This window comes from Rana temporaria, chromosome 5 (genome assembly GCF_905171775.1).
Source record: "Rana temporaria chromosome 5, aRanTem1.1, whole genome shotgun sequence".
NCBI classification, from domain to species: Eukaryota; Metazoa; Chordata; class Amphibia; order Anura; family Ranidae; genus Rana; species Rana temporaria.
The window spans coordinates 114,429,120-115,582,552 of NC_053493.1; the positions used below are offsets into that span (position 1 = coordinate 114,429,120).

Below are 1,153,433 nucleotides of genomic sequence, written 5' to 3' on the forward strand. Positions count from 1 at the left end.
AAACTTTAAACACCCGTGCAGAAATGGTTTCTAATCTGTTTCTCCATATACCAAAGTTATTTTCATAGTAGAGGCAGTTTAGTGAGGTCCACCACCAGTGTAATAAAATTGCCTGCTTACCAGATCTCAATGACCCCCCATTACAGAGGATGAAAAGGAAACCTTGAATTAGACAGCCTAGTCTACTCCAGCCAGATCCAAAACAGGGTAATTCACGTCAGCACACTTCAAACTCAATAGATCCAAAAAGAAGATGGCATGCCAAAAGAAACATATAGAGCTCCCATAGTGTAAAACAGTATTACATTTATTAAGGAAAAAAGAATAAAACACACTTATATCAAAGCAATAAAAGGACAGCCTTAAGCCTGCAGTGCCAGCCAGACACACGCAGGAAAACCCGTTCCTGTCGGTAGGTGAGTAAAAAAGGGGAGTGACGTCACAGCGCCGTTCCGTGCATGCTTAGAATCAAATATGAGACGGGAGCGCTCGTTCTGGTAAAACTAGCATTCGTATTATTAATATGTCTGTAATCCTTTATCTTTATGCTCAATAAACGTCGTTTTTGATTTAAAAACTAGCATTCGTAATGGAGATAGCACATTCATCACGTTGTAACAGACTGAAAAGCATGAAGACTGAAAAGCGCAAATCGTCTCTCACCAAACTTTTACTAACACGAGGATCAGCAAAACCAGCCCAAAGGGTGGCGCCGTTTGAATGGAACTTCCCCTTTATAGTCCCGTTGTATGTGGTGTACGTCACCTCGCTTTGGACGGGCGGTATTTGGGCTGAACGTGTGTATGCAAGGCAGGCTTGAGAGGAATCCCATCGGGAAAAACTTTGTTTTTTTTTCCTGCCGAGAAAAACGGTCGTGTGTACAGGGCACATGAGTGACTGATAGGCTGTCAGGCTTTGACATAAAGACAGTGAAAATTCAAACTTTGATAATGACAGAAGGAGAGCTGAAATGTGATTGTTCGCAGCTGTGGCTGGAATTTAGCCCTGCTCATCAGTCCAGGTAGCAGAAGTATGTGGAGAATGGACAGAGATTCTGCAGGGGGGAGAGATTTCTGGAGCAACAAAAGTGAACTGGTCGGAGCCTGCATGTACAGTGTAGCTACAAGGGGATAGGGGCAGCCAAGAGGGAGAGAGGGCAGTCTGTGACTGTAAGTTGGGAAGAGAAAGCTGCAATGACCTGCATGGCCACCAGGGAGACACCAAATCACAAGAGGAAATATTCTGTCTATTAAAAGATCACTAAAGTTATTTATTTATTTATTTTTTAAATCAAGAGCAAGTTTATTGAAAGAAAAAGGAAAACACAGTCTCATATACAGACAGTCCAATGGCATATGCAGCAAAAGGAAAAATAGAAAAGCAAAAAATACAAATACAGTATGCATGACATTCTGACAGGATGTACATTAACAGGAATAGAACGAGGATGCTACAAGCAAGAGAAAGTAAAATAAGAAAATACTTTGTAATACTCTGCTGCCTAATGACATACGAATAATGTAAGCATTAAACTAGACTGTATTCCTTGATAAAATTAGGTGTCGAATAGTCAGCATAAATGTTAATAAACCTAAAACAGAAAACAAAACAAGAACAAAGAATGGAACAGCGTACCTCTAAAGGGTATAAGAGTATCCTAACCATTAAACATAGTAGTAGGAGAAGACCGTCCACCACGACACTTCCCACTCTCCACCTCCAGCACCAACCATAATACATCGCCCATCCTGCCCACACTCTTACATATAACATATCACATTTGTAGAAGTCTATCTTTTACTAACTGAAGGAGGCCCAGTCCCGGAGTATCTATCCATGGTTGCCACATTGAGTAAAATTTCTTCAGAACATTACGGTGTTGGTATGTAAGCTTCTCACGTATTAGCAAACTATTAACCTGATTCACCCATTGTCTGCCCGTCTGTACCCTCGGAGTTATCCAGAGCCTCGCAATTGCTTTGCAGGCAACATATAATATACGTAAGTACAGCAGTATGACCATTCGGTGATAGTGAGGGTAACTCCAAGGCACCAAGTAAGCACACAACCGGATCCTGCAGAATTGGAAACTGGAAAACTTGTGAGATAGTATGAAGAACATATTGCCAGTATCTGAAGAGTTTTGGGCACTTCCACATCATATGTAATAGATCCCCAGTGTGACTTTTGCATTTTGGGCATAGCTGTGTTTCTCTAAGTCCCCATTTATGTAGACGAGCTGGGGTCCTATATACCCTATGTAGAAGATAGAGATGAGACAATCTCTGTGATGCAGACACTGACACTAAAGGAGCGGATGACAGACATAACTCCCAAGTGTCACCGTCTATGGGCCCCAAGTCTCGTTCCCACCCCCTTCTGCAGGGAAGTGTACTCGCGTCATGTGTGGCTCACTCCTTAAGATCATGCCCTTCCTCTCATCTGTCAACAGTACATAATTCATTAGAGGGTGCGCTATTGGCGCAAGCGAAGATACTCTGCCCTCACAATGTATTGCATGTCTCAGTTGGAGGTATTTATAAAATTGGTTAATGTGAAGGGAGAATTCCTCTCTAATATCTGCATATGATTTAAACACGCTGCCAGTATACAACTGTGCAATATAATAAATGCCTGCTTCCTCCCAGGAGCCAAAGTCCTTAAGTTTGAGAAGCTCCTTAAAGTATTTATTTCTCCATATTGGAGTAAATGGACATACCCCCTTTATTTTAAGGAGGGACTGGATATATTTCCATAGGGTGTTCAATTGGGCAGTAGTAGGGAGAGTATTCGGCAAATGAATAAAGCCTGCTTCTAAGTGGGTTAAGGCTGGAAGATCAGAGTGCCCGGGGACCAGCAGGGACCTAATTGGGTCAGATGCATCCACCACCCCCAGTTACCTAAATGTTGCAGCTGCAAATTGGGGTGTTGTGAAAAATATAAAGATGTTGAGGGGCCCAGACCATCTTAATTAAATTTACTCTCCCGGTAACTGAAAGTGGCAGTTTTCTCCAGACGGAGCACTTCAACCTAAATTTACGAAGCAGCGGAGTCATGTTCCGATCAAGGTATTGAGTATGGTCACCTGTATGCCTAAATAACGAAATTCCTCATCCACAGCGATATCTTTCGCGCAATTAGGTAAGGGCCTTGGCAAAGGGTCCAGGGGCATAAGTACCGACTTATTCCAATTAATACTAAAACCCGACAGCCGTCTGAAGTCGGGTATCAGGCCCATCACATTCTGCAGAGATCTGTCTGTGTCTCCCAGGTAGATCAACGTGTCATCTGCGTATAGGGAAACAACATCCTTCCTCGATCCCCGTTGAAATCATGTAATGTCTTGCGACTCTCTGATATGTATTTTACCCAGGGCTTTTTTTCAGGGGGAACTTGGGGGAACTCAGTTCCACCACCTTTGGCTCAGACCCTTTGGTGCCTGCTCACCACAATCACTTGTAAACACAGAAGTCTGGATTCTGTGTTTACAAGTGATAGCTCTGCACTCTGTGTGTAACCCCCCTGAACTCTGCACTCTGTATGTAATGCAATCCTGGTATTTAATGCCCCTTTAATACCCTTCTACTGTTTGTGAAATCTGAACGGGGTCGTGGTTGAGTTCCTGCACCTATTTTCTGAGAAAAAAAAGCTCTGATTTTACCTTTACAACCCCTTTAAAGAGGAGTGCCAGGGCATGGAGGGCTACCATCTTATGATCCAGAGATGTGCCATCAGCACAGAGACCAGACAGACAGTGTGGCCTATACCTCTCATTCAGCCAGAGGCATTGCAGCCTAATCCTCATCCATCCCCCTGGCCAGTCACTAAACTGTCCATGTACTACATCCCTGGGCCAAATTGCCACATAATGTGCCCAAATGTATGCATGGCTATAACATTGCATATTGGGATTTCGATTGTAATATATGCACAAGCAAATCATCGGGCATGGACATTCACTTGATCTTCCTGGCAGGGCCTGTATACACGAATTAGGCTGCACAATTAATAGAACTGTTATTGGCACTATTATTGGCACTGATCACTATGGGCAGAACAACCCAACATTCCAGAAGCTAGGGAATCAGTGCTACATTTATATTTTGAACACAGGCATGAACCACAAATCAGAAATTGTGGTGGTCTCAGGTAGATTTTGTTTAATTGTTCATTAGTCTGTAGTCTATTGCCTGTTGTGTTATACAAGGGTTTGCAAGGAAATACGGTTTTCAGTCTTGACAAAGTAGCAGTAGGCAAGAAACATGCTTCAGCCAGGATGGTGAGACCTTTGGTATAGAATTTAGATATGTTATAAACAGGTAGATAAGACTCAGAGGCACTGGATCCAAAATAATTAAAAGCTCACAAGATGGGGTGTAGTCTATATTATGGAGTGTAATTTCCTAGGCTAGACAGCTCTCAAACACAAGGATGACTTTGGGGGGCACTTTGGGTAAATAAATGTGAGTGTCAAGTCAACGGTTATGAGTTCAACTGTGTATACATTCTGTCATAAAATTCCAAGGAGACAAGCCAATGCGTTTCAGGGGCACCAAGGGACCCCTTCAACTGTGCTTAAACATGTTGGTTGATTAACCACTTGCCGACCTGCTCACACAGATATAAGGCACGGCTGGGTAGTATAATTACGTTGCCCTTTAAGACGCGGCATTGTGGGGGCACGCCGTCGCGAGTTGCGAGTGTGACCGTAGGTTCCTGTAATCGGAAGCGGTGATCAGTGTCTTGTCACACATAGCCCATCCCCCCTACAGTTAAAATCACTCCCTAGGACACACTTAACCCCTTTAGCGCCCCCTACTGGTTAACCCCTTCACTGCCAGTGTAATTTTTACAGTAATCAGTGCATTTTTATAGCACTGATAGCTGTATCAATGACAATGGTCCCAAAATTGTGCCAAGTGTCCGATGTGTCTGCCATAATGTCGCAGTGATGATAAAAATCGCTGATCGCTGCCATTACTAGTAAAAAGAAATATTAATACAAAAGCCATAAAACTATCCCCTATTTTGTAGACGCTATAACTTTTGCACAAACAAATCAATAAAGCTTATTGCGATTTTTTTTACCAAAAATATGTAGAAGAATACGTATCGGCCTAAGCTGAGGAAAAAAAAACGTTTTTTTATATATTTTTTGGGGATATTTATTATAGCAAAAAGTAATAAATATTGCTTTTTTTTTTTAATTGACTCTCTATTTTTTGTTTATAGCGCAAAAAATAAAAACCGCAGAGGTGATCAAATACCACTAAAAGAAAGCTCTATTTATTGGGAAAAAAGGACATCAATTTTGTTTGGGAGCCACGTCGCACAAACGCGCAATTGCCAGTTAAAGCGACTCAGTGCCGAATCGCAAAAGGTGCTCTGGTCTTTGGCCATCCAAATGGTCCGGGGCTTAAGTGGTTAAAAGTCACTTCTGTACTCAACAGATCAACAATTCTAGTTATTTTTATCTGCCAATATAGCAGTGCGCGACAGCTGAAGTTAATCAAAGTAAAATAAAAATGTAGAGATTTTAAAATCATGTATCTGGATACTTCTATAAGAAATGCTAATTTGCTGGAGTTGTTCTGAAAAATTGAGCATCTCCACTAACAAATGGTCCAAGATTGTGCACTGTTCTTTCCTCAATCAGTTGGAGTTGCATTCTATTTACCTACGTAAATCAAACCTCTGCTAAGGCATTTCTGTGCTTGCTTTAAGAGCCTTTGCTGCATTAAAATTTTCCTGGCATATTTTTGCATGAAAATTGACTTTCCTGGATATAACCTTGTGAAGAAGAAAGTGCAATTTGCATCAGATCCTCAGAATTCTCTGCTGAAAACTTTTTATATAGCCTTGATCTTTATGAATGGTAATGATCTGTCATTTTAGACTTTTCCTGTCATTTAGAAACTACCGTAATTCTGATTACTTTTAACAACAAGAAAGGAATGCGCAATACATTTTGCAAGAACTCCATTGCAAGTAAGCAACAGTTCAGAGTTATAGGACTCACTTTTTTTCCCCAAAGATTTGTTTGTATGACGAATTCTTTGTATGTAAGTAAGATAAGTAGAGGTGCATTGATCACTAGGTCAATAATGTATAGGGATAAATAGATTGGTGGTTTACCCAAACTAGCATTGATATCAGCTTGAGGCGATATCTGATTTCTTGCATGTTTTTTTTGTTCACCTGCATACCACAATTTGCTGGATCTTGGCAGAATCCTTCTTGTACAGCTGCAATAAAACATTTGTGAAACCTTGGAGATTATGTAAATTTCACCTATGATTTTACAACATTTCTGATTGATATATACAGCAGTGCATAAATATGTAATTTTATCTGTATGCACCTCGCATTTTCACTGTGTTCTATGTCTTAGTAAAAAAATATTTATTTGTAACATTTTCCCTGACATTGATTTTAGTTGCAACAGATTACTTACTTATCTTGAGCTTCATCTTACTCATGCAAAAAAAAAAAAACAATAACATGAGATATGTTGCTCTTATTTGGTTAAAACAGGCAAAGAAAAGCTCAAACAGTGGTTAAAAGTGAATGGAATTACAGTGTAACTTACACAAAACTTTTTTTGGAAAGAGTAGTTAAGTGATATCTTGATATAGCGCGGTCTTATCCCGACACGCTTGGGCCAATTTAGTCAGGATCCGATTAACTGGGCCAGCATGTCTTTAGAGTGTGGAAGCAAAACAGAGTAGCTGGAGGAAATCCACGCAGGCACAGGGAGAACATGCATCATGCAGCATTTTTCAGACGGAATTCCGTTCAAGCTGTCTTGCATACACACTGTCGCACCAAATTCCGACCATCAAGACTTTTGGAAATGTCCTTGCAGTATTAAACCCTACCTTGGACTTACTAGCCCCACCTGCTGCCAGCTGTGGACAATTTTCAATCAATGCAGCCCATAAATAGGAAGTGATGCTATCCCTCAGCGCCCGTTTGTGTGGATTAGCTCCCTGGGTGTTCTGTCTGCTTGTGATCTTGATTATCGTGTTGAACTTCTGCCTGAATCCCTGACTGCTCTCTAGCCTGCTGAATTTGTACTTCACCGCCAGCTCATGTATGACCTTTGCCTGCCTGACCACTCTCTGGATTTCGATCGTGTACCATTTTGCCTGACCTGTTGCCAACCTAATCTGCCTGACTACGTTTTCACCTGAATCCTGAGCACACAAGTTCCACTCCGGACAGTAGCCATCACAGGTACCTTACACGACCGTCTTCCGGTGCTCCTGCAAGAAAGAAAACACACAAACACAACAACAACATATAGGGAAGGCGGGTGGGAAAAACTGCATCCTCCAATTTCTTCCCCAGCTTACTGTTCCTTTCCTGATCCCGCCTCTCTTAAATAATGCCACTCCCCCTCTGTCTTTTCTCTCAGGTCACCTCTCCACTCAGCTTACATGTTAACCCTTGCTTGCATACCCTAAACACACTGTCATGCCCGACCCTGCACTACTTTCTTTTGTCTTTTCCATTCCGGGCCTCACTTACTGTTTAGGTTCTGTCCCCCATTCATTGCAGTTGCTTTTTTAGCTTATGTTTATCCATATTTTTATTTTATTTCTAGCTTAATAAAAAAATGTTGGCATTTGTCTATTTTTTTTTTAGGGCTGTGGGGGTGCACTTGTTGCTGACGAAGGCAAAGCTACCCTTCGTAGCCTGCCACTCCATATCTGTGCAGTAAAGTACTATGCACTAAAGCACCACATTATTTGTCCCTCCTATTGTCATAGCAATTTTGGTAATCAGATTAAAAAAAATCACATAGGCCTAAAGTGAGAGGCAGAGGTTCTGCATTCAGAGGTAGTAGGGGGCAAGCCGGTTATGCAGGACAAACAGTAATTGGTGTGCACCATTAAGAGACAAGGCACTTCTCCATTTTTGTCTTAGAGTGCATGTGCTATGCAGCCATAGCACATGCAGCAGGTAGTTGATTGGCAGACAAAGCCCTCCTCTTCTTTTTTTCCCCAGACGCAGAGCAGCCAGTTGTCTGCTGACCTGCTGCACGAGAATGATCTTGGCCATGCACAAGCATTAATCCAAACAGACCACCCAACACCCCCACAGTGGGTGGTACTCATGCGGTCGGGCTCTTGGTGGCGATAAGCACTCAGATGCTCTGATGATAGTGGCCATCTCCCAGATCTCCCCGTACATCCTCCCTGGCACCAGCCTATACGATTGCTTCTCCTTTTGGCCAATTGGGTTTTAGAACCCACTATCTGATTGGCTGGGAGGAGAAGCAGGAAGACCATAACGAATATTAATTCACTATTGTCACACAACTGGCTGGACTCAGGGCACAGTTCTCTGTGCCCCTGAGCCCACCCTTTTTTGAAGCCAATTAGAGACTCAGGCTCTAAACACGTGCTTAAAAAAACAGCCCATTAGAATCCATGCGTCTGTTGCCCTGCATGTAGATTAGGGGCTGGGCGCATGGATTAAGGGAGCGGCGCCCCTGCGCCCCATATTGAGCAGCTGCCACTGGTCCTTTCAGATATTGTTGATGGGGAAGATTCATGACCATAGAGGGATGGAACATCAGGCAGGAAGCAGCAAAATGCACTGATGTTTCAGCAGCTGGACCTTACAGTGAAGTGAGATTCAGCTATGAGGAGAGGGTGGATGATGAGCTGGCAGACTGTCTGTGAAGGCCAACCAATTTGTGAGTAGGAAAGAACAGTAGTGAAAAAGGGATCAACTTGCAGAGGACTCGATGGAGCAGCCATCCTAAACCATCTAGCAGCACTGCCTCACAGGCTGTGCTGTGCTGGGACAAGGAACACCACCAGCTGTACCTGTGTCCATCAGATACCAGCACTCCAAAATTCCTGCTCACAGTGTTTTCACCTTGGCACTTGCCTTTTCTTCACCTATGCAGTCAATGTCTCAACATCCACTGATGCTTTTATGGAATCTGTGCAAGAGGCCACCCTCATCATCTCAATCTCTGCATACAGGTATGTCACACTTGTCTTTCCCTCTTATATTTTGGCTTTACCAAGCCGCTTACATATTGTCATAATTTTGTCAGAGGCCTGTTTTCACTGACAATAACTAGATGAAAATCAATTCTAATTCTCGTCAATTGACAAAAAGTATGATGAAAATCAATGCAGGTTTTTGTCAACGAACAAAAAAGGAACTAAAATGTGAGGGAGGGACATAAGGGGAGTAAGGGGTGCCAGGCCACCAATGGAGCAGCAGGATTTTATTGATAGTGTATAAAATTTACAAAAACAATCGTAATGCACTCACAAGCTTCAGTGTGAAGGGGCATAGAATTAGCTTAATGTGAAGCTGTAGGTAGTGGTAATAGTCCCGACTGGAGCCACTGGGATCATGGAGAGGCAGTAGATGCCAGTGATAAGATCCAGAGATGTCAGTGAGCCTCCCTGGAAACCTTTAGAAGAGCTGTCAGATGGAGCTGTCAAAAGGCTGAGTGTTAGTAGCCAATCAGGAACTGTTTCAGAGGCAAAACCATACCTCCTTCATCAGCTTGATAATGAAATGTTTCCTGATTGGCTGCTAGCACCTAGGTTTTTGACAGCTCCATCTGACAGTTCTTCCAATGATCCCACGGTGGACTGCCTCTCCATGATCATAGCGGCTCCAGTCAGGACTATTAATTTGGTTTGTAATCAGACTTCCTGTTAGAGGGTGGCTGCGTTCATTCTCCATGCTCCCACTGTATGTAGTAATGTACCCACCCTCTCCTGCTTGCTTCAGAGATTGGCTTGCGATTATGGACTGTGGACTATTGGAAGTGTGCATAGTTTGCATAGAGCAGTTAATTAAATGCAAATAATGTGCACTGCTCTTTCCAAACAAAGAGAAATTAAGTGAAAAAAATCGAGGTTTGGGAGCTTATGGAGGCAGAAAAACATAGTAAGGACTTTTTCACATGTGCCTTCTGAAGAACAACCAGCATTGGATCACTCTTCCAAGGGCAATTGACAGGCAACGGGGAGACATTATGTTGTCTCCTGATTTAACCCTGTAAGTGCCAGACTACTGCGCTTCAGTCGCATGCATTGTGGTTGTGGGACAATTGCAGTGCATCACCAAAGAATTAAACTAGTCACATTCAGTGGCAGTAATGCCCATTAAATGGGAGATGCAGTCTAATTTTTTCCCTGGCCGTGAACAACAGAATTGCAGCTGTGGCATGTGTACAGCCCTGAGTGTCTGCATGCCCAGGTTCAGGTGGATGGTTGGTGGGTGGTAAAACTATGGCTTAGCTGCCTGGTTTTAACATCCTCTAGCTGAAAATGTAAACAAAGCCTAAAACTATTTAATGAAAAATAGATTACGGAGCCATTAAGTAGTGAATGCGTATGGATTATTTTTGGTAGAATAAAGATATTGTTTAGTTTCACTTTAAATGTTAACAAAATGTTATTATAAAATCACTATATATTCCCTTTATGTTTCTCAATTAAAACAGATGATATCCTCTATATAAAAAATGATGTTGTTCATGAAGTTTGAAACAGTGATGCCGCGTACATACGATAATTTTTTGGCATGAAAAAAAATAAAGTTTTTCGGCATGTAGAAAAAACAAAGTTTTTCCAACTTCATCATTAAAACGACGTTGCCCACACACCATCGTTTTTTAAAAATGCTCTAGCAAAGCGCGGTGACGTACAACACGTACAACGGCACTATAAAGGGGAAGTTCCATGCGGATGACGCCACCCTTGGGGCTGCTTTAGCTGATTCCGTGTTAGTAAAAAACTATTTGCGCTTTTCTGTCTGTTGCAGCGTGATAAATGTGCTTACTCCATTACGAACGGTAGTTTTACCAGAACGAGCGCTCCCGTCTCATAACTTGCTTCTGAGCATGTGTGGGTTTTTAACGTCATTTTAGCCCACACACGATCATTTTTTACAACCCGAAAAATTACATTGTTTAAAACGTTGTTAAAAAATGCAGCATGTTCGGAAAAAAAATTGGTTGTTTTTCAGAAGCCGAAAAATTATGTGAAGCCCACACACGATCATTTTTAATGACATTTTTTTAAAAAAATGTTTTTTTCATGCTGAAAAATGATCGTGTGTACGCGGCATGACTCTACTCTTTTTACTGTATATACTAATAGAAATATTCTATGCATCCAAGACTGCAGTACGCATGGACGAGTTTGTTTTAAGCTGAGCTATTAGGACCTGCAGCACAATAGTAATTGCCGTAAAATGGAAATGAATCCTTCGCAATTATTTACTTCGTAGGCCACCGTTGGCATACTATTTTCTAAGCATTTTGCAATTATTTTGTTTTTCAGCAACTTTCTTGTATTTTGCTTTCCCTGACTACTTAGAATAACTTAAAAACGGTTACTGTTTATTGATAGCGTTACATCAAATATACTGTGCCGTGGTGTGCAGCGATTATGTTAATGCATTATGTGTATTACTAGCAATTTCACGTTTGGGCACCATAATGAAATATAGGCTGTAATGTAAGCAGTCAGCAGTAATCACTAAAGAAAACAAAACACAATGATTAGTTGAAAGTATTAAATTTATTTCTGAGAATTTCTCACCTGGCAGGTTCACGCTGTCGGTGGCGAGAGAAATAAAACATATTCTGGCAGGTAATATTAGAACAAGGTGGAACGATCCCACGCTAAATGTTCTTACCCACAGAGATTCTTGTATTAAGTTTTCATTATTGAAAGACATGTACTTTATAAAGTAAACCACTGTTAGAAAAAGATTTGTTATCCAGCTTACCCATACGCTGCAGTCACCGCTTAAAGCGGCCCCAGGGCCAGTTCGGCCCTGCTCCTGGCTCTCACTGGCGATTCCAGGGGGGGCAAATGACCCCCCTTGCCCTATGGAGCGGACGCCCATGAAAGTGCCAGTATGTATATAGCCTCAGTTTTTTTATTCCACACCTAGGACCCCTCACTTTCAGTATGCAAAAAGAGGCATGGTTCCTTTCCGTTGTAAAACGAGTGCCTCATAGCACCAGGACTGGATGTAGCGTAACTTATCTGGGGGTGCAGTATAAAGTCAGGGGACACTGTGTGTGAGTCACTGACAGTCTGTCATGCCATGTTATGACCTGGGAAACACTAGTATGTGTTAGACTGTTATTGGATTAGGGTGATTAAACAGAACATGTCCCTTATTATATCTAGCGTTCCTATCAGAGTCTCCCTTTATGTTGGGAGTCCTCATCAGAGTCCCTCTTTACATCATGAATCCTCATCAGTGTTCTTACTATATGGTCACCACCAGAGTTCCCCCTGGCATCAAGGTCCCCACCAGAGTGCCCCCTTACATAAGGGTCCCCACCAGAGTGCCATTTTACATCAGGGTCCCCACCAGAGTGCTCCCTTACATCAGGGGTCCTCACAGGAGTGCCCCCTAACATCAGGGTTCCCACTGGAGTACCCCCAACATCAGGGTTCCCATCAGCATGCCCCCTTGCATTAGGGTCCCCACCAGAGTGCCATTTTACATCAGGGTTCCCACCAGAAAGCCCCCTTACATCAAGGGTCTGAATCAGAATGCCCCCTTATACCAGTTGTCCCATTTAGAGTGCCCCTTTACATCAGATATTTCCTACATGGATTGTCCTAATCAGAGTAACTCCTTACATCAAGGTTTCCAACGGAGCACTCCCTTACATCAGGGTCCCCATCATAGTGCCCCCTTACATCAGGGTCCCCATCAGAGTGTCCCCTTACATTAGGGTCACCACAAGAGTTCCCCCTTGCATCAAGGTCCCTACCAGAGTGCCCCCTTACATCAGGGTACCCATCAGAGTTCTTCCCTTACATCTAGGTCCCTACCAGAGGGCCCCATTACATCAGGTGTCTAAATCAGAATGCCCCCTTTTTTTCAGGTGTACCAATAAGAGTGCCCCTTTACATCAGGTATTCCCTTACATAGATTGTCCTTATCAGAGTGCCTCCTTACATCAACTGTCTGCATCAGAGTGCTGCCCTTATGTCAGTTGCCCCCATTGGACTGGTTTATGGATCAGTGAATGCACGCTCAGAGATCTGGGGAGCACACCTAAAATCTGTGTGTGTGTGTGTGTGGGGGGGGGGGGGGGCACTCCTCTATTTCTGGACCTGTATTGCACTACAAACAGTGGGGGAGGCTTCTAAGTGGATTATTTTAATATGGTGCACACATATCTTCAAAATGCTGTTGTTTTGTAAATAGGCCCTAAAGCATTTATCATTTAAAATTTGTAATGTGATAGTATTTCCTCCACTTGGATTATCATGATAGTATTTATAACTTGATAGCATACATTTTTTTTTACACTGATTGCTAAAATAACATCAACATGTTATGGTTAATGCTAGAGATTAGTTTAGGCTCAGATTAAGGATTAAAACTAGGAGTTGGGTTTAGATTATATGGGTTAGGTAAATAATACTTTAAGGGTTTAATATGATAAAAATAATTTGTGCTAATATACAATCAAGACTCTTTTCAGAAATTGAAAATCAAAGTATATCTGAAGCCAAATTTTATTTACAGTATTTTTTTTTTTTTACAGATTTTTTTTATTCACAGTGGCCCGGATTCAAGTAGATTTGTGCATTTTTTACGGAGGCGCAGGGCAACGTTTTTGCCCTGCGCCCCCGCAAATTTACTGCGCTGCCCTTGATTCACGGAGCAGTAGCTCCGTAAATTGCGGGGGCGCGCCGGCAAAATGCCCGGCGTAAGTGCGCGCAATTTAAATGATCCCGTAGGGGACGGGAATCATTTAAATTAGGCGCGTTCCCGCGCCGAGCGTAGAGCGCAGGCTCCGTCGGGAAACTTTCCCGACGTGCATTGCGGCAAATGACGTCGCAAGGACGTCATTTGCTTCAAAGTGAACGTGAATGGCATCCAGCGCCATTCACGATTCACTTACGCAAACTACGTAACTTTCAAATTTCGCGACGCGGGAACGACGGATATACGTAACATTGACTGCCCCTGCTAATAGCAGGGGCAGCCTTACGCGAAAACCGCCGTACGGAAACAACGTAAATTGCGTACGCAGGGCTCGCGCAACGTTGTGAATCGGCGTTAGTATGCAATTTGCATACTATACACTGAGCACAACGGGAACGCCACCTAGCGGCCATCGCAAGAATGCAGCCTAAGATATGCGGGCATAAGAGCCTTATGCCGCGCATATCTTAGGCTGCAGTCGGCGTAACGAGGTTCCTGAATCAGGAGCATTCATAACGCCGGGGCAAGTAAGCAATTGCGCTGTGTAACTTATGGTTAGACAGGCGCAATTGCTTCTTGAATCCAGGCCAGTATTTTTATCTACGGTATTTATTTATTTGTGCTGTCTCTGTCCCATTGGGGAGGTATCAGTGAGATCTGGTGAAGAAGTGCTGTTGCAGCTATTTAAATTAAAAACGTAACTGTATGTTATAAAATATCACAGCTTGTGATTATCAAAGACCCAGGTTTGTAAAACTTGTATTTGCATTACTGATCAGTGCAGCTGTTATTTGGTGCAATGCCAGGGTTTGAAGTTCTCCTGACCCTGCTGCCTGAACTGCATGGGATCATATGCATGTTCGCTGATAACAGTATACAGTGTTCTTCAAAAAAACAGGAGTATATCTGGGATGATTTCTATAATTGTAATGCAGTCTTCCTTTGTTCATATCTACAGATTTTAAAAATACTCCCAGAATGCATCTTTGAGGAGCTGTTCCACCATTTGCATACTGTAATGAATACATAAATTCCTTCCTATACTTTGAAGTTGATCTGCCCCACAATCAGCGGGGCCTTTCCAGTATACTATAAACTGTATATCTATCTCTTCAATGTGACATATTTTTAATAACCAATCAGACTGAGTAAGTGAATGGGCTTTTCCACTATGGACAGTTATGTGATATCTTTTGAATGAATTCTGCCGGGTACACACGACCGTTTTACATGACGAGAAAAATTGAATTTTTTAAATTGGTCATTAAAAACAATCGTTTGTAGGCTCCAGAGCATTTTTCTCGACGTGAAAAATGGGCATTAAAAATTTAGAACATGCTCTAATTATTCTCGTCATTTTTCTTGTCTTAAAAAACGGTCGTGTGTAGGCTTTAACGCGGGGAAAAACATGTGCATGCTCAGAAGCAAGTTATGAGACGTGAGCACTCGTTCTGGTAAAACTAGCGCTTGTAATGGAGATAGCACAACAGACTGAAAAGCACGAAGACTGAAAAGTGCGAATAGTCTCTCACCAAACTTTTACTAACACGAAATGAGCAAAAGCAGCCCAAAGGGTGGCGCCATCCGAATGGAACTTCCCCTTTATAGTGCCGTCGTACGTGTTGTACGTCACCGCGCTTTGCTCAAGCATTTTTTTCACGATCGTGTGTATTTAAGGCAGGCTTGACAAAAATCACGGCTAGAAAAACTTAGTTTTTTTTCATGACATTAAAAACGGTCGTGTGTACGCATCATTAGGATTGGAGTGAAAAAGTTGTTCAAAATGATTGCCTGCACATGGCCAGCAAATAATATTTTTTTTTCTTTAAAACATCTCCCTTCTAAATCTGCAAAAGTTAAATTTGCCATTAAATGAGAGTCCAGGGTCATGTGGTGCTCGAAGAATTTACATAAAAAAATAATTAAGGCCAAAGGACACTTTGAGCAATAGTTTGGTGTTAGTCACAGGTTTGTATCTCAGCCTATTACAGATGTGGACTTAGCATGTTAGAATGGTGATAAGTTCATTACTGTGGTAGGTTAGAAAATGTGTTGGTAGTTGCTCCTAGACATGTGCACACTAAAATATTTTGTTTCGGAATTTTTGTTTTCGTCCGAAAAATGTATTTATTTAGTTACTCCCGAAATTAGTTTTTATTTATTTGTTTCGTTAAAAAAATGCATTCGTGGGAGCTGTGGTGGCACGACGCGATTGGCACTGCACTGACAAGCCATTCACCTCTGCAGCTAGAGGTTCGGATCCCGGTCTCATCTACATGTGAATTGAGTTTGGTGGTCTCAGCCCGGCTCCCGGTGGGTGTGCTATGCGAGGTAAACTTGCGCTTAGTACGCCCACCCCCCCTCCCACAAAAACCACCACACTTACACGCACTCAAAATTGGGTTAACATGCACGCACTTTGACCACGCGGTCTCTAAAAAGAGAGGCGAAGGACTAACGGGGCTTGTTGAGCGGGCTAGATCCTCTCACTCCCTTATAGGGAGTCCCTCTGCCCCGTTGGGCTTCAAAGCGGAGCAGGTAGGGCGGGCTGTGTGGGAGGACCCCCTCACACACCCACCATTGCCACCCGGGGCATGGAGAAAGGTGGCAAATTGCCTCTGGGGGAGGCCTGCCTACTCCCAACTCCTGCAGTCCGGCTCCTCTCTCGAGTACACGCACAAAATACACTTTCAAAAAAAAAAATGCATTCGTTCGAAAATCCGAATTAATTAAAGTCGAATCTGTCATTGAAGGCTTATGGTGTCTGTCGAATGTTCTAAGAAGATTCAACTGAGCAGCTAAACTGTACGACGCCGCAATCGTATATTTCCGGTATAATGTTCCGAATACAATCTATAGAAGAATTATAATGTTGTATGACACTAGTAATAAATATATTTATAAATTATTATTACTAGTCAACCAACATTAGAATTCTTCTATAGCCTATGGGCGGAGCATTTGACCGGAAATGTATGATTGCGGCATCGTACAGTTTAGCTGCTTGTCGAATCTTCTTAGACTTTTCGACAGACACCATAAGCCTTCAATGACAGATTCGACGTTTGTATGTTTTTCACTGCTTTGTCGAATCTTCGTCGTTCATGTCGAATGGTCTACCCCAACACTATAATGTCAAATCTTTGTCTCTCTATGTCGAATCTTTCCTCTTTATGTAGAATAATCTTGGACTAATAGAGTTAGGTTAGGCACATTCGATAGACACAGATTGCTATTGTCATGTCGAATCTCCTGTCTATATCGAACTGTTGTAGCAACGAAAACGAAAATAAAGCATTTTTTTATTTGGATCTTTCAGATTTTGCACGTTCATTTTCATTTGTTAAAATAACGATATCATAGAGTGGAGATTATGCCCAAGATAGCATGCCTAGAGAGATGTCTCTTCACCGGAAAAGAAGAATTGGGTACAGTGAAAGGTGAAACTCAAAAATCCTAAAGCAAAGTGAAGTATGGGGAAAACCTAATCCAGTGTTGGTAGCACTTAGCAGAAGTATACAGGTGACTGCCCATTAGGTATATTTTCCAGTGTGTCACAGGGGGGCAAAATGTTAAAGGGGTTGTAAAGGAATTTTTTTTTTCATAATAAGCATCCTTTACCTGCAGACATTCCTCTTTTCACTTCCTCATTGTTCGTTTTTGCTCAGAAGTTGCTCTATTTCTTCTCTGTTCTGTTCACTTCCTGCTTGTCTGATTGTTACTCACCACCGTGACAGGAGGGTTTACTGCGGTGGTCAGTAACGCGCTCGCCCCCTCCTGGGAACTACATCTGTGCGGCAGGACGCTCTCTACATGTTAGAGACTTCAAGGAGGTGTGAATTACTGGGCGTGCCACAATGCATACTGGGAAATGTAGTTCTTACATGAACGGGCGCTGCAAACCAGGAAGTGAATGAGAGAACAGAAACTAGAACGCCGGAGGTGATATAGATGAAGGAATTTAATGGGTATTTACTCGTTTTTTAACAGAATCATTACACTTTTCTGTCTGTCTACCTTGCAGACATTAATTTTAGGCAAAATGTTTTTTTCCTTTACAACTCCTTTAAGGGGCCAAATTCTGGGTGATATTAGCACATGAAGGCACCCCGATGGGGGCATTAAGCTAGCTGCCTTGTGTTGCTAATATTTCATTTAATGATTTACCCATTTTGGTTTCACTTTAAAGCAAACATGGGAATGTTAAAGTGGTTGTAAATCCTTTACAACCACTTTTACCTACAGGTAAACCTAGATTAAGGCTTACCTGTAGGTACTCGAAATATCTCCTAAACCTTCTCGATATTTACAGATATTTACAGAAATGATGGGCGCTGTCTACGACACATGCACATGCATCAACCAAATGTGCATGCACCTATTGTTGTACAGGGCACCTGGAAACTAGTCTCAATGTGCTGCAGCAAAAGACCAACTTCAGTAGTACCTGGCACAAGCACCTCATACTATATTTACTCTTGACCCATCACAGCAATGGTTAACCTCTCTAGTCAATGCAATTCAGGTGAGTCTGGAAAAAAATTAACCAACACCAGGGAAGATAACAGCTGGTCACTGGTTAGTTTTTGGAGTAATACCTTTTTTTGTATAAGAATAGTCTATATTAAAATGAGTCAGTCAGCGCAAACAGTGAAAATTGGCTAAAATTGCAAGCTGAACACTTCAGGTTAATCACATCACATCGAATACATGTTAAAATAAAAAATAAGTACAGCGCTATGTCATTAATGTCCATCAATTCAAAGAAACAAATCCACTAAGGAACTACAAGTCCCAGAAAAAGTAATGGGAAAATAATGTCTATGTATACTGACTTATATTCCCTTGAGGTATTAGAGCAATCTGGCAAGGACCTCAGGAACAGACTCTAGACCACTTATTAGGATACAGACTAAAACCACATGCACTTGAATCTAGCACTTGACAAATATTTTTTTTTTATTGTTTTGTAGCCTATGTATAAAATGTATAGCTTATTATTTTTTTGCTTTACCTTATATTCCAAAATCAAAGAAGAAATAAAATAGCCTTCGTGATACTTTGTATTAGGAATTCAGAATTCAATATTTGTTTTTTAGAGTGCATGTGCCTTGTAAATGAATTGGTGAGTAGCCAAGGAGAACTGACATTCATTTCTTTTCAGTGGTGAATTTCATTGTATTCAATGTAGGGAAAGGTTTTCATAATATTTTAACCACCAGCTGTTAAGTACCTTTTCTTAAACAAAACCCCGGCATGATTCCCAGCTTCGATTAACATCTAAGAACAAAATATATGTGATCTATAAATAGGGCCATGCGTCCCAGTGAAAACATTTGGAAAACAATGTCTAAAACAGAGAATAAAAAATGCCAGGCCATATTAAAAGTGGATGAGGCATTAACTATTTATGGATGACATTTGTGGTCTGTTAATGAAGTGAATGTTTGGCTTAACAGTATCAGTGCCACCACACCACAGTAAAGGCCTTAACAGAACTCCTACAGAAAACAATTGTTTTCTAGGTTGCTAAAGCTATTTTAATCAATACAGCTCTTATACCTGTATATCCATATAAACTAGAGCATTTTTTACATTTCCACTATAAGCCTGGCGATTTACCTTGTCTTAAGATGGATTTGACATTGCAAAGTAATATATATATATATTGTTTTATTTTGGGGAACAAACTAGACTTTCTTTTGGCAATACTGTATTGGAAAAATGATTTTCTATGTAATCCTATATACAAAGGACTTACAACGACGTATTTCCACGTACACCGTCGTAAGTCCGAATGTGCGCCATCATATCTATGCAACTGATTCATAGAATCAGATACGCCTCACTGTTGCCAAGATACGACCGACATAAGTCTCCTACGCCGTCGTATCTTGGGTGCATATTTACGCTGGGCGCTAGGGGCGCTTCCGTAGATTTACGCGTTGAATATGCAAATGACCTAGATACGCCGATTCTCGAACGTACTTGCGCCCGATACGCAGTTTACGTAAGTCGTACGTTTGACGTAACTTTACCCCTCATAAAGCTGGGGTAAGTCATGTTAAGGTATGGGCGTGGGAACAGCGTCGTATTTTACGTCGTTTGCATAAGTCGTACGTGAATGGGGATGGGCGTAGGTTACGTTCACGTCGTATGAATGGACCCGGTGTATCTTAGGGAGTAAATTTCACGTGAATCTGAGCATGCACGCGCACGCGCCGTTCATTCAGCCATGCATTTACACGGGGTCACGCTTCATTAGAATACAACACGCCCACTGCCTTGACAATTTGAATTAGGCGGGCTTACGCCGGCCCATTCATGCTACGCCGCCTTAGGGCGCAACTTAGGGCGCAAGTTCTTTCTGAATACGGTACTCGCCTCTCTAAGTTACGGCGGTGTAGCGTATATGAGATGTGCTACGCCTGCCTAAACTTAAGCCATTCTTTCTGAATCTGGCCCAAAATGTTTTTTTTTTCTATATTGACCATTGTTAGGTTTAAAAAAGTGGTTTTACTGTAAATAAAAACTATACATTTTATAACTCGTTTTCGTTTTCTTCTTGAAGTCACAGGTAGGATCCAACAGCGTAAGCAGACAAGTTCATTCTCCAAATGAGCAGAATACGTTTTGTGATAGGTCTGATGAAAGTCTTCACAGTCCCTTGTCTTGAAACCTTCACCTCTACCTTACCGTCATTACTAGGAACGCTCTTTACAATAAGTCCCATGGGTTATTCAATTCTTTCAGCTTGCTGGTCCTTAAGCAGAACAAGATCTCCAATTTGTATGTTAGGGTTCAGGCGTTGCCATTTCCTGCGTCCTTGCAGAGTAGAAAGATACTCCATCTTCCAACGATTCCAGAAGAAGTTGGCGAGGTGTTGTACTTGCTTCCACTGGTCATAGCACAGGTTTCCTTTAAAGTTTCCAGGTGGAACAGGAACAGACCTAAGCTTCTGGGTAAGAAGAGTAGCTGGGGTAAGAATAGCTGGGGTCTCTAGATCTTTGTCAGGTTCTAGAAGACTGAAGACATCAGCTGTGGTTTCTTTTGGATGATCCAGCAAGAATTCAGGACCTGTCAACCAAGAAGAATTTGCAAAGACACTTGCAGACACTGGCCTGGTGGCATGATCTGCAGGGTTATTTTGCAATTGAACATAATGCCATTGTTCAGGTTTAGATGATTTAATGATTCTCTCTAAACGGTTGCAGACATAAGCATAGAAATATTTAGTTTGGTTGTATATGTAGCCCAGAACAACTTTGCTGTCTGTGTAGAATTCAATGTCATCTATCTGAATGTCTAGCTCATGCAGTATGAAATCTGCTATTTCTACAGCTAGCACAATCCCACAAAGTTCAAGCCTGGGAATCATGTGTTCAGTCTTAGGAGTTAACTTAACTTTCCCAAACAGAAACCCTATGTGGTCTTGATTATAAGAGTCTCTTACCCAGGGGCGGACTGACCATTCTGTCAGTCGGGCACGGACCGAGGGCCCCATGGCCACTAGGGGGCCCCATCAGGGTTGCCAGCCTTGGTAAAAGCAGGGACAGTTTGTTGGAATCAGTGTTTTTTGACATCTATCACTGAAATGGCCACTACCGACATAATTTTGATGTACAAATCTCAAGATTGTAGCTGCCCCACCTCTCCACTGCCTTCTCAGCCAATGGGAGCACAGTGTACACGCCCCCTTCTCCAGTGCGGCTTTTTTGACATACGAGCAGGAGATGCCGACTACTGGAGAGATGAGAGGGAGGAGGGGACATCCTGCAGTGTGGGGTGGATTGCTGCCTCATAAAAGGTAAGCTGGCTGAGCTGGAAGAATTGTATTATCAGTGCTTACCTATCCTGGTGAGGAGGGGGAGGGGGAGGGGAGAGGCTGTGTAGCAGCAGGGCTCCTCTTGCTGTTAGATCGTTTTTCTGTGTGTGAGAAGTGCCATGCTTCTGGGAGAAGGATGTGCTGAACTTCTCCAATCTCTGCTACATCTCCCTACTCATCAACTGCCCACCAGTACACAGGCACAGCCTCCTCTCCTGTATTACCACATGCTATGTCTGTGAGCACTACAAGTACCAGCATGGCAGAAGGGGCAGCAGCAGTGTGTTCAGGCAATGTGCCCTCAACATGGGGGGGGGGGGGGTCCTTTGGGGCATGGGGCTCTGCTGCATGCTCGGATAAGGGTCTGGTATGGATTTTAGGTCGGACCCTACTCCTTTTTTTTTCAATTATGGCATTTTATTTTTATTGTCCTTAAAGTGATACAATAAAATACAATAAAAATGAAATATTCCTTTAAATATAGTGCCTGGGAGGTCCCCTTAGTTTGGTCTGTAAAGTGGTACACATGTAGCATGCATAGAACATGCTGCAGCAAAAGTAACATTTCTAAAGTAAAAAATAACAAACAAGTGAAATCACATTTAAATTGACTCCTGGTTGTAATTGCAGACACCCGACTATTTAAAAAATAAATAAAAGAAAAAACTGGGGTCACCCAAAAATGACATGGGGCCCCCAAAAACCCTTACTAGACCTTTTTCTGGGCATGCAGCCTGGCAGGCCAGGAAAGGGGGGAGTGAGTACACCCCCCTACCTGAACCATAACAGGCCACATGCCCTCAACATGGGAGGGGGGTGGGGCAAGGGCATCTCTGCCGACTTGTTATCCTGTGTTTGACCCGGCTTGCCTCCTGACTCTGCTTTATCCTGATCTCCTGTTGCTGACCTTTGCTTTTGTCCTGACTTTGTACTCTGCCTGCTGTTTCGTACTTCCACTGCTAATCTGTTAAAAGCAGAGTCTGGTTTCTGACCCTGCTCCTGCCTTGTGAACTGGTACCTCTGCTGCACAGTTGTTGCTGACTCTGGCTTGACTTGACTATGGCTTTGATTCCTGCATTTGTGAGTTCCTGTGTTCCATCTGAGTGTCAGCATTCTGAACATGTTCCAGTCTGAGCATCCACAGCATTCCAACAGTATCCAGGCTGTAATCTCATCTATGCCACTCCTCGTCTTGCTACACCCTGTCATCAACCGTGGGGGGTATTGGACAGGAGGTGTAAGGGAAGACCTCTCGTCAACTTGACCTCTACCAGATATCTGAACCTTTTAAGGGTTAAAGGGCAACTGTATGTTTATTAAAAACTACTTTAGCCCAACCTACCTAGCCCTTGTACATTTAATTAAAGGGTCACTAAAGGAAACATTTTTTTTTGCTGAAAGGACTGTTTACAGGGTATAGAGACATAAAAGTTAACTGATTCCTTTTAAAAATGATTAAAAATAGATTCAATTCAATCATATAATGTGCCTACAGTTTCACTTTTGTTTTTAAACTGGTTTCATGTTTATGTGAAGTAAAGAGACCCACAGAACAAAAACAAACAAATCCAGGGCAAGATCTATCTTAAATAAAACTACTAACATAGCAATTGTTGCAAGCTAAATACTATAAAATATAAAGCACAATTGCTGTGACAATCTATTAAAAGTTCATGATGTCTGTAATTTCTCGGCCTGGTGTCCATAAGTAAAACTTAGTCTGGCAACCCAGAAGCCAGATTGTATATTAATCACTAGTAGTAGTGTGCAGTGTGGAGGTAAAAAAAAAAGCATGGACAAGCTACTAGGTCCACCTTGCTGCTGAGGACAAATTTTAGTTAAACATTTTTAAGGTATTTTAAAAGTTATATTTAAGATGAAGTTAACAACTTCTGGGTTTATTCAAAAAGTAACCCAGTCAAGAAGTAGCCCATTGCAATCAGAATCCACTGTATAAGAACTTTATATTGTAGATATTTACTATATGTGAAATAAATGTATTGACAACTTCTAACAGGATTGGCAGTGGTTGTAGCTGACCCCCACATGTTTTACAGTTACTCCGGTCAACCCACAGATATAATGTGAGCAATTACGCCATTTGGGTATACAGTAAATAATGACATCAAGTTGCTTCCTGTGCTGTCGAATGTTTCAGGAACCACCTGAAAATGTGTTTACTCCTTTGTGTATTGACAGCTAAAAAAGGAAGATCCTATAAACACACTATAATCTGTGAGGACAATTAATTTATGGCCAAGGTCGCTGCTTCTCTGCTAGCATTATGGTAAGTGTCAATTAAAAATGTACTAAATTATTTAGAATAGCTTCTGCTAGGAAGGAATTTGAGGTCAACCTTGATTTGCATGTATAAGATGACTAATGTGTTTAGTTTTCCCTAGGTGGTATCCTATAAATATTTCAGCTTCTGTGAGGATTCCCTGTTTTCCAGAAGCATGGGAAATACTTAGATCAAAGGGTCATAAGGTGAAAGTAATACAATATATGACGTTTTCTATTCACCAATTAATCAGCATTTTCCGATAGTCCGCAAAATTACATAAAAAATACATTCATCAATGAGAAAAAAGATTCATACTACATTGCAAATTATAGCACCAATACTGCTAAGAGAATTGAGGAGTTTGAATTATCTTTATAATATTATGGTACTAATAAACCTTTTCATAGAAACAAATGATAAAATAGATAACCCCATACCATGCACAGAGCTGCTGATTTGTCAACCCATTTTAAATGAGGATGCATGTGGATTTATGGTAATACGATTCATTCCAATGCCTTAAAGGATATCTAAATCCAAGAACATGTATACCAACTGATGACGGTACCTTATTATTATTATACAGGATGATAAAGGAATGGACATGGTGTAACACATCCTCAAGATAAAAATATGGTAAATATGTCAAAATATGATTTTCTCGGTACCCCAAAGACAAGAATAGAACAGCTATAAAATATAAAAAAAATTGTATTACATCAATGTTAAAAATGACGTCACATATGGACTACAAGGGATAAAATAGACATTAATGGACATTGCTCCTTTGCATCCTTTACATTCACAAAGATACCCATAGTTGATAACATGCATTCCACAAAATAAACAGACTTCGTTATGAAGTTTCTAGGGGACATATGTGCAGCTTGCTCTTAACATGTTTTGCGGTACTGCCTACTTCCTAAGGAGAAATAGGAGCATTAAATGTCTAGAAGGAAACAGAACATTTTTTACGAAAAATATAAGGAAAGGATCACAAATACATACAATCACAATTAAAACATCTGCAATAGGAACCTGTGAAGGCTTACCCAAGAGCCAGAGGGGGACTACCCAAGTAGGAGGCCCAAGCCCAGGAACCGGGATTCTCCCCTGGGGTGGATGTGGGAGACACTGGCAATTGGAGGTCACTATAAAGTGGACACCGTAATCACGGATATATCCATAAGTCAATGGTATATATAAAAAGCTAGTAATGGCCAATCCATACTAACAATATACAGAAGATAATATGGCCAGCAATACTCCCATGATGCTGTCTCCAACCCAGCACGCCAAACAACCTGCCGGATTGGCATGTGACATGGCCAGGCCTGCTCTTCTGATCACTCATGCATGTTTTCTCCTAGACATTTAATGCTCCCATTTCTCCTCAGGAAGCCTTCCAATGCTGCAAAACATGTTGAGAGCAAGCTGCACATATGTCCTCTAGAAACTTCAAAGTGAAGTTCATTTTTTGGAACACATGTCATTACCTATGGGTATCATATTGTGGTTGTAAAGGATCTATGTCCATTATTTTGTTATTTTATCCTTTGTAGTCCATATGTGATGTCTTTTTAACATTGATGTAATGCATTTTTAATATATTTTATAACTGTCTCATTCTTGTCTTTGGGGTACCGAGAAAATCCATATTTTGACACACTTAACATATTCTAAACCCAAGAACAAAAAAATACCATATTGCAGCTTACCAGCCTAAAGATGTGATGACTGAATTTGTTTTTATTTTTGTGGCTAACAACATTTTCAACAAGTACAGAAAATACCTTTACATAAGCTATTTTATGTAAACGAATTTTCCCAAACGTATTGTAAAATCCAACAATTGCAAACTTTAATGTGAGCACAAGGAGCTGGGCACTGACAGGGGAGACACGTTCGAATGAAAATAAATAAATAAAAATGAATACAATGTAAATACCATTCTGCAGGGAGAGGGCGCTCCGTTTTATAGAGTTCAAGGTAAAAAAAAAAAAAACACCTATTCTTCAAATGACATGCTTTGAAAACACCTTTAAGATATATCTAGAACATTATCAATGACACTGTATTCTGGCATCACAGAATTTGTATGTGTAATAAATTGTTTTAATTGTACATTATTCCTTGTCTTACATATAGCAGCAGACAGGGCCATCTTTTCCATTGGGCACGCTGGGAAGTTGCCTGGGGGCCCCGCTTGCCTGGGGGGCCCCACCGGCTGCCCAGCAACTCCAGTAAAAAATTGTGGAGAGTGACGGGTTAGAACTGCCCATGCCCAGTTTGCGGCAATCACAGAGAAGATCCGATCCTCCACGAGTGTGGGGGGTTGCTGATGTAAGGGGGGAGTTAATGCAAAAATGTAAGGGGGCACTGATATTAAGGTTCCCCCTCCTATATTAGTGACCCCCCTTACCTTAGTGTATTTACTCTAAGGAGTGCCCCCCACATCAGAATTCCCCTTTACATCAGAGTCTGCAGGATTCCCCCTTACAATGCAAGGGGGAACTCAGTCTGCGGACCCTGATGTAAGTGGGAAAGAGAAAGCAGTGGACTCTGATATAAGGTGGTCTCTGGTCACCAGAGCCCCCCTCCACATCAGAGTTCCCTCCTTAGATCATGATCTGCAGCGTTCCCCTTTACACAAGGAGGATTTACAGTTCCCTTTCACTGTAAGGGGGAATCCTGCAGACTCTGATGTAAGAGGAAACTCTGTGCTGGCTGGGTTATAGTAACCTGACCTTCATGTCAATGAGGACATTTTTTTTTTTTTAACTTTTGTTTAACTTAAACACATTGCTAATAGCACTAACTACTGTATATGTTTGAAGTTTAAATACTGACATTTGCATTGTTCGGCACTGAAAACTGTAATTTTAGGTACCTTTTGTTGCACTGGCAGTAAAAGATGTGGTTCTGCCAGTAAATGTTATGATTTGTGTCAGTAAATTCTTGTGCGTGATTGTGTAGACAGGGCCCCAGTGCACTGTATTGCCTGGGGGCCTATAATGCTCTTAAGATGACACTGGCAGCAGATCCTCTATTTGACTAATTGCAACTTGATAAAACAATCTCTTTTTAGATGGTTTTTGCTGTGAAACATTTTTTTATTTCTTTTTTTTAAATCTAACGGGAATTGGCCAGAATTAAGTGGCTAATGTAATAGATGGAAAATATCAAAAATATACCAATTCTAGTTCATTGTATTGCATTATCTGTATAGATACTCTTCCTGAAAAAGCGGTCTCCCCACGAAACCGGTTGAGGTTTTCGGCCCTCCGCTACAGCAGACCTTTGACGGGGCTCCATCATTTACAACCATTGCTCTGATTGTGGGGTTTGGCTCAAATGATTTTAGTTTGTATATTTTGATGTATAATAAATATTTTTTTTTATATTATTTCCGTGTTATCAGTACCTTGAAAGTCCAATCAACCTGTTTTTTTCTGAGTGACCATTTAAGGGTATAGGTGGCACTAGCAACTACCACCCTATGCTCACTTAGTGTAATTTTTCATAATCTCTTATGGATGATGGTACTTTGATACTTTAATAATGAGATCTAACTGAGGCTATACTCATATTTCGATAAAATATACCAGAAGATGTATATTTAAAAAGAAAGTTAATCCAAATCCCTTAACTGAACAATTGCCAAACAGTGGCAAAAATTGTTTCATGACATAGCATGTGATATACTTTTAGTGTAGTACTATACTGTATTGTCAATGATGTTTTATAAAATGTTAAATCAGAATGCACAAAAACACCTAAAAAAAAACATAAACCCACATTAAATAGGCAAGGCAATTGTTATATAGAAATACAAATTGTAATATTTCGGAAACAATAGTCAGACTTATAGCACAGTGGCTAAGGAGTAAAAAAGCAGCTTGTTTGGGCAGCAATATAAGATGAAATTTTAACAAAAAAATAAAATAAAATGACAGTAGATTTTGTCAGTGGCAAAAATATTACAGAAACACGCTTGACCTAAAGTAAACAGTTTTATGAGGCTGTATTTAAAGAGGGAGATTCAGTTTTTGATTGTGAAAGAGGGAGATACAATGCTTTTTTTTATTACAGAAATAAAAATTACATCAAATTAGGTCAGATGCAAGGCAGTAATACTACACAGATTTGTATGCCATATTTTAAGAGTGAGAGATAAGCAATGGTTTATCCATAAATAAAAAAATATAAAAAGTATATTATGTCAGGTATATGGGGCAGAAATATTACAGAGGCACAGTGCACATCATGTAAGCCTTTTTTCAATACACAGTTGAAGAGGGTGAGAGGAAGCATTTTTTTGTATCCAGAAATAAAAAAATTGCAATGTATTATGTCCGAGACACAAATCAGAATAATTACACGCTGCACATCATGTCATTCTTTTAAAGATAGGCCACATTTGAAGCATTAGAGACGATGCAAATACACACGTGAGAAAAATTACATAATTACATTTAAGCCTTTATAGGTTGCAATTGAAAAGTGAATAACAAGGCACTTTTTGTCCATAAAAAAACAATTATAGTGGATTATGTCCAAGACACAAAGCAGACATATTGTACTGAAGCATTGAATCATTTGGAGTAGGACATATTTTTGAGAAGAACACACATCATGCAGCTTTTCATCCTACAAATCCACATATAACTGTATATATGACAGAGAAAAAGGGAAAAAGTATTGTCCACACTACAGCATTTCATCTTTTGCAGTAGGCCACATTTAAGCTTGACACAAAATATGCAGCTGTTTATATACAATAAAGAGTAACATGCTACATACAGCATATGTGATATTTTTACCATTAGGGAAGCAGTGGGGGGTACAAAGTTTTGGCTGGCTGGCTGGACTTGTATTCCTCTTTTCTTTGTGTAAAGTTCAGAGTGAAGTTCCAAACAACATTTTAAGGTTGGTGTGCATTTCTTACCTTGCAATTGGATCCAATGCCACGGGAGGTGTTTTAACTGTCCCTTTGGGGTATTGGATGAGGCTGTATTTAAAAACTTAAGCCTCCTATCCTCTCAGTCTTGCATTTTAGGTTGGAGCTAGCTTGGGCACTTATTTTGTTCCTGAGGCTGTATTTCTTGTAAGGCCCCGTACACATGGTCGGACAAAACCGATGAGAATGGACCGAGCTTCAGTTTCATTGGTTCAAACCGACCGTGTGTATAGCTCATCGGTCTGTTTTCCTTTGGTCCAAAATTTTAAAACATGCTTCAAAACCGAACCGATGGACCGCTGCCCGATCGGTCCAAACCGATGGTTAGTACAGAAAACCATTGGTTCAAAACCTGCGCATGCGCAGAATCAAGTCGACGCATGCTTGGAAGCTTTGAACTTCGTTTTTTTCAGCACGTCGTTGTGTTTTACGTCACCGCGTTCTGACCCGATCGGATTTTGAACTGATGGTGTGTACACACATCAGACCATCAGGCCACTTCAGCGGTGAACCGATGAAAACGGTCCGTCGGACCATTCTTATCGGTTTTGTCCGACCGTGTGTACAAGGCCTAAGGTGTTTATGGTTTCTTCCACAGTGTCTGAAGGGGTCTCTTCTTTGGGTACTGTGCTTGAAAGTGTCCAGCTTCTCCAAAACCATATTATTTTTGCTGGAAAATTGCTTGATGCACTCGGATTTATCTTCTCCAGATGGATGCCTTTCTGAGGTCAGGGCAATTAATTACAGCCTTCTGAACATCAGCCCTTGTCTGTTGCATATCTAGCTGTTCCTGCACTGCTTGGCCTAGTAAGTTTTGTGTCTCACTCTGACTTTCCCTTGGCTTCCCTCAGAATTATCAGCTCCAAACACACAGAAACACCCTCCCGGATTTGTCCAGAATCTTTGCAAGTAGCTCTTTAAGTCTTGTCAGCTAACGGGGCCTCTTAGTTTTGAACCATCTTGATCATCTTGGAGAAAGTCAATGAATTAAAGTGCCTCTAAAACATTCTGTGGCTGTGTAATTCAGGCTGTCCCTTTTCAAATTCTTGATGATGTCTAAAGCTGCCTCTTGCAGGCTCTCTGCTATTATTTGTCTCTTATGGTATAAGTATCTAAGGCAGGGGTCTCCATACTATGGCCCTTCACTTGTTCAGGAACTACAATTCCCATTATGCCTAGTCATGTCTGTGAATGTCAGAGTTTTACAATGCCTCATGGTATGTGTAGTTCCGCAAGAGCTGAAGGGCCATAATTTGGAGATCACTTGTTTAAGCTCTATTCAGCTTCATCTATAAAGGTCTTACAGAACATAAATGCTTCAAATCATCTGTATGCAAACACACTGAAAAATATATTTCCATGGACACCAAGTTTAAAAGGCTAAAAATATAATCTATGTGTGTAGGCAGGTAGTCTACTGTGTGTTTAGCTAGCACCCGGCTGCCCAGGTCAATGGGAAAGGGTTATTATTTTGCCACCTTTCCCTGGTGTGTTTGTGGCTTTTGCTTGGGTCCAGCCTCCCTCCTGTGTCCTATAAAAGGGTAGAGTTCCAGATCCTAAGAGGGGGCTCCAGGGAACACTCAGAGAAATGCACAGGGAACTTTTGCTAAAGACTTGCTGGGATCTGTGGTCTGCCATGGAATAGAGAATAGGGAATGCACACACGCTCACGCTAACACATGTGTGCAGATACACACGAGTTAGGATATGCCTAGTTGTTATGCACATGCGCGTGAGTTAGGGAACATCTAGATGTCACTTGAGAATTATTATGAGCATGTGCATATTTTCGCGCACATCTTCATGCTCCACCCTACATGTTTCATCACAATCTGACATCCTCAGGAGCAACTATGAATTGTCAAAATAGGTTTAATCCAGGCACCAAACAGTAGCTATAGTGTGTGCTCATGAAATACAACTACTACCTTCATGTAGTGCACCAATGGCTGCATGGTGCATCTCAGAGTAAGTTTCCTTATGGTGACTGTTCAAGAAATATACGGTTAGAATGTAATTACTTTAAAGCATTGTGATTACTGACAAATTTATTCACATGCAATGTATTTACATGCATTGTACTTTGATTGCTTACTGTTGTTCTTGTTAAATTTTAGATAACAATATATTCCACCACTAGCCCCTGAAGAAGAGGTTTCATCATTTTCTTTTTTTTTCTTATTTATTTAATTTATTATATACACATACAAAAGATAAACTTCCATATATATATATCATCATTTTCAACCTTGAAACGCGTCAGCCTTTTTCTGTCCCAGTCCAATTGTCAGGACAGAGCCAAGTGGTTCTACTGTATCGTTGTAACTATTTTTTTATCACTTTCACCTACTGTTTTGTGTATATGCATCCGATCATTTACTTAATTCATTATATATTTTAACTTATTCTAATAAAATTGTATACAATTTAACTGTTTTCAAGACTCTCTGCCTCTCAAAGTCCCACAGAGGAAACATTTCCAATTTTATGGTGACAACATTGAACCATGCTTGCGTAACGTGTGTTAAATCTTGTAACAAGAGACAGGGTGCCTAGGACAGGGACAGAGCATTGTCATCTTATAACGGCAAGTGCCTTAAAGCGTTCGTAACCCCTAAAAAATAATAATTGGATCCTGTTACTATAAAGCATGTTAAACAGCACAGTGCTTGTGCTGTGTAATTTGCCCCCTTGTATCACCTGAAATACCTTGCTGATCCTGCCTGATTCTGCCCTCCCCCCTATAAACTGAGCATAGTTTATCATGGCTGCTGAGCCCTAAAACCGTGGTCAGTTTATGTGCCTCCTTCATCTGCTGCTGTCCTCTCTCCCCCCTCCCTGCTGTCACCTCTGTGTCAGGGTCTGCCCCTCTCCTGCTGCTGAAATAACAGTGTAAAGTACATGCAATACCCTCTGTTAGAAAATGTTCTATGCCCCAGTGTCTGTGCTTTGCAAAAAAAAAATGCCCATTACTACCTTATTTCACAGTGTTGCTCGGCGCTCACATGACACCTCGCTGCTCTCTTGAGCCAAGATGTCAGCTGGGAGAAGGGGAGGAGAGGAGAAGAGCAGCGAGGAGTCACATGAGCGCAGAGCGGCGCTATGAAATAAGGTTGTAATGGGCATATTTTTTACAAAGCACAGACACTGGGGCATAGAACTTGTTCTAACAGAAGGGGCTGTATTTACTTAACACAGTGGCCTAACAACCACTTAAAGGGTTACTAAAGGAAAAAAAAAATTCTTTAGAATAACAAACATCTTATACTTACCTCCACTGTGCATTTCGTTTTGCACAGAGTGGCCTCGATCCACGTCTTCTGGGGCCCCTCGGCGGCTGTCTCTGGTCCTCCCCGCAAGAACTCACCACATTCATGCGAGAGAGCTCGCATGGTGATGAGTCCTTGCGGGCGCTCTCCCGTGATACAGCGAGAGGCCATAGCCGCTCACTATATCACTTGGCCCCGCCCCTCGGCGTGCCGCGTCACTGGATGTGATTGACAGCAGCGCCAGCCAATGACTGCACTGCTCTCAATCCATCCGCTCTAGCCAATCAGCGGCCAGGCTGAGCGGCGAAGAGGATCTCAGGACCGAGCACGGGTCAGGTAAGTAAAACGCGGGCTCGGGGGGCGGGGGGCGGCATCATCAGATGTTTTTTCACCTTAATGCATAGATTGCATTAAGGTGAAAACATGTTTTCCTTTACAACTCCTTTAAGCAACAAAAGCTGCAAACAATATTGAATATTACTTTTGAAATGACATTAACGTGTTAAAAACTATATGAGATTATATTAAGTTTGCATATTTTTAGCAAATGGATTCCAGACCTCACACAAGTATTATTTTACAATTCCTATGCTGAAAACATTCAGGGAAACTTCCCATGTTACAATGATGTCTGATACAGCAGCTTGCTTCACACACCTAGAAAGCAACAGTCATAGTTCACAAGCTATACATACGTTATCTAATCCTCCAGGGATATGGAAAGCGATAGTTGCAATTTTTAGCTAATAAAAAAGTGAGGATTTCACAATAAAAGAGAATCCAGGTACTGACACAGAGGTAATATCTTAAATGTCACACGTGCCCACAGGCTCGCTGGCATTCATTCCCTGAAGCAGAGCTTTGATGAGCCTAATTTCTTCTAAAGGCTTCATAGCAACAGAAGCAACACTTTTAGCACAAACCAAGTGACATACATAGAGGGTCTGTAGTATAGTCAAGATTTCTAGCTAAACTATGGGGCAGATCCACAAAGAAGTTACGACGGCGTATCTATTGATACGCCGCGTAACTTCTATTTTGCTCCGGCGTATCTTTGTTTTGTATTCACAAAACAAGATACGCCTGAAGTTTGGCTAGATCCGACTGGCGTACGTCTTAGTACGCCGTCAGATCTAAGGTGCATATTTACGCTGGCCGCTAGGTGGCGCTTCCGTCGAATTCCGCGTCGAGTATGCAAATTAGCTAGATACGCGAATCCACAAATGTACGTCCGGCCGGCGAATTTTTTTACGTCGTTTCCGTAAGGCTTTTTTCGGCGTAAAGTTACCCTTGCTATATGAGGCGTACTCAATGTTAAGTCTGGACGTCGTTCCCGCGTCGAATTTTGAAAATTTTACGTAGTTTGCGTAAGTCGTTCGCGAATAGGGCTTTGCGTAGAATGACGTTCACGTCTTAAGCATTGGCTTCTTGCGGGTTAATTTCGAACATGCGCACTGGGATGCCCCCACGGACGGCGCATGCGCCGTTCAGAAAAAACGTCATTTAAGTCGGGTCAAGTAAAATTAACATAAAACACGCCCACATCTTTAACATTTGAATTCCGCGCCCATACGCTGGCAGATTTACGCAACGCCGCCGTAACTTTAGAGGCAAGTGCTTTGTGAATACAGCACTTGCTTCTCAAAGTTGCGGCGGCAAAGCGTTAATACGATACGCTACGCCTGCCGAAAATTACGATCCGCTACGTGGATCTGGCCCTATGTCTCTAGATGGACTTAGTTTAAGCATTTACGTCACTAGAAGTTTTCATTATATGCCAGGCATTTGCCCTGCAGGTGGTAAATAAACAATGCTCTGTAATCTAACTAGCTGTAAATGTTAGCAGGCATTGTCCTTTTCCAGGTTTTAGCTGCTTCTCAGGAAGGTCTGGTTTGTTCTAGTTACTAAATAAACTGCATGGAGAGATGTAAACCCGAATTTTTTTTTTTTTTTATGTCACAATGTACAGTATAAGATTTCCTATCATCCGTGCCCAGTCTTGCCACACAGAGTTAAGCAGGCCATACACGGTCGAATTTCGAACAAATTTTATTTTCAAAATCAGAAAGTTCGTTTTTTGGTGATCCGATGATCCCACCATTGATTTTCGAAATTCCGCCGACCAAACCTTCATGTTGCCGGAAACTAACGGTGCGAAATTTGTACGAAAATTCTTTGATACGATTTTCAAAAGAAAATTCTTTCGAAATTCGAACCGTGTATGGCTGCCTTTAATCCAGCTCTGAGCAATCCTCTTTTATTGTTCAGTGAAATAAAACGGACTTACAGAGAAAAACCTTAGTCCGTTCCGCCCCCTTGCCGTGAGTGACAGGTTATTTACATATCTCATGCACTAGCCTAGAGACAGGCATTTTTTCTGGATTTTGACTGGATGTTAGTGATCATAGCAGAATTTAGTGTAAGTAATACACAGGAAAAAATGCATGTTGACAAGCGGAGTGTAGAGGAGGGCGGGGAGTCTACTGACATCACGACTCCACCCACAGAGCTCCAGACAACAGATCCACCCACAGAATCTGCAGTTTTTCAGTTCTTATAACAGACAGAGGGGAAACATTTCACAGGTAAGGATACATGCAGGAGGCATGTATATCCTTATAGATCAGCACTATGGCAGTAGTTTAGAAAGGATGAGAGTGGGTTTACATCCACTTTAATGGTCTTCAGCTAGTTTCTGTTAACCACTTAACATCACTGAAGCCTCCCTTCATGGTGGTGAGTAACAATCATACAAGCAGGAAGTAAACAGAACAGAGAAGAAATAGAGCAACTTCTGAGCAAAAACGAACAATGAGGAAGTGAAAAGAGGAATGTCTGCAGGTAAAGGATGCTTATTATGAAAACATTTTTTTTCCTTTACAACCCCTTTAACCCCTGCAGCGCCACCTAGTGGTTAACCCCTTCTCTGCCAGTGTCATTTTACAGTAGTAGTAGTAGTAGTAGCACTGATCGCTGTAAAAATGACAATGGTCCCAAAAATGTGTCAAAAGTGTCCAATGTGTTTGCCATAAAGTCGCAGTCACAATAAAAATCGCTGATCACCGCCATTACTAGTAAAAAAAAAAATTATTAATAAAAATGCCATAAAACTATCCCCTATTTTGTAGATGCTATAACTTTTGCACAAACCAATCAATAAACGCTTATTGCATTTTTTTTTTAACCAAAAATATGTAGAAGAATACTTATCAGCCTAAACTGAGGAAAAAAATATTTTTATATGTTTTTTGGGGATATTTATTATAGCAAAAAAAAAATTTGCATTTATTTTTGTTTATTGCGCAAAATATAAAAACCGCAGAGGTGATCAAATACCACCAAAAGAAAGCTCTCTTTGAGGGAAAAAAGGAAGTCAATTTTGTTTGGGAGCCATGTCGCACGACTGCGCAATTGTCAGTTAAAGCGACGCAGTGCCGAATCGCAAATAGTGGCCTGGTCTCTGATTGCAATGTTTGTTTGAATTTTTTCTCTCTACAGTTCCCCACCACGCCACAGGAATGGCAGACTGTGGCATCGGACTTCGCGCAGCGTTGGAACTTTCCAAACTGTGGAGGAGCCATTGATGGCAAGCACGTCCGCATCATGCCACCACCCCGTTCGGCATCCTATTACTTCAATTATAAAGGGTTCCACAGTGTAGTGCTGATGGCGGTGGTGTCGGCCACTTATGAATTTTTATTTGTCGACGTTGGGAAAAATGGGCGGATGTCGGATGACGGGGTGTTTGCCCAGACCGAGTTCACCCAACGGCTTCATTTGGATGACCTTGGATTGCCACCTGCAGAGGACAATGAAGATGGGCTGCCGTTTGTCTTTGTTGCTGATGAGGCATTTGCCTTGGGTCCCCACCTCATGAGGCCTTTTCCCCAATGTACCCTCACCCCAGAGAGGAGGGTTTTTAATTATCGGCTGGCCAGAGCCAGAAGGGTGGTTGAGAACGCCTTTGGCATCATGGCCAACCCATTCCGTTTATTTCAAACTGGTTTCAACCTGGCAGAATATAAATGAAATCATGTCATAGTTTGCTGCTGCATATTGCATAACTTCCTGAAGAGACATTCATGAAACTACCTCACACTTGTGCCTGATGAGGCCATTGATACTGTTCCAGTGGCGGCCCGTGAGGCTGGCCATACAGGCTTGGCCCCCCAAAGCCCCCGTGCTGTGCCGCAACATTATGTTGACTATTTTATTGGTAGGGGGGCCATTCCAATGCCAGATCTTGGCTGAAATAAATATGTGTTTTTGAAATATTTTTCTACATATATATATATATATATTTTTTTTTTAAAATAATTAATTTATTTATTTGTAATTTTTCTAGATATATTTTTTTACATTTGTTTTCCAAAAATATAATTTTTTTTAAATGTTTTTGTTTTTTCTTTTTTTAGAGAATCTCCAAAAAACATTTTTCTGGTTAAAACGCATGAACAATGACCAACTTTTTAGCATTTGTCATTGTTCATGCGTTTTAGCCAGGAAACATGAGATTCCACTTTAAAAAAAAAAACATGCACATAAAAACACATCAAACATTTCCAACAGCATTAAAGTATCATTTTTTTTAAACCCTCCCCAGAACATCCATCACAATTTTCTAGTTGTTGCTCCACCTTTGTTTTTTCCCTCATCTGCCCCAAACATGTATTGATGTCCTCTATGTCAGCCCAGCAGGCCATCACCTCTCCAAATAACAGCTGGGCGCTGTATGTGTCCAAGCCGTTAGATCTTACACAGGCAAGCTGGGCAACAGGTCAGGTCACAAGTAAAAGTGATTGTAAACAACAACCTTGCAAAACAACCCATTCAGTTTAAAACAGAAATGAAAGGCAAAACATTTGTGTATAAATATAAAAAGCCATTATAAAAATACCTTTTTTTTCCCTTTTACATAAGTAATCACATTCCCTCTGTTCTCAGTTGCATTAGAGCTGGGGTAAGTGAAGCAACAGTACACTGATCTTCCCAGTGAAAGGCTGTGTGTGTGTGTGTGTGGGGGGGGGGGGGGGGGGGGGTCAGGACAAGTCTGATCATTTGAGAATAGCACGCTGAGTTCCCAGCATAGCTAGAGAACTGACCATGGTGTGTTTTCCTGCTTAATGTGGTTAGTTTTTAATATGAAAGCAGAGGGACTGGCAGGAGCACCAGAGATTTCACACAAAGGAAGCAATACAAAGAGAACAGGAAACTTTTTCATACAAGTACATGGTACAGCAGGCACATATCAGGAATATGAAATGTTGGAGTAACAAACACTTGTCAGATTAGCCAAAAACATTCTTGCCAAAAACAACAGGATATCATTAATTTGAGGGAGTATTTTAAGAGCCACAAAAAATAATGTATCACTAATCAGATTCATCACCACCTCTGTTGGCCCAAAAAATGAATGCTTATGGGGAGGGGGGGTCAAGATGAGTTGGGGACCTTAAAAAAAAATAGCACTCTATCTGAATTCAACAACAATTTGAAAATGCACACATTGGGGGGGGGGGGGGGGGGGTTGGGCAAGGACTACAATGGAGCCGTCAAAATACTTGGGGATATAGGGAGACACCAAAGGGAGCACTACAATGGAGCCCAAAAAAAAGTTGGGGAAGTGACTAGGCTAGGTGTGTTTGGGCCCAGGATAGAATGTTGGAGAGGTTGGCAATTAGAAATATGCATGTAGGGCAAAAAAGAAGCATACAAAGCTTACAGCATGCATGGGGGCATAGGGAACATTCACAGCATGTTACAAACATGTTAATTACGGACTGATAGAAAAAAAAAACATTATCAAGCTTTAAATACATATATTGTGAGGTTAAGGCCCCATTCACACAAGGCGGACTCCGTCGATACGGAGTCCGCCTGCTCCCACCAGCTTAGCGGGTGATTTGTCCGCAGATCTCCGCTGAGCCGACGGATGACAAGCTCCTCTCTGCTTACTGAGCGGGGAGGGGCTTGTCGGGCACCGCTGTCTCCTATGGAGCGATCTGATGAAAACGGACAGCATGTCCGTTTTCATCAGATCTTACCCGATCCGATCCACCATGGACGGATGAGGACGTGTCCCCATACGTCTGTTTTTTGCGGATCGGATTGGATCGGACATGTCTCCGCTGACATCCGACGCTCCATAGGGATGCATGGAGCGGCCGTTCAGGTCCGCCATCAAAACTGACAGGCGGACCTGAACGGTCCGTCCGTGTGAATGAGGCCCTAAAGGTCAAAACTTACCTTAATATAGTCCTCCTGCAAAACCTGTATAATAGCAGAACAGGTGTCCGGGATTTTGACGCCCAGAGCCTGGGGGGAGATGCCTGTCGAGAACTTCAAGTCCTGCAAACTTCTCCCTGTTGCCAGGTATAGCAACGTAGCAACTAGCCGCTGCTCAGCAGTGATGGCTTCTCGCATAACGGTGTCCTGCCTGGTGATATACGGAGACACCGAAGCCAAAAGCTGATGGAATCCGGGGTCAGACATCCTCAGAAAATTCCTGAAATCATCAGGGTTATTTTCCCGGATCTCCTGCAGCAGAGGCATATGAGAGAACTGGTTCCTGGGGAGAAACCAATTCTTGGCCCACAAACTCCTCCTCACCCTGTTCATGGACCGGAGCTGGGATAAAGCAGAAATCCCTGCATCAAGCACAGCGCGATCTCGGCGACGAGAACGTACCTGTAACATGGCTAGATAACGGTCGTCTAATCAGATCGGACTAAAAGAACGCACTGAAGAACAGCAAGGCCTCTGAAGAACGACCTGAAGAACAGTAACGAGCGGACAAGAACGCACTGCAAAAACAGATAGGAACTGACTACAAGCACTGAAAGACAGATACGAACCCAAAAGCACCAACTGAACGACAGAAAACGATCTTTAAAGCACGAAGACTGAAAAGCGCGAAACGTCTCTCACCAAACTTTCACTAACACGCGGTAATGCAAAATCAGCAAAAGCAGCCCAAAGGGTGGCATCATCCGCATGGAACTGCCCCTTTATAGTGCCGTTGTACGTGCTGTACGTCACCGCTCTTTGCTAGAGCATTTTTTAAAAACAATGGTGTGTGGGCAACGTTGTTTTAATGATGAAGTTGGAAAAACGTTGTTTTATCTACATGCCGTCGTTTTTTTTTTCATGACGAAAAACGATCGCGTGTACGCGGCATAAGAGTTATCATGGGAAGAAGCTGTCTCCACAGAAGCTTTATCAATGCTTGTTCCCACGACAACCCAAACTTTTCAAAATGTAATTTTTATGGGGACCGAAAGTGAGGTGAAATCTTCTGAACATGGGCACAGATAGTAAAACAAATGTTACAGATGTGTTAACCCGTCCCTACATTATCCAAAAAACGTAAAAAATATATGTTTCACTGGAATTGCACTTAAAAAATTTACCTGTTTTAACTTACACACAAACTCAACTTAAGAACAATCCTACAGAACCTCATTTGTAACCCGGGGACTGCCTGTATTTGTCTTTCTTTTCCTGGAGCGGTTTGTTCCATAAGGGACACAGGGTGCTGCCCCCTAGTTTGCATGCAGGGCACTGGACTCAAAGGTATCTTTGAGTGTTTTTTTTTCAAGCACATGATTAGACCCTGAAGCTCTAATTGGCTTAAAAAAAAGTTGAACTCTGGGCGCAGAGCACTGCGCACCAAACCCACCCACTTGTGACACTAGCGAATCAATATTCGCTATCAGTTTCCGGCTTCTCCTCCCGGCCAATCAGGACAGGAGGCGGATCCAAAAAAAATCAGGTTGGCCGGGAGGGGAAACCAGGAAAGCCATGGCGCCGCGACCCTGGAGGTGTGAGTGCGGACCTGGGGAGGATTTGTTTTCCGCCGCCCCCCCCCCCCAAAAACGTTAGGCACCAGCCGCCACTGTTCTTTTCTCTAACTGAAGATTATAGTGCACTGAGTTTGACAATAAATAACTAGTTACTGGGTCTTCATTAGGAGCTTATTTTGGCTAAACATACCTTTGTTCAGCCAAATATAATACAACTTTAACCACTTAATGACCAGACTTTTTTCTGCCATTTGTTGTCTACAAGTAAAAATCAAAATTTTTTGCTAGAAAATTACTTGGAACCCCCAACCATTATTTACTGTATATATTTTTTTTAGCAGAGACCCTAGAGAAGAAAATGTCAGTCATTGCAATATTTGATGTCATGCTGTATTTGCATAGCAGTCTTTCAAGGCCAATTTTTTTGAAAAAATACACTTTAATTAATTAAAGAAAGAAAAAAAACACAATAGTTACCCCAATTTTATATAATACGAAATATGATGTTACGCTAAGTAAATAGATACATAACACGTCATGCTTTAAAATTGCGCATGCTCGTGGAATGGCGACAAACGACGGTACTTAAAAATCTCCATACGCAACGCTTACATTTTTTTTACACGTTACCTGTTTAGAGTTGCAGCGGAGGATCTGCTCTAGAATTATTGCACTTACTCTAATGATCACGGTGATACCAAAATTATAAAAGATATAAAATAAAGTCTAATCAAATAAAAATCCTGCTCTTTTCCATACTTACAATGTTGACTATATAATTGCCATTTGAACTGAAAGTGTGGCACTGTAGATCGGGGACCCCCAAAGGGGGCATCTCCAACAGGACTTGAGGTGGTGTGAATGGCCTGCTGTCCTGCAAGAGAACCATCCAGGGGAGACAGATTGCAAGAAATTGAAGTACTCAGAGTGACCATAGGTATCTGGGAAACACATAAATGTGTAATAAGAGGTCTGCTCATATCCATGGGTTCCCATAGGAAGCGGAGACTAAATGAACAAGTAGACACAATGCCTAAACGGATTGGGGAACTAGAAACAATTTATAAAAAATTGCAGACAGAAGTTACAGGAAAAAAACTAGAGAGATTATGGGAAAAAACGTAATCTCTTGCTTATTGACAAAGCAAAAGCCAAAAAAAAAGAGGGAGACGGATGTTTTATGAATTTGGGAACAAGCCAGGGAGAATGTTAGCAAACGCTCTTAAAGTGGAGTTCCACCCATAAATATAACATTACATCAGTAGTTTTAAAAAAATGTCATTAGTCCTTTAAGATTTTTTTTTTTTTTTTAGATGCCTTCAAAGTGTTGTTGCTAGGCAGAATAGTTAATCTTCCCACTCCCTGCACCTAGGTGCTTAAGCTTCCTAACCTACACCGCACAAACTCCTGGGAATGTAGTGGGTGTAACTTTCCAGGAGTCTGTGCACTCCCCAGTCTCGAAGAATCATGTGACTTGGACAGTACAGGTGCTGAAACCTGATCTGAAACCTATTACACTGCTTGTGCAGCACTGAGCATGTGCGAGATCTGCAAGGCTGAAATCCAGGAAGTCATACAGTCTGGCTTCATGATGCCCACACTTAAGATGGCCCCAGTCAATTTCTATTTTATAAAGTGTCTAAATGCTGTAACAACCTAACAAAACGGACCTTAGTTTACGGACTAACTTTACTAGAATACATTAAGCTTGTGTATTACAGGGGTATTTATATATAAAAAGTGAAATTGTGGCCGGAACTCTGCTTTAAGGAAAAAAAGACACAAAGTCAGATTACAAACACAAAAAGATGGAATGGTTAATACTCCTCAGAAAATAGCACAGGCCTTTAACCACTTAAGCCCCGGACCAATATGCAGCCTAAAGACCCAAGGTGTTTTTACAGTTCGGGACTGCGTCGCTTTAACAGACAATTGCGCGGTCGTGCGACGTGGCTCCCAAACAAAATTGGCGTCCTTTTTTCCCCACAAATAGAGCTTTCTTTTGGTGGTATTTGATCACATCTGCGGTTTTTAGTTTTTTGCGCTATAAACAAAAATAGAGCGACAATTTTGAAAAAAAAGCAATATTTTTTACTTTTTGCTGTAATAAATATCCCCCAAAAACATATATAAAAACATTTTTTTTCCTCAGTTTAGGCCGATACGTATTCTTCTACCTATTTTTAGTAAAAAAAATCGCAATAAGCGTTTATCGATTGGTTTGCGCAAAATTTATAGTGTTTACAAAATAGGGGATAGTTTTATTGCATTTTTATTTTTTATTTTTTTTTTACTACTAATGGCGGCGATCAGCAATTTTTTTCGTGACTGCGACATTATGGCGGACACTTCGGACAATTTTGACACATTTTTGGGACCATTGTCATTTTCACAGCAAAAAATGCATTTAAATTGCATTCTTTATTGTGAAAATGACAGTTGCAGTTTGGGAGTTAACCACAGGTGGCGCTGTAGGAGTTAGGGTGCACCTAGTATGTGTTTACAACTGTTTGGGGGTGTGGCTGTAGGAATGACGTCATCGATCGTGTCTTCCCTATAAAGGGAATGACGCGATCGATGCGCCGCCATAGTGAAGGACGGGGAAGCCGTGTTTACACACGGCTCTCCTCGTTCTTCAGCTCCGGGGAGCGATCGCGACGGAGCGGCTATAAACAAATAGCCGCGCCGTGGTCCCGGATCGCTCCCCGAGCGGACCCGACCTCCGCATATAGCTGGGGGGGTCCCGATCGGACCCCCCACCCGCTAATAGGCGAGGACGTACGTGTACGCCCATGTGCCTGTACGTGCCATATTGTGGACGTATATGTACATGCGGGGGTCGGGAAGTGGTTAAAGAATATTATGAGAATTTATATTCAATTTGAAGGGAAACCTATCCTAGAAAAAGCTCAAAAGAAACTGGAGGAGTCAAGGAGGTATATTGGAGAATCAGAAATGCCAAAGATATCGGAAGAAGCTATAAGAGAACTGGACACCCTAATTAGTATAGATGAGTTTAGGAGGGCAATAAAAGTTTTGAAATTGGGGAAGGCACCAGGTCCTGATGGGTATACTCTATCATATTACAGACTACAGTATTTGCTGAGAGACTGGCCCCAAGATTTATAGCGGCTTACAATTCACTACGCAAAGGGAAAAATATGCCGACAGAGACTCTTTTAGCACATATAATGGTGATCCCTAAAGAAGGAAAAGACCCCTCCCAGTGTTCTAGTTACTGCCCGATCTCCCTGCTTAATGTAGATCTTAAAATATTTACAAAGATTCTTGCTATGAGACTAATAGATCATATCTTAGAATTGATACATCCAGATCAAGTAGGATTTACACAGGGAAGAGAGAACACACAGCGGGTAGTAAATGCGATCTATTTAGCTCAAACACAACACAGACCAATGGTACTAGTTTCCGCGGACACGGAAAAAGCATTCAACAGAGTAGATTGGATGTTTTTGAAAGCAACTCTACAACATATAGACCTGGGAGAGGGGATGATGAGGTGGATTACAGAAATATACTTGAATCCTAAGGCTAGAGTAAAGGTAGGGGAGAGGGTCTCGGAACCATTTTCTATCTATAATGGCACACGTCAAGGATGCCCACTTTCGCCTATTATTTTTATTCTGATAATCAAGCCTTTTTTGAGGAAAATACGTGCTAATTCAAACATTAAGGGCTTACCCATTAAGGGAAAATAACAGAAAATTGCTGCTTACGCAGATGATTTTTTTTTTTCATAACTTCTCCTATTATTTCTTTACCGTCATTATTAGCGGAGTTGCGTGAGTATGCAGGGATCTCCAATTTCAAAGTGAATTACAGGAAATCAGAGGCAATGGGGGTTGAAATTAATAGGCGATTATTACAGATGATTACTACACAATTTGACTTTAGATGGACTGATTCCCATATAAATTACTTGGGGATAAAAGTATCTAAGAATCTGAATAAATTAAATGAGCTTAACTATATAGCAATAACGAGATTAACGAGATGGGACAGGGACATTTTTACCTGGTTTGGAAGGACAAACATCGTAAAGATGAATGTGATGCCAAGGCTCTTATATCTCATACAAACATTACGAATTAAGATTCCCCCCAATTTTCTGAAGGATTTGAGATCGAGGTTTATCTTGGCAGGAAAACCGGTAAGAGTGCGTAGAACTATTTTAATACTTCCAAAAGAAAAAGGAGGGATTGGGGTCCCGGATACAGTGAGATACCAGGAATCCTCTAATTTAGGTAGAGTAGTAGAGTGGTGTGGGACAGGCGAGAAGAAACTGTGGGTTCAAACAGAACAGGCAGCAATAGACATAGCCTTAGAGGGATTGGTATGGATACCAGAAGCAGAGATATCAAAGGAATTGAGGAAACATCCGACAATAGGTGCCACTCTAATGCCATGTACACACGATCGGATTTTTTCATCAGATATCCGATGAAGCTGACTTTCATCAGTCGTGCCTACACACCATCGGTTAAAAAAAACCGATCGTCTCAGAACACAGTGACGTAAAACACAACGACGAGAAAAATGAAGTTCAATGCTTCCGAGCATGCGTCGACTTGATTCTGAGCATGCGTTGATTTTTCTAGCAGACCGTTTTCATCAGACAAACCGATCGTGTGTATGCGGCATTATAGCAATCAAAAAGATATTTTAAAAAACAGATATTTCAAGGTACCCTAGTCCGATGGCCCCAATTTTGGGTACACCAGCTTTTCAGCCAGGCCTTATAGATTCTAGATTTAGAGTAATACGTCAGAGAGGCATCAGGATTGTTAAGTTTTCTAGGAATAATCAGTTAATGTCAAACAATGAGATAGAACATAAAATAGCATCAAAATTAGATTTCTTAAGGAAGATAAAAATATTGGCCCAGATTCACTAAAGAGATACGACGGCATATCTCCTGATACGCCGTCGTATCTCTGTTTTAGGGTCTTCCTAACAATGCGACTGATTCATAGAATCAGTTAATTGTTAGCCCTAAGATCCGACAGGTGTAATTATTTTACACTGTCGGATCTTAGGATGCAATACCGCGGCCGCCGCTGGGGGGAGTTCGCGTCGTAAACCAGCGTCGGGTATGCAAATTAGGAGTTACGGCGATCCACGACGGTTTTTCGCGTTCGCTACGTCGCTGCTAGTTCTAGTTTCCCGTCGCAAAGTTAGTTGTTGTTTTAGGTGCCCTAACTTTACACAGCACACGTATGTGCTGTATAAAGTATGGCCGTCGTTCCCGCATCGAAATGTAAACATTTTTGCTTCTTGCGTAAGACGTCCGGGAATACGGAAGTACGCTACGCACGTCGCCGTTCTAAAAAATGCTGTCACTTCACGCAAAGCACGGCGGGAAATTCAAAAGGGAGCATGCGCAGTAGGTCCGGCGCGGGAGCGCGCCTAATTTAAATGGCACACGCCCCTTTGAATTACGCGGGCTTACGCCGGAGGCCGCCGGCGGAAGTTTTCACGCAAGTGCTTGGTGAATCAGGCACTTGCGCTGAAAACTTGCGGCGGTGTAACGTATCTATGATCTACGATACGTTACGCCGCCGTGATTCTACGTGAATCTGGCCCTTAATGCTTATATCAGAACTCAATCTAACACGTATACTGAAGTTAGATTACTGACAAGTTTTGAAGAGACATGTCTGAAAGGAGAATCAATAAAACACTCTCTGTCATATTTTTACACTAAATTAACTGAATTTGAAGCCCCACAGGAACTCACCTTTCTTAGAGACTGGGAGAGGGATCTGGGCGTAGTATTTTCTCAGGAGCAGATAGATAGGATTCTGAGGTATAATCATAAAGCATCAGTGGCAAGCAGATACCAGGAGGGGGGGATATAAAATCCTTACCAGTTGGTACAGAACACCAAAAGTCCTACATTGGATATATCCCCAAATAACAGAAAAGTGCTGGAGATGCAAGGAAGCAGAAGGAACTATACTACATTAATTCTGGGAATGTGTGAAAATCCAAGAATTTTGGAAAATGGTAGGCGAAACTATAGAAATAATAACAAGAATAAGGCTAGGAGAGAACCCGGCCAAATATTTATTGTTTGATATCCCAATTTCAGTTGAAAAATCTAAAAACTCTTTATTGAGACATTTGCTGGTGGCAGCAAGGACGTGTGTCCCAGTCCTGTGGAAATGTGAAAATCCTCAATCTAGAACACAATGGCTTGCAAGAAATGCAGAAAATCAACCGCCGGCGTGCACCCACCGTGTTACTAGGAACCCGATGCGCGTGCCCGGCAGCCACGATGTCCGCCGGGCACCCGCGATTGCCCAGTAACTGAGCAGGACCTTGGATCTCTGTGTGTACATAGGGACACAGATCGGTCACCTCCCCCAGTCAGTCCCCTCCTCCTACAGTTAGAATCACTCACTAGGGTACACATTTAACTCCTTAATCACCCCCTAGTGGTTAACCCCTTCCCTGCCAGTCACATTTACACAGTAATCAATGCATATTTATAGCACTGTTCGCTGTATAAATGTGAATGGTCCCAAAATAGTGTCAAAAGTGTCCGATATGTCAGCCGCAATATCGCAGTCACAATAAAAATCACTGATCGCCGCCATTACTAGTAAAAAAAAATAAAAAATTAAAATGCTATAAATGTATCCCTTATTTTGTAGCCGCTATAACTTTTGCGCAAACCGATCAATATACGCTTATTGCGTTTTTTTTACCAAAAATATATGTAGAAGAATATGTATCGGCCAAAACTAAGGAAAAAATTAGTTTTTTTATATATTTTTGGGGATATTTATTATAGCAAAAATTTATATATATATATATATATATATATTTTCAAAATTGTCGCTCTTCTTTTGTTTATAGCAAAAATAAATAAATGCAGAGGTGATCAAATACCACCAATAAAAAGCTCTATTTGTGGGAAAAAAAAAATTATTTGAGTAAAGTGTTGCATGACCGCACAATTGTCATTTAAATTGTGACAGCGCTGAAAGCTGAAAAATGGCTTGGGCAGGAAGGGGGTGAAAGTGCCCAGTATTGAGGTGGTTAAACCCAAGAACCAAAAGTGAAGTCGGAGGTAGCTCCAGGCCTCCAAGGGCATAGAGCATAGAGCTACCTTGCCCTCACTCAACTTCCTGCCTAGCCATGGACCTCATCAGATGGCTCGGGTAAGCTTGAAACGACCAGGAAGCAGCGGGAAGGGGGGTGTCCTGACTGTCCACCAAAATATCGCAGTCCTACTTTACGTCGCTGATCGCCGCCATTACTAGTAAATTTCAAAAAAATATTTTTTAGGCACTATAACTTTTGCACAAACCAATCAATATACGCTTATTGGGATTCATTTTTACAAAAAATATGTAGCAGAATACTTATTGGCCTAAATTGATGAAAACATATTTTTTTTTTTATTGGATAAGTAAAATATATATATATATATATATATATATATATATATATATACACACAATTTTGTATATCTTTTTTTGTTTAGAGCGCCAAAAAAATAAAAACCGCCAAGATTATCAAACCAAAAATCAGCTCTATATTTCATGTAAATAAAGAACATACATTTTATTTGGGTACAGTGTCATATGACCGCATAATTGTCAGTTAAAATAACGCAGTGCAAAAATGGCCTAGTCACGAAGGGGGGGGGGTAAATCTTCCAGAGCTGATGTGATTAACCATAGGATTAGGCTTTTGTAGCATCGCTCGTGGAAGTCTGCAAATTTGTCCACCGCAATATCGCAGTCCTGTTATAAGTCGCTGATGGCTGCCATTACTAGTAAAAAATAAAAATAAACAAAAAAATTCATATATATAAATATATATATCCCATAGTTTGTAGACTCTATAAATTTTGCGCAAACCAATTATACGCTTATTGAGATTTTTTTTACCAAAAATATGTAGCAGAATACATATAGATAAAATTGATGAAGAAATTATGTTTTGTGGCAGAAAGTAAAAAAAACATTTTTTTTTTATTGTCTGTAATTTTTAGTTTATAGAGCACAATATAAAAAAAAAAAAAAAAAAACGCAGAGGTGATCAAATACCACCAAAAGAAAGCTCTATGTGTGAGAAATAAAGGACAACATTTTATTTGAGTACAGTGTTGCACGACCGCATAATTGTCTATTAAAATAACGCAGTGCCGTATAGAAAAAAATGGCCTGGTCAGGAAGAGGGGTAAATCTTCCGAAGCTGAAGTGGTTAATATAGCTTTAAGCAATGCACAATGATGATGTCATTGCTACTTTTATTTTTAACTGCTGGGTTTGAAAAGGTGCTTTAGCGGATTTATATACTTTGTGGTTTACTGGGTGCCTACTTTTTCCCTCCCCAAACAACACATGAAAAGACAATGCTGGGTTTTAAAGGGGTTGTAAAGGAAAACATTTTTTTCATAATAAGCATCCTTTACCTGCAGACATTTCTCTTTTCACTTCCTCATTGTTCGTTTTTGCTCAGAAGTTGCTCTATTTCTTCTCTGTTCTGTTCACTTCCTGCTTGTCTGATTTTACTCACCACCATGAAGGGAGGCTTTACTGCAGTGGTCAGTGACCTGCTCGCCCCCTCCTGGGAACTACATCTGTGTGGCAGGACGCTCTCTACATGTTAGAGACTTCAAGAAGGTGTGAATTACTGAGCGTGCCGCAATTCATACTGGGAAATGTAGTTCTTACATGAACGAGCGCTGCAAACCAGGATGTGAATGAGAGAACAGAAACTAGAACGCCGGAGATTATATAGATGAAGGAATTTAATAGGTATTGACCGCATTTATCGGCGTATAACATGCACAGGCGTATAACATGCACTCTAACTTTAAGGCCCCGTACACACGAGAGGATCGATCCGCTGAAATTGATCCGCGGACCGGTTTCAGCGGATAGATCCGCTGGTGTGTACGATCCGCGGATATATTTCGGGCCGACCGATTTCCAGCGGATAAAAATTTCTTAGCATGCTAAGAAATCTATCCGCTGGAATCGGCTCCAGCGGATCGATCCGGTGGTCTGTACAGACTCACCGGATCGATCCGTCCAAACCCATCCCTCACACCGCGGTGACGTGTCGCACCGTCGCCGCGATGATGACGCGGCGACGTGCGCGCCGCTGTCATATAAGGATATCCACGCATGCGTCGAATCATTACGACGCATGCGTGGATATCCTTATATGACAGCGTCGTGCACGTCGCCGCGTCATCATCGCGGCGACGGTGCGACACGTCACCGCGGTGTGAATTTGGCGCGGATTTCGATCCGATGGTATGTACACTCCATCGGATCAAAATCCTCAGAGGATTTATCGTATCCGCGGATAAATCCTCTCGTGTGTACCCGGCATAAGAGGGAAGTTTCAGGGGAAAAAAACGTTCCACCGCCCCCCTGCGTATAATACGCAGGCACAGTTTACCCTTTATTTTCAGGGTAAAAAAGTGAGTGTTATACGCCAAAAAATACAGTACTCGTTTTTTAACAAAATCATTACACTATTCTGTCTGTCTACCTTGCAGACATTAATTTTAGGCAAAAATTTGTTTTCCTTTACAACTCCTTTAAGGGAGGTGCCTGCTGAATTGCTGCTGCTCCTGAAGCAGGAAAGCTGTTTCTTAAAGAGGAACTGCCGTTTGCTCACATAATTTGTAATAAAAACATCTTTGCCTTTCTGAATCTTCCCTCCAACCACTTTGCATATTGTTTTATGTATATTGCGATTCTGTACTTGCCAAATATTCTGCAGAAATCTCCCTCCACTGAGTCTGGCTGCATCCATTTTAACTGTGGGCAGCTGGAGCTGCTGCCTGTTCACTTCCTGGATTTACACAGACACACACCTCCAGCACTGCAGCTCTCATTGGCCCTCTTATGACTCCCCCTCCCTTCCTTGCAAACTCTCACCAGAGTTAGAGAGGGAGCTGTGCATGATGTTATAAGCCTAGGCTTTTTACCAGACAAGAAACAGGAAGTGGGCTGTATAAAGTATTTACTGGCAGAAAAATAATGTTTTATGATCAAAGTTAAAACAACAAGGGCTGAAGATTTAACCACTTCCCGACCGCCGCAGGTAAATGTACGTCTACAGTATGGCACGTACAGGCACATGGGCGTGCAGTCGGGTTCCCTCGGGGAGCGATCCGGGACAACGGCGCGGCTATTCGTTTATAGCCGCTCCGTCGCGATCGCTCCCCGAGGCTGAAGCACGGGGAGAGCCGTATGTAAACACGGCTTCCCCGTGCTTCACTGTGGCGGCGTATCGATCGAGTGATCCTTTTTATAAAGGAGACTCGATCGATGACGTCAGTCCTACAGCCACACCCCCCTACAGTTGTAAACACACACTAGGTGCACCCTAACTCCTACAGGGCCCCCTGTGGTTAACTCCAAAACTGCAACTGTCATTTTCACAATAAAGAATGCAATTTAAATGCATTTTTTGCTGTGAAAATGACAATGGTCCCAAAAATGTGTCAAAATTGTCCGAAGTGTCCGCCATAATGTCGCAGTCACGAAAAAAAAACGCTGATCGCCGCCATTAGTAGTAAAAAAAATAAAAAAAATAAAAATGCAATAAAACTATCCCCTATTTTGTAAACGCTATAAATTTTGCGCAAACCAACGGATAAATGATTATTGCGATTTTTTTTACCAAAAATAGGTAGAAGAATACGTATCGGCCTAAACTGAGGAAAAAAAAAATTGTTATACATGTTTTGGGGGGATATTTATTATAGCAAAAAGTAAAAAATATTGAATTTTTTTCAAAATTGTCGCTCTATTTTTGTTTATAGCGCAAAAAATAAAAACCGCAGAGGTGATCAAATACCACCAAAAGAAAGCTATATTTGTGGGGGAAAAAGGACGCTAATTTTGTTTGGGAGCCACGTCGCACGACCGCGCAATTGTCTGTTAAAGCGACGCAGTCCCGAACTGTAAAAACCCCTTGGGTCTTTAGGCAGCATTTTGGTCCGGGGCTTAAGTGGTTAATAAATGGAAAGATGAAAACATTTCTGAAGGTCCTAAGGGTGGGATTTTTATGAAGCACATTACTGACATACGAACCAAAAATATATGGTAAAAATATTTATTAATACAAACAAAGGAGGTATAACATATACAAATTAAGATGGTATAATGGTAGAAATAGTAACCATCTAGAAATGACATAATAGTACAAAATTAGTCCAACAGAACATACATGGGCATGCATAATAGTAATGGGTCTAAGTACATAATTCCAGAGGAAACAAGGTAGTACATAATAGTCTAAGGTAAGTGACCATAATGAAGCATCTAGTATATTTTGTACTATTATGTAATTTCTATATGGTTACTATTTCTACCATTATACCATCCTAATTTGTATATGTTATACCTCCTTTGTTTGTATTAATAAACATTTTTACCATATATGTTTGGTTCGTGTGCTTCATAAAAATCCCACCCTTCGTTTTTTCATTCAATCTCTCGGGGATGGAGGCATGCTAGCTATTGCCTCAATCAAAAGTCCCAACCTTAGCTTTAGGCCCCGTTTTTCAATTTCTGAAGGTCCGCTTTAGGTCAGAAGGAATTCTGGGGATTATATGGTGTCCTGTCATTATGACAATAAAAGCACAAGTGCTGGAAAAATTATTCAAGTCATGGAACCTTGGATAAATTATCATCTACAAACATGATGTGGTGGTCGTGGCCAGATTCACCGTGAGTTCTGACTCGTGAGTTGGTACGCACACCCATATCTGATAATATCATTTAGTCAAATTACTAATAAAAACAGAATACAGCTGGAGGGCAATTAATATTCTATGGATCTTCAGTGTAATAATTTATCTTTCAAATAGGAACGACAGTTGTAAATATAGTTACATCTAAACATCTAGTAATGAGTTTCTGCATATTTAATGTACAGGTGCATATTGTATGCAGATTGCAGTAGGTAAAAATAGCTTTCTCAAACTTCGGGTCATATTTAAAGTTGTAGGAAACTTCTGTTTAAAGGGAAAGTCCAATTTCTGGGGGCAGAGTGGAGAAGGACACTCTGCTGGGTTTTCATTGATTTCTGGGTCTTTCTTTCTACTGCTTTCACCTGAAACTAAGGCCCCGTACACACGAGAGGATATCCGCTGGAAACGGTCCTCCCGACCGTTTCCAGCGGATAAATCCTCTGGCGGATTTGGATTTGATGGCTGTACACACCATCAGATCGAAATCCGCGTGGAATACATCCGCGGTGACGTGTCGCGCCGTCGCCGCGACGATAACGCAGCGACGTGCGCGACGCTGGAAGGTAAATACTTCCACGCATGCGTCGAATCATTACGACGCATGCGAGGGAGGGGAGCGGACGGACTGATCCGGTGAGTCTGTACAGACGACCGGATCAGTCTGCTGAACTGGATTCCAGCGGATAGATTTTGTAGCATGCTAAGAAATTTTTATCCGCTGGGAATCCGTCGGCTGGATTTTTATCCGCCGGGAAATGTCCGCTCGGACGTACAGACGACCAGATCTATCTGCTGGAACTGATCCGCGGATCAATCCCAGCGGATAGATCCGGTCGTCTGTACGAGGCCTTAACCACTTGCCTACTGTGCACATACACCCCCTTCCTGCCCAGACAAAATTTTAGCTTCCGGCACTGCGTCACTTTAACTAACAATTGCGCGGTCATGCGACGTGGCTTCCAAACAAAATTGACGTCCTTTTTTTCCCACAAATAGAGCTTTCTTTTGGTGGTATTTGATCGCCTGTGCGGTTTTTAGTTTTTGCGCTATAAACAAAAAAAGAGCGACAATTTTGAAAAAAAATACAATATTTTTTACTTTTTGCTATAATAAATATCCCATTTAAAAAAAAAAAATTTTTTTTATCTCCGTTTAGGCCAATACGTATTCTTCTACATATTTTTGTAAAAAAAAAAAAAAAAATCGCATTAACCGTATAATGACTGGTTTGTTATATTGCCTACAAAATAGGGGGACATAATTATGATTTTTTTTTTATTTATTTTGCACTAGGAATGGCGGCGATCTGCGATTTTTTTTCGGGATTGCGACATTATAGCGGACACATCGGACATTTTTTGACACATTTTTGGGACCATTCACATTTATACAATGAACAGTGCTATAAATATGCATTGATTACTGTATAAATGTGACTGGCAGGGAAGGGGTTAACCACTAGGGGGCGGGGAAGGTGTTAAATGTGTAGCCTGATCAGTGTTCTAACTGTGTGTGGAGGGGGGTGACTGGGGGAGGTGACCGATCTGTGTCCCTATGTACAAGAGACACAGATCGGTCTCCTCTCTCCCTGACAGGACGTGGAGCTCTGTGTTTACACACAGTGCTTCACGTCCCCGCTCAGTTACCAGGCAATCGCGGGTGCCCGGTGGCCATCGCGGCCGCCGGGCACGCGCACAGTGTTCCCAGTAACGCGAAGGCGGCGCGCGCGCGCCCCCTAGCAGCTTCTAAGGACAGGACGTCATATGACGGCGTGCGGTACTAAGGAGGTTAAAGGGGTTGGAAAAAAAAAATCCCTAAATGGCTTCCTTTTAAATGTCCTTATTTCTTCTGAGAAATCCTCACTTCCTGTTCTGCTGTCTGTAACTCCAGATAGTAATACGAGGCTTTCTCCCTGGTGTGGAGTGTCGTGGAGGGTCAGGACGCCTGCTAAGACACAGCTCCTTTCTCTATCTGCAACGTAGAGAGTGTCCTGACTCTCCTGCTCGCCCCTTCCCCCTCAAGAGGCTTTCTCCACACCAGGGAGAAAGCCTTGCATTACTGTGTGTAGTTACAGACAGAAGAACAGGAAGTGAGGATTTCTCAGAAGAAATAAGGACATTTAAAAGCATAATCGAAGGATGAGGTAAGTGAAGGAGGACTGTACTAAGGTAAAGGAAGCTATTTAGGATTGTTTTTTTCACCTTTACAACCCCTTTAAGGAAAGTGAAAACATCCTGAGTTTGGCGGCAAAATATAAGCCCCTGAGACCTAATTGGCAAATATAGAAATATATATTTTTTTCAATTCAATAATTTCTCTCCTAACAGTGTAGCTTTTAGTACATTTAGCTTGGAAATGTCAATTCATGAAACTTAAAGCTGAACTCCACTCTCTATAGAATGGGGGGGGGGGTGTCAGGATCTGAATTTGTATGTATCTGTGGCCCTTCTTGCTGAGTTGCTAGACAGCTCTGTGCCCGATCCTTTGGACAACCCTATATGATATTTTGCTTCCAGTGAACCTTGAACTGCTTGCTCCACCCATGAACTTCCTATTTAAGCCATGTCTCTGCTCTTCTTTTTTGCCAGATTATTGTGCTCTTGCTCAGCCAATATCTTGCTTTTTTCGCTCCTGCTGCCATCTGTAGATTAACTACCACTTGTTACTGACCTTTGTCTTGTTCTTTGATTCTGGTTCCACTTGATTTCAACTTGCAGCCATTTGTTACCAACCTTTGGCTTCTTTATTGACTACACTTCTGTTTGATCCCTACCTGCTACATTTTCTACTGGACCCTGGCTTGTTCACCTCTTAGTGTGGTGATCCTAAGGACAGCAGCCTAGCAGTAGCAAGCAGCAAAACCCATGAGCTCTGGTGAGGACCGGTTAGTATTTAGATCCCGTGCCTCTTATGAGCCCACATGATCTGCCAGAGGGACCTGCTTGTTCATTTATCCTGCAGGTCCCCCTGTGTAAACTTAAAATGATAACTTAGCACCACAGAAAAAAAGAATAATAGTAAATAAATATGCAAACAGTAATCCATTAGCTGCAGTGATAACGTAAGCTCAATGGCGATACTGCAAGAACATATGTAAAAAAATACGCCATGCTAAATGCTTGAACATCTTATAATATATTGCCAACACCAGTCCTTGTAACAGCTGAACATGAATCCATGAAAGTACCATAGTGCTGTATTTCATAAAGTGCTCATGCTCATATAATTCAGAAAAAATGGTGCTCTACTTGACTTGTGCTCAGACCAATCCCCTTACATAGATATACACTCCCCCTGGACATTGACCACCTATCTCTAGTGTGGTCACTTGCGCTTGTTGTGGAAATATCCCCTAGGCAGTGTCTCTGCTAACAGGCCTCACGGTGGATTACTCCTCAGATGTGAATGGGGGAAGATAAATGACAGAAGGAAACCTCATGGCATAAAGCTGTATGATTTATTATACAGTACACTCAATATTGCAAAGTGCCTAGGTCCTACACTCGGTGTAAACAGCATGTGCAAATAGGGGTATCCTGGCTGGCGTATAGTAGATGCCACAAATCCTGGCTCGGCATGGTCCCCGAAAGTGATGCAGGTGGAAGTATTGTCACGATGACGTGATCAAGTACCAAACGCGTTTCAGCCAATCAAAAGGGCCATCTTAAGGCGACTCTAGTTCCGCCATCTTAGGTGTACGATTTTCTTCCTCTTGCAGGCATCTCGTCCAATTCAATTAATAATGCTTCTTATCTTAATAATAACCAATGCTGTATACTTAGGATGCTTTCAATATACTTTTTAACAATTATAATATAAACAACTAATTACAACTTTATGTGAGATAACAATTTAGGTAAGTATGCATTATTCCCTTTGGGCAAGCACATTTTGTGTTAGCCACCTAGTGGTTACTTTTTTGGTCATTAGAGCTTCCTGATGACGGCCCTTTCGAGTGGCTGAAACACATCGAGGCTTGATCGCATCATTGTGACAAGCCGCGATTTGTGGCATCTACTACATTCTGGCCGGGATACCCCTATTTGCACATGCACATACCTGATCCCCCATTGCTCCTCACTGCTAGACTGGTCCCAGTAGTCTGCACCCCTGCTCTCCACCGATCTAGGATCTAGACATCATCAAGACCAGAGCAGGGTCCATAGCCCTGCACAGGACATGGGGATGTCAAGGGGCAGTCAACCATTGGATTGTGGGGGAGCACCACCTGTCAAGGAAGTGAACTGTTTATCCTCTACCCTAGACAAAATAAGCAATTAACCAATAAAACTTTGAAAATTTTCCCAGAGTTGGGCTTTAAGGACATTCCTTTTCCTTTGCTCCATGTTATTGATGCTACCTGGAGCAGGAAATCAGGTAACATTTCCCCACTATCCAAAACGCAATCACAAAACCCAAAAAAGCAGCCCTCAAGATAAAATAAAACAACTTTGCATAAATATTTACATTTCTAATTCTTGTGTTTAGTCCGTAAGCAGGCAACACTTGTACCAGTCTTGTTTTAGACCTCATTTACATGGATGTACCCATCCATACACCCATGTAAAGTGCTGTCAAAAAGGGAGCAGCAGCTGTGTCCATGCAGCTGCTGCTTCCCAAAAGACATCCATGGATGCATAGAACACCTAAGAATCTCTTGTAAGCAAAGATCTTTGCATGGGTGTGTGAATAAGTATGCTAGTGTGAATGAGGCCTTAGGCAGTAAACAGTCAGGAAAATGGATTTCCTTTGGTTAAGACAGAGTTCAAATCTAGTACAACTGATGGGATATTTGCCTCCAGATATTCTTATGTAGCACTACGCCCATAGGGTCGCTGATGTTTGGGTTCCCCACTGCTGCACAGCCATTTCCTTCTTTCACCTGGACACAGAAATCAGTCTTTGGCTTTTTTTTGTAGTAGTAGTTTTATTAGGGGATGACAACTTGGATGGGGTAAGGGATTATGGGATGCCCAGTGTGACGACAACAACAACAATTCAGAGACATTTCCTCCCTATTTACAGACTCCTTATCTTACTTCTAACTTCCACCTGCACAAACTCGATTCCTCTTTGTAGAGCTTTTGCTGGTTCACTTCCAAGGAACTAAGGCCGTGTACACACGATCAGTCCATCCGATGACAACGGTCCTTCGGACCGTTGTCATCGTTTAACCGATGAAGCTGACTGATGGTCTGATGTGCCATAGGTTAAATAACCGATCGTGTCAGAACGTGGTGACGTAAAACACAACGACGTGCTGAAAAAAACGAAGTTCAATGCTTCCAAGCATGCGTCGACTTCTGAGCATGCACAGGTTTTTTGACCTATCGGTTAGGCATCCATCGATTAAATTTTAAGGTTCTAATTTTTTTGACCAAAGGATAACTGACCGATGGGGCCCCCACACGATCGGTTTGGACCGATGAAAACGGACCTTCAGTCCGTTTTCATCGGTTTTGACCGATCGTGTGTACGCGGCCTTACAGTCTATCGTCAGTTCAGCAACAGCCAATTACAGGCAGGAACTGTCAGTCCCTTGGCAAAGTAACACATAAGGTTTGAGCAGCATTCAACATCACCTTCTTCTTCCCTGTGGCCACTGATCCCAGTTCCACTGCTTTCAGAAATTGCTAGCCCACCTGGCTGCCACCAGCCATACCTGGCTGCTTTTCTCTTCCCAGTCTTACTGACTGACACACAAATGGAGATTCCTCAGGGCAAGTTCAGATGAAAACTTGGTACACCACTGGCTTCAAAAGAGCACTGCTACAGCTGGCAATCTCTCCCCTTGTCTGTCCCTGCTGTCCACCGTACTGCTCTACTCACTGTCTCTCTTTTCTCTCTCCGCTGCTTCTCCAGCTTGATTCTCTTCAACTGCCTCCTGCTGTGGGTGATCCTTCCAGGCCAGCCTCCCGAGCTCCAGCCTGACGTAATCCCCTGGTAAGGGGTCCCTCAAGCGCCACCGACAGCCTCTCTCAGCACTGCCTCTCCATCTTCCACCAGACTCCACTGCTGACATGGCTCACGTCTATATAAGGGCTCTTTAGCTCCCCTGCCAGGCCCACTCCTGGAGATTGTCTAAGGCCTATAAATATTCAAGGCAACCCCTCCAAGCTCACGCCCACTATTTTCTAGAATGTTCTCCAACATTCTAGAAACAGGGGAAGGCACCAGAGAGCTGCCAAGATGAGTCAATCAGCCCCGGCCTCTAATAACCCTGACAAAGATTCAAGGTTTATTCCTGGGCCAGAATAATTTACCTACTCTTACTTCTAGTAGCACACATTAGAGGGTGCTACAGTTATTTATGGTAATCACAGCCCCCAGTCCGACAGAACAAAGCAAATTGGGTAGAATATTTATTTGCTGAAAGTTCTAAAAAAGAACATCTATTAAGGTAAGCTGCAATTTTTTTTAAGTTTTGTTAAGTTTTGCTATGTAAATAGCGGCATGTAACAAATATAAAGTAGATGTTATCCCAGTTTGGCTGCATAAATGGAAATACATTTTATGGAGGGCTACTCCTGCTTCTACATGCAGAACAGGGACGTGTAGTCAGGGGACATTCAAAATTAATAATACAAAAAAAATTCCTACCCCACCACTGATAAAAATTTGGGGGGCTACTACCACCTATGGTTCCAGAGATATGGGGCTCCTTGCACAACCTGTCTGAAGCTAAATACAGAATGGTCTTTTTAAATACAAGCTGGCACACTCTGCAGCAGATTGAGAGGATGAGCTCATAGTGCCTCTCACTTCTTGTCAGAGGCACTGAGCTCAATAACCAGCTTGGAGTCTTGGACCAATAGTAAAGTACCATTGGTCCCAGCTGTCCAATAAAAATGCTGCAGTGGAGGCATGCTTCTTACTGCAGTGTCATAGAAGGGGCATGTGTCTAAAAGACAAACGCTCCCTTCCAACCCAGCCCTCTTAACTACAAGGAAAAAAATGTTTTTGTGTATAAGATTTCCCCACAATCCCATGTTTTTCTCACACAGTTAAGAGGGAGAATGGGAATCTGCTGCCAGCTGGTACTGTTACATTCAAGCTAAATCATATATTATTATGCTATATGTTATAACATAATACATTTTTTATCTCTTTACTGTGAAATTACTGGTTGGAAGTTATAACTTCAAACTTCAGTAATTTGTCTGTTAAGCCACTTGCTGATAATATAGTAAATTACCTTAACCACTTAAGGACCCCTTCACGCCGATATACGTCGGCAGAAGGGCACGGCTGGGTACAGGCACATACCTGTACGTTGCCTTTAAGAGCCCAGCCGCAGGGTCGCAAATGCGCACCCAGTCCGAAGCTCCGTGACCGCGCCCGCAGGACCCATGGACCCAATAGCCGCCGGTGTCCCGCGATAGGTCACAGGAGCTGTAGAACGGGGAGAGGTGTGGCAGTGACACTGATTGTCTGTTCCCTAATATTGGGAACAACGATCAGTGACATCACGGCTACTGCCACGCCCCCCCTACAGTAAGAATCACTTCCTTAGGGCACACTTAACCCCTTAACGCCCCCTAGTGGTTAACCCCTTCCCTGCCATTGCATTTTCACAGTAATCAGTGTATTTTTAGAGCACTTTTCGCTGTGAAAATGACAATGGTCCCAAAAATGTGTCAAAAGTGTCCGAAGTGTCCGCCATAATGTCGCAGTCACGAAAAAAATCGCTGATCGCTATTCCCTATTTCGTAAACGCTATAAAGTTTGCGCAAACCAATCGATAAACGCTTGTTGCGATTTTTGTTTACCAAAAATAGGTAGAAGAATACGTATCAGCCTAAACTGAGGAATTTTTTTTTTCAATATATCTTTTTTGGGGATATTTATAACAGCAAAAAGGAAAAAAATATTGCTGTTTTTTTTCAAAATTGTCGCTCTATTTTTGTTTATAAAGGCAAAAAATAAAAACCACAGAGGTGATCAAATACCACTAAAAGAAAGCTCTATTTATGGGAAAAAAAGGACGCCAATTTTGTTTGGGAGCCACGTTGCAATTGTCAGTTAAATCGACGCAGTGCCGAATGGCAAAAAGGGACAAGGTCCTTAACCTGCATATTGGTCCGGGTCTTAAGTGGTTAAAAAAATATATAATAATTATTTGTATATTACTTATGGTAGTTAACCCCTTGCCACCCAGGCCAATTCTGACACTTCTCTCCTACATGTAAAAATCATAATTGTTATGCTAAAAAATTACTCAGAACCCCCAAGATTATATATATTGTTTTAGCAGACACTCTAGGGAATAAAATGGTGGTCGTCGCAACTTTTTATGTCACGCAGCAATTTTTTTAAATGTGTATTTTTGGGGGGAAAAAAATGTTTCATCAATAAAAAAAAAACACTGATGCCTAGTACACATGATCGTTTTTCCCGTCTGGAAAACTGCCGTGTTTTCCTTTGGCCGGGAAAACCGGCCGTGTGTATGCTCCTTAGCAGTTTCCCTGACAGGAAAACTACGTTTTTTTCTCGCCGCAAATCGCTGCGTTTTTTCCCCCCACAGTTTTCCTATGGGGAACACTGCAAGGGATCATACACATGGCCGGTTTTCCCGACCAAAGCTCTCCTGGCAGTTTTCCTGTCGGGAAAACCGGCTGCGTGTACAGGGGAAAAGGGACCGAGCCGGTTCTCGGTTTTCCTTGAGGTCTTTTGACCGATGGGAAAACCAATCGTGTGTACTAGGCATAACTTTAGCCCAATTAAAGTAAAGTAAATAGATACCTAACACGTCACACTAAAATTGCACACACTAGGAGACGCTTTAAATTTTTTTTTACAGGCTACATGTTTAGAGTTACAGAGGAGGTCTAGTGCTAGAATTATTGCTCTTGCTCTAACTTTTGCGGTATATGTAACCTGTGTGTATCTGGCTCTGATACTAGTCAGTGCCTCACCAGCCACTTTCCTCACCGCACGTCCCTGATGCTGAATAGCATTGATGTTGTGGGGCAGGGTCTAGGAAGAGGAAGAACAGCTCCACAGAGACACTGTGCAGTAAATGCCAATATGATCCTGGGCAAAACAGCAGCTGAAGAATCCTAGAAGCTGCAAACAAACACAATTAATATGTCCCAAAGGGACGTAGCAAGTGTGAAATTGGTTTAGTATGCAAGTATGACAAAGCAATGAAAGCATGCATATTGATCTATCCTGGGCGAAAAATTCACACTGCTACTTCTCAAGCTTAACAAGATATTAGGTGACCTCTGTAAGTTCAATATAGGTAAGTCACACCTACAGCCACACCCCCCTACAGTTGTAAACACACATGAGGTCACGCATAACTCCTTCAGCGCCCCCTTGTGGTTAACTCCCAAACTGCAACTGTCATTTTCACAGTAAACAATGCATTTTAAATGCATTTTTTGCTGTGAAAATTACAATGGTCCCAAAAATGTGTCAAAATTGTCCGAAGTGTCCGCCATAATGTCGCAGTCATGAAAAAAATCGCTGATCGCCGCCATTAGTAGTAAAACAAAAAAAAATGCAATAAAACTACCCCCTATTTTGTAAACGCTATAAATTTTGCGCAAACCAACCGATAAATGCTTATTGCGATTTTTTTTACCAAAAATAGGTAGAAGAATACGTATTGTCCTAAACTGAGGAAAAAAATTGTTTTTTTATATATTTTTTGGGGATATTTATTATAGCAAAAAGTAAAAAATATTGAATTTTTTTCAAAATTGTCGCTCTATTTTTGTTTATAGCGCAAAAAATAAAAACCGCATAGGTGATCAAATACCACCAAAAGAAAGCTCTATTTGTGGTAAAAAAAGGACGCCAATTTTGTTTGGGAGCCACGTCGCACGACCGCGCAATTGTCTGTTAAAGCGAAGCAGTGCCAAATCGCAAAACCTGGCCGGGTCCTTTAGCTGCATTTTGGTCCGGGTCTTAAGTGGTTAAACAGTCATAGTGTGACAAGAGCATATGTGGTTCAGTCGATCATACTGTATGATTGGTTCTGAAAAATAGTGTAATTCAATATATTTAAGTTTCTTTCAGAAATAAAATATTTAGGAAAGCCCAATATAAATTAATGTTCTTTTGCAAAATTAAAATGGTTATGATTGAAAGTATAGTAAGAAGAAAAATACAGTAACCTGGTAAGATTGTTGCTTTTACACAATTTTATTTAGTAATGGGATAAAGAGGGTTCAAATAAGAATGTAGATTGGATTAATTATATTTACTATAATCAACAGAGGTTCGTTAACTAAACAGGGATGCACTCCAAGGTTTAGCTGAACAACTAAAGGCCACTTCACAAATGACTTTGTAAAATCGTATGGCCCTAGACATGATTTTAGCTAACAAGGGGGTGTATTTAGAATGTTACCTGGGGACAGTATTTTGGGTAATAACACATTTGTACTCAGGTATAGCAATTTTGTTTTTGCTTATATTGGTTACGATAAAGTTTTGTTGTATTGACTGTATCCTCTATTACCGTCCTTACCTGTTAAGAAAAACACATACCACATTCTCAAGTGAGGGAAAGAATAGCGTTTGACTGCTTCCTGAAGTTTTGTTGAAGAAGGACTACGGATAAGCCCTGTCTGGACGCTATGCGAAACATAAAAGAGTTGACAGTAGGGAGGCCAAACCAGGGACAAAGTGAGCATCCCTATGTACTGATAAAATAGTCACTTTAAGGGGGGACTGTGGTGGAGGTAAATAAAATGAATATTTTTGTGTTTTGTTACTTTCCTCCTAAACCATTCAAATGTTGCTTTTCTTTCCTTATATTTGTTTTATTTGTTCTATTTCCTTTTATTTCTTGATCTATATATATATATATATATATATATATATATATATATATATATATATATATACACATATATATGTGAATGGGTATATACAATGCTGTTACTTTCCTTAAAAGACATTATAGAGTTACAGGTACGTACACGTACGTGCTGTGCTATTGTCCGAAGCTCCGTGACCGGGACCATGGGTCGCTGGAGTCCCGTGATCGGTCCCCGTAGCTGAAGAATGGGGAGAGCTGTGTGTAAACACAGCTTCCCCGTTCTTCACTGTGGCGGCGTCATCGATCGTGTGATCCCTTTTATAGGGATACACAATCGATGACGTCACACCTACAGCCACACCCCCCTACAGTTGTAAACACACATGAGGTCACACATAACCCCATCAGCGCCCCCTGTGGTTAACTCCCAAACTGCAACTGTCATTTTCACAGTAAACAATGCATTTTAAATGCATTTTTTGCTGTGAAAATGACAATGGTCCCAAAAATGTGTCAAAATTGTTCGAAGTATCCGCCATAATGTCGCAGTCACAAAAAAATCGCTGATCGCCGCCATAAGTAGTAAAACATTTTTTTTTAAATAAAAATGCAATAAAACTATCCCCTATTTTGTAAACGCTATAAATTTTGCGCAAACCAACCGATAAACGCTTATTGCGATGTTTTTTACCAAAAATAGGTAGAACAATACGTATCCGCCTAATCTGAGGAAAAACATTTTTTTTATATATTTTTGGGGGATATTTATTATAGCAAAAAGTAAAAAATATTGCATTTTTTTCAAAATTGTCGCTCTATTTTTGTTTATAGCGCAAAAAATAAAAACCGCAGAGGTGATCAAATACCACCAAAAGAAAGCTCTATTTGTGGTAAAAAAAGGACGCCAATTTTGTTTGGGAGCCACGTCGTACGACCGCGCAATTGTCTGTTAAAGCGACACAGTGCCGAATCGCAAAACCTGTCCGGGTCCTTTAGCTGCATTTTGGTCCGGGTCTTAAGTGGTTAAGAGAGACATTTCTGGCCACAGGTGATCTCAGATTGCACAACCCAGTGTCATCGATATGGTCCTTGATATGCATTCTTAATTGTCATTTGGTTGTGAGACAAATAGAGACATAACTCGACTGTCGTGACCAACGATGAGATCCAGCGTGCTCGCATAGTACACGTGCAGAGCCCGCCAGGAAGTCTGCACCGCGCTGCGCTAATCACAGCTAGGGAGATATTGTCCCAATGCTCGGCTGCCGAGATCGGGAAATGTCTCCGTGGCAGTGATTAGCGCAGCGCCGTGCAGACTTCCTGGCGGGCTCTGCACATGTACGATGCGAACACGCTGGAGCTCATCTCTACCCATGCACGACGCTGCGCTTCAACACTAGCCTGCTAGCCTGGATCAAGCCTCGTTCCCAGCACCCTGGCCATCCGGATTTTCTGTCAAACGTGAGGACCGTTCTCACCAACACAGACAGTTTCAGGAGAGCTGAACAGCTTCACAGCCACAGACGGACGCCATTGAAGGGCCTGATAAAGGACATGTGGCAGATTTACACCTACTATAGATGTAAGTGTATAAAGACACCTGTTGTTGATTAAAAAAGTACTGTTCCTAACCTGGAGGCACCTTTTTCTGTTTTCTCTGTAACCCGATTAATATTGCACTACATCCATAAACATTCGAACAAAAAAATAAAAAGGATTTTATCGATTGCCATAAATAATCCCAAGGGAAGGGACGAGTACTCAGGATTTATAAAAAAAAATGTTATTAAACATAATTTTAAAACCATAAAAACATATCTACAAATATAGTTATAATCATATATATATTTGGACACATTTTAGGAACTGCAACCATTTTTTTTACACAGTTCCCCCATTTTCAGGGGCTCAAATGTAATTGGACAAATTAATATAATCATAAATAAAAAATTTAATTTGTAATATTTTGTTGAGAATCCTTTACTGACAATGATTGCCTGAAGTCTGGAACCCATGGACATTACCAAAGACTGTGTTTCCTTCTTTCTTATGCTTTGTCAGGCCCTAACTGCAGCTGTCTTCAGTTGTGCTTTGTTTGTAGGTCTTTCTGCCTTTAGTTTTGCCTTCAGCAAGTGAAATGCATGCTCAATACGGTTGAGATCAGGTTATTGACTTGGCCATTGCAGAATATTCCACTTCTTTTCCTTCAAAAGCTCCTGGGTAGCTTCTGCAGTGTGTTTTGGATCATTGTCCATCTGTACTGTGAAGTGCCGCTCAATCAACTTTGCTGCATTTGGCTGAACCTGGACTGACCGTATATCTCTAAACACTGCAGAATTCACCCGGCTGCTTCTGTCTTCTGTAATATCATCAATAAACACCAATGACCCAGTGCCACTGGAAGCCATGCATGCCTATGCCATCACACTGCCTCTACCATGTTTTACTGATGAAGTTGTGTGCTTTGGATCATGAGCTGTTCCAAGCCTTCTTCACATATTTTTCTTCCCATCATTCCGGTACAGATTAATCTAAGTTTAATTTGTCCAAAGAATGCTTTTCTAGAACTGGTCTGGCTTTTTTAAATGTTTTTTGGCTTTTCTATTCTTCATGCTTTTGAATGGTTAGCACCTTGTGGTGAACCCTCTGTATTTGCTCTTGTGAAGTCTTCTCTTGATTGTAGAGTTTGACAATGATACACCCACCTCCTGGAGAGTGTCCTTTACTTGTCTGGATGTTGTGAATGGGTTTTTATTTAACATAGAGAGGATCCTGCGATCATTCACCACTGTTGTCTTCATTGACATCCAGGCCTTTTTATGTTGCCAAACTGTTGATTTGACTACTCCTAATGTTACTGCTATCTCTCTGATGGATTTGTTTCATTTTTGAAGCCTTACAATGGCCTGCTTCACTTGCATGGACAGCTCCTTTGAAATGATGTAGGTTCACAGCAATAGATTCCAAATGCAAATACCACATTTACTGTAGAAGCAACTCCAGACCTTTTACCTGCTTAATTGATGAAATCAAGGAGGAGTAGTCCACACCTGGCCATGAAACAGCTTTTGATTCAATTGTCCAATTACTTTTGGTGCCTTGAAAAAGGATAATGGCTATTCTTAAGAGCTGTAATTCCTAAACCCTTCCTCCGATTTGGATGTCTCAAATTAAACCTGAGAGTGTGCACTTTCAGCTCTAGCTTACTTGAAGGATTTTCCTATGCAGTGACAGATATCCACAGGTTGTCCTTAGCAATGGATTTATTTATACTATTATATGTCTCGTTACCATTTAGGAAGTAGCAGTGTGAATTTGTCTCTCAGGATATGATCAACATGAATGCTTTGTTATACTTGTATACTCAATCATGTTCACACTTGCCATAATCTTCTCCTTTGAGGCACAATAACTGTGTTTGTTTGCAAGTTCGAGAGCAGTGCTTTGGTTTGCAGTGACTCATGTTTATATCTACTATTAAGTCTCCATTTAATCAACTCAGTACCGTGCTCACACAATATCATAGAGGTATTATGTACTTATTGTCCTAAAGATATTTGTGTACTATTTTTACACATTAGTGGTGCCTATAAATTAGTCTTTGGAGAAATCTGAACATTGCCAGGCTGAGTATTTGGGCGGATGTATTCATAACCTAATTTGAGTAATTTTTATTTACATTCTTATTATATAACCAGTAACTTATTTATTTATTTTTTGTACAATGGAAATGCTTTTAAATTACTTAATGAACGACTATATACAAGATTAACTTTTATTCCATTGATAGTTATGCTTTTGTGTTTTTTCGGATTATACCATCCACTATCCTTTTAATGAGTGGTGTGCAATTCTATACTTACCTGCTCTGTGAACCTCCTCTTTTCAGGTTCCCCTGCTGGCACTCCTGGCTCCTCCTCTCTGTCCAGTACCTTCATTGGAAGCTACTTTCCATGGGGTACTCCTGCGTGCTTACTTCTGCACCCCACTGCTGCATCCGATGACACAGACAGAGGGACTCAGCCCTGCCTCTTACTGCCTCATCACTGGCTTTGATTGACAGCACTGGGAGCCATGAAAGTGAGGGGAGAGAAAAGCTGCAGACAAGCACAGTGCTGGATCAAATGGGTGCTCAGGTAAGTATAATTGGGGGGGTTAAACTTTGATGCCCAAACATGTTTTACCTTAAAAGGTAAAAAACTTTTAGGCTTTAGAACGTGTTTGGATGTTTATAGGGTTTGACAGTCAGCATATTATACTGTACCGTATTTCATCATGCTTACTATTTCCTATACAGCTTACTATACTCAGTTGCAGTCTACTTGTAATAGTATATTACTTTACATGCTGCTATCTTATTATCGCTTTCGTTCTGGAGTGTTGAAGAAATAACTTCAAAAAGATCACAAGGTTAAGGGTAAAGGCACTAAAGCTGCCTAGCAATAATTTGATTAACAAACCATAGGTCATGTCTATCAGGGCAGCAGAATTAATTTTTAATTATATAGGCAAAATCTATTAGTTTATTGCACATACGAAGCAATCAGTGAAGAAACAGTATTGACTCTTCACCCCAATTAATAATAATTGTTTTCATAAAAAATGCCATTAATGTTGGTTTTGTTTATATAACTGTCTGTAAAACATAAAGAGGCGCTAGCTATTACATCTAGAGGCAGGGCCTGAGTTTGGAAGTTGAAGGGTGAAAGACATTAAACAATCTGCTTATTTAAAATGTCCTTTTTTTTTCAGTTTTTTGGTTGAACTGGATGGACTTGTGTCTTTTTTCAACCTGACTAACTATGTAACTTTACGTATAGAGTTAAGCCCTGTACACGCGATCGGTTTGTCTGATGAAAACAGACCAATGAACCGTTTTCTTCGGTCAAACCGATCGTGTGTGGGCCCCATCGGTTTGTTTTCCATTGGTGAAAAAAATAGAACATGTTTTAAAATTTTCCTATGGATAAAGACCGATAGAAAAAAAACGATAGCCTGTGTGGAAGTCCATCGGTCAAAAATCCACGCATGCTCAGGATCAAGTCGACGCATGCTCGGAAGCATTGAACTTAATTTTTCTCAGCATGTTGTAGTGTTTTACGTCACCGCGTTTGGACACGGTCAGATTTTTGACCGATGGTGTGTAGGCAAGACTGATGAAAGTCAGTTTCATCGGATATGTGACAAAAAAATCCATCGGATTAGATTCCATCAGATATCCGATCGTGTGTACAAGGCTTAAGAGGCTGTTTACATTGTAAGTTGACACTTCTGTGTAGCACAAATTAAACAAGATTTTTAAGTTTTAGGGCCCTTTCACACATGCGGACCCTATGGGCCAGATTCACAGAAGAAGTACGCCGGAGTATCTGCTGATACTCCGGCGTACTTTCAAATTTGCCGCGTCGTATCTTTAGTTTGAATCCTCAAACCAAGATACAGCGGCTTCTGGCTTCGATCCGACAGGCGTACGGCTTCGTACGCCTTTGGATCGTAGGTGTAATACTTCGGTGCCCGCTGGGTGGAGTTCGGGTCGTTTTCCGCGTTGGGTATGCTAATTAGCTGTTTACGGCGATCCACGAAGGTACGCGCGGTCGTCGCATTCTCTTACGTTGTCGCTAGTCGGCTTTTCCCGGCGTATAGTTACGGCTGCTATTTCATGGCTTATATTTAGACTTGCCATGTTAAAGTATGGCCGTCGTTCCCGCGTCGAATTAAAACATTTTTTTTTGCGTAAGTCGTCCGGGAATAGGAAAGGACGTAACGCACGTCGCCGTTCAAAAAATTACGTTGGTGCGACGTCATTTCGCACAAAGCATGGTGGGAAATTACAAAACGGAGCATGCGCAGTACGTTCGGCGCGGGAACGCGCCTAATTTAAATGATACATGCCCCATTAGAATTAGGCGGGCTTGCACCGGATGGATTTACGCTATGCCGCCGCAAGTTTACAGACAAGTGCTTTGTGAATCAAGCACTTGCTCGTAAAACTCGCGGTGGTGTAACGTAAATGCAACACGTTACGCTGCCGGAATTCTACGTGAATCTGGCCCTATGTCTGTATTTCATCCATCCGTTTTTGGAAGAAATACGGACATACATGTATCCCTATGGGATAGTGGGTGTCAGCGGATGAACATCCGCTGACACCCGATCTCATCGGTCCCCGCTATGGTCCGATTTTGCAGACGGAGGAAAATCCTATTTTTCCATCCATCTGCGGATCAGATCGGATGAACACGGACAGACAGTCCATGTTCATCCGATCCCCCCATAGGGGAGGGGAAATCTGACAGGGTGGTCCCTGCACAGTGTGCAGGGACCGCCCTGTCATCTGCCGGCTCAGCGGGGATCAATGGAGCGATCCCCGCTGAGCAAGCGGATAAGACATGTACAGAACCTCACGGGATCCGTACATGTGAAAAGGGGTCTTAGGAAACCTTTACTGAAAAAATATGGAGGATGACATCTTCTGAAAATGGTAGTTGCCATGGTCTGACTTTGATCCAATATGGCTATAGCACATTCTAAGGCATTGACCTACAATAAGTACAAAGAAAACTGGCTTGAAGACCATACTGAAAAAGTTGTGGTAAACAATTCATAAGTTGAATGGTATAAATGTTAAGCTTGTAAGTGGCTTACCCCAAGGTTCAGTTTTTGAATCATTATTATTTATTATATTTTGAGATTAAAAGTATAATTTTGTGTTTACAGATTACAGTAGATTGTGTGTAGAATACAAACTATGAAATTCATGCAATCGTTGACTGGACATCTACATGGCAAAAAAGCATTAATTTTATTGTAAAGTCTTGTTTTTTTTTCTATTAAAATAAAAAACATGTTACACTTACCTGACCTTTGTAGTGGTTTTAGACAGAGCAGCCCATATCCTCCTCTTCTCAGGTCCCTGGCTGGAGCTTCTGGCACCTCCCTCCTGTTGAGTACCCCCCACAGCAAGCAGCTTGCTATGGCGGCACCGGAGCTGAGCTGCAGCTCCGTGTATCCATTCAGACATGGAGCCATTGCCTGGCTCAACCCCCTCTCTCCCCTGATTGGCTAACTGGGTTTGAGTGACAGCAGTGGGAGCCAATGGCACCACTGCTGTATCTCAGCCAATCAGGAGGGAGAGTTTCGGACTGGCGAGGCAGTCGTGGACATCGCTGGATAGAGATGGAGCTCAGGTAAGGATTAGGAGGGCTGATTGGGGCTGCTGCACACAGAAGGGTCCGGATTCAGATAGATTTGCGTAATATTGTGTGGGCATAACGTTTCTCCGATACGTTACGCCGCCGTAAATTAGGGCGCAAGTTCCGTATTCAGAAAGAACTTGCACCCTAAGTTACGGCGGCGTAACGTATGTGCTCCGGCGTAAGCCCGCCTAATTAAAATTTGGATGATGTGGGCGTGTTTTACCTAAATTTAGTGTGACCCCACGTATTTGACGTTTTTTACGAACGGCGCATGCGCCGTTCGTAAAAGAATCCCAGTGCGCATGCTCGAAATTCCGCCAAAAATAGCCAATGCTTTAGACGTGAACATAACTTACGTACAGTCCTATTCGCGAACGACTTGCGCAAACAACGTAAAAGGTTCAAAATTTGACGCGGGAACGACGTCCATATTTAACATTGCGTACGCCTCATTAGAGCAGAAAAAGCCTAACGTAAACGACATAACAAAATAGCGCCGGGCGTAGGTACGTTTGTGAATCGGCGTATCTACCTTATTAGCATATTCCTTGCGTAAATCGACGGAAGCGCCACCTAGCGGCCAGCGTAAATATGCAGCCTAAGATACGACGGTGTAAGACACTTACGCCAGTCGGATCTTAGGGAAATCTATTTGTAACTGATTCTATGAATCAGGCGCATAGATACCATGCCGCAACTCAGAGATACGACGGCGTATCTGGAGATACGCCGTCGTATCTCCTATCTGAATCCGGCCCAAGGTTTTTTATCTTAATGCATAGAATGTATTAAGATAAAAAAAACATTCTGCCTTTACAACCACTTTAATGTTAATGAATGTAAAGATATGCATTTGGGGGCCTCCAAGTTTGCATGCATCATTCAATCAAGAGGGGATAAAACTGGGTAAGTCAATGATGGAAAAGCATTTGGGTGCCCTGGTAAATCATACATTTAATTACAGCATGCAATGTAAATCTTCTAGAGCTAGCAAAATACTTTGGCCCAGATTCTCAAAAGAGATACGACGGCGCACCTCCAGATACGCCGTCGTATCTCTGCCTAGCGCCGTCGTATCTATGCGACTGATTCTTAGAATCAGTTACGCATAGATATCCCTTAGATCCGGCAGGCGTAAGTCTCTTACGCCGTCGGATCTTAACTGCAAATTTTTTTTTGCCCGCTAGGTGGCGCTTCCGTCGATTTCCCCGTCGAGTATGCAAATTAGCTAGATACGCGAATTCCCAAACGTACGCGCGGACGACGCAGTAAAGTTACGACGCTTACGTTAGGCTTTTCCCGACGTAAACTTGCCCCTGGGTCTATGAGGCGCAGCCAATGTTAAGTATGGCCGCGTCGAAAATGTAAAAATTTACGTTGTTTGCATAAGTCGTCCGTGAATGGGGCTGGACGTCATTTATGTTCACGACGAAACCAATGACGTCCTTGCGACGTCATTTGGAGCAATGCACACTGGGATATTTTAGGGACGGCGCATACCCATCCAATTTGAATTCCGCCGGGTGAATTACGCTATGCCGCCGCAACTTTACAGGCAAGTGCTTTGTGAATAAATGAGATACGTTACGCCCGCACATTTTTGCGCCCATCTACGTGAATCTGGGCCTTTCTTTCCTTAAAGCGGGGGTTCACCCTTAGAGGGCACTTTTTCCCCTTAGATTCCTGCTCGTTTTCTCTAGGGGAATCGGCTATTTGTTTTAAAATATGTGTAGTACTTACCCGTTTACGAGATGCATCCTCTCCGTCGCTTCCGGGTATGGGCGTTCCTTCTTGATTGACAGTCTTCCGAGAGGCTTCCGACGGTCGCATCCATCGCGTCACGATTTTCCGAAAGAAGCCGAACGTCGGTGCGCAGGCGCAGTATAGAGCCGCACCGACGTTCGGCTTCTTTCGGCTACGAGTGACGCGATGGATGCGACCGTCGGAAGCCTCTCGGAAGACTGTCAATCAAGAAGGAACGCCCGCACCCGAAGACCCATACCCGGAAGCGACGGAGAAGATGCAGCTCGAAAACGGGTAAGTACTGCTCATATTTTAATACAAATAGCCGATTCCCCTAGACCGAACGAGCAGGAATCTAAGGGGAGAAAAAAAAAAATTTAATACATGGGTGAACTCCCGCTTTAAGGACTCGAGAGAGAGACTGAAGCTTCCCCCAATACAAAGCAATAGTAAGACTTCAGTTCAGTTTTGGGAACCAGTTCATAATAGGAAGTTTTATAACTAGCAGCACCTTTAAGGGTACTTTCACACTGGGGCACTTTTCTAAAAAATAGCGCCTGTAAAGTGCCTGAAAAGCGCCTCTCATGCTTCCCCAGTGTGAAAACACGAATGCTTCAACACTGGGGCAGTGCGCTTGCAGGACAGTAAAAAGAAAGTCCTGCAAGCAGCATCTTTGGGGAGGTTTAGGAGTGGTGGGTGCTTTTAACCCTTTATTCTGCTGCTAGCGGGGGTTCAAAGTGCCCCACTATCAGCCGAAATGCCCCTCTATTACAGCGGTAAAGAGCCTCTAAAACTAGCGGCGCTTTACCGCTAATGCCAGCACCACCCCAGTGTGAAAGTACCCTGAGAGTTACTTCACTTTTGGTGGGTGATTAATGTATATTGCAAGGATTTTTACAAACTTTGTTGCAGATTCCTACCCTTTGTTATTCTGAAGAAATCCATGTGTGTTGTCTGTGTCCATGTTGGAAAATAAATCTAATGGGAGTGAATTCATAATTATCAATCAGCTGCAGCACTAATGATGACAGCTGCTGAGCCTGCATTCCTTCAGGCCACTTTCACACTGTCGATTTTGCTGCAATTTCAGGGAATGCCTGTATAAACTTGAGGTCTATGACTTCAACTTGCATCAAAGTCGGACCAAAGTAGTACAGGGCCTACTTTGAAGTCGATGCGACTTGAAGTCGCACAGATATGTATGGTAATCATTGGAAATCATGGGGTACGACTTGTCGTGCGACTTTGCAGTCCCAAGTTGCAGGACAAGTTGCACAAGTGTGAAAGGGACCTCGGATGTGATTTCCCATTGAGAGTATCTCACAAAAAATGACATTTTTGTTGCAGGGGATGCGTGAAATCTGACTTGTATCTTAGTGCAGCTTCTGAGAAAATCAGACACAAGCAGGAAATTATGTTTCTAGGGGGTGTTCGGTATACATTCTTTGTACATAACACCTCCAGGTAGCCATATTGCATTGCCAGTGGCTGTGCATGGGCACCACACCCTCTCTCCTGGCACTGCTCTATCACCATAGATGCATTGCATGAATCTACCTATGGTCGTTGCTGACACCCCCTATTCAGATGTCCGGCCCCTTTTCGGGCGACGGCACCTCAATTACAGCGGCGGGGGTGTTTTTTTTTGGAAGCACCTAATTAGAGACGTAGGCTCTAATAGGTGTCCAAAAAGGTGAACAGTGGGTGCCATGCTGGGCGCTCGCTGTTCACTCAGCGTTGTGTTAGGGAAGCAAAGGAATTCACTTTGCTAACACTGAACCGCCTCTCAGCCAATCAGGTGCTCGAGTCTGTTACCTGTCATCTGATTGGCTGATACGACAGGCGCTGTTATTATACGCATGATAGGGAGGATGGGAAAAGACATCGAGGAGTGTGGAGGACATCACGGTGACCCGGTGCGAGACATGTAAGTGGCATGGCAGAATTTGATGGGGCACAGTAGCGGCAATTGATGGGCACACTGGCAGCAATGTATGGGTACAGTAGCGGCAATTGATGGGTACAGTAGCGGCAAATGATGGGCACACTGGCAGCAATTGATGGGCACACTGGCAGCAATTGATGGGCACATTAGCGGCAATTGATGGGTACAGTAGCTGCGTTTGGCACAGTGGTGGCCATTTATGGGTATAGTGGCTGCATTTGATGGCACAGTGGCTAAATTTGATGGCACAGTGGCTGCGTTTGATGGGCACAGTGGCTGCCTTTGATGGCACAGTGACTGCTTTTGATAGGTACAGTGGCTGCACTTGATGGGCACCGTGGTGGCAATTGATGGGCACAGTAGCTGCATTTGATGGGCACAGTGGCTGCGTTTGATGGGCACAGTGGCTGCGTTTGATGGCACAGTGGCGGCAATTGATGGGCACAGTAACTGAAATTTATGGGGGTTTTTTTTCAGTTGGTTTGCCCCCCCAAAAAATGTTGAGCACCAGCCGCCATTGTGCATTGCCTTTTTAGAAAATTACAGAGCTGCAGACTGAAAAGGAAAGGTAATTTTTAATAACATTTAATTACAATATGACTTGTGTCACAATTGCATATGCTATATTTTTCCCCATGAGTTATCCTATAAAGCAATAAAGGGCGTGTAGCACTACCCCCGAAGGAGCTGCTGGTTTGTTTTGGGTGGCACGTTACCTCATGACTCCTCCTCCATCCTTTCAGTATTCGGTTCCCTTGATCCCCGGTGGATTGTTGAGACCCTATTGGATTGCCAGCCTCTCTTGGCTCTCCTCAGATGGACTCCCCACCGAACAGCTATCTCGCTTGGGATCTTCTCAGGATTGGGGACCCAGTCGATTACTGGGGCCCCGCCACAGCTTTAAATGTTCCGGACCAACATGGTCCCGGAACCAGGAACACCGCGTTGCACGTGCACCCCAGCCTGGTAGGCCATTTCACCGGGGGGGCCGTGATGCAGTCACCCTAAAGGTGGGTGCCGCACTCGAAGAAGAACCCAGACCAATGGCGTCTGTCTCATAAATACCCTCCCGCAGCATGCACAGCGAGGAGAATCCCTCCTGATAGGCTGCTGGGAAAAAGCACCCAAACCTCGACTCCACTGCTGCCACCTATCGTCCTGGGGTGGGAATAGCACCCCAGGAGCAACAGAATAAGCCCACAGCACAGCCAAGCTGAGAATGAGACCCATTTTGAATAGATTAACTGGATCAGAGCTAACTAACTCTCTGATCCCCCTCTAAATTTAACAAAGCACCAGTACTTGGAAGTAACCAGGCGCTACAGGCATAAAAAAGATTTATTTTGTTTTATTAATGAATAAAGACATTTTGTACAAAACCACTATATAGTACATTCTCTTTAAATTTCCCTCATCTGCTTTGTTACCAAGACACACCATTTACAGCTCCCTGGGTTTACTAGTGAAAGGAGTTGTGGTTTTAGATTTCAGCCACATAATAACTGGTAGTGCTGTGGGATACATTCAGGTATAGGCCATAAAATTGAAGTCCTGTGGAAAAGACATTCAAACAGTGGGGTAGATTCAGGTACAGCTGCGCGCTCCTTACGGAGGCGCAGTGTACCCTTTTTACCCTGCGCCTACGCAAATTATTTGCGCTACGCTTCATTCATGAAGCAGTAGCCACGTAATTTGCGTGGGCGCTCCTCAAAAATGCCCTGCGTAAGGGCGCCTAATGTAAATGATCCCGTAGGGGGCGGGAATCATTTAAATTAGGCGCGTTCCCGCGCCGAGCGTAGAGCGCATGCTCCGTCGGGAAACTTTCCCGACGTGCATTGCGGTAAATGACGTCGCAAAGACGTCATTTGCTTCAAAGTGAACGTGAATGGCGTAAAATTTAAACCTCAAGACGCGGGAACGACGGGTATCCTTAGCATTGGCTGCCCCTGCTTTTAGCATGTGCAGCCTTACTCGAAACCCGACATACGCAAATGAAGTAAACTGCGTACGCAGGGCTTGCGTAACGTTGTGAATCGGCGTTAGTATGCAATTTGCATACTATACGCTGACCACAACGGGAACGCCACCTAGCGGCCGGCTTAAGAATGCAGCCTAAGATATGAGGGCATAAGAGCCTTATGCCACGCATATCTTAGGCTGCAGTCGGCGTAACAAGCTCTCTGAATCAGGCGAAGTCGTTACGCCGGCGCAAGTAAGCAATTGCGCTGCGTAACTATGGTTACGCAGACGCAATTGCTTCTTGAATCTGGGCCAGTATATCTTACTTTGCCCTGTTAGCTTTGTAAAATAAGCCAACTGTGTAATAGCTCTACATGTGTTATGTTATGATTTGAAGAGCATGACCTTACTCATTCCATGATGTTCATTTCAGCTTGACACTGTCTCAGTGCCAAACTTATATTAACATCCAGACATCCTAGTCTGCGTGTCCTGAGATGAGTGCTGTCAGCAGTTTGGTTTCTGCCAGCTGTGGCTGCACAGATCTTTGCTGTGTTAACTTTTACAAGACTATGGATGTATGAGGGAAAAATAAAATCCAAAATAAAGTTCTATACTGTACATGCAGTCCAAGTAGGGTGACCAGATTTCCAAACTGTCATTCAGGGACACACCCCCTCTCTCACCTTCCCCAAAAAATAGATGAGGGGGAAATGTAGTCTTGGGGTTGATGGGGAATTTGGTGGAGGGTTATTTGTCAGGTAAATGTGCCACTTGCCACCAGATGTAGTGCCGCTTACCAACCATAGCCTGCCACCAGATGCAGCGACGCTTGCCACCCATAGCCTGCCACCAGATGCAGTGCTGCTGTCACTCCCTCTGCATGAGATACGTGCGTAGAAGGAAAGGGGTGGCATCACTATCTGGAGAGTGAACATCACACCAGTCCCTGATGCTTGCCGTTGAGTGCCAGAGAAGGAGGAGGCGCCGAGGTGGGAGGGGACAGCAGTGCTGCACTAGGCGCAGGCCTCGATCCCAGTCTCACTGTCCTAGAGTAAATTGTCACTAGTTGCAAGATGCCAGACAGCGCTGGTCCTAGCAACCAGTTCCGGGAATGTAGTTATTAGTTAGTGGGGGGTGGCTGTGTCCTCTATTTCATTTCAAGACATTGTATTGTCCCGAAATAAAGGTGCTTGGGACCCAGGACAGACATGTCAATTGTGGGACAGTCCCAGGCAATCCGGGACACGTGGACACCCTGGGGCAGATCCACATAGATCTGCACCTGCGCAGCGTATCAGAGATACGCTACGGCGCCGTATCTTACCTGGCTTTAAGTCAAATCCAGGAAGATTTCGCGCCGTAAGTTACGGCGGCGTAGTGTATTTCTGGTGGCGGAATTCAAATCGGCAGGTAGGGGGCGTGATTCATTTAAATGAAGCGTGTCCCTGCGCCGATTGAACTGCGCATGCTCCGTTTCGAAATTTCCTGCCGTGCTTTGCGCGAAATGACGTCGCAACAACGTAATTTTTTGAACTTAGACGTGACTTACGTCCATCCCTATTCACAGACGACTTACGCAAGGAAAAAAAAAATTAAATTTCGACGCGGGAACGACGGCCATACTTTAACATTGCAAGTCTATCTATACGCCGCAAAATAGCAGCTTTAACTATACGCCGGAAAAAGCCGACTAGAGATGACGTAAGAGAATGCGACGGCCGTGCGTACGTTCTTGGATCGTCGGAAAAAGCTAATTTGCATACCCGACGCGGAAAACGACGCAAACTCCACCCAGCGGGCGCCGAAGCATTGCACCTACGATCCGAAGGCGTACAAAGCCGTACGCCTGTCGGATCGAACCCAGAAGCCGTCGTATCTTGGTTTGAGGATTCAAACTAAAGATACGACGCGGGTAATTTGAATGTAAGCCGGCGTATCAGTAGATACGCCGGCGTACTCGCTATGTGAATCTGGCCCCCTAAGTTCAAGGCCTGATTATAGTAATTTTTACTAATTATAATTGGGAATGCAGACCACCTTAGGAACCCTAGCAAAGTGGATTTGTGGTTTCATTAGCTTGAAATGTGATAATATTATCAGAATCCTTTTACCTAGATTGTATTTCATGGTATTCAGTTTTACCATGGTACCTTTACCTTTAAAAAGTAGCTATAACAGTTTTTGGTCTGTTTTATTTCTTGTCAGGCTTATATATTTTTCTTTAAGTGTTACTAAACTCACAACAGTAAAATCAGTCTGTCTATGGAGTAAAGCATGCTTGTTATACTCACGGTGGAACCGAAGGGGTTAATCCTTTGCATTGTGTAAAAAAGGGTGTTTGATCCTCCCCTTCTTCCACTGTCCCCAATCCATCTCCTGATAGAACAGAACTTTTGGAGTCACACTGCACATGCTCAGTTTGGTATGTATTGCTAGAGTTTTTTTTTTGGGGGGGGGGTGCATGTGATCAACACAGGGCTAATCAGCACTGTCCAGATAGAGGACCAGGTGTCCTCCAGCCTCATAGGACAGTCAGAGGAGAATGAAAGTCACAAGACTACTATACTGTACTATATACTGCTGATGAAAAAAGGTACTTTTATATTTTTATATGTTTTTTTATGTTTATATTTACTAAAAGACCTGCATTTCCATGTTCTGTGGGAGACCAGATATAGTAAATGCAGGGTCCTGGATCTAGTAACACATTAATAAATTATTATTATTATGATAAATTAATTAAAAAAGAAAACAGTAGGAATTACATGCAATTAATAGTCATACAGGTATGAGAATAGTAGTGCATACACAATGTCTACCGATTGACAAGGTGGTATGTTGAACATACAACAGCTCATTGGGTATTATTAGAATAAACTTGTATAGATATTTGGTATAGCCATGTATTGGCAACCAAATGGGTTATAGAGTCTGTAATATCTATCTATATATATATATATATATATATATATATATATATATATATATATATATATATATATATATATCCACACTGTATATGTGTGTGTGTGCTTACCCTAATGATGAATTACACGTTGTCTTTGATATAAACAGTAACATCAATAATATCAATAAAAAATATTGTGCTGCTCTTTGTTTCACTTTTCTTTTGTTTGGGGTACAGGCAGGGCAGCCATCACAAATCAAATTTTGAGGCCCCTTACACAGCTTAAGGCAGGGCCCCCCTGGAACAGAGAACCGGGGGAGCCCTCCTCTCTCCTGCCACGAGATGATAAGCGGGAGGGGGTTGGGGGTTGTGGTAACGAAAGTGTCATCTCTTTTATCTCCTGCAGCAAGATGATAAGCGGGAAGGGGGGGGCGTTGGTGCTGACCAACAACAAAACAAAGTCAAGTCTTCTTTTCTCTCTCCTGCCGCGAGTCAGACAAAAAAATAAATACAAAAAAAAAAGAAGGGGGGTGGGCCCTGCCGCGAGTTGCCAAAGGTGGGGGGGGTCAGACGAAAAAAAAAAAAAAACGGGGAGGGGCAGGCCCCTGCCGCAAGTTGATAAAGGTGAGGGGTCAGACGAATGCCCCTTACAGGTGTAATGCCTGTACCCCCCTGATGGCGGCCCTGGGTACAGGGATGATTATACATTGACAGAGGTGAGGAAGGGAAGTGCTAGTGCAATAAAAACTTGTGGATCAGATTTGTTGGGGAGAGTGGTGAGGGAAAGAAGTGGTATGGTAGAGAAGGAAAAGTGGAAGCAGGAAAATAAATTAGAAAAGCAGGAGAGGCTGGGATTAAGATCTAAGAACATACAAATACTTCCAGACTGTCAATTTTTAGTTGAAAGTATACACGGAACCATATAAAGCAAAAAAGCTTGAGTGACTCCTCTGGCTCATCCATCTTTGTGTGTACATCTTTAGCTAGTGAACTCTGTAAACAGGCTTTTTTCCCCCCAAAACAGTTAAGATTGGCCTGGTAAACATTTAAAAATGAGCCAGAGCTCCAACAGGAAATGCTGCATATGAGATATTAATTTGCAGCATTTCATATTAGCCAACCTAAATAGCTTCTTTTTTTTAGCCCTGAACATAATAAATGATAACATTTTATATATATATATATATATATATATATATATATATATATATATATATATATATACCTGTATATATATATATATATATATATATATATATATATATATATATATATATATATATATATATATATACCTGTGTATATATATGAAATCTGTGGTAATGCAGTTCATTCTCATTTTCTGGAATCTCTCAAAGGAGAAGATGCTGACATCTTTAATTAGATTTCAGATGACGATAAGGTCAGCTTAGTTATTTAATATTATGGGCACATAAATATGTCTATTCATGTGGAAGTGATAGAATGTTCAAGCACTTTAGATAATGGGGTGCATAAGGAGCAATAACTAATTACAAATAATGGCCATTCTCTGTTTTAAAAGAAATAAACTAAATTTATAATAATAATAATAATAATGATAATGATGATTATTTAAAGTGAGGTACAGTAGAATGATTCCTATTTAACTTCATTCTGTGCCAATGATACTTTATTTAGCTCAGTATAATCTTCTACAGAAAACATGACACCCTATAAAATTTCCCCTCTCACTTTGCCATTGTTCCTGAGCTACAGATTACAGTACTTATGGCCACCTAATTGCCGTACACACAGGTAGAATATCGGGCGTCATTGGCTGGTTCAATAGAAACAGTCCAACATTTGACCCATGTGCACAGCAGCTGGTCCAACAGAAGTTCGACGACATTCTTCTGGCTTCTGTCGAAGGAAAATGCCCGGAAAAGGTCTGCGGATTAGCACCCCATCAAAGCTCTCAGCCAATGGCTGAGAGAGCTGACTGGTGTGTTGGGTGGGAGGTTCCCCCTGTCAAAGAAAACACAATAGCTCAGCAGGGGAGATCCATATACTAAAATTAGATTGTTAGTACAGCGACTCCTCCAAAACCCTCCATTTATTTTTTTCAGCAAATATGTACTTTAATGGTCTACTGCCCTCAGCAGGCACACATTTTATGTTAAATGAGTTTTATTTTTAAATTTGCAGTAGGAATGTCAGAGTTAATATTTGAAATAAATGTGATTGTTAGTTATTGGGAAATTCCCTAATTGCTTGGGTGCCAATTGTTACCAATCACAGGGGTCACCACCTCCTACAGCATAGTGGTAAACAAAAGTGGTGCATTTGCTGAACAAAGTTTACTCATTCAAATTCAACCATTATTTTTTGTATGGGTCCAATGCAATATCATATTTCACCAGCAGGTACATTTTGGAATTACCGTATTTGCTGGTGTAAATGTCGACCCCTAATTTTACATTTTTTTTAAAGACTTTTTTTTTGCCTCTACTCACCGTATTAAGACGAACCCCCTTCCGAGGCTTCTGACGCTTCATATTTCTTCCTTCTGGAGCCATATTCTTCTTCATTCTTTCTGGAGCCATATTCTTCTTCATTCTTCCTGGAGCCATATTCTTCTTCATTCTTTCTGGAGCCATATTCTTCTTCATTCTTTCTGGAGCCATATTCTTCTTCATTCCTTCTGGAGCCATATTCTTCTTCATTCTTTCTGGGGCCATATTCTTCTTCATTCTTTCTGGAGCCATATTCTTCTTCATTCCTTCTGGAGCCATATTCTTCTTCATTCTTTCTGGAGCCATGTTCTTCTTCATTCTTTCTGGAGCCATATTATTCTTCATTCTTTCTGGAGCCATATTCTTCTTCATTCTTTCTGGAGCCATATTCTTCTTCATTCTTTCTGGAGCCATATTCTTATTCATTCCTTCTGGAACCATATTCTTCTTCATTCTTTCTGGAGCCATATTATTCTTCATTATTTCTGGAGCCATATTCTTCTTCATTCTTTCTGGAGCCATATTCTTCTTCATTCTTTCTGGAGCCATATTCTTCTTCATTCCTTCTGGAGCCATATTCTTCTTCATTCTTTCTGGAGCCATGTTCTTCTTCATTCTTTCTGGAGCCATATTATTCTTCATTCTTTCTGGAGCCATATTATTCTTCATTCTTTCTGGAGCCATATTCTTCTTCATTTTTTCTGGAGCCATATTCTTCTTCATTCTTTCTGGAGCCATATTCTTCTTCCTTCTTGCTTGCGCTGGATTCAATTACTGCGAGCGATGTATTCTATTAATGAATTCAAAGCCTGCTTGGATTGGCAGAGGCTGTAACATCATCAGCCCACGCCTCTCCGACTCTCAAAGCCAATGTATGTAGCCTGCTCAGATTGTCAGAGGTTGTTACTCCAATCCGAGCAGGCTCTGTATTCATTTGAATACAACGCTCACCGGGATTGGCTAAGTGGTATATACTGTTTGTAGCCAAAGCTACTGTAACGGACCTATGAACTATTCTGCCTACAGAGGACTGCATGACTTGTTACTGAGCTCAAAGGGTTAATTGTAGAGTGACTTTTCACTGCTAAATGCTAATTGACTCTCTGTTGTGTATTACCAGTTAACAGCCCCCTGCCAGGTGTATGCTAACGTGATGATCTGTGAGGGTGTATTGTTCTAAAGGTTAATTGAATTCTATTGAGAAAGGAATGTGCCCGGCCAGGTCATGTTAAGTGGATCTCGGTGCCGGAACGTCTAGAGACTGATTGATTCAAGGAGATGTCATTATTTCAAAGTATCTGTGTGAAGGGGGGGGGCGGAGATTGTCATTGTTCCTGTCACAGTTGTAAGCACATATAAGCTAAGGGAAATGTCCCATTAAATCAGTCTTGGTTGACCCTTCAACACGCAGCCTCGTCTCGTTCTTGATGGGGGACCCTCTCTCTCTCTGGATCTTGGGGATGGAATGATACCGGTTTTACTTGCATATCGCACTTTGCCAGGGAAAAGGACGTCTCCAATGGCTGATACCCTCTCGCTAGCCCGGGTAGCCGTTACAGCTACATACAGTATTACCGCACATCTAGCAGGCATCCGTGCAGCTGACCTGGCGTATAAGACGACCCCTGCTTTTTGGCCAGTTTTTTTAAGTGTAAAAGGTAGTCTTATACAGCAGCAAATACAGTAAAGATCACATTCTCAGATGTGTATGCAGTTACAGTTGTACTAAGGCCGCGTACACACGACCGGTCAAAACCGATGAGAATGGACCGAGGTTCAGTTTCATCGGTCCAAACCGACCGTGTGTACGGCCCATCTGTCTTTTGTCCTTCGGACCAAAATTTTAAAACTTGATTTAAAACCAAACCGATGGTTAGTACAAAAAAGCATCGGTTCAAAACCCGCGCATGCTCAGAATCAAGTCGACGCATGCTTGGAAGCATTGAACTTAATTTTTTTCAGCACGTCGTCTGTTTTACGTCACCGCGTTTTGACCCGATCGGATTTTGAACTGATGGTATGTACACACATCAGACCATCAGGCCACTTCAGTGGTGGACCGATGAAAACGATCCATCGGACCATTCTCATCGGATGAACCGGTTGTGTGTACAGGGCCTAGGAGCCCTTTTCATTAACCTCCCTGGCGGTATGATTCTGTCTGGAATTACGTACCAAAAGCGGTACAATTATTTTGCAAGGAAATTGTCGTTTTATACTGTAGGCCTGTAATTTTTAGAAATAACTCACTTAAATCTGACCAAGCAAGAGTCTTGTAGGCATCCCGGGTATGATTTTTTTTTTAAAACAAAATTATACATTTTAATATAATAAATAATTATAAATAATTATAACAAATAATAATATAATTATAATAAAAATTATTCAATAATGTAATCAACTCAAAATCACTGAAATTTGCAGTTGCAGAATTGTCGCTGTCATTATTTTATTTTTTTTATGACGAATTTCCCCGCAAATCGTTATCGCACATTTCTGCAAGTGATTATAATTTATTATCGCTGTTTTCTAGCTGATCTAAAACCATTTTTGACATAAAGGGACACTTTTGGACAATCTACAGTTTTTAGGCAGAAATGACATTTTTTATTATATAAAAGTACATGCAGGGCACTGGGCAGACCACTAGGGACAAGGGGGGTGTGTATTTTTTACATACAGTACTGTAATCTATAAGATTACAGTATACTGTATGTAAAGTGTTTGTTTACTTTTTTGAATTTGGCGCCGTTCTCCGTCCCCGTGCGTCGTAACGTCGCAGGGAACGGAGATCGGCGTCACACGGGGACTGTGAATCGAGCGAGGAGGACCCGCTCGCTCACACAGCGTGTGGCATCGCTGGATCCAGGGACAAGGTAAGTAAACCAAGCCTGTGGATCCAGCGAAAGGTAAGCCCGTCCAGCCCGAGCGTGACTCTGGTTTACCGATCCTAACATGAAAAACCAACCCCGAGTCACGCTCGGGTTTACCGACAGGGGGGTTAAAACTGTGATGCCAGAGTTTTTTGTTTTTGAATAATTTTTTAAGTTAAGAGGGCTTATTTCTCAAACTGGTTATACAAAATGTGTTTATAATTTGCTGGTAATAATAAATATAAAGTAAGGTAGGCGCTGCTTGGTAGGCATCATAGAGTGTCTCAGAAAATCTTTCATTTGTCATTTGGTGCCCTGCAAAGCACTGATGAAGGCACCCAAAGAATCAAACTTTCTGGTATGGAGAGAATGAGCATGCCTCCTCTCCCCTCTGACACGTCGTTTGCTCAGTGCCTGAAAAATGAATCACCAGGTAGAGTTACGCCTAAGCCTACGCCAATATGGTCCTTTAATATTTTCATAGAATTTTCAGAAGTTGCTGTAATGCTCTGGAGTTGGGCTTCAAATTAATAATTGAATGAATTAAAATTATGCCCTGTACACACGATCTGTTCGTCTGATGAACGAACCGATCGTTCGAACCGATAGTGTGTGGGCCCCATAGTTTTTTTTCCCCCCATCGGTAAAAAAAAATAGAACCTGTATTAAAATTTTCTGATGGTTAAAAAAATGATAGAAAAAAAAAGATCGTCTGTGGGGAAATCCATCGGTCAAAAATCCACGCATGCTCAGAATCTAGTCGACGCATGCTCGGAAGCATTGAACTTCATTTTTTTCAGCACGTCGTAGTGTTTTACGTCAACGCGTTGGACACGATCAGATTTTTAACTGATGGTGTGTAGACACGACTGATGAAAGTTAGCTTCATCGGATATCTGATGGAAAAATCCATGGGTCCGATCGTGTGTACGTGGCATAAGTGTATCATCTCAGTTCCTCTCCATTGTATAAAGCATATTTATATCTCTGGTTCTCCTCTGTTGTATAAAGTATACTTTTTTTTTTATGAAACCAATGGAAAGTCATTGAAATAAACAATAACCATATACTGACAAATCTTCTCCCACTATTATACTGAGTCATACTTTTGTTATTTTTCAATGATATTTTCAGTCAGATGAGCAGAAAAATATGATTGATCCCTTTTACGTAATGTCTTTTATGCTTGCATGAAACAGTTATGTGAAAAGGTTATATTGCTTTTATGTGCTTACGTGCATTTGTCTCAGAATACACAGTGAATGCATTATATGATAAAGAAGTATCACTTTTGATGATTTTCTATGTTATGGTTTTATTATTTTTGGAAATCATTGTAATTTATGAATTATTTGAATCCTTTGTTCAGAATGACATTAAGTTCTTTAAAAAAAAAAAAAAAAACAGCTTCCATGCAGTACTCTTGTACAGTTCTCCAATGACCATTTACAGTAAAAAAGAATCTGATCTTTTCCAAAAAATCATAAAGCCAGGAAGTATACTATTAAATCATATACAGTAAATGGAACACTAAACAACAGATTTTTGGGGCATTAGGCAATAGACACCCCACATCCAATATCTGGCAGGATAGAAACAAAAGATACAATTTTAACTAGCACAATACAATTTTAACTAGCAATGATACACAAGAATGAGACAATTAGGAGTAAATAAATGCAAAAATTCCTCAGCACTTTAGTTAGAACAAAGATCCTTACTACAGGTAGTTGCTCACTTTGCACTACCACCATTCAGAGAAAACCTTGTATTTTCTCAATGAATACAAGGCATTCTCTGATTGGATGAGAAGGAGAATGTGCCCTCCCTACTTTATCCAGATAATGCCTTGTATTCGCTGACAAAATGCAAGACTTTCTCTAAATTGTGACACATGATAAATGCTTGAGGGTCCCTGCTCAGTCTGTCAAGGTCCAGCGAGTTGGATGTTGCTGACCAGTAAGAGTGCAGGCTAAGGAAAGGTCCTCCCAGGCCCAAAGCATACTGCAGAAATAGAAATAGGTAACCCGGCCACCCAGAGGCGTATCTAGTGAAAATGGCGCCTATGGCAAGCAGTGAAACTGCGCCCCTGTCAAAACATTTGAAACCCATCTTTCAGATAACCTTAACAAAAACAGCTACCAAAACTACAAGTCAAGCGCTTTAATTACCCCTTACACCAGGGTCAATAGCGTTACATCTTATATCACAGTTCCCCCCTTAGAGTTCCCAGAGAGCCCTCCTTACATCGGAATCCACAGAGTTTCCCTCCACACTGGGAAATCTGATCTAAAGAATGCTGTGGACTCTGGCATCATCTTTATATACACTGTAAGGAGGGGACTCTAACACAAAGGGGATCTCTGCGGACTGGGATGTAGGGGGGCCTCTGATGTGAGGGGGTATCTGGTTATCACATAGTCCAGAGATCCCACTTACATCGGTGTCCCCCTTTACCCCAGAGTCTGCAGAGTTCCCCCTTAAAGCAGTGTGCCAGAGAACAAGTATTTTTAGACAGGGGTCAGGTCAGCCATGGCATCCCTGTAACAGCATAGAGCCTTTTACTTTATATGACCAGCCCTCTCTCCACAGTATGCGTGAGCATTTCCCCACCTCCATGGGACTACAAATTCCAGCATAGTAGGCTGTGCTCTTATTTCTCTTCTGCTCACCAGTTTGACTGAGAATGATGACTGCACTGATATACAAGAGGACACCCTCTCTCCCTGCCTGCTGCAGTGCTGCACAAACCCAGCCACTGCCAGAGTCTGTGCCCCCACTACCCCCTTACCAGAGACCAGAGCCACTGTTAGATATCGTGGGGCCCCCTACAGCCTACCTGATGGGGCCCATGACCTCACCCCTGGGTCCATCCCTGGCCCTGCCCTAACCTCAAAAAATAATTCAGCTGTCTTCAAGTGATATTTGTCATCCCTTGGGTAGTGACATATCTTCTTTATGGAGACATCTGGGGTTTATTAGGCCCATTGACCCCTCCTCTGCCCTCCAAGGCTTATTGGCTGCTTTCTTAGCTGGTACCAGCCAGGTAAATGCAGAACCAATACTGGAAGTGATGAAATCTTCATAACTTATGGCCTCAGTTGTCAGAGGAGAGGAAGAAACTGATGTTCCTCCTCCTTCTTTGTGCGCTGCCAATCCGACCAGATGGAATGGGAGAGCCTTTATTGCCATTAACTACATACAAGCAGGGAGGAGTTGATATTTCAGCAAGCCGAATTAGAAAAAATAATCCCTCCATACCTCCTGGTCCCCTGTGTTTGATCTCATGGGGCCCAAAAAAATATGATTTAGACTACAAAGGAGCCATGGCCTGCAGGGAGAGGGTAACGCATGAAAAATGTGGCTGCATCTTAATCAAGAGGATCAGTCTCAGCATAAGGCACTGGCAGTACAGCCATCCCTCCTGCTGGGCAGGTGGCTGGGCTCTGCTTTTGCACTGATAGGACCTTGAGTCAGAAGGCCTGTGAGGAGACACCTCCTGACTGAGTCCACAGTCCAGGTGTCCTGTCAAGAAATACACCGGCCCGATGCCACCGCTATAGTCCTGGCTATAGCATCCTGACAGCAGGCGGAGGAGTGATATTCAGCTGTCAGGGCTGCTGTAGTCGGGACTATAGAGGTAGCATCGGGAAATGCAGATTCCTGCTTACTCCGCGACCCGACCAGTGACTGCACTTACAGGAGTAAGAAATTAGAAATAGTCCCACTTGCAGCGCTGCCGGCATTGTCCATTAGCAAAGGTGCTGAAAAGGAGATCCAGCATATGTTCGGGAGCCTGGAGGGAAGAAGAGACCATCAGACCCTGGTAAGTGCATTGCTGCCCAGCCACTCACCAGTGCCCCCTTCATATGGTGCCCATGGCACTTGCCATGGCTGCCATACCCTAGATACGCCCCTGCGGCCACCACACAACTCACTCAGCCTGATTGATAAGCAAGTAAAAGCAGCCTCAGCTCAATTCATCCAGACCATGTCTTTAACATGTTTCACCCCACCCTCCTGGGCTTAATCATGGAAATGAGGGTCGCTTCTCGGCAGAGCCCCACCTGGGAGGGTTCTGTTTTCGGCAGACCCTCCAAGGAAGTTGGGTCCGTGTCGGCATCGGCTACACGGAACACAGATTACCTCAGTCCCTGCCAGGAGCCTAACGCCCCAGGGGATCAGGGTTGGGTCCTTTTCGGAGGACCATTTGACGTTTGCACCCGTCTGCACGTTTTTGTGAACACTCTTTGTGTGTGCACATTTTTTCTGCACCGGGTGGAGTTTTTGAGGTTGTGTTTTGCACGCCACAGGCTTTTCAATAGAAAAAAAATGAGGGTCTGCTGGTGTATAATAATAAGTTGGCAGGCTGAACGCAGGGAAGCCTGTATTTGTAGGAGGAGTCGGGAGGTATTTAAACCCATCCTCCTTCCTCCTTCTGGGCGTCGGTTTCTGGTGTAGGAGGGGGCGTGTCATGTCAGCGTCAGCAGATGTCGGCTTTGGAGGGGGGAGGGGTCGCCCGCCTGCCCGCTCGCTCGCTCATGGCGGCTCCACGTGTTGTGCTGACCCACCTGCTTCTCCCTGGGCGAGTACCAGGCGGGTATGGGGGGAGCGGGAGCCGCCTTCCACTCTGGGCTGTATGCGGGCTCACACTGCAGTTCTCCGGGCACACAAGGGGGGGGTCATCCAACCTCCCTCCCACTCCTCCGGGTTGCAGGGGGACCGCGTCATTTCAGGTGTCCATGTGGAGCTACAGGTCGGCAGCGGGGGGCTCACGGAGGTTCCCCTCACACCGGCAGCATGGAGACCTGACTGCCCGCCGCTATCCCGTCCGTACATGGTGTTTCAGGGGGAGGAGGGAGCCGCTCGCAGTCTGGTCCCCACACCGGGTCTATAGGAGGGGAGGCCCGCCTCCTCGATTCCCGCATGTCTCGTGGTCCCTTGCAGGTGCCCCCCTTCCAACCCCCACTCACTTATCTCCTCCAGGTTCACGCCGGCAGCAGCGGCACGGCCGCTCATTTGTCCTCTCCTCCTCCCGGGGTTCACGAGGGGGGGCGCAGCATCCATCCATCCATCCACTTCTCCCAGCGGCTTAGTCATGTTTCCAAGTGTTCCCAATGTGTCTCTAGGCTACGATAGAGGTAATACAAACTATCTGTTTTTTTGGAATTGGAATTTGCTGCATCAATTTGAATAGGATGAGACAAACTCAAATTATAGTAAATGGCAGAGAATGTAATCATGCCCGAACCAGGGTATATGTGAGAAAGTTTCAATGGCAGATTATAGGAAACTTGTAGAAATCTCCAGTAATAATTACCTGTCTTGTCAGAAGTGCAGGGCATTGAGTATATGGAATGTATTCTACATTGCATCACCATTAGCAACCATTAGGACGTTCGCTTTCATTACCTAACTTGTACTGGAAATTACAACAGCAATGTGAATGGTTGCTTGGTAACACCTCATTTATTACTTTCTTAAGGTTATATAATGGACTCTTGGCTAGTCATGTTCTCCATGTATACATTTTCAATGCCATTCTTTTTTTTTTTCATGCGTCTACGTTTTTCATGCGACTACGTTTTTCATGCAACTACGTGTCTCATGCGACTACGTTTCTCAGGCTAGTCATGTTCTCAATGTTTACTTTTTCAATGCCATTCAGTTTCTCTTGCGACTACGTTTCTCTTGCGACTACGTTTCTCTTGCGACTACGTTTCTCATGCGACTACGTTTCTCATGCGACTATTTTTCTCAGGCTAGTCATGTTCTCAATGTTTACTTTTTCAATGCCATTCAGTTTCTCATGCGACTATGTGTCTCATGCGACTACGTTTCTCATGCGACTACGTTTCTCATGCGACTACTTTTCTCAGGCTAGTCATGTTCTCAATGTTTACTTTTTCAATGCCATTCAGTGTCTCATGCGACTACGTTTCTCATGCGACTACGTTTCTCATGCGACTACGTTTCTCATGCGACTACTTTTCTCAGGCTAGTCATGTTCTCAATGTTTACTTTTTCAATGCCATTCAGTGTCTCATGCGACTACGTTTCTCATGCGACTACGTTTCTCATGCGACTACGTTTCTCATGCGACTATTTTTCTCAGGCTAGTCATGTTCTCAATGTTTACTTTTTCAATGCCATTCAGTGTCTCATGCGACTACGTTTCTCATGCGACTACGTTTCTCATGCAACTACGTTTCTCATGCGACTACGTTTCTCATGCGACTACTTTTCTCAGGCTAGTCATGTTCTCAATGTTTACTTTTTCAATGCCATTCAGTGTCTCATGCGACTACGTTTCTCATGCGACTACGTTTCTCATGCGACTATTTTTCTCAGGCTAGTCATGTTCTCAATGTTACATTTTCAGTGTCATGCAGTTTCTCATGCGACTACGTTTCTCATGCGACTACGTTTCTCATGCGACTATGTTTCTCAGGCTAGTCATGTTTTCGATGTTCACATTTTCAATGTTATTCAGTTTCTCATGCGACTATGTTTCTCATGCGACTATGTTTCTCATGCGACTATGTTTCTCATGCGACTATGTTTCTCATGCGACTACGTTTCTCAGGCTAGTCATGTTCTCGATGTTCACATTTTCAATGTCATTTAGTTTCTCAGGCGACTGTTTCTCAGGCGACTAGGTTTCTCAGGCTAGGCATGTTTTCAATGTTTACATTTTCAATGCCATTCAGTTTCTCATGCGACTACGTTTATCATGAGTCATGTCCTCATGTGTTTACGTTTCTCATGCGATTACATTCTCATGCGGTTACGTTTCACATGGTAGTTCTCTTGCAATTACGTTCACATGCGATCACGTTTCTTATGCGATCTTGGTTTTTTTTTTCACGAGTCTTGTCCTTGTGTTTACGTTTCTCATGCGATTACGGTTCGCATGGTAGTTCTAATGCGACTACGTTTTGCATGGTAGTTATTATGCAATCACGTTTCTCATGAGGCATATCCTCATGTGTTTACGTTTCTCATGCGTTTACATTTCTCATGTGATTACGTTTCACATGGTAGTTCTCATCCGATCACGTTTTTTATGCAATCACGTTTCTCTTACGAGTCATGTCCTTGTGTGTTTACGTTTCTCATGCGTTGCGGTTTGCATGGTAGTTCTCATGCGATCACGTTTCTCATGAGTCATGTCCTCATGTGTTTACGTTTCTCAGGTGATTACGTTTCACATGGTAGTTCTCACGCGATTACGTTCGCATGCGATTATGTTTCCCAGGGTAGTTTCTCATGCGATTACGTTTCTCTTGTGTTTTTACGTTCTCATGCGACCACGTTTCTCATGCATTATGTTGTCTTCGTGCGATTACGTGTCCTCGTACGGTTACGTGTCCTCGTGCGGTTACGTGTCCTCGTGCGGTTACGTGTCCTCGTGCGGTTACGTGTCCTCGTGCGATGACGTTTCTCATGAGAGTTAGGTCTTCATGGGTTACGTTTCTCGTGTGAGTCATGTTCTCATGCAATTTTTACATTTCCATGTTTCGTTTTACGTTACGTTTCTCATGCTATTCGTGTTCTCTAACATTTACGTTTCTCTGGCAGGTTTCAGTTGTGATACAATTACATTGGTCATGTTTTCATACGTTACGCTGTTCTTACGTCATGCTTTTCACGCAAGTTACGCTTTTTCATACGAGTTACGCTTCTCACACAATTACGATTTTCATGGTATTTTTATGTTCTCATGTATATTTTGTTTCTCATGCAATCATGTTCTCGGGTGTTCACGTTTCCCATGCAATTTATGTTCTCATACAATTTATTTTGTCATGTTTTCGTATCTCTGTTTCTCATGTTTTTCATGCTGTTCATGTTCTCGAATGTGTTTGGTTCTCGTGCAACCTTATGTTTCTATTGCAGGTTCCAGTTGTGTTAGTTTCAGTTGGTAGTCTTAGCATGTTCTTTTTAGATTCATGGTGTTCCACCGCTGGGGGGGGGGGGTCACCCATCACGTCTATGGGTGCTTACGGATTGAGATGATCGTTTTTAATTTTCTTGTACGCTAGCAAGTCTCCTCATCCGTTTCATGCATCTTAACTTTTATTTTCTCACACAACGACCTGACACGTCTTCAGGTTCATCAGGCCTGAGTCTACGTTTTTAATTTGCCTGCTACGCCTCAGGTTGCTCGGCCTTCGCATTTCGTGGGATTGTCACATTGTCAGTCCAGCTGCATCAGTCCTACACTTACCTACATTTTATTGTCTTAGTCTGGGCATACATGTCACGTTCATAGCCTCACATTAGTTCATGGCCACTCTCCACTGCTGGGTACCGTCACGTTAAGGGTACTGGCGGATTGAGATGTTTTCGTTCTAATTGGCTTGTGCAGTGGCAAGTCCCCTCATCCGCTTCTCACGGCTATCATTACGTTTTCCTACGTCATGTTATCTTTCTATTTACATCACTTGCCTGACACGCCTTCAGGTTCATAGGCTTGAGTGTTACGTTTTCAATTGGCCTGGTTTGCCTCTGGTTGCTCAGCCTCGCTAGGTTCTTGAGACTGACACGTTTTCAGTCTTGTGCTACGTAGTCGTTCCTGCTCTACGTCACTGAGTGTGTCAATCACGGACACCCGCGTAGGCAGGGGTTAGGGAAGGTAGGGTTTTCCTTTTCCTAAGGTAAGTTGGGGCTCGTTGGTCATGTTTTGTTTTTAACAATGTTGTTCTTGTTTGCAGAATTCATGCCACGGGCAGGGAAGTCGAAGATTTTGCTGCCATCCGTCCTGCTCCGGTCACGGGGTTCCATACATGGTGGCAAGCCCTCTTGAACCTCCCGATACTGCCTTCTCTTTTGGTACAGACGAAGCTTGATCTTAAGTCCTTTTCGATTCAGCCTGGTAGCTCTTGACTCGGCCTGGGATATCCTCCAGGCGTTTCTATCTCAGTTTCCTGGGTTCTTTTCTCACAAACATTCTGTACCTATTTGCGGTTGGTTCTTTTGCCACTTTTCAACTCAACAGGTTTTTCAAGTTGGTGCCCAGCACAGTCTGGGTGCCGGACTTTCGCGGATGTACTCAGAGATAGGCCACCCTCCTTTCCCTGGCACTCTCTTCCCTGCTAGCACAGGGCATGACACGTAGCTATGCCTTGCTGCCTAGCTAGGGTAGCACTTCAATATTCACTCCGGGCCGTGCTTTAGTACAGGTGCAGTTCTGCTGCTTTTCATCAAGGGGTCGGTGTTTTCGTTGTTGAGAAGTTAGATTGGCGGTAGTCAGCTTTCTTTTCCAAACATATCCCAGTTCCACATGTCTGTCACAGGCAGTCTTGCTTTGGGGGCTTGGGGTTACATACTGTTACTTTCATTTCAATCTCTTTGCGAGCTCATCCTACTGTTTATTTTTGGCCCCTTTTAGGCATACCGACCACGTGACCCCGGCACACCTCAGGTCAATTTCCCTGTTTCCCCTCAGACCTTTCTCTAGCACGATTACCTGAGACTCCGAGTACAAGTTGGCAGGCTGAACGCAGGGAAGCCTGTATTTGTAGGAGGAGTCGGGAGGTATTTAAACCCGTCCTCCTTCCTCCTTCTGGGCGTCGGTTTCTGGTGTCCCACCCACCCATCCCCTTTTTTCTTGCTATTTCTTCTTTTACTTCTACTTGGGTATGCCCCCTTTTAGGCATACCGACCACGTGACCCCGGCACACCTCAGGTCAATTTCCCTGTTTCCCCTCAGACCTTTCTCTAGCACGATTACCTGAGACTCCGAGTACAAATACTATCATCAGCGACATAAATATTGATGTAGTTAAACCACTCAAAAATTTAAGGGGAGAAGTAAGAGAAAAAATTCACTGGGTAGCATAAATCCAAGCCCCTGAATAGCAACCACAGACAAGAACTTCACGTGTGGTATAGAAATAATGAGAACTGATAGACAATTTGTAGGTATGCATACACTTGTGCAAAAAGTAAATAGAAACAAAAAAACAATGAAAATAAAAAATAACTCCAAAATGTACAATTGTGCTTTGATTTCTTGTTCATATCTTTAAAATGATCTTCTCTTCTTATTTTTTGATCATCATAATTTATGTAATCAACCCATTTTGAAGCCCCCAAATCCTCATCTACTATGAATATCATATTGTCAATCAAACAGTAAAACAAATGAATGGGCAATCTAAATGGCTTACTGTGGAGAGGAACGGATCCCAGGAGGCATGCACCCAGCGAGTGATGGACGACCACTTGGAGGATTACTATCATGATGTCGTTTTATTTCACAGAAACAGTGGGCCAGATCCACAGACGCCGGCATATCTACTGATACGCTGGCGTACTTTCAAATTTCCCGCGTTGTATCGTTGTTTTGAATCCTCAAAACAAGATACGACGGCTTCCGCCCATTTGAAATCCGCTGCCAGAAATACACTACGCCACCGTAACTTACGGCGCAAACTCGCTGAGGATTCGAAAATGCGCCAGGTAAGGTACGGCGGCGTAGTGTATCTCTGATACGCTGTGCCAGTGTATTTCTTTCTGGATCTGCCCTAGTATGTTTGCTAAAATTTGTTGAGGTTATGTTTTGTTGTGTGATTATATTGCATGTAAATACTGCAATCCAGAATCCTTCTTTAATATTTTTATTTCTGAAAAGTTTTATCCACTGTAGATCGAACACAGTTTTATACTTCAAAACTGCATCTGTTTGACTTGTAACACTATGAAGATTTACTTTGGCTTGTGGTCGTAAGTAACAGTTCAAACCAACAGGTTGGTCACATTTTTGTATGAGAATCTTGTCTTTGTTTTGGTATCCCTTTGTTGTGCCTCTTAGATCCTAGTTTTATGTGTTGGTATAATTGTGATGATCATGGTTGCAGATGGCATCCTGGGATAGATTGTGACAGAGCAGATGCTCTTCTTACACCGGTTCTTTCATCAGGATAATATTTTCAATCTATATGGGTAAGAGATCAAAAGTGTATTTCTCCAGTGCAGACAAGCTGTGTATTCTATGTTGAAATTTTGAATTATCTGTGGCTAAACATAGAAGACTAGACCCCATAGCAATATACTTACAGGCATCTTTAATGCTACAGGCTTAACATTAAAAGTGGATGTCAATCCAAAGAAAAATTTAATGCCGCATACACACAATCATTTTTCAGCATAAAAGAAAACATAGTTTTTCAGCATGTCTAAAAAACGAAGTTTTCCCAACTTCATCAATAAAACGATGTTGCCTACACACCATCGTTTAAAAAAATTATCTATCAAAGCGCGGTGACGTACAACACGTACGACGGCACTATAAAGGGGAAGTTCCATTCGCCTTTGGGCTGCTTTAACTAATTCCGTGTTAGTAAGGCCTCGTACACACGATAGGATAGCCAGAGGACAGCGGTCTGAAGGACTTTTTTCATTGGTCAAAACCGACCGTGTGTGGGCCCCATAGGTTATTTAACCTTTGGTTCAAAAAATAGGAACTTGCTTTAAAATTTAACCGATGGACGCCTAACCGATAGGTCAAAACCGATCGTTAGTATGCAAAAGCATCGGTTAAAAACCCGCGCATGCTCTGAATCAAGTCGACGCATGCTTGGAAGCATTGAACCTCGTTTTTTTCAACACGTCGTTGTGACACGATCGGTTATTTAACCAATGGTGTGTAGGCGCGACGGACCATCAGTCAGCTCCATCGGTTAACCGATGACAACGGTCCTTTCGGACCATTCTCATCGGATGGACTGATCATGTGTATGAGGCTTTAAAGACGATTTGTGCTTTTCTGTCTGTTACAGCGTGATGAATGTGCTTACTCCATTCAGAACGGTAGTTTTACTAGAACGAGCGCTCCCATCTCATAACTTGCTTCTGAGCATGCGCAGGTTTTTTACATAATTTTAGCCCACACACGATCATTTTTTACAATCCGAAAAACGACATAGTTTAAAACTACGTTAAAAAATGCAGCATGTTCGAAAAAAATTTTTGTTGTTTTTCAGATCATTTTAAATGACGTTTTTTAAAAACAACGTTTCATGCTGAAAAATGATTGTGTGTACACGGCATTAGTTTTGAAAAGAGTGGAGAAGAATTTGAACCGTGTCAGTTTTTACTCCAAAAAAGTGAGATGAACTCTCAAAGAATCCAAAAACATCAATAAAAAAACATTTTTTGGTAGAGTAAAGGAAGACAAGAATGCTTATAAAAAAAAAATTCTGTCCATGTCCCTGTTTGCAAAATAGAAATGGATGGAAAAGCTCTCTAAAAGAGCCCTGAAGAGCAGTAAAACAAAAGAAACATTTATTTTTGCTTGACATTGACTTTTAAACATGAATCATTTACTTCTAGTAAAACAAATTCAAGCTAAGAGCAAGATATCGTTTTAAAACAAGGAGGTGTTTCAATTTGTGTATGCAAACATTCAGCATGTTTACCTGCTTTCCATGGAGTGCAGGGCCTTGCAGGACAATCAGACTACAAAATTGCAGAAGTGCCAGTTCAGGTAGCAGTGTGTAGCCAGCATGCAAACTACCGCAGGGGTAGGCAACCTTTCAGAGGTTGAGATCTACCTGGACAACATGGAGGATATCAAAGGTCCCCAAGCTCCCAATAAAAAGACGGCATGAAGAACACACTGTATCCTCTGCTCCCATTCACTTTACATCACCCCCACCACAGTAGTGTCCTGTCTTCCCCCCACCCCCTCCCCACCACCACAGTAGTGTCCTCTCCCCCCCTTCACATCATCCTCCCCACAGTAATGTACTCTGTCCCATCCACAGTAGGGTCCTCTGCCCCTATGCTCCACTCCCACACACACAGTAGTCTCCTTTGCCACCCCTCACAGTAGAGTCCTCTGCCCATCTCCCCCCCTATACAGCAGTGTCTTCTTCCCCCCATTGCAGTGTCCTCTGCCCCTCTTCACATTACCCCACAATGTAGTGTCCTTGATCCCCCAAGCAGTGTCTTCTGCCCCCCTTCACATCTACCCCTCACTGTAGTGTCCTCTGCCTCTATAGCAGTGTCCTCCCCCCATAGTAGTATTTTGTGCCACCTGTCTATCCCCCTTCACATCACCCCCCCACCCACAGTAGTGCCCCATGCCCCCCAAAGCAGTGTCCTTTGCCCCCTTAAAGCGGGGGTTCACCCAAAAATAATTTTTTAACATTACATTCAGCCGAGTACTCCTAATGACAATCGAGTTGCCGAAAGAAGCCGTACGTCGGTGCGGCTCTATACGGCGCCTGCGCAGCGACGTTCGGCTTCTTTCGGCAACTCATGACGCGCTGTATGCGACGGTCGGAAGCCTGTCAATCAGATAGGAACGCCCAGTGCCGCAGAAGACATACCCGGAAGCGGCGGTGAAAATACGGTATGTACGGGGAAAAAAACAGTCGATTGTCATTAGGACAACTCGGCTGAATGTAATGTTAAAAATTTATTTTTTGGGTGAACCTCCACTTTAATATCACCACCTCCACACACGCAAAAACACACACCAGTGTCTTAGCAGCCAATAAACTGCTGGATAACTTGAAAGGTTATCTGAGGCAGCTCCCGCTCCTGCCCTCGATCCAGTACTCTGCTCCCCTCCGCTGACCACTCCGAAGTGAAGATGAGAGTGGTGGAAGCCTGGGGAGACTGGCAAAGCATGGTCATATTCACAATCTACCCATCAGCTGCTTACAGTGCACGGGCAGCTTGCAATTGGCGGCTCAGATGCTCATAGGGCATTCCACTCAAAAATGTGTCAAATACAGTATGCTTTTAGGAGCTTCTGAGTTTCTTTGATTTGCTTCTGAGTTGCTCACTGAGTTGCTTTAAGATGTTCCTCAGTTGCTTTGAGATTCATTTGAGTTGCTTTTGCATTTTGATTTACTTGTATAGGGAACAAAACAACTCTGACATGACATCTGACTTGGAGTAAGGTTGAGAATGAGGAGTTTTGACTTTATTGTCAATTTCCCTTGCTACATGCATGTTGTTATGTTTTTTTTTCATTTTGGATAGAGTAGCGAAGGTTACACCCTCTGTTTACCTATTGGTCGGACTCATCCCTCAAATTTTCTTGTAGACCTTTGTCACAAAAGATAGAAAATTAGGGAAACGATACATTTTTAGGATTGTCACCATCAGTGGCGGCCCGTCCATAGGGGGCGCCCGGGTTATCAGTAACCTGATTGGCTGAAGCGTCATCGAGGGCGGCAGAAGACATTGAGGGACCGTGGAAGGAGGATGGCGAACCCCAGAAAGGAAAGTGCCGGGGGGGGGGGGGGGGGGCAATCGGCGACAATTTATGTGGGAACAGTGGCTACAATTGACGTGGGGACAATTGATGTGAGCACAGTGGGGACAATTGATGTCGGCACAGTGGCTACAATTGATGTGGGCACAGTGGGGACAATTGATGTGGGCACAGTGGCTACAATTGATGTGGGCACAGTGGGGACAATTGATGTGGGCACAGTGGCTACAATTGATGTGGGCACAGTGGGGACAATTGATGGCACAGTGGCGACAATTGATGGCACAGTGGCAACATTTGATGGCACAGTGGCAACATTTGATGGGCACAGTGGCTGTATTTGATGGGCACAGTGGCTGCATTTGATGGGCACAGTGGCTGCATTTGATGGGCACAGTGGCTGCCTTTGATGGGCACAGTGAGGCTGCAATTTTCCTTTTTTTTTTTGTTTGCGCCCCCCAAAAAATGTTGAGCACCAGCCGCCACTGGTCACCATAGTAAGAGGCATCCAATGGGCACAACAGTCCTGGTTACAATTGCTTAAGAGGGGAACTCCTCTCACTTTGGTGACTTTTCCTCCCATTTCCTATTACGTTTCCAGGACAGGGTGGGAAAGAATATCCCCTTAAGTGCGACATGTACAGCAATAAAATAAACTTTACAAATGTTTTAATCCTTACCTATTCTATCCAGAACTAAAACATTTGGGCTGTAATTACACTTTAACTCTTTCCCTGTCATCAGTGTATATGATACATTGGCAGCAGCAGGTGGTTTTATACACACTCTGCTGTATTGGCCGGGAATGGATATGAACATCACAAGCCAACTGTACAGCCACCAGATCGGCTTGCTTTACCCTACAGTTTGGTTCGCACCAGAACTTGCGAACAGGCAAAAAATGTGTTCGAACACGCAAACACCGTTAAAGCCTGTGGGACACGAACATGAAAATTCAAAAGTGCTAATTTTAAAGGCTTATATGCATGGTATTGTCATAAAAAGTGTTTGGGGACCTGGGTAATGCCCCAGGGGACATGTATCAATGCAAAAAAAAGTTTTAAAAACTAACGTTTTTTCGGGAGCAGTGATTTTAATAATGCTTAAAGTGAAACAATAAAAGTGAAATATTTCTATAAATTTCATGCCTGGGGGATGTCTATAGTATGCCTGTAAAATGGCGCATGGCAAATGTTCAAGGCTAGAGGGTAGACAGACCAGTGAACATCTAATCACTGATCCCCTGTCGCTTCCAGTAAGAACCTGGAAGCGACATGTATTACTTCTCGCTTGTCACTTCTGGTTTCAATTGTCACTTTCCCTGGCTGTTGTATACTGACAGCCTCTCTTTACTGAGCTTCTATGAATAGACTTGGCGAGTGGAAAGGGCGGGCATAGCCAGCACTTTTGACAAGTGCCTGTGACAGGTGGAGCCACTTGTATTAACCCCCACAGCACAGGAAGGTCACATCTGTGGGGACAGAGGAATGAAGAATTCAATGAATGTCAATCACCAAGTCTCAACTTTAAGAAGGCGATAGATAAGTCTGCCTTCCTTTTCGTCCAAGGTTTAACCCTTTCTGTGACACATTTTTTTATAAAAAAAAAAATTTGCACACTTTAAAATGTACATTTTAGACCTGAAGATTGCTTTAAACCTTGAAAACTTATATTTTCTAATAGCAGACTCTGAATAATAAAATGGTGGCAGTTGCAATTTTTTGCCATACGATAGTTTATGTAATTTTAGTGCACACTAACACAATAAAATATCAATATTGAATTCCCGGCTCTGGTCTACTCATTTTCTATTTTTTATACCATGACAATGAATGAGTCTGTTATTTAGGGCTGTGCTCAGAGATGGAGTGCTGAGGAGGCTATTGGAGGCCCTGGAGGGTAGCCCCCTAGTCTGGGGGAGGGGTGAGCTCAAGCCTGGGAGCTCAGGTGCAGGAGGGAATCCTCTACAACACACAAGGAGTCCTGTCCAGTGGCACAGGAGCAGGTGTGAGAAAAGCAGGAGCCTGCAAGCAGGACGGCCATCACAAATTTCAGGGCCCCTTACACAGCTTTAGGCAGGGCCCCCCTGGAGCAGAGAACGGGGGGGGGGGGGGTAATCTCTTCTCTCCGGATGCGGGGGGGTCCTGTGGACCATCGGGCCCCTTACAGGTGTAGTGCAAAAAAAATATGTAAACAAAACAAAAAAAAAACGCGAGGGCCCTGAGGACCATTGGGCCCCTTACAGGTGTAATGCAATAAATATATAAATAAATAAAATGGGAGGGGGCAGCCAGGCCCCTGGGGACCATCGGGCCCCTTACCGGTGTAATGCCTGTACCGCCCTGATGGCGGCCCTGCCTGCAAGCACTTCCAGGAGATCTCCAGGGAGGAGACAGCCAGGTGGCTTGTGAGTGAGACAGCCGGAGAGGACTGAGAGGCAGCCTAAGAGGACTGAGGAGTGGCAGTCTAAGATAGTTGTAGTGTCAGTCTGGAAGGACTGTGGAAGATTAGCCAGGAAGACTAGTGAAAGGGGCAGCTGCAGCCAGGTGGGCTGGCAGTGCCTGAAGAGGTGGTGCTGGGATCAGTAGACACAGGAGGACAGCTGGACACTGGGACTTTTCTACACAACCAAGGGCCCACGGTCCCTGCCTGTAATAGGCCTTTGCTTTATCTGACTGAGCCCTTTTTGTCAGATCATATAACAGTATGCCAGCTGAGTCTGTAATTTTGTGCTGCAAGCAGCATGTGCTGGAGGAAGCTGAGGAGTGTGTAAATACATATACATAGGAGTGTGTATACAGAATTTTTTTTCCCTGTGAAGTTTTGCTGAATCAAGTGGGCATCCCATAATACCCCTAACCCCATCCAAGCTTATTAACCCCCCCCAAAAAAAACAAAAAAAAACAAAAACAAAGCTGCAAGGACTGTTTCGTGACTCAAGAGTGCTTTTGAAATTCTGTGTGCCTGGCTGTGCAGGGCGGGGGGGTTCTCCCTTTTCACCGGTGTCTCCTATGGGGGTAGCGCTACAATTTTATTCAATAAAACATTTGAACAAGATAAATATCAAAACTGTAATAAAATTTAAAAGACATGTCAAAAGATGTGTAAAATGATATAAGCTATGTCAAGAACAAAAATTGCAAGCACTTTTAAAGTAGCAACAAATAAAAATAAACAAAACTGTTCATAGGTGATACTTTAAAAACACAGGCCATTAAGACCCCATTCACACCTAAGCATAGCGTTTTTAGGCAGAAAGTCGCGCAAATTTACAGCGATTTTGCTGTGTTTTTTGTAGCGTTTTTTACAGTGTTTTTGCCACGATTTTGTACAGGTCAAAAGGTCACCAATGTAAAAAGCAGAAAAACGCCCAAATCTGCCTAAAAATAAGCCCCAGAACTTGTTTGTGCTTCAGGTGTTTTGGAACTTCTGGTTTCAGGCGTTTTTGGAGTGGAGATGTGAACCATCTCCATAGAGAATAATAGATTTTTCCCCTCCAGCATTTTGTAGCTTCAGGCTTCAAGCTACAAAACACTCAGGTGTGAATGGGGTCTTAGGCCTCGTACACACGACCGGATCTGTCCGCTGAAACTGGTCCGACGGACCAGTTTCAGCAGACATGTTCGGTCGTGTGTAGGCCCGACCGGACAATTGTCCGGCGGATTGGACAGTTTCCAGCGGACAAAAATTTCTTAGCATGCTAAGAAATCTGTCCGCTGGAAACCTGTCCATCGGACGTGTTCGGTCGTCTGTACAGACTCAGCGGACACGTCCGATCGGCCGCCATCCCTCGCATGTGTCGTACTGATTTGACGCATGCGTGGAAGCTTTGAACTTCCAGGGCCGCCCACGTCGCCGCGTCATCGTTGTGGCGACGGCGCGGCCACGTCCCCGCGTATTGTTTACGCGCGGATTTCTGTCTGATGGTGTGTACAACCCTCAGACAGAAATCTCCGGGCGGGCATGTCCGCTGAAAACGGTCCGGCGGACCGTTTTCAGCGGACTGTCTGTCCGTGTGTACGAGGCCTTAGAGAAGAGTTCTTCTATAACAGGTACATGCAGATCAAGAAGTCCTCTGACCTCCCTAGTCACCAGAGCACCAGGAACCTTTGACACATTAGTCATTGCATGTTCCCTAATTGCTAAGCAAGTTTAAATGTTGCCAGTCCCCTGCCTTTACTACTGCTGCACATTGATTGTAATAATAAATATAGTAATTCAATTTTTAAATCTGTTCCTAGTGGTCAAATGACACCAGCATGGTAGTTAGTGTCAGTGGCAGTAAAAGGATTGAAGAGTATGCAATATCCATACTTCAACAGAGTTTTGCAAAAGTCAAGTGGGCATCCCATGATGCGCCTAACCCCATCCAAGTTTATTAACCCCAAAATAAAACAAAAAAACCCAAAGCTGTCTGTTGTCAGGAAACTGGGACATCTATTGCTCTAAGAATCTTGTGAATGCCCTTCAAGAGCCCAAAAGAGCAGCTGTGTGGATAAGCAAACCAGGAGGGGTATGAATACAAGTAAAAACATTCAGGAGCAACCACAATTGAAAGCGCTGTTCAGGACAGTCTTGAAAGGACAAACAGTCAAGTAATTAAAATGTTCAATGAGATAAAAGCATGAACCAATTTGTTAATAACATATGATTGGATGAAACATGATCTAGACATCTTCTTGCATAGATGGAACAACTGCGAAATGTGCTCCTCACTGTGACAGTACCTTAAGCAACAGTGGGTGGTGGACGGGCTTGGTGGGGATAGTGCTGCGATGGCAAAACCTTCATGTGTTCCTGGATGTCACTAGGAAGAGGGAAGCCAGCGTGTACAGAGCCGGATGGACCGTGTGGAGCCTCGATTGGATCCCCAATGATGTGTGGCGTAATGATGCAGCAGCCAGGAAGCAAAGGGGGGACCGAGAGGCAGCCAGAGCAGCCACCGACCGGAGCTAGTGGACGGGAACACCTGAACATGACGTCATACGATTGGGGAATGCAGGTCTAAAATGGAGCTTGGAGCACAACAGGTGGAGAGCATGCTTAGGAGAATAGAGTGGGAAGATAGCTGTTGGTGGCTGCCTCTCGTTCCCCCTTTGCTTCCTGGCTGCCGCGTCATTTCGCCACACATCATTGGGGATTGGATCGAGGCTCCACACTAGAGTATGAGATGAACGAGGGATGGAGGGAGAAAGAGAGAAAGAAAGAGATAGGGAGGGAAGGAGAGAGAAGGAAGGTAAGGCCCCGTACACACGACCGGATCTGTCCGCTGATATTTGTCCGACGGACAGTTTCAGCGGACAGATCCGGTCGTGTGTACAGCCGACCGGACCGGATTCCAGGCCGAGCGGACTTTTTCCAGCGGACTAAAATTTCCTAGCCTGCTAAGAAATCTGTCTGCTGGAAACCTGTCGTCTGTACAGACTCACCGGACATGTCCGACCGACTGCCATCCCTCGCATGCGTCGTACTGATTCGACGCATGCGTGGAAGCTTTGAACTTCAAGCCACGTCCCCGCGTATTGTTTACGCGCGGATTTCTGTCTGATGATGTGTACAACCATCAGACAGAAATCTCCGGGCGGACATGTCCGCTGAAAACGGTCCGGCGGACCCGTGTGTACGGGGCCTAAGAGGGATGGAGGGACAGCAGGCCCAGATCCTACACCACAATAGAAATATGTGTATCCAAAGTTCAACAATCAGCAGATAAAGATACTCCAAACATCTGGTGTTAGCGCTTCAATCATCATGGCACCATGGTTGATATGGTGTCAGAATGGAAGCGCATTATTTCTGCTATTACATTGTAATATAGAATTAAATGATTCAACTCGCCATAATGCAGAATCAGTGGGACCCCTGAGCGTATACCTCACTATGTCGCTCTCCATCAGATGTCATCAGTTGTCCTTACATCAGGTACCCCCAGCAGAGTCCGTCCTTAAATCAAGTGCTCCCAGCGGTGTCCCTCCTTCCATTAGGTGCCCCCAGCAGAGTCTGTCATTTCATCAGGTGCACCCAGGGGAGTCCTTCCTTACATCAGGTCCCCCTCAGCCGGAGTCCCTCTTTTCTCAGGTGCCCCCAGTGGAGTCCCTCCTTACATCAGGTGCCCCAGCAGAGTCCCTGCTTACATCAGGTGCCCCCAGCGGAGTCCCTACTTGCATAAGGTGCCCCCAGCGGCCAGCAGAGCCCCTCTTTACATTAGTGTCCCCAGAAGCCAGTGGAGCCCTCCATACACCAGTGTCCCCATCAGTGGAGCCCCTCCTTACATCAGTGTCCCCATCAGCAGAGTGCCTCCATACATCAGTGTCCCCAGCAGCCAGTGGAGCCCCTCCTTACATCAGGGTCCCAATCAGAGGAGCCCCTCCTTACATCAGTGCCCCCGGCAGCAGAGCCCTTCTCCTTCATGCACCTATCCCCTGAGTTCCTGACTTTCTCAGGTGTTCAGTTGAGATGGTAGGTGCCTATGGGTTGTGCATCCAATCGGGTTCAGCGTACAAGAGAATTGTCTACTTATACACTGAAGAGAGAAGCCGACTGGCTGCCCCTCCCCTCTCCGCTAAACACAAGGGGACGTCTTTTTGTAGCCCGCCAGCCATTTTTGCCTAAAACATTTCCAGATTTTTTTAGGACAAAGGCAAAATTCCTGGGAATTTATTCGTGACGAGCTCCGATCTGGAAGAGGGCCCCAAAATTGGGACAGTTGGCAAGTATGGTAAAGTGAAGGGGAAAACACACACATTCTTACACTTTCTGGGAGCCACGCCTTTTAGCACTCAAACTCTTTCTGAGAAGGGAGCTTTGAGACTGAGAACTCTGAAGGCTGGCAATCTGTCCAATGAGGAGAGAGAGAGAGAGTGTTTGGAGCCGCTGGGCTTGTGCACATTGCTGGATCGGATCGGGCTCAGGTGAGAAAAAGTGGGGGGGGGGGGCTGCAGCCAAGAAGGTTTTTCGCCTTAATGCATAAAATCTATTAAAGTGAACAATTTTAAAACTTTACAACCACTGTAATGCACTTTACTGTGTTTCTTATGAGATGTATTCATTTGTATGAAGCTCATTTTGGAATATTTTTTTATTGTAGAATGGACCCTGATAGCACCCTTATCCAGCACCAGTTAATATCCAGGGGACATTTCCAGATTAGAAAAAAGAGCTCACAAAATTACAGCCGTTTAATGGTCTACTAAAATGCAATTAATTATATATTTACATCTTTAAAGTCATCCTTATATAGCCATGTGCTTGGTTGAGAATAGAGAGCGAGTAAAACACTGTCTGCATCTGCTGTCTATAGATACTGCCCTGCAGAACTGGTTAATGGCTGTTTCCAGTGCAAGGAGAGAGCTGTTGAGCAGGAAGAGTTCAAAAGATTGAGTCAGGCAGCATTGCACTGTGGGGACTGTAGTCCTGAGGACAGGTTATACTGTGGTAATTTAGAGCTTTTGAACTTCATTTACTAGAGAGAGAGATTGCCAGTTGGAGGGGAAAGAGCTGCAATTTCCCAGGCTGTACAGGACACACTTTCCTCTTGCTGTGCTGGATAGGAGAGTGCACAGGATCCCGATTAAGTCTAGGCATGCTGACAGACAGAGTTACCTGGGTGCAGAGCAGAGGGTGGACTAATCACTGTGCATGTGACCAGAGTCTGGGTTGCAATATCACTGGGATTTGTGAGCTGCTGCCGCAGTGATTTGCCATCTGGTACTAGAGAGACTGAGCCCATTATAACTGACTATACAGCTATCTAGTAGCCTTACTCACTACCTGTATGTTTGACTGGGAATGTATTCATATGCACTACTGGGAGATCTGGGCCCCAATGCTAGCTGGCTGAAGAGTTAGGACTAAGGACTGCCCCCTTCATAGCTCCTTCGCAGAGACCTTTGCCTATTGTTATACCAGGTACCTCTCAGGGGACATTACACCATATACTAGCCATCCTCCTATAGTACCATCTAAACCAGTTATATTATTCTTATCCAAATTGCAGTTAATGCTTATATATGCACAGTTCATTGCTGACTTATGAATTGATTACAGTCTAGCCATTCAGAACTGTATTCTAAGTTACTTTGGCATAGTGATTATACTGTCTAGCAGACTTTGTCTGAACCTACCCTCTGTATGCCCAGTTATACTCATATCACCATTTATTCTATCCCGTACTAATACATTGAGTCAATTTACCACTAAACGGTCCTGTGGTACTAATTCACAGCCGAGTTAAAGATATCTATACTTGTGCTCTTTTAAATGTCTGCAGCAGTTTTCATTCAACCATTAAACCAAGCAGCTCCTGTGAGGGTAGCATTACACTTATAGAAAAAGGCACATTCCTCAAGTTGCAAACATATAGCCCGTACATGAGAAAAGAAAAGCTTCCTATGATTACCAACAACCCAGGCTAACTCCCACCAGACTGCATATCATGACTACTGTTTTCCAAGATGCCCCACACTGGTAAGGGAACAGCCCACTAATTTCTCTGAGGGCCTCTAGCAGCTATCTAATGCATTACACTGCCTCCTCTCACTATAAGGGTTCCTGACCCTAACTATGTTAAACCCTAGTGCCCAATTTTGGGGACTACACCAGGCACCTCTGTGCCCCTACCTTACAGTTTCACAGATGAAGAAGAAGAAGCAAGCATGGGACCCAGGCCCGAAACAGCAGACTGATCCTGTAGAGCAGGGGTGTCCAAACTTTTTTCAAAGAGGGCCAGATTTAATGAAGTGAACATGCGTGAGGGCCGACTATTTAGCTTGACATTCTTTGAACCATTAAAATTCGGTCTAAGTGTGTTCGTCTGAGCACCAATACACTGCCCAACAAGAATTCTCTTTCCTTTGTGGCTGTGTGTGTTGAAGAGATGAGCGTGGGCATGTTATTTGGATATACTGTATATATTTCTTTTGTGACCCCAACGAATCCCAGAGCGCTGTTCCTGACTAAGGATGAGCTTGGGCGTGTTATTTGGATATATCGTATTTATTGGCGTATAACACGCACAGGCTTACCATTGCCATGAATGCAGCCTCACCATTGCCATGAATGCAGCCTCACCATTGCCATGAATGTAGCCTCACCATTGCCATGAATGTAGCCTTACCAATGCAGCCTTACCATTGCATCAAATGCAGCCTCACATGTGCCTGAATGCAGCCTCACATGTGCCATGAATGCAGCCTTACCATTGCCATCAGTGCATCCTGATCGATGCCCGTCTGCAGCCTCGAAGGGCAGAGGGAGGGGGGCGGGACGAGTGCCGACAGAGTACAAACAGGAGAATCTCTTGTTTACTCTGTGGCCTCTTTAATACAAATAACTGCCTCCTATGATAGACAGAACAGTCATCCAATGGCATCCCAGGAGACTGGACTTCCAATACAGACACTGCTGAGTAAACAGGAGATTCTCTTCATGTAATCTGATGGCGCTCGTCCTGCCCCCTCCCTGTCCCCTCCAAGGCAGCACCAATGAATACGGTATATATCTTTTGTGGCCCTGGGGGCCACAAACAATATATATATATCCAAATCCCCAGGGGGGCCGTATTAAATCAACAGGGGGGCCGCATTTGGCCCGCGGGCCGGACTTTGGACATGCCTGCTGTAGAGACTCAATGCAACATGAACAGCTGTGGACAGTGACAGGTTGGTTTTAGAGACAGCGAACTGAAATACTCATGTACAGGAAAGGCTAACGTTAAAAAAAGCCATCATTTTCTCATAATCTCCAATAAGATATAACATCTGTCTTGAAATGTGATTGGGGATGCAGCAAGCAGAGATATTGGAAGTTACACAGCAAACACTTCAGGAAGTACTATAATGTTCTCTTATTGATCCTCTCCAGAGGTGTGAGTGCTTATTTTGCAAGGGATTGCAATGAACTCAGATCAAGGTAAATGCAGAGGACTTTTGGCAGTAGCACAGTTGCTATATTTTCTGGTTAGCATTAGTGACTCTATTGAATGTTTTCAATTGTTTTCTGGAATTGTTCTTTAATGCTGCAACTGAAACAAAAGAAAGGGGATAGAACTAAAGGTTAAAGTGATATTAAACTATATCCTTATTATCTAAAAATAATCCACACACATCCAATACTTTTGTGTTGGTTTGTTACAAAGGATGGGCTGACCGACCTCCTGTTCGGTCCGAACATCGAAAAGTTCAGAACCGAATAACAAACCATATTGAAGTCTATGGGACACAAACTGAAAAGTGCCCATTTTGAAGGCTTATATGCAAGTAATTCGGCATACGATGGTTATGGGGGTCCGGGTACTGCCCTGGGGGACATGTATCAATGAAAAAAGGTTTGTAATAAATTTTAGATTCAAATGAGCAGTGATGTATTGATGCTTAAAGTTAAAGCATACAAATGAACAATTCCTTTCAATATAGTGCCTGGGGGCCCCCTTAGTCTACCTGTAAAGTGGCACATCTGTACTGTGTATATAAGCTGCTACAGCAATAATTGCATTTATAAAGACCAAAAAATTACATTTCCCCTGCAAGCTTTCTTTATTTTGTAAGCAATGGCTTGCAGAGCCAGTCTGTATGATGAGGCCACAATGTAGTGCACTGAGAACACGATTAGATATTTTTTGGATAAAGTCTTGTGTCTCTTACACAGACTTTGGTTGTCGGTTGCACCTTCACACCGTAACCCTATAGAGGTACTCTCGAAAGCAAGAATTGGCCTTGCTGTCAAAAATGTAAATGATATGCACCTATCAAACAGGTGCGGGAAAAAATGGTCTTTGGGTGTCAGTGGTGCCTTCACACTGTAACTGTATTGAGGTACTCTTGATGAAAGTAAGAATTGTCTTTGCTGACAAAAATTTAAATGATATGCACCTGTCAAACAGGTGGCGAAAATTTGGTCTTTGGGCATCGGTGGCACCTTCACACCGTAACCCTATAGAGGTACTCTTGATGAAAGCAAGAATTGGCCTTGATATGCACCTGTCAAACAGGTGTGGAAAAATTGGTCTTTGGGTGTAAAGTGTGCCCATGAAACCTACACCTAAAAAATTATTCCAGATGAAATAAACACCCACAACGCTAGGCAGCCTAGAAGTCCTGTAGAGATTTCACATTCCAAAAACACTTAATCAGCAACATCTGATTCATAGATGCTGGTAATTCAGGTGTGAGGACCTGGGCTCGAACCTGGGACCTCTTCAGTGTCTGGCATTGAGTCTTCTTGTTGAGCTATCTGGGATGCTGGACAGCTCCCTGCCTGATCTATTGGACAATTCTGCCTGATCCATAGGACAAACTTGCCTTGTGTCTTGATTGCTGTTGAACCTTGAACTCCTTGCTCCTCCTGTGAACTTTCTATATAAGCCTTGCCTCTGCACTTCCGGTGACCAGATTATTGTGGTCTGATCCTGCATACTACTTGAAATACCCTCATTGATATGTGGAAATAACTTTGGCTTGTGAACCCAACTACAAAACTCTCCTCCTGCATCAACCTTGGCTTGTGACCCTGACTACGAAAATCTCCTCCTGCATCGACCTTGGCTTGTGACCTCAACTACGAAACTCTCCTACACTGACCTTGGCTTGTGACTCCAACACTGATCATTGGTCTAGCAATTCAGACTTTCCTATCTTTGGCAGACCTCAGAACTGAGCTTGCCTGAAGTTGTCGGCCATTGGTCTCCACTCATTAAAGGTATTTGCCTAACAGAATAATCTGGCCATAACATGGAGACCACTTTACCTCCATGATCCCTGAGTGAACATGTTGTTTTGCTAACTGAGTTTGTTCAAGGCTTACAAACATGAATGCAAGAGTTACAAGGAGAAGTAATTGAATAGCTAACACAACTTGAGCAGCAACACCAACCCAACAAACAACTACTAACAGTGATTCAAACCGCTTCCCTTAGCCAGATAAATTAAATGGGAATCCTAAACTCTATAGAGGCTTCCTGAATCAAATGTTGACTGCACTTTCAGCTGCAACCTTACTGATTTGCAACCCCACGCTCCCAGACAGGCTTTATTATGTCTCTGTTTGTTGAGGAGGACATGGCATGGGTTTCCCCATACTTGCAGCAAGACCATGAGATTCTAGGTGATTTTGAGGGGTTTGTGACAACCATGAATTTCATTTTCGATGATCCGAATCACAGCACAACTGCTGGAACTGTTTTACTGAACTTGCACCCAGGGAGACGTCCTGTTGCTGCCAAATTTCATTGATGGGTAACTGATACCACTTGGATTTTCTGAAAAAATAAAATATAAACTATCCAGAATACATATGCCCAATGGTCTTGATGAGTTTATTAAATTGAGCATTAAGATCGAAAGACAATTTATGGAGAGACGATTTGAGAAACAAAGATCTGTTGATTTTATTCCTCATTCAATCTTCAACCAATGGCAAATCATTTGCCTGCTATGAACCTGAACCCGAACCTATGCAGATTGGAGCTCTCAGCTTTGCTGAAAAGAGATTTGATCTGAATCCTTGCCTCTCTTGCGGTCAATCAGATCACGTCGCCCTCAGGTGTCCAAATAAATCAAGACAATCAAGACAAACCATTGCTGCTGCCGGTCAATGAGAATTGTCTGCATCCAGGGAGCAAGTGGGGTCCATTACACAAACCTTGTATTCCGTAACACCAGGAGAGAAGGGGATTGTTTGTCATAATCCACATTTTATTTTAAGCATCACGCTTAAAAAGAAAGATAAAAGTTACACACCACCTCAGCAATGCTTGATTCTGGGGCTGGTTGTAACTTTATGGATTGGAAGTTTGCGGAATAAAATGGCATTACTCAAATACCCAAACCATCCACAGTACATATGGAGACAGTGGACGGTTCTATATTCGCTTCCAGAGTAATCACTCATGAGACCGTTCCTTTGCAGTTAAATATCAAGGGCCAGATTCACGTAGCTCAGCGGATCTATAGATCCGCTCGATCTACGTGAATTAAGATCCGCTCCCGCAAGTTTAGGAGGCAAGTGGCTAATTCACAAACCACTTACCTCCAAACTTGCGACGGCGGATCCTAAATCCCCCAGCGGAATTCAAATTCCGCGGCTAGGGGAGTGTCATATTTAAATCAGGCTCGTTCCCGCGCCGATTTAAATGCGCATGCGTCGTCCGGGGAATTTCCCGGCGTGCATTGCTCCCACTGACGTCACTAGGACGTCAGTGGTTGCGACATGCGATGCGCGTGTTCGTGAATCGGCGTACTCAAACGACGTAGGAAAATTCAAATTCGACGCGGGAACGCCGGCTATACTTAACATTGGCTGCGCCTGATAAAAGAAAGGGTAAGTATAGGATGGAAAACCGCTACGGAAACGACGTAAAAACAATGCGACGGGTCCGCGTACGTTCGTGAATTTGCGTATCTCGCTGATTTACATATTATTTATCGTAAATCAGCGGGAACGCCCCCGGCGCCATTTTTTTATTTAAAAAAAGATCCGACAGTGTAACACAGTGTAACACTGTCGGATCTAGCCCTATCTATGCGTATCTGATTCTATGAATCAGGCGCATAGATAGGACCAGTTTACGTCAGAGATACGATGGTGTATCTGTAGATACACCGTCGTATCTCTTTGTGAATCTGGCCCCAAGCCTGGACACAGAGTTAAAATCTTTCAATCTGATTTCTTCTCCTCAATGTTATCACAGGAATTCCATGGCTATCAATTCACAACCCCACTAATGACTGGCAGGCCAGAAACCATGCCTTTCCCTCTGAACCTTGTGAGTTACATTGTCAAAAAACAGACATCTCACCTACTGTTATCAGGGTGACATCGACTAACCTGGAAAAATTGCCCCCTTAATACCAAGACTTTAAAGACATTTGTGATAAGAAAAATGACAACCAATTACAACCCCAATAGAGCTTGTACCAGGTGCCCCAATTTCTTTTGGCTGCCTCTACTATCTTTCTGAACCAGAACTAAAGGCGTTCTACAAGAGAATCAGGTGAAGGGATTTATCCATACCTCAACCTCTCTTGCTGGAGCCCCACTCATCTTAGTTGAAAAGAAAGATGGAACCCTGCACCCATGCTTTGATTACAGAGAATTAGGAAAATTTAAAATCAAGAATCGTTACCCACTTCCATTGATACTAGAACTATTCGAGAGACTGAGGCCGTGTACACACGACCGGTACAAACCGATGAAAATGGACTGAAGTTCAGTTTCATCGGTCCAAACCGACCATGTGTATGGCCCATCGGTCTGTTGTCCTACGGACAAAAAAGAGAACTTGCTTTAAAATCGAACCGATGGACGGCTGACCGATAGGTCAAAACCGATGGTTAGTACACAAAAGCATTGTTTCAAAACCCGCACATCCTCAGAATCAAGTCGACGCATGCTTGGAAGCATTGAACTTCGTTTTTTTCAGCACGTCGTGTGTTTTACGTCACCGCGTTTTGACCCGATCGTTTTTTGAACTGATGGTGTGTACGCACATCAAACCATCAGTCTGCTTCAGCGGTGAAACGATGAAAACGGTCCGTCGGACCATTCTCATCGAATGGATCGACCGTGTGTATGCGGCCTAAGAGAAGGCAAAGATTTTCACCAAGCTTGATCTGCGGGGTGCATATAATCTTGTTCGCGTTCGACCTGGAGATGAATGGAAGATGGCCTTTCGGAAAAGATATGGGCATTATGAATCCCTAGTAATGCCTTTTGGACTTTATAATGCACCAGCTACCTTTCAACATTTCATAAATTATGTTTTCAGAGACTTGTTAGATCAATTTGTCGTGGCTTATCTTCATGATATACTTAACTTTTCAACCAATTTACAGGAACACCGGATCATGTCCATACTGTCTTAGAACGACCACGATATAATAAATTATATATTAAATTGGAAAAATTTGATTTCCAACAGACTTGTTTACAGTTCTTGGGCTACATCATCTCTCCCGAAGGGCTGAATATGGATTCGAGCAAGATCCGACCATCCTAGATTGGCCTACCCCCAAGAACATAAAGGATGTGCAACTGTGATTTTTTACCGGAGATTTTTTTTTTTTTTTTATTTAATTGTGGCTCCCATTACTCATGTGACAAGGAAGGAGGCAAGCTTCCAGGAGTCCACAGAGGCAGAAATGTATGGTGTTAAACTTGCAGTTGCGCACTGAAATATAATGTGTTAAAAGTGCACTAACGGACAAAAATATACTGCGTTAAATGCAGGGCTCAAGTCCTGCGGGAACGCGTTGGAACGGAGTTCCTGCACTTTTTTCACAGCAGGAACGCAGTTCCCTTTGCAGGACTAGAGCAGCCGATCCGCCCGAGCCAATCCTCCACTAAGCGGCGATGCCCAGCTCGAGTCACTGTCAGGGGCAGGCGAACCTTAGTAATCCTTTGTTACTGGCCGCTTCCTGTATATGGATTCATCGGGTAGTGTGCGGGTATTCCGTCACTTCCTCGATGCCGCAATGTCTCCTGGGAGCCTTTGTCATTGTTCCCAGGAGACATTGCGGAAGTCTGCCGCGAGTTATCGCGGGATTTAGAAAGAACTTGCTTTAGAAAAAACATGCCGTTTAGTAATTATGCATATGAGCGTATGATTTTTTATTTTTTTTTGGTGGGGGAGTGGATCTTGGGTGGGAGTTCCCACACTTTTTTCCCCAGGACTTGACTCCTGGTTAAATGGCACATAACACACTGAAATATACAGTGTTAAACTTGCAGAACGCACTGAAATATACTGTGTTAATCAGTCACTACACACACATTGACTGAACTATAACTAGATTCACACTAAAGTGACACCAAAATAAAAATGAATGGTCACTCACTACACTCACACTGACTGAACTATCACTAAATTCAGACTAATGTAAAGATGAATGGTGGTCACTACACTCACACTGACTGAACTATCACTAGATTCACACGAATGTAAAGATGAATGGTGGGTCACTGCACACTGACTGAACTGTCACTACAGTGCCTTGAAAAAGTATTAATACCCTTTGAAATTTTTCACATTTTGTTATAGTATGTATGTATTTTATTGGAATTTTATGTGATAGACCAACACAAAATTGCACATAATTGTTAAGTGGAAGGAAAATTATGATAGTTTTCAATTTTTTTTACAAATAAATATGTGAAAAGTGTAGAGTGCATTTGTATTCAGCCCCCCTGAGTCTGTGAACAGCAATTTTCAAGTCTTCCCATAGATTCTCAATTGGATTTAGGTCTGGACTTTGGCTGGGCCATTCTAACACGTGAATATGCTTTGATCTAAACCATTCCATTGTAGCTCTAGCTGTATGTTTAGAGTCATTGTCCAGCTGGAAGGTGAACATCCGCCCCAGTCTCAAGTATTTTGCAGACTCTAACAGGTTTTCTTCTAATGCCGCGTACACACGGTCGTTTTTTGTGATGAAAAAAAACACAAATTTTTTAAAAACGTCATTTAAAATGACCATGTGTGGGGAAAACGTTGTTTTATGTCTTCTGAAAAACGACAAAAAAAAATCGAGCATGCTTCAATTTTTTATGTTGTTTTTCAAAATGTTGTTTTTTGTGTCATAAAAAATTACCGCGTGTAGGCTAAAACGACGTTTAAAACAAAGTTTTTAAACCCGCGCATGCTCAGAAGCAAGTTATGACGCGAGCTTGAATGGAACAGAGTGCCGCCATACGTGCTGAACGTAACCGCGCTTTGCTAGAGCATTTTGAAAAAAAGATGGTGTGTAGGCAACGTCGGTTTTTAAAATGAAGTTTGAAAAAACGTCGTTTTTTTTATGCTAAAAAATAAAAAAAAAATTCATGACAAAAAACGACCGTGTGTACGCGGCATAAGATTGCTCTGTATTTGGCTCAATCTATCTTCCCATCATCTCTGATCAGATTCCCTGTCCCTGCTAAAGGGAAAAACATCCCCACAACATGATGCTGCCACCACCATGTTTCACGGTGAGGATGGTGTGTTCAGGGTGATGTGCAGTGTTAGGTTTCTGCCACACATAGCATATTGCTTTTGGGTCAATAAGTACATTTTGGTCTCATCTAACCAGAGCACCTACTTCCACATGTTTGCTGTGGCTAAGAGAGAGAAACACTATCATAGGGCCTGCTGTGGAATGGAACCATGTGATTCCATGGTCTGGAACCACAGCGTGTGAGACCTCCAAAGGTATGTGCTGTGGCTTTCCTCAGGTGTCACTGGAAAGCATAAAAGGATTTTAACTTTCCATATGTGGGGCCTGGCAAAGTAGTTTCGCCTCTGGCCATGAAGAGGTGCTGAACCCACAAATCATATAGTCATTAGTTCCTAGTCTATCTCAGGAGTATGCAAGGGAGGTTGGCTTCAATCCTACACACAGTGGGACCTTGAAGAATGAATGAAGCCACCCTCTAACAAAAAGTTGGATCACAGCAGATAAAAAAAAAAGAATTTGAAGATTTGCAGGTGGCTGAGCACAACAGAAGATTCTTTTTGAGTTAAGAGCACAAAGTTGAATAGTATATACTGTATTTATCGGGGTATTGCACGCTCCGGCGTATAGCGCGCACCCCTAATGTGGACCCGCAATTCCTGTAAAAATTATTTTTAGTACTTACAGTTTTGGTGTCTTGCGCGGCGTCCATCGGCGGCCTCGTCGGGTCCGGCGTCCATCTGCGGCTTTGGTGGTGTCCTCCCGGCTTCTCCCATGCTGTCTCCCCGTCGAATCGCTGCTTCCCGCGCTCAGTTTGAATGCCTGCGCCTACATATACCGAGTGCAGTACACTCGGCTACATTCGGCCAGGCTCGGCTTCACTCGTGCTCACGCTCTGTGACGTTTATGCGTGAGCACGAGCGAAGCCGAGCCTGGCCGAATGTAGCCGAGTGTACTGCACTCGGTATATGTCGGCGCAGGCATTCAAACTGAGCGCGGGAAGCAGGTATCGGCGTATATCGCGATATCGGAAAAAATGCGCGGTATACGCCGATAAATACGGTATATATATATATATATATATATATATACAGTGTATATATATATATATATATATATATATATATATATATATATATATATATATATGTAGCGCTCACCCCCGAAGGAGCCGCTGGTAATTGATAGGATGGCAGATTTACCTCATGGCTCCCTTTGAATGTCTAGGGAATGATGCATACAGAAGCAACAAAGGAATGTCCACGAAGAAATGTCTTTTTATGTGCTCATTATTACCCAGCCGGGTAAAAACAGTGAACAGGTGATGAAAAGGGATAGAGATGGAAAAGGAGAACAGCAGATTCAGGCGTAATAGTTGGAACAGTCCTGCTCCTATGCGTAACACTTTTCTTACCACTCCTATTTGAGTGGGCTTAGCGTACCCGGATAGGCCTCTCTCACTGACCTAGCAGCCGAAGTATCGCTCGAACCTCTTCAGGACGAAGTCTCTGCCACAGACCCTCCCGGATGAATGTCAGGGAGACGCCTCTGCCACAGGCCCTCTCTGCAGATACAGAGGTAATCCTCCTAAGTAAAGTTACGCCTGGATCTTCTTCTTAACGTCACCCAGGTACTGACTGAAAAAGGAGTCAATCCTTCAGTGTCTGGTCACCTCGATCCCCGGTGGTTCGTCGGAATCCTATTGGACCGCCAGCCTCTCATTGGCGCTCCTCAGATAGACTCCCCACCGAACAGCTACACTCGCTTGGGATCTTCAAAAGTGGTGTAGCGGGGTCATCCTGTCAGAGTCTAATGACAGGCCATCCCCTCCGGAACTTTATTCACGCTTGTAAATATGTAAGATACCTTTAAGAAAGTTATGCATTGTGGGACTTCAAGTAGCAGGAGATATGGACTCCATTGACTCTTAGGAGAAACAGACTACACTTCCCACAATGCCCTGTGTCATTTGAACATGTGACACCTCCACACAGACTTATGGGGGAGGTTACTTAAAGAAAAGGGCGCGGGCTGATCTCTCTCTCTCAAGACCTGCATCTTCTCCTCTGCGGAGCTGCTGACACAGCCCAGCCGTGCGACTAGGCCAGAGGCCTTGGCCTAAATCCACTGAGAGACCAGCCATCCGGAAGGAAGCAAGACTCCAGTATCCAGCCCGTGTTCCCGGTGATGGAAGAGGCTGCCCAGCTGAAACCTGAAACAGTGGAGCACCCTCGTCCGGGATCCTTGCGCTGTGGAGCACCAACTTACCAACGCGCCTTCTGAGAGGAACTTAGGCGGATCGGCCTGTCGGGTGAGAGAGCACATGCTTAACTTCTAACTCTCCCTTTAGACAGACACCTTAGGGCCACCTCACAAATTCTAACGTGCACCGACCGGCCGCAACGTGGACATTAACTGTCTAAAGGATTGCCCGCTAGAGGGCGCTCGCGAGCATAGACTGCCTACCTTAGTTTAAATGAATGGTACCATTCTTTAGTTTAGGTCTTTATCTACTTATACTAATTGCTGATTCCTTCAAGGGCCCTTGCAAAGTCATACAGACAATTTCTTTCACCGCTCCAGGTGAGTCTCGTAGATCATCAAGGGTAGTTTGAACCACCAGGGTGCCGGCAATGCTGATTGTAGCAAAAACGAAAAGAACTCTGGACAGCCGCACTCCAAAATGACTTAAAATAAAGTTGGTCTTTTAATGTAAAAAGTACATACAGGCACTGCAAACAACAGATACAGATTGGCCGACGCGTTTCACGCTGCAATTCAGCGCTTAGCCATGACTAAGCGCTGAATTGCAGCGTGAAACGCGTCGGCCAATCTGTATCTGTTGTTTGCAGTGCCTGTATGTACTTTTTACATTAAAAGACCAACTTTATTTTAAGTCATTTTGGAGTGCGGCTGTCCAGAGTTCTTTTCGTTTTTCCTTGCAAAGTCATAGTGAGTTATTATCTAACAGTTGTTTGTTTGTGATTTAAACCTATGCTTGTTACTTAAGTTCACATACAGTAAACTTATCCTTTCTGATTTAAATATATCAACTGTGTGAAGTGTATTTTCTCATCTGGAGGAACCATCCATAAAAGCAGGTAATACTATTGTTATATTGTCACTGTATATTGTGTGCCTGCCATTGTGACCCCAGCCAAGCAGAGGTCACAATATCTTACCCACCAGACTTCTGATGTGTCAAGGGAGGGTTTGAGCTAGTTGAATAGGGGTGAGCCAGACCAAAAAAGGGTAGATCCCAAAAACAACCAGCGGCTCCTGAGGGGGTAGTGCTACAGTGGGAACCCAGTCAACCACTGGGTCCCCGTCCTGCTTAAATGCTCCGGACCAACTTAGGCCCAAAACCAGGAACACTGCATAGCACGCACACGCCAGGTAAGCCATAATGCCGGAGCACCGCGATGTGGCCACCCTGAAGGTGGGTGCCACACCAGAAGAAGACCCCGCCACAATGGGTCCAAGCCTCCTGATTGGCCGCTGGGAGAGAACACCAAAACCTCAACTCCACTGCTGCCACTGTGCTGGGGTGGGAAAACACCCCATCATGACAGAATGAGCCCACAGCACAGCCAAGCTGAAACAGAGACCCTAATTAAATAATTGCAATTGGAATCAGAGTCACTTACACTCTGATCATACTCTAAATTTCAATAGCACCGGCACTTGGAAGTAACCCGGCGCAATATATATATATATATATATATATATATATATATATAATTTTTTATAACAAGAGTATAGTGTCACTTTAAGCCTCAGTTTTGAAATTCAGACTTCTGAATAATTTTATGTTTGTTTTTTAAACATTTAAATGCCAAAGTTTATTAAAGAATAATCATACAAGCAATGTATAATGCAAAAACATAATACATAATTTATAAAAAGGCAGGAATATTGGTTTGTAAATGCTTTAAAATGCAAATGGTTTTGTGCAGATACTGGTTGGCTGAAAAACTTTAGTCTCTGTAGTTACGGTACTTAAGATGCATGGTGATACAATCAAAATAACACTCAATCATGATAAAAACAATCAGGAAACCTATATGATATAATTGTTTGGTCATGTTACTGTTCTGCTTCTTTTCTAGTAAGCATCAGGAAGTGCAATGAATGGTGCAAACACCTCTATGTTGTGTACACACGATCGTAATTTCCGACAAGAAATGTTCAATGTGAGCTAGTCGGATATTCCGAGCGTGTGTATGCTCCATCGGACATTTGCTGTCCGAATTTCCGACAACAAATGTTTGAGAGCTGGTTCTGAATTTTTCCGACAACAAAAGTTCTTGTTGGAAATTCCGATCGTGTTTATGCAATTCTGACACACAAAAATCCTACGCGTGCTCGAAATCAATTTAATGCATGCTCGGAATCATTGAACTTAACTTTTCTCGGCTCGTCGTAGTGTTGTACGTCACCGCGTTCTTGGCGATCGGAATTTCCGACAACCTTTGTGTGACCGTGTGTATGCAACACAAGTTTTAACCAACATTCCATCGGAAAAAAATCCACGGTTTTGTTGTCGGAAATTCCGATCGTGTGTATGCGGCATAAGAGTAAGTTAGAGCAATTTCCTCTAAGGGAAATGAAGGCAGATATTCGCTGTTAGATGGATCTGCAATATGTTTAATGAATGCTTTGTTGTACAGATCCAACAGAAGAAGAAACTCATCAGAGATTACCTCAATTTCTCTGACAAACAGTGCTCCCCAAAAAACAAAAACAAGAACATAATGAAAGAACAGGTGTTTTTTTTTATGCTCACTTTTGGTCAGTGCTGAAGAGAATTTTTTTAAAAGGCTTTTTAACATCAGAGAAGGCCATTGAGCCAAGGTAAGTGTCCATATTCTAAAAGTAAGCAGATGCAGTTCTTGTAGCTGCTGATATTTAAAACATTTTCTGCAGGCGGAACTCTTTAAAAACTGTCAGACAGCGGAGCGGTCGGAGGGCAGGAGCCTTGACCGGGAGTGGAGCTTTTTTTATTTTTCAGGTAGACGGTGGCCGTGGACATTGTGATTGACATGTCAAAAACTGTCTTCTGCCTTTTTTTAACACTACAGTTTTTTTTTTTTTTACTAAGTACCTCATACTCATTCACATACGGGGAGGCAAGATCTGTGGGCCCCCTTGTTATAGGGAGCTTCAGATTCTGATAAGCCCCCCCACCCACAGATCCCCAAAACCACCATCCAGGATTGTGGGGAAGAGGCCCTTGTCCCTATCAATATGGGGACAAGGTGCTTTGGGGGGGCAGAGCCCCCCTTCCCCCAAAGCACCCCCCCATCTTGAGGGAATGTGGCCTGGTATGATTTGCTCAGGAGGGTGCTCGCTTGCCTCCCCTTTCCCAACCTGCCAGGCTGCATGGTCGGGTAAGAGTTTGGTATGGATTTTGGGGTGTCCCCCCTCAAAAATCCATGCCAGACCCAAAGAGCCTGGTATGGATTGGCGGGGGGCACGCCATTTTTTTCTCTTAATTTTTGCATTGCTGATGCCTCATCTGTTGGTAAGGACATGGTGCCCATCTGCTCCTTACATTATGCATGTTTTCTCTACTAAAATACACCATAACTTAATGAAATAAATTCATCCAGTATTTTAGTAGCGTTTTTCAGTGAATACCATTTTTTTTTTTTTAAACGCTGTGTGATATCTTACCGCATACTCGGATACCGCTTTGTTAATGGAGCCTATTATATTGGATTGTCAAAAATAACTATTGTTTGTTTTGCTATTACAATATAAGTATAAGCTGGAACTATAGAACTCCTTTAATTCTCCTTACATAGTGGTCACTGGTCAGTAAAAGAAAAAAAAAATATTCCTTAAATTGGTGGATAGCGTAAAAACATGTCCTGTTAGGCCCATTCCACACTAGTTGTCCTGTTGCTGGCACAACAGGTTTGCTAGAGAAGAAAAACAGCAAAACAACCCATAGGTTTTTACAGAGTGGTTCCCTGCAGTATCTCTCTTCAGTGTTTCAGCCAGTAGAGCCAGTAGAGAGAGTGAAGTTGAGGAAACCAGAGGACAACGGTCTGATGGACCGTTTTCATCAGTCAAAACCGATCGTGTGTGGGCCCCATAGGTTATTTAACCATTGGTTAAAAAAAAGCCAACTTGCTTTAAATTTAACTGATGGATTCCTAACCGATAGGTCAAAACCGATCGTTAGTAGGCACGACCATCGGTTAAAAATCCACGCATGCTCAGAATTTTTCAGCATGTCGTTGTGTTTTACATCACCGCGTTCTGACACGATCGGTTATTTAACCGATGGTGTGTGGGCGCGACGGACCATCAGTCAGCCTCATCGGTTAACCGATGAGAACGGTCCTTCAGACCGTTCTCATCGGATGGACTGATCGTGTGTACGAGGCTTAAGACATTAACAATAATATACACAGTAATTCAACAAGTTTTTCATGTCTTACAGAGGTGTCTATAAGTATATCAAGACAGGTACAATATTGTCACAATAACAGTATGCCTGGGTAGATGTAGCCCATGAGCTCCAGATTTTCTTATGAACTCAGGAGGAAGCCATCGCTCTTTATAAGTACATTTGTATAGTGATAAAGTATTATTAATCAGTCTTTTCAAGGGTCAGTAGGGGTGGGTGGGAATTCCTTCCATTATTGGAGGATTAGCATCCTAGAATAAATGTCCGACCAAACTCACAGCGGAATTCCGACAGAATTCCATCGGAGAAAAAGAGAACATGTTCTCTATCTAAACTCTGATGAAATTCTTCTGAAAAAAAGTCCGATGGGGCATACACTCTGTTGGAATTTCCGATGGAAAAAGTCCGTCTGACTTTTTCCATCGGAAATTCAGATCGTGTGTACGGGGCTTTACAATTAGTTTAGAATGTTTAGAAATTTGTAGCTCTCCACTTATTCCTTGCAGATAGTTTTTATGGTGAGAGATATTGGGGAGTCCCAGGTCTGAGGATATGATGTCATTGACCCATAACCAGTAGTCTTAGCAACATAGCGACAGGTCCAAAAACAGTTACAGAAATCTCAACATCCCCAAAACAAGCTTGGGAGGAGCGTAGACACCTTTTGTAAAGTTTGGCAGGGGTATAATGGGTATTATGGGATAATTTCAGGTGTATCACTCTAGAGAAAATTACCAAGTCCTTGTATTTGTCTTCAAATCCTGATCAGTCTTGGACTGTAATTTGAAGTAATGGTTTGAACCACTTAGCTTGAGGCCATTAATATTTGGTCTTAGAAATAATGCTGAGGATTTAATGCATGCGTGAAAACTAGTTTATTGGGATCGGGTCCTTTCAGGAGTTGTGGTGGAACTAATTCTTACCTGCAAAAACATACAACTTTAAATTCTGGCCCTCCCATCTAAACTTAAGTGTTACAGCATATATAAGATGGTCTTTTAGCATGCCATTCATATGGACAAAGGGCAAGAATTGCTATTACCAACTCATTTCAGGAGGGACAGCAGCTCCTACATCTGCCCTTTGATGGCAATGCTCCGATGTTGCAGTTAGTCAATATAAAGACCTGTCAGAAATCAAGGTAATATGCTCAGATTTTCATAGTAATGTTCACTGCTCATTCACATCTTAAAGAAACCCAAACAACCAACCAGAAAATAACTAGAGTAAGAGTAGAGTAATGCCTCGTACACACAGACTTTTTTCATCGTAAATTCTAACCGTGTGTATGCCCATCAGAATTTTTCCATCGGATATTCCGAGGAATTCCGTCTGAGTTTTCATTGAGAACATGTTTTCTTTTCCTCCGATGTAATTCCTTAGGAATTCCGATGTGAGTTTGGTCGGGTTAAAGCCTGATCGTGTTCATGGGACATAAGAGGTAAACTGATTGGCTTTTATAGTTTCTATGGATTTTGATACTTGCTTAGTCAAATTTTATAAAGCACTGCACAAACTGTTGGCACTATATAAATCCTGTATAATAATAATAATAATAATAATAATACATATTTGTTTTTACTGCTTTATTGAGTATACCTGTGAATAAAAGGGAAGAGATATGAATCACTTTATGTACTTCATTGATTGTTCCTTTACTGAAGAAATTATGGTGAAGATTATGGCCTAGATTCACGTAGGGCGGCATTACGTTGTGCGGGCGTAGCGTATCTTATTTACACTACGCCGCCGCTACTTAGAGAGGCAAGTGCTGTATTCACAAAGCACTTACGTCCTAAGTTACGGCGGCGTATCGTAAATCAGCCGGCGTAAGCGCGCGTAATTCAAATGTGGAAGAGGTGGGCGTGTTTTAAGTAAATTAAGCATGACCCCACGTAAATGATGCTTCAAACGAACGGCGCATGCGCCGTCCGTGGACGTATCCCAGAGCGCATGCGTCGGATAGAAAGCCTAAGATACGTCGAACACTGCCTACGACTTGAACTTAACTTACGCACAGCCCTATTCGCGTACGACTTACGTAAACAACGTAAAAATATACGTCTGTTCCGACGTCCATACCTTGCATGGGCTGCGCCACCTAGAGACCAGCTTTATCTTTACGCCGGCGTATGTCTTACGTAAACGGCGTAACTAATTGCGACGGGCGTACGTACGTTCATGAATCGGCGTATCTTGCTCATTTACATATTCATTTACATTTACATTGGAAGCGACACCTAGCGGCCAGCGTAAATATGCACCCCACGATGGTGTAGGAGACTTACGCCGCTCGTATCTTGGCCAAATCTATGTGTAACTGATTCTATGAATCAGGCGCATAGGTACGACTGGAGATACGCCGTCGTAAGTCTTTGAGAATCTGGCCCTATGTTTACACCCATGTCCTTATAAAACAATGCTCCAGTTTGCAAAACCATTCCTTTATCTAAAATGTGTTTTCACTCTTTAAAGCCGTTTGTTAAATGAGAAAGAAAGTTGCTTTGCAGCAAACACAAGCTAAACACTACACTGTCAACAGACGTGGTACCATCAACAGTACTTCATCTTCTCAAAGTGCAATGTTGTGATGTTTTGTCCAGAACTCTAATCTTAAATTAGATTTGCAGTAGTGTGCTCCTCTTTTAGTTTATTGATGGTGACAGTCTCCAGTCCAAGGTTCTATAGTACATTAATAAAAAAACATCTGGTTGCAGCTCTTGCATTTTAACCCATTTTTAGGCTGCCAAAAGGGACCTAATTCTTATTCAAACAATGACAACAGGCTTAAAAGAAATGGTGGGGAAGATTTCATTTTTTTTTAAATATTAATCCCAATTTTATTTAAAAAGAAACCCATAGTGAAAACACCATAGAGGCTGGCATTGATGACCTCCTTCAAAAAATTGTCAGCTGTCTGGCTGTCGTTGAATTCCTCACTTTCACAATACAAAACCCATAATGCAAGGTCCATAGTCCTTAGTCCATCTCAGGAGTGAGCAAGAGAGGGTGACTATGTTCCTACATATAGTACATGAAGAATTATTACTATTATTGGAAGTCAGACCACAGCAGCAAGAGTGCATACTTAATTTGTTACCTCCGTGATGTGTCTAGGGGTGATGGCGGTGATGAGCAATGATGGAATGTCCAGACAATTAGTTGATGCTTTCTGTACTTTTATTTTGGGTCAAACATGACCAACAGTCAACTTGAGGTAGATAGGATAGGTTGGTGAAAAGAAGAGAACTTTACAGATTCAGGCTATGGATAAGTGAAGCAGTCCTGCCTCCAATGATTAATTTACTTTGTCGCCACTCCAGCCGGAGTGGGTGTAGTGCCCCTGGACAGGTCCCTCTCACAGGCCTGGCAGCCAGGGTGTTACTCGGAACTGCTGGGAAGGAACAAGTCTCTGCCACCGACTTGGCTCTAGTAGAATTTGAGACTAGTAAAGTGCCTCTGCCACCGGCCCAATACTCAGGAATATAGATAGTAAAGCGAATCCTCCCAGTCAACAAAAGGTGGGTGCCGCACCTGGAACCAGGAACCCGCGAAGAACACCAGAAAATGGCGTCTGCCACAGAAATACCCTCCCCCAGCATGCCCCGTGAGGGAAACACTCCTCTGATTGGCTGCTGGAGAAAACGGGCACCTCCGCCTGGACCCCTCTGGTGCCACCTGCCACCCAGAGATGAAACTGCATCTCTGGAGCACAGATTGACCCACAGGACAGTTCAGGGCCGGCAACAGACAAATTTAGACAAATCAACATGGATTAGAGCAAATAACACTCTCATCCCACTAAATTTGACATAGCACCTGTACTGAAAAGTACACAGGCGCTACAGTTACTTAAAATCCTATTGCAAGCACTATTGTAGATTGCAAATCCCACTTTGGAAGAGAGGTGATCATAAAGGACAAAAATGTTTATTTAGGACACTGCAGACACTATATTTGCTGCATACATGCAGTTTTCCACTATCGTTTTACTACCTCTATACCATTAAAATTGGTTTTAAAACGTATCATACACTGAACTCCAGGCAGATATAAAAGCTTTATACTTACCTCTCCACCTCTGCAGCCTAAAAGGAAAGAAAATTGTTTGATTCCCCCATTCCTCAACAGTCAGTGTTGATTGAGAAATTAATTCTACTGTATTCTATTGGTGAAGGAGGGGGAATCACAGCTGGCAGAATACAATGATCACTGCTAGCGACTATAGCTGCTGACAGTAATTACATGTGGAAAAATCTAACAGGCTGGTTGTACCCAAGTCGATCGATGGATCGACATGGGGTACAATCTGCCTGCCCATACAAGGGTTTAAAAATGTGTCCAGCCCCTGCTGAACCAGCTGAATTTCGATCCGTGTATGCCTGGCTTAAGGCTCTTTGTGTTGTGGAAATTTAAAGATGTATTTAATATGTATTGTCATAGTGTCACCCATTGTTGGTTCTCCCTCAGCCCGCTCTAGAAAGCTGACTGGGGCAGACAGACTGGTTGAGATACACTTCCTGATTATGAGAAGGGTGTTTGTGGAGTGGGGGTTGTCGTCCGGCGAAGGGGCCCCTGTGTGATGCACAGATATTCGCCTTCCGGGTGCGTCTGCTCTGCAAGAGCATTGTCTGTTTAGCTGGTGTGTGTTCCTGTCATCTCTCAGTGCCTGATCAACACTGTTTTGTGATGTGCGCCTACACCTGCAGATAAGATCCTCTCATCAGGAACTGTATCCTATTGTTATTGTTATATTGCTGTATTGTTGTTGTTATATTACTGTATTGTTATTGAATTATTACTGTATTGCATCCCTGTCGGAAGGGTTTATCTTGTGCTGCCAACTACATATATGGGCATTTGCTGTGTTGAGCCCACATGCTGTGACATCACTTCCCATGGAGGAGGTCACATGCTGTGACATCACTTCCTATGGTCACATGCTGTGATCTCCTCCAATCAGATGTGGTCTGTGAAGCCTTTTGTGGTAATAAAAGAACGCCTGGATGGCCGTCGGCGGCAGTCTGGTGAGGATGTCGAGATGAAAACAAGCATGGTCTCTTGACTTAAATGGATGGACAGGGAATGGATGGTGAGTGAACTTATTTAGTTTAAGATGGCTTATTTCACTAAGACGAAACCTGTGCTTTTTAGCACAGGGCAAAATGGCGGTGTGCTCTGCATACAGCCAATTTTGCCATGACATTTGGCATTCAACACTTTCAGAGGTGTCCACCGCCTCACACTGATTCCATACTTCATCCCCTAGGTGACTACTAGTCTCAGTGGTTACTTAGGGCTTGGAGGCTGAAACCTTAAGGCATAGCAGTAAATACAAGCATTTCCCAAAAGCGAAGAAGATAAATGCTCTTCTAAAGCAAAAACCTTTAATTTGGATTTATTAAACCTGAGTGTGTTGCTTTAAAAGGCATTTGGTATAAAATCCTGAATTTGTCCTAAGATCAGTCCTTTTGATTTGATTTTTTGATTTTATTATTTGTAAAGAGCCAAATACAGTTCAAGAACTGCGCCTAAGTCCTTACTTGCACTGACGGTGAATTTGCTTACAAGAGGAAATAGCAGATTGCTCAACGTGCTGCTGATTCTTTATTGTCTGATCAGCATCCTGTTGATGTGTTCTTAACAAGTCTGTGCCACTACAGTGGGGGAGGACTTGGCTAGGTTGTCTGGCAGATGTACCTGCATCACTAAATAGCATAAATTGAAAATACTTTGGTACATAAAATGGTTCATATATAAATTTTTCAACTTTGTACTGCCTTTTCTGTATTTATGGTAATTACTGTCTAAGCCTCACTGCCCATCTGCTAAGGAAGTCTGCAGAGGCTGAACTTACATCATTAAAATGCTTGCTACAGACTTTGGTGTGTAGATATTAGTAAATAAAACTTTACTTAAACAACACCTAGGCTCAAATATTAAAGTGAAATTATTATACACCTTCTAAGGCCCCGTACACTCTCATCGGACCAAACCGACCATGTGTATAGGCTATCGGTCTGGTTTCCTTCGGTCCAAAATTTCTAAACATGCTTCAAAACCGAACCGATGGACAGCTGCCCCATCGGACCAAACCGATGGTTAGTACAGAAAAGCATTGGTTCAAAACCCGCGCATGCTCAGAATCAAGTCGACGCATGCTTGGAAGCATTGAACTTCGTTTTATTCAGCACGTCATGTGTTTGACGTCACCGCGTTCTGACCCGATCAGATTTTGGACTGATGGTGTGTACACATATCAGACTGTACGGCCACTTCAGAGGTGAACCGATGAAAACGGTCCGACGGGCCAGTCACATCGGTTTGGTCCGACCGTGTGTACGGGGCCTCAGTGTATATTCTGCATTGTTAATGTAGCACTTGTGTGAAAATCATTTTTATCTAAATTCATATACCATATTTATCGGCGTATAACACGCGCCGGCGTATAACACGCACCCCAATTGTAAGAGGGAATTTTCTGGAAAAACTAATTTTTTTAATAAACAACTTTGAAGCAATCTAAGCCAGTCTCTGGGGTGTCCCTCAGACTTTCCTGACAGATATAACATTATAGACCTTAGCTGCCCACAGGGGATATTTGTCCTTCGTGCTGTGGAATACCTTGAGATATTTTTCATAGTTATATTCATAGCTCAACTGCAGCCATAATCAGCTTGTGGACATAGCTAACATAAATTCCTTGCTCTGGAACACTTTTCAAGACAGCCAGGTGGGCTGGTATTTTCGGCAAGTTTGGGGAGTTTGTGTGTTTCACAGAGGGGACAGGGAGCTCCTACAAAGAGAAAGGTTGCTGCTGATCCATTCTATATTATTCAGGAGGGAGTACAGTTCAGGATCCATTTTTGTGACCTCTACACTTACCTCTCACACATACCTCGGAGGGGAAGGAGGGGGACGAGCGCCCGCCGGAAATCACCGAGCCATCATCTCCTCTCCACTCGGCACTCACTCGGCTGTCACATCACACATGCACAGTCCCGCCTCCGCCATCGGCATTGGACCATCTCCTGTGATAGACAGAACACTGGTCCAATGCTGGTGGCGGAGGCGGAACTGTGCGTGTGTGACGTGACAGTCGAGTGAGAGCCGAGAGTAGATGACGGCTCAGTGATTTCCAGCAGGCGCTCGTCCCCCTCCTTCCCCTCAGAGGTATGCTATCGGCGTATAACACGCACCCACGATTTCCCCCTGATTTTATGGGGAAAAAGTGCGTGTTATACGCCGATAAATACGGTAGTTCTCTATGCTGGACCTGTTATATTTCTAATTAAAATATCTCATATGCTGGGCTGTAGTGATTACTGCAAATGGCACAACTAATGTATATGTCAGATAGTGGAGACACAGTTCATGATAAATTGCTGCTCTGAAAACAGGTCAATGACTGAACAAAACACATGGCGTTTGTACGTCAGAATGTATGTAGCACTGTTGGGAAAGCTAGAAAGGTTTTAATCTGTTAGACTCTCACAGCTTTCAGAGAATCTATATTATTGAAGTAATTCTTAGATGTTCATTAGGATAAGAATAGTCAGGTTTATCTACTGCACTGTGCTGTCTTACAAGACATACTACACAAGTATGTAATAAACCAGTATGCCAACTCCTAAAGGAGACCCCCAGCTAAAATTAACAAAATAAAAATGAATAGCCCCAGATAAAATAGCAAACCCAACCTTTTCTGTGATTTTTACCTTCAGTCCAGAGATTTCATTCAGTATTTTTGGTGCTAGATGTCCTTAGTCTGCTGGCTAACTTCATTCTCATCACTTCCTTTAAATTCAGGTCATCCTAAACCCCGCCACAGCCAGTGACTGGACAGTGAAAGAAGAAGCAGCACAAAAATGAGCATCTCTCTGTCATTCTATTAGTTGAACTGGAGAGACTTGTGACTTTTTTCAACCAGGCTAAGTACATAACTATGTAACTCTACTTTCTCCTCCTGTCAGCCTATTTCTTGTCATCACATAAATAGATTGGCCCGGATTCACGTAGCACTTACGCCGACGTATCTCGAGATACGCCACGTAAGTGTAAATGTGCGCCGTCGTATCTGTGCGCCATGCCCACAAAACTAGATACGCCTGAAAATAGGCTTCCTACGACCGACGTAAGTTTCCTACGCCGTCATATCTTGGGCGCATATTTACGCTGGCCGCAAGGGGCGCTGCCATTGATTTACGATTCGAATATGCAAAGGAGTGAGATACGCCGATTCACGAACGTACTTGTGCCCAGCGCATTAATATACGCGGTTTACGTAAGGCTTACGTCCGGCGTATAGTTATTCCCCATCTATGAGGCGCAACTCATGCAAAGGTATGGACCAGGGAACAGCCGTCGTATTTTACGTCGTTTGCGTAGTAGTACGTGAATAGGGATGGGCGTAGGTTATGTTCACGTCATAGGCAGTGATTCAAGGTATCTTAAGGAGTATTTTTGACGTGATTCTGAGCATGTGCACTGGGATGCGTCCACGGGATGGCGCATGCGCCGTTCAGCCCATCATTTGCATGGGGTCACGCTTCATTTAAATGGATCACGCCCACTTCCACCTACTTTGAATTAGGCCAACTTACGCCTACGAATTTACGTTACGCCGGCGCAACGTTGGGAGCATTTGCTTTGTGAATACTGTGCTCACCGCTCTGCGCTACGTCGGCATAGCTTATATTCGATATGCTACGCGGGCATAACTATGCGCCGCTCTCTGTGAATCCGGGCCATTGTCTCCTTTTGCTGCTGCTTCCTCTCACACTTCAGGGACTGCAAATGGCTGATACCAGGTCATGTACTTGCATTGCTTGTGAATGGAAGGTGATCTTGTGCAAATTTAAATTATCACAAAAAAAACTAATTGTACCAAATGTCCAAAAAGTTAATAAGTTTAAAATGTGCCAAAAATATATCAATATAGATCATAGAGCACTATAAATTGACAGGTAAATCTCCTTAGTAAAAGTCAGCAGCTACAGCGTTAGTAGCTGCTGACTTTTTTTTTTTCACCAGACCTCCGCTTTAAAGATCTCCACAAAAGTGACTGTGAACAAAACTTTCTTGATATCCAGAGAAAACAGTCTCCCAGAACTCTCACCTCATGCAAAGAAGTAGCTTGCATCAAAGAAACAGAGGATTCATTCGACCTTCGTGTAGATTTGTCCCCAGGCATCCTATTGGCACTTCTCAAGCTCCAGAAAGACTATTATGGTATCCTATATCGATCCCCAAGCCGTTTCTGATTTCCACAAAGTTACCCTAATTTACTCTGGTAGCAGGGGTATAAAGTGGGAGAAGAGGTACAATAAGCCTCCAATGGTGCATTATATTTGAATAATAAAGTACCAATTTATAAAAAAAAAACTAAAAAAGATGGACTCTCACATTTAAAATAGGTAAAAACAAACATAAAGAGTAAATTACTGTGTTTTCAGCGCCTTCTTATGTCACTTCCGGTGTAGATCTGCCTCCGGCCATTCCCTACGCGTTACGTCATGACACGTCTTATCTTGCTGTGCTTGATAAAGGACATTTGTTTTTACAGACTCTCCAACACAACTTGATCCAAATGCTCTGCTAACCTTCCCTCTCCCTGATTACAGTCACCTGGGTCTGATCCAGGATCACCTGACACCTTCCATTCATTTTCTATTGTGTGTATTGTGAACACTATTAGACTTTACTGCAATTTTTTATTGTTGTTATCACTCTCTCTTTCTGTCACTTGAGGACATTTTCAATTAACCGCTTAAGGACCGCTGCACGACTATTTACGTCGGCAGAATGGCACGGCTGGGCACATGGACGTACAGGTAAGTCCCCTTTAAGATGCCCAGTGGTGGGTCGCGAGCGCGCCGCCGGCGGCACGTTCGCGACTCGGTCCTGCCCTCCGTGACCTGCGGGACCCGATCGCCGCCGGTGTCCCAAGATCGGTTCACAGAGAGGAACAGGTGGTTCTTCCTAGTGTGGCTGTCAGTGATCATCGTCTGTTCCCTGTTTTAGGGAACGACGATCAGTGACGTCACACACACAGCCACGCCCCCCACAGTAAGAACACTCCCTTACAACACACTTAACCCCTACAGCGACCCCTCCTGGTTAACCCCTTCACTGCCAGTGTCATTTTCACAGTAATCAGTGCATTTTTATAGCACTTTTCGCTGTGAAAATGACAATGGTCCCAAAAATGTGTCAAAAGTGTCCGATGTGTCGCCGCCATTAGTATTTACATTTTTTTTTTATAACAATTCCATAAAACTATCCCCTATTTTGTAGACGCTATAAATGTTGCGCAAACCAATCAATAAACGCTTATTGTGATTTTTTTTACCAAAAATATGTATAGAATACATATCGGCCTTAACTGAGGAAAAAAAATGTTTTATATATTTTTTGGGGATATTTATTATAGAAGTTATAAATTATATAAAGTAAAAAATATTTTTTGAATGCCCTAAATGGGTGTTTTTTGAATAGCAAAATAGAAGAACAGTAGCTAAAGTGTTTATCTCACATGTACAGATATGGAGGAAACACTGCAAACACTGGAGGAAACACTGCAAACACTGGAGGAAACACTGCAAAATATTGTTTTTGCCCTAAATGGGTGTTTTTTTAATAGAACAATAGAAGAACACTAGCTAAAGTGTTTATCTCACACCTACAGATATGGAGGAAACACTGCAAACACTGGAGGAAACACTGCAAAATATATATTTTTGCCCTAAATGGGTGTTTTTGGAATAGAACAATAGAAGAACACTAGCTAAAGTGTTTTTCTCACACCTACAGATATGGAGGAAACACTGCAAACACTGGATGAAACACTGCAAAATATATATTTTTGCCCTGAATGGGTGTTTTTTGAATAGTACAATAGAAGAACACTAGCTAAAGTGTTTATCTCACATGTACAGATATGGAGGAAACACTGCAAACACTGGAGGAAACACTGCAAACATTTTTTCCCCTAAATGGATGTTTTTTGAATAGCACAATAGAAGAAAAGTATATAAAGGGTGTATCTCACACGTACAGATATGGTTGAAACACTGCAAACACTGGAAAAGAAAAAATGTGAATCTGCGCTACAGAATATTTAAAAATAAGGTATATAATATAATAAGTGTGAGGGGCTGCCCCTGCAGAAAAATCCCCACAGAATGGAGAAAAAAGTGTGAAATATGGGAAGCAGGTGGTGGCGCCAACCTTAAGTGTAGATTAAATATCAAAAATATCAAAAAATAATGAATGTTGTATGGGTGGTATAATAAAACCAAAACAAAAACAAAAACAAAAACAAAAACAATAAAATTGTTGCGTGGTGATCCAAATAACAAACTGTTCAAAAAACTATTCAAGAAACAGAAAACTCAAAAAGTGTTCAAGTGCTGAAAAATCATTCCATCTCTGCTTCATGCAAAATTAAGTGAATCAATAAATATAAATATAAATATAAATATAAAAATAAAAGTAAAAATATGAATATAGTGCAGTGTGCTTTCAACAAACAGTTTCCATACTGTCAGTAAAAGAGTCTTTATGCAAAAATTCATGCAAAAATAAATAAATAAAATAATAAAAGTGCTGTGTGCTTCTTCCACGTGAGAGCAACGTAGGTATAAATCTTCTGTGCAAAAAAACCGTGCTCGCTCCCTATGGTCCCGCACTCACCAGATACTTGAACCCCTACAGGGGTAACAGGCGTTCACAGTATAAATACTGACAGATCCCTGGATCTTCCCAGAATCTAAAAATTCCACCGCTCAGAAGAGGAGGAGACAAATGGATTGCCCAATAGTGTGATATCGTTTTTTAAAAAGGAACAATTTTTATTCACATTATACAGGGTACTCACAATTTGGTAGAAAGGTTAATACACATAACATAAAAACGTGCTGTAGCTTAGAGTAGCGTCTGCTCTACCGGTTTCGTCGATCTGACGTCATCTGGAGCGTCAGATGACTGCAAAATATATTTGTTTGCCCTAAATGGGTGTTTTTTGAATAGAACAATAGAAGAAAAGCATCTAAAGGGTGTATCTCACAGTAACATATGCAGTGCTGGTGTAATATGATTTCCGAAGCAGGACTGACTCCTATATATTTCTCTCCCTATAAGCAAAATCAGGAACCTTTCCCTAAAGTATCTAATGCAGAGTATCTCACAGGAACATATGCAGTGCTGGTGTAATTTGATTTCTGAAGCAGGACAGTCTGACTCCTATCTAATTCTCTCCCTCAGAGCAGCAGCAGCAGCAGCCTTTCCCTACCCTATCTAAAGCAGAGTGACGAGCTGTGCTATGTGCCTCTAGCTTATATAGAGGCTGGGTCACATGCTAGGTCACATGCTGCACTGGCCAATCACAGCCATGCCATTAGTAGCTGTTTTTTGTGTTATTTGTCAGGAAGGGGGAAAAGGTTGGAAACCATACAGAGGTTAAGGCATCAAGATTTGGGCAGTGATTGGGTGTGGGACAAGAAGGAGAGGGTAGGGCCCAGGATTACACATAGTACCCTGACATGAATGGAGGGACTTTCAGTTGTGATATTGATCTTGAAGGAAAAGTCAGAGTAATGCCTCTTTCACAAGGGGCGGATCCGCCCCGTGCACCTCTGCTTGCTCAGCAGGGATCACTCCGTTGATCCCCACCGAGCCGGCGGATGACAGGGCGGTCCCCGCACAGTGTACAGGGACCGCCCTGTCTTTTCTCCACTCCCCCCTATGGGGGGATCGGATGAACATGGACTGTATGTCCGTGTTCACCCGATCCAATCCGCCAGACGGATGTAAAAGTAGGTTTTTCCTCCGTCACACTTTGGCGGATCAGAGCGGGTCGGATGTCAGCGGGCATGTCACCGCTTGCATCCGCGGCTCCATAGAGGAGCACTGAGCGCCCATACAGGTCCGCAAAAAAAACTGACAGGCGAACCTGGAGGTAATATTATCAGCTCAGTTCTGTAAAAACTGAGATTGAGGAAGTGGTGTCCAAACTGCTATGTCAGTTACTAAATTAGTGATGTATAGGGAGATTAAAGACATGAGCTGAGGAGTAGAGGCATAGGTTTAGAAATGTGGAAACACAGACAGAAGAAAATACTGACAGTTTCTGGCCGGTCTATCAAAGTAAAGGTTTAATTTCTGTCTGTGTTTCCACTGATATTTAATCTCACTTTTTTTCTGTTTGACACAAATTATATAAGTAGGATGTGATAGGAAAACTCTTCGATAGGGGCACGAAAAAAAAAAATTGACAGCGTTTCTAACTCTTCCTAGTCTATACAAAACTAAAATATATGTTTTAGATGGAGTTGGGCTTTAAAGTGGAAGTTAAAACAAAATGGAAAGGTCCCCCAGTGGGGTTTTTTAGCGAAATGATGTATTCAATTCAAGAAATATTAAATTAAAATTAAATCTTTACTTTGTTTATACAATGAGTAAAGCTACAACATGGTTGGGTCATTAAAAATAGTACTCTGGTTATACATGATTTCAAAAATGTACCAACAGTAGTAAAATAGTCAACAATACAATACAATACATGATAAGCCATAGTTAAATTAACTTCCATATGAGTACTCCGACGCGTTTCGACCAATAATGTCATGTCTTCTTCAGGGGCAGAAGACTGTGAGATATATCTGGTGAGATATATCAGAAAAAATATTAAGATTCTGACCCTCTAACAAAATACTGACATCTGTTATAAGGATAATAGAAATAGATTTACCGCTCAAAAAAAAAGGAGATGGCATATAACCAAAGATAGTTGCTAAAATGCATATAATGATCCGAAGACCCTCACAAAAAAATCACCCGTTCCTCCGTGCAGGAGCCAGCCAAAGAAAGCTTACAAGGAGTCACATGTGTGGACCCTCGGGGGGAAGAAAGGACTGGACAACACCTGTAATAATTCAATAAGTATTTTAATAAAATTAATGTAAGATACTGTTGTATTTTAGCAACATGGGTAGCATCAATTAGGCTTAACCCCACCCGCATATTAGGGTCTAATATGATCTTAACATGAACATATGTGAAAAATGTAATAGGGTATATTGTATTACTAATACTGTATCTAAGTGTCGTATTAATGTTGATATGGGTATACAAAAACCATAAGGTTGGTATTTATGGATTGGCCTTTATACTGATATCAAAGTGGCAGAAATGTGTGACAAAAGTTGTATGTATTGAGTGAGTGATGGATGAATATCAATGTTAGTGTATTGCGTAGTGTGTATGGAGTGAACTGTGTGTAGGTGAGTGACTGAGGATGTATGTGTGTGTGCCAAGGAGTGCAATGAAAACAACGCAGGGTGGATTGAAGTGAATAAAATGAGTGAAAGTGAGTAGAGGGAAGAGTGAATGTGTATATAGAAGGCGAGTATCCGTATGAGTATGTGCCCCGATATTATTTATAATTAAATTAAATTGTATTATATATGGTGAAACACCAATGCTAGTGGATGTAACAAGATTGTAAAGTATGCCATTAGGTGTCATTAGTAAAAAAATGAAGTATAATATGCTGGGTATAGTACTTACATAGGCTCAAACTCAATTAGCCAGATTCAGTAAGACTGGCATAACTTTGAGGCGGCGTAGCGTATCGCATATACGCTATGCCGCCGTAAGTCAGAGAGACAAGTGCTGTATTCACAAAACACTTGCCTCCTAAGTTACGGCGGCGTAGCGTAAATGGGCCGGCCTAAGCGCGCCTAATTCAAATGTGGAACAGGGGGGCGTGTTTTATGTAAATGATTTGTGACCTGATGTGATTGACGTTTTTTACGAACGGCGCATGCGCCATCCGTGGACATATCCAGTGTGCATTGCTCCAAAGTACGCCGCAAGGACGTATTGGTTTCGACGTGAACGTAAATTACGTCCAGCCCCATTCACGGACGACTTACGCAAACGACATAACATTTTCAAATTTCGACGCAGGAACGACGGCCATACTTAACATTGGCTAGGCCAGATATTTGTTTGACTAACTTCACGCCGGAAAAAGCCTTACGTAAACGACGGAAAAAAATGCGCCGGGCGCACGTACGTTTCTGAATTGGCGTATCTAGTCATTTGCCTATTCTACGCCGAACTCAACGAAAGTGCCACCTAGCGGCCAGCGTAAATATGCACCCTAAGATACGACGGCGTAGGAGACTTACGCTGCTCGTATTTTAGCCTAATTTAAGCGTATCTGGTTTCCAGAATTTGCTTAAATTTACGACGGCGTAGATTCAGAGTTACGACAGCGTATCTACTGATACGCCGGCGTAACTCTTTGTGAATCTAGCTAAATGAGTTTACTTCTGCTTGAAAGTGGAGCTCCAGTCATTTTTTTTGTTTAAAGCACCCCTGTGATAGTCACAACATATACAATGCTAAATTGGCATAAACTGCATATGCTATGGATTGTGTTCCTTGTAAATGCAATGTGACTCACTGTCTCCTCTCAATTCTGTAAGCATCCATCATCCAAAGCTATGGAACGCTCTACCCACGGACATCCGCTCAGAAGAAAACCATCTAGTTTTCAGGAAGAAGCTTAAGACCCATCTCTTCTGAAGACACATGTGGACACTGGCTGCAAAAGTGCCTTGAGGTGATTTAGTTTGAGTTTGTAGCACTATACAAGTTATTCATTCATTCATTCATTCATCAGTGTGGGCATCTGAAGCCTGGTCAGACTTTCTTCTGGGATACGGTGCAGCTGGTTACCCAGCATGCACCTCCTGATCTCACGCCTGCTCAATGTGAAGAAAGCGAGGTGCACTCAGCGTGGCAAGGAGGATGCCTGTTGACTGCTGGGATATAATGTACCTCGCCGCAGCGAGATAATAAGGAAGTGCAGCGCTTCAGGAAGGCTACAGGTTTTCAAACATTGGAAACAAATATCCCAAACATTAACCTACCTGGCGGTATTCCCGAGTCTGACTCGGGGTTAGATTTTTCTGCTGCGAGCGGTAACCCCGAGTCAGACTCGGGCTTGCCTCGCTGGATCCACAGGCACTTTTTACTTACCTTGTCCCTGGATCCAGCGATGCCACCGCGCTGTGCGAGCGAGCGGGACCTCGCTCGATTCACACAGTGCCTCTGTGTGACGCCGATCTCCGTTCCCTGCGACGTTACGACGCACGGGAGCAGAGAACGGCGCCAAATTCAAAAATGTAAACAAACACATTACATACAGTATACTGTAATCTTATAGATTACAGTACTGTATGTAAAAAATACACACCCCCCTTGTCCCTAGTGGTCTGCCCTGTGCCCTACATGTACTTTTATATAATAAAAACTTTTTTTTCTGCCTGTAAACTGTAGATTGTCCATAGCAACCAAAAGTGTCCCTTTATGTCAAAAATAGTTTTAGAGCAGCTAAAAAACAGCGATAATAAATTATAATCACTTGCAGAATTGTGCGATAGCGATTTGTGGGGAAATTCGTCATAAAAAAAAAAAATAATGACAGCGACAATTCTGCAACTGAGCAAATTTCAGTGATTTTGATTTGATTACATTATTGAATCACTTTTATTATAATTATATTATTACTTGTTATAATTATTTATAATAATTTATTATATTATAATTTATAATTTTGTTTTTAAAAAAATGTCATACCCGGGATGCCTATTAGAATCTTGTTTGATCAGATTTAAGTGAGTTATTTCTAAAAATTACAGGCCTACAGTATAAAACGCCAAATTTCCTTGCAAATAATGGTACCGCTTTCAGCACCTTTTTTCTGAAAGAATCATACCGCCAGGGAGGTTAATGGCATAGCGGTAAGCAATGCCCGAGGCCAAAGAGAAAAAATAGGGTGGAACTCTGCTTTAAGTATGGCATGCATAAAGCTTTTGTTTGAGGAATCTTCATGCATTTAGAGATACAGTACAATGCACCTGTTAAACGTTAACAATAGACACACAGACATCCAGATAAAAAATTGTCTAGGCATATGCTATATTCAGCACTCTGGATAATAAATGCTAACTGTTTATTGCTTGTTTTTCTTCTGCCTTTCATCTACTGAATTGGATTTTTAGAACTGATGATCAAGGACAGTTTGCAATGTCTACTGCAGCATTTTCACAGTGCATAATATTAGAAATAATCACTTTTTATGCAGGAAAACTTTCCTTTTTTTTTTTACATATTCTTAAATCTTTGAAACATGCAACTTTGTTGCTTTATAGATATAAAAAAACGAATTTAAAGCCTTTGGAGTTAGTCTTAATGAATAATTTATTAGGCTTTGTACTATTACCCGCTGTCTTTTGTAGCCAATTCATAATTCACAAAGATGGAAAGAATGGCCATACAATCAATTTAATACCTTGTATTTTCGCTTATTAAATACAGACATAATGGAAGATTTTTTAATGTCCGAAACCCAGTGAAAAGTGAATCAGGTACAGACTCCAAACAATTGCTTGTGATTACCGTATGTTAAATTGGTCTTGCATTTGTTTTTAATCACATTAATGATTCGTTTTATTTCTGCTATATTTGTAATAGATAAAAATAAGTTCTATATATAGTTACTAAAACAAAAAAGGTGTCTGTAACTAGAGAAGACTCATAGACAACTGCCGGATTTCTGGAAAGATGAAGATGAGGTTTTAGCACGTTAAGCAATGTAAAGCTATAGAATATCCTGTTACCACCAAGTTATGCTTAAAGCAATATACACTAAATACTGTATATCATGTGTAATACCTAAAATGACCTTGATCTAAAAAATAAAAAAAACACAATTAAATCAATGGTAAGCGTAAAGGAGAGCATTCAGTATTGAATTAAATATAGACTTAAATTAATTTCTAAATTATCTACAAATACCAATGTCCACTTGACAAGTTACAAATGCTAGGCTTACAATAAAAGTATAAACTTACAAATTAAATAAATTATGCATATTGCAAAATTCTCCATCAAATACACAGAACAGAAAATGCTAGCCCACCTGGCTCTCTGTAGCAGTACTTGTGCACTTTATCCTGGTCACCCAGACCAGCGGACTCCTCAAAGTAGACAGCTCCCCTTTAGCGTCTACAGCTCTGCCTCTTGCATTTACCATCGTTCTGGCTGCCTCTTGCAGTCACCAACATTCTGACTGTCTCCTACAGCCTCTCTGACTTCTGGAGACCTCCTGTCCCTTAGTGTGGAGATGTCTCCAAATGGGAGCCATCAGGTCTTCCCACACTCTCATTATAAGGGCTGTGCTCACCTGAGCACACACCCTGCTGGTCATCCACAAAATCTGGATACAGGGTTGGAGATTCCGTCCCACCCCAGACACTGTGGAATCTCCAAACTACAGAGCCCCATGTCAAAATACCAAAACCTGGAGAAAGCTGCAAAAGCAGTCTTGCCCCTCGCAAATCTGCATACCCTGCGTCCAGCAAACTGTCCATTTTACCTTGACAGTAGCTCCTACTGTCACATATCCCCCTCCTTTGTTTCTAACCCGAAGGGGGCAGAACACACCAGCCCGAATCCTTAATTGGGGCACCTCTGCACCAGCTGTTCGCTGCGTAGGCCCAATCTTTTTTCCAGGCACTCCCTACCCTGGATCGCAACGGGGTCCTACCGTTCTGTATCCCCAGCCTACTCCCTCTGTCCTTGGGGTTCCTGAGCTCATGTTTCTTTTCTGGTGGCCCCCTGCTTTTCCTGCTACTTCCTTTAACCATTTAAGCCCCGGACCATATTGCTGGTCAAAGACCTGGCCACTTTTTGCGATTCGGCACTGCGTTGCTTTAACTGACAATAGTGCGACGTGGCTCCCAAACAAAATTGTTATCTTTTTTTTCCCACAAATAGAGCTTTCTTTTGGTGGTATTTGATTACCTCTGCATTTTTTAGTTTTTGCGCTATAAACAAAAATAGAGCGACAATTTTGAAAAAATATATATATTTTACTTTTTGCTATAATAAATATCCCCCAAAAATATATATAAAAAATGTTTTTTCCTCAGTTTAGGCCGATACGTATTCTTCTACATACTTTTCGTAAAAAAAAAAAAAAAAAAATCGCAATAAGCGTTTGATTGGTTTGCACAAAAGTTATAGCGTTTACAAAATAGGGGATAGTTTTATGGCATTTTTATTAATATTTTTTTTTACTAGTAATGGCGGCGATCAGCGATTTTTATCGGTACTGCGACATTATGGCGGACACTTCGGACACTTTTGACACATTTTTGGGACCATTGGCATTTTTATAGCGGCCAGTGCTATAAAAATGCATTGATTACTATAAAAATGACATTGGCAGGCAAGGGGTTAACACTAGGGGGTGAGGAAGGGGTTAAGTATGTTCCCTGGGTGTGTTCTAACTGAAGGGGGGGGGTGGACTGACTTGGGTAAATGACTTCAGCGTCTACAGCTCTGCCTCTTGCAGTCACGAATATTCTGTCTGTCTCCTACAGCCTCTCTGACTTCTGGAGACCTCCTGTCTCTTAGTGTGGAGCTGTCTCCAAATGGGAGCCATGAGGTCTTCCCACACTCTCATTATAAGGGCTGTGCTCACCTGAGCATACACCCTGATGGTCATCCACAAGATCTGGATACAGGGTTGGAGATCCCGTCCCACCCCAGACACTGTGGAATCTCCAAACTACAGAGCCCCATGTCAAAATACCAAAACCTGGAGAAAGCTGCAAAAGCAGTCTTCCCCCGGTCCACATCTACTCTCTGTAGTCTTGCACCTCGCAAATCTGCATACCCTGTGTCCAGCAAACTGTTAATTTTACCGTGACAGTAGCTCCTACTGTCACACTATCTATCAAAAAAAATTTTGTTGCCTAAATTCATGTTAGAGATTTCTCTTCATTTCCTGCCCAAGTGACAATAATGTGGAAAATGTATCAAATGGAGCCTAAGACAGTCCAACATACAATCTAACCTTTCCCACCCTATCAAAACCAAGAAATAACTTTTGGGTTAGCAACTTCGCATATACAAGATGTCAGGTGGATTTGTTTTCTTATAGATTATAGCTACAGAGTTTGAAAAAGCGTTGCAAATCAGAAAAGATAACCAACTCAGCAAATAATTGTTGAGAATAGAATAGTATCATAGAAACAATTCATGTTATTTTTCAGGTTACAGTACCAAGCAAGGAATACGATCATATACATTTTTTTACAAATTCATTGAGGTGCCAGTTTATATTGCACAGATTGTTTATGCAGGTTTGCTGTAGATATGTTTTGACACGGAATATTGAATCATAACAGCAAGTGTAGTAGTATAATGCATTCATAGTATCAAGCTTTTATCTATATGAATTTTCTATGTGACTTAAAATTCTATTAGCATATGACTGCCAGGAATACTATTAAGTTTGAAAATGTTTATGCATTTCATGCTTCTATTGTACATTTTCTTTTTTATTTATTGTATCATGGTTACGATTGGGTCACCTTATAGATGGTGTAAAAAATGCAGAAAAAAAGGTTATTTGTAAAAAAATCTGAATCCAGTAAATGTAATATCAAAAGAATCCATGCTATTACTGATAGTGTATACAATGCAAATAACCATAATGCCGCGTACACGATGAGAACGGTCTGATGGACCGTTTTCATCGGACCAAACCGATCGTGTTTGGGCCCCATCAGTTATTTATCCATAGGTTAAAAAAAAGCAATCTTGTTTTAAATTTAACCGCTGAATACCTAACCAATAGAAAAAAAAACGATCGTTAGCAGGCACAACCATCGGTTAAAAATCCACGCATGCTCAGAATCAAGTCGACGCATGCTTGGAAGTTGTGTTTTACGTCACCACGTTATGACACGATCGTTTTTTTAACCGATGGTGTGTATACCATCAGTCAGCTTCATCGGTTAACTGATGAAAATGGTCCATCAGACCGTTCTCATCGGATGGACCGATCGTGTTTACGTGGCATAAAACTTGCAAGCTTTCACAGAGATCCTTGACTACCATTATAACTCTTTTTTATCTGCATTCATTACAGTCATGTTACAATTGTATCCTGCCTTTTTTTTGTACAATAAACAAGACAGTATAGATAACTGAAATGGTTTTATAATATTCTCATTCTGTGCGGTTTAATTACCAGTCTTCCAAGCTTATTTAGTGAGTCAGTGCAATGTAGAAAGCTATAATAGCCAATTTGATTTCACCTTTCTTCAGTTTCGAGCGATGAGAGATAATTGCTGAGAATGTGTGGGAGGGGGTTGGGGGGTAGCTATAGGTTAAAACACTATACACTATACTCCTTGGCTTAATAAAGAGAATTAGCTTCAGAATTAAAAAGAAAGATTACCAGCTGTAAACTGACATAATGACAAAACTGTGTTTTCTTAATTTTTGCTTAAGAGTTTTTGATTTGGGCTGGGTACTAGTAAATCAAACTATATTAAGTGTAGTGGCTAGTTCTTGGCATGGCCAGGAAGGGAACTGGTCCTTTTGGCACAGGAAGGGCTAACATTCACAGTAGTGGATCCCGGCACAGGGGAAGCGAATATGCAAACAAACCCTTCCAACTTCATCCTCTCAAGCCCATTTATAAAGGTTTTTGTTTGATTCGCCAAAAAAGTCTTGCTTCCCCTCACATTGTGATGTAATGTTGCTGTCTCCTTAAACAAAAGGAACCCACAGGGAGCCTTAAAGATCACTACGATGAACACATAATTTGCATTATGATGAACACATCAGCCAATGGATACCATCGATCTTAAAGAAGTGATGGAGACACTGCTAAAACGACTCTCCTACACTACTGACCAGAGGAATAAATAATTGGGGTTCAGCCTGTCATGTGATCTGAGTTTAAGGTAAGAAAATGGGGCTTTTAGCTTTTTTTAATGGGTTAAAAGAGAAGTATGGACAAGGCCTTTTTTTTGGTCATACTTCTCTTCTGGGTCACTGGAGTACACTTAGAATCACAGCAGAATCATAATTCCCACAAAGATTCCCCCCCCCTACAACAGTTACCTCCTCCATGGCATAAATCACCCCTACCCCATCAAAAAAATGATTCTCTCCACAGGATAATCCCACTGCAAAAACATCCCTCCAGCAAAGATCTCCTTCCCACAAGACCGCCTACCACAGCAGAATCCCCACCCAGAAAATATCTCCTCCCCACTAGGTCCCTCCTTCCAGAGCAGAATCAACCATCACCCCCCACAGCAATTATCTCCTCCCCATAAGAACCCCCACAATATATATAAATTACAAATGCTGCCGATTGCAATACCAGAAGTATATTTTAAAACGTTAAAAAAGTTATTAATTAGATTCATATGGCGGAAAAAGAAAGCGCGCATAGCCATGTCTATACTAACCAGAGACAAGGCGCAGGGTGGTTTGGGGTTACCAGACATTAAGGCATACTATACGGCCATTCACATGACACTGTGGTTGAATGAGTTAGAGAAAATAATGAAAAATGATGGGTTAAATTGGAAAGTAGTTTAAATAAAACTAGGTTAGGAAAGGAGATTTGGATTCCGGCACAATTTAGACAGTCAAAAGAGCACTTGTACACGATTACACGGACATCTATGTTAATATGGGATAGGGTTCACAAAAACGAAAAATGGGGATACAATTCCCTACTAATACCACTATACGACACAAATTATTTTGCACCAGGGAAAGTAAGCTTGTCTGGGAGTTGGATAAAGAAAACTGACGTAAAATTAAGGGATATACTCAAAGATGGCAAAATCTGTAATTATCAGGAACACAAAGAAATGTTTGAGCTGAATTGGCTGAGATACCAACAGTTGAAACATTTTGTGGACTCCCTTCCTCGTCCGATCAGGCTAGAGGGAAATTTGCTCCCACGTGTGCCTGGCCTCGAGCGGACAAGGCGGGATCTCACGGATTTATAAAATACTGTCGGGACTAAAAAATAAGGGGCTACCATCGTATATTAAAAAATGGGATGACGAGTTGGCAACAGGGGATACTGAGAGAGATTTTGGGAAAATATTGAAGATGACGCACATCACTTCAACTAACTGCGGGTTGATAGAAATTAATTCTAAATGTTTATCAAGATGGTATATCACCCCAGATATTGCACATCGATTCCAAGGGGAGACTTCCAGATTCTGTTGGAGGGGTTGTATGGAACCCGGAACCATGTCACACCTTTGGTGGACGTGCCCCAAAATCAACAGATATTGGCATAAAGTGGTATCAGTAATCAAGGAAATGACTGGAATTAAAATAGCAGTCGACCCGTGGGTGTGTTTGTTCCACGGGACAAACATGACTAGTAAACAGTATATGAGAACCTTGCTCCCCCATATCCTGAATGCAGCAAAGAGCCTGATCCCTAAACAGTGGAAAGATCCCGAGAGCCAATGAAGAATTGTCTTGATAAAATAAATGATATTTATTACATTGAACAGCTTAAGTTTATGGGGGAGGAAGGTGAAAGGGGATTCAAACTTAAATGGCAGGACTGGGTCGACTATAAGTCATCACAGAGTTATCTAGTCCGGATGGTATAGGGCAGGAAGTGTAGTGAAGTAAAAGTTGACAAATTAAGAGACTGAGGTTCAGAGAGAAAGGGGTGGGTCTGGGTACGGGGGGGGGGGGGGGGGGGGGGGGGGGTGGGGATGGGCTAGCCGACTTGGGTAGGGGCACTTCGGTTTTATGATGTCATTTTTTGTACTTTGCCATACTGTGACCACGCTGGCTTAATATAAACACATAATGACATAGCAAACAAAGCAAAAAAAAGAAAAAAAAGAAAAAGACATTTCCCACCATGATGCGAACCAGGATGGAGACAGCGTATGAACGCAAAATTGATTAGGTCTCCGGTAAGTGTTCTCTGAGTCGGAAAGAAAAAGAAAGGAAAAAAATAAATAAAATAAAAATAAAGAACCCCCACAACATAAATACCCTCTATCAAAGATGTTATCCTCATAAGCTCCCTTACAGCACAATCACCCCTCCCCTCAAAAAATATCTACTTCCCATGAGACCCATATCCAACTTACAGTAGAATCACACCCCTCTTCCCCAGCAATGATATCTTTCCCACCAGTTTCCCCATCAGAACTCACCCCCTTACCCAGCATAAAGTTTCTCTCTACAAGACAATGCCCCCTCCCCAAACCCCCCCCCCCGCGAAAAATCTTCTACCCAGAATTCCTCTTTCAGCTTACAGACCTCAGGTACAGCTTGGCAAAGAGTTGAGGAAACATGACACATCAAAGCTGAGGAGGAGTATCCTTCAGCTCCGAGCTTCAGCTGTGGTATTTGAGGTCTGTACTGCAAGCTGTAGGGAATTCACAAAGAAATGGCTAGCAGCATCAGAGTTTTGGCACCCAGTGGGAAACGCAAAGAATATGCCCTGGATGCCTCACATCTCCTGGGCAACACTCTTAGCACTGGCAGCTCTGTGAAGCAAAATACCAATGCTAAGCTGTCAACTTTGAAAGCAAATGTATCAGACTTCAAATGCTGACATTTATTTGTTATGGTAGCTTTCTTTAAAGCATAACTATATGCTATATGACCCTGTCGCTGGTTTTCTTTTCTTGGACCACTTTCGTTCTGACCAGTGAAGACCAGAAACATCCCAAAAGAGCTACAGTTTTGGAGTTGCTCTGACCCAGTCTTCTAGCTATTACAAATTGACCCTTGTCAGAGTCGTGCAAATCGTTATGCTTGTCAATTTTTTTCTGTTTTCAACACATCAACAGGAACAACATCTTCCTAAAAAATCCCACTCATTTTCAGATGACATTGTAACAAAATAATCAATGTTATTCACTTTACCTGTCAGTGGTCATAATGTTAGGTCTGAAATGGGTATAATGGTTTTGTGCAAATGTTCGAATACAAAATATGAAGCGCTAATAAAAATAATTGTGCGATGAGTGCTCAGAGTATATTTCACAAAAGTCCAAACAAATTGCGTGCAATCATGACAATGGTTCTGGTCATAGACACAATAGTGAACCAATTCCATCACGTGATCCAGCACCAATACAAGATGGACTCTTACCAGAGTTGGAGGACTCTATTACAGATTCAAAAGCACCTAGTAATCTGTATCCACATATATCAAGCATCTAGGAATATAGAAAAATATAATATATTAAAAACTGTGTGCATTAACCCCCCTGACGGTATTCCCGAGTCTGGCTCGGGGTGAGATTTTCATACCAAAAGCGGTAACCCCGAGTCAGACTCGTGCTTGCCTCGCTGCAGCAGCAGACAAAGTTCACACAGCGTCCTCCTGTGCCGCCGATCTCCGTTCCCTGCGTCATTACGACGCACGGGAGCGGAGAACGGTGCCAAATTCAAAAACTTAAACAAACACATTACATACAGTATACTGTAATCCTATAGATTACAGTAGTGTATGTAAAAAATACACACCCCCCTTGTCCCTAGTGGTCTGCCCAGTGCCCTACATGTACTTTCATATAATAAAAACTGTTCTTTCTGCCTGCAAACTGTAGATTGTCCATAGCAACCAAAAGTGTCCCTTTATGTCAAAAATGGTTTCAGATCAGCTAGAAAACAGCTAGAAAACAGCGATAATAAATTATAATCACTTGCAGAATTGTGCGATAGCGATTTGTGGGGAAATTCGTCAAAAAAAATAAAAATAATGACAGCAACAATTCTGCAACTGAGCAAATTTCAGTGATTTTGAGTTGATTACATTATTGAATATTTTTTATTAGAATTATATTATTATTTGTTATAATTATTTATTATATTATAATTTATAATTTTGTTTTTAAAAAAATGTCATAACCGGGATGCCTACAAGACTCTTGTTTGGTCAGATTTAAGTGAGTTATTCCTAAAAATTACAGACCTACAGTATAAAACGTGCAAATTTCCCTTTGTGCATCAGCAGTTTAACCATGTAAATAAATAGTGACTGTTGCAATAAATATGGCCACAATTTCATACATGTGTTGAACCTGTTTGTCTTTAAAGGCTAGGTTTACCAAAAACTAAAATGTCAATACTGGTGAATGTGGGCATGTTACAGTCCATTCAGTTTATATGTTCCTAAGATTCCAGTGGTAATATATCTGTACTAATGTTCAAGTGTGGTGTGTATAATATTAGTATTGGATGCTAAAAAAAATCAATTGTGTATGCCTATCAGTTAAGCTTGAAAACATTTTTTTTTAATTATGGTCATACATTATGGTGGTTCTTTTATGCTAGAAGAGGGGAGTAAGCAGAATCTTTTAACATCCAGTACTAATATTATTTGCCTGATTTTACAGCTTTAGTTCAGATGCAGGAGTATGTATCTGATGTATTAAAGTTTTAAGTTTGATACCTGGTTCTACAACCCACCAATAACCTTACACTCAGAAAATGTAGAAACAACTAGCTATCCTTAAATCTTAAAAAGGTGCCTTTTACAAATTTACAATCTGTATCATAGTCACTATCTCAAGCTTCCATGCTGGAAAAAATCAAAACTTCCAGGTGGAGACAATCCTCTAGTGAAAATGTCCAGAGCCATAGGCAGAACATGATCAATAGCACTTAATGCTAGAGGCGCCAAAGAGTAATGGAGCCATAAATGCCAACAGTGCCTCATTCCTGTTGTACATTCCAGCATGAGTAAGACTAGGATTTTAAAACTAAACAGCATTGATCCAGACCTAGGATTACCACCATAAGAGGTAAATTATTTGTATAGCGCATAAGTCAAAATGTTTTTTTCCCCTGAAGTTCAGCTTTAAGGTATTTTTTAAACTCCTTTATTTATCAAAAAGGATCATAATACAGAGCAAATGTAACATAATGACAATATGAATATCAACTCAAAAAAATGTATAAAGTGCAAAAACTACAGATGTACATGTAACTAAAATATAAAGTTCACAAATTCATATTATTTTTAATATATAGGATTTATACAGTGCCAACAGTTTGCACAGCGCTTTACAGCATGAGGGTAGACAGTACAGTTACAATACAATTTAATGCAGAAGGAATCAGAGAGCCCTGCTCGTTAGAATTTACAATCTAGAAGGGAGGGTTAATAGAAACTAAAGGTAATAACTGTGGGGGTGGGCTGATGGAGGAAATTAAAATACAGTTGTTAGGTCAGAGGGGGATCCAGGGGGGCGACAGGACAATTGCCCCCCCCCCCCCCCCCCGAAAATATCACACTGACAATCACTTGCAGCCTCTGCCCGAGTCTCTCTCTCTGTCTCACACGATTAGCCGATCAGAGGCGCCGAGAGAGAGACTCATCTAGTGTAATTACGCCGCCTGGACTAGGAGGAGGAGGTGGGTGGAGTCTCGTCCCTGCACTGGTTGCTAGAACTTGGGCCGCCTGCCGTCTAGTAACGAGTGATGTCAGTGAGTCACGTCGGACTCGGAGTCTCAGAGCCGACGTGCCACTGATAGGAGCTGGAGCCATAGGGGAACAGTTGTTGCTGCAAAGTTAGACAGAGTTCCTTTGGCTTTGGGACAGCCTAAGTGCCTAACCTCAGGTTTTAAAGTTGTGTGCCGCTGTTGCTGTTAATCCGTTCCGCTAACTGCACTAAAATGTCCAGCGTTTACAGTCAGTCATGGCAGAACGCCAACATTCTACCTTCTCCGCCCCTGAGTGTGTTGGCTCCACCCACCTCCTCCCTCCATCTTCTCCACCTTGCAGTCTGCAGAGAGGCGTGAATACAGGAAGAAGGCTGGGGACAGTGCAATTACTGGTCCTGGATCCATCTACACTAAATTGCTCCGGTATGGGAGCCCCTCCCCCCACCAGAGCACCAAAATATTTGACTAAAAGTCAGTAAAAGAATGAATGAACGAACGTTGTGTCAAATCACAAAATACATGTGTGCCGATGCCATTATGTATGAAAAAAATGCCTTTTTAGTCTTGACTTCAATTTTAACGCCTTCAGCTCCAGTTTTGCCCCCCCCCCCTTTATGACCAGGCCACTTTTTTGTGATACTGCGCTGTGTTACTTTAAATGACTGACAATTGACTGACAAATGACTGGTAAAAAATTGATGTCCCTTTTTCCCCACAAATAGAGATTTATTTTGGTGGTATTTGATCACCTCTGCGATTTAAATTTTTTGCGATATTAACAGAAAATACCGACAATTTTGAAAAAAAAATTTTGCTTGAAAATTTTATTTTCATCAGTTTAGGTCAATATGTGTTCTGCTACATATTTTTGGTATTTTTTTTTTCCCAATAAGCATATATTGATTGCGCAATTTTTTTTCTGGCAGTGCCCCTCCCGAGACTAGACTCTGAATCCAAAAAAGGGGTAGAGAAAGGAAGCGCCACCTAAGTGCAGTATTAAAGAGGTTCTTTTAATGACACATTGTAAAAAACACACTTACAAGAAGGTAAGGAAAGAAGGCTCATCTGTAACATCCTGTAGTCCTCGTCCCGGATCCATGGGCTGCTTTAGAAGTGAAGAAAGCAGATTGTGTGGAGTCTTCAGACCTGAAGTTTTTTACAATGTGTCATTAAAAGAACCTCTTTAATACTGCACTTAGATGGCGCTTCCTTTCTCTACCCCTTTTTTGTTTACCACAGAGTCAGCTCTCTGAGGACAGCAGCCGCCATTGAACAGCCACATCACCTGCATTTTTAACCATTGAACTGCCTGTTACTACTATTTCCAATGGACTAATCACCATACTCCTACCCATATATGTACTTTGTATCTGCGCAGACAGTTACCTCTCCTATTGTAGACTCTGGATCCGCCTTTGTGTTAGGTATGGGTAGGATAGGCTCTCTGAAAAGGAGGGGTTTCAGGGATTGTCTAAAAGCAACTAGAGTTGCAGCATTCATGATGAAAGGGGGATAGACTATGTAGAGATAAGCTAATGAGAAGGGGGTTGCAGTAGTCAAGGCAAGAGATGACCAGGGAGTGAATTGAGAGCTTTGTTGTGTTGTTGGTTAGAAAAGGGAGATGTTGTGGAGGTTAAGACGGCAAAATTTGGACAGTGATTGGATGTGGAACTTAAAGGAGAGCTCAGAGTCCAGGACTACACCTTGGCATGAGGGGATGGGCTTATAGTTGTGCCATCAAGTTTGACAGAGAGATCAGGGGAAGGGGCATGTGGGGGAGGACAAATTATAAGTTCAGTTTTGAATAGTTTGAGTTTGAGGAAGTGGTGTGACATCCAGACTGCTATATCTGTTAGTAAATTAGTAATACGTGAGGAGACGGAGGGAGTGAGTTGAGGGGTAGAGAAATAGATTGGAAGCCATGGGAGGCTATCAGCTGACCCAGGGAGATGGAAAATAGAAGAGGTCCAAGAACAGAACTTTGAGGGACCCCAACAGAGAAAGGAAGAGGAGAGGAGGAAGTAGAATTGTAAGTAAATTTAAAGGTGCTGTTGAATAAGTAGGAAGAGAACCAGCGAAGAATACAGCCACAGAGACCAAAGGAGTGGAGTTTTTTGAGGAGTAGAGGGTGGTCAACCGTAGCAAAGGCAGCAAAAAGGTCCAGGTGTAGAAGTACAGAATAGTACTTCCTGTGATTCCAGTGGTAATATAACTGTACTAATGTTCAAGCGTGGTGCGTATAATATTAGTTTTGGATGCTAAAAAAATCAATTGTGTATGCCTATTAGTTTAGCTTGAAAAAAATAAAACTTTTATTATGGTCATACATTATGGTGGTTCTTTTATGCTAGAAGAGGGGAGTAAGCTGAATCTTTTAACATTCAGTGCTAATATTATTTGCCTGATTTTAGCTTTAGTTTTGAACTCCAAAAAGTGCAAATAAAGTTGAATGGAGAGATCCACAACCGGACATAAACATTCAGCATACGCCTCTTACCAGAGGTGAGGGACCAAAAATTATAAAAGTTAAAAGCGCGGATCTCAAACCAGCAGCAAATCAAGCAATGGCCATTCGATGATGAATCCAAAAAGTGTGCGTGATGTTGTAACATATTGACAGCACGTACATTATGCAATTGTAAGAAAGAGAGCAATTGAATTAGTAAAGGATCCAAATACATTTTCAATGGGAAAGATAGAGCACCACGTCAGGAATTTGACCAATAGTGATGAGCTCCGGCGTGTTGGCACATTGCACATGCAGAGCCCGCCAGGAAGTCTACACGGCGCTGCGCTAATCACAGGCGGGGAGACATTGTCCCAATGCTCGACTGCAGAGATCGGGAAATGTCTCCCTGCCTGTGGTTAGCACAGCGCCGTGCAGACTTCCTGGTGGGCTCTGCACGTGCACTGTGCGAACACGCCGGAGCTGCATCCCTAGTGACCAATGACAATTAAACCAAAGCTGAGTAGGGCAATTAAAGCAACAGTTAATCAAACAAAACGATGCATGACAAGGAAAATTCCTTTATAGGCCAGTTACCTGGTTGTAAAAGAAACATGTAAAAGAGTAAGGCGTTACATAGTAGATGCACAGTCTCCAGACTGATGATATTTTTGAATATTGTTACAGACATAAATGCTGCTAGAAAAGACATTGTTTTTTTTTTACGAAAGGCAAATCCACTTTGCAGTACAAGTGCAAACTACAAGTGCAAAGTTCACTTGAAATTGCACTGAAAGCGCACTTGGAAGTGCAGTCGCTGTAATGTAGTGCAAAGTGGATTTGTCTTTAGTAAATAACCCCTATTGCTCTAAAATGACAACTGGAAGTAAAGTGGTTGGGGTCTGCAAAAGAGTATGTAATGTGCTTATCACTTACTGCATTAGGCATTAATTCAAGACTCTGGTGAATGTATTACATGTATATTTTATGCACTGTCATTGCCATCACTAGAGTCTATTATGCACAATAACACACTAAAGAAATGCACATAAAACTAAGATCACTTAGTGCTGAAAAGTCCTTAAACTGGAGCAATGCAAGATTCTATTTACACAAGGAAAAAATAAACACATTTTTAGCCAATCAGCTCTCTCCGAGATTCCGCACATTTGCACTCCCTAAAATTAGAACACGAGATGGGACCACGACCCTTAACCCTAAGCGTATTTTACAAGAATTCCAGGCTTTCTATTCTACCCTCTACCAGAAGACTGGTACAGCCAAACAATTAGATATTGAGTCCTTTTTGGATCATCTACCTATTCCGAATTTACATGAGAAGCATGTCGATTTGATGGAGGCCCCAATTTCTGTGGAAGAAACCATGGGGGTGATCAAAAACCTACAGGGTCGATCTGCTCCTGGACCGGATGGCCTCTCGGCCCCATATTATAAAACTTTTGCAGAAACCTTAGTTCCTCATCTCATTCAATTTTTCAATTCAATGCGAAGGGGTGCATTCTCACCTGAATGAGGCGTTTATTTCAGTTATACCCAAACCAGACAAAGATCTCGAACACGTAGAAAACTATAGGCCCATTTCTTTAATCAACAATGATTTGAAAATAATGACCAAAATTCTTGCTAATAGGTTAAATTCTTTTATTCACCTTTATATTCATAAAGATCAGGTCGGCTTCATCCCAGGGAGACAGGGTCCAGACCAGGTGAGGCGAGCAGTGGACATTATATCATTGCTCCAGTCGGGATGGGATGGGGGTCCTCCTCAGGAGGGGCTCCTCCTGTCATTGGACCTTCAGAAGGCCTTCGACTCCTTATCTTGGCAGTATCTATTTGAGGTGCTGCGGAGTTGGGGTTTTGGAGAGAATTTTCGAGGGTTTTTCATTTTGTAAAGTTATTTAGGAGGGATAAACCCTCTCCCCCAGTCTTTACTAGATTTGAGCGTTGGTGCTACCAAATGGAGGAGTGCAAGGGAGGAATTTCCATAATATATGCATCACTATCAGAGGCTTCTTCCAAATTTTCATACATGGAGGCTTGGGAGAGAGATCTGCAGGAGACCTGGAGCCTGGACGAGTGGCATAAGGTAGGAACGAGAGCTTATAAAGGATTACTTAACGTATCTTTGATAGAGTCCAATCTGAAGGTACTGATGAGATGGTATCTAGTTCCTAGTAGGCTGGCGTCTATGTTCCCAACAGCTTCTCCGCTATATTTTCGAGATTGTCAAGCCCAGGGCACCATGCTGCATATTTGGTGGGATTGTCCTAAAATCAGAGGGTTTTGGAATAAGATCTTTAATCTCATCAGAAAAGTTACAGGTGTTCCAGTGGAAAAGAACCCACAAGTAGCACTACTTGGGACAAGGATCCCTCAAGCCTCTAAACAAATGCAAAAATTGATAACCTTTATGCTTTTAGGCGCAAAAACCACCCTGGCAGGGGCTTGGAAACAACCGAGAGTCTCCATTATGGCAGCCAAAAAGAAGATTTCTTGGGTAATGACTCAGGAGAAAATGGTTAGTTCCATTCTAAACACATCTCAGCTATTTGAGGCAATATGGGAGCCTTGGGCCAAATATGTGGGGGTTTCCCTACTTCCGGGTACCACGACGACACCCACAAACTTATGATATTTCAGCTGGCAATCACCTTATCTCTATCCTTCTTCTTTCTTCCTTTTCCTATTCTGCTCTTTTCCTCTGATTCTCTTATCTTCAGTGCTTCTTTTTGTTTCTCGGTTCAACTCTCAGGTATGCTATCAATCAAAATTACTGTGAAGAATCACATAGAATAAAGGGATTCTGCAACGATGTTCATTGTTTTGCTTGAGAATCCGTACTATGTATGCGGTATCAGTAGGGATTTCCCGGGTTTTACTGAGCCTATGGAGTCCACCGCTAATACCTTCACTCATGGACACCTGCACGACTCTGGAACTTTCAGGTTTTTCCAGAGATGCGTGGCCAGTCCTGTTAAGTACGTGGCTCCAATAGCACTTGAGGCTTACGTTTTCCTTTTTTTTTTTTCTTTTTCCGGCACAGTGTGTCCCCATCAGGGGTGTCGGAAATAGACATTTCGGTTGAGTGATTAGCTCAATACTATGATTTTATTTTTCCTACCATTACAGAATGGTTCACTCAGGGTTGGATAGGATAACTTATTTAATGATGGGTGAGAGTCAAGGTATTATTGCTATTTATTTATTTTTTATTTATATTTATTTTTGGTTAATCAATGCCTCTATTTATCCTATGCTATGTTATCTATTTCAAATGAATTGTATGTATTTCTTCTTGCTCCAGATTGTTCCGGAGAAACTAAATTGTACAATGATGATCTTTAATAAACTTCTTTTAAAACCAAAAAAAAAAAAAAACTAAGATCACGTATTTCAACTAGTCCTATTAAAATCAATCGCAAAACTGTGCACATGCGTCGTATTCCTGCGCACACATTAAATCTCAAAGGTCACAACACAGCCTTTTAGACATCAAAGACATTGGCAACAATATATATTAAGATGCCCATTGTTGTTGATAATTCATGTGACATTTATATAACATTACTGTTCATCCTGTTGTTTTAGAAATGGCGCATCACGCTTAGGGAAACTGAGTATACTTTTATGGCATTGCGTGTATATGGAAAATTGGAAAATGCAGCATGCTTTCAGGTGCAATGTATAGATCATTTACAGGTGCTTCTGACCTGCAATTGGCCTCCTGAATTGCAATAAGTTGCATTGTATTCCAGGTTACCAGAATAGGGAGAAAAGCAGTTTGGATTTTAAGGGGTTGTAAAGGTAAAAAAAATGTCCCTAAATAGCTTCCTTTACCTTAGTGCAGTCCTTCTTCACTTACCTCATCCTTGAGTGAGTGAGTGAGTGAGTGAGTGAGTGAGTAACTTGTATAGCGCAGCAAATGCGAACTTACTCGCCTCAAGGCGATCCTTCCATTTTGCTTTTAAATGTCCTAATTTCTTCTGAGAAATCCTCACTTCCTGTTCTTCTGTCTGTAACTACACGCAGTAATGCAAGGCTTTCTCCCTGGAGTGGAGAAAGCCTCCTGAGGGGGTAGGGGGCGAGCAGGAGTGTCAGGACGCCCACTAGCACACAGCTCCTTTCTCTATCTGCAAAGTAGAGAGTGTCCTGACTTGCCTGCTCGCCCCTCCCCCCTCAAGATACTTTTTCCACACCACGAAGAAAGCCTTGCATTACTGTGTGTAGTTACAGACCGAAGAACATAGAAGTGAGGATTTATCAGAAGAAATAAGGCCATTTAAAAGCAAAATCGAAGGATGAGGTAAGTGAAGGAGGACTTTGCTAAGGTAAAGGAAGCTATTTAGGGAAAAATCGTTTACCTTTACAACCCTTTTAAGCAAAAGCCGCTGTAATAAAAATATAAAATCCTTTCTATATTTTTAAATATTCAGCTGTCATTATAATAAAACATGGTGAATCTGTTGGATATATAACTTAGCTTAGAATATATATCCGATGCAGTTTAGATAAAGGACACAAGATGTCGCTAGTGAGCATTGATATGATAGACTGTGTTCTTTATGATATGTTGTGCTTTCTGTATCACAATGATGTACTTGTTGGTTTCTTCTTCCTGCTTGTAATCTGTGTGTGTTCTCACCATGAGGCAGAGAGACATCTTTGTCTGTGTGATGATGTTTCAATAAACAAGCCAGTTCCTGTTACTACAGAATATGTCTGATCTGAATTAGACTCCGCTGCACTTATCCATCATACTCTGCAACAGGTTATGGGCCCAGAGTCCGGATAAAGTCTTATGACCAGGTGCGGCCTAAGCAGAACAAAAGCCTGAACGGAAGACAGCGTGGCTGATGCGGAGATCGACATAAAGAAGCTTTCCAGTGACATCTCCTATAGACAAGTAAGACTGTTTATATATAAAGGAGGGATAAAATGGCCGGAAACTCAGAGCTTAAACTCTCAGTGGCAAAGCTGAATAATGACAATTACCAGCTATGGAAGTTTAAAGTGGAAATGCTGTTATCCAGAGATGACTTGTGGGAGGTTACCACTACAGACAGACAACAGGATAATAATCAGGACTGGGACAAGAAAAACAGACAAGCACGTGCCACAATAAGTTTACTAGTAGAAGATGATCAGCTCATTCATATTCGCAATGAGGACACAGCGAAAGGCATGTGGAATGTACTGAAAAGACTGCATGAAAGACCCAGTTTAAACAACAAGCTGTTTATGCTGCGGAAACTTTACAAAATGAGACTTGGCAAAGAACAGGACATGCAGGAGCATATAAACGCAATGCTGGAAGTGATTGCGCAACTCAGATCAATCGGGGAGAACATGACAGACAGTCACATTGCAGCCATGTTGTTATGCAGTTTACCTGATACATACACTGCATTGATAAATGCACTGGAGACACGAGCCGAAACAGATTTGACGGTAGCATTTGTTAAAACCAGGCTCATAGATGAGTATCAGAGAAGAAAGGAATTAATGCATGACTCCACAGAAACCGACACCAGTACCGCTCTTAAAGCTACAGACGCAAGATTACACAGAAAAGAAACCAGAGTGTGTTTCAGATGCCACAAACAGGGACACATAAAGAAAGACTGTACTATATGGAGAGCAGAGCAAATGAGACAACGTCCCTCTTATGCTAAACAAAAGGTCAAAACCACAATCCATGACCCGAGGGAAGGCAACTGGAATGCCACATTTAAGGCTACAGGCAACAGTAAATGCCAAGACTGGTGCATCGATTCAGGGGCAACCAGTCACATGACGAGTGATAGAAGTTTCTTCACAGAACTTGATCCGAACAACAAAGAAACAATTTACCTTGCAGATGGAAGCAAGATACATGCAGAAGGATGTGGGCACGGAACCCTTGTATGCCCTGATGATACAGGACACAATTTAACCATACCAGTGAAAGATGTACTTTATGTTCCTAATCTAGAAGGAGGACTCTTATCTGTGAAGCGTCTAACAGCCAGAGGACTCACTGTGAAATTCCAAGGTGACAAGTGTTCCATTCTAAACGGCAAACAGACAATAGCAAGTGCCAAGCTGGATGATCATCTATATCATCTCGACACAGTGAAAGAAAAGGTGAGACTATGTACACACAAGCACAATGACTGTATACATAAATGGCACAGACGTCTAGGTCACAGACACCCAGAATGCATACAGGAACTACAGAGGAGGAATCTGACAAGGGATCTGATAATATCCCCTTGTCCAGTCACTGTCAAATGTGAGTGTTGCATCAAATCCAAAGCTACAAGAGCAACACTTCCCAAAGTCAGTCAAAAGAGGGCTTCAAGACCACTTGACTTAGTTCACAGTGACGTGTGTGGTCCCCTAAAACCACCAACATCTGGAGGCAACAGGTACATAGTGACTTTCATAGACGACTATTCAAGATATACAGTCACCTACCTAATGCAACACAAGAGTGAAGTTTTCGACAAATTACAAGACTATGTAACAAAGACAAGTAACAAGTTTCAGAGGAAACCTCTCATACTCCGGAGCGATAATGGAGGTGAATTCACAGGAGGTAAGATACAAGAATACTTAAAAAGGCATGGAATAGAACATCAAAAGACCGTTCCGTATACACCAGAACAAAATGGAGTAGCTGAAAGAAAGAATAGAACTCTGACCGAAATGATCAGATGTATGCTGACAGATTCTGGACTACCACAAAAATACTGGGGTGAGGCAGTAATGACAGCTACATATTTGCAGAACAGACTTCTTTCCAGAACAGTGGAGAAAACCCCATATGAACTATGGCACAATGAGAAACCAAGTGTAAAACATCTAAGAGTTTTTGGATGCAAAGCATTTGTCTACATACCTGAAGAAAAACGCACCAAGCTCCAAAACAGAGCATTTGAAGGTATCTTCGTTGGATACAGTGACAATGTCAAAGGTTACAGAATCCTAGATCCCAAAACAGCCAAGGTTACCATTAGCAACAGCGTAACTTTTGTTGAGGATTTAAGAGACAATGTAATGACAACAGTAGAAGCAAGAATTCAAGAGAAAACTGACATTGACCAGCCCATCTCTGTAACTTCTGAACAAACAGTTGAAGTGAGTGTAGACTCAACCAGTACTGAAGAGCAGACACAAGAAGGCTCAGACACAAAAATGAGACGGTCAACAAGAGAAAACAAAGGTAAACCACCTATACGTCTCTCATACAAAGCAAGTACTACCAGTATCAACGAACCTGTAAAATGGGAAGACATATCTCAACTTTCAGAACAAGAAGCAACTAAATGGATAAAGGCTGCTGAGGAAGAGATAAAATCCATGCATGACACTAAAACATGGACACTTACAGAACTACCACCCGGAAGGAAAGCCATAGGCTGTAAATGGACTTTTAAAGTGAAATACAATGCAGATGGCACAATTGAACGATACAAAGCAAGGCTAGTAGCCAAAGGCTATTCTCAAAAATATGGAGAGGACTACGATGAGACGTTTGCACCAGTAGTCAAGCACACTACAATACGGACTTTACTGACAGTAGCCGTCACAAGGAAAATGCAAGTGAAACATTTTGATGTGAAAACCGCGTTTCTACATGGCGATTTAACAGAAGAAATCTACATGGAACAGCCGCCAGGATTCGAAGATGAACAAAGGTCAGACCTAGTATGCAAACTTCGCAGGAGTATATATGGCCTAAAGCAAGCCGCCAGAGCGTGGAATATAAAAATAAATGAAGTGCTTACAGACCAAAACTTTCAAAGGAGCAAAGCAGACCCCTGCTTATACACAAAGAAATTGGTAAACAGATGGATCTATTTGCTTATTTATGTGGATGATATTCTGATTTGTTTTGAGCAAGAAGGGGATGAAGCAGAAATACTTGAAAAACTAAATCGGCACTTTGACACCAAGGACCTCGGCAATATAAAGAATTACCTCGGCATCCAGATCGAAAGAGAGGAAGATGGCAGCTTTCTTCTGAATCAAAGACACAAAATACAAGAAATAATTGAAACTTTTGGAATGGAAGACGCCAAACCAGTGAAATCTCCCATGGAAACCAACTACCTAAAGGAGATGAAATGTCAAGATAACCCATTACCAACTAATACTCAATACAGGAAAGCAATAGGGAAATTGCTGTACCTTACCACAGCTACAAGGCCTGACATTGCAGCAACAGTTGGAATCCTATGCAGAAAGGTTTCAATACCAAATCAAAAGGACTGGAATGCTGTAAAGCGAATCATTCGCTATCTTAAAGGGACTTTGCACTACAAGCTCAAGTTACCAGCAAGCGATGAAAGCACCTTAACAGGATATGTGGATGCTGACTGGGCAGGAGACACCAATGACAGAAAATCTACCAGTGGTTACTTATTTTTCCTGTCAGGAGGCGCCATCAGTTGGACTAGTAAGAAGCAACTCACTGTTTCACTGTCATCTACTGAAGCAGAATACATTGCTGCAGCGGAAGCAAGCAAAGAAGTTATATGGCTGAGACAGCTATTAACAGATTTAGGTCAACCACAGTTGGGACCAACAGAAATCTATGAGGACAATCAAGGATGCATTGGACTTGCACATACGGAAGGAGTTAATTCAAGAACCAAGCACATTGATGTGAAGTTTCACTTTCTTAGGGATCTTCAAGAGCAAGGTCTTCTTGAGTTACTTTATTGCCCAACAGAGGAAATGACAGCAGACATCCTTACAAAGCCTCTGACCGCCGAAAGACATTCAAAGCTTACGAAGAAGATAGGTTTAATGGACTAAGCCTCAGTTTGTTGAGAAGGGGTGTTGGATATATGCAACAAACTTAGCTTAGAATATATATCCGATGCAGTTTAGATAAAGGACACAAGATGTCGCTAGTGAGCATTGATATGATAGACTGTGTTCTTTATGATATGTTGTGCTTTCTGTATCACAATGATGTACTTGTTGGTTTCTTCTTCCTGCTTGTAATCTGTGTGTGTTCTCACCATGAGGCAGAGAGACATCTTTGTCTGTGTGATGATGTTTCAATAAACAAGCCAGTTCCTGTTACTACAGAATATGTCTGATCTGAATTAGACTCCGCTGCACTTATCCATCATACTCTGCAACAGAATCTTCCTTGAAAGTCCTTTTCAGGCACACCAACTGACTGCACATTATACACCGGCATGATCCACGTTTGTGTCCATCGGGCAGCTAATCCAAAGCAATGATGTAGTAGAAAGGGACTGAAAGAGGCTGGAGAACATCAGCAGTACTGGAATGAAAAAAAAGGATGAAATCAGTTAGCTGGATTCAAATAGGCCGCCGCATCTTTGCGGCGGCGTAGCGTATCGTATTTACACTACGCCGCCGTAAGTTAGCTAGGCAAGTACTGTATTCACAAAGTACTTGCCTACTAAGTTATGGCGGCGTAGCGTAAAACGCGGCCGGCGTAAGCGCGCCTAATTCAAATTAGGCTGAGGGGGCGTGTTTTATGTTAATGGTGGGTGACCTGACGTGATTGACGTTTTTTACGAATGGCGCATGCGCCGTCCATGTACATATCCCAGTGTGCATTGCGGCAAAGTACGCCGCAAGGACGTATTGGTTTCGACGTGGACGTAAATTACGTCCAGCTGTATTCACGGACGACTTACGCAAACAACGTAAAATTGTCAAATTTCGATGCGGGAACGACGGCCATACTTAACATTACTAGTCCAGCTTTTTGATGGAATAACTTTACGCCTGAAAATGCCTTACGTAAACGGCGTATCTTTACTGCGTCGGGCGCGTGTACGTTCGTGAATAGGCGTATCTAGTGATTTACATATTCTACGCCGAGCGCAATGGAAGCGCCACCTAGCGGCCAGCCTAAATATTGCACCCTAAGATACGACGGTGCAAGCCGTCTTATCTTAGATAGGTTTAAGTGTATCTCAGTTTGAGAATACACTTAAACTTAGGTTGGCGCAGATTCCGAGTTAGGTCGGCGTATCTACTGATACGCCGGCCTAACTCTATCTGAATCCACCTAAGTATATTTTCAATAAAAAAGCATGACAAGTGTTATTTTAGGCAGATTATTTAGCACACTAATGTTTATTTTGCATTACCATATGGGCACTACCCTTTATCTTTTAGAAACTGATACCCTATTTCACAATAGATATGGCTGCCCAAGTGATTTGCAAATTATTGGTATTGAGAATTAAAAAAATTGTGATCTACAATCCAAAAGAGGTAAACAGGCATGCAACTCAAAGAGCAAGTGCAGGAAAGTAAATCATTATAAAACATGAAGTGAAAGCACAGCACCAATAAAAATATATTAAATAAGCTACAGAAATCCCATTCAATATATTTTTATTGCTGTTGAGCTTCGTAAACTGTATGTCTCTAGGTATAGTAAAGGGCATTGCTGACTGAAGTGCCTAGGAAGGCAGTATGTTATTTACTGTGAAAACAAGTGTGGTCAGCATAAGCTATATCTGTATGACATCTACTGATTAACATACAGTAGGCTTTATTATCGTCTCCAGCAACTCTGAATATGCAAGTGGTTGCTGTAGTAACTTTTTATTTATTGTGATGCAAAACCAACATCAACATTAAAGTGGAGGTCCGCCTAAAAAAAAAATATTAAAAGCCAGCAGCTACAAATACTGCAGCTGCTGACTTTTAATAAATGGACACTTACCTGTCCAGGGTGCCTGCGATGTCGGCAGCTGAAGCCGATCAATCGCTCGGCTGCCCCGCCACCATCCTCGTGAGATAATCAGGAAGTGAAGTGTCTCCTACGTCACGCGGCAGGCATGCACGTCCCCTATACTGCTTAAAGCACCCAACGTAGAGCTGCGGCAATTTGTGCAGAAGTGCCATTGTACCACCGTCAATCAATGGAGGGCGCTCGGCAAGCGGTTAAAGTGTACAGTTGTGCACTTGGTTTCTCCCTAATCAGTGAGGTTGTGGTTTCTCGCGGTAGTAAGTAGGTGTCACAAGCACCACTGGTATGAGGTTTCCCTGCCAGGCTGAGTTATGAATATTCATACTTCCCCCAACTATCCCAGTAGGAGGTTCAGGCCTCTGGAGCATGATGGGAAATTGTATAAATATTTGGGGAGGTCATATGCTTGCTCTCTTGCCTTAAGCTGAGGCCTGATAACTTGCTGCTAGACTGTCTTTGCTGCTAGAAGTCTGATTGAAGCCTACGATTCAATGGGTATACAGCCCTACACATCTGGCCTAGGAGATTCACCAGCTGGCAAAGTTGCCATCTTTGAAGGCTTTGCTTCGGATCTATCCTGATTGTCATCAGTGGATCCAGGGGGCCCATACCTGCAACTACACAGACACTTCTGAGGCCCCGTACTCACGACCAAACATGTCTGCTGAAACTGGTCCGCAGACCAGTTTCAGCAGACATGTTTGGCCGTGTGTAGGCCCGAGCAGACCATTTTCGGGCGGATCGGACAGGTTTCCAGCGGACAACTGTTTCCTGGACTTGCTATAAAACAGTCCGCTGGAAACCTGTCCCCCCGACATGTACGGTCGTCTGTACAGACCTACCGTACATGTCCGGCCGCCCGCCATCCCTCGCATGCGTCGAATGACTTTGACGCATGCGTGGAAGCATTTTAAAGGCAGGCCATCCACGTCGCCGCGTCATTGTCGCGGCGACACCGCGTCATCGACGCGGCGACACCGCGGACACGCCCCGCGTATTGTTTACGCGCGGACCTCTGTTCGATGGTGTGTACAGCCATCGAACAGAAGTCCCCGGGCAGACATGTCCGATGAAAACAGTCCGCGGACCGGTTTCATCGGACATGTCTGCTCGTGAGTACTCGGCCTGAGGCTTCACCCTTAAGGATCCAGTCTACTAACACTTTACTAAAAGGCAACAGGAAACAAAACCAGGGCAGCTATTCGGTGACCTCTAAAGTAAAATACGTGTTGCTGATCCAAGCGACCTTGATTTTTTAATTATATAAAAGCCAGCATAGCTTTACAGGGTGCAGCCTTTGTAGCAACCCTGATTTGGACATTCCTTCTAGTCTCAGTGTCAAGAAGTGCTATTTACAGAACAATGAAGTTAATGTCCTCCTTGTTGGAACTTGCACTTATCAGAGTATCCCATGCCCTATACCTCACCCCAGTTACAGGTTAAAGTGGTGGTAAACTCTGTACTACCACTTTTACCTACGGGTAAGCCTATAATAAGGCTTACCTGTAGGTATAAAGAATATCTCCTAAACCTGTACGGTTTAGGAGATATTCCCCTCGCAATAAGCCACTGACTGCAGCGGCGCATGCGCAGTGGGGATCCTCGGCTAAAGGGCCGGCAGGCGCCGGACCTTGCTGGAAAGAAGTAGACGACATCGCCGCTCCAGCCACTCACAGCGCTGGAGTGGCGATAACCGGAAGACACGCCGAGGCAAGATGACATCTCCCTCGGCGTGGACCAGGTAAGTTCCCCACACCTCTTTCCAAGGTAAGTATTTCATAATGAGCTAGTAGCTCATTATGGCTTTTGCTTTTCAGGTGTGGAAAAAAAAAACAGCAGCGGGTTTACTACCGCTTTAAATCAGCATTAAAACCTAAAAAACATCCCTTAGACTGGTTACCGGGTCAGTGTTCAAGTCACTATTGTGTGTATTAGGCTTTAGACTGGTTACCGGGTCAGTGTTCAAGTCACTATTGTGTGTATGCTGCCAGCCTCTGCACAATCAGGAAAAGGTCATTATTATCATCCATTTTGTTGTAATCAGAAGATATGCAGTTACTGTGTTTTTATTACATTTAATCATAATTCCATTAGTAGCCCTTTTGGGGGGCCTCTACATACAACAATTATCTTCTTTGCTATAAACAGTAAAGACTGGATATTGCTGCAGGCTGACTCACCATGGGCAGAGGGAAACCACCCTTATATATGTATCCCCAGGATGAGTAGAAAAAACATACTGCACTAAAATGCTACAAACATATTTTTGTATGATCTCATTTCTTGGAAACAATATAAAAAATAAACAGTTCCCCAGAGATTACTGTCATAAATAAAAAGGGAAAAAAAAGTTCAGTATAATAACGCAACAACTTCCTACTGTGTAGTTTTATATGTTCATTAATGTGCCATTAGAACATCATTTATGAGATTAGATGAGCTTCTTCATTTTTTCTATTCAATAAATGATATTACTTGCTGTAAATCAAAAATAATGATTGAAATGGCATAACCGGTGTTTATTTCTTCTTTACCAAAAGCATGTTATGTACCTAATGCCCCGAATATTTTTTTTTTGTCCCAAGTGATTGAATAATGACAACATTTTTTTTTTACAAAAAGTTGTCACTAAATGATATATTGCTTACACATGCCATGGTTATATGTGGAATTGCACCCCAAAATACATTCTGCTGCTTCTTCTGAGTACGGGGATACCACATGTTTGGGACTTTTTGGGAGCCTAGCCACGTACGGGACCCCGAAAACCAAGCACCGCCTTCAGCATTTCTAAGGGGGCAAATTTTTGATTTCACTCCTCACTACCTATCACAGTTTTGAAGGCCATAAAATGCCAAGATGGCACACAACCCCCCCAAATGACCCCATTTTGGAAAGAAGACACCCCAGACTATTTGCTAAGCGGCATGTTGATTCCATGGAATATTAAATTTTTTTGCCCCAAGTGATTGAATAATGACCAAAAAAAATAATTGACAAAACGTTGTCACTAAATGATATATTTCTCACACATGCCATGGTTATATGTGGAATTGCACCCCAAAATACATTCTGCTGCTTCTCCTGAGTACGGGGATACCACATGTGTGAGACTTTTTGGGAGCTTAGCCATGTACGGGACCCCGAAAACCAATCACCACCTTCAAGATTTCTAAGGACATACATTTTTGATTTGACTCACACTAATCTTGAAGGCAGTGATTGTTTTTTGGGGTCCCGTACGCGGCTAGGCTCCCAAAAAGTCCCACACATGTGGTATCCCCGTACTCAGGAGAAGCAGCAGAATGTATTTTGGGGTGCAATTTCACATATAACCATGGCATGTGTAATAAATGTATCATTTAGTGACAACGTTTTGTAATTTTTTGTATTTATTTTTTTGGTCATTATTCAATGACTTGGGGCAAAAAAAAAATATTCCATGGACTCAAAATGCTTCTCAGCAAATAGTTTGGGGCGTCTTCTTTCCAAAATGGGGTCATTTGGGGGGGTTGTGTGCCATCTTGGCATTTTATGGCCTTCAAAACTATGATAGGTAGTGAGGAGTGAAATCAAAAATATATGCCCTTAGAAATCTTGAAGGCGGTGCTTGGTTTTCGGGGCCCCGTACGCGGCTAGGCTCCCAAAAAGTCCCACACATGTGGTATCCCCATACTCAGAAGAAGCAGCAGAATGTATTTTGGGGTGCAATTCTACATATAACCATGGCATGTGTGAGCAATATATCATTTAGAGAAAACTTTGTTAAAAAAAAAAATCAGTTTGTCATTATTATTATTTTATTTCTTATGGCTGAACTTGATGGACTTGTGTCTTTTTTCAACCTGACTAACTATGTAACTATGTAACAAACAAAGATTCACATTCGATTTTCTGGCTGCTTAAACACAACACATTTTAATGTATGACTTATTGTGCATTAACACATATAGAGAAGTGAGGGTGGAGACTGCAGGGGGCCTGCCAACAGGAGGCAGAGAAAGAGCAGTACACTGATCTTCCCAGTGAAGAGCTGTGCAGGGGGCGTGTCAGCACAAGTCTTGGCTATTGGGTTACAGGCAGGCTGCTCTCCCAGCGCAGCCAGAAAACACTGACAATTTTTTAGATGATTGGCCGTCTATGCTTAGTGTGGTCAGTTTGAAATAGGAAAGCTTGCCTGGCAAAGGAAGAAATACAAAGAAGAGCATAATCCTTTTTAACAGGTACATGGTACAACAGACACATATCAAGAATATAAAATGCTGGGTTAACAAACACTTTGCCTTCTAAAGGGTTGGTCCACACAGATCTAATATTTCAGTTTCAGGTAAATGCTGAAGACATAAACTGCCTGACAGCTGGTATTGGGTTGATGACTGTGATAAATGAGTGTACTGTCAGGCCTCGTACACACAACCGAGTACACACGAAACCGGTCGTGTGTACATTTTCGTCGAGGAAACTGTCGAGAAACTCGACGAGCCAAAAAAAGCGCATGTTCTCTATTTCCTTGACGGGAATAGAGAAAATTGGCTTGTCGAGTTTCTCGATGTCTTCACAAGGAACTCGACGAGCAAAACGATGTGTTTCGTCCATCGAGTTCCTCGGTCGTGTGTACGAGGCTTCAGTCATTGCCAGAGGGGGTGGATAAGTGGGTACTTTGCTTCCTAGGGACATCTTCACCAACAATTCTTTGCATATTGATGCCATGCCCCCTTTCACACTTTTCAAAGTTACTCATCAGAGACCAATCTGGGTGTGCTAAAAAAGTCTCCAGGAGAAACAAGACAATGGGATGTGAGCATGCCACATTCGCTAATGAGGGCAGAAATAGTACAGTGATGTCTCAGTCAATATTATGATGCCATAGTACGGGATGTCACAAAAAATATTATGTTATCAGTCATTTTTGTAATGTCACTTTTAATATTTTCACAACACCTAAAATAATACAGTATATTAAAATATGTTTTTTTAAAAAGATGAAATGAGCAGTCATATCTGTGATTTCAATATAAATCTAAATAAATAAATGAAAAAATTATATCTAACTTCAAAAGTATATAAATGTTATGATGTTGTAAAAGTGTTTCCTGGTGCCTCCATGGCAGCATACTTGTGATAGAGCTCCGCCTCGACTCCTCCTTCAGGGCTAGTGAATAGAATAAATTAAAGGCATAGCCCCTCCCCCAACATTCTCCTTTTTTCCCTCATACCTTCTTGTGCTGGTGAAGAGTAGATGTATGTCCATACCTCTGCAATCGGCAGCGTCCGCCGGGTTTAGCCTTTCCCGGGCGCAGTCCCTGTTCTTGGGCCGCTATTAGCGCTAATAAGCTGGGAGACCCCTCTGTGGATCTGTTGGGGTCATTTCGCAGAGTTTCCGTTTAGGAACGAAGTCTGCTATCGCATCCATGATGAATGCAGTGGAGTCGCAAAAGGATCAGCTCACATCTTTCCAGGCTGGTGGTTTCCATTTTATTTTTAGGCATATATTGTTTTTTGTCTCTCCCCTCTCCCATCCCTTCCTTCCTTTAACTTGCCTGTTAGGTCTCCTTTAAAAAAAAAAAAAAAAAGGTGTGCTTGTTGTTTTATTTTTTGTGATGCTCCTTTTAAGTCCGGTCAGTTTGATGGGGCAGGTGCCTTTTATCCTGACAGGCTTGCAGTTGTTGATTGTTTCCCCCGAAATCAGCGGTGGGCTACAGTTTTTGTTTTGTTTTGTATATCACTCGACATCACTGCGGCCATCTTGGATTCTGGAAGAGGGGCCAGATTTGCCCTTTTTCTTCCAGAGTCACTTTGCAATGGTGGTTTATGGGATTATTAGGCCATCCACCTGAGCCTAGTTAAGTTCAGATTCAGGGTTAGCCGTCAGAGTCTCCTCAGCTGTGCCCTGCTAGGTTTCACTGATGCTGCTCTGTGGTAGCTACCTTTTTGTGTTTATTCTCAAAAAAAAAAAAAAAAAAAATTGTGCTAGATAAAATAATTAAAATAAATGTGTGTTATTTAAAAAAAAAAACAACAACTCCATAGTTCCTTCTTTTTTCCCTTTCTTTCTAAATTTCCGCAGCTGATCCTTTTGCTTAACTCCGCAATTAGTCATTTATCTTGCAAACAAAGATCCTCGCACCCCTATTAGGTATGTGACCAACTATATGTGAGTATTGAAAAAAAAAAAAAAGTGCGCTCACTGTCTAATGTGAGTTCCTTACACCGTGGCCCTGCCCACTCCAAGAGGTCCAGAAAATCTTCAAGACACCGTGATGACGACAGATCAGACCGCAGGTCTCATTCTTCACGTCATAGATCAGAGAGATCAAGATCCAGAGGACAAGATCCTTCCCCCTCTCCTAGGACCTATACAAATAAGAAATGCTGGACAGGTGGGGCCACACCACTACCAGACAGAGTGGTCTGTAAGGACTGTTTTATGGACTATGAGTCCGGCTGCGAGCTAGAAAATCGGCACGCTGTAGACCTGCTCAAGTGAACAATGAAGGACTCCTTCTCCAAGCTTGCGACTTGGGTCCCCGCTCAACCACTTCAGCAGTTGTCCCAGGTTCAGGATACAGAACCTAATCTCCCTGGTCCTGCAGCAGTCAGTACACCTCTGCCACTGTCAGGCTGACCAGCTAGAGATTCACCACCTGTAGACTCTTCAGAGGAGTCAACCTTCTGGCTTCAGTCTCTCCTTGGTAAAGCTGTTCTTCCAGGCAGTCAAAACTGCAGTCACCTGAGAAGACGCAGAAGAGCCTCCCCAAGAGTCTTCTTGTTGAGGCGACATTAGCCAGGTCATTCAGAATGAATGGGCAAAGACTGATAGAAAACTTTCATGGGGCTGGTTCAATAAACTATACCCATTAACAGAATCCATGCCAGTGGTAGACGCATCGGTGGTGCGACTCGAAAAAAAAAAAAAAAGGAACGCGCTTTACCAATGGAGGATTCCGCTTCCTTCAAAAGAACCGCTAGGCATGCGAACCAACCTGGACCCGAAGAGGAGCTATTTAGCCGCGGGAGCAGCATGTAAGCCAGCTATCGCCCTCACATCGGTATCAAATGCCATAAGATCTTGGACATATAATATTGAGACGGCTTTGCGTCAGGATGTCCCCAAGGAGGATATAATTAAAGCCTTGGAAGAACTTCGGTTGTCAGCAGACTTTGTCAGGGTGGCGGCCATTGACACGATCAGATGCTCTGCAAGATCCATGTTGCATTCAGTAATGGTGAAGAGGGTCTTCTGGCTGGAAGATTGGCTGGCTGACTTATTCTCCAAACAAAATTGGTGCAAAATCCCATTCAGTGGAAAAGCACTATTCAGAGACAAAACGGTTAAAGCTATCTCCAGGCTGTCAGGAGGGAAGTCCGGTGTGCTTCCCCAGGACAGAAGGATGCGAAGATTCAGAGGCAGGTCCTCTAGATTCCGCCAGACAAATCCAATAGATTTTAGGCAGTCAAGACAGCCCAGAGACAACAAAAGACCTTGGAAAGGTACTCAGACATTCTTTTTGAACAGGAAGATGAATGACCTTTCCGGCTCCACAGGAGCAGAAGCAGTCTTTTTGACGCCAGAGTAGCCCAGGCACTCCCGGTGGGAGCCAGGCTAAAGTTCTTGTCCCAGTCTGGACCACATGCTGTCAGGACACCTGGGTTCTGTCTACAATTCAATTGGGGCACCTTTGGAATTTCTCTCATCCCCCACCTCGGGATTCTTTCAAAGGAACAGAGATTCCATCCTCTCCGCCAAGGGCTCAAGCTCTGTAAAACTTCCTAACGTCACTTCAGCCTCAGGGGGCGGCTGTTTTGGTTCCCTTGGCAGAGCGCTTCGCAGGCGTCTACTCCACCCTATTTCTGATCCCAAGAGGACAGGTGGGTGGAGGCCTGTGACAGGCCTTCAGAGGCTCAGCCGGTATATCTGCCCCAAAAGCTTCAAAATGGAGTCCCTGCAGAGGATTATTCAGGCAGTCCAGCCATAAGATTGGATGATTTCTGCAGGATGCGTACCTACACGTTCTAATTCTGTCTGCATTTCAAAAATGTCTGAGATTTGCAGTGGGATGGACCCACCTACAGTTTCAAGCCCTGCCTTTCGGTCTGTGCACCTCTCCCAGGGTGTCCACCAAGATACTAATATCCGCTTTGGTTCCCCTGCGGGAAAGGGGCTTGAGGATATTCCACTACTTGGATGACATCCTCCTCCTAGCAAGCAATCCGGATCAGTTGGTATGTCACCGGGAAATTCTTCTACAGTCCCTAAAAGAGCTAGGGTGGCTAATAAATTCCGAAAGGAGTCAACTAGCACCCACACAGCAGATAATCTACCTGGGTGCAATGTTCAACACTCAGGAGGGGACAGTGTCATTACCACCGCCAAAGGCAAGGATTGTCACCCAGAGAATGATCAAGGTCATCCGGAGCCCGTATCTGACAGCTTCACAATGTCTGAGCCTCATTTGCACAGTGTCTCCTTGTATACCCATGGTTCCTTGGGCCCATTGGCACTTAAGGTAGTTCCAGACAGGTTTCTTGGCGCAGTGGAAGAAACGACGACTATCCCAGACGATACTGCTGATGGGAGTAATGCACAGGGATCTTCACTGGTGGACAGTTCCAGAAAACCTCTCCAAACCTAGTCACCTGGTCCCCCATCCTTGGATCACAATTATGTCCGATGCAAGCGGACAGGGCTGGGGAGCCCATTCCGGGGAAACCAGAATACAGGGTAGATGGTCATGTTCTACCCAGGGAGTGGTATCCAACATCTTGGAGATGAGGACAGCCTTCTTAGCACTAACTTTGGCGTCCCAAATCAGAGGCCAGAGAATACTTCTACATCTAGACAACATGGCAGCTGTCGCTTATCTGCAGAAGCAAGGAGGCACTCGCAGCAGGTCGTTCCTCAAGGTGGTGATGCTGATCACACTCTGGGCAGAGAAGAACCTCCTGGACCCCAGAGCAATGTATCTGCCGGGCAGGTTGAACACGGAAGCAGACACGTTGCCCAGAAACTTCCTGGACAACAACGAATGGGCTTTCCACCCCCTCGTCTTCCATCAGATTGCCAGCATGTGGGATCCCCCTCAGGTAGACCTGTTCGTCTCCCCAAAGAATACCAAGCTGGACAGATTCTTCTCTCGAATGCAGCATCCACAAGCCGAGGCAGTGGATGCCCTGTCATGCCCCTGAAGGTTCACCACAGCATATGCCTTTCCTCCTGAGGCTCCTCAGGGAGTCAGTCCAGGTGGTGGCAGTACTTCCGTATTGGCTGAAGAGACCCTGGTTCCCTCTAGCCCTGCGCCTCAGTGTGAGCTCTCCAATCAGGATCCCTCCTTTCCCTCAACTTCTGTCACAGGGCAGTCTAGTTCATCCAAACCCTCCAGAAGTTGAATCTTCGAATCTGGAGGTTGAGAGGCGAGGGTTCGAGTCCCTAGGGTGTTCCCCAGGAGTCATAACAACCCTTCTAAAAGCCAGAAAAACCGGCAACTAATGCCATATAATCAAAAATCTGGGACAAGTTCTTGTCATCTGCTACCGGAAATGGATTTGATCCAATCCTTCCCTCCAATATTTTAGGTTTCATTCAGACAGGACTTGATCTGGGGCTTGGTCTGAGCTCCCTCAAAGTGCAGGTAGAAGCAGTCTCTGCCGCAACAAGTAAGAGATGGGTGGAGGATCTCTTGGTAGTCACTTTCCTCAGAGGAGTATTGAAGATTCGGCGACACCTGTCAGATGATCATTTCCTAAGTGGGATTGTCCCTGGTCCTTGAAATTCTATCTGACCATCCCTTTGCTCCAGTGCAACAAGTAGCAAGATGGAACCTGACACTAAAGACGGCTTTCCTGCTAGCCATTACATCTGGCAGAAGGATCTCGGAACTTCACACCTTAGGGATGGGGGACGACCACATCTCCTTCTTCCCGAACAGGGTGGAACTTCGCCCCTTCGAGGGTTCACACCTAAGGTCGCTACTCCAAGCCACCTGTTGGAACCTGGGCACTAGCAGTGTTTACAGACACAGGTTCAGAGTCTTGTCGTGAGCTGGATGTATCCAGAGTGCTCAGGGCCTACCTAGCAGCCACGACCCCTTCAAAAACTCTGAGAGACTTTTTATTGTACTGTTCAGTAAATACAGGGGCAAAGATGCTTCCATCAGAACTCTGGCATCTTGGGTTGTAAAGTTAATCCAGAAGGCCTACAGGGTAAAGAATATTCTTCATCCTGAGTAAATGCTCATTCTACAAGGGCAGTCTCGGCTTCCTGGGCAGCAAGGGCTAATGTTTTGTTGAAGACGGTGTGCAGGGCCGCCACCTGGTCTTCTCACCATACGTTCCTCAGACACTACCATATTGGTCTAGGAGCTCTCACGACTGTTGAGTTTGGAAGAGGGGCAGTTCAGGCTGCTATGTCTTCTTCTAATTTAACGTTTATTGTTAAGCATTATCCCACCCGTGTCAAGCTAGTTATTTATCACAAGTATGCTGCCATGGAGGCACCAGGAAAACTGAAAATTGTATCATACTTACCAGTAATTTTCCTTTCCTGGTGCCTATCCATGGCAGCATACGCTCCCACCTCGGTATTCTATATTACGGAGAATGTTGGGGGAGGGGCTATGCCTTTAATTTATTCTATTCACTAGCCCTGAAGGAGGAGTCGAGGCGGAGCTCTATCACAAGTATGCTGCCATGGATAGGCACCAGGAAAGGAAAATTACTGGTAAGTATGATACAATTTTCCGTTTTTTTTTCCCTAAAATGTACAATTTAAATATTAATCAATGGGCAATAATCTATAAATTGAAAAAATAAACATACATTACTATGAACAGATAAACAGAACCTGCAACCTTGTAATTAAAAATCCTGGACATACAGACATATGAGCAGATATTTGGTAGACATGTGCACACTGAAATATTTTGTTTCGTAATTTCGTTTTCGTCCGAAAAATTAATTAATTTAGACCCGAAATTCGTTTTTATTTATTTTGTTTTTCGTAAAAAAAAATGCATTTGTCCGAAAATCCAAATTAAAGTCGAATCTGTCATTGGAAGCTTATGGTGTCTGTCGAATGTTCTAAGAAGAAAAAAAAAAAAAGAAGAAGATTCGACAGAATCTTTAAAAAAAAAAATTCGACTCTTCATGTCTCTCTTTGTTGAATCTTCATGTCTCTCTATGTCGAATCTTCATGTTTCTCTATGTCAAATCTTCATGTCTCTCTACAGGGAGTGCAGAATTATTAGGCAAGTTGTATTTTTGAGGATTAATTTTATTATTGAACAACAACCATGTTCTCAATGAACCCAAAAAACTCATTAATATCAAAGCTGAATATTTTTGGAAGTAGTTTTTAGTTTGTTTTTAGTTTTAGCTATTTTAGGGGGATATCTGTGTGTGCAGGTGACTATTACTGTGCATAATTATTAGGCAACTTAACAAAAAAAAAATATATACCCATTTCAATTATTTATTTTTACCAGTGAAACCAATATAACATCTCAACATTCACAAATATACATTTATGACATTCAAAAACAAAACAAAAACAAATCAGTGACCAATATAGCCACCTTTCTTTGCAAGGACACTCAAAAGCCTGCCATCCACGGATTCTGTCAGTGTTTTGATCTGTTAACCATCAACTATGCATGCAGCAGCAACCACAGCCTCCCAGACACTGTTCAGCGAGGTGTACTGTTTTCCCTCCTTGTAAATCTCACATTTGATGATGGACCACAGGTTCTCAATGGGGTTCAGATCAGGTGAACAAGGGGGCCATGTCATTACATTAATTTTTCTTCTTTTATACCCTTTCTTGCCAGCCACGCTGTGGAGTACTTGGACGCGTGTGATGGAGCATTGTCCTGCATGAAAATCATGTTTTTCTTGAAGGATGCAGACTTCTTCCTGTACCACTGCTTGAAGAAGGTGTCTTCCAGAAACTGGCAGTAGGACTGGGAGTTGAGCTTGACTCCATCCTCAACCCGAAAAGGCCCCACAAGCTCATCTTTGATGATACCAGCCCAAACCAGTACTCCACCTCCACCTTGCTGGCGTCTGAGTCGGACTGGAGCTCTCTGCCCTTTACCAATCCAGCCACGGGCCCATCCATCTGGCCCATCAAGACTCACTCTCATTTCATCAGTCCATAAAACCTTAGAAAAATCAGTCTTGAGATATTTCTTGGCCCAGTCTTGACGTTTCAGCTTGTGTGTCTTGTTCAGTGGTGGTCGTCTTTCAGCCTTTCTTACCTTGGCCATGTCTCTGAGTATTGCACACCTTGTGCTTTTGGGCACTCCAGTGATGTTGCAGCTCTGAAATATGGCCAAACTTGTGGCAAGTGGCATCTTGGCAGCTGCACGCTTGACTTTTCTCAGTTCATGGGCAGTTATTTTGCGCCTTGGTTTTTCCACACGCTTCTTGCGACCCTGTTGACTATTTTGAATGAAACGCTTGATTGTTCGATGATCACGCTTCAGAAGCTTTGCAATTTTAAGAGTGCTGCATCCCTCTGCAAGATATCTCACTATTTTTGACTTTTCTGAGCCTGTCAAGTCCTTCTTTTGACCCATTTTGCCAAAGGAAAGGAAGTTGACTAATAATTATGCACACCTGATATAGAGTGTTGATGTCATTAGACCACACACCTTCTCATTACAGAGATGCACATCACCTAATATGCTTAATTGGTAGTAGGCTTTCGAGCCTATACAGCTTGGAGTAAGACAACATGCATAAAGAGGATGATGTGGTCAAAATACTAATTTGCCTAATAATTCTGCACTCCCTGTACAGTATGTCGAATCTTCATGTTTCTCTATGTCGAATCTTCATGTCTCTCTATGTCGAATCTTCATGTCTCTGACTATTCTACATGTCTCTATAATGTCGAATCTTTTCTCTTTATGTCAAATCTTTTCTCTTTATGTAGAATAATATTGGACAAATAGGGTTAAGTTTAGGCACATTCGACCGCAACAAAAACGAAAATAAAGCATTTGTTTATGTCGGATCTTTCGGTTTTCGTTTTCTGTGCTTTCGTTATCGTTTGTTAAAACGATAACGAAAATACCTGAAATTCGGACGAAAATGCATTCGGACGAAAACGAATGCACATGTCTAATATTTGGTGGGAGAATGTGCAGGAGCCTGACACAGCACCTGCAACCCACTAATCACAAGTGCAATGCTTTTCAGGCTTCTGTAGGAAAAAATAAATCCATGCACATTTTTTCTATACAAAAATATGTGCATTTATTATTTTTTCCTAAAAGGTAAATTTAGCCTTTAAATGTGCCTAACCAGTACCCTGAAAATGTATCTAGTGTCTTGAAATCCTCCAAGAATAGAAGCAGTGCAATTTCTGTGTTTTTTTGTGTTTTCCTTGCTGGAGAGTAAGGTGTACCTGTGCATAGACTTGCAGTATAAGGATCACCCTGGTTCTGTTTATTTACTGTGTAGATCTGTGGTCCCTCCATCTTTCCTCCTGTTTTTTCTGCATACTGTCACCATTTACCAGATCACCAACTGTCTCAAAACTCTGGCAGCAGTGGAAAGTGAAACATTTAGCAGCAATATTACAACTCAGATTGAATGTTAGAGGGCCAGCAGCCATCAGTGCCCTTATAAATAGTGCTTCATCCCTGCCTGGCCCATTCAGCTGTCAGCTGAGGATTGTGTCACACAACTGAATATACACAGATGTATGGGGGGGGGGGGGTATCTGACACATAATAAAAATACACTTTTTTGTTATCCCATGTACGGCTTCAAGGGATTCCACATGCATGTTATTTAAAAGATTTGTGAATTTTCAATGTTTCCCTTGAAACCACGTGAAAAGACTCTTTCTCCAATAAACTGTATTTTTTTTAAATGGTTCTCTATGGCAGTGCTCAGCTTTCCATGCTTTTTTTTTTACATTTGTTTGCCTATTTGCCCTAAAAATGTCCAGAACCTTATAAAATGATTTCCCCCTATATAATTCAAGAGATTCACTTTTAAGTTTGGTTTCACAAACTTTCCAACTTGGCAAATCAAACCCGGGCAAATTTGGCCATTCTTACTGTTACATTGCTAGTCTATATAACTACCCCTACTATATTGGTTGTCAACTTGTCACAGTGTAAATAATCCATTACATTGGTAGTCAGTGTAAATACAACTGTTACACTCATAGTCTAAATGCATCTGTTACATTGGTAGTCTGTGTACATGCTCCAATTACATTGGTTCTCAGTATAAATCCCCCCTTGAAATGGTGCTCAGTATTTATTCTCCCATTTAATTTGTGGTCAGTGCAAATGCTCATGTTACATTGGTGGTCAATGTAAATTCTACTGTTACATTAGTGGTCTGTGTAATTTCCCTCATTACAAAGGTGTCCAGTGTAAATAAAACTGTTACTGTTAAGTGTAAAAGCCCTATTACATTGGTGGTCAGTGTAAATTCTGCTCTTCACTGGTGATCTTTGTTTATTCTTTGGATTCATTGGTTGCCAGTGTAAATTAAGATTGTTACATCGGCGGTTAATGTTAATTTTTCCTATGGCATTGGCTGTTGGTGTAAATTACCTAGTTGCACTGGTACTAAGTGACAGAAGTTACATGAGCCATCAGTAAAATGTCCTCAGTCATAGGTATTTAGGGCTCAGCTTTCAGTTCGAATTAATAGAGGTGTGTAAGAATATATATATATATACAGTATATATATATATATATATATATATATATATATACAGTATATATATATATATATATATATACAGTATATATATATGTATATATGTATATATATATATATATATATATATATATATATATATATATATATATATATATATATATATATATATATATATATATATATATATATATATATATATATATACATATATATAAAATAGATACAAACAGACATTTCACACCCAAATTTGAGCATAGATTACAGTATGTTTGTTATACTTGGTTTAGCGGCAATGATTACTGCAAATGGAAGACCCAAAGCACTGCCCTGTGTGTCAGGTTCTAGCATCTCCCCTAGTCACAGTTTGCTGGTGCAGATCTAAAGTATACCAGCTCTACCCACAGTAGTTGTATTATGATTTACTAATGTCATCCAAATGGAAAATCATCTGGTTGCAACCTGCTGTTAGAGACAAGTTAGAGTTTTATTATCTCAGGCTTCCACCTGAATTTAAATTATGCAAGTACACCTCTACACCTCACAGTGTCACCGATTGCAGTGTTCAATTTTTTACTGATCACTGCATTTGGTGTCATTTGTGACTGTAAAAAGTGATGGGGAAGTTAGTGGTAGGCCCCTTTAGGGCTTTCACACTGGAGTGGTGCGCTAGCAGGACATTAAAAAAAGTCCTGCTAGCCGCATCTTTGGAGGGGTGAAGGAGCGGTGTGTATACCGCTCCTGCCCATTGAAATCAATGGGACACTGCAGCTATGCCGCCGGCAATGTACCTCTGCAGAGGCTCTTTGCAGTGGTTTTTAACCCTTTCTCGGCCGCTGGAAGGTAGTAAAACCGCCTAGCTAGCGGCCGAATAGTGCTTTAGCAGCGCTTTACCGCCGACGCTGCTCCCGCCCCAGTGTGAAAGGGGCCTATATGTTGACAAATGTAAAGTTATGTACTATATAAATGATTTAACATTTGTTGTTTACTGGAATGTCTCTGCAGTCAGCTAAAAACAAATCAGCTCAAGCACCGGAAGATGATTATTGTGATGCATTTGCCTATATGTCTCAGTTTAAATCTCCCTGCTAGCCATGTGTGTATGTTAGAGGTAGAAAGGGATTTCATGTGTGAGTCATCCCTCTCCTAACAGGTTATTGATATGTTAATATGTAGAAAAATAGTGCAGCGCAAATAATACAATAAATACAATAATAAATCAATAAATACATTTGGTAAAGTCCATAAAGTGCAAAGTGATAAAAGTGCTCCAAAAAATCAATAGTGATCATTTGGTAAAGTCCATAAAGTGCAAAGTGATAAAAGTGCTCCAAAAAATCAATAGTGATCAAAGATCAAAGATCCGTGATCCACAGGAAAGGGTTAACCTCCACCAAGAGAAAAGGGTGGCCTCTCACCTCAATACTTCGACCTGTGGCTAGGTCAAAAGGCAAGAAGCAAAATCTCCAAAGATTGGTAATCAGCTTAACATGGGTTCAATTTCCAAAGAATCCACCAGATGGCACCAGCGGGCAATAAGCAAGGCAACACTCTCCCATACAGCAATAACATGGACCGAAAAGGAGTAAGAAGGACAATTCTAAGTGCTAACTGCTTAAAACGTTTAATGAAATTTAAAAGCATAAGGTAAAACACTCACATAATCCTGCACTCATAGACCGAGTGCAGGTATAACAGCAGTTACCGGAACGACCGGATCAATGTACACAGCTTGTTGGGTCTCTGTGAGGCAAACGCGGATGACGTCGACGTAGCTCCTCCCCCTCGTACGCGTTACGTCCCAAAGTGGGCGGGACTTCATCAGCGTGGGGCGGGGATCTCCGTGAACGTCCCGCAGCGCAATAAATACCATGTGGTTGCCATAGCAACATTTACAGGAACTAGTTAGCCAGCGCCATCTTGTGTCCACACGGCAGAGATTCAATTCTTGGCCCTGCGCTTCCTGAGAGGCCTCAGTTTATCTATAAAAAAGCACCGTCTTTGAGAGATAGATTGGCCCCTGGAGTCACTGACCCTCCTGTTATTCCTCGTCCCAGGCTCTTTAATTTTTTGTCAGGGTTCTATGCCTGTGGCAGATGTGCCACATGCAAACATGCTAAACTGAACATTAAAAAACGTAAAACTTTTACTTCTAATGTAACCCACGTAGAATATCCGATAAAGCAGCTAATCACCTGTGCCACAGAGGGTGTAGTATATATGCTCGAGTGTGACTGTGGGTTACAATATATAGGGCGCACCTCACGTGAGCTGCACGTGAGAGTGGGCGAGCATGTGAGCAACATAAAACGTGGCATCAAGACCCATAGTGTATCTAAACACTTCAGAGACCATCATCAAAGAGACCCCAAATGCCTCAAATTCTGGGGTATAGAGAAGGTCTCTAGACACTGGAGAGGGGGTCACTACATTAGACAATTAAGTCGTCGTGAATCTTATTGGATCTACGAGATGAAGGTTTCAGTGCCGTTGGGATTAAACGTTGAGTTTGATCTCAACTGTTTTATATCTAATCGTTGAGAAATTTATTGGGGATTTTTTATAAATTTTTATATATGATTTTTATATATAAATTTTATTTGTATTTTTATATTTTTAAAATAATATATCTGTTTTTATTGAATTATGTAATTACTGCTTGGTTCTTATGATGATGATCATGTGATAATTGAGGTCTGGAAGAGGTAAAGGCGGCTGACGTCTAATTTATATTACCTATTTGTTTGTTTTTTAATTTTATACTGCCTGGCTGATGTATATTAGGATTTATTATCCTTTGTCTGGTGTTTTTAATTTTTAAACACTAGATGGCGCCAGCCTTAGGCTAATAGTATTATAACTTTTTGGCCCTTAAATAAATATTTTATTTATCTTGTACTCTGCCGTGTGGACACAAGATGGCGCTGGCTAACTAGTTCCTGTAAATGTTGCTATGGCAACCACATGGTATTTATTGCGCTGCGGGACGTTCACGGAGATCCCCGCCCCACGCTGATGAAGTCCCGCCCACTTTGGGACGTAACGCGTACGAGGGGGAGGAGCTACGTCGACGTCATCCGCGTTTGCCTCACAGAGACCCAACAAGCTGTGTACATTGATCCGGTCGTTCCGGTAACTGCTGTTATACCTGCACTCGGTCTATGAGTGCAGGATTATGTGAGTGTTTTACCTTATGCTTTTAAATTTCATTAAACGTTTTAAGCAGTTAGCACTTAGAATTGTCCTTCTTACTCCTTTTCGGTCCATGTTATTGCTGTATGGGAGAGTGTTGCCTTGCTTATTGCCCGCTGGTGCCATCTGGTGGATTCTTTGGAAATTGAACCCATGTTAAGCTGATTACCAATCTTTGGAGATTTTGCTTCTTGCCTTTTGACCTAGCCACAGGTCGAAGTATTGAGGTGAGAGGCCACCCTTTTCTCTTGGTGGAGGTTAACCCTTTCCTGTGGATCACGGATTTGTTGAAGATTTTTTGCACCTTTGATCACTATTGATTTTTTGGAGCACTTTTATCACTTTGCACTTTATGGACTTTACCAAATTTATTTATTGATTTATTATTGTATTTATTGTATTATTTGCGCTGCACTATTTTTCTACATATTCACTTTGAGATATTTTTGAGTTATATCTACAGTGCTGGCTTGCAATTTAGTTTAATTTTTATTGATTTTCCAGCGCTGAATCACTTTATATTTACTTTTGATATGTTAATGACCCTTCCTCAGCCAGCTCCCTATTTCAAAGAGTTAATTGACTCTCTTGTGTGTATTGTTCTAAATGTTAATTGATAAAGGAATGTGTCTGATCAGGTTAAACATAGCGGAGCCGAACCGGCTAGATACTGATTAGTTCAAAGAGATATCCTTATTTCAAAGGATCTGTATTGAAGACCCCCCACTGTGTGAGGGGGGGCGGAGATTTCATTGTTCCTAACAGGTTGTAACCACATATAAGCTGAGTTTTGTGTCATTAAAGTGTCTTGTTCTACCAGTAAGCCTGGACTCACGTGTGGCTTATTGGGGCGATTCCATGGACTCCTACTTGTGGAATATTGGGTGATTTTCGTTATGGGAAGAAGGGACTGTTTGACGGGGATATCATACCAATACCGTCACAAATGGTTGGCAGCAGCGGGATTTTCCCTTCTACTCTCCTTTACACCCGGATTCCAAGCAGACACTGGAAGAACTACTGGAAGTTTGTGGAAGGATTGCTAGCAACAAAACCAAGCGGGTCATCATAGCAGAATTAATGGAGATAGACCAGGAGGACAGGATTGCAGCAACGCCAGCAGTACAAGAGATGGAGACACCAGTGATTCAGGAGGAGGAATCGCCAGCCAACAAAGTAATGAGAGAGAAGCTAGCATGGTTCGGTCCGAACCCAACGGCGGATGTGGTGCTGAAAGTGATGGACCTGTTAGTAAACGCAGAGCTACAGAAGGATAAACAAATAAGAGATGCAGAACTACAGTTAAAACTGGCAGCAGTCCAACAAGCAGCCGCACATTCTTCAAATAGTGAGTACAGCACAGCAGACACAAGGAAGATTCCGTTTAGCGCTTTTAAAGCTTTTGATGAAAAAGACTGTGAAATTGATAACTACCTGGCAGATTTTGAGCGACAATGTAACCTGCACCGAATAGCTAGAGGAGAGTGGGTTGCAATATTGTCAGGCAAACTGTCAGGCAAAGCTTCTGATGCTTTCCGGACCGTACCAGATCAGGATATCCATAGCTACGCCAGGGTTAAAGAAGCGCTCCTAGCTCGTTATGCAGTAACCCCAGAGTCCCACCGACAGAAGTTCAGGGACTCACGCAAAACCACGGAAGACTCTTACGCGGAATGGGCATGCCAGTTATCCCTGTCGGCCTCTAACTGGGTTAACAGCAGCCAGGCCACCACCGCAGAGGACATTTTGCAACTAATGCTCCTGGAGCAATTTTACAATCACATCCAGACGGATGTCAAAGATTGGGTGAGAGATCGCAGGCCCATGACTCTACCAGAGGCCGCAAAGTTGGCGGATGAATATGCGTATACTCGCAAGACAAACCAGGTCACACCACGGGTACAACCTTCACGACCAACGGCGCCCTCACACCCACCAGCCGCTAGATACCAACCTCCTAACAGACCGACGACATCTAGCCCTCACTATCCACGCCAGGAGGACAACGAACAATGCTGCTTCCGGTGCAAACAGCTGGGTCACTTCAAACAGAATTGCCCCATGAAGGACAACACCTGGTCAAATTGGTCTCAACCTGGGTACCGCCCACCAGCAGCAGCCCATTGTGTAGACTCGGCTTGGGATCTCCAGGAGCTGGGTCAGGAAGAACCATTGGACACCCTTTACGAAGTCCTCACAGGACAATCTGTTATTACGGACAACAGGGAACACCATTGTCAGCTGGTCATGGGCGACAGCCATGAGCCGGAGGGGCCCTGGAGGGAGCTGGGCAGAAAGAGGCACCGCCGGCCACCCTCCAAGAAGAAGAGGTCCTGGAAGCCGTATAACAAGCTGACCTGGGAGGAGAAGAAGCGACTGGAGGAGAGGGAGTCGCAGCGGGCGTCCCAGATGCGGGCCGAGATGTTCGCCAGGGGCCCACCGGTGGCCCCTTACACCACCACCCAGTTCCTGATGATGAAGGACCACGTGGAGAGCCTGCAGGACATGAGCAAGCAGGAGCTGATCCATGAGTACATAGAGCTGGAGGAGTGCATAAGCCGCATGGAGGAGGAGAACAACCACCTGAGGTCACAGCAGGCTGACCCCCCCCAGGCTCCATGAACTGGAGATGGAGCTGGAGAAGCTCAAAGAGGAGAACCGGCGGCTGTGGAGGGAACAGAGGGTGGCTGACCCTATGGGGCACTGATCCCCCCCCCCGGACTCTGAGCACCAGAGCTACAGCATTTCAACAAATATAACTTTTTCTTTTTATGAATCTCCTGTGATTGTCACTTCAGAGCCATAACCTGCCCCTCCCATAGCGAGACACCTAGATGGCGGCGCACAGACCCATTCGCCGTCTTCACACTGACTTCTGGTGACTCTGCAGATCGCACAAAGACTTGGGGACTGACCGGCGTGTGATCTGACGACCCGGTGGCATACCTGAGTCGGAAGCAGTTGCCAAGGGAGGTCAGTCACGCCAAACGGAGTTAACCTCGGACTAAAAGCTCTGAACCTGTCAACCCTACTGGACCGGGGAAGGTCCAACCGGGTTTGCCGGAGCAGGGAGAAAAAGGGGGACCATTGTGATGCATTTGCCTATATGTCTCAGTTTAAATCTCCCTGCTAGCCATGTGTGTATGTTAGAGGTAGAAAGGGATTTCATGTGTGAGTCATCCCTCTCCTAACAGGTTATTGATATGTTAATGACCCTTCCTCAGCCAGCTCCCTATTTCAAAGATTTAATTGACTCTCTTGTGTGTATTGTTCTAAATGTTAATTGATAAAGGAATGTGTCTGATCAGGTTAAACATAGCGGAGCCGAACTGGCTAGATACTGATTAGTTCAAAGAGATATCCTTATTTAAAAGGATCTGTATTGAAGACCCCCCACTGTGTGAGGGGGGGAGGCGGAGATTTCATTGTTCCTAACAGGTTGTAACCACATATAAGCTGAGTTTTGTGTCATTAAAGTGTCTTGTTCTACCAGTAAGCCTGGACTCACGTGTGGCTTATTGGGGCGATTCCATGGACTCCTACTTGTGGAATATTGGGTGATTTTCGTTATGGGAAGAAGGGACTGTTTGACGGGGATATCATACCAATACCGTCACAATTATGTTATTTTATATTCTTGCATTAGCTAAAACACAGTGTGCACTACAACAAAGTGATTACATCTTTTTAGATTTTGGTATGGTATTTTTATACCCCTTCTTGTTTAGTTTTAATTCAATTTTTACAGACTTTCCTTAACACCCTAAGGCACTGTGCATTGCCCTTATACTAGTTTAATAAGATATAATGGTAGTCACATCAATGATATATAGACTGTAGCTATCAAGAGAAAAAATATATAATTAACAAAATCCCAATTTACATTTTTAATGTTCTTGCTAATGAGGTAATTATATCAAGTGCCATGAAATCTGAAGGAGTTACTAAAGGGTATTCTAGCCTTGGGGAAAAAAATCAGGTTAATGTTTAAAAGCAAATTAAATAAAGCTTTTATTAGGGGATGGCTAATATATGACCCTGCTACCGGTCAGGAAAAAAATAATAATACATTGTTGTGTGTAATGCCAATAACTACTGCGCACTGTGGACTAATTAGTGCCAGCATTCTGGGTATACCAACAGAGGAAATGTTAAGTGAATATTTACTAATAACGTTTGTGGGTACTTGGTAAGTTACCGTAATTATTATTTACCTGCGCTTAATAGAATATAACTTCAACAGCATTTGTTTCAAATGCCTGTGTCATAAATGTATACTTGTATATACAGCACTCTCTACATAAAAACCTCCCATTTAGTACCGGTGGTACTATTTCGTGTTATTTAATACAAAAAAAATGTATATAAATGACCTATACAATCTGAATCAAATAAGGTGACATTCACATCAAAGATAAAGGGCCAGATGCACAAAAACCTGGCGTAACTTAAAAAATCCCATTTAAGTTACACTGCCTTAAAATTTCTACCTAAGTGCCCGATCCACAAAGCACTTATCTAGAAATTTCAGGCCGTGTAACTAAAATTCCGCCGGCGCAAGGCGTTCCTATTCAAATGGGGCGAGTCCCATTTAAATGAGGCGCGCTCCCGCGCCGGCCGTACTGCGCATGCGCGAAGTTACGTTACGCCGAGTTTTGTGGATCGCGGCGGCTTAAAAAAGTTGCGTCGGGAAAAAAAAAAAAAATGACAGCGTCGCTCGGCATGCATTCCTGAGGGAGAACTCCATGCCAATTTTCAAAGAAAAAAACGGCATGGGTTCACCCCCCAGGAGCATACCAGGCCCTTAGGTCTGGTATGGGTTGTAAGGAGACCCCCCCATGCCGAAAAATCGACGTAGGGGGTCCCCCTACAATCCATACCAGACCCGTATCCAAAGCACGCTACCCGGCCGGTCAGGAAGGGAGTGGGGACGAGCGAGCGCCCCCCCCCTCCTGAGCCGTGCCAGGCCGCATGCCCTCAACATGGGGGGGTTGGGTGCTCTGGGGCAGGGGGGCGCACTGCGGGCCCCCCCACCCCAGAGCACCCTGTCCCCATGTTGATGAGGACAGGACCTCTTCCCGACAACCCTTGCCATTGGTTGTCGGGGTCTGCGGGCAGGGGCTTATCGGAATCTGGGAGTCCCCTCAAATAAGGGGGCCCCCAGATACCGGCCCCCCACCCTAAGTGAATGGATATGGGGTACATCGTACCCCTATCCATTCACCTGTAGGCAAAAAGTAAAAGTTAGTAAACACACAACACAAGGGTTTTTAAAATAATTTATTATTCTGCTCCGGAGGCCCCCCCTGTCTTCTTTATTAGCTCTATTACCAGGGGGGGCTTCTTCTTCCACTCTCCGGGGGTCTTCTTCCACTCTCCGGGGGGGGTTTCTTCTTCCGCTCTCTGGGGGGGGGGCTTCTCCGCTCTCCGGGGGTCTTCTTCTCTCTTCGCCGCTCTCCGCTGTTGACTCGGCGAACCCCGGTTCTTCTGCAGATGTCCGGTGCCTTCTTCTTCAGCGCTGGCTGCCTGCTATCTTTGTGTGTTAGCTCAATTAGTAACAGGCAGCCAGCGCGGTCTTCTGTGACGTCATCTTCTTCTCTTCTGTTCTTCTCCCCTCTTCCGATGTTGCCTCGTCGCCTCTTGTCGCTGTAATGATGGAAGCGCGCCTTGCATCCCATTTATATAGGCATCACCGTCCCATCATGCTCCGGTAGGTACCCACGTGGTGGGTGCACGTGGGTAGGCATGATGGGACGGTGATGCCTATATAAATGGGATGCAAGGCGCGCTTCCATCATTACAGTGACAAGAGGCAACGAGGCAACATCGGAAGAAGGGAGAAGAAGAACCTGACGTCACAGAAGACTGCGCCGGCTGCCTGTTAGAAATTGAGCTAACACACAAAGATAGCAGGCAGCCAGCGCTGAAGGAGAAGGCACCGGACATCTGCAGAAGAACCGGGGTTCGCCGAGTCAACAGCGGAGAGCGGCGAAGAGAGAAGAAGACCCCCGGAGAGCGGAGAAGCCCCCCCCCAGAGAGCGGAAGAAGAAACCCCCCCCGGAGAGTGGAAGAAGACCCCCGGAGAGTGGAAGAAGAAGCCCCCCTGGTAATAGAGCTAATAAAGAAGACAGGGGGGGCCTCCGGAGCAGAATAATAAATTATTTTAAAAACCCTTGTGTTGTGTGTTTACTAACTTTTACTTTTTGCCTACAGGTGAATGGATAGGGGTACGATGTACCCCATATCCATTCACTTAGGGTGGGGGGCCGGTATCTGGGGGCCCCCTTATTTGAGGGGACTCCCAGATTCCGATAAGCCCCTGCCCGCAGACCCCGACAACCAACGGCAAGGGTTGTCGGGAAGAGGTCCTGTCCTCATCAACATGGGGACAGGGTGCTCTGGGGTGGGGGGGCCCGCAGTGCGCCCCCCTGCCCCAGAGCACCCAACCCCCCCATGTTGAGGGCATGCGGCCTGGCACGGCTCAGGAGGGGGGGGGGACGCTCGCTCGTCCCCACTCCCTTCCTGACCGGCCGGGTAGCGTGCTTTGGATACGGGTCTGGTATGGATTGTAGGGGGACCCCCTACGTCGATTTTTCGGCGTGGGGGGTCTCCTTACAACCCATACCAGACCTAAGGGCCTGGTATGCTCCTGGGGGGGAACCCATGCCGGTTTTGTTTTTACAAATTGCCGTGGAGTTCTCCCTCGGGAATGCATACCAAATGCCGTCGCTGGAATGGGCTTTTACATGGTGTGACTAGTTTACACTTTGTAACACCAGCCCTAGTTTTACACTTGCAAACTAAAACTTACGGCGAAAAAACGAAGCTGGAAAGCTTTGTGGATCGCCTTAAGTGCTAATTTGCATACTAGAAACGGCATTTCGACTCGAAATGCCCCCAGCGGCGGATGCGGTACTGCATCCTAAGATTCGGCAGTGTAATTCAATTACACATGCCGGATCTTCTGCCTAACTTTGGAAAACTGCTTCTGTGGATCAGTTCCAAAGTTAGGACAAGGGATACGATGGAGTAACAGCAGTTACTCCGTCGTATCTCTTTTGTGGATCTGGCCCAAAGTGTCTAGTGCCGCATAAAATTTATAAAGTGTACTAAAAATGTTTCACACTGGAATAATACACATCTAAAAAAAAAAAAATGCACATGCCTCTTATATTTGGACAATAACTGCCTATCCGGTGTTCAACTTTAAGATAACATGGAACATGTGTACTACACAGGTCAGCTCTGAATTTCCAACATGATCAACAGTTCTAACCCATCGCTCCCTGAAGACGTCTATCGAAGAAATGCGAGGGGCGGTGCCACAGGAACTGAGATCATCTCATGAGGTACACCCAGGTATTGCGTAGCACACCCTCAAGTGATGTGGGGAACTGGAAACCCCACTTGCACTGTGAGAGTATGGAACCATTGACCAGAGAGGAATTAGCATTTTGTTCGTAGTACAGAATTGATGCATAGCAATATGTGAGTTTGTAATCTTTGGCTTTTATCATTGTTTTAATTAATGTTTTATTTGTCATGGAGGCCTATCTTCTTTCCATGCAATACCTGTGTGGCATAAGATGTAATAAGAGATGTGGTGACAGTTGCATCTGAGATACATCCCATGGATCCATAAATCCATAAATGGATACATCCCTTACATCCATAAATGGCTTCAGTCAAACACTAACCATGAGTGAAAGAAATGTTTTTCTGGTATCATTCATATTCTCTGAAAAATGGCCAAGAAATCATAAATTCTGCCAGGGTATGTAAACTTATGAGCACAACTGTATATGTCAGTTGCCATATTCCTTTTTATTAATAAATAAACTTTTATCCTACACATTTCTTCAGTCTTTATGAGGGTTTGTGCTAAAACAAGCAGGCTTTAACCCTTGGTGTACCAAACAGGACTTTTATAAACTCTTGTGGCGCTGTATCCATATATTCAGGGGCGGACTGACAACTCATGGGGCCCCCGGGCAATAGGAGATTATGGGGCCCCCAGACAATAGGAGATTATAGGGCCCCTGGGCAATAGGAGATTATGGGGCCCATCCGGGCAATAGATGATGGGGCCGCACAGTATACACACACATACAGTATGCATACACAGTACACACACACAGTCACACAATATACACACACAGTATACATACACACAGAATACACACACACACACACACACACACACTAAAAAGGTACTGGAGAGGCAGGGCAGCTATAATCTTAGGATTTAACAAAAAACACAGATTTTTACATACTGCCCCTGGTTTTACTGAGGCAGGCAACCCGGATGGGTCCTCCTAGTGGCATGGGGCCCTCGGGCAGTGCCCGAGTGCCCAAATGGTCAGTCCGCCCCTACATATATTATTTATCTTGTGACACACATACAGTGGGTATAGAAAAGAACCATCCCCTGTCTGTCTGACCTCCCATGTGAAAGTGGGCTGAGAGTAATAAAATGTATTTATGTACTCTAACTCCATGTATATGACCAGCACTCAAATACAATAATATCAGCTATTACAAAGACCCTGTTAGGCCAATAAATATAAAAAATGCCAGCACCCTGCAATAAGGAACATAGTATAGTCCCATCCCAGAGGCCTGTGTTCTCTTTGTTTCAGTGATGCAACCTTTGTCAGTCTCTTCAACTTTTGACACCTGTAATGTTGGGTGCTATCCCTCTCTGCACACAGTGGTTCTAACTTCCACCCATTACGGCACTATAAAGCCATGTACACACGATCGGTTTGTCCGATGAAAATAGACCGATGGACTGTTTTCATCGGACAAACTGAATGTGTGTGAGCCCCATAGGTTTTTTTTCCATCGGTGCAAAAAAATAGAACATATTTTACATTTTTCCTATGGATAAAAAAAAATGATAGAAAAATCTGATCATCTGTGTGGAAAAATCCACGCATGCTCAGAATCAAGTCGACACATGCTCAGAAGCATTGAACTTCATTATTTTAGCTTGTCTTAGTGTTGTACGTCACCGCGTTTTGGCATGGTCAGATTTAAGACTGATGGTGTGTAGGCAAGACTGATGAAAGTCAGCTTCATCGGATATCTGACGAAAAAATACATCGGATTAGATTCCATCAGATATCCGATCGTGTGTACAGGGCTTAAATCTACAGCCATGACATCAGGTTGGAGAAAGGAACCATAGCGTGAGGCAGCGAGCAGGCATCTGACATTCCTAGAAATAGTAGATGATGAACATTGACAGATCTTTGGGTGTTCTGACAGTCTTGGCCCCCAGGCCTAGCTTTGCTGAGGTAACAAGGGATCGATGTGCTCGGTCTCCTGTGCGACTTGTCTTTGCATGCAGAGATTAACTTGCCTTTGATGGACAGGTAGAGATCACCTTGTATTTCCTGCAGGACTTTGGTAGTACCCTAAACCTCGGGAAGTCTGTGTTGACCTCATCCCTGCACTTGGAGTATCAGGAACTGATGCACAGTTGGAGCAGTTCAAGGTGTTCCTCCCATTTGACAGTTTCCAGAAGCTCTGGTTGGTGGGTCGGCAGCTCTTGTCTTGTTAATGGCCTTCCCTGTGTGTTTGCAGTGAGATTTTAGGCCTGATGGTGTCTATATTTTATCTCTTATTGCAGGGTACTGGCCTTTTATAACTTTAGAGACCTGACAGGCTCTTTAAAGTGGAAAAATAATTAATGTTGATTGAGAGAGTCTAGTTCCGCTTTAGGTAATTTACCAGCATACACTTTTATTATTACAGGCATACCCCGCTTCCAGGTTTTATTACCAAAGCTTAATTGAACAAGCTGGGGTTAGAAGCTCATTGGTTTCTATGCAGAAGTGAGCCTGATTTTGCACTTAACAGCTTTAGTAAATAAACCCCATTGTGTACTTAAAACTGGGGTATGCCTGTAAATGTAAGAGTCGGTTCACACTAGGGCGACACGACTTCCAGCGCGACTTTCAGAGGCGACTCCGACACGACTTGAACATGAACCACAGGGCGATCTAGGGCGATTTACAACACAACTTGAAGTCGTCTCCAGGACAGGAGACTTTCCAGTGGCCAATAAAACAACAATCAGCTCTAGGGGAGGGAGGGGGGCAGGAGAGGTTTGCCTGAGAAATGTATGTTATCTTCCTGGAAAGTCGCTTCAGTTAAGACAGTGATCCGACTTCTGAGGCGACTGCCATTGAAATCAATGGGTACAAATCGCCTACAAGTCGGATTGAAGTAGTACAGGAACCTTTTCTGAAGTCGGATCGTCTTGAGTCATGTGTATTAACACCGCTCCCATTCACTTCCATTGTTTTTCTCTATAGCGCGACTTGGGACGACTTGAGGCAACATGAAGTCGGATCGCAAGTCGCCCCAGTGTGAACCGGCTCTTAGTGCATGTGAAGCAATCAGGAAAATACAAGTATCTAAACAAAAATAATGTGGTATATTTATGTTGTAAAAAACAACTTCAGTTAAATAAGCTAGGCTCACATTTTTATAGTTTTTTTTTACTGTAAAGCAAGAGAAAGCAGAAATAAAGTATCTCACCAGATTTCAAAACGTTAATTAAAAAACAAGCAGCGATACGATTTTAATATATAACACAGCATATGTTAATTGGCATTGGACTTATTTTTATCAAGGAGCGCATAAATGTCAAGTAGATTGTTCTACTTCAATGTACCCTCTGGCAACCAATAAAGATCCACTCTGAGTCTAAATATGGTCTGAGTTCACCAAGGTCTTCGTTTTCATTCAGGAGAAAGAAGTCAGGTGATACCTCCATATCTAACAGCAATGGGAAAATATAACCAAAAAATAAGTCTCCCGCTGAACTGCATTATGCAAACCCTCCCCTTGGCAAGGGCAGCACATGCAATAGACACTTAGTGATGCTCAATCTCTCAAGGGACTTTGTACTTTGCCCGATGTATATGCCTTTGGAATAAATTGGGCAACTGTGGGCTTTGCTGTCATAATAAGACAGTAGATATTAGCAGCCAAGGTCGATTTAATTCTCAGGCGAGTGTAATAGATAGCAAAGTGCAGTTCACATTTTCACTTCACAAACAAAAGTGTTCGAACATTAGTTTAAACCTGCTTTGTGCTTGTGTCCTCTTAAGTCATCCCAGGTGTACTATCAATACTGTATCTTGGCTTAGGCCAACAAGTCCCAGGCCTAGGGCAGCACTTTGCAGGGGGGCAGCACGAAAAGAGTCTCCGTGGCTTGCGCTACACTTTTAGTGTAGCTTTTAGTGTAGCGCCACTCTTGGGGCGGACTGGGCCGGCAGGCAAATCAGTCTAGTGCCCCCATAAAGTGGCTGCACTACTGCCGGTATAATAATACTGGCAGGGCCACCAATAGGGGTGAGGGACATCCCATACACATGGGGTAGGCTAGGGCGGCAGACCCCAACCAATGGGTTGTTGTGTGGGGGGGGGCTTTGCGTCGCTTCTAGTTTTGACTGTCCTATCATAACAGTGGACCTCCAATCTGAGTTCTCAGCTAGAGAAAGACAGACGTCCTGTCGGGAGGCTAAAAACTGTCTAAAAGTCAGCTGATGGGCTCCATAGCAAAACAGGAAGTCACAGTAAATCCCTGCAAATTAAGGGACTCTACTGCCCCCCCAAGGCCCTAAGAACTAGTTTCCCCACTGGAAAATGTCAGGGTGGGTCTTAAATGGGGGCGTGGCCTTGACAGGAAAGGATGGTGATATTTAAATTAGGGGGTGCACGAGTTTCGTCAGGCCTAGGGCAGCACACAACCTAAATACACCACTGTGTACTATACAATAAAAATGATTACAGTTATATTCTATTGTTGTACTGATACAGTAAATGCTGCAGATGGCATATCTAATTGGCTTGTGGTCTTACCGATAGGATGTGTGATTTTCAGAGCTGCCATTTCCAAGATGGCTGCTGTGTTAAACACAAAATAATGATTTTATCAGTTTGTTTATTATACAGTATAGCAATAAAATTAAACTACGGGGAAAATTTAAAACTATCTCCACACGGCAAGGGTTAAAGGTTCAATATTGTCTAGAGTAACATTAAAAAGAATACATCGATTTATTTATTTAATATCTATTTATCTAGCTGCTGTGCAAATATCTAATAGATATTCAAACAAACTCGAAACAAAAATAGCAGCACTATCAATAAAATATCTAAATCCCCCACATAAGAATAACCATAATAAATTTTTTTTTGGAATATTATCCCCTATCTGCAAAATTACATAAACAAACACCAAAAATAAGCTGTTTCTGGGCATAGGTTACATGTGGTGGAAGCCTGTGGAAGTGAGGGATTTATTTAAAGCAACTGTAACCCTCAAAGAAAAAAAAATGGATCCTGTTCCTTTAAAGCATGTTATACAGCACAGTACTGGTGCTGTGTCATTGGCCCTTACCATCACCTGAAATACCTAGTTGATCCTGCCAGTTTCTGCAATCCTCTCTTTAAACTGACCATGGTTTATCATTTGTGCTGAGCCCTGACACCGTGGTCAAATTGCCTCTGTCATCACCTGCTCTCCTCTGTCCTCCTCTCTCCCCCCTCCCCCGTCTGTCAGCTCCTATTCGCTCCCTGACCCTTCCTTCTGCTCCCATCATAACTTAGTGTTGGCACTACAATCTCATCTGTTAAAGTCAATGATGTGCCCCAGTGTATGTGTTTTCTAAAAAATACGTAGCTATATACCCTTTTTTATAGCACCGATCGGCACTCGCGTGAATGGCCGCCTCTCTCCCCCTCCTGGCTGACATCAGTGCAGGGTTCTCAGCCCTGCCCCCTTTACTGTCAGAGCGAGAGAGGAGAGAGGCGGCCGGGGTCTTGTGAGTGCCGAGCGGCGCTAAAAAATAAGGTATATAGCTATGTATTTTTTTACAAAACACATACACTGGGGCACATCATTTACTATAACAGAGGAGATTGTAGCACGAACACTCAGTGGCTCTCTTCACTTTAAGTCCTTGTGAGACTTGCAAACAAAATGTGTGGTGTGTTTGTTACTGGGACAGGAAGACAAAGACAGCAATAAAAACATTGTCAGAAAAAGTGTTCCACCATCTACAGAAACAGTTTTTTTGTACCTATTTGAGAGATTTCATTGCTTCCTGTCATGATAGGTAGGGATGAACAGATAGCCCCCTGTTTGATGGAAGCAATCATCTTATATAGAAGTGGTATAACTACCGGGTGGTATTCAGGGGCCACTTTATTATTAAAGGGCAGTTCCAGATTCTGATAACCCACTCTGCCCACAGACTCCAACATCCATTGGGCAAGGTTGAGGGGAAGAGGTCATTGTCCTCATCAACATTGGTGCAAGGTACTCTGCCAATGGCACCCACCCCCCCATGTTGAGGACATGTGGCCTGGTACAGTTCGGGAGGAGGTCACACATGTTTATCTCCCCTTTTCCTGGACAGCCAGGATTACTACCCTGTTTCCTCGAAAGTAAGACATCCCTCGAAAATAAGACCTACTTACAATTTTGCCTCTCGCTGAAATATAAGGCATCCCCCCGAAAATAAGACCTCCCCGATAATAGGGCCTCCCCTGAACATAAGTGTAACGGAATGATCCGTGACACCCAGAGACTTTTGAAGGATGGGGGTACTCCTATGCCAGTGTCACTAATGACTCTTGGGTCTAGGGTCACCCTGTGCCCCTTTTGGGCATAGGGTGACTGATAAATGATGATTCATGTTTTGCAGGATATCTTGGAATATTACAGTTTGATTTCATGCTGACCCCCAACCGGTCGATAAGAGTGTCTACTTCAATGCTTAACCTAGGCTGTTGAGATGCTAACTAAGTACGTCTGCTTTTAAGACCTTTCATTGTGTGAAGATGCTATTGATGATAGATATGTGTTGTGAGTTAGCAGTCTAAAGGTCAGTCGTCTGACTTAAGTAGGTGAGAACAGCTTGGTGGAGCCATGCTGTCTGCATAATGTTTAGTAATTAGCCCATCTGAAGGTGTATTGAAGCCCCATTGTGTGATGCTGGGGGTGAAGAGTTTCATTGTCACTGTAACATGCCTGTAACTGCATAAAAAGCTAAGATACCATTAAAAGTTCATTCATACATTTTTAAACCAGTACCAGAGCTGTGTGAGTCTCGGTTATTCTGGGGAATGGAATGGATCGCGTCTGTTGGATGGTTGGAGTGTCAGATAAGCTGTCGTGGGGCGATGGAATGGGAATATCGTAAACGGTGGTGACTGTTACAATAAGGCATGCCAATAATAAGGCCCCCCGAAGCTACCGTAACTCTGTACCCTAGACCGCAGCGGCGGGCGCCGCCACGCAGCTCACTATTGGCCGCAGCGCAAATGGAGCAGACAGGAAGTGCATGGTCTCTTTTCATCAGAGAGCCTGCGCTGCTGCCAGGACAAGCTGTCGTCTGCTGCTCACTCTGCCCTGACAGAGTTTTGCCGAATCACAATTAGACAGTGAGTAGCGTGGAGCAGGAGTCAGGCACATTGTGTGGACACACAGGAGTGACTGAGGTAGGGGCAAAATGTCTGATAAAAGGGTGGGGGATGTCTGGTGAAGGTGTACACTGGCACAGGGGTGGGGGGATGGGGATCACTTAAAATTACACAGGAGGATCAGAGGGGGGAATCAAAATGACACAGGAGGATCAGAAGGGGGAAACAAAATGACACAGCAGGATCAGAAGGGGTTACTAAAATGGTAATCCCCTCCTCTGATTCTCCTGTGTCATTTTGATCCCCCCCCTTTGTATACAGGTAATACATTTCCTTTTTTTTGTTCAACAATAAATGTGTACCGTATTCTTCTTCATGGAAAAATAAGACATCAACTGAAAATAAGACCTAGCGCATCTTTGGGAGCAAACATGTATATAAGACACTGTCTTATTTTCGGGGAAACAGGGTAGTCAGATTAAAAATCTGGTATGGGTTTTTACTGGAATCTCACACATTTTTTGGCATGGAGATACCACTTAAATAAAATGGACTCTGGTATGTATTTAGGAAGCAATTTTTTCCCCTTCTTGCTGTAGGATATGCTACATTTAGTGACAAGTGACATTTACAGTATGAATAAAAAGGATGATACAATTTATATTGCTGGCAGTTTACATTTCATTGCCAGCTTCTTAAAACCCAGCAATGAAGTGCTACATGCCAGCAATTTTAAACATGTTATGCACTGGTACATGTTCCCCAGGGCAGTGTCTTCTCAGCTGCTATTTTTTTCCACACATCCCCCTTCCTTATTGCTTGTCACCAAAATTTGCATTTTTTTAAAGGATAATGCTTTATTCTTTCCTAAAATAGATAACATGCCCAATACAGTAGACAGAAATAACCAATCCACAGCATATAAATACAAACCAAGAGGTGAAAGAGAGTATCTTGGTATTAGTTGGAAAAACAAACTCCCCATGTATAATAGAACATAGGGTCTTACATATTGCATGTTGGCAAGATCCTCACCTATTGTGTAACGCATTTTCAGTTTTGCAGAAACACACTACAGTCCATTTAACATGGTTTCCTATGGATGTAGTTCACATCTGTGCATTTTATGGAAAGGGCCGGGGACTTTTTTTTGGTTTTTGGTTCCATAGACTTCAATGGATAAAAAGCATGTATTGAAAAACACAAAATGCACATGGAATATGCAAACTGCGACCTGCATCAGGCCTTTTTGAAGCACCAAAAGTAGAAACACAGCCGTGTATTATAATTTTAATTTTATATATTAATGGAAAATCAAGTTGCATATATTGATTGTCACTGTTTTTTGATGCCTGTGAAAGTATTTTGTAAAGCAACTATTACCTTGAGAGCACACAGCTTTTTCTACTTTGAGTTAGGTTTGTTATAATCTCGCATTAAAACACACTCAGTATTACAAAGTCATAAGAGAGAACATCGTAAATTAATGAATGATGTGCATTAGCCTGTGTCTCACCTGGGATCACATTTGGTATTCACAAGGTCTGACTGCTACACTGTTGCCATTTAAAGATACTTCTTGTTTGACTTTCTCAGACTTAGTGGAGGCTCAGCAATTCCATTACCACACAAACAGTCTGTACCTGGGGCGGACTCACACGTTATGGGGTCCCTGGGCAATAGGAAATCATGGGGTCCCCTGTTTTCCTGCCCACACTCAAGCCACACCCACACAAAGGGAAATAATAGGAACCAATCTTTTGTGGCTTTCACTACAGCAGCTAGAGCAGGATATGTTGTCTTTCAGCTGCTGCAGTGAGAGACACAAAAGATCAGTTTCAGTAATCTCCCCCACCTGCTGCAGGTGTGCAAATATGGCCCTGCTCACGGGGCTATGGTTGCCACCTTTTCTTCAAGCCAAACCTGAACAATTTTGTGATACATAGCTATTTTCTTTTTTTAGTATACACTAAAGGATTGTTTAAGACCTGGAGAGTAGTATAGTGGCAAGCAGTGGATGTAGCCAATTTTTGTTAAAAGACAGGAGGGGCTTATTGGGCATAGTTAACCAAAACCCAGGCTTGCCTGTACCTATACAATGTGCTTTGATTGCTGTGCAACAAGCAAGAGTCCCACAGGCACATACAGTATAAACCTCAGGAAAATCAGTAAACGAAAAGAGACTCTTTCATTACATAGTATTTTGTGCACCCTTAACCCCTAACACCTAACCATTAACTCCTAACCATTTACCCCTAAACCTAACCATTAAACTTTAACCCTAACCTTTAACCCTAACCCTTAACCCCAATCCTTAAACCCTAACCCGAACCATTAACCCCTTATCAATGTGCAAAAAAAAAAAAATCCATTAATAAAGTGCTAGTGCTCAATAAAGTTTATGCTTGAAGGCTGGTTCAAATCCACTATACAAGGTTTCCACCTCCACCAAGACGAAAGATCACCCCAAATGTGCTCAAGGATGGCACCTTACCAAATGGTGTCGCCCGGTTTACTTAAAAAGAGGTAAAAAATAGCATGTATCACAAGCCTTGGACTTCATGCGTGGCTCTCAGTCCCTTGGTTCAGCCAGACTCCATTAACATGAAGCAAAACAGAGAAGAGAAAGGACCGCCATAGTATAATAACGTTTTTTATTTTTAAATTATAAAAACACACAATGCCATGTGGCCCCTTACTCTTGTTGGTGCCTTTCCCCGGCACTAAGGCTGTTCGGCGTTGCAAAGAAAGTGGAGAGACGGTTCCATGCTGGGGAAGCTGGCATATAGCGTGCGTTCCACCTCTTGGATCCAAAGAGCCAGCGGGACCGGAACTGCATGATTGTGCGTGACCAGGCGCCTCGACGTACGTTTCGTGTTACCACGTCATCAGGAAGCGTCTCTGGTCACGCACTAGACCTGTATTAAAGGTCCTTCAATCAATTAAGTGGGAGGGATTTAGCATAGCACAGCCTCTGTCCCAGTTCAAGCAACCACACATTACTCCTCCATTAACAATAACAATGACAGATTCCATTAGAAACTGCAAGTATCAACGGATAAGTGTCAATAGTGCAATATTAATAATACATACATAAATGAATATAGAAATCACATAAGTACGTTAAATCATTAACCCCCTATTACACTATAATACTAATTAAGAATTAAAAAGCGTCTTGGCTGACACGTACCTAATATTAGGATATTAAATTGAAATATCATAAAAAATATATAATAAAAGTATTAAAAATTATTAAAATTATATTGAATTTATATTGAAATGTCCAAACTCTCAATTGAATTATTCATTAGTTAAAAAACAATTTAAATCTAATTCAATATTCAATCCCATAGGCTGCATCGTTCTTAAACGATACAACCACTGTTTCATTTTGGGAGACAGCCTTCTTTAAGTCAGTGCCTCTCTGATCAGTGTGTCTGGTGATCCTATCTATACCATAAAAAGTTAACTGGCGTGGATCTTTATTGTGGCATTCCGCAAAATGGCTAGAGACACTATGGTTAGGGAAACCTTTGATGATATTGGCCACGTGTTCGTTAATCCTAACTTTTTTTTTTTTGAATTTTATTGTAATGTTTTTTATTGAAAATTCAAGCAATTACAATATGAACAATACATTCAAAAAGATATAGAATTACGGACACAGCCGTGTGATGGAGTAGAAATTTACAATGTTAGATAGTTATGACAACATTGAAGCGTCTACGCGACTCGCAGGTCGGATAAGGCAAGTATGTTAGATCATTATAAATCAAATATTTACAAATAAACAATAGAGGAGTCAATAAAGAACAAACAGTCCAGAACCCTGATACGTTCATGAATCCAGTCTGTATTATAATCTAGGCTAATGAGATAAAGAAGTAAAAACAACATTTTAAATATAAATGAGGGAAAGTAAATGGGAAAGAAATGAGAAAGTGGGATCTGCCATAGTACAATTGTATCAAGAAAATCAAATAAAGGGGATATTAATTCCCAGAAGTGACATTTTTGTATTCATCAGTCGAAATGAAATTTAGCCAATCAGACCAAGTATCTGTGAACCTTTTTTGATTATCTTTCGCTTCATGAATCAACTTCTCCATTTCCATGTTTCTCATGATGCGGTTAAACCAGTCAATTATTGACGGGGGATGAGTGGATTTCCACTTGGCTGGGATACACATCCTGGCAGCATTGATCAGATGCATTGCCAAGGATCGATAGTAACCTCCAGGTAATGAGGGAGAATAGTGTAGTAAAAATTGAGCATGGGGCGAAGTCCAGATTAAAAGAGGTTATTTGGGATATATATTCATGGACCTTTTTCCAATATGGTTGGATGTCACTGCAGGACCACCAAATGTGAAGAAAGGAACCTGTTTCTTTATTGCATCTCCAACATGTTTTAGATACAGAACTATTAATCCGATGTAATTTAAGGGGGGGTCATATACCATCTGGATAGAATCTTATATGCGTTTTCCTGCGTTTGAACATGAATCGATCCCTTGTGTATAGATTTGTATATAGTCTTCCACTCCGAGTCTGATAAATCAAGCGAAAGGTCTCTTTCCCAGAGTTGAGTAGCCCAATTAAATTTAGGTGTCTGATTTGAGAATAATAGAGAATAAGTAGAAAAGACCAGATGCCTTAAAGGACTATCATTGTCACACCATTTTTCAAAATCGTTTTTTTCTCTTGACCAGTTCGGTTTGGGGATGGGTTTTAAGAAAAAGTTCCTTAGTTGTACGTAGGTCCAAAAAGGAAATGATTCCACGTTCAATTTATCGGCCAAATCAGATTGGGATATCAATTCATGGCCTGAGAAGAACTGACCAGCCTCTTCTTTAGGCCTAATCCTAAATTTTAACTCCCTAGTGGTCCGGATTACATATTGGAATGTGCAAGGGCACTCCAGGACATAGGTGACATATTTAGAGTGGCAAGTGATGAGTGGCTTGATAGTAAACTCCTGTTTAGTCACATTAGACTTGAATCCACTTCTTTTCTTCCCTTGTCTATTAGTATTTTTACACGATCTACAGCGGATCTGGGACATTGGCTGCTATCTTATTTCTTAAACCTGGGGCCCTTCTATATATAAATGTAGGTTTGGGTGGCAAGATTTTGGCCAAATCTGTGGCCCGGATTCAGATACAATAGTGTATCTATCGGCGGGCATAACGTATCTCAGATACGTTACGCCGCCGTAAATTGGGGCGCAAGTTCCGTATTCAGAAAGAACTTGTGCCCTAAGTTACGGCAGCGCAACGTATGTGGTCCGGCGTAAGCCCGCCTAATTCAAATGTGGATGATGTGGGCGTGTTTTATTTAAATTACATGTGACCCCACGTATTTGACGTTTTTTACGAACGGCGCATGCACCATCCGTGAACGTATCCCAGTGCGCATGCTCCAAATTAACCCGCAAAAAGCCAATGCTTTCGACGTGAACGTAAATTACGCCCAGCCATATTCGCGAAACGACTTACGCAAATGACGTAATCAACGGAAAATACGACGCTGGCCCGACGTCCATACTTAACATAGGATACCCCTCATATAGCAGGGGTAACTTTACGCCGGAAAAAGCCTAACGTAAATGACGTAAAAAAATGCACCGGGTGGATGTACGTTTGAATCGGCGTATCTACCTAATTTGCATATTCCTCACGTAAATCTACGGAAGCGCCACCTAGCGCCCAGCGTAAATATGCAGCCTAAGGTACAACGGTGTAAGAGACTTACGCTGGTCGGATCTTAGGGAAATCTATGCGTAACTGATTCTATGAATCAGTAGCCTAGTTACGACCCCGCAACTCAGAGTTACGACGACGTATCCAGAGATACGCCGTCGTAACTCCTATCTGAATCCGGGCCTGTGTCTTTAAGTAGAATAGGCCAGAACTGTTTAAAAATCTTTTCCACACCTTTGTATTGTCTATAGAATCCAGAGAGGAAAGCCACCTCATCCCGACGGGTAGGCCCCCTCCTGGACTCCAATAGGGTTCTATCAGTCAACATATTGGCCTGTTGATCGAAATCAGTTAGTTGGTCACAATTATGCCGGATGCGCATGTATTGTCCCTTAGGTATCGCTCCCAACCACTTAGGGTGATGACAACTGGTTATGGGCACAAAACCATTGCGGTCCGTGGACTTGAAAAAGGTTTTTGTGCCCACCTGATTTCCTTTTTTCATTAGTGTTAGGTCCAAATAGTTGATGGAGGTTAAACTAAACTCGGCGGTAAACCGGAGGCCGTACTGATTGGTGTTCATTTTCATTAGGAGGTCTGCTAATGTTACCTGGGATCCCTCCCATAGCAATATTATATCATCGATATATCGTTTATAATATATCAGAGATTTGTCATTTTCCCTGAATATTGTTTCTCCCTTCCACTTATTTAGGACCAAGTTAGCCGCGCTGGGGGCATAGCGAGCCCCCATAGCGACTCCCTTGACTCGATTGTAAAATTTTCCCTGTGCCCAAAAATAGTTATTGCCCATAGCCTGTCTCAGTCCTTCGACCAAAAACTGGATCTGGGCCAGTGGTAGTGTGAATTTCTTCTTAAGCACTTCAGTGACTGCTAAGATCGCATCATTTTGTTTAATATTGGTTTTATAATTATTCTATATCCACTGTTACTAACCATGTGTCTTCTGTGACTACTATGGAGGATAGGGATTTAATAAGTTCTCTACTATCTTTAAGATAGGATCTTCCCTGTATGACCAAGGGTTGTAAAAATATGTCAAGGTATTCCCCCACTCGAGAGTATAAAGAGCCGATTCCACTAATTATGGGTCAGCCTGGGGGGTTGGTCCTATTTTTGTGAATCTTTGGCAAAATATAAAGAACCGGGGTACGCGGTACCTTTGGTATCAAATATAGTGCCTCCTTTTTATTCAAAATTTATTGTGCCCTAACCCAAAGCGACAGCTCTGCCTTGAGCTTAACTAATGTGTCGCCTGGCAAAGGATGGTAGGTGTCAACATCTCCCAACAAACGCTGGATTTCTCCATATTAGTTTTCTTTGGTGAGTACCACCACTCCTCCACCCTTGTCTGCTGGGCGTACCACTATATTTTTGTTTTCCTCCAATCGTTTAATGCCTTCCCTAATGATTGGAGGAAAACAAAAATATAACTGTGCTTTCTCTGAAAATACTGTTATCCTTTAACCACTTTACGCCCAGGCAATTGACAAAAGACGGCCACAAGGTGGCTCTCAATTACCGGGAGGATGTCTATGGACGTTCTCCGCTCCTCCGGCCACTGGGGGGCACGCGTGCTGATGCGCGTGCCTGGCGGCCGCAATGTCCACCAGGCACCCGCGATCAGCGGATACACAGACAAGGACGTGGATCTGTGTGTGTAAACACACAGATCCACGTCCTGTCAGGGAGAGGAGATCAATGCTGTGTCCCTTGTACATAGGGACACAGCATCGGTCACCTCCCCCAGTCAGTCCCCCCCACACACAGTTAGAAACACTCCCAGTTTACACATTTAACCCCTTCCTCGTCCCCTAGTGTTAACCCCTTAACTGCCAGTCACATTTATACAGTAATCAATGCATTTTTATAGCAGTGTTCGCTGTATAAATGTGAATGGTCCCAAAAATGTGTATTTTGTAGGTGCTATAACATATGCGCAAACCAGTCGCTTATTGCGATTTTTTATTTTTTTTATAAAAATACGTAGAATATGTATCGGCCTAAACTGAGAAAAAAAAATGTTTTTTAAAAAAAATATTGGGATATTAATTATAGCAAAAAGTAAAAAATAGTGTTTTTTTTCAAAATTGACGCTCTTTTTTTGTTTATAGCGCAAAAAATAAAAACCGCAGAGGTGATCAAATACCACCAAAAGAAAGCTCTATATGTGGGAAAAAAAGGATGTCAATTTTGTTTGGGAGCCACGTCGCACGACCGCGCAAATGTCAGTTAAAGCGACGCAGTGCCGGAAGTTGAAATTTCGCCTGGGCACGAAGGGGGTTTATGTGCCCAGTAAGCAAGTGGTTAATTACATGGATGTACAGCAGGGCTCAAGTCCTGCAGGAACGCGTGGGAACGGCGTCCCTGCACTTTTTTCACAGCAGGGACGCCGTTCCCTTTGCATGACTCGAGCAGCGAAGGCGTCCCCCCCTCCGCGGCAAGAGAGAACAACCAAGTGTGAGTTGCACCGTTGCGGGCGGGTGTAAGCCGCTGCACCACGGCGGTGATGGGAAAAACGGAGAGCCTGTAGTGGCTTTGCAAGGAGGGGGAGTGCGAGCCGAAGGACACCCCCCTTTTCCCATGCCCACACCGCAGCTCTGTTTAGTCTCGGCTGTCTTCGCCGAGCAGAGTAAAGCCGCCTCCCCCTCCTACTCCTCCTTTCTATATCGGTGGAGGGGACCGGTCACCTGATCAGTTTTGTGCATGTCCCGACCCGCGCTTATCTGACTAAGGTATTGATTATGGGTTTGTACTGTGCAGGGGGGGGTGTCTGTACTGTAGGGGTGTCTGTACTGTGGGGGGGGGGTCTGTACTATAGGGGTGTCTGTACTGTGGGGGTCTGCACTGTAGGGGTGTCTGTACCGTGGGGGGAGTGGGGGTCTGCACTATAGGGGTGTCTGTACTGTGGGGGTCTGCACTGTAGAGGTGTCTGTACTGTGGGGGGGAGTGGAGGTCTGCACTATAGGGGTGTCTGTACTGTGGGGGTCTGCACTTTAGAGGTGTCGGTACTGTGGGGAGGAGTGGAGGTCTGCACTATAGGGGTGTCTGTACTGTGGGTGTCAGCACTGTAGGGGTGTCTGTACTGTGGGGGGGAGTGGTGGTCTGCACTATAGGGGTGTCTGTACTGTGGGGGTCTGCACTGTAGGGTGTCTGTACTGTGGGGGGATAGGGGTCTGCACTGTAGGGGTGTCTGTACTGTGGGGGGGGTGAGGGACTGCACTGTAGGGGTGTCTGTACTGTGGGGGGGTAGGGGTTTGCACTGTAGGGGTGTCTGTACTGTGTCGGGATGGGGGTCTGCATTCTAAGGGTGTCTGTACCGTGGGGGGGGGGCTGCACTATAGGGGTGTCTGTACTGTGGGGGGTAGGGGTCTGCACTGTAGGGGTGTCTGTACTGTGGGGTGGGGGTCTGAACTGTTGGGGGGTCTGTACTGTGGGGGGGGGGGTGTCTGTGTAATGTAATGTAATGGGGTCCAGAGGTGCATGGTGTTGTATAATGTAAAGGGGTCCAGAGCGCTGTGTAATGTAAAGGGGTCCAGTGGTATAGGGTGCAGTGTAATGTAAAGGGGTCCAGTGGTGTAGGGTGCAGTGTAATGTAAAGGGGTCCAGAGGTGCAGGGTGCTGTGTAATGTAAAGGGGTCCAGAGGTGCAAGGTGCTGTGTAATGTAAAGGGGTCCAGAGGTGCAAGGTGTTGTGTAATGTAAAGGGGTCCAGAGGTGCAGGGTGCTGTTTAATGTAAACGGGTCCAGAGGTGCAAGGTGCTGTGTAATATAAAGGGGTCCAGAGGTGCAAGGTGCTGTGTAATGTAAAGGGGTCCAGAGGTGCAGGGTGCTGTGTAATGTAAAGGGGTCCAGTGGTGTAGGGTGCAGTGTAATGTAAAGGGGAACAGAGGTGCAAGGTGCTGTGTAATGTAAAGGGGTCCAGAGGTGCAAGGTGCTGTGTAATGTAAAGGGGTCCAGTGGTGCAGGGTGCTGTGTAATGTAAAGGGGTCCAGTGGTGCAGGGTGCTGTGTAATGTAAAGGGGTCCAGAGGTGCAGGATGCTGTGTAATGTAAAGAGGTCCAGAGGTGCAAGGTGCTGTGTAATGTAAGGGGTTCCAGAGATGCAGGGTGTTGTGTAATGTAAAGGGGTCCAGAGGTGCAGTTGTGGAGAGGGGGGTACACAGTAGTGACAAAGAGATAATGAAGGATGCAGAGGTATGCATGGGGCACAGTGGGGTGTTTTTACATTTTAAGGTGGGGGGTGCCAGATATAGGATCTGCCTCGGGTTCTAAATGTTGCACTGTATTTTCTGTGAAATATATATGCATATGAGCATATCATTTTTTTTTTTTTTTTGGTGGGGAAGTGGATCTTGGGTGGGAGTTCCCACACTTTTTTCCCCAGGACTTGACCCCTGATGTACAGGTGATGTAGACAAAGTTATTTATTCAAGACATTTAAACATAAAACTTTTAATTTCAGACCTGATTGGTGTTTACATACACATCATTTATGACTTAAAAATGTAATTGACATCTGCTGCCTAGAAGTTTAATCAATCCTCTATTGACCTTCATTTGTATTTGATGGAATTCCAATACCCTTTTGCCTAAGAACAGATGTCCAATGCAAATGTTTAAGAAGTGGTATGATTTATTCACCAATTGATCTTTCTGTCTAGTACACAGAATGCAAGGATTAATGCATTGATTGATAGCCCTTATCTTTGTTATTAAATAGTTTATATGTGCAAACATAAAATCAAAATTCCAATAATCCCCACAAGGGAATATTAAACAGTGTAGCAAATGTCAACTACCATCAAAATATGGATGTCATATATATTTCTTAGAGTCAGTGGTTTATTTATTCAATTTAAATGTATTACCAGTGTGTCTAGCCCTAGCAAATACAGATTTTTCTAAAGGCTTGTTTACGCTTGCATCCGGGTGGAAGTAATAGTTGTTGGCCAAGCCACGGCTTTACCACCCTCCCACCACTCACCTTAACCGCTTAACGACCGCATCACGCCAATATACGTCGGCAGAATGGTACGGCTGGGCAGAATAACATTATTAATTTATGTGTCGCCCTTTAAGACGCGGCATTGTGGGAGCGCGTGTGCCCGCCGCAAGCTCCATGAGTGTGACCGATGTCCGTGGGGATACCTGCAATCGTCTCATGGAGAGGAAGAATGGGGAAATGCTAATGTAAACAAGCATTTCCCCATTCTTCCTAGTGACAGGACACTGATCACCGCTCCCTGTAATCAGGAGCGGTGATCAGTGTCATGTCACACATAGCCCATACCCCCTACAGTTAGAAGCACTCCCTAGGACACACTTAACCCCTTCAGCGCCCCCTTCTGGTTAACCCCTTCACCGCCAGTGTCATTTTTACAAAAATCTGTGCATTTTTATAGCACTGATTGCTGTATCATATGACAATGGTCCCAAAATGGCGTCAAAAGTGTCCGATGTGTTGTCTTGTCTGAGTCACGATAAAAATCACTGATCTCCGCCATTACTAGTAAAAAAAAAATATTAATATAAATGCCATAAACTATCCCCTATTTTGTAGACGCTATAACTTTTGCGCAAACCAATCAATAAATGAAGAAGAATTGACGTAGTTTTTTTCCCACAAATAGAGCTTTATTTTGGTGGTATTTGACCACCTCTGCGGTTTTCATTTTTTTGCGCTAAAAACAAAAGTAGAGCGACAATTTTGAAAAAAAAGCAATTTCTTTACTTTTTGCAATAATAAATATACCCAAAATATATATTTTGGGTATATTTATTATTGCAAAAAGTAAAGAAATTGCTTTCTTTTCAAAATTGTTCACTTTTTAGCGCAAAAAATGAAAACCGCAGAGGTGGTCAAATACCACCAAAATAAAGCTCTATTTGTGGGAAAAAAACTACGTCAATTTTGTTTGAGAGCCACGTCGCACGACTGCGCAATTGTCAGTTTAAGCGAAGCAGTGCCGAATCGCAAAAAGTGCTCTGGTCTTTGGCCAGCCAAATGGTCCGGTGCTGAAGTGGTTAAAATAACTTGGCAGCCAGATAAAATTGTACATATGATGCAGCCAAGAGTCTTTGCCCTATCAAAAACGATACCCCCTTTTCGTAATATTGCGGCTGAACAAGACCCATTCAAGTGAATAGGGCTGAAAATATGAGCCAAATATTATGCCGCATACACACTATCACTTTATGTGATGAAAAAAAATGACATTTTCTGTGAAGTAAAAAATGACCTTTTTGAAACTTAAATTTTCAAAGACGAAGTTGCCTACACACCATCGTTTTTCTCAAAATGTTCTAGCAAAGCGAGGTTACGTTCCACCACGTTTTTCCATTGAAGCTCGCTTCATAACTAGCTTCTGGGCATGCGCGGGTGAAAAACGTCTTTTTAAACAACGTTTTTTGCTACACACGGTGTATTTCTGTGAAGTAAAAAACAACGTTTTGAAAAACGACACATAAAATTGAAGCATGCTTCAATTTTTTTTGGTTGTTTTTTACAAGACATAAACCGACGTTTTCCCCCACACACAGTTAATTAAAGTGACGTTTTTAAAAACGTCGTTTTTTTCCATCACATAAAGTGATGGTGTGTACGGGGCATGAGGCTTGCGGTTGCAGCACAGTATTCCCATTAAAAGACCTTGTTCAACTGTCCAAAAAAAACAGCCATTCAGTTGGTGACAGTATCACCCCCCCCCCCCCCCAGGCTCCTTTCACACTAACACGTTTTTCAGGTGGTTTAGCGCTAAAAATAGCGCTGCTATACCACCTGAAAAAATCGTGCCCTGCAGTCTTCAGTGTAAAAGCCTGAAGGCTTTCACACTGAAGCAGCGTGCTAGCAGACCGCTCGAAAAGTCCTGCTAGCCGCATCTTTGGATCGGTATAGGAGCGGGGTGTTTACCGCTCCTACACCGCTCCTTCCCATTGAAATCAATGGGAAACCGCGGTAATACCACCGGCAATGCGCCTCTGCAAAGGTGCATTGCCGGCGGTATTAACCCTTTTTCGGCCGCTAGCGGGGGTTAAAACCACACCGATAGCGGCCGAATATTGCGGAAAATATGACGGTATAGCGGTGCTAAAAATTGCGCCCGCTATACCGCCACCGCACCCCCCGTGCCCAGTGTGAAAGGGGCCTTAATGTCTGTCAGCTGCTCCTGTACCTCTTATTGAAAAGTGATTCACATGGAGTGTGTCTACAGTAAATTAAACCTCAGATCCACATAGATCTTCCTTGTGCTCCTGTCTGGAGCCATACGGCCTCTATTCACAATCCTTCTAGCTTAATAAAGTTTATACAAGCGCAGCCAAACATCATTCATGGAAGATCGGTCAAATGCTTGATGGTCTACAGACACATTGTAGATAGAAATCCCTTTTGCATCATCATCATTACGCACTGTTAATCCTTCACCTTCCACCTCCTGCTACTCACGGTTAGCCTTTTATTATGATGGGTGACCTCATTGATTCATTGGGGGCAAAAAGTGGAAAGGCTAATTGCCAAAAAGAAAATATTTCCATATTACTTCAGATGCAACCTCTGCTTTTTTTTTTCATCACACAATACCTCCAGTAAACATTGCACAGCCATGTAACAGGTTTACATTTAAGCAGAAGTAATATTAGATATCTCTTTTCTGTTAGGAGCACAAACGTTAAAGGCTTTCTGGCCATATACCTTTGCTCTATAAACAGCACTTACCTGGAATAATCAAGCAGTGTTATATCACATATAAGTGCAGTTATTCATACAGTCATCTAGAGTGAAAAAGTGCAAATAGAAAAAATGAAAAACAATAAAAATATTACAATACAAAAAGAAACAATCCACAAAAAGTGCAAATTAAGCTCCACAGTCCTTCAAACAAAGTGCCGACGTGCTGTACAAATAGAGTGCTATCCAAAACAACACACGGAGGGCCAGATTCAGATACATTTGCACTTGCGCCGCGTATCATTGATACGCTACGCCTCCGTATCTTACCTGGCGGAATTTCGAATCCACAGCAAAATCGCACCGTAAGTTACGGCGGCGCAGTGTTTTTCTGGCGGCATATTTGAAATTGGGCGGGTTGGGGGCGTGCTTCATTTAAATGAAGCGCGTCCCCGCGCCGAATGAACTGCACATGGTCCGTTTTGAAATTTACCGCCTTGCTTTGCGCGAAATGACGTCGCACCGACGTGATTTTTTGAACGTCGACGTGAGTTACGTCCTTTCTTATTCACGGACGACTTACAAAAAAAAAAAATTAATTTGACGCGGGAACGACGGCCATACTTTAACATGGCAAGTCTAAAGATAGGCCAAGAAATAGCAGCTTTAACTATACGCCGGGAAAAGCCGACTAGCGACGACGTAAGAGAATGTGACGGCCGCGCGTACCTTCGTGAATCGCCGTAAAAAGCTAATTAGCATACCCGACGCGGAAAACAACGCAAACTCCACCCAGCGGGTGCCGAAGTATTACACCTACGATTCGAAGGCGTACGAAGCCGTACGCCTGTCGGATCAAAGCCAAAAGCCATCGTATCTTGGTTTGAGGATTCAAACTAAAGATACGACGCACCAAATTTGAAAGTACGCCGGAGTATCAGTAGATACTCCGGCGTACTTCTTCTGTGAATCTGGCCCTGTTCTATCTCTCGTGCCCATGATCGCGCATGGCCAGAGGTCATCGCGACCACCGGCCACGCGCATCGGTTCCCCTGCAGTGCAGCGGGCACATGCGCGCCTGCTATCCCTACTTCAAGGGCCAACATACAGCTACGATGGCTCAGGCCCCGTACACTGCGGATCAGTTCCAGCAGATAGGTCCGGTCGTGTGTACGGCCTAGCGGACATTTTCAGGCGGATAAAAATCCAGCCGACGGATTTTCAGCGGATAAAAATGTCTTAGCATGCTACAAAATCTATCCGCTGGAATCCTGTCCGCCGGACTTATCCGGTCGTCTGTACAGACTCACCGGATAAGTCCGTCCGATCCCATCCCTCGCACGCGTCGTAATGATTCGAGGCATGCGTGGAAGTATTTACCTTCCAGGGTTGCGCACGTCGCCGTGTCATCGTCGCGGCGACGGCGCGGCCACGTCACCGCGGATGTATTCCGCGGGGATTTTGATCTGATGGTGTGTACAGCCATCAGATCAAAATCCGCCAGAGGATTTATCCGCTGGAAACGGTCGGGCGGACTGTTTCCAGCAGAAATCCTCTCGTGTGTACAAGGCCTCACAGTAAGTGCCGACCTGCCGCAGTATAATGACGGTGGCTGGTCGGCAAGCGGTTAAAGTATAACTAAAGGCAATGTTTTTTCTTTTTTCTTGGATAGAGTGGAGATGGATTAAAACACCTGTCAGGTTTTTAATGACGTTTGTGCCTCCCCTTCCCCATTAGGGATATGTACCCTTTCACATTTTAGGTTGTCCCCAGAACTGTAATGCCCTGTACACACGATCAGTTTTTCCGACAGGAAAACCGTTTTTTTTTTTAGCAAAAAAACGACTCAAAAATATCTTGCATACACACGGTCACTCAAATCTTGGCTGAAATTCTGAACGTCAAGAACGCGATGACGTACAACACGTACGACGAGTCGAGATTAATGAAGTTCAATAGGCAGTTCGGCTCTTCTGCCTGATTCTGAGCATGCACGTTTTTTTGCACGTCGTAATTGTATACAGACGAACGCGATTCGCGATAGGAATTTTTCCTGTCACGAAAATTGAGATCCTGCTCTCAATCTTTTCTTGGCAGGAAAACTGACAGAAAATGTGTGATGTAGCATACACATGGTGAGTTTTCCTGACAAAAACTTCAGATTGCACTGTTGTCAGGAAAACCGATCGTGTGTATGAGGCATAACTGATAGGAAATCTTGATTCTGAGCATGCACGTTTTTTTGCGTGTCATAATTTCATACAGACGAACATGATTCGTGATAGGAATTTTTCTTGTCACGAAAATTGAGATCCTGCTCTCAATTATTTCTTGGCAGGAAAACTGACAGAAAATGTGTGATGTAGCACAGCCCTCAAAATTTACACTCGCCTCTCGCATTTTGCGAGTAAATTTTGAGGGCTGGCGAGTGTCTGGCTGGGTGCTTGGGAGCAGGGGGGGGTGAGCGAGGAGAGGAGAGGAGGAGCCGCCGCCGCGGCGGGGAACATTACAGCTTTCAATTCAATAGCTGTGTGTTCCCCGCAGCGCGCGTCTTATACAGCCCCTCCCCCCCGGGAAACTGATAGGCAGATCACCCATCCCAGGATTGGATGGGTGATCTGTCTATCAAAGTTTCCCGGACAAGAGGGGAGGGTCTGTATAAGACGTGCGTTGCGGGGAACACACAGCTATTGAATTGAAAGCTGTAATGTTCCCCGCGGTATGAACCATTCGGTGGCGGCTCCTCCTCTCCTACCCAGCACAGGTAGGATGCGGGGGAAGAACTCTGGCTAATATGTGTGTGGGGGGTGGGGGAAAGAAGAACTCTGGCTAATATGTGTGTGTGTGGGGGGGGGGAAGAAGAACTCTGGCTAATATGTGTGTGGGGGGGGGGGAGAAGAACTCTGGCTAATATGTGTGTGGGGGGGGGGGGGAGAAGAACTCTGGCTAATATGTGTGTGGGGGGAGAAGAACTCTGGCTAATATGTGTGTGGGGGAGGGGAGGAAGAACTCTGGCTAATATTTGTGGGGGGGAGGAAGAACTCTGGCTAATATGTGTGTGTGGGGGGGGGGGGGGACTCTGGCTGCAATGTGGATGAGGGGACTCTGGCTGCAATGTGGGTGAGGGGGCTCTGGCTGTAATGTGGGGGAGGGGACTCTGGCTGCAATGTGGGGGAGGGGACTCTGGCTGCAATGTGGGGGAGGGGACTCTGGCTGCAATGTGGGGGAGGGGACTCTGGCTGCAATGTGGGTGAGGGGACTCTGGCTGCAATGTGGGTGAGGGGACTCTGGCTGCAATGTGGGTGAGGGGACTCTGGCTGCAATGTGGGTGAGGGGACTCTGGCTGCAATGTGGGTGAGGGGACTCTGGCTGCAATGTGGGTGAGGGGACTCTGGCTGCAATGTGGGTGAGGGGACTCTGGCTGGAAAATGGGGACATTTTGCTGCATTGGTAGACATGGGCAGGCTGCATTTCTGGGCACGGATTAAGTTGTTGTTAATATTTATTACTTAATTCTACATAAAACATTTAAGTGTAATTTCATGAGAATTATGAGGGCGTGTCTAGGGGCGGGATTAGGGGCAGGACATGGTAGGGGTTGGGCGGTGCAACTGGTGGTGAGTATGCCTTGAGGCCTGACTAGTAGCTCAGGACTTGAAATTTTGAGCCCTGATGTAGCATACACATGGTTAGTTTTCCTGACAAAAACTTCAGATTGCACTGTTGTCAGGAAAACTGATCGTGTGTATGAGGCATAACTGATAGGAAATCTTACAAATGAGAACACTAGTTCTGGTGGCAACCAGGCACTTCCCTACTTTGAAGGGATTTCCTTTCACTTTCTTTATTGGCTATGGGACAGGAAGTGAAGGAAAATCTCTCTCCAATGGGACACAGATGACAAAGAAAAAGGTGACGGGGTTATCCACTCATTTACTCCTTTACAAAATGAAAAAAATATTTATTTATTTTTGCCAAAAGTTTAGATCTACTTTAAGCATAAAAAAGACATATGATACACACTGGGGGCCCCCGGGGTTATTGAAGAGCCTAGAGTTGATGTAGCATACCATCATGACATGTTTGAGAAACTTTGCGATATTTTTGTTTCTTTAATTTTTAAATAGCCTCCATAATGGGTTCATTGTGTATGTCATACTGTTTTATTATGATTAAACCTATTTATTTATGTTTATTACTAACAGTTGGATAGGCCATGTAAATATCCACAGTTTTAGAAAATGTAATGGATCTTCTTGGAAAAGAAAATGTGATAAATCTTGTTAATGAGAGTGATATGGAGTTGCAGATCATTTTAATCTGAGACAAACAATACAGTATAACAACTGTATATTGCTAGTGTGTCAGTAACAGAATATAGGACATCGTTTTCCTCTGTATTACATATTCAGAACTTTGTCACAAAGGCACATCATTTGCATAGGGCTAAATGTGATAATAGAAAAACATACACCAGTAATCATTAAAGCATAAAAATTGCTCTTGGCATTAATCACTGACAAAACTGGAAGTGCACCGAGAAATCTCACTAAAGCATGCAATGCCGCTTGTCTTTTTATCCCATCTCTTCTCTTCCAAGTGATCATGGAAGTATAAAAATAGCATGGAGAGAAAAAAAAATCTAAATTTTCCAGACCATGGGGACTATAGGACCTGACAGCTATTTCAGCCATGTAGTCCTGTATTTGTGAAAAATTGTTTCACAAAAAATGACAGCAATGTACGATCTATACCATACGCTGTCAGAGATCTGTACATTTCAGAGAAAACTTTTTTAAAACAAATTTTAGATTTAAGAGGATTCAGATTTTCTCAGGATGCTGATTATTATATGTTATCGATTTGGGTTGTTGGTGAAAGGGCAAGCTGCTTGATCTTTTATCTATTCATTGCTACCATTACAGAACACTGTACACACACATCTTTGCCTAAGAACACTTTACTGCATTGCTGGAACACTGTGCTCAGACGCCTTAGGCCTTCACCTCTAGGAACCTATTGTTTCATCTACCACCAAATGCATTACAGTTAACGAGCTCTAACTAGCTAGCGAAGAACAACAGATCTACAAAGTTGAACTCTATTGCCATTACTCATAGGGAAGTCTATATATATGTGTCATCAGGAGAATTGCTCTTTCATTATAATAGCATAGGCTGTCTATAGTACATCTATCTCAGTGTGGCCACGTAAATAGTTAACTGAAACATCCACTAGGAGGTGACTTTGGATCTGAATATAGTGTACACTTATGTATAAAGTATTATTCATTGTTTAACTATTGTTGTGTCTTTGGGAGGAATCTGTTTGCTGAGTTGGCTCTGTTCTCCTGGCTCAGCAGATTTATTCCCTCCCTTTGTGAAATAACTTTTCCCTTTTTGGTTCAATAAAAATATTTCAGAACCTTATATTACTGATGTAGTGCCCTGCTACTGTTCATAGCTGGTGCTGTTGTAAATTTAGAGGGTGGCCAGAGAGTTAGTTTCATCTGACCGTGTTTATTTGGCTAAATTCAGGGCCTCTGTTCCAACTTTGGCTGTACTGTATGTGTCCACTGTCATTGTCTCACACCCCAGACCAACAGGTGGCAGCAGTAGAGTCAGGGTAGAGTGGATATTTGTCCTGGGCAGCCAATCAGGAGGGTTGATCGCCTCGCTGTGCATGCTGGGGAGGGGTATTTAGGGGGCGGACGCCATTAGTTCGGGGTCGTCTTTGCCACCATCTGCCTGGGCAGTCGTCCCACCACCCCCATGTGTGTCCCTCCTGGCTGGGGTGTGTGTTGCAGTGTTCCTGGCTCTGGGACCACGTTGGTCCGGAGCAAATGATCTGCTTTGTGGGCTCAGTGTGTAGACTGAGTCTGCGGTTTCAGAACCGTCCTGTGCTGTCCGTCCCGAGGGAGGAAGCCGACCGATGAAGAACCTCTCTGAGGGAATACCGAGCACGAGGCTGGTATCTCGGGAGAGGCCTACTGTTTCATCGAAGGACGCATCGTTTCTGAGAGGCTGGACGATGGTCGCCTATCTGTCGTAAAATAATTCAAGCTGTTCAAGGGAGATCCGGGGGCTTAATCCAGTGTTGAGAAGGATTTTGGACCGATAAATATCTCCACCTTTGGGAAGGTCTGTGGCAGAGACGTTGCTAAAGTTCCAAGTGAGGCCGCGTACACACGGTCGGACAAAACCGATGAGAATGGACCGAGGTTCAGTTTCATCGATCTAAACCGACCGTGTGTATAGCCCATCGGTCTGTTGTCCTTCGGTCCAAAATTTTAAAACATGCTTCAAAATCGAACCGATGGCCCGCTGCCCGATCGGTCCAAACCGATGGTTAGTACAGAAAGCATCGGTTCAAAACCCGCGCATGCTCATAATCAAGTCAACGCATGCTTGGAAGCATTGAACTTCGTTTTATTCAACACGTCGTGTGTTTGACGTCACCGCGTTCTGACCCGATCGGTTTTTGGAACGATGGTGTGTACGCACATCAGACCATCAGGCCACTTCAGCGGTGAACCGATGGAAATGGCCGTCGGACCATTCTCATCGGTTTGGAACGACCGTGTGTACGCGGCCTGACACTCTGGCTGCTAGGTCGGTGAGAGTGGCCTATACAGATGCACTATACCCACTCTGGCTAAAGTGGCAACGAAAGTTGACGTTGGAGAAGCACTGATTCCGAAACCCATTTGCTCGCCTGAATCCATTACCTACTACTTTTTCTATCTTCTCACCTACTACTACTTTTATCACTTTTACCGCGCTAGGTAATAAAGCACAGAAAAAGATACCTGCAGTGTGGACATTGACTTTATTACAGCTCTCATCCAGTACCCTAGACGGCAGAGAATTAGAGGTAACATGCCACCCAAATCAAACCAGCAGCTCCTTCGGGGGTAGTGCTACACTGAGTTGTTTGATTCTTGCTTCATAGTGATAACAGGATGTCTGTAATTATGCACTTGGGGGCTCATAATATGCTTGCATCTTACATACTACATACAACTGAGCAATCAATGGTGGAGAAGAATCTGGGTGTATTAGTAGATCATAAGCTTAATATTAGCATGCAATGCAAAGCTGCGGTTTCCAAAGTGAGCTAAGTCCTTTCTTGTATTAAGAGAGGTAGAGAGAGAGAGAGAGAGAGAGAGAGAGAGATGTAATTCCCCCCCTGTACAAATAATTATTAGGACCTCATTTGGAATATGCAGTTCAGTTCAGCAAACTGGATAAAGTGTAGAGTGGGGCAACCAAACTAATAAGAGGCATGGAGGAGCTTAGTTATGAGGAAAGATTAGAGGAACTAAATGTATTCTCTCTTGAGAAGAGGAGATTATTGGGGATATGATCAACATGTATAAGCACATAAGTGGTCTTAGTGTTGAGTTATTCACTTTAAGGTAATCACAGAGGACAAGAGGGCACTCTTTACGTCTTGAGCAAAAGAGATTTAGGGGTAGATCCACAAAGAAAGTACGCCGGCGTATCTATTGATACGCCGGCGTAATTTCAAAATTCCCGCGTTGTATCTTTGTTTTGAATCCTCAAAACAAGATACGACGGCATCTGGGTTAGATCCGACAGGCGTACGTCTTCGTACGCCTTCGGATCTTAGATGCAATTTTTCGGCGTCTGCAAGGTGGTGTTCCCGTCGTAATCCGCATTGAGTATGCAAATTAGCTATTTCCGACGATCCACGAACGTACGAGCGGCCGTCGCATTTTTTTACGTCGTTTCCGTTCGGCTTTTTCCGGCGTATAGTTAAAGCTGCTATCTGTTGGCGTACTCAATGTTAAATATGGCCGTCATTTCCGCGTATAATTTTTAAAATTTTACGTTGTTTGCGTAAGTCATCCGTGAATGGGGCTGGACGCCATTTACGTTCACGTCGAAAACAATGACGTCCTTGCGACGTCATTTGGAGCAATGCACCCTGGGAGTTTTGACGGACGGGGCATGCGCAGTTCGTTCGGCGCGGGGACGCGCTTCATTTAAATGAAACACGCCCCCTACCCGCCCAATTTGAATTCCACGCCCTTACGCCGCGAGAGATACACTATGCCGCCGTAACTTACGGCGCAAATTCTTTCAGGATTCAAAGAAAAGAAAAGCAAGTTACAGCGGCGTAGCGTATCTCACATACGCTGCGCCCACGCAGGTGTATGTGGATCTGCCCCTTAATCTCCAGATACGGAAAGGTTTCTTCACAGTAAGAGCTGTGAAAATGTGGAATAGCCACTCCCTCAAGTAGATTGCTTTAAAAAGGCATGGGTTATTTCCTAAATGTACATAAAACTGGATATTAACATTTATAGGTAAAGTTGATCCAGAGAATTGCCTCTAAATGAATGATTGCCTCTTGGGGGATCAGGAAGTAATTTCCCCCCTGCTGGATCAAATTGGATCATGCTTTGCTAGGGTTTTTGCCTTCCTCTTGATCCACTGTGGATATAGGATTGTATATTTTTTCCCCCTTTATTTGGTTGAACTGGAAAAACTTGTGTCTTTTTTTCAACCAGGTTACCTATGTAACTATAACCAAGCTACCTATAGGCTAAATTAGCTTTCCCTATAAGGAAATCTGGCTCTAGATATTGTACAATCACATTATATTATGAGTAGCCAGCTTTAGACCTGCTCTGTCTAGACTACACTGTGGTTGTTTGTTGGAAAATTCTCCTGCCAGCTAGCCTAGGATTAAAGTAATTTTTGTCTCTTGACTCAGGAAACCATTGGCAATTCTCAGAAACCATTGGTGGTTTGAGATTAGCTAACTTTTGTTATTACTTGCATGGACCACAGTGCATAATTTTCTAACCCCCAGGAGTAACACCATATGCAGATAACTGACTGGTTAACCACTTGAAGACCAGGCTTTTTCTGGCACCTATTGTTTACAAGTTTAAATCAGTATTTGTTTATAGAAAATTATTTAGAACCCCCAAACATTATACATTTTTTAGTAGAGACCCAAGGGAATAAAATAGTGATTGTTGCAATTTTGGATGTCACACGATATTTGTACAGCGGTTTTCACACTCTTTTTGGAAAAAAAATATATTTAAATTCATAAAAAAAAAACACAATGTATACCAAATCATTTTTGTAAAATATGAAAGATGATGTTATGCTGAGTAAATAGATACCTAATAGGTCATGTGTTAAAATTGCGCACACTCGTGGATTGGCAACAAACTACGGTACTTAAAAATCTTCATTGATGACGTTTTAAACACCTTTACAGGTCCTTGTTTAGAGTTACAGAGGAGGTCTAACGCTAGAATTATTGCTTTCGTTGTAGCGTTCACGCTGATACCTCACAAGTGTGGTGAGAACACAGTTTACATATGCGTTAGCCACTTGCGTATGCGTTTGTTTCTGCGCGTGCACTTTATTTTTATTTTATTTTTTTATTTAACTTTTTATTTTTTTACTGCCCCTTTAATTTAATTTCTTTTTAATCACTTTTATTTCTATTACAAGAATTGTAAACATCCCTTGTAATAGAAATAAGGATGACAGGTCCTTTTTAATGAGAGATCTGGGATCAAAATCTTCTTTACCTCTACAAGCATAAGATACAAAACAAAACAAAAAAAACACACATTTTCCTTAAAAAAAAATATATATATTATTTACTTCCAGCCTGGACCGAAAGTGATTTCATGACGTCACTCCGGTCCTCCAAGGCCATGGAGTAGATCAAAGAGTATCTACTCATTGATTGCCTATGAAAGCAGCCAGGTGCCCCATCAGATTGTTTCACGAGCGAACCGGCGGGAATGGTAAGCCCGAGAAACACCTGCGGGGGGGGGGGGGGGGGGGGGGAACGAACGCTTCTGAAAGTGTTTCAGAGGCTTATAAAGCCACTCAGACCACTTTCATGAGAAAGCCTGGCGCTGGCTGCAAAAAACAATACTGGGGTAATGGCTGATATCTTCAGCCGCAATCCTAATAAACCACTTGCAAACCACAACAAATATATATAACGTATATACGCATTGCGGTCAGCAAGTGGTTAATATTTATGTCTCCTGAGGACATTTTCCAGGCAGAAGGTTAGGTGTTCAAAACAATATTATTTTAAAAATGGGGTTAACAATTAAAAATGATGTAGCTTAGTGTTTTCCTTCAATTGCCTGTGTTGTCAATTTCAAAGCTTGAAAGACATGCCTGTGCTCATATACTTTATGCGTCTACTAAAAGCATAGACGACATGAGCCCTCTGGAGGAAATTATAATTATTTCTGAAGCAGAAGTCACTCGAGACCAAATAAAGTGTGCACTTGTTTTTACAACCTGTAATAACAGCTTGTTTTCTTTACAGTTGCTGAACTAGATGTTGCTTCGGTGACAGATCAGCTCAGGACAGATCATAACAACACCCTGTAGTGCTGTAATGTTTATGAACTTTACTCAGAAGAAAAGTGGAACTATCAACCTTTGACATAAGTCAAAGCCAAACATTGTACGTTTCTCTGGCACCAATTTGGGGTTTTGCAGATTTCTTTTTTTATACCTGATTCTTTCAGGCTTTGTTGCCAGTGATGCCGGACTTGTTCTAATGTGTAATATTGCATGATGCAGATTTTCAGCACACTGAGGGCCTATTTAGTAAAGTTTCATAAACCTATGGATTTAAAGGAGAGCTCACCTATTGTACCTGGTACACTGAAGACCTTTCTTGCACCCAATGTATAAGCTTTGTAGTAAGCCAGATGGCACAATACACAAAAGTGGTTACTGACTTACTACTGAAACTTTCCCCTTGAAAATGAATGGAGTTACTGCACCTTTGGTGCTGATGCCACAAATCCCATAAACTATTACTACTGTATGCATGTAGTAGTGTTTTCCAGTGGGGTGATGGTCAGAAGTATGCCAGAGCAGCAGGTGTGATGAAAGTGCATCGCATAACATTGAACAACTAATGTGTAACCAGACTTTTTAATACACATTCCCTTCTCATTCTCATGAGTGGCTGTCTTCAGCTGTTTACTGCCCCCCTCTCCCCTCACATGTCTAGCTGTGTCTCTGCAGTGTGCCACTGTCCCTCGCTCCTCTCACATGTCTGGTTGTGTCTATGCAGTGTGCCACTGTCCCCCTCTCCTCTCACATGTCTGGTTGTGTCTATGCAGTGTGCCACAGTCCCCCTCTCCTCTCACTCTGGTTGTGTCTATGCAGTGTGCCACTGTCCCCCTCTCCTCTCACATGTCTGGTTGTGTCTATGCAGTGTGCCACTGTCCCCCTCTCCTCTCACATGTCTAGTTGTGTCTATGCAGTGCACCACTGCCCCCTCTCCCCTCACATGTCTGGTTGTGTCTCTGCAGTGTGCCACTGCCCCCTCTCTCGTCTCATATGTCTGGCTGTGTCTCTGCAGTGTGCCACTGTCCCCATCTCCCCTCACATGTCTGGTTGTGTCTCTGCAGTGTGCCACTGCCCCCTCTCTCGTCTCATATGTCTGGCTGTGTCTCTGCAGTGTGCCACTGTCCCCATCTCCCCTCACATGTCTAGTTGTGTCTATGCAGTGCACCACTGCCCCCTCTCCCCTCACATGTCTGGTTGTGTCTATGCAGTGTGCCACTGTCCCCCTCTCCTCTCACATGTCTGGTTGTGTCTATGAAGTGTGCCACTGTCCCCCTCTCCTCTCACATGTCTGGTTGTGTCTATGCAGTGTGCCACTGTCCCCCTCTCCTCTCACATGTCTAGTTGTGTCTATGCAGTGCACCACTGCCCCCCTCTACCCTCACATGTCTGGTTGTGTCTCTGCAGTGTGCCACTGTCCCCCGCTCCTCTCACATGTCTGGTTGTATCTCTGCAGTGTGCCACTGTCCCCATCTCCCCTCACATGTCTGGCTGTGTCTATGCAGTGTGCCACTGCCCCCCTCTCCCCTCACATGTCTGGTTGTGTCTCTGCAGTGTGCCACTGCCCCCCTCTTGTCTCATATGTCTGGCGGTGTCACTGCAGTGTGCCACTGTCCCCATCTATCCTCACATGTCTGGCTGTGTCTATGCAGTGTGCCACTGTCCCCCTCTCCTCTCACATGTCTGATTGTGTCTATGCAGTGCGCCACTTACACATTGCTGAGTGATCTTTCAGCTCGTTCCTGTTTACCTGATCTGTTTCAGTTTCCTTTGTCTTGGCCCGGCTTCACCTGTACCTTCCCTTGGACCCCCGTTTGCCTACCTGTGACCTCGGTTTGTGTTTGACTTTGCTCTTGTACCTCGCTGTCCGACTGTGTACCGAACCCGGCCTGTATCCTGTCTTAGCCTCTGCCTCATGTCTCGGTACCTGCTCTGCCCGGCTGTTGATGACTCCCTGGCTTACGTTCCGGCTACGCCTCCGCCTGCTGATCCAGCGACACGGAGTTCCAGTTCTCAGTGCCTGTCTGGTGATCTTCAGCCATTAGGTTTCTGCCAAGGCCCAGCCGGTGCTATCTGCTACATTGGCCCTCGTGCCACTGTGTCCCTCACTCCCTGTCATCTCTACCAGGGGCGTTGGACAGGAGGTGCAAGAGAAGCCCTCTCTACAGCTCGATCTCCACCAGGTATGTGAGAGTACCACCAGGTACTTGACAGAACCACTCAGCCAGATGTCGGTGATTGAGAGAGGGGCTTCGCCTCTGGAGTCGCTATGCCTGCAACTTGCCTCTCTTACCCAGGCAGTCAGCACCCTGCAAGAAATCTACCTTCAGCTGGAAGGTCGCATCTAATCCACAGCCTCCACCTCAGCAACTCATGCACTTGCTACAGCACCTGGCTACTCCACGTCCGAACAGACTGTTTCCGCATCCACAGGAGCTATGCCGCCACCAGAACCCTGAGTTCCTGCACCAGAGCGATTTACAGGCAATCGGCACAAGTTCCGTGCATTTAAAAACTCTTGTGAACTTAACTTTGCCCTGCAGCCAAGAACCTTCTCACTTGAAACCACCAAGTTGGGTTTTGCCATATCCCTTATCCCAAACACCCATTACCCATGACTTCTCTTAGAATCACAGTCATGGGTGTTTGGTTAGTGCTGCCTCTTGCTTAGGTGTTGCAGCCTCTGGGGCCTTTCAAAAAGGTGTGTATATGTCATGACAGATCATGTAGAATTATAATTGCACACAAGTGGACATCATTTCAATAATTATGTGACTTCTGAAGGTAATTGGTTGCACCAGAGATTTGTATGGGCTTCATAACAAAGGGGGTGAATACATACGCACATGCCAATTATCATTTTTTTATTTCTGAAAAATAGTTTTATATATCTATTTTTCTAATTTAAGTTCACCAACTAAGACTACTGTATTGTGTTCTGGTCCATCACATATACTGTATTTATTGGCGTATAACACTCACTTTTTTACCCTGAAAATAGAGGGTAAACTGTGCCTGCGTGTTATACGCAGGGGGTTGTGAAATGTTTTTTCCTAAAAACTTCCCTCTTAAAGTTAGGGTGCGTGTTATACGCCAATAAATACGGTAATTCAGATTAAAAAAACATTGAACTAAAGGCTGTAATTTAACAAAATAGAGTTATATCAGAGTTATAAAAAAAACCCTCACAGCTTGACCTGCAAGTGTATATTTTTAAGAGAAGCTGCAGTTAAGCTTAAAAAATATTAAATTGTGTTATTTTAAATTGAGTTTTCAAGTAAGTTTCGTCATGATCTTTGGAAGTAACTTTTTGTATAAAGATAAAAATACTAATTCAATACCACTTGAAACTGTAATATTATTGTCTTTTGCCACAGGATATATCACCAACACTAAATTTAATATGAAACCATTCTCTGATATTGAGACGATAATAATTTATTTTTTCCCTTCATACCCTGCAACCCTTTTTCTATCTTTTCAACTATTTTAAAGAGCTTTGATACCATAAGGAAATGTGAAATTAACCTTGTAATGTAGTCTATTAGCCACTAAGGCTAGGAAGCCAGAAGCATCCCTCATAGCCAAATGTTTAATTTATGCCTTGCTTCAACATATTGTAGGTCATAATTTCATTAGCAGCGTTTTTTTTTTTAGCAATTGTAGTCTGGTCCCAAAGCTTAAATGGCACATGACAGGTGAAGGTTATCTTCAGAATGCTGATGCAGTGTACTCTGTGTTCCTGCAAAAAGCAGACAATAGTGGCACTGTGCAAAGCTTACAAGCAGGTTCTATAGGTAAGGGGAACTCCAAATGCATATATCTAAACACATAGGGCCAGATTCACATATACTTGCGGCGGCGTAACGTATCGTCTATACATTACACCGCCGCAAGTTTTCAGCGCAAGTGCCTGATTCACCAAGCACTTGCGTGTAAACTTACGGCGGTGTAACGTAAAGGCGTCCGACGCAAGCCCGCCTAATTCAAATGGGGCGTGTACCATTTAAATTAGGCGCGTTCCCACGCAGAACGTACTGCGCATGCTCCGTTTTGAAATTCCTGCCGTGCTTTGCGCGAAGTGATGTCATTTTTTTGCACTGCGACGTGCGTAACGTACTTTCGTATTCCCGGACGTCTTACGCAAATAAAAATAAAAATTTGAAATTCGACCCGGGAACGACAGCCAAACTTTAACATGGCTCATCTAAAGTTAAGCCATGTTAAAGCAGGCTTAACTTTGCGACGGGAAAAAATTACTAGCGACGACGTAACGAACGCGAAAACCTTCGTGGATCGCCGTAAAACCTTATTTGCATACCCGACGCTGGAAAACTACGCGAAGTCCACCCAGCGGCGGCCAAAGTATTGCATCCTAAGATCCGACGGTGTAAGTCAATTACACCTGTCGGATCTTAGGGCTATTTATGCGTAACTGATTCTATGAATCAGTCACATAGATACACTCAGAGATACGACGGCGTATCAGGAGATACGCCGTCGTATCTCTTCTGTGAATCTGGCCCATACAGTATGGGTCATCTTAATTCGTTTTTTAAGTGATAATGACCATACATAGACTGAAGGTGAACATGTCAGGTTGACCAAAGTGTTAAAAAATGTATATTACAGAAAAAGTGCAGACACGTGTAGCACTACCCCCGAAGGATCTGCTGGTTTGTTTTGGGTGGCACGTTACCTATGTATCTCTGCCGTCTAGGGTACTTGATGAGAGTTGTAGTAAAGGGAATGTCCACATTTTCTGTGCTTTTATTACCCATCCGGGTAAAAAATGGTTAAACAGTAGCGAGGTGAAGGGATTTAATATAGGAGACAGTAGATCCAGGTATAACTGAACACGGGAAACAGTCCTGCTTCCAACAACACTTTACTTCGCCACTCCAGCCGGAGTGGGTATAGCGCACCTGGACAGGCCTCTCTCACCAGTCTGGCAGCCAGGATGTCACTCGAACTTAGGTTTAAGTCTCTGCCACAGACCCTCCTATAAGATTGGAGACAATTATGGTCCGGAATCCTCTCTAGTAGATTCAGGACCGGATCTCCTTCAGGTAGTTTTGCACAGTCAGTAGCTAAAAGGCGATCAACATCCAGCCTGTCAGAACTCAGGTACTCCCAGATGAATGTACAGGCCCCTCCTGGAACACCAGCCTTCAATAAGGCGGACAACTCGGGACCCCCTCTAGATTGGGAACCAAGTCGATTATTGGGCCCACATAGTGGATCAATCGCTCTGGGCCAACGTTTGTCCCGGAACCAGGAACACTGCTGCCCACGCACACCCCGGCCAGAAGGGCCATATGCGGGGGTGTCGTGGAATGGCTACCCCAATAGTGGGCGCCACACGAGGAAGAACCTTGAGATACCCTTCCTCAGCATGTACCATTGCAGCCAGGCAGCTTTCTTGCTTTGTCGCTCAACTATCAAATGGCAGAGGCTTTGCTAGCCACAAAATCCATAGATTAGGCAGTTGGATGAGGGGGGTGATCTTAGCGGTCAGTTCTGACCAGCTGCTCACAGCACATAATTAGGCACATAATTAGGTGGATTCAGAAAGACTTAGGCAAGCGTATAAGTAGATACGCCGGCCTAAGTCTGAATTTGCGCCGGCGCTAATTTAAGCGTATTCTGGAAACCAGATACGCTTAAATTAGGCTCAGATACAAGCGGCGTAAGTGTCTTACACCGTCGTATCCTAGAGTGTAATTTTTAGGCTGACTGCTAGGTGGAACTTCCATTGCGGTCGGCGTAGAATATGTAAATCACTAGATACGCCTATTCAAGAATGTACGCCCGGCCGACGCAGTACAGATACGCCGTTTACGTAACGCATTATCAGGCCTAAAGTTATTCCATCAAATAGCTGAAATAGTAATGTTAAGTACGACCGTCGTTCCCGCGACGAAATTCGAAAATTTTACGTCGTTTGCGTAAGTCGTCCGTGAATAGGGATTTACGTAATTTACGTCCACGTCAAAACCAATAGGACCGTGCGACGTACTTTGCCGCAATTCACACTGGCATATGTAGGCGGACATGCGCCGTTCGTAAAATACGTCAATCACGTAAGGTCACCCCCCATTACCATAAAACACGCCCCTCAGCTAAATTTGAATTAGGCGCCATTACGCCCGCCCGATTTACGCTACGCTGCCGTAACTTAGCAGGCAAGTACTTTGTGAATCATGTACTTACCTCGCTAACTTACGGCGGCGTAGTGTAAACACGATACACTACGCCGCCGCAACAATACGCCTGCCTACCTGAATCTAGCTAAATGTTTCTTTCTGATTATCAGTCCTTCACTCTGTGACGTATAAACAGAGACTGTGGGCCGGATTCAGAAAAGAGATATGCCGGCGTATCTCCTGATACGCCGTCGTATCTATGCGCCTGATTCATAGAATCAGGTTACGCATAGATATCCTTAAGATCCAACAGGTGTAAGTGACTTACACCGTCGGATCTTAGGCTGCAATTACGTTTGTATACGCAAGGAATATGCAAATGAGGAGTTACGCCGATTCAAAAACGAACGACTCCCCGGCACTTTTTTTTTACGTTGTTTGCGTTCTGCTTTTTCCGGCGTATAGTTACCCCTGCTATATGCGGCATATCCTATGTTAAGTATGGCTGTCGTTCCCGGGTCGAATTTGAATTTTTTACGTCGTTTGCGTAAGTCGTTCGTGAATACGGATGGACGTAATTTACGTTCGCGTCGAAACCAATGACGTCCTAGCGATGTCATTTAGAGCAATGCACGCTGGGAAATTTTACAGACGGCGCATGTGCAGTTCTTTCGGCGCGGGGACGTGCCCGATTTAAATTTTACACGCCCCCTACCCGCGGAATTTGAATTCTGCCGGGGGATTTACGATACGCCACCGCAAATTTACAGGCAAGTGCTTTCTGAATAAAGCACTTGCCTCAAAAACTTGCGGCGGCGTATCGTAAATGAGATCCGCTAACCTATCTGAATCTAGCCCTGTAACTTTTTCTTTTGCTGCTGGAAGGTTTTGCCACCAGGAATAAAGCAAGCAGAATTCTTTGCAGATCTTCCCAACTTCCCAAGGTTTGCCCTGCGATGCTGACAGTTCCCCAAAACACACATTCCAGGAAAGTAACTAAAGCTTCTTGTGCCATTGTAATGGTTTAGGAAACTGTCAGAAGTGGCATGTGCCACACTAACTGAGCACATAGTCCTGTCTCAGGTCTATCTGCACGACCCACTTTAGGGCCAGATCCTCAAAAGGGATACGCCGGCGTATCTACTGATACGCCGTCGTATCCCTGTTTCTATCTATGGAACTGATCCACAGAATCAGTTTCACATAGATAGGGAGAAGATCCGACATGTGTAAGGGACTTACACCGTCGGATCTTAGGATGCAGTACCGCAGCCGCCGCTGGGGGCATTTCTCGTCGAAATGCCGCTTTGGGTATGCAAATTAGCACTTACGGAGATCCACGAAGCTTTTACACTTCGTTTTTTCTCCAGAAGTATTAGTTTGCCGTCGCAATATTAGGGCTGCTTTTACAAGGCCTAAACTGTTTAGGCCTTGTAAAAGTAGACCCTTCTATCCCGCGTCGCCGTCTTTTTTTTTCAAATTTTTTTTTTCCCGCGGCAGCTCGTATTTTTTTTTTTACGCCCGTCGCGATTCTCAAAACCCGGTGCAACGTAAAACCGCGCAAAGCACGTCGAGAAAATGACGTTGTGAGCATGCGCAGTACGGCCGGCGCGGGAGCGCGCCTAATTTAAATGGGACTCGCCCCATTGAATTAGGAACGCCTTGCGCCGGCCGGATTTAAGTTACACAGCCGAAAATTTCTAGGTAAGTGCTTTGTGGATCGGGCACTTAGGTAGAAATTTTCCGGCAGTGTAACTTAAATCCGAATATTTAAGTTACACCGGCTGGCTGTGGATCTGGCCCTTAGTTTCTATTTTAGGGTGACAAAATAAAAAGTAGTTCAGGTCTGTACCTAATTACCATATGAAATTAGACTGTTTCCCAGTACACAATACACAAGCAGTGCATGCATGCTTAACCTGCTCTTCCTCAGGCAAAGAGATCAGAGAATGCAGTGCCAACGTTCCCATTTTCTGTGCTGTGTGCCCTATCTACCAAATCTACAGAACAGAAAACTGATCATTCCTAAATAACAAAGAGGATTGTGAAACGTTGTTGATTAGGAGCAGCATCTGTTGCATTTTTATGTTAAGAAGATCAGTGCGAGCATTGTGCTTGCACCACTGCTTGCTAATTTTACCCATTATTCCTCCAGAAGTGTCCATAGGCATGTGCAATGGGTGTGGCAGTTGTACCTAGGTACACCCTAGTCACCTCATGTGACGCAGATTCGCTCTGTCCTCAGTGCCCTTCTTTGTCTCAAAAACGAGACATCATGCGTCTGTTTAGACCCAACTGGGCTATTAAAAAGATTGGACATTTTTATTTATTTTTAAATTGTAAAAAAATAAAATAGAATTAAAAAACGACTGACACTGTTCACTGCCCTACTAGCACCATCCACTGCTGTGATGACTGACACCATCTACTGTTCAACTGACACCAACTTTTGCCCTACTGACACCTCACACTGCTCTAATGAACATCATCACTGCTCTTTTGGCATTGTCCACTGTCCTATTGATAATGTCCATGTTTTAATACTCTTTAAAATGTTTATTACATTTATTCAGAAGAGTGTGTGTATGTATATACAGTATGGGCCAGATTCACAGTCAGTGGCGTATGTTTGAGCGGGCGTAGCGCATCTCATATGCGCTACGCCGACGTAACATAGAGAGGCAAAAGCAGTATTCACAAAGCACTTGCTCCCTAAGTTACGGCGGCGTAGCGTAAATGGGCCGGCGTAAGCCCGCCTAATTCAAATTTGGAAGGTAGTGGGCGTGTTGTATTATAATTAACCGTGACCCCATGTAAATGAATGGGCGAACGAACGGCGCATGCGCGCGCATGCTCAGAATCACGTCGCATATACTCCCTAAGGAACGACGGCTCAATGTGTACGACGTGAACGTAACCTACGTACGACTTACGTAAACAACGTAAAATACGACGCTGTTCCCGCGCCCATACCTTAACATGACTTACCCCTGCTTTAGGTGGGATAACTTTACGACAAACGTACGCCTTACGTAAACGATGTAGCTTACTGCGACGGGCGCAAGTACGTTCGTGAATCAACGGAAGCGCCCCTAGCGGCCAGCGTAAATATGCATACGAAGATACGAAATTCAGGCGTATCTGGTTTCCTGAATACAGCACATAGATACGACGGCGCATACTACAACTTACGCAGCGTATCAACAGATACGTCGGCGTAAGTTGTCTGTGAATCCGGCCCTATATATATATATATATATATATATATATATATATATATATATATATATATATATTGTAAGGGATTAGCTCGGTAGCGGGGTGTGTGACCCCCTGGATGGGTTCACTACACACCGATTTATACAGAGAAACAGCCGAAGACAGTTGAAAGCAAAGATTTTGGTTTATTCTTCCATCTTGCTGGAAACAAGTGCAAGCACACAAACAGCATAAACAAAATCAAACATAAAATAAACCCTGGCCACTTGGGGCGTCTACCTTCACCACACAGGAACCTCTATAGAGTCTCGCACAGCCTAGTGCTGGGCAGACACTGCTGGTCCTACAGCAGAAAACAATAGTCTCTTTTTGATTTTTATCACACAGAAAAATCAACAGCACCTCACCTCTTCAGAAGTATTTCTGTTCACTGCTCTCCTTCACTCAGAAAGCCTCAGGATGCAGCAATCAGTAGTAATCCTCTGGATTACTTATAGAGGCCTAATTGCCTCATTCTGAACAGCTGAAGTTTTCCAATCCCCTAAATCTTTCTGGCTGTGACAACACCCACAGATTTACCTGACTTCCTGTCACAATTTATATATATATATATATATATATATATATATATATATATATATATATATGCATTAGGCTGCGCACACCTATGGAAGTGCTCACACCATAGTAAATGTAGCATACTTTTATCACTATCATCTACTTTCATTCTATACAATGTTACCTCAGTAGAGGTTTGTAGCGCTGCCTTATCACTGTTTTAGTTTTCTGCAATATTCATTCTCCATAATGCTATCCTTTCTGACTGGCATAGTGGGGACAAACTCATAATCAGATATTAAATGTCTCTTAACATTTCTTTAAGCTGGATTCCTGCATGCACTAAGCCCTACTGCTTTCCACTAAGCAGCATCCCTTTAACAAAAACCTAAAAGGGTTTTCTCTCCCTCTCTCTTTGTTTCATGCTCAGCTGTCATTATTTTCTCCCATTCACCCAGCATGTGGGCTGGTAATATAATAGTGGAGGTTCCAGAATTTGCTATGCATTATGCTGAAACTGTGTTTCACACAATTTCAGAACTATGGACAGCAATTGTCAATTTATCCTGTTTTTTACAGTAACATTATTTTCTTAAAACCCTGGTTCCCAACCTGTGGCCTGGGGGCTGCTTGCAGTCTTTTGGCACTTTCTGTGGGGCCCTGGGGGTCCCTGAAGACGTTAATTTGTGGTTCACTATTGCCTTATTTTGGCAGTGATTTTTAGCAGCCTCATGTCATAAGTCTCCAGTCTATGAGTGTCTACTGGAGTATTTCCCCTGGTCTTTAGCATTTTCACAGTCTCTGACCATCTCCTGCAGCATGTTCCTAGTCCTGACTATCTCTAATACAATGTCTGCAGTCCCTGATTATCTCCTGTGTGATGTCTGTAGTCTCTGACCATGTATTCTATCACATCTGCAGTCCCTAAACATCTCTTGTATCATGTCTGCTGTCTCTGAACATCTTCTGTACTATGCCCAGATTCTCTAACATTCTCTAACATTCTCTAATCATTCCTTATATCAATCATGCAGCCTCTGAATATCTCTTTTAGCATGTCTGCCATCTATGACAATCTCCTAAATAATATCCACAGTCTCTGAACATCTTTTGTATCTCATCTGTAGTCTCTGATCATCTCTTGTTTCATGTTTACAGTCTTTAACCATCTGTTGTAACATGTCCTCAGTCTCTGACCATCTCTTGTTTTAAAGGGGAGGTTCACCCTATAAAAAATTTCTAACACTACATCCAGCCCAGTTCAGCAAATAAAATTACAGTGACCTTTTTTTTTTTTTCGCCGTAGGTAGCGTTTAGCCTTAGAATTCACTGCGGCTTCCGGGTAGGGAATCCTGCGGGAGTGGGCGTTCCTATTGACATGCCAATTGATTGACATGCTAAACGACGGCGCACACAGCCCGTCACGACTTCCCGAAAGAAGCTCGGGTCGGCTTGGCTCTCGGGAAGTCGTGACGCGCTATGTGCGCCGTCGTTTAGCATGTCAATAGGAACGCCCACTCCCGTGGAATTCCCTACCTGGAAGCCGCGGTGAATTCTAAGGCTAAACGCTATCTACGGCAAAAAAAAAAAAAAAGTCAGTGTAATTTTATATGCAGAACTGGGCTGGATGTAGTGTTAGAATTTTTTTATAGGGTGAACCTCCCCTTTAAGTCCACAGTGTCACGAATGTCACGTCTACCCCAACGTAGGTGATCAGACACTATATCTGGCTACTGTGCACTTCACCTATAGCAGCCCCCTTTTCCTTAAGACAAGCAGGCCCACCTGTACTTAGTTGCCCTCAGGATATAAACACAATGCTATAGTGTATGGCCAGCCCAGCTGGGCAGATGCGAACAGAGCAAGCAACATTATGTTCCACCTTCAGCAAGTGGATCCCCCATACACTTTCCTTTGCAGTACATCTGTGACAGCACAGTGATTGGCTCCCCCATGCCCCACTGTTGGCACTTTGGATATCATTGGCTCCTCACTGCCATGGTGACCTGCAGAGGAATCGTAAGCTTTGCATAATTTGTATTCTTTTATTGACATTTTTCCACATATTTCAACAAGCATTGAATAAATACAATTGTTTTCATTATCTTTGAGCCCCTTTTGACAGTAATTTTCTTCATTAACCCATTGAGCCCTGACTTTCTTTAAAGTGGTTTACAAGCTACATTTCCAGATGGCCTTTGCCAGCTGCACTGGGTCTTGTTGTTTATTACTCATCATCTAACTGTTTTTCTTGCTATGATTCATGGTTGAGCTCTTGAGGATTTTTGATTTTGTTTTTACACTGTTGTGGCATTGGTGTTCTGCACTATAGACTCTATTAGTGATTCTGTGGAGATACACTGTTATGATGGAAATGCATTTGGGAAGAGTTGCAGTAAAGTGTTGAAAATTCACTTTAAATGGAGCCTTAAAGGGTCACTAAAGGAATTTTTTTAGCTAAATAGCTTCCTTTACCTTACTGAAGTCCTGGTTTCATGTCCTCATTGTTCGTTTTTGCTTTGAAGTAGCTGTAATCCTTCTCTGATCTCCACACTTCCTGCTTGTCTGGCTCCTTATGAAAAAACTCATGCTAGCTTTTCACTGTGGTCCATGATCAAGGAGGTGTGATTACTGTGTGTCTAAAACTCCTCAGAACCAATCAGATTCATTTTAAAAACAAACACTGCCCTGTGTTTGTTTGTTTGTTTTTGTTCTGTGTGTCTCTGTACTTCACAGAAACATGAAACTGTTTAAAAACGAAACTAAACTGCAGGCACATTATATGATTGATTTTTATCTATTTTTAATCATTTTTAAAAGCAATCAGTTAACTATTATTTCTCTATACCCTGTAAACAGTCATTTCAGCAATTTCCTTTACTGCTCCTTTAAGCCTGAATAATGTGTGTGAGAATAGGATACAATATGGTGGGGCTTCTCATAAACAACCGGTGGCTGAAATTTCTATGAAGTGAGTCCAGGGTCCTTGTGGCGCCAATAGCCAATAAATACAGATTCGCCTTACATACAACTGTACTTTACAATATTTTCCAACAGTTTTTACTCAAATTTTATACATTTTTCACATAGGATTACGGTATGTTAGAAAAATATGTAAAGTTGTGTGAATTTGGGGCAAAACCCTAATATGTGCTGTAGACCCCATAGAGCAAATCTGAATAAAAAATGCTGAGGAAATTTGATTTAAATGTATTTCAACTTTACATTTTATTTTCACTGCAAATTTCTCCAGCCAATCTCTGAGAAATATAGCACAATGACAATACTTGTAGAAATCTGTTGCCCTCTACTGTCTGTAAGTGGCTCTGCTGCTTAATGTTAATTGAGATTATTTATATACATCACTTCCTGTCTCTGTTTCTCTGGGTTAGAAACTCCAGAAGGAGAAAGTAGAGGTAGATCGAGAACTCAGCCACATGGGATTATACATACATAGGCTGCTACTGCTGCTGTAGCAGTAGCACACCAGAAGCAGAGATTGTTAAGCAAGTATTCCTATGTTCCAACAGTTTAATTGCCTCTGTCCATAACTTTTTTGAGTGCATTTCTGAATCCTAATGACCAGAGCTTTTATTCTCAGAAAATAGGTGCAGGAACTCAACCACGACCCGTTCAGACTTCACAAACAGTAGAAGGGTCTTAAAAGAAGCATTAAATACCAGAATTGCATTACATACAGAGTGCAGAGCTGTCACAGAAACCAGACTTCTGTGTTTACAAGTGATTGTGGTGAGCAGGCACCAAAGGGTCTGAGCCAAAGGTGGTGGAACTGAGTTCCCCCAAGTTCCCCCTGAAAAAAAGTCCTGCTAATGACAGATGTGTCTGTTACTAAAGGGTAATTATGCCACATGCACAGTGCCAGATAGCTAGGTCTGTGCTACTCTATGTGTGTAGTGGTCACCTTCCGTTATATTAGTTGGGGAACATGTTTATTGAAATATATTTAATATGCAGCTTCTGTTATTCTAGTTAACCCTGTCTCTTCTGGTTTGAGATTACATAGCTTGTTTTAACTTAGGGCTCTTCCTCTAAGGAAGTCCAATCAGGATGCAGCATGTCATGTGGGAGGAGCTGTGACTTTGCCATGCTATCCGGAGTTCAATTGGAGCATTGTGGCTTTGGATTCCAGGCTATAGGGGGACTCCAGGGACTTATGTTGATTCTAATGTATTTTGGGCTATATTTAAAGTGGAGTTCCACCCTAAAAAAAATAATTACACCAAAAATCTGCAAAAAATTATTTTTTTACTTACCAGAAATGCCGGTTGCTATGCGGATGTTCCTAATCTGCCTACTCCTAGTCTGCGGCAGGTCTTCTTCCTCGTCCTCCTCGTGGTGTCTTCTGGGGAATGGGGCGCGCTGCCTTCTGGGAACTGTGTGTATCCCAGATAGCAGCCACCCATTCACAAAAGCCCCGCAAGACTTGCACTCCACTGCCTGTTTCCCTCAGTAAGTATGGCAGCGCAGGGAGCTGCCAGGATCGTGAGATTGGCCTTGGGGGGCCACCACCGCGGGCGCCTAGGACAGGTATTTGTCCTTAGTAAAAGTCAGCAGCTACAGTATTTGTAGCTGCTGACTTAAAAAAAAATCGCGAGTGGAACCTCCGCTTTAAAAAAAATATTGTAATAGAGGGCACTACTGAGCCTTTTTCTTGTGTTTGAGATCCTATTTGCCTGACAGAGCACTGAATCAGAGAAACCTTGCCAGTGATCAGAGTATGATTGTCAGGGAAGTGTAGGCCATACTAAAAATGAAGTTCTGGGGCTCACACAGGCCTGCAGGTGCTCGTCTTGTTGTGCACAGCACTGATACTGTCAAGCTCTATAACCAGGTACGTGTCAATGGTTTTCATGTGTGTGTGACCTCCTTACTTTTCAGGGTTCCAACTATTGAGGCGAAGGTCCATCCATAAGAGCACTTGTTGGTGGAGGCTATCACAGAATAGAGTGTGCAGCAGTCGACAATTTTGAGTGTTAAAAAGACTCACACTTCATCATTGTGAAGAATCTTTATATTTGGATTTAAATGTTCATACGTGTTCTCCACATTCCATAGAGGCTATCACAGAGGGCAGTCTGTAGTATATTTGGAGATTTAAAGCCTCACTTGTGTGTCACTGTGGGGGTTTTTATATTTTTTCTGATTAAGGCACAGAGAGACGTTTATTGTACAGTTATACTTATCTTTCATTGTACACTATGTTCTAATCTAATTTTGGTTTAAGGTCTGTTGATTTCACAGACAGTCACTGGATGCACATTGTATGTGATGTGTTATACAGCAGGGTATATTTTATTTTTGCGATTTATTAGGTCTCACTTATTTAGATTTTTTTATTTTCACATAATTGCCACATGGTATTTATGGATTTGGGATGCATAGAATACACATGCCTTTTTTTTTCTCACAACAGACCAACATCCAATTAAAACTGCAATATAATTTTAGTGTGGGCTGAGCCTCTCATATAGCCATATCTCTTCAGTTTTATAGACACAAGGGGGGCATTTGTCAATGTTATCAATTCAACGAGCAGGAGCAGCTTGACATATTGTGAGACAGATTTATGATAATTAGGCAGTTTCATTAAATTCACCCCCCATCTTTCCTAAAGTAGCACCATGTTAGAATACAACCTTCCCCTGACCACTTCCTAATTGTATGTCTGTTTTGAGTCCGTCTCATAAACACTGATCATCCCAGACCTGTGTAACTCTCTATGGCCTAGTACACACGATAGGATTTATCCACGGATATGGTCCTCCGGACCGTTTCCACGGATAAATCCTCTGAGGATTTTGATCCGATGGAGTGTACACACCATCGGATCGAAATCTGCGCCGAATTCCCATCGCGATGACGTGTCGCGCCATCGCCGCGATGATGACGCGGGAACGTGCGCGACGCTGTCATATAAGGAATTCCACGCATGCGTCGAATCATTACGACGCATGCGAGGGATGGGTTCGGACGGATCGATCCGGTGAGTCTGTACAGACCACCGGATCGATCCGCTGGAGCCGATTCCAGCGGATAGATTTCTTAGCATGCTAAGAAATTTTTATCCGCTGGAAATCGGTCGGCCCGAAATATATCCCCGGATAAATATCCGCTGGATCGTAAACACCAGCGGATCTATCCACTGAAACCGATCCGCGGATCAATTTCAGCGGATCGATCCTCTCGTGTGTACGGGGCCTAACAGTTTGGTGGCTTGTCTAATTGGCTATATTTCTCATTAATTTACTTGATAGATGTCTGCCAAAGTGTATTTTGTTTTATTTCAGAAAGACTAATGTATATATTTCCTGTACTGTAACTTCAAGTCCAATGGCCTGCAATACATTGTTTTGTTTAGGTCCCAATACCCACATGTAAACTTATTCTGTTAGATTGGTGCTTGTCTTCACATTCTCGTGAGAGATGTCATATAAGTTTTAGGTAATCAAATTTGTAAATCATTATAGGCCTTAGCCAAAAAGCCTTCAGGTGCATTGTAACCTGTAGAAAGGCAAACTGACAAAAACAATTATCCATTTACAAATTGTAAATGATCCATTTACATCTAACACAGTGTAACTGTGTTACTATGTAGGCATTCAAGGTTACTTTAACTGGTTCCGACCGGTGTTCTGTCAAGTTCTCCAACCTGTAAGTGGAGTTGATCCGGGCTATCCCAAAGAAAGTGTGCTACCAGGTGCAAAGAATCTGTCACACAAAACCTCACGTATGACTTGATCAAAGGCAAGGGTTAAAATGAATAAATGGAAGGTATGGGAGAGTGGGTGGGGGGATAGTTGCTGAAGCTAGACCCAATATGACCCACTCAGTGTGTTGGGGGGGACTGTCTTGGTACTGATAAAATGCAATAAACAATAATGGTGTAAGAAGGTTTATTTGATTAAAAATGCAAAACAATTGTACAAATCCAGGATTGGTCGAAGTCTACTAGTTTCGCGGGTTTTCCGCTTCATCAGGCTGTCATATTGGGTCTAGCTTCAGCAACTATCCCCCCACCCACTCTCCCATTTTTTCTATTTGCAACTGGGATGAGGGTACACTTTTAATTTCAGTATTACATTTTAAATGAGGCTATACTCGCCCTTCTTCAAATAAATGGAAGGTGCTGCAATTAAATAATTTAGTTGGAATAGTAAGAATGTGAAAAATTAGTTTTTTATGGACTTTATATGATCTTTTATCACTAGTGTTGAAGGTTTATTGCAATAACATTGCTGTTTGTTCCTTCCAATCACCTTCACCCAATTTCTTGGAATTAATTAATATATTTATTCCTTCATACATCACACCAATATAATTTTGTGTGTCACATTAGTCACCATGATATGCGACTTTCAGGTTGCGCATTAATATATATTCCTTTAAGTTCTCCAACCTATCAGAAACTCTAACTGCGTAATTTCTGGTTTATTTTAAACCAACAGTAATTGGAGTTTTTGACGAATTGGTGGTTGGACACAAAGCTGGCAACCAAATAGAGTCCGGTGCAGGATATTATGAGCAGAGATTCTTACTCCGCTCCAATACTAGCCAACAAAATGGCCGCCTCCGAGGCGGCGACAGCTTTGTCCTCGTTAGCCGCTGTGCTGTCATAACAGCTCAGTCTTCCTGTACCAGACACTATTCGGTTGTCAGTGTTGTGTCTGTTAGGTTCGGTTCTGGTTCTGTTGCCTAGGCTGGACCTTGGACAGGTGAGATTCCCTCGCTAGCGAGACAATGATGACACATACACTTATGTTGTATCGATAATTGCAAATTGCTATATTTTTCGACAGAGCTCTTATACACACATACAGAGAGTTAAAGAAATCTCCTCCCCCTAATGTAGAAAAAGGGGAACAAGTTCACAGTTTCAATCTTACAGATTTCAGAGGATTTTAAGGAACAATTGTTAAACTTTAAAGACAGAATAACACGTTACTTGCATACAGAATGCCTGCTCCGGAACTAGCCATCTATCACATATTCTATTTATGAAAACCGCAAAACTTAAATGTTAGATTAAAAGCAAAAAAACAAAAAGTACATATTGAAATGTCTCCACAGAGAGACCTATATTATATAAAATGGAATCCTAGATCTCAAAATGGAGTAGCTAATGTCAGACATAATATTCCATCATTTCACATTCCTTTCAATTCCCTCCTCTGATCCCAAGGATATTTACTTTCCTGGGATCACTCACTATACCAATTTTGCCTTTTCCCACCTCATGCATTCCATGTATCCCATGGCAACCTGGGGTGAAGTAGCAAACCCCCGTAGCAGTCACCACAAACAATATAAGCAATAGTCCACAGTATTTCCCTCCTCTTATCATTCTATTGTACACCTGATTGGCAGTTAAGTGCTGGTTTTCCCGGACCCTTGCTCTATGGAGGGAGCCATCAGGGTCTCTGGCTTTGCGTCCTCCTTGTTCTTGAGCCCTCGCTCCAAGGGGGGAGCCATCGGGGCTTCTAGCTTTGTGTCCTCCTTGTTCTCGAGCCCTCGCTCCAAGGGGGGAGCCATCGGGGCTTCTGGGGTCTTTATCTTCAAGGGACCCTTTTTCAATCTGCTCGCATGAATCCATGGTCCTAGGCCTTCAACCTTTACGGCTGTCCGGGAGACCTTTTCCACCGTATAGGGGCCTTGGTAAATGGGGCCCGTCTTTCTTCTTACGGCCAACTGCTTAACCAATACCTCATCTCCAGGTATAAAAGGGTGAGTTGGATCTGTGGAAAGAGGAGAAAAGGTGACAGCAACTCCTTCTTGGGTATGTTGAATAGTACTTACCAGATGTTTCATCCAAGTTTCCTGTTGAGAAAACAAATCATTATCCTTTCCTACACTATTCTCAGCTGGAGGGTGTCCCATGAGTACCTCAAAAGGGGAATACCCTCTAGAATTAGGAGTGACCCTTATCTGGTAAAGTACACCTGGGAGATATAAGGACCAATTTTTCATAGTACCTTGAGTAGCTTTATTCAGTTTATCCTTAATATTCCTATTCATCCGTTCGACAATTCCCGCACTCTGAGGGTGATAAGGGATGTGCAATTTCCATTGTATCCCCAAAATCTTAGAGAATTCCTGTGTGAGTCTAGAGGCAAAAGCTGGTCCCTGGTCAGACCAGATATTCACTGGGAGTCCGAATCGACTCACCCAATTATTTATAATAGCTCGTACCGCTATTCCTGCCGTTTCCCCAGTAGTGGGCACTGCTTCTACCCACCCGGAAAATTTATCCACAATTACCAAAAGATATTTTACATTTCCTTTCTGTTTTGGCATATGCGTAAAGTCTATTTGTAAGTCTGTAAGAGGTCCTAATGGAGGGGGCAAATTTCCGTGTCTTCCCATTGCCTTTCCCTGTACATTATTTTGTGCGCATGTAACGCATGAGCTTACAAAGTCTTGTATTATTTTTATGAGTCCTTCTGTTTGAAAATGGTCTCTGTACTGTTTTAAGATGGGCTTACGGCCTATGTGACATGGACCGTGAATGTATGAGATGATCAATGGTGCCACAGACTTAGGAATACCCATGATTCCCTCCTTATTTGTCCAAAGACCCGAGGGATCTTTGGCCAAATTATGCTGCATCCAGTCAGAGATATCAATGGGCAAAGCCATGGACTGTAAAAGCATAACCGTAGTTTTGAAGTCTGGTGCACTAAAATCATTCATGTAAAACATAGAGGTCACAGGGGTGTCTTGTGCAGGGATAGTATCCGCTGCTTGTTTGGCTACTTTATCAGCAAATGCATTGCCAAGTGCTTCCGTGGTCCTACTCGTAGTATGAGCTTTCACTTTAATCACTGCAATCGCTTTAGGCAGGTGTATGGCATCTAGTAATGTTTCAATAAGGGTTTGGTGTGCTATCGGTTTTCCTTCTGCGGTTAGATAGCCGCGTCTCTGCCAAATCTTCCCAAAATCGAATACGATTCCATGAGCGTACCGACTGTCGGTATATATATTTACAATTTGGTTTGTAAACAGCTGACAGGCACGTATTAATGCAGTAAGTTCAGCCTCCTGTGCAGATTTTGCGACTAAGGGTTTTGCTTCATGAATAATGTTAGGAAGCTGGACAACTGCATAACCAGTACGGTAGGTTTTATCATCGGGGCGCGTACAACTCCCGTCCACATATATGTCAATGCCCCCTTCTAGGGGGTTCTCCCTTAAATCAGCTCTTGGGGAGGTTGTTTGGGAAATTAGGTCTTCGCAATTATGCTCTGGCACTGGTTCTGATTCAGGCATTAATTTAAGGAGGGAATGCAGAAACCGTACTATAGGAGTAGTGGATGGACAAGTTTTAATCTCTAAATTTTGTGTGTTTAAGAGAATTATCTCGTACCCACTTAACCTCTGTGCTGTCATATGTTGCGTGTTCATGTTTTGCATCAGTTGTGTGACAGTGTGAGTTGTAAAAAGGGTCATGGGTGATGCTAGAACAAGTTTCTCTGCCGCCTGTACTGCCAAGGCACAGGCGGCCAGTGCCTGAAGACAAGCGGGCATACCCTGAACCTGAACAGGTAGTTTTTTTGAAATATACGTTACAGGTCTTTGCTTACCACCATGCTCCTGAGTCAGAACAGCAGCCATGGTATTCCCCATAACGAGACAATACAGTGAAAAAGGCCTACCATGTTGTATCAGCCCCAAAGCGGGTGCATTACGAAGTGAACGCACCAGCATGTCATAGGCAGTGACCATCTCAGGGGTCCAGGTAATTTGTTTGGGGGCTGTGGCGAGTGTAGCCTTCCTAAGGACTGAGTCATGAAATGAACAGTCTGGAATCCATTGCCTACAGTACACTATTGAGCCTAGGAAAGACAGCAGTGAGCGCTTGTCGCTCGGTCTGCTCAGTGCCGATATGGCCTCTACTCTGGCAGGGGATACCAGCCTGGCACCTTCCGAGATGACCGCTCCCAAGTATTCCACCCGAGACGAGCACCACTGCACCTTCTTGAAAGATGCTAAGTGACCCTTGTCAGCGAGGTGGTCTAACAGATTCACAGAGTCATTACTACAGCCAATTTCTGTCCCATTTCCTATTAGAAGATCGTCCACGTATTGGATCAGAACTGAACCATGTTCAGGTACCCAGTCAGTCAGGGATTGATTTAACACCATGCTGAAGGCGGCTGGACTATCCACAAAGCCTTGCGGTAACCTGGTCCATGTTAGCTGGCCACGTTTCCATGAGAAGCTAAAGAGGGGCTGACTAGCAGCATCAACGGGCACACTAAAAAATGCATTGGCAAGGTCTATCACCGTATACCATTTGTGTTCTGGTGTCAGAGGAGCAAAGATGGTGCTAATATCTGCAACGAGGGGAGGTAGAGGTGTAATGCATTTGTTCAAGGGCCTTAAATCTTGTACCAAGCGCCATGTTCCGTTTGCCTTTCTTACGGGGTTAATGGGTGTGTTCCAAGGACTGATGACTGGAGTCAGTATGCCCTTTTGTAAAAATAATTCTATCTGTGGGTCTATACCATTCAACTTCTCCTCAGACAGGGGATATTGTTTCTGAAAAATGGGGAGACATCCCTGTCTGATTGTCGGCCGGTAGGGTGTGCAATTTAGGAAACCCACAGAATCTTTGGACTCTGCCCATATTTTATGCTGACCTACTGGTGGGGGTAGAGCCACAAAGAAAGATCTGATGTCCACCCGTTTCTGCACTGACACATCACAGTCTGGTGATTTAACCACTTACCCCCCGGACCATATTGCTGCCCAAAGACCAGAGTACTTTTTGCGATTCGGGACTGCGTCGCTTTAACAGACAATTGCGCGGTCGTGCGACGTGGCTCCCAAACAAAATTGGCGTCCTTTTTTTCCCACAAATAGAGCTTTCTTTTGGTGGTATTTGATCACCTCTGCGTTTTTTTTTTTTTGCGCTATAAACAAAAATAGAACGACAATTTTGAAAAAAATGAATATTTTTTACTTTTTGCTGTAATAAATATCCCCCAAAAATATATAAAAAAACATTTTTTTTCCTCAGTTTAGGCCGATACGTATTCTTCTACATATTTTTCGTAAAAAAAATCGCAATAAGCGTTTATTGATTGGTTTGCGCAAAAGTTATAGCGTTTACAAAATAGGGGGTATTTTTATGGCATTTTTATTAATATTTTTTTTACTAGTAATGGCGGCGATCGGCGATTTTTTTTTCGGTATTGCGACATTATGGCAGACACTTCGGACATTTTTGACACATTTTTGGGACCATTGGCATTTTTATAGCGATCAGTGCTATAAAAATGCATTAGATTACTATAAAAATGCCACTGGCAGTGAAGGGGTTAACACTAGGGGGCGGGGAAGGGGTTAAGTATGCCTGGGTGTGTTCTTACTGTGGGGGGGGGGGTGGCCTCACTTGGGGAAACACTGATTTTCTGTTCATACATTGTATGAACAGAAAATCAGCATTTCCCCTGCTGACAGGAACGAGAGCTGTGTGTTTACACACACAGCTCCCGTTCCCCGCTCTGTACCGAGCGATCGCGTGTGCCCGGCGGCGATCGCGCCCGCCGGGCACACGCACGGGAGTCGGGGGCGAGCGGGGGGCGCGCGTGCGCCCCTCCGGCGGCGCGCGTGCGCCCCTAGTGGCGGCTAAAGGGTAGGACGTCCATTTACGTGGTCTCGCCTAGGAGAGCCACCTTGTGGACGTAAAATGACGGTGCGGCGACGGCAAGTAGTTAACTGACACGGTGCCATTGGGCTCAAAAATTATTTTGATTCGTAGTTTGGATAGTAAGTCTCTACCAGCCAAAGAGACTGGGCAAGTAAATAACAGAGCAAAACTACATTTACATAGGAACTTGCCATCTTGGTTACAGATTTCTAAATCTGATGTTATGTCGTGTGATGTTGGTATCCCATTAATTCCCACAGAGCGTCCTTGTGTAATAGCCCTACTGGCAAAAGCCTTGTTGTTCAAGGAGCTGGTCGTAGCCCCCGTGTCTGTCAGGAGTGCGATGTCCACCCCCTCTATAACAAGGTTTATAATAGGTAAAGCCTGCCAAGTGCCAGAATAAGAGCAAAGAACTAAGGACGGGATACGCTCCGGGCCTCCCTATGGGTTTTGTCTGTTTGGCCATTGTACCGGTATTTGGGGAGAGGGAAGAGGCCCGGCACCAGCTTGTAGCTGCTGTGGTTGGTTTTGAGATTGTGCCTGTTGGTTCCACTGTGGGTACTGGGCTATCTGTCTATTGTCATTCCAGTTAGGGTTTTGACCTCTATAAGCTCCCCTGTTTCCCTTTTTACCTCTATAATTTTCTCTCCTTTGTGGGCAGTTAGCCTTCCAGTGGCCAAAGCCACCACAATGGAAACATGCTTGATCATTTTGTGGGCCCTGGCGAGGGTATGGCACAGAGCGCGGAGGATACTGATTGCCAACAGGGTACTGATTCTGTTGTTGGTAAGGCATTTGCGCCGCCAACAGGGGTGTTTCCTCCAGCATGGGCTCTCCCGTTAAAGCTGGGAAAAGTCCTCCTTTCGCTTCAAAGAGACCTGTTTGATGCCTAACCTTTACATGTTCTACAAAGGCCTCCGGAGTCATGTTCATAATTTTAGGGTCTAATATTTTTAACATTTGTGCTATCTTCTGGCTTCCCCCGTTAAGTGTGGTGGTTACAAAAAGGGTATGGTCTGTTAGACCCGCATCCTTCCAAGCTAAATGCATACGTTTAACATATGCAAAATACTCTTCCCCTGTCTTTTGAGAGCTTGTTATGAAGGATGTGAGTGCACTAGTACCCTTGTATATGGTCATCCAATGATGGCCAGTCAGTCTCCAGAACTCCTGGAGGTTTATCGGTCCTTCAGTTGTAAGAGCAGATTTGTAGGTGTTATCAAAAGGAAAATCCTGGCCAGGGTCAGGGTCGATCATCTGTATGATTAACAGTAAGTCTTCCTTTGTCATTCCCGCACCAGCACAGAATCTACCCAAGAAAGTAGCTGCGCCTCTAGGGTCCTTTTTTGGAGTAGGACAGGTATCTCTAAGATCCTTTAACTGACCCATGGTAAAGGGGACATACACTTCCATGGTGCCTATGGTCATCATTGGGAATACCCCCGTCCCTGGAAGTTGTGGAGAAACTTGGGGTTCTGTTTGGACTTTTACTTGTGTAATGGCAATATGTTTCATTTCTCCCTCCAAACTTGGGGCAGTAATCTCTTCCTTATCACCACTCTCTCTGTCAGGTTGCTGTTCTCGTATAGTTTCAGCCTGTTGAGCTGAAGCCTTGGCAGCCTTAGAGGCTTCTAACCTAGTCCGAGGGGCAGTAAGCACCCGCTGCTCTTCTATTAAACGCAACTGCTCCTGTTGTTCCCTAGCAATTTTCTCCAACTCAAGTTTTCTTTGGTCGAGGTCACTTTTTCGTGCTAAAACCTCCTCCTTTTCCCTGTTAAGTTGCTCCCCATAGTCCCTCACCTCTTGGGCCTGTGCATCTAGACTTTGTTTATGTTCATTCATCTGTTCATGTCTTAAGTTTATTTCCCTCTGCTGTTCCCGAAGGCGTCTCGCGTCTTCTTCTATTTCATCTCTCTTATTTCTCATGTCTGCTATTCTCGTTTGAGTATTAACTGAGTCTAAGTCCCTTTGCAACTCCTCAAACTCCCTTTTTATATCCGCTCTTCTCTGAGCTTCTCTTATTCTCCTGCCCTCTTCAGATGCCCTTTTATCTGCCTCCTCCTTGGCTCTATCTTCCCATTGTTGTTTTTGCTGGTCAGTTGCTGAGCCATAAGCCATGATTGCAACTTGAGGATTTGAAAGAACGGGGTATAATTTTCTGCGAGGAGCTTCCTCTTTAACAAAAACATAAGACGGTGGGGTTGGCGCGGTTGGCACTGGGGGTGGGCGCCTGGTATAAGGTGGAGGAACTCCCCTAGTAAGGGCAGTACCTTGGTCCAACTCCGCATATTTCTTTTCATATTTTTCCACTAAAGGCCTCCACTTCTTACAACATTTTTTCATATACTCCGTATCCCAGTCCCCTGGTGGATATATGTTCTTTCCTATTCCACACATTTTCTCTACCTCATACCATTGCTGTCGGTTGGTGGGGCCCACAGGACTATATCCTGACATATGCAACTGGTGGCTTCGTTTCATTATCAAGTCCCAAAAAGGATCACAATATACAATTGGTATTTCACTCTTAACAAACTCTATAGGGGAGGGTTGCTTCAGCTTACCTTCTGAATCTTCCTTCCCAAATTTATTACCCATGTCGGTACTCTGTATTTCAAGTCCTCCTTAAAATATTTGGGACACTGGTAAAGAAAAGGGACAGACAACTAAAGTTTGTCCTGTCCTTTGCACAATCTCCTTCACTTCGTCCGGGGACAGGCCTTCTCTAAGACCTTCCTGTGGGGTGAACGGTATCTGATTGTGAATATTCACTCGATGCACTCTAGTGCAGGGAGACTGTTTTTTTGGATTAAACGGGTAAAATCTCCTGTTGCCTAATTGAGTTGGACTTCTATGTTCTCTTGGCCATACAGAGATTAGGGATAACTTTGACCCGTCTGTCAAGAAAGTTAAACCTGTTTTGCACTCTATACAGGAGGTCTTTGGCACAGAGTATGACATGTAATCACTGTTTTTTTTTTTTTAACAACAACAATCAATCTTATATTATACAATACAGTATGTTCTATATTATTCAAAAGGTTGCAACAGATTAAATCACATCAATTTCAGACAATACAAAACAAGAAATGAGCTCTTTTGTACTTGGGGCTCCACTCTGTCCGTCCTTCTTCAGGGAGCAATCTGCTGCTACCCTGAAATATTCTTAGTTTATAGTCAGACAAACCCGTCGACTCTTAGTTTATAGTCAGACACTCCGCCGGACTCTCCCTATCCTTTATAACCGCAACCTCTGCAATACGCACAACAGAATCTTAAAACTAAAAAACTTAAAATTATCCGAGGTTCTACTGAGCCAGGCAAAGAACACAAAAACACCCAAATGTAAAATTCGAGAATAAGTGTGGCCTTACCTGGTCAATCAGCACCCCACTTCTGGTACCAGTTCTGTTAGGTTCGGTTCTGGTTCTGTTGCCTAGGCTGGACCTTGGACAGGTGAGATTCCCTCGCTAGCGAGACAATGATGACACATACACTTATGTTGTATCGATAATTGCAAATTGCTATATTTTTCGACAGAGCTCTTATACACACATACAGAGAGTTAAAGAAATCTCCTCCCCCTAATGTAGAAAAAGGGGAACAAGTTCACAGTTTCAATCTTACAGATTTCAGAGGATTTTAAGGAACAATTGTTAAACTTTAAAGACAGAATAACACGTTACTTGCATACAGAATGCCTGCTCCGGAACTAGCCATCTATCACATATTCTATTTATGAAAACCGCAAAACTTAAATGTTAGATTAAAAGCAAAAAAACAAAAAGTACATATTGAAATGTCTCCACAGAGAGACCTATATTATATAAAATGGAATCCTAGATCTCAAAATGGAGTAGCTAATGTCAGACATAATATTCCATCATTTCACATTCCTTTCAGTGTCCAACCACCAATTTGTCAAAATCTCTGATTACTAAAGTTTTAAATAAACCAGAACTGAAGTGGTTGGAGTTTCTGATGGGTTGTAGATATTGACAGAACACTGGCTCATGTATATATACTGCAGCAGAATGGCTCCCCTGGGCAAAATCCTGTACAGGTACGTCCTTTTCAGCCACCAGGGGGGCGCTTTCTCTGGCAGAAAACCCGATGCGCGTGGGGGGCAGGCGCGATTGCTGCTGGCTAAGCGTGATCGCGTGCACGAGCCCCAGCACAGGGATTTGTGTGTGTAAACACACAAATCCCTGTTCTGTCAGAGAAGAGGAAACATATTGTTTGTTCCTACTAAGTAGGAAAAATTATGTCTTCTCTCCTAATAACTCCCATCCCCACACAGTTAGAACACACTGAGGGAACACACAGTTAACCCCTTGCTCTCCCCCTAGTGTTAACCTCTTCCCTGCCAGTGACATTTAGACAGTAATCAGTGCATTTTTATAGCACTGATCGCTGTATAATTGCCAATGGTCCAAAAAAAAGTGTCAAAAGTGTCCAATCTGTCCGTCGCAATGCCGCAGTCCCACCATTACTAGTGAAGAAAATAAATGACATAAAAATGCCATAAATCTTTCCCATAGTTTGTAGCTGCTATAACATTTGCCAAACCAATCAATACATGCTTAAAATATGTAGAAGAATATATATTGGTCTAAACTGATGAATATTTTATTTTTTTTAATTGGAGGATATTTATTATATTATAAAAGTAAAAAATATAGTTTTCCTGGTGCCTCCATGGCAGCATACCTGTGATAGAGCTCCGCCTTGACTCCTCTTTCAGGACTAGTGAATAGCATAAATTAAAGGCATAGTCCCTCCCCCAACATTCTCCTTTTTTTCCTCGTACCTTCTTGTGCTGGTGAAGAGTAGAAGTATGTCCATACCTCTGCAGTCGGCAGCGTCCGCCAGGTTTAGCCTTTCCCGTGTGCAGTCCCTGTTCTTGGGCCGCTCAAAGTTCTAATAAGACTGGGAACCCTTCTGTGGATCTGTTGGGGTCTTCTCCCAGAGTTTCCTCACAGGAACGCAAACTGCCAAGAGCATATATCGATGAATGACATGCGAGTCGCAGAAGGATCAGCTACAGCTTCCCCAGGCCAGTAATTTCTTTCTTTTCCTTTTTTTTCCTCATCTTTATTTTGCCACATTTATTAGCTATGTTTGCTCTTTGTTTTCCCTTTCAAAAAAAAAAATTCTTATGGGTGCCTGTGATTCCCAGAAGTTTGTAGCTTCCTGCAGATCTGTCTGTCTGCCAGGATTGTCCCCCCTGTCATGCTGGGCTCCTCTCTTGCAGAACGAGGAGTCTGGTCTGCGGCAGGGGGGGCCGTGGGGGCTCTGTCATGTCCCTTCCCCTGTTCCTTTGTGAATGGCGGGGGGTGTGCGGGCGGATCGGCGTCTCCACCGCCACATTCCACAGGTGCAGTCAGAGATGGGGACTTGGCTCTCTGATGCAGGGCTTCCTGTGTCACGGTGCGCCGGGCTTCCGCGCATGCGCTGAACGAGGATGTGGCAGCCATCTTGGTTGCTGGAAAGAGGGTTAGATTGCCCTTTCTTTCCAGTATGTGTTCAGGGGGGGTTCTTGGATTAACCCTTCCACCTGGTCCATATATAAGGAGCCTGTGAGCAGGGCTATGGCTGTCAGAGCCATTTCAGACTACGCCCTGCTAGGTGCTCCAGCCCCAGCCCTGTGGTAGTTTTTTTTTTTAAAGTGACAGTGTGCTTTGCACCCTGCGTCTCTCTGTAGGTGTACAGACAGGAGTCTTTTTCTTCTTGTTAATCCCACAAGCCTTTTCTATTATTTTTCACAGCTGATCCTCCTGCCCAAGCCCCGCAATGAGTCATTCACCTCGTAACAGAGATCCTCACACTTCCATTTGGTATGTGACCAGCAATGCGTGAGTATATAAAAGTGCGCTCACTGTTTCTAACGTGAGTCCCTTACATCGTAGCCCTGCCCACTCCAAGAGGTCCAGAAAATCATCGAGACACCGTGACAACGACAGCCCAGCCCGCAGGTCTCATTCTTCACGACACCGGTCCCGCTCATCAAGTCGGAGGTCCCAGTCCTCACGTCATAGGTCAGAGAGGTCAAGATCTAGAGGACATGATTGGTCCCCCTCTTCTGGAACCTATAGAAAAAATAAATGCTGGACATGCGGGGCTACGCCACTACCAGATAGAGTAGTATGTAAGGACTGTTTTTCGGACTATGCGCCCAGCCGCAAGCTAGAAAATCAGCGTGCGGTAGATCTGCTGAATAAAACAATGAGGGACTCCTTCTCCAAGCTTTTGGCTTTGGTCCCTGCTCAACCATCCCGGCAGATATCACTGGTTCAGGATGTAGAACCCAATCTCCCTGGTCCTTCTGCTGTCTGTATGCCTCTGCCACCGGCAGACCGACCAGTCAGAGATTCATCACCCGAAGACGACTCAGAGGACTCTTCAGAGGAGTCAGAACCTTCGGGCTTTAGCCTCTCCTTGGTAAGGCCTTTTATCCAGGCAGTCAAATCGGCAATCGCCTGGAAGAAGTTAGAAGATCCTCCCCAAGAGTCTACAAACTACTTCCCTTTTCTCAAAAGGAAGCAGGTTCTCTTCCCGTTGATGGGCGAGATTAGTCAAGTCACTCTGAATGAATAGTCAAAGACTGATAAAAAGCTTCCATTGGGTCGATTCAACAAAGTGTATCCCTTACCAGAGTCTGGACGCAGTCGCTAAACTCCATGCCAGTGGTAGACGCATCGGTGGTGCGACTCGCCAAGAATGTAACATTACCAATGGAGGACTCCGCTTCCTTCAAGGACCCTCTAGACAGGCGAATTGACCTGGAGCTGAAGAGGAGCTACTTAGCCGCAGGTGCAGCATGTAAGCCAGTTATCGCCCTAACGTCCGTCTCAAATGCCATAAGGTTGTGGACAGATAACATTGAAACTGCTTTGCGTCAGGATGTCCCCAAGGAAGATATAATGAAAGACTTTGTTGGGGTAGCAGCCATCGACACGATCAGTTGCTTGGCAAGATCAATGTTGCACTCAGTAATGGCGAAAAGGGCCTTGTGGCTGAAACCCTGAACAACTGACCTTTCCTCCAAATCAAAATTGGTGCAAGATCCCATTCGATGGGAAAGCACTATTCGGAGACAAAATGGATAGGGCGATCTCCAGGCTGTCAGGAGGGAAGTCTGGTATGCTGCCACAGGATAGAAGGATACGAAGATTCAGAGGCGGTTCCTCTAGATTACGCTGTTCGGATCCGAGGGATTTTCAGCAATCGGGGCAATTCAGAGACAACAAAAGACCTTGGAAAGGTACTCAGCAATCCTCCTTGAACAGGAAGATGAAGGCTCTTCCAGGTCCCCAGGAGCAGAAGCAGTCTTTTTGACGCCAAAATACCCCAGGCGCTCCCGGTTGGAGCCAGGCTAAAGTATTTTGCCCCAGTCTAGGCCACCCACTGCCAGGACCCCTGGGTTCTGTCTACAATCCAATGGGGGCACTTTTGGAATTTCTCTCAAACTCCACCTCGGAGCTCTTTCAAGGGGACAGAAATTCCATCCTCTCCACTGAAGGCTCAAGCTCTGGGAAATTTCCTAACGTCACTCCAGCTTCAGGGAGCGGCTATTCCAGTTCCCTCGGCAGAACGGTTCGCAGGTTTCTACTCCATTTCGATTTCAGTCGATCTGCAAGATGCGTACCTGCATGTTCCTGCCTGCATTTCAGAAATACCTAAGATTCGCAGTAGGACACTCACCTACAGTTTCAAGCCCTGCCTTTCGGGTTGTGCACCTCTCCCAGGGTGTTCACCAAGATTCTAATATCTGCTCTGGCCCCCCTGCGGGAGAAGGACTTGAGAATATATCACTATCTGGACGACATCCTACTCCTAGCAAGCAGTCCGGGTCAGTTGGTACGTCATCGGGACATTCTTCTGCAGACACTAAGAGAGCTAGGGTGGTTGATCAATTCAGACAAGAGTCAACTTGCACCAATGCAGCAAATGATCTACCTGGGTGAAGCGTTCGACACTCAGGAGGGGACAGTGTCATTACCACCACCAAAGATAACGATTGTCATCCAGAGAATGATCAAGGTCATCCGGAGCCCGTTTCTGACGGCCTCACAATGCCTGAGCCTCATCGGCACAATGTCTTCCTGCATACTCGTGGGCCCATTGGCACTTGAGGTATTTCCAGACTGGTTTCTTGGCGCAGTGGAAGAAGCAATGACTGTCCCAGACGATCCTGCTGACGGGAGTGATGCGCAGGAGCCTTCACTGGTGCACAATGCCAGAGAACCTCTCCAAACCTCGTCACTTGGGCTCCCTTCATTGGATCACAATTACATCCGATGCAAGCGGACAGGGCTGGGGAGCCCATTGCGGGGAAACCCAAATACAGGGGAGATGGTCATGCTCCACCCAGGGTGTGGTATCCAACATCCTAGAGATGAGGGCAGCCTTTTTGGCACTGACTTACTTGGCATCCCAGACCAGAGGCCAGATGATACTTCTACGCCTAGACAACAGGGCAGCTGTCGCTTATCTACAGAGGCAGGGAGGCACGCACAGCAGGTCACTCCTCAAAGAGGTAGAGACAATCATGCTCTGGGCAGAGGAGAACCTCCTGGACTTCCGAGCGATGTATCTGCCGGGCAGATTGAACACGGAAGCGGACACATTGTCCAGTAACTTCTTGGACAACAACGAGTGGGCTCTCCACCCCCGGGTATTCCATCAGATTGCCAGCATTTGGGATCCCCCACAGGTAGACCTGTTTGCCTTCTCGAAGAACTCCAAACTGGACAGATTCTTCTCTCGGTTTCCGCATCCGCAAGCTGAGGCAGTGGATGCCCTGTCATGCCCTTGGAGATTCACCACGGCATATGCCTTCCCCCCGGTCATTAATATTCAAGTTCCTCCTGAAGCTCCTCAGGGAGTCGGTCCAGGTGGTGGCGGTACTTCCGTATTGGCCGAAGAGACCTTGGTTTCCGCTAGCCATGCGCCTCAGTGTGGGCCCTCCAGTCAAGATCCCTCCTTTCCCTCAACTTCTGCTGCAGGGCAGTCTACTTCATCCAAACCCTCAGAAATAGGACCTTCGAGTCTGGTAGTTGAAAGGCAAAGGTTTGAGTCCTTAGGTGTTCCCTAGGAGTCATCTCAACCCTCCTAAAGGCCAGGAAGCCTACAACGAATGCCATATATTCAAGAATCTGGGACAAGTTCCTGTCATTTGCTTACGATAATGGTTTTGATCCAAACCTTCCCTCTACGAGCCATGTTTTAGGCTTCCTTCAGATGGGACTTGAGCTGGGTCTTAGTCTGAGCTCCCTCAAAGTCCAGGTAGCAGCAATCTCTGCCGCAACGAATAGGATATGGGCAGAGGATCCTTTAGTAATCACTTTCCTCAGAGGCGTATTGAAGATCTGCCCACCTGTTAGACGGTCCTTTCCTAAATGGGATTTGTCCCTGGTCCTCGAAGTTCTGTCGATCCATCCCTTTGCTCCAGTGGAACAAGTAACAATATGAAACCTGACATTAAAGACGGCTTTCCTGCTAGCCATTACATCTGGAAGAAGGATCTCGGAACTCCACTCCTTAGGGATAGGGGACGACCACATCTCCTTCTTCCCTGATAGAGTGGAACTTCGCCGAAGGTCGCTACTCCAAGCCACCTGTCGGAACCCTGGGCTCTACCAATATTCACAGACACAGATTCAGAGTCCTGCCACGAGCTGGATGTATCCAGAGCGCTTAGGGCCTACCTAGAAGCCACCGGTCCCTTCAGGAACTCTTATAGACTTTTCATTATACCTTTTGGTAAATACAGGGGCAAAGAAGCTTTCATCATCAGAACTCTGGCCTCTTGGGTTGTAAAGTTGATTCAGAAGGCCTACAGGGTGAAGAATATGGAGCCTCCATTCCGAGTGAATGCTCACTCTATAAGGGCAGTCTCAGCTTCCTGGGCAGCAAGGGCTAATGTATCACTGGAGACGGTGTGCAGGGCCACCACCTGGTCTTCTCATAACACGTTCCTTAGGCACTACCATATTGACCCAGGAGCTCTTACGACGGTTGAGTTTGGAAGAAGGGCAGTTCAGGCTGCTATGCCCTCTTCTAATTTAACATTTATTATTAAGAATTATCCCACCCGTGTCAGCTAGTTATTTATCACAGGTATGCTGCCATGAAGGCACCAGGAAAACAGAAAATTGTATCATACTTACCAGTAATTTTCCTTTCCTGGTGCCTATCCATGTTGGGGGAGGGACTATGCCTTTAATTTATGCTATTCACTAGTCCTGAAGGGGGAGTCGAGGCGGAGCTCTATCACAGGTATGCTGCCATGGATAGGCACCAGGAAAGGAAAATTACTGGTAAATATTATACAATTTTCATATTTTTTTTCCAAATTTTCACTCTTTTTTTGTTTATAGCGCAAAAAATAAAAAACGCACAAGTGATCCAATGCTACCAAAAGAAAGCACAATTGTCAGTTAAAGCGACATAGTGCCAAATTGTAAAAAATGCACTGGTCACGAAGGCGGTAAAATCTTCCGGGGCTTAAGTGGTAAAAGTGAACCTGTCACTCCAAGCCTGCATGTCTCTTGCACCTAGGTGCATGCTGCCTGCAATTGTCAACATTTCACAAAGTTGCAGTGCAGGTGTACAGCCTGTGATCTTTGACCTATACCCACGTGAGAGCACTGGCATACCATGCTGACTCCCATAATGCTACTTTACTACTACAGTTGCAAGAAAAATGCTGTTCACATAGGTTCACTTCATTTTCTCCAGAGGTCCAGCTAATAAACCCTGACAGATTCACAGCAAACATTACTGAGCTAAAATAAAAAAAAAAACGGAGTAGCAGATTTGTAAAACACCACCTTTATTTGACCATTGCAAGTGAGCTGCAGCTGTAATAAGATAAAGGCTGGACTGGCGAAAGCAAGAACTTTGTTGAGGCTAGTTGCCACTTTATCAGGTGCTCCTGGTATGCCAGGCTGGTTAATTCTTACAAAAAAAAAAAAGGACATTTTCATCATTTAACAAGATTCAATCAAAACATACCCTCAACGGTTCGACCAGAAATAAGAAAAAACCTCTACTGTACTTTAAATGTTCACATGATATTCAATTTGGCAACATTCGAATATGAAAGATTTGCCCATCAATGGCTGCATCATAGAGGGATTGTCAGCAGGGGCTGATGGGTAAAATCTGTTGCATCTTTGGGAAATTTTTGGGAAGAGTTGTTTAGTGAATTTTTGATAAAAATACCCTCATGTGTCACCACAGACCATCTGAAATAATTTAAGCTACAAGAGAAAATTGTTAGATTTTATTTTTTGTGAACTCTTAACAGATTCCTTAAATCTTTCATGCAGCGCCTTCAAGAAAATGAAAAGAGTATCCTTGACTTAACTGGTTTTACAGACTCATACCTGGTATGTAGCCTCATACACATGATCAGACTTCAATCGGACAAATCCGTGGATTTTTTTCCGAAGGGCGTTGTCCGTGAACTTGTTCTGCATACAGACGGCAGAACATTTTCAGCCAACATACACCAAACCACATGGTTTTTCAGTTCTTTAACACCACCCTTTGGGCAACTTCTGCTATTGTTGTCTGATGTTTAGCATTGGTTTCGGAGCATGTGCGTTTGTACTTTGAATTTTAGTCTGACGGATTTGTGTACATACGATCGGATAATCCAACGGAACATTTGTTGTCGGACAATTTGAAAGCATGCACAGCCAACATTTGTTGTCGGAAATTTAGACAACAATTGTCCTATGGAGCATAAGGACGGTCGGATTATCCGACAAAACACATCCGCCAGACAATTGTTGTTGGAATATCCAATTGTGTGTACGGGCATTTAGTGTTATGCTGCGTACACACGGACGTTTTTCATGACAAGATAAATGCAGTTTTTTTAATTGGTCATTAAAAACGATTGTGTGCAGACTCCAGAGCATTTTTCTCGACGTGAAAAAATGGGCATTAAAAATTTAGAACATGCTCTATTTTTTCTTGACATTCTTCACGTCGTGAAAAATGATCGTGTGTAGGCTTTAACGACAGGGAAAAAATGCGCATGCTCAGAAGCAAGTTATGAGAAGGGAAATTTGCATAATCAAGCCCAAAGGGTGGCAACATTCGAATGGAACTTCCCCTTTATAGTGCCGTCGTACGTGTTGTACGTCACCGCGCTTTGCTCGAGCATTTTTTTTTCACGATCGTGTGTATGCAAGGCAGGCTTGACAAGAATCACGTAGTGAAAAACTTTGTTTTTTTTCCATGACACCATGACATTAAAAACGGTCGTGTGTACGCAGCACTACATTTTGAAACTTTTGTGTTATACTTTTTGTTTAGATGTTATTTCAACTTTTTTTTTTTTTTTTAGAAGTTTTAGGGTTGCAGTAAATAGTTTTCTTTTGTGTTATAAACTTACAAACTTCTAATTTGCTGGTTGTGTGCAGAAATTTTCCACCACATTGTAGCTTCTTTTAGCTATGAGAGATGAAGTATTAACTCCACATGCTGCCTAATTGTTGCATTTAATGTTCAAACTGACTTTTTGAAGCTAAAATTTTTTTTTTTTTTTAACTTTTATATGGGGTTATTGTTTGCAAATCCCTAACAAAAAAGCTCACGTGATTTTACACTAAAACAATGAACAGTAAACTACATGGTCCTATCAGGCAGAGAAAAAAAAAAAAAGAACCTAAAAACATAAGTGTTATAGGATTATAAAGTGCCAGCTAACCAGCCTCTATTGAAAACTGACAGTTGTAAAAAATTTTAAACGGAAAATTGATCAAAAAGTCCCAATCATTGATAACACAAAGCTCACAAAGGAAATCTAATAAAGGGGTATATAAAAACTGTCAATGATCATTATGTGACACTTTTTATGTATATGTTATGACTGTAGTTCTTTTCTTTCAACAGGCTGAAAGTAAAATCATAATGGGTTTCTCTGTCAGTGTATAACACAAAAATCTAGTTCCTGCAACCCTAAAATGTCAAAAAAAAAAAAAAAATGTATAACACAAAAGTTTCAAAATGAAACACCAAGAAATAAAACCAATTAAGTCAGAGATGACCTTTTCATGTTCTTGAAGGCTTAAGAAAAGATTTTGGGAATCTGTTAAAAGTTCACAAATAATTAAAATGATAAATGTTCTCTTTTTGTTTTAATTATTTCAGGTGGTCCTTTCCCCACAGAACAATGAACACCCTTTTGCCAAGTTTGTTCTTAATATAAACATTAACCAAGCCAGGGAGAAAAGTCAAAATAGGTTGGGTTGGTATAGTTTGGGTGTAATCAGTGGATATTTTATTACCCTTTATATTTAGAAAGGATCTTCAAATCTATTGGTAATTTTAATGTAAATATTTGGTATTGTGTAATTCTGATTTACATATTTGAAAAGTTGAATAAACATTAAAAATATAAAAACAATTTAATATAAATTTCAGCTTCTCATCTTATCAGTAGAAGAGAAGAAGATGTGCCAACCTAAGTGCAGTATGCAAGGATTTATTAAATAATAAGTCACAAACAGTAAATTGGCTACTCACAAACATGAATGGTAAAGGCATGTTTGAGCAAAGATGGCAGCTATAAACAATCAGCACATATGTTGTGACCATATATACACATTTATAATATTTTCTCTCATTAGTTTGCTATGTTAATTTCTAAGTGAGCATCTTTGTAACACAAACCCTTTGCTTTTTTTAACCCGTTGTATACAAGATTATACAAACAAGATATCGATTTGGTGTGTTTAAAGATATAAAAATAGTATGATACAAATTTATATTTATTAAGATGTTTCACCACATTTACATTTTCATTCACTTGTAGATTGAATTTTTTATATACACACACATGTCCCCGAGGAAGCCCGAATGGGCGAAACATGTCGGACCCTTTGTGTATAACATCCTAGAAATCAACCAATGGTGAAATTCAATCTGTTATAAGATTTTGTCTTTTAAATCTTTTGAATGTATCTAATAATGTGTATAATTAAAATTATATTTTTTTTACATATAAATTGTTATCGGTGTACAGTTTCTGTGGTCTCAGAGCTATCAATGGTATCGCTTATTTTAAATTTAGGATTAATTTTCTAGATATACCCAATTGCATTCGTATAGTCCCATGCCCCATCCCTTAATTGGGAATATATATGTATATTTTTCTCTCAGGGACGGTAATGCTTTTGGCTACTCAATGAGGTTTATCAGTGCACGCTCTATGTTCATTTTTGTTTCTCTAAACAAAAATAATAATAATATTATTTGTCAAAAATTAATAATAAAATTACCAAAAAATGATGATAATGCAAGGATATATCACCTCATATTCATATAGACGTATATGTATAAGGGGAAAAGTGAAATAGTTATAGTAAAAATGATATATAAATTATACATACATACAGTAGTTTTATATATATGTATATGTATATACAGTATATATATATATATATATATATATATATATATATATATATATATATATATATATATATATATATATATATATATATATTCCCATGTTCTTATGCTAGATATGCAGTGATTTGGTCTCCATATCTCCTATAAGATATAGTGCACACCACTCTCTCTTTTTTTCTTTTCCAGCCTAACTATCCCCCCCCCCTTTCTTGTTTTTTCTCCTTTCTTAATTAATACATTTTTTTCCCTTTCTCTACAATGGATATTATAGTGAAAGTAGTGAAATTCAGCGCCAAAAAAAATAAATATATAAAATTCATTAAAATAAAAAAGCTGCTCCTCATATACAATACTGATTGCAATAGTTGAAAAAGATAAGTAGAGGGCGCTAGACCACAAGTGATAAACCAATAAATCTCTTATAATCGTGATCACACATATTAGTAATCAATAAAGTGAAGTAGAAACAACAATTATGTAAAATAAATAATGTCTCTGTGTCATAGATAGCCTCTACGACTTTAAGTCCCAAATAGAAATGTAGATAATAAGTAAGTAATTCAATCTTCTCATTTGCTGTGCTCTTAATTAAGTGAAAGTAAAATGCCACCACCAGACTTGAATCTTCTTTACACCCAAAATGTGCTGAAGAAAATGGATGCGCTTACCAGAACAAGTTGACTACTTTAATTAAAAAGATAGTCAAATGAGCCTGAGCAGGATTGTGCCTGCACACATGTTGACAGGAAAATAGATGTGTAACCTCATCTCCAGGGGTTCCAAATAGGGATATGTGGAAAGACCAGGGAAAAGCCAATAGCGTGATATTGCTTTTATTGAAATACTTTAAAAAACAAAGGAAAAGCCAAATGGCCTCTTACTGTAAAAGTGCCTACCCGGCACTGGGGCTGCAGACACTTCACCGCCAATATGCGGTCGGATTTGGGTCGTCGGGAGTCACCTCCAACTCCCTAGCGCAACACGAGTTCCCGGCTGCTAGCTCCACAGGTCGGAGAGCACGTCACGTGACCAGGTACCGCCTCCGACGTACGTTTCGTTAATTGAACGTCTTCAGGGGGGCGATATTATAGAGCTGATAGAGAAACATAAATTTGACATTTTGAATGAACTCTATACACTATTTCCTAATAACTTTTTCAGCCCCCTCGTACATTTCCCGGACATGGTCTGACACCAAATATAAAGACACATGTACTAGAATGAGACGTATAGAAGATCTTACCATTTCAGCCAATCAACAAAATTGCTTTTTTCTCCAACAATATTTTTCATCTAAAATCTCACCTAGGGGACTTCGGGTCCTCAAGGGATGTACTTTTTTGGAAAGTGTAATGGAGTGATACTGCGCTGGTCTGAAATATGTGGAATTAATTGATCTAAATTATACCACAAATAATATTGAAATAAATAACACGTCATTGCTGCTGCAGCCAAAAAATGTTAGATATACATAACTTCCATTTATATGTACTTTTTTGGACCCAGATGCTTGCATAGAGTGGGAAGGCATAGCTGAGTTCTGTACTCAGAAATGTATTCAAATTCTTATTAAACATAGAAATGAACGTTATCTTTTTTTGCGACAGAAAATTATAGACAACATTTCCAATTTTTATTCTACACATTCTTCCCTACCCACTGAGCGGTTGAGAACCTTTAAAATTAATACTAAAAAAAGTGAAGATTCTCTCATCCAAAATAAATTAGCCAAATTTAGGAGAGATTTGGATGATTATACACACAATAGAGTTTTTAATTGGAAAATGGCTCTGTCCCACTCTACTCCTGTACCACTTATGTCACAAATTTTGGTACCTAAATCTACTTGGCCCATTACCGACACATCTACCATTACATCTAGGACTGTGATGCCTTCTACCAACAGACCTTCTCCTACCATCTGTAACACTGTTGTTACCAGTTCCATTGCTTCTCCCATTAAGAACATCACAGTGGAATCCTCCCATCATACATTGCATCCGGTTACTCCTGTTACGGATGCATTGTCCTGTCATCAGGGCCGGACTTACCATTGGGCTTGACTGGGCTCAAGCCCATGGGCCCCGCCCAATAGGGGGCCCCCTTTAAAAAAAAAAAAAAAAAAAAAACATTTTTTTTTTTTTTTTTTTTTTAGGGGTGCGGAGGTCCGCAGGCGCCCAAAGGCCCCCAGGGCCCCGGACGGCAACCCCCCTTTTTTAATTTTTTTATATATATATATATATATATATATATATATATATATATATATATATATATATATATATATATATATTTTTTATTATTATTATTATTATTATTATTAAAGGGCCCAGGGGTCTCCAGGGCCCCCGGACGGCAACCCCCCTTTTTTAATTTTTTATATATATATATATATATATATATATATATATATATATATATATATATATATATATTTTTTTTTTTTATTATTATTATTATTATTATTATTAAAGGGCCCAGGGGTCTCCAGGGCCCCCGGAAGGCAACCCACCTTTTTTTTTTTATAAAAAAAAATACATTTTTTTTATATATATCTTTTTATTAAAGGGCTCAGAGGTCCCCCCCCTTTTTTTTTTTATACATTTTTTTTATATATATTTTTTATTAAAAGGCCCAGAGGTCCCCAGGGGCCCAGAGGCAACCTCCTTTTTTTATGTATTTTTTATAAATGTTTATTTTTTTTTTTTTATTAAAGGGCCCAGAGGTTTACTTTTTCTTTTTATTAAAGGAAGGGCCCAGAGGTCCCCAGGGCCCCAGATGGCTACCCCCCTTTATATATATATATATATATATATATATATATATATATATATATATATATATATATATATTTTTTTTTTTTTTTTCTTTCTTTATTCCTTCTTTTTTTTGTAAAGGCCCCCCCACTTCTCAATTTGCGGCAGCCCCCCCCCCCCCCCGCTTCTCAATTTCGGGCGGTTCTCTGATCCAGGGGGCCCATGACCCAAGCTGTGTAAGGGGCCCCAAAATTCCTGATGGCGGCCCTGCGCATACCTCCCAACACGCACGGATTCTGCGGGACTTTCCCACACATACAGCTTCTTCCTGCAATCCCGCAAAAGGGTTAATTTTCCTGCATTTCAAGAGGAGGCAGCACGGAAGCAGGAGGAATCAGAGCTGCAAAACCCTTCCCCCCGCTCAACAACTTTAAAACTTTAATGCGCCCCCCGCTCAACAACTTCAATTCTCCTCCCCCGCTCAACAACTTCGACCCCCCCCAATTCTCGGCTCCAGGGGGCCCCTTCAACACTCAAGCCCAGGGGCCCCCACCACCCTAAGTCCTGCCCTGCCTGTCATGATGATGGTTTGTCTAGAGTGGTGCCTACTGACACTACAATAGTCACCTTTGGAGGTCCCTCTGCTACTATTCCTGCTTCTTTTTTATTGCAGGCCCCCCTACCGAAGTCTCTACCCTCCCAAATAAAAAGAAAACACATAGAAGAGGTACGAGAGGAGGAAACATAGATCCTCACTCTCCGTGTCCAGACAAGTTGCTGAAACTGTGAAAATCTATAATTTATCCTCTCTCATCTTAAATATGCAGGAATCCTCATTATTATCTAAAGGCCCGACCACTTATCCCAATTCATTCACCATGTTTAAGGACCTCAACAAATTCATCCGTAATCTTACGTTAAAAAGGCATTTCAACATGAAGACCTCAGCTGCTCCCACAGAGTCTAATTTGTCATGTGAAGTTATGCCCATTTTAGATACTTCTGCGGACCTTCAGGCTATCCAAGATCTTTGTGACCTTTGGAATGTTGATGAGGAAGAGGAAGATCTGATAGTATGGTCCCAATACTCTCAGTCTCCTCTCCCTACAGTCCACACTTCGTTTAGACCCAAGTCTATTTTTTACCCTACCCAGTCCAAAGGCCCTTATCTTTCCACTTTCTATCAGGTAGTTTTCAAGGAGCTCACTGACCTATGCAAGTCGGACTCCTTCAAAGCTACTCGATTTCGTAACAATCTCAACCCCTTGGAACATCAAGCTTTGAAATCCCTTAGTACTAATCCGGACATCATTATTAGATCAGCAGATAAGGGAGGGGGGATAGTGATACAAGGCAAGACAGACTATATGTCAGAGGCCAGATGTCAGGACCCTTAAGGCAAGTACTCACCGAGGCCGAGATGCTGAGGGCGGCTCACCTTTGCGACCCTGTGCAGACCACTCCCTGGAGTTAGAACAGAGGAGGGACGGCAGAAGGAGGCACCGGTGCCGGGAACTGGTAGGCAGACCTGGTGCAGCTGACGAAAGCAGGGCAGGTGCAGAGGACTGGAGACAGTCGTTGATCAGGCAGGAACAGGCAGGTAAGTCCAGAAGGGACCAACAGGAAACAAGGCAAATCCGGGTCACAGGCCGTGGGTCAGGAGTTGGAGAGATCAGAGGAAGTCCGTGAGAGCAAGCCAAGGTCAAGGGGCAGGAGACAACAGCAAATCCGATAAGCAGGCAGGGGTCAAGTGTAGGAGATGGCAGAGAATCGTCAAGGTCCAATCCGGGTCAAGCAGGTCTGGGTATACAGGTTTCCAAGGTTCTCTCACAGGGTAAAGCTGACAACGAACCAGCAACTAGCAGAGGGGAAGGGGCTGGCTTAAATAGGCCGCACTGGCCACTGATTGGTCCACAGAAAGTACCGGTTCAGCACCAGGCTCAAATGGATAGCAAGCAAAGTAATACTTGAGCAGTGGCTCAGAGGCAAAGAGCCGGACTCACAATGGACAGGTCCCAGGTTCAATTCCACCCAGAGCCAACTGGGGAAATGTGACCGCAAAGGGCAGTGCCCTGACAGTGCCCCCCCCCTAGGGGCGGACTCCGGACGCCCAAACTGTCCACTAGTTCCGGATGCTCCTGATGGATCAAACAGGGAGCATGTAGATCTTTACTTTTTCTTTTTTGGCTTTTTTGATCCTGAAGTTCTGGTAGGGGGCGCCCTCCTTGCTTGTAAGGCCTGTTCAAATATAACCAGATCCTGTTTACGGACCATAGTACCATCCGAGGCATACGTGCAGTCTGGAGGGAGAACTTCAACTGGGGACACAGAAACTGAGGACATAAGAACTGGGACTGGGGACACAGGAACTGAAGACACTGGGACTGAAGACACTGGAACTGAAGACACTGGAACTGAAGACACTGGGACTGAAGACACTGGAACTGAAGACACTGGAACTGAAGACACTGGAACTGAAGACACTGGGACTGAAGACACTGGGACTGAAGACACTGGGACTGAAGACACTGGGACTGAAGACACTGGGACTGAAGACACTGGGACTGAAGACACTGGAAAGGTAGGTACAGATTCTGAGGCATAGAAAAAACTTCCAATAGTACCCACTTGAAGAAGTTTTGGCCGAGGTGGGCGAGTAGGGCAAAGCGATATAAGGTGCCCGCTAGCACCACAATAAAAGCAAAGTCCATGGGCTCTTCTCCGCTCTCTTTCTGCCATAGATAGGCTGGGCCGGATGACCCCGATCTGCATAGGTTCTTCCTCCTCCAAGGTAGGCGTGTGAACATCCACAGAGATATCAAGACCTTGTGATGGGGAAACTTCCAGGCTGGGCACATACGGAGTCACATAATTTGGCACACACTGGGCTGGCTGGAGGTCATAACCATACTGGGGCTTCCTATCCTTGGGCACCCGTAGGCCTCGTGAATTAAGAGCAGACCTGGGAGTGCTGGTCCTCTTGGAAGCAGGGATATATGAGTCCAGAGCAGACATGAACGTCTCCCAGCTGTCCAAGACTGGACTCTTTTCCTGCAACAGCAGATGAGCCCACGATTTGATCTGCCCTGTTAGCAAATTGATGGAGGCTCGAACCTTAATATAATCCGTGGCATAGGTCCTAGGTCTGAGGGTGAACAACAGCTCACAATCGGTTCGAAAGCACAGGAAGGATGCACGGTTCCCATCGAATTTTTCTGGCATAAGAACAAATGGCTCATAATATACAGGTTCCGGGGCTGGGCGTGTTGTCTCTTTAAATTTTTGGACCTCCTGTTGTAATTCCTGAATAATATGGTTCAGGCTGGAGACTTGCAGAGCCAGGGAGGAGAGCATCTTGTATAAGTCTGAGGACTCCATAACATTAGTTAGTCCATTATGCAAGGGTTTACCTTCTTGCAAGTTTTGAACGGCAACCGTCAAAACAGACACCTGTTGACACAGGTTTTCAAGGGGTGAGCATGCCCTGTCGGCCTCAGACATAATGGCTGGTTCGTACTGTCAGGACCCTTAAGGCAAGTACTCACCGAGGCCGAGATGCTGAGGGCGGCTCACCTTTGCGACCCTGTGCAGACCACTCCCTGGAGTTAGAACAGAGAAGGGACGGCACAAGGAGGCACCGGTGCCGGGAACTGGTAGGCAGACCTGGTGCAGCTGACGAAAGCAGGGCAGGTGCAGAGGACTGGAGACAGTCGTTGATCAGGCAGGAACAGGCAGGTAAGTCCAGAAGGGACCAACAGGAAACAAGGCAAATCCGGGTCACAGGCCGTGGGTCAGGAGTTGGAGAGATCAGAGGAAGTCCGTGAGAGCAAGCCAAGGTCAAGGGGCAGGAGACAACAGCAAATCCGATAAGCAGGCAGGGGTCAAGTGTAGGAGATGGCAGAGAATCGTCAAGGTCCAATCCGGGTCAAGCAGGTCTGGGTATACAGGTTTCCAAGGTTCTCTCACAGGGTAAAGCTGACAACGAACCAGCAACTAGCAGAGGGGAAGGGGCTGGCTTAAATAGGCCGCACTGGCCACTGATTGGTCCACAGAAAGTACAGGTTCAGCACCAGGCTCAAATGGATAGCAAGCAAAGTAATACTTGAGCAGTGGCTCAGAGGCAAAGAGCCAGACTCACAATGGACAGGTCCCAGGTTCAATTCCACCCAGAGCCAACTGGGGAAATGTGACCGCAAAGGGCAGTGCCCTGACACCAGACGATTGCTTTTTGATAAAGATAATTATGAAAAATTAAAACATGATCCCTTACCAAAATGTATTGAAGATACATCTGACATTATCAAACAAGCTCTTGCTGGTGGCACGTTGAGTAAGGCCGCGTACACACGGTCGGTCCAAACCGATGAAAACGGCCTGAAGTCCAGTTTCACTGGTCCAAACCGACCATGTGTATGGCCCATCGGTCTGTTGTCCTTCGGTCAAAAATGTTAGAACTTGCTTTAAAATCGAACTGATGGACCGCTGCCCGATAGGTCCAAACCAATGGTTAGTACACAAAACCCGCGAATGCTCAGAATCAAGTCGACGCATGCTTTGAAGCATTGAACTTCTTTTTTTTCAGCACGTCGTGTGTTTTACGTCACCGCGTTCTGACCCGATCGGTTTTTGAACTGATGGTGTGTACGCACATCAGACCATCAGGCCACTTCAGCGGTGAACAAATGAAAACGGTCTGTCGGACCATTCTCATCGGTTTGAATGGACCGTGTGTTTTTTTCAAAAACCTTTTTTTCAAGTTCCTTATTTATATAATTTGCCCAAAATTCATAAAGACATCAATAATCCGCCAGGTCGTCCTATTGTTGCTTCCATGGACAGTATCACCACCAGTTTCTCCCTCTATATAGACCATTTCTTACAACCATTAGCTCAAGCCCTTCCATCTTACATTCGTGATGGTACCCATCTAATCGATTTATTGTTACCCTACTCTTGGGAACCCTCTTATCATTGGGTGTCTCTTGATGTTTGCTCCCTCTATACATCGATACCACATTCTGTGGGGCTTGAGGCTGTCTCATATTTTCTTAAAGAAGACCCGAGTCTAAATACACAACAGATAGAATTTATTCTCTTGGCTACCCACTTCTGCCTTGAACATAATAATTTTCAGTTTGATGATGATTTTTATTTACAAAAGCAGGGTACAGCTATGGGCGCCAATTCTGCCCCTAGCTATGCCAACCTTACTATGGGTTTATGGGAGGCTAGTCATATAGACAAAAATAACCCCTTCTCGGCACATGTAGTCTTCTATGGTCGCTATATAGACGACATTATTATGATTTGGGATGGGCCCACTGATTCTATCACTGATTTTGTGGCCTATTGTAATAACAATTCCTTTGGCTTAACCTTCACCTTGGCCAGTGATTCTGAGTCCATATGCTATTTAGATCTTGAATTATTCCATGACAATAACATTATTAGTGCCAAAAATTTCACTTAACCTACAGCCTTGAATTCCTACTTTCACTACTCTAGTTGCCATCACCCTAGATGGATTGACAATGTCCCCAAAAGTCAATTCAATCGACTTAGACGTAATTGCACTAGACTAGAAGACTACAGACTATTAAGTGTCAATCTTAGAGACAAATTTATTGCTAAAGGTTATCCCTCAAATCTTGTCGAAGCTGCTCGTAATATGTACGAACTAGATTCTCTACCTCAATCCCAGAAAGTAAATTCGGCACCCACATTTCCCGTTTTATTACTCAGTACCATGTCAAACACAAAAAAATGGAGAATATCATCAAGAAACTTTGGCCTATTCTGATTCAGGATCCCCATCTTTCCTCATCTATAACTACCCTGCCAAAATTTGCGTATCGTAGGGGTCCAAATATTAAAAGTAAGATTGTCCCTAGCAAAATTAAATCTTTAGGTAACACCAAACTTAAAAGGCTAAAACAACTCTTGTAGGGATGTTTCAGTGCAAAAAGGCTAAATGCCTAACCTGTTCCAATGTTACACATGGAAAAAAGAATTTTGTAGTTAATGATAAGACTTTTAATTTAAGCTCCTTTTATAATTGTTCCACGACATATGTTATTTATTGTATTTCTTGTCCCTGTGGCCTTTTATATGTGGGAAGAATGATTAGAGCCCTTCGCACTAGATTTGGGGAACATCGGCGTGCTGTTCATGCAGGTAACCCCAAATCCAGTGTTGCACGTCACTTTGCTACGCATCATCATAAGGACACCTCTCTCTTGCAGGTGTGGGTTATCGAGGCTATACCTGAAACCCCTACTGCAGTTGAGAGATTTCAACGACTTTGCAGACAAGAAACCTTCTGGATTTATTCTCTAAATACGATGTCGCCCCATGGCCTTAACGAGGAATTAGAGACCAATAATATTATCTAATGTTGTTTAATCTTTTTTATATAATTTCCTGATCACATACATACTTACCTTACGCCTTTAAACTGATAATTTATTCTTGCATATTTATCATGGGGAGTGCGTGCTGACATATACGCGTGATGGTACAGGATTCCTTATGTGTATATGTGTGCATGCACTGTCGATGCATCATTCTGATGCATCTTCTAGAGATATACTATACACTATCTATATCCCTCTCTTTTGTGTATATGTATGTACATATACATGTGTATGTTTATATACTACATATGTATGTATAATTTATATATAATTTTTACTATAACTATTTCACTTTTCCCCTTATACGTATACGTCTATATGAATATGAGGTGATATATGCTCGCATTATCATAATTTTTTGGTAATTTTATTATTAATTTTTGACAAATAATATTATTATTATTTTTGTTTATTTTCCCTATTTTTTCATTATCTATCATTACCACTAATATTAATATTATTATTATTATTTCTACCTTTAGATTGCTATAGATGTGTGGGTATTGTGTTTATTTGCGTGTACATATACATTTATGTGTGTGTGTGTGTGTGTGTATGTATATGCATACTTAAAGTCCATAGTATCCATTCCCTTCTATTTTTATTATGATCATCATCATTTCCTATATTATTATCTATTACTATATCTGATCCTGCTATAAACATATCCGTTCTTATTTCATTATCCCCCCCCTCCCTTTTTTCCTCATCTTCGTTCATTGCTTGTCCATTAGTAATTCTAATTTTTAATTATTATTATTATTGTCAATTCATTGGCTCTGTCCGCATTATTAGTTCTCTGATTTCCTACTGTTTTAGTGTATTTTCTAGTATTTTTTGCATTTTTAGTATTATAATCCATGTGTTTTATTATGTGTGTTTTAAAACTGCTATTTTTCCTATTGGCCCATGTTCATTCAACCATAGAGTCCCCAGCTCATTGATAGTATGCTCCGACTGTGTGCTCTCTGTTTTCATGCGCTGCTGACCAATCACAGCACTTCTCCCCACATATAGTACGTCCGTTCTCAATGGACGCCATGGATCTGATGAAACAGCGGAGGCTGTGAAACACGTCATCCCATTGGCTGGCCCGGCTCCCCACGTCACTTCTGGTGCGACGACGGCACGCTGCACTCCACGCTGGAACGCATGCCGTTCTGAAGCGGCTTTCCCGGCTCCCTGCTCTCCCGTGGCTCCCAGAGACTCCTGAGACCCTGGAGTCTCATTACATCCCGCGCTTGTTGCTGAGAACTGCGGATTGGAACCTAAGGAATCTCTGATGACCGACAGTGACACCGGGCCTGCATCACTATCTATTTTCCTGTTTTACCACTCATGTTTGTGAGTAGCCAATTTACTATTAGTTAATAAATCCTTGCATACTGCACTTAGATTGGCGCATCTTCTTCTCTTCTACAATATTTTCCAGAGCTTGCTTCTGCTTCAGGATTGCTGCCGCTAGTGCTTTTCATATATATAGTATACACCAGGATTCTTCGTTGGACTATTATTGGACATTTGATTTTACTCTCAGTGTCTTTCTTTTGCATGGACCACATGATGATATGATATTTATTTTATTTTATTTTTTGACCATCCCTGTATGCTCTTTTCAATGGTGCGCCATCCACCACTATTCTTTACATTCATCTTATCAGTATGCTGAGCAGTCATGCAAAAGGTTGCACAAAATCATTTATACTGTAGTCTAATATGCTGTGATCTACCTTCAAATATGGGTGTCCTATTAGGGTAACTCCATAATTCGTGAGAAAATTACATGATTACTGATTTCAAGGAACTTTTGTTTAAACCATGTTTTTTTCTATATTTTATATTCTGTACAAGTGCTTATACCATGAATAATTAAATATGCAATAAAATGTTTTAATAATGCCCTCCGGCATGATGTAAATCGCTTTAAAAAATACAAATGTATCCATAGAAATGTGTATCACATATTTCATATTTTTTTATATAAAGGGTGTTGGGTTGCTCCGAAGGGGGTGGGGGCCAAAGGGGAGGGAGACAAAGATCCCAAGCTAGGGTTGCCACTTTTTATTTAACCACTTAAGGACCGAGCCTCTTTCTGAAATTTGGTGTTTACAAGTTAAAAAATGTTTTGTTTTTTTTTGCTTGCTATAAAATTACTTAGAACCTCCAAAAAGTATATATATATATATATATATATATATATATATATATATATATATATATATATATATATATATATATATATATATATATATTTTTTAACACCCTAGAGAATAAAATGGCGGTTGTTGGAATACTTTCTGTCACACCGTATTTGTGCAGCGGTCTTACAAGCGTACTTTTTTAAAAAAAAAATAAACTTTTTTGAATAAAAAAATAAGACAACAGTAAAGTTAGCCTAATTTTTTTTTTTTATTTGCGAAAGATAATGTTACGCTTAGTAAAATTGCGCTCGCTCGTGGAATGGCGACAAAGTTGTACCCTTAAAAACCTCCATAGATGACGTTTAAAAAATTCTACAGGTTGCATGTTTTGAATCACAGAGGAGGTCTAGGGATGGTGGGATGGGGCACATTTAAAAAAAAAAAGATATTTTTTTATTTTTACACTGTTCTTTTAAAAAAAAAAAATGGTGTCACTTTTATTCCTATTACAAGGAATGTAAATATCCCTTGTAATAGAAAAAAAGAATGACAGGTCCTCTTAAATATGAGGTCTGGGGTCAAAAAGACCTCAGATCTCAAATTTACACTAAAATGCAAAAAAAAATAAAAAATGAAATGAAATGAATGAGAAAATAAATGAATAAAAATGTCTCTTTAAGAGCTATGGGCAGAAGTGACGTGTTGACAGAAATATTCTTTTCACAGAAATACTCTCGATCTTTTGTGACATCTGGAGATACTATCAGTAAATTAACAGTATTGTTAGTCTGTTATTTATGTTATGTTTTTTTCTCTTTAAAATTACTGGATGCTTATAACAACTCAAATGAGACAAGGATTGTTACAGACCTGACACCTATCAGGGTTCCCTTGAGATACTAGAGCACTTCCATCCCCTGGCTCTTTATCGGGTGGTACTCAAAGCGCAGACCCCATTTTGGATCGGTATGTTTTTCCAGACTTGACTCCAACGATGCTCCTGTTTTTTCTGTTTTTGTAATTAGATTTTTTATCTGTGTTATGTTTAATTTTAGAATATTGAATAGTATAAATACTCCGTATGGAATGCCCCTGAAGAAAGGACTCCTAATCGATCCTGAAACGCGTTGGTCTCACCACTAAGAAAATTATACTCATATGATTAAACTCTGCCTTTTTTTTATGTACTTAGACATATGGTGATGTATGCACCACATTTTTATATTTCTAATAAAATTTCTATATTTCAAAATCCTGCTGGTTATTAGTTGCCCTTAAAGTCCCTTGAGTACACTTCTTGGGGGGTACTGTCTATATAAAGTATGAGAGAGTGAGAGCGATAACACCAAATGTAACACACCTGCTCCCCATTCACAACTGAGACCTTGTAACACTAACGAGTCATATGACACCGGGGAGGGAAAATGGCTAATTGAGCCCAATTTGGACATTTTCACTTAGGGGTGTACTCACTTTTGTTTCCAGCGGTTTAGACATTAATGGCTGTGTATTGAGTTATTTTGAGGGACGGCAAATTTACACTGTTATACAAGCTGTACACTCACTGCTTTACATTGTAGCAAAGTCTAATTTCTTCAGTGTTGTCACATGAAAAGATAGAATAAAATATTTACAAAAATGTGAGGGGTGTACTCACTTTTGTGAGATACTGTAATATATATATATATATATATATATATATATATATATATATATATATATATATATATATACATGTAAATTAATTGATTTTTGTTTTAATTGTTGCCTGCCTCACTTATAAAAAAATACCAATATACACTACTGTATATTACCAAAAGTATTGGTACGCCTGCCTTTACATGCACATGAACTTTAATTGCATCCCGGTCTTAGTCTGTAGGGTTCAATATTAAATTGGCCCACCCTTTGCACCCTGTTTTTTTTTTTTTCAGTTGTCAATTGGAACTTGCTTCTGCTTCTTCAAGGTGGCTGCCTGTAGTGCATTGACTTTTATTTTTAATCCCATGTTAGTTTTGTTGACTTTTTCATTGGAGGTTCTTTAACCTCCTCACATGAACTTAATTTAGAGGTATACTATTCTAGAAGATTGGTTGTGCTTGTGCTGTGTTTGAATTAGAGCAGACTGCGAGCCAGGCCTTCTCACCCAACATCAGTGTCTTCACCTCACAAATGCGCTTCTGGAAGAATCGTCAAACATTAGCATAGACACACTAAGGAAAACCCTGTGGGCAGCCTTCCCAGAAGAGTTGAAGCTATTATAGCTGCAAAGGGTGGGTCAACTTAATATTAAACACTGCAGACTAAGACTGGGATGCCATTAAAGTTCATGTGCATGTAAAGGTAGGCGATCCAATACTTTTGACAATATTGTGTGTGTATATATGTATATATAATGTAATGTTTTTATATATATAAATAAATATATATATATATATATATATATATATATATATATATATATATATATATATATATATATATATATATATATATATATATGTATATATATACACACACACACACTGTGTAGATGTAGCACCCTTGTGTTAGGCAAGGTTGCTAATATATTTTGTTTTCTTGGTGGTAACAAGCCTGGCTGATTGTTAGGGAGATGCAGTGACCTTTTCCTAAATCTGGGTGTGATGCACCTCTCTCTTCAGTCACTAGGTTACAGTGTTACCTGTGGCATTAGATTGACAAGGGCTTAGTAAATCCAGACTAGGAGTAGATGGGTTGTCTCAGCCACTTGGCAGGGGTTGCTTTGCCCTTGGCCTGCTGGGAGAGCCAATTTATTTGGAAGGGGTCAGGAGATTGGGATTTGGTGCCACCTGGACGGCTGTCTGGGTGGACATGTGTTGAAGGCACCCAGCGGCTAGGCCAGGAGCCTGAGGCCTATCCAGGAGTACCTGGCTGCTGGGAGGTCTGAGGCCCATCCAGGTTAAAAGCAAGCAGCGCAGGGTTGGGGCTTTTGGCTTAGAGCTCAACCAAGTTGCAGGGGGTTCTGCCGGCTGGAGAACCAAGTAGTTGCCACTGGTAAATAGAAGGACGTTTTCCTCAGAGACGACCACTCCTGTCACCAGAGGCAAGCGAGAACCAGAGTCAGATTTAAAGGGGACACAGTCGCCAGCAAGGGACAATCAGAGGCCAGGTTCTGTGGAGACTAAAGAAGTACCAGAGCAGCCTTTTTCACTAGCCGGGGGTTGGCAAATAAGTTGGGAAAGCTTCAGCAGAGTCAAGCTAGGGACCCAGCGGAATAGTGTGGGTGACACTTGCAGAGGATTCAGCAGGTTAGCTAAAGAGCCAAGTCAGTGACAGTGTGGGTGACACTTGGATAGTTGTGAAGGAGATCAAGGGATCCAGTGGCGGCTGTGATCTGAAGAGTCTAGTGAGAGACTGGGAGCTCAGTGAGAGGATCCACAACAGGATACTGTGAGTTGTGATCTGTATTGAAGTTAAAGTTCCCAGATCAGTTGCTATAGGGCTATAGGGGACAGTGGTCTTCAGATTCAGCTTAAAGGCCCTTGTTCTTCTATTCCTATTTTTGTCTCGGAGTCTGCCAAGTATTTTGCATCTGCCTGATGGTGTTCAGGCCCTAACCCTCTCTGCCCAGACAATAAATCTCTTTTTACATTTTCAACGTGTCTGGCCTAGTAACCCACATTGTGAAGATGGATGTCAGCTCTCCCTGACTCTGGAGGTCACTATTATGCCTTTGGAGGTCAGGGATGCCACTACATATATACACAGTATGTATGTATGTATGTGGGATGATGTTATTACCTTTTTCTATTCTAACATAATTTAAGTTTAATATTACTTTAATACATGTTGCCCACACTCTTCAATTAAGTGCCAGCTACACTTTTCATTACAGATCAGTAGTTCGCAAACAGAAGCTCTTGACCAACTCTAAAATCTTCTCTAATAGTCCCAAAGTCTCTCAAGTGCACTTAAAGCTGTGTTCTTAAGCACAGCGCACATCTGATCATTACACACTAAAGGTTTATTAAGCTTCTTAACACCACTTTATAATGCCGTTAATGTGGTTCTCATCATTTTCAAATCAAGTTTCACAGAATAGAGTATATACATTTAAGCTGTTCTGCATAGAAACCTTTACTGTGATTATTCATTTCAATACCAGAATACGTTGTATTTGAATCGAAAAAACAAACCTGTGACACTGTACTGCCAATGCAGAACGTTTATAAAACCATAAAGCACACAGGTAAGAAAGGTAAAAAATTTGTTATTGATATCTATTAGTGGCTAATTAAATGCAAAAAAAAATCTTAAGATTTTGTCATAATACCTGAAAAGGGGGCTTTATAGTCCCAAACCCTTGTGCTTTTAAATATTTTGTTCAGCCACATAGACAGAGTGGGCCAGATTCACAGAAGAAATACGCCGGAGTATCTACTGATACTCTGGCGTATTTTCAAATTTGCCGCGTCGTATCTTAATTTGTGATTCACAAACAAGATACAACGGCATTTGGCTAAGATCCGACAGGCTTACGGCTTCGTACGCCTTCGGATCTTAGGCTGCAATACTTTGGCGGCCGCTGGGTGGAGTTTGTGTCGTTTTCCAGCATCGGGTATGCAAATTAGCTTTTACGGCGATCCACAAAGCTACTCGCGTGCGTTACGTCCTTTTTTCCCGTCGCAAAGTTAAGCCATCTTTTTCATGGCTTTACTTTACACCAGCCATGTTAAAGTATGGCCGTTGTTCCCGCGTCAAATTTAAAAAAAAAATTGGGCGTAAGTATGTTACGCACGTCGCCATTCACAAACACGTCGGGGCGCCGTAATTTCACGCAAAGCACGTCGGGAAATTTACTAACGGAGCATGAACAGAACGTTCGGCGTGGTAGCGCGCCTAATTTAAATGGTACACGCCCCATTTGAATTAGGCGGGCTTCGCTGGACGTCTTTATGTTACTCCGCCACAAGTTTATACTCAAGTGCTTTGTGAATCAAGCACTTACGAGAAAAACTTGCGGCGGTGTAACGTAAAGACAATATGTTACGCCGCCGCATTTGTACCTGAATCTGGCCCAGTGATTTAAATTTTTTTGCTGAAAAGCAAAGAAAACTGCTCAAATTGCCTATCAACACAGGAAGTGTGGACGGAGGAATCCCTATTGTGTTCTCCCAGTAGGCTGGTTGTACTCAAGTCGATCGATCGATCAACTTTGGTACATTCAGCCTTCCCATGCATGGTTCGAATCTTGGCCGGTTCCTGCTAAACTGGCTGCGATTCAAACCGTCTATGGCCAACTTAAAGGGTATCACTTTGAATTTTTTTCTACCTTCTCTTCCTTTGTCTACCTTTGGTATCTATCACAAGCAAAGGATAGAGTGTTCAGTTTGCTCATATCAGGTGGATGCCCTGTGTATGTATATATTAAATATCCTGGCTAGCATGGTACAACATATTTTTTCTTGCCACATATGTAAAACATAAACCCTTTTTTTTTAACGATTTTAAATATTTCTAGCTACTAAACCTAAACAGATTAGGCCAGCGTAAATATATACCTAAAGATATAAACATATCTACTGTAAATCCACCGATGCATGCTGGGTGAGTGATGTCACAAGGGGGTGGTGCCACCAGGTGACATTGCCAGGTGGCCTCGCCCTTACCTGTATAAGAACTGTCAAACATTAAGCCAGGTATTCTGCGGTTTGCCTTAGTTGACAGCAGAGCAATTTTCTTTTCTTTTTTTGGGTTGGCGGTGGTGGTGGCGGGGGACATTGTTTTTTTATTTATTCATTTTTAATAAAATAATTGATTATCCACTTACCGACCACCGCACGACTATATATGTCGGCACTTTGAAGAGGGATATCTCGGTAATGGCAGCAGCTGCTGCCATAACCAAGGTATCCATCTCTTTAGGCAGCGGTCTGGTTAACGATAATGGCGGTCTCTGTGGTGGATTTGCCGCAAGATCACCGTTATCGGCGGTGGGAGAGGGCCCCCCTCACGTAGCTCTCCTGCACCCTCCGCCGCTTACTGGAGCCATCGGTAGCGACGGAGGAGACCGTGTCCTCTTCCTAGCTGGGTATGGATACGAGTGCAAGATGGCCCTCACCCATCTCCATACCAAAGCAGGGCGGAAGCAACGTCAAAACGTCACTTCCGCCCATAGCTCTTAAAGGGCCATTTTATTTTTGTCATTTGAAAAAAAAAATGTTTTAATTGCATTTTAGTCTAAATATGAGATCTGAGATCTTTTTGACCCCAGATCTCATATTCAAGAGGGCCTGTCATGCTTTTTTCTATTACAAGGGCTGTTTACATTCCTTGTAATAGGTATAAAAGTGACCCAATTATTTTTTTAAAAAACAGTGTAAAAATAAATAAAATCAAGTAAAATTAATAAGATTTTTTTTTTTTTTTTTTTTAAAGCTCCCTGTCCCGACGAGCACGCACGCAGAAGCGAACGCATATGTGAGCAGAGCCTGAATATGAAAACGGTGTTCAAACCACCATTTTATTCTCATGGGTGTTAGAAAAAAGATATATATATATAATGTTTGGGGCTTCTAAGTAATTTTCTAGAAAAAAAATAGTATTTACCTTGTAAACAGAGTCTGAAAAACAGTCTCGGGGCTGAAGTGGTTATGTTTAGTACATTTAATGCTGGTTGCAGTGGTGTATTTAGGTTTTGTGCTGCCCTATGCCTGACGAAACTTGTGCACTCCCTATTTTAAATATGACCCACCCCCAGAGCTGTCTTAATGAGAGGGCACACCTGGGCACTGCCCAGGGGCCCCAGCTGTATGTGGGGCCCCTGCACTTTCCCCAAAGCAGCTGGTCCTTGAGCCCATGCTGCCCCGAAAATAGCATACTAGCTCATTATGAATTACTTACCTGAGATCAAAGCCCCGCCGCCATCCTCGCACACCTCTCTGGCGACAGACATCTTTCCTGGGGGTTACTTCCGGGTATCGCGGCTCGACGCTGTGATTGACCGCAGCCGTGATGACGTCACTTCCGCTGGTAGTGGCACACAGACTGAAGCAATGGCACATACATGCCATTGCTTCAGTCTGCCCCAGTGCGCATGTGCTGATTACATCAGCACATGCAGGGGACAAGGGATATCTCCTAAACTGTACAGGTTCAGGAGATATCCTGGGTAGCTACAGGTAGGGCTTACCTGTAGCATAAAGTGGTCTGTAAGGATTTACAACCACTTTAATGCGGAGCTCCACCCAAAAGGGGAAGCTCCGCTTGTCTACCTCCTACCTACTTGATGTCTGTTTACCTGCACTGTCTCCATTGTAGGGGCCCCAGAGCATTACTTTGCCCAGGGGCCCATGATGCTATTAAGATGGCCCTGCCCACCCCTTCCTGTCAAGGCTACGCCCCCATTTAAGACCCACCCTGACATTTTCCAGTGGGGACACTAGTTCTGAGGGCCTTGGGGGGGGGGGGGGGGGGCAGTAGAGTCCCTTAATTTTCAGGGATTTACTCTGATTTCCTGTTTTGCTATGGAGCCTGTCAACTGACTTTTTGACAGTTTTAGCCTCCCGACATGACATCTGTCTTTCTCTAGCTGATAACTCAGATGGGAGGTCCACTGTTATGATAGGACAGTCAAAACTAGAAGCAACGTAAAGCCCCCCCCCCCCACACAACAACCCATTGGTTGGGGTCTGCTGCCCTAGCCTACTCCATGTGTATGGGATGTCCCTCACCCCTGATGGTGGCCCTGCCAGTATTATTATACCGGTAGTAGTGCGGCCACTTTATGGGGGCACTAGACTGATTTGCCTGCTGGCCCAGTCCACCCCAAGAGTGGCGCTACACTAAAAGCTACACTAAAAGTGTAGCGCAAGCCACGGGGACTCTTTTCGTGCTGCCCTCCTGCAAAGTGCTGCCCTGGGCCTTGTTGGCCTAGGCCAAGATACAGCATTGGCTGGTTGCACTATTTGACTGCTAAGAAGCTAAGACTAGATAGTTATATGAGAGAAACAAATTTGGGCAGGCAAATGTTTGATGCGGTATGTACAAATGAATGTTGGAGTTTAAAATGTATGTACACTGGATGTGGTTTTTGTACCAATAAAACATTTTTTTTGATAAAAAAAAGGAAGCAGTTCTGTATACATTAATACATACATTGTTATATGCAGGCAGTGTATGTAACTGAATTTGCTTTGATATTAGCCTCCTGAAGGTCCTGTAAAGCAGAGCTTAGACTGGAAGAAGAAATGGGCATCATAAGGAAGCAATTTGTTTATGTGCTGATAAGAAGAGGAAGCAGACTGGGGCAACGCCATGACAACATAGGCTCTAATGCTGACCTGTCATGATCACTTAGTGCCCCTCTTCCTCATTGCAGCACCCGGGTTTTGGCTGTTGCTTTTCCTCCCTGTCTGTGTTCACCTGTTGACTGATTGATCTGGTCATTCACCTGATATGAGCAAACTGAACACTCTATCCTTTGCTTGTGATAGATACCGACTTACCTGCATTGGTCTAGACTAAGCCTCCTGTTAGTCTGCCTTGCTTGCTGTTGGATCCCCTGTGTATGACCCGGATTGGACTGGATTATCCCCTGAACTCAGCCTGCTTTTTTACATGGAACGAATACTGGATTATGCCCTGAACTCAGCCTGTCTTTACCTGAACTGTCTTTGAACCATGCTATCTGGCAAACTGCAAGTACCCGTTTGCTTTGCTCAGTTCACGTCTTCCCAGGCGTGGTGGCCAGGCAATATAGCATTGTGTATAAAGTCCTGGGGGCAACCAATACCGGTAGGCCTGCTTGTCTTAAGGGAAATGGGCCTGCTATAGGTGAAGCGCACAGTAACCAGCTATAGTGTCTGACCACCTGCGTTGGGGTAGACGTGACATTCGTAACATGACCTCTGTTCGTTCCAGAAGACCTAAATCTCCACTCTGATTTTTAATTTTGTATTAACAAAAAATATTAATTATATTGTTTACATTAGATCTGAGATGTCACTTACAAAAAAAATATGGCTTTTATAAGCTAAGTTCACAGTAGGAAAAAGTAGAGCTAATATGGGCACCTGTTATGAACCAAGACTCTAAAGAGCCATGTCACCCGCCCTTTCCTTCTAGCAACTAAAGAGATGGAAATTACTTATTCCTGTCTATTTTATTATATAGAAAAGCTGTAAAGCAAGTCTTTTGGGTAGCTTGGAGCAGGGAAAGAAGAATATAAGGAAACTATTAAATGTTATACATAATGGGATTTAGTTAAGCAATCCCCAATATTACAAGTGAAATGCTGTCAGGTTACAATATAAAAGCACTCTAGTAATACATTATTACTAAAGCAGCAGATGTATGTGACTATAGGAAGTGACGTTCACATCCTATTATGTGATTGCCTTTTCAGCCAAAAACATGTCGTGCCTTGAGCTCTACATGGTCTCATCCCTATTAAATTGCTGATCAGGCTGGGAAGTTCACTATAATTTCATATAATTTCCACCTCCATATCTACCCTTATACCTTTTTCTGCATAAAAAGAATTTGAAAAATGGTTGTGCATAAATTCCATAGATCTACTCTCATCTACCCAAGGCATTTGCTTCCAGTACAATAATATGTATCTAAAACTGAGGATATTGCCTGGAAATAGGCTTTACCAGAGCAAACAAGAGAAATTCACTGTGGGTTACAAATACTTTAAACTGATCTGATCTGTGTTTGGTTTCCAATTTCAGAGATTGCTTTTAAGATAAATATACTGCTTATCCCCAGATAAGGGTACAAATTGGTAATCCTCATCATAGTGAATACATCTCACATTTTAAAGTGGTCTTATTGATCCCATCCCAATCATATGGGCGCATATCAGCATACCATATTACTTTATTTATTTTATTTTATTTGAGTAATAATGAGCACCTCATGCTTGGATTAATGAAAACATCTGCTGTTTTTAAGTTCCCTCATGTGATTTTTAAAATGTGCAGTATATGAAGCATTTTTTTATGTTTTGGATAAGGGAAGGGTTAGAGTCCCTGTTAGGCCTACTGTCTGTGCCCCCACTGGGGGAGATTCATCCTCTTTAATTGCTCTGTCACTGGACTGAAAGTGTGTAAAAATCCCAAAATGTCAGTTGTTACCAGAACAAGGGAGGTGAAATCTGTGAATTCTGGTGGCAACTGTCTAAGAGGAGATTCGCTTTACTTTGGAAATATTTCCTATCATTTACTGTTGTGTCTACAGGACAGGAAATAACAGAAAATCTCCCCATTGAGAAACAGGTTGCAAAAAATAATAATTATAGGGCCTCTAACCAGTGGTGGCCTGCTCATTAGGAGAGAAAGGGCACCATCCCCTCTAATCCATGCGCACGGCCCCTAATCTCCATTTAGGGCGTCGGACAAATGGATTTCAATGTGGGATTTTTTTTAAGCACATGATTAGAGCCTGAGGCTCTAATTGACTTCAAAAAGAGCACAGAGCACTGCGCCCCGAACCCACCCACTTGTGTGACATTAGCAAATTCATATTCGCTAATATCTTCCTGCTTTTCCTCCCAGCCCATCAGGAAGTGTGTCCTGAGACCCAAATGGCAGGGAGTCCTAAGACGGGTCTTAGAACCCACTTCCTGTTTGGCCAGGAAGAGAATCAACGGCCCCAGCTCTTCCCTCCGCAAGCTGTGGGCCATGTGCAGTGAGGAGCAGCAAGTGGAGGGGAAGCAACAGCCTCTTCCAGGAGCCCTACCTTGGATTCAACAATGCATCAACACCACCACCTTGTCATCGTCCTCCTTCCCGCACCTCTACTGCAGCATAAGGTAAGGCCATGGATCGCCGCCTTCCCAGTTGATTGAGCTCTGGGGGTAGTGTGAGTGAATCGCTGCCTTCCCGATCAAGCACAATGAGGGGTAGGTAGTGTGAGTGGAATCCCTGCATTCCCGATTGATCGAGCGAGCGCCGGGGGGTTGGGGTAGGGTGAGTGAGGGGCCCAGGTTTGTTTGCCGTCCCCCCAAAATATTGAGCACCAGCCGCCACTGCTTTTAACTAGTGCATGCATTCACAGTCTTTGCCTAATCTTCTTGGTCTAAAGCTAACTATACACAGATAAAAATGCAGACAGTTCAGTAAGGACCAGACACATTTTGACCAGTGTGTGGCCCACTTGATAGAAGTGTGTTTGATCGACTTGGAAAATGTTGGAAAACTTTTGTCGATCAGCAGCTGCAGCCACTGATCAGTGTGTCCTGTCAGAATACATACAATATCCCGACAGGGGCGATACATCCATCCACCACAGATGGAGATGGATGGAGAAATCTGCTTGTTTGGGTTTTTTTATGTTCAGCCCGCCGGCTGAACGAAAGAAAAAAAAATTACAACGTATAATCAGCTATGAAATGATGGTGGGGGTCATTCTACCTGTAAGACTGGGGACACCTTATGCCGAATTAGAGGGTCTGAGTTGGACAGTTCCATAATAAAGGTGAATGTTGCAGGCAGAGCTGTTTTTTTAACTACTTTCTTGGGACATTAAAAAAAAATAGGTGAAGTTGGGCTTTAACTCTGCATATACAGTAAATCTTTTTTAGTTTTCTGTTGTATGTATCTAATCCTTTCTTGAACCACTTGGTAATTAAAAGTTGCAAGATCCACGTCCTGTACAATGTAGCTTCATCAATTTTACTGCCTTCATTCCAAGGGCTTATCAACACAAGAACCTTATTGATCATCATGGTCTGGCTCATCCAGCAGCACAAATCAGTGTGATCTACAGAATGACTTTCATTGCTTTCGAAGATCTCATAGTAATGGATGGTGGCTAATAGAAGTGCAGTTTCTAAACCAAGTCAGATAACACACAAAATAATTTCAAGCCTAGTAATTTAGCCTTCTCTATCTGTAGAGTCATGTTTTCATATTGAAGTATTACTGAAGTCGTTAGGGCACCATTAATCAACTTGTCTAGTGGGATGAAGCAAACTAAACCTTTACCTAATTAGGTTTAACGTATTATTAATAAACTGTTGCACTTGTCTTTTGGCCACATGAGTAACATACAAGTTAAGGACAATAGTTGAAAAGCCAAATCTATAAAGTGGGTTATGTACTATGAGCTCCTTGTATTCAGAAAATGTCAAACTACTGCATTATTAAGCAGTCTGCTATAGAAAATGCAGTCATCCAAAGCATATTCTGTATGATTCCTAAGCAAACTAATGTATGGTCAGGGTCTGTTTAAAAGGTTTTGATGTTGTGCACTTTGTATGAAAGCCATACAAAATATTCATGTATGTCTATTATTTACAGTGTATACTATTATTAACAGTCTGCCATTATCAATGTATCTCATTGGGCCATTCAACCGGTGGAAAAGAAGTTGCCACGGCAACCAGCCAGGTACTGTCTCTCATAGCCTAATCTCTGGTGGACAAATGACACTCGAATTCTGATTGCATACATACAGGTGAAACTCTAAAAATTAGAATATCGTGCAAAAGTTAATTTATTTCACTAATGCACCTTAAAAGGTGAAACTAATATATGACATAGACTCATTACATGCAAAGCAAGATTCAAGCCGTGATTTGTCATAATTGTGACGATTATGACTTACAGCTCATGAAAACCCCAAATTCACAATCTCAGAAAATTAGAACATTACATGCAATCAATAAAACAAGGATTGTACATAGAACAAAATCGGACCCCTGAAAAGTATAAGCATGCATATGTACTCAGTACTTGGTTTGGGCCCCTTTTGCTGCCTCAATTCGGCGTGGCATGGAAGATATCAGCCTGCGGCACTGCTGAGGTGTTATGGAAGACCAGGATGCTTCAATAGCGGCCTTCAGCTCTTCTGCATTGTTCGGTCTCATGTCTCTCATCTTTCTCTTGGCAATGCCCCATAGATTCAGGCTAGTTTGCTGGCCAATCAAGCACAGTGATCCCACGGTCACTGAACCAGGTTTTGGTACTTTTGGCAGTGGGGGCAGGTGCCAGTCCTGCTGGAAAATGAAGTCAGCATCCCCATAGAGTTCACCTGCGGAAGGAAGCATGAAGTGCTCCAAAATCTCCTGGTAGATGGCTGCGTTGACCCTGGACTTAATAAAGCACAGTGGACCAACACCAGTTCACATTGGACTTCAAGCATCTTGCAGTGTGTGCCTCTCCATTCTTCCTCTATACTCTGGGTCCTTGGTTTCCAAATGAGATGCAAAATTTGCTCTCATCAGAAAAGAGGACTTTGGACCACTGAGCAACAGACCAGGTCTGTTTTTCTTTAGCCCAGGTAAGACACTTCTGAAGTTGTTTATTGTTCAGGAGTGGCTTGACAAGAGGAATATGACATTTGAAGGCCATGTGTGTGGTGGCTCTTGATGCACTGACTCCAGCCACAGTCCACGCCTTGTGAAAGTCCCTAACACTTTTGAATGGCCTTTTCCTGACAATCTTCTCCAGGCTGCGGTCATCCCTGCTGCTTGTGCACCTTTTTCGCCCACACTTTTCCCTTCCACATACTGTAACTTTCTATTAATGTGTTTTGATACAGCACTTTGGGAACATCCAACTTCTTTTGCAATTACCTTCGGAGGCTTTGCCTCCTTATGGAGGGTGTCAATGATGGTTTTCTGCAGAACTGTCAGGTCAGCAGTCTTTTCATGATTGTGATTCCTACTGAACCAGACTGAGAGACCATTTAAAGGCTCAGGAACCCTTTGCAGGTGTTATGGCTTAATTAGCCAATTAGAGTGGGACAATTTGAGCCTAGAATATTGCACCTTTTCACACTATTCAAATTTTCTGAGATTGTGGATTTGGGGTTTTCATAAGCTGTAAGCCATAATCATCATGACTTGAACTATCTTGCTTTGCAACTAATGAGTCTATCTCATATATTAGTTTCACCTTTTAAGTTGCATTAGTGAAATAAATGAACTTTTGCACAATATTTTAATTATTCGAGTTTCACCTGTATATCCCTGAAGAACCTACTGGAAGTGTTGGGTTCCCCAATGTTTCCAGTGATGACCCACCCTGTAACTAGACCAAAAGTACACAGACACACCAGTAGCAGACACGTGAAGTTTATCTGGGGTTTATTAACACATGATTGACCCTCAATTTTGACTTTCATGGGTGGTTTTTGGTCTGTAATTTAGCATTGCAAAATTAAATAATAGCACAGAAGTGGTATAAATAATAATTGCTAGCAGTACAATGAATTAACTTCTATTTTATTCCTACTTGATAGCCAATATATTTAACAGATTTCGCAGAAAGTCTGTGCTTGAAGTCCTGTATCTTGGCTGGGGCGAGAGAGAGAGAGAGAGAGAGAGAGAGAGATATTGACTACTGGTCTTATAATACACTAGACACCATTCATATTAAGATACATCCGCCACCCCTTTACTTTGGTGCTCTCATAACCCCCTTTTTGTCCATCCACATTTTTCATATGACTCTACTGCACCCACTTATGTCTGAAGCAGATGGCGCAGTCATGCTGCAGGTAGGTTCTTTGACCTAGGTCAGCATTAGGTTACAGCCTATCCATTGATTACTTGGTGATGGTCGACAAGCAGATGTTATCAGAATCATTATTGCAGGACATCTTGAGAGAGCTTTGTTATGAATTATTTTTGTGGGAACTTTAGTGTACATTTAATTCGGGCCAGAGATAACCACCACAAAAATAAAAAGTTTGAAGTCTTTTTGAGGAGATCGAATCTTTCATTTATAACTCCCTGGCATAATTATTTTGCTTGTTCTGCTGTTTTTTAAGGCCAAGTTTAGTCAAAACCCAAAACATAAAAATCAACCTACGTTTAGTATGATGTGTCCCTTGTGCTGGTTCTTCTTTTTCAGGAAAAATTATCAACAGGCATCCACACTGGAAGATTTCCGCTTAATTCCTGTTCAGATGACAAACATAAACATTTGAATTTTCCACCAGTACCCGGCCTAGAGACAATGGTCACCAGGACAAAGAGAGGGGAGAGAATCTCAGACAGCAGAAAGCAATATAAAAACATAATAAAAGTTCTAATCCTTTCACATTGTATCCAAAATGTTAACAATAATAAAAGTGTTTTTTTTTTTTTTTTTACATTTAGATGCACTTTTAGCCTCACCTCCTTCTAATGGATTGACCAGAAGACTACCAATGATGTCTGCATTTCAGCACTAAAGTCCTGTGCACACGACTGGGAATCCCGTTGGGAAAAAAAAACATTGTTTTTCCTGATGGCATTCCTGGCAGGCTTGCCCTGAAAAGCCGTGTAAACACACGGCCACACAAAAACCTGACGTTCTTTTGAATGGCAAGAACGTGGTGACGTCATATGATGAACCGGTGTCTCGTCACATTCAATTCCCTCGCCGCCATCTTGCTACACCCCAGACTAACGTTGTATGCTACCTCGCATGCGTTGAAGTCGAGCATGTGCAGTTTTTATACACTCAGGTAAGCATACAGACAATCGGGTTTTCTCAGGAGGAAACACTCTGCCAGGAATCCCAAAGGGAAAATAGAGAGCATGGATTCGTAATTTTGTACTTTCGTAAATACATAGCAACACGCGGCTAATCCATATTAAGATATACTTTCTCTTAAGCCCCGTACACACGGTCGGACTTTTTGCCAACAAACGTCATAATGAGTGTTTTCCCAAAAATCCGACCGTGTGTAAGCTCCATCGGACAAACTTTTTCGGTTTCAAAAGTCTGGCCAACTCCCTTCAGACAAAAATCCACGGAAAAGTTTATTTGAAGTCCGATCGTGTGTATGAGGCTTTACACTGTACAATGTGACTCAGCACAAAAGTGATAAGCTGATTAGCTAAGATATTAAGTAAGATACATCACTCACTAACTACACTGCCCAGTGCCCATTCGAAAGAACGATACAAGTACACAAATTTACGAACAGACAAAGAAACGGATTTACAAAACACACAAATGAAAATACAAACATACGAATGAAAATATGAACAGACAAAGGATTTAAAATACGGAATGCAAATCGTTCGTTATAGATGTCATTTTCGTTCTTTTGCTTTTTCGGTGTTTCATATTTTAGTAAGATTGTCCAATCATACATTCGTATTTTCGCTTGTTCGTTATTTTGCTTATTCGTAATTCCATAATTTTCGTATTTTGGCTCTTTCAGCTTTTTGGATGTTCGAATTGATCCGAATGTACGAATACTAACAAATTTGTACGAAAATCCGTTCGTTACGAGCGGGAACGCACATGTCTAGTATTATGTCACCGCGCTTTGCTAGAGCATTTTTTTATCACAATCGTGTGTATGTAAGGCAGGCTTGAGAGGAATCACGTCGAGAAAAACTTTTCCATGACATGAAAAACAGTCGTGCGTACGCGGCATGACACTTGTTTGTTTCAAGTTAAAATCATTGGGCCAGATTCAGAAAGGAGTTATCTCCAGATACGCCGTCATAACTCTGAGTGTGAGGCGTCGTATCTTGGCGCCTGATTCAAAGAATCAGATACGCCAGAATTTGTCTAAGATATGACCGGTGTTAGTCTCTTATGCCGTCGTATCTTAGTTGCATATTTACGCTGGCCGCTAGGGGCGCTTCTGTAGATTTATGCATAGAATATGTAAATGAGCTAGATACGCCGATTCAGAAACGTACGTGCGCCCGGCGCATTGATATACGTCGTTTACGTAAGGCTTTTGTCGACGTAAAGTTACCCCTGCTATATGAGGCGTAGCCAGTGTTAAGTATGGACATCGGAACAGCGTCGAATTTTACGTGGTTTACGTTGTTTGCGTAATTTGTATGTGAATAGGGCTGTGCGTAAGTTACGTTCACGTTGAAAGCATTGACTATTTGCGATGTGATTTTGAGCATGCGCACTGGGATTCGTTCACGGACGGCACATGCGCCGTTCGTTAGGAGCGTCAGTTACGTGGGGTCACGAGTCATACAACACGCCCACTATCAGCCTACTTTAAATTACGCGGGCTTACGCCGGTCCATTTACACTACGCCGCCGTAACTTAGGGCGCAAGTTCTTTCTGAATACGGGACCTGCCTCACTAAGTTACGGCGGCGTAGTGTATCTGAGATATGCTACGCCCGCCTAAAGAAGGGCGATTCTATCTGAATCTGGCCCATTATTTTTTGCTATAAAATTACTTAGAACTCCAAACATTATATATATTTTTTAGCAAAGACCCTAGAGAATAAAATGGTGGTTGCAATATTTTATCTCACACTGTATTTGCGCAGTGGTCTTTCAAATGGAAAAAACTAAACAGTAAAGTTAGCCCATTTTTTTCTGTATAATGTGAAAGATGATGTTATGCCACGAGAATCGTGATCCTTATTCTAAGGAAAAAAAATGTGATTCTCACTTTGGCCAGAATTGTGCAGCTCTCCTATATTGGTATACAGGTGAGTTGGAATTTGGAAAAAAAAGTGAACTTTAAATATGGCATGTACACAGGAAACATCTATGACTTTCTTATAATGGTATAGATTTTTGTTTAATGTCAATGTCCCCCTATATGTTTACAATGTACAAATATAAAAAAACCTGTAAAGTATCGTATCCCATGAACTGTTATTGCAGTGGCTGTTTTAGCTGGTTCCTAAGCTGTAACATTTAGGGACCAGCAATAATTGGTTTATGATACCACCTGCATTGACAGCAGTGTTTTTATGGGACAGTATCTCATAAAGGGATGCCACAAAGGTAAGTGTAATAACATATCACATTAACCTCCTGTAGTCCTTTCCAATAAAATGTCCTGGAGTTCTTTAATTCTATGACAGTATTGTAGCTGATATTACTGTTATTTAAGCATAGTCAATTAAGAGATATTACAAATATCTACTAATTGCAGTAGAAAAGTCCGAAGTCCCTTGTCAATATATATCTTCTCTAAAGCCCTGTACACACGATAGGTTAACCAGAGGACAACGGTCTGAAGTACCGTTGTCTTAGGTTAACCAATGAAGCTGACTGATGATCCTTCACGCCTACACACCATAGGTAAAAAAACGATCGTGTCAGAACGCGGTGACATAAAACACAACGACGTGCTGAAAAAAACTAAGTTCAATGCTTCCAAGCATGCGTCGACTTGATTCTGAGCATGCGTGGATTTTTAACCAATGGTCGTGCCTACTAACAATCGGTTTTGACCTATCGGTTAGGAATCCATAGGTTAATTTTAAAGAAGTTGGCTTTTTTTTAACCTATGGTTAAATAACCTATGTGGCCCACACACGATCGGTTTTGACCGATGAAAACGGTCCTTCAGACCGTTGTCCTCTGGTTAACCTATCGTGTGTACGAGGCCTTAGTTTGCTTACTCACCTTAGTAAACATTTATAAACAGTTATGCCCTGTACACACGATCGGTTCGTCTGATGAAAACGTTTTCATCGGACGAACCGTGGGTGTGTGGGCCCCATCGTTTTTTTCCCCATCGGTGAAAAAACTGAGGCCTCGTACACACCACCGGATCTATCCGCTGGAATTGATCCGCGGATCAGTTCCAGCGGATAAATCCGGTCGTCTGTACGGCCTAGCGGACATTTATTTCATTTCTCGGCCCGATCGATTTCAAGCGGATATAAATTTCTTAGCATGCTAAGAAATGTATCCGCTTGAATCGGGTCCAGCGGATTGATCCGGTGGTCTGTACAGACTCACCGGATCAATCCGTCCGCTCCCCTCCCTCGCATGCGTCGTAATGATTCGACGCATGCGTGGAAGTACTTACCTTCCAGCGTCACGCACGTCGCCGCGTCATCATCGCGGCGACGGCGCGACACGTCACCGCGGATGAATTCCGCGCGGATTTTGATCCGATGGTGAGTACAAGCCATCGGATCCAAATCCAGAGGAGGAATCTCCGCTGGAAACGGTCCGGCGGACCGTTTCCAGCGGAGATCCCCTTGTGTGTACGGGGCCTTAGAACCTGTTTTAAATTTATCTGATGGTTAAAAAAAAATGATAGAAAAAAACGATCGTCTGTGGGCAAGTCCATCGGTTAAAAATCCACGCATGCTCAGAATCAAGTCGATGCATCCTCGGAAGCATTGAACTTCATTTTTCTCAGCACGTCGTAGTGTTTTACGTCACCGCGTTCTGACACAAACGGATTTTTAACTGATGGTGTGTAGGCAAGACTGATAAAAGTCAGCTTCATCGGATATCTGATGAAAAGATCCATCGGTCCATTTTCATCGGATGAACCGATCGTGTGTACGTGGCATTACAGTTTTAACCATTTAGTATTTTAAGTTTTTTGTTTTCTTCTCTAAGCTGCAAATTATCAGGATAAAATGATTTACCTCATAGGCCTCGTACACACGATAGGTTAAACAGAGGACAACGGTCTGATGGACCATTTTCATTGGTCAAAACCGATCGTGTGTGGGCCCCATAGGTTAAACAAAAGCCAACTTGCTTTAAATTTAACTGATGGATTCCTAACCGATAGGTCAAAACCGATCGTTAGTAGGCACGACCATCGGTTAAAAATCCATGCATGCTCAGAATCAAGTCGAAGCATGCTTGGAAGCATTGAACTTCATTTTTTTCAGCACGTCGTTGTGTTTTACGTCACCGCGTTCTGACACGATCGGTTATTTAACCGATGGTGTGTGGGCGCGACGGACCATCATTCAGCTTCATCGGTTAACCGATGACAACGGTCCTTCAGACCGTTCTCATCGGATGGACTGATCGTGTGTACGAGGCTTTAGTGAGCTCTTCGTTTTTGACAGTAGAATGCCTAAATATAGTGGATCCGCTTTCTGCTCTCTGTTGGACACCTACATCATAGGAGCCATTCGGTATCACACAGAGTTATCTCTGCTAAATGCTGCAAAGAGAATTCCATGATTGGAGAAGAGTCCATTCAAATGTTGCTGGACCAGTCTCATCCATTTTTTTTTTAATCCTTAGTTAATTTTAACTGCACTCTCCCTTCAGAGACTCTGACCCCCAGTGCACCACTGGGGGGCTTCACACTTTTATATTTGTTATCCTGACCTTTTCTAGATATAGTCAGGCTGGCTACCTTGTACACCTCTTTCTCTTCAGATCTTCTGGTGGTGAGCAGTCCTCATGTTATAGAGCTTTTTTCATGATGTAGAGCCGCGGTGGTCTACTTTCTTGATACTGGGGGCTTCAAGTGCATCCAAGGGCCACACATATAATTGAGTAAATATTTAGTGTCAGAGACAGCAAACACACAACAGGATATATTTAAAGGAGAAGTCCAGCCTGAGCTTTTTAGGCTGGACTTTTCCTCTGGGTCCCAGGAGTGCAATTCGTTTTGCACTCCTGTGACCTGTTTTCAGCGGAGAGCGGTCTGAAGTCCGCCCTCTGCTGATGTCACTGCCAACAGTTGGGGCAGCGAGTCATCACGAATTCCCAAGTTGGGATCTGCCAGCTGCCCTGAATAATGGCAGTCTCAGCTTCTCAGCGAGCCGCTGAGACGGCCTCTCTACGCCTCTCCACTGCTCAGCTCTCCAATGAGTGTGGAGAAGCAGAGAGGAAAGAGGCGGATGGACATCAGCCTCTTTCCTCTCGGGGATCTATGAGAACCGAGCCAGCGGCGATGTTCGGTGGCTCGGTTCTCAGTGCAGAGACGCCGGGGGACAGATGGAGCATCGGTCTGATGCTCCATCCACCGAAGGTAAGTATGAATCCAAAAAAAACACTTTTAAAGCTTGCAGACATGATAAAAAAGATGGTCAGAGACTATGGACATAACACAAGAGATGGTCAGAGACTGCAGACATGATACAGGAGATGGCCAGAGACTGCAGACATGATACAGTAGATGGTCGGAGACTGTGGACATGCTGGAGGAGACTCTTAGGTAGATTCAGAGAGAAGTGCCTAAACTTGCGGCGGCGTAGCTTAGCCTGTTTAGGCTACGCCACCGTAAGTTAGCTAGGCAAGTACATGATTCTTAATGTACTTGCCTGCTAATATACGGTGGCGTAGCCTAAAGCGGGCGGGCGTAAGGGCGCTGAATTCAAATGTCTTGGAGGGGGGCGTGTTTGATGGTAATGAGGCTTGACCTCACGTTTTTTACAGGTTTTTTTAACTGCGCATGCGCTGGGCGCCTACATTTCCCAGTGTGCATTGCGGCTACGTACGCCGCACGGGCTTATTGATTTTGATGTGGACGTAAACAACGTAAATCCCGATTCACGGACGACTTACGCAAACGACGTAAAAAATTTGAATCTCGCGGCGGGAACATCGGCCATACTTTAACATTGTTATTCCACCTAATAGATGGAATAACTTTAGGCCTGCTAATGCCTTACGGAAACAGCGTAAATCGACTGCGGCGGCCGGGCATACGTTTGTGAATCGGCGTATCAACTCATTTACATATTCTACGCCGACCGCAATGGAAGCGCCACCTAGCAGCCAACCAAAATATTGCAATCTAAGATAGGACGGCGCAAGCCATCCTATCTTAGATATGTTTAAGCGTATCTCTGTTTGAGCATACGCTTAAACATAAGTCGGCGTAGATTCTGAGTTAGGTCGACTTATCTACTGATAAGTCGGCCTAACTCTACCTGAATCTACCTATCTGAGATTGTTCTGTTTCAAATGCCGCTTAATGCATTAAAGTGGTAAAGTAGTTCTAAAGCCTTTGTTTTTTTGTTTTTTTTACCTTAATACATTCTGTCATTCTGTGCATTAAGGTAAAAAAAAACTTCTGTGCTGCATGTGTACCCCCAACCCCCCCCCCCCCTAATACTTACTTGAGCCTGATTTTGATCCAGCTATGTACTCCTCACTGGACAAATTTATAGTCAATTTAATTCTGTGACAAGGGAGTGGGCAAAGCTTTACTGTCTGTATCAATGGACATAGATAAGGCAGTTCAGGAGTGAGCCTGCACAAGTGCCCACATGGGCATTCGCCGAGGAGGAGGAGCCAGGAGCGCTGGTTGGGGACCCTAGGAGAAGAGGAAAAAAAGAGAAAAAAAAAAACATTGCACAGAGCAGGTAAGTATAACATGTTAGTTATTTTAAAGAAGAAAAAAAAAACTTTAGGCCCCTGTCATACATACACACACGTCCGCCTGTCAGTTTTTTAGGCGGACCTGAACGTACGTTATATGCAGTTCTATGGAGCGATGGATGTCAGCGGTGACATGTCTGCTGACATCCGATGCGCTCCGATCCACTTAATTCAGAAGCCTGGAATCCCTATTTTTCATCCGTATGGCAGATCAGAGCAGATTAAAACAGACAGGTGGTCCGTTTTCATTTGATCCTCCATAGAAGAGAACGGCTCAGCGGGGATCAATGGAGTGATCCCCGCTTAGCAAACAGAGTCCGTCAAAACGGACAGCCCTGTGTGAAAGGGGCCTTAATGTTTCTCTAACATACCTTCTTAGAACTAGTCTGTCCAGACAGTATGATCCCCTGCTGACTTTGCACCATCCACAGGCAGGTTAACTATTCCATAAGACACATAAGCTGAACACAAATTTTACTTAAACAAATTAAAGTACAGTGGATGTTTTCCAGTATTTTTAAGTGTAAGGCCTCGTACACACGGCCGAGGAACTCGACGTGCCAAACACGTCGAGTACCTCGGCGAGTTCAGCCCTGAAGCCGCCGAGGAGCTCGGCGGGCCGAGAGCTCCCATAGAACAACAAGAAAATAGAGAACATGTTCTCTATTTTCTCGACGAGTTCCTCGGCGGCTCCATCGGGCCGAACGTGTACACACGACAGGGTTTCTTGGCAGAATCCGGCTCTGACCGACTTTCTCGCCGAATTCTGCCGAGAAACTCTGTCGTGTGTACGAGGCCTAAGAAAACAATGACATTCCTGAGCCCTGTCTCTGGGAAAAACTAACTCTGACTAAGGGACCATGGAAGAAGTGTGGAGGGTCTAGCTAGGACTGAACTAACTAGCACTAAACAGAAGGGGAGGACAGAGGAAGATGCCAAAATCATTTATTTTTTAACAAGTTGTAGTAGCAGACTACAGAAAACCGATAACCTCATGTAGTATAATACAGACATAAAAAATACATGAACATGGAGCAGAACTGAGATTGTGAACTTGTTAAAGGAGTTGTTGAAGATTGGGGACATGCTTCAGGATACAGTCATAGACTGAAGACACATTACATGAGACTGCTAGAAATCACGGCTATAACAGGGCAGTGGGGAAACACGTATTAATGTGTGCAGGGGCTCCAAGGGCCAAACAAAAAGTGTCAATAGGCCGTATGCAGCTCCCTGGCCACAGGTTGGGCACCAGCAATGTAGACAATGTTAGTGCCATCCTCTGCTTCATTTCTCTTAGGCCTCGTACACACCAGCGGATCTGTCCTGGATTTCTGTCTGATGGTTGTACACACCATCAGACAGAAATCCGTGCGGACACGATACGCGGTGACGTGGCAGCGCCCTCGCCACGACGATGACGCGGTGGCGTGCGCGGCCCTGGAAGGTCAATGCTTCCACGTATGCGTCGAATCACTTCGACGCATGCGAGGGCTTTCGGCCGATCGGACATGTCCGGTGAGTCTGTACAGACGACCGAACATGTCCGACGGACAGGCTTCCAGCGGACATGTTTCTTAGCCTGCTAAGAAACATTTGTCCGCTGGAAACTGTCCGATCCGCCGGACCAGTTTCAGCGGACATGTTCGGTCGTGTGTACGGGGCCTTAGGGAACAGGTTAATGACATCCTGCACCCACGGTATGTCCTCAGTCTTCCAGATTGAGAAGACTAAAGCCATCTGAGGACATCTAATGGAAGAAGGAAATTTCCAGGGGGAGGGGGCAGTGCTGGATAAGGGGCTGAGTTCTGTAACAAAAGCTGCTTTTTATTTTTAAACTCTTGCTGGGGAACTATGTAAAATATGCTCAGAGGTATGCTTTATGGAAAACCGATGTATCTTCTTCCCACCTGGTAAGGGAGCAGGTCATGAAGTCTATTGGCTTCTCCTATCTACATGTTCCATGTCTGATACTGTATGTGTATGCAGCAGAGGCTGATTGGCTTACAGTGCTGCCTTGCCCTCACCTTATCCGTGGTGGTGTAAATAGCAATATGCATAGCAATAAAAAAAAAATAATAATAATCAAATAAATAATAAAATAAATAAAATACAATAATAAAAAAGGCAATAGCAATAAATAGTATTTTTTAGATGCCTGGAGTTAAAATGTACTGTAAAATTCCTATGGTATTTAATCAATGCTTTGTAAATACAGCAACCTCTGGGGATTTCTCTACAATGGACTGGATACGTTTTAAGCAAATGTTACAGGCTTTAAATATTAAATGACTGTATAAATCCCATAGAAATCATCGCTCATCTGCACGAATTAAAGATTCACATCTGGTGGTGCTGTTATCTGCTTCATAAACATTTGATTGCACATGACATACATATGGCCAGATTGTAGAGATAATAAAATACATCACTGTTGGTTTTATTATGCTGAAATACTCTTATTGTATTTTTATGAACATCTTGTGGATTTCTACAATACACTTTGATGAAAGGAGGTATATATTTTTTCACAGTGAACAATAAAACTAATATTTTCTGGACTTAAATAAGAAAAATATGTGTGATTTAAAATATTCTCTACCAAAAGTTATAAAATGTGCAGTATATGAAAAAGATAAGGGAGATTTGTGTAACATTACTATGCATATTGCTATTCTGAGTTACCTATTGTGTAATAAATGATTTTATAAAAATTATGTCATTAAAGCGGAGTTCCACCTAAAAATGGAACTTCCGCTTAATCCACTCCTTGCCCCCTTACATGCCACATTTGGCATGTAATTTTTTTTTGGGGGGGATTGGGGGCTTCAGGACTTCCTCCTTTCGCCAAGGGGCTGGTAAGGCGAATAGCTTAATCGCCTTATTGCAGCCCCTCCCTGTAGGCGAGCGCCTGTCCAATCGGATGGCGCCGCTCACACGTGCGCAGTTCTGCTCGCGCATGCGCAATGGGTGCCCGGCCGTGAAGCCGAAAGCTGTCACTGCCGGGTGCCCACACTAGGAATGAAGACGCCGGCCGTCGAGGGGGGGCGAGGAGCGGAGCCCCGGCCGGCGCGTCGCTGGAACCGTGGAGCAGGTAAGTGTCTGTTTATTAAAAGCCAGCAGCTACACTTTTTGTAGCTGCCGACTTTTCATAAACTTAAAAAAAGGCTGGAACACCCCTTTAAAGTGATTGTAAAACATCACCTTGTAAAACAACCCATTCACTTTAAAATAAAAATCAAAGGTAAAACATTTATGTATAGATAAAAAAATATATATAAATTCCTTTTTCCTACTTTTATACGGGATAACATTCTCTCTGTTCCCTCTGTTCTCAGCTGCAAAAGAGCTGAGGGAGGAGAAGCAGCAGTACACCGAGCTTCCCAGTAAAAGGCTGTACCTTGGCTTAGTGTGGTCAGTTATTAAATAGCAGGAACACCAGAGATTTCACACAAATTAAGCAATACATATTGAACAGAATACTTTTTCATACAAGTACAGGTACATATCAGGGATATGACATATTGGGTTTATGTATTCTTTTATGTACTTAAAAGCAGAGTTTTTTTTCTCAAAAAATAGGTGCAGGAACTCAACCACGACCCCATTCAAATTTCACAAACAGTAGAAGGGTCTTAAAGGGGCATTAAATACCATGATTGCATTACATACAGAGTGCAGAGTTCAGGGGGTTACACACAGAGTGCAGAGCTGTCACTTGTAAACACAGAAACCAGACTTCTGTGTTTACAAGTGATTGTGGTGAGCAGGCACCAAAGGGTCTGAGCCAAAGGTGGTGGAACTGAGTTCCCCCAAGTTCCCCCTGAAAAAAAGCCCTGCTTAAAAGAGAACTAATGTGAGCACTACTTGGTTTAAGGTCACTGTCCCAGTGAGAATGGTGGCTTTTGATCTCCAATCTCCACATGCAGCATACATGGGGGACACCAGGGATCTGTTTAAACTCCAATGTCCCCTAAAGTGGACATCAAAATGTTATCAACATAAGCATGTGAGCCGAGGAGGAGACTGTGCAACTTACATGAGACCATTCTGTTGAGTAATGGTCACCTCCTAGGAGTAAAAATATGACAACAAAGCTAAATAAAATAAGATCATGCCTAACTTTATAACTATATAGGGCATGACAGTAAAAAAAAAAAAAAAGGTACATAAACATAAATGTAGGATGTTAAAAAAAAGCCTTTTAGGTTCCATTACATTTCCGAATCCATAATCAGGTAATGGTGACTATAAAAGAAGAAGAAGAAAAAAAAAAAAAAGAACCGCATTTTATGGGGTTGTGCCTGCACTGCAAGGGTTAATTGTGCATTTTGGTCTATGGCAGCTCTTCTCAACTTTTTCAACCCTTATGCCCTGTACACACTATCGGACCTTTGTCCGACCATATTCACATCTAAGTTCCGACGGAATTCCACCGGAGTAACATAGAACATGTTCTCTATGTAAACTCAGATGGAATTACTCCGATGGGGCATAAACACGATCGGAATTTCCGATGGAAAAAGTCCATCTGGTATTTTCTATCAATTCTGATTGTGGGTACGGGGCTTAAGGAACCCTAGAACTAACTTTACGGTCTCAGGGAACCCCTGCTAATAATTGCTATAGCTACAACTCATCATTCATTAGCTAGTCAGGTTGAAAAAAAGACACAAGTTCATCTAGTTAAAATTATAAGAAAAAAAGAAATCTTATAATCCCATATACACAATCCTTCACCCACAGTTGATCCAGAGGAAGGCGAAAAAACCCAGCAGAGCACAATCCAATTTGCTCCAGCAGAGGAAAAAATCCCTTTCTGGTCCCCCGAATGGCAATCGGATTTTCCCTGGATCAACTTTACCTATACATTTTAGTACCCAGTTATGTTATGTACATTTAGAAAAGAATTCAGGCCTTTTTTAACCACTTGCTTACTGGGCACTTATACCCCCTTCCTAACCAGACCAATTTTCAGCTTTCAGCACTCTCACACTTTGAATGACAATTGCGCGGTCATACAACACTGTACCCAAATTAAATTGTTATAATTTTTTTCACACAAATAGAGCAGAAGTGGGAGCAGGTACCTATCAAAACTGGGTACCTGCTCCCCCCGCCCCACAAAAATTAAGTGCAATTAGGTAGGGGAGGGGGAGGTGCCACATTAGGTAGAGGCAGGGCCGCTGATAGGGCAGTACAGCCAGCCCTGATGTACCGGGCCCGGCTCAGCTAGGGGGCCCGGGAAGCTTTATAGTTAAATTCTGACAGAATAAATTAAAATGTTTTTCTAAACCACCCATGCTCCTGCTTGCTTTTTAGGGTGTACTTACATAATCCTGGGCCCCATTAGGGCAATAGAGGGGCCCAGGAAGTGAAAAAACTGAAGGGACTTTATTTCCATTTTCGGGGGGCGCAGGTAGATAAAGCCTGGCCGCATAATGCGCTGCACATGTTCTAGTTCCGGCTGCCCTCTGCTTGTACCATCCCTGGCGGAGTGATTTATGTGTACAGGGCTCCCTCAGTAAGTGTTGTCTGTGGGAGTGAGAGAGGCATGTGGCTGTCTGGCTGAGAGGATGCAGGAAACTTAATCCAGCAGCGGTGCATAGCTACAGACAAGGGGCGGCACACAGTCACACCAGCTACCATGAAAAGAAGGTACAGCCCTCTGACTCCTCACTGTGTTCATGATTATCGTCATTAGGATGATCACAGCACTTTAGATCCTCTATTGCTCTTCCACAGTGTCACATGGCTATTGGGTCTGAGTGTGTACAGACTGTCACACAATAGAGCCATAACAAAGTCAGCACTCAATAGCCATGTGGCACTGTGGAAGAGCAATAGAGGATCTAAAGTTCTGTGATCATCATAATGATGATAATCATAAGCATGAGATGCTATTTTACACTTGCTACTTGTTTGGATGGAAGGGGGGGGGGGGGGAGTAAAAACATGTAGCTGAGCTGCATTTTTTTAACCACCCACCAACCACCCCTCCTTAAAGAAGCTTTCATCCAAACCTTACAATTAGATCTGCCTGCCATTTTTTCATGTGGATCTGTATGATCTGTATGAAAGCTCTATATAGGATGGAATCCAGATATACATAGATTTAAAAAAAAAAATGCTGCTATCTCTCTGTATTGTGGGTTTGTGATGCTTTTCTATGTGGATATAAAAGCTAATTTTTTTTTTTTCTGATGCTGGGAGTGTGGTCAATCTTCCTTCCACATTGCCTGTTGTGAGTGGACACAAGTCCAAATTTCCATTTGGCCACCCATAGAGACATCACAAGTCCTCCCCTGTCGGCTGTGCATTGTGTGCAGATGCAAACTGAACAGACCTGGAAATCAGAACACTTCTGTCCCATTTAGCTCCAATTCTGCAGAGAATCCACTCACTGATCCCTTGCTGAGTGGAGCAGCACTGTGTGAAAGGGCCCTCATGCTGGAAAGGTAGTGGTTGGCAAAGTACATATGCAGCTTCCGCAAAGCAACTACTGTAACCACCCACCATGTTTCCTGCTGAGGAGGTGATACAGTGCCTGTTCACCACCAGCCAAATTCTGTCAGAAGAGCAATCCGCATGCAGATCACTCTTCAGAGAGCAATGCTAGTGTGAATTGGGTCATACAGATTTAAATAATTTTTTGGAGTGCATGCCTCAGCTGATTTAAAGGCATAATAGATGTGCTGGCTTAAGGAAAATTGAATCCTTAAAGTCAGCTGCAGCACTCTCATTTGTTAGAAGGAATGTGATTAGCCTGGACAAAGATAAATATCACTTAAAATATCACTTTTTTGAGGCGGTGGTTGGAGGGGGCCCCATCAGGTAGGCTGTACGGGGCCCCATGATTTCTAACAGCGGCCCTTGGTAGAGGAGGGGGAGGTGTCAAATTAGGTAGAGAAGGGGGTGGAGGACTTAAAATGAAACTTCCCCCTTTGGGGGTCTGCTCTGCTTAAAGTTTTGGATAAATTAGGGAAAGATTAGAGCCTCTGTCAGATTTGTATTATTGTCTGTGTTTCTGCTAGGGTGTCACTTTCATTCATAGTATTCATCAGGGCCACCATCATGGGGGTACAGGCATTAGACCTGATGCCCCCCCATTTTTTTTTTCATCTGACCCCCCTCCTTTGGCAACTCGCGGCAGGGGCACGCCCCCGTTTTTTTTCCGTCTGACTTTAGCAACTCGCGGCAGAAGAGAGAAGAGACGACTTGACTTTGTTTTGTTCGTAAGCACCAACCCCCCATCCCGCTTATCATCTCGCAGCAGGAGAGAGAAAAGAAGACTTTCGTTACCACAATCCCCCCCGCTTATCATCTCGTGGCAGGAGAGAGGAGACCCCCACCAGCCCAGTTCTCTGCTCCAGGGGGGCCCTGCCTAAAGCTGTGTAAGGGGCCCCAAAATTTGTGATGGCTGCCCTGGTATCCATGGTTCCTGGTACTTTAAGTTATGGAAAAAATACAAATCTTTGACTTATTACCAGCATACTAGAAGAGGGTACATCTTCTCATGGGCACACTTGTTCTGGTGACAACTAAGGGATTTCCCTTACCCCAAAAGTCAATAACTTGCACAAATCTGACACAAGTAGACAAATTAGATAACAGAGGTGAGCGCAGATTGTAAGTATTAGTAGCAGCGGAATTAGGCTACAAAGAATATTTTTTACTTCTCCCCTGAATGGGTCCTCAATGTACATTAATGATAATAAGATCCTGAATTCCAGGATAGACCTAGGTAATCAGGGCTTTCTGGAGCATGGGCTGCTGAAAGAACTGGGCCAGCACTGGCACAGCAAAACAATCAAGAAAGGGAAAGGCTGGCACCATGAAAATTGGCTAAAACATTATTATTTATTACAACAGTTGAAAAACATCCACAAAAATCCATCATTTCTACCTCGAGGCTTTAATCATAGTTTCACGACTAATGCCCCGTACACACCATCACTTTATGTGATGAAAAAAAAACGACATTTTCTGTGAAGTAAAAAATGACGTTTTTGAAACTTCAATTTTCAAAGACGAAGTTGCCTACACACCATCGTTTTTCTCACAATGTTCTAGCAAAGCGAGGTTACATTCTCACCACTTTTTCCATTGAAACTTGCTTCATAAGTAGCTTCTGGGCATGCGCGGGTGGAAAAACGTTGTTTTAAACGACGTTTTTTGCTACACACGGTCAATTTCTGTGAAGTAAAAGTTGACGTTTTGAAAAACGACACATAAAATTAAAGCATGCTTCAATTTTTTTTGGTCGTTTTTTAGAAGACATAAAACTACGTTTTCCCCCACACACGGTCAATTAAAGTGACGTTTTTAAAAACGTCCTTTTTTTTCATCACATAAAGTGATGGTGTGTACGGGGCATAAGGCCTGACGGCAGAAATGTGTTGGCTGTGTATGGCTGTTTTTCACCTGTATCAGTAAAGAATAAATGTAGCCGATGTTTTAGCCAATTTTCATGGTGCCAACCTTTCCCTTTCCTTATTGACTCAGTATGGAGGTTTACAGAGACTTCCTAGGCTGGGTGCCATGTTCCTGAGGTGGATGAGGAGATACAAAGGATGTAGTAGCTTGGATGCACCGGTTACAGCAGAACAATGGTAAAAGTGAAAAGAAAGCATATGGAAGCCCATGTTTATAATTGACTGTAGATCAGCGTTTCTCAACCTGGGTACTGTTTGGGTTCCCCTGGGGTGCCGTGAGATGCAGTTTGTCTTGGATCAGAGTCATGCAATTGCACTTCCATGGTGCGGACCAGCCACTAGCACCATAACAGCCAATGAACCTCTAGGGCCCACCCATACCATGGCAACGCATTACACTGATCCAGGGTGGGCAGCATACAGGACTGCACCCAACATTCAAGAAAGGACAGCGTACACCTCTGCCCAGACCTGCCCTGCCTCACAAGCTTTACCATGCTGCTGTTTTAATGTAGGGCTCTAATGGGAACAGGGGACTCTGTGATGGGGGAACTCTGATGTTTAGGGGGACTTCTGATGTGATGGGAATATTCTATGGTGGGGGAAACTGCTGCTGTGATGGGGGGGCTCTGACATGATGGAGGGGACTTAGATATGATGGGGGTTTGGGGGGCTCTGATGTGATAGGGGACCTCTGATTTTTTGAAAAGCTTATGGCGTGTGAACACACCCAAAAACTCCACCCGGTGCAGAAAAAATGTGCACACACATAAAGAGTGTTCACAAGGTGCAACATCAAGTGGTCCTCCTGTGAAGAGGGACCCAAACCCTGATCCCCCGGGGCGTTAGGAGGGACTGCCGAAACAGAACCCTCCCAGTACTAGGTGGGGCTCTCCCGAAGGGAGACCCCATGAGAGCAAGTGAACTAAGCCAGAAGGCCATGTCCACCTACTCCCAAGACATTCAGGCCTGGCCCGAGTACCGGCACCCTAATAGTCACACAGTGAACAAAAACGTGCACAAACAAAAATAAGACAAAAACGTGACAAACATAGGCTTAAAATAAAAGAAAGTGGGGGAAAGGGATAGTGAAGAGGAGAGTGAAAGAAGTGATCCTTGTGTTCAACAATGACCAGGTCCTCCGGCCAGGAATAAAAAATTCCTCTGGTCCTAGCCAAAAGGCCCGGCCCAGGAGGCAGGTCTAAAAAAAGCGTGTATCTGGTGCAGTGACCGTGGTATCCAGGGGTCAAGTCCTGGGGAAAAAAGTGTGGGAACTCCCACCCAAGATCCACTCCCCCCACCAAAAAAAAATGATACGCTTATATGCATAATTACTAAACCGCAAGCAAGTTCTTTCTAAATCCCACAATAACTCACGGCAGGCCTCCACAATGTTTCCTGGGAACAATGACAAAAGCTCCCAGGAGACATTGCGGCATCGAGGAAGTGACGGAAAACCCACACACTACCCGATGAATCCATATACAGGAAGCGACCTGTAACATAAAGGATTACTAAGGTTAGCCTGCCCCTGACAGTGACTCGAGCTGGGCATCGCCGCTTAGTGAAGGATCGGCTCGGGTGGCTCGGCTGCTCTAGTCCTGCAAAGGGAACTGCGTTCCTGCTGTGAAAAAAGTGCAGGAACTCCGTTCCCACGCGTTCCAGCAGGACTTGAGCCCTGGTGGTATCTTAAATCAATGTGTCCCTCACACACAGTGATCTTCAGATACCCCTGGACTGCCACTCCAGGGGCACATGCACCATAGGCTTTTCATTCCATATCCGACCCCCCGACCTGCCAGTGCAGCCCTCCACCCCTGCCAGCTAGAGGGCCCTTCAAGGTTTTCTTGGTGAGAACTGCCACGCCAAAGGAGCTGCGGTGGCTCAACGTGATTGGCACTGCGCTGACAAGCCATTCACCTCTACAGCCAGGGGTTCGGATCCCGGTCTAGGCTACATGTGAATTAAGTTTGGTGGTCTCAGCCCGGCTCCCGGTGGGTGTGCTATGCGAGGTAAGCCTGAGCTTAGTACGCCCACCCCCCTCCCACAAAAATCACCACACTTACACGCACTCGAAATTGGGTTAACATGCACACACTTTGACCACGCGGTCTCTAAAAAGAGAGGCGAAGGACTAACAGGGCTGGTTGAGCAGGCTAGATCCTCTCACTCCCTTGTAGGGAGTCCCTCTGCCCTGTTGGGCTTCAAAGCGGAGCAGGTAGGGCGAGCTGTGTGGGAGGACCCCCTCACACACCCGCCATTGCCACCCGGGGCATGGAGAAAGGTGGCAGATTGCCTCTGGGGTAGGCCTGCCTACTCCCAACTCCTGCAGTCCGGCTCCTCTCCCGAGTACACGCAAAATACACTTAAAAAAAAAAAAAAGAACTGCCACGCCAGTTAGCAGCCTCCACCAATACTAGCCCCTCCAGACCCTCCGTCAACCCGGCGGATTTGCATGGTCCTACCCCGTTTCACCCCAGGGCATTACCAGCTCCTCCTACCGGATCGCCGACAGAGATGGCACTTACACCAGCCAGCCAGAAGGCCAGACTAGAACTCGGCAAAAAGACCAAGACCAAGCGCAGCACCCATCCTCACCAGGAGCACCCTTCCAGATGGCTCAGACTCAACCATAGGCCGGCCCCCAGTATCTGTCGGGCAGCACGGTGTAGTCCCTGCTAAAACCATCCTTCCAGTTGCAATGACGTCATTGGATTGCATCCGCCCTCCCCATGTAGGAGGTGCTTCAGCGCTCCGCTGACAACTGATAAGGACAGATACCACACCCAGTCCTAGCCAAAAGGCCGAGAAGCCGAGAAGCCTCGCCCTGGGAGAACCACCTTCATGATCATGGTGTCTCCCCTGCCAGGTAAGTAGGGGACCTCTGATGTGATAGGGGACCTCTGATGTGAAAGGGGATTCTGATGTGAAGAACTTCAACAAGGCAATTGTATCCTCATCCTAGGCTTAGGTTTCCCACTTATGGTGAGTAACATTTACATCAGCAACAGCTTGAGATTTTGCATACTTATAAAGGTTGTCGTGACTGAGAAAAGGTTGAGAAATGCTGATACAAATGATGTGTTCTGAAGAAAAAAGGCCAAAATGAACAGACTGATCTGATCTCAAAGCAGTTCACTGCTGCCTTCTGCCCCACTTATTTGCCTCCCTAGAGGGTAATGTGTTCTGCAGCCGCCCCTTCTCTCCCATGTGCTTTTTACACAATGTATGACAATGTATTGGAAGGCTGGCGGGTTATGAATCCATTGACTGACAGGCTCTGTGAACACTGTAAAAAGAGATATGAATGAGGGACACACATACAGGGTTATAACATTAACCTTTCACAACCTCCTGGGATATTTTTACATCCTACCCATCCTCTGATCTAAACTAAACTGCAATAATAGCATTTTTGTATTTATTATAGACACAAGTAAAGCTTCTTTCAAATGTTAACCACTCAAAGGACCAGATATTTGAAAAAGAACACAGTTTATTTGTGTTTCAGTACAATGCAGCCTACAGTGCTGATGTCTAGAACGTTGGAATGTGATACTGACATAAGTGACTCTTCCACCACTTGTAGTTTCCTCGAAATCCTTCATTAAAGCTTGAGGGCTCCAAGGTTTTAGCAAACTCTACTGTGTAGACTGACAATTCCATGTGGACACTCCAATTCCTCTGTCTGACAGCTCAGATAATTACTATCTATGGGACCAACTAGTGATGCGCAATACAAATAATCCCTGCTAGCTTCTGGGTACCATGCCAAATGGCTGCCCCGCTGCATAGCGAACACAGGAGGTCGCTCACATGTCATATTTGCATATTTTTCCCATTTTCTTTTAGGCTCAGTTCACATTGGTGCGATGCGGTGACCTGACTCACAGGCAGTTCACACTGCCCTATACGAACCGCTGGGGGTGTCAATACAAAGTTAATGACACTGCCAGATCCGTTCGCATATCGCAGTGTGAACTGTAAATTCGGACAGTAATCGGATCAGGAAGCGATCCCATTATTGTGCAGACCATCTGAATGTGTTGCAAATTTAGCCATGCAACCTGTATGGCTGAATTCACATTGCACGTCTGACATCTCAGCAGTTGGAACCGGCCCTGATTGGACGAGATGAAAATTCTGACATCACCTGCCTGCCTCTCCATCTCTTTTTGCGATAAAAAAAAACGACATTTTTAAAAACGTCATTTAAAATGACCGTGTGTGGGGAAAACGTTGTTTTATGTCTTCTGAAAAACGACCAAAAAAATTCGAGCATGCTTCAATTTTTTATGTCGTTTTTCAAAACGTCGTTTTTTGTGTCATAAAAAATGATCGTGTGTGGGCTAAAACGACGTTTAAAACAACGTTTTTAAACCCGCGCATGCTCAGAAGCAAGTTATGACGCGAACTTGAAAGGAACAGAGTGCCGTCATACATGTTGTAAGTAACCGCGTTTTGCTAGAGCATTTTGAAAAAACGATGGTGTGTAGGCAACGTCGTTTTTTAAAATGAAGTTTGAAAAACGTCGTTTTGTATCATGATAAAAAACAACGTTTTTTTTCATCACAAAAAACGACCGTGTGTACGCGGCATTACAATCAGAGAACACTTTGCATTAAGTAAGAAATGCAAAGTGTTCCCTAAATGCTGCCTGAGCAATTAACCTCCACTGTTCATTAACCACTTGCTTACTGGGCACTTAACCTCCCTGGCGGTATCCCCGAGCGTGACTCGGGGTTGGTTTTCAATGCTAAGATCGGTATCCCCGAGTCACGCTCGGGGTGGACGTGCAGCGGCGCAGCTTACCTTTCGCTGGATCCACAGGCAAGTTACTCACCTGGGATGTACCCGGGATGCCTACAAGACTCTTGCTTGGTCAGATTTAAGTCAGTTATTTCTAAAAATTACAGACCTACAGTATAAAACGCCAAATTTCCTTGCAAAATAATTGTACCGCTTTTGGTACGTAATTCCAGACAGAATCATACCGCCAGGGAGGTTAAATCCCCCTCCTGCCCGGATCAATTTTCAGCTTTCAGCGCTGTCACTCTTTGAATGACAATTGCGCGGTCATGTAACACTGTATCCAAATGAAATTTGTATAATTAAATTTGACACAAATAGAGCTTTCTTTTGGTGGTATGTAATCACCTGTGGGGTTTTTGTTTTTTGCTAAACAAAAAAAAGACGGAAAATGTGGGGGAAAAAAATCATGTTTCATAGTTTGTTATAAATTTTTTCAAACAGGTAATTTTTCTCCTTCATTGATATGCGCTGATAAGGCACAGATAAGGTACCTATAGGCACAGGTAAGGCAGCACTTATAGGGATAGATAAGGCGGTACTGATGGGCACAGATAAGGCAGTACTGATGGCCACTGATAAGATGGCACTCATGGGCCCTGATGGGTGGCACTCATAGGTGGCACTAATGGGCACTGATAAGTGTTATTGATAGGTACTACTGATAGATGGCACTGATAGGTGGCACTGGTGGGCACTGGTAGGTGACACTGATGGGCAGTACTGTTGATGAGGCACTGATTGGTGACATTGATTGGTTGCACTGTGGGCACTGATAGGTGGTACTGTTGGCACTGCTAGGTAGCACTGTGGGTACTAATGGGTGGCACTGTGTGCACTGGTAGGTGGTGCTGGTGGGCACTGGTAAGCGGCACTTTTGTGCACTGTTAGGTGGCACTGGCAGGTGGCACAGGTGGGCACAGATGAACTGGCAGCTGCTCTCCACGGTCAGGGCCGATGTCTCTCTGACAGCTGCCGGTGATCGGTCCTGTTTACATCACATGATCAGCTGTCATTGGCTGACAGCTGATCATGTGGTAAGGGACTGGGATCGGGATCGACCCCTTACTCTGATCTGTAACCCAGTGAGTCTCATAGACGTGCAGGGGGAGCGCAGGCCGCTCGAGCACAGGAGGACATCTATTGACGCCCTACCAGCAAAGTAGGTCCGCGCTGTAGCCGTCATTTGGCTATAGCATGGATATGAAGCGGTTAAACAACAGGGCAGCTGCTTGGCACAGAACCCGAAAGCTAGTGGAGACCATTGTTGTAGTGGTGCCTAGGACAGGGATTTCCAGCTTCCAGAGGGAGCTCACAGGTATGGCACATGCAGTATCTCACAAAAGTGAGTACACCCGTCACATTTTTGTAAATATTTTATTATACCTTTTAATGTAACACTGAAGAAATTACACTTTGTACAATGTAAAGTAGGGAGTTTACAGCTTGTATAACAGTGTAAATTTGCTGTCCCCTCTAAATAACTCAACACACAGCCATTAATGTCTAAACCGCTGGCAACAAAAGTGAGTACACCCATAAGTCTTGTCACCTTCATTACCGCTCTGCACTTTCTTTTTACCACCATGGTTGCTCTGCACATTCTTGTCACCTGCATTACCGCTCTGCACATTTATGTCACCTGCATTACCGCTCTGCACATTTATGTCACCTGCATTACCGCTCTGCACATTCTTGTCACCTTCATTACCCCTCTGAACATTCTTGTCACCTTCCTTACCACTCTGCACTTTCTTGTCACCTTCATTACCCCTCTGCACATTCTTGTCACCTTCCTTACCGCTCTGCACTTTCTTGTCACCTTCATCACCGCTCTGCACTTTCTTGTCACCTTCATTATCCTTCTGCACTTTCTTGTCACCTTCATTACTTCCCTGCACTTATTTTTTACCACCGTGATTGCTCTGCACATTCTTGTCACCTGCATTACCGCTCTGCATTTTTTTGTTACCTTCTTTACTGCTCTGCACTTTCTTGTCACCTTCATTATCGCTCTGCACATTTTTGTCACCTGCATTACCGCTCTGCACATTCTTGTCACCTTCATCAGCACTATGCACTTTCTTTTCAACAACATGCTTGCTCTGAAGAGTCTTTTCACCTACATTACTGCTCCGCACTTTCTTCTTACCGCCATACTTGCAAAAAAGCTTTACAGCAAGTGTGCACAGGGATGTAAAGTACAGTACTGTACAGTATGTGCTAAAAAGCACACCAAAAAGCTTCTCAACACTGTAAGTGTCTTCACAGTACACTTTCAGTGTCTTTCTGTGACCACAGTTTCCCCTACAGGAAGTCGCGACCACGTGTCAGTGCAGGGAAGAAGGCCGCAGCTCGCGTTTTTGAGAACCGGTGCAGAGTTTGCGTACCAAAGTAAATTATTAAGTTGTTTTTAAACAGAAGCATTCGTGATCTGAGGTATCGCTGTATATACAACTTTCCATACCTAAATTTCAACTTGAAATATCTCACTATACACTCCCATAGATTGTCATATGAAACTAACAGTGGAAACATGATATAATTTGCCCATGTTGTGCCCTTTGCAAGACTTTGCAAGAATTCCACTGTCTATCTCACTTTTATGAGTAGTGAGGTAAAGCTAAATTTGGTCATATTTATTTATTAATATTAAATGCATAGATTTTAATAAGTAATATTTTTAACTAAGTATATTTTATTGATGTCACTAATCTGTTTGTCTCTCCAGAAGGATGGAGCCATCTTTGTGAAGACATTATCCAAGCCAACATATAATTCCTATATACGTATGGAGTATGTGTGTCCATATGTGTTCATATGTGTGAGGAGTCGTGCGTTTGCATTTGCGTGTACATACATGTTTATATTACAGCATATAGGGCCAGATTCACATAGAATTACGTTACGCTGCGGCGGCGTAACGTATCCCATTTACGTTACACCGCCGCAGGTTTACAGCGTAAATGCCTGATTCACAAAGCACTTACCTGTAAACTTGCGGCAGCGTAGCGTAAATCCGCTTGGCGCAAGCCCGCCTAATTCAAATGGGGCGGGCACCATTTAAATTAGGCGCGTTCCCGCACCGAACGTACTGCGCATGCTCCGTCCCTAAAATTACCCGACGTTTCGTGAATCGGCAGTAACTAGACATTTGCATATTCTACGCCGACCGCAATGGAATCGCCACCTAGCGGCCGGCCTAGAATTGCAGCCTAAGATCCGACGGTGTAACACAGTTACACCTGTCGGATCTTAGGGCTATCTATGCGTAACCTGATTCTATGAATCAGGCGCATAGATACGACAATCGTATCTCAAAGATACGACGGCGTATCAGGAGATACGCCTTCGTATCTCTTTTGTGAATCTGGCCCATAATTCCTGCACTGATATGCTAGCTCAGTGATGACATAAGCATACAAAACCTGGTACCTCTGTCCTGGCTAGAAAAAGGGGAATATGCCCAGGTTCGATTCACCAAGGGTTTGGCAAATGTTGCTCAGATTTTGGAGAACTCCAACCTAGAGATAAATGCCATTGAAGTCTATGGAGGCTGAATCTTGCTATTAAAATCTAGTCATTTTTAGGTGTAATAGACAAAACTAGTGGAAAAAACAAAAAAGGCATGTGAAGCTGTGCAATGTTTCGGGGGACATATAAAAGTGGCAAAAAAACAAACAAAAAAACTGTACAGCATGGAGAGGTGTTTTGATTTGGTTTTGAGGTAACGCTGAAATGCACAAATCCTCTAAATAGCATATCTTAAAACTGTATGTGGTGTTGCAGAACAGTATGATTTTCACAAACACACTCAGTGTCAGCGTACACAGGCTAATTAGACTGTGGCATTGATTTGTTTTCTTCTACAATTAGCTTGGCCTATATACAGCAGCAGCACCACAGTCTGATTCATTTCAGCTTGGAAAAAGTGCATTTTTTCCAGGCAGCTTTAGCAGTGACAATGCTTTTTCATCAAACGCTAATAGACATGCTTTGCCCAGGAGATAGAAATGTGTCAGTAGTTCCTTGTGGCTGTCCCTATTGTCACTGATGGAAAACTGTCCTGTGGCTGGCTAATTTCTATCAAATTCTCTTTAACAATTAAAATGGTTCTAAACATAATTTTTTTTTTTTTACCTTAATGCATTCTCTGCATAAAGGTAAAAATATGCCCCATTACCTGTTCTATTCCCCCGTCTCTAAACATATGTATCCATGGGCGTCCGCTCCATAGGGCAAGGGAGGGCGCTTGCCTCCCCCTAGAAACCAGTGCCATGATCCTCAAGGAGAAAAACAGAAGGCAACAAGCAAGGCGGCGGCACCGCAAATCCAATTAGAGCCGCTCTTAGGGCCGATCCGCCCTATAGGCTCACTATGCAAGCCGCTTAGGGCCCCGCAAAGCTGCGAAAGGGCCCCCCAAATTACTAGAGGCCCCGCCTGGTAAGAAGTAATTTTCGGCCCCTCACCTCGCTTCTCAACTCGCTGGCTGCATGGGGGGAGAGGTAAGAAGTCAGCACCACCCGCTTCTCACTTTAATGTAAGATGTCATTTCCGACAGCAGAACACCCCCTCCCCCGCTTCTCAACTTTAATCTTTAATGTGACATGTCACTGTCGGCAGCGCCCCCTGCAGCCCCCCTGCTTCTCATCTTTAATGTGACATGTCATTTTGCTTAGGGCCCCAGGGAGGTCAGGATCGGCACTGGCCGCTCTCTTTCCCTCTTCTAGCTCCAGCTGACAGAGAGGGGAAGGGGGCGATCGGGGGATATATACAGTACAGCCAGCCCGCGGCTCTCCTCTCCCTGTCACAGCGCCGCTGCTCCATTTACCAGAGAACTCGGCAGCTGCGCTGTTATAGGGAGAGGAGAGCCACGGGCTGGCTGTACTGTATATCTCCCCCGATCGCCCCCCTCCCCCTCTCTGTCAGCTGGAACTAGAAGAGAGAGAGAGCGGCTCTAATTGGATTCGCTGTCCCGCTGCCTTGCTTCCTGCTTTCCTCGCCATGATTGGCCACAGCAGAGGGCCAATCAGAAGATTCTGGGGACTAGGGGGAATATTGGGAAATGTAGTTCCTTTAAGAGTGGTGGCCCCAGCGTGTCCACAGACACCATGCTAAATCCCCCAGCATGCAAGCACTCTGCTGGGGGGGGGTTACAAGAGGAGAAAAGAAAATACTACTGTGCTCATGCTGGGGGAATCAGAGAGAGAGAGCCACGCTGTACCCGCACCAACCAGAGAGCCACGATGTACCTGCTCCAACCAGAGAGCCAAGCTGTACCTGCACCAACCAGAGAGCCACGCTGTACCCGCACCAACCAGAGAGCCACGCTCTACCTGCACCAATGACTAAGCCCCTCCCCTTCATGACATTGTCCAAAAAGGGACAGAGCATGGATGACCTTAAAATGATGCCCCCCCTGAAAAAAGTTCAGCGGACGCCCATGTATGTATCCTCTCACCTAGGGTGACCACATTCCCAAATGGCCATTCAGGGACCCCCTTCCCAAAAATCAGCTTGTGCTTCAAAGAATCACAGCACAGCTGGGGCAGCGGATGCATGCTCTACCCAGAAGAACTGATCACGCCCCCCAAAAAAACAGCCGCATCGCCACTTTACTCACTGACAGCACTTGCCCTGACTGCCCGAGACCCATTTTACCTTCTTCCAACACTGGCTTTACACTGCCCTGCTGTGATTAGACACAAGAGGTGGGATTTATGATTTCTCCAATCACAAGCAGGGGGCGGGGATTGTGCCTCTCCAGACATTCCGGCCAGGACAAGTGCTGTCAGTGAGTAAAGCGTCGATGTGGTTGCCTTTTTTGGGGGCAACAAATAGAGGGATGGGGGTGAGTGGCTGTGTCAGATTCATTCTGGGACACTGTATTGTCCTGGAATGAAGGTGCCCAGGACCTGGGACAGACCTGCAAAATGCGTGACTGTCCCGGGCAATCCGGGAGACACATGGTCACCCTACTCTCAGCGTTCCAGTGGTGTCCCGACTGCAGCACTGCTCCACTCAATTCCTGGTCTAACAGGAGACACTGAGAGCAGTGGGAGCCACTCACTCCTGTGAGGAAGGAGCAGAGGTGTGGCTTGCCAGCGCTGTGCATGTCTATGGATACATACAGCCCAGATTTGGAAAGCATGCTCACAGGTGCCCCCTTAGTTAGCACCTGGCTTGCTAAAGGAGGCACCCAAATCAGGGAGAAAATAACAGCACCGATGGGGAACTGCCAAAGAGAAGATGAAGGTCATATGATAAACTACTTTAAAGAGTTCTGATTTAATTCCCTGCATTAGGTAAAAAAAAACTCCCCACTACCTTTCCTTCTTCCCCTGTCTCTTAACATTTACCTGCGAGATCGCAGTGCATTGACGGCTGCTAATATGCCAAAGCATGCACCTGACCTGCATGTCTTGGCCGATCACAGCCCGCCCTGCTGTACGAGCCATGATTGGCCTAAGGCAGGCTGCTTACATAGCGGCCGCATAATGAATGAATTATATGAATTATGTAAAGGAAAAAATTTAATTTAAAACTGCTTGCGGATGTAATGTATTGTCGGATCCCCGTAATACACATTAAAATTATTGAAAAAAACGTTGTGAGTCCCCCCCCCCAGTCCATTACCAGACCCTTTGGGTTTGGTATGGATATTAAGGGGAACCCTGCTCCAAAATATATAAAATAATGGCGCGTGGGGGTCCCCCCCCAAATCCATACCAGGTCCTTCAGGTCTGGTATGGATTTTAAGGGGAACCACGCAGCAATTTTTTTTTATATTTTGGCGCAGTGTTCCCCTTAATATCCATACCAAACCCCTCCAAAATCCATATCAGGCCCTTATCCTAACATGCAACCTGGCAGGTCGCAGAAAAAGAGGGGACGAGAGAGCACCCCCCTCCTGAACCATACCAGGCCACATGCCCTTAACATGGGGAGGGTGCTTTGGAGTCTCCCCATAGCACCTTGTCCCCATGTTGATGGGCACAAGGGCCTCTTCCCAACAACACTTGCCCAGTGGTTGTGGGGGTCTGTGGGCAGGGAGCTTATCGGAATTTGGAAGCCCCCTTTAACAAGGGGACCCCCAGATCCCGCCCCCCATGTGAAGGTGTATCAGGTACATTGTACCCCTACACATTCACCAAAACAATGTAAAAAAGTAAAAATTACAGGAGACAGTTTGAGACAATTCCTTTATTAAAAAAAAAAATGGCCCGCGATGTCCATTTTCTTCAATCACAGCACCGACGGTCCAGAGGAAAAAAAGGAAAAACTCCACCTCGATTGGAGGCGTCCCGCGACTGCAGCCTTTTTGCGCTGACAGCTCTTATATAGCTGAGGGCGGGGCCACTTTTGACATAAGTGGGTGACCTCAACCCCTTTCGCCACATAACATCAGAGGAGATGGGGTCACCCGCTTACGTCACTGGGCGGCCCCGCCCTCAGCTTAATAGTGTCAGTTCAAAAAGGCTGCATTCATGGGACGCCTCCCATCGAGGCAGAGTTTTCCCCATTTTTATTTCTTGGATTGTCAGCGCTGTTTAATCAAAGATGGATGGACATCGCAGGACATTTTTTTTTTTTTATAAGGGAATTGTCTAAAAATGTCTCCTGTCATTTTTACTTTTTTTTCACTTTTTGGGTGAATGTGTAGAGGTACAATGTACCTGATACCCATTCCCATAGGGGGGCGGAAACTGGGGGTCCCCTTGTTAAAGGGGGCTTCCATATTCTGATAAGCCCCCCCCGTCCCGTCCGCAGACACCCACAACCGGGCAAGGGTTGTGAGAAGAGGCCCTTGACACCATCAACATGGGGACATGGTGTTTTGGGGGGACCCCAAAGCACCCTCCCTATGTTGAGGGCATGTGGCCTAGTACGGTTCAGGAGAGGGGGCGCTCTCTTGTCCCCCTTTCCTGCTGCCTGCCAGGTTGCATGCTCAGATAAGGGTCTAGTATGGATTTCGGGGGGGGGGGACCCACACACCATATTTTTTTAATCTTGGCATGGGGGTTCCCCTTAAAATCCATACCAGACCTGAAGGGGGGACCCCACATAATTTTTATTTTATGTTGGTGTGGAGGAGGAGGGAGGGAACACATGCTGTTTTTTTTTTTAAAGTGTATTTTGTGCGTGTACTCGAGAGAGGAGCCGGACTGCAGGAGTTGGGAGTAGGCAGGCCTCCCCCAGGTGGCAATGGCGGGTGTGTGAGGGGGTCCTCCCACACAGCCCGCCCTACCTGCTCCGCTTTGAAGCCCAACGGGGCAGAGGGACTCCCTATAAGGGAGTGAGAGGATCTAGCCCACTCAACCAGCCCCGTTAGTCCTTCGCCTCTCTTTTTAGAGACCGCGTGGTCAAAGTGCGTGCATGTTAACTCAATTTCGAGTGCGTGTAAGTGTGGTGTTTTTTTTGTGGGAGGGGTGTGGGCGTACTAAGCGCAGGCTTACCTCGCATAGCACACCCACCAGGAGCCGGGCTGAGACCACCAAACTCAATTCACATGTAGCCGAGACCGGGATCCGAACCCCTAGCTGCAGAGGTGAATGGCTTGTCAGCGCAGTGCCAATCGCGTTGAGCCACCGCAGCTCCCTTTTTTTCAATGATTTTTATCTATATTGCCGGATTCGACAATACAATTCCAGCCACAAGCAGTTTTAACTTAAATTTTTTCCTTTAGAAGTTTCATTTTACAGCGGTACTGTTCTAAATATGGGAAAGATGCACTACTTTACATGCAGACTAAGGAGACCCCCCCCCCCCCGGGCACGATATTTAAAGGAATATTTCATTTTTAGTGTTTCACTTTAAAGCCCTGTACACACGATCGGTTTGTCTGATAAAAACGGACCAATGGACCGTTTTTTTATCGGACAAACCGATCGTGTGTGGGCCCCATCAGTTTGTTTTCCATCTGTGAAAAAAAATAGAACGTGTTTTAAAATTTTCCTAAGGATAAAAAAACAAGAAAAAAATGATCGTCTGTGTGGAAGTCCAGCGGACAAAAATCCATGCATGCTCAGAATCAAGTTGACGCATGGTCAGAAGCATTGAACCTCAACTTTCTCAGCACGTCGTAGTGTTTTACGTCACCGCGTTTGGATAAGGTCGGATTTTTGACCGATGGTGTGTAGGCAAGACTAACGAAAGTCAACTTCATCGGATATCCGACGAAAAAATCCATTGGATTAGATTCCATCAGATATCCGATCGTGTGTACAGGGCTTTAGCATTATTAACCACTTAAGCCCCGGACCAATATGCTGGCTAAAGACCCAAGGGGTTTTTACAGTTCGGGACTGCGACGCTTTAACAGACAATTGCGCGGTCGTGCGACGTGGCTCCCAAACAAAATTGGCGTCCTTTTTTCCCCACAAATAGAGCTTTCTTTTGGTGGTATTTGATCACCTCTGCGGTTTTTATTTTTTGCGCTATAAATAAAAATAGAGCGACAATTTTAAAAAAAATACAATATTTTTTACTTTTTGCTGTAATAAATATCCCCCAAAAACATATATATAAAAAAAAATGTTTCCTCAGTTTAGGCCGATACATATTCTTCTACCTATTTTTGGTAAAAAAAAATCGCAATAATAGTTTATCGGTTGGTTTGCGCAAAATTTATAGCGTTTACAAAATAGGGGATAGTTTTTTTGCATTTTTATTTTTTTTATTTTTTTTACTAGTAAAGGCGGCGATCAGCGATTTTTTTCGTGACTGCGACATTATGGCGGACACTTCGGACAATTTTGACACATTTTTGGGACCATTGTCATTTTCACAGCAAAAAATGCATTTAAATTGCATTCTTTATTGTGAAAATGACAGTTGCAGTTTGGGAGTTAAACACAGGGGTCGCTGTAACATTTAGGGATCACCTAGTGTGTGTTTACTAGTGTAGGGGGGTGTGGCTGTAGGACTGACACCATCGATCGAGTCTTCCCTATAAAAGGGATCACTCGATCGATGCGACGCCACAGTGAAGCACGGGGAAGCCGTGTTTACACACGGCTCTCCCCGTTCTTCAGTTTCGGGGAGCGATCGCGACGGAGCGGCTAAAAACAAATAGCCGCGCCGTCGTCCCGGATCGCTCCCCGAGCGGACCCGACCTCCGCATGTACTGGGGGGGTCCCGATCGGACCCCCCACCCACGTCTAGCAGAGGACGTACAGGTACGTGATTGTGCCTGTCCGTGCCATTCTGCCGACGTAAATGTACATGAGGAGGTCGGGAACTGGTTAAAATCACTGCTCCTGAAAAAACAGCTGTTTTTAAAACTTTATTTTTTCATTGATACATTTCCCCTGGGGCAGGACCCGGGTCCCCAAAAAGTGTCAAAAATGTCAGTAAGGTGTCCAATTTGTCCGCAATGTCACAGTCCTGCCAAAAATCACTGATCACCGCCATTACTAGTAAAAAAAATAATAATAAAAATGCCATAAATCTATCCCCTATTTTGAAGATACTATGAGCTAGATTCAGGTAGCTTGGCGCATAGTTTTGGCGGCGTAGCGTATCAAATATACGCTACGCCGACGGCACGCAGAGAGCCCAGAGCAGTATTCACAAAGCATTTGCCCCGTACGTTGCGGCGGCGTAGCGTAATATGGTCGGCGTAAGCCCGCCTAATTCAAAGTAGGCAGGTAGTGGGCGTGCTACATTTAAATTAACTGTTACCCCATGTAAATCATGTCGCATATACTCCCTAAGATACATCGGCTCAATGCTTTCGACGTGAACGTTACCTACGCCCAGCCCCATTCACGTACGACTTATGTAAACGGCGTAAAATTCGACGGCTGTTCCGACATCCATACCTTAGCATGGGTTGCGCCACCTATAGCAGGGATAACTTTCGGACGGACGTACGCCTTACGTAAACGGCGTAGATTACAGCGACGGGCCCAAGTATATTTGTGAATAGGTGTATGTAGGTCATTTACATAGTCGGTGTGTAAAACAACGGAAGCGCCCCTAGCGGCCAGCGTAAATATGCGCCCAAGATCCGACGGCGTAGAAGACTTACGTCGGTCGGATGAGGCCAGAATTCAGGCGTATCTAGTATAGAGAATAGGGCGCATAGATACGACGGCGCATTTGTTCACTTACGCTGCGTATCTGTAGATACTGTTTTGTGAATCTAGCTCTATAACTTTTGAGCAAACCAATCAATATACACTTACTGCAATTTTTTTTACCATAAAAATGTAGAAGAATACATATTGACCTAAACTGATAAAGAAATTAGTTTTTTACATTTTTGGATTGGATATTATATGTATTATATATTTATTTATTTTTCAAAATTGTCGCTCTATTTGTGGGAAAAAAAGGACGTCAATTTTGTTTGGGTACAGTGTCGCACGACCGCGCAGGTGTCAGTTAAAGCATCACAGTCATTAAAGGAAAAGTCCAGCCTGAGCTTTTTAGGCTGGGCTTCTCCTATGGGTCACAGGAGTGCAATTCGTTTTGCACTCCTGTGACCCGTTTTCAACGGAGAGCAGTCTGAAGTCCGCTCTTCGCTGACCTCACTGTCATCAGTCAGGGCAGCACATCATCCCGACTTCCAAGATCCTGCCTTGATTGATGGCAGTCTCAGCGTCTCAGCGAGGAGTGAGAGGAGAAGTGAGAACCGAGCCATTGGTGGTGTTTGGTGGCTCGGTTCTCAGAGCAGAGGCGCCAAGGGACATATGCATCATCGGTCTGATGCTGCATCCACCAAGGTAAGTTTAAATAGCATAAAAAAAAACATACTTCTAGGGCTGAAGTGGTTAAAGCATGACATGTGGGGTATCTATTTACTTTGCCTAACATCCTCTTTCACATTATACAAGAAAATTGGGATAACTTTACTGTTTTTTATTTTTACTTTTTATTTTAATTCATGAAAGTGTATTTCTTACCCAAAAAATTAAATTTAACCCCTTCCATACAGGGCATTTTCACCCCTTTCCTGCCCAGACCAATTTTTAGTTTTCAGTGCTGTTGCACTTTGAATGACAATTGCGCGGCCATGCAACACTGTACCCAAGTTAAATCTTTATGTTTTTGCCCCCCACAAATAGAGCTTTCATTTGGTGGTATTTGACCATCTCTGCGGTTTTTATTTTTTGCGCTATAAACAAAAGAAGAGCGACAATTTTTTCAAAAAACACAATGTGCCAGATTCAAGTAGGGAGCGCGTAACTCTGTGCGGGCGTAGCATATCTTATTTACGCTACGCCTCCGCAACTTTGACAGGCAAGTGCATTATTCACAAAGCACTTGCTCCATAAGTTGCGGCAGCGTAGCGTAAATTGGCCGGCGTAAGCCCGCCTAATTCAAATGTGTAAGATGTGGGCGTGTTTTATGTAAAATCATCGTGACCCCATGTAAATGACGCTTTTTACAAACGGCGCATGTGCCGTCCGTGAAAGTATCCCAGTGCGCATGCTCCAAATTAACCCGCAAAAAGCCAATGCTTTCGATGTGAACGTAAATTACGCACAGAGAATGACTTACGCAAATGACGTAATCGACGAAAAATTCGACACTGGCCCGACGTCCATACTTAACATTGGCTGCGCCTCATATAGCAGGGGTAACTTTACGCCGGAAAAAGCCTTACGTAAACGGCATATCTGTACTGCGACAGCCGGGCGTATGTTCGTGAATAGGCGTATCTAGCTGATTTACATATTCTAGGCGTAAATCAGTGTACACGCTCCTAGCGGCCAGCGTAAATATGCAGTTAAGATACGACGGCGTAGGGACTTACGCCGGTCGTATCTTAGCAACATTTAAGCGTATCTCAGTTTGAGCATACGCTTAAAGTTGCGACGGCGCGGATTCAGACTTACGACGGCGTATCTACTGATACGCCCGTCGTAAGTCTTTCTGAATCCAGGCCATTATTTTTTACTTTTTTATTTAATAAATTTCACAATTTAAAATAAAACAAAACTTTTTTTCCTTAGTTTAGACCGATACATATTCTTCTACATATTTTTGGTAAAAAAATCGCAATAATCGTATATTGATTGGTTTGCGCAAAAGTTATAGCGTGATAGATTTATGGCATTTTTATTTTATTTATTTTTTTACTAGTAATGGTGGCGATCTGCGATTTTTATTGTGACCGTGACATTGTGGCGGACATATCGGACACTTTTGACACGTTTTTTGGGACCATTCACATTTATACAGCGATTAGTGCTATAAAACTGCACTGTTCACTGTGTAAATGTGACTGGCAGGGAAGGGGTTAACGCTAGGGGGCGCTAAAGAGGTTAAAATGTTCCCTAAAGTGTGTTCTAACTTGATAATGATTGAGACCCCTGACACAATTCTCAGGGCGAACCCCATTCTGCCGTTTGACCCAAATCATGAAAGCCTGCAGAAAACAGAGGGAGAACTGCTTCTTTCGGTGTTCCAGTCAGAGAGACCGGGTGGAGCCTGTGCTGCTCCTTTTATTAACAACATGACATCACAAACATAAGCATATTTGATAGGTTAGTTCATATAAGGGTGGTTTCTTATTACACGCCCCTGTGACGTCTGTTCTTGGCATACTGCACACGTTCTTGCCATGTGGCACAAAAGTCCCTCGTGGTACACAGGGTTCCATTCTCAATCTTCCAGGGTTTTCTTTTCAGAGTCATATATGGACATAGGCAGAACAAGGTAGAAGGAGGGGGGTTGGAGACATCTGTTTGCTATTATTTAGTCTTTTGCCTTCCATTTCAAGTTGTAACTTTAAAACATTATATGATCTATCATAACCTCTTTTAAGGAGAATAAACACTTGCAGTATATATTTTCACACATGCATATGTATTATATACCATATAGATAAAGAAATAAAAACAATATAAGAATATTAAAGAAATAGACGAATATAATGAAAGAAAAACAACATTTCAGTGGTTCTAATCATAACACAAAAATATTAATTTTAGTACTTCCATCACAAACTGTAGGGGGGAGGGGACTCACAAGAGGAGGAGACCGATGTGTGTTCCTCTGTACTGGGAACACAGCATCGGTCTCCTCCCCTCTGACAGGAGGTGGATCTGTTTTTTTTTAAACACACAGATCCACACTCCTGCCGTCAGAGCCCTAGATTTCCGGGAAGAAGGGATGTCATATGACGTCCACCCGGATCGAGGGAGGGTTCCTGCCGGCGTCATTTTATAATGGCCCGGTAAGGAAGAGGTTAAAAGACCGCTGTGCAAATACATTGTAACCTTAAATATTGCAATGATCGTCATTTTATTCCCTAGGGTCTCTGCTAAATAAATAGATATACTGTTTGGAGGTTCTCATGCCGCGTACACGCGGCTGTTTTTAATGTCATGGAAGAAAACAAAGTTTTTCTCAAAGTTATTCTTGTCAAGCCTGCCCTGCATACACACGACCGTGAAAAAAAAGCCCTGTGACGTACAACCCTTACAACGGCACTATAAAGGGGAAGTTCCATTCCATTCCATTGTTAGTAAAAGTTTGGTGAGAGACGATTCACGCTTTTCAGTCTTCGTGCTTTTCAGTCTGTTACAGCGTGATGAATGTGCTATCTCTATTACAAATGCTAGTTTTACCAGAACGAGTGCTCCCGTCTCATAACTTGCTTCTGAACATGCACGTTTTTTTCCCGTGGTTAAAGCCTACACACGACCGTTTTTCACAACGTTTTTAAAGCATGTTCTAAATTTTTAATGGACATTTTCAAGAAAAATGCTCTGGAGCCTACACATGATCGTTTTTAATGACCAATTAAAAAAATGGCATTTTTCTCGTCATGAAAAACGGTCGTGTGTACGCGGCCTTGTACATACGTTCGTGTTTCCGGCGGGAAACCCAAGAACCTGTTTGGTAACTTTTCCCCCCTACACACGATCGGGTTTCCAGACAGAAAAACTGCCATGAGAGCTTTGATCGGGAATCCCGGCCGTGTATATGCTCCATCACAGTGTTTCCCATAGGAAAACTGCCGGGTTAAAAACCGCCGGGAATCCCGGCGGGAAAAAAGAAAACGTGTTCTCTTTTTTTTCCCCGCAGTTTCCCCGCAGTTTTCCTGTTAGGGATGCGATGGAGCATACGTCATAAACACCGTCATAATTCGGAGCATGCACACTGGGATGTTTCTAAGGCCAGCGCATGCGCGGTACATTCGGCGCGTGGACGCGCCTAATTTAAATAGGAGACGCCCCCTACCCGCCTATTTTGAATTAGGCCGCCCAATTTACGCTACGCCGCCGCAACTTAACACGCAAGTGCTTTATGAATACAGCACTTGCGTGTTAAGTTGCGGCGGCTTAACGTAAATAAGAAAAGTTACGCTGCCGCAACTTTGCGCGTGGCTTTCTGAATCTGGCCCTTTATTTTTCCCCCCTTTTGTTTAGACAAAATGTAGGCGCTTACAAATGCATATACAAATAAGCGTACAAAGTGCATGTTCTTACACACATCTTTGGGATTCTGTGTTATATATCTGAAAGCAGCTCATAATGGCTCCATTGAAAACAATGTAGCTGTGTTCAGATACGTAATTAAAAATTGCTTGTATATGCGCTCCTTTACGGCTGTGTGAATGAGTAAAGCCTCGTACACACGGCCGAGGAACTCGACGTGCCAAACACATCGAGTTCCTCGGCCAGTTCAGTACTGAAGCCGCCGAGGAGCTCGGCGGGACGAGAGCTCCCATAGAACAACGAGGAAATAGAGAACATGTTCTCTATTTCCTCGTCGAGCTCCTCGTCGGCTTCCTCGGCTGAAAGTGTACACACGACCAGTTTCCTCGGCAGAATTCAGCCAGAAACTCGGTCGGAAGCTGAATTCTGCCGAGGAAACTGGTCGTGTGTACGGGGCCTAAGGCTACTCTGTTAATATTATGCACACTGTGTACAAATCACCACACAAAGTACATGTAGGAGTGTATTTTATAAAGCCTTCCACCTTCCAGGGGCAGATTTGTCAACAGACTGTCTCCTGTCAGGGAATCTTGTCACTCCCTCCCCCGATTGTGCCCTTGTGCCGCTGTGAGAAAATTCAAACTGACTAGCACAAATAGGATTTTGTAAGAGCCAGCTTGAACCCTCTGCTCCCAGCAGGACATCATCAGGGGACATGGTACAAGTGGAGCAGCTGGGAAAAGAGACACATATTTGATACATGGCAAGGAAAAGAGCTTCCCATATGTGCTTCACAATGAGTTTTTATAGAAGTGTAAGTTACATCTCAAAAATAATAGAAAATGACATTTTGATATACACCTAATCCAAGAATATATTGCTTTTTATACACATGTGACAGTATGCTGCATCTTAGAAAGACTATAGATAGCTTCACAATATATACAGCTATGTACATAGAAGTGCATCAATGTTTATATTTTATTACACAATATCTTTCACAAAAAATACATGTAAATTAGCTGATTTTTGTTTTAATTGTTGCCTGCCTCACTTATTTAAAATACCAAAATACGTTATATTACCAAAAGTATTGGGACACCTGCCTTTAAACGCACATGAACTTTAAAGCGGTGGTTCCCCCTAAAACTAATTTCTAACAATAGATTCGTAAGACCCGTTACACTGCGGGTAGGCTGGCTTTTTTTTTTTTTTTTTCGTACATACCGAGATCTCCCCGTCTCGTCCCTAGGCGGTGGGCGGAACTAGTTGATTGACGTTCCTCGGACGGGCGCGTACGTGACGTCACGACTTTCCGAAAGAAGCCGAACGTCGCTGCGCATGCGCCTTATAGAGTCGGCTCTATACGGCGCATGCACAGCGACGTTCGGCTTCTTTCGGAAAGTCGTGACGTCACGTACGCGCCCGTCCGAGGAACGTCAATCAACTAGGAACGCCCACCGACAAGGAACGAGACGGGGAGATATCGGTATGTACTAAAAAAAAAAAAAAAAAAAGCCAGCCTACCCGCAGTGTAACGGGTCTTACGAATCTATTGTTAGCAATGTGTTTTAGGGGGAACCACCCCTTTAATGGCATCCCAGCCTTATGCCACGTACACACGGTCGTTTTTTCGGCATGAAAAAAAACAACGTTTTTAAAAACGTCATTTAAAATGATCGTGTGTGGGCTTCACATCGTTTTTCGGCTTCTGAAAAACGACCAAAAAAAAATTGTGTGTGGGCAAAAACAACGTTTTAAACCTGCGAATGCCCAGAAGCAAGTTATGAGACGGGAGCGCTCGTTCTGGTAAAACTACCATTCATAATGGACATTCATCACGCTGTAACAGACAAAAAAGCGTGAATCGTCTTTTACTAACAAGGAATCAGCTAAAAGCAGCCCAAAGGCGAATAGAACTTCCCCTTCAGAGTGCCGTCGTACGTGTTGTACGTCACCACGCTTTGTTCATAATTTTTCAAAAACGATGGTGTGTGGGCAACATCGTTTTTAATGATGAAGCTGGAAAAACTTTGTTTTTTGGACATGCTGAAAAACAACGTTTTTTTTCATGCCGAAAAATGACTGTGTGTACGAGGCATTAGTCCATAGGGTTCAATATTGTGTTGGCTCACGCTTTGCAGCTATAACAGCTTCAACTCTTCTGGGAAGGCTTTCCACAAGGTTTAAAGCGGAGTTCCACCCAAAAGTGGAACTTCCGCTTAATCCACTCCTTGCCCCCTTACATGCCACATTTGGCATGTAATTTTCTTGGGGGGTGAGTGGGGGCTTCAGGAGGAGTGGGACTTCCTGTCCCACTTCCTCCTTCCGCCCAGGGACCACTAAGGCGATATGTCATATCGCCTTTTAGTGGCCCTCCCTGTAGGGGATCACCTGGGACACGTGACAGGTCCCAGGCGATCGCCTGTCCAATCAGGGAGCGATGCGCCATTCGCGCATGCGCAGTGGGTGCCCGGCTGTGAAGCCGAAAGCTGTCACGGCCGGGTGCCCACAGTTGCAGTGGAAGCGCCGACGGTGAAGGAGGGGACCGGAACAAAGCTCCCAGTGGCACGTCGCTGGACCCGGGAACAGGTAAGTGTATGTTTATTAAAAGCCAGCAGCTACACTTTTTGTAGCTTCTGACTTTTAATAAACATAAAAAAAGCCTGGAACACCCCTTTAAGGAGTGTGTCTATGGCAGAGGTCATCGACCCTGTCCTCAGGGCCCACTAACAAGCCAGGTTTTATGTATTACCTTGGGGAGATGCATAATACTGCAATCACTGAGCAGCAAATGATATCACTTGTGATGTGTTTCAGTTATCTTGCAAACCTGGCCTGTTGGTGGGCCCTGAGGACAGGTTTGAGGACGACTCTATGGGAATGTTTGACCATTCTTCCAGAAGCACATTTGTGAGGTCAGGCACTGATGTTGGACGAGAAGGCCTGGCTCGCAGGCTCCGCTCTAATTCATCCCAAAGGTGTTCTGTAGGGTTGAGGTAAGGACTCTGTGCAGGCCAGTCAAGTTCCTCCCAAACTCACCAAATCATGTTTTTATAGACCTTGCTTTGTGCACTGGTCCAAATCATTTGGTAGAGGGGGGATTATGGTGTGGGGTTGTTTTTCAGGGGTTGAGCTTCACTCATTCACTCTTTCTTACCATGCAACCAGGCACTCAACTCCAGTCCTTAAGGCGCCTCAACAGGTCAAGATTTCCATTATTTTGCACAGCTGATTTGATCAGTTTTACTGCCTTAGTTATTACCACAGCCGTTTTATCTGAGGAAAATCCTGAAAACATGACATGTTGGGGCGCCTTGAGGACTGGAGTTGAGAAACACTGTACCAGGGGTTCGGTCCCTGATTCTTTTGGATGAACCGACTCCTAGGGAAGGAACCAGAGCATCGATCCCCTCACTACCGGAGGACCTGTCACCTACACCAGTTACCATGCTTTATAACTGGCTGCAATGTACTTTGTACAAGCATTGGTTACCCATAGCAACTTCATTCTTTGTCCTACTTGGCCGTTGTAGTAACTTTGCTTTGTACCCCACAAGTGTTTTACTGACCCTAGTTCTGCCAGAAATCATCCTGTATCCCTTTGAATAACTTCAGACCAGGGTTAGAACAGTTCAACAACTTTTACTGTGAAAATACTTCTCATGGCAGAAAGAAAACATTTATGACAAAGTTCAGATACTAAACAAACTACTGAAGGTGGCTGAAATATTTTGTTTCGGAATTTCGTTTTCGGACGAAAAATACATTTATTTAGTTACTCCTGAAATGTGTTTTTATTTATTTAGTTTTTCGTTAGAAATTGCATTAATCCGAAAATCTGAATGAATTAGAGCCCATTCACACCTAGACGTTTTGTCGCCTGTAGCGCGACGCTCACAAACGCCAGAGGGACCAAAATACATGAAAGTCTATGGGGATGGTTCACATCTGAACGCTGATGCGCCTGACGCCCATCGCCTGTAGCCCAAAAAAGTTCCGGACCCTTTTTTGTCGCGCGTATCGGGCGGTTTGGGCATATTTGAGCGTTTCCATCTCCCATAGAAAGTAATGGAAACGCTCGATTCAAGCGACTTGCGCGACAACGGGCGTTTGCTACGGGCGTTTCGTCGCTTTAATCAATAGAACTTGTCGCCCATGCAGAAGATTAAAAAAATCTACCAACATAGCAACAAGTGATGAAAAGATGACAGTTTTTCCTATTGGCTAAAATAAAAAACGTCAAAGTACAAAAACGTCGGACAACGCTGTATGCAAACGCGCAAATAAGCATGAATACGCGCGACAAAACGCCGGAAAAAAACGCAGAAAAAAATGCCGAACGACCGACGCTCAGGTGTGAATGCAGCCTTAAGGTCGAATCTGTCATTGAAGGCTTATTGTGTCTGTCGAATGTTCAAAGAAGATTCGACGGAGCAGCAAAACTGTACAATGCCGCGATCGTACATTTCCGTTTTGAATGTTCCGCCTACAAGCTAGCTATAGTAGAATTTTAATGTTGTATGACTAGTTATAATTATATTTATTAATTATTACTAGTCAACCAATATTAGAATTTTTCTATAGCCTATGGGCCGAGCATTCGACCGGAAATGTATGATTGCAGCGGCGTACAGTTTAGATGCTCCGTCGAATCTTCTTAGAACTATCGACAGACACCATAAGCCTTCAATGACAGATTTGACGTTTGTATGTTTTTCGATGCTTTGACGAATCTTCGTTGTTCATGTTGACTTGTCAAGTTAGTTCTAGCTATTTTACTGCTCCTCCTCTTTGGTTACAATCAGCCAATAACATTCATCATTATTTGTATTTTACTTCCCCCCCCCAATTCCAGCAGCGATCTTTTCTCTCTATAATGTTGAATCTTTTCTCTCTAAAATGTCAAATCTTTTCTCTCTATGTCAAATCTTTCCTCTCTATGTAGTATAATATTGGACTAATAGAGTTAAAGCAGAGGTTCACCCAAAAGTATATAACAGTCAGCTCTACACGGCTCCTAGTCGGTGCGCAGGCGCTGTATAGAGCCGACTCGCGGTTCGGCTACTTTCGGAAAGTCGTGACGCGCCTTATGCGCCGGGGGGAGTTTTTCTCAGGCATGTCAATCATATGGGCGAAGTCCATGACATTGCGGCACTGCACAGGAACGCCCACTCCCGCGGGAGCGAGTACCCGGAAGCCGGGAGGAAAATACAGATACCGGATTGTTATTGTCAGCGCCATGTCGAATATCTTATCTGTATCGAACTGTTGTTGCAACGAAAATAAAGCATTTGTTTATGTCGGATCTTTCGTGTTTATCTATTCTGCGCATTCGTTTTCGTTTGTCAAAACGATAATGAAAAAAATTTGGATAAAAAAATTCATTTGGATGAAAACGAATGCACATGTCTAATAGATAGATAGATAGATAGATATTGTTAGGAGTATCTGGAAGTGTGTCTGAAAGATCTCTAATTTTTCAGTGGTTGCTGTGGGACCAAATGTTTGAGAAAGGCTGGTCTAGAGCCTGACACACCTCTTTGCTTTAAGGCCACAAATAATTTGAATGAACAAGACCTAAGTAGGGTACACACTATAAGAAAATCAGAAGAAAATGCCGTATTAGGAACAATCGTTCAATTTGCATATGGTGTGTACACAAATTTAACATCTAAAATTCAACATTGTCGAAGGGACAATCTCCAAAAAAATTCTTGTACGTAAAGACAACTAACGATTTCTGTTTAATGTGTATTGTTTTCGTACAGGTTTTCATACAAGAAAAATTGAATATGATCAGAAACATAAAAAAATAAATAAAAAAACCCTTTGTTGTAGAAGAGGTTTTGTACAATTAGTACCATCCTCGGGTTTGACTTGCTGTTAAACATCGAGGAAAACCAGATAATCGTTTGCCCAATTTTTTTTACAGTGTGTAGCTTTAGACTGAACAGGATCAATAAATAAATAGGGCACATACATTGGCCTCAGCCATTCCACACTGTGCTATTTTTGTCATTTACAGGAATTTATCAATTTTATACATTTTTTTGCTTTTTCATTTTTGATGTGATTTTACGCATTTTTACTGTGTGTGTTCATGTTGGTTTTCACCTTTTGAACAATAAATTTTGTATCAACATTTTTTACACTATGAGGAGGCGTCCTCTTTTGTTTTTTTCCTTTTTTATGATGAGTCCATCCCAAGCCTTCCAAGGAACCAGTGATTTATCACTTTCGATGTCCAGAGTCAGTTCGGATTACAACTTTGTGGAGAACTACAGTCCAGAGCTACTGAGAGGAGCTGCTCCCCATTCATTGGGTTGACTAAGCGCACTTGACCCACCACCGTACGGTGTTCCCGGGTCCACCACATCCGGTAAGAGTATTCAATCTATTCTTGCCTTGTGAATTGGGAATATTGGTTTCCAGATACGGTGATATTGGGAAGATAACAGTCATCATCTCTCATATATGCTCTGACTGGTTGATTATATATGGATGGACACTTTGGCCCGGATTCACGTAGAAGAGCGCATCTTTGTGCGGGCGTAACGTATCCTATTTACGTTACGCCTCCGCAACTTTGACAGGCAAGTGCATTATTCACAAACCAAAGTTGCGGCGGCGTAGCGTAAATAGGCCGGCGTAAGCCCGCCTAATTCAAATGTGGAAGATGTGGGCGTGTGTTATGTACATTTATTGTGACCCCACGTAAATGACGCATTTTACGAACGGCGCATGCGCCGTCCGTGAAAGTATCCCAGTGCGCATGCTTCAAATTAACCCGCAAGAAGCCAATGCTTTCAACGTGAACGTAAATGACTCCCCCAGCCCTATTCGCGAACGACTTACGCGAACAACGTAAAACGTGAAAAATTTGACGCTGTTCCGACGTCCATACCTAACATTGGTACGCCTCATCTACGCCTCATAGAGCAGGGGTAACTTTACGCCGGAAAAAGCCTTACGTAAACGGCGCATATCTATTGCAACGGCAGGGCGTACGTTCGTGAATAGGCGAATCTAGCTGATTTACATATTTCTAGGCGTAAATCAGCGTACACGCCCCTAGCGGCCAGCGTAAATATGCAGTTAAGATACGACGGCGTAGGAGACTTACGCAGGTCGTATCTTATACAAATTCTGGTGTATCTGATTCTTTGAATCAGGCGCCAAGATACAACGCCTCAGACTCAGAGATACGACGGAGTATCTGGAGATACGCCGTCGTATCTCCTACGTGAATCCGGGCCTATATTTTTATAATTTCAATAAATATACCTACCTTATCTTATGAGGGAACAGTTGCACATCTGGTTGTTCTTTTCTTCAGTTTTCAGATCACAAATAATCTCACTTTTCACATGCATAATGTACATTCAGAAGCAAGTATTATAAAATATTATTTTCTTTATGTAACAAACACCATTTTTTTTTTGCTAAATATCTCTGTTATATCAATCCATAAATATCACTGGATTATTGTGAATGTATTCTGACTCTAGGGATTATGTGATTTAAGATGGTCACATATGTTACTAACCGCCTTTATAATCGTCTTTAGATTTTTCAGAAGTGATGTAGGGTAAGAGCTTCTTGACTGGATAAAAAATAATTGGTTAGTTTAGGTACGTACTACAAGGTTGTTACTATATCTAAAGTAGATAGTATTTTACACAGTGACCTATGGCTTGTCCACACCAGTGACCTGCACTGATCATACAGCCAATGGTGTGCTCTGGAAGACACAGAGCCCATCCTAGTGAATCACTCTGAATGAGCGTTTAGTGGCTAGTACTTCTGTATTGAAGTCCTGGGGTCCCTGGTTTAAACCCCCAATAGGACACTGCCTGCACAGAGTTTACATGTTTTTTTTTTTTTTTTGTGTACATAGCTTCCAACTATATCTCATTTGGAGGGACTGCCCTTCTTTTAAAGGAGTTGTAAAGGAAAAAAATGTTTTGCGTAAAATTAATGTCTGCAAGGTACAGTAGACGGACAGAATAGTGTAATGATTCTGTTAAAAAACGAGTAAATACCTATTAAATTCCTTCATCTATATCACCTCTGGCGTTCTAGTTTCTGTTCTCTCATTCACTTCCTGGTTTGCAGCGCTCGTTTATGTAAGAACTACATTTCTCAGTATGCATTGTGGCACGCCCAGTAATTCAAGTCTCTAACACGTAGAGAGCGTCCTGCCGCACAGATGAAGTTCCCAGGAGGGGGCGAGCACGTCACTGAGCACCGCAGTAAAGCCTCCCTTCACCGTGGTCAGTAACAATCAGACAAGCAGGAAGTGAACAGAACAGAGAAGAAATAGAGCAACTTCTGAGCAAAAACGAACAATGAGGAAGTGAAAAGATGCTTATTATGAAAAAAAAAAAATCATTTACAACCACTTTAAGATCAAATACCTCTGTCCCTCGCATTGCCTCAGTTGTCCCTTTTTAGGTCTGATATATAAAAATGTACATTACTACTAAAAGTGTTATCATGCACAAATTTTGTCCAATCTCTATATTTTCTATTTTGAAAATCCAATATAAAGAAAAAATTAAGGTGTCAAATGCACTTAAAGCATACCTCCCAACTTTCTGACAATAACGAGGGACACCTTTTTAGCAAACTGTATGTAGGCAAAGTACACTTACCTGGCATGGCCCAGTTACACTGACCCAAACGATCGAAGATCTATAAACTGCAAGAGCCACACTGATGATCTGAGGTCTGTTTTTAGTTTATGGATATATACAGAGGATGGGGACACAGTAACCAGGAAGAGGAAGGGAGGGGGCAGGTAACAAGGTATACACCTGACTGGAGGAGTGATAGGAAAGTGGTAAGAAGATATGTGTTGGAGGGATAATATGGAAGGGCAAAGGACCTCGGTTGGGCACAAGTTGTTTCCCCTCCCAAAGCACCCCCCAGCACATATCCTCTTACCCCCCATCCTTCAAATCAAAGAGATGCCACTTGCCCCAAAGGGGGTAGTCATGGCGCCTGGGACCCATGGTCCCTCTGTAATTGGCCGGAAGGAGAAGCTGCTGTCCGGTCTCTTCCAGAATGTTCTCTGCCCTGGTGACTGGTCAGGCTCTGTGTCCCCCCATCACATGACCCGAGCCGGCTTCTTCTATCTGTGCACCGATTCCAGTGTTCTCCTTCGGGGTGGATCCTCCAGAGCTGGGAGCATGGCTGATGCGGGTACTGCAAATGTTTCCCTACCCGTCCCTTCATCTGGGTAACCGAGACCAGCACCGTCCCCATCCCCAAGCATCTGGACCTACTGGACGGACACTGAGCTGAGGCTGCACTGACTGCCCAGGGAGCAGAAAGACAACCCTGCTGTCTACTTCGAGCTACTGGATATAACCAATTGCATGGGGACCTTCCACAACTGGCCTCAGCACACTGGGCTCAGCCTCGAGCAACTGGCTGCTGCTGGATTCTTCTATACCGGTATGTACTGGGGGGACTGGGATCATACCCCACCATGGGCCCTATCGCGGGCAATCGACTGAGCGATGGGGGGAGGTTGTTTGCCTCCCTCCCACAACATAGAGCACCAGCCGCCATAGATTTACCTTTAGGAGCATGTTACATGTATCTCTTCCCATGGCTCCTTTCACCAGAACCACCTCCCTGTGACAGCGGGCGGGAGTTCATCTCTCCTCACTATCCATCACATTTCAAAATCGGTGCAGCTATGTGGGGCTCTGCCCGCACAGCTGAACCATGTATTCACAGCAATCTGTGAATGAGAAAAATACAAGTCCCATCTTTGACCACAGCAGACAGCTTGTTAATTCTTAATGAACAGCGAGGGTGTTGATGAGCGCCCCTGTAGATCATTCACAAGCCCTGCAGCTTTTAAATTGACAGCCCTTACAGAGGAGCAGGCAGAAAGCTGTGGGGTTCCTGTGCAGGAGCCTGACATTGAAACCCTGATCCATTAGGCGCAGGGGCGCCAACCCACTATTCGTGCCTCTGGCCCCCTAATCTACATTCAGGGCACCGGATGCATGGATTCCAATGGGGGGGGAGGGGTTTGAAGCATGTGATTAGAGCCATAGGCTCTAATAGGCTTCAAAAAGCACTGCGCTCCGAGCCCACCCAGTTGTGTGATAATAGCGAATGACACTGATTCTCCTCCCTGCCAATCAGGAAGAAGGTCCCAAATGGCCAAAATGACAAGCGATCCTATTGGACCACGGTGAGGAGAGAGGAGCAGGAAGGAGACGTGGAGGCCGCCGGAGGAGACTCAGGGGACGAACCTGCCACCCAGAGGGATTGTGCTGCTTGTGGGTAAGTGCAGGGATCGACCGATCGATGTTTGTGGCGGTTGTATGTGGACCAGACTGACCCACAGGGGAGGGGGGTGTGGGTAACCCGACTGACCGAGGGGGGGGGGGGGCTGTAGGTGCATTGTTGTATTATACTTTATACTTGCAAACCATAATTTTTGGACAGAGTATCCCCCCCCCCCCCCCCCCCCTGAAATATACCATCAGCCGCCGCTGCATTATCCACTGATTGTGAGTGCAATGCTATGCAGGCTCCTATACAAAACACAATGGGCTAGATTCAGCAACAAGATATTTCAAATCTGTGCCGTCGTATCTTTATGCCGATTCTCAAAGGCAGATACGTGTAAAAAATAGGCTTCCTCCGCCGACGTAACTTGAATACGCCAGCGTATAATTGTGTGAAATTTTACGCTGGCCGCTAGGTGGCGCTTCCGTAGTTTTCGGCGTAGAATATGCAAATGACCTAGATACGCCGACTCACAAATTTACGTACGCCCGGCGCTATTTTTTTACGTCGTTTACGTTAGGCTTTTTCGGCGTAAGGTTACTCCTGCTATTAGGAGGCGCACGCAATGTTAAGTATGGCCGTCCTTCCCGCGTCGAAATTTGAATTTTTTACGTCGTTTGCGTAAGTCGTTCGCGAATAGTGCTGGACGTAATTTACGTTCACGTCGAAACCAATACGTCCTTGCGGCGTACTTTGGAGCAATGCACACTTGGATATGTACACGGACGGCGCATGCGCCGTTCGTAAAAAAACGTCAATCACGTCGGGTCACCAAGAATTTACATAAAACACGCCCCCTCATCCGCATTTGAATTACGCGTGCTTACGCCGGCCAAATTCACGCTACGCCGCTGTAACTTAGAAGGCAAGTGCTTTGTGAATACAGCACTTGCCTCTCTAACTTACAGCGGCGTAGCGTAAATACGATACGCTACGCCGCCGTAACATTGCGCGCCCCTACCTGAATCTAGCCCAAAAAGTGCAAAAAAAATTTACAGCAAAAATATGTGCATTTATTTATTTGTTTTACAAAGGTGAACTTACCCTTTAATTGTCGAATGTCTAAATTGCCCCTAGTATGTGTATGTGAGATAGTGAGCTTGGATTGTAAGCTCTTTGTGGGAATGGACTGATGTAAAAGTCCAATGGGGGTTATTTACGAAAGGCTAATCCACTTTGCACTACAAGTACACTTGGAAATGCAGTGGCTGTCGGTCCGAAGGGGACAAGCAAGGAAAATAAAAAACAGCATTTTAGCTTGCACATGATTGGATAATAAAATCAACAGAGCTTCCCCTCATTTCAGATCTACGCCTCAGATTTATAGCGACTGCACTTCCACGTGCACTTTTGGTGCAATTTCAAGTGCACTTTGCACTTGAAGTTTAGGCAAAGTGTATTTGCCTTTCGTAAATTACCCCCAGTGGGCCAGATCCACGTAGCGGATCGTAATTTTCGGCAGGCGTAGCGTATCGTATTAACGCTGCCGCAACTTTGAGAGGCAAGTGCTGTATTCACAAAGCACTTGTCTCTAAAGTTACGGCGGCGTAGCGTAAATCTGCCGGCGTATGGGCGCGGAATTCAAATGTTAAAGATGTGGGCGTGTTTTATGTTAATTTTACTTGACCCGACGTAAATTATGTTTTTTCTGAACGGCGCATGCGCCGTCCGTGGGGGTATCCCAGTGCGCATGCTCCAAATTAACCCGCAACAAGCCAATGCTTACGACGTGAACGTTATTCAACGCAAAGCCCTATTCGCGAACGACTTACGCAAACAACGTAAAATGTTAAAAATTCGATCCGGGAACGACGTCCATACTTAACATTGAGTACGCCTCATATAGCAGGGGTAACTTTACACCGAAAAAAGCCTTACGGAAACAACGTAAAAAAATGCGCCGGCCAGGCGTACGTTTGTGGATCGCCGTATCTAACTAATTTGCATACTCGACGCGGAATTCGACGGAAGCGCCACCTGTGGGGGTATCCCAGTGCGCATGCTCCAAATTAACCCGCAGCCAAGCCAATGCTTACGACGTGAACGTTATTCAACGCAAAGCCCTATTCGCGAACGACTTATGCAAACAATGTAAAATTTTCAAAATTCGATCCGGGAACGACACCCATACTTAACATTGAGTACGCCTCATATAGCAGGGGTAACTTTACACCGAAAAAAGCCTTACGGAAACAACGTAAAAAAATGCGTCAGACGTACGTTTGTGGATCGCCGTATCTAGCTAATTTGCATACTCAACGCGGAATCCGACGGAAGCGCCACCTATCGGCCAGCATAAATATGCACCTTAGATCCGACAGCGTACTAAGACGTACGCCAGTCGGATCTAGCCCAGCTTCAGGCGTATCTTGTTTTTTGGATACAAAACAAAGATACGCCGGAGCAAAATAGAAGTTACGCGGCGTATCAATAGACTCGCCGTCGTAACTTCTTCGTGGATCTGCCCCAGTGTGTTTATTGTCAGTGCTATATAAATCTCTGTAATACATACATTTTGCTTTATCTTAACGAAAAAGAAAACAGCACTAGATTGGTGAAAAAATAAAAAAGATAGAAAAATACACATTTTTGGTTGCAATATTTACATTTTTTTTTTTTTTTTGCTGCAGCTTTAGAAGCTAAAAGTCAGATTAATGGATGTGAACTTTCACTAAGAACCCTTGGGAACTCCGTGAGTCGTGATGATGAAAAGCAGCCACTAGAGGGCGCCTGGGCTCAGTGAACTAGACAGCAGCTAGATGTAGCATGAGACTGTGATGAGCCAGAGAAGGTGGATTATTCTCATTGTGTGTGCAGTCTCCTACTCACAGACCTCTCACTCCTTCCATCCCACTTTCACCACTCCACATCTCCTCTTTTCCCTCGTCTGACTAGTCCTCCATCCAAGTGATAAGATCTGGGCACAGCATCCTACCCTCCAGGCATCCTTTAACTTCCTTGGGCACTGAGGATGGAGCTGGGATTTTCAGAGGTACCCTCAAACTCATCAGCTTACAAAACCATCTTTCTTATGTAACTACAGCCAAAGGGACTGCAAGAGATCTAAAGGAAAGGAACTTTTTTTTTATAAAGCATCTGGACTAGTCAAACCTACAGTGATCTTCTGCATTAAGGTAGGTGCTTCCAATTATTCAGATACTTTACCTACATGGGGTTTTGTTTTATTATAGTATTTCCTTTGACAGGTAATGGATACAAATGTTGTGATTTCTCTTTAACTTTATGGAAATTGTATGGCCCCACCTGACCCCTGTTCTGTAAGGACATATAGGATAACTGATTGCATCCTAGGCAGTGCTGTGTAATTGGATCGTTAATGTAACCTTTCCAACATCAGCACCAAATCTCACTTTAACTGCACTTTCCAGCTCTGCCTATTGTAACTTTATAGAAATATTTGTCTACATTTATTAGGATGTATATATAAAAAAAATTAAAAAAAATCTTGGTTATATTACACTTTCACAGCCTACAGCCGGTCTAGGCATTCTTTTTATTAATTAAAAGCGGACGCTGAATGACAGCTGACGTTATATATCAGAGATTTACTTGTCACAAAAGATTAACGGCTATGTGTCAGTATTCAAATATTTTCTGAAGCTATTACAAGGTGCAAGATTAGTGGCTACCCATATGGGAAATCTCAATCTACTCTAAAAGTGACCTTTATGGGCGTTCTTTCTAATTTAAATATTCTATATTACAGATTTTAGCATGGGGATCCCTATGCTGTAATATGAATAACATGTACATTATCAGTATAGAAAGCCCAATGCGATCATCCGATTTTATAAAGAGTCAGCTGATTATTTAAAAAAAAAATAAGATTTTACATTTTTTTTTTTTTGCATAGAATAAGAGTTAAAAAAAAAAAAAAATGAAGGCGTATAAACTGGAATTAACCTAATTCACAATAAAGCCACCATCAACAGTAAACAGCTGAAACAGATTAATATATAATGTGCATAGACGCCTTGAGTGCGTCATGTCAGTAGCACATATTACAGGCATGCGACATCTGTGCCAGCAATAAGTTGGAGTTTACTGCCAATCACGATGTTGCTAGAACTAGGGCTTCCCTTTGGAATAGTTGTCACGTTCAAGTGAGTTTCAGGAACTCAAAAAAGTAAAAAAGAATGGTCAAAAAACTTTTGCCTGAGGCCTCGTACACACGACCGAGAAACTCGACGGGCGAAACACATAGTTTTCCTCGTCGAGTTCCTTGTTAGGCTGTCGAGGAAATCGACAAGCCAATTTTCTCCATTCCCGTCAAGGAAATAGAGAACATGCTTTCTTTTTGGCTCGTCGAGTTTCTCGACAGTTTCCTCGACGAAAATGTACACACGACCGGTTTCCTCGGCAAAAAAAATTCTCCCAGCAAGTTTCTTGTTGTTTTTTGCCGAGAAACTCGGTGGTGTGTACGAGGCCTGACAATCCACTTACAGTAAAACCTTGGATTGCGAGCATAATTCGTTCCAAAAACATGCTTGTAATCCAAAGCGCTTGCATATCAAAGCAAAGTTGTACCTTCATTAAATGTAAACATATTGCTCTCTTCTCTTTTATACTCAGTTGTGACATGACACTACTCTTATATCAAGACATTGCTTGTATATCAAGGCAAAAATTATTAAAATAGTTTGCTTGTCTTGAAAAACGCTCTCAAACCAAGTTACTCTCAAACCAAGGTTTTACTGTATTTGATTAATTCCCTTGTAATATGGCTTTGCTGTGTAGATCATTATATTGCAAGTGCACTTCATGTTTTAGGCTAGCCACATCTGCTACGTCTTTTTTTCGTCTCCTATATTGTTATCATGCATAAAATTGATGAAACACTGGTTCTAGCTGTGAAACGCGTTAGTTGGAGACTGTTAGATCAGCACTTGTGCTGTACATGTTTTTATTTTACACAGAATAAAGGAGATTGCATTGGAGACCAATGGTCTTTTAAAGGGGCATTCTTCCCACTGACCATCATGCTAATGTACCGTGAGCTGTAGATTGTATGTAATTAATATAGATGTATACTCTTATATCAAGACATCACTTCTATATTAAGTCAAAAATTATTAAAAATGTTGCTTGTCTTGCAAAGCGCTCTCAAACCAAGTTACTCTCAAACCAAGGTTTTACTGTATTTGATTAATTCCCTTGTAATATGGCTTTGCTGTGCACTTCATGTTTTAGGCTAGCCACATCTGCTATGTCTTTTTTTCGTCTCCTATATTGTTATCATGCATAAAATTGATTAAGCACCGGTTCTAGCTGTGAAACGCGTTAGTTGGGACTTTTAGTTCAGCACTTGTGCTGTACATGTTTTTATTTTACGCAGAATAAAGGAAATGATTGCATTGGAGACCAATGGTCTTTTAAGGGGGTATTCTTCCCACTGACCATCATGCTAATGTACCGTGAGCTATAGATTGTATGTAATTACTATAGATGTATACTCTTATATCAAGACATCACTTCTATATTAAGTCAACATGTATTACAAATGTTTGCTTGTCTTGCAAAACGCTCTCAAACCAAGTTACTCTCAAACCAAGGTTTAACTGTATTTGATTAATCCCCCTGTAATATGGCTTTGCTGTGTAGATCATTCTATTGCAAGTGCACTTCATGTTTTAGGCTAGTCACATCTGCTACATCTTTTTTTTGTCTCCTATATTGTTATCATGCATAAAATTGATTAAGCACCGGTTCTAGCTGTGAAACGCGTTAGCTGGGACCGTTAGTTCAGCACTTGTGCTGTACATGTTTTTATTTTACATGGAATAAAGGAGATTGCATTGGAGACCAATGGTCTTTTAAGGGGGTATTCTTCCCACTGACCATCATGCTAATGTACCATGAGCTGTAGATTGTATGTAATTAATATAGATGTAGTAATTAATGGCTGAGACCTGAAAGTTATTTCAAGGGTTCCTTCTTGAGCAGTTTTCACCTCTCAGATATGTAACCATTGACACCAATGGTCTTTTAAGGAGGCATTCTTCCCACTGACCATCATGCTAATGTACCGTGAGCTATAGATTGTATGTACTGTAATTAATATAGATGTAGTAATTAATAGTGGAGACCTGAAAGTTATTTTAATGGTTCCTTTTTAAAAAAAAATAAAAGTCACTTTTATGACAACCTTTCAATTTTGCTATCTAGCCTTTGTTTTTGTTCCATAAAATTTAAAGGTTGTCATGAAAGTGACTTTTATTCAGCCTTTCTCAATCTTTAAAAAAAAAAAAAAAAGCAACCATTAAAATAACTTTCAGGTCTCCACTATTAATTACTACATCTATATTAATTACAGTACATACAATCTACAGCTCACGGTACATTAGCATGATGGTCAGTGGGAAGAATGCCTCCTTAAAAGACCATTGGTGTCAATGGTTACATATCTGAGAGGTGAAAACGGCTCATTTACCAAAACGATGTAATATGAAGACCTATCTAATCTACAATCAGTTAGTATCCAATTAGAATACTTGTTGGCAGATAAAAACGAGATTGTACAATCAGATTTTTAACATGTGTGGTGAGCTCTAGTCTGTAAGATAATCCCATACACAGAAAGATTATGAATGTATAGTACTAGTATCTGTCACTGAGAAATACTAGAATAATCGTATAGTTATTGAAAAGACTTTGAAGTTGAATTAATAAAAAACTAGACAGTGCAAAAACATGTACAGCTCTGAATGGTAGCCAATCACCTTCCATCTTCAGCTTGTTCAATTAAACTTTGACAAAAAGCTGACAATCTGAAGTCCCTAACTCACATTCATACATACACGCAGTAGGGCCAATTTAGACAGGAGCCACTTAGACTACCAGCTTGTCTTGTGTGGGAGGAAACCGGAGTACCCGGAGGAAACACACAGGCACAGGGAGAATGTTAAGACTTAATCATAAATATTTAATGTATTCCAATGCATTTTCATACACCTTGATTCATTATTTGATCTCTTAATTGATTTATTACAGGCATTTATATTTAGCCCTACAATTTGTACAGCGCTTTACATATATCGTACATTCGCATCAGCCCCTGCCCTCAAGAGCTTACAATCTAAAGTCCCCGTCTCATGTATATACATACAGACAAACTTGCTAGGACCAATTTGGAAAGGAACCAATTAACTTACCAGCACAACTTTTTTCTATCTCGTATGATCCTAGACATAAAGATGTCCATACAGTTCAGTTCTATAATCCTACTTTAGAATAGGTGGTCAGGAATACTACAATACACATTATGACCCAATCTCAGTGCAATCTTTAATAAATCTACTAAAGTAGTAGATGTTCTACATATACATCCAATTCCATTTAGATGTATTCAAGGTTCTCATGCTATATAATTGTTGGTAGCAGGGGCGGACTGACAACTCATGGGGCCCCCGGGCAATAGAAGAATATGGGCCCCCCGGGCTTACAGATGGCCACCACGCCAGGAGGCAGTGCAGAGGCAGGGCAGCTAAAATCTTTTTTTCACATAAAAAAAATGTGGGTTTCGGACATATCAGGGACAGATGTAAAAAAAACACAGATTTTTACATACTGTCCCTGGTTTTATTGAGCCTGGCAACACTGATGGGGCCCCCTAGTGGCATAGGATCCTCGGGCAGTGCCCGAGAGCCCCAATGGTCAGTCTTAAAAAAGTAATTAAAAAGAGATAACAGCAAAATATGTACATACAAAATACATGAAAAAATGTGTGAAACCAGTAAATCTCAAGTGCAGGAAATATGCATAAAGCAGTCGCCAAGTACTCTGAAACGCGTTGGCCACTGCTTTATGCATATTTCCCGCACTTTAGATTTAGTGGTTCCTTTTGCCTTGTGGCTACAGACCACACATTTTTTTTGCATGTACATTTCATACTGTTTTACCCCTTTTAATTACTTTTTGATACTAATAATGCTTGTAATCCAAAGCACTCGCATAGCAAAGCGAATTTCCCCATAGAAATTCGCATGTGGCCAGAGGTGGAGGGGCACCAGAGAGACTCAGAAATACTCGGAGACAACTCGAATACACTGGGAAACCCTTGGGAACGGAGTATTTTGCAGTGTTTACGAGTATTTCTGATTGTTTCAGAGTATTTCCAAAATGGCTCAGAGTGTCAATGGCCAAAAGCGGTGCTACACATTTCAGAGGCTTGTATCCTGCTAGTTTTGCAAGATAACACTCGCAAACCGAGTCAGGATTTGTAAAAAAGAATTTCTCGTATTGCGAAACGCTCGTTAACTCGCAATCCGATGTTCCACTGTATATGTTAGCTGAACCCCCTGCTGATACTATTTTGCAAGAGTATCTACACCAGCAGCGGGCCGGTCCATAAGGGGTGCAGGATCGCCGCCCCCTAATCTGCATGCTACGAAATTTATGCGACTTTAGTTTTTTGAAGCACATGATTATAGCCTGAGGCTCTAATTGGCTTCAAAAAGGTTGGCCTTGGGGTGCAGAGCACTGCGCATTGAGCCCACCCACTTATGACATTAGCCAATCAATATTCGCTATTGTCTTCTGGCTTCTCCTCCCAGCCAATCAGGACTGGAAGTGGGTCTTAAAACTGGATTGAGCAGGAGGGAAAGCATGGAGGAGAAGCCGGGAAAGCCACAACCGAATGGAGGAAGTGGGACAGGAAGTCCCCACTACCCCCCCAAAAAAAAAAATTACATGCCAAATGTGGCATGTAAGGGGGTGAGGAGTGGTTTAAACTGAAGTTCCACTTTAAGGCCCCTTTCACACTGGGGCATTTTCGGGTGTTATTCTACTGCTTTTCAAGTGTTTTTCAGGTGAAGCCTCATCTGCAATCCCAATGTGAAAGCCCGAGTGCTTTCAAAGCCCTTTCACACTGCTAGTGCCCGAAAAACGCTGATAAAGCACCGCTAAGACCCTAACGTTTTAGGGTGTTTTTTCAGTGCCTCAGTGTGAAAGGGCAAGGCATTTTTACAGCGCTCTCAATTCATTTTAATGGAGAGGGGCGTTTTTGGAGCGTTTTTTTTCAGCGCCCAAAAGCTGCTCCAAAGATGCTGCTTGCAGGACTCGGTGTGAAAGGGTCCATTGAGATGCATAGAGAGCGTTTTATGAGCATTTTAATAGCGCTATTTTTAACACTAAAATGCTGTAAAAACGCTTCAGTGTGAAAGGGGTCTAAGACAAAGGGGAAGATTTACTAAAACTGGAGAGTGCAAAATCTGGTGCAGCTGTGCATAGAAACCAATCAGCTTCCAGTTTTTTTTTGTGAAAGCTTAAAGCAGTAATAAACCGCAGTTAAAAAAAAAAAAACTGTAAGTAAATTGCATAATATGCTAGAATGCATCACATACTATCACATTACGAAGGTAAGCATTATTATAGGTCTACCTGTAGGTAAAAAACACAAAGTGGGCTTTACTAACACTTTAATTGAACAAGTTGAAATTAAAAGCTGATTTACTACCTTGCACAGCTGCACCAGATTCTGAATGCTCCAGTTTTAGTAAAGTGGAGATAACACATTTTTCACGCTGTAACAGACTGAAAAGTGCAAATCGTCTCTTACCAAACTTTTACTTAAAGCGGGAGTTCACCCAATTATGTTTTTTTTTATCATTTCCCCTTAGATGGATGCTCGTTTTGTCTAGGGGAATCGGCTAGTTGTTTTAAAATATGATCCGTACTTACCGTTTTCGAGATGCATCTTCTCCGCCGCTTCCGGGTATGGGTCTTCGGGAGCGGGCGTTCCTTCTTGATTGACAGGCTTCCGAGAGGCTTCCGACGGTCGCATCCATCGCGTCACTCGTAGCCGAAAGAAGCGGAACGCCGGTGCGGCTCTATACTGCGCCTGCGCACCGACGTTCGGCTTCTTTCGGAAAAACGTGACGCGATGGATGCGACCGTCGGAAGACTGTCAATCAAAATAGGAACGCCCAGTCCCGCAGCCCATACTCGGAAGCGGCGGAGAAGATGCATCTCGCAAACGGTAAGTACGGATTATATTTTAAAACAACTAGCCGATTCCCCTAGACAAAACGAGCATCCAGCTATGGGGAAAAAGTGTTATGTACGGGTGAACCTCCGCTTTAACACTCAGTGACATGAGATTAGCAAAAGCAGCCCCAAGGGTTGTGCCAGTGCAATCGAACTTCCCCTGCCGTCGTATATGTTGTACGTCACCGCGTTTGAGAACAACGAGATTTTGTCTTGACCGTGTGTACGCAAAGCAAGCTTCCTCGACAAGCCTAACAAGGAACTCGTCGAGGAAAACAATGTGTCTTTTCCGACGAGTTCCTCGGTCGTGTGTACGATAAGGTGACCAGATTTTTAAAATGAATTCCGGGGACATATTTTTTCTTTACTATTATTGGCAACAATCAGCGACTCTCTGCCCGTCGCCGCCCGCCTCTCAAGTCTTACTCTTCGGGCCCCGGCTACTACTGGATGGGGAGCGGAGGAAGATCACTCCGCCAGGGAAGGCAAGGAGATAGGCAGGTGGCTGGCCAGGATTTGAGCCAAGACAGAAGAACATGCAAGCGAAGCTGAATGGGCATGCGCCCAAAACTGAAGAAATATTCCCTCCGCTCCGACCAGCACATGATCATCAGAAAGGGGCACAGATAATGGGAAAAAATACAACCCCCCTATGCTAGTAGGCACGGCGGAGCGGGGGGTGTAATTCTTATTTTTCAATTTTAATTCTGCACTGACTGTCTTTGAAATTGCCCCTGCCCCCTATTAAATCCAATCTGGAGACAAAACCAGGGACAGACTTGGTCCGGGGACAGTGTCCTCAATCAGGGGACTGTCCCCTGAAACTGGGGATGTCTGTTCACCCTAGTGTACGAGGCCTGAGAGTTTGCCAGGAAAGGGGGGGAGTCATAAGAGGGCCAATGAGAGCTGCAGAACTAGAGGTGTGCCTCTGTGTGTCTGTATAAATCCAGGAAGTGAACAGGCAGCAGCTTCAGCTGCCCATAGATAAATTGATTGCAGCCAAAATCAGTGGAGGGAGATTTCTGCAGCATATTTGGCAAGTACAGAATCACAGTATATATAAAATAATGTGCAAAGTGGTTGGAGGGAAGCTTAAGAATGGCAAAGATGTTTTTATTACAAATTATATGAGCTGCAGTTCCTCTTTAAAATGATAGTTGGCATTCTATAGAATATACATTATGTACTGTATCGTAGAAATCCTAGTTGTATATGTTTTCTAAGTCAGATTTGTTCACAGTGTAGTGTCATATCTCACACCACCCACCTCCCTTTTTAAAGTCATGTAAGTGGAGTGCGATCAGAGGCTACAAATAGAACATGCACATGGCTGGAGTGAATCACAGTTTTGGATGTGTGAGATGGAGAACGGAGTGTGATCCAGGTGAATGAGACATTACTGCTTGTCTCAGCTCTCACCGGTATCACACAGTGCTGGGGATGCAAAGCCTTTCTTGCTCTCCCCCCTCTCTCGCTCTCGCTCTCTGTCTGCGCGTTTGTCACTAGCAATTAGTGCTCAGTGACAGGGAATTTACATTGCGCCCTTTGCTGAGACGTAGCTTTGGAAATCTGCTCGTACTCGGTGTGTTTTTTTCAACTTTAGCTCGCAAAGAAAATTGTTAACAGTGCTTAAATGTGGATTATTTCTCCATTTTCAGCAGAGCAGGGGGTGATTTACTGAAGAGCGTAATGTTCATACCAGCTCAGCAAGCCTGGGATATATTTAATGAGACAGGAAAATATCAACACTGACGTGTCCCCTGCCCTGACTGGGTTAGCTAAGCATAAGCTACCCAAACACAGTACATGCTGTATATATTGGGTCTATTTACTAAAGGACAATGAATAGACTATGCAAAGTGCGGTTGCTCCAGGACTTAGTAAATTAAGAAAGCGTCACTTTGAAAAGAATACCCAATCACATGCAAAGAAAAAAAAAAACAGCATTTTTGCTTGCACGTGATTGAATGATGGAAGTCAGCAGAGCTTCTGCTCATGTAACCACTTCCCGGCCCTATCACGTACATATACGTCGGCAGGTTGGCAGCCCTGCGCTCAACGTCGTACAGGTACGTTGGCTCCTTTTAGAGCCTTAGTAGGCGCGCTGCGCGGTGGGAGGACCCAATGCACGTGGCCGGCCAACACGCAGTACTAGGCTTTCTACTTTGTCTTCCACAGTCCAGACCCCTCCAATCTCATTGGCTGGGGAGAAGCTGTGAGGCATTTCCTGAATGGAGAGGAGCACGAGGTGAGAACAGCCCAAAATGGGGAAGTGTCTGTGCTGTGTGCTGGCAACATGGAATGGTACCCGTGCTTAGTGAGTCAAGAAGAGGAGAGTGCCATCCTATAGCCACTATGGGGCCGATGTCACTGGTGAGGTAAGAAACCGCTCTGTGTCTCCTTGTCACCAGCTGGAATTCTCTGTACACCCACCCGGGGATGTCCGCTTACCCCACTTCCCTGACAACTGGGGAAAAGACACACACCTTGGGGAGGTGACCTTCCCCCAACACCTGCCAACACTGACAGAGAAACCTTCAGAAATTGCTAAAACAAATCCCTTAACACCTCCTCAGGGGGCACCTGAAGGGCTGCAGGCTCCAGATTTTCTGTCACATGGCTTTGCCCTCCCAGATCTAAGTTGCAAAGTAGATATGTGCATTCCCGTTCGTACGAATGTTATTTTTGTACAAAAATGTTCATTTTCGTACCCGCAGAATAATGTGTACATACGAAAAAATTAAAGCACCAAAATACGAAAACGAAGGGATTACGAATGAGCCGGAAAACGAACAACCGCAAATACGAACGAACGATCTGACGAAAATACGACAAAACGAAAACGGCAAAAGAACGAAATTGACATCTATAACAAAAGATTTGCATTCTGTATCCTGTTTGAATCCCCTCTCTGCTCGTATGCTCAGCCGCATGTCCACATGACACCTACAACAAAAGATTTGCATTCTGTATTTTGTTTGAATCCCCTCTCTGTCCGTATCCTCAGCCGTATGTTCACACGACATCAACAACAAAAGATTTGCATTCTGTATCCTGTTTGAATCCCCTCTCTGCTCGTATCCTCAGCCGTATGTTCACACGACATCCACAACAAAAGATTTGCATTCTGTATCCTGTTTGAATCCCCTCTCTGCTCGTATCCTCAGCCGTATGTTCACACGACATCCACAACAAAAGATTTGCACTCTGTATCTTGTTTGAATCCCTTCTCTGTTCGCACCCTCAGTCGTATGCTCACACGACATCCACATCAAAAGATCCGCACCCTGTATTTTGAATTCCTTTTTTCTGTTCGTATTTTGGATTCAACAGAATGCAAATCTTTTGCCACAGATGTCACACGAACACACGACCGAAAACACCAAAAGAAAAAGGACCCAAAACACAGAATGCAAGTCCCTTGCCACAGATGTAATTTTCGTTTTTTTGAATGGGCAGTGAATGTAGTTAGTGAAGCAGCTTCTCTTTTGTGCTGAGTAGTACAGTAAAGCCAAATAAACTTTTCTGTGGATTTTCATCTGAAGGGAGATCAGTTGGCCAGACTTTTGAACCCAAAAATGGTTTTCTTATGGAGTTTAAAAACGAACAAATTTTCTGAGAACGAACGGAAAACGATCGTTTTTTTATGTTTGTTGTTAAAAAAGTCTGACCAAGTGTATGGGGCTAAACAATCGTTAATATGGATGAGCCGCGTGTTGAAAGTGCCGCGAATCCCGCGATATATTTACGAAAGTACAAAATGACGAAAATCCTTTTTCTGTTCGTATCTTCAGTCGCATGCCCACATGACATCCACAACAAATTGTCATAGATGTCACACGAACACAAGACCGAAAACACGAACAGAAAAAGGAATCCAAAACACAGAATGCAAATCATTGACGAAAATTCACGAAAATTATTGTCTAACAAGTAACGAACATGAATTAAACAGAATAACGAACCATCCCGCATTTTCGAAAATAAAACGGTAACGAAAATACGAAACAATCGGAATACGAAAAAATCTCGTCGTACGAAAAACGAACGGGAACGAACAAGAAAACGGGCGTCTTACGAAAAACTAACGGAAACGAAACTACCGAACGATACGAAACAGAACAAAAAAAAAACGATTTTTTTTCTGTGCACATGTCTACGCAACCCCCTGACCACCCCCTCTGCCCTGGATATTATGCCCGGCTTCTGAGCTCTTTACCCATTACAGCACTCTATGCTGTTCCTCCTCTGAAGGGCTGAAATCAGATTCCTTTACAACACAGCCAGTTAACCATGATCTGCACAGGGTGTATCTGCCTTCTGCAACTACACTGCCGTTCTCACTGAAGACCGGAGATGGAAAATTAGCTCTGCCAAGTGACCTGCCAGGAGTCCCTGTCCTCTGATTCTCCAGCGGTGCTCCCTGCCCTCTGATTCTCCGGCGGTAATCCCTGTCCTCCGATGTAAAGAGGAACTCTGTGAACTCAAAACTCTTAAGCCACTTTGAGTATCGTGGATGTATCTGCATGGATGGTGGAAGTGGTGGATGGTAATGAGGGGGGGGGGGGGGGCAGGTCAACTTTTGCTTCAAGCTACAACTCTGGGCCCTGTTATATGTATTGGTTTGAGGAAGCACTACTTCATTGTCATGGACTCACTTTCCTTCTTCCAAGATTCTGTTCTGGGATTAGATTTGTTTCTAACCCTCACACTTTGCCCGACTTTCATGTTCATTTTTTCATTGAATGATTATGGACAAGTTGGACTTTTCATTTTGGTGTGTATTCAAATGATTATTTGAATGTTCCCTTTTATTTGTGTGTACTTTTATTTCACATAAAGCTTAGCGCTACATTATATCCACCGGTCCCAAAAGAGTGTCAAAAGTGTCTGATCTGTCCGCCGCAATGTCGCAGTCCCGATAAAAATCACTGATCGCCGCCATTACTAGGAAAAATAATATTAATCATGCCATAAATCTATCCCCTATTTTGTAGATGCTATAACTTTTGCGCAAAGCAATCAATATACGCTTATTTTGATTTTTTTTACCAAAAATATATATAAGAATACATATCGGCCTAAACTGAGGAAAAAATGTGTTAAAAAAAAAATTGAGGATATTTATTATAGCAAAAATTTAAAAATATATTTTTTTTCACAATTGTCGCTCTTTTTTGGTTTATAGCGCAAACAATAAAAAACGCACTTCTCTGCAACTGTGGATCAGTTTGAAAGCAGCCCAGTAACCACTGCAGAACAGATATGCCCACATTGATTTTAGTAGAAAACCTGCCTTTAATAACAGTATTCTATTTTATTTTATTCCATCCCAAAGCAGGAGGTCGCGGGCCACATCAGAGGGCTCCGCAGGCCACTGGTTGGGCACCCCTGGGGTACAGCATTGCATGACCGTGAAATTATCCGTTAAACAGAGCAGTGCCAATTTGTAAAAAGTGCTCTGGTCAGGAAGGGGGTAAAATCTTCCAGGGCTGAAGTGGTTAACAAGCTCTGGCGCAACTGCTCTTGCAGAGTGCAGAGTGCGGAGTCTATTTGCCTAACTAACTGGGCGCTGATTGGACATCACATGGGGTATTGACCTCTCCAGTGACCAATCATCATTCTCTCAGTTATCAAATGGGCAGAAGGAAACATCCTGGGGATGATTTAAAAATTTATTTTCAGCATATTCCTGGCAGTGTGTACATAGTTAAAAGCCTTGGCAGAATTCATGAAAAATGTGCTGCGTTGCTAACATGTGAGACAAATTCAAGCTCTTTTTTTCAAGAATGCAAGGCCTCATTTACACAGGAGGCCAGGGAGCAGTAAAAACAGGCAGTTAAGCTGTGGTTTTACTGCCGCCCCACCCCCACCCCAACAGCCCACTTTAAAGCATAACATGCAGTTGGCGGGGGTTTGCCGTAATGCTTCACTTTGTTTGGCTTGCGGTTGCAGAGCAGTATTCCAATATAATTTCCAGCTTTAAATGGAAAAAATAGGCATTCAGTAAGTGCCTGGGAGCTGCTGATGTACTGCCTGCTGAAAAGCAATCCCCTGAGGATCACTTTTCAGAGGTGGGAAAGCGGTATAGACCGTCACTCGTACTAAATGTGGCTGTATTATATGGCACTATTGTTTCAACAAATTCATCAAGAAATACGCCACCATTTCTGCGATGAGGGAGGTGGAGGTAAATAAGACATATTCCATGACGGAGTAAACGGTTGATTGTGTTGCATCTTCGAGACCGTTCTGTGACAAAATGTACAATATCTTTAAATTCTTTTGGAACTGTTTCCCTTAGGCCTCTTTCACACGGAGCAGACCGTTTTTGTGTCCGCTCCGTGTGTGTCCGTCGGCTCAGCGGGATCATCCATAATCCCTGCTGAGCTGTCGGCGGACAGGGCGGTCCCCGCACACTGTGCAAAGACCGCCCTGTCTTTCCTCCGCTCTCCCCTATGGGGAATCGGATGAAGACGGACCGTCTGTCCGTCTTCATCCGATCCGTTCCGCCGGACGGAAGAAAAATAGGGTTTTCTTCCGTCCGAAAAACCGGATCCCGACGGACGCGGATGGTTGCGGACGTTAGCGGATGCTCCATCCGCTAACATACGCGATCCTATAGGGATGCATTACAAGTCCGTAAACGGACTTGTAATAAACGGACGAACGGTCCGCTAATGTGAAAGGGGCCTTACTCTCCCAACTTCTGGCTTATTTGCCTGTAAACTCCACCACTTTGCAGGAGAGATGCTTACAAAAGTTTTATCAAAGTTGGGAAAGATTCATATCCACCTTACCAACACATACATGAATCTGTCACTAGTTACACCATTTGTTGCACAATTGTGTGGCAGATTTATAAATGGGATCTATGACAATCTTTTCCAGGACTTGTGTTTGTAGCATCAGCACATTTATAGAGTCAACGTGTAACATTTGATTACATGCTATAAAACACATATGTATTGCTTGCTCACCAAACATCCAGAGTTTACAGATACAGTCAGCCATATGTATATACGGTCATGTCAGGTAGTATAACAGAAAACAACTGTCTCTGACCATATGATGTTAGTTGCAGCTCTAAGGCTCCTTTCACACTAGTGGTGGTATCATTTACCACCTCTATGAAAAGCAGTCTGCATGGGATCACTTTCCAGAGGATGGTAAAAGTAAGTTAGAAGGTGTTCAGTAGGAAATACTGCTGCCTTCTGGTGCCTGTTTTATTTTTAACTGAACCCCTGAAGATGTTTGATTGGACGAAACATGTTGGGTAAAGTCTGTTGTGTACATCTATGGCTGCTGTGAGCAGCGGCTTTGTTCCGGCCTATTTTTATACCTGATTTTACACAAATAAAAGTTGGGATTTACTACAGTATGAGTGTTTTGTCTTGGTTTTTATGGCATGTATTATATTGGGGATATCTGATGTGGATAAGAGGATCGAGGGTGTTGTAGCCAAGATCTGCTGGTGCTTGTAAAATCTGCTCATTTGAAGCTATTTCTTTTATCTGTGTCCTGTTTGGTAAAGAGAGAGGAGAAGTACCTTGATGTGGCCCCAGGCTAATACATGCTGAGTGCAGTATTTGGCTCCATGCACACTGTAACCACTTCAATACCAGGCATTTTCACCTCCTTCTTGCCCAGGCCAATTTTCACCTTTCAGCACTGTCCCGCTTTGAATGACAATTGTGCGGTCGTGCGACATGGCTCCCAATCAAAATTGACGTCCGTTTTTTTCCCACAAATATATCTTTCTTTTGGTGGTATTTGATCACCTCTGAAGTTTTTTTTTTTTGCGCTATAAACAAAAAAAACTCAATATTTTTTTACTTTTTGCTATAATAAATATCCAATAAAAATAAAAAATAAATATATTTTTCCTCAGTTTAGGCCGATACGTATTCTTCTACATCTTTTTGGTAAAAAATAAACGTATATTGATTGCTTTGCGCAAAAGTTAGAGCGCCTACAAAATAGGGGATAGATTTATGATTTTTTTTTTTTTTACTAGTAATGGCGGCGATCTGCGACATTTGTCGGACTGTGATATTGCGGCGGACAGTTTGGACACTTTTGACACCATTTTGGGACCATTCACATTTATACAGCGAACAGTGCTATAAATATGCACTGATTACTGTATACAATGTGACTGGCAGGGAAGGGGTTAACACTTGGGGGCAATCAAGGGGTTTAAAGTGTTCCCTAGGGAGTGATTCTTACTGTGGGGGGAGGTTACTGACTGGGGAAGGTGACCGATCGGTGTCCCTATGTACAAGGGACACACCATCGGCCTCCCTCCCCTGACAGGACATGGATCTCTGTGTTTACACATAGAGATCCACGTCCCTGGCTCTGTAACTGTCAATCACGGGTACCTGGCGGCCATCGTGGCCGCCAGCCACGCGCGCACACCCCCCATCGGCCGGGAGGCCCGAGGACGTCATATGATGTCCACCCAGGATGGCAGAGCCACCTTGTGGACGTCATATGAATATACACGGGTATTGAAGTTGTTAAAAAACATTGCTTATACAGGAGTTTTGTGTTCTACCTGTAGAAGCTACTCAGTGTTATCCTATGTGTCCATGCACATTAGGACGATTACAGGCATTTTTTGAGCTCTCAATATTTAGAGGTAGGAAAAAAAACCTTCTGGTTCGCGTTTCAGATTGGAGCTTACTGGCTGAAAAAAATTAAAACTCTTCTAAACTCGTCTAGACTTTGTACAAAAAATGCTCTATTAGCTAGATTCACATAGAGTTACTGTAGGTCGGCGTATCTAACTCGGAATCTGCGCCGACCTAAGTTTAAGTGTATTCTCAAACAGAGATACACTTAAACCTATCTAAGATACGACGGCTTGCGCCGTCCTATCTTAGTGTGCAATATTTAGGCTGGCCGCTAGGTGGCGCTTCCATTGCGGTCGGCATAGAATATGTAAATCACTAGATACGCTTATTCACGAACGTACGCCCAGCCGACGCAGTACAGATACACCGTTTACATAGCGCTTTATCAGGCCTAAAGATATTCCATCAAATAGTTGCAATAGTAATGTTAAAGTATGGCCGCCGTTCCCGCTTCGAAATTCGAAAATTTTACGTTGTTTGCGTAAGTCGTCCGTGAATAGGGATTTACGTCATTTACGTCCACGTCGAAATCAATAGGACCGTACGGCGTACTTAGCCACAATACACACTGGGAAATGTAGGCGGACGGTGCATGCTCTGTTCCAAAAAAACTTCAATAACGTCAGGTCAAAGCAAATTATCATAAAACACGCCCCCCTCAGCCTATTTTGAATTAGGCGCGCTTGCGCCCGCCGCATTTACGCTACGTCGCCGTAAATTAGGAGGCAAGTACTTTGTGAATACAGTACTTGCCTCTCTGACTTAAGGCGGCGTAGCGTAAATACGATACGCTACGCCGCCTTAAAGTTGCGGCAAACTACCTGAATCTAGCTATTAATGAGCGTTTTTTTACTCCCAAGAAAACAGAAGTTTTTTTTTTTTAAAACCCAGTGTGCATGGAGTCTTCCTCTGTAAGCAAGGTTTTTACCATGGTAAGCCTTCTAATTATCAGTGATGGGCTTGACCATGACGATCACTGGTGCTTGGTGTTGAAGCACACAGGTGTTATACTTGGACTTCCCTGGAAAAGTTAGAGTAACTAGGACTTTTATTAGTTTTAAATAATTTGTTTTTATGTAGTTTCTTATTCGTTTCTATGTTAATTTTGTGGAAGAGTCACATGATATTTACTGCTAACACTAGCGGTATCATTTGCCGCCCCTCTTGAAAAGCAGTCCGTAGTGGATCACTTTCCGAAGGATAGTGAAAGGAGGCTAGCAGGTGTTCAGGAGGCAATACTGCCACATTCTAATGCCTACTTCTTAATGTTTTTAAAACAGCAATTTGACATTACGTGACTGCGTCACAAATTCAAGCAAAGTGATTGAGGCAAGGCAACATTAATTTACATGAGAGAGCTTGACAGGTGGTGTTACCTGTCAAACTTTCCAGTGTTAAAATTGCAGAATCATCATGCAAAGCATTGTGGCCATGGCAATATGTATTGCACTGAGGCGGGGTACCACCATTGCTTGAGGGTGGGCAGTTCGGGGAGGTAAAAAGGTACCCCCCTGGCTTCCAGTGTGAATGTACTATAAAGGAGAACTTTTTAGCAGATTGATTGAGTCCATTCAGGTGTATATTTATCATCTGTTAAGCCCTGATGAAGGGGTAGTGTTGTGGCCCCCGGAAATGCATTGGCTGTTTTTTATTGCCGAATTACAAACTATTAAAATCCTCCTTGAAATCTTTCACCCTATGGTTTGGTGTCCATTTGTGTTTGTTTATTTCTGGAACCAAGTCAGCTTAGAAGGATGCAGTCGCATAATATTGCCACCTTAATGCTAAGTTCACACTGGCATTAAAGTGTTACGAAACCCAGTAATATGAAAATAGTTCATCCTCCACAGTGCCCACAGCTTATAAATCTTCTTTTTACATTAAAGTAATGCCACTATATACCTTTTTGGATGATCTGTATACCGGGGTTATATCATAAACTGTACAGTTTCTTCAGTGCTGAGAGTTCAGGAAGGTGGAGATTTTCACTAAAGGCCTATATACATGCCCTTATGTGTGATGTCAATATCATGTGACCTGGCTAACTCTGATCAACAAGTAAATGTTCTCTCCAGCATAAAAGACACAACTGAGCATGTGCAGGTCGGCTACTCTGCCTGTGTTAGCTGACCTTCCCTAGATAGACAGTACAGGGAGGATCTATGCATACAGGGTAAAACATTATTTTTACACAATGCAGAGGATTAACCACTTAAAGTGAAGTTCCGCCGAAAAATAAATAAAATAAAAGTCAGCAACTGTGCCGTGATTCAGCGATGCAGCCGCATGGAGCCCCTCCCCTCTACCCTCCTCTCCACAGCATCGGCATCCTTACTCTGGGCGCCCGGCTGTGATGTGCGAGCTGCGCTCCGCTGCTCTCTGTGACGTGTCCCAGGAGTTTGCAGGGAGGAAGGGGGAAGAGGTGAACTTCCTTCTGGCGTCACGGAGCCCCGGGAGGAAGTGGGAGCTGGATGCATCTAAAAAGATGGTATCAGCCCCCCCCCCCCCCAAAAAAAAAGACATGCCAAATGAGGCATGTCAGGGGGTTACAGCGAAAGTTCAATTTTTAGGTGGAACTCCACTTTAACAAGCATGCTTTGCTGCATATACAGACTGATTTTACTGTTGTGGGTTTAGTAACACTTTAAATGCAGGCGTTTGAGGGGCGTTAAAAATGCCTCTCGAACGCCTATGCAAATAATACAATGGACAGCATATATTGCTGTTTACATTCTAAAAACCAGAAGCATTAGCGTTGCTTCACTTCAAAACTGAAGCCTCGTGTCGAGTCTTGAGTCATTTGAAGCCCTTCAACGCCTCCCATTCAAGTCTATGGTAACGCTCAGCAAACGCTCTGGCAGGCGTCTGCGTTCCGGTTGTGCTGTGTTTAAATTAGTTTATTTCTGACACTTTCGATCGTGGAGCAGTTTTAACGCGCCTTAACACTCATCAATCACTTCAAACCCGTGCATTTAGGGAGCGTTTTAACGCTTGTAAACGCCCCATACTAAAGCTTATTGATACCTGACTGAAGTCCATACTAACGCCATACAAACAGTATAAGAGCATCTGTTAAGCGTTAGAAATGTAGTCAAGTGTGAACAAGCCCTAACACTTGTTTGCTGAATTATTGTAAATATTACATTTGCTATTAAATGTATCCCCCCACTCCCCATCGTACCTTTCTTCTGCTGATGTGTGTGTGTTATGTGTGTGTGTGTGCGCGCGCAACATGTTCAGCATACTATACATGCAATTGGGGTCTTTCACCACTGTGTAGAAAGGGGTTTGCTATGGATATCTATAAACTTTGTTTCTCTTTTTCTTGTTTTAAATTTCCTAATTGAGTCATAGAAGAAATCAGAAGACAATTTACAGTTGCATTGCACATTTATTTTTACTATACGTGCTTAGCATTGCACAGCTTGACTTAATGGAGCTGTGTCTGGTTGAAAACACATTTCTAATGGGCTTATGTGTCATTAAAATACAGTAAGAAAAGTACTCAGGATCTTTATTCAATTTATAAAATAGTTTTGATTTCTTCTGTATAAAGCATTGTACTGATATGTATGGTAGTGAGTGACTCAGTACTTGTTACCCTGCTACTTCACACCATTGGGTAGTCTTTTTATCAAGTATTTGTAGCAACTCCCTAAAATTGCAGGGGATAGAGAGGATAGGTACAGGGGCTTTGCAAACGCAGTTTTAGAAACTCTGCTGAGTAATATAAACATCTGCATTTACAGTATAAATCATGAGCAATCTGTCAGAGGTGAGTTTCTTGATTCGGCTACGTAGGCTTTAGTTATCTTTACCGTATTTATTCGAGTATAACGCGCAAAATTTTATACCAAAAAAAGAAATCAAAGTTTGGGTGAGCGTTATAAACGAGGACTGGGGTGGGGTGGCAGTGGCAGGACTGATACCGAGTATTAGCGGGAGTACTCGTACTCCCGCTAATACCGCTGATACTAGAATAGAATACTTCCCCAAGCCCCCCCCCCGCCGCCGCTGCTACCGCCTCCGCCACCAACGCCGCTACAACGTTAATCACCGCGGCGCGGGGAACATTACAGACAGCTTTCGTTTGAATAGCTGTTTTCCCCGCCGCGCATAGACACGCCCCCTTGGACGGATCTGTCCAATCGCGAGCAAGGGGGAGTGTCTATGCGCGGCAGGGAAAACAGCTGTTCAAACGAACGCTGTCTGTAATGTTCCCGTGCCGCGGTGATTAACAGTAGGTGGCTGCATATACAGGGGACATGGCTGCACATACGGGGGACATGGCTGGACATACAGGGGACATGGCTGGACATACGGGGGACATGGCTGGACATACAGTGGACATGGCTGGACATACGGGGGACATGGCTGGACATACGGGGGACATGGCTGGACATACGGGGGACATGGCTGGAAATACAGGGGATATGGCTGGACATACAGGGGACATGGCTGGATATACAATAAATACAATAAATGATTTTTGGCAATTACAATGATTTTATACCGATTTTTAATCGAAAATTAGGGGTGCGCGTTATACACGTGTGCGCGTTATACTCGAATAAATACGGTACTTCCAATAGTAGCATAATATCATACCTCCCATCTTTTTGAGATGGGAATGAAGGACACCTATCAGCAAAAGTAGGCAGTCATAGGACACACCCCTTGCCACGCCCCCTTAAAGGAGAATTGTAAAAAAAAAACAAGATTGGGTAAACCTACAAGTGCTTTTTTTACCACTACTATTCCTTTATATTGGCTTTTGGAATTTACAAATGCAGCAATTTAAAAATCAAATAAAAAGTTTAGTGCTGGAAAACACTTTTTGATAAATAAAAAGTGCATTTTATATACAACTACTATATTTAGATCAGACCAAAATGAGGGACAAATGAGGAGGAATGAGGGACAGAGGGACATTGCTCCAAATCAGGGACAGTCCCTTGAAATCAGGGACAGTTGGAAGCTATGTAACATGTATACTATTAATATGGCAGACTTACCAGTTTGTTACAGCTAGCCAATCAGTTCATGGTCAAGAATTGCATTCAAAACAAAACACGGTCCAAACTGGATTTTAAGGCTTGGTTGTTTAATAGGTGTTGCTGCAGATAGTGAATTTGCATGTGAATGCACTTCCAGATACGAAGAAACACGGTCTTCTATATACGCGATGATACTTTTTTTTAAACCAACATATTTCATTAAAGCATTAAAAAAGCTTTTAGATTTACCATCCATGCTTTGTATCCTGTGCATTATGTATGAGGAGCTGTTAGTCCATTATATAATATACACCTAATGTCCATCACTGAAGGATAAAAATGATTGCTAGTGCAGTGTTCCTCAAGTAAAGAGAAGGTCTAGGGAAATAATCGCAAACGGAGGATCCCTAATATATATGCCAAGCATATTTCTCTTACCTTACTTTAGTTTCAATAATTTTTATTGAGGTTTACAATAATAAGAACAAACATCTCAACCATACATTGCGTTACAGACAATTTCGACAGGGAGATAGACGGTACGTTAAAGTCCTGCACTGGTAACTGGTGCATCACTGTAACATCTTCTGTCATAGCTCGAATCATATATTTCTTACCTTACTTTGCAAGTTTTTTTTAATGTGCACAATTCACACCCTTTTCTCACTGAATTTATAGTAATACTACTTGAGAAGTACTTTTCATGAGAAGCTGGGGGACAAAGGGACTGCATAGTTGTACTTCAATAGTGACATCCCCTCTCCTCCTAGAATTATGCTTTGAAATTGGTAACACAATATGAACGGCTTATTAATTATGTATTCTAGGATATATATTTTTTGAGATATCCCTTTGAAAGAAATCATATCAATGTAAATATTGTTATTGCTGTATGGTAAGGGTTTGAAAACAATTCTCTAGTTATTGGTTGGAATGTTATATGTTTATGAAGCAGTCATAATTTTGCATTGCCGATCCTCATGCCTCACTGTAGGGTCTGTTTGGAGACAACAGACTCCTTGTAGTCCCTAAGGGCACAAACGGGTTAGGCCCCATGCACACGAGAAGCAATTACAAACACCTCTAAACTCACGTTTTCAAAGGCAGAAACCGGCGTTTTGCCGCGATTAGCGGCGTTTTACCGCGTTTGTCAGCGCTTATCTCAAAGACATTGTAGACCCTCCCAAAGTTTAAAACGCAAAAAGAAAACGCTTCTGAACCCAAAATTTTGCGTCTGAAAAAACGGACATAAACCCAACTGCTTTAAAACGCCAAAAAACTTGATTGTGTCCATGGACACATAGGATAACATTAAATGTGTTCAGGGGCAGTTGAAAAAAATGCCCAAATGCCTCTGAACTCAAGTTTAACAGCGTCTCGTGTGCATGGGGCCTTAGGGTACTAAAACTGGACAGTGCAAAATCTGGTGCAGCTTCCTTGCTAGTACAGAACATGCCAGACACAAGCATAGCTATAGTGTACACTAGTAGCACAGGCTCAATCTTTCTTTTTAGAAGTTATTGCTGAATAACTTAAAACAGAAGAGGGGTTCAGAATACTCCAAATGATCAACCGGAGAACAAACTTCTATACCCAGGAGAACTGGAAGTCAACCAGCACAGGAATAACACTCTTAAAAAGGTCTTCCAAGCAATTTATCACCTCCCCAGACACCTTCTGGATGCCCCTTCTGGGGATTAGCTGAGGCATGATTAATATTCATAACCAGGTATTTGACTCCCCCTGCCCTATATTCTGGAAGCTTCTCCAAGAAGCAAGTAGGCGAAAAGCAATCACCCAGCCTAGTAAACCCTCACTAGACAAAAACAATAGATCACAGCTCCACTTACTATAGTGTGGCCAAAAACTAAATTTAGTGAAGTCCAGAGCCAGTTTTGAAACCATTCTGAGAATAAATATCTGCTAAGGACTTAATGACTTACCATAAAAACTCATCAGTATTTTGGTATCTGTGGCTGTACCCAACACCCAGTCCGTCACAATGTAGCGTATTTCCGATAAAGCCTCATGCCTCACACATCTTAAAGTGTTACTAAACCCTCGACAGTAAAATCTGTCTGTATATGCAGAATAGCATGCTTGTTATATTCACTTTGGAACTTAAGGTGTTGTGTAAAAATGCTCTTTGATCCTGTATGGACAGATCCACTCCCCAGGGTCTCTCTTGGCAAGGCCATATAAGACACAGTCAGAGTAGTAAAGCTGCACATTCTTAATTCGGTCTCTATTGCTGGAGAAAACATTTCCTGTTTGAGCAGAGCTTTTCAGATCACTTGGTATTGACATCACCCATTTGGGTGTGTATACAGATCCTAAATGACAGCCCAGTCCCTCCCTCTTCCTCAATGCCCAGCAACTTAAAAAGAACACAGTGGGTGAAATGTCACATCTTAATTGATGGATGATCAGCCTCCCATAACAGCATGAGCGCACAGGCTGTAGTGGAAATCTCCTCCTACCTGAACACTCAGCACTCGGGCAAACCCTTTCGTTTATCACGTGACCATGGTATATAGATCAGCCAAAAAGGTATATAGTGGCAATATTTTAATGTGAAAAGAAGGTTTGGGAAGCTGTGGGAAGATTTAAAAAGCTGTGGGCACTGTCGGATCAACTATTTTCATATTACTGGGTTTAGTAACACTTTATTGTAAATAATATTATGAATAGCTGCTAATGTTATTAAAAAAATCCTTACTTGTTAATTGGTGACTAACAGTCAAGCAGATTGGTTTTGGTCACCAATCCATAGAAAGGCTGGCACTGAACTAGGAAGAGTTCCATGAAGAGCAAGTGAATTATTAAAGGAGGTTGAAGGACTTCACTTATGAGGAACAACTACAAACATTACATTCATTCATTTTAGAGAAGTGGTTGGATGAAAGGAGGTTTAATCTTTATTGTGTTCTTTACTGTAAGAGCAGTGAAATGTGGAACTCTCTTCCCTAGGAAGGGGTATTAGCTGAGTGTGTTGATAATTTCAAAAATCGTTTAGATGTTTTCTTCAGTCAGCATAATATACAGGGCATGACATTTTTTAAATGTGATAGGAGTTGGATCTAGGGATTTATCATCACCAATATGAGTAAAACACAAATTCACACATACACAAAGATTTTGCTGTGTCTTTTTCAACCATATGTGTATCTATGTAATATTTTTGTGTTAACTTGTAGGGATGAGCCGAACACCCCCCTCTTAAATAGCTGAGGGCGGGGCCACCCGTGACGTGCACAGGTGACCCCGCCCCCTCTGACGCAACAGGAAAAAACGCAGTGGAGTTACCCAGTGACATGTACGGGTGACCCCGCCCCCTCTTACGCAATGCAATGAGTCGTTTTAAATGACCTTTTTTTTTTTAGAAATGTCATTTTGTGCAGGGACTGTTCTAAACACAGGAAAAATGCGCCACATTGCAGTGGGAGCCAATGGTTTCCCCTGCTGTCTCAGCCAATAAGGAGAGGGAGTACTGGGACAGATGATGCTCTCGTGCACATCACTGGATCAAGAGGGAGCTGAGTGGTGTATTAGGGGGAGCAGCACACAGAAGTTTTTTTACCTTCATGTATACAATGCATGAAGGTAAAAAACCTTCAGCCTTTACAACAATTTTAACCAGTTACCAACCGCCCTATAGACGATATACGTCTACAAGGCGGTTGCTTAACTCTGGGAGGACGTCCATGGACGTCCTCCCAGAATCGCGCCCTCTGGGGCGCGCACACGGGAATGTCTGTGACCCGGCGCATCACGGATCACGGTAAATCGCCACTGATACTAAATTTGCTAAATTTTATAATAGAAAAAAAGAAAAAATCATTTTTTTTACTGAATTTTCAGTCTTTTTTCTCTTATAGCGCAAAAAAGAAAAAACCCAAACGGTGATTAAATACCACCAAAAGAAAGCTCTATTTGTGTGAAAAAAAGGACGAAAATTTCATTTGGGTACAGTGTTGTATGACTGAGTAATTGTCATTCAAATTGTGAGAGCACCGAAAGCTGAAAATTGGTCTGGTTATTAAGGGGGTTTACGTGCCCAGTGATCAAGTGGTTAAGTTACGCCCGGTTCCAAATCTGCACCAAGCCAGAGCTGTGATCACCTATAGTTAATAAGTTGGCCATCACAAGGTGTTGTAGTGGGGGAGGCTTGCGCTAACTTCTTCTATTGATACTTATGTGGAAGTCATGTAGTTATCATGCTGTGGCTAGGACAGTTCCATGCAGGTATTCAATTCTGTGGAGGTCAGGATCTCTTGATGGGGGCTTCCCATTGCACATCTTGTTCTACCCTGTCTTAAGAATATCTTTATTTTGCTTTGTTACTTACTAGAATTGTTTTCTTCCTCTCACAAAACTTAATAATATCCAATTCTATGAAGTCATAAAATGTGTAATTTGGAGCCAAAGATAAAAGGTGTTAGGCTCTAGCTAAATTACCAAAGAATTGATGTTGGCACTTATTCCCTTGAAAGCCTCAGCAATTCAGGATTGTTTGCATATTGCTGCTATGAACCTACATCATTTTTGTATCACAGAGAAGATCCATTTGTTCATCAAACTAGCTATTTTCCTATTGTAGAGCATTTTCTCAGCATCTAATGAAGAATATATTTCCTGGCCCAGCAATTAGGCTCTACTCCTGCGTAAAGAAAATGTACTTTTTTTTTTAAAATGCATTAGAGAAAAATGCATGTTTTCATTTACTTCCCGCGGCTGTTTATATACAGTATACAGCTCTGACATGAAATCTGGTATTAAGTAATCCATATCGTTTTTTTCTATGAAGAAAATGAAAGGGTTAGTTTGTGAAGCAGAAATTTGTTAAGCTAAATGAATACGGTATATGCTCGCTATCATGCTCAAGTGCAGTAATCCTAGTACTCCATTGTGGGAGTCTAATTTTTCAGTTTCTGCACTCAGTTGTAGAGCGATCAAGCCATTTGTTTATTGGTTGCTATTTTTATTGGACATTTGCGCAACTTAGATTCTAGAATCTGTAATACTTTTGCCGTCATTGATATCAGCAAGACGTCTAAAGTTTGTTCTGGAGTCAACCAAGTGGAATTTATAGCTGTTTAGTGTTTAGTAGTGCCTGAACAAGAAAAAGGCTGCCCGGGGCACAATTGGAATATAGCGTAGAGAGGGCTGTTTGATAGATCTTTGTTTTTTACAGTAAAACGTTCACACCTTACTTTAGTGAGGTCTATTTTAAACCCCCTGAATGCCACTTTACTAAATGCCTTTATTATTTACCTTTTGCTCTAGGCATTAGTTCTCTCTTCAAGGTGTATAGGAGGTGCAGCAGGAATCATTATAGAATCCCGACTGTGATTGCTAGTACCCGGGAAGCCAAATGGAAATCTAATTTCAAATCATAGTCCATACAATCTTCACAGTTCTAGCAGCACATTAGATGAAAGGCATTCATTTTGGCAGAAGCCAAGCTGCTCTGATTAGTAATTGAGGAACTATTGAAAAAGAGGAGACAGCTAGCTTCCTACTCTATAATAATCAATTGTGAGCCAAGGTAAGAATGCATCCTAGTAGCAATGTTTACTCTGGGTTCCCTAGGGCTATATGTGCTAATGTAGTAGTTGGCCTATGCCTAGGGCAGCAGGATACAGCAACACTAAAATACATCCAACAATTGTCTTTTATTCTATATTTTCCTTGATCAAAACCTCTGGACCATTTTTGATAAGCCCTTATTTTGTAAGGGCTTGCCAAAAAATCGAAAATCTAGAGGGGTAGATTTAGGTACATTTGCCCTTTTTTTACGTAGGCGCAGGGCACCGTTTTTGCCCTGCGCCCCCGCAAATTTTCTGCGCTACCCGCGATTCACGGAGCAGTAGCTCCGTAAATTGCGTGGGCGCTCCGGCAAAATGCCCGGCGTAAGCGCGCGCAATTTAAATGATCCCGTAGGGGGCGGGAATCATTTAAATTAGGCGCGTTCCCGCGCCGAGTGTAGTGCGCATGCTCCATTGGGAAACTTTCCCGACGTGCATTGCGGTAAATGACGTTGCAAGGACGTCATTTGCTTCAAAGTGAACGTGAATGGCGTCCAGCGCCATTCACGATTCACTTACACAAACAACGTAAATTTCAAATTTTGCAACGCGGGAACGACGGGTATACTTTAGCATTGGCTGCCCCTGCTATAGAAGGGGCAGCCTTACGCAAAAAATCTAAGTGCGAAAACGACATAAACTGCGTACGCAGGGCTCGCGTAGGGTAGTGAATCGGCGTTAGTATGCAATTTGCATACTATACGCTGACCACTACCGGAACGCCACCTAGCGGCCTGCGTAAAAATGCAGCCTAAGATATGAGGGCATAAGAGCCTTATGCCACGCATATCTTAGGCTGCAGTCGGCGTAACAAGCTCTCTGAATCAGGAGAAGTCGTTACGCCTGCGCAAGTAAGCAATTGCGCTGCGTAACTATGGTTACGCAGACGCAATTGCTCTCTGAATCTGGGCCAGAGTGTTTAGTAAGCTAAAGAAGTCAATCAGATGTCATTATAGTATAGTTATGTCAAAACAAGGTAAAAGAGAATCATGGTCAAAAGTCTTTTGCCCATACTTCTTTTCTGGCTCACAGGAGTGCACTTAGTTGTGCTCTCCTGCGACCCAGAATCAGATAACAGCAGGCTAAAGTCCGCTGCTGGCTGATGTCACAGAGCAGCTCCAGTCTCTGGATGTATTCCACCAAAAATCCACCCACCTAATTGGCAGCCGGCTCAGCTTCTCAGCATGACACATTCTCAGAGCAGACCGAGAACTGAGCGATCAGCGGTCATGTGATTTCTCAATTCTCTGGCTTAGAGACGGTGGGGGACAGCTGCAGCATTGGACCGATGCTGCAGCGGGGAGGTGAGCATAAATATTTTTTTTTTTAATATGCCCAAGCTTTTCCTTTAGGCTGGGTTCCTTTAGGCTGGGTTCACACTATTGCGAAATTCACATAGCAGGAGATTGTAACCGGTTCTCTATGGAGCCGGTTCACATATCTCTGCAGCATCTCCGGTGCGAATTGCACAGGACCCCTGTGCGTCGTTTGGTCTGTTTCAGGTCTGAATTCAGCCCAAAATCGGGCTGAAATCATACCTGAAACAGTGAATGGGAACGCACCGGACTCTTGCTGTGAGTAGCTGCGTGTTTTAGTGTGAATCGATCCTTAATGCCTGGTGTGTAATTCTTTGTATTCTTCTTTAGAAATGTAATTCAGTTTGTTACTATAAGTTTGCACATCCTCATTAAGATCTAGTTGGAATCACTAACAGGTTATTGTAATTTTTAAAAGTCGTTTTTTAATGTTTGACATCGACAACTTTCAATAAGGAGGAAATTCAGCTTAAACTTAACTAGCCTTAAAAATGTCCCCTCTCCCTTCCTAACACCTGTACTGACAAACCTCTGTAAAATTAGATGAATATACTTACCTATTTTCAGCCCGCTCTTGTCCGGTCACGTGATCCCCTTCGTCAGCCAGGGGAGAAAGCGCTCAACAGCGGCTGGTACAGCCTGGAGCGGTTATGTCAACCATAAATGAATAAAAACTGATGCGCTCGTATTAACTCATGTGCAATGTGAATCGTACATATACAATCAAGCAAAAAAACTGGTGAAGAAACTCTTAATATATGTGAGTAGATCATGCAAAAGTCCTGATGATTGAATCAGTCAGTCTGCAGTGATCCTTCCCTAATTGCCAAGCTCTCACTTCGATGTGATCAGGTTACAACAACCTCCAGCAGCGATCAGATGTTTAAAGTTTCATTCAGTCACATGCAAAAGAGGAGGAAAGGAAACATAGCGCAATATTGTATCATATAGATGTGGATAAAGGCTGCACTTAGTGCACTCACGTATACCTCGCTTATGTTATAGACAGGGTATGTTGCCGCTCAGTTTAAGTGGACTCCCCACTCGGGATAGACATCCGATGGTCCGTCACTGTAGGCTCCTCCCCCACATGTATCGTCACTCATCACGTGACTTAATCATGGATATTCTACGTGACTGACGGCAACTCAGCCTGTTAAATAGCCATCTGCAGGTCCCTAATTGCGGACAGCTGAGCCAAAGTTTTTCACTATATGTCAACCATAGGCTCCCATTTTCACCCATTGTCTGATATCTGCTGATCCTGACATGAAGGTATTTGTTCAGGCATGGTATGATAACTGATTCCAAATTATGCTCCTAAATTCTCACCCTATCACATGAGCACCTAGTTGGGACAAGTGACCGCGCAGACACACATTATATAGGTGTTGTCTATCATTGTTGCAGTCAGGAAGCCAGTCCTGAGCACCGATGTGTAGCAGGCATTGGAGAGATTGCAGGTAGATAGAAAATATCTTCAAAATGGTTGGAGGAGATCAACAGCACTGATATGCGAGACTGAAAACAATATCTGGTGCAGCTCTACATAGACACCAATCAGCTTCCATGTTTTATTGTCAAAGCTTAAAGGGTCACTAAAGGAATTTTTTTTTTTTGCTAAATAGCTTCCTTTACCTTACTGCAGTCCTGGTTTCATGTCCTCATTGTTCGTTTTTGCTTTCATGTTGCTGTAAATCTCTCTCTGTTCTGGACACTTCCTGGTTGCCTTTTTCCTGATAACCACAGTACTGGGAGATTTCTCACGGTGGTCACTAATCAAGGAGCTGTGTGTAAAACGAAACTGGATTGGTGCTGAGGAGTTTTAGACAAAGTATCACTGCTCTCTATTGGCTGACTGCCCTCTAGTGGCTCTCTGTACATCAGAGAACCAGCAAACAACAGCAAAAACGAAACTACACTGCAGGCACATTATATGATTGTTTTTTTATCAATTTTTAATCATTTTTAAAAGGAATCAGTTAACTATTATGTCTCTATGTCCTGTAAACAGTCATTTCAGCTAAAAAAATGTTTTCCTTTAGTGACCCTTTAAGTGCCAGTTCACACTACAGCGACCTGAAAGTCAGCACGACTTTGCCAGGCAACTTCAAGGCAATTTTGAGGCAACTTCGAAGCAACGTCAGGGTATTACTGGGTAATCTTCCTGTAATGTCGGATCCAAATCACATCAATTAAGATAAGGATCCGACTTGGAGGCAACTTCCATTGAAATCTATGGGTACAAGTCAGCTAGAAGTCGCCTTGAATTAGTACAGGAACTTTTTCTGAAGTCGGAGCAACATTAAGACAGCTCTCATTCACTTCAATGGAATTTCTTATGTCCAGTGACTTGAGGTCTGACAAGTCGGATCCCAAGTCGCTGTAGTGTGAACCGGCACTTATTGAACAAGCTCAAGTTAGAAGCTGATTGGCTATCATGCACAGCTGCACCAGATTCAGGGTGCTCCAGTTTCAGTTAATGGCTCTCAGTGCTTAAACAAAGTAAAGGTTATCTGGTTAAGATTTAGAACTGCTTTCATATTTAATCTATACTTCTGTCCTTTAGGTACTAAGGTACTAAAAGAGGGCGAATGCCCACTTTAAGACCTTTAACCTGAGATAAGATGATTTTTCTGCTACGCAGACTTCCTGCTATAATTTAATGGCATCATTTATCAAAATATCTGAGGAATAGGAATGTTTAAGATAGTCAGTGTTGCCTTTAGCAACCGACTAGTTTTTTTTGATCTTCCCATACAACACTAAAAAATGATTGGGAGAACTGATTGGATTGAGCAATATATATTGTCTGGGGCATTTTTTTTTTCACACATTGATATAAGGTGTCAGGAAAATTAATTCCAGTATCAATATATGTCTTGTTACATGCATTTGTCATGATGGAACATTGCAACACTCTCACAATTTACAATAAAAACTAAGGATATACCAAACCCAACATAATTCAGTGCTTGTGTTTTGCCTTCTATTAAAGTTCAGTGACCAGCTACGCACAAGCAATATACACTGCAGAGTTACTCTCTATTAATAAAACAGGGTCACTAAAGCTAAAAAGTATAACTTTTGAGGCTTCCAGTATGACAATAGGACAAAGGAAATCGCTAAATTCAGCCAATAATGCTGTCTTCAGTGTTATTGCGCTGCTGCTAATAAAAAATGTTTTTTTCCTTTTCCTGAGACAATAAAAAAATCCATTTAACTCTTAATTTAGGACACAGTGACCATGGAAACCTTACACGGTCAATAATGAGGAGACTAGCTCCAAAATTAATGATCAGGCTATGAAATGTGCTGAGTCTGGAAAAAGGATCCCTTCCTCCAGCGAAATTTGAATTATTTGTGGCATCTTCCTATTGCATATTTTTTTCTTAGACACTCAGGTCACGTTGATGATCCAGAGGGAATTCCCTGAGCATTCCTGGTTTTTAGGTCACGCAACAGAAATTGGACTTGGTGAGCAGTGATGCATTCGTTGTTGCATGATAAAGTTTTCACTTCAGGTTAGCGGAATTATCCTTCGATTTTATTTTTTAATGTAGAAGCATCTGTACAATTGTGTACAAAGGAACACCATTTTTATGCTGCTACCTTACATAGTTGAAAAAAACACCAATGTGTTGTTTAACATGGCACTGTTTCGTTGTCCCTTATCTATCTCATATGCTTTCTGCATAACTCCCTTAGAGTCACGGCTGGATTCTGCATGGTAAACATAAGTTAGAAAGAGAAGCCGCCGCTCCAGATGAGTGCAATAAGCAATCAATGTCCTCCTCAAAGACCGTGGGTGCTGGCAATGCACAAGGCAGAAATCAATGGAGAAAATTCATGGACAGCCGCACACCGAAATCAACCTTAAAAGGTAGCCTTTATTAGTGCAAAAGGATAAAAGCACTACAAATCACAGCACAGCAAGCAATGGGATAAAAACTGACGCGTTTCGCACAGAGGTTCAGTGCTTAGTCATAGCTAAGCTTCCGTCTCGTACTTGATTCAGAGCATGGGTGGAATTTTGTGCGTCAAAATTGTACACTCACGATCGGAATTTATGAAAACTGATTTTGTTGTCGGAAAATTTGAGAACCACCTCTCAAATACCAATACGGAATTTCCGACCAAAAGCTCACATCGAACGTTTGTTGTCGGAAATTCCGAGCGTGTATATCAAGAATGCTTTACTGCACATACAGATTGATTTGAATGTTGTAGGTTTAGTAACACTTTAACCTCTGTTGTAAAGACTGCTAAATTGTCTGCACAGCTGGGGACTATCTTTATAAATCATAATGTATGTGTGCAAATGTAGAACAGATTGGCATGCCATGCTTTTGCAACAGATTGCATATGGTCAATTCATACATATTATCACATCGTTTCTGGTGGGTCTTGGGGGTGTCTGTTGAGGAAGCAAAAGTCATTAGAGTTGAACATAAAATGTTGCTTTGTGAGATAAAATACCAGTTTATAAGAAACAGACTATCAATAGCTATAGAAACAAATACCAATTTTTACTCATGTCATATTTTTGATCCTGAATTGAACATTGTGAAGGAAAGACTATTACGGATTAAAGTAACAAATGCAATTAAAATAACTAATTTTGCTTAGTAAATATAACCTATATAAAATTATATTTACTATACAGTTTTAGCCATTTTATTTGTCACCTTGCCTCTCTGTGACATACCTAATACAAATATCGGTTTTAGGAGTCAAATGTTTTAAAACTTAATTATGTGGCTGAGCAAGCGCAGATTTGCTCATTACAAAAATATGTTTTCATGGGGTGAGCTAGTTTAGCCAACCATATAAATATAGTACCGTTATTGTAAGACGCAGTTCAGAATAGAGAAGCATGCCTACCGGTACACTGAGATGTTGCCAGTCAACCCACAGTTCTCTGCTTACAATGTGTGCAGATCTCACTAATGGAAGCTGCCAATCTCAGCTGGCTTCACACTGCCCTCTGTGCAATGAACAACTTCTGACCTGTTTAGAAAACAATGGGTTGTCCACAGGGGATACCAACTTATAGCCTTGTCTATACATGCAGTAAATCAAGTTTTCAGTGCTATGTGCTTTCTTTATATTTTTTGCACGCAGCAGAAACATAAAACTCAGGGGCTTCTCTTGGTCTGCGGGCTATTTCATCAAGAGGATTTAAATGTGATGAATCAACTGTGCTATTAGGCCTGCCTCTCACAGTAAGCTCTATTCCTACTTAAAAAAACTTTTACAAGATATACTATATATATATATATATAGTGGAACCTTGGAATACAAGCATAATCTGTTCCAGGAGAATTCTTGTAATCCGAAGCACTCGCATATCAAAGTGAGTTTCCTCATAGAAGTGAATGGAAACGAAGATAATTTGTTCCGCATTGAACCTCTGGCCAAATGCAGTACTGCACACCCCATTAGCTTGAAAAACGAGTCAGGATTTTTTTTTTAAAGTTGCTAAAAATTGTTAACGGCATTACTCATAAACCAGGGTTCCACTGTATATATATATATATATATATATATATATATATATATATATATATATATATATATATAGTATATGCGTATAAAGCAAAGCACTGTAAGAACCACTCCACTGCTCTATCACTTTTAATGTTAACAATTTATTGTATCTGAGTTTGTCTTATGTCTTTTGCAGTAAAGATATGGCTATGTTTGCCTTTGGTGGTTGTGAGAGGAGGATCTAGGTGTGTGGGAGAAGGGTCAGGGGAGGACTTGGGGCAGATACAAGTATGAGGCCCTTTGGGCGAGGAATTTGTCCTTGGCGCCACAGTAGTGGGCATGTGGAAAGGATGGTTTATTGTAACACACTTTTTTTGCATCGTCCAGAGTCAGCTTCCTTTGTGGCTCTTGGCATTACATCTCAGAGCAGTGCTGGAAGACTTCTATTTGGCAGATGCTTGAATAACAGGTCCAAATGAGGACCAGATAGCTATATAATGCCCACCATGGTTCACTACCAGTGAGTACTACCCCATTCAATATCTGTATGGTGAAGTATCACCACTCAGAGCCACCAGCCCAAAATATCCTATTAGGACTGGACCAGGAAAAAATTACCACTTTCCTCCCTCCCTGTCCATTAGTTTAGACCTCCTCTGGCAGGGAAGAAGATATGCTACCTCTGCTAATATAAGTAAACTAACTGCAGTCTGCTTAGCAGAGGTATTTTTTTTTTCTTAAAAAACATTTTTCCTGTGTAGCCCGGAGCTAGCCTTACATTGCCTTGGAATACATCTGGCTTGCTGCACTCAATAAACTGCTATGTTTTTGCTATATTCTCTTCCTTCCAGCAGGGATAGAGCAAGTCACCCTATGCACAAAGATTGGGAGATAAAGAGCCTTGGGTGCTGGGAGATGCAGTCCTAGGGCGCAGCCATATTATGTGACTAGAGCTACTATGGACTATGATAAACCTGGGGCATGTGCAGCAGGAGAAGCCTAGGGGAGCAATTATATTCTTCGCCTGGGAAAAGCCCATTCTCTTGGCATCAAGGTAGTCAAGTGGTTCAGACCTTTTGGAATGAGTATACCTGGATAAAGGCCTAAGCTGTCAGGCCCAGAGCATTCTTGTCCAATCCACTGACAGATGCATTTGCTGTGAGATTGTTGCAGCCTCCATACCTGCTGTTTCCTCTGCCACCTAAAGCCCTGCTGATTCTTCAAACCAGATTAGCTGTCAAACAAGTCACGACTACCATGGACATCATCTCTGAACTTGTTCGCAAGAGGGGCCCCCTTTCATCATGACTATCCACTATCTCTTGATGAGTTGGTGAGCTGGCTGCCGGGCTTCTTGTCTATAACGTCTAATATTGTCCAATCAGTACAATCAGAGCTTTCTGGACACCTGTGCTATATTTGACTTCAGCGTATACAGCACTCTTTCCTAAGGCACAGCCACATCATGGCCCGCGTGGCATCCCTTGGGCTAGAGTGAGTAGGCACTGCTCTGTTTGGAGCCCACAGTTAGGCTTCACTGACTACAGAACTCAACTTACATCCTTGGTGCACCAATTGTTGTCCACAGGGCCCCAACCTTAGTTGGCAAAGATCTACTTTATAGACAGTTCTTAACTTGGATAGAGTTACCGTTACTGGGTTAATGTATGCTGCTCCCTTTGTTTCTCCTAATGCCCTTTCTCCAGTCCAGGTCTAGCATTGTTACCATCTGGGAACACAGACAATATAGTATCTCCTTCTTTTCTCTGTCTCAAAGCCACCTCCTCCCAGTTATACATTTGCTTGCCGGGTACTCAGGCTACTGTTTATGTTTATGCTGATCGGGGCTACAATGTTAGCTATCTTTATACACCAGCTGTGTTTCACTGCACTGTCATAACTATTGCTCACCAGAGTGCTTAATTGGATAATGGTATTTGACATCGACTGCCTTTTGTCGAACAACCACTCTGAGATTTAATAATCAATCAGTGCACCCTTATCCATGCCTCTTGTCCTGTGTGTTCAATCTACTATTCAAAGAAAGAGGAAATGTGTCAGTAGAGTGGAGACCTGTGGATTGGGTGGCAAGGAACAGAGAGGCCATCTTTATCAGTGGCTCCTATAGGGGTAGTAGTAATTTACTCAAAATCAAGAGGGAATTTGAGGAAACACAAACAATATTCTTATGCAGCGTACACACGATCGGGAATTCTGACAAGAATCCGTGAATTATTTTCCCGACAGAATTTTGGCTCAAACTTGTGTTGCATACACACGGTCACACACATGTTGTCAGAAATTCTGACCATCAAGAACGCGGTGACATACAACAGCCGAAAAAAATGAAGTTCAACGATTCCAAGCATGTGTAGGATTAATTTCAAGCATGCATAGGATTTTTGCACATCGGAATTGCATACAGACAATCGGAATTTCTGACAAGAACTTTTCCAGTCTGAAAATTTGAGAACCACCTCTCAAATTTTTTCTATTGGGAATTCCGACAGAAAAAGTTTGATGGGGCCTACAAACGGTCGGAATTTCCAAACAAATGCTCACATCGAACTTTTCTTGTCGGAAATTCTGATCGCGTGTACGCAGCATCAGCCTTCCATCAATTGTTCTTATTTCCTGAATTAGTGCTAAAAAAGTGGAAGTAACTAATATATGAGACTGACACATAGTTGAACAAAAAAACAAACATGTAAACTAGAGCTCTGCTCTTGAGTCTATGGAGAACTGTGGTCTAAAGTTTCTAACTTGATCGGTTTCTACAAAATAAATTGATGTAGCTGAATTACTAAAATAGCCTAAAGTCATCAGAACTTGTCTAAAACAAATGTTTACTTGCACCTTCAGGAATGCCAAGGGAGAGCCTTTCAAGAGCTGTAGAAATAGAACAATGTCATTGCCAAGTTTTAGAAAATTGTTGGTTTATCTACGGTTCTACTAGCTTTAATAATATGCAAATGAGACCGAACGAGGTGATTTATGTCGCTAAAGGATGAATTTCTGTTTAAACACCACTGAAGAATGTTGCTAAATACGTCAAGACAGCAGTGAGTGATTTGGACAATGTATGATACATCAAATTCTGGAAGATGTGATTCATGAGCATAAGGCCCATGATTAGAACTGACAAATATTGCCAATGATTAAGATCGGATGGGTATGGAAACACTAGACATGTGTAGGTTTATTTAAAGTGGAGGTCAAGGCAGTTTCTTTTCATCTACAGTATAGCTATTCTTACCACCAACCAATATGCCTTATGTTTTAATTCTCCACAAGGTAACGAATGGGCTGTAGTGAGGGCAAAAACTAATGAATTTTCAATGACAACAATAATTTAGAAAACAATTGTAAAAAAAAAAAAAAGATAATTTATATAATAGAGCTTCTATTGCATTAACAAGGAGTTTCCCTACTTAATTTCGTTTTGCAAAGTCTTAGGCCTCGTACACACGACCGAGGAACTTGACGGGCAAAACACATAGTTTTGCTCGTCGAGTTCCTTGTCAGGCTGTCGAGGAACTCGACAAGCCAATTTTCTCCATTCCCGTCAAGGAAATAGAGAACATGCTCTCTTTTTGGCTCGACGAGTTCCTCGACAGTTTCCTCGTCGAAAAATGTACACACGACCGGTTTCCTCTGCAAAAAAAAAACAGCAAGTTTCTTACTGGTTTTTGCCGAGAAACTCGGTCATGTGTACAAGGCCTTATCCTGCTCAGTTTGTTAGTGTACCTACTGTAAATCTGCTAGTACATCTAACACTTCCTTTTCCCCAGATTAAAAATCCTGTTGTCTAAAGGTGCCCCTGTTCTCTTTCATCCAGAGTAGCTCAGCATGAAAAGAGCTTTTCTGGAGTATTTAAGTCCCTGGTAGTACAACTGAAGCAAACGATCAACTGTTTGTGGCAAGGCACTGTCAAAAGATCTCCAGGATAAAGTTGTGGACAGGCACAAGTCAGGAGATGGATACAAAAACATTTTAAAGGCTTTATCAATGCCTAGAAGCACAGTGAAGTCTATTATTAAGAAGTGGACGGTATTTGGTACAACATAAACCCTTCCTGAATCAAGATGTTGCTCCAAACTGGGTGAAAGAGCCAGGAGGAAACTGGTCAGAGAGGCTACCAAGAGGCCTACAGCAACTCTGAAGCAGTTTCAGTCATTTATGACAAAGAGTGATCTTTGTGCGCATGTGACACCAATATCACAAATTTTCCAAGTGTGGCTTGTATGGAAGGGTTGCAGGAAAAAAAGACACTCCTCAAGAAAGGCCACATACAGTCACAGCTGAGCTTTGCCAAAACGCACCTTGAAGATTCTGAAGCCACATGGAAAAAAAAGTGTTATGGTCAGATAAGACAAAAATGTACTTATTTGGCCTCAACACGAAATGAAACACTAAATGAAATTCAATACAGCTCACATCCAAATAACACCATTCCTACAGTAAAGCATGGAGGTGGTATTATCCTATTATGTGGGTGTTTCTCTGGAGCAGGGATGAGAGCACTTGTTAGGATAGAAGGAAAATGGATGGTGCAAAATACTGTCAGATTCTTGAGGAAAATCTGATGGGCTCTTCCAGAAAGTTTCAACATGATTGTGACGGAACTGTCCAGCACCCAGCTTGGGTGTCTCTTTTAAGATATAGCTTTCTCCAGTCTGGACCCAGGAATTGGGTATTATAGCTTAGCACCCAAGACTAGATGACACTAGCAAAGATGCAAACCGGAACTCACTTTATTAAAACTAAGACACATACTTTATACCCCCCCCCCCAGGAGGACATCCCCCTCTTAAGGTATATTAGCATGAAAATGCATACTGTAAACAGGGGTATAATTAACGTAGATAAGGAACAGCCAACATTAACATAAACATTAAGCTAGTTAAACAACTAACCACCTAGGTGACTCATCCAGATCATTCGGCACCAAGCCCACACCCTGGATACAAAGTACATTATGCATTATCAGAAGCACAAACCTCCCACATTGGTTTAAGAACAAGGTCAAGTGGTCACAATATTAATCACATCTCAAACTCATTGATTCTATTTTTTTTCCTGACATGTTGGTGTTTTATCTTTTACTTGAATATTATAAGTTGCACTGAGTAAATACAGCTGGATAAAACAAAAACTGTGTCTGTCTTCATTTCAGGCGGCAAAGCAACAAATGTGATTATTTTAAAGGGGTGATTCTTTTCTATACCCTCTGTAGTATATGACTGATACCTAATGAACATATGCGACTATAGGTAGATGTTAAATGTATGTAAGTACAGTGGAACCTTGAATTACTAGCATAATCCGTTCCAGGAGAATGCTTGTAATCCAAAGCACTCACATTTAAAAGCGGGTATCCCAGTAGAAGTCAATGGAAACAATGATAATTTGTTCCGCATTGACTTCTATGGCATGCAATACCACATGTGGCCATAGGTGGGGGGAGGGGCGCCAGAGAGCCTCAAAAATACTTGGGGAAATCTCAGCTGATCTCGGAAACCCCCAGAAATGCTTGGAAATACTTAGCAACAGAGTATTTCCAAGTGATTCCGAGTCCTTCCGAATGGCTCGGAACGGCTCTGAACCATTCCGAGTGTCACCTCATTAGCTTGAATTATGCTCGTTTTGTGAGACAACACTGGCAAGCCGAGTCAGATTTTTTTTTAAAGTTGCTCGTTATTCAAAACTCTCCTTAACTGCGTTACTCGTAAACCAAGGTTCCACTGTACATAAATATGATCATGCTAAAACTCTGGGAAGTTGGATTTCTGATTAAAAAAATATAAATTAATGAGGCATCGGGGTTGATTTACTAAATGCAAATAGACTCTGATGAGCAGTTGCTCCAAAGCTTAGTAAATTAGCAGCAACTATGCTAACCACCATCATCATATGCAAGCATAAATGTTGTTTTTTACTTTCCTTGCATATGATTGGTTATTCTTTTCAAAATTTATCTTTACCTCATTTACTAGACTCTAGAGCAGTGATGGCGAACCTTGGCACCCCAGATGTTTTGGAACTACATTTCCCGTGATGCTCAACTACACGGCAGAGTGCATGAGCATCATGGGAAATGTAGTTCCAAAACATCTGGGGTGCCAAGGTTCACCATCACTGCTCTAGAGCAACTTATTTTGCAGAGTGCACAGTCTATTTGCCTAGACCCCATTGTGAGGAGGAGGAGTGACTTGTTTCACCTTACAGTAAAACCTTGGTTTGAGAGTAACTTGATTTGAGAGCATTTTGCAAGACAAGCAAAATGTTTTAATACATTTTTGCCTTGATATACAAGCGATGTCTTGATATAAGAGTAGTGTCATGTCACAACTGAGTATAAAAAAGGATAGAGGAGCCTCTAAGTGTAGCAATATAGTTACATTTAATGAAGGTACAACATTTAGCAACTTATTGCTACACTTAGGCCTCATACACACGATAGGTTAACCAGAGGACAACGGTCTGATGGACCGTTTTCATCGGTCAAAACCAATCATGTGTGGGCCCCATAGGTTATTTAACCATCGGTTAAAATGTAACCAATGGATTCCTAACCGATGGGAAAAAAACGATCGTTAGTAGGCACAACCATCGGTTAAAAATCCACGCATGCTCAGAATCAAGTCGATGCTTGGAAGCATTGAACTTCGTTTTTTTCAGCACGTCGTTGTGTTTTACGTCACCGCGTTCTGACACAATCGTTTTTTTAACCGATGGTGTGTAGGCGCGACGGACCATCAGTCAGCTTCATCAGTTAACCGACGACAACTGTCCATCAGACCGTTCTCACCGGATGGACTGATCGTGTGTACGAGGCTTTAGAGGTGCCTCTCTTCTCTTTTATACCCTGTAAAAAAAAATACAAGCATGTTTCTGGAACTAATTATGCTCGCAATCCAAGGTCTTAGGCCTAGTACACACGAGAGGATTTATCCGCGGATACGGTCCACCGAGAGGATTTCCACGGATTTTGATCCAATGGAGTGTACTCACCATCGGATCGAAATCCGCGCTGAAATCCCATCGCGATGACGTGTCGCGCCGTCGCCGCAATGATGACGCGGCGACGTGCGCAACGCTGTCATATAAGGATATCCACGCATGCGTCGAATCATTACGACGCATGCGGGGGATCCATTCGGACGGATTGATCCGGTGAGTCTGTACAGACCACCGGATCGATCCGCTGGTTCCGATTCCAGCGGATAGATTTGTAGACATGTCTACAAATTTTTATCTGCTGGAATTCGGAAATATCCGCGGATAAATATCCGCTGGAACGTACACACCAGGGGATCTATCCGCTGAAACTGATCCGCTGAGATTTTTCAGCGGATGGATCCTCTCGTGTGTACGGGGCCTCACTGTATATGAATCTGTTTTAGGTCTCCCCAATTTCTTCAAGAAAGTATATTGTTAAAGAAATAAACCCACCAAATAGTAGACGTATACCTTTACGTTACTTTGAATATAAAACCCCGCACATACACAAAATGTATAACATACTTTATTAGCATTTATTTTTTATTTTTAACAAACCTAAATCAGAAAAAGACATGACATTTTTAGAAAAAGAGAAAACAAACATACAATGGTAAATTAATAAAAAATGGTATCAAACCAATTAGTATTCTTTCTAAATTACTAATCTTTATCCATATCCACAAGCCCACACACAATGTAGGTGTCAAAATGTTGACATAGTCTAAAAATAATTAGATTAAATAAATGTGTTTCCAACTCCTGGCTAGATGACTCAGGCCCCGTACACACGACCAGTTTCCTCGGCAGAATTCAGCTTCCGACCGAGTTTCTGGCTGAATTCTGCCGAGAAACCCGGCCGTGTGTACAATTTCGCCGAGGAAGCCGACGAGGAGCTCGACGAGGAAATAGAGAACATGTTCTCTATTTCCTCGTTGTTCTATGGGAGGAACTCGATGTGTTTGGCACGTCGAGTTCCTCGGCCGTGTGTACGGGGCCTCACACCCACGGGTTCTCAAAGAACTAAGCCATTGTTCCAAACCCTTCTAGTTATAATGGCCTAGTACCAGTGGTTATCAGGTACTAGTATCTGATAGAGTCCCTGCAGCCGATGGAGTGCCATAGAAAAGCAGGCTTGGTTTACTTGTTGCATAGAGAAGTGGAAGACACCTGGGAGACATTAGGCTAAATAAGCTTACTGTCTTCTAATTTGCCCATAGCATTCAACTGCGGCTCCCAGGAGCAGCTTTTTCATCAGCTCAACGGTGTTGAAAAATGCTGACCACAATCATCACTTCAAATAAATTAAATTTCCAATAAGAGTCCAATTTAGTTTATAAAAAGAGAAAAATGTCCTTATATAATGTACATAGCTTTAGGATAGCCTGAAATTATGTTTTCTATGTTCAGTTTTGGGCAATAGTTGCCAGAAAGGATTCCAGGAACTGTAAAGAGTGCCGAGAAAGGGCATTTATTTCATAAGGGTCACGGGGGCTTCACTTGAGAGGACCTACTTGTTTTTCTCTTGAGAAGAAGCAATTAAACCTGTACACATAACAAAATATAAAAAGATAGAGGGGGTAACACAGAGAAATTGGGTGGAATCCTTGAAACCGATGTTCCCCTTCCCTCGGATGTGCTCACTAAACAGGGGACGGTGGCAACTAAGTTCTGCCTGAGCTCAACTTTAATAACACTCACAAATTGGGCTTCTATTAGGGGAGGAACTGAGAAGCTGGAAAGAAAAGTGTATAGAAGTGATCTTCTTCTCATTTCAATACTGCTTCATTGGTGAAGCTAACATAGACATATATGTATGAACCTCTATTTACTTATTAATCTGTATGAGGGTTCCCCTTTAACTTCAGCCTGTACACTATTATAAGGGCTTTGTTATTAAATGTAAAGTTGCCTTTCACAGGCATTGGTTCTAAAGATTCAGTAGATTGTTTAAAGCTTGATAGTTCCCCAAAAGAACATGATGTAAAGGTGTACTTACATTTAAAAAATACATAGCGATGTGTTGATCCGGGGATTTTTCCAATAGACTTTGGATGTCAGAAAGGATTTCCTGTCCCTGTTAAAACAAATTAGACTACACAGCATAAGTCGTTTTTGGATTACTCTGGATCATATAGGGGTTATAGTTTCTGGGGATTCAAGTTTTTTTATTTTAACTTTTTGTGGATTTTTTTTTAACCTCTCTATGTAATGATATAAAAGTTCAGATGATCTGCTGTCGACAATTTTAAAGGAACCTAACACAGGAGTGGTTTGGGTTTTTCCGGGATGGGTATGTAGGAATCTTAACCCCCTCAGCGATATTCCCGAGTCTCGGGAATCCCGAGGCTCGGGGTGGAATTTCAGAACCAAAAGCGGTAACCCCGAGCCAGACTTGGGATCGCATTGCAGTGTCCACAGGCAGAGTTTACTTACCTTGTCCCTGGATCCTGCGATGCCTTCCCAACTGTGTGATCGAGCTGTGTCTCCTCGTTCGATTCACAGTGCTCGGTGTCGCCGAGCTCCGTTTCCCTGCGACGTTACGTGGTTCTGGAATTTAGGTCTTAGCACTCTTGGAAATTATGTCAGACAGGGTTGAAACTGGTTTTCAAAATACTTTGATCAATAGTGATATTTCAGATGTAGTGTAACATACATCAAACAGTATTGGAGCAAATAAATTCATAAGGATGAAGTAGTGCACACTAGAGGGCGCTGTTACATCACCCTTTATTGCAATGCCATATGATTCATATAAAACCTTAAAAAAATGGTTCGAATAGAAGTGATTTACAAGTAAATAGTGCTAAAAATACAGGTAGATATTTCCGGTGCATAAATAGCTTTATAAAGGGAATACGTTGTGATTTGTCTGGTATATTTGATGTTTACCATCCAGTGTCATTGGCAGAACACTATATTCATATTACCACCTCATGTGGTCACATTAAATTTGACATTGATGAACTATGTCATTTACAGTGGGATTAGTTTTAATTATTCTGCTTGTTTTGTTTATCCTGGCAGGTTCTGCAGAGATGAATTGATCTGTATTATATAGAAGTAATGAACGGAGTGAATATAGTAGTATTTGGGGAAGAAAAATAGCTGATTTTAATATGCATAGTGGAAATAATGCAGGCACACATAGCTAGCAGCTTCCTTTGTGCTGTGCCTTATTTACTAAATTTACTAAGCTTTAGGCGTTGTTTGCACCACATTTTTAATCACACTAAACTCCCGTAAGGTGTTTAAGGGCTATCTTAAGTAAACTTATTTAATTCATTTTTATTTGGAAGTTTTGTAAACCCCTATAATATTTTATTGTTGTCTGTGAGAGACTCTTTCACTATTTGCCCTGATATTTTTGATCGCCTATACAAAATTTGTAAATCTTATGCCCTGTACACACGATCGGTCCATCCAATGTAAACGGTCAGATGGACCGTTTTCATCGGTTAACCGATGAAGCTGACTGATGGACCGTCGCGCCTACACACCATCAGTTAAAAAAACGATCGTGTCAGAACGCGGTGACGTAAAACACAACGACGTGCTGAAAAAAATGAAAAAAATGAAGTTCAATGCTTCCAAGCATGCATCGACTTGATTCTGAGCATGCGTGGATTTTTAACCGATGGACGTGTCTACAAACAATCGTTTTTTTTCTATCGGTTAGGTATCCATCGGTTAAATTTAAAACAAGATTGCTTTTTTTTAACCTATGGATAAGTAACCGATGGGGCCCACACACGATTGGTTTGGTCCGATGAAAACGGTCCATCACACCGTTCTCATCGGTTTGACCGATCGTGTGTACGCGGCATTACAGTTGTCAGCTAAACAGGAGGTGAGGGAAAATCTTCCAATGGAGACACCTGTTACAATGATAACTGCCTAAGATTTCTTTTTACATCCTGTTGTGTCTTTTAAACAAGAAAGTGAAGGAAAATCTCCTTAATAGGAATCCTCAAAGAAAAAAAAATCCTTATTCTATCCCCCCCTCCCCGGACACCAAAGTGTAAAAACTGTGGTGAAATCTCCACTTATTGCATGGACACCAGAGTGGAAACTGGGGTAAAATCTACATTTCCTAGCATTGAAATATACAGCTTAATGCAGGCATTGTGATTGAGCTTTGAATGCCAGGATAAAGGATTTGGAGACTTCCAGAAAGGTTTAAATCCACAAACTAGAATCTTCTTTAAAAAAAAAGAAAAAAAAAAAAAAAAAAAGTGTAATCTGCCTAAAACAACCAAACAGGCTATATATTTATTCATGGAAAAAAAACTTGGAAAAAGTTATTGCTGTCATGCAATAGTGTAACCAAATGTATTTTTATAATTCTTTTTAAAAAGTTAGAGCTTTTTTTTGTGGTAACTAATAGCTACTATCGTTGTAAAACAAAGTAAATAATAATGACAGTATAGTACCCAAAACCCCCAAATGACTTGGAAAGTGGACACTCCAAAGTGATCTAATTTTTTTTGCCCGCAATTTGAAACATGTTAGTATTGAGGAGGTTAAAACATGGGGTTTGGTAATGGTGCAGTAGATATGACAAATCATTATAGTGCAGGTCATTAACAGAAAGAGCTGGAGGTGAAGGGTTAATGTACAGGTCACACAGTGGGGGAATGGAGATGAGGAGGTTCATGTGTAAGGTAAGGGAAATTAAGAGTTATAGGTCAAAGAAAGAGGCAGCAGGGAGATCAGATGTACAGGAGAGGGGTTGAAAAAGTTAAAAAAAAAATTCCCACAATAAATTACGACCTTTCACTAGAATTTGCTGCTGCTGATGTTACACTAAGGAATGGCTCAGTCATTAGTTCCGCCTTCTCCCTTTGTTCTATCGTAAGAGAAAGGGGAGGGCTTACAGATGTAAACATGACACTGTTTACATCATGTGATTGCTATGATCACAGCAATCACATGGTACAGTACAACTTTGAAGGAGAATTAGGTTTTATGTGCATCCTCACAGGGTGACACTGTGGATACAGCAGTAACAGTGTGCCAACGTCCCGATAATATATGTGAATAGAACTAAGAACCAAGGAAATTGCACTTTTAGAGGCACACGAGTAAGTATTGTAAAGGTTATTATTGTAGATTTTTTTTTTTTTTAAAGCAATTAAGCACATAAGATTGTCTTTAACGACATTATTAAATGGCCCTTTCAAATGTTATCATAACATTTCCAATGGTATACAATTGTATCAAGATAATTCAAAACATACAATAAAAGAAAAGAAAATTGGAGATACAAATGGAATGGATAACCATGAAGAGGGTCCAAATGTACAAAAGAACTTGCTCTACATGTTACGCGTCTAGAAACACTTCTTCAGGAGCATAAATGTAGAGGTGGCCGTATTAGGTGAACCAACAGTCAGCCTTGACACCGAGATACTGGCATTGTCTTAAAACGTATTACCAGTCAAGGGTTAATAATCATAATAATGCAAACGCAGAAGTTCGGTATGTATATTTTTTGCTGGTAAGCAATGGGAAATCCAGGAGATGCTCAGCTAGCACACCAGAGTATATATACTGGTAGGATAGACCAGTGTATGTTATGGGCAAGGGGGACCTCGGTCCAATATAGTACCTAAAAATAAACTCAGAGCCTCAGCGTTTTGAGTAGCAGGGTACAAGCGCCAAACCTCCTGGATCCCCAATTCTTAGATTACTACTGGGATCCAGGAGGTTTGCCGCTCGCACCCTGCTATTCAAGACGCAGAGGCTCTGAGTTTATTTTTGGGTACTATATTGCCCATAACATACACTGGTCTATCCTACCAGTCTATATACTCTGGTGTAATAGCTGAGCATCTCCCAGATTTCCCTGTTGCTTACCAGCAAAAAATATACATACCGTACTTCTGCATTATTATGATTACTTACCCTTGACTGGTAATACGTTTTAAGACAATGCCAGTATCTCGGTGTCAATGCTGACTGTTGGTTCACCTAATACGACCACCTCTACATTCATGCTTCTGAAGAAGCGTTTCCAGACGCCTAACATGTAGAGCAAGTTCTTTTGTACATTTGGACCCTCTTCATCATCATCCATTCCACATTTGTATCTCCAATTTTTCTTTTTCTTTTATTGTATGTTTTTAATTATCTTGACACAACTGTATACCATTGGAAATGTTATGATAACATTTGAAAGGGCCATTTAATAATGTTTTTACAGACAATCTTATGTGCTTAATTGCTTTTAAAAATATAATTTTTCTACAATAAAAACCTTTAGGGCCAGATCCACAAAGAAGTTACGCTGGCGTATCTATTTATACGCCGCGTAACTTCTAGTTTGCTCCGGTGTATCTTTGTTTTGTAACCACAAAACAAGATACGCCTGAAGCTGTGTTAGATCCGACTGGCGTACGTTTAAGTACGCCGTTGGATCTAAGGTGCATATTTACGCTGGCCGCTAGGTGGCGTTTCCGTCAATTTCCGCGTCGAGTATGCAAATTAGCTAGATACGGCTATCCACGAATGTACGTCCGGCCGGCGCATTTTTTTACGTCGTTTCCGTAAGGCTTTTTTCGGCGTATAGTTACCCCTGCTATATGAGGCGTACTCAATGTTAAGTATGGCCTTCGTTCCCGCATCGAATTTTAAATTTTTCACGTCGTTTGCGTAAGTCGGTCGCGAATAGGGCTTTGCGTAGAATGACGTTCACGTCGTAACGTCACGGCTTGTTGCGGGTTATTTTCGAGCATGTGCACTGGGATACCCCCACAGACGGCGCATGCGCCGTTCAAAAAAAAACGTCATTTACGTCAGGTCAAGACGTATTTACATAAAACACGCCCCCACCACGCTGCCAAAGTTACACTACGCCGCCGTAACTTACGGCACAAATTATTTCAGCATAAGGAAATTGCTCTGTAAGTTACGGCGGCGTAGCGTATCAGAGATACGCTACGCCGGACGCAACAATGCGCGGAGGTACGTGGATCTGGCCCTTAGTGTTTTACAATACTTACCCGTGTGCCTCTAAAAGTCCAATTTCCTTAGTTCTTAGTTCTATTCACAAACTACTTTGAATGGCTCCAAACTCATAGCCATTAACAATCGCACTTGTCTCCCAAAGGTCTTTTCTAGAGTGATATTTACAAGTGTCACTCCAGAAATACATGTCCACTTCTCCACAGTTTTTTTACAATATGACAGTAGGGAGGTGGTTAAGAAGGAATGGCCAACAGAAGCAGTTGTCCTGTTTCTTAGGACAGGTGTATTTTAAAACAGGATAATTTCAGTTAGAGTTTTCCTTAAAGGGGAACCTTAATTATTCTCAAAGATGTCCCTCCCCATTCCTGCCTATTCTGCCTAACTTCTATAAAAAAAAACATTTGTATACTTACCTATTTTTAATCTGCTCTGGTTCTCTCATGTCATCCCACAGCTCTGGCCTCCCTATATCGTTACCAACATATCCCTCATGATTGTGTCACTAAGGGGAACTCCTGAAGTTGAGAAGTCATGAATCTGCTCAATGAAATCCCTAGTGCTGTTCTGGGAGTCACAGGACTCCTCTAGCTCACCTGCATACTTGTGGTCCATCGACTGCTTCTGAGCCGATTTCTGCGGGCTGTTGCTGGGAGAGGGGTTCGGCGTGGATCCTCCGCTGCCTCCGCCGCCTCTATGAGGCTTCGGCCCCCCTGTGAACTGTGCTGGGCTGTTTATGTCCGTTCCGCACTGCAGGCCGCGCCGCGAGCCCGAGGCCTCGGCGCCATCTTGCGGGTCTAGGTGTACTCGTTGGCGGATAAAAATCCGTGAGCTTCTTCGATTTCCTGTCACTTTTTCTTTTCCCCATAGTCTCCGCTGATCCTCCGGAGTATGCTGCAGCACTCTGGGGTGTTTTAAGGCTGGATTCGTCGCTTGATGCCGCTGGTTGCTGGTTCTCTGCACGGAGCTCTCTCCTCACACAGCCATCCACTCCGGCTGCCGGCCACACCCGCTGGCCTCCCTATATCAGTGAGTGGCTGCTGCAGGGGAGAAAATGGAGCACCAACAACTTCTGGGCCATGGGGACCTATGCATGGCATCATGGCTCCCGAAATTTACAGCCGTTGTTGAATGCTGCCTTACACAGAGCTGCAAAATCATGAGACTGGACCAGAGCAGATTACAAATAGTATGCACATCTGTTTTTAAATAGTAAATAAGTCATGTAGTAGAGTATTAAAACAAAAATATAATAAATATATAATAAATGTATTGAAAAAAAACAATAAACAAATATATATACTGTATTTATCGCGGTATAACGCGCTCCCGTGTATACCGCGCACCCCTAAATTTGCCCCTGAAATTCCTGTAAAAATAAATGTTATATGATTTCATTACTTACAGCAAATTTTTAGGAATAGTTATAGTTCTCTTCTACTTTAACATATATATATATATAAAAAATAATAATATACTCCTAGAAAGGTAAGTGATTATTCTATTGTGTTTCTATACACAGAAAGCAGTTGATTGACTGAAAGCTCTATATTTTAGACATTCATGCTGCTGCTTTAACAGAATAATCACACATTCCAGCAGCTGAACCAAACAAAAAGATTTTCCCGCTGACAATTAATTTGTTTCTGTCCAAACATTTTACTGTGATTGAGGGAATCCAGGTTTTCAGAAAGCAACAGAAAAATCCTATGCTTATCGTAACGCAAAACAAAGATAATGGCAGCACAAAACGCGCACAAAGAAATCCTGGTGTGTTTGACACAACTATGGTTTGACTGTGCGCAAATACTGAGAGGCATTTTACAAGCTTGTTAAAGGAGCATCATATGAGCCTAGTTTGGGCTTTCTCACTGTTTAATGTTTATACCGACAGCAGAATGTCTTGCTTGACTTGTACTTCTTTCTAACAAGAGTTACCAGATGGTAACTGTACTTAAAGTGGACCTCTCAGTAACTTTACAAGCTTAAAATGCATTTCAAACATGTCAACATATATAAAACAATATCACTTTTTTTTTTAAACTGTACATTAAAGCTATCATTGAGCTTCAATCCAGTGATTGTGCCTTGGCTGGAATGATGTCATCCGACTCCTGCAGGCAGGAAATTAATGACATCATCTTAACCTAGGCCAGTGGTTCTCAACCTTTCTAATGCCGTGACCCCTTGATAACATTTCCCAAGTTGTGGGGACCCCTAACCGTAAAATGTATTTTCGTAGCGTGGGTTGTCAGCACCTAAGGCAAGACAAGTAGTTTGTGCCCCTAACCCACGGACATTTAGCGCTCCCTGAGTCCCTTCCACTCGTACAGTATTAAATCCCCATATGGTACATTTTAGGATGTACCACTCTTTCTCTTTGTTTTGCGTGGCAGTGCTGGTGGGGAGTTCTGAGATGCAGGGAGTTGGGATGAGTGGCAATGCTGGGGGGAGTTCTGATCAGCCAACTTAGGTGCTCTTGATCAAGGTCAGCTGCCCATCTGAGAACTGTAGTGGGGACTTTTAATGGCAACTCTAATCACAGGTAGTGTTACTCACTGTGTCTCCGACTTTGTGTTGTCTTGTAGCAGTGACACCTATGCCGAAATCAAGAGATAGGGTCTTCTCCAGCCCCTCCCACTTCACAATCCTCACCTGTCCGCTAACCTCTAGTCTCTGCCCCCCAGCCATGCCGTGAACTGAATGGGCAGCTGCGAAGAAGCCGAGTGGGCGGCCACAGGCTCCAGAAACAGCCCAGCTGGGCGGCCGCGAAAAGGCTGTGAGAGCAGTGCCGGATTCAGGAACATCCCAGGATTCAGTGACCGCTGGCAAATCATCATTCAAAACATGAGGGGGTCCCGACCCCCGGGTTGAGAGCCACTAACCTAGGCAGATCAGACTGCAATATTGGAACTTTGTAGCAAGTTTAAGGTGAAAGGTTCCAGCGCTGGCAGTTCTGTGGCAGACATTTCACAGACACAAAGATATAAGGGTCCTTGCTCATGGGCAGAATCTGTTCCGATCAGCAAGGGATGCATGTACATATCTCCAAACAAATCAGAGCAGAACAGAACATATGTCACATTTGTAACACCCATGTCCATTCAGTTTGTTCCTCTATCTTGTGATAGGTAGTGTTGCTCACGAATATTCGCATTGCGAATATTCGACTCGAATATAGCATATTCGAGAAATCGCGCTATATTTCGAAATTCGCGGTGAATATTCGCAATTCCGAATATTCGATTTTTTACAATTTTTTTTTTGAATCAGATCACATCCTAGATATCTCCATCGACGTCTAAAAGCATTGCTGGTATCATTAGAGACCCTGGGCCGAGTAGCTGAAGCGTTCATTGAATTTTCCAGAAAGATCGCAATGCGATTATTCGGCAAACGCAATATCGCGCGATTATTTTCCTCGCCCCGATCTTCCGCATCAGAGCGATTTTTACAGTTTCATTTTTAAAACAGATCACATCCTAGTGATCTCCATAGACGTCTGAAAGCATTGCTGGTATGATTAGAGCCATTGGGCCGAGTAGCTGAAGCGATCATTTTATATTGCCGAATAATCGCAATGCGAATATTCGGCAATAGGAATATTGCGCGATTATTTGCTCCGCCCTTTTGCATCAGAGCCAATCAGAGTTCTCCTTCCACACTCGTCACAGGTTAGCAACCAATAGGAACCTGCCTGCATGGACATTATATAAGCTCACTCCCAGCACCATTTCATTGCAGATTCAGAAGCTTGCTATAGAGTGTGGAGGCTGTTTCTGTGTTCCTGGTTTCCTGGTTTCCTGTGTCTTTGTTCTTGATTGATTTAGATCATCACCAGCATTGCTATTTAGTGATTCCAGTGGATCTTTTCCAGTATATCAACTGCTTTTTTCAAAGCAATAGACCCAAGAGCTTTTTTCAAAGCTACGTTTTGTGCTGTTTTGTGCTGTTTTTTTCATTTGTGTTACTGTTTGATCCTGCAATCCTCCCTGTTCAGTTATATTTGCAAGAGATTTCAGAACACATATTGATCTGAGCTTTATAAAAGAGCTTTTCTAAAAGCTAAGTTTTGTTCATCTTGTGTTACTGTCAGATCTTGCAGGTTCACTGTTCAGTGATATTTGATAGGCATCTCAGTTCAAATTTTGTTTAGTTTTCCCTAAAGAGCTTTTATAAAAGCTAAGTTTTGTGTTCAGTTTAGTTAAATTTTGTGTAGTAAGTGTACACACTGTTAGTGTACATTTATTTCATCTAGCTTAGCTTAGTGTGTGTTTAGTGTCTGTGTTTTGTGTTTAAAAAAAAAAAAAAAAAAAAAAGTTAGTGTTTGTTTAGTGCTTTTTTTTTTTTTCTTTAATTTTGTAGTCCTTGTCTGGTGTACTACTTTTCTTATAGTTTAGTAGCTGTCTGTGTACGTCTTTGTCTGCGTGCCTGTCTTGTAAAAAAAACACAAAAACACATTTTGTTCACATTTTCCCCCCCAATAAAGTTTAACCCCCCCACACACATATCAGCAATTATGAGCGGCATCCGTGGCCGTGGCAGTAGGGGTAGGGGAGTTACTCCCAGTGCTGGATCGCTGCCAGCACGGGGTACCTCTCGTGCCCCTACTAGTGGTAGAGGATCGGGTGCAAGGGGAGTACGCCTGATCCGGGAGTTCTTCCCATCGGGCAGCCGCCCGATATTGCCATCTCAGGCTCAAGTAGTGGTGGACTACATGGGGCACAGCAGTGCCACTGAGTCGTCGGTCCCGACTCACAGTAGTACCACCATTACACCGTTGCCTGTACTACCCCCCCCCAGCCCCCAAGAGTCCAGCATCTTACTGTTCGACAGCGACAGTGATAGGGATCTCTTGGGGGAGGCCATGCATCAGGCAGACCTCCAGCTCTGTCCTGATGGTCAGGACCTTTTTGAAGGGATGGATGAGGAGGATGGGATACCTGCTGGCAGTATCCCAGAGACATCCCTTCAAACTGGTGCTGCTGTTTTGGTGCAGGAAACAGCAGCACCTAGTCAGACCCAGGCGTGGGTGAGGGGACAGCGGAGCCAGGCTAGAGGCTCCATGTCACGTGGTTCCCTCAGACCAACACATCTCAGCCCTTGGTCTGACATCTCTGGGGGCGAAGAGGGTGACCCATCATGGTTGCCATCTGACGCGTCGGCTCACTACGTCAGTGACGACGGGGAAGGTAGGCACCCTGGTGAAACGGTGCGCCAGGTCACCACCAGGGAGACCATCGTCAGGGTCTCCACTGGTGATGGCAGCAGGAGGTGTCAGGAGGAGGAGCAGCAGCAGCAGCAGCAGCAGCAGGCAGCTCCACCTGTGCGCACCGAATCCCAGCAGGTGCAAGTAAGCGTCACCCCATCTGACAGGAGGGCGGTGCTGAAGTCACCTGTCTGGAATTTCTTTACCCTGGTGGCAGACAACCCTACCGTGGCCATCTGCCGGATTTGTAAAGTGAGGGTGAAGAGAGGGAAGTGTTTGGCTCGGGTGGGTACCACAGCCCTGAACCAGCACCTCAGGATAAACCACTGGGCGTTGTATGAGGAGATGAAGCGTGGTGGTGGTAGCAGCGCCACCACCACAAGTGAGCAGGGTACAGCAGCCCCTGCCACATCTTCATCTGTTTCCAGCAGGTCATGCCCCCCCGCTCCCTCTAGTAGAGGTACTGGTACCGGCAGCCAGACCTCTACTTCCACAGCACCCTCCACGTCTGTGTCCCGCACTGCCGTCCGGCGCCAGGCGTCGATTTCAGACGCCTTTGACCGCACCACTCCCTTCCCCCCTGGAGACCGACGTGTGCGTTCCCTCAATGGGCTCCTGGCAAGGGTTATTGCCCAACATCTGCTGCCCTTCAACATAGTTGACAGCAACCCCTTCAGGCAGATGTTGGAGCAGGCCCAACCCCAATGGCGTGTCCCCAGCCGCCATTTCTTTGCCAGGACTGGTGTCCCTGCCCTACACCAGCACATTGTTCAGAATGTAACCCTGTCGCTGGATCACGCTGTCAGCGACAGGGTTCATCTGACAATGGATGGCTGGACCAGCAGGCATGGGCAGGGACGCTACATCAGCTTCACGGCCCATTGGGTTTCCCTCCGAGGCGTCGGTGAGGGATCGTCGGCAACCGATCTTGTGGTGCCGCCCCGGGGTGTCCAGGGGAGAACTGCTGGTCTCCCTCAAGCCACTGTCTCCGCAGCTGCTGAGCCTCCCAGCAAGCGCCCCCGTAGCTACTCAAGTGTGGGGCACGTGCGCTGTCAGGCCGTGCTCCAGCTTGTTAGTTTAGGGGACCGGAGACACACTGCAGAAGAAGTGCTGAAAGCACTTCAAGCTCAGGTCCAGAAGTGGCTGACACCCCGAAGGCTCCAGCCAGGTATGGTTGTCTGCGATAACGGCAGCAACCTACTCGCCGCCCTCCATGCTGGCAGTCTGACGCACGTGCCCTGTCTGGCACATGTCCTCAACCTGGTGGTGCAGAAGTTCCTGCGCACTTATCCAGGGTTGAGTGACATTGTGGCAAAGGCGCGTAGGATTGCCAGCCACTTCAGGCGCTCCCCAACCGCTACCGCGTCCCTGTCCAAATTGCAGCGGAAGTACAATCTGCCCCTTCACAGGCTGATTGTGGACAGTGTGACGCGGTGGAACTCCACCCTCCACATGCTGAAGAGGTTGTGGGAGCAGCAAAGGGCGGTGAGGGAGTACCTGATGGAACTAGGCACTCAGAGGGCTTCACCACAACTCCCTTTCATCGCCTGTGCGCAGTGGGGGCAGATAAACCAGGTCTGCCAAGTGTTGTCCTCCTTCGAGCAGGCGACCAAGATGGTCAGCAGTGAGCAAATTGGCCTCAATAGCGTGCTGCCAATACTGTTCATGCTGGAGAGGACACTAGATCGCCTGCTCGAGGCTGGGGAGAGTGCCTTGGTGGAGCAGGAGGAGTCAGCAATGCTCCACCGAGACCAGGGCCAGGACCAGGAGGAGGAGGAGGAGGAGGAGGAGGATGATGATGAAGAGGAGGAGGAGGTGGTTGCTGGTGTCGTCCCGGAGTCAGGGCCTGGTCAGGAGGGAGAGCCGGTGTTGGGGGCACCGATAGTCCGGGGGTTGGGCATGTCTGAGTTTGACCAGCAGCGCCTCAGGGAAGAAGAGTCGCACCTCATTAACCTGGCCAGCATTGAGGAGTCACAGCGGGCTGTGCTCTTCCCCATGGCTGCCCACATGCTCAGATGCCTCAGGAGGGACCCCCGGGTTAAGACCATCAAGACGAGGGATGATTTCTGGATGGCCACCCTTTTGGATCCCAGGTGCAAGGGGAAACTGGAGCAGTTCATCCCAGCCAGCCGGAGGCAGCACCGGATGGAGGAACTGCAGGCAGCCATTGTCAGACGGTTGGAGCAGGCAACTCCCCGGCCTCCAGTTGTCCCCCCTCATCTCACCCAGCAGGTGGCTGCACCCAGCTGCAGCCGAGCAGGGGACCTAATGGAAGAGATGAGGATGTTCTTCCAAACCGAGCGACCCAGTACCACCACCAGCAGCAGCAGCAGCAGTCACCACCAGCGGCTGGCCCACATGGTGGCAGACTACATGGCGTCCGTCGGTGCTTCTGACAGTATGAGCACCGACGACCCCATGGAGTACTGGGTTGCCAGATTGGACACCTGCCGCGAGCTCGCTCAGTATGCGCTGGAGTTATTGTCTTGCCCCCCCTCCAGCGTACTATCTGAGCGGACATTCAGCGCGGCAGGTGGGGTGGTCACGGACAAGAGGACCCGTCTGTCCACAGAGTCCGTGGACAGACTCACATTCATAAAGATGAATGAGTCCTGGATCGGCGGTGACTTTCTGGCACCCGTCGTCGGTTCAGGGCGCTGAAGGGTCCCTTGCCATGCATTCCCTGATGAAGCCCCGGACCTGATGTATTTACAGTGCTGAATATAACTATTTCAACATCAGAGAAAATCAATGTTAATATTTGGTACAGTAGGCTTTCTTTGCAATTACAGCGGTCAAAAATTTCTTGTAGTTTTACACCAGCTTTGCACACACTGGAGGAGGGATTTTGGCCCACTCCTCCACACAGATCTTCTCTACATCAGTCATGTTTCTGGGCTATCGCTGAGAAACACGGAGTTTGAGCTCCCTCCAAAGATTCTCTATTGGGTTTAGGTCTGGAGACTGGCTAGGCCACGCCAGAACCTTGATATGCTCCTTACAGAGCCAATCCTTGGTTATCCTGGCTGTGTGCTTTGGGTCATTCTCATGTTGGAAGACCCAGCCTCGACCCATCTTCAAAGCTCTAACTCAGGGAAGGAGGTTGTTGCCCAAAATCTTGCAATACATGGCCCCGGTCATCCTCTCCTTAATACAGTGCAGTCACCCTGTCCCATGTGCAGAAAAACACCACCAAAGCATGATGCTACCACCCCCATGCTTCACATTAGGGATGGCGTTCTTGGCATGGTACTCATCATTATTCTTCCTCCGAACACGGTTAGTGAAATTATGATCAAAAAATTATATTATAGTCTCATCTGACCACATGATTTTCTCCCATGACTCCTTTGGATCAGTCAAGACAATTATGTCAGCAGTTATTTCACACCCTATATACTCTTATTAAGACTGCTGTACATCATGGCAACTCCTGCCCATGTGATATGACTCTGTATCAACTACTACTGTTAATACTACTACTGCTGCTTCTGCTGCTGCTGCTGCCCAGTCAAGACACCTATGTCAGCAGTTATTTGACACTCTATATACTCCTATTCCTACTGCTGTTCATCATGGCACCTCCTGCCCATGTGATATGACTCTGTATCAACTACTACTGTTAATACTACTGCTGCTTCTGCTGCTGCTGCCCAGTCAAGACACCTATGTCAGCAGTTATTTGACACTCTATATACTCCTATTCCTACTGCTGTTCATGATGGCACCTCCTGCCCATGTGATATGACTCTGTATCAACTACTACTGTTAATACTACTGCTGCTTCTGCTGCTGCTGCCCAGTCAAGACACCTATGTCAGCAGTTATTTGACACTCTATATACTCCTATTCCTACTGCTGTTCATGATGGCACCTCCTGCCCATGTGATATGACTCTGTATCAACTACTACTGTTAATACTACTGCTGCTGCTTCTGCTGCTGCTGCTGCCCAGTCAAGACACCTATGTCAGCAGTTATTTGACACTCTATATACTCCTATTCCTACTGCTGTTCATGATGGCACCTCCTGCCCATGTGATATGACTCTGTATCAACTACTACTGTTAATACTACTGCTGCTTCTGCTGCTGCTGCCCAGTCAAGACACCTATGTCAGCAGTTATTTGACACTCTATATACTCCTATTCCTACTGCTGTTCATGATGGCACCTCCTGCCCATGTGATATGACTCTGTATCAACTACTACTGTTAATACTACTGCTGCTTCTGCTGCTGCTGCCCAGTCAAGACACCTATGTCAGCAGTTATTTGACACTCTATATACTCCTATTCCTACTGCTGTTCATCATGGCACCTCCTGCCCATGTGATATGACTCTGTATCAACTACTACTGTTAATACTACTGCTGCTGCTTCTGCTGCTGCTGCTGCCCAGTCAAGACACCTATGTCAGCAGTTATTTCACACCCTATATACTCTTATTAAGACTGCTGTTCATCATGGCACCTCTTGCCCGAGTGATTTGACACTGTATTGTCAATGTCTACTACTACTATTACAGCTCAGTCAAGACACCTGTGTCCCAATTTTTTGGTACACTATTGACTACTATGACCACTACTGATGCTGTAAAGTATTCCCCAAGTGTTTTTATGCTATGTATTACTATTACCACTACTGCTTGTAAATCATGCCTGTGTGATACTTAGTGGGAATGCTTTAATAAGCATTCCTAGTATGGATACCCGTAAATGTATTAATCTTAATTAGTGTGAATGCTTTAATAAACATTTCCAGTATTGATATCCGTAAATTTAGTAATCTTATTATTCCTTAAGTTTTTTGGTTCTGCGTAACTTCGGCATACTTTCAACTATTGAGACCATTCAACTGTAAAAATGTTCGTCTCGTTCAGCTAATGATGGGACTTCTTCAAGTTTTTTTCTACTTTTTACACTTTTATAAATTTTAAGCTTTTAGACCCTTTTATTAAACATTGAAGTCAATGAGAACATCCTTTTCCCCTTTGAATTCACATGCCATGCCAAAAGTTTCAGCTACTTCATACTTTCACTTACAGACACTGAAAAAACTTTAAAGCGGTCACAAAATATTTAGCTATCCGGCTATGACTTTTCAAATCGTTATCGTTTACAATTTTTTGGTGAAAACGCAATTTACGTTTTGCGAATTTTTCACAAAAATGCAATAGGTTATAATGTAATCCTATGGAGGGGATTTAGAGTCTGTCAGGTGACCTTAACATTGGAGATCTTTGTAATTAAAAATATCTTTACAAAAAGGGGAAACAAATTGGTCTCACGCCCACAAGATCTACTTTTCATACACAATTTTTAGATCAAAACGTAGCTATGCTTGTCTGGTTTATGGCAATGTGACCAATTCTGCGATACGTATTTTAGTTTTAATTATTGGAGCAACAGCCAGAAATTATGTCTCATAGACTCTCATGTGAAATTATCTAAAAAATGTTGCTGCAGAACTCACAAAGACGCTCTTTTCTAAATCGCAGAAATGGCCACATTTTTAAGTTTATCTACATAAATTTCATATCGATGCGTTTACAAGGGCCGTGTATTTCAAACGGTGTAGTCGTTGTATCAATTGCATGTACGTTTGAGGATTTATTAAGCTTTGTTTGGAGGCTTAAATCATGTATTAGATCTGTGAATTAAAAGCGTTTGTAATGTTATTTCTTTCCATAAATAACTTTCCTGACCTCAGTGCAATATTCCTCCTCACTGACCTGGGGGGGAGGGGAAACCTATTGAGGGGGGAGGGGCGACCAGGAAGTCAGCATACTCTATACTTTGCAGATAGAGAAAGAAGCTGTGTGTCCTAAAGATAGTGTAGTGGTTATGGTGAATGTCTTTGGCAAGGGGCTCACCAATTAAGCATTCCCACTCGCATTTTCCTCAGGAAATGCATTGTCTAGTTATATTATATTTTAATACTCCTGCTGCTGCCTCCATGCTGAGTAAAGCTTCATGACCTTTCTGGCACAGCGGATCCACCAACAGCCTCCGCTACAAGCTACCAGACCGGACTACCAGACCGGATCTAAACAGCAAGTGTAACTATAACAATGAACCTTATGTTAAACCCTGTTTTGCGGCATTTATACTGCAACCATTGGGCTGACTGCAAGAGCTCATCTGCATTCTCTCTCTTTCTTGCTCTCCCTCTCTCTCTCTTTGTATATATATATATATATATTGTTGCTTTTGTTATGTTCATTTTTCAACAGTTTATTTTGTGTTCGTCGTGTCTGTGTCGTGTGCTTTAGTTTGTCCTAGGTTAATGTTAAATAAAATAATAGTATAAAATGTTTTTGCTTATTATGAAGTTAAATGTGTTGATGTTGATTTGTTTGATGTGAAGTTAGATGTGTTGAAAAACCTACAACTCTATCTCAAAAAGAAATGAAACATTTCCAAAAAATAAGTTTTTTTAATACAAAAATAAATTTAAATATAGCTCTCAATCCGTTTTTGAATGCGGTGCATTTCCGCAATCTGACCCGATAGCTGCTGCTCTAGCAGAGCATTTTGTTGGTTGAGGTAGCTCATCTTACGCTGGTTCTGAAGGATCTTCTGGTGCGTCTTTTCAATGAGTATATTTTGCCTCTTCAGATCTCTTGATGCTTTTAGGATATAATAAAAAAACATTTGGATTTCAAATAACGTTACCAAATAAATAAATATTTTTTTTTGCTTATTAATCAATCATTATCATGTGTATACACTTGTTATGTGTCTAACACATCCCGGGAGTGCAGAATTATTAGGCAAATGAGTATTTGGACCACATCATCCTCTTTATGCATGTTGTCTTACTCCAAGCTGTATAGGCTCGAAAGCCTACTACAGATTAGGCATATTAGGTAATGTACATCTCTGTAATGAGAAGGTGTGTGGTCTAATGACATCAACACTCTATATCAGGTGTGCATAATTATTAGTCAATTTCCTTTTCTTTGGCAAAATTGACCAAAAGAAGGATTTGACAGACTCTGAAAAGTCCAAAATAGAGAGATATCTAGCAGAGGGATGCAGCACTCTTAAAGTTGCAAAGCTTCTGAAGCGTGATCATCAAACAAAAGAAGCGTGTGGAAAAACAAAGGTGCAAAATAACTGCCCATGAACTGAGAAAAGTTAAGCGTGCAGCTGCCAAGATGCCACTTGCCACAAGATTGGCCATATTTCAGAGCTGCAACATCACTGGGGTGCCCAAAAGCACAAGGTGTGCAATACCCAGAGACATGGCCAAGGTAAGAAAGGCTGAAAGACGATGACCACTGAACAAGACACACAAGCTGCAACGTCAAGACTGTGCCAATAAATATCTCAAGAAAGATTTTTCTAAGGTTTTATGGACTGCTGAAATGAGAGTGAGTCTTGATGGGCCAGATGGAAGAGCCCGTGGCTGGATTGGTAAAGGGCAGGGAGCTCCAGTCCGACTCAGACGCCAGCAAGGTGGTGGTGGAGTACTGGTTTGGGCTGGTATCATCAAAGATGAGCTTGTGGGGCCTTTTCGGATTGAGGATGGAGTCAAGCTCAACTCCCAGTCCTACTGCCAGATTATGGAAGAGACCTTCTTCAAGCAGTGGTACAGGAAAAAGTCACCATCCTTCAAGAAAAACATGATTTTCATGCAGGACAATGCTCCATCACACGTGTCAAAGTACTCCACAGCGTGGCTGGCAAGAAAGGGTATTAAATAAAAAAAAGTAATGACATGGCCTCCTTGTTCACCTGATCTGAACCCCATTGAGAACCTGTGGTCCATCATCAAATGTGGGATTTACAAGGAGGGAAAACAGTACACCTCTCTGAACAGTGTCTGGCAGGCTGTTGTTGCTGCTGCACGCAATGTTGATGGTGAACAGATCAAAACACTGACAGAATCCATGGATGTCAGGCTTTTGAGTGTCCTTGCAAAGAAAGGTGGCTATATTGGTCACTGATTTGTTTTTGTTTTGTTTTTAAATGTCAGAAATGTGTATTTGTGAATGTTGAGATGTTATATTGGTTTCACTGTTAAAAATAAATCATTGAAATGGCTATCTATTTATTTTTTGGTTAAGTTGCCTAATAATTCTGCACAGTAATAGTAGTCACCTGCACACACAGATATCCCCCGAAAATAACTAACACTAAAAACAAACTAAAAACTACTTCCAAAAAAATTCAGCTTTGATATTAATGAGTTTTTGGGGTTCATTGAGAACATGGTTGTTGTTCAATAATAAAATGAATCCTCAAAAAATACAACTTGCCTAATAATTATGCACTACCTGTATACTTCTAGCATCAATACCATATTATGGTTATACAATCTGACAGGTGCGCTTTATATGTTGTCCATTTTTATATCTACATTTTGTTGTTGAAATGTTATTAATCATTGTGCACATATTTACCTTCCTGAATGAGGCTCACAGGACCGCTCTCTTCCTCCTGCTCTTCTGCTTGAGAAGTTGGGGTGGTGGGGGGGGGAAGCTCCTCAGCTTGCTCCTCAACAGGAGCTGGGGTTGGGGAGTGGGAGGGCCCTGGCTGCTCCTCCTCATCCATGTCCTCCTCTGCCGCATCCTCCTCTGCCGCATCCTCCTCCTCCTCCTCATCGGCCTGGCGCCTTCTGCGCTTGGCGCGGACAACTGGCATTGGAGCTCCTATAATAACACAATGTTCATATATTATAAAAATGTTTTCTAATGACGTATGCAAATTCTGTGTACTGTGCTGTATTGTATATGAATACAAATTGATTTATATAGACAGTTAACCAATGGGACAATGTTATATTAAAGGGTCTTGTGGGCACTACAGGGGACTGAGCGTGAGCTGGGATGCAACCATGTTAAAATGAGCTGTTTTTGTCTCCTTTGTTTTGTTCAGACCATCTCATGTTAAAAAAAGGGCCTGATGGAGCACACGGGATTACTATAACAACCCCACTCCTAACACAGGAATTTAGTGGTAATCTATATATATAAAACTCAACGTGTGTGTGTGCATAAATGTATGTATGTATGTATGTATGTATGTATGTTCCAGCATCACGTACAAACGGCTAAAGATATTTATATGAAACTTGGCACACAGGTTACTTATATGTCAGCCACAAACATAGGATAGGTGGTTTAAACCTTACCCACCCCCACTTGCCATGGTCGGGGTTTTTCTTTAAAGTCCCATGCAAAGCAATGGGAAAATTATGTTCCCACATAACTTCTGTGTTCCTGTCTGCTGCCCCATGTCTTTTTTCAACAGTACTATGAATACCTTGGCCGGTGGTGATATATGTTAGCACAACATGGCATCTTGGTTAACAACATCTGACCTTACATGAATTACATATGACCTTACATAACTGTCACCAAAGGAGCTGCGGTGGCTCCACGCGATTGCCACTGCACTGACAACTGATTCACCTCTGCAGCTAGGGGTTCGGATCCCGCTCTCGGCTACCTGTGAATTGAGTTTGGTGGTCTCAGCCCCGCCACTGGTGGGTGTGCTATGCGAGGTTGGGTTGGGAGGACCCCCTCACACCCGCCATTGCCAACCGGGGCATGGAGAAAGGTGGCAGATTGCCTCTGGGGGAGGCCTCCCAACTCCTGCAGGCCGGCTCCTCTCTCTTTCGAGTTCACGCACAAAATACACTTTTTTAAAAAAAAACATAACTGTCAACAATAACTTACCTGGATGATATTTAGCCCGAAGACGTCTGACATTACCCATTTGGCGCCTCTTGAGGTCAGACCACTTCTTAACAATGGCCTTGTGGTCATGTTGGCCGCCAAAGTCAGCGATTAGGGCGCTGACCACAGCCCTTTTCTGTGGCTGCCGCCGCAGGTCATCATATCCTGTTTCCAGGAACTTCTGCAAGATGAAGAACAAAGTATATTGTAATACTTCTGTTGACAGCCTTATGGATATATGACGTAAATGTATGCTATTCAACAATTGGAAGCATTCTCGCCTTATTAATCAATGACAGGGGTAACATGAAAGATTTTATATCCTGCCATTTCGGTCGCCACCTTTTTTGCATAAATATAGCAGCCATTATCATTTGCATAATTATGAATATATTATTAACAACACAGGATACACGTATAGGGGAGATATGCGTTGCTAACTCTTTTCCCTGTCAGGAGCCTAACGCCGCGGGGGGTCAGAGACGGGACCTTTTTCGGAGGACCACTGACGTATGTACCAGTCGCAGTTTTTTGTGATGTCACTCTTTAGGTGTGTGCACATTTTTCACTGCATCCGGGTGGAGTTTTTGGGTTGTGTTTTGCACGCCACAGGCTTTTCAACAGGAAAAAAACAGCTGGAGGCAGAATGGTTGCAAAACACTACGTGTTTGTTACTTAACTCTGGGTTTCAAGACCAGTCCACCTCCAGCTGTTGCAAAACTACTACTCCCATCAGCCACGGTCTGTCAGTGCATGCTAAGAATTTTACTTTTGCTGCATTTAGGGTGCCACAGTTTAGAGACCCGTGCATAAAGGCCTGAAAAATGGGGGCCTGCAGAACTTACAATACTAGAAGTGCCAGCATTCCCAGGCATGCTGGAAGTTGTAGTTCTGCAACATCTAAAGGGCAATATGTATTCGAACGTCCTTGGGCCTTGAGGACACTGAAGTCAGGACGTTCGCATACGTCCTATGTCCAAAAAAATTTTAAATTCATTATGCTAAATAACAAGGAAAAGTGCCAATATACACATTTGCCAACCAGGGTGTCTGCAGCTGTCCAGGCATGCTGGGACTTGTAGTTTTGTAAAAGCAGGAGACACATTTTTTGTGAAATACTAATATATGATCATATATACTAACTTTTAAACTAGACTTAAATGCTGGGCTGGGCTGGGACTTGTAGTTTTGTAAAAGCAGGAGACACATTTTTGGTTAAATACTAATATCTGATCATATATACTAACTTTTAAACTAGACTTAAATGCAGTTGAAGATGATGAAATAACAGTGGTCAAAATACTTACACAAATCAGCAACTTTTCCTCAGACTTAGTGAAATTGCTTCCAACCATGTTGCTGTGTGATTGCGCTGCGATCATAAGTTGGAAACTGGCAAGGCTCCAGGAAATGGTCGCGTGTTGTTCGCGTGTTGATTGCGCTGCTTGGACCGAGATGGGTCCATATGGCTTCGGCTGTATGGACCACAGTAACTCTTTTCCCTGTCAGGAGCCTAGGAGCCTAACGCCCCGGGGGGTCAGAGACGGGACCTTTTCGGAGGACCACTGACGTATGCAACCGTCGCAGTTTTTTGTGATGTCACTCTTTAGGTGTGTGCAAATTTTTCCTTGCACCGGGTGGAGTTTTTGGGTTGTGTTTTGCACGCCACAGGCTTTTCAACAGAAAATAACCAGCTGGAGGCAGAATGGTTGCAAAACACTACGGGTTTGTTACCTAACTCTGGGTTTCAAGACCAGTCCACCTCCAGCTGTTGCAAAACTACTACTCCCATCAGCCACGGTCTTTCAGTGCATGCTAAGAATTTTACTTTTGCTGCATCTAGGGTGCCACAGTTTAGAGACCCGTGCATAAAGGCCTGAAAAATGTGGGCCTGCAGAACTTACAATACTAGAAGTGCCAGCATTCCCAGGCATGCTGGAAGTTGTAGTTCTGCAACATCTAAAGGGCAATATGTATTCGAACGTCCTTGGGCCTTGAGGACACTGAAGTCAGGACGTTCGCATACGTCCTATGTCCAAAAAAATTTTAAATTCATTATGCTAAATAACAAGGAAAAGTGCCTAAATACACATTTGCCAACCAGGGTGTCTGCAGCTGTCCAGGCATGCTGGGACTTGTAGTTTTGTAAAAGCAGGAGACACATTTTTGGTTAAATACTAATATCTGATCATATATACTAACTTTTAAACTAGACTTAAATGCAGTTGAAGATGATGAAATAACAGTGGTCAAAATACTTACACAAATCAGCAACTTTTCCTCAGACTTTGAGAAATTGCTTCCCACCATGTTGCTGTAATATTGGGAAACTGGCAAGGCTCCAGGAAATGGTCGCGTGTTGTTCGCGCAATTGCGCATGCGCGATCGAAAAATCGCAATCGCAATATGTATTTTGGTTAAAATATCATACATATTCGATTTCAGAGTGCTGCTACAGCAGTTTTCGAAATATCTGCAATAAATTTCGCATTCGCATGTTGCGATATTTCGATAAAATATCAGGAATATTCTGAGCCAATCAGAGCGCTCCTCCAGCATATCTCGAAATTGCGCAATAAATATCGCATTCGCATGTTGCGATATTTCGATAAAATATCACGAATATTCTGAGCCAATCAGAGCGCTCCTCCAGCATATCTCGAAATTGCGCAATAAATATCGCATTCGCATGTTGCGATATTTCGATAAAATATCACGAATATTCTGAGCCAATCAGAGCGCTCCTCCAGCATATCTCGAAATTGCGCAATAAATATCGCATTCGCATGTTGCGATATTTCGATAAAATATCACGAATATTCTAAGCCAATCAGAGCGCTCCTACCGCAGTTATTAAAAAATCGCAATTATTTTCGCATTCGCAATAGCGAAAAATCGCATTCAATTAATTTCGATAAAATATCACGAATATTCGAATTTAGCGAATATATCTCGAATATTCGAATATATATTCGAGATATATCGCGAAATCGAATATGGCATATTCTGCTCAACACTAGTGATAGGCATAAAATGTTAGGTCTTCGGGCAAGTGTATGTAAACTGCAAAGCAACTGTTTACATCCTTTTACCTCAGATCTTGTCATTTAGGTTTGAAAAACCAGAAGAGAACTTTATTGCACTCTGTGTTCCCTTTCAAAAGCTTTCCTATCACTTCCTGTTTCTGAAAGGAAATGAAAGAAATGTCCCCCTTTGTCAAAGCTTGAAACAAAAATGTAGCCTGAAACTGGGCTTTAAAGAGGTGACAGAGTTTCCCTGCAGGGATGTAGTCCCAAGGGAGGGGCGAGCACGCTGACTAACCCCCAGCCAGAAGGGCTCAGATGATGGGGGCAGGCTTACTGAGGAGGAACAGGAAGTGAGAAATTCAGACAAAGAAATAAAAAAATTTTTTAGAAGGGAAATCGAAGGAAAAGGTAGATGAACCAACAATGCCGTAGCTTAAAGGAACCTATTTAGAAAATAAAAAACAAACCTTTACAACCCCTTTAACCACTTAAGGACCGCTTCCTGCACATATACGTCGGCAGAATGGCATGGCTGGGCACAAGCACGTACAGGTATGTCCTCTTTAAGCGCCCAGCCGTGGGTCGAAGCTCCGTGACCGCGGAACCCGCAGACCCGATCGCCGCTGGAGTCCCGCGATCGGTCCCCGGAGCTGAAGAACGGGGAGAGCTGTGTGTAAACACAGCTTCCCCGTTCTTCACTGTGGCGCCGTCATTGATCGTGTGTACCCTTTTATAGGGAAACACAATCAATGACGTCACACCTACAGACACCCCCCCTACAGTTAGAAACACAAATGAGGTCACACTTAACCCCTTCAGCGCCCCCTTGTGGTTAACTCCCAAACTGCAAATGTCATTTTCACAGTAAACAATACATTTTTAATGCATTTTTTGCTGTGAAAATGACAATGGTCCCAAAAATGTGTCAAAATTGTCCGAAGTGTCCGCCATAATGTCGCAGTCAAGAAAAAAATCGCTGATCGCCGCCATTAGTAGTAAAAAAAAAAAATTATAAAAATGCAATAAAACTATCCCCTATTTTGTAAACGCTATAAATTTTGCGCAAACCAATCGATAAACGCTTATTGCATTTTTTTTTTTACCAAAAATAGGTAGAAGAATACGTATCGGCCTAAACTGAGGAAAACAATTTTTTTTTATATATTTTTGGGGGATATTTATTATAGCAAAAAGTAAAAAATATTGAATTTTTTTCAAAATTGTCGCTCTATTTTTGTTTATAGCGCAAAAAATAAAAACCGCAGAGGTGATCAAATACCACCAAAAGAAAGCTCTATTTGTGGGAAAAAAAGGACGCCAATTTTGTTTGGGAGCCACTTTGCACGACCGCGCAATTGTCAGTTAAAGCGACGCAGTGCCGAATCGCAAAAACTGGCCTGGTCCTTTAGCTGCCTAAAGGTCCGGGTTTTAAGTGGTTAAGCAATGCTCTCTGGTCAAGAAGCCAATTCAGCTTGTGGATGGAAACTGGACAACAGGGAGGTGCTATAGGAAAAAAAGGAAACTATAAGTACACAATGGTATCGAATATATGTTATAACAATTTTGTTGATTAATAAGAAAGGGTTTATTCACACCAGTTGCTCTGGATCTACCCATTTAAAGACAAGGCCTTGTTCCCTATGAAAGCAGTTCACACTACAGTGGCGCCCACTGATAAAAGATTGCATTGCAACGTCACTGTGTAAATAGAACATTAAAAAATGGCATTTACTTCAATTGCACACCAGTGTGGGTGTGATCAGTTTGACTTGCTGAGTTTATCATCTCTGATTGGGGTATACAGTAAAGACTGTGAAAAATTTAAATCATCTGATGATTAAAATGGAAATTAAACAAGAAGTAGGACACTGATGAGGTCATTCCAGAACTCTCCTCTCCTGTAAGTGTAATGCTCTCCTAGTGAGTGTGCTATGTAAATTTAGTTTTTGGCTTTACAATAGTGAGTGGAGCAGTGATTGACTGTTTTTGTTTGTTCAAGGTTTCCTAAGCAAGGTGTTTGATTTCTCCCATCTGTCTTTGGAAAAAGTCTCCAGGATATAGGGCAGGGAGATGCAGATGACCAGTATAAATATTTATAATACCCCAGCCAATCCCTAGGAGGAGGTGTCCAGAAGGTGGCTGGGGAGGTGATAAAGGTTTGCCTGTTGTATTTACTGGAGAGCACTGCTGTGAAGTCCTAGATCTGGAGAAGGATCTTTGCATTACCCTCACTGAGGATCTACCTGTGGAGACTGGGTGACAGACAGTTTCAAGGACAAAGACCTAGCTGTGGACTTTGTGCTAGAAGGAATATAAGTGTCAGAGGTTGCTACATGGTATAGGGCTGCTCTGATAGAGTCCTAGATATAATGGCCATTTATTGTTAGCACCAGGCACGGCTGCTGTAAAACGATTAATGAGAAGCTTGTCCTACTGTCATTGCTATTAATCATTATGTAGTAGCCTGTGACCCTAAAGCCCTCTCCTGTTAAAGTTTCTTTAAGCAATAAATACTAAAAAGGCATCCTCTAGACCAGGGGTGTCAAACTCAATTTCATTGTGGGCCGCATCAGCGTTATGATTGTCCTCCAAAGGGCCGGTTGTATCTGTAAGATTAGATATCCGGCGAGGAGGACCAGAGGAGGGCCGGAGCTCTCCTGCAGCTGCAGGAGAGGTGCGAGGGCCACATGAAATGGCCTGGAGGGCTAAATTCGGCCCGCGGGCCTTGTGTTTGACATCTGTGCTCTAGACTGTATTATTAAAGCTGGTGTGAATGGGCTGGTGCTTGCGGTGGTGGGCAGCCTCTGTATTCTTAGGGAACCAGTTATTACCAGTGGCCACTCTGGGGGTAGCACTACGTGTTTAGTGTTCATTGACAGGCCTATGTAATGTAGTAGAGCCATAATTGGCTTTTCCTCTCTCTCTCTCCCAGAGCGGGAGCCATTCTACAAATAATTGCAGGAAGCTATCAGAACCAATTGGGACACTTATGCTAGTTTCATGTAAAGCAATTATTTATTTAATTACTATTTTTTAATTAATATTTACTTAAAGATCAGCTTTAAAGCCCAACTTTGGATTCTTGTTTATTAATTTGTGTTGAACAGTTGGTGTACAAAGAACACGTTTTTAAAATAGGAAACTTCATGACTAGGTTGAGTGATAATAAAATGTACTACTCATCAATGTATTAATCAATTTGTACAGTAGAGATCAGCAATTCTAAGCTCTGAATCCTCAGTTGAGAACAATTAGTCCCAATTGAGCGGGCTATGGGAGAATACCAGACCTCGTGGCTGTTAATGAACTTGGTTAAAATTCCTTAACAGTAGGAGGTGATCCACTTGAGTGTTCTATCAAAGAATCAACATAACCACATAAAACTTTATTATATTGAAATCTAATTAAAGCCATACATGTTTATAGCTAGCTACAATGGCGTTCTATAGAAGTGCACTTCAAAGTGTCCCGACTGTGGAAGAAGAAAACAGATGTTTAAAAGCACACATTCTTGCAAATTTAGGTATTCAAATTAAAGATCCTTCAGAAAACACAGTAGTCATTCCTGCTACAGTGGGGAAGGGTAAGAACCTCAGATGGGTTTTTATTGCTGCCTGTATATCAATTGGCTTGATTTTCCTATACGTTCTGTGTGGGCAACAGAAACATAAGTAGATACCAATCTCTCCTACAAGGACACTCCTTTTAATATCATGAAAAATTATTCTTACCAAATTGTACCACTTGAGAAGATTTTTCATGGACACCAGAGCATAAACCAGGATTACATCTCCATTTTTTGCATGGACACCAGTGTGAACTGGGGTAAAATCTCCACTTCTTGCATGGACTCCAGAATGTAAACTGGGGTAAGCCTTCTTGCAGGAACACCAGCGTGTAAAATCTCCACTTCTTGAATGGATGCCATAGTGTGAACTGGGGTAAAATCTCCACTTTTTTCATGGACCCCAGAGTGTGAACTGGGGTAAAATTTCCATAATGGGAAAACGTGACAAAAGTTTAGGCTGGATTCACACCTATGCATTTTTAGTGCTTTTTGCATTTTGCAGATTTGCACTACAGAACGTCTTCCATAGGAAACCATGTTAAATGGACTGTAGTGCAAATCTGCAAAAAGCACTAAACCTGCATAGGTGTGAATCCAGCCTTAGGCCTCGTACACACGACCAAGTTTCTCAGCAAAAAACAGCAAGAAACTTGGTGGGAGATATTTTTTGCCGAGGAAACCAGTCGTGTGTACATTTTCATCGAGGAAACTGTCGAGAAACTCGACGAGCCAAAAAGAGAGCAAGTTCTCTATTTCCTCGACGGGAATGGAGAAACTTGCCTTTTCGAGTATGCTCATATGAATTTCTGAACGTGGAATGTCAGGCGAACAGCTAAATACTGTACATATTAAAAAGTAAACATATTTAAAAAAATATTTTGTAATTCTGTTCAGACAGTTTTGTGATTTACCCACTTCTGCAGCCTGTTAAACGACTCCATTATTTCCTGGTGTCACCTGCCTTCTCAGGACAATGCATTGGCAGCATGGTGATGCTAATTCATTGCCCAGTGGTCCAGTTGCCGCAATGCTAAAGATAAAGGAAGCTGCAAAGCCAAATGGACGAACAGGGGTTCACATGCCTGCACATGCAGTGTACATGGGTGAGAGAACCAAAAACTAGCTAAACAAATTATTTGGCACATAAAATATTTGTATGTTTCCACTGCACATTTAGTTTGCCTGGAGGTTTGCTGTAATGGATGAAGATAAGGCATCTTTCATATGAATAAAATAAATAAATGAAGGATTTCCCTTTAATGAAAAAATACTGCTCCATTTCATCCCTATGCATGATCTACCTTCCTCTAAGCAGCGACTGGCCATTGATCATGCTGTGTGTTTTAGCTGCACTTGGCTTACCCCCTGCAAGGTAATGGATTTGACAGTTCTATAGTTGAGTGTTGCAATGCAGCTCTTTGCACACTATTCCAGAATACATTCCTAATTTGAGAAAATATCTTTCATTTGCTTCAGATAGTACCGCAAGAAGAATTTTCAGCAATGTATGTTCATCATTTGATGGTACGAGGATTATTTAGGAAAAAAACAAAGCAGAGGGAACGGTATGCCTGTTGCAAACAGAAAGATTTAAGTTGCCATTATGCAATTTTGTTGAATTTTGTGGATGTCTAAAAGTAGATAAGTCTGTACATATCATTTAATACATGCCATGTAAATTACAAACACATTGCTCCTAATGCCTTCCTGCCAATTCTACACCCTAATGCCACGTACACACGATCAGATTTTTCCTTTGGAAAAACCTTGGATGTTTTTTTTCCGAGGGAATTCCGCTTGCATACACACGGTCACACATAAGTTCTTTGAACTTTCAACCGTCAAAAACGCAGTGACGTACAACACATTTTGTGCGTCGGAATTGTTACAGGAAATTCTTTCCGTCTGAAAATTTGAGAACCAGCTCTCAATCTTTTGTTGGCGGAAATTCCGACAGCAAAACTCCGATGGAGCATACACACGGTCGGAATTTCTGTTCAAAAGCTCACATCTGACTTTTGCTGTCGAAATTTACAATCGTGTGTACGGGGCATAATAAGGTGGGACTACCATATTAGGGTGTTGGTCTAAGTTCCTAGTTAAGCTATTGATTTTGCACAAACATTCAGGTATAGGCATACTTATGGGAGAGTCAGGAACTTAGAAGTTGGTATGGTAATGTGTTCATGAATGTCCATAATAGTCATATGTACATGGAATAAAAAATATTGTCCCCCAGTTCATGGCCATAGAGATAGTGACCACCAGAAAGCAGTGTTACTTAAAGTGTATCTAAACCTAAAAACAAACAGTTTGTGTTTCCATATCATTCTCTCTCTTGCCTTATTTAATGTTCTTGTTCCCTCTCCTGTTTTGGTTCTAGTCAGTCAGTCCTGCTACCTGTGGGAGCCATGCTTGTAATTGTCAGCCTTGAAAGCCTCTTGAGACTTGCAGTATTTCTGCAACAGCTGGAGGGCCGCCAGTTTGACACCTTTGCACTAGACCCTTCTTGCCCATCACTATGCTCATTTTCGTTTCACTTTTAAAGCAGAGACAGGGCTTACAAAATAAATTTTCTTACACTTAGGCTCCATGTACACTAGCAGCTCCTATACTTGAGTTTTGTGGCGTTTTTTTTGCCAAAGCACCTAAACTTAACTCTATAAAAGCATATGTACACATAGTTTTTTAGGATAGTTTAGGAGCTGCTGAGGTTAGAGTAGGTTCAACTTCCCCCAACCTCCCTGTCCTGAATGCGGACGAAACACGTTCGGGATAGGAATGTTTTGACCGCGATTTTGCTGCATTTTGCATTTTCCCATGGCCGGCGGTCAAAGCAGCTCAAGTGTACATGAAGCCTCAGACTGGAACCATTCTCTGTTCTGAACGTGTTTGTGGTAAAACTACATCGGAGTTAGGTTGCCTGTGGATTTTTCCAATTCTGCAAGTGATGATACTGTGCACACAGACTGGGTCTATAGAAGAATGTCATTGTATATACTGACATTTAAAAAGGAACCTTTTTAATAGTTTGCCGCTCATCATTTCTAAGATGACATTTTTTTACCTAAAAATCCTGCAAATAATGCAGTTCCTGTCCCTAGGTGGCTACTACTGTATCTTTGCAGGGAGCTGTTGTGGACTTCAAGCATGTCTGCCTGTTGATCTCAAATGCGGAGACTACAGAAGGAAGATAAGATTGTTTTGTGTATCCAGTTTATCTCACAGGAAGCGACAGGGACACGCTTCTTTTCTGGAAATATCAACAGGGATTTTCTGTAACTTCTGAAAATGTTTGGAGCCTGAAGAAAGAAAACAAATGCAACCACTTCATGTAAGGACTTTTAGTCCCTTACAACTGACAGTACCCAGATATGCAGTCTCATGGAAGTGGGACTTTATCTGTGAGGCCACACATCTGCATATTTCACTTTTTGCTTGGAACATGTAAGCAGGTGCTTGTGGGGTGTCATTGAATGTATTTTTGCTGTTGTATTGTGTTGTATGCTGTGTAGTTATATGGATAGTTATAGACTGCATGGGATGGGAAGGGGTTAACTGTGTCTAGACTCTTTCTGGGGCTTTCTGAGTCCTGCCACCTGCTGCAAGCCACATAAAGACCAGGGGAGGACTCAAGCTCCCTCTTCCATATGAGATCTACAGAAAAAAGTCTGCTGCTCCATGTAGTCCTACTGGAGCTTCTGGCCCCCTTCTAGGTCGCCATACTGGGATTCTCACTGGACTAGGAACCTACCATCACTGGTCTCTTGCTGAATGGACTTTGCTTCTCTGGAAGGTATGAACCTGGGAAGCCTACATTAGTTAGTTAGGGATGGACTCTGTTTCACTAACAGTGTGCTATTGAACTGTGTTGCTGAATGCTTCAGCAAAGTTACATTAACTGTTTCATGCCTTGTCTAAAGTCTTTCAGGGGGTGCATGATAAAATATAGCGTATCAGAAGAACAAGCACCCATGGGGTATGAAGCAAGGCCACTACAAAACGTTAACTTAGCAGGATAATTGGAGTTGGAGAGCAGTTGCCACAGGTTACCAAGAACTGGTAGGAAGTGTATAGTGTGAGTCTTGAAGCATGGTACCTGGCAAAGGCGACAGGTCCTCCGATAGCGATGGGGTTGGTGATCAGGCTCCCTCCCTTGCGGTTGGTTCCCGATAGTAACTGGGACCGAATCCACAGTACGGAGTCCCCACATGGTACAGGAGAGTAAAACAGTTAAGTGAGAGCACACATTACACTGCTAGGTACACTGGACTGGTGGAGAGGGCATAAGCTCAACAATGGGTCTCCTAAATGCAACATACAGGAGCGAGGTGTTTAGTAGTGCAGGAGAGCACATTTCACAAAGAAATTTTGTACAGTTTACTCTAAGTCGGGGGAACTACCATAATGTTTGCCTTTCTAATAAACTAAACTCTAATCCTTGATATTGATGATCGCACACACGAGAAAGGTACCCCCACGTGCACAGCGAGTAGGCCCCACCCACTGCACAGACCAGGCACTTACCAACAGCCCTGGGTCTTGTACTAACGATCAGGACTTGGGACTCTCGATTCCCAATCATCTGATCGCTATGATAGCCTCTAAATTGGCTATCACAGTGATCGGTCACTTCTAGCCCATCACTGTGTTTTTTCCCCTTCTAAATGGAGAGAAAGATATATTGTATCTTTCTCTCCTTGCATATGTTTCTCTCCTTTCAGCAGAGAAAGATGCAATGAAACTAAAGCATGAAAAAATAATAATGATATTTATTATAAAATAAAGAAAAAAATAGCTAGTTCAAGGTTTGATTTGGGCCAGTGTCAGGGTTAGGCCCCGTACACACGTCCGAGGAACTCGACGTGCCAAACACAGCGAGTTCCTCGTCGAGTTCAGTGTTGAAGCCGCCGAGGATCTCGGCGGGCCAACTTTCCTCATTGAACAACGAGGAAATAGAGAACATGTTCTCTATTTGGCCCGACGAGTTTCTCGTCGGCTTCCTCGCTGAAAAGTGTACACACGACCGAGTTTCTCGGCAGAATCCAGCTCCGATCGAGTTTCTGGCTGAATTCTGCCGAGAAACTCGTCGTGTGTACGGGGCCTGAGTGATAGGGTCAAGGTAAGGATCAAAGGTCAATGTTAAAGGTCAGGGTCAGTATATGTTAGGTAGAATTTTTTTGAAGTGGTAAAGCGACAAGTGCACGGGGTGTTGGTGAATGAAAAGCTCACGGCGATACTCACAGACCCTCAGGTCAAATTTCTGTGTGGTTGCCAACCCTGGTTAGATCAGTTCCTGTTGATGTCCCATCCTTGCGTTATTTAGATCTATAGAATCTCCATTGTGCTGAACTGCGTTTGCCACAGACTAATGGGGAAGGGGCCCACCCCCTCCCTATGGCTCCCCCGTTTTTTTTCTTTCCTTGTCTTGACTCTATCCTGTCTTTCCTTGTTTTTCTTATAATCTGCTTTGTTAATTACTGTCTCCCGCCCACATGTTGGCCATTTTTTTCACCTCCTGGTTTTTCAGGGGCGTTATATTTTGTTCATAGCCACTATCACAACTCCTGGTCAGGTTTTTTTGCTGTTGAATATAGTATGGCAAGGCTTTCATGATAGCCCCCACTGGCCCACATCATATCTCCACTGGTCGACCTTGGGTGCTGTTTCAATTACTGTATTTGTGTTCTATGAATCTTTTGGAGTTCACATTGCCTGTTCCCTAGGCACCTGATTGCTGGGGGCTTTACCTCCACTAGTCTCCCTAGTTGAATGTACTAGTATATTGATAACCTAGCTTCGTTTGTTTATGGTATATACTGGGCCCACTTAATTGTGGAAAGGACGACCTGACTTTATGATATTTATCACTGCTGGCCCTGATGTCTGTTTACTGTTTTTATGCAAATCATTTCTTAATAAGAATATTATGAAGTAATATTCAGCTAAATTTAAAATATATATATTTTCTTACTATTTTGGGCCAATTTTACTTATTAATTAAAAAAAATCAGTTATCCGTTACCATTTACCACCAAAAGAAAGCCCAATTTGCCCCCGAAAAAAGGTATAATTTACCTAGATGCACAAAGTACAGCACAATCAAAGTACAGTTTTACTAATGCACATACAAATGGCAAAATTGTGTTCAGGCATTAACATTTGTTTTACCCTTCGTCACTAAGGACCTTTTTATTCATGGGTTTAGTTATCCAATAATCATTGTTTTGTCATAAAATATATCTTCCTCTAATCATATTGTCTATGAGGACAGGAAATCAAGCTACATTTGGAATCATTTCTTTAAATCACGCAAACCTGAGTTATCATTGAGTCCTAAATGAACAGGTGTGAGTGAGCATGCTTGCAAACCTCAATTCTTTTCATTTTGGATAGAGTAAGGGAAAGTTATAACCCCTTGCATTTTTTTAATTTATTTTTTTGCCATCTGTGTCCAAATGGGGAGATTTCCCATCACTTCCTGTCACTTAGCCTAAACAGTAAGGAGTGAGGAGTAAGGAGTGAGGGAATCCTGTTTTTTATGACTTTGGTATGCATGCTGGAAAATGCTGGAAGCAAATTGTGTAAAGCCCAGATATTTTTTTATTTTTTTACTATAAAAAGCCAGTGGTTTTAGGGACTTTAGGTCCCTTCCTTTTATGACTTGATCATTTATTTTCTTTCAAAAAAAATATGTGCTGAGCTGGTAGAGTGGTGTGAGTAAATTGATTCTTTCCCTTTTATCACTTGACAGTTTCTTTCTTTCTTTCTTTCTTTCTTTCTTTCTTTCTTTCTTTCTTTCTTTCTTTCTTTCTTTCTTTCTTTCTTTCTTTCTTTCTTTCTTTTTCTCTTTCTTTCTTTTTCTCTTTCTCTTTCTTTCTTTTTCTCTCTCTTTCTATCTTTTTCTCTTTCTTTCTTTCCTTCTTTCTCTTCCTTTCGTTCGTTCTTTCTTCCTTCCTTCTTTCCTTTCTTAAAAAATGTGTGCTGGGCTAGTTGAGTTAGAGTAATCCTGACGATGTTGAAGGCAATAATAATAGTTATTACACGTCTGCTGACACATATTTTCTTTTCTTATTGTACTGATAAAAGTATTATTTACTAAACTAATTTTAAACCATCTACCATCTGTAGTCAGATAAAAACGAAACCAGACAAAATGTTTCTGTCATCCCTAATTAGATTTTCTTATTTTACAGAGTTGCGTGAAACATAAAACTTAAATTAGATTCGCTGATTATGTTAAGAAACTGTAAACTGCGCAGAGCAACGTTGAAATATTACATCCGGCACATTCTTCTCTCCTTTTCTTCCTGAATTATAATGCAATTAACACATTGGGTCACAGGGAGTGGGAAGAGGGATACAGGCATATTATTTCAAACCGTTACTGCTTTTAATAATTCATGCCACTACCTCCAGGTTTATTAATTACATTTATGCTTTCATTTATGTATGCACTGTGGGCATATGCCGCTGCTGCTGAGGGAGAGGGACACTTTTCAGTTTTCAAAGCAGATAAACTGTTGAGCAAAGGCTTTAGAACAACATAAATAGCTGAGACTATTAACCCTTCTAGAGGGAGTAGGAGATGTTCAGTTTATTCTGAGATTTCTGCTTGTGATATGTAAAAATTAACAAAGAATTGTATTTATCTGGATGAACTTGTGCCTTCCGACGTTTCTACTCTAAATTCTAAAGCAATTCTACTGTGTTGCTCTATCCAAGCAACAATGAGAATAATAGAAAACAGTGGGGTTGGGTTGGTCTGGAGATTCGCTTAGTGAATACGGTGAAAATTCACATTATAAAGAGTACCCAATCGTGTGCATCTAAATAAATACATATAAAATAATATAAATAAAAAAAACACAGTACTTTTGCATTTTACATGATTGGATGATCGAAGCAAGCAGTGCTTCACTTAATTTCCTTGGAAAGTAAAAATACACTAGAATGTATACAATGTTTTCTATAACTGTGTTGGTACCAAAAATAAATAACCATGCCTTCAATCTGTCACTCTGCAGTTTATTCATAGAAGCACGGAAGAGTGATGGCAGAAAAAGTCCAAGCGGTCCTTTTTTGTCTGGATATATATATATATATATATATATATATATATATATATATATATATATATATATATATATATAAATAAAATATTATATAATATTATATATATATATATATATTTTTTTTTTCTCCCAAGCATGTTTGAATGCACTTGCTGTTGACTGACTCACTACATCTGCTGAAAGTCTATTCAAAGCAGTTGATTTCGTACATGAAAATTATTTTGTGAAAGGCTTCGTAAGCTCCATGTTTTGAGTGTCAAAAAACTAAACGAAAAAAAAATTCCAAAAAAATCAATTGACGAAAACCATAACAAAGATAATTTCTAATTATCCTCAATGAATGAAAATGGAACGAAAGTGTAAGAAAGGGATGGTGTTCCCACCTGAACTTCCGCTTTTCTGAGGCCCCGTACACACGACCAGTTTCCTCGGCAGAATTCAGCTTCCGAGTTTCTCGCTGAATTCTGCCGAGAAACCCGGCCGTGTGTACACTTTCGGCCGAGGAAGCCGACGAGGAGCTCGGCGAGGAAATAGAGAACATGTTCTCTATTTCCTCGTTGTTCTATGGGAGCTCTCGTCCTGCCGAGCTCCTCGGCGGCTTGAGTGCTGAACTGGCCGAGGAACTCGATGTGTTTGGCACGTCGAGTTCCTCGGCCGTGTGTACGAGGCCTCAGAGCTCCGCCTGCTTGTTAAAGCCCCAACCCCCTGACTTTATTAGCAAGCTTCATTTGGAGGAAGAAATGTGTTGGGACTTTCAAAGGGGCAGTGGCTAAAATTAAACCACCGTCTCCATCCCTAGTAGTTGTATAAAAATAGGAGGGGGAGGGGAAAAAGGAAGGGGGAAGGGACAAAGTGTAAAAATGTATCAGCGTAAAAAACAGCATAACATTGGGTCTGTAGATGAGACCACGGCTAGTAGTATATACCATGGTCTCTATCCCTAATGCTTGTAAAAAAGAGAAGGCATACGTAAGGGGAACGGAAAGAGGGAAAGGGGAGGGTAGACGGGAACTGTGACGCGCACCGGGTTCTCCCCCCTTTTCTCCTTACTTTTTGACATGGGAGTACAGGCGGGTACCCGCTGCGCGTCGACGGCACACCCACATGCCGTACGAATGACGTCATTGTTGACGCCACGTACTGGCGTGATTTGCATTCCAACAGCGTGTATCACGAGGGAGGGGTAGGCGCCTAGTTCAGAGCGTCACTCGCTTGGTTGTGGACGCCTTCCCTCCTGAACACGCAGCGTGACGTTGGTGTGGGTCCGCGGTGCATCTACTGGCCCCCACTACTTCCATGGACTAGTCATTATGCCTAGGATCCTATTTATGCCTAGGATCCGAGCTGCTCTGTGCAAAACCAACTGCACATAGGAGGTATGTATAACAGGTTTGTTATTTTATAAAAAAAAAAAAAAAAAGGCTTTACAATCACTTTAATGTTGGTAATATACTCAGGTAATATGTGCAATGGCATTGCAGCCAACAGAGTTTAAAGATTTTTTTTTGTTAAATATTTTAAAGTTGCACATCTGTTTGTCAAAAAGCAATATTTTTGTTTGCTTATGAAACTTGGTTTTATTTATAAAGACATTATGGTGTTTATTTACTAAAGCTAGAGAGTGCAAAATCAGGCTCACTTCTGCATAGAAAGTCCCAGTAAACTTGTAGCTGTCTTACAAAATAAATAAAAATACCAATATGAAGTAGAGTAGTTCAACTTTTAAATGAACATATTTTATATTTTACTCTTTAAATGTCTAGAAATGATTATTGCACAACAAAAATTATAATTCATTATTTATTAACCACTTACCCCCCGGACCATATTGCTGCCCAAAGACCAGAGACCTTTTTGCGATTCGGGACTGCGTCGCTTTAACAGACAATTGCGCGGTCGTGCGACGTGGCTCCCAAACAAAATTGGCGTCCTTTTTTTTCCCACAAATTGAGCTTTCTTTTGGTGGTATTTGATCACCTCTGCGGTTTTTATTTTTTGCACTATAAACGAAAATATAGCGACAATTTTGAAAAAAATGAATATTTTTTACTTTTTGCCATAATAAATATCCCCCAAAAATATATAAAAAAAAATTTTTTCCTCAGTTTAGGCCGATACGTATTCTTCTATATATTTTTCGTAAAAAAAAAATGCAATAAGCGTTAATTGATTGGTTTGCGCAAAAGTTATAGCGTTTACAAAATAGGGGGTATTTTTATGGCATTTTTATTAATATTTTTTTTTTACTAGTAATGGCGGCGATCAGCGATTTTGTTTTCGGTACTGCAACATTATGGCGGACACTTCAGACACTTTTGACACATTTTTGGGACCATTGGCATTTTTATAGCGATCAGTGCTATAAAAATGCATTGGATTACTATAAAAATGCCACTGGCAGTGAAGGGGTTAACACTAGGGGGCGGGGAAGGGGTTAAGTATGCCAGGGTGTGTTCTTACTGTGGGGGGGGTGTGGCCTCACTAGGAGAAACACTGATCCTCTGTTCATACATTGTATGAACAGAAGATCAGCATTTCTCCCCCTGACAGGACCGGGAGCTGTGTGTTTACACACACAGCTCCCGGTCCCCGCTCTGTACCGAGCGATCGCGTGTGCCCGTCGGCGATCGTGCCCGCCGGACACACGCACGGGAGTCGGGGGCGAGCGGCCCTAGTGGCGGCTCAAAGAGCCGCCGTATAGCTACGGGCTCTCGCCCAGCAGAGCCGACCTGCCGCCGTAGAATGACGGAGGCTGGTCGGCAAGCAGTTAATGTATATGCTAATTGATCTCAATAATACTAAATATATGGGTTAATGTGAACATTCTACTTTCTTCACAGGAAGTGTCAGTTCTTATCCTACAGACAGAGGTCATGCATTAACATGTGCAGTTACATGCCACATGCTGCAGGTTTAAACACAAATTGCTGACAAGGAAATGCAAATGTTTATACTTCTTTAGGCTGTGCGTACAGGCCAACATATGACACCATGAAACATGATCAGTGCACATCTTCTGCATGTGAAAAACACAAGGTGCAGCTAGAAATGTTTACTGTGCTCTTAAAGGAAACCTGTACTGAGAATTTGCACAGAACAGCCAAAAACGCCAGTGTTTCCAGTCCCTCCCCCTTCCGAGTGCCTCCACTGTAGGAAGCTGATTCTTATGGGGACACTCATGTAGGCTTGCACCTGAGCATCTCTCTCTGCATCTATTGACACAGGCAGCGGGGTTCTTCCATGAACTCTGCTTCCTTGTCACTGGCTTTTATTGACAGCAGCAAGAGCCAATGGCACCAGGGTGTGAGGGGAGAGAAGAGGTGCTGATGTGCAAATAAGGGCTCAAGTAAATGTAAGGGGGGAGGAGAGGGGGGTACTATTACCTAAACATTTTTTACTTTAATGGAAGGAATGCATTAAGGTAAAACATGTTTAGGCGTTATAACCACTTTAAGTGTGTCTAGCAACACATTCGTCCTACATAACAGTTGTGTCTGTAGTGGACACATCTTCACACATTGACTAGTCAGTGAAAACTAGAGAAAAGAAAAATGAAGGTGTTGCACAGCTAATTAGAATTCTGGCTTCATTTTCTAATATAGAGAAGAGAATGCAAAGCTGAAAATTATTGAAGCAGTTTTTCCTTTTGTCTGGTTTTATTATTGGTACTTAAATAGCACCATCAATTTACATAGCACTTTACATATGTATCATACTTTCATATCAGCCCCTGCCCTCAAGGAGCTTGTAATCTTTTTTTTTTTTTTCACCATAAAGGTTTATTGTAGAATGTAATACAAACAAAGTACTTGCACTTCCAATCTAATGTCACTAACTCAAATTCATACATACACATACTAGTTGCACGTTAGACAGGAGCCAATTAACCCGTCAGCATGCCTTTGGAGTATGGGATGAAACCCACACAGGCAGAGGGAGAACATGCAAAGTTCAGGCGGGTAGGGCCATTGTTAGAATTCAAAAACCAACCAACGACCTTAGTGCTGCCAGGCAGAAGTGCTTCTCACTTAGCCACTGTGGTATTCAAAAATGATTGTGTCGTGGCGTAGAATGTTATGTTCTGAAATACTGACTCAAGTGTTTGTGTAGAGTCAGATATTTGTATAATAAAGGTGTTGAGGCGCTAACTTAAACCGGAAGTAAAACCCTCGATAAAATGTGCCGGAAATGTAACACTCCCATTGGTTGTACTCTCAACCAAACTGTCAAACCATCCAATGGCTGATGTCATAACTGATCACATGTGAAGAATCATGGCAGGTGTAGATTAAATAGAGGCAAAGATGGTAGCTCGCTTGGCTAAATTGATAGGGGGGTTAACTTACACTTTAATCGCAAAAGTGTCAATATAAATGACCATATATGACAAATGTGAAAGAACATAAACAGATCAGTGCAACCAATAATATTTGATATTTAAAAAAAACAATATGCAATAAGAAGGTCCTTAGAATAGTAAATAGTTATGCAGGTAAAATCGTCTAATCCACTTCCTCCTTTCACCACACGTGTATTAGACTAGACATGTGCACACTGAAATATTTTGTTTCGTAATTTCATTTTCGTCTGAAAAATAAATTTATTTAGTTACTCCCGAAATTCGTTTTTATTTATTTTGTTTTTCGTGAAAAAAATGCATTTGTCCGAAAATCCAAATTAAGGTCGAATCAATTGAGGTCATTGAAGGCTTATGGTGTCTGTCAAATGTTCTAAAAAAAAAAAAAGAAGGTTCGACAGAATCTTAAAAAAAAAAAAATAATAATAATTTGACTCTTCATGTCTCTCTATGTCGAATCTTCATGTCTCTCTAGGGTAAAAAAGTCCTGCTAGCCGCATCTTTGGAGCCGGGAAGGAGCCGTGTGTATACAGGCACAGAATGCTATTGTCACCGTCATGTAGAATCTTCTATCTGTATCGAACTGTTGTTGCAACAAAACGAAAATAAAGCATTTTTTTATTTTGAATCTTTCGGATTCTGCGCATTCATTATCGTTTGTTAGAACGAACACGAAAATCCCAGAAATTCAGACGAAAATGCATTCGGACAAAAATGAATGCACATGTCTAGCCAGCATTGTCCTTTGCAAAGACAGCATTCCAAGCTGTTGCTATTTATTCATTCAACCCACTTCTTGTGAGCCAAGGCCATTGTGGATTCCTGGGCTGTCAGGAGAATGCTGAATAAATTAGCATTACCACAACACAAGCTGAGCGACGTTCTATGCAGCGTTTAGGAAAGTCCCCCCCCCCCACTGGCACCATTGGAGGATCCTGCTGGTCATGTGACCAGATGGACGAAACCTGGATATAAGGTAAGTATGCAGGACATTTTGGATTTTGGGGAAGGAAAGGTAGAGGGGAGCAGCAGAGGAGCAGCAAGATGGAGTTGGGTATTAAAAATGTGTTCTTCTCTTCCAGACATTTTATTGTTAAAGATACATGAGCCATACAATACAAATCACTGTGCATCCTGAATAATTCAAATTAATGAATTAAAGATTGCGTATGGATCTGCTTTCTAAAAATGTCCTGTTTTTTTTTTCTGTTCCAGTAATTGCAGCCTCTATACTTTCCCCAATATAATTATCAGTTTTCTGAGCGAACAATATATAAATAATGCATATGTAAAGCGGAATTCTGGCCAAAAACAATTTTAGGACATTTGCACTGTAAAAATAAATCACCACTAATGAAGTGGTATGGAGTGTGAATGTCAGCTCATACAGTACAGTAAGTGCATAAACTCTGGTGCTGAAATGTACAGATCTGGATTAAGCATGCAGATCATAGCTGGATGCCTCTTCCGTTCAGAAAATGTCTTGTTTGATTAGAATAGGGGGACATGCATCAGTATTTCATCCTTTCGCAGAAAACCTTGCATTCTGAAAAAATACATTTCTGAATGGAACAGGTGTCTGTTTAGCGACCTGCTACATCTTGTGCACTACAGCTGGATCTGTAGGTTTTAGCACCAAAAGTCTGGAACTTACTGTTCTGTACAAGCTGCCTGAGAGTAAAAGTTTTGAGTAATGCAGCAGCAGCCACACTTGTCTCACTCTTTATCAGTATTTATTTATTTCCGCAGTGCACATTCATTCACCTCATTGAAGCTGAATCCAGACAAACTGCCAATTACATTTTTAGTTCATAGAATTGTTTTATCTGTCAAAAAATGTAAATTTTGTGCAGATAGTTTTGTGATCTAGACACTTCTGCCAGACAGCACAGTGAGATCATTAACTTCCCCTACTGCTTTGCCAATACAAAGTGCTGGGCTACTGATGAGGCCATCCTAGTGTTTTGTTTTCCAGACAGTGACTTCTAGAGCTGACTCTTCTTCTCCTAGTGCTGTATAGACAATTGCAGGAAGATGAAATTGTGAAATTGTGTCAAGTATAAATAAATTACACTTGTTGCATTTGGAAATACACCTGATTCATTTTTAATGAAACATAACTGAATTAATTGGTGTACAGTAAAACCTTGGTTTGAGAGTAACGGTTTGCGAGTGTTTTGCAAGACAAGCAATATTTAAAAAAAAAAATTGACTTGATATACAAGCGATGTCTTGATATACAAGTAGTATCATTTCACAACTGAGTGTAAAAGAGAGGAGCCTCTAAGTGTAGCAATATGGTTACATTTAATGAAGGTACATTTAGCAACTAATATGGTTGATGATTAACCGCTTAAGACCCGGACCTTTCGGCAGCTAAAGGACCCGGCCAGGTTTTGCGATTCGGCACTGCGTCGCTTTAACAGACAATTACGCGGTCGTTCGTCGTGGCTCCCAAACAAAATTGGTGTCCTTTTTTTTCCACAAATAGAGCTTTCTTTTGGTGGTATTTGATCACCTCTGCGTTTTTTATTTTTTGCGCTATGAACAAAAATAGAGCGACAATTTTGAAAAAAATGCAATATTTTTTACTTTTTGCTATAATAAATATCCCCCAAAAACATATATATATATAAAAAAAAAATATTTCCTCAGTTTAGGCCGATGTGTATTCTTCTACCTATTTTTGGTAAAAAAAATCGCAATAAGCGTTTATCGGTTGGTTCGCGCAAAATTTATAGCATTTACAAAATAGGGGATAGTTTTGTTGCATTTTTATGATTTTTTTTTTACTACTAATGTTGGCGATCAGCGATTTTTTTCGTGACTAAGCACTGAAATAGTGTGAAACGCGTCGGCTGTCCCTTCCTTTTGCTGTGTTTTGTGATGCATGCCCATTTTTACCAATAAAGACAACTTTTGAAGTTTCTTTGGAGTGCAGCTGTCCATCCCTTTAAAAACTCTACATTTGCGACATTATGGCGGACACTTCGGACAATTTTGACACATTTTTGGGACCATTGTCATTTTCACAGCAAAAAATGCTCTCCCCGTTCTTCAGCTCCGGGGACCGATCACGGGACTCCAGCGGCGATCGGCACCGTGTCCCGCGGTCCCGGTCACAGAGCTTCAGACCGCGCTGCATGCGCGTGCCCGCGACCCACGGCTGGGCACTAGCGGAGGACGTACCTGTACGTGCATGTGCCCAGCCGTGCCATTCTGCCAACGTAAATGTGCAGGAGGCGGTCCTTAAGCGGTTAAAAGAGGCACATCTAAGTATGCAGGCGTCCGGGTTAAAGCTGTCCACATAGACCATCCCCCTGCTGGATTTTGCTTTTAATCCCCTTGTGGAAGCTTCCATTTGTGGATGGACATTTTATGGTTACTCAACCTATCACATTGCTAAAAAAAAATATATGGACTATAAACTAAAGGACTTGAATAAATTGTTGTGGAACTAATCATTTGAGTATCCATTATTTCTTATGGGAAAATTTGCTTTGATATACAAGTGATTCGGAACGAATTATGCTCGCAATCCAAGGTTTTACTGTATTTTAATGTTGGTCTTGAGTCAAACTGGAGTTAAGCTCTGATATTAACATTTTAAATATTTTATGGTTAAACTGCACAGCTTAAAATAATAAGATTAGAACATTTTTGTATTTAATTTAGAATTAATTAATATCAATTAGAACATTAACATTAGTCCATAATCTGAGTGCAGGCAGTAGCAACCCAAAGTTTATGGTGATGGGTAGAATGTCTACCAGTTTCAACCATTGTGTGATTGTGATAACACGATTTCTATTATATACCGGTAATCTTCATCTGGCAGCACCACCAGCTGTAACAACTGTGCAACTGATTTGCCAAAGACCAAGAAATCCTGGCTTTTCAATAGTGCGTATTCCCACATGCAATAAGACTATACTAAGTTTTATGTTGTTTTTTTTTTGTTTTCTTGTTGTTACTAACAGGTCATATTTACTAATTTCCACATAGGGGCCCATTTTTTTTTTATATTAAAATGTTCTATATCGCAGTGGATAAGTAGATGTAGTACTTTTACAAACTTTCTATGTGCAATGGAAGGCAACTTTGTGTTACGACAGGATGCCTCTCCTCCTCCTATGACCACTTGACAATGCAGCTAACAAAGATATGGTTGAGCTCAATTCAGTTTTTTTATTTCATTTTTTTCATATATCTTTTTGCCGAGAGCTCCCGTTCCTATTAGTGTGTCAGTCTTTTTAAAGCAGACATTGTGGGTGTTATGAGAATAACAAAGATATGGCTGCTAGGGGTTCCAAGCACTTTCCCGAAACAAGTGCCAGCAAGAGGAATGTAGAGGGGCCACAGGCTGACATGGCTGACACTTGGACCCAGAGATAAGTTCCAGCTATCAATGCAGCCATCTCTTTTCTAGTTGCATTTTCAGATGGCCAATCATGTACAGTACCTGTCCGCGAGAATGTGTTTCCAGCACGACCGCATTGCACTGGTTCTCGGCGACAGGGTGCCAACATCTCTCACTCGCTGCAATAGGAAAAGCACATTCCAGCGAGTGCGAGATAGAAGCGACGAGGATCCGACTTGGATTCCCGCCAATTCTAGACACTGTGTTTGGTATGAATCATGAGGGGGAACTCCACGCCAAATTTTAAATAAAAAACCCTCCAGGAGCATACAGTAGGTCTGGTATGGATTGTAAGGAGAAGCCCCCTACGCCAAAAAAAAATGGCGTGGGGGTTCCCCCAAAATCCATACCAGACCCGTATCCGAGCACGCCGCCCGGCCAGTCAGGAAAGGAGTGGGGACAAGCGAGCGCCCCCCCCCCCCGAGCTGTACCAGGTCGTATGCCCTCAACATGGGGGGGTGCTTTGGCGCATGTAGCTAGCCTTCCACAGCACCTAGGAAGATGGAACAAAGTACTATATGTACTCAGGTAAATCGTCAGATTAACCAAGGGTCGCCATGCTGAGAAACTGCTGTTCATCAGTTACTCACTATATATTTCCACAAACAGACCTAGGTCTGTAACCAAGGCACCATTGGTCCATTTCTAATTTAGCATGTCTTGATATTTCAGCCAAATAATCTTTTCGGCCTTTGAGTGGCTTGCCCCTGTGTGCGTTATCCAGTGACGGTAATTCTTTCGACTTCACATCGAGTCACAGGCAAAAAGATCTTCATATGGTGTTACATCTAATCGTCTTTAAAACATCCCCTGAGGAAGCCCTGAGCGGCGAAACATGCCAGGACAATCACTCCAATGCTATTGTTGAGTGACTAATCTTTCCATCTGTTTTGAAGTCTAGATGTTTTCATGTATTTGTGCACATAACGCATAGCCAACTTTTCAACCATATAGCTGGCCTTCCACAGCACCTAGGGATATGGGACAAAGTACTACATGTACTCGGATACATCCTTACAGCTAGACATAATCACTAGTATCAAAGAAACAATCTCTTTTCTAGCTGCATTGTTGGACAGCCATGGGGCCAGGAGGGGTGTACTGTCCAATCATGTAGTTTGGACTTCCACAGCACCTAGGAAAATGGGACATAGTAGTATATGTACTTTGTCTTCTGTGGGACAGAGCACTGTAATAAAAAAATAAATGAATCGTTTTCTTTAATGCTAATAAACTGATATGCAGAATAGGCACAGGTTCTTTCATGCATCTCAAATTTTCTTTGGCAGCATCTCAGGACATTTCCCTAACTGGAGCCAATATTTGCATAAATGCACACTTCAGGTGTTGCAGTGTTGCAGCTTTTAGGGAATGCTTAAACGAAGATATGAAATTGCATGCAAACACTTCTAAGTGTCTGCTATAAACTCCAGATGTCAGCTTACGAGAATTAACGTCTCTACAGTTACACTTTTAGGTTTTACTAATTTTCACATTTAGGATTCTAACTGGGACATGATAAATATTACCTGTTACTGGCAACTGAGAATTGCTATTTAAGGGTAATAGGTGAATTGCAGGTTAAGAACTATCTGGGTGTTTAAACATTTTGAGCTTGTTTCCAGCACATTTCTACAGTGAACGGAAAAATATACTGTATGATATAAATTTGTCTTTACATTGTCACAAGCAGATTTATCTATACTGGCTAAAATTTTGATCTGAAGGGGAATTCAAGGCACAATAATTAAGACATGGTTCAGTTAAGAAACCCCTGGCGCATGCACCAAAACTTTCACTTACAAAGTTAAATTATGAAAATGCCATTAAATTGTCTTCTAAATCAGGTTACGTGATCCAGCTGGACTGCGGGCTAGGACGAGGGATTGGGACAGGGGCTCCAATTGGTAACACATTTTGTATTCACATGACACTGGGAGAAGTTTTGCCCACAGAACACTTAGTAGGCATAACACAGAGGGGCACTGTGCCGTCACTCAGCCTTTATGGGTGTAGAGATGGAGAATTACTGAAGTCACTGGAGTATTTGACTTGTGGTACACACCCTGAGCCACCAAGAAGAATGCCCTTAATGTCATGACAGTAGCCCATAGGAACTGCCTTTCAGATTGGGGTGGGATTTAGTGTCTTATGTATTGGGAATGTTGGATGCAGAGCAAATATAATGGAAAGGCATGTTGACTAGGGGTTAAGTTAGCTATCGGTGGGAAAAATGCCTTGAGTTCCACTTATTGCAAATGATGATACCGATGTGCAATACTAAAGAACAACATTTCCGTACCAAACTTCTTCACACAATCTGTCCTGGACAGTAGATCAAGTGAGCAAATGACTTGTGTTTGAGTTATGCTTCTCTTTGGCCTAGATTCTCCATGTGTTTCTTTGTCTTGCATAGGGATCTTGTGATGCTGGCAATTACAGGCAGTTTCCAGCATTGCAGGATCTCAATGTGATGCAAGGGATCTCACCTTCAGTCCTGGAGTTGCTTACGTTCTTACACAGTGAGCGTACCAGAAGAGATTTTATCTGTTTTCCTTTGTTCAACAACACGAGTGGAAATCAAGTATGTGTTAATTGCTACAAGACACTAATCAATGTATTTGAAATGCTTATATCTGTTATTTGTACTAAAACCAGTCATAATGTCTTTTATGCTTTCTGAAGTCAGGTATAGCGCTTTTCAAGAGAAAAATTACTTTCAAGAGAAAAATTCTTCTTATACCCGTTATTTGGGGATCTACATCTTGAGGCTTTTCAAAGAATCCTTAAGCCTCGTACACACGACCGAGTTTCTCGGCAAAAACCAGCAAGAAACTTGCTGTTTTTTTTTTTTTGCCGAGGAAACCGGTCGTGTGTACACTTTTCGACGAGGAAACTGTCGAGGATCTCGTCGAGCCAAAAAGAGAGCATGTCTTCTTTTTCCTCGACAGCAATGGAGAAATTTGGCTCGCCGAGATCCTCGACAGCCTAACAAGGAACTCGACGAGCAAAACGATGTGTTTAGCCCGTTGAGTTTCTCGGTCGTGTGTACGAGGCTTTTAGGGAATTTTAACAGCCGCACACACTAAACAACTAAATACCATGGAGAGCAGAAATTTTTATGCAGCATAAAATAGGGCTGGGGGTTGAGCTGGCTGTAGGTTCGTTAACATTTTTCAAGGGGTCCTTTCATTTATAGTACAGTTCTGTTTGCTTAATTGCTACAAAACATAACTACTGAACAATATGGGGACAGCTTCCTTAATATGTCTAATACATTTTTTTTTAATAACTACTGCTATTTTGTATACAACATTGCATACTGTGCTGAACATTGTCATATATGTATTATGCCTTATTTATTATATGAATGTTATATTTATTGTAAAAGAGAAATACACAAAATAGAGTTTTTGTTTCACCCTTAATTTCAGCCTGATATACAGACTGCATGTTTAAAATAATAATGGACAGGTTGCAAAAGCCCTGCTATGTGGGCATAAATAGTGGCGAAGCACTTACTTGAAAAGTGAACACATGAAAACATGGGTTTTGAGGATAGGAGAAATACTGCAAATATCAGTACTGGAAGCATTGTGTGGTGGGTTTGGGTTTTGTCTGAGCATGTGATCAGGACCAATCTATTGGCGCTGCCTTACAGACAGGGTAGCAATATTAGCGGTACACACGTTCAGGCTTTTGCCCGGCCAAATCACAACGTAATTTCATCGTAAAAAAATATAGAACATGTTCTATATCTAAAGTCCGATGAAATTCATCGGAATTTCCGATGAAAAAAACTCAGATGGGGCTACACACGATCGGAAAATCCTATGGAAAAAGTCCATCGGACTTTTTCCATTGGAAATTCCGATTGTGTGTACGCGGCATTAGTCAGCATTTTTGATGTTCTTATAATGTTCTCATGTTCTTGTAAAAAGAAAGCGCGGAGTGATGCCATCATCAATATGTTGCTTCTCTTTTTTTTTTCAGTAACATCCTGGTGGCAGTTTGGTGACCAAGCTGTATTGCGTAGCCTCCCTGGCGGTATGATTATGTCAGATTTTTGAATCTCAAAGCGGTACATTGTTTTGCATAGTAATTTGGCGTTTTAAATTGTAGGCCTGTAATTCGTAGTAATAACACACCTAAATCTGTCCAAACAAGAGTCTAGTAGACATCCCGGGTATGATAAAGTTTGAAACACAAAATCATAAATTATAATAAAATAAATAACTATAAATAATTTTAAAAATGTATAATATAATAAGAATAAAATGTATTTCCCCACGATTCACTATCGCTCAATTCTGCAAGTGTTCTAATTTACTATCGCTGTTTTCTAGCTGGTCTAAAACCACATTTGACGTATAGGGACACTTTTTGGTTGCCATGGTTTCCAGGTAGAAAGAACAGTATATATAATATAAAAGTGCATGCAGGGCATTGGACAAAGCACTAGAGACAAAAGGGAGGTGAAATGATTTGATACAGTAATGTAATCTGTAAGATTACAGTGTAGTGAAGGTGTTATGTTTTTTTTTACTTTTTGAATTTGCCAACGGGCTCCGCCCCCATGCGTCTCGACACTCGCAGGGAACGGAGCCTGGCACACAGAGCCGGCGTAGGACACAGCAGGGGGACTTCACAGGATCCTGGTGACAAGGTAAGTTGCCTTTACTAGGATTCTGCAATGCAATCCCGAGTGTGGCTTGGGGTTACCGCTAATGGTACTAAAATTTAACCCCAAGCCACACTCAGGAATACCGTCAGGAGGGTTGGTTAACAGCAGTAGAGAAAAGTGAGGTCACCAACCTGGCTGTGGTCTCTGGCAGGGTTTCTGAATCACAAGGATGGTTAAACATAATTGCAAATCCTTTGGCAGAGAAAAAAAAGTTCATGTATATGTATTTTAACAGTGCAATTAGATGTATTCTCAAAGTCAATCTTTCAATAAAAGGCCCAAGACCTTTGGTTATCTGTTACAGATTTTTCTTCATTGATATCATAGTGATTTCTTCAGTATCTAATCCTGCTCTACAACAATGTGATCTTATCTCACATACAACATATTTATTTTAAGCTCTCCATTCTCTGTATGCATTAGAATATGAAATAGTTTGCTGACACAAATAGTTATATACTAGGATGCAGTATAACAACTGACCCTCCCTACCTAATTTACCTTCAGCCTAATATCTTAGTGCTGTCACAATAGCATGCAAAGAGCACATGGCACAGTGAAGTAGAGGAGGTCTTAAACAAAAAATTCACAATTTATGCTAAAAGCTTAACAAGTACAGCATGTTCCTCCCATTCCACCCCCTTTAAAATAAAACTACAATGGTTCAAGTTCTACATCTTAGGTTGAATTTTTTTTAAGTATATAAATGTTATCCGCAAGAGCTGTTTTTTTTAACACTCTCCTTACCTGAATGATATTTAGTGCAGCCTGCCTGGATACAGAACAGGGGAAGGTGTGTTTGTGTGTGTGTGTGGAAGGGTTGGGGGGGGGGGGGGGGTGCACCACACTCATCTGATCATTCAGTTGTATGTATAAATTTGAGCATGAGTTATAGAGTTTTTTGAGAATAGTTTTTTTTAGTGGTGCAGCTAAAAATAGACAGGTAAACACTTAAAAATAAGTGTGGTTCTCTAGTTGCTGTGTGGTAATGAAGGTCCAAATGATTAAAAAAAGAAATATATATATATATATATATATATATATATATATATATATATATTTATATATCATATCTGCCTGCCAAGGTGTAAGTAAAATTATATATTCAATAAAAATAAAATATATTGCAACAACTTATTTTCCCCCGGGGGCTACTCTTTTTCTTGCTTTCACAATAACTCACCAATATGTTTTTTGCAATCATGAATGATAAAGATTTAATTTCTTTAGCCCAGGGTCACACTGGGCTACGGGAATGAAGTAGTGCAAGTTCAGCTGAACTTTCACGATTTCACTCCGGCTTGTTAGTCCTGATTTCGGCTGCGATTTCAGAGACATCTGTGCAGATGTCAATGTAAATCATGGCCTGAAATTTGCAAAAAGTAGTACAAAAACTACTTTTTCAAATCGGTGCAGCACCGCATATGCGTCGTCGCACCGATTAGGGCGATGCCATTTTCGGCACATACCACTGATTTGACATGCCAAATTGCATGTCAAAACGCACCAGTGTGAACCACGGCTTAAACTCAGTTAGAGGATCTCTCATTTTATTGTAAATTGGTTCCCCCTAACTCATGAGCCTTTCCAGTTAGCATTTGCCATTTATGCATCATACCTAACCTTTGGTCTGTCAGAAATAAGATAGCACATCTCCACCAAAGTGGCTGACCCCAGGTCAAAGGAAACTAGTACAGAACTATAATGCTGTCACAGCGCTTATTATTTGTGCGATACAACACTTTAAGTTGAGCACGACTGAAGCAATTACTGTTAGAGTTGGAATAGTGGGTACTTTGTCAAAATAAACGGTGCATTGTACATTACATTACATTGTACATTACCATAGAAAACTATTTTTTATTGATCCCACCACTGGCATCCAAAATTGATTCTATGTCTTAAAATATGCATTCATAACTATACTGAAATGAACCTTAGGTAATCAAGTAACCATTGATACTGTAGAAAACATCATACTGGTAAACCTTTGGTTTACTTTGTTACGGTATGCCAAGGTAAGGCTTGTAAACTGGTTGGTTCACCTACTAGTGTAATGTCCTACTGCTTTCCTAGGCCTTTAGGAAAAGCGCACAAGTAACATTTTAAAAACTAGAAATTATATTAGACTAAACATGCTTTTATTGCTATTCAAAGTAATTAAATTAAAGCACAATTCCGAAGTCCAAAATTGGGCTTTTAAGTTACATTTACACTAGTAATAGACAAGTTCCATTTTTCACAAAACGAAAGAGAACATAAAATGGTAATCAGCCACAAGGAGATGGAAAAGTGAATACCTCGACTAAACGTGGAATAAAAATCAGATCCCTTTTTACTAAATTGCTTTGGGTATTTTTTATTTTGTTTCTATATCCAATTGGTTAATGCAAGACCAGTTTTGGCTTCACAAATAACCAAATGCTGGTGGTCAATCAAATGTATGGGTGGTAGATTGCGTATTTTATGGAAAATATTTTAAATATATTCACTGTGGATAACATGGGGAAAATTTGCCTCACGTATGGCCAGTTTTGCACAAGAGGAGTGATGCACCTTATTTCGGCAGAGATGGTTTGGTACTATCAGTCCTATAACAACAAGACCTCATTTTTTTGCTGTTAACTTTGCTACATTAAAAAAAGGAACCCAAATACATTTTCGAGATTCATAATCTCCAGACTATTAGACCACCTTCACACTAAGGTGCTTTTCAGGCGCTTTCGCGCTAAAAACAGCGCCTAAAAAGCTCACGAAAACCCATTTCCATTAAAATTAATGAATGCTTTCACACTAGGGCAGTGTGCTGGCAGGGCTGTGAAAAACTCTCCTCTCCATTGAAATGAATGGAAAGCTCTTCAAAAGCGCCTGAAAAGCTCTACAAAAGCGCTCAGTGTTTTTACTGGCAGTTTCGAAGCGGCCTTACTGATGCCATATGGATTTCTCACATTTGCAGTACTAGGGACATACAGCCTGATGCATATCCACAACCACCTTCATTTTTAATCCCGAATTTCTTTCCATTCAGATATTGAAGGGAACCTAGACATAATTTATAGCTTGGTCATTTTGATGGGCCTGATTCAAATTATGCCATTGAAACAGATGATACATTTTTAGAAATAATAATAAAAAAAAGATAGAGATAAGGAATTTTATTTTTCTCTTATATTCGCTAAATACTTAGAAAACTTAGCCAAAGCCTTAAAAAAAACAAAAAAACATAAAGCCAGACACAGTAAGGCAATTTACATTTTAAGGAATTGAGCAGAGGCAGCTTCCATGTGTCTGTCAGTGTACACATCTCTTACAGGTGAAATGCTATTAAAAATCAGTCTTGTTTTAAAGCAAGGAGCTTCTGAAATCATTGGATACAACTGATTAATGCTTTAACCTACTTTTTAACCTACTTTAAACCTACACATAGTAAAAAATCTCCAGATGTAGTGTGGGACCTGATTTTTTTTTTCAGAACAGGATGTGTAGCCAAACACCTTAATGATGTCACCTAAAGTAACACATACGGTAAGTGATATAACATAAATGTGAAAAAACAACAATTAATGTGCAAATGAATGTCCATCCCAGCTAAACGGAGAAGATAAAATACTCTTACCTGAATGGAGAGGATCTGCCTGTCAGCGACAACAGATTGTAAACGTATAAATGGTCCCCGATAGCATCCACTCGACTTGTCAAAAGGCTGGACTGGAACCTCTCAGTAGAAGTAATTCAATCTGGATCCAACAGATAAACCCAAAGGGAGAGGCAGGGACCCCTTACTTCGAGCTGGTGGTGCGTAGTAGAAAGAAAAACCCGTTCACGGGATAAAAGGGCACGATGATAAAGCTTAAAAACTTAGTCCGGCAGGTCATGCAAAAAATGCTCCGGATGGAGCAGATAAAAAAGGTAAGGTTTTATTTTAATAAAACCAAATAATGACATAAAAGTGATCACAAAAATAGTAAAATGGAAATCAAAGCAATATGAGTTGTAGGCGTACCAAGCCATACACGTTTCGTCCTACGGGACTTCAGCTGGGGCATCTACCTGCTCCCCCATATTGCCATACTTATATAATAAATACTCCTGATTAAACTAAGGAACAAACCAATCAAACAAGCTCAACAGCATGTGTCTGTGATTGGAGGAGAGTCAGTCTCTACTGAGAGGTTCCATTCCAGGAGTATCGAATCGAATCCAGGTGTTACGTGTGGCTTTTACCATCCGGCCTTTTGACAAGTCGAGTGGATCCTATCGGGGACCATTTATGCGTTTACGATCTGTTGTCGCTGACAGGCAGATCCTCTCCATTCCGGTAAGAGTATTTTATCTACTCCGTTTAGCTGGAGGAATGTCCTGTTCATGATGATCAATGTGGCCACATGTTTTACAGCTTTTCACCTACTTATTGATGGACATTCATTTGCACATTAATTGTTGTTTTTTCACATTTATGTTATATCACTTATTTGTTACTTTAGGTGACATCATTACTATTAGCGCTACATATTTTTTCTATCACTTGTTCAATTTTTGTCACATTGTATAGCCGCTTATTATTACGGATTATTTACGTGTTTAGATTAGCGCAATTTTTCCTTCTTTCCACAGCCAAACACATTGACAAACATCAATTCTTCTTAAAAGTCATTTGGATGATGTTTAAACAAGGATTCCTCAATTCTATCTGAAAAACAGATACAGAGATGTTGTCAGGGGGAATACTGTGATCTCTGTAAGAGGTAATAAATTCCTGTTAAAATACGTCTAATACTCAGCTCACTTTAAAATTTGCTTTAATGATATATATATAATCATTACACATGGTGCATTTCCTTTAAAGTGACACTAAAGGTTCATGTTTTTTTTTTAAATAACAAACATGTCATACTTACCTCCACTGTGCAGTTCGTTTTACACAGAGTGGCCCCTATCCACCTGTTCTGGGGTCCCACGGCAGCTCTCGTGGCTCCTCCCTGCATTAGATAACTCCCTCTGGGAAGCTCTCTCCCGAGGGGGTTACCTTGCGGACGCGCTCCTTAGTCATACACTCGGCGTCCATAGACACAAATGCCGGACTCGACCCCGTCCCCCGGCGCACATGTCATAGGATTTGATTGACAGCAGTGGGAGCCAATAGCTGCACTGCTATCAATCTATCCAATCAAAGCCGGCACTCCGTGGTAAGAAGGACACACCCACGGAAATTTGGGGCTCAAGTAAGTAAAACGAAGAGACGGGGGGCCGGACACTGCAAGGTGTTTTTTCACTGTAATGCATACGATGCATTAACAGCTTAAGGACCGCCTCCTGCACATATACGTCGGCAGAATGACACAGCTGGGCACAAGCACCTACAGGTACGTCCTCTTTAAGTGCCCAGCCGTGGGTCGCGGGGCGCGCGCCCTCGGCACGCGCCCGTGACCTGGTCTGAAGCTCCGTGACCGCAGGACCCACAGACCCGATCGCCACTGGAGTCCCGCAATCGGTCCCCGGAGCTGAAGAACGGGGAGAGCTGTGTGTAAACACAGCTTTCCCTTTCTTCACTGTGGCACCGTCATTGATCGTGTGTTCCCTTTTTTAGGGAAACACAATCAATGACGTCACACCTACAACCACACCCCCCTACAGTTAGAAACACAAATGAGGTCAAACTTAACCCCTTAGCGCCCCCTTGTGGTTAACTCCCAAACTGCAATTGTCATTTTCACAGTAAACAATGCATTTTTAATGCATTTTTTGCTGTGAAAATGACAATGGTCCCAAAAATGTGTCAACATTGTCCGAAGTGTCCGCCATAATGTCGCAGTCACGAAAAAAATCGCTGATTGCCACCATTAGTAGTAAAAAAAAAAAATTATAAAAATGCAATAAAACTACCCCCTATTTTGTAAACGCTATAAATTGTGCACAAACCAATCGATAAACGCTTATTGCGATTTTTTTTTACCAAAAATAGGTAGAAGAATACGTATCGGCCTAAACTTAGGAATTTTTTTATATATATATATATATATTTTTTTTGGGGATATTAATTATAGCAAAAAGTAAAAAATATTGAATTTTTTTTCAAAATTGACGCTCTATTTTTGTTTATAGCGCAAAAAATAAAAACCGCAAAGGTGATCAAATACCACCAAAAGAAAGCTCTATTTGTGGGAAAAAAAGGACGCCAATTTTGTTTGGGAGCCACGTTGCACGACCGCGCAATTGTCAGTTAAAGCGACGCAGTGCCCGAATCGCAAAAACTGGCCAGGTCCTTTAGCTGCCTAAAGGTGCCGGTCTTAAGTGGTTAAGGTGAAAAAACATGTAGATTTACAACCCCTTTAAATCTGAAATCAAATAAATGAAAGCTGAAACAGCAGGTAAGTACTGAAACCTTTTGGTGCACACTTTACTAAAGAGGTTAAGACTCTTAACTTACTAAATTAAATAAAAACTCACATTTTTCAGTTATGTGGAAAGCAAATTCCTGTTCATTTATTTCATCTGCACATGATTTGGTGTTCAAAGTGAACACAGATATAATTTATTAAGGCAAGATTTCGAACTTTAGTAAATCAGCCCCTATGTCTCGTTTAGGTAATTTTTCCACATAGCTGATTTAATGCAACCCTGTTAGTTTAAACAAATATCAAAATAAAGTACCCTGCAAAAGAGGGTGTGCCTATTTCCTTTCCATTCCAGCACAGCAGCATCTGTCATTATCTTCAGCACTCAACACTTCTGTAAGTGCCAGGGGCACCCATTGCACAGTGTAGTTCTATCCCCTATGTAAGTTACTGCTCAGTCCTCTAGTGACCTACAACACTCACCAATGTGTTGAATGATGAAGACATTGAGAAAGCCAGAATGCAGGGTTGGTAGAGAAAATAATGTACTAGATTTTTTCTGGAAGTAAACTCAATCATGAGACTGGAGCTGACAAGAATTATCCAAGATAAAAAGAAAAGTATGGGAATCCATTTTTTTTTGCAGATTCATACTTACCTAGCTGGAGTGGATGCAGCATTGGTCCGATGCTGCATTTGTCCTCTGCCAGCGTTAACACTGAGACTCAATCATTCAAACGCCATTGATCGCTCAGTTCTCAGTGCTTCCTAAGCTGAGAGCTGATGACTGTCAGTCATCAGCTCTCTGCTCTCCCTCACTGGAGCGCTGGGCTGTGGAGGGGGTGGGAGCAGCCAGTTTAGGCTCTCAGTGGCTCACTGAGAGGCTGAGTCAGGTGCTAGTACAGGCATGTGGGTCAATCCCGACCATATGGTCACGATCTTGCCAGAGCCTGGACCAGCTCTGTGACATCAGCAGACAGAGATCTATCTGCTGAAAATGGGTCACAGGAATGCAGAACAAACTGCACTCCTGTGATTTACAGAAGTACAGACAAATGATCTTTGGTGTACTTCTACTTTAAGGTAAGAATTGACAACTTCAATCTTTGTTTGACCTCTTGGATCCACTAACACGTCTTGTATTAACTACTTGCTTACTGGGCACATAAACCCCCTTCGTGCCCAGGCAAAATTTCAGCTTCCGGCACTGCGTCGCTTTAAATGACATTTGCGCGGTCGTGCGACTTGCCTCCCAAACAAAATTGATGTCCTTTTTTCACCACAAATAGAGCTTTATTTTGGTGGTATTTGATCACTCTGCAGTTTTTATTTTTTGCGCTATAAACGAAAAAAGAGCAACAATTTAAAAAATATATATATATTTTTTACTTGTTGCTATAATAAATATCCCAATTTTTTTTTTAAAAAAACTATTTTTTTCTCAGTTAAGGCCGATACGTATTTTTCGACGTATTTTTGTAACAATAAATAAAAAAATCGCAATAAGCGACTGGTTTGCGCAAAAGTTATAGCGCCTACAAAATGGGGAACAGAATTATGATTTTTATTGGGACTGCGATATTGCGGCGGACATATCGGACACTTTTGACACAAATTTGGGACCATTCACATTTATACAGCGATCAGTGCTATAAAAATGCACTAATTACTGTATAAATGTGACTGGCAGGGAAGGGGTTAACACTAGGGGGTGAGGAAGGGGTTAAATGTGTATCCTGGGTGTGTTCTAACTGTGTGGGGGGAAGGGGGTGACTGGAGGAGGTGACCGATGCTGTGTCCCTATGTACAAGGGACACAGATCGGTCTCCTTTCCTCTGACAGCACGTGGAGCTCTGTGTTTACACACAGAGCTCCACGTCCCTGCTGTGTTCCCGCCGATCGCGTGTACCCGGCGGACATCGCGGCCGCCAGGTACACGCATCGGCTCTTCAGCGATGCGCCGGGACAGTGTTTACCCGATGCGCGCCCCCCAGTGGCGCGTGCAGGTGATGCACTTTAAAAGACGTCCAAAGACGTCCACTTGGCACTTGAGAGCCGCACTGTGGACGTCTTTTGTCTATAGCGCAGGTCTCAAGTGGTTAAACCTTCCTAGAGTACTTTATTCATCTAAAAGAATCGCGATTTAGATTTAAAATAATATATAAATGTGGCATTTACTCAATCCACCGGAGCCGCTGCGGAGATGTGTGAACCGGCTCCATAGAGAGACGGTCATAATCTCCTGCTATGCAAATTGGATGCGGTGAAAGCTGCATCCAATTCGCACATAGATGTGAATCCAGCCTTAGACATTCACCTGAGTACTACTAGGTACCTTAAAATAAACCCAGAATTATTTAAAGATTAAAAAAACAGGAACTACTGAAAAAAGTTCTACTCTAAGATTGTAAAACCGGTACGGAAAGATTTACCGTATGTTTTATAAAACAATAAAACTAACCAATGTAGTGTTTTAAAATGTTACCAGCAAAACATTCCTTTTCTATTCTTAAGACTGCTGTTTCTAATATATCTCCTACTATGTTTTCATTTTTATGAAGTTGTACAATTATTTGAAGTCCGTTGGGAGACAAGTAGTTTTATTGCTATAATTATTGCATTAGAAACATATAAAGAAATTCATTGATTTTAGCGAAGTGTGAAGTAGTGGGGGATCGGTAAACAGCAACAATGCTTTGGGGTTGAAACGTACAAATTCTTATTAGTGATTCACAATTAGTTTACTTTGCTCCAGGCACAAGCTTGCTATCCTGTTTGATATTAGTGCATAGCAAGATGAAGTCAGCAAGAAAACTGGTTGCTAAGCAGAGCATAAAGTTTATTGGAAAACAATTGCCTTTTATTAAAAAAGGATATCATAAATCATAAATATCACATACGTGAAAGTAATTACTGCATGTACATTTTTTCACTTGCTGCTTGGCATCTGAGGCAGGCCATACATTATGCCATTTTCTTACCTTCAACCATGCCTCGTACACACGACCGAGAATCTCGTCGTAAAAGAAACGTTGTTTTCTTCAACAAGGTTCTTGTCAAGCTTTCCTTGCATACACACTGTCGAGACCAAATCTCGTCGTTCTCAAACGCGGTGATGTACAACACCTGCGACGGCACTATAAAGGGGAAGTTAGATTCCACTGGCGCCACCCTTGGGGCTGCTTTTGCTAATCTCATGTTACCGCATGTTAAGTAAAAGTTTGGTGAGAGACGATTCGCGCTTTTCAGTCTGTTACAGAGTGACGAATGTGCTATCTCCATTACGAACGCTACTTTAACCAAGGTGCGCTCCTGTCTCATACTGTATTCTAAGCATGCGCGGGTTTCTAAGCATACACAGGAACATGTTTCTCGTCGTAAACCAGCCCGACGGGAACCACAACGAAAAAATTGAGACTCCCTACGAGAAAAAAGAGAGCATGTTCTCTTTTTTTCTCGTCGAGATCCACGACAGTTTTCTCGACGAAAAACATACACTCGACTGTTTTTCTCGGCAAAAAAGCTCTGCCAGCATTTTTCTTGATGTTTTTTGCTGAGGAAAACAGTCATGTGTACGAGGCATCAAGGTAAGAAAATTGCTTGATTCCCCCATCAACACTTTTTTTTTTCTGTCTATTTATTCTCTTTAAAACTAACCAAAAGAAGAAAAAAAAAAAAGATAAAAAAAAAAAAAGGGATAAGCAAGCAAAAATGTTATTAAAAGTAATTATTCTTCCGCATATGATGCTAAACTTTCACGGAGACAATGGGGGTCCATCTTCCATGAGAAAGTCGCCAAAATTGTTAAGTCTGAGCGAAAAAAAAAAAAAGAACACTGACTCAGCACACACACAACTCTATTGTGTTCTGCCAAAGGGGAGTGATTCCCCACCAGCAGAATACAATGATTACTGGCAGTGATACAGTGAAAAAAAAACACAGTCTGGTTACAACCAGCCTGCCCATAGATGGATCGAAGATTGGGCCAGTGTCTACTGAACCTGGCCAAATTTTGATCTGTCTGTGGCCAGCTCTTACAATTACTTTTTAAGACATTTGATATTATAAGGTAAATGGCATTTAGCACCAGTTTAGATTCCTCATGCTTGTACTTATCTATAAAGTGTTGTGCGTGTGTATTCTTATGAAGTTGCACAATAAAGGAAGAATAAACACAGTATACATTTTCTAATAAATATATAGGAAGACATATTTGTATTTTAAAGAGATCTAGCCACAGGTGGTCTTATACAAGAATCAATATATTTACAAGACATTTAAACTGTTACATTTTAATGCATACGTTCCTCAGAATAAAATAGCAGCTCTTCTCTGCACTTTTTTTTGCAAATAAATTTGGACTGTTGTGTCATGTTATCAGCCTGTTTATTGTAAATGTAATGGCAATGCACGAAAAAGGGTAGAACATTGTGGTGCACTGCAATGTGAGTGTATTACCCACTACTGTAATAGTTTGTTGGGGTTCACATTTAAACGTAAAGACACCGCAGCAGAACATGCGAACAGGCAAAAAATGTTTTCGAACATGCGAACATCGTTAAAGTCTATGGGACACAAACGTGAAAAATCAAAAGTGCTAATTTTACGGTTCCCCATTCTTTTCCTGCGGCCAGCCGTTTTGCGTGCTCGTATGAGGGTCTGGTATAGATTTTGAAGGGGGCCCCTACGCCAATTTTTTTTTAAAAAATGGCGTAGGGGCCCCCCTCAAAATTGGCCTGGTATGGAATTTCGGGGGACCCCCATGCATTTTTTTTTTAATTTTGGTTCGGGGTTCCCCTTAAAATTCATACCAGACCCAAATGTCCTGGTAATGGACTGGGGGGGGGGGGGTAACCTATTCCGGTTTAAATTACTTTTTTTCTCTTAGAAATGTCATTTTGTGCAGAGACCGTTCTAAACACAGGGAAAATGTGCTACTTTACAGGCATACTATAGACACCCCCCAGGTACAAAATGTAAAGGAATATTTCACTTTTATTGTTTCACTTTAAGCCTTTTTAAAATCACTGCTCCCGAAAAAACTGTAGTTTTTAAAACTTTTTTTTTTTGCATTGATACATGTCCCCCGGGGCAGGACCCAGGTCTCCAAACACTTTTTAGGAAAATAACATGCATATAAGCCTTACAAAATTAGCACTCTTGATTTATCCCTTAGACTTTTAAAGGGTGTTCTGCGGCTTTTGAATTTGCCGCAAACACCCCACATTACTTACATTCAACTCAAACATCAGGCTTGACTACTCCCTGTATGCACTGTGTGAGAGTGCACAGTGGGCTCCCCTTGCCTAAGGGCCTGTGTACTCTGCACACACTTACAAGATGGATGATACACCCCTGTTGACAATGTTGTTTGTTATTTTGTTTGGTTATTATTCTTGGCAGGTTATAAAGCTCATTGGCTTACAGACCCTTGTCTGATACATCAGGGAAATTATTATTCCTTTATTATTAGGTATTCTACAACACTGTGTGTGTCAATTTTGATTAATTTTATATGCTAGATTTTATATTTTATTAGGTTTACTATTATGTTCATTGAGCAATAAAGTTGTTTGGTACTTTGTGAGGTGTCATTTAACCACTTCGTTACCGGGCCTATTTCGGCACTGTTCTCCTTTATGTAAAAATCACAATTTTTTTGCTAGAAAATTAATCAGAACCCCCAAACATTATATATTTTTTTTTTAGCAGACACCCTAGGGAATAAAATGGCGGTCATTGCAACTTTTTTTCTCGCACGGTATTTGCGCAATAATTTTTCAAACACCTTTTTTTAGGGAAAAAAACAGTTTCATGAATTAAAAAATAACAAAACAGTAAAGTTAGCCCAATTTTTTTGTATAATGTGAAAGACGATGTTACGCCGAGTAAATAGATACCTAACATGTCACGCTTTCAAATTGCGCACACTCATGGAATGGCGCCAAACTTCGGTACTTAAAAATCTCCATAGGCGACAATTTAATTTTTTTTACAGGTTACTATTTTTGAGTTACAGAGTAGCTCTAGTGATAGAATTGTTGCACACGCTCTAACGCACGCGATGATACCTCACATGTGGGGTTTGAACAGTGTTTACATATGTGGGCGGGACTTGCATGCGCGTTCGCTTCTGCACGCGAGCGACCGGGACAGGGGCGTTTTAAATTTTTTTTTTATTATTTTATTTTATTTTTTTACTTCTTTTTTTATTTTTACACTTTTTTTGACATTTTTTTTTTTTTGATCACTTTTATTCCTATTACAAGGAATGTACACATCCCTTGTAATAGGAATCACTGTGACAGGTCCTCTTTATGGAGAGATGTGGGGTCAATAAGACCCCACATCTCTCCTACAGGCTTACAAGCATGAAATCGGTGAAAAACATTTCACCGATTACATGCCGACAGCCGCGATTGCGGCTTTGTTTACTTCCGGGTACCGGGCGTGAGGTCATAACGTCGCGCCCGGCCCTCCGACGGTCATAGAGATGACTGTGACCGTCTGGTCACCAGTCATCTCTATGGTTCAGCAACGCGCGCCGGCCGATTCGCTCTCCGGGCCCCCGATGGCACGGGAGAGCCCGGAGAAGCACCGGATGGCGGCGGGAGGGGGGGGACGTCCCCTCCCGCTGCCTAGAAGAACGATCGAGCGGCGGAACCGCCACTTTGATCATTCTTCTGGTGCACAGAATCGCCGGCTGAAGACAGAGATATCTGAATGATGCCTGCAGCTGCAGGCATCATTCAGATATCACCGCTCAAAGTCCAGGACGTCCCAGGACGTCCTACGGATCTGAAGTGGTTAAAGGAAGATAATTTTTCTTTTTAACCCCTCTGGCGGTATTCCCGAGTCTGGCTCGGGGTGGAATTTCAGAACCAAGAGCGGTAACCCCGAGCCAGACTCGGGATCGCCTCGCAGCATCCACAGGCATGGTTTACTTACCTTGTCCCTGGATTCTGCGATGCCTCTCCGCTGTGTGATCGAGCGGTGTCCTCGCTCGATTCACACAGTGCCTGTGTGCTGCCGAGCTCCGTTCCCTGCTACGTTATGACGTACGGGGCGGAAAACAGTGCCAAATTCAAAAAAGTAAATAAACACAATACATACAGTATACTGTAATTTTACAGATTACAGTACTGTATGTAAAAAATACACACCCCCTTTGTCCCTAGTGGTCTGCCCAGTGTCCTGCATGTACTTTTGTATAATAAAAAAATTTCTTTCTGCCTTCAAACTGTAGATTGTCCATAGCAACCACTTGCAGAATTGAGCGATAGCGATTTGTGGGGAAATTCGTCATAAAAAAATAAAAGTAATGACAGCGACAATTCTGCAACTGAGCAAATTTCAGTGTTTTTGATTTGATTACATTATTGAATAATTGTTATAATAATTATATTATTATTTGTTGTAATTATTTATAGTTATTTATTATATTATAATTTATGATTTTGTTTTTCAAACTTTATCATACCCGGCATGTCTACTAGACTCTTGTTTGGACAGATTTAAGTGAGTTATTCCTAAGGCCCCATAGACACGAGGGGATCTCCGCTGGAAACGGTCCGCCGGACCGTTTCCAGCGGAGATTCCTCCTCCGGATTTGGATCCGATGGCTTGTACTCACCATCGGATCAAAATCCGCGCGGAATTCATCCGCGGTGACATGTCGCACCGTCACCGCGATGATGACGCGGCGACGTGCGCAACGCTGGAAGGTAAGTACTTCCACGCATGCGTCGACTCATTACGACGCATGCGAGGGAGGGGAGCGGATGGATTGATCCGGTGAGTCTGTACAGACCACCGGATCAATCCGCTGGACCCGATTCAAGCGGATAGATTTCTTAGCATGCTAAGAAATTTATATCCGCTTGAAATCGATCGGCCTGAGAAATCTCCGCGGATAAATATCCGCTAGGCCGTACAGACGACCGGATTTGTCCGCTGGAACTGATCCGCGGATCAATCCCAGCGGATAGATCCGGTCGTGTGTATGGGGCCTAAGAGTTACTGTACAGGCCTACAATGTAAAACGCCAAATTTCCTTGCAAAATAATGGTACCGCTTTCAGCACCTAAAATCTGAAATAATCATACCGCCAGGGAGGTTAAAGGGGTTGTAAAGGTTGTTTTTTATTTTCTAAATTGGTTCCTTTAAGCTAGTGCATTGTTGGTTCACTTACCTTATTCTTCAATTTCCCTTCTAAATGTTTTTTTTCTTTGTTTTCTTTGTCTGAATTTCTCACTTCCTGTTCCTCCCCAGTAAGCTGTTCAGTAAGATTTTCTGACTGACTTTCCACAGCTCGGATGATGGTGGAAAGCTTACTAAGGAGAAACAGGAAGTGAGAAATTCAGACAAAGAAAAAAAACATTTAGAAGGGAAATCGAAGGGAAAAGGTAATGCACTACCTTTTAAGGAACCTGTTTATAAAATAAAAAATAACCTTTACAACCCCTTTAAGGATTTCCAACATGATTTTCCTTGCAATTATTTTGTTTTTTGGCCTTCTTGCCTTGTATTTACAAGAGCACTGCAGATAAATTAAATGATTGAGGATTACAAAAAAAACAATAATTGCTAATTGCATAATTAAATTGTGAAGAGGTATATTGCTTTTGCTTCTGTCTAAAAAAAAAATTTGCTGTTCACAATCTTTATGTGCACATAGTATCCAATTACAATAATTCAGCATCCCAAGTAATTTAAACAATATCATCTGAGATAATTAGCTGCTCAGTCAGAACTAAAAGGTATATAGTTTAAGATTTGTGTGTGCTTGTAAAATAATATGTATGAAGATGCATAGTTTCTCATAAAAACAATTGGACTACACAGTGGATTCTTCAAACTTTTATGAATCATGGGTAAATTAAACGTTGGAACCATCAGAACCTCTGTAATCAATAAAAAAAAAATTCCTAGCACATGATTGGCCTTTTAAAGAAAACAAAGCTTCACCTTTTTTACTATTAAGGCCTTATGTAGACTACTGTTGCAAAAAGTGGCCTGGTCTTTGGCCAGCCAAATGGTCCAGGGCTGAAGTGGTTAAAGTGGACAACTATTACATGTTATAAAATCTATGGTCTATGGTCAAAATTTTTAATCGCTATATTAATTTCTATTTTGAATATCAATAAAATTCCAAAGAACTAAAATGTATATTCTTAATAAAGTGAATAAACAAATAAGTGAATATATATATATTTTTTTTGGGGGGGGGGGGCGGGACTGCAGCTGCTACTTAAGATTTTCAAATTCCCTTAATAAACAAACATATACGATCTCACAGGAATGTAAATCCTCAATAATGTCATTCCATTTTATTATTAAAACACACACATTTGTGCTGTATAGGCAAGAGACAGAAGAGAACCTGGAAGCGCCTATGCTGGCATGTGCTCCATGGGCCAGATTTGACGTCAGCGGAACCAGAAACTCTGACCAACGTGTTTCGCCACTCCTATGGGTGAAACACGTCCATGTCCTTCTAACATACTAATATTAATGTAATGATCTTAAAGTTTGTAAACTTAGGGCCAGATCCACGTAGCCTGGCGCATTGTTCCGTCCGGCGTAGCGTATCTCTGATACACTACGCCGCCGTAACTTTCAGCGTATTTTCCTTATCCTCAAAGAATATGCGCCGTAAGTTACGGTGGCGTAGTGTAACTTTGGCGGCGTAAGGGCGCGCAATTCAAATGGATGTGATGGGGGCGTGTTTTATGTAAATACGTCTTGACCCAACATAAATGACGTTTTTTTTAACGGCGCATGCGCCGTCCGTGGAGGTATCCCAGTGCGCATGCTCAAAATTAACCCGCAACAAGCCAATGTTTACGACGTGAGCGTCATCCTACGTAAAGCCCTATTCGCGAAAGACTTACGCAAACGACGTAAAAAATTCAAATTTCGACGCGGGAACGACGGCCATACTTAACATAGGATACGCCTCATATAGCAGGGGTAACTATACGCCAAAAAAAGCCTTATGGAAACAACGTAAAAAAATGCGCCGGCCGGACGTACGTTTGTGGATTCGCGTATCTAGCTAATTTGCATACTCGACGGGGAAATCGACGGAAACGCCACCTAGCGGCCAGCGTAAAAATGCACCTTAGATCCGACGGCGTACTAAGATGTACGCCAGTCGGATCTAGCACAGCTTCAGGCGTATCTTGTTTTGTGGATACAAAACAAAGATAAGCCGGAGCAAAATAGAAGTTACGCGGCGTATCAATAGATACGCCAGCGTAACTTCTTTGAGGATCTGGCCCTTACTTTGTAAAGATCCCCACACATTTACTTTCTTGAATTCTGTGACACATACTCTGCCCTGTGAATAGGCACTGTTGTGTCATACATTTCACATTGCCTTCCTTCTGACCTACATAGTTGCTGAAAAAAAAGGAGTTGCATAAGGCATAGTCACTAAAATAGTCACTTATAATTGGCAGTGTGCAGGTGGCTGTGAAGCCAAAAACAGCAGAACTGGCTGCCCACAGTTAGGTAAAAGTCGGAGATGAGAGTTTACAACTTTAAAGTGATTGTAAAGGTTCTATTTTAATTTTTTTAAAATAACAAACATGTCATATTTACCTTGACTGTGCAGCTCGTTTTGCACAGACTGGCCCCGAACTGCGTTTTCTGGGGTCCGACGACGGCTGTCTCAGCTCCTCCCTGCCTCAGATAACCTCCTCTGGGAAGTGCTCTCCCAAGGGGGTTAGTTTGCAGGCACGCTCCCATGTCCTGCATTTGGCATCCATAGCCGCCGAGTGCAGGACTCGGCCCCAGTCCTGGCGCCCGCATGATTGGATTTGATTGACAACAGCGCAAGCCAATGGCTGCACTGCTTTAAATGTATCCAACGAAGAGCCGAGAGCCCCGGGCAAAGACTTTCAAGGGCTCAGGTAAGTAAAACAGGGGGGCTGGGGGGCGGTAATCATCAGATGTTTTTTCACCTTAATGCATCGGATGCATTAAGGTGAAAAAACAGGAGCCTTTACAACCCCTTTAAGGAAAGGAGCACTGAATCAGATCTCTGATCCCCCTGTAATAGAGTTAACATCACCAAATTCTTAGGTTTTTGGACACATATTTGGCTCCAGATGCCCTTCTTTCTCTGGGAAAGGTAAATATTTCCGTCCCAAATACTCTTTAATTATTTACCCCAGCAAGACTGGTAATATAGCTTTAAATCGCCATTTGAATATACAGAACATCTACTTTATATGAACAGTGTCATTTAACACAATGTAATGTATATTTCTACAATGATAAATTCAACTTTGGAAATGCAAACACACAGTTTGCTTGTTTTCTAAGTATAACATATCTTTAAAATAACAAGTAAATTGTTAGAGGAAAGTGCTTTGAAGCACCTAGCAGGAACCTCCTGCTTACTAAGCAGCCTGGGTTCTCCCCATGTGGCTCTTCCATCCTGTATTACATCAAGCAAAGTGATTAATTATACGGTGCTTTCTAATTAGATAAAATCCTGGGAATTCCTGAAACGGAATTCAAATTAGAAAGTAGAATTATAAATCTTTAACCCCCTTTCTGCATGAGGATCATAATTAACTCTTGCCCTTTTTAATTTATAAATTTGCTGCCCATAATCCATTGATTTAAAACAATGAAAACATGACGTTTTATGTACTAATTCAATATTTTTTTTAAACATTTTGTATTTCAATTAACCAAACTAAATGTGTATGGTCAGTTTCTGATTACAAAGTACATTACTAATAATTTATGAAAGTGCAAATTCCTTAATAAGTAATAAATATTACTTTAAACCAGTAGAACATAATTATTACCGATTACCTTGATAGTGCTAGTAATACCTTTCTTAATTATAACCTCCCTTTAAAAGAATGGGGGGGGGGGGGTAGATAATAGTGTTCCCTTCAACAGAAGGGTATGGATTCGTAATGCATATCACTTCAGCAACAAAGAGCTGATCAACAGTTTGTCTCTATCAGCAACATGATTGTTGCTGGTAGCGCACTATAAGACAAGGGGGCTCTCTTTTAGAAAGTGGGATGTGTGGTTTCATCCTACCAATCCTCTAGAAGGGCCGTCAAAGTAAGGATTTTCTGTTTTTTTTCACGTCGGCTCTCTGCAACAGAAAAGTGATAGATAATCTCCCCCTGTATCTATCATCGAGGAAGGTTATAAGTCTTGAAGTTGCTCCCCTGTACCAATGAATGGAAAATCCATGTTAACCACTTCCGGACCGCTGCATGTACATTTACGTCAGCAGAATGGCACGGACAGGCACATTGGCGTACCTGTACGTCCCTGCCTAGACGTGGGTTGGGGTCCGATCGGGACCCCCCCGTACATGCGGCGGTTCCCGTGGCTTCAGGAGCGATCCGGGACGAGGGCGCGGCTATTCGTTTCTAGCCGCCCCCTCGCGATCGCTCCCCGGAGCTGAAGAACGGAGAGAGCCGTATGTAAACACGGCTTCACTGTGGCGGCTGCATCGATCGAGTGATCCCTTTTATAGGGAGACTCGATCGATGATGTCAGACCTACAGCCACACCCCCCTACAGTTGTAAACACACACTAGGTGAACCCTAACTCCTACAGAGCCCCCTGTGGTTAACTCCCAAACTGCATATATTGGCCTAAACTGAGGGAAAAAAATGTTATATATGTTTTTGGGGGATATTTATCATAGCAAAAAGTAAAAAATATTGCATTTTTTTCAAAATTGTAGCTCTATTTTTGTTTATAGCGCAAAAAATAAAAACCGCAGAGGTGATCAAATACCACCAAAAGAAAGCTCTATTTGTGGGGGGAAAAAAGGACGCCAATTTTGTTTGGGAGCCACGTCGCACGACCGTGCAATTGTCTGTTAAAGCGATGCAGTGCCGAATTGTAAAAACCCCTTGGGTCATTTAGCAGCATATTGGTCCGGTCCTTAAGTGGTTAACAATGCTTCACCAGTGGAGCAAGACTGAAACTTGCCAAAAAAGGAATCTAAAAAGTAATTGTTCCAGTGCACACATATTGAATAAAAGTGGTTCTAAAAGCTCAAGATCTTTTTTCAGGCATTCTGAGCCAATGAGAAGAGAGAGGGGGCGGGGCTGAACCAAGGCTCTGTGTGTGAATAGAGACACAGAGCAGTGGCACGGGAGCGTGCCTGCTTGGGTGCCTCCATTGCAAGCTGCTTGCTCTGGGGGGCACTCGACAGGAGGGACGGACCAGAAAAGAGGACGGTTGGGGCTGCTCTGTGCAAAACCGCTGCACAGAGCAGGTAAGTATAACATGTACAGGCATATCCCACTTTTAAGTACACAATGGCGTTTATTTACTATTGCTGGAGGGTGCAAAATCAGGCTCACTTCTGCATAGAAAACAATGAGCTTCTTACACCAGCTTGTTCAATTAAGCCTGGTAATAAAACTTGGAAGCTCAATGGTTTCTATGCAGAAGTGAGCCTGATTTTGCACTTTCCAGCAATAGTAAATAAACCCCAATGTGTACTTAAAAGTAGGGGAATGCCTGTATGTCATAAATATATATAGATATATATATTGCCTTTGTGACTTATTTAAGTTTCTTTTAAACATATACACCTGTGCCCTTCCTTGGGTTGGCTTCATCAGCCAATCATAAATACTTCCTCACTAAATGAATAAGCATGCACGTGTGGGGTAGAGCAATATTTTTCAGCTTCTTAACTTTACAAAGCATTAGAGTATTCATTGGAACTAAATAGAAGGCTAATAAATTAAAGTAAATTTAATTTCATTGATTGATACTAGACAACACACCCTGCATCAGTCAGTTTGTTAAACTAAGTAAAGCCTGCAACTACACACACCATGAACTTTTGAAAAAAAAATGCTATGCTAGGAACAGATGTGCTTTCAGTAATTTGGCTCACTATTATACTGTATATATTGGAGCCGAGGTAACCTTATGTATCAAGATTTTGTATTAGTAAAAATGATATCTTGCAAATATTAAGCACTAGAAATATTTAATGTCTGTAAAAAACTAAATAAATAAATAAAAACAGATAGATAGATATGTAGATAGATAGGCAGATACATAAAAAGATATGTATGTAAAACGGGACATGCACCTGGTGTTCAGTTTCATAAAGCAAAAGCATTGTACTCACAGAGATGCCTTAACAGTCTTCCTGCAGGCCACCTCGGCTTCAAACATTTAGGCCTCGTACACACGATAGGTTAACCAGAGGATCGTGTGTAGGCCCCATAGGTTATTTAACCATAGGTTAAAAAAAAGCCAACTTGCTTTAAAATTAACCTATGGATTCCTAACCGATGGGAAAAAAACAATCGTTAGTAGGCACCTCCATCGGTTTAAAATCCACGCATGCTCAGAATCAAGTCGACGCATGCTTGGAAGCATTGAACTTTGTTTTTTTCAGCACGTCGTTGTGTTTTACATCACCGCGTTCTGACACGATCGTTTTTTTAACTGATGGTGTGTAGGCACGACGGACCATCAGTCAGCTTCATAGGTTAACCTATATTTTTTTTTTACTACTAATGGCGGCGATCAATGATTTTTTTCGTGACTGCGACATTATGGCGGACTCATAGGACAATTTTGACACATTTCTGGGACCATTGTCATTTTCAAAGCAAAAAATGCTATAAAAATGCATTGTTTACTGTGAAAATGACAATTGCAGTTTGGGAGTTAACCACTAGGGGGCGCTGAAGGGGTTAAGTGTGACCTCATATGTGTTTCTAACTATAGGGGGCGGGGATGGACATGTGACGTCATTGATCGCCTTTCCCTATATCAGGGGAACAGACGATCAATGACAGCGCCACTGTGAAGAACGCGGAAGGTGTGTTTACACACACCTCTCCCTGTTCTTCAGCTCCAGGGACCGATTGCGGGACTCCGGCGGCAATCGGGTCCGCGGGTCCCGCGGCCACAGAGCTTCGGACCGGGTCACGGGCGCGACCCACGGCTGGGCATTTAACAATCACGTACAGGTACATGATTGTGCCCAGCTGTGCCATTCTGCCGACATACAGTACAGACCAAAAGTTTGGACACACCTTCTCAATCAAAGAGTTTTCTTTATTTTCATGACTATGACAATTGTAGATTCACACTGAAGGCATCAAAACTATGAATTAACACATGTGGAATTCTACATAACAAAAAAGTGTGAAACAACTGAAAATATATTTCATATTCTAGGTTCTTCAAAGTAGCCACCTTTTGCAGCAGACACATCTCTAGAACTGGTAAGAGGAGACTGTGTGAATCAGGCCTTCATGGTAGAATATGCTAGGAAACCACTGCTAAAGAAAGGCAACAAGCAGAAGAGACTTGTTTGGGCTAAAGAACACAAGGAATGGACATTAGACCAGTGGAAATCTGTGCTTTGGTCTGATGAGTCCAAACTTGATTCCAACCCCCGTGTCTTTGTGAGACGCAGAAAAGGTGAACGAATGGACTCTACATGCCTGGTTCCCACCGTGAAGCATGGAGGAGGAGGTGTGATGGTGTGGGGGTGCTTTGCCGGTGACACTGTTGGGGATTGAATCAAAATTGAAGACATACTGAACTAGCATGGCTACCACAGCATCTTGCAGTGGCATGCTATTCCATCCGGTTTGCGTTTAGTTGGACCATCGTTTATTTTTCAACAGGACAATGACCCCAAACACACCTCCAGGCTGTGTAAGGGCTATTTACCAAGATGGAGAGTGATGGGGTGCTGTGCCAGGTGACTACCTCTTGAAGCTCATCAAGAGAATGCCAAGAGTGTGCCAAGCAGTAATCAAAGCAAAAGGTGGCTACTTTGAAGAACCTAGAATATTAAATATATTTTATTTATTTTTATATTTAGTTTTGATGCCTTCAGTGTGAATCTACAATTTTCATAGTCATGACAATAAAGAAAACTGTTTGAATGAGAAGGTGTGTCCAAACTTTTGGTCTGTACTGTATATCGGCGTTAGGCGGTCCGTAAGTGGTTAAAGGGAATTTTCCGAAGTGCTTAGTGAATGAGGTGAAGCTCTGATGACTTCCATGAATGAATCATGCAAGCTGTGGGGCAAATTCCCTTGCAAAGTGCAACTTAACTGGCAAAGTGAACAGCCAATTTGCCAATACTAAATTAACTCCCTAACTGTCTTTGGTGTTACACATGAAAAAAAAAAAGAAATGGAACATATATATTGTAATGTTATTACAGTATGTACTGACTGATTTGAAAATTAAAGGTATCTATGATAACTTGTGAACAGAAAGGTAACATTTTTACTTTAGATCGCAATAAGACATATCCTTAAAGTGGTTGTAAAGCTTTGCAGTTAATTTTTTTTTTTTTTTTTTTTTCTTTTCAAATTTTTTATTAAAGAGCAAATGACAGAGTACAGAAACAATTATTTGCATGTTACCACACAAATGAAAACATACTGGTACAATCCACCAGAGGCAAGTATCAGCTTAAAGACGATTACAAAATATATAAGGTGTGGAGGGTCAAAATACAAAATGAGGATTGTCAAGTATATCTCATAAAGATGAAAGGACCAACCAATCCTTAGCAAGAGAAAATTAACAGAAATATCAACATAAGTAGGGGGGGGGGGAAGGACAGGGGAGGTCCTGTATCATCAAAGGTATATATACCAAAAAAAAGGGGGTACTCTGTACATTATACTGGGACATAACGGGATGTAACACTAGGCAATAGCTAGTAGCCTTGCCCAGTAAACACAAACGAGAGCATTTCAATTAAGAACAGAGAAAGAAAAGAAAGAAAAAGATCAGAAAAGAGAAGACAAGGGGAATAGAAGGGGAAGAGAAGGCCGGAGCGGCCTGGAGAAGGTAGGAGGGGTAGGAAGGGTGTCGGCTGAGTCACGCAAACCCCAACGGGTTCGGATGCAGTATGGTCCGAGCACACATCATATCTTAAGATACTAACAGAGTTAAATCAAATCCCGGGGGTAGAAAATGTTCCACCCAGGGGGTCCAGGTTTTGTCGTGTTGAGCCATTCGGTCGAGAATCCTGGCCTCAATCTTACTATGGATCATTGCCTGAGTCACCCTATTCTTAACTTCTGCAATATGTATAGTTGGGGTCTTCCAAGCCCTAGCAATAGTTTGCTTGGCAGCAGTAGTCAGTTGAAGCAAGAGTCTAACCTGAGCTCTGGTAAAATCTGATTGTATATGATTCAAAAGGGCTAGAGATGGGTCAGGCGATATTTTTTCTTGTAATAGGGTGGAGGCTATTTGAAATATTGCTATCCAGAACCGTCTCACTATCGGACAAGACCACCAGATATGCTGATGTGTACCCCTCTCACCACATCCACGAAAACATCCCGCTGGGTAGGAAGGTAGAAATTTAGAAATCCTAGCGGGGACTAGGTACCATCGCATCAGGACCTTATAATTGGCCTCAAGGGCTATAATGTTTTGGGAAGAGGATTTAGTGCGATTCCAAATACCAATCCAATCCTCCCTATCCAATGTTATCTGGAGATCCTTGGACCACTGTGCAGCGTAGAGGGGAGGGTCAGTGGAGTCAGAGGTAAAATGACTATAAAGGCGGGAGATGATACCAGGGGCGTGGGGATCCGATTGACATATGTTTTCAAAGACGGACATACTGTCCAGGGAGGAACAGTCCCCTATAATTGAGCGAACAAAATGAGTTATTTGTAGGTAGTGGAAACATTCCCTAGGGGGAAGTTTAGCCTGAGCTTGTAAGTCTGGAAAGGACTTGAGGGACGTGTCAGTAACAAGGTCTCCTATCCTGTGTAGTCCTGCCCGGAGCCATAGACGAAAAGAGTCAGGTTCTGTGTATGCGGGATAGAACTGCGGATGGCCAAAAAAAGATAGTAGCGGGGCATGGGTGGACAACAGTCGAAAACGGTCACGTAGACTATCCCATAGCTTAAGTGAGTGGCGTGTTACCGGATTGAGAATTGGACTACGAGCCAGCGGGGGTAACCATAGGAGATTAGAGATTAGCAAGGGATAAATATCAACGGCCTCTAAACTAACCCAAATAGGCGTTTCCGATGTGGCGTGAAATAATGTAATTTGGGCAAGTTGTGCAGCCTGATAATAGCGGGCAAAATTAGGGACACCCAGGCCTCCACTAAGTTTATTACGCAGGAGTATAGATCTAGAAACTCGTGGTTTTATGGGACCCCAGATATATTTAAAGACTCTAGATTGAATGACACGGTGAAAATATGAGGGGACCGGAATCGGGAGAACTCTATATAAGTACAACAGCTTTGGGAGTAAAGACATCTTTACGGCTGCCACTCGTCCCAACCAGGAAACACAAAGCGGTTTCCAAGAATCCATTAAAGCGGTTAAGTGCGACAGCATAGGGAGGTAGTTAGTTCTGTAAAGGGAAGATAAATCCGAAGTTAATTTAATACCTAAATATGGGAGAGAAGTGGCAGACCAAGCGAAGGGGAAATACTCTTGCAGATGGGTGACTTCTGAGGGGGGAAGAGAAACATTGAGAGCCTTGGATTTAGATTTATTCACCTCTAGGCCAGAGACATTGGCAAACTGTTCCAAAATTCTTACGAGGTTCGGGAGAGAAGTACGGGGAGAGGTGACAAATAAAAGTGCATCATCTGCAAATAGACAGATTTTATGTGAGGTTGAGGCCACCTCCAATCCCTTGACATCAGGGCTAGCTCTAATCAAGGCTGCCAAAGGTTCTATAGCCAGAGCGAATATCAAAGGGGATAAGGGACACCCTTGTCTAGTACCCCTCCCTATCGGAAAGCTCTCTGAACGGAAACCTGAATATTTAACGTAGGCCTGGGGATGGTTATAGAGGGAATTCACCCATTGCAAAAAGTGTGGACCGAAGCCCCAACGGGTCAGGATGTAATTTAGATAGGGCCAGGAGACCGTATCAAAGGCCTTCCTGATGTCAAGGGATAGTAAATGCATAGGGATCTTGCGTGTTCTGGCAAGATGTTGTAGGAGAACAACTCGTCTTATGTTATCACTAGCCTGCCGGCGTGGTATGAAGCCCACCTGATCTTTGTGAATCAGTCTCCCAATAATGGGGTTAAGACGCAGGGCCATAACTTTAGCTAGTAACTTAATGTCAAGATTTAAGAGTGAGATAGGCCGAAAGTTCGACCAGAGGGAGTTATCTACGTTGGGTTTAGGGATCATGGCTATGATGGCTGTCAGGGTGTCCCTTCCAAAAGACTGTTGTCGGAGTAATGCATTGAAGGAGTTAGTAAGGAGAGGGGCGAGGGTACCAGCAAATTTCTTAAAGTAAGTGCCCGAGAGCCCGTCAGGGCCAGGTCGTTTATGAGATTTAAGAGTTTTGATAGCAGCTAAGACCTCATCCACTGTGACGGGTCTCTCGAGGCACTCACGATTCGAATCTGATAAAGTGGGTAAGGGGATATCCTGAAATAACAAATCTGCCATGGAGGGGGAGAAAACAGACTGGGTATTGTAGAGGTCATGTAACCTCCGTCGAAACTCAGCTAGGACTTTTATAGGATTACTGGTGTAGGTGTGTTTGTCTATCCGTAACCTTATCGGAACATGGTTCCTCTCAGGGCGACGGAGACGAAGGGCCAAAAAGGAGTCTGGTTTGTTGGCTTTAGTGTAGATGGTGTGACATGATCTACGGATGGCCTTGTCAGCCGAATCGGCCAGGGCTAAATCCAATTCAGTCTTAGATTTTTCCATTAACCACTTACCCCCCGGAACATATTGCTGCCTAAAGACCAGAGTACTTTTTGCGATTCGGGACTGCGTCGCTTTAACAGACAATTGCGCGGTCGTGCGACGTGGCTCCCAAACAAAATTGGCGTCCTTTTTTTCCCACAAATAGAGCTTTCTTTTGGTGGTATTTGATCACCTCTGCGTTTTTTATTTTTTGCGCTATAAACAAAAATAGAGCGACAATTTTGAAAAAAATGAATATTTTTTACTTTTTGCTGTAATAAATATCCCCCAAAAATATATAAAAAAACATTTTTTTTCCTCAGTTTAGGCCGATACGTATTCTTCTACATATTTTTCGTAAAAAAAATCGCAATAAGCGTTTATTGATTGGTTTGCGCAAAAGTTATAGCGTTTACAAAATAGGGGGTATTTTTATGGCATTTTTATTAATATTTTTTTTACTAGTAATGGCGGCGATCAGCGATTTTTTTTTTCGGTATTGCGACATTATGGCGGACACTTCGGACATTTTTGACACATTTTTGGGACCATTGGCATTTTTATAGCGATCAGTGCTATAAAAATGCATTAGATTACTATAAAAATGCCACTGGCAGTGAAGGGGTTAACACTAGGGGGCGGGGAAGGGGTTAAGTATGCCTGGGTGTGTTCTTACTGTGGGGGGGGGGGTGGCCTCACTAGGGGAAACACTGATTTTCTGTTCATACATTGTATGAACAGAAAATCAGCATTTCCCCTGCTGACAGGAACGAGAGCTGTGTGTTTACACACACAGCTCCCGTTCCCCGCTCTGTACCGAGCGATCGCGTGTGCCCGGCGGCGATCGCGCCCGCCGGGCACACGCACGGGAGTCGGGGGCGAGCGGGGAGCGCGCGCGCGCGCCTCCGGCGGCGCGCACGCGCCCCCTAGTGGCGGCTATACGATAGGACGTATAGCTACGGGCTCTCGCCCAGGAGAGCCGACCTGCCGCCGTATAATGACGGTGGCTGGTCGGCTACTAGTTAAAATTCTATGGGCTTCGGTGGGGGAGGATTGAAATTGAAGAGAGCAGAGATGGAAATCAGATTCCAGCTCAGTTAGCCTAATTTTTTTATCTCGGTTCAGATGAGTGGATACTGAGATACATTTGCCCCGGATAACCGGTTTATGGGCTTCCCAGAGGAGGACAGGGGAGATATCAGGGATGGCGTTGTGTTTCAAATAATCCGCTAAAGCAATTTGAATATCAAAACAATATGATTGGTTGGATAGGTGGGCTTCATTTATACACCATGTGCGGTCTGTGGACAAAGGGATTAGGGAGGAGACGGTGGTAAGCACTGCACAGTGGTCGGACCAGGAGATGGGTTGAATTACGGATTTAAGTAAAGTGGGGGAGGAGGCTACTGAGATAAAAATATGGTCGATTCTAGAGAATGATTTATGTGGATAAGAGTAAAAGGTGAAATTCTTTTTAGTTGGGTTACATTCTCGCCAGGTGTCAAGTAGGGAGGCTTGTTGCAAGAGTTTACGAAAGCGTAGAGAGGGGGAATACTGATCAGGAGCATAGGGTGATTTATCGATGTGCGGCTGTAAAACTGAGTTAGAGTCTCCGCACAGGAACAGTGTTCCTCTACAGTGTGAGCGCAACACCTGTAACAGATGTGAGAAGAAAGGGTTTGGATTAGTATTTGGGGCGTAGTAAGAGACTAGGGTAGTTTCAACATCCTGGAGTAGTCCCACTAGTATAATGTATCGGCCTTCCGGATCCCTGATCTCCGATTGCACTGTGAAGGGAAGGGTGTGGTGCAGTGCAATCAGGACACCACGATGTTTAGTGGAGGCCGAGGCAGTATACACCTGTGGGTACCGGGAACTGAAAAATTTAGGGGTGGTGCGAGCTGAAAAGTGGGTTTCTTGGAGAGCTACAATACCTGCCTTCAAAGTAGCAAAAGTTTGGAAGGCCTTGACTCTCTTATGCGGTGAGTTGAGACCTTTAACGTTCAACGAGAGCACAGTCAAGGGGGCCATCCAGGATCAGGAGTAGGATAGCAAAATGAGACCATCGGGGTCACGCAGCCCAGCCGACCTGAGAAATGGGGGAGAAAAGGAGAAAGGGAAAAAAAAAGCGAAGAGGAAAAAGAAAATAAGAACAATCATGTAGGGCAAGCAAATGGACAAAAAGAAGGGGAAGAGTGTAACTCTATCGCCCGACTAAATAGTGCACCAACACAGGGGCCAGCCAGCTAGCCCGTGGGTGAGTGGACCGTAGGAAAAGGGGAGCAGTGACGACTCTCCGCCACAAGCGGGAGAAACATAATATATTATATAAAACGACATATAATAAACAGTTAGGTGGATAGAGACTAGTGCTTAGTAGTACATATCTACAAACAGTGCTAAAATAGCTGATAACAAGAAAATCAGCTGGGCTGACAACTGCAGCCCAGCCTGTGCAAAGCCATATAAGGAGTCCAGAGAAGGGGGACCCCTTTGAGATCAGGAAAACATTATAAAAGGGTAAAAACTCGGGGGGGGAGGGGAGAGGGGAGGGAGGGGAAAAAAAAATAAAAAATAAAAATAAAAATAAAAATAAAAATGAGGTGGGGGGGGGGAACAAGGAGGGATTGGAGATGGGTGGGAATATCAGGACGGGAAAATAAAGATATGGTGAGGGGCAGGAAGAGTGGGGAGGGGGTGAAAAAGGTAGGAAGATGGAGAAGGGGAAAGAGAGGAGGGAAGTTGGGGGGGTGGGGGGCAGTAAGGGGGGGGGTGGAAGGGGAAAGATCGGGGGGGGAGGATCAGGGGGAAGGGATCAGGGGGGAAGGGGAGGGGAGGGATCAGGACAGAGAGGAACTATAAACAACCTAGTGATGATGGGGTAGCAGTATCCCATTCATACAGATATAGCTATAACAAGAGGCTTTGCACATTTCAAATATCACTCAAGGGTCAATGTCAGCCAGCACGCCGTAGAATACAGGCGGAGATCAACCCAGCATCACTTAGGTAATCACCCGTAATGGGTGGATCTTAAGATAAGGAGAGAAGAAAAAAAAAAAAATCCAGTCAAACTGTCTGGAACGTCAACATTAAATAAAACACAATTTAAACAAAAATAAAATAATAATACAGAAAAAAAAGCTTTTAGGAAAAGTGTAAATCTGGACCTTAGCAACCTCCAGGTTGGAGGTAGATTACAGCAATCCCCTCTTCAAAGGGAGAGAAAGCCAAAGCCAGTAGTCCCTGTGTGCCTCAAGTGACGAATCGTCCATAGGCAAGTTGAAGTGCAATGGAAGATCCATGCGATTCGATCATGCAGTTAATTTTTTTAAAATAACAAACATGTCATACTTACCTCCAGTGTGCAGCTTGTTTTGCACAGAGTGGCCCCAAACATCCTCTTCTGGGTCCCCCGGCGGATCTCTCGGCTCCTCCCCACCTCAGATAACCCCCTCTGAGTGAGTGAGTGAGTGAGTAACTTGTATAGCGCAGCAAATGCGAACTTAATCGCCTCAAGGCGCTTGTCATCCAGAGTAGTACAGATCTTTCAGAAGAGGTGGGTCTTTAGCTTTTTCCTGAATGCCCGATGGTTTTCTTCCAAGCGGATGGTCGTGGGTAGAGCATTCCAGAGCCGTGGTCCTTGGACCGAGAATCTTCGTTCTCCTTTCGATTTGTAGCGGGATTTAGGAATTTGGAGAAGGTTTTGGTTGGTTGACCGAAGCATGCGCTTGGTGACGTACGGTTTTATTTTCTCGCATAAGTATTGAGGAGCTTTTCCCTGTGAACATTTGTGGGTGAGGCAGAGCGTCTTGAATGTCACCCGGTCCTGTACGGACAGCCAGTGGAGGGACCTCAAGACTGGGGCGACTGATTCCCACGGCTTTTTACCTGTTACCAGTCTGGCTGCCGTGTTCTGGACTGGCTACCCTCTTGGGAAATGTTCTCCCAAGAGGGTAGCCTTGCGAGTGCGCTCCCGAGTCCTGTATTCGTCGTCCATAGCCGCTGAGTACAGGGCTCGTCCCCCGGTGCCCGCGTCATTGGATTTGATTGACAGCAGCGCAAGCCAATGCTGCTATCAATCTATCCAATGAAGAGCCGAGAAGCCCGGGCAAAGGAAGAGCGCGTTCGTGACGCGGGACTTTCCAGGGCTCAGCTAAGTAAAACAAGGGGGCTGGGGGGCCGATAATCATCATATGTTGAAAAAACATGAACCTTTACAACCCCTTTAATGTAAGCTTTTAGTCTAGAGTATGCATATAAAGTTTTGAGCTATTTTTGAGCATAGGTTTTTTTTTGTATCTGTAAAGCAATTCGTTATGGAGGCAAAGATCTTTCTATTCAGATCCTCAAAGCCTGGTGTGAAACATTTATAAATTATAGGTCTTGTGTGATGAAGACCCCTATTCATGCTCTGTAATAATTATGGAGCGACTGTATGCTTTTCCTGTAGCAAAGTACATTTCATTTGCATTCTCTTGCAAGCTATGATTTTTCCCTCCAAGAACTATAATAATCTAGTCCATTCAGGAAAATAATAATGTTTCCATGTGACTGTAATAACCAGGCACTAAGATCTGACAAGTGTACAATCCAGTTCACCACTTTTTTTTATTCTTGCAATGTTCCCTTATAATTATTTTTGTGTTTTTGTTTTCCTCTGAAAAGAAGCTGTAGGTTATAAGATGTGTGCAGGTGCAAAGGCAACTTGTCTTCTAGACATCCTGGATAAAAATTTCAAATTAGTTTCAACCTAGAACCTGTGAGCTGTTGTGAGGTGTACTATGTAAACTAAAGATTCTCACTCATCTGTCCTACCCATCAACTCACAATTTTTAGAACAGTTCCTTGTGTGATGGTTGAGTTGGTTTTAAGGCTAGATTTAAAGTGATACTAAATCCAGGACCCCTATTCACTATATCTGGTATCCCACAGTACACGGAATATAAAAATGCAATACAGTGGAACCTCGGATTGCGAGTAACGCGGTTAACGAGCGTTTCGGAAAACTAGCACTGTATTTTTAAAAATCCTAACTCGGTTTGCAAGTGTTGTCTTGCAATACGAGCAGGATTCAGGCCAAAGCGGTGTGCAGTACCACGTTTGGCCTGAGGTGGGGGGGGGGGGGCGCGCCGGAGCCAAACGGTAATGCTCGGAAAAACACAGAATTGACTAGGTTTGCTGAAGTCAGCCGAGGTGTCCGTGGGCCTTTCCAGCCGTTTCCAAGCCTCTCCAGTGCCCCTCCACTTCTGGCCGCATGTGGTACTGCATGCCATTGAAGTCAATGCGGAACAAATTATTTTCATTTCCATTGACTTCAATGGGGAATCTCGCTTTGATATGCGATTACTTTGAATTAGGAGCATTCTCCTGGAACAGATTATGCTCGTAAGCTGAGGTTCCACTGTAGTTTTAGTAATTATAAACTGCTAAATACCTTTTCTCATCAGCAGTTAGAGCAGTCTTATAACTTCTATCAGTGTATAGTTAAAGCGTGTAGGAGGAGTTTTCATGCTCCCATGATTGCCCTATGAGGATGCAGGACCCCCCAACCCTCTTTCTGAAAATTGCTGATTGACCCTGTGCTGACCCAAGAAAAAAAGAATAACTCTACAGCAATACACACCAAACTGATCATGTGCAGCTTGGCCCTAGCCTCTGTATTATCCAGGGATGGCTTGGGGACTGTGGAAGAAGGGGAAGACAGGATCCAAAGAGCCTTTTTATCCAGTGCAGAGAATTAATCCCTTAGGTTCCACAGTGAGTACAACAAACATACTTTAATGCATATACAGACTGTGGGTTTTGTGACACTTTAAGTCATGTGCCCCCCACACCATTTAGTGGTGCTTTTCTTTGACAAAAACCTTGTACTAAATAGTTTTAAATTATGTTTTTATAAGGACATGAGTACCAGCTTTTGCTGAGGATTTATTATTATTATTATTATTAAGTTCAGCATACCCTGCTCAGAGTTGACACTCTAAACACTGAATCATCTTAAATTCCTGGATAGGCAGAAGCCACTACACTACACCATTCTAGGTCTACATGAAACAGCAGACAAAGCCCATTAATGGTCGCCAAACTGTAGAGTTACACAAATACTAATGCTCCAGTCTATGCAAGACTGGTTTAAGAGCATCTGCAGAGTCAGACTTACTACTTAAGGTAAATGCACATTCCAACTAGATGACAATTCAGTTGGCAAAAGCTGTCTATTAAATATCATTGCAATTTTTTTTTCTTTTATGTGAAAAATACTGTTTTCTCCTTTTTACAACCTCTGTGTTTAGGTGCTGCTGGTCTCCTCTAGCAACTACTTCCCAGATAGCAAGGATAACTTACCACAAATTTGTGGCAGTGTTGAATTGGAAGGCCTCATATACACTGACATTTAAAAAAAACAAGGTGTACTGTAAAGCTAGTACCGACGGCAGGAAAAAACGAAGTTAAAAACTTGATTTTATCTGCGTTTTGCATTGGAGTCAATACGTGTTTAGCCGCGCTAGCTTTCAGCTGCGTTTCTCTGCCTCTATTCAAAATCAACGGTTCCCTATGATTTGAAAAGAAGTCGCACCAGAAGTCGGAGCAAGATTATGCAACTTGCGGTGTGACTTGTGTGCTGAGAATCTTGAAGGGGAACCCCCGCCAAAATGTAAACATTTTTTTTTGCATGAGGTCTGGTACGGATCTTAAGGGAATCCCCCACGCCCAAAAAAATACATGGGGGTCTCCCCCAAGATCCATACCAGACCCTTATCCGACCACGCAGCCCAGCAGGTCAGGAGATGGGGAGGAGAGCGAGCCCCCCATCCTGTACCATACCAGGCCACATGCCCTCAACATGGGGGGGTGGGTGCTTTGGGGCAGGGGGGCTCTGCGCCAACCATCCCAAAGCACCCTGTCCCCATGTTGATGAGGGAAAGGACCTCTTCCCGACAACCGTTGCCGTTGGTTGTCGGTGTCTGTGGGCGGCTGCCTGTCAGAGTCTGGAAGCCCCCTTTAAAAAGGGCCCCCTAGATCCTGCCCCCCCACCCTAGGTGAATGAGTATGGGGTACATTGTATCCCATTATCTATGCACCTAAAAAAAGTGTCACTAAGCAGGTTTTTAAAAGAGCTAGAAGACAGCAGAGAGAGGAGACCTGGCAGAAGAGGGATAAGACAGCGCAAAGAGGGAGAAGACAGATTTAATAAATTAAATTACTTGAAAAACTTGTGTAGTGTTTTTATTTCTCAACACTTGTACCCCATACTCATTTACCTAGGGTGGGGGGCAGGATCTGGGGCCCCCCTTGTTAAAGGGGGCTTTCAGATTCCGATAAGCTCCCGCCCACAGACCCCGACAACCACCAGGCAAGGGTGAGGGAAATGGGGACAATGTGCTTTGGGGTTCCCTGCCCGATTCACCCACCCCCCATGTTGAGGGCATGTTGCCTGGTATGGTCCAGGAGGGGGGGGACACTTGCTCACCCACCCTTTCCTGACCTTCTGGGCTGCGTGCTTGGATAAGGGTCTGGTATTGAGCTTGGGAGGGACCCCACTATTTTTTTTGGTGTGGGGGAATTTCCCTTAACCACTTAAGCACCAGACCATTTTGCTGGCTAAAAACCAGGCCACTTTTTGCGATTCGGCACTGCGTCGCTTTAACTGACAATTGCGTGGTCGTGTAACGTGGCTCCCAAACAAAATTGACATCCTTTTTTTCCCACAAATAGAGCTTTATATTTTATTTTTTTGCGCTATAAACAAAAATAGATCGTCAATTTAAATATCCCCAATTTTTTTTTCAAAAAAGCAATTTTTTTCTCAGTTTAGGCTCATATGTATTCTTCTACATATTTTTGTTAAAAAAAATCGCAATAAGCGTATATTGATAGGTTTGCGCAAAAGTTATAGCGTCTACACAATAGGGGATAGTTTTATGGCATTTTTATTGTATTATTATTTTTTTTACTAGTAATGGCGGAGACCTGCGATTTCTATTGTGACTGCGACTTTATGGCAGACACATCGGACACTTTTGACAAATTTTTGGGACCATTATAATTTTTACAGCGAACAGTGCTATAAAAATGCACTGCTTATTGTGAAAATTACACTGGCAGTGAATGGGTTAACCATTAGGTGGCGCTGAAGGGGTTAAGTATGTCCTAGGGAGGGATTCTAACTGTTAGGGGGAGGAGCTACCAGTCACTGATCACTGTTCCCGATCACAGGGAACAGTAGCTCACTAACGTGTCACTAGGCAGAACATGGGGATGCCTTGTTTACAAAGGCATCCCCCTGTTCTGCCTTTGCCAACCGCAATCGCATGCCGCCCAGAAACATCAAGTTCCCGGGACCCACGGGCGCACTCACGAGGCACACAGCTGGGCGGCAAATTTAAAGGGACATACAGGTATGCCCATTTGCCTGCCCATGCCATTGTGTCAACGTATATTGTCGTTCGCTGGTTGGCGAGCGGTTAAGATCCATACCAGACACGCAAAAAAAGGGTCTGGTATTATCTTGGGGGGGAACCTCACGCAAAAATATTTTTTACATTTTGGCGGGGTTCCCCTTCAAGATTCTCAGCACACAAGGTTAACCGCAAGTCGGATCATCTTGATCCTACTTTAGGTACGACTTCTATTCAAATCAATGGGCCCCCATAGGGAACCATTGATTTTGAATAGTGGCAGAGATACGCCAGACTAGGCTTAATGCTGTGTCAACAGCGTTAAGCCTCGTTAAACCGTGCTTAACACCTTGGCATTTTTACAGCTCTAGCGCTGGAGCCTCAGAACGCTCCGGTCCTGTTTTTTTTTTTTTTTTGAGCTTAAAAACGCTAATACCTGTTACAGCTCAAAAACACAATGGTGTGTATGAGGCCATTGAATAACATGGAGTGGCGTTTTTAAGCTGAAAAAAAAGCTAAAAAACGCTGTTGTAAAAACGTCCGTGTGTATGAAGCCTAAGTCTGTTAACTTGTTGCACATTTTCAATGGCAAGTTCTAGTTGACACTTTTCCAAATTGTAGCAAATTTGCAAGTCTCTAGCAAGAGCAAAGTTGCAGTGGTGAGTCTACAGCAAGAGCTCTGCAAGTCTACAGCATGAAAATTCAGCCACAGTGACCCCTGTGGTGGGATGACTACTGCACAAAATAACTGACCCATAACTTGCAGCAGACTTGCAGAATGTTTGCAAAGAAAGTTGATTTGGAGTCATGTAATCTGAACCTGCTGCTGAATTTGTGCAACAAACTTGTGAAGCCTGAAAAGTCTAGCAATTCATTTTTAAACTTGTAGCACAATTGCTTGCCATCTGGATTCCTGTCTACATGCACTGACTCCAGCATCAGCTACATGTCCATTGCTCAGTGTAGACTTAATGATGGTGAGAGCAGTGGAGAGTGTCTGCACAATGAGCACTGGAATGAACTCTTATAGTCTCCACTGGGAGATTATACAATAGGGTGGTAACCAGGGGTCAAGTCCTGGGGAAAAAAGTGTGGGAACTCCCATCCAAGATCCACTCCCCCACCAAAAAAAAAATGATACGCTCATATGCATAATTACTAAACCGCATGTTTTTTTTTTTTCGATCCACTGTACCTTAGTAAGCAAGTTCTTTCTAAATCCCGCAATCACTCGCGGCAATGTCTCCTGGGAACAATGACAAAAGCTCCCAGGAGACATTGCGGCATAGAGGAAGTGACGGAATACCCGCACACTACCTGAATCCATATACAGAAAGCGGCCAGTAACATAAAGGATTACTCGAGCTGGGCATCGGCGCTTAGTGAAGGATTGGCTCGGGCGGCTCGGCTGCTCTAGTCCTGCAAAGGGAACAGAGTTCCTGCTGTGAAAAAAGTGCAGGAACTCCGTTCCCGCAGGACTTGAGCCCTGGTGGTAATTAAGGGCAAGGAACGTTAAAGATAATATGAAGTCTTCTTGATTAGGTTTACATTGACTTTAGAGCATTGTACCAGGTATGGTAGCCCACAGTAATATGGATGGATAATGTTTGTTTAAGTGAGTCCATGCGAGTCAGAGAGACTTGTTTCAATTACCACAAATATGAGAAATTCCAATTAAGTGCAATATAAATTCCAGGAAATACACAGTAGGCTTCTGTTGGATTTTGATTAATAGACTACTGTGGGCCTCGGTTCAGTATATTGACTTTTATATTACATATCGCATCCTTCTGTTTGGTTTTGATATTTTCAGTTACTTAATAGAATAAATGATATTCTACATTACAGTCAGAAATATTGTGTTACCTGTTAATAATGTTCCCTGTTTTTGTGCATTCCATAGATCTGGGTTTGGATACTTCACACACTTCATTATAAGTGTTCATTGCATTTTAATGTCAAATTTCAATTTAGTTTTAGCCATATTTTACTCTTTTGACTGAAATGCCATTTTAGTTTTAGTCATATTTTAGTTATCTAAATTGTTTTCGTTTTAGTCATATTTTAGTTGACCAAAATAATGTTAATTAAATCTTAATATAAACAAGTACTCTAACACTTATTGAAAAGGTAAGTCCATTCAACAAAAATAAAGCACAACAGTGCTACTCTATAGGTGGTGTTATCACTCCCACCAAGCAGTCCAAAAATCAAAAATCAATGCTGAGAAGCAGATGAGAAATGTCCCAGAAGGAGTGTTGAAAAAGAAAGAAAAATAGCAGCGTGCACCATCCACCAAAAATCTTCTTAATTCACCAGTTGTGATCACTCGCCCCGTCGGGGTTCAAAATCACCGCAATGAAATATAAAATATGCCTTTCAGTGAATAACACTTCATTAACCATGGATCTCAGCGGACAGCTTCTATCATGGAACCGGATGCTTTAAGGACCCTCAGGTAAAACAAGCAAGAACAGAAAAAGCCACCATAGCGTAATTCAGCTTTTAATATGTAAAACCCTCAAGTCCCAGTACATCAGGCTCCCCTTATATATTCAACGTACATTCATTAAAACAGTAATAGGCGTTTGAAAATATCACCAGATCCTCATGCGATCGGCGTCAGTGTCTCCTCCTCACACCGCTGACAAGATACCAGGCAGAGTTACAGCTGCCTCATCCTGCTTCGGTGGAGCGCGGGGATCCTTCAAATGTATGGTGTAGCAAACGCCCTCCAAGTGGCGCTAAGCAGTGTATTATAGGCCTTTTTTTTACACTACTTTATTAATTAAAGCGGAGTTCTGGACACAATTTCACTTTTTAAATATAAATACCCATGTAATACACAAGCTTAATGTATTCTAGTAAAGTTAGTCTGTAAACTAAGGTCCGTTTTGTTAGGTTGTTACAGCATTTAGACACTTTATAAAATAGAAATTGACTGGGGGCATCTTAAGTGTGTGCATCATGAAACCAGACTGTATGACTTCCGGGATTTCAGCCTTGCAAATCTCGCACATGCTCAGTGCTGCACAAGCAGTGTCAGATCAGGTTTCAGCACCCCTGCTGTCCAAGTCACATGATTCTTTGAGACTGGGAGTGCACAGACTCCTGGAAAGTTACACCCACTACATTCCCAGGAGATTGATTTATATGTAAAAATATACTTTTAAGACCACTAGCTCATAAGAAGAAAATACTGTTTCACATTACTTATACTATCAAGAATCGTATGACTAGTTTCAATGTCCTCTGCAGTCTCTGAAGCTCAAGCTCTCTACTCTCTACGGAGCTCCAGCTTGACTTGGGAGGGGGGGGGGTGCGGGTGCCAAACCACTCTAGAGAGTTAGCTACCTACATACACAGGGACAACAACACTCATTCTCTGCACCTTAAATTTCAGGCTGGTGTTACAGTTCTATTACAGCCAACCACAGAGAAAGACATTTACACATGCACTATCAAAAGTTACATAGTTACATACTGTAGTTAGTCAGGTTAAAAAAAGACACAAGTCCATCCAGTCCAACCACAAAAACAAAATAAAAAACATAGTACAATCCCATACACCCAACTCCATACCCACAGTTGATCCGGAGGAAGGCAAAAACCCCCAGCAGAGCATGATCCAATTTGCTACAGCAGGGGAAAAAATTCCTTCCTGATCCCCCCAGAGGCAATCGGATTTACCCTGGATCAACTTTACCTACAAATCTTAATACTCAGTTATATTCTGTACATTTAGGAAAGTATCCAGACCTTTCTTAAAGAAATCTACTGAGCTGGCCAGAACCACCTCTGGAGGGAGTCTGTTCCACATTTTCACAACTCTTACTGTGAAGAAACCTTTCTGTATTTGGAGATGAAATCTCTTTTCCTATAGACGTAAAGAATGCCCCCTTGTCCTCAGTGTTGACCGTAAAGTGAATAACTCAACACCAAGTTCACTATATGGACCCATTATATATTTGTACATGTGGATCATATCCCCCCTAATTCTCCTCTTCTCAAAAGTGAATACATTTATCAGGGAACAGACGATCAATGACAGTGTCACTGCGAAGAACGGGGAAGGTGTGTTTACACACACCTCTCCGGCGTTAGGCGGTCCTTAAGTGGTTAAAGGGGTTGTAAAGGTTTGTTTTTTATTTTCTAAATAGGTTCCTTTAAGCTAGTACATTGTTGGTTCACTTACCTTTTCCTTAGATTTCCTTTCTAAAATAGTTTTTTCTTTGTCTGAATATATCACTTCCTGTTTCTCCTCAGTAAGCTTGCCCCCATGTTTTGGCTGGGGGTTAGTCAGCCAGAACAGCTTACTGAGGAGGAACAGGAAGTGAGAAATTCAGACAAAGAAAACAAAGAAAAAAAACATTTAGAAGGGAAATCAAAGGAAAAGGTTAGTGAACCAACAATGCACTAGTTTAAAAGAACCTATTTAGAAAAAAAAAAAGCACAAACCTTTACAACCCCTTTAAGATTAATACAAAAGGAAAGGCTATGCAATAAACCCCATTGTAAATGATGCCTCCCTACTGCCCTTATATATGCATAAAGTTACAGTAAATCTCAATGTAAATGTCTCTTCTTTTAATCTTTTATCAAGCAGTCATGTGACCTCAAAGCCCTGGTGTGTGTTTGTGTAAGCGCAAGCCCAACACCGGTCAATCCTTAGGAATGTCATCCCACCAACTTCTATAGCTTTAAGGTATTATCATAGGGTGACCAGACATCCCCAGTTTCAGGGGACAGTCCCCTGATTGAGGACACTGTCCCCGGACCAAGTCTGTCCCTGGTTTTGTACCCAGATTGGATTTAATAGGGGCAGGGGCAATTTCAAAGACAATCAGTGCAGAATTAAAATAAAAAAAAATTGAATTACACCCCCCCGCTCTGCCGTGCCTACTAGCATAGGGGGGTGTATTTTTCCCATTGTGCCCCTTTCTGATGATCATGTGCTGGTCAGAGCAGACGGAATATTTCTTCAGTTTCGGGTGCATGCCCATTTAGCTTTGCATGTTCTTCTGCCTTGGCTCAAATCCCGGCCAGCCACCTGCCTGCCTATCTCCTTGCCTTCCCTGGCAGAGTGATCTTCCTCCGCTCCCCATCCAGTAGTAGCCGGGGTCCGAAGAGTAAGACTTGAGAGGCTGTGAGGCGGGTGGCGACGGGCAGAGAGTCGCTGATTGTTGCCATTACTAGTAAAGTAATGTCCCCGGATTTCATTTTAAAAATCTGGTCACCTTATATTATCAGCCCTGAAAGAGTTAACATCCACCAGCCGTGCAGACAAGCATGGTCATGTGATAGCTTGGAAAAAGATAAAAAAGCAGGTATTTACTTGAGATCACATAGTTACCTAAGAACCTCTCAAAGTGAACTTTTAGTGGTATTCTTCTTTGGGTTAGTAGGGTGGGGAGGCCCTGAAAGGACTACACCATGTGATACAAGGTTTACCACCAGATATAAAAGCTAAGCTTGCAGACTGTTGCATCACCTCTAACTACATACCAAAATAAAAAGCCTTTTCCTTTTGCTAGAGTATATCAACATGTCTTCATTGTGTTTACTGGAGATATAAATTGCTCAATTATATTTTTGAAGCAAACAGTGAATGAAGGGTACGTTTAAAGGCTCTAGTCCATCTTTTCCAGAAAATAGTCAACAAGGTCAATGGGCCCCAGCCGGTATTAAAAATCTATGAAGCTTTGTAAAATGTTCAATTAATATTGTTGACATACCAGTAGGCCATTAGAGCATTTTTAATACCTGCTGGGGCCCCATGACTGCATATACAATTTTCCAAAGTCACAGCTAACTACTTTACACTGTGTATGCTTCTTGGATTTTTGAATTTCTTCGTCTCGGCTTTCAGCACATAGAAGTTTTTGAATTAGTAGGGTAGTCCATGAGTACTGGATACAATCTCACACTTACTGGCAAGAGCCAGGAATCCTAAAGACAGATGAGATTATGAAACTTTCACTGGCTATTTTAATTGATTTATTCTCTTTTTAATATCTATTTCATATGTCAGATACAACATTTTGGTAGATTACAATGTGATGTGCCAAAACCCTTCCACTTTAAACTCTCCAAAATGACTGGCTGCTAATATAATTATTTAGCAAAGCGGCCAAACATCTCTGCTGGAAGGATCAGCTTGTGATTCACCTTATGCCTCACACATGCTTGTTATGTACTGCAGTTCTTCTCATGCTCTGAGCCACTGGTGTAACTAGATACCCATCTTTAGTATTTTTCCCATTAATTACAAGGAGAGGATTTTCCCATCTCTGTGCATAGTAACAACACAGTGCACACACTGTGAAGCCTCGTACACACGACCGAGGAACTCGACGGGCGAAACACATAGTTTTCCTCTTCGAGTTCCTTGTTAGGCTGTCGAGGAACTCGACAAGGCAAGTTTCTCCATTCCCGTCGAGGAAATAGAGAACTTGCTCTCTTTTTGGCTCGTCGAGTTTCTCGACAGTTTCCTCGACGAAAATGTACACACGACCGGTTTCCTCTGCAAAAAATATCTCCCAGCAAGTTTCTTGTTGGTTTTTGCCGAGAAACTCGGTCGTGTGTACGAGGCCTGAAACTTTCAGCCAGTTGCTTTACAATGCCAGCAATGCCAAAGATGCTGTGCAACAGAATATCCAAGTGCACTTGGGAATTCTTTCTGCTGACCAATTGCGCTAAGACTGGCTAGTAATGCTAGTGTGTTTTTTCCCATGCTGTATTAACCAATTTTTTGTAGTGTAATTGGCGCAAATAATGCTGCTCCAGGCATGTAGCAAACACACTCAAATTTAAATTTGCTGAAAAATTTAAGTTGTGCATAATAATAAATTATGTACTTAGTTATAATAAATGGGACATTAGAGACTGTGCCAGATATTTCATGTGCTACTCGAAGAAATTAGACTTAATGTAGATCAAAATGTAATAAATGTCCCTGTCTGCTTAATTATAACCAACTTCTGTGTATATGTGTGTGTTTAATTATAACCAACCCTTGTGTTGTGCGTATTTATTTTTGGAGAAAATGTTGTTTTATGTCCTAAAATACATCCCATCTAAATGCATAGCAAATGTACCATTTTTTTTTTTTTTTAGTTTCTTGTATCTGATTATCCGGCAGGCTAAGATTAATAAAAACTCATTAGTAGGATTCAGGATCTCTATATCCCTTTCCAAGTGTAAAAGCAGAGGCTACTAATTCCCTCCCCCATTAAATTTTTGATTAAACCTTCATTTTAATTATGTTCTGACCTATTACTGCACCTCTTTCTGTAAGTTAATTTTAGAAAGCTTAGAAAGTTGATCTTCCCTGGCCTCCGTTAACTATCCAACTTAAATGGCTGAATCCTATTAAAAAAACTGCACCTATTTTTAATTATCAATTTAAATATCAATTAAGGATGCACTCATTTATAGGCAATTATTTTACGCATGTTACTCATTGACAGAACTCCCATATAGTTCATAAACACACATTTGCTATCCCCACATACATTAACCTGTTATACTTGTATCTACATTTTAGGAAACTTTAGTCATAATAAATTTAATTAAGTCAATGCTGTCCGTATATGCTGCGTGACTGTGTCTTTGGGTGATATATTTTAGAGGCAATTCAAGTATTTTTAAACCAAAAGCTTTTATTTTTATTTTGTACAGTATAGAGTAGGGGCGAGTTAAATCCCTTCTTGGGTTTTTACTCTTCTGAGAGAGTTGGAAAATTAATTACCTCTTTTCCTGCTCTGGTGACAACCCAAAATGTTTGATTGTTTTTTACTTTCAGCCCCAGTGATAATTGCCACCTGGACAACAGTACAATTAAATTAAATCCCAGCAGGAACACAGAAAACAATAAAAAATACTTATTAGGGATTTTAGCCCCTCCATTCTTAATCTTAAAACCAAAACCTAATGTGGAACAGCACTCTCTCAATCAACATTGGTCATTTTTATATTTATCCTAATGCTGCTAACATTAGTAAATAGGTAGGAAGGTGATGGGATTAGCAAAATAGGGAAAAAAACTGCGCTAACTAAAACAAAAGGTAAGCTGCTACATACAAACAAACAAAGTCTAGTAAATAGTGAACAAAAAATGTAGCGCTAAAATACAATGTGAGATGCCAAGTGGGGCACCGACATTAAATGGTGCAAGTGCACATATCTGACTGACATAAAAGTCAGAAATAACGTTCCATGAAAAAGAAAAAACACAAAACATAAAACCAAGTCTCTATTGGGAACTTGAAGTGGATCATCAATTGAACAATTGGTGAAGGGTGTAGAGTGGACCAATGTCCAATGATTGAAGAAACAAACAGGTGATCAAGTTGTCTGCAGTGATCTATAGAAATCGCAATGATATCAGATGTATGGTAGGTATAAATACGCTTACCGGATGAGTTGGATGATACTGTACAGCAAAAGAGTCAGACGGGCATAGTGGTCATTGGGAAACCGGGACCACTGCAACCGGGTATAGGATGAAAGTTGTAGATAAAGCTCCAACTGGCATGGACACCGGGAACCAGTGATGTTCAAATGGCTTGCTGTAGAACTCCAACGGATTCCGGATGGGATCCTTAGACTGCGTATCCAGGAGTGCAAGCAATGAACTCGGCTGAAGCTCCGGTCAGACCATGAGATGAAATAAAGAAAAGGGGGCTCCAATAGCGCAGGTCAATAAAACCAAGGTGAGGTTTATTCAGTAAAAGTCATACATAAATGATGACAATAAAAGTGATCACGTGATGAAGCAATATGGGGTGCTCAATGGTGTAAGCCGACGCGTTTCGGCCACAGAAGCCTTCAACAGGGGAAAATAAATACTAAAAACTTTTATATATATATATATATATATATATATATATATATATATATAATTGTATAAATGGTGATTAACCACTTGAAGACCAGCATGTTAGACCCTTTCCTGTCCAGGCCATTTTTTAGTTTTTAGAACTGTAAACTGTGACTAACAATTACATGCAACACAGTACCCAAATACATTTGATATCATTTTTTTACACAGAGACTTCTTTTGATGCCATTAAATCACTACCTCTCCCCCTTAGTGTCTGATATAAGACTTTGCAAATAAATAATCTTTCTACTTAAATTTAGGACAAAATGTATTCTGCTACATTTCTTTGGTTACAAAAAAAGTGTACATTACTTAGATTGTGTGAAAGGTCTGCAAACTACAGTATATATAAGGGGTCCTCAAACTACGACCATTCCGGCCCGCCATTGTGATTTACCTGGTGCCCGTTCCCGGCTTCCTGAAGACGGTTTAACTGAAACGTGACGTCGAGGCGGTATCCGAGCACGCACACATAGCCACGTACTTCCGGTCTCACTGGTTGATGGACAACTAGCGGTGGAACGCACGCTAGTGGACCAGGACGCGGCCATCTCTTATCTTGTCTTACTATCCCCACCACCTACAGCCTCAGTGCCGGGAACGGGCACCAGCAACAGTAAGAGGCCATTTGGCATTGTAATTTTAACCTTCGTATATTAAATGGTTTTACACTATGGTGGTATCTCTTCTCCTTTCTTGGTACACCATTTGCTGCAATCGCTGACATTGGAATCCAATGAGACCCTGCTGATCCTCATTTAAAACAAGCCTGATTGACCATATTTTAAGTAATCTGGTCAACACCGTGTGGTAAGGAGCCATCCATTATTATTCTGGTGACCTATAGGTGAAGGCGGATCACTTCTTTCTCGCACTTTGGCTATTTTGAAGATTCACAAGCACTTTAGCATTTGCACTTTTCCCTGCGATTTGGGATTGGATTATTTGCATTTTGCACCTGGACTTGATACAACACTGGATCCATTTTTCACTTAACTATTTATTTGCTGGACATTCTTTTAAATTTTTTTTTTTTTTTATATTTTATTTATTTTTCACGGCATTTGGCACTATTGTACTTATAGAGTTTAGACTATAATCTGTTTGGTTTTTCACATAGATTTGGGTACACAGTTACACTGTGTACTACTCAAACGCACATTGTGACACGCATCCACTATTTTGATATAGCGCCCCTCACCTCACTATACAGGATCTATGATGGGGGAGTCTGTTATGGTGGGGGTCTGTGATGGGGAAGTCGGTTATGGGGGATCTGTGATGGGAGGAGTCTGTGATGGGGGAGTCCATTATGGGGGATCTGTGATTGGGGGGAGACTGTGATGGGGCAGAGATGGTGATGGGGGAGTCTGTTATGGGGGAATCTTATAGGGTGCTCTGTGATGGGGGAGTCTGTTATGGGAAATCTGTTATGGGGGGCTCTGTGATGGGGGTGTCTGTTACAGGGGGGGTTTGTGATGGAGATATTTGTGATAGGGGACTGTGATGGGGAATCTTTTATGGGGGGCTTTGTGATGGATGACCTGATATGGGGGCTTTTTGATGGGGGAATCTGTGATGGAGAGGCTCTGTGATGAGGGGCTTCTGTGATGCGGAGGGGGTTCTGTGATGGGGGAGGGGGATCTGTGATGGGCAGGGGATCTGTGATGAGGGGAGTCTATGAAGTACTAATAAGTTTATGTTGATTAAAATAGTTTTTTTTTTAAATATTAAATTGTTATTTCCTGTTTTTTTGCACTACAAATAAGATGTGTGCATAGGAATTTGTTCATTTTTTCTAAACTATAGTCCATCCCCCCAACAGTCTGAGGGACCGTGAATTGGCCCCCTGTTTAAAAAGTTTGAGGACCCTTGGTATATAATACAGTATCTCACCAAAGTGAGTACATTCCTCACATTTTTGTAAATATTTTATTATATCTTTTCATGTGACAACACTGAAGAAATTACACTTTGCTACAATGTAAAGTAATGAGTATACAGCTTGTATAATAGTGTAAATTTGCTGTCCCCTCAAAAATACCCAGCACACAGCCAATAATGCCTAAACCGCTGGCAACAAAAGTGAGCACACCCCTAAGTGAAAATGTCCAAATTGGGCCCTATTAGCCATTTTCCCTCCCCTGTGTCATCTGACTCGTTAGAGGTCATGAGGTCTCAAGTGTGAATGGGGAGCATTGAGTGTTATCGCTCTCACTCTCACTCTCTCATACTGGTCACTGGAAGTTCAATATAGCACCTCATGGCAAAGAACTCTGTGAGTATCTGATTTTTTTTTGTTTGCTCTACATGGATGGACACATCCCCCTCCACACAGTGGTATAGGGAAACATGGACATCTGAGGCTGTGTGCTTGTGGGGAAGCAAAGAGAGGGGCTGTCCCCATAGATTACCTGGTGTTGGGGAAAACTGTCATAAATGATAGATGCAGATTGCAGGGGAAGGGGAAAGCATTCAGGATCTACATTAGGTGCTACTGAGGCAAGTACACACTCTGTGAGAATATGCTTTGCTAATTGCTCATTTAAAGTGGTAGTAAACTGTATAACAAAAAAAACTGACCACCCCCTGCCTCTTTTGCAGGATAATGTCATAATACTAGCACAGTGTGACAGACTTACCTGAGGCTCTCAGTCACTGCTGATAGGGATTCCATCTTCATCCGGTCTTCCTTCTGGGTTCATGGGCTATATGGCTATTTGAATGACTGAGCCGTGGTGACGTTACTCCCCTACATGCGCGTCAGAGTCATGGCCGGATAAATGTCATTTTTGCATGTGTGCGCTATAATCTGGCCGGGGCACAGAAACAAAACTTTACCAATATACGAATCCTTCTCCACTCTATGCAAATCTTAAAAATCTTAAAAATAATGTTTGCTTTTTTATACTTTAACTTTTACAGAAAAAAGTGTGCAGCTCTGTTTATACCTCTGAATTTACAGATCTATGACCTGTGTTTATGCATCTAATTCATCATTCACTCAGTTGGATTTTCCCCAGTTTCGGAAAAATTTACTTTAAAAATAAATACACATCTTCTACCTAATATATACAGCCTCCTTGTCTGGTGTTTGGCTATTCTGCTGATTCTCTGACTTCAAACTTTTCTGACTCACTGACCTGGGACAAAAATATTATTTTGGAAAGCCAGAGTAAAGTCAGAAGTCCTTATTTTGCATACAAGCAGAACTTTAGGGATACTAATGAAATGCCATGGACCCCCCATCCCTCACAGGAAGAGTTCAAAATGTATTTTGTCCAGAGCTTTTTTTCTCAGAAAATAGGTGCAGGAACTCAACCACGACCCCGTTCAGATTTCACAAACAGTAGAAGGGTGTTAAAGAGGCATTAAACACCAGGATTGCATTACATACAGAGTGCAGAGTTCAGGGGGGTTACACACAGAGTGCAGAGCTGTCACGTGTAAAGACAGAAACCAGACTTCTGTGTTTACAAGTGATTGTGATGAGCAGGCGCCAAAGAGTCTGAGCCAAAGGTGGTGGAACTGAGTTCCCCCAAGTTCCCCCTGAAAAAAAGCCCTGATTTTGTCTAGAGGTAGAGGAATACACAGAATTACTTACCTTATATCTCACTGCCCTGGCAGCCGGCACCCACATAGGGGGGCCCTGCCTTGAGCAACCAGAGGAGAGGGAGAGGTGAGCCTCTCTGGGTATCCGATCCTTAGTAGCAGTGGAGAGATGGCACTGAAGGCAGCACTTTGTAGCGAAGAAGCAGCTCTGGAGAGTTAAAAAGGAAAGAAAAAAGGCGCCTGTAAGTACAGTGGTTAAAAGATTTATTACAGGCACAATGGGATTAGAAACAATTACACGAGAGTAAGAGGTCATAGGTATATAATAATTAGTATAATATAATATAATAATTAGTCCTCATGTGGATCCCTGCAATCATCATCTGTCTGGGGGAGAGAGAGAGCCATCCTGCAGCTGTCAGAGTCCCTGGTGACGTGGATTAGCGATGAGGCTGCCCGGGTTCTGGAACCAAGCTGGAACGCACATGGAAGATGTAACATCAGGCGAAGGTGGTGGGCGGTAACGCATTTTGGAGCATGCACGGCTCCTTTGTCAGACCTACGCCCATGCTTGCCCGATGGACTAATGAGAGGTGAGGGGGCGGGGGCAAGGAGAGAGGGGAGGGGTTGGTGTCTGATGATAGGCTGGGGAAGGCGGGAGGAGTGTAGACCAGTTGATGGATGTTGGTTTCATAAAGGGCCAGAGTCATGTGACTGGACATGTGACATATTAAGCACATTACATTTAGTGTGCGTCTGGTTTTACTGGTCCCAGAAGGAACAGACAGGGTTAGCACAATGTAACAGCATAATGAGATGGAGGCGTGCGTATACATATATATATATATATATATATATATATATATATATATATATATATATATAAATATATCATATATATATATATATATATATATATATATATATATAAATATATATATATATATATATATATATATATATAAATATATCATATATATATATATATATATATATATATATATATATATATAATTATTATTATTATTATACAGGATTTATATAGTGCCAACAGATTACGCAGCGCTTTACAACTTAAGGGTAGACATATATATCTATATCTTGATATATATATATATATATATATATATATATATATATATATATATATATATATATATATATATATATATATATATATATATAGATATATATATAGATATATGTACATATAGCTAGAGATATATCTGTATATATCTATATATATCTATACAGGGCAGTGATGGTTTGGAAAACAAAACTGATTGGTGTTGAGGGGTTTTAGACACACAGTAATCACACCTCCTTGATTAGTGACCACAGAGAGAAAGCTCCCATGACCTTTTTCATCAGGAAACAGACAACCAGGAAGTGTTCAGAACAGAGAAGGATTACAGCAAAAACGAACAATGAGGACAAGAAACCAGGACTGCAGTAAGGTAAAGGAAGCTATTTAGCTAAAAAAAAAATCCTTTAGTGACCCTTTAAGCCTCATACACACGATCGGATTTTCCGCAGACAAAGCCTCAGACTTTTGTCTGAATGGCGTTGGCCAAAAATTTGTCTTACATACAAACGGCACACAATTGTCGGCCAACAAACACAAAGTTAGTTATGTACTATGTAGTTTTTCAGCTCTTTAGCGCCACCCTTTGGAAACCTTCTGTTAATGTTGTGTTTGGTGAGCATTGCTTCTGAGCATGTGTGTTTGCACTTTGGACTTTTGTCTGACGGACTTGGGTACACACGTTTGAAAAATCCGACAACAGACCGTTGTTCGCGGAAAATTTTAAAGCCTGCCATCCAACATTTGTCCAATGGAGCATACAAACGGTAGGCTTTTCTGCCAACAGCCTGTCATCACCCAATTCCTGTCGGAAAATCCGATCGTGTGTACGGGGCTTTACTGGGAGGATGTTGGGAGACACCTAGAGGCACCAAAGTGAATATCTCAGTTGAATGTGGGCCTACAAGTGTTGGTTTTGGATAATTTACCCTGCAATTAAAAGGAAGCTGCACTTTTTATCTTTTAAGTATGGTCCTTCATAAAATTCATATATTTTTTTTAAGTGTTGCAATAATAACCTTGAGTCTACACAAAACATGTAAAGACAAAAATGTATCATTTAAATTTGCCTAGATCATTAAAGATTAAATGTAGCATGCCTGTCTGTATATTTTATAGGGTGTGTATTAAATCATTTAAACAGTTTAAGTGCTTTCTTGTGGGAAAAAAAACAGTTTAAGTGCAAAATGTATTTCTCCTAATTGGTGAGGCTTCTCTGGAACTTTTAAATTCAAACATTGCACATTTTTACATTTTGTGCTTTTTTTTGCAACGCTCAAGGTCCTATAGCCCAACTAAAAGGTGTTGATTAATCTGCCAGACTTCATTAAAGCAGAATGATGTTCCATAGTCGTAGCTTTAGGGGGATCAAGCTGATACCATGCAGGTTTGTCATCTCTGTCACTTCTTCTTTTCTCTAGCTTAAACACACATTTTCCACTAGTTAAAAAAATCCACCTTATCGAAGAACTGTGCAATAATCTAAAAATACATTGAATAAGGAAGACTTTTGCTGTCAGGGTGGATTAGATAATTAAACTATGAATACAAATTAAAATGTTGGATTCAATTAGGTAGATAATATGTACATTTATGAAAAATGATCTCTGTGCTGCTGCAAATTGATATTGTTGGACATTCACATGGCTCATACTGAATGACAGAACACTCAACTAAATGAGGCTTTTCCAAGAGCCAGAGTCATGTAGTACGTGTGTCTGGTATATTTGGTAAATTCATGCTTACTTGTGTAGGTACAGTAGGCTTAAAGGGGTTGTAAACCCTCATGTTTTTTTCACCTTAATGCATTCTATGCATTCCGTATCAACGAAAATAAAACTGTTACGAAAATACGAACAAGTCCGAATATGAACACTTGCGTCTTACGAAATTACGAATCTACGAAAACGAGACAAAACTAAATGAAAAGAAACAACTTTTTTTGTTGCGCACATGTCTAATTGAAAAAACTTTTTTAGTGCTCCAACCCCCCATCTCCCCCGTTTTACTTACCTGTACGTTTTTATCTTCTGTTCGGGAATGAGCACACCATCTGTAGCTGGTGTCTCGTTTCCCAATTGGATAGATTGATTGCAGCGTAGACATTGGCTCCCACTGCTGTCCATCAAATCCAATGACGCGGGACGTACAATGCTGAACTCGGGAGAGAGCCCGTAAGGTAACCCCCGGGAAAGCCCTTTTCCTAGGGGGATTATCTGAAGTAAGGAGGAGCCACGAGACCTGCCGGGGGACCCCAGAAGTTGGTGTCAGAGGGGCCACTCTGTGCAAAACGAGCTGCACAGTGGAGGTAAGTATAACATGTTTTGTTAGGGACACATGGGCGCTGCCCCTAATCCATGAGACGAACACCCCCTGGTTCGGTTCGCACCAGAACATCAGAAACAGGCAAAAAATTTGCGCGAACACGCAAACACCGTTAAAGTCTATGGGACACGAACATGAAAAATGAAAAGTGCTCATTTTAACCCCTTCCCACTGAGCGTACGCATATATGCAGCCTCGGCTTTCAGGGGTTATACCGGGATGATGCCCGCAGCTGCATCCGTTTTTTAGAGTGGGCAATCGGCTTTCCAGGGATAACAATTGATGCTGCTAAAAGCCGCTCGGTTGTTATCCCGGAGGAGCGGGAGGGGACACCCCCCCCCTCCCGCCGCCTACCACCGCTCTGATCAGGCCTCCCATCCCACCAGGAGACCCGATCTGCGATTCGGCACTTCCAGCACCTAGAGACAGACTGTAACAAAGGCTTTGTTCCAGTCTCCTGAATGTTAACACAGAAACAACGTCACTTCTGGTTTACTCGGCTGCCAATGGCGCCGGATTTAAAAAAAATATACAGTATTCAGAATTGCCGTTTTCAGCGATCTGAATACTTTGAAGTGCAAAGGAGGGATTGGAGGTCTTTTAGACCCCCGATCCCTCCATAAAGAGTACCTGTCACCACCTAGTGCAGCATTTGCATCCATAGACATGAATGCTGGACTCGGCCCGCCCCCCAGCGCCTGCGTCATTAGATTTGATTGACAACAGCGGGAGCTGTTATCAATCTATCCAACCCCGTACAGAGAGGGAGAGTGTGTCTCTGCTGAGGGAAAAACGGGGCTCAGGTAAGAAAAACGGGGGGCTGGGGGGGCGGTGACTGCCAGAAGTTTTTTCTTCATCCTATGCATTAAGGTGAAAAACACAAGGGTTTACAACCCCTTTAAATCCCAATTTGCAGCATGTTGAAGGTGACAAACATAAGGCGTCTGGTTTTGTTTGGAGTTTTGTGATGTTGACTTTATATTATACAGTATATTGGTACCTACATAATATTAGGTACTCACCAGCCTTTGTATGTTTCATGGACCCTCCTCCACCTCAGGACTTCTACTTTAGCCATTTCCCTTGTTCTGTGTTGCTCTCTTCTGTTAAATACACAGTAATTGGTAGTCAGCTTCTTTCTGGATCCTATAGATAGGATTTTGATGATAAACACTGCAAATCTTGTGTTTGAGCATACTTTACGATGGTAAAAGCCGACTAGAGACGACGTAAGTGAATGCGACGAACACGCGTACCTTCGTGGATCGCCGTAAACAGCTAATTAGCATACCCGACGCGGAAAGCGCCAAAGAATTACACATATGATCCGAAGGCGTACAAAGCCGTACGCCTGTCGGATCGAAGCCTAAAGCCGTCGTAACTTGTTTTCAAAAACAAAAATTCAAAACAACGATACGACGCGGCAAATTTGAAAATACGCCGGAGTATCTGTAGATACGCCGGCGTATTTCGACTGTGAATCTGGCCCTTTGTGTGTTATATTAGACTTTGTATAAGCTCTAATAAATGTTTATTATATTGAAGCTTTCACTTCTGGTCAAAAGAACTCTTATTTAACTCATATCATATCTTTGAGATATTAAATCTTAAATATATTGATTTGAAAAGTAACATGACAATGAATACAACTTTCAAAATGTATACCAAAATGGTTAGCCTATTTTGTTACAGCTATGAAAGCAATTTAGTAAGGTTAATTGAGAAGGTTTTTTCACATAGTCCACCACTAAGTGACAATGCTATTGTTACACTTAATGTGCCAATATTGTTCATGTGCCAAGTTTCTGGATACCATATGGAATATTGTTATATTGCGGTATTGTTAGACTTGCTTAGAAATTTGATTAAAATAATTAACTTCATGCTCCACACTCAGCTATTAATTTTAAAAGGTCATTTTGTAATTATTTTCAGTTAAAGTTTAAAAGTAAAAAAATAGAATAATAAACTATTTTATTAAATCAGAAATATAACCAATACATAAATATCAAACATTTTAAATTATCCACTTAAAGCGGAGGTTCACCCAAAAAACAAGTATATAACATTACATTCAGTATACCTCAAACATTTACAGTATGTCGTTTATTTTAGGGGGTGTACATACGGTATTATCTGTATTTTCCTCCCGGCTTCCGGGTACTAGCTCCCGCGGGAGTGGGCGTTCCTGTGCAGTGCCGCAATGTCATCTAGGACTTCGCCCATATGATTGACATGCCTGAGAAAAACTCCCCCCGGCGGATAAGGCGCGTCACGACTTTCCGAAAGTAGCCGAACCGCAAGTCGGCTCTATACGGGGCTTGCGCACCGACTAGGAGCCTGTAGTGCTGACTGCGCAGGCCCGGTATAGAGCCGACTCGCTGTTCGGCTATGTTTGGAAAGTCGTGACGCGCCTTATCCGCCGGGGGTAGTTTTTCAGATGACATTGCGGCACTGCACAGGAACGCCACTGCACAGGAACGCCCACTCCCGCGGGAGCGAGTACCCAGAAGCCGGGAGGAAAATGCCGATAATACCGTATGTACACCCCCCCAAAAAAAAAAAAAAGGCATACTGTACATGTTTGAGATATACTGAATGTAATGTTATATACTTGTTATTTGGGTGAACCTCTGCTTTAAAGTTATTTTAAACCCTTACCTTTTAAAACAACCCATTGATTTTAAAATAGAAATTAATGGCTAAACATTTGTGTATAGATATAAAAAAAAACAATATAAATACCTTTTTCTCCTTTTTTTTATAAGTGATCACGTTTCCTCTGTTCTCATCTGCATAAGAGCTGGGGGAGAAGGAACAGCAGTACACTGATCTCTTTAGTGAATGGCTGTGTGGGGAAGTGGGGGCATGTCAGGACAAGTCTGATCATTGGAGGAGAGCAGGCCGAGTTTTCAGCACAGCTAGTAATTTGTCCATGCTCTGATCTCATGCCTAATGTGGTTCAATAGAAAATAAGAGGGACTGGCGGGAACACCAGGTATTTCACACAAATTAAGCAGTACAAAGAGGACACTTGGTACATGGTACTACAGGCACATATCAGGAATATGAAATGTTGGGTTTACATACACTTTAAGGACCAAACCATTTTTGTCACTTTTTGTTTACAGGTAAAAATCTGTATTTTTTGCTAAAAAAAATTCTGACACTACAACTCCTCTGTAACTCTGAACTTTTAAGTATCGTAGTTTGTCACCATTCCACAAGCATGTACAATTTTAAAGCGTGACATGTTAGGTATCTATTTACTCAGCATACCATCATCTTTTATAGTTTACCAAAGATTAAATTAAAATTCATTAAAGTGTATTTTTCCCTAAAAAATTGTGCTAGAAAAAACGTAAAACAATTTGTAACGATCGCCATTTTATTTTCTAGGGTCTCTGCTAAAAAAATGTATAAAAAATGTAGAACCCCCAAACATTATACATTTTTTTAGCAGAGACCCTAGAGAATAATTTTTTTTTTACCACTTTAATTCCTAATTTAAGGAATGTAAACATCCTTTGCAATAGAAATAAGGGATGACAGGTCATCTTTATGGAGAGATCCGGGGGTGGTCAGGTGTTGGGAAACCCCTCCCACTGCTTCTAAAAGTGATCCAGTGATTTAGCCGCACAAACCTCTTTCATGAGAAAAATAACAGGTGGATGGGGCTGTTCACATGCTGAAGCAAGGCATTGTGGAAACAGCATTTTTATTAAGGTGTGCAGAGTTTGATAAGTGCCACCTCTTTACAAACTTACCCGTTGAGTTCAGTGAGGAACCTGAGAGGCTCAGAGAGGCATGCTGGCAGTGGAAGCATTACAGGCCAGACAGGGACATCCAGGACGGCTGATAGAAATCATGGGGCCCCGTACAGCCTACCTGACGGGGCACCTTTTAGCTCCACCCCTGATCCCGCCCCTGGTGCCTCCTTCAGCCCCACCCCTGGCCCCCTGGCCTGACAACTTGACAGCGGGACATGCCAATGCCATAATGTACTGCAGAGACGGTGCCACCCATTCAGCCAATGTCATAATGTACTACAGACAGTGCCACTCATGCCATGGGTGGCACTGTCTCTGCAGGCAGCACATGCATTATGGCATTAGCGTCATGGGTGGCACTGCCTGCAGCACATTACAGCATTGGCAGCGTGGGTGGCACTGTCTCTGCAGGCAGCACATGCGTCATGGCCCATAACACATGTGCTACCTGCAGACATTGCCACCTATGCCGCCAATGCCATAATGTATAGATGCTGCTGCAGTAGATCTTAAATTATTTTGACTTTCTTCTTATGTTTTCCTTCACTTATGCATTTTTATGTTTAGTTTGAAGTCCTCTGGCTTGCAAAAGCTCCAGTTGAATTTTGCTTATATTTTGTTATGGTTTTTATCTTTTTCTAAAACGGTGTCCTGAGGCATTCAACTATGAAGTGAAGAAGTCCCATGCAGTATTTTTTTTTATTAAAGATCAAGAGCCAAGCAGTATTTAGTATAAGTTAAAACTACAAAAGATTAATGCTAGTAATCCTTTGGTGCCACTAAGTAAATAATTGAATAATTTAAGAAAACAATCATACAGTATATCCCTGCCAGAATTAAACCAAGCAGGGGTACATTTTTTCAGTCTTTTCTTCAGGGATCATCTTTCTTGGGGTAAAGGTAAACTCAGAATTTATGAGGAGGCATTTAGACAGTGGGTAGTTTTCAAAGTTTACCACAGCCAGCCTAATTTCATAGCAGTAAAGTAAAGAAAATTAGAAGAAAAAGGAATTAGAAGGAAAGTACGATCTAGCCAGTCAGACACTAATTAAACATGTACCGTCTAAAGAAAAGCTTGAGCATCCTCTAAGCTCATCTGTAACCTGAACTCCAAACTCCTGCTTGTTTGTACTCCAGTGATCTGTGGGCCAGGTCATTTCCCACCCCACAGCTTCCGTGAACTGAAGGGTGGGAAAAGTCCACAGATCAGTGTTAATTTCGTTGACTAAAATATTTTCGTCAACTAAATTAGCACTATTTTTGTCTACTACAATACAACTAAAACTAAAAAAATTCAGATGATTAAAATATGACTAAAACTAAAACGGCTATCACCCACTTAGCCCAAGAACTGAGTGATCACATTACATTACTGATTGCTCAGTTCTTTCAGCTCTGAGCAGAGAGTGTTGACTTTCAGTCATTGCTCCCTACTCTGCCCCTCCAGCGCTCACTGATGGGTTGGGCAGGTGAAGAGGCAAAAACAGCTGGCAGTTGGATGGATCTCAATAATATGGTTGGGGCCATCCAGGGCCTGGAGCAGCTCTCTGACGTCAGCCAACAGTAGATTTTAGCCTGCTGTCTCCTAATTCTAGGTCACAGGAGTGCAAAGGAAATTGCACTCCCATGTCTCACAAGAGAGGTAAGAGCATTGACCATTTGTTAGTCCATCCTAATTGGAATAACATCTGCATCTAACTCTACCCTCAACACAAGTTGCCATTGCTGCTGTCCAAGGGTGACTCCTTTGCTCCACCATGGAGTGGAGTGTGTGTAGCGTTCCCCCCGCAGGTTCTTCCCCAAACAGTGCAGAGGCCATCAATCACCCAAGCAACAGTCCACTTTACTAACTAAAATTAGAGAGGTTTGGGTGGTATGGGATACTCCAAAAATGCACTTCTTTCTCAAGCATCTTGAGAAAGGAGTGTAAGCAGCCAATCCATCAGCTGCTTCGAGACTCTGAAACGCGTCGCATACTAGTGACGTCATCCGCCCTCGCCAGCCCTCCACGTGCGCTCCAGACCTCGGGTTGAGAACCATCTACATCCCCATGGATGCCCTCATTCTGATGAAGCAGTGACCTCCCCGCACAGCGCTCCCTCTGACTGGAAAAGGAACTCCCCTCCTCGGATGACAGCTCACCTTGCTTAAAGAAACCATTACATGCCTGCTCCATACTGCTCAAATGTGAGTGTAATAACCACATGTGTCTGATTTTAACTATTAAATTGTTTTTAAGCTACTACACCCAGAGGCGCCTCTCTCCTTGCCTTTTTTTTGAGCTGTAGTTTAGCTCAGGAGGATTATGCTAAATTGTTGGTTATGTTTCAGTTCAGCTGGGTTGCACAATTTTCCCCTTGACAGTGGGTGTCGCTGTTACCACTGGTCAAGGTTGGAAAGGCAGAGGGCTGGATGCATTGGGTATCTCTCTCCCAGAATCGGCTCAGGAGGCGTGGTCTACCCACTGTGCATTCTGGGGAGGGGTACTTAAGGGACAGACACCATTTTGGCAGGGTCTTCCGATCCTGACCTGATGGCCCTCCTGGCCTCAGGGATGTGTGAGCTGTTTCGTAGCCTCAGTGTCAGCTGGTCCGAGGCCTCGCAACTGAGAGTAAGCCCAGGAGTTTCTGGGGCCTACTGATCCAGGGATGGTTTTTTGCTACCTTACCTATAGGAGGAAGCTGAACCAGTGGGATTCAATTGAAGGACGTATCCTGGCAAATTTACCTCACTGTGCTGCCGGTCTGGCTGAAAGATTCTTTTCACCGTTAGTGGTGTACTTTATTGGAACTGTACAAAGTGTAGGAGTGGTTACACGATCTTGTGGCAGAAGATCGTGGGACGGCCTGACAACAATTATCAAGTCTGTGGCAGAGACTTTGACAAGCTTCACACCAGCTGCTAGGCCAGTGAGAGTAGGCCTATCTGGTGGTTGCTGACATCCAGTGTGGAGCAGAATTAATCCTCTGGATCTAAGTTGTACCCGTGATCCGCAAAGCAAAGTTACCTGAGTCTCTCCCCATCCCTCTACCCCTATGTTGGAGAATTTTGTTTAATAAAAACATTGAAAGAGACTTTGTGTTTGATGCAGACATTTCTGTGGACAACTCTTTGAGGAAAACCCCTGAAACGAGCATATGGAACAGTAAGGTAACAGCAGGCCCAAATCTAAACCAGCAGCTCCTTCGGGGGTAGTGCTACACAAAGGTATAGGCGTCTCTGCTAGAATATTTTCACATAACTCCTGTTCTGGTAAATATGTATAATTTTGGATCTCCCCTAACTATATGCTAAAATAACAATGGTCACCACGACAGAGAGAGGGGATGTACCTCCCCAGGAAAGGCTCAGGGAGGAGCTGAATATTACAGTTTTACTGTGGTGACTCAATCAGGGTTGTTTGTAGTCCAACTCAGAAGTGCACAGGAAAGGGTATTGATGCTGCAACTGATCTGAGTAATTGTTGTTATGATTGAAAGAGGAAGTGCATGTTGATACTTAGATGATTTCATGTAAGGCAAGATCTGTTCAAAAATACAACTGGTGCAACAACATAATTTGGTTGTGTTTTGGTACAGATACACTTAAAGTCCAAGTCCAAACTTAAAACAGTTCTTTCCTGTATTAAAAAATAATAAACGTCAGCAGCTACAAATACTGTAGCTGCTGACTTTTAATAAAAGGACACTTAACTGTCCAGGGGTCCAGCACCGTACTTACCTGAACTTCTTCTTTGTCAGTCTTTGGGTCCCCGACACCTTGCAGGCTTCACAGCCATCTGCTCGGTCTGCTTTTTAAACGGTTCCAGAAGGTTGCGACGGGGTATTGGGAAACGTCTGGTGGATCCCCTTGCTGATCTGAATGGAAGTGGAAGCGGGTAGCTGTCAAAATGTCAAAACAGAAGAAATGAAATTCCACTTTAAGTCTAATCAAATGCCAAACACCTAACACCATATTTATCAGTAGTTTATGTAATAAATTAATAAAATAACACCTCTAGATCAAAAGAAATGTTGTGGCTGATTATTGGTCAGAAACTAGTAAGCCAGATGCTAATTAGTTTCATGCTTAGCTTTCTAATTTGATTATCCTTGTAGAAAACCTCTCTTCCTAATGCCTGGTACACAGCAGGCTGAACAAAAAAGAACTGACAGATCTCTGTATATAGACAAGCGATGTTAGTACAGCAATTTCCCCCAATGAGCTATTGTGTTCTGACAGGGAGACGGCAAACCCTCCGACCCCCCCCCCCCCCCCCCCAAGCCGGTCAAAACACATTAGATGCTGGTTTTCCTGCATGACCTTTGATAAAAGCTGGTCGTTAGACCAGCTTCTGTCAGACAGGTTACTGTACATGGGGTCTTTTTTTTTGCCGATACTGGGTGATATTTGGCCCGTGTGTACCAACATTAAGACTCGGTCTTTGGGACAAAATAAAATAATTTCAGATGTTTGAACAATATATTTGAAATCCCTATGGTGGAATTGGGCAGGGCCCAATTGGTGTTCAGTTCGATGCAACATACTACACTACATCGAAAAGCAATGAATAAAATGTAATTTTACGTAATTTCAATAAAGTTGAAATAAAAGGACAAAAAGAAACAAACAGTGCAACATGGCATTGCAATACATTGGCCCTGCCTCCTTTACATTATACCGCAGGTTCCCATTATACAGTACAGGAAGTGAGATGAAAACAACAATGAAGTCCTGACAAAGATTCACTCTCTCCCTACACTGCTTCAAAACAAAACAATTTGCATTTCACCTCATTTCCTGTTATGTCTGATACAGTGCCTTGAATACCCTTTGATATTTTCCAAATTTTGTCATGTTACAACCAAAAACATAAATGTATTTTATTGGGAATTTATGTAACAGACCAACACAAAGTGGCACATAATTGTAAAGTGGAAGGAAAATTAAAAGTGGTTTTCAATATTTTTTACAAATACATATCTAAAATAAGTGGCGTGCATTTGTATTCAGCCTCCTTTACTCTGATACCCCATAACTAAAACCTAGTGGAACTAATTTCCTTCAAAAGTCACCTGATTAGTAAATAGAATCCACCTGTGTAATTTAATTTCCGTATAAATACAGCTGTTCTGTGAAGCCCTCAGAGGATTGTTAGAGAACCTTAGTGAACAAACAGCATCATGAAGGCCAAGGAACACACCAGACAGGTCAGGGATAAAGTTGTGGAGAAGTTTACAGCAGGGTAAGGTTATAAAAAAATATCCAAAGCTTTTAACATCTTACAGAGCACTGTTCAATCCATCATCCGCAAATGGAAAAAGTATGACACAACTGCAAACCTACAAAGACATGGCCTTCCACCTAAACTGACAGGCCAGGCAAGGGAAGCATTAATCAGAGAAGCAGCCAAGAGGCTCATGGTAACTCTGGAGGAACCTCAGAGATCCGCAGCTGGGAGAATCTGTCCACGGGGCAACTATTAGGCGTGCACTCCACAAATTTGGCCTTTATGGAAGTGTGGCAAGAAGAAAGCCATTGTTGAAAGAAAGCCATAAGAAGTCCTGTTTACAGTTGTGAGAAGCCATGTGGGGGACACAGCAAACATGTGGAAGAGGGTTCTCTGTTCAGACGAGACCAAAATTAAAGTTGAACTTTTTGGCCTAAAAGCAAAACGCAATGTTTGGCGGAAAACTAACACTGCACATCACCCTGAACACACCATCCCAACATGAAACATGGTGGTGGCAGCATCATGTTGTGAGGCTGATTTTCTTCAGCAGGGAGTCAAATACAGGGCAATCTTAGAAGAAAACCTGTTATGCCCTGTACAAACGAGCTGAATTTACGTTGGAAAAAATTTGGATGGTTTTTCCGACGAAATTCTGCTCAAGCTTGGCTTGCATACACACGGTCACACAAAAGTTCTCTGAACTTTCCAGCGTTAAGAACGCGGTGACGTACAACACTACAACGAGGCAAGAAAAAGAAGTTCAGTGCTTCCGAGCATGCGTCAAATTGTTTCCGAGCATGCACGTTTTTTTCCCTTTGGAATTACATACAGAAGAACGGATTTTACAATAGAAATTTTTTCCATCTGAAAAATTGAGAACCTGCTCTCAAACTTTTGCTGGCAGAAATTCAGACAGCAAAACATGGTCGGAATTTCCGATCAAAAGTTCACATCAGACTTTTGCTGGCAGAAATTACGCTTGTGTGTATGGGGCATTAGAGTCTGCAAAAAACTTGAGACTTGGTGGAGGTTAACCTTCCTAAACATACAGCTAGAGCTACAATGTAATGGTTTAGATCAAAGCATATTCAGGTGTTAGAATGGCCCGGTCAAAGTCCAGACCTAAATCCAATTGAGAATTTGTGGCAAGACTTGAACAATGTTGTTCCCAGACACTCTCCATCCAATCTGACAGAGCTTGAGCTATTTTTTATTTTATACTGCCTTGTCAAAGTAACTAATGACAATTGTTTAGAGGTTTATTGAAATGTTTAGTGTAGTATAACACTTTGGTAGTTAAAGAGGACCCTAACTCCTCCATACATCCCACCCATCACCCCCTTACCTTTTATGAGGGGGAAAATTCAAAATACACACTCACCTGACAAGAGCATCCAGTGTTGTCCTGCAGAGATTCGTAGTTCAGGTGTCTGTGCCTGTGTTGCGCATTGCCATTTTGGTCCTATTCAGCTGGCCACCTCTATCATGTTTAGGCCCTTGATGAAGCAGACGCTGCACCACAGCTGTTCTGTGAATGGGCTCCTGCAGCCTCCTGGGATATATAATAGGGATTTCCCTGGAGGCTATGGGAGCAGGATAAACTATTTGCTATTTTTATTGCAGAAGGGGAGACTCCAACACATAGAGCAAAAGCTTGTCAGAGAGGTTATGTTCTGCTTTAACCACTTGCCGACCGGCTCACCCCGATTTACGTTGGAAAATTGGCATGTTCCTGCAAAACAATGTATTGGTATGTTGTCCCCTTTAAGAGCAGCTGGAGGCACACGCTGGCCCGCTGCAGGGTGGGGGACCAGATGCGCGTGGCCGAGAGCCAGCACTGGGATTTGTGTGTGTAAACACACAAATCCCTGTTCTGCCATGGGAGAGGAGACGTATCATTTGTTCCTAGTAAGTAGGAACAGCGATATGTCTCCTCCCCCAGTCAGTCCTATCCCCATACAGTTAGAAACACTAACTAGGGAACACATTTAACCCCTTGATTGCCCCCTAGTGTTAACCCCCTCCCTGCCAGTGACATTTACACAGTAATCAGTGCATTTTTATAGCACTGATCACTGTATAAATGTCACTGGTCCCAAAAATGTGTCAAAAGTGTCCGATTTGTTTGCCGCAATATCACAGTACGCCTAAAAATCACTGATCACCGCCATTACTAGTAAAAAAAAAAACACTTTGTAGACGCTATAACTTTTGCGCAAACCAATCAATATACGCTTATTTACCAAAAATATGTAGAATATATATTGGCCTAAACTCATGAAGACATTTTTTTTTTATTAAATTTTTTTTAAAATGGGTATATTTAATATAGCGAAAAGTAAAAAACATTGTTTTCTTTTCAAAAATGTCGATCTTTTTTTGTTTATAGCGCAACAAATAAAACCTGCAGAGGTGATCACATACCACCAAAAGAAAGCTCTATTTTTGTGAAAAAAGGACGCAGATGTAGTTTGGGGACAAAACTGCATGACCGTGCAATTGTCAGTTAAAGCGATGCAGTGCCAAATTGTGGGTCAGGAAGGGGCTGAAGTGGTTAAGTTATGTTCTACATTTTGGTCTGTGAAGCCCAACATTTTTTCTAGCTTTGCATAGAGTGAGGAAGGTATAAAATACCTGTCAGTTTTTACTGCTATCCTGGGCTCTTTAGAGACTTACTTTTAGAGAGATTTTCTTATCTTGCTGACAACAGTTTAACCAGACAGGCAGTAATGAAAAACTTGCAATGAGGACAGAGACAGAGATAAAAATCTGACATGGATTCTTTTTTTTTTCCCCAGAAAAGCATTTTAGGTTTGTGTGTGACAATGACTGCCTGGTAACTGTCTGGTAGGGATGAGCTTCGTAACGATCGAACATACGATGTTCGAGTCGAACATTCGTCGAAATATGAACAAAACGGGTCGTTCGCGCCAAATTTGAGTTACGTTTCACAGACCATAATTCACTGTGGCATCGCTGGCTGATGATTGGCCAAGCATGCACCACATGCTTGGCCAATCACAGCACGCAAAAAAACGGAGAACCATAATTGGCCAAAGCCAGGGTGGCTTTGGCCAATTATGGCTCAGGGGGTTTAGTACATGCCCCACACTATAAAAGGCCGCTTGCAAGGCGGCCTTGTGTAGTGTGTTGCAGCAGTTAACAGAGAACAGAGAGAGACAGAGAAAGTGTCATTTGCAAGTAGATAGAGCAGGCAGGCTAGTCAGTTGATGTTACAGTGTGTAGAGGATATATATACATCCCAGGTGTTGTACATATATTTATACACTGTATAGTTTAGCCTGATCAGTTCTTCCTAATTTACTGGCAGGCAGGTGATTGTGCTAGTTAAAGACGTTATCACAGGCATACTATAGACACCCAGCTATATTTTTTTTTTAATTTAAGCATCATGTTTCGAGGGAACATGTATCAATGGAAAAGTCCTGAAAAACGACAGTTTTTAAAACTTTTTTCCATTAATACATGTTCCCTGGGGCAAGACCTGGGTTCCCAAAGACGTTTTTACAGGCATACTATAGACACCCAGCAGGTACAATATTTAAAGGAATTACATTTTTTTTTTTTTTTTAAGCATCATTAAAATCACTGCTCCTGAAAAAACGACTGTTTTTAAAACTTTTTTTCCATTGATACATGTTCCCTGGGGCAAGACCCGGGTTCTCAAAGACGTTTTACGACAATAACTTGCATATTAGGCTTTAAAATTAGCACTTTTGAATTCGAACGTTCGAGTCCCATAGACATCAATGAGGTTCTAAATGTTCGCGTGAACTCGGTCCGTTCGAAGGTTCTGGTGCGAACCGAACGGGGGGGTGTTCGACTCATCCCTACTGTCTGGTAACATGTTGGCAGATCAACATTTTTTGACTGGAGATACACTATAAAATGTACATAATTAAAAGTCTATAAATTAGTCCAAAAAGAGGCACAACAGAGGGACAGAAGCATAGTAGGACAGTTACTCCAGATGGGGGACAATTGGGAGCTATGATCTAAAGTGTGTTTTTTCACACTGGTCCTACTTTTACCGTCATTAGTTCTTCTGGTTAATTAAGGAATCCACATGCTTTACTTATCTTGTTGTCAACTTTGCTTAACTATAACACTGTAAATGCAATTAATTCACAAGGATACATCTGGTATTATTTACAGGCTAAACAAAGGCAAAATTCTGTAAGGGCCTTTCGTTGAGCGTGTACTATACGGATATATTTTGGCTTTGCCAACAGCTTAAATCTGTTCTGCGTATACGTAGTGAGTGATTCCAAGCCTTGCATTGCAGTGATTCACATATAGCCTTAAGCATCCGTCTGTCATGTGTCAGATCTCTTAATTTCTCCTCAGTACAGTTCTCTCACATGCCCTTGTAATTGAACCAGCTGGTTGTATGATAATGAGGCCTTTAGGATTGTCAGCTTCGGTATATTTCCAATTACACTGTTGCCACTTTGTTCTATGACCTATTGGCCTTCTGTCTAAATACATTGCCTGTTCACAGATATTTCTCAGATACATCTTTTTTGTTGCTTCCATACAAACAAGGTTTTTGCTGTGCCATTTTATTTAGGCGCTTTATTGCTTAGCTGCTAACAGGCAACATTAATATTTCTTCACAGCTGTCATTTTAATATTGCCTTCCAGTCTTTATTAGAGTCAGAGGAGTTGAAAAATTGCATTTTAGACATTTGCTATTCAGCAATAAAAGACCCCCCTTCATGCACAGTTTAAGGCCCCATGTACATGCATTTAGCTGCAGGTGCCCCAATCACTCCCACTTCCGGCATCCTGTCAAACTATATGTGAGACTGAAAGCTGCTGTGGCTGGACAGGACTGGACAGGGCACCTTTCAATATGAATGTTTAGGACAGTACCCATCCAAGACCGAATGCTCAGAACGCAGACTTCTTGCTTGTTGGGGGGTTTGTGCTATAGACAACTATTGTTCAATCCTGATATTTAACCACTTAAGACCCGGACCAAAATGCAGCTAAAGGACCCGGCCAGGTTTTGTGATTCGGCACTGCGTCACTTTAACAGACAATTGCGCAGTCGTGCGACGTGGCTCCCAAACAAAATTAGTGTCCTTTTTTTCCCACAAATAGAGCTTTTTTTTGGTGGTATTTGATCACCTCTGCGGTTTTTATTTTTTGCGCTATAAACAAAAATAGAGCGACAATTTTGAAAAAAATGCAAAATCTTTTACTTTTTGCTATAATAAATATCCCCCAAAAATATATAAAAAAAAATGTTTTTTCCTCAGTTTAGGCCGATACTTATTCTTCTACCTATTTTTGGTAAAAAAAAAACTCAAGAAGCGTTTATCGTTTGGTTTGCGCAAAATTTACAGCGTTTACAAAATAGGGGATAGTTTTATTGCATTTTTATATTTTTTCCACTACTAATGGCGGCGATCAGCGATTTTTTTTCGTGACTGCGACATTATGGCGGACACTTTTTGGGACCATTGTCATTTTCACAGCAAAAAATGCATTTAAAATGCATTGTTTTCTGTGAAAATGACAATTGCAGTTTGGGAGTTAACCACAGGGGGGCGCTGATGGGGTTATGTGTGACCTGAAGTGTGTTTACAACTGTAGGGGGGTGTGGCTGTAGGTGTGACATCTTCGATTGTGTCCCCCTATAAAAGGGATCACACAATCGATGACGCCGCCACAGTAAAGAACGGGGAAGCTGTGTTTACACACAGCTCTCCCCGTTCTTCAGCTCCAGGGACCGTTCGAGGGACTCCAGCAGCGATCGGGTCCGCGGGTCCCGGTCACGGAGATTCGGACCGGGTCGCGGGCGTGCGCCGCCCACGGCTGGTTACTAGCACAGGACGTACCTGTACATGCATGTGCCCAGCCGTGCCATTCTGCCGACGTATATGTGCAGGAGGCGGTCCTTAAGTGGTTAATCTACTGTCTGTAATACCTAGCTAAGTTCTTGTAGGTTGAGAGATCTTTCAGATGTTTTGTGAGGGGTTCCAGTAAAATTGAATGTTGATAGAGAGTGGACCCTCCATTGTCAGACTATAATGCCCCTTAGACACCATCACTTTATGTGATGAAAAAAAACGACGTTTTTAAAAACGTCACTTTAAATGACCGTGTGTGGGGGAAAACGTTGTTTTATGTCTTGTAAAAAACGACCAAAAAAAATTGAAGCATGCTTCAATTTTATGTGTCGTTTTTCAAAACGTCGTTTTTTACTTCACAGAAATTGACCGTGTGTAGCAAAAAACTTTGTTTAAAAAGACGTTTTTACACCCACGCATGCCCAGAAGCTAGTTATGAAGCGAGCTTCAATGGAAAAAGTGGTGAGAACGTAACCTCACTTTGCTAGAGCATTGTGAAGAAAACGATGGTGTGTAGGCAACTTCGTCTTTGAAAATTGAAGTTTCAAAAACGTCGTTTTTTACTTCACAGAAAATGTCGTTTTTTTTCATCACATAAAGTGATGGTGTGTATGCGGCATTACGTACTCAGTGTTTATATGTGTGCTTATTAACCACTTAAGGTCCATCCTATAGCAGTTTCACTGCTACAGGGTAGCACCTCTGCGCCGGATCACGTAAGTATATGTGATCTGACTCTTTCGGGTAGGAGATTACACGTAGCGCAAGCCGATCAGTGGATGCGCGGGAACCTGATGTCCTCCAGAACACACTGATCGTTAGGAAGAGAGACAGAATGGCGATCTGCCCCTTATTTTAACCCCTTCCCAGCCAGTGTCATTAGTACAGTGACAGTGCATATTTTTAGCACTAATCACTGTTTCAGTGTCACTGGTCCCCAAAGAGGTGTCAGTTCCCACTATAAGTCGTTGATCAACGCCATTACTAGTAAAATTAAATAAATAAATACAAATAATAGTAGATGCTAGACGCTATAACTTTTGCACAAACCAATCAATATACTTTTATTTTAATTTTTATCAGAAATATGTTGCAGAATACATTTTGGATTAAATTTATGAAGAAAATAGATTTTTTCAACTTTTTTATTGGGTGTTTTATAACAGAAAGTAAAAAAATATTGTTGGTTTTTTTTGTTTATAGTGCAAAAAATAAAAACCACAGAGATGATCAAATATCACCAAAAGAAAGCATTATTTGCGAGCAAAAAAGGACATACATTTTATTTGGGTACAGCATTGCGCAATTGTCAGTTAAATTAATGCAGTGCCATATAGCAAAAAATGGCCTGGTCTTGAAGGGGGTACATTTTTCTGGAGATCAAGTGGTTAAGAGGGCTTTGAGGTTGCTGCTGCTATATTCAACCTCTTTAGGTATGTGCACAAATTTACATGGCAAATGCTTTTTTCAGGAACAAAATAAAGTTGCCTCAAAGAACAAATAGACTCTTCTTTTTTGATTTGTGATGGAAGTGTCCTGTCCTCTATCAGACCTAATTATTTGTTTTAAACATCATGTATAATAAAGTTATATGGGGTATAAAGTGACAGTACAGAAGTCATGGTAAACAAATGGGATAAGATGTTAGATAAGAAGCTAGTAGACATTACATACCCGTGTGTCTCTTTACCAGAATTTTCCAGCTTAGAAATCACATGGTGAACTAGGTTTCCTTCAGTAAGTGAGCCAGCTACTATAAAGTGCATGGAATTTTCTATTAAGGCTGTACTTTTGAAGAGACACTACACTAAAGTAGTGATTTTCCCTGATCTGTACCAGAAGTCAGCATGCAGTGTATGGGAAGACATATACATGGCATAAGGTAGTCTTTCTATGTATTTTTACTCCAGAGGAACCCTTAAAATATTTTTCAGGTCTCTGCTAATAATTATACCTACATTGGGTGATATACACACACAGGGCTTTTTTTTCAGCTGGAACTCAGTTCCACCACCTCTTGCTCAGGACCTCTGCTCCTTGCTGACCACTATTATTTGAATACACAAAAGCCCAACTTCTATGCTTACAAGTGACAGCTTGTTCCTCAATGGCTCCCACAGATCAGATCTCCTGAGTGGCTCCCACTGAGTGAAGAATGGGGAAAAGGAAGATGCAGGTACACGGGGTGCAGTGCAAATGCCAACATCACCATTGGATGATCTCCCACAAGTGTTGGAGCCAACTACAGTATGTGGGGCGGTACTAGAGCTGGCTGGGTGCTTCAGCTTAATGCGGCAACAAAAATAAGATATGTGGAAGATGGTGGAGCTTTTAAGGATTTGGGGAGAAGATGCATGTAGGTCAGATCAGAGCTGAAGAGGGGTTAACATGAAATGTGGATGGGGGGTGTATTGGTAAGAAGCTGTGGGAGAAGGCTGAATTCTGCCCTCTGTGTGTAGTGCACCGCTAAACTCTGCACTCTGTATGCAGTGCACCCCTGAACTGTGCACTATTTACGTAGCATACCCTGAACTCTGCAGTATGTGCGTAACCCCCTCCCTGAACTCTGCACTCTGTACATAATGCACTCCTGGTATTTAATGACCCTGTTAAAACCCTCCCACTGTTGAAGTTTGACCACAATCACTATTCAAGGCGGTTTGGAGGATATGTGTAAGGGACGGGGAGGTCGTGATTGAGTTCCTGTACATATTTTCCGGAAAAAAAAATGTATATATATATATATATATATATATATATATATATATATATATATATATAAAAACAAATACACATGAAAAACTTATTGGCATATCTGAGACCCTGGTTAGATATAAACATCTGTACGACAACATTTTTAGTAATAACTTAAAATGACATGACTAAAGCCTAGTACACACAGGCCAAATGTCAGGCAACATTCAGCCCATGTGTATGGCAGCCGGGTCCAACAGAAGCCGGCCCTTCTGTCGAAGGGTCATGAACGAAAAAGGTCTGCCGACCGACTCCTGTTCAGAGCTCAGAGCTATTGGCTGAAAGTGTTGTCCAGAGTGTTCTGACAGTGGGGGGTTAAGGGGATTCCACCTGTCAGAACACAATAGCACAGCAAGAGAGATGCCTGTACTTACTTAGTTACATATAGTTACATAGTTAGTCAAAAAAATCCATCAAGTTCAACCAAAAATAAAAATAAAAAAATACAATCCTGTATACACAAACCTACACCCACAGTTGATCCAGAGAAATGCAGAAAAACCCCAGCAAAGCATGTTTCAATTTGCTACAGCAGGGGAAAAAATTCCTTCCTGGTCCCCCAAGAGGCAATCGGATTTTCCCTGGATCAACTTTACCTAGAAATGTTAGTACCCAGTTATATTATGTACATTTAGGAAAGTATCCAGGACTTTTTTTAAAGCAATCAACTGAGCTGGCCATAACCACCTCTGGAGGGAGTCTATTCCACATTTTCACAGCTCTTACTGTGAAGAAACCTTTCCGTATTTGGAGGTGAAATGTTTTTTCCTCTAGACGTAAAGCATGTCCCCTAGTCCTCTGTGATGACCTTAAAGTGAATAACTCAACACCAAGTTCACGATATAGACCACTTATGTGTTTGTACATGTTCATCATATCCCCCTATAATCTCTTCTTCACAAGAGGGAATAGATTCAGTTGCTCTATTTTTTCCTCATAGCTGAGCTCCTCCATGCCTCTTATCAGTTTGGCTGCCCTTCTCTGCACTTTCTCCAGTTCCCAGATATCCTTTTTGAGACCTGGTGCCCAAAACTGAACTGCATATTCCAGATGTGGTCCTACTAATGATTTGTACGGGGGAAAATTATATCTCTCTCTGGAGTCCAAACCTCTCTTAAACATTTTGTATGCATGGGAAAAACTAGTTGATCAAATGGGGATAGATAAGCATGGAATTTCTACCATCTACAGGAAGCTAATGACACATTTAGAACGAGGTGCCGTATGCCCAACAGAGAGCTGGGAACTAGAACTAAACCAGCCATTGCCAGACAGCATGAGAAGCAGAATTTTGGACTATGTCCATTCTACTTCTGTAGATTCACGGATAAAATAAATTAATTTTAAATTGCTAAATAAATGGTATTATGTACCAGCAAAATTAAATAAGATAAATTCCCAGGAGACACCTTTATGCTGGAGGGATTGTGGGGAGGTGGGAACACATGCCCATATTTGGTGGCAGTGCCCGAAGATCCAGCCATACTGGATCCAAATACTAAAGCTAGTTAAAGAGATCAGTGGAATTGAAATTAGTTTGGATCCATGGAAATGTTTGTTCCATGCTACGACTATCCCCAGGAAAAAATATAAAATGACAATTATCCCAATAATATTAAATGCAGCAAAGACATTGATTCCTAAAAGATGGAAAGACAAGTTAGCCCCCCCCCCGATACAAGAGTGGTTAAGGGAGGTTGAAAGCATAAGAAGTATGGAGGAGGTAACGTCTCAATATAAGGAACCAAACAGTCACGATATTGGAACTTGGGGAGGCTGGGTAAAGTTTAGACAGTCTATGGTTTATATAAGCTACATGAGTAGTGAGGATAGTATTTAGGAAGCATTGGCCTGTATGGTATAAGGTACGATATGGGGCTTATCCTCCCCTCCTCTCCCTCCCCCTGGGGGGAAGTCGAATGGGGAGTTTTTGGGGGGAGGGGAGGGGGAGGGAGGGAGAAGAAGGGGGATAGATTATATATACATTTTTTTTCTCCCCTTGCCCTCTCTCTTTCCCTCTCTCCCTGGCGTGGGGGGAAGAGAGGGGAAGGGAGGGAGAAATTTGCTAAGCCACTAAAATTAGAGAGTGAGAAGCACAAATTGCACTTAAATAAAATAGTTTTGGTGAAAAAGGGAGTGGGGTTAAGGGGTGTGTTTTTTTTTTCTCTCTTGTTTCCTCCCTCACTACTTTTGAGAGAGGCATATAGGTAATAGGGTACGAGAGTTTACTCTTGTCCCCTCATTGTCTTTCTCCCTGGGGTGGGGGAGAGGGTAAAGGTGGAGGAGAGAGTAGAAGATTAGGAGGAGGCAGGATTGTCCCATATGGTTGTGTTATGTATAATTGTTTATTGTTGTGATTTATGTGTACGAAATGTTGAATCTATTTTTACAGTAGAATCTTTTTTGTATGCTTATTGATAATGTAATGTAAATTATTTATGTTTTAAAAATCCAATAAAAAGAAATTGAAATAAAATAAACCTCTCTTAATACAAGAAAGGACTTTTCTTTGCTCTGGAAACTGCAGCTTGGCATTGCATGCTATTATTGAGCTTATGATCTACCAAAACCCTCAGATCCTTCTCCACCATTAATTCCCCCAGTTGTACTCCCCCTAGTATGTATGGCGCATGCATATTCTTAGCCCCCAAGTGCATAACTTTACATTTATCAGTAGGGATGAGCTTCGTGTTCGAGTCGAACTCACGTTCGACTCGAACATCGTATGTTCGACCGTTCGTCGAAATACGAACGTTACGGGCTGTTAGCGCCAAATTCGAGTGGCGTGTCACGGCCCATAATTCACTGCAGCATCGCAGTCCATTGCTGGCTGATGATTGGCCAAGCATGCACTATGGCCCGCATGCTTGGCCAATCACAGCTAAAAATGGAGAGCCATAATTGGCCAAAGCCAGGGTGTAGTGTGTTGCGGTAGTTTACAGAGAGAGACAGAGAGAGAGTGTCATTTTTTGCAGTTAGAGCAGGCAGGCAGGCTAGTCAGTTAGAGTTACAGTGTGTAGAGGATATACATGCATCCCAGGTGTTGTATATATATTTATACACTATATTGAGTTTAGCTAGATCCGCTCTTCCTAATATACTGACAGGCAGGCAGGTGATTGTGCTAGCTGCAGTATTTTCACGTGGTGTACTGTCTGTGTCCTCTGCACAGTGTGCTTCTAAAGCTACGTGGTGTATGTATTACCGCTGACTCATGGTCCAGCAGGCATGGACAGGGATGTTACCTATCTTTCATGGCGCATTGGATGACTCTGCTGGCAGCTGGGAAGGATGCAGGACAAGGTACAGTAGTGTTGGAGGTTGTTCCGCCACCACGCCTCCAAAATGCTACTACTGGTTGTGACACACCTCTCTCCTCCACCCCCTCCTCTTCTTCCTCTGTGGCCTCTTCCTATGCTGATGTGTCCTCGGAACCAGCGGTGCTCCGTAGGCATTCAAGGGGCTATGCAGGTACGCAAACAAAGAGATGCCATGCAGTGCTTGAGCTGGTGTGCTTGGGGGACAGGAGCCACACTGGGCCAGAGGTTCTGTCAGCTCTGCAGGGGCAGGCTCAGAGGTGGTTGACGCCACACCAGCTTAAGCCAGGAATGGTGGTTTGCGACAATGGCACCAACCTCCTCTCCGCCCTGCAACAGGGACAACTGACCCATGTGCCCTGTTTTGCTCATGTCCTTAACTTGGTGGTGCAGCGGTTCTTGGGCAGGTACCCAGGCTTACAGCATGTCCTGAAGCAGGCCAGGAAACTCTGTGTGCATTTCCGACGGTCATATAATGCCAGTGCTCGGCTGGCAGACCTCCAAAAGGAATACAACCTGCCTAAGAACCGCCTAATCTGTGACATGCCCACCAGGTGGAACTCAACGTTGGCCATGCTGCAGTGGCTGCACACGCAGCAGAGGGCCATCAATGAGTATCTGTGCGAATTTGGCAGCAGGACATGGTCAGGGGAGCTTGTTTTTTTCCCCACACCAGTGGGCCATGATCAGGGATGCATGCACTGTCGTGTCACCATTTGAGGAGGCCACCAGGATGGTGAGCAGTGACAGTACATGCATCAGTGACACTGTCCCTCTTATCCACCTGTTGGAGCACACGCTGCATGGAATAATGGACAGGGCCCTTGAGGCAGAACAGAGGGAGGAAGAGGAGGACTCCATTACCTCTCAAGGCCCACTTTAGTCAGACAGTGTTCCTGCTTGCCCGCCTATCACACAGGAAGAGGATGAGGAGGAGGATTGTGTCAGCATGGAGGTGGAGCCTAGCACTCAGCATCAGCAGCAGTCTTCAAGGGATCAATTACAGTCCAAAGAAACCCATGGACTTGTACGTGGCTAGGACGAGGTGGCTGCAGATCCTGTCGTCCTCAGTGACCCAGAGGACTCTGCACCGAATGCCTCAGCAAACCTACGCTGTATGGCCTCTCTGATCCTGCAAAGCCTGCAGAAGGATCCTCGTATTTGTGCTTTCAAGGAGAGGGATCCTTACTGGCTGGCAACCCTCCTTGATCCACGTTACAAGAGTAAGGTCTGTGCAATGCGTTCCCAGAGACTGGGAGGTTACAAAATCCTGGTCCTGGACAATGTGTTGCTGAGGCTTCGGTCATTTACAGAAGGAGAGGTGGAGAAGGTGGCCGTCTGACCGATGCGTTCAGACAGTTTTTTAGTCCGCAGCCCCAAGTATGACCGGTTCCAGCAACGATCGCCAGCGTCTGTTTTTACATGGTGCAGGAATACCTAGGGGCAAGATCAGACTTGGACACCTTTCCCACCGAAAATCCTCTGGCTTACTGGGTCTTGAGGATGGATCACTGGCCAGAGCTTGCACAGTATGCAATTGAGATACTGGCCTGTCCTGCATCCAGCGTTCTTTCGGAACGCACATTCAGTGCTGCTGGAGGCTTTGTAACCGATCACAGGGTGCGCCTCTCCACCGACTCGGTCGATCGACTGACCTTCATAAAAATGAATCAGGCTTGGATCACCACCAGCTACCAAGCACCTGATGCTGATGTAACTGAATATTTTTTTTTGAAATGTCAGATCCCTTGGAGACTGCCTATGATGTTGCTAAGTGACTATCCTGTTATGCTGAGTGACTATTCTTTTCCTCCTCAATGATCATGCTGATAGCTTGTAAGAACATTTTTGGTTCTGGGCACCACCACCAGTGGCTAAGGCCCAATTTTTCTGCCCCTGTTTAACAAAGCGTGTAATTACAATTTTTTATGCAATACTTTGCAGCATTGCTTATTACTGCGCTCCAACTAGAGTATATGTGAGGGGTTGCAGTGTTGTGGCACCAGTGCCTAAGTCCCAATTTTTATGTCCCTGTTCAACAGGGGCATGTAATTACAATTCTTGATCTAATATTTCACAGCAAGACCTATTCCTGCGCCCACCAAGAGTAACTGTGAAGGCTTACAGTGTTGTGGCACCAGCACCACCACCACCAACAAAGGCCCAATTTTTCTGCCCCTGTTCAACAGGGGCATGTAATTACAATTCTTGATCTAATATTTCACAGCAGGGCCCATTCCTGCACCCACCAAGAGTAACTGTGAGGACTTACAGTGTTGTGGCAGCAGTGCCAGCACCAAAGGCCCAATTTTTCTACCACTGTTCTACAATGGCATGTAATTACAATTTGTGATATAATAGTTCACAGCAGGGCCTTCCAGCACCCACCGCGACTAACTGTGAGGGCTTACAGTGTTGTGGCAACACCAACACCTAGGGCCCAAATTTCTGCAGAGTATATACGGCAGGCCCCAACTTTCAGACATCCAACTTACAAACGACTCCTACTTGCAAACGGAAGGAGACAACAGGAAGTGAGAGGAAATCTACCCCATAGGAAGGGAAATTCTCTTCTGTAAGAGGTGTCTCCTGTCCACTGATGCTTTATCACCAATCCTTTTTTCACAAAAAAAACCACATTTTCAAAAAATCATTTGTCATTGGGACAGAAAGTGAGGTGCAATCTTCTGAATAGATGTGCACAGACAGCAAAACAAATGTTACAGGGGTGATAAGCCTTCTCTTTTATGTTTTCTGAAAAGCTTAAAAATGTATTTTTTAGCTGGAGCTACACTTTAAAAAAGTACCAGTTCAAAATTACAAACAGATTCTACTTAACAACAAACCTGTCTTGTTTTCACCGCCTGTATACTGCTGTTCAAAGTATATAGGGCCAAAGGGGCTGGTAATGACCTGGGGGGACGGGGGTTACCCATGCTATTTTTCTCAATGATTTGGTTTGATTGCAGGGACCAGACATTACATTAAAGCCGCAAGCAGTTTTAAATGACTTTTTTCTTATAGTAACATCATTTTGTGCAGGGACAGTTCTAAACACGTGCCACTTCACAGGCATACTATAGACACCCAGCAGGTATTTAAAGTAATTTTTCAATATTTTTTTTTCACTTTAAGCATCATTAAAATCACTGCTCCCGAAAAAACGAACATTTTTAAAACTTTTTTTTACATTGATACATGTTCCCTGGGGCAAGACCCGAGTCCTCAAACCCGTTTTACGTCAATAACTTGCATATTGGCCTTTAAAATTAGCACGTTCGAGTCAGATAGACTTCAATGGGGTTTCTAAAGTTTGCGCAAACATTCGGTCCGTTCCAAGGTTCTGGTGCGAACCGAACGGGGGGGGGGGGGGGGGGTTCGGCTCATTCCTATTTATCAGCATTAAACTTTATTTGCCACTTACTTGCCCAATTAGACAGAGCATTGAGGTTGGCTTGTAAATTGAAGACATCCTGTAAAGACGTTATTCCACTACATATCTTAGTGTCAATCGCAAAGACAGACATTTTACTTTTAATCCCAGACCCTACATAATATATAAAGGTATTAAAAAGTAAGGGTCCCAGCACTGAACCTTGGGGTATACCACTGATAACCTTAGACCATTCAGAGTAAGAGTCATTAACCACTACTCTCTGAATTCTGTCTTTTAGCCAGTTTTCTATCCTTTTACAAATTGATCTTTCCAAGTCTGTATACTTTACCTTACACATGAGCCGTGTGTGGGAAACTGTATTGAACGCTTTTGCAAAATCCAAGTATACCACGTCTACTGCCACCCCTCTGTCCAGGGTTTTACTTACCTCCTCATAAAAAGAAATCAGGTTTGTTTCACAACTTTTGTCTTTCATGAATAGTGTTGCTCACGAATATTCGCATTGCGAATATTCGTTACGAATATGGCATATTCGAATATTCGCGAATAACTCGAATTTCGCAGCCAATATTCGCTATTCCGAATATTCGTATTTTTTCAATTTTATTTTTAAAACAGATCACATCCTAGTGATCTCCATCGACGTTTAAAAGCATTGCTGGTATGATTAGAGATCCTGGGCCGAGTAGCTAAGCTGAGGCGATCCTTTTATGTTGCCGAATATTCCCAATCGCGAATATTCGATTTCCGAATATTCGCGAATACTTTCTCCGCCCTTCTTTTGCATCAGAGCCAATCAGAGTCCTCCTACCACAGTTGTCATAGGAGAGAGTGGAGTGTTTCTGTGCATTTTTCCAGTGTAACACATCTTCAAAGAATTTTCCATCTTTTGTCCCGTGTCATCATCATTTGCATTTCACCTCTTTAATGAGAATAACAACTGTTTAACATAAAGACATTTAAGAGATGTCAACGTAAACGGTTTACTTGTATTTTCCAAATCTATGGTTATTCAATATTTATTAAACTAATCAATATACAAATTGGTCAAAGTAAACCCTCAAATCTATATAATAATGTATTTATTTTATTAATACCTTGTTAGTTGCAGGGTCCATTACGTAAAACCACACTTTTTCCAAAGGGCAGGTGAAATTGAATGTTTCAAAATTTCGCAATCAATTTCGCATTCGCATTAGCGAAATTTCGCAATCAGTTTCGCATTCGCATTAGCGAAATTTCGCAAAAAAATGTTTTTGATAAAATATCACGAATATTCGATTTTAGCGAATATTTCACGAATATTCGGCTATATATTCGTGATATATCGCGAAATCGAATATGGCGTATTCCGCTCAACACTATTCATGAATCCATGCTGTCTGTTCCTTTAACAATTTTTTAGAAGTTAAACTAACAGGTCTATAGTTACTTGGTAAAGACTTTGATCCTTTTTAAATATGGGAACCACATTGGCCCTGCGCCAATCCATTGGTACTATTTCAGTTATTAAAAAGGCCCTAAAAATTAGAAACAATGGCCTTGAAATGACAGAACTCAATTCTTTTAGGATCTGTGGGCGGATGCCATCTGGTTCAGGTGCTTTATCCATCTTTAATAAACATCAGATTGTTAGTACAAAACAAGGGGGGAACTAATGCGCAAACCAGCCTAACCCGGGAAAAAATATAGTGGTACAAATAAATTAAAAGTTACAATCAAGCAGCAGCCACAACTAATAGTGCTCACGCACTGACAGCATATGATAGACAGGGGGATGTAGTGGCGCTTGCAAATACTAAAAACCGACAATAATTTAAAACAATAAAATATTCTAAACAATGATTCCTAAAGTATGAGAGTGAGTCCGTCCTCTACTGGGGTAAAATAGTGTTCCACTTGAGGTCTATGCCCAAAGAATACCATCCAACATCAATAATTAGATGTGGAAGGAACTGCGAGTGAATAAATAATGAAATCCAATGGATAAAAGTGCCTAACTGGCCGCACAGTCTACATGGGATAATAATCCTTTTTTAAAAAATATGTGTCATAAATCCTTAAAGTGCTTGATAAAAAACAAGTGCAAAGTGCTAATAAATAAAACAATAATAGCAGTGAATGAAAGCTCCAGCTCTCCTGGAAAGTGGTTAATTACCAATTAGCAAACACATGCAGGAAAAAGCAACAACTGAAAAGAAATCCAAAAATGCAAGTGTCCTAAAAACCTAAACGGTTCAATCATAAAACTGTTGTTTTTCTGTGCGATGAAAAAAATATATAATAATATAATAATAAATAAAAAATAAAAAAAATAAAAAAATCATAAATAATAGTCCAAAAACAGATAGTACAATATCACTGCAGGATTAGTGATAGTGAATAAAACTATATCCAGTGCACAATCAAGTGATAATGATAATATTAAAAATAAAGTCCAAAGTGCAAAGTGCATCTGTGCTCCATTCAACAATTCAGATGATCAGTGGTTAATTCAGTGAAGACTTGTTACATTGTGCTCATTCAGTGAAGACTTGTTACATTGTGCTCATATGTCTGTGAATCAAACCAGCCCGAGCAGAGCAGCTCCTGTTACAGGCTTGGTAAAAGCCTCAGGAAGGTAAGAGGCTGGTAAAAATAATCCCCACACTGAGGAAAATCGGGCTGGTTTGATTCACAGACATATGAGCACAATGTAACAAGTCTTCACTGAATGAGCACAATGTAACAAGTCTTCACTGAATTAACCACTGATCATCTGAATTTAAAAAAGGATTATTATCCCATGTAGACTGTGCGGCCAGTTAGGCACTTTTATCCATTGGATTTCATTATTTATTCACTCGCAGTTCCTTCCACATCTAATTATTGATGTTGGATGGTATTCTTTGGGCATAGACCTCGAGTGGAACACTATTTTACCCCAGTAGAGGACGGACTCACTCTCATACTTTAGGAATCATTGTTTAGAATATTTTATTGTTTTAAATTATTGTCGGTTTTTAGTATTTGCAAGCGCCACTACATCCCCCTGTCTATCAGATTGTTAGTACAGTGTCTTCGAGCTATCCGTTCTTTTTTTTTTTTTTTAACTAATAGTGTGTACAAGGCTTAATAATAACAAAAATGGAAACAACTGTAAAAATTGTGATGTCTGCCAACATTAAGGAGTTGATAGAGAGTGCAAAATTTGGTGCAGCTCTGCATAGAAATCAATCATATTCAAGTTTTTGTTAAAGCTTTTTAGAATAAACTGACGTTAGAAGCTGATTGGCTACCATGCAGAGCTGCACCAGATGTTGCACTCTTCAGTCTCAGTAAATCAACCCCACAGTGTAAAAGTGTCCCCTTGCATGGGTGGTCAGTGTAGGTAGGTACAGTCGATTGAATTGCTCAAGGAACCCTTAACAACCTCAGGAGCAATCCTAGGGTTGCATAGAAACAAGGTTTTCATACTCATTGCCCTATTGTTGCAACAAAAGTAGACAACCCGGTAAATAGCCTTACACAGTGATGTCAACATGTCCTAATTTCTAAATAAGAGCTCCTTCTCTTAAGATAGGCTGGAATTTCTCTTCACTTGTAGCTTTTTTCTGTAGTGTGTGTGAGGTCATCTCCTTTAGGACCAACAGTTCACATTTTTTAATAAACAGTATTTTTTGTAAGAAAAATATCTATTTTTGCCAAAAGTATAACATGGCATATAATAACATGTCAAAATGATAGTGATCACTGCAGAACTTTGAGAAGAAAACTAGGAGGGGAAGGAACATTGACCAAGTGAAAATACACAGCTATCAAGATTTAATATGAATCCTGCTCTGTAACAGAGTGTGAAATTACTTGTTTACATCTCTTATCTGTGAGGAAGCTGGATACAGGCAATTCACAGGATAACTTAAATATAAGTCAGGCCTGTGCTCAGCTGAATATAACAGAGTCCTCGACCGTCTCAGAAATGCTTTTATACCCTACTAGCAAGCAGAAGATTAAAGTCTTTTCTTCAATTGCTGTGGCAACACCAGGTGCTATTTTGTCCTTTTATAACCAGCACGCGGTTCCAGCAACATAACTTTAATTGCGGTATTACTTTATTAGAGCAGAAGTGTTCACAAATCTTCCATGACAAATTAAAAGGGGGTTAGGTGGTTAAATGCAACTCATTTCTATGTTCACCAGTGTCTGTTTCTGAATTTAGAAACACTAATTTATAGTACAGATTTGTTTATTTAACATTATTAAACATATATATTAATCGATTTATGTTAATGGTATAAACACCATGGTGTCTATGAAGTAGTATTACATTAAAGGGTCCTTGGTGATATAGTTTCCTGAAACAGCTGAATGATGATTTCCATATTTTAGACCAGTGGTCTCCAAATTGTGGCCCAATGGCCAGATGTGGCCCTTTGTATGGCTTTTTCTGGCCCTAGGGTCTTTTTTCCTCCCACTGATACAAAACACTATTCCTCCCACTGACACCAACAATATGACGTAATTCCTGCTGATGACATGAACAATGGGGCACTATTTCTTCCACTGACACCGGTGGGGCACTATTCCTTCTACAGACACCAATGGCGGGGGACTATTGCTTCCACTGACACCAACAATAGGACACTATTCCTCCCTCTATTACCAAAAATGCATTTTTTACTCCCACCGATGCCTGAATATTTTCTACTCCCAATGGCCACAGTCTGGCCCACCTAAAGTCTGAACGACACACACGAAAATCAGTTCATATAAGTGCGCCCCGCTGCATCGATCACCCCCCTCCCACATCCAATTCAGTTCCTGCCCGTGCTCTCTAAAACATGAGTAGGGGGTGATCAGAGTGTTTCCAGGCACTTCACCCTGTCTGCATGGTTGTGCCTCTGTTCTCAGCTACATAAAGAGTTTAGAGGGCTGAGGGAGGAGAAACAGGGATGGAGGAAGTGTCAGCACAAGTCTAACCATTCGAGCTAGTAAACTGACCACAAAATAAAAAAAATGCATTTTTACTTGCACATGATTGAGTGATGGAAGTCAGCAGAGCTCCCCCTCATTTACTAAGCTCTGGAGCAACTGCAATTTCAGAGTGCACAGTTAGTCTTTAGTAAATTACCCCTACTGCAGAGTGGAACCAGACATCTGACAATCCTAGAAGCGCTGCATGCAAAAGAATCATCAAGCGACAGTGGATTGGCAGCATGAATAGTGGAAGAGGTAAGTATTTACAGGTGCTGCTTTGTATATTATTTTGTTCTGAGTCACTTTAAATTGTTAAATTGCTTGAAAGCAAGTTCAAATTTATTTTAACTGTGGTTATGTTATGTTATTTTATGCTAATCAACTAATAAATACTGATTAATTTTGCTCCCCTTATGCCGTATACACACGACCGTTATTCACGTCATTGAAAAAAGTTTTTTTTCTCGACGTGATTGCATACACACCTTCGTGAAAAAAATGCTCGAGCAAAGCGAGGTGACGTACAACACGTAGGACAGCACTATAAAGGGGAAGTTCCATATGAATGGCGCCACCCTTTGGGCGGCTTATGCTAATTTCCCTGTCTCATAACTTGCTTCTGAGCATGCACGTTTTTTTCCCCCCTCATTAAAGCATACACACGATGTGAAAAACGACGAGAAAAAATAGAGCAGGTTCTAAATTTTTAACGCCCATTTTTCACGTCAAGAAAAATGCTCTGGAGCCTGCACATGACCGTTTTTCATGACTAATTTAAAAAAATTGCATTTTTTTCGTCATGAAAAACGGTCGTGTGTAAGCGGCATTAGAAAAGCATAAAGTAAAAGTCTGTACATGGCATCAAAGATTAGAGGTCTGTAATACGCTTCAGATGTTTTTTTTTTGATTGACATCTTGTTGGGATGTTGTTTTTCTATTTCACCCTCATGGGAATGGACTCTGTACATGTAAACGTGGCCATGTTCTAGCTATTTCTGTCATATTTAACTTAATGGGATTGATTTGAAGCACAAAATCTCATTAATACTGTGTTGTACGAGTGGTTGAAAATCATGATTGGATCAATCTGCTTTTTCTGCTAGATGAGTAAGGTACATTTGAAAACGCCTGTGTTGAACACATACATGTACAGTATGTACTATAACTAGGACTCTAAAAATTTTTATTTTTTTCTCTTAGGTGCGAAGATGAGCAACATTTATGAATCAGCAGCCAATACCCTTGGCATTTTCAATAGCCCATGTCTCGCAAAGGTGGAACTAAGAGTTTCTTGCAAGGGAATATCAGACAGAGATGCACTATCCAAGCCGGATCCCTGTGTCATCTTGAAAATGCAGTCACATGGACAGTGGTTTGAGGTAAGGCCAAAGAGCATATTCTTAAACTCATCTCCTGTTGTCAAAGTTGTCAAAGTTTACTTATTAAAAAGTGATAGTGTGATTTAGAAGTATACCTTTCAGGCTGTAGTGAAAGAGATAACTAAGATGAAAATATTGCAGTGAAGGGCATGACTGAAGGAAAATGTAGCCATTGGGCTTTCGGATATAATAAAAGTTTAACTGACCAAATTCTGCACCATTTCTGCACAGTGTTCAGAAAGATTATTTGGATTCTCCTAGGATACCTAAGACTAGCGGCAGGTTTAGCCTCTGCACAATCTGTATTTCTGTTTGCAAAGCCAAGTTAGGAAAAAAGGCCATCATAAAATACAGCAGATAGCAGTTGAAGATGCTGCATATAAAAAAGGGTACAGCAAGTTAAGAACCTACCTTATGGGTGTTTTACCATATCTTTGTCTTCCCCAAAGCTTTACATGATGTAATATAATATTTAAAGCACTGCATAAAGAAAAAAAAAAGAACACCATTACACTGTTTGAACAGATTGGGTGCCTTGTTTGAGCTATATACAGTATATCTGACTGAGATCCATATATCTGACTGCATTATGGGATATCACAAGGGAGGTAGGTGGGCTAATCCCTTTACCCCCGTCTGAGTCAAGATTTGCATACGTTGTTGTCTCAAAATAATTGTGAATATCAAACAACCAAACCATTTATCAGAAAACTATATATATGTTTAAGGTTTCCTTTGGGTGCCTGCAATAATACTAGTAGGATGAGGTAAGTAAAACAATGCAAGAGTTTGAGATCCAGGAAGAATCAGACATTCTATGAATACAGAAAAAAACCACAAAAGTGGACATTTTACATAAACTGGCCCATGCAGACAAGTAGTTTAAAAAGAGCTGACATACTTCCTTGTAGAGTGGGTTACCAGGCATTGCGGGTGTGATGCAAGAAGAAATGATGGGCACCAGTCACTTTTGAATGCAAACAAGAGATTTATTGTCTCTAAACAGAACTGTGGGAGAGAGGATTAGGGCCAGAACACCCTCGAGTAGATACAATGATAATTGGCAGACTCCGAGACTTCTACAGGTAGACAGCTATACACTGGAAGTCCTCCAGCTGTAGGACCGCTGTCTCCTATGGCAACTAATCTTGCAACAGTCACTAAAGGTAGTTGTACATAACTCTTGGTAACAGAGAACAATCATTTACTTATCTCACATTATCCCACTGTAGATCTTCACTCAGTGAGCTCCCAGTCTCTCACTAGACTTCCAGATCCTAGTCGTCACTGGATCCCCTGAGCTCTTCCACAGCTATCCCACTGTATACTCCTCAAGCATCACCCCCGCTATCCTGTTGGGTCCCTGGCTTGGCACTTGCTGATGCTTTCCCACTTCTCAGGTACTTGCTTAAGCTTACTCACCGTAGTCTCCAGTAACAAGCTGGATGGTCCCTTAGTGGCGACAGCTTCCCCTCTACCTCCGTCCACAACTCCCAATTCCCAATCCTGCAGTCATAACCCTACGCTGCTTCTCCTGCTCCTGGATAGGCCTCAGGCAGCCTAGCAGCCAGGTGTCCCTGGGATAGCCCTTAGGCTTTCGGCCTAGCAACCCGGGTCAACATAACACACGTCCAATCAGACCGCCGTCCGGGTGGCACCAAATCCCGTTCACCTGACTCCACCCAAATAAATAGGCTCTCCCAGCAGGCCAAGGGACTAAACCACCGCCAATTGCCTGAGACACCCCATCCATTCATGAGCTGACCTTGTAAGCCCCTGTCAATCTAATGTCACCAGCCACAGTGCCACCTAGTGACAGAAGAGAAAAGGTACAGCAATTCCAGAATTTAGGGAGAAATCAGTGGATCTTCTATCAATTAGAGAGGACAATTACAACCTGGTATACTACATTTGTTAGCCACCCTGTCTAACACCAGGGTGCTACATCTAAAAAAACTATTGTTTATGCACATGCCATTTCTTTAGGCCTTTTCTCTCACCCATGCCATGTAGCCTGTCCAAAACACACCCAAAGTTAAAACCTATATTCACACTGTGCTCTCTCCCATAACAGGAAAGACTCTCCAATTGCACATTCCCACCAGGATTTTTAGATGGCTATAGCCCCTTTCCACCTCATACCCTGGGCTACAGCAAAATAGTCACTAAACCTCATTCTTTGAGGACAGCTAAGAATATTAAAAATTTAGATGTCCTCAAGGAAGAAGTTTCAACAGCCATTTTGTTGTAGCTCACGCCCTGGAAATAAACCAGGATGTAGGAATGTAAATATTGAGAGTATTTTAGTCAGGCTTCATGATTGACAGAAAAAACCTACAGGTACAGCATTTTCATTAAACAATATTTTTACAAATGGAACAGAGTATTTCAAACTATTGGGGCCCTGTGTCTGCATGGACCAGTTTTTGTAAAAGGTGAGCTGAACCTTTACATTTCAACAAAATACAATGATTAATAATTATTATTATTAATATTATTATTATTCAGGATATATATAGAGCCAACAGTTTGCATAGAGCTTAATACATGAGAGGGAAAATGGATAATTGGGCCCAATTTGGACATTTTTTATTTAGGGGTGTACTTTTTGTTGCCAGCAGTTTAGGCTGCGTGTTGAGTTATTTGAAGTGACAGCAAATTTACACTGTTATACAAGTTGTACACAAGTTGTACACATTGTAGCAAAGTGTCATTTCTTCAGTGTTGTCACATGAAAAGATATAATAAAATATTTACAAAAATGTGAGGGGTGTACTCACTTTTGTGAAATATTGTATACTGGTTTCCAAATTAGGTTTGACACCTTACATTTTTGCATCCACTACTAGTTTTGCCTATTCTATCTTCAATCAGAAAGTATTCTTTTTTTTTTTCAATTGAAATTTCAAATATTGATAAATGTTGCTGATGCATCATTAATTCCAAAGGCAAATCAGTGTTTTTAATTCCCTTAAATAGGATCTATATTAATATTGATATGCTGCTGATCTTTCCACATCCAGAAAATATTAATTCTCTTCAAGCTGAATGAATTTTCATCTTATTTAATCAAACTTCTGTTCTCCGTACTTGTAAAGTAATTATAACTTTTGCCTTGATTGAGTTTAATTCTGTTCTCATTGCATTTTTTTTTGTCAAAGTCTATTTATTGATTCATTGCATTTCTTTGAGACATTTTCATCTGGAGTTAGCTTTTGGCACTTCATTGTAAAATTGCAGCTTGCAACTATGTTTTCTGGAAGAGGAAGTGTAATTTCTATGGATCTTGGAACCACAGGGGGTTCAAATTGTCAGATTTGTAATATGCTGTATTGACGGGAACATATTTCTAAAATCCAAGATCAATAGGGCTTTCATTTGGGGTTCCAGCTTAAAAAAGGTCAAGCAGCAGTATTCTAGAAAAATATCCATTTGTTTTCATGGCAATCGATTTGGCAGTGGACGTTGACATCACTAAGAAAACATCAATGATGTTATTTCAATCACCAGTCAACATTTTCTCTAGCTAAAAGGAAAGAAAGAACATACATTTGTAACTCAATAAAAACAGCGCACATTGTGTTATCCATGTCTGCTTTGCATATAATATATTTTCTTTTGATGTGTGTTTTTTTTTTGCTCATATGCAAAGATGCATTAAAAAAAATAGCTCTGATGTACACCTTCTTGCAGAATATTACAATATTGACAGACCAAGAACAAAAGATGGAATCCCTATGCCAAGAGGGTCTCAAATGTACAGGCCCTTTGGTATACACAGACTTCTTACTCATGCTATAAACAGCAAGTAGAACACCTAAAATACTGGGAATCAATATTTTCCATGCATCAGCTATCTTCCAGACCTAGCCCTTTTACTCCTATCTATAACAACTCTTAATTGCCTCCTGGTATGTCTCACTCTACTATGTTATCCTTAGACCATAGATCAGATTTCCAAATGAGATACATCCACCCATGTCAGATCTTATACCACAAGTCCAGACAAATATGAAAGGCTGGCACCGGTGAAATCCATACCTACCAACTTTCAAACTTGAGAATGAGGGATACTCGAGGGATGTTGGGACCTTTTGCACATGTAGCTCACTGTGGCAAAACGTGGGTGTGGCCAGGGGAAGGGCTGGTATGGTTAAACAAAACTCAGACTTTGGATATGTGCTGGAGGGTGCTTTAGGAGGGGAGAGGACTTGTGCTAAAGGGTGTGGTGGAGGATGGGTCAGATATGTGCTGGGGCTTGCTCTGAGTGGGGAAACGACTTGTGCTAGATGGTGGAGTGGGGGGTCAGATATGTACTGGGGGGGTACTTTGGTAGGGGAGAGGACTTATGCTAGAAGGTGGGGTGAGGAGGGTCAGGTATGTGCTGAGGGACTCTTTGGGAGGGGGTGAGAACTTGTGCTAGAAGGTGGAATGGAGGGGGAGGTCAAATATGTGCTGGGGCGCTTTGGTAGGGGAGTGGATTTGTGCTAAAAGGTGAAGTAGCGGGATGGACATGTGTTGGTGGGCTGTGCTGGGTATGTCTCCAGGATCGGCACCGCCAATACTGTATGTTCCCCATTCTTGGGACAGAGACCAACCTCCATGGTTCCCGCAAAAGTTGAGGCAGGTTTGCCATCATATAATGCACTCAGGAGAGGGCATCGGCATTTAGATGTTGTCTCCTGGGTCTGTGCTCTATTACAAAATTGTACTCCCGGAGAGAAAGGAACCATCTTGTCACCCTGGCATTGGTCTGCTTGTTTTGTCTCATCCAGATCAATGGGGCATGGTCTGACACTAGGCGAAACCTCCTACTTAGATGAAAAGTAACGCTGAGAGTCCTGAGCCCATTTGATGGTGAGACACTCCCTCCCCACTACAGCATAGTTTTCTCCAGGGTTTAACATGTTTTTATGATACGTTTGGTACGGTTTCCTCTTCTGTGGCTGATATACTCTGTAGTTCACAATCCCCACTTTTTTCACCACCTCAAATGGACCCTGCCACTTGGCCAAAAATGTCCTCTCTTCTGTGGGGATCAGAACAGCCACCCAGTCTCCCACTTGAAACTGTCTGACCGGTTGTACACCCTCCTTCTGGAGATGCTCCCTTACTAATGACATCACTCTAGCCACCCTTTCTCGTATTTGGGTAGATGTTTTCTACAAAGGTTTTGTGCAGTGAGAACTCTTCTGATGTTACCTTTACTAGATCTAGCAATCCACAGGGTCTTCACCCCCTATAAACCAGTTCAAACAGTAAGAAGCCTGTGGATGCCTGTGGAACCTCCTGGATGGCACATAACAAGGCAGGGAGCAACATGTCCCAGTCCTTCTGGACTTCTCTTTTTAACATTGATTTCATTTTTTTTTTTAAACCTCTCACCAAGGCCATCTGTCTTCAGGTGATAGACAGACATCTGCAACTTGAACCCATGCATAATCCATGAACAATAAACTGTGTGAATACAATATATTTAAATGTTGCACTATTAAATGAATACAATAATAATAATACTCAAATCCTTAAGTGTAAACATCTAAAACGGGTCACAGGAGTGCAAAACCAATTGCACTCCTGTGACCCATAGGAGAAGCTCAGCCAAACAAGCTGAGGCTGGACTTCTCCTTTAAAGCAAACTGGTTGTTTACAGATCTGAAATGAGTGCATTGACTCGTTCCTTATTAAATGTCTCAGTAGGAGGTTTTGATTACTCAAAGTAAAATGTTGGCTAACCCTTTGTCATGTATCTACTGTAATGTTTTTAATCAAACAATATAAAGCAGCAGTTTTAAGTTTGTTTTTAAAGTTAGTGGGGAAGAGTTACAATTTGTGTCAGATTTTTTTTCTGTCTGTTACCCCATATGGGAGATTTTTCTCCAATTTCTGTTCCTGGGACGCTTGTGGAAGAAATGGGGTGTATAGTGGTCTCTGGTATATGAAGACATGGATGTCAAAATTACCATTGTCCTGTCAATAATACTAACCGGAAGTGACAGAAAATCCCTCACAGGAATGCCAACAACAACAAAAATCTTGATAGTGGTTCTAACCATTCTCTAATTTATTAAAAACTAATTTTGAATAAAGTCACATTTATATGAAAAATACGAATTTACCCCAAAACCCCTATAGTTTCCCTTCAATTATGTATTGATCATTCAATCAATCAGTTCCTATCTTTTTCATCTTTGGGCATTAAAGCTGAATTTTTATATTGTTCTTTCCCATCTTACCTTGATAAATTAATTAATTATCATTGCTCAATAAACCAAGTGATTTGATAGGCATTGACAGGTGCAAGCTGACTCGGATGGATCGTGAATCACTCATGTGGTTCACCTGCCCAGTGGTAGCCGTGGCCAGTGCTGCTCCGCCGGAATAATGCTGCTGACTGTGTGTCACTTACACTGCGCAGGCCTGGACCAGTGGCGGTGCAGCAGGCACGGTGGAAGCTGTATGCAAACGCGCAAATACGCGTGAATACGCGCGACAAAACGCCGGAAAAAACTACCAAAAACGCTACGCTCAGGTGTGAATGCAGCCTTAGTAAATCATGTAAACAATATTGGAAGGCAGGAGAGGTTACAGTAGAAACTGTGTGTACCATGGGATGGATGCTACATAGAATAAGGAAAAGAGTTCTTGTGTTGAATACATTTAGTCCAAAAACATCAGCAGCTATTTTTATTGTTTAGTTTAACATTTTATTCATGAGGTATCAGCAGGAGTGTAAGACAGGAATATCTCCTGGTGATAATTGTTTATGCATAAATTATCATCATAAACACTCAATCATATTTATATGAGCAGTGTAATAAAAATGCACAAATGCATAACATGTTTATTTTTTCACTCTGAAGGGCAAAGAGAAATAAAGAAATTTATGATGAAGAAAAAAAAACATTACACACCCACATACATACAAAAAGGTGTGTTTATATTTCAGTATGATTTTTCTTTTATAGCAACATTGGTCCATCTTGGACCAATATAAGTATGCATGCCTCATATCTGGCCAATCCAGGGTTAGCAGCAGTCTTCCAGGTCCAGTCCTGACTGGACAAGGTTGAGGTCGTTTAGCCCTAGGACCTTGAGATTCAGTGCTAGTCAGCAATGGGATCTGATGATGGACATCATTCATCTTGATTGCATGCTCACCCCCCTCTTTTAAAGCCTGCCAGATGCCATGCTCGCATAAGGGCCTTGCATGGATTTTGGGGAGGACCTCATGCCTATTTTGTTTTTGTTTTTTTATTATTTTCTGTCTGAGAATCCCCCTGTACATCCATACCACACCTTCTCAAGGATAAAGGGTTTGGTAAGATGAAGGGGATTTCTGGCTGAAGTAAAGCAGCCATAGCTCTCGTTTGCCAGCAATTTAGGCTCCATTTTATTTTCTTTGAAATATCAGTGTTGCTGTAGTAGCTTTTATACAATGTATTGATGTGTTGCTTCACAGGTTAATTAAGAGCAACAGGTTGTTTGAAGTGATTTTGCATTTTTAATGATGATCCTAAACATTTTTAAATCACTGCTCCCACCAAGTGGTAGTACCCATAACCCCACTCCCCCCTCCCCCCATGTCATTTATATGACAATCCCTTGTCTGTTAGCCTACAAAAAGGCCATTATTGTTTTTTAACATTCCCCTCCTATTGACTTCAGTGGGGTTTGGATTCGGCACCCAAACCTTAGTAATGTTCTGGAAACCTGCCTTGAACAGAACTCAGGTACGTTGTGTTCATCTCTATTTGCAAGGGAATTTTCCCCTAGCTTAGTGAATAAGATGAAACTCCTCTGACTACTCTGTGCCAGTCATGTGCAAGCAAAAATACTGTTATGTTTTTTATTTTCCTTGCATTTTTAATGGGTGGGAGATGAGTTTTCACAACATTCATTAAGCCAAGTGCAAATTCCCTTGCAAAATGAACATTGACTACTCCTTATTAAATCAACTCCAGTAGGTCAATTCTGTTAGACCACAGAGTCCTCCTATGCTCTCCATACAGATTACAGAGAAATATATGTTGCTGCACCAGTATTTAGAAAACTTTAACCCATAAATGCTCAAATCCGAGCACTTCCATGTTCATAGAGCACAGGGCTCAGGCTCACAGAGGAACTAGGCAGTCTCCAAAAACAGCCATACAAGTGAAGGCTCGGCAGCCACGCTCCATTTTAAAGCAGAGCTTGCCATCATGTCCCAGATATAGGACAGAGTGATAGGGATTAGGATAGAGTGGAGAGGGATTTTAACACCTGTATGTTTTTGTTGCTGTTTGTGCCACCATTAGGGAGATTCACCCTCTCTATTTGTCCTGATTACCATTATCATTGAAAGTGAAAGTAAAAGAAAATCCCAAATTTCCCAATGGGGAAACTAGTTCTGCTGACCTAGGGGACCCCAAAGAATTCCCTTAATTTGCAGGGATTTCCTCTCACCTCCTGTTTGGCTATGGGACATGAATTCAAGTGAAATCTCCCCAATGGGACACATATGGTGAAAAAAAAAATCTAAAGCCCCGTACACACGGTCGGACCTTTGTCTGACCAAAATCACATTGGAATTCAGACGGAATTCCATCGGAGTAAAAGAGAACATGGATCCCCATTGAAAATGTCTGCATATGACGAAACGCGGCTGGAACGGCGTACAGTAACATCACTGCGTCGATTTGACGGAGGAAGGGCTCATATAGTGCCGGCCGGCATTGTTTAAATCACATATTTTTGTAAGTACGTTACTTTTATTTAAATAAATCTTTTCTATACAGAATTATGCTATGGTCTCCCTTCCTTTCATATGTTTACAACCCACGAACCACATGTACAGTGGGTGACCGCAATATTGTGTCAATCTCGCTCCCTTTCTCGGCGAGATTGACCACCTACGAGCCCCATCGCGGGAGCCAGCGCCGAGCTGGCTTGCCGCGATGGAGAGAAAGCCATCATAGAAGCGACGGGAGATCCGACTTGGATTCCCCCCAATTCTACACGTGTGCAGCGTTTGTTATGAATCCTGAGGGGGACGTCCTCGCCGGATTTTAAATAAAAATCCGGCATGGGTTCCCCCCTCAGGAGCATACCGGGCCCTTAGGTCTGGTATGGGTTGTAAGGAGACCCCCCCTACGCCAAAAAAACGGCGTAGGGGGTCCCCCTACAATCCATACCAGACCCGTATCCAAAGCACGCTACCCGGCCGGGCAGGAAAGGAGTGGGGACGAGCGAGCGCCCCCCCCTCCTGAGCCGTACCGGGCTGCATGCCCTCAACATGGGGGGGTTGGGTGCTCTGGGGCAGGGGGGCGCACTGCGGCCCCCCCACCCCAGAGAACCCTGTCCCCATGTTGATGAGGACAGGGCCCCTTCCCGACAACCCTGGCCGTTGGTTGTCGGGGTATGCGGCCGGGAGGCTTATCGGAATCTGGGAGCCCCCTTTAATAAGGGGGCCCCCAGATACCGGCCCCCCACCCTAAGTGAATGGATATGGGGTACATCGTACCCCTACCCATTCACCTGGAGGCAAAAAGTTAAAGTTAATAAACACGACACAAGGGTTTTTAAAATAATTTATTAGTCTGCTCCGGAGGCCCCCCTGTTTTCTTTATTAGCTCTTTCACCAGGGGGGGCTTCTTCTTTGACGTCTTCGGGTGGGGGCCGCTCTTCTTCGCCGCCGTCTGGTTCTCTTCCACTGCCGGGGGGGGTCGCTTTTATAAAAGCGCCCCCCGGCGGGTTTCCTCCGACGTCTTTGGCGGGGGGTGGTGTGCTTCTTCTTCCGCTATCCGGGGGTCTTCTCCGCTCTCCGGGGGTCTTCTTCTATGTTCGCCGCTCTCCGCTGTTGACTCAGCGCACCCCGGTTCTTCCTCCCGCTGTCCGGTGCCTTCTCCTTCAGCGCTGAACGTCTTCTTCTTCTTCTGTGCTGTGACGTCGTCTTCTTCTTCTTCTCTTCTCCCGATGTTGACACGTCGCCTCTTCTCGCTGCAATGACAGGTGCGCGGCTTGCATCTGACTTGTATAGGCCTCACAGTCCCATCATGCTCCGGTACCTACCCACGTGGGTAGGTATCACATGGGTAGGTATGGAGCATGATGGGACTGTGAGGCCTATATAAGTCAGATGCAAGCCGCGCACCTGTCATTGCAGCGAGAAGAGGCGACGTGTCAACATCGGAAGAAGAGAAGACAACCCATACCAGACCTAAGGGCCCGGTATGCTCCTGAGTGGGGAACCCATGCCGGATTTTTATTTAAAATCCGGCGGAGAGTTCCCCCTCAGGATTCATACCAAACGCTGCACACGTGTAGAATTGGCGGGAATCCAAGTCGGATCTCCCGTCGCTTCTATGACGTGCTTGCTGGAATGTGCTTTTACTATTTCAGCGAGTGCGAGATGTCGGCACCCTGTCGCCGAGAATCAGCGCGATGCCGTCGTGCTAAAAACACATTCTCGGCGGCAGGCACTGTATGTAAGAACCTAGCACGCTTGTCACCGGAGAAGCTCTAGTTGGATTTCCTGAGTTCCTGAGTTCCTGTGGACGGAGGCTGTGGCCGGGCATTGTTTTAATGCTAGTTAAGCTTGCCCTTCTGGTAAGTGGCTTTCCATTGGGTGGTGGGCTCTCACTCACAATAGGACTCACAGAGGTGTTATCCGTTACGCTAATGGACACTTATTGACACTATATTCAAGACAATTTGGGACATTGTCTTAACGTCCCATACACTTCAATTAATCCTGTTGTTGTTTCTCCACTGTTGGAGTAGTTTTTTCATGTTTATTGTCCATGGCCCGGATTCAGAAAGTATCAGTCCTATCTTAGGGTGCAATATTTACGCTGAGCGCTAGGATGGACCAACGTTGCTATATAAGAAAGATATTTTTTTGAAGTGGGATATCTGTCTAACATGTGCTCAAATAAAGTAGTCTGCTGGTTTTTAACTTACACCCTGTTGCGGCTGGTGACTGGGTGGGCTAAAAGATCTTGGATCGTGTGTTACCGGATAGAGGAAGCATTGATGGTGGACAAAACTTTTGGCCATGGCTGTACACATTTATTGGTAAAAACACCATAAGGTTCCTTACTTGCTTCAGTACAATAAAAAGCATTCAAACCGCATGGAGCCTCGCTGACAGAGGCATCAGCGGATGTAAAAGACGTCACCGCCCAACTAGTTTTGCGTCACAGCACGTCATCAGGGTAAAAGGAGCATGAACAAATTATTGAATTAATGTTGTTATTGTAAATTTTGACATGCTAAGGCTTTGTGTCCTAGCTCTGTGGTCATCAACCCTGTCCTCAGGGCCCACTAACATGACAATGCAACAAACTGTTTGTGATGCCGATCTTTTCTTCCAATTATTTGACTCTGTAACACTGTATTAATGGATACATGTTCTCTTTATCTGTAATGTTTATTAACAAAAAAAATCATGTACCTGGAAGATCCACCTACAGAGAATGTTTGCTGAATGTTAGGTTTACTACTTTATAAATATACCCCTAAGTGTCCATGAATTATATCCTTTGCATTATGTTTTATTAAATACATTTTAGAGTGTTGGGGTCTTAGAGGACCATCTGTTACACAACATTAACACTGTACATCAAACAACTAGCGCTCTAGATTTCCAGATGTAATACCAGCAGGAGAGTGTCTTTTCTGCATGAGCCCTGATCATCAATGTAATACTGAGTGATATTAAATTCATGCTTTGCTACTGGCATTTCTACGAATCACTGTGATTTACTTTGCCATGTCATCACCTTGATTTATTAAAATATGAGAAACAGCAGTGACCTTAAAAAAAAGGAAGGTAATATATTCACTGTAAATTACAGCCTCTGGAAAAAAAAGCAGCTCTCTGAATTTATAAAGGTTACAGGGATCTCCGGTAGTTTAAGAATACTAATCCCTTTAAATTACTTTATATCATTATATGGCTTTTTAATATGGTAGAAAGCGTTTGAACAGTAACACGAGAATTATGAGAGATATGCTTAGTGGAACTTGACCATAAACACCATCTAAAAAAATATTCTCGATGTGCCAAGTGCAAAAATGAATAAATATAAATCTTACTTGCAACGCGTGTTGGCATGGTTGTTTACACTGTCAGCTTGAATGAACACTTATTTACCTGTATGCCTTTGGTCTACATAACAACTTCAATATTTAAGATTTAAGTAGGTACTGCTAGGCTGAATGACCTGCTAGCTTCTCATATCAGAAATATTATTGTGAGATTTCCCAGCAATATTGTGTGTCACATTTCCCTTCCCCCCACAAAGCTGCAATAAAGCTGTTCATTTCTGAAAGCAAGATTCTACAGCTACAAGTTCCCCTCACCTAACTGAGTATACCCCAGAGGAGGTGTGTGGTGTCATCTTTTGGATATTTTTATGATTATGGAGCTTGTGAGGAACTAACAATTCCCACTGGGATATCTTACCACTTACACTAAATACCAAGAAATATGGGAAGTAATCGAGCTTGCCAGTATTTACACATAACTGAAATATCAGCTCAGAACTGACCTTTAAAAAAGAAAGTATTATTTTTTGTGGCTTGAATTTTATTATCAGTTGGAAAATGTTTTTTTTTTTTGGAATGTTAACAAGTAGACTTATGCACGATGGAAAATGTATTTCATTTGTAAAATTCATAATTTTGCGCCGTTATATTCGTCATGTTACGTTAATTCATTTTCGGATAATACGTTATTTCAGTAAAGTATACATAGTTACATAGTTATATAGTTAGTCCATCTAGTTCAACCATAAAAAAAAATAAAAAATTGTACAATCCCATATACAAAATTCTATACCGACAGTTGATCCAGAGGAAGGCAAAAAAAAAAAAAAAAAAAAACAATTTGCTACAGCAGGGGAAAAAATTCCTTCCTGATCCCCTGAAAGGCAATCAGATTTTCCCTGGATCAACTATACCTATAAATTTTACTACTCAGTTATATTATGAACATTTTGGATAGAACAACCTCTGGAGGGAGTCTACATTTTCACAGCTCTTACGGTGAAGAAATTGTTCCGTATTTGGAGATGAAGGGCCAGATTCACAAAGAGTTACGACGGTGTATCGGTAGATACGCCGACGTAACTCAGAATCTAAGCCCGTCGTATGTCTAAATGTATTCTCAAACTGAGATACACTTAAACATGCCTAAGATACATCGGCCTGCGCCGTCCTATCTTAGGGTGCAATATTTACGTTGACCGCTAGGTGGCGCGTCCATTGAGGTCGGCGTAGAATATGCTAATGAGTAGTTACGCCAATTCACGAACGTACGCTTGCCTGTCGCAGTAAAGATACGCCGTTTTCGTAAGCGATACGCGGCGTAAAGATAAACATGCCCCCTAGGTGGCGTATCCTATGTTAAGTATGGCCGTCGTTCCCGCGTCAAAATTTTGAAAATTTAACGTCGTTTGCGTAACTCGTCCGTGAATAGGGCTGGACGTCAATTACGTTCAGGTCGAAACCAATGACGTCCTTGCGACGTCATTTAGCGCAATGCACGTCGGGAAATTTTAGGGACGGCACATGCGCATTAGGTTCGGCGTGGGAACGCGCCTAATTTAAATGCTCTACGCCCCCTACCCGGCTGATTTGAATTACGCGGGCTTGCGCCGGGGGATTTACGCTACGCCGCCGTAACTTTACAGGCAAGTGCTTTGTGACTCAAGCACTTGCCCATAAAACTTGCGGCGGCGTAACGTAAATGCGATACGTGAATCTGGCCCCCAACCTCTTTTCCTCTAGACGTAAAGAGTGCCCCTGTGTCCTCTGTGTTGAACGTAAAGTGAATAACTCAACACCAAGTTCACTATATGGACCCCTTATGTATTTGTACATGTAGATCATATCCCCCCTTACTCTCCTTCTCAAGAGTGAATAGATTTGGTTCCTCTAATCTTTCCTCATAGCTGAGCTCCTCCATGCCTTTTATCAGTTTGGTTGCCCTTCTCTGCACTTTCTCCAGTTCCCCGATATCCTTCTTGAAAACTTGGAGCCCAAAAACTGAACTGCATATTTCAGATGAGGTCTTACTAATGATTTGTACAGGGGCAAAATTATATCTCTCTCTATGGAGTCCATACCTCTCTTAATACAAGAAAGGACTTTGCTCGTTTTGGAAACCGTAGCTTGGCATTGCATGCCATTATTGAGCTTATGATCTACCAAAACCCCCAGATCCTTCTCCACTATGGATTCCCACAGTTGTACTCCCCCTAGTATGTATGATGCATGCATATTCTTAGCCCCCCGGGGCATAACTTTACATTTATCAACATTAAACCTCATCTGTATAGATATTCATTTAACAAATCAATTAATTTTATTATTTAAATGGTTTTTTTTTTCAGAACATTCGTTATTTATGTATGTATATACAGTATCTTACAAAAGTGAGTACACCCCTCACATTATTGTAAATTATTTATTATATCTTTTCATGTGACAACACTTAAGAAATTACACTTTGCTTTAATGTAAAGTAGTGAATGTGCAGCTTGTATAACAGTGTAATGTTGCTGTCCCCTCAAAATAACTCAACACACAGCCATTAATGTCTAAACCGCTGGCAACAAAAGTCAGTACACCCCTAAGTGAAAATGTCCAAATTGGGCCCAATGGGTCAATATTTTGTGTGGCCACCATTATTTAACAGCACTGCCTTAACCCTCTTGGTAATGGAGTTCCCCAGAGCTTCACGGGTTGCCACTGGAGTCCTCTTCCACTCCTCCATGATGACATCACAAAGCTAGTGGATGTTAGAGAACTTGCGCTCCTCCACCTTCATTTTGAGGATGCTCCACAGAATCTCAATAGGGTTGAAGTCTGGAGACCAGCTTGACCAGCCCAACACCTTTACCCTCAGCTTCTTTAGCAAGGCAGTGGTTGTCTTGGAGGTGTGTTTGGGGTTTTTATAATGTTGGAATATTGCCCTGCGGCCTGGTCTCTGAAGGGAAAACGTAAAACACAACGACGTGCTGAAAAAAACAAAGTTCAATGCTTCCAAGCATGCGTCCACTTGATTCTGAGCATGCATGGATTTTACTATTAACCGATGGATAAATAACCGATGGCGCCCACACACGATCGGTTTGGACCGATGAAAACGGCCAAAGACCACATCAACACATGTACACTGTTGCACCCACAATTAAATGAACAACCAAGTGACCTGCCCATGATTGTCAATGTCATTCATCCAGTGCTACACACCGGATAGAAACTCACCCAGTGTCAATTCATCATAATCAGAGTCTTTCCAATTCCATGAAAGTAATTAAGCAGTAATTAATGACATATTTAAAGTGATAAAATCACACATTTACATTGATTTGTGGACTCACTGCATTTTCTTCATAATCATTTCTCATAATAATGTTTTATATCAGTCTTTCATAGTGGAATAAATTGGGAGTCACTATTTCCCATTGATTGTGTGCATTCACTTTTATATAGACAGAATTTTGATGCATAAGATTTAAGTTCCATTAACCACTTCAGCCTTCAACCTTTTTGCTGGTCAAAGACCAGGCCACTTTTTGCGATTCGGCACTGTGTCGCTTTAACTGACAATTCCCTCTGTCCTTCTTTGTCCCTCATTTTGGTCTGTTCTATATGGTTGTATATAAAATGCACTTGTTATCTTTCAAAAAGTGTTTCTCAGTGCTAAACCTTTCATCCAAATTCTAAATTGCTGCATTTGTAAATGTTAAAAGCCAATATAAAGGAATAGTAGTGGTATAAAAAAAAGTCCTTGTGGATTTAACCACTTCAGCCCCGGACCATTTGGCTGGCCAAAGACCAGGGCACATATTTCCTGACAATTGCGCGGTGGTGCGACGTGGCTCCAAAACAAAATTGACATCCTTTTTTCCCCACAAATAGAGCTTTCTTTTGGTGGTATTTGATCACCTCTGAGGTTTTTATTTTTTGCGCTTTAAACAAAAATAAAGAGACAATTTTAAAAAATATTAAATATTTTTTACTTTTTGCTATAATAAATATCCCCAAAATGTATATATAAAAACATTTTTTTCCCCTCAGTTTAGGCCGATACATATTCTTCTACATATTTTTGGTAAAAAAATCGCAATAAGCGTTTATTGATTGGTTTGCGCAAAAGTTATAGCGTCTACAAAATAGGGGGTCGTTTTATGGCATTATTCCTAATAGTTTTTTTTTACTAGTAATCGTGACTAGTAATCGTGACTGCGACATTATGGCGGACACATCGGACACTTTTGACACATTTTTGGGACCATTGTTATTTTTACAGCGATCAGTGCTATAAAAATGCATTGATTAGTGTTTCCTAGGGAGTGCTTTTTACTGTAGGGGGGATGGGCTGTGTGTGACACGTCACTGATCTCCGCTCCGATTACACAGAGCAGAGATCAGTGTCATTGTCACAAGGCAGAGCGTGGAGATGCTTGTTTACATTAGTATGTCCTCGCTCTATCTCTCGGTGAGACGATGGCAGGTATCCCCGTGGTGATCGAGTCCGCGGGACCCACGCTCACAAAGATCACGGCAGGGTCGCGAGCGTGCTTCCGGCAGCGCGCGCGTGACCACTCATTGCCATCTTAAAGGGGACGTACCTGTACGCTCTTATGCCTGTCCGTGCCATTCTGTCGACGTAAATAGGCGTGTGCTGGTCCTTAAGCGGTTAAACAGCAATAGAACATACTGGATCTGTATGAAAATTTCCTGTAGCAACCCGAGCGCTTCCAATTGTTATTTTGAGAAATGGTTTACACATAAAAACAAAGCTTTTTTTCTATAAAACGATTTACATACACAAGGTTCACTGCAGGCCAAATGGAGACCATGGGACTAAACACCCCCACTAATGCAACCAAAGAGGAAAAAAAGGAAACACGCTAGGGAGGTATTAGAGAAGGGATGATAAGACAGCAATTTGTAGGAATGTTTTTTACCTTTGCTGACAAGCACATTGCTAATAAGGACTGACAGGTTTGATTATATACGAGATAAAACAGAGGACAGAAGCAGCTGAACTTCAGCCACATAAGATATGTTCCCAGCCATTTTCCTTAGCTTGAAGAGTACATTCAGGTAGCTCACACATTATTAAGAGTACAGATGACCCCGTTTGTATTTCAAGCCTCCAAAGGTATATTCTGGAAGCCTACATATTGCCAGAAGTGCAGATGACCCCATTTGTCTTTCATATATGTATATGTTAAAAACATCCTTTTTTGTTGTAGTTGTTGCTAGAGGGGGAGGGGAGAATTTCAAAAAGTTGAATTTAAAACGTTGAGTAAAGAAGCATGTTCTGAAAATAATTCTAGAGAGAATATGAAGCCCTGGCAGAAAGAAATTCATACCTCCCAACATTTTGAGATGGGAATGAGGGACACCTACTTGAAAACATATGTAGGCATAGGACACTCCCCCTTAAATGAGAATTAACCAAAAAAAGGTTAATTAACCTCTTGCCGACCGCCGCACACACATATACGTCGACACAATGGCACAGGCAAATGGGTGACCCTCGCGGGTCCTGGGAACTCGATGTTCGAGTCCACGGCCTGCGATTGCAGTCGCCAAAGGCAGAACAGGGGGATGCCTCTGTAAACAAGGCATTCCCCTCTTCTGCCTAGTGACATGTCACTGATCTACTGTTCCCCATGATCGGGAACAGCGATCAGTGACGTGTCACTGGTAGCTCCTCCCCCTAACAGTTAGAATCACTCCCTAGGACACACTTAACCCCTTCAGCACCACCTAGTGGTTAACCCCTTTACTGCCAGTGTCATTTTTACAGTAATCAGTGTATTTTATAGCACTGATCGCTGTAAAAATGACAATGGTCCCAAAAACGTGTCAAAAGTGTCCATACCATCTTTGAAACTTTGGTTTTCTAGAATAGATAAAATTAGGATAATGGAAAATATGGCAGCCTTATTCTATGGTAGAGAGGAGAAATGTATGGAAACATGGCAGCCATGGATGACCTTTACCTGTACACTTCAATATGATTGCTTTTTTGCCTAGCTTTCAATAATTTTGAGTATGGTAGGACATTGTTGGTAGGGGCGGTCCCGGGGGGGGGGGGGGAGATGGGGTGGTGTCCGTGTAAACCTTTAAGTAAGATATTAAAAAATAAAACTCTCTCTCTCTTGTGACCCCAAGGGGATGGGGCTGGCAGAGATTTTTTCTTTTGTTTTTGATTTTTTTTTTTTGTGTTTTAATCAAGAGGAGGGAAGTTAAAATTAAGGAATAATTCAGGCAGAGATAGGAAGGGAATGTATGTACCTTAGGTTAACAATAGTGTTAATATTCTTAACTAGGCACATTTTTTATTTCTTTTGTTTTTGGGGTTTATATTCCAAGTGTTAATTTGATACGCTACAGGTCCTAATTGCTGATTGTATTTACTTTTTCTAGTCTGGTCGGATGGCTAAATTTGTTTTTTTACTGTAACATAGTTTTTTTTCTTTTCTTGATATTGTTATATGGTTTATATGTTTTGTTATAAACAAGATGTTATAAAAAAAATCTTTGAATAAAGAATTATATTTTTTTTAAAAAGTGTCCGATGTGTCCGCCATAAAGTCGCAGTCATGATAAATATCGCAGATCGCCGCCATTACTAGTAAAAAAAAAATAATAATAAAAATGCCATAAAACTATCCCCTATTTTGTAGACACTATAACTTTGCGCAAACCAATCAATATACGCTTATTGCAATTTTTTACCAAAAATATGTAAAAAAATACAAATCGGCCTAAACTGAGAAAAAAATTACTTTTTTTAATAAAAAATGGGGATATTTATTATAGCAAAAAGTGAAAAATATTGTTTTTTTTTTTACAAAATTGTGGCTCTATTTTTATTTATAGCACAAAAAATAAAAACCACAGAGGTGATCAAATGCCACCAAAAGAAAGCTCTATTTGTGGGAAAAAAGGATATCAATTTTGTTTGGGAGCCAAGTCGTACGACCGCGCAATTGTCAGCAAAAAGTGCCCTGGTCTTTGGCCAGCCAAATGGTCTGGGGCTGAAGTGGTTAATTCCACAAGGACTTTTTTTTACCACTACTATTCCTTTATATTGGCTTTAAAAATGTACAAATGCAGCAATTTAGAATTTGGATGAAAGGTTTAGCTCAAAAAAAAACTTTTTGAAAGATAAAAAGTGTATTTTGTGTACAACTATATAGATCAGACCAAAATGAGGGACAAAGAGGGACAGTGCGTGAAATCACGGATAGTCCCTCGAAATCAGGGACAATTGGGAGCGACGGAAATGTTTCTACACCAGAGGTTAGAACATTAGCAAACAGTAAAGTGAACAGAATGATAGACAACATTCCAATAAAAACAGGACAATATTACAGGCAACACGTTAAAGTGGTATTAAATCCAAAAGCAAATATTTATTATATTGCAGTGTAGGACTTTTTTTGATGTGATGGCTCTTTTAGTTTTCTTTTTGCAACAAAACCTGGGGAATGCCCAAGGAAAATCCTTACCGACCAGCCTGCAGAACAACCAAATTAACCTGTCTAACAGTATGCGTTAAAAACAGGGGTTTTGTCAGCACGCATTTGCAAACGCATGCGTGAGCCACAGAAGGCACCCTGTAATCTGTGGTCCTAACACTAAACAATGAGCGTCCCCACAGTGGAGGCACATGCATTCTAATAGATAGATAGGGGCAGGTGGACTGAAGGGGAGCCACCCCTCCTTAAAGGTGCAGGAGCACACCAAACACCCAGCATATAGTGCAAAGGTGTTGGTGCACTGCTGGACCAATATAAACACCACAGGTGAAACAAAAATGTGTCCACCGCCCCCATCTATTGCTGGCAATCGCAGTAAGTGGCATAGGAAGGCTAACACAGATAACAACAAAACCTGGGGAATGCCCAGGGAAAAACCAAGCCTCCTTACCGACCAGCCTGCAGAACAACCAATTAACCTGTCTAACAGTATGCGTTAAAAACAGGGGTTTAGTCCGCACACATTTGCAAACGCATGTGTGAGCCACAGAGCCGCGCCAAGGCACCCTGTAATCTGTGGTCCTAACATTAAACAATGAGCGTCCCCACAGTGGAGGCACATGCATTCTAATGGATAGTTTTATTTTTGGGCTTTTAATTTCCATCTGGTGTTCCAGCTAGTAAGCCTGCTGTTTTTCAAAACAACAAGCTCCTCAGCAAAATGTATAAGGCCTCGTACACACGACCGAACATGTCTGCTGAAACTGGTCCGCGGACCAGTTTCCGTGGACATGTTCGGTCGTCTGTACGGCCGACTGGACAGGTTTTTAGCATGCTAAGAAACATGTCCGCTGGAAGCCTGTCCGTCGGACATGTTCGGCCGAAAGCTCTCGTGATTTGACGCATGCGTGGAAGCATTGACCTTCCAGGGTCGCGCACGTCGCCGCGTCATCGTCGCGGCGACGGCGCGACCACGTCACCGCGTTCGCTGTCTGCGGGAAATTTGGTCTGATGGTGTGCACAGCCATCAAAACAAAATCCGCCAGCGAACATGTCCGATGAAAACGGTCCACAGACCGTGTGTACGAGGCCTAAGACAAACCATTTACTTCTGTCAGGTCACCTGTGGCCAGGTGACAAGTGCACCCCGTTAGGGTCAGGGATGCACCACAGGGTAGTGAACTCTATAGCCGTCTGCTACGAACAGAGAGGAAGCGTGAGCCCAAGATTCCCCAGGGAGTGGAGTCTAAGACCCAGCTTGGTGTTCACCAGAGCCTCTGGTGGTGAGGATGGCCTTCGCTGCAGCTGGAACCAGGTCGCGATCCCTGGGGTCCCCTAGGTCACGCTCTGCAGGGAGAGAGGGGAAGCAGCAACCAGGATAAGGCATAGTGATGGGTAAGCCGAGGTCAGGGCAACAGGCAGACAAGGGTAACCGAGGGAAAGGCAAAAGGTCAGGGAAACCAGCAAGCAGGAGTGGTCAGATACGAGCCAAAATCGGTACACAGGAAGGTAAACTTAGCACACAGCAGACAGGAACTCAAGCTACAAACAAAGGTTGAACAGCAAAGCAGACTAGCAGTGCAGTGGTTAATATAGGCTTCCTGGGATGGCCTGGGGTGGAGCCATACAGGGAGGAAGGTGATAAAAGACAGCCAGGAAGAGAGTCAGGCCTCTAAAGAACACATGGAGACAGGTAAGCTGCCAGACTTTATTGCATATCCATGACAACTACTGATAGGGGTGCTTAGAATGATTAGCTTTTATTTCTGTAAAACCTTTATCCCAAAAGGAAAACAAATGTTTGCTGTTACTGTTTACAAAGCGTTAGCTGGTTTTTAGCTTCAATTTGTTAATGTATCTAAATCTGTTAATACATCTACTAATACCCTTCCCCCAGACTAACAATGCTGCTGTCTGCTGTGTCTCCCATGCACCTGCATTCAGAGTTGGGACACTCTAATACAGGAGATGTGTTACTGATCAGAGAAAAAAGCCTAAGAAAAGTTCTTCAGGCCTAAAAACTTGTGCGGAAATGTACATATTCCACGATTACAGGGGCTTTCCTTGAAGACCTAAAGGGGTTGTAAAGGTATTTTTTTCCCCCTAAATAGCTTACTTTACCTTAGTGCAGTCAAGGGGGCGAGCACGATACTCCAAACCAGGAAGAAAGCCTTGCATTACTGTGTGAAGTTACAGACAGAAGAACAGGAAGTGAGGATTTCTCAGACGAAATAAGGACATTTAAAAAGAAATCGAATAGATGAGGTAAGTGAAGGAGGACTGCACTAAGGTAAAGGAAGCTATTTAGGGAAAAAAATTGTACCTTTACAAACCCTTTAAGGCCCGCACATACAATCAGATTTTCAGACGGTAATTGTGTGATGACAAGCTGTTGTCGTAAAATCCGACCATTTGTATGCTCCATCAGACAATTGTTGTCGGATTTTTGTTAAAATATGCGTATCCGATCGTGTGTCCACAAGTCCATCGGACAAAACTCCAAAGTTCAAACACGCATGCTCAGAAGCAATGCTCACCATAACACAACATTAACCACTTGCCGACCGCCCACCGCCGTTATACGTCCACAAGTTGGCTCGGCTGGGCGAGAGCACGTAGTATGACGTCCTCTCTCCCAGCCGCCACTAGGGGCGCGCGCACGCCGCCGGAGGCGCGCACCCCCCGCTCGCCCCCGACTCCCGCCGCCGGGCACACGCGATCGCTCGGTACAGAGCGGGGATCGGGAGCTGTGTGTGTAAACACACAGCTCCCGGTCCTGTCAGCAGGGGAAATGCTGATCTTCGGTTCATACAATGTATGAACCGAGGATCAGTGTTTCCCCTAGTGAGGCCACCCCCCCCCCCCACAGTAAGAACACACCCAGGCATACTTAACCCCTTCCCAGCCCCCTAGTGTTAACCCCTTCACTGCCAGTGGCATTTTTATAGTAATCCAATGCATTTTTATAGCACTGATCGCTATAAAAATGCCAATGGTCCCAAAAATGTGTCAAAAGTGTCCGAAGTGTCCGTCATAATGTCGCAGTACCGAAAAAAAAAATCCCTGATCGCCGCCATTACTAGTAAAAAATATATAATAAAAATGACATAAAAATACCCCCTATTTTGTAAACGCTATAACTTTTGCGCAAACCAATCAATAAACGCTTATTGCGATTTTTTTTTTACGTAAAATATGTAGAAGAAAACTGAGGAAAAAAAATGTTTTTTTATATATTTTTGGGGGATATTTATTATAGCAAAATGTAAAAAATATTCATTTTTTTCAAAATTGTCACTCTATTTTTGTTTATAGCGCAAAAACTAAAAACCGCAGAGGTGATCAAATACCACCAAAAGAAAGCTCTATTTGTGGGAAAAAAAGGACGCCAATTTTGTTTGGGAGCCACGTCGCACGACCGCGCGATTGTCTGTTAAAGCGACGCAGTCCCGAATCGCAAAAAGTACTCTGGTCTTTGGGCAGCAATATGGTCCGGGGGGGTAAGTGGTTAACAGAAGTTGCCCAAAGGGTGGCACTAAAGAGCTGAAAAAATACATAGTTTTGTGTTTGTTGGCTAACAATTGTGTGCCGTTTGTATGCAAGACAAATTCCTGACCAACGCCCTTTGGACAAAAGTCCTACTCTTGGCTACGCAAAGCAGTTGGCTGTAACCATCTTTTAACAGTATTTTTCTATTATATCCAGGCAGCTCCTTTAATACTAGCAATTAATAAGGCTACATGGTATTTTCTTTTGTACTTGAATACGTTTTTAATGATAACTGCATCTGCTCCTTTCCCATTATTTTCCCAAAAAATGACATGCATCTTACTACATTCTACATGCAAATTTTACAGTGGGATCAATAACACTTTGCTCGGGTAACTTTTAGTAAAAAAAAAAGCACTTACATTAATACCTGAAGTGCCTTCACAGCAAGAAATGTGAATCTTGCTCAGATCTATTGTTTGTGGCTTTTTAAATGTGTTATCCTTGTTCCATTAAATACAGTCATCCCACAAGTGATTAACAAGAAAGAGTAAAGCTTAATCTCACGTTTTTTTTTTTCCTTTGTCCCACAAGGATTCCTCCTAAGATAGCTGCAATAATTTATTTTTGCTGACTGCAAAAGTAGCATATTGCAAAGAGCACTTTTGCCAAATTGTAGAAAGCTCCGCTAGCAGCCTTGGGATTTCTCAATATTAAATAATAATTAACAAGCGCAAAGCCTTGTGGCTGACTTTGAAAGTCTGAAGTACCCAGTGGAGTCCAATCATTTACATATGAAGCATGGTGCGGAATTTCTAAGAAGTTTGGCAACATACTGTACAGTTTTCGGCTATTGCAAACAAATGCACTTAACAAGTCAATTAATGGAAGCAGTGTGATCAGCGTACTTTTAACCAGACATTTTACATCTTAATTCCTTTATAATTGGTGTAATTTAGGTCTTATTGTGAACCTGTGGCTATGCTGTGAATTGAGTATTTATATATTCTTAAAAAGCAGAAGGGGGCGTGGCCTAGCCAGCAGGGATGATGGACGCTTAGTCTAAGAGCTCCTGTCACCTCAGAAAAGCACATTGGCTTTAGTGACAGTTAAATACCTTTTTTCTAGCAGGAAAACGCCTGGCCAGCTGGAGACACCCTGCCTGCCTGCAGTTGAACTCCCAAAATAAAAAAAAAAAACGCCGTCTGAGGCCGCCGGGGACGGATTTCCTGGACCGGGGGAAGTGAACTAGGAAAGACCGCGGCTCCGGCCTAGTCTCGGAGCGGCGGCCATTTTGGTCTTCTCGGCGACGGCTTCCCACACTCATTTCTGACCCACCGTGCTCTTTAACACCCCACCACTGCCTGGACCGGGGACCGGACAGCTCGGGGACACGACCGGAGCACACTACACCCCTCAAACACCGCCTGAAAGGCCGCGAACCTGGCCCTCACCCGGAGTCGGCGGCCATCTTGGTCCTCTAAGTGAAGGCCCCCGGCGGAGATAGCTGCTCCCCCCTGCCTCTCTACACCTCACCACATCCTGGACCGGGGACTAATCGGCCTGTGGACACCACCGGGGTTCCCTATAACAGGTAATACCTGCCTGAAGTGCTGCGGTGTCAGGCTTACACCCAGTGTCGGCGGCCATCTTGGTCCTCCCTGGGTGGGCTCCAGGCGACCACATCTGTCTCCCCCTGATTCCCAACACCCCACAACCGCTTGAATTGGGGACCGAATTGCCTGGGGACACCATAGAAATACACAGCCCCCTGGGGAAAAAACAAAAAACAACAAAAAAAAAAAGAGAAACTGTCTGTTGGACCGCAAAGCCTGTGCCCTGCACTGGTAGCTATATTGGTCCTCCCTGAGGTACCCATCTGCTCCCAATTCCTGCTCCTCCGGACCCCCCATCAAGCCACCAGATTCAGCAAAGACCGAAAGACCGGGGAACAACATTGCTGCTGTATGTTGCGCCCGGATTAAACGTCGGAAAGGCCCGTAAAGTCTGTCAGACCTCCGGCTCGGCAACCATTTTGTTCGACCTAGAGGTGGCCTGCAGCACTTTCGTCTAAATTGACTTATCTCCTTACTTTACTGCAATATACCCGCTTACAGCCTACTGTCAGGAGTGACTGAAGTACATAAGGCACAAACTGCCCAGGAGACCCCTTTCAGGTGCCGGTTAGTATGGGAACTTCATCCCGCCGTTCCTCGGCCTCGCGTTCCCGGTCTCCCAGAGAAAACACCGGAGCTGCAGGGCACAATACCATGGACCAGCCCCACACTCCCCGAGGGAACACGGCACCCATCCACCGGGGCTCTACCCAGAGCTCTCTCCAGACTTCCTCACAAACACCCACCGACATCGTGCTGACCGCTCCGGGACCAGAGATACCCCCTCAAATGATTAGGGGTACGGCGGAAACCGGGAGTGCTGGATTGCCACAGATTAATATATTGGACTTAAGAGCAGTGGCGGCAGACATCAAGGACACTCTTGCTGCGGCAATAGCTGAACTCCGCATAGACCTGCGCTCCCTCTCTGACAGGGTATCAGCCACTGAACAGATAACGGATGAACATGAAGTAATTCTTCAAAAATCTACCAGAAAGATAGATGACCATACCCTCCAGCTGAGGGAAGTCAACCGACAGCTGGAAGATCTAGACAACAGAGGCCGACGCCGGAATCTTCGTGTGAGGGGAGTGCCGGAGGTAATTGAGGGCGACCAGATCCAAAGAGAAGTCACTACCCTGTTCAACTCTATTATAGGTAAACCCCCTCAAACCTTTATTGATTTTGAGAGAATACACCGTGCCCTGCGCCCAAGGGGTAGAGATACAGATCCCCCTAGGGACATAATATGTTGCATGTCAGACTTCAAACTAAAAGAAGAAATTCTGATCAAAGCCAGGGGACAGAGATTGCATTGTGGTGAAACCCTGGTCCAGCTGTACCAAGATCTTTCAGGAATCACCCTACAACATAGGCGTGATCTTAAACCACTGTTGGAGGCCTTGCGATCAAGAGACATTAGGTATAAATGGAAATTTCCGTTCTGTCTGGCAGCTTCTAACCAAGGTCGCAATGCATCTCTGAGAGTGCCGGAAGACCTGCCCAGATTTTGTGAAACACTTGGTTTGCCTCCGATCTCAGTGCCTGATTGGTATGCACCCTACCGACGGTCAGTTGGGAGAAGGGGGAAACCACCTGAGACACCCATGGAAACCCAAGCTACCAGGTTTCGCAGGATGAGATCCCCCTCCAACTCAAGACTCCCCCAGAACTCCCCTGGGGCAAGAAGAGAGCAAGACCACATGACCCCACCGGAGGCCAGAAGGGCCAGAAGAGAACACAATGAGTGAACGGCTTGTCATATGTATATGTTGTCTAAAGGACCTTGAAAGTTTCACCAATTCCTGATTGATGTGTTTTCTTTCTTCATTTTTCGGAGTGCTCAAGAAAAAAGGACATAAAGCGATTTGTTCTCCACTAAGGTGTCATCGCCGACTGATGTCCCTCGGCTTGAACGTATAGACTTCCCTCTATGGTTAATAGCGGAAACATTTTAACCTCAGAAACTGTTCTATGGGCACCCAAAACGCACTTTGACCAAACAACAATGAACTATCATTTCGCCCTATACTGAGGGATACCCATTTTCCCCTGTTCAACCCTGGTAAAACTCCACCAGTTAATGTTGGATGATCACAGAGACCGATAACCCTGGAGTCGGTTTTCTGATACTGGACTTACCGGAAAATTCTCTGATCATCATTTCACCTGGACAGTATGATCCTAATACTCTAGTCCAAACCTAACACCTATCATAGTTAAGTCCCCACACTTGGGACAATTTAATACCATAGTCTCTCTAACCTCTCCCCTCTCCTGTATAACTTTGAAGGGACCTCGACATCCATGAGTACTCACGGTAGCAGGTAAAAGGCCTTGACCGGTCTTGTTGGCAGCACACCCATGCTACTTATACTCTTCCCGGACGGGAAGTTGCTTAGCAATATTGGTCAAGGCCCAGCAAAAAGGAATAATAACAATTTAATAGTGAATCTATATTGCTTCCTAATAGTTGAACAGTTTTTTCTTTATTCTGCTTTATCATATAGTAAGAAGTAATAAGTCTTTTTTTTTTTTTCTCTGAATTGATAGAAATGTAAGATTCACACTGAGAGACCCTTTACTATTCTAAATTTTTCCAGTTCTTATGATCCACTTTAGGTCAACTAACAAAATTGGCACCTGTATGCATTTTTTATATGCACTCTGTCTCCTCTCAGTCTGAATCTATTCTGGGGTGATATGGCAATATTTTGGTTACATTTACTTGTTTTGTTAAGAATCCTAGTTATAGACTCATAGGTAAAACTTTATTAACAAAATGTTGCCTTCTTGTGCTGGCTCTGGTTAACCCCACAACAGTGGTGTGCTGGGGCTTCTGGGACTTGGGTGAGGTCCTGGGGGTCGGGTACCCACTGTACCCTTCCGATTGTCCTTTGTAAATAGAAAGTGAGTGGACTTATCTCCACCACTTAATCGGTAACTATAATTTACTGGCTGTTTGGCGTACTTTAACAACATTACCCTTTACCTTGTTAACTACTCCTGAGGCTTGGAATTTTCCCGTCCTAACCCTTCCCTAACATATCTCCTGCCCTTCTCCCACCAGATTATTGCTCCACAGATATGACGCCGGTATCATCTCCCTTACCCACCTCACAGATGGGGGGACCCTTAAGTCACATTAAATTATATTCTTTAAACATTAGGGGACTGAATACCCCCGAGAAACGTTCTCGCTTACTTTTCTCACTACAAAAAGAAAAAGTACACATAGCTCTCATCCAAGAGACACACTTTCGTACGGATGTAATTCCCAAATTGACTGATAGGAATTTCCCGCTAGTGTTTCACGCCCCTAATAGTGAGGCGAAATCTAAAGGAGTCTCTGTTTTAATCTCTCGACATTGTCCTTTTCAAGTCTCAGAAATTCAGAGAGACCCCCAGGGACGATATATATTCCTACGTGGTACCTTACATAACGTTACGTACACGATAGCTAATATATACGCTCCCAATACGAAACAAGTTCCCTTTTTCCGTTCAACCCTTTATCAATTAACATCCTTTCAAAGGGGTACCCTTATTTTAGGGGGGGATTTTAACGTTCCCTTACAACCAGATTTAGATACATCCAATGGCTCCACCTGTTTAAAATTCAGCGCTCTGAAAGCGATCAAATCCACCCTCTCTACCTTGTCCTTACATGACACTTGGAGAACCCTTTACCCAAATGTGAAAGATTTTACTTATTTTTCACCACTTCATAAAAAATACTCACGGATAGACCACTTCTTTCTCACACAAAACGACCTCACTTCCCTAGTCAACGCTACTATTGACCCAATGCTGTTATCAGACCATCATCCGATCACTATTCTGCTCTCGATCCCTACAAGTCGTCCCAGATCGCCCATTTGGAGACTAGATGACTCCATTTTGCTAGACGATAATTACACTAATGATATATCTAAGGTCCTCTCAAATTACTTTTCTGAAAACATATCAGATGACACTCCCACTCCACTGGTCTGGGCTGCTCATAAATGTGTCGTTCGAGGCCATTTCATTTCAATAATGGCCAAACGAGCCAAGCTGCGGAAAGCACGTATCTTAGAATTATCTGACAAAGTTAAGGCCCTGGAACTTACACACAAACGAACATTAGCTACCCAAACACACGATGAGCTAGTAAAAGCCCGAGAAGAACTTCTTGAGGAAATTAAGAAAAGGCTTGCCCGTAAGCACACACTTACAAGTAAACTGTTCTATGAATACGGGAATAAGTCTGGCAAACTTTTAGCTGCGGCCCTGCAAAAAAAAAAGGCATCCTATACCATCAATAATATAACCGCCACTTCCGGGGAATCCATTGTTACTAACAATGGAATTGCAGAACAATTTGTAAAATACTTTTCTGGGCTATATAACCTGCAGAAATCCCGTCAGCAGGAAGCAGCTCCTGATAGGAAGACCTTGATAGAGGAATTTCTGTCGGAATTCTGCCCATCGCACACTGCCCCCGAAGACATAACGGACCTTGGCTCCCCAATCACCTCCGAAGAAATCACTTTAGCACTAAGCCAACTTAAACCAGGGAAAAGTCCCGGTCCAGACGGCTTGCCAGTAGGTTACTACAAGACTTTCTCCGAAATACTAATCCCCAACTTTCTGTCAACCTTTAATACCCTTTCGGACTCCCCTTCACGCTCAAAAGATTTTTTAGAGGCCCATATATCTCTAATTCCCAAACCAGGCAAAGATGCTACACTTGTCTCCAACTATAGACCGATATTGCTATTAAATGTTGACGTCAAGTTATATGCCAAAATACTCTCCAACCGTATTCTCCCATTGCTTCCCAAATTCATCACAACAGATCAAGTTGGGTTTGTCCCTGGAAGGGAGGCCAGGGACAATACTATAAAAGCTCTCAATATACATCATTGGCTATCCTCTTCAAAAAAAAGTGTTTTTTTTCTATCACTAGATGCTGAGAAGGCGTTCGATAGAGTGGCTTGGGATTTCATGCTGGCGGCCCTAAATAAAATGGGCTTACCATCACGCCTTACCCAAATGATCCATTTGCTGTACTCTGGTCCCACTGCCCGGGTCAGGGTCAATGGCCACCTATCGGACGCCTTCTCTATAACTAATGGAACCCGTCAGGGTTGCCCCTTATCCCCCCTTATCTTCATTCTCACAATGGAACCATTCCTCAGAAAACTTCGGGCGAACGACGCCATCAAGGGTGTCGAGATCCGGGGAAAGCATTACAAGACAGCAGCTTACGCTGATGATGTGTTGCTGTTCCTTTCGGATCCGATCACCACAATTCCCAATCTTTTGAAAGACTTCAAATTATTTAACACTTTATCTAATCTACAAATTAATTTCGACAAATCGCTAGCTCTGAATATCTCTCTGCCAACCCCAGTAGTTGAACTATGTAAACAAAACTTCCCCTTTAAATGGGAATCTGATTATATCACATACTTGGGCATTAAGATCCCTAAAGATCTGAGTAAGCTATTCGCACTAAATTTTTTACCAAACCTTGCAACCATTAAATCAGACTTATCGGACTGGAACAATGGCAGATTTTCGTGGTTTGGTAGATCAGCAATCCTTAAAATGAACATCCTCCCGAGGGTCTTATACCTTCTCCAGGCGGTTCCGATCATGATCCCACAGTCCTTTTTTACAACATTTAGAAAACACTGCAGAACATTCCTATGGGCAGGCCAAGCACCCAGACTAAGCTGGTCTAAAATGATTCAGCCAAAACACAGGGGGGGCCTGGGTATACCCGACCTAGCCCTATACCATAAAGCGTGTCTACTTACTAGGCTCGTAGATTGGCATCTCCACACTGGAAACAAGGACTGGATTGCCCTAGAAAACGCATTCCTCTCCTTCCCCATTACCCATTTGCCATGGATAGAACATCGTTCTATTCCTACAGATTGCTTGAACCACCCTTTAATAGGTCCTACGCTCCAAACTTTTAAGGTGATATGTCGATCTCTGAAAATAATTCCCTCCCCGGGCCCGCTGACACCTTTATCTCATAATCCTGATTTTATACCAAATATAACCTATAAATACCCAGTTATGGATCCTAATTCTCAGGCCATCAGAGCTCACCAATTTTTCCACAATGGTGACTTATTATCCTACCCAGAGCTAACCAAAGCGCTCCCTCATGTGACCATGTCCGTATTCAAGTATCTTCAAATCAAACATTTTCTAGGTCCTACCCAGACACAACGGAAATGGTGTAGAGACCTCTCACCCTTAGAACAAATATGCATAGCCGGAGAACCAAAACGCCATCTGATTTCTACTTTACACTCACTACTGATGCCAGACTCAACTCCTTCTTCAAACACTCGTTCAGCCTGGGACAAGGATCTTTCCATGTCCCTGTCTGACGAAGATTGGGACACTATATGGGATCACACACATAAAGGATCTATCAATGTCTCAGCACAAGAAAATCGATACAAGCTTTGCACTAGGTGGTACCGAACACCGGCGAAACTTCATAAAATTTTCCCGGCGGTTTCCCCGTCTTGTTGGAGGTGCGATGGAGCGGAAGGTTCGCTTTTACATATCTGGTGGGAATGCCCTCTATTAACCCGATTCTGGAAGGAGGTGCATGAATGTATTGTACAAATAACAACATTACCAATAAGTCTCACTCCAGCGCAATTCTTGTTACATCACACTCCCATTCCAAGATCGCAATATCGGAGATCACTAACACTCCATCTTGTCAATGCAGCCACCCAATGCATCCCAATATTCTGGAAGTCTAAGACTATTCCAACAACTGAAGATTGGCATGCGCGTGTTGACAAGGTGGAGGAAATGGAGCGCCTTATTCACCAAGCCAAGGACATGCACGAGAAATACAGACATACTTGGTCATGCTGGTCACTGTATAGAAACCCCCCTACACAAACACCACCCGGTACCCAGAGAAATTCAATTACGACATCGGGACTTGTACTCACCCAAAGATCTGATGGTTAGGTACTTTCTCACCCTGCCACCCCGCCCTGCCACCTGGTATCAACCCCCCCTCCCCTTCACACAGGGCCATACACTCCCTTTGGACACAGTCTCTGATTTTGCTCTTCTCAAAGGGTAAAAGGGAAAAGGTTAGATACATCACTGGTATGCCAAATTTCTGCTGTTGTTCTTTCTACCCGTTTTTCTTTTTTTTTTTTTTTTTGAACACTGGAAGTTAAGCCTATTTTGCTCTGACTTTAGCCCTTCCCCTCTCTGCGCTGCCCACAGAATGTCCCCGTTAAGGGGTGGGTGGGGCAGAAGGGGGTCTCTATCACAAAGGTTTAGTGAAGAGCTATAATGCATCATATTCTTTGTTAACGTGGGTTTTATTGATTGCAGTTGGTCACTTGCTCTCAAGACTTGACCCATTTATTAACAAAAGTGTCGTTAACTGGTTTCATATGACATATCATTTATGATCACTTGTTATCATAAGATCCTGTTAAGATTCTATTTGAAATATGACTGTTATATCTATGTTTTGGATTACGCTGTTATGTGGAAAACTTTCAATAAAAAGTTTATAAAAAAAAAAAAAAAAAGCAGAAGGCGAATTTTACAACACGCTCTCACTGACCTCTGTAGCTGAAGGTATTGTGGGGTAATTCATCCCCAAATTTCACAGTAGAGTCATTGAAGCTGTTCACTAAGCCAGCTTAGCTGATCTGTCTCTCACCTCCCAGAACTAAATTGGCAGCCTTCCAATAGCTAACATGGGTGCTCAATCTGGGGCCCTCCAGCTGTTGCAGAACTACAAGTCCGATCATGTCTCTGTATTTGGGAGTCATGCTTGTTTAACTGACAGCCTTGCAATGCCTCATGGGACTTGTAGTTCAGCAACAGCTTGAGGGCCACAGGTTGAGCAGCCATCTAATCTCTAATCTAAATACACAGCATATGCTCTGGGAGGGTGGTGCAGAAGGAGTTAAGCTTCTTGGAAAATAACTCAGTCAGTATTTTAAGAATGCGTAAATACTTTAATGTTCGCATCCTGATCAATGGTTCACTCTGAGGACCTTTGCACACAGTTTTTCTACATTCCTGCAGACTAGGGATGAGCCGAACACCCCCCCCCCCCCCCCCGTTTGGTTCGCACCAGAACCTTCAAACGGACCGAACGTTCGCGCGAACATTGACGTCTATGGGACTCGAACGTTCAAATACAAAAGTGCTAATTTTAAAGCCTAATATGCAAGTTATTGTCGTAAAAAACGTCTCTGAGAACCCGGGTCTTGCCCCAGGGAACATGTATCAATGGAAAAAAAGTTTTAAAAACAGTTGTTTTTTTCAGGACTCCTGAAAAAGTGACTGTTTTTAAAACGTTGTTTCCATTGATACATGTTCCCTCGGGCAAGACCCGGATTATCAAAGATGTTTTCACAGGCATACTATAGACACCCAGCAGGTACAATATTTAAAGGAATTTTTCTTTCTTTTTTTATTTTTTTATTTAAGCTTCATTAAAATCACTGCTCCTGAATCTTTAGGTGCAAACTACAGAGCACACGGCCAGTACATACACACCAAGTAGCTTTAGGTGCAAACTACAGAGCACACGGCCAGTACACACCAAGTAGCTTTAGGTGCAAACTACAGAGGACACAGGCAATAAACCACGTAAGAATACTGCAGCTAGTACAATCACCTGCCTGCCAGTAAATTAGGAAGAACTGAACTAGCTAAACTATACAGTGTATAAATATATGTACAACACCTGGGATGTATATATATCCTCTACACACTGTAACTTTAACTGACTAGCCTGCCTGCCTGCTCTATCTACCTGTAAAACATGACACTCTCTCTCTGTCTCTCTCTGTCCTCTCTTAACCACCGCAACACACTACACAAGGTCGACCTGCAGGCGGCCTGTTATAGTGTGGGGCGTGTACTAAACCCCCTGAGCCATAATTGGCCAAAGCCACCCTGGCTTTGGCCAATTATGGCTCTCCGTTTTTTGCAAGCTGTGATTGGCCAAGCATGCAGGTCATAGTGCATGCTTGGCCAATCATCAGCCAGCGATGCCGCAGTGAAATATGGTCTGTGAAACGTAACTCAAATTTGGCGCGAACGACTCGTTTTGTTTGTATTTCGACGAACGGTCGAATACGAAGCTCATCCCTACTGCAGACACATCATCCTGCACCATGCCCCAAAATCATGATTGTCCCTGAAGTAATTATTTACTTTGGTCTCCAACCTGTGTTGGCTTGTAGGCTGTAATACACACAGGACAGACATCCCAGCAATGAAGCTTTGATTGTTCAGGAGGACACACCAATCTTTACCCTCCTGTATGATCAGATGCAGTTTGCAAGATCCTGATATAGATAATTGTCTGTTGCAACCTATTATTAACCAAAATCTCTCCAACCCATCCTTAAAAAATATATAATAGCATAGCATTATACACATTGACTTATTACAGTGCCAATTTGTAGACATGTGCATTCAAATGCATTTTCTGTGTGTATGACTGTGTGTCCCAAGCGTGTCACGATCCTACGAAAAACATACAAACGTCAAATCTGTAATTGAAGGCTTATGGTGTCTGTCGAAGGTTCTAAGAAGAATCGTCAAGCAGCTAAACTGTACGACGCCGCAATCATACATTTCCGGTCAAATGCAGCCGTCCATAGGCTATAGAAGAATTAGAATGTTGGTTGACTAGTAATAATTTATCAATATAATTATTACTAGTGTCATACAACATTAGAAATCTTCTATAGCTTGTAGGCGGAGCATTCGATCAGAAATATACGATTGCGGAGTCATACAGTTTAGCTGCTCCGTCGAATCTTCTTAGAACATTTGACAGACACCATAAGCCTTCAATGACAGATTCGATCTTAATTAATTTGGATTTCAAGACAAATGCATTTTTTAAGGAAACAAAATACCGTATTTATCGGCGTATAACACGCACAGGCGTATAACACGCACCCTAACTTTAAGAGGGAAGTTTCAGGAAAAACAGATTACACAGCCCCCTGCGTATAACACGCAGGCACAGTTTACCCTCTATTTTCAGGGTGAAAAAGTGAGTGTTATACGCCAATAAATATAGTAAATAAAAACGAATTTCAGGAGTAACTAAATAAATGTATTCCGAAATTCCGAAACAAAATATTTCAGTGTGCGCATGTCTACCAATTTGCATCCTCAATATATTACATCTCACTTTCTTCAAAACAAAATTGAAAACAAGTAAAAAAAAAAATGAGAACGTTAGAATATAATGTATTAATGCATTTATTTATAAAAAGGACATTTTGGTGGCTTAACTACGGTTTCAGCCTTGTGTTTGTTGAATCATGTTTTGTTTCTGATGTTTGAGGAGCCAGTTTGTACATTATATTGTCTTCACTCAGACTGCAGCGGCTATGGTTTCAGCTAATTGCTTGTCATATCAGGAGTCAAACATAATTACTGGCACTTGAGCAGCAGAGTTGGTGATCCTGTGCCATCGATAGGTGTTTTCTTATACTTCAGAAGGGTAATCTTTGGATCTTCTTCACTTTTCTTTGCCTTTATAGGTAAATGTTTGATATTTGAATGGTTCTCTCAGTGTGTCTATGGATAGTTTGGACTAGAAGTTATATGCTGAAAGTCACAAGCTTATAAAAAACCTTTTAGATTCTACTGAAGATTACTGTGGGCCATTGTCTAATAAAAAAAAAAAAAAAAGCTCATATGGAACTCTAAATTTATAAAAAGCTTCTTCAATTTCTCAATAATAGTGGATGTAAAGGTACATTTTCTAAGGTTCTCTTTCTAAAAATTTCCACTGCAGTAGTCCACAACCTGAATATAGTTTGCATTGTCAAGCATTAAAGAACCAATTTAACTTTTAGTCATGGGAATGAGGGTATTGCATCTACAATTTTCTCAATTTGAGCATTCATTTCTTCCCAGCAGAATATATTCCAGTGTCTTTTTTTTATCAGCCCTCATGTGTCCTTGGTGTATTTGATTTGCAATTCAATGCCCATGGATTTGAGAGCAACCAACCTTTCACCTTTGCAGGTCAAATCAGATCACCATAATGACTAACTCTTCCTGACACTTTGCCTTTGGTCAGCTATTAAATCTGACATTTTCAATGATAGCAGTTGAGTGGCATTAGCTGTTTTGTTACTCTATTATTTCGAATCTCTGTACTGAAGCATTGAGAATCTTAGGACATTTATATACATTTATTTTTCTGGTAGGCATTGCTAATATCTGTCTCCATTATTGAATGCTTTCGTTTCTTGTAGCAGGAACATAACACCAAGCCCTTGTTTGAAAGCATCATCCTGACCTGCCTTTGTTTTTTTTTACATGTACTAGCATGCTAATGTTTTGGCAATGGCAATGAGTTAATTTTGTTAAAATGCCCCTGTGAAGCTCTGGTGAACTCCACGCCCAAGAGGCTTAAGGCAGTGCTGGAAATAATGGCGGCCACACAAAATATTAACACTTTGGGCCCAATTTGGACATTTTTACTTAGGGGTGTACACACTTTTGTTGCCAGTGGTTTAGACATTAATGGCTGTGTGTTGAGTTATTTTGAGGGGACAGAAAATTTACACTGTTATACAAGCTGTACACTCACTACTTTACATTATAGCAAAGTGTAATTTCTTTAGTATTGTCACATGAAAATACAGGGCTAGATTCAGAGAGGAGATACGACGGCGTATCTATGTGCCTGATTCATAGAATCAGGTTACGCATAGATATCCCTAAGATCTGACAGGTGTAAGTGACTTACACCGTCGGATCTTAGGCTGCAATTCCAGGCCGGCCGCTAGGTGGCGCTTCCGTATTATTACGCAAGGAATATGCAAATGAGGAGTTACGCCGATTCAGAAACGAACGACCGCCCAACGCTTTTTTTTACGTCGTTTGCGTTCGGCTTTTTCCGGCGTATAGTTACCCCTGCTATATGAGGCTTAGCTAATGTTAAGTATGGGCGTCGTTCCCGTGCGAGTTTTGAAATTTTACGTCGTTTGCGTAAGTCGTTCGCGAATACGGATGGACGTAATTTGCGTAAACGTCGAAAGCATGACGAATTGCCGACGTCATTTGGAGCATGCGCACTGGCATTCAGTCGCAGCCGGCGCATGCGCAGTTCGTTTGGCGCGGGGACGCGCATCATTTAAATGATACACGCCCCCTACCCGCCAAATTTGAATTCCGCTGGGGGATTTACGTTACGCCGCCGCAACTTTACAGGCAAGTGCTTTGTGAATACAGCACTTGCCTAAAAAACTTGCGGCGGTAAATAAGATACGTTACGCCAGCAGAAAGATCCGTGGATCTTTCTGAATCTGGCCCACAGTATATAATAAAATATTTACAAAAAATTTGAGGGGTGTACTCACTTTTGTGAGATACTGTATATTACCAGTACCATAGTTTCAGAGAGTTTGATGTATCCCTGAAGTACCTTGGGGGACACTGAGGAAATGTGTTTCGGTCTGCAGATATCCTCCATTGTACTACTTCTGTCATAAGAAAGTAGCATGGATGGATGCTCTGCTGCAAAGTTCCTTAGAGAACCTATTACATGCCAACTGCTTCATTCCAGCTGCCTGTTGTGACACTTCAAATTCCTAGGGCCTTGACAGTTATAAGTCACCTTTTACAGATTATATGGATCTCCATAGCAACCAGATGATTTGAGGGGAAAATATGCCAGAAATATTAACTGCCTCTTTTCATATTCTGTCATTTAGGCCTACTTTAGCTTTGATAAAGGTGCATGTCCTGCAAACATATTTACATTGGCCCACAGGACTCTAATTCCTCTTTAAAGTCAATGCCAACCAAAACATTTTTATTGATTTTAGCATAATGTGGGAGATAGTTATAACTTTTATCACAATTTTAATTTTATCTGTGTATCTATTGGAAAGATTTTCCTCCAGTTTCTGTTTGATTAATCTAAGACCCCTCTCCCTGCATATATTTACCTTCAAACTCACACAATGCCTAGTCTGCAACCATCTGAGCTAGCAGCACACAGATAACAACATTCTTGACCATTTTCAATATGTATTTTTTTCTGCACTAGCTGCTCTCACAGAATTCTCTACCAACTTACTATCTGCTAAAACCAATGTCCACTACTCTGTACTCTTATTGCGCATACACACAATCGGATTTTCCGTCTGAAAAACCTTGGATGGTTTTTCCGAAGGAATTCCGCTCAAGCTTGGCTTGCATACACACAGTCACACAAAATTCTCTGAACTCTTGACCGTCAAGAACGCAGTGACATATAAAACTATGACGAGCCGAGAAAATTAAGTTCAATGCTTCCGAGCATGCATTGAATTGTTTCCGATCATGCATCGGAATTTTGCTCTTTAGAATTGCTACAGACGATCGGATTTTCCAATAGGAATTTTTTCCATCGGAAAATTTGAGAACCAGTTCTCAATCTTTTGTTGGAGGAAATTCCGACAGCAAAAGTCCGATGGACCATACATACACGGTTGAAATTTCCATTCAAAAGCTCACATCGGACACAAGCTCTCATTAAATTTTTCTGCTGCTTTTGATACAGTTGACAACCCACTCCTCCTCAAAAAACTCCAATCCCTTGGCCTCTGTGATTCTGAGGACTCTTGGCCTCTGAGACTCTGCTAATAGCTGGTTCTGTTCTTGCTTATCTGCACATTCAGTATCGCTGAGTAACATAGAAACATAGAAGAGTGATCGCAGAAAAAAGACCAAGTGGTACAATAAAGTGTTTGTCAAGGCACAAGTAGAAATCACTAGACATGTGCACACTGAAAAATGTGGTTTCGGAATTTCGTTTTCGTCCGAATAATTAATTAATTTAGTTACTCCCGAAATCCGTTTTTATTTATTTTGTTTCATTAAAAAATGCATTCGTCCGAAAATCCAAATTAATTAAGGTCGAATCTGTCAACTGAAAGCTTATGGTGTCTGTCGAATGTTCTAAGAAGTTTAGGCGAAGCGGCTAAACTTTACGACGCCACAAGCGTACATTAGAATTCTTCTATAGCCTATGGGCGAAGAATTTGACCATAAATGTCCGCTCGTGGCGATCGTATGTTTTTAGCTGCTTCGTTGAATCTTCATGTCTCTATATCGAAAATAAGGCATTTTTTATGTCGGATCTTTCGGATTTAGAATTCTGCATGTTCGTTATCGTTTGTTAAAACAAACGTTTGTAGATTGTATTGAACTCTATTTTAACGGTACTGCCTGCCCTAATGTTGCAAAGCGCTGTGCAAACTGTTGGTGCTATATAAATCCTGTATTATAACAATAATAATCCTGCCAGGAAGGAAATTAACTCTTCCTCCTTCCTGAAAGTATTTAACCACTTGAGGACCGCCTCCTGCACATTTACGTCGGCAGAATGGCACGGCTGGGCATATGCACGTACAGGTACGTCCTGTGCTAGTACCCAGCCGTGGGACTGCGGGACCCGCGGACCCGATCGCCGCTGGAGTCGCGCGATCGGTCCCCGGAGCTGAAGAATGGGGACAGCTGTGTGTAAACACAGCTTCCCCGTTCTTCACTGTGGCGACGTCATCGATCGTGTGATCCCTTTTATAGGGGGGACACAATCGATGATGTCACACCTACAGCCACACCCCCCTACAGTTGTAAACACACTTGAGGTCACACATAACCCCATCAGCGCCCCCTGTGGTTAACTCCCAAACTGCAATTGTCATTTTCACAATAAACAATGCATTTTAAATGCATTTTTTGCTGTGAATATGACAATGGTCCCAAAAATGTGGCAAAATTGTCCCAAGGGTCCACCATAATGTCGCAGTCACGAAAAAAATCGCTGATCTCCGCCATTAGTAGTAAAAAAAATGTTTTATAAAAATGCAATAAAACTATCCCCTATTTTGTAAACGCTATAAGTTTGCGCAAACCAACCGATAAACGCTTATTGCGATTTTTTTACCAAAAAAAGGTAGAAAAATACGTATTGGCCTAAACTGAGGAAAACATTTTTATTAAATAAAAAACGCAGAGGTGATCAAATACCACCAAAAGAAAGCTCTATTTGTGGGGAAAAAAGGGCGCCAATTTTGTTTGGGAGCCACGTCGCACGACCGCACATGTGTCAGTTAAAGCGACGCAGTGCCGAATCGCAAAAACTGGCTGGGTCCTTTAACTGCATTTTGGTCTGGGTCTTAAGTGGTTAATAGAGCAACACTTTAAAGTGGGCCACATAGTAGGCCCCACTTCAACCATCCTACAAGCTACCACTCTCCCTGTAAGATTAATTATTTTGACTGTCATCTTCCATCCACTATTATTATTTTGACAGTCAGGAATTGCTTTATATTATATAAAATGAGCAGCTGTCAAAATGCAGTCTACAAGTGTCACAAGGTAAATAAAAATCAATCTATGTGATCTGCGCGTGAATGTGTGTGACCTGCATTTGTTTAAGAAACCTTAGAAGCTTTTTTTTTATTTGTATTTTTTTTATAAAATACATTACTCATTCAACCTCTTATTAACCTCTCGTTAACCCTATTCGGCCCTAATTAAGCCACTTTTCTTTCTCCCATTATTTTTCTGATGATTTTTTTTTTTTAAAAAAAATAATTCACACTAATATATGTTTTTTAATATTTGCATTTATTTCATTTGTTACTTCTTTTTAGTGTCACATAAAGAAAATGCGCACAATTTTAATTGTAATTTTTTTTATTTGCAAAAAACTTTGCAATGCTTTGTACAGGAAACAACATTTTAGTATAATTTTAATTGGGGCAAATTACAGTGCCTTGCAAAAGTATTCACCCCCTTGGCTTTTTACCTATTTAATCTGAATTATATGTGATGGATCAGCACACAATAGTCTAAGTTAGTGAAGTAAAATTAGAAAAATATATACATAAAACTATTTTTCACAAATAAAAAAATGATAATTGGCATGTGCGTATGTACACACCCCTTTGTTATAAAGTCAATAAAACCTTACCTTCAGAAGTCGCATAATTAGTGAAAATATGTCCTCCTGTGTGCAAAGTGTCACATGATCTGTCATTACATATACACACCTTTTTGAAAGGCCCCAGAGGCTGCAACACCTAAGCAAGAGGCACCACTAGCCACGAAGACCAAGGAACTCTCCAAACATGTAAGGGACAATGTTGTTGAGAAGTACAAGTCAGGGTTAGGTTATAAAAAAATATCCAAATCTTTGACGATTCCTAGGAGTACCTTCAAATCTATCATAACCAAATGGAAAGAACATGGCACAACAGCAAACCTGACAAGAGATGGCCGCAAACCCAAACTCACAGTTCTGGCAAAGAGGGCATTAATTAGAGAGGCAGCACAGAGACCTAAGGTAACCCTGGAGGAGCTGCAGAGCCCCTCCGCAGAGACTGGACTATCTGTACATAGGACGACAATAAGCCGTATGCTCCATAGAGTTGGGCTTTATGGCATAGTGGCCAGAAGAAAGCCATTACTTTCAGCAAAAAACAAAATGGCACGTTTTGAGTTTGCAAAAAGTCATGTGCGAGAATCCCAAAATGTATGGAGGAAGGTGCTCTGGTCTGATGAGACTGAATTCTAACTTTTTGCCCATCAAAGAAAATGCTATGTCTGGCGCCAACCCAACACATCACATCACCCAAATAACACCATCCCCGCAGTGAAACATAGTGGTGGCAGCATCATGCTGTGGGGATGTTTTTCGGCAGTCAGGACTGGGAAACTGGCCAGTGTTGAGGGAAAGATGAATGGTGCTAAATACAGGGATATTCTTGAGCAAAACCTGTACCACTCTGTGTGTGATTTGAGGCTAGAACGGAGGATCACCTTCCAGCAAGACAATTACCCCAAACTCACTGCTAAAGCAACACCTGAGTGGTTTAAGGGGAACATGTATATGTGTTGGAATGGCCTAGTCAAAGCTTGGACCTCAATTCAATAAAGAATCTGTGGTCAGAATTAAAGATTGCTGTTCACAAGTGCAAACCCTCCAAATTCAAGAAAATGGAGCAATTTTGCAAGGAGGAATGGGCAAAAATCTCAGTGGTAAGATGTGGAAAGCTCATAGAGACTTATCCAAAGCGACTTGGAGCTGTGATAGCCGCAAAAGGTGGCTCTACAAAGTATTGACTTTAGGGGGGTGAATAGTTATTCACATTGACTTTTTCTGTTATTTTGTTATTTTGTCCTATTTGTTGTGGTTTGTTGCTTCACAATACTGAATACTTTTGCAAGTTACTGCATATATTAGAATGTATACATCTTTTTACTGTAAACATTTTTTTAATCTAGCACTTTTCAAAACAGAAAAAATGCATTTTCCATGCTTTTACATATTTTTGTCTGTAGATTCTAGAAAAAAGTGCCAGAAAAGCATTTCCCCACCCAAAAAACAATGTATTACTTTGTTATCTTTAGTAATGGCGAAAGTTATTATAAAATAAACAAGCCCATAATAGAAATGTATAAAATTGTGCTGGTCCATAAGAAGTATACAAGTACAATATTAGAGATGTTAAATTGGAAAAATGGTGTGTTATCATCCTTTTCATGTGCTTACAAAGCATCTATTTAAATTTAGTAAAGAAAGTCCATGAATCTATTTGAGAATTTGGTTGCTAAGGAGCTGAACGAATACATTGAAATATCCAACACTGAATAAATTACTACTTCTCACTTACATTGAACATTTAATTATGCATATTCATTGAGAATTGTGTTTGGCTCAAAAATATCATGTGTACAGTTTTCTGCAAGCTGTGTTACCATGAACTCACTTCCGCAATGTGTTAAGTTGTCCTCAGGTTCTGAGTAGATCAAGATACTAAAATATTTGCCTTGATAAAAGAAACAGAAGCATCTAAGGCAAATTCCTTCTCATCGCAAGAGAGAGACAGATTACCTTCCTTGGGTGACCATGCTTTCAAGTATATCAAATTGTTAAAAATAAAATGTAATTATATTCCACTGATTCTTGTCATGTCAATGAAATTCAAAGCCTTAAATGCTCTGTTTTTATTATGTGTTTGCTCCTCTGTTATCTTGACAGCATATACAATGGCCCAGATTCAAGAAGCACTTGCGCCCGCGCAACCATAGGTTGCGCGGCGCAAGTGCTTACTTGCTCCGGTGTAACGAGTGCTCCTGATTCAGGAACCTCGTTACACCGAATGCAGCATAGGATGTGACAGACATAAGCCTCCTTATGCCTTCACATCCCAGGCTGCATTCTTGCGTTGGCCGCTAGGGGGCGCGGCCATTGTGATCGGCGTATAGTATGCAAATTGCATACTACCACCGATTCACAAAAGTTGCGCGGGCCCTGGGCACGCAAGGTACGGAGTTTCCGTACGGCAACTTTAGCGCAAGGTTGCTCCTGCTATAGCAGGGGCAACCTATGCTAAAGTATAGCTGCGCTTCCCGCTCGTGAAATTTAAATTTCACGTCGGTTACGTAAGTGATTCGTGAATGGCGCTGGACGCCATTCACGTTCACTTAGAAGCAAATGACGTCCTTGCGACGTCATTTGCCGCAATGCACGTCGGTAAAGTTTCCCGACGGAGCATGCGCTGTTAGCTCGGCGCGGGAGCGCGCCTAATTTAAATGATTCCCGCCCCCGGCGGGATCATTTACATTAGGCGCCCTTACGCAGGGCTAATTAGCATAGCGCCTGCGCAATTTACGGAGCTACTGCTCCGTGAATCGCTGGGCAAATGGAAATATTTGCGTGGGCGCAGAGAAAAATCTTTGCTCTTTGCCCACGCAAATATTGCTCCATTCTACCTGAATTTGGGCCAATGTGTAACTAGCAGTCAGGGAACAAAGTCTGGGAACATTTTTTTGCATGTTCAATGTTACATTCAGGTAAATGTTTGATATTCATTCCATACATAATATTGGTAATAGGATATTGTAAATAGCAAAAAAAAAATGTACAGTTGTATCAATAACATGGAAGTAAACTTTTGTTGTTTTTGTTAATTTGTTTGTTAAGATTTGTTAATTTGACAGGCATAAAATATTAAACTGCCTGTGTGGTGTTGGAGAAAAGTATTATTTTTTTTATTTTAAAGGTTCAGGTTAATTTGAAATGATAGAATAAAGCCCTATCTCCTAACCAAATAAACTGTGATATATCAATACAATGTGCATTTCAGATTTTTTTAAGAAAAAAAAAGTAATTACATTAAAATGGAAAATTGGAAAGAAACTGTGCTAGATACTGAACAAACAAGAAAGAAAGAAAGAAAAGCTGCAATAAAATCACAGTCTATTCAATCCGAGAGCTGCGATTACCATGTAAACAATAGATACAAAAAACAAACAGTGAGAAAAAAATATAAATTGCGCTACCTCTAACGGCGCGCTGTCGTCACCCAAGAGCTCCAAACGTTCCCCCAGTGGACGGGTGTCTGGGAATTTGTGTACTGGCCGGCACATCAGATTCAAGGCATTTTTTTACTGCATGTTTGTAAGTGCAATACAACTTTTAATAAATCTTTTTTACTCATTTAATGCGATATGTGGAGCTGTTATTGTTTTTATACATGTGGGCATTGATGTTGCTGAAGTTTAATCACTTGTGGATGAGACCCAATGTTAAGGATCGTATCTGTCTGAACTGTAAGGCCCCATACACACGATAGAATCCATCCGCTGAAAAATCCCAGCGAATGGGTTTCAGCGGATAGATCCTATGGTGTGTACACTCCAGCGGATCTGTTTCCGCGGATATTTCTCCCCTGGGATGGATTCCAGCAGATCGAATATTTGCTGACATGCTAAACAAATCTATCTGCTGGAATCCATCCCAACGGATGGATCCGCTGGTCTGTATAGACTCACCGGATAGATCCGTCCGAAGGGATCCCCCGCATGCGTCGTAATGATTCGACGCATGCGTGGAATTCCTTATATGACAGCGTCGCGCACGTCGCCGCGTCATAATCGCGGCGACGGTGCGACACGTCATCGCCAGAGGATTTCAGCGCGGATTTCAATGCGATGGTGAGTACACTCCATCGCATGGAAATCCGCTGAAATCCTCGAGAGGATTTATCCGCGGAAACGGTCCGCTGGACTATTGAGGGGCTTCAGAGTGCTTTATAGTGCCCTCTAGTGGCTATCAACCTCTCTTGTTTTTTTGGTATATTAGTGATTTATATATACCTTAATCTATCACATAGCTTATGATTTATACCATCATATATCACATAGTTTTGTGTATTTTGTGATTCAAACATGTGTTTCACACGGTTTAGAGGTAGCAAGATTTATATTTTTTCTCACATTAAAATGGAAGTTTAGGTTATAAAACACCCCACTTTTTAAATACTACCTCCCCACTGCTCCCTATTGCACTGCATACGTTTTAGCATAAATACATTTTATTCCTCACTATTCTTTGTGGTCCTGTGACTGCAAAGCTTGGTCTCCTCTGTGTGATGTATGGTTAATGGGAGGGAAATCTCTCCCAGTCCAACAATGCCTAGAGCACTGGATTTCAGTGGGTGAGGTCACCACTGTAGAGAATTGAACCGTATTGTCAGCCCTGCACATTAAACAGAGGAACCAAGGCTTTGCAATCATTCAAAAACTTTACAGAGAAGTACAGCCAAAGATGGTTTGACTGTACTTCTCCTGTGGATCACAGGATTGCAGTTTGTTCTGCACTCCTGTGAACTGTTTTCAGCAGATAGCGGGCTGAAGCCCCCTGTTGGGTGATGTCACAGAGCCAGTCCAGGCTCGGGCAAGATCACGACAATGAATTTGGGATCTGCCCACATGCCTGGACCGGCATTCAGCTCAGCCACTCAGCGAGCTGCTCCCGACCCTCCACGACTCAGCGCTCCAGTGAGCAAGGGGGTGCAGAGCAGAGAGCTGGTGACTGTAAGGGAACCCTGAGAACCGAGGGATTGGCAGGGTTTTATTGCTTGGTTCTCAGTGTCGGAGATGGTGGGGGACAGATGCAACATTAGACCGATACTGCATCCACCTAGGTAAGTATGATTTAGAAAAAAAGCCAAACCTCATACTTCTCTTTTAATTGTCCATGTACTGTATAGGTTGGGTCTTATCCCAAACTTGTATTGCTTAAAGTCTAAGTTCACAGAAAATCTGTAAGGTGAACTTACACAGGACCCATTCCTTACCATCCCCTCGCCAGTCCCGCTGCCCTGCAGCACAGTGATCACCTGTTCTGGGCCCCGGTATAGCCACCTCACGGCTCTGGTGATTAGAAATCCCCTCAACTTTCTTTCTTCTTCTTCTGAGAGGATGGCCTATGTGGGGTCTGATTGGTTGGCGCCACCCATGTAAGGGCACCAACCAATTAGAATGCTCCTAAACGTACCTCGTAATGGGGTACGTTTAGGAGATTAAGCTCCGGGGATGGCTATACCGGTGCTCAGAACAGTAGATCGCTGCACTGCAGTAAGAGTGAACTTACCATTTAACGTATATATATAGCCCAAACAATTTTTGATAGAGAATAGAAGGGTTATTATTGCTTTCAGTTTGTTTTGTTTTTTTTTGGGGGGGGGGGGGGCGATATGCCATCTGTGTCCCATTTGGGAGATTTCACTTCCTATCTTGTAGACTTTAGGGGAAGTGATAGGATATCTTTTCATTGTGGAGAAAAATCTATGTTAATCAGTTGCCATGGAAATAGGTGTCCCCATTGGTAGATTTCCTCACTATTCCTGTTCTGGTGGCAGTTTAAAACTTTGGATAAAGAGCGCTTTCACACTGATGCTTTTTTTTTCAGAAAGCGCGCCAAAACCACAGCACATACTGAAGGTGTATGGCAAAGCACAGCTACCTGCACCAAAACTTTGGGTACACCGAGCTGCATCTGCAGTACAAAAAAATTGCACCACATTGGTGTAAAAGCAGCCTTACACTCACTTTTAAATGGATTTTTAGAGCAATTGGTGAAAGTGAATCTCCCTCACAGGGATACAGACATAAAAAAAGTGACAGTGGTTCTAAGCCACCACCACTTTATCTAGATGTAAAAAAGATTTTGTCTTTAGTTGAATCTTTGATATCTGGCTGAAGCACCTACTGTATTTGAACAGAAAGAAAAATTATTTAACAGGTAAAACAATTCACATACAGTACAGACCAAAAGTTTGGACACACCTTCTCATTCAAAGAGTTTTCTTTATTTTCATGACTATGAAAATTGTAGATTCACACTGAAGGCATCAAAACTATGAATAAACACTAGTGGAATTATACATAACAAAAAAAGTGTGAAACAACTGAAAATATATTTCATTTTCTAGGTTCTTCAAAGTAGCCACCTTTTGCAGCAGACACATCTCTAGAACTGTTAAGAGGAGACTGTGTGAATCAGGCCTTCATGGTAGAATATCTTCTAGGAAACCACTGCTAAAGAAAGGCAACAAGCAGAATAGACTTGTTTGGGCTAAAGAACACAAGGAATGGACATTAGGCCAGTGGAAATCTGTGCTTTGGTCTGATGAGTCCAAACTTGAGATCTTTGGTTCCAACCCCCGTGTCTTTGTGCGACGCAGAAAAGGTGAACGAATGTATTCTACATGCCTGGTTCCCACCTTGAAGCATGGAGGAGGAGGTGTGATGGTGTGGGGGTGCTTTGCTGGTGACACTGTTGGGGATTTATTCAAAATTGAAGGCATACTGAACCAGCATGGCTACCACAGCATCTTGCAGCGGCATGCTATTCCATCCGGTTTGCATTTAGTTGGACCATCATTTATTTTTCAACAGGACAATGACCCCAAACACACCTCCAGGCTGTGTAAGGGCTATTTGACCAAGAAGGAGAGTGATTGGGTGCTGTGCCAGGTGACTACCTCTTGAAGCTCATCAAGAGAATGCCAAGAGTGTGCAAAGTAGTAATCAAAGCAAAAGGTGGCTACTTTGAAGAACCTAGAATATGAAATATATTTTCAGTTGTTTCACACTTTTTTTGTTATGTATAATTCCACATGTGTTAATTCATAGTTTTGAAGCCTTCAGTGTGAATCTACAATTTTCATAGTCATGAAAAAAACGAAAACTCTTTGAATAAGAAGGTGTGTCCAAACCTTTGGTCTGTACTGTATGTGTATATTAATTGTGTGTTGACACATGTTTGTGTACCATTCAATTGGTTGTAAAGGCAGAAGTTTTTTTTAACATAACTACGTTCTATGCAGTAAGATAAAAAAAAATTTGCATGCAGCTTCCTCTGAATTTTCCAAATACATACCTGAGCCCGATCTCGATCCAGCAATGTACACGAGAGCCAATACTCTCCTGACTCTCTTACTCCTCATCGGCTCAGATGCAGCAGCAGTAGCCATTGGCTCCTGCTGCTGTCAATCAGGCAGAGCCCATAAAACACAGAGCAGGAGCATACATGAGTTCTCCATAGAAAGTGGCTTGCTATGGGGCACTTGATTGTAAGGGAGGAGATGCTGCATCTGTCCCCCGCCACCTCTACCCTGAGAACTGAGCGATCGAACATTCCGCTCCCCGAGCAGAGAGCTGCTGCCTGTCAATCAGCAGCTCTCCTCTATGCTCCTCCATGCTCAGTGGAGCGCTGGGCTGTGGAGGGATGGGGAGCGGCCATCCAAGTCTCTCAGCAGATTGCTGAGAGGCTGAGATGGGTGTCAGTCAGGGCACCTGGCGGATCCAAACTTTATTGTCATGATGATGCGGTGCCTGGACTGATTCCTGTGATGTCAGAGCTAAGCGGCGCCGAACGGCGCCGTTCAGAAATGCTCGGAAAGACACAGAAATACTCAGTTCCCAAGCCTTTCCGAGGTTTGACAAGGTCAGCTGAGCTGTCCTCGGGACTGTTTCTGAGGCTCTCCGGCGCCCCCACCTCTGGCCGCAAGCGTAATTGCATGCCATTGAAGTCAATGCGGAACAAATTTTTTTTGTCTCCATTGGATTCAATTGGGAAGCTCGCTTTGATATGTGAGTACTTTGGATTATGAGCATTCTCCTGGAACTGATTATGCTCGTAATCCGAGGTTTCACTGTATATGTATAAGCCCTCCAGGTGTTACCTGTCCCTGTACCTCTGAGCTGTTTGCTGCCTAGTCTGCTGTGCACCACATTGCTCCTGAACTCTCCTATACTCACCCTCTTGATTTCAATTTTTTTTTCTGTTCACTCACTTCATTTTTTAAATAATAAAAACAAACAATTAAAATAAATATTTTTGAAAGCATTCTTACTTTACAGAATTTCTTCACACCTGCCAAAAACTTTTCCACTATACTGTATATACAGTATATATATCTTCTGTGTACATAGATGTCTGCATACAAGATCCAGGCATCACTGTAGACCACCCAAAGACCTTTTGTTGGTAATCTGGTAAACTGAAGTCCACTACAGGATTCTTGCTGCATTTCCCATATGTAGGCCTAAGCAGGGGTCTCTAAACTTTCTAAAGAAAGGACCAGCTTACTGTCCTTCAGACTTTAGGGGGGCCAGACAGTGCCCATTGGGAGTAAACCATGCCTGATCTTTGGTATTAAGGGAGGAAATAGTTGGTGTCGGTGGGAGGAAAAGTTCTCCATTTTTGTTGTCAGTGTAAGAAATTATGCCCCATAGTTCGTGTTAGACATGTGCACACTGAAATATTTTGTTTTGTAATTTCGTTTTCGTCCGAAAAATACATTTATTTAGTTACTCCCGAAATTCGTTTTTATTTATTCGTCCGAAAATCCAAATTAATTAAGGTTGAATCTGTCATTGAAGTCTTATGGTGTCTGAGGAATGTTCTAAAAAAAAAAAAAAGATTCAACAGAATATTAAAAAAAAAAAAAAAAAAAGATTTGACGGAGAAACAAAACTGTACGATGCCGCATCGAATGTTCCGCCTACAAGCTATAGAAGAATTGTAATGTTGTTTGACTAATAATAATTATATTTATAAATTATTACTAGTCAACCAACATTAGAATTCTTCTATAGCCTATGGGCAGAGCATTTCACAATAAATGTCCGCTTTTCTACGATCGTATGTTTTTAGCTACTTCGTCGAATCTTCATGTCTCTCTATGTCGAATCTTCATGTCTCTCTATGTCGAATCTTTTCTCTCTAAGTTAACTCTTCTTCATGTCTCTATAATGTTGAATCTTTTCTTTTTATGTAGAATAATATTGGACTAATAGAGTTATGATTAGGCACATTCGACCGCAACGAAAATGAAAATAAAGCATTTGTTTATGTCGGATCTTTCGGTTTTCATTTTCTGTGCTTTCATTATCGTTTGTTAAAATGCACATGTCTAGTTGGTGTCAGTGTAAGAAATAGTGTCCCATTGGTGGAGTCAGTGGCAGAAATAATGCCTCAATAGCCGGATAAAGGCAAGCAAAGGGCTGCATTTGGACCCAGGGCCGCAGTTTATAGACCACTGCTATATAGCCTATTATAAAATGGTGTTATTATTACTACAGTTTTTTCTTCTAGCCACCAAATGACTTTGAAAGGTTTTTAATTGTTTGATAACACAAGAAGCAGAAAAAAAAGGAATTTACACATCACATACTGCAGGAAGTATGCTCCAATTGCATCCTGAGCTAGCAGAATGAAAAGAAATTTCAATAAATTACAGGAAAATCTGATTGAAGAAAACTGAGAGGAATTTCAGAATTAAGCAAAATTGCAGTGTTGTTTCGGATAGCAGTATTTGATCATTGACTGTTTCACTTGTTGTCCAGAGTTGATCTTAATTGACTCACAAGGCTGCCCTAATACATTTTCCTCCTATGGCAGCTGCTTAGCATGGTTGCTCAGTGGAAAAAAAAAAACGCTTATACACACTTTGGTGGCGCACATAACTTGTAGATACAGTACTTCAAAAATGTGCCCACAGCACATAGTAGATGGAAATCGAATAAATATAACCATGACATTAATTTATCTCTGTAAAGATGTGTTATGTCTGTGCATACTGTTTACTGAAATTGTTCTGTTAATGTCTGTTTCCCACAAGTCATTTGTTTTCATCTGTGGACACAACAAAAACAGCTATAATTTAGCACATTAGAAGTCCGATTTCCAAGCACCTTTTTGTGTATGCAAGATATTATAGACCCATAGAAATACCAGGCAAGCTGATTTTTTAACATAGCCTTCTAACAGCAAACTGATGTTATACATTAAAAATTCATATGTTTTTTTTTATCGTTCATGCAGTTCTGCTTCTTCCTTAGAATATAAAATGTTCAGCTTAATCCCAGAATGCTAATATTTAATTTTGAGGCATCAATCTTAATGTACATATTCCCTGCCCTTTTTAAATAATATAAATGAATAATAACTAACGCAGATGACTTTTCTATTCCTCTGCTATGTGGGTGTTTATTTATGGGTCCCTACAGAAATTTATCCCAATTAAAAACAGTAATTGAAGTCTAACATCAAACATTCCTTTTTTTCATTATTATAATTTGCTTTTTAAAATCTAAATACCATATGGCAAGCTCTAAATGCAGCACAAATACCAAAATACAAAAAAGTTATAAAATAGTAGCTAATATTTAATGTATTATTGATAAGGAGGAGTTTTCTATACCTTGCCTATTGGAGCCAGTCGGAGAAGCTGTGTTACTTACACATGGTATAAGTATAGGTAATGAAGACGGGTTTTCACATTGGTGTTTCTGCACTCTAAATATGAACTCCCTTGTTCAAACAATTTATTGAGAATAATCCAATACAAAGTATCAGTCAAGAACATTTGTAAAAGTACAATGTACAGCAGGGGTGCCCAACAAGTGGCCCGGGGGCCATGTGTGGCCCGTGGAGCCCTCTATAGGTGTGGTGCACTTTCAGAAAGCACACAAGACTCGCAGGTGATAGAAGTCTATGGCTCAGTGCAGGTAACCCGCAGGATTAGTTTGAAAGCAGCCCAGGTTGACTCCTTGCCTGTATCCTGCGATGCAATCCCGAGTCTGGCTCAGGGTTACCACTATTGGTGCTGAAATTTCACCCCGAGCCAGACTCTGGAATACCGTCAGGCAGGTTAAATGTAATTTTCTCTTTCGTTCATGGATGGACACAGCTTCCTTAAGTCTTGACATTAGGGTTATGCTCAGTCTATTAGGATAGGATCTCCTGATAGACGGAACATAACCCTACTGTCAAGATTATTTTGGAGCTGTGTCTGTCCATGAACGAAAGAGGAAATTAAATTTGAGGCCTCGTACACACGGACGGACTGTCCGCTGAAAAAGGTCCGCCGGACCGTTTTCAGTGGACATGTCCGCCCGGAGATTTCTGTCTGATGGTTCTACACACCATCAGACAGAAATCCGCGCGTACACAATACGCGGTGACGTGGCCGCTTCGTCGCCGCGACGATTATGCGGCGACGTGCGCGGCCTTGGAAGGTCAATGCTTCCACGCATGCGTCGAATCACTTCGACGCATGCGAGGGATGGCGGCCGAGCGGACATGTACAGTGAGTCTGTACAGATGACCGAACATGTCCGACGGACAGGCTTCCAGCGGACATGTTTCTTAGCATGCTAAGAAATTTTTGTCCGCTGGAAAACGGTCGGCTGGACAAATGTCCGCTGGATACCTGTCCGGTCAGCCGTACACACGACCGAACATGTCTGCTGAAACTGGTCCGCGGACCAGTTTCAGCAGACATGTTCGGTCGTGTGTACAGGGCCTTAGTCTCCAGGCATGGTCTTACAGCACCGCGGTTCAGGCCTCAAACACAGACCTTTTGCTGCGCCTCTGTCCATTACACAGCACCACCACAGTGCTTGCATACAACTCTGTACCCTTCACAGCTCCTTGAAGCTTTCACTGGGCTCACTGTGCAGACATGCACACCTCTGGCTGCTCCATTGCAGCCTCAAGGACTCGTAGTAGGGGTGGAGCACTGATGTGCACAGCTTCTTTATTATAATGAGTGTGCACCCCTGCTTATTTCTGGCAATACCTGGACCTGGGGTAGAGGCTTTTTCCCTCCCAAAGCTCTTTGGAATCTCCAATCTCTTGAGTCCAATCCAGGAATATCAAAACCTGTAGAAAGCTGTAAGCCTTTCTCTGAGCAGCACGAACATTCCAGAGCCCCTCACTATGCATTTGTGAGGACCCTATGTGCTTTTTACCTTTATATAAAAAGTGGCAGAGTCTTGCACTCACGGCCACTTTATTAGGTGCGCCTGTTCAATTACTTGGTAACACTAATTGCTAATCAGCCAATCACTTGGCAGCAACTCAATGCGTTTAGGTATCTAGACGCGGCGAAGACGACTTGCGGAAGTTCAAACCAAGCATCAGATTTAAGTGACTTTGTAGGTGACATGGTTGTTGGTGCCAGGCGGGCTGGTCTGAGAATTTAAAAAACTGATGTTCTACTGGGATTATCACGCACAAGCATCTCTAGGGTTTACAGAGAATGGTCTGAAAAAGTAAAAATATCCAGTGAATGACAGTTGTGTGGACGAAAATGCCTTGTTGATGTCAGAGGTCAGAGCAGAATGGGCAGACTGATTCAAGATGATAGAAAGACAACAGTAACTCAAATAACCACTTGTTACAGCCAAGGTATTCAGAATACCATCTCTGAATGCACAGCACATTGAACCTTGAAGCAGCAGAAGACCACACTGGGTGCCATTCATGTCAGCTAAGAACAGGAAACTGAGGCTACAATTCGCACAGGATCACCAAAATTGGACAATAGAAGATTGGAAAAATTTTGCCAGGTCTGATGAATCTCCATTTCATCTGTGACATTCAAATGGTATGGTCAGAATTTGGTGTAAATAACATGAAAGCATGGATACATCGTCCCTTCTATCAATAGTTTAGGCTGGTGGTGGTGGTGTAATGGTTTGGGGGATATTTTCTTGGCACACTTTGGGCCCCTTAGTACCAATTGAGCATAATTTAAACGTCACGGCCTACCTGAGTATTGTTGCTGACCATGTCCATCCCTTTATATACAGTATATACAATATACAGTATATATATATATATATATATATATATATATATATATATATATATATATATATATATATTATATATATATATATATATATATATATATATATATATATATATATATACCGGTATATATACTGTATTAATATATATATATATATATATATATATATATAGAGAGAGAGAGAGAGAGAGAGAGAGAGAGAGAGACAGAGGCTTTCCTGCAGTCTCATTGCAAGCTTTTTTGAAATAATACTGTGAAATAAATTTGCTTACAAACATTTCTGAATTCCTTAATTTCCAAGAATAATTGTGTTCTGCATTGTAGTTGAGATGATAAATAATTACAGAGTGCCATTCTGTGATTTTCTTTGTTTGTCAGTGTTTAACTCAACTAAATATAAATGTACACATTACAAATGGATGTGTCAAGCAATTACATTTTAACAACCACATATTGAGTTTAGGGAACGCACAGCTTTCTTAGTCCCGAGCGAGGATACTACTGGAGGCAGAACGTTGCTGTCTTGTCACAAATGGTTATAGATGATTATTTTCCTCCTCCCAGTGTTCTGCAAGGAAAATTATTTTAATTCTGAAGTTTCAGGCATATAAAATTTGGGTTTAATGAATGGAGCCCATGTAGGCATAAACAATGCTTTTATGTAAAAGCTGTTGGGATTATGTAATAAGGGAAAGATCAATATACAAGTTACAGTAGCAACCAGATATTATTCAACTATTAAACCAAAACCTGACTGGTTGCTTTTAAGGCACTTTACACATTATGAATATGATGATTCCTTCTACAAAGCTAACCACCCACCATTGGGCATTTGGAATAATCAGAATCTTCACTCTTGAGTTGTTATAATAGCGTAACCCTGTTTTGCATGAATTACATGATTTTTGATTATTTACTTGTATTTTTTCCAGTCCAAGCAGAAGTATCAGACATTGAAAAGAAACTGAGGCCAGACTATATACTGTACATCTATTGTGCATAGTATAGCTTTCAAGCCTTCTGATCTCTGATAATATAAATAGACAGCAGATGCTCTTGGAGGGGGGAGCATTTTGAGTTGAGAAACTGAGAGAATGGTTTATAAAACTTACCGTATTTATCTGGGTATAGCGTGCACTGGCGTATAGCGCGCACCCAGTTCTAGGAGGGAAATTTCCTGGTAAAAAAAATTACTTACAGTTTAAATGTCCCTCTTCGGTGTCTTGCCCGGCGTCCATCGGCGGCCTTGTCCAGTCCGGTGTCCATCTTCGGCCTTCGTGGTGTCCTCCCTGCTTCTCCCGCGCTGACATATACCGAGCGCAGTACACTCGGGTACACTCAGCTAGGCTCGGCCACGCTCAGCTCCTCTCACAGGGCGTGACCGCGAGCGGAGCCGAGCGTGGCTGAGCCTAGCCGAGTGTACCCAAGTGTACTGCGCTCGGTATATGTCGGCAGCGGCACTAAGAGACAGGGGATCGGCGTATAGCGCGCACCCATGATTTTCCCCTGTTTTTAAGGGGAAAAAAGTGCGCGTTATATGCCGATAAATACGGTAAGTGTTTTTTAAGAATATATAAATATTTCAATGGCCATAGTTACACATTCAGGGCAAAGTACAGTCAGTGGTTCTGTGTAAAGACCACCCTGGACCACTCCATACTCACCACTCTATCATTCTTTAAAGCAGAGGTCCACCGATTTTTTTTTTTTTTTAAAAGTCAGCCGTTTTTAAATGCTGCAGCTGCTGACTTTTAAAATAAGGACACTTACCTGCCCGCGATGTCGGCACCCAAAGCCAATCTCTCCCTCGGCTCTCGGTTGCTGCCGCCGCCACCATCTTCGGTAAGGGAATCAGGAAATGAACCTGTAAGATGTGTTCCCACTGGTCCCTGCTGTCTTCTGGAAGACAGTGGGGGGGACATACAAGTCGTGGGAAGGGGCGTAGATACCTGCAGGTGGCTCTGGTATCTATGCCCAGAAATGGGAGAAAAATACCTGTATTAGACAGGTATCTGCTTCACCCTCCCCCTGAAAGGTGCCAAATGTGGAGGAGGGGGGAAGGAACCCGGAAAAACAGAAGTTCCATTTTTGGGTGGAACTCCGCTTTAACAACTCCCATGGCCTCCTATTCTGAAATATCTGATGCTTCCAGGCATGGAAGATTATGAGACCTCCTACCATGGTAAACTGTTCTTGGTTTCAGCAGGCAATCACTAGACTTGAGCACTGTCAGAGGTGAACTAACTGCTCCACCGACACCCAGTATTTAAGTAGCAGCAGCAGCTGCCACAGAAGGGGAGGTGACAGGGTCTCTTTACATGCGGCTGTTTTGTCTGTAGATCCAGAGATATATTGTAGGTAGTGGAACTTATTTGTCTACCTTGACCTTTACTGTAATGCTGACACATAATACATGTTTTTGGCACTGCATGTTGAACTCCCAGTTGCAAACTTACAAAAAGCCAATATGAAGCTTTTTTAGCTAGACTCGCTTTTTGGTTTATTTTATGCTCAAGGGAACGTGACACCATTGTTTAGCTTTGTATTGACTGAGGAAGTTGAGCAGAACTGGTAGGAAGTTCTTGTAGCAATATCCTGCCCCTGGGCATATAAGAAACCAACATATAAGAGTTTCCTTTTAGAAAAGCTGGAATTTTGAATTTAAAGGATATTTCCACATCTTTTTTATTTGAAAAAAGTAGCATATACAGGGACTACATGGTGTTTGCAGGTACATTTCTTATCAGCCAAATCCACATATGTGTTCATTTCATGCTATCAGTTTTCACATTTAACTGAAATACCATGTATTATTACATTGGAATGAATGTAATCATTTAAATAATAAAGAAAATGGAAAAAAATGGCTTGTTATAACAGGTCTGGTGCACTCATTATAACTGAAATTAGGCAAGGTGTAATTACTTGTAACTGACTAGAGAAGTCAGTGATTTCTGCATCAATTTTCACCGGCTCATGATTAGTCAGGCAGAGTAGTGGAGACTTTATGTCACATGGAGAGTGGTTATTAAATTCCTTTTGCAGTATAGCTTTTACACTTTCTTTACTGTTCCTTAGTAGACACATATACTTTCTTATAAGACATCTATATATTATTATCACCAGTATCTATGTTAAACATGAAAAATATGACTTAAAATTACTCTAGCTAGGGGCTAGTTGTGGATAGCTCAGGAAACAGTTGCGTCTTAGCTTACCCACATCTTAGTCTGAAGACTCAGAGGCACAATACCCATCTTCTAGGGCAAACATTGGCACCACAAAGACCACAATGGTACAAATGCCCTGGGGATCACAAAGCCTATCACCAAAATGTCTCCTTCAGCAAAGACATACATTTAAATCACTAACTACTGTCTTATGTGACAATTTTTTCTGCTTTCCATTAGACCCTCAACAGTTCTGAAAATAACTCATTATAACATGCCCAGCTATCTCAGGTTGGGACCTCATTCCTGCTTTTCATCTGAATGCCACAAACCAACATAAAGTTAAAGGGGTTGTAAAGGTTCGTCTTTTATTTTCTAAATTGGTTCCTTTAAGCTAGTGCAATGTTGGTTCCCTTACCTTTTCCTTCAATTTCCCTTCTAAATGTTTTTTTCTTTGTTTGAATTTCTCACTTCCTGTTTCTCCTCAGTAAGCTTTCCACCATCATCCGAGCGGTGGAAAGTCATTTAGAACAGCTTACTGAACACCTTACTGAGGAGGAACAGGAAGTGAGAAATTCAGACAAAGAAAACAAAGGAAAAAAAACATTTAGAAGGGAAATGGAAGTAAAAGGTAAGTGAACCAACAATGCACCAGCTTAAAGTAAAAGTTAGAAAATTAAAAAACGAACCTTAACAACCCCTTTAAGCCCCAGAAGTGGCCTAGGAACCCTTATCCTATCTTATAAAGTAAACTTTACCCTTTGCTTCCTGGATATTGTTGCCATGTAACTGACTGAATAATACTTACGGGCATGGATATCTATTATTCTAGACCCAGTTATCCTCACTTCCAACTGAACACCTTTGTATACCATGAACCCCACCACAGTCAACGTAAGCTTTCTTTAAACATAATTGCAAGGACTATGCCTTAAAATGTTAAGTGACACCATTATTACTGTTGTAGTGTGACCTTTCCTCCAGACAACTCCTAAGTAAATCCATTTCATGGTATTTAAATGACTGCTACAGCTGCCCAATACCCTTAACACTAAGAAAATACAGACAGGTAGTTCAGAATTACCCTTTGTTACATTAATCCACATAATGATCCTTGCCATTTGGGGCTTTAGCCCCACTTGCTCCACACCCTTAGGTCCAGAAAAGCATGGTTTATACTGGAACTGTTTTCTCTATCTTTGGTTTTAACAACTTGAGTTCCTACATTATTCTTTTGCCTGGGTACTGTTCTAGATTAATTCCATGCAAGTGGTAGAAGTGCATTCCCAGGCACTCTCAATGGCCTGTATGGACTACTTTATTTTACAACTTTCTTGTGGAACTTAGACCATTTAAGTCGTTAGGACCCCAGTAATCATCTAGAAATCCATTCCAGAAAATGTTTGCTATACCAATAATATTTATTGTTTACTTTCATATAGAGCAGCCCTCAAAATGTACACTCGCCTGCTCGCAAAATGCGAGTAAATTTTGAGGGCAGGCGAGTGTGGGCTGCCTGGGAGCAGGGGAGGCGAGCAAGGAGAGCAGAGTCCCTGCTGCCGCTGCCGCTGCCGCCGTCGTCACCACCGCCTGGTCCCCCCCACACTATTGCAGACAACCTTTGCTGGGTGGGAGAGGAGCCGCCGCGTTGTTCAAACCGCGGGGAACATGACAGCTTTCAATTCAATAGCTGCGTTCCCCGCCGTGCGCATCATATACAGCCCCTCCCCCTTGTCCGGGAAACTTTGATAAACAGATCACCCATCCCATCCTATTGAATTGAAAGCTGTCATGTTCCCCGCGGTTTGAACAACGCGGCGGCTCCTCTCCTACCCAGCAAAGGTTGGCTATAATAGTGGTGTGGGAGGACTCTGGCTGCTGCTGCTGCAATAGTGGTGTGGGGGGGACTCTGGCTGCTGCTGCAATAGTGTGGAGGGGGGGGACGACTCTGGCTGCTGCAATAGTGGTGTGGGGGGACTCTGGCTGCTGCTGCAATAGTGTGGAGGGGCGACTCTGGCTGCTGCTGCAATAGTGTGGAGGGGGGACAACGACTCTGGCTGCTGCTGCAATAGTGTGGGGGGGGGACTCTGGCTGAAATAGTGTGGGGGGGGACTCTGGCTGAAATAGTGTGGGGGGGGACTCTGGCTGAAATAGTGTGGGGGGGACTCTGGTTGCAATAGTGTGGGGGGACTCTGGCTGCAATAGTGTGGGGGGGGACTCTGGCTGCAATACTGTGGGGGGGAACTCTGGCTGCAATAGTGTGGGGGGGGACTCTGGCTGCAAAGTGGGGGACATTTTGCTGCCCTGGGGACACATGCTGCATTGGTAGACATGGGCAGGCTGCATTTTTGGGCACGGATAAAGTTGTTGTTAATATTTATTTTTATAACTAAATTCTGCATAAAACATTTAAGTGTCATTTTATGAGATTTATGAGGGCGTGTCTAGGGGTGGGATTAGGGGGCGGGGCATGGTAGGGGTTGGGCGGGGCAACTGGTGGCGAGTACGCCTTGAGGCCTGGCTAGTAGATCAGGACTTTAAATTTTGAGCCCTGATATAGAGTATGTACTCACCGTTTCTCCCTCCTTTCCCGCTACACATATGCCTCTCCCACTCTCCCTTGGGCCATTTGGTTCTTTACGAATTCACTGAATTGCTTTCCACAGCATTTGCCTCTTCTATTTGGAGTTTGGTACCTAACACAAATCCTATAAACAACCACATATTTCCATTCCTAAATGTCAAAGGGTCAATTCTAACACTAAAAGGAAACTCATCTACATCACACAGATACAATTGCATTTGCAGCTAAACATTACCCTTTAACCTTCTCTGCTTTATGAGGTTTTTGAACACCCATCTAAAATAGCTTTGATTTCTGATATCTGTAAGATAGTGAGCATGCTGCCTTAAAATCCCTTCCCCAAACATCTATATATAAGGAAATGGTAGTGGATTTTGGGGTGGGAATTGCATTTAGAATTGTAGCCTTGTTGTGGTCTCAGGCACACAGGAGCACCATATAAACAATTTATGAAGACAATACATCTAAAATATTAATGTGCTGGTATTATATACCAGAATTGTTTAATCATTTCTTGTGGTTATGCCCAGACATTTCACCCTTCTATCAATAAGTCAATATTGTAATATCTAAACTTGCAGAATGTCTAATATATTTTCATCCACTAACACACCTGCTGGCACTTTACCAAAATATAGATGAACCTGAAAATAACTCCTCTCCCACATCCTCATGACAACACACGGTTTAGTCATCACTAAATGGAAGGAGGAACTCCCCCAATTAGCACAACCTACATAGGTGATTCAAAGAAGTTCAAATATTTACATATACCCAGTGAAGTGACTGGCCTCAGTTGATACACAGAGATGAACCCCAGCCTCCTAGGTAAGTTGTACCTGTTTATCTGCAACCCGTTCTTCTCTACATCCATTCAAGGCTCAGAATTTAAAAAAACTTGCCCGATCTGTCAAAAAAGGGGGTGGAGAGATGAAGTCACACTCTGCAGAGCTCAGTGAGGAGAGTTCTTAGAGCTGTTTGGAGGAAAGGGACATACCCCCTTAACAAGGCACACAGGAACAGAGCTTAATCTGGCAATCAGCTGGAGATCTCTCCCCTTCTCTCCCCTTTTTTTTTTGGCGTGATTCATGCTGATAGCAGAGGAACAAAGCAGCAGACATAAATTACATTTAGTGCTCTTAATTGAGACAAGTACACACTATAGAGGGATATGCTTTGCTTTGTACATATTTCATGTCTGAGGTTTAGTACCACTTTAACAATATATGGAGTACATGGGACACCTACATGTCCAAAATAGCGCTGACTCTTATCCAGGACCTTAATACAGCGGCAGCGGCTTACCCCCTTACCTCCTTACCCTTTTATCCTACCACTTTTTCTTCTCCTTCTTAATAATAGCCCCTTTTCCCCTCCGGAAGTACGTCTCTCCCCCCACTACTTCTATCATAGGCATAATACCACTGGCTGTCCTCCAAATACAGACACTATGATGTTATGAAGTTGACAATGCTTTATTATCACTTTGAACATTCCTATATGTAGGATCTCCAGAGGCTCTGTAATTGAAAGAGTTCACAAAAAGGCTTTCATATTTTCTCAGATATTTCAGATTTATTGAATATGGTGTATATAGTCAGATCTCTGTATATATAAAGGGACGACCTCCTCTGTGTTGTTGACACTGCTGAATTCTCTGTTTCTATAAAAAAAATATAATAATATTTTTTTTTAAATAAAATGACAAAGTCTACCTGTTGAATGGTAACATTATCCTGCTTGGGTTGCTGCCGTGCTTGTAGAATCCACATGGTTGCCAGAATACTATATTTATGAATAGGAATTTGCATAGTTGAGACTTTATTTCCACTGAAGATCCCCCAGGAGAAACATGCTACAGGACATTTGTATTGACAAAGTCTGAAAATTCTAGATGCTTGCTGTGATTCTTATTCTGTTCTGGGTTATTGTCCCAGAACAGGAAAAGAAAATGATCATGGTCTATACATTGTGGCACTACACCTTATCTTGCTGCCCTACAGTGTAATTTTGGTAAATATGCTTTACTATTGCCCCTAAGTCAGTTCATTAGTCCATCGGTTTAGTCAGACTAGATGAACATAATACTAGGCATGTGCAATTCATTTCGTAACAAATCGAATTTTGCATCTTTCAGACATTCAGATGCATCCAAACGTTCGAAGAAAAAAATAACAAATTTCAACTAATACGAAAGACATTATAATGAAAATAACAAAGGAATTTGGCATGATTTGTCAGTTACATTAAAGGTCTAATGAAACAGCAGGTCAACTCATAATGGCATAACAAATGATCTGAATTCTATCATATCAGTAACTAAGCAAGTGGAAGGGAATAGACCCATCTGAGTTAAAGTTTTCTAGTCCAATCAGTTGATTCCTTTTATGTTGGGGGCTGGATTCCTCTCACAGAGTAAATCAAACGGAGTAAGTCAAATGACTTTTCGAATTACGAATCGTTATCACAAATATATATATACATACATAGATAACAAATTATCCATAAACAAAACAATTAAAAATAAAACAAATCGATTTGTTATAACGAATATCTATACTCTACAGAAATAACAAATTATCCGAAAATTAATTAACGTAACATAAAGAATAAAACAGAACGAAATTATGTGTTTTATGAAATGAAACGAAACAAAACTTTCTGTTTTTAATACTTTCTCTGTACCATCATGAAGACCCTACACTCAAATCTCCAAGACCCTACAAAACAAATCACAGAGTGCGTATTCTTTCTTTTAGTATTGCTCAGTCATGCTACTAAGGAAAAAAATGTCCTTTTTTGGCCAAATTACCTCTCAATTTTGGAGCTGTTTCCATGCAATGCCCTCATGTCAACATGCTTTAGCAGCCAAACCCTTACCCAAATCTCCCAACTTTTTGAGATGGGAACGAGGGACACTATTTAGCAAAAGTATGTAGGCATAGGACACACCCCCCTACCATGCCCCCTTAAAAGAGAATTATAAATAAAAAAATTAGATAAACCCACAAGTGCTTTTTTTTTTTACCTTTACTATTCCTACTATGTGCAGACATTTAGAAATTGGATGAAGGGTTTAGCACTGGGAAACACTTTTTAAAAGATAAAAAGTGCTTTTTATATACAACTATAAAGTTGAGACCAAAATGAGGGACACATGAGGAGGAAAGAGTTACAGAGGGACTTTGTTCCAAATCAGGGACAGTTGGGAGCTAGGCCTTAACCATCAGGTACAATGTGCAGTATTTTAAGTACTAGCTACTGAAGACATTTAAACATTCTTTTGACAGCCCCATGGTCTTACTTGAAGGTAAAGGTCATAGGAAATGCTTACTTTTAAGGTAACTGTCTAATTATACACTGATATATTATTGTACTAACCGATTTGAACTGATCAGTTTTAAGACAAAATGATGTACAGTAAATTTAAATACAAACTTTGTGATAAAATTATGTATATTAAAATAGAGCAGTAGATTAAATAGATAGATAGATAGATAGATAGATAGATAGATAGATAGATAGATGCTGCAATCAGAAATATGTGGTTCTATATGGCCACAAAGCTTTTCTTGAGATTCCTCTACTTCTATGTTAGAAAATGGATAGTGATAAATTGACTATGTACTACTACGCTTGAATTAATAGCTTGGAAAAAAACAGTTGATTCTGACATTATACTATTCGAAATGACATATGAGGCTAGAGGATGCCCAAAGAAATTCAGGAGAATATGGTATAGATAGGTAGACTCTTCTGATACTGTGGCTATAAACCCATACTGTAGATAGGGTAGGAGTTGACTCTAACATCTGAGGCACTTGTGGGCAGTTAAGATACTATGTTACTCTGTGGGGTTCCCAGAGCCTTTTCTCTTCAGCATTGGTTTGATATAAGAACATTAATAAACATTGGGGCAGATCCACAAAGAAAGTACGCCGGCGTATCTATTGATACGCCGGCGTACTTTCAAATTTCCTGCGTCGTATCTTTGTTTTGAATCCTCAAGATACGATGGCATCTGTGTTAGATCCGACAGGCGTACGTCTTTGTACGCCTTCAGATCTTAGATGCAATTCTTCGGTGTCCGCTGGGTGGCGTTCCCGTCGTAATCCGCGTCGAGTATGCAAATTAGCTATTTAGCTATTTTCTTTTACGTCGTTTCCGTTCGGCTTTTTTCGGCGTATAGTTAAAGCTGCTATCTGGTGGCGTACACAATGTTAAGTATGGCCGTCGTTCCTGCGTCGAATTTAATTTTTTTTATTTTGTTTGCGTAAGTCGTCCGTGAATGGGGCTGGACGCCATTTACGTTCACGTCAAAACCAATGACGTCCTTGCGACGTCATTTGGAGCAATGCACCCTGGGAGTTTTGACGGACGGGGCATGCGCAGATCTTTTGGCGCGGGGACGCGCTTCATTTAAATGAAACATGCCCCCTACTCGCCACATTTGAATTCCGCGCCGTTACGCCGCGAGAGATACACTACGCCGCCGTAACTTACGGCGCAAATTCTTTCTGGATTCAAAGATTTGCCAAGTAAGTTACAGCGGCGTAGCGTATCTCAGATACGCTGCGCGGGTGCAGATCTTTGTGAATCTGCCCCATTGACTTTAATGAGGGAGGAGGGGAGTAATCGCTGGTAACATGTTTGGGTTTGTTTAAGGGGAGTTGTTTTTTTTAGTTATTCTTTATTTCATGTTCCGTGTTATAGCTTTATATGTGTTTAAGATCATATGTAAACAGGATAATATACGAAATGTATAGGATTGAGAAGTTGTGATTCTAGTTCTATTCTTGGAGTAATATGTTCGGGTATATATGAATCGTATGTGTGAATATGTCAACTTTTAAATGTTTATTGTATACTTTTTCATATGTGACAATAAAAAATTGTTAAAAAAATGAAATATGTGGTTCTGCTTGTGAAAGCAAAGCCAGCGCATGGTATGGCAATTTATATGATAATTTGTCCCTGAAGGGCACTGTTCTGTTAAAGGTTTACATGGTAAGAAAAATGCCATATAAACAAGATTTATTCTCTATCAAGACTGCATGTATGTTATGTTACAAAGAAGGTATAAAAATGATAATGCAAGTATTTCTATAAACTCCTAACAAACATGAGTTAAATAAAGGCATTCTATAACACTGACATGTGAATGGATGCTATAATGCTTTCTAGCATGCCAGCTGTGGCTATCTATTGTTTGCACAAGGTGCTATAAGAACACCATTACTATTATAATGGAACATCAAAGCCATAAACAACTGAAAAGAAATAATGTTAGGTGTGATTTCACTTTTTTTTCTCTCCGTTGCAGAATATTTCTGAGAAGGCATGGAATGTTATTTATGGGAGGCAGAGGAGAGAGATAGCTAGAAAAAAGCTATCACAGTGTACCAAACTGTCACATTTTGAAGCTTGATGAACAATCAGTTGTACGTGTTCACAACAAAGCTTTGAAGTTAAACACTATAGTGTTTGCAGGATTAGAAATGTTGTTGGAATAATATAACTTTATTAATTCTTAAATCCAAAGTTAATCTTATATATGTTAAAAACTGCATTTCATTGGATAAATATTGCATTACAGAGAGAAGAATTTCCTCAGACAGTTTATGGTTCACCACAATAATCAATTAGACGTATGGGAGTAACTGACTGATTGGTGTAGGACAATACAGATTATCTGAAACAATTCCTCCCGCATAGCAAAGATGCTTAGTGATTCTTAAACTCATTTATAATCTTTACTAATAATATCAGTTATAAAAATAATAAGTGAAACATCAGTACATACATTTTAATATGATAAAACATTTTAAGGGGAATCTGTAAAATGTTCAAATGCAATATTTCTAATTTACTGAACTACAAATACATTTTTCAAATAATGTATCTTTTTATATTGATCATAATAAGTAAAGAAAGCTCTGTTAACTTTCCTCCTTAATTTAAGGAAAGCTTTAGCCAGATTCTAAAGCTTTAGAAAGAATAAGGTTTACAACCTATGTCAGATTTTTATTTTTGTTTTTATTGCTGTTAGTGGGATAGACACACAGCAGTGACAGAAGTTCTAACCATTTCCTGGTCTCTACAAGTTAAAAGAACATTTTGGACAGAGATTCACAATGATTACAGATGTGCTTTGGCAGGAAATGGAAACTTGACAAGAAGGAAAGTATAAAGCCGTGTACACACGATTGGTTTGTCCAATGAAAAAGCATGTTTTTCTCTACAGGTGCAGGAAGGCATGTGATTACACACTTTCCCGGTCCCACTCAGATGTGAACCTAGCCTTAATACCAAAACCTCTTTAAAAACCTTGCTACAATGTTTCCTATTCATAAATGAACGTATTAAATTAACAGTGTGATAATTTCAGAAAGGGAATATTCCAGAAACCCATTCTATTGCTACCACAATATGCACCATTAACAATATAAAAATGTGTGGTCCCCAAACCTTTATCCATGTCAAGTCTCAGCATGGGTCTTAAAGACATAAACAGCAATTTGAATTATTTCACCCCATTTAATTATGAAGTAGCAAATGGGAGGTGCAGGGTATGTTCATTCTAAATTGTGTCTTTTTTTTATTTTTTTATTATTACTTTATTATGAGACTACTATGCCTTAATCAAGTAAGCTGCACATAAACACCTGTAGTTTTTTGTATTACCTTATTGACATTGGGCTTGATTTACTAAAAGCAAATTGACCGTTCACTTTGCAAGGGAAGTTGCACTTTGCAAGTGAAAAATATTCCCAAGAGCTTAATGAATGCCATGGAATTTTACTTTGCAAAGAATACCCAAGCATGTGCAAGAGAAAAAAATGAATTCTTGTTTGCACATGATTGGAGGTTGCAAGTCATCAGAGCTTTACTTCATTAAAAAAAGTTCTGAGGAAAGTTCCCTTTGCAGAGTGCAATTTTATATATATATAAAATGTAATGTAGGGCATGGGGATTAAGGCACATATTATGTATTGTATTGTTTATTTGACGAGACGAGAGGAGAAACTCGCCCAATGTAATGTAGTTTTATGCAGGAAAATTATTAAAGAAATATTAAAAAAAATGGAATGTAGGGCAATATTAAAGACACTGACCTCCCAGATAGATGATAGATTAGGTATAGGTGGCATCTTGTACTGAGTCAGCTCCTGACTTATTATATGTCTTGAATACAGTAATATTCTCTGTCATAATTTCAACCCTATTTCTGCCTTGAGATCTTCCCTTTTACCTTTGTGTGTTCCGGCTCCTCCCTGTTACACTTGATAATATATAATAAATAAGAAATTTTAGGAGGAAGATCTAAAAATAACAATGGTCACAGAAGGTATGTGGACCCAGGAACTTGCATTTGGAGATCTCACCAACAGTTTCCTCCAGAGATAGAAAACATTGTCACGTGGTTTATGTCTCCAGCATCTACCAAAAACTGAAATATTAGTTCTTGATGGACTGGCCTTTAAAAGAGATTTTTTTTATTTTCATACTAATCTAGGTGGATGCAGCATCACTCCAATGCTGCATCTGTCCCCCGGGGCGCCTCTAACACTGAGAACCAAACAATCGAACACCGCTGAACACTCGGTTCTCACAGCTCCATGACCAGGGAGCTGCTGACTGTCAATCAGCCGCTCTCTGCTCTGCCCCCCCCCCTCGTTCACTGGAGCGCTGGGCTATGGGGGGGGGGGGCAAGTGCGGCCTGCTCAGGCTCTCAGTTGATTGCTGAGGGGCTGAGCCGGGTGCCGGTCCAGGCATGTGGGCGGATCCCATCTCTATGGATGAGATGACGCCCAAAACCTGGACCGACTTTGTGATGTCAGCAGCAGACTTTAGCCTGCTCTCTGCGGGAAATGGGTCACAGGAGTGCAAAACTAACTGCAATCCTGTGATCCACAGTGGAAGTACAGCCAAACCAGCTTTGGCTGTCGTTCTTCTTTAAGTAAAATATTACACATTGATATATTTTTTCAACCAAGTGCTGTTTTATTGCAAAAAATATTAATAGGGGTTTGATCTCACTGGTGTTAGAAAATGGAAAATACCTATAAACAGGAGTTTGTTAGTGGGGTTTGTCTAGTGTCAGCATGATTAACACAAATCAGTTTCTGTAGGGAAATACCAATAAAACATGCTTCAAAAAAGAATCATGCAAGGGAACCATTGTATAATCAACTATAATCTGCTGAAACAAAATGACAGCTAAAATGGATCTAAAGCAGCTAATACTTTTACGTTTTATTTAAAATATAGAATAATTTTACGGTAGCTGAACTTGTAAAATAATCAGCATATTAATTTAGCAATGAAGGATGAATAATTTAATGATAAAAGCAGTCATATTTTATTTCCTTTAAAATCTGGTTGACTCAAAATGATTTAAATATAAATGAAGCATAAAGCAAATCATATCAGCAATAGCAGATGTTAGCTCAAGTTCTCCATGATGAGACCGCAATACGCTTTAATAATATTTTCAAACCATATCACTCATTTCAATAAAACATTCAAACTTGCCGAGTCCTTCTGATCATAAGAAGCAATTCTATTATTTTTTTCTAAGACCCGTCACATTTAAGATTTTCTTGAAAACTCATCTACTTCTGAAGATAAAAAATAAACCCTCCTTCACACAACCTGATTTCTGTAAAATGCTGTTAAGTGTTTTACTGTATATATTAATAAATAATTGAAATATATATGGAATCAGCATCAAATAAAGAGTGTTTTAAGGAGTGAAATTCTGTACTAACAGGTTAAATGATGTAATATTTTACTGTGGAGTGGAACTGGTTCACTGATTCTCCAGGTGGGAGAGAGGAGTTATATTGGCCTAGTCTATTTGCCAATATGAAATGCTTAATTAACTTTTTTGGACTATAGCTAGAGGGTAATGGGAGGGGGTGGGTGGATTTGCCTATAAACTCAGACCCTGAGGTGGGGCAATGATCCTGAGTTGACCTGGTGGGCAAGAATGAAGGAGAGACCCTCTTTTATGAACCACTCTATTCTATATACTTTCCCCCCTTCCTGCCCAAGCCAATTTTCAAGTTTCAGCGCTGTCACTTTTTTAATGACAATTGTGCAGTCATGCTACATTGAATCCAAACAAATTGTTTATCTTTTAGTTCCTACAAATAGAGCTTTCCTTTTGTGGTATTTGATCACCCCTGCGGATTTTATTTTTTTGCTAAACAAAAAAAAAATACTGCAAATTTTGGAAAAAATATGTTATAAAATGTTATAAATAAGTATGTTTTCTCCTTCACTGATGGGCATTGATGAGGCTTCACTGATGGGGACTGATAAGGTTGCACCGATGAGGTGGCAGTTATGAGGTGGCACTGATGGGCACTGAAAGGCTGCACTGATGGGTACTTATGAGTGGCACTGATGGGCATTGATGGGCACTTTTGGGCAGTGATGGACATTGATAGGTGGCACTGATGGGTGGCACTGATAGATGGCACTCATAGGCATCACTGATGGCACTAGCAGGCATTGCTGATGGGCACTGATTGGCATCTGCCTGGGCACTGATTGGCATCTACCTGAACACTGATTGGCATATCCCTGGTGATCCAGGGTGGCATACCTGGTGGGCGTCCTTTGTGGGCATCCCTGGTGGGCGTCCTTTGTGGGCATCCCTGGTGGTCCTGGCAGCATCCCTGGTGGTCCTGGGCAGGCATCCGTGGGGGGGGCTGCACTGATAAACAACCAACACAGACCCCCTCTGTTAGGAGAGAAGCCAATCGACTCTCCTCTACTCGGGTCTGTCAGACACGAGTAAGAAAAAGCAGATTAATGACTCTTTGTGTGTACACTGTGATCAGCCATGATTGGACGCGGCTGATTACATAGTAAAGAGCCTCCGTCAGAGGCACTTGACCAAGATCGGTGTTGCGGTGTGTCAGACTGACACACCACAACAACGATCGCCGCTCTGCGTGCCCCCTAAGGCTGGCAATTGCAGCTTATCCTGCTGGACGTCATATGATGTCCAGTCAGGATAACTGAACCACTTCCCGGCTGTCATTTTGCTATAGGTCAGGCAGGAAGTTGTTAATAACTGCCATGTCAGTGATTTATCTGCTGTAGGGGTTTAAATGATAGAAAAATACATCCCCCAAAATGGGTTGGTGATGTTTTAAACAGTTTATGCAGGAGTTTTCTAAATTTTCCATCTTAAAAAAATGTGTTTTTGTTTTTAATCCATTTGCTTTTTTTTCTTTTTTTTCAGGTTATTCGTTATGATCGCAATTTGTAAATTAAAAAATGTGTCAGTTCGTAAATTAGAAAATTAGAAAATTAGAAAATTAGAAAATCTAAAAATTTGAAAATACGAAAATAAGAAAGAAAATTCAAAAGAACAAAAATCTGAAAATTCTAAATGCTAATTAATTAACTAATAATAACTAACTATTAAATTATAGGTAATGGAATTTACTTTCAATTTCAAATTTGACTGTTAGTGAATGTAACAAATACAAATTTATCCGAAGTTATGAATTATCCGAAATAACAAATGCCATATCTAAACAAATGGAATGAATCTAATTAATAATAAATAATAATAAGAAAGGTTTTATTATTATTGTTATTTATTATTATTTGTTACGTTCCATTTGCTTAGATATGGCACTCGTTATTTCGGATAATTTGTAACTTTGGATAAATTTGTATTCGTTATGTTCACTAACAGCCAAATTTAAAAAGAAATTCCAATAACTATAATTTAATAGTTAGTAATAGTTAAGTTATTATTAGTTAGTTATTATTTCAGATTTTACATTTTTGGGGGTTTTTGGATTTTCTAATTTCTGAATTTTCAAATTTACGAATTTACAAATTTACAAATTTACGAATTTACGAATTTACAAACTTTAGAATATTTGAATTTACAAATATTCGGAAAAAAATTGTTAAAAGGGTTTTCTTTAATTCAGCTATTTCCAAATTAACAAATTTGTTGAAATTAGTTAAAAAAATTATTTTGGAACGAAACGAATTGCACATGGGAAATCACACAGTATTATGAGTGATTGATGGGGTATTTCTGGAACTTCTCTCCTGCGGAGCTTGAGCTCAAGCTCTTTTTCACTAAGCTTTATTTTGCTCTATTTTACTTTATTTATTTGATCCCATTGTATATAATCCTCTGCTTTTCTGCATATTCCTTTCAATATGTTTCCGTTATGCATTAGTTTCCCTGCAATCCTGTGTCCCTGTGTGGTCTCTTCTATTCTTTGACAAAAAATAAATAAATATCTTTCTTTGGTGGGTTTTGCACTGAACTAGGGTCATTTTAGCATTCATATATTTCTTTTTATGTATATGAGTTTTTATTTTATTGTTTTCTCTTTTATGCTATTTTCCTCCTCATTTATATCTGCAGAGATGCTTATATTTTTTTAAATTGTGTTGTCAAGATGTCTATGTAAGGGCTCTGATCTGAACAGGTGATACAGTTTGTTAAGGTGGATTTAAAGCTAGGCACTTCTGACAGCCCCTGTGTTATGATGAAGCACTTAATTGTGTGAAACGTGTCAAAAGAATGCTTTCCTGTCACTGTAGGTTTCTGACTTTGAGGAACAAAGAGTTTCAGGATCGGCCTGGTGACAGTGTGCAGCCATTCTTTTCTCTTCTTTGAACTACACATGGTGGCGAGCCGGGGCGAGCACATGCATGGGACTGCTACACTATATACCCAACTGAGCCTTGTACTTTGGATTTTCAGCGGAATTGTTACTGGTGAGAAGGAAGACAGTGACCATAGGATATTGCATTGAAAGGGATTAATGAGAGTAACATCACTTTAAGTATAAAGTATGGGCAGGGTGGGGGGGTAAGTGAGGACAGGGTGGGAGTGGGAGCAGGAGGGTGAGGGCAGTTTGGGGGGAGTAGGAAGTTAAGTGAGGGCAGGGCAGAGGGTAGGTAAGGGTAGGGTGGGTGAAGAAGGAGGGTAAGTGAGGGCAGGGTGGGGGTGGAGTAGAGGAGTAAGTGAGGACAGGGAGGAGTAGTGGGGTAAGTGAAGGCAGGGTGGGGGGAGTAGGAGGGTAAGTGAGGGAAGAGTGGAGGAGGAGTAGGAGGGCAAGAGAGGGCAGGGTGGAGGGGGCAAGTGAAGGGAGGGTGGAGTAGGGGGGTAAGTGAGGGTAGGTTGAAGTGGAGTGGGGGGGTAAGTGAGGACAGGGTAGTTGAGGGTGGGTGGTATAGGCATTGAGGGCTAAAGTGGTTGTGGCTTTGACCAACCAGAAGTGACTTGTGATGTGATTTGATGTTGTGGATGACTGCATCTCCTGGTTGCAATCAGAGCTGGCTGACAGAATAGAAGCCCCATTATATGCATACAGTCTTTATACAGTGTCATAGGAAGTGACAGCGCTAGGCCAGTGCTCTGGTGTGATCAGAAACAGTGCTTGCTGGGACTTGTAGTCCCATCAAGCTTCAAGGGAGCCTCAGCATCTGTACAATCCCAGGTCACAGCTCTGCAGGAATGGCAGATAGAGTCTGTACAGCAGAAATGCAGCAATTACATTTAGGGGGATGGAAAGGCCAGTTTGCAAAAGCTTCCTTCTTTCCTCTTCACCACAACCAACTAAACTCTGACCCCACTGTCAGTGATGCCAGACGCGGCTCTTTCTCCTCAGTCTTAATGGCCCACGCATTGCCACCGGTCACATGACAGCCAATGGCCGCCCACCCCCCCCCCCCAGCCAAACAAGGGATGCGGAAAGAAACACAGTGGAACGGGCAGATGAGTGTGCATAAGGTGGGCTGCTGCAAGGATTATTGTCTTGTCTACACAGCCTTATGCTGGTGCTGGCTCTGCTGTCACATTAGCCAGCTTTTTTTAGTACATGCGGCCTGACCGGGTCCTGTCCTGGTCTCGTGACAGCTGGCAGGAGGGGAGGAGGAGGCGAGGAGGGGAAACCCAGACAGCTGAAATGTCATTGGTTATTAAGGACATGGCGACCCCGCTTCTTAACAACCAAGAATTGCCAGAACTATTTTCTTCACATTTCAGCTGTTAGCTGTGAAATCACGCTGACAGCTGAAATAACCAAGCCAGAAGGTATTGGTCTTGGGTATCAGTACATTTTCATGAGTACCGATATTCGTTAAAAAGGTTAGCTTTGGCACCGTTACCGGTATCGGTGCAACCTTAATTGATATATTTAAATCAGGACCAGCAATGGCCATAATCCTGGGTGATCATTTCCAGTCTCCCCTTACAAACCTTGAAATTACCGCATTAGAGGGAATGCTATCACAGATTTTATATAACGGTTAAAATAAGTATTGAACACGTCACCATTTTTCTAGGTTAAATATATTTCTAAAGGCGCTATTGACATGAATTTTCACCGCAACGTCCTGGCTCTAAAATCCTACCCTTTGCGAATCGCATAAAAATTCATCCTCGGGGCCCCTGAGGATGCGTTTTCATGCAAATCTTGAAGGATAGGATTTCATAGCCAGAACGTCGCATCAGTTTCGCGACATGATATATTTTTTTTATGAAATTTTACCTGTTAATTGTATGGCCTTTTAATAAACACTACACTATAAGGCATATGTTTTGTTTATGGCCTTTGGTATTTTGGGACATATGAATGGAGCTCTACCCTGTGAAGTGAGACAATATGAGAGGAAATCCTTGCACTGAAACCTGTGGACATCCCTGTTGTCATCTTTGATGCTTCTTATGATCTTTTTTTGATGAGTGCACACTGCATTGGGGTGAAAGCTGGTTGAGGCTGGTGATCTGCAGTTGCACTTATATTTTATGCATGGAGTGTTTCTCACCTGGATATAATTAATCCGAGTAGTAACAATATCACACCATATTATATTTTTTATTTTTCCGGCCTTTTTGGAGTTCCAGAGATAAGGATAAAAGAAGAGGATTCATCATACTTTACATGAGTGGCATTATCAAAGCGTGCTTTCTGCACTTAAGTGTGTAGCCACAAATTCTGGTAAGCCTTCAATACTTATGGTGGTCGGACACCTTCTTTTGCACTTACTGAGAGGAAACATTGGACTTTTTTAACACAGAAGGACATTTTTTATGTAACTCATTTATAATCATCACAGCGCTACATATTTTACCTTTAGAAAAATATTTACCTAGAAAAATGGTGGCGTGTACAATACTTATTTTATGTATGTGCAATTTTTGTATTGTGCTACTGTACTATGTTATTCTAGTAAGTGATTAATCTGACTCGTTTTGTCATATCTGAGGATGCAATATATATGGAATGCAAGTGTATTTTATATTACTTAAGGTATTTTTCTCCCTTTGCTCCTTCTGAAGGAATAGACTGCTGATCTACAAAATGCATATTCCCCAGCAATGACCCCCAAATGCAGAATGTTGATTGCCAAAATGATAAATATGATGTGTTACTATATACATAGGGAGTTGTAGAGAGGCAGGATAATAAAATATTAGGAGATCTCAGCTCTATACGCCTCAATGTTTGGGGAACCCTACACGACCTTGCGCACAGAACATGCATTCTGGGAGACCCAACTACACACAGTGATAACGGAAATCAGTTGGGATCGCGTTCACTTGTATATCCACAAAGGATCACTAAATGTACACACCCAGGAGAACGAGTATGAAATTAAAACGCACTGGTACAAGACACTGGATCTCCGTCATGAATTCAGCCAGACAGTCTCTGATGGGTGCTGGCGATGCAGACGGGACTTGGGCTCTTTCCTCCATATATGGTGGACGTGCCCACTGATTCAGCCATACTGGTGTAAAGTACATGATGCAACGACTTTAATTTCTCTATTCCCACTGAAGCTTTCGCCAGCACAGTACCTCCTTCATCTTTCAAAAATACCCAAGAAAGATATTATAAGTCAGTGGCCATGCATATGATAAATGCGGCTAGACTTTGTCTACCAGTTCATTGGAGGTCCACATTGATCCCTTCAATGAAAGAATGGGTGTCACACATCAATCACATTGCAGCAATGGAGGAGCTGATCTATACCCCCCAAGATAGGATCTCCAGCTTCTCGAATATATGGGAGCCCTAGTTTACATACCGAAATTCTCAAAGATGTCAAGACCTGATTCAAAATAATGGTTAGTTATGATCCCAAAGTTATTATCTTTCCTAATACATTCTGAAGGTATTGTAAGATCATACCCTACCTATTGCGCTGCCAGAAGTAGATGGAGAGGATAGCTGGTGGTTATCCCACCCCCTCTCCTACCATTAGCTTTTCATTACACCCCCCCCCCCTTTTTCAGAAATTAGTCCAGGAACTTTGCCTACAGCTCCGAGCTTCTAGATCTCTGACATAGCTATAGGCCCCTGAATTATTAAGCACAAACATGACATCATACTGATATCTCGAAGTACATTTCATGTCTTTTCATGCTTGGATTGTGGATTGTACTTGATGCAGACGATACCGAATTGACCATGTTAGGGGTTTGTAACTACTGTTTGTATTCCAGTTGGAGCTGTGTCTCTCTGTATTGATGTTTCTGTAATGTCTTTTACATTTTTAAATAAAAATTCTTTATAGAATTTTTTTTTAAATATTAGGAGATAGAGCATAAGTACAGTTCATGTATAAAATTATTTTTTGAAAGGCATATACTGTATGTGCACTTGCTTGTTATAAAAGTACCTGTAAAATGTTTGTTTTGTTTTGAATTTCCTCTAGATTTCTCATTGCACCATTGGGCCTGATCAAATGGTAATAATGAAGGCAGACTCTCAAACATAACAGTTATTTTGATAAACATTTGGTTAAAGAGGAACTTCATCCTTTTTTTAAAAAAACAATTAAAAGTCAGCAGCTATAGCTGCTGACTTTTAAAAATCAGGTAATTACCAGTCCATGGAGTGCAAGGCCTTCATTCTGCATCCAATTCTTCTCAACGCTGCAGGTCCTTGGAGCTGCCATCTTGGATTTGGGAGTCAGCTGGGACTACCTGATGACTGACAGTCTCCTTCCCACTGTGCATGTACAATATTGCAAGCTACAGTGATACTGGTCCTGCAGCTTTCTGGCATGTGTGACATGTCCTAGGGGGCCATGGGTGAGGAGTGGGGCAGGACAAGCATTGTCATTCTTGCCTAGGCAAGAACTGAGTAAAAGGATACCTGTCAAAAAAATACTTTATTTTATTAGGGGCAGAGGTTGGGAGGAGGTTGAGCGATAGTCTAAATTTTCGCGTGAAGGTCTTCTTTAAGGTTTACATACCTCAAGAACATAAAAAAGTAAGATCCTGCAATGTATACTATTTGCTTGGAGGAGACTAGTTTATTCTGAACAAAACGTAAGTCAATCTTTAGAGAATAACAATTGGAAACACAAAGTTCATAGCATACAAATACTGTATACTGAAGTAAACAGAAGGAGACTACCTTGCTTTATTTACTGTTTCTCCTATTGCATATTGTATTGTACTGTTACAAACTATTAGGACAGCTGAATTTAAATGTGAAATTTTAATGACTACTTTAATTATTCAGTGAATATGGAAAACAGAAAAGCGTAGCCAATGCAGCTACTATGGAAGATTAACAATATCACTGAAGATTTTCTGCCAAACAACCACAACAAATATTTAAGTTGCACATTCTGTCTTCCAGAGGCATATGTTCTTACAGACGAAATAACATTAAATATGAGAATAAATAAACACACAAATGGTGAAATAGGTTTGGTTCCAGATTTCAAAGAAAAGCGATTTTAATTAACGCAGTTTTAAATTACATTAACTACTTACCCACATCTGTGCAGACAGGATGACAGTACCTTAAATTCAGATATTATGTAATTTTAATGGTTTACAATAAAATCCCAACTAGCCAAGCAGAATACTACACCCTAAGGCAACCTGGGTGCTGACACATAAGCAAGGCAAATTGACTGTATTATGTTCAATATATACAGTGGTTTAAATATTTTATTGTTTTTGGTAGTAGTTGAATTTATAATTGGCATCAAGATCCTCTTTGTAAAACTACAGTGACTGTCCTTATCCTTTTGTGTGTAGTGATACCGGTGCAAAAAATTTTAATTATGTTATATCTGCTGCAGTTCTTATGTTCACCTTCAGAAGGTGTGCAAATGTTAGAATGGAATATTTTGTATATGATAATTCATATACTACTGCACTGATAAATTAAACTTTAAATATATATAACACACCAGTGTTTCAACAACAATGTGAAAAACAAAAAATATTTGGAATTATTCCTTAATAACACCGTGCTCAAAGGTTCATTAATTATGCACCACCAATGCACAAAAAAAGGCAAAAAATACAAAAAATATAAATTGCTCAAAACAGTTCAAAATAATCCCCAAAACTTTCAAAAGTTCCAGGTTTCCAATATATGTTGTATATATATGTGCAATGCCCATAAACTTGAGTGTAGATCAGTGTCTTAACCACTTGACCACTGGGCACGTAAACCCACTTAATAACCAGACAAATTTTCAGCTTTCGGTGCTCTCACAATTTGAATGACAATTACTCAGTCATACAACATTGTACCCAAATGAAATTTTCGTCCTTTTTTTCACACAAATAGAGCTTTCTTTTGGTGGTATTTAATCACCGTTGGGTTTTTTATTTTTTGCGCTATAAGAGAAAAAAGACTGAAAATTCTGTAAAAAAAAGAATTTTTTCTTTGTTTCTGTTATAAAATTTAGTAAATTTAGTATTTTTTCTTCATTCTTTTGCATAAATGTGAAAGATGAAGTTACACCGAGTAAATAGATACCTAACATGTCACCCTTCAAAATTGCACACGCTCGTGGAATGGCGCCAAACTTCGCTACCTAAAAATCCCCATAGGCGACGTTGCAGGGTATTGTGGGGTATTGCGGAGTATTGTGGGTTATTGCGGAGTATTGTGGGGTATTGTGGGGTATTGCGGAGTATTGTGGGGTATTGCGGAGTATTGTGGGGTATTGTGGGGTATTGCGGAGTATTTTGGGGTATTGCAGCAGAGTATTTTGGGGTATTGTAGCAGAGTATTTTGGGGTATTGCAGCAGAGTATTTTGGGGTATTGCAGCAGAGTATTTTGGGGTATTGCAGCAGAGTATTTGGGGTATTGCAGCAGAGTATTTGGGGTATTGCAGCAGAGTATTTTGGGGTATTGCAGCAGAGTATTTGGGGTATTGCAGCAGAGTATTTGGGGTATTGCAGAAGAGTATTTTGGGGTATTGCAGCAGAGTATTTTGGGGTATTGCAGAGTATGGCTGGTACTGCAGAGTATTGCACAGGGAGGGATAGATGGCTGGATCTGTGACTGCACGTGTCACAGATCCAGCCCGCAGCAGCTGCTGCTGCTTCCGCTCTCTCCCCTCTCCTCTCTCACACTGTACCGTGCGGTACAGAGAGGAGAGGGAGGAACCGGCGTCATCACATGATGCCGGTTTGTTTACAAGTGATCGCTCCGTCATTGGACGGAGCAATCACGTGGTAAACCGCCGCTATCAGCGGCGATTTACCGTGATCTGTGATCAGCCAGGTCCGGAGGACCCGGCGGTAACGGAGATTCCTGTGTGCGCGCCCCAGAGGGCGCGCGGGAGCGTGATTCTGGGAGGATGTACATTGACGCCCTCCCACAGTTAAGCAACCGCCTTGTAGACGTATTTCGTCTATAGGGCGGTTGTTAACTGGTTAATCACCCTTTAACGTGATTCCTCCACCACTATTTATACTAAAATGCTCACCAGATGGCGGTATATATGTAGCCTGTAATCAATCTCCCAGATAGGTGCCCTATCCAATGCTGCCGTCCTCCCTTTGCTAGGTTCACATAGGTCAAAAAACTCTGCCTCCACCTCAATCGTTTAGGTCCTTTCCTTGCTCCAAAACAAAAGACTCCACATGGTGTAGTATGCACAGACTTATGCAGGTTTATTTTACAAATTTTAAAAAATGTAAAATAGTTAAAAAGCTCACTCACATTTTACAGTGCCCTAACCGGGCACTAGATTGTTCAGCGTGCTCTGCTATGTACCTCCAGCGTATGCTCCGTGTATCAGCTGGTGTTAACTCAGTTCGATACACCGTCGTATCAGCCGGTGTTCCTGTTCGATAAGCTGTCGGTATACCGTCGATACTCCGTCGTATCGGCTGATTTTCCGTTCGATGCGCCGTCGGGGTGGAACGTGACGTGTTTCCGGTTTCAGCGAAAATTACCCATGAGCCTCTACGCGTTTTGCATTCATGCATGCGTCATCAGGCATCAGGCTTCCTTATCCTGTTGCTGAAGATTCCTGAAATATGCTGGCTGCAGATGGTTATACAGTATGGCCATATATAGCCAATAAGGTAACTTAATTCTGCTCATTTGCTTACATGGCTGGGAATTCCCAGCCATGAAAGTGAACAGGTTGGGTTATGTCAGTGGTTGGTAAGGATGCAGCAGGGCAAGCACCCGCTGCTTCCTTAGCGACCATTGACAGCCGTAAGCTCTCTCAGTCGTCCACACCAAACAACCTAAATGTTCAGCGTTCAAACATTTAATGTTGGGTCCAAACTTACAAACTTACATTCAGACCAAATACTGAGCTTATCCCTATTTCCTCGCTCTATAAGATACCTATGATTGTGGTCTTGCTTGGGGACAGTATTCCAACTCAAACTGCCTCATATGTTCACTGAAACATGGGCAAAGTGAGTATTAATTAGTAGTAAAGACACTAGTTTATGGGTCCTTTTGGGTAGTTTAAAGATTAAATGTTAAGCATTTGCTATAGGAAGGTTAAAGTGGGAGTTGTTTTAGTGTAGGGAAAGCTTTTTTTTTTGCATAGCAAGAGCACTTACTGTTATCTCACATATATATTATTATTATTATTATTATTATTCAATGAATGCCATCCATAGACATTCATTGAAATTACAGTCTAGACATCTAAAGGGTAATATCTAAACTGCGACTGTGCCTTCAATTTTAATATTTCAGAGACATACTGCATTAAAATGTAGGTCTGGGTCTTGTGATTCTCACAATATAAAGCTCTTCGCTGTACGATTTGTAGTACGATCGTTTGAAGAACGACAAGTATTCAGATAGAGGTAAAATACTCTGGTCTGTGCTTAGAGCCTGCATAAACATTGGTTTCCTGGCAACGTTGAGGGGAATTATAGATCCTCCCACACAGCTCTGAGGGGAATTGTAGCTCCTCCCACACAACTCTGAGGGGAATTGGCTCAGTTATTTGGCTCTGCGTAACTTTTTTGAAAAAAAAATGTTGGGGAAAAAATAAACAATATAATTTTTGTAAAAAAAAAATCATTTTTGAAAAAAAAAACATTTTTTAAAATAAATAAATAAAAAAAAAAATTTTGAAAAAAAAAATTGAATAAAAAAATAAATAAAAAAAAAACATTTTTGAAAAAAATATTTGTTTTGGAAAAAAAAAATCTTTAAAAAAAAAAAAAAACCATTAAAACCATACCTACTTTTCCAAATATTCTCACTTCTTCAATTTTTTCTTACCGATTTGCACAGTTTCCACAGTTACTGTAGCTACTCCAACCACACAGTTACTATGCCCACTCCAGTTGTAGACTACTGGTGGAGAACACTTCACAATTTCCCCAGAAATTGTAGCTTTTCTAGTTCTAAGGTACAATACTCTGCTATTGTCAATTTTAATGCTAAAGGGCATAGAGGTTGATTTACTAAAGTAGCACACACTGTTAGGGTGAATGTCAATTTTCCCTGTTCACTAAGCTTGGTAAGTAAGGTGAAGCTGTGTTCACTTCAATCAGTTGTAAGAAAAAAAACACCCTATAGTAAATTATCCCCATAGTGTCCGAAGATCTTAATGGATCGTCTTCATTTTTTCTTAGATTAGCTTAGCTTTTAAACACAGGCCCTTAGATACAGTTCTTAAATATTGGGCAATCAGCTTGGCAGATTAATAACTATGATGCTTACATGTACATGCTCATAAAGTTGTGTGATTGTGTCTTGGACCCTACACAGGCTGGGTTAATTTGTATATTTGACTGGAATACATCATTTTCTAGTTGTAAGTAAATGAGCAGCCTGTTCTGCTTCCAAGCACATTGAGATACCTGACAGGTCTGCAGTAGTCTGTCTAAGGCCCCGTACACACGACCAAACATGTATGCTGAAACTGGTCCGCGGACCAGTTTCAGCATACATGTTCGGTCGTGTGTAGGCACGAGCGGGCCGAATTCCAGCAAAAATGTGCCCGCCGGGCCTTTTCCCAGCAGACAAATATTCCTGGACGTGTTTTAAAACCGTCCGCTGGAATCCTGCCCGCTCGGACATGTACGGTCGTCAGTACAGACCTACCGTACATGTCCGAGCGCCCGCCGTCCCTCGCATGCGTCGAATGACTTCGACGCATGCGTGGAAGGCTTTAAATGGCAGGCCCGCCCACGTCGCCGCGTCATCGTCGTGGTGACGACGCGGACACGCCCCGCGTATTGTTTACGCGCGGACTTCTGTACGATGGTTAGTACAGCCATCGTACAGAAGCCCTCTGGCAGGCATGTACGGTGAAAACGGTCCGACGGACCGGTTTCATCGTACATGTTTGCTCGTTAGTACCCGGCCTAAATAGGACTTGTTTGCTCAGCCCATGGTTAAAAGGGGTTTCACTTTTTTCTGTACATTGTCCTTTGATGAATGACTCCACTCCAAAGTCATCAGGGGGACCTTCCAAATAATCAGTCACTCATCTGCAAAAGGATCATTTTGTTACAGGTTGCAGGCTGTAGTGACATCTTCAAGTTTCTTACCCCTTGTTGCCTTTTTTGCGTGTTCTTCTTGTCAATTCAAAAGGAAAGGCAAACAGGGATTTATACATTCTTTTTCTACCACCTTCCCTTTTAGGAGGTGGTGTTAAAGGACTAATTTATTGCTTTCTCAATACATAAAGCACAGAAAACAACAAGACAATTTACTGTCTAGATTATTTTACTGACTTTTGCTACTGTGAGAGCAGAAGGCAGTATGGGGCGCCTGTGTGAGAAACAGTACTGTTAATGTTTATTATATATAAACAGTTATTATATTATGTTAATATTTATTATATTGTACCAGGTGCCCTGCATTTCCCACAGCTATGCCAAGCTGACCCAGGCCCACCTCTCCCACGACCATGTCAAGCTGGCCTGAGGCTCTCACTGAGGTAAAGTGTGCCTGTCAACAGCTGTGGGGGATTTCTCCTTCCTCCCTCTCCTCACTGACACTGACTCTGTTTGTTCTGCACCTTCCTCTGCATCATCATTGGCAGGGGGGACTGAGACAATTATCATCAGCAGAAAGCATTCTGTGACATGTAGTCCCCACCAAAAATTACCCCATAGCCTGGTATGGGGACAGGACTACAACCACCAGAATTCTCTGGAAAGGAAAAAATTAAAGGCACCATCTTGTCTGCTGAGGAGAAGGGAGTCACCAGGAGACAGGAGAAGAGACTGGACCCAGGGGATAGGTGTTGGATCCCAGGTGATTCCACTGAATTGTTCCAGCCATTCACGGCTGGTCGTGGACATCCAGCCTGAGAGAGGGGGATCCCAGGTGCTTATCCAGACACACCTGCACAGCCAGTAGGAAGCATTCCAGTACAAGGTGATCAGTCAGGTTACCAGAAAAGCCTCCCGGTTCCAGGACATTTGTTTGGGCCTTGACTGCAGAATTAGTGAGAGGACACTTGTCCATTTGCAGGAAACAAGGATACTGCACACAGACAAAGTTACTTCACTTTGCCCACACTTTGCAGAACCTGGGTCTCATTGATGCACTGTTAAGCAGTCAAAGGGTCTGCCTTGCTATCTGGATACTGTCAAAATACCACAGTTACACTCTGCCAAGCAGGAGTTCTAAAGTGCACCAACTAAAGTGGGTAGCTGAAGATCTAAGGCCTCATTCTTCTTCCAAGGGACTGAAGTCATTGGTGCCATATGGGCATGCACACACATACTCAGGGCCCTGTATATGTAGGGTATTTGCAGGATAGTCTGACTTAGGAGTTACGCCACTGAACACTGAGCTAGGTACAGTATTTATAGTTGGGCCTATTGTGTCAGAGGACAGAAGAGATAGGTTTGAGGTAAATAATCCAGTATAAAGTTGCCATCTTGTGGTTTGCTGTTATTGAAGTGTTTACCTCTGTTTTTGGGGTTATGGTTATTGTAGAATCCCCTGAATGCAGCCTGGTATAAAATATATAGCTATATTGCTCTTGATCTCAGTTATTGCCCTTCAGCGAATTCATTCAAAAATATACTGTTACTGTCTGTTACTTTTAAACAGAAACCATATAGTAAAGCCATTTCTGTGTTTTATCATAATGTGTGTGTTTTCATTGGTCCTTGAACTTACACTATTGCCAGAGGGGCTGAGACTGGGGGGTTGAGAGGCAGAGTACGGTACCAATTATATGTAAGCGGCGCCTCCAGGGGGTAGCGCTACAATATATATATATATATATATATATATTATATATATATATATATATATAAGTAAGGATCATTTTAAATATACATAGGACATTGCTTAATAAATAAAACAGTAAGTGGAGACATTTCACAAAATATACTGGAACAAACACTAAAGAATTTTTTGTTTAACTTGTCTAAACGTAGTGGATCTAGAACCGCTTATTACCATAAACCCAGAATCACTGCACAAAAGCCCTTTCTTTAATCTGCTGAAGCTCTTACTGATTTTCTGATTCTTACCATTGTTCAACCTTACAGGCAGGCCACTGTATATTGCTGTTTGAATTGCATTTGAGATTGGCAGGGTATTCTTTGAAGTTAAAATATTTAGGTTAATATTTAACTAGGTCTTTGCCTTTAGACATGTGTGATTTATGAATAATGCTGACTAGACTAAAAATGTATGCTGGTTAAAAAAATACACAAAAGAGACAACCGGTGATACTATTAACCCTCATTTATTAATTGTATTTAGTATTTAGGCTGTTAAACATATTTTTGGCTTAATTATTTTCTCAAGCTATTCTACTGGGTTTAGAAAAATATTGAATACATTTTAGGAGGAGATTTGCATACTAGCTGTTTGAAGTTATACTTGCTTTTAAGGTTCTTCTTTTAAGAAGTGAACCTGTGCTTTTCCCATACTTGGTTCATGGTTTACTTAAATGCCTTTCCCAGTCGCACATACTCACTTCCCTTTTGCTCCCTTCAGCTGCTTAGAGCCAGGAAAAATACCCAGTTATTCCAGGTTTGGAGGGGTATGTGAATTACACCCCTTCCTCTCATGTGAATGAGAATCAACTTTAAATCGCAACCTGGAGCATACACAGATCTTTCTCTCTCTCTTTGCTCCTGGTTAGGCAAATGGGGCAGTGGTTAAGCAAACAGAAGATGAGTGTGTGCTGCTGCTGAGTAGGGAGGACGATATAGTGAGCAATCGAGGGCAAGGCAAGAGAACCCTCAAGAAAAAAATACACCCATAGAAGGAAAACCTAAAGCCTTGTACACACTACTAGTTTTTATTTCTGACAGCTCAGGTTGGAGCCATTGTACTAACAACCCAATGTTAGTACAGCGAACTCCCCTGCTGTGCTTTTGTGCTTTGACAGGAGACACAGGTTTTAATAAATGACCCTCCCCCAACAAGATTTGCGCTAAACCTGTAAGCAAAAAAGAGAACCAGAATTTTCTCTTACTTGAAGAGTGGGTTAGATTATAAAGTTGGCAGTGCCTCCAACCAGGACAGGGCCTCTGTGAACAAAGGCGATTCTCCTCCTGGGAAATCAGTCAGCAATCTAAACAAAGTAATTGGGGCAGAAGAACTCATCCGTATACAAATGCACATCAGTTTAGAAATAACACAAGCTTTATATAAGAACAGATTAATAACAGTACTTATATCCAATGTACAAACAGGTATTATCAGCAAAGGGGCCTGATAGGAATCCTGGTGGAATTGAGCACATACAGTATATCTGGGTATATATAGTTATTAATAGAGATACCTGCAGACGAATGTTGCAGCAAAGTCTAGATGTAGGGGCCCCTGAGGATGATATGGTGTATGTCTTTGGGTCAGATACCTGAAGTCAAGATCAGCAGTCATAGAGGGATCCTCCAACTCTTATCCAACCAGTCTGTAGCACAGCTTCACACTGGCAGAAACTGTGGTGTGTCAATAGAATTCAGAGTCAGCCTATTTACTCTGTGCTTTAGTCCCTCCATAGTAGTTTGTAATCTGATGTGCAATGCGACCTATAACTACCAGAAGTGGCCATTAGATGCCTGACCTGCGTCTAGCCTATGCTGGTTATTGAACCCTAAGCTAAAACTAGCTATAGAATCCCAGACCAGAAGGGACAGGGTTAACTAGAATAATATGCGCTGCACATATACTATAGTGCCATAAACAGGTTCACCTACTAATATCCTGGAAGATGACCACTACTCACATACACAATTGCACAGCCCATGCTATCTGGTACTGTGCATGTGAGATAATAACAATAGGCCAGATATACATCTGTCACAAGGATTCAGATATACACTCAAGAAGCTATGGGCAGCTGCACTTAGACCAGTGTTTCTCAGCTTCAGTCCTCAAGGCGCCCCAACAGGTCATGTTTTCAGGCTTTCCATTATTTTGCACAGGTGATTTGATCAGTTTCACTGCCTTAGCAATTACCACAGCCGTTTCATCTGAGGGAAATCCTGAAAACATAACCTGTTGGGGCGCCTCGAGGACTGGAGTTGAGAAACACTGAGTTAGACTATTGGAAGACCTGCATAATAGTGTCTGCTTCTGGTCTGGGTGAAAATAACAGCAGCAGTAGTAGCCCCTGTGTGTATAAGATTATGTGGCTAATTTTTCTGCCTCTCTCTTCACTTCTTCTTTCTAAGGTTTTTAGAGCCCCTCCCTGAGACAGAGAGTGTTAATACGTAAGTATACATAATGTGGAGAATGCAACAGGAGGTACATTAACATGTAAGGCAGGGTTGTCCAACCTTTTGACCTTTCTGGACCACATTGGAATAGGAGGAATTGTTTAAGACCACACATAAGATACACTAACAATAAGGATAGCTGATGAGCAGAAAATGTCATGCAGATCACAAGCTAACGATTACTGATATAAATAATGTACCTATCTGAGTAATACAATTTCATTTCTTTTGTAATACTTTTTTTTATAAAAGTAAAAGAGGGCAACATAAAACTAGTGCAATATCTGACATTGCTTTTGATAAAGTAACGCATCAATATCTGGTTCGACGGATGCAGTAGCAATTCTCTAAGAATTCTCAAAGTGCTCATCAGATATTTTGGTTCTAATTTCGCTCTTTGTGTGCTTTATCCTTGAAAATAGTTTCTCACAAATATAGGTGCTGCCAAAATCTGATAACATGAATAAGGTGTGCTTGTGAAGAATGGGATATTTTTCTTTGGGAAGATAACATTTTAAAAGTCCAGTAAAGAGACACTGTCACATTTCTCAGCCGCATGTGTTCGCTAAGTGTAAACACATTTTTACAAAACCCCCTCCCACCTAAAAGTATCAACATTTTCAGGTAATTTTACGATTTTGTCTTGGGACACATCCATAGCCGTCTTGCGCCGCATGTGGCCATTGGGCTGCAGGTTAAAAACCCCTGATGTAAAGTTTTGTGGAAACAACCAATACTTCCAGGGAGACAGGAACATAGGGCCAGATTCATAAAGAGATACGACGGCGTATCTCCTGATACGCCATTGTATCTCTATGTTCCGACGGTCGTATCTATGCGCCTGATTCATAGAATCAGGTTACGCATAGATCTCCCTAAGATCCGACAGGTGTAAGTGACTTACACTGTCGGATCTTAGGCTGCAATTCTAGGCCGGCCGCTAGGTGGCGATTCCATTGCGGTCGGCATAGAATATGCAAATGAGTCGTTACACCGATTCACGAACGTACACTTGCCTGTCGCAGTAAATTTACGCTGTTTCCGTAAGAGATATGCGGCGTAAAGATAAAGCTGCCCCCTAGGTGTCGTAGCCAATGTTAAGTATGGCCGTCGTTCCCGCGTTGAAATTTGAAAATGTAACGTCGTTTGCGTAAGTCGTCCGTGAATGCCGCTGGACGCCATTTACGTTAACGTCGAAACCAATGATGTCCTTGCGACGTCATTTAGCGCAATGCACGTCGGGAAATTTTAGGAACGGCGCATGCGCAGTATGATCCGCGCGGGAACGCGCCTAATTTAAATGATCCACGCCCCCTACCCGGATCATTTGAAATAGGCGGGCTTGCGCCGGAGGATTTACGCTACGCCGCCGCAACTTTTACAGGCAAGTGCTTTGTGAATCAAGCACTTGCCCGTAAAACTTGCGGTGGCGTAACGTAAATGAGATACATTACGCCGCTGCAGAGATGCGGCGATTATACGTGAATCTGGCCTATAGTCAGGAATTATTGCTGAGAGCTCTTATGCCCTGTACACACGACCGGTTTTCCTGACATGCCAAAACTCAACGTTTTTCCCAACGTGATTCCTCTTAAGCCTGCCTTGCATACACACATTCAGTCAAAAAAAGCTCGACCAAAGCGTGGTGACGTCCAACGCGTATAAAGGGACTATAAAGGGGAAGTTCCATTCAAATGATGCCACCCTTTGGGCTGCTTTTGATGATCCTCATGTTAGTAAAAGTTTGCTGAGAGACGATTCACGCTTTTCAGTCTTCGTCCTTTTCAGTCTGTTACAGCGTGACGAATGTACTATCTCCATTAGGAACGCTAGTTTTACCAGAACGAGCATGCACTTTTTTTCCCCCTCGGAAAAGCATACACAAGAGTGGTTTTCGCGACGAGAAAAAAACTGACGCGAAACACAACGGGAAAAAATAGAGCATGTTCAATTTTTTTTGCAGACAGTTTTCTTGCCGGGAAAACTGCTATGGAGCATACACACGACCGTTTTTCCCGACCAATCTAAAAAATGGCAGTTTTCCTGTCGGGGAAAAATGGTCGTGTGTACGAGGCATTACTTTCGGATTATTAAAGACATACAGGAAGCCAAAGGCTGACTTAGCCCACCAGATTTCACCAATAAATAAAATATCTTATTTTGGAAGGACCCTTTAATCATTCTAAACATGGAAGTTGAACAATAATTCTAGCTTGTATTTCAGGCCCATTATTTGCAAAATAGAAACCTTTTCTGTATAATACTATAGTACTCATTCATCTTACAAATGTCATTTACCTTCCATTAAAATTAGTATCTTGTTGATACCTCTAAAGCCAAGAGTGGTGCTTCACTGCTTCAGTAACTGGAGCTTGATGAATAGTCTAGTTTTATTATGCTGACATGTAGTAATTCTTTTGAAACCACACACGTCTCCTCTACAATGTGTGCTATATTTAGTGAAGTTAGATTTTCACTGTTCCTGCCAAATAGGTATTCACAAAGAACAAAAGCTATTTTTATTCATTCAAATTGATTTGTTCTTTTTTTTGAATGGTTACATGTTTGTTGCAATCTGTGCTTCTGTAAGTCTTTGTTTTTTACATTGATTAGACTTAAGGTCTGTCTGTTAGGCAATGCCATTTTACCTTATATTAATATGCTCTCATAACATTTTTTAAATTTAACACTGGCATGAGGTTGAGAAAACTGCCACAAGGATATGCTATTTAGTTCCAAGTTAGCACATTGCTGAGGAACAATCAGATATATATTACAAGCATGAGATGGCAGAGTATAGCTTCCAGACACACATTAGTGAAAACAAATTGATTTATTTTTATGGGAGAATTAGTGAGTATTTAGAAAATTCTGCAAAAAGTGCTTAGAAAGAGTTTGTGTTAAAGGAAGGATGAGAAGAAAAATTTGTTTTATACAAAGGCATATCTTGCGTTATGAAGGTTATAGAATAGACACTGGTGTATGTAGTGTATGTAGCAATGATGAATGTAATAATGGATAATGACTAGGGATGAGGTTTAGAATCTGTGGGTTGGAGATTCAATGTCCCAACCTACTTATGTGAGGTGGAGGGGCCGGAGTGGTGTTTGGGGTTCTCTATCAATCCATTCATTTTGGGGGTACAATATATTGTTTTTTCATTTTATGTTGGTATGGTTCATATGTTAGATTAAACTTTTTTTTTTCATCAAGGATTCCCCTAAAAAATAAGTAGACTTGTTTACTCAAAGGGTAATATTTTGGGGTGTTTGTTAATGTTTGGGGTTTTTAAACTGCTTATTTAATAAGGTTATTTTAAAAGTCCTAAAAAGGATAGTGATAGGACTATGTGGGTGCTAATAATATACCGAAAATGCCAATATTCTATAAAAAATACTGTATGGCCCGGATTCACATACATTGGCGCATATTTATGCGGGCGTAGCGTATCTGATATACAGCGCATAGATGCAAGCACTGGATTCACAAAGCACTCGCTCACACTCACTCTTAAAGATATGCTGGGTTAGCCAGCGTAGGTGGAAGTGGGCGTGAGCCATGCTAATGAGGCGTGACCCCATGCAAATGATGGATTGAGCGCCATAAAGATACGAATAATGTACGGCGCATGCACCGTCGCGTGGACGCATCCCCGTGCGCATGCGCAGAATCACGTCGGAACTACTCTCTAAGATCCGACGGATCACTGCCTACGACATGAACGTAACCTACGCCCAGCCCTATTCACGTACGACGTAAACGACAAAAGATACGATGGCTTGTGTTCCCTGGTCCATACCTTTGCATGAGTTGCGCCTCCTATATGGGGAATAACTTTACGCCGGACGTACGACTTACGCAAACCGCGTATATTATGCGCCGGGCGCAACTACGTTCGTGAATCGGCGGATCTCCCTCATTTGCATATGTGTATAGAAAATCTATGGGAGTGGCAAATGCGCCCAGCGTAAATATGCGCCCACGATACGACAGTGTAGGAAAGTTACGTCGGTCGGATGAAGCCTATTTTCAGGCGTATCTCAGTTTATGGTCACGGCGCATAGATACGACGGCACATACTTACACTTACGCGGCGTATCTGGAAATACGTCGGCGTAAGTGCTTTGTGAATCCGGGCCTATATGTTTTATTGTACATACAAAGAATGATTAATAGAAAATTCATGTAATATACAACCGCAAAACATTATGCAAAATTGGTATTCTCCATGTTAATGTTCAGCTTTGATCGTTCTACATGTTTCGTCAAAGGCTTCGTCAGTAACAGGCATGCACATTGATTTCTATTGTACAGATATAAGAACAATTTAGATTAATGCATATTCTTGTATGTCATTTAAATATTCAGAAAATAAAAAAAGGAAAACAAATTCAATTAACAATTGATAAAGATTGATGCAATACCTGAGATAATGTATGTTGACTGTTTTTAGTGTGTGTCACACTATAAATCAAGCACCACTTCACCATAAAACAGTCCTATTGTGATATTCCACGGGATTAAAGGGCCACTAAAAGAATTGTACTACTGACCTGTGGATTATCACAATTTGCATATTTTTTTTGCGGTTGTATATTACATTAATTTCCTATTGGTCATTCTTTGTATGTACAATAAAAAATATATTTTTTATAGAATATTGACATTTTCGGTATATTATTAGCACCCACATAGTCCTATCACTATCCTTTTTAGGACTTTTCCAATAACTTTGCTTACTAAAGAATGATGGTGCCATAATCATTTTGAATGAACATTGATAATTCAAGAACTATAAACCATAAATGCTTATTTAAAAAATGGCTTTCCTTTATAAGAAATATCAGATTTTGTTTTAGGGGTGCTATATTGGAGCTTTCCTTTTTTATTTAAAGGTTTACAGGTATATTGGAGCTTTCCTTTTTTATTTAAAGGTTTACCTTTTTACTGTCCAACTTTCCATTGATGCATCCCCTGCAGTATCTTAATGTCTAATATATCTTAATATCCTACTAAATCCCCAGCCTGTTTTCTTTATCTCTTGTCATGTCTAGTAAATTTGGTTCTAGCCTTATTCATTAAAACTGTCCTTCTGCTGGCCAATTTTACACTGCTGTATTCTTTGTGATCTCTATACTTATGTAATAAATACCTGTCTGTACTCTGCCACTTGTGTACATTTTGGCAAGTACTCCCTCAAGAAAAATATCATGTTGCCAATTTTACAGTCCGGCATTTTCTGAAGCTTCTTAATTCTAATTGTTTTATAGAAAATTGGCAATCTGTGCTTGATTAGCTTGATTGGGGTCCTTTTAAGCATTTTTGCATTGGTACATGTCCTCTATGGCAGTAGATAGCTTCCCATACCCTTTTCGACAGTATTTTGCCTATTAGTCCTAAAAATGGCCAGAACACACCACAAACCCTTGATAAATGGAGTAAAGGAAGATTTGCACATCCTAATTATGACCAACTAGGAATCAGTTTAACTATTCTGTGATCGAAAATGAGGACGGATGACATCTGTTTGGATTTTTCTGGTTATTGCATTTTATAAATATTGGGCCAGATTCACAAATGAGATACGACGGCGTTTCTCCTGATACGCCGTCGTATCTCTGTTTCTATCTATGCGACTGATTCATAGAATCAGTTACGCATAGATATCCCTAAGATCCGACATGTGTAATTGTTTTACACTGTCGGATCTTAAGATGCAGTACCGCGGCCGCCGCTGGGGGGAGTTTGCGTCGTAAACCAGCGTCGGGTATGCAAATTAGGAGTTATGGCGGATCCACAACGGTTTTTCGCATTCGCTACGTCGCCGCTAGTCAAGTTTCCCGTCGTAAAGTTACACTTTTTTTTGGTGCCTTAATTTTAGTCAGCAAGTGTATTGCTGTCTAAAGTATGGCCGTCGTTCCCGCGTCAAAATTTTAAAATCAACATCGTTTGCGTAAGCCGTCCAGGAATACGGAAGTACGCTACGCGCGTCGCCGTTCAAAAAAATGACGTCACGGCGCGCAAAGCATGGCGGGAGTTTGGAAACGGAGCATGCGCGGTAGGTCCGGCACGGGAGCGCGCCTAATTTAAATGGCACACGCCCATTTAAATTGGCCCGCCTTACACCGGAGGCCGCGGGCGTAGTTTTCATCGCAAGTGCTTGGTGAATCAGGCACTTGCGATGAAAAATTGCGGCGGTGTAACATATCTAGGATAAGTTACGCCGCCGCGATTCTACGTGAATCTGGCCCATTGTTCCTATTTGGACTGCTAGCTTGTATACTCTTTATATGTGAACTTGTCAGAATCCTCCCATCTATAATGTGATGCCTCGTACACACGACCAGTTTTCCCATCGGGAATCCCTGCAGGAAAAAATTAGAACTCGTTCTCTTTTTTCCTGCCAGGATTCCTGGTGGTCTTTTTCCTGGCAGTTTTCCGATGGGAAACACTGCGGTGGAGCATACACCGACCAAAGCTGTCATGGAAGTTTTCCTGCTAGCAAAACCGGGAAAAAGCTGCCGAGCAGGTTCCCGGTTTTCCCCTGGGATTTCCAGGCAGACTTTTTACCGCTGGGAAAACCGATCGTGTGTACGAAGCATAAGGGTAGCTTGTGCTCCATTGAAGACCACCTCCAGGCACCTTGATTTTCATACCTGATGCAGGCAAGTATCTAGCAGGATTTCCTTAACTGCATCACAAAAACAGAAGTGTTGGTCTAGCATTTATCTTGCCTGTCGTATCTATGGAAACAAAATCATTTGAATGCTGCAGGTCATTGAAATCATGAAATTGTTAGATCACTTTGTATGAGCCTGTTTCTAGGCAGACTTTGAAAACAGAGATATTGTTTCCTGTTGATTTTTAAATATATTTAATTAAGTTGTATTGTTATATCCAAAGTCCACATTTTGCCTTATGTAGCTGATTACGAATAAGAATTAACCTCTTAATTTGTAAAGTTGTATTCTTTTTTTTTTTAAAGTGTAGGTTATACGGTACTATATTTGTATTTTTTGTATTTTAGGACCCATTGATTGCTTTGTGGTGCATTTTGTTGTGATGCATTATATTGCACATTTGCATGCGCTGTGTTAAAGTAACCTATTGAAAATGAATGAGCTGCCAACGCACCCTAAAATTGAACATAACCCTTTTATTGTAATGCAACCCATGGCAAAGCACCATGTGTTGCCATGCTTTGCAGGCATACTACAATGCAGTTGTGTGGGGATGAAATTAAAAATTAATGGCACAGAAACATATTTTACATGTGATAACATGTTGCGGTACGGTGCATGGTAGCACATGCATTACCATAAATCTGTATTGTGATTGCATGAATAGAGTAGAGAATAGTTATCAATACTGTCAGGTTTTTTTCTCCTTGTGAGGCAATTTGGAAGATCTTATATCACAATCTGTGTCTATGACACCAGAACACAGAATAGCAGGACAGGTTATTAACAAGAAAGGAATGCACAGGAGGTTTGGTGAACCAAGGGAAAACATCCGCTAAACTGGAACATAGTGCCAAACCCCACAAAGTTCAGTTTGTGAGATTTTGTCAACTAAGGGCACAACTTTTGAGATAGAACGAGTGGTGCGGATTTGGACCCACTGTCAAGTTTTATTGCTCTGTAAGGCCTTGTACACAAAACCGAACATGTCCGCTGAAACTGGTCCGTCAGACCAGTTTCCGCGGACATGTTTGGTCGTGTCTAGGGCCGACCGGACAGTTTCCCGGCCTAGCGGACAGGTTTCCAGCGGACAAAAGTTTCTTAGCATGCTAAGAAACTTGTCCGCTGGAAGCCTGTCTGTCAGACATGTCCGATGGTCAGTACGACTCATCGGACATGTCCGCTGGCCCGAAATCCCACGCATGCGTCGAAGTGATTCGACGCATGCGTGGAAGCATTGAACTTCCTGGTGCGCGTCCGTCGCGGCATCATCGTCACCGCCACGTCGCCGCCACGTCACCGCGTATTCTGTCCGCGGGGAATTTGGTCTGATGGTGTGTACACACATCAGACCAAATGATCCCAGCGGACATGTCCGATGAAAACGGTCCGCGGACCGTTTTCATCGGACATGTTGGGTAGTGTGTACGAAGCCTCAGTGTACCTATAAAGATTCTTTCTCTCTGACCTGACCACCATTGTCACTCAGAATGAAAGTGAGGGTAAATCCACAATTTGGAGTTGCAGAACAGGAAAAGAGGGGAAATCTTGCTAATGAGACACAGATGGCAAAAAAACAAAAACAAAGAAAAAGCACACACATCCTTTAAATAACAATCTTTGGGAACATCTTAAATCTGCATGTGAAGTTGTAGGGCAGTATGATGTCCTCCCCCCCACCCCCAAAAATCCACAAAATACTTTTATTCGGGCATGCACCCCCTTCCCCACTCATGAACCATTCCAGGCCATATGCCCTCAACATTGGAAGGATACCTTGAAGGGGGTGATAGCAAGCCCGTAGGAGGGTCTCCCAATTTCATGATCACTTTGACAGTCAATCGCTTGATCAGGAAACCCATGTAATGCCTCCAGTTTTACAAAACCCCCACTATCTGAAATGCGTTGAGATAAGTATCCAAACAAAAAGGTTAAATCAAAAATGTTTCTATTTGAGGATCTGAAAATGGCAGGTCTGCTATTTTTATTAGTATTTAAACAACATTTTCTGTGAAACATCAAAATTACTTTGCACTTAGAAAACCTATCTTGTTTTTAATATGACTATACAAAACCAAACCTGTAAAAGAGAGAGAGTCAATTACTTAGCTTTCTGGTGGCTCCCAGTTTGCTGCATGTATTCTACATTTTTGGGTGTGTGGAAGAACTGCTCCCCCATCTCAGGCAGTGTTTTTCCTGTCAGCTTGTATGTCATTACAGTACGTATTAGCTGGCAGAAGGAACCACAGTGTGGATTAGAGGAAACTGGTAGGGCCACTGATAAGGGGGTACCACCAGTCCTCTTGTACAGGGCCCAGGTACACAGGAGGGCCCTGGCAGCAGGGGGAATCAGATGTTAGTGAGACCAGGAAGCTGACCTGTGCGGTGGGGGTGTACAATTACAGGAACAATGCCCTTTGTATCTCTCCCTGCAGAAGCTGAAAGACGTTTTTTCCCCATCCAGCCTGGTTTCAGCTGCTGCAGGAAGAGGCAAACAGGGCATCCTTACTGTATTTGCACCCAGCCTGACCTATTATACTCTCTGTCCTGTCGACATCGAATTCCCCTGCTGTGTGCCTCACCCGCCAACTCTGCCAGCTTCCCTCTCCAGCTGGCTGCTCTGGAATCATTGGGGTGGGTGTTCAGGATTGAGTTCGGGGGAAGGGGCTGGTAAATATTTCATTTACCAGCTCCTTCCTTTTCCGAATGAACGCAGTGAGTGATTGGTATTGTGTGCATTGATATCAGATGCATAGTGAACATTATTTATTAACTCAATAAAATGTTATATTTTAGTTTTAGCAGGAATTTTGCAAATTATGTTGTTTTATTTTTAGTGACAATTTTTGGGGTGGGGTACTTGTCAAGTGTGCTGTAGGGGGTCCCGTGGTTTCTAACAGCAGCCCTGGAAACTGGTAATGGAGCCATCAGAAGTATTAGATATTTGAAAAGTGAATAGTGAAAAGTGAATAGTGAAGCATTTTTATAAAAGAAAAGGTTATACTTACCAGCTCTGTGCAACACTATTGCTGAGAAATGTCACATTCCTCCTGTTATGGCAGTCCTGCTCACCTCTGTCAGCTCCCCCCACCTTCTGGTGCCTCTGTAGCAAGCTGGGTGTTAAGGAGGTACCCATGCATGCATGAGTGTGTGCTCCCCTTGGATTCCAAGACAGTCTGTGTGCATCCATAGACACACACATACAGCTCTAGTAAGCCATGCCCTCATCACAGGAGTTTGATTGATAACATTTTTTTATTTATTTAATTTTTTATTTTTACACTGTCCTTAAAGGGGTTGTAAACCCTCGTGTTTTTTCACCTTAATGCATCCTATGCATTAAGATGAAAAACCTGTCATGCAGCAGCCCCCCAGCTCCCCCGTTTTACGTACCCGAACCCGTTCTTCCTCGCCTCCGGGACGAGCACACCCCCCTTAGCCGGTGTCTCGTGTCCTGATTAGATAGATTGATAGCAGAGCAGCCACTGGCTTCCGGAATGTAAACATACCTTGTAATAGAAATAAGCATGACAGGTTCTCTTTATTGGGAGATCTGGGGTCAAAAAGACCCCAGGTCTCTTATTAACCACTTAAGACCTGAACCATTATGCAGGTTAAGGACCTTGCCCCTTTTTGCGATTCCGCACTGCGTCACTTTAACTGACAATTGCGCGGCCGTGCGACGTTGCTCCCAAACACAATTGACGTCCTTTTTTCCCACAAATAGAGTTTTCTTTTGGTGGTATTTGATTAATTTTTTTTGCGCTATAAACAAAGATTAAGCGACAATTTTTTTTACAATTTTGAAAAAAATGCAATATTTTTTACTTTTTGCTATAATAAATATCCCCCAAAAATATATAAAAAAAAATGTCATCAGTTTAGGCCGATTCGTATTCTTCTATTTATTTTTGGTAAAAAAATCGCAATAAGCGTTTATTGATTGGTTTGCGCAAAAGTTATAGCGTTTATAAAATAGGGGATAGTTTTATGTCATTTTTATTAATAATTAAATTTTTTACTAGTAATGGCGGCGATCAGCGTTTTTTTTTCGTGACTGTGACATTATGGCGGACACATCGGACACTTTTGACACATTTTTGGGACCATTCTCATTTTCACAACGAAAAGTGCTATAAAAATGCACTGATTACTGTGAAAATGACAATGGCAGTGAAAGGGTTAACCACTAGGGGGCGCTAAGGGGTTGAGTGTGCCCTAAGGGAGTGATTCTTACTGTAGGGGGTCGTGGCTGTAGGTGTGACGTCACTGATGGTCTTTCCCTATATCAGGGAACAGACGATCAGTGACACTGCCACAGAGAAGAACGGGGAAGACGTGTTTACACACACCTCTCCCCGTTCTTCAGCTCCTGTGACCGATCGCGGGACACTGGCGGAGATCGGGTCCGCGTTCACGGAGCTTCAGACCGCGCCGCAAGCGGCACGTGCGACCCATGGCTGGGCTCTTAAAGGCAACGTACAGGTACGTGCCTGTGCAAAGCCATGCCATTCTGCCGACGTATATCGGCGTTAGGCGGTCCTTAAGTGGTTAACCTTTAAAAGTGAAAAAAATAAAATTTGAGTTTAAAAAATAAAATAAAAAAATCCTGTTTATCTGCCAAAATCTGCTGCTGGGACCACTGTTATCTGTGTCTGAAAACTATCTAGGGTTGTGGCAGCTAGCTGCTGCCACAACCCCTGTATTTAACGTCAAAATAATGCAATTTTTTTACAATTAGGCGGTCAGCAAGTGGGTAAAACAATATTAAAAAAATTGTATTAAAGCCTCAAATGGATTTTTTATGTCTGTCTCTGACATGTATACATTCTGAGTCACTGAGTCAGAGTAAGTATGCAACAAGTAAAGTTAGAATCCTAACACAAGGTATAAATAGTTATAAAAATTGAATGGATATTCTTTAACTTTAAGTAGTTTGCCATGATAAATACACAAGGAGTTCCTTTTTTAGAAGTGCTGAACAATGTTTTTTCTTAACTGTTCTTCCCACAGTGTAAGCCTTAAAATTAAAAGTTAAAAACTGACTTCAGGTGCACCGCTTCCCTTAGATGCTCCCTGGCAAGGATGAGTTTAGAACATGGCTTTGACCCGAAGGTTTTTCAATTTCACTGCCATGTCCCATAAGGCAGTGCTCAGCTGCCCATGCCCTTTTTTTTTTTTAACCAAAGCTTGAAAAAAAGAGTTAAAAAAGTCAGAAAAAATAACAAGATTCATCTCCCATGGACTTCAATAAAGTTCAGGAGCTATGCTTGGGCTTTGCAGATTTCCCACTGGGTTCGGCAAGCATCTTTTGAATTGAGCTTTGCTTGGTTTGCTCATCTCTATTCTCAGTACAAACAATCCTAACATATTTACTTCTTAAGAGCAAACCAATAAGTGTTTCAGGACCTTTATTTTTGGTCCACTATAAAGTCTTCTCAGAATGACTGAAAACAAGACAGTGCTTAAATTATTATTTTTAAGTTGTTATTCATCTGGCACAGCAATAGAGCCACAAAAAGTAAAACGTGTATGTATTTTATAATGCATCCATAGGTGTGCGCAGCCTATTGCATTAGGGTGTGCACCCCAAAGATCAAACATATTTGCATGTGTATATACAGTATACTGATGGTGTCAGCAGAGCCGTGGACGGTATCAGTAGGGCAGTCGATGGTGTCAGCAGAGCGGTGGACAGTGTCAGTAGTATTTATTTTTTTTATTTTAGGAGCCCCATTAGGGATCTTTGGTGAAATATCAGGGGTCTATTTCTGTGCGTTCCTGCACGTTTAACGCAGTATGTTTCTGTGCATTACTGCATGTTTAACACAGTATATTCCAGTGCGTTACTACATGTTTAATGCAGCATATTTCTGTGCATTAGTGCACGCTTAACGCAGTATATTTCAGTGCATTACTGCATGTTTAACGCAGTATATTTCTGTGCATTAGTGCATGTTTAACGCAGTATATTTCTGTGCATTAGTGCATGTTTAACGTTGTATATTTCAGTGTGTTACGTGCCATTTGAAATCAAGGCGATTAAGCTAATCGCCTTTCCAGCCCCTCGGCGGAAGGAGGAAGTGGGACAGGAAGTCCCCTTCTCCTGAAGCCCCCACTCCCCCCCAAAAAAAATTACATGCCAAATGTGGCATGTAAGGGGGCGAGGAGTGGGTTAAGAGGAAGTTCCATTTTTAGGTGGAACTCCTCTTTAATAAATAAATCAACTAAATAAAGTGGTTGTAAACTTCTGACATGACTTATAAACAAAGCACATCCTTCAGTATTGTGTACTTGTCTCAATTCAAAGCACTGAGTGTCATTTCTCTCTGCTGCCTAGTTCCTCTGCTATCTGCATGAGTAATGTCTGACAGGTTTTCTGACTTCAAGAGATAGAGGGGGACAAGGAGTTCCAGCACAGTGCCTGTGACCGACAGCCTCAGCTATACACGTTTCCTGTGTGCTGTATAAAGGGGGGGGGTTGTCCCACGCCTCCATTCAGCAGGGTGTCCCACCCCTCCAATCAGAAACCAGAGCTCTCCTCTCTATGCTGTGCAGTGTGTAACTTCAGCTCTCTTCCCCCTTCTTCTGGAGCTCAGACAAGCTGTATAAATTCTGTATTTTGAATGGCTGTGGATAAGAGATGGCAGCAGGTACAACTTGTGTAGAAGAATTCGTTTTATCTTTGTATATCACCTAAGGCTAGTCACTTCACTGGGTATGTAAGGGTTTACAACCACTTTAAAGTAGGTAAGCACGCTTATTCTTAGCAACTTTACAATTATGGGAAATAATTATGGGAATTATGGGAAATACATAGATGATAAGGGATAACTTAACACAAAAAACAGAAATATAATGTATTGCAGCCTGCCAGTCCTTTTTTTTAAATTAATTTCTTTTTATTTGATTTTAAGATTACTTATACATCAGACAATTATTTTAACAGGTAACCATCTAGCATTATACAACCAGAAAAAAGAAACAGAAGACAACATACTATAATCAGTGCTAAACATATTCTTAGCCTGTATAATCAGATGTACCTGATATCTTCTAAGTCTTGTAACCCTGTATCCAATCACCCCCCCTCCCCCCACCCTCCCCCCAACTACCTAAGGGAGCGTATTACCCCATTTGTTAATCCACTAAGCGGACAGACGAGCACAGAAGAGAAGGGGAGTCCGTCCTCTACCCTTTTCTCTTGTGACTATACTTGTGATCACATGCCCTATATCGCCAATCCCCATTAGAGCACCCATCAGCCATACTCCCACCACAATAGGTGACAGCCACTTCCAACGGGAGAGGGAGGAGGGGGGGGGGTGGGAAAGGGGGGGGGGGCACGCTACCCTGGAGTCCCTTCCTCAAGTACCATCCTCATATGTTCCACACCGCCCTCTGCCACGGCCCCCATATGCTAGTGAATTTCCCATAGTTTCCCTGTCTAGTAAAATATACTCTCTCATTTGAAATTGTTAGATTCATAGTCGCTAACCAGTTATCTACCGACGGGGGCGTCTGCGCCTGCCATTTTTGGGCTATCGTTTTTCGTGCCTGGAAAAGGCACCTCAATATAGCTTCCAAACTGCCCTGAGGTGCCCTTATATCTTCTATACATCCCAGTAGGCAAGTCCTGGCCACTAGATTGAGGGATGTTCCAAATACCTTGTTTATCCTCTCTATTATTTCTACCCAATAATCATAGAGTTTGGGGCACTTCCAGACCATGTGAATTAGGTCCCCTTTATCTTTGCATCTCGGGCATTCGTTATTCTGTCTCCACCCCAGTTTAAACATTTTATGCGGAGTATGATATACCCTATGCAGTAAAAACAAATGGGACAATCTTTGCGCTGGGGCGATTGAAACAACGGCGCATTGATGCAAAATTCTCTCCCACTGTTCAGATGGTATTGTTCCCAGGTCTCTTTCCCATGCTTCTTTACTCTTGGCCGGGCTCGCTCTGCTTATCGCACTAGCACTCAAGCTGTTATATGTTACTGTTATTAAGCCCTTGGCCGTACTTGCCCTGATTACTTTGAGAAGGACGGGAATCTGGGTCCATATCATTGTTTTAGAACTGAATTGTACTTGAATAGCATGGCGGACCTGCAGGTATTTGTAAAATGTTTTGTTGGGAATATTAAATTCTCTTGTTAAATCTGAGAATGATTTTAGGGTATTACCCTCAAACAGATGCTTTAAGCGAGTTATACCTTGACTCTTCCATTCTCTCGATTCTTCTATGCTTGTTAATTCTTGTAAATTATTGTTATTCCATAGGGGGGAGAATTCTGTTTGACCACTATATCCCAGTAAGGTCTTTATTGTGTGCCATACTTTAATAGCCAATTTTATAGTTGGAAATTTATGGGGAAAGTAATCTGCCTCTAGGGCTTCCACCAACAATTTATGGGGATTACCCGTTAACATCAAGCGGCTAATAAAGCCGTCTCCCTCAAAGGTTCCACACCCTACCAAATGTTGCAGTTGTGACGCAATAAAATATAACTTTGGGTGTGGAACCGCCATACCCCCTTCTTTTACTGGCAGCTGGAGTGTTTGCAAACTTATCCTGGCTTGGCCTCCCCTCCATATGAGTTCTCTAAATAGTGATTCTATTTTCTTGAACCATTTATATCCCAGCCATAAAGGTGCGTTATGGAGCAGGTATATTAATTGCGGTTGCCATATCATTTTGATTAAGTTGCATCGTCCTGCTACAGACAGGGGAAGTCTTTTCCAAATATCGCATTTATTTTTCCACTTTAGTAACAGTGGATCAAGATTTAAACTGGCGTATAAGGTAATATCTTTCGCTATCCAAATGCCTAGATATTTAAATTTTGTGACCACGCTTAATTGAGAAGCACTTGGCAGGAGCTGGAGATCAACTGGATCCAGTGGTAAAAGGGCAGATTTTTCCCAGTTAATTGTCAAACCTGAGAAGTGACCGAAGTCATTTACCAGTTGTATCACTTTGTCTAGAGTGGTTTCAACATCCCCCAGAAAGAACAAGATGTCATCTGCAAATAATGCAATCTTGTCTTCCCCTTGGTGTCTTCTGAACCCCATTATGTCCGACCTCGCCCTGGCCATTATTGCAAGTGGTTCCATGGCGAGGGTGAACAGAAGGGGGGACAGAGGACACCCCTGTCTCGTCCCTCGCTCCAATTGAAAAAATTCCGATGTCTCATTATTAATTTTAATTTTAGCTTTTGGCTCGCTATATAGTAATTTAATCCATCTGACAAAGCAAGGCCCGAAGCCGAATTTCTCTAATACTTCCCATAAATATCTCCATTCAAGGCTATCAAATGCCTTAGCGGCATCAAGAGATAACACTGCTCTGGGCCTCTCGTTATCAGTTGGTATTTCTATATTTAAAAAAGTTCTTCTTATATTAATAGTTGTTGCCCTGTCTGGTATAAACCCTGACTGATCTGGGTGAATAAGTTTACTAATGCATCTATTTAAGCGAGTTGCTAAAATTTTGGCTAAGATCTTAACATCGGTAGGTAACAAAGAAATTGGGCGATAAGATGAGGGGAGCAATTTTTCTTTCCCCTCTTTGTGAATCACTATGATGGTTGCTTCCAGCATTGAATGGGGAAGAGTGCCTCCACTCTCAGCCCCCTCCAGAGCCTTCAACAACTCTGGTAGCAAAATCTCGCCAAATTTCTTATACACCTCGATAGGTAGTCCATCCGGGCCAGGGGATTTCTGGTTTGACATTGAAGTTACGGCTTGCTGAATTTCGTTTAACGTGATTGGTGCATCCAAGGCCTGTCTGTCCTCGTCTAGCAGGGTAGGGACTATTATTTCCTGAAAAAATGATTCCATAGCTCCACTCTCAGCCCCCCCTTTAGATTTGTACAATTCTTTGTAATATTCACAAAATGTTTGTAAGATCACCTGGCCATCCATGGATATTTCTCCCCCTATTGTCTTTATTGCTGGAATATTTGACGGAGGGGAGTTGGTCCTACTTAGAAGGGATAGCATCCGCCCTACCTTCTCTCCCTCTCCAAACTGGCACTGTCTTTGTAGAGTCCGCTTGTTCTCCGCACACCTCAAAGTAGCTGTTTTATATTCTAGCTGTTTTGTCAACCATGTTTCCCGCATGGCTGGGGTGGGTTGCTCAATAAACCTTACTTCAGCTTGAGTGGTTTCACGGGCCAACTTGCCCTCCTGCTCTCTCCCTTCCCTTTTCACCCTGGCTACCTGCTGAATTAGTAAGCCGCGCAAAAAAGCTTTCAGAGAGTCCCACACTATTCCCGTTGGAGCAGATCCTGTGTTAATATATACGAATTCTTTTAGTCTAGACATCAGGATCTCTGGGTCACCAATCAGCTCCAGCCAACCTGGATTAAATCTCCACTCGCTACGGGAGACTTTAACTCCAATCTTTATTATTAGCACCAGAGGGGAATGGTCCGAAACCCCTCTGGGGCCATAGTAAATTTTCTTCACCAAGGACATTGCATCATCACTACCCACTGCCAGGTCTATTCTGGAAAGCGTATGATGGGAGCTAGAATAGCATGAGTACTGGCGATCTTGCGGAAAGTGAGTTCTCCATATATCTCTCATTCCTATTTCCTCCAGGAATCGAGCTAATCGCCCCTCACCAGATCTTTTTCCCGGAGGAAATCTATCCAGGCTTCCATCTAACACCTCGTTATAGTCCCCTATGGCTATCACTGGAACCCCTGGTTTATCGAGTGTGAATTCGAGGAGTTTGTTTAGAACATCTAGTTTAAATGGTGGGGGGATATACATATTGGCCAAAACGTATGGGCTATTCTCAATTAGGCAAAAGAGAAATATGTATCGGCCTTGATCATCTAACTGGGACTCAGTGCAGGCAAACGTCACCCCCCTCCCCACCAATATGCTCACCCCCCTTGAATAGGAGGAATGCACTGAGTGGAACTGAGCCTGAAATTTACGACTGTTCAGTAGTGGGACAGTGTCCTTAGTCAAGTGTGTCTCTTGTAGGCATAAGAGTCCCGGCATACCCTCCTCCAGGAGTGACATGACTGATGTTCGCTTAATTGGGTCTCCCATACCTCGAACGTTCCAGGAAGTGATGGACAATAATCTATCCTGCATCTAGACAGACTAACATAATAGTAGGATACACCACTCTAGTCCAGCAGTACAGGTATTTGGCCAGCACTCCTTTTACTAGCTGGGTCCGAAAACCCCCTAGCCTCCCCTCACTCGCCTCCCCCGTTTCCGCCATCACTGCTCTTAATTTGAGTAATATACGCTCCCTAACCCCTCCCTTTAACACCTCCCATACCCACCCTCTCCTCCCACCCACCCCCTTCCTACCCCGCCCTACTGGGCACCCCTTGGGGGCTTGTATAATGACCTCTCTACTCTCCCTCATACACATGCTACAAACACGCAAACACGCGACCCTCCCTCCCTCTCTCTCCCCCTTATAAAGCCAGATCAGAACAGCCACCAAACCCCAAAAAGGGGAGGAAAAAAAAAAAAAAAAAAAAAGTGACCAAACCCCTCCCCCTCCCCCTTGATAGTGTGAAACCACTCATCTATACTAAGTCCCCTAGAATACCACCCGGGGTCAATGTACATAATACATGAATATTCATAAAAAAAAAAAAAAAAAAAAAAAAAAAAGACCCGAACAAACATTAATTCAACGTGTCGACATCTGTGAGGCTTATCAGAAAAGTGCTAGTTATTTCTTTTGTGTTAGTAGAAGTACCCCGGTGGGGTTTTAAGGTGAATATTTCTGTTTATCTATCAAATAATTCCCCCCCAAAAAAAAAAAAATAGATAAATAAATAAATAACCCCCCCCCCCCTCTCCCATAATCCCTCTCTACCCCGTCTCCATAAAAATAAGGTGGAGTATTCGAATATACTTAATACCAAAATAGTTACCTCACTCCTTTTTAGTTAATCTCTTAATAATGATTTTATCCTTAGGGCCCTATTACCGAGCTTCATAAATGTATACACCCTGTCTACCCAGAAAAAACATGTGAAAATGAGTATGTTGGGAAAAAAAAAAAAAAAAAAAGAAACACGGGACCCCATCTTTGGTGTCACCAAAAATCGCTAGTATCGCTAAGGTGCAAAGTGCTAAAGTGCTATAGTGGACAGGGGAAAAAAAAAAAAACTCCTCCCCCAATGTGTGTAACTTCAGCTCTCTTCCCCCTTCTTCTGGAGCTCAGACAAGCTGTATAAATTCTGTATTTTGAATGGCTGTGGATAAGAGATGGCAGCAGGTACAACTTGTGTAGAAGAATTCGTTTTATCTTTGTATATCACCTAAGGCTAGTCACTTCACTGGGTATGTAAGGGTTTACAACCACTTTAAAGTAGGTAAGCACGCTTATTCTTAGCAACTTTACAATTATGGGAAATAATTATGGGAATTATGGGAAATACATAGATGATAAGGGATAACTTAACACAAAAAACAGAAATATAATGTATTGCAGCCTGCCAGTCCTTAGATGTGGTGGCTGCATTCGTTTTCTCTTTTCAGGTCAACAATATTCTCTGCAAGTACAGAAAATACCTATTGATCTTGCCAGAAATGCAGCATCCTACTAACTTCTTGGGAGCTTAACAAAAATGACTAACAATCGTATCTTTTTTCTGTAAACTACGAACTAATCCCATCAGCCCTGTGAGAGCTGACACGATCTGGTTGGAAATTATGGCACACTCCAAAAATACAGCAGAGAAGTGAGTGTAGCCATCCAGAAATACAAAGTGTGCTATTCGCCGGATTAACAGGAGCAAATAAAGGGAAAAATTCTTTGTTTCTGTGGGACCACCTACCTGCCCCTGCACGCCGGTCATATTAGGATGAGTGGCTGTGTCCCCATAGTGAAGTATGGGCTACCTGCACACAGCTCCAGGCAGCTCCAACCTCATTGACAAGGCGCCTATAGGTGCCAATGCTGTACAGGCCACAGCAGCCATTTGACTGATCCCAAAACAAATGCAGTCTTCACATTTAAGTAATGGTAAGCTGCAATATATTACATTCTTGTTTTTGGGTTTAGACATGCTGGAAAGTTGTGATTTCACAGGGAATCTGAATTTCTTTGGTATGTATGGAATTGTAAGGCTTTATTCACATGGACTGATAGACCCGTACCCCTGTGCGAGATTTGTGTTTATGTGCCCAGGGAATGACAGGTGTTCTGTGCAGCCGTATGCAGGTAGCCTGTCAAAATCAATGACAGGCTGATGGATGCAGCGGCTGTACTGATCTCCCCACACATACCAGTGTTTACATCCATACAAGGATGAATGCACAGCTATGGATGCAGGTAATTTGCCAGATTCCCTCTTTTCACACTGGGATGTTGTGTCTCATCCAACGGTAGCACCAGGCAGTTTTTTGGGCTTAAATTCTTTAGATACTTTTTGTTATGAAGGCTATTTCCGACTGTAAAATGCTGCAAATAAAATAACAATGTTAACTGATAATCCAAAACAAGACAGCTCTCTCAATGGAAATCTATTTTATCCGACAGCACAAGTATAACATTTCCAAACTCCTCAGCATTTATAATATATGTGGCCCTAGTGTATAGTCTGATTAAGATATGCCACTGCCTGAAAAGAGAGCTGCTATTGCCAAAAGGCATATTTACACTTAATAAAACTGTAACACATCAGTTTAAATTCTTATTTATTTCTCATACATCTTTCAGACATACTTTTTTTTATGTTTGATGTACATAAAAGACGCTACCGTATATACAAATGTGACTTTGATAGACTTCAAGGCTTTCTACTTCATGCACATTATTAAGGCATAAATAAGAACTGAATAAATTACACACTAATGCCTCGTACACACGATCGGAATTTCCGATGAAAAAAGTCAGACGGAATTTTTTCATCTGATATTCTGATCATGTGTATGCCCCATCTGACTTTTTCCATCGGAAATTCCGACAGAATTAGAAAAACAACATGTTCTATTTTTTTCCCACTGAAATTCCATTTGTCTGTATGGAACTCTGACAGAGAAAAAAAACATGCATGCTCTGAAACAAGTTGACGCATGCTCGGAAGCATTCAACTTAATTTTTCTAGGCTCGTTGGACGGTCGGAATTTGGTGTATCCGTGTGTATGAGAAACCCGTCGAAGTTTATTAAAATGGAAAAAACGATCGTGTGTACAGCAAGTGATGATAATGCTGATAATCAATATAGTTGTCAGCTGCATTGCACACAACAATATTAACTAAACACTGCAGAAAAAGTTGTTGAGCTGTTTATATGCGCATACTTAGATAAAGCGTGCTAAGAACTAAATAAGAAATATAATTCATATAAGTATAAAGTGCAAAGTGCTTCAGAACCACTATATAAATAATTCAAATTTGTCCATATCATTGACCACTAATTCCTCCATGCAGCCATGCAAAGTGCAATGTGCCACAAACAGTAAAGTGATATCAGTCCCAATGTCCGTAAATAGGAAAAGTGAAGTTCCACGCAAATATCCATAATGACGTCCATGCTGTGTCACCATAAATGTTCTCTGCTCCCACAGGTGAGAATAAGCTCCTTACCAGAAATATGCAACATTTGCAGGTCAGAAGCACATCCATGGATACATTTCCCCAAGGAATGGCTCTCAGTAGACAAATCAATGTGAAGGTCAACCACTTAAATACCCGTTGGTATTTTCACACGTGCAGATGGAGCATAGTACACTCAAAAAGAGTAAGGGCAAACTTCATTGTGCAATGATGGATATCAACAATTTATTATGAAAAGACTCAAAGAACAGTAATGCCGCATACACACCATCACTTTATGTGATGAAAAAAAATTACGTTTTTAAAAACGTCACTTTAATTGACTGTGTGTGGGGGAAAACGTCGTTTTATGTCTTGTAAAAAACGACCAAAAAAAATTGAAGCATGCTTCAATTTTATGTGTCGTTTTTCAAAAGTGCACTTTTTACTTCACAGAAATTGACCGTGTGTAGCAAAAAACGTCGTTTTCTAAGACGTTTTTTCATCCACGCATGCCCAGAAGCTACTTATGAAGCGAGCTTCAATGGTAAAACGTGGTGGAACGTAACCTCACTTTGCAAGATCATTGTGAGAAAACGATGGTGTGTAGGCAACTTCGTCTTTGAAAATTGAAGTTTCAAAAACGTCATTTTTTACTTCACAGAAAGTGTCGTTTTTTTCCATCACATAAAGTGATGGTGTGTATGCGGCATAAGATTACAAGAATTCAGTAAAAGCAGCATCTGGCGCACTGGCAGGCGTGCTGCCGCCACCGCTATCTACTTCCGCCAGACATACGTTTCGTCATAAGAGAAGGTTGCCCCAGTGACAATGTCTCTTACGATGAAACGTACTTGGGCGAAGGGAGATAGCGGTGAGGTCAGCATGCCTGCTGGGGCGCCAAGGCACCGTTTTTACTGAATTCTTGTAATCTTACTGTTCTTGTGAGTATAAGGCCCCATACACACGATAGAATTTATCCGCGAATACGGTCCAGCGGATTTCAGCAGATTTTAATGCGATGGAGTGTACTCACCATCGCATTGAAATCCACGCCGAAATCCTCTGGCGATGACGTGTCGCGCCGTCGCCGCGATTATGACGCGGCGACGTGCGCGACGCTGTCATATAAGGAATTCCACGCATGCGTCGAATCATTACGACGCATGCGGGGGATCCCTTCGGACGGATGGATCCGGTGAGTCTGTACAGACCAGCGGATCCATCCGTTGGGATGGACTCCAGCAGATGGATATGTTCTGCATGTCAGCAAATATTCGATCTGCTGGAATCCATCCCAGGGGAGATATATCCGCGGAAACAGATCCACTGGCGTGTACACACCATAGGATCTATCCGCTGAAACCCAATTGCTGGGATTTATCTGCGGATGGATTCTATGGTGTGTACAGGGCCTCAGTCTTTTCATAATAAATTGTTTATATCGATCATTGCACAATAAAGTTTGACCTTCCTCATCGGGACACATTACTGTGGAGAGGAGGAGAGTATATTCAAGTGGTTGACCTTCACATTGATTTGCCTGCTGAGAGACATTCCTTTGGGGATATGTATCCATTGATGCACTTCTGACTTGCAAGGGTTGCATTTTTCTGGTAAGGAGCTTATTCTCACCTGTGGGAGCAGAGAAAATTTATAGTGACTATAGTGGATGTCTTTATGGATATTTGAGTGGTACTTCACTTTTACTGTTTGGGGCACATTGCACTTTGTATAACTGCATGGAGGAATTAGTGGTCAATGATTTGGACACATTTCAATTATTTATATAGTGGTTCTGAAGCACTTTGCACTTTATACTTATATGAATTCTATTTTTTATTTAGTTCTTAGCATACTTTATATAAGTATGCACGTACAGTCAGCACTTTATCTTTTTCTACAGTATAAATAAGAACTGGTTCTCCATCATTTTGGAAGAGGAATGGAAAAAAACATTGCAAGTTTGCTTATATCAGAAAATGTTTAATAGCTTCAGGATGTAATTAGAAAAAAAAGTTTATAATTAAGCTGACGATAGTATAGAAGAAGGAGCAATATTTCAAAATACTAATTAAAGGTATTGTACAGTCTGTGATATTTCGTTTGCCAACACACTGTGTATCATAAACAATTTATTTTTTATCTTTTATAAAAACAGTTTTTGCCTTTTTTATCTGTTGTTGCATCTCAGCACTCCTGATATCCTCAGGGCCGGATTCCAGACAAGGCCAACAAGGCCAGGCCTCGGGGCGGCAGTGGGTGCAGGGGCGGCACTGTGGCTGACAGGAGAGGACACTTTCACTTTCATTTCGGGAGTTCCCCCTGTCATGCGGATGGTGAGAGGAGACAAAACAGAGGGAAGAGGAGGTGAGATGGTTCTCGGCAGCAGCAACCCCCCTCCCGGTTCTCAATGTGATTTTGTCATTTTTGGCAGCAGCACCCCCCAATGCTCAATGTCATTTTTGGCAGCAACACCCCCCAGGTTCTCAGTGTCATTTTCGGCAGTACCAATCCCAGTCCCCCACCCCCCTCCGTTTCTCAATGCATCTCAGTATCCTGCCGAAAAAGTCCCCCGACAGATAATGTCCCCCCTGTACTGCGTAGACGAGGGCGGCATTGAAGGACCCGGCCTTGGGGCGGCAAAGGGAGTAAATCCGGGCATGGATATCCTGCAATTTTTTTAAGCCGATTTCTCTCAATATGCATGTACTCCAATGATGACTACATGGCATTTTTGCAGGGCAGGTTTCCCAATGGTGACAGCAGTGTACAATGTCTATGAAAATTGAAATAGCCACTTTTAGCCCCCATCAGAAGAATTTATGTTAGGGTAACAAAGGAAGAACACATTTGAGACATAGGGACAGAGTGGTGTCACCCTATAACTAGAAGTTTCTGAACAAGGACTTTTGCAGCAAGATCACCAGGTATTATTTTAAAGTCCTGTGGACGGTAGAGGTTAATTAATGGGATCTGGCTAACATGTTGTGGGTTCAGGAACGTATGCTTTAACTCATCCAAAGCCCTTCAAAGCCTCCTGGACCCAGACAGAACTTGTTAGGATCTGAGAAAACCACAAGACACAAGTCCTTTAGCCCCCTCATCATGTGTAAGTAAGGAATCTAGGTGACTCATATGCACAAACTACAATCCTGCCAGTCAATGCCTCAAAATATTTATTTGCTGATATATAGTGATATATGTATAGAGGGGTGTATAAAGGACTAAAGAACACCCACTCAGCGCCAAATCAAACCCACAGATCCCTAAGCAGCACCAACAGAGACAAGAATAGTAAAATATTTTTCAATATAAAAACATTGAGCAGCCGTTTTAAAATTAAAAGGAAAATAAAAACACAGTATAAGAATAAAACAGTTCAGTCTCTGTAGAATTAAAATGCACAAAACAGCGCTAAAAAAAAATCAATAATGATGGACTCGAGGTAAAAACCACTGAATAAAGAAAGTCTCAGGCCCCGTACACACGACCGAGGAACTCGACGTGCCAAACACCTCTAGTTCCTCGTCGAGTTCAGTGTGGAAGCCGCCGAGGAACTCGGCGGGCCGACTTTTGCCATTGAACAACGAGGAAATAGAGAACATGTTCTCTATTTCCTCGCCGAGGTCCTCGTCGGCTTCCTCGGCCGAAAGTGTACACACGGCCGGGTTTCTCGGCAGAATTCAGCTCTGAACCGAGTTTCTGGCTGAATTCTGCCGAGAAACTCGGTCGTGTGTACGGGGCCTCAGATGTAGTCAAGATGATGTAAACAATCCAAAGTGTTGAGTAGTAATCCTAGCGTGCACCTTCCACCAGGGAAAACAATGATCTCAGAGCGTGACCCACAACCTCCCCGCTAACCCGGAAGTGACGTGCGTGCTTCACCCACTCCACTCTCCAAACTAGGAAGCTGCTACGGTATCTGCAAGGATCCACTGCTCTCCATGGATGGCTGGATCTGGTGATAGCGCCCTTTGGGGTCACTTTCATGCTCATTTTATTGTGATTTAATGTATGTAGATAGGTTTAAGGGGGCTTTCAGTGTATGGGCTACTTTGGATTAATAAACAGGATTACACTATATTGTTGTTTCTTGTTTTTATGACCTTGTGTGGAGCTCCTGTGCCTGCTGTCCTCGCCTGCTGGTGATGGTCCATGACAAAGTGGCTCATTATTGTATTCGCTTACTTAATGCTCTGATTTTCAGTCTTCTGGTGAGTTTAACCCCCTTGGGGAGAGTGCATCACGCAGTGGATTGAGATCATTGTTTTCCCTGGTGGAAGGTGCACGCTAGGATTACTACTCAACACTTTGGATTGTTTACATCACCTTGACTACATCTGAGGCCCTGTACACACTATCAGTCCAAACTGATGAAAACAGACTGAAGGTCCGTTTCATCGGTTAACTGATGAAGTTGACTGATGGTCTGATGTGCCTACACACCATCAGTTCAAAAACCGATCGAGTGCAACGAGGTGACGTAAAACACAACGACGTGCAGAGAAAAATGAAGTTCAATGCTTCCAAGCATGCGTCGACTTGATTCTGAGCATGCGCGGGTTTGGAACCGATGCTTTTGCGTACTAACCATCGGTTTTGACCGATCGGGTAGCAAATTCAATTTTTTTTGACCGAAGGATAACTGACCGATGGCGCCCACACACGATCAGTTTGGACCAATGAAACGGACCTTAAGTCCGTTTTCATCAGTTTGGACTGATCAGGTGTACAGGGCCTAAGACTTTCTTTATTCAGTGGTTTTTACCACGAGTCTATCATTATTGATTATTTAGCGCTGTTGTGTGTATTTTAATACTACAGAGACTGAACTGTTTTACTCTTATACCGTGTTTTTATATACTGATATATGGTTGTCAGCGGGGCTTACCAAGTGTACTCCAAAATTAATTGGAGGAGTCAAGACCACATTGATGCTTAACCTCCCTGGTGGTATGATAATGTCAGATTTTTAAATCTCAAAGCGGTACGATGTTTTGCATGGAAATTTGTCGTTTTAAATTGTAGGCTTGTAATTCTCAGGAATAATGCACTTAAATCTGTCCAAACAAGAGTCTAGTAGACAGCTTGGTTATGATAAAGTTTGAAACACAAAATCATAAATTATAATATAATAAATAACTATAAATAAGTATTAAAAAATATATAATAATAATAATAAAATGAATTTCACCCCGATTTACTGTCGCTCAATTCTGCAAGTGCTCTAATTTACCATAGCTGTTTTCTAGCTGGTCTAAAACTGCTTTTGATGTAAAGGGACACTTTTTGGTTGCCATAGACAATCTCAAGTTTCCAGGTAGAAAGAGCAGTAGATATAATATAAAACTGCATCCAGTGCACTGGACAAAGCATTTGGGACAAAAGGGATGTGAAATAACTTGATACAGTAATTTAATCTGTAAGATTACAGTGTATTGTATGTTATGTTTTTGTACTTTTTGAATTTGCCACCGGGCTCCGCCCCATGGGCAGATGATCCGGCGGGGGACAGAGAGGGGGGACATCGCAGGATCCTGGGGACAAAGTAAGTATGCTGTACCAGGATTTTGCAATGTAGTCCCAAGTGTGGTTCGGGGTAACCGCTAATGGTACTGAAATGTAACCCCAAGCCACACTCTGGATTTCCGCCAGGAGCGGTAAGCATAGCTTTATGACATTGAATTACAACTGGAATATGACAGGTTGCATTTGAAATGAATGATATAGCTGATATTAACTGATGGTGTGTAGGCACGACTGATCATCAGTCAGCTTCATCGGTTAACTGATGGGAAAATCCATCAGACCGTTCTCATCGGATTGACCGATCGTGTGTACAGGGCATTGGACTAAAACTAAATAGAAATTTTCTGCCAAAATTTACACTGAATATCACCAGACTCTGGGGATGCAAACCCTGGATTCTCTACATCCTATAAGGTCTATTTCACACTTATGCAACATAAGCATGCCCTATATATACCATATCACCATGCACCACAACTGAAAATCTATTCTAGTCTTTCTACCATATTAATTGGTGTGAATTTGGTTTTTGCATGGTAAAAAATGCTACAGGATCCAAATGAATAAATGTCAGCCTGATAAAAGCTAAAATGCCACAATAAACACTACTATTTGAAATTTGAAATACTACATTTGAAATGAATGATATAGCCTGCAACTCCAATATCCAAATTCATTTCTTTATTACTTACATGACGTGGAGTATAAATCGGGCTAACACATTTCGGCAAAATACTATTTGCCAAAATGGTTTAGCCCTCTTTATACTCTACATCATGTAAGCAATAAAGAAATGGATATGGAGTTTGGAGTTGTTAATTTTTTTTTCAAATACTACTGATAGTATCTAAACTAACATACACACTTAATCAAATAAATAAAGGGCTAAATGTTAAATTAATGTTAATAATCAATAATAATAGCATTGTTAATACAAAATCAAGTAAAAACAAACAGCAGAACAGAATGGATTAAATTTGTGATAAATGAAATCTGCTGTAAACGTTTTTCAATCCTAAGTAGCTCTATTTGGCAGCAATACAATGTTAGAAGCTTGTTGAAAGCAGGCTTTTGTGGTGACTAGTCTTTTCAATGTTGTGATAATGTACACCTCAGGGTTTTACAATCCTTAGCCGAGCAGTGGACCAGGAAGGAAAGCAATTTTCAAAAGAAGGGAGATAGAAGACAGCATTGTAAAATCCATGAGTCAGGTGCCCCCAGCAAGCGAGGATAAGCACCATTATAATGACACTCCGGAACGAAGAAATAGATTTCGATTGCTTTTATAACCTACTCTTGTAACTCGGTTGTTAGACTGTATGTAAGGCTCACTGGATATGTGTTTTTTATGGTTGCTCACTGAAATGCTTCATCAGGTGTTTAATTTTTAATGATTTAAATAAATGGTATGTGGCAGTTTTAAGCGCAACTCCAGCCAAACAGCCAAATACACTTTTGAATCAGTACTCCTCGTAGGAAATGTTTCAACTGCCAAAAGATTTGTGAAGAAACACACCTATTGTTACAATTCATTCACATTTGTTACTCTAACGCTGCACAATACAAGAAGGGGAATGAACCACATATTTCAGACCCTTAAACTCTGCAAATTCTGATCTCATTTCTAACAAATAGGTACTTAAGATCATCCGCGATTTGTGCCTTTAACAGAAAGCCCACCAATAATCCAAACATAGAGTCCCAAATCTTGCATCAAAAGTACCATATTTTGATTTTCTGTAGTTATCCCAAAAATAGGTTATGCACAAGGGAATGCACTTAGAAATCACAGTGACATGAACAATGTAGTTGTAGTTAATAAAATGAATAAAAAAAATCCAACTGACTTACACTCACATTTGTCATCACAAGAAAAAACACTTTGTACATAGCCTGGCGATTGTTGGAGAAAGGATACTCACGCCATGGATGGTTGTACATGGAAGCTAAATCTGCCACAGTGTGTGCTGACAGGCTGAGGACAACAAGAAACTTCCTCAAGTCTCTTGAATTGAAAAAGGGGGACCCCCATCCTGAGTGCAATTAATGTGGATTTAATTTCATTCATTTTATTAAAGTGTTTACTTGTACTATATTGTACGCTGCCCTGTGTTTTCTGTTTTCTTGTATTTTGATTCACCTTCTGGATGCTCTCCCGTCTTATATGTGAATGTCACCAGTGTTAATTTCGTCGATTAAAACCGTCTAAAACATTTTAGTCGACTAACTTAATACCATTTTAGTCAACTAAAATACAACTAAAACAATTGAGATGACTAAAATACGACTCAAACTAAAATGGCATTTTAGTCAAAAGACTAAAATGGGACTAAAACTAAAATGGCATTTTAGTCAAAAGACTAAGACTAAAACTAAATTGAAATTTGACGTCAAAATGAACACTCTCTGTAGTGCATGTTCATACCTCAATACCATAAATAATAACATATTAGATTTTTCACTCCAGCAGTATATAGTGAGTTTGGAAATTGTAGAGAAATGCTTAAATAATGCATTGCAATTTAACTACACCTATTCGATTTTAGATGACTAAAATTAGTTTTAGTTGACTAAAATTAGTTTAGTCGACTAAAATGTACTGGGGATTTTAGTTGACTAAATACGGCTAAAACTAAAACAATTCCAGAAGACTAAAATGGGACTAAAACTAAAATGCCATTTTAGTCCTAAAAATAATGCCGCGTACACACGACCGGTCAAACCGATGAGAACGGTCTGATAGACCGTTTCATCAGACCAAACCGATCGTGTGTAGGCCCCATCGGTTATTTATCCATCGGTTAAAAAAAATCAATCATGTTTTAAATTTAACCGATGGATACCTAACCGATAGAAAAAAAACAATCGTTTGTAGGCACGTCCATCGGTTAAAAATCCACGCATTCTCAGAATCAAGTCGACGCATGCTTGGAAGCATTGAACTTCATTTTTTTCAGCATGTCGTTGTGTTTTACATCACCGCGTTCTGACACGATCGTTTTTTAAACTGATGGTGTGTAGGCACGACTGATCATCAGTCAGCTTCATCGGTTAACTGTTGGGAAAATCCATCAGACCGTTCTCATCAGATTGACCGATCGTGTGTACAGGGCATTAGACTAAAACAAATTAGAAATTTTCTGCCAAAATTAACACTGAATATCACCAGACTCTGCAGATGCAAACCCTGGATTCTCTACTGTACATCCTATAAGGTCCATTTCACACTTATGTAACATAAGCATGCCCTATATATACCATATCACAATGCACCGCAACTGAAAATCTATTCTAGTCTTTCTACCATATTAATTGGTGTGAATTTGGTTTTTGCATGGTAAAAAATGCTGCAGGATCCAAATGAATAAATGTCAGCCTGATAAAAGCTAAAATGCCACAACAAACACTGCTAGGAAGTAGCCACCCTGGCAGTATGATTATGTCAGATTTTTGAGTCTCAAAGTGGTACAACTGATTTGCATAGAAATTTGGCGTTTTATATTGTAGGCCTGTAATTCATAGTAATAGCACAGTTAAATCTGTCCAAACAAGAGTCTAGTAGATATCCCAGGTATGATAAAGTTTAAAACACAAAATCATAAATTGTAGTCTAATAAATAACTGTAAATAATTATAAAAAAATTAAAATATAATAATAAAAAAAAATATTTTTTCCACGATTTACTATCGCTCAATTCTGCAAGTGTTCTAATTTACTATGGCTGTTTTGTAGCTGGTCTAAAACCGCTTTTGATGTAAACGGACACTTTTTGGTTGCCATGGACAATCTCAAGTTTCCAAGCAGAAAGAACAGTATATATAATATAAAACTGCATGCTGGGCAATGGACAAATCACTAGGGACTAAAGGGATGTGAAATGATTTCATACAGTAGTGTAATCTGTAAGATTCCAGTGTGTTATGAATTTTGTACTTTTTGAATTTGCCACCGGTCTCCGCCCCCATGCGTCGTGATGCTCGCAGGGAAAGGAGCTCGGAACACAGAGGCATCGGAAAGAGGACACAGCCCGTGGACACAGGGGTAAATATTGCATGATCCTGGGGACAAGGTAAGTAACCTGCACCAGGATCCTGCAATGCAATCCCAAATGTGGCTCAGGGTACAGAAATTTAACACCGAGCGACACTCAGGAATACCTGCAGCGAGTTTTTTTTTTTCTAGACTTTTAGAGTTTTCCAGTTTGCGATGTGATGAGCAATGTACTGAACTGACTCATTCCCAGTGTCTGTATAAAGCCAAGTGTTCAAAACATTGTAACTCGTGTGTGCATGAGCAGATGTTACATCATCAATGGCCACATTATATTACTAAGGACTTTCTCTAGGGTTCACCCTCTAGGCCAGGGATCTCTAAACTATGGCCCTCCAGCTGTTGCGGAACTACAAGTACCATGAGGCCTTGTAAAACTCTGACACTCAGGCCTTGTACACACGACCGAGAATCTCGTTGTAAAAGAAACATTGTTTTCCACGACGAGGTTCTTGTCAGGCTTGTCGAGAATCTTGACAAGCTTTCTTTGCATACACACTGTCAAGACAAAATCTCGTCATTCTCAAACGCAGTGACGTACAAAACATACAACGGCACTATAAAGGGGAAGTTCGATTCCACTGGCAAAACCCTTGGGGCTGCTTTTGCTAATCTCATGTTAATGCGTGTTAAGTAAATGTTTGGTAAGAGACGATTCGCGCTTTTCAGTCTGTTACAGCGTGACGAATGTGCTATCTCCATTACGAACGCTACTTTTACCGAAGTTGCGCTCCCGTCTCATACTTTATTCTGACCATGCGCGGGTTTCTAAGCATACACACGAACGTGTTTCTCGTCATTAAACCAGCCCGACGAGAAACACGACAAGGAAATTGAGACTCCCGATGAGAAAAAAGAGAACATGTTCTCTTTTTTTCTCGTCGAGATCCACGACTGTTTTCTCAATGAAAAACATACACACGACCGTTTTTCTTGGCAAAAATGCTCTGCCAGCATTTTACTTGATGTATTTTGCAGAGGAAAACGGTCGTGTGTATGAGGCCTCACAGATACGACTGGACGTGATGGGATTTATAGTTCCTGAACAATTGGAGGGCCATTGTTTGGAAACCCCTGCTCTTGGCCAATAACCCCCAGAAACCAGAAAATGTTACCCTTGAATCAGACTAATAAACACCGGCAATACTTTTTCCCAAGGGATAAACAGGAAGGGGGGTTGAGACACCCTTAGGTGCCAGACATGAATGTATTTCTGCACAAAAGAGGTCTCATTGTTTAGGGAAATATTGCTTTATAAATTCTGGTGTTAAGAATATGTGGCTACCAATTGCCCTATTTTACATGTGTCTATGGAATGTGACCTGGGACAGTGATTGTCACTTTTTTATCAAGCCTGTCCTTGCATCACACCTAGCAACTGTGATTGGAAGGCAAATATGTCCTATTACTATAGAAGGATACCTAGTGAAGGCATTGTTAGACACTGAAAGCCTGGTTACACAGGTAGACCTTGTCTAGCTTGTCTCAAACTGAACTTGAAGTACTCTATATACATAGAGATGCTAAAGACTCCTTTACGACAGTGCTCTTGGTGGAGATGCCTAGTGGAGCTTTAAAAGCATGTTATGAGAGTGGTTGAAAACTTGTTAAACAGTGTTATACTTGTCTGTGATTTACCTTCGTTTTAGAAAATGTGAGAGAAAAAAATGAAACCATTTCTGGAAATGTGTCTGAAGTACCGTAAATGATCATACTATTTTACCTGAACATGAATGGGGTGTTGGCATCCCTATGCCACAGATACCTAACAACTTCCTACTGGTGAATTGAGCAGTTTATTTCCCCATATTTACAAGGCCATTAAGGTCTATTGTAAATCTTCCCTCCGAGTGTCACATTATTGCACCCCATCCAAATTTTCAAAGTCCTCTAGAACCCTTGACTTTAATTGAGGTCCGTTTTGAAAGGGGTGCTATGAAACTGGTCAGGCCACTGATGAAGTCCACCAGTAGCACATGCACTTATTGCTAGTCCTTGACTATGCTACCCGTTACCCAGAAGCAAACCCTCTCAGAAACATGTCCTTTAAGGTTTTTGTGAATGAATGAATGAGTGACTTGTATAGCGCTACACATGCAAACTGAATCGCCTCTAGGCGCTTTTTTGCAGCCAGTGTCTTTCTGGCTGGTGCGGTAATTTACCCCGTAGGATCTCGACACGCTTGGGACACACAGTCGTATGCACATATATACATATATACTGGGCCAATTTGGACAGGATCCAATTAACCTACCCGCATGTCTTTGGAATGAAAGGACTGTCCACATGTTTCTTCATGCAGGTATTCCTAAGAAAACTTTACAGATCAGGGAACCCCTTTCATTCTAAAGATAACCAAAAAGCTGTGCTGGTTATTGAAAATTACTCACCTCCGCACCTCCGCGTACCACCCCAAAAATGACAGTTTGGAAGAATGGATCTATAGAACCCTGAAAGGTGTACTAAAAAAAGTGTTTTCCCTGTTGAAATTTTGTATGATAGTTGTCCTCTGTGACTGCTGGATATAGCTCTAGTAGTATGGGAGTAAGAGGCACACTTTACAAAAGTGTAATCAAAGTCATACAGTAACTGGTCATATGTTCAGTACCATGGCAACTGAAGATCTCATTAGATGTTAAGATGTCACCCTTCTTGAATAAGAGGATGGGAGAGTCTAATTCCACTTTAAGAGATCCTGGGGTAATAGTTAGTATTAGACTGTTTATTTTGTGATAATGTCATTCTTCCCTATGGGAAGAAATTTAGCTTCAGGTTCTGCTTAGTAGCCTTTAGACATTTTACAGCTAATTACATTTTTTACTTCTTTGAAAGCCCACAAAGGTTATTGGTACTACAGATATGCAGACATTGCACAGAAAGAATGTTGTCAGTACAAAACATTGTTTCGTGGTTTTTTTTTCACAAGGTAATGTTATAACAATGATAAATGCATACAAGTACAAAAGTTTCTCATCATACATTTTGGTGGGTTTACATTTATTATCTGATTCTGCATATATTAAGATTATATTAATAAATGATGGTAAATCTGTAGCACAGAATCTTTTTACTAGGTCACAAAATTCCCAGTTCACTGTTGGTGGGGTAAAAATGTAACCTAATCTTATGCTGACATTTTCTTGGATTAGCAAACAATTAAAAAAAGATTAGTGAGATGTATCAAAGGTGCTGTTGGCAAAGCAAAAAACGTTATCCTTATTGAATATGCTTATTAGTGTAGCAACACTCTAGATCCTGAACCTAAAACATAACTGAAATGCTGATTCATTTACAGCAAACTCCAAAACCAAATGCCTAGACTAAAAGGTATTTTCAGTAATCCATAGCAACCAATCACAGCTTGTATTTGCCTGAAATGAATACAGTACATTCAGATATGATTGGTTGCTATAGCACACAGTACTTTAAACATTGTGGTTGCTACAAATGTATTAACTCATTCTTAAAACTACTCCAGATGTGCTTTACAGATAGGCTTTGTGTTTATGTTCTTGTTCCTATCAAGCTTCCATGAACAGTACTGATAACAGGCACAACCTCTGCAGTTCTGATGGTAGTTTTTGTTTGTTTTTGAACAGTTGTGGATTTAAATTAGACCTATGGGCAACACAGGGATTAGATCTGAGAATAGTCTAGATTTCGACTATGGGGAGGCTAAGTGTGATGCCGCGTACACATGACCATTTTTCATGTCATGGAAAAAACAGAGTTTTTCTCGACGTGATTCCTCTCAAGCCTGCCTTGCATACACACAATTGTAATAAAAAATGCTCAATCAAAGCTCGATGACGTACAACACGTACGACGGCACTATAAAGGGGAAGTTCCATTCGAATGGCGCCACCTTTGGGCTGATTATGGTCTCATAACTTGCTTCTGAGCATGCACGTTTTTTTCCCCGTCGTTAAAGCGTACACCCGATCGTTTTCCACATCGAGAATTACGACGACGTGAAAAACGACGGGAAAAAATAGAGCATAGAGCAAATTTTTAATGCCCATTTTTCTCATCGAGAAAAATGCTCTGGAGCCTACACACGACCGTTTTAACGACCAATTTTAAAAATGGCTTTTTTCTCGTCATGAAAAATGGTTGTGTGTACGCGGCATAAGGATAAACTTAAAGTATACCCAGGCTATGGACAGTCAACTATTTACATATTGTGGACAAGCAGTTGATGAGCTTAAAAAAGCCAATTCTGAAGCTGCAGGCACTGTGGGGCAATTCAATCTCCAATTGCTCAAGGAAAATTGAGTACTGTCCATATTACTTTTTTTATTTGCACTAACATACAATTTTTCAAGACATGTATGTTAGTGCAAAAAAAAAAGTATCACGGACAGTACTCAATTTTCTCTGTCACAATTGCACTAATACGGCTACAATCACGTCAATTGCTCAAAGAAAGGCTTGGGTGAAATGGATACTTCCTACAGGCTTTCCAGTGTTAGGCCTCGTACACACGACCGTTTTCCTCGACAGAATCCATCAAGAAACTTGGTGGCAGAGCTCTTTTGCCGAGGAAAACGGTTGTGTGTATGTTTTTCATAGAGAAAACTGTCGTGGAACTCGATGAGAAAAAAAGAGAACAAGTTCTCTTTTTCCTCGTCGGGAGTCTCAATTTCCTTGTCGTGTTCCTCGTCGGGCTGGTTTTCGACGAGAAACACGCTCGTGTGTATGCTTAGAAACCCGCACATGCTCAGAAGGGTGGCGCCAGTGGAATCAAACTTCCCCTTAATAGTGCCGTCGTACGTGTTTTACGTCAACGCGTTTGAGAACGACGAGATTTGGTCTTGAAAGTGTGTACGCAAAGAAAGCTTGTCAAGTTTCTCGACAAGCCTGACAAGGAACTCGTCGAGGAAAACGATGTTTCATTTACGACGAGTTCCTCGGTCGTGTGTACGAGGCCCTAAAGTCCTCCCAGGCTTCAAAATAGGAACCCAGCTGCAGCGGGAAGTGAAGTATTTAGCATCAACATTACTAATGCTGCTAAATATGACAGCTTTCTGCTCTTGGCATCAGCAATTTATTTTTATTTTTTTGCGTGGGGTACCCCTTGAAATCCATATCAGGCTTTCATGAAGAATAAGGATCTCGTGTGTACTGTTTAGGAAGAACTCAACACCAATTGTTTGGGGGGTCCCCCGTTAACATGTGTACCAGACCCTCACCCAGAAGAATCTGGCATGATAAAGGGAATCCCCAGCTGTTTCTTTACTAACAGAAGTAAGCTGCCAGAAGCATTTACTGGCAGTTTATAAAACAAAAATTGTAGGTGTCAGTTTTGCTGTAGGTTTTATATATTTTACATATGCGCAACTTCACAGGTCGGTTCAGGGCATCCCTCAGGCATATTTATTTAGGAATTTTGCATTTTTAATGTTGCTGTCTATGCATTTAAAATCACTGCTTCGCACTAAAAATTTGCAATAATTTTTTTTTATTGAATTAATTTTGCTTTGGTATGTTCCCAGAGCAGGACCCAGCCTATTAGTGTAGAAAATGGACATTGTGTTTTATTAACATTTGACTCCTATTGACCTCAATGGATCTGACAACTAAACTTTTGTTAAAGTGGATGTAAACCCACTCTCATCCTTTCTAATCTACTGCCATAGTGCTGATCTATAAGGATATACATGCCCCCTGCATGTATCCTTACCTGTCAAATGTCTCCCCTCTGTCTGTTATATGAACTGAAAACCTGCAGATTCTGTGGGTGGATCTGTTGCCTGGAGCTCTGTGGGTGGAGTCGTAATGTCAGTAGACTCCCCACCCTCCTCTACACTCCCCTTGTCAACATGCATTTTTTCCTGTGTATTCCTTACACAAAATGGGGGTGGGAATTAAAAAATAATGCCTGTCTCCAGGCTAGTGCATGAGATATGTAAATAACCTGTCACTCACAGCAAGGGGGCGGAACGGACTAAGGTTTTTCTCTATAAGTCCGTTTTATTTCACTGAGCACTACAAGAGGATTGCTCAGAGCTGGATTAACTCTGTGTGGCAAGACTGGGCACAGATGATAGGAAATCTTATACTGTACATTGTGACATCAAAAAATGTACATCAACGTTAAGTTTGAAAACGTACCTCAAATCTGAACCAGAGGTATTCAGCTCATCACTACCCCAGAAGACTCCAGTGGTTTAATGAGGGGACTGATTGCATCACCAGTCTTTCCTTCTAAATGAAGCACCGCAGTTTGAGCTAAAAAGTTTTTTTAAAGCAATTTGTGAAAGTGTGGGAGCTGGCTGGGGGGAGGGGGGTTATTCTTGCGGTAAAGAGATGGTCTATGGTGCAGTATACAGGAACATGTGGACATGTGGCCTGGTATGGTTTAAGGGGGGGGTCACAAGCTAATTCCCCCCCTTTTTCTTGCCAGCCAGGCTGCATGCTTGGATTAAGTGTCTGGTGTGGATTTTTAGGGGGACTTCATGCTTTTTTTTGATGTGGGGTTCACCTAAAATCTGTTCAGGCGGTCCCCGGGTTACAAACAAGATAGGGACTGTAGGCTTGTTCTTAAATTGAATCCGTTTGTAAGCTGGAACAGGTAATTTTTTTAAGTGTAGCTCCCGCCAAAAAATCTATTTTTAAACTTTTTGGATAGCATAGGGAATGGTCATCACCCCTGTAACATTTGTTTTGCTGTCTTTGCCCCTGTTTAGAAGATTTCACCTCACTTTCTGTCCCAATGACAATTGGATTTTGAAAATTTTGGGTTATTGGGGAAACAAAGATTGGTGTGAAAGCATCACTGGAGACATATTTTTCCCCTATTAACCCTGAGGCCTCGTACACACGTCCGAGGAACTCGACGGGCAAATCACATAGTTTTGCTCGTCGAGTTCCTTGTGAAGCCGCAGCTGATCTCGTTGAGCCGAAATTTCTCATTGAACAACGAGGAAATAGAGAACATGTTCTCTATTTCCTCGCCGAGATCCTCGTCGGCTTCCTCGGCCAAAAGTGTACACCCGCCCGGGTTTCTCGGCAGAATTCAGCTCCGATCGAGTTTCTGGCTGAATTCGTGTGTGCGGGGCCTTACAGGAGAGAATTTCCCTTCCTAGGGTAGATTTCCTCCAACTTCCTGTTGTCTCCCTCCATTTGTAAGTAGGAATCGTTTGTAAGTCGGATGTTTGTAAGTAGGGGACCGCCTGTATGAGACGTGAATGGTATGGTATGAATTTCCTGGAGGGCCTCTTGCTTTTTTTTTCTTTTGTGCGTTACCCCTTTCAAATTCATACCAGACTCCAAGGATCTTCTGTGCATTTTGGTGGGGAGTCTATGCATTTTGTTTTCATTCTTGCTGTAGGATGTGCTACAGCAAAAATTCCAATGAAAAAAAAATGAAAGTTTAAATTGCTGGCAAATTACACTAAAGTGGTTCTAAACCCTTACATATACCAGTGACTAGCCTCAGGTAATACACAGAGATGAAACAGATCCTCCTACATACGTTGTATCTATTTATCTGCAGCCCCCTCTTCTCTACAGCCGTTTAAACTGCAGCATGTATATAGCTTTTCAGAGCTTTCAGAAAGCGGGTGATGGAGAGCTATGGTTTTACACTACAGAGCTCAGTGAGCGCTGATTGGAGGAAAGGGAACCACCCCACTTCACACAGCACACACTAACAGAGCTGAGGCTGTCAATCACAAGCTGTGTGCTGGAACTCCTTCCCCTGCCACCATTTTACCTCTTGGTGTCAGAAAAGCTTACCAGAAGTGACTCATGCAGATGGCAGAGGAATGAGGCACCAGAGATTACACTTAAGGGAAAAATTGCTAAAACTGGTGCACACAGAATAAGCTTCTAACTTCATGCTGTTTAAATTAGCTTTGACAATTAAACCTAGAATCTGGTTACTATGCATAGCTTTACCAGATTCAGTGTGCACTAGTTTTAGTAAACCTCCCTCTTAAGCCCTGTACACACGATCGGATATCTGATGGAATCTAATCCGATGGATTTTTTTCGTCGGATATCCGATGAAGCTGACTTTAACTACTTGCCGACCAGCCATTGCAGTTACCGTATTTATCGGCGTATAACCCGCACTTTTTTCCCCTTAAAATCAGGGGGAAATCGTGGGTGCACGTTATACGCCGATCCCCGCTTTCTGAGCGCCCCCGCCGACATATACCGAGTGCAGTACACTCGGGTACACTCGGCTGGGCTCGGCCGCGCTCGGCTCCGCTCGCAGTCACACCCTGTGCCGCCTCCCAGCCTTTATGCGAGAGGAGCCGAGCGTGGCCGAGCCCAGCCGAGTGTACCCGAGTGTACTGCACTTGATATATGTCGGCGGCGGCGTTCAAAAACAGCGCGGGAGAAGCTGGAAGAAGCGGGGAGGATACCACGAGGACACCACGAATGCCCCAGACGGACGCCGGACCGGACAAGGCCGCCGATGGACGCCGGGCAACTGTAAGTTACTGTATCTGTAAATTGTCAGTATTTCTTTTTTTTCTTAGGATTCCTCTCTAGGTTGGGGAGGGGGGTTACGCCGGTGCGCGCTATAGGGCGATAAATACAGTATACGGCGGCAGGTCGGCTCCCCTGCGTGAGAGCCCGTAGCTCTACATCGCCTCGCGAAGCGGGCACTAGGGACGCGTGCCCCCCGCTCGTCCCTGATCCCGACGCGCGTGCCCGGCGGGTGCGATCACCGCCGGGCACCCGCGATCGCTCGTTACAGAGCGAGGACCGGGAGCTGACCAATGCCTGACCGTCTGTCCCCTAGTGAGTCCAACCCCCCTACAGTTAGAACACACCCAGGGAACATACTTAACCCCTTCCCCGCCCCCTAGTGTTAACCCCTTCCCTGCCAGTGGCATTTTTATAGTAATCAAATGCATTTTTATAGCACTGATCACTATAAAAATGCCAATGGTCCCAAAAATGTGTCAAAAGTGTCCGAAGTGTCCGCCATAATGTCGCAGTACCAAAAAAAAAAACCGCTGATCGCCGCCATTACTAGTAAAAAAAAAAAATATTAATAAAAATGCCATAAAACTATCCCCTATTTTGTAAACACTATAACTTTTGCCCAAACCAATTAATAAACGTTTATTGCGATTTTTTTTTTACAAAAAATATGTAGAAGAATACGTATCGGCCTAAACTGAGGATTTTTTTTTATTTATTATAGCAAAAAGTAAAAAATATTATTTTTTTTCAAAATTGTCGCTCTATTTTTGTATATAGCGCAAAAAATAAAAACCGCAGAGGTGATCAAATACCACCAAAAGAACGCTCTATTTGTGGGAAAAAAAGGATGCCAATTTTGTTTGGGAGCCACGTCGCACGACCACACAATTGTCAGTTAAAGCGACGCAGTGCCGAATCGCAAAAAGTGCTCTGGTCTTTGACCAGCAATATGGTCCGGGGGTAAGTGGTTAATAGTCTTGCCTACACACCATTGGACAAAAATCCGACCGTGTCCAAACGCGGTGACGTAAAACACTATGACGTGCTGAGAAAAGTTCAATGCTTCCGAGCATGCATCGACTTGATTCTGAGCATGCGTGGATTTTTGACCGAAGGACTTCCACACCGATGATCGTTTTTTTCTATCGTTTTTTTATCCATAGGAAAATTTTAAAACACGTTCTATTTTTTTCACTGATGGAAAACAAACCGATGGGTCCCACACACGATCGTTTTGTCCGATTAAAACAGTCCATCGGTCCGTTTTCATCGTACAAACCGATCGTGTGTACAGGGCCTTAGTGTTCTGGATTGAGACAAGTACTCACTGTAGGGTAATTTGCTGTAATTAGTTTTCTTCATGTTTCATGTCAGAGGTTTACAACCACTTTAATTGCCAGCCTCTATATATATATATATATATATATATATATATATATATATATATATATATATATATAAAAACAGCACACAAATTCCTCCAAAGGTTCCCCAAAATACATAGCAGGCCCTTGAAGGGGTCTGTGTGTTATTTTGTTGGGCTTTTTTTAAAATCAGGTATGAAATGTATTTGCCGGCAATTTAAACACTTTTTTCCTTTGTAAATGTCAGCAATTCAGAAGCACTTTCTGTACATCACAGAGAGCAGCTGACAGTCATTTGCCAGCAATTTCAAAAACGTTTTTTCTTTGTAAATGTCAGTGCTAAAAAAATCACTGCTTTGTGCTGCGTGGAATCTTTTACAATTTTTTTTTTTTTTCGTTTCATTGGAACATGTTCCCCAAGGCAGTGCCCAACTCCATACTATTTCTTGGTTATGTGAGTACATGGCTAGCTGCTACTTTGGTTAGCCTTGTATTTCTGTCCCATTTAGTATAAATCCAGGGCAGTTTGGCTCATCACTAGTTAGAAGTCGGAGTTTGTAACTATCCATTTAACCTGTGTCTGAAGGAGAAATAAAGAATGTGATAAGCGCTCCAAACAGTGTGACCTACTACAATGCGTGTCCACAACAAACTCTCAAAACATATGGGTCAAAAGCATAGCCATCAGTGCATTTGATGTATAATAAAACTATACCGTGATGTGTCACAATAAACCTATATAACAAAGTGACAGTAAATCCAACGCGGGATAAAAATGAATAAATAAATGAATGGTGTCTAAAAACAAATAAAGAATGTCCTAAAGCTGAGGAGTATGATGGTCTCAATAAGATGGTAAGGTAGTATTCTCAAAAAAAAAAGCTGGTGGTAGAACAGTATAAACAGGCATCGATAATCAGTCTCCCAGAACTCTCACCTTGTAATTACTATATAAAGGCATATAGTGTGGGTGTATGCATGCCCGGGACATAGATCTCGCTCCTTCCCAAAGATATCCTCTATGGCTGCTTCTTACACCTGCTACTGGTACCAGTCAGCATGAATAATGGACCTGTGAGGGTGCTCAATGCTCCATGTGAGCCAGGGGAGAGAGAAAGAAACGGATGCCTCCATTGGTGAAGTACAGTAAAAAAGGGGGGTGCTTTATTAAAAAGTAAAGTGGACTCTTACATCAATGGATATAAGGGAATGCAAAAAATAGGTAGGACGCGGCGTACACAGCGCCGTCTTACGTTTCCTCTGCTGGCCTCCGGCTTACGCAGGTGTCACATGGGCTTGAATCCCTACGCCGTTACATCACGTGCCTCATGACTTCATCAGGGGACTGTGAGGCCCCATACACACGACCAGTTTCCTCGGCAGAATTCAGCTTCCGACCGAGTTTCTGGCTGAATTCTGCCGAGAAACCCGGCCGTGTGTACACTTTCGGCCGAGGAAGCCGACGAGGACCTCGGCGAGGAAATAGAGAACATGTTCTCTATTTCCTCGTTGTTCTATGGGAGCTCTCGGCCCGCCGAGCTCCTCGGCGGCTTCAGGGCTGAACTGGCCGAGGAACTCGATGTGTTTGGCACGTCGAGTTCCTCGGCCGTGTGTACGAGGCCTAAGAGTCCACTTTACTTTTTAATAAAGCACCCCCCTTTTTTACTGAGGCATCCATTTCTTTCTCTCTCCCCCTGGCTCATATGGAGCATTGAGCACCCTCACAGGTCCATTATTCATGCTGACTGGTGGCAGTAGCAGGTGTAAGAAGCAGCCATAGAGGATATCTTTGGGAAGGAGCGAGATCTATATCCCGGACACGCATACACCCACGCTATATGCCTTTATATAGTAATTACAAGGTGAGAGTTCTGGGAGACTGATTATGGATGTCTGTTTATACTGTTCTAACACCGGCCTTTTTTGAGAAGACTACGTTACCATCTTATTGAGACCATCATACTCCTCAGCTTTAGGACATTCTTTATTTGTTTTTAGACACCATTCATTCATTTATTTATTCATTTTTATCCCGCGTTGGATTTACTGTCACTTTGTTATATAGGTTTATTGTGGCACATCACGGTATAGTTTTTTTATACATCAAATGCACTGATGGCTATGCTTTTGACTCGCATTGTAGTAGGTCACACTACTGTTTGGAGCGCTTATCACATTCTTTATTTCTACAATTTTTTGTGTATTGTGAACACTTCTAGATATAGCTGCCTTGAACAATATTCCATACACCTTTATTATTCTAACACTGTTTACTCAAAGTAGCGCATACATTTTTTTTATTTTATCACCTGTGTATATAGCTGTTTCCTAAGTCCCTTTTGCATAAAAACTGTCCACATAACATAGGCCCTTTAAAAAAAAATAACAACCTTCGGGAGTCAATAATCTGAGGCCCCGTACACACGACAGAGTTTCTCGGCAGAATTCATCGAGAAACTCGGTCAGAGCCGGATTCTGCCGAGAAACTCTGTCGTGTGTACACTTTCGGCCCGATGGAGCCGCCGAGGAACTCGTCGAGAAAATAGAGAACATGTTCTCTATTTTCTCGTTGTTCTATGGGAGAACTCGGCCCGCCGAGCTCCTCGGCGGCTTCAGAGCTGAACTCGCCGAGGAACTCGATGTGTTTGGCACGTCGAGTTCCTCGGCCGTGTGTATGGGGCCTGACTCGTAATGTGTGTAATCCTTTTGTTATAATGTATCCGAGAATCATTAAAATTCAGTCAATTGGTACTTAATTCTAGTTAATGGTATAAATAGTTTTATTGACCATTTTCTAATTAGGTAACATATATAGAAGTTAGAATCTTGTTAGGGGCTTTGATTACAGCTATACATTATCGCTACTTTCATTGGTTAGTTGTGTAACATCTGTAATGTAGCTTTCTTGTAAGAGCTCATTATTATACATGTATCATGTAGGTATTCAGCAATGAATAACATGGGATTTTGTCATTATGCCCAATATCAAAGTATTTATATGGCTGCATATTATTTTTAGCTTCATGTTCTGGCAAAGCTGCCATATGTGCACTGTTTTCTAAGAGAAAAATGTAAAGGGACTCACAGAAATAGCTCTGTCATGCTATATTATCTTATTTGTTACTGCGGTCTGCTTCGGTTACACAGCTAAAGCCGTCTGAATATGATATAAGCCATTAGACTATATAGTACACTATTCATAAAATGTAGAACTGTAGACTGAAAATAATTAAAACTATTATGTTACAGTAATGTTCCTGCATAAATAAACACCCAAGTGTACAAACCCATCCTTTCATTTATCGTCATATAAGCTCTGCAGATCATGTGACATTAATAATATTCACACTGTGCAATGTGCTAATTTTCACATAATTAAGATAGACTTTGCACTGTATCTCTATGGGATAGAATGGCTTTGTTCTATTTTAGTGAGCCATCTGTCTAAGGTGTCTGTGGAGAGTCATACAAATAAATATTTTTGATAATTTTACACCCATTTTTTGTTTTATTCAGTATTGTCGTATAGGGTGTAGCTCATGCGACATTTTAGTTAAAATTCCTTCTTCTTTGCTTCTATTCTAATTATTTATTTAGTAATTATGTAATAATCTCATTAATTAGCTCACTAATATACTATAAGCAAGCAATTTGAAAGGCTGCGACCCCCGATGTCTGTGCGGGGAGTGAATGCGATGTCTGTTACTGCTGGTATCACCCTGACAGATACCAGAATTCGAATGCGGACCCAGGTGAAGTTCGTCTTGTTTTCCAGCGGTAGCGTGTAGGCCCTTGGACTGTCCTGCCCCCGCTGTTCGGAGCTGGCCGTCCGGATTTTGCCTTTTGCCCGGTGTAAGAAATGTCGGGACTACTTGTTCCAAGTGGAGCCACCGACTAAACCTCCCCGGGAGTATAAGCTGCATTAGCAATCCACCTGCTGCTGCCTTTTTTTTAATTATTATTATTTATTTTATTTATTTTTTGATTCAAGGCTAGGAGTCGCTTTTAGCTTTTTTTTATTGCAGAAAGATTTTCCTTTTTTTTAAAAGTGCTTTTGCTGTAGATGATTTTAATTTAGATATTCATTGATTTCTAATGTATGTTGATTGGGATTTTTAAGGTTAAACGGCAATGTATCCTTTTTTAAAAAAAAAAAAGTGGGGGGGGGGCTTTTGTTTCAGGGGTGGTGTCTTGTGTTTTTAATTTCTTTTGGGCCTTTTCTGATTTTTATATTATGTTGATAAGGCCTTATATTAATTATGGGATGCTTATTGCACAGTATTCATTTGATCCCGACCATCTGTTCTTGTAGCTGCCTTTTGTTTGCAGCATACTTTTGCATCATTTAAAAGAAAAAGAAAACTATAAGGGGAAACCACTGTGCACCTAAAACACCTCAGATTATATCACTCACATTCAACACACCCTCTATCCCTATATATATTGTGAGGGTGGGACTTTGTGCTATGTGAAAGGTTGGTGGTTTACGCTAGATTTTGGAGAGAAAGACGCACCAATTGCACAGCCGTGTGTTCAGCTATTTAGTTCTAACCTGACTATGGCTCAGGGCCCCACCCAACAGACAGGAGGTCTGTTCCTGGGAGTCAGGTGGACTCCCATCTCTCTGAGAGAAGTCAGAGGCTGTATGCATATCTGCAGGAGGCAGATGTTGTTTGATGATTGAGCAGCAAGACGCTGACAGGAGTAAGCTAGGTGTGTGCTTAACTCTAGGAAACTGTTCTGAGGAACAGAACTTAGGATGGCAAGTATGAAAGCCAGGAAGCTAAACTGTTGAGTTGGCAAAATACAGGGATGGTGGAACCCCCTGCGAGGGCTGCTATTGTATTTGTGATCTTTTGTGCTTTTAAATAAAGGTGGGCTACCAGGCCCTTAACCTCCCTGGCGGTATGATTCTGTCTGGAATTACGTACCAAAAGCGGTACAATTATTTTGCAAGGAAATTTGGCGTTTTATACTGTAGGCCTGCAATTCTTAGGAATAACTCATTTAAATCTGACCAAACAAGAGTCTAGTAGGCATCCCGGGTATACATTTTTTTTAAAAACAAAATTATAAATTATAATATAATAAATAACTATAAATAATTATAACAAATAATAATTTAATTATAATAAAAATTATTCAATAATGTAATCAACTAAAAATCACTGAAATTTGCTCAGTTGCAGAATTGTCGCTGTCATTACTTTTATTTTTTTATGACGAATTTCCCCACAAATCGCTTTCGCTCAGTTCTGCAAGTGATTATAATTTATTATCGCTGTTTTTTAGCGGCTCTAAAACCATTTTTGACATAAAGGGACACTTTTGGTTGCTATGGACAATCTACAGTTTGCAGGCAGAAATAACAGTTTTTATTATATAAAAGTACATGTAGGACACTGGGCAGACCACTAGGGACAAGGGGGGTGTGTATTTTTTACATACAGTACTGTAATCTATAAGATTACAGTATACTGTATGTAATGTCTTTGTTTACTTTTTTGAATTTGGCGCCGTTCTCCGCCCCCGTGCGTCGTAACAATGCAGGGAATGGAGTTCGGCAGCACACGGGGACACTGTGAATCGAGCGAGGACCCGCTCGCTCACACAGCGGGGATGCATCGCAGGATCCAGGGACAAGGTAAGTAACTTTGTCTGTGGATGCTGCAAAAGGTAAGCCGCGCCGCTACACGCTCTGCACATCTACCCCGAGCGTGACTCGGGGATACCGATCCTAGCATGGAAAAACCACCCCGAGTCACGCTCGGGGATACCGCTAAGGAGGTTAAAAACTCAGTTCTGGACTGGCGTACTCACTGGAAAACGCATCTATCGCTGGAGTCTAATAACCCCAATCTTACAATATATATATATATATATATATATATACACACACACATATATATATATATATATATATATATATGTGTGTGTGTATATATATATATATATATATATATATATATATTTATATATACATATATATATATATATATTTTTTTTTTATAAGGTAGTTAGGCCTACTATTGCTGAATAAAACTGTCCAGCATCTGACCAATTTTTTTTGCTTTCTGTAAAAAAGCTAAAATGCCTATTTTTTTGTTCTTTTTGTAATTAAATTATATATATATATATATATATATATATATATATATATATATATATATATATATATATATATATATATATTAAATACTGAAAATCATTATGTTCTATAACACTGCATGCAGCTTTAGAGCATCCCCCAAGCATATTATTAAAAGGATTTGTATTTTTTTAATGTTACACATACATTGAACATTTGGCTGGTTAAACTTACTTGCATCATCTATGTTAGAAACAGTTTGAAATACAGGAGGAAATACAAAACAGGAAATAACTCCATAACCAACGATAAAAATACTATTTGTAAGAATGCAATTTTTAAAGTCAGGCAGACTTTTCATTAATCATTAAATCTACCAGGAAATTGAAAATGGCCATTTGTTTTAATTTGTCATTTCAATTTTTTTTGTTGTATATGCCTGTAAGTGTGCTGAAGCATCCAATAAATATAATATGGGATTTTACAAAAAATCTGTTAGAAAGAATATTTAATTAAGGATTGTAGGCAGTTTTCTGGCATTTGTTCTATACTGCAGATGAAGAAAATGAAAAGTATTGTTAAGATATACCGGTAGCTATGCAAATTGCTTTGCATACATATTAAAGCAGCATCAGCATCACAAAGCCACGACTCGGATTAAAATCTTTTCATCCTTGTTAACACAGGGATGGGCAGAGCTTAATACTTTTCATAATTGAAATAAATACATTGGGGACATAGGAATTCTCAAACATCCAGGTTATACAGTTGGTTGGAACATGGTGGCAAACAAAACATTTTGAAGTCATTCCCCCTGTCTCTAAATGTCAAGCCTCGGTTTCTTCCTCCTCCCCCAGGCCTTGGTTGGATAGCTCGGCTGGGAGAACGGAGATGAGAATCCTGATTGGCTGCATGAATGGCTGGATTTTTAGCCCCGCCCACTGGACACACATCGCAGGCTGCATTATGCAGGGAGGTTTTCGAAAGGAGAGAAAGCTGATGTACAGGAAGAGAAGCAATGAGAAGCACACAGTGAGCTGTGCTGTGACGGGAGGAGAAAATCCCAGAGGGCCTGGAGGGAGAGCAGCAATACAGGGTGGTTTGTGTATGACATGCTCCATGTAAAGGAAGAGAAGAACGTGGAGGGCACAGTTGTGTTAAAACGGAAGATTCTAATGAATAAAGCAACAATTCTTACTTACATTAGAATAAGCATCAACAGGCACATGATTTTCACAGTGCGATGGAGCCATGGACCCTTGGGATTTCCCTTCAAATCCTGGGGGGCCTTGGCTTCTTCACACTGTGAATATCCTTTGTCTACTTTTGATGTTATTCCAACTGTAAGTGAACATTGTTGATTAATTGTATTCAGTTTTAATACACCTGGTCCTTCCATGTTCTTCGCTTTCTTAATTAGAGAGGATCACCCCAGATTTATCAAAGGAGCTGCAAGACCCCTTGCTTTCACTTATTGGATATTTTATATGAATACTAGGACCATAATACTGATAAGGTTACTTCTGGCATGTGTACATTGTGCTACTTTTATTATAAGTTGTTATTACATGCTCCTTACCACCGCACTCTGTACACGGGACTGTGTATGACATGTTCCTGACCACTGCACACTGCATAATTGGCAGTATATGATATGCTCCTGACCACTGCACAATGGATCTTGGGCTGTCTGTACCATGCTCCTGACCACTGCACTCTGCACCCTTGGCTGTATATGACATGCTCCTTACCAATGCATTTTGTACCCTGGGCTATATATAACATTATCCTGACCACTGAGCTCTCAATGCAGGGCTCGATACGACATACTTTCGATCACTGTATTCTATACCCTTGGCTGTAAATTACATACTCCTTACGACTGCACTCTGTATGTTGAGCTGTATATGACAATCCTTACTACTGCATTCTGTACGTGGGGCTGTTTCAGGCCCCGTACACACGACCGAGTTTCTCGGCAGAATGCAGCCAGAAACTCGATCGGAGCCGTATTCTGCCGAGAAACCCGGTTGTGTGTACACTTTTGGCCGAGGAAGCTGACGAGGAACTCGTCGAGCCAAATAGAGCCAAATTTCCTCGTTAGTCAATGGGGAAACTTGGCTCGCCGAGATCCTCGATGTGTTTTGCTCGTCGAGTTCCTCGGACGTGTGTCCGGGTCCTTAGACACACTCATGATCACTGCAAGGCAATTAGCCTAAAAGCTTAGCAAATGTGAAATTTTACTTTGCAAAGAATACCCAATAAGGTGAAAATAAACAAAACAGCATTTTGCTTGCACATAATTGGATGATGCAAGTTAGCAGAGCGCCGCCTCATTCACTAGACTCTATGGCAAATTCCTTTGCAAAGTGAACAGCCTATTTGCCTTTTAGTAAATCAACTATATGGGGGGGATTTACTAAAACTGGAGCATGGAAATCCTGGTGCATTTCTGCATAGAAACCAATCAGCTTCCAGGTTTTATTGCCAACGCTTAATCGAACCACCTGAAGTTAGAAGCTGATTGGCTACAATGTACAGCTGCACCAGATTCTGAGTTCTGCAGTTTTAGTAAATCTCTTCCTATGTCTCCGCTGCAGTAAAAAGCCTGCCTTTTTGTAAATGTAAGTTAATTAAATTTCTATATAAAGTTCTACTTTAACCACTTCCCGACCGCCTCATGTAGATATACGTCGGCAGAATGGCACGGACAGGCACATCAACGTACCTGTACGTGCCTGCCTAGACGTGGGTCGGGGGTCTGATCGGGACCCCCCCCCCCCGCTACATGCGGCGGTCGGATCCCCTCAGGGAGCGATCCGGGACGACGGCGCGGCTATTCGTTTATAGCCGCTCCGTCGCGATCGCTCCCCGGAGCTGAAGAACAGGGAAAGCCGTTATTTAAACACGGCTTCCCCGTGCTTCACTGTGGCGGCTGCATCGATCGAGTGATCCCTTTTATAGGGAGACTCGATCGATGACGTCAGTCCTACAGCCACACCCCCCTACAGTTGTAAACACACACACAGCGCCCCCTGTGGTTAACTCCCAAACTGCAACTGTCATTTTCACAATAAACAATGCAATTTAAATGCATTTTTTGCTGTGAAAATGACAGTGGTCCCAAAAATGTGTCAAAATTGTCCGAAGTGTCCGCCATAATGTCGCAGTCACGAAAAAAATCGCTGATCGCCGCCATTAGTAGTAAAACATTTTTTTTTTATAAAAATGCAATAAAACTATCCCCTATTTTGTAAACGCTATAAATTTTGCGCAAACCAATCGATAAACACTTATTGCGATTTTTTTACCAAAAATAGGTAAACAAATACGTATCGGCCTAAACTGAGGAAAAAAAATTTTTTTAGATATGTTTTTGGGGGATATTTATTATAGCAAAAAGTAAAAAATATTGCATTTTTTTCAAAATTGTCGCTCTATTTTTGTTTATAGCGCAAAAAATAAAAACCGCAGAGGTGATCAAATACCACCAAAAGAAAGCTCTATTTGTGGGGAAAAAAGGACGCCAATTTTGTTTGGGAGCCACGTCGCACGACCGCGCAATTGTCTGTTAAAGCGACGCAATGCCGAATTGTAAAAAAACCCTTGGGTCATTTAGATGCCTAAAGGTCCGGTCCTTAAGTGGTTAAGAGACAGACAATTATTTTGCTATTTTCAACATAACGCATTACTAGCCTTTCTAGATATTTAAATGACCCTTCATAAAGCATTCATCATAACTAGATAATTAAAATGTTTACTCATCATTAAACTATATAGTAATTTGCTTAGAAAGTCAACTGCAAGTGAGTAATAATACATCTAGTTTTTATTTTGAAATAATTTTCAAAGGGATATTTAAAAAAAAAAAAAAGAGTATTTCACAAGTCCTAATTATATTACAATAATTACTTGCTGTATTTCTAGTTCCAAGAAATGACAGCAAAGTGCAAATGGTGTGCTCATTTGCTTTTGTGGGATAGTAGCGAAGTACTTTTACATACGTCAATGGCTGGCATGACTAATAATGCATAATTCTTCTCGAAAATCAATTGCAAATGTGTTACAGAATCAGCTTAATATACCAAGTAACAGTATTACTAAATTATAATGGCAAGTATTATTGATTTACCTTAAAACTTTTTTTAGTTGAGTCTATTTTCTTCGCATTTTAAAAAATGTATCATAATGCAGCTTACCAATTCATATACATGGTGGCTGCATGTGTTTTCTTTTTTTTTTCACCTGGTGATCCAGCCAGTAACACACTTCCTGCCTTAGAGTGTCTCTACTCCACTATAGGAACAATGGAGACACCTTTGGATACCAATATTGTCAATCTGGGGAGAGGGTAGGGTTATATGAACTAGCAGATTATGGGCCCTTTCACATGGGCATCATCTATTAAGTTTTGTTTTTTTGCGAAGAAATAAACTGATGAATGCGGATTCGTGTTACATTAGTTTATATTCGTTTGAAAATTCGCCTACAGTTCAGTTCAGTTTAAATCAGTTTATATCAGTTGGCACTTCACTTTAGTTCAGTTCGCTGTACATCAATTGACATCTATTATTACATGTTTTTTTTTCATTTGTTGCACAATTTAATCACAAGTGACAAAAGTATAAACAAAAAAATATTTTAGACATATATACAGAACGGGTGAAGCCGCCGAGGATCTCGGCGAGCCAAGTTTCTTCATTGACTAACGAGGAAATAGAGAACATGTTCTCTATTTGGCCTGACGAGATCCTCGTTGGTTTCCTCGGCCAAAAGTGTACAGACGACCGGGTTTCTCGGCAGAATACGGCTCCGATCAAGTTTCTGGCTGAATTCTGCCGAGAAACTTGGTCGTGTGTACGGGGCCTGACAGTTATTTTGTGTTTCTTCCATTTTGCGTTTAATCGCACCAACTGTTGTCACCCTCTCACCAAGCTGCCTGCCGATGGTCTTGTAGCCCATTTGAGCCTTGTGTAGGTCTACAGTCTTGTCCCTGACATCCTTGGACAGCTCTTTGGTCTTGGCCATGGTGGAGAGATTGGAATCTTCTATGGACAGGTGACTTTTATATTTGTATTTTATATGTGTCTTTTATATTTGTAACAAGCTGAGATTAGGAGCACTCCCTTTAAGAGAGTGCTCCTAATCTCAGCTCGTTACCTATATAGAAGACACCTGGAAGCCAGGAATCTGGCAGATTAATAGGGGATCAAATACTTATTTCACTCATTAAAAGGCAATTCACTTTTTCGAAATGCGTTTTTCTACATATTTTTGTTGTTATTCTGTCTGTCTGTTAGGCCTCATGCTCATGGACATTTCTACAGCTGCTTTTAGGAGAGTTTTTCACAGCTTAAAAATGCCTCACCATGTTAACCTATGGCCTCATGCCCACCAAGGCGTTTAGGAGCTGTAAGTGGCATAGGCGTTTTTAAGCTCCAAAAAAAGGACCAGTGCGTTCTTAGGCTCCAGCACTAGAGATGTAAAAATGTCAGACGCTGGCAAAGGGTGTTACATGCGATTTAACGAGGCTTAACACTGTGTTAAGCCTCGTCCGACGTTTCTGTTTCTATTCAAAATCAATGGTTCCCTATGGGAGCCCATTGATTTGAATAGAAATCACACCAGAAGTCGGAAACAAGATGATCTGACTTGCAGTGCACCAAAATGTAAAAAAAAAAAAAATTAGTGTGAGGTTCCCCAAAAGGCAATACCAGACGCTTCGGTCTGGTATAGATCTTTGAGGTGGGGGAGTAGGGCCCCCTCGTCCCAAAGCACCAACCCCCCCATGTTGAGGGCATATGGCCTGGTATGGTCCAGGAGAGGGGGCGCTTGCTCGGCCCCCCTTTCCTGACCTGCCGGGCTACATGCTCGCATAAGGGTCTGTGGTATGGATCTTGGGGGGGCCCCCACGCCATATTTTTTTTTGGTGTGGGGGTTCCCCTTAACCTCCCTGGTGGTATGATTATTTCCGATTTTAGGTGCTGAAAGTGGTACCATTATTTTGCATGGAAATTTGGCGTTTTACATTGTAGGCCTGTAATTCTTAGGAATAACTCACTTAAATCTGTCCAAACAAGAGTCTAGTAGACATCCGGGTATAATAAAATTTGAAAAACAAAATCATAAATTATAGTATAATAAATAACTATAAATAATTATTACAAATAATAATATAATTCTAATAAAAATGATTCAATAATGTAATCAAATCAAAAACACTGAAATTTGCTCAGTTGCAGAATTGTCGCTGTCATTACTTTTATTTTTTGATGACAAATTTCCCTACAAATCACTATCGCTCAATTCTGCAAGTGATTATAATTTATTATCGCTGTTTTTTAGCTGCTCTAAAACCACTTTTGACAGAAAGGGACACTTGTTGGTTGCTATGGACAATCTACAGTTTCCAGGCAGAAAGAACAGTTTTTATTATATAAAAGTACACGCAGGACACTGGACAGACCACTAGGGACAAGGGGGGTGTATTTTTTTCATACAGTACTGTAATCTATAAGATTACAGTATACTGTATGTAATGTGTTTATTTACTTTTTTGAATTTTGCGCCAATCTCCGCCCCGTGCATCGTAACGTTGCAGGGAACGGAGCTTGGCGGCACACAGGCACAGTGTGAATCGAGCGAGGACACCGCTGGATCACACAGCGGAGAGGCATTGCAGGTTCCAGGGAACAAGGTAAGTAATTCCCTGCCTGTGGATGCTGCGAGGCGATCCCGAGTCTTGCTCGGGGTTACGGCTTTTGGTTCTGAAATTCCACCCCGAGCTAGACTCGAGAATACCGCCAGGGGGGTTAAGATCCATACCAGCCCAAATTCTTGGGGGGAACTTCACGCAATTTTTTTCATTTTTTTTACATTTGGGGGGGGAGGTTCTGACTTCAAGATTCTCAGCACACAAGTCACACTGCAAGTCTGATCATCTTGATCCAACTTCTGGTCTGACTTCTATTCAAATCAATGGGCTCCCATAGGGAACCATTGATTTTGAATAGAGACAGAGAAATGCAGCTAAAGCTCAGCGCAGCTAAACGTGCATTGAATTCAAAACAAAATGCGGATAAAATTGAGTTTTTAACGCCGCTTTTTCCCTGCGTCTGTACTAGCTTTACAGTCCGTTTTTTAAAACGTCTGTGGGCATGAGGCCTTAAAATAAACCTACCATTAAAATTGTAGACTGATTTCTTTGTCAGTGGGCAAACGTACAAAATCAGCAGGGGATCAAATGCTTTTTTCCCTATCTGTGCATAATAACAAACGTGTCCAGACTTTATGAAGTTAAAGGTCAATAACTCTGGTGAGTGATGTAGGATAACACATTAATGTGATAAACACGTTTGGTTTGGAGTTGATTCTCACTAGTGGTGATAATATTTGGAAGGTCAAGGTATCTTTGCTTTTTTCAGAGACTTTTTTTTAAGGTCGTTAACATTGATGATGTTTATAGACAAATCGGAAGTTTAGTAAATCGGAATTGATTTACTAAAGGCAAATAAACATTTCACCTTGCAAAGAAAGTTGCATTTTGCAGAGGAATTCGCCACAGAGCTTTGTGAAAGACGTGAACTTTGTAAAGGAAACCCAATCACGTTCAAGGAAAATAAAAAAAGTATTTTTGCTAGTACATGATCAGATGAGGGAAGTCAGCAGAGCTTCATCCCATACACTAAGCTCTGGGGAAAATCACCTTGCAAAGTGCAACTTCCCAAGCAAAATGAACAGTCTGTTTGCCTTTAGTAAATCAACCCCAATTTGTCTACAAACATCATCAATGTTAATGACTTTAAAAAAAAGATTCATTGACCTTCCAAATATTATCACCACCACTGTGAATCAACTCCAAACAAAACTCTCTTTTGACATGATACGTTTTAGACAACTGATGACCAATCTGCAACCCTTGCTTTTTAAGTGGCTTGGGCCCCTTCCAGACACTGTAATCTGTGTTTCCCTATCGCCCTGTTATAGCTGTGATTTCTGGAAGTCTCCTAAAACATGTCTCCAGTCTGCAACAACTCCGATTGCATGTTTTCAGTCTCTGACAGTCTCATGAAGCATGCCCACAGTCTCTGACCATCTCTTGTATTATGTTTGCAGTCTCTGATTATACCCTTTGTTATGTCCGAAATCTCTGACCATCTCCTGTACCATGTTTACGTATATCCACAGTCTCTTACCTTCTCTCGTATCATGCCCATAGTCGTTGACTATATCATGTTGTGTGATAATGAATATTCACAGAATTTTAATTGCGGCCCCTTGGTGATGTTGAGGGCTTCACTTGAACCCCCTACTCCCCATTTAAAGTGGTTGTAAACCTTGGTCATGGAATTTGAGCAAACCATATATATCTGCAGTGTTACTTATCTCTCTCCAAAGCTCTAAGTGTAGTTTCTCTCTGGTGATCCCTTCCTCTGTCATCAGCATTAGTCATCTCTGAGAAGTTTTCGACACATGAGATAAATTTGTGTCAGGACGGGAAGCTTAGAACAGAGCTTATAACACAAAGAGATTTACAACACAGTTCTTCTGCTATGTGGGGGGTGCTTTCCTCCAATCAGCTCTTACACACTGTAACTACAATCTCTAAGTCCCCCTCCTCTGTGCTATTGATATATGAATAAAGATGTTGAAAATGATCTGCACTTTTAAAAGGGTGTAGAGAAATCTATGTAGGAGGATTTGTTTCATCTCTGTGTATCATCAGAGGCTGTTCACTTCGCTGGGTATACGTGAGGGTTTACAACCACTTTAAAGAAAGCTGATCATCCCCATTTACCATTTTAGAGTAAATGGGGATGCAGTTAACAGTAATCTGAGAATATACAATATATAGGAGAATGGCCCTTTTTTCTTTGAATTCCAGCTCTCAGGGACTAAAATATAAATTGATACATAGATATTCTAAGACTTTACACTCACAAAAAAACATAATGTATCTCTCTGTATCACATAACCTTTCCCCACCTCACTGTGTCCACCAGCTCAACAGGCTGCTTGGATGGTACTTCTACCGATAGTAGCACAGGTTGTATGAGTTAGATAATTTTGCTAATGCATGCCATAAATGGTATGTCATGAAATGCATGTTTATCATGGAAAATAATTATTATTTTACCCCAGTGATTTGTATATTAACGTATAATCAAATTATAGCAATATTTTTATAATATGACACTGATGTCATTCTGAGTAGTACTAAATGCTATTTAATGAGCGCCAGCTGCCTTATTTAGGCCATGAATATTTTCAAGTGACAAAATAAATAGGAGGTAAAAACAAACATCAGATGTCAGGTATATTTCACATAACTCACCTGTGTTGTGCATTTTCTGCAGCTGTCATGGACATAAAAAACACTCTGATCAATTTATAGGAGATGGGTGGATCTAGGCACATCTGCCTTCCATGATTTGACCAACGGATGACAGGGCAGTCCCCGCACACTCTGCAGGGACCGCCCTGCCTTTTCTCCGCTCTCCTCTATGGGGGATCGAATGAACACAGACCGTCTGTCCGTGTTCACCCGATCCCATCCGCAGACGGAAGGAAAAATAGGGTTTTCCTCCGTCTGCAGAATCGGAGGATTGTTCATCCGCTGACACCCGCGATCTCATAGAGACCAATGTATGTCCCTTTTTCATCCGTACACGGATGGATGAAAAAGCGGACATACGGTCTGCCCGTGTGAAAGAGCCCTAAGATATACTTTATGGTTTCAGGAAACATATTCAGTACTACATGTTACCATAAAACATAATCAAAAAAGGTTAAATCAACTTAGTGGTGAATGTTACCAACTTACCAGTGTATCCTGTAATATGTGATGCCTTAGAAATATGACATATTCCATTAAAACAGTATTTGCCATGAAAATGTATTCCAGTGGTTATAAAAAAAATTCATAACGGGAAAATGTTCTGACAAGTGTAGCACTACCCCAACAGGAGTTGCTAAATTGTGTCCTTGGTTTGTTTCCTTCTGTGTAGCAGTGGCCAGGCAAATAGCAACATGTATTTAGACAATGTTTGTTTAACCCAAAATCTTTTTTTATACTATATTAAGATGTCCCAAAGCTGCAACTGTCTAAAAGTGCACACATGGGCCTGGATTCTCGTACGAGTTACGCCGTCGTAACTCTGAGTCCGAGCCGTCGTATCTTGGCGCCTGATTCAAAGAATCAGATACGCCAACATTTCACTAAGATATGACCAGCGTAAGTCTCTTATGCCGCCCTATCTTAACTGCATATTTTACGCTGGCCGCTAGGGGCGTGTACGCTGATTTACGCCTAGAAATATGTAAATCAGCTAGATACGCCAATTCACGAACGTACGCCCGGCCAACGCAGTACAGATATGCCGTTTACGTTAGGCTTTTCCCGGCGTAAAGTTACCCCTGCTATATGAGGCGTAGATGAGGCGTACCAATGTTAAGTATGGACTTCGGAACAGCGTCAAATTTTTCACGTTTTACGTCGTTTGCGTAAGTCGTTCGCGAATAGGGCTGTGCGTCATTTATGTTCACGTCGAAAGCATTGGCTTCTTGCGGGTTAATTTGGAGCATGCGCACTGGGATACTTTCACGGACGGCGCATGCGCCGTTCGTAAAAAGCGTCATTTACGTGGGGTCACATAAAATTAACATAACACACGCCCACATCTTCCACATTTGAATTAGGTGGGCTTATGTCGGCCTATTTACGCTACGCCGCCGCAACTTTGGTTTGAGAATACGGCACTTGCCTGTCAAAGTTGTGAAGGCGTAACGTAAATAGGATACGTTACGCCTGCACAAAGATGCACGCTTCTACGTGAATCCGGGCCATGAAGTGTAAGGACAACTATAATCTATTTTATTTGTTATCCAATTAGTCTAATGTTATACTACTGTGTTTCCCCAAAAATAAGCTTGGGTCTTATATTAATTTTGGCAATAAAAGACACAGTGGGACTTATTTTTGGGATAGGTCTTATCATGCCATGTGCTGTCTCTCTCCCTCCATGCCTGTCAGGAATCCCCTGTGTAAAAGTGCTTGTAGAATACTGGAATCCACTCCGTTACAGTATCACACAATGCAAATAGTGTAGTATCACATACTTTCTTCTAGTGCCGAGATCCCCCGCTGACTGCTTGCAGAAGGGGAGATAAGCCAAGCGCTGCTTCCATGATCCGCTGAAGCTCTGCAGAGGGAGGGGGGCCCGAGGTCCCCAGATGACTGCTTGGAGAGGGGGAGATCAGCTGAGCGCAGCTCGCCCCTTCCTTAGCCTGCCGGAGCTCTGCATAGGGAGGGGGCCACAAGACCCCCTACTGACAGCTTGGAGAGGGGGATCAGCGAAGCTTCCTTAGCCCGCTGGACCTCTCCTCCCCGCTCTGAGCACTGCAGAGTAGGGCGAAATCCCCTACTGACAACTGGGAGGAGAGGAGCATGAGATCAGCTGATCGCCGAGTGGCGCTATTCCGAAGATACTCTACTTGGCACAATTGGATCACACAGTCTACACTATACACGACTGCAATGGAGTGGATTCCAGACCGTTAAACTAGGGCTTATTTTGCAGCCCTTCCTGAAAATCACAGTAGGACTTATTTTCAGGATAGGTCTTATTTTTGGGGAACCACGGTAGTAAAAGTAACTCAGAAATAGGAATGAGCTTCAGCTTTGGGTCAAACGCCCTAATTTTTGAGTTCTGCGTTAAGTTTGCAGTTCTGCCAATGGCTGAAGTAACTGGCTATAGACAGCTGTGGTGTTACTCTTAACTTTAAAACCAGACCATTATGCAGGCATTGAGCCTGGGTGGCTAAGAAAGGGAGGACAGTGAGCTTGGACACCCCCACCCCCCCCCCCCCCACCTTGAACAATGTCAGTCCACAGGCCCTCAACTATAAGAGTGTGCAATGGAAGGGGGAGCCTCATCCCCACTTTTGTTCCCCAAGGGTATGTGGGGGAGGACTGTGGGGCAGAGGGGTAGAGGATGTGTGGCAGAATCTGAAAACCACCTTTAGAACAAGGGAGGCACTGAACACCAGGCAAAATTATAAAAAGTAAATTAGGTAAATAAATGTCCTTTATTGAAAAAAACAAAAACAGTGTCCCCCAATGTCAAGTCAACATCAGTCATGGTAGATCACAGTCATCATAATGACCCATTGCCTATTGATGTTTTCACACTGCCTGCCAATGTTCCTATGCCACCGCAAATACCCACTACCCTACAACGCTGAACCCATTGTAACTCCCATTGCAAATTACAGATCCCCAGCTGGCTGCTGATTGTGAACAAACTGACCATGGATCCTGGGTGATGTGATTGACCATTTTTAGTCAATGACAGTACCCAAAATCTGCAACCCATGTGTTTACAAACAGCCTCCCTGGGCTGATTTGTTTGCAACAACAGCCAGGTGGTGTCAGAGTAATTACTTACCGAGGCCAAGATGCCAAGGGCGGCTCACCTTTGCGACTCGATGCGATCCACCCACTGGAGTTTGAGACAGAGGGAAGGACACACCAAGAGGCACCGGGTCCAGTGGCAGGAGGGAATCCAAGGTGGACCGGGAACTGGATAGCCGAAGCTCACTGAAGGCTGTTCAGAAGCACACAGGAAATAGTCCAAACAGAAGGTGCCCACGGGAAACAAGGTTGAAGATAATACCAGAAACGAGCCGGGGTCAGGGGCTGAAGCAAGCAGAATATCCAAAGTCCAAAGCCAAAGGTCAGGGAATAAAGAGATCAGGTAGTCCAAGTCCGAGCCAGGGTCAAAGGGTTACAGAAAGCGACAATCCAAAAGCAGGCCAAGAGTCAGGTAACAAGATATCCAAACAAGGTTTTCAGCAGCAAGGTCAATCCAGAAGCTGCAACGAACCAGCAATTTGCAAGGAGGAAGGGGCTGGTTTAAATAGGCCGCTCAGGCCACTGATTGGTCCGAAGTAACACAGAGTTCAGAACCAGGCTCCGACGGACAGCAAGAAGAATATAAACTGAGCAGTGGCTCAGAGGCAAAGACCTGGACCAGCAATGGCGAGGTCCTGGGTTCAATTCCACCCAGAGCCAACTGGGGGGCGACCACGCCTCGCCGCCCGCCTGGCACGGTGGTGATCATGACAGGTGGGTATCTGTACATTTGTATCAATAGTGCAGCACAAATTAACCCTTTAAAATTGACTGGATTTTTACCAGTCACTTTTAAAATGTTAAATTGTGCTGCTCATTTTCAGAGTTGAAGCTTCCCTGAACATGTATATTACACATGCTTAAGCCCTGCACTATGGGGTTGATTTACTAAAGGCAAATAGAATGTGCACTTTGCAAAGTGCATTTGAACACTGTGGGGGTCATTTACTAAGAGTCCCAGGAAGTATTGGACACTCTACATGTAATAGCGCCAATTTCAGGAAATTAAGAGTTCAATTAGGTGAACATATGAATGAAAAATTAGCGGCAAACAGTAAATTCAGATTTGGCTCTAATCGGCGATTCCGCGGATCTGCAAGTGCCAATTGCTACCAAGTTATTATATAGCACTGCACTGCAACCATGATCCATGAATGTGAATAAAATATTTTAATGTGAGATGTGCATCTATTTATGTATATTCCAATCAGTATTCCTAGTTTGTTTTCTTTTCTTGATAACGAATGCAGTTATGTATGAGTTACACGTATTGAACATTTAAGTTACATATCTTTTTTATATATATTTTTTCTTACTTAGGTGACTATAAAGCAGTAATTATTTATGTTCATTCTTTAATCATACTACACTATTATGCAGTCTGCTCAGATCTCCAAATCACTGAAGTTATGAGTTCAAATCCCAGCCAATCTACCATCAACCTAATGCAGATGTGTTTCTTTTTCCAGTTCACAAGCAAATTAAAATAAACAAACCAAAAATTGTAAACTGCCCGTTAACTAATGTTTGTTGTTTGGAATTTCACACCATAATATGATTGAATACTTACTGCATGCAGTTGAAAAATTAATATAGTAGAATTAATTAAACTAAAGTCCAATACAATTTTTTATTAGGTAAAACCCTCTGTGGGATTTGAACCCATGAGTCCTTCAAGGCCTGAGTCTTTAAGGTAGAAGCACTGACCATTATCCTATTGTGCTAAGCACACTTGTGCATAGAAAATACATTTACTAGTGTTTTCTGTTTTTAATTCTATACAATCATTTTTTGAAAATGAGGCATTAATATTGTGGAAACAAGCATGGTCATGCTTATGTGACATTGGCTATTCAAATTTTTTTTTGGGGAAAAATGGTGTGCCCCCCCAGTCAATACCAAACCCTTATCCGAGCATGCAGCCTTATCCGAGCATGCAGATCCTGCCCCCCATGTGAATGGGTATCGGATACATTGTACCCGTACCCATTCACCAAAAAAGTGTCAAGAGACAGTTTTTGACAAATCCCTTAATAAAAAATAAAACATTTAAAAAAGTGTTCTGCGATGTACATTCATCGTCAGTCACGGTGCCCGACAAATAAAAAAAAAATCTAAACACTCCACCTTGATGGGAGGGCTACCGCCGCATGTGTGTGTATATATATATATATATATATATATATATATATATATATAAAACACCCTTCAAAGCAAAGAGAAATCAGTCAGCTGGAGCCCTCCCATTGAGGTGGAGTGTTTTAATTTTTTTTCAATTTTTCAGGTCTGTCGAGCACCGTGATTGACGATGGATGTACATCGTGGGATCATTTTTTTTCTTTTTGAAATAAAGGATTTATCAAAACCTGTCTCTTGTGGTATGTATTTTTTTACACTTTTATTGGTGAATGGGTAGGGGTACAATGTACCCGATACCCATTCACATAGGGGGACCAGGATCTGGTGCCCCCCTTGTTAAAGGCGGCTTCCAGATTCCGATAAGCCCTCCGCCCGCAGACCCTGACAACCACCGTCCAGGGTTCTAATTTTGAAATAAAAAGTCGATTTTTTCTTTGCTTTGACTTTTGCAAACTTTAAATACATATTTTCTAAGTGCAAACTATTCATACCCCTAAAATCTGTATTAAATCTAGTTTCATACAAAAGTATTAAGTTGTGCACACATGCAAGTCCTTGAGTACAAGTGTAATGGGGGGACAGGGAAGAAAACCCCCCCAAAAAATAAAGAAAAATAAAAAAAATCCCCACTCCAATGCTGAATTTCAGGGCTCTATTAATTATTTTGTGGACTAGGTAAACCATTAACTGCTTACGGACCAGCTGCCGCAGTTATACGGCGGCAGGTCGGTTCCCCTGCGCGAGAGCCCATAGCTATACGTCGGCTCTCGCGCAGGCCACTAGGGGCACGCGCGTCCCCCCCGCTCGCCCCCGACTCCCATGCACGTGCCCGACGGGCGTGATCGCCCTCAACATCACCAAGGGGCCGCAATTAAAATTCAGTGAATATTCATTATCACAGAACATGATATACATGTAAACGACTATGGACATGATACGAGAGAAGGTAAGAGACTGTGGATATACGTAAACATGGTACAGGAGATGGTCAGAGATTTCAGACATAACAAAGGGTATAATCAGAGAATAATACAAAAGATGGTCAGAGACTGTGGGCATGCTTCATGAGACTGTCAGAGACTGAAAACATGCAATCGGAGTTGTTGCAGACTGGAGACATGTTTTAGGAGACTTCTAGAAATCACAGCTATAACAGGGCGATAGGGAAACACAGATTAGTGTCTGGAAGGGGCCCGAGCCACTTAAAAAGCAAGGGTTGCAGATTGGTCATCAGTTGTCTAAAACGTATCATGTCAAAAGAGAGAGGCCTCGTACACACGACCGAGGAACTCGTCATAAATGAAACCTCGTTTTCCTTGACGAGTTCCTTGTTAGACTTGTCGAGAATCCTGACAAGCATTTTTATAGCACTGATCGCTATAAAAATGCCAATGGTCCCAAAAATGTGTCAAAAGTGTCCGAAGTGTCCGCCATAATGTCGCAGTACCGAAAAAAATCGCTGATCGCCGCCATTACTAGTAAAAAAAAAATATTAATAAAAATGCCATAAAAATACCCCCTATTTTGTAAACACTATAACTTTTGCGAAAAAACTATCAATAAACGTTTATTGTGATTTTTTTTTTACCAAAAATATGTAGAAGAATACGTATCGACCTAAACTGAGGGAAAAAAACGTTTTTTTATATATTTTTGGGGGATATTTATTATAGCAAAAAGTTAAAAATATAATTTTTTTTCAAAATTGTCACTTTATTTTTGTTTATAGCACAAAAACTAAAAAGCAGAGGTGATCAAAAACCACCAAAATAAATTGTGGGGAAAAAAGGACGCCAATTTTGTTTGGAAGCCACGTCGCACGACCGCGCAATTGTCAGTTAAAGCGACGCAGTGCCGAATCGCAAAAAGTGCTCTGGTCTTTGACCAGCAATATGGTCCGGGGGTTAAGTGGTTAGATATGTCAACAAACTTGACTTGCATGTGTACACAATTTACTACTTTTGAATGAAACTAGATTTAATACAGATTTGAAGGGGGGTATGAATAGTTTGCACTTGAAAATAATGTAGTTATAATCTGCAAAGGTCAAACAAAGCAAAGAAAAAATCTACGATTTATTTCAAAATTAGTATAAACATTTGGTACAGTAATGTACTTGGGCCAAAAAACATAAAAGGCATAGAAATGATGCGGCAACATTTGACAATATAGTTAGAAGAGCACTGCTCAAAAGAGCTTATAATCTACAAGGGTAGGACACTAAAAATTTGACACAATAAAAAATCACATTAGAAAAGCAGGGGTACAAATCAAGCTAATAACAAGCATGATTAACCTTTTTGGTAATCAAAAGTCCTTGCCCTAATCCCCCAAGAAGTTGGCTTTGGCCATGATCAGTGATCTCAAAAATCTCCAAATTAAACTTGTACATTGTTGGTCATGTGGATGGTACAAAACAGGAAATGACAACTTTTTGAGGGCTGCTTCACACAAATTGGTGACAAAGCGCATTTGTCATTCATCACAGTTTTTCACCACAGTTCTAGATTTGGTGCAAACCCACACTTGCTTGATTTGTAGGGTTATTTCTTGGGGTTCCATTATGTGAAAACCATCAAAAATGCAATTACTGGTGAAAAATAAACTTTAACACCACAACAGAAGAAGAAGATACAAACCTCTAGCCAGGTAGCAGGATTGAGATTTGAACCAAGAAACTGAGTGCTGCTAGCCACTGTGCTTTCACATGTATGTAGGCTGCATCTTTACGGTGTCACAGTCCTAAGTCCCAGGGATGCAATAAGTTATTCAATGCAGATGTACTGTAGAAAGCTGGAGAGCCATTGAATATCCTGTTTCAGACATATGCCATCTGTTTTGAAGGCTGGTTATGGCTGATTACTGTCAACATGTTAAGAGATAAACAGCTATTGTTTTGTGGGATTAGTAAGAGGCTGCAATTAGTGCTGGTATTGAAATGTTAAGGCTAGTTATATTGTAGTCCTTACTCATTGACAATATATGACATGATTTGCAGTGGTGGTGGAACCCACCTACACATAAATACTACAGTTATACATAGTTTATGTAAGGACCTGAGTCAGGAGCTATGTTTTACAACATAGGGAGAAGTGCTAACCTGTTAGCCAATGTACTGCCACATATGAAACCCTCCTATACAGAAATAAACATATATACTGCATTTCTTTGGCTATATAGGTGGTGAAATTACATTAGTCAGGAGTTATTCTTCTTGATTTATTCTGTGATATTTAGTGGTTCTTGGTGTGTGAGTGTTGAATACTGATGTTACCCTCACATTATAATCACTTGGAAATACTAAACAACACACAAAATTGTGACTTATTTAAAATTTGCATTAAGCAATGATATTGTTTGTGGTTTGTAAAGACACCTATGTAACTTTGGGTTACGTTTTTTGTGAGATGGAGACAGCAACAAGTGAGAAAGACAGAGAAAAAAAATACTTTACCAAAACATTCCACATTCTAGCATTCTTAAAAAAAATAAAAAAAATAAAATAAAGATGCAACAATGTTGCAATAACAATTTACCAGAGAGAAAGATACAGTTCATCTCAACATTAAAAGTATTTATTTGGGGAAGTTACAATTGTACCATTATAATCAATGGCTGAAACTTGCATTGGGCTACATAACTCTAATTTTCACTCTTGCAAAATGCTTTTTAGCCCAGCACTCATTTTGGTATTTAGTAGACATGTGCACACTGAAATATTTTGTTTCGGAATTTCGTTTTCGTCCGAAAAATACATTTATTAAGTTACTCCCGAAATTCATTTTTATTTATTTTGTTTTTCGTTAGAAATTGCATTAGTCCGAAAATCCGAATGAATTAAGGTTGAATCTGCCATTGAATACTTATGGTGTCTGTGGAATGTTCAAAGAAGATTCGACGGAGCAGCGAAACTGTACGTTGAATCGTACATTTCCGGTCAAATGTTCCGCCTACAAGCTATAGAAGAATTCAAATGTTGTATGACTAGTAATAATTATATTTATTAATTATTATTACTAGTCAACCAACATTAGAATTTTTCTATAGCCTATGGGCCGAGCATTTGATCAGAAATGTACGATTGTGGCGACGTACAGTTTAGCTGCTCCATCGAATCTTCTTTGAACATTCGACAGACACCTTAAGCCTTCAATGACAGATTTGACATTTGTATGTTTGTATGTTTTTCGATGCTTTGTCAAATATTTGTCTTTCATGTTGAATTGTGAAGTTAGTTCTAGCTATTTTACTGCTCCTCCTCTTTGGTTACAATCAGTCAATAACATTCATCATCATCATTATTTTTATTTTACTTCCCCCACCCAATTCCAGCAGTGATCTTTTCTCTCTATGTCGAATCTTTTCTCTCTATAATGTAGAATCTTTTCTCTCTACAATGTTGAATCTTTTCTCTCTATAATGTTGAATCTTTTTTCTCTATGATGTCGAACCTTTTCTCTCTATAATGTCGTATCTTTCTCTCTATGTAGAATAATCTTGGACTAATAGAGTTAAGGTTAGGCACATTCGACCGAAGAAAACAAAAATAAAGCATTTGTTTATGTCGGATCTTTCGGTTTTCTTTTCTGCACATTTGTTTTCGTTTGTTAACCTGCCTGGCGGTATTCCCGAGTCTGACTCGGGGTTAGATTTTTATGCTGCGAGCGGTAACCCCAAGTCAGACTCGGGCTTGCCTCGCTGGATGCACAGGGAGCGTTTACTTACCTTGTCCCTGGATCCAGCGATGCCACCGCGCTGTGTGAGCGAGCGGGACCTCGCTCGATTCACACAGCGTCCTCCTGTGCCGCCGATCTCCGTTCCCTGCGACGTTACGACGCACGGGGACGGAGAACGGCGCCAAATTCAAAAAAGTAAACAAACACATTACATACAGTATACTGTAATCTTATAGATTACAGTACTGTATGTAAAAAAAACACACCACCCTTGTCCCTAGTGGTCTGTCCAGTGTCCTACATGTACTTTTATAAAATAAAAACGTTTCTTTCTCCCTGCAAACTGTAGATTGTCCATAGCAACCAAAAGTGTCCCTTTATGTCAAAAATAGTTTTAGATCAGCTAAAAAACAGCGATAATAAATTATAATCACTTGCAGAATTGTGCGATAGCGATTTGTGGGGAAATTCGTCATAAAAAAAATAAAATAATGACAGCGACAATTCTGCAACTGAGCAAATATCAGTGATTTTTATTTGATTACATTATTGAATAATTTTTATTATAATTATATTATTATTTGTTATAATTATTTATAATTATTTATTATATTATAATTTATAATTTTGTTTTTAAAAAAATGTCATACCCGGGATGCCTATTAGAATCTTGTTTGGTCAGATTTAAGTGAGTTATTTCTAAAAATTACAGACCTACAATATAAAACGCCAAATTTCCTTGCAAATAATGGTACCGCTTTCAGCATGTTTTTTCTGAAAGAATCATACCGCCAGGGAGGTTAAAACAATAACGAAAATAGCTGAAATTCGGACAAAAACGAATGCACATGTCTAGTATTTAGGCTTAATGTACAAGGGACCTTTTACAATATCTCCTGAAAGATTTAACTTGACAGATAGTAACCGACATTCAAAAACATCTGTTTTGCCGTGTTTAGCTGCATTTAGCCACATTTCCATTCAGAAGCGTTTTTTTCTCCAAATAGTCAAAAATTAAAAACTCCTGTAAACAAAATGTGGCTAAATGTGAAGTTACATGCGTTTACAAGCTGTTACAGGCATTTGACATTTCAAATGCCTCTGAACATCTGTCCTGAATGCATTTTTTTGCATTCCAAAAAAATGCTTCCAGACTCAACTGCCTAGAAAAGAGTATAAATGGCCATGTGTACATGTACTAATAAGATTACATAGAGGAGAGTTCAGGGGCAGCTGAAAAAATGCCCAACTGCTCATAAATGTCTATTTACCAGTAGTAGTATACATGAAGCCTTACTATAACTCTTGGTAAAAAAAGCCATGGGAGTTAAAATGATGGTAGTTTGCATGTCTGCGCATGCTCCGTTGTGCTGGCACATCGTTGTAAAGAGAGGGGGAATTTATCTCTTCTCAGACTTTTAAATATATACATCACTTTTTAAAGCAGTTTAAAAGCAAATTATCTTTAAACAATATTCTGCATATTTAAGTACCATTTAGGCGATCACATCATGCTCTAAACATTGTTTCTATGTGCACTACTCCAGGTTCTAGCAGTGTAAGGGTTTGGGCATTATCTGTTGTCTAAGAGGTATAGGGCCAGATTCAGGTACATTTACGTTACTCCGCGGCGGCGTAACGTATCCCATTTACGTTACACCACCGCAGGTTTACAGCGTAAGTGCCTGATTCACAAAGCTCTTACCTGTAAACTTGCGGCGGTGTAACGTAAATCCGCTCGGCGCAAGCCCGCCTAATTCAAATGGGGCGGGCACCATTTAAATTAGGCGCGTTCCCGCGCCGAACGTTCTGCGCATGCTCCGTTAGGAAATTTCCCGACGTGCATTGCGCGAAATTACGGCTCCCCAATGTTTTTTTTTAACAGCGACGTGCGTTACGGCGTTTCGTATTCCCGGACGTCTTACTCAAAAAAAAAAAAAATTGAAATTCGACGTGGGAACGACGGCCATACTTTAACATGGCTGTTCTAAAGATAAGCCATGTTAAAGCAGGCCTAACTTTGCAACGGGAAAAAACGACTAGTGACGACGTAAGAGATTGCGACGAACGCGCGTATCTTCGTGGATCGCCGTAAGTAGTCATTTGCATATTCTACGCCGACCGCAATGGAATCGCCACCTAGCGGCAGGCCTAAAATTGCATCCTAAGATCCGACGGTGTAAGTCAATTACACCTGTCGGATCTTAGGGCTAGCTATGCGTAACTGATTCTATGAATCAGCCTCATAGTTAGGACGGGTGGATCACAGAGATACGACGGCGTATCAGGAGATACGCCGTCGTATCTCTTTTGTGAATCTGGCCCCTAGTAAATTAGATTTCACCAGTGCTATTGTCAATTATATATGGAACTATAGCTAATTAGCACAATAGCGCTATTTTGAGAGTACTTAGTGGCACTATTACATATTAGTGCTATAGTAAATTATCCCCTGTAAGTGCAGTTGCTCCAGAGCTAAGTAAAAGGGCACAAGCGTCATCCAATCATGTGCAAGCAAAAATGCATTTTTTTTACATTTTCCTTGCATGTGATTGGGTATTGCATGTGATTAAGTGAAGCTTGACCTCATTTCCTAAGCTCTGGATCAACTGCAAAGTGAACAGTCGATTTGCCTTTAGTAAATCAACCCATATATACCCTTTGTTGTACATTTCATACTGACCACTGCACTCTGTATGCTGGGTCTTGAATGACTACTCCTGACCGCTGCACTCTTAAGTACATTCCATACTCCAGAAGTTCTTCTTTAGGGTTGTAGCTATGTGCAAAAAATCATTTGTAACGGAGGAGGTTTGATTATTTTAAAAAAGGTTTGCAGGTGTCTGTTATACTCTTACTTGGGAAATAGTAACTAAAGCATTGTTTTTGGGCAAAAAGACTGTGGCATACAGTATGTGTGCCAAGTATACAGTGAGTAGACTCAGGTTTTATTTAACCATGCACCCTGAAATTCCTCCCACTGCTTCTTAAATTTGGCCACACACACCATTCTTCTCCTCTGGGTGTCCACATATGCCTAGGGTGTTTCATACTTATAGCAATTCTCCTGTCTCCGCATCCAATTGAACATAGGTGTTCAGAAAAGGTCTGGAAACTAGCATTTTCAGATACAGTTGGTCAGAATTGGCAGGTTCTTTTGTTCTCTCTTGACAGGTTTATTTTAAACTATTTTTTTGAATGTTAACAAGGTCCTCAGAATTCATTTTGCCCTTTTATTTTCCTTGGTTTGCATCGTCATCCAATAAAGTTTTGTCACTGAGAAAAGGCCTGGCAGGGTAATTCATTTTGAGTCTGTGTCTTCTATCTCTTATATCAGTCATTACATTCTTTTGCTGTGCCAGTTAGACGGAATGCTCTGTCATTGATTGAGGTCAGTAGCTATTCTGCAGAAGGTAGAAGATGAGGCGCTCTATCATAACATATCTCTTATTAAAGAAACTGTACATCATGGACCCTATATCTTATAATCTCCAAAAGTGTAAGTGAAAAGGGATTATCGCAAAGTTCACATATGTACTTTCATTTAAGATCTGATAAAATGCTTTGACATATTGAGTCTGGTAATCTGTGTTGGTCATGCCATGCAATTTTCACTGAACAAACCTCAATCAATGTGTGTTAAATAATGGTGGCCATGGACATCAGATTAAAGTATGAAAAAGATATAATCAGCGCAATACAAAAATAATGTGAATCAATCAAATAAATTAAATATACTGTATATTAGCCTACTAATAGGATTAATGTTATTGCTTCCAAAACTGACTCTCAATAAAATACTTGCAAACAAAATATAGTGTAGCGCAACCAAAAAGCAATAAATCAAGTCCACATATTATAAAAATTCCACAGTTGTGCAACTTTCAGTGACAGTTCTAATATCCAGTGACTTCAGTGACCACCACCTCTAGCTGGAATGGCTCTTCACCTCCAACAGTTGACCCCACTACAGAGTCACACACGCCTGGTGTTATATCTCTCAGGATACTTCGGGAAAACAAATCCTCCTCATGGGTTTCCTGGAGAGCACAGACCTCCTCCCGGGTTCTCCCAATGTAGACCCCACTACAGAGTCACACATGCCTTGTGTTATATCTCTCAGGATACCTCGAGAACACGAATCCTCCTCCCAGTGCCCCTGAGCAGCTTAGACCTCCTCCCGGGATCTCATTCAGCCATGTGTGGCCATATAATGACAAAGGCAAACCATAGTACTCTCTGCTAAAAACATTTATTTAAAACTAAAGAATTAAAATACTCACATGAAAATGTGTAAAACATGCATATCATCAACTTTGATGTAAATGGAGAAAAACTTCCTGAATGGCGTCACCTCACACCTGTATGTGTTACGCTCTCTGATGAGCTTGACCTGCTGAAGAAGGACGTTTTTCTCTGTTTACATCAAAGTTGACGATATGCATGTCTTACACATTTTTATGTAAGTATCCCTTGGTTTGAAATAAATGTTTTTAGCAGAGAGCACTATGGTTTTCCTTTGTCATTATATGGCCACACATGACTAAATGAGATCCCGGGAGGAGGTCTGAGCTGCCCAGGGACACTAGGAGGAGGATTCATGTTCCTGAGGTATCCTGAGAGATATAACACCAAGAGTGTGTGACTCTGTAGTTCGGTCTACATTGGGAGAACCCACAAGGAGGTTTGTGCTATCCAGGAACACCAGGAGGAGGATTTGTTTTCCTGAGGCATCCTGAGAGATATAATATCAGGCGTGTGTGACTCTGTAGTAGGGTCAACTGTTGTAGGTGAGCAGGCATTCCAGCTAGAGGTGGTGATCACTGAAGTCACTGGATATTAAGAACTGTCACTGAAAGTTGTACAATGGTGGCATTTTTATAATATGCAGACTTGATTTATTGCTTTTTGGTTGCGCTACACTATATTTTGTTTGCAAGTATCAGATTAAAGTAGTCCAATTTTAGTGACTGTGGCATACTTTTTATACTTTCCTGCAGTGGTTGAACTGCTTCTGTTACAAGGAGTCTCAGCTGTTCCTAGGTGAATAATGTTTGGTTAGGCATGAACTGCTACCCTCTGTGTGGTATCTGCAAATACCAGGGACTTCACAAAGTCTTTTGATTCCAGAGATTGATCATAGCCTCTGCTGTGAGTTGGGTCACAATAGCCCAATTAGACCAGAAACATACCTGTAACTCAAAAGGGTCAGAACTGCTTCAACCAGCCGACTTCCCCATTGCTCGCACCATACACCTGTTAGCTGAACATTAACAAAATCATGCTTACTTACTGGGTGTTGCATGTCCACCAATCAGCTAGCAGGCGGGGCTGCTGATAAGGGGGTACCACTGGTCCTCCTGTACAGGGCCTGGGCCAGCAGGGGAAAGAGAATGGTGCACAGGGAAGGGTGATCAGCATGGGGGAAATTACTGGAAGCAATCCCCTGTATGGCTCTCTGCAGCAGCTAAAATTCAGCTCCTCCCTCTCTTTCAGGTGCTGCAGAGAGAGCCAAACAGGGAATGGGTTCCAGTAATTCCTCCCCCCCTACCATGTCATGCCAATTACAATACCTATAGATGATCCTCTTCCCTCTGCTGCCGTGGCCCCCCTATAACACTTCCCCTGCAGCTTCCCTCCTCTCCTCTTGTCTCCCACCAGCTGCTACAGGCACACAGGGGGATGTTTCAGGATGGAAAGCAGGGAAAGAAGACGAAAAAATTTACAATTTACAAGTCCCTTTCTGTACCAATCACTCACTGTGTTCGTTCATAGCTGAACCATAGATGTGTGTTTACTATGCTTCCGTTTGTGAATGAACAGGAGCATCTGTATAGTGTTTTCTGTTTATTCACTGTCTGTGCAGGTGAAGCTGCAGAGAAAGGGACTGAGGAATGTATGTCGTCAGTCCCTGTCTGTGTCTCAAAAGTGAGATATCAGGGATCTGTTTAGATCTCTGATGATTCACCCCAACAACGTTATGGAAAAAAATAATAATATAGTAAACAAAATGTAAAAAATAATAAAAATTGTACACACCTCAGTGTCCACTTGAAGGAGCCCCATTACCTCATTCCCACACAGAGAGCTTTATTTATTCAATTAATACAGTTTTATCTTCAAGATTTAACAGGAATTGTATAGGTTATGTTGTGTTTGTGTCTGCTAATAATGTGTATTTTTTGCGAAAACATTGTTATACGCTGGTTGGGGGGGCCTTGTCAGCAGGGCAGCCATCACAAATTTTGGGGATCCTTACACAGCTTTAGGCAGGGCCCCGCTGGAGCAGAGAACCGGGGGGGGGAGGTCCCTCCTCTCTCCTGCCACGGGATGATAATCAAGGGGGGGGGGGGGTTGGTGCTGATGAACAAAACAAAGTCAAGTCTTCTCTTCTCTCTCCTGCCGCGGGTTGCTAAAGTCAGACGGAAAAAATGGGTGGGGCCCCACGCTGATGAAGTCCCGCCCACTTTGGGACGTAACGCGTATGAGGGGGAGGAGCTATGTCGACGTCACCCGCGTTTGCCTCACAGAGACCTCACAAGCTGTTTACATTGATCCGGACGCTTCGTTCCGGAATTTGCTGTTATACCTGCACTCGGTTCATGAGTGCAGGACAATGTGAGTTTTATACCTTATATTTTATCTTTAGTAAACGTTTTTAAGCAGTGAGCACTTAGAATTGTCTTTCTTACTCCCTTTTCGGTCCATTTAAATGCTGTATGGGAGAGTGTTGCCTTGCTTATTGCCCGCTGGTTCCATCTGGTGGATTCTTTGGAGTTGAGCCCATGTAAAGCTGATTACCTATCTTTGGAGGTTTTGCTTCTTGCCTTTTGACCTAGCCACAGGTCGAATTATTGAGGTGAGAGGCCACCCTTTAGTCTTGGTGGAGGATAACCCTGTCCTGTGGGTCACGGATCTGTTGAAGATTTCTGCACTTTATATCACCATTGTTTTTTGGAGCACCTTATCACTTTGCACTTTATGGACTTTACTAAAATTGATTTATTCATTTATTGCTTTATTTAATGTTTTATTTGCGCTGCACTAATTTTCTATGTATTCACTTTGAGATATTTTTTGAGTTATATCTGCAGTGCTGGCTTGCAATTTAGTTTAATTTGTATTTTTCTTCCAGCGCTGAATCACTTTTTATTTATTTCTTAAGGAGGAGGGTCAGACAAAAAAGGTTGGGGCACCAGGCCCCTGGGGACCATTGGGCCCCTTACAGATGTAATGCCTGTCCCCCCCTAATGGCGGCCCTGCCTGTCAGGTAGGCTGTATTTCTGACAGCAACCTTTGGGTATATTGAATGCTCGGATTTATATAGTGCTTCCTAGGTACTCATTCTTCCACAAGAAACTGAATAGTCACTTAGTAAGGATAGAAGCAGACACCATTTTAGTTGATGTTAGGCTGAGCATGACAACATCTTAGTTTATAGGGAAAAATTTATAAATAACATTTATATTGCTAGTTTATTTAGTGTGCTGGGCTCATTATGATATAGATTTTTAAAACAAAGGGCCAGCTGTCCTTTATGTTGTTTCTGAATAAAATCACTGAAACATATTGCAATTTATTAAAACTTTTCTTGAAGAGATTGCTTTTCACGCTGAACACTTAAGATGTGGGTGAAACAATTAATTCTAGTTATAAAATTTCACATGTATGTCCTTTGCTGTCAATACATGTAGCACATCATGCCTCAAGCACTCTTGATATGATATAGTGTCCACTTCAAACTAGAAAGCAGGATAATTGCATAGTTCAGATGTGTATGTTAAAATGAAGTTCTGTTGTACAGAATACTTATTATATTCTTTAAGCAGAACTAAGTTAAGATTAGTGCTTTAGCAATGCTGCTTTAGTTATCCTACACTACATTTTGCATTGACCGTAAAAAACATATTTTGTCAAGGAAGACTTTTTTTCATGAATTTAAATGAAAGTAAAACTCTATGAGCATAAAAATGAGTTTAAACTGTATAACATATCAGGCTGTGTGAATTTCAAGCAACCCTGTTCTTTGGTAACATATACGAAAATTACCACTAAGGCCTCGTACACACGACAGTTTTCCTCGACAGAATCCATCAAGAAACTTGGTGGCAGAGCTTTTTTGCTGAGGAAAACGGTCGTGTGTATGTTTTTCATCCAGGAAACTGTCGAGGAACTCGACGAGAAAAAAAGAGAACAAGATCTCTTTTTCCTTATCGGGAGTCTCAATTTCCTCGTCGTGTTCCTCATCGGGCTGGTTTTCGACGAGAAACACGTTCGTGTGTATGCTAAGAAACCTGCGCATGCTCAGAATAAAGTATGAGACGGGAGCGCACCTTCGGTTAAAGTAGCGTTTGTAATGGAGATAGCACATTTGTCACGCTGTAACAGTCTGAAAAGTGCAAATCGTCTTTCTTACCAAACTTTTACTTAACACGCAGTAACATGAGATTAGCAAAAGCAGCCCCAAGGGTTGTGCCAGTGGAATCAAACTTCCCCTGCCATTGTATGTGTTGTACGTCACCGCGTTTGAGAACGAGGAGATTTGGTCTTGACCGTGTGTATGCAAAGCAAGCTTGTCAAGTTTCTCTACAAGCCTAACAAGGAACTCGTCAAGGAAAACGATGAATCATTTACGACGAGTTCCGCGGTCGAGTGTACGAGGCCTAAGGCTAGCCATAAACTGATAGATTTATTTTGCTCAGTCTGCAGATTCCTCCATCCACACTATACAATGCAGCTGAGCTACTGTATTCTGACACTATTAACTAAAAAACAATCCACGTCATCACTAACATCTCAAATGTGGGTTGCAAGCGTACACAAAAAAAGTGATTCCACACCACCGTAACATAATAATAATGCGTAAAATAGTGTAGCCATTAGTATAATTGTAATAGTTCAATAGTAAAATATAATAGTATGCAGCTATTATAGTGCAGCCAAAGTTATACAATGTTCAAAACAATATACAGTATCTCACACAAGTGAATACACCCTTCGCATTTTTGTAATTTTTTTTTTTTAATCTTTTCATGTGACAACACTGAAGAATTAAAATTTTGCTACAATGTAAAGTAGTGAGTGTACAGCTTGTAGAACAGTGTTAATTTTCTGTCCCCTCAATAGAGTTTAGGTCTGGAGACATGCTTGGCCAGTCCATCACCTTTAACTTCAGCTTCTTTAGCAAGGCAGTGGTCATCTTGAAGGTGTGTTTGGGGTCGTTATCATGTTGAAATACTGCCCTGTGGCCCAGTCTCCGAAGGGAGGGGATCAGACTCTACTTCAGTATTTTACAGTACATGTTGGCATTCATGTTCCCTCAATGAACTGTAGCTCCCCAGTGCCAGCAGCACTCATGCAGCCCCAGACCATGACACTCCCACCACCATACTTGACTATAGGCAAGACACACTTGTCTTTGTACTCCTCACCTGGTTGCCGCCACACACACTTGACACCATCTGAACCAAATACGTTTATCTTGGTCTCATCAGACCACAGGACATGGTTCCAGTAATCCATGTCCTCAGTCTGCTTGTCTTCTGAAAACTGTTGGCGGGTTTTCGTGTGCATAATCTTTAGAAGAGGCTTCCTTCTGGGACAACAGCCATGCAGACCAATTTGATGCAGTGTCAGGCTGACAAGCTGCCCCCAATGACACTGACAGCCAGTGTGCCAATTATCAATAACCCTCTGTAGTCTTCATTAGCTTAACATTTTTTGTTGTATTGCTGTGTTCACGTTTTACTGCTAATGAAAAGTTAAACTTATTAATTATTGTACACAACCCTACAGCCATGGGCATGCGCTCCATAGGGCAAGGGGGGTCAATTGACCCCGCTGGAATCTTAAGAAGGTGTTGAATTGTGGCTGAGAAGCTTCACACTGCAGCAGCTCTCGCAGTGCTGACTGAACAGTATACTGAACTTTTCAGATGCTCCCTTGCTAACCCCTCCCATATAGGGAATGTTACAGAGGAAAGTCTGCTTCAGGGCACTGTGTGGAAAGATATTGAATTTCCATATGGGGCTAGGACGAGCTATGCACGGGTCTCATGTGTGTGTGGTGAGGATGATGCTGCTGGCCTTGTGGCTCAGAGGACACTGAGTGCAGGAGTGAAGAAAGTGTGATCTTGGGCATGAAACAGGGAAGGTATGGGTAAAGAAAGCAACATGCCCATGCATTCTACTCATGGCACTGTGTACAATACACTACTGCACTGCCACCAACTCTTAATATTATAAATACTTCAAGTTGCTGCTCACCATCAAATGAGGCGCCCGCATACACTTCAGTAACCAGCATTTTTAAAAGGATTAGTTAGCAATGGTAGCCACAATATTTATCTTTTAAAAAATGTTTTCTTTACAAAATCTTAAAAAGTGGTTTAACTGTTACTATCTTCCCGCATACATTTTCTGTTGCATGTGTCAGTCTAACCCATTTTCGATTTGTGGCAAAGTTGATTTATTGTTTGTTTTTTAAACTGTATTTTAAGTTGAAATGGTTAGTCAACATTCTGAATTTTCCTGTTTTTTTCCCCCTCACAGGTAGACCGAACAGAAATCATCAGAACATGCATCAACCCTATTTTCTCAAAGATTTTCACAGTTGACTTCTATTTTGAGGAAGTTCAGCGCCTACGTTTTGAAGTGCATGACATAAGCAGTAATCACAATGGCCTGAAAGATGCCGACTTCCTGGGTGGTATGGAGTGCACTTTGGGGCAAGTAAGAAACAAACATTTTTGAATTTCTATGTAAGCGTAAAAAACAAATTCACAACTTAACCATATTTGTTTCTTTGGGGAAGAGGAGGTTGGAGGACTTTGATTTTACCCATGTTTAACCACTTAAGCCCCGGACCATATTGCTGGTCAAAGACCAGGGCACTTTTTGCGATTCGGCACTGCGTCGCTTTAACTGACAATTGCTCGGTCGTGCGACGTGGCTCCCAAACAAAATTGGCATCCTTCTTTTCCCACAAATAGAGCTTTCTTTTGGTGGTATTTGATCACCTCTGCGGTTTTTAGTTTTTGCGCTATAAACCAAAATAGAGCGAAAATTTTGAAAAAAATGAATATTTTTTACTTTTTACCAAAATAAATATCCCCCAAAAATATATAAAAAAAATATTTTTTTCCTCAGTTTAGGCCGATACGTATTCTTCTACATTGTTTTCGTAAAAAAAAAAACGCAATAAGCGTTTATTGATTGGTTTGCGCAAAAGTTATAGCGTTTACAAAATAGGGGGTGGTTTTATGGCATTTTTTATTAATATTTTTTTTTACTAGTAATGGCGGCGATCAGCGATTTTTTTTTGGTACCGCGACATTATGGTGGACACTTCGGACACGTTTGACACATTTTTGGCACCATTGGCACCATTGGCATTTTTATAGCGATCAGTGCTATAAAAATGCATTGATTACTATAAAAATGCCACTGGCAGGGAAGGGGTTAACACTAGGGGGCAGGGAAGGGGTTAAGTATGTTCCCTGGGTGTGTTCTAACTTTAGGGGGGGATGGACTCACTAGGGGAAATGCTTGATCTCTGTTCATACATTGTATGAACAGACGATTAGGCATTTCTCCTCTGACAGGACCGGGAGCTGTGTGTTTACACACACAGCTCCCGGTTCTCGCTCTGTAACAAACGATCACGGGTGCCCGGCGGTGATGGTGACTGCCGGGAACGCGCGGAAGTCAGGAGCGAGCGGGGGGCGCGCGCGTCCCTATTGGCTGCTGGGAGAGATGACGTAGATCTACGTGCTCTCGCCCAGCAGAGCCGACCTGCCGCCGTATAACTGCGGCAGCTGGTCGGCAAGCAGTTAACTTGTTTCTGTGATCAATTGTTTTCGTAACTGCTTTTGGTTAGTGGCCTTTCACTTAAATTGTGTCTTGTGAGTACTATGTATTTTTGTGGTTAGGATAGGAATATCAAGTTTCTTTGTCTACAAACAGTAATATTAATGCACTATATATTTTGGAAGAAGGTAAATAATTTGTTGAGACTACATAGATGAATACATTAGGATACATTTTTTCCATTTTTTATATTGTATATTATGTGCCACCCCAATCCTCAAATCTACACTAATACAGATTATTTTCATGTTGGATTACTAAGCATTGACAAAAAAAGCATTTTTTATTCTGTTATGACAAATCTTATGAAGACAAAATGATTTATTTTGAAATGATGAATACATGCTTCTTTTACATGAGTAATCTGTTCTTATTTTGCTCGGTGTCTGTGCAGATTGTATCACAAAGGAAGCTGTCAAAATCGTTGCTGAAGCATGGAAACACAGCAGGGAAATCATCTATAACGGTATAACTTCTGGAGGATTTCACACCTTCTCAATGACTGATCCTATTTATATCTTCTATTCTATAGTATGTCTGATGCTTCGGGGCTGGTGCCTACAAATACCGTTCTGGGTTACACTTGTATTTTTATATATTTTTATCTGCAACAGAGTTGCTAAGTTCTTAACATAAATACTTGTGAAAGATCCACCAAAGCAAAAAAACTCTATAAGTAAGTGAGTTGCTATTGCTTTTCTTGCCACTATGCTGAAGTCAGAAACTTCCCTTTTAGAAGGTCTAACAAATGGTTGAGATAGGTTGCTCTGATGTGTAACATCCAAGGCACAATCAGTCTTCACCGGGCAAGCAGATTGAGTTAATGCTAATTTAGTGATTTAGCAGCTGGACCAGCTCGGGGGAAAGAGGTAAGATATGTGTGGGTAGTTTCTAGGCTTTTTGGTCCTTGCCAGTCCAGTCCACTAGTGCTTTAAAAAGCAGGAAGGCTAAGGTCCAGGGGCTTCTTCTTGGTTACTGTTCCTGCTCTTGGCTCATGGTACTGGGAATGCTGCACCTTGCAGTATGCTGAAGGCATGGGGGTTTTTGGAGGACATCCAAGCAATGGAGAATACCAACATGGACTACCACCTTATGGAGGTATGTCTTGGCAGCCACACAACTATAGTTAGGATAGGAATTTGACTATAAGGCTGATGTTTCTCCTTTAAGGTTACATTAACTGTTCCAAGCCTGGTCTAAAGTTATTCAAAGGGGTGCATGTGGGTTCTGGCTTATCTAAAGAACCTGAGTCTGTAATGCATAGAGTGGTATGAAGTTCAGCTACTACAAAAGGGTTAAATCTGCAAGTCAAGGAGAAGGAGTGAAGTTGCTAAAAGTAACCAAGCACAAGTCCAAGACACCAAGCAACCAGTCCTTAGGTGTAGTACCTGGTAAAGGTGACAGGTTCTCCGGTAGCGAGGGAATCGTTGCACTGGCTCCCTCCCTAGCGATCGGTTTCCAGTAGCAACTGGAACGGAACATGCATTACGGAGATCCATGACCTGATCACATGGGTACGGAAGTTAAGGAGTTAATATAAGCATGCACAGTCTCCACATGGTCTCGGGCATTAATGAGCGCACTCTGTGTCAAATGTACCCTCGCCCACAACCAGGGCCACCAATGGTGTCCATTGAATGGTGAAATCAGCAGTTAAGTCAAAAGCACAAGAGAGCAGAGAAACCAGTAACAAGCTGGATCACAACAGTACACTGAAGCAAAAGAACATACGTAGAATAATTAGAAACCGTATGTAAGCAGGGATGGATGGACAATGGCAGTCTTAAGGGTGCACCAGCATTTTTGGCTCCTCCTGTGTGTACTGATGCATATGAGTATGGACACATTTCTCTATGAAAAAGTACCTGGTATCTCTTCTTCAGGGAGACACGGACAAATTAGTTAATGCAGATCCCTGGAAAGAAAGCCTTTTTTTGATCCTGTAATCTATTTTTCATTAAATAATTGCTTACTGTGTTTTTTCTTGCCTCCATGTGATATCCTCAGTAAGTTCCCTGACCTCTCCTTTTCTCCCTCCCTTATATTTGTGTGCCTTAGCTTAGTCATGTGCACTGCTGTATGCACACTACAAATCCCATAGTTCATAATCAATTACAGGAGCAAATAAGAGAGGGTAGCTAAGCTCCTACATACAGTGGAACCATGAGGAATGAATGTAGCCACCCTCTGTTAATAAGAGCTGTGCCCTGTGGTGCTCTCTGAAGAACAATCCAAATTCAGATCTCTTTTGAAAGGGGTTGAGAAGGCCCTATAAAGCCCACTCATAGCCTGATTTATGCCTATAATGCCACACTATAATGCTGCAATCGTGTGCATTGCACACAGTTGCAGCATAGCCCTATTTAAACTTAATGGGATAGTTTGACAGGTGGTACCACCCTGAGTTGAAAATGTCTTTGTTTCATGGCTGCGGCATCTGTACAGCTCCATCCGGTGGCATTGGGACAGCTCTGATGAGCACTCGGGGGATGACGGTTCTGCAGCCTGTTTTTACCTCCCTCCAGCCGCCTGTCTGAAAGAGCACTAAGTCAGGTCATAGCAGCAAAAAAAAGGGAATTTGCTGATTTGGAGGCTGAGAGCAATAGAAAGTACTTGTTTTAAATTAAGAATACATACCAAATTTGCCGATGTATAAGGCGACCGGGCGTATAAGACGACCCCCTAATTTTACATTTTTTTTAAGATTTTTTGCCTGTACTCACCGTATAAGACGACCCCCCTTCCGAAGGCTTCTGAAGCTTCATATTTCTTCCTTCTGGAGCCATATTCTTCTTCATTCTTGCTGGAGCTGGAGCAATTTTCTTCTTTCTTCTTGCTGGAGCTGGAGCCAATCACGGCGAGAGATGTATTCTATTAATGAATACAAAGCATGCTTGGATTGGCAGAAGCTGTAACATCATCAGCCCACGCCTCTCTGACTCTCAAAGTCAATCCGGGCAGGCTACTGTATGTAGCCTGCTCGGATTGGCAGAAGTTGTTACTCCAATCTGAGCAGAGTCTGTATTCATTTAAATACATCGCTTAACAGGATTAGCTAAGCTAGACAAAGCTACATACAGTATTACCGCACATCCAGCAGGCATCCAAGCAGCTGACCCGGCGTATAAGACGACCCCTGCTTTTTGGCCAGTTTTTTTAAATGTAAAAGGTAGTCTTATACGCCAGCAAATACTTGTAAAAAAATAAAATTTAACTAGAGTTTAGTGCCAGTTTTTGGGGTGTATTTGCAATAAAGTTGTATTGAAAATCAATATGAAACCTGATAAAGGTGAGTGGCATAGGGTTTGAATTAATCCACATAATTGGTGTTATCAGTGGACCAGTCATTTCCTGTTCTGTATTTGTGACCCTTATCTGGAAACAGGAGAGGAGAACACACACAAGCTGTAACCACTCACAAACTATAGGCTTGCAAGAGGCTCACAATCTTGACTATTCTAGTCAAAATTCTAGCACCATTATGGCAAAAGCTTATAATTCATTAATGGGTGCACGATTAAGGTGTCTCCTAACAATGTTTTAAAAATTAGCATAATTGTATAAATTCTTCTTACTTTATAAGAAGTTTATTTTTAACTAACTATATAACTAAGACTCAAATAGTTCACGCCACATATAATAACTAGTCTTTTACTTACACCTAAACCACTCAATGCTCATCATGCTCTCTGATATACTCAGCAGAATATACTGTAGATCAAGTTATACACATAATTAATTCCTCATATATGAGCCAGTGATTATGAAATCCAGCCAGTACTTCACTACTCCAGCAGCTTATAACTTGGATCTTATATATGCAAAACCCGGCTGCAAAATACATATAAAGTGCTTAGTCTTATCTAAATATCAGCCCTCTCTGGAAATCTGTGGTGACATTTATCCTCCACCGGCTGTATATACAATACTCTGGCTCCTGCTGCAAACGAGTGCTGGATAAGCAGTAATGCATTTTAACCCAAACCAGTCTTATACCAGCTTTTATAGTAAAAAAAAGTCCTGCTTTCCAGGAGATAAACATTAAAGTACAGGGTTTTGTAATCACACACTGCTATCTAGCAGTTAAAAAGCTAGCAAAATCAATCACTTCAAATACATGGTTAATGCAGACACATATAATAGAATGCACACCCTCTCTCTTTGAATTCTGTGTATATTTTAGCACAATAACAGCTTATTAATTAGATTGTTTTAAGGTGTGCAGGTTACTCCCAGCTTGATAAAAGGCTACACTTTGGGGTGGGTTTACTAAAGGCAAGTAGACTGTGCACTCTGCAAGTGCAGTTGCACCCATTTCCCCCAGAGCTTTGTAAATTCGGTAAAGCTCTGCTGATCTACATCATCCAATCATGTTCAAGCAAATATAATTTTTTTTATTTTTACTTGAACCTGATTGGGTATTCTTTACAAAGTGAAGCGTTACCAGATGGCATTTACTAATGAGAATGAGTGCAACTGTACTTGTAAGAAATTGCAAGCTTGAAGTTCCTTTACGTTGCTGAAGGATGTTTCATTCTGGTGCCGTACCAGGCACTGAATAAGGTGTGCATTCCTGAAGTCCAGGTATTTTCACTTGGACTTCAAGAGTGCAAAATTGGACTTTACTGGGAGTTGTTATTCATTTTTTTGTAACTAGGATCTTTAATCATACTAAATAAATGCATGTTAATAGACAGGATTAGGCCAGTACCCTCTTTAACCAGTTAACAACCGCCCTATAGACGATATACATCTACAAGGCGGTTGCTTAACTCTGGGAGGATGTCCATGGACGTCCTCCCAGAATCGCGCTCCTGCGCGCCCTCTCGGGGGCGCACACGCGAATGTCCTCCGGACCCGGCGCATCACGGATCACAGTAAATCCCCGCTGATAGCGGCGGTTTACCACGTGATCGCTCCGTCCAATGACAGAGCGATCACTTGTAAACAAACCGGCGTCATGTGATGACACCGGTTCCTCCCTCCCCTCTCTGTACCGAACGGTACAGTGTGAGAGGAGAGGGGGGAGAGAGCGGATGCAGCACGAGTGCTGTGGGCTGGATCTGTGACACATGCAGTCACAGATCCAGCCAGCCATCCATCCCTGCCCCATACTGTGCAATACTCCATAAACATACTGTGCAATACTCTGCAATACCCCACAATACTCTGCAATACCCCACACTACTCTGCAATACCCCACACTACTCTGCAATACCCCACAATACTCTGCAATACCCCACAATACCCTGCAACGTCGCCTATGGGGATTTTTAAGTAGCAAAGTTTGGCGCCATTCCACAAGCGTGTGCAATTTTGAAGGGTTACATGTTGGGTATCTATTTACTCTGCGTAACTTCATATTTCACATTTATGCAAAAGAATGAAGAAAAAATACTAAATTTGCTAAATTTTATAACAGAAACAAAGAAAAATTCATTTTTTTTACAGAATTTTCAGTCTTTTTTCTCTTATAGCGCAAAAAATAAAAAACCCAACGGTGATTAAATACCACCAAAAGAAAGCTCTATTTGTGTGAAAAAAAGGACGAAAATTTCATTTGGGTACAGTGTTGTATGACTGAGTAATTGTCATTCAAATTGTGAGAGCACCGAAAGCTGAAAATTGGTCTGGTTATTAAGGGGGTTTACGTGCCCAGTGATCAAGTGGTTAAGGTAACTAGGGCCATACAGTCTTCTATAACTTTTTAAACATGCTTTAGCTTATTGTCTTCTAATGGGTGTGCAACCTCATTATTCAAATTTCCTTTATTTAGAATACAGTTTCTAAAAGTTAATCTGCATGCTATGATTTGAAAGGGTTCATTTTTTTTTAATAACATAAATGTAATCCTTGCTGGTTTTGCACACAGCAACCCCAATCCACCTCTTCCCTGGTCCCGCTGGTGATCCTGCCCCCCCCCCTGTTGAGTGCCCCCATGGCAAGCTGCTCGCTCCCACTGCTGCTTGCTCCCACTTGCTATGAGACACACAGAGCACGACTCGGCCTTGCCTCCATTGGCCAATGGCTCCCGCTGATGTGTCTCAGCCAATGAGGAGGCAGAAAGCTGGGAGAGCTTCTGCTTTCATGCACTTTGCAGGGTCACGGGGTGCCTTTAAAGCCCAGTGAAATTTAATGTGAACTAATATGCTGGAAGCATTAATGCCAGTAACACATAGAACAGCTAGATGGATGTCCTCTCTGCACCCACAAAGTTATGACTAGGCAGTGATAAGATCGCCCATTGCTCAACCTGCACTCTCCCTCTATCGGTATGTTAATTGTCAACATATTTGCATGCAGCACACCTTATTGGAATATTGGTTTGCCCCTCCCTCTCTGTACTGCTGTACAGGAAATTGCATGAGCGTGGTACAAAGTCAAATTCAGCTACTTACTGCAATCAAACATTTAACAATTTAATAAGAAATACAGAGCTGTATCAGTTTGTGTCTTTAATATCTGTATGAAGTTCAGCTTTAAAGCAGTGCCCCAAGAAAATCGTTTAGTACACATAATTGAAATACATTCTGTATTTTCCCTCTATTTTACCTGTTATATCATTTGTAATTCCGTTTAGCCAATCTTACAATTTACAAACCTCTATCAAACTGCACAGCTTATTTAACGATTCAACGATGCGCCTTTCTATTATTAGAAATTAGAAAATTGATCATCCTGGCTGGCCAAAATTAGAAGTCCTTTTGACAAGTATAACAGCAAACATATGTATCTCAGCTCTTAGTGTGGAGTTACAATTTAAACAAGAGAGGAGGAAAAATAGATTAAAGTGTAGAAGAAAGAGAATATTCCTATTTTGTTACTGCCAGAAGAAGTGTGTTCTTAGGTGTACTTTGTTTTGCGTTGTGGTGAAAGGGACATCTCTATTGGTAATAACACTGAAAATGTTAAGTCCTTTCTAACAGTCAGCAAATAAAGCAGTTACAAAAAGGAGTAGAGGCTTTATTGTCCATGTCTTTATTATTTCTGCTTTATGTCAGTTGGATTTATTCCAGACAACATGAAGAGGAGCTGGACTGAAGCATATTACTTGACCCTGACAGCACAAGAGCAATCTGTTCATTTAGCTTCCAGCACATGACAGCTTCCTTTACATTGCTGAATCACTCGATATTGATATATCACGAGTTAAGCACTGTTTAGAGTGAAAAAACAGATATATTGGTCATTGAACAAGTATAGTCAGCCAACTTTCATTTAGGTCTGAAAAGTGTGTCTATTCAGAATTTTCTAGCAATTAACTTGTTTGACATAAAGTACAGCTAAAGACGCAGCATCGGGCCAATGCTGCATCCACCTAGATAAGTATGATTAAAAAAAAAAAAAAATTCCCATACTTCTTTTGAGGTAAACAGAATACTTTCTTTACCTTCCCTAACCGCAACAGAGGCAGTAATGTCAATCCAGAAAGCAGTGGGCAGGACTAGGTTTTGCTAAGTGCTGCTTGACAAGCTACTGTACATACTTGTAAATCAGCAGACACAATGCTGATTGCTGCACCCCCTGCAACATTTTTTTACCCACTGTAGTGCAAGCACAACCTACATGGGAGTGGCAACTCTGCTGTAAACCTTGGAGCAGTGCAGCATCGTTGCCGCACCATCACAGAAAGTTGTATTAGGTGGACATCAGTAGCAGGCTCAACAGGTATCTTTGTGACTTTGACAAAAAATGGGTAGTGATGCTGCTAAATAGTATGAAAATTAATAAATAGTCAATCAGTAAGTGCTTGAAGTGGAATATTCAGTATATGTAGAAGGGGAGAGATGTAGAGGGGGAACCTGTATAGATTACTTTAGCAGTCCAAACAACCATGGCAGCCTTTGAGGGGGGAGTTGAAAGCAGACTCCAGATATGCAAAGAGAAAAGATACACAGGCGCCTCTTTTAATGAGATACGGGTGCATTATCCACTTACATGGAGGTTAGGGAAGTAAGGCACAAAGTCCATCCACACTGGCGTGGCATCCACTGCAGAACGGCGTTCACACAGCTGATTTTCGCCTGTAGGGGAGAAATCCTAGACAGCAGGATCTCTGGGACCAATGGTGGTAAAACTGAAGAAGGAGCAGTTCAATCTGCCAGTGCGCATGCTCCAAATGCCGTTGCGACCGACCAATGACGTCATAACACCCGGTGCTGTGTTCCTGCCCTCACCATCAGCCTATTCCAAACCTTGGTTTCATCACCATGGTCCCAGTGATCCTGCTGGCTAGGATTTCTCCCCTAAAGGTGAAAATCAGCTGTGTGAACGCTTCTCTGCAGTGGACGCCACACCAGTGTGGATGGACTTGTGCCTTACTTCCCTAACCTCCATGTAAGTGGATAATGCACCTGTATCTCATTAAAATGTTTACGGTTCTAACCTAGAGGCACCTGTGTTTCTCTTATCTTTGGGACTTTGCAGAGGGACTAAGAGATGCAATTTATTATTGATTATTAATACAATTCATGAAAAAAAAATCAATATTACAAGACTATAACTCCAAAACAACATTAAAATAATCTGCAGGTTAGTATGTACCACTATTATACATCAACTGAGATAGTTATAGACACAGGGAAAGCTTTATTTATATTCAATTTCTCCGTGGGCATTTCCAAAACCCAGAACAGATGTGAATTATTCGATTCTACTAATATGCCCTCTTAGCCTGCTTTTTTTTTAAACCACCCAATGGCCACAAGACTTTGTGGGTTACATTTGTATGACTTTCGTTTTTTGAATGGTCTTCCCTGTGCATGTTTAATACAAGTAAGACTCCATTCAAAATTTCTTAAAAATTTTGAAGGGGCCTGTATCACTTGCACATTTTATCCAAAACAATAAATTGCTATGTCTTGGCTTATGTGAACTCACATCTAATCTGGCTCTAATAATACTGTATACCACAGGGGCAGGAAGCCGTACCCATGTGTTCTCTATGTAAGCTCTATGTAAATCCGAGGGGATGTACGAGGGGATCGTTTGAAATAGCCATTAAAGTTACTCACTTTTCAGCTATCAAGCTTACATTAAGATAATAAACTAAATTAAACATGTTCCTTTTAATTACAGGTGATTGCTGAAGAGTTATCTGGAAATGATGACTATGTTGAACTGTCTTTCAGTGCCCGAAAATTAGATGACAAGGTAAATTTTTTAAATTAATAATGCAATAAAACACGTGAATAAGTAACAGTAAGATCTCGTTTTAAAGGTGCTCAGCTTTTATGCTGTAGGAGAATAAAAAACAAAACAAACAAAAAAAAAAATTGACATTGTAAGATGTTGTTTTTTCTTCCATTAAATTAGAATACGACTGTATATGTACAGGCTAACAATAAGAGGAAAAACAGCATTATTGTGGAGAACACTGAAAGCAAACCTGTGATTTTTCCATATGGGGGAATGCAATAGGAATGCCCTAATTCTGTCATAACTGAAGGTCCTTGAAGCCTTAATGCTCTTTTTAAATTGACAAAAAAGTTAATGTGGACATGATAGGGGTTTTATTACTTTTTTTTTTAATTATTTTTTATTACGAAGATTTTTTAACAATTTGCAACAAGACTTTAACATACCAAACAAACCCACACCAAAAACTTAAAAAATAAAAATATATACTTTTTTATTATAGTAATTGCAATTAAGAATTACAGTATTAAACTGATGTACACTGCCACTTTTTGATGGAGTGGCATCTGAAAGGTAAAAGCCAGTGGTGGCCTGTCCATAGGGGGTGCTCGGGTGCCACCCCCCCAAGCTGTAAAAAAAAAATGTCACTTTAAGAGTGACCAGGCACCGGACATGTGGCAGTCTATGGGAAGCTTCCCAGCCTGCAATCAGCTGATTGCAGGCTGGGAAGCTGATTTGCCCATGTTTAGGGTGTAGTCGGGGCGCATGCAATGCGCCCGCAAACACCCCCACCCCACTGTCATTTGTCTGTGGCTACAGTAGCTGGCTATGGATTGGTGCGGTGGGGACCGGAGGAGAGGACAGTGGGCGGTGCTTTTTTCGTCACTGTGGGGGTGGAGTCGTGTGCGTGCAGTGAATTCAGAGGAGCGGCGGCACCATTGAAGGTACAGTACAGACCAAAAGTTTGGACACACCTTCTCAATCAAAGAGTTTTCTTTATTTTCATGACTATGAAAATTGTAGATTCACACTGAGGGCATCAAAACTAAGAATTAATACATGTGGAATTATACATAACAAAAAAGTGTGAAACAACAGAAAATATATTTCATATTCTAGGTTCTTCAAAGTAGCCACATTTTGCAGCAGACACATCTCTAGAACTGTTAAGAGGAGACTGTGTGAATCAGGCCTTCATGGTAGAATATCTGCTAGGAAACCACTGCTAAAGAAAGGCAACAAGCAGAAGAGACTTGTTTGGGCTAAAGAACACAAGCAATGGACATTAGACCAGTGGAAATCTGTGTTTTGGTCTGATGAGTCCAAACTTGAGATCTTTGGTTCCAACCCCTGTGTCTTTGTGTGACGCAGAAAAGGTGAATGGATGGACTCTACATGCCTGGTTCCCACTGTGAAATATGGAGGAGGAGGTGTGATGGTGTGGGGGTGCTTTGCTGGGGACACTGTTGGGGATTTAATCAAAATTGAAGGCATACTGAACCAGCATGGCTACCACAGCATCTTGCAGCGGCATGCTATTCCATCCGGTTTGCGTTTAGTTGGACCATCATTTATTTTTCAACAGGACAATGCCCCCAAACACACCTCCAGGCTGTGTAAGGGCTATTTGACCAAGAAGGAGAGTGATGGGGTGCTGCGCCAGGTGACTACCTCTTGAAGCTCATCAAGAGAATGCCAAGAGTGTGCCAAGCAGTAATCAAAGCAAAAGGTGGCTAATTTGAAGAACCTAGAATATGAAATATATTTTATTTATTTTTATATTTAATTTTAATGCCTTCAGTGTGAATCTACAATTTTCAAAGTCATGAAAATAAAGAAAACTCTTTGAATGAGAAGGTGTGTCCAAACTTTTGGTCTGTACTGTAAGTGCTGGCACACTGGGGCGGACTGAGTGACCATTCAGTGGGGGGCCACATGAGTGGCTCCTCGGAGCCTGAGAACAGGGGGATAGATGGAGTAAGAGGGCCGGTCCTATGCAGAATGCAGAGAGAGAAAAAGCCAGAGACAGCCTGTGGAGGAGAAGGTGGCGGCACCAGCACTTCCTGAACCAGCAGTGAGAGAACTCAGGACAGGGGTCGGCACTCGGCATCAGTTTACAGCACCGCCAGAAAATAGGCTGCATGTGTGACTCTGGCAAACTGACGATAAGGGGGGTGTGTGTGTGCATGGGAACCAGGGGTGGACTGAGTGACCATTAAGTGGGGGGCCACATGAGAGGCTCCTCGGAGGATATGGGGGATGGATGGATGGAGTAAGTGGGCCGGTCCTGTGTGGAGAGAGAAAGAGCCAGAGACAGCCTGGGGAGGAGGAGGAGGCAGCACCAGTACTTCCTGAACTAGCAGTGAGAGAACTCAGGGCAGGGGTCGGCTAAAGTTCACAGCACTGCCGGCAAATTGGGCTGCATGTGTAACTGACTTGTTTTATTCATCTCCCTCATGTCAGTGAGAACAGCGATGTGTCTCTCCCACACTGCTATCTGCATAGTTCCCAGCAGGAGGTCTGGCTGCTGTTTTACCCAAATGCAGCTGAAAGCTGATTTGTCTGCAGCCCTGTCACTCAGCTCTGCACCTGTCTCCCCCTGAAGTCCAGGCTGTGCTGGGGAGTACATTGTGCAGCCTGGAGAATAAAATGTCTGCTGGAGCAAGAGGGGTAGGAGCCAGTGGCCCCTCTTGTCACAGTTGTGTACACTGATCCCTGTTTAACATCAATGGTGAACATGAGTGCAGAGCGGGTGAAGCAATGCAACATGTGTGATGGAACATGGGAGGTAGCAGACCCTGTATGTCTGTGTGTGTGTGTGAGGGGGGGGCTTTACTTCATGTAATGGGGGGGCCCTGTGTGTCCTGAGCAGGAACCGTGTACTCACAATGGGAGAGCCCCTGTCATGTGGATTAAGAGTCCCCTGTGTGCCTGGATGTCCTGTGTATATATAGCTAGCTGTATACACTATATACACACATTGTGAGTACATCTGTCCTGTATACAGGAAGGAAGAAGGTAGGTGTATATAGCTATACACTACCCAGGACAGATGTACTCACAATGTGTGTATATTATCTGTGTAGTAGTGTATACAGCTATATAAACCCACACCTTCTTCCTTCCTGTATATAGAGACCTTGCTCCATCATCATTGACTTCAGATATACATCATTTGTCCTGTTACTGTATATATAGCTGTATACAGGACAAATGAAGTATATCTGCAGTCAGTGATGATGGAGGAAGGTCTCTATATACAGAAAAGAAGGTGGGGTATATATAGCTGTATATGAGACGGCACTAGTGGTCACAGATGAGACGGCACCGGTGGGCACAAATGAAATGGCACTAGTAGGCACAAATGAGACGAGGCTTTGTGAGAAATGCTATATACCAGGCTTTGTGAGAAATGCTATATACCAGGCTTTGTGAGAAATGATAAATACCAGGCCAGGGCAGATCCTAGGGTCACAGGTGCCTGGGTGCAGAAATATTTCTGGCACCCCCACGTGGTTGTGGTCATCTTACTAACTCCTCCCCTTTACAAATGTTTCTATGGCTACAACTCAAACACAGAGATGCTCCCCTAAGAAGTCTTCATTAGTGTCCCCTATCAGAGCCCCCCAGCAGGTGTCTCCCATCAGAGCCCCCCCAAGCAGGTGTCTCCCATCAGAGCCCCCCCAGCAGGTGTCTCCCATCAGAGCCCCCCCCAGCAGGTGTTTCCCATCATAGTATTGCAATGACTGCCATTTTATTCTCTATGGTGTTAGAAAAAAATATATATAATGTGTGTGGGTTTTAAGTAATTTTCTAGCAAAAAAAACTGTTTTAATCTTTTAAACACCAAATCTGCAAAACAGGCAAGGTCCTTAAGTGGTTAAAATCACTGTTCCTTTAAAAAATATTGTTATAAAAACTTTTAACAACAGTCTTTAAAATAAGAACTTTTTATTTTTCATTTTCATGTCCCATAGACTTTAATAGGGTTTGCATGTTCGCTAGAACATTTTGCCTGTTCGAGTTGTTCTAGTGCGAATCAAACCGGGGGGGGGGGGGTGTTCAGCCCATCCCTATTACCCATATAGTTAATCTCCTCGTCAGACTCATTCCGACTTTGCTGGGATCAGCCCCATAGCCAATCTCTTTGAAAACTGCTTTCAAAGTTGAGCTTTACTCTCTTTTCCCACAAGTACACTGTCTACAACATGCAAAGTTTTTTTGCCTGGTGGCACTTCCACACACAAAATGCCAACAGTTCCTAACACAAAACTCACAGTAAGAGCAAAGACCTAGATTATATCATCTGCTGTCCACATCTGAACAGAACAGGTGATATGGGGTGATTAGGCTCAGTGGTGGTAAGCATTTTTAAGTCCTGTCAGTCCGAACTCTGTTTTAAGGGCTCTGTTTTAAAGTCGGCTTTTCCCGGCGTATAGTTACAGCTGCTATTTCTTGGCTTATATTTAGACTTGCCATGTTAAAGTATGGCCGTCGTTCCCGCGTCGAATTTAAACATTTTTCTTTTTGCGTAAGTCGTCCGTGAATAGGAAAGGACGTAACGCACGTCGCCGTTCAAAAAATTACGTCGGTGCAATGTCATTTCGCACAAAGCACGGCGGGAAATTTCAAAACGGAGCATGCGCAGTACGTTCGGCGCGGGAACGCGCCGAATTTAAATTATACACGCCCCATTTGAATTAGGCGGGCTTGCGCCGGACGGATTTGCGCTACGCCGCCGCAAGTTTACAGGCAAGAGCTTTGTGAATCAAGCACTTGCCCGTAAAACTTGCGGCGGTGTAACGTAAATGCTATACGTTACGCCGCCGCAATTGTACATGAATCTGGCCCATTCAGTCTTAGTTACAGCGCCTTGCTGCATGGGCTCACTTCTGGTCTATAGATAGATAGTAGACATGTGCACATGGAAATATTTTGTTTCGTAATTTCGTTTTCGTCCGAAAAATACATTTATTTAGTTACTCCCGAAATTCGTTCTTATTTATTTAGTTTTTCGTTAAAAAAAATGTATTCGTCCGAAAATCCAAATTAAGGTTGAATCTGTCATTGAAAGTTTATGGTGTCTGTCGAATGTTCTAAGAAAAAAAAAAGAAGATTCGACAGAATCTTTAAAAAATAAAATACAATTGACTCTTCATGTCTCTCTATGTCGACTCTTCATGTCTTTCTATGTCGAATCTTCATGTCTCTCTATGTCGAATCTTTTCTCTCTATGTCGAATCTTTTCTCTCTATGCCGAATCTTTTCTCTCTATGTCGAATCTTTTCTCTCCATGTCTCTATAATGTCGAATCTTTTCTCTCTTTTTTCGAATCTTTTCTCTTTATGTAGAATGATATTGGACTAATAGAGTTAAGTTTAGGCACATTCGACCGCAACGAAAACGAAAATAAAGCATGTGTTTATGTCGGATCTTTCGTTTTTCGTTTTCTGTGCTTTCGTTATCGTTTGTTAAAACGATAACGAAAATACCTGAAATTCAGACGAAAATGCTTTCGGACAAAAACGAATGCACATGTCTAATAGATAGTTTTTTTCGCTCCGCTCTGCAAATCCTGTGTGATTCCTTTATCCATTTCCATAGTGACAGAGCCTTACACTGTCACAAGCTACTGTATATGATCTAATTATGTTATTAGACTTTAGGAAGGAAAGTGAAAACACAATTAAAGAATATTTTTTACCCTGCAATGAAAAGTCTGTGCTGGGATTTAGTTTATTTCATGCAGGTAATTGTATTTTACATACGTAGAAAAAGTAGCACTACAACCCTCTGGCATCACTTAGGGGCATTGCAAGTCTATACTTTATCCTCTGCCTTTACTAATGTAGCTGTGTCTTGATTCCAAGCCAAGAGAGTTGTTCAAATCTCCTATTATAATTGGATTATGATTATAGCACTCCGCTTGAATCAGACCAAATCTGGAACCACAGAGGCAGAGAAACCATAGTGGAATCATTATTCTATACAAAAGACTGACAGAATCTCACCACGGTACAAATACCTATAGATGATAGCTAGCTATCATCACTAGAGAAGAAAAAGAACCTGGCACACATATATGTCAGTAGTATAGACTCTGAACTGCAAAGTATTGCTTAGGTCTTAGCTGATACAAAGCAATGATGGTATCTCAAAATCTTCCCTCGCTGTCATTTATACCCACTGTGCATTGCCTAGGTATTGTCTGAATGTGTCAAAACAATTATTGCCTATGGCATGCCAAGTGCATGGAAGGATTATCCGCCAAATCAAGAGATTTTATTACTCTGCTCTTCTTTTTATGCAGTGACAATAGCGGATCATTACATGATTAAAAATGATAAAGAGAAAGATATATCTTTTTGTGTGAGAACCTAAAATTAATGTGCATGACAAACCAGACATTGTTAGGCTATCACATTTTCAGATCTGGAAACCGTAACCACGGAGCAAAGTAAAATTGAATAAAACCGTATATTATAAGGATAACAGTATAATAAACCTAACAAAGATTGAATCTACCGCTTTTATCAGTGCTGAGTTGCTGACACAATAGAAGCAAAGGGACCAAATGGAATCTGCCAGGCTTCTAAATTGAATAACATTATATTTCAGGACTTTTTCAGCAAATCGGACCCGTTCTTGGAAGCTTTCAGAATGAACGATGATGGTACACAACAGCTGGTTCACAGAACCGAGGTAAGCGCCTAGAGGTATTGTGCATCTGGGAAGAATATGCAGTATGGATCCATGAATCTTTGTTTGTCAATGTTTTATGATGGTTTTGAAACAAATGTTTGATGTCGGTTATGTTTAATTATTTGCATTGTCAGAAACATAAGGTATAATGAATGAACTCCTTTGTTCTCTCATTTACATCATTTACATAACTTAGCATCTGTTTGTAACTTGTCAAATGTGCAAAGATTTACGATCACTTTTAGTCCGAGACAAACTGAAACACAGTGTGTGCTGAATTCCTGACACCCCCACATCAGAGGCTCACTTCAGAAAAGCATTATGCATGCAGCGCTTTTATTACCTTGCCTTTTTGCTTTCATTTTACATCCATCAATAGATTTTCTTTAAATAGATTAATAAGCTGAGTTTCCCAAACACACGATTGCATCAATTGTTTTAGATATTTTGTATAGGGAGATAAAGACATCGCTATCCAGATCTCGGTGGGAACATGAAACCTCCAGTGATACAGTACCAAGTCAAATAATGAAGGCTAAAAGTTGTTTATTAAACAAGGATTGCAGATAATACAATACCAGGCCGGTGTGGGCAGATGTTAGTGGACTAATGTCCACTGGGTCTGATGTGTAGGAAGATGGAGATAATCCGCCGTTATGGAACAACCAGTTGCTGGTGCAGGGCCACGGACGCTCGGGAGACAAGCCGGAGTCCACCAGCGCTCCCGTGTGACATCTCTGCGACACCAAGGCGGAAGAACCGGACCAAAGGGCACTGCCATGTTAAGGGCATGTGGCCTAGTACAGTTCAGGTGGGGGGCTCTCTCGTCCCCCCTCTTTTCCTGCAGCCTGCCAGGTTGCGTGCTTGGATAAGGGTCTGGTATGGATTTTTGGGGGGACCCCTACACCATTTTTTAACAAATTTAGCGAAGGGTTCCCCTTAATTTCTATGCCAGACCTGAAGGGCCTGGTAATGGAATTTGGGAGGACCTCCACGCATTTTTTTTTTGGTTCAAGGTTCCCCTTAATATTCATACCAGACCCAAAGGGTCTGGTAATGGACTTGGGGGGAACCCATGTCGTTTTTTTTCCATGACTTTTATCTGTATTGCCAGGACCCAACAATTCATTATAGCAGCGAGTAGTTTTAAATTACTTTTTTTCCTTTAGAAATTTCATTTTGTGCAGGGACTGTTCTAAACACTGGAAAATGCGCTACTTTACAGGCATACTATAGACACCCCCAGGTACGAAATTTAAAGGAATATTTCATTTTTTATTGTTTCACTTTAAACATTATTAAAATCACTGCTCCCGAAAAAATGCAGTTTTTAAAACTTTTTTTTTGCATTGATACATGCCCCTGGGGCAGGACCCAGGTCCCCAAACACTTTTTATGACAATAACTTTCATATTAACCTTTAACCTTGATTTTTCATGTTTGTGTCCCACAGACATTAACGGTGTTCACGTGTTCGAACACATTTTTTGCTTGTTCGCATGTTTTGCTGCACACCGAACCGAGGGGGAATGTACAATGTATCCCTAGTCCAGAATATATTCAACAGGAGAAAAAAAATACACAAATAGAATACCTCCATATACATTATCCAATACCCACCATGAATCCAGAAGAAGGCAAAAAAACGCCATCAAGGCATGATCCAATTTGCTAAAGCAGGGGAAAAATTATTTCCTGATTCCCCAAGAGGCAATCGGATATTCCATGGATCAATTTACCTTTAAATATTAGTTTCTAGTTAAATATTGTGCATTTAGAAAAGAATCCAGGCCTTTCTTAAAACAATCTACAAACAGAACCAGCTGTTGAGGGAGTCTTTTTTTTTTTACATTTTCACAGCTCTTACTGTATTTAGAGATTTAATCTTTTTTTCTCCAGGCATAAAGAGTGCCCCCTTGTCTTCTGTGATGATCTTAAAGTAAATAACTCAACACCAAGTTCACTAAAGGCGGTCCCCTACTTACAAACATTAGACTTACAAACGACTCCTACTTACAAATGGAGGGAGACAACAGGAAGTGATAGGAAATCTACCAAATTCACTCCTGTAAGAGTTATTATGGGGAAAAAGTGCCTCCACTCATGCTTTATCATCAAGGTCAAATCCAATTGTCATTGGGAGAGAAAGTGAAATGAAATCTTCTCAACAGGGGCAGAGACAACAAAAAAAAACTTTACAGGGGTGTTATCCCTTCACTATGCTATACGAAAAGCTTATTTATTTGTTTTTGGCTAAAGCTACATTAAAAAAGTTTACCTGTTCCAACTTACAAACAGATTCAACTTAAGAACAAACCTACAGACCCTATGTTGTTTGTAACCCGGAGACCGCCTGTATATGGACCACTTATGTATTTACACATGTTAATCATATTCCCTTCGTGACTCTCTTGCCAAAACAGATCTTGAGATACTCCGCGTAAGTGCAAATATGCGCCGTCGTATCTATGCGCCGGATTCTGAAACCAAGATACGCCTGAAAATAGGCTTCATCCGACCGACGTAACTTTCCTACGCCAGCGTAGAGTGGGCGCATATTTACGCTGGACGTATTTGGCGCACCCGTTGATTTTCAATTCACATATGCAAATGAGAGAGATACGCCGATTCACGAACGTACATCCATCCAACGCAGTGCGTGTAAAGTCCTACGTCCGGCGTAAAGTTATGCCCCATAAAGCAGGTGTAAGTCAGCAGCATCCATGCAAATGGCTGCACCAGGGAACACAAGCCGACGTATTTTACGTAGTTTACGAAGGACGTGAATATGACTAGGCGTAGGTTACGTTCACGCCATAGGCAGTGATCCGGCGTATCTTAGGGAGTAGTTCCGAAGTGATTCTGGGCATGCGTACTGGGTTGTGTCCACGGGACGGCGCATGCGCCGTTCATTATACCTATTTGTCTGAGACTAAGCCCATCATTTGCATGTGGTCACGCCTCATTTGCATGGCCCACGCCCACTTCCACTTACGACGACTTACGCCTAAGAAACCCAGCGCAGATTTGGCAGCACTGGCTTTGTGAATCCAGTGCTTGCCTCTCTGCGCTACGTCCGCATAGCGTAAAGGAGATACGCTACAGCGGCATAAATATGCGCCAATGTATGTGAATCCGGGCCATATACTCTGCTTGGCTTGCTGTTACAGCTGATTAGAGCTAACTCATGCTTATGAGCCTGTCTATGGATCCAGCAGTTTGCAATATTGAAGCTCGCTATATTATCCACGTGATTATTTCTGCATTCACACTGCACATTGCTCTAATTAATGAAGTCTACAGTGGAGTTAATCACATCATTAATAAACTTGACATTGCATGTTACTTCAACAAATGCTCTATACTGAGCTATGCAGTTGATGAACTTTTATGGCATGGTAATATTGTACCATACATATCTGCAGTACCAACATATGCAGATGTCACTCACAGGGGTTAATTTACTAAAGGCAAAAAGACTGTGTACTTTGCAAAGTGCAGCAGCCCTCTGCTAGTGCAGTTGCCCCAGAGCTTAGTAAATGAGTTATGGCTTCACTTTGCAAAGGGTACCCAATCACGTGCAAGGAAAATAAAGTGAGTTAGAATGATATATCCCTCTCTGTAGTCCATATCTCTTTGAATACAAGAAAAGATTTTGCTCGATTTGGAAGCTGCAGCTTGGCATTGCATGCTATTATTAAAGTGGTTGTTGTAAACCTTAGTTTTTTTTCACCTATGCATTAAGGTATAAAAAAACACCTTGCACTCTACGGCCCCTCCGTGCCCCCGTTTTACTTACCTGAGCCCCGAACTTCCCTGGGCTCGTTCCTGCGTCGCTTTCCAAACGGCTTGTCTGCTCTTCATTGGTTAGATTGATAGTAGCGCAGCCATTTGCTCCTGCTGCTGTCAATCAAATCAGTGACACGGCGTGCCAGGGGCAGGAGCCAAGTGAAGCCCTGAACACACAAGCCAGAATCTCGCCAGGAAAAAAATCTATTGCTGCGCGAGTGTACAGACACTCCATTCAAAAGAATCGCGGTTCTTTTGAATGGCAAGAATGCGGCGACATCATCGCGTACGACGAGCATGCGCTTGTCACATTCGATGCCGTTGCTGCCATCTTGCTGCACCCTACCTATGCCAAGGAAGCTACCGCTCATGCGTCAAAGTCATTTCGAGCATGCGTGGGTTTCCACGGCGACAGTTAAGTATACACACTCTTGGGTTTCTCGGCAGGAGAGCAGGTTCTCTATTTTTCTCGTCGAGAGTTTGGGCAGTTTTCTTGACGAGAAACCTAAAAGCCTCGTACACACGCACGGTGTACTCGGCAAGAAAGCTCTGCCAGCAGTTTTCTTGCTGGTTCTTGCCGAGCAAACCGTGCGTGTGTACGAGGCTTCATACACTTGGCGGCTATGGCCTCCAAGTGTATCACACAGGAGCGCGCTCGCAAGGTAACCCCCTCGGGAGAGAGCTTCTCAGAGGGGGTTAGCTCTTGCGGGGAGGAGCCGCGAGAGCCGCCGTGGGACCCCCAGAAGAGGATGATCGGACCACTCTGTGCAAAATGAACTGCACAGTGGAGGTAAGTATAACATGTTTGTTTTTTGTTTTGTTTTTTAAACTGAACCCATACAATCCCTTTAAGCTTTTGATAAACCAAAACACCCAGATCCTTCTCCACCATTGATTCCCCCAGTTGTACTCCCCTTAGTATGCAGGATGCGTGTCAATTCTTAGCCCCCAAGTGCTTTACATTTTTCAACATTAAATTTAATTAGCCACATAATCACCAAATTAAACAGTGCTTGTAAGTTGGTGACATCCTGTAAGGACGTTATTTCACTGCATAGCTTAGTGTCATCCACAAAGACTGAAATGGTACTTTAATCCCAGACTCAATATCATTTATAAATATATTAAAAACTAAGGGTTCCAACACTGAACCTTGAGGTACACCACTGATAACCTTAGACCATTCAGAGTAAGAATCATTAACCACTATCTTTTAGACATCTTTCTATCCTTTTACAAACTGATTTTCCAAGCCTGTAGACTTTACCTTACACATGAGCCGTGTGTGGGGAACTGTGTCAAACGCTTTTGCAAAATCCAAGTATACCACGTCCACAGCCACCCCTCTGTCCAAGGTTTTACTTACCGGTTCATAAAAATAAATCAGATTTGTTTGATAACTTCTGCATGTCATGAATCCTTGCTGGCTATTGCTTAAAAAAAAAAAAAAAGTTCTAGTAAAATCTCATCTATGTTGTCTTTTATTAAACTCTGCAGTATCTTCCAAGATATAAAAGCCTTAATCATCTTTATTCTGTCTAAATATTTTTGGATCATATCAATTTTAAACCATAGTGGGTCGATGTGGGATCGTAGTGAAGGGCCCCAGGATATATATATATATATATATATATATATATATATATATATATATATATGTAGCGCCCTCTTACCTTCAGTATGGGCACTACGCTAAAGTTAGTGGGGAATGGGAGAGTTACTTTGCTCCCATTCAAAATTTGCTAAAATTGGAACTTTTGTCACTCCAGAAATGTCCACTGGGTCAGTCTGTGCTCCAGGGATGCAATACCATCCCTGGCCAGCAGTTGGCACCAGAGGGGTTCTGGCAGAGCAACTTTCCCCAGCAGCCATTTAGAGAAGTTTCCCCCTTGCAAGGCATGCTGGGGAGGGGTATACCCGTGACAGGTGTCATGTGCTAAGCAAGTTAGCACAATTCTAGCCCACCAGGCTAGAATTGCAGTCTACATAAACCTTCATCCGGAGGAAAAAAAGAGACTCCAGTGACTTACTGGATCCCCAGTTCTATTGAAAGGATCCCAGGCTGGGTGCCGTTCGATTGGAGAGTCGGCTTGAGGAGAACCCGGAGGCAGGTTGTTCAACAGGGCTTGAACGAACCAATCGGGGATCTGGTGACCGGAATGTTGACAGGTACGTTTTGCTGTCGTCTGGTGACCTATGCTAAAAACCTACTGGAAGGATTCGCTCAATTTATCCATCTAGCTCACCTAAAGTAATTGGCCTGTGGCAGAGGCCCTAGAGCCAGGTCTGTGAGAGAGATCTGTGTTCATTGATGCCAATATTCCCTCCCAGTCTAAGTCCTGGAGAGCAGCCCTCATCCCTGGAAAATGTGCTCTCCTAAAGTAAGGTGTTTTTATATTTCCCATATGTGTTTGTTGCTTACAGCTAACATTAAATGAAATCATGTTATGGTGACTGCCACCCAGATGTTCTTTTATATGAACATTAGTATTAAGCTCTGCATAGTTAGAGATTACCAGGTCCAGCATAGCATCATTCCTAGTTGGGGCCTCTGTGAACTGTACCATAAAATTGTCTTGTAATAGGTTTATGTTTGCCCTTTAACTTTTCCAGCAGTGCAATCCCCCATTATCACTGTGCCAGCCCTTTCTATCTGTGCAAGGAGCTGAGTCTCCACCTCCTCATTAACACTGGGTGGTATATAACAAATCCAATGACTATGTTTTTACTGCGCACACCCATTTGCAGTTCCACCCATATGCTTCAGTCTTATCAACTAGGTCCACTTTCACACTAACTTTGAGATCACTTCTCACATAGAGACCCCACCTTTCCATTTTTTACCCTGTCTTTCCAGAAGACAGCATAGCCAGGAATAATAATAGCCCAAACATGTGAGAATGAAGACAAGAATCCGCAATACCAAGTAAATCGTAATTAACTTACCTATTTTGCTTGGCAGACTTCTGGCATTGGTGAACAAACACTTTAACACTGTCTTGGGTTCATACATTTGAAAATATGGTTAGCCTATCGATATTTACATATTTGATTATTCCTAAAAAGCAGCAGATGAGCTCACTGACCTTTGTAGCTACAGATACTGTGGAGTAATTCACCCTCAACCTCTGCAGCTAGAATGCCTTTATTTTTAGCAGCTCAGCCCACACATTTCTCCCCTTTCTCAAATAACTGTTTTATTAGTTATCACAGCAATAGAAAACAGTACAAGAATGTGATCGAAGCGCAACAGTACACCAAAGTAACAAGAAGGGAAAAGCCTCCTTTGCGTTCATCAAAACATTACAGCTTCAATAAAAACATTGGATTTGAACAGTAGTGCATAGTACTGGATTTCTGGATACATATATGACATAGCATAGAAAATTGTTTAATACTAGAACAAAAGGAAAAAAAAGAAAAGGGGGGGAGGAGAAGAGTGGAAAAAGTAGGGGGGTAGAGATAAATAGAAAACAAGGATTAGCACCGGCTTCATGGTAAGTCCTCCCGAAAATGCAAAACCTCCAGACCTCATTGATGAGGGGGGGTGTGGTGGTGCTGGCGGGGTGGTCTGGCTGGCTGAGAGTAGGAGGATTCTAATTAGAACATAGAACATTTTGTTTTCTGACTCTCTCCCTAATGCATAATATTACCTCTGAAAGTATTTCAGCTACAGTCTTTGTTGACATTCAGAATACATTTCTGTATTTATGTAATACTTTGTTGTAATTCTGCTATTATGTCTAACTAACCAAATCAATTATTAAAATAGTGGACACCTTCCCAGTCATAAGTTTTCAAGCTGATCTCCAGTCAGTCTTTCAAAATAACTTTTGGGTTAACTCACGGTCACCCACCCCAAAATAGTAAGAGAGGGTTTTTCTTTGTATGTGTTAACCACTTCAGCTCCAGAAGGAAGACATTGATTCTTTCTTAAAAATGGGGAGGAGGGGGCGCAGTTTGCCATATTCACCCTGGGCACCAAATGGCCTTGTCCCAGCCCTGATCGCGGGTGCCTGGTGGGCATCGTGCCCGCTGGGCACTCACATCGCCTTCGGGGACATGCTTCGGGCGTGCACGTGCGCCACTTACAGCGTATTAACCACTTCCAGACCGCTGCATGTAGATATACGTCGGCAGAATGGCACGTACAGGCACATTGGCGTACCTGTACGTCCCTGCCTAGACATGGGTCACTACATGCAGCGGTCGGATTCCCGCGGGGAGCGATCCGGGACGACGGCGCGGCTATTCGTTTATAGCCGCTCCGTCGCTATCGCTCCCCGGAGCTGAAGAACGGGGAGAGCCGTATGTAAACACGGCTTCCCCGTGCTTCACTGTGGCGGCGTCATCGATCGTGTGATCCCTTTTATAGGGAGACTCGATCGATGACGTCAGTCCTACAGCCACACCCCCCTACAGTTGTAAACACAAATGAGGTCACACATAACCCCTTCAGCGCCCCCTGTGGTTAACTACCAAACTTCAACTGTCATTTTCACAATAAACAATGCAATTTAAATGCATTTTTTGCTGTGAAAATTACAATGGTCCCAAAAATATGTCAAAATTGTCCGAAGTGTCCGCCATAATGTCGCAGTCAACAAAAAAATCGCTGATCGCCACCAGTAGTAGTAAAAAAAAAAAAATAATAAAAATGCAATAAAAATATCCCCTATTGTGTAAACGCTATACATTTTGCGCAAACCAACCGATAAACGATATTGCGATTTTTTTTACCAAAAATATGTAGAAGAATACGTATCGGCCTAAACTGAGGAAATTTTTTTTTTTTATATATATATTTTTGGGGGATATTTATTATAGCAAAAAGTAAAAAATATTGTTTTTTTTTCAAAATTGTCGCTCTATTTTTGTTTATAGCGCAAAAAATAAAAACCGCAGAGGTGATCAAATACCACCAAAAGAAAGCTCTATTTGTGGGGAAAAAAGGATGCCAATTTTGTTTGGGAGCCACGTCGCACGACCGCGCAATTGTCTGTTAAAGCGACGCAGTGCCGAATTGTAAAAACCCCTTGGGTCATTTAGCAGCATATTGATCCGGTCCTTAAGTGGTTAAAGGTGCGACGTACAGCTGTGATGGCTCGCCCAGGGGAGCCAACCTGCTGCAGTATAACTGCGGCAGCCAGTCGGGAACTGATTAAATATTCTTTTACTGTGTGTCAAGAATGTGTAGTCTGACCACAAGTTCACTTTAAATATTCTTACATGATTATAGCTGTCATAGTACATATACTGTAAAGTAGCGCATATTTAATATAATTTAGAATTTGTGTATTTGCATTTCTTGTGTGAAAGACCCAACAATATTTTTAGAACATCTCAAATGGTTATTGTACTGATGAAATGATTTTACTGTCAAAACATCTTTCAGTGGCACCTCCTGAAACATCTCACCCACTCTTCTTTTTTTACACTTTTCATTACTCACATCAAAGCAAATAGTTTATACATCAATTATACACACTAGGCTTCACACTATGAAATAAATAAAATTAGAAAGCAAACTTCCTTCTGAGGCGTACTGATAGGCAGATTGTTTCCACTGAGATCTCAGAATTCTCATCAGTATGTAAATGATGTGCTTGTGATGGTGCAGCTCATAGTTCTATTACAGTTTATTGTCTACTTGGAAGATTTGTTGCTGTGAGAACCTGCAAATTATTTTTTCAGTGCTAATTGATATTTCATGCATCTATTAAATATGTAAAGCGATTTTAAACTCCAAACCACAAATGTACTATATTTCTGCTTACCAATCATTCAATGTAGTAGGTTTTCCCCCTCTGTTTTCACCTGGTGATCTGACCAGAAAAACACCTCCTGTATTGGAGTGTCCCCACTCTAGATGAAGGAGCACAGGGGGCACCTTTGGACAGCAGCATTGTTAATGAGGGAGGAGAGGAGTATCAGATGTACTAGCAGATAAGATACACTATCAAATTGATGCCAACTTCAGCTCACACTGTCTTTACAACATCATTTTCTTTAGGGCAGTGGTTCTTAACTCCTGTCCTCAGGACTCACAGTCGAATTTCGAACAAATTTTCTTTCAAAATCAGAAAGTTCGTTGTTTTGTGATCGATGATGCCACTATTGATTTTCGAAATTCGGCGACCAAACCTTCATGTTGCCGGGAAAATTCTTTTCTCTCTCGGGAATATTTTTTCTCTCGGGAATATTTGGTTTCTCCGGGAATATTCTTTTCTGGCACATGCGCATTTTTTTTTTTCTATTACATTTCTCGCACGATTCTCCCCATTATTGATCAGAAAAGCGTTTGTTTTTAGCAAAATTTACAACATGTCGGATTCCTCAGAATTTGATTGCCCGCCCAAAATCGGCTGTTGCTGCAGCCCACTAACGGTGCGAAATTCACTAACGAAAATTCTTTGATACGATTTTTCGAAAGAAATTATTTCGAAATTCAAACCGTGTATGGCCGCCTTAACAGGCCAGGTTTTATGTATTACCTTGGGGAGATGCAGACTAGAATACTGCAATCACTGAGCAGCAAATGATATCACCTGTGAGGTATTTCAGTTATCTTGCAAACCTGGCCTGTTAGTGGGTCCTGAGGACAGGAGTTGAGAACCACTGCTTTAGGGATAAAGGTTTTACATGAATAAATCAAAGCTGATCATTGTAGGCACCCCTATTAGTGGTAAATGGTTTGTCTCAACACTCTAGTTCCTACATTTGCAGGACAGTTTGTTTTGTTGAACTGTTGGATTTTTGTCTGATTTTTGGTCGGCACACCCATAGCATACACACGCTCTGACTTTTCTGCAAACTTTCCTAAAACTTTCCCAACATCACATGACTTTTCTGCTCTTTTCTGCTCTTTACTGCCACCCTTTGATCAACTTCTGCTATTGTTGGTTGATTTTAACATTGGTTCTGGGCATGCATATTTGCACTTTGTACGAAAGTCCGACGGCTTGCTGTACACACGGTCAGACTAGGCACCATCAGACTTTTGTTGCTGCAAAGTTTGTCCATTTGCAGAGCGAACTTTTGTCTGATGAAAACTGAAAAAGTTTGTCCGTTGGAGCATACACACGGTCAGATTTTTTTGAAAACGTGATCATTTTGAAGTTTGTTGGCAAAAAGTCTAACTGTGTGTACAGGCCTTAACTCGCTGGATCACTAGATTAAAATTATAGAAAGTAGGCTAATAAATGTTTGCTTTTAGGTTTAAAACCGCTTTAACCACTTCCCGCCCGGCCTATAGCCGATTTACGTCCGGGAAGTGGTTATGAAATCCTGACAGGACGTTCCAGAACGTCCTGCAGGATTTCATGCCGCGCACGCCCGTGGGGGCGCGAATCGCGGCGATCGGTGATGCGGGGTGTCAGTTTGACACCCTGCATCACCGATCTTGGTAAAGAGCCTCCGGCGGAGACTCTTTACCACGTGATCAGCCGTGTCCAATCACGGCTGATCACGATGTAAACAGGAAGAGCCATTGATGGCTCTTCCTCACTCGCGTCTGACAGACGCGAGTAGAGGAGAGCCGATCGGCGGCTCTCCTGACAGGGGGGGTTCGCGCTGATTGTTTATCAGCGCAGCAGCCCCTCGGATCGCCACATGGACCACCAGGGATGCCCACCCTGGACCACCAGGGATGCCCACCCTGGACCACCAGGGTGGGCAAAAAAAAAAAAAAAGCCTGCAAAAAAAAAAAAAAAAGAAGTCAAAAAAAAAAAAGAAGTCTAAAAAAGAAAAAAGATGCCAATCAGTGCCCACAAATGGGCACCGACTGGCAACCTGGCAAAATCAGTGCTGCCCCACAGTGTCCATCAGTGCCACCCCAGTGTCCATCAGTGCCACCCCACAGTGTCCATCAGTGCCACCCCACAGTGCCCATCCATGCCCAGTGCCCACCTATCAGTGCCCATCTGTGCCACCCATAAGTATCCCTCAGTGGCCACCCATAAGTGCCGCCCATGAGTGCCCATCTGTGCCGCCTATGAGTGCCCAGTGCCGCCCATGAGTGCCCATCAGTGCCGCCTATGTGTGCCCATCAGTGCCGCCTATGTGTGCCCATCAGTGCCGCCTATGTGTGCCCATCAGTGCCACCTATGTGTGCCCATCAGTGCCGCCTATGAGTGCCCATCAGTGTCGCATACCAGCGCCGCCAATCAGTGCCACCTCATCTGTGCCCGTCAGTACTACCTCATCGATGTCCATCAGTGCCATCTCATCGGTGCCCATTAGTGCCGCCATATCAGTGCCCGTAATTGAAAGAGAAAACGTATTTACAAAAAAATTAACAGAAAAAAATAAAAACGTAATTTTTTTTCCAAATTTTCAGTCTTTTTTTAGTTGTTGCGCAAAAAAAAAATCGCAAAGGTGATCAAATACCACCAAAAGAAAGCTCTATTTGTGGGGAAAAAAGGACGCCAATTTTGTTTGGGTACAGTGTAGCATGACCGCGCAATTGCCATTCAAAGTGCGACAGTGCTGAAAGCTGAAAATTGGCTTGGGCGGGAAGCTGCGTAAGTGCCTGGTATGGAAGTGGTTAAATAATGCTTTGTAGCTCAGCTCCAGGAAAGGTATGTAAATGGTGCTTGAAAGACTTTGTTGGTGGTTGGTTGGTGGTATATCTCCCTTGTGAGTGATATTTCCTCACTTCCTGTTCTCTTGGATAACTAGAGAGGAATAAAGGAAGGCATTTCCCCAATAGGAACATAAACAGTAAAAACTGGAAATAGGTTAAAATCTTTCCCCACTGTACTAAAACTCTGTTCTCTATATTTTAGCTAAAAGCTATACAGCTGCATCAAAGATATTTTTACCTGATATGCAGTAACAGGACAGGATTTCCATTAATAAACTCTGCAGGCTAAAGACTGCTGTTGGCTGACGCCCCTCAACTGGTCTGGGCTCAGGAAAGATCCTGACTCAAGAGTCATTATCCAACAGGTGCCTGAACATGCAGCTAGTTTAGCCTGTCAGTAAGCCACTGATAGCCTAAACCAGCTGTTCCTGCCCTCTTTACAACCCAGCGCTCGAGTGAGCACTGGAGGGGCAAGGCAGAGAACTGGTGAATGAGAGTCACTAGCGCTCTGCAGGCTGAAGGTCAAGAACTGAGCGATCAGTGGTGTTTAATTGCTCCATTCTCTTAGAGGTGGTGTAGAACAACTGCAGCCGGTATTAGGGCTGCAGCCATCTAGGTGAGTATGATTATTTTTTTTTTTTAAAAGCCATACTTATCTTTTAAGATGACTGTTCCTTTTAAAAATAGGAAAAAAACGAGTGACCAATACAAAGAAAAAAATTCTACTACTCTTAGGAATATATCCACACCATTATGGTTTTGATGAGTAGCAGGAAAAAAAAACTGAACGTTTTGTGTTTTCTTGAATGCTACATTGACCATGTGTTTGGTTTTTCAGCAATCAGTGCAAATACTGATCTTATATTGTAAAAGTGTTGCATAAAACAAACTTTTCCACCTTTCTCATTATTTCATTGTAGGTTGTCATGAATAATTTAAACCCAGCCTGGAAAACCTTTAAAGTCTCAGTAAACTCCCTGTGCAGTGGCGATCATGATCGAAAGCTAAAGGTAGGACTATACATATTTTGTCTGATTTTATTTTACCTTTAATGTAAAGTGAACCTGTACTTTTTCCACGAGGCACTTTAAAGCGGATATCCGCTGAAAAAAAAAATATTAAAAGCCAGCAGCTACATATACTGCAGCTGCTGACTTTTAATATCAGCACAATTACCTGTCCTGGAGTCCAGCACCGTCCGCAGCAGAGGACGAGCGATCGCTCATCACTCCGCTGCCCCCCCCGGCATCCTCGGTGAGGGAACCAGGAACTAAAGCGCTCCGGCTTCACTGCCCAGTTCCCTACAGTGCATGCGATTAGCCATGCTGACTGGCTCCTGCTGTGTTCTGGAAGCCGAATGTTCCCAGAACACAACGGGGGGGGGACGGGAGCTGACGTCCTGCCCGAAGTCTACCCGCAGACTGTGTGGCCGGAAGTGGGTGCAAATACCTGTCTTTAGACAGGTATCTGCACCCCCCTCCCCCTGAAAGGTGTCAAATGTGACACCGGTGGGGGGAGGGTTATGATCAGCGGGAGTTCCACATTAGGGTGGAGCTCCGCTTTAATTACCCCTCCCCAGAAGCACATACCCACCTTATTATCTCTCCCCCACTGCTCTGTTCAGCCTCTAGGAGTGAAGAGAAAGAATCGTATAAGCAATGAGTTGGCTGGGTCATGACTTACACAGGGCCATAGCCTACTTATGTAACAGTGGTGATTGGTCCATATTTTTAGGAATCACATGTTCTTCATACAAGAAATACTAAGTACAGTATTCCCTTTAACTCTGAACGCTGATTGGATAAGTGGGATAGCAAAGGAAAAGTAACTGTTAGCTGGGATAAAGTGGGGGTAAGGTTGCTGCTTTTCCTGAATGGATGGATGATCATTTCACTTGGCTGCTGATCACCAGAGTATCTAAGGTCTAGTGATTAGTGAATGGAAGGAGCTACTAAATTACCATAGAAACCAAACATGGCCTGGAGGGCAGATGCCTCATTGGTCCAGTCTGCGCTGGTGGAGGCCTAGGGCAATAGCTCCATTAGCTCCCATCCTTTATTCCAGTACTGTGTAGATAGCTTAATACAGAATATCTGACTCTTATTTTTTTTGCATTTATTTAAGCATAACTTACATTAAAAAGAAAAAAAATCCATAAGCCTACTTTGGGTTCATACTTATTACAGTATGAGTGTACTTTCAAAGTGTCAAAAATTCAAATATAGAGATGTGATATTTGTAATGTTGAACAGTACTTCAGAGTCTGGTGGGGCGTTGTGGAATGAGAAGAAAAGAAATTATAAGAAGGAAGTACAGCTGTGTTGATTAGAGTGCATTGACATATATGTTTTCAATGTAATCTTTTCAACCCATTAAAGCATTCCAAGAAGGTTTTTTTAGAACTGCTAGATTTCCATTTGCTGTTGTTTTGCTATAATGCTTGCAACAGAACACCTTATACTAGTGGCTATTTAAAGAGATTTCAGACATTGGCCTCTACTGCTGATTATTAATGGACTAACTAAGTACTCATTCAAGCTAGCACTTTCAATGTGGCTATTTAGTCCTTCCTTAGTGTTTCAGTTGACTCCTTAAAGTGTAAGTAAACCCACCTATAATTTTCAGGCAAGGAAGCTGCATCTTGGCCTGTGTTTAATCTTCAACTGCCATGATGCTGCACATGTGATCAGTTATGACCACCAGCCATTGGATGGTTTGACAGTTTGGTTGAGAGCACAACCAATGTGACAGTTAGCAAAATCCCGGCATGCCGGAAATGTAACTGCTTTTTGAAACTGTTAAATCGATGGGTTTACTTCCGCTTTAAATAGTGCCACTGCAAGATACACTGTTCAAATGTAAGGTTTAGGGGAAAATACACATGTTCTGTCATCCTCTACACCTAAAAAATGAGGATGATCAAGAATAAACAGGTGATATATCCAGTTCTGGATTTATACCCTCCCCCATGACAATTGTCTTGTATTATTATTATTGTTATAATACATGGTTTATATAATCAGCTGTACAATATTAAGGGAGACAGTACAGTTACAATACAATAACATACAAGAAGGTTAAGAGGGCCTGCTAATAAGAGCTTACAATCTAATACGATGGGGCAAGTGGTACAAAAGGTTATAACTAAAGGGGGGATGAGCTGATGGAAGTGATAAAAGTTCCGTTAGAGGCAGGATAGGCTTCCCTGAAGAGATGAGTTTACAGTGATTGCCTAATAGCAGCCAGCTTAGGAGATAGCCAGACAGATTCAGACAGAGAGTTCCCAGACAATGGGAGAGGCTCTAAAGAAGTCCTGGAGGCAAGCATGGAGGAGGAGACAAGGGAGCTTGAGAGCCAAAGGTCTTCAGAGGAGTGGGCAGGACGATTTGGGTGATTTTTTGGAGACAAAATTGGTCATGTAGCTTGGCAATGTGATGGCTCTTGTATGTTGTTGTTAGTAATTTTGAATTTAATTTGCTGGGCAATGGGAAGCAGTGAGGGATTGGCCCAGATGGGCGGTGGACTTTGAGTGGTTGGTACAGTAGGATAGGTCCCGCAGCACGATTAATGATAGACTGAAGAGTAGAAGTAGGCTATGGGAAGGAAGTTGCAGTAGTCAAGGCGAGATATAACAAGGGAATGAAATGAGTAGCTTGGAGGTTTTCATTAAGTAAAACGGGGCAAATTTTTAAGATTTTACGGAAGTCTACAAGCTTTTGACAGCGGTTGGATTTGGGGCTGAAGGGATAGGTCACAGTCTAGGATTACAGCTAGTACCCAGGTAAGTATAGGAAAAGGGAGAGATTTTGTCATAGAGGTGGTCAGTAGCAGAATAGAGAAGGGAAGGGTTAAAGTGGCAAAGGTTTCTACAAGTAATCATTTGCTGCTTGGAAGGAGTGTTGATTGAAAACAAGGATACTGGGAAACTGATGAGGTTGTGATCAGAGAGAGGAAAGGATGTGTTAGCAAGGTTGCCAGGAGTGCAGAGATGGGGGAAAACAAGGTCAAGGGTATTACCATCAAAGTGAGTTGAAGTGTGTGTCCATTGTGTTAGGTCAAAAGATGAGGTTAAGTTGAGAAGTTGAATTGTACCCGGGCTGTTAACAATAATGGAGGATATTAAAGTCACCAATAATAATAGAGGCTACAGGTCTGGTATGGATTTTAAGGGGAACTCCACCCAAAATTTTAAAAAAAATGGCGTGGAGTACCCTCCAAAAATCTATACCAGACCCTTTATCTGAGCACACATCGTATGTTTTTTTTTTTACAATTTGTTACACTTTCTTTGTGAAATGGTAGGGGTACAACGTACCCCATTACCAATTCACATGGGGGGGCGGTATCTTTGTTAAAGGGGTCTTCCAGATTCCGATAAGCCCCCCGCCCGCAGATCCCCACAACCACCGGGCAATGGTTGTGGGGATGAGGCCCTTGTCCCCATCAACATGGGGACATGGTGCTTTGATGGGTCACAGACCCCCAAAGCATCCTCCCAATGTTGAGGGCATGTGGCTTGGTACGGTTCAGAAGGAGGGGGCGCTCTCTCGTCCCCCCTCTTTTCCTGTGGCCTGCCAGGTTGCGTGCTCGGATAAAGGGTCTGGTATGGATTTTTGGGGGAAACTCAGGGAGCCGACAAATCATTACCCGATGGGAAAACTGTGAGGAGAGCTTTTGGCTGGGAATCCCAGCCGTGTGTATGCTCGTCGCAGTTTTTCAGATGGGAAAACTGCCCAAAAAACGCTGCACAAAAAAAGAGAACCAGACTTTTGCCCGGCGTTTTTTGCCAGTTTTTCTATGAGAAAAACTGCGATGGAGCATACACATTCCGACCAAAGCTCCATCGCAGTTTTCCTGTCGGGAAAACTGGCTGTGTGTAGGGGAAAGACTGGATCGAGCAGGTTCTCGGCTTTCAACTCGGGATTTCCAACGGGAACTCTTTCCATCGGAAATCCTTTACGTGTGTACGAGGCATCAGAAGAGAAACATGGTGTCTGCGACTGACCCCTGCTCTAAATTTATAGGGAGATGGAGCAGGAAAGCATTTGTCAATTGATCAAATTAGAATCTGATTTGAGACACCTGAATGGAAAAAAAAAAAAAACAGACCAGACACAGGCCAGTCATAAAAGGTAATTAATTCTTTTGATCACTAAAGACAAAAGGAGGTAAAAATGAATCATCAATTATATAGACAGGTTTAAAAGGATATGGCAACAGACATCTACCATAAGAATAGTTACCCATTTCACTGGATAACCTTAGTATCACACTAATAACTATCACACCATTAGAAGATTGGGGCACTGCCACTCTGCTAACATAATCAATTCTAGGTGTACATTCCCAAAGTGAACAGACCCTAAGCACACAATACACTATTCCACTTTACAGGGACAGCAACCATAAGGACCCAGGCGATTGCACTTCCAGGCAAGGCTTCTGTCTAGGATCTATTATACAGAAGAATACATTCCTGTCAGTAAAATGATTTCTGAATAGCTGTATGCCACTACACAGCCTTCCTAATGACCTGTGTTGCTTATTTTGAAATCCAATCCCTTGCATTACCTCTATGTAGACAAACTTATGGGCCTCTAGTATAAAAACAATATATGGCGGTTATATATATGAAACATCGTATTTAGAATTATCAACTGATTCTAACTTTAAAAGCATAAGGATGAAAAAAGTGGTTATATTTGTGGGGGTTCCATTTGGACTAAAAGTCACATTTATTAAAGTACAGATATATCTGTCATAACTAGTCTGTTTTTAATTTGGCAATTCCTGGTTTGTCATCCTTATTTCAGTAGTTAGTGATCCACTGACCCTGATCCATTGTACAAGTCCACAGTTTACTGGCTAGTTATTTGGTCAGTAACTCATGATATAGGTACTGTAAGTACGGTTCAAAACAAAAGTCTCTGAGTTTGCACCATTAAAAGCAAGTTGAAAGTTGCATCTACCATAATCTGTTATATTCTGACAAGTTTCCTATCCTCAGTCATTTTCAGAAACTATGAAATCATTATTACTGTTTATAAAAGTAAATTGCTGTTTTATGAGTTACCATTACCATATGTAAATGTCTTTCGCCTACAGTTCAAACAGCTTTGCAATTTTCTGCAAATATTGAATTCATTGATCAGTGTTGGCCATGCATTACATTTTCTCTGTGCAATTAACCATGTCACCTGGAAACAATAATTAACTCAAGTACTCTCTGTTCCCTGGAAGACATTATCCAGACGAGCAAGGTAATACTCAGAAGCCACTAGATGCATGCATTATAAAATAATACATGTTCTTCATACAGTCTGATTATTGCCCAGGGCGGAAAAACATCTAAGGATGTCTTGACAATTTTTTTTAAATTGTCTGAAGTTTGACTGTAACGTCTTCCATTTTTTACTAGTAGAATTATTGACAAAACTAGATTTCTAGCAGAACACATTAAAAATAAGAGTAGTTCTCAGTAATTGTGGCATAGGTTTTGAGCTGCTCAGCCATAGCAGATTCACCCACTGTTTTTGCCTTACAATACCTCTTCAGGAGACAACTTTAGCACATTTCTCTTAGGCCTTGTACACACGATAGGTTAACCAGAGGACAACGGTCTGAAGGACCGTTGTCCTAGGTTAACCTATGAAGCTGACTGATGGTCCGTCGTGCGTACACACCATCAGTTAAAACGTAAAACACGACGTGCTGAAAAAAACGAAGTTCAATGCTTCCAAGCATGCGTCGAGTTGATTCTGAGCATGCGCAGGTTTTAAACCGATGCTTTTGCATACTAACGATCGGTTTTGACCTATCGGTTACCAGTCCATCGGTTAAATTTTAAAGCAAGTTCTCATTTTTTTAACCTAAGGTTAAATAACCTATGGGGCCTACACACGATCGGGTTGGACTAATGAAAACGGTCCTTCAGACCGTTGTCCTCTGGCTATTCTATTGTGTGTACGAGGCCTTACAGTGATGCTACTCCGATGTGGCTAATATATCATCTACAACCTTAGCCCAGTGCCAACATGTTTTATATTTCATACAATATACAAACAAGACAGTTTTTCTCATTTTCTGACTGTTTATAGCAGCACATGAGGTGAAGGCAAAACTACCAATTGGGATGTTCTTTAATCTAACTTTGTTGTAAAGTCAATCAAATCATCAAGAAAATAGGGATAGTTATGAGATGCACAGACTAGTGACACATAATGTAGGACATGTCTATACATTGGAAACATTTCCAAAGGTCATTGGCCAAATATAAGAAGATCAACTCTCAGAGAGGACACTTCAGAATGGAGGCCAATTATAAAAAGAGGGTAACTGAAAAAAAGAAAAGAAAAATATCTGCCCAAGGTTTCTGTTTGAAGATAAAACGAGACCTTGCCTCAACCTTGGAAGGTGGTGAAAGTAAAGGGGTGGGTTGGTCCTCTGTGATAACCCCCACCCTACCCTGTGTTTCCCCTTCCTAATGTGGGGCATGCTAGTGACTTTGTATCAATGTGGGGCATATATTTGAGGCTTTTACCAAATTTGGGAATCTTTATCAGAAATTTGTCTGACTTTTGTTGGAAAACGTATAATCTTGTTTTATCCCATTTTTCAAGGTCCTTTATCCTGATATGCCCATTCTCGGGGGGAACTTTAGATATTTTGGAAGACATGTTTACAGTGCACAGAGGTGTGCTATTAATTATCTTGTTTATGACCCATTGCATAAGATCTGTATTTAAAGATCTGGCACAGATAACTTGCAAATAAGTTATCAGTATTACAGTAGTAAGTCATAGTATACACGCTGTATTGGCCACCTATGTAAGAATGTCACTTCATACAAGACACCCCATTGAGATTTACACCTAAACCAATTGATCCAGTGCTAAAATCAACAAAAATATTTCTCGGAAATGGATCTTTAATTTTTCTAAAGAGAAAAGTCAGAAAGTACTAATGAATTATTGCCACTCAAAAGAGTAAATAGCAATAATAACTCTTAATATGAACACATTTAGCTGATTTGAAATAAGGTTGGAATTTCTGAAATGCTTTTCCTAGATGAATGCTGTGAAATGCCTGCGTGCTGTAGATAATTTTGTAGCAGGTCCATAATTATCCATTCTCGACATTTACCTTTCACTGTTTGACAATTCATCATTTCATATTCTAGTGCTGCTGGAATGATGACTTTTTAATTAAATGAATGAAGGTTCTAAACAACATCTGGACAGGTTTCTACTTCCATAACTTTTCAGAAAAGCAGATAAAGCAGGTTGCAGCCTTGTGCTTTAATTATAATATCATTAAAACACTTATCCCTTACAAGAAGTCATTTTGATAGTATTATCCATTTGTATGGAAGTCTACTAAACTGACACTTTTGCTATATTGAGAATAAAAGGACTTAACAACCTAAATTATGCATTGGTTTATAGAAAATAATGATTGATATTCAGAAATGTATTTCTAAATAATAGTTATGCAGCGTAATATAATCTAAAATATTTAATAGCTGTTAAATAATATGACAAGGCAAAAAAACATGCAGTACATTTCTGTAATATATGCACATTTACTCATGTTTTATGCCTTAAAAGACCATGGCCCGGATTCAGAGAGAATTTACGCCGGCATATCCATAGATCCAACTTACGAAGCAAGTGCTTTGTGAATACTGCACTTGCTCCTGTAAGTTGCATCGGCGTAGCGTAAATACAATACGCTGCGCCGCCGTAACATAAAGCACAGGTACCTGAATCTACCCCCCTGTTGATAAAAATAACCGTTGATCTACCAGATCTACCAGAAATACACTCAGCTCCTAAGCTCTATTGTGGGTTGGCAACACACAGCATTTTGTGTATTGAATGCAGGGGCTCCATTTTTTGGGGGAGGGGGAACCCCCCCACGCCAGGTCCGCATTTACCCCATCCAGGTCGCAGGTGGCTTCCCTGGCTTCTCCTCTAGGCCAATTCAGTCTTCAGACCTGCTTCCTGTTCAAATTGGCCGGGAGGAGAATCAGGAAGACAATAGCAAATGTTGATTCGCGCCCAGAGGTCTCTGTGCCCAGAGCACAACTTTTTGGAAGCCAATTAGAGCCTCAGGCTGTAATCATGTGCTTCAAAAAAAAAAAAAGCTTGTAGAAATCTATGGGCCAAATCCACAAAGACCCGGCGTAACGGCGAAATTCTAATTTAAGTTACACTGCCTTAAAATTTCTACCTAAGTGCCCGATCCACAAAGCACTTACCTAGAAATTTCTGGTCGTGTAACTTAAATTCCGCCGGCGCAAGGCGTTCCTCATTTCATGGGGGCGATTCCCATTTAAATGAGGCGCGCTCCCGCGCCGGCCGTACTGCGCATGCTCGTGACGTCATTTTCCCGACGTGCATAGCGCGAAATTACGTTACGCCGGGCTTTGTGGATTGCGACAGGTCAATAAAGTTGCGTCGGGAAAAAAAAAGATACGGCGCGAAAAAAAATTCAAATTCGGAAAAAAAACGCGTCGCTAGACAGAAGGGTCTGCTTTTACATGGTGTACTAACTTTACACCATGTAAAAGCAGCCCTAATTTTGCGTATGCAACTTAATACTTACGGAGAAGAAACGAAGCAGAAAAGCTTCGTGGATCTCCGTAAGTGCTAATTTGCATACCCGAGGCGGCATTTCGACACTAAATGCCCCCAGCGGCGGATGCGGTACTGCATCCTAAGATCCGGCAGTGTAATTCAATTACACATGCCGGATCTTCTCCCTAACTATGGAAAACTGATTCTGTGGATCAGTTCCATAGTTAGGACCAGGGATACGACGGAGTAACAGCAGTTACTCCGTCGTATCTCTTTTGAGGATTTGGCCCTATGTGTCCTGCACCCCTTATGGACTGGCCGCCACTAATTGAATGGTGTCGGTTCTCCCAGTGTCTTTTGCTAAGATACATAACCAGTCCCACTCTCAGATCTCTTTAACATAAAAACCAATCATTCTGTAGTCCAAGATATTACCTAGGAGAACGTTTAAGATAATACAGAAAATGTGCAGAGGATAGAGAAGAGCTCTGGATTTCTGGACAAAATCAACAATTGTTGTGCACTTATAAAACAAATCTAACTGTGGTGGAATCTTACATTACGGGTACAGATACCTGACAACCTGTTAGTCAGTGATACCAAACTCAAGGGTAATATGTAGACAGAATAAAAACCTTTGAGTCAGTTGGTCTGCTTTAATTTTTGGCGCTTCAGACTAAATACAGTAAATGACGTATGTAAAGGTAGGTTGTGTCAAGATATAGTTTAACAAATTAAAGATTAGTTAGATCTACTCCAAGCATAAAGTTAATCGTCTTGTGATCAAGGTTCATCAAGAAGTCACCATTGAAGGATGTTTATCGCTTGTGTTTTTTTTTGGATATCATTCACCAGGAGACCATCTGGTTGAGTTTCCAGGAACTTGCCTTGCCACAGGTTCCCCAAATATAAATCATATGTTTCAGTAGTCATCAGAATTGTTTACGCCATATGCCAAGTACGCCAATGTACATGTAAGTTAAAGAAACAAGCTCAAATTAATATTTCTATAATGAACCCATTTTGTTCTAAGCAGCCATCTTGCCACCTCATCACAAAACACTTTCAATGGTATATTTAACAGACCAAAAGGGAGCAAATACAGTTTCATTATATCCAAAAATGACAGAATCAGTGTCAGTGTACTATAAATAGTACATAGTGATCTCTCACAGTGCCAAAACTAATAAACCCAATATAAGAAAAATTTAGTCCATAAATGAATAAATAGTGACCACAAGTATACAGTCCACCACATGTCACACAGATATCTGTAACCCAGACTTTGAAGTGATGCTAGAGATAAGCGTGACTTCTTGTGTATAACGTGTTGACCCTCCACCAATAGGATTGCAGGCTTACCGGAACATGTGGACTCAAAGAAATTGTAATCTCTTATGAGTCAAACAGATATGAAAGCTGGTATGAACAACAGGAGCGTCCTTAGAGACAATGAATCGATCACCCGATCATCAACAGAGGCAGATTCAATCAAATGTAAGAACAGTAACAACAGTTGCACACAGCTTGCCCTCAGTGAAGTTCAATGAAGAAAGCATATGGAGAAGGAGAGAGGAGGTAACATAGCGTAATCTCGTTTGTAATAGTACAATTTAATAAGCAGTTGCACTTACACGAAGTTGAAGAATGTAGCGCGTATATGTATACAGATGAGGCGGCAGTGGAGTACTAACACAAAACGCGTCGGGAGGACTCCACTGCCACCTCATCTGAATACATATACGCGCTACATTCTTCAACTTCATGTAAGTGCAACTGCTTATTGAATTTTACTATTCCAAACGAGATTACGCTATGTTGCCTCCTCTCTCCTTCTCCATATACTTTCATCATTGAACTACACAGAGGGCAAGTTGTGTGCAACTGTCGATACTGTTCTTACATTTGGTTGAATTTGCTTCTGTTGATGATCGGGTGATCGATTCATTGTCTCTAAGGACGCTCCTGTTGTTCATACCAGCTTTAATGCCCGTTTGACTCATAAGAGATTAACATTTCTTTGAGTCCACATGTTCCAGTAAGCCTGCAATCCTATTGGTGGAGGGTCAACACGTTATACACAAGAAGTCACGCTTATCTCTAGCATCACTTCAAAGTCTGGGTTCCAGATATCTGTGTGACACATGGTGGACTGTATACTTGTGGTCACTATTTTTTCATTTATGGACTCAATTTTTCTTATATTGGGTTTATTCGTTTTGTCACTGTGAGAGATCACTATGTACTATTTATATACTGTTTATATACAGTGAGTGATCACTGTTTTTGTCATTTTTGGATATAATTATTTATTTATTGTATTGTTTTAGCACTACACTTACACATCACATATTTTATTTGCTTTTTTTCAATTAGCCGTGTTAGCAGCTACATTATTCTCTGGCAGCGCAGGGTTACTTACCACATATTAAATACAGTTTCATTGTTAGGGTTTACATACACTTTAAATATATAATGTAAATACTTAATAGTAATAATGACTCAAACCATTTTGATTTTGACATAGAAGATGAATTACATGAGACTATATAGAGACATATGCGTAAGAAAATGTTCACACAGTGGTTAAAAGAAAATATACCCGATTCAGAAATAAGCATAGGAATTAATATATGCACACTGTGATCTTTCTACATTTTAGTGGTTATAGTGTCTTGTAAAGGCTACTTCAGTGTATGATACTTCTGTAGTAAAATACCTTTCACTACGGTATATCACTTCTCTGTCTCTGTCTATTACTAACTTACTGGTCAGCTTAGACAACATGATGCTTAAAATGGCCATAGATGGATCAAAATTTGTCTGATTCAGCAGGGGCTGAAAAAAATTTAATCTACGTGTGGCCACTGCAGTCTACCGATCAACATCTGTTTAACTGCCCTGTCAGATCGATCGGCAGCTTAAGCCAATGGCTGCAGTGCTGATCTGTGAATTCTGACAGCAGAGGAGTCTCCCGCTGTCAGAACACAATAGAACAACTGGGAGGCTAGCATTAAAAGTAACCTTTCAGGATAATATGGGAGCTACAATTGCTCACTTGTTTACAAAGTGACAAGTTCCTGTGCTGCGACCCTTATCCTTCTTTCATGATTTAGTAAATCACTGACCTGAAACAAGTATGTGCTTATCAGGTGTAGGACTAGTTAATGCATTTGCCTATTGCAGAAGACACAGAGAAGCTCTGAATTTATGATGAGATTAGCCTTTTTCTTTTTTTACACTTATCAATCAGATATAACATACCGTAAATTCCCTTGCATAATGAACAGCCTATTTGCATTTAGTAAATACACCCCAATACCTCTTTTCTAAATCCAGCAATCCAGACATATTCTAGAGAAATAAATAATGTGTTGTATGCTGAACAGTGTTTATTGCGCATTTACACATCTGTGTTTGTTGAAGTCCTCGTCCAATGATTTCTTCTCTAAATATGCAAAAAGGGAATTTTCTTTTATGCTCTTTGGTTTTGCCAAATCACTCAATAATACTAGTCTGCATACAAATCCATTCCTATATATCCGTCTGTACCCCTTCTATTTTATTGTTGTAAGTGAAATGATCAAATGCAGTGCATGTCGATATATTTGTTTCTTGGGATTGTCAGTTGCGGTTAAATGCTTAAGTCAAGACAAGCTAATTTAATAGTTAAAATGTTATAAACATTAAATATAGATGCCAGATCAGCACAGACTTGCATCATTAAAATCTCATCTACCAGAGGAGGAAATCTGTCAATCATGGTGCATTGGGCGAATAATATTTACAAGTGATTTTTTTTGTATTGTCCACAGCCTGGGCTAGAAGGAGTGGAAATAAAATGGCAATCAGTGGTGTGAAAAACAGTGCTGAAGCATGGAGAAAGAAGTGCATTCAGAACGTTTTTCCTCAAATGGGTGGGAGAACACAACAGTTTTAAAAAATAAATACCGGATACTTTGGATTTAGGTTAAGGTAGAACTACAGCCAAACTGTTTTTCATTTCACTCAGAGTGGTGAAGGGTTAAAACATCTGTCATATTTCTATCACTCTCTTTCTGTGGTCACTGAGACAAGATGAGACATGAGAGCAAAATGTTGAGGACACAGACAGAAAAAACAACCATAAACAAATTATGCATCTCCTATTTAGGGTTAGGGTTAGGTATGTTTTATAGGTCATTTTAATGGTTACAAAAATGACTGAAATTTAGTTTGAGGTGCTAGGTTAAGAGCTAATAAGCCATTAGAAGAATTAGAAGTTTCAGGTTCGTTAGGATTAGGTTAAGGGTTATGGACAGGTTGCAGGTTGGAAAGTGAGGCATGTTTTATTATCATACATTATCGAGGCCAAATATAATGCATTGCTTGCAGTGTAAATAAACTATTCATTATACCTGACATCCTGATACTCTCCAAATGTTCTATAATTTTTTCTTTGCCTTTCTCTATTATCCTCTTGTTTTTTTTGTGTGTGTATTTTGCTGTTATGATAATTCATTATTTACAATATAACTTAGTGGATAGTAGCATACCAAGCTACACCTGAGAGCAACCAATCTTATCAGCTGTTTGTTGTTGCTGCTTGTTGTTATAAGGCACAGGGGATTACACCAGTGGATGTATGAATACCTGCACACAACACTTAATAGAAACCAGAAAAACTACCAGTGGCGACTGGTGTTTTTTTTTGGGGGGGGGGGGGGGCGGCAAACAACCACTCCCTCCAAATGTGCCTCCTAACTGAGAAGCTCCTAGGTCCCCCTATACTCACTGAATAGGCAGACTGTATTTTGTTTATATGATTCTACATCATTATGAAAATCTCTTAGACCAATTAGAACCCCACCTATGCTGGACAGAATAAAATAATAAAAGAGAGTACCAGAACACATCTGATAAAACTTATGAGAGTCCCATTCTTTAGGATGGGCAGTTTCTTGTTTAACCTCCCTGGCGGTCTTCCCGAGACTGACTCGGGGTTAGATTTTCCTGCTACTATCGGTAACCCCGAGTCAGTCTCGGCTCGCCTCGCTGAATCCACAGGCACTTTTTACTTACCTTGTCCCTGGATCCAGCGATGCCACCGCGCTGTGTGAGCGAGCGGGACCTCGCTCGATTCACATAGTGCCTCCGTGTGACGCCGATCTCCGTTCCCTGCGACGTTACGACGCACGGGGACGGAGAACGGCGCCAAATTCAAAAACGTAAACAAACACATTACATACAGTATACTGTAATCTTATAGATTACAGTACTGTATGTAAAAAAAACACACCCCCCCTGTCCCTAGTGGTCTGCCCAGTGTCCTGCATGTCATTTTATATAATAAAAACCTTTTTTTCTCCCTGCAAACTGTAGATTGTCCATAGCAACCAAAAGTGTCCCTTTATGTCAAAAATAGTTTTAGATCAGCTAAAAAACAGCGATAATAAATTATAATCACTTGCAGAATTGTGCGATAGCGATTTGTGGGGAAATTCGTCATAAAAAAAAATAAATAATGACAGCAACAATTCTGCAACTGAGCAAATTTCAGTGATTTTAATTTGATTACATTATTGAATAATTTTTATTATAATTATATTATTATTTGTTATAATTATTTATAATTATTTATTATATTATAATTTATCATTTTGTTTTTAAAAAAATGTAATTCACGGGATGCCTATAAGAATCTTGTTTGGTCAGATTTAAGTGAGTTATTTCTAAAAATTACAGACCTACAATATAAAACGCCAAATTTCCTTGCAAATAATGGTACCGCTTTCAGCATGTTTTTTCTGAAAGAATCATACCGCCAGGGAGGTTAATAACAGATTCTATAGCATGTTGTCTAGGGTACTCACACCCAGTACCTGGTTTGTTAACTAGCAGGGACTAACTCCTATTCCTAACAGACTCAGCATACCCAACACTACAGATCACTGCAGTGTGTACCTCCAGTTGCAATCAATGACATGTATGTAACTTTAAGGGTGTCAGTGTTGGGTACAATTATATTGACCGCTGTGTTAATTTAAGCTACTGTATAGGACTCTAGCTCTGGTATTGATATAGATATAGAATATTGACTATACAGTAAAACCTTGGTTTGAGAGTAACTTGGTTTGAGAGCGTTTTGCAAGATGAGCAAACATTTTTAATACATTTTGCCTTGACATACAAGGGATGTCTTGATATAAGAGTAGTGTCCTGTCACAAGTATAAAATAGAAGTGTGACAATATGGTTACATTCAATGAAGGTACAACATTTAGCAACTTATTGCTAGCCTTAGAGGTGCCTCTCTTCTCTTTTATACCCTGTAAAAAAAATGCTTTGATATACAAGTGCTTTGGATTACAAGCATGTTTCTGGAACGAATTATGCCTGCAATCCAAGGTTTTACTTTATACATTTTTTTTTTTGTCAGCACTAATGTAAATATATTGAATGCAATACTGAAGTTATCATATTGACATATTGTATTTCCCTGTGACTGCGTGGGTTTCCTCTGGGTACTTCAGTTTACTTCTACAGTCCAAAGAGATGCTGGTAGGTTAATTGGCTCCTGTCTAAATTGGCCCTACTATGTGTATGTATGAATGACTATGTGTGTGTATGTACACATGTGAGTTAGGAACCTTAGATTGTAAGCTCCTTGAGGGCAGGGACTGATATGTGAATGTAGACTATGGGGTAGATCCACGTACAACGGTGCATTAGTGTGCCGGGCGTAGCGTATCTAAGATACACTACGCCGCTGTAACTTACTTGTTTTTGGTTTGAATCCTCAACAAATTTGCGCCGTAAGTTACGGCGGCGTAGTGTATCTCTTGCGGCGTAAGGGCGCGGAATTCAAATGGATGTAATGGGGGCATGTTTTATGTAAATACGTTGTGACCCGACGTAAACGACGTTTTTTTTTAACTGCGCATGCGCCGTCCCTGGGGGTATCCCAGTGCGCATGCTCGAAATTTGACCGGAAGAAGCCAATGCTTACAACGGTGATGTCATTCTACGCAAATTCCTATTCGCGAACGACTTACGCAAACGACGTAAAAAATTCTAAATTGTACGCGGGAACGACGGCCATACTTAACATTGAGTACGCCACCATATAGCAGCTTTAACTATACGCCGGAAAAAGCCGAACGAAAACGGCGTAAAAAAATTCGCCGGGCTGACGTACGTTCGTGGATCGCCGTAACTAGCTAATTTGCATACTCAATGCGGATTTCGACGGGATTGCCACCTAGCGGCCGCCGAAAAATTGCAGCTTAGATCCAACGGCGTACTAAGACGTATGCCTGTCAGATCGAGCCCAGATGCTGTCGTATCTTGTTTTGTGGATACAAAACAAAGATACGACGCGGGAAATTTAAAATTACGCCGGCGTATCAGTAGATACGCCGGCGTAATCCTTTTGTGGATCTGCCCCTATGTATGTAAAGTGATGCCTAAATTGACAGCGCTATATAAGTATCTGAAAAAAAAAATACATTTACTAAACCTAGGCCCATTGGTCCAGATTCTTTAAGTTTTATGTAACAATTTCCTTGTATTTACTATACCGCAACAAACTAGGATACATGCTAAATACAGGGAGTGCAGAATTATTAGGCAAATTAGTATTTTGACCACATCATCCTCTTTATGCATGTTGTCTTACTCCAAGCTGTATAGGCTCGAAAGCCTACTACCAATTAAGCATATTAGGTGATGTGCATCTCTGTAATGAGAAGGGGTGTGGTCTAATGACATCAACACCCTATATCAGGTGTGCATAATTATTAGGCAACTTCCTTTCCTTTGGCAAAATGGGTCAAAAGAAGGACTTGACAGGCTCAGAAAAGTCAAAAATAGTGAGATATCTTGCAGAGGGATGCAGCACTCTTAAAATTGCAAAGCTTCTGAAGCGTGATCATCGAACAATCAAGCGTTTCATTCAAAATAGTCAACAGGGTCGCAAGAAGCGTGTGGAAAAACCAAGGCGCAAAATAACTGCCCATGAACTGAGAAAAGTCAAGCGTGCAGCTGCCAAGATGCCACTTGCCACCAGTTTGGCCATATTTCAGAGCTGCAACATCACTGGAGTGCCCAAAAGCACAAGGTGTGCAATACTCAGAGACATGGCCAAGGTAAGAAAGGCTGAAAGACGACAACCACTGAACAAGACACACAAGCTGAAACGTCAAGACTGTGCCAAGAAATATCTCAAGACTGATTTTTCTAAGGTTTTATGGACTGATGAAATGAGAGTGAGTCTTGATGGGCCAGATGGATGGGCCCGTGGCTGGATTGGTAAAGGGCAGAGAGCTCCAGTCCGACTCAGACGCCAGCAAGGTGGAGGTGGAGTACTGGTTTGGGCTGGTATCATCAAAGATGAGCTTGTGGGGCCTTTTCGGGTTGAGGATGGAGTCAAGCTCAACTCCCAGTCCTACTGCCAGTTTCTGGAAGACACCTTCTTCAAGCAGTGGTACAGGAAGAAGTCTGCATCCTTCAAGAAAAACATGATTTTCATGCAGGACAATGCTCCAGCACACGCGTCCAAGTACTCCACAGCGTGGCTGGCAAGAAAGGGTATAAAAGAAGAAAAACTAATGACATGGCCTCCTTGTTCACCTGATCTGAACCCCATTGAGAACCTGTGGTCCATCATCAAATGTGAGATTTACAAGGAGGGAAAACAGTACACCTCTCTGAACAGTGTCTGGGAGGCTGTGGTTGCTGCTGCACGCAATGTTGATGGTGAACAGATCAAAACACTGACAGAATCCATGGATGGCAGGCTTTTGAGTGTCCTTGCAAAGAAAGGTGGCTATATTGGTCACTGATTTGTTTTTGTTTTGTTTTTGAATGTCAGAAATGTATATTTGTGAATGTTGAGATGTTATATTGGTTTCACTGGTAAAAATAAATAATTGAAATGGGTATATATTTTTTTTTTGTTAAGTTGCCTAATAATTATGCACAGTAATAGTCACCTGCACACACAGATATCCCCCTAAAATAGCTAAAACGAAAAACAAACTAAAAACTACTTCCAAAAATATTCAGCTTTGATATTAATGAGTTTTTTGGGTTCATTGAGAACATGGTTGTTGTTCAATAATAAAATTAATCCTCAAAAATACAACTTGCCTAATAATTCTGCACTCCCTGTATAGTTGTCATAAAAACAAATACTGTTTAACTGATCTCTATAAGCTTGATGTTGTCCAAATATTATATTGTCTTTAGCACAATTTAATAAAACTCAATCGTCTTTTCAACTAACTTCTAGTTTGTCAATCATTTAGCATTACATTTTCTCCAGTTCTGTAAGTGCTTCAACAACGCTAAAGTGCCGCAAAAACAAGCTGCGCTTTAGCGCTAACGTGGCTGCGGCTCAGTGTGAAAGGGGTCTTAGTGAAGATTTGCTTTAAATTGTCACTCTTCATAGTATAACAGCTGTGTGAATTAACCCACTTTAAATGGCACACTAGTACTCTCTTATATTTCAGGATTGGAAGTTTCAGGAAGACAGAATAATGAGGTCTTTAAACACTAACTTAATCTACACTACACTGCATTTTTTTCTGAATTAGATTAATTAGTTTGACCTTAGATGGCATGCCATATTTCATCTAATTAAAAAGTGGTAGCCTGACTACATTATGCAATTTGGAAAATTGCTTGGTATGCTACACAGTGCAGAGTAAAAGTAAAGTCTGCTTTATGGAAAATGTACCACTACTTACAGAACTGGAGAAAATGTAATGCTAAATGATTGACAAACTAGTTAGTTGAAAAGACGATTGAGTTTTATTAAATTGTGCTAAAGACAATGGGAAAGATCCACAAAGAAAGTACGGCGGCGTATCTATTGATACGCCGGCGTAATTTCAAAATTCCCGCGTCGTTTCTTTGTTTTGAATCGGCATCTGGGTTAGATCTGACAGGCGTACGTCTTTGTACGCCTTCGGATCTTAGATTACATTTTTCGACGTCCGCTAGGTGGCGTTCCCGTCGTAATCCGCGTTGAGTATGCAAATGAGCTATTTCCGACGATCCACGAACGTACAAGCGGCCGTCGCATTCTTTTACGTCATTTCCGTTCGATGTATAGTTAAAGCTGCTATCTGGTGGCGTACTCAATGTTAAGTATGGCCGTCGTTCCCACATATCATTTTGAAAATTTTACGTTGTTTGTGTAAGTCGTCCGTGAATGGGGCTGGACGCCATTTACGTTCACGTCGAAAACAATGACGTCCTTGCGACGTCATTTGGAGCAATGCACCCTGGGAGTTTTGACGGACGGGGCATGCGCAGTTCGTTTGACCCGGGAACACGCTTTATTTAAATGAAACACGCCCCCTACTCGCCGCATTTGAATTCCGCGCCCTTACGCTGCGAGAGATACCCTACGCCGCCGTAACTTACTGCGCAAATTATTTCAGGATTCAAAGAATAGCAAAGTAAGTTACAGCGGCGTAGCGTATCTCACATACGCTGCGCCCACACAGATGTATGTGGATCTGCCCCAATATATTATTTGGACAACATCATGCTTATAGAGATCAGTTAAACAGTATTTGTTTTTATGACAACTATATTTAGCATGTATCCTAGTTTGTTGCTGTATAGTAAATACAAGGAAATTGTTACATAAAACTTAAAGAATCTGGACCAATGGGCCTAGGTTTAGTAAATGTATTTATTTATAATTTTTTTCAATAACACAGTTATTAAGAAGATTTGCATATCAGATCTACTGTATTACACAGATTGGGAATACCTAATAAGAGACAATAAATAAGCACTGCAGCTGTGCTGAAACACCTTTGTCATCATTTTTTGTCTATATTTAAATTATTGATGTTATATGTATAATAATTTATAACTTGCACAACTATAGGGGATACATATATATATATATATATATATATATATATATATATATATATATATATATATATATATATATATATATATATATATATATATATATATGTTTGTAGTTATCAACCTGTAAGCGCCCTCCATATTCACTTTCACCTATTGCAAATCATTTTTTGCCACTGAGGAGCAGCTTCAAATTTTTAATTTATTATATTTTAATCTATGTAGTATTATTGGTGCTGATTATTTTCTTGCACATAATTCTAGATCATGCTTACTGAAAGTAAAAAATATATTCTTCTTTTAGCTGACATTTTGCACATAGAAAAGATAAGTAGGCTGACATTTTACATTGTATATGTGCGATAATGTATTCTTAAAGAAATATATTGATTAACATATTTTGGTTATGGTAGCATTTGTCAATTTTACATTTGTTAGAAAAAGTTATTTTAAATCCTAGTTAGGGCCGAGTTATTTAATCATTTTGCAGGGCCAACAGATTCTACTCAATTGTAATGTAGGTTTGACCAGTTACTATTCTTTTAGAATAATTTATGCTTGGGGGCCAAGTATAAATCTTTCAAGGTAACTCTCAACTTTACTTTAAAGAATAACTTAAAAAAAGAACAAAGTTCATTATACTACCATGTTCTTTTTTTAAATTAGTTGCATAAGATCTACCAATTGAAGCTAAACCAATCAATGAATGTGTTGCTTCTGCATTCTGGAAGCAGGGAGTCTTAGATGGTTATTCATCCTTAAACTAATATTTTAGGTTTGAGCACAGGCTGGTGAGCTAAACCATCTGGGGGATTGTATTGGTGTGTTGGGAATATATTGGTTCTGGAGTCTGCACACCAGCTGTGGTCAGTGGAAAAAGTTCCCACCTTCTCTATTGAATTAAACATTATGATAAATGCAACAGAATTTGCAAAAACTTGCAGAGGCCGTTGGGACCTCCAAACCTCCCAGGTGGATAGGATTTTTTTGTGACAGAATGTCTCATAGTTGGAGTATGCGAAACATATAACAAGACAAAGGCTAACTCTAAGTACGAAGCTCCACCAAGATGTAAAATATTACTTGTGTTACTTGCTCTTTAGGAAAGAGAAGAGTGATGGTCTCAAATAACTTATTTGGTAATATGAAAGTCACCTTAATTAGGCAACTGTATTTATAAAATGCAATTGTCACCATTTGATAACCTGAATGGCATCCCAGTTTTAGCCAGTATTGTTCAATATTGCGTTGGCCCACCCTTTGCCGCTATAACAGCTTCAACGCTTCTAGGAAGGCTATCCACATGGTTTAAGAGTGTGTCTATGCAAATGTTTTGACCATTCTTCCAGAATCCTATTTGTGAGGTCAGGCACTGATGTTGGACAAGAAGGCCTGGCTTGCAGTCGCCACTCCAATTCATCCCAAAGGTGTTCTATTGGGTTGAGGTCAGTACTCAGGCCAGTCAAGTTCTTCCACCCCAAACTCGAATGTCTTTATGGACCTTGTTGGGAGAATGAAATTGTCCAAAATGTCTTGGTATGCTGACGCCTTAAGAGCTTCCTTCACTGGAACTAAGGGGCCAAGCTCAACCCCTGAAAAGCAACCCCACACCATAATCACCCCTCCACCAAATGATTTGGACCAGTGCACAAAGCAAGGTCTATAAAGACATGGATGAGCGAGGTTGGGGAGGGGGACTTGATAGGACTGCACAGAATCCTGACCTCAACCTAGAACACCTTTGGGATGAATTAGAGAGGAGACTTCGAGCCAGGCCTTCTTGTCCAACATCTTTACCTGGCCTCACAAATGTGTTTCTGGAAGAATGGTCAAACACTCCCATAGACACCCTCCTAAACCTTGTGGACAGCCTTTCCAGAAGAGTTGAAGCTGTTATAGCTGCAAAGGGTGGGTCAACTCAGTATTGAACCCTATGGACTAAGACTGAGATGCCATTAAAGTTTATGGTAGTATAAAGGCATACGTTTATACTTTTGATAATACATGTGTATCACAAAGTGTAACTCAGGTACAGTAGTAAAGTCAGTTGCCTGTCACAATGCGTTTGCTCGAGTCCTGCAACAGGAACGACATTCCTGCTGTGAAAAAAGTGCAGGGACGTCGTTCCCACGCGTTCCCGCAGGACTCGAGCCCTGGTTTAAACCCCTGTTAAGGGGGCTTTTTTTATTTGCCCGGAGTTGCGCATTAGTTTTGTACATCTCTATCAAAAGAAGGACTCACTTAATGTGTAATTTCAGCCAATTTTGGTTATAGTAGAAAGGGATTGGAATCCCTGTTGGGTTTTCTGCTATCCAGGACTCCATTAAAAAGATGTCCCCGTACCTACTGTCATAGTACAATGGTTTCTCCAGACAGGAAGTGATGGAAAATCTGCAACAGTGATACATACATTAAAAAGGTTCCAGGCTACTAAAAAAAATAATCTGTCTGAGTCTGATGTTGCCTTGACAGTAAATTAGTGGAAATCTCTCTAATGGAGCCCCAGATAGCAGTAAAAATGTGACAGGACCCAACTCTACCCCAGTATCCGTGTAACCACGTCAACTACACTTTAAATTTACAACTCCTGGTAAGTGTGCTCCCCTGCCTTTTGTTGTGCATAGAAATAAAACTAGTTATTGGCTTAAAGTGGTTGTAAAACCATACAGACCACTTTAACCTACAGGTAAGCTGTGTATAGGCTAACCTGTAGGTCCAAGAAATATCTCCTTAACCTACACTGTTAAGGAGATATTTTCCAAAAAAGGGGCACCACTTCGGGGGCTTCGATCTCAGATAAGTAATTCATAATGAGCTAGTATGCTATGCATACTAGCTCATGATGTCTTTCTCTTGCAGGGTTTTTTCCCGGATTTTTTTAAGAGGGTTTACTTCCTCTTTAAGAAGTGCCTATGAGGAATTCACCATTAACCAGGCTGGCATAGAGCAGTAAGCAGGGGGGCAAAGCTTCAATTTATAATCCTGTAAATAACACACCTACTGTTCCTGGGTGGCTAAATTAACTCTTCCAGTGTGTCTATTGAAGGAGCAATTTTAGTCATCCAGGATGGACATCCATGTCTGCATTTGTTCTTCATCATTACATAATGGCTGATGGGACTAGTAGTTCACACAACAAAGATAAGCTTATTTGTGCTTTCTGATCAGCTCACATAAAGTGAGTATTGCACTACATTTCTGGTAAGATTGCAAGTCATTTCTGTACTTGCTGAAAATGTTCTTAGCCTGAAAACAGAAAACAAATACAGCCATCACACCTATGGACCAGTAAGCTGCTATATATTACATTTGTTTTTGGAATTAGTTACACTTTAGTTACGCTTTTGTTATTAACTTTGGAATTTACCTGCATTTGGTACATTTACAAACAAGTTGACTTTATTTAGCAGTTTCTGCTGCTTTGTGTGTAATTTATAAGTGCTGCATTGCTAGGTAATTACCCCCTGCGTAAAAATGTCATTGATCCTGCACTTTATAAACCACATAAACCATAAGGCATTATAAAGTATGTGTCATTTCGCAGCCAGCAAACAACAGATATTAATTAGAAAAAAAAGCTTGCTTGCTGGAGCATATCATTACACATTAATGACCTTTTAATTGCTTGGCTCAAGATGGACACATATTAAGTACATTCTGTTAACAGCATATTTGCAGATGAAATTCCTCATCTGCATAGCAAACGTTTAAAATATACTTCTGCCACAAAAATGAAGTGGGACCTCTCTATACTAGGACTGCAGCAAGATCACCAACCTCCAGCTGTCTGCTATTAGATTTTTATGTTAAAGCGGGGGTTCACCCTTAGAGGGCACTTTTCCCCCTTCGCTTCCTGCTCGTTATTACTAGGGGAATCGGCAATTTATTTTAAAATATGTGCAGTACTTACCCGTTTACGAGACGCATCCTCTCCGTCGCTTCCGGGTATGGGCTTCGGGAATGGGCGGTCCTTCTTGATTGACAGGTTTCCGAGAGGCTTCCGACGGTCGCATCCATCGCGTCACGATTTTCCGAAAGAAGCGGAACGTCGGTGCGCAGGCGCAGTATAGAGCCGCACCGACGTTCGGCTTCTTTCGGCTACGAGTGACGCGATGGATGCGACCGTCGGAAGCCTCTCGGAAGAATGTCAATCAAGAAGGAACGCCCGCTCCCGAAGACCCATACCCGGAAGCGACGGAAGAAGATACAGCTCGAAAACGGGTAAGTACTGCACCTATTTTAATATAAATAGCCGATTCCCCTAGACCGAACGAGCAGGAAGCTAAGGGGAGATTTTTTTTTTTTTTTTAAATGGGTGAACTCCCGCTTTAAGTGAGTGCATTTAGGCCCAGATTCACAAAGGACTTACGACGGCGCAGCGCCATGTACGCCGTCGTAAGTCCTAATCTGGGCCGTCGTATCTATGCGACTGATTCTTAGAATCAGTTACACATAGATATCCATTAGATCCGACAAGCGTAAGTCTCTTACGCCGTCGGATCTAAACTGCAATTTTTTTTTACCCGCTAGGTGGCGCTTCCGTCGATTTCCGTGTCGAGTATGCAAATTAGCTAGATACGCGAATTCCCGAACGTACGCGCGGCCGACGCAATAAAGTTACGACGTTTACGTTAGGCTTTTGCCAGCGTAAAGTTGCCCCTGCTATATGAGGCGCAGCCAATGTTAAGTATGGCCGTCGTTCCCGCGTCAAAATTTTAAAAAGTTACGTAGTTTGCGTAAGTCGTCCGTGAATGGGGCTGGACGTCATTTACGTTCACGTCGAAACCAATGACGTCCTTGCGACGTCATTTGGAGCAATGCACACTGGGATATTTTACGGACGGCGCATGCGCAGTTCGTTCAGCGCGGGGACGCGCTTCATTTAAATGATACACGCCCCCTACCCGCCGAATTTGAATTCCCCTGGGTGATTTACGCTACGCCGCCGCAACTTTACAGGCAAGTGCTTTGTGAATAAAGCACTTGCCTGAAAAACTTGCGGCGGCATAACGTAGATCGGATACGTTACGCCGCCACAGAGATACGCCAAAGGTACCTGAATCTGGCCCTAAGTATTCATTTATATGATGTGTAGGAACAGCCTTTCGCAAAAGAGGATTGCCACTGATCTTAGCTGGTAGAATGTAAATCTATAAGCTGGGGGTATGGCAAGGGCTGGTCATGCAATTTGGATTGACATACAGTATACATAGTTGCTTTAGAAAGTTAATAATGATACCAGGACTAGTTATCTTTGTCAATATGGATTTGTAGATTTGCAGAAATGTAAAGAATTTATGTACATATAGTTACATAGTTACATAGTAGGTAAGGTTGACAAAAGACACAAGTCCATCAAGTCCACCTATGTGTGTGATATGTCAGTATTACATTGTATATCCCTGTATGTTGTTATCGTTCAGGTGCTTATCTAATCGTTTTATTTAAACTATCAATGCTCCCTGTTGAGACCACCACCTGTGGAAGGGAATTCCACATGCTAGCCGCTCTTACAGTAAAGAACCTTCTATGTAGTTTAAAGTGGTTGTATACCCAAAAATTTAATTTTACATGTAAATACGTCTCCTAATCTCCTTAATCAATTGCAATGTGTTATTTTTGCCTACCTGCATTGTTTTTCCTATAATCGCTGTATTCCCGAGTGATGACGTAGACACGTGCAGGCGCCGTATCGTCATTAACCACTTGCTTACTGGGCACATAAACCCCCTTCGTTCCCAGGCGAAATCTCAGCGTCCGGCACTGCGTCGCTTTAACTGACAATTGCGCGGTCGTGCGACGTGGCTCCCAAACAAAATTGGCGTCCTTTTTTCCCCACAAATAGAGCTTTCTTTTAGTGGTATTTGATCACCTCTGCGGTTTTTATTTTTTGCGCTATAAACAAAAAAAGAGCGACAATTTAAAAAAAATATATATTTTTTTTTACTTGTTGCTATAATAAATATCCCAATTTTTTTTTAAAAAACTCTTTTTTTTCTCAGTTGAGGCCGATACGTATTTTTCGACGTATTTTTGTAAAAAAAAAAAAAATCGCAATAAGCGACTGGTTTGCGCAAAAGTTATAGCGCCTACAAAATGGGGAACAGAATTATGATTTTTTTTATTATTTTTTTTTTACTGGTAATGGCGGCGATCTGCGATTTTTATTGGGACTGGGATATTGCGGCGGACGTATCGGACACTTTTGACACAAATTTGGCGCCATTCACATTTATACAGCGATCAGTGCTATAAAAATGCACGAATTACTGTATAAATGTGACTGGCAGTGAAGGGGTTAACACTAGGGGGTGAGGAAGGGGTTAACTGTGTAGCCTGGGTGTGTTATAACTGTGTGGGGGGAGGGGGGGTGACTGGGGGAGGTGACCGATGCTGTGTCTCTATGTACAAGGAACACAGATTGGTCTCCTCTCTCCCTGACAGGACGTGGAGCTCTGTGTTTACACACAGAGCTCCAGGTCCCTGCTGTCACCTGCCGTGTCACCGACGATCGACGATCGCGTGTACCCGGCGGACATCGCGGCCGCCAGGTACACGCATCGGGTCTTCGGCGATGCGCCGGGACAGTTTTTACATAATGCACATAAAAGGCCGTGTTTAAACGGCCACTTGGCACTTGAGAGCCGCGCTGCGGACGTATTTTGTCTATAGCGCGGATCTCAAGTGGTTAAATCCGACAAGCTGAGACCCGACCGGATACATTCTCTGTTTGTCGGGGCTGCGTCATTTCCTGTTGTTGACGCCAGCCCCTACATCCCGTGATGGTTAGGCAGCTATCTTCAACCCAAGAGGATCATGGTTACCATGTGACTCCAACGTCACAGGGCTAAAGGAGACAGACGGCGCCATTATCAAAAAAGGAGAACTAAAGAGAAGTGCCAGATAAACGTTCTTTGCATCTGGGCTGCATACAAGATGGTTTGATTAGTTAACTTACTGCGCACGCCCGGGATTACACAGCAGAAGAAACTGTGGGCGGAAGTAGAAAGGGAACTAAACAAGGAAGACCACAACTAACATGGTGCGGATATAACAGCAGAAATGATTTTACACGATCATCTGTAAAACAGTGAGTAAACGAATGTAGTTCAAACCATAGCGCTTGATCGTTTTAGAACTGTTTGATATTCAAAACCACATGCATGGTTAAATTAGGACCGGAGGGTATACAACCGCTTTAAGGTTAAACCTCTTTTCTTCTAATTTTAATGAGTGGCCACATGTCTTGTTGAACTCCCTTCTGCATAATTTTTATATTTGCTATATACTGTATATCATGTTAAAAATGTTTGGATGTTTAAAAACAGGCAATGTGAATATTTTGATGAAAGCCACAATTTTAAACCCTTACAAAAATTATGAGAAAAGTGACAGAAAAAAATTGATTTTTCCTACAGCTTACCTGTAACATCACGGTACACAGAGCAGCCATTACTATGTGGGTTTTACGCCACCTATAGATGAATGGACACTGGCTGATCAATCAAGCCAGAGGTCCTCCCCTATATAACCCCTCCTACACAGGAAGTAGCAAGTATTGTAGCAAAGCAATAAATATCCCAAAAAAGAGGGAAGGGTCCTGTGATGTATGCCAAAAAAAGGATTTTACAGGTAAGCTGTAGGAAAACTCTAATTTTCTTTATCGTACATCACGGCACACAGAGCAGCCATTACTATGTGGGATGTCCCAAAGCAATGCCCTTGAGGAGACGGATACCCCATCACAGAAACTGCCACTATAGAACGACTTACTCTGCTGTTTGTAATACGCTGAGGCCAAAGGCAGTATCCTCTATGTTTTTGACATCCACCTGGTAAAAAGCCTGTAGATGTATAAACCAAAGACCAAATAGTGGTCTTGCAAACCTGGGCCACTGACACCTGATGGTGGATGGCCCAAGGTACTCCCACACAACTGGTAGAGAATCTCTCCCCAGAAAAAAGATGGAATTTTACCCTTTAAACCATAGGCCTCAATGTTAAACTGGCAGGTCCACTGCTAAATATTCTACCTGGAAGCCTCCTGCTCTTCCTGGGCTCTTCCGGCAGCACAAATCAGGATTCCTGACCTGTGCCGACAACTCAAGTAAATCTTGAGGGCCTGAACTACCTCTAGAGTATGTTGCGATCTTTCTCCTGCCAGCTGTGGATTAGGAGAAAAATAAAAGGCAAGACGCTGTCCTGATTCTAATGAAAACTATAAACCACTCTAGGCAATAAAGATGGATGAGGACGCAACATCACCTTATCATGATGCAACACCAACAACGGTTCCTTGTATGAAAGAGCTGTCAGCTCTGACACACCACTTAATGAAGTGATAGCAACCAAAGAAGCCACCTTCCGAGATAAAGGACTAACAGAGTCTCCCAATTGGTACAAAAAGTGGCCTCTGCAAGTACAGTCAAGAGCAAATTCAAGATCCAAGGACGCAAGAGTGGCCTGACAGGCGGGAATTTCTATGTTACACTCTGCATGATGTATGAATCAAGGAGTGAGAAACAACGGCATCTGGAGAAAAATGCATAGGGACAAACTCTTACGATTGGTGAAAGAAAAAAATCTCCCACTTACATATTTCTAACTGGACTGGACTTTCCAAAGGGACTTTCTTATGGCTTTCTTTCAACAATGGCTTTCTTCTTGCCACTCTTCCATAAAGGTCAGATTTGTGGAGTGCAGGACTAATAATTGTTCTGTGGACAGATTCTCCCACCTAAGTTGTGGATCTCTGCAGCTCCCCCAGAGTTGCCATGGGCCTCTTGGCTGTTTCTCTGATCAATGTTCTCCTTGCCTGGCCTGTCAGTTTAGGTGGACGGCCATGTCTTGGTAGGTTTGTAGTTGTGACATACTCTTTCCATTTTCGGACGATGGATTGGAAAGTGCCCGGTGAGATGTTCAAAGCTTGGGATATTTTTTAATAACCTAACCCTGCTTTAAACTTCTCCACAGCTTTATTCCTGACCTGTCTGGTGTGTTCCTTGACCTTCATGCTGCTGTTTGTTTACTACGGTTCTCTAACAAACCTTTGAGGACTTCACGGAACAGGTGTATTTATACTGAGATTAAATTACACACAGGTGGACTCTATTTGCTTATTAGGTGACTTCTGAAGACAATTGGTTCCACTAGATTCAAGTTAGGGGTATCAGAGTAAAAGAGGCTGAATACAAATGCACACAACACATTTCACATATTTATTTATATAAAAATTTGGAAAACCATTTATCATTTTCCTTACACTTCCCAACTATGTGCCACTTTGTGTTGGTCTATCACATAAAATCCCAATAAAATACATTTACGTTTTTGGTTGTAGCATGACAAAATGTGGAACGTTTCAATGGGTGTGAATACTTTTTCAAGGCACTGTAAGTAAGGGGGGGGGGGGGGTTACTGGTGTCTAAAAAAAAAAAATACCTTAATGAAAGGAATGCATTAAGGTAAAATATGTTTAGACTCTAAAATCACTTGAAGTGTCTTTTAACTTTAGCAAAAACTTAAAGCAGAACCAAACCTTCTCAGATAACTACTTGACAACTGGGCACTTAAACCCCGTTAATAGCCAATTTTTAGCTTTCGGTGCTCTCACATTTTGAATGACAATTACTCAGTCATACAACACTGTACCGATATGAAATTTTTGTCCTTTTTTTCACACAAATAAAGCTTTCTTTTGGTGGTATTTAATCACCTTTGGGTTTTTTTTATTGTGCTATAAGAGAAAAAAGACTGAAAATTCTGTAAAAAAATGAATTTTTCTTTGTTTCTGTTATAAAATTTAGCAAATTAGTATTTTTTCTTCATAAATTTTGGCCAAAATTTATACTGCTACAAATCTTTGGTAAAAATAAGTACAAATTGGTGTATATTATTTGGTCTTTGTGAAAGTTATAGAGTCCACAATTATGTGCCAATATCTGAAAATTGATCACACCTGAAGTACTGACGGCCTATCTCATTTCTTGAGCCCCTAACATGCCAGAAAAGTACAAATACTTCCCAAATGACCCCTTTTTGGAAAGAAGACATTCCAAGGTATTTAGAAAGAGGCATTGTGAGTTTTTTGAAGCTGTAATTTTTTCCCACAATTCTTTGCAAAATCAAGATTTTTTTCCCCAAAATTGTCATAATAGCAGGTTATTTCTCACACACAGCATATGCATAGCACAACTTACACCCCAAAACACATTATGCTATTACTCCCAAGTATGGCGATACCACATGTGTGAGACTTTTGCACAGAGTGGCCACATACAGAGGCCCAACATGCAGGGAGCACCTTCAGGCGTTCTGGAGCACCCAGGTCAATTCTGACATTTCTCTCCTACATGTAAAAATCTTAATTTTTTTTGCTAGAAAATTACATAGAACCCCAAAACATTATATATGTTTTTTTAGCAAAGACCTTAGAGAATACAATGGTGGTCGTTGCAACCTTTATCTCACATTGTATTTGCGCAGCAATTTTTCTAACACCTTTTTTTTACGGAATAAAAAACGTTTTGTGCTTAGAAAAAACAGTAAAGTTAGCCCAATGTTTTTGCATAATGTGAAAGATGAAGTTATGCCGAGTAAATAGATATCCAACATGTCACACTTAAAAATTGCACACGCTCGTGGAATGGCACCAAACTTTGCTACTAAAAAATTCCCATAGGCGACGATTTAAATATTTTTACTGGTTACATGTTTTTAGTCACATGTGTGGTTTGAACACTGTTTTCCTATGTGGGCGGGACTTACGTATGCATTCGATTCTGCATGCGAGCACACGGGGACAGGGGCGCTTTAAAAAAATATATATATTATTTTATTGTTCATTTTACTTTATTTTTTTTAGTTTGACACGTTTTTCCGCAAAAATATTAATTTTTTATCACTTTTATTCCTATTACAAGGAATGTAAACATCCCTTGTAATAGGAATATGGCATGACAGGTCCACTTTACAGTGAGATATGGGGTCAATAAAATTACAATCCAGGCTTCGATCGTAGCGGTGCTTCGGTAGAAGCACCAGAGGATGACGGAAGGGGAGGGGGATGTCCCCTCTCACCTCCCATAAGAACAATTAAGCGGTGGAACAGCCGCTATGATTATTATTATGATGTAGGGAATCGCCGGCTGAAAAAGTTGATATCTGAATGATGCCTGTAGCTGTGGGCATCCTTCAAATATCCCCGCACAAAGTTAAGGACATCATATGACGGCCGGTGGGCGAGAAGTGGTTATTGCAGAGTATTGCAGGGTATTGCGGAGAATTGCACAGTATGGGCAGGGTATTGCAGAGTATTGCACAGTATGGGCAGGGTATTGCAGAGTATTGCACAGTATGGGCAGGGTATTGCACAGTATGGGCAGGGTATTGCAGAGTATTGCACAGGGATAGCTGAGCATGGAGGGGTGGATGGTTGGATCTGTGACTGCAATTGTTACAGATCAGCCCACAGTGCTGCTGCCATCCGCTCTCTCCCCCTCTCACACTGTAGTGATCACGTGGTAAACGGCCGTTATCAGCATCGATTTACCGTGATCTGTGATGCGCCGGATCCTCTCCCGTGTGCGTGCCCCAGGTGGCGCACGGGTGCATGATTCTGGAAGGCCATTAATTAATGGTTTCCCAGAGTTAAGCAACCGCCCTGTAGCCGTACTTTGGCTATGGGCCAGTTGTTAAGTGGTTAAAGTATAACTAAAGGCAAGACCTTTATTTTCTTTCTTTTTTTTGGAGAGGGATTAAAACATCTGACAGTTTTTTATTTTTTTTTGCTGTCTGTGCCCCCATTAAGGAGATTCACCCTCTCTATTGGTTCTGTTTACCATTATTATTGAAAGTGAAAGTAAAAGAAAATCTCAAATTTTGAGTTGTCCCCAGAAAAGCAATACAGGAGAAGTCTTCCAAATGGGACACTAGTACTGATGACATGGGGGTCCCCAAGGAATTATCTTAATTTGCATGAATTTCCTCTTACTTCCTGTTTTGGCTATGGGGCAGGAAGTGAAGGGAAATCTCCCCAATGAGACAAAGAGGGCACAACTAAACCTTCCAGGGGTTATAACCCTGCCTTACTCTATCCAAAATAAAGAAATACAACGTTTTGCCTGTAGTTCTACTTTAACATTAACTGTTTTTACTTATGCTGCTAGCCTTAATAAATAGATAGAGAAGTACAGTATATTATATTTACATGTTTTAAACTTTTGTTTTACATTTCTTCACTTGCTTCCAGGTTACTCCTCTAGGCCAAAATTACATCATACATCCTTGGAGTCTTTATGGGCATTTTAATTTCATCTAGAGGAGGAAGGGACTATCTTAGTTAAGCACACCCTCCTACCTGCATGCATGAGCCAGGGGCAGATGGATTCCATGAAGTAATAGCTACATGAATCATCTGCCCTTACTCAAGAAGGCTGCAACTAGAAACGCTAGGGGATCCCAAGTAATTTCTCAACAAAAAAAGCTTGGAGGCATGGATGGGTGGGAGAATTTGCTTTGCATATTAAAAATGAACTACATATCAATTTCAGTTTGTGGGTGGTACTCAGTTTATGGATAAGCAAATATTGCCAAAATACAAGAGCCATTCTTACTTACCGTATTTATCGGCGTATACCGCGCACTTTTTTCCAATTAAAATCAGGGGAAAATCGTGGGTGCGCGATATATGCCGATACTGTTGCAGTGGTGTTTGTTTTTTTGTTTGCTTTTTTAATTAGGCGCCGAGCGCCGCAGCCTAGAGCCGAGCCGATCCGAGTGTACTGCGCACTCGGCTACGCCCACAGCCACGCGAGAGGAGCCGAGATAAGCCGAGAGGAGCCGAACAAACAGGAAATCCGGCTCCTCTCGGCGACTAATTCAAAATTGAACACCGCCGCAACCCCGGGCAACGTGCTGATGGAGGACTGGACGGACCCCGCAGACGGACACCTGGATGAACCCCGCGAAGAAGCCGCAGACGGACACCTGGACAGACGCCGCGAGGAAGCCGCAGACGGACACCTGGACGGACGTCGCGAGGAAGGCTGGACGGACCCCGCGCACGGCCGCAAACGGACGCCGGACCGAACAAGGCCGCCGATGAACGCCGGGCAAGACACCAAAACTGTAAGTAATTATTTTTTTTCCAGGAATTTCCCTTCTAGATTAGGGGTGCGCGCTATACGCTGGTGCGCGTAATAGGCAGATAAATACAGTAAATCTTGTTGTGCTTTGTGTATTTGTTTCAGGCCTGTGCAGTAATCTAGTGTGAAACGTTGCCTCTGTCCAGGAGTTTCCTGTAATAGGGACCAGTCAATGCTGTTTATTCTCTTTGTACAGGGTATCGGGTCTTGTCTCCGCCTCCCTACTATTTTTCCTGCAGACAACCTGCAGTGTAATACTTGGTCCCTCCCACAGCTCCTGTCTTTGCACAAACAATATACAGCACAGTTAAATGTTAAAATATTTTAGATGTTAAAATCTGGGGTTTTCAAAGATCTATGATGCACATAAAGCGAATTTATGTCCTTGAGGAATATATTTAAATGAAAGCTTGTGTGCCCGGAGTTCAGATTTAAACACATACCACTACAGACATGCATGCTTCAGAAGAGTATTTTAATCTGGCGATAATGAGGTCTGGAAACATTGTCTTTTTACAAGATACAGTTAGTAGACCTTTAAATAAAATACAAGCACTGAATGACACCCTCTTTTGTTTAACTCATTAGAATACTACGACTTGATCAATAGCAATTAAAATTCTGCCCTGGTTCAGTCATCTCACGCTCTGTTTAATATTCTAATCCAAAGCAATTAGCGAGAGAAACTGTTAATCTAAGCTTTGTGTGTCCTGTAGGAAATTCTCATGTGGTTCTCTTATGTGGTTGTCAATTTTTATTGAACTCTGGTCAAAGAGTTGCATATCTAACTTTTCAAGCAAGTTTGTTTTTAAGTTTAAATGCTTGAATAAAGTTATTATGTCTTCTTTCATTTCTTTGTCGGTAATAGCTTTTTTTAGAACTATAGCTTTCTATGGACACATTTGGTTTCACTTTTAACTGAGAACTTGGCTCAATTCACAAAACTAAAACACTAGGATAATTATCATTTTTTTTACAAAATGGGCTAATTTTTAGCCGAGTCTCATCTCATCCTATCCTATCTTATCCCATCCCATTCTATCCCTCCCTTTACTACCATGACTGAGCTTTGGTGCACTTCTAACCTTGGAAACTTGGGGCCAGATTCATGTAGAAATCCGGCGGCGTAACGTATCCCATTTACGTTACACCACCGCAAGTTTTCAGCGTAAGTGCTTGATTCACAAAGCACTTGCCTGTAAACTTGTGGCGGCGTAGCGTAAAGCCGTCCGGCGCAAATGGGGCGTGTATCATTTAAATTAGGCGCGTTCCCCGTCGTATCTTTGTTTGTGAATTCAAAATAAAGATACGACGCGGCAAATTTTAAAGTACGCCGGAGTATCAGCAGATACTCCGGCGTACTTTTTCTGTGAATCTGGCCCTTTGTTTTTCTTTTTTTTAATCCATGAAGATTTTATTGAAAAAGAAAGGCAAATACAATGGTACAAACATAGCCTCAGAAGGCAAACGAATAGAAAGCCAAATTTTTACAAGAGGATATGTAACAAAACGTTTACAGGAGGATATAAAGGTACATTTTAGGTATGCAAAGGCATGTATCAGAGAACAATCACAAAATCTTTATAAGACATCTCTAGCCATACCCCGTACCTGAAGAAGATGTACAGTAAAGTGGCTCAGGGGTAACATATCTAATCGTTCCCAATAAAAAGGGCATTCCGTGGACTCCCAGAGACCACAGTTAGCCTGACAAACCCTGTCTATTGGTCTACATCTCCTATTTGTCATTTTGTTCCTCTTAATTCAAGTGGGAAGGGGAGGGGGCCTACCAGTGGAGACCCCGTCCACTCCCCACATCCAGCTTCAGTAGGTGAAAAGAGGAGGATTTTCTTGAAAATATATATTTGGTAAAAGGAGGTTGGGTGGGGGGTTCCATTACCCTCACCGTCTACTATCACTCCAACAGGGCCACAAAGTGGCAGTATCACAGACCAGACATCCGTCAGGTTCTCAATCAGCCCGTATTCCGTATAAGGATTTGGTACTCCGTGGTGTTCCGAAATTCGAACCACGCATTCCTGATGTTCTATGCCTATGATGGGTACCAAAGCAGGATTAGCCATTCAACAAAGTGTTATCAGGGTCAGCCATAAGAGACTGCAGTTGAGATTTTTAGACCCCTGCACACATACCAGTGTCAATTTAGACAATAGCCAATTAACCTACCACTGAGATTTGAAAATTTCAGCGACTGAAATAAACATCCTTATCCTTGTGTAAGGCTTTAAGAATTGAGTCTCGTTTGTAATTTAAAAAATTCTTGCTATCAGTGGCGGTGCGTCCATAGTGGGCACAGGAGCGCCGCCCCCTCTCTCCTCTGCACCCATCAATCAACAATACATTGCTTCATGCATTGCATGAAGCTATGTATTGTTGCCGCTGCCGTCCACTATTCAGATGTCCGGTCCCCTGTTGAGCGACGGCCATCTGAATAACAGCGGTGGGCGTCTTTTGGAAGTGCCTGATTAGAGTGAGATGCTCTAATAGGCTTCCCAATTAGAGCCTGCAGGCTCTAATCAGTTTTCAAATGGTTAACCAGAGGGCGCACAGGCTGTGCGTTACCTGGTTAACTAGTGCTGTATTAGGGAATCGCTTCCCTAACACTTCCCCGCCTCTCACCGGGGTCTGCACCGGGTCTGGTTACCGGTCACCTGATTGGCTGAAGCGACATCGAGGGCGGAAGAAGACATCGAGGGAGCATGGAGAGGACGGCTGACCCGAGGAAGGTAAGTGCCAGGCTGGGGGGAAACTGGCTGCATTTGAGGGGAACAAACTGGTGGAAATTGGGGGCACAAACTTGCGGAAATTGGGGGCACAAACTGGTGGCAATTGGGGGACAAACTGGCGGGAATTGGGGGCACAAACTGGCTGTATTTGAGGGGACAAACTGGCTGCATTTGGGGACAAACTGGCTGCATTTGGGGGGACAAACTAGCTGCATTTGGGGGGACAAACTGGCTGCATTTGAGGGGGAAAACTGGCTGCATTTGGGGGGACAAACTGGCTGTATTTGGGGGGACAAATTGGCTGCATTTGGGGGGACAAATTGGCTGCATTTGAGGGGACAAACTGGCTGCATTTGAGGGCAAACTGGCTGCATTTGGGGGGACAAACTGGCTGCATTTGGGGGGACAAACTGGCTGCGTTTGAGGGGGCAAACGCTTTGCATTTGAGGGGCAAACGCTTTGCATTTGAGGGGACAAACTGGCGGCGTTTGATGGGCACATTAGTTGCCTTTAATAAGCACAGTGGCAGCAATTGATGTTTTTTTTTTCTTAGTTAGTTTGCGCCCCCCCCCCCAAAAAAAAATTGGAGCACCAGCCGCCATTGCCTGCTATATACCTCTGTTCTATATCAGCCCCTTATCTAGAGTGTACAGTGGTAGTATATCAGACATTTTGTACACAAGTATCAGACAAAGCATTTGTTTACTATTTAGAAAAAAAAGATACTCCTCTTTCTTCCTTCTCCCCTTTCACTACAGATAAGTGTCAGTGTTATAACACCTGTACACGTAAATGTTCCAGTAATCAGCTTGCTTAGTAATTTGACTGTTTTTTGACAACTATATGGAAGTGGAATTGTAGCGTAGAACCTAATTTAAAACACAGTAATGATATTCAAATCAAGAGTCCATGTACAAAAAGTCTCTATGCTTCTTCCCTTTAAAACTGTTGTGGAAAAATTATACTTTTTAGAAAAATTTGTACATTTCTTTCCTTCTTTCTGTTCAAGCTCCATGTATCACCACCATCATTTGTGTAGAGTTGAGTGTAAAGGGCCATATCTCACTGGAGGAAAAGGGACTTGCTTTAAAGGAAGACACAAGCCATTTTGACCTTACATACAGTTGCAAGAAAAAGTATGTGAACCCTTTTGGAATGATATGGATTTCTGCACAAATTGGTCATAAAGTGTGATCTGATCTTCATCTAAGTCACAACAATAGACAATCACAGTCTGCTTAAACTAATAAACCAACACAAAAAATTAAATGTTACCATGTTTTTATTGAACACACCATGTAAACATTCACAGTGCAGGTGGAAAAAGTATGTGAACCCTTGGATTTAATAATTAGTTGAACCTCCTTTGGCAGCAATAACTTCACCTAAACATTTCCTGTAGTTGCAGATCAGACGTGCACAACAGTCAGGTGTAATTCTTGACCATTCCTCTTTACAGAACTGTTCAGTTCAGCAATATTCTTGGGATGTCTGGTGTCGTGTTGAATCGCTTTCTTGAGGTCATGCCACAGCATCTCAATCGGGTTGAGGTCAGGGGGCTGCACACAAATCACTCTCCACAAAAAGAGGAGAGTAGCACTGATGGCCTGTATTATCTTTAAGAAATAAAATCTGTAAGACCCCATACACACGGGAGGATTTATCCGCGGATACGGTCCAGCGGACCGTTTTCCACGGATAAATCCTCTCGAGGATTCCGCGGATTTCCATCCGATGGAGTGTACTCACCATCGAATCGAAATCCGCGCCGAAATCCTCTGGCGATGACGTGTCGCGCCGTCGCCGCGATTATGACGCGCGACGTGCGCGACGCTGTCATATAAGGAATTCCACGCATGCGTCGAATCATTACGACGCATGCGGGGGATCCCTTCAGACGGATGGATCCGGTGAGTCTGTACAGACCAGCGGATCCATCCGTTGGGATGGATTCCAGCGGATAGATTTGATAGCATGTCATCAAATATTTATCCGCTGGAAATCCATCCCAGGGGATAAATATCCGCGGGAAACAGATCCGCTGGAGTGTACACACCATAGGATCTATCCGCTGAAACCCATTCGCTGGGATTTTTCAGCGGATGGATTCTATCGTGTGTATGGGGCCCTTAGAGATACTGAAAGCATAAATCAGATTTAATACACACGTGGCTTTAGATTTGGACAATATTATTATTAGTTGTCAGGATTTAGAGGACGCCAACAGTTTACGCAGCGCTTTACAACATGGGGGCAGACAATATAATACTTGTTTAGTCTGTATTTCAGCATTAAAAATATGTATAGGCAAAACCTTTTTTTTTTGGATAGGGTAGAGAAGGAAATTTTATGGATGTCTGTATGTCCGTTAGACATAGGTGTGCGCAGCCTATTGAATTAAGGTGTGCACCCCAAAGTTCAAACACACATGGGCAATGGAGCAATGTTAGTAGGAATGAGATTGGTGTCAGTAGTTTTTTTGTCTTATTATAATTTTTTTTTTATATATATATATAATTTTTTCATAAACAAAAAAATGATGAACACATATTTTTTTTAAATTGTAACAATTTTTTATTTTATTTTATTATTTTATTTTGTTATTTTCTTCAATGTGTTAGGAGGCCCCATTGAGGGCATTGGTGAAATAGCAGAGAAAGGACTGAGGACAGAGAATTTCCCAGTCCCTTCCTCTGTAGCTCAGCTGCCATGGGCAGGAGGAACTGCATTGCACAGGGTGATTAGGGTGTGCCCAGGCACACCTGGCACACCCTGTGCGCACGCCTAATGCCGCTAGATAGATTCACTTTTTCGAATTGTCCTGCTGATCAATTTCTCCAAAACAGAAAGTGATAGGAAATCCCACATTTTTGAAGTTGTCACCAGGACATGAGCTGAGAGTAAACATATTTCAATGTGAAACACCTGCTCTGGTGACAGCCATCTAGAAGGGAATTCCCCTCTTCCAACAGAAACTCAGGATAGGAAGTGAAAGAAACCTCCTCAGTGAAACATAGCAAAACCTATCATGAAAATTAACTGACTAAGCCCAGCTGTTTAAATCAATAGGCAGACAATAGTTTAGAAAATCAGGCATTCTGGTCCGAAAAGCGGGCCATACACAGTTCGAATTTCGAAATAATTTTCTTTGGAAAATCGTATCAAAGAATTTTCGTACGAATTTCGCACCGTTAGTGGGCTGCAGCAACAGCCGATTTTCGTGCGGCAAACAAATTTGAGAAATCCGACATGTTGGAAATTTTTTGAAGAACGATTTTCTGATCAATGATGGCAGAATCGTGCGAGAAATGTAATAGAAAAAAAATGCGCATGTGCAAGAAAAGAATATTCCCGGAGAGAAATGAATATTCCCGGCAACTTGAAGGTTTTATCGGCCGAATTTCGAAAATCAATGGTGGCATCATCGGATCACAAAAAAAACGAACTTTCTGATTTTGAAAAAAAAATGTATGTATGGTATGCTTAAGTGAATCATACTGGAGTTTCTGTGCACAGTGGCGTGACCCTTTTGAGGTCCAAGAAGTCTACAAGCTGCCCAGTTTGAGATCCATGCAATCTAAGCAAATAGAATTTTGAGCAAAAGTAAAATACCAACCTACTGAACCCTTAAACAAGTTTGTGATCCAAAAACAGTATTTTACATAATTATCTTATACTAACCAGCAAACTAGAAATAAAAACAGATAAACATTTTCTTATGTACAGACCCCCTATTTAAGATGACCAGTGATGCTTAGTAGCTCTGACTGATGGTCTACCTATATTTCATTGCCTATGACATTTTGTTAGCTGCAGTCATTGTACCAACTGTGAGCTGTCTCTGTACAGCTGTTCTCTGATTTTACTAAATGAGAGAAAGAAAAAATATCTCTGGGGAGTTTGTGATTTTATGTGTACAGGTGTGTAAGGCAGTCCAGATGGTTCTGATTAAAAATAGCCCCTTTTCATGTGCATATAAAAAATTATTCATGCAAGAGGGAATGATTTGTACTTAATAAATGAGGATGAGCATATAATTCTGACTTAACCTTTTTAAGATCTTTGTTAAAAACACAGGAAATAATGTGCAAGTAAGAATTATGCCCTTCATGCCTTGTTAACAGCACATAATAGATCAAATCCGTTCAGCTTTCTGGAGTAAACCAAAATGCGTCCCTGTTGTATTCGTAACAGTATTTTTTATCCTGTCTAACTCTAAAGATGTCTAACTGAAGTTGATAGATTCTTCTACAACACGAGGGGGATAGCTGCTTTTCCTCATGCACTGTGACTGCATATTAATGATATGTCTTTGTACACTTGAATGTTTATGATAAATTACATAGGTGGTTATTGTTGTCTCAAACAAAAATATAAAGAAAGGTAATTAATCAGCTGGATTGGATTCAATCCAGCTTATGCTGTTTGCCAGTTTTGAAATCTTCAAAAATAGTGTTCATTTATATCTTCCACTGACCTTTAGTGGTGTCTGGCATGGAGGCACCTCTGCTGAATTTTAGTGGTGTCTGGCATGGCGGTACCTCTGCTGAATTTTAGTGGTGTCTGGCATTGCGCCACTTCTGCTGACCTTTAGTGGTGTCTGGCATGACACCACTTCTGCTGACCTTTAGTAGTATCTGGCATTACACCACTTCTGCTGACCTTTAGTGGTATCTGGCATGGCACCAATTCTGCTGACCTTTAGTAGTATCTGGCATGGCACCACTTCTGCTGACCTTTAGTGGTATCTGGCATGGCACCAATTCTGCTGACCTTTAGTAGTATCTGGCATGGCACCACTTCTGCTGACCTTTAGTGGTATCTGGCATGGCACCACTTCTGCTGACCTTTAGTAGTATCTGGCATGGCACCACTTCTGCTGACCTTTAGTGGTATCTGGCATGGCACCACTTCTGCTGAACTTTAGTGGTATCTGGCATGGCACCACTTCTGCTGACCTTTAGTCCTGTCTGGATCCTCTTCTCTATGTGTCTTATTGGGAGGAATTGTGTCATCACTAAACCTGGACATTTCACTTAAATCAGCTCATTAGACCATCATGGAATTGTTTCTATTGTCACACACACAGGCTAACGTGTGTTAGGCAGGGCAAGATTTAATGGTCTGTTGGTGGCTGAGGGTCATTGTTAAACAAAGTAAGTTCAGTTTGTTTCCTGAATTTCCCTCTGTGTGGAACACAACCCTGTGTACTGAACCCATCACCCATATATTTTACAAGATAATGGCTCTTGACATGTTAAACTGGTGTTATACTCTCCCGATAGTCGGATGGGGAGCTGGTTCTTCCTAGTGGGTGGAACATACCCTGAGGCCCCGTACACACGGCCGAGGAACTCGACGTGCCAAACACATCAAGTTCCTCGGCCAGTTCAGTCCTGGAGCCGCCGAGGACCTCGGCGGGCCGAGTTCTCCCATAGAACAACGAGGAAATAGAGAACATGTTCTCTATTTCCTCGCGAGGTCCTCGTGCTTCCGGGCCGGAAAGTGTACACACGGCCGGGTTTCTCGGCAGAATTCAGCCAGAAACTCGGTCGGAAGCTGAATTCTGCCGAGGAAACTGGTCGTGTGTACGGGGCCTGAGGCCTAGAATTGGGAACACACATCAGGTCATAGACACAGTGTTACTGTGTACAGTCTACGATTGGTAGTTGAGAAAGGCATGTATACCACATTTATTTTAGCAAATGAGTTACAGTCAACATCAGGAGGTATAATGGTCTATGTATGCTATAAGAGGAGGATTCCTCAAGTATTTTAAAATATTCAATGTATAGCTCTCTAAATACGTTATATACTGCTTATTGAAAAGCCAAGATCTTTGTTTTTTCTTTTTTGTACTGTAAAACTTTAATAAACACTATTGAAACATAAACTGGTGTTATGCCGCGTACAAACGATCGGAATTTCCGACAAGGAAACCGTGGATTTTTTTCAGACAGAATGTTGGCTCAAACTTGTGTTGCATATACACCGTCACACGAAAATTCAGTACGTCAAGAATGCAGTCCTGTACAACACTACGACGAGCTATGCATAGGATTTTTGTGCATCGGAATTTGCTTACAGACAATTGGAATTTCCGACAAGAACTTTTCCCATCGGAAAATTTGAGAACCAGCTCTCAAATTTTTGCTGTCGCAAATTCCGACAGAAAATGTCTGATAGGGTTCCTTCCTGAGTTCCTTCCGCCTATCTTTTGTGTTTAAGGTATCAGGGACTATGCTACTTTTGCAGCTGGATTTTGTGACTCATTCAATTTAACATTTATAGCTAGATTCAGAAAGAGTTAAGCCGGCGTATCAGTAGATACACCGTCGTTACTCTGAATCTAAGCCGTTGTATCTTTAAGTGTATTCTCAAAATGAGATACACTTAAATCTAGCTAAGATACGACGGCCTGCGCCGTCGTATCTTGGCTGTCTAGTTAGGCCGGCCGCTAGGGGCGTGAACGCTGATTTACGCCTAGAATGCGTTAATCAGCGTGATACGCCTATTCACGAACGTACGCTTGCCCGTCGCAGTACAGATATGCCGTTTACGTAAGGCGTTTTCAGGCGTAAAGTTATTCCACCAAAAAGCTGGCCTAGCCAATGTTAAGTATGGACGTCGGTCCCGCGTCGAATTTTGAAAATGTTACGTCGTTTGCGTAAGTCATCCGTGAATGGGGCTGGACGTAATTTACGTCCACGTCGAAACCAATAAGTCCTTGCGGCGTAATTTGAAGCATGCGCACTGCGATACGTCCAAGGAAGGCGCATGCGCCGTTCGTTTAAAACATCATTTACGTGGGGTCATGGTTTATTTGCATAAAACACGCCCACCTCTTCACAATTTTAATTAGGCGTGCTTACGCCGGCCCATTTACGCTACGCCGCCGTAACTTTGGAGGCAAGTGCTTTGTGAATACAGCACTTGCCTCTCTGACTTACAGCGGTGTAGCGTATATGCGATACGCTACGCCTGCACAAAGTTAAGCCAGTCTTTCTGAATCTGGCTATTAATCTCTGATACATAAAATGAGCAGTTGCTGGACTTTGGGTTCATGCAGCTAGTCCTTATAACCATTGTTGTTCTTTCAGGTCAGGCACGCTATTCTTGGGTGCACACCTTTACCACCTCCTGGACTGAATGGTAGACTGCTTGCATGGTGACATTTTATAGATGAAATATTTGCCAAATCGATGGACAACATTTAATAATTTACCTCGGTGGTCATCAACCCTGTCCTCAGGGCCCACTAACAGGCCAGGTTTGAAAGAAAACTGAAATTCATCACAGGTGATATCATTTGCTGCTCAGTGATTGCAGTATTCTAGTCTGCATCTCCCCAAGGTAATACATAAAACCTGGCCTGTTAGTGGGCCCTGAGGACAGGGATGATGACCACTGCTTTACCTTATACTAGGACATATTACTTATTAAGGTTAGACTTAAGGCCCATGCACACGATCAGACTTTCCGACAACGGTCCAACGGATGTGTCTTATCGGACAATCCGACCGTCTGTATGCTCCATCGGACAATTGTTGTCAGAATTTTTGCCAACAAATTGGCTGTGCATGCTCTTAAACTTTCTGAGAACAAATGTGTTACGTCGGATCATCCGAACGCATGTACACAAGTCCATTGGACTAAAATCCAAAGTACAAACACGCATTCTCAGAACCAATGCTAAACATCAGACAACAATAGCAGAAGTTGCCCAAAGGGTGGCGGTAAAGAGCTGAAAAAACACGTGATTTGGTGAATGTTGGCTGAAAATGTTCTGCCGTGTGTATGCATACCAAGGTCACGGCCAACACCCCTTCGGACAAAAATCCATGGAAAAGTCAGATGGAAGTCAGATTGTGTGTACAAGGCTTTACATAAATAAAACTATAAAATATTATATTCAATTAAATTGTATCAAACAATCCCTAAGATTTGTATAGTATTTCTTAAGACTCATACACACGGCAGGACATTTTCAGCCAACTTTTACCAAATCACATGTTTTTTTAAGCTCTTTACCACCACCCTTTGGGCAACTTCTGCTATCGTTGTCTGATCTTTAGCATTGGTTCTGAGCATGCGTGTTTGAACTTTGGATTTTAGTCCATTGGACTTGTGTACACACGATCGGATGATCCGACGTAACACATTTGTTGTCGGAAAGTTTGAGAGCATGCACAGCGAACATTTGTCTGTGGAAATTTCGTCAACAATTGTCCGATGGAGCATACAGACGGTTGGATTGTCCGATAAAACACGTCCGTCAGACCGTTGTTGTCGGAAAGTCTGATCGTGTGTATGGGCCTTAAGAGTAGTTCTGGGTTTTTTGATTGGTTGTAGTGATCAAGTGGAGTGGTTAGCTATGTTACTAAGCTTGATTTATAACATGTGATCAGTGCTGTCAAAAAACATGGGACTTAGCTTGCATGTGTTTGAAATAAAAAAAAAAAAAAGAATATTGCGATCTTGTGGAGTGATACTATTCTTTCTTGTTTTAGAGTGTGTGTGCATATATTATATGTGATGCATTTGCCTATATGTCTCATTGTAATTCTCCCTGCTTGTTTGATGCTGTGTTAGAGGTAGAAAGTCATTTAATGTGTGATTCAGTCCTCTGCTAAAACAGCCTGTTGAAGTGCTAATGTCCCCTCACTATTCTAAAGGTTAATTGGTCTATTGTGTTGTGTGAAGGAGATCTGTGTTTACCCTTAAAAGATGTGTATTGTATCATCAAGCTAAATGATTAGATAAGTGGCATGTTAATTATTCTGATTGCTTCATTGTAATAATTACCCCCCACTGATGTCAGTATCTAAAGAAATGTGTCTGGCAGGTTCGGTGCCAGAGGGTCTAGAGACTGATTAGTTCAAGGAGAGATCATTGTTTCCAAGGATCTGTATTGAAGACCCCCACTGTGTGAGGGGGGGCGGAGATTGTCATTAACAGCTTGTAACCTGCATATAACCAGCTGAATGCTGGCATTAAAGTGTGTTGTTCCAGCAGTAAGCTTGGCATGTGTGGCTTATTGGGGGATCCCAGGAATAGCCCCCCTTGTGGAATATTGGGGTGATTATCTTTATGGGAAGAAGGGAAGACTTTGACGGGGATATCATTCCAATACCGTCACAAATGGTTGGCAGCAGCGGGATTTTCCCTTCTACTCTCCTTTACAAGGGAGTCCAAGCAGACACTGGAAGAACTACTGGAAGTTCGTGGAAGGATTGCTAGCAACAAAACCAAGCAGGTCATCATAGCAGAATTAATGGAGCTAGACCAGGAGAACGTGATTGCAGCAACGCCAGCAGTACAAGAGATGGAGACACCAGTGATTCAGGAAGAGGAATCACCAGCCAACAAGCTAATGAGAGAGAAGCTAGCATGGTTCAGTCCGAACCCAACGCCGGATGTGGTGCTGAAAGTGATGGACCTGTTAGTAAACGCAGAACTACAGTTAAAACTGGCAGCAGTCCAACAAGCAGCCGCACATTCTCCAAACAGTGAGTACAGCACAGCAGACGCAAGGAAGATTCCGTTTAGCGCTTTTAAAGCTTTTGATGAAAAGGACTGTGAAATTGATAACTACCTGGCAGATTTTGAGAGACAATGTAACCTGCACCGAATAGCTAGAGGAGAGTGGGTTGCAATATTGTCAGGCAAACTGTCAGGCAAAGCTTCTGATGCTTTCCGGACCGTGCCAGATCAGGATATCCATAGCTACGCCCGGGTTAAAGAAGCGCTCCTAGCTCGTTATGCAGTAACCCCAGAGTCCCACCGACAGAAGTTCAGGGACTCACGCAAAACCACTAAAGACTCTTACGCGGAATGGGCATGCCAGTTGTCCCTGTCGGCCTCTAACTGGGTTAACAGCAGCCAGGCCACCACCGCAGAGGACATTTTGCAACTAATGCTCCTGGAGCAATTTTACAATCACATCCAGACGGATGTCAAAGATTGGGTGAGAGATCGCAGGCCCATGACTCTACCAGAGGCCGCGAAGTTGGCGGATGAATATGCGGATACTCGCAAGACAAACCAGGTCACACCACGGGTACAACCTCCATGACCAACGGCGCCCTTACACCCACCAGCCGCTAGATACCAACCTCCTAACAGACCGATGACATCTAGCCCTCGCTATCCATGCCAGGAGGACAACGAACAACGCTGCTTCCGGTGCAAACAGCTGGGTCACTTCAAGCAGAATTGCCCCCTGAATGACAACACCAGGTCAAATTGGTCTCAACCTGGGTACCGCCCACCAGCAGCAGCCCATTGTGTAGACTCGGCTTGGGATCTCCAGGAGCTGGGTCCGGAAGAACCATTGGACACCCTTTACGAAGTCCTCACGGTACAATCTGGTATTACGGACAACAGGGAACACCATTGTCAGCTGGTCATGGGTGACAGCCATGAGCCAGAGGGGCCCTGGAGGGAGCTGGGCAGAAAGAGGCACCGCCGGCCACCCTCCAAGAAGAAGAGGTCCTGGAAGCCGTATAACAAGCTGACCTGGGAGGAGAAGAAGCGACTGGAGGAGAGGGAGTCGCAGCGGGCGTCCCAGATGCGGGCCGAGATGTTCGCCAAGGGCCCACCGGTGGCCCCTTACACCACCACCCAGTTCCTGATGATGAAGGACCACGTGGAGAGCCTGCAGGACATGAGCAAGCAGGATCTGATCCGTGAGTACATAGAGCTGAAGGAGTGCATAAGCCGCATGGAGGAGGAGAACAACCACCTGAGGTCACAGCGGGCTGACCCCCCCAGGCTCCATGAACTGGAGATGGAGCTGGAAAAGCTCAAAGAGGAGAACTGGCGGCTGCGGAGGGAGCAGAGGGTGGCTGACCCTATGGGGCACTGATCCCCTTCCCCCCAAACTCTGAGCCCCAGTTTTACAGCATCTCAACAAATATAACTTTTTCCTTTTTTTTTTTTTTTTATCTCCTGTGATTGTCACTTCAGAGCCATAACCTGCCCCCTCCCATAGCGGGACACCTAGACGGCGGCGCACAGACACATTCGCCGTCTTCACACTGACTGCTGGTGACTCTGCAGATCGCACAAAGACTTGGGGACTGACCGGCGTGTGATCTGACGACCCGGTGGCATACCTGAGTCTGAAACAGTTGCCAAGGGAGGTCAGTCACGCCAAACGGAGTTAACCTCGGACTAAAAGCTCTGAACCCGTCAACCCTACTGGACCAGGAAAGGTTTATACATTTTATTTATATATATATATATATATATATATATATATATATATATATATATACAGCCTCACCAGTGCCCATCAATGCAGGCCCACCTGTGCCTATCAATGCAGCATAACCTGTGCCCATCACTGCAGTGTGACCTGTGCCCACCAATGCAGCCTCACCTGTGCCCATCATTGCAGCCTCACTGTGCCCACCATTGCAGCCTCACTGTACCCATCATTGCAGCCTCACTGTGCCCATCATTTCAGCCTCACTGTGCCCATCATTGCAGCCTCACTGTGCCCATCATTTCAGCCTCACTGTGCCCATCATTTCAGCCTCACTGTGCCCACCATTGCAGCCTCACTGTTCCCACCATTGCAGCCTCGCCTGGGCAGAGGAAGAAATAGGGTGGCCAGATCACGACTGGAGGAAGAGGAAAGCCATGGAATCACAGAGCAGGTTAGCATGCTAGAACAGCTTACATTACACTTGTCTCCTCTCCATTTGCCTTCACACACACAGCCCTGCCTCCTCCTGACGCCGAGCCTGTGATAGACAGAACGCATCCCAGCATTGGACCGGCGTTCTGTCTATCACAGGTGCGGGTTCAGGAAGAGGTGGGGCTACGTGTGACGGCGACCAGAGGCAATGGTAATATAAGCTGTTACAGCGGGCTATCCTGTGATCCTGGAACTTTCCTCTTCCTCCATGCTCTCTTCCCCTGGGCGATCGCTGGGAGAAAGTCTCTCGATCAACCCCACCAGCTGTGTCCCCCCCCCCCCCTCCCAGGCAGCTGAGCTCCTCGCCAGCCCTCATTTTCCACTAGGCATGTGGAAAATGTGAGGGCTGTATATACATATATATATATATATATATATATATATATATATATATATATATATATATATATAGATATGTATATACGCACTGTATACTGTATACATTAAAAAATATATATTTCGGGACTTCTGGTCAAGCCATAGTGCGTGCTACACGGATGCTAGTGCATATGCATACATGTATGTTTTGGCAAACACGTGTAAAAGTTAATCGCTGTGGTTTAATAATTGCAAAAGGTAATGATGAATACCCATATTTATATGCCTTATTTTCTATAAGAGCACAGCATAAAGTTATTTGGAGCTACCCCTTTTGCATTATGCATACCTTATTGATCAATTTTGGCACATGTCATATAAGTTTGTTTATTTACAGCAAAATCTTAGTATGCACGTTACTTAGTTCACCTTATCTGCATATAAAGTACCAAAACATTATTCCCATATTAATTGCACAGTGTAAACAAGGGCTGTACTGTATGCATTGTAAGCTTTAACAGATCAGCTCAAGGGATCAAGCTTACACAGTGTATGAACATCAGCACACTCATGTGAGCCTGCAATACAAACACCGCTATGAATTTCATTGCATTTTTTGCTGTACTTTTACTAACTTCTGCTTATAAATTTAGGCACCTAGACTTGACTTGCATTGTGAAAAAGAGCAGTAAAACACACTATTGTTTTTTTAGTGCCCTTATAAACAGGTCAACAATGCAGAATGAAATATTAGGTTTCTCTACAGTAACACTATTTGTCTTAAAACAATCACTGGTCAAAACTTGGGAAAAAATGCCCTCTAAGTACATACAGTATGTTTGTCTAAACAAAAACTGAAGAAATATTGCAGGAAAGTTACATCAAACACACCTTGATACCCCCAGCCCTTCTCTCTCCAAAAAAAAATAATAATATATATGTAGAGCCTGTGTACTTTATGGTACCGGTGCTAGTTAAATTTAAGGGTAGATCAGAGTATAGTTAAACTCTGATCCAGATTGTTAAGTGCAAAACAGGGTCTCTGTCTCAGCTTGGCTGTGCTGTGGGCTTATTCTGTTGCGTTGGGGTGTTCTTCCAGCCCCGGTGCTGCAGGTGGCAGCAGTGGAGTCAAGGTTTGGGTGCTCTTTCCCAGCAGTCAGGAGGGTTTGTCCTCGATGTGCATGCTGGGAGGGGTATTTATGAGGCAGATGCCATTGGTTCTGGGTCTTCTTCGTCCAGTGTGGCACCCACCTTTAGGGTGGCCACATCACAGCGCCCCAGCGTTATGGCCTACCATGCCGGGTGTGCGTGGCACGCTGTGTTCTTGGTTCCGGGACCATGCTGGCCCGGAACATCTGAACAGCAACGGGGACCTAGTGAGTGACTGGGTTCCCACTTTCGGAGATCCCAAGCTGTACTGCTGTTCGGTGGGGAGTCAGTCTGAGGAGCGCCATTGAGAGGCTGGCGGTCCAAAAGGGCCTGGACAAGCCACCAGGGATCAAGGTAGCCACACACTGAGGGATTGATCACCTGTCAGTCGGCACCTACCACAGGGAACGCTACTCCCACCACGAGGCCTACTCCTGTTACCCGCTGTCGGACATCCTGTTACTAGCATCACTTACAGCGCTTACCCATTGGTGCGGAGAGGTGGGAAAAGTAACTTCAGATGGCCAAGACAGAGAATCTGTTGCCGGAGTGTTGTCATCTGTGTTCCTGTCTAGAAGTCCTTGGATCGATTTGGGTCCTTGGTGAAAGAGCAAGCTGCTCAATATTTATCTATTCACTACCACCAGTACAGAACACTGTGCACAAACACACATCTCTACCCAAGAACACCTTACTGCATTGCTGGAACACTGGACTCAGATGCCTTAAGCCAGGCATGTCCAAAGTCTGGCCTGCGGGCCATTTGCAGCCCACTTTCCGGTTTGATGTGGCCCCAATTTGGGATTTACATATACATTCTAATGTGCCCCCCCAAGTATATCCGTGTGTTATTTAAAAAAAAATTTGGATACATCTTCCGCATGACAAATCCTGAGTGCCTCTCTCATTGTTAGGATGTGTAGCGGGGCACGTAGCTGGGCTTGTTCACAAGTCTATTTGCCAGAGCCGCTATGAAGCTGACAGTGCGCAGAGCCAATCACAAGCACTTTGCAATAAACTTTGTATAAAATATTTAATTTGCATTTCATTTTAATGGTTCAAAGAAAGTCAGGTAAAATGGTCGGCCCTCACGCATGTTCACTTCATTAAATCTGGCCCTCTTTGAAAAAAGTTTGGACCATCCGTTCACCTTTTCTGTGTCGCACAAAGACACAGGGGTTGGAACCAAAGATCTCAAGTTTGGACTCATCAGACCAAAGCACATATTTCCACTGGTCTAATGTCCATTCCTTGTGTTCTTTAGCCCAAACAAGTCTCTTCTGCTTGTTGCCTTTCTTTAGCAGTGGTTTCCTTGCAGATATTCTACCATGAAGGCCTGATTCACACAGTCTCCTCTTAACAGTTCTAGAGATGTGTCTGCTGCAAAAGGTGGCTACTTTGAAGAACCTAGAATATGAAATATATTTTCAGTTGTTTTGCAATTTTTTGTTATGTATAATTCCACATGTGTTAGTTTTGATGCCTTCAGTGTGAATCTACAATTTTCATAGTCATGAAAATAAAGAAAACTCTTTGAATGAGAAGGTGTATCCAAACTTTTGACAGCGCAAGATTAGCTCTCTCATTAGAATAACATAGGCTGTCTAGATTACATCTATCTTAGTGTGGCCACATATGTAGTTAACTGAAAAATCCACCAGGAGGTGACTTTGGATCTGAATATAGTGTACACGTGTGTATATAGCATTATCCATCGTTTAACCATTGTTCTGTCTTTGGGAGGAATCTGTTTGCTGAGTTGGTGCTGTTATCCCAGCTCAGCGGATCTATTCCTTCCATTTGTGAAATAACTTTTCTAATTTGGGTTCAAGTAAAATATGTCAGAACCTTATATTACTGAGTTGTTTGATTCTTACTTCATAGTGTTAACAGGATGTCTGAACCCAGAGTGTCAGGTGGGTTGGAAAGTTTACTTGGTCATGGCCATGCAGATGAGCAGGTAATTCTCAGCAGTCCCCAAGGAGGCTGTGCTTCACTTTCAAAAAAGCAGCTGACAGGTGCTTCGCCTCCTCTCCCTCCCGCAGATGTCAGCTGCTTTATTGGAAGCTATACAGGGAGATCGGTGCCTGTAACTGCCCGAACTGATCATCCCGACTGTCCTGTGTCCTTCTCCGGCTCCCCGGGTCCTGCTTTGGTCCACCTCTGTGCTCCTCCGGTGCTGCAAGTGCCACTGTCACACAACATTAAAAAAAGGAATCTTATCGACGAGTACTTGAAAAAAATATTGGTACTTGTACTTAAAAAAGTGGCATCAGTGCAACCCTAGCGTGAACCTTAAAGGGAAGATATGTAGCTCCCTTAGGATTGGCTACAAAGACCTGAGGTGACTGGGTGGAGCCTTAACTCTAGGAAAAGGCTACGCTGGGGCAACTGCTCTGAGGAAATTCAGTTGTCACAAGAGTTGCCCACCCTCTCGCCTGTTGTGATGTTTTGTCACAGCTTTATGGGTGGTTTTGACTTTGCCAGCAATTGATGTTGCTTTATGGCCTATGCACTCAAGTTAATTTCTGGGGTCAGTCTAATGTATGTCTGGTACTGATGGTATGGACAGAACTCTTATGCCTTGTACACACAACCGGTTTTCCCGACGGGAATTTTTTTTAGAACTTGTTCTCTTTTTTCTCGTCGCGAATTGCGGCATATTTTTTCCCGCAGTTTTTCTATGGGGAAACACTGCTCTGGAGCATACTGTACACACAGCCGGTTTTCCTGACCAAAGCTCTCAGGCAGTTTTCCTGTCGGGAAAACCGGCCATGTGTACAAGGGGAAACTGACTGAGCCGGTTCTTGGTTTTCCCGTCGGGTTTCCCAGCGATCTTGTGACCGCAGAGAAACCCGAATGTGTGTACAAGGCATTAGACTATGTGAGTTTATGTTTTTTTTTTGGGGGGGGCAAGGTATTGGTGTATTAATTGGTCATTAATGAGCCTCTGCTTCTCAGCAGTCATGTAAATAGACTAGAAGTAAACTGTCTTTCAGTTACAGGCACAGGTCTTGTTGAAAGCTTGCTTTGGGCTTCCTAACACACCAAAAAGGTATATGTATTACTTTCTCAATGCACGGCACTATAATGCACAATACTGCATTACCACGCATTATGGGGTGCTGCAATTCACACCTGAGTACAAGGTGTGTTGGCCTCCAATGTGGATTACTGCAGTCCATTGGTATAACCTGACCCTTAAAGAAGATGTACTGTATTACCACATAAAACAAATCATAGTTACCGGTAAATCTTTCAAAGAACAATATCCATATAGCACTAAGTAACAAATGAGCGAAAATGCTGCCAGTACCAAAAATTGTGTATACAAATTTAAAAACGTGTTATAAGATAAAGTACAGCGCATAAATAATATTTGAAAGAAAAAATTGATAGTGACACCAAAAAATTAAAATTTGAAATTAATTAATTAATGTCCAAGAAAACTCCAACAAGGAGTTATATGAAATATGTGAAAATGCAGAAATAGTATGTGAATACAAAAACTCCAAACATAAACATATAGGATGGAAAAAGTTACTATTAAGTAAATGATTCCTATAATCCAACAAAATATATTAATATGTGAACTAATAAGTGATTCTAATAATACAATGAGATATATAGGTGAACAAGTCCAAAAGATCCCAAGTGAGGATGTATAAATCCAGGAATTTCTTCTCAAGGATAGAGGAACATCAAAGAACACACTTCCTTCCACCAGATAAAACACCTGAGTGTTTAGAGAGGTAGTCTCCTTACCCGCTGTTATGACCACAAGCACGTCGGTCAATAAGAGCCCAGGGTGTTTAAAGTCTCCCAGAAAGACTTGTGGCTGGAGCTGGTTCTATACAATAAGTCAGGCACTGACTCGTATCTCAAAGAAAAAACAAAAAGAATCCCATAGTATAGACTGCGATGGAAAAGTTTTAATAAAGGTGGTAATGCACTTACAGGAGTAGATGCATACGCGCGGTGTACAAAATCAATGTGCGGTGAATCTCGGCGTCTCCTCCTATTCCCTCCGCGTGATGTCGTCGGGACGCAGGCCACACCCTACGCGTTTCGTCACAAGCAGACGTCGTCTGGGATTGGCACCTCCATCTTGAGTAAGGGCATAAAGCGGAAGAGCTAAACTGATAATAACAGGCGTCGACCTTATGACTAAGGGACGCCCTAAGAACGACCAATGTCCAGCATATGGAGAAAAGTGCCATCTTGTGGTAAAAAAGGAGAAGGTATATATATTTGTAAATTAAAAAGGAAATACAAGGCCAGAGTCACAAAGCTGAAAGGAAATGGAGGGAACGCCGAGAGGTAAATACAAAGAGAGTTTGATTCTCACAATATAAAAACAACATTATATAGTATAACAACTATAAATTAAAACATATTAAAGAAAAATTGAATTTAATAGAATAAAAAGTATATATAGAAGAAAAAAGATTTTTTTTTTTGTTATTTTTTCTTAATATTAAAATATATTCATAAAATTAGATAAAAGTGAATTAAAATAATGCTCCTACCCTAAGCGTTATTTGAAAAACAGTTGATGTCCCAGTCAACATTAAGGCCATGCGACACATAAGATTTCATATCGAAAATCCATTGGGTTTTGATTTTCGAGATGGAACGGACCTTATTCGTGCCTCTCCAGTGTGGGTTCAGTTTTTCAATTGGGACAAAGAGGGTCCCATCAAGGTTTTTGTTGTGATGTTTTGCATAATGCTTGGATAAGTTGTGTTTGGGGAAACCTTGTTTTATATTTCCCACATGCTCTTCCAACCGTACATGCAAGGCCCTCTTGGTCCGCCCAATATATTGCTTTGAGGACACCGGATGAGGTAAATTACATATTCGCTAGAGCATGTAATAAAAGAGTCAATAGGGTAAGACTTTTGTGTCTGAGTTGACTGAAAAGACTCATATTTATGCCCTTGTTTTGTTCTCTGTCTGCAGCCTATTTACATTTCTGATATGGTGTCCTGTAAATCCCCTGGGTTGGATCCTCTGACAGTTTTTATTGCTGTCAATACACTTATAGGGGAGATGCACATCTCTATTTGTACTGGTGATTATTATCACAAAGAAAATTTGAGTTTTCCCCAGAACAAGGGGTGTAAGAAATCTTCCAAACGGGGACATTTGTTCATGAGATAACTGTCAAAAATGGGAGTCCCATACTGGGAGATTTCTTATAACTTTGTGTTGCTTCTCTGAGACAGGAAGTGAAGTGAAATTCCCCTAATGGTACACAGATGGCAAATAAACAAAACAAGCAGACTGTTGTTTGCTACTTATGAAGTTACAGGAGTAGTTAATAATTTATGTATGTAGACTACTACTATGTCATGAGTACTAATGTTAACATTTGTTCTCTTTAGTGTATAGTCTGGGACTGGGATTCTAATGGAAAACATGACTTCATTGGAGAGTTCACTTCAACGTTTAAAGAAATGAGAGGAGCCATGGAAGGAAGGCAGGTAAGACAACCATGTGTTTAGATGTAGTCACTATAATGTTGCAAGCATGTACTGCATATTCTCTGGTATCAACATATAGAAGCCTGTTAGTGTATTGTAAACACTTTCCTAAATTTCCAGGATCTATTTTCCGATGGTTGGGATACATTTTAACATCACCTGGGATGCTAACAAATTTATCTTTTTCTTCTCACGCTTTTTCTTTTAACAGTTGCGGCAACTGACCAAATTCACTTGGCAATTTTATACTGACGATACTAATATGAGTTAATCATTTGATGGGATGATCAGTTTTGTAGGATTGATTTGAAATCATCATGTGGTGTATGGAACACTTCAATGATGTAGAAATGACCACTTTTTTGTTCACTTTTATGTCAGTAAACATTTGTCACTTAAAATGTATTTAATTAAATTTATTTGCTAGAGAAAATACTCTTGGGGCTCATTCACGTGAGCAGTGCCCTCCTCCATGGTGGATTTGACAGGGGTGATTGGGCAATATATGGTGCAGTCCCATAGATCATTTGTCGCGTTCACCAAAAATGACATGCTGTTTAGTATTCGCCATTTGTACAGCCAGGGAGAGGTAAAACCACAGCCAACTGCTTGGCGTTGCTGTCCCCAGCTGCATGTGTGAACAAAGTCTTATGCCCTGTACACACGATGGGTTCGTCTGATGAAAACGGTCCGATGGACCGCTTTCATCGGACGAACCGATCGTGCGTGGGCTCCATCGTTTTTTTTCCCATCGGTGAAAAAAAATAGAACCTGTTTTAAATTTTTCTTATGGTTAAAAAAACAATAAAAAAAAATGATCGTCTGTGGGGAAATCCATCGATCAAAAATCCACGCATGCTCAGAATCAAGTCGACGCATGCTCGGAAGCATTGAGCTTCATTTTTCTCAGCACGTCGTAGTGTTTTACATCACCGCGTTGGACACGATCGGATTTTTAACCGATAATTTGTAGGCAAGACTGATGAAAGTCAGCTTCATCGGATATCCGATGAAAAAATCCATCGGATTAGATTCCATCAGATATCCGATCGTGTTTACAGGGCATTACTATATATACGTTATTTAAATATTTTAACAAGGGTCTGTGGGATTGATTTTCTAAAGGAGGAGAGAATGTTCACCTATTAAATACAGTATAATAAAACTATTTTCACTTTAATGTAAAGTAGTATTAAACTCTTATGCCACATACACACGATCAAACATTCCGACAACAAAACCATGCATTTTTTTTGTCTTGCATACACACGGTCACACAAATGGATATCTCGATTGCCAAGAACGCGGTCACGTACAACAATACGACGAGCCGAGAAAAATTAAGTTCAATGATTCCAAGCATGCGTCAAATTTATTCCGAGCATGCGTAGGATTTTTGTGCGTTGGAATTGCATACAGAGGATCGGAATTTCCGACAAGAACTTGTGTTGTCGGAAAAAGAAATTCCGACTGTGTCTACGTGATATTAGCATCCTTTAGCTCAATGCATTGAGCAACATAAAATTCCCCTGTTAACTATTTGTTAAATTTCTTTTCCCACCTCTTGCAGTTTACAACTTCAATGCTGCTGGCTCCTGTTCACTCAATGGCAGAACCACCCACAGTGCAGGGAGGTACTAGGGCTGGGTGGAGTGTTTTTTGAAAAGGTTAGATGCATGGAAGCTTTGGGAGAGGGAGAGATGAGGGCAGTGTAGGGATGAGTGTGCAGAGGTGTGGGATGGGGGTAGAGTGATGCAGAGGTCAGAGCTAAGGAGAGGTGAAACACTGCACTCTGTACGTAGCGCACCCCTGAACCCTGCAGTCTGTAAATAGAGCACCCCTGAACCCTGCACTCTGTACATAGCACACCCCTGAACCCTGCACTCTGTACATAGTGCATGCCCTTAAACCTGTACTCTGTGCATAGTGCATCCCGATACCCTGCTCTCTGTACGTAGCACGCCCCATACCCTGCACTGGGTATGTAGTGCACCCCAAAACCATGCACTCTGTATGTCACACACTCCTGAAACCTGCATTCTGTACCTAGCGTACCCCTATAACCTGCACTCTGTACATAGCAGAACCCTGAACCATGCACTCTGCGTGTGGCACACTCCTGAACCCTGCCCTCTGTATGTAGCGCACCCCTAAAACCTGCACTCTGTACATAGCACACCCAGGAAATCTGCACTCTGTACGCAGCACAATCTTGCAACCTGCACTGTACATGTATCACACTCCTGAACTCTGTACTCTGTTTATAGCACCCCTGAACTCTGCACTTTGTACGTAGTGCATTCCTGAACTTTGCATATAGCATACTCCTGGTGTTTAATGCACTTTAGAGTCCTCCCACTGTTATTCTGTAATAAAAAAAAACCCTGCCTATCAGGAATGTGAATTTTTAGTGTAACAAACTCTTTAAACAGCATTAAGGTTCAGTAATCCTATTCACTTAGCGCATTTGATAAAAAGAAGCTGCATTCACTTGAATATACAAACATTTTCAGGGGATTAAAAAAAAAAAGGATTTGTCTTGCACTTTTTTAGATAAAAGAAATGGGTACAACCTCACTTTATTCAGTAAATGAAGTGAACTTTAATATGTAGTGTTACAGATAACATTGACAATGTGGCAATGTGGTTTATCACACGCAATAAGTACATGGTATTCTGAAGGTAGAGGGATCCTCTCTAGAGGTAAAGGAACAGCTGGCTGAGAATTTCCCTGATACATGTTTGTCATATCTGTCTGCTACCTCAGTCAGAAAATCCATTACACAAGACTGATAATTGAGCTTTGGGGCAAAAGGGGAAATTGGCAGCTGTGATTTGTGAAGAAGCAATGTAGGACGAAATGTCCTTTTTCAAAACAAATTGACTTTCAGCATGCCAGGTGTAGCAAGGGAATCCCAGACCATACAGCACATATCAAATCACGAATATTAATCTATGAAATCAGTCAAAATATTTTTAACAATTTGGAGTAAGGGTGTGAGGAATATTATTTATTATATACTCACTTGAGTCATAAATTAGCACTATAAATATCATAATTATATATTTTTTTATATGATGCTGGCCATGCTATATGTAACAAGCAATGCAATGGAGAGTGTGGGTCACAGTTACCTACCTATCATGCTTCAAAGTGTTGCAGCCGAGTCAAGTTACACATTAGATCATGTGTCACATGACAATAGTCTCCATTTAAATTCGAGCTGGACATGTTGTCACTACCCAAGAGAATGATTTGCTGCACCCCAGCCTAGTCTCCACAGCATTTGCAGCCCAGCCACTGGGCCACCTGCAGCCTAACCTCTGCTGCACCCTCCCTAGTCTCCACTATACTTGCAGCTCAGCCACTACTGCACCCCATGCCAAGCCTCTGCTGCATTCCAGCCTGGCCTCCACTGCATCTGCAGCCCAACCATTGTTGCCCCCACAGCCTAAGGCACAAGTTTGGCCTCTACTGCATCTGTAGCCCAACCACTGCTGCACTCACTGCCTGAGTCTCTGCTGCTTTCATGCCTGATCACCACTGCATCCACAGCCCAGTCACCATCGGACCCTCAGCCTAAACTGTTTCTGCACCCCAGCCTGATCTGAGCTTAAAGGGGGATACTGTCATTTACTGTACCTTCCACACTTCAGATCAAGCATCTCCTTGCTCCCCCTCAGGGGCCGTAGGCCCTTCCAGGTTTGGAGTGTCAAAGTTTATTTTCTCTGACTTTGCCCTGCGACTTGAAGTCCATCATACGTCCAACTTCAATGAACGGGGGTCTGACTTTGATCCCGATAATACCAGCACTTTGTGTCTGGTATGAATCATTAGGGGAAACTCCACGCCAAATAAAAAAAAAAGTATGGGGTCCCCCTCCAAGACCATACCAGACCCTTCGGTCTGGCATGGATTTTAAGTGGAACCCCCACGCCAAAAGAAAATTGATGTGGTTTTCCCCTCAAAATCCACATCAGACCCTTATCCGAGCACATAGCCCTGCAGGTCAGGAAAGGGGGTGGGGGCGAGTGAGGGCCCCCATCCCCTGAACCGTACCAGGCCACATGTCCTCAACATGGGGGGTGAGTGAGTGAGTGAGAAACTTGTATAGCGCGACACATGCAAACTGAATCGCCCCAGGGTGCTTGGTATCTATTTCCTACTATATTTTGCCTTCAGAATAGATGGGTTTTGAGTTTTTTCCTGAAGGCCTGGTGATTCACTTCCGTTCGGATGCTGGTCGGTAGAGCGTTCCACAGTCTAGGTCCTTGAACTGCAAATCTTCGTTCTCCTTTGGACTTACATCTGGCCTTGGGTATCTGGAGTAGATTTTGGTTAGTAGAACGGAGAACGCGATTGGGGTTGTGACTTTTTATTTTTTCACATAGATATTGGGGGGCATCTCTTTGAACACATTTGTGCATCAGGCATAGTGCCTTAAACATAATTCGGTCTTTTACGGGCAACCAGTGAAGGGATCTCAGGGAGGGGGAGATTGATTCCCAGGGTTTTTTCCCTGTTACTAGTCGTGCCGCGGTATTCTGGACGACTTGTAGCCAAGCAATTTGAATTTTTGGGAGTCCGAGGTAAAGGGCATTGGCATAGTCGAGTCTGGAGTTGATTATTGTTCCTACTACGACTGCTATATCTTCTTTTGGGATGAAGGGGATGAGTCTACGTAGCGCAGCAGATGGTGGGATCGGCTGACTACTGAGCTTATTTGCGCATCCAATGACATGTCGGTGTCAAAAATTACTCCGAGACTTTTGACTTTGGTGCTCGGGGTGATGGTTTGTCCCAAAATGGGCAGGGGTGTCCATGTTGTCATGGCCAATCTCTTTTGATTGGTGTGGAGCAGAAGAAGTTCTGTTTTTGAGCCATTGAGTTTAAGGTAACTCTCCGTCATCCAATTTTCTATCAAAGTAAGGCATTTCTCTAGTCCGAGATAATGATCCTTTTTGTTGCTGATGCGAAAGTAGAGTTGGATGACATCTGCGTAGGAATGGTAGAGTAAATTCTGGTTGCTGATGATTTCGAGGAGAGGGCAGAGATACATGTTGAATAGTACGGGCGACAAGGGGGACCCATGAGGGACGCGTTTTTCAGAAGTGAAAGGTCCTAGTTTCACTATTTGTGATCGGTTTTCCAGAAAGGAGGAGAACCATAGTAGATCGGAGTCTGCCACTCTAGCTACGTCGGCTAGGCGAGTCAGCAACAATTTGTGGTCTACTGTATCAAAAGCTGCGCTTAGGTCTAACAGTACCAGAAGGCAAGATTCTCCCTCGTCTGCTGCTTCGAGAACGTCATCCCATATTTTGAGAAGTGCTGTTTCTGTCCCGTGACTCGGACGGAAACCCGATTGAAGTGGATCCAGTAGTTTGTGGGTGTCTAGATGCTGTTGTAGCTGTTGCACTACTACTTTCTCCATTACCTTGGAGAGGGTGTATAGGCCTGTTATGGGTCGACGATGGTTTGGATCTTTGGGGTCGAGGGTGTTTTTTTTTAGAAACGGTTTAATTACATTTTTGGTGGTGGAGATGGACTTTAGTGTGAATTTAGTTGATTGTGGCATATTTGTGTGAATATTGCCATGAATATTGCCATTTAAAGGGGGTCGGTGGAAGTTATTTTTTGCTGAATAACTTCACGGATTTTTTCAATTTTATTAATGAAATAATCCGATAATTCGCTGCAAAACTCTTGCGATTCACAGTTTGGAGCCTCTAGGCAGACTGGGTTCATGGCCTGAGCGACTAGGTTAAAGAGTTCGCGGGGGCGGTTACGGGCTTTTGCGAGGATGTTAGAAAAGTGATCTTTTTTTGCTTTAAAGATTTCTTTATGATATTTCTTGGTGATTAGTTTGTAGATTGTGTGTTTTTTCTCTGTCGAGCTTCTTCTCCAGGCTGCTTCCGCTCGTCTGCGTTCTTGTTTTAACAACGTGAGCTCGTCGTTAAACCAGCCGGAGTTGTTTTTCCTGATGAGCGTTCTGCGTTTAGGAGCTACTATGTCTGCGGTCTGTAGTAGAGCTTTGTTGATGGAGTTGAGTGTTTCAGCTGCTGTTTGGCATTGTTCTGCTGTTTTTATTTTGTTCAATAATGTCGTTTTGAAGAGTTCCAAGTGGAGCTTCTTCTGGGATCTTGTCCATTGTGTCGTTAATGTTTTTTTTTTTAAGGGGGCGTTTGTAATGATTTTGAACTTTATTGCATGATGATCTGTCCATGGTAGGGGATGGTTTTCCATTATATTGATGTCTAAATCTTGTTTGAAGATAAGATCGAGTGTGTGACCTGAAACGTGTGTGGGACCGCACACCAGTTGCTGCAGACCTAATCCTTCCAAGTGGTCAATACAGGCATCTGCGACGGAATCCTGTGAGGAGTTGGCCCAGAGGTTAAAGTCCTGCAGAAGCAAAAGATGTTTGATGTTTAAGGTGTAGGTGGAGATTAATTCTGTCAATGCTGCGTTTTTGGTCCAGGTGGTCTATAGCAGAGAAGTATGTGAACAGTGTCCTGGGGATTTGTTTGCAGTTGCAGAGTGAGGGTTTCCATGTATGGTAGTGAGGTCTGTAGATTTGGTTTGGTGACCGAGAGGTGAGCCTTGTAGATCACCGCTAGGCTGTCAGGGAAATGGCTGTGGAAGTACTGGCAATCTTGCCAGTAGAAGAAATGGCCGAAGGCTGTGTCAGGGAAATAGCTGTGGAAGTACTGGCAATCTTGCCAGTAGAAGAAATGGCCGCCAGAGGCACGTCATGTGACAGGTGGATCCCCCTGCTGGCCTATAAAAGGCTGCCACTGTCTGACCCAAATTGCTGGACTGTCATCGGTTTCCTGTGTCTCCTGTATCCTGTGTATCCTGAATCTCTGGCTTGAACATTGGCTTACGTCTGAACCTGTGACTCTGCTTATCTCCTCGCATCTGACCCCGGCTTGGCTGACTACTCTATATCTTCTGCTCCTGTGTATGACCCGGCTTGTTCTTGTAAATTCCTTTGGACTGATTTGTGTGTATGGCCCTTGGCCTGGCTCCAGACTTCATTCTTGGTTTACCTACCGCACCTGAACCATTCCCTGCACGGCTACTGAGTCCGCTCTTCCAGCACACCCCAGCCTGCCTGCATCTACCTAGTCAGCAGCATTACTGGCAATCCGTGCACCTTTGCACTCCCTGTCTCATTCCCAGGGGTGGGGTGCACTTAGCCGCAAGGGGCGCCCTCTCAGCAATCCGGCCTTACACCAGAGACTTGACATAGGCCTCCTCCTTGTTGCCCCACTCTGTTTTCTGTTAGAATGCCATAATTCTCTGGCATGAGTTCTCCTAGAATGGTGATAGAATCCGATGTTAGCCAGCTTTCTGTGATGAAGAGGCAGTCAATGTCGTGTTGAATGATGAGATTGTGGATTTCCTGTCGGTGCTTTACTGTGGATCTTGTGTTGATCAAGACGCATGATATATGTTTTGACTGTAGTGTTGGCGTGCTATTTTTGACTGTCGCTCGTCAATTGGTTCTTAACAGTTGCTCTTTCCTTAGTGCATTTTTGATGAGGACTGGTAAAGTTGAGGCGGCTGTCCTTAGACCCTGAATGGCGAATCAGTGTTAGCCCTGAGCGTTTTACTTGACACGTCGCCTGCCATCAGGTGCCCCCAGCAGAGTCTGTCCTTACATCAAGGGCCCCCAGTGGAGCCCTCTTCACATCTGGAGTCTCCAGCAGCAGAGTCCCTCCTTACATCTGGTGTCCCCAGCGAAGCGGAGTCCCTCCTTACATCTGATGTCCCCAGCACAGAGCAGAGCCCTCCTCATATCAGCGTCACCAGCTGTGGCGATCTCCTTCATAACAGTGTATGTCCCCAGCAGCGGCGATCTCCTTCATTACAGTGTATTTCCCCAGCAGCAGCAGCTACAGTTCCTTTCACGTGTGTTCACTGGAGAGGGGAGGGACCGTGCAGCCAATAGGCTTCAGTGTACAAGAGAATTGTCTACTGTACACTGAAGAGAGCAGCTGATTGGCTTTCCCTCCCCTCTGCACTGAACACAAGAGAAAAATGCGGCGACCATCTTTTTGTAGCCCGCTGGCCGTTTTTTGCCTAAAACATTCCCGATTTTCCTGGGACAAAAGCAAAGTCTCTGGAAATTATTAGGGATAAGCTCCGATCTGGACGAGATTGTCCCGGGAAAATCTGCACCAACATCCTAAACCACGGCTGCTTTCTGGTTTTATTTTACAGTTTCATAACAGTAATTTTTTGATCCAGATGTAATAAATAGCCTGTTTTTTTTTTTCAGAATGCATTATTTATACATATATAAAGTTCCATAGGTACTAAGAGTAGTCCTAAAAAAAAGTAGAAAACAAACAACACCCTATTTTGACCATGATCTGCCTATTCCCTAGCTTAGGGCTTTACTTTGTACCTTAAAGTGGATGTAAACCCGATTCATGAAATTTGACCGGGCACATATATCTGTAGTGTTTACCTCTCTCTCTCTCCAAGCCCTAAGTTCCGTGTCTTTCTGCTGCTCCATTCTTCTCCTATCAGCATGATAACTTCTGACAAGTTCTTCAATACAGAAGATAAAAGCAGCAGGAAATGTGTGTCGGGTGGGTGCATAGAGATAGATTAGCAGAGAGCTGGTCTATACACAGCACAGCTCTGCAAGTATCTTTGTTCCTCTGCTTATGTGGAGGAGGGGTGTGTGCCTTTCCTCCAATCAGCTGTCACACAGTGTATGCCAAGACTCCACTCCCACTGCTGGGACAGGAAGAAAAAAATTCTAACACAGTGTGCACTTTCTAAAGAATATAGCAAGCTGAAGACAGCAGACATACATGTAAATTGTATGTAGGAGGATTTGTTTCATCCTTGTGTATCATCTGAGGCTGTTCACTTCACTGGGTATACAGTATGTGAAGGTTTACATCCACTTTAACTAGATTTGTATAGTATTGATAGTATTTATTTAGCTTATAATATTGTTAGAGATTGTGTAACATTTTTGTGCATCTAAAATGCAAACCCAAATTGAAGCAGCCCATGCGCTGTTCATAATAAAGAAAAAAGCACATCAAGGTTTTTTGATACTGATACAAACATACAAAAAGCTTTTTGATTTAGTAATTGTCTTATAATTGTCTGCTTTCATTATAGGTGCAATGGGAATGCATAAATCCAAAATACAGAATGAAAAAGAAAAACTACAAAAATTCTGGCATTGTAATCCTTAATCAGTGTAAGGTAAGATTGTAGTTGCAAAAGTATTATGAGCACATTGGGTCTCAAGACTTTGTATGAATTGCTATTTTTTGTGCTTGTAGCAACCAATAAGACTCTTGTTTTCACATCTCCCATACCCCTGCTTAAGAAGTGAACTAGATACTCTTAACCACAAAGGATTCTGAACATAATAATTCCATTCTAAAAAACGTTAACATATTTGGGGGGGGGGGGGGTTCTGTCTACTCTTTTCTCTGCAACTGCAACCCTTACCCTCATTCAGTCAATAAAGACAGCCGGTAACTGTTTTGTGTTACACAGTCTACAGGTGTCATTGAGTAAATACAGTGGCGCATATTTCCGCCGGGCGTAGCGTATCTAAGATACACTACGCCGCCGTAACTTATGTTTTTTTTCCGAATCCTCAAAGAATTTGCGCCGTAAGTTACGGCGGCGTAGTGTATCTTTGGCAGCGTAAGGGCGCGGAATTCAATTCGATGTGATGGGGGCGTGTTTTATGTAAATACTTTGTGACCCGACGTAAACAACGTTTTTTTTGAACGGCGCATGCGCCGTCCGTGGGGGTATCCCAGTGCGCATGCTCGAAATTAAACCGGAACAAGCCAATGCTTACGACGGTGACGTCATTCTACGCAAATCCCTATTCACGAACGACTTACGCAAATGATGTAAAAAATTAAAAATGCGAGGCAGGAACGACGGCCATACTTAACATTGAGTACGCCACCCTATAGCAGGGGTAACTATACGCCGGAAAAAGCCGAACGCAAACGACGTAAAAAAATGCGCCGGCCGTACGTTCGTGGATTGCCGTAACTAGCTAATTTGCATACTCAACGCGGGATTCGACGGAAACGCCCCCTAGCGGCCGCCGAAAGAATGCACCTTAGATCCGACGGCGTACTAAGACGTACGCCTGTCGGATCGATACCAGATGCCGTTGTATCTTGTTTTGTGGATACAAAACAAAGATACGACGCAGGTACTTTTAAATTACGCGGCGTATCAATAGATTTCTTTGTGGATCTGCCCCAATGAATCTATGTATTGTTTAATTGTATTTACTATTCTACCATCCTTCTTTTTCCCTCTTAGCTAGTAATTTTTGGCTGATTTTTAGTTTTTTCTTAATTTTTTTGTACCAATGTTTTTTTCATTAGTTTTGCTTGTTAAAATAAAAAAGCAAAATTTAAAAAAAGCCTCTCTTTTGTTTGCAAATATTTTTGCCATGGTTTTTGCAAGAACAATATTTTAGTGCCATTTTAACCACTTCAGCCCCAGACCAATTGGCTGGTTAAAAACCAGGCCACGTTTTGCGATTCGGCACTGCATCGCTTTAACTGACAATTGCACGGTCGTGTGACGTGGCTCCTAAACAAAATGTACGTCCTTTTTCCCCACAAATAGAGCTTTCTTTTGGTGGTATTTGATCACCTCTGCGTTTTTTAATTTTTTGCGCTATAAACAAAAATAGAGAGACAATTTTGAAAAACATGCAATATTTTTTACTTTTTGCTATAATAAATATCCCCCAAAAACATATATAAAAAAAGTATTTTTCCTCAGTTTAGGCTGATATGTATTCTTCTACATATTTTTGGTAAAAAAAATCGCAATAAGCGTTTATTGATTGGTTTGCGTAAAAGTTATAGCGTTAACCTGTAGGGGGCGCTGAAGGGGATTAAGTGTGGCCTGGGGAGTGCTTCTAACTGTTAGGGGGCGTGGCTTGTCGTGACACATCACTGATCGCTGTTCCCGATGACAGAGAACACGATCAGTGACAGTGTCACTAGAAAGCATATCAAACCGATGTAAAGGCAGTCTTTAGTTTTGGTACCTATGAAGCTATCTTTTTATGTGGATTGGTAAAATGCTAACTTTGGCATTACATCTGTGCCATCTTTGTGCATAAAGCCTGGTGCATGTCTCGTCAAGCTATTTTCCTATTCATTAGTGTTTGCATGATGTCCTTTAATACTAAACTAACTGCGAGAGTTTATAATTAAATTTATGAGGTGACAAGTATGATAATGATATGATATGATAATATGACTAGTTTTATTCCTTGCATCTGCACTACCTGTAAATGTAGAATCATATAGATTGGCAGCTTACAGATGGTATACACTGCAGTATAGTATGCTTGTGAAATTCTATAAAATATGCCCAAAGATATTACAAATATGCTCTAGCAAGCACCATTTTATAGCGCAAAGCATTTTCCACTAGTAGGAATGTAGAGCAGAGTCATTTGTTAGACTCATGTTACTGTCTTGACAATATCTTAATACCCTTTTTCTTCAATGCAGCTGTTCCTTATAAAGAGTGGGGCTTTCTATCGAATTCTTTGCTCTATGGGCAATTATGTCTTAAAGAAACACTTTTAATTTGCCTCCGATTATTTTTTAAATGTTATTTACCATTTTTATTTCAAAGCCATTTTTTTATACCAAGAAATATGACAGTTATGGATTTATAGGCCACAATTAATGTTCTCATTAATCTTTCAGACAGTCTATAAATATATATGTAACCCTTCTTTGGCCTGACCTACAAAAAACTATTCTTCAATTCCCAGTGATGTGGTAGGATTTAATATGATAGTCTCTTAGGTTTAAATATAATAAAACAGTTCCCTAACTTCATGACTGTACATTGGACTTCATATTGCTGTAGACTATGCTGTAGAATGTATGGATGTATAATCATTGAACTGTTCTTTACTATTTGAAGCATATGTAAATCTTTGTTAACCAAAGACTGACAGTAATAGGGATTTGCTACAAATTGAAAGAAGTAAAAAGCAGATGTGCTGTCTGTAGCAACCAATCAGACTCCAACTATTATATATAACTATATGTTAGAAACTTATAAAAGCCAGCCAAGATTCCAGCTGGCATGGATCTGCTCCAAAATCAATGCATTTCGGGATTTTTTTCCTTACAGTACTTGCAGCTTTACCCATTGCCTTCTTGAGAGTTAAAGATAGAATTAAAAGTTTTTGGAGAATTTATATTTTTATGCAGCTGATTGGGTTTGATTTACAAAAGTTATGAAAGGTAAATAGGCTGTTCATTTAAGAACTGAAGTCGTACTTTGCCCCAGAGCTTGGTATAAGTAAAAAGTTTCACTTTGAAAAGCATACCAAATCGCATACAAGAAGAATTAAAACAATGCATTTTTGCTCACAAATGAGCTTAACCACATTGATTGGGATATGGGGGAAATTTCCCTTTCAAAGAGCAACTTCCATTGCAAAGTGTACAGCCTACAAAACCTGGAAACTCATTGGTTTCTGTGCAGAAATAGACATGCGCACAACAAAAATGTTCGTATTTTTTTGTTCAGTTTCGTCTCGTTCCGTAGATTCGTAAAGATTCGTAATTTCGTAAGACTCAAGTTTTCCTATTCGGACCCGTTCGTATTTCGTAAGACGCAAGTTTTCCTATTCGGACCCGTTCGTATTTTCGTAACAGTTTTATTTTCGTTTATACTGAATGATTCGTAATTCTGTCTAATTTATTTTCGTTGATTCGAAATTCGTAATTTTGTTAGATAATAATTTTCGTTTAATGGATTCGTAATATTGTACTTTCGTAAATACATAGCAACACGCGGCTAATCCATATTAAGATATGCTTTCTCTTAAGCCCCGTACACGGTCTGACTTTTTGCCAACAAACGTCAAATCTGGCCAACTCCCTTCAGACAAAAATCCACGGAAAAGTTTGTTTGAAGTCCGATTGTGTGTACCAGGCTTTACACTGTACAATGTGACTCAGCACAAAAGAGATAAGCTGATTGGCTAAGATATTAAGTAAGATACATCACTCACTAACTACACTGCCCAGTGCCTATTCGAAAGAACGATACAAGTACGCAAATTTACGAACAGACAAAGGAACGGATTTACAAAACACACAAATGAAAATACGAACATACTAGGGGTGCAACGGATCGTCACCGATCCGTGATCCGAACGGGCCACCCCGTTCGGATCGGCACACCCCGCGATCCGCGGAGCGCTCCGGAGCCTAGGCCTAGGAAAGTCCCCGGCTTCGGCCTAGCTCCGGAGCGGCGGCCATCTTGCTCCACCCAGTCTGCTTGCCAGAGCCCAGCGTGACACGCCTCCACGCCTCCCCGGGGAGGCGTGTCACGCTGTGCACTGGGCTCTAGCAAGCTGAATGGGAATGTTAGCAGTGAAGCACTGGTGAGAGAGGAGGGGGGAAAAAAAAGAGCACAATAGCAATTCACAGGGGTGGATAAAAGAGGAAGCAGGTGATCCGAAAATGATCCGATCCGTGACTCCTGATCCGAGGATCGATCCGATCCGTGAGTTTTTTGATCCGTTGCACCCCTAGAACATACGAATGAAAATACGAACAGACAAAGGATTTAAAATACGGAATGCAAATCGTTCGTTATAGATGTCATTTTCGTTCTTTTGCTTTTTCGGTGTTTCGTATTTTAGTAAGATTGTCCAATCATACGTTCGTATTTTCGCTTGTTTTTTATTTTGCTTATTCGTAACTCCGTAATTTTCGTATTTTGGTTCTTTCAGCTTTTCGGATGTTCGAATTGATCGAATACTAACAAATTTGTACGAAAATCCATTCGTTACGAACGGGAACGCACATGTCTATGCAGAAATGAGCCTGATTTTGCACTTTCCAGCTTTAGTAAATAAACCCCATTGTGTACTTAAAAATGGGGTATGCCTGTATTTGCCTTCAGTAAATCAATCCCTATGTACATCTTCTTTTGATTTTGCTTCTCTTGTATAGTAGTGGGCAGACTCTTGAATCTGGCTTCTTATGGATTATAGTCGTTTTAACATGACCTAGTATACACAAATAGCTCTGCTAGACAGAGGCACATAGGGATTGATTGTAATTTACATAGCTGCACTTTGCATCATACGTTTCCCCAGAACTTAATAAATTTCTGCCATGAATTGTTCACTTTTAATGATGTCATTAAACTGGTTGTAAACCCTTACACACCTCTTTTCTGTACAGGTAAGTCTATAATAAGTCTTACCTGTAGGTACTGGAAATATCTCCTAAACCTGCACAGTTTAGGAGATATTTACCATATACGCTTGTAATGGCGTAATCGGTGCATGCACACTGAAGAAAGGACACGATCATGCCCTTTCTAAAGGCCCCTTGTTGAGACCGTCGGCACTAGTGCGCACGTGCGGGAGTGACGTCACATGACTCCGGTCATTCACAGAGCCAGAGTCCACAGCCCTGGAGGGGATAGAGGTAAAGATGTATGTGGCCACCAGCGGGGATATCACAAGCTTTATTTGCAGGTAAGTGCAGCATAATGGGCTAGTATGCAATGCATAGTAGCCCATTATGCTTTTACTTTGCAGTGGAAAAAATAGGAAGTAAAACCCATCAGGGTTTACTTCCTCTTTAATGCCCTGTACACACGATCGGTTCATCCGATGAAAACGGACCGATGGATTTTTTCATCAGATATCCAATGAAGCTGACTTTCATCAGTCTTAACTACACACCATCAGTTAAAAAAACGATCGTGTCAGAACGCGGCGACGTAAAACACAACGACGTGCTGAGAAAAATGAAGTTCAAAGCTTCCGAGCATGCGTCGACTTGATTCTGAGCATGCGTTGATTTTTAACCAATGGATTTCCCCACAGACGATCATTTTTTTTCTATCGGTTTTTTAACCATTAGATAATTTTAAAACAGGTTCTACATTTTTTCACAGATGGGAAAAAAACTTATAGGGCCCACTCACGATCGGTTTGTCTGATGAAAACGGTCCATCAGACCGTTTTCATCAGACGAACCGATCGTGTGTACGCGGCATTAGTGTTTTAATCCAAAACACAGAGGTAGGAACCACTTGGGTTTCCTAGTATTTTGGGATAAGCTGTTGCTATTATACAGTATATACTGATATAAAATCCAGAGATTTCATGTTTCTTAAAACAAGATCATCTGTCAAAACACATAGTCAACTGTATCACAAAGCAAAATCAGATTAGGTTGTTTATGAAGTAGAAGAACCATATTTAGTTTATCACTTGTTCCATTCGAATAATTTCACTGTGATTTTGTTTTGCTGTGAATGACAATACATCTATATTTCCTTCTTGTCATCCTCTGTTACTTTATATAAAGTAGAACTATGTGGACCATGAAATAATGTGATAAAACAATGTTTTTCACCAATGCATTACTGCATTGTGTTTACAGCAGCTTCCAGCTTCCAAAACTTTGGAGTTTAAAGAGGAACTTCCCCCTTATCATAATAATGACAAGGCACCTTTAACCACTAGGGGTCCGCGCTATAGTCAAATGACGGCTACAGCGCAGACCTGAAAAGCCAAGTGGACGTCAATTGACGTCCGCCCCTTTGCGCGTTCCCCGCGCGCGCTCCAGAGCGCGCAGCGGGGAACTTCTGTGCTGGCCATGTCCCTTGGACACAGCCAATTACAGATCGCCACGAACGGCCAATCAGAGTGGCCATTTGCTAGGCGATCTGTGCGGCCAATGAGAGATGATCTCATATGTAAACATATGAGATAATCTCTCATTGCCGTTTTACACAGAGACAGCGGTGCTGTCTCTGGAGAGGAGACCGATCTGTGTCTCTTGTACATAGGGACATAGATCGGTCACCCCACCCAGTCACCCCCCCTCCACCTACAGTTAGAACACAATGCAGGGATACATTTAACCCCTTCCTCACCCCCTAGTGTTAACCCCTTCAATGCCAGTCACATTTATACTGTAATTAGTGCATATTTATAGCACTGATCGCAGTATAAATGGGATTTATTGGGATAAGGTGGCACTAATGGGCACCAATGAGGTGGCACTGATGTGGTGGCATTGATGATGGGCACCAATATGCGGCACTGATGGGCGGCATGGATGGGCACTGATGGGCGGCACGGATAGGTGGCACAGATGGGCACAGATAGGCGGCACGGATGGGCAGGGATAGGCGGCACGGATGGGCAGGGATAGGCGGCACGGATGGGCAGGGATAGGTGGCACGGATGGGCAGGGATAGGCGGCACGGACAGGCAGGGATAGGCGACATGTATGGGCACTGATAGGTGGCATGGATGGGCACTGATAGGCGGCATGGATGGGCACTGATAGGCGGCATGGATGGGCATAGATGGGCACTAACTAATGTGTTGTACTAATGGATGCCAATCAGTGCCAAACAATGCCTGCCAATCAGTGATGCCCATTGTGGGCACTGATTGGCATCCATTGTGGCACTGATTGGCATCCATTATGTGTCATCCCTGGTGGTCTAGGGTGGCATACCTTTGATTTAAATCCCTGGTGATCTAGTGGAATCCTTGGTGGTCCAGTGGGCATCCCTGGTGGTCCAGTGGGCATCCTCAGGGGGGGCTGTGCTGATAATCGATCAGCACAAAACCCCCTGTCAGAGGAGCAGCCGATCGTCTCTCCTCTACTCACGTCTGACAGACATTACCGGCTTTTGCTGTTTACATCGTGATCAGCCGTGATTGGACGCGGCTGATCACGTGGTAAAGTGTCTCCGTGAGAGACACTTTACCTAGATCGGTGTTGCGGGGTGTCAGACTGACACCCTGCAACAATGATCGCTGCGATGCGCGCCCCTGGGGGGCGCGCAGCGGCTCAGAATCCTGAGGACGTCATATGACAACCACTTTTCTTTGTTTTCTTTGTCTGAATTTCTCACTTCCTATTCCTCCTCAGTAAGGTGTTCAGTAAGCTGTTCTAAATGACTTTCCACCACTCGGATGATGGTGGAAAGCTTACTGAGGAGAAACAGGAAGTGAGAAATTCAAACAAAGAAAAAAAACATTTAGAAGGGAAATCGAAGGAAAAGGTAAGTGAACCAACAATGCACTAGCTTAAAGGAACCTATTTAGAAAATAAAAGATGAACCTTTACAACCCCTTCAACATTATTCTCATGGTGGCCATTTTTACTAAGGGCAGACGACTACATCTCCCGTTACTTCCTTAAAGTCTTCCTAGATCTCTGGTTCTGCATCCTGGAATATGTGAGAGAAAGTTTCCGGGATGCAGCTGTAAGGCCAGGGTAACATCACCAGTGTCTTAAGCCTCGTACACATGACCGAGAAACTCGACGGTCGAAACACATCGTTTTCCTCATCAAGTTCCTTGTTAGGCTGTCGAGGAACTTGACAAGCCAATTTTCTCCATTCCCGTCGAGGAAATAGAGAACTTGCTCTCTTTTTGGCTCGTCGAGTTTCTCGACAGTTTTCTCAACGAAAATGTACACACGACCGGTTTCCTCTGCAAAAATATATCTCCCAGCAAGTTTCTTGCTGGTTTTTGCCGAGAAACTCGGTCGTGTGTACAAGGCCTGAAAGAAACCAGTATGTGGAAAACCAATAATTGTAAATAAATGTAAGATGATTTTGTATCAGCATGCAGAGCTATATGCTGCTATGGTTTTAGTGAAAGGGGAGAAATGTCCACTAGAAGGGATACCCCTTATTGGTTAATTTACACTTTTAAGGATGATTTCTCTAAAAACAGGAAACTTTTAAAACACATTTTTATTGCAGCATTTCTGATAGAAATTAGTTATCTTTTTGTTGTAGAATTTTCTGTTTCTTGTAAATTATAATTTATCTAGTAAATAGAATCCACAGATAAGAACTGATAATATCACTATTGTTGCCTGTTTTTATGTCATTTTTTTGTTCCACTGTCATCTTCTATTTAGCTTCTGTTTTTTACATAATTAATTATGCAAATGAAAATTAGATATTCTCATTTAATTAGCATTTATTTCATTTTCTTACAGATTCACAAAATGCATTCATTTTTAGACTATATCATGGGTGGATGTCAAATCCAGTTTACAGTAAGTTGTGTTCTTCTTTTCAATGTTTTGCATAAATAAAAACTCAGTGTCAGTAAAAATATTATGCAGCGGAATTCTGTTTGTTACATTTTAAACATATTCCTTAGAATAGGAAGAAGTTATTTTTGCTTTTTGCAAAGTACTGTACATGCTGGAATATTTGTGAAGTAGCTATCAGGTTTACCTCATTAAAATGGAGAGTTTATATTATTAATTATAACTAAAAAAAATTAAAAAAAATTAAATGAAAGTGATTGTAAACCCATATATTTTTTTTTAAAATAATAAACATGTTATACTTAGAGCCGGTTCACACTGGGGCGGCACGACTTCGGGGGCGACTCGGCAAGGCGTCCTGAAGACGACTTCAGAGGCGACTTGCAAAATGACTTCTGTATAGAAGTCAATGCAAGTCGCCCCCAAAGTCGTACAAGAACCTTTTTCTAAGTCGGAGCGACTTGCGTCGCTCCTATTAGAACGGTTCTATTGAATACAATGGGACGCGACTTGTCAGGCGGCTGTGAACCGGCTCTTACCTGTGATCGGTTATATTTTGGTTCCGCTCAAAGTAGAGGTGAACGCATATTCCTGTGACCCAGAGCAGAGGCTTGTCCTCATACTAATTTAGAGGGCTAGTAAATGTACAAAAGAAATTATCACTACTACTCCCGAACATGACCCCATGATTAAGCAAAGGTGGGTGGGGCAAAAGGCATCAGGGTGTGTGGTTTGGTGGAGACATGTAGCCGCTCTTTAGCATTTATTCACCTGGGCTAGTTGGGAGTAGTGGAAATCCTTTCCACTTTACATGTTATACTCACCTGTTGATGGTTTTGCACAGAGCAGCCCCGATCCTCCTCTTCTTTGGTCCCCCACTGCTGCTCCTGGCTCCTACCCCCTGCAGAATGCCCACTATAGCAAATTAAGTGTTGTGGGGTCACTTGTGCAGCCTCGCTCCTGAGCCGACTCTGTGTGACCATATACATACAAATTGCATCTTGTCCCCACCCTCCGCTCCCTCCTCACTGGCTGTGATTCACTCTAAACCTATGAGGAGGGAGAGAGCCACTGCTCTCGTGCACAGTGCTGGATCAAGATCAGTATAGGCGTGTGCACAGGGTGTGCCATGTGTGCCTGGGCACACCCTAATCACACTGTGCTGGGCAGATTCCCCCTGCTGCTTGGCTGCAGAGAAATAAACTGTTTCTGATCTCTGTCCTCAATCCCTTCCTTTGTCTCACAACCCCTGATATTTCACCAAAGCCCCTAATGGGGCACCTATTTTTTTTTATAAAAAACAATAATAAAAAAAGACTGTAAAAAAATATTATAAAAAATAATGCAATTGTAAATATGTAATAATAATATAAAAAATAAACTACTGACACCAACCTCTGCCCTACTTACACCAACCTCTGCCCTACTGACATTGTCCACTGCCCTACTGCCCTATATATTTTTATACACACGCACATGTGTGTTTGAGTGTTTGAGTTTTAGGGTGCACACCCCAATACAATATGCTGCGCACACCTATGAAGATCAGGGTCAGTTAAGTATAATTGGGGATGCTGGGCAGGGAAGCTGCACTCAAAATTAATACATTAGGGTAAAAAACATTCAGCTTTTAGAACCCTTTTAAGTCATATGCAGCATTGCATTACTTTAAAAAGTATTCCCTTGCAGTGGTGCTGCTTATTTTTGTCTAGGGGAGAGGAGAAGAGTTTTCTATATCTGATCCTCCACTCCCCCTGCAGATGGTGCTCTCCCATGCTCCGGTGGTGGACTGTCCCTCGGTGTAATCACATCTAAAGCAAGGCTATGGGCCCTGCTTTGGCCTTAATGATGTCAGGACCCTAGACCACTGGAGCTTGGAGGAGAAGAAGCTGCAAGGAACATTCTAGCTGCAAGGAGGAGTGGAGGTTCAGGTAAGTAAATTGTTTTTTTGTTCCCCTAAACCAAAATAAGCAATTAACTATTGTACAGATCTGGTAGAAATACACAAAGCAAAGCACACTGTACTTGCCAAATATGCTGCAGAAATCTCCCTCTACTGAGTCTGGCTGCAACCATTTTAACTGTGGACCGCAGAAGCTGCTGCCTGTTCACTTCCTGGATTTACACATTGGCACAACTCCAGCTCTGCGGCTCTCATTGGCCCCCTTTTGACTTATCCCCCCTGCCTTCCTGGCAAACTCTCACAAGAGTGAGGGAGAGATCTGTGCATGATGTCATAAGCCTAGGCTAAATGACCAGACAAGAAACGGGAAGTGGGTTGTTTAAGGTATTTACTGGCAGAAAAAAATGTTTTACTATCCAAAGTTAAAATGACAAGGCCAGAATATTTAATAGATGAAAAGTTGAAAAAATGGACTGAAGGTCCGCTTTAAGTTTACTTCTGGATACTGACTCTACTAAATATGGTCTGGGCATCTAAGTTTTAATAACTGATGATCATTAAAGGGTTACCACACAAGTCACTAGGGATGAGAAAATTAAGAAAAAGGTTATGCTGCTGATTTTCACATTTGTAAAATGGTGCGATCCAATCAGCAAACACCAGTGCATACCAATCTGCTTGTTCAACTTTGTCCATTGAGGCAAAACAGTGACAAAAATGTTTTCACTTTGCCTTACAGTCATAGATTCAGGGTTTACCTCTCAGAGGCAAGGGCAGGACTTGTATAGAAACAGTGGGCCAGATTCACAGTGAGAGTACGCCGGCGTATCTACTGATACGCCGGCGTACTTTCAAATTTGCCGCATCGTATCTTTATTTTGAATTCTCAAACAAAGATACGACGGCATTTGGCTAAGATCCGACAGGCGTACGGCTTCGTACTCCTTCGGATCTTAGGATGCAATACTTCGGCGCCCGCTGGGTGGAGTTCGCGTCGTTTTCCGTGTAGGGTATGCTAATTAGCTGTTTACGGCGATCCACGAAGCTACGCGCGCTCGTCGCATTCTCTTACGTCGGCTTTTCCCATCGTAAAGTTACGTATGCTATTTCAATGGCTTATATTTAGACTAGCCATGTTAAAGTATGGCCGTCGTTCCCGCGTCGAATTTTGAATTATTTTTTTTGCGTAAGTCGGACGGGAATAGGAAAGGATGTAACGCACGTCGCCGTTCAAAAAATTACGTCGGTGCGACATCATTTCGCGCAAAGCACGGCGGGAAATTACAAAACGGAGCATGTTCAGTACGTTCGGCGCGGGAACGCGCCTAATTTAAATGATACACGCCCTATTTGAATTAGGCGGGCTTGCGCCGGACGGATTTACGTTACAAGTTTACAGGCAAGTGCTTTGTGAATCAAGCACTTGCGCTGAAAACTTGCGGCGGTGTAACGTAAATGGGATACGTTACGCCGCCGGAATTCTACGTGAATCTGGCCCTGTATGCTCAGAGCCCTCAGTCATATTAAATGGACCTGCAAATAACTACAATTTAAAAACAAATTAAAACGCTGCTGACTCTGGAGCGCCAGCATGGGACCCGAGAAGAGGAGGATCTGGCTGCTCTGTGCAAAAACACTGCACAGGGCAGGTAAGTATAACATGTTTGTTATTTAAAAATCAAAAAAACAAGGCTTTAATACTGCCTTTTTGGGAGAAAGGCAAGCGAAGGCACCTTTATAATAACTTTAATGCCCTGTACACACGATCGATCAATCCGATGAGAATGGTCTGATGGATTTTTCCATCAGTTAACCAATGAAGCTGACTGAGGCCCCGTACACACGGCCGAGGAACTCGACGTGCCAAACACATCGAGTTCCTCGGCCAGTTCAGCACTGAAGCCGCCGAGGAGCTCGGCGGGACGAGAGCTCCCATAGAACAACAAGGAAATAGAGAACATGTTCTCTATTTCCTCGTCGAGCTCCTCGTCGGCTTCCTCGGCCGAAAGTGTACACACGACCAGTTTCCTCGGCAGAATTCAGCCAGAAACTCGGTCGGAAGCTGAATTCTGCCGAGGAAACTGGTCGTGTGTACGGGGCCTGATGGTCAGTCGTGCCTACACACCATCAGTTAAAAAAACGATCGTGTCAGAACGCGGTGACGTAAAACACAACAATGTGCTGAAAAAAACAAAGTTCAATGCTTCCAAGCATGCGTCGACTTGATTCTGAGCATGCGTGGATTTTTACCGATGGACGTGCCTACAAACGATAAATTTTTTTCTATTGGTTAGGTATCCATCGGTTAATTTTGAAACAAGTTTCACAATTTTTAACCGATGGATAAATAACCGATGGGGCCCACACACGATCGGTTTGGTCTGATGAAAACGGTCCATCAGACCGTTCTCATCGGATTGACCGATCGTGTGTACGCGGCATAAGAGGTAATCAGTACATATTTTGCATGCATGCCCTTAAAGGGGTTGTAAAGGAATTTTTTTTTTTCATAATAAGCGTCCTTTACCTGCAGACATTCCTCTTTTCACTTCCTCATTGTTCGTTTTTGCTCAGAAGTTGCTCTATTTCTTCTCTGTTCTGTTCACTTCCTGCTTGTCTGATTTTTACTCACCACCGTGAAGGGAGGCTTTACTGCGGTGGTCAGTAACGTGCTTGCCCCCTCCTGGGAACTACATCTGTGCGGCAGGATGCTCTCTACGTGTTAGGCCCCATACACACGACCGAGTTTCTCGGCAGAATTCAGCCAGAAACTCGATCGGAGCTGGATTCTGCCGAGAAACTCGGTCGTGTGTACACTTTTCAGCGAGGAAGCCGACGAGGAACTCGTCGGGCCGAATAGAGAACATGTTCTCTATTTCCTCGTTGTTCAATGAGGAAAGTCGGCCCGCAGAGATTCTCGGCGGCTTCAACACTGAACTCGACGAGGAACTCGACGTGTTTGGCACGTCGAGTTCCTCGGACGTGTGTACAGGGCCTTAGAGGCTTCAAGGCGGTGTGAATTACTGGGCGTGCCGCAATGCATACTGGGAAATGTAGTTCTTACATGAACGAGCGCCGCAAAAGGGGAAGTGAATGAGAGAACAGAAACTAGAACGTCGGAGGTGATATAGATGAAGGAATTTAATAGGTACTTACTTTAACAGAATCATTACACTATTCTGTCTGTCTACCTTGCAGACATTAATTTTAGGCAACATTTTTTTTTTCCTTTACAACTCCTTTAACATCATATTACATCTAAGGCTAGGTCTGCTTCAAAGAGTCTTTGCAAAATGGTCTGCTGTGTTTTAGACTAAATCACTGTAATTCAAATAGCTGTTCAGATATTACTATAAATGACTGCGCAGCAAGTTACCCAAATGAATGGAGATATCTGAACAGTAGCTATTTTTGCAGACAAAATTGCACTGTGAGAGCATTGAGTGCTTCTTTGTGGCACATTGCTTGCATTGACAATTTATTTTATATTTTTCTGTCAAGGAACAGCACAGTTGTATGGTAATAGAAGAAGCAGCAGCTGCGCAGAACAGGGCGTTTGATGAGAAAAATAACTAGGGTGATAAGCAAAGGTTTCTGAAGAGCCTGTAAAGACGTTCCCGCTAATTTAAAGCATTAATGAGAACTTCTTCACTGTCATGCTGTGCTCTCCAGTTGCTCTATTGTACTCGTACAGTTTGTGGTAATAATAACTAACTATTAAACACACCACTAATGTGCCCATTTTGTTTCAGGAGTCTTCCTAAAGCTTTTATGTTAAAAAGAATTTGATCAATATTAGTGATTCCAGAGACATTCCAGATCCTAACCATTAATGGATGTTTTCATCCTAGTGAAGGGTCTCCAGCTGTGTGCTATGTGCTATGTAACAACACAGAATCCTGCTACTTTTTTCTTCTTGTTGCTTGCAAAACATGAGATGCCTTGATTAAAAGGAATATTTTTTGTGAACAGAAAAACTGAAACATTTATTATGAATTGTATACAAACAAAGAAAGCACTTTTGTCGAATATGAGCATTAAGATAAGAACTATGGGGGTAATCTACAAAGATCCGGCGTAACTTAATTTTTCCCATTTAAGTTACACTGCCTTAAAATTTCTACCTAAGTGCCCGATCCACAAAGCACTTACCTAGAAATTTTTGGCTGTGTAACTTAAATTCCGCCGGCGCAAGGCGTTCCTATTTTCATGGGGGCGATTCCCATTTAAATAAGGCACGCTCCCGCGCCAGCCATACTGCGCATGCTCGTGACGTCATTTTCCCGACGTGCATAGCGCTAAATTACGTTACGCCGAGCTTTGTGGATTGCGACGGGTCAATAAAGTTGCGTCGAAAAAAAAAAAAAATACGGCGCGAAAAAAAAAATTCAAAACAAAAAAAAAATTGCGTCGCTGGACAGAAGGGTCTGTTTTTACATGGTGTAAACAGTTTACACTTTGTAAAAGCAGCCCTAATTTTGCGTTTGCAAACTAAAACTTACGGAGAAAAAACGAAGCTGAAAAGCTTGTGGATCTCCGTAAGTGCTAATTTGCATACCCGAGGCGGCATTTCGACACGAAATGCCCCCAGCGGCGGATGCGGTACTGCATCCTAAGATCCGGCAGTGTAAGTCCCTTACACATGCCGGATCTTCTGCCTAACTATGGAAAACTGATTCTGTGGATCAGTTCCATAGTTAGAAACAGGGATACGACGGCGTAACAGCAGTTACGCCGGCGTATCCCTTTTGAGGATCTGGCCCTATAAGGGGAATCTGAAGAGTGGATTCTGTTTTTGTTGATAGGAAAAAGTGTAAAGCTGGCCAGACACTAGTAGAATTTTGTTTAAAATATTTCATTTTAACCACTTAAAGGGGTTGTGAACAAATTTTTTTTTTTTTAAATAACAAACATGTTATACATACCTTACCTCCACTGTGCAGCTCATTTTGCACAGTGTGGACCCGATCCATGTCTTCTGGGGTCCCTCGGCGGCTGTCTCTGGTCCTCCTTGCAACAACTCCACACATTCATGCGAGCTCCCTTGCATTGTGTGAAGTCCATTCAGGGGCGCTTCCATGATACAGCAAACGGCCATAGCCGCTCACTGTATCACTCGGCCCTGCCCCTCGGTGCACCGCGTCATTGGATGTGATTGACAGCAGCGCCAGCCAATGGCTGCGCTGCTTTAAATCCATCCGCTCTAGCCAATCAACAGCCAGGCTGAGCGGCGAAGAGAATGTCGGGGGCCGAGCACGGGACTTTCGAGGGGTCAGGTAAGCATAACGGGGGGCCGGGGCTGTATAGTCGGAAGTTTTTTCACCTTAATGCATAGAATGCATTAAGGTGAAAAAACTTTTACCTTTACAACCCCTTTAAGGACCAGACAAGTTAAAATATTATTTTGCTAGAAAATTACTTAGAACCCCCAAATATTATATATATATATATATATATATATATATATATATATATATATATATATATTTCTAACACCCTAGAGAATAAAATGGCGGCCGTTGCAATACTTTACGTCACACCGTATTTTCGCAGCGGTCTTACAAGTGCACTTTTTGGGGAAAATATAAGATAACAGTAAAGTTATGCCAAATATTTTTTTTTTTTTACATTGTTAAAGATAATATTACGCCAAGTAAATTGATACCCAACATGTTGCGCTTCAAAATTGCGCCCACTCGTGGAATGGCAACAAATTTTACCCTTAAAAATCTTCATAGGCGACGTTTAAAAAAATCTAGAGGGTTGCATGTTTTGAGTTACAGAGAAGGTCTAGTGCTGGAATTATTGCTCTCACTCTAACAATTGTGGTAATACCTCACATGTGGGTTTTGAACACAGTTTTCATATGCAAGCGCTATTCATGTATGCGTTCACTTCTGCACGCCATCTCGTCGGGACAGGGCGCGTTAAAAAATATATATATCATTTTTTCTTATTTCTTTAACTTTCTTTTACACTGTTCTTTTAAAAATAATAATTTCTGTCACGTTTATTCTTATTACAGGAAATGTAAACATCCTATGTAATAAAAAAATGGCAGGACCTCTTGAATATGAGATCTGTGGTAAAAAAAAACTCAGATCTCATATTTACACTAAAATGCAATTAAAAAAAATGTTCCTTTAAGAGCTATGGATGGAAGTGATGTTTTGACGTCGCTTCTGCCCAGAAATGGTATGGGTGGGGGCCATCTTCCTCTCACTCAGCTCCATGCCAAGCAGGGAAAAGGACCCGATCGCCTCCACCACTGGAGGGAGCTCCAGTAAACGGCAGAGGGCACCGGAGCGTGGGGGGAGGACAATCTCCTGCCACCAATAAAGTGATCTTGTGGTGAATCAGACCACTTTTATCTGACGGCGGACCTCCTGCTGAAAAAGTGGATACAGGAGTTATGGTATATATATATATATATATATATATATATATATATATATATATATATATATATATATATATATATATATATATATATATATATATATATTTTTTTTTTTTTCATTTTTGCTATTAAGCATACTCCAATAATTTTTTTTTTTTTAAAAATCTAATTTCTTCATCAATTTAGGCAATTTAGGCATGTACAGTATTCTGTTACATATTTTTGGTAAAAAAAAAAACAATAAGCATATAGCGATTGGTTTGCACAAAAGTTATCACTTCTACAAACTATGGGATATTTTCATGTCATTTTTTTTTACATTTTTACTAGTATCAGCGATTAGAGATTTTTAGCGGGGCTGCGACATTGCAGCGGACAAATCTGACACTTAGACACCTTTAACAATGGGGCAGTGCGGGTGTTAGGGTAAAGTTTTAGCGGTGCTTTACCACTGTTATTGCTTTTTGCCAGCTACCGGGGGGTTTTAACCCCCACTAGCGACCGTTAACATGTAGTACCCATGTTGTGGCACTGCCAAAGCGCTTTGCAGGTGCTTCATTTCAATGGGCAGAGCATTTTGGAAACCGTGTATGCGCCGCTTCCGCATCGCCCCAAAGATGTTGCTTGCGGGCCTTTTTTCCCATCCTGCAAGTGCATCGCCCCAGTGTGAAAGCCGGTGGCTTGAGAGGCGCCTGAACAGGCACTATTTTTAGCGCTAAAACTCCCAAAAAGCGCCTCAGTGTGAAAAAGGTCTAAGTGTCACTGGTCTTGGGGACCAGTGACACTAATACAGTGATCAGTGCTAGAAAATTAACTCTCACTGTACTAATGACACTGGCAGGGAAGGGGTTAACATCAGGGGCGCTCAAAGGGTTAAATGTGTTCCTAAGGAGTTATTACTACCTTTGTAGAGGGGTGGCTTAACTGGAGGAAGAGAGAGATCTGTGTTCCTGCTTAGCAGAAACACAAGTTCTCCATCTTTCTCTCTGACAGAACGACGATCTGCCTTGTTTATGATTATCACCGTTCTGCCTCTCTGGGGAACGATTGCAGTTAGACGGCAGACATCGTGTCCTCCGGACCCAATGATAGGCTTCCCCTCTTTTCAATCAGCGCGCGCGCCCCTAGTGTCTATTGCACAAAATGATGCAATAGAGCCGACCTGCCACAGTACATCTGCGGTAGGCGGTCAGGAAGTGGTTAATAGTTATTATTACCATAAACTCAACAAGTACAATCTAAATCAAAATGGCCATACATTTTTGCCAACAACGAACACGTTTTGGAAAGCCATCATGGTAAACATTTACACTCTACTTCTGAGCCATTCCTCAGCATTCCTAAATTCTTTGTTAACATTTTTAGGGTGCTAAGTCTGGGCTGTATGATGAGGGTAGAAGGTTGGTAAGATTCCACCTATCCCATGAAGGTATCACACACAAGCCTTTCACAATCCAAGAATGTCAATATTGTGAACCATACCTTGCTGAGTGATCTGCTAATCAGTCCTGCTGATCAGTTCATTAAGGCTTAGCCTACATTTTGCAAAAATAAAATAAAAAAATCACATACAGTATATTTACCAAAAAATGTGCATTTATTTTGAAAAATAGTCCTCTAGACCAGTGGTTCTCAACCTGGGGGTCGGGACCCCCTCGGGGGTCAAATGATGATTTGCCAGGGGTCACCAAATCCTGGGCTGTTCTTGAAGCCTGCACTGTTCTCCCAGGAAGGGAGATGATAAGAGGGGGAGGAACAAAGAAAAAGGGAGAGAAAGGAAAAAAAGAGAGAGCAAGGAAGACAGTCAGAGGGAGGGATGGGGGGAAAAAAGGAATTAGGATAGAGAGAGATGAAAGGGAAAGAAAGGAGAACAAAGAAAGAGTGGTACATCCTAAAATGTACTATAAGGGGTTTTAATATTGTATGAGTGGAAGGCACTCAGGAAGAGCTAAATGTCCGCGGGTTAGGGGCGCAAATTACTTGTCTTGCCTTGGGTGCTTTCAACCCTCGCTATGAAAATAATTTTACTGTTAGGCCTCGTACACACGAGGGGGCATGTCCGCTCAGAGATTTCGGTCTGATGGGTGTACACACCATCAAACCGAAATCCGCGCGGACAGGATACGCGGTGACGTGGCCGCGCCATCGCCGCGACGATGACGCAGCGACATGCGCGACCCTGGAAGGTCAATGCTTCCACGCATGCGTCGAATCACTTCGACGCATGCGAGGGCTTTCGGCCGAGCGGACATGTCCGGTAAGTCGTACAGACGACCGAACATGTCAGACGAACAGGCTTCCAGTGGACATGTTTCTTAGCATGCTAAGAAACATCCGTCCGCTGTAAACCTGTCCGATCCGCCAGAAAATTGTCTGGTCGGCCGTACACACGACCGAACATGTCTGCTGAAACTGGTCCGCGGACCAGTTTCAGCAGACATGTTCGGTCGTGTGTACGAGGCCTTAGGGTTCCCCACAACTTGGGAAATTTTATCAAGGGGTCACGGCACTAGAAGGTTGAGAACCACTGCTCTAGACTATTCCTGCAGCTTCCTTACTATACCAATGTACAGGCTTTTAGCTGGAAAGATGAAGAAAGTGTCAATGGACTCTGAGTGTGGTGATCAAAGCACTTGTGTTCTTTTGAGAACTACAAATCTGTGGTACCAGATGAGACTTGTAGTTTATTCATTCACAGATCTCTATTAAGGAATGATGTGGCTGTGCAGTTGGAGTTCCATATAGCTGTGCCAAATTCAAATATGACAACTTCTGCAGGGGAGAACAACCCCTGCAGGCTGTCAGAGAGGGGGCCATTTGGGTGTGGTGGAGATCCGCTTGGCACCATGTGACACCCTAAATAAGTAAAAAAACACAAACAGAAGACACCTCTAAGTACAGTATTATCAGGATATTTTATTGCCTAAAAGGTTAAAAACACTAAAAGTGAAATAAGCTCATCCAACATCAAGTCCTGTCTCAATCCCAGACAGGTGACTCAGCAAGGGTGGCAGCGCTGAATAAGGGATCCCAGCCAGCAAGCGGTGGAAGGCCGTGTGGTTTTGTTCTAGGAGGAGCAGCCGTACTGACAGGACCAGCATTGAATGTAAGGACCCAGTAGTGTCATCAGAGTGGAGGGGACGCATTTTGGAGCATGCGTGAGCGCTCCTTCTTCGTGTCGTTGGCATGAAGAAGGGACGCTCACGCATGCTTCGAAACACTATGCACACAGCTTTCCACAGCTGGCTGGCTGGAATTTCTTATTCAGCGCTGCCATCCATGCTGAGACACCTGTCTGGGACTGAGACCGCAGGACTTGATGTTTGATAAGCTTATATACCTTTCACTTATAGTAAAAAAAAATGCATTTTAGGCAATAAAAAATATCCGGATAATACTGCACTTAGAGGCGCCTTCTGTTTGTGTTTATGCCTTATTCCTTATCAGAGATTTACTTCCCTCTTTTGAAGTGTTGCTGAAGTGTGTTTTTCAGGAATCTACTTGTCTGCTCTCCCTGTGTTGTGGATTAGTGCTTCTAGTCCAGTTTTCCCTGAATGCCCTACATGTAAGTAACATGTAACATGGCCTTAAAGGTGGAGTTAGCCTTTAACACATTTCTTGTGAAGTTTATCATGTCCTGAGACTACAGGAAAATGGCACCTGGCCGCACATAGGATAAGCAAACTGAAACGTTAAGATTGTAAAACATGAGGAGAACTGGCTTCAGTTGGAGGAACCCCCAAATGCATTTTATCCATGTGGGGCTTAATCATACCTATATTGGGGGGAGTTCCTTTATGAGTAGAACGCACCTCATTTCTTAGCTGGAGGATGTCCAGCTTCTTATTGGATATAATAACTCTTCTTTAATAACACTTCCCAAGAGCCAGACAATTGCTTGCATTAGGGCTAAGAGCTTTTGGAAGGAATTCTAAGGCAGGGTGCTGTGATGTTTTCAGGAAGCTATGTGCTTTTGGCTCAATCTTTTGCAAGGCACAGAGTTCAATTGCTTTATGTATTCTGGCTTCTCTTTTTTTTTCTGTACTTGCCATGAATCTTTGAGACTCTTACACACTTCCTCCCTTGAAAAAGTATTCATACCCCTTAAAAATTCTAAATTGTGTCATGTAATGTTACAACCTAAAACGTAAATGTATTTTATGTGGTAGACCAACACAAAGTGACACATAATTGTTAAGTAGAAGGAAAATGATAAATGGTTTTCCATTTTTTTTTTTCAAGATAAATATCTGAAAAGTGTGGGGTGAATTTGTACTTTGTAGAACAACCTTTCACTGCAATTACAGCTGCAAGTCTTTCTGGGTATGAGTATACCAGCTTTGCACATCTAAAGAGTGTAATTTTTGTCCATTCTTTTTTACAATAGCTCATGCTCTGTCAGATTGAATGGAGAGTGTCTGTGAATATCAATTTTCAAGTCTTGCCACCGAGTCTCAATTGGATTTAGGTCTGGACTTTGACTGGGCCATTCTAACACATGAATATGCTTTGATCTAAACTATTGCATTGTAGCTCTGGCTGTATGTTTAGGGTAATTTTCCTGCTGGAGGGTGAACTTCCTCCCCAGTCTCAAGTCTTTTGCAGACTCTAACAGGTTGTCTTCTAAGATTGCCCTGTATTTGGCTTCATCTATTTTCCCATCAACTCTGACCAGCTTCCCTCTCCCTGCTGAAGAAAAGCATCGCCATAACATGATGCTGCCACCACAATGTTTCATGGTGGGGATGGTGTGTCCAGGGTGATGGGCAATGTTAGTTTTCCACCACACATAGGGCTAGATTCATAGAGAGTTACGCCGGCGTATCAGTAGATACGCCGTCGTAACTCTGAATCTACGCCGTCGTAAATTTAAGCGTATTCTGGAAACCAAATACGCTTAAATTAGGCTAAGATACGCCGTCGTATCTTAGAGTGCATATTTACGCTGGCCGCTAGGTGGCGCTTCCGTCGATTTCAGCGTAGAATATGCAAATGAGCTGGATACGCCGATTCAGAAACGTACGTGCGCCCGGCGGATTTTTTTTTGTCGTCAGCGTAAGGCTTTTTTCGGCGTAACGTTACTCCTGCTATATGAGGCATAGCCAATGTTAAGTATAAACGTCGGGCCAGCGTCGAATTTTGCGTCGTTTACGTCGTTTGTGTAAGTTGTTTGCGAATAGGGCTTTGCGTAAATTACGTTCACGTCGAAAGCATTGACTATTTGCGATGTGATTAGGAGCATGCGCACTGGTATACGTTCACGGACGGCGCATGCGCCGTTCGTTATAGACGTCATTTACGTGGGGTCATGTTTTATTTACATAAAACACGCCCAACTCTTCTCAATTTAAATTTGGCGCGCTTACGCCGGCAGATTTACGCTACGTCGCCGTAACTTAGGGCGCAGGTTCTTTGTGAATCCAGCCCCAGCCTCACTAAGTTACGGCTGCGTAGCGTATCTGAGATACGCTATGCCCGCACAAACTATATGAATCTAGCCCATAGCATTTTGCTTTTAGGCCAAAAAGTTAAATTTTGGTTTCATCTGACCTGAGCACCTTCTTCCACATGTTTGCTGTGTTCCCCAAATGGCTTCTCACAATTTGCAAACGGGACTCCTTATGGCTTTCTTTCAACAATGGCTTTCTTCTTGCCACTCTGGCTTAAAGGACAGATTTGTCTCAACTAATGCCCGACTAGTAGTTGTCCTGAGCTGTGGATCTCTGCAGCTCCTATAGCGTTGCCATGGGCCTCTTGGCTGCCTCTCTGATTAATGCTCTCCATGCCTGGCCTGTCAGTTTAGGTGGACGGCCATGTCATGGTAGGTTTGCAGTTGTTAAAACAGAGTAAGTGCAGCGCAGTATAATCAGTCCGAAATAATAACAGAATGGTATTCCCAGATAATAATGTGATAGAGTTAGGCCCCGTACAGACGACCAAACATGTCTGCTGAAACTGGTCTGCGGGCCAGTTTCAGCAGACATGTTCAGTCGTGTGTAGGCCCGAGCGTGCAGGATTCCAGCAAACATTTGCCCGCCGGGCCTTTTCCCAGCGGACAAATATTCCTGGACTTGTTTTAAAACAGTCCGCTGGAATCCTGCCCGCTGGGACATGTTCGGTCGTCTGTACAGACCTACCGTACATGTCCGAGCGCCCGCCATCCCTCGCATGCGTCGAATGACTTCGACGCATGCGTGGAAGCATTTAACTGGCAGGCCCGCCCACGTCGCCGCGTCATTGTCGCGGCGACACCGCGTCATCGTCGCGGCAACACCGCGGACACGCCCCGCATATTGTTTACGCGCCGATTTCTGTACGATGGTTTCATCGTACATGTTTTCCCGTGTGTACACGGCCTTACAGTCCAAAGAAACGGTAAACAGCAAAATCCACAGAGTTTTTCACCAGTGCTGAAGAAGTCCACAATGAGTGACAATCCCTCCACCTCTGGTTTAAGTAATTACTCTCACTTTACAGCATAGACCCCGAGCGAACAGGTGGTCATGCAAGCAGGTCATAAATGGTCTCCTTATACTCAACAAGAGTGCCAGATCATAAAGTAAAAGAAAAGGATCTAAGTGCTTACTGCTTAATAACAGTAATATTCATTGATGGGTTTAAACCCATGCAGGGGAGGAGCTGTGTATGACATCACCCGCTGCCGTCTTTCAGAAGTGATATCCATGTCGGTTTTACATGCTGCATTTTACTGGTTTTAATGTATTTCGCATTTAAACCCATCAATAAATGATACTGTTATTAAGCAGTGAGCACTTAGATCCTTTTCTTTTACTTTATGATCTGGTGCTCTTGCTGAGTATAAGGAGATGTGAAAGAAGCCTATGGTCCGTGTTAACCTTTTCAGTTCTGCTTGCATGACCACCTGCTTGCGAACAGCTCAGGGGTCCAAAATGTTGAAAATTTCCAGGGGTATGAATAATTTTTCAAGGCACTGTATGGATGCACACAACCCGGCTTGGGAGTGTGCCTGCAAAAGGCCCTTTAGCACCCAGTTTGCAGAGGGTGCACTCGGAAGAAAAAGGTTCTGTTCCAGTGGCAACTGAAAAACAGTGACAACAGTGACCAGAATAAACAAAGACAGTGAATCTCCCAAGTAGAGACACAAATACAGCAATACAAACTTAACAAAGGGTTCCAACACTTCCTCACTGTATCAAAAACTAAAGCAAAAAGTCTTGACTGGGGATCCACTTTACCATGTACCATTAGCAGACTTTCATCTCTTGCACATGGTAATAAGCTGACATTTCTCACAGGTTATGTCCATCAATCTCTCTCAGTGGGAAAGCAGAACAGAGTGAAGCTGTTGCATCATCTTATTAGCATTCATTCATTCTTTACTTTGCAGTCAAAGCTGAATATATAAAATGCATAGGGCATTTGGGGGCAAATTGGCTCCTGTAGGTTGCTCCTAAGCTACTTCCAACCTCAGAAAACTCTTTAGCTAAGAGTACTCCCGTAAATGGTAAACTACACTTGTGAACAGTCCCCTTAACCGTTTTATCTCTATCTAAAAACTCATAATTGGCCAGGAGGATTCTGCTACATTCAGCAGTCTCCTCTCAGATATATTTACCAATTAGTGGCAGTCCATATAGCTTTCTCGTAATATTCAGATACATTCTGCATTTAAACTTCTTTCTCTCCTTGCATTTGGTTTAGTATCTAAGGGCTGTATGGTCCCATGAGATCTCTTAAATAACTTGGGTCAGATTGTGTAGCTTTCTACAGGTGAGAAGGTTGAATTGAAATTATCCTCCTTCCCATTTTACACATTTTACAGGCAAACAACGTACACTGAGAAGAATCCTTGTAAAATGGTAATGGTGTGATGGATTGCATAGCAGCCTGGCAGCTGCATCCTCTGCCACCTGCAATCAATATAAACTCAACTCTTTCTAGGAAAATCTTTGGCACAGAGCTCAAAAATAGTCTAGACATGAGGATACAAATTTTACAAATTAATTCTGTAATATTCTCATCCAGATTCAAGTGTTTGATCTTTGCAATACGCTTGATATAGAAGAAATGTCATTTGATGGTTGCTGGTTGACAGGCTCTTTAAAACACAGATTTCAATACAAAGTTAAATATATTACCATATATATAAAGTATAATAAATTACGCAGCAAACAAAATATTCAGGCGCTATACAAATGATACACAGATATATACAGTATCTCACAAAAATGAGTGCACCCCTCACATTTTTGTAAAGATTTTATTATATCTTTAAATGTGACAACACTGAAAAATGTACACTTTGCTACAATGTAAAGTAGTGAGTGTACAGCTTGTATAACAAAGTCAATTTTCTGTCCCCTCAAAATAACTCAACACACAGCCATTAATGTCTAAACCATTGGCAACAAAAGTGAAAATGTCCAAATTGGGCCCAAATTGTCAATATTTTGTGTGGCCAGCATTATTTTCCAGCACTGCCTTAACCCTTTCAGGCATGGAGTTCACTAGAGTTTCACAGGTTGCCACTGGATTCCTTTTCCACTTCATGGATGGTGAAGTAGCCAAGTGCCTGATGATAAAAGGATCACCGCGACCAAGGATACCGCAATGATGATGCGTTTTGGGCGTGGCCCATCCTCGGGTCATGTCCGTCACGCTGACTGAAATCCCGGGCTATAGACATTTATATTCTGCTTGTGTCTTCTGCCTCCAGTCCGGGGCTGATAATTGGGATCGCAGCGCCGCTGTATAGCTGATGTCACTCCAGCTGCGTGGACAGGATATTTAGTTACCGACCATGGTATCCTTGGTCTCTGGGATAGTATTATCATAAGGCGCTCCACAGGATTACCTTTGCCATTGGGCTACTTCACCATCCAGGGGACTGAGTGACTCTGCCAAGGCGGATTATCTCCTGTCTCCCCTCCAGCACCTTCTTGGTATATGGTACGTGGACCCAGCATTTTTTTATACTGTATACCATTTGTGACAATGGCAATTCTGTTACTGACAAAATTGTAGACCAGTCTGCTTTAAACAAGATTTTTAAACAAGATTTTTCTCTGTTTTATGCATTAATTTATAAAAAGGCTGATTAAGCCACGTAGGCCAACTACCCTGGTCTTTGCATAGTGACAATAAGAATTACTGCTATCATATTTAACAGGAAACTAAAAGCTTTTCAATGGTTTTACATTTTGGTATCTTGTTTATTTACATTGATAATCTTTTTTTGTGCTTGATCTTAAGACAAACATGTACAAGAAAATACATTTCATATCAAGGTATAGAGATTTGGGGGAGCTCCCATAACCTAACATAAACAAAATGGTCACGTAATCTCAGAATTTTTTACTTATAGATAGTAGGGTACCAAGGCACCACATAATATCCATACAGATCCCAAAATATCATAAAAATTAAACAACTAATGAACTTAACTAAGCTTCAAGTTAAAACCTTACCAAAAACATACGAATAAAGAAAAAAAAAAGGAATCATTTTTTCCCAGCAAGTGCTCGTCACCCCCCTTAAAGGCCACCTTAGGAGAAATAGATGGATCTAAACCCTTGCATGTTGCAAAATGTAATCCAAGTAGCCCAGATTGCAACATGTTTATCCAGGCTATCATATTTCACCGCTAGTAAATATTCCAGATCCATGAGCAAATCCTTTTCCTGTACCCATTCAGCCAAAGATGTAGGAACCACTGAAGATTTTCAATGTCTAGCGATTATTACTCTAGCCGATGTAAATAAAATGGCAAAGTATGTCACATTTTTCATTTCTGATTGAACTTGGCAATATAGACAATGAGATAATCTGAGGCAATACAATAGAGTTGTGGAACAGAGGCCCAAAACCTCTTAATCGGGGGCAGTCGGCCCATATATGAAGCATAGTACCCTCTTGGCTCTTGGCTCCCACCGCCAACACAAATTAGATGAGGAGGGGTATTGACAATGTAAAGTATCTGAACACATGTCCCATCATGACAGTACAAATGCCTTCTCCCAATCTGTCTCACTAATTTGGGTTTATTCTTCCGTCTCCCACTTGAGAGTATAAGCTGGAAGATTTGGATGAGAAAGAATAAACAGGATAGAATAAATTCAGGAAATTACTTGCCTTGGGGGTGAATCACTCAGTAGTAAATCTTCAAAAGAAGTTGGATGAGAAATAAGTTTCTGTTTGTCAGCAATTGAGGCAAGAAATTAATTTGTCTGTTGTGCAGAAACCAATTTTCTATTCCGGATGAAACCATAGGATTGGGAAAAGAGCGGTCGACTGATAGAATTGAGGCCAAACGATGATGTATCAATTTAATCTACCGGTCTAGGATGTGACAATGTACACCTATGGGAAAATATAGATTATTAAATAGAGGCGTCATTTGGCCAATATAAGCAGAAATATGAAGACGCTCTATCAGGGTGTCCTATAAGCCAAGTGTCTGTTTAGTGAGCACTGGGCGAGCACCAATATTTTTACTCTTAGGGGGTGGAATCCAGGGGAGAGCTTGGAGATCCAACGACGATAAAAATTGTTTGAGCCAAACCCACAGTTTCCCTTGGCGATGGTGAAACCAGTCTACAATCCTTTATAGAATGGATGCTTGATAATACGAAGTTGCATCAGGGGCATTCATGCCACCTCTATTCTTGGGCAAAGAAAACACCTTACGATTCAGTCTGGGACATTTCGATCCCCATATGAAAACTGTAAAGGCCCTCTGCAATTTACAGAAAAAGGAGGCTGTGATGTGTACTGGAACAGTTTGGAAAACATATAAAAAAATCTTGGACTAACATCCATTTTCAATGTATTGATTCTCCCGAACCACGAATAAAGCTTTCCTATCATAATTTTGAAGATCATGAATGGTTTTACATAAAAGAACTTCTTGGTTAAGAAGAGTGGTCATGAACCAGGGTACCTTCGGAAGTCTGTATTTGAGAGACAAATGTTGGATTTATTAACAATGCGAAGGGTCTAACATGCTTATTCCCTAATTCATGATTTGGTAATCTTGATACTTTTATGTACCATAGTGATCATAGCCAAAGACCGATTATACAACCATATTTCTATTTTGATTTGGAATGTTGGTTCACTAGTCATAAGATATAGTTGTGTTTTTGCCTGTTATACTTTGAACTGATATGCCAATTTTTCAGTTTCTCAGTATGATTAAATTGTTAAATATTTTTGTGAGTTTATGACATTTGTATTGTAATTTCTGTAAAATGAAAAAACATTTTCATATCTAATTAGTTACTAGTGTCAACATTAAAAGCAAAAAAAAAAGTTAGGATTTGAAATTTTAATTTTGTGTGAGAATTCTATGGACATTTTCCTCTGCAGGAGAACAAGTGGGAAACCTGTGAGAGCATGATAGCTTAGTTGGAATGGTGGCACATAAATCAGAAAATTAAGATAAAATGTGTCCACCTCAAAAAAGAAGAAGAGAAAAAAAACACAACTGTTATAAGTCACAAGGGAACTGTCAGTATACATATTAATGGAAAAAAAGGAAAAACCAGACTCAAGCTCAAACTCAATACTGTATATTAAAATCCATAATGTTTCCCTAGATAAGTGAGACACCAGCAAATTGCTTGACACATGTAAAGAGTATTTGAATAAAAACCTAGAACATACAAAAACCTACTATCTAATTGGTAAAACCATTATTGGTCAGGATCATACAGTATATAAGAGATGTTTACTCAACATCTAAAGGCACCCGTGGTAAGACACATGTGTATAAATCGTGATAGGGACATCAATGAAATGCTGGGTGTTGGAGGATGTAAACCCAACACCAAAAGAAGGTACCGTAATTTTGATCAAATTGTTCTACAGAAAAAAAACAAAGTGGAGCTGTAAGTTTGGTCTAACTGACAGCTTATCTTTTGTACCTTTTTGGGGTTAAATTTTGTTTGGATTGTGTGGGGTGGTCTGACATTTGGGGTTTCTCTTTCCTGTGTGCTCAGATGGATTGTTCATTCTGTATTGTTTGAGCACCCGGGGAATGGCTGGACACATTGTATGACACTGATTATAATTATGTAATAACTTGCATCTACAGTATATACCTGTATAGTAACCTTCAGTCTTATAGTTATACTTTCCTTGTTTTGTTTCTTATTTGCTGTTTTGTGCTGAAATTTGGGGACACCTATTGCTATTTTGCTCTATATGGTCATGTGTGGTCATAATTGCCACATGTGCAGTGACGATATTATGCATCACATTGTGACATCATGGCATGTGTGGTGATTTCATGATGTTCATTTGCATTTTGACGTTTATTTGTGTCATGCGTGAGGATGAGGCAATGTTTATGATTTTTATGCAGTTTTAGTACCAAATGGCAGACATTTTAAGCACATTTACAAACATTTTCCACGTGCATTGGTTGACATTTACCTCTGAAGCAGCCAGCGTGACCAGCAAAACTGGTCAGGTTTCCAGCCTTTCTTCCATAATGTTAGCTGTTGGGATGCCTCTCCCTCCCCACCTTCATCCATAGAAGAGATCATGGTGCCTCTGGACACAAACCTATAATACCACCATCATCTATGAGAACAGTCTGGATGTCCCAAGACCTAATTGGACGGCTAAGAATCACTTTATTTTAGCAATTTATGGCTTGGAACTTTTACTTATTTATTTGGTGGCTCCCTTATTAGGCAATTACAAGCTATGCTTTACACAGTTTAAAGCAGAGTTTCACCCAAAAGTGGAACTTCCGCTTTAAGCACTCCTTGCCCCCTTACATGCCACATTTGAGTTTTGATCTCTTGCCACATAGGCAACTACTCCTCTCTGCAATCTTCTGGGACAGTGTAGAACTCTGGTTCTACACTGTCCATATGTGGGTTGGTTCTACAATACAGTACATTAAATTATAAGAATTCACCATGGACTCTGAGTGGCCATCTAGCCATATGAAGTGGTCTATCTGTGGATGCTAATATGGAGGAGAGGTCTTTTTCATGCTATAGTCATATAGTTAACATGGACTATGCCCCCTACTGGGGTTTTTATACCTATTAGGATTTAATCCGTGTAAAAAAAAATGATGTCTCTTTTTGGGGGGTAATGCTTAATCACTTATATATACCTTGTGGTTTGAAAGTGGTTTACCGGGGTTATGGCTGAAGCTATCAGCAGGGACTGGTGCGGCCGGCTGGTCACAGATTGTCCTTGATCACATCTATGGCCTTGGAGGACTGAAGCGACGTCATTACATCTTTTCCGGTCCAGGGTGGAAGTAAACAATTTTTTTTTTAACGGAAAAAGATCAAACTTTTTTTTTTTATATATATATATATATATATATATATATATATATATATATATATATATATATCTTTTGCTTTTAAAGGTAAAGGAGAATTCTTTTTTTTTTTTTTTTTTTTTACTCCAGATCTATAAAGAGGACCTGTCATCCTTATTTCTATCACAAGGGATGTTTACATTCCTTGTAATAGGAATAAAAGTGATAAAAAAAAGGGACAGTTAAAAAAAAAAAGCTTCCCTTCCCTCCATGCTTGCACTCAAAAGCAAACGTATACGTAGGTCATGCATGCATATGTAAACGGTGTTCTCATTGCATAATGTATCGCCACGAATGTTAGCGGGAGAGCAATAATTCTTGCACTAGACGTACTCTGTAACACTAAACGGGTAACCTGTAAAAAAATGTTAAAGCATTGCCTATGGACATTCTGAAGAACCGTAGTTTGTCGCCATTCCACTAGTGTGTGCAATTGTATGGTATGACACGTTGGGTATCTATTTACTTATATATTTCTTTTAATTCATTAAAGAGTATTTTTTCCCAAAAAATTGTGTTTGAAAAACCTCTGCACAAATGTTGTGTAACATAAAAAATTGCAATATGTATATGCTATATCCAGGGATGTTGGTGCCGCTTTTTAGTATGTCACTAGCCCCCACACTACCATTTTCAACAATCGCCATTTTATTCCCTAGGGTGTCTGGTAAAATATGTAATGTTTGGGGGTTTTCTAGCAAAAAAATACTGATTTAAACTTGTAAAAACAAAGTGCCAGGAAAGGCTTGGTCTTCAAGTGGTTAATACATAAGCAATTTGTCCCGCAATTGCTATAGTTGGGTTTTTTAATATTAAGGTTGAGCTTGAGTCTGGTTTTTACTATCCTAGTAGTCACCTATATTAGCCAGAATACTAGTGTAATTCCAGGCAAAACCATTTTCTTGATCAGATTCGAATAGAGTTGGAAGGATTCAATATTCTATTGCTCTATCCAATCTGCCTGTAGAAATCTCCAGCTGGGTTCTAAACAGCATTCAGATAAGGTTCTAACCCTTACTCTCTCTAATGAAAAAAAAATGCTGTATTGCTCTACGTGTCTGTTAGGCCTTGTACAGACGAGCGAACATGTCTGATGAAAACGGTCCGCGGACCGTTTTCATCGGACATGTCCGCTCGGAGATTTTGGTCTGATGGTTGTACACACCATCAAACCAAAATCCCTGCGGACAGACAGCGTGGTGACGTGGCGGTGACGTTGACGCCGACACGTCCGCAAACCCGGAAGTTCAATGCTTCCACGCATGCGTCGAATCACTTCGACGCCATGCCGCGGGTTCTCGAGCCAGCGGACATGTCCGATGAGTCGTACTGACCATCGGACATGTCCGACGGACAGGCTTCCAGCGGACAAGTTTCTTAGCATGCTTAGCCCTACACACGACCGAACATGTCCGCGGAAACTGGTCCGCCGACCAGTTTCAGCGGACATGTTCGGTCGTGTGTACGAGGCCTTAGGTTCAAATCACTGCAACAGGTACCCAGACAGCAGGTGCAGTTTCAAACACTGTTTAAAAGTTAAATTGTACATGGCAGCAGCTGCCGCCACTTCTGTGCTACAAAGTAAGTCCGAATTGTTTTGACAGCCGACATTTGCCAGCAGAAGCGGCAGCAGTGGGAAGAGGAACAGGGCATATAGCATACAGCCAAGGTATTTGATTAAAGTGTTTTAGGGCATACACCATATATCTTAAGTCCTCAAGTGGTTAACTTCTTTTCAAATAAGCTGGTCCCAGAATGAGTGTGTATGTTTACAATAACAAAAAAATATAATGTGACAGGTACTGTTATGGTTTAGAACTGCAGAGCGTGTGCATGCCATATAATTAAAAGATAATAATACCTTTCCACTTAATTCTAGGTAGCAATTGACTTCACAGCATCTAATGGAGACCCACGGAACAGCTGCTCTCTGCACTACATCCATCCTTACCAGCCCAATGAGTATCTAAAAGCACTTGTGGCTGTTGGGGAAATTTGCCAAGATTATGACAGGTAACATACTGTTTATGGCATCTCACTTCTCAGGGGATGCTATTATATGTCTTTCTGTAATTGTTTACCAGGTTCTGATGACTGGCTTGTCGATTACCTTGTAATTATTTTCAAGAGTCTTGAGGCAACAAGATGTTTATCCACATTGGTACTTGTACAGTTATGTCCCCCTAGATTTAACTGAGCTATGTACATAAAACAGCCTGCATACTTAATCCTCTACCTCCAGTACAAATTCTATCCATTGATGTTGCACAACTAATAGTTACTGTATTTATTGGCGTATAACACTCCACTTTTTACCCCAAAAATAGAGGGTAAACTGTGCCTGCGTGTTATACGCAGGGGGCTGTGGAAAGTTTTTTTCCTGAAATTTCCCTCGTAAAGTTAGGGTGCGTGTTATACGCCTGTGCATGTTATACGCCGATAAATACGGTAATAACAATCTTGGAATGCAAGGCGTGAAGATCTCTCCTGAGAGTGGCATTTTTTACTGTTTTTGCAGAATATTAACTGCTATTCACTATTTTTAAGAGGACTATCAAAATATAACATATGGGTAAAACAATTACAGGATTCAGTAAAAACATGGGGGCAGATCCACAAAGATCTGCCCCGGCGCATCGTATCTGAGATACACTACGCCGCCGTACCTTACCTGGCTTTGGTTTGAATCCATAAAGATTTTGCGCCGTAAGTTACGGCGGCGTAGTGTATCTCAAGCGGCTTAACGGCGCGGAATTCAAATTGGGCGAGTAGGGGGCGTGTTTCATTTAAATGAAGCGCGTCCCCGCGCCGAACGAACTGCGCATGCGCCGTCCCTAACTTTCCCGCCGTGCATTGCGCGAAATGACGTCGCAAGGACGTCATTGGTTTTGACCTGGACGTAAATTACGTCCATCCCGATTCACGAACGGCTTACTCAAAAAAAAAAAGTGAAATTATACGCGGGAATGACGGCCATACTTAACATTAAGTACACCACGAAATAGCAGCTTTAACTATATGCCGAAAAAAGCCGACTAGAGACGACGTAAAGGAATGCGCCGGCCGCTCGTACGTTCGTGGATCGTCGGAAATAGCTAATTTGCATACTCAATGCGGAAAATGAAGGGAACGCCACCCAGCGGACGCCGAAGAATTGCATCTTAGATCCGAAGGCGTCTGCAACTAAAGTCTGTCTAATAAAGGGTGCATTTATGGCTATACTGGACAGAGTTATGTCACAGATACCTTTTTTTCTTGTTTTGAGAATTACACTTCTCTCTCTTACTTTTTTCATGCCTTCTGCTAATGTTTTGGCTGGTCTTAATGATCAACAAAGAGGTATAGGATTCATAATGAGCAAGAATGATCCTGCCTTTTACATGAAAGGCTAAGAGGCATAGGAAATGGGAGAGGGGAACACATACCATATGACTTTTAAAGGAAAACTCTGGATTTGCATGTAACCTTAGCTGCATAGATGTAAATATCAGTATCTAGTGTTAATTTTCAAGTATCTAGTACATTTTTAACCAACAAATAGCTTTCTTCAAATAGCCCCAAAGACGTATGGGCTCATTGTTTTTGGTTGAAAGAAAAGGACCTCATATGTTATATTCTCTGAAATATTTCTTGTGTCATGTACAACACAGGAGAGGCAGGGGGAACATAGAGAACTGAATGCATGGCTAAAAGACTGGTGTAAAAGGGAAGGATTTGACTAGGCTTGGTGAGAGGTTTATATAGGAAAGATGGGTATTTAAACTAGTTTCAAGGTTGGGAGGAAGAATTAGAATATAATGGGGCAGACAAGTCAGACAGGGGTCAGACACTAAAGGAGGGTGGAATAGAGGAAGATTAGAGGAGGGATTTGGCATGTGATAAGAAGTTTCCCATGTTACAAACAACCATTGGCAATTATAGTACTGTGTGTGCTACTAAAAAAAGATATGCAAAACAGAAGTGCAAAATGTGAGAATGAAAAGTGTTTGTTCACCAATGGCAGAAGTCTGCCAACCAAATAGGAGAGTTGGAAGCTTTGGTACATGAAGAGAAATATTAATTCATTAGTATTGCTAAATCCTGGCTTCATTCTTCACACAGATGGATTATTAATCTTCCTGGCTATGATTTCTTTAAAGTGGAGGTTCACCCAAAATATCAATTTTTAACAGTATATTGGGCCTAATTACGGGAAGCAGAATCGGGTGTTTTGATTAAAATCAATGCAGTACTTACCTTTTTTGAGATAGATGTTCTCCCGCCGCTTCCCGGTATGGGTTGCGGGACTGGGCGTTCCTATTTGATTGAGAGCCTTCCGACCGTCGCATACAGCGCGTCACCAGTTTCCGAAAGTAGCCGAACGACGGTGCGCAGGCACCGTATAGCGCCGCACCGACGTTCGGCAACTCGTGATGCGATGTATGCGACCGTCGGAAGGCTGTCAATCAAATAACAACGCCCAGTCCCGCAGCCCATACCCGGAAGCGGCGGGAGAACATCTATCTCAAAAAAGGTAAGTACTGCATTGATTTTAATCAAAACACCCGATTCTGCTTCCCGTAATTAGGCCCAATCTACTGTTAAAAAAAAAAATTCGGGTGAACTCCCGCTTTAAGGGGGGGACAGGGTGAAATGAAACGTTGTCAGTGTCTGTTTCTAATGTGAGAAGTGATCTCAATGTTGAAAGAGGGTGAGTTTTATAAAGGTGAAGCATTATGGGTTGTGCTACATATGGGTGTGCGTACTTCAACTTTGTTACAGGCCATCCAGTGCTAATGTGGAGGTGGAGACTCAACTCCTTGCACAGATAGAAAAGGCTGTAGGGGCTAAGACTTTGATAATAATGGAGGATTGTAACTATCCTGAATTGAATGGAGTAGAGGCATTGCTGGAATAGTAACAGGGTGGAATTTAAAAAAATCTATCACAAGATAATTTTATGGTACCGTTTATAGAAGCCCCAACCAGAAATGATCCTCTGCTGGACCTGTCAATCTCAAAGATTGTAAAGATTACCTTACTAATGTCCATATACAGGAACATCTGGGTAGGAGTGACCATAACATGATTTAATTTAATGTTAGAAAAACAAACCAAAGAATTGGAAAAGCACTGCGCTAAACTATGAATAGTGATTTAGAAAATTTCTGCCAGTACCAAAGAATTGTGGCTAGAAAATTGGAAATGTGTTAAAATATGAGGTACAGCGCTAAAACAATATATTGATAATACCCAAAACTTCTGTGAAAAAAATTAGGAAACAAATAACTTATATGTACAAAGCAATACATATGTGAATAGCAATGCTCAAAAGACAGGCATGTATAAAATAACAGTGAAATATAAACTGTTAAATAAATAAGTGAATGTGATAATCCAATATATAATGCAAAAGTCCCAATAAATCCCAACTGAATGTTAATGTTAGCTGAAAACAACAAGCACATACTGGAAAGATAAAAACACAAAATGTTCCAAGGTGGAGGGGTGCTCTCCAAAATTTAGACATGAAGGGAATGTTTTCATTAAGAAACATAGAATAGAAATGGTAATGCTTCAAAACAACAAAATATATGGGTAATAATAAAACGTATGTGGCTCATGTCCAATGTTGATAAAGCTATAAATAATAAAAAAGGAGCATTCAAAAAATATAGAAAAAAAAGAACACTAGCATCTTTTAAAATGTTACAAATAATAAAACAGAATGTGTAAAGGAGAAATCAAAAGCAAAAACATCTAAATGAATGATTTAGCAAATAAATTTACAGTAAAAAAATGTGGGTCTGAGCATTTAGGCCCTTTACAAGATAATTATGAGTTGGTTACTGGGGACAAAGATAAGGCAAAATTATTAAATACATTTTTCATCTCTGTGTTTACAAAGGAAAATGGGTGAGCTCAAGACCAGAATGGGGATAGTATTGGCAACTTATCCACAATGGCTCAAAATGTATATGGTCCAGAATTATTAGGCAAAATAGAAGTGAATAAAGCACCTGGACCAAGTGGCATAAACCCATGAGTGCTCAAAGAGTTGAGCTCTGTTATTTCAAAAACATTGCTTTTAATTTATAAAGACTCTTTAATTTTAAGTACTTCTGGATTGGGGTAACACCAATGTGGTGTCTGCATTTTAAAAGGCATCACAGTCTTTAACAAGTAACTACAGACCAGTTAGATTAACTTCTATAGTTAGGAAGATACCAGAGAGTTTTATAAAAGGCCACCAAATAATGTTTTTTGCTAGAAAACAATATTTTAGGCAATAGTCAGCATGGAATCATCAAAGTCTGAATTTGCCAAACAAATCTGATTTCTTGTTATGATAAAGTAATCAAAAACAGGGAGTTGTGATTAATAATTCATACTCTGAATGGTCTAAGATTATTAGTGGTGCACCAGGAGGTTCAGTTTTGGGACCCTTACTTTTCAACATATTTAAAAATGATACAGAGCTTGGCATTAAAAGTACCATTTCAGTATTTGAAGATGACATCAAGCTATGCAGTGAAATGACATCCTTACAGGATGCCTCTAACATACAAGCCAACCTAATTGGGCAACTATGTGGCAAGTGAGGTTTAATGATGGTAAATTTTACAGTTATGCCCCTGGGGGTAAACACATGCATGTATGATACATTCTAGGAGAACAGCAAGAGGTGTCAATAGTAGAGAAGGATGTGGGTGGTCTTATAGATTATAGAGTTAATAATACCATACAATGCCAAGCTGCAGTTTCTAAAGCTAGCAAAATAATTGGTATTAAAAGAGGTATAGACCCTAGAGAGAGAGACATACTTTTGCCCCTGTACAAACATTACTAAAACCTCATCTAGAATATCCTGTTCAGTTGTGGGCACAAGTCCACAAAAAGAATATTGGAAAAATTGAGAAAATGCTAATTAATAAGAGGCATAGAGTGGCTCAGCGGTAAATAAAGATTAGCTGAACTGAATGTATTCTCGATTTAACCACTTAAGGACCCGCTCATGTATATATACATCGGAACTTTAAAGATGGATACCTCGGTAACGGCAGCAGCTGCTGCCACAAGCGAGATATCCATCTTTTCTTTGAGCGGTCCTGTAAACGATAACAGTGGTCTCCACGGCGGATTCGCCACAAGATCACCGTTATCGGTGCTCTCCCGCGCCCTCCCGCTGCTCTCCCACGCCCTCCGCCGCTTACAGGAGCTGTCGGCAGTGGCGGAGGCAATCGGGTCCTGTCCCCTGCTTGGCTAGGAATACGAGTAAGGGCAAGGAGCCCCGACCCATCCCTATAGCATAGCAGGGCGGAAGCAACATCAAAATGTCACTTCCGCCCATGCTTCTTAAAGCAATATTTTCTTGTCGTCATTTTTTTTTTTTTTGCATTTTAGTCTAAATATGGGTTCTGAGGTCTTTTTGACCCCAGATCTCATATTTAAGAGGACCTGTCATGCTTTTTTCTATTACATTCCTTGTAATAGGAATAAAAGTGACCCTTTTTTTTGTGTATAAATTAATAAAAAAAAAAAAAAAAAATAAGAAAACAAAAAATATATTTTTAAAGCGCCCCGTCCTGACGAGCTCACGCACAGAAGTGAACGCATACGTGAGTAGCGTCCGCATATGAAAACAGTGTTCAAACCACACAAGTGAGGTATCACCGCGATCATTAGAGCGAGAGAAATAATTCTAGCCCTAGACCTCCTCTGTAACTCAAAAGATGCAACCTATAGATTTTTTTAAACGTCGCCTATGGAGATTTTTAAGGTTAAAAGTTAACGCCATTCCACGAGCGGGTGCAATTTTGAAGCGTGACATGTTGGGTATCATTTTACTCAGCGTAACATTATCTTTCACAGTATAACAATTGGGCTAACTTTACTATCTTGTAAACACCAAATCTGAAAAACAGGCAAGGTCCTTAAGTGGTTAAGGGGAGGGGGCATGCTTACCTTATATAAAAAGGCCCATATAGTGAACTTGGTGTTGCGTTATTCACGTTCAATTCATTACAGAGGACAAGGGGGTACTCTTTAGACCAGGAAGAAAAGAGATTTAATATCCACATTTGGTAAGGCTTTCCAACAGTAAGAGCTGTGAAAATGTGGAATAGACTCCCTTAAGAAGTATTTCTAGCCAGCTGAGTAGATTGTGTTTTTAAAAGAGCTGGATGCATTGCTAAATGCACAGCATATAACTGGATATTAACATTTATAGGTAATAACACAAGGGGTAGTTGATCCAGGGAATATGTGATTGCCTCTTGGGGATCAGGATTTTTTTTTCCCCTGGAGCAAATTGAATCATACTTTAATGTGTTTTTTCTTTCCTCTGCATCAATTGAAGGTATAGGATTATATATATGGAGGTTAGGATTAAAGACTAACTGACATAAATGTAATTATCCTTGGGGAGATCAAGAGGACATGGTCCATCGTCAATTAGTGGCCCACACTGTATATTCTACTCTTTAGTCACTGCTGAGGTAACTGCAAAAAAAAAATGTATTTGCATTGCAGCCAAATATCTACCGCCGGGACTTCCCTAGAAGTGTAGAGGGCTAGTGAGTTTTGCTGTATCGTTAATACTTAGACAGAAGATTACACATGTCCATAAATGTCAGAGAATTCCCAAATTGCAAGTAAGGGCTCTCGCTCTTGCCCTCGCTACTGTCCTTAACCAATAGTTCATTTGTACATAAAATTTTTTAAGGTGAACTAACAGCAGACACCCTCAACCCTTCAATGTTCCCTGCTACTGCCATCTCCGCTGCTGCTAGTTCTTCTCAGGCATCCTCTTTGGTTATTGTTTGTGCACAGGAGTTACATCATCTCCAGAACCTGGCCCATTCCCAGCATTTTACATCAGGAGTTGACAAGGTACATGATGATCGGGATATGAAACAGGGGGGCAGATCCTCGTACAGCAGCGCATTTATGCGCCGGGCGTAGCGTATCTAAGATATACTACGCCGCCGTAACTTACTTTTTTTTTCAAATCCTGAAAGAATCCGCGCCCTAAGTTAGGGCGGCGTAGTGTATCTTTGCCGGCGTAATGGCGCCTAATTCAAATGGATGTAATGGGGGCGTGTTTTATGTAAATACATTGTGACCCGACGTAAACAACGTTTTTTTTTTAACTGCGCATGCACCGTCCGTGGGGGTATCCTAGTGCGCATGCTCGAAATTAACCCGGAAAAAGCCAATGCTTCCGACGGTGACGTCATTCTATGACTTACGCAAACGACGTAAAAATTTCAAATTTCTACGCGGGAACGACGGCCATACTTAACATTGAGTACGCCTCAGAACAGCAGCTTTAACTATACGCCGGAAAAAGCTGAACGAAAACGACGTAAAAAAATGCGCCGGCCGGACGTACGTTCGTGGATCGCCGTAAATAGCTAATTTGCATACTCGACGCGTATTTTGACGGTAACGCCACCTAGCGGCCGCCGAAATATTGCACCTTAAGATCCGACGGCGTACTAAGACGTACGCCTGTCGGATCCCTCCGAGATGCCGTCTGTTTTGTAGATACAAAACAAAGATACGACGCAGGGAGTTTTAAAATTACGCCGGCGTATCAATAGATACGCCGGCGTAATCCTTTTGTGGATCTGCCCCAGAGTGATCAATAGATGAGCTCATCAGTATGTTGCTTCTCCATTATTGTTCAATCACTAGCTGAGGGCAGGGACAAAACCTAGATTTATTGCTAAACTGCAGCGAAGGAAAGTCAGGTCTCTAGGCTGGCTGTGATTTCTGGCAGATGTAATCCAAGGGCTGAATAGACAAAAATAGCAATCCTTTGGGAAAATTGCTTTTTTTAATCTATTTAATCTGTATATTTAGCTTTTTTTGCCTGGAGTTCAGCTTTAAGAGTCCTACCATTTGTTTGTTTAATGAGTGGACAAAAAAGATGGTGAAAATACATGAATTTTTGCTTCACTGTCTCTACTTCCGTAATTTCATATGTACAGTATGTGCTATTGTTATGCTTTCTGTTTGTAACTTTTTTTTCTAGTAAGGAAGAAACATGTCCAGCTGTGTTACGGACCATAAACCATAATTTCAAACAGAGAACATCTTTCATTTAATTTCACAATTCACAACTCTCTCATATAAACCTTGGCCATCTGCCAGAGGATCATATTAAACAGCCAGGACATGTATTGATTAAGCAGAAATGCTTCCTTTGGCTTCTAGGAGCAGCAAGGTCATCCTAGAAATTCTCAGTTTCAGTCATATTTTGTTCAAACACTGTCACAAATAAAAATCCTTCATCTTGAGTTCCAAGCATCTGTCAGTGACCAACATGAAAGGAACTGGATCCCCACAGGACATCCATACGCAGAGCAAAAGCTGCGAGAAGCATACATTAAATCAGCTGAAGTAGCAATAGTAGATATTATAATGGCTTCACAAGAGCACAAGCAAAGCCGACTGACAGCATTTTGACCATAGGGAAAATCATTCTGTGTTGTTCAGGTACAAAACACCAAAAGACATCACACCGGTTTAGCTACTCACGGCTGAATATCAGATTTGACATCATATGAAAGACCTCCATTTTTTTAGGTACCTTTTGTGTGCAGAATATTAATTAAAACTGCCTGATAAAACCAACCTTTTTCAACCTTTTAAACTGGAGGAACTCTTGAAATTACATTTCAATCTCTGGGAACCCCTGTTAATAATTACCATTTCTACAGCTCATGCTACATTAGTGTGATAGTCACTGGGAAGAATACTCCTTACATTTTTGGTCACTGGGAATAAACCTCATTAGGCCTCGTACACACGGACGGACTGTCCGATGAAAACGGTCCGCCGGACCGTTTTCATCGGACATGTCCGCTGCCGGATTTTGGTCTGATGGTTGTACACACCATCAAACCAAAATCCCCGCGGACAGGATATGCGGTGACGTGGCCGCGCCGTCGCCGCGACGATGACGCGGCAACGTGCGCAACCCTGGAAGGTCAATGCTTCCACGCATGCGTCGAATCACTTGGACGCATGCGAGGGCTTTCGGCCGAGTGGACATGTCCGGTAAGTCGTACAGGCGACCGAACATGTCCGACGGACAGGTTTCCAGCGGACATGTTTCTTAGCATGCTGAAAACCTGTCCGATCCGCCGGAAAATTGTCCGGTCGGACGTACAGACGACCGAACATGTCAGCTGAAACTGTTCTGCGGACCAGTTTCAGCAGACATGTTCGGTCGTGTGTACGAGGCCTTAAAGATAGCTAAATAGATCAATGGTGTCAGTGGAAACTTCTCTAAAGCCTCGTACACATGACCGGTTTTCCCGGCAGGAAAACTGCGAGGGGAGCTTTTGGCCGGGAAAACCGGACATGTGTATGCTTCCTTGCAGTTTTCCTGTCAGGGAAAATAGAAAACCTGCTCTCTATTTTCCCGTCGGGATTCCCAGCGTTTTTTTTTTCTGCCAGATCTACTACTTTCCTATGAGGCAGTGCCGATGGAGCATACACACGGGCGGGATTCCCTGCCAAAGCTCCATGGCAGTTTTCCTGCCGTGTTCTCGGCTTTCCCCTCGGTTTTCTCGGCTGACTTTTTACCGCCGCTCATTCAGGGTTCCATGTAATCCTGGCTGAGAAATGCTGCCTATATTAAAAAATAAACCAAAAAAAAAAAACTATAAACATTGGCAGGATGACCATAAAACTCATGAATGCAGTTTTATTGTATTACTTTAATTACTACAGTGCCTTGAAAAAGTATTCATACCCCTTGAAATGTTCCACATTTTGTCATGTTACAACCATAAACGCAAATGCATTTTATTGGGATTTCATGTGATAGACCAATACAAAGTGGCACACAATTGTAAAGTAGAAAGAAAATGATAAATGGTTTTATTTTTTTTTACAAATAAATCTGTGAAAAGTGTGGCATGCGTTTGTTTTCTGCCCCCCTGAGTCAATACTTTGTAGAACCACCTTTCGCTGCAATTACAGCTGCAGGTCTTTTCGGGTATGTCTCTACCATCTAGAAAGTTTTATTTTCGGCCATTCTTCTATGCAAAATAGTTAAAGTACTGTCAGATTGGATGGAGAGCATCTGTGAACAGCAATTTTCAAGTTTTTGCGACAGATTCTTAATTGGATTTAAGTATGGACTTTAACTGGGCCATTCTAACACATGAATATGATTTGATCCAGAGGTGTAACTAGAACCTTCGGGGCCCGGTTCAAGAAACTATAAAGGGCCCCCCTGACCCCCAGACAGGGACTTTTCTCATGGGCCTGGGACTCATTCCTTCCTCCAAAGCCCAGTGGCAGAAGGTCAGGGCTCGGTTGCAAGTATGACCTTTGCGACCCTGGTAGTTCCACCACTTGTGTCAGTCGTTTTTTATTATTATTTTTTTTTTTTTTTACCTCTGTACAGATCACTGACTCGGTCCATTCAGACAAGGAAGGGGCCGGTAAATGACATATGCTGGGGGGGTGGGTGGGATCAGTGGAAGATGCTGGGGGTGGGATCAGTAGCAGTGTTAGGGGGATGGAATCAGTGGAAGTGCTGGGATGGGATGGGATCAGTAGCAATGTTGGTTGGGGGATGGGATCAGTGTGATAGTGGTCGTAGGATGGGAGCAGTTTTAGTGCTTTGTGGGGGAATGGGGGAAGTGGCAGTGTTGGAAGGTGATGGGATCAGTAGCAGCATTGATGGGGGTTGGGATGGTACTCACTTGCTCTCTGTGTCAACTTATGACTCTATGAACCATGTTCCTACCTAGTTGGCTGACAAAAGTATTCAGTTTCTGCCTCCCGATGGCTATAAGGGTTTGCAGCTGCAAACTTAGTGGCTCTGGGTGAGCGATCCACTGTGCAATTACTGTGGCGGTGATAATACTGTACACAGTGCAGCTGCGAACTCTGTGGGCAGAGGGGCTGGGTGCTTGGTCAGCTGTGCAGTGATAGTACACTCTCCCATCATTGCCTCTGGGTAACTAGCAGGAGAACCTTCTGGCAGCGGGCCCTCCCCCATAGTGGGGGAACGCCAGGGCCCAGTCACAAGTGCGACTGGTGTGACCCTGGTAGTTCCTCTACTGCTTTGATCTAAACCACTCTATTTTAGCTCTGGCTATATGTTTAGGATCGTTGTACTGCTGGAAGGTGAACCTCCACCCCAGTCTCAAGTCTTTTGCAGACTCTAACAGGTTTTCTTCTAAGATTGCCCTGTATTTGGCTCCATCCATCTTCCCATCAACTCTGACCAGATTCCCTGTCCCTGCTAATGAAAAGCATCCCCACAACATGATGCTGCCACCACCATGTTTCACAATGAGGATTGTGTGTTCAGGTAGATTTGCAGTGTTTTCTTTCTTCCACACATAGCGTTTTGCTTTTAGGCCAAAAAGTGACATTTTGGTCTCATCTGACCAGCACCCTCTTCCACATGTTTGCTGTGCCCCCACATGGCTTCTCACAAACTGCAAATGGGACTTCTTATGGCTTTTTCTTTCAACCATGGCGTTCTTCTTGCCACTCTTCCTTAAAGGCCAGATTTGTGGAGTGCACGACTAATAGTTGAGTCCTACCTAAGCTGTGGATCTCTGCAGCTCCTCCAGAGTTACCATGGGCCCCTTGGCTGCTTCTTTGATTAATGCTCTCCTTGCCTGGCCTGTTAGTTTAGGTGGATGGCCATGTTTTGGTAGATTTGCAGTTGTGTCATACTCTTTCTATTTTCCGATGATGGATTGAGCAGTCTTCTGTGAGATGTTCAAAGCTTTGGATATTTTTTTATAACCTAACCCTGCTTTATACTTCTCCACAACGTTATCCCTGACCTGTCCGGTGTGTTCCTTGGCCTTCATAATGCTGTTTTTTCACTAAGGTTCTCTAACAAACCTCTGAGGGCTTCACAAAGCAGCTGTATTTATACTGAGATTAAATTACACACAGGTAGACTCTATTTGCTAATTAGGTGACTTCTGAAGGCGGTTGGTTCCACTAGATTTTAGTGGGCTGGATACAAATGCACGCTACACTTTTCAGATATTTATTTGTAAAACATTTATAATTTTCTTTTCACTTCACAATTATGTGCCACTTTGTGTTAGTCTATCGCATAAAATGCCTATAAAATACTGGTACATTTACGTGAGACTGTATTACTATAGTGTTTAGAGTTTCCCAATATAATTCTCTAGTAACAATAACAGTGCCGTTTTCCACCCCTCTCCAGGTAGAGCTGTTAGCATGGTTCTTTTAAAATGTAATTAGGTCATGAGGAAAAATTCTAAATATAGTCAGAAATTGTGTGATTGTTCAACATTAAATGGTACCATGACTGCCATCTTTTTTTTTGTTCCTTTTTTTTTTTGTTCAAGCTCATCTAACTTTTAACCTTTAACATTTTAACCTAATAATTTATTTTGACATTTTTCCTGTTTCCTAGTGACAAAATGTTTCCTGCTTTTGGTTTTGGTGCCAGAATACCTCCAGATTACAAGGTAAAACATTAATATTTTCATAGTTGAACTGTATTTACTATATGCTGGATTTAAAATAATCATTTTGAAAACTGATCTAAACTTCTAAACTATTTTATGTTTAAACGATACAATTTATTATAATTATATATATATATATTATTATAATTCATTATAAATTAATGTTTTGTGTGTCTTGGTTTTAATTTGTAAGTCATACAAACAAATTTTGTTAGGCTTGTTGGTATAAATGAGCAGACAGGATCAGACGAAACAAGATACCAAGCAGATTGAATTGACTTACACTTTCAAAGGATAAGTACACTTTTTTTTCTAAATTTCAGCTCCCCTATGTAACAATATACCATTAATGTACTTTCGCAAAAAAATGAAAAATCTTTCTATTTATTTTACACACCCCTTACCTCAGTGTCCAGCTGGCTGTATAAAAAAAACTTCTCAATTACTTCCTGGACAGACCTTGGGATGTGACAAATAAAGGAGTTCACCAGCTGACTTAATTAGCACAGATCCTGTATTTACTCTCTCCTCTTTCTGATTACAACCACCTACTTCATCTGGTGCATATTTTCCCAATGCAATCAGTGAATAGTGTTGGGCAAACGGTTCGGCCCGAGCATGAGTTCAGGCTGAACATTTGTCTGGTTGACCATTCGCCGAACACCCGAATTTGCAGGGTGTTCACCCTGCCAAACACCCTGCACTGCACTGCATGCTGCATGGTGCATTTGGCGCCCTGATTGAGTAAAGCTTTGCCTAATCAGGGTGCAATGTAAGCTGGTTGTTAAGAAGCAGGGCCGGGAAGCCAGCCGTGGCGTCCTTAACAACTGATGAGTCATCAGCTCTCAATGGGTTTCCCAATTGGCAGCTAAATTAAAAAAAAAAAAAAATATATATATATATATATATATATAGTGCCTGGGGGGTCCCCTTAGTATGTCTGTAAAGTGGCACATCTGTAGCATATATATAACATACTACAGCACAAATTACATTTCTAAAGTGAAAAAAAATAGTCAAATCACATGTATGGTCAATTACTTGCATATAAGTAATTGACCATAAATGGTTGTGGGTGTGGCCTGGCGGGAGTCCAGGCTGAGACTGCCAGTCACTATCACACAGCAGGCTTTGACTTGATGTGTGGCTCCCGGGACATCTATCACTCTCTACCCTTGCACTACATAGATGATAGTAGAGCTAAAGGAAATTGTACAATCAGATTGCCAAGTGTATGGTCAGTTTTATACAAGCACATAGGAGGGAGTGGATGGAAACACTCAGCTGTCAAGCCTCATTAACATCTCTGCTGGCTTCACTTTCTTAATGTAAAATTTATGTCAAGCCACATTTTTTTTTATAAAAACCAGCACTCTCAAACTCCAATATAACAAGTTCAATAATGTCTCTGTATAACTGAAGATCAGGTGTCATATGTCCATCGACTTCTTCCCGTTATTCCTCTCTTTATCCTTCCTCTGAATACAATCTTCCTTTACAGTGATCTCAAAAAAAGAAATATAATATAGTGTAATATACTCAACCTACCATGCCTCAATTCTTATCAATACAATTCTGTGTCAATAAATAACCCTATACTTGGTGTCCAATCAATAGCTATCAGATTCTCCTCAACTCTGTGCCTCCTTATGTCGGTGCTTCAACAGACGCCTCGCAGCGATCCACAAGGTTTTCCCAAAAATAAAAATACCAATATAGTGCAATATTGTTTTCCAAAAATGATATTCAGACAGAAAGCCTCTCATCTCTATTTCCTATTATTACCCATAGAAAAATTCCACCAAGTAAATCACCTCAGCATAGACACTCCAAACTCCTTATCAGACTTCCTAAAATCTGTACTTTACCACTTCAGCTTCGGATGATTTACCCCCCCCTACTTAACATGCCATTTTTTGCTTTACGCCACTGCTTTATTTTAACTGACAATTGTACAAATAATGTTTTTCTTTTTTTTCCCCACAAATATAGCTTTTTTTGGTGGTATTTAATCACCTATTTTTTGCACTGTAAATAAAAAAATTACGACAATTTTGAAAAAAACAAAGCAATATTTCTTACTCTCTACTATAAAACATATCCAATAAAAAAATGTAAAAAATCGAATTTCTTTATCACTTTAGGCCAATATGTATTCTGCTACATATTTTTGGTTAAAAAAAATACCAATGAGCGTATATTGATTGGTTTGCACAAAAGTTATAGCGTCTGGGGGATATATGTGGGATATATTAATGGAATTTTTATGTATTTATTTATTTTTTACCAGTAAGGGCGACTTAGCAAGACTGTGATATTGCGGCAGACAAATTGGACACTAACTGCAACTTTTGACACTTTTTTGGGGGACCAGTGACACTATTACAGTGATCAGTGCTAAAAAATGTGCACTGTCACTATACTAATGACACTGGCTTGGTGGGGGGTTAACATCTGGGGGATCAAAGGGTTAACTGTGTGCCTAGCTCTTGTGTTACTATAGTGTGAGAGAGAGGTTCTTTTACTAGGGGAAGACATAGATCCATGCCCCTACTTTTATTTAAAAGAACAGAAACGTTCACAAAGACATCAGTAACCCACGCAGGGGGTTCCACCACTACTGCATCTTGAAAAGGCCCTAATGATAGCGACTGATGCTGGGCTGAGTTTTCCTTTGCTGTTGTGTAACTTTTGTGTTTTCTGGCTGCGCCGCATAATCAGTAATGGCCTATTTTTCTGTATGGACTCTGCACAATACCACTTCTGTTGTCATGTATGCTGGGTGAATTTATTAGTATCTGTTCTTATTCTGTATGTATTGACTCTGCACAGTACAATTTCTCTTGTATGCTGGGCGTAATTCTTAGTATCTGTTCTTATTCTGTACCATACCTCCCAACCTTCTCGGATTCGCAGAGGCCATAACAGGTTTTTAAGTAAATCTTGTGTTTCGCAAATCTGGTCTGAATCCAGCAGTGGAGCCCAGTGTCAGAACAAGTAACGGCAATTGACTCCACTAGTCCACGCTGTGCTGCAGCTGTCAATGCTGAGACTCACTCAGTGTTCAGCCAGCATAGCCCCCCCACCTTCCACTCACCCACTTGCCAGCTCGCCAGCCCGCTTTACAACCCGCACTAATGGGAGAGAAGGGATGCTAGGTCAGCTCCACCTCCTCCCCATGTCCCCCTGTGCTCGCTAAAATCTACCGGTGTGCAGCCAATACTGTGCTTGTGAAGGGGTTGTGTGGGCAGGAATTTTAAAGCAGTGCACATGATGTCACTGCCTGAAATTCTGGAGACCAACCAGCCTTGGGTGAGTGAACTCTCCTATCTTCCTTCCATCTAGTCCTGCCTTTCATGTGCCATAGTGATCCTTCCTTCCATGTACCAGAGGCACAGTGAGGCTGCAAATGGGCAAAGTGAGGCTGCAGATGGGCACAGTGAGGCTGCAAATGGGCACAGTGAGGCTGCAGATGGACACAGTGAGGCTGAAAATGGGCACAGTGAGGCTCCAGATGGGCAAAGTGAGGCTAAAGATGGGCACAGTGAGGCTGCAGGTGGGCAGTGAGGCTGTGGATGGGCACAATGAGGCTGCAGATGGGCACAGTGAGCCTGTAAATGGGCAGTGAGTCTGCAGATGGGCACAGTGAGGCTGCAGATGAGCACAGTGAGGCTGCAAATGGGTAGTGAGGCTGCAGATGGGCACAGTGAGTCTGCAAATGGGCACAGTGAGGCTGCAGATGGGCAAAGTGAGGCTGCAGATGGGTATTGTATTCTCTTTTTTCCACTCACAGTAGCTGCTGCATTTCCCACCCTAGGCTTATACTCGAGTCAATACGTTTTCCCAGTTTTTTGTGGTAAAATTAGGTGCCTCGGCTTATATTCAGGTCAGCTTATACTTGAGTATATACTGTAATGGAGGGCTAGAACCCCTGTCAAATTTTGGTTTGGCATACACTATAGAAGCAACAAAAATATACAGTTCCAGCATATTTAAGATACTGTAAATACTATTTTACTTTATGAAGGGAGATTCATTTTATCAATGCCTTAGGTTCACTTGCACTCTAAAAATTATTAGAAAAACATTATTGTGGAGGTATAAAAATAGAAATATAGGCTGCTGACAACAACACCATAGGACACCATAGGACACCATAGGACAAATTGTGAAAAAACAGGAAAAACTCAAAGTTGCCACGCTGATGATTCAAAATGAAATATAATGAGAAAAAAGTCCATATAGTGAAACAATTCATGCTCCATAGTGACAAAATGATAATCCAAAATTGGAAACTCTTGTGATATGTAACCAATAAAAATGAATAAGGTTAATGGATATACCGATACCCAGGTTCACCTCCACCGTAACTTGTGTAAATTGCCTCCTTACTGGAAACCTTAGACTCCAAATTATAAGAGTCAAAAAGGCACTGTTCACAAGCCCACAAGGTCCAAACTTTCTCCTCTGTTATGATAGTGAGGATAATGTCATGAAAATGATGCCCCTGATGACGTCAACTCTGACTAAATGCATAGGGTGGAGTCAATGGCCCGGATTCACAAAGCACTTACGCCTACCTATCTCGAGATACGCAGCGTAAGTATAACTATGCGCCGTCGCATCTATGCGCTGTGCCCACAATCTGAGATACGCCTAAAAATAGGCTTCCTACGACCGACGTAACTTGCCTACGCCATCGTATTGTGAGCGCATATTTACGCTGGGCGCATTTGCTGCTCCCATAGATTTTCTATGCACATATGCAAATGAGGGAGATACGCCGATTCACGAACGTACTTGCGCCCGGCGCATAATATACGCGGTTTGCGTAAGTCGTACGTCCAGCGTAAAGTTATTCCCCATATAGGAGGCGCAACCCATGCAAAGGTATGGACCAGGGAACACAGCCGTCGTATTTTACGTCGTTTACGTAGTACGTGACTATGACTAGACATAGGTTACGTACACTTCGTATTCAGTGATTCGACGTATCTTAGGCAGTTGTTTCGACGTGATTCTGAGCATGCACACTGGGATGCGGCCACAGGATGGCGCATGCGCCGTTCATTTTAAGTACTTCTATGACGCTTGACCCATCATTTGCATGGGGTCACGACCTCATTAGCATGGCTCACGCCCACTTCCACCTATGCCGGCTTACGCCGAAGAAACCCAGCGTATCTTTAAGAGCGAGTGGGAACAAGTGCTTTGTGAATCCAGTGCTTGCCTCCCTGCACTGCGTCGGCGTAGCGTATATTAGATACGCTACGCCTGCATAAATATTCGCCGATGTATGTGAATCCGGGCCAATGTCTATGACATCACCACGCATGTCAAAGTTACAATACATGTGGATCGGTTCCCAGGAAAGTTTTACTGTTGTTTACATGCTGGATCATATCAGAACACTGTGGGTTATTAGTATTATTACATTTGAATAATGTTTTACACTACATGTGGGTCTTCTTTGTCTGTTCCCCATGGTCATTGTGACAGAGTGATCCTCATCATCAGCCATTACATTACCTTCACTATAATAACAGAGGAGGAGAATTGGACCTTGTGGGCTTGTGAGCAGTGCCTTTTTGACTCTAATATATTTTAGGTTTCCGGTAAGAATGCAATTTATACAATAATTGGTGGAGGTGCACCTGGGTGATCGGTATATCCATTTACCTTATTCATTCACATTGGATATATATCACAAGAGTTTAAGATTTTGGATTATCATTTTTACACTATGGAGAACAGCATGAAGTGTTTCACTATATGGACTTTTTCTCATTGTATTTCATTTTGAATGTTCCGCGCGGCAACTTTTAGTTTTTTCTGTTATTGCCACCCTGCCTATTGTTAATGGCAAACACTGATATGTATACAGTATAACATAATGAGCAATGGTTAGAACTTAGGAGAGACAAACTGGTAATAAACTCTAAATTGTTGATTATAATGTATTCTGTAATTTGATTAGCATGTTGGTTTTACTGTTTATTGAGTTTTCTATGCAGCAACTGAATGTATTTAATTTAATATAGGATTATTATTTTTTTACAAAGTATTTTTTTTTACAATGTATTGACTATTGTATATCTGCTTTGTTCTTCTTTTTTTTTAATTAAGGTTTCACATGACTTTGCAATAAATTTTAATGAAGACAACCCAGAATGTGCAGGTAATATTAAAGCATATATCAAGGCAAAATATAGTAAATCTACTATACATTTAGTAAATCTCTGCAATATACGCACATTTTTTCAATTTGTTTTCTTTAAACGCGCTGAAAGTGTAGAAAAATAACTGTTGACATGCCAGAAATATAGTATTCTGTCTTTCTCTTTAACATAACAACGCAATGGGGGTTATTTACGAAAGGCTAGTCCACTTTGCAATACAAGTGCACTTGGAAGTGCAGTCGCTGTAGATCTGAGTGGAAGATCTGAAAGGAGGGAATACTCTGCCGATTTTATCATGCAATTATATGCAACCTAAAATGCTGTTTTGTATTCTCCTTGCATGTCCCCCTCGGGTTTCTACAGTGACTGTACTTGTAGTGCACTTGTAGTGCAAAGTAGATTTGCCTTTCGTACACAGTGTATTTTTGGTTTTGAATATCTCAACACCTGTGGACTTTGCACTATTTATAATGTATGATGTAGGGCAGCTTGAAGTTAGTATGAAATAGAGAAAATGGAAAAAAAACCTGTCTGGGGATTTTAAAGGCAACAACACCACCAAAGTATATAAAAAATATCACATACCGTATTTATTAGTACATATTGGTACATATTACAAAAAGATCACACACACACACGTGTGATTATCAAAAGCCATCCTCTGCAGTGAGCCTTTGGATTCCTGTTGATTCCAATAATCTTGAACACTGTACTTTTTGGCATACTTTGATTCTGGATATATATTTGAATGTATTCTCCCATTCTATACCCCTGACGAAAGGCTTGAACCTGAAACGCTTCAGTTACCGATGAGCTATTCGAATTATGGAGTAATACTATATTGACCGTCACTTTATGTACATGAATCCACTCTGTGTTATGGTGTTGTCTATTTATGAGATCATTACATGTGTGTGTGATTTTTTTTTAATATGTACAAATAAATATGTGATTTTATATACTTTGGTGGTGTTGTTGCCTTTAAAATCCCAGACAGGGGGTCTTTCCATTTTATCTATACAACAGGGATGTGGCAACCACTTACCACCTTCTGTGAAAACACTGGGCCAGATCCTCGTAGATCCGGCGTATCTCTGTGGCGGTGTAACGTATGTCATTTACGTTACGCCGCCGCAAGTTTTACAGGCAAGTGCTTTATTCACAAAGCACTTGCCTGTAAAGTTGCGGCGGCGTAGCGTAAATCACCCGGCGCAAGCCCGCCTAATTCAAATTAGCCGGGTAGGGGGCGTGGAGCATTTAAATTAACCGCGTTCCTGTGCCTAACGTACTGCGCATGTGCCGTCCGGAAAATATCCCAGGGTGCATTGCTCCAAATGACGTCGCAAGGACATAATTGGTTTCGACGTGAACGTAAATGGCGTCCAGCCCCATTCACGGACGACTTACGCAAACGACATAAATTTTTACATTTCGACGCGGGAACGACGGCCATACTTAACATTGGTTGCCCCTCATATAGCAGGGGCAACTTTACACCGCGCAAACCTAACGTAAACGTTGTAACTTCACTGCGTTGACCGCGCGTATGTTCGGGAATTCGTGTATCTAGATAATTTGCATACTCGACGGGGAAAACGACAGAGGCCTGTCGGATCTAATGGATATCTATGCGTAACTGATTCTAAGAATCAGTCGCATAGATACGACGGCCCAGATTAGGACTTACGACGGCGTACATGGCGTTGCGCCGTCGTAAGCCCTTTGAGAATCTGGGCCACTGTTCTTAGTATGAGTCATGTATATAGGGGCAATCTGTGAGAGACTGTTTTATACTGACTTGTAACTGCACAAGTTTTCAACAGGGGGTGCCGGGTCTGAAGTTACTTAAAGGGGTGCAGGCATGGAGAGATTAGTAAAGAAATATTATACTTTACATTTTATGCATGTTAGTGGTGGCTGCAGCTGCACTGTGACCGCTCAACTCCCGCTCCGTGCATTATTTCCGCAGTTGGTACGTTCGTCACTGATTCACCCACACTGCATGTGGCTGGCTGTGCTGTACAACTCAGGTTAGCTTAAAGCTGCTGTGCTGCTGCTGAATTTCTTCCTGTCATTCATACTAGGTATCTTAGAGATTGTAGCATCTGCTGCCAAAGTTGTTGATTGAGGCTGGGGGTGTTAGACCCTGGCTGGTCACATGTAGCAATTTGGGATCTTGGGCAGAATTATTGTGAATCTGCCCGTTGCCTTGTCCCCCATTCCAAATAGAATTGCAATGCTGGCAAAACGCAGTACATGTGTTTGTGTTCCATTCATTTTTAGTGGCACGAAAATGCGGTGTGGTTTTGCTGTTAGGCCCTTTTCACACGGAGCAGGGGAGGTGCGTCATATTTACTGTGATATTTGGCCGCTAGCGGTGCGGTTTTAACCCCCACTAGCGGGCGAAAAAGGGTTAATACCACTGCCAATGTGCCTCTGCAGATTTCAATGGGAAGGAGCGGTAGAGGAGCAGTAAACACCGCCCTCCTATACCGCTCATGTATGCTGGGTGAATTTATTAGTATCTGTTCTTATTCTGTATGTATTGACTCTGCACAGTACAATTTCTCTTGTATGCTGGGCGTAATTCTTAGTATCTGTTCTTATTCTGTACCATACCTCCCAACCTTCTCGGATTCGCAGAGGCCATAACAGGTTTTTAAGTAAATCTCGTGTTTCGCGAATCTGGTCTGAATCCAGCAGTGGAGCCCAGTGTCAGAACAAGTTACGGCAATTGACTCCACTAGTCCACGCTGTGCTGCAGCTGTCAATGCTGAGACTCACTCAGTGTTCAGCCAGCATAGCCCCCCCACCTTCCACTCACCCACTTGCCAGCTCGCCAGCCCGCTTTACAACCCGCACTAATGGGAGAGAAGGGATGCTAGGTCAGCTCCACCTCCTCCCCATGTCCCCCTGTGCTCGCCAAAATCTACCGGTGTGCAGCCAATACTGTGCTTGTGAAGGGGTTTGCGTGGGCGGGAATTTTAAAGCAGTGCACATGATGTCACTGCCTGAAATTCTGGAGACCAACCAGCCTTGGGCGAGTGAACTCTCCTATCTTCCTTCCATCTAGTCCTGCCTTTCATGTACCATAGTGATCCTTCCTCCCATGTACCAGAGTAAGCCCTATTTTCTGCCTTCCATGTGCCATAATAATCCTTCCTTCCTGCCTTCCATGTGCCATAGTGATCCTATAGGAAGGATAACCACTCCTTTTTTGCGTCACCACAGCTGTCAGGTATCTTGGATATGTTATTATGGCCACTCCTTCTCTATAAAAGCTCACAGAACCAATGAACCAATGAACCAAAGGCATTTTATCAAATAGGATCATTTTTAACGGTGATGGGAAGATCACGGAAGTGGTGAAATCACGTTGCATTTGAACACTTCACAGGAAGAATATCTATTGTTTAGGAGCACCTGGTTATCACATTTGGGACTTTCCTATTAAAGAGAAGAGGATTCATTTAGGAATTCTCCTTTATATATATTTTGTATCAATATTTGTTATTATTTTCACCATAATATTTGTGGTTTAGTAACACAATATTTATTTATTTTTTGTGAACACGGAATAGGGTAGTGTACGTGCTTAAAGATTTCAAGAGCACACATTTTTTGTGTCTTTTTCATATATACATACATAGTTCTCTTAGAAGAATAATTGTATAATTTCTGGTGGATTGTCACTTATTAGTAAACTTGCGGTGGAATAGCACAAGGTGATATTTACAGGTGCTAATTTTGTTTATGGCACATGATTAGTTAGATATAGGTCCCCTACCAAGGTAGCGCAATCCTTATACTATACCAACTGCAAGTCAGTTTCAAATGACTTTTTTTCCTTCAGAAATTACACTTTGTGCAGAGACAGTTCTAAGTACAGGAAACATGCGATATTTCACATGGTTTACTTTACACCCCCCCCCCCCCCCTAGGTACGAAATTTAAAGGAATATTTCACTTTTATTGTTTCACTTTAAGCATTATTAAATTCACTGCTCCCGAAAAAACAACCGTTTTTAAAACTTTTTTTTGCATTGATACATGTCCCCTGGGGCAGGACCCAGGTCCCCAAACACTTTTTAGGACAATAACTTGCATATTAGTCTTTAAAATTCGCACTTTAGATTTCTCCCATAGACTTTAACAGGGTGTTTCGTGGCTTTTCGAATTCGCCGTGAACACCCCAAATTGTTCGTTGTTCGCCGAATAGGCGAACAGGCAATGTTCGAGTCGAACATGAGTTCGACTCGAACTCGAAGCTCATCCCTAGTGCTTTATGTATTTCTTCCATATCTGTGCAGTAATCCAGCATGAAACTCATCCTGCACTTTGCTTCTCTACAGGGGTTCCATGTTATAAAGACCAGCCACTCGTGCACTCTCTGCTTGTGCAGAGTTAGACCCCTTTCACACAGAGGACTTTTTCAGGCGGTACAGCGCTAAAAATAGCGCTGCTATACCGCCTGAAAAACTCCTTCACTGCCTACTCAATGTGAAAGCCCGAGGGCTTTCACACTGAGGCGATGCGCTGGCGGGAGAGAAAAAAATCTCCTATCAGCAGCATCTTTGGAGCGGTGAGAGGAGCGGCATGTATACCACTTCTTCACCGCTCCTTCCCATTTAAAACAATGGGAAACCGCGGCAATACCGCCCGCAATGCGCCTCTGCAGAGGCGCATTGCGGGCGGTATTAACCCTTTATCGGCCGCTAGCGGGGGTTAATACCGCACCGCTAGCGGCCGATTCCCACGGCAATCCCGTCGGTATAGCGCCACTATTTTTAGCGGCGCTATACCGTCACCGCGGCTCCCGCTCCAATGTGAAAGGGGCCTTACTGGTCTTGTACTTGTCTATGTGCTTTACAGCGGTGATGTCACTGCTACATGTACCTTTCTGTGCACACAACTTGGATTTACATCCTTTGTGACTTTTCATGGATACATTTAACTGAATTTGTTCCTGGAGTTCAGCTCTAATATCCCAAACATTGTGTAAACTTATATGGCTTATTTGCCCTCAAGCTTTTTCCAAAAAACTTTAGTACCACCTTTGTCTCTTAAGTAGTTACAAAAGAAATGATTATTGCATTTTTGTCACAGGTACTAAATTACAAAGTTTTTTGTCTTCTCAATTTTAATTAGATATTGATTAGTTTATGCTTCCTCTAATGACACCTGGCAGCTGTAAGAATGATTCAGCTGAGCTCAGTGAATACAATCAGTTTCTTAGGAATACATGATAAAATAAAATATTGTAGAATCAATCTAGGAATTTTACAGATGTTAACCACTTACCCAAAGACCAGAGTACTTTTTGCGATTCGGGACTGCGTCGCTTTAACAGACAATTGCGCGGTCGTGCGACGTGGCTCCCAAACAAAATTGGCGTCCTTTTTTTCCCACAAATAGAGCTTTCTTTTGGTGGTATTTGATCACCTCTGCGTTGTTTTTTTTTTGCGCTATAAACAAAAATAGAACGACAATTTTGAAAAAAATGAATATTTTTTACTTTTTGCTGTAATAAATATCCCCCAAAAATATATAAAAAAACATTTTTTTTCCTCAGTTTAGGCCGATACGTATTCTTCTACATATTTTTCGTAAAAAAAAATCGCAATAAGCGTTTATTGATTGGTTTGCGCAAAAGTTATAGAGTTTACAAAATAGGGGGTATTTTTATGGCATTTTTATTAATATTTTTTTTTACTAGTAATGGCGGCGATCAGCGTTTTTTTTTTCGGTATTGCGACATTATGGCGGACACTTCGGACATTTTTGACACATTTTTGGGACCATTGGCATTTTTATAGCAATCAGTGCTATAAAAATGCATTAGATTACTATAAAAATGCCACTGGCAGTGAAGGGGTTAACACTAGGGGGCGGGGAAGGAGTTAAGTATGCCTGGGTGTGTTCTTACTGTGGGGGGGGGAGTTGGCCTCACTAGGGGAAACACTGATCTTCGGTTCATACACACACAGCTCCCGTTCCCCGCTCTGTACCGAGCGATCGCGTGTGCCCGGCGGCGATCGCGCCCGCCGGGCACACGCACGGGAGTCGGGGGCGAGCGGGGGGCGCGCGCGTGCGCCCCTAGTGGCGGCTAATAGGCAGGACGTCATATTACGTGCTGTCGCCTAGGAGAGCCACCTTGTGGACGTATTTCGACGGTGCGGCGACGGCAAGTGGTTAATGCAATCTTAACACCCTTATTTAGTAGAAATAAATGCTGCATAGTTCAGATGGAAGAACAATAGTCCCTTTTGGGTTGTGTGTAGTTTGTTTGGAATTGTTCCAAAATCTGAAGCTGTGGGGTTGATTTACTAAAACTGGAGAGTGCAAAATCTGGTGCAGCTGTGCATAGAAACCAATCAGTTTCCATTTTTCTTTTGTCAAAACTTACCATATATACTCGAGTATAAGCCGACCTGAATATAAGCTGAGGCACCTAATTTTACCACAAAAAAAATGGGAAAACGTATTGACTCGAGAATAAGCCTAGGGTGTCCATCTGAATGCCTCACTGTGCCTCACTGTGTCCATGCCTCACTGTGCCCATACCTCACTGTGCCCATGCCTCACTGTGCCCATGCCTCACTGTGTCCATGCCTCACTGTGCCCAAGGCTCACTGTGCTGATCCCTCACTGTGTCCATTCTTCTCTGTGCTGATCCCTCACTGTGTCCATTCCTCACTGTGCTGATCCCTCACTGTGTCCATTCGTCACTGTGCCTCATTGTGTCCCCACGCCTCACTGTGTCCATGACTAGACTTACATTTAACATGGGAGTATATATTTGAAAAATCGGTGCTCCCTGGCCGTAGGTCCCCCAGACAGAAAACTTTACACACTTGTAGAGGAGAACTGGGGCTACATGTGTGCCAGGGGACCTACGGCCGGCCAGTACCGGGTCCCCAAATTTACCTTGAGAAATTACCGTTTAACATGGGAGTCTATGGAAGGGGTGCCCGAATTTGAAAAATCGGTGCTCTCTATGACCGTAGGTCTGCTGGACAAAAAACTTTGCACACTTATAGAGGAAGAGTGGGGCTATATGTGTGCCAAGCTTGGCCGGTACCGGGTCCCCAAAGTCCGGGAGGTCAGGCGCAAAATGGTGAATCGAGTATAAGCCGAGGGGGGCATTTTCAGCTCAAAAAAATGTGCTGAAAAACTTGGCTTATACTCGAGTATATACGGTAATTGAACAAGCTGAAGTTCTTTATTCAGTACCCAGGGCAAGACTCTGCATTAAAAGCACCCTTTCTCCTCCCTTTCCCTTACATAGGAGCACTCGTCAAGGGTGTCCGCAACCCAATTTTTTTTTTGCTCTGGCAGTGGAGCCCCTGGCAATATTAATCCGTAATACATCTGCAATTGTGGGGTTCCGCAGAGGTCCTTGGAGAAAAGGGTGTCTCTCTATGCAGACGACATGCTAATTTATCTGGGAGACACTGCTACCTCCTTGCAAACATTAATAGGAACTATCACTGAATTTGGAGAGTTCTCAGGTTTTACCATTAATTGGTCTAAATCAATCAATGTTCCTTGACCCATTGGCAGCACCCTTACCTGAGGGAGCGGGTCAAGTTACCATTGCAAACTCCTTTAGGTATTTTGGGTGTGATGGTGTCCCCAGACCCTACTAGCTACCTTTGGTTAAATCTGGACCCACTGCTGGATAGACAATGGAAAAATGTCTTCGTTGGTGTACACTCCCTCTCTCGGTGGTGGGAAGGGTGAACTTGGTAAAAATGATCTGGACACCACAGCTCCTATACATATTTCACAACTCACCCATGTAGACCTATGATAAGTGGTTCAAGCGCATTGACTCCCAGATGTGTGATCTCATTTGGAAGCAGAAAAGGGCTAGGATCAGCTTGTATACCTTTCAATAGGGGAAGGATCGGGGAGGGCTTGCAGTTCCACACTGTAACATTTACTTTCTAGCCTCCCAGTCCCAAATACAGCAATTGGCAGGGTGGGGTCATGACGATGGCAGGGATACCATAGCACAATTGGTAACTCTTTCCAATCCTGCATTGACATCTACCTCTCATATGGAGATGGCTCTACCGAGCATGCCCCCATCCTCACTGACAGCTGATCTCCTTAAGAAAGTGTGGAGGGCATTTCGGGAAGCTTCATCTATTGAGGGCCCACTGGTGTTTACCCCTCTGTGGAATAATCCAAAATACCCGGAATTGCATGAATTGCTGTTATTCTCTACATGAAGACAAAATGGGGTCTGGTTCTTCCTGCAGATTTATATAGGGACCATTTAAAAATCATATGAACAACTGTGTACAGAATTCCTGTTACCCTCAAAAGGTTTCTACCAATACCTTCAACTCAGACACGCACTGCGGACCCAACAACAAACACATACTCTAGTTGTGTCAGCCTCTTCTCTGCTGCTGGAAGTCCTTTAGGCAGATGCCCAGAGGGGCCTGATATCTAAAGTGTATTTAATATTGTTATCTTCAATTCAGGATCATGCCTCTCTAAAATGTAGAGCCCAGTGGGTGAATGACATTAGAGATATAGACGGGGAACAATGGGATAAGGCCCTAAAATCGATACCCTGTTAGGAACTGCAGACCCTTGCCATTCTTATTAACATTATTAACAGATTTATAAGGTGAGTAGATGAACTATGGGGGTACCTAAAATGGTCTCAAGAGGCCAAAGTCTGAACAAATCTAAACCTGTTTGTGCAGCAGGGCCCAGCATTATTTGCACATGCACAATTCTTTAAAATTAGGGGGTTGTGGTTGCTTATACAGTGGACCCTTGGATTACGACCATAATCCGTTCCAGCAGAATGCTTGTAATCCAAAGCATTCGCATACCAAAGCGAGTTTCCCCATAGAAGTCAATGGAAGCGAAAATAATTTGTTCCACATTGACTTCTATGGCATGCAATACTGCATGTGGCCAGAGGTGAGGGGGTGACTGAGAGCCCCAAAAAAAAAATCAGAAAGGCTCGGGGACATCTCGTCCGAACTCGGAAAACCTCTGAGTTTTTCTTCGAACAGCTCAGATCGGCTCCCATCAGCTCCGGCGCCGCCCACCTCAGGCCAAATGCGGTATTGCACACTGTTGTGGCTTGAATCCTGCTCGTTTTGCGAGACAACACTCACTGTTTTAAAGCAAAACAGTCCTATTGCGAAGCGTTCGTTAACCGCGGTTCTTGCAATCCGAGGTTTCACTGTACTGGCTTGTTTGAATGTAAATAACCCAATAAATTATTGGATTCAAAATGGTGATTATTATCTGTAAGAAGACAATAAATACAGGATTTTACCAAGTGAAAAATAATAATAATAATGCATTGCTAGTAGATAACATGTCCTTGCTATTACATCTTGTTTATTTTAGGTATACAAGGTGTAGTGGAAGCCTATCAGAATTGCCTCCCTAAGTTACAGCTCTATGGACCAACCAACATTGCTCCCATTATCCAGAAAGTGGCCATGTCTGCCTCAGAGGAGACCCACAAAATGGAGTCCACGGTAAGGCAAAGAGCTTATTTTTGCTAGGATGAGGACTCAGTAGTTTAGGAGATAGTCTGGAATGAGAATTCAAGATGTGTGCACACTATAATACAGTAGCTTAACTAGATTGTCCAAGTGCATTCCAAATATGAATGCCTGCTGGGTAAATATTTGCTTCCCCTCCAGCTTATTTGACCTCTTATTTGCAGCTTTCAAGTCAGTGTCTTCACTGAAAATAATATTTCCAAAATAAAGTTTACAACTATGCTTCTGTAAAATATGACAAAACCTTTTTATCCTAATATTTAGCAGCCCAATCATGTGCTGAAAATGACAACTAAGCATTATTAGTAAGGAAATATGTACATCAACCTCAAATCCCCATTCAAACTAAACACTAAAACCAGCGTTTTAGTTTGTTTAGTTTGTGTGCAGTTGGTACTTCCGGGTACGATTTTACCTTGCTGCTCTGGACTCACATATTCGCTTCTCCTCCTGATTTTTTATATAATATTTTTAGTACCATTATCATTACCATTTGAGCGCTAGTGTTTTTGTGTTTTTTGTTGCTCAAATCCTCATTCAGTGATTTGACATCAGTAAGTAATATTCCTATTGGCACATTTAAATTAGAACTATAGGCAAAACCTTGTTTTCATTTTGGATAGAGCAAGGGAGGGTTAAAACCCCTGTCAGATTTTATTTTTTGCTATATGTGTTCCATTACGGAGCTTTCCTTTAATTTCCTGTACCGTAGCCAAACAGGAAGTGAGAGGAAATATCTGCAAATTAATGGAATTCCTTGGGTACCCCCAGGTCACCATAACTAGTGACCCCATTTGAAGATTTCCCCTCTATTACTTTTTTGGGGACAACCCAAAATTTGGGATTTTCTTTTACTTCCACTTTCAATGGTAATGATAATCAGGACAAATAGAGAGGGTGAATCCTTAAAGAGGACAAAGACACCAATACAAACTGACAAGCTTTCTAGTCCGGCTCTGTGACTGGCTGAAGGGGCGATGATGTCACTCTGGCACATGCTCGCGGAACCGCCACGATCCCTGCCCATTCAAGACCCAACACGCTCAGTGCACCTGTGCCGTTGTCTACGGTGCGCATGCGCCGTAGACATCGGTGCCCGATTTTCTGAAAATACCTCCTTAACCGCGTAGGTTAAGGAGATATTGCAAGCCCCTACAGGTAAGCCTTAATGTAGGCTTACCTGAAGGTGCAAGTAGTATCAGAGGGTTTACAACCATTTTAAGTTATACTTTAAGGTTTACTGCACTTGACACATCAACACAGCTCCTTGCTGTGCTTTCTTAAAGTGTATGGCCTATGGTAACTACAATTAGTTTGTATAATATATGGAAAATGGGTGTAACCCTCAACCCACGCAAACCAAACTAAAAAGATATGAACTAATTAGTGTGGACACGTGAGTAAGCAAATGTAAGTTTAATATTATATACTAATTTAAATGGAAATTATTAATAAATGGAATTATATGAGTGTGAATATAAAATGTAAGCCTCCGGAGCTACCCATTATAAAGGAAATGGTAGCTTAAGGATGGTGAAGCAAATATTATTAACCACGCTCCCAGGGTGCTCTAATCAAATAATCAAAACAACTCAAAAAGAATACAAAATAGATCAATAAAGTGCATCAAATCATTTTTTTGGTGTGCAGTGTCCCTTAAACAGCCACCAGGTGTCTCCAACCAAGTGTAAACAATGTCTCCTTATGGATTCCTACACCGATAGTGTATATTCAGTGTCTTCTTCCAAAAACATTTAAGCACTCAGCCCAATTACTGGACATACTGTATATGACTTCCATTACAGGTAGTAAACAGCATTTGAATAAGGGGATACCACTCTCAATGGTCCTCTTAACCAGTCTAAGAAGACGACCCAGGATGCCACATCAGCCACTAATGCTTCTATACCTTCATGCACCCAGACCAAGTCTCACACAGGCAAGTAGAAAGGGAAAAAATGCCTCTCATAGTGCAAATACAAAATGTTTGTTAAAATACATGCATAAAATAATTGTACTTACAATGTAAACAAATAGATACAGCTTGTTAAAAGCAGAGAGGTCGTTTACATTCCACCTGCGTTCCATAGTGGAGGAAGTGACGTGTTAAGCAGATCCTACCCAATGCGTTTCGTCCGTAACGTCTGATGTCATGAGGGGTCTGTGTGCTTAAATGTTGGTGGAAAAGGACACTGAATATCAACTATTTGTGTGGGAATCCATAAGAAGACATGTGGTGGCTGTTTAATGGACGCTGTTTAAAAAAGGAAAATATTTGATGCACTTTATTGATTTATTTTATATTATGTTGGAGTTGTTTTGATTAGAGCGTGGTTAATAATACTTGCTTCATGACCCTACAATTAGATTGTGCCACGTATTGACAGCTTTAAATTTACTGACAACTAAACAGTTCATTCCGTTTATATCCATTCTGGTAGACCTTCACACTACACGGTTCCTGGTAATTCTTAAAAAGCCTATACAACCAGATTGTAACATTTGTGGCCAGCTTAAAGCCCAACTGAACTTTCAGTTTAAATCAGCAAAATACTTTCCAGGTGCATCCAAACTAAAGGTTTGCATTTTCTTTTTCTTAGAAAGAAGACACAGCCTGAGAAGAAAAGCTTGTCCCCTGCCATTGTGGAAGCAGTTGGCCCTCTGAAGAGATCCAGCGCGCCCCCTGCTGATTCAGAGCTAGAACTTTCTAATCAGCAGGAAACTTGCGCTTTACTGATTGCAGAGATATAGGCCTGACTCTGCAGAGGGCTCTACATAGATTCCACTGCTTCCGCACAGAAAGCAAGGATCTTTCTCTCTACAGCATGCTTGGCAGGTGACAGGCTTTTCTACTCTGGCTGTGGCTGCTTTCTAAAGAAAGTCGACTGAAAGACTTTCAGCACCTTTTGTTTTCAAAGGCTAATGCCGCGTACATACACGATTGGACATTCCGAAAACCGTGAATTTTTTTCTGACGGAATGTTGGCTCAAACTTGTCTTGCATACACATGGTCACACAAATGTTGGCAGAAATTCCGAACGTCAAGAATGCAGTCACGTACAACACTACGACGAGTCGAGAAAAATTAAGATCAATGATTCAAAGCATGCGTCGAATTGATTCTGAGCGTATTTGTGCGTTGGAATTGCATACAGGCGATCGGAAATTTCCGACAAGAACTTTCGTTGTTGAAAAAATTGAGAACCAGCTCTCAAACATTTGTTGTCGGAAATTCCGACAGCAAATGTCCGATGGAGCACATCGGACATTTGTTGTCGGAAATTATGACCGTGTGTACGCAGCATAATATATGGAATACATTTAGCTAATTAAAACGGATTGTTTAAGTGGGCTTTAGGAAATTGTCACAAGGGAAATGTACCTGTATTGTGCCATGTATTCATCAACTGCACACAGAGCTGCCAGCTGGGTTTGTCATTCCTTGTGTTTCATTGTCCCTGGACGCGTTTCGGTGCCATTATCAATTATTCTGGTGGCTAATTCCCATTACGAACATATATTATCTATCCTAAATTATTCATATATTGCACAGAGTAGATTTTGACAGGGAAATTATTACAGTAGATGTAACAAATTCAGAAGGATCTCAATGTTATATTTCATTGTTGCTTGGCTGCCATTACAGCGTGTATTTGGCCTAAAAGGGTACTCTTGACAAACCTTGGCATTTAAAGTTGCTTATAGAAATTGTGAAAACCAATTGTCCTGCTAAATGTGTTATGTGACCCAGAAATGTACACACTTGTGTACAGATAATTGCAAAGCAATGTAGATGCTGGAAGCAAATTTGTATTTAATTAAAATTATATAAATGCTCATAAAAGGACATATCATAAACATATAAAGCATTAAATGGCTGGCATTTTTTGTCCTGAATAATTGATTTAAAACAGAGACAAATGTAAGCATAGGCGTGCGCACAGGGTGTGCCAGGTGTGCCCAGGCTCACCCTATGCAGAACAAATTCCCCCTACTTACCTGCCCCCCCCCCCCCGAAGCACTGCTGGCTTCCCTCCTCTCCCGCTACCTGTTGCTGCAGGATGTTTTAGGATGGATGGGGGAAGGGACCAGTAAATATATAATTTACCAACCCCTTCCCTTTCTAAATGAACATCGTGAGTGATCAGTAGTGTGCGTTTGTGCTTTGGGGTGAACACCCAAATTTCATAGGCTGTGCACACCTATGAATGTAAGATATGTTTATATAATACCGTTACTTTGCCTTTTTTCGGTAACTAAATTGATGATGCATGGGGAATGAGCAATCACAGAAAATTAACTAAAAAATCAAAAATAAATCTCCCTTGCATAGGACAGACATTTTCAAACAATTTCATAGAGCAGCCCCGATCCTCCTCTACTTGGGTTCCCTGCCTGTGCTCCTGGTTCCTCCATCCCACTGAGTGCCTCCATAGCGGGCCATCTACTATGGGGGGCATTCGTGCGTGCTTGCTCCTGAGTCTCGCACGATGTGTCCATTGACATCCCTCCCTCCTCACTGGCTGTGATTGACAGCATCAGGAGCCAACGGTTCCAGCTGCTGTCCATGAGCCAATGAGGAGGCAGAGAGCCGAGAGAGCTGCTGCTCTTGTGCACATTGCTGGATTGAGATAAGGTAACATATCTTCTATTGTTACAACTACTTCAATAAAGCATTGCAAGACCAACAGTTTTCTGTAACTGGTGAAAATGTTTTGGATTTTACTAGTCGAGAGCTTTAAAACAGTGAAAGATGGTTGTTATTGCCAGGGGTTGCTCTTTACCATATTATTTTAAACAGACCATCAGCATAAAAAATAATGATGTCTTATAACTATGCAGTTAGCATACAGTATGAAATGATAGTATGCACCACATTTTTTTCCACTTCCTTTGCTGTATATATTTATCGCCAATATTACATTCCAAGCAAAAGTGAAAGTTACAGGAGTTGGGACAAACAATAAGGCCTTTTGCACACAATACTCTTATTTGAGCATCTACTTTTTCCGACTTTTTTTTAAATGTAGTTTCGTGCAACTTTCACGCAAATTCGCACACATTTCCGCGCATACACAGAAACTTGTTCTTGCTTTGATAATGTCAATGTGCGAATTTGCGTGCAAACGGGCGTGAATGTGTGGAAATGTGCGCGAAATAATTTTGCTGAAGAATACACAGCGCTTGTTTCCAAAGGCACATTACAATTAATGGTGTTGTTTTTTAGCTCAGTAAAAAAATAAGCTGTACTGAGCTTTTTCAAGCTGCGGTGAGGCATAAAGGCCCGTATACACGATCGGATTTTCCATTGGCAATTGTGCGACGGCAGGATGTTGTTGAATAATCCGACTGTTTGTACACTCCATCGGACAATTGTCTGAATTTCCAACAAATGTGGAATAGCATGCTTTAAAATTTTCCGACAACAAATGTGTGATGTCGGATTATCCGATCGTGTGGTACACAAGTCCGTCTGAAAAAAATCCAAAGTACAAACATGCATGCTCCGAACCAATGCTAACCATAAGGCCGGGTACTAACGAGCAAACATGTACGATGAAACCGGTCCGTCGGACCGTTTTCACCGTACATGTCTGCCAGAGGGCTTCTGTACGATGGCTGTACTAACCATCGTACAGAAGTCCGCACGTAAACAATACGCGGGGCGTGTCCGTGTCGTCGCCGCGATGATGACGCAGCGACGTGGGCGGGCCTGCTATTTAAAGGCTTCCACGCATGCGTCAAAGTCATTCGACGCATGCGAGGGACGGCGGGCGCTCGGACATGTACGGTAGGTCTGTACTGACGACCGTACATGTCCGAGCGGGCAGGATTCCAGCGGACGGTTTTAAAACACGTCCAGGAATATTTGTCTGCTGGGAAAAGGCCCGGCAGGCAAATGTTTGCTGCAATTCGGCCCGCTCGCGCCTACACACGACCGAACATGTATGCTGAAACTGGTCCGCGGACCAGTTTCAGCATACATGTTTGGTCGTGTGTACGGGGCCTAAGACAACATTAGCAGAAGTTGCCCAAAGGGTGGCGCTAAAGAGCTGAAAAACGACGTTGTTTTGTTTTTGTTGGCCAACAATTCTTTGCCGTTTGTATGCAATATAAGATCACGGCAAACACCCTTTGCACAAAATTACACGGATTTGTCCGATGGAAATCCGATCGTGTGTGAGAGGCTTAACACTTCCTTTCACTGTTTTCCAGGACTCGTGTCGAGCATTTGCCTATGGGTCCCTGAAGACGGTGGAAATCACTGTAGTAACGGCGGCTACTACAGTGATTCTCTACTTCCACAGGGACTAGGCAGGCATTGCATTCCCTGCATTAAAGGGGTTGAAAAGGAAAACATTTTTTTTTAAATAACTATAACTATACTTACCTCCACTGTGCAGCTCGTTTTTCACAGAGTGGCCCCAATCCACGTCTTCTTGGGTCCCTCGGCAGCTGTCTCTGGTACTCCCCGCAAGAACTCCACACATTCATACGAGCGAGCTCGCATGGTGTGGAGTCCTTGTGGGCACGCTCCCGTGATACAGCCAAAGGCCATAGCTGCCCCGCCCCCCGGCGCATCGCATCATTGGTTGTGATTGACAGCAGTGCGAGCCAATGGCTGTGCTGCTTCAATCAACCAATGAATGAGCCGGGAAGCCGGCCAAGATGCCAGTGCGTTCACGGCGCAGGATTTTTGAGGGGTAAGATAAGTAAACGGGGGGGCTGGGAAGATCGGTATAGTCGGAAGTTTTTTCACCTTAATGCATAGAATGCATTAAGGTGAAACAACTTTTACCTTTACAACCCCTTTAAGGTTAAAAGGAACCCACTAACTATTCTGCCCCCCCCCCCCTTAAGTCCTTTCTTGATCCAGTTCTGTGCCTGTCTGCAGCACCGCTGCACTGTCTCTGCATGGATTCACAGGCTTCAGAAAAGCAGGAGCAAAAAACATATACTAAGAGGAAAGAGTAGGGGGCTTGATCGAGCCGCACTGTGTGGGCCTATTGACACAGACAGCCCGGCTCAGAAGTGCACCTGCACGAGTGCCCCCTCAGCACACAGCTTGCTTAGGGGGCGTTCAGAGAAAAGGAGGAGCGGACAGCAGTTGTGGGGGGGACCAAAGAAAGAGGAAGTAGGACACTTCTCTGTGTCATATCCTTGCATATCATTTACATCTTTTTTACTTTCATTTAAAAAACAAACAAAAAAATCAACAAATGTTTAATATCCCTTTAAGTTAGTCAGTAGGAATAATAATATTATTATTATGATTATATAGGATTTGTATCGCGCCGACAGTTTGCGCAGCGCTTTACAACATTCGGGCAGACATTACAATTACGGTACATAATAATATGCTGTGACAGAAGCATATGCATGTGAATATGGTGAATATGGTGTGCCATACTGACATATATGACAGTATTGTTTTTCTTTATTTGTAGCAATACTTTATTCTTCTCATCTTAACGGATGGTGTAATCACAGACATGGCTGACACCAGAGAAGCTATAGTTCATGCCTCACATCTTCCCATGTCAGTCATTATTGTCGGGGTTGGCAATGCAGATTTCAGTGATATGCAGATGCTGGATGGAGATGACGGAATACTGAGGTCACCTAAGGGAGAGCCGGTGCTTCGGGACATTGTTCAGTTTGTGCCATTCAGGAATTTCAAACACGTACGTATCTTTCAAATATACAGCTTCCGAGACCTGACAGATACAGGAAGTTATTTGTCATCCAGTGACATTGCCAGAAATAGTAATGAATGGTTTGAGCATATGAGATATATGGTGTATGTTTTAACTATATGCTACATTCAGTAACATGCTAAATGTTAACACTGACATTTTTTATATTACTCCACTATAATTCTCAATTCTGTACAGAAATGTCATCCGGCATTGATTGCAAAAGATACAAAACATTCCTCTACATAAAATGATTGTGCTTTTTAGCAAGAGACGAATATGGCTGGTGACATGTAGTAGATACTGAAATAATATTTGTATAGTTTGAAACTGTAGATTATTTATTGGTATAAGTGTAAGCCATTGTGAAATTGTAGCTGTCAGCCAATAGGATGAGATAAGGGGAATGATTTACTAAAACAATTAAAGGCTGTTGACTTGGTAAATAAAGTGAAGTTGTGCTCACTTTGGATACCAGGGCAAGGGGGGGGCAATTGCCCCCCCCCCAGAATCGTAAGAGAAGACACTTAGAAAAAAAGTCCACGGCTGCCGCGGAGGCGGCCTTAGCGGCCATTGCAACACAGGGGGCACCCTGCAATGGCCGCTGCGGCCGCCTCCGCGGCAGCCGTGGACTTTTCTTTCTAAGTCTGCTGGGGGCTGGGGTTGCTCTCAGTATGTTCCGACTTATTCACCGCGATACATACAGACACACCCATCTCTCCCTCCTCACCCCCGGCTCGAGCATCGAATTGGCTCTGCCGCTCGGGCCTCTGCTTAACATCCCAGCTGTTCTGTTCCGTGATTGGCTGCCTCAGCCTGCCTGCCTGTGTAAATGTACGTTGCACTTGCTATGCCTATGCCAATCCAGCTGGCACGGCTCCAGCTCCTCCCACAGGTGCATGGTGCACAGTGGCTAAGACGAGAGAGAATGCGTTGCCAGTGCCTGCTTCGGGCCTATGATCGATCGCTGAAGTACCACAGGTAACAGCAGCAGTGCCAAATACACTGTTACACACACATATATTTTTCCAGCAATAGCTCAGCCCAAATTTAACAAGCAGCAAATTGCAATATATAATATTCTCCTGGCACAGTGTCCCTGAGTCAAAAAGGGACCGAGCAGGGTCGACCTTAAAATTATGCCCCCTCCCTGAAAAAAGTTCAGCGGACGCCCATGCAAATGATGTGCAAGAGAAAACAAATCTGGATTTTTGCTTGCACAAGATTTAATCATTAAATAAACACATTCACCTTATTTACCAAACTAGATAAACATTCACCAGACTAAAATAGTAAATATACAGTTTACGGGGAATAATAGCTTTGGGTCAATTTTAATTTTAAAGTATACAGTAAAACCTTGGATTGCGAGCGTAATTTGTTCAAGAAACATGCTTGTAATCCAAAGCACTTGTATATCAAAGGGAATTTCCCCATAAGAAATAATGGAAACTCAAATCATTCGTTCCACGACCATTTAAAGTCCATATAAAAAGATCATAGCAATGTTGTGTGACCATAAAATGTCTATCCACAAAGGGGATTAGAAGCAAAATCCAGCAGGTGCTACTGAGTAAAAAAAAAAGGGAGGAGAGACACCTCTAAGTGTAGCAATATGGTTACATTTAATGAAGGTACAACATTTAGCCACTCACATGATTGATGATTAAAAGAGGCACATCTAAGTAAAGCTGTCCACATAGAATATCCCCCACACCGTCGGCTCTCACCGCTGTCAGTCTGCAATTGTGACTGGGAAGACAACCCCCCAGTAGATCGATAGACCCGCTTCTGGAGCACAGCCTAGAAGGGACGACGCAGATGGCAGTGAGGATGGTAAGGATGGTCTATGTGGACAGCTTGCCCTGGATGCCTGCATGCTTAGATGTGCCTGTTTTAATCATCAACCATGTGAGTTGCTAAATATAGTACCTTTATTAAATGTAACCATATTGCCACACTTAGAGGCCCCTCTCTTCTCTTTTATACTCAGTTGTGACGTTACGCTACTTGTATATCAAGTAAGAATGTATTAAAAAAATTGAGCTTGTCTTGCAAAATGCTCTCAAGCAAAGTTACTTTCAAACCAAGGTTTTACTTTATATGATATTTTATAGATGTATTTTCTATATATTTATATACAGTATCTCACAGAAGTGAGTACAGGTGAAACTCGAAAAATTAGAATATCGTGCAAAAGTTCAATTATTTCACTAATGCAACTTAAAAAGGTGAAACTAATATATAAAATAGACTCATTACATGTAAAGCAAGATAGTTCAAATCGTAATTTGTCATAATTGTGATGATTTTGGCTTACAGCTCATGAAAACCCCAAATCCACAATCTCAGAAAATTGAAATATTGTGAAAAGGTGTCCCACTCTAATCAGCTAATTAACCTCCCTGGCGGTATGATTCTGTCTGGAATTACGTACCAAAAGCGGTACATTTATTTTGCAAGGAAATTGGCGTTTTATACTGTAGGCCTGTAATTTTTAGAAATAACTCACTTAAATCTGACCAAGCAAGAGTCTTGTAGGCATCCCGGGTATGATTTTTTTTTTTAAAACAAAATTATAAATTATAATATAATAAATAATTATAAATAATTATAACAAATAATAATATAATTATAATAAAAATTATTCAATAATGTAATCAACTCAAAATCACTGAAATTTGCAGTTGCAGAATTGTCGCTGTCATTATTTTATTTTTTTTATGACGAATTTCCCCGCAAATCGCTATCGCACAATTCTGCAAGTGATTATAATTTATTATCGCTGTTTTCTAGCTGATCTAAAACCATTTTTGACATAAAGGGACACTTTTGGACAATCTACAGTTTTTAGGCAGAAATGACATTTTTTATTATATAAAAGTACATGCAGGGCACTGGGCAGACCACTAGGGACAAGGGGGGTGTATTTTTTACATACAGTACTGTAATCTATAAGATTACAGTATACTGTATGTAATGTGTTTGTTTACTTTTTTGAATTTGGCGCCGTTCTCCGTCCCCGTGCGTCGTAACGTCGCAGGGAACGGAGATCGGCGTCACACGGGGACTGTGAATCGAGCGAGGAGGTCCCGCTCGCTCACACAGCGGGTGGCATCGCTGGATCCAGGGACAAGGTGAGTAAACCAAGCCTGTGGATCCAGCGAAAGGTAAGCCCGTCCAGCCCGAGCGCGACTCGGGTTTGCCGATCCTAACATGTAAAACCAACCCCGAGTCGCGCTCGGGTTTACCGTCAGGGGGGTTAAGCCATAACACCCACAAAGGGTTCCTGAGCCTTTAAATGGTCTCTCAGTCTGGTTCAGTATAAATCACAATCATGGGAAAGACTGCTGACCTGACAGTAGTGCAAATTACACAATTGCTACAATGTAAATTAGTGAGTGTACAGCTTGTATAACAGTGTAAATTTGCTGTCCCCTCAAAATAACTTAACACACAGCCATTAATATCTAAACTGCTGGCAACAAAAGTGAGTACACCCCTGAGTGAAAATGTCAAAATTGCACCAAAGGTGTACATTTTTTGTGTGTCCACCATTATTTTCCAGCACTGCCTTAACCCTCTTGGGCATGGGGTTCACCAGAGCTTCACAGGTTGCCACTGGAGTCCTCTTCCACTCCTCCATGACAACATCATGGAGCTGGTGGATGTTAGAGACCTTGCGCTCCTCCACCTTCCATTTAAGGATGCCCCACAGATGCTCAATAGGGTTTAGGTCTGGAGACATGCTTGGCCAGTCCATCACCTTTACCCTCAGTTTCTTTAGCAAGGCAGAGGTCGTCTTAATTTTCAGTGGATGTGCAGTAAACACAAGTGAATCTATCATGGTGAATGTGCTTGGAATAACCTGTTTTATAAATAGGCCTCTTAGTGGACTGATACTGTATGTCAGTGGTTCTTAACCTGGGTTCGATCGAACCCCAGGGGTTTGGTGAGTCAGTCTCGCGGGTTCGGCGGAGGTCAAGACACACACCTATATACACTGGCATAGGGCGCAACATTTAGGGAGGCGCCAGTGTGGACTGTGTCACTCTATTAATTTGTATTCACCATGTCACTGTGTCTGTGCACCGGACCGGGCGCCATGTTCAGTCTCGACAATGGCGAGCCGGCGTGCTGTGATTGGGTGAATAGGTCATGTGGCCTGGCCTGAGTATCTGATGTATTCCTATTTCAATATAATTAATCATTTTATCTATTGGAAAGTAAATATTTTGAGGAATATAATGGATTTTGCAAAGCGTTTGAGACAGTTCCCCACACACACAGCTGACAAGTAAGCTAACGCCTACAGCCATAGAAAATTCAGTGTGCTAATAGATAGAAAAGACCATATTCTGAGAGTAGCGATTAATGATATGATTAATCATATAATGGTTAATCATATTCTAAAAAGTCTAAGGTTATTAGCAGTGTACCCCACGGTTCAGTGTTGGGACTCTATTTATAAATGATATCGAGTTTGAGATTTAAAGTACCATTTCAGTGTTTGCAGATGACAACAAGCTATGCAGTGGAATAATTCCCTTACAAGATGTTGTTTAATTGGGCAACTTTATGGCAAATAAGATTTAACTGCTTTTGGACTGCCCCCCCATACATTTACTGCAGCACGGTGGCCTTCAACGTGAATCACGTATCTGATTTTGTTTGCCGGGTATGGGGGGCAAGCATGTCCAATCACAGAGGGAGCCAATCATCGGTCTGGCGGACCCGAGGCAGACAGAATGGCTGACTGCCTATGTAAACAAGGCAGGTATCCGTTCTGTCAGAGGGGAAGATGTTATAGCAGGAACACTGATCTGTCTTCCCCCAGTCAAAGCACCCCGGGAGAGGCCCCTCCTGTCCCGCCACTCTCCGGTGCCCGGCAGTGGCGGAGGTGATCTGGTCATTTCCCTTGCTGTGCATGGAGACGAGTGAGGGGAAGATGGCCCCCACTCATCTTCATATCACTGCAGGGCGGAAGCAACGTCAAATCGTCACTTTCGCCCATACGTTTTAAAGGGAAATTTTTGTTGTTGTAATTTTTTCAAATGACAATTTTTTTTTTAATGCATTTAAGTCCAAATATGAGATCTGAGGTATTTTTGATCCCAGATCTCATATTTAAGAGGACCTGTCATGCTTTTTTCTATTACAAGGGATGTTTACATTCCTTGTAATAGGAATAAAAGTGACCCAATTTTTTTTTTTAAAAAGACAGTGTTAAAATAAAAAAATTAAGTAAAATAAAAAATTAAAAAATTAAAGCGCCCCAACCCAACGAGCCCGCATATGAAAATGGTGTTCAAACCACACATGTGAGGTATCGCCGCGATCGCAATAATTCTATCCCTAGACTTTCTTTGTAACTCAAAACATGCAACCTGTAGAATTTTTAAAAGTAGCCTATGGAGATTTTTAAGGGTAAAAGTTTGACACCATTCCACGAGCGGACGCAATTTTGAAGCGTGACATGTTAGGTATCAATTTACTTGGTGTGAGGCCTCGTACACACAACCGTTTTCCTCAACAGAATCCATCAAGAAACTTGGTGGCAGAGCTTTTTTGCCGAGGAAAACGGTCACGTGTAAACTGTTGTGGAACTCGACGAGAAAAAAAGAGAACAAGTTCTCTTTTTCCTCGTCGGGAGTCTCAATTTCCTCGTCGTGTTTCTCGTCGGGCTGGTTTATGACGAGAAACACGATCGTGTGTATGCTAAGAAACCCGCACATGCTCAGAATAAAGTATGAGACGGGAGCGCACCTTCGGTAAAAGTAGCGTTTGTAATGGAGATAGCACATTCGTCACGCTGTAACAGACTGAAAAGTGCAAATCGTCTCCTACCAAACTTTTACTTAACACGCAGTAACATGAGATTAGCAAAAGCAGCCCCATGTGTTATGTGTTGTATGTCACCGCGTTTGAGAACGTCGAGATTTGGTCTTGACAGTGTGTACAGAAAGAAAACTTGTCAAGTTTCTCGACAAGCCTAACAAGGAACTCGTCAAGGAAAACGATGTTTCATTTACGACGAGTTCCTCGGTCGTGTGTACGAGGCCTAACATTATCTTTCACAATATAAAAAATTATAACAAAAATTGGGCTAACTTTACTGTTGTCTTATTTTTTTATTCAAAAAAGTGATTTTTCTTCCAAAAAAAGTGCACTTGTAATACCGCTGCGCAAATATGGTGTGTCAAAAAGTATTGCAATGACCGCCATTTTATTCTCTAGGGAGTTAGAATTTTTTTTTTTTTTTAATGTTTGGGGGTTCCAAGTAAAACTTGTAAGCACGAGTCTGAAAAACATGCTTGGTCCTTAAGTGGTTAATGGGACCAGCAATAAAAATCTATTTTATTTTCTGAATGTAGATAAACAGTTATTTTCCCTCCTCCGATTGTATTTCATAAGCCTATTTCCTTTCTGAGCATACATACACTCACAGCTGTGTGTACTTGATTATATTTATTTGCACAAGTAAATAGTATTTTAAAATCAGCACCATGGACAGAGTCCATGCCATCTAGTAAATTCCCATTGATTGACTCTAACTGTATTGTAAATGTGCCAGGAGCTTTTCATACATAAATGACATACATTTTATGGCTATCTAATGAGAACTGCAACGTTTTCCTTCATAATCCGTTATCCTAAACATCAATGTGAAGCCCTCTTTAAGTCTCTTGTGTTTCAGAGACAAACAGTGGAAAATCGATGTTCTCTGTTATCCATAATCCAATGTCTGCCTCTTTATGTGCAGATAATATCTCCCTGAGGTATTTACAGGCTGTGTGATGAAGGGATCGCTAGCAGGGAAAATAGCTGTCGTATAATACTGAATGAGCACAAACTTTACCATTCATCAACTCTGTGGGGTTGTTATGCTAAAAAGTAGCAAATGTTCAATTAGCAAAAGGTTTTTTTTTTTCATATACATTTTTTACTAATGGTTTTCATTATTTTTTTTTTTTTACAAAACAGCAGACTTTTCTATCAATGGTAATAATGTGTGCCCTATTTATTCTGTGAAACACAATTAATAATAATAATTATTTTCACTGCGGCCTACAGAAAGAAAGAATATTTATGTGGGCATTTCTGTTTTTAGCACATTTGTGTGTGGCCTTCAAGGTTCCAGGAAGAATATGCAGTATGTGCCCATTATTCTGTTCCCATACCAAATTATAGTTTGTTTATATATTATTATTTTTTGCACACATATTAAAAAATGCATCTTTAAGGTCTGAAGTTTAGTTAAAACCCCAATTATATTTTTTCTGAAAGCAGACATTCTGGAAAATAAAATTGTGTTAGTCACAATTTATGTCATGCAATATCAGAACAACAATTTATGAAACACATATCTTTAATAAAATATTAAAATGTTCATTTTAATGCACACAAACATTATGGGGTTTGTTTTTCTATAACTGGGTACAGAAGGAAAAGGAGAAGAGATGTGGGACATTATAGGTGCAATCTGTACATTTTCATTGAACAAGAGCTATTATATAAAAGATACATTTTTATTTATACACATAAGTAAAAAAAGGGAAGATAAAAGCGTTGTGTACAAGACATAATTTTTTCGCAGCTGCCATCTATGGTAAGGGAATCAGGGTAAGCCTTGTGGCTTCACTTCCTGGTTGCCTACTGCGCATGTGCGAGTCGCGCTGAGTGATCCCACTGCTGTCTTCTGGGACCTGTGTGTCTCCCAGAAGACAGCAGGGGGATGGAGTAGGCGCCGGACATGGCGTAGGTCACCGCGGTGATCTATGCCTGGAAGTGGGAGCAAATACCTGTATTATACAGGTATCTGCTCCCTCCTCCCCCCTGAAAGGTGCCAAATGTGACATCGGAGGAGGGGAGGATTCCAAAAAGCGGAAGTTCCATTTTTGGAAAATGTATATTTTTACAGCAGTATCAAAGGCAAATTTCTCTGTGACCAAAAATGTGAGACCTAGTATGCTGAAGATTTCTTATTATAGTCAGAAGTAGGACATTTTAAAACAAAAAGAGTGTCTTAGTGTAGTTACTCTTTTTTCTCTCATCTACTGATAAAGTGGATTTTTACTTTGCAAAGGAAGTTACCCTTAGCTTAGTGAATGAGGTAAAAGATTTGCTGGCTTCCATCATCCAATCATGTGCAGGCAAAATTACCTTTTTTAAAAAAAAAAAATCCCTGCATGTGATTGGGCGTTCTTTGCAAAGTAAATTTTCACCGCATTCACTAAGCTGAGGGAAAAGGTGAAAAACATACCTGTCTTTCGGTAAATCAACTCCAAAAAAAATCACCTACGCAGGCAGTGCATTGTTTTCAAGTGTCAGCCGACTCATAGACTTGCATTGTAAAAAGGAGAAATAAACCAATATGTATCACTGCTAAGCAAAAAGCAGAGCCTCAATTTAGAATGAGAAAGTATGCCTACTCCTTGTAAATATAAGATTACAAATTATACATACATGTTTATCTACAAAGATAATTAAAAATGCCATGTTTTTAAGTGCAAATCTAGTGTACTGTGCGGCATTCAGGAGCCACCAGAAATAAAGACATGGCCATTTCTTACTAGAGAATCCTACATCTCCTTTCAGCAGACCATCTTAACAGATCTGTTGTGTTTATTCAGAAGAATTCAGAACTGACTAGATGTGAGAAAAAAATGAAAACATGTAATATATTTTATTATTGGCTTCTTTTACCCTGCAGCCATGGGCATTAGCCCAGGACTGCCTTATGATAGCTAAGACATTGCTGTACCTGTATAAGAATTTGGTTGTTTCCGTATGGAAAATAGACAGGTACTGGAGCAATGGCTCAGAATATTATATTTCCGCTTTGACAGTATATGTACTCTCATGTATATTCATATTGTATAAACTTGCATTTTCAAGGCCAAATTATCATGCTTAATTAATTATTACCAGGGTAATTCAATTAGACATTCTTCTTTTGAAAATGAAAAAAAAAACATGTCTAATTTGATATTTCCTTGTTTAATAGCACATAATGTACACTTTACTTTCAGATCTGTTCATTGAATATATGAAATTAAACAGTCACTAAAGAGCCTTAATTAAAATGGTCTCATAACCTTCCAATTAATTTTCTGTTTATCTTGACACATCCATGAAGATTTCATAATTCGTTATGGATAACTGCATTTCATACCCTGAAAAAAAGCATTTTTTTATTTTAAAAGGTTTTTATGTAACACCCTGTCTCACTTTGGCCTGTATTTAATGAGGCAAATAGCCATTTAAAATTTCAACAAATGACAGCATTGATTTCTCATTGTTTTAATGGTACCAGTTTTATTGGGGGATTGCTAAAGAGTTCAGCCAGCTCTTTGCTTTAACAAAAGAGTAAACCTAAATTAGCTAAAAAGGTCCAAGGTCCTAGTCCATGAAAACAAAAACTCATCACCAGACAAAAGTAGAGCATCCAAAAACAAAGTGTGGTGCCCTCACAATTTTTACAGGCTTCCAGGTAGACAAATGAAGCTGTAATTACAAAAAAGCTGTGTTCCTTTTAAGTTGAATTATTACAATTTCAGGTTATTTACATTGGAAAAAAGGAGTTGGTTGCGCTAACTGTGATAGTTCTGCACAAAGTATGAACAAAGATAATAATGATGATTATTAATTGTCACTTAGTGCATATAAATCAGTGAAAACACAAAAATACATATAATAATCCAATGATCCATATGGTATTAGTATAGCAAATGGGTATTGTGAATAAATGAGTGAACCCACAAAAACACATGTGATAGTTCAATGAGCTGATCATATGATATTAATGGAGCAAATTGATAATGTGAACTTAGTGAGTCCAAAGAGAGCATAACAAAAAAAATCATAAAACATTGGTGTGAAGATGGTATAATTGACTCCAAACTTGAAACACCCGTGTGAAAAACAGTCTCTTCCATATATTGTGATTACTTCACAGAAAAAAACTTGTTTGATGTGATCCACCACCGAGAGAAATGCCTGCTTACCACAACTCAGTGACCCCCCATTACAGAGGATCAAAGACAGCCTATAGGTAGTACAGCTCAATCTGCTCCAGCCGAATCCAAAGGATGGTAATTCAGGCCAACACAGAATTGCGTCTTACAGGGGAGACGCAATTCTGTTGCGATACGGCGTAGGGTGGAACGGCGTGGAAACGTCACTCCCCACTTCACCTACAAACAGGAATGGGTTTACCTGCAGGAGACCGGCCGGCACTGCAGGTTTAAGGCTGTTTTTTTCTATTGACTTGATGTAAGTGTGTTTTTTTATTCCTTTTAAAATATATATATATATGGTTTTACACTATGGGAGCTGTTTTTGTTGTCTTTTTGGCATGATCTCTGAGATTGGAATCCATCAAATCTGTGATTGTGTTGACCTAAATTACCATTCTTTGGATTCGGCTGGAGCAGATTGAGCTGTACTACCTATAGGCTGTCTTTGATCTTCTGTAATGGGGGGTCACTGAGTTCCGGTAAGCAGGCATTTCTCTCAGTGGTGGATCACATCAAACAAGCTTTTTTCCAATTTCTATCACTGTTTGTTTATCAGCAGGTTTGCAGCTTTCTTATCGTCACAGATATACTTGGTCTATACTCATATTGGGACTATACATTTAATATTTTTATTTTTCACATTATAGTTTAGCACAGTTTCTTCTTTTCTTTTTTCCAGGTTATATACATGTATAAAGCAATATAAATACCTTGTAACATTCCTTTTGGGTCCTGCCCCAAAATAAAGCATAAATAAGATCAACACCAATAATTAAGGGGGTTGAAAATACAGAAGTTTGTTTATCCTAATGCATACTATGCATTAGGATAGAAACCTGTGCACAGCAGCCAGTCCCTGCACCCCCTAAAACTTACCTGAGCCTCCTCCTGATTGGCTGAGACACAGCAGCGGCCCCATTTGCTCCCGCTTCAATCAAAGTCAGTTAGCCAATCAGGGGAGATAGGGGCGGGCCAAACAGGTAATGTAACAAAACGTCCCACACTCCTCTTGAGTGCTTTTGTCATATACCACTTCCTCCCAGTCTGAATATAGATATCAGATTTTCCAACCGCTGACAACAACAACACAAGACAATACTCGTTTGGTTGCTAAACAAGAAGTGATTTATTTGAGATGACACATAAATATATACAGCAGGCTTACAATACAAACTGTAACCAGAAACCTAATTAACAGGAGCTAGTTTACTAAATCATTTACCCAGACTAGGTGACTCAGAGATATGACCTTTTAGAGTAGACTTCACGTCTCCTAGCTCACTGACTGTACAATACACATTATCATAAATATCAACACAGAACTCCTTCATACAATAGCAGTGTTAATTAGCACAAACAACAATGGGGGAAATACTCTTAGAAGCCACACTAGTAGACAACAGGCTTTCCAGATCTCATTAATCAGCATTCATTTCACATACATCTGCTATATGAGACCCAAGCATGCAGAGACCATCATGGCCTCCTTTATAATGTCCTTTTGCATTACATATCAGAATATCTTCCTAAATTATTGTAGCTCCCTCAAATGCCAGAGCCCATAGTTGGCAGGCAAGAGGCTAGCATTCAGTCCCCTCCAAAAGCCTCTGTCCCGGGTGAGTCTGTTACAGGGGGGGATCCATGTCTGAATGGACACAGAGAGCTATGACTCGGCTCGGATGCCCCCATAGCAAGCTGCTTGCTGTGGGGGTACTTGACAGGGAGGAGGAGCCAGGAGAGCCAAAGAGGGACATGAGAAGAGGAGGATCTGGGCTGCCCTGTGCAAAACCATTACAAAGAGCAGGTAAGTATAACATGTTTGTTATTTTTACAGAAAAAAAAAGACTTTACAATCACTTTAAGTCTTTGCCCTGGTTTCAGAACTGTGTAAAACAATCCTGAAGGCAATTTAATTAGTCTGACAATTAACCCGTAAAACATATACCGTCAAACCTTCATTGATTTAGGGGTTCATTTGAATTATTTACTTATATTTCTCTTTATTATTTTTTTAATTCATTTATTTATACATTTTTATTTTATGCAATTTGTTTTACTAAAATAGACACAACAAACATTAAATACATGACAAAGGTTTATTAAAAGAGAGAGTACAACAGATGCTCACTGTCTTCAGGCCTGCCCTGGTTAATTCAAATTCTGGGCAGAGCCATGCAATAATATATGAGTTACCCTGTTAACTTACTTAATATATGTTATCAAATTTCAGCTTGAACTATTGAGCTGTGTAAAATATATATATTTTTTTTTATACCAAAGGAGTCAGAGATACAGAAAATCATGTGATAATTAGCCTAAAGATCCACCTGTTGGATGACACACATAATACAACATGATATCTATAAGTAACATTTCATATTTGACCGACTAAAACAATGTAATATTTATTTTAGCTCTGATTTTAACAAATATTAAATACATAATACATATTTTTTACCAACTAAAAATCATTGTAGCTTATGAATCAAGTGGATTCTGATCAAATAATGCAAAAAAACTGTGTTTATGTATGTATTTATTCATTCATATATTTTTCTTCCATAGGCCTCACCAGCTGCCCTTGCAAAAAGTGTTCTGGCTGAAGTTCCAAACCAGGTTGTGGACTATTACAATGGCAAAGGGATCAAACCAAAATGTGTGTCAGACTATGAGTCTTCCAGGACACTAGGACCTTGAACTTCTTCGCACACTTTTAAAAAAAAAAATCTCAAAACAATAATAATTATAATAATTCTATATAGCACGTTTTAGTGATTTTTAACCTAACATTATATTTTCTTCTTGCATGTATAGCTGAAAGCTTGAATCAGCATATCAGTTGTATTGTAAAAGACTTTTTATGGGAAAAAAAAATTACAGCATGTCATCTTGGAGAAAAGGGTTATCTGTTAATGTTTTTTTATACATATTTGTTCAAATTTTGCTAAATTTCTAATCACATTTACACTTTAAAATCTTTTAAAATATGTTATGAGAGGTAATGGTAAATGTCGTTTTTTCTGCTGGGAAACAAAATAGAAAAATGTTTCTTTTTCTGTTTCGATGGCAGGTGCATGCACTTGGTGTGTGGCATGTCAGAAATTATATTGATTTTTTTTTTAATACGTAGTAAATTGCCTTTGCTAGTGACCGACTTTCAATTTTGTATCCAACTTAAAATGAAAGAAAAATATGGTTTTTCAATTAAGCTTTCTAACAGCAAGTCCAGAAATCTACTATAATGGCAGTGAATATTTGTATTAGTACACTAGGTATTTTTTATCTACGTTGATATGTTAGAGAAAAACACAGAACCTGGGAGTGCTTTGTATATTAAAAATGAACTCAATTTACTAGGTTAACATTTTATATATATGTATTCCACAAAAAAATGTATTACCTCATATTCCAATAGACACGTTGCACTGTGTTAATATAAATGCCCAGTTAAATACCCTCGTACTTTTTAGAGGTATTCATCCCTTTGTTATAAATCAAATTAGCAATATAATTAGTCATATTAGAGAAAAGGGGAGAATTTCTTGAGGCTGCATGTTAGGATCAGGGAATTTCAAGCCAACTGCTATTCCACTTTGAACAAGTACAATTGAGACCAATTGTTTCAACCAACAAGATGAGAGCGGTCAAGATGCCCAACATTGCTTTTATGTGAAAAGCATACTTCTTAACTTATTAATGTCTTTAATTAAATACAATTTAAGTAAAACAATTATAATACTGTTTTTACTTACAAGTACTCAATAATAATCAGTAATTGTTACTGTTTAAGGCTAAGTTCACACTGCTGCGAATTCTTTTGTGAATTTGAGCCGTTGCGATCGCTCAAATTCGCAAGTCATTTAAATAACATTGTTTTACATTAGTGCCGTTCACATGAGTGTGGTGCGAATCTAAGCCGCGTGTAAAAAAAGGGCCCTGTGCGAGTTTGATCCCTGTGCGATGCAAATTTAGCTCCATAGACTTCAATGTAAATCGTTCTGGAATCGCATTGATGGTTCAGATATGTGCAAATTCCACCACACTACTCTCCACAAAACTACTCTTCACAAAAACCAGGAAGTACACAGGAAGTTAACACCTTTTTTTTACATTATGATTCCATTGGCTCAGGGGTGGACCGACAACTCATGGGGCCCCCTGGCAATAGAAAATGATGAGGCCCCTGGGCTTACTGATGGCCACCACGCCAGGAGGCAGTGCAGAGGCAGGGCAGCTAAAATCTCAGAATTTTCACATCAAAAGCATGTCCGTTTCGGACATATCAGGGACAGATGTAAATAAAAAACACTGATTTTTACATACTGTCCCTGGTTTTACTGAGCCTGGCAAACCTAATAGGGCCCCCTAGTGGCATGAGGGCCTCGGGCAGTGCCTGAGTGACTCAATGGTCAGTTCGCCCCTGCATTGGCTAGAACATCAATCGCAGCTATGTCCAACTCCTGAATTTTGCGGTAAAATCGCGGTAAATTTGCACCTCGCACAGGACAAAAAAAACAGAACAAATTCACAGCGCAGCAGTATGAACCTAGCCTTATGACCGATTCACACGTATCTGTTTCCTGAGTCACCACACACTATAATATGTAAAGAAATTATATACTGAATACTCTCTTTACTAAATCTATACAGTTGTCAAAATAAAATACATTTTGAGACACCAATCCTTAACCATTTACGCCAGCATTTCATAGCTTAAAGCGCCTTAGATTAAAGAGCCTGCAGTAGTTCGGAAATGCACTAACAGCATTGGTCTCACACTAATGATTGGTTATCTTTCTGATTTCTTTAAGATATTGTTCTCACTGACAGCTAATCATAGTGATCATATTGGTTTGTTTCAAATGTCACTGTCACTGTCACTGTGTCTCAACTGCAATTGCGCTTCGCAGCCTTCAGCTGTAAAAGTGAAATACGAACAGCAAAAAAATGAATTAATTTATTAAATATGTTTTAATTATTACAATAAGTTATTCAGTGCAAGAGTTTTTTAAAAGATTTTATACATTTCACAGCTTTTAGTAAAATATACTAAGGAGTTGATTAAAATCCATAAAATCCATATATGGTATGCTCTTAAAACAATGTAAAAATAGTTTTGGTAGGCAAATTGGTTTTAAAGTTTTTACACTACTAAATTTGGTCTCGGCACTTAGGTTAATTGACCTGTGGTAATTGTTGGGTAGCATTTAAAGTGATATTTCTATAATTGTTGTGATCAATTTCACATTTAATGTACGTTATACTAGGTGAATGTTTCTGGACTTGCTTTTTTTTTCCATCACTAAAGCTTACTACAGATTCCAAATATATTTCTGCAGATGCGCAATCCAGTGGCACCTGAATGACTGTAAATTATAGCACTTCCTAGCAGGTATACTGCTGTCAATACTACCTATGAGGCCGCGTACACATGGTCGGTCAAAACCGATGGAAACAGACTGAAGGACCGTTTCATCGGTCCAAACCGATGGTGTGTGGGCCCCATCAGTCAGTTATCCTTCGGTCAAAAATTTTAGAACTTGCTTTAAAATTGAACCGATGGACGCCTAACCGATAGGTCAAAACCGACGGTTAGTATGCAAAAGCATCGGTTAAAAACCTGCGCATGCTCAGAATCAAGTCGACGCATGCTTGGAAGCATTGAACTTCATTTTTCTCAGCACGTCGTTGTGTTTTGTGTCACAGCGTTGGACTCAATCGTTTTTTAACTGATGGTGTGTGGGCACATCAGACCATCAGTCCGCTTCGGACCGTTCTCATCGGATGGACCGACCGTGTGTACGCGGCCTGGGGGTATTTGTACTAACTATATCAAAAAGTGACCTGTAACTAACCAGACCAGGCAAAAAGAAATACAAGTGTTAGCTATCAATTTTCATAATAACGTCAGGACTTTGAGTGAATTATTTCAGTGAAACTGAAACGAGAAGGAAACCTATAGATTCAAAACCGTAAACACTGGAGGAAACTGGAGGTTTTGTTAATTGCAACCAATCAGGTTTACTAATCTGCACCAGAAAATTAAAACCATGATCTGATTAGCAGCTGTATGCAGCAGCTCTCTGTCCTGCTCCCAGGACAATACTTATAAATTATCTGTCACAGTTCTTTCTTTGGTAGATCTTTTACTGATTGTATGAAATATAGTTTTCCTGATACCCAAGCACACTGTAGCACATTCAATATGTATTATACTGTATGTATTTAAAATGTAATTTTAGCACAAGACAAAAAAAAAGAAAAAGCACAGAAGAGGTCAGTTGAAGTTTACTGCTGTTTTATAGTGAACTTCAAAAGACAAGTTTACAGTATATTGCAAATTCATTTTTCCTGCCATGCTCAATAGAATCTTGAAAATGGAAATGCATCAGTAAATCCAGTTACCTTTCATTACCTTTAAATTATGAGTAATTTCTCCTGTCACCATTAGTTGCAATGTACACAGCTGCAATCTGTTGACATTTATAATCAAAGTCGTGGACTTTTTGGCCCTCTGACTTTTTCCATCAATTTAATAGCCAATTTTATATAAAATGGAAAGGTAAATTAATTGTACACATTTAGGTCTTTTTTTATTTCAGTATTCTTAAATGTAAAATGCTAGTGAAGCAAATCATGGGTTGTAAAATATTATTATTACCGTATTTGCCAGCGTATAAGACGACTCGGCATATAAGACGACCCCCTAATAGTCTGCTGAAAACGGTGGTTTTGTGGTCTACTCACTGTATTAGACGACCCCCTTGAGTGGAAGTATTGCCTTTTAAATGAAACGAAGAGGCCGCCGCCGGGTGCTTTGTAAGGCTGTATGTAGTCTGTATATGCGCCGCTCAGCCAATCCGGATGCACTGTGTTGATGACAGAGCATGCTAAGCCTGCTCGGATTGGAGTAACAACCTCTGCCAATCCGAGCAGGCTACATAATGTAGCCTGCTCGGATTGGCAGAGGTTATTACTCCAATCCAAGCAGGCTTAGCATGCTCTGTCATCAACAGAGTGCATCAGGATTGGCTGAGCGGCGCAGAATACAGAATACAGAATACATACAGCCTTACAGAGCACCTGGCGGGCTGATATCGATAGAGCAGCTGCTTCACCCGGCGTATAAGACAACTCCCGGTTTTTGGCTGTGTAATTCTGGTGTAAAAGGGCGTCTTATACGCCGGAAAATACGGTAGTTATTTATTCAATTCAATTGTAGACATGTGCACACGGAAATATTTTGTTTCGGAATTTCGTTTTTGTCCGAAAAATACATTTATTTAGGTACTCCCGAAATGTGTTTTTATTTATTTCGTTAAAAAAATCAATTCGTCCGAAAATCCGAATGAATTAAGGTCAAATCTGTCATTAAAGGCTTATGGTGTCTGTCGAATGTTCTAAGAAGATTCGACGAAGCAGCTAAACTGTATGACGCCGCAATCGTACATTTCCGGACGAATGTTCCGCCTACAAGCTATAGAAGAATTCTAATGTTGTATGATACTAGTAATAATTATATTTATAAATTATTATTACTAGTCAACCAACATTCAAATTGTTCTATAGCATATGGGCCGAGCATTTGACCGCAAATGTACGATTGCGGCGTCGTACAGTTTAGCTGTTTGTTGAATCTTCTTAGAACTTTTCGACAGACACCATAAGCCTTCAATGCCAGATTCTTTGTCGTTCACGTCGAATGGTCTACCCCAACACTGTCTCTATAATGTCGAATATTTTCTCTCTATGTCGAATCTTTCCTCTCTATGTAGAATAATCTTGGACTAATAGAGTTAAGGTTAAGTACATTCGATCAAAGGTTCGATAGACACAGATTGCTATTGTCAGCGTCATGTCGAATCTCCTATCTATATCGAACTGTTGCAGCAATGAAAACGAAAATAAAGTATTTTTCATGTCGGATTTTGGATTCTGCGTGTTCGTTTTTATTTGTTAAAACGATAACGAAAATACCCGAAATTCGGACGGAAATGCATTTGGACAAAAACGAATGCACATGTCTATTAAATTGTTGGTCGGCCACATTGGCTTCCAATATAGCTTCTTTTAGTTACCTTCCAGATAAATGGGAAGCCATGGCAATCAATCATGACATAAAATTATAAAGGCATTTGTTATCTGTCTCCTCAATTTTATCATTCGGTTATCTCGTTGTATGATGTACGTTTTCATTCAAAACCAAGAGACAATGCACCTCCCCTCACTTTAGTGTTACATGGGGGTAATTTACAAAAGGCAAATCCACTTTGCACTACAAGTGTACTGCAAGTGAACTTGAAAGTGCACTAAATGTGAACTTAAAAGTGCAGTCGCTTTAGATCCGAGGGGGACCTGAAAGGAAAATAAAAAACTGCATTTTAGCTTGCACCTGATTGGATAATAAAATCAGCAGAGCTTCTCCTTATTTCAGATCTACCTCTCAGATTTACAGCGACTGCACCTCCAAGTGCACTTGCAGTGCACTTGTAGTGCAAAGTGTATTTGCCTTTTGTAAATAACCCCCTAGGTGTCATTGCTGGAAGAAAGCTTAACAGAATATGATAGCCAAATGTAAAGGGCTATGTTAATTGTCAAATGACATGAACTGCGTGCTCTAATCACTTGCCACAATGTTAAACCCTAGGAGTGTTCTGAGATTTACTTGTTTTTATATTTTTCCTACAACCTCTTTGACTGATCTAAGCCAACATATTCAATCTCCCTTTTCAAAATCCTACAAGAAGGCTTTATATGTTATGTCTTTAAGTGAACACCCAACCACAAAAAAAAATGGTCGGGCAATTCTGATCCATAGCATGTTCCTTTTTGTTAGCATTATCCTGCATTCAAAAATGTAGGACCAACATTTTAAAGAACCAGACAGATCTATTTTTACATAAAATAAGGAAATTGTGGAAAAAAAGCAAGTAATGTAATCCCTGCACACAAGATCATTTGAACTGCATAGTAATAGGGTAGATGTAAATACAATAATGTATCCCCCCTGGATTCTAGAGAGTATATTAGCCAAATGTTACTTCTGAAATACCTCAACATCCAGGGTGTAAGGTTTGTCTCCCACATGACCCTGAGGCCTTGTACACACGATCAGTCCAAACTGATGAAAACGGACTGATGGTCTGATGGTCTGATGGTCTGATGGTCTGATGCACTGATGGACTGATGGTCTGATGGTCTGATGGACTGATGGTCTGATGGTCTGATGGACTGATGGTCTGATGGTCTGATGTGCGTACACACCATCAGTTCAAAAACCGATCGAGTCCAACGCGGTGACGTAAAACACAACGACGTGCTGAAAAAAACGAAGTTCAATGCTTCCAAGCATGCGTCGACTTGATTCTGAGCATGCGCAGGTTTTGAACCGATGCTTTTGCGTACTAACCATCGGTTTTGACCGATCGGTCATCAGTCCATCAGTCCGATTTTAAAACAAGTTTTAAAACTTTGATCTGAAGGACAAAAGTCTGATGCGCCATACACAAGGTAGGTTTGGACTGATGAAACTGAACTTAAGTCTGTTTTCATCAGTTTGGACTGATTGTGTGTACAGGGCCTTAGTGTCCTATCAGTCTCAAGCACTGTCACATGGGGGGCAGGAGGTCATGTGCAAGGGCATTCCCCTTAACCACTTCCATACAGGGCAGTTATACACCCATCCATACCAGGCCTATTCTGACACTTCTTTCCTACATGTACAAATCATAATTTTTTTGCTAGAAAATTACGCAGAACCCCCAAACATTATATATGTTTTTTTAGCAGACACCCTAGGGAATAAAACGATGGTCATTGAAACGTTTTATCTTGCACGCTATTTGCGCAATAATTTTTCAAACGCCTTTTTTTTGGAAAAAAATTGATTCATGAATTAAAAAAATAACAAAACAGTAAAGTTAGCCCAATTTTTTTGTAAAATATGAAATATGATGTTACACCGAGTAAATAGATACCTAACATGTCACGCTTTAAAATTGCGCACACTCATGGAATTGCGCCAAACTTCGGTACTTAAAAATCTCCATAGGCAACGCTTTGAAATTTTTTACAGGTTACCGGTTTAGATTTACAGAGGAGATCCAGTGCTAGAATTGTTGCTGGCACTCTAACGCACGCGGCGATACCTCACATATGTGGTTTAAACGGCGTTTACATATGTCGGCGGGACTTGCGTGTGCGTTCGCTTCTGCGCGCGAGCTACTGGGGACAGGGGCGTTAAAAAAAAATATTTGTTATTTATTAATTTTTTTACATATTTATTTCTTTTTTTTACACTTTTTTTTTTTATTTTATTTTTTTTATTATAACTTTTATTCCTATTACAAGGAATGTAAACATCCCTTGTAATAGGAATGTGTGTGACAGGTCCTCTTTATGGAGAGATGCGGGGTCAATAAGACCCCACATCTCTCCTCCAGGCTGGAAAGCATGAAATCGGTGAAAAAAAATTCACCGATCTCATGCTTGCTGTTGCTTAGCAGCCGCAATTGCGGCTTTGTTTACTTACGGGGACCCGGGCGTGACGTCATCACATCGCGCCCGGGTCCTCCGACGGTCATAGAGATGACTGGTGACCATCTGGTCACCAGTCATCTCTATGCTTCCTGCCAGCGCCGGACGATTCGTTCTCCGGGCCCCCGATGGCACGGGAGAGCCCGGAGAAGCACCGGATGGCGGCGGGAGGGGGGGATGTCCCCTCCCGCCGCCTGTAAGAACGATCTAGCGGCGGAATCGCCGCTATGATCGTTCTTACGTTGTGCAGAATCGCCGGCAGGAGAGAAGGATATCTGAATGATGCCTCTAGCTGCAGGCATCATTCAGATATCCACCCTCAAAGCCCAGGACGTCACATGACGTCCTCCTGGATCGAGGAGGGGTTCCTGCCGCCGTCATTTCACAATGACGCGGTAGGGAAGTGGTTAACAATGTTTAGAAAGTTGGTATTTGCATGGTAACCTCCACAGGGTCCACCCAAGCGTTGCAGATGGGCAGTTTAACCACTTGACCTCCGGAAGATTTACCCCCTTCATGACCAGGCCATTTTTTGCTATAAGGCACTGTGTTATTTTAACTGACAATTCAGTCATGCAACACTGTCCATAAATAAAACTTATATACATTTTTTTCCCACATATAGAGCTTTCTTTAGGTGGTATTTGATCACAACAGGGTTTGTAATTTTTTTATGCAATAAACGAAAAAAGACCGAAAATTTTGCAAATATATATATATATTTTTTACTTTCTGCTTAAAAACATATCCAATAAAAAAATGTAAGAAAGCTAATTTCTTCAAAAATGTAGGCCAATATGTGTTCTGCTAAATAGTTTTGGTAAAAAAAAAAGCCAATAAGTGTATATTGATTGGTTTGTGCAAAAGTTATAGCGTCTACAAACTATGGTGTATATAATGGATCTTTTTTTATACTAGTAATGGCAGCAGTCAGCGATATATAGTGGGACTGTGATAGTATAGTGGACAGTGGGACACTAGCTGACACTTTGTGGGAACCAGTGACACTAATACAGTAATCAGTGCTAAATATATGCACTGTCACTGTACTAATTGCACTGGCTGGGAAGAGGTTAAACATCTAGTGTGATCAAAGGGTTAAATGTGTACCTAACCAGTGTTTTTGTGTGTACCGTGACATGTTTTCACTAAGGGATGTGGTGGATTTCGTTCAACAAAATCTACCACATCCCTGCTGACAGGACAGATCTCTGCCTTGTTTATATAGGCAGAGCTCAGTCCCATGTCTCTCCTTGCCAATCAGCGGGTGCCAGCAGACATCCATTGGCTGGCACCTGTTGATCGGCATTAGCTGTGACCTATGGGAAAGCGCAGAAGTACGTATATATACATGTACAGAATCACATATATATATAATCTGCTATGGGGAAGTTGTTAAGTAGTCCCATTTGGCAGCTCATGTTGCCCAGTATGCAGGAAGAAGCTTGGTTCAAAAGAGTTAAAGCGGAGGTCCCACTAAAAAATAAAAAAAATTAAAAGCCAGCAGCTACAAATACTGCAGCTGTTGACTTCTAATAAATCTGTACAGCACCCCCACAATGCCGGCAGCCAAAGCCGAGCAATCGCTCGTCTCTTGGTTTACCGCCGCAATCCTCGGTGAGGGTATCAGGAAGTAAAGCGTTGCGGCTTCACTGCCCGGTTCCCTACTGCGCATGTGCGAGCAGCGCGGCGAGTCCTCACTGGTCCCCGCTGTCTCCTGGGACCAGTGTGTTTCATAGAAGACAGCGGGGAGAGGGGAAGGGGCGTGTCTATTCCTGGAAGTGGGTGCAAATACCTGTATTATACAGGTATCTTCACCCCCCTAAAAGGTGCCAAATGTGACACCGGAGGGGGGGGGGTTTCCAAAAAGCGGATGTTTACTTCTTGTGTGGACCTCTGCTTTAAAGCGGTGTTTCACCCTAAAAAAACAAGTTTCTATGATAACATCAAGCATACTAGCGCGAGCTACAGTATGCCTTTCTTCTTTTTTTTTTTTTTGCCGTACTCACAGTTTACTGCCGTAATGAAGTTTCAGACTCCCCGCGGGGAATGGGCGTTCCTATGCACAGGGAAGATGATTGACGGCCGGCTATGGCGCGTCACGCTTCCCGAAGATAGCCAAAATAGGACTTGCCTCTTCACGGCGCTATATGGCGCCTGCGCACAGACATCGGAGCTGACTGCGCAGGCGCCGTTAAGAGGCAAGTCCTATTTCGGCTATCTTCGGAAGCATGACGCGCCATAGCCGGCCGTCAATCATCTTCCCTGTGCATAGGAACGCCCATTCCCCGCGGGGAGTCTGAAGCTTCATTACGACAGTAAACTGTGAGTACGGCGCCAAAAAATAAAATAAAGGCGTACTGTAGATCGCGCTAGTATGCTTGATGGCATGCTAGGAAAAAAAAAGTTTTTTTAGGTTGAACCCCCGCTTTAAGTGGATTACAGGCTTGCTTTAAACCTCCAACAACAGGCAATCTTTAAATTAATGTAATCTTTAATTTAGGCTAGGAAACCAGAGGTTTACCTTTTTTTGCCTTGAACGAGAACACTACAAATAAAAGGTAATTTGGCTTTGGCCACACAGGTCTTTGAACAACTGGTGTGTAAAATTGTCATTGTATATTAGCTTTATCAAAGCTCTTCTGTCACATTCCTCTCTCTGTTGCTCTCTTTTCTGAGTTTATCTGGGCACATGGAAATGTCCCTTTAATGTCAGTGGAATTGATACACTAATTTGACAAGCATGTGAAGGGTGAGTACCAAGGGAGAGATTCAACAAAAGGCTTCTTGGTGACGGGTCTTCACAACGCTACAAGTGCAATTTCACGCAACAGTTGCTCTATTAACCGCTTAGCCCAATGCAACATTAAAAGTTCTGGATGGAATTATTTAAATATTACCTTCCAAATAGTGAACAATACTACAAATAGTATATATAACCCACATCCATTATGTTATGTTGTACTTGCACCGATCTTGCTCACATTTATTGAGTAAACCCTGCCTTCAATAGCTGGCGCAAGTAGTAATGTACTGTACTCTGGGAGGAGTTTCCATGATATGTGTTATACATATAGCAGCTTGGTTCACCAGTTCCTTATCCATTCTCATGCAGCCAATTAGAAAACCAGCAAAAATCAATTTTAACAAAAGCCCTGCATGCAAAAAATAAAAAAATGTCAATGGTTTAGCATGGTGTCTATTGAATAAATTAGTCCTTCAGCCAAACACATTGGTTTGCCAAACAGAAGAGAAGTATAGGATAATGGTACTTCTGTATAAAGTGACTCTTAAATTGCACCTTGATACTAGTTTGGACCAGAAACAGGACCGGCAAGTTTACAATTTCTCCTGGATTTAAGTTGGTCCTGATAGGTTTATGGGTCCCTAATTAATACGTAGGTTTCTTTGAATGTATCGCAGTCTGTTGTCAAGTTCTGTGAACAACAAATTTGTATCCTTTTTTTCGTGGCTTTGATCCAATTACAGTTTTGCATGAAACAATACCTTGATGAATTTTGGCATGGAATATTTTTGTGAGGTTATTGAACTGCCTATGCTTTTTCATGTAAATAAAACTTATATAATGAAAGAAAAGAGTTGTATGAATATATTTAAAAATGCTATAATACAATGTGAGTTTTGGCTTGAGTATTTGTCTCAAGCAGATGTTGACTGTTTTATTTATTCATTTATTTTCTATATTTATTTTCTGAATAACTATGTATGGGATCTTCATATCAGTGGGATGGCTATTTAAGCACATTTGAGGGTACTGTAAAATTTAGGGGGTGATATAATACTGTGACAAACAAAGATTTACAATAATTTTCCATTGTTGGATTTTATGAATAAATGAAACGCCTGTTATTCTGTTGGTGTTGTGTCTTTCATTAGATTGTGGTCTGATCTGTCATTAATTCATCTTAAAACATGCATGAATTAGATCACCTCTGCAGGGGAGAACAGGATAGAGGGCAGAAAGGCGTTAGCCACCTGGGCCAGTATGACTAACATATGTTGGAATCAAAAAGAAGAAGACAAGATGCGCCAATCTAAGTGCAGAGAGCCGTGGTTTAATAATAAAATAAATAGAATACACACATAAAAGTGGCTACTCACAAATGGAGGTGTTTCACAAGCAGTAAAACGAAGTGGTAAAATGCAGGTGGCAGGTGGCATATGGCAGGATGCGAGCCTGGGATCACTGTGGTGGCATCATCTTTCAGGTTCCCTGTCCTGGGCAGCGGCAGGCTGACGGTGTAGACATCCGAGGATGGGAGATCCAGAAAGGACAAGGAGAAGCAGCGTGCGTTCCACAGTGGAGCGCAGCGTCCCGTCATTGCACCGGAAGTGACGTGGAGGTCCAAGCCGGCCAATAGGATTACGCGTTTCACAGCGTCAGCTGTTTCATCAGATCCATGCTGTCCCTAGGGAACAGACGTATTAAGAAGGAGCGGAACCGTTGTGATAGGCTGGCCGCATAAGACAATTTAAACATGGATAAAAACGAAATAGAGACGACTACAGGAATAAATAATGAATAACAAAGCTGGGAACAATCAAATATAGCAATAACTAGGAGTATTATATAAAACGAACATTATAGGAAAAAGGATGTTTGCATGGTTATAAAACATGAAGGAGAGCAATTAAATACAGATAAAAATGCCAATAAACATACAAATAAAAGTGCATCCTATATATGAGGGATGGGAGAATAATAAGGATGACGACATATGCTGTGAAATATTTAAATTAATATTAGTATATAAACAAACGTGCGCACACGTATGCGCAAGAGCGCACAAAGATATATGTATATGTACACACATGGGCGCATACAATATAGATAGATACAAGTCCAACAGCAAGAAGGCCAACTACACTATAGTCCTTGATAAAATAAAGTAAATGTGTAATCTAATTGTTTTATAGGAAGGATATTGGGAAATATATGTAAAAAATTAGAATAAGGATAGGTTGTTAAAGCGGGGGGAAGTACAAGGTACAAAATGTGTGTGCCCACAAAGAGAGAATAAAAATATATATGTATAAAAATATATATATATATATATATATATATATATATATATGTGTGTATATGTTGGGCTGATGGACTTAAAGGGATTGTAAACAATCACCTTGTTAGTGCCGGTTCACACAGGGGCAACCCGACTTACAGCTCAACTTTGCAAGGCGACTTTAGTGCGACTTCAGCGTGACTTGGAGCAACTTACATCGCAACTTAAAGTTGTCTCCAGGACAGGCGACTTTGGCTGCGGCCAATCACAGAATAATCAGCTCTGTGGGAGGGAGGGCTTTGCCTGAGTAAACTATTTTCTTTTCCTGTAAAGCTGCTTCGGTTAAGACAGTGATCCGACTTTGGAGGCAACTTTCATTGAAATCAATGGGTACAAGTTGCCTAGAAGTCGCCTTGAAGTAGTACAGGAGTCTTTTCTGAAGTCGGAGCGACTTCAGTAGTGTGCATTAAGACGGCTCTCATTCACTTCAATTGAATTTCTCATGTCACGCGACTTGGGGCGACACAAGTCGGATCCCAAGTCGCGGTAGTGTGAACCGGCACTAAAACAACCCATTCGGTTTAAAATAGAATTGAAAGGCAAAACTTTTTTGTATAGATATAAAAACAAAAACATTATAAATACAGTTTTTTCCTTTTCAATAAGTGATCACATTCCCTCTGTTCTCAGCTGCATAAGAGCTGGGGAGAGGAGAAGAAACAGCACACTAAGCTTGCCAGTGAAAGGCTGTTCAGGGGGTTGTCAGGACAAGTCCGATCAGTGGAGGAGAGAAGGCTGAGTTCCCAGCACAACTAGAGAACTGACCACAGTGTGCTCTCCTGCTTGGTGTGGTCAGTTTTTAATTGGAAAGCAAGGGCACTAGCAGGAACACCCAGGGATGTCACATAAAGGAAAACATACAAAGAGAACAGGATACATTCTAATGCAAGTACATGGTACAGCAAGCGTATATCAGGAATATGAATTATTGGGGTAACAGACGCTTTAAGTGGGGATATTTCATGATTAAGACATTGATTAGAGTTGGACCAACAGTCAGTGACACATGCTGAGCTTTATATAGCTATCTGCTTCCAATATAGACCTGTGATCACAACACCCAGCAATAGAAAGTCTTCTAGCATCAAATTATTTTTGGGGGGAAAAAAAAAACTTTATCTAAGAATGCTTCACTTTTTTTGCAGACTTAGGTTTGCATTTTCATACCAGCCTATGAGAATGCAATATCTGCTTGAAGCAGGTCAATCACAATCACCGGTCGAAGGTAAGTCAACTGCAGGTCAAATAAACCTTTCAATAAATTCTGAATAAACTGATGTGAAACTGATACCATATCACAAACCCAAAGCCTGTCACTACAGACCCTAAAGCCCCTTTCACACATGCGGACCGTTTGTTTCATCAGTTCAGTCAAGTTTTTTTAACAAGAAAAAGGCTTTGATCTGTTCCAAAAAACGGATGTTGAAGGAAGCGGATGATCATCCGTTTACATCCTTTTTTCCCATAGAGAGAGATGTCTGTTTTTCATTCATCAACATGCAGACTTTCACACGGGCAGACCGTTCAGATCCGCCTGGCAGTTTTTCAGGCGGACCTGAACGAACGCTCCATACATCTCTATGGAGCGACGAATGTCAGTGGTGACATGTCCGCTGACATCCGATCTGCCCCGATCTGATCTGCTCCCTATTTTCCATCCGTCTGGTGGATCAGATCGGATGAAAACTGACTCTATGGTCCATTTTCATCCAATCCCCCATAGAGGAAAGCAGAGATCTGACAGGTCAGTTTCTGCACAGTGTGCAGAGAATGACTTGTCATCCGCTGGCTGAGCGGGGATCAATGGAACGATCCCCACTGAGCAAGCGGATGTCTAAAAACTGATCCGCCCGTGTGAAAGGGCCCTTAAATTTTGCTGAAGGTAAAGTCTCAGATAGCAGCTTTCAGTCTCTGAGAAACGTAGGCTGTGTGGTTGATGTAGGTTCTGCCTGGGTTTCTACAAAAGTAGTGTCCAGAAATGTTTAATTCACATCTTTAAGTTAAAAAACACTTTCGTAAGGGGATATTTAAAAAATGCCCCTGATTCTTCAAACAGAAATATAATTTAAACAGTGTTTAAGACATATTAAAATAACATAAAAATAGTCGAGAGGATAGTTTAAGATGCCTTAAAGCGGCATAAAACCCAAAAACAAAAATATATTGAATTTTTTTTTGTCGTTTTTCAGAAGCCAAAAAACGATGTGAAGCCCACACACAATCATTTTAAATGATGTTTTTAAAAGCTTCATTTTTTTATTTTTTAGTAAAATTATAGCATGATTTAGTGTGGTATACCCTTTTATTTATTTACCCAAATAAAATTTGTAATTTATTCCCACAAATAGAGTTATCTTTTGGTGGTATTTGATCACCTCTGCCGTTTTTATTTTTTGCACTATAAACAAAAAAAGACTGACAATTTTGAAAAAAATATATATATTTTTTGCTTTCTGCTCTTTAAAATTTTTTATTTCTTCATCAATTTAGGCCAATTTGTATTTTGCTACATATTTTTGGTAAAAAAAAACAATCAGTGTATATTAATTGGTTTGCACAAAACTTATAGGCCCGGATTCACATACATCGGCGCATATTTATGCTGGCGTAGCGTATCTAATATACGCTACGCCGACGCAGTGCAGAGAGGCAAGCACCGAATTCACAAAGCTGCGCTGGGTTTCCTCGGCGTAAGCCGGCGTTTGTGGAAGTGGGCGTGAGTCATGCAAATGAGGGGCTGAGTCTCAGACAGATACGTATATTGAACGGCGCATGCGCCGTCCCGTGGACGCAACCCAGTGCGCATGCTCAGAATCACGTCGGAACTACTCCCTAAGATACGCTGGATCACTGCCTACGGCGTGAACGTAACCTACGCCTAGTTATATTCACGTCCTACGTAAACTACGTAAAATACGACGGCTTGTGTTCCCTGGTGCAGCCATTTGCATGGATGCTTCTGACTGAAGCCTCGCACACAACACAGAGGAACTCGACAGACGAAACACATAGGAACTCGACAAGCCAATTTTCTCCATTCCCGTCAAGGAAATAGAGAACATGCTCTCTTTTTGGCTCGTCGAGTTTCTCGACAGTTTCCTCAACGAAAATGTACACACGACCGGTTTCCTCGGAAAAAAATAAAAAGAAACTCGGCAAAAACTCGGACGGACCTACATTCGTGAATCGGCGTATCTCCCTTATTTGAATATGTGAATAGAAAATCAATGGGAGAGCCAAATACGTCCAGCGTAAATATACGCCCACTCTACGCCGGCGTAGGCAAGTTACGTCGGTCGGATGAAGCCTATTTTCAGGCGTATCTTGGTTTCTGAGTCCGGCGCATAGATACGACGGCGCGTATTTGCACTTACGCGGCGTATCTTGAGATACGTCGGCGTAAGTGCTTTGTGAATCCGGGCCATAGCATCCACAAAATAGGGTATAACTTTATGGCATTTTTATTATTATTATTTTTTTTTACTAGTAATGGCGGTGATCTGCGATTTTTAGCTGAACTGCGATATTGTGGCGGACAGATCTGACATTTTTTACACTTTTTTGGGAACCAGTGAAATTTTTACAGCAATCAGTGCTAAAAATATACACTGACATTGTACTAATGACACTGGCAGGGTGTCAGGTACCGTGAAACAGATGGAGACAGAAAATGCAATAAAAATCACACCTCTTAATAAAATGCTTAAAATCGAACAACTGGTAAACGTAGTCAAAACAGAGTTGGGGTTCGGTAGCCAAATCAGGTAGTCAGAACAAGTCATGAAATTAGGAAGCCAGAGATCAGCATAGTCAGAAACAACAGACAGGATCAGGAACCAGAAGGGACGTCAGCCAGACAAGTCTTCAACAGGAACACAGCAGAGAGTCTCTGGATATGTTGACCAAGTCGAAGGCATTGAAGAAATGAACCAAGCAGTTTAAATAGCCAGAAGGGGCTGGTTGTGGGCTTGACTGACGAGCAGATAAGCCACTGTGAAACGATCAGTACTGGAAATTAAGCGACAGCTGAGTAACCTGAGCAAAGAGAAGGGAGGGCTGAGAGCCCAGCCCTGACACAGGGAAGGGGTTAACATCAGGGGTGATCAAGAGGTTAAATGTGTTCCCTGGGTGTGTTTACTAACTGTATGGGGAATGGGCTGCCTGGGACAACACATAGCAGAAAGACAGGATCTCTGTGTCATCCCCTGACAGAACAGAGAGCTGCCTTGTTTACTTTGGCAGATCGCCGTTCTGTCTCTGCTGGGATCGATCACGGGCAGGTGGCGGACATCGAGTCCACCAGTCCCGCTGATTGGCCCTGCCGGCCAATCGGCATGCACCCACAGAAAAGCGTGTACGAGCCTGACGTACACCTATGGCGAATCCCACAGCTGAGCAAACCTGCCTTAGTATAACTGTGGCGGATCTTCGGCAAGCGGTTAAGCCATATTTACCACTTTACAACCACTTGAGCCCACTGAGCCTTTTTCACTGTACTTCCCTTGAGTCCCAGAGCATTCTGTTAGTTCCGGAGATGTCTATGGTCCACACTTTATATCTTTTATCTTTGTAGTCTACCCTGATATATACATAATTTTTAAGTAAATAGGGCTTTAATTTGATTAAAAAAAGAGCTTTATACATACATTTTAAGATCTTAGGATTCAGAGAAATATAGTCAAACATGTTGCATTTTGCAGTAATGTTTTCTAACACTTTTTAGATAATACTGTATTTACAGCCCCAAATATTTACCGGAACATAGAACCAACAATTATTGAAATTAAAAGGATATCACATAATACCTTTAAATAAAAAAGGATATCACATAAGTATGATTCTTCTTAAATTCAGTTTTCCTTATTATTATTTAAAAAGGTTGATGATATTTTAAAAACTGTAATATTCTATCAAGTTAACATTGCATTTGACAATAGTCAAATTATGATTGTCATAAATACAGTAATACAGGTTTGAGGAAAAAAGATCATACTAGAAACATTGGTGTAGGAACAAAATAGAAAAGTATCAGTCTTTACTAGTGAGTAAAGGAATGTGAATGCCTTTTAGATATAACATCAAGGGTTTTCAATCCATCTTGTCCAATCATGATACAATTTAGCCTTATCATTTTAAAGTGCCATCATCCTTCCAAAATTGACATTTTTTTGTTGAAGGATTTATTTTTTAATACCTCCATGTGACTTGGTGGAGAGATATTATACCACTTATTCATGATGTTGAGCTTGGCTGCTGACAGAAAATATATAAGGATAGTTCTACATTTGTAAGAAAGCTGTCTAATTCTAAAGAAGGGGTTATACAAGTGCCAGAGATCCAGTGTTGCCAAACTACCAGATTGAAATTTACTGACACAACACCCATAATTTACTGTCACAGCTAAGTTTTTACTGGCAGTTCCAAAAGTTACAAAATTGCAGTTTTAAGTGCAAATTCCAGTATGTATGCTACAAAAAAAAGGACAATATGCGATTAGCAGTGTGATTTTAAGCCAAAAAGCATATTTCTTTTTTTTTTCCGATATAGTAAAGGGACAGGACTCAGGGGGTCAATACAAATTAGAACGGGCAATGCACTCATGAAATTGACTCTCACAGTGATACTGACAGCAGTGTGCAGCAGCACAGATGATGATGGCACCTCACCGACATGACACGTTCCCTCATGAGTCACAGTGACAGTCTGTCCATGACAGGTGGTCCCTTAAGTCCCCCCTAGTCCAAACAGCACTGACAGTCCTGCTTTTGGCTTACCTTTCTCCCATCCTGCAGACCCACACACGAGGCTCTGGCCGCTCCGCTCAGCTCCCTTGCACCATGACATCACATGACACACTCAGACACTGCCTCCACCAGACCTCCCGCCGGCACAACACTGTAGCAGGCACTTGGATGGTCTCAGCCAGCTCCGGACCCGAGCTGCATATGCACAGTTCTGAGCCAAGCATCACAGCCATATTTTTTACTGGCAACCCTTTCCTCTTACTGGCATTTACTGGCAGCAGAAAAGTGCAGATTTTTTACTGGCTGCCAGTAAAAATACTGGTGGTTGGCAACACTGCAGAGATCTAAGATAGAAGTTGAAATACTTGATTTCATTAACCACTTCCTGCCCGGCCTATGGCCGATTTACGTCCGGGAAGTGGTTATGAAATCCTGACAGGACGTTCTAGAACGTCCTGCAGGATTTCATGCCGCGCGCGCCCGTGGGGGCGCGCATCGCGGCGATCGGTGATGCGGGGTGTCAGTCTGACACCCTGCATCTCCGATCTCGGTAAAGAGCCTCCGGCGGAGACTCTTTACCACGTGATCAGCCGTGTCCAACCACGGCTGATCACGATGTAAACAGGAAGAGCCGTTGATGGCTCTTCCTCACTCGCGTCTGAAAGACGCGAGTAGAGGATAGCCGATCGGCGACTCTCCTGACAGGGGGGGTTCGCGCTGATTGTTTATCAGCGCAGCCCCCCCTCGGATCGCCACACTGGACCACCAGGGATGCCCATCCTGGAGCACCAGGGTGGGCAAAAAAAAAAAAAAAGCCAGAAAAAAAAAAAAGTCTAAAAAATAAATAAAAAAAAAAGCATAAAGAAAAAAGATGCCAGTCAGTGCCCACAAATGGGCACTGACTGGCAACAATCAGTGCTGCCACCCCAGTGTCCATCAGCGCCACCCCAGTGTCCATCAGCGCCACCCCAGTGTCCATCAGCGCCACCCCAGTGTCCATCAGTGCCACCCCACAGTGCCCATCCATGCCCAGTGCCCACCTAGCAGTGCCCATCTGTGCCACCCATAAGTATCCATCAGTGCCGCCCATGAGTGCCCATCTGTGCCGCCTATGTGTGCCCATCAGTACCGCCTATGTGTGCCCATCAGTGCCGCCTATGTGTGCCCATCTGTGCCGCCTATGTGTGCCCATCAGTACCGCCTATGTGTGCCCATCAGTGCCGCCTATGTGTGCCCATCAGTGCCGCCTATGTGTGCCCATCAGTGCCGCCTATGTGTGCCCATCAGTGCCGCCTATGTGTGCCCATCAGTGTCGCATACCAGCGCCGCCAATCAGTGCCACCTCATCTGTGCCCGTCAGTACTACCTCATCGATGTCCATCAGTGCCATCTCATCGGTGCCCATTAGTGCCGCCATATCAGTGCCCGTAATTGAAAGAGAAAACTTATTTACAAAAAAATTAACAGAAAAAAATAAAAACGTAATTTTTTTTCCAAATTTTCAGCCTTTTTTTAGTTGTTGCGCAAAAAAAAAAAATCGCAGAGGTGATCAAATACCACCAAAAGAAAGCTCTATTTGTGGGGAAAAAAAGGACGCCAATTTTGTTTGGGTACAGTGTAGCATGACCGCGCAATTGCCATTCAAAGTGCGACAGTGCTGAAAGCTGAAAATTGGCTTGGGCGGGAAGCTGCGTAAGTACCTGGTATGGAAGTGGTTAAGAAGTTATGGATTTGCAATGCAACATCAAGGAAATCTTTGATAGTTTGTATGGTGTTATGTGTCAACTATGAATCACTTGGAGTAAATCCCAATGGTTAGAGCATGGGGAGGCTTTGCAGAATCTCCTCCATTGAACTTCACTAAAGGATTTTCAGTGTGCCACCTAAACATAGTTGGCATTGTAAAAAATAGAATTCTGTTGCCTACACTTTGGTAGAATATGTGGGCGGGCAAATTTGATTAGAAATTGAAAGATAGTTGAGTCTATGGAAAATAATATGTTGACAAGGTATTTTCCCTGTAGTGGCAAATGTGGGTATTCTTGTTGTTGGATTTATTGAACATGTTTTTGTGAGAGATAAGTCAACTGAAGTGATGTTTTGTTCAGTCTGCAAATTGTAAAGCTCAGTAATCCAAAACCTACTACATAGCTGATGGGAGATCTAAAATAAATAGTACAATCAGATTGTATAGAAAGTGGGTAGAAGATAGTATTGTAATGAGGAAGGTGTTCTACAGGAAATTACATCTACAGGAAGTGATGTAATTAGATTTTTTTTAAAAAATTCAAATAAACTGTGAAGATTTTAAGCCTCCTGTGGATAACGTTAGTAAGAGAGAAGCACATTGGGATGGCTGGGCCAGAAATGGAATTGGAAAACACTTCTATTTATTATAAAAAGCTGAAAATCTGTTCTTTTTTCTTTAACTTTATATCTGAATTTTTATTTCACCAAATGTATTTGATTGAAGGAAGATATGTGGCAGGGGATAGCGACAGCTGGGAATAAATATAGTAGCTAAGGAAGTGTAACTATCTTAAAAAAATATGTTTTTCTTCCTACTGAGAATGAGAGGCTTTTAATTTCCTGAGGGAATACTCAAAAGGAACATTTTTTAGTTCAGTTTATATAGTTGGGATATGCTGGAACATATATTGATTTCTAGATTTGAAATAGCTTTAGAGGGTCATTTGTATGGGAAGAATAGTTAGAGGAGTTGTTTAGGTCACTGAGGCATATGGATGCCTAAAGTTGTGATTTGGTCATGTTTATTTCATAATAGTAGACTGCACTGAAGGCATTATTTTATTGCTGAATTCAGTGCCGAGACAAGGTAATCTAGAGCCCAGGGTGAACATGCCAAATTGCACCCTTCCCCCAAGATGTATTGTTATGTGTCAGCAAAAATCACCCCCCCCCCCAAAAAAATAACTAATTGAGCACTAATCTGTATACTCCCCCCTAAGAAAATATCCCCCTTCCTCCCAGTGAAAATCCACGCCCTGCTGAAATCCCCCCTTCTGGCACAAATATTTGCTCCCCCTCCCCCCAGCTCAAATCCTTACTCTCTCCATATGCCCCCAGCACAAATTCCCCCCCCTCCCCCGCCAAAAAAAGTTCTCCTCCTAGCACATATCCTCTACCCCTCAAATTTCCCCTCTAAGCACAAATCCTCTCCCCCCACTCCCAATCTCCCTCCTAGCTCAAATACCCCCAATCTTCCTTACTAGCATAAATGCCCCCCCCCCCCACAAATTCTCCAAATCACTACTTCTAGCACACCTTTCCAAATTCTTCCTTCTGAGTATGTGTCGACTTGATTCTGAGCATGCATGTTTTTTTCTCCGTCGGAGTTCCCTACAGACAAACGGAATTTCGACGGAAAAAAGTCCGAGGGGGCACACACACGGTCTGAAATAGAATTCAATATTGAGTTGGCCCACCCTGTGCAGCTATAATAGCTTTAACTGTCCTGGAAAGGCTGTCCACAAAGTTTAGGAGTGTGGAGTGTCTCTATGTGTCTTCCAGAAGCCCAACCCCTGAAAAACAGCACTACACCATATCCCCCACCCCCCCCCCACCAAATTATTTGGACCAGTGCACAAAGCAAGATCCATAAAAAGTGCGTGTACAGTCAGGCACCCCAATGCTTTAACCGCTTGGGACCCGCGCTATAGTCAAATGACGGCTAGAGCGCGGATCCCAAAATCCAACTGGACGTCAATTGACGTCCGCCCCTTTGCGCGTTCCCCGCGCGCGCTCCAGAGCGCACAGCGGGGAAACTCTGTGTTGGCCGTGTACCTTGGACACAGCCAATTACAGATCGCCGCGAACGGCCAATCAGAGTGGCCGTTTGCGATGCGATCTGTGCGGCCAATGAGAGATGATCTCATATGTAAACATATGAGATCATCTCTCATTGCCGTTTTACACAGAGACAGCGGTGCTGTCTCTGGAGAGGAGACTGATCTGTGTCCCTTGTACATAGGGACATAGACCCCCCCCCCAGTCACCCCCCCTCCGCCTACAGTTAGAACACAATGCAAGGATACATTTAACCCCTTCCTCACCCCCTAGTGTTAACCCCTTCAATGCCAGTCACATTTATACTGTAATTAGTGCATATTTATAGCACTGATAGTCAGACCTGAGTAAGTATGCAGTGGAGCAGTTCCCCAATGCCACAAAGCCAGCAATGAAACACCTCTCCACCAGGTCTCACCCAGTTCCCAGGAACAGCAAATAACTATACAAATGAATCCAGACAGATATATATATATATATATGTATACATATATATATATATATATATATATATATATATATATATATATATATATATATATGAGTTTGTATGCTCTTTGGCTCCCTCTAGCGCACAGTTCCACCGACACATGTTCTACTGTGTCAGTTTAAACAACAAACTGAACTAATCATTGTTCCTTCAGGTTTAGTGTGTTCTTCTGCTAGCTTTCGTTGGTGCACTTTAGTAACTTGTAATCCAACGAGAGGTATGAAGAAAACAAACATTCAAAGTATATAATGTGTTGGCGATAGAAACGATAATCCTCCCAAGCGCAATGTCACTCCCAGGTGCAATGTGTCTCTACTTGGGGCACTGCAACTTCCAGAAAGTATAAGTGAGTCTATGAGAGCCACCTTCCTGCAACACAGCTATTTATGTTGGTGGGCAGGTGCCCTCTCACCAAATGAGGCCTCGCCTTGCCGGTATGTTCCGTCTGGAATGTCTCGGTTTGCAGCCTCTCCGCGGCTTGTAGTCCCTGGTCCTCTGTGCAGCCGGTCATAAGGTGCTGGTGGATAGGCGACTCTGGTTGCTGTGGAGTGTAGATAAAGATCACTGCTGCAAGGATCCCTCTCGGACTAGGCGATCCGCTCTGGTGAATATAGGCCCAGGCTTCTCAGGCCTAGGCACAATTGTAGCAGGCCTCAGCACAGGCTTTCTGCTGTCTTGAAGATGGCGTCCCAAGAGGCCAGAACCAAGCCTTCCCTCCCCTTAAATAGATCCTCCCAGAAGGCTGTGCGTGGTGCAATGCACTTCGGTAGCACAGTAGCACTATGGATATTGTAGTCTATTTCAAGTCCACAATAATAGAGTCTCTGTCTCTCTGTACTACGATATCCATCATGCATTGTTCTATCATAACTGTACAAAACAAATTGCAGCAATATAATAAATGGACACCAGAGGGAGCTGAGTTTCTATTAAGCACAAATTGTAGTCCATGAGCTACGTTCCAAAGTGACACCTTGCTACATGTATATACTATATATATATATATATATATATATATATATATATATATATATATACACACACAGTATATATCCTATGGAGAGAGTGGATCAGGTCATTGGACATCACTTCCTAGGTAAATGCAATGGGGATTATTTACGAAAGGCAAATCCACTTTGAACTACGGTGCAAACTACAAGTGCAAAGTGCACTGAAAGTGCACTTGGAAGTGCAGTCGCTGTAAATATGAGGGGTAGATCTGAAATGAGGAGAAGCTCTGCTGATTTTATCATCCAATCATGTGCAAGCTAAAATGCTGTTTTTTTATTCTCCTTGCATGTCCCCCTCGGATGTACAGCGACTGTACTTCCAAGTGCACTTTCAGTGCAATTTCAAGTGTAGTTTGCACTTGTAGTGCAAAGTGGAGTTGCCTTTAGTAAATAACCCCCAATGCTTTTTATGCTACAGAGAGCTGTTATGAATGAAGCCATGAAGCTAATTGTTTGAGCTTCTGGGCTTAGTGCTGAACCCTGGTTGTCACTGAATTCTGGCAATTTCACTGCTAATATTTGCTGAGACGCAAGGAAGCTACAGAGTCCCAATTCTTTTTTAAATGGGCGCTGGGACAAATAGCTTCTGTGATATTGCAGCTTGATGAATTAGGGCCAACATATCTTGTCAGCATATAAATGTTTTTTTTTTTCTTCTTTTTTTTGATGAATTTATTAATGCATGGCAACAGTGTGAGTCAGACAAGAAGAATTATCATGCATAATTTTTCTCTGACAGCCTTATACCAGCAATTTCTGTATTCATGTCTGGTTTCTGGAATAGGCTTGCTTTAAGGGAATCTTTCATAACAGAAATAGAAAGAGTTGCCATTATAGAAATGCTAGCTGCCTGGCTGTTATACTGATACCTTAGGGCAGGGTTGCAAACTGTCAGTAAATTTACGGACAGTTTGTAAAAATCTGTGATTTTGTACAACTGTCTGTAAATATTACGTGCTGATAATTTGTCGCGCTGTGTTGACTTTTTAAATATGAACCAGGCAAATTACTTGTTATGGGTATTGTCAGTGTTTCCATATTGTGTTTATACTGTTTAAATATCCGTTGTCTTAGTTCTTAATAGGATTCATTTTTCAGGTTGTTAGTAAAAATGTGCTCCGTCAGTAAATTTTCTATATTTTGTCAGTATAAATGCTGCAGGAGGGTGGCAACACTGCCCTAGGGTTAATACTTTTTGCAGGCCCAACAGGCTCAGAACAAGTATTGTTATTCTGGGCCAGTGACAATGTTTTTGGGCACACAGTGGGACACATAGTAGGGTATGGGGCACAGTAGGACACATCATGGGGCACACATTAGAGCATGCGGGCAAAGAGTAGAGCATGGGGCAAAAAGCAGGGCATGGGGGCAGACATCAGGGCATGGGGCAGACATTAGTGCATTCTGGGCCAGTGACAATGTTTTTGGGCACACAGTGGGACACATAGTAGGGTATGGGGCACAGTAGGACACATCATGGGGCACACATTAGAGCATGGGGGCAAAGAGTAGAGCATGGGGCAAAGAGCAGGGCATGGGGGCAGACATCAGAGCATGGGGCAGACATTAGTGCATGGGGGCACGGAGCAGGGCATAGGGTAGACAACAGGGCATGGGGCAAAGAGGAGGGCATGGGGCAGACATCAGGGCATGGGGGCACAGAGCAGGGCATGGGGCAAACAGCAAAAGGAGGGAATTGGGCACACAGTGGGACACATAGTAGGGCATGGGGCACACAGTAGGACACATTATGGGGCACACAGTAGAGCACATCATGGGGCACACAGTAGGGCATATCATAGGGCACACAGTAGGTCATGGGACACATCACAGGGAACATCATGGGGGCACACAGAAGGGCATGGGGGAAGGCAGCAGAGCATAGGGGCATGGAGCAGGGCATGGGGGCACACATCGGGGCATACAATCAGAGCATGGGGGCACAGAGCAGGGCATGGGGGCACAGAGCAGGGCATGGGTCAGACAGCAGGGCATAGGGGCACACATCAGAGTATGAGGCAAAGAGCAGGGCATGGGGCAAAGAGCAAGGCATGGGGGCAGACATCAGGGCATGGGGGCACAGAGCAGGGCATGGGACAGACAACAGGGCATGGGGGCTCAGGACACAACACATGGCCAAAATGAGGGAATTGGGCACACAGTGGGACACACAGTATGGTATGAGGCACAGTAGGACATATCATGGGGCACACATCAGAGCATGGGGGCAAAGAGTAGAGCATGGGGCAAAGAGCAGGGCATGGGGGCAGACCTCAGGGCATGGGGCAGACATCAGGGCATGGGGGCATGGAGCAGGGCATAGGGTAGGCAGCAGGGCATGGGGGCAAAGATCAGGGCATAGGGGCACAGAGCAGGGCATGGGACAAACTGCAAAAGGAGGGAATTGGGCAGACAGTGGGACACATAGTAGGGCATGGGGCACACAGTAGGACACATCATGGGGCACACAGTAGAGCACATCATGGGGCACACAGTAGGGCATATCACAGGGCACACAGTAGGTCATGAAACACATCACAGGGCACATCATGGGGCACACATAAGGGCATGGGGGAAGGCAGAAGAGCATGGGGGCATGGAGCAGTGCATGGGGGCACACATCAGGGCATGGGGGAACAAAATCAGACCATGGGCCACAGAGCAGGGAATGGGGGCACAGAGCAGGGCATCGGGGAACAGAGCAGGGCATGGGTCAGATAGCAAGGCATAGGGGCACAGATCAGAGTATGAGGCAAAGAGCAGAGCATGGGGCAAAGAGCAAGGCATGGGGGCAGACATCAGGTCATGGGGGCACGGAGCAGGGCATTGGGTAGACATCAGAGGATGGGGCAGACATCAGGACATGGGGGCACAGAGCAGGCCATGGGGGCACACATCAGAGCATGTGGACAAAGAGTAGGGCATGGGGCAAAGAGCAAGGCACGGGGGCAGACAGCAGGGCATGAAAGAACAGAGCAGGGTATGGGCAGACATCAGGGCATATGGGCACAGAGCAGGGCATGGAGCAAACAGCAAAAGGAGGGAATTGGGCACACAGTCGGAAACATAGTAAGGCATGGGGCACACAGTAGGACACATCATGGGGCACACAGTAGAGCACATCATGGGGCACACAGTAGGGCATATCACAGGGCACACAGTAGGTCATGGGATACATCACAGGGCACACAAAAGGGCATGGGGGAAGGCAGCAGAGCATGGGGGCATGGAGCAGGTCATGGGGGCACACGTTGGGGCATGGGGGCACACAATCAATGCATGGGGTCACAGAGCAGGGAATGGGGGCACAAAGCAGGGCATTGGGGCACAGAGCAGGGCATGGGTCAGACAGCAGGGCATAGGGGCACACATCAGAGTATGAGGCAAAGAGCCGAGCATGGGGCAAAGACCAAGGCATGGGGGCAGACATCAGGGCATGGGGCACAGAGCAGGGCATTGGGTAGACATCAGAGGATGGGGCATATATCAGGGAATGTGGCAGAGAGCAAGGTATGGGCAGATATCAGGGCATGGGGCAGAGAACACGGTATGGGCAGATAGCAGGGCATGGGGCAGACAGAGAGCAGGGTATGTGCAGATAGCTGGGCGTGGGGCAGAGAGCAGGGTATGGGCAGATAGCAGGGTATGGTGCAGAGAGAGAGCAGGGTATGGGGTAGAGAGAGAGAGCAGGGTATAGGACAGAGAGAGAGCAGAGTTCATACAGGTTAACTGCACGTTTCTGCTGGAGCAGCCTATCAAGCATATACAATGTTGAGTTCCATCGCGTCGGGCAGTCACAAATTAGACGTCTGATGGGCAGGTTGTGTCACCGCTGAATGTCAGCAAGGCGAGCCATGGCTGTATAAGATCTTCTGAAATGGCCCGAGATTTTCCTGGCCTGCCGCAAGACGTCCTGGAGCTGAAAGGAGTGCAGGACCAGTGTGGCTCTTGTCTTCCAGGCACAACAGACGCAGCACAGCATGGCAACGTCTCACCTGGCATGTCGAATAGGTTCTGGGGATCTTGGGCGGCACAGCGGAAGAGACGGTAGCATCGGAAAATGAGGAGTCAGCCGAGGAGGAGAGGGAGGATGGAGTGGGAGGAGGAGGAGAAGAAGCGGCAGGCCTGCATGTAATACGTGGCGGTAAAACCAAATCAACATGGGTGCCACTGGTTACATATAAAATTAATATACTGCGCTTATGGTAAAATATCCGGAAAAATGGGCAGCCAACACAACACAAGGATAAGTGTAACAAAATATAAATGAAAGTGCAGCGCCAATGAGGAGCCCGCAATAATGCGAGTTCTAAGATACTGTGCCAAAGAATAATTCAGAAATTACACCTTTAAAGTGATATAACATATAAAGTGTGAAAACACACTACAATGTGATACTCTAAATGTCTAGAAGGGAACTCACAATCAAGTGGATTCCAGGGTGGAAAATTAAAATTAAAAAAAATAATTAATAAATATCCCTATAGTAATATAGGGTTGAACCATAGACAGTAGATATACTCCAATGTGATTCTAGGGGCTATTTCACATGGAGCGGATCCGTAATTGATCCGCTCCGTTAGACCTTTTGGCTCAGTGGGGATTCCTCCGTAAATCCCCGCTGAGCTGTCGGCGGACAGGGCGGTCCCCACACACTGTGCAGAGACCGCCCTGTCTCTCCTCCGCTCTCCCCTATGGGGAATCGGATGAATACGGACCGTGTGTCCGTATTCATCCGATCCGTTCCCCCGGGACGGAAGAAAAATAGGGTTTTCTTCCGTCTGCAAAAGCGGATCTTTGCGGACACGGATGGTTGCGGACGTTAGCAGATGCATCATCCGCTAACGTCTGCAATCCCATAGGGAACCATTACAATTTTGTAATAAACGGACCGTTTGTCCGTATGTGTGAAAGAGTCCTAAGTGTCCATAAATAATAATAAAAATGATAAGACGATCCCTGTGGGGTCAACGTGGAAGGTTCCCCTCCGAGATGCAATTCTCATGAACCCAAGGAAAAGGATGAAATACCCTTACTGGATGGAGTGGACCCACAAACACACCATATGGCGGTGGGTCACCAATGCATAATAGGCCAATTGCCCGATCTGGTCATTGTCACAGTCCAGTTTCCTGCTTGCGCTAGGCGTTGATCTTTGCAATGAAGGACTTGATAGGACTGCTCCCAGACAAGTAACTCCAATCCGAATTTCAATGGGAAAATTCAGCTGAGATTATACAGATGGACTCCAAAAGGAGAAAGAAAGGAAAACATGGGGAGAGCAACTCCTAATAGTGTTAAAATGCTTTTAAAATTTAATGGTAAAAATTCAGAAATATCACACTGAAATCCAGAAAAATCACATCCAAATCCACATCAACCAAAAATGAATAATAAAAAACGTGTCATAAATTCATACAGGTTGCGCAGTATGGAGATGGATAGGACCAATGTATGTGCCCGACCGGTTTCGTCTGCCAAGACTTCTACAGGGGCATACACCGGACCACCATCTCCACTGTGCTTAAATAGACCCAAATGATGCACTTACATGAGACCCCACTCGTTAGTCCACGTGCAAATCCGCGTGCGTTTCAACCTACTTCCTGCTTCCGTGGTTACGTCTGGAACGCGCGTTCCAAGACCCCGATAGTGGCTGCAATATATCTGTCCCTCAATGTATCAATGCATTCCCCACTGGGATCGCCGTGAGCCCTAATCATATGCGCACCGGAAGGTCCTGCACAAACCTCTGTACTGGCCAATCTTAAAAACAGCAAGGAAGAGGACAGTGGAGCGCACCGTGAAAGCGTGCTCTCCACTCAGAAGGAAGCGCAGCCAATCACCTTAGAGCGGCATAGGGGCGGACACCACCATACGTCACCAATCGACTTGGGGCGGGCACCACTGCACGTCGCAGGTCATATCCCAGTGTTAGGAATGGAGGACATGCCCACACGCCCAATTGCGGAAACCACACATTGCCTATTGGGAGGGGGGCTATGTCACTCAACATCACATCAAAGACCTCCCATACTCGAATGTGCGGAACAGTGAAACTGAAACGCACATCAAAAGTGCTCACTGGTCTTTTAAAGGGACCCATACCAAATGTTCCCTGTAAGGGGAAAAAAATTACTAAATAAGAGATGGGTCTCACGAACAATTCCATATAAATGTAAAATGTCTGCAAAATTTACAGTTACAGTGCATGGATGGTCAACACTCTAAATAGATGCGACAAAACTTGTATTAGAAAAGAAGAAGAATATATGAGCAAAAATCAGATATTATATTGAGCAAGGAACAAAGAAATTAGAAAATAAATAAAAATAAAAATAATTTCCATTTAAGTGCTTCAGGACTGGTTAATGAAAGCATTAATGTCCAAGTCTACATTAAGGCCATGAGGCACGTAACATTTGAGCTGGGATATCCAAAAAGTTTAGAGTCTGGATACACCTCTTACGTTTGGTTCGCCTCTTCAATGGGGAACAAATCTATCTATGATCTGAAAGCTGGTACCTTCTACATTTTTATTATGTCACTCAAGATAGTGCCTAGGCACCGTATTATTGGTGCAACCTTTCTTAATGCTGGTGATATATTCACCTACTCTTGTGGAAAAGGTCTGTATGGTACGACCAACGTACTGTTTTCCACAAGGGCAGGTGATAAGATAGACTATATGCTTCGTAGCACAAGTGAAGACATGTTTCTTGGGATATTCAAGAGAGGTAGTGGTAGATCTGAAACTTGTAGTTTTCTTCCTTCCACATTTGTTGAGTACACAAACTTTACATCTCCGACAGGGATGAAATCCCTTTGAAAGAGGAAAAAAGCTTGTCTGAATAGGAGGATCAGTTATATTGGGTGCAATTTGACCCTTTAGGGACATAGCTCCTCTGTAAATCACACCTTCACTTACAGGGAGTGTAGGTCCCAAAACCTGATCACATTTCAAAACTTTCCAATGTTTACATATGATTTCCTTAATTTGTTTGTGTTGAGTAGAGAAAGTAGTGATAAAATAATTTTTGTATTTTGGCTCCTGGGTAGGTTTCGGACGTTCTAGTGTCAACGTGTTCCTGTCCACTATGGCGATCCTATCAATCTCCTGATCCAATAAATGGCCTTGATAGCCCTTATCCACAAATCTGGCCTTCAAAATTTTTCGCCTGAATGTGAAAATCAGAAAGGTTGGAACAGTTGCGCCTTAACCGCAAAAATTGGCTCCGAGGGACGGATTTCAACCAGGAAGAATGGTGGCAGCTATCGACCAGAATGTAGCCATTCCAGTCGGTGGCCTTAAAATAGGTCTTGGTCAACAACTGATTATCCTGTGCCAAAATATCCAGGTCGAGAAAATGTATATTTGAATAACTGGCCTCAAAGGACAGATTGATCCCAACTTGATTGTGGTTTAGAATGGCCATAAAATCATCAAGGGACTGTCGATCGCCTTTCCATAGGAGGAGGATGTCATCTATGTACCTGGCCCAGAGAACAATCTCTGGTCGGTTTAAAGCATAGACAACATCCTCCTCCCACTTAGCCATAAAAATATTGGTCAAGCTGGGGACAAATTTAGCCCCCATGGCTACCCCTTTTTGTTGGACATAGAATTCCTTATTGAACCAAAAGTAATTATGTCGAGTAGCGAACTGCAGGAGGTCCATGATGAATCTTTTCTGGGTATTGGAAAGATCACTTACCCTAGCCAGAAATGTCTCAACAGCTAGAAAACCCAAGTCATGGGATATACAGGTGTATAGCGAAGCAACATCTGCCGTTACTAACAGAATGTCTTCACTATACCTAATCTCCTTTAAACGGGAGATAGTAAGGCTTGTATCTCTTAGATATGATGGTATAGCCTTGACAATGGGCTGTAAAAAAAAATCTATATACAGTATTTATCTAGGCGGGAGGTAACTGAATCAATACCACTTATAATGGGCCGTCCAGGAGGACATAAACTATCTTTATGTACTTTTGGTAAATAGTAAATGACAGGAATACGAGGAACGTCAGGTATAAGATAACTACGTTCTTTTTTGTACAGAATCCCCAACTGTGCCCCTGTTTCAATGAGGTCAGCAAGGGATTTCTTAAAATTTAGGGTAGGGTTTTTAGGTAGCTTAACATATGTCCCAGTATCACTCAGAATTGTTGACATCTCTAAGTGGTATGCAGACTTATCCAAACTAACAATCCGCCCTCCCTTTGTCTGCCGGACGTATCATGAGATCTTTTCGTTTGCACAAAGATTTCAATCCAATTTTGATATTGAGATCGAAATAGGTTTGTTTTATTTGAAGCTCATCCAGGTCTTTTAAGACCAGGTCTCTGAACACCTTTATGCTAGGAGCCATTGGGCACAAAGGGTTAAATAGGGAGGGGTTGAAAAGCCCCGTATGTCTAATGTGGGAAGAAATCTCCGGAAGAATCTGCCTAGTGGGGTTAGTGATAAAATACCGTTGGATGTTCAATTTGCTTACATATTTATGCACATCAATAAAAGTGGCAAATTTATTGAGAGTTTTGGGTGGGATGAATTTAAGCCCCTTATCTAAAACTACTTTCTCTGCATCTGTAAATTCAACACTACTGAGGTTGAAAATACCGGCTTCAGTTATACTCTTTTTCGCTTTCTTCCTGGCGAGTCGCCCCCCTCCGGAGCCCCACTTTGTTCTACCACTCTTCGAAGGTTTCCTTGTTCCCTGTGAAAATCCCCTGGGTAAACAGGCCCAGGCTGATTCTGATTGTAATAGTAAGGAGACCTTTCATAATGGTTATCTTTTATCTTCATATATCCATATTGACCACTGGTTACATGCTTGACAGCCGTCAGAAGGTTCACCCAGTGGGCAGTGAAAGTTATATACCTTCCCTGCCCGTGTTTGCTAGACCACGTGTCTGTGGTCAGATGTATCTTGGCACCGACACTATGTGCCAGAGAAACATTCAGTTGCCGCTGAACATGGCCATATAGCTCTGGGATGCCCTTCTGTGAAAAAAATGTCATTCCTGGGACCTTCCATTGTGGTGTCCATCAGTTTATATGGCAGTAGTTGACGGGCTATCAGTTCCGACAAGCCAGCGGTCAACCGTTGGGCAAAAGGGTTATCCGGCGTCATCGTTTTTTTTACGATCGAACATTTGGGCCACGGAAGCCTGTCTTTTTGCAGAAAAACATGAGGACGGCATGATGGAAGGTGGAGTGGAGGACAATTGTGAGCATAGAGGAGAAGGAGAAGGAGAAGAGGCTGGAAGGTGAGAGCCTGGAGTGTGGCTTTGTGGGTTCTGATGGCGTTGCTCCCACTGGGCTCGGTGATGGGAGGCCAGGTGCCTTCTTAAGGCGGTCGTCCCTAGGTGAGTGTTGGGCTTACCGCGACTTATGCGTTGACTGCAAAGGCTGCAGATGACAACACAATTGTCTTCAGCGGGCACGCTAAAAAAAGCCCACACTGGAGCCATGGGCCAGCGTCCTGGGAGCGCCAGATGTGACCATCCATTGTGGTGTCCATCAGTTTATATGGCAGTAGTTGGCGGGCTATCAGTTCCGACAAGCCAGCGGTCAACCGTTGGGCAAGAGGGTTATCCGGCGTCATCGTTTTTTTACGATCGAACATTTGGGCCACGGAAGCCTGCCTTTTTGCAGAAAAACATGAGGACGGCATGATGGAAGGTGGAGTGGAGGACAATTGTGAGCATAGAGGAGAAGGAGAAGAGGCTGGAAGGTGAGAGCCTGGAGTGTGGCTTTGTGGATTCTGATGGCGATGCTCCCACTGGGCTCGGTGATGGGAGGCCAGGTGCCTTCTTAAGGCGGTCGTCCCTAGGTGAGTGTTGGGCTTACCGTGACTTATGCGTTGACTGCAAAGGCTGCAGATGGCAACACAATTGTCTTCAGCGGGCACGCTAAAAAAAGCCCACACTGGAGCCATGGGTCAGCGTCCTGGGAGCGCCAGATGTGACCGTACATGGTTGATGGCGCGCTCCTGATTAGGGCTGCAACTAACGATTATTTTCATAATCGATTAGTTGGCCGATTATTGTTTTGATTAATCGGTTAATAACCTTAAAAAAAAGTGTGGGCATACAACGTCTTCCTTCAAAAAAATATTTTTTTTAAGGACGTTCGTTCGATTTTCTAATCATCAGTGGGGTCGACATTAGTTTTCAACCACAGTGACGGTGATGTTTAGATAGAATAGAAAACTTCTTGGTCAAAGGAATTTTCAGACAGTGTATGTGGTTTTCGTTCAGAAATTACAATAATTTTAAAACTGAATGTTAAAAGCAAGTGAAAATTTCAAACAACATTCTTTCATTCAGCAAATGTACAAAGATTTTCCATATTAATCTAATATTAACAGTAGTATTTATTTGCTCTTTTTGTACTATACAGGGCTAATGTTTTTTTTTTTTTAACCCATTATGTTACTGGCCGATTCATCGATTATAAAAATATTAATCGATTAGTTGTTTCAGCCCTACTCCTGATACATTAGGAGTCTGGTTTGTCCCTCCTGTGCAATGTAAGTTCGGCCTGCTTTTCCTCCCTATCTGCTGGTCCATCTCTCCCTCTGAACTCCCCTCCTATTCCTCTCTTGTGGGCACCCAAGTGACGTCTGTAGACATGTCATCTTCCCCATCACTAACAATAGAGATCTCGGAGTAGGCAGCAACAGCAGGCATCAACCATGCTATATAGTAGGGGAGAAAGTAGGGGGTCTGCCAATACTGATCTAAAGCCTTCAGTACTTTCTGAGGCACTAACATGGAACAAGTAAAGTTGGTGTGATTAATAAAATAATAGATGAGATGTTACAAACATGACAAGATTTCATTTAATAGCTGGCAACAATTTACACAAGGTATAGGCCATATAGCATTTCAAGAGACAAGAGGTCATGGGCCAAGTGTAATAACTCTTGTGTAGTTGATTTTCAGATAACATAAAAAAAAAGAAAAGAAAATGACTACCGTATTTTCTGACATATAAGATGACCTTTTGTACTTAAAAAGATCCCCCAAAAATCGGGTGTCGTCTTATACGCGAGTCAGGCAGCGGGCGTCCACTGTTCAAAAGCCGTGCCTCCTCCTCGTCCTGTTCCATGATAGAGGATGTCCGTGATAGGCGGAACACTGAACACAGGCTCTGCTGGGATACTGAGTGTTTCACCTATCACAGAACAGGACGAGGAGGAGGCAAGGCTTTTGAACAATTGACGCCCGAAGTCTGACTCTGCATACAGGGATAAGGTATGGAGATCGGCACAGTGAACTATGCAATGGGCACAGTGAGGTAGTCAATGGGCACAGTGAGGTAGGCAATGGGCACAGTGAGGTAGGCAATGGGCACAGTAAGGTATACAATGGGCACAGTGAGGTGAGTCAGAAGGGGGTCGTCTTATAATGTGAGTATATCCCAAAACCAACCTTTTAGCTGGAAAATTAGGGGTCGTCTTATACGCCCAGTCACCTTATATGCCAGCAAATACGGTATATGATTTTTTTTCTTGATTTTTCTGTCATTTGGATTATTCAAATTATTACTTATGAACAGTTAAGATTAAGTTGGTTAAGACAAAGTCAGCTATGAGTTTGAAATGTACAAATTTTATGCAATGGGAACATTTGGCGGCGAAACAAAATTTATGCAGGAGGTGTTAGTTTTATAAAAATAATTTCTGAAACAAGAGCATATTACAATTAATTCCACGCCAGATGAACTGACTTGTAACAGGAGGTGAAAAGACAGAGAAAATATATTTTTATCTGTACCCGCAAATTTACGTACGCTGCCTGCAGCTTGCCTGGAACCCGACACATATGCCTCACTGACCTACTTTGTGAAAAGATTATTACCTTGCAAAGAAGAGATGCACTGATGGGCTTGGATGAAGAATGCATTATGTATTATACAGTATATGTGTGTGTTTGTGTGTGTCTCCAACATATGTAAAAGTTATGTTCAGCATAAAACACCCTGAAAAGAAGAGGAAAAGCACATGGTTGCTCTGTTCTCTCTAAAGTCAGTTTTTAATCCTTCCTGTGTGTGTGTGTTATTTTTAGAGAGGCGTTCAAGTCAAACCAGGACTTCTGAGTTGTTATACTCCCCTGCTACTTTTATACACTTATCCCAGCGTTTAAAGTGGTTGTAAACCCTTAGAAAAAAAAATCCTGCAAGACAAAAGCATACTGAGCTAGTATTCAAAGCATACTAGCTCATTATGTATTACTTAACTAGCTCATTATGTATTACTTACCTCAGATCGAAGCCCCCGCAGCATCCTTGTCCCCCCCCCCCGGTCGCAGACATCTCTCCCGGAGCTTACTTCTGGGTATCGCGGCTCCGGCGCTGTGATTGGCCGGAATTACGTCACTCCTGCGCATGCATGTGAGAGTCGCCGGTAACGGCACGTCTAACTGAAGCAACGGCATGAAGTGCCATTGCTTCAATGCGAATGTGCCAATCACTTTGGCACATACAGACACAGGGGGATATATCCTGGGTAGCTACAGGTAAGCCTTAAAGGGTCACTAAAGGAATTTTTTCTTTAGCTAAATAGCTTCCTTTACCTTACTGCAGTACTGGTTTCATGTCTTCATTGCTCGTTTTTGCTTTGATGTTGCTGTAAAACTGCTCTGATCTCCACACTTCCTGGTTGTCTGGCTCCTTATAGCCATCATACTGGGAGCTTTTCACGATGGTCTAAGCCAGTGGTTCTCAACCTGGGGGTCGGAAACCCCTCGGGGGTCAAATGACCATTTGCCAGGGGTCCCCAAATCCTGGGCTGTTCCTGAAGCCCGCGTGTCATGGTCTTACCTCTCTCCTGTCTCCTTCGTTTGACATGTGCTGGCGGCCATCTTGGTTTCTAGGTCTCTTGTAGCCTCCCACCCTGCGGCTCCTCCTTCCCACTGGGAGGAGCTGGATACCTGGCTCACACATATAGGAGGTCTGTGACTTCAGTTCCTTGCTTGGTCCTCCTGTGTGCACATGCTTCTAAGACTGCTGCTGCTTCTGGTTCTGATCCTGGCTTCGTCTGACTTCTCTGCTGGTTCCCGATCCTGGCTTCGTCTGACTTCCCTGCTGGTTCCTGATCCTGGCTTCGTCTGACTACCCTTCTGGTTCCTGACCTCTGGTTTCACCATCCGTTGGACTTTTGCTTTACAGCTTGTTTTTCAATAAAGCCTTCTTATTTTCACTTATCTCTTGTTGTACGTCTGGTTCATGGTTCCGTAACATTAGGACCAAGCCATGAATTTTGACGGTACAGAGCCATCCTCGCTACCCACGCTGGTTGCCAGACTTGATCAGCTGGAGTCCCTGATGGGTCAGTTCGCCGTGGCGTTGCAAACCCTGCTTGAACGCACGGCTCATTTCGCTCCCGTTGCCGATGGGTCGGTCGTCGCTCCTGGGCCCGCTCCTACGGCCGATCCGACTGTTGCGCCAGAGTCTACCTCGACACCTGTTGTTGCGCCTGCGGTGTTTCGGGGTATGTCCGGTTCTGCCCCCCTTCCACAGCGATTTGGGGGAGAGCCAACTCAGTGCCGAGGTTTCCTTAACCAAGTGGGCATTTATTTCGAGTTGCTGCCACATGCCTTTCCCACTGAGAGATCAAAGGTGGGGTTCTTGATCTCGCTGCTCTCGGACAAGGCCTTGGCCTGGGCCAGTCCTTTATGGGAGAACAACAATCCGGTGGTTGCCGAGTTTTCCGGTTTTGTTGCTTCTCTTCGGAAGGTATTCGATGTGCCGGCTCGCGCCGCCTCTGCTGCGAAGCTCCTTATGTCCGTCAGACAGGGTTCACGATCCGTAGCCGAATACGCCATTGAGTTTCGTACCCTGGCAGCAGAGGTAGGTTGGAATAATGAGGCCCTGGTCGCTGCTTTCTCTCATGGTCTCTCGGATGCCTTGAAGGATGAGGTTGCAGCTAAGGACCTACCAGTGGAGCTCGAGGCTCTTATTTCTTTCCTGATTTTGATTGACACCAGACTCAGGGAGAGACCTTCCTTTAAGGTGAGCCTGCGGAGGCCTCCTAACAGTTTGGCGCCTACGTTTGCTGTCCCACCCGTGCCTCCCTCTCCTCCCACGCCTCCTGGTGTTGACTTGTCTGGGGGTGAACCCTCGCAGCTGGGGTTTGCTCGCTTGTCCGAGGGGGAGAGGGTACTCCGGAGACGCGAGGGCCGATGCATGTACTGTGGTCTCGATGGGCATTTTCGGTTGGCATGTCCGAACCGTCCGGGAAACGCTCGCACCTGAGATCCTGTCGGGGGCAGATCTTGGGTGGAGTCTCCTCGTCCCCGGTTTCCCGTGTTGATAAACCACTGATCACTGTTGTCCTCTCCTGGGTCGGGGGCTCGGTGACGACCCAGGCGTTGGTGGACTCTGGTGCTGGTGGTTTTTTCATTGATAGTGAGTTCGCTGCCGCCAATTCCATTCCTCTACAGGCTCGAGGTTCCCCGCTGGCTCTAGAGGCGATAGACGGCAGACCCCTCCAACCGTCACACGTGACTCATGAGACCCTTCCAGTGGGGGTAGCCATTGGTGCCGCTCACAGAGAGTCGGTCTGCTTCCAAGTTATTTCGTCTCCACACTACTCGGTGGTCTTGGGGTACCCCTGGCTCCAGAAGCATAATCCGACTTTTGACTGGAGATCGGCCGAGATCCTCTCATGGTCACCACAGTGTGGGGCCAAGTGCATCCATGGGCCTGTCAAGTTGCTGTGTACTTCCTCGGACTCTCTGTTGCCTCCTGAATACGAGGAGTACCGGGATGTATTCGATAAGGTACGCGCAGTTGCCCTACCTCCGCACCGCCCATATGATTGTGCCATTGAGTTACAACCTGGTGCCGTTCCTCCTCGCGGCAAGGTCTATCCACTGTCGGTTGCGGAGAATGAGGCCATGGAGGAGTACGTGATGGAGGCGCTGTCCCGTGGTCACATTCGCAAATCCTCGTCCCCGGCAGGGGCTGGATTTTTCTTTGTGAAAAAGAAGGGCGGTGAGTTGAGGCCTTGCATCGATTACAGGGGTCTCAATCGCATCACGATCAAGAACGCTTACCCGATACCCTTGATTTCCGAGCTGTTCGATCGCCTTAAAGGGGCCACGGTCTTTACCAAACTCGACCTGAGGGCGGCATATAACCTGGTAAGGATCAAGGCGGGCGATGAGTGGAAGACCGCCTTTAACACCAGGACCGGTCATTATGAATCCTTGGTTATGCCCTTTGGGTTGTGCAATGCGCCCGCAGTCTTTCAGGAATTCATCAACGATGTTTTCCGTGACCTGTTGCAGCAGTGTGTGGTGGTCTATTTGGATGACATCTTGGTATATTCTGAATCCAGGGAGGCCCACATTCTGGATGTCAAACGAGTGTTGCAACGGTTACGAGAGAACAAGCTGTTCGGTAAGCTTGAGAAATGCGAATTTCACCGATCCCAGGTAACCTTCCTAGGTTACATCATTTCCGCTGAGGGGTTCTCCATGGATCCTGAGAAGGTTTCGGCTGTCTTACAGTGGCCTCAGCCCAGTGGTCTTCGTTCCTTGCAGCGTTTTTTGGGCTTCGCCAATTATTATCGGAAGTTCATCAGGGACTTCTCCATGCTGGCCAAGCCTCTCACGGATCTGACCAGGAAGGGCAGTAATTCCCAGGTCTGGCCGCTCGAGGCCATCCGGGCTTTTGAGGCCCTAAAATCCGCCTTTGTGTCAGCTCCGATTCTGTCTCATCCCAACCCTGGGTTGCCCTTTGTCCTCGAGGTGGACGCGTCCGAGACGGGAGTAGGCGCCCTTCTGTCTCAGCGTAGGACACCAGAGGGTCCGCTGCTTCCTTGTGGGTTTTACTCCCGGAAACTGTCACCCGCGGAGTGCAACTATCAGATTGGTGACAGGGAATTATTGGCCATAGTGCAGGCTCTCAAAGAGTGGAGGCACTTGCTCGAGGGCTCGGTGGTTCCGGTTCTCATCCTGACGGACCACAAGAATCTGACCTACCTTTCTGAGGCCAAGAGATTGACACCACGTCAGGCCAGATGGGCTCTGTTCTTGTCACGTTTTAATTACGTGGTCTCCTACCTACCTGGTTCCAAGAACATCAGGGCGGATGCCTTATCACGGCAGTACTCCGAGCTGTCCAGGGAGGAATCTATACCGACTTCGGTCATACCTCCGAATCAGATCCTGGCCGCCATTCGCACCAGCCTGACCTCTCCCCTTGGTGTGCAGATTTTGGCGGCTCAGTCTGGTGCTCCCTCTGGGACACCCAACGGCAGATGTTTTGTGCCTGAGGAGTTGCGCACTCGGTTGTTGCGAACCTACCATAACTCCAAGACCGCGGGGCATCCTGGTAAGAATCAGCTGTCCTGGGCTGTTTCACGTCTGTTCTGGTGGCCTTCCCTACATTCCGACATCGCCGCATATGTAGCGGCATGCTCCGTTTGTGCCCAAAGTAAGTCCCCTCGGCACCTTCCGTTGGGCCTGCTGCAACCCATAGCCACCGGGGAGCGCCCATGGTCACACCTGGGGATGGATTTCATTGTGGACCTCCCTGCATCCCGAGGCCATACGGTCATTCTCATGATTGTGGATCGGTTTTCCAAAATGTGCCACTGTGTTCCTCTCAAGAAGTTACCCTCTGCACAAGAGTTGGCCACGATTTTTGCCCGGGAGGTCTTCCGGTTGCACGGTTTGCCCAAAGAGATAGTGTCGGATCGGGGGAGTCAGTTTGTGTCCAGGTTCTGGCGCGCCTTTTGCTCCCAGTTGGGGATTCATCTCTCCTTCTCCTCGGCCTACCACCCTCAGTCCAATGGGGCCGCAGAACGATCCAATCAGGCCTTGGAGCAATTCCTTCGTTGCTATGTCTCCGATCACCAGGACAATTGGGTTGACCTCCTGCCTTGGGCTGAGTTTGCCAGGAACACGGCTGTGAACTCTTCCTCTGGGACGTCTCCCTTCATGGCCAATTTTGGGTTTCAACCTGCCGTGTTACCGGAGGCATTCTCTCCCCAGGATATTCCGGCTGTGGAGGATCACCTTTCTGCTCTACGTGCTTCTTGGGTACAGATCCAGAGGTCCCTTGAGGTCTCTGCGCAGCGCCAGAAACTCCAGGCTGATCGCAGACGAGCGCCTGCTCCTTCCTACCAGGTCGGAGACCGTGTATGGTTGTCCACCCTCAACCTCAACCTTCGAGTGCCCACTCCCAAGCTGGCTCCTCGCTTTGTTGGTCCCTTCCGAGTGCTTCGCAGGGTAAACCCGGTAGCCTATGCCCTTGCGCTTCCACCTGGCATGCGGATCTCCAACGTGTTTCATGTCTCCCTGTTGAAGCCACTGGTGTGCAATCGCTTCACTTCCTCGGTTCCTCGGCCTCGTCCGGTCCAAGTGGGCAATCACGAGGAGTATGAGGTGAGCAATATCCTGGACTCAAGCCTGGTCCGCGGTCGGGTGCAGTTTTTGGTCCACTGGCGTGGTTATGGTCCTGAGGAGCGTTCCTGGGTTCCCTCCGCAGATGTCCATGCTCCTGCCTTGCTCCGAGCCTTCCACGCACGCTTCCCTCAGAAACCGTTTTTTGCACCGCGGAGGAGGGGCCCTTGAGGGGGAGGTACTGTCATGGTCTTACCTCTCTCCTGTCTCCTTCGTTTGACATGTGCTGGCGGCCATCTTGGTTTCTAGGTCTCTTGTAGCCTCCCACCCTGCGGCTCCTCCTTCCCACTGGGAGGAGCTGGATACCTGGCTCACACATATAGGAGGTCTGTGACTTCAGTTCCTTGCTTGGTCCTCCTGTGTGCACATGCTTCTAAGACTGCTGCTGCTTCTGGTTCTGATCCTGGCTTCGTCTGACTTCTCTGCTGGTTCCCGATCCTGGCTTCGTCTGACTTCCCTGCTGGTTCCTGATCCTGGCTTCGTCTGACTACCCTTCTGGTTCCTGACCTCTGGTTTCACCATCCGTTGGACTTTTGCTTTACAGCTTGTTTTTCAATAAAGCCTTCTTATTTTCACTTATCTCTTGTTGTACGTCTGGTTCATGGTTCCGTAACACCGCGCTGCTCTCCCAGCCTTTTCACGGCCACCCAGCAGGGCTGTTCTTGGAGCCCACACCCGCCCACTCAGTCTCTTCTGTTCACAGCATGGTTGGGGGGCAGAGACTAGAGGTCAGCTGACTGGTGAGGAATGTGAAGTGGGAGGGGCTGGAGGAGACCCTATCTCCTGATTTCGGCATAGGTGTCACTGCTACGAGACACTTGAACCTGAAGACACAGTGAGTAACCATTAAAAGTCCCTATGACAGTTCTCAGATCAGCAGATGACCTTGATCAAGAGCACCTAAGTTGGCTGATCAGAACTCTCCCCAGCACTACCACTCATCCCAACTCCCCACCAAGGAGTAAGAGAAGGAGTAAAAATAGAGAATACATGAAGAAAAAGAAAAGGGAAGAACAAGAAAGATAGCAAAAAAAATAATAGTTAGGATAGAGAGAGATAAAAGAAGAACAAAGAGAAAGAGTGGTACATCCTAAAATGTACCATAAGAGGATTTAATACTGTACGAGTGGAAGGGAGCGCTAAATGTCTGTGGGTTAGGGGTGCAAATTACTCGTCTTGCCTTGGGTGCTGACAACCCACGCTACAATTTTTTTTACTGTTGGGGGTCCCCACAACTTGGGAAATTTTATTAAAGGGTCACGGCACTAGAAGGTTGAGAACCACTGGTCTAAGCTGTCATTACTGTGTGTCTAAAACTTAACAGAACCAATCAGATTCATTTTAAAAACAAAACACTGCCCTGGATTTGTTTGTTTTTGCTTTGTGGGTCTCTTTACTTCACATAAACATGAAACCAGTTTAAAAACGAAAGTGAAACTACAGGCACATTATATGATTGAATTTAATCTATTTTTAAAAGGAATCAGTTAACTTTTATGTCTCTATACCCTGTAAACAGTCATTTCAGCCAAAACATTTTTTTCCTTTAGTGATCCTTTAATATAGGCTTACCTGTAGCATAAAGTGTGTTGTAAGGGTTTACAACCACTTTAACTAATGCCTGGAAAGCTTCGGCATAGAAAGCTTTATCAGTACGCCTAAACCATCCTAAGACAGCCTACTTCACTTTATCATCAGTGCTGACCTCCAGGGAACTCTTTTATTGGTTCAAACAGGTGGAAATCACTCAGAGCAAGGTCCGGGCTGTAAGGAGGGTGTGACAATACCTCTCAGCTGAGTTGCTATAATGTGCACAGAGGCGTATCTAGTAAAAAATGGCACCTATGGCAAGCACTGGAACTGCGCCCCCGTCAAAACATTTGAAACCCATCTCTTAGATAACCTAAAGGGGGTGTTGTTAGAGTCTGAGATGAAAGAGAGAAATAAAGAAGATCCTACACCACAATAGCAATATGTGTATTCCAGAAAGTTTAAAGAGGAAGTAAACCAGGATGGCGGCAGGATATCTCTTGCCATGTGACTGCAGTCTGTACCACAAACACTGATTGGCTAGGACACAGTGGAGCCCCTGCTATCTCTGTAGCTGGCTGTTTCATCCCTCAGCATTCTGTGTGGGCGGCACCGTGCAAGCCGGGGCAGTTCATCTTTTTTTAAGGGGGGGGGGGGGATATCACAACTCAGTCCAGTCCATCCCTGCCTAGGACAAAAAAATGTTTTTCGGGAAACTACCCAGGATGGCCATAGCCTGGGAATGTCCCAGCAAAATTGTGACTGTTGGCAAGTATGCCCTGGTAAGTGCCTTGCTGCCCAGCCACTCACGAGTGCCTCCTTCAGATGGCGCCCATGGCACTTTCCATATCTGCCATACCCTAGATACGCCACTGAATGTGCATGTAGCAGTATGAGCTTGTACGTTGTCCTGGAGGAACAGGATGCCCTTAGTGGTCAAACCAGGTTGTTTTTTACACAGACACGTATGCACACCACTCAGAACACAACAGCAATATTTACTGTTGATAGTGGTCCCATAGGGTAGAAAATTTACATGAATAACGCCACGTTTGTCCCAGAAATTCGTGATTACAAGGGATGTTTACATTCCTTGTAATAGGAAAAAAAGTGATAAAAAAAAAGAAAAAAAACAGCAAAACTAAATAAAATTCTGTAAAAAAAAAAAACGCCCCTGTCCCTAGTAGCTCGCACTCAGAATGAATGCCCATGTAAGTCCCGCCCACATATGTAAACGTTGTTCAATCCACACATGTGAGGTATTGACGTGTGCATTAGAGCGAGAGCAATAATTCTAGCCCTAGACCTTCTCTGTATCTCTAAACTGGTAACCTGTAAAAAAAAAATTAAGCGTCAACTATGGAGATTTTTAAGTCCCGAAGTTTGGCGCCATTGCATGAGTGTGTGCAATATTAAAGCGTGACAAGTTAGATATCTATTTACTCGGTGTAACATCGTCTTTCACATTATCCCTAAAAATTGGGCTAACTTTACTGCTTTGTTATTTTTTAATTAATGAATGCAAAATTATTGTGCAGATACCATTGGAAATAAAAAAGTTTAATGATTGGGGGTCCTGAGTAATTTTAATTTTCCAGGAACAAAATATAATTTTTACATGAAGGAGAGAAGTGCCAGAATAGGCGCGGTATGGAAGTGGTTAAAGTGAAAGAATAAAAGTGAAATATTCCTTTACATTTCATAGGGGGGGGGTATAGCATGCCTGTGAAGTAGTGCATGTTTCCCGTGCTTAGAACTGTCCCTGTACAAGATGTCATTTCTGAAGGAAAAAAAAAGTAATTTAAAAGTACTCATGGCTATAAAGAATACAGAGAATAGTCATTGCTCATAACCAAAAAAAAAAAAATGTGGGAGTCCCCCCAAATTCAATTACCAGGCCCTTCAGGTCTGGTATGGATATTAAGGGGAACCCCACCGTCAAATAAAAAAAAAAAGACGTGGGATTCCCCCCCAAATATCCATTCCAGGCCCTTCAGGTCTGGTATGGATTTTAAGGGGAATTCCACCCCAAATTTTTTAAAAAACAATGGCGTGGAGTTCCCCCAAAAATCCACACCAGACCCCTTATCCGAGCACGCAACCTGTCTGGCAGCAGAAAAGAGGGGGGGACGAGAGAGCGCCCCCCCTCTCCTGAACCGTACCAGGCCACATGCCCTCAACATGGGGAGGGTGCCTTGTCCCCATGTTGATGGGGACAAGGGCCTCATCCCCACAACTCTGGCCGGCGGTTGTGGGGGTCTGCGGGCGGGGGGCTTATCAGAATCTGGAAGACCCCTTTAACAAAGGGGACCCCCAGATCCCGGCCCCCCCCCCTCTGTGTGAAATGGTAATGGGGTACATTGTACCTCTACCATTTCACCAAAAAAAGTGTAAAAAATAAAAAAAAGACAATAGCCGGTTTTTGACAATTCCTTTATTAATTTTTTCTTTCCGCGCTTCTTCTTCCATCTTCTTCTTTTCTGCTTTCATTCGGGTTTCTTCCTCCATCTTCTTCTTCCTCTGCTACTTTCTTGGGTCTTCTCGTCCGCATCTTGCACTGGCTTCTTCCTCGATCTTCTTCTCCTTCCTTCGGTCTTCTCGTCCGCATCTTGCACGGCTTTTTGTTCTCCGGACGATCCGCTTCCAATTGAAATTCCCGCCGTGTGACGCTCCCGTTCTTCAGACATTACTTTTATCACTGAGGATGCGGCGTCATCCGGTGATCCCGACTTTTATTGTTGCACTTTAAGCATTATTAAATGTACTGTTCCCGAAAAAACGGCTGTTTTAAAAAAAAAAAAAAAGCATTGATACATGTCCCCTGGGGCAGGACTCGGGTCCCCAAACACTTTTTAGGACAAAAACTAGCATATTAACCTTTAATATTAACACTTTTAATTTCTCCCATAGACTTCTAAAGGGAGTTCGGCGGCGGCTTTACATATTAATTGCATTGTGCCCTGTGCTGCGCCGGTTCATGCGCCTAATTAAGGACTCATCCGGCGTGCCAATTAAGCCATGAACCAGCGCAGCGCATTGTTTTTAGTAAATCAGCCCCATTGTGTAAAGTGAGCTCCTGCGCTATCAGTGATTGGGGGTGGGGGGCACTGCTGCAATCACCCAGTGATCTGTCCTGGTCAGAAAAAATAGAAAGTGAAATGGTTGATGGTGACTGCGCTGTGTGGGCTAGAAATGAAAAGGGGTGCTAACGTGGTAGGTGGATCTAAGGAAGTACAAAAGTACTGAACAGGTAAATAATATAGACAATATAGACAAGACAGCTTTAACGGCTCATATGACCTCAAAATCCTAGAATGTGTACACCAGTACGGGGTAACCTCAACGTGTACCAGTAACCATAAAAAATATATTAAATGAATATCAAATAAATATTATAAATGAATATTAAATAAATATACATAGATTGATATTACACACGTGACATAAATATCAAAACACCAGGTGTAAATGAGTGGCAGCAGCCAGCGAAATAACAAATAACAATAAAGTGATAAAGTCTCAGAGATGGTGATTCCAGAAAAGCCAAAGTACGGTGTAGGTAGACAGACTTCAGTGCTCACACCTCCTGTGATTTCTATCTGCTCACCTCACGGCTATAGTACGGATAGCCAGACAGCCATAGGTGTGTATGCATGCAGATCCAGCAAACTTATATGTAGCTGAGGAACTCCACCTCGGATGGTCATGTAAAGGAAACAATGGGATAATGGTGTAGTACTGTGAGAGCACATGGATAGTGGGCCTATCTCCCACGAACGCCGAGTTCCTAAGTTCAGTGAATGGTCTTAGAATGGCTCCTTTCCACCTCTCCTCTTCCTGGTTGGCACGTGTGGTGAAATATATTGCTCAAAGGATGGGAGTATGAGGGAAGAAAGGAAGGCACATAGTACAGCTCCGTAGTATAAGAACGTATTTAATGAAAGAATAGATTAAAAAAAAACTCACATTTAGACGATATGTCAGGGCAAAACCATATACGAGCGGCGAGCTCGTCTCCCAGCCGTCTGAGCGTGTACGCTCTAGTGCTCCTGTCCCTACGCGTGTCATCACACCAAGTGACTTCTTCAGGCGACTCATGGGTGGGGGGGACAGCTTTGCAGGTTCACAGCTCAGTGAACCTCCCTGCTCTCCGACCAGTGGGTCTGCGAGGTGGTCTCTTCGGGGATCCCCTGAAGAAGTCACGTGGTGTGACGACACGCGTAGGGACAGGAGCACTAGAGCGTACACGCTCAGACGGCTGGGAGACGAGCTTGCCGCTCGTATATGGTTTTGCCCTGACATATCGTCTAAATGTGAGTTTTTTTATCTATTCTTTCATTAAATACGTTCTTATACTACGGAGCTGTACTATGGGCCAGATCCACAATGCAGATGCGCCGACTTAACTCGAGATACGCAGCGTAATTGAAATTTGCGCCGCGCATATTTGTGCGCCTGATCCTCAAAACGAGTTACGCCTGAAATCTACTTATTTCCGTCCTACCTAAAAAAATTACACGGTGCTTCTCCGAGCGCAAAATATGCTAGACACACCGCTGTTTTGATAGGCAAAGATGCAAATGAGGGAGATAAGGCGATCCACAAAATTAAGTGTGTGCGGCGTAGATTACGCCCTGTGCGCTTCTGTTAGTTTTATGGTGTAAAGTTACACTTTATAAAAGCAGCCCTAAATTTACTCATGCCGTGTAAATGTCAGCTAAAGCAACACCATTAAGGAAGAGCTGAGCACACACACTTGCAGAACAACAATCTGTATGCCAACATGCCAGGGGCATCCATGCGCATATCTATACTAGTGACTTAAGTAACCCAGGGTACCCCCTCTTCTGAGGGAACAGCAGTCAGGAGACGCCTCCCAGAATGCATCTTTGCACAGTAAACACACACATTAATTATGTCACAATGAGAATGCATGAATGCACACCACTGTGGTCCCTAGCACAGACACATCACATGCACATCTAATTGGATTAGATCCAAGTACCCCCCCCAATGGTACTTGGGAGCAGTAACGCCCCGCCACGGTTTCAATTATGTCACTGTGCATTCATACACCATTCATGGACCTGGGATCACTTCTCCCTGGTCCTGGGGACCCTACTCCACCAAAACTGAGGGCGACACCCTTATTTAATCAGGAATGCCCACCCCCACATTCATACATCATTCACACACATAAACCAAATCATAAATACAGTATAATTAAAAAAATAAAAAATCAAAAGTAACCCCAAAACTTAATTTCGGCGGCGGGAGCTTCGCCTGGGCCTGCCACGGGCACTGCCAACCAGGGGAGGCTCCTGGGGGGGGGTGAAGCAGGGGAAGGAGGAGCCTCCCCTGGTGACTGTCCTGTTGCTGGCCTGCCCTCCAAGGCCACTGCTATCCTATTCAGGCACACAGTCATGGCAGCCGTATTGGCCTGGACAGCCCGGGTGTTGTCCTGCACAGCCTGGGTCAGGGCACACACCTCCTGAGCCACGCCTGTTGTGGCAGTCTGCAGCTCGCAAATGCAGGTTATGACCGCCACGGAGTTTGTGGCCACATCACTGAGTGACTCCTTCATTATGCCCAGGCTGTGCTCCATCTGGGTCATTGTCTGTTTTATCTGAGCCAGATTGCAGGTCTGCCGGGCATTGTCCCTCTGCAGACTGCCCGGCAGACGCTCGGCCACCCCCCTGGTCTCCTGGGTGGCCATCCTGGCTGGAGCTGAGGCTTGTGGCGTGGGAGGAGGGGAGAGAGAGACCCTTGTGGGGGAAGGCCTGTTGGGGGAGGAGTGGGAGGGGCTACCCCTGATGGTGGCCTGACTGCTGCCAGCCTCAGGGGTAGCCTCATGGGTAAACAAATCTGAGGCCAAAAGGACTTCCCTGCCAATCTGCATATCTTCTTCCTCAGCCTCCACCCCCTCATCCTCCTCATGAGGGGAGGTGTGGCCACTCCCCTCCCCTGGGGACTCCTGCCCTTCTTGGGACTCCTCAGCAGCCTCATGTCCTGGGGATGGTGCAGCAGCCTGGCCTGATGGGCCAGCAATCTCCTGGCCTGATGGGCCTGCAATCTCCTGGTCATCTGTGGAGGACACAAAACAATCACAGGTTTGAGGATCCACACACTTGGCACATCTTCCCTTCCCCCACCCACACATGCTAATCACCAGATAGAAAAACCCAAAACTTACCTGTCCTCACAGGAACATCTGATTGATAGCCACGCAGGCCCACCACCTGCTGTGGGTGGAAACACCGGCCCACTGCCCATTCCTCCTCACTCAGCCTGATGGGGCAGGGTCTGCCTCCTGCAGTGCCCATGGCATGGGCATTGATCTTGGCCATCTTGTCCCGGACCAGGCTCTTAAGATCGTTTATCTTCTTTTGTATGCCACTGGTGGTTCTCGTCTCCCCCCCCCCCGCCGCATTGATCTGATCCGTTATTTTTTGGATGATCGCCTTCCTTTGGGCCGGGGAGGTGTTCTGGCTCTCAGGGCCATGTAAATATCGCCCATATTGGACGAAGCCCCTAGCAAGTATTTGCTTCTCAATAGTAGAAAAATTAAGCTTCCTACGCTTGGGTGCCATCACAGCCACCACTCAGCACCAACAAAAAACAAACACAACAAACAAACAAAAATACACACACAACAAACAAACAAAAATACACACACAACAAACAAACAAAAATCAAAAAACACAAGCAGACAGCTACTACAAATTCAAAAACAAACACGCAAAAAACAAACAGAAAATACACTCAAAAAAAGAAAAAAAGAAAATACACACAGAAAAAAAAAAAAAAAAATACACTCAGAAAAAAAACAAACAGAAAATACACTTAGGAAAAAAAAACTACAACTACACTCTACTACTCCTCCAAAACTTTTATCTCACACACAACTCACCAACACACACCAACAAACGACAGAGCAGAAGCAACTTGCTCTAGGAAGGGTAACACAGGGATATACTTTTGCAAGGGAAGTGTGTTTGTCTGGGGCTATTTATACACAGGGCGATCCTCAAACTAAGTACGCTTGGCCTTTTTCCTATCTCACTGATTGCGCCGAGCAAAGTTCTGCACATGCCCAGTGAGGAGCAGATTCGTGCGTGCATGCGCAGTACGGCCGGACCTTCATTTGCATGGGGTCACGGCTCATTACAATGAAGCACGCCCACTTCCTTCCCACTTGTAAAAACCCCGCCTTACGTCTCGGAATTTAAGTTGCACTTGCGCAATTTTGGGCGCAAATGCGCTGTGGATACGGCACTTACGACACAAAATTAAGGCGCCGTAACTTAAATGACATAAGTTTTGAGTAACTTAATTAGCGCCGCTGTTTGTGGATCTGGCCCTATGTGCCTTCCTTTCTTCCGTCTCTTCTTTGTCCCTTTTTTTTTTTCCTCTGACTTTTTTCCCGCTTCCTTTTTTTTTTCCTCCCCTTCTTTAGGGGAGCCTAGTGATGTTTTGAAGGGGATTTATCTAGTTACATAGGGTTTGGTTCAGAGTGTAATTCAGTATGTCGAAAGGATTCCACTCCTGGTGCAGTTTGAACCCGATAGGGGCAACAGGAGATTATAAGTATCCTTATTTCTATTGAGTTAGCTTATATAAGGAGTCCTTTCTCTCTCTTACATCAATATATATTTTTTAATTGTTTAACTTTTAATACTCACATATTTTATTACAATGTATGATCTTTTTTTCATTTTTTTTCTCTCCTTCTCAAATCTGAAGGGGGGGGGGAGATTTTCTATCCCCCTCTCTCTGAAAGTCTTTTTTAGTTCCTGCTGACATTTACTATGTCCATAGTGATATGTATTGTGATTTATTGTAATTTTTTTTTTTTTTTCTGAAAATAAAATAATTTGAAATAAAAAATAAAAACCCCAGCAGTGATCAAATACCATCAAAAGAAAGCTCTATTTGTGGGAACAAAATGATAAAAAAATTCTGTTTGGGTACGGTGTATCGTGTCCGCGCAATTTCCATTCATAATGCGACAGCGCTGAAAACTTAAAATTGAGTTCGGGGCGTAAGTGCCTGGTATTGAAGTGGTTAAAGTAACACAGTGCCGTATCGCAATAAATGGCCTGGTCAGGAAGATGGGGGTAAACCTTTCGGAGCTGAAGTGGTTAAAAAAATAAAATAAAAACCAGATATACCTCATTCATCAATCCTCAAACTGATAGAATAAAATATTAACAGTGCTAAATTTGAAAACAATAATAATTCTCAGCTTAAATATGGCCCATTTTCTCAAAGGGCTTACGACGGCGCAACGCCATGTACGCCGTCGTAAGTCCTAATCTGGGCCGTCGTATCTATGCGGCTGATTCTTAGAATCAGTTACGCATAGATATCCATTAGATCCGACAGGCGTAAGGCTCTTACGCCGTTGGATCTTAACTGCAATTTTTTTTTTGCATGCTAGGTGGCGCTTTCTTCGTTTTCCCCGTCGAGTATGCAAATTAGCTAGATACGCGAATTCCAAAACGTACACGCACCCGACGCAGTAAAGTTACAACGTTTACGTTAGGTTTTTCCGGCGTAAAGTTGCCCCTGCTATATGAGGGGCAACCAATGTTAAGTATGGCCGAAATTTATAAATTTACATTGTTTGCGTAAGTCGTCCGTGAATGGGGCTGGACGCCATTTACGTTCACGTCGAAACCAATGACGTCCTTGCGACGTCATTTGGAGCAATGCACCCTGGGATATTTTACGGACGGCGCGGGAACGCGCTTAATTTAAATGCTACACGCCCCCTACCCGCCTATTTTGAATTAGGCGGGCTTGCACCGGGTGATTTACGCTACGCTGCCACAACTTTACAGGCAAGTTCTTTGTGAATAAAGCACTTGCCTGAAAAACTTGCGGCGGCGTAACGTAAATGAGATACGTTACGCCCCCCCTAAGTTACGCCATTCTACGAGAATCTGGGCCTATGTCACCATATCCTGCTAGGTAAGTCCTCTTTCTTTGCTATTAGGGCAAAGAGAGAGGAAAACAAGAGTAGAACAGTCTCAATACATGTGAATAGTCACTATGGGAGATTCACATTGCTGGATCCATTGACAAGGATCAGCCCTGTGTGTTACTCCTTAGTTGTGTGCTGGAGTCCATAAATATATCATAGAGTGATGTGGATTGTCAGCAACTGAAGAGAGGTTAGTTGATGTAAATCTCTATTGCTTAATCCGCTTGCTGTCACTCCCCCAGGTTAAAAAAAAACTAGTGAAAAGATCTCAAAGCTGGAGTTGTTGCCCGTAGCAACTAACCACGTTTTATCTATAAAATAATGAACACGTCAATCTGGAATGTCGCTGAGCTGACTTTAGTAGGGCTTCTATAGTTACACAGCGAGAGCGTGCTTAGTACGCTGAGCTTCCCCTCTGAACTCGGAACTCTTGTTACACTGAATGTTTCCGGAGGGAAGCTTTAGCTAGCGTACAGGAAGTGGCTAGTGACATTCTCATGCTTGTGCAGAGGACAAGGCTTGAGTGCTGTCACTGGAGGGTTGTGCTGTACCTGTGTATCGGGTGATCATGGCAGCAGTGCTGGGTCGGAGGTTGGTGTGTGTGGCCCGGGGCTCCTCTGTGACTGACAGGTGGGTGAGTGCTCGGCTCTGCCCGGGTATAGAGGGATAGTGTATGTATGTATATGGATGGACTCTCCTGTGCAGTGCTGTGTATAGATGCATGCTTTGCTGTCACATCCTTTTTTAATCTTTACATTTTATAGAGAATGCTGCAGGTGTCTTAAAGGCTAGCTCCACCTTTTAGACCATGTTACACCCATATTTAGGATGTACCTTGGTACAGATCAGATCCCCAAACTGCTCCCTCCTGTGACAGTGTGTGACACACACATACTATGCACACTTGTAGCAGAACAGTTAGCCCCTGTTCAACTTGACTGCGGCTTCGAAATTGTGTGACTTTATCTGAAATGGCACAACTTCCAAACTGCATGTCAGTGCGACTTCAAAGACATCTGTACGGCGTCATGCACAGATGTGTCTATGCAACTGGCACCCGAAATCGACAAAAGTAGCGCAGGAACTATTTTCTCAAATCGGTGTGCCACCGCAAAGTCGGTGTCACACCAATTTGAACAGTGCGATTGTTGGCAATAGGCTGCGACTTGTCGTCAGTGTGGATTTGATTTAGATCACTAGTAAAAAGGCTAGATTTAAATAATTTTCAACCAGTTCCCTACAGAGCCATTGTCAAATGACGCCGGCAGGAACCTTGTCTCCCTCCGGGTGGACGTCATATGACATCCTGGGCTTTCCGGCCGCCAGGGGACACGTGAGTGCCGCCGGTGTTGCTCGAAACCCGGTGCGCGTGCCCAGCGGCCGCGATTGCTAGTGATTACGGCAGGAGTGTGGATTTGTGTGTGCAAACACACAGATCCACCTCCTGTCAGAGGAGAGGAGACCAATGTGTGTTCCCAGTACAGAGGATCACAGATCGGTCTCCTCCCCTTGTGAGTCCCCTCCCCCTACAGTTAGAATCACTCACTAGGGAACACATTTAACTCCTTCAGCGCCCCCTAGTGGTAACCCCTTCCCTGCTAGTCACATTTACACAGTAAATAGCACTAATCGCTGTATAAATGTGAATGGTCCCAAAAATGTGTCAATAGTGTCTGATATGTCCGTCGCAATGTCACGGTCACAATAAAAATCACAGATCGCCGCCATTACTAGTAAAAAAATAAAAATGAAATTATACTTTCTCTTATCGTCCATGGACAGACACAGCCTTCTCAAGTCTTGACTAGTGGGTTATGTTCCTGTTCACAGGAGAGGACTAGGCAGAACATGTTAGATAATTAAATACATGTTATTTTAACAGAGTTGAACAGCTCCGCCCAGGGGGCGGTCCCTCCGGACATAACCCTCCTCCCTGCAGCATGCAGCCTCAGTTTTTTTTCTGTCTAGCAACCCTCCCAGGCCGACAAGGGTTCAGCTGGGGGACAGAGACGTCCCTGGATGCATAAGCCGAACAAGCCGGCATCCAAACCCACCACTGCATGAAGTCTTGCCCCCGCCCGACTCATGGGTGGGGGGACGGCTTTGCAGGTTCACAGCTCGGTGAACCTCCCTGCTCTCCGACCAGTGGGTCTGCGAGGTGGTCTCTTCGGGGTACAAGATAGTTTCTTTCCTGTCCACCGAACATATTCTTTCCCTCAAGTCTTACTCTCCTTCCAGCTCGTTGGTCTGCCCTGCTAGGGGCAGAGCAGGACTTGCTAAGTTGCGGGGTAATTTTACCCTTTCCGCAGGACAAGAGGTTTCAGGGTTTTTATTTGAATCTGTTTGTGGTCCCAAAGAAGGACGGGGTTCGTCCAATTTTGGACCTCAAAGCCCTAAATGCCTTTGTGAGGGTAAAGAAGTTCCGCATGGAATCCATTCGCTCGTTGGTGGCTGATCTCCATCCGGGGGACTTTCTGGCATCCTTGGACATCAAGGACGCATACTTGCATGTCCCAATTTGCGCAGTACACCAGAGGTTTCTGCGATTTGCGATAGGGGAGGACCACTATCAGTTTGTGGCCCTTCCTTTTGGACTAGCGTCGGCACCAAGGGTTTTCACCAAGGTGCGAGCAACGATCCTAGCTTTGCTGAGACAGCGAGGCATTGCCATCGTAGGCTAGTTAGACGATCTTCTTCTGAGAGCAGCTTCTGGCTCAGAATTAGAGGCGGATGTGTCTATAGCCAGCCAGACCCTCCAAGAATTTGGGTGGGTGTTAAACATTCAGAAGTCGGTCCTGGTACACCTAGGGTTGATTCTGGACTCCTAGGAAGCGAGAGTCTTTCTTCCCCTGGAAAAATTGCAGACTCTTCAGTCTGCAGTGAAGCTGTTGGCATCTTGCAAATGGTCATCTCTCCGTTTTTTGCATGGGAGTCCTGGGCCTGATGGTAGCCTCCTTTTGAGGCAGTTCTGTATGCCCAGTTCCACACTCATGTATTGCAGAGGGAGATCCTGTCCAAATGGAACAAATCTCCATTGTCTCTGGATCGCCAGATTCAGGTAAGCCACCTGGTCAGAGTCTCTCTGAATTGGTGGCTGAGATCCTCGGCACTTCAGTCGTTTCTTCCCTTTCAATGGTAGGTGATTACGACGGACGACAGCCTCACAGGTTGGGGGAGCGTCTGGGGGGTCCAGTCGGCCCAGGGTCGCTGGACTCTAGCGGAATCTCGTCTGCTGATCAATGTCCTAGAACTCTGGGTGATCAGGCTATGCCTCTCCTCGTGGTCGAGGAGGTTGGAAGGTCGCCCAATCGGGATTCAGTCGGACAACGCCATGGTGGTGGCTTATGTCAACCATCAGGGGGGGGAACTCTGAGCCCGGCTGCAGCGTCCGAGGTCACTCGCATCGTAAGGTGGGCGGAAAGAAGCGTGCCGGCTCTATCGGCCCTCTACATTCCGGGCGTAGAAAACTACCTGAGTCGGCAGATGTTGGACCAGGGGGAATGGTCATTGCATCCGGAGGTGTTTCAACTCCTTTGCAGGAGGTGGGGCACACCGGAAGTGGATCTCCTGGCTTCTCTCCTCAACCGCAAGGTGTCAAGGTTCGTGGCCAGGTCCAGAGATCCCTGGGCAGACGCATTGGTGGCCCCGTGGGGTCAGTATCGGCTAATTTATGCCTTTCCTCCGCAGAGTGTTGTGTCCGTCCTTATGTCCTTGGCCAGCGCATCCTAGGGAGGTTGCGCTTCATACTTTGGACGTTTTACATGCTTTGCGGGTGTACCTGTCTGCTACGGCTCCGTTTTGGAGGTCTGACTCACTTTTTGTGTCGGTGTCTGGTCCACAAAAGGGCCTGGCAGTCTCGTCAGCCACCATATCTCAGTGGATCAGGCAGACCGTCATACAGGCCTATGCTCTTAGGGGGCGGGCGCCACCCTTTCCGATCACGACACATTTTACCAGGGCAATTGGTACTTCCTGGGCTTTCCGACATCAAGCATCTGTCTCACAGGTGTGCAAGGCGGCGACTTGGTCATCCGTTCACACTTTTTTCCTAAATTTTACAAGGTTGATGTGAGTGCATCTTCTGATGCTTCCTTAGGCCGCAAGGTTTTGCAGGCGGCTGTTTAAAGTTACACCTCCTCCGCTGAGGAGCTCTGCTTGTTTGGGATGAAGTTGTTTGTTTTTACTAATACTGTTCCTACCCCTCGTTTTTTGACACTGCTTGGGGACGTCCCACTTGTCAAGACTTGAGAAGGCTGTGTCCATCCATGGACCATAAGAGAAAATTAGGATTTTTTGTACTCACCGTAAAATCCATTTCTCTGTCGTCCATGGACGGACACAGCACCCATCCCTCCTTTTTTAGGTTTGTACCGCTTGTTACGAACTGAGGCTGCATGCTGCAGGGAGGAGGGTTATGTCCGGAGGGACCGCCCCCTGGGCGAGGCTGTTCAACTCTGTTAAAGTAACATGTGTTTAATTATCTAACATGTTCTGCCTAGTCCTCTCCTGTGAACAGGAACATAACCCACTTGTCAAGACTTGAGAAGGCTGTGTTCGTTCATGGACGACAGAGAAAAGGATTTTACGTGAGTACAAAAAATCCTATTATCCCCTAATTTGTAGACGCTATAACTTTTGCGCAAACCAATCAATATACGCTTATTGCGATATTTTTTTATTATTTATTTATTTTACCAAAAATATGTAGAATATGTATCGGCCTACCCTAAACTGAGGAAACATATTTTTTTTTTTTTTTTTTTGTAATTATTAAATCAAAAAGTAAAAAATATATATATATTTTTTTAAATTGTCGCTCTTCTTTAGTTTATAGCGCAAAAAATAAAAACCGCAGAGGTGATCAAATACCCTTAAACAAAAGCTCTATTTGTGGGAAAAAAATGATGTTAGTTTTATTTATGAGGCACGTTGCATGACCGCACAATTCTCATTCAAAGTGCGACAGCGCTGAAAACTAAAAATTGGTCTGGGCAGGAAGGGGGTGAAAATGCCCTGTATTGAAGTGGTTAAAGAGCAACTGTCCTCTCTGTCCCCCAGTGGCTCCTCCTATGACCCACTGTTGAGTCACCGACAGTCCCATTAAATTTAATGGGACGGCTGGTGATGCAGCAGTGACACAACAAGGTGAGAAATGTGGCGGCTGCAGGTGAGTGGATGCCCGCTAACAGGCGCTGCCATGATGGATCTGAAATGACCGGTGCTCTTTAAATGTAAGGACTTATTCTTGCTGGTAGTTAGAATCTTTAATATTTGCAAACAAAATTAAGGTTTCCAGTGTAGAATTAGCAGTTGTCTGGTTAATAAAACAGCGATATCAGAACTGATTCAATCACACAGTTTGTAGTGTACATAGATTTGCAAAACAGGATAAAGGAATATTCCAGAACTTTGTTTTATCTCATGGTTACTGTGAAATTGTGTGGATGCATCAATGCAGTTCATGTTATCTCAGCTTGCAGAGGTTGCATTAATTGAATGATTTTACCAAAAATGTAAATATTACAGAATATACAACCTCATGCTACATAACTAAGCTCCATTTCATGTATAGTAAACTAAATTATTAATGTATATTAAATAGAAAACTATCTTTAGATAGATTTCTTACTCCAAAAGCATTTTATTAAAATAAATGTGATAAAAAAGAAAATAATCATTTGATTTTTATCCACCCTGTTTGTCATGCAATTTGACCTGTCACATGACGGGTCACTCCAAACTTAACAGGGGCTTAAAGAGGAATTTTAGCCATCTGTACAAAAAAAAAGTCAGCAGTTACAAAAACTGTGGCATGATTGTTTCTGTGTTCGGATGACAGGGTCACTTTGAAGGGAACTGCCATGGCTATCCCTGCCTATTTACATTTGTGAGGTACATTGATGGACTTTGTCACATGTTAAAGTATATTGTAAACCCTTTTACACCACTTGTACCCATATGTAAGCCTATAATAAAGCATACCGGTTGGTACTGTAAAAATCTCCTAAACCTGGTATTTACCACACACGCTTGTGCCGACATCATCTGCGCATGCGCACTGAAGAAATGGCTCGATCGTGCCATTTCTAAAGGCCATGTGCCGTGGCCGATGGCTCCTGTGGCTTTATCTAGGGCCTGCTAAATAATTCTGGTCATAGTATTTATTTCTTACCTATGCTACATGCATATTACTTTTTTTCTAGATCTGTTTTGCGTTTACATATATTTAATCTAGGCTGGTGACGCATTGAATCATACTGCATGTTTTAGGTCACTGTAACATGTGTATTAACCACTTAAGCCCCGGACCTTTAGGCAGCTAAATGCCCAGGCCAGGTTTTGCGATTCGGCACTGCGCCGCTTTAACAGACAATTGCGCGGTCATGCGACTTGGCTCCCAAACAAAATTGGCGTCCTTTTTTTCCCACAAATAGAGCTTTCTTTTGGTGGTATTTGATCACCTCTGCGGTTTTTATTTTTTGCGCTATAAACAAAAATAGAGCAACAATTTTGAAAAAAATGCAATATTTTTTACTTTTTTGCTATAATAAATATCCCCCAAAAACATATATAAAATTATTATTTTTTCCTCAGTTTAGGCCGATACGTATTCTTCTACCTATTTTTGGTAAAACAAATCGCAATAAGCGTTTATCGATTGGTTTGCGCAAAATTCATAGCGTTTACAAAATAGTGGATAGTTTTATTGCATTTTTATTATTATTATTTTTTACTACTAATGGCGGCGATCAGCGATTTGTTTCGTGACTGCGACATTATGGCTGACACTTCGGACAATTTTGACACATTTTTGGGACCATTGCCATTTTCACAGCAAAAAATGCATTTAAATTGCATTGTTTATTGTGAAAAAGACAGTTGCAGTTTGGGAGTTACCCACAGGAGTTATGTTTCACCTAGTGTGTGTTTACAACTGTAGGGGGGTGTGGCTGTAGGTCTCACGTCATCAATCGTGTCTCCCTATAACAGGAATCACACGATCAATGTAGCCACCACAGTGAAGCACGGGGAAGCCGTGTTTACACGCGGCTCTCTCCGTTCTTCAGCTCCGGGGAGCGATCACGAGGGGGCGGCTAGAAACGAATAGCCGTGCCCTCATCCCGGATCGCTCCCTGAGGCTTACCGACCGCCGCATGTACCCGGTAAGCCTCAGGGAGCGATCCGGGATGAGGGCGCGGCTATTCGATCCACGTAAAGGCAGCAATGTTCTGCCTGCCCGTGCCATTTTGCCGACGTATATGTACATGCGGCGGTCGCTAAGCGGTTAATGAACCTTTTTGTGTTACTTCATTAAATAAGCCTTCATGTAATATTGATCTGTCCTGTTTGCCAACAGCCATATGTCCGCTGTGGTGTTTGTACGATGCAAACAGACAGCCACATGGTGGGATGAACACCTCTCGGAGGAAAACAAAGACTATCTAAAACGTGCAGCAGGACAGGAATATAATGCCATGACTGCTAGCAAACTGAACCCCCTCAAAGATGAACCTTGGCCTATTAAACCATGGGAGCCCGGTAAGTTTGAAGAAGTGATAACTATGTCTATGAAATTAATATTTTAATAAATGTAACAAATTTCATTCTTAGAAGCTTGTTGAGTGTACTATTGCATATTTTTTTTAATGAAAATGTAACTTCCTACTGTGTTTCCCTGAAAATAAGCCCGGGTCTTATTTGGTGCTTGTCAGCGGTTGGAATATCTGATATCTATATGCAGACTAGGAGGAAGCGGTATATGACAAAAGCACTCAAGCAGAGTTTGGGACGTTTCGTCTTTTTTCACCTTAATGCATCCTATGCATTAAGTTAAAAACCGGGCGGAAGGCTGGTTTCTCTAGAAAGGGCCTGGTGACTTGTTTGGAGGATGCACATAAGTCAATCTACCTCACAGTATTGCTGGATGGACTAAAGGTTCTGGTACTGTGCAGCTGTTCTACTAACTAACTAACTGACTGCTGGCTGTGGCAGAGACTTTGTCCATGCACCGTACCGATTCAGCTCTTTCAATGGTTGATTCAGATTGAGGCTCATAGAAGGCTGCTACAGAATTGTCCAGTGTTTTGGTTCTTAGCCATTCTTGGCTGTGTGTTTTGACTTTTTGGGTTGATTTACTAAAACCGGAGAGTGCAAAATCTGATGAAGCTGTGTATGGTAGCCAATCAGTTTCTAACATCAGCCTGTGCAATTAAAAGAGAAGTATGAGATTTTTTTTTATCCTATAATCCTAGGTGGGTTGCAGCATCGGTCCCATCGGTCCCATCAGTCCTATGCTGCATCTGTCCCCCGGCTTCTCTGCACTGAGAACTGAGCCACCGAACACCACCAATGGCTCAGTTCTCTCAGCTCCCAGATCTGCTTCTCCATGCTCACTGGAGCGCTAAGCTTCGGAGGGGCGGGGAGTGGACATCTCAGCGGCTCGCTGAGAGGCTGAGACGACTATCAGTCCAGGCACCTGGCGGATCCAGATTCCCAGTGCCTGGACTGATATTGGTGACATCAGCAGAGAGCGGACTTCAGATCACTCTCTGCTGAAAATGGGTCACAGGAGTCCAAAACGAATTGTACTCCTCCTGTGACCCAAACAAGCTCAGGCTGGACTTCTCCTTTTAAGCTTTGACAAATAAAACCTGGAGGTTGATTGGTTTCTACTCAGAGCTGCACTAGATATAGCACTCTCCAGTTTTAGTAAATCAAGCCCTTTATCCTGTTGGGAAAACCCCTGACCTGGGACTGAAACACAGCATCTTGACACTAGGCAGTATGTTTCACTCCAGAAATTTTTGCTAGTCTTGAGAATCTTTTGTGCCTGCCCGGATGCAAGGTACCCCATGTCAGATGCAGAAATGCTGCTCCAAAACTTGTCCAAGCTGCCTCCATGTTTCAAAGTAGGTACAATGTTCTTTTCTTTGAAAGCTACATTTTTCGTCTGTAAACATAGAGCTGATGTGTCTTGCCAAAAAGCTCCAGTGTTGTCTGATCTGTCCAAAGGACATTTTCTCAGAAGCATTGTAGCTTGTCAACATTAGGGGTGCAACGGATCAAAAAACTCACGGTTCGGATCGTTCCTCGGATCAGGAGTCACGGATCGGATCATTTTTCGGATCGGCAAATAAAAAAAAAAAAATTCTCCCCCACTGTAATAAACACATCTCCCCCCCCCCCACTGTAATATACACATCTCCCCCCCTCCTCTCGGGGCAAGAGACCCCCCCCCCCTCCTCTCGGGGCAAGAGACCCCCCCCCTCCTCTCGGGGCAAGAGACCCCCCCCCTCCTCTCGGGGCAAGAGACCCCCCCCCTCCTCTCGGGGCAAGAGACCCCCCCCCTCCTCTCGGGGCAAGAGACCCCCCCCTCCTCTCGGGGCAAGAGCCCCCCCCCTCCTCTCGGGGCAAGAGACCCCCCCTCCTCTCGGGGCAAGAGACCCCCCCCCTCCTCCTCTCGGGGCAAGAGACCCCCCCCCTCCTCCTCTCGGGGCAAGAGACCCCCCCCCTCCTCCTCTCGGGGCAAGAGACCCCCCCCCTCCTCTCGGGGCAAGAGACCCCCCCCTCCTCTCGGGGCAAGAGACCCCCCCCTCCTCTCGGGGCAAGAGACCCCCCCCTCCTCTCGGGGCAAGAGACCCCCCCCTCCTCCCGGGGCAAGAGACCCCCCCCTCCTCTCGGGGCAAGAGACCCCCCCTCCTCTCGGGGCAAGAGACCCCCCCCCTCTCGGGGCAAGAGACCCCCCCCCTCCTCTCGGGGCAAGAGACCCCCCCCCCCTCCTCTCGGGGCAAGAGACCCCCCCCCCTCCTCTCGGGGCAAGAGACCCCCCCCCTCCTCTCGGGGCAAGAGACCCCCCCCCCCTCCTCTCGGGGCAAGAGACCCCCCCCCCTCCTCTCGGGGCAAGAGCCCCCCCCCCTCCTCTCGGGGCAAGAGACCCCCCCCCTCCTCGGGGCAAGAGACCCCCCCCCCCCTCTCGGGGCAAGAGACCCCCCCCCTCCTCTCGGGGCAAGAGACCCCCCCCCTCCTCTCGGGGCAAGAGACCCCCCCCCTCCTCTCGGGGCAAGAGACCCCCCCCCCCCCTCGGGGCAAGAGACCCCCCCCCTCCTCTCGGGGCAAGAGACCCCCCCCTCCTCTCGGGGCAAGAGACCCCCCCCCTCCTCTCGGGGCAAGAGACCCCCCCCCCCCCCTCTCGGGGCAAGAGACCCCCCCCCCCTCCTCTCGGGGCAAGAGACCCCCCCCTCCTCTCGGGGCAAGAGATCCCCCCCCCCCTCCTCTCGGGTCAAGAGATCCCCCCCCCTCCTCTCGGGTCAAGAGATCCCCCCCCCCCCTCCTCTCGGGTCAAGAGATCCCCCCCCCTCCTCTCGGGTCAAGAGATCCCCCCCCCCTCCTCTCGGGTCAAGAGATCCCCCCCCCCTCCTCTCGGGTCAAGAGATCCCCCCCCCCCTCCTCTCGGGGCAAGAGACCCCCCTCCTCTCGGGGCAAGAGACCATCCCTCAGGTAGTACAGACACTCCCAGCGTGTGCTTCTTCCCCACGAGTGCAGGCTCCTCCTCTGTGGGTGTAAACAGAGGAGGGCCGCCGCCGGGTGTACCAAGATGGCCGCGGCTCCGGAGCTAAGCCGATGCCTTTCCTAATGTTATTCCTGCGACTCCTGAGCTAGGCAGAAGCCGCGGCCTTTCCTAGCATTATGGCCGCGGCTCCGGAGGTAGGCCGAAGCCACGGCCATAACGTTGGGAAAGACCGCGGCTTCGGCCTAGCTCCGGAGCCGCGGACGTAACATTAGGAAAGGCCGCGGCTTCGGCCTAGCTCCGGAGCCGCAGCAATCCGCGGATCACAGTGTGTTCCGATCCGAAGGGGGTGATCCGTTCGGATCACGGATCAACTGTGATCCGTTGCACCCCTAGTCAACATGCAACATACACTCTGGCTTTTATGTTTTTCCTTCAACAGTAAAGATCTCCTGGGTCTTCTTTCTTTAACCACTTACCCCCCGGAACATATTGCTGCCTAAAGACCAGAGTACTTTTTGCGATTCGGGACTGCGTCGCTTTAACAGACAATTGCGCGGTCGTGCGACGTGGCTCCCAAACAAAATTGGCGTCCTTTTTTTCCCACAAATAGAGCTTTCTTTTGGTGGTATTTGATCACCTCTGCGTTTTTTATTTTTTGCGCTATAAACAAAAATAGAGCGACAATTTTGAAAAAAATGAATATTTTTTACTTTTTGCTGTAATAAATATCCCCCAAAAATATATAAAAAAACATTTTTTTTCCTCAGTTTAGGCCGATACGTATTCTTCTACATATTTTTCGTAAAAAAAATCGCAATAAGCGTTTATTGATTGGTTTGCGCAAAAGTTATAGCGTTTACAAAATAGGGGGTATTTTTATGGCATTTTTATTAATATTTTTTTTACTAGTAATGGCGGCGATCAGCGATTTTTTTTTCGGTATTGCGACATTATGGCGGACACTTCGGACATTTTTGACACATTTTTGGGACCATTGGCATTTTTATAGCGATCAGTGCTATAAAAATGCATTAGATTACTATAAAAATGCCACTGGCAGTGAAGGGGTTAACACTAGGGGGCGGGGAAGGGGTTAAGTATGCCTGGGTGTGTTCTTACTGTGGGGGGGGGGGGGGGGGGCGTCCTCACTAGGGGAAACACTGATTTTCTGTTCATACATTGTATGAACAGAAAATCAGCATTTCCCCTGCTGACAGGAACGAGAGCTGTGTGTTTACACACACAGCTCCCGTTCCCCGCTCTGTACCGAGCGATCGCGTGTGCCCGGCGGCGATCGCGCCCGCCGGGCACACGCACGGGAGTCGGGGGCGAGCGGGGAGCGCGCGCGCGCGCCCCCTAGTGGCGGCTATACGATAGGACGTATAGCTACGGGCTCTCGCCCAGGAGAGCCGACCTGCCGCCGTATAATGACGGTGCGCGGTCGGCTACTAGTTAACTGCTTGCCGACCAGCCGCCGCAGTTATGCGGCGGCAGGTCGGCTCTGCTGGGCAAGATGACGTAGCTATATGTCATCTCGCCATGATGTTTGTTCTCGGGTTAAACATCTGGTTAAAGGGGTGTGTCCAAAGAGTAGTGATGAATAATGTATACGAAGACTGGCCTGGAGTGGTAAGTGGGGTGGGACAGATTCTATTCAATCTATTCATAAACGATATAGAGAATGTAAAATCCTTTTCATGGAGTCCATTGAGGGATACACCCCTCTGTGTTTGTAATCATGATGTGGCTACTGCTTTGCTACAAACTAAGGCATTCTCGTAGTAGTAGCAGATTTCTTGGGCTAGCCTACAGTCTTTTGTTTGACAGTGTCCACAAAAAAGATTTTACATTGCCTACGAAAATCATATTATCTAATAACAAAGTAAAGTGTGGCTTAAAATAGTCGAATTTATGATAAATATGTACTGAGACATAGTTACTGCTAGAGAGATTTACCTTCTCTATTTGTTTCTGAAGAAAGAAAACTCGATCACACGGACCCACAACCCTATTTTTTTTTTTATTTTGCACCTTTCTTTATACTTGCTCTTTGCTTGCTGGGTTACCAAGCTTTTAAAGCGGAGCTCCACCCGAATTACAAGATAATCTTAAGATTACTGCTGCTACTAAACATTGCACAAACTGATATTTTTGTTTATCAAATAATTACAGTACCATATATATTAGTCCTCCTTCCGATCTGCACACTTCGGGTTTTTCTCGGGCATATCATCATTTCCTGGACCGCACAGTGTGTTCTGGGAGCTTGTGTCATAGCTCCCTTCTGATCAGATTCTGACCTGTTATAGGAAACATTGCACGATTTCGGGGACCAGGAAGTCCCTGCTCGTGGGATTCTAATGCCCACAGTGAAAATGGCAACGGCTGACACAAAGGAATATAAGTGTATATTCCAGACAGAAAGAGAGAGAAGCGGACGTTGGACACGAGAAATGTGAGTTTATTTGAGCCCTGCAATTAGCTATTTAAGTACCCCCCCCCCCCCCCCCCAAAAAAACGTATTTGCATGGGAGATCCGCTTTAAGGTCCCATGTTACTACAACTGCAAGCATGTCCCTATATTAATCATATAGATACTCCTCATTTAACGACTTGCCTGTTTAACGATCGATTGGACTTACGACCGGCTCTTCCCACTCAAACGACGCACTGTACATAATTGTATTCAATGTATTGTACAGTACAGAATTTTCGTTTGTGTTCTGTACTTATGCAAATTAAAACCACGTTATTGATCTGGTGTTTTGTGTTTGAGACCCTTTTTTCACAATACAGTAGTTAACAATGCTTTAAAATATTGATTACTTGTGGCTCCTTGTTTAACGACCAATTCGTTTAACAGCCTGGTCGTTGGAAGGGAACCTGGTCATTAAGTGAGGAGAGCCTGTACTTGGTGTCACCAAACCTATTATTATCAAATGTATGATTGTTTAACTCTCTGACTGTTACTGCTCTTTAAAATCTTTCAATAAAAAATTATTGAAAGCGGGGGGAAAAAATTATCCCCAAAGGCCAACTGTAAATACAAAACTGCATTCATGTTTTTTTTTTTGCACCCTTTACCAAAACCCGACCATTCATTTTGTCATGTATGGACAGTGACTGTGTACAACTGTTTCTGAATAAAAGAATGTTTCTTCCATGTAATGCATAAAAACTAGGTATGCACCGAAATGGAAATTTCAGAATCGAAACGAAACCGAAATAAAAAAAAAAATTCAGTCCGAAACCGAAAATTACTTCTTTGTTTTCCCCCTATTTCAATTTGTTTGATGGGCACAGTGGCTGCGATTGATGGGCACAGTGGTGGCAATTGATGGGGCAAACTGGCAGTGGCAATAATGATGGTTACAGTGGCTGCGTTTTGATGGCACAGTGGCTGCGTATGATGGGCACAGTGGTGACGTGTGATGGCACAGAGGCTGTATGTGATGGCACAGTGAGGCTGCAATTAATGTTTTTTTTGGTAGTCAGATAAGGCAAGCATGGCTCAATAACACACAAACGTTAAACGTTTGTGTGTTATTGAGCCATGCTTGCCTTATCTGACTACCAAAAAAAATATCAATTGCAGCCTCACTGTGCCACTGTGAAAAAATGGCAGATACATTTTTTTTTTTTTTTTATCTGGTCACCTCAGTTAGTTAACCACTTACAGAGTTCGCCCCCCCCCCCCCCCCCCCCCCGCCTTTTTTTGCAGAGTACACTGCTAGGTTCTAGGCAGGCAGTGTGATTAGTCTGACTGTGTCACACTCACAGGCTCCGACACAGCTTCCTGCGCGCTCCGAATCCTCCCTCGCCTCTGGCCGTGATGTCACACGGCTCACGCTGCTGGACTACACCAAGAGACTCCCCCTTAGGGGGAGTCCAAAAATCAGGAAATAGGAGCTCGGAGCACTACGGTGGAGCGCGATCGGCAGTCGGCACACAATTTGTACAGTGCCGCTGCTCGTGCTACGTACAGGTCTGGCGGTCTGCGTGTGCATAAGAACATTGCCCCCCTCTCGTAAACTAAATGGTACCACCCACAGCTTTATTATCGGCAATTGTACTGTGTTTCGGCAGGGACACAAAAATGCTATTTTCGGCCGATAATCGGTGCATCCCTAATAAAAACACAACATTTTGTTTAGTTCTCCATTTTAAAGTTTAGGATTTCCATAAATTTTTTTGTTTTCTATGTGGCCAACTGAAAAAATAAAATCCTCATCTACGTTTATTGTGGATTTTTTTTTTGCTGGGACTTTAGAAGGAATAAGAATGCAAATCATCATCTTACTTAAACGGTATGATTAGAAAAATTCTTGCACCGTTTTTGTGCAGTGTGGTTCTTACACTGACAATTTATAACATACATATATTCGGTGTCTTTTCTTCTAGGCTCAAGCCGGGTTGGTGTAATAGCAGTTAAGCTTGGAATGGTACCTCTGTGGACCAAATCTGGTCAAAAACATGCCGTTACCATGTTGCAGGTAAAGTTTTGTGAAGGTGTTTTTGTTTTTATTTTTATTTTTTCTTGATGGAGATTTTCTGTTTTAACAGTGGAATTATTCAGCCTTGAACCTTTTAATTAAACAAATAAGTATTTCACATACTGAAAGATGGGACGAACATAAAATTAAATACCTGCATAGAGTAAGATCTTGAATGAAAACTTTTCATACAGAAGTACATAATTCATAAATAATTAAAAAAAATGGATAGCGCATGATGCATGTAGAAAAGCCCAAAACTTAATCGCACATGATTGGAATATAGTCAAGTACATAATACATGAACAGAATCCACAATGAGGTGGTAGGATGTAGTATACAATTTAAACACAACATCTGTTAGCTCAACGCGTTTCGTGACTTGATGTCACTCATCAGGAGCAAGCATGTACACGTGCAAGCTATCTCTGTAATGATACATTATGCATTTCTAGTTGGTCTAATATAATCGCAAACCTAGAGGAAGTGATGATGCCACCCTCTGTGTCCTATCACAGTTCTTACTTGACCCAATTACTGTCACATGACACACACACACGTTTGGCTTTTATTTTTTATTTTACTTTCACCTGGTCATCTGGCCAGTAACACATTTCCAGTCTTAGGGTGTCTCCCTCGTGTATCTATGGAGGAGCAATGGAGATACCCTGGCACAACATTGTCTGAAGAGGGTAGATTTAGATGGATTAGTAGATTTAGATGGACTTCATGTAAAGGACTAACACATTTAAATCTAACACTTTTAAGCAGTTACAGTAATGTGTGTTTTGTTTTTTTACTTTTTGGATAAAGGTTTTACCCAAATGAATAATGGTTGCCCCAGTCACACCGATTACAGACAGATATTAATATCTCCCCATAACTTGGTGCTGGTTGTCTGCAGTCTTTATCTATCTCTCTATCTACCTATCTAATTATCCATCCATATCTATAAAAGCACCTTCCTTCACCCAGAATCATCCGCTAAAAGCACCTTCCTTCACCCACAATACATGAAAACTTCTACAGATATTTATATCCCCCCCAAAACTTGGTGCTGGTTGTCTGCAGTCTTTATCTATCTATCTATCTATCTATCTATCTATCTATCTATCTATCTATCTATCTATCTATCTATATCTATAAAAGCACCTTCCTTCACTCAGAATCATCCACTAAAAGCACCTTCCTTCACCCACAATACATGAAAACTTCTACAGATATTTATATCCCCCCCAAAACTTGGTGCTGGTTGTCTGCAGTCTTTATCTATCTATCTATCTATCTATCTATCTATCTATCTATCTATCTATGTATCTATATATCAAATTGATGCGACTGACTTTGTGGGTGCATTTGCTGGGACTGGCACAGACAGGAATTTGGAACGCCTGGAAGTGTCAGATTTCTATTGAATTAAAATGGTGTGGTGTTGGTTGAATAAGATTTTTCAAACTATAAGGAAAGTCACTTGAATCCATGCACACCAAACTGAGGCAGCCCATACAGTCAAATTGTATTTGAATTTTTTTTAAACCAGTCTGTTGAATGAAAAAAAAAAAAAAAACAGATTTCCCCCATCCACACATTTGAGGTGGATCTCGTTGTGCTTTTGTGTGAAGCCTTCCCTGCCATCAGAATACAATGATCAGTGCTGCCGGCTATAGCCAGCGGCATTGATTAATCGGGAAAAACCCGACAATTTGGTTGTATAGAAGTCGATCAGTAGATGGACTTCTGTACAACCAGGGTGCCCATACATTGATCAAAATATGGCCATTCCCAGCTGAACCAGCAGATGTTTGATTCATGTACAGTATGACCAGCTTGAGTTGTTTTTTGTACATTTTCCATAATTTGTGTATTCCATGCTATTCTTTTATTGGCTGTTTTTGCTGCCATTTGTAATAAACGGAGGAGGAGTAGGTCTGTAATTTCACCATGGAAACAGATGTTGAATTGGAGAACCATTTATTTATTCATTGATTATCCTGGTTATTTGATAAGGTATGCCTTAAAAACCAGTAAAATACATTTTTGAAGGCTTGACTACGACAATAATTAAAGATGACAAGTTTGTTTACTGCAAGACTAACTGTTTCAATGCATGGCTTATAACATGTCACTTACTGAATATGATCGGCAGTCTGTTTTTGTTAGGTGTTCACAGTACACGCTATGTAAAATATATACATTTTTAAATTATTTTATTCAAAATTTAATTCAAAGTTACTTTAATGGTAATCTGGCTTTGACACATTTTGTTTTAATCAGAGCCGTCTAACAAAATATATATAGCAACAGCGCCCCCTACCTGTGTTATCTGTGTTCAGAAGTGGTTCTAAAATAGATGTTTTTGTGAAAGATAATTTGAATGCTGCTTTACTGTTAGTAAAAGGCCCAAATGTGAGCTTTACTATGACATGCTATTGTGTTTCCTGCACTGTTACATTGTGTGACTTTGCTTTGTTTCCCGGATTGGTTTTTCAGTGGAAAATCTTACTTTTGTTTTTGAAGACACAACATGGATGCTTTTTTCCCCTTTCCTTTAAAAAGAAAACACTCCTAGCAGCAGCTTTTGAGAATTCTTTTTTTCTGCTAGAAGCAAATACTGTTATCATATGTGTCCATGACTATTATTTTAGTCTAGAAGTGTTTTTGAAGCTTCAGCTTCTAGGAGCAAAAGAAATTACTGTTTTTGGAAGTGATTTGCCAGCATATAAAAATGGGAAATACTGCCAATAGCTGGCACAAAAACGCTATTATGAGCATTTTTTTTTAGCTTCTATTGTGCTTGGAGCCTCAGTGGGCATAGATGGTGGTCTGAAAAATCAAGAGTTAAATTGCAGAACAGACATTCTTAGTATATAGAACATCTCAGGATAGAATTGTGGGGCTGCCATTGCTGACTTCTTTTTATGATATATGCTCCAGGGCTTTATCCTTTCTTCTGGCTTTGTTATAGTGAGTCTGGGCCGAACCAGGCATCTGTTGCACCTATTATACATCCTTTTTCTGGGTCGGTGACTCACCAAGGTTGGCATCACATCTCTGGATTATGCACATCCAAAAACAAGTTGGCAGCCCCTCATATTTCCGTTGTGAAAATAATTCTCTCTATGTAAGGGCAATTTTTTTTTCATATAGAGTGGAAAAGGGTCGGACCCTCGTTCGGGTTTTTATTGCTGTTTTTGTCCCTGCTGGGAAGATTCACATGTTTGTCTTTGTGACCATTGTCGCTGAGACAGAAGAAAGAAGACGATGCAAAAGTTTTGAATTGTCACCAGAGGGTAAAGTGGTTCTAAAGGCAGAAGGTTTTTACCTTAATGCATTCTATGCTTTATAGTAGTAAAAAAAACTTCTGGGTACAGCCCCCCCCAAATACTTACTCAATCCAGCGATATGTATGAGAACATTCGCTCTCCCGGGTCTCTCTCTCCTCATTGGCTATTGGCTCGCGCTGCTGTCGCTCTAAACCAGTGTTAGCCCATGAGGAGAGAGTGAGACCCCTTTCACACTGAGGGCGTATTGCAGGCGCTATAGCGTTAAAAATAGCGCCTGCAATCTGCCCTTAAAAAGCTGCTCCATTGTCTCCAGTGTGAAAGCCTGAGGGCTTTCTCACTGGAGCGTTGCGCTATCAGGACGGTAAAAAAAGTCCTGCTAGCCGCATCTTTGGAGCGGTGTGTATACCGCTCCTCCACCGCTGCTGCCCATTGAAATCATTGGGACGGCGTGACTATACCACCCGCAATGCGTTGCTTCAGCTATGGGCAGCTCAGTGTGAAATGGGTCTAAGGGCAGGGCTGTGTGTGCGTGAATTGTCGATGCCTATTCACAGAAGCACAGCTCGGGAGCGAGCCTGCTCTACTGCCCCCCATAGCAAAAGGCTTGCTATTGGGGGCACTCAGTGGGGGGAGGAGCCACAACTGCTAGCAGGGGACCCAAAAAGAAGAGGAACGGGCTGCTTTGTGCAAAACCATTGCAGAGCAAGCAAGTATAACCTGTTTTGTTGTTAAAAAATTTAAAATACAAACACACAACCTTTATAATTACTTTTAAAGTGGATGTAAACCCAAATTTTTTTTTTTTTTTTTTTTTTTTTTTATGTCACAATGTAGAGTATAAGATTTCCTATCATCTGTGCCCAGTCTTGCCACACAGAGTTAATCCAGCTCTGAGCAATCCTCTTTTATTGTTCAGTGAATATGATAAACATGTCCAAGCTAGATATGTAAATAACCTGTCACTCAAAGCAAGGAGAGAGGAAAGGACTTTTTATTTAGACATGGTTTTATCTGGAAGTCTGTTAATTTTCACTGAACAATAAAAGAGGATTGCTCAGAGCTGTATTAACTCTGTGTGGCAAGACTGGGCACAGATGATAGTAAATCTTATACCCTACATTGTGACATCAAAAAATAAATAACAATGTTTGGGTTTACATCCACTTTAAGGAAAATCTTCGAATGGGTGGGGGGGTGTTCCTTTGACAACTTCTTAGGATAAGCATTGTGTTCCCATTGGAGAGATCCTCTTCATTTTCTTTGCACCTTCAGAAAAGGAAATGAAGGGAGATCTCCGTAATATGTCAGACAGCAAAACAATAACTTTTTTAACTTTTCCCTATTTTATCCAAAACTGAATGCAACGTTTTGGGCTATACATACACTTTAACTTAGAATATTACAGTAAAATTCCTTTTAAAGGATCATTTCTTTTCTCACAGTTTGCTTTTCTGCTGTCACAGTTGGACTACTGCAGGCAAGGTCCTACAAGGCAGACCAATTACTGAAAATTATAGAAAGTGAGATAACTATCAAGCCTCACTCAGACTTTGGTACTACAATAACCTCAGCATTTAGATATTACCAGTGTGATGTGCAGGTACTATTACTATTTTTTTTTTTTAAATGAGTGCAATTGCTAAGAATTTCCAAGTGCTCATTTTTACTTGGATGATAGTCCTTTAAAAAAAGAACAATACACATCCCCCGCCCGCTCCCATGGGTCATCTTGAACTTGTGAAGCTCAATGTACATTCTTAAGAAGATTGTGTACAGGCAGTTCATTTTAAAGCATAGTTCTGCTTTTTGCATATTGTTGCAAGTAATTAAGTAAAAAGTAATTGTTTACATTGCTTACAAATTATGAGCTGTATATTGCCTATACTAGCATATGTTTGATATGTTTGACATCGTTACAAGCAGTTTTAAATCTCGGGTATGTCTTGGCCCCTGTAACTATACAACATTAAAAAAAAAAAAAAATGTAATGTGCCACGATTATTATTAAAATTATTATTATTTATTATTTTTTTGTAAGCTTTTTTTCTTAACCACTTAAGGACCGGACCAATATGCTGCTACATGACCCGAGGGGTTTTTACAATTCGGCACTGCGTCGCTTTAACAGACAATTGCGCGGTCGTGCGACGTGGCTCCCAAACAAAATTGGCGTCCTTTTTTCCCCACAAATAGAGCTTTCTTTTGGTGGTATTTGATCACCTCTGGGGTTTTTATTTTTTGCGCTATAAACAAAACGACAATTTTGAAAAAAATGCAATATTTTTTACTTTTTGCTATAATAAATATCCCCCAAAAACATATATAATTTTTTTTGTTCCTCAGTTTAGGCCGATACGTATTCTTCTACCTATTTTTGGTAAAAAAAAATCGCAATTAGCGTTTATCGATTGGTTTGCGCAAAATTTATAGCGTTTACAAAGTAGGGGATAGTTTTATTGCTTTTTTTTTTTTTTAACTACTAATGGCGGCGATCAGCGATTTTTTTTCGTGACTGCGACATTATGGCGGACACTTCGGACAATTTTGACACATTTTTGGGACCATTGTCATTTTCACAGCAAAAAATGCATTTAAATTGCATTGTTTATTGTGAAAATGACAGTTGCAGTTTGGGAGTTAAACACAGGGGGCGCTGTAGGATTTAGTGTTCACCTAGTCTGTGTTTACAACTGTAGGGGTGTGTGGCTGTAGGACTGACGTCATTGATCGAGTCTCCCTATAAAAGGGATGACTCGATCGATACGCCGCCACAGTGAAGCACGGGAAAGCCGTGTTTACATACGGCTCTCCCCGTTCTTCAGCTCCGGGGAGCGATCGCTACGGAGCGGCTATAAACGAATAGCCGCGCCGTCGTCCCAGATCGCTCCCCGAGGGAATCCGACCGCCGCATGTAGCGGGGGGTCCCGATCGGATCCCCGACCCGCGGAAAGGCAGGGACGTACAGGTACGCCAATGTGCCTGTACGTGCCATTCTGCCGACGTATATCTACATGCGGCGGTCGGGAAGCGGTTAATGACGCCTCAGAGCATTGTACAATACAAGCACAGTACTCATGCACATTGTATGTATAGGTATCGGTCTTACAAGGAAGTAAGAATCCTTTTTTTAAAGGATAATAATACAGAGAAGCTAGCACTCTCAAAATCCATTTGTCCATAATGTTGTGTCTTAGGCAAAATGTGATGTTAGGTGTTGGGCAAATAATGTATGAGATAGGGGATGAAAAATAGATGGGGGGAGGTAAAAGTACGACAGGATTGGAGTCATGGATAGAAATGCTCTTGGGTAAGGGATGACTGATTGTGCAAACAAAAAAGGTTTTAACCAGACCAGAAAGGTCTACCTTGATCTAGAGACGATATTTACAGCTGTGGCCAAAATTTTGAGAATAATACAAATAATAATTTTTACAAAGCCTGCTGCCTCAGTTTTTATGATGCCAATATGCATATACTCCAGAATATTATGACGAGTGATCAAATTAATTGCAATTAATTGCAACGTCCCTCTTTTCAATGAAAATAAACCTAATCCCAATAAAAAAAACAAAAAAAACATTTCCACTGCATTTTAGCCCTGCCACAAAAGGACCAGCTGACATCCTGTCAGCGAAGCTCTCGTTAATACAGTTATCGATGTTGACAAGGACAAGGCTGAAAATCACTCTGTAATGCTGATAAAGTTAGAATAACAGACTGGAAGCTTAAAATTGAGGGTGGTGGTGCTTAAAATGAGTGTTCTCCCTCTGGTAACCATAGTTATCTGCAAGGAAATGCATGCAGTCGTCATTGCTTTGTACAAAAAGGGATTCACAGGCAAGGATATTGCAACTACTAAGATTGCACCCAAATCAACCATTTCTCGGATCATCAAGAACTTCAATGCAATGGATTCAGTTGTTGTGAAGAAGGCTTTAGGGCTCCCAAGAAAGTCCAGCAAGAGCCAGGACCATCTCCTACAGTTGATTCAACTGCAGGATTGGGGCACCACCAGGGCAGAGCTTTCTCAGGAATAACAGCAGGCAGGTGTGAGTACATCTGAACGCAGAGTGAAGCAAAAACTTTTAGAGGGTATCCTGGTGTCAAGAAGGGCAGCAATTATGCCACTTCTCTCCATGAAAAAAACATCAGGGGCAGACTGATATTCTTCAAAAGGTACATAGATTGGACTGCTGAGATCTGGGTTAAAGTCATTTTCTCTAATGAATAACCTTTCCAATTGTTTAGGGCATCCAGAAATAACCTTGTCCAGAGAAGAAACGGTGAGCGCTACCAGTCCTGTGTCATGCCAACAGTAAAGCATCTTGAGACCATTCATGTGTGGGGTTGCTTCTCATCCAAGGGAGTGGGCTTACTCACAATTTTACCTAAGACCACAGCCATGAATAAAGAATGGTACAAAAACCTCCTCCAAGAGCAACTTCTGCCAACCATTTAGGAACAGTTTGGTGATGAACAATGTCTTTTCCAGCATGATGGAGCACCTTGCCATAAGGCAAAAGTGATAACTAAGTGGCTTGACATTGAAATTTTGGGTCCATGGCCAGGAAACTTCCCAGACCTTAATCCCATTGACAACTTGTCAAGCCTTCGAGGAGGGTGAACAAAAAACTAACAAATTCTGAAAAACTCCAAGCATTGATTATGCAAGAATGGCTGCCACCAGTCAGGATGTTGCCCAGAAGTTGATTGACAGCATGCCAGGGAGAATTGCAGAGGTCTTCAAAAAGAAGGATCAACACTGCAAATATTGACTCTTTGCATTGTCATTCTTAAATCTTTTGGCAGTGGCTGTAATTGGAGCCCGAGGCAGACTCCATGGCAACAGTTGGGTGTTGTAAGGCATTGGGCACCAATCACTTTGACAAATTGTATTTGGCAGCAATTTACCAAGAGGAGAGAGATTTAGGGCATGACATACACAGAGCACAGTTATGCATAGACTCCAGTCTTCACTCCCAGCTTGACAGAATATGTGCCTTTTAAACTGAGACTGGCGTTTCTGTAATTTAGAAGTACTTTGAGGCCCTGCATTTTGGAATTGCTGCGATTTTTACAAAACAGTAAAGTTAGCCCAATTTTTTTGTAAAATCTGAAAGATGATGTTACACCGAGTAAATGGATACCTAACATGTCATGCTTTAAAATTGCGCACACTCATGGAATGGCGCCAAACTTCGTTATTTAAAAATCTCCATAGGCAACGCTTTAAAAATTTTACAGGTTACCAGTTTAGAGTTACAGAGGAGGTCTAGTGCTAGAATTGTTGCAAACGCTCCAACGCACGCGGCGACACCTCACGTGTGGTTTGAACGACGTTTACATATGTGGGCAGGACTTGCGTGTGTGTTCGCTTCTGAGCGCAAGCTACCGGGGGCATGGGCGTTTTTAATTTTTTTTTAATTTTTTTTATTTTACTTTATTTTTTTTTTACTTTTTTTTTTTTTTTATCGCTTTTATTCCTATTACAAGGAATGTAAACATCCCTTGTAATAGGAATAGTGTGTGACAGGTCCTCTTTAAGGAGAGATGCCGGGTCAATAAGACCCCACATCTCTCCTCCAGGCGGGAAAGAATGAGATTGTGAAAAAAAATTCACAGATCTTATTCTTACTAGCCGCAATTGTGGTTTGTTTACTTACGGGTACCCGGGTGTGACGTCATCACATCGCGCCCGGGCCTCCAAGGTCATAGAGATGCCTGGTCATCTCTATGCTTCACATCCGGCGGACGGCGATCATCTCTCCGGGCCCCCGATGGCACGGGAGAGCCCGGAGAAGCACCGGATAGAGGGGGGGGGATGTCCCCTCCCACCGCCTATAAGAACAATCAAGCGGCGGAACCACCGCTATTATCGTTCTTACGGTGCGCAGGATCGCCGACAGAAGAAAATGATATCTGAATGATGCCTCTAGGTGCAGGCATCATTCAGATATCCCAGCACAAAGTACAGGACGTCATATGACGTCCACCCCGGATAAGAGAGATCCCCTTTTTGGACGTCATATTAAAATATTTATTACAATGTTTTGTTTTTGTTTTGTTTTTTATTCAACCCTGTTGGGGGGTAGTGGGGCTTTGGTGAGATGTCAGGGGGTAAATATAATTAATGCTGAAAAATTACATACACTAGTTGAATTAAAGAAAATTACTTAGTACTTTTTGAGACCAAGGATAAGGGGAGAGATTCCAGTAGGGATGTGACTGGTCTGGACTTCAACAAAATGTTGCCTCCAGCAAGAAGAATTGGGAGCAATGCTGAAGGCAATTTACAACACACACTTATTTTTTGTAGCACAATTTAATAATATGGAATGTATGTTATTTTGTTAAAGAGCATTATTGTCCTCAAACTGTTATGGGTAAAGTTCCACATTAAATAATTTACAGGTGAAACTCAAAAAATTTGAATATCGTGCAAAAGTTAATTTATTTCACTAATGCAACTTAGACTCATTACATGCAAAGCAAGATAGTTCAAGCCGTGATTTGTCATGATTGTCATGATTGTGATGATTATGGCTTACTGCTCATGAAAACCCCAGATCCACAAACTCAGAAAATTTGAATATTACATGCAATCAATAAAACAAGGATTGTACATAGAACAATATCAGACCTCTGAAAAGTAGAAGCATGCATATGTACTTGGTTTGGGCCCCTTTTGCAGAAATTACTGCCTCAATGCAGAGTGGCATGGAAGCTATCAACCTGTGGCACTGCTGAGGTGTTAAGACCAGAATGCTTCAATAGCAGCCTTAAGCTCTTCTGCATTGTTCGGTCTCATGTCTCTCATCTTTCTCTTGGCAATGCCCCATAGGTTCTCTATGGGGTTCAGGTCAGGCGAGTTTGCTGGCCAATCAAGCACAGTAATCACACGGTCCTTAAACCAGATTTTGGTGCTTTTGGCAGTGTGGGCAGGTGCCAAGTCCTGCTGGACTATGAAGTCAGCATCCCCATAGCGCTCGTCTGAGGTAGGAAGCATTAAGTGCTCCAAAAGTGCCCTGGCTTCTCAGCTTTTCCCAGCCCGGTCTTCTCGGCTCTTCATTGGATAGATTGATGGCAGCGCAGCCATTGACTCCCATTGCTGTCAATCAAATCCAATAACCCGGGGGGAGGGTCTGTGTCCGGCATTCATGTCTATGGATGCAAATGCTGGACTCGGAAAGCACTTCCCAGAGGGGATTATCTGATGTGTGGAGGAGCCGAGACAGCCGCCGAGGGACCCCAGAAGACGAGGTTCGGGGCCACTCTGTGCAAAACTAGCTGCACAGAGGAGGTAAGTATGGAATGTTTGTTATTTTATTTTTTTAAATTTCGAACCTTTAGTGTCACTTTAATCTTTGTCCTATTGTGTTGCCACTTCTGTATTTGCTGATGAGTGGGTTAAGCTTGAAAATGTATGTAAGTTTCATTGATATATGATCAGCTTGAAAGGCTAAGATTTGCACCAGTCATCATTATTTTTTTTTATTTTTTTTCAGGTTCGAGACTGCCATGTGATAAGGTATACGCCAAAAGAAGAGGCTGGTGGTAGTGGTAGATATGCCAAACTTACAGTTGGAGGAAAAAACGTATCCCCATTCTATGTAAGTCTAAACGTGCATTTTAGGTTTTAACTGGGCGGAGGTAGATATCATCCAACGATAGCGGGGTGCTTTTCACCCCAAAAAAAAAGCATTTTGAGGCGCTTTGAAAGTCCTGCCCATTTATTCCACTGGGCATGGCGTTTTAGGAGCGCTAGGAGCGCTCCCAACCCGCGCCAAAGATGCTGCTTGCAAGAATTTTCGGGACATCCCACAAGCGCACCACTCCAGTGTGAAGAGACCCACTGAAATGAATGGGAGGTGGTTTTCAGGTGCTTTGCAGAGGCTATTTCTAGCTCTAAAGCGCCTGAAAACCGGCCCAGTGTAAGAGGGGTCTTGGTCTCAAAGGAGTGAGAAATCCTGGGGTGTCGGGAGAACCCCTGTCTACAGGCCAGGAGTGGGCTCATGCAGCACTGTGCTGTTGCCAAGGCTGAGAAAGTCAGGTGGCTTAATGTTTTTTTCTGTTGCCTGTTTTTGCAGTGTGAAACCAATACCCCTGCGTGAGCCAGTTTTGTGAACTTTACTGTAACCTGTCCTAATAAAATTGGACTATCAGACCGTTAAAGGACAGTTTGGTATGAACTTGCTAAACATCCCCCTTATCACAATATACACATATGTCCTTATGTTCAGGACTCTTAGGCTTAGTTCACACTACTGTGATGGGATTTTGATTTGATTTCAGTGGGATTATGTAGTGAGACTTTGATGCAATTTTTGATGAGGTTTGCATTTTCTGTGGGGCCTAAGTGCACTGTAAATTGCACCAAAGTAGTACAGGACCCTTTGCCAAAGTTGCATCACGACTGCACTACATCAGTGTGAATAGACCTATTGGAAGCAATGTTATTTATTTCCAGTGTTATGTGATGCAGTACGATCAGAGTCACATCTGAAATCGCGTTCATTTGAACCAGGCTCTATTTTTTTTTTTTTTTTTTAGAAGTACATTATTCTGAAACGTTTCACATCCGTGTTTATTGCTTATTTTTACAGCCAAATGTGAAGCTGCAGGCTTTCTTTTCACATTTTTGTTGGCTTCTGTGTTGAAATGAAGTGTTTACAGAAACGTTTACAGAGCTCAATGGCTTAAGCCGTAATTAAACACAGAACGGGCCAGAGGATTATAAATCCCTCCCTTTCTTCCACTCACTGCGTTCAAAATGGGGCCATTAGGTTTTTAATAAGAGTCTAAGAGGATACAATTTCTGCAAATTTAAAAAATCAAATAAAGCCATCATTCTCTGTGAGCCCAGTGCCATGGGTGAATCTTGTATTAAATATTTTGTACACACTACAAAAAGCACAAAAAAAAACATAAAATATCCCAATGTGTTGTTGGACTTAGCCCTCAAATAAGGAATCGGTCGCCACTCATTGGCTGTACACGTCTGTGTTTAACCACTTGGATGCAGATATATTGCAGTCGGGCAGCACAGGCAGGCTCAGTCGTGTGTGTATAATATATATAATTAATATATATATATACACACACACACACACACACACACACACACAAACACAGCCTCTTTCAAGGTTAGGAGTGCACAGCACGCTCCTCCTGCGACTGCTGTGTGATCACTCTTACCAGTATCTGGTAACCAGGTATCATGATTGGTAAAAATACTCTGCAGTAAGGGTGTCAATGATGTAAAAAAACATTGTCTAGCATAGAGGAAATGGATCGTCATTTTAAATTACATACTTTTATGACAATGTCTACTTCCCCCAAGCCTGAACAAAAACTGATGCCTGAAAGACCCACCCGTCTTGGCATAGTAGCAGGGATGTCTCGACCGTTGAGCATAACAGGAATGAGTACCCTTCAATGTTGAAAAACCATTGCATGCACAGCATGCTCTCTTCCCCCTGTCATAGCACTGTTGAGTTCATGAGACTGGTACAATGACATCATCACACACGTAAGGGGAGTGCACACATATTTTGCAGCAGGTTATAGTAAGTGGTGCGCTCCTGTACAATACCAAGTTTTTTTATTCTTCATGCTGGGCAAAGCCCTGTATTTGTGAGCGACTTTACTTTTAATAGATGATGTTGCATTATGATCCTTCCCCTCTTAGCCTTGTATATTTATTAAGGGAATATATGCTAAAGCCTGTGGAGGAAAGAGACCAGTGCTAGATTTATTAACCGCGTATGTGTGTATGAACAGCATATTCAGTATTCTGGTCAACTCCAATTAGCAAGTCTGTTTTTTTTTTTTGGAGTTACAGTGCATCCGAAATTCACTATTCAAAAAAAAGCACAGAAACCTGACATTTTAACAGGGGTGTGTAGACTTTTTATATCCACTGTATATTTGTGGTGGAACAGATTTATAAGAAGAGAAACCTTTCATATTCTGCACAATAATTCACAATACTGAGGGTGAGTGTTTGGACACTTGCTGTATTTTTATTGTTCTACTCCTTGGAGTGAATAATTTGGAGATCAATCTGCACTGTGGAAGGATTTGCACAATATAAGGATTCAACTTGCACATGATCTACATTTGCGCGTATTTCTCTTTTTAGATATTGTATTGAAAATAATAGAGTACAAGTTATTTAGACAACATTTTGTAAGAACACAAGATATATCAAATTTAGTAGACAGGGCTTCTCAAAAGCATAAATAGAAAGTATATATTTTGTATACTTATACAGTTCAAAATATAATTAAAAAAATAAATAGTGGGTTAAAGGATCACTAAAGGAATTTTTTTTTTTTAGCTAAATAGCTTCCTTTACCTTACTGCAGTACTGGTTTCATGTCCTCATTGCTCGTTTTTGCTTTGATGTTGCTGTAAAACTGCTCTGATCTCCACACTTCCTGGTTGTCTGTTTCCTTATAACCATAGTACTGGGAGCTTTTCACGATGGTCTAAGCTGTCATTACTATGGTGTCAGTGGTCCAGTAGATCAATAGTGTTGGGTAAGTGTAGGGTGGGTATATAACCTCAGGACAATATGAAGGAAAAATCAAGATCTGGTGGAAGGTAATGTTCGATCCATGGGAGTGCTTCTGTTTTAGCATGGATCATTGCCTGAGTTACTCGATGTTTAACAGATACTGTACATAGCGTAGATGTTTTCCAGACTTTTGCAATGGTTTGTTTTGCAGCTGTGGTAATTAGGAGTAAAAGTTTAAACTGGCGGTGTGTTAGTGATTGTGGATCATTATTCAGGATTGCTGAATCAGGAGAGAAGTTGGTTTTGAAAATGGTGGAGAGAATCTTGAATATTTCCAACCAAAAGGTTTGGACTTTGGGGCAGTTGCACCAAATATGTAGATGTGTCCCCAGGTCAGAACAACCTCAAACAATGAGAAGGGTATTGGGGAGAAAACTTTGCGATCCTGGCCAGTACTAGGTACCATCTGGTGAGAACCTTGTAATTGGTCTCTAAGGCCACTATATTTGGAGTGGCCGTTTTAGTATTTTGCCATATTTGGGTCCAATTTATAGTATCTGGTTGATGGTTTAAATCGGTTTCCCATTTTGCAATGTAAGATAGGGGGGAAGCAGATGTGTGCGTTAGAAGTAGCGCATATAGCTTAGAGATACGTCCACGTCTGTGAGGATCAGAGTTACAGGCTTGGTCAAAAATTGTCAAACATGGGGGAAGGTGAGTCAGAGGGGATTTGCACTTATTTCCAACTGAAGTTATGCACATTACATTTGCACTATTGTACACACACACACACACACACACACACACACACACACACACACACACACACACATTTGTAGTTACTGGACTGGTCTTGCTTGTGGTCTCCCTGCAAATTGTCTTTCTCTCATTACGGAATTGTCATGCCTTGTTCTGCGCCGAGTCTGTTTAGGGATGTCCATCAAAGGAGAACAATAAGCAGCACAGTAACATCACCAAATCTCACTTCCGATCTCCTGAAACCAGCAGTCAGAGGCAGCAGTGCTATTGATCTCACACTGCAGATATGCAGCTACGTGTCTGTAGACAAAGGGGTATCTAGGCACTTTCACGTACTAGGTGCATTGCTATATTTTAGAGAGAAATTTAGATGAAATTTACATTTTCAGGGTGCCCCTCAGGCATAATTAACATTTTTAGATGTTCCCTTAACAGGTCTACGGTATTATGCCTTTTATTTGGGTTTGTCATGTTTTTATTTAGGATTTTAAATATAGTAATGGTATTTTTAGCAATAAATAGAACTACCCGTGCTGGGGAACAATCTTTAAATAAGTGAATATAAGCAACTAGGCACAATTTGCAGGTAACAAACTAGTATAAAATTGTAAAAGTGCAGCGGTATGTTAAAGAACTTAAACAATGTGAATTAACAAGGTTAAAAATGTGCAAACACCAAGACTAAGCTTGAGAGTTCGTTCATTAGCCTCATAAGGACTCAAGTAGTTAGTGATGTCAAACAAGCCAGAAGCATACATACATAAAACATAGCCGCTTTCCAGTTATCCAGGACCACTACAGAGAAAGCGGTCAACAAGCGCAATGATTGGAGTGAAATTCCAGGTAGAATCAGTCTTCCGGATCAACACACTTGATGCAGTACCTACAGTATCGGGATAAAAAATGTGTATATCTCTCAAAAACATACAGATCATAAAGAAAGCAGAACCATTTCATAGTGTAATATGCTCCAAAAACAGTATTTATTTAAAGTATTGCACTTAGGATAAAAGAAGCCCAACATATTGATATAATTCTGTTTCAAACCAACAAGATGGTTGTGGTCTATTCCGGTGCGTGACAATGTTCTACATGGTGGCTCCACCCAACTGTTTCACTATGCGGCTATGCGTGGTCAATGAGGATTCTTCTGGTTTGTTTGACATCACTCGCCACTTGAGTCCTTATGAGGATAATGAATGAACACTCAAGCTTTTTCTTGGTGTTTGCACTTTTAACCCACCTTTTTGTAGTGGTTAATTCACGCTGTTTAAGTTCTTTGTAAAATAGCGCAGCACTTTTACCGTTTTATAATAGTATTGTTGTTTTACTATTTTGTCGACATGTTTGCTTCCACAGCGTAATTGCTGCATCATTAGTATTGACGTTGGCATATTTGATAGATATTTTACAAAGAAAAAATAACGAGGCTGTTCACAGCAACCAGGTGTTCAAATAAATTTTCTAACCTGAACTGTGAAAATATACAGATAGTTATAGCTAGAATCTAATTTGTTGCTATGGGAAATGGCTTATGTTTTCTTGGCTTTCGGTTTTATAAACAAGTCCCATTATGTCTTAAAATGGTCTTGCAGAAATAAAATGGGATTTTCTTTTTTTGTGACCTCGCCTAATAAATGGGATTATCCAAGTGTGACTTTACAGACAGCCCACTAAATTGCTTTCTGTAAGATTAGGATTCCTTTGCCTCAAATTCCGGATGCATGGGCTCAATAACTCACTGTATAAGTTTAACATAGTACTAAACTCTCGATGGAAAAATAGAAATTTTGCATGTAAATTAATTGGCTATGTTCATAATTTGAACATTTTAACTTGGGGGCTTAACTTTTATTGCCAGCGGTTTAGACATTAATGGCTGTGTTTTGAGTTATTTTAAGTTTACATTTACACTGTTCTACAAGCTGTACACTCACTACTTTAAGTGTAATTTCTTCAGTGTTGTCACATGAAAAGATATAAAATGAATTGTCAAAAATGTGAGGGGTGCACTCACTTTTGTTAGATACTGTAAGTGTCAGTACCTACGGTATATCAGGTTGCCATATGCACACTCAGTGCTCCACTTTGTTGAACTTCTCGCTTGTTTTTTTTATCTTGCAGAAACCAGAAAGTTTTATGGAGATCTACAGGGAAGCTGCGGTACCACCAAAGCAGAAAATCAGTGAATTCAGGGTTTCGGACAATGCCATACTAAAGCCAGGTATTACCCAACTTACTGCTATTTTCATCTTGAAAATTTATTTTTCTCTAGTCCTCATTCCTCAGCCCTCTAGTTTTCATTCTCTCCTGACCTATGAGGCTGCAGGACCCCTGACCCTCTGTCTGGACAGTGCTGATTAGCCCTGTTCTGATCACATTCACTCTCGCAAGAAAAAAAAAAACAACTCTTTAGCAATACACTCCAAACTGAGCATGTGCATAGTGCCCCCAGTGCTCTGTTCTATCAGCAGATGGATTAGGGACCAGGAAGAAGGGGAGAATTAGAAGAGACAGGCTTAAACGGCCCTTTTCCACAATGCAGAGGATCAACCCCTTAGGTTCTACAGTGAGTATAGCAAGCATGCTTTACTGTTCTGTGTTCAATAACATTTCAAACACTGATACTTTCACATTTATGTTTTTATCTTTTTGTATGGTTTAAGCACATATTCATATATGTATTATAATTTATGAGCGCTGCCCTACTGGGTTTTATTTTACATATGCCTTGTATTGGGGCATTTGTGGCAGCAGCTATATATTAGTTTTTTTCTTTACACAATTACCATGGTTTTCTTCTGTTTACAATTGTATTATGTTTAAAAGAGAAGTATGGGTTTGTCTCCCCCCCCCCCCCCATCATAATTACCTAGGTGGATGCTGCATCTGTCCCCCGGCGTCTCTGCACTGAGAACCGAGCGATCGAACATCGCAGATGGCTTGGTTCTTTTGGCTCCCCGAGCAGAGAGCTGCTACCTGACAATCAGCAGCTCTCCTCTCTGCTCCTCCACGCTCACTGGAGCGCTGAGCTGTGGAGGAGTGGGGAGCAGTCACCTCCAACGGCTCGCTGAGAACAGGTATCAGTCCAGGCATCTGGCGGATCCAGACTACCAGAGTCAGGATGACGCGGTGCCTGGACTGATCTCTGTGACGTCAGCAGAGAGCGGACTTCAGACCGCTCTCTGCTGAAAATGGGTCACAGGAGTGCAAAACGAATTGCACTCCTGTGGCCCTTAGGAGAAGCCAAGTCTAACGAGCTCAGGCTGGACTTCTCCTCCTTTTTAAGCTTGCTGTATATGGGATTGTAGTGATCAGGGTTACATACACTTTAACAAGTCTTCATCCATGCCAAAATTACAGTGACAGCGTTTTTCAAAGGATTCAGTGATGACATTCTTCCCATGTGTCTCTTACTTTCAGGTACTCCCCTTTATGCGGCACATTTCCGTCCTGGTCAGTGCGTGGATGTCACTGCCAAAACGTAAGTATTCCTCTAGCTTCCTTGCTTAATTGGCTCAGCATTTTATTGTGCTTACAGCTGAAAAATAAACCTTGATGTGTAGGTTATTAGCTACGCAGAGGTTGTAGTTTGGTTTTCTGAGATCTGACACAGTGCCATTAGTTTAAGAAATCTATTAGTAAACGGGATTCTAGTGTCTATATTGCAGGGTATAACATAAAAAATCAGATACAGTTGCTCTGTACTTTCTTTTCTTTTTTATAACTGTAAGGCCCCGTACTCACGACCAAACATGTCTGCTGAAACTGGTCCGCGGACCAGACATGTTTGGCCGTGTGTAGGCCCGAGCGGACCATTTTCGGGCGGATCGGACAGGTTTCCAGCGGACAACTGTTTCCTGGACTTGCTTTAAAACAGTCCGCTGGAAACCTGTCCGCCCGGACATGTACGGTCGTCTGTACAGACCTACCGTACATGTCCTGCCGCCCGCCATCCCTCGCATGCGTCGAATGACTTCGACGCATGCATGGAAGCATTTTAAAGGCGTCATTGTCGCGGTGACACCGCGTCATCGACGGGGCGACACCGCGGACACGCCCCGCGTATTGTTTACGCGCGGACCTCTGTTCGATGGTGTGTACCCTAATCGAACAGAAGTCCCCGGGCAGTCCCTGGGCAGACATGTCCGATGAAAACGGTCCGCGGACCGGTTTCATCGGACATGTCTGCTCGTGAGTACTCGGCCTTAGGCATTGATTTGGTTCCTGAATTAAAGTGGTTCTAGAGGTAAAATGTTCTTTGTTTTTGTTTTTACCTTTAATGCATTCCCTGCATTAAGGAGCAAAAAAATAAATGTTTTGCCAATTGCTGTGCCCAACTCCCCCCCCCCCCTCCCCATAGCAAGCACTTGCCATGGGGGCAGACATGGAAGAGGGGAAGCCAAGATTGCAGGTGGGGGACCCTAGAAGAGGAAGTTTTGGGCTGCTCAGTGTGATACCATTGCACAGAGCAGATGAATGTAATATATTCTTGTATTTGAATACAAGAATTTGCCTTTAAAACTGCTTTAACCACTTAAGCCCCGGACCTTTAGGCAGCTAAATGCCCAGGCCAGGTTTTGCGATTCGGCACTGCGTCGCTTTAACAGACAATTGCGCGGTCGTGCGACGTGGCTCCCAAAAAAAATTGGCGTCCTTTTTTCCCCACAAATAGAGCTTTCTTTTGGTGGTATTTGATCACCTCTGCGGTTTTTATTTTTTGCGCTATAAACAAAAATAGAGCGACAATTTTGAAAAAAATTCAATATTTTTTACTTTTTGCTATAATAAATATCCCCCAAAAACATATATAAATTTTATTTTTTCCTCAGTTTAGGCCGATACGTATTCTTCTACCTATTTTTGGTAAAAAAAATCGCAATAAGCGTTTATCGATTGGTTTGCGCAAAATTTATAGCGTTTACAAAATAGGGGATATTTTTATTGCATTTTTATTATTTATTTTTTTTACTACTAATGGCGGCGATCAGCAATTTTTTTTCATGACTGCAACATTATGGCGGACACTTCGGACAATTTTGACACATTTTTGGGACCATTGTCATTTTTACAGCAAAAAATGCATTTAAATTGCATTCTTTATTGTGAAAATGACAGTTGCAGTTTGGGAGTTAACCACAGGGGGCGCTGAACGTGTTAGGCTTCACCTAGTGTGTGTTTACAACAGTAGAGGGGTGTGGCTGTAGGTCTGATGTCATCGATTGTGTCTCCCCTATAAAGGGGATGACACGATCGATGCGCCGCCACAGTGAAGCACGGGGAAGCCGTGTTTACATACGGCTCTCCCCGTTCTTCAGCTATGGGGAGCGATCGCGACGGAGCAGCTATAAACAAATAGCCGCGCCGTCGTCCCGGATCGCTCCCCGAGGGAATGCGCCCGCCGCACGCAGCGGGGGGGGGGGGTCCCGACCCGCGCAAAGGCAAGGACGTATATATACGCCCATCTGCCTGTCCGTGCCATTTTGCGGACGTAAATAGTCGTGCGGCGGGCGTTAAGTGGTTAAAATCTTCAGCACAGTTGGCTAAGGTTTTTTCATATTCTTTGTGTGCTGTAGACACTGATGCAAATTGAGGTCATTGTGTACATTTGCTAAGGAAAGGCGATAGGCAAGGCGATCTGCCCACGACTTCAGAGGCGACTTGAAAAATTACTTCTGTATTGAAGTCAATGCAAGTCGCCCTGAAGTCGTTCCAAAGTAGTATAGGAACCTTTTTCTAAGTCGGAGCGACTTGAGTTGCTCCTATTAGAACGGTTCCTATGTACAGAACGGAACGCGGCTAAGTCTCCTGACAAGACTGTGCACTTTGCAAGTGCAGTTGCACTCATTTTCCCCAGAACTTAGTGAATGTGATGAAGCGCAACTGATTTACATCCTCCAATTACGCTGTTTATTTGTTTTTTCCTGGCACCTGATTGGGTATTGTTTACAAAGTGGAGCTTCGATACATTAACTAAGCTCTGGGGAAAAGAAGTGCAACTGCACTTGCAAAGTGCACAGTCTATTTGTCTTTAGTAAATCAACCCCCATGCCTTTGTTTCTGTGTATTATATTAAGGTAGGGCTGAGCTTCACATTGGTCTTGGTGCTTTCTGGTTAAGTTGCTCAGTGATTACTATAGTTTATTGGAGTCATTCTTTCTGCAGCTGCAATATAGATTTTCTCATCTCTTTGCCCTTAAACTGATGAAATTCCAACAGTTTGAAGGTTGCTGATATTCTAAAATCAATAGTGTTGAAAGATGTTTTGAGAAATACAAGACAAAAATATACCACCTTGTTTCCAGAATCCACCTTTCTTTTGTTGTTTAAATGTCTCTGTCTATTAGTGATGTCAATATAAATCTTCCTGCCAGGCCCAAAATGTTGATAATTAACCAGCTTAACATTTCTTTAACATTGAAATGCGTGAAAGGAGAACCATTTATTATATTCTGCTGGCTATGACGTGTCCGTTCTAATTAGATAAATGAGGGCTGTTAGGTGAAAGTATGCAGCTTTGTATCTTCACTTCCTGTACTATAGAGACATCATATGTGTCTTCCTATGTGACTGTAATGACAGATATGTCGGTATATATAATGAATATGAAGAGATGTGCTGCTGCTGCAATTCCTGTTGGCTGCTCGCAATCTATAATATCTCCGAAGTTGGTCATGAATCGTTTTGGTAACAGGAGATCGTGAATTCACTCTAAAAGAGATCATGTTTGTTGCTCGTCGTCAATATTCATATAACAGTTTGAATGATGTAATTGTTCTTCTTTTTTTTTTTTTGTGCAGAGGGCAGTAAGGCTGCATTCACACCTAGGCGTTTTCACGCCAGACGCCCGTCGCTATTACAGCCTGCAATACGCTGGAGGGGTGATTTTACATTGTCGGCTATGGAGATGGTTCACATCTCCACGCCGAACGCCGAAACGCCTGAAGCTCAAAACAAGTCCCGGACCCTTTTTTCGGGCGGCTTCGGCGTTCGGGCATAGCCAACAATGATAAAATCACCCCTCCAGCAAAAAACAAGGCTAAAAACTACGCGTTTTTGTCACCGCAACTCACGGGAAAAAACGCCTATTTTATGTCGCCGCAATACGCCGCAAATCACCTACGCAATGGTGCGAATGCAGCCTAAATAAAAAGATTTTGATACTCCACATGGGAAGAGAAAACACTGCATGTGCACCGCTTGAAGATAAAATACTGTCACTGCGGCGTGCCAACGGCTTTACAGGTAGTGGAAAGCTACCCTGTTGATGTCAGGACCCTGGGAAGGACAGAGGGATAGGTTGTTTTGTACAGAAAGTCTCTGACATTCCCAGAAGGGGCAGAACTTCAGAATACTAAAATGGGTTAAAGTGGATGTAAACCCAAAACAATTTGATGTCACAATGTACAGCATAAGATTTCCTATATTCTGTGCCCAGTCTTGCCACACATAGTTAATCCAGCTCTGAGCAATCATCTTTTATTGTGAAATACAACAGACTTTCAGATAAAAACCAAAGTCCTTGCTTCTGAAAAAAAAGTGCACAATTCACATCCCCTCCCCTGTGTTTTCAGTCACGGTTCAGTGCCATGAGAAAATGCAACAGCCATCAGAATATACATAGAGCTGGAGGGAAGAGGGGAGGGGGATGTGAATTGAACACTTTTTACAGAAGCTGTGTATGTCTGCAAGCAGTGCACAAGATATGTAAATAACCTGTCACTCAAGCAAGGACTTTGGTTTGTATCTGGAATCTGTTTTATGTCCCTGGACAATAAAAAGAGGATTGCTCAGAGCTGGATTAACTCTGCGTGACATCAAAAAACAACTTGCAGGGGTCTCCAAACTTTCTAAACAAAGGGCTAGTTTACTGTCCTTCAGACTTTAGGAGGGCCGAACTTTGGCCATTGGGAGTAGAAAAAGTCCCGAAGTCAGTGGGGAAAAAAACAAACAAATCCCCAACGATGGTGTTAGTGAGGGGAATCATGCCCAATAGATGGTGTCAGTGGAGGGGGGGGTGGGGGTAATTTTGCCCCATTGTTGGTATCGGTAGATGGAATAGTGCCCCAAGGGGGCCGCAGTTTGGAGACCACTGGGTTAAAGGATAAGTTCACCTTAAAAAAAATAATAGAATAAATGCACTTTTTTGCTGAGATAAATAAATAATATATATGTGTATATGTGTATGTATGTGTAAAGACTGGAAAGCATTGCACCAGCAAACAGCAGTCTCCTGAAGAATGTCCGTGTAAGATGTCTGCCGGTACATTGTACGTTGTTGTCTCTGTATAAATACCTGTAAGGGGTATTTAAGAAGAATCAATGAACTACCTATAGCACTCAAAAGTGAAATGGTAGTTCATTGAAAACTACAAGCTGACCGCTGCAAAGGTGTCAGTACTTGTAGTTCATTCATTCACAGAACTCTGCCCACACGGCTACGTTCTTTTCAAAAAGTGACAGCTGGTACAGGGAACTTCTGCCTGTACTGCTGTCACACAGAGGCAGCAGATCCCTGAGTGGCTGCAGGAGTGGGAACATGTTACATGTTCCACCCTAAAAACAGGTAAAACATGTAACATGCTCCCGAAGGTGAACTTATCCTTTTAATTGTAGCTCAGTGTCAGAAAGTGCTTTCATATCATGATTTTTAGCTTTAGCCTAGGTTCACATTGCAACGATTTGACATGTGAAATCGCATGCCAAATCGGCGGCTATTGCCAGCAATGGCACCGTCCGAATCGGTGCTGCTTCACACCGATTCCCAAAGGTAGTTTCTGTACTACTTTTGGCGTCTTCGGGGTGTGATTTGCATAGACATCTGTGCAGCAACCCGCACAGATGTTTCTAAAATCGCCCCCGAAGTCAGCTGAACTCGCACAATTTCAATCCCGCTGTCAGCGTGCCTGGGCTTAATCTGGGTCTCTGGTGTTTTACATTTTAACCCGTGAAAATTTGTTCAGTGCTGGCCATATCAGTCCAAATAGGCTTGAATGCGCCATATACTAATATTTGACACGACGCAAAAAAAAAAGTGTGAATCCAGCCTTAGTGTTGACATGTCCTGCAGTATGCTGCAGCAGGTAGAGGCTCGCTCTTATGCCGCGTACACACAATCGGAATTTCCGACAAAAGTTTGACTTGAGCTTTTGGTCGGAAATTCCGACCGTGTGTATGCCCATCAGACTTTTTCTGTCTAAATTTCCGACAGCAAAAATTTGATAGCTCGTTCTCAAATTTTCAGACGGAAAATCCGATCGTCTGTATGCAATTCCAACGCACAAAAGTCCTACGCATGCTCGGAATCATTGAACTTCATTTTTTTCTGCTCGTTATAGTGTTGTACGTCACCACGTTCTTGACGGTTGGAATTTCCGACAACATTTGTGTGACTGTGTGTATGCAACAAAAGTTTGAGACAAAATTCCCTCGGAATAAAATCAACGGTTTTCTTGTCGGAATTTCCGATCGTGTGTACGCGGCATTACCATCACAGGTTCAAGTGCTGTTCAAATCCCCGCAGAAAAGAACAGTTTTTGTATACACACCATCTCCCCCCCCCCGGGGGTGATGTCAGTGGCCTGACCGCAGCTATGTTACAGGGATATGAATGATGGACAACGCTAGCTCCCATCATGCCTTCTCCATTCCTGGAAGTGGTACCAGGTATTTCGCTTTACTTCCAGTGCTAACAGAGCAATGGGGAGTGATTGAAATGTGCTGACCAGTGTTGCATAGAAAAGAGGGAGAAGAGCAAGGATTTCAATAGGAAAGTACAGCAGGGACCTGGGGAGGAGGGGAGGATATGGTGTTCACCGCTTTATTTTTTCTGAAAAGGCAACCTTACACTTTAATGCACAGGACTGAGCCCTTTAAAGTGGTAGTTCCCTCTCAAAAAAATTGTTACCCTTAGATTCCTGCTCATTTTGTCTAGGGGAATCGGCTAGTTGTTTTAAAATCGAAGCTGTACTTACCGTTGTAGAGAGCGATCTTCTCCGCCGCTTCCGGGTATGGTCTTTGGGTCTGGGCGTTCCTTCTTGATTGACAGGCTTTCGACGGTCGCATCTATCGCGTCGCGATTTTCCGAAAAGTAGCCGAACGTCGGTGCGCAGGCGCCGTATAGAGCCGCGCCGACGTTCGGCTACTCGTGACGCGATGGATGCGACCTGTCGGAAGACTGTCAATCAAAATAGGAACGCCCAGTCCCGAAGACCATACCCGGAAGCGGCGGAGAAGATCGCTCTCTACGGTAAGTACAGCTTCGATTTTAAAACAACTAGCCGATTCCCCTAGACGAAATGAGCATAAATCTAAGGGTAAAAATTTTTTTTGAGGGGGAACTACCGCTTTAAGTTTGTTTGTTAAAGTACAACTATGGCCTTAAAACAAACATGGGTAGCAGGAAGGAAATGTATTACAGAAGAGACTTATCCGGTCTCTTCTGTAATAAACACTTCCTACATTTCTCTTCACAATCCTCTTTGCTCAGTATACCATTCTGGCATCTGCTGGGTGCATAGATGAATTAACCCTGTGTGCATGCCAGTCAAGACAGCCGAGGACCATGCAACCTGGAAGGAGCCAGGGAGTAGATGTCGGCCTTGGCAAGGTAGCTTGCTGATGTTGCATTGCTCCAGCAATGATATTTGCAGACTTAAAGGGGAGTTCCACCTACAATTTCACTTTTTAAATATAAATACTACTGTAATACACAAGCTTAATGTAGTCTAGTAAAGTTAGTCTGTAAACTAAGGTCTGTTTTGTTAGGTTGTTAGAGCATTTAGTTAGTTTATAATCTAGAAATAGACCGTGGCCATCTTAAGTGTGGGCATCATGAAGCCAGACTGTATGACTTCCTGGATTTCAGCCTTGCAGATCTCGCACATGCTCAGTGCTGCACAAGAAATGTAATAGGTTTCAGTCAGGTTTCCATAGCAACGGGAGTGTCAGAGGAAGTTGCCACCTCTTCTCTGTGCAAATAGGCTATTTGCAAGGACTACTGGGATACATGATGCCTATCCCAGAAACCCTTGCGAATAGCCTTGTGACTTAATAGCCTAGGCTAATAAGGAGGAGGAAGTAATGAAGGACTACAAAATAAAGGTATTTACAAGCAACAACATAAATAAAAATTGTCCATTCTGAACACTATGAGATTAGGGCATGCAGCACAGACAAACATAAAAAAATGGGTGGAACTCCACTTTAAAGAAGAACTGAAGTCTGCTCACATCATTTGTAATAAAAACATCTTTGCCGTTCTGAATCTTCGCTCCAACCACTTTGCATATTATTTTATATATACTGAGATTCTGTACTTGTCAAATATGCTGCAGAAATCTCCCTCCACTGAGCCTGGCTGCAGCCATTTTAACTGTGGGCAGCTGAAGCTGCTGCCTGTTCAGGTCCTGGATGTACACAGAGGCACACCTCCAGCTCTGCAGCTCTTATTAGTTCTCTTATGACTGGCAAACTCTCACAAGACTAAGAGAGGGAGCTGTGCACAATGTCATAAGCCTAGGCTAATGACCAGACAGGAAACTTGAAGTGGGCTGTATAAGGTATTTACTGGCAGAAATTTCAATGTTTTTCTATCCAAAGTTAAAACGACAAGGGCAGAAGATTTAATAGATGGAGAGTTGAAAAAAATGACTGAAGGTCCGCTTTAAGTTCTGCTTTAATGCAGTTACGATTGCAGATATGTCTGCTATAATTCAAAAGAAAAAAAAAAAGTTTTTATCCAAAATCCGCCTTAATTTCTGATGTGAACATTTTATCAGCGATTCTTGGAATATTCTAGGCTCCGTGCTGTTTCCTTGATTATTATCCCTGAATCACACAGGACGAGAGCAGCAGTAAGCAGGGTCTGGTGATTGATTGAGTCTGGCAGATCATTTCTATTTTATGAAGGTTTTCAGTCTTGCAGAGTGAACACTGATTTTTTTTTTTTTCCTTAAGCGAACCAGACAAATCACACAGTAAAGATGGTTCAGGAAGATCTGGGCTCAAAGGAATAAGATTTTCATTCAAAAAGCTTTGCAGATATGTTTTTCTAACTATGTGTAACTGTAGTAATTCATATATTTCTTATTGTTGGATTAAATGCAAGATATAAACCAGGGAGAAAAAAAAAATATTGTGGATTTTTTCGTATCTGTCACACTATAGGACTGCATGCAATGGAAAGAACCATTTATTTTGTAGGCATCAAGTATTCATAAGACTTTCAGGCCCTAAAGGGCTAAAAAAATGGCGCCTGTAAAGTGCCTGAAAAACGCCTCCCCTATCACCCCAGTGTGAAAGCCAGAGGGCTTTCACACTAGAGCAGCGCACTTGCAGGACAGGAAAAAAAGTCCTGCAAGGAGCATCTTTGGGGCATAAAATACCCTGCAATTGAAATCAATGGCCAGCGCTGCCAAAGCGCTTCGGCAGTGGCACTTTGCGGGTGCATTTACCATTTTTATTCGACCGCTAGAGGGGGTTAAAAGCGCCCCCCCTAGCGGCCGAAAAGCGCTGCTAAAACTAGTGATGCTTTACCGCCGAGGCGCCGTAGACTTTGGGCGCAGGCGCACTGAGCGTGCCGCTTCTAACGACGATCGTTCCGTTGGTGGTGGCATGCGCGGCAGTGACGTAATTGCTGCTCCGGAGAAGTCACTCCGGGTATCATGACGGCGGCGGAGGTGGTCACCCAGGACCGCTGCAGGGGCTTCGATCTCAGGTAAGTAATTCATAATGAGCTAGTATGCTATGCATACTAGCTCATTATGCCTTTCTCTTGCAGGGTTTTTTTTTTTTAGGAAATGTTTTAGAGGGTTTACTTCCTCTTTAAAAGAAGAGTTTTATATAAATAGTAAAAATAAACAAGGCATCCGTTTTAAAATCTATAAAGTAAAAAATGAGTTTGTTATTGATGAATACCGTATATATTAAATATATATATATTACATTTAGAAATGTGCATACTTCTCTTGCTCATTTCCTTTCTATGTAGCAGATGTTTATTTACTGCGAAGGCATAAAACAGAAAGGTCATATCCCTGTGGTGGTTCTTTCTTTCTGGGCGAGTGTGATTGTGCCAGCTTCATGCCGTGCTTGGAAACATTGTGATAGCACTGAAGTGACATTTAGCAGGTAACATCTTTGATGTACAGCAGCACAGAAGATCACTATCCCTGCGTGCCACTGCTGGAGTTGTTTACTTGCATGAATCTTGTAAACAACTTTGTCAAAGTAGCTGGAGGGTAAAAACTTGTATTTTTTTTATATCTGATTAAGAATCATATACTCTGGACTGAAATACTGACAGTTTGCAGAGAGATGTTCTTTGGGAGGTCAATACTTTAGAAATGGCTTATTATGCTACTGGGGACTGTTTTGCTGACATTACTTTTAGTAAAGTTGAACTATGTGTTCTTTTTGGGCAACTACAAAATATAAAAGCGCACAGAGCCCTAAATTCCAGGAGTTGGACTTTGAAGGAACACTAAAGGAAATGTATTATTTTTTTTTTTTTAATAACAAACATGTTATACTTACCTCCACTGTACAGCTCATTTTGCCCAGAGTGGCCCCGATCCACGTCTTCTGGGGTCCCTCAGCGGCTGTCTCGGCTCCTCCTCGCAAGAACTAATCACCTTCATGCGAGCGAGCGAGCGAGCGAGCATGGTGATGAGTTCTTGCGGGCACGCTCCCGTGATACAGCCGGCGGCTATAGCCGCTCACTGTATCACTCGGCTCCGCCCCCCCCGGCTCACCGAGTCATTGAATGTGATTGACAGCAGCACGAGCCAATGGCAGCGTTGCTTTCAATCAACCATTGAATGAGCCGAGAAGCCTGCGTGTTCACGGCGCAGGACTTTCAAGGGGTCAGGTAAGTAAAGGGGGGCTCGGGGCGCTAATCCTCAGATGTTTTTTCACGTTAATGCATAGACTGCATTTTTTACCTTTTTTTTACCTTTACAACCCCTTTAACCACTTAAGGACCGCCTTCTGCACATATACGTCGGCAGAATGGCACAGGCACGTACCTGTACGTCGCCTTTAAGAGCCCAGCCGTGGGTCGCGGGCGACCCGGTCCGAAGCTCCATGACTGTGGGACGCACAGACCTGATCGCCAGTGTCCCGCGGGGAGAGGTGTGTGTAAAGTGACACTGATCCATGATATAGGGAACGATGATCAGTGACTTCACACCTACAGCCACGCCCCCCTACAGTAAGAATCACTCCCTTAGGGCACACTTAACCCCTTAGCGCCACCTAGTGGTTAACCCCTTCACTGCCATTGTCATTTTCACAATAATCAGTGCATTTTTTATAGCACTTTTCGCTGTGAAAATTACAATGGTCCCAAAAATGGGTCAAAAGTGTCCGATGTGTCCGCCATAATGTCGCAGTCACGAAAAAAAAGTTATTAATAAAAATGCCATAAAACTATCCCCTATTTTGTAAACGCTATAACTTTTGCACAAACCAATCAATAAACGCTTATTGCGTTTTTTTTTTTTTTTTTTTAACAAAAATAAGTAGAAGAATACGTATCGGCCTTAACTGAGGAAAAAATGTTTTTTTATATATTTTTTGGGGGATATTTATTATAGCAAAAAGTAAAAAATATTGCATTTTTTTTTCAAAATTGTCGCTCTATTTTTGTTTATAGCGCAAAAAATAAAAACCGCAGAGGTGATCGAATACCACCGAAAGAAAGCTCTATTTGTGGGAAAAAAAGGACGCCAATTTTGTTTGGGAGCAGCGCAATTGTCAGTTATAGCGGCGCAGTGCGGAATCGCAAAAAGGGACAAGGTCCTTAACCTGCATAATGGTCCGGGTCTTAAGTGGTTAAAGTGATACTAAACACACACTGTTTCAATTACATTGTCCCTTCTATTTCTGTATGTGGATGATGACACTATAAGTTGTTTAATGGGGAAAAAAAACATTGATGTACCTTTTTCCTAATTGATATACAGCTGTCGCATAACCCAGATCTTTCCCAGCCTGTCTGCAAGGAAACACAAGCATGAGCAGCTTCTAGTCACGTGCTTATGGTCACATGTAAAAAAACAAAACAAAAACAGCATTTGGAGTACAGAGTAAAATAAATAATTATCAAAAACTGTTAAATTGTCATAAAATTGTCATAAAATTATATATTTGAAATCAAACCTTTATTTTTTTTGTTTAGCAATTTTATAGTGTGGGCGGATTTCTGCCAGTCGCAGGTCCTCCAGCCTGTGTCTTGGAATAGGAGGGAGGTGAACCTTCATTAATTTACATGTAATATCTCACGTTCATTGTGTTTAGCTGGTTAGTGAGCATGGAGGAGTGGTGAGGGAGTGGGCTGTATATGCCCACATGTGTGACTATATAGTCACATGGGCTGCTTAAAGCGGTTGTATACCCGCATATGCATTATTTTTTTTACACCTGCAAGGCAAAAGACATAATGAGCTAGTATGCACCGCATACTAGCTCATTATGAAATACTTGCCTCGGAACGAGGAAAAGAGAACTTACCTGGTCCACGCCAAGCGAGATGTCATCTTGACTCGGCGTGTCTTCCGGGTATCGCCGCTCCAGCGCTGTGATTGGCTGGAGTGGCGATGTCGTCCTTTAGCCGAGGATCCACCCCTGTGCATGTGCCGCTGCAATCAGCGGCGCATTGCGAGGGGAATATCTCCTAAACCGTAGAGGTTTAGGAGATATTCTCTATACCTACAGATAAGCCTTATTATAGGCTTATCTGTAGGTAAAAGTAAAAAAAAAAGGCTTCTTTACAACCACTTTAAATGTGATGGGGAGGAAATGCTCAGCATAGAAACTCACTGAAAACTGAGCATGTGCAAAGCTGCCAACACTACTCTGCACAATTCCTAGCTGGTCCAGGGACATGCACAGAAGGTGGAGATATAGAGCAGTAGGATCCACCAGGTTTTGTGCAGAATACAGAAAATGAATCGCATAGTGACTGAGTATAAATAGCATTTGTTGATAGATTTTTTTTATGATGTGGGTTTAGTGACACTTTAACCACTTGCCTACCGCCGTATAGTAAAATGACAGCGGCAGACACCCTTCCTCCCTCCGGGTGGACATCATATGACGCCTTTGTTTCCCAGCATTCTGACTAACGCACGCTCGCCACATCACTGTGTGCCCGATGGCCGCCAGGCACCGGTGATTGCTCATCACAGAGCAGGGATGTGGATCTGTTTGTATAAATACACAGATCCATGTCCTGTCTGTTTTTTGTATATAGGAACAACTATCGGTTTTCTCCTCTCAGTCCCCTCCCCCACAGTTAGAATCAGACCCTAGGACACACAATTAACCCCTTGACCGCCCCCTAGTGTTAACCCCTTCTTTGCCAGTCACATTTATCCACAAATCAATTTGTGGTGAAAAAAAATTCAAAATTTTATTTGGGTACAACGTCGCATGACCGCACAATTATTCAAAGTGTGACCGTGCTGAAAGCCGAAAATTGGCCTGGGCAGGAAGGGGGTGAAAGTGCCCTGTATTGAAGTGGTTAAAGGATAATTAAACGCAAAAAATGCATTATCTTGCAACGTACAGACCTTGGATGTGCCGTCTGCCTTAATTAGTAGTAGTAAAAAAAAAATGTTAAGGGGTGCCTTGTAATCTGCCTCTTCCTCTCCCTGGCGCCTGACGTCATTTTCCTCTGCGCCCGTGCTCACTAGTGCTCCTGGGAGATGTGTGTCATCATTTCCCAGGAGTCAGTGGGCAGCGCCAAGGGCTGAAATTGCGTTACTTCAAAACCGAAATTGAATTGGAAAAAGGCAATATGTGTATCTATGTTGCCATAACAACGGGCCGAAACTCCGCTTTTACATTTTTGGTTTGTGGTGTAGATACATTTCAACCACTTAAGACTTGCGTTCTAGCTGAAAGATGGCTACAGCGTGGCTCTCTCATTCTGGCAAGGAGTCCTCCCAGAACCATGCGTGCATCCAGCGTGCTCTGTGATCACCTTGTCCTGTGTTCACAATGTCTCCCCGCAGGCATGTAGTCCCAAGGGAGAGGGCGAGCACGCTGACTAACCCCCAGCCAGATTGGCTCGGATGATGGGGACAAGCTTACTGAGGAGGAACAGGAAGTGAGAAATTCAGACAAAAAAAAAAAAAAACATTTAGAAGGGAAATCGAAGGTAAGTGAAAACACACAGCTCCCGGTCCTGTCAGGGGGGGGAAATGCTGATCTTCTGTTCATACAATGTATGAACAGAAGATCAGTGATTTCCCCTAGTGAGGCCACCCCCCCCCCCCCCCACAGTAAGAACACACCCAGGGAACATACTTAACCCCTTCCCCGCCCCCTTGTGTTAACCCCTTCACTGCCAGTGGCATTTTTATAGTAATCCAATGCATTTTTATAGCACTGATCGCTATAAAAATGCCAATGGTCCCAAAAATGTGTCAAAAGTGTCCGCCATAATGTCGCAGTACCGGAAAAAATCGCTGATCACCGCCATTACTAGTAAAAAAAAAATATTAATAAAAATGCCATAAAAATACCCCCTATTTTGTAAACGCTACTTTTGCGCAAACCAATCAAACGCTTATTGCGATTTTTTTTTTTAAAGAAAAATATGTAGAAGAATACGTATCGGCCTAAACTGAGGAAAAAAAATGTTTTTTTTATATATTTTTGGGGGATATTTATTACAGCAAAAAGTTAAAAAAAATCATTTTTTTCAAAATTGTCGCTCTATTTTTGTTTATAGCGCAAAAACTAAAAACCGCAGAGGTGATCAAATATCACCAAAAGAAAGCTCTATTTGTTGGGAAAAAAGGACGCCAATTTTGTTTGGGAGCCACGTCGCACGACCGCGCAATTGTCAGTTAAAGCGACGCAGTGCCGAATCGCAAAAAGTACTCTGGTCTTTGACCAGCAATATGGTCCGGGGGTTAAGTGGTTAAGAGAGACAATAATCCCTTTTTATATAGAGGATATAGTCGAGAATATTTTAATGTACAATTTATGACTAATTCTAAAAAAACAGCCTTACAGAGAATCATATTGCTGAACCGATGTAGTTAAAGCGGGGGTTCACCCTATAAACGCAAAAAAAAATTTTTTTTTTCTTCTACCATAAAATCAGGCATTGTAGCGCGAGCTACAGTATGCCTGTCCCGATTTTTTTTATCCCCGTACTCACCTTGTACTCGTACATCGAAGGTACCGACTCCCCTCGGGGAATGGGCGTGCCTATGGAGACGGAGGATGATTGATGGCCGGCTCTGGCGCGTCACGCTTCTCCGGAAATAGCCGAAATAGGCTTGGCTCTTCACGGCGCCTGCGCATAGCCTGTGCGCAGGCGCCGTGAAGAGCCGAGACCTACTCCGGCTGTCTTCGGGGAGAGTGACGTGCCAGGGCCGGCCGTCAATCATCCTCCCTCTCCATAGGCACGCCCATTCCCCGCGGGAGCCGAAATCTTTAATGTACAAGTACACAGTGAGTACGGGGGTAATAAAATCGGGACAGGCATACTGTAGCTCGCGCTACAATGCCTGTCTCGATGGAAAAATCATGTCAGTGAGGGTGAACTAGCGCTTTAAGCTCTCCAGTCCCCAAGGAAAAGTATCATCTGTAGTGGCTAGTTATTGCTAAATACTGAAGAGATGGAGGGGCATGAAATGGATAAGCAAGCACTATTTTAGAACAATGAATTTCTAGCCACTTAAGCAGAAGAAAAATCGCTTGATGAGAATTGCCATGTAAGAGTTTTTAATAATTCACCCATTTTCATCTCAACACAAATTACTTGCAAAGCACTCAAAGATGCTGGGTTTACAGAGCACTCCTCACTCTTAACCCATTCATGGCCTTATTGTAATTGTTAATTAACTGATGTAACTTTGCGGATGCCAGGCTTGGACATTAATGTGGAGCACTGCTACTTTGACAAAAGCACATACTTAATGCCCCATGTGTGAAAGCTGAACTTTAAGCAGATGTTGAAATAATTTTTTTTTTTATCAATTTTGTGCTTTCATTAGCGAGAGAGAGTAGTGTTATCGCCCCAACCGCTCCCTTTTTGAGATGCAAAGGCAGCAGACGCGGACGTACAAATGACAGTGCTTTATGGCACTGTAAAAATTATCCGCAACAATAGAGGCAATTGTGGTACAGGTATTAAAGGTGAAAATAGGCATGGAGAAGACAACATACCGCCTAATCACTGGCTGTCAAACACCGTCTGAAAAGCAATCTGCTGCAAAACTCTTTTTAGAGGGCGAAGCTCATTTTTACTTTTTTTATATATAATCTGTATTTATTGAGAAAAACATGTACACAAATATAAGTGCAACTTATGTCAAACATGGTCCACATTGCACATACAGACCTGTACAATACAAAAGGTACAGCACAGCAACTAAAGAACAAGGTACCATTTCCTAGTTAAAATAACCGATCCATCAGGGAGAGCCCACCCCCCTAACTTGCTAACTCGTCCACCATCATATCCTGGGGTCTTGGACCCAACTGTTCAAGGAGCCCCCACATCCCAGCGCCCCATATGGGGAGGGGGGCTAAAATAGCCTCCATCAGACCCTCCCCGGCCGAAATTCGGTCCATAGGCGCAAAGCTCATTTTATCGAGCCCATGCCTAATAAAATATGTGTATAGATTTGAAAGCACAAAATTATGAAGTTTGCTAGCACAAGTAAATGACACCACCACAAATCCAGTAAATGTTTACCTAATGCCTGTGCAGACATATATATATATATATATAATTTATTATAAAATGTGTGTGTGTACGCACGCACAGTGGATATAAAAAGTCTACATACCCCTGTTAGGTCAGGTTTCTGTGATGTAACAAAATTAGACAAAGCTAAATCATTTCAGAACTTTTTACACCTTTTTAAATGTGACGTATAAACTATACAACTGAAAAACAAACTGAAATCTTTTAGGGGGATTAAAAAACTAAAATAATGTGGTTGCATAAGTGTGCACACCCTCTTACAACTGGGAATGTAGATGTGTTCAGAAGTAAACAATTGCATTCAAACTCATGTTAAATTGGATTCTGTACACACCTGCCATCATTTAAAGTGCCTCTGATTAACCCCAAATAAAGTTCAGCTTTTCTAGTAGGTCTTTCCTGACGTTTTCTTAGTCGGATCCTACAGCAAAAGCCATGGTCCACAGTGAGCTTCCAAAGCATTGGAGGGATCTCATTGTTTAAAGGTATTAGTCAGGAGAAGGGTAAAAAATAATTTCCATGGCATTAGATATACCATGGAACAACAGTGACATTACAAAGAACTGGAGGTCCCTCCAAAATTGATGAAAAGACGAGAAGAAAACTTGCTGCGAATGACAAGTCCCTCTCTGCTTACTGAGTGGGGAGGGGCTTGTTGAGCACCGCTGTCTCCTATGGGGAGATCTGAGGAAAACACATAGCATGTCCGTTTTCATCAGATCTCACCCGATCCGATCCGCCATGGACGGATTGGGGACGTATCGCCATCCGTCCAATTATACAGGGAACAATCGGCCACCTGTTACAATATGGAAGCAGCAAATTGGCAATATTTACAATGTACAGGCATCAATCGGCCAACTGTGCCAATGCCCATGCAGTAAATGACCAAACCAGGTTATTGGAACTATATATGGTCATGTCCTTTTTTTTTTTTTTTTTTTTTTATAGGTTACAGTCAGACAGTAGATTTGTCTCCTCAATTCTGCCTAGGACCTGGGTTAAAATACAGTGGTATCAGAAACTAGTACACTACAGCCTTTAGTTTACCTGTTTCTTTCTGATAGTACTGTATTAGAGCTTATTGCTAGGCCCTAGGCAGTACGGAGGATGCAGGAAGAACAAACTAGTAATGGTCTACAGCTATAGCAAGTAAGAAAATCATACTAATCACAACTAGTGGTATCTGCACGAGTCATTTCTGACACCAAGAGTAAAAATGGTGACAGGTGAGGGATATCAAGCTGATTGACAGCCCCAGCTCTGTTGCTGTGTGAAGGGGTGGGAGGTGTCTCTTCTCTGAAGTAACTTTATCTCTCCGCCCCCTGTTTTTTTAGAGCTGAGAGATCTTGCGTAAATTCTGCACTTTGAATGGATGTAGGCTTGTAGGGGAAAGATGGCTATAGATAAACAGGTACAATTTAATGTAGAAGTATTTGTTTAATCTCTGTGTATAGCCTGAAGCCAGTCCCTTCACTGGGTATATTAACTAGTTGCCGACCAGCCGCCGTCGTTTTACGGTGGCAGGTCGGCTCCCCTGCGCGAGAGCCCGTAGCTATACGTCGGCTCTCGCACAGGCCACTAGGGGTGCGTGCGCACCGCCCGCTCGCTCTTGTGCCCGGCAGGCGTGATCGCCGCCGAGCACACGCGTTTGCTCGTTACAGAGCGAGGATCGGGAGCTGTGTGTGTAAATGCACAGCTCCCGGTCCTGTCAGGGAGAGAAATGCTGATCTTCTGTTCATACAATATATGAACAGAAGATCAGTCATTTCCCCTAGTGAGGCCACCCCCCCTACAGTTAGAACACACCCAGGGAACATACTTCACCCCTTCCCCGCCCCCTAGTGTTAACCCCCTTCACTGCCAGTGGCATTTTTATAGTAATACAATGCATTTTTATAGCACTGATCGCTATAAAAATGCCATTGGTCCCAAAAATGTGTCAGAAGTGTCCGCCATAATGTCGCAGTACCGAAAAAAAATCGCTGATCGCCGCCATTTCCATTAAAAAATATATATTAATAAAAATGCCATAAAAATACCCCCTATTTGGTAAACGCTATAACTTTTGCGCAAACCAATCAATAAACGCTTATTGCGATTTATTTTTACGAAAAATATGTAGACGTATACGTATCGGCCTAAACTAAGGGAAAAAATATGTATTTTAAATATTTTTGGGGGATATTTATTTTAGCAAAAAGTAAAAAAAAAAAAAATTGTAAAAAAAATGCTCTATTTTTGTTTATAGCGCAAAAACTAAAAACCGCAGAGGTGATCAAATACCACCAAAAGAAATCTCTCTATTTGTGGGGGAAAAAATTCCGCCAATTTTGTTTGGGACCTACTTCGCACGACCGCGCAATTGTCAGTTAAAGCAACGCAGTGCCGAATCGCGAAAAGTGCTCTGGTCTTTGACCAGCAATATGGTCCGGGGGTTAAGTGGTTAAAGGGTTTTCAACCACTTTAATGCATATTTATACATGGTTTTGTACTCAGGGGTGTAATTTCCTCCAGTTAATTTAAAGTTGGCCCCAACGATTCAGAATGTACCATATAGCTGTCAGTGCATTTTGTCTAAAGGTCTGGTTAGTTTAAGTTTAAATCTAAATGCATTTGGTGCCCTGGGGGGCCCATTTAGCTTGTCTCATGGGGAGTGAAAAAAAAAAGAAGCTTGACAGTAATTGATTAGGCTGTTGTGTTCTCCCAGGTTATATCAAGTATATGGATTTTTACAAATTTGACATTCTGCACTTTAAGTGAACCTGTCAGCAATTTGTATAACAACCCGGGTTTCCTTGAAATATCCAATGATATATGTCTAGCTGACAGAGTGATAGAATACTAATATACACTCCAAATTATGAATTCTTTTCTTTTCGTATAGCTGTGCACAATTCTCTGTTTTATATAATTTTATAGATTGCATAAATGCAAATTGCAATACCTTTTAACAAGTTAGAAACGTTGATCCTGCTTTGTTACATGATTTTATGCAGTACTTCGAACTAAAAGTGGCTCTTGCGTTCTACACACACTTTCCACACTGCAAAAGCTGGACTGATGACACGCATAGTCATTGATTAAGCAATTCATCTTCCTATTTCAGCAACGCAGCTTCCTCAGTCACCTCACCACCTCCTGCACAGTGAATCAGCATCATCACCTCTTCTCAATAAACAAGGAGCTGACCTAAGAAAAGTAAAGCTGACCTAGGAAGAAACGATGCTAAACCAGGACTAGCAGAAATGTGTTTCTTAGTAGATTTTCAGCCGAAACCTAACTACTAAACACTGACTCATGTGCCTTGTGTGCTCTTTGTTGGCCTTTGAGTGCCTAACAAATGTATTCAATAGAAAACCCACCAGCCAGCTTGAAGGGGTTGTAAAGGTAAAAAAAAAAAAAATCCCTAAATAGCTTCCTTTACCTTAGTGCAGTCCTCCTTCACTTACCTCATCCTTCCATTTTGCTTTTAAATGTCCTTATTTCTTCTGAGAAATCCTCACTTCCTATTTTTCTGTCTGTAACTACACACCGTAATGCAAGGCTTTCTCCCTGGTGTGGAGAAAGCCTCTTGAGGGGGGAAGGGGCGAGCAGGAGTGTCAGGACGCTCTCTACTTTGCAGATAAAGGAGCTGTTTGTTAGTGGGTGTCCTGACACTCCTGCTTGCCCACTCCCCCCTTAAGAGGCTTTCTGCACACTAGGGAGAAAGCCTCGCATTACTGTGTGTAGTTACAGACAGAAGAACAGGAAGTGAGGATTTCTCAGAAGAAATGACATTTAACCACTTAAGACCCGGACCAAAATGCAGGTAAAGGACCCGGCCAGTTTTTGCGATTCGGCACTGCGTCGCTTTAACTGACAATTGCACGGTCGTGCGACGTGGCTCCCAAACAAAATTGGCCTTCTTTTTTCCCACAAATAGAGCTTTCTTTTGGTGGTATTTGATCACCTCTGCGGTTTTTATTTTTTGCGCTCTAAACAAAAAAAAGTGACAATTTTGAAAAAATTCAATATTTTTTCCTATAATAAATATCCCCCAAAAATATATATTAAAAAAAAACTTTTTTTTCCCCCCCTCAGTTTAGGCCGATACGTATTCTTCTACCTATTTTTGGTAAAAAAAAAAATCGCAATAAGCGTTTATCGTTTGGTTTGCGCAAAATTTATAGTGTTTACAAAATAGGGGATAGTTTTATTGCATTTTTAGTAATATATTTTTTTTTTTACTACTAATGTCGGCGATCAGCGTTTTTTTTTTTTTTTTTTTCGTGACCGCGACATGGCGGACACATTGGACAATTTTGACACATTTTTGGGACAATTGTAATTTTCACAGCAAAAAATGCTATAAAAATGCATTGTTTACTGTGAAAATGACAATTGCAGTTTGGGAGAATGGGTTACGTGTGACCTCATATGTGTTTCTAACTGTAGGGGGGCGGGGCTGGACATCATTGATCGTGGTTCCCTATATCAGGGCCCGATCAGGCCCGCGGTCACGGAGCTTCGGACCGGGTCGCGGGCGCGCGCCCGCAACCCACAGCTGGGCACTTAAAGAGGACGTACAGGTACGTGCTTGTGCCCAGCCGTGCCATTCTGCCAACGTAAATGTGCAGGAGGCGGTCCTTAAGTGGTTAAAAGCAAAATGGAAGGATGAGGTAAGTGAAGGAGGACTGCACTAAGGTAAAGGAAGCTATTTAGGGATTTTTTTTTACCTTTTCAACCCCTTTAAGGAGTGAGCACAGCAGGCTGACAACACTTCTGCTAATCGAAGAGCTGCTACGAAAAGTTGTTAGTAGGGTTGTCCCGATACCAAGCATTTGCCCGATTACTTGTACTCGGGCAAATGCTCCCGATGCTTCACCCGATACTTGTACTGTCGGCGGTGATCAGTGCGTGGGGAAGTTACAAGCACCGATCACCGCTGTATAGATATAAAAGTAATTTCTCTGCTTCTCTCTACACCCCACCCCTTCCCCCCGCGCGGCTTTCAGCTGCTTTAAAATCAGCGGTGATCGGTGCTTGTAACTCCCCCACACACATTCACCGCTGACTGTCCCGTGTCCTCCTCCAGCTCTCCTCCGTTTTGCTGCAGTCTGTCTCCCTCCCTCCATGGCCCCTGCCGTGTTTCTCTCTCCCTCCGTGTCCCCCCGTCTTTCTCTCTCCCTCCGTGTATCCCGCCGTGTTTCTCTCCCCTTCTGTGCTTCTCCTCCACCCCCTGGAAATGTCAGGATGGAGAGCGGGGTAGGAGCCGGTAAATCCGGCTGCTTACTGCTCCGAATGGACAGAGTCAGTGATTACCTGTGTTTACAATGTTTCAGTTTATGAATGAAGAGAAGACGCTGTCTTCACTCCATTCATTTTCAGCGCAGCTGATGCTGCTGAGAAAGGGACTGGGAAACATATGTCCCTAGTCCCTTTCCCTGTCTCAAAGGGGAGATGTCAGAGGTCTGTTAGGACCCCTGATATCTCACCAAAGCCCACCAAAAGGGCTGAAAAAAAAAAAGAATAAAAAAAATGATTGTAGAAAACAAATAAAAGAAAAAACACACTGACACGGCCCCCCCCCCCCCCTTAAAGAAAAAAAGAAAGCATTATAAATAAAACATTTAAAACAAATAAAATTCATAAAAAAATTAAAAACTAATTGTTAAAGATAAAAAAAAAAACTACTGACACATGTGCCGCTGTCACATGAGATTAAAAAAAAGTATCGGTATCGGCGAGTACTTGGAAAAAAAGTATCGGTACTAGTACTCGGTCTTAAAAAAGTGGTATCGGGACAACCCTAGTTGTTAGTCTGCAGCAGGAAACGCTGTTCCTGGCGGGATCTTGGTGTAAAAAGCTATGTAACAACTCACAAAAATGATGCTTGAGAAAATTGTGTACAGTGAGGCATAATCTCAAACATACTTAAAAACTGATTTGGAGTTTACATACACTTTTTAAAGTGGAATTTCAGGCAAACTCTAACCATAAACTGTCCCTTACCCAACCTCCCCCCCATATTCTTTCTAAACTGTGTAAGCAAGATGTATATATCTACCTATTTTAACCACTTCCATACTGGGCACTTACGCACCTTCCCGCCCAAGCCAATTTTCAGCTTTCAGCACTGTCGCACTTTGAATGGCAATTGCGCGGTCATGCTACACTATACCCAAACAAAATTGGCGTCCTTTTTTTCCCACAAATAGAGCTTTCTTTTGGTGGTATTTGATCACCTCTGCGATTTTTTTTTTTTTTTTTGCGCAACAACTAAAAAAAAATTTAAATAAAAAAATTACGTTTTTGTTTTTTTTCTGTAAATTTTTTTGTAAATAAGTAAGTTTTCTCTTTCAATTATGGGCACTGATATGGCGGCACTGATGGGCACCGATGAGATGGCACTGATGGACATCGATGAGGTAGTACTGACGGGCACAGATGAGGTGGCACTGATTGGCGGCGCTGGTATGCGGCACTGATGGGCACACATAGGAGGCACTCATGGGCGGCACTGATGGGCACTCATGGGCGGCACTGATGGGCACTCATGGGCGGCACTCATGGGCGGCACTGATGGGCACTGATAGGTGGGCACTGGGCATGGATGGGCACTGTGGGGTGGCACTGATGGGCACTGTGGGGTGGCACTGATGGACACTGTGGGGTGGCTCTGATGGACACTGTGGGGTGGCACTGATGGACACTGTGGGGTGGCACTGATGGACACTGTGGGGTGGCACTGATGGACACTGTGGGGTGGCACTGATGGACACTGTGGGGTGGCACTGATGGACACTGTGGGGTGGCACTGATGGACACTGTGGGGCGGCACTGATGGACACTGTGGGGCGGCACTGATGGACACTGTGGGGCGGCACTGATGGACACTGTGGTGCGGCACTGATTTACCCATGTGTGCCAATCAGTGCCCATTTTTTAATGCTTTTTTAAAAAATTTGCTCAGACTTTTTTTTTTTTTTTTTTTTTGCCCCCTTTTTTTTATGCTTTTTTATTTTTTTGCTCAGACTTGTTTTTTTTTTGCCCCCTTTTTTTTTTTTTGCCCTTCCCTGGTCCAGGGTGGGCTTCCCTGGTGGTCCAGTGTGGCGATCCGAGGGGGGGCTGCGCTGATAAAATATCAGCGCGAAGCCCCCCTGTCAGGAGAGACGCCGATCGGCTCTCCTCTACTCGCGTCTGTCCATCAACGGCTCTTCCTGTTTACATCGTGATCAGCCGTGGTTGGACACGGCTGATCACATGGTAAAGAGTCTCCGTGAGAGACTCTTTACCGAGATCGGTGTTGCGGGGTGTTAGACTGACGGGGGTGCGCAGCGGCTCAGAATCCTGAGGACGTCATATGACGTCCAGTCAGGATTCTACAACCACTTTGCCGCCGTCAATCTGTCATTGGCGGGCGGGAAGTGGTTAAGGCCACTTCAGTCTGTTCCTTTTGCCTGCAGCCAACAGTGGCTGCAGGGAAAAGGAGAGAGCGCTCTGACATCGACTTGTAATGCTTAGGAGTGTGACATCACCCATAGGCTTCAATGACCCATCCATTGTTGGCATTTCCTCCTCTGCCTTGTAGGCGGCTGGACATGGGATCCGGATCACGTCATGGCAGTAGAGTGGGCTAAAAGTAAGCACAGTGGGGAAAATAATTATTTGATCCCCTGAAGATTTTGTAATTTTCCCCTATTACAAAGACACGAAGGGTCTATAATTTTTATTATAGGTGTATTTTGAATGATAGATACAGAATATCAACCAAAAATCGAAAAAATTAATAAATAAAACAAAGGCTATAAATTAAGTTGCAGTTCAGTGATTAAAATAAGTATTTGATCTTCATGCAAAACATGCCTTTGGTACTTAGTAGAGAAACCCTTGTCGGCACAGAGGTAAGACATTTCTTGTAGTTGGTGACCAGGTTTGTACACATCTCAAGAGGGATTTTGGTCTACTCTTCTTTATGGATAGAGGGCCAGATTCTTGTAGTTCCTGCGGCGGCGTTGCGTAAGTCATTTACACTACGCCGCCCCAACTTACAGGAGCAAGTGCTGTATTCCCCAAACACTTGCTCCGTAGTTTGGGGCGGCGTAGTGTAATTGGCCCGGCGTATCCCCGCATAATTCCAAGGGGGCGGCTTGTATTTAAATTAAGCGCGCCCCCGTGCCCTTTCGAACTGCGCATGCGTCGGGCTTAAAATAGCCCAGTGCGCATGCTCCAGTTCTCGACGGAAAACGTCAATGACGCCGATGTGTGCGTCATTGACGTAAAGTCGTATTCATGAACGACTTAGTAAAACGACGTACCCGACGGGAAAAGACGACGCGGACCCGACGCCATACTTAACATGGCATACGTGGGACTGGCGTAAGGTTACCCCTCATATAGCAGGGGTAACCTTACGCTTACGCAAACGACGGTTACGCGACGCGCTTTCGTTCGGGAATCGGCGTATCGGGCTCATTTGCATAAACAAATGAGACCTGAACGTAAACGCCACCTAGCGGCCGGTGGCGAATTACATTTAAGATCCGACAGTGTAAGTGACTTACACTAGTCGGATCCTAGCCTAAATCCGGCGTATCTTGTTTTGTGAATACAAAACAATGATACGCCGGCGGGAAATTCGATTTACGCCGGTGTATCAGTAGATACACCGGCGTAACTTGTTTGAGAATATGGCCCCTTCTCTAAATCTGTAAGGTTTCTTGGCTGTCACTTGACAACTCGAAGATTAAGCTCCCTCCATAGCGAGGGCTAGTGGCATATGTTAATCCATACCCAGATAAACCAGTTTTTGACAAGTGTTGGCAATGGGAGAGTGTGGGATGCTATGTGTGGAGACAAGGGAACACATTGCTTGGCCTTGAAGGGTAGATATACAGTGTTTGCCTCAAAGCTGTGGATACGTTTTTAGGTATATCATTTTTTTTATTTGGAAAATATGCCCTGTTTGCATTCACTATTTTCTAGAGTTAGGAACATTGTAAAGTTTTATGTTTTAATAAAAAGACAACGTACACTCAGAGCAGATGTGCATTCTGTGTACTGTCTAATAGATAACATTAGTTGCTATAAACGTTTGTGCATAGAGTCCTCCCAAATCCATCAAAAGATCATCTTGAGATATGAAGCAAATTAGTGGCTTTCTGTTTCCTGGAGCTTAGACTCAAGTGGTACTCAAATCTGATACAAGTGTTTGCTACATTAATTAAAGTAATCCAGTCATTAACAGGCCTTGTGGTTTTTAGTTCAAATGTCAAGTGCAATATTTCCTTTGGCATTGGAGATGTTAACTTGAGGTTGGGCCAGCTTTGTGGCATAGACTGATCTTTTTTGCAGGGATGGTGTTGATCTGTGTCTAAAAATGGTCTGTACTAGTAATACTACTGTACATAATATAATTCTCTTTATGAGCTGCTGAGCTGAGCTCTCTCACCAAGTGGCTATACTGCAAAAAAATTCTGGCGCGTTCTGGGCTAGCGGCTATACTCCTTTTTATTTTTTTTATTTTACTACAGGTACTTTTATAGAGCTGTCAATTTACAGGGCTCTTTACACATAATGTTTAAATCAGGGGTGTCCAAACTTTTTTCAAAGAGGGCCAGATTTGATGAAGTGAACGTGCGTAAGGGGCGACCATTTTGCATGACATTTTTTGAACCATTAAAGGAGTTCTCTGACCTAAAACGTTTAACCCCCGCTGTGCCCGGGCTGTAAAAAAATAGAAAATAAACTGTCACTTGCCTGCCTACGATCCCCCGTTGTTCCGATATCGCCGTCCCGTTCTCCGGTCTCTTCCGCTTCCTGTGTGTCGGTGACTCATAGTGCGCTCAGCCTATCAGTGGCTGCGACGGGACATTGCTGCGGCCGCTGATAGGCTGAGCGCACTATGAGTCACCGACACACAGGAAGCGGAAGGGGCCCGGGACCGGAGAACGGGACGGCGATATCGGAACAACGGGGGATCGTAGGCAGGTAAGTGACAGTTTATTTTCTATTTTTTTACAGCCCGGGCACAGCGGGGGTTAAAAGTTTTAGGTCAGAGAACTCCTTTAAAATTAAATGGAAATTAAATATATCAAAAACCTAGCAGTGTGAACTGGGCTATAGGCTGTACTGCAAGACTGTCAGAGTTGAGAAGGTCAGTTACTGGCCTCTCAATGCATGTCCATAAGATCTCATTAACCTGAAAAATGTGTCTAAAAGTTGTCACTACAAACAGTGTTTTGGATTGAGAGTGTAGACACGTTACAAAAAAAATAAAAACTTCATTGACAGTTGGTTTGAATTATTAAACACTCCTGGCATTGTGGGCATTTCCATGCTTGTCAGTATGCATATCTGAACTTGAAAATTACAAGGCAATCAGTTAACAAGTTCCAAACGGCTCAATCCACACACAAGGTGCTGCAGTACCACCAAGACTATTGGACTCTGAAAGGTTTGATAAAACCAGGTGAAATGCTAGTTGACTAGGTGACTTATCTTATTATCCCCTGAAAAATCCCTGAGCACCTCTCACTGCAAAGATGACCCAGTTTGCAAGTCGATGTGCCCGAGCCCGTTAGGACACTGACAGCTTGCAGCGCCACCGCCGCCAATTACCGCCACCAATCACAGGTACTGAGAGCTCTGCAGCTGTGGATGGGAAATGACTTGGTGCCTATTATTGCCGCTCCATGCTGTCAGCTTCCCAATGGGCTTGGGAACATGCCCCAGCTCATCTCTACAGTTAGAGGAGATTGGGGATAAGAGAATATATATATATATATATATATATATATATATATATATATATATATATATATATATATATATATATATATATATATATATATATATATATATATATAATATTGATATATATATTTATATATTTATAAATATATATATATATTAAAATTAAATGGAAATTAAATATATCAAAAACCTAGCAGTGTGAACTGGGCTATAGGCTGTACTGCAAGACTGTCAGAGTTGAGAAGGTCAGTTACTGGCCTCTCAATGCATGTCCATAAGATCTCATTAACCTGAAAAATGTGTCTAAAAGTTGTCACTACAAACAGTGTTTTGGATTGAGAGGGTAGACACGTTACAAAAAAAAACAGTTGGTTTGAATTATTAAACACTCCTGGCATTGTGGGCAGTTCCATGCTTGTCAATATGCATATCTGAACCTGAAAATTACAAGGCAATCAGTTCACAAGTTCCAAACAACTCAATCCACACACAAGGTGCTGCAGTACCACCAAGACTATTGGACTCTGAAAGGTTTGATAAAACTAGGTGACTTATCTTATTATCCCCTGAAAAATCCCTGAGCGCCTCTCACTGCAAAGATGACCCAGTTTGCAAGTCGATGTGCCCGAGCCCGTTAGGACACGGACAGCTTGCAGCGCCACCGCCGCCAATTACCGCCACCAATCACAGGTACTGAGAGCTCTGCAGCTGTGGATGGGAAATGACTTGGTGCCTATTATTGCCGCTCCATGCTGTCAGCTTCCCAATGGGCTTGGGAACACGCCCCAGCTCATCTCTACAGTTAGAGGAGATTGGGGATAAGAGAATATATATATATATATATATATATATATATATATATATATATATATATATATATATATAAATCATTTTTACCCTGTGCAGAGCTTGGGGGCCACAAGAGTGAATAAAGCTAATTGCAAGTAGGGGCCGTATAAAACCGGACTGCGGGCCGGACTTTGGACATGCCTGGTTTAAATGCATTTCTAAAAATGTATCCATTTAACATGGAGAATCCAATCCTGTTTCACATGTACATGAGGGTTCACCCTTTTCCTCTATAGCTGGGGGGAGGGGGCATGCAGGGGAGAAGAATCAGCAGGTATGGAGGTGCTGGGGCTGCCAAAGCTTTTATAGCGCTGTGTAATGCCCTAATTATTTCTGCTGACAAAAGCGCCACAATCGCATACTTTGCACACGGTTGTGAGGTGTTTACAGCAATAATTGGTGTAAGTGGGAGGAATTGTGCCCCATCGTTGATGTTATTGTGCACCATTGTTGGCATTAATTTTTTTTTTTAATATTTTGGACCACATTGCCTCCTGGTCACTGCTGAGGAAGCTGACGTGATTTTTCTGGCAGCATCCGCTGGGCCTTCAGAGCGCATGCGCCGCTGCTGTCAGCGGTTGCATGCAAGGTGAATATCTCCTAAACTGCACAGGTTTAGGAGATATTCATATAAGCCTTATTCCAGACTTACTAGTAGGTAAAAATGTGAAAGAGGGGTATACAACCACTTTAATATTGTATAATAGAAACTTCTGGCTTTATTTGCTAAATAGAGCACACCAGGTTTTTGAGGCTCCTGGGATGCTTTATCAGGGGAAACAGCTGAACCCATATATCTGGAAGTTTTATATATATATATATATATATATATATATATATATATATATATATATATATATATATATATATATATACATACATACATACATACATACATACATACATACATACATACATACATACACACACTCAAAAAAAATAAAGGAACACTTTGAAAACATATAAGATCTCGACAGGCAAAAATCTCAAGGTGAAAAAATGATGCAGTAGGCTAGTCCATTTTATTGCAACAACTCAAAATGGTCCTCAGTAGTTTTGTATGGCCCCCAAGTGCTTGTATGCATCCTAATGAGACGACGGACGGTGTCCTGAGGTATTTCTTCCCAGGTCTGGACCAGAGCATCACTGAGCTTCTGAAACAGACTGAGGTGCAACCTGGCGGCACCGGATGGACCAAAACATAATGTCCCAGAGGTGTTATTTTGGATTTAGGTCAGGTGAGCGTGGGGTATCAATTTCTCCATCCTCTCTGCATGCTCTCGCCACATAAGGCTGGGCATTGTCGTGCACCAGGAGGAACCCAGGACCCACTGCACCAGCGTAGGGTCTGACAATGGGTCCAAGGATTTCATCCCGATACCTAGTGGCAGTTAGGGTGCCATTGTGTAGCCTGTAGAGGTCTGTGCATCCCTCCATGGATATGCTTACCCAGACCATCACTGACCCACCACCAATCAAGCTCACAGTGTCTGACAGTGAGCACAGAGTACACTAGAGGACCTCAGGCCACCCCCATGAAGTCTTTTTTTGATTGTTTGGTAAGAGAAATTCTGTAGGGCTCTGGCAGTGCTCATTCTGTTCCTCCTTTGCACAAAGGAGCAGATACCGGTTCTGCCGATGGGTTAAGGACCTTCTACGGCTCTGTCCAGCTCTCCTAGAGTAACTGCCTGTCTCCTGGAATCTCCTCCATGCTCTTGAGACTGTGCTGGGAAACACGGCTAACCTTCTGTCAATGACATGTATTGATGTGCCATCCTGGAGGAGTTGGACTGCCTGTGCAACCTTTATAGGGTCCAATTATCACCGCGTGCTACTAGTAGTTACACTGATCCTAGCCAAATGCAAAACTAGTGAAAAATAGTCAGAAAAGATGAGACGTCAGACACCTCCACCTGAAAAACCATTCCTGTTTTGGAGGTCATCTCATTGTTGCCCATCTAGTGCACCTGTTGTTAATTTCAATTAACAGCAAAGCAGCTGAAACTGATTAACAACCCCCTCTGTATACACCCCTCCCCCTCTGTAACTTAACTGACCAGATCAATATCCCAGGAGTTCTGATTCAAAAGTGTTCCTTTAAATTTTTCTAGCAGTGTGTATATAATATAATTTTTTGTTTTTGTGTTAACAAGAAAATGCAATTGTTATATATTATATATATATATATATATTATTTATATATATATATATATATATATATATATATATATATATATATATATATATATATATATATATATATATATATATATATATATATATATATATATAAAAATGTATGTATATGTGTGTGTGTGTGTGTGTGTGTGTGTATATATACACTTTTATCTTATTTTTTCTCTCTTAATAATGAGAGTTCTACTATGTTACTGCGGCACAGATTCCCACTTTGTGGCAATGTCAAGTTGTTGCAGAGTCTGGTGGTGTGATTGGCTGGGGATTCAGTTCAAAGCGTCAGTAATAGCTTCTCACTGATAAATGTATTTATGATTAAGGACCATTTTGGACCCATCACTGAGAAACTTTGGGGAATTTTTCTGGAACAACAAATTATTTCCCTGGTGGATCTCTGCAGCAAGGACATAAGCTCTCCGATATGTATCGTATATATTGACAAGCTTTGATAGTACCGTGTCTAAGGGTTAAACTATCTTTTTAGGGATGCAGTAAAAATCTGTCAGAGTGCAAAAAAAAACAAAAACAGATTTACAGAATTTACAAGGCTTTTAGAGAATATTTTCTCTTTATAATCAAGTATGCATTTTATTTTGAATAAACAATCCAATGGCATATAATTGCAATGCTGAACATTAAATTACAATGCATTTGGTTCATTGGAACTAATTCAATTACCGTAGTTTTTTTTTACTGTGAATGCACTTTTACAGGGGTTGGAAGATTGGGAACTAGTGTTTTTTTTTTTTTTTTTTTTTTTTTTTTTTTTTTTAGCTTTCTATAAGCTATTAACATTTTTTTTGCTTCAGTGTCTAGGAGCAGAAAGCTTTTTTGTAGTTTTTTTTTTTTTTGAATGCTACTAAAACACTTTTCCTTAATGTACTGTAAAAATGCTAATAAAACACTAATGCTCCTAAACGCTTAAGACCCAGTTTACACAGGGGTGACCTGTCGGGCAACTTGGCCGACAATTGCGCAGTTATGCAACGCTGTATCCAAATAAAATGTGTGTGTATGTATGTATGTATATATATATAATATATATATATATAATTTTTTCCATACAAATAGAGCTTTCCTTTGGTGGTATTTGATCACCACTGTTTTTTTTTTTTTTGTGTTATAAACAAAAAGTCAGACAATTTTGAAAAAAAATATATTTTTTTTTTTACTTTCTGCTATAAAACTTATTCAATTGTATGCAGAAATATTCCTAAAAAAAAAAAAAAAAAAAAATTAATTTTAATTATTAAAAAAAAAAAAATCCATTTTATTTTTCATCAAATTTATTTATGGCTCGGTGTTTTCCGGCGTGCGTTCGTCCCCCTCCTTCCCCTCCGAGGTATGCTATCGGCGTATAGCGCACACCCGTGATTTTCCCCCTATTTTCAGGGGAAAAAAGTGCGTGGTATACGCCGATAAATACGGTAAAAAAAAAATCACTGTCAGCCCCTTCCACACTGCTCCTCATGTGTCACTCTTATTGCAAACTGAAGCTTCCATCTACCTCAATAGCTGACACAGGAGGAGCGGTGTGGAAGGGGCTGGCAAGTGACTTTTTTTTTTCCTCAACTTCAGACTATGCAGGTAACTTTGTTCCAGGGCCTGGGGATGCGGGACAGCCAGCCTGACACCCCCCCAATGGGTGGCTCCTGGGGCGGACTGCCCGATCCCCGCCCCCCTATTGACAAAACATGATATAGGCGTATAACACGCAGGCACGGTTTACCCTCTGTTTTGAGAGGAAAAAAGAGTGTTATACGCCAATAAAATACGGTGTATGTATATGTATGTGTGTATGTATGTGTGTATATATGTATGTATGTGTGTGTGTGTGTATGTGTGTGTGTATATATATATATATATATATATATATATGTATGTGTGTGTGTGTGTGTATATATATATATATATATATATATATATATATATATATAATATATTATATCGTATTTATCGCGGTATACCGCGCACCCCTAAAGTGGCCCTCAATCCTGTGGAAAAAAAGTTATTTTTGTACTTACAGTTTTGGTGTCTTGCGCGGCGTCCATCGGTGGCCTCGTCGGGTCCGGCGTCCTTCTGCGGCTTCGGGTGTCCTCTTCGGCGGGTCCGGCGTCCTTCTGCGGCTTCGGGTGTCCTTCTGCGGCTTCGGGTGTCCTTCTGCGGCGGGTCCGGTGTCCTCTTCGGCGGGTCCGGTGTCCTCTTCGGCGGGTCCGGTGTCCTCTTCGGCGGGTCCGGTGTCCTCTTCGGCGGGTCCGGTGTCCTCTTCGGCGGGTCCGGTGTCCTCTCCGGCGGGTCTGGCGTCCTCTTCGGCGGGTCCGTCGTCCTTCTGCGGCGTCCTCGTTTCCCGCGCCGAGTTTTGAATACTGCGCCAGCATATACCGAGCGCAGTACACTCGGGCAGGCTCGGCAACTGTCACGCTCACGTCCTGTATGTCCAGGACGTCACCGCGGAAGAAGCCGAGACTGGCCGACTATACGCTGATAAATACGGTATATATATATATATATATATATACATATAATATTAGAAAGAAAAGTGTTTAGAAAGCCTAATACACTATGAGCCTATTCCGTTATGTATTCTAAACACCCGATCTGTAGTGGAGTTTTGCATAACCAAAAGGGCAGAGTACAAGAGGAGGTCATCTATCTGGAGGCATATTAAGCCAACAACTCAAGATCTGTCAAAAGACGCAGTATGGCTGGTGGTGGGTCATAGAGTGAGGTGAGCAGGCATTGGCAAAGGTGTTTAGTGAAGGAATTTGACACATGGCTGTCTTTGCATGGCTGGATATCACACATCACACTTTTCACTTTTGAAATCTTATTTTTTTGAAGTGGATATTTTTTTTACTTTGATCATTGGATGTTCTGTTTAGATAGAATCATATTTTCATTGTATTTGTTTACACCAGCACTTTATATTGTTTGTGGGATTTATATAAGGGATCCATAAAAGTGTCATGTTTTTGCTTTGTTTTTTTTTTCCTTTGTTGAGCAGCGCACTATTCCTTTTTTTTATTAATGCTTTTTGAGTGGCAGGAGTTGCATTATTAATGGTGCAGCAGTTTCCCTATAAAACATTTTACTCTATATATCATTCACATAGCAGCATATGGGAACTTTGCAGTAGATCTCCGTTCTGTCTCTCTGCCCAACAATCGGGTGCCGGTGGACATCCAGTGCCCAGCACCCGCAGATCAGCTTCTGCTAGGCGGTGTGGAGTGTCGTGCTCGCCCCCTCCATTAGACTACAGGAGAGTCAGGACGCTCTCTACGTTGCAGCTAGAGAAAGGAGCTGTGTGTTAGTGGGAGTCCTGACTCTCCTGTAGTCCAAGGGAGGGGGCGAGCACGACACTCCACACCAGGGAGAAAGCCTTGCATTACTGTGTGGAGTTACAGACAGAAGAACAGGAAGTGAGGATTTCTCAGAAGAAATAAGGACATTTAAAAGCAAAATGGAAGGATGAGGTAAGTGAAGGAAGACTGCACTAAGGTAAAGGAAGCTATTTAGGAAAACAAAATTGTACCTTTACAGTACCTTTAAAGCTGAACTTTGGGCCTGGAAGAAAAAAAAAATCCCCTTGCAATACAGTCCCCTGTTACTGCAGGACTCCACTCACTACTTCTCCCTGAAGTTCCAGCCTGGGAAGTATCATCTGATACAATTTCAGAGCTATTAATCCTGCATTGTATGTACAGGGGACAGCTCAGAGAGGTGTCGTACAAATAGAGGGAGCCTGCTGGAACACAGAATAAGGTAATTTTCCGTATTCTATTTTACAAAGATTTTAGTAGGTTTTTCAAAGTTTTGTAGCAAGGTACAAAGGACTGAACACAAATTGGCACATTGGCAGTCATAGGAAAACCAAAATGCAGCAATCGAAACATGTACATTCCAACTGGCCCATGTAAACATAAGAAAAGCATACAAGAGCTCCTCAGACTGAAAATGGGCTTTGAAATTGTACAAGTCCAGCACCATTATGTCTTTTAAGGCACATAGATGGGGAAATGTATTGCCAATGAAAATGTACGCCTAAAGTGTTACTATACCCAGGACTCTGCATTCACTATATCTGATCTCCCACAGTACACAGAACATGGAAATGCAATTATTTTAGTAAATATAAACCGCTAAATACCTTTTTCTTATCACCAGTATATAGCAGTCTTGTGACTTCTATCAGTGTCTGGTTAACGCTTGTAGGAGGAGTTTTCATTCTCCCACAATTGTCCTATGAGAATGCAGGATGCCTGACCCTTATGTCCGGATAGTGTTGGTTGATCCTGTGCTGATCACACTATCTCCCCCAAGAAGAAAAAAAAAACTCTCTAGGGAACACACCAAACTGAGTATGTGCAGCTTGTCCCCTAGCCTCTGTTCTATTAGGAGATGGATTGGGGACAGTGGAAGAAGGGCAGGAACAGAAAAGACAGGACGAAGCAGCCTTTTTACACAATGCAGAGAATTAACCCCTTAGGTTCCACAGTGAGTATTACAAGCATGCTTTACTGCATATACAGACTGGTTTTACTGTTGTGGGTTTAGTAACACTTTATGGAAAGTGGGGGAGGGGACTAAGGTGCTGAGTCCTGGCAAGGGGAATGAAGGTCAAGGAGAAGGAGTGGGATAGAGAAGGGCTACCTAGTAGCTCAAGCAGAAATAATCAGGAGGAAAGGGGTTTTGCCTGGGGTGGAGGGAAAAAGGAGGAGGGCAAAAATCACGTGCAGCGCAGTTTATTGTGCCATCCTAAGACTAATCCTACAGTCAGATCGATCACGAGGAGCGGTCCAGCCCAGATTGTCATTATCTTTGAGCCAGGGTGTCTTACCTTCAGGAATTTGGAATTGGTGTTTGTGAGAATGAACGTGAACTTTTTATGAACCATGGTTCCCATAAGGCACTGTTTAACCTGAGCAAAGTTGAGGGACGGTTGTGCCAGGACTTGGGTATGGTCTGCCATGCTGCCAACAAGCCAAACTCCACCAGCTTCCTCTGGGCTTTAGTCAAGAATGGGATAGATTTAGGCCCCTTTCACACTGAGGAGTTTTTCAGGCGGTATAGCGCCTAAATACCGCCTGAAAAACTCCTGCCCAGCATTCTCAATCTGAAAGCCAGAGGCCTTTCACACTGAGGCGATGCGCTGGCAGGAGAAAAAAAAAATCTCCTGCAAGCAGCATCTTTGGAGCGGTGTGTATACTGCAGGGCTCGACAAATCCCGGGCGCCAGGTCGCCATGGCGACTAGAAATAGGGTCCTGGCGACTTGAATTGGAAGGGGGCAAAAAAAAAAAAATTTTTTTTTTTTTTGAGCTGGGGCCATCTGGTGGTGAGCCGTTGGTATTACAAGTTATTACCACCAGATGTGAGCTGGCGCCACCTGGTGGTGGCCGTTGGTATTACAAGTTAAACATTACAAGTTAAACAGCAATTCTAATGTTGTTTTTCACTATTTTCACTGCCATCTTCTTCCCTCTAATTAGAACCCCCAAACATTATATATATTTTTTATCCTAACACCCTAGAGAATAAAATGGCGATCGTTGCAATACTTTCTGTCACGCCGTATTTGCGCAGCGGTCTTACAAGCGCACTTTTTTTGTGAAAAAATTACACTTTTTTTCATTAAAAAATAAGACACCAGTAAAGTTATCTGCGCGCAAGCTCGTCGGGACGGGGCGCGTTTTCTGGCTCCTAACTTTTTTACCTGGCTCCTAGATTCCAAGCAAATTTGTCAACCCCTGTGTTACGCCGAGTAAATTCATACCCAACATGTCACGCTTCAAAATTGCGTCCGCTCGTGGAATGGCGACAAACTTTTACCCTTTAAAATCTTCATAGGCGACGTTTAAAAAAAATCTACAGGTTGCATGTTTTGAGTTACAGAGGAGGTCTAGGGCTAGAATTATTGCTCTCGCTCTACCAATCGCGGCGATACCTCACATGTGTGGTTTGAACACCGTTTACATATGCGGGCGCTGCTCACGTATGTGTTTGCTTCTGCGCGCAAGCTCGTCGGGACGGGGCGCGTTTTCTGGCTCCAAACTTTTTTACCTGGCTCCTAGATTCCAAGCAAATTTGTCAACCCCTGGTATACTGCTCCTTCACCGCTCCTTCCCATTTAAAACAATGGGAAACCGTGGTAATACTGCCCGCAATGCACCGCTGCAGAGGCGCATTGCGGGCGGTATTTAACCTTTTTTCGGCCGCTAGCGGGGGTTAATACCGCACCGCTAGCAGCCGAATCCCGCAGCAATTTCGACGGTATAGCACCGCTTTTTTTAGCGGCGCTATACCGCCACCACACCTCCCGCCCCAGTGTGAAAGGGCAGGACCACCCGGTGTGGAGAAGGGTGCCAGGCTCCCTGCAGCCCTGGAAACAGAAGTGGGTTCCAGCGGGAACACACTTGGCCACTTGTACTGGGGTCATATACCAAGTGGAAACTAGCTTGTAGGCATTCTGTTTAGCAGGAACGTTCCTAGAGCATTTAGAAGGGATAAGACAAATTTGATTCCAGAACTGATCCAAAGTTTTCCCCAGGTCGGTTTTCCATTTAGAGACATATGTGAGCCTATGAGACAATTTACCTTATTCTTGCAGCTCTAGCTATAACAAGCATTTTAACCATTGCAGTGCGGATGGATTAGGGCGGTCTGCAAGGGTATTTTTTTGGTTCCAGCCCAGGGTTCAGTTATTTTAGTGGAATTATAGGGATGTTACATAGGTTGAAAATATTTTCATGCTGTTGTATTGCAAGGTCATCTTTAAAAAGGCCATAAACCAAAGCCTAATAAAAGTGAACATTTCAGCAGAGACTATAAGAACAAAGCCATTGAGAGATCCAATTAAGTAGTGACAAGTGCTGTTTGGTAACCTACTTTCCACTTGATATGTTTGTAATATTACATAAAAAAGCATGCACTTTTGCTTATGTTGGCATCATCAGGTGAGCTTGTCCCACTGGGCATCATGCCTGCTAAAACACATCCATAGATTTTAGGAAGCAGCTGCTAACTACCATGGCCAGTGCGTCTCTTAATTGCCAGTTTTCTGCTGCCCAGGACCGTTCCAGTTCAGTGCCAGCCAGAGGATAAAGTTCATTTGACAACACATTTATGATGTTGCAATGAGCATTTTATTGATTGCATTTTTTGGCATTGGCCTAATTTCTGACACCTGATACCAGCCTAGTTACACCTGAGAAATTTACGTGCAATTTGTTAAGTGAACTTTTATTCTTTTTGATAAAGGAAATGCGTGTAAGCAGCTACTTATTTTTAACTGTGATCCCCAGGGACACCAGTGCAAAGAGCTAATAGATTGCACAAATAAGAAAATGTCAGGCTTTAGCTAACAAAATAAAAATAACTAACTTGTGTTTAAACATTATATGGTGCTATACATTTGGATTTCGTTTTGCATACAGTATAATTATGAATTTATAAAAAAAAAAAAAAAAAAACATTAGATGGTGCTGTACATTTGGATTCTCTTTCTAAATACAGTGCACTATAATTTTTTATATGGCACCCTGAGAAAACTTTACATACTTTTTGTTTTCTCTTCCTGCACTTTTCAAGGGATCTTAAAATGAGTGCAAATATCGACTTCTAGGCAACGCTGAGCTCAAATACTGATTTGTAGATCAAGTCAGGAATGCAGATCAAGTTGAGCATCTCATAGTGCCTGTTGCTCTGTAGGTCTTGTTGGAAGGCAGAGAGGCGCATGCTTTGTTGTAAGTTACAAGGTGCATACAAGATACATACACAGTGTTGTTGGGTGAATCCCTCCCATGGAGATATTGTGTTCTCCCATCAGGGGGGCTCAGGGAGCCCCTCGATTTATTGCGAGCAGCTATAGCCGCTGGCCATATTCGCATGCTAGAAACTCGACATACTGGTTGTACTCAAGTCGATCGATCAATGAGCCTGCCCATAGATGCATCAGATCTGGGCCGGTCCCTGCTGAACCGGCTGAGATTCAAACCATTTATGGCTGGCTTAAGACTTGATATGTAAATTGAGATTTTTCCTTGTTTGGGTGTGCCTAGAGGGTGCAAAATCAGTTATGGAGACAAAGGCGTTTGTAGGAACCTGGAGGTGTCTGACCTCAAATACTAACATCTCAGACCTCAGTGGTTCCACAACACAAACTCTACATTCTGTGCATTACATCAAAGTTGCGTGGTACAGGCAGCAAGAGAGGTACATATCTACTATCTTCTTTGCAGAGAAAGCTTTGAATTTAGTGATGGTCGCATTAAGCATCAAACTATCAAGTTAAGCTAACCCTTTTGCCTGTTCCAAAACCTGATCTTTTTTAAAGTATATTTGCTACATAATTACTTGGTGTTAAAGAGTAACTCCGCTTTTGCTGGAAAGGGTGATCCCACTTTAACTTTATCTGTTTTGTATTTGTATGGCATATTGTGAAACAAAAATATGCCTGTTTTCAAATAATATCTACAGTATTCGTTTTTCCATTACTCTAGCTATCAGCATTGTATAAAGATCGCTTGGAATATCTATTTAAAGTGGTTGTATACCCCACTTTTTTACTTTTGCCTACAGGTAAGCCTATAATAAAGCTTACCTGTAGGTATAAAGAATATCTCCTAAACCTGTATGGTTTAGGAGATATTCCCCCCGCAATGCGCTGCTGATTGCAGCTGCGCATGCGCAGCGGGGATCCTCGGCTAAAGGGCCGGCATGCGCGGGAGTGACGTCATCGCCGCTCCAGCCAATCACAGCGCTAGAGCGGCGATACCCGGAAGACACGCCGGAGCAAGATGACATCTCGCTCGGCGTGGACCAGCTAAGTTCTCTTCACCTCGTTTTAAGGTAAGTATTTCATAATGAGCTAATATGCGGTGCATACTAGCTCATTATGGCTTTTCCTTTACAGGTGTAAAAAAAAAAAAAACAACAGGGTATACAGCCGCTTTAACTTGAGCCATTATTTTAAAAGGGAAGTTGCAGAGGGATTTTTATTTTTTTTATTTTTGTGTCTTTTTATTGCAGGATTGGTAAAGGATTTCAAGGAGTAATGAAAAGATGGGGATATAGTGGACAACCAGCATCGCATGGACAAACCAAAACGCATCGTAGACCTGGTGCTATTGCTGCTGGAGTAAGTAAAGCATTTGCTTTATCCATTTTACGTTTCACACCGAGAACAACCAATTATATACCAGTAATGTTTCAAAAGTGCTTTCTCTAAGCTTGTGAATGTTAGAGCGGAGTTGCACCCAAAAATGGAACTTCCGCTTTTCTGGTCCCCCCCCCAGTGTCACATTTGACACCTTTCGGGGGGGGGGGGGGGGAGCAGATACCTGTCTAATACAGGTATTTGCTCCCACTTCCGGGCATAGATATCTGCAGATATGTATGCCACATCCAGTGCCTCCTCTGTCACCCCCACTGTCTTCTGGTAGACGTACAAGTCCCAGAAGACAACAGGGTGCAACTCGCGCATGCACAGTAGGGAACCAGGAAGTAAAGCCGCAAGGCCCTCGGGCTTTCACATTCAGTATGCAGTGCAGGAGTTTTTCAGGCAGTATTTAGGTGCTATTTTTAGAGCTGTACCGCCTGAAAAACTCCTCAGTGTGAAAGGGGTCTTAAGGTAGGGCTGAAGTTCAGCTTTAAAGCGCTAGTAAACCGCAGCAATTTTTTTTTTATTCTTCAAAACCTGCATTGCATACTAGCACATTATGAAATACTTGCCTTAGAATGAAGCCCTCCAGTGCTGCGCTTTTACTCCTGAAGGTGCTTCCATCTTCACCCAGTCATTTTTCAAGGTTTGCGTCCTCCAGCCTTCTAATTGGCTGCACCGCTATGATGTTGCTCCTGAGTCAATGACCGCAGCATGGAGCTCTGAAGGGATGGCCACCTGAATACAGTGTGGATATTTCCTTCTTATTCCTTTTGGTATCGATTAAGCACATATCAGATGTGTGAAACGCGTCTACGTGACTAACACCTGGTGTCCCTGGTGGTGTATTTTGACCGTCTGCAATAAAAGGCACTTTTGGAAACTTTGGCTGTGCAGCCATTTCTTCTTTATCTCAAGTTTTCACGAAGGCGGGCCGGGGCTAGCACTCCTACTTGGTTCGAATAAGCGTATTGCACACACCTGGAGCAGCAGATTCATCTTCTTTTAAATATTTCCTAAACCGTGCAGATTTGGGAGATATTCACTGTATTGTTCACCTTATTGTAGGCTTACCTGTAGGTACAAGTGCCAAAAAAAGGGTTTACTTAGTACCAGTAAATCCGAGTCACAGAGATATGTTAAATCTCCCCAAGGAGACTAAGGACCTGCTAGAGATTAACCGTTTCCCATTCTCCCAGTTAAAAACTAAAAGCAACAATTGTTAAAGGAGTGTTTTAACCACTTAAGCCCCGGACCATTTTGTTGCTAAATGCCCAGGCCAGGTTTTGCGATTCGGCACTGCGTCGCTTTAACTGACAATTGCGCGGTCGTGCGACGTGGCTCCCAAACAAAATTGCCGTCCTTTTTTCCCCACAAATAGAGCTTTCTTTTGGTGGTATTTGATCACCTCTGCGGTTTTTATTTTTTGCGCTATAAACAAAAATATAGGGCGACAATTTTGAAAAAAAATCGATATTTTTTACTTTTTGCTATAATAAATATCCCCCAAAAACATATATAAAAAAATATATTTTTCCTCAGTTTAGGCCGATACGTATTCTTCTACCTATTTTTGGTAAAAAAAATCGCAATAAGCGTTTATCGATTGGTTTGCGCAAAATTTATAGCGTTTACAAAATAGGGGATAGTTTTTTTTTGCATTTTTATTAATTATTTTTTTTTACTACTATTGGCGGCGATCAGCGATTTTTTTTTTTTTTTACTGCGACATTATGGCAGACACTTCGGACAATTTTGACACATTTTTGGGACCATTGTCATTTTCAAAGCAAAAAATGCATTTAAATTGCATTCTTTATTGTGAAAATGACAGTTGCAGTTCGGGAGTTAACCACAGGGGGCGCTGTAGGAGTTAGGGTTCACCTAGTGTGTGTTTACAACTGTAGGGGGGTGTGGCTGTAGGACTGACGTCATCGATCGAGTCTCCCTATAAATGGGATCACTCGATCGATGCAGCCGCCACAGTGAAGCACGGGGAAGTCGTGTTTACACGCGGCTCTCCCCGTTCTTCAGCTCCGGGGAGCGATCACGACTGAGCGGCTATAAACGAATAGCCGCGCCGTCGTCCCGGATAGCTCCTTGCGGGAATCCCGATCGGACCCCCCACCCGCTAGAAGGCAGGGACGTATATATACGCCATTCTGTGGACGTAAATAGGCGTGTGGCGGGCGTTAAGTGGTTAATTGAGTATATTTTACTCTCTCCATTTTTGCTAAGACTGGAACACACAGAATCTGGTGCTTCTAACTTCAGCTTGTTCAATTAAGCTTTGACAATAAAACCTAAAAAACTGATTGATTGGTTCCTATGCAGAGCTGTACCGGATTCTGTGTGCTCGAGTTTTAGTAAATACACCCCGTGTTTCCTGGTGGTCACATGACCACACAGCTCAGAGCTTCTGTGAAAAAAATGATATCATTTTTTTTTTACGTACAGTGTTGCATGACCATGCAATTGCCAGTTAAACTAGCACAGTGCTGAATAGGAAACAATTACAGTGCTTAATTAAAAACAAAATCCCATCATTCTTAGTGGTCAGTGGAACTATAAGATCCCCCCACTTTCACCTTCAATCTACCAATCCTTTGTTTACATTCAGCCCATTCACACCAGAGGGGAGGAAAGGATTGCACATAACTTCTTTTGGTTCACAGTAAAAAAAAAAGTGCTTCTTTTTCCTAAAGATTTCCTTTTAAAGATAATTTAAATAAATGGATTCCAAAACTGTGTTGCAGTTAATTCTTTACTAAGAATTTACTCAAGACGTTTATATATTAATATTTTGAAATAGGATCCAGCGCGAGTGTTTCCAGGAACAAAATTGCCCGGACCTTTGGGGAACTTCTTCAGGACAGCTTATGCTCTTAAGGTTTGTTGGTTAATTTCTTTTTTTTATACTTTTTTTTCTGGAACCTCATAATACCTTTGTGGCGTTGCAGCCATCAAAATGCAACCTATTTTATTAATTATTTTATTGGAATGTTATTCTGTTCATTAGCATCTATCATCAGAACCAGAACTTGTTTTATTTTGAACTAGGTTATTAACAGGTTTTGGCAAAATCTTGTCTGTGCCGAATTTGATTCACCAGACACAAACCAACAATGACCTACAAGCAATTCTTATTCAGTAATCAAACTATTGTACAGGAATCTGAAATTTTAGTTCCTTTTGGTCATTAAAAAAACATCTAGTTATCAGTTATCTGTCCCAATATGGGGGTGTGATTGGGCCTCTGGTAGTTAAAGGAGAAGCATGGCTTTAGTTGTTTTGGCCGTTCTTCCCCTGTGAGTCACAGGAGTGCACTTTATTTTGCACTCCTGTGACCCAGCTTCAGCTGACAGCAGGCTAAAGTCTGCTGACAGCTGACGTCACAGAGCAGGTCGAGGCTGCGCAAGGATCCCGACAATAGTGTCAATCTCCCCAGATGCTGGAGGGACAGAGCAGTGACTGACGGTCACTGATCTGTGCTCAGAGCATACCCAAGAACTCAGCAATCACCTTTGATCGCTCAGTTCTCGGTGTAGAGCTGGCAAGGGACAGCTGCACCATTGGATCGATGCTGCAACCATCAACGTGACTACGTAGGTTTGTTTTTCTGAATTCCCACACTTGTCTTTTATTAGACTTGCTATTTATACTTGATGAAAATTGTATTAGAAATTATTGTTATCTGAGACTCAATCTATATCTGCTGTCTTTTTGCATGTCTTTGCTGTGGGTTACTGTACTTAGCACATTGCCATTGTTCAATATGCCACATTTCTGTTTAGTAATGATATATGTTCATAACAGGTGTGGAGAATAAATACAAAACAAAACATCATTTATGTGAAAGGCTCTGTTCCTGGGCACAGCAACTGTTTAGTTAAGGTAAGTTTTCATCTTCACCGGAATTACCAGAGATTGTAATTTGTGGTCCAATATGAAAAATTCCACTTTAGACATACCCATTATGTGATATGTTATATATTTTTTAGTATGTACAGATATATATGTATATGAGGTCTATGTATATTAGGTTTTCCCTACTGAAACCAGAGATCAATGTTTAAGATCAGTAAAATTATTATGGAAGAACTAGGAGAGGATCCAACGGCTTGCCCATTCCATCTGGCTCCGGTGTCATCCAAGTGGTAAAAATGATTGCTTGCAAAGCACTTACTGAATGCAGCGAAAGCATGCATTCCTTTGTTCCTTTTGTACTGGCAGCAGACGGTGTGCGTGTGGTTATGCAAAATTTCCGAAACCTACACGATAGAAAAAATACTTGCCTCTGCCAATGGTAAGGAGGAACAATCTTGTAAAACAGGGTTCTGTTGGAGAGCTTACACATTCTCTTCTAAGTACACAACAGGCCTCTATAGCCAGTTCGAACCTGTACATACAGTATCTCTCAAAAGTGAGTACACCCCTCACATTTTTGTAAATATTTTATTATATCTTTTCATGTGACAACACTGAAGCAATTACGCTTTGTTATGTAAAGTAGTGAGTGTACAGCTTGTATAACAGTGTAAATTTGCTGTCCCCTCAAAATAACTCAACACACAGCCATTAATGTATAAACCGTTGGCAACAAAAGTGAGTACACCCCAAAGTGAAAGTTTCCAAATTGGGTCCAATTAGACATTTTCCCTCCCCGGTGCCATGTGACTCATTAGTGTTACAAGGTCTCAGGTGTGAATGGGGAGCCGGTGTGTTAAATTTGGTGTTATCGCTCTCACTTTCTCATACTGGTCACTGAAATTTCCAAATGGCACCTCATGGTAAAGAACTCTGAGGATCTAGACTATAAGAAGATTGCCACGACCCTGAGTCTGAGCTGCAGGACAGGTTCCACTCAGAACAGGCCTCGCCATGGTCGACCAATAATGGTGGCCACATAAAATATTGACACTTTGGGCCCAATTTGCACTATTTCACTTCGGGGTGTACTCACTTTTGTTGCCAGCAGTTTAGACATTAAGGGCTGTGTGTTGCGTTATTTTGAGGGGACAGAAAATGTACACGCACTACTTTCAGCAAAATGTCATTTGTTCAGTGTTGTCACATGAAAAGATATAATAACATTTTTACAAAAATGTGAGGTGTGTACTCACTTTTGTGAGATACTGTACTTCCTTACTGCAGTATATAGACCCTGGCTCAATGGAAATCCAGCCATAGGTGTCTGAGGGCATACCTACGCCTCTCTATTACCCAAATCTTTAGATTTTCCCCAAGTTTTTTTCAGACATCTCTCTCTCTCCCCCCCTCCCCCTTGTGCCTGGGCATTATTGCAGATGTTCTGACTTTCCAAAACCAGGAGAATTGTTTTTTGGTTATTGTATGGGTTACGTCATCGCTTTGTGAAACTTTTTGGTGGCTGTTTGGTACTTTTCTCGGGTTACTTTACCGCCACATTACACAAGGTATATTTTTACAGCTAGGGTGGTACCCAACTCAGTGGTTCTGGTTCATGCAGCTCTCTGGCATCCGGGATCGCATCCTGCCAAATTGTTATGTATGCTTGTACTCTGAATAAAATCTTTGGACAGGGACCAATGTAAATGGTTTTATGTATTTTGTAAATTGCTAACATATATAAATGCAGAAAGTTTGCGTAAAAACTCAATTTGCTTCTTAATGGAGAAATGTGGGATAGCAAAAATAAAACATACATACTCCTACTAAGGCTAAGAACTGAGTGATTGCATGGCTGCTGGTCGCTCAGTTCTTCACAAAGTGGAAAGCGGTGACTGTCAGTCACCGACTCTCTGCTCTGCCCCTCCTGTGGTAACTGGGAGAAGGCTGGAGCAGCTGTAGGGGGCGGGAGCAGCTGTAGGGGGCGCGAGCAACTGGCTCAGGCTCTCAGCAGTAAACTGAGGGGCTGAGCCGACTTCCAGTTGGGCATATCGGTGGATCCCTGCAGAGCCTGGACCACCTTTGTGATGCCTGCTGACAATGGACTTTAGCTTGCAATTGGCTGAATCTGGGTCACAGGAGTGGAAAAAATAAGTGCACTCCTGTGTCTGACATCAGCCAACATCAAGCTTTAGCCCACTATTGGCTGAATCTGGGTCAGAGGAGTGAAGAAATATGTGCACTACTGTGTCCCAAAGGGTGTTGGCCATACTCCTTTTGAGCTGGCTGTACACTTTAATGTAATACTGTATTGGCTTTGCAGTAAAACACTGGGGGGGGATACCTGCTTTACTCTCAGGCTGCCAGTGGGCTTGCATAGGTGAGGTGATTTAAGTGGGAATTCTTGTGGGATGTAAAGCGCAGTAGTGTCATCGTGCAAGAATTGGGTTGCTGAGCTTTCCCAGGATCCCTCTGTGATGCCCAGTGACAGGAATCTGAAGCAAGCAGAGTAATTTAATGCATTTTCTTCCAATGTGTATTTTTTTTTTCTTTTCCGTAGTGCAGTGTTTTGTGAACAGGGGGTGGCGGCAGCCGCATATGTGAACCTTGCATTTTAGTACAGCGAGGTTCAGCTCAGCAAATCTCCCTCACATGCGGTTTTGCTGAAGGGGAGTATCTTTGCCTTTTCAAGGACCTCATAAATGCTGACTGTTTGTGTTCTGGGAACTGGATATACATATGGTATAGAAACCTGATCCCACTTGAAAAGAGAGAGAGGATAATGTGGCCAAAAAAAAAACTGTAACCCTGTTATATGTATTTTATTTTTCAAGACTGGAAAATAACATCTGTGTTTTAAAATAATTTGATTCTGTTTTCTTGTCTGTGTGATGATGGTGCAACAGAGCAATTAAAAAGTTGTATCCCATACTAACCATTCTGTTATTGTAGCAAGAGCAGAGGAAAATAAACTCTAATTGGTTATTAGTTATTGTAGCTTTATACTTTTCAATTCTGTGAGAATAACGGCGGATCTTAAAATGTAGAATAAAAGTCTGTGCAAGCTCCAATGTTAGGATATTTCTGCTTTTGATGCTAAAATCTGCTTTGCAATCTCTGTACATTGTTTTAAGATTTCACAATAATGTGGACCTGTCATGTTCTGCTGCAGCTTGACTGATCACTGACTGATTCAACCATCCTCTGCAAAGTGAAACAGTATCTACAGTATTTTGGTACATTAATATATTTGTGGAGATTTATATGGCTGTATAAATACCAAAATATTCTCTGTGGATTTATCTTAAAATGATTGTCCTATACCACCAATATGCATCAATCAATCAGTGGGTAAAGAAACTCGAAACTGGCCGCTAGGTATTACACGCATTCAACTTTATTTATAAAAAAAATATATAAAGTGTTTGTAAATCAAGTTTAATTTAAAAAATGTCATAAGAGATTGAACATGTTAATATAATTTTAACAATGTATTTTTTTTTTTTAATGCACTTTATATTAAATAATACTTGGTGATTATACCTTGAAAGCCCTTTTTTAGGCATTTCCTGTTATGGGGGTGGCAACTGTCATCCAGTTGTGCTTGTATGTTGTCACCCTGTTGTGTGTCTGTGTGTGTGTGTGTGTGTGTGTGTGTGTGTGTGTGTGTATATGTGTGTGCACCCCTAGCTGAGGCTATAAGCATGTTGACACGCATTGCTCTGCTGGTCAGAAAGCCAGTGAAGAAAAATCATGTGCAACTGATGTTGGAACAGGTTATTGTGCACAAAAAGTGGCTTAAAATAGAACCATGGCCCCCCCCCCCAAAAAAAAAAAAATGTGCCGCCTCACTTAATTGTAATTATTTTTATTTTTTTAAGTCTGCAGCTGCTGATTTTTAAATAAGGACGCTTGCCTGTCCAGGGCGCCCGCAATGTCGGCACCGGAAGCCGATCTGTCCCTCGGCTCTCGGGTGCCGCCGCCATCTTCCTTGTGGCTTTACTTCCTGGTTACCTACTGCATATGCGTGAATCGCGCCGCGCGATCCCACTGGTCCCTGCTGTCTTCTGGGACCTGTGTGTCTCCCAAAAGACAGCGGGGGGGATGGAGGAGGCGCCGGACTTGGCGTAGATAGCCGCAGGTGGCTCGGCTATCTATGCCCGGAAGTGGGAGCAAATGCCTGTATTATACAGGTATAATTCCCCCGGAAGGTGCCGAATGCGACACCGGAGGGGGGGAGGATTCCGAAAAGTGGAAGTTTCATTTTTGGGTGGAACTCTGCTTCACCAGCCCCCCCCTCCCCATCCTTTTACTTACCTGAGCCCATTCTAGGTACAGAGCTGAGCATAAGAGCAGAGCCTGTGCTCTTTCTCTCCTCCCAGGGCAGATTGATAGCAGTAGGAGCCAGTGGCTCCCGCTGCTGTCAATCAAATCCTTTGGCGGGGTGGGGCTGAGCCATACTGTCTGGGTCAATGGATGCAGACATCGTGCTTTGGGATCAAGCCTGCAGGTGCACTACATCAGGAAGTGGCTTTATATGGTAGCACACCAAGAAGAGGAGAACTTGGGAGCGCCAACAGTGGACCTGAGAAGTATAACACGCTTGTTGTTAAAGACAAAGTACCATTTACAATTAGTTTAAAGCAGTAGCTTTGTCACTTTTACCTACAGATAAGATTATAAAAAAACTTACCTGTAGGTAGAATAAATATTTCCTAAACAAGCACCGTTTAGGAAATATTTGCATTTTTTACAGCTGGTGTCATCACTGGTACGTGTGCACTGTGCTCTGAATGGACGGCAAGTGTGCCATCAATCCAGAGCTCTGTGCTGCGGCCGTGACTCTTGTGCTGTATCTTGGCTCAGCTATTGTGCTGTATCTTGTGCTGTATCTTGGCTGAGCCAAGATGTAATCTTGGCTCAGCTATTCAAATGGCAGGGGCCTGAAACCCGGAGGCAAGACCAGGTGAAGATAAAACCCCTGTAAGTGGTGACAATGCACCGCTGTAGGTGCAATGCATATTAGCACACTATGCCATTAATTTGCAGGACTATATTTATTACTGACTTTACTACTACTTTCAGTTATATTTATTATTTTATGCTGCACTTAGTGTTCCCCTGCAACATCTCACACATACCTGTTGATTTTGCCAGTAGCCTTAAGTTGTATTTTAAACACCTCAGTACACATATGGTTCGCCCCTATTGAATTTTCTTTTTTTTTTTCAGTGCTGGGATACTTTAACAATTACCATATTTATCAGCGTATAACATGGACCTTAATTTTAAGGGGGACGTTTCAGGAAAAAAACTTACATTTTAAATAAAGAATTTTGAAGCAAAATAAGGGTCAGTGCCCATCTGCAGCCATTGCAGTCAGACCTGTGCCCATCTGCAGCCTGATCAGTGCCCATCTGTAGCCTTGCCCATAATTGCAGCCTAATGAGCCTAATCAGTGCCCATCTGCAGCCTTGCCCATCATTGCAGCCTAATAAGTCTAATCCGTGCCCATCTGCAGCCTTGTTATTGCTGAAATAGACAGACCCGGATCTCCTGTGTACTCGGCTCACCGTAACGTCCAGTCCTGCCCCTTGGCCCAGCTCACACATCAATCGGTGTTGGTGTAGAGAAGGCTTCCTGATCACCAGCCAGTAAGTGAGACATGGCTGGTAATGGCAGCCTCCTTTGTTTACTTTCTGTGATGCTGTGATTGGTTACAGTGATCAACTGGTACAGACCCAGGCAGAGCATCTGTACTTTTTTGCCGGTGATCCGATGTGTCCAATCACAGCAAGATCACAAGACACAGCGCATACAGGCACAATAAGAGGAGCTCTGTTCCTGGAAGACAGTAAATGTATAGTGGCCAAGTCCGCAAGTGGTTAAAGAGGCCGGAGGAGCGCAATCCGCACTGAGATGCAAAACAAAATGTGAAAACCATATGTTATGGGGGAAAATTACATTTGTTTATGTTAATCTCCTTAAAGCTAGACACCAAGCAGATGTAACATATAGACACTGAATGTATTTAAATAAATGCAAGCAGTGCATTTATTTGAATTTGATCTTGTATTGTGCAGTCTTTTGTACAGCAGAGCAAAGACTGGTAGAGCGAGAAGCAGCACAAGGCACCAACCAGTTGTGCTGTATTGCTTGTGTTCTTAAAAGGAACATGTAGATAGGAGGATAAGGCAAAGTGATGAGCTCATCAGTCTACTGCTGCTTCTTTCACAGTCACAGGCTTGGCTCTGGACAAGACTTGTGTTAGTATACTGCAGCAGAGAAAATCAGGACTCCTTTTTTGCAAGGTAGGATAGAATGTAATGGACATAAAAACAAATGCATTGGCAGGTAAAACTCCAGTTAGGGTTTATCTCTACTCCAACACCCCATAATCAATATCCTTATCTTGATATATGTTGGCAAGCTGATTGCAGGTGTATTTACTGTGCGTTCATTCTGGAAGTAATTCATAATACATCCGGGTAATAACTTTGTTCATTTTTATGTTGAGTGAAAATATGCTGGATTTGTAATGATATAATCTTCCTTATGCTGTTTTTGGATATACAAGGATATTTGCAATCATGTGGCGGACAGAAAATGAGCAGCATTATTTATCTATGCTGCTAATTTCCTGTCCTCCATATGGTTGCAAACATCCTTGTATAACCAAAAGCTCAATGAATATTTTTATTATTCAAGATTCAGTGTTTTTTCTTATGTGTACAGCCACCTTGTATGGCTGGATCAAGATAATTATCCAGTATTGTGGTGCGTGTTTGTTTCAGGATCAGTCTGCAGTGTATGCTGTCCCTACACAGGCAATTTATTCTACAAATACACTAGCATAACTAATGCATGTCCCTGTGTTTCTTTTATTTATATTGTGATACAATATATATATATATATATATATATATATATATATATATATATATATATATATATATATATATATATATATATATATAGTGTGTGTGGTCCTCCACCTTTTTTTTTTTATGAGATATTCATCATATATCCGTCATCTGTCCATCCATTAAATGACACATGCATGCGTTTATAGCTGGTGACACTGTTCCCAATTCCCCAGGGGCACATAGAGACATTTACATTTAAGCGTTTGTCCTCCTGGTTGTCCTTTTGGCACATGAACTTTTTTTTTTGTTTTTTTTGTTTACATCATCTATATCAAATACTATTTATTGGGTTTTACACAATTAACATTCACAATCTGCAAACCCCATTACAGTAAAGAAACAATCTATGCATAGTAAGGGTCCACAATTTTGCTAGTAATCATAGCATATTACAGCATGTTCACAGTTACATGTGCAAATCAAATTGTTATATTACAGTTTACTGTATATAAACATTGGGAGATTGGTCTTTTCTACCAAGGTTTCGTGCAAATCTATTGGTATCGCCACCTTTTTTCTAGTTTCATAGTTGGTAAGGTTGAATAAAGACCATAGTCCATCCAGACCAACCTGTGTAATTAGTGTATGTGTTTTTTTGAAGAAGACTATCTACTAACTAAAAACTACCCATTTCAAGAACTACCGGTACATAAAATACTTGGAATTGCATGGTTTTATCAATTATTTCTGTGTTAATATCAAACAGTTGCCTTCTTTACTTTTCTTGGGTCACTAATAGAGTACAACCTTATTTTCATGGAAGTTTTGGGTAATAAGTGCCTGATGAACCAAACCAGGTGTAGACAGATGTGGGTCCCAGTATTAATTTAAGTTCACCAATCTTCAAAGGTGGGGGGGATTAAGAGATGTGAATTTCAGAGTGATCTGCTTTTGGGCCACAAAATAAAAGTCTTGATATCAGTGCCAGCATTTCTGGGGGATGTGCCTCATCTGTTGCCCCCAAAATACAAATGATAGGTTGAGAGTAATTGTAATCCCAACAATATTATTTATAGCATTTACAATTCGCTTGCAGTTTAGTTGAGGGCACTTCCATAACATAAGTAAAGTCGGCAGACGCACCCTAACATCTGTTGCAGTTTGGGGTTGCATAGTTACATTGTTTCACAGTTGGTAAGGTTGAATAAAAACACCAGTTCATCCACTTCAACCAGTGTGGGGGTGTGTGTATTTTTGGCTTTACCACTTCCCTATATCCCTGTATATTGTGTTCAATTAGATACCCATCTAAAAACCTTTTTGAAATTCTCAACACTTTTTGTAGACTTTTTACATTATTACCTTCTCAAGGACTGCCTATTGCACATTTTCTAGCTGTCAATGCTAAATCTATATAAATAAATATGGTATCTGTAGAGATCTTGCTGATACCAGATTTTTTATTTATTTTTTCATAAAGATTTTATTAGAAGTTTTAACAGACTGTACATAAAGTATCCATGAAAAGTTATCATGCTTTCTCTGATATTTTCTGTTGAGCTGCTGACACAAGCGTCACGGACACAAAATCTGTCGGATGAATGGAGAGTCGCTAATTTGTATCCTTTAAGCTCTTCCAGAGTGTGGTGACAAAAAAATTATCTTTACACACAAACATCTACATATTTTACTTTGCCTTAATTCAGCCTGCATAACGATTTACAACTGAAGAATAAAGTTACTGGAGTTAAAACTCCAAACAGTGTGAGATGGTCAGTTGTGAATAATATAGCTCGTACACTATACATTGCTATCTGCACTTTTGCCTAAGCCCATTTTGTCATCTTGAGTGGCAATGAAGCAGCTCCTATGCTATCACCAGCCAACTCTTCCTACTCAACCCTCTGATTACACAGTTAAGCCCTGTACACACACTCTGTTTTCCCGGTGGTAGAAAATCCGCCGGAAAAACAGAGGGGAAAGCCGAGAACCCGCCAGGAAAACTGCCATGAGAATGCTCCATTGGCACTGCCTCGCAGTGTTTCCCATAGGAAAGTATTAGTAAATCTGGTGAAAAAAAACGCCGGAAATCCCAACTGGAAAATAGACAGCAGGTTCTCTATTTTCCCGCCGGGATTTCCGGCTGTTTTCCTGTTGGGAAAACTGCGAGGAAGCACACACACGTCTGGTTTTCCCGGCCAAAACTCTCTTGCCAGTTTTCCTGGCTGGAAAACCAGTCGTGTGTACGAGACTTTAGTACAATTGAGAAGCAAAAGTAGGTGGAAACTGATGCGCGTACACGGCGGCCACAATGTCCGGGCACCCGCGATCGCTTGTGACAGAGAAGGAACGTGGATCTGTGTGTGTAAACGCACAACGATCCATGTCCTGTCAGGGGAGAGGAGACCGATCGTGTGTTCCTAGTATATAGGAACGCTGATCTGTCTCCTCCCCCAGTCAGTCCCATCCCCCACAGTTAAAATTGCTCCCTAGGTAACCCATTTACCCCTTGATCGCCCCCTAGTGTTAACTCCTTCCCTGCCAGTGACATTTATAAATACATTTGATGAGATGTTTATCATAGCAAAAAGTAAAAAATATTGTGGTGGTTTTTTTCCCCCCCAATCTTGTCGCTCTTTTTTTTGTTTATAGCGCAATGGATAAAAAAACAGAGAGGTGATCAAATACCACCAAAAGAAAGCTCCATTTGTGGGGAAAAAAATAAAAATTTGGGTACAGTGTTGCACTACCGCAATTGTCATTCAAAATGTTACAGCTCTGAAAATTGGCCTGGTCAGGAAGGGGGTGGAAATGCCCTGAAGTGGTTAAATCAAAATAATTGTGTGGTTTTTTTTTGGTTTTTAATCATTGATTTTCATCAACCTCGATTGTGGATTGATGGAGGACCTGTTCCATGGGTTTTTTTTATTTTTTATTCAGCCCACTGGCTGAATTTGAAAAATAAAATAAAACACAATGCATCTATGGGCAGCCTAATGCCCGGTACACGTGATCAGAAAATCGTACGAAAAATACAGATTTTGGAGAGATCGTGCAATAATCTGATCGTTGGTACAGAGCTATCAAGAGCCGATCAGGACAGTTCATCCGATATTATCCGATCGGACAAACACAATTTTTTTTCCCGTACGCAGCCAGATCTACGATTTTATTTTAATCGGTAGAGCTGTCATTTAAAAATGCATTACAACACATGACATCACTTGTTCTGTCGTACGCAAATTTTCGTGACTTTAGTAAATTTATCAGATTTGATCTGAGATTGGCATGTAAAAAAAAAAAAACGGAACGACAATAATCTCATCGTGTGTACCGGGCATTAGAGGGGCTAAATCAAGTTCAGCATGTGTTAAATTTTATTTGAGTGGAAAAGAAGGCAAAACAAAATATCTTCCGATGTGTCCCCACAGTGGGAAAAATAATTCCTTCCCAGCCAGATTAATTTGCTGGATCAGTCACTCCACTAATGAATCCTGCTAATTTTAAACTAGAGATGCCGTTTCTAGTCGAAAAGATACCTAATCAACTTTTACATTTAATGAAGTGAGAGATTTCACCTGATTGGTTACAATGGACAATTGTCCTATTTGTTCCTTTGCAACCATTTATTCTAAGTCTAAGCCTCAGAGAATGTTTCTGTGCCAGGGCATACATTTCACGGGTATTGTGTACTTGTCTGCTTGTGGTTCGGAGAACCTGGGAAATATTGGAACAGGCTTGTAATGAAAAATATATATGTCAGAATAACCGACCGCTCTCCTAAAAATATCCGCTGTTTAAATCTATAAATCAAGCCAGCCTGTGTACAGATTGCACACCTTCATTGTTTTGATACCGTTCCATCTGCTAGAGCTGGTAAATGTTGAATGTTGAGGTGTATAAATTGATAGCTGTGCCGGAGTACCGCAGTCTGTTCAGACGCATGTCATTGAATACAAAGCTGTCAATCTGCTGTCAGACCGTTCACTTGGTGAGTGACAGTTCAGGACTCTTCCTTCTATTGGAGTCTATGTGTCATCAGAAGATAATTTCTGTAAGAAAATTCCCCTTCTTTTGATTCTTCATACAGGCAGAATTTCTCTTCCCTCCGTTCTGTGATATGTTGAGCTTTGCCTTTTGATGGGGATGATGAATTGATTTTACTTTCCTGCCTGTAAGAATGAAGCCAACCTATGTATCGTTAGTACAGTATGTCTGTTGACCTCTCAACTTTCTCACTGCTGCCAGTGTAGTGAAAGCAGATGTTTTAAATGTATTTTTAGATGATCACTTACACCAGGTAGACCTGCAGTTTATTTAAAATTGCTCTTTTAACAGTTAATAGTTAAATATACTGCATTAGAGAAGAATTTTTACCTGCAAGCTTAAAGGCGAAGTATGGTTTAAGCTCTCTTGGCCATACTACTCCTGTGGGCCACAGAAGTGCACTTAGTTCTGCTCTCCTGTGACCCAGATTGAGCCAACCGCAGGCTAAATTCCAATGTCGGCTGACTTCAGAGCCAGTCCAGGCTGTGCAGGAATTCCAAAAATGATGTTGGGCTGCACCCAGATGCTTGAGAGCCTGAGCCAACCGATCACAGCCTAGCGCTCCAGTGAGTGCTGGAGGCGACAGAGCAGTGACTGATGGCCACCAGCTCTCTGCTCACTGAAGACTAAGAACTGAGGCCCAGATTCATGTAGATCCGCGCAAAAATGTGCGGGCGTAACGTATCTCATTTACGTTACGCCGCCGCAAGTTTTTCAGGCAAGTGCTTTATTCACAAAGCACTTGCCTGTAAAGTTGCGGCGGCGTAGCGTAAATCACCCGGCGGAATTCAAATTCGGCGGGTAGGGGGGCGTGTATCATTTAAATGAAGCGCGTCCCTGCGCCGAACGAACTGCCCATGCGCCGTCCGTAAAATATCCCAGTGTGCATTGCTCCAAATGACGTCGCAAGTACGTCATTGGTTTCGACGTGAACGTAAATGGCGTCAGCCCCATTCATGGACGACTTGCGCAAACGACGTACATTTTAAAAATTTTGACGCGGGAACGACGGCCATACTTAACATTGGCTGCGCCTCATAGACCCAGGGGCAACTTTACGCCGGGAAAAGCCTAACGTAAACATCGTCAACTTTACTGCGTCGGCCGCGCGTACGTTTGGGAATTCGCGTATCTAGCTAATTTGCATACTCAACGTGGATTTCGACGGCAGCGCTATCTAGCGGTAAAAAAAAAAAATGCAGTTTAGATCCGACGGCGTAAGAGACTTGCGCCTGTCAGATCTAATGGATATCTATGCGTAACTGATTCTAAGTATCAGTCGCATAGATACGACGGGGCAACGCAGAGATACGACGGCGTATCTGGAGATATGCCATCATATCTCTTCTGAGAATCTGGGCCTGAGTGATCAGCAGTCTTTGATCGTTCAGTTCTCAGTGTAGGGCAGAGGACAGCTGCAGCATCGGATCCATGCTGTGGCCATCTAGGCGAGTATAAACGTTTGTTTTTTTATATTCCTGCACTTTTAAATTGGACCTATCATTAAAATTCACACTTCACAAGTCAACTGGCCACATGTGGGTGTCGCCAAATCACTTTTTTTTTTCTTTTTTTTTTCTGTAAATCAATATAGTACTTTTCTCCTAAATTAAAAACAAAGTGCTCTCTTATGTAGTGCAGTTTTGTGAACTAGCGTAAGGCTTTTTTTATTTTTGTTTTTCTTTGGTCAGAGCATTCCTAAGGTACTTGGGGTGAATGGGCCAGAGTCTAAATCTACATTTAAGGCTTCCCTGTCTACAGAATTACAGGGATGCTGTGATTTCAGTGCAGAATAGTTTTGTCATCGTATTACAGGAAGTGGAAGTTCAACAAATCTACATGTAAAAAAAACAGTTTTAGGTGGATCTTCGAAAAATATCTATACTAATGTGCAAAAATGGTTGGAAGGGGATCATCTCGGTGCTTACAGATAATAATGGAAACCATACATATATAAAAAAAATATAGCCATAAGGTGAAACATGTCGGAATATCATGCGAACATCTAATCCTTGTACAACTGGAGCTCTTCCTACATGAACACCATAAAGGAGATGACCAATACAACTCAACGACTTGTCATGTTTGGTTTTTAATCATGTTTATACTACATTTATTTATATATATATATATATATATATATATATATATATATATATATATATATATATATATATATATATATATATATATATATATATATATATATATATTTTTTTACATTATTATCTGTAAGCACCGTGATAATCCCCTTCCAACCCTTTTTGCACATTTGACTTCTTGAGATGAGGCGCTGGATACTAGGAGTCTACCCAAGTCTATACAATCTGTACTAATATGTTAGACCTTTGCAGGTTCAAATGCATCAATAGCGCAAGCACTGGATTTTTAAAGTGTTTCCTTTAAAGTCTATGGAACCAAAAACGCAACCTTTTGCAAGAAATAATATCTTTGGTCCTTGGTCCCCTTTCACACGGACATTTCGTTGACGGGCGAAAAACAGACGTACATGTATGTCTATGGGATAGCGGACGTGAGCGAAAGATCATCTGCTGAAATGCGTCTCCATCAAGAGTTTTTTTATGACAGAAGAAAACCCTATTTTTCTTCATCCGTAAGAAAAAAACGAAAGGACGAAAAACAGATGTTAGCGGACGATCCGCTGACATGCGTTTTTAAACCGCCCCCCCTTTTTCTCTCATTAAGCACACTGTATATAGCTAGTTGCTAAGGAGGGGGCCGGGAAACTGGCCGCTGTGTCCTTTACAACCAATGAGTCATCAGCTGTCAGCGGTATTCCCGCTGACAGCTGAATATAAAAAAAAATTGCGCGGGGTCCCCCCCAGGTCAATATCGTGCCCTTCGGGTGTAGTATGGATACGGAGGGGACACCCTCCCCTCGCGCCAATTTATTTCATTTTTTTAAATAGCGTGGGATCCCCTACAAAATCCATACCTGACCCTTATCCGAGCATGCAGCCTGGCAGGTCAGGAAAGGGAGGGGACTAACGAGCACCCCCTCCTAAACCATACCAGGTCGCATGCCCTTATCTTGGGGGGATGGGTTCTTTGGGGCAGGGTGGCTCTACGCCCCCCCCCCCCCCCCAAAGCACCTTGCCCCATGTTGATTGTGAATGGTTATCGGGTACATACTACCCATACTCATTCACCAAAAAGCCAGTGAAATGTAAAAAAAACACAAGAACCTGTTTTTGACAATTCTTTTATTAAAAGCTGTCTTCTCCTGGTTGGTCCTCTCTGCCATCATCTTCTCCTGCAGCCGTCGTCTTCTGCCATGCAAAGACCCCCCCCCCCCATGTTGAGGGCATGCGGCCTGGTATGGTTTAGGAGGGGCGCAGATGTCGACGGATGTGAAAATTTACATCTGTATCCATTTTTTTTTTCTACAAAAAAACCCCCATAACTGACCAAAATAACGGAACACCCGTGTAAAACCAACCTTACCAAAAAATGTACTGGTGGAAAACGCAGAGATGTAAAATGGACTTTAGAGTTTTTCTTGCAAAACTAAAAAACGCATTGGTGTGAACCAGGCCTTAACAGATTACAGCAATTTTTTTTTTTTTTGTTTTTTTCCCCCATTTTTACTTTAAACTGACCTTTTGCATTACATATGTAACTAAAATAAATTATAATAAAAAAAGTAAAAATTCCCTTTATTAAAGGAATGTTCAATTTTCAGGACCCCCTCAAATTTTGATATTGAGTTTCTGATGTGGAATTTATTTTGTAATGTTTGCACTAACTGAAAAAAGGAGTTGAGGCCCAATTATAAAGTATTCACTGTGTAAATGTTTGCTGGACAATTATCCATCTGCATTTTATGGCATTTGGCTATCATTTCAATTTCATATTAAGAAGATTTGTCCTGCGAGTAATGGGTGCATTTTGTTTGGCCTAAATTTGTTTAAATTTAAATGTGACGGGTGAATTTTGTTCAAAATTATAATCTCTATTATGCTGTTTGCGTATGCTGATAGGCAAATCTGGTTTTATTTTGATTGTGACTGGTTAAGCTTGTTTGTAAATGGAATTGCTCGATCGTCTTGTATGCTGATGGGCAAATACTTGAAAATGATAGCTGAATACTGTATGAATATCCAGAAAACTTTCATTTAAAAATAGACCCCTCAGTGCTCTGTATAAAAAAACTGCATTCTTTTAAGTTGGAATTTTCCTATAACCTGGCACTAGTGGAGGAGCAGTAACCCGGTGAAGTGTTTTTTAAACATCAAGTTGTTGATCTGCAAACCACTTGAATTCAAGGACAAGGGGCGGTTTGGCCCAGTGCCGTTTTAAGACCGCACCGGGACTGGCGCTGGCGCTGATGGAGGAACACTTCCCAACTTGACTACAAAATTGCTTTAATTGGTAGAATAAAGTCACTTGAACCAGACTCTCTGGTGATATATTTGCTTGTTGTGTTCGCAAATAAAGGCAGTTTAAAGTGATTGTAAAGTTTTGTTTGTTTTATTTTTTTATTAAAATATTGTTAATAATAAACCCAGGGCTCAAATTTTTTAAGTCTTGAGCCACTAGCCAGGCCTTAAGAGTTACTCGCCACCAGTTGCCCCACCCAACACCTCCCCTGCCCTCGTAAATTATCTCACAAATTTACATTGTTAAATGTTTTATGCAGAATTAAGCTCCAAAAATAAATATTAACAACTTCTTTAACAATATTAACATAAAACCAGTACCCATCAGTGCAGCCTCATCAGTGCCCATCTGTCCAGCTTATCAGTTCCACCTCATCAGTGGTCATAAGTGCAGCCTCATCAGTCATCCGTGGCCAGAAATGCACCAGTGAGGAATCAGGAGGACCGGGTGACCAAATGACAGAGTGGCGATCTCCTGCTGCGACGCGACTCGTTTATGAATAGCCGGGCGCTGTCAAACGAAGTCCCGCCTCCTGGACCGGCGAAATCTAATAGACGACACACTGGTCCTATGCCCAGGAGGCAGGACTTTGACAGCAGTGGATATTTATACACAAGCCACGTCTCAGCGGGAGAGCCCCGCTCTGCGTCATCCGGCTGCCCAATCCTTCTAACAGTTTCCTGGCTGATCGCTTCTGGCAGAGGTGGTGTGGGCTTTTTTACAGGACATCAGAGCTGCCAGGGGGCGCTCTGATAGCCGCACCACTTCTGCCATCAGCCAGAAAACTGTCAGCCTAGTCTGCCCCTGCTCCACACTCGCCCTCTACTAATTTTGAGTGCCGATAAACATGTTATACTTACCTGCCCTGTGCAGTGGGTTTGCACAGAGCAGCCCAGATCCTCCTCTTTTTGGGTCCCTCTTCCGCTCTCCTGGCCCCTTCCTCCTGACTAGCTCCCCCACAGCAAGTAGCTTGCTATGGGGGCACCCAAGCCACAGCTCCATATATCCATTCAGACACAGAGCTGTGGCCGGGCCCCGCCCCCTTTCTCTCCTCATTGGATGACTGACTTTGACAGCAGTGGGAGCCAATGGTGCCACACTGCTGTTTCTGCTATTGGCTAGGGGAGGCCCAGGCAGCTGAGACAACCCTACAACATCACTGGATAGAGATGGGGCTCAAGTAAGTATTAGGTGGGCTGAGGGGTGTGCTGCACACAGAAGGCTTTTTATATGAATGCATATGATAAAAACCTTCTGACTTTACAACCACTTTAAGTGTGTTTGCTAGGAATTTTTGGTACCAGAATGATAGAAAATGGGCCTGCTTGTGGCAACGTTGGCGATTATGAATATGCACTATTCTAAAGCACCTCCCAGTCTCCACTAGTGCACAGCCATATTATTAATATATGTGTGTGTATTGGACCATTTCAGTAGGGAATACTTGTATGCTTGTGGTCATTTGGTTAGCTGTTTGTTGCAGTGTTTGCACTGCATTATTTTTAGCCTTCCAGGGTTCTGTAGTTGTCGTTGTGCCTTATAGAGAAATACATTTGTTGCATTCACAAGCATATGGAAGTTCCTGACCTGACAGAAGTGAATAGATTTTCAATTGCACAAGCTGTTCTTTGGCAGCTGGGAAAAGTGGCTTCCCTTTGCTGTCACATTCTAGGCAGTCGGGTCTTGGGAGCTGCAAAGAGACACAGCTTTGGAGATTGCTGTGGATTGCAACAATACAAAAAAAAAAATGCTTTTGTTCAGATTTTACTCTATGGAATGTGCGAATCCTCCAACAGAACATAAAGCTGTTGAATATAAATTAATGCTGTGAAACTGCTAAGATTACTGTAGTGACAGGCTTATTTAAACTAAAGTGTATTTTTATTAGGTTTTCAAGCAAGTTTACAAATAAATATGTTTTCAAATGCTGTAAATTAAGAAAGCTTTTAGAAATAGAATTGTTAATAGTTTATTTGTATCAATTAAAATTAATAAAAAAAAAGGAACTGAACAAAAGATCTGTGGTTAGTTCTCCAAGATGTTTGGAACAACCTACCTGCCCATTTCCTTAAAAAACTGTATGTAAGTGTACCTAGAATAATTTTTTGGTCATTTGATTTGGATTTCTCGTCTGTTTTCTCACTTTCCATTTTGTAAATTAATAAAAAAATAAACAAAGTATATATATATCTTTTAAAGCATTCTTACATTTTACAGCATTTCTTCCCACCTGCCTAAAACTATAGTACTATGTGTATGTGTACTGTTTTAAGATCCATGTTTTAAACTAAGAATAGTAATCCTCTGGACATCTAGGGAAATTGGGATCTAGCAAGTGGGGGGAGAGAGAGAGAATTAAGAAGATGAAGAGCAGAAAAGGACTGATGAGGGGATGGGGGCCTCACTGCCATCTCGCGGAGACCACATAGTTCATGGAATGGTGGGCTCGCATTGTGAAATGTAAGCAACTTAATATCTATTAGTAAGTAGTCTATGTGATCCAGGATTCCCAGATTTTATCAAATTTGGGCAACTGGTCATTCAGAGTGGCAGCCGGTTTCTCAAAAGGCATGCCAAGGTTAGTGGAGATATAGGTTCCTTGAAAGGAATGGTCTGCTCTTTCCAGGATCTAGTCATTGTATGCTTCACAAGACATGGATAAGTTTGACTGAATTCTGTTTTGTTATTAGTCATGATCTTAATTTAAAGTAGTTTTAAAGGCAGACGTTTTTTTACCATAATGCATTGTATACATTAAGGTAAAAATCCCTCCCAGCCTTCCCTTATACTTACCTGAGCCCCATCTTGATCCAGTGATGTGTATGAGGGAATTGGCGCTCCTGGGTATCTCTCTCCTCATTGGCTTACTCAGCAGCCGAAGCCATCACAGCCAATGATGATAGATTGGGGGGGGGGGGGGTCAGATGGGCCAAGACTCGCTCTGTGTGTGAATGAACATTTACAGGAGAGCAGTTCTGGAGCCTTCCTGCTCGAATGCCCCCATAGCAAGAGACTTGCTATAGGCAGCACATAGCAGGGTGGAGGAACCAGGACTGCTGCTGGGGATCCAATAAGAAGAGGACCAGGGCTTCTCTGTGCAAGACTTTTTTTTTTACCTTTACAGTCACTTTAAGAGGGCCTTCAGTGATTTTCTTTTGAATAGGTCTGTTCAGTAGAACATATATTCATTTGTAATTACAGGACCAGAAACCTGCTTTTAGACTGTTGTCAATGTCGTGGTAGTTCTGTATATCACCAGTATCGCATTTTGATTTTAATTGACATTCAACATGCTTGGACAAAACACAGCCTGTGTGAGAGACTATTGCAGATCTACATTACCTTTTATATACAACCCTGACTAGTAATGCATGTGATGGTCTAAACCTTGTACATAATTAATAGGCATAGAGATGGTTTCATGCATTATTTTCATATATACCTATATTTTTTTATACAGCTTATGCAAGGTTGGTTTTGCTTATAGCATACATCAAAATGTGTTCTTTTTGTGTTTGTGTCTTTCAGCACCTAGTTGATTTAAATATCTTGACCCACTATGTGATCAAGGTGGGATAACAGGCATTTTAAACACCGAGTCCCACACTTCCCCTTCTTTTCCTTTCCTGCTCCCCCCCCCCTTTGTTCCCCTCCCCGCTTCCTAGTGGGGATCCTCTTGTGCCAACATGAAAAAAGAGTTTAACGACTCACTGGTTCAGGTGAGACTATTCTCCTGGTCTCTGTTAGGCCCCTTTCACACTGGGGCGTCTGCGGTAAAGTGCCGCTATTTTTAGTGACGCTTTACCGTTGTATTTGCGGGGGTATTTGGCCGGTAGCGGGCGCTTTTAACTAGGGGTGCAATGGATCAAAAAACTCACAGATTAGATCGATCCTCGGATCAGAGCCACGGATCGGATCATTTTTCAGATCAGCAAAAAAAATTGTAGACTCACTCTCTCAGCCCCCATTGCAGCCTCACTCTCACCTCTACCTGACGCTCCTCTCTTCTTCCACCTTCTCGCCCGATGCTCATCTCCTCCCCCGACCCTCCTTAGCCCATGGGCATGTCTCCCCCCAGGTGGTGAAGCACAGTTGGTCTATACCTCTAAATTCCCTTCATATGTCTGTCACACTCATGCAGCCAAAGACATCAGCTGCACCTCACCCCCCAGGCTGGTTTCATGTGCCCTCCGCTCCCCCTCTCCTTCCTGGTGAGGGGTAAACAATCCCCCCTGGGAGGTAAATTCTTAATTCTTCCATACCTACACCTGCCGCCCTGCACCCACCCCCCCCCCCTTCTCACAGTTTACCGCGGGACGGCCACTCACTCAGCAGTTATCTACGCTGGGGGAGTAGCCGGACACACCATAAGATGATTGGCTGCGGCGCACATTCTATGTAAACAAGCGCGGGGTAAGGAGGAGGTGGGGCTGTGCGAGCAGAGCGGAGACTATTTCAGTGTCAGCCTATACAGCGTGTTTTACCGCTCTGCTCGCCCCCTCCAACTGCGCCGCGGATCATGTGTGTGCCGATCCGTAGTCATTGATCTGTGCGGATCACGGATCAATGACAATCCATTGCACCACTACTTTTAACCCAAGCTAGCGGCCGAGAAAGAGTTCAAACCACCGCAAAACGCTGCTGCGGCAGTGCTTTGCCGGCGGTATAGCCCCAGTGCCCATTGATTTCAATACACACCGCTCCAAAGATGCTGCTAGCAGGACTATTTTTCACCTTCCTGCTAGCGAACTGCTCCAGTGTGAAAGCCCTCGGGGCTTTCACACTGGAGAGACAGCAGTGACTGTTTTCAGGTAGCTTTGCAGGCACTATTTTTAGCGTTATGAAAATCGCCCAAGTGTGAAAGGGGTCTTGGGTACTCCATTTTAGGAGTCTATCATGTTGGATATGTCTGTCTGGTATCATATATATATATATATATATATATATATATATATAACATTGCAAAATTGCGTGTGGAATAGACTCTCTCCAGAGAATGATCCTGGCCAGCTCAGTAAATTTAAAAAAGGCCTGGATTATTTCCTAAATGTACAAAATATAACTGGGTACTGACATTTATAGGTAAAGTTGATCCAGGGAAAATCTGATTGCCTCTCGGGGATCAGGAAGGAATGTTTTCCTCTGCTGTAGCAAATTGGAGCATGCTTTGCTGGGGAAACATTGTGCAGAATAGTGCAGCTGCTTTTTTCATGTTGGCACAAAAATTACTGCATGAGCCTTAAAACCCTTTTAAGATTTGGCCTCCCCTTGCCTTGCATTTTCCCTTTTTTGTATCCTTTTTTTCTCTTTCCAAATTTTAAACTTTTTAGATCTTCCTCCAGAGCTTAGATCTATCCCTTTTCAAGGTCTTTCCTGTTTTCTCTTGTTTTCCAGGTCCCGTGGTAATATAAGCCTGAAGCAATGTAACAGCAAGTTACTGCTGCTGGTTTCTTTCTTTGTACTGTTCTTGTCATTATAACTATATTGTCTATTTGAACTAGTGATCCATTCTGTAAATTGTTCCAGTTAACCTGAAATAGTCCTCCTTTAAATATGGTATACTGGAAAGGTATAGCTAAAGCTTGTTAGACTATACTTCTCCTGTGGGGTCACAGGAGTGCACTAGTTCTGCACTCCTGTGACCCATAATTAGCCAACAGCAGGGTAAAGCCTGCTAGCGGCTGATGTCAGAGCCGGACCAGCCTCTGCAGGCATCCCAACAATGTTTGAATCCACCCAGATGCCTGACCTGCAGCTGTTCCTGCCCCCTGCCCAGCCCAGTACTCCAGTGAGTGCTGGAGGGGGAGAATGGTGACTGATGAGAGTGGACCAGAGAGCTGAGCGATCAGTGGTCTTTGATTTCTCAGTTCTCGGTGTAGAGCTGGTAGGGAACAGCTGCAACATCGGATCAATGCTGCAGCCATCTAGGTGAGTATGATTGATATTTTTTCTTTGATAGATTATATATATATATATATATATATATATATATATATATATATATATATATATATATATATATATATATATATATATATATATATATATATATACACACACACACACACAAGTTGAACATTAAGTAAGCTGTGTGCCTTATTTAGTTACATTCTTTGTTTAACATTTTTTTTTTTTATATTTTTCTTCTGAAAATGCTTATTTGACAGCACTGCTTCCTGCTGCCCAGGTCCGTATGCCACACTGACCTAATTTCTCTTGGTTTAAGGTCATGGTCACTTCATGGAACAATCCTATAACTCTGGTCAGCGAATTACATTCTGCTGTTTAGAGTTATTAAGCTCAAATGTGCCCCCCCCCCCCCAGCCTCTCCACCTCCCGCTGCTCCCTTTCATCTAAAAAAAACTCTCCCACTCTCCTTTTATATTCCCTTCATGCCCCCCCCCCCTGTGCTATGATCACCCTCCCTCCCTCCAATTGGTCCCTGCATCTCTGATCCTCTGCTGCAAGGGCGGCATCCCTCCTTCTCCTCCTGCAGCTGCTGCCCAACACTCCGCTGACAGGCTGGAAAGTGGGGGGGTGTTGTGGAAATTTCTATAAATGTATGTTGTCACATGTCCCCCAGTGTCGGTTTACTGTAATGCGCTCAGGTGAGCGTATTCACACATACAGACGTTGGTGGAAGGCCATTGGCGCAAACACCTTTTCATGGACACAGCAGATTTGCGAGCTTCTTTTAAGGATGTTCATTTATGCCTCAGCAAGGGACTGGCCACTTCTTGTCGACTGCATTAAATGACTCCGAGTGGACAGATCTGCGTACATCGAAACTGTAGCATAACTATACGAAAATTATGGTTATCTGATCCATGATTTAGTATGGTTTGCAACATTGGCAGTGGTTTGGTTTGCACACGGCTTTGTGCAGTGACCATGCTGTCTGATTCCTTTGTGTCTCACAGAGCATGGTCACTGCCCCCAGCCGTTTGCACACACCACTACTAGCGTTGTTTGAATCACATGTCATTGTTTGAATCACATGAAGCCACACCTTTTGTTACTGATGTTGACCCTATAAATAAACAAACAGCAGGCTGCTCTAAGTCAGTGATGGCTGAGAGCGATGGATGAGAACAGCTGGTTTGATGGTCTCTTTGACTTGAATGTATGGTGAGTGAACTTACTTAGCTTAAAGATGGCTTATTTCATTAAGACGAAATTAGTGCGATTAGCACAAGACAAAATGGCGGTGTGCTCTGCATATAGCCAATTTTGCCATGACAGGGGGTTAAGTTGGAGCAGTGCTGGGGGGCTTGGTAAACATTTGTTTATCAGCCCCCTCCCTGTACTACAGTGGACACAGGCAACGATCACTGCAGATCACTCCTGTGTCCACTGATAACTGAGCATAGTATACCAAGTGTTACTATGTGTCAGTTTATGAATGAGTAAGGAGTGACTCTGTATTCATTCATGTAATGTGCAGCTTGGGCTGCAGAGAAAGAAACGTTCTTCAGTTCCTTTTCTCTGTCTCAAAATAAATAAATAGTGGGGTCTGTTTAGACCTCTGATATCTCACCAAAGACGCCCCCCCCCCCCCAAAAAAAACATTTCCATCAAGCAGATGTGCCTGCTCAGCTGGGGATCTCTACGCTGATCCCTGAGCAGGCAGGTGACAGGTCCGTGTAATACTTTCTGATACAGAGCGGACATGGACTCAACTCGCTGTTCGTACTTTCTGATACAGAATGGACATGGACACAGCTCGCTGTTCTCTATTGGGCAGTTGGATGGAAACAAACTACCAGTCAGTTTCCATCCTTTTTTCATCCAATCCGATCTGCTAGATGGATCGGGAAAATATCCCTATCCATCTGTTTTTGGTTGACCGAATTGGATGCAGACGGATGTAAACAGACACATGTTCATTTACATCAGCCTCTCAATAGAGAACAATGGGTGGTCTGATCAGGTCCACCTGAAAAACGTGCAGGTGGACCCGATCAGTCTGCTCGTGTGAGAGGGGCTTAAGGCCTTCTTCACACAGGGCATACACAGTGTACACCCCTGCAAGACCGTTTTTACCTGTACAGGGATTCACAGGTGTTCCATGCATTCCTGCGCTGTTGCTCCCAATTTTGACATCCATTTTGGTCTGGGTTAAGGGTGCACCGAATGAAAATCTTGGCACCGAAAATGAAGGATGCACTAGGCCGAAAACCGATACTGAAAATGGGATTTTTTTGCGCTATAAACAAAAAAGAGAAACATTTAAAAATATATATATATATATATATATATATATATATATTAATGAATATCCAAATTTTAAAAATAAAATCTTCATTCGTTTAGGCCAGGGATATGCAATTAGCGGACCTCCAGCTGTTCCAAAACTACAAGTCCCATGATGCCTCTGCCTCTGGGTGTCATGCTTGTTGCTGTCAGAGTCTTGCTATGCCTCATGGGACTTGTAGTTCTGCAACAGCTGGAGGTCCGCCAATTGCTTATCCCTGGTTTAGGCCAATGTGTATTCTTCTACGTATTTTTGGTAAAACAAAAAGGTCGCAATAGGTGTACATTGATTGGGTTGCGCAAAAAATAGGGGATAGATTTATGGCATTTACATTTTTTAACTAGTAACGACGGCGAGCTGCAATTTTTAACGGGACTGCAGCTGACAGATTATACACTTTTGACACTTTTTTGGGGAGTATTGACAATTATACAGCAATCCGTGCTATAGAAATAAACTGATTACTGTGTAAATGTCACTGGCAGGAAAGGGGTTAACACTAGGGGGCAATCAAGGGGTTAAATGTGTTCCCTGTGAGGTGTTTCTTACTGTGGAGGGATGGGACTTACTGGAGGAGGAGAGAGATCACTGTTCCTAATAACTAGGAACAGCAGATCTCTCTCTCCTCCCCTGTCGGAACCGTTTTGGCTCTCTTTCCCGTGATCGGGGGTGGCCGGCGGACATCGCGGCCGCCGGCCACATGCATTGGGTCCCCCGCCATGCAGCGGGCACGCCTGCTATGGCTCTTAAAGGAGCTGACGTACACCTATGTCGATTTGCAGGAACGTGCCGACCTGCCGCAGTATAATGCGGCGGCTGGTCGACAAGTGGTTAAACATACCCAAGCTAAAAACAAAGGTCTACTAGGTCCACTAACCTAATCAGTCTATTAGTCATCTTTTGCTTGTGTATCCTCTTTAAGTCTTTGGAGTGCAGATAAGGACAGCTGAGGAAGGAATTTAATGTAGATATCTAATTGTGGTAATTTTGTTGTGCTTGGTTCTTCAGGCCTCAGGGAAAACTAATATTATTCTGAGAGCGTTCTGCTGTACCATAATATTTTTTCTTAATGTTCCCTTTCCCAGGCCTAGCTTATTTGCTTATATTCTGCTAGGTATATTCAATATTTCAAGCCCCCTATTCCTTTGCAATCCCCACATCTCATTTAAAAAAGACATATGCAGTAACATCTTCTGCTCTGCTGTAGGAGTTCTGAAGAGGCCATAGAAGCACGGTGTGAAATAATACTTTAGGAAATCTCACTAAAGGAGACAAAAAGCTTCTCAAATGATTCACAGGGCACGATTCCAGCAGCAGAGCGCTGTGACATACAACAAAGGAAATGTGAGGTTATGGAAATGCCCAGAGCAGGATTTAGGTATACAAGTAATCCAGCTTAAAGTATTGTTCACAAAGCCTTCCATCTCCTGTAGTAAAAAAAGAAAGGAAAACGCAGCCTGGAATACAAATCCGAGTTCAGAGATCTCCATGGATAAAACATACTTGTATTTGTAACCACTGCTTAGAATCGGCAAACTGCCACTGATAAGTACATTTGATTCTAAGGTTTTGTGATGCCCTCCATATAACTGCATTTCCCCACTAAAATGATTTGCATCCTTTCTTTACAGGTTTTGTATGTCTATCACACTCTGTACTCGGCTGCACAAATATTTCTTCACTGCCATTTGTATACCTGCAAATAGATCTAATAAAACGTCTGCATACTCCTTATAAAATTGTACCCTTAACCACTTCATTACTGGGCACTTAAACCCCCTTCATGCCCAGACCAGCTTTCAGCGCTGACGCATTTTGAATGACAATTGCGCGGTCATACAACACTGTACCCAAATTATATTTTTATCATTTTTTCCCCACAAATAGAGCTTTCTTTTGGTGGTATTTGATCACCTCTGCGATTTTAATTTTCTGCGCTATAAACATTAAAAAAATGAAAATTTTTGAAAAAAAACACTATTTTTTACTTTTTGTTATAATAATATCCCAATTTTTTTTAAAAAAAAATAAAAATTTCCCTCGGTTTAGGCGATACGTATTCTTCTACATATTTTTGTTAAAAAATCGCAATAAGCGTATATTGATTGGTTTGCGCAAAAGTTATAGCGCCTACAAAATAGGGGATAGATTTATGATTTTTTTTATTTTTTTTACTAGTAATGGCGGCGATTTGCGTCCACCCGGCACTTGAGAGCAGCGCTGTGGACGTCTTTCGTCCATAGCGCGGATCCCAAGTGGTTAAATAAGCTTGCAACTTCTATAATGTTATAAAACCTAAATCTCAAACTATATCAAGTGCAGTGCTAAATTCTACTAATTCCTTTAACTGTGCAATGTAATGTGATGCAATACAAGGTGACAGAAATGTCTCTTATAACTTCAAAGAAAAATATTTTAGTGCAATATAGCACAACTCGGAAAAAGTGCAATTGTCCACTATATTCTCAAATGTAAAACAAATAGATTTTCTATGCAATCCATGGCAACATACGTTAATACAATTAAATATATATATATATATATATATATATATATATATATATATATATATATATATACAGTATAAAGTGAACAATTATCAACTATTGTCAAGTCCAAATGTACACTTCTTGTAATTTTGTGCAGATATATTATAAGTACCTAATTCCACTCCACCCTTAATAGAGAGCATTTTCTCTACCAGAGAGATTAACATACACTACAGAAGGTGCAGGTCTGCTTTAGACACAGAACAATAAGATATGTCCTAGTGCTTTCAGCTTAAAAAAATAAAATTATTACAAAAAACTGTTTTTGTTCAGTTGTGCTATGAAATCACGCTAAATACAGGTGAAATCATGCTCAGGCAGGGCTGCTGCTGATAACTCCTCCCAATGTAATTTCATCACCTTAAAGTTTTCCAGGAGTACAATTTGTTCTGCACTCTTGTGACCCGTTCTCAGCTGACAGTGGACGAAAGCTCACTGTTCGCTGATGTCACAGAGCCAGTCCAAGCTCTGAAAGGGTCCCAACCATATGGTCGGGATCCTCCCAGAAGTCTGGACCGGCATCCGGCTCAGCCTTTTAGTGAACCACTGAGAGCCTGAGCCAGCTGCTCCTGTCCCCTTCACAGCCCAGTACGCCAGTGAGCGCTGGAGGGACAGAGCAGAGAGTCGGAGATGGACAGTCACCAACTCTCTGCCGTTTGAAGACCGATAACCAAGCAATAAGTGGTGGTTTGATCGCTCGGTTCTTGCTCTTAGAGCCGGTGTTAAACAGATTCTGCTTGAGGCAAAACAAAACCCTAACTTCTCAATCGAAGTAGATTTGAGTGAACTTATTCAAAAACTGCAATAAGCAGTTAGTAAAATTTTCTCCCACAGCCCTTTTTTATATATTTTTTTTTTTTTAAAAGAAAATTGGCATACTCCTCATCCTGTATTTATACCCTTCTCAAGAGAGGTGTGTGCCGTGCCATGGTAATGTTTTTTTTTAGTGCTAAGTGAGCATCTAGTGTTCTCCATTTTTGAGGCAATTTTTTTTAGAAATATGGGGGTGATCATGGTAATGTTTATGCAGTGTACGTTCCCCAGTTATTTAGTTGCACCTTGTCTCATGGCAATTGGCAGTAATGGTCCTTATGACCCCTTATCAAATAGGTAAACTGAAAAAAAAAATTGTACTTTCCCTGCTCCTGCTGTGCATTATAGCACATTTATGGCATAAACCTGCAGGGTACATGGTTATTTTTTAACACAGTTTAATACAACATTGTATGAACAGACAGTCAGGCATTTCTGCCCTGACAGGACCGGGAGCTGTGTGTTTACACACACAGCTCCCGGTCCTCGCTCTGTAACGAGCGATCGCGGGTGCCCGGCGGTGATCGCACCCGCCGGGCACACGCGTTGGGATCAGGGACGAGCGGTGGGGCGCGCACGCTTCGCGAGGCGAAGTAGAGCTACGGGCTCTCGCGCAGGGGAGCCGACCTGCCGCCGTATAACTGTGGTGACTGGTCGGCAAGTAGTTAAGCTGACTACAATAAACTATAATATGATAGGCTACTATAGGTGCTTTGCACAGGAGAACTGCTCTTTGCTTTGCATTACTCCTCAGTAGGCTTGTTCATGTCAAGAACATTAGGAAATGGTTTGTTGACACATCAATTTGTTTTCTAATCTGTGCTAGTAAAAAATGACTATTGGAGTTCAGTTGCTACGATTACCATGCTATGATTTCATGCAGGCTTCACCTTTCAAATGTTGCCCCAATTTAATGAGGAGAAATGTGCATAGCTACCAGTCAGCTTCTACCTTTTATTTTTATATCTTAACTAAAAAAGCTGAAGGTTTAAAATACAAGTAAAATTATACAAAACCTTTATTTTTTGATGTCACATGCCTTTCTTTATAGATGCTTAAACCCAGGTTATTATGGCTGTTATTTATCCAAAACAGATGCAGAGGTTTTGTTAACTTTTGTGTAAAATAAAGACATTTATTTGGTTGATAATCAAATGTCATCCTTTCGTATCCTGTTTTTGTAGGTCACTGACACAAAACTCCATGTCAAACAAAAAGGCTTTGAAAACCTTCCATTTCCTACTTTTTTCGCTGATGGAGATGAAGAGTTGCCAGAAGACCTTTATGATGAAGACGTGTTCCAGTTCAATGAACCCTCTGTTGAATATTCTTAGCATTTCTGACATCTCCATTCCTATAGGTGTTGTCTTCAATCGCAGTGCTTACTAAATGAGGTGCCCAGGTTACAGAAGGGATTCCCTACCATTGCCACCAGTCTTATGCTGGAAGACACAAGAGCATAAACACGTTTTCATATTGAACGCAACTAAGTTGATTTCTGTACCTACAATTTGCTTTATATTGTTATGGATCTTGTGGATCCACAGGGCTTTTCTAAACTACTTGTGTCATGACTTAACATTATCAGGCATGTCATGTTTTTTTTGAAAAATAAAGACCGTTTAACCATTTTTGGGCTTTATTCATTAAATGGCTTGTTTGCTTGCCTACTCAAGAAGATATTTTTAATTATGTTTCTATTTTTATTAAGTCAGGAGATCCATGTTGTAGTTTTTAATTAGTATCTGCAGATATAATTATATTCCGTCTCAAACTAAGCTAATGGTCTGATAAAAAATAGAAGTCTGACTGAAGTATTACACGTTTTAATCAGCTTGTGGTCCTGTACTACCTTCATTTTTTAGTATCTGAAAAAATAACTCTGATCTCCGATTCTTCATAGCTTTCAATTAGGTTCATGTCTACACAGGGTAATGAGGGTGGGAGAAGGAAAAAAGGAAGCTGCTATTGTGGACAGCAGATTTCTAATTTTAATCATACGGTTCATCCTTTAGTGGAACTACAGTTTTCAAAACAAAAGCCTTTCCCGCATCCAACCACATTAAAGTGTTTGTAAACGCAGAAGGTTTTTATCTCGGTGCATTAAGATAAAAATCCTTCTGTGTGAAGCAGCCCCCCTGATACTTGTGGCTTTCTCCCCTTCTTCTCATGATGCAGTATTGAGTGCATGAACAGCCAGTCACCAGTCTTCCTCTCCTTGGAGATATTTGCGTAAAGCATGGGTTTTGTTTAAAATGCAACTTGGCATTATTCTATTCTTTTAACAATCTCTTACGTACTAGAATTTTAGAGTGAAAATCATAGATACAATGCAAGTATATCAGTCTCTATTGCATTGGTCAGGGCTTCACAACCATCATGTTTTCTGTGAGGATGTTGGCACCCCAAGGGGATGCACTTTCATGGTCTAGTGACAACCTGCAAAGTGTAATAATTGTGTCACAGTCCTGCTTGCATGGGGTGGGGTGTACCATTAAACACAGTGACTAGCAGAATTTTTTTTATATTTAAGGACATCTGTAGATTATACAATTTTCTTTCCTGCAAAATCGCTCAATTCCCCCATAATTGCATGCTGGAAATTAGCCATGCTGGTTGTACCCAAGCCCATCAATGGATCAGCTTGGGTACAGTCAGCTTGCACATAGATGTATCGAATCTCAGCCGTTCCCTGCTGAACCAGCCAAGATTCGAACCATTTATGGCTGGTTCAAGTCTTGTATATTTAGCTTAAACATAAAAATTTAATAAGAATTGAATTGGGTGTACTTCTGGAAAAATATAATTAGCACATACTGATACAAGTCACAGATCATCTTTAACTTATTTTATATTTTACTTAATTCATAGGGGAATAGTCAAGTTATAACCTCTGTTCCTATCGCAACCACCATTTAACCTACAGCGTGGCTGGCCTGTTCTGGGAGGACGTCCTAAGATGGCCTCCTGTGATCAATCCTATTAAATGATGTGGCGCTTTGCCATTTACGTCATTATTTTTATTATAGAATTCTGTGTGGTAAAAAAAATATCAAGATGAAATGTGTGTCTAAATAAAAGGAATACATTTAGTATATCTATCAACAAGTTAAATACCAATGTGTATGTTCAACTCAATATAAATCCTTATATCGTGCTTTCAATATATAAAATTCTCTTCTTGCTTAATAGTATAAACTCTCCATGCTCAATAAATTAAATTTCATGTAAGACAGGCATGTCCAAAGTCCGGCCCGGGGGCCAATTGCGGCCCCCGTTCCAGTTTAATGTGGCCCCCCTGGTAATTTGGATATATACTGTATCAGCGCTGCCTCGGAGGGGAGAGGGGGAACGAGTGCTGTCAAATTACATACAGGAGAATCTCCTGTTTACTCAGTGACATTTGTAATAGGAAGTCCCGTCTCCTGGGCTGCCATTGGACGACTCCTCTGTCTATCATAGGAGGCGGGAGAAATTGTATTAAAGAGGCTGCTGTGTAAACAGGAGATTCTCCTGTATTTAATCTGTTGGTGCTCATCCCGCCCCCCCTTCCCTCCGAGGCTGCAGATGGACATCGATCAGGCTGCATTTATGGCAATGGAGAGGCTGCATTCATGGCAATGGCGAGGCTGCAGATGGGCACTGATATATAGAAGGGAAATTGAATGTCCAACTCGTTATGTCCATTGTATAGATTACTAAATGGTCCCAGAGGTAGTCCTCAAACATGCAACAGTTTGTTCAAATGCTGATTTTCTTTTGTCCACTTAACATTAATGTGTCTCATTAAATCCAAATCTGGCAATATCCACCAAGTGTTGGACTATATTGTTAAGCAGCTCACCTCTAAGCTTGATCTATATTTTCATATAGATCAAGCATGCTTATTAGCACGTCTCTCCTCCGTGCTGATATCACTGGAGCTCTGCCTGTCTTTTCTTCAGGAACTTCTTGCCGATTACCTCCCACCTAAGGTCATATAAGGATAGAAGAGTCTCCCATAGTGTAAAACCATAATTTATTTAGTTAAAAACTGAACACTCACATTCACCAATAAGGATAATCGGCAAAGTGTGATACGATATATTCCACTGCAAGGAAAACTCCCCGTCCGGCTGTTACACGGGTTGACATCACTCGGCTCCTCCCGACGCATGCATTACAACACGCGTGACTTCATCAGGGAACAGCTGTTCACAGACCAGGGTAAAGGGCCAATCAGCAGCTTTTACAATGTAATCAGCTGTGTTTAATCACAGCTGATCATGATTTAAACACAAGACGGATATCAGCATTTATTTTCCTCACACTGTCAGCGGGAGGAGAGGAGAAGCTTCTTGTTGGGTCATTTGGACAGGGTAGATTTCCCAATCCTCATTAAATTAGTAGGTACGATGCCCGGTGGGTGTGGAGATGCGACTCTGTGTACATCTTGCAGCATACTGCAGTGTAAAATGTAAGCACATTGTTTCCCTGGAAGCCCAGGTTCTGAATTTAGGGAAGCAACTGTCAGCACTGAGAAGACCCTCCAAACTAAAGGAGACCCGGGAACGTACCCGGCAGGGGCTAGAACAAATGCGGTGGCGAAAAAGAGGTGCAGGTACTAGAAACGAGTAGATGGGTAACAGCCAGGAAGGATAGAGTGGGAAGTGCCAGGGAGGCTGATCCTGGGTTGGAGCATCCCAATAAGTATGCTCCATTAAATGACATTGGTGAAACCGGTCAGGGACCAGCACTGCTGTAGCTGAGGGAATCTCCTAGCTGGTGGACAGAGTACTGGGAGAGGCTGGAGAAGACCCGATTGTCATGTTGCAAGTTGGCACCAATGACAAAGTCAGAGGCAGATGGAGTGTCCTAAAGAACGATTTTAGGGACTTGGGAGCTAAATTGAGGAAAAGGACCTCCAAGGCAGTATTCTCAGGAATAGTACTGGTACCTCGAGCCAAACCAGTAAGGTAGAGGGAGATTAGGGAAGTAAACATGTGCCTGAGGAGCAGGTGTAGTAAGGAGGGGTTTGGGTACCTGGAAAACTGGGCCAACTTCTGAGTTGATCACCAGTTCTATAGAAGGGACGGACTGCACCTAAATAAGGAGTGTGCCGATCTGCTGAGAGTGAAGATGGCCGAAAAGTTGGAGATGATACCGCTCTAAAAACTGCTAATCCCTTGGCTTTGCTTCCGTCCCACTAAACCAAAAGGGTGCTGGCTATGCACAGGTGCATTGGATAGAAGAAGATCCTGGACTGCCACACTCCTTAAAACAATGTCTTTATTGTACAAATTGTAAAAAGGGGGAAAGGGGAAGGGAAAATTTGCGCTAGGTAAAAGAATAAGTGAAAATGAAGTGAAAAATTATTAAATATTAATGGTCCCTGAAGGCTTCCTGCAGCTAGACACTTAAACCTTGATATCAAGTTCAAAAAATCCATGTGCAAAAACAGTGTAGAACTGGAAATTAAAGCATAATAAATAGATCAATAGAACTGATTGAATAAGTGATCTATGACAATCAAACCGATTGAATTGAAACTTGTGACATTTTCAAATAGCATAAAGAGTCAATGAATATATTCAATCCAATAGATCCACAGGTGAAAATCCAAAGAAAGAATTTAAAAAGTTCAAAGAAGTTTGTGAACATCCAATGTGTGATAAATAATTCCACAACGTGAAGCAAGCCTGTCACCTGAAGGTAAATTAAAGGCTTACCAGAAAGCCAGTGACCACCCTTCTCAGGGGCGTCAAATTATGAGATGAGTGAGTCCCACGGGACAGCTGAGAGAATCCTCCGTCTTTCACGTCCTCAATGGCTCCAGACTCCAGCTCACAGGTCCTTCCAGGGGTATCACAGGTGTGTATTTTTTTATTGCATTTAAGATAATGGTGGTCTCTTCGCCGCAAGATAACCGTTATCGCCGGCGGGATAGGGCCCCCATCCCGCTCCCTCCGCCGCTTACTGGAGCCATCAGTAGCGGCGGAGGCGACCAGGACCTGTCAGTGGCTGGGTATGGATACGAGTGAGGGCAAGATGGCCCCCATCCGTCTATATACCATAGCAGGGCAGAAGCGACGCCAAAACATCACTTCCGCCCATACTTCTTAAAGAGAGATTTTTTTTGTTGTAATTTTTTCAAATGATAATTTTTTTTTTTTTTTTATTGCATTCAATTCCAAATATGAGATTTGAGGTCTTTTTGACAATATAAAAAAAAATGGGCTAACTTTACTGTTGTCCTATTTTTAATTCAAAAAAGTGTTTGTTTTTTTCCCCAAAAAAGTGTGCTTTTAAGACTGCTGCGCAAATACGGTGTGAAAAAAAGTATTGCAATGACCGCCATTTTATTCTCTAGGGTGTTAGGAAAAAAAATGCATTGATTAGTTTAAAAAAACTATGGCCCAGATTCACGTAGACTTACGATGGCGTATCAGTAGATACGCCATCGTAAGTCCGAATGAGCGCCGTCGTATATTTAAGCGTAATCTGGAAACCAGATACGCTTAAATTTGGCCAAGATACGACCGACGTAAGTCTCCTACGTCGTCGTATCTTATGTGCATATTTACGCTGGCCGCTAGGGGCGTGTACTTGGATTTACGCGTCAAATATGTAAATTAGCAAGATACGCCGATTCACGAACGTACGTACGCCCGTTGCAGTAAGATAAGATACGCTGCAGTAAGATAAGATACGCTGTTTATGTAAGACATATTCTGGCGTAAAGATAAAGCACCAAAAAGATGGCGCAGCCCATGCAAGGTATGGACGACGGAACAGCTGTCGTATTTTACGTTGTTTGCGTAAACGTACGTGAATGGGGCTGGGCGTAGGTTACGTTCACATCGAAAGCATTGAGTATTTGCGACGTAATTCTGAGCACAGCCTTCATTTACATGGGGTCATGGTTAATTTAAATGTAGCCCGCCCACTACATGCCTACTTTGAATTAGGCGGGGTTACGCCGGCCCATTTGCGCTACGCCAATGTAACTTACGGAGCAAGTGCTTCGTGAATACTGTACTTGCCTCTCTATTTTACGTTGGCGTTGTGCAAATGAGCTGCGCTACGCTGGCTTAAAGATACGCCAAACTACGTGAATCTGGCTATATAAGTGTAACGACACCCCGAGTATGAAAGGTGTTAAAGTCGTTTAGGATATTCCATTCCCGAACCCAAGGAAGCTACCAGACACTCCAATGAGCCGAACAAGAAACCCATATGAACAATTCTCCCCCAAATACGAGACAAAGCTCCGTGTTGAGGTTCAGGCAGGAATCAGAATCTTTATTGAAAGACTACAGGCTTATATACAGTAAATGAGGAGGTGCATACATATCCCGCTGATATTACTCTGAAAATATACCTATGACCAGACCTAATTAACATGAGTTAATTAACTAATCCCTTTAAGCAGCTAAGATGACTCAGAGACATGACCTTTGGGCTAGACTTGCCGTCTGGTAGCTCAGAAGACACAATCAACATTATCACAAATCAATACAGAACTCCTTCACAAAATAGCAGAGTTAATTACCACAAACAACAATGGGGATCTGTGAAAATAAAGAAAAAAACTGCGCTAAACCCACATGTTAAAATAGAAATAAAAAGCTGCCAGCACTCCAACAAAGAATCAAGAATAGGAACAAATAGTGCAGCGCTGAATGAATCAATCAAACATGATGTGACTGATAAAGTGACATAAAAGCAATATGTGCCAAGTGGAAATATCACAACTAAATACAGTGATATGGAAGTCTATATATAGTGACCACGTGACGTGGAAAAACTTCTTCCAAATAGGAACACTGGATGTTGAATGGCCGATTGCCTGAAGGAATCAAGGTTACTTCACACAAAGAGAAGATGAGGTACTCTTACCCTGTGTTGTGGACTCATCTGTTTATACAATAGTGGGTCTGATGAGCTTGTGGTCTCAGAGGACCTGAATCAGTGCGACAGGATCTCCCAGGTGAGCAATGCAGTCTCGGTAACTCCTATGGAATGGATCTCAAGGACTGAAGTGATAAACCAGTGGACCTTCTGCTCTTAGTCCAGAAAGTTGAAGCTGGTCCTGGGGGATGCCGGAACAAAGATGATGTCTTCCTTATCCTCCAAGTAAAATGCAGGGTTACTAGCCCTGTACTGTATGTGAGTGGGACAAGGGACCATCCACAGCCTTGAGCTTTGGACAGAGAAAAATAGCACTGGAGTCTGCTGAGGGAATCTAATGACTTACATTGAACTTCCTGGAATGCGCAAATAAGGAGTTATACTTCCTGGGCATAGCCCTCACAGTGAACGGGGCATAACATCTTCATATTTATTGAGAGATATTATTAATGAATATTACTGTCCCTCTTTAAGTAGTCCAAGATGCATTTTCTCAGTCACCCCATGGTCATAGGGTGATTTAGACATAAGAGGTGCATGGGGATCTGAAGCAAGGGTATTCCATGCTTTCTAAGGCACAGGTGTCAAACTCAAGGCCCACGGGCCGAATCTGGCCCTCCAGGCCATTCCATGTGGCCCTTGCACTTCTCCTGCAGCTGCAGGAGAGCTCCAGCCCTCCCCTGGTCCACCTCCAGACCCTTACTTTCTGCTTTCAGGCAATGCATCCATCTTCTTCCCAGTAGCAGCATAAGGAAAGGGGGTGCACTGTGATGTAAGGGAGAGTGGAGAACTCAACTGATGGTGGGGTGGCTCTTGACATCTAATGTAAGGGGAGGGGATGCGCTGGAAATCTAATCTTACAGATACAACCGGCCCTTTTGAGGTCAATCATATTGCTGATGCGGGCCCATGATGAAATTGAGTTTGACACCCCTGTTCTAAAGGATTCCGGGTTCCACAGGCCCTCCCGTTACAATAAGCACCTGAACGACCACAACATACAGGGATATACAATGTAATACTGACATATAATCACACACTTAGGTTGGTCTTTTTTCAACCTTGCCTACTATGTAACCGACTTGTGTAAAAGGACCATCTTCACTGAAAATTAGGGCGCTAATTATCAGTGTCCTGATTATCATTGCAGTCCCAACAGTGCCTATTAGTGCCTCCTCATCAGTGCAGCCTCATCGACGCTCACCAGTGAAGGAGAAAAATTACCTACTTGAAAAATTGTATAATACTATGAAAAACTACTAAAAACTCAAAATACCAACCAAATGGTTGTTCTTCCCAAGACCTCCTGCTCTCTAACTCACTTGTCACCTCTTCCCACTCTCGCCTTCAGGACTTTTCCCGAGTCTCTCCCATCTTATGGAACTCCCTACTTTCAGATGATCCCTGAAAACCCATCTCTTCAGAGAAGCCTATGCTGCCCCCACCTAACAACTGTACTTCACCATCACCTCCTTCCCCACAGATATTACCTTTTGTATCACTTGACCCTCCCTCCTAGATTGTAAGCTCTAACGAGCAGGGCCCTCTGATTCCTCCTGTATTGAATTGTATTGTAACTGTATTGTCTGCCCTCATGTTGTAAAGCGCTATATAAATCCTGTATAATAATAATAATAACGTTTTGTTTTGGTCATTTTTTTGTTTAGAAAAAAAAAAAAAAACCCTGTGGTGATTAACCACTTAAGACCCGGACCAAAATGCAGCTAAAGGACCAGGCCCCCTTTTGCGATTCGGCACTGTGTCGCTTTAACTGACAATTGCGCGGTCATGCAACGTGGCTCCCAAACAAAATTGGCATCCTTTTTTTCCCACAAATAGAATTTTCTTTTGGTGCTATTTGATCACCTCTGCGGTTTTTATTTTTTGCGCTATAAACAAAAATAGAGCGACAATTTTGAAAAAAATGTAATATTTTTTACTTGTTGCTATAATAAATATCCCCCAAAAATATATAAAAAATATATTTTTTTCCTCAGTTTAGGCCAATACGTATTCTTCTATCTATTTTTGGTAAAAAAATATCGCAATAAGCATTTATCGATTGGTTTGCACAAAATTTATAGCGTTTACAAAATAGGGGATAGTTTTATTGCATTTTTATAAAAAAAAATAAAAATTTTACTACTAATGGTGGCGACACTTTGGACAATTTTGACACATTTTGGGACCATTATCATTTTCACAGCAAAAAAATGCATTAAAAATGCATTGTTTACTGTGAAAATGACAATTGCAGTTTTGGAAGTTAACCACAAGGGGGCACTGAAGGGGTTATGTGTGACCTCATTTGTGTTTCTAACTGTAGGGGGTGTGGCTGTAGGTGTGACATCATTGATTGTGTTTCCCTATAAAAGGGAACACGCGATCGATGACAGCGCCACAGTGAAGAACGGGGAAGCTGTGTTTACACACAGCTCTCCCTGTTCTTCAGCTCCGGGGACCGATTGCGGGACTCCAGCGGCGATCGGGTCACGGAGCTTCGGACCAGGTCGCGGGCGCGCGCCCACGACCCATGGCTGAACATTATACAATCACGTACAGGTACCTGATTGTGCCCAGCCGTGTCATTCTGCCGACGTATATCGATGTTAGGCGGTCCTTAAGTGGTTAAATACCATCAAAAGAAAGCTCTATTTGTGTGAGATAAATGATAAAAATGTCAAATGGGTACAGTGTTGCATGACTGCGAAATTGTCATTTGAAGTGTGACAGCACTGTAAATTGGCCTTGCTGGGCTCCACCAGCAAAAGCTGAAATCTGAAGTGCCCTCACAGATTATTAGCTCAAACAAAAAGCTTCTGCAGAATGCAGAGGCAGCATCTCCAAATGTCTTTAATTTTTGCACATGTGACTTGCTGAAATACCGATTGACCCATAGCCCGCAGACACCATTCCTCATTAGTAAGATAATTCATTTCATGAAAGATCCCAGCTGCTGTGTGTACAAAGTGGTAGATCCCTTAGGCCCAATTCACATTTGTTTTGCGATTTGTGTTTTTTTTTACATTCACTGTACATAGCTGGTTGCTGAGGCGGGTTGGGATACCAGCCACTGCATCCTCAACAACCAATGGGTCATCAGTTGAATCTAAAAACAAATTGCCTGCTAACAAAATGCATGAAAAAATCGCCCCATCTCTTATATAGCCATGGGGCATGACTATCCGATGACGTCACCTGGAGAGCCCATCCCCTGTGACCTTTCCTGACCTACCAGGCTGCATGCTCGGATAAGGGTCTGGTATGGATTTTGGATGGGGCCCCATGCCATTTTCTTTTTAATTTTGATGTGGGGCTGTCCCCTCCTAATCCTTCAGTCTGGTATGGTCTTTGGGAGAGGGGACCCCACGCAGTTTTTTTTTCATGCATTTTTGTAGCCGGCAATTTTTTTTTATTACATTCAGCTGTCAGTGTGGAAGCACGCTGACAGCTGATGACTCATCGGTTGTTAAGGATGCGGCGGCAGGCTTCCTGGCCCGCTACTTAACAGCTATATACAGTGAATGTTTAAAAAAAAAACTCAAATCGCAGCAAAATCACAGTAGAACACAGTACTTGCGATTTGGATGCAAGCCCATTTAGATCTATTACATGCAAAACGCTGCATTTTGCAGGAAAAATAAAGTACTGACCATTTCCAAAAACGCAGAGGCACAAAGTGTGCCTGGGATGTTACGTCTCAGCACACAAGAACTTTCAAGTGTCCATGTGCATGAGGCCTAAGCTGTTACCTCAGGTTCAGCTACCAGTTAAATTGAAAAAATGTTATTGGCAAAATTATTTGGCAAATGTGGTTTTTAAATGTAAAATTCACTTGCCAATATATGTGGTGAATGCCTTTTAAAAACATACCTTTTTTTCTGTTTAGCTAACACGGCATGGCTATTTTTTTTTTTAATTATAGAAGTTATTTGTAACATATATGAGGTTTAATTGTCAGTATTTTTTCTAGTCTATGGTATGCACATATTTCAAAAGCAATGAGTCAGAAAATATATATACCTATAAACAAAAGTTTCGTACCAAATAAAAAGTCCATTTATATCCATCACCTCTACAACATTCGTGAAACAACTGCTAAGCTCTGCATTTCCACTAATTGCAATGATTTATTACTCATACCCTAAATGCGTCCACCTGAAAAAAAAATACTGAGGTCCATGCCACAATATTGAAGAAAAAGTATGTAAAAAAAACTGTGATAAACAGCCACTGTGCTTTAACCACTTCCCTACTGCCCAGCGTCAAATGACGTTCACAGATGGGATCTCCCATCCTGGGCGGACGTCATATGACGTCCTGGGCTTCCCGGCCGCCGGGCTCCCGCGATTGCCCGCAATCACAGCAGGGCCGTGGATCTGTGTTTGTAAACACACAGATTCACAGTCCTGTCAGGTGAGGAGACCGATGTGTGTTCCCAGTACAGAGGAACACACATCGGTCTCCTCCTCTTGTGTGTCCCCTCCCCCACAGTTAGAATCACACACTAGGGAACATATTAACCCCTTCCGCCTCCCTGCCAGTCACATTTATACAGTAATAAATGCTTTTTTATAGCACTGATCACTGTATAAATGTGAATGGTCCCAAAAATGTGTCAAAAGTGTCCAATATGTCCATCGCAATGTCACGGTCACAATAAAAAATAAAAATCGCAGATCGCCGCCATTACTAGTAAAAAAATAAATATAAATAAAAATGCAATAAAATTATCCCTTATTTTGTCGCTCTATTCTTGTTTATAGCGCAAAGAATAAAAAAAAAGCAGAGGTGATCAAATACCACCAAAAGAAAGCTCTATTTGTGGGAAAAAAAGGACGTCAATTTTGTTTGGGAGCCACGTCGCACGACTGCGCAATTGTCAGTTAAAGCGACGCAGTGTCGAATCACAAAAAGTGCTCTGGTAAGGAAGGGGGTAAATTCTTGTGGCGCTGAAGTGGTTAAAGAAAGGTGTGTAAATGATATGGCCAAAATTATGAGATGTCTCTAAATTATTGTTAGGGTATTTCCAGTATATGGTGTTGTGAAACCTTTTGGACAAGTGTGCGCTTCCCAACCTGGTGGCAACAGTTTGGAAAAAGCTATTTTCTGTTTCAGCTATTTTCAATTGTTTACAATTGTTTCCCTGTGTACAATGCCAGATCCACAAAGTCATGGTTTGATGGGATTAGTGGGGAGGAAATTAGTTGGCCAGCACAGAGTCTGGACCTTAATTCTACTGAACACCTTTAAGATGGACTGAATGACAAATGCAAGGCAGGTCTTCATGCCCAACATTAGTACCAGACCTATTTTTGGTTTTGTTTTTTTGTCTGAATAGGCACAAATTCCCACAAATCTTGTAGAAAGTTTTAACAGAAGAATAAAGGTTATTATAGCCACAAAAGTGGTGGTGGCGGCAACTCCATATTAATGCCCATGGCTTTGGAATGGGTTGTCCAACAAGCTCATATAGGTGCGCAAGTCAGGTGTCCCCAAACCTTTGGATATTATATATGCATGTTAAATAAAAAAATAAAATGATTTGTTTGATTATCCCCCCCCCCCAATTACCCAATCACAAAGGGGAGCTTCCAGTTCCCGATTAAGCCACCCGCCAACCCCTACAACCACCGACTAGGGTTGCCAGGAAGAGGCCCTTGTCCCCATCAACATGATGACATGAGCCCACCCTGCCCCAAAGCAGTGGATTTTTGGGGGACCCCATTCCATTTTTTTTATTTGAGCGTGGGGTTCCCCTTAAAATCTATGCAAGACCCAAAGGACCTGGTATGGATTTGGGGGGGGGGGGCACATAATTTTTTTTTATTTTGGCATGGTGTTCCCCTTAAAATCTATGCCACAGCCAAAGGGCCTGGTATGGATTTTAGAAGACCCCCAGACCAATTTTTGTTTGGGGGGGGGGGGTTATTTGGTGCTTCGAAAGAATTCACATTTAGTTAACATATTTCACAATTACCTAGTCCACAAAAGAATTAATATAGCCCTACAATTCAGCATTGGAACAGGGGTTTTTATTCCCCCCATTACACTTTCTACTCAAGGACTTGCATGTGTGCACAACCACTTTTGTATACAACTAGATTTAAAGGGTTATGAATAGTTTACACTTTTAAAATATGTATTTATAGTCTACAAAAGTCAAACATAAAGCAAAAAATAATCAACTTTTTATTTTAACGTTAGTATAAACATTTGGTACATTAATGTACTTGGGCAAAAAAAGTAATGGAAATGATGCGCCAGCATTTGACAATATAGTTAGAAGGACCCTGTTCAAAAGAGCTTATAATTCACAAGGTAGAAAAGCAGGGATACAAATCAAGCTAATAACAACCATGACAAACCTTTTTAGTGATCAGAACTCCTCACCCCACCCAAACCCCTAAAAAGTTAAATTGCAGGATCATAAACAAAAACAGACAGAATTGATGGCAGTGAACAAACAAAATCACACATGGTCAGACTGGACAAAGACACAATTTCAAAGCCATGCCCACAAAAACACACTTTTGAGGGCCTTAGTGCAAAACTATACCAGCAAACACATAACGCAATCATCAAACCACAGCCTCAGTGGGGTGTGGGTTGGGCATTATCCACCCCCAAAAGAAAAAAAAAAAAAACATATCGATTTGTAAACCACTATGAGCACTGAAAACGAAGATTCTTGCCTCTTCTCAGGCCAAACAACCACCACATCTGCAGACCTTTATATAACCTAGCTAGGCTTGCTAACACACCTCCACCCAGTAAAGGACACACCCACCAGTGTAATTGATTTTGTCTCTTCATTTATGTCTCAAGTGCTTCATAAAGGTACACACTCTTTACAAATGAAAGAATGCATCAGCATATCTGTGCAGGGTAAACCTAAGAATAACAAATGTCCAAGGCTCTGGCCATGATCAGCGATACCAAAAATCTATAAATTAAATTTGCACGTTGTTGGTCATGTGGAGGGTACAAAACAGGAAATTACAACTTTGGTGAGGTCTGATTCACACAAATTGTTGACAAAGAGCATTCATAATTCATTATCAGCATACAACATTAAAATATGTATGCAGGATCACACCAGACTTATACATCCATATCTGGCCCAAAACACACAGTTAGAGAAACCCACATTCGCTTGATTTATAATGTCATGTCTTGGGTTTCCATTATGTGAAACCCATCAAAAATGTAATCACTGGTGAAAAAACTTTAAAACCACAACAGAGGAAGAACATACAAACCTCTAGGGAGGTAGCAGCATATTTGTGATTCAAACCATCGACCCCAGTGCTAGTAAGCAGCAGTGCTAACCAGTTAGCCACTGTGCTGCCACATGGATGGAGGCTGTATCTCTGTAGTGTCAAACAGTCCTACGTCCCAGGGGTGCAATGAGTTAATCAATGGAGATGTCCTGTGGAAGGCAAGAGAATCATTGGACAACCTGTTTCTGGCATATGCCATCTAAATTGGAGGCTGGGTATGGCTGATTACTGTCAGCATGCTACTTATACAACCATCTCGAATTTTGTTGCTTTTTGCCTGGTAAGAGGCTGAAATTAGTGCTGGTGGGGAATTCCTAAGGTTGATTATTGTCCTTTCCCATGGATAACATATGGCAATATTTGCAATGGTGGTGGAACCCTCCTCTACATAAATACTACATTTATGCATAATTTGTGTAAGGACATGAGTCAGGCGTTTTGTTTAACAACATAGGGAGACAGACAACTTCTCTGCATGAAGTGGCATGTTTGGGATTCCAACCAACAACTCCAGCACTGCTAAGCAGAAGTTCTAACCCGTTAGAAACTGTGCTGCAACATGGATGTAGGCTGCATCTCTGTGGTGTCAACAGTCCTTAGTCCCAGGGGTGCAATAAGTTAATCAATGCTGATGCACTGTGGAAGGCCAGAGAGTCATTGAACAACTTGTTTCTGGCATATTCCATCTGTTTAGAAGGCTGGGTATGGCTGATTACTGTCAGCATGCTGAACCATCTCGAATTGTGTTGCATTTTGGTTGGCAAGAAGCTGGAATTAGTGCTGGTGGAGAATTCTTAAGGCTGATTATTGTCCTTGCCCATGGTAAACATATGGCACGATTTGCAATAGTTGTGGAAACCTCCTGTAATGAAACGTCCCACACTCCGCTTGAGTGATTTCGTCATATAACACTTCCTCCTAGTCTGAATATAGATATCAGATATTCCAACCGCTATCAACTACAAAACAAGACGATACTAGTTTGATTGCTGAACATGGACTCTTTATCAGAACAAGAATACAGTCTTATATACAGTTAAAGAGGAGGTTCCCCCTCCTGCTCATATTACTCTAACAATACACCTGTAACCAGAAACCTAAATTAACTTGAGCTAATTAATGAATCCCTTAAAGCAGCCGATGTGACTCCCTAACTACAATACACATTATCATAAATATCAACACAAAACTCCTTCATACAATTGCAGGGTTAATTAGCACAGACAACAAAGGGTGAAAGACTCTTAGAAGCCACACTAGACTAATTTACATTATAGCAGACAACACACAGACAGGTGGCTGGAGTTGATGACATCAACATCTTCTAACAATATGTGTCTCAACATATGAATCCGTCACTATTTCTAATATGGCATATACAGGGTTCCCAGAGTCTGTGTCTCTTGGGGGGGACATGGACCTGAATCCAAAGTAACGCCACCTCAAGGGTCCCCAGGCATACAGCTCACAAAGAGCACTGTTCCCCCAAATGCCAGGACCCATAATCGGTAGGCAAGAGGCCAGAATTCAGTCCCCCCCCCCAAAAGCCTCTGTCCCGGGTGAGTCTGTCACACCTCCTACACATGAATACACATAAAATATTGCATTTCTTTGGACATATACCTATAGGTAGTGGAATTACATTAGTCAGGAGTTATGTTTCTTGGTTTTATTCTGTGATATTTGGTGGTTCTAGGTGTGTGAGTGTAGAATAGTGATGTTACGCTCTGAATTTTAGGGGATGACATTTTGATTTCAGATGTTGGTACACCTATCACATTTTTTGGGGTGAAATTATGATTATTTGGAAAAACTAAACACACAAAATTGTGACTCATGTAGAATTTGCATCAGCAATGGTATTGTTTGTGGTTTGTGAAGACACCTGTGGGAGTTTCAGATTAGATTTTTGTGAAAAATATATTTTACCAAAACATGAAAACATTACACATTACTAGCATTCTTAAAAAAAAAAAAATATGAAGAAGAAGCAACATAAAATATACAGCAAGGACTATTCATTTTAGAGAAATAAACAGTTCATCTCAAAATAATTTTTTTTGTGTGGAAGTAACAGAGCCATGTGCACTTGTGCTGGTACATAGTCATAGAAAGAGGGGGCATTTATCTCTTCTCGGACTGTCATATTTCAATTTATACATCATTTTTTTCAGCAGTTTAAATGCAGATTATCTTCAAACAATATACCACATATTTAAGAACCATTTAGGCTATCATATCCTGCTCTAAACATTATTTCCATGTGCAATTCCCCTGTTTCGATCACGACTACTGATTTCGACAGTCTCTGTTGTCTGTGACCTATAGTAAATTTGATTTTGTGAAAAAAAATTCCCTCTATATTGAATTCCATTTCGCGCTAATTTACACGGTTTTGGCATTTGCAAATTTGCGCTATAGTAAATAAATCCCACAGAGCTGTGACTCGGCTCGGGTGGGAGCTGCTTGCTGTGGAGGCACTCAACAGGGGGGTAAAAAAAGGAGCACCGGCAGGGGACCTGAGAAGAAGAGGATGTGGGCCACTCTGTGCAAAACAACTTCACAGTGCAGGTAAGTATGACATGTTTGTTATTTTTAAATAAAAATAAAAACAAGACTTTAGTATCACTTTCATTTATCAATTAGCTTTGTAGGAGATAATTCAATGCCACAATTTAACTGGTAGCTCAACCTGAGGTAACAGCTTAGGCCTCATGCACATGGACACTTGGAAGTTCTTGTGTGCTGAGACCTAACATCCCAGCACATCCTGGAACCTGGGGAGTCCACATACCACGTACAGCCAGCAATACAAGTGAATGGCTGTATGGAGCTGTGCTCAGACATACCTGTGCATGCACTTCAACATTTGGGGAGAAACGCTGTACTCGCCCTTTTGGTTAAACACAGCCATTCACTTCTATTGCCAGCTGTACACGGCATATGTGGCTCTCCAGGAGCTAGAAGGTGCCGAGGATTTTACATCTCACAATACAGGAGCTGCTAAGTGTCCCTGTACATGTGGTCTTATAGAAACCTTTGTGCTGCCAACGAGGAGTAAGAGCATGAAGATGACTTGTTGACCCCTGCCATTCTGATTTGACTCTCAGCAAGCTAAGCTAGAATATATGAATATGAGGTGGCTATAAAGAGGCTGCAGAAGGTCAGCAGCACTGAGGAGGTACAAAGTATAAAAAAATTAAAAATAAAATATTAATTGTATTTTAAAAAATGGCGATATTTCACACAGTTAATACACAGTGCTTTAGCAAAATAAATATAATTCTGTTAGGATTTACATCAACTTGTAGTATTAAACCCTCAGCTTTTTTGATCAGTTTTTTTATTGAAACATTTTCCAGTAAAATAAATGTACAAGCATACCCAATCCCCACTTCCCCCATTCAACCCTCCCCAAAACTTGTAAAAGAGAACAGTAAGGCCAACCATATAGGACACAGAAGTTGAATTCCACACAATTTAGCTTCAGTTAATTGCAATACGGAGGATTTTTACAGTCTTTTTTAAGTATAACAAAACAATGACTTTCCTAACCTTGTAACATAGACTAATGGCTAGATTCACAAAGAGTTACGCCGGCGTATCAGTAGATACGCCGTCGTAACTCGGAATCTAAGTCGTCGTATATTTAAGTGTATTCTCAAACTGAGATACACTTAAACCTAGCTAAGATACGATGGCCTGCGCCGTCGTATCTTAGCTGTCTAGTTCCGCCGGCCGCTAGGGGCGTGAACGCTGATTTACGCCTAGAATGTGTAAATCAGCGAGATACGCCAATTCATGAACGTACGCTTGCCCGTCGCAGTAAAGACACGCCATTTACGTAAGGCGATTCCCGGCGTAAAGTTAGTCGAACAAATAGCTGGACTAGTCAATGTTAAGTATGGCCGTCGTTCCCGCGTCGAAATTTGAAAAATGTACGTTGTTTGCTTACGTCGTCCGTGAATGGGGCTGGACGTCATTTACGTTCACGTCGAAACCAATACATCCTTGCGGCGTACTTTGGAGCAATGCACACTGCGATATGTCCACGGATGGCGCATGCGCCGTTCGTAAAAAAAAACGTCAATCACGTCGGGTCACGAGTAATTTACATAAAACACGCCCCCCTCATCCTCATTTGAATTAGGCGCGCTTACGCCGGCCCATTCATGCTACGCCGCCGTAACTTAGGAGGCAAGTGCTTTGTGAATACAGCACTTGCCTCTTTGACTTTGTGAATACAGCACTTGCCTCTTTGACGTAAATACGATACGCTACGCCGCCTCAAAGATGCGCCCAGCTACCTGAATCTAGCTATAAGACTGCACTAACTAGGACTAAACAGGAGGAGAGTACAGGGGTACACTAAATCACATAAGTAAACAAGTTGTGGTGGCTCAAAACCACCACTACATGTCAGCATACTACAGAACAATAATAACCTTATGCAGTTCAATGCAACACAGAAAAAAGACATAAGTGGGGCAGAACAAATTGTTAAAATATTTATCTCAGCACTTGCAATTTACAACTTCCAGTGCAGCTGGCTTTTGCTTTCTCGGTGTGGATTACTTGAATTTCTGGTCTTCACATGAAAGAGTTAAAGAGGAAGAAAACCCTAACTAATGATAAAAAAAAATTCCTCTCCCCTCCTTCTACCTAATCCGTAAAAAAAAAAAATGTGTGTTTTAACCTATTTTCAATCTGCTTCGATCCAGTCATGTGATCCTGCAACTCTGTGTAAGGAAGCCCTTTACAATGGCTGTGAATTGCTGGACCTGTGATGTCACCCATAGGCTGTTGTCAACGCTTCCTCCTCTCCAACGCAGCCATCGCCCACTGACACAGAGGAACCAGAGCTGTGGGATATATAAAAATGTAGGTAGTACCCTCATCTTTTGTATACAAGTCATACAGAATAGTTAGGAGGACTGGGGAGCTAACATTTTGGGAACAGTTAAAATTAGTATTTTCTGTCAATTTAATAGTGACCAGTGCAGTCTCCAGTCTCTCTGTAAAAGAGAGGGGAGCAGGAAAGGGGAACAAAGCAGTGCCTTGCCATCCTAGGCTATGGGCTGTGTGTTTCTATTGATACACACAGTGTAGGGACTAGTGTTGCTCACGAATATTCGTATTGCGAATATTCGGCTCGAATATGGCATATTCGAGTATTCGCGATATATTTCGAATTTCGCGGTGAATATTCGCTATTCCGAATATTCAAATTTTTTCAATTTTATTTTTAGAACAGATCACATCCTAGAGATCTCCATCGACGTCTAAAAGCATTGCTGGTATGATTAGAGACCTTGGGCCGAGTAGCTGAAGCGATCATTTTATCTTGCCGAAAAATCGCAATGCGATTATTCGGCAATCGGAATATCGCGCGATTATTTTCTCCGCCCTTCTTTTGCATCAGAGCCAATCAGAGTTCTCCTACCACAGTTGTCGAAATTCCGTAATAAATATCGCATTTTGCGAAATTTCGATAAAATATCACGAATATTCTGAGCCAATCAGAGGGCTCCTACCGCAGTTGTCGAAATTCCGCAATAAATATCGCATTCGCATTTTGCGAAATTTCGATAAAATATCACGAATATTCTGAGCCAATCAGAGGGCTCCTACCGCAGTTGTCGAAATTCCGCAATAAATATCGCATTCGCATTTTGCGAAATTTCGATAAAATATCACGAATATTCTGAGCCAATCAGAGGGCTCCTACCGCAGTTGTCGAAATTCCGCAATAAATATCGCATTCGCATTTTGCGAAATTTCGATAAAATATCACGAATATTCTGAGCCAATCAGAGTGCTCCTACCGCAGTTGTCGAAATTTCGCAATTATTTTCGCATTCGCAATAGCGAAATTTCGCAAACATTTCATTTCGATAAAATATCCCGAATATTCGAATTTAGCGAATATTTCTCGAATATTCGGCTATATATTCGTGATATATCGCGAAATCGAATATGGCGTATTCTGCTCAACACTAGTAGGGACATGCAAATCTAGACCCTGTATGCAAAGGTGGCTTCATGGGATGCTGCAAGAGAAATTGGAAACCTGGGGCAGCAGTCATGGTACCAGCTTAAACAGAAATATACTGTATTACAAAGGGAAGCGTTTTTAGGGACTTAACCGCTTGCTGCCTGCCGCATGCATATATACATCTACAGCACGGCACGGGCAGGCAAAAAGATGTATATATACACTCCCCCTTTAAGACCGCGGCATTGTGGACACACGCGCCCGGCGCAAGCTCCGTCACTCCGACCGAAGGGTCGCGCGGACTCGATGGGGGAAATGCTTATGTAAACAAGCATTTCCACAGTCTTCCTAGTGACAGGACAGTGTACACAGCTTCCTGTAATCGGAAGCTGTGATCACTGGCGTGTCACACATAGCCCATGCCCCCTACAGTTAGAACACACTAGGCACACTTGACCCCTTAGGCGCCACCTGGCGGTTAACGCCTTCACTGCCAGTGTCATTTTCAAAGTAACCAGTGCATTTTTATAGCACTGATCGCTGTAAAAATGACAATGACAAACAAGCATTTAGTGCTGACAGCGCAATCCTGTGTATATCTTTTAGAACCATACACATAAGCCCCTTGTGTCACATATTGTCTTTTATTATGCTATATGGCTATTTATAGCAGATCACTAATAATATAACATAGACATAATAACCATTGACCCCTCTACAGCAAACACGCAGATTTTTTGCCAATATGACATTCACTAAGCATTTTTGATAACCAGATAATTTTGTGAACGCAGACAACGATAAGGTGACAGATCCTGGCAGATTTAAAACGTAGATAGGAGAGATGGTAAGGGGTGATGTCTACAGCCTGTGTCTTCCAGCGCCACAATCAAAATCTTATAGATTTTTAGAAATTATTTTGATGACAGTGATGAGATTTTAGGATTGGTGACATTGATCGGCCAGTTTTTGATTGGCAGGGGAAGCCATGTTGGAGATGAAAGGTGGGGGATGGGGGTGCAGTGCTGGAATTTGTCCAATGGGAGATTTGGGGTAATCTCTATGGTGATGGGTGGAATCGTTGTGAGCGGACAGTGATTAGCAGTGCCTGGTGTGGGTGGAATTGGATGGGAGGAGGGGCTCTGGGCAGTGACATCACCCCCCCCCCCCCATGGAAGGACAGGCGGAAGTCTGTAACATAGCCCACCTGGAGGGGACTCCGATATATCCTCCTCCTGCTATCACGGAGAATAGGGAATCCAATGGCCATGGCTGCGCCCTAGGCAGCTGCCTAGTGGTAGCGTCAGCCCTGCTTCCACCCAGAACAGAGGAGATTCCCTTCCTGGGAAATTAGCCAGTAATCAAATTAAAGTACTTGGGAGCAAAGGATACCCGTGATCGTGTCACGGTGAGGAAGAAGGGGGAAATGCTTATGTAAACAAGCATTTCCACAGTCTTCCTAGTGACAGGACAGTGTACACAGCTTCCTGTAATCGGAAGCTGTGATCACTGTTGTGTCACACATAGCCCATACCCCCTACAGTTAGAACACACTAGGCACACTTGGTTAACGCCTTCACTGCCAGTGTCATTTTCAAAGTAACCAGTGCATTTTTATAGCACTGATTGCTGTAAAAATAACAATGGTGCCAAAAGTGTCCAATATGTCCGCTATAAAGTTGCAGTCACGATAAAAATCGCAGATCGCCGCCATTACTAGTAAAAAAAAATAATAATAATAAAAATGCCATAATTCTATCCCCTATTTTATAAACGCTATAACTTTTGCGCAAACCAATCAATATACGCTTATTGCGTTTTTTTTACCAAAAATATGTAGAAGAATACGTATTGGCCTAGACAGAGGAAAGAAAAACGTTTTTTTATATATTTTTTGGGGATATTTATTATAGCAAAAAGTCAAAAATATTGAATTTTTTCCCAAATTTTGCTCTATTTTTGTTTATAGCGCAAAAAATAAAAACCGCAGAGGTGATCAAATACCACCAAAAGAAAGCTCTATTTGTGGTAAAAAAAGGACGTCAATTTTGTTTTGGAGCCACGTTGCACGACCGCGCAATTGTGAGTTAAAGCACCGCAGTGCCGAATCGCAAAAAGTGGCCAGGTCTTTGACCAGCAAAATGGTGCAGGGCTTAAGTAGTTAAATGAGGCAATGGCCTGAGAGTCTAATGCCTCCATCCCTATCGATATTAAGGGGGGGGGGGGGGGGTGAACGAGAAGTGGGACTTTACATGAAGCACACAGTAGCAAATAAAACACATTTGAGATTTTTTTTTTTTAATAATTAATTCGTAATGTCAAATTTAAACACATTTTTTTTATAACAAAAATAATAGCATTACATGATTTACAATCCAATAAAATATCATATTTGCACATACACATATGCAGTTAGTACCTATGCGACCTGTTAAATTTACTGATTTCTGTCAATATGAATAAAGAAAATTGAGTAGAATATCAAAAATGATATAAAAAAATAAACATATATTAAATAAGAAAAATGTCATGAAAAATCTGGTCAGCTCATGATTGATACGAGATACGTTAGTTCATAGCGCAACGCTGTGTCTTGAAAGCATGGACGAAGAGTTAGATTCAGCATCTCAGTCAGCCACTGTGCGAGGAACTTTCTTGCGGATTCTCCTGGCAAAGCCCAATAGGGAGCAAGAGTGCATTAAGCAGAGCCATCCATCACATAGCATCTCATTATTCAGTTATTGCTGTCAGGGCTGGCACTAGGAGATGTGACTTACCAAGTGTGTGACAATAACAAACCTCTCCTAATATTTTGTGTGAAAACAAACAGATACAGAACTTACCTAACTGCTAATAAAGCAGACCTTCCATGAAAAATGACAATTTTTATTAATTACTCTATTTTTATAAGTTTTGTTCCTTTTTTTTTTAAGAGTTTTTATTTCATTTGTAAATAACTTTGCAATCCTTTGTACCAGAATCACAGTTTTAGTGTCATTTAAAATGTATGCATTTATCTATAGTAATAACATTTTTAAACTAACTCTATACCCCAACCTTCTACTTTGGGAAACAGGCACACCCTTTAGTACAACGCATGTAGGCAAGGGACACACCAGTGTTGCCAACCTACCAGATTGAAATTTACTGGCACGACACCCGAAATTTACTGGCGCAGCCACGTTTTTACTGGCATTTCACAAAAGTTACTAAATTAAATTTTTAGGTGCACATTTCAGTATTTAGGCTGCAAACAAGTACACTAGGCAAATAGAAATGTGATTTAAGGTAGATATTAATTGTAGAAAGAAATGTTTGGACAGCCGCACTCTGGAAAAACCTTCTCGGTTGCCTTTTATTGATAAAAGTTATCAAACACCATACATCACAGTAAAGACAGGGGCATACAGCTGACGTTTCGCACTACAATCAGTGCTTACTCATAGCTCAGGTAGATATTAAGGTAAAAAAACATATTTTTGTTATTTTCGATATAATAAGGGAAAATTATTTAGTCACATCACCCCCTGCCTCCACCCCCCTCTGCCACCAACACCCCCTGCCTTTACCCCGCTTTGCGTTGCCACAATCCCCCCCTGCCTCTAATCTCCCCCAGGCCCTCTGCCTCCAATCATCCCCTGCCTCCATCGTCCCCTGCCTCCATTCCCCTCTGCGGTGCCACCAACAACCCCTGTCTCCATCCCCCACCCTCTGGTGTGCCACCATCCCCCTCTGCGGTGCCACCAACACCCCCTGCCTCCAATCACCCCCTGCCACTAACACTCCCTGCCTCAATCTCCCCCTGCCTTAATCCCCCTCTGCGGTGCCACCGCAGCCACCATCACCCCCTGCCTCCAATCACCCCTCTGCCTCCGATCTCCATGCGCAGTTCCAAGCCAAACCGATCTCGGCTATTTTTACTGACACATTCCCGCAACCACGGACATTTACGAACGGGGGGAAAAAGTGCCCATTTTTATGAATTGTCCGTAAAAATACGAACGGTTCGCAACACTGGGAAACACTCCCTTCCATGCCCCTGTTATGTAGCCAGTGGTAGGCAATTATTTATTCCTAGGAGGTCACATGGGGGGGGGGGGGGCGAACCAATATTAAATGGCTGGCATGTATCGTGGCAAGCTAGGATGTAACTGCCACCCCTGGGGGAGGAAGACTGAATGTGCTGCTGCAAACATAGGCTGGACAGAGAGAGCCGAAAGGCCAGATGTGAACTGTGGGCTGCAGTTTGCCCAGGTCTGGTCTAAACCCAAAACTAGGCTTCCTTTATATTGGCTTTTTAAATATGATAATTAAAAGGTTTGTGCTAAAGGTTTATATTAACACTTTGGTATTTAACTATTGTATTAATTATAGAGGCCTACACATCTGCCCAAAATGAGGGACAACTGAGGATGAAAGAGGGACAGTGGGATTTGGTTCCAAAAAAGCATAGTTTCTCGAAATAAATGACATTTGGGAGATGGGTATCCCTCTTTTTGGGTGGGCATTGTGAGAAATGCCCTGCCCCAAACAGGATATTATGCCAAAGTCAAACCTGTGGTTGAACAAGAGAACTGGAACCTTTGCTTAGACCCCTTTCACACTGGGGCGCTTTTCAAGCCCTATAACACTAAAAATAGTGCCTGCAAAGTGACCTGAAACAGCCGCTGCTGTCTCTCCAGTGTGAAAGCCCCAAGGGCTTTCACACTGGAGCAGTACGCTAGCAGGATGGTAAAAAAAAGTCCTGCTAGCAGCATCTTTGGAGCGGTGAAGGAGCGGTGTGTGTACAGCTCCTCCATCGCGCCTACCCATTGAAATCAATGGGCACTGTGGCTAAACAGCCGGCAAAGTGCCTCTGCAGAGGTTCTTTGTGATGGCTTTAATCCTTTCTCGCCGCCCTAGCGGCGAATAGCACCGTGAAATTGACGGTAAAGCGCTGCTAAAAATAGCGGTGCTTTACCGCCGATGCCGCCCCCCGCCCCAGTGTGAAAGGGGCCTTAGTGGAGGAGTGGGTTTAATAATAAAGTTGGTAGTGCTTCCACCCAGGGCTGGTGCAAGGAATTTTGCCGCCCCTTTAGCCCCACCCCTGACTCCACCCCCTTTTCCCTGACCATGTATACAGTGAAGGTGGCAGGTGGAGATTTTTGCAGCGCCTCTCCACCTTTTTCTTTCCGCCGTGGTTCGCAGGCCCGCACTCGGGGGGAATGTAAACACAGACAATGTATAATCACACCTACACACCTCATACTGACATAAGTGCGTTTAGGTCTGTGGGAGTTCAAACACAGTAAAGATTTACTGCTGACAGCGCAATCCTGTGTATATCTTTTACAACCATACACATAAGCCCCTTGTGTCACATATCGTCTTTTATTATGCTATATGGCTATTTATAGCAGATCACTAATAATATAACATAGACATAATAACCATTGACCCCTCTACAGCAAACATGCAGATTAGTTGCCAATATGACATTCACTAAGCATTCTTGATAACCAGATAATTTTGTGAACGCAGACAACGATAAGGTGACAGATCCTGGCAGATTTAAAACGTAGAAAGGAGAGATGGTAAGGGGTGATGTCTACAGCCTGTGTCCTCCAGCGCCACAATCAAAATCTTATAGATTTTTAGAAATTATTTTGATGACAGTGATGAGATTTTAGGATTGGTGACATTGATCGGCCGGTTTTTGATTGGCAGGGGAAGCCATGTTGGAGATGAAAGGTGGGGGATGGGGGTGCAGTGCTGGAATTTGTCCAATAGTAGATTTGGGGTAATCTCTATGGTGATAGGTGGAATCGTTGTGAGCGGACAGTGATTAGCAGTGCCTGGTGTGGGTGGCATTGGATGGGAGGAGGGACTCTGGGCAGTGACATCACCCCCCCCCCCCCAATGGAAGGACAGGCGGAAGTCGGTAACACAGCCCACCTGGGGGAGACTTCCGATATATCCTACTCCTGCTATCACGGAGAATAGGGAATCCAATGGCCATGGCTGCGCCCTAGGCGCCTGCCTAGTGGTAGCGCCAGCCCTGCTTCCACCCAGAACAGAGGAGATTCCCTTCCTGGGAAATTAGCCAGTAATCAAATTAAAGTACTTGGGAGCAAAGGAACTACTGCAGCCAGCATTAAACATTAACCATAAGTATATAGATGCATACCAGTATGGAAATACTACAAGCTTTTTTATAAGAAAGTAATGATAATAGTACATACAGTACATGCAGTGGACAAACAGGTATTATCAGCAAAGGGCCCAGCAAAAGTCCTGGTGGAATTGTGCACATAATTGTGTATATACAAGGCAAATTTTTATTTGTGTCGGAGACCTGAAGACCAGATCAACAAGGATGGGGAGATCCTCCAACTGCTGTCCAACCAGTCTGCAATGCAGCTTCCCACATGCAGAAACTGTGCTGTGGCACAATAGCTCAGAGTCAGGCATCTGCAGTCCACTTTAGTCCCTCCCTATCCGTTTCTAATCTGACATGCAACCGGACCTCTAACTACCAGAAGTGGCCCTCAGATACCTAAACTGTCTCTAGCCTATGTAGGTCATTTAGTCCATACATTAGAAAACTGTCAGGGTACCAAGATTCTGCTCTCCACAAAAAATAAAGAGGAAGGGATCTGAATTTTTAATGCCTCTGTTGTAGATTTTAAGGACATTTTTTTCCACAATGCCTGAAGCTACAGAGGTAAATAGGGGTTTGTTGTAGGCTTTGTTCACACATGTGGATAGGGTTTGGTAAGTCTAGGTGGTTGAAGCTCAGTTTTATTGCATTCCCACCGTAACCCGGGCAAGCAACTGCTTAGGGCTGTACACATACTGAAGCTGCAGCAAAAATAAAACAGCCTATCACATTTGGTAGACATTGCTGCTGCCAAACATGATCAATGAAAGTTAATGGGGCCACGCCACAACCGCCACACCACCGTGTGCAATGCATGTGATTGTGGTGTGGTAGTAATGAATTTACAGGGTTAATGCATGTGTGAACGAGCCATTAAAATGGATTTACTGCCTATTCAGCATATGCAGATACCCCGATGTGCCTAGTCTGAGCACATATTAAAGAGAGGTGAGAATTAGGAATGAGCTCAGGTGGGTTTGAATTCCGAAGCTGACTGAGTTATCTTGCCTGGAAGCTGTCAAAGTAAAAAAGCCAGTCATAGGTGGTGGGGGCATACAATGTGTATAGATGTGACTGCGGGCTTGGGAATGCCTCCGCCATCTATGGTTGGCTGTTTTCTTTTTTTTCAAATATAAATTTTTATTTATTTTCTTACAAAACATACAAGACATACATACATACAAACAAAAAAAAAATTACAATTACAATACAATACGGTACTGTCCACCAGAAGGGGTGGTGCAAGAATCACGTGCATTCTTATCCCTGAACGGACCAGATATTCTCCAGTGTACAAAGCATAACCTGAGACAATATCGGCCCTGTATCACAAGGCTACGCTGATAACCTCCTCCCCCTACGCTGGCCTGTGCTACAAAAGACATCGAACAGATTGCGCTACTAACTCGTGATTGTCTAAGGTTCAATTGCCCCGTCCAGGTCTCACCTGTCATTAACCAGAAAGAGAAAGAAAGCGCTAGCATGGGAGCAATGGGGATAGAGCAAACAGAGGCCAAGGGGGAGGGGGGTAGAGAAAGATAAATAACCATAGAATGAGGAAAAGGGATGAGGACCGAGAAGGGGAAAAAGAGAGGGGGGGAGGAGAGAAGGGGCGACCCGGGGTTGGGATTAGGTTCCCTGCCGCCACGGACAGCGGGGCCATTTCTCCTGATCAAGTTATGAAGCGAGCATTTCGGACCCTTCATCTGAATAGATATACATATTCCAGAGTCTCCATGCCTGAGACTGTTTCTCCTGCTTGTTTTGAGCCGTGAGGACCAGGTCCTCCAACCGCTTAATATCTTCCACCCTCCGCAGCCACATACCCACCGACGGGGGCGACCTCTTCTTCCACTTGAGAGGAATGCAGGACTTAGCCGCGTTCAGTAGGTGACGTACGATTGACTTCTTGTAAGTCCTCTCTGGGATTGGGGTGTCATGGAGCAGGAAGAAGGCCGGGTCGTTCACTATTACGTGGTCTGTGAATTTCTGAGTGATCTCACCGACCATTGACCAGAAGTGCTGTAATCTGGGACAGGACCAAAAGATGTGAAGGAACGTTCCCACCTCCGCTAGACATCTCCAGCATAAATTGGTGGACGTGGGGAAGAATCTGTGTAAGACCTGAGGGGTATAATACCACCTGGTTAGGATCTTATAATTAAGCTCCTGAATTTTTGTACAGATCGACGTTTTAAGGGAGAAGCGAATTATCTTCTGTCTTTGGGTATCAGTAAAGGAACACTGTAGTTCGGTTTCCCATTTCTGTATAAAGGGCAAGTCGGGCTGTGTCGGAGGGGAGTTAAGCAGCTCATACGTTTTGGACAACACCTGCGGCATTGTCCCCTCATCCCTGCAATACTCCTCGAAGGACGTTAGCTCCCGCTGATAGTGCGCTGGATTCGCAATAGAATGTAGGAAGTGGTGCAGGCGAATCGCCTTCCAAAACGGGAGTCGAAACTGACCGGTATCTCTAGTCAGGGCCTGAATAGAAGGCCAATGATCCCCCTCCAGGAAGTGGGAGGCTCGAACCCTCCCCGTCGACGCCAGTGCCCCGTATTCCGCTGCCTCCAATCCCGGAGGGAACGCTGGGTTCCCCAAAATCGGGTATAGTGGAGATTGACCTGACGAGAGATGGGATGAGAACAAGGTTGCCGTCCCCACCCCCAGGGTAGTGCCAATAACCGGGTGGGAAGTCATGTCTGAGGGTAGTCGGTCAGCGCACCAGGGTGCTCCCCCCAACGGGACCTCCGCCTGTGCCTGTTCCAGATGGACCCAGAGCTTAAGTTTACCATGCCGGTTCCAGTCTATAATTCTGCCCAGGTGAACTGCCCTGTAGTAATTCCGCGTGTCTGGAAGGGCCAGCCCTCCAAGATGTTTTGGCAGCGTCAAGAGGCTCCTACGTAGACGGGGCTTGGAGCCGGCCCAAATAAAGTCAATGAAGATGGAGTTCACCTGTTTGAAGAATGAGGATGGGATCTTAATCGGCAATGCTTGGAACAAGTACAGAAACTTGGGCAGGATTGACATCTTAATCAGGTTGCACCTCCCGAACCAGGAGTGCAATCCCTTGGTCCAGTCTTTCAACAGCTCCCTAACCCTGGCCAGCAACGGCGGGAAATTAAGATCGAAGGTGTGCCTCAAGTCTCCAGGAATCCGAGTCCCCAGATACCCGAGGGAGCAGTCAGACCATTTGAATTTAAACTGGGTCTTCAGAAAGCCCAATCTCGCGGGGGGAACATTAACCCCCATCGCCGCCGATTTGTCAAAATTTATTTTCAAGTTGGACAGATTCCCATATCTGTCAAACTCTCGCAGTAAATTCGGTAGGGATACCACCGGATTGGTCAAGGAGAACAGGAGATCATCCGCGTATGCGGAGATCTTGTACTGTTCATCTCCCACAGTGATCCCCGTAATGTCTGGCTGTGCGCGTACCGTACACAGAAACGGCTCCAAAGCCAAGGCAAAGAGCAGGGGCGAAGCGGGCATCCCTGTCTGGTCCCGTTTGTAATGGGGAAGGATTCTGAAAGAATTCCATTGGCTTTGACCTGGGCTGTAGGTATGGAGTAGATGCTAGAGATCCATTGAAGCATCTTAGGTCCTACGCCTATACGTCTGAGAACGGCGAACATAAATGACCAGTTAACCCGGTCAAATGCCTTCTCAGCATCTGTGCTGAGGAAGACACAGGGCACCTTGGACTTGGTCGCCACATGGATCAGGTTCATCACCTTCGTGGTGTTGTCTCTCGCCTCTCGGGACGGGATGAAACCCACCTGGTCCCAGTGTACAACATCCGGCATGGATTGAGTCAATCTATTGGCCAGGATTTTGGTAAACAGTTTGAGGTCTGTGTTCAACAGGGAGATAGGCCTGTAGCTTCCACATGCCGTCGGGTCCTTACCATCTTTGTGTATCAGGGTTATATGTGCCCTCAGAGTATCTCTAGGGAAGGCTCCCCCTCCCCGAGGCCATTAAACATCTTCACCATATGGGGACCCAGACACGGGAGGAAGGTCCGGTAGTACTGTAAGGTGAATCCGTCTGGTCCCGGCGCCTTACCGGGTTTCATGTCACCCACCGCTCGCTGCAGTTCCTCTATAGTGATAGGGTCATCTAAGTCCGTTCTCAACGTCGTTGGGAGTTGGGGTAGTCCCGAGGTCTCGATATAAGCGTCGATTGTCGTTTCGCTGGGGGTCCCGGTCGGGAGATTGTATAAGGAGGAGTAGTAGGTCCTAAACTCCTGTGCTATATGGGTGGGGAGAGTCCGTTTTTGTCCCGAAGGTGCAGTTATGTGAGGTATAAACGCTTTAAGCCTGCGGCTCTGAACTGCTCTGGCGAGTAGTTTTCCGCATTTGTTACCAGATTCGTATGTAAGTTTCCGGCAGAATTGTAGTGCCGCTTTAGCCCTGTATTGAAGTAGGTCTACCGTCTGTCTCCTGAGTACGAGCAATTCTGCCTCCAAGGAGGGCGTAGGTGTCCGCTTGTGAGTGGACTCCACCACGCGGATTTTATCCAAGAGACCCAGCAACTGCCGCTCTCGCTCCCGCTTAACCCGTGCGCCGCATTTGATCAGTATCCCTCTGATCACTGATTTATGTGCTTCCCACAAAATACCTGGGTCGCAGTTATCAGTGGCATTAGTTCTGAAGTAATGTTGCATCTCGCTTGTAACCTCAGACAGAACTTCCGGTGTCTGGAGTAGGCTTTCGTTCAAGCGCCAAAACCGTGTTCTGGACCTCGAGGTCTCTGTAAGATCGTAGCGCATGGTGATAGGTGCGTGGTCCGACCACGTGATATTCCTGATCGTTGGTGTATGTACTGCCTCCAACTGGCCATGAGGGACGAAAAGGTAGTCTATCCGCGAGTATACTTTGTGCGGGGACGAATAAAACGTGTAGTCCCTAACCCCTGAGTGGTGCAACCTCCACACATCAACCAGTTGGGCATTGTGTAGATCCCTGGAGACGCGTTTATGCGTTCCCGGGCGTACAGAAGAGTGTCCTGACGAAGTGTCTACTGCTGGAGACAGCGGGATGTTGAAGTCGCCTCCCACAATCAATTGTCCCTCCTGGAAGTCTGTTAGTAGGTCCAGGGTATCGTGTATAAAGGTGTCTTGTCGGTCGTTGGGTACGTACAAAGTGGCGAACGTCACCTTTGTATCCCCTATGGTCCCCTTGATGAACATATAGCGACCCCCGGCGTCCGCCAGGGTGTCGCCACACGTCCAAGGTACCCCCCCGGATACAAGAATGGACACCCCTTTAGATTTGGCCGTTTCGTTAGTTGCGTGGTACACAAAGGGGTAGAAACGACTATTCAAGCACGGGGGCCCCCCAGTCCTGAAGTGCGTCTCTTGTATGAATGCTACGTCTGCTTTATTCCTCTTAAGATCATTAAGAAGCATCCGACGCTTTTCGGGCACATTAAGTCCCTTTGCATTCAGCGAGAAGATGTTGAGACTGTCCATTTTCCCCGGGTCACTCGAAGGGGGTTAGCAATGAAGGGAGTAGTTAGAGAGGGTAGGGGGGGGCGAAGAGCACAAGTCAGGTGTTGGAGGGGGGAGGATGCGCGCGTGGGCAGGAGGGAGGAGCAGAGGGGGGAGCTAAGCTACTAATGGGAATGGGGGAGATATGGGAGGGAGATGGAGGGGAGGGAGAGAAAAAGAATTGGACGAGAGCAAATAAAAAGGGAAGGGGGGATGAGAGAAGGAGAGAGAGAAAGAAAGAAAAAGAAAGAAAAAAGAGAAGAAGAAAAAAAAAAAGAAAGGAAAAGGGGGGCAAAATACACACAAAGAACAAGACAGAACTTACAAGTATTCTAAAAAAAAAAAGCAACAACACACAGATGTAGCACTTGTATAACTACTGGTAAAACAAATCCCCACACAGTGGACAGTATGTACCGTCTATCCTACTAAGAGGTGCAAGCGATATGCGCTTGCGCAAAAGAAAGCACGCCCCGATTCACACCAGGGGTGGTGCTTCAGCCTATTGGGGAGGAGGTTAGACAGGACCGAGGAGAGCTACTCCGGTCCAGCCCGGCCCCCCTCATCTAACATGACTAAACATTCCTAGGAAGAAAAAAAAGATCAAACAACATAGTATGGGAAGGAAAATCAGGCGTTGGTATGATAGAACTTTATCCAGCCACCTACCAACCCACCGTGTGGTTACCGCTTCGAGCCCAAATACAAACACAAACCGTACCCCCCTACCCCACGTCTCTCAACCCTAGAGATCAATACAGGAAATAGATAGATATCTCCCCTCCCCAAAAAAAAAAAAAAAAAACACAAAAAACACAAACAAACAAGCCCCCGCCCCTCATAAGCCATTAACGTAGGAACCTGAGTATGGTACGTTGGTCCCGATGACTTCCCAAGGGGGACATAGTCCATCCATGCAGTCAATTCCCCACAGTCCATCAGTGAGATCTCATCTCCACGTCTAGTACCTTGATCGCACCATGAGATACATTTTGGCTCCGTCGCTCTTCATCTGGCTGCATAGGCCGACCCCGCCACCCCCCCTCCATCAATAGTATCCCCAAGCCAGAAGCCGGAAGAAACAGGGGGGGGGGAGCAGAAGAAAAAAAAAAAACAGGCTCAAATCAGAACAAAAGAAACAAAACAACAATACCACCCTCCCCCCAGCAAAGGGGACACCGTGGGGCTCCATCTCCAGCCCAGGCCATCGGAGCCGCCGCGGCATATCCGGGACTTCACCCCCGCACCCATCCCAGGGCCTGCTTGACCGGCGAACAGCTCGGAGTCCCAAAGATCCAGCGGGCGCGTACAAAGTTCCCAGTGCCGTTGAGGCTCTGCCTAGAGGCACCCTGAGGGTCAGTCCGGCCGGAGCGGGGGAGGCAACCCCAAATCCAAATGCAGGGTGGAGGGGGAATGCCAACTCCTCCCGCCAGCAGAGCCACCCCCCAAAGATCCAGGGGGGGGTGAGCAGCAATATAGGGCTGGATAGCAGGAGAGGATCCGGAAGGCTGGCGTGGGGGGGGCACCCCCGGGGGGGTCAAAACAGTGATCGATCAGAGGGGGGGGGGGGGAAGAAAAAAAAACAACCACCGCGGGAGGGGGACAAAGAATGGGGGAGAAAGGTAAAGCAGAAGGCAGGTAGAAAAAATAAGGTAAAAAAATAAAAATAAAAGATATACAACCATCAGGGTAGGCAGGGGTAGAGGGGACACATCAAAGGGCTCACCTCACGGCCGGTAGTGATCAGGCTTCTCTTGACTCCTCGGCCGGGTTATGCCTTGATCTGCGGCGATCTCTCTGTGGCCTAGGTGACCTGCCTCTCCGGCGTCCCGGTGGACCGGATCGGGGAGCTGGGCGATGTAGGGGCTGTAGCCAGTCGGGGATCTCGAAGGGCTCAGTCTCCAGGAAAAGGAAAAGATCAGGCAGGTCTGATGAGGTTCGCAGAGTGAAGAACTGGTGGGCTTTCTTGAAAGTCACTGATAGAGGGAACCCCCACCTGTACGTGATTCCAGATCCTCGGGCCACCTCCAGTACCGGCTTCAGCATGGCTCTGCGTTGCAGGGTGGCCTTGGACAGGTCGGGGAGGATGCGGAGTGCGGCGCCATCGAAATCCACCTCTCCCTTCTCCCATGCCTTCCGCAGCACCATCTCCTTCTGCGCGTAGTGGTGGATACGGCAAATCACATCCCTGGGTCTGTCCGGATCATCCGAGCGGGGGCCCAGGGCTCTGTGGATCCTGTCAAAGGACATGCCAGCTGGGAACTCACTCCCCAGCAGGTCCCGGAATATACCCAGTACCGAGGCCGCCAGGTCTTCTGTCTCCGTAGCTTCCGGCATGCCCCTCAGCCGCAGATTGTTCCTCCTGCTGCGGTCCTCCATTTCTTCTAACTGAAGCTGCTGCGTGAGGACTGTCGTCGCCTGTGCGGATTGTTGAGCTTCCACCGCCGCGATCCGTCTCTCCAAGGCAGCCACCGAAGTCTCCCCCATCCCCATCCTCTCCGACAGTGTCTCCACCTCGCCTCTCACTGCCGCGATCTCCCTGCGGTGAGCCGTCTCCAGCCTGGTGGCCAAGGCCTCAAAGTCGGACCTCGTGGGGATCGCCCGGAGCAGTTCCCGCAGCTCCTCGTCAGCCCGTAAGGTAAGCGGGGAGGGATGCCGCTCCTGTGGGTCCCGTGATTCCGCAGAGAAAGCCGCTGGTGTAGTAAGGTCCATCTCAGCGGCGGAGGAGGACGCCGGGGGCGAGGAGAGAGCTCCTGTCTGCAGGGCATCCATAAAGTTGTGCCTCGTGTCGTCCGCCATGTTGGTGGCCGGAGGGGTCCCGCTGCTAGTCTGGAAGAATTTGCGGATTTCACCGCTCTGGATCGGCTTAGGAGGGGTCTTCCACTTGTTCCTTCCTTTCCGCTTCCCAGCAGAGAACATACCGGGGAATATCGGTCAATTTCGCTGAAATATCACTGTAATAGGCCGGGCCGGACCGGGAGCTCCACAAATGTGCGACTCTACTTGTCCATGTCCAGACCACGCCCCTGGCTGTTTTCTTTGACAGCTTCATGGAGGGAAAGCTCAGGAAGGTTGGGAGGGGACTCCTCTCTGAACATCCCTGCTTAGAATGCTTTGAAATAAAAATAAGAATAAATAAATATAGATTTGTGTGCAAATATTGCAAGCTAGACATCGGCACCATTTTCCAACTCAGTAGGGAAATCTTCGAACATGCTTCGCAAGGTGAAGACAGATGCCACAGTTTGGCACCTTTGTCCAGGACACTGGATGACCTTGTCCCGACACTGCTTCAGGTAATATGACCTAAATACTTTCAGTCTGTAAACATTCCCTATTTCCCCAAACTCTCACATCTTGTGTTCTAATTTATGCTCATTATACCAAAAGAAGTTGTAGTTGAAGGTACAACAGGAATATGTTATTCACCTATTAACAAATGTACAGTATGCATGTAGTGGAAAAGAGGTCCATAGAGATTTGCTGACCTAAAAGGAATCTCACAATGCCTTCATTAGAGGGATATGTCTTTGTAGTCAGATTTATTGCATTCTTGAAAAACATAAAAAGGAAACCACGAATAAAACAAACCTAAAACATCAAGGAAAGGAGAGCTGGAGTTTATTCCACCTATTGAAATTAGTAACTAAGCAAAGGTATGTCACACTGGGGCAAGCTTTGATGAAAGTGCTTTTCGCTCTTGGAATGTAAGAACATTGTTATATCTAATTTCAATACCAATCATCTGAATGTAACATGTATTCTCATAAGTGGGTCAGCGGTGTCATAATGCATAACATACTTGTGTGATAACCGTAGGATCTGCCTAACATACTGACATTTGTTTCTCGCTCTCCTGAATGTTTAATGCAAAACCTGGCCTGGCGGAGAAATGTTCTTCAGCTTCCAGAATCGTTTTAGGATATAATAAAGCTTACCTGTAGTTACAGTAAAATATGTCCTAAACTTGCACTGTTTAGGAGATATTCACACGGATGCAGCCAGTGACGTCACTGGCCTATGCACTCTAAAGGGACGGTATGCATTTCAGAAGCGTATTTGTGATACGGTCAGGCACTGATGTGGACAAGAAGGCCTTGCTCGCAGTCTCTGCTCTAATTCATCACAAAGGGGGTTCTCATGTTGGAACAGGAAGGGGCCATCCCCAAACTGTTCCCACAAAGTTGGGAGCATGAAATTGTCCAAAATGTCTTGGTATGCTGATGCCTTAGTAGTTCCCTTCACTGGAACAAAATGCTCAACCCCTGAAAAACAAACCCACACCATAATCCCCCCTCCACCAAATGATTTAGACCAGTTCACAAAGCAAGGTTCATAAAGACACGGATGAGCAAGTTTGGGGTGGAAGAACTGTCCTGACCTCAACCCGATAGAACACCTTTAAAATGAATTAGAGCAGAGACTGTGAGCCAGGCCTTTGTCGTCCACATCAGTGCCTGACTTCACAATTGTGTATCTGGATGTATGGTCAAACATTCCCATAGACACACTCCTAAACCTTGTGGACAGCCTTCCCAGAAGAGTTGAAGCTGTTATAGCCGCAAAGGGTGGGCCAACTCAATAGTGAACCCTATGGACTTAAGCCTCGTCGTACACACAAACAGAATATCCGACGGGAATTGTGTGATGACAGGCTGTTGAAAAATCCGACCGTTTGTATGCTCCATCCGACAACTATTGTCGGATTTTCCGCGGACAAATGTGGGGATAGCATGCTTTAAAATTGTCCTCTAACAAATATGTGTTGTAGGATTAGCGTGTGTACACAAGTCCTTCGAACAAAACTCCAAAATACAAACACGCATGCTCGGAAACAATGCTCACCATAACACATTAGCAGAAGTTGCCCAAAGGGGGGCATTAAAGAGCTGAAAAACCACGTAGTTTGTTGGCCGACAATTCTTTGCCGCTTGTATACGATACAAGTTCCTGGCCAACGCCCTTTGGACAAAAGTCCTATGCTTTGTCCGATGAAAATCCGATCGTGTGTACGAGGCTTAAGACTGGGATACCATTAAAGTTCATTTGCGTGTAAAGGCAGGCGTCCCACTACTATTGGTGATGTAATATATAGATAGATAGATAGATAGATAGATAGATAGATAGATAGATAGATAGATAGATAGATAGATAGACTGACAGCAATGAGAGCTGGTGGTGCGAAGGACAGCTTGAGGCTGGATTCACATCTATGCATTTTTAGTGCTTTTTGCATTTTGCCGATTTGCACTACAGTCCATTTATCATGGTTTCCTATGGAACACGTTCTGTAGTGCAAAATGCAAAAAGCACTAAAAACGCCATAGGTGTGAATTCAGCCTTACTCCGGATGCTTGCATATTTAGTTGTGCCATGTGAGCTAAATGTTGTACCTTTATTAAATATAAACATATTGCTACACTTAGAGGCCCCTCTCATCTCTTTTATACTCTCTAACTCCTGCTGAATTTTGCTTCTAATCCCCTTGTTATTTGTGGATGGACATTTTATGGTTACACAACCTGGTCACATTGCTATAATCTTTTTATATGGACTATAAATTGAAGGATTTATGAATAAATGGTTGTGGAACGAACCATTTGAGTTTCCATTAGTTCTTATGGGGAAAGATATAAGAGTGCTTTGGATTACAAGCATGTTTCTGGAACAAATTACTGTATGCTCACGATCCAAGTTTTTACTATATATATATATTATATTATATTACAATTTCAGGATACTAAAGGTAATGATGGGATCCCTGTTGGGAATGTTTAAAAGCAAATCACAAAAACACATACGTTTCCACCTTTGCTCACTGTGCTTTCCAATAAAATGATAATAATAATTATAATAATAATTATAAACGCAAATACGAGCATTAGGTTCATTACTTGCATAAATTTAGTGTGAAGCTTAAAAAGGAGGTAGCTTTTGGCCTTCTAATTTAAATGTTCTCAATAAGTAATATTGTGGTTCTACCTTAGCAACAATGCCAGTATTAGTCTCTGGTTCCCAGAGAATTACACCAGTTCCATCTCTACTTTTTGGGGAAAAAACGTAAAGTATACTTGCTATGATTTATGTAGTGAGTTCCTGTATGTGAGAGGTGGGTGTGATGGCCTATTTTCATATTCCTTGTAAAGCTCATCACAGTGGGATACTGATTTCCCAGTCTCGCAATGCTTGTATTGAGATGTCATTTCATAGCCACGTTTCATAGACCTGATTGCGTAGCTAATTAGGAACATCTGTAGCTGCTCCTTGCCATTTTATTTTAAATATAGTGTGAGTATCTTTAGCTCATGTCAATCAGAACACTTGGATATTTTCTTTCTGCATTCATTTTCTAATCTTATAGAGCTGAAACACACCTTGTTTCTATTTAAAATAATTATACCTTTCTTCCACAGTTATTAGGTAAAAGGGAAAGGAAGGAGGACGTTTGCAGGAGAAGAACCTCCTTTATCTTTCCCCTTTACCTTCCTTAACCAAAGTTTTATTTTATTTTTTTAAATAAACATATGAAACCTGAAAAAGGCAAGAAGAGGCATTTGTTCTGTGCAACATAACTATGCAATGGAAGCCCAAAGATTTGAGCAAGCAGCTTTGGTGTAAACTTACCTGCTTAAAGATTTGTAATTCTGTTAAATTTTGTGATCTACTCATTCTTGCTTTCTTGCATAACAAGGTCAATGACCTTCCCTTTTTCCACTGCACTTCAGCAGCACAGCTTGGTCAAGCACCAACCCCCAGTATGTTTACTTTATTCATATTGCCTTTTCCTCTTGTTAGCAAGCTCCCAATATTTGGCTAAGAGCACAGTGCACTGCATCAGAGCCTAATTATCTTCTAGTGCTAAAGCCCCGTGTATATACAGGTCTTTGTTTGACAGAAGTAGGACCGGTGCTACCACTAGGCGAACTAGGCTGCCAAAGGAGGGCAGTGTGTTCAGGAAGGGGGGCAGTGTGTTCAGGAAGGGGCAAGTATGGTTTAAGGAGGGCAGTGTGTGCAGGAAGGGGAGTGTAGGGTGAAAGGGGAGCAGTGTATACAGGAAGGGGGGCATTGCATGAAAGGGGGCAGTGTGTTCAGGAAGGGGGACAGTGTGTGCAGGTAGGGGGGTGTAGGCTTAAAGGAGGGCAGTGTGTGCAGGGGAATGTGGGGGCAGTGTGTGCAGAAAGGGGTGGTGTAGGGGGCAGTGGTGTATTTAGGTTTTGTGCTGTCCTAGGCCTGACTAATCTCGTCCACCCCATAATTTAAATATGACACACCCCTTCATGCCAAGGCCACACCCATTTCTGTTTAAGAAACGCCCTGAAATTTTGGAGTGGGGACACTAGATCTTAGGGTTGGGGGGGCATTGGATTCGCTTAATTTGCATAGATTTCCTCTCACTTCATGTTTGGCTATGGCGCAGGAAGTGAAGGGAAATCTCTGCAATGGGACAGGGATGGTAAAAAATAAACTATCAGGGGCTATAACCCTCCCTTACTCTATCCAAATTGAAAAAGTGTTGCCTATAGTTCTACTTTAAGCACAACTTTATGATAATTTTATGGAGAGGACTAAGAAGATATAACTATGCCGATGGTGCAGCAGAAAACATATAGCACAGTGAGGAAGGTTTGTGGTCCAGGATGATAGGACAGTCAAAATTAGAAGCAGCTTGCGTTACACTAACAGTGTAGCACAAGCCGGCGGGAACTCTTTCTGTCCTGCCCCCCCTGGAAAGTGCTGCCCTAGGCCATGGCCTTGTTGGCCTAGGCCAGGATACAGCATTGGTAGGGGGCAGCGTGTACAGAACGGGATGTGTAGGGTTAATGGGGAAGTGTGTACAGGAAGGGGGGCAGTGTGTGCAGAAAGGTGGGTGTAGGGTTAAAGGGGGGCAGTTTGTGCAGGACAAGGGGAGTAGAGTTAAAGGGGGGTAGTGTGTGCATTGGGAAATAGGGGGACAATTTGTGCAAGAATAGGGGGTGTAGGGTTAAAGGGGGGCAGTGTATGCATGGGAAATATGGGGCAGTGTGTGCAGAAAGGGGGTGTAGGGTTCAAAGGGGCAGTATGTACAGGAAGGGGGTGTAGTGTTAAAGGGTACAGTGTGTGCAGAAAGGGGGTGCAGGATTAAATGGGGCAGTGTGTGCAGGAATGGGGGTGTAGCATTAAAGGGGCCAGTGTGTACAGGAAGGGGGGGCAGTGTGTACAAGAAAGGGGGTGTAGGGTTAAAGGACACAGTGTGTGCAGGAAGTGGGTATAGCATTAAAGGAGGGCAGTGTGTGGAGGAAAGGGATGTAGGGTTAATGGGGGGCATTATGTGCAGGGAAAATAGGGGTGCAGTGTGTGCAGAAAGGGGGGCAATGTATGCAGGAAAAGGGTGTAGGATCAATGGCTGCGAGCGCTGACCGGTGTGTTCTGACAGGGACATTGCATAGTTAGTACAGTGAGCTCCTCACAAGCTCTTCAGTTTTTTTCATTCAGCCCGCTGGGTTGAACGAAAAAAAAACAAACACGAAGCATGCAAAAGGTTTAATATAAATAAAAATTTTAGGGAGTTTCACCAGCTGCAATGAAAAAGGGTAATATTTTAATAAATACATACGGTAACTATATCTTTTAAAAAAAAATCCTGGATTTAAGTGTAGAACTACCCCCGTAGGAGCTGCTAAAGTATTGCCCAGGTTTTCCCCACTTCTATACTGACAGCCAGGCACAAGCTATTTCCATAGCCAGGTACACACACACACACTTCAGCTCATTGGAGTCAAAGACCAGTATAGAGGTGTTTGTTTTGTAGTTTTATTTTAGAGGAACTTGGATAGAGTTAGGAAATTCCAGTAGAATACTCCGAAAGAAAACTATTTACAAGCTGAGGATTGTAACTAATGTAAGATGGAGCCTTATGCCCTGTACACATAACCGTTTTTTGCGTCGGAATAAACTTGGATGTTTTTTTCCTTGTCAAAATATTTTATTGAATAGTACAGAAGTAGTGTACAACATGCATAAAGTAAATACAATATTATACAGTCAGGGGTAAGAAGCTCAGTGTTAATTAATTGAGAATGTAATAACTATTAAATAATATTGAAACAAGATTGATTAAAACTTTAGAAGGTATTAACAGTTCTTCATAAGGTGTCAAGCCTAGAGATATTGTAAGGCCCCATTCAGACGAGCGGACTGTCCGCTGAAAAACGGTCCGCCGGACCGTTTTCAGTGGACATGTCCGCTCGGAGATTTCGGTCTGATGGTTGTACACACCATCAAACCGAAATCCGCGCGGACAGACAGCGCGGTGATGTGGCCGCGCCGCGACGATGACGCGGCGACGTGCGAGACCCTGGAAGGTCAATGCTTCCACGCATGCGAGGGATGGCGGCCGATCGGACATGTCCGGTGAATCTGTACAGACGACCGAACATGTCCGACGGACAGGCTTCCAGCGGACATGTTTCTTAGCATGCTAAGAAACATTTGTCCGGTGGAAACCTGTCCGATCCGCCGGACATTTGTCCGGTCGGCCGTACACACGACCGAACATGTCTGCTGAAACTGGTCAGCGGACCAGTTTCAGCAGACATGTTCGGTCATGTGTACGAGGCCTTAGAGTAACATTCTTATTTGCTGTCTGGATGTTTTTTTCGTCGAAATTCCGCTCAAGCTGTCTTGCATACACACGATCACACCAAATTTCGACTCTCAAGATCGTGGTGACGTACAACACTACAACGACCCGAGAAAAATTAAGTTCAATGCTCCCGAGCATGCATCGACTTGATTCCAAACATGCATGGTTTTTAGTGCATCGGAATTCCATACAGACGAACAGATTTTCCAATAGGAATTTTTCCCATGGTAAAAATAGAGAACCTGCTCTCTATCTAAGTCCGTCGGAAATTCCGACGGAAAAAGTGCGATGGGGCATACACACGGTCGGAATATCCGATGAAAAGCTCCCATCTGACTTTTTCCATCGGAAATTCTGACCATGTGTATGCAGCATTAAGTGAAGTTTCTTGCCAGGAGCAGATGGCAGACTTCTCCTAGAAATGGCAGTGTAGAAGTAAAGAAGCTTGAGCAAAGTCCCTTGGTCCCTTGCAGTAAGTAGCTCTTCAGATCACTAGCCAGTGATCTCTTTAGCTGGGACCTTTAACTGACTAGAGTTGAGGAGAGTTAAAAGCACTATTCCCTTAGATCCACACAATTGTCTGTATTTACAGGCCTTTGTAGAGCAACTGACAGCCTCTCTCAGTGATACCAGATGTATCCCCAGCGAACATCCCCCTCAGTCAGCTTAGGAGGACCAGGGTCACGCTTCAGTTCCAGTTTTAGGTCCTCAGGTCGCCCACCTGAGGCCTCTTTGAAGCGGTGCCAGAGGGGGCAGCAGCCTCTCTCTCAGCTGGTGCAATCCACTATGGGAAGGATTTGTTCCCAGAATATATATATATATACCAGCACCCAGCATGCTCAGGGGCACCCTACCCTGTAATTGGCCAGAGCTGCATACATGATTATAAAAGGGAGTTGCGCTCAAAAATTCATATATAGGTGACTATATAAAAAGAAAAAAATAAGCGAGTTGTGTGATGACACCTCTCAGTAATGACCAAAAAGGTCAACCAAATAAAGTCCAGATATAAGTGTACATGTAAATTGAAACAAATGTGTAATTAATCCAAAAATAAAGTTCAATACTATGAATATTGCTGAGTCCAATTCTTGTATATAATGCTGGATCGGTTTCTGGATGAAAAGTAATCTGTCTGACCCTTACCAGAAATAAAGATCACAAGGATCAGAATGAGCCATCCATAATGGAGATCAAGAATCCGATCACAGTGGATGTGGAAGCTCCAACTTCAGCGAACTCGACCCAGTGACAGGGAGAAAAAACAAAAAACAATAGTGCAAAAACCTTTGGTATGAACACTCTAGCTGGCCCACAGTGGCTAAGAATGACAGACACTGTGAATGAAAGACAGAGTACCACCACCAAAAAGAACACACTGACCCTTACCACAATAGGGGATCTCTGGTGCATAGATAATTGATATGGTGAATAGCAGAGAGACGGTCTCAGATGGTCCTTGCGATCCGGGGAATCAGGTGGCCAGATCATATAAAAAAATAGACTCACATGGTGAAGTACCGCCAAGTTTTTAATAAAATAGAGTAAGTAGAACACTTACGATTAAGAAGTTTTTAAAAGCAGATAATGACAGTAGCCGGCCGGCAAACAAACGAGGCACGTCCTCGGTACGCGGTGACGTCAGCACGACAACCTCCCTAGGGGGGGTTGTCGTGCTGACGTCACCGCGTACCGAGGACGTGCCTCGTTTGTTTGCCGGCCGGCTACTGTCATTATCTGCTTTTAAAAACTTCTTAATCGTAAGTGTTCTACTTACTCTATTTTATTAAAAACTTGGCGGTACTTCACCATGTGAGTCTATTTTTTTATATGATCTGGCCACCTGATTCCCCGGATCGCAAGGACCATCTGAGACCGTCTCTCTGCTATTCACCATATCAATTATCTATGCACCAGAGATCCCCTATTGTGGTAAGGGTCAGTGTGTTCTTTTTGGTGGTGGTACTCTGTCTTTCATTCACAGTGTCTGTCATTCTTAGCCACTGTGGGCCAGCTAGAGTGTTCATACCAAAGGTTTTTGCACTATTGTTTTTTGTTTTTTCTCCCTGTCACTGGGTCGAGTTCGCTGAAGTTTGAGCTTCCACATCCACTGTGATCGGATTCTTGATCTCCATTATGGATGGCTCATTCTGATCCTTGTGATCTTTATTTCTGGTAAGGGTCAGACAGATTACTTTTCATCCAGAAACCGATCCAGCATTATATACAAGAATTGGACTCAGCAATATTCATAGTATTGAACTTTATTTTTGGATTAATTACACATTTGTTTCAATTTACATGTACACTTATATCTGGACTTTATTTGGTTGACCTTTTTGGTCATTACTGAGAGGTGTCATCACACAACTCGCTTATTTTTTTCTTTTTATATAGTCACCTATATATGAATTTTTGAGCGCAACTCCCTTTTATAATCATCCGTGTTTATGTTGTATAACATTTTTGAGTTTGCTGCTGTTTTTTTATTTATATTTTGGTATGCGCATTTTTTTCACTTTCTACAGAGCTGCATACATATTCATGCTGCCTATTTGCCTAGCTCCTACCTATGTTCTGGAAAGCTCTAGCAGCTTCCAGAAGGCAGGAGGAGCCCAGGCAATCTCAACAGCACCAGAACATCATAAGCAGTTTTTATCTAGTAAATTGCAGCAATCTGTTAGGCAGAGTGCTAAAATATAAATTTGCCTCTAACTCCCCCTTTAGGATGAGGAGTAAAGTACACTAACCTAACTATTTACATCTTAGCACCTATACTAAGAGGGTGTTACTCAAGTTTTAGTAATACACTTGTCAATATCAACAGCTGTAAAGTCTATACTAGCCAATCACGTTAACTTTTATTTATGAATTAAATCTAGAGTAAAGACAGGTAGAATGTAATAACATTTTCTAAAAGATGTCGACTTCTTTGAAATGGGACTCAATAAATTTTGAAGGCATTTATATAACAGTTTATAACAGTGTGCAGGAAGTTGTACTGCTTCAAAAGAAGATTGCAAGTCCTCTCTGGGGCAATGTAATCCACATAATATTAAACTATAATTCACACTAATTCACACATTAATGGCAGTAATGGAGAGCAATGAGGAGGAGCATACAGGATTTTAAAGTAAACTTGTCACGAGAGAGCCATACAGAGCTAAGCTACTGAGCCCTGACAACAGGCTTTTTTCAGCAAAGCAATTTAAGTAAACCTATCACAAGAGAAATCATTTGGCTGTCATTGCTGACCTCTTTCTTGTGATGATAGTTCCCTTGCTGTTATACTGCTATTGAGCGTCTGGTTTTTAAAACATTCAACATTTCTGACCTGGAGCAAGTGTGCAGATTGGTAGTCCAAGTGAAAGAAAAGTCAGAAGCCCTTATCTGTATGAGTTTCAGCAGGATATTGACTAAAAGAACTGGAACAGGCGTGTAAGCAGTGGATGACTACACTACACAAGGGACATTTTTTTAACTTCACATATGAGCCACTTAATAAGACCTAGAACCCTCCAGAGCCACGCAACTCACTAAGCCCAAGCTCACGTCCAGTACTTTGGGTGTTCCAAATGTGGCTGCCAGAGCTTCAACCCCTCTGGAAGACACAAATTACGTATAATTGCATAATAAGTGCATATTTGACCAGCATTCCCCTTCAGTTTCCAGGCTCACTCTGGGAGATCAATCACAACCTTCCCCAGGAGTCCAGACTCTTCAAACTACTGTACCAAGATGGCAGACACTAGGGTGGGAAGAACCATCAACCTTTAATGGTTTGACCACAATTATGTGGTTGGTTCACACCTCTGATAACACCCTGCCCAAACTCTGCTGTCATAGACTCTCGTTGCCTAAGGGCTCTTTCACACGGGCAGACCGTATGTCCGCTTTTTCATCCATCGTGTACGGATAAAAAAAGGGACATACATTGATCCCAATGAGATTGCGGATCGGGTGTCGCTGACACCCGATCTCATCCGAGTCCGCAATCCTCAGATTCTGCAGACGGAGGAAAACCCCTAGTCCATCCGTCTGCGGATCAAGGTGAACACGGACAGACGATCCGTGTTCATCCAATCCCCCCATAGGGAAGAGCGGAGATCTGACAGGGTGGTCCCTGCACAGTGTGCAGGGACCGCCCTGTCATCCGCCGGCTCAGCGGGGATCAGCGGAGCGATCCATGCTGAGCAAGCAGAGGTTCACGGGGCGGATCATCACGGTCCCGTGTGAAAGAGGCCTTATACACACAACCATTTTTTATGAGAAAAATTAAATTTTTTAAATTGGCTTATTAAAAACAATCATGTGTAGGCTCCAGAGCATTTTTCTCGACGGGCATTAAAAATTTAGAACATGATCAAATTTTTCACGTCGTCATTTTTAACGTCGTGAAAAACAGTTATGTGTAGGCTTTAACGACGTGAAAAAAACGTGCATGCTCAGAAGCAAGTTATGAGACGGGAGCCACTCGTTCTGGTAAAACTAGCATTCGTAATGGAGATAGCACATTCATCACGCTGTAACAGACTGAAAAGCAGCCCAAAGGGTGGCGCCATCCGAATGGAACTTCCCCTTTATAGTGCAGTCGTACGTGTTGTACGTCACCATGCTTTTCTAGAGCATTTTTTTTTCACGATCGTGTATATGCAAGGCAGGCTTGACAAGAATCACGTCCAGAAAAACGTCTTTTTCCATGACATTAAAAATGGTCGTGTACGTGGCATTAGGGTCTTTGTTGATCATGCAGCTGGAGAAACTGGACACAGCTTTTAATGGAACTCTAATGCATTAACATTACAACTAATGCAATAACATTAACAGGACTGATAATCAGCAGATTGAGTTCTCACACTTGAAAAAACAACAAGTACTTTTAAAGAAGTATTAAACGCCCAAACAAAAATGTAATATATTGCAGCTTACCACTTTTTAGATTTGGTAGCTGTATTAGATACATTTTTTATGCTTTTTCCTTCATTTTCAGCTGGTGACCTAGCTAGTAACACACCTCATGTCTAAATTCCGACAAGAAAAGTTTGATGTGAGCTTTTGGTCGGAAATTTCGACCCTTTGTAAGCTCCATCAGACTTTTTCTGTCGGGATTTCTGACAGAAAAAATTTGAGAGCTGGTTGAAAAGTTTTTGTCAGAAATTCCGAACGTTTCTTATGCAATTCCGACGCGCAAAAAAAGACGCATGCTCGGAATCAATTGGATGCATGCTCGGAATCATTGAACTTAATTATTCTCTGCTCATTGTAGTGTTGTACGTCACCGCGTTCTTAACAGTCAGAATTTTGTGTGACCGTGTGTATGCAACACAAGTTTGAGCCAACATTCCGTTGGAAAAAAATCCACGGTTTTCTTGTCAGAATTTCCAATTGTGTGTACGCGGCATTAGAGTGGTTCCATTCTGGATGGAGGAGAAACAGAGAAACCTTTGGACAACAGCACTGTATATATGTAGAGGGGGGTAATGCCATATTCTCTTCTAGATGATGGTTTGTTGAATCCATCGGTTTTCTGTTTTCTTCTACATTGAAGGGATGTATATTCTGTTCCAAAATTTGAAGTATATCCCATTACTCACCTATGGAATTTTCAGCACCATGATTTGATAAAGTGTTCACAATTTTCATCTTTGAAGCAAAGCCAATTTGATACAGCCACAGTGGGCATTCACCACCAACATTATTTGTCTTCTGCAGAAATTTGAAATAAACTGTTAGCGCAAACACTGGTACTACCGAACACTTAAAAAGCGGGCAATGTATGTCAAGAAAACAGTCAGGTCCCGTACACACGACAGAGTTTCTCGGCAGAATTCCGGTCAGAGCCGGATTCTGCCGAGAGTACACTTTCGGTCCGATGGAGCCGCCGAGGAACTCTGTTATGACCCTGACAGTGAGAGGACTCTTTTTAAAGGTTAGACCGCAGCTGTAGAGGCTTATCAGAAATGAACCACCAGATCACTCTCACTGAACAATAAGAGTTTGGGGTTATATCATCATATCCTCTAATGGAAACAAATACGAGAGTAATAGCTTAATTCCTCTTAAGCATTAACTAATGAATACAATCCGGATACTACAAGTATAAAGTCTTGTTTAAGTATTTTCAACAATAAATGGTAGTAGTAATACAGGTATTGTAGGATATTTGCACACTGGTATCAATAGAGTGTAATCTGTCTGCTGTAACTGATGATAGTATATAGTAATAAGTATAGAGTGAGAGACACAGTTCTGAGATAGACTAGGAATCACTGTTATTATAAGAAGCTGGTTCCAGTTATACTTGCGGTTTAGGAGGTAGTCTGTACCAGGAATGTCCGCACAGGAGGAGGTGGTATCTTATACAGCAGTTGTTTGGTATTAAATTATACTTGCAGTTCAGGAGGTAGTCTATACCAGGGATGTCCGCACAGGAGGAGGTGGCTTTATCCAGTAAGTTACTGAACACACAGAACTTCCAAGGGGTCAGTTGTGGAGAGAGGTGCTACAGCGAGTCTGTAGCTTGTCCAGGGTTCCCAGATGGCGGCAGGGTCCAACAGGAATATCCGAACACCCTGCCGCCATTCCCGGGAGTTTAAATAGCCCGGGCTGTGGGCTGAGCTGAGCGCCACACGCTGGAACGCACTTCCGCGTTCCAACGTGGAGCGCAGACGTCCACGCACCGGAAGTGACGCGGACGTGTGTCTGAATGGAGCGCAGCTGTCATAAGTGACAAGCCTGCGCTCCATGTAAAAGGAGTAACGCTGACGGCGTTACATACTCCCCTCCTCAAGGGGGCACCTCCGGGGCGCCCAGTAAGAGATGGTTTATTAGGATATTTATGATGAAACTGCTTAATGAGTCGAGGAGCATGAATATTTGAAGAACATTCCCAGGAATCATCTGTGGGAGAATAGCCTTTCCAACGAATCAAATATTGAATAGAGGATCCTCTCTTCCTAGAATCAAGAATCTTCTCTACCTGATATTCAGTTTCACCAAAAACTTGAATTGGAGGAGGAGGTTGTGGATCTCTATCTGGAAAGGGATTAGATTTATAAGGCTTAATTAGTGAAACATGGAAGGATGGATGAATCTTCCAATCTGAAGGTAGAAGTAATCTAACAGCATTTTTGTTTATTACATGAGAAATTGGGAAAGGTCCTGTGTATTGACGACCAAGTTTCTTTGAAGGAATATTAAGTCGCAGATTCCGAGTGGATAACCATACCAAATCTCCAATCTTGTATGGAGGTGATATTGTTCTATGAGAGTCATAATATTTTTTTTGTCTAATTTGAGCAGCTTCTAGGTTAGAACGGAGAGTATTTAAAGTGTTTTTTATGGTTGAGAAGAAATTCTCAACAGCCGGAACATTATTTGGAAGAAAAGTAGATGGTAAACTATTAGGATGAAACCCATAATTTGCGTAAAAGGGTGAAAACTGAGAAGATGAATTGGAAGCATTGTTATATGCAAACTCTGCATGTGGAAGTAAGTCAACCCAGTCATCTTGAAGATGAGTGCAATAACAGCGCAAATACTGTTCAAGTGTTTGATTGACACGTTCCGTTTGCCCGTTTGTTTGGGGATGATAAGCAGTAGACCTGCGATGATCTATTTGTAATGTTTGACAAAGGGCTCTCCAAAACTTGGAAATAAACTGTGACCCACGATCCGAAATGATCTGGGATGGAAGACCATGCAATTTAAGAATATTAGATACAAAAGCCCTTGCTGTTTCTTGAGAAGTAGGTAATTTTTTCAAAGGTATAAAATGGGCCATCTTGGTTAATATATCAACAGTGACCATGATGGTGTTAGCTCCATTTGATCTAGGAAGATCTACTATGAAATCCATGGAAATAACATCCCAAGGTCTATTAGGTATTGGGATGGAGGTTAATAAACCATAGGGAGGCTTCCTTGAATGCTTGTTGATGGCACAAGTGTGGCAAGAACTCACATAGTCGTGAACAGTTTTTGTCAGATGAGGCCACCTATAATTTCTCTTCAGTAAATGAAGGGTTTTACTAATACCAGGATGACCTGCAAGTGGGGCATCATGGAGTTGTTTTAATAGTATGAGTTGTAAACTTGGTGGAACATAGATCTTGTTGTTGAAAGTTAATAGTCCATTAGACTCCTGTTGTAGACCTTTAGGGAGTTGAGATTTGTCTTTGGAAAGAGTTTGAATGAGCAACTTATTAAATGTCAAAGTTGTTCCAATGAATCGGTTGGAGGGAATAATGGAAAGTGGAGGAATGTCCATGGATTGATCTTCATTCATACGAGATAAAGAATCTGCTTTAATATTCTGAGTACCCGGGAGGTATGAAATGACGAAATCAAATCGATCAAAAAATAAACTCCATCTGACTTGACGGGCAGAAAGAGTTTTACAAGTTTTAAGATGCTGTAAATTACGATGGTCAGTGAGAATAGTGATGGGGTGTGTAGAACCCTCCAGAAGGTGTCTCCAGTTTGCTAACAGTTCCTTCTCACCAATCGGATAGTTCTTTTCAGCTGGTGATAAAGTTCTGGAATAAAAGGCAACAGGATGTAGTGGTTGTGATAATGTGGGTCGTTGGGAAAGTACAGCACCGAAGGCAAAATGTGAGGCATCAACTTCCAAAGTGAAATGAAACATTGGATTGGGTAGTTGGAGAATGGGAGCTGAAGAGTAACTGAGCTTAAGTGTTTCAAAGGATTTCTGTGCTTCCTTGGACCAAATGAAAGGTATCTTAGAACTGGTTAAACTAGTAAGTGGTCTTACAATTGATGAGAAATTTTTAATGAATTTTCTATAATAATTAGAAAATCCAAGGAATCTCTGAAGGGCCTTTCTAGACTGGGGAGAAGGCCAGGACAAAATGCAATCCACTTTAGTATGGTCCATCTGAACTCCGTCAGGAGTGATTTGATAACCAAGAAAGGAGATAGTCGTCTGACTGAAGACGCACTTCTCAAGTTTTGCATATAGAGAGTGAATTCTGAGCCTATCCAGAATCCAACGCACATGCTTGTGATGTTCTTCCAGAGTATCAGAGTAAATTAATATGTCATCCAAGTAAATAACAACACAAATGTCAAGCAGATCATGAAAAATATCGTTAATAAACCACTGAAAAGTTGCTGGGGCATTACATAAGCCGAAAGGCATTACACAATACTCGAAAAGCCCGTATCGAGTTTTAAAAGCAGTCTTCCACTCATCTCCAGAGCGGATCCTTATCAGATTATAGGCACCTCTGAGGTCCAGCTTTGTGTAGATCTTAGCTGTTTGTAAACGTTCAATAAGTTCTGGAATGAGTGGTAATGGATATCTATTCTTTATAGTGATGTTATTGAGGGATCGATAATCTATTATCGGTCGAAGTGATCCATCCTTATTTTTTACAAAAAATAGAGCTGCACTAGCTGAAGAAGTGGAGGGCCTTATAAATCCTTTTTTAAGGTTCTCATCCAAGTAATCTTTTAGGTGTACAAGCTCTGGTTGTGAAAGGGGGTAAATCCGAGCGGTAGGGATAGGACTGTCAGGAATTAAGTCAATAGGACAATCATAAATCCTATGTGGAGGAAGTTTATCTGCGTTAGTCTTACTGAACACATCAGCGAAATCTTGTAAGTAATTTGGTAGATTAGTAGGATGAACTTCTGAAAAGGAGATGATACATGGAGGATGACAGAATTCTGTACAGTAAGTAGACTGTAAGGAAAGGGATCTTGTGGACCAAAGAATAGTAGGCTGATGAAGATGCAACCATGGTAGACCTAAAACTATAGGGAAAACTGGAGATGAAATAATATCAAAATTGAGAATCTCTGTGTGGCCAGTGGCACAAGAAACTGTTAAGGGAACTGTCTGAGATGTAACTGGACCGAAAGAAGAGTTAGAACCATCAATAAAAGTGAGTGACACTGGAATCTGCTTTAACACACTGGGAATTTTATTAGCTTTTACAACATTTGAATCAATGAAATTGCCACATGCCCCGCTGTCGACCATTGCTTCAATGGAAATCTTTCCTTGATCCCACTGTAGGGTGAGAGGAACAAAAATATAATGATTAGATATGGTTCCAGGTGAATTTAATTTACTAATGTGGGAGAAATTACCTTCTGAATTCTTCTTGAGAAGAGGACAGGTGGAAACGATATGGTCAGGAGCAGAACAATATAGGCAAAGATTGTTAGCTCTGCGGCGCTGTTTCTCTGCAGAAGTTAAAGGTCCTTTAATAACACTAAGATCCATTGGAGAATCTTTGGGAGGTGATCTAGACCTCCTGAAGGGAGTGACAGAATAAGTAATGGCACGTTCGGTCTTTCTTTCGCGAAGGCGACGATCAATAGTCACTGAGAGGTGCATAAGATCTTCCAAAGTAGTGGGTAGGTCAACGCGGGCAAGCTCATCCTTCATGGCCTCAGATAAACCCAAACGGAACTGGTTTCTGAGAGAAATATCAGACCATTGAGTTTCTCTGCACCAACATTTGAATTCTGAAATAAAATCTTCAACAGGCCGCCTTCCCTGTTTAAGACTCCTGATTGAATTCTCAGCTGTTAACTGTTTGTTGGGATCTTCATATAACAAAGACATTTCATCAAGAAATGTGTCAAAATCTCCTAGGAGATCTCCGTGTTCTTCTACGTAGGTGTCAGCCCATACCCTGGGCTCACCTTTAAGATAAGTAATTAATGTGAGGATCTTTATCCTATCAGAATGATAAGTACGTGGCCGCAGTTCAAACATCAATCGGCATGAACTAATAAACTGTCTGTAATTTTTTCTATCTCCAAAAAAAGGTTCCGGAGAACAGGCCTTTGGTTCAGGTCTTTCCCTGGCTTGTGCAAAATTTTGATCTCTTAAAGCATCATTCTGCATACGTAACTCATTCATGTTGGTGGTAAGATTATCAACCCTTTGAGAGAGTGCAACTAAATGATTTGCAAGGTCAGCTGGATCCATTTTAAAGATATATGTATATATATATATATCCTTTCTTCCTTTATTTTTGGGGGTTCGGATATTATGTTATGACCCTGACAGTGAGAGGACTCTTTTTAAAGGTTAGACCGCAGCTGTAGAGGCTTATCAGAAATGAACCACCAGATCACTCTCACTGAACAATAAGAGTTTGGGGTTATATCATCATATCCTCTAATGGAAACAAATACGAGAGTAATAGCTTAATTCCTCTTAAGCATTAACTAATGAATACAATCCGGATACTACAAGTATAAAGTCTTGTTTAAGTATTTTCAACAATAAATGGTAGTAGTAATACAGGTATTGTAGGATATTTGCACACTGGTATCAATAGAGTGAAATCTGTCTGCTGTAACTGATGATAGTATATAGTAATAAGTATAGAGTGAGAGACACAGTTCTGAGATAGACTAGGAATCACTGTTATTATAAGAAGCTGGTTCCAGTTATACTTGCGGTTTAGGAGGTAGTCTGTACCAGGAATGTCCGCACAGGAGGAGGTGGTATCTTATACAGCAGTTGTTTGGTATTAAATTATACTTGCAGTTCAGGAGGTAGTCTATACCAGGGATGTCCGCACAGGAGGAGGTGGCTTTATCCAGTAAGTTACTGAAAACACAGAACTTCCAAGGGGTCAGTTGTGGAGAGAGGTGCTACAGCGAGTCTGTAGCTTGTCCAGGGTTCCCAGATGGCGGCAGGGTCCAACAGGAATATCCGAACACCCTGCCGCCATTCCCGGGAGTTTAAATAGCCCGGGCTGTGGGCTGAGCTGAGCGCCACACGCTGGAACGCACTTCCGCGTTCCAACGTGGAGCGCAGACGTCCGCGCACCGGAAGTGACGCGGACGTGTGTCTGAATGGAGCGCAGCTGTCATAAGTGACAAGCCTGCGCTCCATGTAAAAGGAGTAACGCTGACGGCGTTACAAACTCGTCGAGAAAATAGAGAACATGTTCTCTATTTTCTCGTTGTTCTATGGGAGAACTCGGCCCGCCGAGCTCCTCGGCGGCTTCAGGGCTGAACTCGCCGAGGAACTCGATGTGTTTGGCACGTCGAGTTCCTCGGCCGTGTGTACGGGGCCTCACAGTTTTATAGTCCATATAGTGGTACAAAATGACCAATCCTAAAAAGGAAGGAGATGGGAAGATGGCTGTAGTAGGCCTGTAGATGGAGATGGAGCTTGACTCTGAGCGCATAGCCTGTTGTTTTTAGTCTCACCTTCCATCCGGTGCTCTCCCTGGTCCCGCTCTCTGGTAACGTCATCATCTGCGCCTCCACGCTGAACCTGGCTGTTTCCTGGTGGCCACAGGATGGATTTCTCTCCCTGCCTGCAGATCTGTGGATCTAGATGGACCTGAGACCATACCGCACCGCACATCATGAGACCCTGATGAGCCTGTTTTGTAATTGTGTATTGTAAGTGCATTTCTTTTGAGATTAAACATAGTATCTGACATATTGCATATACGTGGCGCTTCCCTTTTTTGTTTCATTATTTGTCTTCTGCCAATACATTGATGATTTTTTGGTGGCCACCTTAAGAAATGTTGCTACTGAATGTCTTTTGAAGACTCTGTACATGTATGTATACCTTAATACTGTATACCTTATTATAGGTTGGAAAAACAGGTTGTTATACTGTAAACCATATATGTTTATATGTTGTTTGTTGAATGTTTAATCTATAAGGAATAAAGATTGTGATTATATTTCAACAATCGAGAGCTGAATCATACATTTAGAGATGTATAAGTAGTATTTTCTTTACATTAGTAACAATTGATAATTCAGTGGGTATGGTGATAGGTAGAGCCCTTATCCATAGTGTATTGGCCCTTTTTAGTTTTTTGTTAACCCTGTCCTTTCTGGAGTTTTTATATCTAGTTTTAGCTCATTGTGCAATAACCAGCATAGACTAGAGCCAGGTTAGGCATCTGATGGCCACTTCTGGTAATTAGAAGTCCCGTTTCATGTCAGATTAGGAACTACTCGTAGATAGGCTGATTCTGGGTCCTAGTGCCTGAATATGAGAAGATGCATTCCATGCTGGTTGGGCAATGGCTGGAGAGTCTCTCCATCACTGCACATCTTGTCCTCCGGACAACAAGACAAACATCACATCGCAGACATCCTCAGGGGCCCCTGCAACTGGACTTTGCTGCAATACAGAATTCATCTGGAGGTATCTATATTAAAAATGATATACACCTATGTACAGCATACATGCACAATTCCACGAGGATTCTTGTTGGGCTCTTTGCTGTTAATACCTGTTTATTCATTGAATGCATGAACTGTTATTAATCTTTTCTTTTACAAAGCCTGTTTCCTTTTTGATACTGGTGTGCATCTATATACTTCTGGGCAGGGCCTTTTATTCTCAGAGAATAGGTGCTGGAATACACTCTCCCCAGCCAACTCCCCGCCCACAACCCCACCCCCAGTCACTCCTTCCTCAGAGATGAAAATGACATGGTCGCCAAATATTGGGTGTGATCAAGAACTGCGTATCACAGAAGCTGCAAGGTTCAGAAAAGTAAAGCACACTACAGGACTCAGGAGTATGTATTGTGTATACCATACAGGGTGCAGCAGCCATAAACATGTACAGTACACAACATTAAAAAGGTACAGAATGTACCAAACAGCACAGCATAGAGACTATGATCAGGAGTATGTAATGTACATACATAATCTGAAGCATATGATACACAATCCTAACCACTACCCACTTATACTGTGCTATACATTATATCATTTGACCCTTGCTCTCTTTATACTAGGCTGTATTTTACATACTTCTGACCTCTGCATTCTGTCAGTTGTGCTGTACCTTACATACTCCTGACTGCCAATCTCTGTATGCTGTGATGTATTTTGCATGCTCCTGACTGCTGTAATCCCCACATACAGTGGTTGGATTATGCAACATATAGCCCTGTGTACAGAGTGCCCTTGTCCTCTCCAGAAAAAAAAAACTTTCCCTCAAGCATCCCCCCCCCAAGTTAACCATCAATTACCTCTGCACAACCCTTTGCTTTCCTCTGCGCCCACCCACCCCACCAACCCCAGCTCAACTCTGCACCCAACATCCACAGCTTACCTACGCACCTCCCCATCCACAACCCACCTCTTCAACTCTGCACTTTTTCCACATTTCACCTTAGCACCCCCATCCATATTTCACCTCTGCACCCCTACATCCACAGGTTACACCCCCAGTCCAGAAACTTACCTCTGCACCCCCATCCACAGCTTATCCTCCCAGCTGTCACCACTGCCTAATCTGCATACCCCCTTCCCAGCTCTCCCCTTTGCACAAATCCCCCCTTTTCCAGCTCTCCCCTTTGCACAAATCTCCCTCCTGAGCTCTCATAAATCCCCCCCCCAAAGCTCCCACCTTTTCACAAATCCCCCTACCCCCCTCAACGCTCTGTAAACTTTTTACAAATACCCCCCCAACAGCTCTCCTAACTCTCACAAATCGTTCCATCTCCCCATCCCCAACACCTCTCATACCTTTCACAAATACTCCCCAACCCCCACACAAAAATCTCTCTTACCTGTTCACAAATTCTCATCCTCCCCTAGAGCTCTCTTTCACCTCTTGCAGAATGCAGGCGGCACCGCTCTGTTAGCTGTGCCCAGGCTTTTTTTTCAATATAGTGATGTTTCCTGCAGCTCTATTAGGAATGTAGCAAGGAGCCAAGGAGGAGTTTCAAAGCACTTCACTTGGCTCCGTGCTACACAGTTGTGGCAGCAGATGGGGAAAGAAGCTGCCTCCCCAAGCCCCATATCTACAAAAAATATTGCAGCGTTGGGACCTGCAAACATTCAGCATCATGTCCAATGGGTGCCTGCCGATTATAGCACGCAAAAGCTGGTGGAGGAAGCAAGTCCTTTACCGCCTTCTGTATTACGTGACAAGTGGGAGAGGCAGGGCTGCCAGAGGTGCTGGAACTCCGTTCTGGCACAATCCGGCAGAAAAAAAGCCCTGCTTATGAGTAATGTTATATATTTTCAGTAGTTCTTCTACTCCCAATTACTTTGATTAGGTTACTCATTCATTTCCCAGGAAAGGATTTATCTCTGTTCACAGAGGTGCTGTACTGGGTGGAAGCACTACCAACTTTATTATCAAACGCACGCTTCTACATAGCAAAGGTTCTGGTTCTCCTATTTACCTATAGGTTTTGTGCAATATCCTGTTTGGGGAGGGTCATGTATCATAACCCCCCAAAAGAGGGCTACACATTTAAAGGATATCTATGGTTAAAATGTAAAATCATATTGTATTAAAATTATTTTTAACCTATTCCTATTTTTCTTGACAATCTTGGATTTAGCAAATTTACTTTGTGAAGATCCCCACACATTCACTATGCCCTCTTGATAGGCACTGTTGTGCCACTGAATTCACAGAGCCTGCCATCTTAAAGTGGAGTTCCACCCTGAAAAAAAAATTTCACCAAAAATCCTAAAAATAAATTGAAAAACATTTTTTTTTTTATACTTACCAGAAATAGCGGTTGCTATGCGGAAGTCTGTAATCTGCCTCTTCATCGTAAGTGTGGGTCTTCTTCCTCCATCCTAGTCGCGGTGTCTTCTGGGAACTGTGTGTATCCCAGAGAGCAGCCGGCCCATTCACAAAGAGTCACGCGGCTTGCGCATGCGCAGTAAGAAACGGGCAGTGAACAGCTTCACTACCTGTTTCCCTTACTGAGGATGGCGGCACCGGGAGCAGCTAGGATCCAGGGATCGGCCTGGGGGGGGCTGACATTGCAGGCGAGTAGGACAGGTAAGTGTCCTTATTAAAAGTCAGCAGCTACAGTGTGACTTAAAAAAAAAATCGCAGGTGGAACCCCTCTTTAACTACAGAGATGCTTAGAGGAGGAGTTTCAGGTGATGGAGTCCATACAGGAATCGTGGCTTGTAGACAGCAAGGTACCAAGGGATATGTAGTCTTTAGAAACTGGAAGTAAACAGCAGAGGAGAAGCTGCAAAGCGTGCAGGGAATCCAGGAAGTTGTAGAAAGCGATGGCAAGCAGTCAGGTAGCACACACACAACATGAAAGGAAATTTTTCAAATATAACTATTGTTTGTATTGCTATTACAACGCTGATGTTATAGAACTGTCTTCCGTGACCACAGATTTCCTTTATACTTATGTACTCCAAAAAGCTAATTATTTATCGCTATAATAAGGTATCTTTTAATTTTTGGCACATAATCAACAACAAAGTCTATACAGGTAGTATCTATGACCTTGTTTATAAATACACATAGATGGAAAGTTTATATATTAGACTGAACACTGGCTTAGCGCTAACTTTCATGAAAATGTTTCTTAGGCAATTTGAGATGTACAATATCTTTACGCAAGTGATTAATTTTGTTAATTTGTTAGTCTAAAGATGTCTGTTATTTGATGTTGTGAAGCAGTCTCATTTAAACTCGCATTTGGTTTCTGAGATGTACGCTTCATAACTCTTATTTGATTCATTATACAGTTCTTCACAGAAGGGATATAACCCACATTCTACTGTCAGGCACACTTCATCTTATCATAGATTTTTTTCCCCATAACTTTGCTATGAGTACTTATGTTATAAAGTTTCCATGAAGGGCACGCTGAGATTATTTTTATCTGCATCTTTCAATGGCGTTTTAGAACACAGGAGATTATGTCATTTGGATTTACAGCTGGAAGTGGGGATCTGGTTGCTTTTGAACTTGACTTAGATGGACAGACTTGGGTCATATTACCATATTAAAAGAGCCGTGAAAGGACTCTTCAGTGGACTCATTAAAATAAATCAAAGTGTTCATTTGTCATTCTTTTTCCAAATTTGATAACTCTTGTCTAGGGATTGCTGATTATTATTAGGGGAAAATTAATGCATTTTTTAAAGTTGTTGCATATAATTTAACTGCTGGACGAGCAGGGAAAGCATGCTTTGACAATGCCAATCAAGTATATTCAGCAGTTTTTTTGTTTTTTGGGGCTTTGAAAATATCTACTATGAGCACTGCCTTTAAGGTAAAAGCTAGCTTCTTTTTTTTTTTAATTAAGAGTATATACTGTATGGCGTTTATGGAGGAGCACTGAAAACAACCACTAAACTACAGGGGAAAAAACCTGCACACAGACTGAAGGTAAATGTTCAGAAAATGTAGGGCTAGTTTTCCTCTGTATGGTTCAGGATAATTAGGCTGCCATTATCGAACATGTTCTGTACTCAGGGGTGGAATGCAATTTATGGGGCCTCTGGGCAATAGGAGATTATGGGGCCCCCTGTGTCCACACTCAAGCCACACCCACACAAAGCCCCAAACACATATTGCAGTTCAGCTGCATAGAGGGGACATTTAAAAATATACTGCAGCATAGCCTGCATGGAAGTTCCCAGCTTCTTTTCATAGAAGCTACTGGGCACTTTCAGGTTTAAGGGTGGCTGCCATGCGGCAGCCATCTTTATAATGCAACCAGGGGTGTTTTATGAAAGCAGTAGGCCTGTGTACGAGATCATAATTTGGGCCCTAAGAGGGGAGAGAGAAAGGGGGGCGGAGAGGGAAGTGAGAGAGGGGGGGTGAGAGATAGAGGTGGGTGTGGGGGGGTGAAAGAAAGAGGGTGTGTTAGAGACAGAGGAGCAGTGATAGACGGAGGGGAGGATGAGAGAGAGAGAGGATGCAACCAGGGATGTTTTTTTTAAGCAGTAGGCCTGTGTGCGAGATCATAATTTGGGCCCTAAGAGAGAGAAAGAGAAAATGGGGGGGGGGGGAGGTGAGAGACAGAGGAGGGTGAGAGGTAAAAGAGATGGGGAGTGGTGAGAGACAGAGAGGGGGATACAGAGGAGATGTGAGAGAGAGGGAGCTAAGAGACAGAGGGAGGTGAGAGAGAGCGGAAAGACAGATGAGGTGTGAGAGAGAGAGGAGGTGTAAAAGACGGGGTAAGAGAGGGAGGGGGGGGGACTCCCCTATCCTCCCCATACTACACCAGGAGAAAACTCTCCCCTCAAAATGATACCAGTATAATGTTCTACAACTTTAAGATGCCTATAATGTACCCATCAGCAGGGTTCTCTAAACACTATAACAGCCTGGTGAAAGAGTCAGTGTCCAGTCATGTCATACAGTCAGGGACTCCTCTCACCTTCTTGCCGGCTCCATTACCAGCTGCATGTATTGAGGCAAGATCACAGCCCCGGGCCCCTGACCTGCTTTGCCACTACTGCACAGATGAGCTACTTCCGGCATTTGATTTTGTGTCCCACCAGGGCCATTGTTAAAAATCATGGGGCCCTGCAAACCCTTCCCTGACGGACCCCCTTTGACCCCACTCCTGGCCTGCCCTCGACCCCACCCCTGACCTTGCTCCAAAACAAAATGCAGCTTTGTCTTCAAGTGCATGAAATAGAAGGGGGAGCAGCTGACAGTGTCTCTGACGTGGCTCCGACGGGGGATTGGGGTTCCCCGACCTGCTCAAGTACTACCAGGCAGCCCAATTGCGCGCTATTACCACTTGGTTTCCACAATGTTCTTATAACAAATGGACAAAAATCAAGAAAATATGTCTCGCACGCACACACCCAAACAACCTGCTCTGGAACGCGAACACGGAGGTGGACTCAGGCCGACTCCTGGGACCTATGCTCCACCTTAGGATGATCTGGCGTAGACTGTCCCGTGTACATAGCCTGGGCTCAGAAAGGTCTCTTTTGACCTCTTTTCTGTATAACCCCAGGATGCCTGAAGGACTAACCCATCAGATGTCGTCACCTTGGGCGACACGAGACCTGTTTCACTTTGGCCACCTGGTGGACCCTATAACCCGTAAATTGCTCTCATTCTCTGATCTACAAAAGAAATTCGATCTGCCTCAACAGGTGTTTTATAGGTATCTGCAGATACGACACTTCGCACAATCCTTTGCCCCGGAGCTCCAATTCTCAGCACCAACTCCCTTTGAAAAACAGGTGTTAGAGGGATCTGCTCGCCGCGGTTTGATATCAGATACGTATCAACTGATAAATTCTCGCTCCTTCCCCACCCAGGGTAAGCATACGTATATGCTCCGCTGTGAAAAGATGCTAGGGGAGGAGATCCCAGAGACAACGTGGCAGACAATCTGGTCTTAGGCAGCTAAAAGCTCTCTCTGCACGCTCTATAAGGAGAATGCCTACAAAATTCTCTACTTTTGGAATCTGACACCAGATGTTCTCCACGCTATTTACCCTTCCAGCTCAGATAGGTGTTGGCGCTGTCAGGGAGCCAAGGAAACCCTGTACCATACAGTATATACTGGACCTGCCCCAAGATAGTACCATTTTGGATGGAAACACAGCAGTTGCTGTCCTGTATCTTAGGAGTACCGGTTCCCAGGACCCCAAAACTATTTTTTACTAGGGGGTATCACCCTTGTAAATTCCCAAATGTTCCAAAAAACTTCTGAGACATGACATGTTTTGACAGCCACGAGGTGCCTGGTTGCTCTCCATTGGAAGCGACTATCCCCTCCATCTCAGGCAGATTTGTACACTAGGATAAAGGATGTAGAGTTGATGGAAAAAATGACAGCCAGATTACAGAATAGACTGGAAATGCATGACAAGATTTGGGAGGAGTGGCACTGACGAGAGGACCCGCCCTGATCTAATGGCCGACCCCAATAACTGTTATTTGAAAAAAAAGAAAGAAGGGGGAGCAGGTACAAATACAAATGTAAATGAGGCCTACAGCTACAGCCCTTTTTTAAGCAAAAAAAGGGCCAAGGAACCCAGAGTATTTCCGAGGCTCCTTGGCACCCCCCACATCCGGCCATATGTGGTATTGCATGCCATAGAAGCCAATGCGGAACAAATTATCTTTGTTTCCATTGACTTCTATGGGGAAACTCGCTTTGATATGCGAGTGCTTTGGATTACAAGCATTCTCCTGGAACGGATTATGCTTGTAATCCACGGTTCCTCTGTATTTAGCACAGGGATAACTTTTGCCAAATACCAGTAATACAAAACAAAATCATGGGTAATATACACTACTATGCAAAAGTTTTAGTCAGGTGTGGAAAAAATGCTGTAAATTAGGAATGCTTTCAGAAATAGAAGTGTTCATATTTTTTTTTTTTTTTTATCAATTAACAAAATGGAAAGTAAATGAACAGAAGAGAAATCCAAATCAAATCAATACTTGGTGTGACCACCCTTTGCCTTCAAAACAGCATCAATTCTTCTAGGTACACTTGCAAACAGTTATTGGTACTTGGGAGGTAGGTTGTTTCAAACATCTTGGAGAACTAACCATGGATCATCTGTGGCTGTAGGCTTCCTCAAATCCTTCTGTCTCTTCATGTAATACCAGACAGACTTGATGATGTTTAGATCGAGGCTCTGTGGGGACCAAACCATCACTTCCAGGACTCCTTGTTCTATTTCATGCTAAAGATAGTTCCTAATGACATTGTCTGTATGTTTGGGGTTGTTGTCTGGCTGCAGAATATGGGGCCAATCACACGCCTCCCTGATGGTATGACATAATGGATCAGTATCTGACTATATTTCTCAGCATTGAGGACGCCATTGATCCTGACCAAATCTCAAACTCTATTTGCAAAAATGCAGCCCTAAACTTGCAAAGAACCTCCACCATGCTTCACTGTTGCCTACAGACACTCATTATTTATTGTACCACTCTCCAGCCCTTCGGCAAACAAACTGCCTCTTGCTACAGCCAAATATTTAACATTTTGAAAGTTATAGCGTCTACAAAATCGGGGAAAAATGTATGGCATTTTTTTATTATATTTTTTTGACTTGTACTGTAATGGCAGTGAGCTGTGATTTTTATCAGGACTGCGATATTGCGCCGGACACATCGGACACTTTTGACACATTTTTGGGACCATTGACAATTAAACAGCGATTAGTGCTATAAAAATGCACTGATTACTGTATAAATGTCACTGGCAGGGAAGGGGCTAACACTAGGGGGCGATCAAGGGGGTTAACTGTGGGGGTGGGACTAACTAGGGGAAGAGAGAGATCGGTGTTCATACATTGTATGAACACACAATCTGTCTCCTCTCCCCTGAAAGAACCCGGGATCTGTGTGTTTACACACACAGATCCCAGTTCTTGCTCTGTCACGAGTGATCGTGGGTGCCCGGTGATCATCGGCTCCGCTGGCCAGCATGTGCCCCTAGTGGCCAAAAGGCGAAGCAAAGTAAGGTAATGTAGCTTCGCCCAGCCGTGCTATTCTGCTGCAGTAAAACTGCGGTGGCTTGTCAGCAAGGAGTTAAGATAAAAAACATTTTGTGTGCAACAGCCCCCCCAGCACTCCCTATTACTTATAACTGAGCTCCATCTCTCTTCAGCAATGTCCACAAGTGCCTCAGCCATCTGGGACTCTCTGCCATTGGCTCCTGCTGCTGTCAATCAAAGTCAGTTCAGGAGAGAGAGGGGGGCGGGTCTGAATGGGGACTCCATATCTGAATGGAGCTGCTTGCTGTGGGGGCACTCGACAGGAGGGAGGGGCCAGGAGAGCCAAAGAGGGACCCAAGTAGAGGAGGATCTGGGCTGCTCTATGCAAAACCGCTGCACAGGGCAGGTTAGTATAACATGTTTGTTATTTAAGAGAAAAAAACGAGAATTTACAAACACTTTAATATTAAATTGATGATCATGAGCACCTGCTTGGTATAATTGGTTACTTACTGTATACACCTGACTCTAATCTTACAAAATCCCTGACTTTTTGCAAGTGTATAAAGTGTGCAAGTGTTATGCCCAGTACACATGACCGGATTTTCCAACGGGAAAACTGCGAGGAGAGCTTTTTTTCTTGTCGGGATTCACGGCGGACTTTTTCCGGTCGTTTTTGGCAGTTTTCCTGTGGGGAAAAAGACCGATGGAGCATACACACGGTCGGGATTCCTGAGGAAAAGCTCTCATCTGAATTTTCCTGACGGGAAAACCGAACGTGTGTACGGGGGAAAAAGTAGAGAGCAGGTTCTCGGTTTTCCCCTCGGGATTTCGGACCTTTTGCCGTCGGGAATGTGGCCCGGGACCTCCTGCTCTGGGATAGTAGTTTGGCAAGCCCAGATCGCAGGTTACCAACCCGCCATCCCAGAGCATCAATGTTGTGAATGAAGCCGGCGGTAGAGAAAGCAAGCAGCTGCAGAGCAGAGCCGCATAAGCTGATGCTTCCTGTATTGCGCCAACTCCTGTCACAATCGATACCAAATACTCTCTGCTTGGGACAGCAACAGCCAGGAAAACTGAATGGAAGACTGTTATTAAAGGTAAGTTTATTACTGAAACCACAGTGTGTATATGGGCATATCTGTTCTGCAGCGGTTACTGGGATGCTTTCAAACTAATCTGCAGGTGCAGCGCAGTGCATCTGCGGGTTACCTGCACTGAGCCATAGACTTCTGTTATTACCTGCGGGTTTGCTGCGCTTTCAGAAAGTGCACCACACCTGCAGGATATATTATAAGTCTATGGCAAAGTGCAGATATCCTGCAGGAAAGCCACAAGTGCACGTGGTGTATCAGTGTGAAAGCAACCTTAGGACCCAAGTGTGGGCTTGTTTCCGTGTCCGTTCTGCATATGCAGCATGGCCACAGACCTGGCATCTGCCCATTTTGGCCTGCAATTGGTTACACAGTCGCTTTCATGGCCCTCGCTCTTCAAAAGGGTGGGCACCCCTGGACTACATGTTGAAATATGGCCCTAAAATTTTTTTTCACCCAAAGGTTCACAAAAATCTTCCAGGACTCAGACCAGAACTTAGTAAACTCTGAGAAAACCTATTTTCTCTGTAGGAAACACAAACCCTGGAGACCCTTAGCCTGTAAAGTTAAGAAACATAGCTGGCACAAATACCATCCACAACCCTGACAGCCATTGTCACACCTAGCCCAGGAATCCTTGCACACTAAACTGTATTCCAACTGGCTCTTCTCCAAGTGACAGGGCGCTATTCTGTCACACTGTCTAAAATTAGCAAAGGTTCAAAAAATAGACTTAATTAGCACATAATTTTTTTTTTCAAAACATAGTTAAGTTCAAAACCACCAAGATTATTTCTTTCACAACACCATCATGCAAGTAATTGTCCTCTCTTCATGATTTTCTTTATTATATCAGTACAGAAATCTGTTTTATGAAATTGCATTTGAATATTAATAGAACACTGCAAGAATTTTTCTTCAAATACATTATATTCATGTGGTTAGCCACGTGTGAATTTACAAGCTAATATACAACACAGTTGATGTTAGTTAGTCAACAGAATACAATTAAAATAAAATAAAAATATGTTTCTTGAGGATGTTCAGGGCTTACTTTACAGGAAAAGGAATAGAGAGAATTACCAGACTGTTTTTTTTAAGTATACACAGGGAAAAGTAGGAAAAAATGAGTAGCACGACCCAGCTTAAATCCTACTATAATGTGTGTGACCAAATTATCCTGAGGCACACAAACTGTTTGGAGAGAATAATTCATAGCTATTTTTGCTCATTAGAAAACAATAGCAAATGCACATATCAGGAATTATGTGACCTAAAGGGTTAAACAACAACTATTAAAAGGTGAAGGCTCTGACTGGCACTGCTGATTAACATAAAGCAGAAGTTCACCCAAAAGGGGAAGTTTAGCTTGTTTGCAACCCCCCCCCCCCTTCTACTGCCACATTTGGCACTTTTTGAGAGGGGAGGAGGAAGCGGGTACCTGGTTTTGACAGGTACGTGCTCCTACTTCCAGTCAGAATATGGCGATTTGAGATGGAAGTTTAGCCCCCCTTCCCCCCACAGTCTTCTGGGACACGTCACAGATTCCAGAAGACTACGAGACCATTCACAAGGATGCAGCGGGAAACAGTAGGAAACAGTCTGTGAAGCCGCAAGGCTTGACTTTCCCTGAATGCAGTGGTATCCAAACTGCAGCCCGGGGGCCGAATGTGGCCCTTTGCTTGCTTTTATCCGGCCCTTGGGGCAGTATTTTATTCACTGACACCAACGAAGTGGCACAGTTCCTCCCAATGACGCCAACAATGGGGCCCAATAATATCAATGTTGGGGGACCACTCCTTCAACGACACCAACAATGAGGCCCAATGACACCAATGCACAGTTCCTCCTAACGACACCAACAATGGGGCCCAATAATACCAATGATGGGGGACCATTCCTTCCAATGACACCAAAGATCACGCACTATTCCTCCCAATGACATCAATTATGGGGCACAGTTCCTCCCAATGACACCAAAGATTGGGCACTATTCCTCCCAATGACATCAATGATGGGGTACAGTTCCCCCCAATGACCTCAACAATGGGGCACTATTGCTCCCACTGACACCAAAAATGGGACATTGTTTACTCCAACTGATGCTGGGACAATTTCTACCCATAATGCCCACAGTCCGGCCCCACTAAAGTCTGAAGGACTGTAATCAGGCCCTTTGTTTATAAAGTTTGGAGACCTCTGCCTTAATGCATAGAATGCCTTTACAACCACTTTAAACTTAGGCTAATAAAGTACCCTTGATTAGTTTCAGAAGAAAACAAAATGGCTTCCATTTTCTGGACATCTTTGTCCCCATTTTCTTCTCTCATTCCCATCAGTTATCTACACCTCTAGATTAGGGCAATATCTAGATTTCTTTTTACAACCCCTATTAACATCCACACCAGCTTATATAAAGGACACCAAGCACAAAATTAAGGTACAATCAATATTGATAATTCTTCCTTTTTCTTAGGGACTGCAGACGTAAGTTCGCTATACACCATCATTGAGTGTAAAGAAACAAACAAAGCGGTGAAATGGGCGCTGAATAACTCCTCGTTGGAGAAAAAGCAGTGTAGATATCTCTTGCAGTGTTTAGAATTTGGATTGCTACACAATTACTGGGCAGGGCTGATCCTAAGGTCACAGAATGACCCCTCCACATGGGCGTGGTCATCTAACTAACTCCCCGTTACAAATGTTTCTATGACTACGACTCAAATACAGAGATGCTCCCCTAAGAAGTCTTCATTACCCTGGGATCCTCCCATGATCTTTTAACAATAAAGAAAATGAGTACACTAATGGGACCTGAAAGGAGGGTCTCTCTAATGCACACAGAGAGTCTGCTAGAATGAATGAATGAATGAATGACTTGTATAGCGCTACTCATGCGAAATGAATCGCCTCTGGGTGCTTTTTCCAGCCAGAGTCTGCTTGGCTGGTGCGGTCATTTTACTCCATAGGATCATGACACGCTTGGGCCCCCAGACATTACTAGGAGGGTGGCACTCGGAGAGCATTTCTGGGAGTGCACAGGATAATTGGCAGCAGCTCCGGCCAACCCAGAAGCCTCTCATCACACCGCCTATGGGAGAAGAGCAGACACACGCAGAGGGGGCGGGGCAGACAGGAGACTGCTCCACATGCACCGGACAGAATAATTAGTGGAGCCTAGAACCGGAACGTGTTCCGGTACTAGGCTCAGCTGCGGCACCCAGCACCCGCTACATGCGCTCCGCCTCTGGACACAGATGAGGAGGAGGGAGGGGAGCACTCTGGAGCTTCGGCGCCCTCACCTCTGCGGCGTGTTCTTTATACTTCTAACATGTACAGTCCGCATTTTTTTTTTATACTGTACATACCGTATAATCTATATTTGCAATCTGGCTTCCGGGTACTTCTCCCCGCGGGAGTAGGCGTTTCTATGCTGAGGAGGAATGTCCTCTGGGAGGTTGCCCAGATGATTGACATCCTTTCAGAAAAAGTTCCCCCCGGCGGATAAGGCCCGCCCCCCGTATTGCGTAGGTGCGTCACGAGTCACTGCGTTTCCGAAAGAAGCCAAACATGAAGAAGCTCTTTAGAGCCGACTCGCAGCTCTGCATGTTCTGCTTCTTTCGGAAACGCCGTGACTCGTGACGCGCCTACGCAATACGGGGGGCGGGGCCTTATCCGCCGGGGGGAACTTTTTCTGAAAGGACGTCAATCATCTGGGCAACCTCCCAGAGGACATTCCTCCTCAGCATAGAAATGCCTACTCCCGCGGGGAGAAGTACCCGGAAGCCAGATTGCAAATATAGATTATACGGTATGTACAGCGTAAAAAATAAATAAATATGCGGACTGTACATGTTAGAAGTATAAAGAAGTTGGTCTGATATAGATGTTATTTGGGTGAACCTCCGCTTTAATTATTTTTTAACAACAATGGTGTCCCGTAAGATACATATCAAATATCATAAGATAATTCTTCTTATGTCCATTTGTTTATTTTTCTATTTATTTAATTTTTTTTTAATAAAAATACTTAATTTATTTAACATTTGAACATATACATGATATTGTTACCTGCGGTATTTTATTAGTGCCCAGTAATACTAATTATGTGATAGATTGTAACCAGAGATTGCCATGTATGTCTGCGGGGGGTCATGAAGAGGAACACCCTGATAGTTTGCAGTGGAAGTGACACACTCCCAGGTCTGGGGATTTGCACTTCCTGGAGACACAGAGAGTGGGAGGATCTTTATGCGCCGTAGACAGGTTTGCGGTGACCACTGGAGGGTTACCGTAGCATTTACACACTATAAAATAGCTTAGAGGGATCTGCCTACCCATCTACTGAGGAAGGCCTGTGATTGGCCGATATGCATCTAAACGGCAAGAGCGGATAGTGTGATGTCAGGCCAGGTACTGTGAGTGTGTACACGGTGGCGCTAAAGCGCAGGTTTCTATATGTGAATTTTAAAGTTTTATCTTGTAAGTGCAACTTGTTTTTGGGGGGTTTTAATAAACTTGTATACGGAGAACACTATACTTGTTATTTACATGTCCTGAACTCATGGAATCTTGAGCGAAGCTGGTTTGATTTGTTTTCCTGGATGCAAGTGTGCTGAGTTACCAATAGAGAGGAGCAGTCTGCTCATTAACAGGAGGAGATCGTGAAGGACTGTGGTGGAAGTGTGTGGAATCACTGATAATAAGAATTTCCTGTTTCAGTGGACTATTTATTGTTTATGTTCATGATTCACTATTATCATATATATTTTTTTCTCTTTATTTTGTTTTATCAAAAGTGCACAGATACAAAGTATAAATTCAATTAAGTAAATATCATACACCCTCTTGCAACCCTTAAATCCTATTTACTTCTGAGTTGTCCATCCAGAGGTGCCCCAGCTCCCCCTCCCTTCACCCCACAACCCGCCCCCCACCCCCATGCTCTTCCTCCGCCCACCCAGCCTCTACCTCTTAAACTTTATAATAAACACCAGATTATTATCTCTTTTACTTGACACACAAGACAACTAAAGCAAGGTTTGTGCCCACATACTCTGGACAATATTGTGGCACACAAGGAGTTAGGTGCTTTAAATGGCATGTATTTTGTTTTTCTTCCTTTACTTGTTCTTTTTTCTCATTACCCTCTTTGTTCCCTTCTTGTACACCGCAGCCCAGAGTTGTCGGGAAGAGGCCCTTGTCCCCATGGGGACAAGATGCTTTGAGGTGGGGCAAAGTACAAAGTACAGAGCCCCCCCTGCCCTAAAGCACCCACACCCCCTATGTGACAGAAAGTATTGCAACGGCCGCCATTTTATTCTCTAGTGTGTCTGAAAAAGAAAAATATAATGTTTGGGGGTTCTAAGTATTTTTCTAGCAAAAAAATAAAAATTTTTACTTGTAAACACAGAGTCTGAAAAATAGTGCCGGTCCTTCAGTGGTTAAAAAATAAATAATAATAAAATAACATTCCTGCAGTGTTCCAGGCTCAAGAAGCATTATAGCACAATAACTTAAGTTCCCATCATAATTTTTTGTTAATATTTCCACATGGGATACAGTTTTAAAATAAGCCATGATCAATCCTTGTACATTATTGCTAAGTAGTCATCACATACACTGAACTACTTTCTTCCCTTGATTACTAACATGATTTTGTGGAAATGTCATTGAGTGGCAGATTGCTCTTCAGGTGGCCTACTAGTAGTACTTTTTCATGTATACTAAACGTCAACGCCTATTGAATAATTCATAACTCCAAGATGCATACACATATTTAGCATAAATGATTTGTTAGTTGCTGAAAATGAGAACAGATGAGTTGATTAACCAAAAAGATTGATATCTCAACATTTTCCACTTACAAATGTTATATACTCCATGTGGTACAGGTAATGTAAGTTGTACTGTAAACTAAAATACACAAAAAATCAATGTTAAACTTATTTTTCACTGTTGTTTACCCACAAGCCTAATAAACAGTTCCAGTTTCAATAAAGAAAGCAACCTGAAGAATGCATTTAGAATGGAATTTTGTTTTTTGAAATAACTAAGAATGTTTGAATAATGACAGGCTTGGATAATTTTCTTTTTATTTAAACCGTTACATGTTTTTGTATTCATTTTACATTAGATTGATGGGGCTAAAAAAAAAAAAACACTTTTTCTTCGGCTCTATACCATCGTACATTTACAGAACTCCTTTCCCCTATTTTAGCCAATGCATTTAATGTACTGTAAGGCCGCGTACACACGATAGGTTAAAATGATGAGAACGTTCTGACAGACCGTTTTCATTGGTCAAAACCGATCGTGTGTGGGCCCCATAGGTTATTTAACCTTCGGTTAAAAAAAAGCAAACTTGCTTTAAAATTTAACCGATGGATTGCTAACCGATAGATCAAAACTGATCGTTAGTATGTGTGACGGTATTACAATGATATCCCCGTCAACGTTCCCTTCTTCCCATAACGAAAATCACCCCAATATTCCACGAGGAGGAATATCCCTGGAGTCGCCCAGAAAGCCACACATGCCAAGCTTACTGCTGGAACAACACAGACTTTAATGGTTTTCTTCTCAGCTTTTTATACAGTCCAAGACATTCAAACAACAATGAAATCTCCACCCCCCCCTAATCACACACTAAGGCTAATTACTAAAACATTCTAGACAGGTCGGCACCGACCGACAATTATCATGTCTAATCACTGCACATTCCTTAAACAACAAACCACCTTCACACACTTGAGTTTCCTAAGCAGACGTTTCGTCTGCTTCCAGTTTGACACCTATTAACACCTCTGAGAATCACTAGGTTTTTAGACAGGGTTATCACACAATTAAAGGCCTTTCAAAAGCTAGCCTTATTTAACATATGAACAGTCTTTACGGAGAGAGATGAATCACCCATGAACACCTGTTACCTCTAACCCACAGCATTAAGTTAGCAGGGAGAGCATTAGACTGAAGCACATAGGCAAAAAGTCCTTCACAATGGCCCCCCCCTTTTCTCCCTGCTCCGGCAAACCCGGTTGGACCTTCCCTGGTCCAGTAGGGTTGACTGGTTCAGAGCTTTCAGTCCGAGGTTAACTCCGTTTGGCGTAACTGACCTCCCTTGGCAACTGCTTCCGACTTAGGTATGTCACCGGGTCGTCAGATCACACGCCGGTCAGTCCAAGTCTTTGTGCGATCTGCAGAGTCACCAGAAGTCAGTGTGAAGACGGCGAATGGGTCTGTGCGCCGCCATCTAGGTGTCCCGCTATGGGAGGGGGCAGGTTATGGCTCTGAAGTGACAATCACAGGAGATTCATAAAAAGAAAAAGTTATATTTGTTGAAATGCTGTAGCACCGGTGCTCAGAGTTTGGGGGGGGGGAATCAGGGCCCCATAGGGTCAGCCACCCTCTGCTCCCTCCGCAGCCGCCAGTTCTCCTCTTTGAGCTTCTCCAGCTCCATCTCCAGTTCATGGAGCCTGGGGGGGTCAGCCTGCTGTGACCTCAGGTGGTTGTTCTCCTCCTCCATGCGGCTTATGCACTCCTCCAGCTCTATGTACTCACGGATCAGCTCCTGCTTGCTCATGTCCTGCAGGCTCTCCACGTGGTCCTTCATCATCAGGAACTGGGTGGTGGTGTAAGGGGCCACCGGTGGGCCCTTGGCGAACATCTTGGCCCGCATCTGGGACGCCCGCTGCGACTCCCTCTCCTCCAGTCGCTTCTTCTCCTCCCAGGTCAGCTTGTTATACGGCTTCCAGGACCTCTTCTTCTTGGAGGGTGGCCGGCGGTGCCTCTTTCTGCCCAGCTCCCTCCGGGGCCCCTCCGGCTCATGGCTGTCGCCCATGACCAGCTGACAATGGTGTTCCCTGTTGTCCGTAATACCAGATTGTACCGTGAGGACTTCGTAAATGGTGTCCAATGGTTCTTCCGGACCCAGCTCCTGGAGATCCCAAGCCGAGTCTACACAATGGGCTGCTGCTGGTGGGCGGTACCCAGGTTGAGACCAATTTGACCTGGTGTTGTCGTTCATGGGGCAATTCTGCTTGAAGTGACCCAGCTGTTTGCACCGGAAGCAGCGTTGTTCGTTGTCCTCCTGGCGTGGATAACGAGGGCTAGATGTCACCGGTCTGTTAGGAGGTTGGTATCTAGCGGCTGGTGGTTGTGAGGGCACGGTTGGTCGTGGAGGTTGTACCCGTGGTGTGACCTGGTTTGTCTTGCGAGTATCTGCATATTCATCCGCCAACTTCGCGGCCTCTGGTAGAGTCATGGGCCTGCGATCTCTCACCCAATCTTTGACATCCGTCTGGATGTGATTGTAAAATTGCTCCAGGAGCATTAGTTGCAAAATGTCCTCTGCGGTGGTGGCCTGGCTGCTGTTAACCCAGTTAGAGGCCGACAGGGACAACTGGCATGCCCATTCCGCGTAAGAGTCTTCCGTGGTTTTGCGTGAGTCCCTGAACTTCTGTCGGTGGGACTCTGGGGTTACTGCATAACGAGCCAGGAGCACTTCTTTAACCCGGGCGTAGCTATGGATATCCTGATCTGGCACGGTCCGGAAAGCATCAGAAGCTTTGCCTGACAGTTTGCCTGACAATATTGCAACCCACTCTCTTCTGGCTATTCGGTGCAGGTTACATTGTCTCTCAAAATCTGCCAGGTAGTTATCAATTTCACAGTCCTTTTCATCAAAAGCTTTAAAAGCGCTAAACGGAATCTTCCTTGTGTCTGCTGTGCTGTACTCACTGTTTGGAGAATGTGCGGCTGCTTGTCGGACTGCTGCCAGTTTTAACTGTAGTTCTGCGTCCCTTATTTCTTTAGCCTCCTGTAGCTCCATCACTCTCAGCACCACATCTGCCGTTGGGTTCGGACCGAACCATGCTAGCTTCTCTCTCATTAGCTTGTTGGCTGGCGATTCCTCCTCCTGAATCACTGGTGTCTCCATCTCTTGTACTGCTGGCGTTGCTGCAATCCCGTCCTCCTGGTCTAGCTCCATTGATTCTGCTATGGTGACCCGCTTGGTTTTGTTGCTAGCAATCCTTCCACGAACTTCCAGTAGTTCTTCCAGTGTCTGCTTGGAATCCGGGTGTAAAGGAGAGTAGAAGGGAAAATCCCGCTGCTGCCAACCAGTTGTGACGGTATTACAATGATATCCCCGTCAACGTTCCCTTCTTCCCATAACGAAAATCACCCCAATATTCCACGAGGAGGAATATCCCTGGAGTCGCCCAGAAAGCCACACATGCCAAGCTTACTGCTGGAACAACACAGACTTTAATGGTTTTCTTCTCAGCTTTTTATACAGTCCAAGACATTCAAACAACAATGAAATCTCCACCCCCCCCTAATCACACACTAAGGCTAATTACTAAAACATTCTAGACAGGTCGGCACCGACCGACAATTATCATGTCTAATCACTGCACATTCCTTAAACAACAAACCACCTTCACACACTTGAGTTTCCTAAGCAGACGTTTCGTCTGCTTCCAGTTTGACACCTATTAACACCTCTGAGAATCACTAGGTTTTTAGACAGGGTTATCACACAATTAAAGGCCTTTCAAAAGCTAGCCTTATTTAACATATGAACAGTCTTTACGGAGAGAGATGAATCACCCATGAACACCTGTTACCTCTAACCCACAGCATTAAGTTAGCAGGGAGAGCATTAGACTGAAGCACATAGGCAAAAAGTCATTCACAGTATGCAAAACCATCGGTTAAAAACCCGCGCACGGCAATAGTATGTATGATCCTGAAGCCTCTTTTTGATGTTACCACCTCTCTCAGGTTATCACCCCATTTCTTTGATAAATCTAGACATTAAATTGTTAGTAAAAATTTTGGCAAAATGCCTTAACCAAATAATCTACAAGTTGATACAAAAAGATCAAGTAGGCTTTATGCCGCATAGACAAGCGGGCGATAATGTGCGCAGGGCGGTGCTCATAGCCAAAATATCCAAAAAACTACATATCCTTTCTTTTTTTCTTTCCCTAAACATCAAGAGGACATTCGACACGGTTTCATAGCCTTACATGCACCATTTTATACAAAAATTGGGTTTTGGCCCACGCTTCATAAAATGGATAACAGCTCTATATAATAAACCTAAGGCATACAAAAAGTATGCAGGGTACAAATCCGAACCATTCATTATCAAAAGAGGCACACAACAGGGTTGTCCATTATCTCCCCTCTTATTCGCTCTTATACTAGAACTTTTAGCCCAATATATTAGGACAAACCCCACAATTACTGGCATCGAAGTAGGAGGTATACAGAACCAACTTTGTATGTTCGCAGACGATATCCTTCTTTTCCTTTCATCTCCACAAATTTCAGGCCCTAATATTTTACCTATTCTAAACAGATTTGCGTCAATCTCTGGCCTAGCCATTAATCCTAAGAAATGTCCATTACTCGATATCTCACTAACTAATGCAGAATTAATCCCAGCAAAAGCAGCATTCCCCTTTACTTGGGCGGACAAGTCTATTCCATATCTAGGAATTCTAGGAATTAATTTGACTGCCTCTCATACTGATCTTTTCGCAGTCAATTCCCCCCCCCCCCTATTGAAACAGATAACGAACTTACTAAAACAATGGTCACAACTCCCACTGTCCCGGATAGGAAGGATCAATGCAATTAAAATGATAATTTTAACCAAATTACTATACCTGTTCCGAGTTTTACCAATTCCTATCTCATCTTATTATTTGAGACTGGTGCAACAAAGAGTAACAACATTTGTCTGGGGGCCTTACAAACCTTGCATACATACATTATGTCTCCCTAGATCCAATGGAGGTCTAGGTGTCCCAAATGTTGCCAACTACCTTAAAGCTGCTCACCTAGCCAGTCTCTCCAAATACCATACAAAAAAGGAAATCCCATTATGGGTATTAATAGAAGCATCAGAATGTGACCCACTTTCAATTTCTAATTTATTATGGCTTCAACCTAAAGACCGATGCGAGCTACGTAAAGCCATAACTAAATATTTCTTAAAACAAAACATCAATTACAATCACAACACAACCCCCTGTTATCCTTTCTTAAAAATCCTGCCTTTACCCAGGTTGTATTTACCCAAAATCATTTAAAGCCTGGTCAACTGCTAAACTCCTGACACTTAATGAATTTGTCACTTCCCAATCCTTCCGATCTTTCTCAGAACTAATGGAAAGCTATGATTTACTGCAGTCAGAACTTTTCAGATATCTTCTAATTAAAAATTTCTTTACACCTCTCATAAATGCTAAAACGCCCTTTCTCATCTTTCCACTCTTGAATCAATGTGTAAAAATGACCCACTTGCCAAAGGAATGATATCATCTCTTTATACGCAACTTATGACTACTCTTAAACCTGATAACTAACTTATGTCCAGAAGTGGGAGGAAGATCTGGGACGAAAATTGGATGACGCAGAATGGTCCGGGATATGGTCAATTACTAAAACTTCCTCACCTAATGTTATGGAGATTAAAGCAAATCATAAAGTCCTAACCCGCTGGTAATTGGTACCCGTTAGGGTGTCTAAATATGCGCCCACTCAATCAGCCTTCTGTTTCAGGGGCTGTGCAGATTTAGGCACTCATCTGCATACGTGGTGGACATGCCCAATAGCTCAATCTTTTTGGGAAAAGATTTTTGAATTAGCTTCCAAATTGTTCCAAAAACCGATACAGCCAAACCCTTTCATAGCATTACTTAATTTAAAACCAGATTATCTAACATTCTCTCAATTTAAGCTTTTTATTCAACTTTTAACGGCAGCTAAACAAACAAAGGTGAAAGCATGTAAATCCCCATTATTGGTAATCGCTGAAACAAAAAACAGGATGAATTCTGCAATGTCTCATGCCAAAATGACTGCTATAGATGTTAACCATGTCCTGAAATTCAAGAAAATATGGAACCCCTGGATTTCCACCTACCCCCAAATTTTAATGACTCAGTCCTTCTGCCATGGTAATGATTAACTAACTTACGGAACCACTTATCTAACCGTATATTGAATAACTACGCTGAACCTCTGGACCGACCTTGTGAACCTATTCTCTGTCTTTTTTTTTATTTCTCTCTCAATTCTTATTCCTTTCTCTCTCTCTTATTTAGTTATAATTTTTGTTTACTCATACATGCTCTATACCTATGCAGTTATAAGAAATGTTATTTAATAACATATATAAGATTTGATAAGTACGTTATCTACACTAACATGGGTAAGTTATAGGATACTGTTAATTTTGCCCGTGTGATATAGTTAACACGGTAAAAACATTTTATGTTACCTATATATATCAATTTTATTGTTCAATATAGAGCTTTTTATCTATATCCTTGTACATGTAAATACTGTACTTTTATTTTCATGTGTAAAGAATAAACCTTTTTGACAAGGAAAAAACACTATTTCAGCTTACTAGAGAAAATAAGTTGCTGGGGACAGGCAGACTGCATATAGCCTGGTGCCAGGATATTGGGAAGCTGGCACATCTATGGTTGGAAGAGCATAAAAAATGTCAAGTGTATGTGCAACCAAACCTTTTTTTTTTTTTTTTTGCTGTTTTGGATAGAGTGGCGAAGGATTGAACCCATGTTTTGATTTTTACTTCCATCCACTAAAGAGATTCCCCTCATTTATTGTCACAGTGAAAAGGAATGTGAGGGAAAATCTGAAGCAGAGACAACAATACACATCTGACAAGTGTTCTAGCCTTCCCGTACTCTACTGAAAGTAAAAGTATTCTTGTCATTGTAACAGTGTTTGAGGGTAAATCTTTCTAATGGAGTATGAGATACCCTGTTTCCCCAAAAATAAGACCTACCCTGAAAATAAGACCTAGCGTTATTTTCCAGGATGGCTGCAATATAAGCCCTACCCTGAAAATAAGCCCTAGTTACCACTAATGCTTGTAAAATCCTATAATCCACTCTATTACAGTATTATATAATGTACAATGTGTGTGTTTCTGTAATATAATTGCGGGGAAGAGAGCTCCGGCGGGAAACAGAAGTGCAGAGCGGCGCTATAACAAATGTATTTGGCACAATTATACTACAGAAACGCACACATTGTAAATTATATACTACTGTAATAGAGTGGATTATAGGATTTTACAAGCATTTTAACTCAGTTTACACTGGGGATTCCTGACAGGCAGGGAGGGAGAGGGGGAGAGAAGACCGCACATTACATGGTAAGACCTACCCCGAAAATAAGCCCTACTGTGTCTTTTGTTGGCATAATTAATATAAGACCCGGGCTTATTTTCGGGGAAACACGGTAGCAGGAAAGACATAACATGGATTCTAATCATTCCACACACTGTCCAAAGCCGGGATGAAAAAACATTTCAAATGGAAAGAATTTAGAGATAAAAGTACTGTTGAATTTGCGCATTCGTCTCTACACCTCTATTATGTATCTCCATACCTTATCTCTACCTCTGTAATCTATGATCGTGATCTATATGTATATAGTGCAACAATACCACAAAGAGGTTTTGATGTATGATTGCTACATGTAACGGAATGACAAATGTGGCAGTGCAGGTTTGTATCTAAACAAAACCTCTCTGTATGAGAAATTGGAGTGATTTGGACATCTAATAGAGATGTGTAAATGAAAGCTCCTTTATCTGTATATGTAATGTCTAATGCCGCATACACACCATCACTTTATGTGATGAAAAAAAACGACATTTTCTGTGAAGTAAAAAACGACGTTTTTGAAACTTCAATTTTCAAAGACGAAGTTGCCTACACACCATCGTTTTTTCACAATGCTCTAGCAAAGCGAGGTTACGTTCACCACATTTTTCCATTGAAGCTCGCTTCATAACTAGCTTCTGGTCATGCGCGGGTGTAAAAACGTTGTTTTAAACGCCGTTTTTTGCTACACACGGTCAATTTCTGTGAAGAAAAAAACGTCGTTTTGAAAAACGACACATAAAATTGAAGCAACTTTTGTGTGTGGGGGAAAACGACGTTTTCCCCCACACACGGTCATTTAAAGTGACGTTTTTAAAAACGTCGTTTTTTTTCATCACATAAAGTGATGGTGTGTTTGCGGCATAACTGGAATAAGGTCTCGGGAAAGACCCATGACATGAAGGTGGAATAGCATCTCCCTGCTGACCTAAAAAAACCCTGATGAACAGTAGTTGTCCAAGGCAAAAGGAGGTCTGATCATGACAGAGCAAGATGATAAATTTTACTATTTAAGTTTAGGATGGATTCTTTCCATTTCTCTTTTTCCCCCCACCCCCAAACATCTAATCACTGAGAAGACCAATGTGCTGCTCTTTCGCCTCCCCTAGGTCTCTATGCTTCTTATGCAATAGAGAACAGAGGGTATGTGATCACCTATAAAAAAGGTTGAAAAAAGTATTTATAATCATTTTTATACCGTGTTTCCCCGAAAATAAGCCCAGGTCTTATATTAATTTTGGCAACAAAAGACACAGTAGGGCTTATTTTCGGGGTAGGTCTTACCATGTAATGTGATGTCTTCACTCCCCTTCTCTCTGCCTGCCTGACAGGAATCAGTGTGAACAGAGTTAAAATGCTTGTAAAATCCTATAATCCACTCTATTACAGTAGTATATAATGTACAGTGTGTGTGTTTCTGTAATATAATTGTGCCAAATACCTTCATTATAGCGTCGCTCTGCGCTTCTGTGAGCCGCCGGATCTCCCTTTCCCACAATTGTATTACAGAAACACACAAATTGTACATTATATACTACTGTAATAGAGTGAGTTATAGGATTTAACAAGCATTTTAAACTAGGGCTTATTTTCAGTGTAGGGCTTATATTGCAGCTCTCCTGGAAAATAGCGCTAGGTCTTATTTTCGGGTAGGTCTTATTTTTGGGGGAAACACGGTATGTATACATAAATGGTTTGCCTTTCATTTCTATTTTAAACTAATTGTGTTGTTTTACAGGGTGAGGGTTTACATATATACATTAACCAAGTTGTTTCTTATGATGTTGATTGGGTGAAGTTATTTTACACTGATATAATTAAATCCCCCACCTTGTAACTCATACTCTACAAAAAAACATTTTTTTGGAAGGTTTGTTGGATTTTCTAATGGTTAGTGGGGTTAAATCAACATAATTTGCGACCGAAGTGACGAAAACACTCATAGAAGTAAGTTGAACATTTTTACACCTTTTTTTTGTACAAAAAAGTTTACAAATTGTAAAGAAGCACGTTTAATTCATCTCGGATTACATTCAAAACGCAGATCCAGGCAAGTTTTAAGCACTTGTATATGAAATTACTTGATTCAATGACAGCAAGAAATTTTTCTAACATGTTCTGATGAGAATTTTCGTAGAAATATTTGTACAAAATTCTTCTAGGGTACAGCCAGCTTATGCTCATTAAAACAAGTTAGAGGATGGAGTTTAGGTGGTCTTGCACCAGATCGTTCAATAAATTGTGAAGCCTTGTACACACGCTCAGTTTTCTTGGCAAGAACCAGCAAGAAAACTGCTGTCAGAGCCTGTGTACGAGTAAACCGAGCATGTGTATGAGGCTTTCAGGTTTCTCGTCTGGAAATCTGGCCAGAACCTCGACGAGAATGTTACTAGTGAAAGAGGTGAGCTTTTATCAAAATTAACCAACCCCGGGCGTTTCTGCATAAAATTACTGAATACATGGGGCTCTGATAGTGGTTGGCCAGTGCCTAGGAAAAACACACTTTTCCTGGGCAAAGTCAAAAAAGTTATACAATTTTAAATAGTTCTTTAAATTAGCTCATTCAAGCTGTTATGCTATGTGTCACTTGTTAAATAAATTATTTTTTCTATAGCAAACAGGAAAAATTGAAAGCTTATATCATACATTTTTTCAGTTGCGTTCAAAGTTTTAGATGTGATTAATAGAGTAATGAAATTTTCCATATAACAGAACGAGTCATCTATAAAGTTTGTATGGGTCACCACGTTTTCAACTTTCTTTTATGCTTGTCATCGTAATTTTCATTATTTTTTAGTGTATACAAAACGACAGCACTAAAATAAAATGTTATACTGAGCTAATGATAGGGTAGTCTCTCTCTTGTGTTCTTTTTATTGTTAATGGCAGCTGTGAGTACAAATCTGTAAGTGGGGCTAATGATTCCTATTGTCTGCTTTTCCTCAAGAACTCGCTTCATATTTATGCCTAATGGGCTTACCAGACATTGTTTAATGCTATAAATACATAATTACATGTTGACATATTTGTGTCAGCACAAAAAATGAATTTATCAAAAGTTAGTTGCTTTGTTTGGTGTTATAACTATTTTTGGTACTTAACAGTGTGTTTTTTTTTTTATCTATTCCAAACATGAATGTGATGTTCTGTACTTTGCTATTCTGTCCTACAAAAAAACACAGTGCTCACCCATTGGGTACACTGGTAAACAGATCAATGATAATACATTTGTGCCAACACCATGGGGGTTATTTACGAAAGGCGAATCCACTTTGCACTACAAGTGCACTACAAGTGCACTTGAACGTGCACTGAAATTTGCAGTCGCTGTAGATCTGAGCGGGACATGCGAGGAAAATAAAAATCCATTATTTAAAAATCCACGCATGCTCAGAATCAAGTCGACGCATGCCCGGAAGCATTTTTCTCAGCACGTCGTAGTGTTTTACATCACCGCGTACGGATTTTAACTGATAGTGTGTAGGCAAGACTGATGAAAGTCAGCTTCATTGGATATCTCAGGGTTTGACAAATTTGCTTGGAATCTAGGAGCCAGCTAAAAAAGTAGCGTGAGTAGCGCCAGCATATGCAAACGGTATTCAAACCACACATGTGAGGTATCGCTGCGATTGTTAGAGCGAGAGCAATAATTCTAGCTCTAGACCTCCTCTGTAACTTAAAACATGCAACTTGTAGAATTTTTTAAACGTCGCCTATGGAGATTTTAAAGGGTAAAAGTTTGTCGGCATTCCACGAGCGGATGCAATTTTGAAGCCTGACATGTTGGGTATCAATTTACTCGGCGTAACCATATCTTTCACAATATAAAAAAAATTAGGATAACTTTACTGTTGTCTTATTTTTTTATTAAAAGACCGCTTGTAAAATATGGTGTGACAGAAAGTATTGCAGCTATTGCCATTTTATTCTCTAGGGTGTTAGAATAAAAAAATATACATAATTTTTGGGGGTTCAAATTAGAGGGAAGGAGATGGCAGTGAAAACAGTAAAAAAACACACATTAGAACTGCTGTTTTACTTGTAATGCCAACGGCCACCACCAGATGGCGCCAGGTCACAGAAGGCAGCTTGGGCCTTCACAAGGCTGTAAAGCCGCGGCCTAAATTGCTGGCGGGCGCTAGGCCACAATTTCTTGCCGCAATTGCGACCTGGCGCATGGATTTTGTTGAGGCCTGGGATATCTGATGAAAAAATCCATCGGTCCGTTTTCATCGGATGAACCAATCGTGTGTACGTGGCATAAGACTATCAAGGAAGACTAAACAGAATCTGAGGGTCAGGTAAGAGACAAGTAGAGTTAGGTCATGGCCTTAATCACACTTTCTTTAACCACTTCACTACCGCACATAGTCATATGACGTCCACACAGGGGATCTCCCATCCTGGGTGGACATCATATGACGTCCTGGGCTTTGTGCAGTGATATCTGAATGATGCCTGCAGCTAGAGGCATCATTCAGATATCATTCTTTCGTGCCAGCGCTTGATCGTTCTTATAGGCAGCGGGAGGGGGCATCCCCCCTCCCGCTGCCATCTGGTGCTTCTCCGGGCTCTCCCGTGCCATCGGGGGCCCGGAGAAAGAATCGTCCGGCGCAGGCGCAGATGGTCACCAGTCATCTCTATGACCGTCGGAGGCCCGGGAGCGATGTGATGACGTCACGCCCGGGTACCCGGAAGTAAACAAAGCCGCGATTGCAGCTAGTAAGCATGAGATCGGTGAATTTTTTTTCACGATCTCATGCTTTCCAGCCTGGAGGAGAGATGTGGGATCTTATTGAACCTGCATCTCTCCATAAAGAGGACCTGTCACACACCTTTCCTATTACAAGGGATGTTTACATTCATTGTTATTTGGAATAAATGTGATCAAAAAAAAAAGTGTAAAAAAATAAATAATAATTAAAACGCCCCTGTCCCCGGTAAGTCCCGCCCACATATGTAAACGCCGTTCCAACCACATGTGTGAGGTATTGCCACGTGCGTTAGAGTGCCAGCAACAATTCTAGCACTACACCTTCTCTGTAAATCTAAACTGGTAACCTGTAAACATTTTCAAAGCGTCGCCTATGGAGATTTTTAATTACCGAAGTTTGGCGCCATTCCATGAGTGTGCACAATTTTAGGTATCTATTTACTCGGCGTAACTTAATCTTTCATATTTTACAAAAAAATTGGGCTAACTTTACTGTTTTATTTTTTAATTCATGAAACCATTTTTTTTCCAAAAAAAAAGGTGTTTGAAAAATTATTGCGCAAATATCGTGCAAGATAAAACGTTGCAATGACTGTCATTTTATTCTCTAGGGTGTCTGCTAAAAAAAACATATATAATGTTTGGGGGTTCTAAGTAATTTTCTAGCAAAAGAATGATGATTTATACGTAGGAGAGAAGTGCCAGAATAAGCCCGGTATTGAGGTGGGTATAAAAGCCCGGTATTGAAGGGGTTAAACCCCCAATATTTTATCATTTTATTTTTTGCTAGGATACATTGTTTTTCTTTCATGATCTCTGTGTATAGATGTCCCTTTCCATGAATCCCACTAAATATCTGTTACCATTAACATATTGCAGACTATATAAATCATATATTCACAAAAAAAATTGAAGTGAACAGAAAATGAAATAAGGAATTGTGAAATGAATGACTGAGAAGCATTGGAGAGAGTAAGCATGGATGAGAAGGACAGAGGGGAAACATGCAAGAAAAGGATGGCGGACAAGCATGACTAAGAAAGAGGGAAGAAAAACATAAAGAAAAAAAGGAAGACTTAAAGTTCGGAGAGCGAGATGAATTTAAGGAAGAGACATGGATTGAAAAGGAGGAAGGAGAAACATAACAGAAAGAAGGAAGGGTAAACATAGATGAGAAGGCAGAAGGAGATGAATAGCTGAGAAGACAAACATATTTGTGCTGGGCAGCAAAGTGGCTAAGTGGTTAGCACTTCCCCCTAGCAGCACTGGGGTTGTTGGTTCAAATCCCAACCATGGTACTACCTGCCTAGAGTTTGCATGTTCTCCCTGTGCCTGCGTGGCTTTCCTATCACATTCCAAAGACATGCTGGTAGGTTATTCGGCTCCATGCTTGGCCAATCACAGCTTGCAAAAAACGGAGAGCCATAATTGGCCAAAGCCAGGGTGGCTTTGACTAATTATGGCTTGAGGGGGTTTAGTACACGCCCCACACTATAAAAGGCCGCCTGCAGGTCGGCCTTGTGTAGTGTGTTGCGGTGGTTTAGAGAGAACAGAGAGAGACAGAGAGAGTGTTATTTTTTGCAGGTAGATAGAGCAGGCAGGCAGGCAGGCAGGCTAGTCAGTTAAAGTTACAGTGTAAAGGATATATATGCATCCCAGGTGTTGTACATATATTTATACACTGTATAGTTTAGCTAGATCAGCTCTTCCTAATTTACTGGCAGGCAAGCGATTGTGCTAGCTTCAGTATTCTCACGTGGTGTATTGCCTGTGTCCTCTGTAGTTTGCACCTAAAGCTACTTGGTGTGTGTACTGCCTTTGTCCTCTGTAGTTTGCACCTAAAGCTACTTGGTGTGTACTGGCCGTGTCCTCTGTAGTTTGCACCTAAAGCTACTTGGTGTGTACTGCACGTGTCCTCTGTAGTTTGCACCTACAGCTACGTGGTTTGTGTACTGTCTGTGTCTGTGCTATTTTTCTCAATGATTTTCATCCATATTGCAGGGACCAGACATTACATTAAAGCCGCAAGCAGTTTTAAATTACTTTGTTCTTATAGTAATCTCATTTTGTGCAGGGACAGTTCTAAACACGTGCCACTTCACAGGCATACTATAGACACCCAGCAGGTACGATATTTAAAGGAATTTTTCATTTATTTTTATTTTTTATTTAAGCATCACCATGGCCACTGCATAGGGCACCCAAGCAAAGATACCACATTCAGAGCATTCAGTAAAGGAAATACATGCAACAAAGGGTAATATATAGGGACATGATGACATCACAAAAAAACATTGAAGGCCATGAACACTGCCACAAATGAAATAACAAAAATGTAGTCCATGATTTTAATGATTGGTTTGCTGTAAGGAAACACTCCCAACAGAAAGATTATGGCTAAATGGAGGTTCCACCAGGGACATGGTGGTTGCATCATGCACCCAGCTATTGCAAGTACACCCTACATCCAACCAGGTTCATGGCCACTGTGTGAGGCAGGGAGGGACATGGTGGCTGCATCCTAACATATTTCTGTATTATCATGTTATAAAAAACAACATCTGTCATCTGGCATTCTGTGCTGACCTTGATTGAACAAACTTGGTAGCAAACAATTTTTTTTTCTTTTAGTTCATGTGCACTGTTCTACTGTTCGGTGAAAGGATGCACTTTTTCTGTTTTGTGTATATATTTTTCCTTGCATGACCATAAAAATGTTTGTATTAAATTACAGCAAAAAGTAAGATAGTAATGGAACAATTCTAGGCATAAACCCAAAGCTGAGATTATGACATCCATTGACCCCAGACATCTGACTAATTCAAATCCTTGCATGAACATTATGTAGAAAAATTTGTATCATTTGCATGTTAGCTTATTCGATTAAAGTATTATGTAATGTGTTTTCTGCAGACTAAATTATGTGAAACAGGATGTGTACACCATCACCACTCAGTTAGAAGTGGTTATCCTTTGGGTCTTGTGTGGATATACTTCTTTCCCTAGAGGAAGAAACACATTAGCTGAATGTTTCTTCCCTTCAAGCTGAATTATGGTGATTTTAAAGATTAATATTTTTTCTACATTGTGATCAACCAAGCATAGTGGGCTAACCAAGGCAAGAAAAGAAAACAAGGCTGTTCTTCTGGCAGCAAATCAGATTTTAGCTTACAGTACCTAACTTAATCTAGGATATTGAAATGTGGAATTTGACTTGTTGACCCAAGCAAGAGCTAAGCATTTATTGTTGCCCCAGAGTTATAACTCTGTCTTCCTCTTCTATTCAATTCCACTTTAGGCATCTTACTACAGGGTCAGTGGACTCAAAGTTGACAAAGTTGATACTCTAGTTATAATGGTTGTTCTGTTCTCGCTACATGTTTGCCCTTGGCGTATATGTAGCTCAACATACAGCTTAACCACTTCCATACAGGGTACTTATACACCTTCCTGCCCAGACCAATTTTCATCTTTCAGCGATGTTGCAATTTAAATGACAATTTCGCGGTCGTACTACACTGTACCCAAACTAAATTTGTATCATTTTGTTCCCACAAATAGAGCTTTCTTTTGGTGGTATTTGATCACCTCTGGGATTTTTATTTTCTGCTAAAAAAATTAAAAAGACCGAAAATTTTGAAAAACAAATGCTTTTTTTTGTTTCCGTTACAAAACTTTGTAAATAAGTACGTTTTTTCCTTCACTGATGGGCACTGATGGGGCTGCACTGACGGGCACTGATAAGGCGGCACTGATGGGCACCGATGATGTGGCACTGATGAGGTGGAATTGATGGGCACTGATAAGCACTAATATGCAGCACTGATGGGGCACTGATAGGCGGCACTGATAGGTGGCGCTGATAGGTGGCACGGATGGGCACAGATAGGCGACACGGATGGGCACAGATAGGCGGCATGGATGGGCACTGATAGGTGGCATGGATGGGCACTGATAGGTGGCACGGATGTACTGTATTATTTTGTACTTATGGATGCCAATCAGTGCCAAACAATGCCTGCCAATCAGTGATGCCCATTGTGGGCACTGATAGGCATCCTTGGTGGTCTAGGGAGGCATACCTGGTGGTGAGCATCCCTGGTGGTCTGGTGGCATCCCTGGTGGTCTAGTGGAATCCCTGGTGGTCTAGTGTGGGCATCCTCAGGGGAGCTGTGCTGATAATCGATCAGCACAAACCCCCCTGTCAGAGGAGCAGCAGATCAGCTCTCCTCTACTTGCATCTGACAGATGCGAGTGAGGAAATGCAGATAACCGGCTCTTCTTGTTTACATTGTGATCAGCCGTGATTGGACACGGCTGATCACATGGTAAAGAGTCTCCGTCAGAGACTCTTTACCTAGATTGGTGTTGTGGGGTGTCAGACTGACACCCTGCAACAACGATCGCCGCGATGCGCACCCCCGGGAGGCGTGCAGCGGCTCAATATCGTGAGGACGTCATATGACGTCCAGTCAGGATATTAAAACCACTTTGCCGACGTCTTTTTGCAATAGGGGGGGCGGCAAGTGGTTAAACCTTGCATCCTAAATAACCAGACTGTCTGTAAATTTGGATCTTTATTACGATGAACAGGTGGTGGCCATATAACATGCATATGAATAATGGTGAAACTAGAGATAAACAAATAAATGAAGATATAAGAATTATATGAACACAAACAAATGTCTACTAGGCATATAGATAAATAGTCTTTATCATACCAGCAATGCTGTCCCAGAAGGATCAAGACTTAGGAAACGTGGTGCAGGCTTAGCTGACTCCATTTGGACTGTCCAGTGGAAAGGAGATGAAAGAGTGGTGATTAGAGTTGAGCGGACACCTGGATGTTCGGGTTCGGTCCGAACCCGAACTTTAAAAAAAAAGTTCGTATTCGGGAACCCGAACCCGAACTCCGAACCCTATTGTAGTCAATGGGACACGGACTTTTAGAAAAAAAAATGTGCGGAGGTCCCCGCAAATTTAATAACCAGAACCTTTAGGTCTGGTATGGATATTAAGGGGAACCCCGCCGTCAATTTAAAAAAAAAAATGACGTGCGGTTCCCCCTAAATATCCATAACCAGACCCTTCAGGTCTGGTATGGATATTAAGGGGAACCCCGCCGTCAATTAAAAAAAAAAATTATGTGCGGTTCCCCCTAAATATCCATAACCAGACCCGTTATCTGAGCACGTTGACCTGGCCAGCCGCAGAAAAGAGGGGGGGGGTGTGGCCCCCCTCTCCTGAACCGCACTAGGCCACATGCCCTCAACATTGGGAGGGTGCTTTGGGGTGCCCCCCAAAGCACCTTGTCCCCATGTTGATGGGGACAAGGGTCTCATCCCCACAACCCTGGCACGGTGGTTGTGGGGGTATGCGGGCGGGAGGCTTATCAGAATCTGGAGAGGCCTTTAACAAAGAGGACCCCCAGATCCTGACCCCCCCCTGTGTGAAATGGTAATGGGGTACACTGTACCCCTACCATTTCACAAAGGAAGTGTAAATTCTTGTAAAAAAAAAACACATACACACTGTAGAATAAAGTCCTTTATTAATAAAAAAAAAGAAAAAAACTCCAGCGGTGATAATCCACTCGTTCCCGGCTTCCTGCTCCAACGTTGTCCTGATCCAGTGACGGATGCGGGTGATCTCCAGCGATGAGAAGATCCAGCGACGGGTGCGGGTGATCCAGCGACGGGTGCGGGTGATCTCCAGCGATGAGAAAATCCATCCATCCAGAGCGCAGCATTGCCGACCTCCTCTCACCGCTGGACACAGCCCAGCGAATGACGCGCTAAAGCTGTGAGATTACTTATATAGGGGAGGCAGGGCCACCCGTCACGTGACCCCACACCCTCTGACGCACACTCAGTTACGTCACTGGGTAAGCCCAGTCTTCCCTCTTCCTGGGCTTCTCCAGTGACGTAGCAGAGGGTGCGTCAGAGGGTGCGGGGTCACGTGACGGGTGGCCCTGCCTCCCCTATATAAGAAATGTCAGAGCTTCAGCCCGTCATTCGCTGGGCTGTGTCCAGCGGTGAGAGGAGGTCGGCGATGCTGCGCTCTGGATGGATGGATCTTCTCATCGCTGGAGATCACCCGCATCCATCGCTGGATCTTCTCATCGCTGGAGATCACCCGCACCCGTCGCTGGATCAGAACAACGTTGGAGAAGGAAGCCGGGAACGAGTGGATTATCACCGCTGGAGTTTTTTTATTTTATTTTCTATTAATAAAGGACTTTATTCTACGGTGTGTGTGTGTTTTTTTTTTACAAGAATTTACACTTCCTTCGTGAAATGGTAGGGGTACAGTGTACCCCATTACCATTTCACACAGGGGGGGTTCAGGATCTGGGGGTCCCCTTTGTTAAAGGGGTCTTGCAGATTCTGATAAGCCTCCCGCCCGCATACCCCCACAACCACCGGGCAAGGGTTGTGGGGATGAGACCCTTGTCCCCATCAACATGGGGACAAGGTGCTTTGGGGGGCACCCCAAAGCACCCTCCCAATGTTGAGGGCATGTGGCCTGGTGCAGTTCAGGAGAGGGGGGGCCGCACTCTGTCCCTCCCTCTTTTCTGCGGCTGGCCAGGAGTACGTGCTCGGATAACGGGTCTGGTTATGGATATTTGGGGGGAACCGCACGTAATTTTTTTTTAAAATTGATGGCAGGGTTCCCCTTAATATCCATACCAGACCTGAAGGGTTTGGTTATGGATATTTAGGGGGAACCGCACGTCATTTTTTTTAATTTGAAGGCGGGGTTCCCCTTAATATCCATACCAGACCTAAAGGGTCTGGTTATTGAATTTGCGGGGACCTCCGCGCATTTTTTTCCCGAACTCCTATCCCGGACCCAAACTTTTTCCAATTATTCGGGTTCGGGTCCGGGTTCGGCAAAAACCCAAAGTCCGTACCGAACCCGAACTTTACAGTTCGGGTTCGCTCAACTCTAGTGGTGATAGAAAGTGAAGACAGTTTTCAATAACATGACAGGAAATGTACATTACCATAGAACTTGCCCATCAACAATCCTTTGTTAAGAGTGACATCTAGTGGACAATATTTGAATTACAAGTCCAGAAGATATTACTGCATTTCCTCATAGGCCAAAGGCATGACAATGGTGGCCTGGTGGACTGAGGCAACCCCTTGTTAGATCTCTTTGCTATATTGTCTGACTTTGTTCCTGTTCACTTCTGAGGTTTTGGTGTTGTCACCCCTTTAGCATGTTCCAGCACATGTGGTCTTCTCCATAATATTAAATCTAACATTGAGTGTGGCTACCAGTGGCGGCTAGTGCTCATTATTTTTGGGGGGCGCAAACAAACAAAATTCAGAAAAATAAACATCAATTGCAGCCTCACTGTGCCAACAATTGCAGCCACTGTGCCCATCAATTGCAACCACTGTGCCCATCAATTGCAACCACTGTGCCCATCCATAGCAGCCACTGTGCCCATCAATAGCAGGCACTGTCTCCATCCATTGCAGCCACTGCGCCTATCCATTGCAACCGCTGTGACACCCCCAGCAGCATTTAACCAGCACCCCCTGCCCACCCGCTCATTGTCCGACTGGCACTTACCCTATCTTGATGTCAGATCAGGCAGCGGGTGATGGCGGCGAGCTGTGGGACAAGCAGTGGTGAGCGGTGAGCTGTGTCCTCCATGCTTCTGCCATGTGTCTCTTCTTTCTTCCTGCTAGTCATTCAATAGGATCGCCTGTCCTTTCAGCCAATCAGGTGACAGGTAACAGACCCAAGCTTCCTGATTAGCGGAGAGGCGGTTTAAGTGTAGAAAAGCGAATATTCATTTGCTTTCCTCCCCCCCTTCGGTGTCACATATGGCACCTTTCAGGGGGGAGCAGATACCTGTCTAATACAGGTACTTTGCTCCCAATTGCGGGCATAGATACCCGAGCCACCCGCTGGTATCTATTCCACTTCCGGCGCCTTCTCCGTCCCCCCGCTGACTTCTGGGAGACACACAGGTCCCAGAAGACAGCAAGGACCAGTGGGAACGCACAGCGCGAGTCGCGCATGCACAGTAGGGAAACAGGAAGTTAAGCCGCAAGGAAGAATACATATCGGCCTAAACTGAGAAAAAAATGCTTTTTTTTAAAAAAAAATGGGGATATCTATTATTGCAAAAAGTACAAAATATTGTGTTTTTTTTCAAAATTGTCGCTCTTTTTTGTTTATAGCGCAAAAAAATATTGCAGAGATGATCAAATACTACCAAAAGAAAGCTCTATTTGTGGGGGAAAAAAGGATGTCAATTTCTTTGGGTCGACGTGCAATTGTCAGTTAAAACTACACAGTCCCGAATCGCAAAAAAGTGCCCGGTCATTGAGCAGACAATTCTTCCAGAGCTGAAGTGGTTAAAGGGAAGCTGTTCCATAAGCAAGTTAGCTCAAGTGCTTGACCCTGTACCATGTGATCACTGTGACCAATCATAGAGAGCACAGTGATTTTTCTTTTTTCGTGTCTGGCGGTGGCGATAGATCGACAATTTAATAAAGGAATTGTCAAAAACTGTGTTTGTGTTTTTTTTTCTTATTGACAATGTTTTTGGTGAATGAGTAGGGGGAACAATGTACCCCTACTAATTCACATGAGGGGGAGCGTGATCTGAAGGCTTAGAATGCACTGTGCAGCGTGCAGTGAATTGTGGTGAACTCGGTAGGCGAACATTCTGCAACTTGGACAACAAGTTGGAGAATGTAAAGCATTTATACTGAATTCAATATTTTTCTACTTGTTTTTGCATTTGTATTTACTGAGAAGCTTTAACAAAATACGTTTGAAATAGCTTTTCTCAATAATTTTAATTCTGATTTCTCTACTGTGTAACAAAAAACTAAAGCAATTGCAGATAATAACTTTTTTGTGCCACCCGCAGTTCTCTCTTTACTCAGCCTGGTAATTCCTGAATGCTTTATTTAAAAAGGATCATCTGCTATATTATGTCTACTGCAGGAAGAAAGAAAAGGGCAATGCTAAACAGGATATGCAACATGCCCAACTTTTTTCTTCTAACACTATACAACATGAACAATTAAAGATATTGTGAGACTTTTTTGTTTTTTAGAATTATTAAATATAGTTTATTTAAGAGTAGTGTTGAGCGGAATACGCCATATTCGATTTCGCGATATATCACAAATATATAGCCGAATATTCATGAAATATTCGCTAAAATCGAATATTCGCAATATTTTATAAAAAAAATTAATTTTGCGAAATTTCGCAAATGCGAATGCGAAATTGATTGCGAAATTTTGACAACTGTGGTAGGAGAACTCTGATTGGCTCTGATGCAAAAGAAGGGCGGAGAAAGTATTTGCGAATATTCGGAAATCGAATATTCGCGATTGCGAATATTCGGCAACATAAAAGGATCGCCTCAGCTTAGATACTCGGCCCAGGGTCTCTAATCATACCAGCAATGCTTTTAGACGTCGATAGGATGTGATCTGTTTTAAAAATAAATTTGAAAGAATACGAATATTCGGAATCGCGAATATTGGCCACGAAATTCGAGTTATTCGCGAATATTCGAATATGCCATATTCATAACGAATATTCGAAATGCGAATATTCGTGAGCAACACTATTTAAGAGGGGAACTCTAGATACATTAGCATTTAAAAGCTGATTAAAAACAGTGATACATATCTTCAAAAGATAATACCTTAACTGTGTATTTAGTACCATTTTTAAATAATTTGTATCTATATAGGTTACAGTGTATATAATCAGAGCCGTCTTTAATATTGATTGGACCCTGGGCAAAAAGTTTCTTGCCTCCCCCCCCATGAAATTTTCGCTCTCCACCTGCTCTGAGACATACAATAAACAGCAGCTAGACTCACAATCTGTTTACTGAATCGGATCACACAGCAATTGCAATTGGTTGCCAGAGGTTACAGCATATCATTACTGACTGGTTGCTAGAGGTTACAGCACATGATTTCTGCTTTTTGATTGGTTGCTAGAAAGACAAAATAGCTGTTTCAATGAATGCTTAGATAATTGGCAGCGCGGGCTGTACCTTTAATACAGAACAAAGAATATTGCACAACTTAAAGAGAAAGGAGGGAGGAGGGAAGGACAATGTTCATCACATGAGACATAACATTTCAGACATAATTTAAACTATTTAATGCTAACATTTTGACTTTGAAGACATAATTTAAAAGCCAGTGCTTACCAGACTTTATCTATCCTGTGGTCATTGTGGCAAACAGGACCCTAAAATAAAATATTCCTCTGTCAGCAATTTTAAAGTAAAAATTTAAAATAAAAGTTATAAATACTAATCCATGAGAACTCTCTTCTCTCTCCCCCCTACTTGTTAATCCAAGCTGAGCTTTACTGGAGTGCCATGTTTTACATCATCTGAGGGTCTCCTTATCAGGATATCTGGGTGAATGCTAGGAGAAATCTGGATTCAGGTGTGTGGTGATCAGCCTGTGATTTTTCAGGATATACCCCATTACTGTTTTTGACTCTGTAATAGGGGTCAATAGAGTCTGGTGAGTGTGCTGTGCATTTATGTTTTGGTTAAAAGGACATTATTTGTCTTTACTCTTGGTGGATGATCACTTCACTGTATTCGGATCTCGTTTTGAATTTATGGACTGTCAGGCCTTGTACACACGACCATTTTCCTTTTTTGCCGAGGAAAACGGTTGTGTGTATGTTTTTCGTCGAGAAAACTGACGTGGAACTCGACGAGAAAAAAAGAGAACAAATTCTCTTTTTCCTCGTCGGGGGTCTCAATTTCCTCGTTGTGATTCTCGTCGGGCTGGTTTACGACGAGAAACATGTTTGTGTGTATGCTTAGAAACCCGTGCATGCTCAGAATAAAGTATGAGACGGGAGCGCACCTTCGTTAAAAGTAGTGTTCGTAATGGAGATAGCACATTCGTCACGCTGCAAAAATGATTGCATCGTTTAAATGCTGCGCATTTAAATCATCTTTAGAATGGTCCAAAAATGAACAATAATGATCTTCTTCTGCTGCTGATTTTCACATAGAGTTCTGACTAACTTTTTGTAACAATTGATAATTGTAACAATGTATATTTTTGAATAATTTATATAGCCCGGAATTTTTTTTTTTTAAATACAGATCTTCATTTTTAATTATTAGTTAATTTCTAGTCATCTCCATGATTTATTTTTTAATTTTGTTGTGTCAAGTTACCACCATTGTAACATTATTGTTTGGTCTTATCTGATCTGTCCCTTTATAATTAGATCTTTTGTAGTTTTTTTTAAAGCTAACCTACCTACTCACAAGCTAAATTTTTGGGTTGATTAAAAACACATAGGCAAGTATGAACTGTAAAACAAAATGACCATTTATTCTGGTAAAGAATATTAATAAAATAAATAGAAGGCAGCACTGAAGAACCTGCTACCATTTGTGCAACTCTGTGTGGACTCTAATATTGGGACATTGAGAGGCACATACAGGAGGGAGCCCAATCTGGTCCTGGACTCCCAGAGGTCAGGAACAGCAGCAGGTCAGATATATGTCCCAAGTCTGTGGTACTACAGCAGGCTGCCTTCTGTCAGACCACCTTGAAGCAAGGCCATCACTTCCTGGTCTTCCTGGTAGCCTTCCCTGCTGCCTTCCTTGCTGCCTTCTCTGCAGCCTTCCTTCTCCACTTGGCTGGAGGCTGTGCCTCTGGAGGTGTACTCGTGCCAGGAGGAGGAGAAGAAGGTGGAGGAGGTGGAGGAGATGAAGGTGGAGGAGAAGAAGGTGGAGGAGAAGAAGGTGGAGGAGGAGGAGGTGGAGGAGAAGAAGGTGGAGGATAAGAAGGTGGAGGAGAAGAAGGTGGAGGAGATGAAGGTGGAGGAGATGAAGGTGGAGGAGATGAAGGTGGAGGAGGTTGAGAAGAATGTGGAGGAGGAGGATGAGGTTGAGAATAAGCAGGTGGGGTTGCACCCAAAGCAATTTTACTTACCCCATGCTCTGCAGGGCTCCTGCATGCTCTGGCGGTGGACTGTCCCTCGTCATCATGCCCAGTGCAGGGCTTTGAACCCTGTATGTGTCTTGATTATGTCAGGAAGTTAATATGTCTAAACAGTGCTTGCTAAATAGCTGTTTAGACATATCAACTCACTGTATAATTTCCAGAAGCATCACAAACAGCAGCTGCACAATTATTGCTCCGTATCTGTATCCACCAAGCAAACCCATGGCATCACAAATGGACGCCTGAGGTCTAAATTGGACCAATCGCACGCTCCCCGTCCAGCGATTGGAATCAGCTGGACAGGGAGTGAGAACAACAGCGCCAAAGCCAATGGCAACCGACATCCATCACGGGATCCCTCTGCGCAGTGACGCATGGCGAAAGCTGGCCCAGGTGGGGCGAGTCACGTCCCGCGTCATCGCACCACAGAAAAACATGCAGCCTCCTATATGCGCCTCAAAGTGGGAGGGCGCTGCTGTCCTCACTCCCCTGTCCAGCTGATTATAATCACACAGCCGTGCGATTGGTCCAATTTAGGCCTTACATAGGTATATCTACTTGCACCCCAGGCACCCATTTGTGATGCCGTGGGGTTGCTTGGTGGATACGCCATATACATATGAGAAACATTTTCCGGAAGTATCTAGAAGATTCATGACCCATTTTCTAAGGTTTTACTTGTACTACCCTACCCATCCCAATTGTGCCTTATCCCTCACACATATGAGTTATCTGGGTACCTTCATTCTGCTGACTTATTTAATATTAGGTTTAATGAATCGCTTTGTCCTAAATGAATCCTAATTCATACCTCCTTTGCTCTTATACACACAGATGAGCATGTAAACACTTCCTCTTCTCATAAAATATATCCACCTTGCTGCTGGTCAAATGCCTGGCTGGAGCAGGTGCTCCTATGCCTAAGGGGTGCTTGTAGCTTAGACATTTTGCTGTCCTTTCCCCTTACGCCCTCCCTCCTTAGTTTCATCTTTGGGCTCATCGCAGCTGCACAATTCGATCTGTGAGACCATTCACCATTAGATCTTCGGTTGGTTGTATCAACTATTTGTTAATTTTGTAAGTACAGTTTTGATTGTTACCAACTTAGATGTGATAAGATATGTGCACTCTTTTAGATACATTTATACATTGACTACTATTTCACTAATATACTATATATCTATCTACATTATAGAACGTTCATGACCCAATGACATAAACCTTAGAAGAAGGTCTACATTAGGTCCGAAACATGCCAGGCGTCACCGCCAGTATGCACATATGCTAGCCCACCAACTTTCTTCAGGGTAGCTTGTATCTATACTGATGCGTGTATTTGGGTATATTGTATCTTGTTGTGTTTTACAATGTTACTACTTTCTATTTTATTATATTGAATGTTTATATGCAATAAAGTTTATTACAATTTTTACCTATTCACCTGGTCTGCCTATTAAAATCCTGAAGCATTACACCGTGCCTTGAGCACTTGGTTCTTTTTTTTCTGTTTCATTTTGTATTTGACAGACCAGGTTTTTGAACATACACCTACCAATTCCTCTGTTTTTCCTCTCTTGTCTTATGACAACCTCTCCAATGGGTTGTTAATTTATTATTACCTGTGAATGTTAAACCCTTTGGGTCCCTTTGATGGCATGTTCTAAAGTGAGCTGAGAGACTGTGGTTTTTGAAACCCTTTTTTGATGTTATAGAAACGTTCCCTAAGTTTTTCTCTGAGTCTCCTGGTGGTCCTGCCCACATACTGTTTATTGCAGGGACATTCCAGGAGATAGACAATATGGGTGGTCTAGATGGTGAACACATGGCATCCTACTTATAGAGAATACACAGGAACATTTAAAAAAAGTTTTGCAAAATTTCTTGACAAATGACACATTTTGAAAAACTCATTTATAATGCATGACTTTTACGCTTTGATTATTTGTATTTATTTCTACTACCTACATACAATGAACATAATCTTATCTAGAAATGTATGCATTATTTTTTCTGATCATTGAATCTTATTGTAAGCAGAGAGTTCATCCAGCAAACCTGAAGTGTCAGAATTTCACAGTAATGAAGCTGTGAGCAGCATTTGACAGCTTAATGAAAAGACATCCAAAAGATGAACGGCTGGAGAAGTCCATGGGTATTAAATCTAGCGTGACAAGTAATTCTCGATTGCCACAACAATAAGTCAGGCAGGGGAAGGTTCAAAGGATTTTTGTTACCCTTAGCTTTACTAAAGGCTAACACTGAACTTAAAGTTGGTGTCATTGCCACTGCATGAGTAGATACCTGAAAAGGTCGCTTGACATTTGAATCCTTTTTTCTAGGTAATAATGAAAAGAAAATCCAAGATTTTTTTAAATAGAAAACCTGAGGTTCTAACCACTAAGACATGCAGTTTCACCCGAGCCACAAAGTCACACAGAAAACCTTGATCTGGCATTATTTTTTGGTATACTAGATTTTTTCATTGAAACCCAGTTACACAGACCAAATTTAGTAACATCAGTCTTCGCTGGTTTACTATATAATTTATCTATATCTTTTAAAGCGGAGGTCCGCCTAAAACATTTTTTTAAATAAACCAGCAGCTACAAATACTGCAGCTGCTGACTTTTAATAAATGGACACTTATGATGTCTGCAGCCGAAGCCGAGCAATCGCTCGGCTGCTCCCACTGCCATCCTCGGTGAGGGAATCAGGAAGTGGAGCGTTGTGGCTTCACTTCCCGGTTCCCTACTGCGCATGCGCGAGTCGCGATGCACGTCCTAACTGATCCCAGCTGTTATCTGGGACATGTGTGTTTCTCAGAAAACATCAGGGGGGGTGGGAAGGGGCGTGACTCCCGCGGGAGTCTATGCCCGGGAGTGGGTGAAAATACCTGTATTATACAGGTATCTGCACCCCCTCCCCCTGAAAGGTGCCAAATGTGACACCGGAGGGGGGGGAGGGTTACGAAAAGCGGAGGTTCCGTTTTTGTGTGGACCTCCGTTTTAATATAGTTTTTGAATAGACAAATTGGGGAAATGTTTTAAAAATGCAATTTATACCTACATTTTTGTTTGTTGTTTAACTTAAAGTTGCTTTAAATTAATCTATATGTGTTGCTGCCTTGATTTAACCACTTCAGCCCTGAGCCTCGTTTTGAGATTTGGTGTTTACAAGTTAAAATCTTTTCTTTTTTGCTCGAAAATTACTTAGAACCCCAAACATTATATATTTTTTCTCCAACACCCTAGAGAATAAAATGGCGGTCGTTGCAATACTTTCTGTATTTCGTATTTGCGCAGCGGTCTTACAAGCGCACTTTTTTAAATTAAAAAATAAGACAACAGTAAAGTTAGCCCAATTTTTTTTATATTGTGAAAGATAATGTTACGCTGAGTAAATTGATACCCAACATGTCACGCTTCAAAATTGCGCCCGCTCAGGAAATGGCGACAACATTTTCAATTAAAAATCTCCAGAATTCTACAGGTTGCAAGTTTTGAGTTACAGGGGGGGTCTAGGATTTGAATTTTTGCTATCGTTCTAACGATCGTGGCGATACCTCTAATGTGTGGTTTGAAGACCATTTTCATATGCGGGCGCTGCTCATGTATGTGTTTGCTTCTGAACGTGAGCTTGGCGGGACAGGGTGCGTTTACAATTTACTTATAATTTTTTCTTATTTATTTTATCTTTTATTTTTTATTTTTACACTATGTGACACATTGTGTCACTTTTTTTCCTATTACAAGGAATGTAAACATCCCCTGTAATAGAAAAAAAGCATGAATGGACCTCTTAAATATGAGACCTGGGGTCAAAAATTCCTCAGATCTCATATCTACACTAAAATGCAAAATAAATAAAAAAAAATAAAAAAAGTTTGGGGGAAAAAAAGTTTCTTTAAGAGTTATGGGAGGAAGTGATGTTTTGACGTTGCTTCAACCCTGCAATGGAATGGAGACAGGTGGGGGCCATCTTCCCCTCACTCATCTCCTTACCTAACAGTTTGGGGGAAAAGTTTGGGGGAAAAAAAGTTTCTTTAAGAGTTATGGGAGGAAGTGATGTTTTGACGTCACTTCCACCCTGCAATGGAATGGAGACAGGTGGGGGCCATCTTCCCCTCACTCATCTCCTTACCTAACAGGGAGAAGGATGCAATCGCCTCTGTCGCTGCCAGCGACTCCAGCCAGCAGCAGAGGGCACCAGAGCGCGGCGGGAGGGGGGCCCTCTCCCACCGCCGATAAAAGTAATCTTGCAGTGAATCAGCCACAAGACCACTTTTTTCTGAAAGCGGGCCGCCCGCTGAAGAAAAGGACACCAGGGTTATGGTAGCTAGCTGCTGCAATAACAACAATATCCCTATTCAAAGTACCGATATATAACGACGGCGGGCGGTCAGTAAGTGGTTACGTTTAACAGTGTGCTTTATGTCCTCAAGTTAATCAGGTTAGTCAGGTACAAATTGTTACAATGTCCAAAGCCGGCCGTAGACAGTTCGAATCTCAGCCGGTTCAAGCAGGGAGTGACCGAGATTTGAACCATGTGTGGGCAGGCTGATTGTACCCTGTGAGCTATGACTAAGCGCTAAGAAATGCTTTAGCTGGTGATGCTGTAACCTATTTTTGTGTTTTTGGACATGTTTTTATGTACTTGCTGAGATAAAGGTGATTTTACTGAACATGCGGCCAACCACAATTCTTTTTTGCTCAACTGATTGTACCCAAGTTGATCCATTGATCGACTTGGGTACAATCAGCAAGTCTGATTTTTAGGCTATAGCCTCTAGCAATAATCACTGAATTCTCACAGCAGGGATAGCCCCCCAGTGTCAATGCCTGGTCTGGGTCTAATTTATTAAGAAGGCTGGCTTTCTTGAAAAAGAGATTGATTTTGACTTTCTCTCTAGAAGCTAGCCAGATGTTTCCACACGAGGCACCTACTAGATATAAAGAGGGATGGTTTTCTTGAAAAAGAGATTGATTTTGACTTTCTCTCTAGAAGCTAAAGGTTGTGCTGTGTAACTTTCCCTCTCTGCTTTCTTTATCACATTTCTTAAATTTCCAATTTTTGAATAAGGTATCAATTAAATTGATTAGCTGTCAGAAACTTTTAAATTTTCCATCTTTTTTTCAGAGGAGGCAGACCCAGTTTCAACACCAATATGTGAATTCCAGGATCACTAGAGAAAAGACCAAAAAATGGGCTAGACTGATGTACTGTGATGTCTGGATAAAAAAATAGCTACTCAGGCTAAGCTCCTGATGCCGCGTGCACACGACCATTTTTCACGTCAAAAATGCAATTTTTTAAAATGGTTATTAAAAACGATTGTGTGTCAGCTTCAGAGCATTTTTGTCGACGTGAAAAATGGCCATTAAAAATTTGAAACATGCTCTAATTTTTATCGTCGTTTTTCACATTGTCGTTTTTCACGACGTGAAAAACGGTCATGTGTAGGCTTTAACGACAGGAAAAAAACGTGCATGCTCAGAAGCAAGTTATGAGACGGGAGCACTCGTTCTGGTAAAACTAGCGTTTGTAATGGATATAGCACATTTGTCACGCTGTAACAGACTGAAAAGCACGAAGACTGAAAAGCGCAAATCGTCTCTCACCAAACTTTCACTTACACAAAATCAGCAAAAGCAGCCCAAAGGGTGGCGCCATATGAATGGAACTTTCTCTTTATAGTGCCGTCGTACGTGTTGTACGTCACCGCGCTTTGCTCGAGCATTTTTTTTTCACGATCGTGTGTATGCAAGGCAGGCTTGACAAGAATCACGTAGAGAAAAACATTGTTTTTTCTAGGACATTAAAAATGGTCGTGTGTACGCGTCTTAATATGTATCTAAAGGCATATAGGTAGATTCAGGTAGAGTTAGGCCGACTTATCAGTAGATAAGTCGACCTAACTCAGAATCTACGCCGACTTATGTTCAAGCGTATGCTCAAACAGAGATACGCTTAAACATATCTAAGATAGGACGGCTTGCGCCGTCCTATCTTAGATTGCAATATTTTGGATGGCCGCTAGGTGGCGCTTCCATTGCGGTCGGCGTAGAATATGTAAATGAGGAAATACGCCGATTCACGAACGTACGCCCGGCCGACGCAGTACTTTTACGCTGTTTACGTAAGAGATAGGCCGCGTAAAGTTAGAGCTAGGCCCTAGTGGAATAGTAATGTCAAGTATGGCTGCCATTCCCGCATCGAAATTCGAATTTTTTACGTCGTTTGCGTAAGTCGTCTGTGAATCGGGAATTACGTCGTTTACGTCCACGTCAAAATCAATAGGCCCGTGCGGCGTACTTAGCCGCAATGCACACTGGAAAATGTAGGCGCCCGGCGCATGCGCAGTAACATTAAAACTTCAAAAACGTAAGGTCAAGCCTTATTACCATTAAACACGCCCCCCTAACACAGATTTGAATTCGGCGCCCTTACGCCCGCCCGCTTTAGGCTACGCCGCCGTATATAAGCAGGCAAGTACATTGAGAATCATTACTTGCCTAGCTAACTTACGGCAGCGTAGCCTAAACACGCTAAGCTACGCCGCTGTAACTTTTTTCCATTCTACCTAAATCTACCTATTTGTTTTTAATGGATGATACCTTTAATTATCAAGTTGCTTTTTGAAAGTTTGTAAAACTCCAGGCAAGATACAATCCGTAGTAAGGATAAATACAGCATGTGTATTACCTGTTTGGTTGCGCAATTAAAAAATTATTTTAAGCACAAGATTGGATGTATAGAGTCACAAATGCTTTGGTAGGTTTAACAATAAACTCAATATATGTCTGTCAAATGTGCTGCCCAAAGTTGTGCTTTAATTCATAAATATCTGCCTCAAGTGAAGCAGCCCAATTTTCCCACAATCAGAATATTTAATTGTAGTATAAAGTGAAAGGTGAAAACTGATGGGTCGCTACTAGCAACAAATTTAAAAATGTGTATGCACCTAAAGTTGGAAAATGAGGTGGTGCATGCATCAAGATTGAACTTATGGTGGGAGGTGCTTTAAACTTGAGCCTACCTACAGTGTACAGAGGTCAGAAGTATGTAACATACAGAGTGCAAGGGTCTGAAGTTTGTAATGCACAGAGTGCAAGTGTAGGCAGTGCAGGGAAATTAAATGTACATGGGGCAGTAGGCAAGAGATGCAGAGTAGGTGCCAGTGCTAGTGAAGCCCATAGCATGTAATCTCTGGGGGGGGGGGGGGTTGGACCCCCTTATCTCCCCTGTATCCAAGCCCCAGTCCCCTCAGCCTTTAGGGACCTCAGGAGTAAAGAAACACCAGCCTTGATCAGGCAGGGGAAGGGTGGTTGACACACACCAAATAATAAAATCTATACAAACATTGGAAAACTGCACAAAAATGTACTCTTCACAGCAATGTTTCTGTGAATCAATAAGGGCAACATGTGGCTGCAATGCATATACTCTGTAAGAGTCTAAATTACAGACAGCTAGGCTGAGCATTTCTATTTCAGTAAAACAGTACATAACACAACTGCTTGTAATTATCCTTAGAAACAGTGCCTCTCAATGTGAAGTCCAAGGTAGCTCTGATAACACAGGTAAACCTCACTGAAACTACAGGTAGCAATTTGCGTGTGTGTGTGTGTGGGGGGGGGGGGGTCTCCACAGCACCTACAGCAACTGGGTCTTTTGTAAAAGCTGCTACCTGCATGCCAGTTATAATAGTGAAGGGCCTCTTACCTGGCTGCAGATCAATTGCTCAGCTACCTCTGCCTTATCATCATGTGTGGCATCTGTGAGTTGCCAAGGGAGGGGAGCAGAGAAAATTATCTTCCCAGGGCATCTACAAGAATGGGCTGGTGATAATTAAAAAAAAAAAAAAAAAAAAAAAAAAAGAATGGGCTGGTGGGGGTGACATGCTTTAAATGAGGGCACTTGCAGATGAAGTGGAACTGTTACATCACAAGAATAGGGGGACTCTGGCTGCTGATTGATGAGATCTACTCAGTAATCAGATGGGGATTTCTTTGATATGCACTGGCATTCATCATTGAATGCTTAGAGGCTGGGAAAATGATCTCTTATATCTATACTCCTGTGTTAGAGGGACAGTATTTTTGATGGAAGTGGACCTTTCATACCTCCACTGTGACACTAAAAATATACCACAGATAATTACTTTTCCATTTGTCCCCTAAACCCCCTCCCCCCATGTATACCTATGAATAAAATAGGAGAATATGAGAAAATATCTAGAACAGTAGCAGGTGTGGCATGTCAGAGGTCTTTATATGTTATACATGTGAAACTCGAAAAATTTGAATATCGTGCAAAAGTTCATTTATTTCACTAATGCAACTTAAAAGGTGAAACTAATATATGAGATAAACTCATTACATCCAAAGCAAGATGGTTCAAGCCGTGATTTGTCATAATTGTGATGATTATGGCTTACAGCTCAGGAAAACCCCAAATCCACAATCTCAGAAAATTAGAATACTACATGCAATCAATAAAACAAGGATTGTTCATAGAATAATATCGGACCTCTGAAAAGTATAAGCATGCATATATACTCAGTACTTGTTTTGGGCCCCTTTTGCAACAATTACTGCCTCATTGCGGCGTGGCATGGAAGCTATCATCCTGTGGCACTGCTGAGGTGTTATGGAAGACCAGGATGCTTCAATAATGGCCTTCAGCTCTTCTGCATTGTTTGGTCTCATGTCTCTCATCCTTCTCTTGGCAATGCCCCATAGGTTCTCTATGGGGTTCAGGTCAGGCGAGTTTGCTGGCCAATCAAGCACAGTAATCCCACGGTCATTGAATCAGGTTTTGGTGCTTTTGGCAGTGTGAGCAGGTGCCAAGTCCTGCTGGAAAATTAAGTCAGCATCCCCATAGAGCTTGTCTGCATAAGGAAGCATGAAGTGCTCCAAAATCTCCTGGTAGACGGCTGCGTTGACCCTGGACTTAATGAAGCACAGTGGACCAACACCAGCAGATGACATGGCTCCCCAAGTCAACACAGACTGTGGGAAATTTGCAAAATTTGCTCTTATCACAAAAGAGGACTTTGGACCACTGAGCAACAGACCAGTTGTGTTTTTCTTTAGCCCAGGTAAGACGCTTCTGAAGTTGTTTGTTGTTCAGGAGTGGCTTGACAAGAGGAATACAACATTTGAAGCCCATGTCCAGGATCCGTCTGTGTGTGGCTCTTGATGCTCTGACTCCAACCTCAGTCTATTCCTTGTGAAAGTCTCCAACACTTTTGAATGGCCTTTTCCTGACAATCCTCTCTAGGCTGCGGTCATCCCTGCTGCTTGTGCACTTTTTTTCTTCCACACTTTTCCCTTCCACATAACATTCTATTAATGTGCTTTGATACAGCACTTTGGGAACATCCAACTTCTTTTGCAATTACCCTTTGAGGCTTTCCCTCCTTATGGAGGGTGTCAATGATGGTTTTCAGCACAACTGTCAGGTCAGCAGTCTTTCCCACTATTGTGATTCCTACTGAACCAGACTGAGAGACCATTTAAAGGCTCAGGAACTCTTTGCAGGTGTTATGGCTTAATTAGCTGATTGGAGTGGGACACTTTGAGCCTAGAATATTGCACCTTTTCACAATATTCAAATTTTCTAAATTTGTGGATTTGGGGTTTTCATGAGCTGTGATGCCGCGTACACACAACAATTTTTAGTGGTCTAGAAAAAACTCAGTTTTTTTCAACCCGATTATTGTTAAACCTGCCTTGCCTACACATGATCGTGAAAAAAAAATGCTCTAGCAAAGCGCGGTGACGTACAACACAAACGACGGCACTGTAAAGGGGAAGTTCCATTCGAATGGCGCCACCCTTGGGGCTGCTTTTGCTGATTTTGCTTTAGTAAAAGTTTGGTGAGAGACGATTTGCGCCTTTCAGTCAGTTACAGCGTGATGAATGTGCAATCTCCATTACAAATGCCAGTTTTACCAGAACGAGCACTCCCGTCTCATAACTTGCTTCTGAGCATGCGCGTTACTTTCACATCGTTAAAGCCCACACACGACCATTTTTTACGACGTTAAAAACGATGCGAAAATTTAGAGCATGTTCTAAATTTTTAATGGCCATTTTTAACGTCACGAAAAATGCTCTGGAGCCCACACACGATCGTTTTTAATGACATTAAAAAATTACATTTTTGACATTGCAAAAAACGGTCCTGTGTACACGGCATAAGCCATAATCATCTCAATTATGACAAATCACTGCTTGAACTATCTTGCTTTGCACGTAATGAGTCTATCTAATATATTCGTTTGACCTTTTAAGTTGCATTAGTGAAATAAATGAACTTTTGCACGATATTCTAATTTTTCGAGTTTCACCTGTACATATGGATGGACATGAAATCATTTAAGATCCTTTTAAAGATGTTTTATGTATGTAATTGAATAAATATAGTACATTTATAACACAAATTGCTGTTTAATGTTGCTAGTTAAGGTGACATCTCAAAAGTACCCAATAAGCTGCTTTGTTTTAATTTCTTTAACATAGCAAGTCTTCTATTTTTTCCCTACTTTAAGTCTTGCCAGTTTTTCTCAAGGTTTACTATTTTTGTTCATGTGGATGTAGCTATTTCCAGCAGACCCCACTTCCTCCTGTATTCCTGCATTCCTTAACATACATAGCAACTTTGAAATATACACATTCTAGAAAGGAAAATGATGTAGCATCTTGAATATAAAATGGTTCACATACGTTCATCTCTTCATAGGGAAAGTTATGTATATAAATGTAGCTATTCAGCATTCAGACCTAATATCAAAGAAACTGCCAAAGCAGCAGATTTGCAGTGATCACCTGTATGAAATGCATGATGATTAAAATGTTAAAGTCCACCTGCACACATTGACAACACTCTTTTTGGTTCTCAACAGATGAAATAAGCAAGATACAGAAGCAGCCATACATTATGGATGAGTGAGATTTAATTCTTTTGTAATTGTTCAAGTGCTTCACACTCCCAGCATGCTGTGTTTCTAACAAATAAACCATCATTTTGTGACATACTGCTGAAGCATGTAAGTAAGATTATTTTATACAGTTTATGTATCGCTACTTGAGAATTTTTTCTGTAACATCAATAGCCAAACTCATATATAATCATGCTTACTTAGGCCGCGTGCACACCATCGGACCAAACCGATGAAAACGGACCGAAGTTCAGTTTCATCGGTCCAAACCGTCCGTGTGTACGGCCCATTGGTCTGTTGTCCTTCGGACAAAAATGAGAGAACTTGCTTTAAAATCGAACCGATGGACCGCTGACCGATAGGTCCAAACCGATGGTTAGTACACAAAAGCATCGGTTCAAAACCCGCGCATGCTCAGAATCAAGTCGACGCATGCTTGGAAGCATTGAACTTCATTTTTTTTTCTGCACGACGAATGTTTTAAGTCACCGCGTTCTGACCCGATCGGCTTTTGGAACGATGGTGTGTACGCACATCAGACCATCAGTCTGCTTCAGCGGTGAAACGAAAAGCCGAGATCTTTCTATTGTTTTTGCTGTTTTTGCCATTACATTTTGTACTGTAAAACTTTAATAAACACTATTGAAACATAAAAGACATTGGACAGTATTGTAATATTGGAAGTTACAATAGTCTTACCATTTAGCACTAGATTATATCTTTACAGGGCCGCCATCAGGGGGGGTACAGGCAGTACACCTGTAAGGGGCCCGGAGGTCCCCAGGGGCCCGGATGGCAAACCCCGGCCATCTGAATAACGGCAGCTGGTTGGCTGTGGAAGTATCCAAATAGATTGATGTCACAGTGGCTGCGTTTGGCATGGCACAGTGGCAACAATTGATGGGCACAGTGGTGACAATGGCATGGCACAGTGGCGACAATTGATGGACACAATGACGACAATGGCATGGCACAGTGGCTGTGTTTGGCATGGCGACAGTGGCGACAATGGCATGGCACAGTGGCTGCGTTTGGCATGGCACAGTGGCAACAATTGATGTCACAGTGGCTGCGTTTGGCATGGCACAGTGGCAACAATTGATGGGCACAGTGGTGACAATGGCATGGCACAGTGGCGACAATTAATGGGCACAGTGGCGACAATGGCATGGCACAGTGGCTGCGTTTGATGGCATGGCACAGTGGCTACAATTGATGGGAACAGTGGCTTCGTTTGATGGCATGGCAGAGTGGCTGCGTTTGATGGCATGGCACAGTGGCGACAATTTTATGGCACAGTGGCTGCATTTGATGGGCACAGTGGCGGCAATTGATGGGCACAGTGGCAGAAATTGATGGGCAGAGTGAGGCTGCAATTGATATTTGTTTTTTTTCTTTGTTTGCGCCCCCCCAAAATTTTTGAGCACCAGCCGCCACTGTCGCCAAGTAAGCCAAAAGAGACACCTGTCTGTCCGACTCTGTATGAGTCTTCTGGGAAGGATAGTTACCTCATTCGAGGCAATTCTGTATGGCCATATTGCAGGGTATTGCAGCAGAACATTCTGTCTGCATGGAGCAGGAAGATGCAGACTTTGGATTCCTGCATTATCATAAACCGCAGGGCTTGAGGAAGTCTCGCCTGGTGCTTAGTAGACCAGAATCTGGTACAAGGTAGGTCTTTTCTTCCACTGTCTTGGAGGGTGACCACAGATGCCAGTCTTTCCAGCTGGGGGAAAAACAAAATAAAGCTGCGCCAAAAAGTTATTTGATCATAAGGGATGACCCCTATAATGATGAAAAACAGTCCATATAGGTAAATAAATAGTCCACAGTAGATGTTTTCACAGAAAAAATGTGGTTAAACCGAATCCTCCAGCAGACACACTCATGCAATTAATCCTTAACAGACCACCACTACGTGAGAAAAAGCTTGTCTGAAGTGATCCCTTCACCAGTAAAAAGGGGCTGCTTACCAGAGGGTAAGCCAATTGTGCATTTGGCTATAACCCAGCCGCGGCCTTTAATCCACCAGATAACAGATCACAATGGAGGAAGCAGCACTCAGGAACCCGCCAGATGACACTCTCCCATCTCCGTAGCCCAGCCAAACCACCAAACAAACACACTTCCGTGTATCGCGATCTGCGTAATGACGTCAACTAACTGACAGCTACTACAACCAACCCAGACGCGTTTCGTCGGTCATCGACATCATCTGTGGGCGACTGCCCCCCCAGCTGGGGGGCAGTCATGGAGAGGTCCACAGTCCAGGGGAAAAGGACTCTGAAGGAACAGGGATTGCCCATCAATGTTCTAGAGCTGCAGGCGATATGCCTCACGCTGAATTATTGGACAGCAGAGTTGCAGGGTCAACCGGTAAGGGTGCAAACCAACAATGCCACAACTTTGGCCTATATCAACAACCAAGGCAGCACCAGGAGTCGTCTGGCTCACGTGGAGGTCAGTCATGTACTGTCTTGAGCACTAAAGCATGTGCCAGTGCTGTCTAAAGTCCATATTTTGGGGGTAGAGAACTGGCAGGTGGACTATCTCAGCCGCCAACAGATACACCCAGGAGAATGGTCTCTGCACCCACAGGTGTTTTTGCAGATTTGCCAGCATTGGGGCACACCGGATGTAGATCTATTGGCGTACAAGTTCAACTGCAAGATTCAGAAGTTTGTATCCAGAGCAAGAGATCCCCTTGCGATTGGGATAGAGGCACAGGCAGTTCCCTGATACATACATTCCCCCCGATTCCTCTCCTGCCACATCTTTTGTGCAGGATCCGAGAGGAGATGACATCAGTCATCTTGGTAGCTCCGGCCCTCTTGGTAGCTCCGAGATTGGCAGTGGGCGAGTCTTGCACGCTTTAGCTCAGGCTCAATCTACTGTTACAGGGGCCTGTATTCCCCCCAAATTTACACTCGCTAAATTGTCGGCGTGGCTATTTAAGCCAGGGTGCTAGGCGATTGTGGTATCTCAGGACCGGTGATGTCTACATTGGTAAATGCCAGAAAGGTGGTCACCGGGAAGATAAAACACAGGGTGTGGAGGGTCTACATTGCTTGGTATGAGCCAGAAGTTGGCATCCTCGCAAGTACTTGGTTGGAAGAATTCTCTCTTTTCTTCAGTCAGGCTTAAACAAGAAGTTAGCCTTGAAAAAAATCAAAGGGCAGGTCTCGGCCTTATCAGCGTATTTCCAGAAGCCTTTGGCTTTATATTCCCTGATCCAAACTTTTCTTCAAGGAGCAACTTTATTGCCTCCCATGAAGATTCCTCTTTGTCCTTGGGATTTGAACTTGGTTCTGTCGGTGCTACAGGAGCAACCTTTTTAGCCAATCAACGAGATTCCGTTCTTTTGATATGGAAGTTGGCCTCTCTTTTTGCAATTGCTTTGGCTAGAAGGGTCTCCGAACTGGCGGCCCTTTCCTGTAAAGAGCCGTATTTAATTTTGCATCATAATAAGGTGTTGCTATGTCCTCTTCTGTCCTTTTTGCCTAAGGCAGTTTCTGATTCATTTTAAACAAGGCATTGTTCTACCTTCTTTTTCCTCTCAGCCTTGCTTGCCAGAAGAGAAGCAGTTGCACCTTTTGCATGTGGTGCGTGCAGTCAGAACCTATTTTTTTTTGAAAATTTATTTCTATTGAAAATTTTTGCATAACATACAAGACATACATTTCTTGGCACAACACCAAGTGAAACCTTCGGTCAACATGACCGGCAAAAAACACATACTAACATAGTACTAGCGCCAACGACGAACATCAGTCGTGGCAAAAATGCCCCCCCCTTTTACTCAGTTCCTGTCCCCCTCAATAATCATTAAAAGTAAACCAAATGTGCTTATACAGCCTCCCCCTCACCTACTATACCATTCATCTCTAGAACCCAATGGAATCGGACCAGGAGGGTGTCCGACGGACCGCAGGATCCCATTTACGTTTTGTGACTCTCCACATTAACCCAACGTTAAATCAGATACATACCAAGCCCTCCATACTTTCTCAAATTTCCCCCTGCACCCCCGGGAGGTATATGTCGCTTTATAAAACGGGATCATTGCAATTACCAGCCCCTTCCAAAAAGCAATTTCAGGCGCCCCGTTTTTTTTCCATTTAAGCAAGATGGCCTTCCTACCATAGAACAGTAATATATTAAGTAGAGTCCTGTGAGCCCTTGACGGGACCACCTCCTCGACCAAACCAAGCAGACAGACACTAATGTCTAATAGAATTGGCACCCCCAGTACCTCCGCAATACAAGAAGTGACCCCAGACCAAAACAGCTGGATCTGGGGGCAGCCCCAAAAAATATGATGAGCGTCAGCCGGCGCGAACGAGCACCTCCAACACTCTGAGGGCACAGAGGGGTAAATTGAGGCCAACCTAGCAGGGGTATAGTACACTCTATGTAAGAACTTAAACTGAATCAGTCTGTCTCTAGCAGACACTAGATATTGAAATGGACGGTCCCACATCTCATCCCCCTGGACACCCAAAACCTCCGTCCCCCAATGTTCCCTGCATTTAAGTAGTGCCTTAGGGCTAGTCTTGAACAGCTCCTTATATGTGACCGACAGAGTCTTGGGTAGGTCTTCTGTCATAAATACCTCCTCCATGCTAGACGGAAAGGAGTCCACTGAGTCAAAAGCTTTTTCTATAGCAATAGAAACAATGATTCTGGTTGATGAATCCAAATTGGGGAGTTGTAGATGTGTGAATAAGCGTCTCAGATTGGTATCCGTGGACTTGCCCGGCATAAACCCTGTCTGGTCGATATCCACCAAAGAGGAGATCCCTGCCAGTCTCCTTGCCAGCACTTTTGTCAGAATTTTAAAGTCCATATTCAGTAGGGCAATGGGCCTGTATGAGGAACAGTCCAGCAGGTCTTTACCCGGTTTAAGCAGTAAAATTATGTACACATCTAGCATTGAGGCCGGAAGCGCCTTCTTCTGAAAACAGCACTCCAGCAAGGCCAGAAGCCTAGGGACCAATTGGTCAGCATACAATTTATAAAAATCTGCCGGGAATCCGTCTGGGCCGGGCGCCTTATTAGGTGGGAAGGCAAATATTGCCGAGACCACCTCTTTATTGGTAATCTTGGCGTCCAAAGCCACTCGATCAACCTTGGACAGCTCCGGAAGGGACAGGTCCCAAAGTAAGTCTCTCAGGGCAGAAGATTTTATAAGGCGGTATCGGGGCATACAAGGTTGAGAAGTACCAGTCAGAACCTATTTGGAGAGGTCTGCAAGCATCAGAAGTTCTAATGTGTTTTTTTTTTTGCCGGAAGGCCCCAAGAATGGTAAATCGGCTTCTAAGGCATCCATTTCACTTTGGATTCGCCAGTTAATTACTCAGGCCTATGACCTAAAGGGTAAGGCTCCTCCCTTTGGGGTTAAAGCTCATTCTACCAGGGGTATTGGAACCTCCTGGGCTTTTCACCATCAGGCATCAGTGCACAGAATTGCAGGGCCACTACTTGGTCTTCGGTACATACGTTCACAAGATTTTATCAGGTGGATGTTAGGGCAGCAGAGGACTCGGCTTTTGGGCGTAGTGTCTTACAGGCTGCTGTATAAATATGATGGTGCTTTCATACAGTGTGTCTCCCTCCCCTCAAGGCTATTGCTCTGGGACGTCCCTGGTAGTAATGTATGTGTCCCTTGATGTTCGAGAAATAAAATTTGTTTGTTTCTTTATACTTACCTGTAGAATCCATTTCTTTGAGTACATCACGGGACACAGAGGTCCCTCCCTTCTCTTTTTTGGGAATTTATTGCTTGCTACAAAACTGGAGTACTTCCTGTATGGGAGGGGTTATATAGAGGGGGACTTCCTGTTTTGGTTATTGTACCAGTGACCATTCACCTAAAGGTGGGGTATAACCCAGGTAATAACGTATATGACTGCTCTGTGTCCTGCAATGTACTCAAATGCCACATACACCCGGTCGAATTGCCAACAACAAATGTTTAATCTGAGTAAATGTTTGAGAGCAAGTTCTCAATTTTTCCGACAACAAAAGTTCTTGTTGGAAATTCTGATGGTCTGTATGCAATGCCGACGCACAAAAATCCTACGCATGCTCGGAATCAATTTGACGCATGCTCGGAATCATTGAACTTAATTTTTCTAGGCTCGTCGTAGTGTTGTACATGACCTCGTTCTTGACGTTTGGAATTTCCGACAACATTTGTGTGACCATGTGTATGCAAGTTTGACCCAACATTCCGTTGGAAAAAAATCCACGGTTTTGTTGTCGGAATGTCCGATCGTGTGTACGCGGTAAAAGAAAAGTATCAAGAAAAAAATTAATAATCTAAAGCCAAAACCTTTGGGTTGCATTTGTAGAAATGGTTAAAACCCCTGTTATGGACCCTGTCCCAGCGACACATCAGGAAGAGGAAATCTCTCAAAAGTAAGAGGAAATCTCTTTTTAGACAGCTGTCACTGGAATTGGTGTCCTTAGTGGAGGATTTTCTCTCACCTCTTATCCTAGTAACAATTGTAACATTTTGGATTTTCCATCATTCTCTGTCCTGGCGACAATGGAGAAAAATGGGGCTACAGTGATTGCTTTGCTACCACAGGTTAGTTGATTCATAAATCTGTAATACATTATGCCAGTTATTGTATTGTGTGTAGTATGGGTTTGCTATTTGAATATATTGACACATTGAGGGAGATTTACTAAAACTGGTGCATACATAATCTGGTGGAGCTGTGCATGGTAACTAAACAGCTTCTAGGTTTTAGAAATCGCACAATTTCAAAGCCTCATTTCAGTGCGACTTTGGGTCTGACTTGAAAGACATCTGTGTGGCTTAATGCACATATATCTATTGAAGTCTCATCCAAAGTAAGTAGTGCAGGAACTACTTTTGCAAATCGGCAAAGTCAGCGCTGTACCGATTGAAACAGTGCTATTGCCGGCAATAGGCTGCGACTTGTCATGCGATTTGACCTGTCAAATCACATGACAAATAGCTCCAATGTTAACGCGGTCTTATTGTCAAAGCTTAATTGAACAAGATGTTAGAAGCTGATTGGTTACTCTTCACAGCTGCACCAGATTCTGTGCGCACCAGTTTTAGGGCTCTTTTACATTGGCTGTCCGATCAAGTCTGCCTGTTAGTTTTTCAGGCGGACCTGATCTGACCCTCCAGTCTCCCCTATGGAGCGGCGGATGTCAGTGGACACATGTCTGCTGACACCCGCCACCATCAGATCCGATCTTGCCCCAAAAAACAGATGGATTGTGGCCCTATTTTTCATCCGTCTGGTGGATCGGATCAGATCGGATGCAAAAATGGACAGGCAGTCCATTTCCATCCGATTTCCCCAGAGAAGAGAGCGGGATTGTGTCTGTGTCCGCTCTGCACAGCGGACACGGACACAGACCTATCATCTTCCCACTCAGTGGGGATCAGCAGAGCGATGTGGAATCCACTACACAGAGGCGGGCCTTAGTATATTTTCCCAATTACATAATAGAATAATACAGTCACTTTAATATTTTCACAGCACAGTCTTATTAAAAGTATTTTTAACATTTTGGGAAAATGTTCTGTTGTCTTATGCCCAGCATTTTCTTCCGCTGGCTATAAACACAAACCCAGAACGCACCTGAATATATCATTAGATGGGGCTTTACATGTAATTCATGGCGGTCATTGATCAATTAAACTAGGCAGAACAAAAGTCACAACAGACTATTGAGATTGATGTAGCTTTTATTGACTAGTTTTTACAGGGTGAAAAAGCTGTGATTAACTGACCCTCTAAATCTCAAATTAATTATTCTTGCTGATCAAAGCAGTTCTTCATGCAGTTATATTATGATTTATAGCCTAAGCTGGAAGAAAATGCAAGAATAGAATTTTTATTAAAAAGTAAACGCTGCCCCATGCAGAAATATTTAGAAGGCTCGCCTCAAAAATAGCTTTTTCTCTTGGTTAAAAAAAGATATTGGTTATCAATAATGGCAGCCCAATATTTATCTTATGCGTGTTTTTCTTTACAAAATGTACAGTTGTGGCAATTTTGTAAAATTGTGTAAAATAGCTTGGCAGAATCAAGCAGGTTCAGGCTCACTAGAAAAGAAATTGGAAGCAACTGTTATTTCACACAGAACTTTCAAACCTATTATAGAAACCGTATGCAACTAGATGGTAAATCATTCCCTTTTCTGCAGATAAAAGGAGACACGGCTTTCGCTATGCATGTGCCACAAGATTATTACAATTCAAGTGCTATGTCTAATGCCAGTCAAAGATTATAGCCTGTTCATACAATTTCTTACATTTTTATGTTTGGATTTTTCTCTTATGTGGACACTACATATATTGGGACTTCTATAAAATTAAAACCAAAAACAGCTATATAGCTGAAATACATATATTGAGGCTGTATTATTTGGAAAAAAATTGTCATTTGTATTTATCCTTTCTGGAGATATACACAGCCCTGTCTGTAATAGTCTGTAATTTTATTCTGCCATTACCCAGTATAATCAAGTTATTTCCATGCCCATAGTCTGTGCACAGACAATTAGCCAGATTCAGAAAGACTGGCTTAACTGTGAGCCGGCGTAGCGTATCGCATATACGCTACGCCGCCTTAAGTCAGAGAGGCAAGTGCTGTATTCACAAAGCACTTGCCTCCTAAGTTACGGCGGCGTAGCGTAAATGGGCCGGCCTAAGCGCGCCTAATTCAAATGAGGAACAGGGGGGCGTGTTTTATGTAAATGACACGTGACCCGACGCGATTGACGTTTTTAACGGCATGCGCCGTTCGTGGACATATCCCAGTGTGCATTGCTCCAAAGTACGCCGCAAGGACGTATTGGTTTTCGACGTGAACGTAAATTACGTCCAGCCCCATTCACGGACGACTTACGCAAACGACGTAAAATTTTCAAATTTCGACGCGGGAATGATGGCCATACTTAACATTGACTAGGCCAGCTATTTGTTCGACTAACTTTATGCCGGAAAAAGCCTTACGTAAACGACGTAAAAAAATGCGCCAGGCGCATGTACGTTTCTGAATCGGCGTATCTAGCTCATTTGCATATTCTACGCCCGAACTCAACGGAAGCGCCACCTAGCGGCCAGCGTAAATATGCACCCTAAGATACGACGGCGTAGGAGACTTACGCCGCTCGTATCTTAGCCTAATTTAAGCGTATCTGGTTTCCAGAATACGCTTACATTTTTGACGGCGTAGATTCAGAGTTACGACAGCGTATTTACTGATAAGCCGGCGTAAACGTCTCTGAATCTAGCTAAATTAAAGCAACTCTGCCTCAGTAAAAAAATGGTTTCTGCTGTTATACTTACCTTACTTACCTGTCTCTTACTTCCAGTATGTTACTTGTCAGCTCAACATACAGTACACAGGACTGGCTCCCAGCCCAGCTCCTCCTCTCCCAGTATGAGCTGTGCTGTACAGGGGATTACAGTGCATCCAGAAAGTATTCACAGTGCTTTACTTTTTCCACATTTTGTTATGTTGCAGCCTTATTTCAAAATAAATGTATTATTTTCCTCAAAGTTCTACAAACAATATCCCATAATGACAACGTGAAAGAAGTTTATTTAACCACTTCAGCCCCGGACCATATTGCTGGTCAAAGACCAGAGCACTTTTTGCGATTTGGCTCCCACACAAAATTGGCGTCCTTTTTTTCCCACAAATAGAGCTTTCTTTTGGTGGTATTTGATCACCTCTGCGTTTTTTGCGCTATAAACAAAAATAGAGCGACAATTTTGAAAAAAATGAATATTTTTTACTTTTTATCTATTATTCTATCCCCCAAAAATATATAAAAAACTATTTTTTTCCTCAGTTAAAATCGCAATAAGCGTTTATTGATTGGTTTGCGCAAAAGTTATAGCGTTTACAAAATAGGGGATAGTTTTATGGCATTTTTATCAATATTTTTTTTTTACTAGTAATGGCGGCGATCAGCGATTTTTTTCAGTACTGCGACATTATGGCGGACACTTTGGACACTTTTGACAAATTTTTGGGACCATTGGCATTTTTATAGCGATCAGTATAACTGCGGCGGCTGGTCGGCAAGCAGTTAAAATCTTTGAAGATGTATTAAAACATTTTTATTTTTTAAATAAATCCCATGTACATAAGTATTCACAGCCTTTGCCCAATACTTTTTTGAAGCACCTTTGGTACCAATTACAGCCTCCAGTCTTTTTGAGTATGATGATACAAGCTTGGCACACCTATTTTTGAGCAGTTTCTCCCATTCTTCTTTGCAGGACCTCTCAAGCTCCATCAGTTTTGATGGAGAGCGTCAGTGCACAGCCATTTTCAGTACTCCAGAGATGTTCAATCAGGTTCAAGTTTGGGCTCTGGCCGGGCCACTCAAGAACATTCAGAGTTGTCCCATGTCCACTTCTTTTTTGACTATGTGCTTAGGGTTGTTGTTGTCCTGTTGGAAGATGAAGCTTCGCCCTAGTCTGAGGTCCAGAGCGCTCTGGAGCAGGTTTTCATCAAGGATGTCTCTTTACATTGCTGCATTCATCTTTCCCTCGATCCTGTGATAATACAGCTGGAATTCTGCTTTACAATGTACTGTCGGAGTAAAAAAAGGCATCGTAAGTGTTGCACCCCTCTGACACCCCAAAGGCAGCATAGCAACTTCAGAGGCCAGGATCAGGCAAGCATTTCTGACCATGGCTGTCATAAGTCAGGGCAGATGATTCATGTAACATGTACTTCCTGGAATCCACCTGACTTTAGCTCAGGCATGCAGGCAGGAGGGTGTGCTTAGCTGACAAAAGCCCTCCTCCCCTAAAGACTCCTGGGATATATGACATAATTTGCCTAGGAGCGGAAACCAGGAAGTAACTGAGGAAATTCAAAAAAAGAATTAAAAACTAGTAAATATGATATACTTTCCTATGTATTTATTATGCTAGCAGCATAGGGATTATAAATAGTCAATTTTGTTTGAGAGAGTGACGTTCTGCTTTAAAAAAACATTTAAGGAGTTTTGTTTTGCTGAATATTGTATATAATTAGTGCATTTTTATACAGTATCTACAGTGAGTTCAGCTTTAAAATAGTATATTGTATGACTGTAATATGTGTAGGCAGCTTAAGAAGGGAGGCATAGGGTCTGATGCACTAAAAGGAAATGCAAAACAGCAGGGAAGATAATTGGTACACTTATGTTATGGGATTACATGAGCCTATCCAGCAAACATGATCTGTTAACTTATCCGCTGAAGTGTACTCTCATGGTCAATGCATACATCGTGGTCTCCTTTGCAGTGTGCACTGAACATTAAAATAATGCCCTTTGAATGTCTTATATTGAGATAATTTGAACCGAGTAATGCCTGTGACAAGATTTTGCCTTAAAACAAATACAAAAAGGTTATGATCCAACATGCACCCCAATTGTTCACTAGCGTTTAAAAGACACATGCGCCAAACAAAAAGCCAAGGTGGATAGACAAGCAGATGACATCACAATGTCCACCATAATATAATTTGTTCTGGGTCAAAATTAACTATTTCAAGTGATAATACAGCTGGAATTCTACTTTACAATGTACCGTCGGAGTAAAAAATGCATTGTAAGTGTTGCACCCCTCTGACACCCCAAAGGCAGGATAGCAACTCTAGAGGCCGGGGGCGGGCAAGCATTTCACCCCATTGGCTAAGTCCATGACTAAAATGAGAGGACCGAGAAAGGATATTGGGCGTCAGTCATGTCTTTTATTGCAGAACAGTTAAGAAGGTGAGGATTAGGGTTCCAACATACAGTAGCAGATCACTTACAGACTCTCCAGATCAATGTCCAGCTTCAAAGTGCCAGAACCTTTAAGCTGACCTGGCAACACCGTAAGCACTCTCCCAAATTTCAGTGCATCCTCCATATGAGTCACCAGGCCCTTCTGAGAGACCAAGCTTCTTCCTGCCTTTCTCCAGCAAGGGGCCTCATCTGGGTCTCCTCCTTTGCACAGCTTCCTCCAGACCAGCTTCAGGACCACTTCAGCACATGTAAGGCCCCGTACACACGTCCGAGGAACTCGACGGGCAAAACTCATCGTTTTGCTCGTCGAGTTCTGTGTGAAGCCGCCGAGGATCTTGGTGAGCCAACTTTCCTCATTGAACAATGAGGAAATAGAGAACATGTTCTCTATTTGGCTCGACGAGGAACTCGTCGGCTTCCTCGGCCGAAAGTGTACACACGGCGGGTTTCTCTGCAGAATTTAGCCCCCAAACGAGTTTCTCGGTCGTGTGTACGGGGCCTAAGGCCCCAAACCCAGCTTCTGGGCCTAATGGCAGAGTTTAATCCAGCAGCACCAAACTAGGCCCCAGTCCAGGGAAAAACAGCAAGTATATGACCTGTCCTGAATATTTATATATGTAGCACTACACCCGCAGGAGCTGCTGGTTGTTTTGGGTGGCACATTTACCTCATGGCTCCCCTGAATTCCTAGGGGTGAATGATGCGTATTGCATTTGATATAAGTAAAGGAATGTCCGCAACAGGTGTTCTTTTCTGTGCTCTTTATTACCCAGCCGGGTAAAAACAATAAACTTGTGGTGAGGAAAGTAAAGTTGAAGAAGAAGAGAGAACAGCAGATTCAGGTATGATGATAGGGAAACAGTCCTGCTCCCAAGCGTAAGGCCCCTTTCACATTGAGGTGTTTTTTATTCGATACAGCGCTAAAAATAGCGCTGCTATACCGCATGAAAAATCATGCCCTGTAGTGTTCAATGTGAAAGCCCGAAGGCTTTCACATTGAAGCGGTGCGCTAGCAGGAGCGCTCCAAAAGTCCAGCTAGCCGCATCTTTACCGCGGTATAGGAGCGGTGTGTTCACCGCTCCTATACCGCGCCTTCCCATTGAAATCAATGGAAAAGCGCGGTAATACCGCGGTAATACTGCCCGCAATGCCCTTTTTCGGCCGCTAGCGGGGGTTAAAACCTCACCGCTAGCGCCCGAATATCGCGGCTATACCGTCACCGCGGCTGCACGCCTCAATGTGAAAGAGGCCTAACAATTCTCTGCGCCACTCCTGCCTGAGTGGGTTTAGTGTACCCAGACAGGCCTCTCTCACTAACCTGGCAGCCGGAGTATCATTCGGACAATTATAGGATAAAGTCTCTGCCACAGACCCTCCTTGGTGAGCCTCAGAAAGACACCTCTGCCACAGGCCTCTTCTGGATTATAATCACGGAGGTAATCCTCCTTAAATGAATTACGCCTGGATCTCCTTCAACTTGTCACCCAGGTACCGACTGACAGGTGATCAATCCTTCAGTGTCCGGCTACCTTGATCCCCGGGTGGTTTGTCCAGGCCCTTTTGGATCCCCAGCCTCTCAATGGCGCTCCTCAGACGGACTCCTCACCGAACAGCAATACAGCTTGGGATCCTCAAAGGTGGGAACCCAGTCGCTCACTGGGTCCCCGTCGCTGTTCAGATGCTCCGGGCCAACATGGTCCCGGAACCAGGAACACCGCGTGGCACGCACGCCCCGGCCAGGTAGGCCATAACGCCGGGGCGCCGTGATGTGGTGCCACCCTCAAAGAAGAAGACCCAGAACCCCAGCATGCACAGTGAGGTGAAACCCTCCTGATTGGCTGCTGGAAAAAAAAAAAACATGACTCCACTGCTGCCACCTGCAGCACCGGGGTTGGAAGAACACCCCAGTGTAACAGAATAGCCTACAGCACAGCCAAGCTAAGACAGAGACCCTGTTTTGCACTCAACAATTTGGATCAGAGTTTAACTACACTCCCTCTAAATTTAACTAGCACCGGTACCATAAAGTACAGAGGCACTACATATATTCCCCCAGATTGTCTGAAATATAAATATTCATAACTTAGTTTTGTTTGTGAAATCTTATACTCTGACCAGTAATACCAGTGATTTAATGGCGGTAGTGAGAAATCACAAGCCAACTTAAGCTTAGGACAAGGGGTCTACATAAGTTTGGGCATTTACATACTGTACAACATGCATTAGCAGGCTAAAGTGCACTGCTAAAGCCTGCACTTCTGTGCAGGTATAGTGCTGTACCCTCCATGAATCATATGGCTTTTTACTTATTTTTTAGTAATATTAGTGATTGTTTTTGCATAAATCGTGAGTGCAGAAGTGCAAACAGGAATAACTCCAAAAATTAGGGGTCCCCCGAAATTCTGGGCGCTAAAATATATCGTCAGAAAATTATGTTTTCGGCAAGCAGCGGAAAGAAAAAAAGATAGTAATAATGGAACCAAAAAGGGGGCTTTCCCCCCTGGGTACCACACATGTGGCATCCTTGCGCGCCCCTGTCAGAGTCCTTCCCTTCCTCCTCCTCTCTTGTGAGTGTCATGCAGAGGGGCAATCTAATGCTGTGTCACGGAGAAGGATTTAAATCACCAGGCGGCCGCTGTAACAATGTTCCGCCTCCTAGAATGTTGGGAAATTGAATAAGTGTGACATGTGTCATAGGCGGGACTTTGTTACAGCGGCCGCCTAGCGATTCAAATCCAGCTCTGTGGCACAGCGTGAGATCGCACTACCAAGCACTGGTGAGGCTGCATTTGATGGGCACTGGTAGGCTGCATCTCATGGGCACTGGTAGGCTGAATTGGGGAGGCTGCATCTGATGGACACTGGGGAGGCTGCATCTGATGGGCACTGGGAGGCTGTATTTGATGAGCACTGGGGAAGCTGCACCTGATGGGCACTTGGGAGGCTACATCTGATGGGCATTGGGGAGCCTGCATATCATGGGCACTGGTAGACTGCAACTTATATGCATCGGTAGACTGCATTTGATGGGCACTGGTGAGGCTGCATTTGATGGGCACTGATGAGGCTGCATTGATCTATTGTATTATGTCTGCAGTCTCTGATCATAATAACAATGGGTGATCTATAGAATGCGCCCTAAAAAGTCGCCCACCGTTGCGCCTATGGAGGAGTGGATGATGCCTAGCTGCTGTTTAGAAGATAATAAGTGAACAAAAAGAATGTAAGATGATGAAACTCTCTAAGGAGTGTCAACAAATTAAAACAGCGCTATCAAATAACTGTGCATATTTGACTATATAAAATACATTACTACAACCCATATGTAATGATATACAGTGATAATAAACAAAATATATCCAGTTTAAGAAATAAACACTAAACTGTGACTGTAATAATAAACACCCGTGATTGACTTAAACGTGAAGTGAACGCACTGAAAGTGCATGAGACAGTCTTTAAAAAAAAATTAGAATGTGGCCAAACAAAGCAAAGTTCATGTGTATAAGGATCCTGCGATCTTCAAATTTTTTTTTTTTTTTTTTCTGAAACTTCCACCACACCCGACAGTGCTCAGTGATTCCTCCCCCATCAAATGGACACTCACCGGATAGGTATGCCTCACACTCTCGTGTTTTGGCACAAAAAACCTTATCAGATGTAGTTGTTCCCGTCAATAAAGATGTAATCCAAATATGACATCCAATCAGTTCCACATATATGTCAGAGAGAGACAAAAGAAGTGCAAATAGTGTGATACCATCAAAGGTTTAATAGCACACCAAAATAAAACTTCAAACAGTGCACTCACAAACAAAATCTTGTAAAACAGCAGAATATCACATCAAGAAACTCCTTCAAACGTCAAAATGGTGAGAAGCGGTCACGGCGGACCCCCGATCAGCGAGAAAAAGTGAAACCAATTCTCCTACTCACGGTGCCATGGACTTCTGTCAGATGCAGCTGCACATCCACTTAAATAAAAAACTTCAAACGCACTCTGCATCCAAAAACGCAGCACTCACTAGTAAAATTAGACTGTATGACAATACCCCGACATGTTTCGTTATAAAAACTTATTCATGGGACGAAACATGTCGGGGTATTGTCATACAGTCTAATTTTACTAGTGAGTGCTGCGTTTTTGGATGCAGAGTGCGTTTGAAGTTTTTTATTTAAGTGGATGTGCAGCTGCATCTGACAGAAGTCCATGGCACCGTGAGTAGGAGAATTGGTTTCACTTTTTCTCGCTGATCGGGGGTCCGCCGTGACCGCTTCTCACCATTTTGACGTTTGAAGGAGTTTCTTGATGTGATATTCTGCTGTTTTACAAGATTTTGTTTGTGAGTGCACTGTTTGAAGTTTTATTTTGGTGTGCTATTAAACCTTTGATGGTATCACACTATTTGCACTTCTTTTGTCTCTCTCTGACATATATGTGGAACTGATTGGATGTCATATTTGGATTACATCTTTATTGACGGGAACAACTACATCTGATAAGGTTTTTTGTGCCAAAACACGAGAGTGTGAGGCATACCTATCCGGTGAGTGTCCATTTGATGGGGGAGGAATCACTGAGCACTGTCGGGTGTGGTGGAAGTTTTTGAAAAAATTTGAAGATCGCAGGATCCTTATACACATGAACTTTGCTTTGTTTGGCCACATTCTAAATTTTTTTTAAAGACTGTCTCTTGCACTTTCAGTGCGTTCACTTCACGTTTAAGTCAATCACGGGTGTTTATTATTACAGTCACAGTTTAGTGTTTATTTCTTAAACTGGATATATTTTGTTTATTATCACTGTATATCATTACATATGGGTTGTAGTAATGTATTTTATATAGTCAAATATGCACAGTTATTTGATAGCGCTGTTTTAATTTGTTGACACTCCTTAGAGAGTTTCATCATCTTACATTCTTTTTAGTCTCTGATCATCTCCTGTACTATGTCTGCAGTCTCTGCCCATCTCTTTTATCATGTTTGTAGTCTCTGACCATCTCTTGTAACATGTCTGCAGTCTTTGACCATTTCCTGTAGTATGTCTGCAGTCTCTGACCGTCACCTGCACTATGTCTGCAGTCTGACCATCTCTTGTATCATGTCTGCAGTCTCAGACCATCTCCTGTATCATGTCTGCAGTCTCTAACCATCTCCTGTATCATGTCTGCAGTCTCTGACCATCTCTTGTATAATTTCTGCAGTCTCTGACCATTTTGACCATTTCCCGTATCATGTCTGCAAGAGGTGCACCAAATGAAAATGTTGCTAATATTATTAGCAGTGTGTTTAAAGAGGAAGTAAACCCTCCTCAAAAAAACAACCCTGCAACACAAAGGCATAATGAGCTAGTATGCATAGCATACTAGCTCATTATGTATTACTTACCTCCAATCGAATCCCCCGCAGCGGTCCACGTATCCCCCTCCGGCCGCCGACATGCTGCCCCGGAGTTACTTCCGGGTATCGCGGCTCCGGCGCCGTGATTGGCCAGAGACGCGATGACGTCACTCCCACGCATGCGCGCGGGAGCACCGGTAATGACACGAAGACTGAAACAATGGTACATAGGTGCCATTGCTTCAGTTTGCCCCAGTGCGCATGTGCCGATGACTTTGGCACATGCTGACACAGGGGGATATCTCCTAAACCGTACAGGTTTAGGAGATATCCTGGGTAGCTACAGGTAAGCCTTAATATAGGCTTACCTGTAGCATAAAGTTTTAAAAAAGGGTTTACAACCACTTTTAAGTAAGAGACATGATACAAGAGATGGTTAGAGACTGCAGACTGCATTTTTCTTGAGCTTTTCTTGCATTAAAGGTTCCAATAAAGGTCAATAACAAATTTAAATTGATGATATTATTTAAAAAGTTGAATATAATACAATTATATATAAAAATGAAAATATTTTTTAAAAACTGTAATTTTCGGTTTCGGTTTCCGGCTAAGTGCATCCTGCATTTTCGGTTTTGGCACTAAAATTCTAATTTGGTGCACCTCTGCTGTAAACATTCGAGAAAAGCACATTTTTATTTCAGATATGCAACCACTTTGTAGAATCCATTAAGACAGTAGCAGTGGCATTTACACTGTTTAGCGAAACAGGTTTATTAGTGCATTGGATGTACACCTTATGCGCGTGTTTCAGTGTGCATACTAAACACTTCAGGAACTCGATTGAGTGGTTTATGGATGCAGTAATGCAACAGCGTTTATGTGTATTCAAGTTAGTACACAATATGTTTTGTATGTTAGGAAAAAAAAAACTTAAACAAACACCTTTTTAAAAAAAAAAGTTAGTACGCATTATATTGAATATTATATTGCATTTGCACTTGCACCTGCACATACTGCATTGTGTTGCAACTTATTGGGTACCGTATTTTAGAGTGCACATATATAGCGCTGCTTCACTCTACTGTTATTACATAATATTTGGTGCTGGTGAACTTCAGAAGTTCAGCAGCTATATTCACATTGATTTACACTTTTTATATAGATTTTAGTAGTCAACACTGATGCCTCCTACACACGTACGGGATTTCCGACGGGAAAAGTTCCCGCCGAAAATCCAGAGGGGAAAGCCGAGAACCTGCTCTGTTCAGTCTTTCCTACACACGGCTGTTTTTTCCCAACAGGAAAACTGCGATGGAGCTTTGGCCGGGAATCCCGGCCGTGTGTATGTATTTCCCATAGGGAAACTGCCAAAAACTGCCAAGCAAAAGTCCGGCGGATTTTCCGGCGGGAAAAAAGAGAACTGGTTTTCTTTTTGTCCGGCGGTTTTTGGTCAGTATGCGAGGAGCATACACACGGCCAAAAGCTCTCCTCACAGTTTTCCCTTTGGGAAATCTGATCGTGTGTACGAGGTTTTAGAGTAACGCATAAGTACTCTACCTCTTTATACTTCCTGGAATAAAATAATTCTACTTGGTTTCACAATGATGTAAATCCTGGTGCCAGTGTGGTAGTCTTTTTATTCTGGGTTTGGTGTATACAAGTCTGACACAGCTTAGCCCTCTACTGCAGTCTCTCATCTTTAGGCTAGTTACAAAGTTACAGTATTAGATTCTAAAAACAGAAACAAAAAGGGGTTCAAACAGCTAGTGCATTACCTAAAACACCAATGAAATGTTATTAAAAAACACCAAAAGCATACTCACAAACATGAAAGTATAAAACGCGTGTCACATACAACTCCAGTATCAAAGATGAAAAATCTCTGTGTTTGGGATCTGACGCTTTTTGGGAGACAAGCTCACTTCCTCAGAGCTCACACAGCTAGAAATACCATTCCCAATTGAGTGAGCGCTGAGGCTTGACTGTCTTATAGTATTAGATTCTGCCTGATGAAGAGACTAATAAGACGCTTATTTCTACCACTGTAGTCTGATTAAAAAAAAAATTCACAGGATTTTTCGCTTAACCTAGATACTGTCATTCGACTGGAGCTCATAGCCTGCTTTTTAGATGAGAATCCCTTCTAAATAGTTACCCTCCATTCCTGCATATACTGTACAGGATATACTGTGCGTTATTAAGTGGGCTATAATAGAGAGAATTGCTTACTTTGCTTGACTCTCGGGCGACAACTCGTACAATACAGCACCCACAGCTAGTCCTGTATTGTAGGTGATGACATCAAAGGCCCACCTACATTCTAGGGCAAAGAAAGGTGAAAACCTGACACTTGCTACCACAGAACAGTACAATTAGGTTTTACTCTCTTTTATATCCTCCTAAATAAAACAAGCAGTATATCCAGTATATACAGAGAGTGTGTGTGTTGTGGGGGGAAGATATTGCTGCTCTATATTGCGACTTATAATTAATGCATACTATTACTGATTGGTTCACTTTAATGACCCAGGACCTTTTTGGAAACACTGCTGTAACAAAACATTTCCTATTTTTGATGGGTTTCTTGAGAAATGTTAATGTTGTAATATAAATATGCAGACTAAATTTTAACATTAATATTAGACTAACAATGGAGCACACTGAATATGTAAATTTTCCATTCTCCTGAGAAAACCCGATCTGAATTTCACTAATGAGATCAAATAAAAAGTTTGCCTTAGGCCCATTATTCTCTCACTTTATTTTTAAAGAAATGTCAGTATCACTGAAAAGGATACACAGAGGACATTGGGCCTCATTTATCACAATGTCCCACATAAGTTCTATGAGGCCTATAGCAGCCAACTGAAATCTCCCTCTCAATTTCAAAAATGTACTTGCTTTCAATGAGTGATTGCTATGGGTAGTAGAGAAATATAATGCTGATAAATTAAGCCAATGATATGTAGCCAACCATTTCTAAATCAAGATATGGTGCAGAGGAAATAGAGCAAAGCACAGTGTTCCTCATTTTAATGGTGTCTGACATAAGATCTATGTAGTGTATGTGCCTTTGGTGACCAGTTGCATTCTTCTTCTCAATTTCAAACCTGGATTGGAAAAATGACAGGTGGAAATAGAATGGAGGCTATGGGCATAACAGGTTGTTATTCTCTCTGATGCTGACAAATAAGGTCATTAATAGTGTTGCTCACGAATATTCGCATTGCGAATATTCGTTACGAATATGGCATATTCGAATATTCACGAATAACTCGAATTTCGCAGCCAATATTCGCTATTCCGAATATTCGTATTTTTTCAATTTTATTTTTAAAACAGATCACATCCTAGTGATCGCCATCGACGTCTAAAAGCATTGCTGGTATGATTAGAGACCCTGGGCCGAGTAGCTAAGCTGAGGCGATCCTTTTATGTTGCCGAATATTCGCAATCGCGAATATTCGATTTCCGAATATTCGCAAATACTTTCTCCGCCCTTCTTTTGCATCAGAGCCAATCAGAGTTCTCCTACCACAGTTGTCATAGGAGAGAGTGGAGTGTTTCTGTGCGTTTTTCCAGTGTATCACATCTTCAAAGAATTTTCCATCTTTTGTTCCATGTCATCATCATTTGCATTTCACCTCTTTAATGAGAATAATAACTGTTTAACATAAAGACATTTAAGAGATGTCAACGTAAACGGTTTACTTGTATTTTCCAAATCTATGGTTATTCAATATTTATTAAACTAATCAATATACAAATTGGTCAAAGTAAACCCTCAAATCTATATAATAATGTATTTATTTTATTAATACCTTGTTAGTTGCAGGGTCCATTACGTAAAACCACACTTTTTCCAAAGGGCAGGTGAAATTGAATGTTTCAAAATTTCGCAATCAATTTCGCATTCGCATTAGCGTAATTTCGCAATCAGTTTCGCATTCGCATTAGCGAAATTTCGCAAAAAATTTTTTTTGATAAAATATCACGACTATTCGATTTTAGCGAATATTTCACGAATATTCGGCTATATATTCGTGATATATCGTGAAATCGAATATGGCGTATTCCGCTCAACACTAGTCATTAATATGTAACCAAGTATGTCTAATTTAGATATAGGTTGCAGAGTGAAGCTACCCCAACAATGTTTCACACATAGTTCCATAGGTTCTGCTGAGCTGGAAGGTAAGGAGAGGTGGGGAGAGAGGTGTACCACTGCCAGGAGCAGAGACATCACCTGTTCTCTGTATAAAAGGATTTGCGTAGAGGCTGTAATGGCTAGGACAAACAGAGTATAGTAGAACCTTCCTTAGATGGGACTATCTCTACTACAAGGATGTCAACACTCCAACCAATCTAAAAAGGACTGAGGCCTCGTACACACGACCAAGTTTCTCGGCAAAAACCAGCAAGAGACTTGCTGGGAGATATTTTTTTGCCGAGGAAACCGGTCGTGTGTACATTTTCGTTGAGGAAACTTTCGAGAGCCAAAAAGAAAGCATGTTCTCTATTTCCTTGACGGGAATGGAGAAAATTGGCTTGTCGAGTTCCTCGACAGCCTGACAAGGAACTCGACGAGGAAAACGATGTGTTTTGCCCGTCGAGTTCCTCGGTCGTGTGTACGAGGCTTCAGAGTTTGAGCTGAAGGAATCGATTGGGAGTGGTGCACACTGGTGGGGGAGGTAAATAGATTGTATTCTACAGGTATATAGAGAATCAGATTCATTATTTCACTGCGTCTCCCATGTCTGTGTGACACATATAAGCTTTTGATGATATATACAGTGGCACATTTGGATTTTCTATATGCAGAGACTATGCATTACCTTGTTTCGGGGACGTTTGCACCCAAAGGACTTTGTGCCATACAATATGATTTATGTATTCATTAAACTACAATCAATTTATTTGTATTTGTTAATTTAATAAAAGTATTTTAGTTTAGGTAACTGGGGTCCATTTGTGCTGTGTTTTTTGTTTTTATATAGATACTAACTTCCACTGGTGCCTTACAGCTGCACTTACCTCACTTTGTATGCAAAGAAATTCTAAGTGGTGTAGCAGCGCTGTTGTTGAGTTTTTTCTTTCTTATTACCCATAGGTTTCCGGACACCCCTGGTAGCATGTCATATATTTTCAGCAAATTAAAGATACCTTATACAGCATTTATTGTGTAACATTTTATTTCAACAAAATAAATAAATAAGTGTTGGATAAATTCCTGAAAAATTTAAATGAGTCCCAATAATAAAGTTATTAATTCTGTGGGTAATCCTGTGACAATAAATCAAACATCCGAATAAAGATTCCTTTGCAGAAGGGGAATCATATGCAGAAGATGAACCAATATGTAAACAGTTCAATGAAATTCATGTGACTTTTGCTTGACAGACACCGTGAATCCACCACCATAAAGAATGTGCGCTTACCAGCTGCACAAGTTAGATATGCCTGTGGCTAACACCCAGCCAGGGCCTTTTTCTCACTGATATTCCGACACCAATCCGGTCACTCCATCAGCGGCGCCGTCTGAACAGGGAAACAGCTGGACGAATCCTCCAATCTTGGCCCATACACAGCTCAATAGGTGGAATTATGGCTCAAAAAAAATACATAAAGTGGCCATAGGTAAAACCTGGTGTTTTTTTTATTTAAATATAAGTGTTCAAAGCAATCCGCCTGAAAGGTGTACAAATATAAAAAAGTTAAAGTTAAAAGTATGCGGCCGGCAGCAGTACACATGCCCATGCAAACAAACGGGATGTATCGCGCGGTGACGTCATCGCGTCACTTCTCCTGACGTGTTTCGTCACTATTCTGACGTCGTCCTAGGGTACAGGCAGCGTACTGACGCACCGCTTAATATAGTCAATACATACAACCACACCTCGTTTCGAATCGTAGGTAGCTGGCTTCGGGACGCTATTTTAGATATGGGAAATCGGATACGTGATATTAGGAATACTTCACGCCCCAAACCCCAGAGGCTAAAGGTTACGCCAATATACCTATATAATCCTCATCTTAATGGCCAAGCTATACATACATAATGAAGTCATTGTATCACAGCAGTTTACCTAGAAGGACAGCATGATAATAATGGCTTCTAAACAGGGACATGGCTGTAAATACATCCATACCTGCACTAATCAGTAGCCAGCCCAGACGTTAAACGCCACCCTTAAATTGTGAAACATAAGTTAGTACAATAAAACTCGGAAACAAATATTAAATTAACTAGTTAATTCCAAGCAAAGACATCTATTACAAGCCGACAAGACAACACAGTGGTTGACCAGTGTATATCATGTACACATACAACAAACCCTGGAAACAACAATAGACTAAAGGTCTTGTTGGCCGATGATATATGCAATAAATCGATCGCGTGTAACAACACAAACGTATGGCCAGCGACTCAACTAGAAGCATAAATCTGATCGTTAATACCACGTATCCGGTTTCCCATATCTAAAATGGCATCCCGAAGCCAACTACCTACGATTCAGATTTGTATGTATGGTGGTTGTGGTTGTATGTATTGACTATATTAGGAGGTGCGTCAGTACGCCGCCTGTACCCCAGGACGACGTCAGAATAGTGAAGAAACATGTCGGGAGGATCAACATGCTGACGTCACTGCGAGATACGTACCATTTGTTTGTTTGCATAGGTGTGTGTACTGCTGCTGGCCGGCCGCATACTTTAAACTTTTTTATATTTGTACTCCTTTGAGGCGGTTTGCTTTTAACACTTATATTTAAATTAAAAACCCCATCAGGTTTTACCTATGGCCACTTTTTGTATTTTTTCTGAGCCATAATACCACCTTTAAGCCGTGTATGGGCCGAGAGTGGAGGATTCGTCCAGCTGTGTCCCTGTTCAGATGGGCCGTGTCAGAATATCAGTAAGGAAAAGGCCTGGCTGGGTGTTAGCCACAGGCATGTCTAGACTGGGCAGCTGGTAAGCGCACATTCTTTATGGTGGTGGATTCACGGTGTCTGTCAAGCAAAAGTCACATGAATTTCATTGAACTGTTTACATATTGATTCATCTTCTGCATATGATTCCCCTTCTGCAAAGGAATCTTTAATCAGATATTTGATTTATTGTCACAGGATTACCGACAGAATTAATACCTTTATTGGGACTCATTTAAATTTTTCAGAAATGTATCCAACACATTATTTATTTTAGGTTCAAGTTCACTTGCACGTTTTTTAATTTAGAGCGCAACCATATTTTTGTCTTTACTTGTATTTGTGTGTATTTCACCTTGTGTTGCAGCTAAGTAATAGGTTTACTTTCCAGCGCAGTTTTCCTTTTTGCATTTTATTTCAACAGTCTCATTTATTAACAGTTAATAGAACACCCATACAATGGTAAGTAATATCTTAGAACAATGCATAAATCTTTTCTCCCATATATTTTTTTCTCTGTAATCTATTAACATATTCATATACTGTTTGCAGTATGCAATACATCAAAAAAACAAAAACAAAAACCTCTAAAAACCCAACACCATCATTTACAGATATTCACATTTAGAAAAGGGCAGGAAAAGACATTGTTCATATATTTTTTTTAAATCGGTGCAATAATCCATTTTTTTCTCTCAGTTAATTTTCAGTAGCTTCACTCTTAAAATGACAGTCAAAATTCTTCTGAAAAAGTATTTCACAGCAAAAAATAAAATACAAAATCAACGTTCTAACTACCCTCAAGCAGTCTATGTTGCGGTAAGTTTCTATGTTACTGAATACCATTGATCAAATTTTTTTTTAAACAAAACCTTACCAACGTGTAATAAAAAATAGATTGAGGTTTATTTACTAAAACTGGAGAGTGGACAGTCTGGTGCAGCTGTGCATGGTAGCCAATCAACTTTTAACTTCAGCCTGTTCAATTAAGCTTTGAAAAGCCTGGAAGCTGATTGGTTTCTATGCAGAGCTTCACCAGAATTTGAACTCTCCGGTTTTAGTAAAGGAACCCCATTGTTTTACCTATACCTTTAAGAAAGCAGATGGACACACATAACCATTCAACAGAAAATTCTTCAGTATTATTTATAAACTTTGTATAATTAAAAAAAAAAGTACCACATAAAAGTGAATCTGCAGCCAAGTTGTTTTGGGCTTTGAAGACATTGTTAGATTTGTATCGCTTTCCCTCACTGTGTCCCTACTGTGGAGATTTCCCTTCACTTCTGGTTCCAATGATCACTGGTAAATCTGTTCATTTGCGACAAAGACAGCTGTTTGAGTAGTGTGGGGAAAGGTTATAACCTATGTTTTAATTATTGTTTGTGTCTTTCCACTGGGTATATTCCCTATCTTATCCTATAAATAACAATCAATGGGAAATTAAGAAAAAATGCCCCCAACAGAAAAACAGCAAGCCATAAAGTTTGCCAGGTATTCAAACCCTTCCCCATTCTATTCAAAATGACACAATTGGCTTTCACGTAGCTGTAGGTCCCAGACCTGTGCTGACCTGCTTGCTTATCTTACCCCCTCCCAAGCAATACATACATTTACTATGTTCCTCCATTACTCAATTCAGCAGCACTGGGAGAACAGAAATGACAAGTTCTTCTGAGTAAGGAAGATCATTGGTCTCACTCTCCTTCCTCCCCCATGACAAAGATGGTGATTGGTTATTGGCAAAGTGTTATCACATGGCCCTGTGTAAGCTCCAAGTCACAACCTACAGAGGGCTTCCTGTCTTAGGCCGCGTACACGCGATCAGTCCATCCGATGAGAACGGTCCGAAGGTTAACTGATGAACTGATGAAGCTGACTGATGGTCTGATGTGCCTACACACCATCAGTTAAAAAAACGATCGAGTCCAACGCAGTGACGTAAAACACAACGACGTGCTGAGAAAAATGAAGTTCAATGCTTCCAAGCATGCGTCGACTTGATTCTGAGCATGCGTGGGTTTTTAACTGATGCTTTTGCATTCTCACCGTCGGTTTTGACCTATCGGTTAGGCGTCCATCGGTTCAATTTTAAAGCAAGTTCTAACATTTTTGACCGAAGGATAACTGACCGATGGGGCCCACACACCATCGGTTTGGACCGATGAAACGGTCCTTCAGTCCGTTTCCATCGGTTTTGACCGACAGTGTGTACGCGGCCTGAGCCTTCTGGCTGAATGGAATGGTCAGGGTGAAAACGGTGAGCATGTAAAGACAGGAGAAGCAGTAGTTACGTTAGCCTGTTTGCTTTGTCTTGGATGGGCAATATATAGGTTCACTTTAAAAGGTAATTACAACATATAGATATTGATAAGTGCAAGTGACTAGAAAAAATATCTGAGCACCATGAACTCATGATAGTTGCATAAAACGATGACAAAATAGAGTAATTAAAGTTTGTTAATTTATGATCATTCTGTACATTTCCTTGAAAAATTGGCCTGTGTACAGTATGGCAACCTTTCTAGCTTTTGTAAATAATAAAGCTGACCAGACACTTTACAATCTGTACACGCTTTTTATAATCTTTTTTTGGTCAGCCAACAACTACATTTAGTGATGGCCTATTTAAAAAATCAATTCAATTTATATTGATTTAGGTAGACCTTTTGCACTATGTAGCTGTTAGTAAATCTAAAATACTCCTGCCAAGATTTTAATATATGTGGTCTGCTTTAGACCCTGTTCAGTGTTTTTTGATTGATCCTCATGTTGCCAGTTTCTGATGCTACTGTTAAAAGTAACCAAAATGAATTTGAGCACACACAGTAATAAAAACATATTCAATAGCACATTCTGATACTGATAGTCACAATCCTAAAGAGGAAAACACATTTAACATTTGAAGCATATCTTATTAACTTCCTAGCCTGATGGGTTTTCACAAAAAATCTCCAATAAAACACCAAATATAAAAAAAAACTGGTTAAAATGTATAACGTCATACAATGTCAAAGCTTCACCATTTCACTAATACAATATTTGAATTGTATCTAATACTGCTGTAATTAAAGCGATGTTTCAGAAGTTTGTAACATACTTCTCCCTCTAGTATGCTGAAAATACTTGGCAGCAGAAGACGAGCAGCTGTAATCTGCCATACAATCTGTAGCCTGTTAAGCTAAATATTGGTAGCACATGCCTGTGGATGTCTCAGTATTCCTCCAGGGGTAAGTAACATCAGGCTTTGACAAGCCCTGATGATGCATCGAAAAGCTCTTCTTCAAAGTATAGGATCTGGTCCACTACAAAACAGTCATTCGGCCGGGAAACAAGAGTCTCCAGATGCTGCTTCACCTCTTTCTCACTGATGTTATTTTTTCGGGCATACTTGAGATAATTATAAACCTTTTCAAATGCTCTCTCGCCCAGACTTTGCACAGCTGACCTAGAAAACACGAAGAATACGAAGCCGTAAATAAAACATACATTTCTAGCTGTAAATAAATAAAACACTGCATCCAAATGCCTAAAAGACTTTCAAATTATTTGACCAACCATATATTAATCGTGTTCATATCAATATATCATAGCAAAGGAAAAATAATGTAAAAATTTAAAGGGAAGCTAAAGAGCTTTAAATCCTGTAGGGTGTAAACATCTCAGAAGGCCCTGTTTTGTTACTTAACCACTTAAGGACCCGCTCATGTATATATACGTCCTGTTTTTAAAGATGGATATCTCGGTAACGGCAGCAGCTGCTGCCACAACCGAGATATCCATCTTTTCAGTGAGTGGTCCTGTAAACGATAACGGTGGTCTCCGTGGCGGATTCACCGCTAATTACCGTTATCGGCGTCGGGAGAGGGCCCCCCTCTCGCCGCTCTACTGCGCCCTCCGCTGCTTACTAGAGCCGTCGGCTGCGGCGGAGGAGATCGGGTCCTCTCTCCTGCTCGACAGGGATACGAGTGAGGGCAAGATGGCCCCCACCCGTCCCCATAGCATAGCAGGGCGGAAGTGACGTCAAAACGTCACTTCCGCCCATGCTTCTTAAAGCAATATTTTCTTGTTGTCATTTTTCCAAATGACACATTTTTTATTTTTTTTTGCATTTAAAGCGGAGGTTCACCCTAAAAAACATCTATATACCATTATATCCAGCATACTTCCGTCATCTACAGTATGCTGTTTTTTTTTTTTTGCCGTACATACCGTTTTATTGTTATTTTCCCCCCGGCTTCCGGGTTCTAGCTCCCGCAGGAGTGGGCGTTCCTATTCAGAGGTTAGATGATTGACATCTGGTGAAAAACTTCCCCTGGCGCATAAGGCGCGTCACCAGTTTTCCATAACTAGCCGACCTGCAGTCGGCTCTATATGGCGCCTGCGCAGTCAGCTCTACACGGCAGGCGTAGGCGCCGTATAGCACCGTATAGAGCCGACTCGCAGGTCGGCTAGTTATGGAAAACTGGTGACGCGCCTTATGCGCCAGGGGAAGTTTTTCACCAGACGTCAATCATCTAACCTCTGAATAGGAACGCCCACTCCTGCGGGAGCTAGACCCCGGAAGCCGGGGGGAAAATAACAATAAAACGGTATGTACGGCAAAAAAAAAAAACACAACATACTGTAGATGTCTGAAGTATGCTGGATGTAATGGTATATAATTGTTTTAGGGTGAACCTCCGCTTTAAGTCTAAATATGAGATCTGAGGTCTTTTTGACCCCAGATCTCATATTTAAGAAGACCTGTCATGCTTTTTTCTATTACAAGGGAACACATACGTGAGTAGCGTCCGCATATGAAAACGATGTTCAAACCACACAAGTGAGGTATCACCGCGATCGTTAGAGTGAGAGCAATAATTATAGCCCTAGACCCCCTCTGTAGCTCAAAAGATGCAACCTATAGAATTTTTTAAACGTCGCCTATGGAGATTTTTAAGGGTAAAAGTTTGACGCCATTCCACGAGCGGGCGCAATTTTGAAGCGTGACATGTTGGGTATCATTTTACTCGGCGTAACATTATCTATCACAATATATACAACAATTGGGCTAACTTTACTGTTGTCTTATTTTTTTATTCAAAAACGTGAATTTGTTCCAAAAAAAGTGCGCTTGTAAGACTGCTGCGCAAATACGGTGTGACAAAAAGTATTGCAATGACTGCCATTTTATTCTCTAGGGTGTTAGAAAAAATATATAATGTTTGGGGGTTTTAAGTAATTTTCAAGCAAAAAAAACAGTTTTAAACGTGTAAACGCCAAATCTGAAAAACAGGAAAGGCCCTTAAGTGGTTAAAATGCTTAATAATCAATTTCATAACTGCTAAGGCCCAGGATTGGGGCCAACATGATGTACTTTTTGGCACTGCATGATGATGTCATCATAGTGTGCCAATAAATGTCCATATGAAGATTCTAGTTGACCATACCCTATTCTCTGGGCACTGGTGGTCCAGAGGCAATTCCATTCCTAGGCCTCCATTTTTGAAGGACACACCTAGGGGGGTTATCCTCAAAAGAGATACTCCGACTTAACTGCTGTTCAGTCTGTGTGTAACTTTGGAAACGATCCTCAAAAGGCTTTTTCCAAAGTTACACAGAAGATCCGGCATGTGTAATTGAATTACACTGCCTAATTTTAGGATGCAGTACCGCATCCGCCGCTGGGGGCATTTCGAGTCGAAATGCCGTTGCTAGTATGCAAATTAGCACTTAAGGCGATCCACAAAGCTTTCTAGCTTCCTTTTTGCGCCGTAAGTGTTATTTTGCAAGTGTAAAATTAGGGCTCGTTTTACAAAGTGTAAAGTTAGTCACACCTTGTAAAGGCCCATTCCAGCGACGGCATTTGGTATGCTTTCCCGAGGGAGAACTCCACGTCAATTTGTAAAAAACAAAACCGGCATGGGTTCCCCCCCAGGAGCATACCAGGCCCTTAGGTCTGGTATGGGTTGTAAGGGGACCCCCCCTACGCCGAAAAATCGACATAGGGGGTCCCCTACAATCCATACCAGACCAGTATCCAAAGCACGCTACCCGGCCAGCCAGGAAGGGAGTGGGGACGAGCGAGCGCCCCCCCCCCTCCTGAGCCGTGCCAGGCCGCGTGCCCTCAACATGGGGGGGTTGGGTGCTCTGGGGCAGGGGGCGCACTGCGGGCCCCCCCACCCCAGAGCACCCTGTCCCCATGTTGATGAGGACAGGACCTCTTCCCGACAACCCTTGCCATTGGTTGTCGGGGTCTGCGGGCGGAGGCTTATCGGAATCTGGGAGTCCCCTTTAATAAGGGGGCCCCCAGATACCGGCCCCCCACCCTAAGTGAATGGATATGGGGTACATCGTACCCCTATCCATTCACCTGGAGGCAAAAAGTAAAATGTAGTAAACACACAACACAAGGCTTTTTAAAATATTTTATTATTCTGCTCCGGACGCCCCCCCTGTCTTCGTTATTAGCTCAATTACCAGGGGGGGCTTCTTCTTCCGCTCTCCGGGGGTCTTCTCCGCTCTCCGGGGGGGGTTTCTTCTTCCGCTCTCCGGGGGGGGGCTTCTCCGGACTCCGGGGGTCTTCTTCCATCTTCTCCCCTCTTCCGCTCTTGACTCGGCGAACCCCGGTTCTTCTGCAGCTCTCCGGTGCCTTCTTCTTCAGCGCTGGCTGCCTGCTATGTTTGTGTGTTAGCTCGATTTCAAACAGGCAGCCAGCGCGGTCTTCTGTGGCGTCAGGGTCTTCTGGTCTTCTGTTCTTCCGATGTTGCCTCGTCGCCTGTTGTCGCTGTAATGATGGAAGCGCGCCTTGCATCACATTTATATAGGCATCACCGTCCCATCATGCTCCGGTAGGTACCCACGTGGTGGGTGCACGTGGGTAGGCACCCACCACGTGGGTACCTGCCGGAGCATGATGGGACGGTGATGCCTATATAAATGTGATGCAAGGCGCGCTTCCATCATTACAGCGACAACAGGCGACGAGGCAACATCGGAAGAACAGAAGACCAGAAGACCCTGACGCCACAGAAGACCGCGCTGGCTGCCTGTTTGAAATCGAGCTAACACACAAACATAGCAGGCAGCCAGCGCTGAAGAAGAAGGCACCGGAGAGCTGCAGAAGAACCGGGGTTCGCCGAGTCAAGAGCGGAAGAGGGGAGAAGATGGAAGAAGCCCCCCGGAGTCCGGAGAAGCCCCCCCGGAGAGCGGAAGACCCCCGGAGAGCGGAGAAGACCCCCGGAGAGCGGAAGAAGAAGCCCCCCCTGGTAATTGAGCTAATAACGAAGACAGGGGGGGCGTCCGGAGCAGAATAATAAAATATTTTAAAAAGCCTTGTGTTGTGTGTTTATTAACTTTTACTTTTTGCCTCCAGGTGAATGGATAGGGTTACGATGTACCCCATATCCATTCACTTAGGGTGGGGGGCCGGTATCTGGGGGCCCCCTTATTAAAGGGGACTCCCAGATTCCGATAAGCCTCCGCCCGCAGACCCCGACAACCAATGGCAAGGGTTGTCGGGAAGAGGTCCTGTCCTCATCAACATGGGGACAGGGTGCTCTGGGGTGGGGGGGCCCGCAGTGCGCCCCCCTGCCCCAGAGCACCCAACCCCCCCATGTTGAGGGCACGCGGCCTGGCACGGCTCAGGAGGGGGGGGGCGCTCGCTCGTCCCCACTCCCTTCCTGGCCGGCCGGGTAGCGTGCTTTGGATACGGGTCTGGTATGGATTGTAGGGGGACCCACTACGTCAATTTTTCGGCGTGGGGGGGTCTCCTTACAACCCATGCCAGACCTAAGGGCCTGGTATGCTCCTGGGGGGGGAACCCATGCCGTTTTTTTCTTTGAAAATGGGCATGGAGTTCTCCCTCAGGAATGCATGCCGCTGTCATTTTTTTTATCCCCGACGCAACTTTAAGCCGTCGCGATCCTCAAAACTCGGCGTAACGTAACTTCGCGCATGTGCAGTACGGCCGGCGCGCATGCGCAGTACGGCCGGCGCGGGAGCGCGCCTCATTTAAATGGGACTCGCCCCATTTGAATAGGAACGCCTTGCGCCGGCGGAATTTTAGTTACACAGCCTGAAATTTCTAGATAAGTGCTTTGTGGATCAGGCACTTAGGTAGAAACTTTAAGGCAGTGTAACTTAAATTGGATTTTTTAAGTTACGTCAGGTTTTTGTGGATCTGGCCCCTAATGCTCAAATACAGACTGGTTTACAGGGGTCTGCATGTAAGAGGCCATTTTGCTTTTTAAAACAGAAAACTTGCTCACTTGTGGCCATCTTGTTTAGGGGATGCCAATATGTCTGGTAAGGTGAATACCCCCATGTTAAGGCTTTAAAATAAACAAGTGCACACATAGCAAATAGTTTTGTTTTAATTTTATTATGTATGCAATCTAGCCTAAAAATAACTAATAAGCTGCCTGCCTTGTTTTGTGAGTTGATGGGCAAGCAGGGCTTACAGCATTTTTACTGGTGCTCGGTAATAGTCTGACGAGCAGAAATGATGTCAGGCAGTGGCATGGTTTCTCCATTATTATCATTGGGAGGATCTATTTAGCACCATGCATGGCCTTTCTGCAAACACCTGAGTGTTCAGATGTATGCATAGGGAGGCAAGGAAAGCCCATGACCTCTGAGCTAGGCAGCTATAACAGATCAAGCCAGAGATAATAGAGCTTCCAGGATCCTGTTGCAACACTACACATCTCCTGGGGCATAAATACAGCCATTGGGAAGATATATTTTTTAAGTATGCATCAAAGCAATTGTTTTCCGTAGAAATGGTGCAAATCATAAATGTATAAATTGTGCAGCCTAAATAACCAGTGCAGCTAATTAGATGATAATACATTTTCCCCTGGGAGTGTCAAAAAAAGTATATATGCCCCAATAAAGTGTACAATGGGCCTCGATGTGCATATCATTAAAATCTTTGAAATTGTTTACTAAATGTTAGAAGCTGCTGCAAGTGCCAACGTAATTCACATTTATCAGGACTGAGCTGGTAAAACTCTTGGAAATCTTATTCTGCCCACAGCATACCTTAGGCAAATTATGTTCCTTTCCACCAAGTAACTGCAGTTACAACACCAGCCAAGAATACTTGGCAGCTGTGATTCATTTGATGAGCTACAGCAAAAAGTCAATTCAGTTTGCAAAACCTATATACTTAAAATCAAATCATCATACAGGTAATTCTCAAAGGATGCCGGAAGGCCAGCGCTAATTTTATAAATCAAAAAGAACTTCAGAAACCTATGAAAAGACATGATTGATAATGCAGACAGAATTCCAGTATATCAGACCTATATTGTTTTATGAAACTCAGGTTGTTAGAGGCTTAAGATATAGCACAGTAAACTTACTGTAATTTAATCACTATAATAAAGTTGTCATTTCACATTGCAGACATTGATTTACAGGATTGTGAACAATGGACATTAGAGCAGCATGGGCTAATCATAAGAGCAAGGAAATCATATCGTAGTCAGGGGTAGACATATACCACCCAATATTCATAGCAAACCAGATACGTTTTTGGTACATTTAACAGCAAAGCACAAACAATTTTAAGTAGAACAAATGTTAAAAATGTTTAGTTCTCAACAGGGTGCAAAAGGTGTAGGAGCTTCCTTAGGTTTTACTGCAGGCTTCCTGTGGCTCTGTAGGGGATATTTCCAAGTACTTCCTATCCTGTTGACACAACTGGAAGCAAGGGAATCTCACCAACAAAGACAGCAGCAGAATTGTGCCATAGGTTCTTCTAACCTTTCCCTACTGTACTGGTAAGAGTGTGTTTATTGTTGTCTCCGTCCATGCTGGAGATATTCTCCCTACTTTTGGTTCTTTTGTCACAACAAAAAATTTGGTAAAAATTTCACAATGGGTATGCAGATAGCAGTAAAAACCTGGCAGGTTTTGAGACTCCCAACTATATCCAAAATAAGCTTTGACTAAAGTTCTTCTTTAATGCTTTTAATTATTTTAGGTAGGCAAGTACTGACGTGTCTGCCAAAAATAGAAATTTTAGTTTTGGGTGGATGATTTTATTATGAATTCCCCAAAGGCTTCTTAAAACCTTCAGGGACCCCTTTAGCTAGATTTCTCAACCTCAGTTAATTTACAATAGTTTAGAGTCTGGCACTGATGGAAAAGCCATGCCTTTAACTAGGCTCTATGGGGCAGATCCACAAAAGCATTACGCCGGCGTATCTCTTGATACGCCGGCGTAATTTTAAATTTCCCGCGTCGTATCTTTGTTTTGTATCCACAAAACAAGATACGACGGCATATGGGATCGATCCGACAGGCGTACGTCTTAGTATGCCGTCGGAATCTTAGATGCAATTTTTCGGCGGCCGCTAGGTGGCGTTTCCGTCGAAATCCACGTTGAGTATGCAAATTAGCTATTTACGGCGATCCATGAACGTACGTCCGGCCGGCGCATTTTTTTACGTTGTTGGCTTTTTCCGGCATATAGTTAAAGCTGCTGTTATGAGGCGTACTCAATGTTAAGTATGGCCGGCGTTCCCGCGTAGAATTTTGAAATTTTTATGTCGTTTGTGTAAGTCGTTCGCGAATAGGGATTTGGGTAGAATGACGTCACCGTCGGAAGCATTGGCTTGTTCCGGGTTAATTTTGAGCATGCGCACTGGGATACCCCCACGGACGGCGCATGCACAGTTTAAAAAAAACGTTGTTTACGTCGGGTCACAACGTATTTACATAAAACACGCCCCCATTACATCTATTTGAATTAGGCGCCATTACGCCGGCAAAGATACACTACGCCGCCGTAACTTACGGTGCGGATTCTTTCAGGATTTGAAAAAAAAAGTAAGTTACGGCGGCGTAGTGTATCTTAGATACGCTACGCCCGGCACATAAATGCGCCGCTGTACGAGGATCTGCCCCTATACCTCTAAATTGTTCATTAAAGCTGCCATGAACACAAGTTCTGCCAAACGGAAACTTTTGCAAATGAACAGGATATGCACTCCTTGCATCAGGTAGCTCCTTGTATGGTAGCTAGCTGTCCAAAGATAAAGATAAAGAAACCCCAATGAGTTATGACTGTAGCAAGCAAAGCTCTGGTACATTGCTACTTTTTACAGTTAGTGCCATTATATTTATATTAAAACCCAACTTTTTGTTTTGGATACCGTAGGGAAGAGTTAGAACCTCTTTCAGGATGTAAATGCAATGCCCCATTGAGATTTTAACCCACTTCTGTTCTAACTGATACCCATCATCTAAAGTGAAAGGAATTGAAAATCTTAGCAAAGTGAATACAGAAAGAAATGAAATTTGACCAACATTCTACCTCTGAATCTCCCTCATGGAGCCCTGTGTATCAGTAAGAACCTGCATCCTTCCCCATCCTTTCAAAAAAATAAAACGTTTTGATTGGATGCATACTTTAAAGGTTTCAGAAATTACATAAGAAGCACATTAAAATATGCAACACTTTTAAAATATGATTCTTAAAGCGGAGTTCCACCCAAATATGGAACTTCCGCTTAATCCACTCCTCGCCCCCTTACGTGCCACATTTGGCATGTAATTTTTTTATGGGGGGGGAGTGGGGGCTTCAGGAGGATTGGGACTTCCTGTCCCACTTCCTCCTTCTGCTGAGGGGCTGCTAAGGTGAATAGTCTAATCGCCTTTTGGCAGCCCCTCCCTGTAGGCGATCACCTGGGACACTTGACAGTTCCTAGGCGATCCCCTGTCCAATCGGATGGCGCAGCACCACTCGCGCATGCGCAGTGGGTGCCCGGCCGTGAAGCCGAAAGCTGTCACGGCCGGGTGCCCACACTTAGAATGAAGACGCTGGAGCGTGGAGCAGGTGAGTGTATGTTTATTAAAAGCCAGCAGCTACACTTTTGTAGCTGCTGACTTTTAATAAACATTAAAAATGACTGGAACACCCCTTTAAATAACTCATAGTTTATTAACAACACAAAAAATGTTTAGAAAACACAATCATTTCCCTTTAAATTAAAAACAACACTTGTGATGTTTTTACAAAAAAAAAAAAGAACAGTTGCTATAATATGTTTTCCTTTAAAGTCACTTTCAAAGCTAGTAATTAAGCTATGACCTCAAAGGAAAATGTTTAATATGCACACAGAAATTACAATTCTGACAGTTAATCAGTGCCAAGAGACACACAGGCTTATAGGCAGCCAACATCGAAGCAGGTGTTATGGGTATGAACATCTGCCATTTTGGTGGTAGCTATCAAGGGATATTTAGGCTGGAAGGACCTTGTTCAAATGAACCAAAGAGGACATGCCAGAGCTCAAAAGCTGTAAAACTATTCACAAATATTCCCTCTTTTATGTAATCTCTTTTGTGGTTTATATACAGTGTGGTTTTACTATTTATGTTAGTGCTCATTTATAGTTAAAAAATTGGTATTTCATTACAAATATGTTACAATTTCTAAATGTATATTACGGTGCAAACGTTTTAGACAGAAAATAGAATAAAAGTGTTAATAGTTTATTTTTTATCAATTAACAGATTGGAAAGTAAATGAACAGAATAGAAATCCAAATCAAATTAATATTTGGTGTGACCTCCCTTTGCCTTCAAAACAGCATCATTTCTTCTCTGTACACTTGCATACAGTTTTTGAAGGAACTCGGCAGATAGGCTGTTCCAAACTTCTTGGAGAACTAACCACAGATCTTCTGTGGATGTAGGCTGCCTCAAATCCTTTGGTCTTTTCATGAAATCCCTGACAGACCTCTTGATGTTCAGATCAGGGCTTTATGGAGGCAAAACCATCACTTCCAGTACTCCTTGTTCTTCTTTACGCTGAAGATAGTTCTTAACCAACTGAGATTTGGTGTTTACAAGTTAAAAACATTTTTTTTGATAGAAAATTACTTAGAACCCCCAAACATTATATTATATATATATATATATATATATATATATATATATATATATATATATATATATATATATATATATATATATATAATTTTTTTTTCCCTAACACCCTAGAGAATAAAATGAAGGTTGTTGTAATACTTTCTGTCACACCATATTTGCACAGTGGTCTTACAGCGGCACTTTTTTTTCACAGCGGCGCTTTTTTTGGAGAAAAATATAATTTTTTTAACCTCCCTGGCGGTATGATTATTTCAGATTTTAGGTGCTGAAAGCGGTACCATTATTTTTTTTTTTGGAGAAAAATATAATTTTTTTAACCTCCCTGGCGGTATGATTATTTCAGATTTTAGGTGCTGAAAGCGGTACCATTATTTTGCATGGAAATTTGGCGTTTTATATTGTAGGCCTGCAATTCATAGGAATAACTCACTTAAATCTGTCCGAACAAGAGTCTAGTAGACATCCTGGGTATAATAAAATTTGAAACACAAAATCATAAATTATAATATAATAAATACATATAAATAATTATGACAAATAATATAATAATAATAATAATAAAAATTATTACTTTACATTTTTTTATGTCAAATTTTCCCACAAATCACTATCGCTCAATTCTGCCAGTGGTTCTAATTTATTCTCGCTGTTTTTTAGTTGGTCTAAAACCACTTTTGACATAAAGGGACACTTTTTGGTTGCTATGGACAATCTCCAGTTTCCAGGCAGAAAGAACTGTTTTTATTATATAAAAGTGCATGCAGGACACTGGGCAGACCACTAGAGACAAAGGGTGTGTGTTTTTTTCCATACAGTACTGTAATCTATAAGAACGAAGGGAACGAAGCTCGGCGGCACTCGGCACTGTGAATCGAGCGAAGAGGACACAGCTCGATCACACAGCGGGGAGGCATCACAGGATCCAGGGACAAGGTAAGTAACTCTGCCTGTAGACACTCCGAGGCGGTCCCGAGTCTGCCTCGGGGTTACCGCTTTTCGTCCTAAAATTCCACCCCCATCCAGACTAGGGAATACCGTTCAGGGGGTTGATAAAAAATATTTTTTTATACTGTGAAAGATAATATTATGTTGAGTAAATTGATACCCAACATGTCACGCTTCAAAATTGCCCCAGCTCGTGGTATGGCGACAAACTTTTACCCTTAAAAATCTCCATAGGCGACGTTTAAAAAATTGCACTAAACAGGCTAGACACTGAGCCATGAGAAGGTAGAAAAGAACAGTCAAAAGACCTGCGTAATAAGGTAATGAAACTTTACAAAGATGGAAAAGGATATAAAAAGATATCCAAAGCCTTGAATATGCCAGTCAGTACTGTTCAATCACTTAATAAGAAGTGGAAAATTTGAGGATCTCTTGATACCAAGCTAAGGTCAGGTAGATAAACCCACAAGTAACCTCAGGAGAAATACAGGCTGCTCTGGAAAAAGATGGTGCGGTTCATCTTAAGGAGCACAATACGATGATGCTTGAACAAAAAAGAGCTCCATGGTCAAGATGCCAGAAAGAAGCCTTTACTGTACAAGTTCCACAAAAAAAGCCTGGTTACAATATGCCCAACAACACCTTGACATGGCCTCATTGGCTTTTTTGTGGCATTGGCGCAATAAAGGCTTCCTTCTGGCAGCTCAACCATGCAACTCTTATTTATTCAAGTATCATTGAATTGTGCTCCTTAAAAACAACCACGCCGTCCTTTTGGAGAGCAGCCTGTATTTCTCCTGCAGTTACCTGTGGGCTTTTCTTTGTGTCCTGAGCAATTCTTCCGCCAGTTGTGGCTGCAATCTTTCTTGGTCTATCTGACCTTGGCTTGGTATCAAAAGAGTCCCTAATTTCCCACTTCTTAATAAGTGATTAAACAGTACTGACTGGCATAGTCAAGGCTTTGAATATCTTTTTATATCCTTTTGTATCTTTGTAAAGTTTTATTACCATGTTACGCAGGTCTTTTGACTGTTCTTTTCTACGTAATCATGCCTCAGTGTCTAGCCTGCTTAGCGCATCCATATGAGAGCTAACACACTCATTGACTATTTATACACAAACACTAATTGTGATTTAAAAAGCCACAAATGTGGGAAATTAACTATTAATTACCATTTTAACCTGTGTGTGACACCTTCTGTGTCTGTACTAAGGCCAAACATTCAAGGGTATGCAAACTTTTGATCAGGGTCATTTTGGTAGTTTCTGTTTTTATTATGATTTAAAAAGAGTAAACGCAGTTGATTGATAATAAATGGCTTCAGCCAAACACTAACCATGAGCAAAAGAAAGGTTTTTGTGTTAGCATTCATATTAATAGTGCGCTAAAGACAACCTACTAATAATGCACAGTGCATAATCCTACATACACTAATAAGATGTTATTACAAACACATATAAAACACATATAAAATGTCCAAAACTATGATTGCAACGATGTGAAAAATGTTAAACTTGTCCCTGTCGTCATTTCAAGTCTGACTGTATGCTGTGATTTGGATTTTATCTTCAATAAAGAACGTCTTATACAGAGTGCGACAGTCCAGGACGATTTTCTTTCTTGCAAGTGTTTTTTTCTGACAGCTGACAGCTCCGGTCAGAGACAATGTACTAACCATGCAAGGTTAGTCCAGCGATCTCCCCTGCTGAGCTGTTGTGTTCGGACAGGGGGTGGGCCCCCCGTCACAAAACTCTGATCAGCGCTCTCTGTCATTGGCTGAGAGCGCTGATTGGGAGTCGGTCAGCTGCTAGTTTTCCAGCATGCACATCCGACTGAAGCCGGCCAAATGTTCAGCTTCTGTCAGAAAGACCAACATACACACAGGCAACATGTGCAAAAAAACTGAAATGAATTTAACAAACATTTTTTTTCAGTAGTGGGCAGGGTATCATTTAAATTGTCCATAATCAACAAGCTTACACGTCCTTATAAATATCCATGTCAAGCTTTTGTCATGGTAGTTTAGGTACAGTATGTCAGTTGACAAAAAAGGTAGGTGTGAAGAGCTCATTTGAAGCAGAGAAGTTTTATTTATTTATATATTTGTACTTACCGTATTTATCGGCATATACCGCGCGCCGGCGTATAGCGCGCACCCCAAGCTGAGAAGGGAAGTTTAGGGAAAAAACTTACATCTTGGATGTCTTGCCCGGCGTCCATCGGCGGCCTTGTCCGGCGTCCGTCTGCGGCCTTGCGCAGGGTCCGTCGAGCCTTGTGGGTGTCCGTCTGCGGCTTTGGAGGTGTCCATCCGCACCTTGCCCGGGGTTGCAGCGGTGTGTGTTTGAATTTGGCGCGCTCTGCAGAGCCGGATTTCCTGCGCACCCACGATTTTCCCCTGATTTTAAGGGGAAAAAAGTGCGCGGTATACCCTGATAAATACGGTAATTCTTCAGGATAAATCAGTCAATGTACATGGTTTCTTCAGCTAATTTAAACATGCATGTGACAAACATAAGTCTATCCTTAGACAAAAAATTTAAATCAAAAAGACCAGATCTGATGGCACAATTAGTATTTATCTACTCTGCTATGTCAGTACCATGGGCATATTAAAAATTATACTAACATTAGCTACAAAATGTTTACATTTTATATATATTATTTAGGTATGTTATGTTATGTAAATCATCAATCTATGTCAATCTAATGATTAACTATGGTTTAACAGGACTGTTGGAAAACCTTTGTCCACCAGCTGCTTTGTAGCCAACCTCGCAGGTGTGGATGAGGAAATCCATTGCTCTTTTTTTCAATCAGTCAACCTTAGGCAAAGGCATTCAATTTCAAGACTTTTTTTCATATATTAAAGGTTGAGTTTTTTGAATTTATAGGGTTTTCTTTATATTGTGATAAAGTTACTCTAAAGTTTCTGAAAGGCCCACTTCAGACATCATAATGGGCCAGATCCACAAAAACCTGGCGTAACTTAAAAAATCCCATTTAAGTTACACTGCCTTAAAGTTTCTACCTAAGTGCCTGATCCACAAAGCACTTATCTAGAAATTTCAGGCTGTGTAACTAAAATTCCGCCGGCGCAAGGCGTTCCTATTCAAATGGGGCGAGTCCCATTTAAATGAGGCGCGCTCCCGCGCCGGCCGTACTGCGCATGCGCGAAGTTACGTTACGCCGAGTTTTGAGGATCGCGACGGCTTAAAAAAGTTGCGTCGGGGAAAAAAAAAATTACAGCGTTGCTCGGCATGCATTCCTGAGAGGGAGAACTCCATGCCAATTTTCAAAGAAAAAACCGGCATGGGTTCACCCCCCAGGAGCATACCAGGCCCTTAGGTCTGGTATGGGTTGTAAGGAGACCCCCCTACGCCGAAAAATCGACGTAGGGGGTCCCCCTACAATCCATACCAGACCCGTATCCAAAGCACGCTACCCGGCCGGTCAGGAATGGGAGTGGGGACGAGCGAGCGCCCCCCCCCTCCTGAGCCGTGCCAGGCCGCATGCCCTCAACATGGGGGGGTTGGGTGCTCTGGGGCAGGGGGGCGCACTACGGGCCCCCCCACCCCAGAGCACCCTGTCCCCATGTTGATGAGGACAGGGCCCCTTCCCGACAACCCTTGCCATTGGTTGTCGGGGTCTGCGGGCGGGGGCTTATCGGAATCTGGGAGTCCCCTCAAATAAGGGGGCCCCCAGATACCGGCCCCCCACCCTAAGTGAATGGATATGGGGTACATCGTACCCCTATCCATTCACCTGTAGGCAAAAAGTTAGTTAGTAAACACACAACACAAGGCTTTTTAAAATATTTTATTATTCTGCTCCGAATGCCCCCCCTGTCTTCGTTATTAGCTCAATTACCAGGGGGGGCTTCTTCTTCCGCTCTCCGGGGGTCTTCCACTCTCCGGGGGTCTTCTCCGCTCTCCGGGGGGGGCTTCTCCGGACTCCGGGGGGCTTCTTCCATCTTCTCCCCTCTTCCGCTGTTGACTCGGCGAACCCCGGTTCTTCTGCAGATGTCCGGTGCCTTCTTCTTCAGCGCTGGCTGCCTGCTATCTTTGTGTGTTAGCTCAATTTCTAACAGGCAGCCAGCGCGGTCTTCTGTGACGTCAGGTTCTTCTTCTCCTTTCTTCCGATGTTGCCTCGTCGCCTGTTGTCGCTGTAATGATGGAAGCGCGCCTTGCATCCCATTTATATAGGCATCACCGTCCCATCATGCTCCGGTAGGTACCCACGTGGTGGGTGCACGTGGGTAGGCACCCACCACGTGGGTACCTGCCGGAGCATGATGGGACGGTGATGCCTATATAAATGGGATGCAAGGCGCGCTTCCATCATTACAGCGACAACAGGCGACGAGGCAACATCGGAAGAAAGGAAGAGAAGACCCTGACACCACAGAAGACCGCGCTGGCTGCCTGTTAGAAATTGAGCTAACACACAAACATAGCAGGCAGCCAGCGCTGAAGAAGAAGGCACCGGACATCTGCAGAAGAACCGGGGTTCGCCGAGTCAACAGCGGAAGAGGGAAGAAGATGGAAGAAGCCCCCCGGAGTCCGGAGAAGCCCCCCCCGGAGAGCGGAGAAGACCCCCGGAGAGTGGAAGACCCCCGGAGAGCGGAAGAAGAAGCCCCCCCTGGTAATTGAGCTAATAACGAAGACAGGGGGGGCATCCGGAGCAGAATAATAAAATATTTTAAAAAGCCTTGTGTTGTGTGTTTACTAACTAACTTTTTGCCTACAGGTGAATGGATAGGGGTACGATGTACCCCATATCCATTCACTTAGGGTGGGGGGCCGGTATCTGGGGGCCCCCTTATTTGAGGGGACTCCCAGATTCCGATAAGCCCCCGCCCGCAGACCCCGACAACCAATGGCAAGGGTTGTCGGGAAGAGGTCCTGTCCTCATCAACATGGGGACAGGGTGCTCTGGGGTGGGGGGGCCCGCAGTGCGCCCCCCTGCCCCAGAGCACCCAACCCCCCCATGTTGAGGGCATGCGGCCTGGCACGGCTCAGGAGGGGGGGGGCGCTCGCTCGTCCCCACTCCCATTCCTGACCGGCCGGGTAGCGTGCTTTGGATACGGGTCTGGTATGGATTGTAGGGGGACCCCCTACGACGATTTTTCGGCGTAGGGGGGGTCCCCTTACAACCCATACCAGACCTAAGGGCCTGGTATGCTCCTGGGGGGGAACCCATGCCGGTTTTGTTTTTACAAATTGCCGTGGAGTTCTCCCTCGGGAAAGCATACCAAATGCCGTCGCTGGAATGGGCTTTTACAAGGTGTGACTAGTTTACACTTTGTAGAACCAGCCCTAATTTTACACTTGCAAAATAACACTTACGGCGCAAAAAGGAAGCTGGAAAGCTTTTTGGATCGCCTTAAGTGCTAATTTGCATACTAGAAACGGCATTTCGACTCGAAATGCCCCCAGCGGCGGATGCGGTACTGCATCCTAAGATTCGGCAGTGTAATTCAATTACACATGCCGGATCTTCTGCCTAACTTTGGAAAAAGCCTTTTGAGGATCGTTTCCAAAGTTACACACAGACTGAACAGCAGTTAAGTCGGAGTATCTCTTTTGTGGATCTGGCCCAATGTGTTTATCCCTCCCTTCTAGATTGTAAGCTCTAACGAGCAGGGCCCTCTGATCCCTCCTGTATTGAATTGTATTGTGACTGTACTGTCTTCCCTGATGTAAAGCGCTGCGCAAACTGTTGGCGCTATATAAATCCTGTATAATAATAATAATAATAATATACATTACCTTTATACATATATAAATATTCTATATAGATGTTTGTAGGGGTTTTTAACAGCAGAAGATATCGTATGAGCCTGTACCCTGTTTTTAATAAGCATTTTGGACAGCAGAAAATACTTTTTTTGGCATCCTAAGAATGCACCTCTTGCCAGAAGATTATGGACTGTAGTCGGACCTATCTGAGCAGTGGATGGTATTATGGGTGCTTTGCAGGAGAGAAATGTCACACAGGATAGCGGTTGGCAGAGCTGGGCAGTCAGGCAGAGATGCACACAAATCAGTTTATGCTGATATGATTGATAAACAAACTACAGTTGCTGCACATAAAGCATTAAAGCATTGAACAAGAAATTCAATGCTGGAATACTAGCCTTCATGGCTGGATTGCATAGAAATGAAGTAGAATCTTACAGTATTTTTACAACTCTGTTTAAAAAACTGTATTTTGCCTTGAGAAAAATTTTAATAAATGCCATCTGTAACAAACTGCAGTCCCCAAAAATGTATTGCAAGACCCAAATGTAGGTGCTATAGGAAAGGGAAAGCAAAAGGGAAGATTTTTTATTTTATTTTTTTGCCAGCCAATGTGACCTCCTAAAAGAAGCATTCCAAAAATAGGAGGTAGTTAAACATAAGTATTTGTAAGTAACAATGATATTTGCACTTTCAGAGAAATATCTCAAAGACCACGCATTAATTCAGAGACAAACTGATATTTCTGTTTAAGTAATGGAAGCTGTCATGGAAAAGTAGGGCACATTTAAACTGATCGCACTTTGCTTTCTGGTTTACTTTACAGTTCCTAACACACTGTGCGATGTGCCAGTATTTCTATTAAATTCACATTTCCAAAGATGTATTAGGGCTTAGAATTAGTTCTCCATGAGAAAACATAAAAAAGGGGAATACAGTAAATGATAGAAAAGTAGGGTAACAATAGGAATGAGTAATATCAAATCCATCTTTTCATGACTATCTCTGCATCACCTTTACATATATTAACATAAATGTTTCTTTATGTGTGGTGTGTGATTTACTAATCCCAATGGGTATTAGTATATAGGTCTCCCTTACCTTGCATTTTATAAATATCTAGAGCACTTAAATATAAACATTTGTACAGTGCCTTGCAAAAGTATTCACCCCCTTGGCTTTTTACCTATTTTGTTAAATTACAGCCTTTAGTTCAATGTTTTTTTGTATCTGAATTATATGTGATGGATCAGCACACAATAGTCTAAGTGGGTAAAGTAAAATTAGAAAAATATATACATAAAAATATTTTTGAGAAATAAAAAAATGATAATTGGCATGTGCGTATGTATTCACCCCCTTTGTTATGAAGTCCATAAAAAGCCCTGGTGCAACCAATTACCTTCAGAAGTCACATCATTATTGAAATGATGTCCACCCGTGTGCAATCTAAGTGTCACATGATCTGTCATTACATATATACACCTTTTTGAAAAGCCCCAGAGGCTGCAACATCTAAGCAAGAGGCACCACTAACCAAACACTGCCATGAAGACCAAGGAACTCTCCAAACAAGTAAGGGACAATGTTGTAGAAGTCAGGGTTAGGTTATAAAAAATATCCAAATCTTTGATGATCCCTAGGAGCACCATCAAATCTATCATAACCAAATGTAAAAAACATGGTACAACAGCAAACCTGCCAAGAGACGGTCGCATACCAGAACTCACGGACCAGGAAAGGAGGGCATTAATCAGAGGGGCAGCAGAGAGACCTAGGGTAACCCTGGAGGAGCTGCAGAGTTCCACAGCAGAGAATGGAGTATCTGTACATAGGACGACAATAAGCTGTATGCTCCATAGGGTTGGGCTTTATGGCAGAATGGCCAGAAGAAAGCCATTACTTTCAGCAAAAAAACAAAATGGCACAAAGGCATGTGGGAGACTCCCAAAATCTATGGAGGAAGGTGTTTTGGTCTGATGAGACTAAAATTTTACTTTTTGGCCAAAAGAAAACGCTATGTTTGGCGCAAAACCCAACACATCACCCAAAGAACATCATCCCCACAGTGAAACATGGTGGTTGCAGCATCATGCTGTGGGGATGTTTTTCAGTAGTCGGGACTGGGAAACTGGTCAGAGTTGAGGGAAAGATGGATAGTGCTAAATACAGGAATATTCTTGAGCAAAACCTGTACCACTCTGTGTGTGATTTGAGGCTAGGACGGAGGTTCACCTTCCAACAAGACAATGACCCCAAACACACTGCTAAAGCAACACCTGAGTGGTTTAAGGGGAAACATGTAAATGTATTGGAATGGTCTAGTCAAAGCCCAGACCTCAATTCAATAGAAAATCTGTGGTCAGACTTAAAGATTGCTGTAAAATTAGAGGCGGTTAAACAGTGGGTGCAGGTGGAGCGGACCCTTGCCGGGATCCCATTGGATTCTGTGCTGTGGTGCCAGACGGACTTGCCTACTTCAGTTCTCTCTCACCCTACAATGGGGGAGATCTGCCGTGTTTGCTTCAAGGTGTTCTGGGACTCTTCCACCAGATATACCCCATAAATTCTCTCACTTTTGACGAATTTTATAGGAGTATAGGAGTGCTAGCCCCGACCCACCTCCGTACAAACTTGAGAAAAAGAAGAAATCGCTCAATTGCACATCCAAAGGTTCCAAAACAAAAATACCTTTTATAAAAAAACAACCAGGATACATCAAGGACACCGTCTTTCTGTTTTTCTTCCATCCCTCAACAGACGAAAATGCATTCCTATGGACAAACGGATTACCATCCGTTAACCTCCACTTCCAATACGTTTTGTTTTTTTTACGTACAAGGCTATGTCGAGATCTGTGAAAACGGATATTAACTGTTTTTAACTGACAATGTCCGTCAGTGTCCCATCAGTTAAGATCCGTTTTGAAGAAAATTTTTTTTGGGGGTTTATCTGTGAACTCAATCTATGACCCATCCAGTAGTTGACCAATAGGAAGTACATTGGAAGTACATCCCCAAGGAGAACCACAGACAGAGATGTCTCCTAGTAGCAGCTCATAGTCACAATTTGCTTTTTCTTGCTCTCCTTTCTCCACATATAGGCAAATATGACAAACAATGTCACTCTGTCCCAAAAATTGTTGGAATCCATCGCACAATGCAGATAGCACACACAATGACAAGGACAAGGACAAAAGAAGGACACAGGAAGGACAAGTCACTCACTGAAAACTGCAATGCAGCATGGGAGGAGCAATGCTTTCTGTGTTATGTCGTCAAAGACACAGAAACTGCTGTAAACAGATGCAAAAACAGATGTAAATGGGTAAATATACGGATGTTAACGGAATGGAAGACAGATGAAGATGGATGAAGCAACGGATAAGAACTGATACATTTTTAACGTGGCTAAACTGACGGTGCCCGTATGAATAAGGCCTAAGGCCTCATTCACACGGACGGACCGTTTGGGTCCGCCTGTCAGTTTTGACGGCGGACCTGAACGGCCGCTCCATGCATCCCTATGGAGCATCGTATGTCAGCGGAGACGTGTCCGCTGACATCCGACCCTATCCGATCCGCTAAAAACAGACGTATGTGGACACGTCCCCATCCGTTCATGGCGGATCGGATCGGGTAAGATCTGATGAAAACGGACATGCTGTCCGTTTTCATCAGATCGCTCCATAGGGGACAGCGGTGCCCCGACAAGCCCCTCCCCGCTCAGTGAGCAGAGAGGAGCTTGTCATCCGTCGGCTCAGCGGAGATCTGCGGACTGATCTCCCGCTGAGCTGGCGGGAGCAGGCGGACTCTGTAGCAACGGAGTCCGCCTCGTGTGAATGAGGCCTAATATCGGTATATATAAAAGAATATATAAGTATTTGCACAAACATTGCAGAAAAAATCTAAACATAGGACAATCATCTCATTCTATAGTTCATCTGCCTTCTGAAAATATATACAACCCCAGTGCCCCAACTCTTTTGGAACTGGTTGTAGGTTGGACGATCTTTAGTTAACCTTAAGGCCCATAATGTGAATTTTAGCATATGTGTAAAAAAATGGAAACTTGGTCTGTCAGTGAAAGTGTTAATAATCATTTACCAACAAAACCCATATCCTCCTAGTGCTCTTTTATGCTCCAACGTTAACACACTGCATTCACTTCCAGGATGAACATTAAAATTGGTTTTGAAACAGAGTGCCTACAAAATTGGGTTTGAAATATATCTCAGTGGAAGCCCTACAGAAACAAAATAGGAAACAAATCAAGCTTGACATCTCCTGGTTTTGTCTACTTTTCATACGTTTCCAGTCACTCTGGCAGAGTACAAAAAGTAATTAAAATATACTGAATACCAAGGCCTTGGTGACATGATAACAACCTGACTAAGATTAACAAAGAATGAAACAGCAGGTCATTATTACAATAATAAGATGGAACACCAAAACTGCATTAGTTCTGCTGCTGTGGTTTTGATATCAAACCTGCTCTATTCATATTTATAAATGCTGCTCTTCATTGACAAAAGAATGGCAAACAAAGCACAGGAACCGTATTGGAGACATTCTTTGGCTGCCATTGCTGATTTCTGCATCTAAAAGCGCTGGCTTCCTGGCTATCAAATTTATCCAGTGTTCTTCTTTCTGAATTATAGACCCAGAAAAAGCACATAGACCAAGAGTTCAGACTGATGTCACTTGATGATGCATGCTTGTTCCATGACAAATTTTAAAGTTAGTGGAAGCCAGGCAGCTAACATTTTCAGAAGGTGGTAGCAGTGGCTGTTGTATTTACTGTAGAACAGTATGCCTTTACCTTGCCATTTACAAAAGGTGTAAAGGGAGTAAAGGGAGTGACCCGAAAAGGATCAATCCGGGTCTGCCGGAGTGTTCTACAAAAGGGGAGTAGTGTAATGGAACTATGCATGCTGCCTGGACATCGATAACCATCATGCAGTGAGGACTACAAAGAACTGCATGGCTTGTTACAATTGGATTTACCACATTGTATTCTGAGCTAAAAGGGTTAATTATAGAAGGGAACTCTTTCACTGCTAAATGCTAATATTCCCTTTGCATAGCTAATGGACTCTCCTTTGTGTAGTTACAGCCTCCTGTCAGGTGTATGCTGAGGGGATGATGTGTGAGTGTGTAATTGTTTTAAAGGTTAATTGAATTCTATTGTCTGATCAAGTCATGTTAAATGTAAGATTGTAGCCAAACGGTCTAGAGACTGAGTGGCTCAAGGGAATGTCATTATTTCAAAGCATGTGTATTGAAGCTCCCCCTGTGTGAGGGGGGGGCGGAGAGTGTCATTGTTCCTGTAAGTTTTTGTAACCACATATAAGCGAGGTGAAATGTGCCATTAAAACAGTCTTGTTTGACCCTTCAAACGCAGCCTCGTCTCGTTCTTGATGGGGGACCCTCTCTCTCTCTGGATCTTGGGGATGGAATCATACCGGTTTTACTTGCATATCGCACTTTGCCAGGGAAAAGGACGTCTCCAATGGCTGATACCCTCTCACTAGCCCAGGTAGCCGTTACATTGGTGGCAGCAGTGGGATGGTCCTTTTATCCAAAGAGCAAGTGCTGAATGGAGTCTCACTACGCCAGGCTGAAAAGACCCACACTAAAAGATCTATTGGAGAGTCGTGGTAGGAGCGCCAGCAACAGACCACGGAGGGAGCTGATAGCTGACCTGCTGGAGCTGGACGAAATGGATGGATCCATGGAAGGAACTGAGCCCCTGGCACCGGTCAGCGAAGAAGATGTAATTACTGGGATTGTACAGCGGAGATTATCCTTGTATCCAGAAACGTCCGTGGAACTAATAAACCAGCTGTTCCGGGAAGCAAGGCAGGAGATACAAACGAAGAGGGGACAAGAACTGGAACTGGTAAGAGCTAGACAGCCCATTACACATGCAGTTCCTACTCCCCCACCTGTGGCTACAGGAAAGAAAATACCGTTCACTGCATTTAAAGCTTTTGTAGAAAGTGAGGAGAAATAGATGGATATTTGGCGGATTTTGAGAGGCAGTGCTCACTACACCAGGTACCACCAGACCAATGGGTCACTATTTTGTCAGGGAAATTGTCGGGCAAAGCCAATGAAGCCTTTCGGGCTCTCGCTCCAGAGGATATTTTACAATATCAGCAAGTTAAAAAGGCGCTGCTAACCCGATATGCCATAACGCCAGAAGCCTACTGCCGTCGCTTCCGGGAGTCCAAGAAGAAGGCTGTGGACTCCCACATGGAATGGGCCAACCAGTTACAAAGGGTGGCATCCCTTTGGGTCCAAGGGTGCAAGGCCAACACCGGGGAGGAAGTATTGCAGCTGTCCCTAATGGAACATTTCTTCCAAGACCTGGCCGCAGACATACAAGACTGGGTACGAGATCGCCGTCCCGCTAACTTAAACGAGGCGGCTCGGCTAGCAGATGAGTACGCGGAAACAAGGAAAGTAAGCCAGGGTACTACACGGCTGACTCATAAGGTAGAACCGCGTACTCCAACCATCACCCCACGCCCAGAGTTTCAGGCTCCAGTCCCACCAAGTCCTCAAGGGCCTAACAACTATCCCCGGGATTCGTCTAGGGTGACGTGCCATCACTGCAGCAACACGGGACATATTGCTCATTATTGCCCTTTGAGAGCTACAAATAACAACTGGAGACGCACAACACCCAACACAGAGGTCACTCCATCACGTCCCTCTGCGGCCCACGCTGCCTGGAGACCGAGGGGGGCCCGGAGGAATGTCTGGGAATTTTTTATGAGGCAGACCCAATACAAGCTGCCTCTCCAGATAACCGTCAGCATCACCGTCAGGAAGTACGGGTGAATGGACAAGTAGCACAAGGCCTAAGAGACACTGGGACTACAATCACGTTGATTCAAAAACATCTGGTAAAGCCAGAGAACGTGTCCACTCACACAGTTGCCGTCCGGGTCGCAGGGGGTGCTGTATTTCGCGTACCCACCGCCCGGGTGCACTTAGACTGGGGAGCCGGGTCAGGAAAGACCACAGTTGGTATCATGGACAACCTACCTGCCGAGGTGGTGCTGGGCAACGACATTGGCCCTCTGACTTCGGCTTATTTACCTACACCTGCTGCTGCTTGTCCCGTGACCAACCGCGTTGCTGGAATCAACCCGCTTGCTGCTGAGAACCGGGTAAGACTACCTTCCCCGACATGTACTGCAGATCCGACACAATATCACAGTCTGAAATGGGAATGTGACAAGTTGTCCCGTGAGAAATCAGTGATGCAACGACACTATGTCATGTATTATGAGATGTCCCGTGGCTTGAACATTGAAATGCACAAACAGGCGGAAATTGTCAAAAGATTAAATGGGATTTGCATCCAGGTGGTGCCTTATCTGTCCCAAGAGCATCAGCAACAGGTTTTGGGGGCCATTGAGAGAGCAAAGCAAGTGACTGTTCCAGAACTGAATTCCATTATTCACCTTCACCCCCAGCTACCGACCTGGTAAGCCAATGGGAATGCCGATGGACTGTCCAGGCAAACTGAACCTTTACCCTAACAGCAGACCAGACATCCCCAAGTTGACCCGAAAAGGATCAATCCGGGTCTGCCGGAGTGTTCTACAAAAGGGGAGTAGTGTAATGGAACTATGCATGCTGCCTGGACATCGATAACCATCATGCAGTGAGGACTACAAAGAACTGCATGGCTTGTTGGATTTACCACATTGTATTCTGAGCTAAAAGGGTTAATTATAGAAGGGAACTCTTTCACTGCTAAATGCTAATATTCCCTTTGCATAGCTAATGGACTCTCCTTTGTGTAGTTACAGCCTCCTGTCAGGTGTATGCTGAGGGGATGATGTGTGAGTGTGTAATTGTTTTAAAGGTTAATTGAATTCTATTGTCTGATCAAGTCATGTTAAATGTAAGATTGTAGCCAAACGGTCTAGAGACTGAGTGGCTCAAGGGAATGTAATTATTTCAAAGCATGTGTATTGAAGCTCCCCCTGTGTGAGGGGGGCGGAGAGTGTCATTGTTCCTGTAAGTTTTTTGTATAAGCGAGGTGAAATGTGCCATTAAAACAGTCTTGTTTGACCCTTCAAACGCAGCCTTGTCTCGTTCTTGATGGGGGACCCTCTCTCTCTCTGGATCTTGGGGATGGAATCATACCGGTTTTACTTGCATATCGCACTTTGCCAGGGAAAAGGACGTCTCCAACGGCTGATACCCTCTCACTAGCCCGGGTAGCCGTTACAGGGAGGTTAACCTGTTTGCACATCACATAAATGTCTTTTAAAACAGCAACCTTTTTGGCACAAGGGACAGCTTTTGGTGTAGCCAATTTTTCCGGTGGGGGGGGCGGTGGTGAATGGGGAAGGCGGTTCGCAGAGTCTTATAACCTCCCTGCACTGCACTAATATAAAGTGGACTGCACTATAATGATTACAATGGCCCTTCACAGCACAGTCCCCTTTATATCACTGTGCCCCTTGCAGTCCTCCTTGCAGTCAAGCCCCCCATTACAGTCCTATTTGCAATAATGCCCCCCATCACAATCCTCCTTGCAGTCATGTCCACATCACAGTCCTCTCTGCAGTCATGGCCCCCCACCATAGTCCTCCCTGCAGACATGGTCCCCATCACAGTCCTCCCTGCAGTCATGGCCCCCATCACAGCCTTCCCTGCAGTCATGCCCCCCCATCGCAGTCCTCCCTGCAGACACGGGCTGCTAAATGGCCTGCGGTCAGTGACAGGACTCACCTCTTGCTGTGTGACAGCGGCCTGCTGAACAACAAGCCACAGACTGGTACTGGTCTGTGGTCTGGGGTTGGGGTCCCCTGCTTTAAAGTACTGTATATCTAAACCCAAGAACAAAATATATATTGCAGTTTGCCAGTCTGTAGATGTATTAGTTTCATTTTTTCCCCCTTCTTGCAAATACAGAAAAATACATGCTTATCTTGCTAGGAAATGTATAACATTCTCTGCAGTGAACTGAAATCTCAAACAATGTTATCAGCTTTGTCAGCTATCTTCTGTGAACGACCCCCCCCCCTCTTTATGATATGGAGATGAGGAGAAGCGAGGTGTTTGTAGTCCAAATAAGGTGAGAAGCCTAAGGTGATAATGTTGCTCCTCTATAGAGTATACAGTATAGTGAGTGAGCATTGTCAGTCAAGGACAGGAAGTGTGTTATTCACAGGATCACCTGGTGAAAATAAAAGAAAAAAAGAGCCTGAAAAAGAAATGAAATGCAATCAGACCATCTAAGGAAAGGTAATCTGCAATATATTCCATTATTGCAGGTGGGCTTTGATACCCTAAATTCTATTCTATATGCAGGTAGAAAATGTCTAATGCCACATACACACGATCGGTTCATCCGATGAAAACGGACCGATGGATTTTTTCATCAGATATCCGATGAAGCTGACTTTCATCAGTCTTGCCTATACACCATCAGTTAAAAATCCGTTCCTGTCAGTATGCGGTGACGTAAAACACTACGACATACTGAGAAAAATTAAGTTCAATGCTTCCGAGCATGCGTCGACTTGATTCTGAGCATGTGTGGATTTTTAACCGATGGACTTGCCCAGAGACGATCGTTTTTTTCTATCGGTTTTTTAACCATCAGATAATTTTAAAACAGGCTCTACATTTTTTTACCGTTGGGAAAAAAAAACGATGGGGCCCACACACAATCGGTTCGTCCGATGAAAACGGTCTGTCGGACCATTTTCATCAGACGAACCGATCACATGTACGCTGCATAAGTGTACAGGATATCTCCATCCTAGCCAGAACGACGTGATGAAAAATGGGGAACAGGGTCCCAAAACATCATTCATAAAATATATAAGAAAAAAAGGGCTTTAACGTATCTTACAGCTTGTGATATAATGGATCTTCCAAAGGTAAGATGTGGGAGGAATAATCAATGTTCTTTAAATTAGCCTTAGGCCTCGTACACACGACCGTTTTCCTTGACAGAATCCATCAAGAAACTTGGTGGCAGAGCTTTTCTGCCAAGGAAAACGGTCGTGTGTATGTTTTTCATCGAGAAAACTGTCGTGGAACTCGATGAGAAAAAAAGAGAAAAAATTCTCTTTTTCCTCGTCGGGACTGGAGTCTCAATTTCCTCGTCGGGCTGGTTTTCGATGAGAAACACGTTCGTGTGTATGCTTAAAAACCTGCACATGCTCAGAAGGGTGGCACCAGTGGAATCAAACCTCCCCTTTATAGTGCCGTCATACGTGTTGTATATCACAGCGTTTGAGAACGACGAGATTTTGTCTTGACAGTGTGTACGCAAAGAAAGCTTGTCAAGATTCTCGACAAGCCTAACAAGGAACTCGTCGAGGAAAACAATGTTTCATTTACGACGAGTTTCTCGGTCGTGTGTACGAGGCCTAAGAAATGGCTCCTTAGAAAGCTCACTGGCAGTTCCTACTTTTGCTGCTAAGCCAACAGCCAGAACTGGATAAATGAATGAAATGATATATCTCACAATTGAATATAGAAATAATTAACAAATAATAAGCTATCTTATTTAAGAATAAAATACATCTGCTTACTGTAGTCTGTACCCAACATAATTGCCAAGATACGATTACATTTCTATGAATCACTGCAGTCTAATAGTCCATAATTAACAAGTGTCTCTCATTTATTGTCCGTTACAATTTATTGGTTTTCATAAACAATCCATTCATTTGCATGCTGTTTGTTACTTTTAGTTACCCAGACAACACTCCAGGGCAGAAAAATAGGCAGAAGCAATTCTAATCTGAAATATGTGCTATGATATAATTACATTATCGTAGTAAACAGGGATATTGTTCTACATCGTCGTGCTCCAGAGTGAGATGAGAAAATGTAATAATATGCTTGTTATAGTCACAAGTCTCTTGAATTAATTATGACTTTGTCTTTGCCATGAAAGAAAGATGCAGCCTTGGGTCATTGTGTGAGAAGGAAAAGTCCATATCATTTTAATAAAAGAAATTCACATACAAAATGTGGGTCATTCGTGGGCACGGTGCAGCACTTAATTTGGAAACAAATGGCCATATTGCAGCTGCTAGTATCAATGTGATGAAGCTACTACAAATCAGATAACGCTAGATCTACAGGCAAAGGGGAGGATAGTGGAGATTAAACAAGCTTGAACTTTGATCACTACAGGAAAGGGAAATATCATAAGTAGGAAATATTACAGTTGCATGCATGATGACATTTTCCATACACTTGTCAAGTATCTGGTCCATTAGGACATTTCAGATCTTGTTTGAGTTTATTCATTCACTGTATATGGAGGAAATCATGAATTCAACATAATTCTGAATATTAAATTGACAAGACGGGCAACCCAACTGTGGGATAAAGCAACAGTCAATATACCTTATTTTGGGAAATTGGACAATTGGCTATTAGGATCAGTTAAGATTATCCATGACCTTTTACTGCTTAAAGTGGAGCTAGGGGCAAAAAATTGTAGACACAGGTACTTGATTTTATGCATCGCATATATTTCCTACCATACTTTTATAACTGCATGTATCTGTCATGTGCACATTTGAACAACCAATACATATTTCGATAGTGACTGTAGGAAAAA

The 1,153,433-nt window shown here is 42.5% G+C and overlaps 4 protein-coding genes and 1 pseudogene across 4 annotated transcripts in view; 2 read left to right on the forward strand and 3 right to left on the reverse strand.

Annotated features, from left to right (window-relative positions):
* Window positions 1-235,701: 235,701 nt before the first annotated feature.
* On the reverse strand, window positions 235,702-240,616 carry LOC120940275 (protein NYNRIN-like). The gene is made up of 2 exons (XM_040353036.1): window positions 240,375-240,616; window positions 235,702-239,374 (listed from the first exon to the last, which is right to left on the reverse strand). The coding sequence occupies exon 2, from the start codon at window positions 238,793-238,795 to the stop codon at window positions 236,021-236,023; it is 2,775 nt and encodes a 924-aa protein (XP_040208970.1). The 5' UTR covers window positions 238,796-239,374; window positions 240,375-240,616; the 3' UTR covers window positions 235,702-236,020.
* A 58,632-nt stretch (window positions 240,617-299,248) lies between these two features.
* Window positions 299,249-299,385, reverse strand: LOC120942183 (annotated as a pseudogene).
* Window positions 299,386-329,804: 30,419 nt separating this feature from the next.
* CPNE4 (copine 4) lies at window positions 329,805-838,696 on the forward strand. The gene is made up of 16 exons (XM_040353037.1): window positions 329,805-330,163; window positions 500,814-500,992; window positions 662,777-662,956; window positions 664,488-664,559; window positions 673,172-673,246; window positions 679,850-679,933; window positions 693,227-693,316; window positions 747,206-747,304; window positions 756,453-756,539; window positions 765,365-765,424; window positions 788,934-789,067; window positions 801,474-801,528; window positions 807,655-807,706; window positions 817,092-817,225; window positions 824,702-824,938; window positions 837,535-838,696. The coding sequence occupies exons 2-16, from the start codon at window positions 500,822-500,824 to the stop codon at window positions 837,664-837,666; spliced, it is 1,662 nt and encodes a 553-aa protein (XP_040208971.1). The 5' UTR covers window positions 329,805-330,163; window positions 500,814-500,821; the 3' UTR covers window positions 837,667-838,696.
* Window positions 838,697-889,997: 51,301 nt separating this feature from the next.
* On the forward strand, window positions 889,998-994,245 carry MRPL3 (mitochondrial ribosomal protein L3). Its single transcript, XM_040353038.1, has 10 exons — window positions 889,998-890,213; window positions 896,941-897,122; window positions 904,495-904,586; window positions 915,376-915,480; window positions 921,273-921,372; window positions 922,572-922,632; window positions 961,688-961,796; window positions 964,630-964,707; window positions 965,634-965,711; window positions 993,799-994,245. Exons 1-10 carry the CDS (start codon window positions 890,152-890,154, stop codon window positions 993,946-993,948), a joined length of 1,017 nt encoding a protein of 338 aa, XP_040208972.1. The 5' UTR covers window positions 889,998-890,151; the 3' UTR covers window positions 993,949-994,245.
* A 130,506-nt stretch (window positions 994,246-1,124,751) lies between these two features.
* Window positions 1,124,752-1,153,433, reverse strand: part of NEK11 (NIMA related kinase 11) — a 340,812-nt gene continuing 312,130 nt past the window's right edge. The window contains exon 16 of the mRNA XM_040353041.1: window positions 1,124,752-1,125,690. Within this exon, the coding sequence (XP_040208975.1) occupies window positions 1,125,483-1,125,690 (208 nt within the window). The 3' untranslated portion in view covers window positions 1,124,752-1,125,482. The remainder of the gene's footprint in view (window positions 1,125,691-1,153,433) is intronic.

What these genes read in the sequence shown, in the direction of transcription:
- LOC120940275 (XM_040353036.1), bottom strand. Translation starts at nt 238,795, where the DNA reads ATGGTGTTAAATCAATCCCTGACTGACTGGGTACCTGAACATGGTTCA.
- CPNE4 (XM_040353037.1), top strand. Translation starts at nt 500,822, where the DNA reads ATGAGCAACATTTATGAATCAGCAGCCAATACCCTTGGCATTTTCAAT. An exon ending in CAGGGAAATCATCTATAACG is followed by an intron (nt 664,560 to 673,171) that starts GTATAACTTCTG and finishes TTTTAATTACAG; the next exon opens with GTGATTGCTGAAGAGTTATC. An exon ending in ATCATGATCGAAAGCTAAAG is followed by an intron (nt 693,317 to 747,205) that starts GTAGGACTATAC and finishes TGTTCTCTTTAG; the next exon opens with TGTATAGTCTGGGACTGGGA.
- MRPL3 (XM_040353038.1), top strand. Translation starts at nt 890,152, where the DNA reads ATGGCAGCAGTGCTGGGTCGGAGGTTGGTGTGTGTGGCCCGGGGCTCC. An exon ending in GTGGATGTCACTGCCAAAAC is followed by an intron (nt 922,633 to 961,687) that starts GTAAGTATTCCT and finishes TTTTTATTGCAG; the next exon opens with GATTGGTAAAGGATTTCAAG. An exon ending in ACAGCAACTGTTTAGTTAAG is followed by an intron (nt 965,712 to 993,798) that starts GTAAGTTTTCAT and finishes CTGTTTTTGTAG; the next exon opens with GTCACTGACACAAAACTCCA.